General features: G+C 42.9%; 5 protein-coding genes across 6 annotated transcripts in view; 2 read left to right on the top strand and 3 right to left on the bottom strand.

Annotated features, from left to right (window-relative positions):
• LOC126419529 (uncharacterized) overlaps nt 1-77,085 on the bottom strand; it is a 102,644-nt gene extending 25,559 nt beyond the window's left edge. The window contains exons 1-8 of the mRNA XM_050086718.1: nt 77,080-77,085; nt 76,761-77,009; nt 40,525-40,735; nt 26,530-26,701; nt 25,658-26,060; nt 14,329-14,454; nt 7,272-7,399; nt 1,101-1,259 (exon numbers count right to left, since the gene is read on the bottom strand). Coding sequence (XP_049942675.1) covers nt 1,101-1,259; nt 7,272-7,399; nt 14,329-14,454; nt 25,658-26,060; nt 26,530-26,701; nt 40,525-40,735; nt 76,761-77,009; nt 77,080-77,085 — 1,454 coding nt within the window. The remainder of the gene's footprint in view (nt 1-1,100; nt 1,260-7,271; nt 7,400-14,328; nt 14,455-25,657; nt 26,061-26,529; nt 26,702-40,524; nt 40,736-76,760; nt 77,010-77,079) is intronic.
• A 109,884-nt stretch (nt 77,086-186,969) lies between these two features.
• Nucleotides 186,970-676,811, bottom strand: LOC126418437 (Golgi-associated PDZ and coiled-coil motif-containing protein-like). 2 transcript variants are annotated; one of them, XM_050085195.1, is made up of 3 exons: nt 676,685-676,811; nt 676,046-676,173; nt 186,970-187,105 (listed from the first exon to the last, which is right to left on the bottom strand). In XM_050085195.1, exons 1-3 carry the CDS (start codon nt 676,770-676,772, stop codon nt 187,067-187,069), a joined length of 255 nt encoding a protein of 84 aa, XP_049941152.1. In that variant the 5' UTR covers nt 676,773-676,811; the 3' UTR covers nt 186,970-187,066. The 2 variants fall into 2 exon arrangements, with proteins under 2 accessions (XP_049941152.1, XP_049941153.1); XM_050085196.1 differs by lacking the exon at nt 186,970-187,105 and adding an exon at nt 527,729-527,795.
• Nucleotides 401,403-627,345, top strand: LOC126418436 (uncharacterized). Its single transcript, XM_050085194.1, has 9 exons — nt 401,403-401,691; nt 578,282-578,470; nt 581,350-581,487; nt 583,174-583,329; nt 592,653-592,871; nt 602,490-602,658; nt 610,899-611,109; nt 619,660-619,924; nt 625,357-627,345. Exons 1-9 carry the CDS (start codon nt 401,461-401,463, stop codon nt 627,037-627,039), a joined length of 3,261 nt encoding a protein of 1,086 aa, XP_049941151.1. The 5' UTR covers nt 401,403-401,460; the 3' UTR covers nt 627,040-627,345.
• A 21,729-nt stretch (nt 676,812-698,540) lies between the features above and the next one.
• On the top strand, nt 698,541-701,406 carry LOC126419150 (ADP-ribose pyrophosphatase, mitochondrial). Its single transcript, XM_050086259.1, has one exon. The coding sequence runs from the start codon at nt 698,684-698,686 to the stop codon at nt 699,608-699,610; it is 927 nt and encodes a 308-aa protein (XP_049942216.1). The 5' UTR covers nt 698,541-698,683; the 3' UTR covers nt 699,611-701,406.
• An 8,742-nt stretch (nt 701,407-710,148) lies between these two features.
• Nucleotides 710,149-834,003, bottom strand: LOC126418566 (uncharacterized). The gene is made up of 13 exons (XM_050085383.1): nt 833,932-834,003; nt 764,375-764,627; nt 764,068-764,284; nt 763,819-763,991; nt 763,552-763,646; nt 762,330-762,506; nt 754,485-754,710; nt 751,285-751,581; nt 749,254-749,371; nt 746,515-748,964; nt 740,740-740,967; nt 734,455-734,596; nt 710,149-712,416 (listed from the first exon to the last, which is right to left on the bottom strand). Exons 2-13 carry the CDS (start codon nt 764,458-764,460, stop codon nt 712,210-712,212), a joined length of 4,416 nt encoding a protein of 1,471 aa, XP_049941340.1. The 5' UTR covers nt 764,461-764,627; nt 833,932-834,003; the 3' UTR covers nt 710,149-712,209.
• Nucleotides 834,004-1,153,433: the final 319,430 nt, after the last annotated feature.

The following is a 1,153,433-nucleotide window of genomic DNA, read 5'->3' as shown; positions in this document are numbered from 1 at the left end:
GGTGTGCAGCACATCCTCCTCTTACTTCCTGTTTGAGAAATGTGACCACAGAATTCTTTCCAGCGAATTGCACGAGTAAGCCCCAGTCACTTGACCTTGGAGTAATACATAATTTCAAGTTGCATAATTGCAAAATGACTGTGCATCAAGCCGTCAGGTGTGTAAACATTGAAAAAAAGGAAGAAATGAAAATAAACATTTTACAGGTAAGAGTTTTACTTGCCATTTATTTCATGTTGTGGTACCGGAGCCAAAGAACACTTTGAGAAATTATTAATGAATTTGCTTCTTCTGATAGGCGCTGTACAACACTGAAGCTTCATGGCACAGTTTCAGACTATACCATTTGGAACTGTTTCCAAAAAAAACGGATTTGAAAATGAAGTCCATGATCTTGGTGGAAATGATCATACTGAGGATATTTACTGAAATATGAAGAATGGAATCGACTTTAAGAGCAGGCACCATTTGAGGATTATGTGAACGTTGATGAAAACCTCATCACTACAGAACCCACAACTATCGCTGAGATAGTTCAATGTCATCACAGGACCTGGAAGAGGACGAAACTGATCATGAGGATGACACAGAAGAGTCTCAGCATTCCTCCATGATGTTTAACAATTCAGTAAATGCATTATAAATAATTAAACAATTTGTGATGCGCCACAGTGTTTCTGATAAAATAATGACAGAGTTATCCCATTTTGAGGGGACAGTGTAAGCTATTGCCACATCAAAGAAAAAACAAGCAAAAATTATGGACTTTTTTTTTTTACAAAATGATGTTTTCTTCTGTGTAGAGGTTTACGTTTTTCATTATATCTTTGTTCAGTATGGTAGCTAGTAAGCCTATATAAAGTTATGTAGAATGTAACTTTTTATTTACTGGATTTTTCATTTATGTTACGAATTAATTTGATAGTTTGGTGATATATTTCATATATACATTTTTCACACTTATACATTTTTTTTCCTGTAGTCATTGAAAAACGTATAAACAAAGTTTTACTGTATAACAGTCATTCTCAGTGTATGCTTTTATTCTTTAGTAAGTATGAAAATGCAGTTATTAATCTTCTGCCAGTAAATGCATTCACCTGTTTTGTTCATTTGGTGATTCTGGTGTCCTTGGTGCAGTAGGTGTTGTTATTAACGCACAATCAGTATTATTTTTATAGCTGATATAACCACTCTGTAATGGATGCAGGGTGACAGGATCGCTTCCATCTAGAACCTCATCATCAAAAAATCTGTACCTGCAACAAGGTATTTTTCAAGTTATTTCATTTCTGTTGCAATTATCAAATGATGAAACATACTGTGAGAAACTTTCTTGACTTGTCCCATTAATTTTTTATAATTAAATACAATGAATATGTCTGCCTATAGAGGGCTGTTGCAGGAGATCACATAATTTAAACATATTCTGTGCAGGAAAACTTATTTCATTTACAAATAATGGTTACACTTACATTACAAAATGACCCTGTTTCCTTATACTGGTAGAAAGATGAAAAGAAATAAATGTAACTGATAAATATGTAAGTGGAAGAAACTTGTATCAGTGCAAATTACTCACAAGTATTTTCTCCACAGATAAAACCAGTGCCATCAAATTACTATCTAAAACTTTGTGTAGATTTACCCTCTATAAGGATAATTGAATACAGAACCTCAATGATAACAGCTTCCACTTCCTTGTTTTTATGTATGTGCCATCTCTTGGTATTGAAGACTGCAAAACTTATTCCAATGTTTGCATTCTATCATTCATGATTTTGTAGGAAATTTATATAAAAGATATGATGCATCATCATGGACAATTTGTTGTAAATTTTGTTGTAACTAGCTCTCAGTAAACCTATAATAAATCCGGATGTGGGATCTCACTTTTCTTAACAGTGTATCCTGATAAAATTATTGTCTTGTTCTACTAAACTGGCGACTTTGTTGCAACTTCTGGTTGATGACTCCCAACAAAAACGTAGCCAAGAGTGAAAAATTTACTACCTACAACTGTCTGGGTAGATGGTTCAATCCCCCATCCTGATTTAGGTTTTCCGTGATTTCCCTAAATCGTTCCAGGCAAATGCCAGGATGGTTCCTTTGAAAGGGCACGGCCGGCTTCCTTCCGCATCCTTCCCTAATCCCATGAGACTGATGACCTTGCAGTTTGGTCTCTTCCCCCAAAACAACCCCAACAAACCTTGGGCAGACATTAAGTGAGTTGTGAGTTGTGCTTGGGTAGCTGAATCAACAGAGCACTTGCCATGAAAGGCAAAGTTCCCAAGTCTGGGTCTCAGTCTAACATACAGTTTTAATCTGCCAGGAAGTTTCATTAACTGTTATACCGATTTTATTATGATTATTTGGTCTCAGTTACATAATCTTGTCTCAGATGCATGTTTAATAATTTATCTGGTCAATGTCAACATCTGTTGTGCAGCTGAAATTCGTGATCCTTCTTTATGTGATATATGTTCCGCTATCTAAAATGACAAGTACACCAAACATTTTATTTTGCACAAGTATTTTCAGTAATCTGAAAATGCACTTTAATTGTGAACAGTGTAAGAGGAGAATATGCTCAAAATTTATGACAATTTTGATTCAATTTTCATAAACTTTCAATACACACAAATTTGGCTTAACACCAATAAAGTAAGATAAAATCAATGCATAATGAATCATAGACATTATTTCTATGAGTGGTGTAAGTGCAAGAAAACAACATTTTGATTGATTATTAAATAAAATTAGCTGGTTACATGCCACTGCCCAGTTATTTATTTGTCTTGATCTTATATTAGTTAGGAATAGCAATGAAACCTGTCTATGCATTGCAAAACCAAATTTAGTTTATTTAGATCATTTAAAACATACAAATTCAGTATATAAATTATACACAAAATACTTTTGCAATTTCACTGCAGTATTAATATAATACAAAATTTGATTATCTAAACAGGATGTGTTCGGGACTAATGGACTTCTTTTCAGTGAATATATATGGTAACATGGGAAGTATGTGAATGATAATTTAATGGAGCCTTTGGTTTCAGCTTACATGTCATTATTTGTTCACACCAAACACATAAACACGGATTTTAGGGCTGTGTTACCCTCACAGTAATTATCTAGTGGTTCTAATGTGTGTACTTATTTCTCCATGTATTCCCGAGTTACAATCACATGTGCCTCCCCAACCACTCCCCTCCCTTCTCACATCTGCCCTCCCTTTCCTACTCTCCGTTTCATCCCTAAGAGTGCTAGGGGTGTCGGACAGCAAGTTTTTTTAAGGTGGGTATACATGTGTGCACCAATTCTGGTTGAAACTGTTCCAAACGCTTTATATTTATAATTGACACGTAAGTCTTCCATACTACCACCCCCACCCCAAATAGGTTAGAGACTGGCAGCATAGTGTAATGGTTGAAAAGTCAGTTCCGTGGCTGTGGCCCTCTACTTGTTAGATGAATAGATGGGAACACATCAAGGCCATTGCAGCAATTGTTAAAAAAAAAAAAAAAAAAAAAACATGCTGAACACAGTTTACCACATATGTTCCAAAATAACCTGAAAATGTGAAAAATTCGAGAAAATTTTGTATCATTTTATAATAAGCACTATTTCTCTAACAGAAATGTATTTTTATTTACAACTTCTATTGAACCAAAACACGATGTGAGCAAACAGATATTGAAGATTTTTTTCTTTTTTCCTAAGAAAGAATATGGTAGCAGCTGTATACTTTATACGTTCTCCAGCAACCGTTTGGGAAACAAGTTATGCCTCAGTTTCATCTTTTGTGAGATTACTCCTGAAATCTTGGTTGAGTATGACTCTCTTTTCTGATATTTTCCAATTCCACTGTTACAAGCAGGAGCTAAAGGGATTTTGTTGCAGAAGTCAGTTATGATGCACAATCTCCTGAAGAAAGATTTTGTACCAAATGTGGCAAAAGATGAGAACTCAAAGTCTGTACAAAATAAAAAATCTCTTTAAAGCAGACTACGTGTGTTCAGCCGACTTTTTCTTCCTTCCATCTTCTTCAGCTTCATCTGCTTGCTGCATAGCTTTTACTATATTTACCGTAATTATTATTGCCACAACATACCTAAGGACAGAGTCCCAGATTCATGAACTATGTACCAGAGATAGTTGTAAAATCTTATTACAGCAACCTTATCAATTATCCAATCAATATTCTGATGGTTTTCTGTTGACTCATTAACAGGGCCTCATGATGAAGTGTGTACATAAATTTGAGCAAGAAAAATATACATTTTTCTTAAAGAGTTATTCCTCCCATAACTGAAAATGATCTTGAAATAGATCAATATCTTGAATGCCTTTGCCAAACAACAGGATAGGCTTACAACTAATGAAATGCAGAACAATAGCCTGTTGTTCTAGAAACAGTTATTTAGCTCCAAAAGTTCTCTGTAACCATTTTTCTGTTATTTCAGTGCGGGAAAGTAGTGTTCAAGCAATCCAAGAACAATAAAGCAGACAACATCATATACTACAATGCTGCCAGTTAAGCAAATATAACTGTTGTGTTCTGCCAAGGTTTTTTCTGAATCTTTTGGAAAGCATCATGTCAGGACCAGAGCATAAAAAAAAGCTTCTCTAAAATAACTAAAATGTGGTGACAGTAAGGAAAGTACAAGAGATCATGACCAAACAATTTTTTCTTTACAATGGTACTATTTAGTCAACCTGAATTGCTTGCTGATTTATCTCAATACAGTGCCTAAAGCAGGGCTTTCACCCTGGAATTGGCAACAAGTGGCCACAAAAGCTTCAAAATTTTGTGGATTATAACCCAGTTTTCGACTGTTCAGTAAGCTCTTCTCCTGAAGATATTATTACTGCATCTATCAATCTTTTCAACACCTCCGTATGGTGGGAGCAGATTTCCATCAAACTGCAACACTAACTCTTTACCGTCACTGAGGTTGAATTATCTGTTTTTGCTGGAACAAGCAGATGAATGGTAAAACGCTGCTCCATTTCTTCGTAAGTCCTGTTGCTCCTGGCAGTTTACAAAGCTGTGGACTTCAATGATCTGTCTTCTTTGTGTTTTTTTATCTGCACCAACAAGGAGGTCACTCAATCTTTTTGATGTGTAAATGTTGTGAAGAAAAAAACGATAATAAGAATTTCCTCTATTCCACAGGAACCAGACAGCTATGTAAAAGAGATGGTCCCTCATGTTCACAAAATATCTCTTTCATTCCAATTTTTCTTGTCTCCAGTTCAAGTCCAATATATTTGTAAACCTTACTTTTCATCATAGAGCTTGACTAATTTATCAATGCCAGTGTAATTCCTTTTATTAGGAAACTGTGCTTTTTGCCATGAAAGAGAAACTCTCTGGGTCGCTAATACTGTGCTGCCATATTTTGTAGATTTATGGCTCTTAAGTTGTAGGAAAAAAGTTTACAATTTTCTGATTTGAAAGTACTTTAACTATGATGATTTGTTTGGAAATATAGCTAATAACAGAGATATAAAAATGATTTCTTAAGTTCTGTGATGAACTACCAGAATAAGCTAATGCTATTTTATAAATCTAGGAAGGACACACTACAGATGTCACTTTGCGTCAGCAACACAAGCTGTTTGGAACAACAACTGAAAAATCACCGACAAAGAGAACATAATAACAATAATACTAACAATAATACGAGGGCCTCCGATTGTTTAGTACAGAAGCTACGCAAGCAGTCGAAATGGACATGCACTGTAGGCTACTGCGCAACTCTCGCACTACTCACTCCGCCACTGCCGACCTCAAGGCAACAGTCTGCATTGCACTACAGCAACGTAAACATGGCTGCCGTTATTGTTGCTCCCGCCAAGTGTGAATTAAGAAGTGTAATTCAGTTTCTGCAAGTAGAAGGGAACAGTGCAGCAGAAATTCATTGGAGAATGAGCTGAGTGTACAGTGATAACTTTATGACTGATGGTGTTGTGCATGAATGGTGCCGAAAGTTTAAAGATGGCCGAAATGACTCGCACGATGAAGGGGCCGAGGATGCAAGTCTGTCGTTACAGCCAACCTTGTTGAAGAAGTTGACAGAATGGTTAAAGAAAATTGTAGGCTCACCATAACTGCTTTGTCTGTGGAAATTCCGGATGTTTGAAGATCTGTCTTACACTCTATTGTTACTGACATTTAGGCTACAAAAGTGTAAGTTAACCTACAATTATTTATGAAAAATCAGTTAACATAGTTCTTATGGAGAATATTTGGTATTTTTTCCATGTTATCTTAGTAACAGAAAAATCATGTACTACTGGAAACAAAGCTCACTTGTTAATTAAGCTAATGAAAACTCACATTATTATCCATTACTGGTGTCTAAAACTAATTTCAAATAAAAGTGAAAAAACAATTACCTGAAATAGACAGTTATCTGGAAATGATGTTCAGAGTGAAAAATTCAGAACTTCAGGGTCATTGTAGATTGTCACTCAGTTGTTTGATTTGGCTAAAATGCTGCACACATTTTATATTGGAACAAAATAATGGCATGGAAACTGAACTTTTTGAAAGTTGAAAAAGTAAGGCTCTGTCATTCCTGTTTAATCTTCCAGAACTTATCCCTTCTTCTTTACCACAGAAGGAACTAACAGCTCCAAAAGCTACAATTGTTTTGTGTACTATTACTTTTAAATCTGTGTATCTGCAGTGCTAAATGTTTTGCCTCCTTAAGGCAAGTATTGGTCAGCAATGCATGCAGCCACAGATCATGTGGCGCCTAACAGAAAGCATGATGAACTCACAAAAAGAAAGGTAAATTACAAGTGTCAATATTTTGCAGTAAAGAAACAGTATAAATAAAATTTGTGAAATAGTGCTGTTTGAATCATTAATTAAGAAGTGTCTAATTTTTATCTTTACCAGTGGGCCAGTCTATGATTTTTTTGGTGGGGTACATATTCTACTGCGTTACTAATTTGATTTCAGTAGTATGCAGTTTGTGTACTTGACAGTTAATTTAATTTATCCACAATTAGAAGAGCAGGCAATAAGTGAGACTGGCTTCTAAAAAATTTACTGCATAATACATGGTCAATTTTGTATTTATATTACAATATTTTGTTATGAGGGGAGAGACAAAGTACTAAATTTATTAAAAACATGTAGATAGTTTTAGAAATACAGTCAAAATATTTTCTATGGCTGTTGTACATAATCTACTAAACATTTCTGTTATCCTTCAACAGAGTTCAGATATTTTAAGTAAGTTATTTACCGAAATCCATATAAATCTTCTCCCAGGGAGTTGTCTTCATCACTGTCTTCAGTTGATACATATTGTACTTCAAGAGTGATATCACCTGTTTGGGCTGATAGGATTTCCACGGCCTCTTGGTGGCAAGCCTATCAAAGAAATTTTTCATTAATCAAGTTCATTCATAAACCATACTATATGAACCAAATACACACATTTATAGTAAATCAACACATTTCAGCATAAAGAAAAGCATATCATTTTCCTACATTTGTGCAGGAAAAAGCCAGCAGGGTTTCCAGAAACACATACAGTGAAAATCCAAGGCATGGAGTCACTGTTCAGACATTCATGGGTCTGTCAAAGAATGAGTAAAACCAAAATGCCAGTGAAGTGAAATTTTTCGACTGAGCACCAACTTATCAATACTAGCAGGAATTCTGAAAAGATCAGGGCAAATTGCGAAGGCTCTTTTGTAGAGGGACACATTTAGAAGCCATTACAAGAGCTGAAATTCAAATACTTAGGAAATAATATCGAAGTAAAGCCTTTCATACACAAAGAAAAGTTTTAGACCAAAGGCAGGCCATTTGTGATGATAATTCACAGGCCTTACGGTAGGTCTCTAACAAGCTAATGATCTTTCACTGGCACCAAAGTGCACCTACCAACTCATGAGATGCATGTCTGACAATGTGTACTTGTTTAAGAGAAACAGCAGTGTTCAAAAAGAATAATGGCACAGATGATCAATGTTTTAGGTGATGAGCACATTTTGAAATATATCCAAAATAGTGTGCATTACACTGGGACCATTATTTTCCATGGACATCTACGAAACAGCTTAAGAGAAATCACAGGATTTTTAGACTTTTCTCCTGATAAGATTCTTTTCCCTGTAGTGATATTTTAGACACGTTTCACTGTGTTACTGGAAAGTAATTCACTAGGATGAATGAAATAGTAGACTTTATTGTCCATGTACAAGGTCTATTTGCTGATGATGTTACAATTGTAACCCACCAAAATGAATTCAAAGATAGAAAAATCTTTCCTTGTATAAAGGATTCACGCTTCATTTGACACAATTGTCTGATTTGGGTTTTCTACTGTTTTCCCAAATCACTCTTCAAAAATTCTGGGATAGTTTCTACGAGTAAGATATGGTAAATATTGTCTCCTTTCCTTGGGCAAATTTACATTGTTTAACTTTATATTTGTTCTGGAATTAAATAGTTTAGTGTGTTATTTTCTGATTTTATTTGAAAAATTTTAGGGTACGATGTGACAAGTTCTATAACATGGTATAACTTGATTTTGGCATCTAATTGTATTCAAATAAACTGCGGCAGATATTACCTCTTGTTTACTGCCCTGCTAGCAGCAACATGGCTCAGAATATCAACCCAAACCAAAAGCAGTTGCTTTTCTGGAGGTGACTTATGTATACACAAGCCAGTACTGACTGTCTAATCAGCAATGTAACTCCACCATGTCAAAACACGTCATCATGGATGAAGAAGTGGTTTTTTTGAGTCATCAGTCTTTTGACTGGTTTGGTGCAGCCCCCATGAATTCCACTCCTGTGCCAACCATTTCTTCTCAACCAATGTCCTCAATTATTTGCTGGATGTATTTCAGTATCTGTCTACCTCTACAGTTTTTACCCTCTACAGCTCCCTCTAGTACCATGTAAGTTATTCCCTGATGCTTTAACAGATTTCTCATCATCCTGTCCCTTCTTCCAGTCAGTGTTTTCCATGTATTCCTTTCCTCACCAAGTCTGTGGAGAAAAATTAAGGCCTACGTTTGACACTAATAGGTTTCTCTTAGCCAGAAATGCCCATTTTGCCACTGCTAATCTGCTTTTTATGTCCTCCTTGCTCCATCTGTCATGGGTTGTTTTGCTGTGGAGGTAGCAGAATTCCCTAACTTCAACTACTTTTGATGTTAAGTTTCTTACTGTTCTCATTTCTGCTAATTCTCATTACTTTTGTTCTGCTTTGATTAACTTTCATACATACATGCCCAGAAGGGGGAGAGAACACGAAACAGACAAACACCTTTCCATGAATCATTTTACTGACACAGTGGCAAAGTGGTAGTATGGACAAAAATCAATAGGTCATAAACCAATGCAAGGCTTATAATGAAATAATTCCACTTAATTAATTAATTAATTAATTAATTAATTAATTAATTAATTAATTAATGGTTAATCCAGTACCATAAATGCCACAGATTATGGTGAGACAGCTGATTTTTATATGATGGTATTCAAATGTCAAAGCACCAAAACATTGCCAAAAAACAGGTCCAAATTTATGGCAAACATTGCCATGATGTTAATTTCTTAATGCAGTTACATTCTCTGTTTAACTAATGGTTCCAGTTATTTGTTAAAAACAGGCTTACTGTTCATGGCCACAAAACAATAACTGGAACTGAATTATTACTGAACCTTTCACCTAACAGTTTTATTCTCCACAAAAATGCTCTCTTTCAGTGTTTTCTACATGTTCCTCCTAACCCGCCCTCCTAAATAGGTCAATGGCTTTTCATGGACTTTCAGATACGGTACTTGTCTACTAAGAAATATCACATACTGGAGCCTACTGACCCCATCATTCTGGAGATAGTATAATCAACAATCACAGCAACTGACAATGAATTCAGGAACTAAAAGTCAGCATATATAGAATATAAATAAAACGGTGTTTAAATAGTAATGAGTCATTATCAGAATTTTTTTCCACTGCAAGATAACAATTAGTATTGGGCACCATTTATTTCCAGTATATTTACTTTAATCATCAGGAGGGTCAGTGGCTAACACGCCTCATACACAATTATGTGCGTTTGTGTCTAGCACCCATTGCCAAGCCTCTCAAAAACGTATGAGAACCATCTGGAAAGCAACACCTCCATTTTGACATAGGGTGTGAAGCTGTGGAGGAGGAGGAGGAGGAGGAGGAGGAGGAGACAGAGACAGTGGGGGGACAATAGAGTTGTGGTAGCAATAAAGTCACATGAATGCTGGTTCAACTACAACAGTTTTTCTAAATGAGCACCGCAATTGAAAATTCCACCAAATGTGAAATCCATTTCTTAATACCATGTTTAGTGGCCAAAGAGTCTCAACCTGTTAACATTCATCACAAAATCTGTGGTGTATATAGCTCAAAGGTGATAAATGAAGGTGTTTTACATTAATGATGAGTTTAAGGATGAATGGAAAAATGTTTTGTGGTTGTCATTCAGTAGCCACCAATGAGTTCATATAGGTAAGTGACAAAAAATTCATGGAACTTAGAATTTTATGCAAAGAGCTTAGATAACTACATTGAGGGAGTGACAAATTGTTAAGTCTGAATGGTGATTACATAGAAAAGTTATACAAGAGTGTTAAAAGAAGACTTATCGCATAAGTTACTTTATTGCAGCCAAACACAGATTCCTTCTTAGATAGCCCTCAGTAATGTTTCTTGAGGTGTCAGTTCGAGGTATGGGAGTTCACTTTGTTAGGTATCAGACCCTCCATTTGTCAAAGCAAAGTGATATTTATCAGCTAATTTCATCATTTTCATGTGTAGAGTTTGTTTATATTATTATACTGTCCATTCTTGAGTAGCAGTTGTATACATAATGCTTATGCAAGTGTCTGTACCACATCCAAAAAGCTGTTGACAAAAGAATAAAGAATACTTTTCTAATCATAATATGAAATGTTCCAAGTAATTATTTCGTTGTTATTTATGTACATTTGAACACAGATTAATAAGACAGCCTATGGCAGTTATGTGTGTGCGAGTTTGCTTGCTAGTGTGAATGAATAGTGTGTGTTTCTCTTTTTCCAACAAACGCTGGGTACTAAAGCTTATGTGTAAGTGTCTTTTAATTGTGTCTGCCCGCAACTTAATGTGTAATGTTTACAATAAATAGCAATCTCTCTCTTCCTACATTACTGATATTCCTACCTGCAGTTCTCATTGTCTTATATACAATCTTTGTTATGTATTGGTAACTATAAATATCTGTGACAAATTTTGGCGGGATCCTGTATCAAAAAGCCACACAGTTCTAGAAAGAAGCCATACAAGTGTAATTATAAAGTTCAATTGTGTGGTTAAAAAACAAAATTTTTTATCTCACATTAAATAAAATAATGCCAATATCAAAAATACTGAAGAAATTAATTTCCAACAAAACCATAACATAACTGCAAATTTTAAAATTTTCCCGGCGAATTGACTGTTCAAACAAATTTCGGGCTCGCAGCCGGTCGTCGTTCAATACTTCGCATGATATTTCAACTGGGCACCTGCCAGTCATCTTCAGGTGAGCCGTCACAGACTTGCGAAAACGTCCTCCGTTCCACAATATATAGCATACTGTAACTATTCTGCGCATGCGTCGAAAACTTGATAGTTGAACCACACTCTCGCTGGTGGAATAGCGGAACTCAGTTGCCCTATGCGTTGCTGTTTGCCACGGCCGTTGACGCACTCTGTAATGTTCAATTTGAGCAAATCATGGAGATGATGGGATTCCATGCACTGTCCAGCTGGTGGCCACTGTCACGGTTTAACAGATTTTCTGCCAGTCGTATTTCTATGGATTCTTTAATAATGGAGTCCCAGAAAGACGTTGCTGCGGACAAAATCATTGTTTTCTCATACTCCATTGAATGTCCAGTAGAAATACAATGTTCAGCAATAGCGGACTTGCTTGGCTGCAAAAGGCAGGTGTAACGATGTTCAGTGCAGCGTTCTTTCACGGTGCATGTGGTTTGACCTCTGCGTCCAATAGTGAGCAACATTGGAGCTCCTACATATGATTTAGCTAAACATCTCGCTTCCTTACTGAGGCCTTTCATAGGCAAGTGCTCACATCACATACGAAACTCAGCTGATTTTATCAATAGACTGGGGGCTCTTCGTCTTAGCAGTGTAGACCCTCTAGTAAGTTTTGATGTGGTCTCACTTTTTACAAAAGTTCCTCTTGCAGATTCTTTGACACTGATTGGTAACATGTTTCCTGTTGATATCACTGCTTTGTTCAGGCACGCTCTTTGCTCAACTTATTTTATGTTTAATCAAGAATATTTTGAACAGACTGACAGTGCCGCCATGGGTAGCCCCCCTGTCTCCTTTGGTGGCCAACCTTTTTATGGAGGATTTTGAAGAGAGAGCGCTTGAACAGCTACCCTGAAGCCAACAGTTTTTTGGCGGTATGTGGATGATACTTTCATAGTGTCGCCTCATGGAGAAGATAAATTAACGGAGTTTCTACATCACCTCAACTCCATTCATAGCAACATCCGGTTCACCACGGAAACAGAGAAAGATGGTTGTTTGCCTTTCTTGGATGTCCTGGTTCGAAGGAAAAATGATAGTTCTCTAGGGCATTCAGTTTACCAGAAACCCACTCATACTGATTTGTACCTGCAAGCATCGAGTTGCCATCACCCATCGCAAACCATGAGTTTGCTTAGAACACTTGTTCATAGAGCTCATACTGTCTCAGATCTGGATAGCTTACCTCAAGAACTCGCCCATCTAAAGACATGGGTATTCCATCCGGCAGATTAACAGGGCACTAACAGTTAAAACTAAGAAGCAGGGAGTGAATAAAGAGGAGAACATGCCAGAACAATCTTTAGCTTTTCTTCCTTTTGTTGGCAACACTTCGTTTAAAATAGCAAGAATTCTCCGAAAATTTCAGGTAAAAGTGGTTTTCCGCCCACCATCAAAGATTGCGGACCTTGTGGGATCAGTTAAGGACAATCTGTTACTACTTAAGGCCGGAATTTACAAGATACCCTGTCAATGTGGTATGGCTTACATAGGTCAAACCACACGCACCGTGAAAGAACACTGCACTGAACATCAACGTTACACCCGCCTTTTGCAGCCAAGCAAGTCCGCTATTGCTGAACATTGTATTTCTACTGGACATTCAATGGAGTATGAGAAAACAATGATTTTGTCCACAGCAACATCTTTCTGGGACTACATTATTAAAGAATCCGTAGAAATACGACTGGCGGAAAATCTGTTAAATCGTGACAGCGGCTACCAGCTGGACAGTGCATGGAATCCCATCATCTCCACGATTTGCTCAAATCGAACACGACAGTGCGTCGACAGCCGTGGCAAACAGCAACACAGAGGGCGACTGAGTTCCGCTATTCCACCAGCGAGGGCGCTGCCGGTGGACAGTGCGGTTCAACTATCAAGTTTTCGACGCATGCGCAGAATAGTTACAGTACGCTATGTATTGCGGAACGGAGGACGTTTTCGCCAGTCTGCGACGGCTCACCTGAAGATGACTGGCAGGTGCCCAGTTGAAATATCGTGCGAAGTATTGAACGACGACTGGCTCCAAGCCTGAAGTTTGTTTGAACATAACATCACTAATTTCACTTGAAGCATATAAAAATTAAGAAAAATCCATGACAAGAATGGAAACTACAAATCATCACCTTGCAATAAAGCTTCAAGAAAAACAACCCGAATACAAAAGATACGTAAAAGGCATATCGTGCTTCTTGTTCTCACATAACTTTTAAAACACTGCAATACAACCATTATTTTGGTGAAATATGAAATTAAAAATCAGACTTTGAAAATTTTTAGTACTTGGGAATGCTAGCAGAAGTGTTACACCTCTTAAAAATACATTCTATGCTGTCCTCTCATTATTGGGGTACCCACATAAGCAAATTTAATTGGTATGTATAGCAAATTCAGTATTAGGTGCATGACTCATGAAACTGACATCAATGGAGATCTATAGAAGGCACCTGAAAACCATGACAGTAGTGATGACAAAATTGTATTATTTCCAATGAACAGTCGTTACTAATCATGACTGAACAACCCTTTCATCTGCCATTACTCATACGTAAAATTTCCATTTGAAATTCTCTTGCTGGAATTATAAGGAATGAAAATACAGCAAAGTATGAGAGAGTGACAATAATAGTGTTTCAGTTTCCAGACTATCACATTTAAACATAAAATCATTTTTCTCTATTAAAAGCTGTTTCTCAATAAAAAATATGGCGTAGACATACCTGCCTGAGATCAATACTATTAACACACAGCACTGCATCACCTACATATAGGTTGCCACATCTTGCTGCAGGTCCATCAGGGTCTAGTTCAGATATGAGAATTGGAACTCCATGCTCCCTACCACCCTGCAAGAAACCAGCCAAACAATTTTTTAATTAGTTTGAGTTGATGTTACTGATAAACTATTTTGCCATCCACAGAATCACATTTAACAAATCAAGTGCAGGAGTCATTTATGTATTTATATGGTAATCATATAATGAATGACAGAGAAAAATTGCTCTAAGCACTATGGAACTTTACATCTGAGGTCATCAGTCCCCTAGACTTAGAACTACTTAAACCTAACTAACCTAAGGACATCACACACACATCCATGCCTGAGGCAGTATTCGAACCTGTGACTGCAGCAGCAGTGTGGTTCCAGACTTAAGTGCCTAGAACTGCTCGGCCACAGTGGCCGGTACACAGAAAAAAAAATGTTCCATGCCTTCATCAGAGAGAGAGAGAGAGAGAGAGAGAGAGAGAGAGAGAATGCTAAGGAAATAATAATTAACCACAAACCAAGGTTCAAATTACAGAGCACTTCTAGCAATAAGCTGTTGTAGTCAGTAAATTGTAGGATGAAGGGCTGTGGAAGAGAGAGAATAGAAAAGTAAGCATGTACTACATAAATGTGAATGGCAGTATCCAAGTATACATCTGCATCTTTGCAGCCTTGGCCTGAGAAAAATTGTGTCACATGGCACAAACAAAAACTGCAGATTAGACTTGCTACAGCACGCTAGCACATAAATAATCTCCTTATTGGTAAACTCTTCTACATGCACATAGAGATTTCAGTGGGTGAACTTGCAAAATAATAATGAACTGAATGCTTCATCTGTTAACTGGTTTAATACAATGAATACTTCTGGTTCCAGGAGTTGTTTGAAGTTCTGCAAAGTGTTGTGCAAGGTTAGAGGTGAATGATTAACAGCCTCTTCAGAAATTAAATAAATGTTAACTTTGGTGACGTTAACATTACAAAACAAAGTAATGTGCTGCAGATAATATTTGATTTCCTAAGGATCTTTGTAAAATTTCCTTTTGTGTTAACTGCTTATAACTGTTGGTCCTATGCCACCACACTCAGTTTTTCTGTAGCTAGTTGCAAAGAATGACCACCCAGCACTGGTATTAAAATCATTTTCGTAAAAGTTGATTTTAATTGGCCTGCAAAACAATCACATTTTTTTTTTAAAATCATCTTAACGTGTATGTTTGATGAATCCAGTCAGTTGAATTTTGTGAACCATGGAGACCTGTTTCATGTCATTAGATATAATGCAAAGACACTGTAGTAATCTATCACATTCAGTTTTTTTTATTCCCACATTAATTATAACAGTATGTACCATTCAATGTGTCTAATGGTATCGCTGAGCTTCACTGTGGATAGTAAAAAGAGTGATTTTCACTGAAGTCCATTATTTCTATGGTAACACTTGTAACAGATAATTCTTTAATTGTTTTATTTTATTTCGATTGAGAATTACAAATGTAAGAATGTGGCACAACAATATTACGAAACGGACAGATGGAACCACCAGAAAGGTGATCCACTGAGATGCAGACAGCTACAATGAAAAGACTGTTACACATTTAGCTTTCAGTCACAGCCTTCTTGAGAACAGAAAACACACACATATTCATGTGAGCAAGCACACTTCACACACACACGACTGCCATCTCTGGCAGCCTGGACTGGTGTATAACTGTCACATTAAATGAAAGTAGCAATCTGGAATTGGGCCAGGAAGGGGGAGGGTTATCAGGGTACATGTAGAAGGAAAGAAGAGCTGTCTGGTGGCAAATGCAAGAGCTACATGAAGGCATGACGATCCTGCCAGGTGCAGTGCTGGGAGGCTGTGAGGCAGGTAGGTGGAGGGGAGTGGTGGGAATGGATGCAATGAGGAGCAGAAAATGGGAAAGATAGGCAGGTGCATCAGTAGAGGGTGATGCACCATTAGATTGAGTGGATGTGAACAGGGAGGAGAGGATAGGACAGAGGGGGCAGAAACTGTTGGGCAGAGGGTGCAGGGAGGGTAGGTTACTGTAGGTTGACAAAAGAACAATTTCAGGAGTGGGGGAATGTGTTCCAAGTATAACTCACATCTGCACAGTTCAGAAAAGCAGTTGGTGGAGGGGAGGATCCAGATGGCCTGGGCTTGGAGCAGCCATTGAAATCCATCATGTTTCGTTCAGGTGCATATTGTGCCACAGTGTGGTCTACTATGCCCCTGGCCACAGTTTGGCTGTAGTCATTCATGCTAGTGGACAGCTAGATAGTAGTCATACTAGTATAAGAAGCTGTGCAGTGATTGCAGTAGAACTGGTGTATGATGTGGCTGCTTTCACAGGCGGCCTGGCCTCTTAACAGGTAGGACAACCCTGTAACAGGAATGGAATAGGAAGTGCTGGGTGTGTGGATTGGACATGTCTTGCACTTCATCTTCCACAAGAATTTGATCCCTGGGTCAACAGGTTGGGATTTAGAGTGGTATGGTTGGTGGGAAGCATCTTTGGTATCACCTCCCTCATTTTAGAGCACCATGATACACAATCAAAGCCCTGATGAAGAATGTGGTTCATTTGTTTCAGTCCTGGGTGATGAAGGTAACACTCCTTTGTAGTTGGCTCTTGGAGGTGGCGGGAGGATTGGCGATGTGTGGGAAAATGGCACGGGAGTTTATGGACTAGGTCTGGTGGACAGTGCCCATTTGTGAAACCTTGGGTGAGACCTTCAGCATACTGGGCAAGAGAGCTCTGTCACTGCAGATATGCCATCCCCATGTGCCCAGGCTGTATGAGAGAATTTTTTTGGCATGAAAGGGATGGCAGTTATCAAAATGCAGGTACTTCTAGTAGGTGGGTTTAATATGGACAGAGATGTAGATGGTGCCATCAGAGAGGGGGAGGTCAGTGTCCAGGAAGGTGGCACACAAGATTGAGGAGGACCAGTGAAGTGAACGGGAGAAAAGGTGTGAGGTTGTAAAGGATTGAGGATAGGGTGTCCTGGCCCTGCACCCAAATCATGAAGATATCATCAATAACTCTGAATTACACCAGGGGTTTGTGGTTTTGGAAGGCTAGGAAGGTTTCCTCTAGAGGGCACATACAAGTGTGCCATGCGAGTGCCCACGATTGCACTTTGGACTTCTTTGTATAGCTTCCCTTCACAGGAGAGGTAGTTTGTGTTAGGATACAGTTAGTAAAGTGTATTGGGAATGAGATAATGGGTTGGAGGCAAAAGGACAATGGGAGACGTAGTGTTCAGTAGTGGCAGGACCATAGGTATGAGGGATGTTGGTGTTAGGAAATTGTGGTCAACAGTGACAATTAGGGATCCAGGAGATGGGATGGCGATGGTGAAGGAAGAGGTTGGCATCTTTGATGTGAGACATCCAGGATTGTTGGGTTTGCAGATTTTGGGGAGCATGTTGAATGTGGGTGTGTGGCATGTCATAGGGGTAAGGACGGAAATGGATTCAGGGGAGAGGTTCTGAGAAGGGCCTAAGGTTTTAAGCAGACTGGAGCTTATGTTAGACTTCTGGGATGGGATCTCTCTGGCAAGTTTACATGGGGTTCATTCAAATGAAACCTGGTCAGTGCATCTACATTTGCCTTATAAGAAAGGTGGCAAACTTATAACTGCGGGTATGGTGGCGCCATCTATTGGTAGAGAGACTGACGCGAGCATACTGTTTGATGTTGCATAGTGCCAGTGTGGTTTCAAGCTGAAGAGAAGGTGGTCACACAAGCTACTGTCCACTACTGAATATGCAAGCAAGCAAGCAGGAACAATGAGGACCGATTCAATTTTTGGTGGTGGAGGGAGTTGGAGGCCGTGAATTGTATTGACAGATGAAGGCTGTGTATGGTTAGTACAGTCCGAGTCATTCAAGTGTTGTGGAATGGTGCAAACAATTCCTTGAGGGGCATGAGTCACTGGAAGATGATTCTCGTCCTGGACAGGCTCATCATGTCACCACACTGGACATGGATGTGGATGTGGAAGTGAATGCTTTAGTTTTGGACAACCGCAGAATCATTGTGGATGAGATCCATTGGTTACTGTGTATTAGCGTGGGCATCACCCACACCATAATGCATCAACACTTAAACTTTTGAAAAATCTGTGCCCCAGTGGGTTCCCCACCAACTGACCACTGAACTGTGCAATACTCAAATGGCGCTCTCTTTGAGTCATCTGCAATGTTATCATGAGGAGGAATATGGCTTTCTGTCATGTATTGTCACAGGTGATGAAACATGGCATCACCGTTTTGAACTGGAAAGCAAGCAGTGGAAACATGCGACTTCACCACCTCCAAGGAAATCAAAGGCCATGCACACCAGTTCTGGTAAGGTCATGATGCCCTCCTTTTTTGACCACAAGGGCCCATTGCTTGTAGAGTTCCTGGAATGGGAAACCACTATCAATGCCCAGCAATATCGAGTTGATTTACAGTACCTTAGAAGAGCCATCAAGTCTAAACGCCGTGGCATGTTGTCCAATGGCATTATCCTCCTGCATGATAATACCCGCCCACACAGCCAAAGCGGTGAAGATGACACTAGCAGTTTCAGTGGGAAATGCTGGAACATCCATCATACAGTCCAACCTTTCACCAAGTGACTTTCATGTGTTTGGCCCTCTAAAACAAGCTATTTGCGGACATTGATTTGCAACAGATGACAAAGTGTGTGACTGGGTCCAGGCCTGGATCCAACAGCAGCCTACTAGCTTCTTCAAGGATGGAATCGACTGGCTAGTGTTGCAATGGGATAAATAGGCCTACAGTTTTGGTGGCTATTTTTGAGTATGTGTACTGGGTATAACTACATTTTTAAGTTAATAAAATCATTACCATTACTTTACACCAGTGACCGGGTTTCATTTGAATGCCCCTTGTACATGGAGGTGTTAGTCAACTGGCATAGGTCTTCCATTAGGTACTCACTGAGATTCATAAGGACAATGGTGGAAAACTTTGTCTGCAAGTAAGATGATAAGGTCAGGATTTGTTTTGAGGCTGTGCAGCGCTTTCCCTTCTTCTTCTGAAAAATTGGTGTTCTCAAGAGAGGACCTGGGGAAGGATGGTGAGGCCAAGGTGGAGGTAAGGAATTTCTGGAAGAAACCAGGGAGTGGTTGGGGAAAGGGGGAGGGGAAGTATCACAGTTTGGTGGTGGTATGAATTCTGAGGGGAATGGTTCAGTGTTGGGATTAGGTTGGCTTTGGTTGGAGGTATTGGTGGCCAAGAAGTGATTCCCTTGCAGGGATCAGGATGAGGACAGTAGGTCTCTGACAAGTCCAACAAGGATAGTTGTGTGTTCGGCTAAAGGTGAGGCCTTTGGATAGGACAAACTTCTATGGAGCTGAAGATTTTGGTGGAAAAGTTAACAACAGTGTTCTGGGATTCTTTTGGCTCTGTATTTAATGGAGTGTTGGTAGGGAATGTTGGGGGATGTAGCAAGTTGAAAAGATGAGATTGACAAGATCTAGGTTGTATGAGGGTTTGATGAAGACAATACTGTGGGCAGGATAAGAGCTGGATAGTGGTGCCCCAAAGTGGCAGTAGAATGTTAGCCAGTTGGATAATTTATGGAGACAGTGTCTGGAGACCAAGGGACACAATTTCAGTGATCTGATGTTCGTACTCATTTGTTTGCTAGAAATTTGTTACTAAAGTAGTAACTTCAATTTTCAGTTTCTTCCCTCTTTTCAGGCTTCATTTTGCAAAGAAACCATTTTTTCATTAAAAATATTTTGCGATTGACATATTGAGTATTCATTTTATTTTGAATTTTTTGCCTAGACCATTTCAGTGAGATAGGGATAGTCATGAACTTAAACTTTTTTCTTCAAACAAAGGCCTATTGTTCCTTATGTTATTAACCAGCATGTCCATATCCCATCAAGGCATGTACCTTGTATAACATTTACATCTGTGGTCCTTTAGGATAAATAATTTAACTAAATACAATAAACTTTGATGTTATCGTACAATACACGCATCCTTCAGGACCTTCACCATCATTGCATTGACCAAGGACATTTCCCCAGCTTCCATTCCTCATTTGCTTTCTGTCATTTAAAGTCCTAAATCACCAACTGGAAGAACTTGTCAATTTTCAGAAGAGTGTATGTGCTCCAGTCAGAAAATATTGTTGTTTCTACTGTACATAGTATTGTTCAAAAAACTGGATTAATTTAGACTTCTTGCTGAGCCAGTTTCTTTTATAAGTTTAACCACTTAAAATACCAGCTCAGTCAAAAGTGTATCATTTGGAACCCTTGAAAACTTCAGTGTTATATTTTATGTTAAAGAAGCAATGAAAAACTATTATTTTTTGTAAAAGCAAAGGAACAAAACACCATTCACTTCCTTTTCCCAAGTCATAGTCCATGGTTTAAGGATTATCTTTAAAAAACTTTTTTGAGGTTATTTATTTCCCTTTTGTGACAGTCAATATGTAATTGTGAACTGTAGTTTTATGCAAATTAAAATACAAAAATGTCAGTATACATTTTTTCCTGTGTTGATGCTTTTACTTAAATGCACAACATATTGTTCTCTGCAGTCCTTACACTCTAGGAGGACACAAACTCCAAGCTTCACATTATTTGGATTATTAAGTATAAAAAAAGCAATTTATTTTAAAAATTTTATCAAATGTTGTTTTGAGTCATTACAGTGTTAAAAATGACAAAACTTCCAAACTGTAAAGTACCATACCAGTAAAAAACAAAGACAAAATGCCGAAATTTGCTGAAGTTATTTATCTCAATAGGGAAAACAAATAAGCCAATGACCCTATTGTAAGTTTCCATATGAGTTATCTTAATGTTTAATTTCAACAATTATAAGTGTGAGTAGATTAGCTGTAGTCATAATGTGTTGTTTGTATATATTACAGAAGTAGCTTGCTGTGGCTTCTTCAGCCTGAACAATGGACAGTGGATAATGTATAATGTAACTCATTCCACATTCTTTCAGGCTCTCTTCTGGACAGCATTTTCAGCAAATGATGTGCTGAATAATGTATCTCAGTACAATGGCTTTTATTAGATTTCATCATGACAGAATTCAGAATTGAAGGAGGAATCTGGAAAGGAAATTTCAAATTACCATACTATTAGCAGCAGTCCTAGGGCAAGTTTTCAGATCTTAAAAACTGGGAAAATGAAGAAGGAATACATTATCCGATCACACATATTAGTGGGTATTAATATGGGATGTCCCAACCTCTGCCGTTATGACAACTTGGACTCTACTGTGGAAAACTTCAATGAGATGTCTGAACATCTGTAAAGGAATGGCAACACATTCTTTTTGAACGGCCAAAATAGAGAAGGGAGTGATGTTATATGCTCGATCTGGAGCAAAAACAATATTCTAACTCTTCCTAAATGTGTTCCATTACATTCAGGCCAGGACTTTGCACAGGCCATTCCATTTCAGAAGCGTAACAAACCATGGCCTCACAGATACTGTTTTATGACAGGGAACGTACAGTGATACAAACGAGCTATATTCTTCCATATTTAGTGGTTTTCTTAAGAGCAATAAGGAGAACACACTGCAACCACAAAGAACACTGCCTTACCATAACAATAACCTCTTCCGTACTTTACTGTTGGCACTACCCACGTTGGCAGGTAACATTCTCAAGGAATTCAATAAACCCAGACCATTCCAATCAGATTGCCACATAGTATAGAGTGATTCATTACACAAAATCACTAATTTCCAGTCATCCACTGTCCAGTGGCATCACTCATTACACCATCTCAAATACCATGTAGCACTGACTACAGAAATGTGTGGCTTATGAATATCTGCTGAACCACTGAACTCTATTCTTTTTAACTCCTTATGCTGCACTAAGTGGACTGCTGGCAGCACCTTGGAACTCACAAGTGATACCCTCTTCTTATCTCATACTTTATTTTTTTTTGCAACTATCCTCTGCAACGATCAATGGTGTCTTTCCATCAGCACATGAGGTCTGCTTGGATTTGGTTTACCGGTAGTTGTTCTCCATGTTTTCCACTTCACAATCAGGTAATTAACAATTGAAATGTGCTGTTCTAGAAAGGCTGAAATGGATCTGATATTCAGGTGACATCCAGTCCATGTCTGAAGTCAGTGAGTTCTCCTGACTGAAGCATTCTGCTGTTAGTGCTTCTCTACTACTGTTAGTGCTTCACTACTAACACCACGTAAGTACTCTCCACCTCTTGTTGTAGTGGTGGCTCTGCACCCTGTGATATCTAGTGGTCAATTCTGCATTGCATAGGGGTGTCCAGATACTTTTTGGATTAGATAGTGTGTGTGTCAATGTAACATATCAAGTTCTCTCTTATTTGCTAATGACATCACGCTGCTTGTCTATAGTGCAAATAAACTTTAACAATGAATGGAAGAACATAATAGAACAAGTCTGAAATGGTCTGGAATCAATTATATTAAGGCTAAGACAATGTATGAACAACATACTTAAAGAATTCATTATCCAGGTTGCCGCAGGTTTCCCCAAGTGAAATTCCATGATATTTCCCTAATTTCCAGACAAGTCTTAGCATTTTTCCCTGACAAATTTTGCAATCTCACAGGTGAGTAAGACGTAAGTTGACAATCTGTCTTTGCAGGTAAGGTACAAGAAACGATAGTGCAAACAAGGAAATTCCTAAAAAAAAAAGCCTGCAAGCAAATGGCGTTTCATGATGTGAGCGAAAATCTTAAGTACTAGCATCAAAGTCTTTTGTAATGAATTGTTTTTAGGTGCAGAAAGCAAGCCAAATGGTGTAAGTGTTCCATTAAGACCACTGATGTTATTTTATTCCAATAAAACTAAACAAATTTGGTGACAAAAATACGCACTTCCTTGGACTCCCAAGACATATTTAAAATACTTTCACTGATTTCAGAAATAACCTCAGAAAAAGTAGGTCTCTTGAAAGAAGTGTATAAGGCGGAGAAGAAATTTGCAAACCAACACTGTAGGTGACTCTCAATAAAATGATGGTTCTACTATGTTTGTTATTGTTGGTTATTACCCACTGTGTTATTAATTATTTTACTGGTATTGTGTGATTTTTCTTTCATAAATATGTGTGTACATAGCATACAAACTGCCAGCAACTGACACAGTTTTCTTCTTCTTATCGCCCATACTTTTGAACATATAAACTCCTTTTTAAGTACCAAAATGTACTAGAACAAATAAAATGTCTATAAAATGCCACACTGACAATTCACTTGTGGTGAGACAGCTGCAATGGATAAACCATGAAAGTCCGCTGCATTATACCACACAGAAACAGACCCGGCCTGCGGGTAGATCAGTCGGACTAGATCCGACAGGTAGGGCCCAAACATTTGTGGAACTGAACAGCTTCAGATCAGCAGGCATGATCCATTACAGATACCCACAGAAATAGCCTGCAGTTCTGGCCCATCGTGGAAATCCATTTGTTTGGCCAGCAATTGATGAGCCACAGACAGCATGTTGATGACATGAGACCATGGTGATCAATTAATGCAACAGATAACTTATTCAAATACCCTGAGAATCAATAATAATGAAGATAGGTAGCAACTCACTGTTAGATGATTGCTGAGCCACAGACAGGCACATAGAAAAGACAATCATATTCTCACAACTAAATTTTCAGCCATGGCTTTTGTTAGAAAACGAGAACACACACACACATTCACAAAATCCCTCAGACACAACTCATGCACACATGACCACTGTCTCCATCCATTGCCACTACAGTCCGAGAATCAGATCCAAACAAACCCCTCCTGATGCCTCCCTACTTCTCGTCGGGAGCAGCTATGCTTGTGGCAAGACATGCTGGGAGCATTGAAGCAGTAGTAATGAGGGAGTAGGGAAGCGGTGAATGTACTCAGCTGCAACCAGCCAGCAATGATGCACGACACCTTAGTAAACGAACTATTTCATCTACTGAGACAAAAACGAGATTTTTCCAGTGATTTTTCAAATTTCCCTGATATTTCCCTGATATTTCCCTGATTTCCCTGGCACTTGAAATGCCCTGATTTCCAGAACCTGTGGCAACCCTGATTACAAATTACAAGTGAGGTCACAAAATTAGTTGACAAGTTTCTGTATTTGATAAAGTTCAAGACGAATACTCAATGAACAACAAAAGTAGTACACAGAAAAATCAAAAATTGTAGTACTTTTGGAAAACCAAATAGCTCTCAAAATAAAGCTCATAATGTAATAAATTAAATAATTTACCATCAGTGTGACATATAACCCAATGGCATCACATTTAAATACAGTTTTGGTTGCTGTGAAATCAGATTCAATACGCATCAGTAGAACGACTGCTTTACATACCAACTAGTATGGTAGAACTCAAAATAGTCTTTTAATAGTAGAGCAACACCACACTTTTTACACTGCCATTCACTTTCACATCTTTCCTCTGTGACTACTGCTCATCATTCAATGTGACTGGGTTAATGATAAAACCATTCAGAGAGGTGCATGTTGGCAACTATGAGATGCAAGAAAACAAATGACTGGTTCAAGGAATGGACTGATGTCAAACACACAAGCATGACCATAAGACTGGAGGTGGACAGGTTTTGAGCAGTTGGAAAATGGCTGAATACTTCACAAAAAATGTCTAAAAAATGAGGCATAGATAAACATCATACCAAATGTTTAATTCTGGTGAATTCGACAGCATGATGTTGATGGGGCAAAGCAGGAAATGGCAGGATGGTTAATTCTTTTCAAGCAAGGCAAGGGAAACATTTTGTAAGTTGCAAATATAAGTTAACTAGCCTAGAAATGGATCGTCATAGCCATCAAGAAATTTATGAGGTATCCATTTACACATTATGAGATTTATTGATATAATATTTTCCCATTTAGTTGAAAGTAGCATTGAGAAGCAATGCCTTATCCAAAATTAAGAGACTTCTGTAAGAAGAATTTGCACATGCATTACACATTGTCTTCATGAACTGCACAGTTGCAATCAAGTACTGTAATACCAAGTACTTAAAGAAACATGAAGATATGAACCGAGCAAAATTCATGGATAACATTTTAAAAATAAATCCATTTTACAGAAAGATTACTTTCAAATTATTTCTTTTAGAATTGACATATTGCAAAGGGAAACAACATCCATTATTGATGTTCATTTTTGCTAACAGTTTTACAGCATACAAACCACAACAAACAACAACTAGTGCATTATCACCAACTGACTGAAATAATCAAAATGCTAACCGTGATGGATATCCCAAGGCCTTCACCTGGCTCCCTCCGCACAGTAACAGTCCGTGGCTCACCAATTCCCTGTGACCCACAGCTAGTGCTGGCTACTTCTGCAGCAGCCTTCTCTGATGCACTGGACTGCTGCTGTTCCTGCTGTTCTTGCTGCTGGTGTTGTTGCTGATGCTGGTTCTGTTCTTGTTGTTGTGGCAATGATGGCTGATGCTGCTGTGGCTGTGAATGCGACTGGGAGGTATTCAGTGGTGGACCAGAGGAACCTGATCCAGCATTCCGACTTCGACATGCCCTTACAACCGTTTTGTGCCTATGCAGTAGTATCTCTGCCTCAAGCTGCCTCCACAATTTATCCCGTATTTCACCACGCATCTCTCGTCCCAACAATTGGAGCTGCTGGATCCTGAAAATAATCAAAAAGAGAAATCACAATGAAACATATGAAATACAAGATACCATACAATAAAGTAACTGTTATCAATAAAAATATAGAATTACTGTTAACAATAATAAACAGGAAAATTAATTTGTTAATGTATTGAAATGTTTGATACCACAGAAGATAAACTGTTAACAGTTAACAATGCCTCTTTTCATACATCAATGTTGGTTGCACATGCATTATTTTATGAGACATGATTACTATCAACTGCACTAAATGTAACACCGAGTCTACAACAATCTTACTGGTTCAATACTACTGCTTGAAAGTAGACACACATAATCACAACTGATCATGAAACTTATCTATTTGGAGAACATGTAAACATATAGGTAAAATAAAACAATATCAAAAGAGGTAATCTAAAATACATACTTTACACAAAGCATATTAGTATCATGTTAAGAAAAAGGAAGTTTGCCTCGCTCACCTGCCAGCCAGTTCCTTATCAAGATACTTGGCAGCTAATTTAGCACCATAGAGCTCGGAGTGGAGTGCAAGAAGTGTGTTGCGCAGAGCAGTATTCTCTCGTCTCAGTTGTACTGCTTCACTCTGTAATGTTGCTACTTCAGCTAAGCCCAGTTGAAGATTGCCATCCTTATCTATTAAATAAAATAACTGAAGATTACTGATTTATAAATGTAAGCACAAATATGAAAATTTTATTGACTGTATAGGTTAACTGTACACTTTGGTATGATAGCTTTCCTATTATTGTTGTGACAAAGTAAAGAAAATACCTTTGACTAAGTATGTTTATTTGTAGAGCTCTGGTAAACATATAGTTATTCAAATTTCTACTGTTATATATAAAAATGTTTCTCCATGAGTCTATCACTACCTGATTTCTATATAGTCCTCAATATTTTTTATAAGATGAATTGTTAATTGAAATTGGAAAACTTATTGTTTATTATGTTACACAGCCTTTATAAATTGTAGACATGACATGATGTTAACACCTTAAGCTACTGTTCCATTTATTTTGTGTCCAGTTTTGGTCGAAGAGCATTTTCCACCACAAATATTTGTTAACAGCAAGAGTTACATATACACTTCTATGTACATGTAAACTTTATTTATAAATACTGTAATTTTGATACTCTGTTTTTAACATATATAAGTAACTCTTGCTGTTAACAAAAATCCATGCTGGACATTAGTCTTTGACCGAAACCAATCGCACAATAGCAAATAAAATGAACAGCAGCTTAATGTGTTTCAGGTGGCCTTTCCACACTCTGAAATTTGATCACCATGATAAGGTGAGAAAACTGTCTGAAGTATGCATAAGATTCATACAGTTTGAGAAAATTGTAATGATTCAATCTGGTAAACCAATTAGAGGTCTCAAAATGTAGCTTGCAATGTGTCTGAACAGGAAAGTTATCAATCAGTGCAACTCACAGAAGTGAGACATGAAATGAGAGTTCTTCAGGGAGCAAAGGAGAAATGCATGTTTGAAATTACCAGGCAGACAGAAAAAAAACCAAACTGATCAAGGAACAACCTGAAGAGGAAGACATGTCTACAACAACAATGAAAATGAAACCTAGTGGAGTGAGAGTTAACCCACACAATCTTCAAGAAATTTAGGCTACTTCAAGATTTATATGCATATCAAAATGCAGACCTTGGCAATACTGGCACTCACATTGGCATATAAACGTTTACAAATATGTGTTCCAAAATAAAACATAGTAGAATATATTTCTCAGGCTCACTGGGAAGTACAAAACAACATCTGCAACTGTTCTGTAACTGTTTCTTGGCCTCTACTCAGTAAATCTAAGTATGATGCAACACAGTGCCACTGGTTTGCTCCGAACAGGAAACAGAGGTAAGACACATGAGATCATAGAGTGCAGCTGGGGGGAACATGAGTGAACTAACAGAATGGATAAAAAATGAATGATTGCAGACTTTTTTTTTGGAAACAGTAGAAGAGTTCCTCGGCTACTTCTCGATAACAAGTAATGGAACAGAATCATCTTTTTTTCTCCTCCTCCTCCTCCTCCTCCTCCTCCTCCGCCTAATGCCCTTCCTGCTGGAAGTTGTCAGTTTAACTAAGGGAGCTACGTTGTGTGGGCCACTTCTCTGTGAATCATCTGAAGTTTGTTTTCTGGTTACCTTATTTTAATTGTTTGTGAAAAGTGGTTTCTAAGGCAGAGACTGGGTACCAGTCCAGCATTTTCAGTGCTTAGGAAACTGTGTACAAATGACATTCATGATGGTAGGTGTCTGGCTCACCATCCTGTCTCATAAGCAGTAGTGTGCGGCAATGCTGGATTTGTAATGGACGGACCGTAACCAATATCAGTGCCTCGGATGAAAACAAATCAGAACTGCAAATTTTGAGATGTGGTATAATAGAACATTTGCTGCAGTTGAAACAATGTAATAACTATGCCCACATAACTATGCCTTTCAGCTGAATGAACAATATACAATTAAACCAATTCATGAGTAGCTTTTTGTAAAGTGAGAGAGCTTTGGTGGAAATTGTGAAAACAAAACAAAGTATCTTACAAATTTGCTTCTGTAGACAACTAACATCAAGAAAATTTCATTGTTGTCCACTGAACATGAAGGAGGGTTTTCCCCAAATAATTCTGACCATTACTGATGGTAGAGCCTCTCTGTCAACAAAAACAGTTCCTTCACTACTTTTCCTGAAGCTGAATGGCCCATCACTGATGTGTTTTGACCCTACAAAGTAAGTAGAATATTGACTGCTTCATGGATGGTATTCCACTGAGGGCACTAACAGGAAGGAAAGAGAGAGTGGAGGCACATACAAAGAAATCCTTTCAAAGCTTTGGACAGTTTACACATGTTCATCTTACTGAAATTTCTTTTTTGTAACAAATCATAAATTGAGAAATAATATTAAGTTAATCAATACAACATGCAACAAAAGATAAAGATAAGTTTTATCTTTTACCAGAACAACTGCTGTATTCACACTTTTAAAATGCTCAGAAAACCGTTAAAATAACGGTTTGCGAAGTCTTGGCTAATGAATGTATTGAATATATTGAATCAATGAGGATCATAAAGCTACCTGATTGCCAGTGAGAGAGAGTGTGTGTGTGTGTGTGTGTGTGTGTGTGTGTGTGTGTGTGTGTGTGTGTGTGCGCACGGTCCCTCAATTGAACTTTGACAGGAGATGAGTTCTATGTGCACATTCACAAGCAAGAGAGAAAGAGATTATCAAAGCAGTGGCAGCATGCATCATCTCCATTTGGGAAACAATCAGAGGTGCAGGCATCCACTACAAAGTTATACTGATGAACTTCTGGGTTGTAGGAGGAGATGAGGTCCCTGGAGATGGAGCACAAGCTTGGATTACAGAAGGATGGAGAAGGAAATCATCTGGGCTCTTTCAAAGGAACCATCCCAGCATTTGCCTTAAGTGATTCAGGGAAATCATGGAAAACCTCATTCAGGATGGCCAGAGACAGGATTGAATGGTCGTCCTCCCAAATGCAAGTCCAGTGTGCTAACCACTGCACAACCCCACTCAGGTTTTTGGGTTGTAAGGCACCCTACCCTGGCGTGTTTCCAGAACAATTAGCGAAACAGTGACCAGTATTTCTTGCAAATAACTTGCTGGTAAGACAGTTGGGGCCTGGTATCGTAAGGAGTACTGCTGCTCCACGACAAGCCACACACTCATACAGATGTGGAAACTATGGATGTCCTATGTGATCTGAAGTTATGAGATGTGGAAATATCCACAATATAGAGCAGACACAGCAACACCAGATCATCACTTGTTTGGCTCTTTGAAAGAATGTCTGCTTGGTCAAGTTAGCAGGTGATAATAAGGTCACATGGACAGCGTAAAAATGGTTACAGTCCATAGACTGTATTTTTTTCTGTAGGGTATCAGGAAGTTTGTTTTGCTTTTATCCTGAATGGCATCAGCAACCTTAAAGGCATGGAAAAGCTGCTAAGCAGGATGATTATGAGGCAACATTTATTTCTCAGATATACCTATATGCTGAATTAGAGATAGTTGCTGAGTTAGAGAACAAACACTCATTTCATCATTGTGAATTTAATAGTTTGGCATCTCTTGTGCTGGAATCTTACCAGAACTTCAACTGGCCATCAGAATGACAGCTCAGGGCAGGATATGAATTGAGAGAGTATTTTATAATTGTCAGATTATCTTGCATGTTACATGATCATTCATGCATTGGACTTTTTGTTCCAGGGCTAAAACATATTAATGAAAGGGCATGCACCGACCGTCATGAATTTTAATGGAGGATAAATGGGCCACAGTGCAGTAAATACCTGGCCATTTCAATATTAGTCAATGACATTTAGTAAAGAGCCATGATGATAGAATAAAGGTTGACCGGTTGTGAGCTGCCAATGGCAGTGTACGGGTAAATAAAAAACTGCTTGACATGACACCTATCACTTGCTAACAGCAGGTAGTGGAGGTAATCTACATCAAAGCACCAAAGAAAGTGGTATAGGCATGCGTAATCAAATACAGGGAAATGTAAACAAGCAGAATACGACACTGTGGTTGGCAATGCCTATGTAAGACAACTGTCTGGAGCAGTTGTTAGATCGCCAGTTGAAGTTCTGGTAAGTCTCAGTCAAAAGAGATGCCAAACTGTTACATTCACAATGGTGACAAGAGTGTTTGCTCTCTATCTCAGCAACTATCTTTAATTCAGTATACATGTATACCTGTGAAATAAATGGCAGGTTATCAAGATCTAAGTGAGTTTGAATGTGATGTAATAGTTGGCGCACAAGTGATGCGACACAGCATCTCTGAGGTAGCGATGAAATGGGGATTTTCCCATATGACCATTTCACAAGTGTACCGTGAATACCAGGAATATGGTAAAACATCAAATCTCTGACATTGCTACAGCCAGTAAAAAATCCTGCAAGAGCGGAACCAATGATGATCCAAGAGAATATGCCACACAACACAAGTGCACCAACCCTTCCACAAATTGCTGCAGATTTCAATGTCGGGCCATCAAGAAGGGTCAGAGTGCAAACCATTCAATGAATCATCATCCATATGGGCTTTCAGAGCCGAAGGCCACTCATGTACGACTGATGACTGCATGACACAAAGCTTTACACCTTACCTGGGCCCATCAACACTGACATTGGATTGTTGACAACTGGAAACATGTTGCGTGGTTGGACGAGTCTTGTTTCAAATTGTATCGAGCAGATGGATGTGTATGGGTATGGAGACAGCCTCATGAACCCATGGACACTGCATTTCAGCAGGGGACTGTTCAAGTTGGTGGGGCTCTGTAATGGTATGGCATGTTGGAGTGATATGGGACCCCTGACACATCTAGAAATGCCTCTGACAGGTGACATAAATGTAAGCATCCTGTCTGATCACCTGTATCCACTGGGCAAATCCAGCAGGACAATGCGACACCCCACACGTCCAGAATTGCAACAGAGTGACTCCAGGAACACTCTTCTGAGTTTAAACACTTCAGCTGGCCACTAAACTCCCCAGACACTAACATTACTGAACATATCTGGGATGCCTTGCAACATGCTGTTCAAAAGAGATCTCCATCCCCTTGTACTCTGATGGATTCATGGACAGCCTAACAGGATTCTTGGCACAAATTCGCCCCAGCACCACTCAGATATTAGTTGAGTCCATGTCACATCATGTTGAGGCACTTCTGCGTGCTCATGGGGGTCTTACACGACATTAGGTGGGTGTACCAGTTTCTTTGACTTTTCAGTGTATATGTCGGTGAGGTTTATATCGGATAAAATCACAGCCTTGATATTTCCACCATCAGGACACAGCAACCTAAATTCTGATCACATGAACCCTTTGTTCATCTGCAACAAATTGTGCGTGTCTTGTAACTTGAGCAAGACTACTCCATTGTTTGAAGAAAGCTCCACAGACTTGCGAGTGCTTGTGTGGAGCCTCAGGTCACCTCACCTCAATGCATGTCTGTGTAGCTGTTGGGTGAATGTGTGTATCTTTAACCAAAATCTAACTAATGCACATTAGGTGTTGATATCAGTTGCTCGGTCATTCAGCAAGATAGCTCCTCAATATTTATTGTTTATTTATTTTATTTTTCATACTCAACTAGACGTGCAATAACATTGTCTCTATCAAGCAGAAAAACCTGGATCATGAATGCAGTTCAGAGCTCTTCTTAAGGCGTACAGCTATTTCATTTACAGTGACATCTGGTAAAAGGTATGTCACACTAACCATCTGTGACTTTTAGTGTACATCACTTCTCATATATATGAATTTTACTGTCGTAATAAAATTGTGACTGACTCTTGAACGTGCTGAAATCTAACCAAACTTTAGGTGTGAAATTTCACTTTGTGGAGATTATTAAAGTTGCTAGGAACCAACTGGGGGCGGTGTATTTATTGTTAAGGCTGTACTTTTTCTAATCCAATGGTGGCATCTCTAAATCCTTCTGAATGTAATTAGATACCTACAGAATATTATACTCTGTTCATCATAAGAATAAACCTGATGTATACATTAAGCCATGTACTCTTACATGTCTGCTTGAATTTCATTGGATTTCTTTTCACGTGGAGTGAAAGCCAAGCTCTTTACAGCCACGTACGACCATAAGGATCGTTGTGTGCTGTGTTACATGGACATAAACTGAGCGATAATGCTCAGCTTTAGCGGCGCATTAAACTAGGACAGCACTGGCCAGCCGGCGGTCCAACTAGCCAGCAAAGAAACAATATAGCTTCGAATGTCATTTAAGTTTTACAGATAGTGAAATAATACTCGGCAAAACTTCAGCACTACCGCACGCTTCTTAGGTGACCAGACGGAAAGCATAAAATGCTCTCGTTCTCACCTCACATAGCATTCTAATTAAAAACAAGAGTAATGAAAATTCCTAACTTAAACACAGGATAATTTTTCTCAGCAAGCCAAGTGTGATGCAAAAACATACTGGAAGAATTTCACCTTACTGTTGAATACTGAAGCCACTGAAGGTATTTATTACAGTCAATCGTCTGTTAATCTCTTAGCTCCTTCCTTATCCGAATCCGAGAACTACATTGCAGTTCTGGAACTGTCGTCTGCTACGTTGATAACAACAAAACCACGAAGCCAACCAAGCGCCGCATTTTCTTTTGAAAAAGCTGTGTGCGTTAGTTCCAGTATTCTGGCAGCTAAACGGTCTTGTTACTTCTCGGGCCAAACCCCTTAAATTGGCTCCTGATCAGTTCTGTTTGGTTCATATTGTAATCGTACAGTGGAAAGTGTAAAAATGCAGCATTCGTTTGGTGTGCTCGATGCTGTGAAAATGATAGTTTTTCATGTTTCTACGACATGTTTCTGTGGCGCAATGAAGAGTACTTGGTTTTTCATTTTTGCCTTAAAAAATTAAACTTGTTTTCGTAACTTAAGCAGCTTTTATTAAATGTCTTTCATACAATATCGATAATAAATAATTTATACAAACAGGAATTTCACGTGCAGTATGTAATTAGAAACAAGAAGACGTGCATTTTTCATAGAAATGATGATGAATTTTACAATTACAAGACTTGCATATTTCAAATTGAATAAGAAAAAAAAAGACTCAGGGGAGACTTGAACCAGCGAACAACGGAAAACTTCGAAGCCGGTTACCTCAGTAAATTTATGAAAAATATTAAGAACTACCTATTTCTCCACGCTTTTTAACCATGTTCCGCTTTTTAACCATGTTCCACACGCGTGTTTCACTGCAGGACATGAAGCAGCCTCAGTCATTTGCATACCACGTATTAACAGCGCGACAATCAGAGCACAACAGTGCGGAAGCTGCGACTGTACACCATTTTTCAAATAAAAACTACTTAGCTAAAGCGTGATTAAGAAAACAACGTTAATGGCTGTTAACAGATTTGAATATCTTGAAGTTTCATTTAACGAAACTTAGTAATAACGTATCTAATACATAAGTAGGATCTACTTCCGAGAGTGTAACACCACCAGTGTACCTGTGCTAGAGCAAGACTAATCTAGGTCTCACAACAAACATTTCTGAGTTAATCGTAAGAGCAAATAGACATGTAACGTGACTCACAAGGTGGAAGTATGTGGATTCTGCATGAGGTCATGAAACAGACTTTGTGTGAGGCCATGGAAGCACCGAGAATTAGAGAAAATCAATGATTCACAATTTATAGATTTTTCACCCTCATGCATTATATACTTTCCAAACAAAAAATTTATTAACACTAGGAGACATCAGAGTATTACCTCGTAACACTATCTTCCAGTCATGATAATGGCATTTTTTCTTCAGATATGCCACATCCAGCTGAAGCCACTGCTACTAAACTGTGGGGATGATGATTACTACATTGCATCCATGGTCCCAGTAATATTACAGTAAATGTCTGTAACTAATATTGGGTGATTGAGTGTGCCAGTTGAAGTGTGAAAGGCTGCCTGAGTGTTCATGAAACCAAGAATGTATGCATGCAGCTCTGTCAGCACAATCTTTCTCATCTTGTCATGAAGATGTAGAAGTAAGAATATTGAAATAAACAGCTTGCTTCATATTCACAGTAATCAGCATCAGTGGGTCCAAGCCAAGATACAACACCCCCCCCCCCCATCCCGAAACATGACACAACCATATCTAGCCTCAACTGCACGCTAGATACAACACAGATTAAATGTTTCATTGTTTCATCTGTGCCCTCAATGCCTTGTAGCATTTGAAATACGGTTAAATCAAGAAATGTTAGTTAACACTGCCTCCAGTCAGCTACTGTCCAGTTTCTGTGTTGTTTTGCCCTTTCAAGATGTGCTGATTTAGGTGCCACTGCAAGCAGTGGTCTTTTGCATGAGAGTCGACACCAAATTTCGACTGCATGCAGTTCACGTCGAAATGTTCCCTCAGAAACTCGTCCAGATGAACCTGCACTGACTAACAGCAAAAATTCTTGTCAACTTTTAACTCAACTGTCATTGGCAAGGCGTGAGACTTGGGTCAGGTTTATGTTGGTTAGGATCTTCCTGTGACCACATATGTTGTGGTACACCACACCTTGTGGTGTGGACACACTGTGTTGGTACATTTATTTTATTTTATTTATTTATTTATTTTTTTACTGTTGGTCTGCCAGCTTTTCAGCAATCCGCCTCGATAGCAGAATGGCCAGTGCGACAGAATGCCATGCTAAGGGGTCCAGGTTCTGAAATTTTCTCCGCTCAGGCACTGAGTGTTGTGCTGTCTTTATCATCATCATCATCATCATCATCATCATCATCATCATCATCATCATCATCATCCCCATCGACTTGCAAGTCGCCAAAGTGGCATGAACTCAAAAAACATGCACCAGGTGACCGGTCTACCTGATGGGAGGCCCTAGCCACATGACATTTCAGCTATTCAGCAGAGTAGTTGTTTCCATTTTACACACAACATTTCAATGAGCGACCCTGATGTGTTCTTCTGACTGGTGGAATCCAGACACTACGTACATAACCACTAGCACCCAGAGAAGATCATTGGTTCAGTTATCAAAACACCGAGCATAAAATGGAAAAAACAGATCAGCCTAATAACCAGAAGACCACAATTAACCAATCATGCTGAGAAACCTGCCAGAACATGATAGCTTCTTTTCGCCAATCTACCAAATCTCAACGCTGATCCCACTTTATTACACTGATTCCATACAGCCGCTTGGCACATACTACTGGACTGCCATGACTTACACCAGCGGTGTACCTGGTACAAGGCCTGCATCATCTACAGCTCTCAACAGCAATCAGTGTGCTTTTTCAAAGTGGTGACTCATACACCACCTGACTAAAAACATGAAGCACCAAGAAACGATTAGCTCTAAATGTAACTTTGTACATGAGCATACTATTGGTGGGTATGTAAACTACATATAAGAGATGCAATTCTCTGTAATAGGTAGAATGGTCAGGAAATTGCGTTATTGCCATTCATGTTTAGTGTTTTTACCAGGTCTGTTAGGCTGTACAAGGTGGTGTGAACAGAGTCAGATGTTGAGTGATCACTGAAGGACACGGAGATGCTGTGTAGTCATGTGAGACAACATTATCAGCACCTTCTGGAGTTTGAAAGGGGCTTCAGTGAGTGTCTGTATTTGGCTGACTGGTCAAGTCGTGGAATATCTGTGCGGCTTTCAGATGCGACAGTGGCGCGATTTTGGACTGTGTGTAAATAAGAGGGCAGACATACTCATCGTCAAGGCTCTGGCACACAATATGTGACCACTACCATGGAGGACGACCCTACTGTGAACCAAGCACATTGTAACCCTTTCACATCTATGCTTGCCATCCGAGAATAAGCTATGAACTCTTTGTAACTGTTCGCATCATTCCACACAGTCAGACCAGGGAATCACTGTTCTGTCACGTGTGTAGGCTGGCATTAACACCGCAGCAAAATAGGCTGCATCTGGAGTTGTGCTATGAATGGGATTCATGGACTGCTGAAGAATGGCGTCACTTTGCATTCAGTGATGGATCAGGATTCTGCACCACTCCTTATGACAACTGGTGGTGAGTATGGCGGCAACCTTGGCAGCTGTCCCATTTTTCCAATGTTTTACAGAGGCACAGAGGTGTTATTCCTGGCGTCATGGTGTGGGGAGTCATCGGGTATGACTTCAACTCACGCCTATTACTGACTGATGGAACTCTGAAGGTCTAACAGTACATCACAGACAACCTGCACCCTGATGTGTTACCTCTTAGGCGACAATATCGTGGTGACATTTTTCAACAGAACGATGTTGATGGTTCATTTCTCTATGAATTGTTTGCAAGATGTTGAGGAATCCTGCGGCCAGAAAGGTGCCCAGATCTGCCCCACTGGAACATGTATATGACCAGTTCCGATGTCATCTGCATCCCAGGACAAGTATCTAGGATATCAAGGACCAGTTACAACATTTGTGTGATAATATGCCTCAGAAGAGGATACAACAGCGTTATCTACATCTACATGGATACTCTGCAAATCACATTTAAGTGCGTGGCAGAGGGGTTCATCGAACCACCTTCACAATTCTCTATTATTACAATCTCGTACAGAGCGCGGAAAGAACGAACACCTATATCTTTCCTTACGAGCTCTTATTTCCCCTTTTTTTATCGTGGTGATCGTTTCTCCCAATGTAGGTCGGCGTCAACAAAATATTTTCGCATTCGGAAGAGAAAGTTGGCGATTGGAATTTCGTGAGAAGATTCCATCGCAACGAAAAACGCCTTTCTGTTAATGATTTCCAGCCCAAATCCTGTACTATTTCAGTGACACTCTCTCCCACATTTCGCGATAATACAAAACGTGCTACCCTTCTTTGAACTTTTTCGATGTACTCCGTCAGTCCCATCTGGTAAGGATCCCACACCGCGCAGCAGTATTCTAAAAGAGGACGGACAAGTGTAGTGTGGGTAGTCTCCTTAGTAGATCTGTTACATTTTCTAGGTGTCCTGTCAATAAAAAGCAGTCTTCCCCACAACATTTTCTGTGTGTTCTTTCCAATTTTAGTTGTTTTTAATTGCAATTTCTAGGTATTTCGTTGGATTTACAGCCTTTAGATTTGACTGATTTATCATGTAACCGAAGTTTAACGAATTCCTTATAGCACTCACGTGGATGACCTCACACATTTCGTTATTTAGGGTCAACTACCAATTTTCGCACAATTCAGATATCTTTTCTGAATCTGTTTTGCAATTTGTTCTGATCTTCTGGTGCCTTTATAAGCAGATAAGGAACAGCAAAGCGCCTATAACAGTACCTTGGGGAACGTCAGAAATCACTTCTGTTTTACTCCACGACTTTCCGTCAGTTACTACGAACTGTGACCTCTCTGACAGGAAATCACAAATCCAGTCACATAACTGAGACGATATTCCGTAAGCACGCAATTTCACTACAAGCCGCTTGTGTGGTACAGTGTCAAAAGTCTCCCGGAAATCCAGAAATGCGGAATAGATATGAAAGCCCTTGTCCATAGCACTCAATACTTCATGCGAATAAAGAGCTAGTTGTGATTCACAAGAACGATGTTTTGTAAACCCATGTTGACTGTGTGTCAGTAGACCGTTTTCTTCAAGGTTATTCATAATGTACGAACACAATATACTGATATGAGCCTCTAATTAAGTGGATTACTCCTAACCTTTCTTGAATATTGGTGTGACCTGTGCAAATTTCCGGTCTTTGGGTACGGATATTTCGTCGAGCGAACGGCTGGTTATGATTGTTAAGTATGGAGCTAATGCATCAGCATACTCTGAAAGGAACCTAACTGGTATACAGTCTGGACCAGAAGACTTGCTTTTATTAAGTGATTTAAGCTCCTTCACTGCTCCGAGGATATTTCAAAAAATGGTTCAAATGGCTCTGAGCACTATGGGACTTAACTTCTAATGTCATCAGTCCCCTAGAACTTAGAACTACTAAAAACCTAACTAACCTAAGGACATCACACACATCAATGCCCGAGGCAGGATTCGAACCTGCGACTATAGCGGTCACGCGGTTCCAGACAGAAGTGCCTAGAACCGCACGGACACATTGGCCGGCCCCGAGGATATTTACTTCTACGTTACTGATGTTCGCAGCTGTTCTTGATTCGATTTCTGAAAAATTTACTTCGTCTGCTTTTGTGAAGGCATTTCGGAAGGCTGTTTTTAGTAACTCTGCTTTGGTAGCTCTGTCTTCGATAGTATCTCAATTGCTATGGCGCAGAGAAGGCACTGATTGTTTCTTGCCGCTAAAATATTTCACATACGACCAGAATCTCTTTGGATTTTCTGCCAGGTTTCGAGATAAAGTTTCGTTGTAGAAACTGTTACAAGCATCTAGCATTGAAGTCCGCGGTAAATTTCGATCTTCTGAAAAGATCGCCAATCTTGGGGATTTTGCGTATGTTTAAATTTGGCATGTTTCTTTCGTTGTTTCTGCAAGAGTGTTCTGACCCGTTTTTTGTACCAAGGAGGATCAGCTCCGTCGTTTGTTAATTTATTTGGTATAAATCTCTCAATTGCTGCCGATACTATTTCTTTAAAGTCAAGCCACATCTGGTCTACACTTACATTATTAATTTGGATGAAGTGGAGATTGTCTCTCAGGTAGGTGTCAAGTGAATTTTTATCTGCTTTTTTGAATAGGTATATTTTTCGTTTATTTTTGGAAGATCTGGGGTTTACAATATTCAGTCTGGCTACGACAACCCCGTGTTCACTAATCCCTGTATCCGTTTTGAGGCCCGTTATTAGCTCAGGATTATTTGTTGCTAAGAGGTCAAATGTGTCTTCACAACCGTTTACTATTCGCGTGGGCTCATGAACTAACTGCTAGAAATAATTTTCGGATAATTCGTTTAGCACAATTTCGGATGATGTTTTATGCATACCTCCGGAATTAAACATGTCTTTTCGCCAACATATCGAGGTTAATTAAAGCCACCACCAACTATAATCGTATGAGTCGAGTATGTGTTTGAATCAAACAAGTTTTCTTTGAACCTTTCAGCAACTGTATCATCTGAATTGGGAGGTCGGTAAGAGGATCCAATTATTATTTTATTCCGGTTGTCAACAATGATCTCTGCCCATACTAACTCACAGGAACTATCTACTTCAATTCCGCGACAAGATAAACTAGCCGGCCGAGGTGGCCGAGCGGTTCTAGGCGCTACAGTCTGAAACCGCGCGACCGCTAAGGTCGCAGGTTCGAATCCTGCGACCGCTACGGTCGCAGGTTCGAATCATGCCTCGGGCATGGATGTGTGTGCTGTCCTTAGGTTCGTTAGGTTTAAGTAGTTCTAAGTTCTAGGGGACTGATGACCTCAGAAGTTAAGTCCCACAGTGCTCAGAGCCATTTGAACCATTCGGTAAACTACTTCTAACAGTAACAAACACGCCACCGCCAAACGTGTTTAGCCTATCCTTCCGGAACACCGATGGGTTCTTCGTAAAAATTTCGGCTGAGCTTATCTCCGGCTTTAGCCAGCTTTCAGTGCCTATAACGATTTGAGTATCAGGGCTTTCTACTAGCGCTTGAAGATCTGGTACTTTCCCAACACAGCTACGACAATTTACACCTTTTATACCGATGGTTCATGTATCTACGTTCTTCCTTCATAGTGTTAAGTGGGCTCAGACTGCCAAGTTCTTTGTAAATCTGACTCAACTTTGTAATCACCGAAACAACACCCCATACCCTCTCAAACTGTACAGTATCATTTCGTTTTCTCCTCCGCTAATGAGTGTTCCACTTTTGACAGGAAACGTATTTTGTCTGGTGAGCTTATCTAACAATGTGGTCAGGTGTTTTGCAGTGTCAAACACTACCTGCATAAGTCACTAGTTGGCAAGTTACAAAAGGAAACAAGTGATACTGACTGGAGCGCTGCTGGCGGGAGGGCGACCTCTGCAGCTCCTCCTCGAGGCGGCGGCGGATGCGCTCTGCGTCGGCGTCCAGCGGCGCGGCGCCGGGCAGCCTCTGGAGCTGGATGGCGTGCAGCCGCAGCAGAAGCGCGTGCAGCTCCTCCTCCAGCGAGCCGCGCCGCGCCACCGCCTCCACCAGCTCCGCGCGCAGGTGCACCAGCTCCGCCTGCAACAACACCACTTCGTCTCGCACACACCCTGGATGGCAGTCACTAGGCACCAAACACGAGCACAACACTGGGAAAGAGCGCACCTCTCTTACACAGAAGAACCTTCAATGAACACTGAGGTGTCGAAAGTCATGGGATACCTCCGAATATTGTGTCGGACCTTCTTTTGCCCGGCATACTGGGGCAACTCAGTGTGGCATGGGCTCAACAAGTCGTTGGAAGTCCCCTGCAGAAACAGTGAACCATACTTCCTCTAAAGACGTCCACAACTGCAGAAGAGTTGCTGGTGCAGGATTCCGTGCACGAACTGACCTCTCAATTATGTCCCGTATCGGGCGATACGGGTGGTCAAATCATTCGATCGAATCATCCGTAGTGTTCTTCAAACCAATCGCGAAAAATCGTGGTCTGGTGACATGTTGCATTGCCATCCATGAAAATTCCATCGTTGTTTGGGAACATGAAGTTCATGAATGGCTTCAAATGGTATACAGATAGCCGAACATAACCATTTACAGTCAATGATCGGTTCAGTTGGACCAGAGGATAAGTCGATTCCATGTAAACCAGCCGACACCATAATGGAGCCACCACAATCTTGCACAGTGCCTTATTGACAACTTGGGTCCATGGCTTCGTGGGGTCTGCGCCACACTCGAACCCTACTATCAGCTCTTACCAACTGAAATCGGGTCTCATCTGACCAGGCCACGGTATTCCAGTCGTCTAGGGATCAACCGATATGATCACAACCCCAGCAGGGGCACGGTAGACGATATCGTCCTGTTAACAAAGGCACTCGCATCGGTCTTCTGCTGCCATAGCCCATTACGGCACATTCCGCTGCACTGTCCCAACGCATACGTTCGTAGTACGTCCTACATTGGTTTCTGCCGTTATTTCATGCAGTGTTGCTTGTCTGTCAGCACTGACAACTGTATGTAAGCTGCTCTTTGTCGTTAAGAGAACGCCGTCGGCCACTGTGTTGGCTGTGGTGAGAGGTAATGTCTCAAATATGATATTCTCGGCACACTCTTGACACTGTGTGTTTTGGAATATTGAACTCCCTAACGATTCCCGAAATGCAATGTCCCATGCATCTAGCTCCAACTACCATTTCGCGTTCGAAGTCCTAGTTTTCGTTGCGTGATCATAATCACATAGGAAACCTTTTCACATGAAGCACCTGAATAAAAATGACTGCTCCTCCAATGCGCTATCCTTCTGTACCTTGTGTACGCAATACTACCGCCATCTGTATGTGTGTGTGTATATCGCTACTCCAAGACTCTTGTCACTTCAATGTATTCATTAAAAGCAACAAGCATTAACAGTACTACTATAAAAGAAAACACAACATTTGCAATAGAAAATAAAATTCGGTTTGAAACTGTGTGATATCTGAGCTTGCATCTTCTGCACAAGTTCGGTATTCCTGAGGTCAATATTGTTGCTCAAAGCTACACGCTTATCGCCACTCACCTTCAGTCGATTCCTACACTTGCCTTTAATTGCCAGCAAAGCAGAAAACTCATGTTGGTATAAATAAGTTGTCGAGAAAAGTATAAGATGTCGGAAGGCGATTTCTCGAATTTTAGTGTATGGAACTGCTTTTTTTTAGACCTAAAACTGCTCCAAAGAATCAGATTCAAATGCGTCCTTGTAGTTTCTGTCTTTTCGAATTCACTGAGCTCTTGCTGGATTTCTTCTGCAACTTCCCCAGCATGAATGCTGAAATTGGTTGCGAATCAGTTTTTAATCAGCTTTAACTCCTGTTTTGTTATATTCTGGAAATACTGTTGAATTCATCAGGCAACATTTGCAGATCATTGTTCATTTTTTCTTCTATGTTTATCCTTAACGAGTCATGCTTTTTACCATCAACGAGTGCTTTCGATGTCACTACCCATAATTGAAGTATGTAAATTAAGACATGAAATCTATCTTCAAACGTAAACATATTTTCGACGCCTTCTGAACGTTAGCGGAACCTTGCAACTGCAAGTTCAACTTAATCGAATACGTGAAAATATCCACAAGATAAGCCAAATGCATCTGAGGTGTCGACGGAAAACTACTAAGTCTTTCACTTTTTTTTTCCTCGCCTACAAACAACTCAACCTCTCCTCTAAGTCCATTTTAGCGCACAATTCTATTCATTTATTTATTATTTACTTATTAACATAGTCATGTATTTAACGCGCTGCTTTTGATAACATTTACCGCATTTATGTCCATTTACACTGTATTATTAAGGCATTCAGAACAGACTTCGAAGCTAACGCTTGGCGAAGTACGATACAATGCGTCAATAATGCCGAAGGATTCTTCAGGTTTACTGACGTCGCTAGACTGGAGCTTGATCCTAACCGCTGGGTCACCATCCCTCCAAAACGTTATTCTTTCCATGATGTCCGTTCCTTTTAATGTCATTTTCATTTCACGCGAAATCAATAATTCTGCCTTGCCTATGTTGCCGTCATCTGAAAAGCGGAGAAACACGAGGAACTGGCAATAATTAGAATTGTTTATCACACTGCAAACCGAAACATGGCAGTTTTTTAATTTCTGAAACAAGTTGCAACTCGATATCACTTGACATTAGTTCAATTCGAACTTCAACCGTGTTGTTCGACAGATTTTTTTTTTTTTTTTTTCCCCCCCCTTCACCTCTGGAACTTCTCCGACAACTTGATGATTCACGAGTGTTTCTGCTATAGAGCGAAGCTGTTTTTGATTGTGCTGTCAGTTTCGATTGCTCAAACGACGCTACGATTGATTATTAGTTTAACATAAAAAAGTTTAAAATTTTAAATCATTCGCGAACCATACTTTAATTCTTGCAAGGCAGTGGCTGGGAACCAATGCCATGCAATTATGAGCCCAAACATTATGACCGGTCCCAACACAAGTTTCGAGACCGCCTGGTGGAGTTGCTGACACCTGACGCGGAAAGGACAGAAGGATTATATAAACGGAGCAGATGCGAATGGGCGGCTATGAAGCCCGCAAATTGGAAAATCCACTAATGCAAGCGACTTTGACAAAGGACAGGTTGCTACGGCCCGGCGCTTGGGAACGAGCATCTCTGAAATGGCGAAGCTGGTCAGCTGTTCGTGTGCTACAGCCGTGAGCATGTACAGCAACCGGTTGAATGCAGTGAAACCACTATTAAGGTGTATTTTTACTGTGCGCCTTGCGGCTAGTCGCCGAGTGGCTGTAGCTTGCCCCAGGCGGAAGTAGAGGCGTCCATTGTGAACACCGCTGTTAATGGAATCGCTCGCCCGTACATGTTCAGGAAGAGGCATACAACCTACACGCGTGCCTCTACTTGCGCATGGGGCAAGTACAGTCGCACGGCGACTAGGCGCACAGGTGTAAACGCACCTTCCGGCGGAAATGTGTTGGGCGTCCAAGCATCACAGACCGTGGATGTTGGAGGCTTGTCTGCATTATAATGCAGGATTGGGTTCGGTGTGTAACAGATCTGACGACAGAGTACAGCGTTGCTGCAGGCACAAGTATTCACAGCACACTGTTGAACACGAGGTTCCGCAGAAGAAGATTCCTACGTGTACTCATGCTGGCCCAATGCCTTCGTCAATTACTATTGCACTGGGCACGAGGTCATCGAGATTGGACCTCGAATCACCGTAAACGTGATGCCTGATAGGAGGAATCACATTTCACCAGGTCGATTACCGTGTCCAGATACGCTGTCAGCCAGAAGAAGACCCATTATGCTATGGCGAACATTCGCCTGGAATTCTACGGGACCTGAGGCAATAATTGAAGACACCATGAAAGCTGAGGACTAGGTGAACATTACTGCAGAGCACCTGCATCACTTCATGCTTGGTGGTTTCCACGAGAGCTGTGGCAGCTGCTAGCAGGATAACTGTCCGCGTAACAAGGTCAGAATCGTCTTACAGTGGTTTGAGCAGCATAATGGTGAACTCTCGTTGATATCTTGGCTACCAAAGTTACCTCATCTGATAGCGAATGAATACATCTGGCGCTGTATCGGGCCCCGGCTACGTGCCTGCAAACCACCGGCCCGTAATCTGCGCGAATTGTGTGACGTCTGTAAAGAGATTTGGATATATATACCTATCAAACTTTATGAAGTGCATGCAACGCAGAATCGCGTTTAAGATTTTGCCTCATAATATGTGATGTGCATGGCACAGGAAACTCTTTAGTAGCAGTAGCAGCGTATTCTTCCTCTCCTCCTTCAGGTCTACAGACTGATCTGAGGCAGTTCTTAACGCAAGTCTATTCTGTGCAAGCCCCTTCATCTATCTGTGTAACTCCTGCAACATATAAGCATTCGAACCTGCTTATTGGGCTCACGATATCTGTTATCAACCGATTCCTTCTTTTAGTTAAGTTACGCCTTTTTTTGCCTAATCCTATTACGTACCCCCTCGTTAGTTATCAGAAGCACCCACATAATCTTCAGTATTTTCTTGTGACAGTATCTTTCAAAAGCTTCTATTTTGTCTAACAGACGTTAAACAAACGTCTACGTATCGCTCCCAACAAGGCTATTTTCCAGACAGACACCTTCACAAAATATTTTCTAACAAATTTACATTCAGAGCTAACATATTCCTGTTTTTCATAAGGGTCTTCTTACAATTACAAGTCTGCATTCCTCTCTACTCCAACCATCGCCAATTACGTGCAGTTTGTTGCCCAAATAGCAAAACTCGTCTACTTCTTTTAATGATTCTTTTCCTAATCACTGATTTAATTTCGTTCCATTCCATTATCCTTGTTTTATTTTTCTTGATATTCGTCTAATAAACCCTTTTCAAGACACTGACCCTTTTCTTCAACTGCTCTTTCAGCTCCTTCACCGTCTCTGGCAGAACTACAATCCTCTTTCCAAATTTTCTTGGTTTCGAATCATACTTTCTCAGCTAAGTACAATGTAGATAGATCTGCCACTTTTTAAAGCGTTACACATGATCTAGCTGAAAACATTGGAAGCTCTTTAAGACTGTTGGCAGGTGATGACAAAGTGGGAACACCAGAAGGCAGTATCTATTTTCAGAATGACTTGCAGAGGACTGATGAGTGCTGCTGTCCCTGTGCAACTGGCTCTGGGCGTCAATAAATGCAACATATTGCGCATACTTAAGAAAAAAAAGAGAATTACTGATGGAGACTTGCTGGAAACAGTATCTACCGTATAATATCTGGGAGCAACTATTCGGACCGACCCTAAGTTGAATGACCACATAAAACGAATAGTACGAAAAACAGATGGTAGACAAAGCCATAGGAACAATCTCGTTCACAAAGGACGTGGCTTACACGGCGCTTGTTCGAGCGATTTTTGAGTACTGGGTTTCGGTCTGAGAACTTTACCAGATAGGACTGGGATGGAGGGGGGGAGGGAGGAGGTTGAGGGAGGGGGAGAGAGAGAGAGAGAGAGAGAGAGAGAGAGAGAGAGAGAGAGAGAGAGAGAGAGAGAGAGATCCAACGAAGAGCGGCACGTTTCGTAACGGGATCTTTTAGTTGGCGCGAGACCGTTAACAGAGACGTTCAATCAGGCCCAGTGGCAGACGTTACGAAATAGGCGTTGTGCGTAAAGGAGACGTTTGTTATTAAAGTTTCGAGGTAACACTTTCAGGGAAGAGTCTATCAGCATCCGAGGGTTGGAATTTAAATAGTGGCAACTACACTACTGACCATTAAAATTGCTACACCAAGAAGAAATGCAGATGATAAACGGATATTCATTGGACAAATATATTATACTAGAACTGACATGTGATTACATTTTCACGCAATTTGGGTGCATAGATTCTGAGAAATCAGTACCCAGAACAACCACCTCTGGCCGTAATAACGGCCTTGATGCGCCTAGGCATTGAGTCAAATAGAGCTTGGATGGCGTGTACATGTACAGCTGCCCATGCAGCTTCAACACGATACCACAGTTCATCGAGAGTAGTGACTGGCGTATTGTGACGAGCCAGTTGCTCGGCCACCATTGACCAGAAAGTGGTGGCATTCATGGACTGGATTAAGTCTGCAGCGCATAAGACTGTGCAACCCCTACATCTCAGTTTTAATAATCTAGCAGTCGGGGCTACTCTGCAGGGAACTAAAGCCGACTCTTTGTTGTTGAGTTTCGTTGCAGCGTTGTCAATTTAGCTACTTTGTCACTTGATTAATCGATATTTTGACATCAAAAGCGACTTTTTGAAGTTTAGCGACTAAATTTATTTAGCAACTTCTCTTGCGACTTTTTGAACTACGTTTCTTCAACTACCACATGCAACTTATCTTGAGAATACACACGCCGTAACTCTTAGTTCAACCGGAAAACGCTAACCAAACTCAAAAAGAACAGCGGTTTGATACTTCAAAAAGCTACAGCAAGGCACTTTGAAATCGGCATTTGTCTCGTACCACTTCGAAACTGTTCGGGTAGCTTGTAATCGTAAACTGTCTCATTTCGGAAGTGTTCGCGTAGCTTGGGGTGGCATTGTTCGCTAAGGCTTGGCTCTAGTGTATTTTTGCACATATTCGTATCTTCGTGTTGCGTCTTGTATGGTGAGTGGGGTGTAATGGAATTACCGGTGAAGAAAAAGTGCTACACTCAAGAATACAAAAAAGAAGGGTATAAAACTGCATTTAATGGACAGCTGACACCCGTTCCGGAAATATTAACGGTATGTGTTCCTACTGCCAAACTGAATTTCATGCTGAAGAGGCGATATAAAAGAACACGCTGAAACTAAAAAGCATAAAATGAGACTTCACATAAAATCTGTACAGAAAAAAAATTGCCAGTACAAAGAATGGACAATATTAGACCTTCCAGTAAAGCAGAAGCATCACTTGCATTTTTCATTGCTGAACAGTGTTCGGTTATGACTATAGAACATCTGGGAGAATTGTGTAAAAATATATTTTCTGACTCTAAATACACCACAAACCTGCAATTTCATCGAACGAAGTGTTGGGTCCATATTTCAAAGATGTACTGCGAGCTGATATCGGCAACGAAAAATCTAGTCTGCTGGCAGATGAATCCACTGATACCACTGTTTTAAAGCATCTAAAGGGGAAGAGGGAAGAAAGGGAAAGGGGAGAAAGGGAAGAAGTTAGAAATAGTATCAAAGACCTCTGCAAGAAGCAACGGAACCCACAATTAAGAGAACAAGAAACAAAGAAACAAAAGAGAAAACAGATTCTGATCAAGCCAACAAAAAGAAAACAAAGCAAAACTTAAAATACATCGACGGAAAATCCACAAACTTCGACTGTCCAGGTTGTGCTGAAAAGTACAATAACCCAACCAAGGAATACTGGATTCAAATCTAATTTTCGAGCAGTGGTGACATGAATACTTCTCTTGTCATGAAGGTTCTGGACATTTCATTTGTAATATCTGTTAAACAGCATTTCCTCTGATTGGAATATTTTCGCAGTGTTTTGTTCACAAACCCCAGAACTGTCCATTAAATCAAATATTGTAACAGTAACTATTATATACTCAGAAGCAAGGTATCTTATGTGTATGTGTACCGCAAATTAAATAAAGAAGAAGAATTGAATGCCACGTACATTCTCATTTTAATAACTACGCGCAACACCATTAGAAACGTGCTCTTACCCCAAGGTCGGATAAGACAGCGCATTTGCTTTACTTTCTTTAGGAAGTGCACATCACAGTTTAAATTGTACACATGACTTTCAGGCTCTGCTATATAACAGCTAAGTGTTAGATTAAGTGCCAATTAAAATATAACTGTAATTTGTGAAGTATACTTCAGTATATCGCCAATTAAACCTTTTTGTTGAAAATTTGTGTCGGACCTGGATTCGAACCTGGGTCTCCTGCTCACTTGGCAGATGCTATGACCACTAAGCCATCCTGACACAGTGGTCATTAAAACTGCGCCGACCACTCTACCACGCCTTTTGAGTTGTCTGATGTAAGATAAGTCGTTTATATTGTTCTTGTCACATCAGTTGTGTGAAGAGTTGTAACTTCCTAAATGTCAAAGTTTGAACATTTTTAGCTCAAATAGGTTGTAGTTCTTTGTGATTTATTTAAGTTTGATAGTTTCTTCCAGGGATCACTATTGCCGACATTGCATTTGGTAAGGAAAGATGGTCATATTACTCGTTGGGAGAAGTTGCCAGGAAGTTGACCTCAACAAGTTAGTCACTTCCAAAAACGCGCGTAACACAACAGACAAAACTAACTTCTAAATCCTTTTATATACAGAGCTGTCATCCACCGTTCTATCCTTTTGTGAAAGTTTTGTATTAATTAAGTTATATTATTCAGAAACGTCTCTGTTCTGTTCTATTTGGCCTAATTCGGAAGTCCGATTGGAAACGATCTGCTGCATCCGCTTGATACCTTTCAGATACGAGGCGTGTTTTTTCAGTAAGTACCGTTTTGAACTTAAAAAGACGTGCTAAGATATCTCAATAATTTTATTTTTACATGAAAGCCTGTACCTTAATCTACATAATTTCCGTCAATACTGAAGCACTTGTCATAACCCTCCTCATAGAAGTCTGCCGCCTGACTTGTTAACCACTCTTGCGGCTGGTCCCGGCGGAGGTTCGAGTCCTCCCTCGGGCATGGGTGTGTGTGTTTGTCCTTAGGATAATTTAGGTTAAGTAGTGTGTAAGCTTAGGGACTGCTGACCTTAGCAGTTAAGTCCCATAAGATTTCACACACATCTGAACATTTTTTTTGTTAACCACTCCATCACCACTGTTTTGACTTCGTCATGAGGACGCTGACCGCCCAGGTGTTTCTTCAAGTGCAGGAACAGATGGTAGTCACTAGATCGGGGCTGTACGGAGGATGATCTTGAATTTCCCATCGAAAGGATGTGATGAGATCTTTGGTCTGATTCGCCACATGCGGACGGGCACTGTCTTGCAGCAAAACGATGCCCTTGCTCAACTTGCCACGTCTTTTGTTCTGAAGTGAACGGCGCAGAGTGTGCAATGTTTTACAGTAAGCTGCTGCATTGACTGTCTCATTACGAGGAAGAAATTCCACAAGCAATACTCTTTTTCTGTCCCAAAAAACTGTGCACATGATTTTCCGGGCAGAAATTGTTTGCTTAAACTTCACTTTTCTGGGTGAATCTAAATGCCGCCATTCCATGGACTGTTGCCTTGATTCTGGTGTGACGTAGGCTACCCATGTTTCATCTTGAAGAAACACCTGGGCGGTCAGCGTCTTCAAGACGATAACGAAGTCAAAACAGTGGTGATGCAGTGGTTAACAAGTCAGGCGGCAGACTTCTATGAGGAGGGTATTCAGAAACTGGTACAACGTTATGACAAGTGCCTCAATATTGACGGAAATTATGTATAAAAGTAGATTAAGGTGCAGGCTTTCATGTAAAAATAAAATTATTGAGATATCTCAGCACGTCATTTTTTAATTTCAAAAGGGTACTTAAAAAACACGTCTCGTACTAGGACATGAAGATGCCTAGGAAATGTGCCGAAAATTAGATATAGAAACAGAGGATCCTGTTGCGATGGCACTGGCCACAATACTCGCTTAAATACCATGTCGGTGCGTGAGACACAGCGTGCTGTAATGGTATTTCTAACCGCAGAAAACGCCTCCTTCAGTATGACAATGCCAAACCGCACAGCAGCGATGCGGCATCTCCAGCAATCCAAAGCCTCGGGTTCACTGTCATTCATCATCCTCCATGCATTCCCGACTTCGCCCATCCGATTTTCATCTGTATTCAAAACTTAAAGGGCATCTTCGACAACTTTACTTTGAGCGGTGCAAGCAGCGGTGAAACTGTGGCTCCGTCAAAAAAGTCAAACATTCCGCAGTGACGGTATCAACAAACTGGTCTCTCGTTGGGAGAAATGTGTTCATTACCAGGATGTCTATGTTGAGAAATAAATATGTAGACACGAAGAACGAATATGCAGAATGTTAATAACGTTTGTTTTAATCAGCTTTAAGCGTTTTCACATAAAAATTCGGAGGCATTAGTTTCCAGCAAGCCCTCGTATTTACGGATAATACTACCTGTAGAAATGAAATGGAGAGAAGACGTTAAATCTGCAGTATGGAAGATGACGGTAAAATGGATTTCATGAAAGGATTATGGGAAAGTGTAATGTAACTGCAATGGAAATTGCGTAGGCGGCGGTGCTCTGACAATTCTAGAGCACTGTTCCAATCAACTAAGCATGGCAGGAAATGCCGAAATGGTTCCAATGGCTCTGAGCACTATGGGACTTAACATCTGTGGTCGTCAGTCCCCTAGAACTTAGAACTACTTAAACCTAACCAACCTAAGGACATTACACAGATCCATGCTCGAGGCAGGATTCGAACCTGCGACCGTAGCGGTCACGCGGTTCCAAACTGAAGCGCCTAGAACCGCACGGCCACACCGGCCGGCTAATGCCCAAATCACGGAAGTGCTACTTACACAGACTGGTATACTCAATACTAAATTGTAAAAAGGACCGCGAAGAACTGTTGGCTCATTTTAGAGAACTGGTATTCGAAGATGTCTACAATTCTGCTGCGACCACCCCATGCCTTACATAGGACTCACGAGACTTAGGTAAGAGAGGTTGGTGCGCGAAGAGAGTGTTTCTTTCCTCGTTAAATATGCGACTGCGACAGGACAGAAAACAGATAATTTTGGTATGAAGTAACCTCCGCTACAGACTGTGCAGCAGTGGTTTGCAGAATTTATACATAAATTTGTAGGAATGAATGCCGAAAGTTATTCTTTCCGCGCGACATTTGCAAATTCAGTAGAAAGGGGTAAATTAGTACTGATTTTGGTAGCCACCATTAGTCGTATACTGTACGGTTATTGGCGGTGATCAAATGTAGTTGTGTATTATATTATCGTGAGATTAAACACGTGGAACAAATAAAGTAGCCGTACTTCTGAGTCAACCTGGAAATTTACTTCTATACAGTATAGAACAACGAACGCACTCTTTCTACAATTATCTTACCCCGGCCTGGTTACCCCAGACTCAAAAAATTCGCTGGATGACTATGTCTGTGATGGCATCCGCGAAATTCTGATCGTAACCAGACTGAAGAGAATTTTTGAGGGCACCAAGCACGCAACCCTTGCCGATCGGTTCCTGCACGGGATTGGAACTGAAATATAATTGGTTGGCTCTGGCCTAGTTCTACAGCACTATTAGCGTGGGTCGATAACTCGGAAGAGTCTATATCAGGAAGAGCTGAGGGAGCAAGTGTATGGTTCCTGCTGAATGGGAGTTAACATTACCGCTTCCCTCGCAATAAAAAAAAAGTCAGAACGTCTAATAAACTGTATTCTGGAGGCATGAGGTTTTTGGGGTAATTGTAACTTCATGCACGAGAAAGTCGCACAGATTAAAACATGAAATGCGTGACTACCGTCTTGGGTGGATCAGTGGTAAATTCAAAAATGCAAATGTGCCATAAGTTCTTACAGTAAATGTAAGGTTGGTTGGGGTGGGGGGGGGGGGTGGGGGGACAACGTCCTCTGGAAAGATCGTTACACAGATTTTTCTTTTGACATTTTCCTTTTAGAAATCACATCATCTGTCTCTTGATCTTACTACGACAGCACTCAAACAATCACAATAAACTCCCTGCAATATTCTTTGGTGGACGTTCATGCTCTTATATTCTTATTCAGATGATGAAATTTCAAATGACGCAAGTTTAGTAATTCTGCTGAACGTTCGAATAATTTCGGAGATGATGTCACTTAAGTCAAAGTCTTACTTCACTTGTTCCTAGATGCAGTACTTAAAAGCCGTTAGTATTGGATCAGCATTTACAGACGACTGAAACTGTAGCATTGTTTTCAACATTAACTCCATATAGAATATCACCTATTGCAACACCTTCCCGGTGCATATAGCGCATGGTGATGGCACTGCCTATCACTGCTTGCATCCATAAAGTGTAATTCGTCTCACCTAAGTGCTGGGATTATAAGTGTTCCTTCATATAGTTATCACGCCACGGCTGACAGATTTTATTGCAGGTACACTCAGTTTCAGAACATTAAGACGGGAGAAGTACTAGCGGATTATATGACATGCTTGCAGGTCATTAAATACGTGTAAGTTACACATAATGCTTATTATCGAGTACTGTACGTAGATGTGTCGTTCGCAGTAAATCTTAAACCTTTAAACTGCAACCTAATCAGGTATTACGGATAGATTCTGTTGCCATAACGGGTCCAACTTCCTTCTGATGAGCAGTGCGGGACAATATTGGTACCTTCGTCACCCTCTTCCCCATTATTGTTACCTAGGCAATATACATTATGATCTTTTTCAAGTACCTGCTACGTCAAAGCATCGCGAATTTTTAGAACGCGCGTACATCAATTCACGCAGTCTTCTGCAATTGTCTTTCCTTGTGCAGCGTCAAGTCCATCGCTTCACAGTTATCAGCTGCATGTTTGTAAATGTTTCTTGCTGATATATTTTGTTTAATTGTGCTCCAAATCAGTTAAAGTGGATTCTCGTCGCTGTGTTGGGATGGAACCGTACAACAGAAGACTGTTTTCTTCTGAAACCTGTCCTTGATGTGCACAGGGACTACAAAAGAAATTAAGAAATCATGGGCGTCCACGTAAATTTCTCCAAGAGGGGGCGATTTCTAAAATTGCCGTTTTTGATACAGCTGATTCAGAGAGTTTGAGAACGCAACGTACTTTTAAGGTAGGTTACTTTGGTACCTAAACGACATGCATATTTAAATAACGCAGGTAGTTTTCTGATACTACTAATATAAATATGAATTCTACCATTTTTAATCAACAATCTGAAATTATGTCATTAGGGTAACCAATGAGTTATGAATATAGGTATAAAGAAACTTTCGGGATGTCTCAGAAAATCATGTTAGATTTTAAAAAAAAGTAACTAACAGAAAAATTCCACTTTAATTTTCAACGAAGTGAAGAAATGGAAATAAACTTGAACAAACACTTATTTAAGATTGATGGTATCTATGACACCTTGTCTGCTAACGAAATTTACATCTGGCCACGTTAATGGATTTACTGCATTTCTTCTTTAAAATGTTTACTGTTATAACTAAAAGTGAAACAAATGTGTTTTAAAAGCTACATTTTTTGGGTTGGTTGGATGAAAGATATCTGTTGTTATATCTCATTCCACTGGATTAACGCTGAAATTTCCCAAAACCATCCTCAAATTAACCGGTAGAACCGACTTAACTGCCTGGGACTGAATCAAAACGATCATTGTCTCTTCACTTTGCAACATTATTGTGCAGTCAGGCCAACTGGAGTCCACAGTTCCTAGCTCCAGGAATTTTGGGACTGTATCGTACCCCGTATAGTTTTAAGCTTTCGGCAGCTGCAGAGAACATATGTTCGACCTCGAAATTTCAAACTTTTTGTCCTCTCTTCTACCGCAGAAAACAACATTTTTCTTTACGAATGATTTATTTAACTCCCAAGTGCAGTACAGTATGGTATGGTATGGTATGGTATGGTCGTGTTCTCCCTTGAGTACTGCACTAGCTCTGCCGCGTAAAACCGAATATTATCCAGCATGTCCTCACGGGGCTTTTTCATCCACACAAAACTATAAACTACTGCTGTGATTTCGTTGTGCAATCCGCAGATCCTTAAGGGCTCTATGGAAGTAACAAAATACTGATGACTTTATTTCGACATTTCTGAAAAGTTCCGCTCCCATCGCAACTGCGGAACAGTGGCGAAACCGTCGCCGCAGAGTCGCCGATGGAAATATGATTAATAACGACTCTCCACACAAATACTAGGAGGTGGCAAGTGCCCACCTAGTGGACGCCTTCGTTTGAGATATGTCGTTCCAGTAACCAGTTATCATGAATACGTTTGCTTTTTACTTATATAGGGTGTAACGGGTATAAGCGTAAATAGTTTTATATGTTGTATCTGTACATACACTCCTGGAAATGGAAAAAAGAACACACTGACACCGGTGTGTCAGACCCACCATACTTGCTCCGGACACTGCGAGAGGGCTGTACAAGCAATGATCACACGCACGGCACAGCGGACACACCAGGAACCGCGGTGTTGGCCGTCGAATGGCGCTACCTGCGCAGCATTTGTGCACCGCCGCCGTCAGTGTCAGCCAGTTTGCCGTGGCATACGGAGCTCCATCGCAGTCTTTAACACTGGTAGCATGCCGCGACAGCGTGGACGTGAACCGTATGTGCAGTTGACGGACTTTGAGCGAGGGCGTATAGTGGGCATGCGGGAGGCCGGGTGGATGTACCGCCAAATTGCTAAACACGTGGGGCGTGAGGTCTCCACAGTACATCGATGTTGTCACCAGTGGTCGGAGGAAGGTGCACGTGCCCGTCGACCTGGGACCGGACCGCAGCGACGCACGGATGCACGCCAAGACCGTAGGATCCTACGCAGTGCCGTAGGGGACCGCACCGCCACTTCCCAGCAAATTAGGGACACTGTTGCTCCTGGGGTATCGGCGAGGACCATTCGCAACCGTCTCCATGAAGCTGGGCTACGGTCCCGCACACCGTTACGCCGTCTTCCGCTCACGCCCCAACATCGTGCAGCCCGCCTCCAGTGGTGTCGCGACAGGCGTGAATGGAGGGACGAATGGAGACGTGTCGTCTTCAGCGATGAGAGTCGCTTCTGCCTTGGTGCCAATGATGGTCGTATGCGTGTTTGGCGCCGTGCAGGTGAGCGCCACAATCAGGACTGCATACGACCGAGGCACACAGGGCCAACACCCGGCATCATGGTGCGGGGAGCGATCTCCTACACTGGACGTACACCACTGGTGATCGTCGAGGGGACACTGAATAGTGCACGGTACATCCAAACCGTCATCGAACCCATCGTTCTACCATTCCTAGACCGGCAAGGGAACTTGCTGTTCCAACAGGACAATGCACGTCCGCATGTATCCCGTGCCACCCAACGTGCTCTAGAAGGTGTAAGTCAACTACCCTGGCCAGCAAGTACTCCGGATCTGTCCCCCATTGAGCATGTTTGGGACTGGATGAAGCGTCGTCTCACGCGGTCTGCACGTCCAGCACGAACGCTGGTCCAACTGAGGCGCCAGGTGGAAATGGCATGGCAAGCCGTTCCACAGGACTACATCCAGCATCTCTACGATCGTCTCCATGGGAGAATAGCAGCCTGCATTGCTGCGAAAGGTGGATATACACTGTACTAGTGCCGACATTGTGCATGCTCTGTTGCCTGTGTCTATGTGCCTGTGGTTCTGTCAGTGTGATCATGTGATGTATCTGACCCCAGGAATGTGTCAATAAAGTTTCCCCTTCCTGGGACAATGAATACACGGTGTTCTTATTTCAATTTCCAGGAGTGTACATCAGTGTGTTGTCTGTTTTTTCTCTGTCGAACAGTCTTCCCACAAACACGTAACATAATTTACTAACTGATGTTTTCTGCGTTGTCGTAACTGCACCACTAAGCGGACTACGCCTGTCAATATAGGGCAACCGTTTTGCATCCATGTTTGAACACCTGACCTGCTACCCTGGAGAAAATAAGCATTAATGGTTTGCTCTTACTACACGTGGGCAACGACCTTTCCGCAGTGGATACACCGGTTCCCGTGATATCACCGATGTTAAGCGCTGTCGGGCGTGGTCGGCACTTGGATGGGTGATCATCCAGGCCGAAATGCGCTGTTGCCATTTTTCGGGGTGCACTCAGCCTCGTGATGCCAATTGAGGAGCTACTCGACCGAATAGTAGCGGCTTCGGTCAAGAATACCATCATAACGACCGGGAGAGCGGTGTGCTGACCCCACCTATCCGCATCCTCTTTGAGGATGAGACGGCGGTCGGATGGTGCCTGAAACCGGAGTGCTTTTTTCTTACTACACGTGCTTGGAGGTACAAACCAACTTAACAACATACAGTTCCTAATATCTATAATTCTTAGCCTGCAAATGAAGTAAATACTGATGTAACGTTGTTCAGTACACTGCTCCACACTGTTCTCAGTCACCAATAAAAATATCTGCACTTATACAAATTAAATCCCGTAGAAGGAAAAAAAAATGTAGCAAGCATTCTTCCGTTTTCTTGAACAATAGCTGCGGTAAGGGCTGTGCCTACCGCTTATGGGAGGACATACAATACTCTCGCTAACCAGTCATTGCCAGATCACAAGTTCTTGCAGCGCACTAATGAAATATAACACCGTCTCTAGCCATGATAATGAACTCAGTTCGGAGAGAAAGTGTGTCCACAAGTTTCTTCAGGTACTCCAAGTCCATTTTAATACATTCATTAATCACTGCATCTCGGAGAGTTACCGAATTCCAGGCATGCTGACTACTACGTTTCAGCTGCTGTTCCAAACGGCCCCACACATTTTTCTATGGTATTAAGATCGGGTGCGATTGGGTGCGGGAGTGTTGGCACTCAGGAGCGTAATCGTGCAGCTCTGTGAACACCTTGGAAGACAGCAGTGTCCAGAGCATAATCATCATGAAGATTTAGAAGAAAGGGCAACACTTGCCCACACAGAATGTTAATTTCAACATACTGCTTCGAGTTCACTGCAGCCTGAATGAGTGCGCCCGTGTCGTGATACGAATCTCCCCCCCCCCCCCCCCAAATAAAAAAAAAACATCACAGAATCAGCTTGAGCCTGACAACACCCTTTACAAAATGGTTCAAATGGCTCTGAGCACTATGGGACTCAACTGCTGAGGTCATTAGTCCCCTAGAACTTAGAACTAGTTAAACCTAACTAACCTAAGGACATCACAAACATCCATGCCCGAGGCAGGATTCGAACCTGCGACCGTAGCGGTCTTGCGGTTCCAGACTGCAGCGCCTTTAACCGCACGGCCACTTCGGCCGGCAACAACACCCTTTACAGACTACAGGTTACATACCATACTGGCTCGTCGGTGCGCGCAACGCCTTGCATCACACTATACGTCTCCGGTCAGCTACTGTCCAGTTACTGTGTTCTTTGTCACATGGATGACGTGTAGCTTAGGTGCCAGGGTGAACAATGGACTTTTGCGAGTTACCCGATTAGTAATGTACATTGAATGCAGTCCCCTTCCCTACTTTCGCTTGAAAACTAGTCAGATGGACCTGTATTCATTGACAGCAGCAGTTCCTGTTTGGTTTGAAACCAACTGTTACTGGTGTTGCATGGCTGCGAGTGCTACACCGTTCCTTGTAGACGCGTTGGACGGACTGCGTCAATACATCTACAAATCGGGCAACTTGAATCAACGTGTGGTCGTGAGCGTGCCCAAACACAAAGCCCCTTTCTGCCATTCCGTAATGTCTCATCGCTGACCATCTTACTGCTTTGACAGCATACAACCGATTGGTACATACACATCACTTCGATACCATGATTCACGTCGGAGGTAGATGGTATCTTGATTGGCTGGTACCAATGTCACATATTTACAGCGCTCCAAAATGCCAGGTGTGTTCTTTTAACTACGTGACTAATATTCTGTTCTGTTATACTATTACAGACTGACTAAAAAATTATGTCTGCCTTTGTGGTCGAGGTCTTTATGACACGCCAGCGTAGACACGTTCGATCTGGAGGGTAACCGAGTGAAATTTTGATTTTGCAATATCTTTTTATCGCCAGACTTTGACCTGCAAGGGGAACCGATGGGCAATGTACACTTTCTTAACCCTTTGTGGTTAAATTTTAGACCTCGCTTGCACGTTGTACAGAGTTAAGATCTGTGACATTGGGAACTTTAAGCTCCATTGTCCCCTTGGTGGTAATCGACAGGGCTGGCGGTAGATGTTTTCGATTCTCTCACATCCTCCGTGAACAACAGAAACAGAACATTATTGCATACAGTCACTTACCACAGTTCCTGACGGTATGGAATTACATAACTGGAAGATCTGAGACGCAAGTCGTCTTAGTGACGGCTGTTACCGGGCAATGTCCGCCCCCGGTAGGTGAGTGGTCAGCGCGACAGACTGTCAATCCTAAGGACCCGGGTTCGATTCCCGGCTGAGTCGGAGATTTTCTCCGCTCAGGGACTGGGTGTTGTATTGTCCTCATAATCATCATCATATCATCCCCATTGACGCGCAAGTAGCCGCAGTGGCGTCAAATCGAAAGACTTGCACCCGGCGAACGGTCTACCCGACGGGAGGCCCTAGTCACACGACATTATTATTATTATTATTATTATTATTATTATTATACCGGGCAATCAGCCGTAGGATAAATAAAAAGCTACGACCACATTCACTGCATCCTTTCTCAACAGATCATTTTGGAGTTACATAAGTAGCTTCTGCAGTTTCTAACGCAAGAAGTATATTAAGCTCGTTGGAGCAGCCATTTAATGCAATAGCCATATAATTACCACTTAAAGATACTGCCTCATTATAGCGAATCCTTGATACCTGAGGCGCATTCCGTTACTATTTAAAACAAATATTCTTCAGGCAGGCAGCAGTTATATGAGGGGTGTTCAAAAGAAAAGGTGCGAAATGGGTATATTTGAAGTCTTTATTCGTAAGTAATACCGGATTTCTGAGCACAACTATCCCACTGTATAACGATCCGAAGGATTCCATGTTCCCAGAATTCCTGTGTTGTGACAGGAACCAGTCGTCCACCGCACCGTGTCCTTCAGTTCATCGTCCGAGCTGACGCGTTCCCTTCCCTGTGGTTTTTTTTTTTTTTTTTTTTTTTTTTTTTAGCGGAACAAACACAAGGAAGTAGCAAGCGACATGTCCGAGCTGTAGGGCGGATGCTCACGTTGCTCCCACTAGAGAACTTGGCCATTACACTTTGAGTGATCTCGGAGACGTGTGGACGCAGGACCATCCCCTCCGTGAGCATCTCAGGCCGTTTGTTCTTGACGGACTTGGGTAGGCTGCGCTGTGTCTTACAGTACTCGCCACTGTTAATGGTTTTTCCGTGATCGAGGAATTCCATGAAAGTCGGACCTCGGACGTAGAAAAAGACGGTGAGCATCACCTTGCTTGTTGAGCGTACAGCTTTGAATTTTTCAGGGAACGGTAACGACACTACATTCGCGACCCTAGATGTTTCACTACGTCATCCGAAAGAGGTATATGCTAATTTCAACTCATTTGGTTGTTACGACGTTTCGTACTTTTTCATTTGAACGCTCCTGATACATGTATTTTGGTTTAAAAATAACGTGTTTCCCGCTAATATATTTGTTGTCTCATGTGTTTGGAACACACAGAGTTTTTCTTTCATGTCGCCATAGTTTGAAATTCCCAGGTGCTCTGACTTTGGTAACAAAAATTAATATATCAACTGGCCATATAGAGGAAAACTGGCCCTAAGAACTGGTTCCTACTGCATGGAAAATTAGACCATAACTATTTCAAACCTTAGACTAATTTATTTGTAATACCATCGCAGTGTAAGTGGTTTCTTTTTCTCACTGAGCTCATTTTTCTAGCCGGTCAAATCATGTTATTTCACCCCAAACCAACTGTTGACCTTATTTACAGCCTGATTACAGCAATAATTACGTGCCTCGTACGGAATTGAGTACTCCACAGTTAAGCTTGGAGAGCTACAGACGGCGCTCCGCCTATGCATGCGTTAGAGGATCCCACTCTTCACAACTGAGTCCTAGTTCGGCTTGTTAAGTGACTGGAGACTTAATTTCGATCTGACGAAAATACGGAACTCATTATCAGTCATCTAGTACCTGCGGAGAGGATGCCTTTGAGCAAAGCAGTGTCTGTTAGAGAGATGGTACAATGTCTTGGTGGCCGCACAGAAGTATGTAAGCTCTTATGTTGATCTCTGGCAGTGTGTGGCTGGAGGGAAGACCACCTCCGCGATGCTTACGTACGCACTTACGCCGATGCACAGTGGTGACTTCATCTTGCAACATGAAAGTACTCCACTATCGTCGAAAGATGGAATGAGCCGAATTAAGTATTCAACAATAAAGACATCTCGTAGGTTTGATTCTCGCGATTCCTGCAAAGCACCGTCCAGCTTAGACCATCTTAATGAAGATTACCTCGAACTGCAGGCCAATGGACGAAATATTTAGGTTAAGAGTTAATAAAAGATCAATAAGAAAAATGGTCCGCAACCGTCGCGCCATGTGCCTAAGCAAATTGCAGCGACTAAGTTATACAGTTCCCAGAATCCGTTTACAACGAACCGCAGTAGTATTATCAAGTTACACGTTACGATTTGGCTACTTCCGTAACTGAATGTGCGTCCGCTTTGTTAAGTACCGCTGTATGGCGTACAAACACGGCAGTTATCCCTAAAGACTCTGTAATTACCGTACGGCAGACGCAGAATGCTACAATTAAAGCCCTCGTCTTTGGAGGTCCTTTGCACTGGGCGGCAATTCTTGCTAACTATGGCCTCCAAGGGTGCTTATTACGACCTCGAAAGGCGCGCAGGTCTGGAGCGGATTCAGCCTACACGCATTATCGCATAACGTGTGGTCCACGTCGACCAGCGCGGGTGCCTTGCTGAAGTCCTGCAGGGGCACATTTATAAGGGGCTACACGTCTTTCACAGAGACGGCAGGCCAAGTTCTGCTATTCCGATTAGATGAAGTAGGGGAGAACGGAACAAACTGTGCTAGTAAAGTATGTGGCGATCAATAATAACGACCTGATGCTTTACACGCCTTCCCACCTCATGCCTTCTGATGATCGACAGACGCGTACCGACCGGAAACTCATGGAAACTAGTCTGCTTTTGTACGCCGGGTACTTTCGTAGGTAGGCACTAACGAATCCTCTATATCCGCCAGTACTCCGCCGTGAATGCCTGCACCGTGAGGAATACAGTGGCGTCATCTATTCTCAAGCACAACAATTGAACACTGGAAACTGGGCATTACTGACGCTATGTAAATTTGAAAATGGCTTTATTCAGCTTTCTCCCTCGATATTACTGTTCACTATTGTAAACAAACAATTTGTCAGACAGGATCAGCAGCACTATGACACTGTTAGCCGACTAAGCAGTTGTATACAGGAAGGGATCGTTGTTAGAGGCTTATAAGGAACTGCACAAAGATTTTGACAAAATTTTCACTTGGTGTAGAGAAGAGTGGATGTCTTTAAATGTGAGTATATGTTAGATAATGCCTAAAACACAAAGAAAGAATCCAATAGTATTCGATTAGTGGTGCACGTCTTGAGTTCGTCACATAGTGAAAGTGCCGGCCGCTGTGGCCGAGCGGTTCTAGGCGCTTCAGTCCGGAACCGCGCTGCTGCTACGGTCGCAGGTTAGAATCCTGCCCTCGGGTATGGATGTATGTGATGCCCTTAGGTTGGTTAGGTTTAGTTAGTTCTAAGTCTAGGGAACTGATGACCTCAGATGTTATGTCCCATACCGCTTAGAACCACATCGTGAAAGTGTAAAGGGTAGTCAAACGAAAACGAGACGGATGAAAAAAAAAGTAAACTTAATTGTTGCAAAATTAATCGCCATAAGAAGTGAATACATTTATCCCGCTGTGAGACAAGACGGTGAATGCCTTCATGGAAAAATGTTTGCATCTGCCTATGGAAAAATGATTCTACCTGGTATGAACCTCTTCGTCAAGCTCCAAAACTGTGCAAATCACATGCGGAGAGATCGGGGCGGTATAGAAGAAGTGTAACGACTTCCCAGCGCAACTCCCACATGTTACCATGGTTGTTTCGATTACGATGCAGAAGTTCCACTGGGAAGCGCTTACATATCTTCCATGAAGTCTCGATCTCTCCCCGCGCGATTTCCATATTTTTGTAGTCCTGAAGAAACGTCAATTTGCTTCGGACGAAGGAGTGCGCGCCTGGGTACAATCACGGTTCCTCAGGCATCGCAAACATTTTTCCGTGATGGCATTGACCGTCTTGCCCTACAGTGGGAGGCTAAACGTATTAATAGTTATGCCGATTAATTTTGCAATAATAGTGTAACCACTTTTTTCCATCTGTCTCCTGTTCATTTGACTACCCGTTGTAGTTAGGGGTAGCTTAAGGAGCGGTATGAAGTATCAGCCGGAGTGGCCGAGCGGTTGTAGGCGCTTCAGTCTGGAACCGTGCGACCGCTACCGCTCCTGCCTCGGGCATGGATGTGTGTGATGACCTTAGGTTAGTTCGGTTTAAGTAGTTCTAAGTTCTAGGGGACTGATGACCTCAGAAGTTAAGTCCCACAGTGCTCAGAGCCATTTGATTTTTGAAGTATCAACATCAAGAAAGTCAAATCGAAGACTTAAATTTTTTGGAATGTTTCTGGTAAATAAATGTCGTGTGACTAGGGCCTCCCGTCGGGTAGACCGCCGGGTGCAAGTCTTCCGATTTGACGCCACTTTGGCAACTTGCGCGTCGATGGGGATGAAATGATGATGATTAGGACAACACAACACCCAGTCCCTGAGTAGAGAAAACCTCCGACCCAGCCGGCAAAGGAATCCGCGCCCTTAGGATTGACATTCTGTCGCGCTGACTACTCAGCTACCGGGGACGGACAAGTTTCTGGTAAAATGCAATCATGTGTAAAGGAAACTACGTACAAGACACTGATGCGAGCAATTACAGAGTACAGTTCCAGAGCACTTATCTTATAGGCATGACAACAGACTTCGTTCGAATTCAGAAGCGTGCGGCCAAGATCGTGACAGACCAGTATAGTCTATAAGAAAATGCAACAAATGCTCGTGGAACTAGCTGCGGAAGGAAGACGATATACAGGGTGTAAAAAAAAAAAAAAAAAAAAAAAGAATCACCCGATTTGACACGTCTGTATTTCTGAAACTAATAAAAATATAAAATGAAGTTTGTTTTTGTGGTGAACGCGAAAGTCAAAAAGCATTTTTCATACATTTTCATAGGTGTTCAACACGTCTCCCTTGAGATGCACGGCATATGTCAATGCGGTATTAAAATTTTTCCCACACTGCTGCGAGCATGTGTCGAGTTACAGCTTCCACAGCTGCTGTTATGCGATGTCTCCGTTCATTCATTGTTGAGGTAACGGAGGCACATAAATAGTGTCTTTTATAAAGCCCCACAAGAAATAACAACATACTGTCATGTACGGTGACCTTGGAAGTCAGTAATGTAAGGCTGAAAAATTTGGTCCACTGCGACCGATCCATCATTCAGCAATCCTTTGATTTAAAAATTCCCACACTTCCAGATGCCAGTGTGGCGTGGCCCCATCGTGTTGGTAAATGAAGTCGTTTGAATCAGTCTCCAACTGTGCAAAAAGAAACTTCTCAAGCATATCGAGATACGTGCTTCCTGCAACAGTGTTGTCCGCCCTGGTAGCTGAGTGGTCAGCGTGACAGCCTGTCAATCCTAAGGGCCCGGGTTCAATTCCCGGCTGGGTCGGAAATTTTCTCCGCTCAGGGACTGGGTGTTGTGTTGTCCTAATCATCATCATTTCATCCCCATCGACGCGCAGGTCGCCGAAGTGGCGTCAAATCGAAAGACTTGCACCAGGCGAACGGTCTACCCGACGGGAGGCCCTAGCCACACGGCATTTCCATTTGCAACAGTGTTCTCGGCAAAGAAAAATGGACCATACACACTTTCCCCGAGCAACGGCACAACACACATTACATTTTGGAGAGTCCCTCTCATGTTGTACAATTTCATGTGATTGTTCCATACCCCATATTCTCACATTATGTCGATTCACCTCTCCATTTAAATGGAATTTTGCCTCGTCACTAAACACTAAGTGTGGAAGAAAACTGTCATCCTCCATCTTGCCAAGAACAAAATTACAGAGCTCCACACGCTGTTGTTTGTCACCTTCACTAAGAGCTTGCAGCAGTTGAATTTTGTATGGTATCGTGTGTAAACGGCGACACGCCACACGGACATCGGGGGCATGCTGAGCTGTCGTGCTGCACGGCGAACGGATTTTTGCGGACTCCTTATGAAACTACGGCGGATGCATTTGACGTCTACGTCAGATACTTGGGGATGGCCCGGCGATTTGCCTTTACACAAACAACCTGTTTCTCGGAATTGTTCAGGCCAACGTCTAATACTCTGTGCTATAGGAGGATCCACACCACATTTAGTACGAACGTCATGCTGAACTGTTATTACTGACCCGCACTGCGCAAAACGTGGAATACAAAACGCTTTCTGTTGTCCCGACACCATTCTCACTAGAACTGACGTGGGAGCCTGCTGCTGCTACTTAGTGGGAACCATGTGAAAGTGGAGTGTTTGCTCTTTCCAACACTGTTTTGTTCACGCACATATCTCAAATAATATAATAGTTATGAATTTTGTTAAATAAGATAATTCTTTTTTGATACACTCTGTAGTTGTCACAAAACGCTGTTGGGTAAACTAAGAAACCCTGTATTCGAATACGACTATGCGCCTGTTATGCTGCCACCAACGTATATTCCGTGTAGGGGTAATGAAAGAAAGTGAAGAGAGATTATATATGATGGTCCACTGATCGTGACCGGTCAAACGGATATCAACTGCGTTTTTTTTTTAAGTAGGAACCCCCATTTTTATTACATAATCGTGTAGTACGTAAATAAACATGAATGTTTTAATTGGACCACTTTTTTCGGTTTGTGATAGATGGCGCTGTAATAGTCACAAACATATGGCTCACAATTTTAGACGAACATTTGTAACAGTTAGGTTTTTTAAATTAAAATATAGAACATAGGTACGTTTGAACATTTTGTTTCGGTTGTTCCAATGTGATACATGTACCTTTGTGAACTTATCATTTCTGAGAACGCATGCTGTTACAGCGTGATTACTTATAAATACCACATTAAAGCAATAAATGCTCAAAATGGCGTCCGTCAGCCTCAATGCATTTGGCAATACGTATAACGACATTCCTCTCAACAGCGAGTAGTTCGCCTTCCGTATTGTTCGCACATAACATCGAAAATGCGCTGACGCATGTTGTCAGGCGTCCTCGGTGAATCACGACAGCAAATATCCTTCAACTTTCCCCACAGAAATAAATCCGGGGACGTCAGATCCGGTGAACGTGCGGGCCATGATATGGTGCTTCGACGACCAATCCACCTGTCATGAAATATGCTATTCAATACCGCTTCAACCGCACGTGAGCTATGTGCCGGACATCCATCATGTTGGAAGTACATTGCCATTCTGTCATGCAGTGAAACATCTTGTAGTAACATCGGTAGAACATTACGTAGGAAGTCAGCATACATTGCATCATTTAGATTGCCATCGATAAAATGGGAGCCAATTATCCTTCCTCCCATAGTGCCGCATCATACATTAAACCGCCAAGGTCGCTGATGTTCCACTTGTCGCAGCCATCGTGGATTTTCCGTTGCCCAATAGTGAATATTATGCCGGTTTACGTTTTCCGCTGTTGGTGAATGACGCTTCGTCGCTAAATAGAACGCGTGCAAAAAATCTGTCATCGTCCCGTAATTTCTCGTGTGCCCAGTGGCAGAACTGTACACGACGTTCAAAGTCGTCGCCACGCAATTCTTGGTGCATACCAATATGGTACGGGTGCAATCGATGTTGATGTAGCATTCTCAACACCGACGTTTTTGAGATTCCCGATTCTCGCGCAATTTGTCTGCTACTGATCTGCGGATTAGCCGCGACAGCAGCTAAATCACCTACTTGGGCATCATCAGTTGTTGCAGGTCGTGGTTGACGTTTCACATGTGGCTGAACACTTCCTGTTTCCTTAAATAACGTAACTATCCGGCGAACGGTCCGGACTTTTGGATGATGTCGCCCAGGATACCGAGCAGCATACATAGCACCCGCCCGTTGGGCATTTTGATCACAATAGCCATACATCAACACGATATCGACCTTTTCCGCAATTGGTAAACGGTCCATTTTAACACGGGTAATGTATCACGAAGCAAATACCGTCCGCAATGGCGGAATGTTATGTGATACCACGTACTTATACGTCTGTGACCATTACAGCGCCATCTACCACAAAGCGAAAAAAGTGGTCCAATTAAAACTTTCATATTTCTTTAGGTACTACACGAATATGTAATAAAAAATGGGGTTCCTATTTAAGAAAAACGCAGTTGATATCCGTTTGACCTATGGCAGCGCCATCTAGAGGGCCAACGATAGCGCCATCTAGTGGGCCAACGATAGCGCCATCTAGTTTCCCCCTTCAAGCTAGAAGAGTTTCGTTCTTTGTAGTTTTTTTCGTTTGATGCTTATTTCTTGAGATATTTGGCCCGGTCACTATCAATGGACCACCCTGTATATATAAACTAATTTCTCCCTCGCTCGATACTGAATAGGAAACAAAAATGATATTATCCGTATGATCTACCCTCGGCCCTGATCCGTACAGCGTATTGCCGGGTATATATGGAAGTATACGTGAGACGGTGTAGACACTACAGCCAAGTTCGACTGCTCTGTGCCTTGCTTTTTACCAGGAATTGCTGAAAAGTAGTGCCTCCAAATTTTTTATTCTTTTCTCAACATCGGCTGAGGTGTTACATGTCATGCATATTACTCATTCAACTTTTCTGCTTCGATGATGCAAGTTGCAACCCTCAGCCGATAGAGGGCTCCGAACTGTAGCGCGTAACATGGCGGTGTGTAACGTAACTATGTCAGAACGTTGGAAGCAGTGTACTGAAATCGAGTTTCTGAAAACATGAAGTTGGAAGAGTTCGTGCATACATGAAGCACCCTCTCCTTCAGCATAACGATTCCACATCACACACGAGCGCTACGACATCTGCAACAACCCGATGGCTTTGGTTCACTTTCATCGATCATCCGTCTTGGTCCCATCCGATTTTAATCTGCTTCCAGAATCACATTGATAGTGATGATACGGACGTGAGCCTACGGCTCCGTCAAAATAAAATCAAACATTCAACGATGACGGTATTAACAAACGGGTCTCTTGTTGCGAAAAATGTGTTCGTCACGAGGGTAATTATGTTGAGAAACAAATATGTAGATAAGAAGAACAGAGATGTAGAATGTTAATAAAGTTTGTTTTATTTAAAAAGCTTTAAGGGCTTTCACATGCAAAATGTGGAGGTGTAAGTTTTCAGCACGCCGTCGTAGTAATTGATTTACGGTGCTGACTTCATGAAGCAGAAACTAATCGCAAGAACAACACAACACAGTTTCTCCTTTACCCCAAGCACGATGGAGACAGCGCTCTCATGAAGCGAATGCTCGTCTTTCACCGTGTGGCCTGTGATGCAACAGGAAGACCAACACGGAAGCTCTAACAGACCCATGTCAAAATCCACTGGCTGTCAGCAATCTGAATCACGTTCCAAATCCAGCTTGTGGGTCAGGCAAACGCTCAACAACGAAAGGAGTACCTCTATTATGTAGTCGTCTTTTTGCTGTACAAATGTTTAATTACTTTTATTGAAGAATTCCTCCATGGTATAGGAGGAGTCGTGGGGAAACTTCTTTAATGTACATTTCAAAAAATTTCTCCTATCCGTCAACGATTTTATTTCCACCAGTAGATCGTCAGAGAGTTATGCAGCTGAACATTTCACACCTTTCTGTGCCAAATTAGGTTCGGTAAAGGGTAATGCACATCACTTTTCCGTTCAGTGTCCTACTTCTGAATATCTGTTACAAACAAACTCAGATGGATTGTTGATAGCATATTTCAGAAGCGAACAGATGTACTGCGAAGCTGTGAAAAGTATGATCGTCTTGTGTGCGTCTCCTATTATATCTGGGTCTTTTGGATATTATTTATTGTAACAGAAGCTATGTTTTTCTGTCTACACTGAATTTGTTCGCTTCAAATGTTGTTGTGAGAAGATGGTTACGCTTTGCTTCTTCTTGATAATGGTGTACTCATCTAAACCGGTAATACTGGGCATAAAAATAAAAAGCTGATGATCACTACAGTGAGGTTTCACATTCCTAGTCGCTTAGAGAGATGCTCGCAACAACTACAGGTGTAAACCGCACACACATTCTAATCACTTTCTTTTGTGCAATAAACAATTTATGCCGTAAGACACCAGCGGATGAAAATGTACAAAATATGTTAACTTCTTGACTTCAGTATCTCCAAAGCTGCCGATTATTCTTATGGCAAATCCAACCAAACCTAAAAGTTTTAGCAGGTGTACTGTAAGGTGTTTCGGTTTCAAGCTTTCATCAATATGCACACCAAAGAACTTGCAATTTTCTACCCTGTTTATTATATTACGTTAATAGGGGGTGGAATATTTTTGACAGTACAAAACTGAATGAGGCTAAGTCTGGCCAATTTGGAAAAACCAATCGTTAATTTTCACAAAAACTACATTTCCTATTTTCTCTGTTGACGTTTCTTTGCTCGGCTTCACATCAATCACTGTATCACCTGCATACAAGACTCGTAACGCCTGTTGATTCTGATAAAATGGATGCTACTTAACCAAATACAAGAATAGTACTGCGCCAATGATCGAACCCTGTGGGACTCTCATTGTAATTTGTCCCCTTATAGGTGATGTACATCTCCGTATTACGCGAGCAGCCTAGGGTAGCTTTTTACGTTGTTATATAAGTAACAACTAAACCAAACAGGTGGGGTCTTGGCGCTCGGTTCCAATTTGATTGTGAGATAGGAACATGGGATAAAAGATGTTGGTTTAGCCCGAACCAGCGGCTATTTTTATACTCATTCGAACATCTGTCTTACTGTAGCTATGTTACAATACGTGTATTAAGCATGGTTTGAACTACGAACCGGAGCTGGCGCCCAGACAAATTGTGCGCATCGACTAAGTCCTCTTGCAAAATATTTTAAACTGGCTGAAATTAATGCTCTACTAATGGCACCATCTGTATGTCCAGTGCTCGGATTTTACGTGGAAAAACAGTCACTCGAACACCGGAGTGGAGCGAGGCTAATGGTTCAAATGTGGGGTCCACCAGTGTATCGAACCTTGGTCTAAGAAATGTTTCAATCGTTTCAAAAAATCCTGCTTCGTCTGGATTTTAAGTGCAAAAGACACGTTTTTCTGAGAGGTTTTTTGAAGCGAGCCAGTTCAACACTAAACTTTTAGAAAGCGGTTCGCACATTGCGCAAAAGTGGGTAAACGGCTTTTTATCCAATTATCTTTGTCCACTGTAGAGATCCTACGGTTTAACGTCGAGCTAAATGTAAAACGTAAATTCATTTTTACGCGAACTGAGTGGGGGAAACGATGCAAAATGAATGAAATAAAAAAAATGCATTCTTACAATATAATTGTAAACTCGCTTTTAAAAATACAGGGTGTGTGTAAAGTCTGGGAACACTTTCAATTACTTATCGCACAAGAACCAAACATTGTACAGCTATCATACATATGTCATTTTGTAGAGAAACCCTGAAAGTTTTTTTCATGTATACCGCCACAGCGTAGTTTGGTAATTTCGATTACCGATTGACGTCTGCCGGGTCACTCGTGGTTCGCACATCGAATGTTTGTAAAAAAACTTTCAGAGCTTCTCTTCAAAACTCAACATGTATGAAATCTGTACAACGTTTAGTTCTTGTGCAATAAATAATTGAAAGTGTTCCCGGACTTTATATACACCCTGTATTGCTTCATTCGGATTTTATATGTAAAAAAAACCGTTTTGTGAGCTTTTTTTAAGCGCGTCTTTTCTATGTTTTTAATTTGTGCAAACAGTTCAAATTAAGTAAACAGGTAGACAGATACATGTAATTAATGGTCGCCCTGTTGTTTTGTGAAAGCTTTATCCGTTGCCACGATATAAACAACGTGGTTCGAACAACAACTAAAAAAAATAAAAAAACCTTAGACCGTATTAGTTGTCGCCGGAGTCAACTAAAATCAAAATCTGTTGCGAAGATACGGCGCTCTAATGTCAAAATTGTTCTAGAGTAAAAGCTAGGCACTAGAATGAAAAACGCTCACATCGTAAGAAGGAAACTAGCTTTCCGACTTCTCTGGCAGCTTCAAAGACATTTAAATCAAGACATGTTGACATATTTGGGCTTTTTATTAGTTAACCCTACTTCCCCAGTGCAGTGAGCTATTTTAGACCCGCCCCCTGTTACTCATATGGTGAGGGATGTAAGAACAAATAGACTCACACGTGTGTGTTTCTAGAGAGTGAATGCATCTACAAAGTATCCGGGATTTGGAGTTCATGCATCCTAAACCGTAATGAAACGTTGTGTTATATTGCATGACATGACAAATGGCATGTTTGATGATATGACGACATGTGCCATGTTATACGACATGACGTCATGTATCATCTTACCTTACCTGACATGATGCGTTGTATTACATGACATGGGTACTAACAAGTAAAAATGCGCGAATATGTCAATATGTTTCGATTAAATGTCTTTGAAGCTCCCAGGTAAGTTGAAAAGCTAGTTACCTGCTTTTACATCCCGATCTCTGCCCAGGACATATTTGCCTTTTACTGCTACGATAGGGGCATTTTTCATTCTGGTATAATACACTTTAGAGCCAAAGAAACTGGCACACCTGCCTAACATCGTGTGGGGCCCCCGCGAGCACGCAGAAGTGAAGTGCCGCAACACGACGTGGCATGGATTGGGCTAATGTATGAAGTAGTGCTGGAGGGAACTGACACCATGAATCCTGCAGGGCTGTCCATAAATCCGTAACAGTACGACGGGGTGGAGATCTCTTCTGAACGACACGTTGCAAGGTATCCCCGATATGCTCAATAATATTCATGTCTGGCGAGTTTTGTGGCCAACAGAAATGTTTAAACTCAGACGACTGTTCCTACATCCACTGTGCAGCCTTTCTGGGCATGTGGAGTGTCGCATTGTGCTGCTGGAATTGCCCAAATGCGTCGGGATGAACAATGGACATGAATGGAGGCAGGTGATCAGACAGGATGCTTACGTACGTGTCACCTGTCAGACTCGTACCTAGATATATCAGGGGTCCCACGTATATATCACTCCAACTGCACATGCCCCACACCATTACAGAGCCTCCACCAAATTGAACAGTCCCCTGCTGACATTCAGGGACCATGGACTCTTGAGGTTGTCTCCATACCTGTACACGTAAAACCGCTCGAAACAATCTGAAACGAGAATCGTCCGACCAGGCAATATTTTTCCGGTCATCAATATCGGTGTTGACAGGACCAAGCGAGGCGTAAAGCTTTGTGTCGTGCAGTCATCAAGGGTACAGGAGTGGGCCTTTGGCTTCGGAAGCCCATATCGACGATGTTTCGTTGAATGTTTCGCTCGCTGACACTTGCTGATGGCCCACCATTGAAATCTGCAGCAGTTTGCGGAACGGTTGCACTTCTGTCACGTTGAACGATTCTCTTCAGTCGTCGTTGGTTCCGTTCTTACAGGATCTTTTTTCGGCCGCAGTGATGTCGGAGATCTGATGTTTTACTGGATTCCTGGTATTAACGGTACACTCATGAAATGGTCGTACGGGAAAATCCCCACTTCATCGCTACCTCGGAGATGTTGTGTCCCACCGCTCGTGCGCCAACTGTAACACCACTTCAAACTCACTTAAATCTTGATAATCTGCCATTATAGCAGCAGTAACCGATCTAACAACTGTGACAGACACTTGTTGTCTTATATGGACGATGCCGACCGCAGCGCCGTATTTTGCCTGTTTATGTATCCCTGTATTTGAATACGTGTGCCTATACGAGATTCTTTGTCGCTTCAGTGTCAGTGTATTATGATTGACAGAATTAAATTCTTTCGGCCAATCACCGAACATCCCAACTGGCCATTTTTTTTTTCATTTAATGATTGCATTATGCGCTCAGAAAATGTATAAATAGCTGTATCAGTAGAGTGGCTCCCATGAAACCCAAATTATGACTGGTTAAGTCTCCCATCACTACACAGATGGATGACAAGCCTACAGTACATTATCTTATCAAAAATTTTAGAAAATGATGTGGAGAGTGATACTCTGTAATAGTTGTTGACCTTTGTGGAGTTATCCTCCTTTTACAGAGGACTAACAGTGACCTGTTTCAGCCTTGCTGGGAACACGATCAGAGTTAATGACAAGTAACTGAGAACGTTACATACACTCCTGGAAATTGAAATAAGAACACCGTGAATTCATTGTCCCAGGAAGGGGAAACTTTATTGACACATTCCTGGGGTCAGATACATCACATGATCACACTGACAGAACCACATGCACATAGACACAGGCAACAGAGCATGCACAATGTCGGCACTAGTACAGTGTATATCCACCTTTCGCAGCAATGCAGGCTGCTATTCTCCCATGGAGACGATCGTAGAGATGCTGGATGTAGTCCTGTGGAACGGCTTGCCATGCCATTTCCACCTGGCGCCTCAGTTGGACCAGCGTTCGTGCTGGACGTGCAGACCGCGTGAGACGACGCTTCATCCAGTCCCAAACATGCTCAATGGGGGACAGATCCGGAGATCTTGCTGGCCAGGGTAGTTGACTTACACCTTATAGAGCACGTTGGGTGGCACGGGATACATGCGGACGTGCATTGTCCTGTTGGAACAGCACGTTCCCTTGCCGGTCTAGGAATGGTAGAACGATGGGTTCGATGACGGTTTGGATGTACCGTGCACTATTCAGTGTCCCCTCGACGATCACCAGTGGTGTACGGCCAGTGTAGGAGATCGCTCCCCACACCATGATGCCGGGTGTTGGCCCTGTGTGCCTCGGTCGTATGCAGTCCTGATTGTGGCGCTCACCTGCACGGCGCCAAACACGCATACGACCATCATTGGCACCAAGGCAGAAGCGACTCTCATCGCTGAAGACGACACGTCTCCATTCGTCCCTCCATTCACGCCTGTCGCGACACCACTGGAGGCGGGCTGCACGATGTTGAGGCGTGAGCGGAAGACGGCCTAACGGTGTGCGGGACCGTAGCCCAGCTTCATGGAGACGGTTGCGAATGGTCCTCGCCGATACCCCAGGAGCAACAGTGTCCCTAATTTGCTGGGAAGTGGCGGTGCGGTCCCCTACGGCACTGCGTAGGATCCTACGGTCTTGGCGTGCATCTGTGCGTCGCTGCGGTCCGGCCCAGGTCGACGGGCACGTGCACCTTCCGCCGACCACTGGCGACAACATCGATGTACTGTGGAGACCTCACGCCCCACGTGTTGAGCAATTCGGCGGTACGTCCACCCGGCCTCCCGCATGCCCACTATACGCCCTCGCTCAAAGTCCGTCAACTGCACATACGGTTCACGTCCACGCTGTCGCGGCATGCTACCAGTGTTAAAGACTGCGATGGAGCTCCGTATGCCACGGCAAACTGGCTGACACTGACGGCGGCGGTGCACAAATGCTGCGCAGCTAGCGCCATTCGACGGCCAACACCGCGGTTCCTGGCGTGTCCGCTGTGCCGTGCGTGTGATCATTGCTTGTACAGCCCTCTCGCAGTGTCCGGAGCAAGTATGGTGGGTCTGACACACCGGTGTCAATGTATAGAGACAGACAGATAGATAGTTATAAGAGAGAGAGAGAGAGAGAGAGAGAGAGAGAGAGAGAGAGAGAGAAAATCAAGTATGGATTTGTTCCTCCCCATCCCTCTGTCTCTCTTCATATGTGAGGGGTATTGTCTTACGACGGTTTCCTTAGATTAACTTATTTATAGTTTGGGGTAAACTATAAGTGGGTCTTACATTTTTGTGAAACTTTTATTCTTTGACTGTGGCAAAGACCAACAACAACTGCACCGGGCTTTGACTGAAATAGGAAGTAATTGAAATTGCTAAGGGTTTGGAGAATGACGAAGTTCTATATCGTATCACCACATTAAACCTTTGTAAAACATTTAAAAGATCAGCGCATTTATATATTTCAGGAATGATGCCAGCCAGATTGAGGTGGGCAAGGCATGTTGCACGGATGCGTAATACTGACGTAGCTAAAACGATGTTAGACGGAAATCCACGGGGTCACAGACGACGAAATCGGCCGAGAACGACATGCATGCTTGACAAAAGAAGTGAAGCAGGCAGAACGGGAGGAGGAAAAGGTATGAGACTTCACGGGCTTCAGAGGGCATGCATTGTTATATCGGTGACTACAATATCGAGTCAGATTTACAAATAAATTGATAGTATGAGCCCACTTATCAGTATGACATTGCACTGCACTCCCTCTGGTCTGGATGCATACACTGACTGTACTGGGAAGGGTGTCATAAAGCTACTCTCTCCTAAGGCGAACTGGCCCGCAGCTGTTGTGACTGGTCCCTGATACCCTAGATACTGGCATTGGGCAAAGTTCACGTCCGAGCTGGTCCCACACATGTTCTATCGGTGGCGGGTCTGGCGATCTCGCTGGCCACGGCATCAAGCAGACTGTTCATAGGGCCACGTACCCCGTGTGGACAGTTGAAAACGGGCACCACGACACTGGCACACGAGGAATAATACACAATGATGCTGGATGTACGTGACAAACCGTTGTGGCGTAATAGTACTTTCATTCACTTCCAACCGATCAGCTGGGGTAATGCATATCGTCATTCGTCGCTGAAAACAGAGCTATGCCATTAATCAACAGTCCATGGTTTCCGGTCACGGCACCACTCCAAACGCAGCCGTTTGTATCGTGATGTTAATACGGCTTATGTGTGGGACAGTAATTCCCTGGTCCAATTGCTACTTGTCTCTGGCCAATGATGCGGGATGACAGACTACTGCAGGGTGTCCATTACTTGTTCTAGGATGGCGGACGCAGATGTGAAGGGGCTACTGTGTGCTTGGTGCACAATATCGCGAGCCCCCCATTGTGGTGGCCACACGTTTCCGACCGGAACCTTGACGACGTGTATATTTGCCCTAACGCTCCCATTCAGACCGACATCGGGGCTTTGCTCAACAAATTAGGCTACTGCCCTACTTGATCGGCCGGCCAAATGGACACTAACAATCGGCGCTCTTTCAAACTCTTTCATGTGCTAACAACGCAGTCTCTCACGAGTACGTGGCCTGTCCTCGTCTTCCACAGTGATCACTCAACATCTGACGCTGTTCACGCTTCTTATATACCGTACAAGGCCTGGTAACAACACTAAATAGGAGCAACACTGAAGCGCTCTGGTGGTCGTTTCCATACCCGCCGATGTGTACGAAGTTACGTTGACATGCGCCCATGTTTTTTGTGTGTTTCATTTTGTTTTGTTTGGCAGTCTTCTTAGACGGTAGCATGGAAGACCTCCAGAAAATAATCTGTAGGGGATGGATAACTGGAGCTTTGGATCGTGGTAGCCGGCCGAGGTGACCGAGCGGTTCTAGGAGCTTCAGTCTGGAACCGCGGGACCGCTACGGTCGCAGGTTCGAATCTTGCCTCGGGCATGGATGTGTGTGATGTCCTTAGGTTAGTTACGTTTAAGTAGTTCTAAATTCTAGGGGACTGATGACCTCAGAAGTTAAGTCCTACAGTGCTAAGAGCCATTTGAACCATTTTTGGATCGTGGTAACTGGCGGAGAATTATTTACGAGATTACGGCTCGCATCGAACTGTCGAGCCACTGAAGAACATAAACAACAACAACAACAACAACAACAACGGAAGAAGAGAGGAACAAGTAGAAGAAGACGAGCAACAATCACAAGGGCGGGGCACAGCGAGTCCCTATCAAAATTTGGTTAGAATCCGAACAGTGAGCAACGAAATCTGCACTTGATAGCTGGTGAGGACAACTAGGGAAATTGTCAAAACAAAATGGTTCAAATGGCTCTGAACACTAAGGGACATAACATCTGAGGTCATCAGTCCCCTAGAACTTACAACTAATTAAACCTAACTAACCTAAGGACATCAAACACATCCATGCCCGAGGCAGGATTCGAGCCCGCGACCGTAGCTGTCGCGCGGTTCGTGACTGAAGCGCCTAGAACCGCTCGGCCACACCGGCCGGCAAATTGTCGAAACATCCTGGAAGGAATAAATGACATTAACTGGCTGCAACCTCAGACAATCGAGTGTTAATAATGTTCGCTACCTTGTAGGAGAGCCAACCTCGCTGTTGTAAACAGATATGCGTTCGTTGGGAAAGAACCAGAAGGAGCAGGAGGGTATTCTGCGCCCGGCATACGAATGAGCGCAGTATGCAAAGTGGTGGTGCGCCGCCTGGCCTCTGTCCAGGGCGGGGGTGGAGTGGAGTGAGGTGCAACACAGGCTGGGGGACGTGACTTCCGGCGGCCGCCGCAGCGGGGGATACCGGCACGAGTGCTCGTACTCGCGGTGGTGGCCGCGGCGGCGGCGGCTCTGACAAGGGCGCGTCTACCGTCCGCGCGCGCATGCGCAGAATCCTGGAAAAGTAGCCAGGCACGCTTACCTGCATATTTACTACGAGTCTGGCCATATTCACGACGTGGACAGCAAGATTCTACGCGGCTTCTTTCAAAACCTCTGCCAACGCCGACAACAGAACAGGCGGATTCATCATAAGTTCTTGGTTCAAATCGCTCTGAGCACTGCGGGACTCAACATCTGAGGTCATCAGTCCCCTAGAACTTAGAACTACTTAAACCTAACTAACCTAAGGACATCACACACATCCATGCCCGAGGCAGGATTCGAACCTGCGACCGTAGTGGTCGCGCGGTTCCAAACTGAAGCGCCTAGAACCACTCGCCCACACCGGTCGGCCATCATCAGTTCCGTTCGACCCTGGATGAAACTGTTGGTATCCTCGTTTCGTTCCGACCGAAAAATTCTTTAACAATAATCACCATAGGTGACGAGTTTCAAGTTTGAAAAAACTACGACGAGTGACAATGTCCCAAATACCTCCCATTTATATGCTACATTCATCTCCCTCTTGTCACAACTGGAGCGAGGCAGGGCACTCTAGTGTCATCACGATAGAAGTCTCCTGACGTTATTGAATGCGGGGGAATGTATTTTATAAAACTGAAGTGGTTGTCGATGAAAGCTTGCAATTCCAGTCTACAAATGACAGAACCGCTCAGTTTGCACTCAACTCTGAGAGCGACAGCTGAGACCACACGACATTTAGAGGCTTTATTCCGGCCTATGCGTGCTCAAAGAGGCTCTGAGCACTATGGGACTTAACATCTGAGGTCATCAGTCCCCTAGAACTTAGAACTACTTAAACCTAACTAACCTAAGGACATCACACACATCCATGCCAGAGGCAGGATTCGAACCTGCGACTGTAGCGGTCGCGCGGTTCGAGACTGTAGCGCCTAGAACCGCTCGGCCACTTCGGCCGGCGCGTGCTCAAAGAGCCACCTGACGGGGCTCACGGAACTTGCCTGTCAATCAAGCTAAGACTAGGTTCACGGTATCCGGGTCTGTAGAAGGCTGTAGTCTCAAGTGCTGCCTGAAATCTCACAATTTATGGTGGGAAATGTCAAGTCGGAAAATCTTGGACTATGCGATGGGGAAAGCACCCTCGCGGAGTTCCCGTCATGTTAGTTACGATCCTGGAAATTCAGAAGTGAGTAAACAACGCTGTGATTTGCCCATCGCCTACTGACGTCATACGAGAATTTCTAGAGCAAACTGGCGAGGAAAAGGTGCTCTGATTGGCCCGCATCTGGGCAAATTCTGTGACGAGAATTTATTAAACGTGGCAGTTTTCACGCCATTGACGAAAAACAGTAACATTTTATCTAACTTGCAGTTGCGGCGGGAATAGTGAAAACAGCAGACTCGGTATTAGGGACACCCGGAGATCGACACTCTTGGTTTGTATGCGGAAGGCGAAAGGTGGCTGGTTTTAGACGTCGAGTGGATGGGACTTCACGCCGTCAGAGTCCTGATAAGCGAGATTCTGGTTCTTCACATGCGACAGCGCACGGCTGACTTACCGCCACAGCAGACTGGCGAGAATTTGAATCAGTACTGGCAGTACGTGGGCACTGATGTTTGCAAATGGGACATATCGTTGCCACAGTACTGTTAATCCTGGTTCCAATGACAGTATTGTTTTCATTTATTATTCAATCAACCACTGGAGCAACTACAACATTTGGTGTGTTGCATTCATATTAGTGACTAAATGTGTAGCTAGGATATGGTAATGCTTCTCCCAGTTTCTTCGTATCTTTATTGCAATCTCAATGTCTCCGAGTCTTATGCCATAGCCGGCCGAAGTGGCCGTGCGGTTAAAGGCGCTGCAGTCTGGAACCGCAACACCGCTACGGTCGCAGGTTCGAATCCTGCCTCGGGCATGGATGTTTGTGATGTCCTTAGGTTAGTTAGGTTTAACTAGTTATAAGTTCTAGGGGACTAATGACCTCAGCAGTTGAGTCCCATAGTGCTCAGAGCCATTTGAACCGTTTTGAATCTTATGCCATCTCATTCCTTTTAATGTAATAAAACATCAGTTTACTTTTATTTTTATTTCATTTGAAGTAACTTGTGGTTTCCTTCAGTTCATTACTTATTATTATTGTTGTAATTTGTCGATTGAGTAAAAACAGTCATTCAGTAGACTTTACAGCAATTCTCTATCTTATGATTCAATGTTAGCGTCATTTTCGAGATATCGATTCCATTATGCAATTAAAATTTAACATCGGGTCGTAAGGAGTGTGTGCGGAGTCTGGGCAGTTCCACCATGCGGGTACGATTTCACATTCATACACGGTGCGGTTTGATAAATGGTAAAGACGCCATCAATCACATGGCTGATTTGAACATAGAATTGCTTTACTAGTCATAATCCCAATGCATTTCTCCGACCGTAGAAGTGACTTAGGCAGCCAGTTACAGCGGGACCTACAGTTTAACGTGGACGCCGAACCATAGTCTGACTGAGCATTTTTAACATTAACAAACAGTGTCAAAGAATGAAGTGGTAAGTCGCGGATGAAAATACTAGGACTGTCCGAGAATCGAATCCCGAAAATTACGATCCGCAAACTGGCGCTTAACCACAGAGCCATCGCTGCCATGTTACTACATGAAATAACACACGGAAAACCACACCAAAACATATTAGAATGGAGCACCACGTCATACAAAACACGCTGTACCACCATCAGTGCCCCCACTGATTGACCTGAACTGAACTCCACCATCAGGCCAATATGACCGCGAGATGCCAAACGGCCGCCGTATTATCGTCATCTGGATGCGGTATTTACGAGCATGGAGTGAACACACCGCTCTCCCAGCCGTTGTCGGCTTTCCAGAATTTAGAGTCGCTACTTCTCACTGAACAACCACCTAAAGTCTGCTGTTGAAATTCCTAACTTAGAAGTGTCGGGAAAATGTCACTTTCTCCAACACACAGGTCTCACGAAATGACCACAAGGAGAAAAACATGGCTGTTGGGGCTAATGTCGAGATTTACAGACCTCCCATGTTTCATTTGGGAATGGTATGGGGAAGGGGGAAAAATTCTGTGGTATCAGAATTACCCTCCGCCACACATGTAACGTGGGATGCAGAGTGTAAGTGTAAATTCCTCATTCCATCCTTACCCACGCCTAACTAATGATCCTGAAGTTAACCACGTCTTAAACTCTAAGCTGCCTTAATTTTTTATGGAGCGTATCGCGTACATCAATGTATCGTAAGTGTTGTACATGAGCAAATATCTGTTTCAATTTGAATGAAATTATCACGAGTGCTGGGCTGCGACATTTTATAACCGTAGCAACACGGGAAGATTACTTCTACACCGCTAAGTTCATCAAACTCTCTGCAGAAAACGACGGATCAAGCACGGAGTGATAGAAAGTGAACAGAATGTAAAAGATTGTCCTCTTTCATGAATTGCTTCGTCACAAATCAACCATCCACGGCGGCCTTGTGACCCCTCGGCGAACTGTGAACCAACGTCACAGTCGCTTCATTGTGTGTTATCGCTATGGAGTAGCCTCTTAACTGCCCATATATTAATCAGGGTGGTCATTTGTTGGAAGTTTCGCCGCTGTTATCAAGAAATTCCATTCACCGTGTCTTAATACGCCTTATTCCGCATCAGATACGCCCAATGGAAATTTACGGCATCAGTAAAACTGTAGCGCACAGCACTGTTCGCTGCGTCCGTTTACGGCCGAGCGTTCCGACACACGCATGGACGGTGTATCATCAGCATAAAGCCTATCGGGGAATGTATCTGCTCATCTAGATTTCGGATAGTCTCCATAAATTTATAGTTTCGTACACTTGGTCTGGCAGACACTGGGAATAAGTGCCAGTAACGTGTGCGAGCCGTAAATATAATCGTAAAGTTTCTCATGCCATTACGCAGCGCCGATAAAATACTTCTGCTCATCGGAGTTAGGGATAGCATCGGTCTTGGCTTTTACCTGACTCAAGAGCAAAAATCGATCAGTTTTTTTTTGTTCTTTTTTGGTAAACTGTGAACTGGCGTATACATACTTGTTCTTGAGTAAAACCACTATGGATCGCGCTGGATTTGTTGAACTTAATTACAGACAGTTGATATATGCGATATACTTCTGTACGACGTATAATAAATCAGTAACATGTGTTCGTTGAGAGTCCCGCATTCTATCCTAGACCGCAAAAATTTGCCATCATATCTAAACAGTGTGAAAATCAGCGTTGTATCAAGGAAACTTATCGTACTGTACATTATGCATTAATTGGATAGAACATTTCTTTATTTATTTTTCCACGGAAGAAAAATTCTTTTCTGCTCCAGTGTCTCGTCAAAAACGTGACAAAATTCTACGTCTTTGCAGGATATCAGTTATCTTTTTATCTTACGGCAGCTAATGCTTTTTACTGTAAGCGAGCGAGATAGCACAAAGGCTAGGGAAATGGGGTTCAAACAGCCAAGCGACCATCCAAAGGTAGGTTCTCCATGATTTGCCTAAATGGTGTAATGCAAATGTATGAGTCATTGCTTCGAAAAAGATACTATCAATTCATTTCCCCAATTCCAATCTACACTGTGTAAAACCAAGTGCAGCTAAATTCTGTGTATATTTGTGCACACAGCTTAATAATGTGCGTTATAGGAAGAGATCTGATATGGATTCCACAAGGCAGTGCACTCACCAGCACTGCATCTAGCTACACTTGGTCTGCAACATAATGTTCTTGCACCTCCATCTGACGATGAGCCTGCACGGGCTCAAAATCAAGTTGATGGTTGAATAAATCGTAAAAAAAGCGACTGGTTGCATATTTATTACAGATAAATCGCCAATTTAAATCACAGACGCAGTTCGTTATCCACAATGAATATACTGCAAATAAAAAATAGGGTAGAAACTTCAAAATTCGTAATTGTCTATTTTGATGAGATTTAAAAGTGGAAAAAGCACATTTTTGAATTGCTAAAACAACTTCGTTCAGCGACATTTGAAGTTAGAATCATTGCAGATCTTGGGGAGATACAACTCAGTAAGTTGACGTATTTTGCATTTTTTCATCCAATAATGTCATATTGAATGATGTTCTGGGGTAACCCATCTTTAAGAAAGAAAGTCTTCATTGCTCAAAAGCACGCTTTAAGAATAATATGTGGTGCGCACCCACTGTCATCTTGTAGACATATGTTTAAGGATTCGAGCATTCCGACTACTGCTTCACAGTTTATTTATTCCTCATGGAAGTTTGTTGTAAATAATTCTCTGTAATTTTAAAAGGTACAGTGATGAACATAATTACAATACCAGAAGGAAAAATGACATTCATTACTCCACATTAAGGTTTTCTTCAGCACAAAAAGAGGTGCACAATGCCGGAACTAAAATTTTTGAGCACTTGCCCAGCGATATAAAAGTCTAAGATAGAGATAAGTAATTTGAAAACAAACTGAAATAGTTTCTGGCTGACAATTCCTTCAATTCCATAGAAAAAATTCTTTTATTGTAAAAGATGTTTCTCTCTCTCTCTCTCTCTCTCACACACACACACACACACACACACACACACACACACACACACACACACACACTTATATATACAGGGTGGTCCATTAATCGTGACCGGGCCAAATATCCCACGAAATAAGCGTAAAACGAAAAAACTACAAAGAACGAAGCTTGTCTAGCTTGAAGGGGGAAACCAGATGCCGCTATGGTTGGCCCGCTAGATGGCGCTGCCATAGGTCAAACGGATATCAACTGCTTTTTTTTTTTTCAAATAGAAACCCCCATTTTTTGTTACATATTCGTGTAGTACGTAAATAAATATGAATGTTTTAGTTGGACCACTTTTATCGCTTTGTGACAGACGGCGCTGTAATAGTTACATACATATGGCTCACAATTTTAGACGAACAGTTGGTAACTGGTTTTTAAATTAAAATACAGAACGTAGGTACGTTAGAACATTTAATTTCGGTTGTTCGAATGTGATACATGTACCTTCGTGAACTTATCATTTCTGAGAACTATGGGACTTAACATCTATGGTCATTAGTCCCCTAGAACTTAGAACTACTTAAACCTAACTAACCTAAGGACATAACACAACACCCAGTCATCACGAGGCAGAGAAAATCCCTGACCCCGCCGGGAATCGTACCCGGGAACCCGGGCGCGGAAAGCGAGAACGCTACCGCACGACCACGAGCTGCGGACACAGCGTGACTACCTGTAAATACCACAATAATGCAATAAATGCTCAAAATGATGTCCGTCAACCTCAATGCATTTGGCAATACGTGTAACGACATTCCTCTTAACAGCGAGTAGTTCGCCTTCCGTGATGTTCGCACATGCATTGACAATGCGCTGACGCATGTTGTCAGGCGTTCTCGGTGAATCACTATAGCAATTACCCTTCAACTTTCCCCACAGAAAGAAATCCGGGACGTCAGATCCGATGAACGTGCGGGCCATGGTATGGTGCTTCGACGACCAATCCACCTGTCATGAAATATGCTATTCAATACCGCTTCAACCGCACGTGAGCTATGTGCCGGACACCCATCATGTTGGAAGTACATCGCCATTCTGTCATGCAGTGAAACATCTTTTAGTAGCATCGGTAGAACATTACGTAGGAAATCAGCATACATTGCACCATTTAGATTGCCATCGATAAAATGGGGGCCAATTATCCTTCCTTCCATAATGCCGCACCATACCTTAACCCGCCAAGGTCGCTGATGTTCTATTTGTCGCAGCCATCGTGGAATTTCCGTTGTCCAATAGTGCATATTACGCCGGTTTACGTTACCGCTGTCGGTGAATAACGCTTCGTCGCTAAATAGAACGCGTGCAAAAAATCTGTCATCGTCCCGTAATTTCTCTTGTGCCCAGTGACAGAACTGTACACGTCGTTCAAAGTCGTCGACATGCAATTCCTGGTGCATAGAAATATGGTACGGGTGCAATCGATGTTGATGTAGCATTCTCAACAGCGGCGTTTTTGAGATTCCCGATTCTCGCGAAGTTTGTCTGCTACGGATGTGCGGATTAGCCGCGACAGCAGCTAAAACACCTACTTCGGCATCATCAGTTGTTGCAGGTCGTGGTTGACGTTTCACATGTGGCTGAATACTTCGTGTTTCCTTAACTATCCGGCGAACGGTCAGGACACTTGGATGATGTCGTCCAGGATACCGACCAGCATACATAGCACACACCCGTTGGGCATTTTGATCACAATAATCATACATCAACACGATATCGACCTTTTCCGCAATTGGTAAACGGTCCACTTTAACAAGGGTGCCGGTCGAAGTGGCCGTGCGGTCAAAGCCGCTGCAGTCTGGAACCGCAAGACCGCTACGGTCGCAGGTTCAAATCCTGCCTCGGGCATGGATGTTTGTGATATCCTTAGGTTAGTTAGGTTTAACTAGTTCTAAGTTCTAGAGGACTAATGACCTCAGCAGTTGAGTCCCATAGTGCTCAGAGCCATTTTTTTAACAAGGGTAATGTATCACGAAGCAAATACCGTCTGCACTGGCGGAATGTTGCGTGATACCACGTACTTATACGTTTGTGACTATTACAGCGTCATCCATCACAAAGCGAAAAAAGTGGTCCAACTAAAACATTCATATTTCTTTACGTACTACACGAATATGTAATAAAAAATGGGGTTCCTTTAAAAAAAACGCAGCTGATATCCGTTTGACCTGTGGAAGCGCCATCTAGCGGGCCAACCACAGTGCCATCTGGTTTCTCCCATCAAGCTAGACAAGCTTCGTTCTTTTTAGTTTTTTCGTTTGACGCTTATTTCGTTAGATATTTGGCCCTGTCGCTATCAATGGACCACCCTAAATATATAAACCTTATAAATGTTAAGCGTGTAGCTATACAGGGTATTCGACAATTCCCGTTACGAACTCCTAGGGCCTGCAGCGGTGAGAGGGGGGGGGGGGGGGGCGGGGCGTGAGTAGATATTCCGTGCCACAACAATTTTAAAACATGTTGGAAACGCGACTACTTCAAGTAATTAATTAGGCGTGACGCAGTACATCACTTGTTTTATGTGTACGGCTGGTCCCGACGGAGGTTCGAGTCCTCCCTCGGGCGTGTGTGTGTGTGTGTGTGTGTGTGTGTGTGTTTGTGTGTGTGTGTGTGTGTGTGTGTGTTTGTGTGCGTGTGTGTGTGTGTGTGTGTTTGTCCTTAGGATAGTTTAGGTTAAGTAGTGTGTAAGCTTAGGGGCTGATGACCTTAGCAGTTAAGCCCCATACGATTTCACATACATTTGAACTTGTTTTATGATTCCACTCATTAGCCACAGAAATTGCTGGTGTACTCGTTGACTGGTTGTCTTCAGCGTGATGCAGTACGGCACCTTCCAATTGGTATGCGCGATATCTTCTTGGCATACCAGAGCCACGGCTTCTGACGTGAAGGTACTCTTTCTCGAAGCTGTTGAGTAACTGTGGCGAAAAGGGTGTGCGGTGGAGTCTGACATTGTGGAGAACGATATTGATAAAGGTGACGAGCGGCTCTTCTATAACCGTGAGCTTCGCCATACAGGAGAATCATATCTGTGTATTCTGCTAACGCGTACTTAACCATGTTGCTCTGACACTGACAGACACTTGAATGAGGCTCGAACCGGGTGAGACGGGTTGGACAGACGTCCAGTGACATTAGCCGATAGCGCGTCTCACTGCCATACGGAGAACCTGTGTTCGATTCCCGTACAGCCAGGGCCCTTTTCCTTTCCTGGGAGGACTGGAAAGGTGTCTACAAAACATCGTGAAAGTTCGCCTCGGCAGGAAACAGAGCTTCAGTTTCAGCATTTTTACTGTCCAGAAACAGTAGTGATCTTTCGCTCTTTAGGATCAGAGTAAACGGTGTATGCCAAGCTTCCTTCATTTGTAGCGCAAAAATTTTTATCTTTGGTACGAAGTTCTGTGGCCTCTGAAACAACGGTTCCATTTGAATGATACTGTTTCTGACGAAAGCAGTCGAGTTACAGAATAACACATTATAATCGAGTATTTATGAACAGACTGAACAATAAATAGTGGTCAATGGATTAATTAATTATCGAAATTTTAATTACTGTTATGTAATTGTTCGTGGTGAAGAATTTTGCACGTTATCTAAATTGTTCATTTGAATTTTTTGAAACAGAACTTTTAGTTTTTTAGCAAAAAATTAACTGTATTTAAATTTCAGTTGAAAAGTAAATTTGACTAAAAAACGAGATTTTCACCGGAAATAACTGAAGAAACCCCCCCATGAACCATGGACCTTGCCGTTGGTGGGGAGGCTTGCGTGCCTCAGCGATACAGATAGCCGTACCGTAGGTGCAACCACAACGGAGGGGTATCTGTTGAGAGGCCAGACAAACGTGTGGTTCCTGAAGAGGGGCAGCAGCCTTTTCAGTAGTTGCAAGGGCAACAGTCTGGATGATTGACTGATCTGGCCTTGTAACAATAACCAAAACGGCCTTGCTGTCCTGGTACTGCGAACGGCTGAAAGCAAGGGGAAACTACAGCCGTAATTTTTCCCGAGGGCATGCAGCTTTACTGTATGATTACATGATGATGGCGTCCTCTTGGGTAAAATATTCCGGAGGTAAAATAGTCCCCCATTCGGATCTCCGGGCGGGGACTACTCAAGAGGATGTCGTTATCAGGCGAAACAAAACTAGCGTTCTACGGATCGGAGCGTGGAATGTCAGATCCCTTAATCGGGCAGGTAGGTTAGAAAATTTAAAAAGGGAAATGGATAGGTTGAAGTTGGATATAGTGGGAATTAGTGAAGTTCGGTGGCAGGAGGAACAAGACTTCTGGTCAGGTGACTACAGGGTTATAAACACAAAATCAAATAGGGGTAATGCAGGAGTAGGTTTAATAATGAATAGGAAAATAGGAATGCGGGTAAGCTACTACAAACAGCATAGTGAACGCATTATTGTGGCCAAGATAGATACGAAGCCCACACCTACTACAGTAGTACAAGTTTATATGCCGACTAGCTCTGCAGATGATGAAGAAATTGAAGAAATGTATGATGAAATAAAAGAAATTATTCAGATTGTGAAGGGAGACGAAAATTTAATAGTCATGGGGGACTGGAATTCGAGTGTAGGAAAAGGGAGAGAAGGAAACATAGTAGGTGAATATGGATTGGGGGACAGAAATGAAAGAGGAAGCCGCCTGGTCGAATTTTGCACAGAGCACAACATAATCATAACTAACACTTGGTTTAAGAATCATGAAAGAAGGTTGTATACATGGAAGAACCCTGGAGATACTAAAAGGTATCAGATAGATTATATAATGGTAAGACAGAGATTTAGGAACCAGGTTTTAAATTGTAAGACATTTCCAGGGGCAGATGTGGACTCTGACCACAATCTATTGGTTATGACCTGTAGATTAAAACTGAAGAAACTGCAAAAAGGTGGGAATTTAAGGAGATGGGACCTGGATAAACTGAAAGAACCAGAGGTTGTACAGAGTTTCAGGGAAAGCATAAGGGAACAATTGAAAGGAATGGGGGAAAGAAATACAGTAGAAGAAGAATGGGTAGCTTTGAGGGATGAAGTAGTGAAGGCAGCAGAGGATCAAGTAGGTAAAAAGACGAGGGCTAGTAGAAATCCTTGGGTAACAGAAGAAATATTGAATTCAATTGATGAAAGGAGAAAATATAAAAATGCAGTAAGTGAAACAGGCAAAAAGGAATACAAACGTCTCAAAAATGAGATCGACAGGAAGTGCAAAATGGCTAAGCAGGGATGGCTAGAGGACAAATGCAAGGATGTAGAGTCCTATCTCACTAGGGGTAAGATAGATACCGCCTACAGGAAAATTAAAGAGACCTTTGGAGATAAGAGAACGACTTGTATGAATATCAAGAGCTCAGATGGAAACCCAGTTCTAAGCAAAGAAGGGAAAGCAGAAAGGTGGAAGGAGTATATAGAGGGTCTATACAAGGGCGATGTACTTGAGGACAATATTATGGAAATGGAAGAGGATGTAGATGAAGATGAAATGGGAGATATGATACTTCGTGAAGAGTTTGACAGAGCACTGAAAGACCTGAGTCGAAACAAGGCCCCCGGAGTAGACAATATTCCATTGGAACTACTGACGGCCGTGGGAGAGCCAGTCCTGACAAAACTCTACCATCTGGTGAGCAAGATGTATGAAACAGGCGAAATACCCTCAGACTTCAAGAAGAATATAATAATTCCAATCCCAAAGAAAGCAGGTGTTGACAGATGTGAAAATTACCGAACTATCAGCTTAATAAGTCACAGCTGCAAAATACTAACACGAATTCTTTACAGACGAATGGAAAAACTAGTAGAAGCCAACCTCGGGGAAGATCAGTTTGGATTCCGTAGAAACACTGGAACACGTGAGGCAATACTGACCTTACGACTTATCTTAGAAGAAAGATTAAGGAAAGGCAAACCCACATTTCTAGCATTTGTAGACTTAGAGAAAGCTTTTGACAATGTTGACTTGAATACTCTCTTTCAAATTCTAAAGGTGGCAGGGGTAAAATACAGGGAGCGAAAGGCTATTTACAATTTGTACAGAAACCAGATGGCAGTTATAAGAGTCGAGGGACTTGAAAGGGAAGCAGTGGTTGGGAAGGGAGTAAGACAGGGTTGTAGCCTCTCCCCGATGTTGTTCAATCTGTATATTGAGCAAGCAGTAAAGGAAACAAAAGAAAAATTCGGAGTAGGTATTAAAATTCATGGAGAAGAAATAAAAACTTTGAGGTTCGCCGATGACATTGTAATTCTGTCAGAGACAGCAAAGGACTTGGAAGAGCAGTTGAATGGAATGGACAGTGTCTTGAAAGGAGGATATAAGATGAACATCAACAAAAGCAAAACAAGGATAATGGAATGTAGTCTAATTAAGTCGGGTGATGCTGAGGGAATTAGATTAGGAAATGAGGCACTTAAAGTAGTAAAGGAGTTTTGCTATTTGGGGAGCAAAATAACTGATGATGGTCGAAGTAGAGAGGATATAAAATGTAGGCTGGCAATGGCAAGGAAAGCGTTTCTGAAGAAGAGAAATTTGTTAACATCCAGTATTGATTTAAGTGTCAGGAAGTCATTTCTGAAAGTATTCGTATGGAGTGTAGCCATGTATGGAAGTGAAACATGGACGGTAAATAGTTTGGACAAGAAGAGAATAGAAGCTTTCGAAATGTGGTGCTACAGAAGAATGCTGAAGATTAGATGGGTAGATCACATAACTAATGAGGAAGTATTGAATAGGATTGGGGAGAAGAGAAGTTTGTGACACAACTTGACCAGAAGAAGGGATCGGTTGGTAGGACATGTTCTGAGGCATCAAGGGATCACCAATTTAGTATTGGAGGGCAGCGTGGAGGGTAAAAATCGTAGAGGGAGACCAAGAGATGAATACACTAAGCAGATTCAGAAGGATGTAGGTTGCAGTAGGTACTGGGAGATGAAAAAGCTTGCACAGGATAGAGTAGCATGGAGAGCTGCATCAAACCAGTCTCAGGACTGAAGACCACAACAACAACAACAACAACTGAAGAAAAAGAACGCTACAAATTTTACACAAAAGCTTATAATTGTTTGTCATTTCTAAGAAATAATAAAAGAGAAAGGAAAGTATGGTAAAAATATTAATTAAAAACTTAAAAATTCATTCATAGTTCATAATAATGACAGAAAGTAGCTGTTCTGCTACCTACGTCTACACAATGTGCCTTTATCTGCTTGTAGCCCGTGGAAACGGACAACTGAACACGAAAACGTGAGTTCTCCAATCTCAGCTTCCACCCTTCAGCACCAACTTTTCGTAATGTCCAATATAGTGATATTATCCTGGATTACAACATGAGTTAGGAGCAGAGTTTCAAAAAATTAAAATCCTTAGGAGAATACCGCAGATTTTTTGTAGTATTCAGTCCCGCATTACTCTTCGAAATACTCTTCGAAAAGGGCAGCGAACGGTGGACGGACTAAATTTTATTTTATTTGACTATTTTACTTGATAGCTTGATTCCACTTATCTTGAAACGTATACCGCAAAAGTCTGAGGGAGTGTCAGAATTTTTCGGCCTTTCTTCGACGCCTACATTTATAACTGGCAATAATAATAATTAAAAAACAAAAATGGTTATTGAAAAAAGCAGTTATTTTGAACCGTTTTAACAGTCAGTTTAATCTAGAGACGAAAAAAAAGGTGTAACCAAAAACCGGTTGTTTCAGCGATATCCGCCATCCGTATCCCAGAGTGATGAGCAATACTCAGGAATCGGCCCAAAAAGTTTTTTTGCAAGGCATTTCTTTTGTTGGAGAATTACGTTCCCGTAAGATTCTTCCAAAATAAACCTCAGCCTGGCATTTGCTGTTCCTAGAGTTTGTTTTACACGGTCATTTCACTTTAGGTCGCTCTAGATGGTTACTTCTTGATATTTTACAGTTCTTATTGTTTCCAGTGACTTGTCGACAGTAGTGTAATCGTACAGTAGTGGATTACTAACCGATTTAGTTGCTTTTCTGTTCTGAGAAAACTTATTTCAATAGTGTCATTCCGGCGTTTGTGCAATGATTGAAGAGAGGGGACGAATTACGATTTTCCGCGGTGAAACAGTTTCGAAAGACCGAGTTCAGTACAACGGCCTCCTCACTGCCATCCCTCGTTTCGGCGCCAGTACGATCACCGAGTGACCGAATAGATTATTTCCAACCGTTATCTGACTTTACATTAGACCAAAATTTCTTAAGGCTTGAAAATAGGTCGTCGGCATATTTTACTTCCAAATTCACTGAACGCTTCTCGCATCGCTCTCCTGGCGCTCATTTTCACTAAGTTCAGCTTTTGTTTGGCATCTACGCTTTGAATTCCCGCTCACCTTGTTATGAAGCTCTCTTTGCTTTCATAGTAACTTCCTAACGCGACTACTGAATACTGATGTTCGCTACTTTACCCATCTGCGAGTGCAGCTCCGGCGCGTGCGTAACGATAATTCCTGCTCCTGGGCCCGATTAACCATCGCCACTGTGCGTATCTTTCAGAGACGAACACACCAACGATCACCACCTGAAGATGTCCAACCGTTCTCTCGATGAAATATTGTGGGCCTTGCACAATGTTACAAGACAAGAAAAGTCTCGAAGTGCTTCTTCATGTTGGACAACTGAGAAATGGATGGTTGCATCCAATCACGATGTACGTCTTTCGAAGATGATTCATTGGAAGTAAGTCTCTACATAGCAACTACGTACGATCATTTCAAGGTAGTACAGGACGATCGGAACTATTTTCAACTGACGGTGCTGGTAAATTTTCGATGTACTGCGGCAAACGCAAACCGTTTCAAAATCAATTGCTTCGACATCTATCGCGATGGTGTTTAGGAATTGCAGTTGGCCGTCTCTACTATCAAGCACGATATTTCATCGGGCACCTGCCAGAAATCTTCCTGCGAGCCGTTGAAAAGTGAGATTGGAGTGCCACGTTGCATTTCGCGCACCCCACGATGTTGCAAGTGCGAACTTCAGTTATCCCGTGGGTTACCGTTCGCCGTTGCCCTCAGCGTATTCTCTCATCTTCGCCGAGAGCGGACTGCGGAAATAATGGGATTCCATGCATTATCCAATTACTCACAGCCGCTGCCCCGGTAAATACAGTTTGCCGGCATGCCTATCCCCACGGACCCTTTAATAATGGAATCCCGAAGCGATGTAACCAGTAGCCAAAACTCTGCGTGATTCAGAAAGATTCATCCGATTTCAGACGACTTCAACCATACAGACATGAAGATAGAAAGTTGGGATGAATTTTAACTTACGCATAGCACTTGGATGTTTTTCTTTTCAGAAGAAGCATCCGAATTCACAAGGGTGTAACTTTTTCATGATCGCACATACAATCCTGTGTAACTTTTATGATAAAAGCTTTCAGGTACCTTTCACTAATGTTCTAAGTTCCCTCCAGGTAGCTCAGACTCAGTGTTATCGAAAGGAACATTGCACTGCATTTTCTGTTTTGTTTTCATGCTATAAGTTTTTGACTGGTTTCGATCTAGTTTTCAGTCGTTTACTATCTTACTCTAACCTTCCCATTTCGACGTGCTCAATATCATCTACAATCTGTTACGCATATTCTAGTCTTTATCTGTCTTAGTATTTTCTCCCCTTATATTTCATCTTCCTCTGTGAAGTTAATCATTCCTGGATTTTACTCGAGGTGATGACAGTGAGAATGCTTTGGATGTCCTACTTGCTCAATGCTGACCAATAGAAAAGCAAACGTAAAACCGATGTTTGGATAAATGGTTCAAATGGCTCTGAGCACTATGGGACTCAACTGCTGAGGTCATTAGTCCCCTAGAACTTAGAACTAGTTAAACCTAACTAACCTAAGGACATCACAAACATCCATGCCCGAGGCAGGATTCGAACCTGCGACCGTAGCGGTCTTGCGGTTCCAGACTGCAGCGCCTTTAACCGCACGGCCACTTCGGCCGGCGATGTTTGGATAGTTTTAAATAAAGAGTATTACTGGTTCTACCGCTGATACCCTCTCACTTTCATCTATTCGCACAGCTAAAAGATTTTGTGGCTGTAAAGCACTTGGGAGGCGAGTGAAGAATTAAGCTTATTCGTATTGAGCTCCGCAGCTGAATAAATAAATTAATAAAAACCACCGCCTCTGTATTTTAAACCAGGGCTGGTTTCGGTCTAAATGGACATCTTCAGGTGACCTGCAGTTCAAGGAGATAAAGATTACGCTACAAGTCACTAAAATATTCAAATAACGCGATTACACATCTTGTGTATATGTAACTCACATCGAGAGTAGTACTCTTCGTAACTAATTCTCACAAAGTGGCATGAATGTGTCGAAGTCATGACTCAAATGTGTCAAATCGCCATACCAACAGTAAAAAGCACATTCTGAAACTGATTACATGCAGGGAACGTGACGGCTGCGCTATACTGGAATGTTACGAAAGAAGTAAAAGTGTAACCATCCTACTCGGCCATCTACCGCGTGTGGTACATCGATTTTAGAATATAACAATCGAGTCAGACAAAGGTAATGATCTAAACACAAGAGTGAAACCTAAGAAATGAATATAGATACTAGATCTAGCTAAAAGTAAAATACAAAAAAAATGGTTCAAATGGCTCTGAGCACTATGGGACTTAACATCTGAGGTCATCAGTCCCCTAGACTCAGAACTACTTAAACCTAACTAACCTCAGGACATCACACACATCCATACCCGAGGCAGGATTCGAACTTGCGACTGTAGCAGCAGCGCGGTTCCGGACTGAAGCGCCTAGAACCGCTCGGCGACAACGAAACTAGCCGAAAGCATAATATAACGGTACCTGTGTAATGGCTAGTATGCTACTGTAGAGCCTACACATCACCACCACCACCACCACCACTATTATTAATAGTGGCACTGATCACTACAAAGCATTGGCAGCCCGAAATCTTTCAATTTTCACCATTCCAGAAGTGACGATTTCAGCAATCATATGACTTACAAACAGTAAATATAGTGCACACATTTTAGCTTGGTTGATTTCAAATGGAGATTTAGTGAGTCAGAGAAGCAAGTGTTAAAAGAGAGAGCAGTGTGGCAGAGGAAGCATATTTTGTAACAAGCCCCTACCGTAACTAGTGGATAGTTGGATTTCTTTTCTGGCAAGGAGCTGTACATACATTCGCGATGCACTTATAATTGCATCAGCATTCTAGAAAGAAAAAGTTGTTAGAAATAAGTAGTACGAACAATCTCACTCACTAACCAGTGCCTGGTTTAATAAAACACCCACAAAAACTACGTATCATTTATCTTACGTATTCTTCCTTTTGGTTTTAAAGTTAAGTTAGGCGCTAATGCTGGTGATAAGGGGAGGGGGTTGTAGATAGTGTCTGATTGCACTCATGGGTAATGGCGTAGGAAACGTTGGGAACCGCAGATTTAGAACGCAAATGGTGTGTGTACTTGAAATACAGCTGTACTGGTTTTCATTAACATTGACATTTACGAAGTTTTCGCAGCCGCATATTTTGCAAAATTTTCATAACACACTTGAGGAATGGAATGAACTAACCGAAAAAAAAACACAGTGCACAGATCTAAAATACCACTGAGTTGAAAAATGTAAGTATTTTTGATCAATAAACCAAACAGTGACTATTGAACTGGGTGACTTATGCAATATTTGAAAACTGCAGCACTGACTCGCACTATTCTGAGTCCCAGAAACAATCCTTCGTGCGCTACCTCAGTTGTGTACGTACAAGAAAACTACATTCTTCATGCAGCAGATCGGATTTCAGTGCGTTTTATCTTCTCGTCACAACCCTCCAGGAATTCGGCTGTTTACCGATTCCAAAGCCATCGTATGGTTATACGCGCCACACCTCCTGCTCGGACATAACATGTCCCCCATGCTAGTACGTTACAGAATAAGAAAGGACAAGACACTCTATTCGTGGTGACTTGCATCTAAAGCGTTTAGAGGCAGTGTTGATGTCATCTGTTCGAGATAGATGTCACTTAGAACTGCAACTCGAAAGCAGCTAATTCTTAAAATGGATTGGAGGTTATGGTCGCTTCTTGTCAATGATTTAAATGCAGCCAAGGTGAGATTACAAAATGAAAAACTATAAACGTTCAGCGAAGTTTTTTGTTACCTATTACGTCTACGTAGTATCTTACCAGCAACTAAAATTGACACTTTTTTAAAAGTGTTTTACTAATTGGTACACTATTCCGGCATATGGGCGCGATCACCCATCCTCATAGATTTCTTTTATGTGTTTGTTTGTCTGATCGTATCTCCAACATTCCTGTTTTTGTAGAGTGCTGCTCAACTGCATTAAAAATGTTTTCAGTTACTAATTCCCCAATCCCACGCCTTTCGTTTTATACCAGAAAGGAAAATAAGCAAGTGAACTATTATGGGTAACACACAGTGGGATATATGAAGCGTTGTTCGGATAGCCGAAACGAGTAAGAGGGCAGCTCGCGTAAAGCGGGAAATCCGGGTTCGTGTCCCGGCCTGTCACAAATTTTCATTTGTCTGCAATAAACTGTGCATGCATGGATGTCCGAAGGAACATTACATCGAACTTTACAGAGATCGTCAAATACAGATACTGCACTAATGTATTACCTGTGCGCTATGAACATGTACCTTCAATCTTCTATGCTCACTGAAAACCCGGTAATAACATGAAGCAAAGCAGTCCTGTTTTTAGAACTTTTGAACAAAAATGGTTCAGATGGCTCTGAATACTATGGGACTTAACTTTTGAGGTCATCATCAGAACCTAGAACTACTTAAACCTAAGTAACCTAAGGACATCACACACATCCATACCCGTGGCAGGATTCGAACCTACGACCGTAACGGTCGCGCGGTTCCAGACTGTAGCGCCTAGAACCGCTCGGCCACCCCGGCCGGCAACTTTTGAAAATCCGCAGGTTGAGAACAACCCTTCTAGTCAGTTTCAACCCTGCCATGTCACAACGCTAAAAACTATGTCTTTTTCAGGATATAAAAAAGAAACAGTGGTGAAAGCTGTTTCCAGGAAACCGCAAACAAGCGTACAAGGTGACGATAAAATACATCCAAAAATTAGATTTTGCATGAACACTCTTGGCGAAACGGTCCGTTGACAAATTTATACCGCATCCTTACTTCATACAACTAGAAATCGAGAAAAAAAAATTGAGGCTCCAGAAGACATGGCCAAACGTCAATGTAACTTCGAGCACGTACACACAAGCGGCGTGTACGTAAATGAATACAGTTGCAGTGCTCTCTGACAACTAAAATGGCCACCAGAGTGCATCAGTGTTGTTCGTTTTCGATGTTGTTACAGAGCCTGGAATGGAATACAAGAGGCGTGAACAGTATCGCATGTTGAGTGATCACTGTAAAGGATACGGAAATGCCGCGTACTCGTGTGAGACAGTGCCTCACAGTGTTTGAAAGGAGCGTTATTGTAGGTCTCCATTTAGCCGTCTGGTCGAATAGTGAAACTCTGGATTTCAGGGGCATTCGGATGTCAGCCACCGTATGTACCAAATGAGAACGACGGAATTTCATAGGTTGGAAGTTCTGATGTGAGACTCGACGAGGAATTCACGCGAGCAGCAAAAAGAATGAGGGCAGGAATGCTATGAGAAAGGTCGGAGCTGTTAGCGGACCAGACAAGGGCTTCATTTTCTCGCCCTTCGCTCCCCTTCTGGCAGCTGTATCGAAACGGGTGGAAGACGTCGGAGCTGTTATAAGAGGCATGCCCCGCCTACTCACCCTCCAGTCATCCGACACCCTTGTTTTCTCAACACGCAACGGCTGACGCCGCGCCTGCGCATTCTCCACCAAGAACAACATCTCCGCAGGAAAACAGTGCCTCCATTCGCCACAAATAAACCCCATAGTTCAGTTCCAGGCTATGCAGCACTTATACTTTAATCCTGCCAGCTATGGGTTGATTACACAGTCCACGATTTGTCTGACGACTAAATAAGCTGCGTAATTTCTTCACGTGTAAAAGTGAAACGTTCTTTACTGTAAATAAATGCACAAGAGAAAGGAAGCAGAGAGCGCGAGCTTTTCTTCTCTGCACGAATTTTTACACAGCACTATACTGCTAATGCTAATCGGTAATATGATTCACTTTTTACTATTCGTTGTAGATGCTACCCTACATTTTTTCGTATTAGCGACATCAAAAAAAGTTTTGCATCGCCCCGGTTCCCAGAACTCCTGAAAATAGACGTAGACTTTTCACAGACGTCTCTAAACCTGCCCAAAGATGTAAACAACCATTCATGAGCATCGCCTATTAGATGGAGGGTGTCCGACAGCCGATCAGTTCCAGTCATTCTACCAGAAAGGAGGTACACGGCTCGTGTTGTCTGTAGTTCAACCATGCCTAGACGGTCAGTACCGCGGTTCAATCGCGTCTGCTTTGTTACTCTGTGCCAGGAAGGGCTCTCAATAACGGAAGTGTCCAGGCGTCTCGGACTGGACGAAAGCGATGTTGTACGGACATGGAGGAGATACAGAGAGACGTGAACTGTCGATTACATGCCTCGCTCAGGTCGCTCAAGTACTACTACTGCAGTGGATGACCGCTCCCTAAAGATTATGGCTCGGAGGAACCCTGACAGCAACGCCACCATGTTGAATAATTGCTTTTCGTGCAGCCACAGGACGTCGTGTTACGACTCAAACTGTGCGCAATAGGCTCCATGATGCGCAACTTCACTCCCGTCGTCCATGACGACGTCCATCTTTGCAACCACGACACCATGCAGTGCGGTACAGATGGGCCCAACAACGTGCCGAATGGACCGCTCAAGATTGCCATCATGTTCTCTTCACCGATGAGTGTCGCATATGCCTTCAACCAGGCAATCGTCGGAGACGTGTTTGGAGGCAACCCGGTCAGACTGAACGCCTGAGACACACCGTCCAGCGAGTGCAGCAAGGTGGAGGTTCTCTGCTGTTTTGGTGTGGCATTATGTGGGGCCGACGCACGCCGCTGATGGTGATGGAGGGCGCCGTAACGGCTGTACGATACGTGGATGCCATCCTCCGACCGACAGTGCAACTTTATCGGCAGCATATTGGCGAGACATTCGTCTTCATGGACGACAATTCGCGCACATCTTGTGAATGACTTCCTTCAGCATAACGACGTCGCTTGACTAGAGTGGTCAGTATGTTCTCGAAACATGAACCCTATCGAACATGCCTGGGATAGATTGGAAAGGGCTATTTATAGACGAAGTGATCCACCAATGTGGACCAACAGTGGCTTGATGAACTTGTGGATAGTATGCGACGCCGAATACAGGCATGCATCAATGCAAGAGGAGGTGCTACTCGGTATTAGAGATACCAGTGTGTACAGCAATCTGGGATACCACCTCTGAAGGTTTCGCTGTATGGTCGTGCAACATGCAATGTATGGTTTTCATAAGCAATAAAAAGAGCGGAAATGATTATCTTGATCTATATTCCAATTTTCTGTACAGGTTCCGGAACTCTCGGAGCCGAGGTGATGCAAAACTTTTTTTGATGTGTTCGACAAAATGTTTTACTTGCAATTACTTTAAACCCCATGAGATTAGTAGCTGTCTCAAATTCGACATTTCAGCTGTTGTCCATTTCAAACACAACGTCTAAGTATGCGCAAAAATTTGTGTTTGATCTATTTGTTGGCTTACGTTAAATTTGGCAAAACCTAAGTATTTGTACAGATTTTGACGTCACTACTGTAATCCAAAAAAACCGCAATGTTGAAATTTTTTTGAGGCCTACGAGTACGATCTTACGCGGATTGAAGCTGTTTGCAAATAAGTTGCGTCGAAGCAACTTCAGGTGCCAATATGACGCGAAACAAATTTTACTATTTAGAAGATGCTTTTCTTAATCTTCATATATATTTACATCTACATGACTACTCTCCAATTCATACTTAAGTGTCTGGCATCGAACCACCTTGAAACCATTTCTCTACCGTTCCACTCTCGAACAGCGCGCGAGAAAAACGAACACTTTTTGCGTGCGAGCTCTGCCTTCTCTTATTTTGTTACGATATTCATTCTTTCCTATGTACGTGGGCGTCAACAAAATACTTTCGCATTCGGAAGAGAAAGTTACTGATTGAAAATCGCTCAAAAGATTTCGCCAAAATGAAAAACGCCTTTGTTTTAATGAATGCCATTCCAACTCGCTTATCATGTCCGTGAGACACTCTCCCCTAATTCGCGATACAAAACGAGCTGACCTCCTTTAGAAGTTTTCAATGTCCTCTGCTAATTCTGTCTAGTATGGATCGAATTCATAAAGCAGTTCTACAGGAGAGGAGGTACAGGTAGTCTCTTTAGCACACCTGTCGCATCTTTTAAGTGTTCCGCCAACAAAACACAGTCTTTGGTTCGCTTTCCCCACAATATTATTACGGGATTGTTCAAATCCAGCGCCCCGGGCGAATTCGTGTGTTGCTGCAGTGGCCGAGCCGTGCCGCTTAGCTGGACGTGCGGACCGCACGAACGCCAGCCGATGGATATATTTGTTCGCCCGTTTTCCCTTCGGGCAGAGGACGTCTCACAAGTGTTTCAACTAGAGCTGATTTACCTACAGTGCCATATCCACCTGAAGGACCGCTTTCTTATGTGTAAAACTTTGGGTGACTTTTACAGCTTTCTTCCGCGAGAGAAATATCCTCTTTTGCACAAGCACGCGGCCAAAGTTCTCTCAGTGTTTGGATCCACGTATATTTGTGAGCGCTTTTTCTCTCTTTTAAAGCTTGCTAAAACTAAGAACCGTCCATTCCTTGGCGATAAAACTTTGACCAGTTCTTTGAGGTTAGCAATCTCACGGAATGTTGTACGAAGCCAAGACAAAATCGTTTCCTCGAAAAAGAAAAACTTGTAAAATGTTAATTGTCTTCTTTAACAATACTGACTGTAAGAATTAAAGAGCTTTATAACCTTAATTCTATTTTTAATAAGTTTTCAAACTTGGTCAGTTAAAATTATTACGTACAAAACAGGAAACTAAGGATCCGATTTCTAAACTCTGAAAAGCGATACAAAAAATTGTAGCACGAAGTATAACAAAAAATACTTACTTGTAACTACTAACAGTAAGAATGAGACTCTATATCCCTTACATAAAATTAATTCTAAAATAGAATATTTTGTTTACGTTGGATCTGACCGCGGGACAGTACAGCGCAGAGAAGTGCTGTGGGATCTCACTCGTTCCGCAGCTCTCTCTCGCTCCTATGCCGACACTAGCGACACACGGCCGCGGACGGGTCGCTGAACTACACTGCCTTGCGCCCGCGGGGCGCGGGCGCGCCCGCCGGGCGCAATTCTTGGATGAGTCTGGACTAGATAAACCACATTCTTAATCGGACTGTTGAATCCAGATCACTTATCTATGACAGGGTCTGAATACTTAAACACTATGGAAAATACTAATACAATGTGCTTATTACAAATACGTTATTAAAATATACGAAATAACGAGATAACAGTTTATTTACAGGAGCAGAGCCCCGTCCATCAGAGCAGAGCAATGCAAGATTGATTTCAGGGCCAAGAGAGGATAAAGCTGTTGCCGTTCGTTCCACGACCGCACTGCAGTTCCTTCTCTAAATCCTCGCACAAACGAAAAAATGGCTGACATCGAAATAAGTGTCCAAGGAATAGAAAAGCAACTGGAATCACTCAACAGAGGAAAGTCCACTGGACCTGACGGGATACCAATTCGATTCTACACAGAGTACGCAAAAGAACTTGCCCCCCTTCTAACAGCCGTGTACCGCAAGTCTCTAGAGGAACGGAGGGTTCCAAATGATTGGAAAAGAGCACAGATAGTCCCAGTCTTCAAGAATGGTCGTCGAGCAGATGCGCAAAACTATAGACCTATATCTCTTACGTCGATCTCTTGTAGAATTTTAGAACATGTTTTTTGCTCGCGTATCATGTCATTTCTGGAAACCCAGAATCTACTATGCAGGAATCAACATGGATTCCGGAAACAGCGATCGTGTGAGACCCAACTCGCCTTATTTGTTCATGAGACCCAGAAAATATTAGATACAGGCTCCCAGGTAGATGCTATTTTTCTTGACTTCCGGAAGGCGTTCGATACAGTTCCGCACTGTCGCCTGATAAACAAAGTAAGAGCCTACGGAATATCAGACCAGCTGTGTGGCTGGACTGAAGAGTTTTTAGCAAACAGAACAAGCATGTTGTTATCAATGGAGAGACGTCTACAGACGTTAAAGTAACCTCTGGCGTGCCACAGGGGAGTGTTATGGGACCATTGCTTTTCACAATATATATAAATGACTTAGTAGATAGTGTCGGAAGTTCCATGCGGCTTTTCGCGGATGATGCTGTAGTATACAGAGAAGTTGCAGCATTAGAAAATTGTAGCGAAATGCAGGAAGATCTGCAGCGGGTAGGCACTTGGTGCAGGGAGTGGCAACTGACCCTTAACATAGACAAATGTAATGTATTGCGAATACATAGAAAGAAGGATCCTTTATTGTATGATTATATGATAGCGGAACAAACACTGGTAGCAGTTACTTCTGTAAAATATCTGGGAGTATGCGTGCGGAACGATTTGAAGTGGAATGATAATATAAAATTAATTGTTGGTAAGGCGGGTACCAGGTTGAGATTCATTGGGAGAGTGCTTAGAAAATGTAGTCCATCAACAAAGGAGGTGGCTTACAAAACACTCGTTCGACCTATACTTGAGTATTGCTCATCAGTGTGCGATCCGTACCAGGTCGGATTGACGGAGGAGATAGAAAAGATCCAAAGAAGAGCGGCGCGTTTCGTCACAGGGTTATTTGGTAACCGTGATAGCGTTACGGAGATGTTTAATAAACTCAAGTGGCAGACTCTGCAAGAGAGGCGCTCTGCATCGCGGTGTAGCTTGCTCGCCAGGTTTCGAGAGCGTGCGTTTCTGGATGAGGTATCGAATATATTGCTTCCCCCTACTTATACCTCCCGAGGAGATAACGAATGTAAAATTAGAGAGATTCGAGCGCGCACGGAGGCTTTCAGACAGTCGTTCTTCCCGCGAACCATACACGACTGGAACAGGAAAGGGAGGTAATGACAGTGGCACGTAAAGTGCCCTCCGCCACACACCGTTGGGTGGCTTGCGGAGTATCAATGTAGATGTAGATGACCGAACATCAACCAGATAGACAATATGGGGGCAGAGGTAACAAGGTCATTGCCATGTGGACCTACAAATGAAAGCGATCTTTGGAAGATTATAGAAAAGGTATGGTGGGAAGTAAACCACCAGGAAACACTATCGACGACTTAATGAAATCAATGCCCCTACGCATTCGAGAAATCTCACGTAATGATGGCGGGTGGGTTGGTTACTAAAAGTACACTCGTCTACAAAACCCATGTGGACAATCATATGATAATCGGTCAAGCTTTGCTTCGTCGCAGCTATTTAGCATAGAAATCCATTTTCTTTCAGTCTCCTCCTTACAATTCTTGCAATGCAAGGTAATTGAAAAATCTCATCCACTCGACGGCAACTGAGGAATTGATTGGTGCATGTGTTGTTCAACACACAGCAGTCGCCACCCTCACTGGAATCAATGACTGTTTGTTTGTGTTTGTGTGTGTGTGTGTGTGTGTGTGTGTGTGTGTGTTTTCGTGTTCACCCACAATCTGAATCAATACTATTAACATTAGAGAGACAACCAACAATAAATATTGCATCAAATACGACTGTAAAGTATTTTAATGCGATGGGAAGTTGCAGGCCGGCCGATGTGGCCGAGCGGTTCTAGGCGCTACAGTCTGGAGCCGCGCGACAGCTACGGTCTCAGGTTCGAATCCTGCCTCGGGCACGGATGTGTGTGATGTCCTTAGGTTGGTTAGGTTTAAGTAGTTCTAAGTTCTAGGGGACTGATGACCGCAGAAGTTAAGTCCCATAGTGCTCAGAGCAAATTGAATTTTTACCTAACCCACGTCCTGCATATTACGTTAAGTAAGAAAGATGTATTAACTCCATAATATCGTTAGCAGAGACAGTGCGCTCTTGTTGTCGCGGCAAGTGCAGCGATTAACAGTGCCCAATGCCGCCGCGATTTGTTTATGTTGGCTGACCGTGGACACTGCAGCAGACGCTTCGCCATAAACAGAAAGAAATCATCTTGGCTCCGACTGTAGTGAGAGGACATCACTGCCTGCATGTTCTTATAGTAAACAACGTGAGACTCTACTCACAGGTGCCATGGAGCAATAGCAACGGGTATCATGTCATTAGTCATCAGAATATTAACTAGTGATGAAATGTCCACTCTATTTGAGTCCCAAGAAAATAGGAATCTTCTCAGAAAAGAATGTGAGGTGATATCAAAATTTATCCAACACACAAAAATTAACTGCAGAGCTTTCATGCACGCATTAGTAGCACACAAGGAAATATTATGTCTTGGAAGCGTATATTTCATTTCCTCTTCTCGTGTTTTAGTATGAAGTGAGGAAAAAAAAAAACACGAAAAACTAAAGTTCCTGAGAAGCATGTAAGTCATTCCCCTTCTCATAATATTGTTTTTTTTTTTTTTAGTATGAAGTAAAATATAAACAGTTTAGGGTTTTGAAGCATAATATGACACCAGATTCTTATCGTAAGGGCTATCAGAAACGCAAAAAGCAGGGATCTGTCCATTCTTTTGTCCAACAATCTGTTTCCTTTCATGCATTACTACCGCTCGAAGATTCTTATTTAAGGACTTGGGGGCATCAAGTTCTTCAGCCGAATAAGCCTTATGTTATTGTGCTAATAACGGTATGGAAAAAATGAAACAAAGACGAGTTCCCCTAGAGCAGTGAGGATATTTACACATGTCTGTTTTCAGCAAGGACTGCCAGCTGCCACAACACTTTACAGAAGCCCTGCGGCAGGCAACACAACTGTGAGTGCACTTCAGACTTCATTCAGTAAGACGTCAGGAGATGGACGGAAACGTCAAATTAACGTCGGTTTCAGAGTCGTATTCGATCCAGAATGAGGTGTTGTTAAGGTAGTTGAGCGTTCTAGCAATTATACTTTGATAATTCTCATATGAGTATTCAGACAGCCAAAAGAACCCGTTAGTGTGAAACAATATCAAACTGCAAGAACTTGAGACAATACGTGGACTCTTCTCTTCGCTGGGTAGCCTATTACTGTTATTTAGGATTCTCTCCGTCCTAGGCATAATGCAAATGGAACGTCACATTCATGAGGCGCTTTCTGCTATTCTTTACAAACATCAGCAACTTGTAATCACTGCGAGTTACAACTGTGGGATGATAATGGTACAGGTTTTCAGTGGGTGTGGTGGTGTTATGCTGTCAAAATGCTTATAGTAACATTAACGGTGGCGCACATAATTTAGCGCTGACTACCTACTTAAGTAAAGATAGTGTGGTGGCGTCGTCGTTTCTCTTTATTTGGCATCAGCTTGAGTAATCCGATTTAACGAACATAGTACTCCATTCGCGAGCTGCTAATGATACAGTATGACTACAGAGATCATCGTGCGGGTCTTACATTAATTCTGCAGTAAATTGCTTAACAAATATTACCCTCAGCTATGCAGCTGGAATGACTCATTACACACATCTTGATTAAGTGATCTGTTCGCTGCAATCCTGCTTTTACTGTTCGTAAATACTTGTACACTGACCTTTCGTTATTTGATTAAATATGCGCTACAATCTGATTCGCATCAATATAACATGGGTTAGCGCCGTCACAAAGCAATGACTAAGGGTTGGATGCCGTTGAGGTCCCGTTGCATTGATGGCAAGACAAATGTTAGCAAATCACCTCTATTGCCTCAAAAATCGCCTCATATCGAAGGAACGACGTCCACATTGTCACAGCTCGTTGAAATACAGCAACGACGGCAGATGAAAATTTGTGACCGACCGGGCTTCGAACCTGGACCACCTCCTTACTAGACAGACGCGCTGACCACTGCATTATTTTTTTTTAAAGTTTGAGAAGACTTTCAGCACCAGGTAGGCGGAGGCAAAGAGGGCAGGGGTCGAAGATCCGAGGCCTGGCCACAATGCCTCCCCCATACCTGTCACTGAGTAGCTGCATTATTCCCATGTATTCCATGTTTGTTCCAATATACGCCTTAAATTGTAGAACAAAATTGAAACCGTAATTAAGGTAAAATAATTACAGATTTCCGCTTCCAATGGCGTGCGTTCCTTGTAGAACCTAACTCATAACAGGCAAAAGGGTGACGGAAAAATACTTAACAAACATTCATTCAGAAACATATTCACAATTTAAGCTGTTATGCACTGTATGCATATGAGGTCTGTAATGAAGCCATATATTTTTCAACAAATTAAAGAAATTTCGGAGCCGGAAGAATTTTGCCAATTTAGAACAGTTCTGATTTTAGAACCAACATAACCACGAATAAAAAAAGGTGAAAGAATAGTATTCTGCTTCTAATCAATCTAACTGTCCACCTCCTTGTAGCCCACATAAAGCAATCATTCCTTATATTTGTTATTCTTCTTCAACTTAAAATGTTCTTGTGCAATATAAATCATGTACTCTTGTAAGTTCGAAGTTTTGTCTGTGAACACGTAAAACGCAAACTGTCCCAGAAGCCACGAATAACTTATTCTTTGCGGACGGGTAACATTTCCAGTCGGGTTGTAATGCTTCAGTTATCGGTATATGACTCTCTGCGGTTCTTTTGATAAGTGCTAATTTCTTCCTAGTCCAGTTCCAAATTCTGATTCTATTTTCACATAAGAACATGTGCGCTACAGTTTCTACAAGCCGACATTTTTCGCAGTATGAAGATGCTCTCAATTTGATTTTCTATAATCGTTCCGCTGTGGGTATGGTTTCGTTTACAACGTCGTACCATACGACACTGACTCTAGTTGGTAGAATTTTATTGTTGATATTTTTCCAGACATCAACTAGTTTTTAGTAGGTTAATTTACCTGAATTGGGTTGTGAAGGCGACGTCTGGTAATATAATCATAGACGGTTCTAGTGTTGGTTTGTGCTGGTGGAAGTCTGATATAGCTCCAATCGACATAGTACTTCCTGACGCAATCTATGCTGGAATTTACTACATTATATGTGCTACATTAACAGGAGCGTTTCTATCCCCAGGATCTAACGAGAGGAACAAAAGTTTCGCGATGCCTGTCTTAGTGGCGTGTATTAGTTTAAAAGCACGAGTTAGAAACAGCGTGTCACATCTAGATTTAACGTATTTAATTCCAAGTTCTCCGTTTTGCCTCTGCAAAGTCGCCGTGTGGAAGGATACTTTGAAGATATTTTGTTTCCACACATACTAACACGCTGCAGTTAGTATTTTATGTGTGGTGACCTGCGGTATCGGTAAGACTGCTGCGACATGATATATTTTGCTACGTATGTATGTATTTATAAACTGAATTTTCTGCAGTCGGTCTAACGATCGCATGTCAAGGTCCATCAACAAGGCTTCGATGACATTAAGTTTCCGCTCCCAGCTGTTCGTAGCCATACACTTGGGATTCGCCCTTAACCTCAGGCCGAGTTGGAGTCTATCTTCAGTTACATCTGACCAGTGCACACATGTTTCACTATTATAAGGACCGATATGCAGTAGTTCGGATTTAAAATTTTGTAAATTTGTGGTAATATCTTCTGGGACTAAGCTGCTTAGGTCATCGGTCCCTAAGCTTACACACTACTTAATCTAACTTTAACTTACTGTATGGACAACACTCCTGAAACACCCTGTTTATGTCTGTTCTTTCGGACATGTCCGAAAGAAAAGACACTGCGAATCCGGGTTCGTAAATTTTCATCCGAGGCCGTTGTTCTATTTTAACGCCCATGACAGCCTGGACATCTGTCCTTCGATATTTAATTGATTAACAATGCTGTTTATTTCGATTTGTAGTGTGTGTTATTTCGGAAATGACCGAAAGAACAGACACACACACACACACACACACACACACACACACACACACACACACACACACACACACACACGTTTGGCAACTCGGTGGTATTGTTTATAGTTGCAATTTTCTGAACAGTTCCTGTTTAATAAGTGAAAGCCACAGTGTCTTTTAACATTTACTTTGTCGGAAACCTGTTTCTTTCTGCCCTAGCCTATACTACAGCAATGAGTACCTTATTGGACGTGCTACTGAACTGTAGCCAAAGATTCAAATCCCGCTGGAAAAATATGTTTCAAGTCAGATGGTTTGCTCCTCCTCTACTGTCACTGAAAACGATCACAACGAAATTAAGTATAGTAATCCTACGAAACCCTTGAGTTCATACTGCGGTGCTGTACAGATGAAAAAAGTAACTTTTCACAATTATCAGATGACAGATGTAATTTGTCAGATTCCACTAATTACGACTGCATTATTAATTGTTAGTTCACAGGCGCTTTTCTGCAGCTTATTGTAACTGTTTCTTGAATGTTAGAGCTGGAAGAATAGAAACATCAGATTTTCGCCATATGGAATATTCGAATTCACCTTAAGTCTTCACGTTTCGAACAAAGGCAGAATAACCGTCAGAAAAGATGCCTGTCTTAAATTGTGAATCGCGTCTGGTGAATACGCTTTCAAGGTTTCGATCCGATTAAGACAGTAAAACACAAATAATTGTCGCAGTTATTAATTTATGACATTTAGTTTGCACTCAGGACATCGATGTCTTACAAGTAATTACACTTTAGCCCCTAACCTAGTTACAGAAATGCGAATAAGACTCATTGACATATAATGAGGATATTGCGACCCTTGCCACCCCCAACTTTGAGACGAAGCTAGTCACTTCCGAGGTCACTCACAGAACACATCAGCTGGTATCCTTCCTGACACTACATCTGAAACTTGGCAACAGCGCAGAATATGTTTGGCAGCTCTGTGACCGACGAGTTACTTCCTTGATAGCACAAAACTATCCTGCTAAATTCATTTGATATTATCGTGTCATTTCAATTGAATAATGTGAGTGAGTTTCTTTTGAGATGTGACGTAAGGATATCAGTTAATCCTTTTGCGTCAACGAAAGTTGTTCCACGCGGGAAATACAACTACTCTCGTCTCTTATGTCGCGATTTATCTGCCATCGCGGCTACTGGGCCAGTAAGAAAGAAACACACGGCACCTGTCAGCTAACTCCTGAGTAACGTGCTTGGTGACCAGGTGCAAGCTGCTTTCGTTCGCCTTTCGAGACTCGATGGAAGCCAGATTATTAATTCTTTTGTAGTAGAGCTACAAGCAGGCAGATACAAACAATGAAGGAACCGCAAGACAACGCTCGAGCAAAATTTGTCTTGCTAATTTTAGTGCCCCTTAGTGCCTTATCATGCAGTAGCAAACGTGATGTAGTATTGTCGGTCGATTTTCTTACACTGCGACTGCAAGGTGTCTCAGTTGTTGGCAACAAATTCCAGTTGTGATGCACTCACCCTTGGGGCTGAAATCGTAGCGCAAAACACACTTTTGGAGCTAACGGATGTAAAATATTATGTTCACACTACTCTTTGCTTGAGTTTACGTCTTTAGGTGGGGCTCAGCCTTTCATTTCTTCTTAGGAAGTTAACGATAAAGGCATCATAACCCATCACCAGTAACGGTACTGCATAGGAATGCTCAATGAGCGATCTGATGACGTTAAATAATAGTCACTTCGTTGATTTTTGTTGTTTCGAATTAGAGCCTGCAGTACACCGACACAAGACTTCTGAACTATACCTGTTGAATGCGCAAATGTCGCATGATGGTTCAATGGTAGTCCATCACATATATCAGTAGTAGAGACTTCCTTAATGTGGAAAATCATTCATGCCAGAACGATCTTTGTTGAAACAAGAATATCTTTTTCTGGCGTATTTTCCCCCTAAAGTACTCGCTCCATACACAATTCAAATCTTTCTAGCTGCCTCCTCTGCATTCACCCCTCTATTATACCAAAAGTAAATATTGTGTTGCAGATGTTACACCTTTTTCCACTTGCGACTCAATTTTACAACGTTTAACCGTAGTTCGTGATTTTCAAGTACGCAAAATCCAATGCTTAACTGCAAGATGATAACTAGAACTTCAAATTCGAAAATGACAGCTGATACACACACTGACAGCGTCGCTCCGCGTTCACCTGGGCGGCGCCGGATTTCAGGCGGCGGTTGGCGTCTGGCCGGTGGCCGGTGGCCGGTAGCCGCTGCAGTGCAAGGAAACGCTCGAGCATAAGCTGTTCTGAACGCGACGCAGCCACGAGATGTCCTGCGGAATTGTTTCCGGAGGTATAATGTGAAGCGAATTATCTTCGATGTTCAATCAGACTCATAAGTTTAGACGAGGGCCGAAATATGGTTAAAAAAAAAAACAGTTGGATGCGAACACGCGACTATAAGTTTAGAATTCGCGACGTTACCACTAGACCACGGACTCATACAAAACAACTACCACTCGGAAGTATACAACACTTCCTCCCGACACTTCCACATCTAGCAGTGTTGCCAGATCGTGCAGACAGCCGGACTTGGCGTTGTCAGGGGCGGTCGGTTTTATTGGCCACCTTAAGTGAACGACTCGGACTTAGTCCCTGTGGCGGCCGGCCGGCGGTCAGTTTTTATGTCTAAGACTGTACAGTATGACAATTTCAAATACTACAGATTGAGAACAGACACGTCTATGACCGTACGGAGAGTTCATAATTTTGTGGAAAAGAAAAAAATGTGGAGTACGAGGGAAATTAGAACACGTATCTCCCGCTTTGCAGTTCAACAACATAACCACCACGCTAAGGTTACTGCAGTGCGCTAGATGTTGCATATCTTGCGCTTGGACTGCTCACCATTTCTGTTATGTTTCTTTTTCACAGTTCAATACGCCTCCTTCCTGTTTTTATGCTTGATCTGTGTTCAGTGTTTGACGGGCTATTTTACCACCAAATATGAAGGAAGGTGTCAGGGGAAGTTTCCCTTGTAAATATACCCTACCTTCCGCTATTTACCCTAAGTGACTTGCGGATAGCAGATCTAGAGCAGGATTCGAAACCAGGGATTAATTACACCCACAGGGGTAAAATTGAATTTTCTGAGGGATAAAAACAAAAGGATTCGCCTTTATTTCCGTAAAGAAACTAAATTACATTTCAAAGATCATTACAATTTCATAAGAACTGTAACACGGATCCAATATTTTTTTTCGAACACAGGCATTAATAAGTGACACAATGTGGTGGAACTGACAGCTTGTGGAACGAATCTATGAATATCTTCCTCACGTAGTCCACCCATTACACACGTATTTTCTACTTTGCACCATGCGACTACGACAGTAAAACTGAGACATGTGCTTAAGTATCTCACGAAAATGCCTACTCCGAGAATAGGTAGTTCCAGCAATGGACCAGATATTGCTTCAATATCACGTCGCAACAGATAAACAAATTAAGTGGCAGCACAACAGTTACTATGCAATGGCTAGTACACTACTGTAGTCTTACACTTTATTATTATTATTATTATTATTATTATTATTAGTGGTAGCCATCGGGCACAAAGCAACAGAGGCCTAAAGTGTTCCAGTTTTTGTCCGTTCGAAAGTAAGGAGGCCAATAATCAAGCGATGTACAAATAGTAAGTGTAGTGGACACATTTTAACTGGTTGCTTTTAAATGAGTGTTGGGTACGGGTGATGAAAGTGTCGCTAGGGAGAAGAGAGGTACAGAAAAGGTGTATTTTATACCAAGCGTCCAGCCTCATGTTGATAGTTAGCTTTCGCCATGCACTGAGCTTGTTTAATCATCCTACAAGAAAAGGGTGTTAGAAACAATCAGTATGTGTTGCCTCATTGACTCATTAGTTCTCAGTTTAATAAAAGACCGAAAAAAGCTGAATAATCATTCGTCCTTTTGTAGTGTTCGAAGAAAATTTTTCTTAAGTTAATATCTTCTGGGTTATTAGGCCGCATCATATTTCTTCAAATCATCGCCGTTTCGACCCTTCTGCTGGGATTTCTTCAGGATTTTGTGGTGTACATATTAAAATTGAGCACTGTCAGAGACCAGTGTCTCCTTCTCTTATAAAAGAGAGTTTAAACGCGCATTTGCTGGAGAAGTGGGGTTATTGGGTAAAAAAAATCTTGTGGCTACAGTTGGTGGGTCGTCATCATCATTGGTTAGCAAGAGAAGTATTCCCGCACTAATGCCGAAGGAGAGGGTTATTGGGTAAAACTCTTGTGGCTACCATTGGTGCGCCAACTTCTTTGGATAGAAAGGAATTTTTCCCACACTTATCCTGGAGAAGAGCTATTGGTTCAAATTCCTCCTGCTGCTACCGGTGGGGGAAAATCCACTTCAAACCGATGAGGCTGGCCCACCAAAGGTAGCAACAAGAGTTTTAACCAGTACACCCCCCCCCCCTCCTTCGGCACAAGCGCGGGAAACTTCTCTTAGGTACTACCCAATGACCATGTCTCACCACCATTAAGCCAAAGATTTTTTTACCCAATAAACCTACTTCTCCAACTCAAGCGCGCGTTAATTTCCCCTCTATAAGAGAAGGCGACACTGGTCTGACAGTCCTCAATTTCACAGTGGGCACTACAAGATTGTGAAGACGATCCCAGCAGAGGGGTCGAAACGTCGGCCATCTGAAGAAATATGACGCGGCCTTACAACCCAGAATATTTTAAATTCAGTGGCAACGGCCACGACTTACATAAATGCTGATGACGATGATTATGTATTTAAAGGAAAGTAACTACTGGGTCATCAGTCCATCCTTATGAGGTAAACACACAAAAAAGTAAAAAGCGAAAACAAAGGGTCCTTGGTTGCTCCAATAACATAAGCAAATCAAAGAATTTAAAATGGCGTGACAGTAGTTGAACCACGATAGGTAAAAGAAAACACAGATAACCCAGGCAGCACGAGATGGTCTAAAGGCACAAGAAAAAGAGGGGTGAAGAAAATAACCTCCGGTCGCATAGGTTGTACCCGCCCCCTCCCACAACCGCCTCTAACGCTGGAAGCGGAGGAGTATTATAGTTTAGTCTAAAAACTGCTCTCCCTCAGCAAATGCAACTCCTTTGATAGTGGTTATTTCGACATCCGCAAGCATCTGAGGTAGTGAGGTAGACAAGCTGAGAGCGCGCTGCAGATCGGCCAGCAGGGCGCACTCAACAAGAACCGGCGCTATCGCCAGTAGACTATCGCAGCTGCACTGAGGAGGATCGTCCCGACGCAGAAGCAACTTGTGGGTGAGTCTCTTGTGGCCGATGCGTAGTCGACACAATGCAATGGCATCTTTCCGACTTACCGAGAGGCCTGGAAAGATGTATGCCACACCTTAGTGGACCCTTTAATCTCTCCTTACTTGTTTTGGATCGTAGTAGCTTGCCATTCCAATTTCCAGAGCCTCAAAATGTTGCGTCGAAGTTGTATTTGTAGTCTGTGTCGGGAATCCCGACGTCAAGTTGATCTCCTGTAGTCGCGTCTTTAGCTAGACTGTGCAAGTCCATTTCCTGTTATGCCTATGTGGTTCCGTGTCCAGATGATGGTCACTGTCTTTCCAGAGCTGTAGAGGTCAACCAGTATGTTCTGGATGTTGGCAACCGAAAGTGTTTTCGGATAGCACAGGGTTACGTGTTTTGAGCAACTCATGGAACCGCTACAGATAAGGAAGTTCGCCGTGGCCTGGGGTTTTACGTACGATTTGGGAACCAACTCTACAGTGTATACACTGCATGCACTCGGTAGAAAGGTTTACTAAAGCGCTAATGTTGACGATGGCGGTGGGAGGGGTGGGTGTGGGGGGGGGGCGGCGAGATACCAGCCAGTTTCTGGTCACACTGATGAGCAAAGGTCTCAGGAAGATTGGGAACCACTGATATAGAGCGCCTGTGACATTGGCGAGCAGTCAAGGTTCACCTGTTGGAGTTGCTCCACAGCGGTCGGTTCGTATCGACGCTGGTTTTTAATCTCATCTTTCCTTCTAATTATCATCGTATAGTTACACGCTGAATAGAGAAGTTGTTACATCTGGTAATAGAAAGCGTTCTTTTCGCAGCGCAACCGCAGGTTCAAATATAGTCCAACTGTACATGCCCATTTTTACGAAATGAAGAAAACCGCAACAGTTGTTGAACCAATATGGCTGAGCGGTTGTAGGCGCTACAGTCTGGAACCGCGCGACCACTACGGTCGCAGGTTCGAGAAGGAGGAGGAGAAGGAGACTAGTGTTTAACGTCCCGTCGACAGCGAGGTCATTAGAGACGGAGCGCAAGCTCGGGCGAGGGAAGGATGGGGAAGGAAATCGGTCGTGCCCTTTCAAAGGAACCATCCCGGCATTTGCCTGAAGCGATTTAGGGAAATCACGGAAAACCTAAATCAGGATGGCCGGAGACGGGATTGAACCGTCGTCCTCCCGAATGCGAGTCCAGTGTGCTAACCACTGCGCCACCTCGCTCGGTCGCAGGTTCGAATCCTGCCGCGGGCATGGATGTATGTGATGTCCTTAGGTTAGTTAGGTTTAAGTAGTTTTAAGTCTAGGGGACTTATGACCTCAGAAGTTAATTCCCATAGTGCTCAGAGCCAATTGAACCATTTGATTTGAACCAATAATGTTTTATTAGTTATAGGTTCAACAACAGCTGGGGTTTTCTTCATCTCGTGAAAGTGGTTAGCACAAAGGTTTTTGTGAGACTTTTGTAACTTGCAAAGTCAGTAAGGAAATGCTACAGTTCTTCATCTTTCAGGACACTGTATAAACAAGTACAAAGCTATGAGGAAGAAATCGTGAGAAGCGAATGGAGCATGCACAGAAATTCAACTTGGGCCGCGCTCTGGCAATAACCGAGCGGCAGCTGATGGAGACTAATGCACCTGTTCGCAAGTCTTCCAGCTGAGAGCCGAAGCGCAACTAGACAACGCCACGCCACGCAGGTGGGCCATAAATTACGACAAAACAAACAAAACCATTGGTAGCCTCCTAGCCCAGCGTGTATGAAAAATTAGAGGTGGCCGCACCCCGCCATAAATCGCGCTTTATCGCGAGCACTGACTGCAGGTCGCGGGGCGGAGGGGAGGAACCGAGAGAGAGGCACCGGCACAGCGCCCAGGTGGCGCCCCGTCAATGCGGCGGCGGCCTCGTAAAAATCTGGCAGATTGGCCCGCGCCTCTAACAAGCACGCTACACGACCGGGCTCGTTAGCGTGTCTAATTAAAAACCCCGATAGACGGCCGCACCCATCGATCGATATTCCTATCAGCCTTATTAAACGGAGGCTCTATCGGGCATGACAAGTACTAGGCCTTATGATTGAAACTTTTTCTTGCTCATCACATTGCTCAAATGAGCAACACGTCCAGGATCATTTTTTTACAAGTGTCAGCGGCAGTATTAGCTTGAATCGAATTAACACACTACTCTTTTTTTCAACTGTGAATAGCGCTTTGTAAGCCTCTGAACTGTCGCCAAATCTTAACACACTGAATATTGACGGTGCGAGCATTCATAATTTGGCGAGATCCTGATGCTTCTTGGCAATTTTTATGGCAGAAACAGCCCTCTTTTTGCTACGGTTATGAAGTTCACATCTGGGCGAAGAAGAGCCCAAACCCTACCACTGACGTTTACCACAGTCTGCTAATGCATTGCTGCCGCGGTTGTGAATAGCTACATCATTAAGGGATTTTTTTTCTTTTGGACCATCTAATTACGATGGAACGTAACAATTTTTGTGCCATACGTGTTTCCCGTTTATTCTTTGCAAGGCATCTTCAGCGACACGTTTCGCGGAGGTTCTTCTACATGTTGTGTTTTTGTTCCACTGTTATTGCTGTTCTTCGTCTTACAATTGCCATTCGAAATTTAGTTTTCAGACTTCACAGCAGTAGGAACTGGACACTTGTTTTGTTATTATATTTTCTGTCCAGTTCCTAGTGCTGTGAAGACAGCACTGCAAAACTTGAAGTCATCATTAGGTGCTTTGTGGGCTTTGCAGGACCGGTTCGAGAACGTATTTTGAACACAAAGGACTTAAATTTGACGCTTCCCTCCTCCTCCTCATTTATGAGTTTCCAATACTGTGATACGCACTATTTATCAATCTCGCACTTGGTCGCCTCTTCCAGCTTGGCGCCCCCAAGTGGGACTTCCGTCCCTTGCACTTATGCCGGCGCTGGAGCTACGCACACCTGTATCAACATAAATGTAACAACATAAAGAACTATTCTGAGCTATCATGCGGAAGTGTCGAGTTGATGCCAAATACGCTGGACTGACTGAACATGAAAGAAGTTGGAGACTGAAAAGAGTGATTCCACCTTTGCTGAACATGCTCTGGATGAATGCCATTATTATGATATTAAAAGTGATGTGTCGAATCTACCACGCTGTCGTAGTAGGAGGAAAGGTGATACTGCTACGTGGCGCGCCCTGGGTGGGGGATAGCCGCGGTTCTTAGTGGTCTACCAGGGACTTGAGAGAGCAAACTAGCCCTCTGCGATTAACAACCGTAGTTGTAAATCGGAGCTCCCTCCAGTTAAGGTTAATTACCTTTGAAAGTCAAAGATGCAAAGGGAAACCAGGACAGAGGCTTCTGAAGCAATGTCCCCAAGCTGGAACAGGATTTATAGTCAATAGAGAAATAACACATTCAATAACTTATTTTCATGCAAAATCGTCAAGAACTACAACTCTGATTTTTACAAAAAACGAATAAAAATTGTGAATGTTGACGCTCTTACTCGAACAAAGTGAGAACAGAACAAATAAAAAGAACGTAAGAATCTTTCTTAAATGCTTCAATGTCCAGCAGGGAAAATAAAGGAAATGTAAAGATACAATTGGAAAATTTACTCCACATAATTTTACAAATAAGAATGGCCAAAGGTTAACTCTGCAGATAACAGAACCTTACATCTCAATCAACATACTTCACGAGGAAGCCAAATAAATTGAAAACATGGCAACATCCAGACTGGAGGAAACTGCAGTGGCAGCCATACCGTGTCTGTAGTGACAAAAATTTTCATACGGATATCTACAATGTTACAGTACTGAGAGAAGCAGACACAGGCTCAGACCAGTACTTACTTAAAATTAAAATCAGGTTCAATCCATTAAGGGAAAAAATTGAAAAACTAATAAAACAAAAAGGGGGTATGAACCGCATCAGCAAATTACAAATGACAAATACCAACAATCAACAAAAACTATTAAAATAATAGATGATTTAGAAGAACTGGTACCAATTCTCAAGAAACAAGCCGAGAATCTAGCTCCCTTGAATACACCAAGAAAACATGCATGGTGGTCATAAGAACGTGACAAATTCCACGAAAAGACACGAAACGCGGTTAAAGTTTCAAAACACACAAAACATTGGAAGAATTAGGAGAGGATTCCATAAAGACATAATAAACTCCATAGAAGATAATTACCACAAGACAAATTCCAGGAACTACTACAAAATCTTTGGAAAGCAACAACAGTATGAGCCCCCCACGCTAATACTGAAAGATTAAGATGGAAGAATGGTACACAATATCAAATAAAATTTTTATATCATGACAAAAGCATTTAATAAACTTTTGCATTGTGAACAACCCAAAGAAATCTTACAAATCGACGTAAACACTCCTTAAAAACCGAACCTAACAAATTAGACCCTCCAACTTTCTAAGAAGTGACAAAAAACTTTAAGGCATGTGGAGAAAATCAGGGTTTTGTTGAAATGTGGAAATATTAAAGTGACGCATTTCAGGCCTCTTTACGCAAGGCTCTTAAGAAAAATCTGCATAACAGAACAATTCTCTGAACACTGGACTACAGCCATCATCCTCCAACTACACAAGAAGGTAGATAAGAGTAATCCGGCCAACTGTAGAGGAATCTCTCTCTTAGACTGCACATACAAGATTTTATCCAAGACCCTACATGGAAGAATCAATGAACAGCTAGAATAGGAGTTAGGGAAGTAGCAGGGATGCTTCAGACCGTGGAGAAGACGTGCAAAGCGATCATTAGTTTAAAACTGACTACGGCATACTACAGGAAACGGAGCAAACCTCTGGCAATAACATTTTTAGATTTTAAGAAGGCATATGGTAAGTTAAATCACTATTAGAAATAGCACATGAAGTAAGCCTTAAAATGTCATTTGAAGAATAACAGATGCTATGCTAGCTGACCCACCACTTGCAAACAGAATTACAATAGAAGAACAAGAAATCACAATCGTTGATAGATTTAAATATTTAGGTGAAATCGTAACACACAATCTAAATGAGGAATCACCACGGCAAAAAATAATAAAAAACTGAACAAAGCAAGTTACATTAACAAAAATACACACATCAAAAAAGGTTATCCATATATGTAAAATTAAAACATTATAGAACAGTTACACAGTCACAAATAACGTATCAGCTGAAATCATCTTCGAAATAACTAACACAGCAGAAACTGAAAAAATACTACCGATAGAAAGAAGAATAAAGCTTCAAATTTAACAGTACACAAGAAAATAGAACCAGTAATGAGCACCATCAAGAAGAAACGTATCTCATTCTTTGGGCATCTGATGAGAACGTCAAAAAACAGAATTAGTACGGAAGTAATAGAAAAATTGTGAAATAGTAAGATCAACATCAAATGGATCAGAGAAATTAAGGAAGATACAAGGGAGCTCCAAATTACAGTAGATGACCTAAAAAACAAAACAGAGAAAACTAGAATGCCGCAAGACACACAAACCAGACTACAAAAGGATATCGATAAAAGGACTACAAGAAGAGTGACTTCAGATGAAGAAAGAAAGAAAATGTCTGAAAGAATGAATTATAATAACCCTTTTATGAATACTGCACTATTAAATTGTCGAACTATTACTGAACTGAACTGTATTAGTGAATAAGAACATCTCGTATGAACGTTTGTATAACTGACCAGAGTGGTCTAAAATAAAATACAAAATATAAAAATGAAAAATAAAAATAAATAAATAAATGCAATATTCTCCATAAAGCAAATAAAGGCATACAAGTAACATTTCTTGAAATTGTGGGTATCAATAAACACAAACCACAGAATACCGACTTTATCCTTAATGATTAGAGTTCCATTATTCATCCTTGTTAAAATAGCAGCCAGTTAATATTTTTCACACCATAAGATAAGCTTGTTATAAACAGAACAGCAAACCCCCCCCCCCCCCCCAACCCCGCACGTTCCACTGATTCCTTTTCCCCCTCTGCCTCCCCTCCCCTTCTTCGCCTGCTCACCACAAACAGTTTTTTTGTGAATGTAAGATAGTAGTCTGTGCTAGTATTCACTTGTGCACTGTTTTAATATTAGGCTGTTATACTTCCAATCTTTCAGGGTAATACAATGTAAGGTTTATTTGTTCATAGCTTCTTTGTGTATTAAACTATGTTTCCTCGTGTATTTCAATAAGCTTGTGTTTTTCGTTCATAGATATACACAATCGTATAAGTTCGCGTATGTTCGGGAAAAGAATCTTTGTACAGCTACAACTCTCGCTGATGTTGTGTGGACTATCTGTTCATTTTAAATCGTGTAAGAACGGTAAAGAAAGTAGAAAGGCGTTTCACAAAGAACTATAAAATAATCAGATTGAAATCCATATGATTCCGTTACGCTTAGCAATCGTTAAATGTAGGCAATGGAGAAAAGAACGGCTATCGATCGCAAAATCCGTCGTTTTATTACAGCAGATCTACATTTCAATCTATTACATAGTCATCTTCAGTGTCTGTGACAACATGTGACATTAGTCCAAAGCGTGACGTAGTAAACAATATTGGACTAATGTTACCTGTTGTTATATGCACTGAAGAGGTCTATGTAACAGTTGAAATCTAGATCTACTGTAACAAACAGACGGATTTCGAATGCTATTTTTTCCCACTGCCTACAAAAGACATATTATTATGGAACAATTTGCCTACGTTCGTCCAGCAGCGACGGAATATTATACAACGTGTTCGGAAATTCCCGTTAACAAACCTCTAGGACTTGTGGAGAGGAGTGAGTGGATACTACTTTGAATTGGAACCCACGTCCGGAAACGTACCATTCCCGTGCTACACCCATTCGAAAACACGTCGGTAAGTCGACCACTTTTACAAGTAATTAATTAGGGGTCACACTTGTTTTACAATTCTACTCATTAATAGCCAAATAAATTGCTGGTATACTCGTTGACAGGTTCTGTTCAGCGTGATGCAGGACCCAATTCGCACGCACAGCGTCTCCTTTGGGAACTACAGTCACGCCTGCTGACGGTGAAGGTACCCTTTTCTCGAAGCCGTTGGGTAAATGTGGCGAAAAGGGAGTCGGACGTTGTGGACAATGATAGTGATTAAGCTGGCGAGCAGCTCTTCCAGCTCGATCAGCTTCGCCATTGAGAAGGATGAGGTCGGTGTATCCTGCTAACGTGTACTCAACCATGTTGCTTTGACATTGACACGTGAATGAGGATCGACTGAGGTCAGAGAGATAGGATCCACGTCAAATGACATCAGCCGTTCCGACGTAACCACGTCCCACTATGACTGCCCTGTTGCGTAACTATCTAGCAAACACGTTTTCAAACGCCTGTAGCACGGAAACGGTACAATTCCGAGACATGGGTTCCTATTCATAATATTATGTACTCGTTCTCCTCTACAAATCGAAAAAGTTCGTAACGGGAATTTCCGAACACCCTGTATAAATGATATCGTAACAGATTATAACGATTTAGGAAATTATAAAAACAACAGTCGACTGAACATGAAGGAACAATGTGACAGTTGCTGAGCAGTATGTTTTATTGCCGTTTGGGGCCTGCTGGTGAACGCACCAGGGGGATAATCTCACGAAGCATTACAAAAAAATGTAACGTGATATCTGAACTAAAATTCAAGCCCAACTACTCAAGAACACACTCTAGACATTTACTCTCCGCAACCTAACACGAAGCACTGATAGCATGAATGGGTGCAGTTACGAAAAGTGATATAAGAGTATATACAGTGACAAAAAAAAGTATTCCGCTTTAAAATCACATACAAAAATTACAGCCAATTTTTTTCTGTAACGTTTCTCGATAACTTTCGAAATTATTCGTTTTCGTGCCAAAATTTATCACTGAAAAAGAAGGAACATTAGGATTTAATACCCCGTCGACATCGTTGTGTCATTACAGGCGGACACTTTCGGAAACCGTTTGACATGGTGTAGCTGAGGCGGAATAAAGAGGACCAGCCTGCATTCGCCAAGGCAGATGGAAAACCGCCTAAAAACCTTCCACAGACTGGCCGGCTCACCGGACCTCGATCCAAGTCCGCCGGGCGGATTCGTGCCGGGGACCAGGCGCTCATACAGAATACGGAAAGCCGTGCGTTACACCGCACGGCTAACTGGGCGAGCAAGAACCCAGTAAGTTGTCTTCGTCGGCGAGAGTTCATCAGCGAGAAGGGTATCGTCAGGAGTGGCCGAGAGAAGTGTAAAATGTCCGCTCTTTATATATATATATATATATATATATATATATATAGGGTGTCAGTAATCTGCGGCTGTTTGCTGATGACACTGACAGTGTACGGGAAGGTGTCTTCGTTGAGTGACGTAGAAGCATACCAGACGACAGAATTTCTAGTTGGTGTGATGAATGGCAGCTTGCTCTAAATGCAGAGAAATGTAAGTTCATGCAGATGAGTAGAAAAAACAATTTTGTAAAGTTCGAATACAGCGTTAGCAGTGTGCTGCTTGACACAGTCACATCGACTGTATACCTAGACTTAACGTTACAAAACGGTATGAAATGGAACGAACACGTCAGGTCGGTAATAAGGAAGGAGAATGCTCGACTTCGTTTCACTGGGAGGATTTCGCAAAAAATGTAGCTCATCTATAAAGAAGCCAGCTTATAGGATGCTAGTGGGACTTATTCTTGAATACAGCTCCAGTGATCGGGATTCCCACCAGGTCGGATTAAAGGAAGATACTGAAACATGATGCTACGTGAACTCAAATGGGAATTTCTGGAGGAAAGGCGACGCCCTTTTCTCGAGGCAGTATCGCCGAAATATAGAGAACCGGCATTTGAGGCCGACTACAGAACGATTAAACTGCCGTCAACATAGGTTTCGTGTAAGGCTCACGAAGATAAGATGCGATGCGAGAAATTAGAGCTCGTACGGAGGCTTATACGCAGTCCATTTTCTATCGCTGTATCTGTTACTGGAACAGGATAGGAAAGGGATAGTAGTCACCGCACAGTGGTTTGCGGATTATGTATGTACTCGTAGATGCAGATGAACCTCGAATTACATTCGCCTTACGGAAATCTAACTCTGGATGGGCGAGTGAGGATTCGAACCGTCGTCGTCCAGAAATGAGTCCAATGTCTTACAGGGTTATTACAAATGAATGAAGCGATTTCGCAGCTCTACAATAACTTTATTATTTGAGATATTTTCACAATGCTTTGCACACACATACAAAAACTCAAAAAGTTTTTTTAGGCATTCACAAATGTTCGATATGTGCCCCTTTAGTGATTCGGCAGACATGAAGCCGATAATCAAGTTCCTCCCACACTCGGCGCAGCATGTCCCCATCAATGAGTTCGAAAGCATCGTTGATGCGAGCTCGCAGTACTGGCACGTTTCTTGGTAGAGGAGGTTTAAACACTGAATCTTTCACATAACCCCACAGAAAGAAATCGCATGGGGTTAAGTCGGGAGAGCGTGGAGGCCATGACATGAATTGCTGATCGTGATCTCCACCAAGACCGATCCATCGGTTTTCCAATCTCCTGTTTAAGAAATGCCGAACATCATGATGGAAGTGCGGTGGAGCACCATCCTGTTGAAAGATGAAGTCGGCGCTGTCGGTCTCCAGTTGCGGCATGAGCCAATTTTCCAGCATGTCCAGATACACGTGTCCTGTAACGTATTTTTCGCAGAAGAAAAAGGGGCCGTAAACTTTAAACCGTGAGATTGCACAAAACACGTTAAACTTTTGGTGAATTGCGAATTTGCTGCACGAATGCGTGAGGATTCTCTACCGCCCAGATTCGCACATTGTGTCTGTTCACTTCACCATTAAGAAAAAATGTTGCTTCATCACTGAAAACAAGTTTCGCACTGAACGCATCCTCTTCCATGAGCTGTTGCAACCGCGCCGAAAATTCAAAGCGTTTGACTTTGTCATTGGGTGTCAGGGCTTGTAGCAATTGTAAACGGTAAGGCTTCTGCTTTAGTCTTTTCCGTAAGATTTTCCAAACCGTCGGCTGTGGTACGTTTAGCTCCCTGCTTGCTTTATTCGTCGACTTCCGCGGGCTACGCGTGAAACTTGCCCGCACGCGCTCAACTGTTTCTTCGCTCACTGCAGGCCGACCCGTTGATTTCCCCTTACAGAGGCATCCAGAAGCTTTAAACTGCGCATACCATCGCCGAATGGAGTTAGCAGTTGGTGGATCTTTGTTGAACTTCGTCCTGAAGTGTCGTTGCACTGTTATGACTGACTGATGTGAGTGCATTTCAAGCACGACATACGCTTTCTCGGCTCCTGTCGCCAGCGGCTCTCGAGCGCTCTGGCGGCAGAAACCTGAAGTGCGGTTTCAGCCGAACAAAACTTTATGAGCTTTTCTACGTATCTGTAGTGTGTCGCGACCATATGTCAAAGAATGGAGCTACAGTGAATTTATGAAACCGCTTCAGTCATTTGTAATAGCCCTGTACTACTACACCTCTTTGCTCGTTACAGCGGAAAAGCATTTGCTAACACTGGGAACAGCAGCCATACGAAATATCTCAGTTACCGATACGCTTTACGATTCCAATACATTAAGCCGTTTGTATAACATAACCATATCTGTTGTTATAAATATTTGGTACTAATCTACCATAACGTTATAACAACTTATGAAGGTACCACGATTACGAAACTTAGAGTTAACAATTACGATTTGCTGGGTTATCGTCTTATTCGTTTGGTCACAAGATTTCTGTTCTCCTTGAATTTAGAAGCCTATGCTGCATGTCATGGCACTGGGAGCTCAATAAGATTCAATACATATCATATTGTAAACCTATTTTGAAATTTAAGACATACAGATCTTTATGACAAGGTGCCACAGTTAAAATGCATAGCTGCTGTATCTTTCTTTATTTGCATCAGATCTGTAAGGAACCAATGATGGCCCATGAGTCACATGTATTTAAAAAAGCGGAATAATTATTACAAACGACCGGAAAAGAAAACAACAGAGCACAATACATATAAATTATAAACATCACTGGGTTTAACTATAGCGAGCCAAAGTGAAGACATGATAAATAGTAGTGATAGTATGGTATTCTGCCTTACGGCAGGCCTTGTCATGGGTTGAGCCTCTTCCACTTTTGTCCAGCATTTGATATCTTCCTTTTCCTCTTCCTCTTCCCCTTTTTCCTTCCACTATTCCTTCTATTCCTTCCTTCAGTAAACAGTCCCTCCTCAAACAACGTCCAATCCAGTTCCGTTCTCTCTTTCTGAAGACATTCAGCATGTTTCTTTCCTCTCCAACTCATCTCAATACTTCTTCATTCCTTACTCGGTCTTCCCATTTCACTTTTTCCATTCCTCTCCATATCCACATATTTAGTGGCTCCAATCTTCTTTCATCTTCCTTCCTCAATGTCCAGGTTTCCGCACCATGATAAATAGCACCAGACTAAACTACTCAGTCAGCATGATTGAGCTGATACGTACACAAAGACAAAAATGCATCGATAAAATGTGTGAATACACAATCTTTTATTAAGCCAAAACACAAAAAGTTAACGTAACAAGTGATTTTTCAAGATTTTTGGGTTCATCCGTGCCATGAACACAAATTTCTGTGAAACGATCTTTGTTGTATGTGAGAGGTCACGGCCGCAATTTTTTTTATTTTTTAACACGTTTGAATTCCTACTTATTACTGACATTTCAGCTTCCATCTTGGAAACCGGTTATTTTTGTTGTTCAAGAAATAATGTTCTTTCGTAAGAAGTAACAAAATTATTGCAGAAAACTTAAAATTTCTTTGTAAAACAGTAAATAATATTTGCATTGTGAAAACTCAAATTAGAGATGCAATACGCAATATTTCGCCATTCAGTATATGGCAGTCTTTTGTCAATGGTAACACAGGTGAATACAAACAAAATCACAGTATTCACGAACGCAGTTATATGACAGATTCCCTCCCGTATTAAACCCAGCTAAAGCAGTGGAGAAGTGTCAACGCAGCCCTACAATCTACGGACAATAACAAAGACTCCAAGGTAGGTGAATGCTTGGAGGATGCTTCAAGTGAGCAACAAAACAAAACGCACTGATATGCTTACGTCTTTATTTACGTGATGATTCCGTAACTGACAGTTCTGCAACGATAAATCTGACCAAGCTATTTGCAATAAAACAACTCAAGATCTCGGTTTTAATCAGGGAACAATTCAAACCTGTAAGCCGTCCAACGCGATTCTTTAAAGAATCCAACTCCCATGTATCAAATGGCTCTGAGCAGTATGGGACTCAACTTCTGAGGTCATCAGTCCCCTAACCAACCTAAGGACATCAACACATCCATGCCCCAGGCAGGATTCGAACCTGCGACCATAGCCGTCTCGCGGTTCCAGACTGTAGCGCCTAGAACCGCACGGCCTCCCATGTACCAAACGTGGTCGCTCATGAACTACGTGTCGTACGATGATATATTTTCGCACGTACGTATACGTGGCTACTGTATGCAAAATGTGTTGTGAACAGAGTTAGAAGTAATGAATCAAAACGTCGTGCCCGATCCCACAGTTTTACTGCATGACCAGCGGAAATATAGTAAGCGATAAACTGTTTTCCTTTCATTATTTACGAGGAGTTTCGGCGAGAAAAGGTTCTGGAAGGTGTGAAATTATGTTTAAGGTATGCTGGAAGTCGCTAAGTGTTCTCGTTCGCAAATACTGGAAATATATGGTCTGGATAATTTGCGCGGCACGAGTTACACTGCCCGACGACAAACACCGTTTGTAACATTAATACTTAACTTATTGTGTTAAAACTTCAACGGAAGATTGTACTTGTTAACGGGAAGATCATAAAAAATTTAAATTTTAAATTTGGTCTATAATTATACGTAATACTGAAAATCAAATTGTGTTGTCTCTGGAAGTCGTTAGACAACCAACCTCCAATTGGGACCGTGCACCGATTAGAATTTTTCACTAATTCTGAAGTCTTGAACACCCTGACTTCTTAAAGCAACTCTATTTCCCTCATAATTGGAGGTTTTTTAGGCAAATCACCAACCTAGCTGACACAAACGTAAGCAACTTTGGCCATAGGCACAAGGCAGCAACATCTAAAGGTGCAACTAATTCTAGAAATTAGGTACGACCCCTGTGTCGTTTCATTATCGTTTCCGGGGGAATCCAATGTGCTACACACGGCACATATCCGGCGGTCTATCTATAGGTACCAATTGCCTCAGCCGTAGGCAAGATATCAATTCGGGAACCGCAGATGCAATCCGATACAGCCGACTCCATCTACGGCACGTCCACTGTCGGACTCCTCGTTCTCTTCTTTCACCGACCCTGCCGTCTTTCGAGTATCCTTTTTCTTTTATTGCCTCGCCACCGAGTCCGAGAAGACCGCACGGGTGGCCGTCTCCTTTAGAAGCAGCCCGCGGGACCTCCGCGCATGATGGATGCGGAGAGCGCGGTCTGCCTCTGTCGAATACGAGACGATCAGTAAATGGCGAGACTGTCAGAATAATGTGACACTAATACACTGACGAGTCAAAACATCATAACTACTGCCCACCACGAAACTGAACGCCTCCTGGTGCTGTTACGGGCACGTGACGCAAGAAGAATGTAAGCGGAAGGGAGACAAATGAGTACTCATTATAGCGAAGATACTGGCGGCAAATGCAGAAATCCACTGATATAAGCGGTTTTGATAAACAGCACATCGTTGTGGCGCTGGAATTGAGAATCTCTGAAATGGTGAAGCTGGTCGCCTGCTGTTGTGCTACTATCGTGAGCACCTACGGAAAGTTTGAGGCGTAGCGCCTTCGCATCGCTCCTGTCACTTGTTAGGACGATATCGTTATAGGCATGAGTCATCGACAGATGTCACCAGCTGCACGTAGTTGTAGAGGCCAGCCGTTGACGGACAGTCGTGGTCAAAACAATGTTGTAAAGTTATGTTTGACTAATATTTAATGTATTTGCATAATTATAATTGTTTTATATGTTTAGTAATTAGCAGTGTGAGTGTTGTGTGAGTGTGGTGTGAGTGAAGAAAAACAGAAGTAAATGAAAATTGTTTTGTTTATTCACGAAGTACCAGTTAAACTATACAGGGGATTTACTACAATTAAATGTGCAGTCAGTTTATGGTACTAATAAATCGTGAGTAGAACACAAATTAATCGGTAATTTCGAAAGGAGTAATTTTATATTTGATACTTTTCAATATTTATTTATTTAGCGATTGCCATAGTAAGAAATGTTTTACTATGATTGGTCATTGAAGTAAAGCGCGGGTTAGCGCGGGATAATACTGCAACCTGATTTGCTGTTTGTGATATCAGTCAATCAGAAAAATGCAGGCTCGCGCCAATCTATGCTGGGAACAAAGCCTTTGGTGTGATCTTAGTCAGTCGGGGGCTGTGGGTTCGAACTAGTAACATCTCATTGAAAGCAGCTCCGACGAAAGTACTGTAAAATCGCGGAAAAATGCTAATTACGAGTTCGCGAAGTAGTACAAAGCGTATTTACGCTAACGGTATAGTGAAAGTTGTGTGGAATTTCGGACGGAATATCAAAATTATTGCTTTTGACTGTTAGTTAAAACCGTGTGGCGTGTTGTGCGATCTAAGACTGGAACAGGTATTGCGTGTGGAGCTGAGTGCACAACATTTGATCGAGCATTTTCAGAACTAAACGATCCAGTGAACTCGATTAACTTCGGTAACGGGTGTAAATACCATAAACTGGCTACGTGTGTGATTGTGGTGTGCGTGGGAACTTCACATTTTGTAGCCACTTAGTACGGACTTGGCAGTATTAACTGATCTTTGTCGTAAAAATATACCTGAAGATTTACATTGCCAAGTTAAAACTTTTATTTCAGTAGCTGGCCACATCCCGTTTATCGGACAATTCTATGTATGTTGCGACCTGCAGTAGACAGTAGTGGTCTAGTATTTTCTACTACAGCTTTTAGCTAGACAAATGAACATTGCTGGACACTGGCAGGGCGGTAAAAAGAAACGTGCCGTGCCGCAAGTGGTTGAAGGATGGTGAAACAACGAGTAGGCCATATGGTATTAGACGACCACGTCTGATCACAAAACGTAGAGGTGAGAGAATCACCCTCAATGCAATCCAGGACAGGCAGTGGTCTGTGGCAGCTCTGAGGTCAGAGTACAATGTTGCTGCCGGCACAAGTGTTCCGGAGCACACTGTTCGAAGGCCATTCTTGAACATGGAGCCCCACATCACACCCCCACGTATTCCTGTGTTGACCCAACGATATCATCTGTTACTACTGCAGTGGACACAGCACCACTGAGTTTTCACCGTGGATCAATAGGAACGTGTCGCCTGAATCGCATTTCTCGTCACACCAGATCGATGATTGTGACACTACACGCCGTCATCCAAGCGAATGGCTGCTTGAAACGTGCACCGCGCCACTGATGCAGGCCGGTGAGAAAGAATTGAGTTGGGTTTCCATGCCATCTGCGGTGGTAATCCCATGCATCACGACAGCAGTGAACTACGTGAACATTACTGCAGACTTCCTGTATCGCTTCAAGCTTGAAGTCTCATCCTACGGCGATGGAATCTTCCACCAGGATAACTGTCGTGTTGCAAGGTCAGAATCGTGTTGCAGAGGTTTGAGGGGCATTGTAGTGAACTCACACTGACGTCTTGGCCAGCAAGTTTGCCTGATCTGTACCGACTAGGACACATACCGGGCGCCAGCTGCGTGTCCATAAACCACCACTCCGTAATTTGTAGGAAATTTCTTGACCTGTGCGTAGACATCCGGTGCCACATACTTCTGAAATGCTGTCAAGGACTAAGCAGAACCGCTGTCGAACTGTGTTTGAGAAGTGGAAGAATACGCTATTAAAAAGGTGGTCATAATGTTTTGGCTCATGTGTGAATTAGGCAGCCTCCAGCAAGCTGTTATGGGCGGTTTCTGATGTTGACCAGAACTGAACAGATGTCGCAACTAGCTCCTCTCCTTCCGTGCCTTATTTACGAAGTCTCTTGGGGAAGGCCCTCCTAGTGTTGTTACGTCATCATGAACGTATCTGCGTCATTTCACATCATTATTTAAGGTTCTAATTCATGTATTCATTGGCCGCCAGTGGCCTCTTTTCGGTCATTTTACATCAATTGTTCTTGTCATATGGTCAGGTCCACAGCACGTGGCATGCCCGTACCAGCAGAGGCTATTCTCCGGAAGCCTTTCTGCTATGTTTTGGATATGGTCACGGATATCGTCGTTTCTTACTCTGTTTTTCAGGGCCGCTCCTCAAGGACAACGCAGCACCGTTGTTCTCGTAAACGGGAGCTTCCGTTCGTATGATTTGCGCATGGTCCAACATTCTTAACCCTGCTCTAACCACTTGCTTGTATACAAACTGGTGTGTAAAAATTACGAACGAAAGTAACTTTCGCATGACTTGTCACTGACAAGTAACATAGATTGATGAAATTTTCCCCATACACAGAAAGAACTACTATAATACAGTACACACGATAACTCAATGAAATACGCAATGTGACGAGCGGAAATGACGCCTTTATTTTAACTCAATAATTACACAGAAATCACAGATGGATATTAATTAAGGTAAGACATCGCTCTTAATAGGGTGTGTGATCACCACGGACGCCAATACGTGCCGTGCAACGTGCTCCCACCCTGGCCACAAGGGTGGTTAGAAGTTCTTGTGGTAGGACGTTTCATTCCCCCACCAGCAGCTGGATGGTCACTAGTGTACGTGGACGTGCTGTAATACGCCCCCAACGCATCCCACACGTATTCCATGGGATTTAAGTCCGGGGAACGGGAAGACCAGTCCATTCGCCGAATATCCTCTCGTTCCAAGAGCTGCTCCACTGCGCTGTTTGATGCGGTCGCGCGCTGTCATCCGTAAAACTGAAAGAATGGAATGCACCCCTCGAAAGACGCACGTGGGAAATGGTGCGGCGTCACAATAACGTGTTGGACGTAGCCTTATATGGCGAGAGGTGGGAACGCGTGATACATCAAGGAACACTGTCGGATATGATCATTTTAGCGGTCTAGATTTTACTGGCTGGGGAAGCATAATCTTGCATGGGCGTACTGACCTCCACATATTTGACCACGGTACACTCATAGGTGATACGTTCGTCGGAGGATAACACTGCGCTCGCCTGTCATCTCCCTGCTATTCGTGGAAGCAGGCCCTGTGTCGATACCAGATGCCACAACACTCCATAAATACCCACTGGTATCTACACAATTCCGTCACACATATGATTCATGATCGTAATTCTGAAGAAGGTAATGTCGTAGCACCTTCAGCGGGACCATATCAAGTGAACGATATGGACTTCCCACACAGTGTTATCGGATTTAAACGCATCAAATAGTGTAAGGGTGCGTTCATACGCACTGAGTTCAGTCATGACAATTGCAACGTAAATTAAGGGGTGCGATGATGTGTTAAATTCTTTTATATCTCGGCCCCTAATAAGTAATCACAGACGCACGAAGAACCCGGTATGTTGCAGTGCCATGCACCTACACCTGCTGCTGTCAACGTTGAATACTTCAACTGCCTTTCTTTGTAAGTTCATGTTCAATCGAAAACGAATAGTTAAGTTTAAGCTTGTGTTGACCGGCACCTTTTCTTCCCTGTAACGTGTATCCTTGTTTACTACGTAGTCGGTGTAAAAAAAAGTGTTTCTGGCGTCAACATGTGAGAAGAAAGTTACATAGCAGTAGTCGAAGTTACGCTGAGAAACAATCACGTCTAATCTACACTCCTGGAAATGGAAAAAAGAACACATTGACACCGGTGTGTCAGACCCACCATACTTGCTCCGGACACTGCGAGAGGGCTGTACAAGCAATGATCACACGCACGGCACAGCGGACACACCAGGAACCGCGGTGTTGGCCGTCGGATGGCGCTAGCTGCGCAGCATTTGTGCACCGCCGCCGTCAGTGTCAGCCAGTTTGCCGTGGCATACGGAGCTCCATCGCAGTCTTTAACACTGGTAGCATGCCGCGACAGCGTGGACGTGAACCGTATGTGCAGTTGACGGACTTTGAGCGAGGGCGTATAGTGGGCATGCGGGAGGCCGGGTGGACGTACCGCCGAATTGCTCAACACGTGGGGCGTGAGGTTTCCACAGTACATCGATGTTGTCGCCAGTAGTCGGCGGAAGGTGCACGTGCCCGTCGACCTGGGACCGGACCGCAGCGACGCACGGATGCACGCCAAGACCGTAGGATCCTACGCAGTGCCGTAGGGGACCGCACCGCCACTTCCCAGCAAATTAGGGACACTGTTGCTCCTGGGGTATCGGCGAGGACCATTCGCAACCGTCTCCATGAAGCTGGGCTACGGTCTCGCACACCGTTAGGCCGTCTTCCGCTCACGCCCCAACATCGTGCAGCCCGCCTCCTGTGGTGTCGCGACAGGCTTGAATGGAGGGACGAATGGAGACGTGTCGTCTTCAGCGATGAGAGTCGCTTCTGCCTTGGTGCCAATGATGGTCGTATGCGTGTTTGGCGCCGTGCAGGTGAGCGCCACAATCAGGACTGCATACGACCGAGGCACACAGGGCCAACACCCGGCATCATGGTGTGGGGAGCGATCTCCTACACTGGCCGTACACCACTGGTGATCGTCGAGGGGACACTGAATAGTGCACGGTACATCCAAACCGTCATCGAACCCATCGTTCTACCATTCCTAGACCGGCAAGGGAACTTGCTGTTCCAACAGGACAATGCACGTCCGCATGTATCCCGTGCCACCCAACGTGCTCGAGAAGGTGTAAGTCAACTACCCTGGCCAGCAAGATCTCCGGATCTGTCCCCCATTGAGCATGTTTGGGACTGGATGAAGCGTCGTCTCACGCGGTCTGCACGTCCAGCACGAACGCTGGTCCAACTGAGGCGCCAGGTGGAAATGGCATGGCAAGCCGTTCCACAGGACTACATCCAGCATCTCTACGATCGTCTCCATGGGAGAATAGCAGCCTGCATTGCTGCGAAAGGTGGATATACACTGTACTAGTGCCGACATTGTGCATGCTCTGTTGCCTGTGTCTATGTATCTGTGGTTCTGTCAGTGTGATCATGTGATGTATCTGACCCAAGGAATGTGTCAATAAAGTTTCCCCTTCCTGGGACAATGAATTCACGGTGTTCTTATTTCAATTTCCAGGAGTGTATATAGTTCGCCAGTGCAAATAATGCCACTCCCCCGGTAAGTCGCGAAACAAAACGTTCCGACTTAACATGTATAAAATAATACGCAAATACTCGTGTTTGAAGACATAACTCTTTGAGACTGCTACCCTAAAGAAGAGGATCCGACGGCGACAGGGGAAAGGTGACGGACTCTTCCGAAATGCGCTCTAGAGATACGATACGACAGGCAAACTTATTTCGTGTTTAAAAGGAGACTTAAATTCTTCCTCCGTACTTACTAGAGAACAGCTGATGCAATCGAGAAATGCCTGTATGAGAAATTGATAGCTTCTGCAATTCTACTGCGCTACCTGCAGCTGATTTTCCGTTAAATGCCACTGTTTCTAAAGCGCTGTTTTCTAATAATAAGCCAGTCCGCAATGCGGCCCTAGGGACAGAACGAACAGCAGCAACATCACAATAGCCGCCGGCGGCTAACAATGCAGCCGCAGCCATGTATAACGACTTGTGCTCAAAAGTGAACTGCTTTCAGTCACTCGATCAATACGAGACATGCAACACGATCAGCATGGCGCGGGACCTATACAAACTCCATTACAATGAAAACAGAGTATTCAACGCCGAAGTTGTTTTGATGCGAAATGTCTTTTATTCCCGGCCCCTCCGTCCCCCGCCACTCACAGTATAAAAGCTCATGAGAATTCGCAGTTTTCGTGTATCAGATAAAATCTGTATCCTGAAATTTGTTTTCTCACAAGAAGTGAGTCATTCGCTAACAGATAAGGAAAAATGCTCGGCGTGACGGGTTTAAATAAAGTGTGTTTAAAAATGAATATACGCATTTTAAGACTTTGTAGCATTTAATACATTCAGCTTATAATTATAAATAATACGTCAGATGAAAGAGTAACTGAAACACTATCGTTTGTATATCTAGGCGTAAAGAGGAGAGTACGGAACGACCACAAGTGACTGAAGAACGTGTTGAACGAGTGAGATTTTCAAGCTTAGCCCCAAGAATTCAGTTCGGAAGGCTTGTCGTGAATTAGAAATTCCACTGACGTCTTTGTGGAAATTCATGAGGACGCTTACAGTTACGTCCTTATTGTTAGCAGTTATCACAATCTCTAACGCCCACATACTACAGTTTACGTGCAAACTTTGGAAACGAAATGTTGCAGCATGAAGAAGATTTTCTGGATCGTATCGACCTCAGTGATGAATAGACATTTCACTTAAGTGGAAATGTGAACATACATGACGTGCGTATCTGGGGGAGATGATACAATTTACAACGAGACACGCCTAACTACAATGTTTTTTGTGGCCGCATCCCGACGGAAAGTTTATGGGCCTTTGTTTTTCGGTGAAGCAAATGTAACAGGTGTTTCTTATCTTGATGCGCTAGAACTATGGCTCAATCCTCACCTGAAGCAGCTCAACCACAGAATATTTTGCAACAAGATGGTGCGTCATCCCATTGATATTACTCAGTACGTGATTGGTTAAGCAACGATGTACCTGATCACTTGATTGCCCGCAAGGGGCTAGATGACAGAACTCGTTTTGTACGATCACTTTCACACACGATCTGACGCCATGCGAATTCTAGCTCTGGGGTTTCATAAATGGTCATGCGTATGTGCTGCCACTACTACCTGATCCACCCGAGTTTAGAAACAGTATTGTTGGAACAACCGACCCAGACACACTGATCAAGAATCGGGAAGAGCTCGCTTATTGATTCGATGTGCGACGAAAATGGTACTCACACTGAACACTTAAGAAAAACTATTTCAGTTGTTCTTTCATTCGATGTATTATTTATAATTTTAAGTCGAATGTACAAAATGCTACAAAGTCTTAAAATCATTATTCCCTTTGATACATCTTGTGTTTGTTTAAGAAAACGTATTAACTGTTAAAGACGTATGAACACATGTCACCAGAAGACAAAAGTACAGCAGAAAATTATGTGTACAAAAGCAGTTTAAAAGAATCTGAAGGTAAGTCATCTCTCTCGTCGATGTTAAGCTGCAAGTTAATCAGACATATGGGAATGTTGACCATAAGTATTTATAAAGAATCAGATAAATTCTTAAACTCTCGGGTAAGGACTACAAATGTGAAGATAGTCTACCATCGAAGTTCCGAATTTTTAAATATATTTAGGTATATGTCTAGTGTTCTACACTTGAGCATTCAAATAAATAGATATTTCATTATTTACGCATGCCCTGGGAACTGCTGTGTATCTCACGCGTTTTGGTTGCGAACAGACGAATTAATTAACAAGTTTTGAGACAAACCACAGATTGTTTCTAATTTTCGACTAATATTGATTAGCCAAACAGGTACAATTCGTCGCTACCTTGATTCTCGCTTATGCAAGTTTAACCGTTTCTCATGAAAACCCTTTACGTCATTGTGTATCGACTCAGCTGTGTGGCAGGACTAGATTTCCTGTCACAGACGTCAGAGTTCGTAAATACACAGGGAGGCATCTAGTGAAACCGAAATGATATCTAGGGTTCTCCAAAGGCTCTCTGATGCTGCCAATCTATATACGAGCGTAAAATTTAGAACAATGTCCGCGCAGTCCTCTTAAATTGTTTGCAGATGACGCTGTCATTTGGCGTCTAGTCATCAGAAGATAAAAAAGAATTGCAAAGTGATTCAGCAAGAAATCTGACGGTGCAAAAGTGGCAATTGACCCTAAACATAAGAAGTGTGACGTCCTCCACATGAGTACTAAAAAGATTCCCTTAAATTTCGATTACATGATAAATCACACGAATTTAAAGGTTATTGTCCCAAAAAATACCTAGAGATTACAATTACTAGCAACTGAAACTGGAATCATGAAACAGGAATTGTTTTGGGGAGAACGAACAGGAAACTGTGTTTTATTGGCTGACCACTAATAAGGGGCAACAAATCCAGCAGAGAGACTGCCCACCCTATGCGTTTCCGTTCTTTTCAAGAGTGCTGCTGTGCCGTATGGAATCCTTACCAGATAGGATTGACGGTATGCATCAAAAAAAGTTCAAAGAAGAGCAGCTCATTTTGTTTTATCGCGAACATGGGAGATAGTCACGTATATGATAAGCGAGTAGGGGGGGGGGGGGGAGATGATCATTAAAACACACAGGATTTTTGATGGGGCGACATTTTTTCACGAAATATCAAATACCAACATTTTTTGTCGACTGCCACCGAAATAATGACCATCGTGACAAATTAAGAGAAATTACAGTTTTCATGTAAAGATTTGGATTTTAATTTTTCCCACGGGCTTTTTCGAGAGAGTAACAGTAGAAAAATAGTCTGAAATTGGTTCTATGCACACACTGCCATGCGCCTAAGGGTGGATTCCTCGATGTTGTCATTAGACACGTCAATACAATTTCTCAACAGAAATAGATATGGATATTCAGGTTGACACCGGCCACTATGCGAGATATTTTGCCGTGGCTTGCTCTAGGATGTGACGCACTGTTGTCCAACAGAGCAGAGGAGGGTGTGAGGAAACATTTTATGTCTTTCATGTGGAGGGCGATGTCCAAACAACGGCTGGGTCTCATTCGAATCAACTTTTGTCCATTCACATTTTGCAGCCACTTAGCGCGACGCAATATCAGCGAAGCAGTAGTGTTTTCACAGAACGTACGCTTGAAATATCCAGAATTCACTCTACAGCATTCATCACGATCTGTAGCGGTAGCGTTTGAATGGGATGAGCCACATCACAGGGGGATCACATACTCTACCGGAGAGAAGCTGAGAGCGCAGAATTGGCTGTGCTCCCTATTCGCGGGAGATGAGTTTTCACGGAACGTTAATTCCGGATGTGATTCGCAGTGAGGGAAGCAGCCAGTACTTTGGTTTATATCGCTGATTTTTCAAACGCTCTCCATAACTGATCAGAATAAAACACCTGTGTGGTATTTGTGGTCATTTCAGCTAGGTCACTTACTAGCAACAGCGGATCGATGCGCCACAGTGGTAAAGTATTCCCATTCGCCCATTATGATTTACTGTTTCCGTATCCCCCCGACGTAAAATGAGATGCTTTATTCAACAAGGTCAACGAAGCATATTTTTCTGATGTCCTTTCAAACTGAGTATTTCGTGTATTTGACTGCCGACTAGACCTCCTCCTTGATAACTAAAAGAAGTACGTGAATCAGCTTAAGCTCATTTTGCGGACCCCGAGTACTACAATACGTAAATCAGTATCTACATTTTGGAAACAATGTCAACTGCACGGCAGAGAGTACTTTCTTTCCTTTTATTTATTTATTTTTTTCCTTCTTCCACGAGAGGACGGATGTTGACAAACAGGACTGTTTGTCACTGTATGAGTTGCTTCTTGTATTATTTTATCTAAATGTTATCTATGATGTTTCTCGTTACTTTGACCTTATATATACCGCGCACACATCAGAATCCCAATAAGTGTCGTATATACAGTCCATAATCAATTTGTTTGCCACACAATCTGCAGTATCCCACTATTCTACTAATGAATTGTAACGTTCCATTTTGTTTACATACAGCTGAGTTCATGTGGTCGTTCTATTTCATATGTTATATACTCGCCGGCCGGTGTGGCCGCGCGGTTCTAGGCGCTTCAGTCTGTAACCGCGTGACCGCTACGGTCGCAGGTTCGAATCCTGCCTCGGGCATGGATGTGTGTGATGTCCTTAGGTTAGTTAGGTTTAAGTAGTTCTAAGTTTTAGGGGACTGATGACCACAGATGTTAAGTCCCATAGTCCTCAGAGCCATTTGAACCATTTTAAATACTCACGCATTGTTACTCCCCGGTACTTGCAGGACACAGCTGACGTAATTTCTCCTTTATTAGTTGTTAAGTCCAAGATTATAATATTTATCGTACCGGGAGCTGCACGATCTATCGAGACATAACCATCAGCATTTGAACCGGATAGAACTTCTTTCTTGATCTACTTGGCTATTCCTACATTTTTTATCGGATAACATTTCCTAAAGTGAATAATGACAGCCCTAACACATTTGCCTTGGTCACATCCCGAGTTACTTTCAGTTCAAATTGTATATAGCACAGAAAAGCTTCTTGTCCCTAACATTGTTCTCAGCTAGTGTGGGTATACGCAGTAATATACCTCATATTCTGCAAGCCACCGAACGGTGTGTGGCGGAGGCTACTTCTGGTATTATTAACTGATCCCCCTACCCTGCTGCACTTCCGAATGGCGCGTAAGCCTCTGCATTAGTTCTAATTTCTCGAATTTTCTCGTCGTGGTCATTTCGCGAGGTGTATGTTGGAGGAAACGACACGTTGTGAGACTCTTCATGGAAAGTGCTATTTCGAAATTCCAATAGTAAACTTCTCCGTGATTCACAACGTCACTCTTGTAGCGTCTGTCACTTCAGTTTGCTGAGCATCTATGTAACGCTCTCGTGTCGACTAAACGATCCCGTGACGAAACGCACCGCTCGTCGTTGAACCTTTTCTCTCTCTCCTCTCAGTCCTACCTGGCAAGAGTCCCATTTTGACGAACGCTACTTGAGACTCGAACAAGCGCCTTATAAGCCACTTCCTCCGTGGTCGAGTCACATTCCCTTAGAATTCTTCCTATTAATCTGAGTCTAACATCTGCTTTTCCTATTATTTACTTTATGTGGTCATTCCACTTAACGTCGTTCTGTATAGTCACTGAAGATATTTTACGGTAGATATTGCTCCCAACAGTTTATCATCAACAGTGTAGTTGTACAGTAGTGGATTTGTCATTCTATGTATGCGCAATATGTTATATTTATTTACGCTCAGGGTCAACTGCCAGAACTCGGTCCATTCATCACTCCTCTGCAGGTTATTCTGCAAATCGATACTCTCTTCCGGCGTTGCTTCCTTCTTATCGACAACAGCATCATCTGCTAAGAGTCAATGAGCTTCCGATGCTTTCTAGTAGACCACTTATATACACTGTAAACAGGAAATGTCCCATAACAATTCGTTGGGGTACTCCGGAAATTACCTGCACATGTGTCGATTTTGTTCCGTTACGAGCTACGTGTTGAGTTCTATGTGGAACGAAGTGTTGAATCCAGAGGCAAATCTGGTCCGATACGCGATAAGTTCATGTTTATTCAACTAACCGGCAGTGTGGGACGGTGTCAAATGCCTTCCTGCAGTCAAGGAACACGGCATCAAACTGAGCGCCGTTGTCTTCGGTGCTATGGGTTCCATGGAGTAACGTTACGTCGAACGAATATCGTAACGAAAGGCGCGATGTCTTCAAGTTGATCATCGTAGGCAACTCAATATAAATAAGGAAATTCGGAATGAGGCAATCTGCTTTGACTCATAACCGTTACCAAGAAGGCACACATGCACTATATGCAAAAGACGCGCCATACAAGTATTGCAGTTATTCTAATGACCTCACATTTGCTAGCTTCACGAACACACAACCTAGATCTACAGCTGTTCTAGAGATCAGTATGTATGAAATTAATAAAATGTCCCAAATAAAATCAGAGGATCAATGGGGATGGAATCAGTGAAGATGCAACGACATCAAACTGCATCAGTGCAAACCGTTCACATATGCTAAACCTGTAATGTAATGATTATATATAATGACAATCGAAAATTTTCTCACATCGTATCAGTACGTGACCACAACTGAGATTACACATTCAGATTATTGGCTTCACCAAATCACGACTTTCATTTCCCACTGTAGCCTAGACCTCAGTCTACACCACGTATCAGTTTGTCATCAGAATATACATTCCAAACAACTAATACAGGAGCAAAAGAAATAATGCGAACTTTCTCCAGGAGTTGATGCCCCACACCTTGCAGATATGTACCAAGTACCGTGTTGTGTATCGTCAATTCCTACGAAAACTCTTATCACTGTTACTGGTTTCGATTATTGCTAGTTATTACGCACAAGAATAATTCGATCACAAAATCTGTGTGGATACGTACACGACTATCCATCCGACTCTGCATAACGTTAAGAACAAGAACTTCGACTTCGTGCTTTTGACATTATGCAGCGTCGGGTAGGAAGTCATGCTCGTATCCACTGTAAAGGAAACAATACTCGTGGCTAATAATCAGTAACAATCCAAAATAGCAGCAATAATAAGTGTTTTCGAAAACAGCTGTGATTCATGAGTTTCGACGTTCTATCTTTGGGCACGAATGACGTCAAACCGCCCTTATGTCACAACTCTTAGCCGATGCACGATATCGAAGATTCAACCCGCCTATAAATATATGTTATGTAATGCGCAAAAATAGCCGAAAACATCCGATATCTTTTGAGTAGTCAACGGAATCTCTTTCTACAGCCAGGTATGGATGCACCAAAACACAAGACATTACCATGCCTAATACGGTGTAGGAAAACCATTGGCGTTCGAAACAGCTTGCAGCCGTCTCAGAATGAATAAATATAGGTCCTGTGTGGTTTTCAAAGTGCTCTTAAAACCATTCTTCAAAAATAGCTCTGAGCACTAAGGGACTTAACTGCTATGGTCATCAGTCCCCTAGAACTTAGAACTACTTAAACCTAACTAACCTAAGGACATCACACACATCCATGCCCGAGGCAAGATTCGAACCTGCGATCGTAGCGGTCGCGTGGTTCCAGACTGTAGCGCCTAGAACCGCTCGGCCACCAAAGCCGGCAAAAAACCATTCTTCCTGCAAAATAGTGGCAAATTCTGATGTATGGCGATCACGCACCCTTCTCTCAAAAGCAGAAGACGAAGGCTCAATAATTTGGAGAAATGGTGATTGTGGTGGCCAGGGAAGATGCGACAATTCATCCTAGTGCTCACAAAATTAGTCCAGGAAAGATGCGAACTGTGTGAACAGGACCCTATTGTCTTGGAACACATTACCGTTGAGGAACAAACATTGTAAAATGAGGTGGGCCTGATCCGCCAGAATGGTCACATAATCCTTCGCAGTGATGATTGACTGGTTGGTTGATTTTGATTTTGGGGGGGGGGGGGGGAGGACCAAACAGAGAAGTCATCTGTCCTATAGGATTAGGGAAGGATTGGGAAGAAAATCGGCCGTGTCCTTTCAAAGGAATTATCGCGGCATTTTCTGAAGCCATTTAGGAAAATCACGGAAAACCTAAATCAGGATGGCAGGACGCGGGTTGTCCTCCCGAAAGCGAGTCCAGTGTGCTAACCACTGCGCCACCTCGCTCGGTGGCATTAGTGCGATCTTGGAATACCATGATATCACTTCTCAAATCATCACCGAACCCCCGTCATGTTTCAGACTTGGCAGGAAGCAGTCTGCATCGTTGACTTGGGGCTGTTTACAGCAGACAAACTGGGCCAGAAGTTGGAAACAGTGTGAAAGAAGATTCATCCAGTCAAATGACGTTCTTCCATCGCTCCACAATAAACGTTTATGGCTTCGGCTTCCTTTTACGGGTATTCGAGTTACTGACGTATGGTTTTGGACTTCACACTCGCCCTACAATTCCCAGCTTATGGAGCTCCCTGGGTGTTGTTTTGGTGCTGACATGGTTCGCGAGTGCGACATTCAGTTCCGCAGTGACTGTTACAGCTGTCTTCTTCATCATCATCATCCTTTTAAAATATCACAATTCCCCTCAATTATCGTCTGTCACAATCATTCAACACACATTTTTGTTTGCGTTCTGACACAGCGAAAGATGATTCTCCTTATTCCCTGTAAGCCGTATAAATTTCGATACGATACCTTTTTCAGACATCAAATACAGGGTGTACATCAAGTCCGGGAACATTTTCAATTATTTATTGCACAAGAACTAAACACTTTACAGATGTCATACATATGTCATTTTGATGAGAAAACCTGAAAGTTTTTTTTTCCATGTATACCGCCACAGTGTAGTTTGTTAATTCGCCGATAGTCAGCGTTAATCGCAAACGTGGCGAGTTCAGGTGCGGAGCGAGCTTTCTGTGTATTGGGAGTTCGACAAAAATAAGTGTGCTACAGCTGTTCAAAGGATGTTTAGAACAAAGTACGGTAAGAAGCCACCGACAAGGAAGACCATTTACCACTAGCACAACAAATGCGTTACGAGAGATTGCTTGTGCCCGGCAAAGAGAAGCGGAAGTCCCAGTGTAAGTGAAGTGAATGTGGAGCGCGTACGAGAGACGTTCATTAGGAGTCCAATTGTTGCATATCGAATGTAAAAAACTTTCAGTTTCTCTTCAAAATGTAATATGTATGACATTTGAAAAATGTTTAGTTCTTGAGCAATAAGTAATTGAAAGTGTTCCCGGACTTTATGTACACCCGGTACTTTGGCTGCCTTGGCTACGGAGGTACCCACCACGCGAGCACGGATTATTTGCTCATGATCGAATTCACTTAGTTCAAACATAACGCACTCACAACTAAACAGAACAGTGTTCTGAGCACTGCTCACACTTTTATCGTATTGAGGACAATGTACCGGTGCAGTTCGTGGAAAAATTCATCGGTTCACCATGTTGAAAGGTGGCTACACTGAGCCACAGTGCCAGAGATTGCGCCAAAGAGTATTATTCAGCCGCCTCCACTGGCAGTGATTGGGGAGAACTCGTAGTAGTCAGTGCTTGTTGAGATGTGCTAGTGAAAGGTACTTGTTGAGAACTCGTGGCAGAGAGTGCTTGCTGAGATGTGATACTGAAAAGTTCTTGCTGAGATGTCGTAGTGGCGAGTCGGTGTGGAGAGATTGTAATGTTTAGAGTGCTTTTCATCAATATAAACGAAGGTAAAAAAAAAAAAAAAATTCTTTTCTCTCTCATTATTTCCGTGTCTTAAATAATGTGTCATTACAGGTTCAGTCAACAAAGCATCTGGCTTGTGTTCTTGTATTAGAGTGTAATTCTGGTTTTCTTGCGCAATTATAGTATTTCTAATTTTTTTTATCACGTCAGTATAAATGGTATTTGAAATTTCTTGTCTTATTGAAGAAGAACCATGCCAGATGTGTACGTTGAGTCACACTCCCACACACAGAACAATTACTCTTGTGCTTTGGTTTCGTAGGTTTTATAGCTGCTGGGGACTTCATTAATTAATTGTGTTAACGAAAATTTTCTTTCATTCTTTGTTGTTGTTCTATGCAGTCAGATTGCGTAATAATACTAGTCAGGGTCAACCGTTTACGAGACACAGCGTAATCGGACATACAGCTACTACAAATTTAAAAAGTATTTTCATTCTATTTTAATTAAGCCCCCATGCAATATTTCCGTATTTTTTGTCGTACCCGGGTATGTACCTGACCCTGATTTATTGAAAGAATCGCAAGGAAACGTATTTCATTCGTAGAGCAATTCACTTACAAATCCGTCGTTCAATGAACTCTTGAGTCGTTTTTGTCGGTTTGGGGTGCTAACCAACCGACTAGGATTAACAGATGAGGCAGAGAATAATCCAAGACGATATTTGCCACTTCGCCACGGGGCTAGTTAACTCAGTGCAGGCGCGGTACAAAAATGCTAGAAACATTGCTGTAGGGAACAATATGAGAGAAGTGCTGTGAATCGTGGAGGGCCTTAACAAAAAAAATAACTGAGACCACGTCACACTCCAGTATGACTAAAGAAACTTATTCCGACACTCCAGGTGTATATCGTGTAATGACCACTAGGGGGAAATTAGAAAATTACGATATGTACAGGGGAACAGTGAAAACTTTTTCTGAGACCAATGAGCGAATGAGAACGGATAGGAGGCAGAGGGAAGGGATGATAATTTCGATTGGACAACGTCCCTCCCACCGTACTTCGTACGGTGACCTGCGAAGTACAGATGTTGTTGTTGAAATGCTTTTGCATCTGAGGATGACTTTCCTTCGATGGCAATGCGCTGTGTACCACGTGTCAAAAGGATCTAAATCCGGTCAGAAACCTCGCTGCAAATCCCACACTAGTGTCCTTCCTTGGTATCCGTCAGTATTTTCGAAATTCTACGAACTCTGAATACACAGCCGCATATGCTCCCTAACTATTCAGTAATTCCCAACGAACCTTTCTTTTTACCACGAGTACCTTCCATTGTGTGCCTCGTTTCTCCGTCAAGTAAGCTGTATGTCCAAGTTTGGAAGCAGAAAAATTACTCCGTATGAACGAGAAATGTAACTGAAGGCAATTTGAAATTTCAAAGCAGCAAAATAAGTCTTCTTTCCAACACACATGGAAACACGTCAGACTTTAACAGACAACTGAGAGTGGCGGCACAACCATTGCCAAGTGGATCGACCGGTGGGGGAAGAAGTCAGTGGAATTACTGCAGTCCTCTTTCGGCAGAAATAACGGACACTGAAACTTCCAAAATGGAGTGGCTGTCGCGGAACAGACACGCATGAAAAACTGACGTCTTTTCGCTTTGATTGTCGGGCTGACACTCAGAAGAACGGCCGAAGTCTCTAATCCACCACAAGCACAGGGTATAACCACTTTTCATTACTGTATGTAGAAGTAATAGTAATAGTAATATATAGTTGTAGCAGTAGTAGCAGTAATTTTTGTTTATTAATCCGTGGAGCACTTTCACAAGGATATTTGACAAGTCATCGTATTATAATTTAAGAAAGAGTTCTCTCTCTCTCTCTCTCTCTCTCTCTCTCTCGATCTCTCTCTCGATCTCTCTCTCGATCTCTCTCTCGATCTCTCTCTCTCTGTGTGTGTGTGTGTGTGTGTGTGTGTGTGTGTGTAGAACATTTTTTCAGGTCTAGTTTGGCAAATACGGGAAAGGTATTCGCCCGTGGCCTTTTAGCAGGAACCATCCCGCCAGGTCCTGTAGATCTCTTCATCTAACGGCACTAATACAGCTTGCATTTGTTACCAATATCTCGCCCAGAGCGAAGTCTCTAGGGACTGAACGAAACTGCCAAGGTGCTAGGACGACTCGCGCACTTAGGGTTCCATACAAACTTAATTATGTATACAGACAGTTCTCCGGGAACCGAGAATTTCGGCAATTTTTGCCTGTTACCGACATTGCGACTGGCACGATATCGATCCCACGGATTCCAAAATTTTCGAGAATGTTTTAATTGAAAATCTGATAACAAGTGACAAAAGAAATTTTTCTTATGATAGAATTACAAAACAGTACTTTCCGGATTTCTTTCACTTGTGAAATCTTTCTTCTTGCCAAATATCATGAGTCTGGGACAACCCTATAGGTTACGGTAAGTGAGTTCGCGAATACCAAAACATATGACATAAATGGCCCTTTCTTTTGATTGCATTGGCTTAGAAGCTTCAAATTTTTTACACCACCAAGGGAGCATAGGTCTTAGTAAGTGACAAATTTCAAGCTCACACGTCTAACTGTTCGTGAGAAAAAAGGTTTTTAACAGACGGACTGACTGACTGACTGACTGTCTGTCTGTCTGTCAGCAAAGTGATTCTGTAAGGGTTCTGTTTCTACCGACTGAGGTGCAGACTCTTAAAAAGAGCAGGTGACTCCCGTATATAATAAGGGTAAAGAACTGACCCGCAAAATTACAAACCAATATCCTTAATATTGGTTTGCTGCAGAATTTTTTAACATATTCTAAGCTCGAATATAACAAAATTCCTACATACAGAAAAGCTTCTGTCCAAAAACCAGCACGGATCGAGAAAGCATTTCACGTGCAAAACTCAGCCTGCCCTTTCTTCACATGATATCCTGCGAACGTTGCTCAATTTCCGGGAAGAACAGGAAAGGAGATGAGTAGTAGTGATACAAGGGACTCTCCACTACACCTCACACGGAGGCTTGCAAAATACGCATATAGATGTACAATTCATCAGAAAGGTCCGACTAGATAGGCGAATTTCGAAGAAGGCAACTGCAAAAGAATACCTAGACTTGTCCCATTTTCAGTATATAAATGCGTCTAGTTAAATGTGTCCCATTGAGACAGCATGCCATAAGTACGGCAAGTGGGTAAGCTTTTGTCAGAGAAACTACCAATCATATGGACTAACTCGTTCCGAATAGGCCTCGGAAGGCCCAAAGGCACCGATTGACCGCCGTTTCATCCTCTGCCGATAGGCGTCACTGGATGACGACTCATCCAAGTGTTAGCTAATCCCGATGGCGGTTTGCTTTTGTGATCCGACAGGAACCGGTGTCACCACTGCGGCAAGGCCGTTGGCCGTACTAGCCATTTAGGATGTATCAAAAAACACTTAGAAATTATGAAAATTTGTACAGACGTATTCATGCGGCTTACAGAACGTAAACGAAAATACTCGTAAATCAACTTTAGAATGTCTCGTAAGAGGTCCGGGATCTCCTAAATGTCCTCTTCCCACATAAGAGAATATGCCGAGGTGCGCCAATCGCAGGGCCCCAACGTTCACTGGCTCTGGCGCCTTTTGACTGTTTCTTTCAGGGCATCATCAAGGGTACTTTGTTGTGAGGTAACATCAGATGCAGTGGCTCCCTTATACCCCGGGATCAACAGCCGCGCGTGCGCGACAAGCGAAGAGCAGAATTGCAGCGTCGGCGTATGTAGAAAATAATAAAAAAAGCGATGAATCGTTAATTAAGATGCAGCCAGCAAAAACCAGACCGTTGTTGTTTTAAATGTAACAAAATAGGATTCCACATTTTGCTTAAAGGAAAACATTTGTCTCTGTTAATAATGTCATCGGACAATCGTATTTCTATGAATTTTTTTTCCTTCCCGGTGTGTGTGCCGTTAACGTGTCATACAGTTTTGCTCCAGAAAATACAACTAATTCTGCTTAGTATTCAGATGTAAGCCAAGCACCGAATCTTCCAGCATGTCGTATGCAATGTTTCCCAACTTCGATTTTAGTATTGTTCCTGTCGTACCACTTGTTAGTGTTACTCTGTTTTCTACTGCTAACATATGACTCCAGTTATGCAACGCGAATACCTTTAAAAGGATACAATTTTAGTTTCCCTGGTAGAATTTATGATCTGTACAGGGAAAAACTTAGCGAAAGCACAGAGAACAACAAAAGGCTATTTTTCTTGTTTACTTGTTTCACGCATGTGAGAGAGTGTGTATTTCCATCTACGCACAGAATTATTTACAGAAGCAAAACTGAATAATTGTCAAAAGATAATTCTGTGGCCTGGTGTATGAAACCGATAACCCACATTTTCTAAGAAAATAAGTTAATACTAATAAGTAACTGCTAATGCCATCTGTTATCATTTGCTAAATAACGGAGTTCATATTTGTTTCCATTTTCTCTTCACAGAGGCCACTAGTAGTTCTGTGTATTTGTAACCAAGCATCATCTTGTGCATGAACCTCAGGAAATTACTTAACAAAATAACAACAGATTTTCTGCTGCAAGAAAGCTTGACTTTTCAGTGTTAGCGGAACCAAATTAACCAGGTAATCTACTCTAGATTTTAAATATTCAGTTATATTATTAATTCGATAAACATAAGAATTTATTTATTGTGCAATCCACTGTTTCAATTGTATAAAGAAAGGTGGGTACCGGGTAATCACTAGCGGCAAAAGATAATAAGCTTACATTCTATTTTCCATGTTAATGTCAGGCGAGAGAACATCTAAAGGAAAAGGAAGAAAGCGTAAGCATGATGTATCACCATGCGACAGGAACGAACAAGCAATGAATCGTAGTGAAGGAAAGATTAACATCGACTACAAAGCAAGGCACGTTTCTGAAATTAAAGGAGATAAACCATGCAACTGCTCGAAGAAATGCTTCAACATTCAACAGTACGTGAGTTCCAATATTCAATCTCAATATGACATCCACCCTGACGCCACTGCTCAGAGATTATTTGTCTCTAAACGCATTACTCTCTTGCCGCCTTTCCGCCTGCTTAGCTGGGTGGTAACGTGGTTGCCTCTCATGCACTGGGCCCAGGTTCGATTCACGACCGTATTGGAAATTCTCTCCCCTCGGAGACTGGGTATTGTGTTGTGCTCATCATCATTTCATCTTCTTCATCATCATCACCGGCCGCAAGCCGTCCAATGTGGTGCTGACTGGAATAAGACTTGTACTTGGCGGCCATAACCGAATGGGACCTCCCGGCCAACAATGCCATACGATCATTTCATTTGATTTCATTTTGTCACCAAAAACGTGTTATGCAGCTAGTGCACAAAAACAAGAAATATCGGCGTACAATGTAACTTATATGTAAGTACAGAAAACATAATTTGTTAACAAGGTGCTAACCAGTCTTCTTGGAATTAAAATAGCAAAAATTAATATACAACCGATATGATGAAAGTGAATGGAACACCGACAAAAGACAAAAGGGGAAAACGTCAATCAAGACCAAACAAGGAATCTGAAGAATGGAGGAATATTATTCGAGATTTCATTAACAGAATACCCAAGTGCAGGAGTCATTACACAAGGAGACATAATCCTATTAGAAAATACTTGTCTCCAAAACACCTTGAAAGAAAGCTATATGACATATATGGAGAGTTGTACTGGCAATGCACAAGAAAAAGAACATGCTCCTTCTTCACATAAGAACTGTTTACTAGTGGATGAATATTCTCTTAGCAGCCATCTTTTCAAAAATGGCCAAGAATACGTAGAGTAAGCAAATGAGTACATAATTCGCAGTCACTTGTCTGACGTCTCTTTCGTGCTGTCGTCGTCAACTTTTACTTCTTCTTCTTCTTCTTCTTCTTCTTCTTCTTCTTCTTCTTCAGTCTGAAGGATGGTTTAATGTTGCCGTTCACAATAGTCTATCCCGCGCAAGCTTCTTCATCACTATCTAACTACTGCAATTTACATCCATTTGATTTGCTTACAATGGCTGCAGTACCATCCATTACGAATGCATCAGCTGATCCCTTCTTCTTTTATTCCAGTTGCGCCATAAATTATGTCCACTATCTCACTAGTTATAAGATCCACCGAACTAGTATTCAGCATTCTTCTGTAACGCTGCATTTCAAAAGTTCCTATTCTCTCCTGGTCCAAACTGTTTATTGCCTACGTTTCACATCCGTAGTAGTCTACACTCCAGGCAATTACCTTCAGAAAAAACTCCCTAACACTTAAATTTATATTCGATCTTCACAAATTTCTCTTTCTCAGAAATGCATTTCTTACTACTGCCAGTCTGCATTTTACATCTACTCTAGTCCCGCCATTATCGCCGGCCGGGGTGACCGAGCGGTTCTAGGCGCTACAGTCTGATGACCTCAGAAGTTAAGTCCCATAGTGCTCAGAGCCATTTTAACCGCCATTATCAGTTATTTTGCTGCCCGAATATAAAAACTCATATGTTACTTTTAGTGTCTCATTTCCTTATCCAGTTTTCTCAGCATTGCCTAATTAATTTCGAATCATTCCAATAGCTTAGTTTTGTTTTGTTGATGATCAACATATGACTTTTCAAGACACTATCCCATTCCGTTCAGCTGATGATCTAAATAATCTGCCACCTCTGATGGGATTACAGCATCATGAGCAAATCTCAATGTTTTTATTTCTTCTTCCTTTCCGGATTTCTCCTTAGTTTCTTCTACTACTTGTTTGATGAACAGATTGAACAACATCGGCGATAGGCTACACCCGTGTCTCATTCCCTTCTCAACTACTGCTTCCCTTGCGTCCTCCGACTATTAGAATTGCAGTCTGGTTTCTGTACAAGTTGTAGGTAGCCTTTGGCTGCCTACATTTTATCCCTGCTACCTTCAGATTTTCAAAACGTGTATTCCAGTTAACATTGTCAAAAATTTTATACATTGGAACTATGATTACGTATTTCAGACTTACTCGCCGACTGGCTATAAAGCTCTATCGAGTTATGGTTTTCACTTACTGGTTTACAATCGTAATTTCAGACATAGTGCATCGTTGCTCGATGCCTCCGCGAGAGGCTGCTCTCTACGTAACGCGATAGCTCGGCTTGGTGGCCCTGTCGCTGCAGCTATCGATCGGCGATCGACCGGCCCGGCTGACGCAGCGCTCTGACAATGAGAGGAGGAGAGGAGAGAACGTGTCTGGCTATTCAAGCCAGGGCGCGCCCGCCTCGCCACTGCCCGCCTCCTCCGCTTCCTCCTCTATCCCAGCAGCCCTTCAGCACCAGCGTCGCATTCAGCGACCGACAGCGGCGAGGTGACTCTTTCGAGCCGCCCTCACGAGGGACGCGAAGGCCAACGAGAACGTGGGCGTGGAAGTGGAACTGGGCTATTTTTGTGGCATCACTATATGGAATTTCACGTTACGGAGCATTGCAAGCGTGAAAGGCAGAATAAGACGCGTCACATTTTTGTGCATGGAGAGTACCGTGGCTAATGAGAGGTAAGATTTCCTTTACGTCACGAGCAGAACTCAACAGATGCTACGTTTGCATTACGTCCTCTGTAATTTCAGCTTTATTTGGTGGTTTCTAGATTATAACTGACGTGCTGCAAAGCACGGCACAGCGAGGGACTGTCTAAAACGTGTCATTTTTTTCTTTGGTTTATTATACTAAAATGATGGTAAACGACGTATCGCTGGTTAAAGGCTTCTCGTATTTGAAATGTAACTTACGAGTTATGAAATTAGATCGTTTCAAAGAAAAGGAGCTTGAATATTTAACAGAAACATATTTTTGGTACGATTTGTTGTAAGTAAATGTAAGGTAATGACATACCGGCGTTTAAACCTTTTCATGATCATGCCTTAACGAAGGATCTTGCCGAGAACCCGAGAAAAATTCTGGTCCTAGGTAAAATCGCTTATTTATGTACTTATTTATCTATTTGCCGTATCACATACATCGCCATTCTTATACGCTTTATATACAGTTCAATTACAAACTGACATCCAGACAGTGAATATAATCGATAGCCTCCTCTGTTGCAGCTAGGAAGTCGATAATGTTCACTTGTAAGCTCGAACTGGCCATTCTCCCACTAGGTGCTGGATTGTTAGTTTTTCAGCACAGCAGTCGTAATTCGGAGTTGGTATCTTTCCCTAGTTGCAGAGGGCGTTAGCACTTCTTCCGTGGCCAATGCGTATTCGGTTTAAAGTTGTCCACACTTTCCGTGACTGATTGAAGCTGGACGGTTTTTCACTTATATCAAAGCTGGAGTAGTGGCGGTCTTCTGGATTTAAGCCTTCTGCGCTCCAGGTCAGCTGTAACATTATATATGAGCAGCTGAAGGTTATTAATATTTTTGTTATATTCTCAGAGGAGATCTTTTTTTGTCGTACCTCTCATGGTGGTATGTGTCTCAGGGTTGGCAGCCATAGGGTAGGAGTAGATTTCATTGTGCCACTGATGATTTGCCTGGTGTCCTTTAACACCACATCGACCATGTTTGTCTACGGGCTATTAACATACTATATGATCAAAAGTATCCATAAACCTGGCTGTAAATGACTACAAATTCGTGGCGCCCTCTATCGACAATGCTTAAATTCAATACGGTGTTGGCCCACCCTTAGCCTTGATGGCAGCTTCCACTCGCAGCCATACGTTCAATCAGGTGCGGAAGGTTTCTTGGGTAATTGCAGCCCATTCTTCACGAAGTGCTGTACTGAGGAGAGGTACCGATGCCGGTCAGTGAGGCATGGCACGAAGTCGGCGTTCCAAAACATCCAAAGGTGTTGTATAGGATTCAGGTCAGGACTCTGTGCAGGCCAGTCAATTACAGGCATGTTATTATCGCGTAACCACTCCACCACAGGCCGTGCATTATGAGCAGGTGCCCGATCGTGTGCAATCGCCATCCCCGAAATGCTCTTCAACAGTGGGCAGCAAGAAGGTGACTGAAATATCAATGTAGGTCTGTGCTGTGATAGTACCACGCAAAACGACAAGGGATGCACGTCTCCTCCATGAAAAATACGAGCACACCATAACACCACCGCCTCCGAATTTTACTGTTGGCACTACACACGCTGGCAGATGACGTTCACCGGCCATTCGCCATACCCACATCCTGCCATCGGGTCGCCACGTTGTGTACGGTGATTCGTCACTCCACACAAAGTTTTTCCACTGTTCAGTCGTCCAATGTTTACTTACACCAATGCTACTTACACTAAGCGAGGCGACGTTTGGTATTTACCGGCGTGTTGTGTGGATTATGAACAGCCGCTCGACCATGAAATCCAAGTTTTCCCACCCCCGCCAAACTGTCATAGTACTTGCAGTGGTCCTCGTGCACTTTGATATTCCTGTGTGATGGTCTGGATAGATGTCTGCCTATTACACATTACGACCCTTCTCAACTGTCGGCGGTCTCTGTCAGTCAACAGACGAGGTCGGCCTGTACGCTTTTGTGCTATACGTGTCCCTTCACGTTTCCACTTCACTATCACATCTAAAAACAGTGGACATAGGGAGGTATATGGAAATCTCGCATACAGACGTGTGACACAAGTATACAACGAATCACATGACCACGTTCGAAGTCCGTGAGTTCCGCGGAGCGCCCCATTCCGATCTCTCACGATGTCTAATGGCTACTGAGGTCGCCGATATGGAGTACCTGGCAGTAGGTGGCAGCACAATGCACCTAATATGAAAAACTTGTGTTTTTGGGGGTGTGCGGATACTTTTGATTACATAGTGCACATACTGTAACGCAGTATTCTGCCACTTGAGTACACAAGCCCAATTGCCGATGTGAGGAGAGTGTTTGCTGTAGAGCCCCGAGTAGTGTCGCACGATGTTTGTTGTTGTCGTCGTTTTGCCTGCAGTCTTTCTCAGGGCTCCTTGTGAGACAGCGCCCTGACTCCTAAATATTTGGGGTAGTTGTTATGGTTAAGGCGTTCCCTTCAAAGATAACATTGAGCTCTCTTCTTGCCGAGTTGCGGATTCGGCTGAAGTTGTAAGGGGACCGTAGGCCCTTACTATAACTTTGCACTTGGCACAGGTCGATAGGGCGAACAATCGATTGTGACGTGTTGCAAGAGCGAGTGTCGAGATGCGCCAGAGTGGTTGGCGGGAATGGTGTGTGTGTGTGTGTGTGTGTGTGTGTGTGTGTGTGTGTGTGTGTGTGGAGTCCATTATCGGAATACAGGGTTTTTTAACCAAGAAGGGTGTCACCATCGCCATGGTTAGACCACTAAATAATAAATAAATACCAGGAAAGTGATGAAGTATCTTTATAAAAGTGATCAGTGATGTTACTAGTATCGATATTTAGTTTCGTGTCTACCGCCCCGGCCTAACCTTGGATTGCAGTGTTGGATGCAGTGATGGATTAGCGTGTGACGATAATGGCAAATGAAGAAAGCTTGTGCTGAGATTAGCCGTAATTAGATATATATGACGAAGGCAGTGGCTGTCTCCCTTTTGTGTTTTGAGAAGAATATAAGTTCGTAATTAGTAAAACTGTGTTGGTGTTCCTTATTACCATACATTCAGTATTATAGTATTGAACAGGACGAACTGGAAAGTAACAACTTCCGTAGCAGTCAATTCCGATTACCAGCCCCATTAGGTTCACGGTCAAAAAAAAATGGTTCAAATGGCTCTGAGCACTACGGGACTTACCATCTGAGGTCATCAGTCCCCTAGAACTTAGAACTACTTAAACCTAACTAACCTAAGGACATCACACACATCCATGCCCGAGGCAGGATTCGAACCTGCGACCGTAGCAGTCGCGCGGTTCCGGACTGAGCGCCTAGAACCGCGAGACCACCGCGGCGTTTACGGTCATGTTAATAATAAATATTGGGCTGCTATTCGATCAGATCAGGTCGGGATAAAAACGGAGGTGTTACAAAGTGAAGTGCGAAAGTAGCCAGTCAGCGATTTCAGATCGGAACACAAGATGTTTTCAGTGGCCTCAAATGATCCGTGTTGTGCAGCTAGGGCCCAGTCGTCCGTCTAGCCAAAGTCGTCCGTCTAGCCAAACTTCCTAGACTGTGTGTTTGGAATGTAAAGACTGAGTAACTGGGCCCTGTGGTAGCTCTTTGTTGGAGCCCGTTAGTGGAGATCTTTTTTTCTCTAGAGAGCACTTTAAAAGCTCTCAAAGTAGACATGTTATCGATCAGTCTGACAGTATTACTGAATGGAATTATTTTAATTAATTTGTACAACAGCCCTTGTTCCAGACAGTGTCATAGGCTGTGCCCAGTTTCTTTTTCTGATATCCTGGCTCTATACCGGTTGTCAGGGAAAGCACTTAATCAGTGCAGTTTCTATGAAGTCGGAATCCTGTTTGTTCGCCTGGAACTGATTCCAGTATTTTTGGGCTCAGTTTGTTATATAGGAGTCTCTCAAGCACCTTACATATGACACTGGGTAGTGTGATTGGTCTATAGCTCTTTGGCTGGTCGCTTGGTTCTCCCGGCTTAAGCAGTGCGATGATCTTCGAATTCTTCATTTTCTGTGGTATGTTCCGTGTTGTCATTACAGTTGTATAAAATTCTGCAAGCCATTTTGTACTTACCACAGTGAAAAAGAAATCTGGATGTATTACATCTGGTTCAGGTGCCTTTCCTGCCTTGACGTTCTTCAGCGCGTTTCTGATTTCAGTAGTGGTAAATTTGGAAAAATATTGATGCAAAGATGTGCTGTTTGTCTTAAGGGCACTAAGTTCACAGCATATTGTTCTTGTGTGGTTTCTGTCCATTGGAGCCCTGGATGTAGGCTGTATGTGAGCTGCAATCCTATTTGCAGAAATATCTGGACAGCTATGATGTGTTAGCTCCACCTAGTTTTCGGAGGAGAGACCAGGCCTTTCTACTAGATGTTCTGAAATCAAGCGACTCTAATAAAAATTGCTAAGCCGATCGAAGGCTTGTATCTAGTCACTCGTCGACCAATCGGGCATGGCAGTACAAGGCAGCAAAAGGAAAACTGAACTTTTAAATTTCGCATTTAAGACATCGTTCACGCACGACGACCCGTACACAGATCCCATCGACCGACCGTCGCACAAAGTCCTGCGTTCGATATTTGACTACTGGTCATGCACTGTACACAGTACCACACATCCACATGCGCACATCACAAGCTGTCTGATGCAATAGACAACTGACACCACAGATAGTGGTGTGCGCGCAGCACAGGTTAATGCGCCGGTGCGATGCATTCGGTCGTCACATGACACTTGTGCTTTGAACTGAGTTGTGTACAGTATATCTATCTGGTGGTCAGGATGTACGCTGTTTATCACCCGCTGCCTGATGCGCCATTGTAATACATGTACTGAGAGTGGTGGTCGTCACTTTCAACAATTATTACCATGAACTACTTGTTGTTATGCGGTTTATGTCCATAATACAACAAATATGCATTTGCGACTATTGGTTCCTTGTCTCAGCATACTTGGTTGTGGTTGTGAACCCACCATCAACTGTCTAAAATTTGAACCCTGTCCCTGCTAGGCAATAGGACACACGCTAACCGAGGTGACTGAAATGCTAATCATTTCTGCATAACATACTAATGGACATGTCCTGTGAATATGAACGTCGTATCTCTAGTCGCTCAAGGTGTTCTGGTTTTTCTGAACATGAGTGTACAAAGGAGACGCGTTGTTCCCAAACATCTCGAAAGTACATTACGCATTACAGATAAATTATTTTAATTTGTAATTTAAAATGGAATTAGAGCATAATCTATGATATAATTGTTGTTACTAGACTTCTGGTTTGAAATTGGTGTACATTTGCGAAAGTCAGAACCGGAAGCCTAGAATCGGATTTTTATGAATGCCACAAGTTAAGACGTATTTGTTTAACGCATTCCGTTGGCACCCAGTGATTGAAATATGTCCTTCGATTTAAAGGGACTGCAATTCCCCATGCTGCTTGCATTCGCTATGAGTATCAACAAGGTACAGGACCAATCACTTGGTGTGGTAGAACTTACCGGATCTGTTGAAACTGACAACGAGAAAAAGAAACCGTCCTGTGCTGTGAAAATATGTGGTCAGTTTCAACTACAGATCTAAGCATTAAAATCCTTACACAAATTGTTTCTCCCATGTCTTGATACATTCAAAATGCCATAGGCGTCTTTAGTTGTTTATGCATAAAAATGCGACAGGCGCCTTCGGTTTCTTTGTGTGTTCATATGCTCTTTCTCGAGATCATAATGTTACAACTAAATATACAGCTCCTTGATTCGTAGGTAGTGTATTGATAAAGGTGTCAGGTATTATCGACCTATTTTACAGATTACCGATGAAGCACGAAACCTTTTAAAAAACCGAAAAAATATTATATTTAAATTCGGACTGTTTGTTTATCAATATGTCTGGCTCTTTTAACTTCTGTCTATATATTTCCAATTCCTCAAGTGTATGTACCTTTGTTTCTTTAGGTGCCACCTGGATAATGGCTATGCTGATGTGATGTAAAAAATGTATTATGTAAAGGGAAACATTACAAATACGAGTGGGTCATAAAAAATTTATATCACTTTTGTAATCTTGAAACGTTGTATTTCATGTTTTGTTGATAACATCGTAGTTTCTAATGTAGGCAACAGTTTAAGAATGAAAGAAAATGCTCTTAACTAATCACTAATGAAAATATTATTTTCAACTCTGATGGAAACCGAAGTACCAACACATTGTTGGAATTATGAAAATTATATATGCTACCCTGCAAATCTGAGATTCATGTTTTTGTGTGATTCTTTCCCTATTGACTTTGAACTACATTTATGTCTTTTTTGCGGTGATTATGGGCGAGATATCCTAGAAACCAGGTGCCGATGGTGTATGGTACAGTTTGAGGTGAATACATTCCAGTCTAGGGGTAGAATTTAGGAATTTTTTCTTAAAATATTTAGATAGCTACAGGGCTTTTACTTCTTGAGTATGGAATTGTGAAAAATGTAGCTCTGTTTCGCGGGTCAAAGTGAGGCTGCCGAGCGTTGCTTAAAATGATTTTACATGTGAAACAGTGCAGATAATTAATCTACATTCACCAATTAACGTTTCCAATTAAATCTGTGGAGAAGTACATCACTTAATTTGTGGTTGGCGCTGCATATCGACAAGAGAGGCGCTGCGTATCAACAAGAGAGCGTGGATTCTAGCCGCGGCCACCAGCTTGATTTCGCGCGACCCTACGGAAGCTGACGGAGACTGTATGGAATAAAATACACTCCTGGAAATGGAAAAAAGAACACATTGACACCGGTGTGTCAGACCCACTATACTTGCTCCGGACACTGCGAGAGGGCTGTACAAGCAATGATCACACGCACGGCACAGCGGACACACCAGGAACCGCGGTGTTGGCCGTCGAATGGCGCTAGCTGCGCAGCATTTGTGCACCACCGCCGTCAGTGTCAGCCAGTTTGCCGTGGCATACGGAGCTCCATCGCAGTCTTTAACACTGGTAGCATGCCGCGACAGCGTGGACGTGAACCGTATGTGCAGTTGACGGACTTTGAGCGAGGGCGTATAGTGGGCATGCGGGAGGCCGGGTGGACGTACCGCCGAATTGCTCAACACGTGGGGCGTGAGGTCTCCACAGTACATCGATGTTGTCGCCAGTGGTCGGCGGAAGGTGCACGTGCCCGTCGACCTGGGACCGGACCGGAGCGACGCACGGATGCACGCCAAGAGCGTAGGATCCTACGCAGTGCCGTAGGGGACCGCACCGCCACTTCCCAGCAAATTAGGGACACTGTTGCTCCTGGGGTATCGGCGAGGACCATTCGCAACCGTCTCCATGAAGCTGGGCTACGGTCCCGCACACCGTTAGGCCGTCTTCCGCTCACGCCCCAACATCGTGCAGCCCGCCTCCAGTGGTGTCGCGACAGGCGTGAATGGAGGGACGAATGGAGACGTGTCGTCTTCAGCGATGAGAGTCGCTTCTGCCTTGGTGCCAATGATGGTCGTATGCGTGTTTGGCGCCGTGCAGGTGAGCGCCACAATCAGGACTGCATACGACCGAGGCACACAGGGCCAACACCCGGCATCATGGTGTGGGGAGCGATCTCCTACACTGGCCGTACACCACTGGTGATCGTCGAGGGGACACTGAATAGTGCACGGTACATCCAAACCGTCATCGAACCCATCGTTCTACCATTCCTAGACCGGCAAGGGAACTTGCTGTTCCAACAGGACAATGCACGTCCGCATGTATCCCGTGCCACCCAACGTGCTCTAGAAGGTGTAAGTCAACTACCCTGGCCAGCAAGATCTCCGGATCTGTCCCCCATTGAGCATGTTTGGGACTGGATGAAGCGTCGTCTCACGCGGTCTGCACGTCCAGCACGAACGCTGGTCCAACTGAGGCGCCAGGTGGAAATGGCATGGCAAGCCGTTCCACAGGACTACATCCAGCATCTCTACGATCGTCTCCATGGGAGAATAGCAGCCTGCATTGCTGCGAAAGGTGGATATACACTGTACTAGTGCCGACATTGTGCATGCTCTGTTGCCTGTGTCTATGTGCCTGTGGTTCTGTCAGTGTGATCATGTGATGTATCTGACCCCAGGAATGTGTCAATAAAGTTTCCCCTTCCTGGGACAATGAATTCACGGTGTTCTTATTTCAATTTCCAGGAGTGTATGTCTTGCAGCGGCAATCATCTCTTGTACACCCTTTTCATCCCTGCACCACCACTTTAAAGCCTCATCAACTCCAACGTACGGTAAAATATAGTAACCGACTTCATCTGCAGCGGTAAATTTGTTGGTATTCCACTCCTTGAAAGAAAATTCCCAGTTGCAGCGTCAGCCCTTTCTGCTGGAGGAAGTATGAAAGGAGAAATGGAAATCGAATGTAGCTTCCCTTTTAACGACAATGAATACTTCACAATATCACTTCCAAAGCCTGAGACTATTCTTGAAGATTTGGTGTCAGATAAATATGCTCCATATACATACCGTCAAGTCCAGAACTGCAATATCGGAAAAGACGAGCACATCATCCAAGTCCATCCAACAAAAGGTATCCGGAAAAATGGGGTGTCATTACAGAAGCTAAAGCTCAAGCTGTTAACTACTATCACCGTTATAGATTTGCACTTTGAGATGCTACAGTAATAAGATATTTTTAATTGTAAAATTTGTAGCTATGTTACTGCAAACAGGTTGAAACCGAAATACACGGTCTAAATTTAGCTGGCTGTCAAGGGACACTTTGATATGACGAACCCTTTGTTTCCGGCGCTACGTTACGCAATAATAACGTACGACGGCGTCCTGAAAAGTAATGCCTCCGAATTTTTTATTCTGTCCTCAATATTGAGGTATCACATGTCATGCATATTATTCGGTCGATTTTTCCCGCCTCGCAAATTACAACCCTCTGCCGCTAGAGGGCTCCGAATTTTAGCGTGTTACAACATGGCGGTGTTAACGTAATTATGTCGGTGCGAGAAAAACAGCGTGCTGCGATCGAGTTTCGAATTTGAAGATTTCGTCCACACATGGAGCATCCTCGCCTTCAGCGTGAAAATTCCAGGCCACACCTGAGCGAGACGACATCTGCAACATCCGACGCCCTAGGTTCACTAAATCGATCATAAAAAAATGGTTCAAATGGCTCTGAGCACTATGGGACTTAACTTCTGAGGTGATCAGCCCCCTAGAACATAGAACTACTTAAACTTAAGTAACCTACGGACATCACACACATCCATACCCGAGGCAGGATTCTAACCTGCGACCGTATCAGTCGCGCGGTTCCAGACCGAAGCGCCAAGAACCGCTCGGCCACCCCGGCCGGCAAATCGATCATCCTCAATACTGTCCCGACTTGTCCCCACCCGATTTTCACCTTTTTCCAAGACATAATGAGCACCTTAGAGGACTTCACTTTGATAGTGAAGAATGGTGCAAGTAACTTTGATAGTGGTGAAGCGGTGCACGTAGATGTGAGGTTGTGGCTCCGTCAACGAAGTCAAACATTCTACAGTGACGGTATCAGGAAGTGGTCTCTCGTTGGGAGATATGTGTTTGTCGCCAGAGTGACCATGCTGAGAAATATATATGCATACGTGAAGAACAAACAAGTGTTTCATTTAAAGAGCATTAAAGAGTTTTCACACAAAATATTCGGAGACATTACTTTTCAGCGCGGCCTCGCAATATCACGATTTATCCTATTTGTTACACCAGTTACTTGTGTTTCTGTAAAAATACGTTCACTACAGTGCAAAGCCCGTAATACGCAGTCATCAACGTACAGCACAAAACAGCCAACCCTCAGATGCGGAAGAACTGTAACGTGGTTTCTGTCGATACGGGAACGTCGAGCATAGCGTAGCGTCGTTGTAGAGCTGTACCACTGCATTTGGTGGACCCAAACAAGAGGTGTATATCGGGCAAAACTTCATCAGCAAAGCTATCCACACTGCTGTGTACCACTGTTCACGAAAACCACACCAGAGACAGAACCGTGCAATACTGAATACCAGCTTGAAGACGAAGAGTGAAGTGGACACTATTGTTTTCAACGGCAAGTACCGTAAAATAACGGAGTAAGTTTATTCCCCAACAAGACACACAGCGCATACAATCGGTATTTGCAATACTGTGCAGATACGATCAGTGCGATACAGATACAAAGAAAATGGCGGTAAGAAATCAATCGAAATTCAATTACTCTGTAATGGTGCACCGCAGACCACGGGTTCCATAGATCAAAACACAATGGGAGGCCTCGAGTTGGGATCACGGATTTACTTTGAACTTTGTACACCTTTAGTAGGCAATTAAAAGAACATAATGTACAAATAGTAAGGTGCACTCCTGTGGCAGTTTCGAGAAAATCGCAAGAGAAATTTCACGCGTCTGTTATGTGGCTTACGTATCTGTGCTTAGGTGCCGGATGTTGGAGTTCATGGTGGTCAAGGCATTAGCATTCGAGCTTTGTAAGATGAACATGTATGAGGCGACAGCTCGACTCCCCCTCAAACTGAATTATAAATCTACTTTTTCCCATGAAAAAATGGCTCTGAGCACTATGGGACTCAACTGCTGTGGTCGTAAGTCCCCTAGAACTTAGAACTACTTAAACCTAACTAACCTAAGGACATCACACACATCCATGCCCGAGGCAGGATTCGAACCTGCGACCGTAGCGGTCGTGCCGTTCCAGACTGTAGCGCCTTTAACCGCTCGGCCACTTCGGCCGGCTTTTTCCCATCACTGGTCATATTTAATTTCAATGCATTTGCGAGGAATTATAATGAAAAAAAAAAACACGTGTATTTGCATGAAATAGTTTAATGAAATTTCAGTTTATGTTTTCCACGTCTGTATGAAAAATACCATCCTGAAACGTGTGACGTCGAGAGCACATCAGACGAATAATTATACATTACACTTGTGGGTTGGCACATTGTGACTTACTGTATTATTGCTAGTGGATAACGTCATTCACATCATTATTTATCGATGTCTGACTCGAGCTTTCCAAGCCTGTCCTTCGTCCTTGAACATTTAATAACAAATAGTAGTCACGTAACATATGAAATTCACTACAACTTCGTGAAAATGTACGTGTTTTTTTTGTTATATTACTTCTCAAATTTCATATAAATTAAATAATGTATCCAGGGAAGAAAAAAACATTAAAAAAGTAATTGACAGCGGGATTCAAACAGTAGCCTCGTGAGCAGCCGCCGAGCCGAGAGGACGCGCAGCAGAGCAGCAGCAGCAGCACTTTTATGAAAACTGTAAATTAATTAAGTCTTTGCTTTTTGTTCACTTCCCTCTGCAAAGAAGTGAAATGTACGTGTGTATTTTACTGTGTAGACTAGTAGTTAGAAAATTAATCACAGTCTTTGTTTTTGGTTAAGTCTTATTAATAGCCGGCCGCTGTGGCCGAGCGGTTCTAGGCGCTTCAGTCTGGAACCACGCTGCTGTTACGGTCGCAGGTTCGAATCCTACCTCGGGCATGGATGTGTGTGGTGTCATCCGGTTAGTCAGGTTTAAGTAGTTCTAAGTCTACGGGAGTGATGACCTCAGATGTTAAGTCCTTTGGTGCTTGAAGCCATTTGAACTATCTTGTGCATATCCTTGTGTAAGGCGGCTTCCTAGTGTAAATTTTCCGTGTAGAGAAATTTATTTCTGTTTAATAGCCTGCGGTCTCAGAGTTCAGCGAGAAATCTGCACACCAAATTTTAGTGTTACTTTATTCTCCTTTGGTATATTTTCAAACTCAGTAGCGCAATTTGAGACATATCTATTTTATACACAGTACGATATGGCTACGGTCTGTGCTTGTTGTAAGCGGACAAAAGAAGAGTTGGCTGCTGTCCGTAAACAGCTGGAAGCTGCGTTGGCTACCCTCTACAAGCTTCTACCTAACGCTCGAAGTTGTGGTAACGTCGGGGCGCCAGTGACGAGACCTTCGACACCTTTGGTGCCACTGGAATCCCCTGGTGGCCCCGACGTCGCTGCGGCTTCCGATACGCAACATCTGACCGATCCGTCCTCACTCCAGAGTGGGTGGCAGACAGTGGTGGGTTCGCGTGTCACTGGGCGGAAGGCGGAAGAGGGAGCAGGCCGTGCGGCTGGCTCCCGACTTCTTAGCAACAGGTACGAGGTGCTTCCTAGTGATGATGATAACTCTCAGACAGCGCGGGATGCTTCTCCTGTCGGGCCAGCGGTCGACTTTCCTGCCCAGCGCGGACAAGTACAGAGGGTGGTTATGCTAGTCATTGGGAGCTCCAATGTTAGGCGGGTGATGGAGCCCCTCAGGGAGATAGCAGGCAAGGCGGGAAAGAATTCCAGTGTACATTCGCTATGTTTGCTGGGAGGTCGCATCCATGATGTGGAGGAGGCCCTGCCGGCAGTTATCGAGCGCACTGGGTGCCACCGACTGCCTGTAGTGGCACACGTCGGCAAGAATGACACCTACTGCTTAGGTTCTGAGGCAATCCTCGGCTCCTTTCGGCGGCTAGCTGATATGGTGAAGGCAACTAGCGACGCATGCGGGGTGCAGGTTAAGCTGTCTATTTGTAGCATCGTACCCAGGGTTGATCGCGGTCCTCTCGTTTGGAGCAGAGTGGAAGGTCTAAACCAGAGGCTCAGACGGCTCTGTGACGGTATCGGATGGGAATTTCTCGACCTCCGCCACCGCGTGCGGAATTGTAGGTGAGCCGTAGTTGTGTCCGGCTCTTCGAAAAGCGCGCCAGGCGGAGTGCTTTCGCTTCGCGTCTAGTGTTTGCGGTGGCGCTTCCGGTTTGGGTCGCTGTTTGGATCGCTACCGCCCTCTGGCGGGAGGTGGAGCAAGTGGACGGTTGCGTGACGATCGTGGAGTACGTACTGGGCAGTGACCGAGAGAGGTGGTGGCGCGAACGGGGCCCTGCTGTTGGGGGTCGTCAACTGTTCGCCACGGGCTTTGGCCGACCTCTTGGCTGTCAGGGGCTAAGTCTATCTTACCCGCATGTACGTGGCTTATGAAGCTTAGAAGCCGTGGTGCAGGAGATCAGCGCGTTTGACCGTATGTCGTCTTATCGGGCGTTGAAACCACTGGCAGCGGTTGGCTCTGACGAGCATTTGTAAGTGCGACGTGTTCCCGGCGCTGGGGTGGAGTGTGAGAAGTTGAATACTGTTTTATGCACCAGAGTTAGTTACTTCAAGTTCTAATGAAGTGTATGAGTTTCTTCACCAGTGGTTTTGTTGGAGTCGTCAACTGTTGGAAATTTTTTTTTGTAATGCCACGCTTAAAAATTTATTATTCCGGAAGTTTTTAAAATAAAACGTATCTTCAGCAGTGTGTGTTATTTCACCAGCACCTCCTGGCCCCCTACTTCCACGATAACGTTTTGGAATAAATGCGTACTTGAGTTGTTGTTTGTGAACCGCCCTAATTCATTGTTCAGCGGGATTCCCCTTAATAGGGTCAGGCGTGCACTACACGCAGGAAGAGGCTACTAGGGTAGCGGAGTACGTGTGGCGTGCACATGGAGATTTTTTAGGTTAGAGGATCCCTACCTTGGGAGAAAACACGATTTTCCTTAGAAAAGCCACAGGGACCTCAGAGAATCTTGGTCTTCGCAGATCAGAAAAGATTAATACGATTTTAGTAAACTGCAGGAGCATCCAAGGAAAGGTCTCAGAATTAATACTGCTTATTGAAGGTTATAATGCACAGATTGTATTGGGAACAAAAAGTTCGTTGAAGCCAGACGTCAATGACAACGAAACCCTAAGTTCAGACTGGAATGTTTATCGTAAGAATAGGTTAGTCGCCAATGGTGGCGGCGTGTTTATTGCAGTGAAAAATTCGATAAACATCTAGCCAGGTTATCACGGATTCCGAATTTGAATTAATATGGGTGAAATTGAGTATCAAAAAACGGTCAAAAAAAGGGGATCGGATGCTTTTAGAGACCTCCTGGGTCAGGACCTGTAGTTGTAGAACGCTTCAGACAGAGCTCGCAGAATATCATTAGTAATTTTCCTGATCATGCCGTTGTAAAAGGGGGTGACAGCAACTTGCCAGGTATAGATTGGGAGTGTTATGCCATCAAAACTAGTGCCAGAGACAGGGAATAATGTGGAATTGTTATGGATGTCTTGTCCGAAAATTACCTTGAGCAGACAGAGAACCAACTCGTGAGGGTAACGTCTTAGAACTCCTGGCAACGAACAGACCTGAATTTATCGAATCAGTTAACGTAGAGGACGATACCACTGATCATAAGGCTGTGACAGCATGTATGGCGACGGGTCCTACAAGGAATGTCAAAAAAGGCAGGAAGATACACTCCTGGAAATTGAAATAAGAACACCGTGAATTCATTGTCCCAGGAAGGGGAAACTTTATTGACACATTCCTGGGGTCAGATACATCACATGATCACACTGACAGAACCACAGGCACATAGACACAGGCAACAGAGCATGCACAATGTCGGCACTAGTACAGTGTATATCCACCTTTCGCAGCAATGCAGGCTGCTATTCTCCCATGGAGACGATCGTAGAGATGCTGGATGTAGTCCTGTGGAACGGCTTGCCATGCCATTTCCACCTGGCGCCTCAGTTGGACCAGCGTTCGTGCTGGACGTGCAGACCGCGTGAGACGACGCTTAATCCAGTCCCAAACATGCTCAATGGGGGACAGATCCGGAGATCTTGCTGGCCAGGGTAGTTGACTTACACCTTCTAGAGCACGTTGGGTGGCACGGGATACATGCGGACGTGCATTGTCCTGTTGGAACAGCAAGTTCCCTTGCCGGTCTAGGAATGGTAGAACGATGGGTTCGATGACGGTTTGGATGTACCGTGCACTATTCAGTGTCCCCTCGACGATCACCAGTGGTGTACGGCCAGTGTAGGAGATCGCTCCCCACACCATGATGCCGGGTGTTGACCCTGTGTGCCTCGGTCGTATGCAGTCCTGATTGTGGCGCTCACCTGCACGGCGCCAAACACGCATACGACCATCATTGGCACCAAGGCAGAAGCGACTCTCATCGCTGAAGACGACACGTCTCCATTCGTTCCTCCATTCACGCCTATCGCGACACCACTGGAGGGGGGCTGCACGATGTTGGGGCGTGAGCGGGAGACGGCCTAACGGTGTGCGGGACCGTAGCCCAGCTTCATGGAGACGGTTGCGAATGGTCCTCGCCGATATCCCAGGAGCAACAGTGTCCCTAATTTGCTGGGAAGTGGCGGTGCGGTCCCCTACGGCACTGCGTAGGATCCTACGGTCTTGGCGTGCATCCGTGCGTCGCTGCGGTCCGGTCCCAGGTCGACGGGCACGTGCACCTTCCGCCGACCACTGGCGACAACATTGATGTACTGTGGAGACCTCACGCCCCACGTGTTGAGCAATTCGGCGGTACGTCCACCCGGCCTCCCGCATGCCCACTATACGCCCTCGCTCAAAGTCCGTCAACTGCACATACGGTTCACGTCCACGCTGTCGCGGCATGCTACCAGTGTTAAAGACTGCGATGGAGCTCCGTATGCCACGGCAAACTGGCTGACACTGACGGCGGCGGTGCACAAATGCTGCGCAGCTAGCGCCATTCGACGGCCAACACCGCGGTTCCTGGTGTGTCCGCTGTGCCGTGCATGTGATCATTGCTTGTACAGCCCTATCGCAGTGTCCGTAGCAAGTATGGTGGGTCTGACACACCGGTGTCAATGTGTTCTTTTTTCCATTTCCAGGAGTGTATATTTGCTCAGCAAGAGTGACAGGATACAAATTTCAGAGTATATCAGCAGTCAGTATCAAATATTCGGTAATGAGGGCGAATATGTGGAGAACAAATGGAAAAAATTCAAAGGCATCGTTTAATATGCCCTAGACAAATATGTTCAGAGTAATGTTTTAAGGGATGGGAAAGACCCACCTTGGTTTGATAGCCGTGTTGGGAAAGCGCTACGTGAACAAAGCACTTCATTTCAGATTCAAGAGAAGTAAAAGCGTAACTGACAAACAAAAGCTGAACGAAGCAAAATTGAGCGTAAGGAGAGCAATGAGAGAAGCGTTCAATGATTTTGAAAGTAAGACGTTTTCAACCGACCTGAGTAAAATCCTGAGATTTTGGTCGTATGTAAAATCAGTAAGTGGGTCAAAACCATCTATTCATTCTCTCAGCAACCACACCGGCACGGAAATGGAAGATAACAGAGAGAAGGCCGAAATACTGAATTACGCCTTCCGAAGTTGTTTCACCGCGGAAGATCGTAACACCATCCCTCCTTTCAATCGTCGTGCGAACGTCGAAATGGCAGATATTGAGATAACAGATCGCGGAACTGAAAAGTAGCTACAATCGCTTAGTAGTGGAAAGGCTTCAGGACCAGATGAGATACCTACAAGATTCTATAAAGATTATGCGAAAGAAATTGCTCCCCTTCTAGCAGTAATTTATCGTAGATTGCTTGAGCAACGAAAGGTACCTAACAACTGGAAAAAAGCACAGGTCATTCCCGTTTTTAAGAAAGGCCGTAAGACAGATCCACACAATTACAGACCTATATCGTTGACGTCAATCTGTTGTAAAATTATGGAACATGTTTTATGCTCTTGGAAAATGAACATCTCCTCTATAAAAATCAACATGGATTCCGGAAACAGAGCTCCTGCGAAACTCAGCTCGCTCTTTCCTCCATGAGATCCACAGCGCAGTGGACAAACGGCGCTCAGGTTGATGCCGTGTTCCTTTATTTCTGTAAGGTATTTGACACCGTCCCGCATTGTCGTTTAACGAAAAAAAAAAAAAAACGAACTTATGGAGTATCGGAACAGACCTGCGGTTGGATTAAAGACTTTCTTGCAAACAGAACTCATCACGTCGTTCTTAACGGAACTAAATCGACAGATGTAAAGGTAATATCCGGAGTACCACAGGGAAGTGTGATAGGACTGTTGCTGTTCGCAATATATACAGGGTGGTCAGAAAAAATGTGAAATGCTTTTAGGGATGTTACAGGGCAGGTTGTACTGAGACACAAATGTTAAGAAAAAAATTCGATACGTTGTGCCGTTTCCGAGTTATTTAGCATTGAAGTTAGCCAATCAGATCGTCGCGCGTAAATTCAAGTTTCAGCTAACTAGACAAAGCACTCGTTGGCCAACACCGCCCCTGGCAGGCCGCTTGAGTGTGAGCACGCGACGCCCCAATTGACTAAATTCTACGCTAAATAACTCGGAAACGGAGCAACGTATCGAATTATTTATGTCTCAGTACAACCTGCCCTGTAACATCCCTACAAGCACTTCACACATTTTCTGACCACCCTGTATATATATAAATGATCTAGTAGAAAGCGTCCGATGCTCTTTAAGGCTATTCGCGGATGGTGTAGTTGTCTATATCAAAGTAGCAACGCCAGAAGATACATAGAATTTGCAGAACGACCTACAGAGAATTGATGAATAGTGCAGACTCTGGCAGTTGACCCTGAACGTAAATGAATGTGACATATTGCGCATATATAGGAAAAGAAATCCACTACGGTACAGTTACAGTATTGATGACAAACAGCGTGTGCCGTAAAATATCTAGGCGTAACTATCTAGAGCAACCTTAAGTGGAATGACCATATAAAACAGACAGTGGGAAAAGCAGACACGAGACTCAGAGTAATCGGAAGAATCTTAAGGAAATGTAACTCATTCACGTAGGAAGTGGTTTACAAGGCGCTTGTTCGTCCGATTCTTGAGGAGTATTATTGATCTAGCTGTGATTCCTATCAGGTAGGACTGTTAGATGAGATAGAGAAGATCCAACGAAGAGCGGCGCGTTTCGTAACGGGGTCGTTTAGCTGGGGAGAGCGTTACGGAGATGCTTAACAAACTCCACTGGCAGACGTTACAAGAGAGACGTTGTGTATCACGGAGAGATTTACTATTGAAATTTCTGGACAACATTTTTCAGGAGGAGTCAGATTACTTCCCCCACATACATCTCGCGTATTGGCCACGAGGAGAAAATTCGAGAAATTAGTCAATACAGCGGCTTACCGACAAACATTCTTCCCATGCACTATTCGCGAGTGGAACAGGATTGGAGGGATCAGATAGTGGTACCGAAAGTACCCTCCGCCGCACACCATTGGGTGGCTTGCGGAGTATGATGTAGATGTTTCACAATGCGAACGCTAACCGCTTGCTCACAATGGCTACTTACTGCCGGAACCTTCGCATAGCTACTTCAGTTACATAATAGACTCTTGAAACTTCTCTCGCGTTTTTCTTGGATTGCCAGAGTAGTGCACTTTACTACTTGCACATGATATTGTTTTAGTGGTCTAGTAAAGGTGTACAAAGTTCGAAGTAAATCCAAGATTCCAACGTCGTGGCCTGCCCTTGTCAGAAAATATTACTGAACAGTCACCGAAACGATGGAGGCGGTTTTAGGTTCACCCTGTATATGTAATTTTGCCCAACTACTAATATGCAAAAGAAGCAAGAGTTAGTGCAGATGGAAGCCCCATGTCCTGCACTCTGCAGATGTTAAACTCGCAAGAAAAGAGAATGCTGGTAAAAAAACGAATGCCGTTATCTTGAGAGAAGAGAGAGAGAGAGAGAGAGAGAGAGAGAGAGAGAGAGAAGCTGCTCTCCACCGGATGGTACAGTTACACGCCTAAGGGAAATGCGGATGGGATTCAGCCTGCAGCTAAAAGTGGCGGAAGCTGAGCCGGAAGACTTGGATGTGGCGCAATACTTGTGGTCTGCTTGCCTCCCGAGGCCGCTTCACTCTACGCTTCTCCTGCGTAACGGTTCGCTGACGGGTGAGCGCGTAGGCTCCTCTTCGGGTGCTACCTTCTTTCTCACCAAGAAACTTAACACAATATTTTCCCCTCATTTGGTTTTATTTATTAGTCTACAAAGCCTATCATGATTCAGGCGTCGATGTCCATAATCAAATGTTCAATATTGTACGGATAATTCACAAAAATCGTGCGTAAAAACCAAATTAAATCAGTTACTCGCACCTAAACCTTAGTTTATTTACCCAGTAAATAATGCATTTCCGTATTCGTTAACAACTTAAACTAATGAACAGTTGTCAGTGAGGCAGCTATCTGGTCACATACACTGATCACTTGATAGTAGTCATAAAAGCCCAAATCAGTAAATCGTAAAAATACAACCCACTCTGTAAAAAATTAAGTCGATAATTTTATAAATGCTGTTGACCAGTTCTAAGAAAGAAATGGTTGTAGGAGGATCGTTTGTTTTCTTTTTTTAATCTCCACTGCTTATGTGCTAATGCGTTAACATCAGAGGAAAAGACTGGTTTCATGAAGGGCGAATCGTTTACAGGCAATAAACTCGCCACTGAAACGATCTTGAGAGGAGAGAGAATACAGTGCGGTACTAGACAGGAATGTACCCAAAACATCTAGCAGCAGCAAGAAAGAGACCATCAGAGGACAAGGACCCTGACTCAGAACCAGTCGAGTATATCGAAAGAAATAATAACTAACGCGATTTATCACCAACACTTTTTTACATTTACATGGACTACTAACAAGACGCTATCAAGCAGCCGTCCCTAACCTTGGCAGTAATTACCCACTAAGGGATACGAAGTAATTTTTTGAGGGGTAAAAACCAAAAGGTTCAATCGTGTATCAGTCACGAAACTAAATTATTGTGAAAATATCATTGCTCTTATCACAATTTCGTAAGGCCGCAATACTGGCTGCTGAAGTTACCAATATTTTTTAAAAATACTATCATTAATACTTGGCATAATGTGGTGGAGGTCACACCATGAAACGAATGCATGAACATCTTCCTCACATAGTCCACCCACTAAACACATACTTTGACCATGCATTTATGACATCAAAACTGAAAGATATAAGTACATAACATACGCTTAAATAACTCATGAAAATACCTTATCCGAATTGTTGGTAGTTCTCGCAGTTGACCAGAAATTACGTCATAATTAACTTCGCAACAATAAAAGAACTGACACCACAACCCAACCGTAACTATGTAATGGGTTACACTGTTGTAGAGCGTAGACTGTATTATTATTATTATTACTATTATTATTATTATTACTAATACATTATCAGCCTGAAGCCTTCCAATTTCTGCGAATTAAAAGCATGAAGTCCATCAATTACGTGATTTACAAACACAAGATCTGAGAAATGCGCACGCATTTTAAATTTGAGTGCAAGTGGTGTCGAAGCAAGTGCCGCTAAGGAGAGAAGTATTTCAGATTTATAGTAAGTGTCTACCCCATTGTGAGGAGTTAGCTTCCTTTTCTGAGTTCAAATGGCTCTGAGCACTATGGGACTTAACATCTGAGGTCATCAGTCCCCTAGAACTTTGAACTACTTAAACCTAACTAACCTAAGGACATCATACACATCCATGCCCGAGGGAGGATTCGAACCTGCGGCCGTAGAGGTCGCGCGGTTCCAGACTGCAGCGCCTAGAACCGCTCGGCGACCCCAGCCAGCTATGATTTTTATTCATCCTAGACGAACGAACATCTAAAAATTTTGCCGAACTTTATGCTAATTTACTATGCAGTTCTTTTGTTGAGGATATTAAACACCGCCGACAATGCTTTAAAGACAGGGATCATGCTCAGGAAATGATTAGAATGTAGGGAGGGATATCGTATTCTGGGGATTACTCCAAGGACCATACCTGCATTTACCCAGCGCGTTTACGAGTAATGTAAGCACCTGTCGGACGCTGATAACGAATACACACCCCTTAGATCTACACATCATTTTATCACACAGTGTTAACTGCCGATATCTCCAGATGGAGAAAACTGCAAATAACACCAGGCTTTTAATGATGGAACGCAAGGATACAAAAGGAAGCAACGCCAACGGAAAGCGTAAATAGGTGAAGGATGGTGGCACAATAAAGTTGGGTAGGAGCGTCGACCGACAACATAATCAGCATTGTCCGTCCGGATAGCAGCTGCTTCCGCAGGAAAGACTCGAAACCCACGTCATTTAGAACGTTTTCTGCGTTGTTTCAAGCGTAATGTAGAACCTCTTACATCTACTTACATACCGATATTCAGAGAACGACAGTTGACTTAATAATGTATGCTGCTATTCAGCAGATTCACAGCCGTGAAGTAGTAACTGTACCATCGTATCATTAATTGAAGTCCAATATATCGACATAAAGGTAAATAAATTTTTTGTGGACAATTCAAGTTTTACATCTCAAAATATAACCGCAACATAGAACTTTTGATAGCAACGTCTAGTAATAGCTTATACAGGGTGTTACAAAAAGGTACGGCCAAACTTTCAGGAAACATTCCTCACACACAAATAAAGAGAAGATGTTATGTGGACATGTGTCCGGAAACGCTTACTTTCCATGTTAGAGCTCATTTTATTAATTCTCTTCAAATCACATTAATCATGGAATGGAAACACACAGCAACAGAACGTACCAGCGTGACTTCAAACACTTTGTTACAGGAAATGTTCAAAACGTTCTCCGTTAGCGAGGATACATGCATCCACCCTCCGTCGCATGGAATCCCTGATGCGCTGATCCAGCCCTGGAGAATGGCGTATTGTATCACAGCCGTCCACAATACGAGCACGAAGAGTCTCTACATTCGGTCCCGGGTTGCGTAGACAAGAGCTTTCAAATGCCCACATAAATGAAAGTCAAGAGGGTTGAGGTCAGGAGAGCGTGGAGGCCATGGAATTGGTCCGCCTCTACCAATCCATCGGTCACCGAATCTGTTGTTGAGAAGCGTACGAATACTTCGACTGAAATGTGCAGGAGCTCCATCGTGCATGAACCAACAGGTTGTGTCGTACTTGTAAAGGCACATGTTCTAGCAGCACAGGAAGAGTATCCCGTATGAAATCATGATAACGTGCTCCACTGAGCGTAGGTGGAAGAACATGGGGCGTGCTCCATTGAGCGTAGGTGGAAGAACATGGGGCCCACTCAAGACATCACCAACAATGCCTGCCCAAACGTTCACGGAAAATCTGTATTGATGACGTGATTGCACAATTGCGTGCGGATTCTCGTCAGCCCACACATGTTGATTGTGAAAATTTACAATATGATCACGTTGGAAGCCTCATCCGTAAAGAGAACATTTGCACTGAAATGAGGATTGACACATTGTTGGATGAACCATTCGCAGAAGTGTACCCGTGGAGGCCAATCAGCTGCTGATAGTGCCTGCACACGCTGTATATGATACGGAAACAACTGGTTCTCCCGTAGCACTCTCCATACAGTCACGTGGTCAACGTTACCTTGTACAGCAACAACTTCTCTGACGCTGACATTAGGGTTATCGTCAACTGCACGAAGAATTGCCTCGTCCATTGCAGGTGTCCTCGTCGTTCTAGGTCTTCCCCAGTCTCGAGTCATAGGCTGGAATGTTCCGTGCTCCCTAAGACGCCGATCAATTGCTTCGAACGTCTTCCTGTCGGGACACCTTCGTTCTGGAAATGTCTCGATAAAACCGTACCGCGCCACGGATATTGCCCCGTGCTAATCCATACATCAAATGGGCATCTGCCAACTCCGCATTTGTAAACATTGCACTCACTGCAAAAGCACGTTCGTGATGAACACTAACCTGTTGATGCTACGTACTGATGTGCTTGATGCTAGTACTGTAGAGCAATGAGTCGCATGTCAACACAAGCACCGAAGTCAACATTACCTTTTTTCAATTGGGCCAACTGGCGGTGAATCGAAGAAGTACAGTACATACTGACGAAACTAAAATGAGCTCTAACATGGAAATTAAGCGTTTCCAGACACATGTCCACATAACATCTTTTCTTTATTTGTATGTGAGGAATGTTTCCTGAAAGTTTGGCCGTACCTTTTTGTAACACCCTGTGTAAGCACAATTCATACTAAGAACTCAAGATTCTGGCCGCCTTATAACGTTTTTACACCATTTTTCGCGAAATAAGTAACTTGGAGACTAATCTTTACTACACTAATGTGAAACGCTCCATTTACAAGAAACTTACGTCTATTTTTAAAGGTAGTTCTTTCCCTACACGTATTTCTTTCTTCTTTGTGCTTTAAAGTAGATAATAAACATACTGCACAACATAAAACAGATTTTAATACATTTTACTATTATTACTGTGAGATTTTCTCAGGCTCCATACTTCTTTCATCTTCTCACTCTACATTTTCTTCTTTTTTCCCGGCCAAGATGTTCCACTCGAATTTCTTGATCTTAAAGGGTCAATTCCAACGAGAATACTTCATGGATGAATGCTTGTGTCTTTTATTTGAATCTGTTGTCGCAGCTTCCTTAAGGTTTTTCTCTGACTTCGGTGATCCACTTCATTTTCATAATGCTATATGTGTTCTTAAAGATTTGTTTACTTTGTCAGGTTCCGGCTTTCTCTTGATATGCCCTTAAAACTTCTATCGACGTTTATTCATACCATGTGCTATATTAGATATCTGTTCGGTCTCTTATCTGCTCCGCCCTTGTAACCTTCTCCTGCTTTTTGGGCCCTTGGATTTTTGTAGTGTTTATTCTCTGTTTTTATTATATTCAAATGCGGTTATTTGAAGAATTATATTCACAAGAATAAAAATTTTAAAACAGTTGCTTCGTATTTAAACTACAGATCGCTACCGAACACACAATACTTTTAAAGGCTGAATCAAATGCAGGGATGTGAATAATTTACTAACCACTCGGTACATTATTTTTACTAATTACTAGAATGGTACTCTTGTATCCAATATTTTATCCCATTTACTGAGGGTAGCTCTCTCCAACGCTAGGATCAAACTGCATTCCGAAATTGCAGTTTATTAATACGTACGAAAAGAAGTAAGGATTTACGAAGGAGACTACTGCACATTTTGCATATTATTAATCAGCTTATAATGGTCCGTCATATCCAACAATTTACTGAGGTACTTACACTTTGTAAACAAATAATTGTTGTGTAGATAAAGTAACACTGGAATTTCAATGCCGAGATCCTTACGCTTATTGAATGAGCGACGTTTTACTGTGTTAAGGCACTCGCATTCTGAAGGAGCAGACTTTGGATCCCCGTAAGTAAAGCTCTTGGTCGTAGTTCCGTTAATAAGGGTTGGTGTGGTACAAAGTCAAATGCCATTCGGAAGTCAAGCAATAATTAATCTGACTGCCTTTGATCCACGGTTTCCAGGATGTAGTGGAAAAAAAGACAAAAAAATGCAAGTTAGGTTTAGCACGAGCGAAGTTTTCCGAATCCATCCTGGTTAACATAGAGGCCATTCTGTAGGAGATACTTTATATTTTTTGGCAAATGCAGACATCGTCTCCAGAGAAGACAGCGCTCTTGTAATTAATGTACAGATAAATCACCACAGGTCAGGTATTATTTAATTTGACAGGTTTCACTTACCAGACGCGAGCACTCACATACACTCCCGGAAATAGAAAGTACAACACACTCATGGACAAGACCATTTTATTGACGTTACAGGTAAATTCATCACCGTAGGAGTACACACTGAGGTAACAAAAATCATGGGATCCTTCTAATATCGTGTCGGACCTCGTTTTGCCCGGTGTAGTGCAGCAACTCTACGTCGTATGGACTCAACAAGTCGCTAGAAGAACCCTACAGAAATACCGAGCCATGCTGCCTCTATAGCCGTCCATAATTGCGAAAGTGTTGCCGGTGCAGGATTTTTTGCGCGAACTGACCTCTCATTACATCCCTTAAATGTTCGAAGCGATACATGTCGGGCGATCTGGGTGACGAAATCATTCGCTCGAACTGTCCACAATGTTCTTCAAACCAATCGCGAACAATTGTGGCCCGGTGACTTGGCACATTGTCACCCGTAAAAGTCAATCATCGTTGTTTGGGAACGTGAAGTCCATGAATGGCTGCAAATAGTCTCCAAGAAGCCGAAAGTATAGATAAAACATTCCATTCCATGTATACGCGGCCCACACCATAATGGAGCCAACACCAGCTTGCACTGTGCCTTGTTGACAACTTGTGTCCATGGCTTCGTGCGGTCTGCGCCTCACTTTACCATCAGCTTTTACCGACTGAAATCGGGAACACCTGACCAGGTCACGGTTTTCCACTCGCATAGGGTCCAACCGATATGGTCACGAGCTCAGGATATGCGCTGCAGGCGAGGTTGTGCTGTTTGGAAAGGCACTTGCGTGGGCCGTCTGCTGCCGAAGCCCATAAAGGGCAAATTCCATCGCACTGTCCTAACGGATACGTTTGTCGTACGTTCCACATTGATTTCTTTAGTTGCTTGTGTGTTAGCACTGACAGCTCTACACAAACGATGCTGCTGTCGGTCGTTAAGTGAATGCCGTTGGCCACTGCGTTGTCCGAGGTAAGAGGTAAAAAATGAGCGTTTAGCATCGTTGGCTGGGAGGGCCCCTATTCGGGGAAGTTCGGCCGCCACGTGCAAGTCATATTTCATTCGACACCACAGTGGACGACTTGCGCGCCGGTGATCAGGATGAAATGATGATGAGGACAACACAACACCCAGTCCTTGAGCGGAGAAAATCTCCGCCGCAGCCGTGAATCGAACCCGGGCCCGCTTGCATGGGAGGCGAGCACGTTACCACCCAACTGAGCAGGCGGACGAGATAAGAGGTAATGCCTGAAAAGTGGTATTTTCGGCACACTTTTGACATTGTGGCTCTCAGACGATTGAATTCCCCAACGATTTCCGAAATGGAACGTCCCATGAGTATAGATAAAATTACCAATCCGCGTTCAAAGTGTGTTAATTCCCGTCTTGCAACCATAATCACGTCGGAAACCTTTCCGCACAAATCACCTGAGTAGTAATGACAGCTCCGCCAACGCAATGCCCTTTTGTACCTTGTATTTGCGATACTCCCGCTATCTGTATGAGCGCATATCGCTATTCGATGACTTTTGTCACTTTAGTGTATAGACAAGTGGTGTGCCAGATAGTTCATCATCGTATAAGGGGCGTTCAAAAAGCAACGAGCCGGAGGCATAATTACAGAAACCAGCACCTCTATGTTAGAAGAATGGAGAGGTCATCATGACACTTCTTCAATTACAGGCCACATGTCCTGTGGATACACGTTACGTGTCTTTAATGCAGTGGTTTCCATTGCCTTCTGCATCCTCATGTCGTTGATCATTGCTGATTCTTCCGCCTTTAGGGGCAATTTCCCACCCCTAGGACAAGAGGCTTTGAATTTTTATGGAGCAGAATGACCCCACGGGTGAGACTGCCTGGCCGTTTTGATTTGATCGCTTGGCAAAGGGTGGTCAAGGTTCGCGAGTAGCGCTGGGCATGCACTGTTGTCCAGAGCTGCAGGAAGTGAATCAGACGGGGGCCGTCTTGGTCAAAGAAGAATGTCAGCCTAACCTTTGCTGCACTCGTGTGGATGGCCTTGGGTTTTTTTGGTGATGGTGACCCTGGATGCTTCCACTGGAGACTTCGTCGTTTTGATTCTGGTTCGAAGTGATGACACCATGACTCATCTCGAGCCACCACTCGTGCCACGAGCGCATTCTCTTCCCGAGCATAGCGCTGCAGATGAGCAAGAGAGTGGGCTGTTCGACATGCTTGCTGGTGTGGTTGAAGACTGTGGGGCACCCGTTTGGCACACACTTTGCGCATGTGCACGTTCATGATGGTGTGAACACTTTCGACGCTCAATCCGACCACGGCGGCTACGGCTTTCACTGTCACTCGGCGGTCCTGGGTAATGAGTGCATCCACCAGCTGGACGACGTCATCGCTAATGCAGTGTGGTGCTCCAGTATGTGCATCATCGGCTAACGACACCAGTCCTTCCCTGAAGCGCTTCTGCCACGCCTTGACCCTTGAAAGGGACATGCAGTGTTCGCCGTACACTTGTGACATTCGTCGATGTATGTCCGTTCCTCCAACTCCTCCTGCTGTCAGAAAACGAACACTACCTCTTTGCTCTTCTTTTGACGCCTCCATGTCACTGTTAGCAATGCGACCGACAGCGTTGGACGATTGATACATGCTGCTGCTAGCTCTGTACAGTCACGTGACGTGCAAGCGTGTCCTCTAGCGACGGGCTGTGAACTTCCAAGCTTTGATCGGAGCCACACCTCGTTACACACGTCACGATATTACCCTCCTGTCACCGGTTTGCGCATTCCAGACTCGGGCTCATTTCTTTTTGAACGCCCCTTACAGGAGTATATGGTGACAAATTCAGACCAAACGAAATACCCACCTCATACTAAAGGGTGCGCAAACACACACACACACACACACACACACACACACACACACATCAATACACGATGCAAGCCTTCCCCCACGTAGGCTGTCTCTCCACCGGGACGGGGGGGGGGGGTCGAGAGTTCGTTCGTGTCGACGAAAGCACGACCCGCACCCAGCACTTTAGAGAACCATTCACGACGTCAACACTCGGCACGTCTCCCGCTGCTAGTTTATGACGAGCATTATTTGGAGCACTGCACCTTAGAACAATCCTTGGAGCGAATTTACGGTCATAGCATTTATCTGTCCTATGTCCACCAGTGCACTGGTAGATGGGTGCGTCCTTCAGTTGAACACTCATGCTAACAATCAATGTGTTCCTTTAGTTAGAAACGCGCGTGTCATTTCAGAATGTCAGCTGCTTTTATGGGGCACGTTCTGAAACCTTCCAAGTAACTCTGGGAGTCAGCAGGTTCATTTAGTGTGAACAATATAGTGCAGTTTTGTATTACTAACTTAGTACCGCAGATAGTTAGATGCGTATCATGTTTGTGTTTCATTCGTACAAATTAATGTGTTCATTTAAAACTGGCTTTTGTTGACACCTCTAAATAATCTGATTTTCGATATTATGCACTTCTCCACTTCAGGATCGACGACTAGAGCCGCAACATTTCATCGTGTTAGTTAATGTTTGCGCACAGTAACTCAACTTGGATCTTAAAGGTGTCTCTGGTCTCCAAATTAATTTTCTGAGTCAGGTTAACAATTTCGAACGCACGCGACATTTTGCAACGTCGCGTTTCTGCAGCATACTGCCATCACCAGGTGATTTAAGAACTGTAACAGCAACTAACTCGCACAAATTTGACAATCTCGTAATTTACACGACGCGAAATAGAAGTGTGCACTCAAGTGTTACAAGTTCTTAAATTAGTACTACGGCCGTGAATACAAGTCTGCAGAATAGGACTACACGGACGCGTCAAGGGAAGGGAGTGCTGTTTCTTCCCGTCTCACACGTGTTTTTGGTAAGTCAGACTTGGCATTTTTTTGTTATTGTAGGGGTTTTCCCTTTCTGGCTTAGATGATCTTACTAAATGTTCTACTTGTAGTCTTTCCAAATTCCTTGTCATTTTTGATGACCACAGTATTCGTGCTACTTAATTACTCTTCGAAAGTTGGCTGAAATATTTAAAAAGAATCAATGCTTTGCGTTAACTACTGTTTGAAGGAGGGGTGGCCATCACCCTCATGAGGCACCTCGCCGCTTCCGCTTTGGATCCGCGTCTGCTTGTGCCAAAATACTCATAAAATATCGTTCAACAACTTCCAAAATTTAGTCGGTGGAGTTCGGCCTCACTCCGTATTATTCGCAATGTCCTGTATGCTGGAATGAGATTGCTGGCCCAAGACATACGTTCATATTTATTACAAACCGAAGAGAAATTCACGAGAGTACCTTCAACTGTCACAAAAATAGTGAAAAAATAAATGCTAAGAAAATAAAAAAAACTGCGTTACATAGTCGTTAGTGAAGTGCGTCATTTTCGTGGCGCTCCAGTCACAATAGTAGCTGCTGCTCTATTTTTCGACTCGCCCGGAATGCGTGAGTTGATGGAGGCTTCATTAGTTAGCAGCACGTTCATCCGGACTAAGAGGGCAACGCTCCAGTCGTTCGAAACGGGGCGATCGCGGCGGCCATCAAGCGAGGGCGAGAAGAGCTGCTCGGGAATGCGAGCGGGCGCGCGCACGCGCACAAGAAGAGGAAGAAGAATCGCCGACACCGCCGAGGCGCTCTCGCGGCCGCTGCTGCTGCTGCTGCTGCTTGCTACAGAGCGCTGTAAACACGCGCTCCGTAAGAGAGGCGGCGCCGGTACCGCCTGGCCGAGATTATAAATCAGCAGCACGCCGGCTGCACCAAAAGAAAACGTCTGGAAAATAAAACACACGCCCCTTGCGCATGGGCGCGCCGAAGGTGCGAGCTTTGTCTCTAGTAATTGCTGACTTGCTGGCGAGAGAAGAAGCACAGTGTTTCACTAAATTTGCGCTTTATCAAAACAACGACTTGATAGTTTTGGCAGAGGACATGAGTGACGCTGTGAAATCAAATGAAATAATCGTGTGGCATTGTTGGCCGGGAAGACCCGTCGGGGGAAATTTGGCCGCCGGGTGCAAGTCTTATTTCAAGTGACCTCATATTCGGCGACTTGCGTTTCGATGATGATGATGATGATAATGATAACACAACAACCAGTCCACGGGCGGAAGAAATTTCCAACCCCGCAAGGGATCGAACTCGGGTCCGCTGCATGGTAAGCAAGCACGTTACCACTCAGATAAGCAGTAAATGGTACGATTTCGGTAGTATTTGTAGCACTGGTGGGGAAAGAAAAATGAATGTGTACGAGGTAAACTGGGAGACGAAGTTTTTTCCCCTTCACCTAATCAGAACCACACATCATTCATTGTTAGTCCAATGTGTATTTTACATCCTTACAGAATATCAGCCGCATTTTACAAGTAACAAAATTAATTGATGGCCTAGCTTCTGCGTTTTTTGTGTAACCAAAGCAATTACTTTTGATGATCGATGTTACAAATCAATAATTTTCGAATAAAACCGGAATTAAACATTGGCATTTCCAATTTTGCTATAAATAATGTTTATTTTTAAGTAGTAGACGGGAGGTTAACCACGTGGAACAAAAATGTTCCGTAGATTAAGCGACCGTTTGTTTATCCGCACTCAGTTTCTTGACGGTTCTCCGCTTCCGGTTTCTGTTTCTTGAGGAATCTAGTAAGACACTGATTGCATACCTAAAGGTAGCGATCGCTATGGGGTAACGCCCAATCGCTATGCAACACACCTAACGTACAGGTAACCCAGATATGACTCTAACCGACCAAAGCTACCAGGAAGACTACTTAGATCACGCGTACGTATGAGAGGCCATGGTAGCCTACAGTAATTTTAAAACACTAGCTTTAACACGTAGACTCGTGACACTCCTGCTTATTTTTGCTATATACTGCCGAAACAAGTGCTCCAAGGACCAGTAAGCTACACTGTACAATACGACGATGCCCAATGATTGTGAATACTATCGTTTATACTGATTTGTAACGTGGTTTGTACAACAGGGAGCGTACGTATCACAAACTGCAGGAGTAATAAATAAATAAATAAAACACACACACACACACACACACACACACACACCTGAACTCTTCAAGGCCCATGACAGATACGAACAGAACATTATAGGACTGTTTAGTTACGATTCTATTGTGGTACACACAATTTACTACGGAATAGCGTTATTTTTAAGAATAAGAAATGGATAATAAATAACAGAAAACAAAATCTACTGCTATGGTTGGGCAAAAATACGGAAACACCTCGAGAAATGTATGCTTGAACATAAATGGATATCCTTATCAGACACGGATGTTGCGCTGTTGTATCTGACCAGGAACGGCACCTGTGCAGGACCCTCAATACGTTCCAAGTGTCAGTCGTACTCAGAACTCAGTGTAGAAATGTGGTGTGTTAATGAGAGTGGCTATCCCGAGCAGTCAGCAATAGAAATGTACGCTTCTTATGCGAGAAATACCGTGTTTATATTGTCTTTGTCTCAGCAGCGTTAAGTTGCCGTTTTGTGCAATTTCGAGAATATTTCTTAATCACGACATTGTAGCTAATGCCAGTTCATTCATTCAAGAGTTTTGGTTCGATTTAAATTTATTTTACGATCGTTGAGGACTCTCAATTTCCTTAACAAGTGTGACGCAAAATACAGGCCTACTATGAATGACTCATTTTCAAAGCTCTACATTCTCCAAAGTATTCCATGTCCGAATACGACTAATGTATATTCCAATACATATCCTATATTCCAAACACTTTTCACCCATCTCCGTGGCCGATGTCCCAAATGCATGCTTGTGCGGTGGCGCTCGATCCGGGGGTAAGCCGGTGCGAATCCTGGTACTGGAAAAAATTTTCTCTGCCAGTATTTGGCCGGCAAGGGGAGTAGAGGTGCTGGTGCAAGGTTCCTGACCACCAGACTTTGCGCCCATGTCCTGGTTTACAAACCAAATCTCTCCGCAGTGTCTGATGAGGTTAGGGCATGCGACACTGTTGATATTGATCTGCCACTTGGGGGACATTAAGCTTGGCGGACCCCTTCGTGCTACTAGCTAGAAGTAAGCTATGTGCCGACACCTAGTTTCACTCTCTCCCTTCTATCATCATCATCATCATCATCATCATCATGAAGATCATACAACGCACACATTACACTCCACTCCTCTCCCCTACGAACACACACAGGCAATACAAACATCTAGTGTTCTAGTTTTTATAAGGGAGCATTTTGAAAATAAATAAACAAAAAAACTCTCTTCCTTGCTTTGCCGCCATTTTGTCAAGGAACTGCACTCGTATAACGCCAACTGGTGGGCACAATGCAAACTTAGTGAGTTTACGGTCGCGTTCATGCATCAGCCGTATTTGTACATGCAATACTTTGGAGAAAATAGAACTTTGAAAGCGAATGAATTTTTACAGTAATCCTGTATAGCAACGATTTCGTAAATTAAATAGAAAAAGAATGATGGACAAGTATTAACCTTATGACACGCAAGACGTTAAGGGGGAACGTTCATGAAAAACAAACACTACTCAAAACATGCACCAAATCCACAAATTTGAAGATACGGCAATGAAATTTTGTACCGTGATTTATATGAAATTAACACATCTACTGTTGAATTCCTTGGAAAATATATTATGGAATTGAAAAGTTTTATTTAAAAAATAATATATACATTTCTTTCTCAGAAACTGTTCGAGAGATTACTACGAAATTTTCTCTGTTTAATCTCTCTACATATAGCAACCTCCTCTGATGAAGTTTTTTGAATATATCGAATACGCGAATTTTTAAAATTTTTAATTATAATTCTATAAGTATGACATAAAATTGATGCAAAATTCGAAGCACTCTGCCCCATATCTCAGCTTACACTCAATTTCAAAAATTACTCTTGCGACAACATTTAACGAGCCTATAGAAATAAAGGAGAAAGAGGTACATAAACTTAAAAAAAAATTTTTAAGAAATGCAATTAAAAGTACAACCAAACGTTCTTTCTTATGTCAACTCTTCAGAAGGCCACAGATTTGTACTCAGGTTCCTCTTTCCCTTCAAGGCTTCTCTTCTCGTTTCTTGTTTTCTTCCTTCTTTTCTTTCCTGTGTGTTCAACAGACTTTTCAGTTGCAAAGAAATTTCTTGAGTGAAATTTCGTATCTTCCCATTCTCTCTAATACCTACATCCTCCCTACCTTCACATCATTAAAAACAAGAACTGCATCATAAGTTTCAATGCTGACAACTTAGCAGATGAAAATGATGTTTCAGGGCTCGCTCCCTGCGTGAGTGAAAATTAGACTCATTTGGATTCTCGCTTTTGCCATGAACACACTTTCTTAGAAGTTCATGATCAGTCAGAAACCTGTAAGTGGGCTTCGAAACATCCACGATACAGTCTGGAAGCGTCTTCTTGTGAATGCACACTGATCAACTAGAACATTATGACCAGCTACTTAATAGCCGGTATGTCCACCTTTCGCCTTTGGCACGGATAACAGTGTCGATGCGTCGTGGCATGGAAGCAATGTGGCCTTGGTAGGTCGCTGGATGGAGTTGGCACCACATCTGCCGAATTCCCTTAAGTTCTGGGAAGGGGGGCGATGAGCTCTGACGCCAACTTCAATCACGTCCTACATGTGTTCGATGCGGTTCAGATCTGACGAGCCGAGGAGCCAGCACATCAATTGAAACTCGTCGTGTGTTCCTCCAACCACTCCATCATACTCCTGGCCTTGTGACATGGCGAATTTTCTCGTTGGAAAAATGCCACTGCCGTCGGGAAACATGATCGTCATGAAGAGGTATACGCGGTCTGCAACCTGCTTACGATGCTCCTTGGCTGTCATGGTGCTTAGTACAAGCTCCACTGGACACATGGATGTCCACGTGAATGTTCCCCAAAGCATAATGGTCTCGCCACCAGTTTGTCTCCGTCCCGCAGTACAGGTGTTAAGGAGCTATTCCCCTGGAAGAACGACGGATTGGCGCCCCCGCATCTGCATGATGAAAAACGTATCGGAATTTATCAGACGAGATGATGCAACGCTCTGCCACCGCGCCAACGTCCAATGCCGATGGACACGTGCTCATTTCAGTCGTACTTGCCGATGTCGTGGTATTAACATTGGCATATGCATGGGTCGTTGGCTGCGGACGCCCATCGTTAGGTGTGTTCGGTCCACTGTGTGTTCAAACACACTTGCACTCTGGCCAGCATTACAATCTGATGTTAGCTTCTCCACAGTTTGCCGCCAGTCCTGTTTTACCAGTCTGCCCAGCCTTCGACGTCCGACATCTGTAATGAGGCCTGGCTGCCCAACCACACGACGTATAGACGTGGTTTCACCTAGGTTTCGCCACTTCTTGAAGACACTCACCACAACACTCCTCGAACACCCGACAAGCCGTGCAGTTTCCGAAATGTTCGTGGCGAACCTCTGGTCCATCACAATCTTCCCTCGGTCAAACTCAGATAGATACCGCGCCTTCCCCATTCTATACATAGACACCACGCTCACTGATACCACGTACGTGCACCGCGTGTGTGTCTGACTAGTAGTCATTCCTCACTAGGTGACACTGCTATCGCCTGAACGGTTTTATGTCGATAGTAGGTTGGTGGTCATAGTCTTCTGGTTGAAGAGTGGAATCCATGAAATCGTCGTTCACCGTGCTAGTATTGAAGTGTTGCTTTAAAAAGTGAAGGACAGGAAGGTCGCGTCACGCATTTAATTATTTTTCAGGCACTTCCGGAAGCGATTTCATCATCGAAAATTTGGGAAGTCAACGACCATGAGTTGTACTAATAAATAAAAAATAAATTGAAAACGGACATTCTCGTTCAGTTTCATGAAGGTCCCCCCGTAAGTAAGGGTCGTGTTTCTCGCCGCTAGGGGCGCTAGTGTCTGTCCAACTGTGAGAGGGTAACAACTTATCTGTCACAGCAGAGCGTGGCGCGACTGTGTATGTCCGACTGCGGCAGAAGATAGAGGAGTGTGAGCGGCATTCGGCTTGCGATTCGGCCAGATTAGGGCGGTAGCCTCCCGGGACAGGAGACAAGCGCCTTCATTGAGCGGCGGCGGCAGCGCCCGCGCCGGGATCAGCGGACAGGGGCGGCACACACAGAGCGGCGTTCAGGGGCGGCGCTACATGTAATGGGCGGCGGTGGCGGCGACGACGGCCCGGCGCCGGTTTTTGTGCGTCGATCGCGCCGCCGCGCTTCTTGCTCGGCTGACTTTACTGTGCGTGCGCAGCACAAGCGGCGCCTTGTGGACCGGACAGTGGCCGCGCGGGCTCTAAGAGTAGTTGTAGGCGACGGCGACTCCTTTTGGTGACAGATTGTCTTTCCACTACAGTGGCTTCTACACAGTACGTCTCAACTGTATTTGGCCTGCAACACAGCTGGATCAAAAAATGTTCAAATGTGTGTGAAATCTTGTGGGACTTAACTGCTAAAGTCATCAGTCCCTAAGCCTACTCACTACTTAACCTAAATTATCCTAGGGACAAACAAACACACCCAGGCCCGAGGGAGGACTCGAACCTCTGCCGGGACCAGTCGCACAGTACATGACTATTGGATCGATTTAACTACCCACCTAAGGCGGTGTTGCATGGCGACTTGAGCAAGAACAAGTGTTCAACAAGGCCAAGTGTGAAAAGAAAGCTTCGCCGGAAATTTAAATATAGCCACAGCCTCATGGGCAACAAAAACCGAAAGAAGAGTTTTTTTTTTTTTTTTTTTTTTTTAAAGCTGTGCGCGAAGCGTTCAACGAATTCAAAAGTGAAGTTATGTCTACCGCCTTGAAAGACAATGCTAAGTAGTTTGCTCTTAACGTCAAATCAGTAGCCGATTGACGCCCTCTATCCACAGATACTGTGCCCATAATCCCACCAAAACAGAGGAGGACAAGAGCAAGCCTCAATTCTAAACGTCTTCTTTCCAAAATCGTTCCACTGAGCTAGATCGTACCGTAGTTCTTCCTTTATATCGTCACAAAAATACCAAAATGATTTATCGAAATAAGCGAGAATGGAATAGAAAAGCAACTGAAATCGCTGAACAGAGGAAAGGCAACTGGGCCTGAGGGGATGCGACTTCGATTCCGAAAGAACTTGACCCTCTCCTACCAGTAGTGTACTGCGCGTCGCTAGAGGAATGAATCGTTCCTACTGATTGGGAAAAGCCACAGGTCATTCTAGTTTTCAAGAAGGGCCTATAGGCCTGTATCTCTGACGTCGAACTGTCGCAGAATTTTGGAACATGTTTTATGGTCGCGTGTTATGACATTTCTGGAAACCGAGAATCTCCTCTGTAGAAATTAAAATGGGTTCCGAAAACACCTGTCTCTGCTCGTACCCGAGAGCCGGAAAGCAATAGATACCGGCGCCCAAGTTCATGCCGTGTGTACTAACTTTTGCAAGACGTTTGATACAGTTTCGTACCGCCACCACCCGAATGAAATACGGACGTACGCAATATCAGGCCAGCTGTCTGACAGGAGTGAAACGTTTATACCAAACAGGATACAGTATGTCTATTCCAACGGAGAGAAATCTTCAGATGTTGAAGTATCGCGCATAAACAGGTTTAACATCCACTATTGGATGACTACACGACTGGAGAACGATGACTCGAAACAGTCACGTCCACAAAATACACTGTGATCCAAAGTATCAGGACACCTGGATGAAAATGACAAGTTCGTGGCGCCCTCCATCTGTAATGCTGGAATTCATTATCGTCTTGGACCACCCTTAACCTTGATGACAGCTTCCACTCAAGCAGGTACACGTTCAATCAGGTGCTGGAAGGTTTCTTGCGGAATGGTAGCCCATTCTTCACGGAGTGCTGCGCTGAGGAGAGGTATCAATGTCGGTCGGTGATGCCTGGCGCGAAGTCGGCGTTCCAAAACATCTCAAACGTATTCTATAGGATTCAGGTCAGGACTCTGTGCAGGCCAGTCCATTACAGGGATGTTATTGTCGCGTAACCACTCCGCCACAGGCCGTGCGTTATGAACAGGTGCTGAAAGATGCAGTCGGCATCCCTGAATTGCTCTTCAACAGTGGGAAGCAACAAGGTGCTTAAAACATCAATGTAGGCCTGTGCCACGCAAAACAACAATGGATACAAGGCCCCTCTAACACCACCGCCTCCGAATTTTACTGTTGGCACTACACACGCTGGCAGATGACGTTCACCGGCCATTCGCCATACCCACAAACTGCCATCGGATCGCCACATTGTGTACCACACCAAGCGAGGCGTCGTTTGGCATTTACCGGCATGATGTGTGGCTTATGAGCAGCCACTCGACCATGAAATCCAAGTTCTCTCACCTCCCGCCTAACTGTCATGGTACTTGCAGTGGATCCTGATGCAGTTTGGAATTCCTGTGTGATAGTCTGGATAGATCTCTGCCTATTACACCTTACGACCCTCTTCAACTCTCGGCGGTCTCTGTCAGTCGGCAGACGAGGTCGGCCTGAACGCTTTTGTGCTGTACGTGTCCCTTCACGTTTCCACTTCACTATCACATCGGAAACAATGGACCTAGGGATGTTTAAGTGTCTGGAAATCTCGCGTACAGCCGTATGACACAGGTGACACCCAAACACCTGACCACTTTGGAAGTCCGTGAGCTCCGCGGAGCGCTCCATTCTGCTCTCTCACGATGTCTAATGACTACTGAGGTCGATGATTTGAAGTACCTGGCAGTAGGTGGCTGCACAATGCCCCTAATATGAAAAACATATGTTTCTGGGGGTTTCCTGATACTTTTGATCACTTGTATCTAGGAGCAATTCAAGATAGAACGACCACATATAACTAATCGCACGGAAGGCAAATGTCAAAACTGGGATTTCATCCTCAGGAATTTCAGTTCACCCACAAAGGAGGTAGTTCGTAAAACCTTCGTTCTGTCAATGCTTGAATGTCGCTTGTCAGTCTGGCATCTGCACCAAATGCGGTTGATACGGGAAATAGAGAAGATCCAGTGAAGAGCAGCGCGTTTCGTTATAGGTTCATTTAGTGAACGACAAAGTATCACGGAAATTCTCGGCAAACACCAATGGCAGACGCTGCAGAAGAGGCATTCTGCATCACGGAGTGCTGTAACACTAAAGATGCGATAGCTTAACCTTCTAAAAGAGCCAACCAACATACTGCTTTCTCCCCGTACATCTCGCGAAAATATCCTGAGTACAATATTTGATAGATTCAAGCTCACACAGAGGGTTACCAGCAGTCGTTCTTACCGCAAACCTTTCTCAACTGGAACGAAGAAGGAGCAACTAGCAGTGGTACACAGTGACGTTCTTAATACTTTGTAATGTGGGTTGTGGGGTACTGAGGATGTTAACGGCAACTGTTTACAACGTACAGCAGTGGTGTAGAAGTAGTGGAGACGAACAACTTGATCTAAAACGCTTGCGATCTGTCAAGCTGCAAAACCATCTAAAATCGGCCTGGGAAAACCGCCTACGCTACAGTGTATGCGCGTGGCGCCCCACTTTTCAATATTCCCTATTCCCCCCTCCCCTCTCCCCCTCCCTCTCCCCCTCCCTCTCTCTCTCCCTCCCTCTCCCTCTCCCTCCCTCTCACTCTCTCCCTCCCTCCCTCTCTCTCTCTCTCTCTCTCTCTCTCTCTCTCTCTCTCTCTCTCTCTCTCTCTCCCTCTCTCTCTAAAACTATTCGTCACTGAGGAAAAATAGAATCTTTTTTTCTGTAGGAAACTTTATGCAGTATAATTTTGTAGTGGGACAGATTTTACTGCAGGCCGCGGTTTTCGAGATACTCAAGAAAAACCTACGTAAGAGACCTTCAAATGCACCCCCGTACTCATCCCACACTGGTCGGCATTTTCAGTACGTTGTTCATCGCACATCCTCCTACCACAGTACAAGAATTTGCGACTACATGAATTATTTCGGATATTGGACCTTTTTTAGTGTTTGATTACGTCCTTAGTAAGTATATTTTTTTACATTAGTGTGCCCTTAATCTATTTCTATAGTTATACATTCTTCAATCAAAAACAAAACCAATGGCCACACATGAAGAAACTGCTAAACGTATACCTTATTGTAAAACATACCTGTTAACTTCATTTCCATTAATTCTGGGGTTAGACATTCTTCCCCTCTCTACGTTAAACACAGATCTTCTGTTACGACATCACTTACCTGCAACAAAAAGAAAGGTCTTATATAAAACATCATTGTAAAACATAACAAAAAGTAGTTCTATGAACTTTATTTCGCCAGTTTATCATTTGACTTCTGACAAGGGACCCCTGCATAAGAGGTCGCAAGATCAATCTTCAGTAAGGCGAACGACTCACCACGTGCATCAGGAGAGAAAATGAGTGTCCTTGAGCTGTGGAGGCCAACATTTTATGGAATATATGTATTGCACTTCACAAAATGGACATCGTCGACATTCACGGTATATTCAAAACAAACTTGCACCACGAACATTGAATGAAAAATAGCGCGCCACATTGATCACAAAGGTTCGCAGCATCAAGATCGAAGCTGAATTCCTTGGGAGTTACAAACCGGGAAGAACGTTCAGCCAGGTATCTACTCTTACAGACTGGATATTGCTATAAAGAGGTGATTAGAACTGATGGAATATAATGGCACGCAACCGAATTTGAAACAGTCTGTCGCGAAGATTATGGTAACATTGGCTGTCCTTTAAGGTGTAGCCGCAGTTTGAGCGATAATATGTTTTATAGGCACGGTTAAAAGCATCCACGGCCTGAATTTGTCCGGTTGATCCAGAGGGTACGAACTGCAACGTTACAAGTTTTTCAGGAGAGATAGTTTGCTCTTTTATACGCAGACCAGGAATCAGCAAAAGCAAGTCATTTTGATCAAAAGCAGTGCTCATACCATAGCTGTGGTTCTCTTACGCCCATTTTCTCACTCTCGCTTGCTGTGACTTACACATTCCCTACTGTCCTTGCAAGATGACGCACGCGAGAAAGAATCGTAGGGACAGAACATCTCCAACTTCTCGCAGCACGCAGCCAATTTGCCGGATTAATAGTCGGCATAATTAAATACGGATGCGTCAAGGCATTGATGTTAGTTGACCTTGTTACGACTCTCTTGGTACCTCTAATTTGCATGGTTCCTTTCATAGGCATTTCCTCTTCAAATCTCGATTGGTCGAAGTTGTTTAAAATTCTTTACTGAACGATGGGATAAGTTTGTTTATCTCACCCACAAATTTTCAGGCTGATTTCGCAGTTTGCTGTGCATCGTCACCTTGACGCTCTGTTTGAAATTTCGTTACCTTACGTGCTCCAATTCTGTAGCACTGTTTGGAGTCATGTAACCATCCACTGTTTCCCTTGAAATCACTGCAACCTATGCTACGCGCAGTTTGATGTGCATAACGCAGTAGGTCACTATTATTTACATGCTATAAACTGTATAGAGCATCCTTGAAACGCGCAAACAACAGTTTTTGTAAAAAGAGCATCGTGTCCTCACTTTAATTTCCGTTGTTTTTATTGTGCACTACACGGTGATACTGCTGCGGACTCATTCGAAAGCTGTTCAGATTTTTTTTTTTTTAATATGTGGATGATTTTCCATGTACGTAATTATGTTTAGTACCCGCTTGTTGGACAACAATTGTCCTCTACTGCGTTCCACTGGAGACGGGATATGTGGTTACTTGCCAGACAAGGACGAAAAATTATGTGGCTAGACACATTTTCACTCGCTAAGGATGTACAGTATCGTCATCAGTGCACTCCTCATGTACATTGTCCGCACGCTCGAGCGTATACGAACCACAAATTCCACTCACTCATCTTGTAGAATCGCTAACATATGTCTGCCATTTCTTTCTCGCCGTTTCCATTGTTCTGCTTAGTATCAACACCACTAGAACTGTACCCTTTTGTGTGTCACTCAACGACTGAGCAGTTCAACTACGCTTCATAACCTCATGACGTGCTCACCATTAGATAACTCCGGTCCACCCCCTGTTGCCATTAGCTGTCAATATTGTGGTTTCACGGTACACAACATGTGCGGCTTCGAATACGATAATCATCATTGGCGTTTCACGACTTCACATGCAAGGGGTTCCTTACGAGTCAGTAAATAATGAGGTTACTCAATAAGTTCTTGCTTCAGTAATGTGTAGTCCCATTGGTTCTGACCCATTTTTTCCACTAATCCTCTCTTTCTGCTTCTGCTACGTCCTGACAAATCTCTCATTTTTTTCGTTTGAGTATGCAGAAGTGTTCCCATTACATTACTGACATTTCTTTTAATCTCACGCTATCCCAAGAGCTCTTGCGAAATTCGAAACCTTACCTTTCCCAAGCGCTAAACCACACTGTTTAGGGAATTGAACTACATCTGTTAAAGGATGCCGACAAAAGAAAGTATTCATGCTTGCACATGGGCTGGGGACATATCTGGTGCGAAATGACTTCGAAAAGCAATAGGTGAAAGGAAATCATCCCCTTGTGCGGTGGTAAGTCGCGCCCATCCCCCCACAATACCACCACCACCACCACCACCACCACCACCACCACCATCCCCTTCATCATCTACGAATTAGGTTGCTACACACGAATGCGGGAAACAGATGTTCCGGGTTACTATCTCCGATTTTTCTACTGTGGAAAGAAATGGAATGGGGACCACTCAGCATCGCGAGGTCAAATGAGAGCGTAACCGATAACAGAAGTGAAAATTGCACGTTGAATGGTTCGCATGCTGACGCTTGTTGATGGCCCAGCATTGAAATCTGCAGCAATTTGCGAAAGGATTGAACTTCTCTCACGTTGAACGATTCTCTTCAGTCGTCGTTGGTCCCGTTCCTGAAGGATCTTTCTCCGGCCGCAGCGATATCTGAGATTTTATGTTTTACCTGATTCCTGATATTCACGGTACACTCACTCATGAAAAGGTCGTACGGGAAAATCCCTACTTCATCGCTACCTCGGAGATGCTGTGACCATCGCTAGTAAATGTTGATAACTTCCTATTGTAGCAGCAGTAACCGATCAAACAATTGCGCCAGACACTTGTTGTCTTACATAGGCATTGCCGTCCGCGGCGCCGTATTCTGCCTGTTTACATATATCTGTATTTCAATACGCATGCCTATACCAGTTTCTTTGGCGCTTCTGTGTAATTTACTATTGTGAAAAGCCTACTATATAAGCGCAGAAATGGTGCAGCGAAATTCTACAGAAGAATATACAACATCACCTACTTCTGAAGTAAGAAAATTACCTAGAATTGAACATTTAGCCCTGTTCCATTTCATGGAATGCGAAAGCTTCGTTTGTTACACCAGAAAACAATCGTTGCTCGACTAGCTTACGAATTTATTCAGGTATTCGATACAACTGACAAAGACAAACCGTATGATACCTGGATCGGCGCATGAGCACATGAATTCAAGCCACGATCCCTGCTTATAGCATTCCAGCCTGTTACCGCTGCGCCACCTTCCCCGTCGTCACTTCCACTTCAGTACGGCTCTCGCAGTGCTAACTTCTGTGGCGGCATGCGAAGGACCAGCGTGTTTCAAAGGCGGAGATTTCTGCCAAGTGGCGGCAGCAACACATTCGCGTGATGCACGTGCCTCAGCCCACTGGGCGTACAGGTGTGTCGGCGGCAGTGCCGCGCGACGCCGGCTCATTATGCACGCCGGGGCTGTTATGGGCTATATACGGCACCGCCCCAGCCGCGTTTTATTGGGCTGTTCAGACGGCCTACGTGCTGCTCCCCGGACAGCATTAAACCGCCCCTTAGCCCTCGAGCTTTAAGCGCTACATCTGCTACTGGAACTAGAAACGGGGTAACTGTCGTGATATCCATGCCACGAAATATCTGCAAATTTCTGGCACGGAATTCTTTCTTACATTAGCCACACGAAAAAAAAAATAATTTCTCGTGAAATTTATCTTTAATTATCACTACGCGTGTGGCATTTTAGAATTTCAGGATAGAAGAAATTTTTGTAGTAAAAATCGTTCGGCAGCGGTGCATTGTTAACATACGAATTATTTTGGAACCATCAGATATTTTTAGTGGTACAGTGCCGAAAACCGATACAATAAAAAAAAAAGGCGGGGCATGTGTTACTTCCATTGCACAATATATTCGTACTGTAGAAACATGTTGAACCCGAAATTTCCTGCCAGATAAAACTGCAGAGCCGGATTGGGCTCTGAAACATAATACTTATCTTTCAGGAGCACCATTCTCACCAACTTATCTAATCCCGCAAACCTTTGTAAGTAGGCTGTTTAGATTTTTATGTTGGTAACGCCACGTAGTGCTTTGTATGAAAATAGCTGACTGCGCTGTCTGCAGACTGTGGCTGCTTGCACTCGTAGGAATATTCGCTAGTGCAGCGTTGGGCAGTTGGACTATTAAGGTAAACAATTGTTTGCTCTCTATCAAAATCTATCATTTGCTAACTGTGCCTATTAGTCGTTAGTGCCTTCAGTATTTAGAATCTTTTATTTAGTTGGCAGTATTGGCGCTCGTTGTATGGCAGTAGTTCGAGTAACGAAGATTTTTGTGAGGTAAGTGATTCATGAAACGAATAGGCTATTGTTAGTCAGGACCATTCTTTTGAAGGGATTATTGAAAGTCAGATTGCATTGCGCTAAAAATATTGTGTGTCAGGAAGTTTCATATCAGCGCACACTCCGGTGCAGAGTGAAAATCTCATTCTGGAAACATCCCCCAGGCTGTGGCTAAGCCATGATTCCGCAATATCCTTTCTTTCAGGACTGCTAGTTCTGCAAGGTTCGCAGGAGAGCTTCTGTGAAGTTTGGAAGGTAGGAGACGAGATACTGGCAGAGGTAAAGCTGTGAGGACGGAGCTGAGTCGTGCTTGAGTAGCCCAGATGGTAGAGCACTTGCCCGCGAAAAGCAAAGGTCCCGAGTTCGAGTCTCGGTTCGGCACACAGTTTTAATCTGCCAGGAAGTTTCAGTTTAGTGATGATCAAAATAAGTAAAGAGAGAACTGTCTGAGTACGTTCAGTTTTGCTCAGCTGTTTGATAAATAACGGAACAGTTTTTCCAGCACTGTCATTCTTTACATACAAAGGGTAAGTTTTGCCTTAAGTGCGAGAAATTCATTTTTTATTCTAAAGGAACTTTCGGCATTTTTTTTTTTTCGTGTTCTGTTACTTGCTTTGTGTTTGCATAATCTGACGCCGTTTTCATTTTTTTCATCGTTGTACCTCGTCTTTTAAACATTTACTGGTTTCTGTTACATAAAATTATGTTTCGAATTTATAGCCATTAGGGCTATGTTTTTCCAGAGCTGATTTCCGAAAATTTGGTAATCATTACCACTACCACCAGTAGCAGCCACAGTCCTTTCACGCCGCTGCTACACACACATAACCACGCATTATGGTACTCAGGTATGTGCATTACCGAGCGAGGTGGCGCAGTGGTTAGCACACTGGACTCGCATCCGGGAGGACGACGGTTCAAACCAGCGTCCGGTCATCCTGATGTAGGTTTACCGTGATTTCTCGAAATCGCTTCAGGCAAATGGTGACATGGTTCCTTTGAAAGGACACGACCGACTTTCTTCCCCATCCTTACCTAATCCGACGGGACCGATGACCTCGCTGTTTGGTCCCCTCCCCCCCCCCCCCCCCCCCAAATCAACTAACCAAACACGTATAAGCTCAAGCAATTTGTCTTTGCCACCTACTCTCTAGACATTAGGTAGTTGACTCAATCATGCGATCCACTGAAAGTGTCATTAGTGCATCGACCATCTCCACGGCTGCACGTTTCACCCACCTCCTATTTAACTTCATGATAATCATAATTACGTGTTCGGGCCCAATCTGTCCCTGATCCGTTTGTTTATCTTCCTATCGCCTCTTGTGATCCAACTCGCAAATATCTAACGCTCGCCGACTAACCGCCAGTTTGAATCGTTTTCTTATCGAAAGTCCATTTCTCACTGCCCTTAAGACACAAATGGCAACACGCCCAGACACTAAACTTCACGCTTTATATATGTCGAAGTCTTAGTTTTGGAAATTCTTTTTAATCTGGAAAGCACCCCAAGTCATTATTGTTCGGTTACTTTCTTTTGCTGCCCAACCAACCGTTAGATACAATTCCCTTAAAAAATAAAAATTAAGAACTAGTTCTATGTGTCACTGTTATATTTTCGGCATATTGATTTTACAGTATTTTACTCGTATTACAACTGTTTTACAGGTCTCCATTCAAAGTTTCTCTATAGAACGTTTCCATTCGATGCTAAAGTTCGCCTGCAAATATAATGACAGCCTCGAAAACGAAAGGTTAATGTATGTTAAATTAACACGAATACCTTCTCCGTTCAGGTATCTCAAAATTTCCTCCAGGGCTAATGGGACTAATTTTTGTGATAACGAATGTCCCTGTCTGAATCACGTTTAATGTTAAATGTCACTGCCCTTACGACCTAATGAAAGATGTAGCAATGGCTAAGATACTCTTCAGTATACTTAGATAGCTAAATGTTTGACTCAGTTTTAACCAAATCTGTACGAATTGCCGCTAAGAAACAAGGTGAGTACACTGAAGAATGTATTCACCATTTTATTTCAGTTCCATATTTAATTGTATTGTCACAGAATACTTGGGTGTATTTTCTTTCTTCGACTTCGCCCATCCATGCACCAGTAAAGTTAACTTACTTATGAGGTGTTCTTTCCTGATTTTCATTATTTCCAAAATTTCTTCGTTGTTTCACTGTGTTCTTTTCTCCTTTCTTCTGTCCAAACAGTGAAGCGCCTTCCGATCTTTCGCTGAAAACCCCCATACTTCCTAATATTGATTCGAAAAGCTGGCCTGATTAGAATTTCTGCTTTAGTAACGTTTATTCCTGCTAAGTCCTTTTTCACTTTCCAGAATCAACTGATTTCTGTTTTTGGATTTCTGTCGAAACGGCCAAATACTTTTTAGTCAGTCTTTTCAGGCTCAAGAGAACCAACTGACCATAAAACGAAATTCTGCTTTTCCTCAGGAGTATCATATAGTATTTCAGTTTGGATGTAGATTTCTTCATTATTTCTTGTCATCAACTTTTATTGGACCGAATATTTTCCGTAGTAACTTTCTTTTGTTTTTCTCCAACTCTTCGATTAAGATGTTTTTGAGGACCGAACATTCCGCTCCAGAAAGGCACTCCAACTTTATGAGTGTTGTAGCGTTGGATTTTTTGTTTTCACTGGGAGTGATTTTTAATAATAAATATCCTCCATTAACTGACAAGTCATTTCCATTTTCTGGGCTGCATTTTTATTTGCTTCTTTATCTAAACCATTTGGCTGTATTATTTCCTGTAAGTACTTAAATTTGTTCACTGCGTTCATTCTATTGTATCTTGTGCTTACGAATTTGAGAGTATATTTACACAGTGTATTTTTGCGGGGACTCCACTACAGCTGCCCAGAGCTCGCATTTTGCTGTGCGATTCACAATTTTAGTTTTGTGCCTTGAAAATATTTAAAACACAAACCCTCGCATGATTGCGTAGAGTTTGGTTCAACTCCTTTGCACTTACATCAGATAGGAATGAAGGATAAACCCTTTCTGCGACTGTCGGAAGGAAGGAATGAAATGTAAATCACTTCCGTTTTCCGGCAGTTTCTTCGAAGCATAGGAAATTTTCTTGCCGCAAAGCCTTGTGAAATGAAGGTGCTCTTTGGACAAGTGCTCCTGTTTCACTGTGTCGAATCCACTTCTGTTGTATGAGATAGTAATTTATAATATTTGTTATAAATTCAGTGATTAGAGCAATACTTTAATCTTCAGGTGTATGTATTAGAATCTCCAATGAATTGTTATTTATGTTCCATTCTGAACACAGTTGGTATCATTTCAGGCTTATAAACATAATTTTAAATCACTGTTCAGCTGTTGGCAATACAGTTCAACAACTACAGTAATATTATGAAAAGGTTTGAAAAGATGGTGAAATGCAAGAACTGTTTAAATTAAATCACAACAGCTAATAGGTGTGAGGACCTATTATTCTTTATCAGTTTTGGCGACATGAGCCGACACGCTACGCGACGTGGCGCAGCAGTTAACACACTGAACTTGGGTATGGGGAAAGCGTGATTCTAATTCCCGTCCAAATTTTGTGGTTGCCGTTGTTTCCCTAATCCACTCAAGGAAAAGCCCTGGATGGTTCCCCTGAAAAAGAACATGTCCCACATCCTCCTCAAATTCGAGCTTGTGCTGAGTCTAATGACCTCGTCGTCGACGGGACATTAAACCCCTAGACTTCCCTCCTCTTGTCTTTTCTTGTGAGAATACAGGCCGTGCCGAGAGGTTCAGATTCTCTCGTCAGTAAGCTAAGACTTCTGATTTCGTGTCACATACGCTTGTACGCCACAACCGAACAAAGGCTGCACGCACAGAATCTCAAATGCAGTAAACGCAGGCGGTCCGAAAGAAGACAAAAGTCCAGTGTCCGTGAGCACAGAAGCAGCCATGAATAACGAACAACAGTCCGGAAAGCGATCACTTTGCGTCAGAGTATGTCACCCTGTGAAAATGATGTCAACTGCAGCTGCAAATGCTTTTATTTTAAGACTGCGCCACAAACACGGTTTCTACAGACAGAGAGTCGCGTAGCAGAGTAAAGGGATGTCCTTAAATGGAGGAAGTATTAAAATGAGAAAGGTTGATCAGTGTAATGAGCGAAAAGTGATCCGCACGCTATTGTTTACGTGGGAATTAAGAGTGTCAGCCGCAGCATGTCTCCTGCCCTGAAGCATAGTTCAACTCAGAGTCAAGTCTCCGCACTATCAATGACGTACGGCGTGGTAGGACATCCAGAAAACCTCAGGTGTGGGAGGGTGTGTTCTGCATTTTTTTTGGTGAATAAACAATGCACTTTAACGTCCTTGCAACAATTGTCAGTGTGATGCAATTTCTGGACAGCGCCTTGTGTGGCTGGTCCTGCGTAACCTTATTTTGAATAACTTAAATAGTATGGTAATGGATTTACTTACGAATAATTTTATTCAGAAGATCTGGCAATTTAATGCGCACTTGTGCAGGATTGCGCTGTGCCCACAGTTTTTCACGAGGTGCAATTTTGCACGATTCGGTCTGGTCTATCCATGCTGGTTTTTTTTTTACTCGAAGAAACAGTATCTTTCTTTATGTAAATGGAATAGTTTTGGTTCACATCATTTTTAATGCATTTTAATACGGTTATTTTTACTAGCGATCTTTTTATGAAATTCGTACTATAGCAAACTCCCTATTACACGGTTTAATGCAGACCTGAGATAGCAGCGATTATCGAAATCCACAGCAATCGCAAAATACTAATGTTTTCGGCGGAGACTAAAATAAAAAAAATAAAAAAAAAGGATACGTGACACATTTGAACTCGCACTGCATTACTACACGTTACTCGCCGGAATCGGATGAATTATTTACGAAATTATCCTTAAAAATCGTATTCGTATAAGTTGTTTTCAATTCAATTTCCGGAAATAACAGTACAGTTTTTTCTGTTCGTATTCCTCATTTCCTTTTTTCCTTACGATGGTTATTACTTTACAGAGAGTTAACACACTAACGAGAGAACATGAGATTCGTTATTTGGATAGCCAAACATCTGACTATGGTCGGAGTAGGGACGATAGACAATACAGACTGGCTACAGCAAGAAAAGCATTCACAAGCTGCGACATTGTCGCCATTGTCGCAAATAAAACAGTGACCCGTACAGTAAAGCATGTTCAAATGAATGTAGCTTTCAGCAGTTTGCCTGCTGATGATAATGTGGTGTACAGAAACGTGTCATCTTTGTGTGACTGTAGGAGGATAGAAGAGGACTTGGTCAAATTTTCTAGCTGCTGTGATGTGTGGCAGCTTGCTCTAAATGTAAGTTTATGCAGATGAGTAAGGAAAAACAACCCTATTATGTTCGAATACAGCATTAGGTAGTTTACTGCTTGACACACGTCGTTTAAATATCTAGGCGTAACCAGATGAAGTTTTCGCTCTGCAGCGGAGTGTGCGCTGCTTTGAAATTTCCTGGCAGGTTAAAACTGTGTGCCGGACCGAGAGTCGAACTCAGCGCACACTCCGCTGCAGAGTGAAAATTTCACGCTGGAAACGTCCCTAGGCCTGTGGCTAAGCAATGTCTCCGCATCATCCCTTCTTCCAGGAGTGCTAGTCTTACAAAGTTTCGCAGGAGAGTGTAAAGTTTGGAAGGTGGGAGATTTGTTACCGGCGGAAGTAAAGCTGTTAGGACGGACAGTGAGTCTTACTTGGGTAATTCAGACGGTACAGCACTTTCCCGCGAAAGGCAAAGGCTCCCGAGTTCCAGTCTCGGTCCGGCACAGAGTTTTAATTTGCCGAGTAGTTTCATCTAGGCGTAACGTTGCAAAGCGATATGAAATGAACACGTAAGAACGTTAGTAGGAAAGGCGAATGGTCGACTTCGGTTTATTGGAGGAATTTTAGGAAAGGGAGATCCTTCTGTAAGAGAGCGTGCATACAGAATACAAGCGCGACCCATTCTTGAGTACTGTTACAGTGTTTGGGATCCGCACCAGATCGGATTATAGACACATCGGGGCAATTCAAAGGCGGGCTGCTTGATTTGTTACCTGTAGAATGATCAACACGCGCATATTACGGTCGTGCCTCGTGAATTCAAATGGCAATTCCTGTAGGGAAGACGACGTTCTTCTCGCGGAGCTTTGTTGAGAAACTTTAGATAACCGGCATTTGAAACTGACCGAAAAACCATTCTACTGCTGCCAACGTACGTAAGAACTGTGAAGACGACATAAGAGAAATAAGGGTTCGTGCGGTCTATACTCATTCGTTGTCCATTTGCGAGTGAAACAGGAAAGGAAATGACGTGTAGTGATAATGGTACCCTCCGCTACGCGCCATACCGTGGCTTGTAAGATATGTATGTGGGGAGTACATGTACGCAGAAGTGATGAGGTCTGCACAGGATAAGCGTGCAGAGCTGCATCGAAACTGCTTTCTGACCGACGACAAAGGCAGCAGCAACAACAGCGAGTCTAACTATAGGTCAACGTATCTCACTTCCGCTGTGTAGGTAATGAAACACGTGTCCGATGTATACCAGTGTATTCCAAACCGAACTATTCCCTCAAATTATAACTAAAAACTTCAAACTTCCTACTAACTTTCCAAAGAACAGCCAAAATATGCTCGGTTAATCCTTAAATCTGATAGTCTGCACCCGGACAATCAGGAGCTTGCTGTACTCAAAACTCTTGTTTAACAAATATTTTAGAGTCGTGACCAAGGCACAATTGAAGCATTTCTCACATTTACCGCTCAGAACATTTCATATTACCCCACAAAGGAGCAATTACTCCGAGGCTGGCAACCGCTGCTCATAATCCACAGATGTTCCCAGATATGCAGTTGGTGGAACACTTATTTTGAGCCGTTCCTTTTTGTGTGTGTGTGATGCAGCGTCTTGAACTTGTTCTCACAAACAGTGGTGTCATCCATGCAATTCAGTGTAGTGAAGAACTTAAAGATGTATTCTTAAATGTAGCGCTGAGTAACGTATCATAGAATTCAGCACAATGAGGAAACAAGCAGACAGGCGTCAACATAAGGAGGACGAGACCTAGCCGGCTAACCTCCCTTTCGTGGCAGCACCGCTAATGAAGTAATTACTTGCGAACGGCCGCCGCCGGTCGCTGTAAGTTACGACCGCCGGGAACGCCGCAGTCTCGTAGGAAGGGTATCTCACCGCGCCCATCGGAGACATCGTAATTAGGAGCAATGAGGGCCAATCTGGAGGAGGACGGGCCTCTCTCTGTAAATACCACGGCGGCCAGATCGCGCCTAATGAGCGGAAGCCGACTTTCCTGCTCGGCCCCTGTCTGTAAGAGGCGGCGGCGGCGGCGGCGGCAGGCTCGGTACTCTAGCGGATGTACACGGACATTGTACGAGGGAAATATTAAAGATTATATTTTTATGTGTAAGGTCAAACTTTCTGAACTTTCGTTAATTTAGCTGCACATCACAACTATGCAACATTCACTACTTAAGATCAAGTACCGAATTACCATCATTATATCTGAAGTACAAGGATAACAAGAAGAAGACTTCAAACGAAACAACAATTTTACTGTAACCAGTCACTCTTTATTTCCACGACGCGTTTCAAAGGTTTAAACCTCCATCAGGTGGATCTACATTTGTTAGTATGACGTGTGTGTTGTGTTGCGATTTTTGGTGGAACTTATGGCACTGTCTAGTGGAGAAACAAAACACAATTTCAGAACATTGTTTTGGGTTTCTTTTGACAAAGAAATAAACATCTATCTAATGGCAAAAATAAGTAAAATAGTGCCTCCAGTGGTCTCAGGTTCCTTTGACTCTCATAACACATCACACGTATACTGTCAAACTTCTGAAAATTATTTGATGCAAGGGACATACAGCAAAAGAGAACCATTATCACAAAGTACAAAAAAAAAATTAAATAAAAAAAATTTTAAATAATGGTACAAATGGCTCTGAACACTATGGGACTTAACTTCTGAGGCCATCAGTCCCCTAGATCTCACAACTACTTAAACCTAACTAACCTAAGGACATCACACACATCAATGCCCGAGGCAGGATTCGAACCTGCGACCGTAGCGGTCGTGCGGCTCCAGACTGTAGCGCCTAGAACCGCTCGGCCACTCCGGCCGGCCGCAAAGTACAAAGAATACACATCATAAAAACATAACTACAGAATAAGTTTGACAGGATTTTGGAGGTCTTTATTTTGACGTGCTGAATACACGCGTTGCAATAAATATTTCAGGTGGTATATAAATCCGATTTCGTCAAGTTTATATGCACACATCAAAAAAATGGTTTTGCATCACCTCGGTTCCGAGAGTTCCGGAAGCTGGATAGAAAACTGGAATGGAGATAATCATAAACATCATTTCAACCTTTTTTATTGCTCATAAAAACAACACATTGCATGTTTTACCACTATACAGCGAGACCTTCAGAGGTGGTGATCCAGATTGCTGTACACACCGGTACCTCCAATACCCAGTAGCACGTCCTCTTCCATTGATGCATGCTTGTATTCGTCGTGGCATACTATCCACAAGTTCATCAAGGCACTGTTGGTCCAGATTGTCCCACTCCTCAATGGCGGTTTGGCGTAGATCCATCAGAGTGGTTGGTGGGTCACGTCGTCCATAAATAGCCCTTTTCAATCGATCCCAGGCCTGTTCGATAGGGTTCATGTCTGGAGAACACGCTGGCCACTCTAGTCGAGCGATGTCATTATTCTGAAGGAAGTCATTAACAAGATGTGCAATATGGCGCGAATTGACGTCCATGATGACGAATGTCTCGCCAATATGCTGTCGATATGGTTGCACTATCGGTCGGAGAATGGCATTCACGTATCGTACAGCCGTTTCGGCGACTTCCATGACCAGCAGTGGCGTACGTCGGCCCCACATAATGCCACACCAAAAAAGCAGGGAACACAAAATTGTTAAGGCTTTCGTGGCCACTTTTTGACAAACTGCCTTTTGGCTTCTGTCTCGGGTTCTTCGGCCGTCGTTCATTTGATGATTTTACTGATGTTTCGCTAGCACGAGTGGCTGGCATTGTCAAAGCTTCACCCTCCATTGCCGGTGGTGAACTGGAGCCGAGCTCGCGGCCGCAGACTATATGTACCTGGCGCGCCAACGTCCGAGGGCTTCTCTGCGGTCACTTCCGGTGCGCTTCTCCTCTTGCTACCTGCGACGGTCGTTCGCTGCAGCACAGGAAGCCAGGATCCGTTTACCTTAAGGCTTTCCTCTTCCTTGTTGAAGCTGTTCGCATGTTTTTGTATTTCTACAGCTTCTCTGAACAAGCGGGTGTAATAGTGCTTCTCTACAGCCAGAACTTCCGTGTCGGCAAATTTTATTACGTGGTCGGTCTCACTCAGTGCTTGCTGCCACGGCTGATTTCTCCACCTGCCCCAACCTGCAATGTCGCTTATGTTCTTTGACCCTGGTGTTGACTGATCGTCCAGTGATTCCGTACACTTTCCAGGTGTTGCATTTCGCATATGACGTGCTGCGGCTCACATATTCTTCCTGCTCGCGTTACGAGCGTATTAATTATGCCTCTTTTCTGGCTCGGGTGGTGGTTTGATAGTTCGTGCAGGTATCGGTCCGCGTGTGTCGGTTTTCGATACACGCTGTGTCCCAGGTTTTCGCCATCCCTTGTGACCAGCACATCTAGAAAAGGCAGTTTTTGTTATTTTCTACTTCAATGGTAAATTTTATGTTGGCATGGAGGCTGTTCTAGTGTCGTAGGAAGTTGGGTAGGGTTGGTTAAGGAAGGAGACCAGACAGCGAGGTCACCGGTCTCATTGGATTAGGCAAAGAAGGGGAAGGAAGTCGGCCGTGCCCTTTCAAAGGAACCATCCCGGCATTTGCCTGGAGTGATTTAGAGGAAATCACGGAAAACCTAAATCAGGGTGGCCGGACGCGGGATTGAACCGTCGTCATAGGAAGTCATCGAGCTGTTCTTCACTATGGCGCCATAGAACGAAAGTGTCATCGACGTATCTGTACCACACCTTAGGTTTGTAAGTCGTCAAGCACAGGCACTGGACAGAAAGAGGAAAGCCTTAAGGTAAACGGATCCTGGCTTCCTGTACTGCAGCAAACGACCGTCGCAGGTAGGGAGGGGAGAACCGCACCGGAAATGACCGCAGAGAAGCCCTCGGACGTTGGTGCGCCAGGTACATACAGTCTGCGGCAGGGATTTCGGCTCCAGTTCGCCACCGGCAATGGAGAGTGAAGCTTTGGCAATGCCAGCCACTAGTGCTGGCGAAAAATCGGTAAAATCATCAGATCAACGTCGGTCGAAGAACCCGAGACAGAAGCCAATAGGCAGTTTGAAAGCAAGGAACCTCCACCTTGCTGTACTCTCTGGACAGTGTGTCTAAAGCGTTCAGCCTCACCGGGTTGCCTCCAAACACGTCTCCGAAGATTGTCTGGGTGAAGGCATATGGGACACTCTTCGGTGAAGAGAACGTGATGCCAATCCTGAGCGGTCAATTCGGCATGTTGTTGCGCCCATCTGCACCGCGCTGCATGGTGTCGTGGTTACAAAGATGGACCTCACCATGGACGTCAGGAGTGAAGTTGCGCATTATGCAGCCTACTTCGCACAGTTTGAGTCGCAACACGACGCCCTGTGGCTGCACGAAAAGCATTATCCAACATGGTGGCGTTGCTGTCAGCGTTCCTCCGAGCCATAATCCGTAGGTAGCGGTCATCCACTGCGTAGTAGCCCTTGGGCGGTCTGAGAGAGGCATGTCATGGACAGTTCCTGTCTCTCTGCATCTCCTCCATGTCCGAACAACATTGCTTTGTTTCACTGAGAGACGCCTGGACACTTCCCTTGTTGAGAGCCTTCCTGTCACGAAGTAACAATGCGGACGTGATCGAACCGCGGTTTTGACCGTCTATGCATGGCTGAACTACAGACAACAAGAGTCGTGTACCTCCTTCCTGGTGGAATGACTGGAACTGATCGGCTGTTGGACCCCCTCCGCCTAATTGACGCTGCTCATGCATGGTTGTTTACATCTTTGGGCGGGTTTAGTGACATCTGAACAGTCAAAGGGACTGTGTCTGTGATACAATATCCACAGTCAACGTCTATCTTTAGGAGTTCTGGGAACCAGGTGATGCAAAACTTTTTTTGAGGTGTAGCTTAAACTTCATACTCGTTTATATAACAAGGTGACATGTTGCAAACTTTTTAAGTTCAATAATTATGTTGGCTACAGTGGTAAAATTATATGTAAATAAAAATATGGTTGGGATTCACAGATGGGAATGAAAGGTTGGAAGCAGAGGAAGATGAAGAGAAAGAGAAGGGAGGGAGAGAGAGGCTGGAAGCAGTGACTGAGCAGGGGGTACAAGATGTGGTGGTGTAATGTAAATGAGGTCAATCCCTTAGCTTGCAAATTTAATAACATAGGCAGTTGCTGGAAACAGATGATACTATTGTAAATATTGTCATTTTTGTCATTTAAGATGGATTCAGGTTTTTTTTGGTGTTTGTGTATTTGGAGTGTTTCAAGGATGTCTAGTTTTTTGCCTTTAGGTTTGAAGTGTAGGATGCCAATGCGTGTGTTGTTAACATGGTGTTCTGTTTTAAGCAGGTATTTGACTATTGCTGATGTGTGGTATTTTTTGCTTTTTAATGCTGTCATGTATTCTTTGAATCTAATCCCAAATGATATATCTGTCTGGCCTATGTAGATGCAGTTACAGTCGAAACATTAAATTTTGTACACATCTGTGTGATGAAGGAGGTTTCATGTGTTGCTGTTGTGAGGTAACTTCTGTCCAATCTTGTTATCCGTGGTAAAGGATATGTTTATGCGTTTTCATTTGAAGACGCTGGCAATCTGATATGAAATATGACCTAGAAATGGGACTATGTGGAAGATGTTTTCTTTTTGTTTTTGTGATTCGACTGTTTTGCCACTATTGAGCGTTTTAGGGTGTCCGCTATGGAGCTGTTATAACCATTTGCAACACCTGTTCGTTTTATTATTTCAATTTCTTGTTCATATTTGTCTTCAGAGAGTGGTAGTTGGATAGCTCTATTGACCATGTACTGAAATGCTGCCATTTTGTGGGCTGTAGGGCGACAGGAGGAGCTGTGGATTGTAGTGGGTGTTGTGGTAGGCTTCTGATGAATTACAAACTGATGTCTGTTATTCTTTATTCTAATGGTAAGGTCTAAAAAATTCACGCTGTCACCTGCTTGGTGTTAAACTGCGAATTTTATGTTTCCATTGGAGTTGTTGAATAATTGGTTCAACTCACTTATGTCATCTTTTCTGCCATTGATTAAGATGATGGTATCATCTACATATCTGTGGTAGTAAATGATATTTTTGAGGAGATAGTGAATGGAATTTAGGATTTGTCTTCTGAATTATCAATTTTTCAGCTAACAATCGAGAAAGGTTTGAGCCCATTGCCAGGCCATCTGTTTGTATAGTTCAGTTTTTTGTCAAAAAAAAAAAAACCAAAACAATGTTCCTTCAGTAGGCAGTGCCAAATGTTCTTCCAAAAATCATAACATAAGACACACACATGTCATTCTAACACTTGTAAATCCACCTGATGATGGAGGTTTAAACCTTTGAAACGCGTCGTGGAGATAAACAGTGACTGGTAATAGCAAACGTGTTTCATTTGATGTCAATAGCAGTCACGGTAAAGCCTAACCTAAAATATTCGCATTTAAAGGAGAAGACTAAGAAGAGATGTTTCCTCCGTAGTAGAAAACGGTGTAATTAAGATGATCTGTTGTTTTTGTCGTCGTCGTCGCCGCCGCCGCTCTCCATGGTAGTCTATCCTCCGCGTACCTACTGAAATCGCAAGCAGTTAGACGTCGTTAATCTGTAATAGCCTTAATACCCTCTACAATTTCTACCTCCCCCACACTCCTTTCCTCCCACTTCCTTTTACTACCGAAGTGAAGACTCCTTGATGCCGCTCAATGTGTCCTATCAGCTCATCCATTGTTTTAGTTAACTTGTGTATTAAAATTCTTTTTTTCCGCAATTCAGTTCATTGTATCCTTATTCGTAAATCGATGACCCGTCTGATTTTCAACATTCTTCTGTAGTACCACATCTCAACAGCGCCTAATCTCTTCTTCTCGGAACTATTTATCCCCCTTGTTACACTTCGATACAATGCTACACTGCAGATAAACACCTTCAAAAAAAACTTTGCTATTGTCAGTCTGCAGTTTATATTCTCTACTTCGACAATTGTTCGTTATTACGTTGCCAGCGCAAAACTCAAGAAGCACTTCTCATTTCGTAACCTAATTGCCGGCCGGTGTGGCCGAGCGGTTCTAGGCGCTTTAGCCTCGCGCATGGATGTGTATGATGTCCTTAGGTTAGTTAGGTTTAAATAGTTCTAAGTTCTAGGGGGCTGATGACCTCAGATGTTAAGTCCCTAAGTGCTCAGAGCCATTTGAACCATTTGACCCTAATCTAATTCTATCAGCATCGCAAGATTTAATTTCACTGTTCCATTACCCTTGTTTCATCTTTGTTGATATTCACCTTAAAAACTCTTTCCAAAACACTATCCATTCTGTTCAACTTATCTTCCAGTTCCTTTACCATCCTTGTAGAATTACATTGGCATCGGCAAGCTTCAAGGTTTTAATTTCTTCTCTCTGAACTTCATATGCCTTTGGAACTTTCTCCTTGGTTTCCAAAACTATTTGCTCATTGTACAGAATGAATAACAAATGGTACAGGTTACAACCCCGTCTCAATTCCTGTTCACTCACTGCTTCCCTTTCATATCCCTCGACTCTTATAACTACAGGTTCTACATAAGCTTTTGCTGCCTGTATTTTACCCTTGCTACTTTGATCTGCAAACGACAATGCAGCGGCCGCTAACATCTAAATACGGAGACTCGAGGATTGGCGAGGCATGCACGTAGCAGTGGAGGCAATGTTCAACAACTTAATAATAATTGGTTAGATGTAGTAGGTATTACTCACGCAGTATCGTGATCTTTCAACATTCTTTCTTCACTACATGTTAACAATGGTTACTATTAAAGTAACTTATCTCGATTTAGGTATTAACGCGCTGTATGTTATGTCCGCGCGGATAGCCGTGTAAGAACGCAGATCTGGAGTTGTGCCGGCCTCGGATCGAATCAGCCCAGCGGATGAACGAGGGGGCGGGGGGGGGGGGGCTGGTGTGCCGGCCAGCTTGGATATGGGTTTTAAGCAGTTTCCCACATCCCACTAGCGAACAGTGGGCTTGTACTTGAGCCTCGCCTCAGTTACACGATTTGCTAACATTTAGAAAGCTTTCGCTCACTTTCAGATAACACTACACACAGAAATTTCGAGTAAATGTAAGGGGGGGGGGGGGGAGGCGGGCGTAACGGGATGGTAACAGGAAGGGCATACTGACACCCCTTAATCTAACCACACCAAATCGGTTAACAACCATGCAAACGCAGCGCCAATGCATATGTAGTACTTACTGAATATGTACGACCTTTGTTTCTAGATGACAGGTCCAAAATCTATAACAATTTTTATTGGATTTAAACTGTCGAAGCTGCAATTACCATTTTTGATGTAGTCCCCTTTCCGTTAAGTGTACTTTTCACAACGTGAATAGTTTCCACCCTGCAAGAGCAATTCGAAAAGATCTGCAAAGTATCCATCTATGGCTGCCCTAATCTTTTCATCAGACTGATCAGACTGAAGACATTCTGCCGGCCGGGGTGGCCGAGCGGTTCTAGGCACTACAGTCCGGAACCGCGCGACCGCTACGGTCGCGGGTTCGAATCCTGCCTCGGGCATGAGTGTGTGTGATGTCGTTAGGTCAGTTAGGTTTAAGTAGTTCTAAGTTCTAGGGGACTGATGACCTCAGAAGTTAAGTCCCACAGTGCTCAGAGCCATTTGAAGACATTTCTCATCGATCTATTGACGTGGAAACTGACGGACGTCAGAGTGTGCCGGATCTGAAGTAAAAGGTGCGCTTTCCGAAAGTTCCTACTCCACTTCTCCTGGTTTCCCATTATCAATGCAGCTGCCTGGGCAAGCAGATTTGAAATACTACTACTTTAATTGCAGTCTCAGGAAAAATTGGAGATGATGATGGGATTGATTAACGGCTGAAGAGCTCCGTTTAGTGCACAATACACACGTATCTACTACAATTTTCTGTTCCACGTAGTACATGCTGAAGCCAGATGCATCCAACAGGCATGAGACACGAGCGCAATTAACACATAAATTGAGAGTAATCTGACTATTTAAAAATAAAAGCACGGTGGCCGAAGAGAAAATGCAAATTAAGGAGATTGCTACAAAGTACAGGAACTGAGTTAGACCCAATGCTTACCCTGAACCATGTACTTGATAAGCTAAACAAGAACCAAATACATGATATATAATTATGTAGCTAAAGATCTTAAATATTTAAATTTTACGTAAGATGCGTTGAGCCATGAAAGATTGTGTTGCAAAGCACATTGACAACAAAGCAAATTCGCACAAATAAAAAATAAATAAAATAAAAATTAGGCCGTGCATGCAAGAGAAAAGTGATCTAACAAATACCTGCAAGAGGAAATCAATACTTGGCTGATTTCAGACACGGTGTATCTTCAAATACATCAGAAATACTTCAGAGCCATATCAGTGACGAATGCTTTACGGATCTAAGCAAACGACAGGCCACATAAATAAGCAATTAAGAATCTGAGTAGCCTTAGTAAAAAGAGTAAAATCTTCAGAAAGAGAGAATCGTGAAGACTACACTGGTGTTCCACCGGATACTTGCCAATTCGCGACACCGTCATGAAGTTAGTAATGCCACAAAGTGACTCCGTTTAAGATACTGGTACGACGGAAATCGATAATGACGTTATACGACGTGGCGGTCAGAGAGAGAGAGAGAGAGAGAGAGAGAGAGAGAGAAAGTTCTCGCCCACCCTCACCACCTATCTGGCAAATCAAGTTAATGTTATTGTGCGACATCAACCAACAGAGCAAATATATTTTTCTGATACTAACATCATCTTTGCACCAGTGTTTCGTATGTTTCGCGGTTTTCCCCATCATCTTCGAGTTCTACTTCACTGATACGTTACTGATCAAGGATGGGAGAGAGTGAAAAGGGAGGAAAAGAACGGCTTCCACGAAAATGGCGGAAGACAACTGAAACATCCTCCTTGGATTGAAAAGTTATGAACTTTCACCGAGAATATTGTTATTTAACGCATATAAGATTCACATCACCGTTAATTTGCTACTTGGCTGACAAAAATAAGTTACTTCGCAATCTTAGCTTAAACCTTCAATTCAAAATAATCCTGTAATAGCGACGACGTGTATGGTATTACGTTGATGGCTCTTGAGAAAATTTGGAGACAGCTGATACGGCATTGTACACAGACCCTCCCGAGTGTAAGTACATCTCGTTGGAATTAAAGTGTTGTTGTTATCACAAATCTGTCAGTCTTCATACAACTGTACGAATACACCTCTCTTTCTACCCCTTCAGTGTTCCCCTATCTTATCGATGCATGACACAATTGCGCGCACCATCATTACCAACCTTCACTTACGCTTTTGAACTGTCTTGTATAAACTTATAAATTGCACAGCCTATCAAAATCATAGGTAGTGCAATTGTTCTTCACAGGTGACACCTGCCTCCATAGCCGAAGTCGCTAACGTACTCCCTCGAGTAGGATATGGACGGTTAGAATTCTGGTGTGCCGCGCGGGTAGCCGCGCGATCTTGGGCGCCTTGCACGGTTCGCGCGGCTCCCCCGACGGAGGTTCGAGTCCTCCCTCGGGCGTGCGTGTGTGTGTGTGTGTGTGTGTGTGTGTGTGTGTGTGTGTGTGTGTGTGTGTGTGTGTGTGTCGTCCTTAGCGTAAGTTAGATTAAGTAGCGTGTAAGCCTAGGGACCGATGACCTTAGCAGTTGGTCCCACAGGATCTTACCACAAATTTCCAACAATCCTAGTGTCAGAATTTTCACCACCGGAATTTGACCGGATAGAGAAAGAAAAATGGTTGTGCGAAAATACTAGTCGCATGGCTACTAGAGTGCATTCAAATCTCTCCACCGTGTCTCACGATGTGAGGGCATGTAACACTTGATGATGGTCCGTCCAATCGAATGAGGACGTTAAGCCCGGCGATGTAGTATCCTACTCTCTAAGAAGCAACTTGATTAACTAAGTGGAAAGGCGCCATTCTGTGCGGAGGAACAATATCCTTTCTGAAACTTCATTCTAGAATACCCTTTCTGGTTAGGCAGCTCAGCTTACCCTTCGGATCTCTCAGTCAGTAACGCCACATGACTCCATAGGCCATCTTTTTGTTCCACAGCGTTGCGCATGAGATTTCAGACATTAGTTTACAAAAGGAATATTGTGTAAATATTTATTTACAGCGTAAATAAATTTTTAGCTAATCTCCTCTGTTTTTCACGATCCATTACCAAGACAGCGCGTAGCACTACGGTGCTCTGCCTACGTTTCCGACTAGACGGTTCCAGCGTCCGCCAGGGAAGGTGAACAAATTACCCAATCTGATTACGTCCATTTCAGAATTTGTATGACCGCTAAGGTCGTTCCTGCCTTCCGGAGAGAGGGGAGAAAAAAACATCGTTCCTCGGCAGACGATGGATTTCCACGAAATTTCTGTAATTTCGTGCCATCACGAAGTTCGGGCTCGAGTATCTGATCGACGTACGCAACGGCGTAACAAGTCCATAGCTGCTTCCCAGAGATAAGGGAACTACCTGCGAGGAAAGCAATGGCGCCGCTTTTCCCGAGATAGCTCCATCCGGTAAAGCGTGGAGGGCGTCAAATTCCTACGCAATAGCCGTGTATAATATGCATACAAAGGGCCGAACGCGTTGGTCGTCATAAAGTCGGGCGTTGCTCTGGAAGCGCGGAGATGGACCGTTTACCCAGAGCGTACGACAGACCTACCCGAGATAATCAGCCTTCAGTAACGGGACTGTCCTCAAAAAGCGAAATGTTACAAGACAATGCAGTGTCATCTAATTATGTGTCATGTAACTTCGCGGAGATGTGTGTGTGTGTATTCATTAGCCTCCAAGTCTAACAGCAGACCACACAACGTACTTATCTCCCTCTGCCACAGCGCTTGTCAGCGGCTGAATTCTAAAATTAGACATGCGTGGCGAGGTACAATCCTTAGGTGTCCTGTTTAAATCTCGGTGACTGAACAAATAATAACTTCCATTGTGAAAATAAAATGAAATATTATTTTTATTTTCCCTTATGTCGACTCGCATTTTTCTTGTTGAGGTATTCACTCTAGTGACTGGTTTGACAGCTCTCTGCTTAGTCTATCCTGTCCATGTCTGTTCATCTATTCCCCTCTCCTCCCCCCACTCCCACCTCTTGCTATAGTAAACACACTCTGCTGTATCGATCGTAATAATACACCGACCTCTGCGTGGGAGTTTTGAATCTTTGTCAGCTGCCTTTTTCCTCGCTCCAATATTAAAAATATACGAGTAAATTATACCTGAGAAAATCTTCACTTTGTCCTGCAGAGGTTAGATGTATATACGACTAGCGCCTCTGTATGCCATATTACAATATGTATTGCTTATATTGCAATATTAAATTACCCATCTTGGACAGTGAGCTAGATAAATTTATTAATCTTCTTATTAGCTGACTGACTCGATTCAGCTAACATTAATACCCGTATACGTATTTTCTCAGGGTCAATTTTGGAAGTACTTGCGTGATACAGTTTTCGTACGGCTATCTGACGACAAAACCAAACGAGAAGTCGAACGCTAATTTTTTGATAATTTATTTAATTATATTTACAAACCTGACTCTTGGTGCGATTTTTCGAAAGATATTTTAATATCTAACGTATTCATTCATATGCTACTTTTATCTGTCGTCAGATAGTGGAGGTCAATGTTTTCTTCTCCCTCATCTTTAATTCCCTCTCCAAATTTGTCTTTGATTTCTTTTAATGCTTGTCCACTGTACAGCCTACAACCGTGTCTCACTCCCTTCTCAACTACAGCTTTCCTTTCATGTCGTTCGGCTGTTATAACTACCATATGGTTTACGAACAAGTTGTAGATAACCTTTCGCTTCCTCCTTACTGTCAGAGTTTCTAAGAGTGTATTCCAGTCAATATTGTCAAAAACACTCTTATAGCCTGTGAATGCCATAAACGTAAGTTTGTCCTTCAACCTATACTTTATGTCACAGAGTCAGTACTGCCTCGGCAGTCGCTACATGTTATTGGAACGCAATCTGATCTTCCCACGACGTCGGCGTCTAGCATTTATTTCATTCTACTGTAAATAACTTTTGTCACTATCATTCTTGGCACAGTCAGAAGAATTTTACTGAACGGGATTCCAGCAATGAACGTACACTCACACATCAAAAAACCATAGTACTTTTCAAAGAACAATGTGGCGAGGTCATTATCAGTAGATAACCGAGAACCTGGGAAAAAAATTATACCTAAAACAGAAACAAAACTGACGAATATCTGCACTGGATATATCGTAAACTCCAGTCCAGATCGTTTGCTCTACGATTTCCATTTTTAATGTCGTATGAAATTCTGCAACATTTTTAACACGAAGAAATCATTCCACAAAACTATGCTTTTGGGGCATTATCTAGAGTACATGCTGAAACGTCCTGTTACCAGAAAATTCCAAAGCCGTATTCTCGACAATCTCGTAACGTTCCAGTATGAAGTTCGTCGATAACTGTCATACAAATCTAACAATAATAGCAGCTTCTTAGATATACTATCTGAAGGAAAGTACCTGGGCGCCGTTGTTTAATGCCGTATTGACCAAGAGAGGTCACTAGAGGCGGACCCGCCAGTATAAAAGGACGCGAAGAGTATTGTGTTGTGGCAAGCGAAGCAGTAATGGCAAAATGGATCTGTCAGGAGCGCTCAGTGACTTCGAACGTGGACAAGTCATTGGATGTCACCCGAGCAACAGATTCATCAGGGACATTTTTTGATCCTTTAAAGCTGCCCGACTTTCCTGTCGGTGACGTTACTGGAAATGCGCAGAAACAAGCACTGCTAAACTAAGACCAGGGACACCTCGTGAACTGACAGATGATGATGATGATGATGATGAGTTGGGGTTGAGGGGCGCTCTACATCACGGTCATCAGCACCCTGACGAAAATTCAACATGAAATCTCATGGGTGGGTATGAAGGCTGTCCCCACATGCAGAGCAGTTTATAACGTACTAAAGGTGAACTGACAGAAGGAAACCGTCAAGCAGTGTCAACGTAGGATGTAAAAACGACATGAAATCAGCGGACGAAATCGCTCTTAAGTCCCTGAGTTCTACCAGCGGCCGAGCTAGCACAATAACTGTGCTTAGGAAGTTAAGAGGCGTTTTAGACAGGTACGTGCCGAGTAAAACTGTGAGGGACGGGAAAAACCCACCGTGGTTCAACAACAAAGTTAGAAAACTACTGCGAAAGCAAAGCGAGATTCACTCCAAGTTTAAACGCAGCCAAAACCTCTCAGACAAACAGAAGCTAAACGATGTCAAAGTTGGCGTAAGGAGGGCTATGTGTGAAGCGTTCAGTGAATTCGAAAGTAAAATTCTATGTACCGACTTGACAGAAAATCCTAGGAAGTTCTAATCTTACGTTAAATCAGTAAGTGGCTCGAAACAGCATATCCAGACACTACGGGATGATGATGGCATTGAAACAGAGGATGACACGCGTAAAGCTGAAATACTAAACACCTTTTTCCGAAGCTGTTTCACAGAGGAAGACCGCACTGCAGTTGCTTCTCTAAATCCTCGCTCAAACGAAAAAATGGCTGACATCGAAATAAGTGTCCAAGGAATAGAAAAGCAACTGGAATCACTCAACAGAGGAAAGTCCACTGGACCTGACGGGATACCAATTCGACTCTACACAGAGTACGCGAAAGAACTTGCCCCCCTTCTAACAGCCGTGTACCGCAAGTCTCTAGAGGAACGGAAGGTTCCAAATGATTGGAAAAGAGCACAGGTAGTCCCAGTCTTCAAGAAGGGTCGTCGAGCAGATGCGCGAAACTATAGACCTATATCTCTGACGTCGATCTGTTGTAGAATTTCAGAACATGTTTTTTGCTAGCGTATCATGTCGTTTTTAGAACCCCAGAATCTATTCTGTAGGAACCAACATGGATTCCGGAAACAGCGATCGCGTGAGACCCAACTCGCTTTATTTGTTCATGAGACCCAGAAAATAATAGATACAGGCTCCCAGGTAGATGCTACTTTCCTTGACTTCCGGAAGGCGTTCGATACAGTTCCGCACTGTCGCCTGATCAAGTAAGAGCCTACGGAATATCAGACCAGCTGTGGGGCTGGATTGAAGAGTTTTTAGCAAACAGAACACAGCATGTTGTTATCAATGGAGAGACGTCTACAGACGTTAAAGTAACCTCTGGCGTGCCACAGGGGAGTGTTATAGGACCATTGCTTTTCACAATATATATATAAATGACCTAGTAGATAGTGGCGGAAGTTCCGTGCGGCTTTTCGCGGATGATGCTGTAGTATACAGAGAAGTTGCAGCATTAGAAAATTGTAGCGAAATGCAGGAAGATCTACAGCGGATAGGCACTTGATGCAGGGAGTGGCAACTGACTCTTAACATAGACAAATGGAATGTATTGCGAATACATAGAAAGAAGGACCCTTTATTGTATGATTACATGATAGCGGAACAAACACTGGTAGCAGTTACTTCTGTAAAATATCTGGGAGTATGCGTGCGGAACGATTTGAAGTGGAATGATCATATAAAATTAATTTTTGGTAAGGCGGGTACCAGGTTGAGATTCATTGGGAGAGTGCTTAGAAAATGTAGTCCATCAACAAAGGAGGTGGCTTACAAAACACTCGTTCGACCTATACTTGAGTATTTATCATCAGTGTGGGATCCGTAGCAGATCGGGTTGACGGAGGAGATAGAGAAGATCCAAAGAAGAGCGGCGCGTTTCGTCACACGGTTATTTGGTAGGCGTGATAGCGTTACGGAGATGCTTAGTAAACTCAAGTGGCAGACTCTCCAAGAGAGGCGGTCTGCATCGCGGTGTAGCTTCCTGTCCAGCTTTCGAGAGGTTGCGTTTCTGGATGAGGTATCGAATATCTTGCTTCCCCCTACTTATACCTTCCGAGGAGGTAACGAATGTAAAATTAGAGAGATTCGAGCGCGCACGTAGGCTTTCCGACAGTCGTTCTTCCCGCGAACCATACGCGACTGGAACAGAAAAGGGAGGTAATGACAGTGGCACGTAAAGTGCCCTCCGCCACACACCGTTGGGTGGCTTGCGGAGTATGAATGTAGATGTAGATGTAGAGCACAATGTTTGAGCAAATCCTCATTAGCCAGACGTTACTACAGTCAATGCCAAGTGACGCTTGAGGCGCTTTAAAGAGTGACGCTACTGGACATTAGCTGACCGGAGGCAAGTGGTATGAAGTGATGAATCACACTATTTCCTGTGGCAATCCCATAGGGGGCTTCAGTTTGATGAACTTCCTGAGAGACGTTATCTGCCATCATGTGTACTGTGAAAAGTGAATAGTGAAGAAAGTGGTGTTACAGTATGACGCTTTTCGTTGTTGGTGTGTTGTCCTCTTATTGTGCCCGAGAAAAGAAGAGGAAGGGTATGAACATACTTTACAGCATTATATACTGCGGATAGTAGAGAAGTAGTTCAGAAATGCTAATTGTTAGTGTCAGAATGACAATGCACCCTTTCATAAAGCATCATCTGTGAGGTAATGGTTTGTGGACCTCAACATTCGTAAAATAGATTGGTCCGCCTCGAGACCCGACCTGAAGTCAATGGAACACCTTTAGAATGAGTTGGACGGTCTATTTCCCTCCAGAGCACAGCTTTCAACATCGCTACGTTCTCCGGTTTTGGTTCCCGAGGAAAAATGGGCTGTCATTCCTCCACAGAAATTCAAGCATCTCACTGAAAGTGGCCCGCGTGACACACACCATATTAATGTTCACTAATAAGTGCTCTGATACTTGTGACGAGATAGTGGACATTTACATCGCTACTCTATGCTGGGCAGATGGTAATCCGTGCAGAAGCTTATACAAACATAAAAAAAAGTTTTGCATCAGCCCGGTTTCAAGAACCCCTGAAGACTGACGTTGACTGTGGATATTGTATCACAGACACAGTCCCTTTGACTGTTCAGAGATGTCACTAAACCTGCCCAAAAATGTAAACAACCATGCGCGAGCAGCGCCTATTAGACAGCCGATCAGTTCCAGTCATTCCACCAGGAAGGAGGTACACGGCTCGTGTTGTCTGTAGTTCAACCATGCCTAGACGGTCAATACCGCGGTTCGATCGCGTCCGCATTCTTACTTTGTGCAAGGAAAAGCTCTCAACAAGGGAAACGTCCAGGCGTCTCGGAGCGAATCAAAGCGATGTTGTTCGGACATGGAGGAGATACAGAGAGACAGGGACTGTCGATGACATGCCTCGCACAGGACGCCCAAGGGCTACTACTGCGGTGGATGACCGCTACCTATGGATTATGGCTCGAAGGAACTCTGACAGCAGCGCAACCATGTTGAATAACGCTTTTCGTGCAGCCCCGGGACGTCGTGTTACGACACAAACTGTGCGCAATAGGCTGCATGATGCCCAACTTCACTCCCGACGTCCGTGGCGAGGTCGATCTTTGCAACCACGACACCATGCAGCGCGGTACAGATGGGCCCAACAACATGACTAATGGACCGTACAGGATTGGCGTCACGTTCTCTTCACCGAAGAGTTTCGCATATGCCTTTAACCAGACAATCGTCGGAGACGTGTTTGGACGCAACCCGGTCAGACTGAACGCCCTAGACACACCGTCCAGCGAGTGCAGCAGGGTAGAGGTTCCCTGCTGTTTTGGGGTGGCATTATGTGGGGCCGACGTATGTCACTGGTGGTCATGGAAGCCGCCGTAACGGCTGTATGATACGTGAATGCCATCCTCCAACCAACAGTGCAACCATATCGGCAGCATATTGGACGACAATTCGCCCCCCCCCCCCCCCTCCCCCCGTCGTGCACATCTTGTGAATGACTTCCTTCATGATAACGACATCGCTCGACCAGTGTCCAGCATGTTCCCCAGACGTGAAAACTTTCGAACGTGCCTGGGATTGATTGAAAAGGGCTGTTTATGGACGACGTGACCCACCAACCTCTCTGAGGGATCTACGCCGTTGAGGAGTGGGACAATCTGGACCAACAGTACCTTGTGGGTAGTATGCCACGACGAATACAGGCATGCATGAATGCAAGAGGACGTGCTATTTTTTTATGTGTGTATAACGATTCTTCCAATGCGCGGAGTGGGAAGACCGGCTGCACGAATGCCTGTGTGGTGGTGGTGGTTAGTGTTTAACGTCCCGTCGACAACGAGGGCATTAGAGACGGAGCGCAAGTTCGGGTTAGGGAAGGATTGGAAAGGAAATCGGCCGTGCCCTTTCAAAGGAACCATCTCGACATTCGCCTGAAACGATTTAGGGAAATCACGGAAAACCTAAATCAGGATGGCCGGAGACGCGATTGAACCGACGTCCTCCCGAATGCGAGTCCAGTGTGCTAACCACTGCGCCACCTCGCTCGGTGAATGCCTGTGTGAGCTGTTACTCGCCTCTTTCTGCTGATAATACAGTGCATAGATACATAGGGGACTGCAGAATATTTGCAGATTCTGCTCTGAAAGAAGGATCTTCCAGTTTTCTAAGCAGATTCTCTCGGATTGTTTGGCGTCTTCCTTCGAGTGTGAGCCTGCTACATTTTTCAACTTTCTGTTATACTTTTTCGGCAGTAAAATAATATCATCGTTGTACAAATAACATCTACTCTTAACGAGTTAATCTTAGTCTCAGGAAAATAAGAGCGAATTTTGGATTCTGAGGACATTCACTAGCCTCCCAAGCGTCTCAAAGATGCTGACAAACAAAGCAAACTGGAAACAAATCAAGTTTTCTTAACAGTTCCTTTCGAGCCATAGTGAGATTATTGAATAGAAGATGACAGTTTTGTGTGTATTGCAGTCATAAAATTAAACCATAGATTAAATTTAATTTAAATACAATAAAAATCACTCATCTAAATGTCGAGCATGTATTAATCCATATATTCCGTAGAATCACTTTGACGTTCAACATTGTGTGTAGGGTTCCGGAAACATGCAAATAACTAACCAGCTAACTATGGTGAATTCCGACTTAGCTCCAGGAGAGCGCCTAACGTCCATTACGACGAGCCGATCATCAAGTGTATCTTACGGCCTCTCCTCCTAAGAAGTGTAGAACTCTTGTCTAAGACAATGGCGCGCGGTTATCGCGGTCAGGAGTAACAGGCGGGAAGCAACAGTGATACTAAAATGGGGTTGGTCCTGCGAGTGTGCTCGATTCGCAAATTTATAGCAATCAACTGCAAGCAGAGTGCCTCATTTCTTCCGAAATATTTTTCACATTGCATGTCCAAAATTTCAAAAATTCTCCAATTTAATCGCCACCCATTCCAGTAACAACATTTCAATGAATCTAATAGAATTGACGAATACATCATATCCCTATAGTAGGGTAAACTACGGATGTCCGTACTACCCGCTTTTAAAGAGAAGTAAAACAGATGGAAAATCAAAGTTGAGGTCGATGTGGAGATGAGAAATAAACCGGAGATCCGTTTCCTAAGCCCATCTCAGGCACAAATCTTCATTTATCACGAATTATTCATTACTTGTCGGCCCCACTGATTGTCTCGAAAAGCCAGCGAACGCTAGTTTCACAGCTGAGAGCTCGAAATGAACAACTGTTGTTACAGCTCTAAGTTTCGTTAGCTTCGAGGTAGTTACAAAACCGAACAGAATCTCGAATTTTACGAGCATAGGAGAAAGAAGCAAGCGTGTCCTTAGAGGGAACGTAAGAGTTCTCGCTGCACCTGATCACTTAAAAATAATAAAAATATACTTTAGGACGGTTCAATGTGGATTTGAACTCACCTGTCGCAAACACGAGTCCACTGTCTTAACCTGCGTTACCTCACTCAGTCAGTTGTCAGGTTTCGAATTCCTCTGCACACATATGTCGTATTACTTTAACCACTTAAATAAATTTATTGAGCATTCTGCATCAAGAGCTTATTGGACAGCAGTTACAGAAGTCTGAGAAGCGTCAACATGTATGTCTACAGCTAAACGCTTAATCGATAATTTGTCTACGAAAAAATTTCAAACGACCTGTCACTGAAATACAACAGTTAAATGAATGCATCTAATTTATTTTAATCACTGACAGGACTGGCGTGTTCGAGCAACAATAAAATCCGTTAGCCGCAATTATTAATGAAGAAAAAAAGGACGCCGATACTTGGGGACAAAACAATGGAAAATAGCGATTGGTAAGAAACTATTGTGTCCTTATATATACATAAAATAAATAACTGTTATCGCAAAAGAGCCTAAATATATTTCTAATGCAATCACTGCATGTAAAACCATTACACATCCACTGTCTGGGCACAAAATTATACAATACCTTTAGTGTGATTCCATGGCAAATGATCTATTATTTTAGTCTGCAGCCTCGGCTCACACAACTGATATTGTAACCGGTTTCAACGTCTTAAAAAAATCAGTCGTCAGAGGTAAGGAGAGTCATCGTGCGATGAACTACTATGTGACACATTCAAATATCATCTGATGATGACTTTGTAACAAATCGAAACCGGCTAAGATACCTGCTGTATGTACTACACGAGAAAAATAAAATAAATTTGTTTTCAAGACAGTCCTTGTATTTACCTTCTGCAGTCTACCTTAATTACCAGATGGTATCATGTGAAAAGTTAAACAGCAGTCTGGGTTCTCTTGAGCTCTCTCTCTTAAAATTCAAAGGGTCAGATAATGTGTTGTAAAGCGCTTTGTCGTACGCAGAGTTAATGAGACACTAAGTTCAATCAAGAAGCATTTGTTATTAGCTTCGATTCTACTTAATAACAGCGGCTCCAATTTCAGTTAAACGTAAGTATATAAACTGCTCATTATACACCACTGTAGTTAAACTTAAAAGAATAATAATTCACACTTCTATCCATGTTAAGATCGAATACGCACAGGCATATCAAGGGGTCGGTCCATTAAATTTCAGCACAATTTTGTGTCTCTCAGAGGAATTTTTTTTCCTTTATTTTTTTCCCCTTTCAAGTCACAGTGGCTGAGTATAAAAAGAGCAGTTCATGCACTGTTCGCCGCTATGACTCATCATTGTTAAAGCCAGTAGCAGATCCTACATGACTGCTTGTGGAACTCCTGCCTGATTTACTAGCCTGACGTATCGTTTTAAGTCGCGTTATAATAGACTATCTTTGAATTTTACAGAAGTTCCACGGCAATTCCAAGTACTGTGAAACGTTCGCAACGTCACGACGAAGTGTCCCGTTTGCTAGGAGGGTTGCATATCCACCAGGCGTACATGACGGGCAGTCACATTCACACGACATCCATCTGTAGAAGCCCGATATTGGTAGCACTGCTTTGACCAGGAACTGCACTGAATATATGTTACAGCAGGAGTAACCTTAACGCAGGTATGAGCAGGCGAAGTACCAACGAAAACGATGGCTACTGATGCTGTCCTTGTCTTCCTACAAGCTACTTCCAGTTTCGAGCGGAAATACAATTCAGGCGGTTTTATACTTAGGATGGAAGTGAGAGACCCGGTTTTTTATAAAGTACATAATCACTGCTGAAAGGGAATTACTCTCTGGAGGTAATTTCAAAAATAATGCGTCTAAATTTTGATTTCTGTTTTGGTGGCGTGAAAGCTAGGCATATGAGCACGTATGTGAACCTACCCTGTACACTACAAATAATTACTAGCTATTAAAATGAATAAAACAAGTCTCTTGGTTGGTTGATCAGTGAGGACGGAAAAAAAGTACGAATCAGCCACTCTGACATTAAAATCTGCTTTTAACCACATGATCAGTAGCTTGATCAACATACAAAACTTTAAAACGATCGTACATACTCATCTCACTGCCTCTTTAAAATGGAAAGATCAGTAGCGTATTCTGGGCGTGGCCTCCCGTCAGAGAACAAAACAAAGCCTGACAAAATGTGTTGTATCGCTAAGAAAACACGCTGCACGTTGAAGAGGAAACCTAAATCTGGACAGGTGGACGCAGATTTTAAACTCAGTCCTCCTTAACGAGAATCCAGTGACCTACCACAGCCCCATTTCGATGGCCCGAAGATTGGATCCTTACTTAGAAATAGTTCAACATCCTGTAAGATGAGGACGATTTTGTTCCATGGAGGCTGAGGACGATTACTCTCCCTGAAAACAAGAAAGAAATTAATCAAACAAATCAGACCTATGTAACCCAAATATTCTGAGGGAGCTTGTCAACCATGTTAAAACATTTCGACCACATTTCATACTAGCCTTTTTCCGGTTAGTCACTACAATCTGTTAATCTTCCGTCTATCGTACACTTTACTATATTATGACGTACCGGAAACTATACGACACAAGCATCGAAGTAAATATGGAAGTGCGTGCCCACTTGAGACCACGATGGGATGGCTTGGTACCGTGCCAGTCTAAGGAAGCACGGTATGTTACTGGTGTTAATTTTACGATGTAGCTTCTTAATCCATCACTTCCGGAGCCTCATTCTCCCGTCCCACATACACTGCTTCGTCCTAGAAACATGTAGGAGAGAAAACAATGAGCATGCGACTGATAATGACATTTTAATGACAAGGACTTGAAACTTTCTGACTGGTTGAAACCTAGTGACGGACCGGAAGTCGAAACTGACACCTTTGCCTTTCGCGACCGAGCTATAGAATCTCTCCTGCATATCTTGTCAGCCTGCCATTCCTGGAACATTCGGGTCTGGTGATCTTAAATTTATCCATGTCACACAATATTAAAAAGAAGCATGCAATTTAGCTATACCAAATTTATTTCTTGATGATGACATCTTGCAGGTGAGCTCTATTTTTGCGCCAAACAACTGCAGTATCTTATTTAAATTGAACACGGTTCTTAGTTTAACAGGAATATCAGCAACTGCTTCTCTGATCTTGACTTCAATTTCTTCTGTGTTAACAGATCGATTACGATACGCTTCGCTTCAGAAGTGAACCCACACGCTGACAGGTGAGGAGATCTGGGGCCCACTGAAATAACACCGTTTCTCGAAACTATACGGCTGTCAAACAACTGACGTACAGCAGTCATGGATATTCGTGCTGTGTGTTACATTGATCGGTATTGCTGAAACCAGCCGTTCTTAATAATTTCTGGAAACGTCTGCAGTTTCTCCGCAGCGTCCGAAGAAACTTTGCATCGTACTTCTAAACAGCACAGACACTATAATACCATATTTATCCGCCAAAACCGGGCAAGCGACGTTACAGTAAGATGTCTCACCTGTACGGACATATATACATAATGGATGTACGAATGCAGGTCGTAGACACATGCTTGACGGCCTACGGAAGTTTGTGTCTGCCCGTGAGTTGTGCTCGGACAGCCTAATGTTAAGCCGACTGCTCGCGGTAAACACGGAATTCGGATTCGAGACCTGGTCCGGTACAAATTTTTACTGTCGTGATTCCTTTATATAGCTGATTGTTGTCCATATTCCCAACTGAAAATACATTTCATGTATTTCATCTACGCTGTGGAGATTACGGGTTTCTCACGTAGTCCACCGACTACATACTCGGCGCTTATGCAATACACAGATGACAGAAACATATACTATGTGATGGAAAACGTATGTTTTTGGGGGCGTCCGGATACTTTTGATCTCATAGTGAGCGTATACTAAAAAACACTGAATATCTCGTGGAAACGTCTTCTCCAAGTTGCAGATAGTTCCTGCATTAGATCATTTTATGCTTCATTACTGGCTTCGAAACAGATACACTAACTGACAGCACGACACTAAAGGAACCACATAAGTGCCGCTATAGAGCTGCACACATTATTAACAGCCTGAGGTCTTGCAATTTCATCCAGTTCAGAAGTAAGGAGTCTAGCAATCAATTGATTTAAAGACAGTAAGTATAGATCAATATTTTAACTCATGGTTGATTTTAAATGAGAGTGTAGTCGTCTGTCTTCTGTTTTTGTTTTGAACGGCCACTGTCGGTTGGTCACAGCCAGTGTGCTCCCTGCCGCCGTTGGATAAGCAGCTGCAACAGCAAGTCGTATACCCCTAGCTTACTTATTTGTTACATAGTTTCATTCTTAATTCCTTTGCTTGTTTTTGGGTACTTGCATTGTTTAATTCATAAATTTCGGGCGTATTACAGTATTTGAGAGTTGTAGCATCGCGCTTTAGTGTTTACTTCGTAGATTCTTATTTAAATTGCGTGTGAGTTTCGTATAGGAGGGGTAATTTCGAGTTTTAGCTACTGTAATCGTAAATTCAGGCAGATTGTAGCGCAGTCGTTAGGCATTTGTACAGGTTAGTTAACATTCTTTGCGTGTTTCCCTTGCGTTATCTAGGCACGGACTCGTGTTTCAGTAACTGTTGTTCAACATCGATTGGAATGGACATGGACTGTGATTTCTGTGTTCGGATGACGGCTGAATTGGTATCCCTTCGCTCACAGCTGCAGGCGGTGCTGAGTTCGGTCGCGCAGCTTGATGCTGTTGCCAATAGGCACCACTGTGGGGAGCCGGACTTGGGTATCACGGGGATGTCAACCTCGTCCCGTCTGTCCCCAGATCGGTCTGCCGCTGTGGTTGCTCCGGTTGCTGCCCGCAGTGGGGCTGAGCCCTCGCCTGTGGTTGATTGGGAGGTCGTTCCAAGGCGTGGCAGGCAGCGAAAGACGTCCCCGGAGGCTGATCAGGAAGCCTCCCCGGTGCGTCTGACAAACAGGTTTCAGGCACTGTCTCTGGCTGAGCCAGATGCAGCTGCCTGCCCTATTTCAGAGGATGATTCTCAGCCTTCAAGGTCCGGGCAATCACAGAGGGTGGGCTTATTGGTAGTTGGGAGCTCCAATGTTAGGCGCGTAATGGGGCCCCTTAGGGATATGGCGGCTAAGGAGGGGAAGAAATCCACTCCGTGTGCATTCCGGGTGGAGTCATTCCTGATGTGGAAAGGTTCCTTCCAGATGCCATGAAGAGCACAGGGTGCAGCCAGCTGCAGGTCGTGGCACATGTCGGCACTAATGACGTGTGTCGCTTTGGATCTGAGGAAATTCTCTCTGGATTCCAGCGGCTATCTGATTTGGTGAAGGCTGCCGGTCTTGCTTACGAGATGAAGGCAGAGCTCACCATCTGCAGCATCATTGACAGAACCGACTGCGGACCTTTGGTGCAGAGCTGGGTGGAGGGTCTGAAACCGAGGCTCAGACGGTTTTGCTACCGTGTTGGCTGCAGATTCCTTGACTTGCGCCATAGGGTGGTGGGGTTTCGGGTTCCGCTGAGTAGGTCAGGAGTTCACTACACTCAGCTGGCGGCTACACGGGTAGCGGAGGCTGTGTGTCGTGGACTGGGCGGTTTTTAAGGTTAGAAGGCATCGGGAAAGTACGGGGTGGGCTGCAATCTCAAAGGGTGCAAATACAGGACGTGCTTGGATCAAGGAACAGTCGGAATTGTAGTTGTAAACTGTTGTTGTTGTGCTGGGAAAGTGCCTGAGCTTAAAGCGCTAATAGAAAGCACAGAAGCTGAAATCGTTATAGGTACAGAAAGCTGGCTAACGCCTGAAATAAGTTCTGCAGAAATTTTTACGCAGACGGTGTTTAGGAAAGATAGATTAGGCAGAATTGGTGGTGGAGTTTTTGTGTGTGTCAGTAGTGGTTTATCTTGTAGTGAAGTCGAAGTAGATACTCCGTGCGAATTGGTATGGGTGGAGGTTATACTTAACAGCCGAACTAAGTTAATAATTGGCTCCTTCTACCGACCCCCAGACTCCGATGATATAGTTGCTGATCAGTTCAGAGAAAATTTGAGTCTCGTAACAAATAAATATCCCAATCATACGGTTATGGTTGGTGGGAACTTCAACCTTCCCTCGATATGTTGGCAAAAATACTTGTTCAAAACCGCTGGTAGGCAGAAAACATCTTCCGAGATTGTCCTAAATGCTTTCTCCGAAAACTATTTCGAGCAGTTAGTCCACGAACCCACGCGAATTGTAAATGGTTGCGAAAACACACTTGACTTCTTAGCCACAAACAATCCAGAGCTAATAGAGAGCATCATGACTGATTAGTGATCACAAGGTCGTTGCGGCTAGGCCCAATAACGTTTCTTCCAAATCCACCAGAAACAAACGCAAAATAATTTTATTTAAAAAAGCGGATAAAGTGTCACCAGAAGCCTTCCCAAGAGACAATCTCCATTCCTTCCGAACTGACTATCCAAATGTAGACGAGATGTGGCTCAAATTCAAAGATATAGTAGCAATAGCAACTGAGAGATTCATACCTCATAAATTGGTAAGAGATAGAATTGATCCCCCGTGGTACACAAAACAGGTCCGAACGCTGTTGCAGAGGCAACGGAAAAAGCATGCGAAGTTCAGAACAACGCGAAATCCCGAAGATTGGCTAAAATTTACAGACACGCGAAATCTGGCACGGACTTCAATGCGAGATGCCTTTAATAGGTTCCACAACGAAACATTGTCTCGAAATTTGGTAGAAAATCCAAAGAAATTCTGGTCGTATGTAAAGTACACAAGCGGCAAGACGCAGTCAATACCTGCCCTGTGCAGTGCCGATGGTACTGTTACCGACGACTGTGCCGCTAAAGCGGAGTTATTGAACGCAGTTTTCCGAAATTCCTTCACCAGGGAAGACGAATGGAATATTCCAGAATTTGAAACACGAACAGCTGCTAGCATGAGTTTCTTAGAAGTAGAAACCTTAGGGGTTGCGAAGCAACTCAAATCGCTTGATACGGGCAAGTCTTCAGGTCCAGATTGTATACCGATTAGGTTCCTTTTAGATTACGCTGATACAATAGCTCCCTACTTAGCAATCATATACATCAGCTCGCTCACTGATAGATCTGTACCTACAGATTGGAAAATTGCGCAGGTCGCACCGGTGTTTAAGAAGGGTAATAGGAGTAATCCATCGAACTACAGACCAGACTGACGTAGGTTTGCAGTAGTGTTTTGGAGCATATACTGTATTCAAACATTATGAATCACCTCGAAGGGAACGATCTGGATACGTAATCAGAATGGTTTCAGAAAACATCGTTCTTGTGCAACGCAGCTAGCTCTTTATTCGCACGAAGTAATGGCCGCTATCGACAGGGGATCTCAAGTTGATTCCGTATTTCTAGATTTCCGGAAAGCTTTTGACACCGTTCCTCACAAGCGACTTCTAATCAAGCTGCGGGCCTATGGGGTATCGTCTCAGTTGTGCGACTGGATTCGTGATTTCCTGTCAGGAAGGTCGCAGTTCGTAGTAATAGACGTCAAATCATCGAGTAAAACTGAAGTGATATAGGTGTTCCCTAGGGAAACGTCCTGGGACCTCTGCTGCTCCTGATCTATATAAATGACCTGGGTGACAATCTGAGCAGTTCTCTTAGGTTGTTCGCAGATGATGCAGTAATTTACCGTCTAGTAAGGTCATCCGAAGACCAGTATCAGTTGCAAAGCGATTTAGAAAAGATTGCTGTATGGTGTGGCAGGTGGCAGTTGACGTTATAACGAAAAGTGTGAGGTGATCCACATGAGTTCCAAAATAAATCCATTGGAATTCGATTACTCGATAAATAGTACAATTCTCAAGGCTGTCAATTCAACTAAGTACCTGGGTGTTAAAATTACGAACAACTTCAGTTGGAAAGACCACATAGATAATACTGTGGGGAAGGCGATCCAAAGGTTGCGTTTCATTGGCAGGACACTTAGAAGATGCAACAAGTCCACTAAAGAGACAGCTTACACTACACTCGTTCGTCCTCTGTTAGAATATTGCTGCGCGGTGTGGGATCCCTACCAGGTGGGATTGACGGAGGACATCGAAAGGATGCAAAAAAGGGCAGCCTGTTTTGTATTATCACGTAATAGGGGAGAGAGAGAGAGTGGCAGATGTGATACGCGAATTGGGATGATAGTCTTTACAGCAAAGACCTTTTTCGTCGCGGCGAGATCTACACTCCTGGAAATGGAAAAAAGAACACATTGACACCGGTCTGTCAGACCCACCATACTTGCTCCGGACACTGCGAGAGGGCTGTACAAGCAATGATCACACACACGGCACAGCGGACACACCAGGAACCGCGGTGTTGGCCGTCGAATGGCGCTAGCTGCGCAGCATTTGTGCACCGCCGCCGTCAGTGTCAGCCAGTTTGCCGTGGCATACGGAGCTCCATCGCAGTCTTTAACACTGGTAGCATGCCGCGACAGCGTGGACGTGAACCGTATGTGCAGTTGACGGACTTTGAGCGAGGGCGCATAGTGGGCATGCGGGAGGCCGGGTGGACGTACCGCCGAACTGCTCAACACGTGGGGCGTGAGGTCTCCACAGTACATCGATGTTGTCGCCAGTGGTCGGCGGAAGGTGCACGTGCCCGTCGACCTGGGACCGGACCGCAGCGACGCACGGATGCACGCCAAGACCGTAGGATCCTACGCAGTGCCGTAGGGGACCGCACCGCCACTTCCCAGCAAATTAGGGACACTGTTGCTCCTGGGGTATCGGCGAGGACCATTCGCAACCGTCTCCATGAAGCTGGGCTACGGTCCCGCACACCGTTAGGCCGTCTTCCGCTCACGCCCCAACATCGTGCAGCCCGCCTCCAGTGGTGTCGCGACAGGCGTGAATGGAGGGACGAATGGAGACGTGTCGTCTTCAGCGATGAGAGTCGCTTCTGCCTTGGTGCCAATGATGGTCGTATGCGTGTTTGGCGCCGTGCAGGTGAGCGCCACAATCAGGACTGCATACGACCGAGGCACACAGGGCCAACACCCGGCATCATGGTGTGAGGAGCGATCTCCTACACTGGCCGTACACCACTGGTGATCGTCGAGGGGACACTGTATAGTGCACGGTACATCCAAACCGTCATCGAACCCATCGTTCTACCATTCCTAGACCGGCAAGGGAACTTGCTGTTCCAACAGGACAATGCACGTCCGCATGTATCCCGTGCCACCCAACGTGCTCTAGAAGGTGTAAGTCAACTACCCTGGCCAGCAAGATCTCCGGATCTGTATCCCATTGAGCATGTTTGGGACTGGATGAAGCGTCGTCTCACGCGGTCTGCACGTCCAGCACGAACGCTGGTCCAACTGAGGCGCCAGGTGGAAATGGCATGGCAAGCCGTTCCACAGGACTCCATCCAGCATCTCTACGATCGTCTCCATGGGAGAATAGCAGCCTGCATTGCTGCGAAAGGTGGATATACACTGTACTAGTGCCGACATTGTGCATGCTCTGTTGCCTGTGTCTATGTGCCTGTGGTTCTGTCAGTGTGATCATGTGATGTATCTGACCCCAGGAATGTGTCAATAAAGTTTCCCCTTCCTGGGACAATGAATTCACGGTGTTCTTATTTCAATTTCCAGGAGTGTATTTACGAAATTTCAGTCACCAACTTTCTCTTTGGAATGCGAAAATATTTTGTTGAACCCAACCTACATAGGTAGGAATGATCATCAAAATAAAATAAGAGAAATCAAAGCTCGAACAGAAAGGTTTAGGTGTTCGTTTTTCCCGCGCGCTGTTCGGGAATGGAATGGTAGAGAGATAGTATGATTGTGGTTCGATGAACCCTCTGCCAAGCACTTAAATGTGAATTGCAGAGTAATCGTGTAGATGTAGATGTATGGTGCAGGTGAAGCAAGTGCAGTTGGGGAGGGGAGTTGTGCCGGTGAAGCATGTTTTGTACACAAAACTTGGAAGAGAGATGTGGTATTCAAGATTCAAGTGAAAGTAGATTTTTGACCACAAAAGCAATGAAAAAATAAATAACTGAATGGATTTGGAGCATTATTTATGATGTGTACGGACTCGGAAAAACTCAAATATGAAAACAAGATTGTTGGAGGTAAACAATACCAACTATCCCATGGTCTCATTATTTCGAGGCTTAATAAAACAATCACAGAAATTAAATACAATTCTCAACAGAATTAGAGGAAAATGACTTGGGACATCTGCCACACACTATTGAGTAATTTTCGAGGACAGGCCATGTCACCATATTATACCTTTATCTTTCACAAATTAAGTACAGAACCGATCATCATTACACCCTCGCTCGTTTACATAAAAAGACCTGAAATGTCCGACAGGACAAAGTGGAAACAATTATTCATGCACTAATCTCAGATGGTTCTGATTGCACTTTGGGAGCTTCAGTAATGTGTATGCCCTCCGTGAGCGTTTATCATTGGCTGAGACCTAAGTGGCATGCTCCATGTAAGTCTACAGATGTCACCGTGCCGTATCCGTTCCCATTCTTCAGTGAGAGCTCGAAAGCTCCTGGAAAGTCTACGGTGGAACAGGACGGCCACGAACACGTCTCTCAAGCAAGTCCCAGATATACCTCGAAGAAAACGGTCTATTGACACACAGCCAACATGGGTTTAGAAAACATCGTTCCTGTGAAACACAACTAGCTCTTTATTCACATGAAGTCTTGAGCGCTATTGACAAGGGACTTCAGATCGATTCCGTATTTCTGAATTTCCGGAAGGTTTTTGACACGGTACCACACAAGCGGCTCTTAGTGAAATTGCGTGCTTATGGAATGTCGTCTCAGTTAAGTGACTGGATTTGTGATTTCCTGTCACACAGGTCACAGTTCGTAGCGATTGACGGAAAGTCATCGAGTAAAACAGAAGTGATTTCTGGCGTTCCCCAAGGTAGTGTTATAGGGCCTTTGCTGTTCCTTATCTATATAAACGATTTGGGAAACAATCTGAGCAGCCGCCTTCGGTTGTTTGCAGATGACGCTGTCGTTTATCGACTAATAAAGTCATCAGAAGATCAAAACAAACTGCAAAACGATTTAGAAAAGATATCTGAATGGTGCGAAAAGTGGCAGTTGACCCTAAATAACTAAAAGTGTGAAGTTATCCACGTGAGTGCCAAAAGGAACTCAAACTTCGGTCACACGATAAATTAGTCTAACCTAAAAGCCGTAAATTCAACTAAATACCTAGGTATTACAATTACAAACGACTTAAATTGGAAGGAACACACAGAAAATGTTGTGGGGAAGGCTAACCAAAGACTGTTTTATTGGCAGGATACTTAGAAAATGTAACAGACCTACTAAGGAGACTGTCTACACTACTCTTGTCCGTCCTCTTCTAGAATACTGCTGCGCAGTGTGGGATCCTTACCAGGTAGGACTGACGGAGTACATCGAAAAAGTTCAAAGAAAGGCAGCACTTTTTTTATTATTGCGAAATATGGGATAGAGTGTCACAGAAATGGTACAGGATTTGGGCTGAAAATCATTAAAAGAAAGGCGTTTTTCGTTGCAACGGAATCTTCTCACGAAATTCCAATCACCAACTTTCTCCTCCGAATGCGAAAATATTTTGTTGACACCGACCTACATAGCGAGGAACTATCACCACGATAAAATAGGGGAAATCAGAGCTAGTACGGAAAGATATAGGTGTTCATTCTTCCCGCGCGCAGTACAAGATAGGAATAATAGAGAACTGTAAAGGTGGTTCGATGAACCCTCTGCCAGGCACTTAAATGTGATTTGCAGAGTATCCACGTAGATGTAGATGTGTTTAGATCGAGACTCAGCGCTGGTCATTCCATTTCTTTAATGTCCTGGCTTCCCACGACTTTCCTGCTGACGCCCGCCACACATGCCCTAGCGTTGAAAGGAATTCAGGGCGATCACCGTATGCAGCATCCACCACATGGTCCAACACGATATGTTCGATTTACTGCGTGGCCTTAAGGCGACCATGGCCAACCATAAGATCCGTATGGCGATCAACACTGAAACCTCGTCACGACACCACAAAACCTTGGAAATCCCTCGGTTTCCTGGACAACGTTGGTAATTACCGCACACCAAGTGTCTCGACACCGAACACGGTCACCACCTTGCGTCAGAGAATATCCAGATTTGTCAGTGAGTAGCACGTTTCACCAGTGACGAAAACGCCTGTTTACATGGGAACAGCAGAACTGAAGGCGAGCAGCAGGATGTTGTGTCAATCGAAGTAATCGAACAGAACGTCTGGTCCGCTCTCGCAACCTGTTCATTACAGTCTGATCGGACACAGCGGTTGCAGCGGCCCTTCTAAGATCGTCTTGTAGTGCTCTGGCGGTATCCGTGCGACGTCGCAATGCAGAAATGGTCAGATATAGGTCTTCACGTGGGGTTGTAACGTGTCGGCGACCTTGTCCATCTCGTGTTGTGTACCGACCTGTCGCCCTACAGCATGTCCACAACGTATGGATGGAAGGTGGAGAAACATTGGCATCTGCAGCAATACGACGGAGTGTTCGTCCTTTTTTGATCAAACTTAACGCCCTTGCAACTTTTATTGCATTAAGATGACGCACTGCATCTGCTTGGTTGAAAACAACGTCCACAAACGAGTAGTGGCATATGTGTACGTCACTACAAAACAATGGGACACGAGAACTCAATTCTTCTGAGGTGTCACTGTATTGTTATGCACAACACAGCCAACAGATGACATTTGACTAACTGTTGCACACACTGAAAGCGAAGGTCTCAGTCCACACAATAGGACCACAGATGCTGCTTGCATCAAAACAGATTTAACACACAGGACGCCCTAATTCTTTTGAACAGTGTATCATTCATCTTTCGTCATTTTAAGAACAAACGTGTCGAAAGAAAGAAAGAAAGAAAGAAAGAAACGTGTCGAAAGAAAGAAAGAAAGAAAGAAAGAAACGTGTCGAAAGAAAGAAAGAAAGAAAGAAAGAAACGTGTCGAAAGAAAGAAAGAAAGAAACGTGTCGAAAGAAAGAAAGGTGACGAAAGAAAGAAAGGTGTCGAACGAAAGAAAGAAAGAAAGAAAGAAAGGTGTCAAAAGAAAGAAAGAAAGGTGTCGAAAGAAAGAAAGAAAGGTGTCGAAAGAAAGAAAGAAAGAAAGAAAGGTGTCGAAAGAAAGAAAAGTGTCGATAGAAAGAAAAGTGTCGAAAGAAAGAAAGAAACGTGTCTAAAGAAAGAAAGAAACGTGTCGAAAGAAAGAAAGAAACGTGTCAAAAGAAAGAAAGAAACGTGTCAAAAGAAAGAAAGAAACGTGTCAAAAGAAAGAAAGAAAAGTGTCGAAAGAAAGAAAGAAACGTGTCGAAAGAAAGAAAGAAAGAAACATGTCGAAAGAAAGAAAGAAAGAAAGAAAGAAAGAAACGTGTCGAAAGAAAGAAAAGTGTCAAAAGAAAGAAAAGTGTCGAAAGAAAGAAAAGAGTCGAAAGAAAGAAAAGAGTCGAAAGAAAGAAAAGAGTCGAAAGAAAGAAAAGTGTCGAAAGAAAGAAAAGTGTCGAAAGAAAGAAAAGTGTCGAAAGAAAGAAAAGTGTCGAAAGAAAGAAAAGTGTCGAAAGAAAGAAAAGTGTCGAAAGAAAGAAAAGAGTCGAAAGAAAGAAAAGAGTCGAAAGAAAGAAAAGAGTCGAAAGAAAGAAAAGAGTCGAAAGAAAGAAAAGAGTCGAAAGAAAGAAAAGAGTCGAAAGAAAGAAAAGAGTCGAAAGAAAGAAAAGAGTCGAAAGAAAGAAAAGTGTCGAAAGAAAGAAAAGTGTCGAAAGAAAGAAAAGTGTCGAAAGAAAGAAAAGTGTCGAAAGAAAATTCTTTTTCATTTTCAGTTTAATTAGGCACTAAAGGTGTTTGGTTTGGGGGGGGGGGGGAAGAGGGGATGGAAGGGAGATAACGACTAATATCAGATTGCACTTAGGGCTAATGGTCCAAGAAAGTTTGGAATCCACTGGTGTAGTAGCTGTAAATGGGCATAATAAATGTTGTCTCTTTCCCGGGAAACTTAGTTGTGGATACTCCGTTCCGTTCTGCCTCGCTGATGACCTATGTGATGGCAGCCATTTGAAACGCATTGCGCAATGTTTTGAGGTCCCGTTCCATCAAGTGTGAACTGCATATAAAACGCAAATTACCAGCGCTACCCCATTCCGTCGCCGGGGATCACGGGGTCCCGCCGGCTGCCGTGTGAAACTGCCGCCTGGGAGAGATAGGCATCGCAGGTAGGCGCCGGCCAACGACCGCCCCGGGCGCAGCCCAACACGCGATGCGGAGCCCGCAGATTGGCGCGGTTACTGCCGGCGCCCCCGGCGAGTAGTGGCGATTACGTCGCGTCTGAAACGAGCCGCCCGGCGCCTCCTACAACCACGCGGCTGTACAGGGGAAGAGGAAAAACGACGAGCGGCTGGCAGGAAGGGGAGGAAAGACGGGAGCGCGCCTGATGGAGATACGGCGTCGGCGCTGCGCCCGCCAGTTTTACGCGCAGCTTGTACACGGGCCTAGCTAATTGAGACATCTCCCTGCCTCTTACGTCAGCAGGGGCGATGTAAAGCGCGCCAGCAACACAGTCCAAACGCTGTTCCCTTTCGCTTCTACGGCGCGTTCGTGCGGGCTACCGGGTGATTCGAAAGCACCAGAAAACGTGGAACCTCGTTAATTCAGTGATATACTATTATCCTGAAACACTTTCCACAGTAACGCACACAAGGAGACAGTTAAGTTCTGAGCTAATACTAACAAACAATACAGCATTAAAGACAATTTTTTCAACAACAGTTCTAGAATATTAGAACGTATTCTCAGCTTAAACTTAATGATGCATACTGAACAGAATGAGCCTTCCATGTCGAACAGCATCAATTCCGAAAAAATCTGTCGAGGGAAGACGAACTCTTCCACTTCCACCACCACTACTAATCCATCCTCCTCGGCTTTTGTCACGCAGAGCAGCACAGTTCGCTGTCTTTGGCTCTGTCTCCACTCGACGCGATCTTGCGTATGGTCAAGGAGTGGGCCGCTATCATCTTGAGGTCAACATCTACATCTACATGACTATTCTACAATTCACACTTAAAGTACCCGACAGAGGTTTCTTATTACCACCTTCAGACTGTTCCCCTGCCGTTCCACTCTCAAACAGAGAGGATGAAAAATGAACACTTAAATCTTTCTGTACGAGCTCTGATTTCTCTTATTTTATTACGATGATCATTTCTCCCCACATCGGTTGGCAACAATAAAATAGTTCCGCATTCAGAGAAGAAAGTCTATGATTGAAATTTCTTAAAAAGATCTCGCCGCAACGAAAAATGGTTCAAATGGCTCTGAGCACTATGAGACTTAATATCTGAGGTCATCAGTCCCCTAGAACTTAGAACTACTTAAACCTAACTAAGCTAAGGACATCACACACATCCATGCCCGAGGCAGGATTCGAACCTGCGACCGTAGCGGTCGGTGGTTCCAGACTGAAGCGCCTAGAACCGCTCGGCCACATCGGCCGGCTATCTCGCCGCAACGAAAAACGCCTATGTTATAATGATTGCCATCGTAACTCGTTTATCATATCCGTGACCCTCTCCCCCACAGTTCGCAATAAGTCAAAACGAGCTTCTCTTCTTTGAACTTTATTGATTTCTCCGTCAATCTTATCTGATAAGAATCCCATACAGCACAGCAATATTGCAGCAGAGGACGAATAGGCGTAGTATAGGCAATCTCTTTACTAGACCTGTTGCATCTTCCAAGCTTTGTGCCAATAAGACGCTGTCTTTGGTTTGCCTTCCTCACGACATCACCAACGTCAGACTTGAAATTTAAGTTGTTTGTAATTGTAATGTCTAGAGATTTAGTGGAATTGACAGCATTTAAATGTATGTGATTTATGATGTAACCGAAATTTAACAGACTTCTTTTCGTACTAATACGGTTGTCATCACATTTTTCCTTATTCGGAGACAATACTCACTTTTCGCAACATACAGATGTCGTGTCTAAGTCGTTTTTCAGTTGGCTCTGACCTTCTGATGACAAATGGACTGCATAATCCGCAAACAACTATTTATTTACTCCATTTCATTGGAGACTATTACTAATAACTTAAACACAGACTGCACTGTCTCTTACAGACATTATATAATATGCGTTACTACTTAATTTTATCCTACACAAGACTACCTGCCATCAACATAACTATTTCTACTATTAATAACCTAATATAATAATAATAAAACTGTTTATACAACGAATAAAAACTACATCTACTGTCAAATCTACGTGTACTACTGTTATAACTACTACAGTTTTGTCAGTCACATTCCACTATGCACTCCATCGCTCCCCGGTTCCCTGGCCCCTTGCAGGGCGTTATGACTGTATTTGCCACTTCCACCGTTTGTTGGCTCCCTGGTTGCAGGGAAGGATTTCCCTGTTGCGAGGGAGCATCGTAGTCGCCGGCGACGAGAGCAGTCACAAGAAGGCCCACGTCGCCCCGGTTGTTGGGTGGCCAGATAAGGACCAAGGCTGCGTTTTCTCTGCTCTTGTTACGATGGCTGCGCATACTGTGTTGGCAGTTGTTCTGCCGTAACTGTTTACCTTAGCTACCTTCGCTCCGCTGCTTCTCGATCTTCTGTCGCAACCTCTCGCAGTGAAGTAAACGGGGGTTGGTTCATACGATAGCGTGCTACGCAAGCATTTCTCGAAACAGCGTCAACAACGGTGTCCGACATCTGCCATTCTGTTTCGCAACGCGGTACCTCCTTGACATCGAGTCTTCCGTTCCTGTTCATTTGCTGCTGATCGTATCAACTACATCGACCTACAGCGGACATCTCCAGATACTATGTTGTGGAATACCTCCTTCACCACAGGCACACTCGAAGGTCTGTCTGTCTACGAATCCGACGCCAATAGGCGGCATAGGGCCTATGACCACTCAAGAAATATGTCAGGCCTCTTCAACTATTCAGTGCTTCATTCCCAGTCTCTCTTTTATATCTGGCGACAAACCATATGTGGGCATCGCTGGTTGGGTAACATCCCATCGTTTCTGCCGTAGGTGGAGGATCTGAGTGCGAATTTTCTGTTTACCTTATGGCCCGTATTCCTATTAAATTCAGCACTTCATGATATTGTACATCCGCAAACACTCTACAAGGGCTGCTCAGATTGTCTCCTAAATCGTTTACATAGTTGAGGAACAGCAGACATCCTACAGCACTTCCTTGGGGAATGCCAGATATTACTTCAGCATAACTCGATGACTTTCCTTAGATAACTATAGCTGCTGTGACCTTTCTGACAGTAAATCACGAACATAGGCGCACAACTGAAGCGATAATCCATATGCACGCAATCTTATTGTAAGTCTCTTGTGAGGAACGTTGTCAAAAGCCTTGTGGAAGTCTAGGAATATGGAATAAATCTGAGATCCATCGTCGATAGCTTATTATTTCGTGCGAATAAGAAGCTAGCTGAAAGATATTTTCTGAATCCATGCTGACTGTTGTGAGCGTACAAGCTGTGGTAGGAGATTAGAACGGCAGTTTTCCGCCACAGAGCACGTGGCTGGCGGTTGCTACGGGCATGGCGAGCGGCTAGCGTTTACGCGGCCTTGGAAAACCCGAGCGGAGGCTCGGCAGGGGCGCGTACGGACGTGTTTTCGCGCTTAGAGGAATTTATGTGACAGAGAAAAATTGATAAAAACAGAACTAAGGGTGACACACAGGTGCGAGTTGGCACTGACTGACAGAAAAATATGTAACGCTGAATTATCTAGACGCGTCACAAAAATATGTAATAGTTTAAAAGTTATTGTCGTCTTAGAAATTGTAAATTTATGATAGTTCAAAAGCTAATATATCGTCAATGCTTTGGACGATTAATATGAACGAAGTGTTTACGGATGTGGCTAGTAGAGCTGCATCGAGCAATCATAGCCGATTTAGCAAAATACCATATCTGAATGAGAGGTCGGAACACGGGATTCCACTGAGAGAAACTGTGTTTTTCGTAACAAATAAATATAAAGATACGAAACTAGAGGCAGCATTCGAAAGTGTAAAGAGGTACATGAGTAATTAAGTATGTGTTTTTATTCGTTTATTATGTTTAGTATCAAAAATCCGGGAAAAGCAAAATCATACCACAAGAACATTATTTGTGAGAAAACGGTGGCAGATGCAGAAAATTGGACTTTAGATTGTTACTGCCCGGAAAATTTCCATATTTTTCAATGTAACATACGTGCTTTTGTGTTTAGTTTTAGAATATTCGTAATTTTTTTGTCAAACACTGTTTTGAGTTATGAAATCGCTTCGAGGGTGCATAGGGCGGCCATCTTTGACGAAAGGGGAGTCGAGTTTGAGCGACGCTAAGAGGCGGACGTGCCCCCCATCTAGGGGTAATATTGGGCTCGTAGCCACGATCTGTGTAGCGACGTTCGAAAACGATCAACTTGAGCGCAGTATAGCGGTTTAGGACAGCAGACAACAGTGTATTTTGTGAACTCTAAACAGACTGTCGAGTGACGTGATCGCGACATATGAATTTTATAGTGAAGTGTTGTAGCATCAGTTATTAACGGCCGGTCTTACGTAAGAGCCCCTCAGACTGCATTTTAAGTGTTTAGTCAATATAGTGAAGATTATTCGTGGAAAAATAGAAATAAACTACTTGTTCAAATTATTAATCAACGTGACTCAATATTTTTAAATTTCACCGCAATACTTGCCTGCATTGTTTTGTTATATTTTATTTCAGCCTGAAAACTGAGACAACAGCTTTGAGCTGGTACCCTAAGACGAAAAACGTAGCCAAACACTGAGACCAGCCACATCCTGGACCGCTCAATCAACCTGAGTGTTGAGTGCAACAAATATATGTATTTTCCTGCCATAGCACGTGGGGGCTCAAGCCAAACTATTCAATCTACAGTGCGTAGTGCCCAGTACCGTGGTACTATGTGTCAATAGACCGTTACCTTGGAGGAAATTCATAATGTTAGAACACAGCAGATGTTCCAAAAGTCTACTGCAAATCGACGTCAGCAATATGGGTGTGTAATTCATCGGATTACTCCTACTTTCTTACTTGAGTATTGGTGAGACCTGTGCAACTTTCCAGTCTTTTGGTGTGGATCTTCTGATGAGATAGCGGCTGTATTTAATTGCTAAGTATGGGGTACTGTATCAGAAAACTCTGAGATGAACCTCATTGGTATACAATCTGCACCGGAAGGCTTGCCTTTATTAAGTGCTCTAAGCAGCTTAACTTCACCGAAGATATCTACTTCTCAGTTACTCACGTAATCACTTCTTGATTCGTCTTGTAGAATATTCAGTCAGTCTTCATAGGTGAAGAAATTTCAGGAAACTGTTTTTAGTAACTCTGCTTCAGCGACACTGTCATTGACAGCTTTACCACTGGTATCGCGCAGTGTAGGTATTGATTGTGTCTTGCCGCTGGTGTATTTTGCGTACGTAAGGAATCCCTTTGGATTTTCTGTCAGATTTCGAGACAGAGCTTCGTTGTGGAAGCTACGAAAAGTATCTCGCATCGAAGTCTGCGTTAAGTTTCGAGCTTCAGTAAAATATGAACAATCTTGGAGATTTTTTGTTCTTTTAAATTTGGTTTGCATTTTCTTTGCTTCTGCAACAGTGTTCTCACTTTTTTGTGCACCTTAGGGGTTGAGTACCATCATTTATTAATTTACTAATTACAAATCTCTAAATTACCTTAGATACTATTTCTTTTGAATCCAAACCGCACCCGGTCTACACTTACACGGTTAGTTGGGAAGCAGTGGAGACGAGACAACATCAACCGAATGTTTATCAGCTTTTTTAAATAATATATATATTGCGTTAACGTTTGGTGAATTTGGATGTTGTGGTGGTTGAAATGGCCCATCACGTCAGACAGGATCTCCTTACCACCTTGCCACGTACGCGTTACAGCATTATGAAGCCTACAGCGCATATATACAAGTGGTAGTCAAAAGAAAACCCTTTTTTTCTACTGACCAAAACTGGAACAGAAGCGTATCATTTTTCGACATGGTCTCCCTGTCGTTCAACACATTTCCTCCAGCGCGGAGGAAGCGCACGGATTCCTGTTGGAAAAAATTGGTCGCGTGCAGAGCCACTCGTGCGCCGCCTGCACCTCTTCATCGGAACGAAATTTCTTTCCTGACACTCTTTGAGTGTTCCATATATGTGGTAATCATTCGGTGCGAGGTCTGGCGACTATGGTGGACGTGGCAGAGTATCAAAGAACAGATCATCGATGGTTGCAGGAGTTGGACGGGCAGTATGAGACGGGGCATTGTCATGTTGCAAAATAACGTCTGTAGTGAGGAGTCCACTGTAGGCCAAAGCTAATTTTTTTAGCACATTGAAATACGAGGCACTACTGCTGGTGTTTCCTCTAGACGTGCTGTGTTCAAAGGCAGCACCTTGTTCATCACAAAAGAGTGTTAGCAAAACTTCCTTGCAGATGGCTGCGTCCGAAACTTCTTGGATTTTGGTAACGAAGAATAGTATCATTCCTCGCTTGCACACTCTGTTTAGTGTTGATGGTAGTGTACCCAGGTTTCGTCTGCTGTAACATCACACGGCGATTTTCCAGCGCAATGGTTTCAGCTGCTGCAGTACACACTGGTCACAACGAGGTGTGCCTGACCCGGGCGCTGAGTCTCTGTCACAGAAGTCACGGCATTTCCGAACTTTCTGTTCCACTCACACACTTTCTGCAGTGACAGATGTGCATCAGAATACTGGACCTTCGTTCGCCGTTGGATTTCAGTAGGTTTCGTAGTATTCTCAAAAGACGTTTGACCGAATGCTGTTCTTCCTCGGCGCATGTCGCAAGCGGGGCAGCCATTTTGTACTGGTGTTGCGGCCCCGTTTCGCTTGTCTGTAGTATGCTGCCGCCTGTAGGGCATTTCTTACATCACTGGTAACAGTACTGCCAAGTTACAGGACAATGGCACGAAATGTCGATTTTTACTTACACTTTTTAAGGTTTTCATTTGACTCCTCTTCCTATGTAATTCTCATACTTCATATAGTTAAGTACGATCATTATCTCAGACTCTGCTCACATACTCTCTCAGCAGGGTGAGATGTATGGTCCTCGTACAGTTAGTTTACCGTTGTCTCCATCCAACATGGCGTGATGGTGAATAAGATGTGGTACTTGTTCTGGTGAAATATTATATAAATACACGTTTGATATTACGCTTAGTTTATAGTAAAATTCCAGTACTTTCATTATCAGTTTTTATATTACGCAAAGGTAGATTGCGGCGAGCTCACTGAGCGGATCTTCAAAAACCCTATTTTTATATGATATTTCAGCTTTATACATCGAGGTGATTGACTCTTTCATTTTCCGAATGAACTGCTGTATGAGAAGAAGTTAAGGTTTTCATTTAGACCGCTATCGTAAAATGTTTCCTTGCTTGACGCCTGCACTACATAGATTATTTTGTGGGCCTCTTACCAAAACATTTTCCCTTCAAGTTCGACAACAGAACCTGCTAACTGCGAGAACAAATGAAGGGATATATACTAAATGCGATAGGTAGGGAGCGATGTTCAGTATGCAATTGAAGGCGTATTACATGACTGAAATAATGACAAACATGACTATAGTATTCCATTTCTCCCTTATTGTATTCTATAGAACACATATTCTGCTGAGTACTGAAGTGCATACGAGTATCTACGACGTCGTGATGTGGGAAGCACCCGTGATCTGGGGGTAGATTCTCTGATTAAAAATCAAAACGTCCTCGGTCCCGTGTTCGAACAACGCCACCGCTTAAACTTTGAATAAAAATCATAAGCAATAGCATACGAAGTCGTCCTCACTCTGTCACGGTCTTGTCACAGAGGACGCAGAAGCGGACAGAGGTTCGGGGCACTCTCTTGGCCAAGGGAGTAGGAAACTGACCCTAAAAGCGGAAGCATAGGCAATGATCAAGGGCATGAGGAGGAAGAAGGCAATGGAAACCACTGCATTGAAGACATACTGTGTATCCACAGGACATGTGGCCTGTAAATGAAAAAGTGTCATGATGACATCTCCACTGGCAAAAGATTCCAGACTAGTCCCCCATTCGGATCTCCGGGAGGAAATGCCAAGGAGGCGGTGACCATGGAGAGAGAAGATTGGATAACCAACAAAGGGTAATGTTCAACGCGTCGGGGTGTGGAAAGTCGAAAGTTTGAACGAGATAGGGGAACTAGAATATCTGAAAAGGAAAATGCTAAGAGTGACTCTAGTTATAGTGTGGGTCAGTGAAGTGAAATGGAAAGAAGACAAGGCTTTCTGGTCAACTGAGTATACGGTAATATCAACAGCAGAACCAATTGGTAAAACAGGAGTAGGATTCTTCATGAATGGGAAGCCAGGGCAGAGAGTGAGTTACTGTGAACAGTCCAGTAATAGAACTGTTCTCATCAGAATCGACAGCAAATCAACACCGACAACAATATTTCAGCTATCCATGCCGACGTCGCAATCCAAGGATGAAGAGACAGCGTATACGAGGTTACTGAACGGGTAATTCAGTATGTAAAAGGAAATAAAAATCTAATAGTCTAGTTGTAGGAGAAGGAGTATAAGAAAGGGTTAGGGGAGAATATAGGCTTGGTACCAAGACATAGGAGAAAGATTAATTGGGTTCTGCAATAAATTTCACCCAGTAATAGCGAATACTCTATTCAAGAATCACAAGAGGAGGAGGTATTTTGGGAAAAGGCCGGGCGATACCGAAAGATTTCGGTTAGATTACATCATGGTCAGGCAGACATTCAGAAATCAAATACTGGATTGTAAGACGTACCTAGGAAGACATATACACTCAGATCACAATATAGTAGTGATGAAGAGCAGGCTGAAGTTTAGGATATTAGACAGGAATATGAAGGTGCAAAGTAGTGATATGGAAGTACTAAGGAATGAGGAGATAAGATTGAAGGTATCTGAGGCTATAGATACTGCGGTAAGGAATAGCTCCGTATACAGTTCAGTGCTTCCCTTGATCTGGCTGCGCTGCTTTTCCTGTTTCTCATCGTAAGCCGACGGTCGGTCGTATTCGAACGCTCTATGCTACTGTTTTAATACGCTTTCCTTTTAGTTTGGATCCCGCATTTACAAAATCCAGCAAGCAAGAGAAGCAATTAAAATGCTAAATGGGATTCTGTGGAGCCGGGAAATAACAAAGGAGACAAAGAAGAGGATTCTGCAAACAGTTGTGGAAAATATTTTACATTACGGTGCAGAAGGATGGACCCTGCGGGAACGGCAGAGGAGCAGAGTACAGATAGTAGAGATGGTTGGAATAAGGAGGGCAGCCAAAACATGTAAGACAGAGCGGAGAAGAACTGAGGAAATTAGGGAGATAATGGATACGGAACAACATGTCGTGCAAAGAATTGAGCTCTTCAGTGGTGTAGTCACATCGGCGAACGGAGCAGGGACGATGGCCACAAGCAATCCTGGAATAGTCGCCACCAGGAAGGAAGAAGCGTGGACAGCCGATATTAGCATGGATAGCGGGAGTAATTGAAATGACAAGGAAGAGAGATGTGAAAGGGAAAGACTACCATTATGTTGGAAGCTGGCGAATGGGCATACAGGTCAACTGTTGGAGAATGGAGAAGCTCTTAAAATTAAGTAAGTTAGACCTTTTATTTTGAAAGTGTTTGAAGTCCATTCTTTTAAACTTACAAAACTGTATTCAAGTTCGTTGCGCCTGGCTGATAGGTAATCAACATACTTTAGTGTTTTGATGGTAACATAATTGGTAGAGTATAGCGTGAGCTAGCTGTGATACATGGGGCGCGAACGTGTCAACCATCGAAGGGTCTAATTAATGAAACAACTTCTAGACTAACGTAGAATTATGTATTTTTGGTTTTAGTCACAGTTCGACTTCCAAAATAATTTAGTTATGACCAAGACCGCTTAGTTTCTTGAACTTTAGTCAATCGAGTGTGTCGTCAACAGCCAAGAAATGAAGAATAACAGGAGGTAAAGAGACCGGGAAGATTTCACAACATCGAACAGCCCTGCTGCTATGTTGGAGGGCGTGACCACAACATATTTCTTGCTGCCATCACGGACCGAGCACCTGTTCCCATCTACTCAACAGAATTCATAGTGATTATCTCTTGACGTAGACAAGCCAACCGGGAAGTGGGTTGCTGCGTGCCGAATATAGAAGCAGGAAGTTTCCGCAGCGGAAGGAGGGAGTAATTGGATGCGATGCTGAGTAAAAGAATATATGCAGCAGTGATGTTCAACGGACCCAAAGTGAAGGCCGTAGATTCAAGGGGCCATCTCGCGGCCGTCAGTAGTGGCACATATGGCGCTGTACAAACAGGAAGAGAACATAATAACCGGTCAATGACCGATCAGCAAACCTGCCGCTTAGAAGACCTGTTCCAGCTGCGTTGGCCGTCCTATCGAAAACTGTCGAATTAATTCAGCAGGCGGGCGGGCTTCACCGTCCGGTTGCCTTCAGTGTGATAACGACGCCAGTAACAGGCTCCTCTTTTTGGCTTGGATCTGCGGAAGAAGTCTGCGGCAGGTGATAAATATCAACGGTAAAACGCACAGAATAGTTGTATAATGAAAGGTTCTTCGAAAGCATCAGGTTTATCACCAACAGCCTCGCACACAGTATAATTAAATTACGTCTAAACGCGCTGTTAGGAAGATAAACGTTTGTTAGTGTTATGTTCCTTCCTCGTACATTGATTTCGCCATTAATATTCACAGCCCAAAATGTGGACTCTTGGCAACCCCTCAGAAACATCGAAGAGTCGGACCGCCTTCTTTGGGACCAAGGCACTGTTACGAAACCGTCGCGTAAACAAATGGATAAACTGTCCACACACATCATAACCGTGGCTTTCGACATAGTCTTAAGGTGCGATTATGCCGCAGCCTCGCTGGCCGCAAACCGCCTGCACGGCTTGGTGGTGATCAAACAGGCCCGCTGTGGGTCTTAAAATTAGCATCCATCTTCAAGTGTCTGTTCAGTATTCTAAAATAGGTTGCCGAAGTGTCTAGTTAACAATCTCATTTGTAGAGCGATTGCATTATCGCAGTATCTTACCAAAGATATCACCATACGCATATAATAGTGTTTCTTGTCCGACTAGGACATAATATACACACTACAAGTGACATTCTAAAACTGGTACTTACTTCAGCACTATCTGAATGGACAATTAACTGGGACGAGAGGCATACAGATAATCACAAACCACTTCTTACAGTATATGACGGACATTCAATAAAGGATGCAACACATTTTTTCGGCCAATTTTGGTGAACTTCTCCTTGTACACGACAACGCAAGGCCTCACACAAGTCTGCGCACCCGAGAGGAGCCCACAAAACTCTACTGGACTCTTCTTCCTTATTCACCCTAAAGGCCGGATCTTGCACCTTTCGACTTTCATGTGTTTGGTCCAATAAAGGATGAACGCCGCGGGAATGGTACGTGGATGACGGGAAGGTTACTGCTGCAACAAGACGTTGGCTCCGACGTCTACCAGTAGAGTGGTACTATGCAGGTATAAAGGCGCTTCCAGTTACATGGCGTAAGACAGTCCCATTGAACGAAGATTATGCTGAAGAACAGGGTTTTGTAGTAAAAAAATTATAAAGTATATTGGAGAATGCCCCTCGATATATTAGTTCAAATATTTTTTTAAAATGTAGTCCCCTGTAGCAGATGTAGTGCATGAAGTGGTTGTAGATAAGAACTAGCGAAGTATTACCTCGGAGGGAGTAATCCTACCAATTGTTCGTCCACAGAAACTGTATTAAAATGTTACAGGCAGAATCTTCATAGGTTTAACTATTTCTGGGTCAATAATATTTAAAATTAACAGCAAAATTTGTTGTGGCATTCATAACTGTTTGAAAGAGAACACTGGATAACTTTTGAGCTCGTCGAGAACGACCACTGTTAGTGTCGTCAGACAATGTGAAGACTATCATTCTCGCTTCACACCAATGTAAGTAAGGCAAGATTAGACTGTTTGCAAATGATGCTGTCATTTACCGTCTTGTGAAGTCATCAGATGATCAAACCAAACTGCAAAATGATTTAGATATCTGTATGGTGCGAAAAGCGGCAACTGACCCTGAATAAAGAAAAGTGTGAAGTTATTCACATGAGTACTAAAAGAAATCTGCTAAATTTTGTTTACGCAATAAGTTACACAAGTCTTAAGGCTGTAAATTCAACTAAATACTTTGGGATTACAATTAGAAAGAACCTAAATTGGAACGATGACATAGATGATGATGCTTACACCACGATTATCCGCCCTATTCTGGAGTATCGCTGTGCGGTGTGGGATCCGCATCAGGCGGGACTGACGGACGACATCGAGAAAGTTCAAAGAAGGGCAGCTCGTTTTGTATTATCGCGAAATACAGGAGACAGTGCCACAGACATGATACGTGAATTGGAGTGGTAATCATCAAAACAAAAGCGTTTTTCGCTGCGACGGGATCTTCTCATGAAATTTCAATCACCAATTTTCTCCTCCGGTTACGAAAACATTCTGTTGGCACTCACCTACATAGGGAGAAATGGTCACAGCGAAATAATAAGGAAATCAGGTTTCGCAAAAAATTTAAGTGCTCGTTCTTCCCGCGCGCCGTTCGAGAGTGGAACGGTAGAGAGACAGCTTGAAGGTGGTTCATTGAACCCTCTGCCAGGCACTTTATTGTGAATAGCAGAGTAATCACATAGATGTAGATGAACTAGCGATGTGAGCGTTACAGGATAAAGGCTCCCTGTGGGCAGGACGTGCTAGCAGTGAGACTGCAGTATGAACGCGCCCTTACTGCGTAACTGGCGTGGTATCGCGACTCGTCAGTGCATGTGTTTTGCCACGATTCGAGGGTCCAATGACAGTTGTGTTCCTACGCCCCGCGCTAATGAATGGTACGGCTATACAGCAATTTTTGCTGTCTACCACCGAACTGACATGCTATTCGAGACACTGTGGCTCGTCTAGTTTCCACTACAAACAGCGCGCCGTTCGAGAGTGGAACGGTAGAGAGACAGCTTGAAGGTGGTTCATTGAACCCTCTGCCAGGCACTTTATTGTGAATAGAGGCCACGTGACACGCCGAAATACTTCATTCCCCTTGGCGATGCAGAACACTCTTTCAAATACAGCAGACATAATTAAGTCTCTTGCTTTGACTGCACATATATTACCTCCTCCACTCCAATGAGAAACTTGTTATCATACATTTATCGTCGCGCAGAGAGCCTTTATCGTTTACTTGTATGACAAACGTGTGTGCTGTATACAATATGTAATCATTAACCGTGCACGTCCTCCTTTTGCTTCCCTGATTCCTGAGTTGTGTAGGATTTTTGTGGTGTTCTCGACAACATTACATATATTACAGTCCTCCAGATGCAAAGAAGACAAGGATTTCTGGTCAGATGAGTACAGAGTAATATAAAAAGCGGAAAAAAATGTATTGCGGGAGTAAGATTCGTTATGAACAGGAAGTTAGGGCAAAGAGACTGTTACTGTGAACAGTTCTGTTACAGGGTTGTTATCAGAATCGATAGCAAACACCGACAACGATAGTTCAAGTATACATGCCGAGGTCACAAGCTGAAGACGAAGAGATAGACAAAGTAAATGAGGATACTAAACGGTAATTTAATACGTAAAGGTAGGCGGAAATCTGATAGTCATGGCGGACTGGAATGTGGTTGTAGGGGAGGAGTAGAAGAAAAGGTTACAGGTGAATGTGGAGTGGGACAAGGAATGAGAGAGGAGAAAGACTAAGTGAGTTCTGTAATAACTTTCAGCTAGTAATAGCGAATACTCTGTTCAAGAATTCCAAAAGGAGGAGGTATACTTGGAAAAAGCCGGGTGATACGGGAAGATTTCAGTTAGATTACATCTTGGTCAAACACAGATAACGAATGCAGATACTGGATTGTAAGGCGTACCCAGGAGCAGATATAGACTCGGATCACAATATAGTAGTGACGAGGAGTAGGTTGAAGACAGCAGTCGGGAAGAATCAATAAGCAAAGAAGTGGGACGCGGAAGTACTAAAAATGACGAGATACGCTTGAAGTTTTCTAAAGCTATATATACAGTAATAAGGAATAGCTCAGTACGCAGTTCTGCTGAAGAGGAATGGTCATCTCTAAAAAGGGCAATCACGGAAGAAAAAACGTAGGTACGAAGAAGCTAACTGCAAAGAAATCATGGCTAACAGAAGAAATACTACAATTGATCGATGAAAGGAGGAAATACAAAAATGTTCCTGAAAACTCTGGAATGCAGGAATACAAGTCACTTAAGAACGAAATAAATAGGAAGTGCAGGGAAGCAAAGACGAAATGGCTGAAGGAAAAATGCGAAGACATCGAAAAAGAAATGATTGTCGGAAGGACAGACTCAGCATACAGGAAAGTCAAAACAACCTTTGGTGACATTAAAAGCAACGGTGGTAACATTAAGAGTGCAACGGGAATTCCACTGTCAAATGCAGAGGAGAAAGCGGGTAAGTGGAAAGAGTACACTGAAGAACTGTAAGCGGAGGGGGAGGGGGGGGGGGAGATTTGTCTGATGTGATAGAAGAAGAATCAGGAATCGATTTAGAAGAGATAGGGGATCCAGTATTAGACTCAAAATTTATTGACACACTTCGAGCACTTAAGATCAAATAAGGCAGACGGAATAGGTAACATTCCAACAGAATTTCTAAAATCATTGGGGGAAGTGGCAACAAAACGACTATTCACGTAGGTGTTAGAATGTATGACTCTTAACATACCATCAGACTTTCGGAAAAATATCCACACAATTCCAAAAACTGCAAGAGCTGACAAGTGCGAGAACTATCGCACGATCTGCTTAACAGCTCATGAATCCGTGTCTGGCAAGAATAATATGGAGAAGAATCGAAAAGAAAATTGAGGATGTCATAGATGACGATCAGTTTGGCTCAATCAAAACACCTTCTTAGGATTTGTTGATCTGGAATAAGTGTTCGACAACGTAATGTGGTGCAAGACGCTCTAAATTCTGAGAAAAATTGGGGTAAGCTTTTCGGAAAGACAAGTAATTTACAATGCTTACAGGAGCCAAGAGGGAACAATGAGAGTGGAATATCAAGGACGAATTGCTGGGATTAAAAATCTTGTAAGACAGGGATGTACTCTTTTGCCCCTACTATTCAATCTACACATCCAAGAAGCAATGATGGAAATAAAATTATTATTCAAAGTGGAATTAAAGTTCAAGGTGAAAGGATACCAATGATAAGATTCACTGATGACATTTCTGTCCACAGTGAAAGTGAAGATGAATTACACTGTCTGCTGAATTAAGATTCTGATGAGTAGAGAAAATGGACTGAGAGTAAATCGAAGAAGGAAGAAGGTAATGAGATGCAGTAGACATAAGAACAGCGAGGAACTTAACATCAGGATTGATGGTCACGAAATAGATGAAGTTAAGGAATTCTGCTACCTGGGCAGCATTAAAACCAATGACGGACGGAGCAAGGTGGCCATCAAAAGCAGACTAGCACTGGCAGAAAGGGCATTCCTGGCCGAGAGAACTCTACTAGTATCAAACATAGGCCTTAATTTGAGGAAGACGTTTCTGAGACTCTACGTTTGGAGCACAGCATTGTATGGCCGTGAAACATGGGCAGTGCGAATACCGGAACTGAAGAGAATCGAAGCATCTGAGATGTGGTGCCATAGATGAATGTTGAAAATGGACAGGTAAGGTAAGGAATGACGAGTTTATGGGCAGAATCGGAGAGGAAAGGAATATGTGTAAAACACTGATAAGGAGTAGGGACAGATTGATAGGACATCGGATAAGACACCAGAGAAGAACTTCGACGGTACTAGAGGCAGTTGTAGAGGGCTAAAACTGTAGAGGAAGACAGAGAGTGGAATACATTCTGCAATTAACTGAGGACGTAGGCTGCAAGTGCTACTCCGAGATGAAGAGGTTGGCACAGGAGAGGAATTCATGGCGGGCCGCATCAAAGCAGTCAGAAGACTGACGACCCAAAAGAATCTTTTAGTTGACACGTAAATGGGAGTCATGCAGAGCATCGATCGCAGAACTCCGCACGTGTTCGAGACAAATGAAATCATGAGCTGGAGCCAGTTTGCAATTTAATAGTTTACTCAGTGATCTTCTCACAAATTTACCGGAAATGTCCAATGCAAGATGTGTTCTCTTCAAATACGCAGTCGCCACTGAAACAGAGAAATCTCTCTCTCTCTCTCTCTCTCTCTCTCTCTCTCTCTCTCTCTCTCTCACACACACACACACACACACACACACACACACACACACACACACACACACACACACACACTTGCCTGGGTTCACGCCAATCCCTGAATGGAGTAGAAACTGCAACGTTTCAGTCAGTAAAAAAAATTACTTTTTCAGGGTCGATCGTGGAATTGGCATGCTCGTTGAGCGAGCATAGTCATTTCCATTTATGAGCCTACGTGACGTCCGAGTGATGCAGTAGACGTCCTTCTGAATAGCCACTACGTGAGGGAGTGGAACGTATTGTCATGAGAGATACGATCAATGTTATTTTGAGCGGACAACTACCCTAAAGGGTCTCTCGACGCATACCAATCGCTGAAACCGGAGTGCGCCTCTGCTAGCAGCTACAACCTCAGCTGTCCTTGCCTTCTGGGGATGCCGTTTCTTCACTCTTCGGTGCTGAAACCAATCTGTATACCCTTCAAGTTCAGGTGAGCACTAACATCGAGCAGCAACAGCCGTCGGTGAGATCGTAGCCCACGATATCTACGTCCTGACTATCATATCAAACCCAGATAAATCTTTCAATTCCTTAAACACGTCTGAACACTAGCTGTCTAGCAGCTAAGCGTGACTTTTTCTCTCTTTATTATGCACATCACAGTAAGATGATTACCGGAAAACGACAAGTGAGCAAACGGGCAAAGCTTACGAAACTGCCTTAGATCATCGTAGAGATATTGTGGACATTCGCATAATCACTCGTTGCACTTCCATCTTTGTTCCAGCAAAATAACAATAAATCCACGATAGTTCTTTACATGCTAAACTGACATCGTTCTCACTAAAAGAGGCATACAGCCTGTTTATTCATCCAGGAATACCCACTGCTCGAAAGTTACGAAATCGAAGTTTCAGAATTACCTAACGGTGTGACAGAGCATGAAAATAATTTGTTTAACGTGAACGGCCTTTCTGCCTTCACGGTGTGGACACGATTTACACTGGCTTCCAGTCATTTTCACCATCACTCTGTCCCGTGTAAAACATGTCACGTGCGTAGCTTTCTTACCACTATTACGTATCTTCAGATACAAACCTGAATCAACACAGAGTTCGCTTTCACAGGTGAATAAAAAGTTTAAAATTCGCGCATCTCGCCGTCGTATCAAACCAAGGGCGGACGATCTGAAGTGCTATTAGACCTAACTATCTTCTTCGTTCTGGAAACCAACACTTAGTTAAGCAGTTCCACAACGAATAATTTTCCTTTCCTATTTCACATTATGCACTGGATATAATCAACGTCGCGACTAGAACGTGGCCATCGGACACGGAAAAAATGCCGTCTCAGTAAGTGCATGCTGGCAAGCACAAATAAGTCCTTTTGTGACAGTCCCGACAATGTAGGGGCATAGTATTAACAGACCACTGTCATTTACAATAAAAATTTTCCGTGCATACAACGGCATAGTCATGTTTTCTAACCCATGCTTCGATCACTTCTGCAAATGGTATTCAGCATGTGTATTTACTATTGGCACGGCTACGTTCAGATCTTATATAGAGCAATTTCATTCTGCTGTTAGTATCAGTTTATTAAGAACGAAACTGAACCACCTTTTTCATCTGATACTATGATAGGGGAACTGGGTACTGCGATGCTTTTCTGATACTAATTTTTATTTTAATTTCTGTTCACTGACTTCCGCCGATGACGAGGCAAGCCACTACAATGACGTACTGCACTGCTGCGCAAAACGTAAGGACGAAAACAACTTTCACATTGTGTGCCACTGCCAAGTAGCGTAGCTCGATGAAACTTGTACCACGCATCGACAGAATGCCACAGCATAGTACAGATGGTAACTGAAAGAGATGCACGGGAAGACGAGAGAAAAAGACATTTTCATTGAAACACAATAATTATACTGAAGTCATCGCGATTTATGATAATACGTGGACATTACAATACGCTGGAGATGGTTCATCGTAGGGTGGGCGATCACCGAGGAGCGCAATGCTGGCCAGAAGGTTAGTAAGGAGTTCCTGTCGTAGGCCCATCCATTCCTCCACCAACGCGACTTTTTTTTTTTAATGTGGTAAGTTCCTATGAGCCCAAACTGCTGAGGTCATCGCTCCCTTGGCTTACACACTACTTAATCTAACTTAAACTAACTTACGCTAAGGACAACACACACACACACACACACACACACACACACACACACACACACTGATGGACGAGGGAGGACTCGAACTTCCGACGGGGTGAGCCGCGCGAACCGTGGCAAGGCGGTCAGACCGCGTGGCTACCTCGCGCGGCATCGACAATTTGTTGGATGGCAGTTGGTGCATGAGGATGTGCTGCAGTAAGTCTCCCCACCGCATCCCACACGTGCTCTATAGAATTTACGTTGGGGGGACGCGCAGGTCGGTTCATTCGCCGAATGTCCTCTCGTTCCAAGAGCTTCTCGACCTTCGTTGCTCGCTGCGGTCGCGCATTATCGGTCATTAAAATGAAGTCAGGGTCGAATGCACCTCTGAAAAGACGCACATTCGGAGGGAGTACAGTGTCGCCATAACGTTGACCAGGGATTGTACCGTGTTGAAAGATTTGGAGTGCGTTTAACGTTATGTCTCCCCACACTAAAACTTATGAACCACCAAAACGATCATGTTCGACAATACTGGACGTCCCATCGTAAGGTGAGAGGTGTGAACACATAATGAAACAGGGAGAACTGTCGACCATGATCGTTTTAGTCATACAGGTGTTATGGTGTGGGGAGGTATATTGTTGCATGGTTGTATAGACCTCCAGATCTTTGAACACAGTACACTCACTGGTCAACGATATTTTGACACCATACTCCTTCCTCATGCGCGTGCATTCGGCACTGACTTCATTTTTATGGACGACAATGAACGACCACGTGGAATTGCGCAAGTGGAGCAGCTCTTGGAAAGAAAGGATATTTGGCGAATACACTGGCCTGCCCGTTTCCCCGACTTGAATCCCATCTGAGACTTGTAAGCTGCTGTGGAGAGACGCATTGCCCACCCAGCAGTTGTCAACAGTCATGATGCAGGAGTGGAACGTCCTACCACAAGAACCCCGTACCTTTTCCCCAGCTTGGCAGCAAGTTGCACACCATGAATTTCCATCCATGGTCACCATACACACTATTGAGAACCATGTCTCGCAGTTTGTTGTCTAGTGGGCAATTGTAAATCGCGCTGATTTCAGTGTAGTTGTTATCTCTGAATAAAAATGTCATTCTGTTCGTCTCATAGCGTATTTCTTTCAATTACCTTCTGCACTATACTGTAGCAGTTCTTTCTCTGTGTGGTCCACGTTCCATCGAGACTTATTGCAGCACCTCAGGCGTGTGGCGATGACACATCCTGCAGAAGTTACTTTCGTTCTTAAGGTTCGCACACCAGTGTATCTTACCTTTGGCCGACACTTTTACTCCCAGCAACCAAGACGATTCGTTCTTTGTCGCGATTCACATTAGTAGGCATTAGTGCTTTCAGTCTCCTTTCCACCTTTTAAGCGAGCGGCTCCCTAGCTAATACTGGAGTTTCCCTGAACAAGTTTTTCCACAGTCATGAAGATGATCTGCCGTCATTGACTAGCATTGTCACAGCAAAATATGCCTCTCGTATTCCTTTATTCGTGAGGTAATAGGACGTTTCATTCCACTAATGTATAGCCTACTACTACACACTCGTAGGTGAATGTTGATGGCAACACTACTGCGGCCAATATTACCGTAAACTATGGCTCGTATAGACGAACCTTAAATAACGCCACTGACAACTGCTTAGCCTCGAAATGCTGGTGTCAGGGCTGGAGTCCTCCTTTGGCGTACAAGTTTGACTTCTGACATACAAGGTGCATTTAAACACAAACAAGCAACAGGCTGTAAAACGAAAACCGCTGAAAGGATCGCAATGTCATTTGCCTGCGGAAGAAGACGCAGCCAACATATGAGCGGTGACGTCCCAAACTCGCCGCTAGAGGGACACGGGTGGAGACTAACGTGACGATAGAGTGAGTACGCGCACGCGTCGACCGTCCACTGCACTCAGCCGTGGTGAAAACAGAGAAAGGGAGACTACAAAAGAACATTGAAGTGATGTAGCGTGTTTTCTGACAACGGAATGCGTACGAGAAACGGAAATTCGTCGAAGAATGGCACAAGTGTGTCTGTTGGAGAGGTCAAGACGTCTTACAAGCGATTCAGGAAAGGACGGTGTGCAACGCAGTACCGCATAACCGATGCCATTGTCCAGCATGTGTGTGCTCTATTATTCGAGACTGACGATTACGGTAGTAGCCATTGCCCCAGAGATCGGATTGAGCGTAGGAAGTGTTCACGCCATAATTAAAGACAGACTGGAACTTCGCCCACTCAATGCCTCACAGTCTTCAAACTAGCACAAGAAGCATGTTGAATGGGACTCTCTTTCGAACATCTTGAGGGAATGAGTTCCTGTCACAATTAATCCCTGGAGATGAGACATGGTGTCATTACTTCGGGTGAGTTCAAACCAAGAGGTCTCCAATGGAAGCACGCAGGGTCGCCCCCACCCAAAACGCACTACACCACTTCGGTCTTCTTTCGAAGCCTCCAGTCACTATTTTTAGCACGACTGAGTGCGTGTTATCACTCTGCCTTCACCTGCCCTGCAGCGGCGAGTTTGCGACGTCAGTGCTCTTATAGGGGTCGCAACTTTTTCCGCAGGTATTGACATTAATGTCCTTACACCGGTTTTCATTTGATTGCTTCTGGCTTGTTTCTTTCTGGGTGCACCTTATACAGGCTGTCCCAAGACTAGTGGTCAATATTCAGGGATATGACAGCAACGAGCATTCGAAGAATAAAAGTCTAGTTAACATGGGCTCTACAACATGTATCTCACAAGCTACGAGCACTAGTTCAGTAGAAGAGACGTGTTTCACAGCAGGAAAATGAACAAGGGACCATGCTTACTGGCGGTTTTCCTTCGAACGTGAGCCGTGGTAAAAATTGCAAGAGCGCGCCGCAACGCGTAGTGTGATGCAGTCGCCCTCCGTTTCTGGCGGTGGCGCCGCTGTGGCAATCTCAGCTTTGGTATCTCCCTCTGGTGGGAAAGGTAGCCTGCTCACGTGCATTTAAGGGGCGCTATGAGCTCGCTAGAGGGCGAGTCTAGTCAGTTGGTTAGCCGGGTCAGTGTGGGGGCAGTCAGTGTCTGTCTGTCGTCCGGAGTGCTAGTATGTGTTAAGCCGCCAGTCTGCTCGAGTTTGTTCAGGCAATGGTCATTGGCGGTTGGATCGATCGGTTGGTCGGTCGCGCACTAAGACACAAGATGACTTGTCCGTCTTGAGCGTCGGCGCATGTGAGCTCGTCACGTCAGTTCATCGCCGTATAGCGATGGGGGAGTGGCTTCGCGGTCGACACGAGAGCAACAGGAGTCAACCCACGACATCGGTCTGGCCGGTGCGAGCTGCGACGCCGTGAGACGGGAGATCGGCGCGCCTTCCTGCGTCCGTTGAAGCGGCTGGCAGCGGACGGTTCGGGAGAGCGTTTTGGGGGTGCTGCGCCAGGTCTTCCCCAGACATCGCAATTTATTAGAAGTTAAGTGATTCGTGATATGTTGTTTCATTTACTATTTAAATTCTACTTGTTTTCTTGGCCAGTCTCTCGTCCCCAGCTTTCTCATCTGTCTCTCGTCCGCATTTGTTAGGCAGTTAGTGTCTGTCTGTCGGTCTGCGTACGTTAATAGCTGCCTCTGTCATGTTGTCGGATTCGGTGTTAGCGAATTTATTCCTTGAAGTGTAACGGCCGAATTCCTGAAATATGTTTTTATCTTGCCTATCATCTTGAGAGGCGGTATATGTGTAATGTAGAGCATGTTTGTATATTTTATGTAAGACTGCATTTCATGGGTTTTTATTTAAATGGTCATTTTAGTACATGAAGTTGCCACCCTTCGACCGTACTATTTTTTTAAAAAATCAAGTTGCACCTTTGGTGGCAAGTTAATTTTTTTAATGTTAGTGTTTTGTACCATTTCCATCCCTCCTACGGGGTGCATAGTTTATGTGCTTGTGTGAGTTGTTAAAATTTTTAGTTTCAAGTAATCTGGTGTGTTGCAGATTTGCACCAGTGTAGGTTTTCAGAGGTGGTTGTGAGAGGTGGTGACTACGGCCGTGTCAAAAGGGAGCGGCAAGGTTCTCAGCCCGAAAGCTCATACTGTCAAAAATTTGTTCTTTCTGCCTCCGAATAACTTGTAACTTGATATTTAGAGGGTGCTTTCTGATTATAATTTTAAATGTTTTTTTTTTTAAAGGGGGCTTTTAGGAATAAAATTTCGATTTGTTGAAAGAAATTTAATTTGTTTTCATCAGTTACCCACTGGCAACTACTTCGACGCTCACATAGTGTGATTAAATGCGTTAATGTTCTTGATGAATCGCTAGTAAATAGAGTAAATTCTTAAGAAAAGATTTTGAAAGTAAATTCACGGTTCAGAAAGGTCATTCCCATCATATCCCTGAATATTGACGATTCCTCCTGAGCACCATATGTTAGTCAAGAAAGAGTGGGGCACACAAAAGAACAACAACAGATTACTTCCATCTCACTTCAGAACTCTCCTATTCAGACAGGCTGTACTGCTTCAACGCACTAAAAACGCGCATTGTGGTCCATCTTGAAGTGGCGTCGGGAGAATAAGAAGCCGAATGAGGCGGTTGTTGGGTAATTCGAAACCACGTAATTGATGTGGCGGGGCGTGTCGGTTGACACACGGCGGCACGTGATACATGACAGAGACGCTGCACCTACAAGGATATCGGCTTTCGCGGCGTCCTCGAGCGGTGACGGGCGCGGATTAAAACGTACGCGCGCCCGCCTGTACCGCTACGCGGGAAGTCCGCACCGCTCGCCTCTCGAGCACTATGTAACTACCGACCCAGGAGTGGGAGCTGCGCGCGCACGCACCTCTTATAGCCACTCGTCACTCGTCGGCACAATGTCGTTCCGTGCCGGGGCAATGACAAGACGAGCAGTCTGCCCGCAGGGCTCGCCAACAGGTGCTCGCGCTGAGCGTGGGCGCCAATCCATTAACTAATTCCCCGCTCGGCGTTTGTTTTCTCGCTAGTGAGGTCACTTCCGCCAACCCGCGCCACTCGCTTGTCTTTCCAGCCTGCCGTTCTAAATATACAAGCAGGGCAACTGGCGGAGCAGATCTCAAAAGTACAGGGCGGAGAGCACCCGTTTTCGCTAACTGTGCTGGCGACAGTCAAAGTTTCTGGTACAAACTTGTAATGAGACGGTAGCCAACTACGAACAATAAATAACACACTGGACCTAAGTGAACTTTGTGATATCACTACAAACACTTATACCACCCAACTGTGACCTACTGACGCATAAATGTAACCTAAGAAGCAAGTTCGTCTACCTTTACTGTTAAATAGGAAGGCTGTTAATTTAATTTTGATTAATCAAGCGTTAAGGATAAAAGGATATATTTATATGGTATTTGGTCATAACACACTGAAACGACAAAGAAACTGGTGTGGGCATGTGTATTCAAATACAAAGATACTGTATGTAAACAGGCAGATTAAGGCCAACGCACATTTTGCGGGAAGACTACAAAGACAAAACCAAACAAGACAAGAGAATTTAGGGCACGTAGTCGGACCGCAGAGCTCGCCAACAGGTGCTCGCGCTGATCGTGGGCGCCAATCCATTAACGAATTCCCCGCTCGGCGTTTGTTTTCTCGCTAGTGAGGTCACTTCCGCCAACCCGCGCCACTCGCTTGTCTTTCCAGCCTGCCGTTCAAAATATAAAAGCTGGGCAACTGGTGGAGCAGATCTCATTTATACGAATAACAAAAAGACATCAGATTTATACTGAAAAGTTATCCAAATAAAGGAACTATGAAATTATAACTGCAGAGCTTTTTTTTCACCATGAACAACCCAAGTAGTAGTTGTGGATTTCCCACTGACAATATACACGGAGGAGCCAAAGAAACTCGTACACCTGCCTGGTGCCGCATAGGAAGTGCTGCAAGACGACGTTGCATGGACTCGACTAACGTCTGAAGAAGTGCTAGAGGGAATTGACACCATGAATGCTGCAGAGCATCTCTTCTGAACAGCACATTGCAAGGCATTCCAGATATGCTCAACAATGTTCATGTCTGGGGAGTTTGGTGGCCACCGGAAGCCCTTAAATTCAGAAGGGTGTTCCTGGAACCACACTGTAGCAGTTCTGGACGTGTGGGGTGTCGCACTGTCCTGCTGGAATTGCCTGTCCGTCGGAATGCACCGTAGGCATGAATGGATGCAGATGATCAGACAGGATGCTTACGTACGTGTCCGCTGTCAGAGTCATATCTAGACGTATCAGGGGTCCCATATCACTTCAACTGCACACACCCCACACCATTACATAGCCTCCACCAGCTTCAACAGACCCTTCAGACATGGATTCATGAGGTTGTCTCCATACACGTACTAGTCCATCCGCTCGATACAATTTGAAACGACTCTCGTCAGACCAGGCAACATGTTTCCTGTCATCAACAGTCCATTGTCGGTGTTGACGGGCCCAGGTGAGGCGTGAAGCTTTGCGTCGTGCAGTCACCATGGTGCACGTGAAATGATCGTATGGGAAAATCTCCACATCGTTGCTACATCGGACATGCTGTGTCACATCGCTCGTGCGCCGACTATAGCACCGCTTCCAAATTCACTTAAACCTTGATAGTCTGCCATTGTAGCAACAGTAACCTATCTAATAACTGAGCCAGACAGTTGCTTTCATACAGGCGTTGCTGACCGCAGCCCTTAATCTGTCTGTTTACATACAGTATCTTTGTATTTGAATACACATGCTCATACCAGTTTCTTTGTCGCTTCAGTGTGCTATGACCAAATACCATATAAATATATCCTTTTAGCTGTAAAAGGCTCCGTTTCAAGTCTATATGAAATGAAACGAGTACGTAAAGATGGTAGTAATGAAAGTGTATGATCGATTTCAGTTTACTGGGAGAATTTTAGGAAAGTGTGGTTCATCTATAAAGGATACCGCGTCCGGAACACTAGTCCGAACCATTCTTGTGTACTACACGAGCGTTGGGGATTCCCATTACATCGGATTTAAGAAAGATATCAAAGCAATTCAGAGGCGTGCTGTTAAGATTTTTTACCAGTATGTTCGGTTAGCACATGTGTATCATGGAAATCCTTCGTGAACTCAAATGGGAATCCCTCTTCCTTTTCGAGAAAACTGTCGAGAGAAACGGCACTTGCGGAACTGCAGAACGATTCTATTGCTGCCAACGTACATTTTGCGGAAAGACTACAAAGACAAAACCAAACAAGACAAGAGAATTTAGGGCACGTAGTAAACACATAAACCATAGTATTTCCTAGCTCCGTTTTCGAGTGGACAGAAAATGGAATGACTACTGCTGGTACAAAGTATCCTCCCACCACGCAACCTATGGCGCTTTCTCGGGTACGTATGTAGATGTAGAAAGGTACATTCCTCAATCAATTAAAAGAATACCATTATTTATATTATCCACCCTGGACGCTACACTTCGCCACTGGTTAAACTGCGGATGAGTTGTGTGAAAGGTGCAACCAATCGCTAACTTTCAGTTCAGACCATGTTCATCATCAGACGGTGGATATTCACGCAAACTTTGTATGGTACACCAAACGCAACTAGTCGCTCGGATAGCTGCGATGTGAATTAATCGTGTAAGTAGTTAGTATGGCATTTCAGGAGGATGCGTTATATACTGGCGCAGAATACGCAGCGCTCAGATGCACGCGGCTTGTCATGTGATCGATAAAGTGCGTGTACGTGCCACAGTCACAACTTGTGCGAGTTGTACGACATCGCCACAACCTCAGCGGCACAATATAAATACAATGATACGTTCGCAGTGGCTCGAAAACTGGATTAGGCTAAAATAAAGTTTTTAAAAGATTACCGAGCGATTGGTCGCAGTTTCCAACCATCACTGCTGGAGACAATATTTAATAAATATCAGTGACCTTGCCGAATAATTATAATCAGCTATAGAAATACTACTGCCACAACACAGTGTCGAATAAATATGATGAACAAAATTTTCAGACTTTTGTGTAATAATTTTACACTTTATATAATTTTTGTACGTAAATATGCAACAATTTCTGTCGGCGTTACTGCCTAAAAAGTGATGATGTGGGCTTGTTGTAGTAGCCATTTCTCTACAGCGTTGCAGGTGGATAATACCCTTCAGGCACTCACCTTGCCTTTTCTATAGTTGCGCCCCCTTACGCAGAAGATACCGTACGGTCGTAAGTTAGTTGCAGCACTCATCTTGACAGCAGTGAACATCGCTACAAATGATTTAGCACTTAATGTAGAGTATCACGAATTCGCATCATATTAAAGCGAAGGTAATGAATGGAAGGTTAACTGTTTCTGAATGTCAGTGACGGCAAGTGCAAGTTCGTGCATGCAAGATATGAAATCAAATGAAGTGAAAGCAAATATTTCCGCTGACTTGTATCAACAAAATACTTCAGTGACCAGCTGTGTTCGTTATTTACGTATACATTCAAAATGGCTCCAAACACTATGGGACTTAACATCTGAGGTCATCAGTCCCCTAGATTCAGAACTACTTAAACCTAACTAACCTAAGGACATCACACACATCCATGCCCGAGGTAGGATTCGAACCTGCGACCGTAGCGGTCGCGTGGATCCGGACTGAAGCGCCTAGAACCGCTCGGCCACAGCGGTAAGCTACGTATACATTAATTTATTTCAAGTGTCCAATACTTGACGTGAATATCCAGCCTGAACACTGTTTCGGCTGATTACATTTCACTTTTACTGAAGTTTAGAAATTCTAATCAACTGCTAATACTCTGAAGCTTTTATTTTATTAGCAATGGATCCCAAAGTTTTATGCCCCACGAAATGCAAACAGAGATTTGAAAACTCCTGTGCCATCTGCGGAGAAGGACTGTGACATTTCAAAATTCCGAGTAATAAGCAAAATAATAAGACAAGAATTCAAACCCAGAATAGCAGAAACACTCAGGAAGCAAACAAAAGACGTGGCAAATAAAAAGAAAGAGAGGCCTTCAGACAGTATGGAGTCACAAATACTATGCAAGCAGCGTCAAGGTCCAACAAAACCGGTTCGAGGTAAGTCTAGCCGAACTGATACAGCAGGTCATTGGTCTCAGCTTATGGACATAAAGCAAAAATGTGAAGGACCAAACTGTAAAGGGCCGGCTGTATTCACGTGTAGTGAGTTCAACATTAATCTATGTCTCAAGACGAGAATAAACTACAACATTCATCTGTGTCCAAACAAGAGAATAAACTATTTTCAAGACTTTTACAAATAAGGCTATTTCTTGTCAAATATAACTATTTAAAATACGTGCATTTTTTTTTATTTTTTGTCATGTGAATCCTATCAATGTGTCCTCAAAATGCAAAACGAGTATCTATTACTATATGAAATGCTTTAGGAATTCAGTTTCTCAAACGCCTGATGTCGCAAATCTACGACATATGCGTTTATACCTGACACGTATAAGAAACGTTTGAAGCGATTTCGGGATTGCAGCCGGTCGTCCTAAACTTTACTCCGTGATATTTCGACTGGACACCTGCCAGTCATCTTCAGGTGAGCATCTTCGATGAACCGGCTGCAATCCATAAATCTCTTCGAACACTGAATTCGCCGGGAAAATTTTAAATTTCACGAGTATAACGTATCTTAAATTTGACATTACGTACTGTGTACGTACATGGTTTTTAATTTTTCTTTTCAAGTAGAAATTTATCCGGTATGCTTGGCTGTTGAAATGACTCCTGAAGCATTTCTTGCAATGTCAAGAAGTTATTTTTTATTTATCACGAGAACTATACTTGTCGAATGCGTACCACTCGTATTCACAATCACTGTGAATAAGGATCACTGATGACTCAAGTAACACATAATTAAAATCGGCAGCATTTACAAGTGCTGTGTACATCACTCTCCGAGCGCGTAATCAGAGGCGAGGAAAAGCAACGCTTTCTTATAAGGGTGTGCTTTGGACAGCCAATGGGAGACGAGAAACTTATTTCTCACTAGTTTTACATATTCGGGCACGCATTCAGTGCATGATCACGACTCAGTAGATGTCAAGACAGTTGACGAGTTTCACACATTACGCAATATTAGATCTTACACAAGTTGCATTATTTGGCTGGAAAGATTGTCTCCCAATAAATGAACATCATGTTTAAGATTTAGTAGGTCTCAGCACATGGCCAACTAGCCATCAATATTAAAAGTGTACATATTTCAGATGAGAGTTTTACAATTTTATGCGGTGAAACAACATTTACTGTCAGTCTGTCATGATTTCTAATTATTTCTAACGCGGCTTGACACCATATTTAGTTGTATGTCGTATAAATACGGACGAACAACACACTCAGTTGGTAGGTTTTGGTGACAAAAACAAAGCAAAGGACTCTATTGTCTGTGTCCGTCCGTTACACAACACAAAAATGGGTCCTGCGAAATGATAACACAACGTTTTCTTACCTAATGAAGAATTATTTATCCTCGGCACCGGGCGTCCTTTCGACGTGATCCCGCTCTGCAGTCCCGGGGATTGAGTAGTGAGTCCGCGCCCCACTGCCGGCCGCTAAGCGTTTCGCAGCTGTTCGCAGCCTTCGGCACGGCGCAGAAATAGAAGGCCACCTTCAAAGGCTGTGTATATTTGTTCGCCATTCATGTGGCCAGGCATTTCGTACCGCCGCTGTTTTGATACTTTCTCCGCTCTGAATGAATGAGGCCTCTTACCTCCTCCCTCCCTCCCCCCTCGGCCCTCGTGAGTCTCCGGTTGTTGCTCCGGTGTTGCCTGTTAAGTCTGATTGATCTGCCATCATCAGAGATTTAAGTTCTTCTTATACTTAGTAACCACTTTCATTAAGTCCAATGTTTTGCACTTCGCAAACACTGTTGATAATTTGTTTTTCTGTTCTTAATACAGTGCATTTTCTCTAGTTTCTTTTCACTACGCATTTGTCTTCGACGTTTCAGAATTTTTTGTCCTATAGTATGGACTGTAACTATGCTTTAGTTCATTTATGTTACACCACTAATCTCTTATTAATTGGCAAGCATGCGACAGCAAGCGCCAACGAATGCGTTCCAGAACACCGCGCATAAAACGGGATTCTTCCGGCGCTCATACTTCGGGTTCTGTTGGTGGTAGTGTGCTACGTCAAGTGTTTTGGAGCGTCCTTGGGCCAGACTATTTGTGTATCTAACTGAAGTATCGTTTTAATGTCATCATCCTACAGTACACGGGGCAAAATATGAATATTAAACACTTCCTCCTGCTTAGCAAAATGGAAGGAATCAGTTGGTTCTTTCTGCGCTCCATGGAGTGTACAGTAAGCCTTAACGGACTTAAGAAGGCACCACTAGTTCACGGACGCTTCCTTATAACCACCCTCATTTCTTCGTCCGAAAACCGAGCCGCGGATTCTAAGACGGTTATGCTCAGCAAATAGCTGAAATTTTTATGATATACTCCTAAGATCAAGATCTCGAACAAACTTTAAGATTGTATTGCTTACTTTATCTGTTTCCAGGATACATGGGTTCTTTTGTATCTTACGCGGGGCGAAAAAGTATTGCATATTGCGTGGAGAAATACAGGGTGGCGCACGAAATGTGTTACCATTTTGTTTTTGAATATATACTTTGTCAATACAATCTGAAAGGAACATATACTACAATGAAGAGCCGTCCATGGAGATTTGCTCTAACTCAGCACATGCTCAATATGTCCACCATTTCGTTTCCTAACTTCCTTCAAACGAACACTGAAGTTAGTGATTACCCTGCGGCACATGTCTTCCGTAATTTCACTGCAAGCTTGAAGAGTAAGTCTTCCGAGCTCCATTAAATTCCACGGCTTCTTGCTGCTGCCTTGCCCTCCAACACGCAGTGGTTCATGCAAGATGGAGCAAGGCCACATACTGCAAACACTGTGTTGGAGTTTTTACACCAGCACTTCGACATGCGGATCATTTCACTCAGGTTTCCAGGTCGCTTCAATGACAGACAAAATTGGCCCCCCAATAATCCAGACCTCAATCCGTGTGACTTTTTTCTTTGGGGGTACCTAAAGAAAAAAAATTTCCCAAAACGTCCACATGATTTAATGGAGCTCAGAAGACTTATTCCTCAAGCTTGCAGTGAAATTACGGAAGACATGTGGCGTAGGGTAATCACTAACTTCAGTGTTCGTTTGAAGGAAGTTAGGAAACGAAATGGTGGAAATATTGAGCATGTGCTGAGTTAGAACAAATCTCCATGGGCTCTTCATTGTAGTATATGTTCCTTTCAGATTGTGTTGACAATAAATTTTATATTCAAAAACAAAATGGTAAAACATTTCGTGCGCCACCCTGTATGACGAAGTCTCCCCGTTGTCAGCAGAAGGCTTTTGGGAACACCATGTTTTGGTACTGAAGCATATGCAAAATTTTTGTACACGTGAAATATGTTCTGGGATATGAAGTTATTTTTGGGTATAGCTCTTTTCATACGAGTGACATGCCCTGCTGTGGCGGGGAAAAGAAGGGAATCGGAAGAAAAATGCTCCTATCGGAACTTACAAAAGGCGAGTATGCTCCTACAGAAGGAGTGAGAAGTAGGGTACCAGTTGCCGCATTCTACCTTTGTCAGTACGTTAAAAAAATTTTCCACAAATTTTGGACTATGAAAATATTCGCGCTTTTTTTATGTCGAAAGTGAAGTTATAACGCGTAAGAGACGAAAATAAATAAATACTGGAAGATAAGACATTCGTTGTGTTATAGAAAGGCCGAAGGAGACAATGGAGGTGTGTGTGATAGAGAGAGGGCCGTAGTGGCAGTGCTACATAGTTGACAGTTACGGAACACTGCTAGGGAAAGAGACAGTGGGAGAGGAATGAAGAGGAGAAAGTGAAAGTAGGCGAAAGCCAATGGTAATGACAGACAGAAGCTGTGACAATGACAACGAGGAAGAGAGAGATAGTGACAGTGAGAAGAGAGGGAAAGAGTGAATGAGATAGTAGCAGTAACAGACCACGAGGGAGGAGACAGTGAGAGGAGACAGAAGTAGTAGGGCAGAACGAAGGAGGCTGTGGCTGTGAGACAGAGAGAGAGAGAGAGAGAGAGAGAGAGAGAGAGACAAAGAAATAATGACAATGAGTTGGGCTGAATGAGTGAGTGAGGATGGGCAACTGGAACTCGATGGGTACGGGCGACTTAAAGTGATGGACTAGTGGGTGTGTGCGCGCGCGTTATAGTTATGGGAGCTTGTGGGAGTGGCAGGTGAGTTGCGTGTTAGAAAGAGCGAGACTACTCAAGAGACTTTTTACAAAGGAGCGTAATCGCCTTTTTTTGTGCTCCGATAGAAATATTTTCCCTCTGGTATTTTTATTGTTATTTTGAGTATTTACGTTTTCCTTGATCTTACATGTAATACCTTTATGAAATACAACGCGTAAAACTGAATGTAGCGAATAGAACTCCTACAAGAACTGTGATACAAGTGCGATATCGTTATTTACAGTGAACAGAAACAGCTAGATAGTGTGTGTGTGTGTGTGTGTGTGTGTGTGTGTGTGTGTGTGTGTGTGTGTGTGTGCGCGCGCGCGCGCGCGCTTGGACAGTGATTGTCTTCACTAGAGCCAAATTGTTTTGCAGTTAAGGGAGTTGCAGAAACTAACGAAGTTTAAGGGTTTCATTCGATTTGCAACATAATGGACTTCCGCGCGCGTTAAATCGTTAACCGTCGCTACAGAAACCGTTATACTATTTACTACATGTGAAACTGTTTCGTCAAACTGTGAATTCGCGAATGTTCTAGCATGTTGAAAACGGACGAACGTTAAAAACGGATGAGCTAACTTCAACGAACAGGGAGTGAAAGTGGATTATAAAATTCTGTCGAAGCTGAGTATTTGACATTATCAGCTGTAACATGTGTGTCAGCAACGTTATTGGCGAACAATAATGGATTCCAATTCGAACAGTATCAAAAATTACTAACGACCTCTCTCTGGCCAAAGGAATACGAAGGACGATAATATTAACGCCAGCAGAATCACATACCGAGCAAGAGAATGTATCCGCTGCAAATCACAAATGATTGACATATTTTAATTATGCTGCCGCCACCGACAAGCTGTCGACAATTTCACGCATCACCGACCACTCACAAATAAGCTTCAGCGCGAAGTTCTGGCTCTCTACAAAGACTCAGAAAGAACTTTCAACTTGTTAAATGTACTTTCTTTCTTTGTAACGAACTTTTGGCAATCAGCGTTTTTTTTAAAGATACAAGTAGTTTTTCAGTGGAAGTATCTACAATTAAGCGTTGTTTATTGTACTATTAGTGGTAGTGATTACTGGAAAGAGGAATTCCGCCTTATGCGAGACACCTTTTTTCTCTTTTGTTTCAAATGGTTCAAATGGCTCTGAGCACTATGGGACTTAACTGCTGTGGTCATCAGTCCCCTAGAACTTAGAACTACTTAAACCTAACTAACCTAAGGACACCACACACATCCATGCCCGAGGCAGGACTCGAACCTGCGACCGTAGCGGTGCCTGTTTTGTTTCACCCAGACATGTTTCAGCACTTTTGTGCTATCTTCGGTGGGTTATTTTTATTTTCTCACTGTAAAATTGTTGTTACACATTAATATTTAGCGAAGCTTTTGGTACCTAATATTTACAATTGTGAATGAATAACTGTTGTAAAATATTATACATCATTTGTTCATCGTTAACAGTTCAGATATTTATTAACGACCTGATGCACTACGTGTTGTTTATAACATTATGTCAAAAAGAGTAAATGTATGCATTGGTTTACATACCTTACATGATACTATTGGACATTTATTTTAATAGTTATTCTGCTGCACAATCTACAACATCTCATCTGCAAAACAGCAAAACGTATTTTTTATTTTGCTGTTTATTATGCATTTACAAACGGAAATGAATATATATATATATATATATCACGTTTTTTCGTGTGTAACTTAAGGTTTTGATATTGTGGTGCTTTCTCGTATGTTGTTGGCGAATTGAATAGACAGATTTCGTGACCTATGGTCGCTTCACACTGCACTTTTTCCCATTTTTCGAAACATAGGCAGAATTTTCGCCGCTAATAAGTGTGGCTGTGTAGTGTTCATTTGTGTCGTAGAACGTCTGGTTAGATGAGGCGCCCGAGTTTGAAGTGTATTTGGAGCCTGTGATGTGTGTGTGTGTGTGTGTGTGTGTGTGTGTGTGTGTGTGTGTTTTCAGGACTGGGGCGCGGAGAGGCAGAATTTTTTTTGTTTGCATGGTTTTTCTATAGTGGCGAAGAGGGTTTATTGCACAGTGATGTGTATTCATTGAGTACTTTCTTTCCTTGGGCTACTGATGTTTGGAAGTGATAGTTTCCTTCTATAGTTAATTTTTGGTGTAAGCTGAACATTATTGACATAATGTTATGAACAACACCGTAAGGTCTTGATTTAAGGATATGTAAGTCAGCTTCAATGTTTGTTGAGTGGTGATTGTGTGCTATCAGGTAGTCTGCAAATGTTGAGTGTGAGCTAGTGCTTTTCAGTGCTCTGAGGTGTTCTGTGTTCCTGGTTCTGAAATTCCTGCATGTTTGGCCCACGTATACAGACTGACAGCAGTTGCAAGTAAGTTGGTATATACCGGACTGGCTGTATTTGTCAGTGTTGGTGGTATTTCTTAGAAGTCTGCTTTGTATTGTGTTGCTGGTTCTGTATGCTATGTTGAGTCCTTGTTTCTTTAGTATATTACCCACCCTGTGTGTGACTTCGTTGTTTTTAGTCACTATGTGCCATTTGTTGCTTACTGTGTGCGTGTGTGTGTGTGTGTGTGTGTGTGTGTGTGTGTGTGTGTGTGTGTGTGTTTTTTTTGTATTTTGTGACTTATTTTGTCTACTCTCTTTGCATCGTATCCATTCTCCTGTGCAATTTGTTTTAATGTGTTCAGTGCTTGTGTGTAAAAGGGTTTGTTCATGAGTATTTTGTTCAGTCTGTGTAGTAAATATCTGAAGGTGACTTCTTTGTGAGTTATAGGGTGATTGGATTGGTTATGAATAATGGTGCTGGTGACTGTTGGTTTTCTGTAGATTGTGAATTCAAGCTTTTTGTTTCTTTTGTGTATGGTGAGATCTAAGAAATCAAGTTTTTGATCTGTTAGTGTTTCAACAGTGAACTGTATTTGTGGGTGGATGGAGTCTATGTTGTCATGAAGTTGTTTTATGCGAGAGAAGTTGTAGATTGTGTAGCAGAATAGCTACCAAAATAAATGTCCAATACTACCATGTAAGGTATGTAAACTAATGCATACATCCACTCTTTTTGCCCATTAGCTACGAATAGAACATTATGTCAATGTTATAAACAACACCGTAAGGTCTTGATCAAATTATCATTTCATAGTGCATCAGGTCGCTGTGAACTCTGAACAAATGATGTATAATATTTTACAACAATTATTCGTTCATAATTGTAATACTATGTACCAAATGTTTCGTTAAATGTTAATATGTAACAACAATTTTACAGTTAGAAAATAAAAAATAACCCACTGAAAATAGCGCAAAATGTGCTGAAACATGTCTGGGTGAAATAAAACACCGAAGAAAAACGAATTGCATGTAGCAGTGGACATGGTCCGCAAGGACAAACGAACACTTGTTTTGATCCACTGTGCCTTCCACAATGACGAGATCACCCACGGAACCCCAGAAAACACCGCAGAGACCAAAACACTCCCTCCACATTTGATTTCAGACATGCCACACCAAACATGTCAACAGCCACCTGTCTGTGGACATCCAGTGGCGTTACTGGCGTGCAAATTTCAGCCTTCGTCGCCGATGAATACTACGTCACCGTGGGTGCACGAACCAGGCGCATGCTACGGAGGCCCAAAAGCAGCAACGTTCGCTGAACGGTCGCTGGGAAGACACTGTTGGTAGTGTTTAGCTGCTCAACAGCTGCACGTCTATTAGCCCGTAAACATCTTCGCAGGCGTCGTTCACCCCTGCATATATAGCTAGACGTGCGCGGGACGCGAGCGGTTTACAAATTTAGCTGTTTCAGAAATGCTTCCGCCCCTGGCCTGAAAACCAGCGATTATGCTCTTGTGGACGTCAAATAAATTGCTCCGTTTCGGCATTACGATAATGACTGCACTGTTTTCCGCGTCCCGCCGACACGCTTCATATACCCTCCACTGCTAGTGCCGCAACATGCCGTCTGTATGTTGACGTCACACACAGGCGGTTGTCGCATTAACGTGACCTTGCAGTTTCCAGTTTTGGAGTACAATAGTTCAAATCCCATACCGCCAGTCGCACTTTGATTTTCCATGGTTTCCGTAAATCGCTTAAAGCGAATTCTGGAATGATTCATTTGAAAAAGATGCGTCCGATTTCTTAACCCTCCCTTCCGTTCTTTTTCCGTAAGAATAGCGTATGGTAAAGGGTCACCATACATGTTTGTTGTGCTGTGCATTTTGTTTCCTGATAAATATGAATTCCTGGCGCGCCTAATGGACGGCTCGAGGTCGCTTTCAGTCCCCTAGGGCCTGAGGCAGACACTGGAAGCAAGCGCCGCGAAACACCCTGTGTCCGATACTAGCGACAGAGGCAGCCTCCAAATTTCCATTAAAGAAGCGAATATTATACTTACACACACGTACATACATTCGAGCAGTCTTCAAAGAAACAACTGGTCATTTACCTGTCTTAGAAACGGGTCTTCCATGAGCTAGGAACCAGAGAGAGAGAGAGAGAGAGAGAGAGAGAGAGAGAGAGAGAGAATTGGTGTGTAGAGCTACTGATCGCCAGAGGCAAAACACTGTTTAAACGAGACATTTCGCTTTGATTCCCTCATTGAGATCAGCCGCAATTCCTCCTCCTAATTAATCGTTTGACTAACATAAACATATTTTAAATTATGAACGATTCAGGCTGAGGTGAAATGAGTTATATACGCGTATTACCTGAATTACGGTTACCATTGTAATTCCCAACGCCATAGTAGCTCTGAGAATGCCACCTTAGTATGGGGATATATTGTAACCCTCCCACTCTAAGATACTGGTCATGCATGTGTATGCCTAATACGTCGAAACATCATGGCTATCTTCGTCAAAAAACGATAATTAAAAGGGTAAGTGTGCAGTTGGTTAGTAGAGTGGGCAATCCAAACATAGAGCATTATATAAAGTTGTGCAGTTACACACTACGGAATAATAAAAGCAACACAAGATAATCCAGATAATGAAAAGACATACTGTAAGCTGCCCACAACATAACGTCATTGCTTAACCAGTTTATTATTCGATTTGTATTTCTAGGCAATTATTTTGAATCCTGTAAACTGAAAACATATTTTTCGCCTGTACTAAGGACATATTTTGTATAATGATCGATAAATACTAACTTTCTCAAAATCCTCAAATCCAAAGTAAAGCTATCTGAATAACAATCCTTGTCTCCTAAAGACAATCTGGTAGACGGTATTCACGAACTAATCGGCGAGGGGTTAGAAACCACAAGTCTTGTAACAAAAAGCGGATCTATCACAGACTATACTCCTTTGATGCTATTATCTTGTCTTTCGGCTGGTAGTCTCATTAGATCTCACCTTTAAGGACGGAGAAATTTGCAACATACTGGCAAACTACACTGAAGAGCCAAAGAAACTGGTATACCTGCCTGCACGCGGAAGTGCCGCAACACGACGTGGCATGGACTCGACTATTGTCTGAAGAAGTGCTGGAGGGAATTGACACCATAAATGCTGCAGATCGGGGCGGAGATCTCTTCTGAGCAGCACGTTGCAAGGCATCCCAGATACGCTCCATAATGTTCAAGTCTGGGGAGTTGGGTGGCCAGCAGAAGTGTTTAAACTCAGAAGAGTGTGAGTAGTCGCATTGTCTTGCTGGAATTGCCCAAGTCCTTCGGGATGCAAAATGGATATGAATGGATGCAGGTGTTCAGACAGGATGCTTACGTACATGTCGCCTGACAGAGTCGTATCTAGACGTATCAGGGGTACCGTATCACTCCAACTCCACACGCCCACGCCATTACAACGCGTCCACGAGCTTAAACAGTCCCCTGGTGACATGCAGGGTCCATGGTTTCAATGAGTTTGTCTAAATACCCATACACGTCCATCCATTCGATACAATTTGAAACGAGACTCGTCCGCCCAAGCAACTTATTTCCAGTCATCAACAGTCCAATGTCGGTGTTGACGGGCCCGGGCGAGGCGTGAAGCTTTGTGTCGTGCAGTCATCAAGGGCACAGGAGTGGGTCTTCGGCTTTGAAAGCCAATGTCGATGATGTTTCGTTTAATGGTTCGCACGCTGACACTTGATGATGGCGCAGCATTGCAATCTGTAGCAGTCGTCGTTGGTCCTGTTCTTACAGTATCTTTTTCAGGTCGCAGCGCTGTCGGAGATTTGGTGTTTTGCTGGATTCCTGATATTCACGGAACACTCCTCAAGGGAAAATCTCCACTTCATCGTTACCTCGGAGATGCTGTGTTCTTTCGCTCGTCCGTTGACTATAACACAACGTTCAAATCCTGCCACTGTAGCAGCACTAACCGATCTAACAACTGCGCCAGACACTTGTCGTCATATATATGAGTTGCTGACCACGGCGGCGTATTCTGCCTGTTTATATATCTCCGAATTTGAACACGCATACCTATACCAGTTCCTTTGGCGCTTCAGTGTATACCGTCTTAAACAGAAGCGTCAGGTCTTAAGTATAACGACGCCCGACAAACTGAAGAAAGGCACTGAGGCACTTACTGCATCTCATCGCCAACAGCAAAAGTAAAATTTATTCTTCCACTGCAGCAGCCTCTGGTGAAGTATCAGTGCAACAGCAGTGCAGTAGCGAGTCGCATATTTAGCTTTCATATTTGTTTTGTAGTGTGATTCTTCTTTCCGAGTGTTTGTGCGCTTGTGTATTTCATTACATAAAATCCTTGCATATTCTCGTTTTTGAGAGGAGTTATATTGCTTATTGATAGCTGTAAAGTATAAATTCGCGGAGTCGTTAGTCAGTTGTTTGTTTTGACAGCCAGTGCTTTCTGTTTATTTCGTAGAGTCAGTCAGCAGCAGACAGGCCAGTGCAGTTTCATCTGTGTTTGCAGAGTGACGTGTGCGAGCAGCAGTAGCAGAAACTAGCCTTATATTCAGTTTATCCTATTAGTTCCGCAGGTTTAATTCAAATTACTTTCTGCGTTTGTGTGCTTGTGTGCTTGCGTGCTTGCGTGGCGAAATTTTTCGGATCTTTGCGTATTTTCGAATTAGAAAGGGGTAGTATCAATTTTAATAACGGTAGAGTGTAACATCGCGTAGGCGGTTGTCATTTGTACTAAGACAGGGGTAGGATCACATTGTAATATCTGTATAGTGGCGTAGTCGTAGTCATTTGATTGCTTAGTTCGTAAGTAATTGTTCATATATCGCAGCTCAATCTGGCGGTGGTGACGCAACTGTGCAGTCGCATATTGCTGTTTTATTTGTCGCAACTCTATACGTCCAGATATTAGCAGTAGGATGGATAGGGTGTGTGCGTGCTGTGTGTGGGCGCAGGAGGAACTGGCCGCGGTTCGCGAGCAGCTGAGCGTGCTGTTGGCCACGGTCAGCCGGCTTCAGGCTGCTGCCTAGAGGTGCAGCGGCGGCGGAGGGTCTGGCGCGTCGCTTGAGACACCCCAGGTGTCGCTTGCTGCGTCCGCTGACTCAGTCGCCGAGGCACCTTCTAGTGTACCCGGCGGTTGGTGACGCCCTCACCTCAGGATGAGTGGCGGACTGCAACGCGTTCGCGTCGTTCGAGGCGGAGGGCCAATGTGGAGGCTTGCCGGCTGGCCTCGCCCGTTCATCCTGTCAGTGGGCAGGTGGCCGCTCCTTCAGCGGGGCCCGAGCAGGCACACGGGGGCAAAGGCTTGCTGGTTACCGGGAGCTCCAACGTTAGGCGGGTGATGGAGCCCCTTATGGAAATAGCGCACAGGGCTGGAAAGAATTCCAACGTGCACTCGGTTTGTCTGCCGGAGGGCCTCATCCAAGATGTGGAGGCAGCCTTGACTGCGGCTATCGAGCGTACGGGGTGCAGTCGTCTGCAAGTAGTTGCTCACGTCGGCACCAGTGATGCCTGTCGCTTGGGTTCTGAGGCGATCCTCAGTTCGTACAGGCGGCTGGTGGATTTGGTGAAGACCGCTGGCCTCGCACGCGGGGTGCAAGCAAAGCTCTCTATTTGCAGCATCGTTCCCAGAGTGGATCGGGGTCCTTTGGTTTGGAGCCGAGTGGAGGGTCTCATCCAGAGGCTTCGTCGACTCTGTGACGGTCTTGGTTGCAGACTTTTAGACTTACGCTATTGGGTAGGGAATTGTAGGACGCCCCTAGATAGGTCAGAGGTGCACTACACATAGGAAGCGGCTACTCGGGTAGCGGAGTACTTGTGGCGTGCACATGGGTTTTTTTTAGGCTAGGCTAGGCGAGATGTCCTGATGAACACTCACCAGTCGACGTGCAGGCAGGTAAATCAGGACGCGCTCAGTGCAAAGACACAGCTATCAAGATATTAGCAGTAAATTTTCAGAGTGTTCGGAAAAAAGTTCCTGAACTTACTGCCCTCCAAAGAAGCGTGTGGCGCGCAAATTATTCTCGGGTCTGAGACCTGGCTGAACCCTGAGATAGGGAAGTTCTGAAATATTTAGTGAGGGTTGGAACGTGTACCGGAAAGACAAATTAGACACCGTAGGAGGTGGTGTCTTCATTGCAGTTGACAAAAATATTGTGTCTACTGAGGTCGAAGTAGAGTGTGATTGTGAAGTTATTTGGACACGTTTAACAGGGCTAGGAGAAATAAAGTTAATTGTTGGGTGTTATTACCGGCCACCAGGTTCCACCGTGACAGTTCTAGAATCATTCAAAGGGAGTCTGTATCGCAGAAGTACCCGGATCATGCTATATTAGTCGGAGGCGACTTCAGCCTATTTAGCATAGACTGGGATGTTTATGGATTCATTACAGGTGGTACAGACAAGCCATCGTGTGTATTACTTTTGAACACATTATCCGAATACTGTCTTGAGCAGCTAAATCGACAGCCAACGCGTAATGGAAATATTTTAGATCTGGTAGCCACGAACAGACCAGACCTCATCGACGGTGTCAGTGTTGAGATAGGGATTAGTGATCATGATGTTGTCATTACGACTATGGTTACGAAAGTAAAAAAGTCGGTCAAGAAGGCTAGGAGAGTATTCTTACAAGAAAGATCAGATAAGCAGTTGATAGCATCCCACTTAGTAAATGAATCGACGTCATTTACTTCCGGTACGATGGACGTGGAAGAATTATGGGCAAATTTTAAACGCATTGTAAATCACTCATTGGACAAGTATGTGCCGATCAAGTGGGTTACGGACGGAAAAGACCCACCGTGGTTTAACAGTGCAATTCGGAGAATGCTCAGGAAGCAAAGACAGTTGCACTCGCGGTACAAGAAAGAGCGGGAGAATGAGGATAGGCAAAAGTTAGTAGAGATTCGTGCTGCTGTAAAAAGAGCGATGCGCGAAGCATACAACCACTACCAACGTCATACCTTAGCAAAAGATCTTGCTGAAAACCCAAGGAAATTATGGTCTTACGTAAAATCCGTAAGCGGGTCGAAAGCTTCCATCCAGTCACTCATTGATAACTCTGGCCTGGCAACGGAAGACAGCAAAACGAAAGCTGAAATTTTAAATTTAGCATTTGAGAAATCTTTCACGCAGGAGGATCGTACAAACATACCGCCGTTTGAGTCTCGTACAGATTCCCGTATGGAGGACATAGTGACAGACATCCCTGGGGTTATGAAGCAGCTGAATGGGTTGAAAATAAATAAATAAATCGCCAGGTCCTGATGGGATTCCAGTTCGGTTTTACAGAGAGTACTCTACTGCATTGGCTCCTTACTTAGCTTGCATTTATCGCGAATCTCTTGCCCAACGTAAAGTCCCGAGCGACTGGAAAAAAACGCACGTGACGTCTGTATATAAGAAGGGTAGAAGGACGGATCCTCAAAATTACAGACCAATATCCTTAACATCGGTTTGTTGCAGGATTCTCGAACATATTCTCAGTTCGAACATAATGAATTTCCTTGAGACAGAGAAGTTGCTGTCCATGCATCAGCACGGCTTTAGAAAGCATCGCTCCTGCAAAACGCAACACGCCGTTTTTTCACATGATGTCTTGCGAACCATGGATGAAGGGTATCAGACGGATGCCATATTCCTTGACTTCCGGAAAGCGTTTGACTCGTTGCCCCACTGCAGACTCCTAAGGTACGAGCATATGGGATTGGTTCCCAAATGTGTGAGTGGCTCTAAGACTTCTTACGTAATAGAACCCAGTACGTTGTCCTCGATGATGAGTGTTCATCGGAGGTGAGGGTATCATCTGGAGTGTCCCAGGGAAGTGTGGTAGGTCCGCTGTTGTTTTCTGTCTACATAAATGATCTTTTGGATAGGGTGGATAGCAATGTGCGGCTGTTTGCTGATGATGCTGTGGTGTACGGGAAGGTGTCGTCGTTGAGTGACTATAGGAGGATACAAGATGACTTGGACAGGATTTGTGATTGGTGTAAAGAATAGCAGCTAACTCTAAATATAGATAAATGTAAATTAATGCAGATGAATATGAAAAAGAATCCAGTAATGTCTGAATACTCCATTAGTAGTGTAGCGCTTGACACAGTCACGTCGATTAAATATTTGGGCGTAACATTGCAAAGTGATATGAAGTGGGACAAGCATGTAATAGCAGTTGTGGGGAAGGCGGATATCCGTCTTCGGTTCATTGGTAGAATTTTGGGAAGATGTGGTTCATCTGTAAAGGAGACCGCTTTTTAAAGCACTAATACGACCTATTCTTGAGTACTGCTCGAGCGTTTGGGATCCCTATCAAGTCGGATTGAGGGAGGACATAGAAGCAATTCAGAAGCGGGCTGCTAGATTTGTTACTGGCAGGTTTGCCCATCACGCGAGTGTTACGGAAATGCTTCAGGAACTCGGGTGGGAGTCTCTAGAGTAAAGGAGGCTTTCTTTTCGTGAATCGCTACTGAGGAAATTTAGAGAACCAGCATTTGAGGCTGACTGCAGTACAATTTCACTGCCGCCAACTTATATTCCGCGGAAAGGCCACAAAGATAAGAGAGATTAGGGCTCGTACAGAGGCATATAGGCACTCGTTTTTCCCTCGTTCTGTTTGGGAGTGGAACAGGGAGAGAAGATGCTAGTTGTGGTACGAGGTACCCTCCGCCACGCACCGTATGGTGGATTGCGGAGTATGTATGTAAATGTAGATATCACTATTCCACCAGTATAGCAACAGTAATTGCAAAAGATCTTTAACGTGCTTCACAAAATATGGAAGAACTGATGATCATATTGACAGGTTAAGTCATATAGCGTCGTTAGTGGAATCACAATGATAGATATTTCTGTTAAAAAGCCACTAACAACATAGAAATTAGCCACGACGGACTACCTTTTACCGATTTCCTACGAAGAGTTGAAGAGCTTTAACTAGATAAGCATCGAAGAATGGTGGGAGTCTTCTACAAGTGTGGGAAAACACTTCGCACTTACTCTCGCTAGCAGTGTGTCACGGTTACGGCATCTGCACGGCGCCGGTTTCACACCATTCTCACTGTGTAAATAAGGGTTATAATGAGGATAATATCCATATATTCCTCGATTAAATTATTTTGCATGATTACACATATTCCCTGTTGAAATATTTGTTGGACATGACTTGCCGACTGAAGTTATTATCAGACAACGTACACAAGATGTTAAGTATGTTTCAGTCTATTTGACAATCCACATTTAGTAATGAAGGTTGTGGGAAATTGATATCAAGTTGTAAATTGATTATTAGACAGCAATGTACAGGATGTCCCACATACAACCAGTGCGTCTCACGTATCGGTTAATCATATCTAGTTGAATTGCTCGTGAAGTGGCAACATTGCCGCCAATGTTGGCTACACTGCATTTTATCGGAAAGTTGAGTGCAGCTGTATGATCGTGCGTCAGTTGTTGTGAGAAGCTCATATTACTGAGTTGTTACATAAATGGGGCAGTTTACTTTAAAACAGAGAATTAATATTACGGAGTGTTACACAAAGACAGGCTTCAGCAAGGCAAGTAAAGAAGCCAAGTATCCTGGTACAAACTGCCGACGACCCGCACTGTTCGAGATCTGTATAAGAAATCGAGGGCTGTAGGATACGTTCACAATGTGCAGAGGAAAAGGCAATCGACAGTGAGGACCCCTGAAACTACATACAGAATTCGCACGGTCATTACAAGACATCTCCGCCAGTCGGTAAGGAGGTTATCGCAGCAGGTTTGTGCATCTCGTACATCGTGCATTAAAACATATGAAATTAAAACCTGTCGTGTGAGTATGGTGCAAGGGTTAAAATTTGAGGAGCAGTTGGAAAAAAAAGAGAGTTCTTTATTGCAATTGGCTGTTAACAATTGCTAACAGTTCCTTGGATTCCTTGCTTTATATCATGTCAGAAGAGATCTGGTTTCATTTGTCATCATTTGTCATGTTATATAAACTCCCAGAATGCAGATACTGATCGCAGGACAGTCCATATATTCTGTATGAAGAATCTCTTCAGACACAACAGGTGTTTGATGTGCGTTGTCCAGCATGCGCATTATTGGCCCTATATTTTTCAATTACACCTTAAAACAGTACTGTATATCTACAGTTCTTTGACTCTTTCCACGCACAGTTAACAGATGCAGAGAAGCGGTATGCAGTATTCAAATAAGGTGGACCAACCGCTCACGCATCAACCCGAAGTATGGCAAACATCACCAACGTGTTCCCCGAAGACAGGTTTGTCAATAGAGGCCTCTGCCCCCCGCCCCTCCCCCCAAGCTCCTTGGACTTAACATCGTGTGATTTTTATTTATGGGGCGCACTAAAAGCAAATTGTACGCTGACAATCCTCGCACAATATATGATCATAACGGAACATTACTAGAGAAATTAACAACATCATTCCTCCAGAATCATTACGGTACGAGTTTCTGGTAACATCATCAGATGACGTCAGCGAAGTCGGGATGCCTACGGCCACCACTTCCAGCATGTCTTATAAACAGGTAAGTATATGTTTTTTAAAGTTACTATTATTTATTCTTTTCTAGTTAGTTCACTGTTATTTGAATCTTGGGCGTGAGGCGCACCAGTTTTATGTGGGGGCACTCTGTACAATTAATTATCAGTATAATAGCGGGACGGCCGCTGTGCCCGAGAGGTTCTAAGCGCTTCAGTCTGGACCCGCGCGACCGCTATGGTCGCAGGTTCGAATCCTGCCTCGGGCATGGATGTGTATGATGTCCTTAGGTTAGTTAACTTCGAGTAGTTCTAAGTGTAGGGGACTGATGACCTCAGATGTTAAGTCCCATAGTGCTAAGAGCCATTTTATGCATCTTATAATAGCGCTGCTGTATGAGATCTGACACGCCAGTAATAAAAACAATGATGAAGAGAGACAAACTAAAAGAAAGTAAGACTTAGACTGATACCGATTCGACTCTCAGCACAGAAAATTACAAAAAATAAGACCTGTTGACTCACAGTCACTTTTCCATTCTCCACGTGTAGGTTCATTTCTCCTATTCTTTCAGCTCACTATATCCACCGGTATTGTGATCAAAACTCTTAATTTCGTCTATGAACGAATTTATATGTTGCTGAATTAGTTCTGGATCTAAACAGTTTCAAGGCATTACTTTTAATGATGTTCACGGGTGGAGTTCCACTTGCTCTGTCAACACAACCATTATTGCTTGTACAAGCATTTCAGCAGCGAAAGTCAAGCGCAGAGCATTGTTGCATCAACTAGGTCATTCAACAAACAGTTTTATAATGCCCCATAATGTTAAATGGAAATTAGTATCGTTTATTATAATTGCACAATATCGTGCCACGGAATACTACAGAAAGTGGTGAAGTTTTAAGTACTCTCAAGCAGCTCTCTTCCGTTCTTGGCGTAAATTTGCAAGACATTTGCACCGCCTCCCGTAACACCTGTTGATGGTGCTCGAATTAATGACCGCTAGTCACGGAACATGGAAATTAGTTCCGCAAGGAAAGTGACGGGCAAAGGCGAAGCCGCCGGTAGTAAACCGCACTGACTCAAAGGTGTAAGAGACAAACTATCTCAGCGAAATATATGTTACATTAATTAATCTTTCTCTTACGCGCTGCCTCATGATGTCCCAGTTCCATCAACTTCTGTTTCTATCTCTTGATCGTCGTCATTTACATATCTTAGCACAGTTGAGAATTTCATTTCAAGCATGTACAAATATGGTGTTTTTCTAGTCACGTTCTGCTGTTCGGAATCGTAGAGCAAACTGGTCTGGTTACATCTCCAGCTTACATTAACATTACTGCCGGATATTTTTACAGATCTGTTTCACAATACTGCATCGCTCTCTACCAAATTCTGTCTGTTTAGAATGCGATTCCTAATCAGTACCAAAGCAGGGAAATGGAACGTAAGATCATATTACGTATCCTGCAGCAATATTTTTGTTTACGTACATTTCAACTGAAGCAACACTATTAAACTCATTAAATGTTGAAGACATCGAATTACGTACTTGCATTTCCTTAAATGACCTGCGGAAACTGCTCGTATTCCGGGTATCATTCTTGTGATTGTATTTCATGTCTGTTTCATACCGACTGCAGAAAGAACCATTTTAGTTATACCAGCTTAACTCGACTCAACGACATATCAAAACTTATCACACGGACTGATTCTGTGGTGCAGTCGTTAGCGTTACATGTTATTTATTAGGACATCCTACTGTCGATTCTTCGGAACCACCTCGATTTTTATGCAATGGGAAGTTGTGGAAAATAATCCAGCCTCTACAGGCCAAACGAGAAGCTATTTGTACAAATAAGAACCAAAACTGATACGTACGCCGCCGAAGTGATTGCACCAGGGTGGCAGCTACATAATTTATTAAGTGTGTTAAGTCCGAAATATTTCTAGCACCAAAAATCTGCTGTGCGCATTTTTGTTGACGTTTTATATTTCCTCAAAGCCCACAGAGACTATGACGATATACGGAAGTCGCATCTTCAACATAATTTATACAGCTTAAGTTTTTAACGATTCAAGAGCGAAGTATGCTTTAAGAATAAAGTATGCATATGCCTATCCCAACGAGGGAGACACTATTTCTTATTCGTGTGCGAATATACTTATTCTACCCGCATCCATGAAAAATCAGTAAGATTCCGTTTTCGCAACTCATACGACCTCAAAATTTAAAAACTTTGAAAATTACAGGAACTATGAAATACTAACGCGTCAAATTCTTCTCTCGAGGTTACGTACCGTCGGCTTGGAAGAATATTAATGATATCGGAAGCAGAAAAAAAGCTTCGGCACAATGTTTCAGATTTACTCAATTAAAGATACACTTATCTACAAGCAACAGATTAGAGCAAAAGTAACACATACAAGCTACTGACACCGTTGTGGTTTGTCTGCTAGACCAGTATAATGCCTATCATTTACTCATTTAAGTCAACCCATCTCGGAATTTGGTATCTTGAAAAAATAACGTGTTTCATAATATTACCTGGGGTTGTGCGACCTATGTAACTAATGGCTGTCTGTGATTCTAGTCTCCCCACAGCAATTCGAATATCACAGTGATGATTTTATCAAAGAACGAAAACTTTTCATTATTAATACGTCTGCTTAAATTGTAATTATTCACAGTACACAATTGTCATCTGACACAAGACAGATGGATTCCAGGACTGCTGGCGAATCGTTAAAGAGAAAATGGACCTTTAGTTTGCGAGGAACACAAATGACGTTACTTTCATACAAGAAAAGAAAAAAATTAGGTACAACAATAACAAGTTTGATGAGCACGAGTTATTGTTATCACAGTCATTAGCCATGCACAACTCAAGTGATGAAATGTCGCAATACTCACCATTTCTAAACCCACCTTAGTGAGTACTTGGGTGTTTAAAGAGCACTGGTAGATAATAGAGTATGTGAATAGAAGCTATCGTCGCAGACGAAGGCTTGCTGTTGCTGAGCGACAGGTACATGAAAACCATGTGTTCCATACTGGCGTGCATCTACCGGATGAAAGTGTGACGGTAATTTACAAAGGCTTCGATGATTATTACATATGTAGCGAAATAAAGTGAAATGATGGCAAAGTGTGCTTTGCCAACCACTGTTGCAGAAATTAAATGCAATACAGAGCATCAGTAGGAGAAGATACGCAATAAGACACATGAATATTGTGTGTTCCGTGTATAAGTCTACTTTAGAGCTGAGTGTTACCACTTTAGTCAGTCATTTATAAATGCAGTAGGTTTGTTCACATTACATGCCACAGTCACCAATTTATTAAAAGATAGCTCCATTCTCCACTTTGGTTGGTAAGCAAACACCGTCCTGTATATAATACGATCAGCTGATTTCAGTGCTGTCCCATTTTCGAGTCTTACTCCTATTGTCGTGTAAAATTACGATACGAGTAGAACTTGAAAATGGTGACGTGTTCTCTTAATAAACGCAGTAAGTACCAGAGTCAGAGAAAATTAGTACTCCTCAATCCAAAATCAAACAGCGAGTGTGTAGAAAATAATTTCATCTGTTTCTATGCACGGCCCCAATTTCAGTAGATACTCTGCACGTAGTACAGGGCTATTACAAATGATTGAAGCGATTTCATAAATTCACTGTAGCTCCATTCATTGAGATATGGTCACGACACACTACAGATACGTAGAAAAACTCAAAAGTTTTGTTCGGCTGAAGCCGCACTTCAGGTTTCTGCCGCCAGAGCGCTCGAGAGCGCAGTGAGACAAAATGGCGACAGGAGCCGAGAAAGCGTATGTCGTGCTTGAAATGCACCCAGTCAGTCATAACAGTGCAACGACACTTCAGGACGAAGTTCAACAAAGATCCACCAACTGCTAACTCCATTCGGCGAAGGTATGCGCAGTTTAAAGCTTCTGGATGCCTCTGTAAGGGGAAATCAACGGGTCGGCCTGCAGTGAGCGAAGAAACGGTTGAACGCGTGCGGGCAAGTTTCACGCGTAGCCCGCGGAAGTCGACGAATAAAGCAAGCAGGGAGCTAAACGTACCACAGCCGACGGTTTGGAAAATCTTACGGAAAAGACTAAAGCAGAAGCCTTACCGTTTACAATTGCTACAAGCCCTGACACCCGATGACAAAGTCAAACGCTTTGAATTTTCGGCGTGGTTGCAACAGCTCATGGAAGAGGATGCGTTCAGCGCGAAACTTGTTTTCAGCGATGAAGCAACATTTTTTTCTTAATAGTGAAGTGAACAGACACAATGTGCGAATCTGGGTGGTAGAGAATCCTCACGCATTCGTGCAGCAAATTCGCAATTCACCAAATGTTAACGTGTTTTGTGCAATCTCACGGTTTAAAGTTTACGGCCCCTTTTTCTTCTTCGAAAAACAGGACACGTGTATCTGGACATGTTGGAATATTGGCTCATGCCACAACTGGAAACCAACAGCGCCGACTTCATCTTTCAACAGGATGGTGCTCCACCGCACTTCCATCATGATGTTCGGGATTTCTTAAACAGGAGATTGGAAAACCGATGGATCGGTCATGGTGGAGATCATGATCAGCAATTCATGTCTTGGCCTCCACACTCTCCCGACTTAACCCCATGCGATTTCTTTCTGTAGGGTTATGTGAAAGATTCAGTGTTTAAACCTCCTCACCAAGAAACGTGCCAGAACTGCGAGCTCGCATCAACGATGCTTTCGAACTCATTGATGGGGACATGCTGCGCCGAGTGTGGGAGGAAATTGATTATCGGCTTTATGTCTGCCGAATCACTAAAGGGGCACATATCGAACATTTGTGAATGCCTAAAAAAACTTTTTGATTTTTTGTATGTGTGTGCAAAGCATTGTGAAAATATCTCAAATAATAAAGTTATTGTAGAGCTGTGAAATCGCTTCAATCATTTGTAATAACCCTGTATGTGGCATCACTGCACCCCTTATCATGTCGACGATCCCTCGTGGTGTGGTTTTGAGAGAACCGTGTCAGAAAGCCTTGCTACGACTCGAGGCAAACGAACCATTTATCATCGCCAGCTCCCAAAAGAGGTCAGCAATAAGTGTAAAACTTAAGGAGCCATGCACACTTTGGCAGTGAAGTTGCGAACTCGCTGCATAGACGCGAACAGGAACTTGGGCGATGCACAATGCATTCGCAACCCTAGCAACAGCTGCTGTCAGCCTGGCGTGGATGCAGCCGATTTGGATGTGGAATTAGCCATTCAAAATGTGAAGAAATACCCTGAAATAGGGACACTTCCCGCAATGAGTATCACGATAAGATGAGGAAGAAAGCTTCTTGGTTTCAAGTGCGTGAAAAGTTTTGTGACTGTTTTGCTGTGAAAACCGATTAGGGGAGAAATGGTACAGGCAATTATCACTGTTAACCTATTTAGTAGAGCATCTGCCTGCGAAAGGTAAGGTCCCGACTTCGAGCCCCGACCCGGCATACAGTTTTAATTTAACAGCGTACACTCCGCTGCACAGTGCAAATTCCGCTCTGGTACCTATTCTGTGTTTGTGATTAGTGATTGTGTTTTTGCCTGAATGTGACCATTCAAAACTTGAAATAGCCGAAACCATCAAATTGTTGCTCCTTTGTGAGTGTCCTTTTCATCTGAATGAACGAAGCTTCACAATTCAAAATACTCTGCTCTGCAAAACTTGAGGAGGAAAATAACTTCTGCGTGATGTGTCACTGCCAAGTAACACAGCTCGATGAAACTTGGTACAAACATAGAAAGAAATGCTACAGTACAGTATAGAATGTAAATGAAAGAGGAGGACTGACACTTTTACTACACTGTAGAAAATACTGCAACTAGCCACAAATTTTCTCGAAATGATTTTATTATGTCTTTACTAGTTTCGGGCCTGGGCCCATCGTCAGATGCTAGCGTCGTCTTCTTTTACATTTGTGTCATTTGCAGTTGTGCACTTTCACTGTTGCTCTTGATTTTTCCTTTAATATACTTTGGAATCACTTTTTTAGCTAGATTTTTTTTTGTTAAATGCTATAGCAATTAATATTTTGGTTAGCTGCGGTGTTCTCCAACCAAAATGGACAAAATAATGTCTTTATTACCACGCTATCGAAAGAGAACTGCGCATTACTTCAGAAAGTGCAAGCTTCAGCCTAATGAAAATAACACTTCTTTCAGCATTTAGCAAAAAATGTCTAGCTGAAAAAGTGATTTCAAAGTATATCAAAGTGAACATCAAAAACAACAGCAATAGTGCACAATTAGCAAAGGACACAAATATAAAAGAAGTCAACGCTACACTCTGACGATTGGCTCACGCCCGAAACTAGCAATCATATAATAAAAACATTTCAAGAAAACTTGTTGCTAGTTGCAGTATTTCGTACAGAAACAGCTCCGATGTTCTCCAACGAAAATGGGTGGCATAATTACAATGTTATTCGAAGGGAATACACACACTGTAGTCATCGCGATTCATGATGGTCCACTGTACAGTACAAAAGGCGAGACATGGTTCTTAATAGGGTGAGTGATCGCCGAGGACGTTAGTACATGTCCTGCAGTGGGCTCGCATGCTGGCCACATGGTTGGCTAGCAGTTCTTGTGGTGGGGCATTCCCCCAGAGCAGAGACAGCTGCTGGATGCTCGTTTGTGGACTTGTGCTTGCTGCAGTATGTCTCCCCAACGCATCTTCCCCCACGGTTGCGACGTCATTTAAATCGTTTGAAGAGCCCCTCCCCCCCACCTCTGCAGTTCGGTGCAGCCACGCACTGTAATCGATAAAAGTGAAATCAGGGCCGAGTGCACCCCTGAAAATCCGCAGGTGGGGAAGAAGTATGGTAATACGATAATGCTGACTGCTGAATGTGCACCGCGTTCAAAAATCTGGAGATCAGTACAACAATGCACCATTATTCCTCCCCACACCATAAAATCTGGACGACTAAAACCATCATGTTCGACCATGTTCCTGAGTGCATTGTGTGTTCACATCTGCCGCGTTATGACGATATGTCCAGCGTCACTACTCAGACTGAATCTGCTCTCATCCAAGAATAGCACGCGAGCCCACTCCTGGCTGGTCCAGTCCCCATACGCTTGTAACCATCACTCGAAGTACTGGTCGTCAGACAGAGATCACCTCAACGCAGTCATCGTGCAAATCTGAAATGTTGGACTGCGTGCTTTGCAGTCCAGTAAATCTGGTCGCAGCTGCACGCGCTGTTTGAAGCGGATCCCTTCTTGCCAGTTGGGCAACGTATCAGTGATCTGCTGCTACAGTTGACCGTGGTCAACCAACACCTCTCCTTCGGGCAGGTCCGGAGTCCATAGTTTAGTGCCAAGCGTTGCTGCCTCTGGATCACGGGTCCCGGATTCGATTCCCGGCTGGGTTGGGGATTTTCTCTGCCCGGGGACTGGGTATTTGTGTTTTCATCATCATCATCATCATATCATCATCATCATCATCCTTCGGGCAGCGGTGCCTGTGGTTCGGAATGCTCCTCATGCACGTGACACGATTCTGTGAACAGTACTAAACTCCTGAACTACACACTTTGCCCTCTTCCAGTTTTCTCATAATTATTCCCCATGTGAGAGAAGTCATCCGAATGATGTCTCTGGGCCATGTTTTAATTAAGACGACTGCCATAATGCACCGTAACTGCTCGCTAATGATATTTTTCTGTCCCTGCAACTGCCTAGACATGTGGCGCTGTAGTCATGCTGACCTCATGCCATGTCACTACAAGGAGGTCTCTGGCAACTCGCCTCCGCACTTTCATTCATTTTAACCGAGTCGTTACTATGTTACGTTACTCTGTCCTGTCCTGTAGTTATACAGAGCAATGTGTATCCTGTTAATTGAGCCGGTTCAGTGCAATCACTGCATTATTGTACACCGACCACAAAGCCTGACTACTAATGCCTAGGCCCACACTGGTTGCCTTCCAATCTAGTACAGTTGCGCTATTATCGCTATGATGTCGCCTTGTCGCGACCACGTGAGGTTATTACTGGATACTGTGCATCGAGCCTACTTCAGCTCTTCTCAGCAGCTTTCTCCAGTGGACAAAAACGAGGTACAACAGACTCCAAGGTTCTTACATTTTCTCAAATAAATCACAGATGTGCTCAGCAAAATATCGGTCAAGAAACTCAAGGGACACGCAACTAACTACGCAGAATGCACACCACGGTTTGTGATCGCTGTTTCGTTTTCCCGAAGTAAACTTCGCCAGGGTAGAGCTCCAAAGGTAGAAACGCCAATAGAAGACCGTTCCGTAGATCTGTGTGTCATTTGTCTGTGAGAACTGACAGTAGACTTGACATTTCTCCATACAAGTCACTGTTAAGATCCTGACATATATCCTCTCCGGCCTTCATGGCCTTATTGTAACACTACTGTTTCATACAGGGGATGATGTGGTTATAAAATTGCCTTCCAGATGACACCACACTAACAAAATCAGAAATGTCTGAAGCACTCGCTCCCTTTCGTCGGCGTAGCTTTAAATACAAGATTCATCAACTCAGTGGAAATATTCCATGTTTCGCGCTTCCAATAGCGGGCTCCTCTGTGATTCTTAAGTCGCCAGCGGTAGGCCGGCGATGTGTGTTCGGCAAGTCACAGGAAATACTGCAATATATGACACATCTTGGGTAAGACGGAAACCGAATTTTGGCAACCATTTTTCACTGTTAAAAGGCTGAAGCGAATTTGCGAGCCCAGTCAAACGTGGTGTCTGGAAAACAATTGTCCCAGATTCTTATTTAGTCAAAAAAATCACTATTTCTCTTCAGTCAGATAGTAGAGGTTTATACAGCTTCATGCTCAGTCTAATATTTCTACCTCTCCCTCTCTGTACAAAACCCCACTCCGTACATATTAGCAGAACATTTTCAGAAAGAAGTCGTAGCGTGACAACACATGCACGTTTCAAAAACGGCTATGGAGTTGCCTGGCAGCGAAAATCGACAGTGCTTGTACAAATCGGCAAAAACGGATTTCCACAATCAATTTTGGAGTATTTACTGAGAAATCAGATGAGTTTTTGGGAAATCTGTTTATGAAATCTGGTTTTCGGAGTCCAACGGAAATACAGTGAGTGAGGAGCTAATTCCGGATGGAGTGGTCGCTTCGCTTTCCTTTGCAGTTGCTGGTAGACTATATTTAAGGGAGCAGCTGTCTGTCAACCAGCCCACAGAATATTGCCAGCCAATGCCTTGATGACCGACCCACGTTGTGAAGGCTGCACTTTTGTCGCATTAGGTAGCTGTTCGCCCTTGCCCTCGGCAATTACGTATCAGGCGCCCCTGAATGCCACTGACGCAGACTGGTGGCAGAAGGGAGTTAGGGGCGATAGTGAGTATCAGCCCCCGGCTGGGCAATACCATTAGTAGTGCGTTTTGGTCCAGCAGTAAAGGTATGGCAGGTGGCGCGACAACCGAGAGAGCCAGCGGGCGACCTAAGTGAGGACGCGCCGAGGACAGCCGAGGCCGGCCGCTGTGATAGGCGGTGTTTTCTCGGGACTGACGACGGGACTATCTGCGCCGGAATCCCGCAGCCGGGACACACACGAAGCGAGCTGGGGGGGGGGGGGGGGGGGGGCGCTTGGCTGGCGCCGTCCCGAGTTCCACGCAGCTCTGATGCATCATCAGCTGCGGCACGCAAGCACGCACGCGCCCTGCACGCAGCCGGCCCCTGTGGGTGGGCCATCAGCAGGGGAGCGAGGGGTGGCGGGGGGGGGGGGACCTTGCTAATCGACGGCATCGTCGCAGTCATGGCTGCGCTTCTCGCAGCTCGCCGGCAGCTGTGCGCTCTGGGTCTGCAACGGCCGTCCATCTAGCGAGCGACTATTCTACCTGTTCTTTCCAGCGACGGGAATACAATCCTGCACACGAGCGACACCCTTCAAGAAAACACATTCTTTACGAGTAACGCCATCACACCATCATCACACGACAGAAAAACATACTTTATTACGAGAGATAACACCTTCAGCTGTATTTAAACGACTGGCGTTCAATAAACAATGCAACACATTTTATTTCGGAAAAGCAGGTTGGTTTTATTCAGGATTCCAATTCATCATGTTATTCCCCATTCTTCTGGCTACAAAAGACTTTTTTTTTTTTTTAAATATAACCTCCGTTCAATGCGTCGGCTTTGTGCCACCTTAGTGGTTGGGTCTGTATGCCCGCAGGCTACCACTCTACTGGTCGACGTCGGAGCCAACGTCTTTCTGCATCAATAAACTCATCATCCACGTACTGCTTCCCACAGAGTGCATCCTTCATTAGGTCAAACAGATGAAGTCGGAAGGAGCGCGAACCCAGCAGGTACACACCTTCCAGTATCCCAAATAATGGAACAAAGTGTCAGCACTACCAACACAACATGTCGAGTTGTGCAGCGAGGCCATTGTTTGTGACCCGTCGATCACCACGAATGAGAGTGTCCGCACGTTCCACCATCGCAGGAGTCACAGCTTTGTGCGTCCAGCCGGCACGTGGGAGGTCGGACAGGTTTGCGCTACCTCGTTTTCATGACGGCAGACGCCTCGCCCAACAGCTCACTGTGTTTTTGTTCGATGGCAGGTCTCCGTAGACATTCTGCAAGCATCTACGAGTATCTGCAATGATCTGCTTTTCCGCCAAAAGAAACCCAGTGACAGCTCTCTGCTTGAAATGCACCTCCGTTGCAGACGCCATTTTTAAGATTACCTGTCGCGCCGACATCTATGGGAACTTCAGCAAATTAGAAGCTGAGGCGAGAATAGTCCATGCTGTCCCAAAACAACTTCCGTATTTTTCGATCGAAATTGGCCGAAAAAGAGTGTGTTCCATTACTTATCAGACGTCCTACGTAAATCTTTAGTTTCAATCGTTTTCAATGCTACGAGCGATTTTAGAGCGTGTGGTCAGGCGGGAATCTAAGAGCACAGCTTAAATTAATGAGAATGAAACTAGCAGCAATAGTCTTTATACTTTAGCTTGTCACAAGTATTTATCTGCGATCGAATTCTTACACCAGAAGATAGAGACGAAAGATTCCCGCCACAATATTTTTAGAAAAATGGTTCAAATGGCTCTGAGCACTATGGGACTCAACATCTTAGGTCATAAGTCACCTAGAACTTAGAACTACTTAAACCTAACTAACCTAAGGACATCACACACACCCATGCCCGAGGCAGGATTCGAACCTGCGACCGTAGCAGTCCCGCGGTTCCGGACTGCAGCGCCAGAACCGCTAGACCACCGCGGCCGGCCAATATTTTTAGACTATACCACCATATAAGAATCATTTTTATTCATCAGATGCATGTTGTGAACTTCAACGAACTTCTATAGCTTCACTCACCACAAGCTCTCGAGAAGGCGATTTTTTTTTTTTAATTTTGTTTTTATGAACCAAATCGCAGATGTATCATATAGTGAAGTAGGCTACTTCATCGTTTGGATCTCTAGGAGCGAGTTACAACGACATTCTATGCATGTTCCTATTATTTGACACTCTCTTAAACAATTTATCAGGTTCGTGGAGGTGTGTTCGGTCTATGCAACTAATTGAAGGCAGTTTGTTTATTGCCACACGCGTTTCGCATCTTTTATTTGTGAAGCATCTTCACGAATAAAAGAAGCGAAACGAGTGTGGCAATAAACAAACTGCCTTCAATTAGCTGCATGGACAGAACGTACCTCCATGAATTTTGAAGCAACTAAGGAACGACGGAAAACAGAAAAAATGACGAATTTTTCTGGTATTTCTATTTATGTATTTGTACCATGTGTTAATACACTCAATTCCTAACTCATATTCCGAAACGTAAAATCTAAAATAAGACGTCGATGTGAATGAGAATAAAATGACAATGTCATATTTATGACAGTTTGCAGAACACAGTCAATATTCTATCGCTATCATGCAATCATGGAAGCACATGGTCAGCGAAATTTGAACGGTATTACGCACTGTAACCACACTTTTCGGTACTGTGAAGAACATGGTGCCTGTGTCGGCTGCTAGCCGCTTCGGTTAAGTGCCGCTGTGGCACTGCTGTGCGCATTCGTCGATCTTAGCCGGCACGGTAGCTCAGCGTGTTCGGTCGGAGAGCTGGTTGACCTCTGTAATAAAAAAACTGAGTCGAAGGATCAACAAACCGAACTTGATCGGATGTCATGTGACGTCCGCAACGACCAAACACATCGATCAACAACGGAAAAAAAAGAGGCAGATTGCCTTTATTGGTTGGCGCGAAGAGAATCGACAATACCGTTTCGGTTCGCTGGACCGTTCGGTATCGCTTCTGAAATGCTTACAGAATAATGTTAGGGCTCTCCTTCGAAAACAAGACCATTCGCGTATCGAACCGTTCGGCAAAATGGGGAAAGATACAGAATTGGGCCTCTGGTAGCACACCCGTCTCTCGCGGTTTTTGAAGAATTTTTACGCAGTAGAACCGCTACTATTCGGTTAAGCAGCTCCTCAACTGACCTTACGAGGCTGAGTGCACTCCTTACTAAGTTTCTCACCACGCAAAAATCCTTGACAGTACCGAGAATCGAACCCAGTCCCCGCATGGCATCTATCTACAGTGACAACATTGCTTCTTCCACTGTACCACTTAATTCTGTTTTGTTGCTACTTGTCACAGAGGGTAGAACAAATCGGTGTCCTGTGTCCGGAACCTTCTTTCCAGCTATGTGCCGCTGCTCTTCACCCCATTAACAGGAATGGTGACTCAGCATAGAGGACATTTTTTTTCCTGCTATGAGATGTATAATGTTGATTATACGGTATCTACAAGATCACCTGGTATCACATATAGGTCTGAAGATATCGAAATAGATTGCACATAATGTAACCCTATAAATATACTTCGTTTCATCCCTACTGCAATGAAACGCCAAATAAAGAGGTATAGGCATGCGTATTCAAATACAAAGACATATAAACAGGGAGAATACTGCACTGCGGTCGCCAACGCCTTTATGAGACAGCAAGCGTCTGGCGCAGTAGTTAGATCGGTTACTGCTGCTACATTGGCAGGTTATCAAGATTTAAGTGAGTCTGAACGTGGTGTTATTGTCGGTGTACGAGCGATGGGACACAGCATCTCCGAGGTACCGATTTTTCCGCATGACCATTTCCCGAGTGTACCGTAAATATCAGGAATCCGGTAAAACATCAAATATCCAACATTGCTGCGGCCGGAAAAAAGATCCTGCAAGAACGGAACCAACGACGACTGAAGACAATCGTTCAACGACGACTGAAGACAATCGTTCAATGTGACAGAAGTGCAACCTTTCCGAAAATTGCAGCAGATTTCAATCCTAGGCTATCAACAAGTGTCATCGTGCGAACCATTCAACAAAACATCATCGATATAGACCTTCGGAGCCGAAGGCCCACTCGTCTATCCTTGATGACTGCACTACACAAAGCTTTACTCCTCGCCTGAGCCCGTCAACACCCACATTGGACTGTTGACCGGAAAAATGTTGTCTGGTCGGACGGGTCTCAATTCACATTATATCGAGTGGGTGGACGCGATGGGTATGTAGACAACCTCATGAATCCATGGACTCGCCATGTTAGCAGGGGACTGTTCAAGCTGGTGGAGACTTCGTAATGGTGTGGGGCGTGTGTCGTTGGAGTGATGCGGGACCCCTGATACGTCTAGATACGACTCTGATAGGTGACACGTACGTAAGCATCCTGTCTGATCACCTGCACCCATTCATGTCCATTGTGGATTCCAACGAACTTGGGCAATTCCAGCAGGACAATGCGATACCCCATACATCCACAATTGCTATTGAGTGGCTCCAGGAACACACTTCTGAGTTTAAACAGTTCCGCTGGCCACCATACTCCCCAGAACATGAACATTATTGATCATATTTGGGATGCCTTGCAACGTGCTCTTCAGAAGAGATCTCCTTCCCCTCGTACTCTTATGGATTAATGGACAGCCCTGCAGGATTCATGGTGTCAGTTCCCTCCCGCACTGTTTCAGACATTAGTCGAGTCCACGGCACGTCGTGTAGCGGCACTTCTGCGTACTCGCGGGAGCCCTACACGACATTAGACAGATGTACTAGTTTCTCTGTTTCTTCAGTGTGCAAAAAAATGTATTTAGAGTTATTGTGTCCTGGTTTATAGGAAGACAGACGTAGGGAAAAAACCATTCGTCGAAGCTGTCAGCATAGAACAAGTATAACAAAAACTCTCCGGCAAGACACTTTTAGTTGTGGTCTTCTGCCTGAAGACTAGTAATACACGCATGCAATTCTCCACGTTAGTCTATACTGCACAATACTGTACCTCTGCGGTACGAAGGACATCCATTTGATAGTATTTTTAGCTTTTAGAGGGGAGGGGCTAGCCCTGGAGCTCTGAACTATTTTTAATATTTTGGAAAACGAACAGCCACATGTAAGTAGCCATAAAATAATTCCGGTTCTGGCCCTGTTAAAAAAATGCGTAATATAGACTTTGAAATTATTTTCTTGAAAGAAAAACAGTTGACTACACATTTTTTTCTTTCCCTGAGAGAATGGGGGAGAAGTGCCCCCAACCCCCTTACCCCCAATCATGAGTGCCATTCTGTATAACCGCTGCAATCCTTATCAACTTCACTTTAGTCAATCCTTGGTGTCCCTCTTAGTTTGACGCTTCGTTCTTCCCTCAGTTGCCAAACTGACAATTCCTTGATGCCTCCAGAAGCGTTCTATCAACTGATACGTTCTTTTGCTCTTGCTGTGCCACACATTTCCTTGCTCCTCAGTTCTATTTAACACCTCTTTCGTTATTCGGTCTGTCGATCTAATCTTCAACATTCTTCTGTAGCATCACATTTGACAAAGCTTCAATTCTCTTCTTGTCTGAACTGCTAGTAGTCTGTGCTTCATTATAGTATAATCTACAATCAAAACAATTTTCTTCAGAAAAGTCTTCCCAACCTTAAAATTTATATTCGATGTTAAATTTCACTTTTTTAGAAATCGTCGGTGAAGAAACAGTACATTGTTACTGGCGCACTGCCGATATGCCGCGCAAATGGAAACGCGCTTGGCCGTAGCACTTAGTAGTTGCTCGCTGAGAGTAGCGCATGAAGCAGAGAGTTGTTTTTGAGTGTGACTGACACCTGACACACACTGCAGAAATCGTCGATCACATCCTGTATCTTCCTATAGCATTCTGGCGTTGGAACCTCCCTACAGAAAACAGCATCGTCCGCGAACAGCGTCACGCAGCTTTTGATGGTCCAAATACGCGATACTTCGTTCTTTTGCAATTATTCAAAATATACACTTTTTTCTTTTTTGACTCGCGTGGTATTCTTTGAGGTTTCATTTCCTTGCAAACTATCGGATAAAGCAGAAATCATGCCAAAGGCCGAAATCCGGAAAAGTCGATCATTCGATACGGTTTCTTCAACGATAAAATGGTTTGTGGCAATTGCCAGTCTGTATTTCGTATCGTCTCTACTTCGGCCATTCACATTTATTTTGCAGTCCGATCTTTAATTTTTTTTTCTTATCTAATTTCCTCAGTCTCGTCTGACATAATTTGAACACATTCCGTCACTCTTGTGTTATTTTTATTGATGTTCATCTTATGATATCTTTAAAGGCGCTATCCATTTTAATCATCTGACTTTGTTTTTATTTCTTCTCCCTGAAGTACATTCGACGGAACACTTTCAACACGAATAACTGCGAGCTGATCAGCCTATCATCATGCGACAGACGACTATTGTGGATGCAGTCAACACAGAGTGCACACAATGGAACATTAGCACTACGATTAAACAAATGTGTGTTTAATCAATTATGGCCAGCGCTATTAAGACTACGCTAATCCTACATCAATTCAGCGTACCTAATTTTGAAAGCACGATTAGATACGCATGGTTTGCATCGAAATTACCGGATGAAAGAATAATCTTTCTGAATGCAAAAGAACTGTGTTTTCCGGTATGGCTCATGAAGAAATCGTGCGCCTGGAATACGGTTGCTTTCATAAAATGCGCGTGGTGCTGCGAAAATCTGTGCCTCGGTTGTTTCTATGATAAGTATCACCCACAATATTGTTCTGGCACATCAAGCAATGTGGATGATGAAAAATAAGACTTTGTAATACTGTATGACGGAAGAAATTAATAACTGAATACATCTTTATAACTTCGCACATCTTACACTATTCGTTGACATTCTTTGAAATAAAATTGAAAAATTCGGTCGATTTTGAAAAAAAAGGGGGTACATGAGCAGGATTCGAACATGTTAACCGTGAACTTTTACCGCTGCGCTACGCTGACTTGCTCGGAATATATGTGATGATACGGATATGCAAAGCGCGCAATGAACTTCAAAATCGATTTTCTCAAAAACCAAGGCCCGTCGCTACAGGTACTCAGGGTAAATGCCTCTACAACATAACTGAAGCGTATCAAAATCTGTGATTTACAGTATGGACGGTTTCCTTGTTAGCAGTATTCTCCGAGTCAGAAACGCAATGAAGTTCATCTTAGTTAAAGGTGATTAGCATAAATTTCATGCTTTTTCGAATCACCCAACACAGTGGACACACGTAGAATGCAGCTCTCATTGCCAGAATTTACGTTATTGGTGATATTTATTTGGTCATAGCAGGTATTTCTCCTGGAGACAAAGAGACAAATAGGACACTAACCCTGAAAAGATCTAGAGATTCTAATGAAAAAAATAAGCAATTAGACGGAAATTTATCTTTCCATTCGTGAGCACCGTCACAGATCGCACCGGGAAAGTACTCAGTAAACATGATATTGATACAGTATTTAAACCAACAAGAATGGAGCGCGAATATTTAATTAAATCGTGGTAAGGTCTTATGGGAGGTCATCGGTCCCTAAGCTTACACACTATTTAATCTAACTTTAACTTGCACTGATTACAACACACACACACCCATGCCCCCGATGAAGGGGGGGGGGGGGCGTGATAAGGGGCCCTAGACCGAGCAGCTACCCCGCCGCTTGCCACAGCAGTAGTATACAAAACCCCTTGCACGTGTGGCCGAGTGTGCACACAAACAACAAAACGAAGAATTAACACCCGTACGGGACGTAAGATCAACTGTCGCCAGGGCAGTAGCAGATAATGCACTGGAACCAGGGAACCACCGAATTACCTTCTCTGATGTTGTGGTATTTATCAATGTCTAATCGTTACTACACCAGGCTGTACAGAGACGCCACACAAATTAAGAAGCACAAAAACAAAATTAACAGAAAACAGGAAGGACTGAGATTAACAAGTTGTGGGTCTTAGTGCTACACGTAAATGAAACCAACAGTGCCAACTCCTCCCCACTACAAGCTCGTAGTACACGTCGTTTCGACTCCACGATCTCACGAGCGGTCTGATGACGTCAGGAACCGACCGCTGTGTGGATGCGTACAAATAGTTCGGCTTGCTGAGCTTGTCTGAGACTGTAACTGTGTTCCGAGTCATTCAAGCCTCTGATGATGTACCCAGCATTGGAATACGAATCGCCGGAGAGAGAATTATGCCTTGGACCACGGCTTTGTGTCCATGAAACAAACATCGTCAAGGAAAGTGTAAACACTTTGCGAAATGTTACAATTTACTGCAGAAAGAATTCATAAATTGCTTCAAATTATTTTAGTAGTTCCCACTAGGATTACTTTTCTATTTTAATTTCCGTGGTACACTGGATAAGTTTAGTCTTCTCATCGTACCAAAATTATTAACAAAAAGACTACTGCACACCGATTACTACATCGCACGTTACGACTACTCCTACATCCCAACACCATGAACCCACACTTGGTCAGCCTCTTCATGGTTTTGCATCCGATAGAGGACAGGAGCCTTCTGATACTCGAGAACTGTGCGTTTCGCTCGGAATCCCCGTGGTCGTGAATGGTCTTGACGCCCGCTGTCCTGCCTGGAAATCAAAACAATTATCTTCCCAACGTATAATCAATATCTTCATACAATATCACTTCTTAAATAAACAGCGACAGTCAAAGATGTAATGTATACTAAACATCAGCAGCTAATGAAATAGGCTCCAAACGCACACGTCCAACCTTGAATGGTTGTGGGCGCTACATCTGCAGCATCCGTCGTTTTTACCAAGTCAGTTCTTCACACGCACGATTGGCAGGGCTGCAGCCAGACAAGGTATGTGACTACCACACGTTATGTTTACTTTAGTAACTCCTCTTCGCATATGCACCTAACAAGGGAACCTCCCCATCGCACCCCCCTCAGATTTAGTTATAAGTTGGCACAGGGATAGGACTTGAGAAACTGAACACAAATCAATCGAGAAAACAGGAAGAAGTTGTGTGGAACTATGAAAAAAATAAGCAAAATATACAAACCGAGCAATCCATGCGCAAGGTAGGTAACATCAAGGAGCGTGTGAGCTTACGAGCGCGGTGGTCTCGTGGTTAGCATGAGCAGCTGTGGAACGAGGGGTCCTTGGTTCGAGTCTTCTCTCGAGTGAAAAGTTTAATTTTTTATTTTCAGACAATTATCAAAGTTCAGGCACTCACACATAATCAACTTCGCTCTCCAAAATTCCAGAACACGTTCAGATTTGCTTGGATATATGCAGGATTTGACGGTCTACACACGGAAACATTTGAAAACGTAAAAAACATGTTTTGACAGAGCACAGGGGCAACTGTGAAACTATTGCATTCATTTGTTGCAGTTTATGTGACAAACTCTTATGTTTTCATCACTTTTTTGGGAGTGATTATCATATCCACAAGAAAACCTAAATCGGGCAAGGTAGAAGAATCTTTTTACCCATTCGCCAAGTGTGCAAGTTAGGTGGGTCGACAACATATTCCTGTCATGTGACGCACATGCCGTCACCAGTGTCGTATAGAATATATCAGACGTGTTTTCCTGTGGAGGAATCGGTTGACCTATGACCTTGCGATCAAATGTTTTCTGTTCCTATTGGAGAGGCACGTCCTTTCGTCTACTAATCGCACGGTTTTGCGGTGCGGTCGCAAAACACAGACACTAAACTTATCACAGTGAATAGAGACGTCAATGAATGAACGGACAGATCGTAACTTTGCGAAAATAAAGAAAGTAAAATTTTCATTCGAGGGAAGACTCGAACCAAGGACCTCTCGTTCCGCTTTTGCTCACTCTAGGACCACGGCGCTTCAAAGTTCACAGTGTCCTTGATGTTGGCTATCCTGCGCATGGACTACTCAGTTTGTATATTTTGCTTATTTTTTCATAGTTCCACACAACTTCTTCCCGTTTTCTCGATTGATCTGTGTTCAGTTTTTCAAGGCCTATCCACTGTGTCAATTTATAACTAAATCTGAGGGGGGTGCGATGGGGGGGTTTCCTTGTTTTCCTTGTAAGTACCTCGCATCAGAGATTAATCACCTGTCACCTCACTATAATCAAAATACCGATCTCACATACTTATATGGGTTGACGCCGTTCACTATTTATTGAACCAAGCAATATTTAGGCCAGGAGGTGGTCTTTTGTATCTAGCGAGGCATTCTGTATGTTCTACGTTATATTCATTATCCCAAGCATATCATAAGTTTTATATGGGATCTAAAATTTAGAAAATCCTATAACATAAACAGTACAGAAAGAAGCAAAGACAAATTGCATGCAGGTAGATTTAAATAAATTCAGTGCTAATAACGGTGTATACGAGTAGCGGTGGAAGATATGTATCAGCGCCCGGTAGCAGCTGAGGGTATTAAAATAAAATTATAATTTCTATCTCACATACATTATCACAGCCATAAAACAAAAACATTCGCAAGCCAGTCCTCTGCTGCTGCCGTCCGCATCCGTGACGAGCTACCCTGCATTAAGCGCGCGATTCAGTGCCCGATGTTTTTAAGAGTTGAAGCGTTCCGTTCGGTCAACCTCAAAACGTCTGTACAAAAATTAAAGTATATGGCCAACTTTCCTCTAACAAACAATAAAGCAATTCCTCCCATCTTGTTCCAATCAAGTTCAAATGTTGCGCCACTTTCTTTTCCGCACCTTCAGAAATTGTGTTTTGTCATATTCTCTCTCTCTCTCTCTCTCTCTCTCTCTCTCTCTCTCTCTCTCTCTCTCTCTCTCACCGCTACTCGTATACACAATTATTAGCACTCACTTTAAATCTACTTGCATGCAATTTGTCTTTGCTTCTTTCTGTACTATTTATGTTATAGGATTTTTCTAAATTTTAGATCCCATATAAAACTTATGATATGCTTGGGGTAATGATATAATGTAGAACATGCAGAATGCATCGCTAGATGTAAAAGACCACCTCCTGACAATATTGCTTGGTTGAATAAATAGGGAACGGCGTCAACCCACTGGCATGTATAGAAGAATTTCTCTGATCATACCAAGGTCTACTAAGCAATCTAGTAAACATGTTTCTATGTTTGCGTAGTATTATATAAGGTCGGAGGCGCATCTTTTTGGTCCGTGGATATGTACAATACAATACAAAAGTTCTGTCGGTCAGCAGTTCTTCCCATATTGTCGTTTTAGTTATAATTCGATTAAAACAACCTTATGATTGACGATTCAAGTGGAAGAGGCTTAACAGTCTCAGTTGTTCACAGAGTGCGACGTTATAGATAGCCAGCTTGTTTCGTACGTACATACAGAGATTGGAGAGCTTGGCTCGCTGCACGCCGCTGTACTCTGCCAGCCAGAAATTCATCATCAAGCCAATAACAGTTTCTTCCAACTGAGGATACCGATCAAACTTGCTTAAGCGGACAATAGTCGTCGTCAGTATCCTCCCTAGGAAAAATTCCTTCATACTCGCTTGCAGTAACGTATACAAACATGAGACTTGTGATTGGTACACGAACAGCGAGGTACTCCTTACAGCAATATTGCAACTATTTGTAATTGCATTTCGTTAGTGAGCCTTAGGGTTTCTGTGACGGCGCGCGCGATCCTACTGGCGCCACTTGTGCGCACGTTCCATCGATTCTGGTCCTCGTCATATCATCTTTGCTTGGCTGTGTGTTCCCTCCGAGGCGGTGTGGTAGTCAGTGATGTGTGGGACACGGAGCTAGACGGATGTGACTGAGCACTCGGCGTCCTGGCGATTGTAGCGTGTTGAAACCGTTGAGTTGGGCTATGGGGGTTCGCAGCGGTGACCATTGCTACCGGCGAGTTTGCCGGATAAGGAGCCGCTCTCGTCGCACGCAACCTGGTCACGAAGTGCAGTCAGTCAGTTGTGGTGTGTTAAATATTGAACAACTCGTTAGTAGCTACGAACAGAAGGGCAGTATTATCCGGTACCTACCCGAAATGCTGAAGCTATTGGCATCCTTGCCATTTATCTGAAATTATGTTGGGTTGGGATATTTGGGGGAAGAGACCAAACAGCGAGGTCATCGGCCTCATCGGATTAGAAGGACGGGGAAGGAAGTCGGCCGTGCCTTTCAAAGGAACCATCCCGGCATTTGCCTGGAGCGATTTAGGGAAATCGCGGGAAACCTATATCACCTAAATCAGGTTGGCCGGACGCGGCTTTGAACCATCGTTCAGTTTGTTGTAGACCCTATGGCCTTTCCTGGGGGCGAGTTATTGGGTTTTGCCTGTGACTAAAGTTGGCGTGCGCTCGGCCTAAAGGTATGCATGTGTGGGTAACTTATGTGCGTGCGTGCTTGTATTTGCACACTCTCTTATTCCGTGATGAAGAGTCTTTTCGTGATGACTGGGTGTTGTGTGATGTCCTTAGGTTAGTTAGGTTTAAGTAGTTCTAAGTTCTAGGGGACTGATGACCATAGATGTTAAGTCCCATAGTGCTCAGAGCTATTTTTGAGGAGTCTTTCCGGTTATAGGTATACATTTTAACGGGCCATCTGCCACTTGATGCCTATCCAAATTGCAGTGTATTAGTCCAAAATGATGCCCCAGTAAAGGAATACCTTGACTTATTTAATTTTTATTGATTATGACATGATTATTCTTTTAAATGACTTTGTACATCGGTTCTTGTTATTGCTAGAAAGGCTAACTTGCAATGATTATGAGCCGGCCGCTCCTGTACTGATGTTTTAATAGTTTGTTTCCTTGAAAAAAATCTTTAATTGCCCGTTTGAGTACGGCTGTGTGTGTTAACTTCTACCAGACTTGTTCTGTTTGTTGTTTGGTATACGATGATAGCCTTGAATCGGCAGAAGTTGACGCGTGGCTGTTCTGCTGGTCCGGCGTAGGGAAGCGTTTTCCTTCCGTTTCGGTAGCTTTCCCGTCATCGCAGGAGACCTAGGCGTTGGCGGATCATACGCGCTTCTGAGGATCTCCCGTTCAAGCCCCACATTGAGCAGTTTACTGCCGTTCTTTTGGAATCGTGCTGCGGTGGGGTTGTCGCCGGACTAGGGCTTGGCTTTAGTGACTTTGAGAAGGCAATTTACTCTGTGTTTCTATTATTTTAAGGTCGTTGTGGGCGTGTGGAGGAAGCCTTTGGGTAACCTGAGCACTGAATTTCTTGATTTTTTTTAAAAAAAAAGAGTTTAATTGTGATTATCATGTGTTCCGATAGTTTATTTAAGTACTTGATTTATGTCTAACGACCTTGTGGCTAATCAGTGAAGTATTACTGTCTGCTTCGCCTTTTACAAGTGGGTAGCGTTTGGTCAGCTTCGTCGTATTTGTCTATGTGGGAGCAGAATAACATTTTCTTATGACACCACAGTATCGTCATTTGCCTTACGCTCGCTGGTATTGTCAGTAAAAGGAAAATTTAAGGTAAAGGTGTATCTCTAGTGGTGAGGCGGCTAACGGACTTTGGACAACAACATTCTATGTACTTGTGTCTAATTTATTGCCTTGGTGTACGCCTGGAGCTTACCGTTGCAGTTGTGATGTGTGGACTTTAATGTATTTCATTTAACATTTGTTGAACTTATACGCAAGTCCCCGTGGGATTAGCCCAGTTGCGATGCTACTCGCGCGGTAGAGTGCCGCCGGGGGTTTATTTAATCAATTAACTGTTTGTAATCGGACCCCCACTGCATTGCACACTTGCTATGTTCTTCGAGTACCATTTTCAATTTTTTGTATAATGCAAACGCCCCTATGCGTTGTGATATTAATTTAAAAACCTTAACTATTGGCATGAATTTGACAAGAATCTTGGTAACTGTTAGTTGGCTTATGATTGAATTATTATTAATAATAAATATTTTTTTGGGAATGGTAAATGAAGGCATCAAGCTGGGTCACCCTTGCATTTGTTTTCCTTAAATTAATCCCAATCCTTTTTTCGGGTCTCAGATACTTTCCAACGCAAAGCTAGGTTGATAAAAAATGTAACAAACGTTGTATTTTTTTAACTCAGGGAATGTTGACGTTTAGAATTCACCCATTATTAAAACTAAACTAATTTATACGTAGCGATCAAAAGTTTTCCGTTCGAGGGCGTTGCTGGAGTGTGTATGCAATGTAGCAAAGGAGGATATAAGATGAACATCAAGAAAAGCAAAACGAGGATAATGGAATGTAGTCGAATTAAATCAGGTGATGCTGCGGGAATTAGATTAGGAAGTGAGACGCTTGAAGTAGTAAAGGAATTTTGCTATTTGGGAAGCAAAATAAATGATGGTGGTCGAAGTAGAGAGGATATAAAATGTAGACTGGCAGTGGCAAGGAAAGCTTTCCTGAGGAAGAGAAATGTGTTAACATCGAGTGTAGATTTAAGTGTCACGAAGTCGTTTGTCAAAGTATTTGTAAGGAGTGTGGCCATGTATTGAAGTGAAACGTGGACGATAAATAGCTTGGACAAGAAGAGAACCCAAGCTTTCGAAATGTGGTACTACAGAAGAATGCTGAAGATTCTATGGGTATATCACATAACTAATGAGGAGGTTTTGAAGAGAACTGGCGAGAAGAGAAATTTGTGGCACAACTTGACTAGAAGAAGGGACCGGTTGGTAGGACATGTTCTGAGGGATCAAGGGATCACCAATTTAGTACTGGAAGGCAACGTGGAGGGTAAAAATCGTAGAGGGAGGCCAAGAGATGAATACACTAAGCAGATTCAGAAGGATGTAGGTTGCGGTAGGTACTGGGAGATGAAGAAGCTTGCACAGGATAGAGTAGCATAGAGAGCTGCACAAAACCAGTCTCTGGACTGAAGACGACAACAACAACAACACGTAGAATTATAAAAAAGCGGTAATAAACTTTGTTCGCATCCATTAACATAAATCTCGACTCTCTCTGCACCACCAACTGGGCCTGGAGGGGATGGGAGGGGTGGAGAGGGGGGGGATAAGACTTGAAATCTTAATTAGGAACCCGTATTTTTGATTGCACATTTAGATTCTACGTGAAAATGTATGTAACTTTTGTATGAAACTTTTTTTTCGTTTCATGATAGATGGCGCTCTAATCGGCAAACATGTAAATGAGGTGACAACTGTTGCAAAACGGTACTATCTGAAACAAATGCACATCCGAATACGACAATCGAAGTACTTCTTTGATATTTTTGACACCTCCCACAATCGAATGAAACACAAACTGTGATCAATCGCTCAGTCCGCTGTCAGACTGTGCACATTACTTCAATGATTCGCACTGTACACATCTCGTCGCAATTGTTCCACGACGTTAACGATTGCAGAGACGTCGATATCATTGCCGCATACGCTGAGCCTCAGAAAAATGTTGACGAAGATCGTCAAGGGTATGGTACTCTGTTCCCCGATAGGAATGTTCCGTTTGCAAAGACGTTTCGTAGTATAGTCCACCTGTTAAACCGAAAAGGGAAGTCTTAAACATAGAGAGTCCGACCGCGGCCTGTGACAAACGAAAATAACACAATGAATGTTTTAGCTGCAGTTGCTGCAAATCCTCAAATTAGTTCTCAGCAAATTGCGCGAGGTTCAGGAATTTCGCAAAAAAAAAAAAAAAAAAAAAAAAAAAAAAAAAAAAAAAAGTTCCATATATACTGGATGCACACAAATGGAATCAATTTGATTTATCGCTGCATGAAAAATTACATGGCGATTTTCACAATCGCCTGAATTTCTGCCCATGGACTGACAACGTTTGATGCGGTATTTTACGTACGCAGGTAATTGGTTCATACTTCATAGAAGGTCACCTGACAGCTCAAGTGTACACGACGTTGTGGATAATGTTTTACACATACTAATGGATGATGTTCCACTTCAAACAAGACTGGATATGTGTTTTCAAGACGATGGATGCCCAGCGCATTATTCACGACTAGTTCGAGAAGTTTTGAATCGAAACTACCCGGATTGATGGACTGGACGAGATCCTCAAACGTGGCTCGCACGTTCACCCGGTTTGACTTCTGCCGACTTTTTACTATGGGGATGGCTAAAAGAGAGTGTTTACATAGATATCATATTGTCAGTCAGATACAGAGTTGCAATGTGCATTACAAACAACGGACAGCACTTCGAACATTTGCTGCACTGAAACGCTTGTGAGAGGCAAGGGGACTCTTAGTAATCATGCATCCCGAGACAGAGAGAGGCAATGGCCTCATCAAAATGATGCACCCAGAAGAGAACACATTACTACTACATCCACGTCGTCTTTCCTGAGTAACGCTAAATGTAGTCTAAGTATGCACTGTGGGAGGATAGACTGTGTCACATGACAGCATTCCCCAAATATCAAATAATGTACTTCGATTTCCGTAATCGGATGTGTATTTTTGTGAGAGATTACCGTTTTGCAACAATTGTCACACCATTTTCATGTGTGCCGATTGCAGCGCCATCTACAATGAAACGAAATACATGTTTTATACAAAAGTTACATATTTCTTCACGGAAAATCCAAATCTGCAAAAAATAAAACACAAGAAATAGGAGTTCCTATTTAGGATATCAAAGTCACCCCCCCTACAGCCCCCACGAGTGGTGCAGGAGGGTCACAAGTGTTATGTTAATGGATGTCACTCTCCGAGGTGAACAACGTTTATTACCACTTTTTTTAAATCCCATTTGTATTTTGCCAAGTATTCCGATAAACTGTTTTAAATGCCTCACCTTGTATTAGTGTGGCATTCGTCTCTTTCCGACGAGCGCACGGTAAATGTGGAAACTTGAACTATTGCGACGTCATTACCAAATGGGGCCAAACTTGGACAAACGTGCTGCTGTTCTTTTCTTATCCGCAGAAGGTGAAACACCTGCGAAGACATATCAGAGAATAAAGAACGTCTATGGGACAGCAAGTCTGTCGGAAATCGCTGCAATGAACAAGGCGCGCTGCTGCTTCATGAAAACGCACATCCCGATATAGCAAATGCCTTAACGCAGAAGTTACACCAGTTCAAGTGGGGGGGACACTCGAGCACCTCCATCCTGATTCCTCCCCATGCAATAATCACACCTATGGTCCTTTCAAAAAGGCCTTGAACGATCACGATTCTCGTCAGAAGAGGATGTGCAGCAGGCAGTTATGGACTTCTTCCCGCAGCAGGGCACGGTGTTAGCAGGCACGGTGTTAGCACACATGTTATCATCAACCTGGTGCGTTGGTGGTGTGATTGTCTCAATGCTCATGGCGATTCTGCCTGAGTGGCATACCGATTCTGAGAGGTGTCCCTCTTACATTGATCTTTGCAAGAAACATGCATTCCTTAAACCCAAATGATCCAGTTTGGAATCTGAAAATACCAGCTTTGTACATGACACGTAAAGCTGCACAGAGAAATAGGTTCCAACTGCTGCTTTGCACCTGTATCTAAATACTAGCAAAGCGAAATAGCAGGGAAGATCCCAATACTGGCAGCAGTGAGATGAATGAGAACAGGAATTTAACAGCCACATGTGCCAAACCTTGTTGACAAATTCAATGACAGGAAACTTCTGGGCTGGGAAGGAGAGGGAGAGGGGAAGGAGAGGGAGAGGGGGGAGGAGAGGGAGAGGGGTGGAAGAGGGGGTGGAGGGCAGTGGATGGGGAGAGAGAGGGGCAGAAGAGGGGTGGGCCATGAGGGAGATTGATGACCAAGAGGGGGTTGGGTCACGGCCAAGAAGGAGTGTGATAGGGAGAGAGGGGGGGAACGGGAGTGGACCAGAGGGAGGGGCAGTAGAGTGGTGGGAGAGAATTGAAAAGGGGACAGGAGATGGTCAGAAGAGGATGGAAGAGGCGCCAAGAGGAAGCAGGTTGGGCAAAGAAGGGGTAGAGGGTGGGGCGAAGTAGGGGGTCACAAAGGGGTAGAAGAGCGTCACGGGGGGGAAGAAGGGGGCCACGGGGGGTGGGTGGGAAGGGGCCCACAGGGGGGGGGGAAGAAGGGGGCCACAGGGGGGGAGAAGGGGCCACAGGGAGGAGAAGGGGCCACAGGGGGGGAGAAGGGGCCACAGGGGGGGAGAAGGGGCCACAGGGGGGGAGAAGGGGCCACGGGGGGGGAGAAGGGGCCACGGGGGGGGAGAAGGGGCCACGGGGGGGGAGAAGGGGCCACGGGGGGGGAGAAGGGGGCCACGGGGGGGGGGAGAAGGGGGCCACGGGGGCAAGAAGGGGGCCACGGGGGCAAGAAGGGGGCCACGGGGGGTGGGTGGGAAGGGGCCCACAGGGGGGGGGAGAAGGGGGCCACAGGGGGGGGAGAAGGGGCCACAGGGGGGGAGAAGGGGCCACAGGGGGGGAGAAGGGGCCACGGGGGGGGAGAAGGGGGCCACGGGGGCAAGAAGGGGGCCACGGGGCAAGAAGGGGGCCACGGGGGGTGGGTGGGAAGGGGCCCACAGGGGGGGGGGGGAGAAGGGGGCCACAGGGGGGGGAGAAGGGGCCACAGGGGGGGAGAAGGGGCCACAGGGGGGGAGAAGGGGCCACAGGGGGGGAGAAGGGGCCACAGGGGGGGAGAAGGGGGCCACAGGGGGGCAAGAAGGGGGGCCACAGGGGGGCAAGAAGGGGGCCACGGGGGCAAGAAGGGGGCCACGGGGGCAAGAAGGGGGCCACGGGGACAAGAAGGGGGCCACGGGGGCAAGAAGGGGGCCACGGGGGCAAGAAGGGGGCCACGGGGGCAAGAAGGGGGCCACGGGGGCAAGAAGGGGGCCACGGGGGCAAGAAGGGGGCCACGGGGGCAAGAAGGGGGCCACGGGGCGGGGGGAAGAAGGGGGCCACGGGGCGGGGGGAAGAAGGGGGGCCGGGGGGGGGGAAGAAGGGGGCCTCGGGGGGGGGGAAGAAGGGGGCCTCGGGGGGGGGGGGGAAGAAGGGGGCCTCGGGGGGGAAGAAGGGGGCCTCGGGGGGGAAGAAGGGGGCCTCGGGGGGGGAAGAAGGGGGCCTCGGGGGGGAAGGAGGGGGCCACGGGGGGGGGGGAGGAGGGGGCCACAGGGGGGGAGAAGGGGGGAAGGAGGGTGCCACGGGGGGGGGGGGAAGAAGGGGGCCACGGGGGGGAAGAAGGGGGCCACGGGGGGCGAGAAGGGGGGCCACAGGGGGGGGGAGAAGGTGGGCCACAGGGGGGGGGAAGAAGGGGGCCACGGGTGGAAGAAGGGGGCCACGGGGCGGGGGGAAGGAAGGGGGCCACGGGGCGGGGGGAAGGAAGGGGGCCAAGGGGGGGGGAAGGAAGGGGGCCAAGGGGGGGGGAATGAAGGGGGCCACGGGGGGGGGGGCAAGAAGGGGGCCACGGGGGGGGGGCGGAAGAAGGGGGCCACGGGGCGGGGGGCGGAAGAAGGGGGCCACGGGGGGCAAGAAGGGGGCCACGTGGGGGGGGCGGAAGAAGGGGGCCACGGGGGGGGGGGAAGAAGGGGGCCACGGGGGGGGGGGAAGAAGGGGACCACGGGGGGGGGGAAGTAGGGGGCCACGGGGGGGGAGGGGGCGAGAATGGGGCCGGGGGCGAGAATGGGGCCGGGGGCGAGAATGGGGCCGGGGGCGAGAATGGGGCCGGGGGCGAGGATGGGGCCGGGGGCGAGGATGGGGCCGGGGCGAGGATGGGGCCGGGGGGCGAGGATGGGGCCGGGGGCGAGGATGGGGCCGGGGGCGAGGATGGGGCCGGGGGCGAGGATGGGGCCGGGGGCGAGGATGGGGCCGGGGGCGAGGATGGGGCCGGGGGCGAGAATGGGGCCGGGGGCGAGAATGGGGCCGGGGCGAGAATGGGGCCGGGGGCGAGAATGGGGCCGGGGGCGAGAATGGGGCCGGGGGCGAGAATGGGCCGGGGGCGAGAATGGGGCCGGGGGCGAGAATGGGGCCGGGGGCGAGAATGGGGCCGGGGGCGAGAATGGGGCCGGGGGCGAGAATGGGGCCGGGGGCGAGAATGGGGCCGGGGGCGAGAATGGGGCCGGGGGCGAGAATGGGGCCGGGGGCGAGAATGGGGCCGGGGGCGAGAATGGGGCCGGGGGCGAGAATGGGGCCGGGGGCGAGAATGGGGCCGGGGGCGAGAATGGGGCCGGGGGCGAGAATGGGGCCGGGGGCGAGAATGGGGCCGGGGGCGAGAATGGGGCCGGGGGCGAGAATGGGGCCGGGGGCGAGAATGGGGCCGGGGGCGAGAATGGGGCCGGGGGCGAGAATGGGGCCGGGGGCGAGAATGGGGCCGGGGCGAGAATGGGGCCGGGGGGCGAGAATGGGGCCGGGGGCGAGAATGGGGCCGGGGGCGAGAATGGGGCCGGGGGCGAGAATGGGGCCGGGGGCGAGAATGGGGCCGGGGGCGAGAATGGGGCCGGGGGCGAGAATGGGGCCGGGGGCGAGAATGGGGCCGGGGGCGAGAATGGGGCCGGGGGCGAGAATGGGGCCGGGGGCGAGAATGGGGCCGGGGGCGAGAATGGGGCCGGGGGCGAGAATGGGGGCCGGGGGCGAGAATGGGGCCGGGGGCGAGAATGGGGCCGGGGGCGAGAATGGGGCCGGGGGCGAGAATGGGGCCGGGGGGCGAGAATGGGGCCGGGGGCGAGAATGGGGCCGGGGGCGAGAATGGGGCCGGGGGCGAGAATGGGGCCGGGGGCGAGAATGGGGCCGGGGGCGAGAATGGGGCCGGGGGCGAGAATGGGGCCGGGGGCGAGAATGGGGCCGGGGGCGAGAATGGGGCCGGGGGCGAGAATGGGGCCGGGGGCGAGAATGGGGCCGGGGGCGAGAATGGGCCGGGGGCGAGAATGGGGCCGGGGGCGAGAATGGGGCCGGGGGCGAGAATGGGGCCGGGGGCGAGAATGGGGCCGGGGGCGAGAATGGGGCCGGGGGCGAGAATGGGGCCGGGGGCGAGAATGGGGCCGGGGGCGAGAATGGGGCCGGGGGCGAGAATGGGGCCGGGGCGAGAATGGGGCCGGGTGCGAGAATGGGGCCGGGGGCGAGAATGGGGCCGGGGGCGAGAAGGGGGCCGGGGGAAGAAGGGGGCCGGGGAAGAAGGGGGCCGGGGGAAGAAGGGGGCCGGGGGAAGAAGGGGGCCGGGGGAAGAAGGGGGCCGGGGGAAGAAGGGGGTCGGGGGAAGAAGGGGGTCGGGGGAAGAAGGGGGTCGGGGGAAGAAGGGGGTCGGGGGAAGAAGGGGGTCGGGGGGAAGAAGGGGGTCGGGGGGAAGAAGGGGGTCGGGGGGAAGAAGTGGTGTGGGGAGGGGGCTGAGGAGGGGAACAGGGAGTGTGAAGAGGGGGTGAAAGGGTGGGAAGAGGTTGAGGAGGGGCCAAGTTAGTGGGGAATAGTGGGAGGGATTGGGGTACAGAGAGGTGGAGAGGGGAGCATGAGAGATTGAGGTGGAGGGGAGGGGAAGAGGGGTAGTGGAAGAGGTGGATGGGGGAGGGGGAGAGTTGGAGGGGAAGGAGGAGAGTTGGAGGGGAAGGAGGAGAGTTGGAGGGGAAGGGGGAGAGTTGGAGGGGAAGGGGGAGAGTTGGAGGGGAAGGGGAGAGTTGGAGGGGAAGGGGAGAGTTGGAGGGGAAGGGGGAGAGTTGGAGGGGAAGGGGGAGAGTTGGAGGGGAAGGGGGAGAGTTGGAGGGGAAGGGGGAGAGTGGAGGTCATGGGGAATGGGACGAGGAGGGTGAGAGCAACAGGAAGAAGGTGATACAATATCTCCCCGCAAATCAAACACACAGATGATTACACTAAGTAGGACAACATCATTTTACTAATGAACGTACACAGTACAGGAGGAAGACTTCACAGGGTTAAATTGGTAGGTTAATTGGGTTATACACATGATGTTAAATTTAGTACAGAGCTGACATCTCTGGTAGCAATAATGATTTTAAGGTGGCTGGGCATCGACACAAGCTGAAATTGGATGATAAATATGGATACGCCATTGAATGCTGCAGGAACTCTATGCCAGACTTATTCAATCATAGTGGCTTGGGAGTGTGGCGTACTAGTCCCTCAGAAACCCATTAACAGTGGTTTTCCATGGCTGAAAACATGTGAACCAGTTGAACACAGGCTTTATCGAGGTATGTCACGTTAGCACAGACAATACAAGCTTGTTTATCTTATTTGAAAATGGCATCATGAAGACCTAGAAGATAGAGCACTGCAAAAGGCATTACAACAGCAGAAATGTAACAGCTGCTGTCCAAATTACTGGCTATTCCAACCAGAGATGATAGTTTTGTGTACCCAAGGATAAAATGGCGGCAAGCTGGATCCATATGAAGATGAAGAATGTAATCAATCTAAAACGGTCGTTCTCCTCTGGGACACCGCGCTAATGTACGACCATCCTAATGCTGTACACAGAACCGAGCCTTGTCTGAAAAGATGACGTGGTGCCGTTTCTTCGCCCAGTGTTGTCACTGGTTGCACCACTGTTGACGTCCCTCCCTCTCCTACCGCGTCGAGGGAAACCGCAACAATAATCGCCGTGCTGATAGTCCGTGGAGCTCCAGACGATGTCGCTCTGTCCATAAGGATGCTTGCCTTGCTGGAAACAAGCCCTGTTCCCGACTCACTGTACGTGTCGTTGCTCTACGATCCTGGACGACTGAGTGAACCACACGTCTGTCGTCCTGTGCGCTTGTCGTTCGGGATCGCTGAGGTCTCGCATGGCGTCCAGTATGGTCCTCCTGAACCCATACATTTCATATTCGCATGACAGTCGTGGTATCCTGACCAAAGCGAGCAGTAATGTCGCTCAGAGGTAGACCACAGGCCATATTCCTGATACTGTCAATTTACGACAGTTACTGGTAGATCTATTTATTTATTTATTTATCTTATGACTTACCGAATAATATTTCACAAGTACAAACATTTAAGTTGATACAAGATGTTATAATAAGATATGAATCAGTACAAGCCGATACATCTCTCTATACAGGGCGATTCAGCCTTCAGAAACCACGCTCTAGATTTTCATATTCTCTCGCTCGCTTGTCGCAAACTATTAGTCCCACAGAGAAAAGTGAGCAGGATCTTTTTGTAGGAAATTTTGTGTAGTTGAATTTGTACAGTGATACGTTTTCGTTGGAGACCACGGATTTCGAGTTAGTCAAGAAAAATGAGTTTGAAGGCAGATTCTTTACGTTTTTCTTGAATAATTCAAAAACTATGGCCTCTAGCGAAAACTTGTCCCAGCACAAAATTTAACGACATTAATTTTCTTGTAAAAAGGTCCCATTCATTTTTTCTGTAGGACTAATGTTTGCGCGTAGTGAGCGACAGAATATGACTACCTTGGAAGTAATATTTAAGGGTGTAGCAGGTTGCATAAAACCCATAGATAGAAGCAAATAAATCACCCTGCATATATGTATGAGAGCTGGAGAACCGGCAATAGCTCAAAGAAGTTGAGACATCCATTTTCCATAATAGTTGGATATCCAAAGACTCCATCCTGTTAATTGCTGCAGCTATTGCTTATACGAAGTCTTTCTAGGTACCCACGAATTGTCCTTTTGGGCAGTAGTGAAAAATGTGGTGCGGGATTTGTTCCGATGTTCCGCAGTCGCATTCGTCATAATCTGTAATTCCCCTCTTGTGCAGCGTTGCTTTGGTCACGGCATGGCCAGTTCTGATACAGTTGAGGCAGCTCCATGTTTTTCTCGGTTGATTCGTTCCCAGGTGTTGGATCTATGTTGCCCGACTTCTTATGAGCATGGAAGGCCACGCACTGATTTCTCCACTCAGCTCTTAGATTATAGGTTTCTGGAGCGGGTTGGCTATTGCTTATCCGGATTGGCTCCCTAGATTTTAGTTGGGTGGGTGATTATTTGTTGAATGGTTCAAGAATTGGTCTCTGGATCTTTTGACTTTTATTATTCATGTCTTACTGCTTTTGTCGTGGGAGTATGCAGGGGCAACATTAGCGGGTTCTGATAGCCATGGTGTTGGTGTGGATTTAAGAGATGCCGCCTAACAGAAGACCATAAACTGCAACAAAAATTGGCCCAATGAAGGAGGCACTCCGTGAGGAGTACGTGGATAATGGGGATGTTACTGCTGCAGCAAGATGTTGGCTCCAACGTCGACCATTAGAGTGGCAGAATGCGGTTGTAGAGGTCCTCCCAGTATGGTGCCCTAAGGAGGTCGCATTGAACTGAGCTACATTGAAAAATACCGTTTTGTAGGCGAAAGAGTGGGGAATAATATGGTATTTTGTATCCCAGAATAAAACCACCTTGCTTTCAGAAAAATAAATTTGTTAACATCGAGTATAGATTTAAGTGTCAGCAAGTCGTTTCTGAAAGTATTTGTATGGAGTGTAGCCATGTATGGAAGTGAAACATGGAAGAGTCAGCAAGTCGTTTCTGAAAGTATTTGTATGAAGTGTAGCCATGTATGGAAGTGAAACATGGAAGATATATAGTTTGGACAAGAAGAGAATAGAAGCTTTCGAAATGTGGTGCTACAGGAGATTGCTGAAGATTAGATGGGTAGATCACATAACTAATGAGGAGGTATTGAATAGAATTAGGGAGAAGAGAAATTTGTGGCACAACTTGACTAGAAGAAGGGAGGGGTTGGTAGGACATGCTCTGAGGCATTAAGGATTCACAAATTTAGCATTGGAGGGCAGCGTGGAGGGTAAAAACGTAGAGGGAGACCAAGAGATGAATACACTAAGCAGATTCAGAAGGATGTAGACTGCAGTAAGTACTGGGAGATGAAGAAGCTTGCACAGGATAGAGTAGCATGGAGAGCTGCATCAAACCAGTCTCAGGACTGAAGACAACAACAACAAAATATTCTTCTTGAAGTCTGAGGGAATTTCGCCTGTCTCATACACGTTGCTCGCCAGATGGTAGAGTTTTGTCAGGACTGGCTCTGCCAAGGCCGTCAGTGGTTCTAATGGAATGTTGTCTCTTCCCGGGACCTTGTTTCGACTCAGATCTTTCAGTGCTCTGTCAAACTCTTCACGCAGTATCATATCTTCCATTTCATCTTCATCTACATCCTCTTCCATTTCCATAATATTGTCCTCAAGTACATCGTCCTTGTATAGACCCTCTATATACTCCTTCCACCTTTCTGCTTTCTCTTCTTTACTTAGAACTGGGTTTCCATCTGAGCTCTTGATATTCATACAAGTGGTTCTCTTTTCTCCAAAGGTCTCTCTAATTTTCCTGTAGGCAGTATCTATCTTACCCCTAGTGAGATAAGCCTCTACATCCTTACATTTCTCCTCTAGCCATCCCTACTTAGCCATTTTGCACTTCCTGTCGATCTCATTTTTGAGACGTTTGTATTCTTTTTTGCCTTCTTCATTTACTGCATCTCTGTATATTCTCCTTTCATCAATTAAATTCATTATCTCTTGTGTTACCCACGGATTTCTACCAGCCCTCGTCTTTTTACTTACCTGATCCTCTGCTGCCTTCACTACTTCATCCCTCAAAGCTGCCCATTCTTCTTCTAGTGTATTTCTTTCCGCCATTCGTGACAATTGTTCCCTTATGCTCTCCCTGAAACTCTGTACAGTCTCTGGTTTAGTAAGTTTACCCAGGTCCCATCTCCTTAAATTCCCACGTTTTTGCAGTTTCTTCAGTTTTAATATACAGTTCATAACCAATAAATTGTGGTCAGAGTCCACATCTGCCCCTGGAAATATCTTACAATTTAAAACCTGGTTCCTAAATGTCTGTCTTACCATTATATAATCTGTCTGGAACCTTTTAGTACCTCCAGGGTTCTTCCATGTATACAGCCTTCTTTCATGATTCTTGAACCAAGTGTTAGTTATGATTAAGTTATGCTCAGTGCAAAATTCTACCAGGCGGCTTCCTCTTTCATTTCTTAGTCCCAATCCATATTCACCTACTATGTTTCCTTCTCTCCCTTCTCCTGCTATCGAATTCCAGTCACTCATGACTATTAAATTTTCGTCCCCCTTCACTATCTGAATAATTTCTTGTATTTCATCAAACATTTCATCAATCTCTTCGTCATCTGCGGAGCTAGTTGGCATAGAAACTTGCACTACTGTAGTAGGCGTGGGCTTCGTGTCGATCTTGGCCACAATAATGCGTTCACTATGCTGTTTGTAGTAGCTTACCTGAACTCCTATTTTTTTATTCATTATTAAACCTACTCCTGCATTACCCCTATTTGATTTTGTATTTATAACCCAGTATTCACCTGACCAAAAGTCTTGTTCCTCCTGCCACCGAACTTCGCTAATCCCCACTATATCTAACTTCAACCTATCCATTTCCCTTTTTAAATTTTCTAACCTACCTGCCCGATTAAGGGATCTGACATTTCACGCTCCGATCCGTAGAACGCCAGTTTTCTTTCTCCTGATAATGACGTCCTCTTGAGTAGTCCCCGCCCGGAGATCCGAATGGGGAACTATTTTACCTCCGGAATATTTTGCCCAAGAGGACGCCATCATCATTTAATCATACAGTAAAGCTGCATGTCCTCGGGAAAAATTACGGCTGTAGTTTCCCCTTGCTTTCAGCCGTTCGCAGTAGTGTTACAAGGAGAGATTAGTCAATAATCCAGACTGTTGCCCCTGCAACTACTGAAAAGGCTGCTGCCCCTCTTCAGGAACCACACGCTTGTCTGGCCTCTCAACAGATACCCCTCCGTTGTGGTTGCACCTACGGTACGGCTATCTGTATCGTTGAGGCACGCAAGCCTCCCCACCAACGGCAAGGTCCATGACTCACAGATCATAGTTCTTCCCATGTGTGTTCTTTTTATGTATAATTCTGAACAGTAACTGTGTACACGTGCTGTTTTGTCTTCTTCCTCGCAACATTGTTTTAACAGAAAACAGGTTGTTTGTATTTATGGCTTGTCGCCTTATTACTTGAATACTACTGTGGAATTTGAATAGCCAAAGTCTTGTAATCAAACCCATTTATAGGTAAGTACTACGCAAAATATCATCATTGAAGCTACTGTCCACACAGAGCCAGCAGCGTGAGATGTGTCTTATACCCTGTATACCAATAACCCCAACCAATATACCTATTCACTTTAAGCGACTTTAGTTCCCGTCTAGGACTCGTTGGCAGTAACAATGAACACCGCTCAAGGTGTGAGACATGGGGGAGGGGGGGAGATTGCACATGGAGAGGAGGGAGGAGGGAACGGATAGAGGTGTGGGAGGGAGGAGGAGTGGCGAGAGACGGACAGAAAGATGGGGAGGTGACGATACACAGATGGAGGTGTTGGAGGAGACGGACAGAGAGAGAGAGAGAGAGAGAGAGAGAGAGAGAGAGAGAGAGAGAGAGGCGGGGGGGATTAGGACATATAGTAAACTTATACTATCAGTTGTACTGAGTTCATGTGGTAGAATTAGATTCTCTTGGAAAATCTTGAGAAAGTATCGTACCAGAGAGGTTCATACAACACTGCGAAGCAAAACTGCACTGAATAAATTCAAGGGAGCTGTTCTCAACGACTACTGGAGAGTTCCTCTTGATCACAGCCATCTTGATGCCATTGTAACCAGCCTGTTTGGACCACAACAAAGTGAAATAATGATATTGTTCTTGAGAATGGCTGCTAGGTGGATTTAGGGAATGTAAGTAATTTATGTAGGCTTCAAAGCAATTCGTCTTTCACAGGGTCTTATGACAACGGTACGAAAATTAAGGAGCACACACAGGCACAAGATAATTATTTTTGCTCCCCTCCCTATTATGCAACGAGACAGGCAAAGAGTGCCAGTTATTGATAGTCCTCACTGTCACTTACCATGCGCTGTGAAGACTCTTCCGCAATATTTATCTCGCTGAACAACACACGCCGTGTCCGACGCTCGTGTGTTTCAGTCAGCTTCTAAACGCAATAAGTAAAAGCACGCTCTATTCTTGACGTCTCTACTGCTATGTATGAAAAACTCATTTTAAGTAGGAATTTTCCGTCGTCTGGACGGGAATTTTTCTAATTACGACGACAAGCCACGCGTTACGCGGATACAAGCATAGCTTCTCCCTATTATAGCACACATTGGACGCTAGAATATTTTCGTACTTAAAGGGTATTCCGTGTCCCACCAACGGTCCTTCATTCCAACTGGTATTCCTGACACGTACCACTTGAATGCCTCACGTTCCAACGAGACAAATGACTCCCACTTCCAGTGGAACAACTCTTCTCAATCGCGAGCGGACCACACTGCTCGGTTCCCAACAAACATTCAAGCATGCTGCACAGATAAAAACAAAGACACTTTACGGTCTTCCTCAGCGCAGGCACCGAAAGGCATTTCTTTTCCGAACAGCACTGTAGTGGATCTCTCGACAACAACATCATCATCAATATCAACAACGTTACAAGATGTCCTTTTACTATAGTATGCGAAAGAAATAGCACAAAGAGCGCAAAAAAAGAAAGCAAGCTTAGAAAAGAACACGCAGCGAACCCGTCTCAAAAACAACTTGTTTCATTGTTAATTAAGTTAAGACTGAGTTACTTTGCAGCACACACTTAGTCTACCATTAGCTTACAACTGTTTAATTCTGCAGTTTACTGGATGTGTGGTCAATTAAATTCATGTACACTTTTATGAAAGTAATTATATGAATAAAGTTCAAAGAAAATATTTTTCCTCCTCACGAGGTTTAAGTTAAGACTCTAAGAACTGTTGGATTACTCCCTCTGCTACTCTGCAGTAACATCACCAATCATAAACAATCAAATGTATAGATTTTCATTGGTTGCGCTTGACTGGGTTACTTTTTGTTTTTTTGCGTGGTCTTTATCCGCAGCTAGCACAGAAATATTCGTTTTGTAAATGAAAACCGCCTTTTCTTTCTGCACTGTTATTTTATTTCTTCCAGACGCTTTTCGCCTTTCACTTCAAGGCACCTTCAGTGAAATCTAGAATGGTATTTTTGTTTTTATTTGCGGTATTTGTAGATTTTAAAACAGTTCACCTCTCGTTTATTACGTAAATAAGTGATTACTTACAGTTCTTCGCATTTTTGATTAGTTTCTGCGTTTTTTCTTATCTTGTCAAATGCTGGAGGTTACATTACTACTTCACTTAAGGAACAAACACGCTTTCATGTTACGAACATTTTTCTTCACAATTTTTGTGTTTTTGCCCTTATTACTGTGGAGCACTATTGTTCGTCAAATGAAAACGTGTTTATGTTTTGTAGGTAATAGTGCGACGTCGAGCATGTGACCAGATGGGAAGAAACGCAGAGGCCAACCAAAAAGAACTGTAAGTAATCAATTATTTACGTAATTGAGCGAGACGTGCTTTGTTTTATAATCTACAAATATCGCATATCAAAATGAAACTGTATCACACTAGATTCCACTGAAGATGCCTCAACGTAAAAGGCGAAACGCGTCTGGAAGAAATGAAATACATTTCAGCAAGAAAAGGCGGTTTTTATTTGCAAAACAAATGTGGCTTACTTTTATTTCTCAGTACATTCGCACCAATTTTAATTTTTTCCAAGATGGAAATCCCACTTCGCTTAACTGTTAACGCCTCAGACATGACCGTTGTGTTTCCGACTACAGAACTGCTAACAGAAAAACTTTAAATGAGCTGCCACCGACAAATAAATACAAAAACTCCAGAAGTTTAACTACATTAATAAAGCTCTTTTGGTTCTGATTAGTATTAACAAGAATCAGAACTGTAGAGCTCAGGCTGATCAAGGAACACGAGCAGTAATGACAAAAATCCACAGAGGCGAATGTCTCACATTGCGGCTCATATGTGGACGCCGTGACCTTCACTCAACATCTATTTTATAACTCTAGATGGCGAACCAGTGTCACCTCTCTACTATCTTGAAAGATAAATCCACAGTCGTCTCCTGAACACCTTTCCACTTGTTCTGTTTAACTTGTGCTACTTTTATTCATCCTGCAGTGTGATGTCTTCTGTCCCATCTCCTATTACCGCTACTTCGTATTCGGTGACATCTCTCAGAAATGAATCCAGTGTCGAACAAAATGGTAAAGTGATCAGAATTCCGCATGAACAATTAAGTCTACGTGGGGTGAAGCCCGCGTCCTGTGATAGAATGGATCGTACCCCTCGATGGAGGAATGTATTTCATCTGATGTCTTTCTCTCACACTACAAGGAACACATAGATGCATCGTCCCATTGTATTTGCATCTCAATTAACCTACCACTCCCGTATGGTTCTTCCAAAAACTCTGCTCTTTGTTCTAATATCTGTCACTTTTTCTGTGCTGCGTTCTTCACAGTTAGTCGCTTTAAGGGACACAGTACTAATATTATGGAAAGAGCATCCACAGCAGTGGCCCAGTACGCACCTTTCAAAAAATGTGTGTGAAATCTTATGGGACTTAACTGCTAAGGTCATCAGTCCCTAAGCTTACACACTACTTAACCTAAAGTATCCTAAGGACAAACACACACACCCATGCCCGAAAGAGGACTCGAACCTCCGCCAGGATCAGCCGCACAGAGTACGCACCTTTATATCTCAGTAATGATGCTTCTCTGCATTCCGCCTGGAACTGATTCTGATGTTATTTGACCGATTTATAGCTATTACTTCCACAGAATACCAAATACTTGCAACCATTCATGTGCGCTAAAATAAACTTCTGCATGAATAATAATAAGACAGAAGAACACGAGGTGTAAAGAAGTTGGAAGGGATATACACGAACTCCGAATTAATCCAAAAGACGCCTGCCACTCAGAAGCAAACAGAACAATTCCAAAGGTTTCCATGAAAAATTCAAGAAGACTGTGCCACGGGACAGAAGGAAGATAAGAGAAATGTGGTAGAAAGTTGAAATAACCGTAGTTCACAATGGCTACTGCGTAAAAGAAGAAGATAATAAAGAACTACGGAACGAAATAAAAAAAAAATAGTGTTCACTATGACATCTTATGGAACGGTCTCACAAAATATGGAGAGAATTTGTAAGCCTCGAGCCGTCAAAACTGCATTCCAGGCTAATCATTTAGTGAGGTATAGCTTGATACATGACACTGATAACAAGAAAGACAAAATTTAAAAGTTCACGGTATATAAAATACCGTGCACGTCCTGTGTTGCAAAATATACTGGACAGACAGGAAGAACATTTTCGGCCAGATACGAAGAACACTAAAACGCTTTCAGACTGAGGAATTACGACTAGTTAGCAGTAGCCAACACTTTAAGTTACTTCTCAAAAAGCGCAGAAAATGACTTGGAAAGCCTGCACATGGAAAAGAAAGGAACCTAAAATTGCTCAAAGAATCAGGAAAAGCCATTCAGGAGGAAAAACATCAACAAACTTCTTAACGTGCCAATGAATGACAACAGAACTAGACTTACGGAGATTCATCTATTTTAATGCAGATGAATAAACGTATTTAATACTTCAGGTAAGTAATAGCCAAAGGGCCGGCCGGTATGGCCGAGCGGTTCTAGGCGCTTCAGTCTGGAACCGAACGACCGCTAACGGCCGCAGGTTCGAATCCTGCCTCGGGCATGGATGTGTGTGTCGTCCTTAGGTTTAAGTAGTTCTAAGTCTAGGGGACTGATGACCTCAGATGTTAAGTCCCATAGTGCTCAGAGCCATTTGAATAGCCAGAGGGTGGCCCAATAAAATCTTTGAAAACATGAACGCAAGTTTGCATGCACAGTGGTACCTCCCTCGGTCACAGCAACTAACAAAAACCTCTGGACACCAGGAAAAACAAGTCAAGTGGGTACTCTTGGTCACCACACACGAAGAAGACACGGCCTTCTGCGCGGTTGCGGTGTGTGGAATGGACAATTTTATGTAACACGAGGTCCCGTTGTCCAATCCATATTTTATTTTATGAACGCCACAAATTGAGACTCAAGGCAATGAGAGCATCGCCGCTCACAATGCATAATTGAACTGTATCAAGTATGGCTGAAAACAAGTAATTATTACAGACTCTACGCCCACTGGCGGACAATTTTTGTTTCCCAAATTTTGCTTCTCATGAAAAACAGTAGCGCGTATGTGGTGGGATTTTAGGCGCAGGTCACACCAATAATCAAGAAAGGAAACAGGGGTAATCAGCTGCATTACAGACCACACTGGCGTCTATTTGCAGTAGGATTTTGAAACATATACTGTGATCGAACATAATGAAACAAATAGAAGAAAACGATCAATTGACACACAGCCAGCACGGATTCTGGAAATGTGATTATTCTGAAACACAACTGGCTCTTGTGTTCTAATGACAGGTATCTCACGTTGATACTACAGTTCTACATTCCGAAATTCTTTTCAACCCTTACTCACACGCCGTCTAATCAAACTGCGTGCCTATCGAGTATGATCTCAGTTGTGCGACTGCATTCGTGACTTCCTGTCAGAAAGGTCACAGCACGTAAAGTCATCGAGGGAAACGTGTGTCATATCTGACTTTCCTCAAGGTATCTTCTCGGTCCTCTGCTGTTCCTAACATAAATAAACGATTTAGGAGACAATCTGAGCAGCCCTCAGATTGCTTGCAGATGATGCTCTCGTTTATCGTCTCGTAACATCAGAAGATAAAAAGCAATTGCAAAGTGATTTGGACAAGATATCTGCATGGTGTAAAAAGTGGCAACTGATGAACTAATGAGAAGTGTGAGGTTATCCACATGAGAACTAAAAGGAACCCGTTACATTTCGGTTACTCGATAAACCGCACAAACCAAAAGGCTGTCATTCAATTAAACATTTACTACGAAAAACTTGGGACGACTACGTAGATAATGTTGTGGGGAAGGCAAACAAAATTCTGTGTTCTCTTGACAGACCACTTAAAAGCTGCAACAGATCTACTAGAGAGACTGCCTTCACTAAGACTGCCTGCACTAAGACTGGCCGCCCTCTTCTGTAGTATTGCTGTGCGGTGTGGGATCCGCATCAAATAGACTGAGGATATCGGAAACATTCACAGGGGGAGAAATCTTTTTATATTACCGCGAAATGAGGACCAGAATGGCACGGACATGATACGCGAGATGGGGTGGCAATCATTCACACAAAGGCGTTTTCCGTTGCCGCCAGATCTTTCCACGAAATTTCAAAACTTTCTCCACCGGATGCGAAGAGTTGTGTTGACTCCCAACAGCAAAGGCAGAAACGACCATTGCGATAAGGGAACTCAGAGCTCGCACGGAAAGATTTAGATGTCCATTTTTCCCCATATGATATTGCAAAGTGGATCGATTGAGAAGCAGCCTGAAAAAACACTAAATGCAATCACAAACTGAGAATACGATAATACACCACCTGATCCATTTACTAGAAACACATGAAAATTGTATCGGAACACGTCTCGAACCCGGATTCCCGTCTTACCACAAACTCTCGCCTTTATCACTTTGGCTATCCGAGAACACCTTCAGGTCCAATCGAAATCTCTACCTGTCCTACTATCTGGAGGCGTCCTTGGACAGCCGAAGATGTTAAGGCGGCCGCTCGACAAAAGCGCGAATTCCGGGTTCGAGTCCTGCCACTGTGGCTATCCGAGCATGTGCGCAGACAACACTATGTCAATGTAGATTTGTATCGGACCTGGAGGCGTGCTTGGATAGCTGAAGAGATTGAGGCGACAGCTGGCGAGTGAGGAGGGAGACGGTTAAGGTAGTCCGTACAGTTGTGCAAAGGCACAGTAACAGGGTGGCGTAGGGGTTAGTGCATCTGCCTACTAAATGGGAGGCAAGGGTTCGCATTTCCGCTTTAGTACAAATTTTCATTCATAATTTCAGTCTGCATATGATGATGACGAGGTCCCATAGTCCGAGGAGCGTAGGGGGACGATGCGGGAAAACCGCTCCGCCCACTAGGCAAGGTCCTAGCGGAATTGGTTTGCCGTTGCCTTCCTCCGACCGTAATGGGGATACATCATAAATGTTCAATGTTTCTAGTAAATGAAATAGCTGGTGTATAATCGTATTCGCAATTTGCGAATAAATTTTATGTTTTTAATACAGCTGTAGACTGTAAGCACTCTCTCTTCCTTCTGATATGCATGCATGAATGAAAGAGATTTACATCGAACTACAAAATACTGTAAAATGCAGACACTGCTATAACTGTAGTTTGCTGTGAGCCTTCTGCCAAGCACTGAAGTATGAATTGCACAGTAGTCGTGAAAAAGTGAATGCAGATGCGGATAAGCGCGCACCTAAGGGGGTGACGTCCTGGCTCAGGCTCCAGCGGCCTAGGCGCCGTCGCTCTATGAGGCGGCGCCGGTCAATCTAGCATCGCAGGCCGCGTCCGGCCCCACTTCACTTGTTGGGTCGGCGGATCAATACGAGCGGCTCGCAGCCAGACGGGCGGGCAGGCTAGCGAGAGGACGCAGACGGAACGAGCTGACAGGACGCAAGTAGGCAGGAGAGGACTCTTGGTCGGGACACGGGGCGTCGACGCGTCTTCGAGAGCAGACCTAGCGACGCCTCACACACACACACACACACACACACACACACACACACACACACGTACCCACCTTCACGGCGCACGGGCGGCCTCGGAAACCGCGCCGGTTAACGAGCCCGCCTCAAAGCGCCGGCCCTCGGAATGGCTTGACCCGTAGGTTAGCGTTTCCTGATTACCCCGCTGCCGCGCTCGTCCGCCCCGATCTGATGAACCCCCCCGCCCCAAACACACGCACAAAGCGAGAAGAGGAGGGCGCCCGCCGCGCTGTTTCGACGAAACAGCAATATCTTCCCCTAACGCCGCGCTCATCAGCACAGACTCTAGTTCACCCACGTGTGCATCTGCATCTTGCGACTGCTGAACAGGTGCAGAGTGTGCGTCGTCAAAATAGACAAGGTGTAAACGTTTTAAGAGAATTCGTGTCCAGGGGGCTCTGTGCAATTAACTGAAATTTGCCTTCTTGAGTCAATTAGCTTCGGTCTTCTCACAGACAGCCAAAAGAGACCATGCGGACCAACTGATGCGTGCCCAGAGCAGAAGGATGTGGCGTGCCATTGAGGGGGCGGGAGGATAGGAATGAAGGAAATATTCGTTCTTTAGACTATCTTATTCAGCATTCGTGTTTTAATTCCTATTATAACTGTTTCGCGATTTTTTTATTCAAAATTACTCATGCACGCCATCTGTGTGAGTTTCCGCCTTTACGCAGCACGGGGCGCTAGGTCGAATGCATAACTTTTTACATGCTTGAAGTCTTCAACAGTGTTTGTCAGGTTTTACTATACTGCATTTAAATGAAGCCAATGTCCGTAATTCTGTACGAGTGGTCCTATGGCACCACCGCCGTACTTGGCTTTGTGTGTGTGTGTCGCCCTATTCAGCGCGATCTTGACCTTACAGCACAGGAATAAACAAAATCTTATAATGCCCTAAAACGACGAAACATTGTGTTAGACAGTAACTATTGCATCCAAGACTTTTTCTTCAAAATAACCTTTATACGTTTGCTGTACCATCCAATCTGATGGAAAGGATACGTCAACACCGACATTGGACTGTTGATGACACGTTGTCTGGTCGGACGAGTCTCATTTCAAATTGTATCGACCGGATAGACGTGTACGGGTATGGAAACAAGCTCATGAATCCATGGACCCTGCATATCAGCAGGGGACTGTTCAAGCGGGTGGAGGCTCTGTAATGCTGTGTGGTGTGCGCACTAGGAGTGATATGGGACCCCTCATACGTCTAGATACGACTGATAGGTGACACGTACGTAAGCATCCTGTCTGATCATCTGCATCCATTCATGTTCGTTGTGAATACCGATGGACTTTGCCAATTCCACCAGAACAATGCGACACCCCACACGTCCAGAATTGCTACAGAGTGGCTCCAGGAACACTCTTCTGAGTTTAAACGCTTCCGCTAACCACCAAACTTCCCAGACTTTAACATTACTGAGCATATCTGGGATGCCTTGCAACGTGGGGATCTCCACCGCCTAGTACTCTTACGGATTTATGGACAGCCCTGGAGGATTCATGGCGTCAACGCCCCCCCAGCACTACTTCAGACAATAATCGAGTCCATGCCACGTCGTGTTGCGGCACTTCTGCGTGCTCGCAGGGGGCCTAACGATATTAGGCAGGTGTACCAGTTTCTTTGACTCTCTTCAGTGTATATAATCTTCATAAATAGCTTCACGTCAATTTCATTTTAAATCTACAGTTTCCTGAGCAAAGTACGAGGGCAGTTCAATAAGTAATGCAACACATTTTTTTCTGAAACAGGGGTTGTTTTATTCAGCATTGAAATACACCAGGTTATTCCCCAATCTTTTAGCTACACAACACTATTTTTCAACGTAATCTCCATTCAATGCCACGGCCTTACGCCACCTTGAAATGAGGGCCTGTATGCCTGCACGGTACCATTCCACTGGTGGATGTCGGAGCCAACGTCGTACTGCATCAATAACTTCTTCATCATCCGCGTAGTGCCTCCCACGGATTGCGTCCTTCATTGGGCCAAACATATGGAAATCCGACGGTGCGAGATCGGGGCTGTAGGGTGCATGAGGAAGAACAGTCCACTGAAGTTTTGTGAGCTCCTCTCGGGTGCGAAGACTTGTGTGAGGTCTTGCGTTGTCATGAAGAAGGAGAAGTTCGTTCAGATTTTTGTGCCTACGAACACGCTGAAGTCGTTTCTTCAATTTCTGAAGACTAGCACAATACACTTCACTTCAGAGTTGATCGTTTGACCATGGGGAAGGACATCGAACAGAATAACCCCTTCAGCGTCCCAGAAGACTGTAACCAGGACTTTACCGGCTGAGGGTATGGCTTTAAACTTTTTCTTGGTAGGGGAGTGGGTGTGGCGCCACTCCACTGATTGCCGTTTTGTTTCAGGTTCGAAGTGATGAATCCATGTTTCATCGCCTGTAACAATCTTTGACAAGAAATAGTCACCCTCAGCCACATGACGAGCAAGCAATTCCGCACAGATGGTTCTCCTTTGCTCTTTATGGTGTTCGGTTAGACAACGAGGGACCCAGCGGGAACAAACCTTTGAATATCCCAACTGGTGAACAATTGTGACAGCACTACCAACAGAGATGTCAAGTTGAGCACTGAGTTGTTTGATGGTGATCCGTCGATCATCTCGAACGAGTGTGTTCGCACGCTCCGCCATTGCAGGAGTCACAGCTGTGCACGGCCGGCCCGCACGCGGGAGATCAGACAGTCTTGCTTGACCTTGCGGCGATGATGACACACGCTTTGCCCAACGACTCACCGTGCTTTTGTCCACTGCCAGATCACCGTAGACATTCTGCAAGCGCCTATGAAAATCTGAGATGCCCTGGTTTTCCGCCAAAAGAAACTCGATCACTGCCCGTTGTTTGCAACGCACATCCGTTACAGACGCCATTTTAACAGTTCCGTACAGCGCTGCCACCTGTCGGAAGTCAATGAAACTATACGAGACGAAGCGGCAATGTTTGAAAATATTCCACAAGAAATTTACGGTTTTTTCAACCAAAATTGGCCGAGGAAAAAAATGTGTTGCATTACTTATTGAACTGCCCTCGTAGTTTTCTTAGCCGCTATCTCTCCTTCCGAGTAGTTTGTGTCTAATTTAGAATTAGGGACACTTTTTTTTTTCTTCTAGATCCCATAGTTCCTTGTTCATGAGTTAAGTGCATATTGCACTGCCTTTTGTATACGGTAGTACACGGTTGCAGAAGAAGCATTTACGATGTGACTGCGTTAAGCCTTCTTTTACGTTGTAAATTACATTTAAAGTCAAGTTATAATTTTCTTATATATTTGGAAACTACTTCTGAAATCAGTTGCGTTGTTGGATTTAGAATTGACGATCATCGAACTTAGAAGTCCATGTGAGAGTGTTTCAAATTTAAAACTGTCTTGTAGGGTCTGCCAATGGCGTTAGTTGTGCGTCTCCATAATGCTCTTGCGTTTATTTTACGATCCCATGATGAAATTAAGCACTTTTCAATGAGTCTTCTCTATCTTATTAATGGAAGCTTGTAACGGACGTAGACTGAAGAATCGGTCGAACGAGTGTTTTTGTAAGGCCTGACGTATTTTAAATGCTGACTCTTCCTTATTAACGCAACATGACGTATTGGTTTGCACAAAGAGAGAGCAGCAACATAACGAATGAGCGATATGAATGGCATATATTATATTATGAAACGGCTTAGTTTAAGGCAGGCTTCTAAACGTTATTCAAGTAGTAGAACGTGGGCGGGTTGGTAAGCAGCTGCAAAATTACAAATGAATTGGTATGGATAAAACGAAATTAATGTGGCATATTTTGAATATTAAACAAGATTATCTCAAAGGTACGTTTTTGATGTTAATCTAGTATGGTGGACCCACTCCATCGCTACCTCGTAGATGCTGTGTCCCATCACTCGCGTGCCGACTGTAACACCACGTTCAAACTCACTTAAATCTCGATGACCCATTGTAGCAGCAGTAACCGATCTAGCAACTGCGCCAGATAACTTTTGTCTTATATAGGCGCTGCCGACCGCAGCGCCGTATTTTACCTGTTTACATATGTCTGTATTTGAATACGTATGTCTATGCCAGTTTCTTTGGCACTTCAGTGTAATTGTACTAAGTCTATTCAAGATAGATGAGTAAAGCCCCGAAACTTACCTTGGGATAATCAAAGATGCTGGTTGCTGTACAGTATATGTTGAAGTAATAGACGTGTATGATAGATTAGTTCAGATAAAAGAAGAAAGATTTTATTGCAAGGAAGCTTAGAAATCATCGATTTTGTCAATGTTGATGTCTTCAGAGATGGGGCGCAAGCTCCGATTGGCTAAAGATGGGGCAAGGAAATTGGGCATGGCCTTGTTGCAGTGTGAAGCTTCGACTTAACGTAGGGACACAGCAGAAAACTCAAATCTGCGTGGCCTGTTGGGACTAGAATCCAGCTCCTCTCCAATAGGAGTCCGCTGCGCCACCTATCTTTATTGTGATAGTCAAAGCCATGTACCCGAAAAAAAAACTAGAGAATTGGAAGTTAAAGAGTTCTTGACTGATTAAAAAAAGAAAGAAAACCATCGAGAAAGTGACAGGAAAAGGAACCCGGTACAAATGGGGCATTATCAGTCACGGTGATTTGAACAAGAGCGTTATCTAGGCGATAGATGTATTGCCAAAAATTTATTGTTTAACTACAATCATACCTGTCATTCCGACTTCTTCACTTTTAGAGGATTCCACAGAGTGTACCTTGCTAGCATCGATGTCACTTACCTGAAACAAAATGAAATAATTATTGTAAAAGGTGTAATTTTAATTTCAACTACTAATAACAAATGCAATAATCTATAGGGTGATCCAAAGATCAGTTGACATTTGAAAATGCACTAATTCACGAAATAATGTAAGTAGAGAAGTAAAACTTGTCACATATAGCCGAAAAGACATGGCTGTTTGTTGAAACCCGAAAGGGATGCAAAAACTGGGCAACAGATGGCGCTGGACAGCAAAAAGTCAATGACGCCGAATGAAAATAGTGTAAAAGATTAGCTATAGTGAGAGAGGGAGTCAGATGTGCCATTAATCTCGCAGTGTTCACTTTACCACAAAAGGCACTGTTAGCGAAGCTTTACTATCAGAATGGAGAATCCGCTATTGTAGTTTTGCGAACCTATCACGACAAGAACGGTATTCGAACATGTGAAAGTCCCGCGACAAGTGTCGCTGTGAAGAAAATGAAGCCGGCCGCTGTGACCGAGCGGTTCTAGGCGCTTCAGTCCGGAACCGCGCTGCTGCTATGGTCGCAGGTTAGAATCCTGCCTCGGGCATGGATGCGTGTGATGTCCTTAGGTTAGTTGGGTTTAAGTAGTTCTAACTCTAGGGAACTGATGACCTCAGATGTTAAGTCCCATAGTGCTTAGAGCCATCTGAACCATTTTTGAAGAAAATGATCACGAAGCTAGAAGCACGATCAGCCCCGTAGTGAGCGACCAGACCCAAGTGCTACTTCTATTCGCACGTTCAGGAAGAAAGAAAGACATTAGAGGGGGTTCATCTCCGTATGGTGGTCAGCGTTCGTGAAGTCGCACGTCCCACCGCCATTCCACGCACTACTGCTTGAAATCACTAAGGTGTTCCCTCGAATGGTATCCGTACAAAATCCAGAGTCGTCATAAAATTGTTAGCCACCGATTTTGTGACGCGGAGAGTATTTGCGGCGTAGGCACTTCAAAACCTGGAGGAAGATTACGATTGGCTGTCTAACATCGAAGTCCATTTCACACTCCTAGGGTCTGTCAACACCATCAACTGCAGAACTTGGGCTACCGAAAATCTCAGGGCTGTCATGGAAAACCTACTGCATGATGAGAAATTTACAGTTCGGTCTGGTTTACCACATCAATCGTGACCGGACCATTTTTCTTCGAGGAAATGCGATATGCTGCTTTCCAGACGGTTAGCGTGACGGATGCGAGGTACGCTGGTATTTTACCGAATCGTATCATTCCTAGCCTCGCCGATGAACACGACTTTTCTGGAGTTGAGGGCGTTGACAGGCCCTCGGAGTGTGAAATGGGCTTCGTCTGTCACAGCACGTTAGGCGGCCAATCGCAACCTTCCCCCAGTTTTTGAAGTGCCTTCGCCGCAAATACTCCATATTACAACACCTGTGAAAGATATCTCGAGCGCATTATTTGTTGAGGATCGTGTGCCAATCCACCATCTCCGTCACGCACGGCCTCCCAGGTCCGCAGACCTCAGTCCGTGTTATTAATGTTTGTGGGGTTACATGAAGTCTCAAATCTACCGCGACCGTCCGACTCATTAGGGGTGCTAAAAGACAACATCCGACGACAATTTCTCGCCGAAACTACTGAAATGCTGTACAGTGTTGTTCACAACATTGTTCCTCGACTACAGCTATTTTGGTGAATGATGGCCGACATGTTGACAAGTTGTTATACAGAATATCGTCTGCAAAAAATGGTTCAAATGGCTCTGAGAACAATGGGACTTAACATCTGAGGTCATCAGTCCCGTAGAAATTAGAACCATTTAAACCTCACTAACCGAAGGACATCACACACATCCATGCCCGAGGCAGGATTTGAACCTACGGCCGCAGCGGTCGCGCGGTTCCAGACTGAAGCGCCTAGAACCGCTCGGCCACACCGGCCGGCTAATATCGTCTTCACTAAAAACCAATTGTTGTGCTATTTATTGCTTTTGTTTCACATGAAGCGCCGTCTGTTGGTCAAATTGTGCACTTCTTTTCTTTCAATAAAACAACATGCTATTTCTAACTTGTGTGTCAATTTGTACCTCTCCACCTACATTATTTCGTAAAGTATTAAAAGTTTCAGTTGTTAACAGACTTTCGGGTCACCCTATACAAAACAATAGCGATCAGTAGGAACAGTCAAAACCGTAAAAAAAATTCGGCAGCATTAAGCCGGGGCGCCTGAAGTGGAACGACTACATGGAACTAGTTCGAAAAGCAGGTACCAGGCTAAATTTCGGAGACAGACTTCTACGCAACTTATTTCATCCCTGAAAGAAGTGGCTAACAATGATACGCAGGTCTTAAAGAAAACTGGCTCGCTTTTTCACGGGTTCGGAAAGTAATCGTGAGAGCATCACACAGAGATGCCTATCAATTTTCGATGGCAGACATTAGAAGAGAGGAATTGTGTCACGGATAGGTTTACTGTTACAATTCAGGGCATCTACGTTCCAAAGCTGTTGCCCAACATACTCGTATTACTTCCTCTGGAAACTAACATGGCCTGACAAAACTAACATGGCCTGACAAACTTAAGAAATTAGAATTCATACAGAGTCTTGCCACAACTGCTTTTCACACGCACCACTCGGACAGAAGAATGGAATTGGGAAATTATATTCGTACCAGAAAGACTCGTCGCTACACACTGTAAAGTGTCTTTCGGAATGTAAGTAGCAAAACAAAGCGAACTATACCATTTTGGGAACTAATATGGAAAATACACAAAGATTAACTGTAAGTATTAAGCAGTGATAAAACTTAAAGGAAAAAAAATTAAAAGTGAAAAATATGAAGCATATGATTTTCGTAATCGTTATTACTATTTAATATGTGTCTAACAGAAATGGATGACTACATACAGCTCGCAATACCCAATACCCATAAAGTAAACATTCACTGTGTAGTACCACCGGCATTGACTACATTCTTTCTGTTATTTAGAATAAGCCAAACTACAGAGAAAATTTAGTTTTCAGCAAACTTATGATGGAAGAATGAAATACTGACGATATCGAATATAAGACTATTATATGGACAGGGATAGGAAGAGAGTGAGCGTAGATGCGCACTGAGAATAGATCAAAAGGGATGCAGAGTGGGTAATTCCGTCGTGAATGAGCTCGCACAGCAGACTGCGACGACAGCGCAGCGTCGATAAACTGCATGTAGTTTTTTTTTTAAAAAATCGGTTCAGAGGGCGGTATTTTGAGTAGGAATACAGGCGTAGTAAAGTATTTGCTATCATATTAAGAGTATTAAACATAAGACAAAAGCAAGCGCGGTACAGCCGATGCATCACGTGTAGGTTACCGGGGAACAGCGCGTAACTGTGCTCAATTCGAAAGGAAACAGCAAATGGGTCAGCTAGCTGAAAATGATCCGTGGCCATACTTCCAAATAAAAACATTCTCGTTGTAAAATCTGTGACTACCTACAGGAGACAGAGTTCCAGGACACGGAAATAGGAAACACAGTTAATTTACTTTTTACAGCCACATTTTTCTCTGTTTCACACAACGGACGTCGTGTACAATTTGTTGTTGAATTCTTGCACATCAGGTTCCCCACAATTCCCGTTCATGGCATTCGAACCACTGCATGTATGTGGCAAAGTGTCAACATGAGGAATGTCAGGCTGAAGATCCCCACGCAACGACAAGAGACTCTCGGGATACGTGTGTCAAAAGCAATCACAGGGCTGTTGACACGTGCAATTTTTCAGAACATGACAATATCTCCTAAGGAGTTCATCACGGACACACTTTTTTTGTCGCCATCATTCAGTGTCATGTCGTCAAAGATTATCGCGGAAAATATGTCGTCAGGCACACATCATCAGAGACGTACGACTTGAATTGTGGATTATTATTTCTTTTCTAGCACGTCACCGACGGAAAAGATGATGCGACATAATGAACATTTGGAATACTGAAACATTATATATTTTTACAGGCAAAGTTTGAGCATGACGTCCTTTCTATCCCACATTAAGGACTTCAATACGAAGTGAGGTGGTGCAATCGTCAGACACGACTCGCAATCCCATTCCGGACGGCGGCGGTTCAAAATTTCATCCGGCCAACCAGATTTTGGTTTTCCGTGATGTTTCTTAATAGCTTATGCCCAATTCCAGAATAGGTCCTTTGAAAGAGAACGGCAAACTTACTTCCCCCTCCTCCCTAATCCACGTTTGTACTTAGTCTCTCACGATATCGTCGTCGACGGGTAGTTAAATCCTGACACTTCTTCCCTCCTACTACGAACTTTAATGCAGTAAAACTGACAGTCAACAGATCTGAAAGGCAACCCATTCTATTTTGCCACAGTGACGAGGTTAACAAAACTTAAGTAGGATAACAACAAATTAGAAAACTATTTCGACTTATACTGATACGCGATACAGGATGATAATAGCATAAAAACTAATTCCGGAAAGACTACGAACCAAAAACTGGTGTCACGCAATCTCCCGAATACCTTACACATAAGATGTTACACCTCCACGGCAGTTATACTGGAGATAACAAAATGTTAAAATTATCAAGAAATGAAGGAAATAGCACAAACTAGAAAAGAGTGGTTGCACCGGAAAGCTTGTGACTGACGGCGAAGGGAACACTGACAGGATGGGGTGGAAGGGAACGGGGACACCGAAGTACACAGTCTCATACATAAACATTGCCACTCCTCGTCATCTTTAATAGTGTGCGTTGTACCGGGTGGTCAGACAGAGATTGGTAAGTTTGTTAAGTTGTTGCAGCATACGCTGTGCCGAGAAATAATTCTTAAGAAAAGAAAAATCGATACGTGTGCCGATTAGAAGTTGGCACTGACGTTAGCCAATCAGGTCAATAGTTAGATTTTAAGGACCAAAACGAAGAACACATTAGGCGACACCGTCTCCGGTGGGCGGCTTGAATTAATGCACAGGGCAACGGCCTGATTGGCTAACTTCTATGCTAATTAACTCGGAAACAGTGCTATGTATCTAATTTCTTCTTAACAATTACTTCTACGCACAACCCACCCTGAATCGTCCTTACACGCTTTTTCAGACTGTTTCTGACCATCCTGTATATAACATTTCGAGTCTACAGCCCATGTAAGCCAACTTTCAGAAAAAGGGGCTATAAAATTGATTTAATGCTTAGCAGGAGGTTCGCTAGGTTCAAATGCACCCATTCTTAGTATTATGCATTGCACAGTTAAAACAGTTGCCAAATGTAGGCTGTTGATACCGAACTACTATCCGCAGGTCAGAAGCTTGTGACCAACGGGAATGCAGCTGAGAGCTGGAGACAAGCTCCAGCAGTAGTACATGCCATTCTGAAACCACTTTTAGAAATGCAATTACATCAAGATTTTTATTTCGACCTGAATGGGTTCGAGGGATGTAAAAACAGGGGGTACCTGAAATCCGTTTACAGACTTTGAGGACGGTTTCCTCACAGCAGAACAAAAAAAGTCAACTAAACATCAGCTCTAAAACGCTTACTTCACGAGTTATGAGCACTTGCTCATCTTCGCCACTCGTAAAACACGTGTTTTTTACTGAACAAGTGGTTATAGCTCTTAAGGTACGCATTTGAGCGCCCATGTTTTCATTACATTTCCTCGTTTTCGTGTAAGGAACCTGACACCAATGTCTGTAAAGGGAATTTAGTTACACTCTGTACTGTATATTAATTCGCGTCATCTCTTCAGTGTACTGATATTTCTGAAATAATCAAGGTCTCCATTTGTGTCTACGTAGTATCAATAGCTGCTGCTTCAGTAGCAGTGGTAGTAATAGTTTTATTCACCCACAGAACTCTGGGCATTCAACAACTCAAGGTGATTCATACATACAGACTTACTGGTCTAGTATGACAAGGCTGTGACAGATACTCGTCCGTGGGCTTAAGCATCCCGCCATTTGCTGAAAGAATTTAGCGAAACCACAGAAAACCTAAATTAGGATGGCTGGATCAAGATTTGAACCCTCTACCATGCAGAATACAAGGCTACTCTGTTTAGCTCTAGTGTACAACACTGTTTTACAAAAGTTATTAAATAATTTAAAGGCTAATGCTACAATGTTCAAACATTTATCACTCCCAGTCACTGTATACACTATACGCACATTGTTTCATAACACTAGTCACTATCAGCTGAAGGCAGGACCATTTTATTTACCGCCACTTCCCATCTGATATCTTGAAAAAATGAGTCGTGATCCCTCTATATGAGTGAGATGTTCATCTTAGAAAGAGGATAAGTTATCAGCATTATACATTGCGTAGCTTTGGGAATGAATTTTTCCCGAAAACGGAAAAAGAAAGAAACATGTAGAATGAAAGTGTTGCGTCAAGTAGCAGATGTTTTACTAACGTTGTTATTATTATTATTATTATTATTATTATTTATTTCTGTTACGCTTTTTTTAACCAACCCCTTTAAGTGTTATCTAAGTAACCCTTCAATGTATAGAGTGTATTACTTAACAGCTACTTTTTAACTACCGTCTTAAGTAAGTATGTTTTAGGAATTTCTTTCATCTCCTTTGGCAATTTATTGCGAAGTTATATTCCTTGGCAGAAAACACTGTTTCGAGTTTCATGTTTATTATTTCTTGGTAAGTGAAGTGTTCAGTCTACATTTTCGTCTGTGATAATGGACAGAGCGATTTGTATGTAATTATCAATGTTATTTTCGACGTGATCAACTGGTTAGTAAATGTACTCACATGGTGCAGTTAAAATTCTCAGTATTTTGAACAGATCTTTACAATGAGCTCGACTGTTAATTTTGGTTATTATTCTTATGACACTTTTCTGCAGTTTGAAAATTTTGTTCATAATCTACGCATTTGTTCTCCAGCAATTTAGTAATAGTGGTACTAAGTATGCTTTGTTCATGGTAAATGTTTTTTATTACTCAGTTAAAACATTGACAATGGTTGGTTTTCTTCTCGACCTTTTCTTCCTCGGAATGTGTGTGCGATGTCTGCATACACGTTTCACTAAAACTTATTTCTTTCTGACTAGTGCTGTACACATGAGAGACCATAACGGTGAATGGTGAGAGTCAGCTAGGCTGACAACGAATTCTACTAGCACAGCAATACTTTTCGTACGGCCCCGCTCCCTATCTCACAAATCGCCTGGCTTCTTCGCAGCTGCCTACTTAACGTCAATCAATAAGGGTTGTTTGTGACAACGGAATCGTTTTTACGTATGTGCCCAGTCTGAATTATAAAGCGAAAGGGTATCGTTCATATCGTCTGGGAGCTATATGACGAACAACAGAATTAGCTCAGGGGTTGATGAGAGAAATTTCATCGGAGCACAGTAACGGCTGGAGTAACGTCAAGAAAAGTGGAACTGTGTACAAATTTCCCCATGGGCTACAGAGGATATTGCCAAAATTCATACACTTGATGTCAGCCCTTGCTCTGAATAAGATATCCTAACCATCAGCTTGGAAAAATAAAACTAACAGTGTTCTATGTGACACATTAACCCAGTCTGTAATATGTGAAGTTGGTTACCACCTTGTAATCGATTAGACATCCACAGGAATACCATCAATAGTGGGTAATGTCTGCGGATTAGAATACGGCCGATATGCTTAGAACAAGTGACATATACGGAGGTGATAGGGAAGCGACATGCACATATACAGATGGCGGTAGTATCGTGTACACAGGCAGTTGGCGCTAGACACATGGAACATTCCATATCGGAAATCGTTAGGAGAAATTTCAGGCATTACCTCTCACAAAAGATAACGCAGCAGCCGACGCCCATCACTTAACGACCGCCCATCACTTAACGACCGAGAGCAGCAGCGTTTGCGTACAGTGTCAGTCCTAACAGACAAGCAACACAGCGTGAAATGACCACAGAAATCAGTGTGGGATGTACGAAGAACATATACGTTAGTACAGTGTGGTTAAGTCTGGTGTAATGGACTATGGCAGTAGACGACCGATCCAAGTGCCTCTGCTAGCAGCACGGCATCGCCAGCAACGCTTCTCCAGGACTTGCGAGACCATATCGGTTGGACCCTAGACGACTCGAAAACCGTAGCCTAGTCCAATGAGTCCCGATTTCAGTTCGTAAGAACAGATGGTAGAGTTAGATTGTGGCGTAGACCCCACAAAACCACTGACCCAAGTTGTCAACAAGGCACTGTGCAAGCTGTTGATTGCTCCATAATAATGTGGGCTGTGCTTACGTAGAATGTATTGGGTCCTCTGGTCCAACTGAACCGATCATTGACTGGAAATGGTCGTGTTCGGCTCCTTGGAGACCATTTGCAGCCATTCATGGACTTCATGTTCCCATGACAACTTGCCATTTCACTGGGCCGCAACTGTTCACGATTGGTTTGGAGAATATTCTGAACAGTTCGAACGAATGATTTGGCCACCGAGTTCGATCGACATGAATCCCATCGAACATTTATGGGACATAATCGTGAGGTCAGGAAGTGTACAAAATCCTACACAGGAAATACTTTCGCAATTATGGACGGCTATAGAAGAAGCATGGCGCAATACTTCTGCAGCGAACTTCCAAAGAATTGTTGAGTCCATGCCACGTCGAGTTTCTGCAGTACGTCGGATAAAAAGAGGTCCGAAACGATATTAGGAGGCATCCTATGACTTTCGTCACCTCAGTATATGGCACATTGAATGAATCGGAAGAATTTGTTTACAGACAAAACTTCATGAAAAAGGGAATAGAGTGTACACACTTTTTGTCGGTGAGGTTATTAGGGACGAACTACCGATTCAGCTGGAGGAGGATATGGGGAAGAATCTCTCACGATTTCCTTGAAGGAACCATTTAAGCATTCGGTTCAAAGTATAAAACGTTAGGATGGCAAGTTGAGGATGTGATTACCAACTTGTGCAGAACGCCAGTGCAGTATCTTCGCCACTGCGGCACATGAGCGAAGTGCTTTGAAAGAACCAAGTTATAACGGAGGCTATGTAATAACTTACGGGATGCACACACTCTGAAACCTATTCCGAAAATAGCTAATTTTCAGATGCGTGTTGCGGCGCAGGGAAGACTTATTAAACTTTTTGGCACGTCGCCGGTTCGTAGAAGACTTGGCTTCTATCCGCTAGCTACGTCCTTTGTACTGCTATCACGACGAGGTGCGAACGGTTCGCCAGACGCTCGCGCACGCATGCATTCATTGTGCGTGGCTGCAGCACGCAGGAAGCCGCCTCGCCTCACACGTGAATGTCGATGCTGAATATTACTGACACTGAATGCGTAACACTTGTCTCTGGGCAGGAAGCGACACGTCTCGAGAACTGTCAACCGCTGTTTCCGGCACCACCTCGAATAGTTTCATATTGAAACGTCTGTTGCATATTATTTCCCGGGACATGGCTGCAGTGTATTACTCTGTGCTTCAGGGTCTTTATAGGAGCAGAACGTAACTATAAAAATGCAAGAAGATACATAGATGTACAGACGAAGGAACAGATACTGCTGGCATTAAGATGTGCAATCTGTGAGCGGTTTCAACCTTGAAGATCAATCTATGCTGTGACAAGTCTCATTAATATAGAAACGTTCAGTGGCACATTGGACCAGTAGTTTTACTACAGATGTGTTCTCATTCTCTGCCGGAAGCCAAAAAGTGACAAGAGGAAATTACGGGTTGGTCCTTGTCGATTTTCTTATCATACTTTTCTTATTAGAAATGACAAGAGTACTCGGTCCTACGACGAATAACGCAATTCTACAAAGTACCAAAGATTTACAAAGTTTTAACAGAGCTGCTGCTACGTGGGCGCGTCGTACCAGTAACTACACTATGTGATCAAAAGTATCGAGCACCCCCAAGAACATATGTTTTTCATATTAGGTGCATTGTGCTGCCACCTACCGCCAGGTACTCCATATCAGCGACCTCACTAGTTATTAGACATTGTGAGAGCAGAATGGGGCGCTCCGCGGAACTCACGGACTTCGAACATGGTCAGGTGATTGGGTGTCGCTTGTGTCATACGTCTCTACGCGAGATTTCCACACTCCTAGACTTCCTTAGGACCACTGTTTCCCATGTGATAGTGAAATGGAAACGTGAAGGGACACGTACAGCACAAAAGCTTACAGGCCGACTGACAGAGACAGCTGACAGTTGAAGAGGGTCGTAATGTGTAAAGGCAGACATCTATCCAGACCATCACACAGGAATTCCAAACTGCATCAGGATCCACTGCAAGTACTATGACAGTTAGGCGCGAGGTGAGAAAACTTGGGTTTCATGGTCGAGCGGCTGCTCATAAGACACACATCACCCGGGTAAATACCAAACGACGCGTAAACAATGGACGATTGAACAGTGGAAAAACATTGTGTGGAGTGACGAATCACGGTACACAATGTGGCGATCCGATGGCAAGCTGTGGGTATGGTGAATGCGCGGTGAACGTCATTGCCAGCGTGTGTAGTGTCAACAATAAAATTCGGATGCGGTGGTGTTATTGTGTGGTCGTGCTTTTCATGGAGAAGGCTTGCACCCCTTGTTGTTTTGCGTGGCACTATTACAGCACAGGCCTACACTGATGTTTTAAACGCCTTCTTGCTTCCCACTGTTGATCAATTCGGGGATGGCGATTGCATCTTTCGACACAATCGGGCACCTGTTCATAATGCACGACCTGTGGCGGAGTGGTTACACGACAATAACATCCCTGTAATGGACTGGCCTGCGCAGAGTCCTGACCTGAATCCTATAGAACACCTTTGGGATGTTTTGGAACGCCGACTTCGTGCCAGGCCTCACCGACTGACATCGATACCTCTCCTCAGTGCAGCACTCCGTGAGTGCCCAAGAAACATTCCGGCACCTAACTGAACGTATGCCTGCGATAGTGGAAGCTGTGATCAAGGCTATGGGTCGGCCAACAACATATTGAATTCCAGCATTACCCATGGATGGCGCCCCGAACTTTTAAGTCATTTTCAGCCAGGTGTCCGGATACTGGTTCGATCCTCGCTAAGCGTCGTTTTTTTTAAAACTATCAATTCGGATTCAGTATTTGTTTTCAAGCTCAAATGTAAATTAAAAAGGATCTCCAATAATTTATTAATAACAGTCTTTTAATCCTCGATTACCGATCGCATGAAACGGTGTCTCCAGGACGTGCGGAGGAGAAATAACGAATAAATCATTGAAAGAAACACATTTTAATTTTTCCAAAAGATGTTAACATTTGAAACTTCCTGGCAGATTAAAACGGTGTGCCGGACCGAGACTCGAACTCGGGACCTTTGCCTTTCGCGGGCAAGTACTCCTTTCTTTCAGGAGTGCCAGTTCTGCAAGGTTCGCAGGAGAGCTTCTGTAAAGTTTGGAAGGTAGGAGACGAGGTACTGGCAGAAGTAAAGTTGTGACGACGGGGTGTGAGTCGTGCTTGGGTAGCTCAGTTGGTAGAGCACTTGCCCGCGCAAAGGGAACGGTCCCGAGTTCGAGTCTCGGTCCGGCACACAGTTTTAATCTGCCAGGAAGTTTCAAGTGAGGAAGTGCTCCTCGCGCGAAAAACTATTAATAACATGGCGTTGCCTTTTTTGACATATTGACAATACCAATTACTTTTTTAATTTTATTGTGTGTTCTGTGTTGTTAGCTACGATTTAAAATTGAAGTAACCACTGAACAAAATAATTTTCTTTCATTTTTATAATTTTATTAATCTTTAAATCAAATAAGGTGATCAATCAAAGCAACAGGATTCTTGGAGAGTTTCGTCGAAGGAAAAGTTTGGGAACTCCCGGTCTAACAGTAACAGGCGCACAATGCTGTAAAATGTGTTCATATTGCAGCAGTTTAGCGAATTCTTATACGCAATAAGGGGACCACAACACAACTACGAAAAACACACTCCTATCCTAACAGCATCTCCTCCGCACCTCCGCACTTCACTGTCGGTGCTACACGTGATGGCAGGTAGCGCTCTCCAGTCATTCGCCAAAGCGAAACCCTTCCATCGGACTGCCACAGGGTATAGCATGATTGACCACTACAAATCATTCGTCCTCAGCCATCCACTATCCAGTGAGGTCGCTCTTTACACCATATCAAGAATCGTTTAACACTGGCTACGAAACGAGTGGCTTACGACGAGCTGCTCGACCATCCTAGATGGACTACTTGTGGCACTCTGGAACTCACGTGTGATTCCTTTCGCCAATTTCATGTGACTTTTTACAACCACCTTCTGCAATACTCGACGGCCCCTTTTCCTCAGTATATCCGTGAATGGCAGCAACTGGTCAATAATCGGTTCAGTTGGACTAGAGAACCCAGTCCATTACGTGTAAACTGAGCTCACACCATTATGGAGCCACTACCAGCCTGTACAGTGCCTTATCGAAAACTTGAATCCATGGCTACGTGGGGTCTGCGCCACACTAGAACCCTACCATTAGCTCTTACCAAATGAAATCGGGACTCCTATGGCCAGCCACGGTTTTCCAGGCGCCTGTAGTCCAACCGATACGATATGGTCACGAGCCCAGGAGAGGCGATGTCATGCTGCTAGCAAAGGTACTCGCATCGACCATCTGCTGCCATAGCCAATTAACGCTAAATTTCACCTACTGTTCTAACAGATACATTCGTCGTACGTCCCACTTTGGTTTCTGCGATTATTTCACGCAGTGTTGTTTGTTAGCACCGACAATTCTATGTAAATGCCGCTGCACTCAGTCCAAGTAACCCGTGATGAGAGGTTTGTATTTTCGGCACACTGTGGCTCTCGGAATACTGAAATCCCTAACGATTACCGAAATGGAATGTTCCGTGAGTTTAGCACCAACTACCATCGTGCGGCTATAATGACCTAGGACACCTTCCCATGCGAGTCCCCTGACTACAAATGACAACTCCGCGAAAGCCCTGCCCTTTTATACCTTGGGTACGTGCCCAATTACCATCTGCATTTGTGCACACCGCTATCCCATGACTTTGGTCACCTCAGTTTAAGTTACAGCAGGGTCGCTAAGCTAAATCTTGTTCAGCTCCCTTCATGTAGCTGCGTTACAAAAAACAGTTTCGAACATCTCTTCCTGCTGCCGAGAGAAACACGTAATCAACCATCTGCTGAGCTGCCTGCAGAACGCGTCAACGTCTGCAGTTTTTTTAGCTCTCCTGGAGGAAACGGTTGCACTGTGGTAACAGCTGGCTTTTATTATAGCGATGCATCCGACGTTAAAACAAGACCGATAGTTTTTAGATCAGCAGAAATAGTATACGTCATTAATGACTGTATACACTGGTGTGCAAAATTATAGCAACAAACGGGAAGTTTGCAAGGTTGAGTTAAAAGAAAAAAAATGGTTCAAATGGCTCTGAGCACTATGCGACTTAACTGCTGAGGTCATCAGTCCCCTAGAACTTAGAACTACTTAAACCTAACTAACCTAAGGACATCACCCGAGGCAGGATTCGAACCTGCGACCGTAGCGGTCGCGCGGTTCTAGACTGTAGCGCTTAGCACCGCTCGGCCACCTCGGCCGGCGGTTGAGTTTCTTTTGCCACAAAACAGTATAAACAGGTGATAGTAAAGCAGGACAAATGTAACGAATATATAACGTTATCAACTGCAACATGCATAACGGAAGACAAAAATTTTCTTCCTTTTCTTCCACCTTAATAGATTTTCACACACATTCAGACAACTGGTTAACGTGCTCAGTATGGAGTGTGACCTTCTCTGGCACCAATACACGCCTAACAACGACGGGACATGCTGTGAATGATGCAGAGCTGCTCAGAAGTCTTGGAGAGTGATTGGTGGATGCTGACTTGATGCAACCCTTCTCCTTAGTGCATCCCCGACATGCTTCCATGGGATTCAAATCGGGACAGTGAACACGCCACGCGTGCATTAGCTCACTTTGCCAAAATAACATCAACCACCTGAGCTCTATGAGGTCGAGCATTATCGTCCATCAATAAGAAGTCTGGGGAGACAGCACCTCACAACCACCGCGCATGAGATCCTAAGATCTTATCACGATACCTGACATCAGTTAAACCTTGCTGATTGACTCGTACAATATCCTGCAGAGGTGATCGAGTGGTCAGCATAATCCCTGCTCACACCATTAGGGACCCTCCTCGACACTGTTCCCTTTCCACAACGTTTGGGTCCCGAAACCGTGTTCCACGAGCCCTTCAGATGCTATTGCTTTTGAGACCAAATCGGGCAGTTTGTTGCTTTAATTTTGGATACCAGTGTATGTGGCTGCGCCCACTACCTTGTAAACTTTTCAGACACTGGCTACTGCTAGGTGCAATGTGGTATGTCTGAGCACGACAGAACATCTGCACCTGAGACAACTGGTCCAAAGGTCTGTAACTGTATGAATACGCCTGTTTCCAGAATGAATTTTCTGTCTGCGGTTTAGTATGCGCTGATGTGAAACTTCCCGGCAAATTAAAAGTGTGCGCCGGACCGGCACTCAAACGCTGTACCATTGTCTCCAGAGGGCAAGTGTTCTACCAACTGAGTTTCAGTATGTATGTTTCTTACAGTTCACCGTTAGCCGTAATCTGCTAATTATTCGTCATGTTTCTCGCGCTCTTCCACAACAATATGCAGATGGACATGCCACGTAAAAGCAACTGAGAAAACAGAAGAAGAAAGAAGAAAAATAGAACGAAAGAAAGAAAAACTATACGAAACTTTTAATTATTCTTATACTCAACAGATTACAAATTTATGGACGACGTCTGTTCCTAAGTGGCCATGTTAAAGAGGAGAACACCTGTCATAGATCTGCTACCAGTAACAGCGGCAGCTACCTGAATTCGTTCGAAGAAACCACAACAAACAACCCAGTATTGCCAGAACTAAGAAGTGAACTTCGTTTCTTCTTTGCACGAATGCTCGGAAGACGCATCGGCCCTCCCCGTAGCTCTTTACACTGTCAACGAAATGCTTATCTGAGATGTCTTATCGAATCGGGGGATAAAAACTTTATTTCATGGCTAATTGTACAGAATCAGTCTCTCTCTCTCTCTCTCTCTCTCTCTCTCTCTCTCTCTCTCTCTCTCTCTTAGATATACAGGGCTATTACAAATGATTGAAACGATTTCATAAATTCACTGTAGCTCCATTCTTTGACATATGGTCACGACACGCTACAGATACGTAGAAAAACTCATAAAGTTTTGTTCGGCTGAAGCCGCACTTCAGGTTTCTGCCGCCAGAGCGCTCGAGAGCGCAGCGAGACAAAATGGCGACAGGAGCCGAGAAAGCGTATGTCGTGCTTGAAATGCACTCACATCAGACAGTCATAACAGTGCAACGACACTTCAGGGCGAAGTTCAACAAAGATCCACCAACTGCTAACTCCATTCGGCGATGGTATGCGCAGTTTAAAGCTTCTGGATCCCTCTGTAAGGGGAAATCAACGGGTCGGCCTGCAGTGAGCGAAGAAACGGTTGAACGCGTGCGGGCAAGTTTCACGCGTAGCCCGCGGAAGTCGACGAATAAAGCAAGCAGGGAGCTAAACGTACCACAGCCGACGGTTTGGAAAATCTTACGGAAAAGACTAAAGCAGAAGCCTTACCGTTTACAATTGCTACAAGCCCTGTCACCCGATGACAAAGTCAAACGCTTTGAATTTTCGGCGCGGTTGCAACAGCTCATGGAAGAGGATGCGTTCAGTGCGAAACTTGTTTTCAGCGATGAAGCAACATTTTTTCTTAATGGTGAAATGAACAGACACAATGTGCGAATCTGGGTGGTAGAGAATCCTCACGCATTCGTGCAGCAAATTCGCAATTCACCAAAAGTTAACGTGTTTTGTGCAATCTCACGGTTTAAAGTTTACGGCCCCTTTTTCTTCTTCGAAAAACAGGACACGTGTATCTGGACATGTTGGAATATTGGCTCATGCCACAACTGGAGACCGACAGCGCCGACTTCATCTTTCAACAGGATGGTGCTCCACCGCACTTCCATCATGATGTTCGGAATTTCTTAAACAGGAGATTGGAAAACCGATGGATCGGTCATGGTGAAGATGATGATCAGCAATTCATGTCATGGCCTCCACACTCTCCCGACTTAACCCCATGCGATTTCTTTCTGTGGGGTTATGTGAAAGATTCAGTGTTTAAACCTCCTCTACCAAGAAACATGCCAGAACTGCGAGCTCGCATCAACGATGCTTTCGAACTCATTGATGGGGACATGCTGCGCCGAGTGTGGGAGAATCTTGATTATCGGCTTGATGTCTGCCGAATCACTAAAGGGGCACATATCGAACATTTGTGAATGCCTAAAAAAACTTTTTGAGTTTCTGTATGTGTGTGCAAAGCATTGTAAAAATATCTCAAATAATAAAGTTATTGTAGAGCTGTGAAATCGCTTCAATCATTTGTAATAACCCTGTATTTGTTGGTCATTCAGCCTCTCGCACTGTCGCAGGAATACGTAAATGACCTTAGGTTTCGTTTCTTAGAGCAGATAATAATAGATACCTGAACATAAGTGCAAAAACTGATGACTTTTCCCTCAAGCACAAATATACTCAAACATATATACATACTTCCCAACATTACACCCGTGGAACATCATTTTTGTATAGCCTGTCGGCGATTTAACTGTTGTTTGAAGTGCAGAAATGATCAGATCTGTCATCGTAGAAATACAGCGAGCTTACCGACTAGTTCCGCATCGCTGAAGGCTTTTCCTGCAATCATTTAGAGACTTTGGTCATGAAATGTATTTCAGTAAGCTTCTCTCACATCTGCCACTTGTGGAAACGCATATCATTTTACCGTATTCAGCAATTCCGTTTGTAAGATTTTTTTGCCAACCTCTTCGCTTTAATGAAGTACTGCTGTATTTACTAGCAGTTTATGATGCAAGATACAGTCAAAGACGAAACTGCTCCTGAACAGCTACTTAGCAAAGTGTGTCAAGAATGCAGTGGCACTAAGCAACAATATCCCATCGAAGTAAGCAATGATGTGAGGTAAAATGTTGCAGAATCGCCGTATATACCGAAGTTCATTATAAATTGTGATTTGCTGAATTTTAAATTTCAAAAAACTCTGCACGAATTCTGAAGGAATAGATGACAGGTATCGATGAAACAAGAGCGGAATTCTTACGTCTATCAGGCCCAACGGCGAAACAAGTGCTGTACAAAATAGTGAATGAAATTTATTTAACTGGTAAAGTTCCAATAGATTATGAGAAAAAAGAGTGGATGGATTTGTAAGTTAATCGTCAATCAGATTCGTATCACATGCATTAAAAATACTGAGAAGAGTACTGCTTCTTCCAAAAAAGGAGAGGACAAGTTTCGTCTTAGGAGAAGCAGAGATACTCCACAAGCGATTTCAGCGCTCTGGCTAATAACAGGTGGTGGTTTTCGGAAAAACAAAGAAAAAAGATTGCAGTCGCACGTGACGAAGGCTTCCGATAATGTGTAATACGATATGTTTCCCATTCGTAGGCAGCGTAGTATCAACAACAACAGGAAGGTATTCCACTCTTTTTACGTTCAAGCGGACAGAAATAGCACTGACTGAATTGTACAAATGCCAAAATCAGAACTAGCGTATATCAGGGTTATTCATTATCATCACTAATATTTTATTTGTACATTTAAGAGGTAGCCAGGGAAGTAAAAGGATATCTCAACGCGGAAGGAGTCTGGCAGAAAATGAGCGTAACCGTATTTGCTCGTGGCACAGCACCGGTCGCCGCAAATGAACAGGAACTGAGTCGGGCCCTCAGTTAAGATGGGACGTTTGTTAACAGGGTACTGGTGTGCGTAGTGAGTGAACATGCTGGATGGCTACAATTCATCATAAATCGTCTAACTCCTCAAGGGTTACTTATCTAATACTGTGTCGAAAGGAGAATAGATAAAGAAAGACTACGCAAGAAAAACAGTAAGTAGAACAAATAAGGAAGGACTATGCACGGAAAACATTGTAACAAGAGCCGGCCGAAGTGGCCGAGCGGTTCTAGGCGCTTCAGTCTGGAACCGCGCGACCGCTACGGGTTCGAATCCTGCCTCGGGCATGGATATGTGTGATATCCTTAGGTTGGTTAGGTTTAACAAGGGGAGGCCGCCAATTGTGGAATTCAGATTCGATTCATACTGCGCATAATAAAAGCTCATGGCCAGAGGTGTAATGTGGCAAAGCACCAAGATGCACTTCTCAGCCGTTGTCGAGAAAATCGACAGTTAAAAGAAACCGTTGCGGTGAAATACTCTCCACGATCAATAATTTTATACAGTGTCGTGGCACAGCGGGAAGCGCTCGGGTTCGTAATCCGAAGGTCGCCGGATCGAATCTCGAACCATGCAATTTTTTTTATTATTTGTTTTTTGTAATTCAAATGTACACACACACACACATATAATATATATATATATGGGTCAGAGGCTGTCCTGTAACCCGACACGACATGAACAAGGTGACTCATTCGTATACGGCACAATATTCAATCACGATGTCTGGACGAGTCTTGCCTCTTGTGTTCGTAGGCCTCCAAGAGTCCACAGGTACGTTTGGACCCACAGTACAGAAGACAGTCGACGAGTACGCCAAGAAGTATACCGACGTTGTTATTACATCCTCCAAATCCGGTAAACTAACAACGGGTTTGTTCATGGACTTCTTGCGTAATGCTTTGCAACCATACGTACAAAAGAAAGAATTTCCCCTTCTGATCGACTCTTGGGGTGGGCAAACGAACCCGTCGTTATACGATGAGATGTTCCAGGACGATAAGAAGTTACCAACTTGCACTATAAAAGTCATTCCTCCAAAGTGAACTCCTCTCGTCCAACCGTGTGATGTGTATTTTTACCGGCAGGTAAAAAATTTGGTCAAGCGCCTTCAAAATTGTGCTTTTTTAATTGAGCGAAACCGTGACATCAACTCCAGAGACGATTGTATAAAAATCCAATCCATCGTCCACCAACAATTGTGTTCTCCGATTTTTGCCGATATGATACGATATGCATGGAACGCATCAAACCTGACGAACGATAGAACAATTTTTCAGAATGTAAATCAGGTGTGTTTCCCAAAAGATAATTTAAAAAACAATTTTTCTTGTAAAAACGCATCGTTTATCAGATGTGCTCGATGTCGTGCTGTTCTCTGCTTCCCATGTTTCTGTGATAACTGTCACTCTGGTTCGTGCGACACTCCAGCTACTTCTGGTCACTAATTGTTAGTTATGTGCGAGTGTATACCGAACTTTTCAATAAATTGTATCCACTTGAATATTATTTGTGATACTGTGTTTTATTTCCAGTATTATTTTTCCACGGCAAACGACTTTCAACAACTTATTATATGCATAATTGTGTATATACATATGAATTACAAGAAACAAATAATAAAAAAAAGTTGAATGGCGCGAGATTCGATCCGGCGACCTTCGGATTACGAACCCAAGGGCTTACCGCTGCACCACGACGCTGTAGAAAATTATTAATCGTAGAGAGTATTTCACCGCAACGGTTTCTTTTAACTGTCGATTTTCTCGACAACGGCTGAGAAGTGCATCTTGGTGCTTTGCCACATTACACCTCTGGCCATGAGCTTTTATCATGCGCAGTATGAATCGAATCTGAATTTCACAATTGGCGGCCTCCCCTTGTAAGTAGTTCTAAGTTCTAGGGGACTGATGACCTCAGCTGTTAAGTCCCATAGTGCTCAGAGCCATTTGAACCACTGTAACAAGAATTGGACAAGGCAAATGAACGTTCGTTAACAAGAAACAGCTGTTAACATCCAAAAGTACAAATCTTGAGACCAAAAAAGCTTAGTGAGCACATTTCCGAAGACAACGAAATGTGGACTTGCAGGATAATATTGAAGATCAGTAGGACTGAGCGAGTAGGGAATAAAGTGTTCCTAAATGAGTGAAAGAGAAAGAAATCCTAATAAACAACTAACAGGTAAAAGAGAGAAAATGGGTGCTTACAAGGGAACCTCCCCATCGCACCCCCCTCAGATTTAGTTATAAGTTGGCACAGTGGATAGGCCTTGATAAACTGAACACAGATCAATTGAGAAAACAGGAAGAAGTTGTGTGGAACTGTGAAAAAATAAGCAAAATATACAAACTGAGTAGTCCATGGGCGACATAGGCAACATCATGGACATTGTGAGCTCAGGAGGGCCGTGGTCCCGTGGTAGCGTGAGCAGCTGCAGAACTAGAGGTCCTTGGTTCAAGTCCTCCCTCGAGTGAAAATTTTACTTTTTTTATTTTTGCATAGTTATTATCTGTCCGTTCGTTCATTGATGTCTCTGTTCACTGTAATAAGTTTAGTGTCTGTGTTTTGCGACGGCATCGCAAAACCGTGCGATTACTAGACGAAAGGACGTGCCTCTCCAATGGGAACCGAAAACATTTGATCGCAAGGTCATAGGGCAACCGATTCCTCCACAGGAAAACACATCTGATATATTCTATACGACACTGGTGACGGCATGTGCGTCACATGACAGGAATATGTTGTCGACCCACCTAACTTGTACACTTGGTAAATGGGTAAAAAGATTCTTCTACCTTGCCCGATTTAGGTTTTCTTGTGGATGTGATAATCACCCCCAAAAAAGTGATGAAAACATAAGAGTTTGTCACATAAACTGAAAATAAAAAACTAAACTTTTCACTCGATGGAAGATTTGAACCAAGGACCTTTCGTTCCGCAGCTACTCACGTTACCACGAGACCACGGCGCTCCTGCGGTTCCAGTGTCCTTGATGTTGCCTATCTTCCCATGAACTACTCAGTTTGTATACTTTGCTTATTTTTTCACAGTTCCACACAACTTCTTCCTGTTTTCTCAATTGATCTGTGTTCAGTTTTTCAAGGCCTATCTACTGTGCCAACTTATAACTAAATCTGAGGGGGGTGCTATGGGGAGGTTCCCTTGTTAGTACTATAGTTGAAGGTATGATGGAAGGAAAAAAATCACTGGGGCAGGTCTAGTCGTATGGCGTTGTTGGTTTGGAGACCACGGGGCAGCCTAATGCGCCTCATTGACAAGGGTTTTTCTATCCTTCGCGCACATTGGTGCCTTTCCTTTGCGAAGCGTTAGAGTTATATGTTAGGTATACATGATGCATGTAGATGACGTGTGTGTGTGTGTGTGTGTGTGTGTGTGTGTGTGTGTGTGTGTGTGTGTGCGCGCGCGGGGGGGTATGTATGCGCGCGCACCAAGGGGGCAGCCGAGCGTAATGACCCCATTCGGCGGACGGATCACCAACAACAGCATCACACGGCCTCACTCCATGAGACACTGCGGTGAGCGTTAACATTTAAGCCAGGACTAGAGCGCAAAGTTAATCGGGTCAAAAGTGCAAAGTTGTTGAGAACAGAAGGGTACTTCCAGCTGCATCCAGTAGAAACAACTAACACATACTGTCGGTTCTTGATATTCTGGTATTCTCATGAGTGCAAAGATAAAAAAGCAGGGGGGGGGGGGGGGAGTCTGATGTTCGTCTCCTGCTGTAGGAGACGTCGCCAGGTGATTTACAGAAAACTTGCAGTCTTTTAACTGATTAGTGCACACAGAATTGCAGCAACGTACGGTTATTTTGCCAAGAAATCATGGAAGTGCTTCTATTGAGAGAGCTTGAGTATAAGGTCATCAATTTTTGCACTGATGTTCACAGTATCTAAAAGCATCCGCTCCAGGAGACGTAACGTCAAGTCGCATAGACACTCCTGCGACAAGCTGAATACACCAACAATAAAAAAACTGAACTAACGGCTGCAAAGGCCTGATTTGCGCTGAACGTGCTAACTCGCTGAAAACCTTAAGAAAAAAGGCCTGCATGTTACGACACGATCGCTGGAGGCAAATATCAACACAACGGGGAAAGACCGACTAAAGAGGAAGAGAGAGGCTGCTGTTTCACACGGCGTTGCTCAAGCAGCTGTCTCGGCGGGCCTGCGTCAGCTTCGAAACGGGCGTCTTTCAGGAACCTTCAGTAGCCGGAAGACTATATCCTTTCCTACGCAGGCTAGACGCACGCACAACTTCCGGGTCTCTTCAGATGACAATTTACTAGTTACCATGTACCCAAGTCATCTGGTGACGACGACTTGGTAATAGATCAAAACCGGTTACGGTACTACTGTGTGACCTGAGCGTGAAAAATACAGGTGTCCAACTTGTCATTTTCTCACACGGTATCCCGTGAATCATAGATGAAAGGCAATAGGCACGGTTCCTCACTGCCCACCATTAACGAGTGTTTTACTTATTTATTTATTTCATTAACAGTACAGAGTAACTCACCGCCTTGAAGTGTAAGGTGGATCGGATGTTCTAAATCTAACCGCAAAGAGTTATTATTACAATATTATTGGCAAGCAGTTGTTGATACTATTTTAAATAATATAAAGAACACAAAATATAAAAATTTCCTCTTAACATTTGTTAAAGTGATTCTATATAATTTCTTTCTGCCTAGTGGAGGAGAATATAATTCATATAAAGCAAATGTAAAAAAAAAAAATTAATACAGTACGTGTTGTGAAAATGAGTTGCAATATGTAGAGAAGTGATACACTATATTACACATCCCAATTTTCTACCTATTTCATCAGAAGATGATCTCGGAAGGACCTCGAGCTATTTTCGTCGGTAATGTTTTGTGTATGTATGTTTATTGTGTTTGTGTGTGTTGATATATTACTTTGAGTGTTGCATTTCAGGACACTACATGATATTCAGCAGTTGGTTGGTTGGTTGGTTGGTTGGTTGTAGTTGTGGTATATTCTGATATCTTACATACATACACACCTGTTGCCGTACAGATTATATACTGACTGAGCATTTGATGCATGCAATACATAAGTTTTAGCTTTACGTGAAGAATACACTGATGGTTGTAAATCTGTTAGGAGAAATAGAATGTAGTTCATTGATACTCAAGTGCAGCATTCCTTAAATAAGTTAATACATTACATTTTTGTTTTATAATAGTTTATATAAAAATAAATTTTTATATAAAATACACTGATTGTAACTTTACATAAAAAAGAGGCTATATTTCTGTCTACACCGAATAAGACGAATAAAACATTACTGCTTGTGTTCAATATACTTTAACAATACGCAATGTGTCATTGGGAAGGACGAGCTCCGGAATGAAGTACTTCGAGCCTTCTCCTCCCAAGCGATGTTTTACCTTAGTACTGGAGTCTTAGTACGTGATGTCACTGCTTCTATCCGTGTCTGTTTGTTTAATAATTTTTTACTGGTTGATGTGTTATTCGTGACTGCGTTATGGCATGCACTGTCATGTGTTGTTGGTTTGCGTCCCTCCCGTGCTGATCCCTTCTGAGTCATGTTCACTAAGTGAGTTGGTTCCTTCCTCGGTTTTGGAATGTGTGGTCGTGCTTGTGTCCTCCCATGCGGTTTGTTGTGTTGTTTGCGCCTGTCTACGCCTCTTTCCGTATGGGTTTTGGTGCTTGTGTTCTTCGTGCAGTGTGTTCGATACATTACCGACTACGCTATTTATTGTGTTCCAATCATCGGAATTACGCATTATTCTGGTGATGTCACTGCCGTTCTGTGTAGGTCTCACGAGTGTTAGCGTGTTGCATAGCAGTGTGACATGTTCTGATGTCCCAGCTTCTCCGCAAATGCGTGTTTTAATGTTGTTAGTCCAATGCGGTTTAAGTGTACCGGGTACGGCCCGTGGCCGACAAGGAAACTGACCATCCCCCGGCTGCGGTCGACATGTTTTAGCTGTAATCTTCCGCCTAAGTCAGGAAAGAAAGCGTGTTCATATTTGAATCCGCCCTTGTTTCATTTAGGTTTTGTTTACAATGTTGGTTCCTGTAATATCGGTGACTTTATCTAACATGTCCGTATTAAGCCTGTAAAGTGCAGCTCTAAAATGTATTGTTACGTCTATGGACAAGTCCCCATCACAAAGGAAAGTGCCTCTAGTGATGCGATGTTGAAGGCTCCGCTCATTCTCAGCAGCACACTACGTTGACCTCTTCTTCCAATTGTCTTGTTAGTCTGTATGTTCGTCTTTGAGCCCAAGCACTTGCGGCGAAGCATGCGATAGATTCAAATATCACAATGTGCTAGGTCCTTATCGTCTTAATAGGTAATGTGCGCTGAGCTGTGTTGAGTCTTGCTAGTTTTTGCTTAATTTTGGAGGCTTTGTTAATTGTCAGCTTGATATGACCTTTGAAGGTCTGTTTTTCGTCAAGATGCAGTCCTGGATAACGTATCCTTATATGCTAGTACTGTCTAATTTTAGAACTGGGTTCCTCTACATAGTGTCCCTCTGAGTAGTAAATATAAAGTTTTGTTAGGCACAATTTTTAATTTATTTTCTTTGCACCAACTGTTCATTTTCTGAAACAGTTGCGTGCCTTTGGTCTCTACTGCTACTCTCGAGTTGGCTGACACCACTACAAGCAGGTCATCTGCCTACGTCACCACACGTTTTACCGTGTCGTCACCGCCCAGGGTGTTCAGTAGTAAGGGCTCGATTGCTATATCCCCAAAATATTGGTCCGCAGATCGAGCCCTGTGGGTATCCCTTTGTTGTTCTCTTGAGAACCTTGCGTGTACCAGCCCGCCACTCTGCCTATGCAGTAGTCGAGGAGGCTGTTCTAGAGGGAAGCTGGCAGCCGCACTTCCCTTAACCTAGTGAAGAGGGATGGGCGCCACAGGTTGTCAAAAGTCCCGGCTACAACGATTAGTATGGCGGCCACGCATTTGTCGTTGATGCCATTTGTTAATGTCAGTGCTTGGTTGACGGCGTCTTCTATTGGTGTACCTCCTCTGTAGCTGAATTGATGGGGCGTTAAGCCGAGGCGGCCCCTGTGCGATTGTAGGGGGTCACACAGGAGCCTGCCCTGTACCTTGGAGAGAGTGTTTAAGAGGCATATCGGTCGACAAGTTTTGGAGTCTGTTGGCTCTTTGTCTTTTGATTTCCTGATAATTACTACATAAACAGTTTTCCAGAGGTTTGGAATTCTGCCTGTTAGTAGTGCCTCATTGAACATATTCGTAAGAAAGGATGTGGTGTGTGTTACTGTTTGTTTTAATGTTGCTGAAAGTATTTTGTCTGGGCCCGGTGTTTTTCAGTTTTTAAGCCTGCTGATTGCCGTCGCGACCTGTTCTGGTGAGAATGGTATGGTTACACTGTCACTGATGTGTGTAGTTGCCTCATCCTGCCAGAGTGGTGTCGCTCGTCTTGTGTAGGATCGTCATCTGGGAGGAGACTGTTCAGGAGGTATTCTGCTGTGCTTCTCCATCCTCTGGTCGTGCTTCTCCATCCTCTGGTCATTGTGCCGTCAATTAAGTGTTGACAGAACTGTCTGCGTCTTAACTCATTCTGTCTTGAATGGTTGTTCCCAGATGTCATTCAATAGTTAGGTTTTGAAGACATTGGTCCAATAGTCTTGCATTGTTGTCTTTAGTTGTTTTTGGTATTTCTGTTTAGCGTCACGATGCAGGTCGAGTCTTTTCTGTCTTCCAGGAGCTGTCTTTGTTGTTGGTATTACTTTCTTTTGTTCCGTGAATCCTCCCTTAATCTTTCTAGTTCTGTCGAACACGGTTGTTTCTGTCCCCATCCAGTTTTTGCCCGGGATATAGCTGTATCCTGTGTCCTTTGTAGGACCTCTGTCAGAAAGTGCACTTTGTGATCTACACTGCCTTGAACACTGTGTAGTGGCGAAGCTTCAACAAGGTCTCTAACTTTTTGTCAGTTCGTCCTTCCTCTGAGTGGATGCTGCTGCTAATGACTCTGAGCACTATGGGACTTAACATCCATGGTCATCAGTCCCCTAGAACTTAGAACTACGTAAACCTAACTAACCTAAGGACATCACACAACACCCAGTCATAACGAGGCAGAGAAAATCCCTGACCCCGCCGGGAATCGAACCCGGGAACCCCGGCACGGGAAGCGAGGACGCTACCGCACGACCGCTGCTGCTAATGATAGATGTTATGTATACTTACATATCTGTCTGCGCTTATGACGATTGCATTGTGGTGGCTGTGCATGGTGGCTGTATCTAAAACCCTTCTTATGTCGACTACTGGAAAATATTTTGAGTTCCCTAGAGACAGATCTATTTTACTTACGCCGCCAGTGTCTCCGCGGTAGGTAGGTGGCTGTCCCTCCCGTTCAATATGAAGAGGTTTCATTCATTTACCATGTCAAACACTAGTTGTCCTCTGACGTCAGTTCTGATTTGCAGAAGGGGAATTTTGTATTGATATCGGTTAGAATGAGCATCCATTTTCTTTCTGAATGTCGTACAACGTCCTTTATTTCGTCTAAGAAAGGTTCTACATCATACTAGTATTGAGCGCATATAGACGACATGAGCCTTATATCCTATCTGCCTGTTATTTATGTTGTGGCGATGTGTTCAGAGTAAAACTGGGTGATCTGTGTTATTGTGAGATGTTTATTAACTACTATTACCGCGGCTTTCGCATTTGGCGTTCCTGCTATTGTGATGAACGAAAGGATAGTCCTGGTAGTTTCTCGCCTCGCTTTGGTTTCGTCCAAGAGCCTGTCTAGTTCCATGTTTACTGGGGTACTACCCTGACAATTTAGTTGTCTCCGGAAGGGGTATCTAGTGAAAACACTTGAGTGTGGTTTCTTTAAAATCCAGAAACACACGTCCATGTGTCCCCACCAAGTCCTTGTATACTTTCCCTAGGTTTAGGCCCTCTCCTCTTTGCGCATATGCCTCCCCTATGTGCCGTGCGTCGAAACCTTCCGCAAAGTTTGTTTTTTGACTTTGTACCTGTCTGGTGGAATCGCTGGTTGTATAGAATCTCTTTGCCACAGAGGCTTGTGGTGCGAATGTGGTCGTGAGACGGCGTGAGGCAGGCAGCGACGGAGATTCTTGAGTTATCAGGGGAGCGAGAAAGGTGGCGAGCAGGGCCCTGTACTGGGAGCAGTCCATGTATGTGCTGGAAAACGACTTGGCCACACCTGGAGTGACAGCGAGGCCTACTTGGAGTTGAGAGCCGCTGTTTGGGAAGATGTAATTTGGAAAGGAGCTCCCCTTTTGCATGCACAATACTGGTGTTGCGCGAAGGAGATCGGCGGATAAAGCAAACGTTGGAAGTCCATACAGCCGTCACTATATTGTCGCTGCGCCCTGTTGCATTCACACACGAGTGCTGATAACTACACGTGAAGCTGAGTGACATTGTTATTGAATACTTGCCCATCTGTGTGTTCTAGTTGTTCATCTTGCAAAATTGTAATTGAGTCAGCGCCATTAGTTGCACTATTTCGTGACTGGTCATTTGTTTGTTTTACCTGTTCGCGTTACAAGGTTGTCATTGGGTTGCCCTCGTGTTGCCCTTTATTTGTAGGCGTGTGTGGGAGCATTGATAACTGATTTATGTTTCAAGTGTTATCACCCCAATTTAATAATGTGTGTACGTGTGAAATAAAATAAGATGGCAAGATTACGGCTCTGTAAACCCACTGGAATAGTAGCAGCCGATAAATTCTAATGCTGCTGATTTCTTCTTGAGTTAACTTTGTAACTGAATAATTCACGCATCTTAATTGAGCGTTCATCTGAAGAAGTTTGCACCTTAACTTGTTTGAAATTGTGCGGTACTCCTGTGCAGTAAATGAGCAAACTCTGAACCGTGGCAAAAAAAGAAGAAAAAAAAGCGTGTACTAAACTTGTGATAAGGAGTTCCCGCTGCAATTTGTTGTGTACGTTAAGTGCTTTGGTTAAGTTGGATTTCTCTGACTACTGTTTTTATGTTTTAGTTGCTGTCAGTTTGTTATTCTAAATTTGCTTAAAGGTTACTTCATGCATTTTGAAATAGCCTTGGACATTTTAAACCTTTCATCACAAATGGTTATCGAGCTTGAGTTGAAACTTTTAATTGATGTTACAATGGCTTTGGTCTCAACATGTGTAAGAATTGTTGTTAATGAATTTGTTTTAAAGGATGTCTGAATTCATGTTAGCCGGCACCTCACCACTCCTTCACAGTTCCTAACATACCACCCTAAAAGTTTACATGCTTCTTTGTGGTTCGTTGGCAGATTTTCAACCCTTAGGATCATGCTGTCAGTTTGTTCTGTAGTTGGGAAGCAGATTTCATTCTCATTTTCATGCTTATTTCCTATTACATACCGAACAGCTGTTTCAAATATATCCTTGTTTTCTAATCTGCTAAGCCATATGTTAGCTTCTAAGTTTTCATAGTATACGTGATTAACGGTATTCAGTTTGGTGTCCTTGGTTGTGTCTGGTAGGTGTTCTTGACTGTCCGTTTGTTGCCCCGATTTCGAGTAATTTTGTAGTATAGCATGTTTTCCCAGTTTTATCGTTTCTGGCAATGTGGAGTCTGAAGTGTGTTCGTTGAGCATTTCCCCTGATAGTGACTTCTTGGTTTTAATCTCCAACGGGCACTTGTTCATGAAATCTGACTGTTGTATGTCAGTTTCTGGGGTGGCTGTCTCTGACGTTGTGACGGTGCAAGATGCGTCTTTGTGTTCAGCTACGTTCCTGTTTTGTTTTTCATAGTGACTGTGTGTACAACCACTCTTAGACAAAACGAACTGGTGGTGTGAAGCGTCTACACTTGTTTGAATCATATTCTACTTGTTGTGCAGGTGCTGTGTAGTTTGTGCTTGCCTGTGAGATGTTACATTTCTTGTGAAATCTGTAACATCTTCATTCTCAGGACGTTTACGGATGTCGTTACATTTCTCTGTGCGTTCTCGCAGCATTTCGTCTTCCCGTTCATCAAATCGTAAAGGGAGACCAGTCTTGAATCAAACGTGTGACGTTTAAGGTGCCTAGACACTTCATATTCAACTATACTCTGCTAGCACATATAGATCGTCTACGTCGTCGGTAATGCTGAAGTACCTAAATTGTATTCTCTCCCAAAATTGACGCATTACATTAGTATTAATGAGGAAAATTCGGCGACAATGCAGTCGAAGGATATTTCATCCTCACGCCTTACATTGCGAATTTTCATTCTTACCTTAAAAATATGCGTCTTTCTTCTGGTAAAATGCATTTGTAACGAAATAACAATGTTTTGTCATCAGAATGAGAGGATAGTACTTTTGAGTAAACTACGCATAAATAACGAACAATGGTTGCAATTTTTCGCTGTAGCTGCTGTTTATTTAGGCCAAGTACTGTCCTATTATCAGCAATGTCCATGTAGCAAGTAGTGGAGTGCGTGTTACACATTTACTGCTCCCAGGAAGTTCCAACATGGTACTACAGTTAAAGCTAATCCGACTGCCACAAAGTTCCTTTCTTCCAAACTTGACACACTGTCTGAAACAGATCCGAGGAAAATTAAAGGCATGATGCACCACAGTTTTATAAAGAGTATTAATAAATTGGAGAACACGTCTATTGTCCGTGCAGTACGTTTCTGGCTTACTTCCGACCGCCTTGTTCTTAAGAACAGCAGCACGGAACTGCCAAGTCACCGCTGCAGGTAGGACGGAGGTGATAGCTAAAGCCGAAGGGAGAACAACCTGTTTTAATCTTGCCTCAAGTTTAGTGGAGTCATAACAACGTCATAAATTATAAAACTTTGTTGCCTCAGCCGATGAGACAAGTGCTTAAAATTAAGCAGCAGTTGTACCGCCTGTTTGCTGAACGAAACCAGCCAAGGAGTAGGTTAAGACAGACCCACAGTCAAAATCGAAAGTTTTCGGTACAGAGGCAAGTTGAAGACGTATTATAGTTTCCAACGTGGAGCTAAAAATCTCTGCCTAGAACTATCTACTCTAGACGTAACGTGTCGAGTCCTGGAACAGTTAAATTTCGTGAGGTGTGTTTAGGAAAACGTATGGGGGAATGCTTTATCCGCAGGGACTGACCATGTTCCGGTCCCCTTGCTGTTAGATTCATCGCCCTAGATAGAAAAACTTTATGGCTGTCACATGTTACAAAAGGTAAATCGGCGTACATACTTATTAGAAGGCCATTACGTATCTCTCTTACGATTATGCCAGGTCTGCCTCGTGTTCAGGCTACCTGACGTAAAAAAATGCAGGGCAAAGTTTTCCTGGTCAGTTGATGGCATCACCCACTCGTCCTATGTGTATTCACTTCTCACGCGTAATACACTGGACACTAAGCGCACAAATGAGAAAGGAAATAATCAAGAATTAATCGAGCGGCGGAATGTAGGAGAAACTGCGAGTTTCGCTACTGCACTGATATAACTAACAACGGAGTCACTGTTTTGTATGAAGCACTGAATCGCACACATGTGTGACTCCTGTCTACTGACACCCTTTCTTCTTCTTTCTCCTCGCCTTATCCCGTATCTCCACAGGGTCGGCATCTTTACCTAGATTTGACGATGTTAGTAGTAGACGCTGACCGAAGGTCCTCCTTGTCACTATCTGTTCCCCGCGGGGACAAAGATGTGTGTACCTCGTGTCTGCTTCTAGTGCTACCCCTTCTGTGAAAGTGGTTTTGAAATGTTTGCGAATCGTTTAACTGAGGCGGGACTTGGGTTCAAATGGTTCAAATGGCTCTGAGCACTATGGGACTTAACTGCTGTGGCCATCAGTCCCCTATAACTTAGAACTACGTAAACCTAACTAACCTACGGACACCACACACATCCATGCCCGAGGCAGGATTCGAACCTGTGACCGTAGCGGTCACGCGGTTCCAAACTGTAGCGCCTAGAACCGCACGGCCATTTCGGCCGGCGCGGGACTTGGGAATGAGGCCTGTAGTTACCTAACAGGATGTGGGGAAGCTCTCTAAAAACGACAATTCCGGCTAGCCGGCACACCGGCTGTCGTCGCCAACCTGCAGATTCGATCCTGGGACGGCCCACCTCCCCGAATTCCGGAAGCGTCGTGCTAATGCGCGCATTCATCCGCTCTGGTCTCAATTCTGTCTACTAATCATTCGGATATATACTACAAAGCTGACTGTACGTTTTCCAAAATCAGTTTCTTGGCATGAGTGATTCACAATTGCTTACTTAGATAATTCTCATTTCTTTTCCAACTGAAAGAGAAACTGCAAGTCACACTAAATCAGTGAATAAGATCTTCTAAAAATCGAAATAAGCAGTACTTGACAGTGTATGCTAGGAGCATTGAAATACTAGTGCAATAAGACCCCCTTCTACGAAGTTTCAAATTCTGAACAAAAGAACAGTTATAAAAGTGTATTTGAGAACTGATACTTATAAAATGTCTTGATTGCAAAACTGTTTATTCACATGACCAGTTTCCGTTCCTCTAGAACCATCTTCAGGCCTGCAATTTCGGTTACAGGAGTAACCCGTCCACACACAGCAACCTTCACATGCTGCGTCACAAATCTGAAGATGGTTCTAGAGGAACCGAAACCGGTCATGTGAATGAACAGTTTTGCAATCAAGACAGATTATAAGTAACACTGTATAACCAGTGAGTGCGGTATCCCATCAGACATTATGTCTGTTTTTGCAAAATTTTTGAGAACTGTTTAACTGGTAAAAAGTTTTCTACCTAAGAAGAGGACACAAACAGTTATTAAAATTTATCAGTGAACGGGAGGTTAATTTTATTTACATCCAGTTTAATTGTCACTAACAATGCGATAACAGCTCTCAGTGAAGTAATATAGTAAATCTGCGGAGCAATAGCCTATAGGGAAGATGAATGTGTTTTTCATGCATGCAGGGTTGAAGTTTTCGGCAGGATTGAAGTTTTCGGCAGGATTGAAGTTTTCGGCAGGATTGAAGTTTTCGGCAGGATTGAAGTTTTCGGCAGGTTTGCGACGAGAGTATGTTAGGAGTAACTCACACAACGTTTTTACCTTCTATTGTAACGAATGTACAGAAGTGTCCAGATAAAGAAAGTGCATTAGTGACGTGCAACAACAACATTGACGCTTGCCTGTTTACTAGTAACTTAATGTTAAGGCATCTATACGAGGTGTGATCAAAAAGTGTGTAGAATTTTTTAATTTCGCGGGGTAGTCTCTGGCGCCTTGTCACGGTTCGCGCGACTAACCCCGTCGGAAGTTCGAGTCCTCCCTCGGGCGTGGGTGTATGTGCTGTCCTTAGTGTAAGTTAGCTTAAGTTAAATTAAGTAGTGCGTAAGCCTAGGGACCTGTGACCTCAGCAGTTTGGTCCCATAGTCCTTACCACAAATTTCCAATTTGCTTATACGTTCGTTTTTTTTTTTTTTTTTTTTTTTTTTTTTTGTTATCGGTACAGATGTTGCTGATGTACGGTCGCATTTCGAGCTGTTCTGAATATTTAGTTCATTACCGACTGTCGAAAAGGTTAGACTTTCGAAATAGATGGGTCAAAGAATTTACATTGAATTTCGCTTGAAAAATAGAATAAAGTGCAGCACCGCACTCGAAATGTTGACCGTGGATTTTGGTGAATCTAGTGTAAGACAAGAGTTTACGATTGACATAATCGTTTCAAAGGGAGTCGAGAAGACATTGAAGAAGACAATCGCCTGGACGCGCTAGCGCATGAATTACAGACGAAAGTGTGGAAATAGTAAAGAAAACGATTCTGGAAAATCACCGAATCGCCATCAGAATGGGTGCCGATGAAGTCAGCATATTCTTCGGCTCATGCCAAGCAATTTTTTTTTCGGATGTTTTGGGTATGAAGCGTGTATCAGCAAAATTTGTTTTGAAATTGTTGAATTTTGATCAAAACCGACGTCGCGAGACATCGCTCAGGAATTGGTTAATGAAGTTGACAACGGTCCACACCTTCTAAAAAAACGTTATAAAAAGGTGACGAAACACGGAATTACGTCAAAACCAAGGCCCAATCGTCCCAATGGAAACTACATGAAGAGCCAAGACCGAAACGAGAAATCGACGAAGTTCGATCACATGTAAAGGTTCTTCTCCTTCGATTAAAATTGGATAGTGCATCATGAGTACTTGTCTTACGACCGTACGGTCAATAAGGAATACAACCTGGAAGTTTCGCGCCGTCTACGTATAGAAATCCGCAGAAAACCACCAAAACTGTGTCTAAACCACTGGAAATTTCAGAACAATAAAGCTCCCGCTCACACCTCAAAGCTTATTCGTGATTCTTTGAAAAACCCAAAACCGCTATGTTGCGTCAGCCTCCATGTTCATCGGACGTGGCCCCCTGGAACTTCTTCCTTTCCCGATGCTAAAGAGAACCATAAAGGACATCGTTTTGCTACCACCTATGACATAAAAACAGAATCGCTGAACGAGCCGAACACCATGACAAAAAGTGAGTTCCAGATGTTCTTCCAAGACTGGAAACAGCGCTAGCACAAGTGTATCATATCTAAGAGGGATTACTCTGAGGAGGCGGGGAGGGGGTGGGGGGGGAGGACAAAGCTGATTTTTAAAGATTCCTTAAGAAAAATAAAAGTTCACAACTTTCTGATCACAAGGGGGGACAAAGCTGATTTTTAGGAATAAAAAAAGAATCCTTAAGAAAAATAAAAGTTCGCAACTTTCTGATCGCAACTCGTATATAAGTGAAATTCAAAATGCTATAATGAATTTTTAACCAAATTACCAGATGATAGAATATGGTGCATACAGAGACAAACTGGAAGTAACTTAACGAAAGACTTTTTGAAATCACCTCGCAGCGACAACATCAACTACTTTTAAAACGAAGTTATAATTATTATGACAGGCCAAGTAACTTTTATTCATTGTTGTAGTTCACTTCGAACTGTCACCTGTGCAAGACAGTATTTTCAACGTTAGTCACCAAGTCTTTGTAAAGACCTGTCGGAACGTTCTACCACTCGTCCAGTTCCTCGAAAACAGAAATCCGCTCCTTGGTCACTGAGCCATTCGAGAATCGCTGTGTGAACGTCCTCATTGCCGAAAGACCTGCGATTGTTTCGAATCAGTTATTCGATTCTCTGAACGCTGTCGTCTGTGGTCGATGGTTTTTTTCCCGATCAGCAAAATTCACGGCTGAGCGGTCTTGGTCAAATTGTTGGCACCATTTCACTGCGCCTGGATGTGACTTTGCACTTCGTACAAACACCGCCAAAAATTCACGATGCAGCTTACACGTTTTGTTCAGAAGTATCGTATAGCCCCAGCTTCAGAGTTCATTTCGAGTTTCCGCTTCATTTCCGGCACACATTTTGATGTATCTGTTACGTATACCGCAGCAGAAACATCTCTGCAGGAAACCCGAAACATGTTATCTCTTCTGACAATGAGCCACTTTTGCTGCGCAATGGCACTAGCGAGGGACAACATGTGTAACTCACTCTCAGAAGGCGGTACGTATACAGTACGTCTTTAATGAAACATACTACAACTGTAGTGCACCAGCTTCTAAAAATACCGGGTGATCAAAAAGTCAGTATAAATTTGAAAACTGAATTTGAATGACATGGGGTTTTGTTAGAACCAAAAAAATACAAACGTTAAAAAAATGTCCGACAGATGGCGCTTCATCTGATCATAATAGCAATAATTAGCATAACAAAGTAAGACAAAGCAAAGTTGATGTTCTTTACAGGAAATGCTCAATATGTCCACCATCATTCCTCAACAATAGACGAGGAATAATGTTGTGAACAGCACCGTAAAGCATGTCCGGAGTTATGGTGAGGCATTGGCGTCGGATGTTGTCCTTCAGCATCCCCAGAGAGGTCGGTCGATCACGATACACTTGTGACTTCAGGTAACCCCAAAGCCAATAATCGCACGGATTGAGGTCTGGGGACCTGGGAGGCCAAGCATGACGAAAGTGGCGGCTGAGCACACGATCATCACCAAACGACGCGCGCAAGAGATCTTTCACGCGTGTAGCAATACTTCGTTTTTTTTGTTTTTTTGTTTTTTGTTTTGGTTCTAATAAAAGCCCATGTCATTCCAAGCACGTGTGTCAATTTTTACCTCTCTACCTACATTATCCCGTGGTTTATTAAGTTTTCAAATTTATACTGACTTTTTGATCACCCGGTATTATCAAATTTTGGCTCATCCCCGGTATTCTCCTTGTAAGTGTACTGTCATATCGCTGGTTTAGTTGTGGAGTATCTTTGCGGACAGTCGCGCCTAGAGAGTCGAGCACGGGACACGAAACTTAACGTTGTGTCGTGTGTAGCTTGTAAGAAGCATTGTTAGTAGGTTGAAGTGTTGCTACAAGTGGTACTACAGTAAAGTGATTAAATATGCAAGTAATTCAGAGGAAAGTGCGTCAAGATGTAATTAAAAATGAGCAGTGCCGCCGATAATGTATTTGTGAATCCTCTCGTTGCGTGTCGCACAGCATCAATTATCCGCGCCGTGTTCGGTCTCCTAGAATTAACTGATATGAATCAATAGGAATTAGTTACCATAAAAGAGTGCAGTCAAGTGGCAGTGTCTTGTAGCGAGCGTGAGGACGTGCGTTCGATCATCGCGTTTCCGCATTATCAACAATCAGCCGCGCCGCGACGGTTACGCGCACGCTCGTACAAGTGAGAACTGAGAACTGAAAAATTAGCTTTACGAACAGTGTTATATCATTACTAGTGACAAGGAGGACTATTACCAGATATCTGTATGTGTGACGAGCGTAAGAACTTTCGTTCGATCATTCGGCTTACGCATCATCAACAATCACCCCCATCGTGTCGGTTGCGCGTACGCTCGTCCGAATGATCTTTTGGACTGTTAATCATCAAGATTGTTAATTGGGAGAAACATTTACGATTTAGAGTGTAAACAGTGCAACCTGTGGTTTCCATATCGTCTCAGAATATACAGGGTGTTACAAAAAGGTACGGCCAAACTTTCAGGAAACATTCCTCACACACAAAGAAAGAAAATATGTTACATGGACATGTGTCCGGAAACACTTACTTTCCATGTTAGAGCTCATTTTATTAATTCTCTTCAAATCACAATCATGGAATGGAAACACACAACAACAACGTGACTTCAAACACTTTGTTACAGGAAATGTTCAAAATGTCCTCCGTTAGCGAGGATACATGCATCCACCCTCCGTCGCATGGAATCCCTGATGCAGCCCTGGAGAATGGCGTATTGTATCACAGCCGTCCACAATACGAGCACGAAGACACTTTACATTTGGTACCGGGGTTGGGTAGACAAGAGCTTTCAAATGCCCCCATAAACGAAAATAAAGAGGGTTGTTGTCAGGAGAGCGTGGAGGCCATGGAATTGGTCCGTCTCTACCAATCCATCGGTCACCGAATCTGTTGTTGAGAAGCGTACGAACACTTCGACTGAAATGCGCAGGAGCTCCATCGTGCATGAACCACATGTGTCGTACTTGTAAAGGCACATGTTCTAGCAACACAGGTAGAGTATCCCGTATGAAATCATGATAACGTGCTCCATTGAGCGTAGGTGGAAAAACATGGGGCTCAATCAAGACATCACCAACAATGCCTGCCAAAAAGTTCACAGAATATCTGTGTTGTTGACGTGATTGCACAATTGCGTGCGGATTCTCGTCAGCCCACACATGTTGACTGTGAAAGTTTACAATTTGATCACGTTGGAATGAAGCCTCATCCATAAAGAGAACATGTGCACTGAAATGAGGATTGACACATTGTTGGATGAACCATTCGCAGAAGTGTACCCGTGGAGGCCAATCAGCTGCTGATAGTGCCTGTACACGCTGTACATGGTACGGAAACAACTGGTTCTCCCGTAGCACTCTCCATACGGTGACGTGGTCAACGTTACCTTGTATAGCAGCAACTTCTCTGACGCTGACATTAGGGTTATCGTCAACTGCACGAAGAATTGCCTCGTCCATTGCAGGTGTCCTCGTCGTTCTAGGTCTTCCCCAGTCGCGAGTCATAGGCTGGAATGTTCCGTGCTCCCTAAGACGCCGATCAATTGCTTCGAACGTCTTCCTGTCGGAACACCTTCGTTCTGGAAATCTGTCTCGATACAAACGTACTGCGCCACTGCTATTGCCCCGTGCTAATCCATACATCAAACGGGCATCTGCCAACTCCGCATTTGTAAACATTGCACTGACTGCAAAACCACGTTCGCGATGAACACTAACCTGTTGATGCTACGTACTGATGTGCTTGATGCTAGTACTGTAGAGCAATGAGTCGCATGCCAACACAAGCACCGAAGTCAACATTACCTTCCTTCAAATGGGCCAACTGGCGGTGAATGGAGGAAGTACAGTACAAACTGGCGAAACTAAAATGAGCTCTAACATGGAAATTAAGCGTTTCCGGACACATGTCCACATAACATCTTTTCTTTATTTGTGTGTGAGGAATGTTTCCTGTGAGTTTGGCCGTACCTTTTTGTAACACCCTATATATCTTTAAAAAAAAACTTGAAGAAAAAAACTTGAGGAATGAATGTGCCGAGAAGGACTAACACCTAGTTTCAAAATCGCTGTTATAGTTTTTCGAGGTGATAATTGAAACTCTACGGCAAACCCTAGGGTCTGCACAGCCAGCTGCGGTATTGCGCGCCTCGGGGCAGCGGAGTGTTGGCGCCGCTTCGCAAGCAGGCTCTTGCAGGCGCACAGTTGCGCAAATATCTGCGGGTGTCTGGCAGGCGGGCAGGAAGCTCTTTATCCAGCTATCGCAGAAAGCAGCCGTCCCCCAGAAGGGCGGCTCCCGTCCGGTACGTATCGCGGCAGAGTGGGCGCTGGCTGGTGCGGCCGGACCACCGCGCGGGCCGACACAAAGGGGCCTTCCGACGCGCTGCGCCACTGCTAGGCGGCGGGGGCTGCGCCCATTAAAGGAGCTAATTTCACCAAGGCGCCGTAATTAAACACTTGTTGCACAAGAAGACCGGCAACAAGACACTGAAGGAGGAACGGGAGGAACAGGTTGCCTTTGTCGTCACACTATTCCTTCATCAACTCTCTCTCTCTCTCTCTCTCTCTCTCTCTCTCTGTGTGTGTGTGTGTGTGTGTGTGTGTGTGTGTGTGTGTGTGTGTGTGTGTAAAGGATGCCGCCGCTTCTGCTTATTAACAGCTCTTCCCCTACTATGTAACGCAAAGTAAAATCAATAAAACTAATCCTTACACCACCTCACCGACAACTTTTTCCTACGAGAGCTAGTTGAGTAAGCAACAAATAAAGTACCAGGAAAATTTTTGAAACTGTCCGTTTTTCTTTTGTTATCGCACCGGTGATCAGCACTGTCGGCGAGGTGATTGGGAGGATGGAGGAGGGGGTTAGACGAGTAAGCTGGGAAAACTGTGTATGAAAGAGCCGCCGCAGGTCCAGAGGGGAGCTCATTAATTTACGGCTGGCAGCGGGCGGACGCGCGCTCCTCTCTTGCGATCAGCGTCGTGAATGCTCGTAGTTTAGCCTCATTAGCAGCAGATACCTGGAGTAATGGCGTGTCTCTGCCGACGGCAAAGCGGTGGCAGGGTGTACTGTGAAACAGAAAGGGGGTCTGTCTCCGCAGCTGAGGTCGCTAATGCATCCAGAGCCCGACAGCTTGAAGCTTGTTGACGGTAAAATGTCCACCGGTAGGTATTGCCCGGATAGGGTGAAGAGCTGATGGCCTATGACTATGCACCAGTGTCGAGGGTGGAATCCCAAAATCCTTTCCTCGGCGAAACACGTTTTATAAGAGCTACCAAAAAATGTTCAAATGTGTGTGAAATCTTCTGGGGCTAAACTGCTAAGGTCATCAGTCCCTAAGCTTACACACTACTTAACCTAAATTATCCTAAGGACAAACACACACCCATGCCCGAGGGAGGACTCGAACCTCCGGCGGGACCAGCCGCACAGTCCACGACTGCAGCGCCTGAGACCGCTCGGCTAATCCCGCACGGCTAACAGCTACCAACCACTAAACCGATGGAATAGTTTTTTTGATCATTTTCACCTATTCCTTGCCAATGCCCGTTTCGAATGTTTTATTCGTCATCAGGTAAGTGCATTGTATACAGACAACGAACTATTAATTACCTGTATCAAATGTTCCCATTCGTAGCGTCTTTGTTTCCATTGCGATATACAATAAGGAACACTGCTGTGTAGTCACCACACAACACCTCCCGCTGTTCAGTGACACACACACACACACACACACACACACACACACACACACACACACACACACACACACACACACAATAGTTTAATTTTTGGCTGGGACAACACCCTCAATCAAGGACGAAGTCTCAGAAATAAATTAATGTTTCAAACCGCCGGTTCCGAACAAGCGTTTCGAGAGGTTTCCCTTGGTTGTAAGGCGTATGCCGGAACAGGTAAGCCCTACCATTTATTCCCAACTGGGATCCCTCATTTGTCCCTCAGCTTGTCAGATAATTTGCTGAAAAGAACCTCGACTCTTAATGAGCCGGATGTCAAACGGACCGCTTCAATCCTAGGAGTGGTAAAAAATCTATGCAGTCACCTTCACGTCATTCCGCACAGTAATGCCTACGAGCATAAGCTGCGTCGTTACACAATACATAGAGTCAAAAAACTCTTAAAACACCACGTCTTTCGTATTACGATAGGGGTAAAATAGGCATTACATGGCAGTACGGTGACGATGCATCACAGCAATTACAGATAATGGAAATAGGTATTTAAATACGTCATCCAATATTTAGTAAAAACGTTCCCAGGTTTCTCTAAAAAGCTCGGTAAAGATGCAAGGTTAATTCTTTATCGAGGTGGAGGTGCAGGAGGAGGAGGAAGAATATTGGTGTTTAACGTCACGTTGACGACGATGTTGGTTGGTTAGTTGATTTGGGGAAGGAGACCAAACAGCGAGATCATCGGTCGCATCGCATTAGGGAAAGATGGGAAAGCAAGTTGGCCGTGCCCTTTTTAAAGTAACCATCCCGGCATTTGCCTAACGATGTTATTAATAGTCTGAGCGTAGTGAAGGGTTGGGTGGGAGAGTGGAGGAAAATAGGGTGTGTACTATTTAATAAACGATCCCTGAAACTGCTCTAAGCGATGAAGGGAATGGCAGCAAACTTAACAGGGATGGTGTGACCGCGGTAGGAACCCCGCCCCATCCTGAATGTGTGTCCAGTGCCCTAATCCAATAAGCCACTTAGGTCGGTGATTCTTTATAGTCATAGACAATTTGCTGTCATAAGCCGCCAAATCTATTACGTGTTACATTTGTGCGCACTAGACTGTGGATAAATTTATGTATATAACGTGAAAAAATAAAAGTGTCAGTCTCCTTAATCATATAAAAATGAACAACTATCCAGAAATACTCAATCTTCAGGGAAAAATGTTCAAATGGCTCTAAGTACTATGGGACTTAACATCTGAGGTCATCAGTCCCCTTGACTTACAACTACTTAAACTTAACTAACCTAAGGACATCACACACATCCCTGCCCGAGGCAGGATTCGAACCTGCGACCGCAACAGCAGCGCGGTACCGGACTGAAGCGCCTAGAACCGCTCGGGCACAGCAGCCGGCAATCTTCAGGGAAACAAAGAAGAATAACATGTGGAACGCTTCACCATTTGTGTGTCGTTAGTCTTACTTTATGCAGAAAATAGAATATTTACATCTTACGTCAAAACAGACTATGCACTTTTGTCCTTCAGAGAAGTTCTCATTTATAAGAATTTTTATTGCTTACAGTAGATAAGTTATTCTCCAGTTATTTTCTTTTCGCATTCTACCGTACATCCTTTATGTAAATAAGCCCGCCAAGAACAAAGTATAAGTTCCTCTTCCTCGCAAGAAACCGGTAAGGCGAGTCTGTACAGGAAACATACTTCGCGATTTAATTTTAAACGGAGGTTTTCTGCTTCAGAAGTCAGTGAACTCGGTTTCGTACCACCGTAAGAACAGTGCGTCCGAAGAATTTCTCGTCAAAAAATTTAGTGTTTCCTCCTAAACGACAAGTGACAGTCAAACTGAAGAATAAGGCGGAGTGCGTTTCGAGGTTACATAATACTGTCTTAAATGTCAGAGGTTGAGATAGAAAATTCGTCTGCACGTGTGTGCCACGGACGTTGTAAGACCTACGTTTCTTTTTAGCTCGGGCGTGTTTTGTTTCTCTAGCGTGAAAGTTTGAAGACTACTGCTAGAGAGATATACGCAGCCGATTCCATGCCAGCCGGCAAGCGCACTCGTCAGCTTTCGCTGAGAGACTTCGTTTCTATTCCAGGCGCAACAGCGACAGCGACCTTCAAGTAATGTTTCCTGGCCCAGTCAGGTCAGTACCAAACGTTTAGAGCTACGTGGAAAGCAATTAATAAGTGTGTAGAGATACAATGATTCAAGTTCCTCTTTTTCTCAATGTAACTTTTTTTCTGAAACAGTTGCATTTGGAAGCTCTGTGGCAAGAACATTAGGTCAGCTAACCTACCTTAGAAGCAATTTATAATAGTATTTTTCTATTTGCTTTTGTCAGGCAAGACGCTTCTGGCAGATGATAATGATACTAAGAATCGTATTTGGCATTTATGATTTGCTTAGGAAGTGATAATATGTAAGACGTAAACAAAGCTACTTTACGATTGACTCTTCACGGGAAACAGTGTCACATTTTTTGGTTAAACTTTACACACTTTTTAAAAAATGCTCCGAATTTTAATTGTAATTAAAACGCAAATGCTATTGCGCAGGAACATAAATTGTTTTTCTAGCAAACAAATCTAACGTTAAAGCCCATTAACACAGTAACAGTTTATTTAGGTGAATTCATCAAGGACTACATTATTATTTGAAAAAGAGCTACAAGCGTTTTTTGATTATTTGCTTTTTGCGAGAGTTGCCACTGATTAAGGTCATGATACGACAGTGGGATCCTTAACAAAAATCATCAACTGCAGCAGACCTTCATCCGGCTTAACTGTAAAAATGGGTGTATCGAAATGCAAGAACGGGTATATAAATGTGGGGTCCACTAGGTGTAATCCAGAGCGCCCAGATTCTTACTGAACTACGTGAATCCGCAATCTACAAGTAGCACTTGCTGCACAAGGGAAAATCAAAATGAATATTGCGATTACTAACAGCTGTATTTAATGCGTAGCGACACATCGATAAGAATTACAGACTGTAAATGCAAGTTCAAAAAATTTTATATCCTAAGTAAGTGTTCCATATTAGTCTCCTTGGTCATAGTGACAACACCTAAAAGATATCCATTTCACGACTTATGGTGTTGTGGCCTTCAGTCCAAAGACTGGCTTGGTGCAGCTCTCATTCTACTCTATCTTGCGCGAGCCTCTTCACTCCGAGTAGCTACTGCAACCTACATCTTTCTGAATCTGCTTACTGTACTTATCTCTTGGTCTCTCTCTACGATGTTCACCTCCCACACTTTCCTCCAATACTAAATTGGTGATTCCTTTATGTCTCAGAATGTGTCCTACCAACTGATCCCTTCTTCTAGTCAGGTTGTGCCACAAATTTCTCTTCTCTCCAGTTCTATTCAGTACCTCTTCATTATTTACGTAACATACCCATCTAATCCTCACTATTCTTCTGTAGCACCACATTTCAAACGCTTCTATTCTCTTCTTGTCTAAACTTCCACACAAATGCTTTTAGAAAAGACTTCCCAACACTGAAATCTATATTCGATGTTAACAAAGTTCTCTTCTTCCGAAATGCTTTTCTTGGTCGGTCTGCATCGTATATCCTCTCTGTCATCATCAGTTATTTTGCTACCCAAATAGTAAAACTCGTCTACTAATTTAAGTGTCTCGTTTCCTAATCTAATTCCGTTAGATTTAATTCAACTACATTCCATTATCCTTGTTTTGCCTTTGAAGATGTTCCTTTTATATCTACGACGAAAATCCTCAAGCGTACGTGGAATCACGGACGCAGGGGCGTTACGTATATTTTGAGTTGTGCAGTTGTTTTCGGCAAAGGAGGCAAATATACAGCGTCTTTTCATGGCGTCGTTATGTCCAGTACGATCAATACAACGGTTTGGAAGATGTTGATTCAAAAAATTGCGAACCTCCGTACCCCGTGCGGGAGTGTCCCATCTTGCTGAAAGAAATTTTGAACTTTCTTTTACAATATGTAATGCTTATCCATGCATCGCTAGGTAAGAAATAGACATTAGTAATCGCTATATTCATTTTCAGTTGCCCTGTTATATCATAAAAGAAAACTAAGATCATATTAGTTTCTGACAAGTGAGTGTTGGAAGCAATTTGTCTTCTCAAGGTCGTACTAGTTCTGTGCCTTAAGTGTCCAGCATGAACTTCCGAGCTGAGGTAATATTTATTTTATTTACTTACAGATTTATTTAACCCGCTAATATATGGGGGCCATCACTTCCTGTTTTACATCTAAACAGGCATTCTACGCCTCCGCTCTCAAAGCTACTTAAATAAAACGGTATTATCTATTACATGTCTAAGTATTTGCAGCCCTATGGCGCTAGAGGGCTCCGAACTGCAGCGTGCAACTTGGCAGTGTGTAATGTTACTACGCTCGCACAGTCCCAACTTCGTCCAGTCCGATTTTCATCCGTTTCTAAAACTTAAAGAAAACTTTCAAGGACTCGACATTGATAGTGATTAAGCAGCGCAAGCATAGGTGACGTTGTGGCTCCGCCAATATCCTACTGTGACGGTATCACCTAGCTGCTCTCTCGTAGGGAAAAATGTGTTCGTCGCCAGGATGACTATGTTGAGAAATACAAATACATCTACATGATTACTATGGAGTTCATAATCAAGCGCCAGGCAGTGTGTTCATCGAGTCACTTTCAAGCTTTTTCTCTACCGCCCCACTCTCGAACGGCGCGCGGGAAAAACGAGAACTTAAATCTTTCTTTGCGAGCATTCATTCCTCTTTTTTTAATCATGATGGTGTTTTCTCCCTATGTAGGTGGGCGTCAACAGAATATTTTCGCACTCTGAGGAGAAAGCTGGTGACTGAAATTTCACGAGAAGATATTGCCGCAACGAAAGACTCTTTTGTTTTTTATGATTGCCACTCCAATTCACGTATCATGCCCATGGCACTCTCTCCACTATTACGCTATAATGCTTTACAAGATTCCCCCCTTTGAACTTGTTCGATGTCCTCCGTCGGTCCCGTCTGATACGGATCTCACACCGAACAACAATACTCCAGAAGAGGGCGGATAGGCTTAGTGTTTGCAGTCTCTCTTTAGCAAATCTGTTGCACTTTGTAAGTGTTCTGCCAATAAATCGAAGTCTTTATTTTGCTTTACGCACAATACTACCTAGGCGATCGTTCCAATTTAAATTAATCGTAATTATAATCCCTAAGTATTTAGTTGAATTTACAGGCTTTAGATACGTGTGATTTGTCGTGTAACCGAAATTTAGCGGATTGCTTTCCGTACTACTGCGGATGACTTCACGCTTTACATTATTTAGAGCCAACTGCCACTTTTCGCACTACACAGACGCCTTATCTAAATCGTTTTAAAATGGGTTGTAATGATCTGATGAGCTTACAACACGGTAAACGACAGCATCATCTGCAAACATTCTAAGATGGCTGCTGAGATTGTCTCCTGTCGTTTATGTAGAGCAGGAACAGCAGAGGGCCTGTAACACTTCCTTGGGGAACGCACGTATTACTTTTGTTTTACTCGATGACCTTCTGTCAGTTACTACGAACTGAGACCTTTCTGACAGGAAATCACAACTCCAGTCACACAACTGAGACGATACTCCACAAGCACGCAATTTGATTAGAAGGCGCTTGTGAGGGACGGCGTCGAAAGCCCTCTGGAAATCTAAAAACGTGGAATAAATTTGACATCCCTTGTCGACAAGACTCATTACTTCACGAGTATGAAGAGCTAGTGTATTTCGCAAGAACGATATTTGCTGAATCCGTTCGAACACACGACATGTTCCAAAATCATACTGCAAATCGATGTCAGTGATATGGGTCTTTCATTCCAACGGATTGCTCCTATTTCCTTTCTTGGTCATTGGTGTGACTTGTGCAACTTTCATTCTTTACGTAAAGATCTTTCGACGAGCGACCGATTGTTCGTGACTACTAAGTGTCGAGCTAATGTATCAGCATACTCTGAAAGGAACCTACCTGGTATACAATCTGGACTGGAGGCCTTGCCTTTATTAAGTGACTTCAGCTGCTTTGCTACACCGAGGGTGTCTGATTCTAAGTTACTCATGTTGGCAGTTGTCCTTGACTGGATTTATGGAATATTTACTTCGTCTTCTTTGACGAAAGTGTTTCGAAGAACTGTGTTTAGTAACTCTGCTTTAGTGGCACTGTCATCAGTGACTTCACCATTGTTATCGCGCAATGATTGCGTCTTGTGGCCGATGTACACACGACCAACATCTTTTTCAGTTTTCTGGCAGATTGTGAGACACGACTTTCGATGTGGAAACTGTTAAAAGCATCACGGATTGAAGTTTGCGCTGTGTTTCGAACTTCTGTAAAACTTCGCCAATCTTGGGGCTTTTGCGGTCTTTTAAATTTGGCATGCTTTTTTCCTTGCTTCTGCAACAGTGTTCTGTATATCGTGGGGTATCAGTACCATCTGTTATTAATTTATGTGGAATATGAATCACTCAACTGCCGTCGAGATTATTTCTTTGAATTCAAACCACAGCTGGTTTACGCACACACAGTCAGATCGGAAGGACTGGAAACTGTGTCTCAGGGAGACCTCAACCGAATTTATCAGCTTTTTTTTAAAATAGATGTATTTTGCGTTTATCTTTGGTGGGTATGGATGTTACGGTATTAAGTCTCGCTACAACAACTTTGTGGTCACTAATCCCTGCATCCGTGATGATGCTCCCTATTTTCTAAGGGTTATTTGTTGCAAACAGGTCAAGTACGTTTTTGCAACCATTTACACTTCGAGTGAGCTCCTGAACCAGTTGTTCGAAATAATTTTCTGAGAAAGCATCCAGTACAATTGTGGATGACGTGCTATGCCTACCGCCGGTTTAAACATATATTTTTCCCCAAAATATCCAGGACAGACTGAAGTAACCACCAACAAAAACTGTATGGGTGGGGTACCTATTTGAAATGAGATTCAAATTTTCATTTAACTGTTCAGTAACTTCATCGTCTGAGTCAGGGCGTTGGTAAAACGAACCAATTATTAATTTATTCCGGTTGTCAAGTATAACCCCTATCGATATTAACTCACAGAAACTATCTACTTCAATTTCACTACAAGGAAAACTACTTCTGGCGACAATAAACACTCCACCACCGACTGTATTTAATCTGTCGTTTCTTAACACGATTAGGTTCTTTGAAAACATTTCGGCTGAACTTATTTCCAGCTTTAGTCAGCTTTCCGATCCTACACTATGTCATCAAAAGTATCTGGACCCCCCGAAAAACATGTTTTTCATATTAAGTGCGATGTGCTGCCACATACTGCCAGGTACTCCATATACTCAGTAGTCATTAGACATCGTGAGAGCAGAATGGGACGGTACACGGAACTGATTGACTTCGAACGTGGTCAGGTGATTGGGTGTCACTTGTGTCATACGTCTGTACGCGAGATTTTCACAGTCCTAAACATCCCTAGGTCCACTGTTTCCGATATGACAGTGAGGTGGATACGTGAAAGGACACGTACAGCACAGAAGCGTACAGACCGACCTCGACTGTTGACTGTCAGAGACCGCCGACAGTTGAAGAGGCTCGTAAGGTGTAATAGACATCTATCCAGACCATCACACAGGAATTCCAAACTGCATCAGCATCCACTGCAAGTTCTATGATACTTAGGCTGAAGGTGAGGAAACTTGCATCTCATGGTCGAGCGGCTGCTCATAAGCCACACATCACGCTAAATGCCAGCCAATGTCCCGCTTGGTGTAAGGAGCGGAAACACTGGACGATTGAACAATGGAAAAACGTTGTGTGGAGTGACGAATCACGGTACACAATGTGGCGATCCGAGAACAAGGTGGGGGTATGGCGAATGTCCGATGAACGTCATGTACCAGCGTGTGTAGTGCCAACAGCAAAACTCGAAGGCGGTGGTGTTGCAGTGTGGTCTCGTTTTTCATGGAGGGGGCTTGCACCCCTTGTTTTGCGTGGCACTATCACAGCACAAACCTACATTGAGGTTATAAGCACCTTCTTGCTTCCCTCTGTTGAAGAGCAATTCGGGGATGGCGATTGCATCTTTTAACACGATCGAGCACCTGTTCATAATGCATGGCCTGTGGCAGAATGGTTACACGACAATAACGTCCCTGTAATGGGATGCCCTGCACAGTCCTGACCTGAATCCTATAGTACACCTTTGGGATGTTTTGGAACGCCGACATCGTGCCAGACCTCACCGACCGACATCGATACCTCTCCTCAGTACAGCACTCCGTCAAGTATGGGCTGCCATTCCCCAAGAAACCTTCCAGCACCAGATTGAACGTATGCCTGCGAGATGGAAGCTGTCATCAAGGCTAAGTGTAGGCCAACAACATATTGAATTCCAGCATTACCGATGGAGGGCGCCACTAGCTTGTAAGTCATTTTCAGACAGGTGCCTGGATACTTTTGATAACGTAGTGTAAAGCGATTTGAGATTTAGTGCAATATAATTAGCGCCTGCAGCCCTACTCCTTTCCTAACACAGCTACGACAATTTGCAACTACAATACTGATTATTGCTAGGTCTACTTTCCTGTATTTGCTTTGCACCCTTTTCGACTCACGCCCTGTCTGTAGTTTTCCGAGACATTCTGATCTAATGGTTCAAATGGCTCTGAGCACTATGGGACTTAACATCTTAGGTCATCAGTCCCCTAGAACTTAGAACTACTTAAACCTAACTAACCTAAGCACATCACACATCCATGCCCGAGGCAGGATTCGAACCTGCGACCGTAGTAATCACGTGGTACCGGACTGAAGCGCCTAGAACCGCACGGCCACCGCGGCCGGCCATTCTGATCTAAGAAACAGCTCACACAGCCTCTGTTACCCGTGTAGCCACTTCCTGTGTGTAGTCGACCCCTGACCTATTACGCGGAACTCAGAAATCCACCACCCTACGGCTCAAGTCGAAGAATCTGCAGCCTACACAGTGGCAGAAGCACCTCAGCCTCCGATTCAGAGCCTCCTCACTCGGCTCTGTAGCAAAGGAACACAATATGTTCTGTCGAAGATGCTGCAGGTGATGAGCTCCGTCTTCGTCACTTCAGCTAGCAGAGCCTGTTCCGATCCAAAGCGACACACATCTCTGGTACCGACATGAGACATTACCTGCAGTTGGCTGCACTCAGTGCTCTTTAAGTCATCCGACAGCACAGGATCTTCGTCAGCCGCAGACAGAGCCAGAAACCCGTTTGGTAGATGAACTGGGGAGGCCCTCTGATCGGACATCGGAAAGTCTTTCGCTGCCTACCACAGCTTGGAACGACCATTCACTATACCAAGGGCGAGTGGTCAACCTCAGAGCACGCATTCCCCGGGTGGCCACAGTTGTGGAGCGATAGGGGGACTCATGTGATATGCTGAACGTCCCTCGGATCCCCATTGCCAACCCCCCCCCCCCCCTCCACTGGCTCATCAACTCGTCAGATCTGAATACATCTGGAACATGACTGAACGTGGCGTCAAACCTCATCGCCCCCCCCCCCCCCCCCGACGGTATTTACGGGAATTAGGTGATTTATGTGTGCAGATGTGGAGCCAACAAGCTCCAGTGACCTACCAAGGCCTCGTTACTTCCATGTCCCGACGCGCCGCCGCTTTTTCCGTGCTAAAGGTGGGCATACCGGCTGTTAGCCAGGTGGTCATAATAGTCTGGCTGCTTAGTGTAAATTTTGAACGCTGCAGGCAGTATGCGCTGACGTTGAACTTCTTGCCATATTAAAATAAGTAGCAGACAGGAACTCTATCCAGAAGCACGTTTATTGCGAGAAAATGTCCTTACCATCACAGCTATCCCGGCACGGCTGATTACCCGTTTCATACTTGCCAGTGCTTCACTCTCACGCCCGAAATGCCATGAAGTTCCCCGACAGCGGAATGCAAGGTGTCGGATTAGAGTCTCGGTCTAGGGCACAGTTTCAGTCTGCAGAGCGAATGATTCATTCTGTAAGAGTTTCTCCTAATGGCTTATCGTGTAGGGGCTGCCAGTAAGTTTCAGAGCGAAAGCTGATTATTAGCTAACTGCCGGCTGGAGGCAGAAGTCTGTCCATCTCGAAAGATCGTAACTATCCACTTTAGGACCATAAGCAATGCCGTTGGCTACGGAATTCGCGTATTTCTGCTCGGTGTATGGCTCAGTGCGTGCCCTCGGATGTGTACAGAAGAAAAACGCCTAATTTGAATGTCAGTAATATGAAGTGAGACATGGTGGCCTGGCCGTTAAGTGCGCGCCTGGAAAGTTACCATTAGAAATCCAGGCTTTGTATGTACTTCTGAGACGTGCAGCTACTCCTACACTCTATACTAGACGGAACAGTACAAAGGATAGCATGGGCTGTGGACGGAAGAGGAGCAGAAATCCAGGAAGAAGGAAAAACGGAGGGACGAATAGTGCGCTAAACGGTTCGCCGATGTCAGAGTCTTTGGAAACTGCGCTACTGTTCAGTTGGACAAGAACGGAGGAGAAATCTAGTTTCTATCAGATTGCCTTCCATTCGGAAAGTGAGTACACTCAGCGACTGTTATGTGGCAGTCAAAGAAATGTGACTCACGCCCGAACAACAGGGACTTACATGCATCGAGAATAGAAAGTAGTGCATTGCGAATGGATATCCACTAGCCGAAATCTGGATTTGCGTAATAAAATCTAAAAAAAGGACGACTGATTGCTGGACTCTATAATTTATAAACTAGTTTCTACTTGACGAAGGAACTACTATAACTTTAGACGGAAGTACTTACTGGAACTAGATAGAACCTTTCTAATCGTCAAGGGACGCTAAAAAAATAAGACTAGCCAACTGCGAACTCGAGTTTGCATCTGTTACTTCCACTAGTTCTTTTCTGCCTGCCAAGTTATTCCGATGTCCTCCTCGGTAGCTGCTCGTCCAACGCGGCGGATTGCTAATCGAAGGGGCCCGGATTCGATTCCCGACTGCGTCGGAGATTTTCTCCGCTTGGGGACTGGATGTTGTTTTGTCCTTTCATTCGTATTGTCGTAACTGGCATTTCACTATTAAGACAGCTCTATGGGCATGTCCCGAAAGCCAATAAAAGAAGCTATTTCGACAGCGACTTATGGCCAGGACCGCTCTTGCAACACGCTGCTGTCATCCTTCACAGATCGCTAAGGTATTGTTTCGAAAGTAGTATCTACGACAAGAGAAAGCTCAGGCTGCGATTGCTCAGTAGACTCAAGACTGGTGTTACAACTAAGAATCACTGTCAGTCTCATTCAGCTGTTCACTTTTAATTTACGACGACGAACTAATATTCAGTCTTTGCATTAAGGCTATATTATTTTCCTCATATTTTTTACTGGGGTAGGGTCTACCTTCTGGACAAGTCAAATATGAGTGAATATGTCCTACACCGAATAAGTAATAGTTATGTACTCAGTGCACGTAAGAATCAGTGTACACGGAGAAATAATATGAAAAGATGAGAGAGAGAGAGAGAGAGAGAGAGAGAGAGAGAGAGAGAGAGAGAGAGAGCGCGCAATAAGGGAAAAATAAACATTAAGGCCAACAAAGAACACCAGCAACAAAGAAGCTACTGCTTTGTCCATCTTACACAATACGGTAATGACAACAATCTGATCCATGGCTAGGAACTCCCTGGGGTTCTGTTTACAATGTGGGCAAAATAAAACTAGTGCAGAAAATGTTATTGACATTTTGCGACAATGTGGTCTAAACAGCAAACAGGGACAGACTTGGAGCAACAGCATACACCGGACATGCAACACTGGCGGAATTAACAGTACTCTTCATGATGTTCCTTTGAGTTGTTATTTTCATAAAATGGAAATAAATCTCGCCGAGACAGTCTGAGAGATCATAACATTGGCACAAGTTGATCTGTTACTTAAAAAAAAAGTTTTCTCTCCTCGTCAGACAGATGTGATGGGCTTAAATAAGGCTTGCAGTTTTACACCCGGGTGTGATTTACTTTGTTATGGTAGAGTTTATTATTGAAGTGTTTCTTTGACAGCAGTGTCAGTTAGCTATTTCTTTTTTAAGACCTGCATTCGCTTTAAATATAAGGGAAAGCCTCCCTGGTGAAAAACTTCGGCTGCGGTTGTGTGGCTGTTGTCATACCGGGATGTGCAGAACTTAAGGAGGAAAATAACTTTATCTTGATGAGTCATTGCCAAGTAACATTGCTCGATGAAACTTGGGCCATACATAGAAACAACTGCTTCAGTATAGTACAGAACGTAACGGAAAGAAATAGACAATGGGATGAATACAAATGACACTTTTACTCAAAGACAATAATTACACTGAAGCCACTGCGATTTATGATGGTTCCTAGCCATAACAAAAGGCGGGACATGGTTATTAACAGGGTGTATGTCAGCAATCCATGCTCCGAAATTTACTCCAATACTGCCCATGAGGTCTGTAAGGACTTCATCTTGTAGGGCGTTCCATTCCTCCACGAGGGCGGTTGACAATTGCTGAACGGTGGTGGCACATGTGGATGTACTGCAATGCCTCTGCATCCCACACGTGATCAATAGGATTTAGCCCCTTGTTCCTAGAGGATCCTCCACCTGCGGCGTTCGATGCCATCGTGCACTGTCACGCATAAAAATGAAATTAAGCCGAAAGTACTACTGAAGAGACGCACATGGTGAAGGATGTGTGTACCGTCTTCAAAGATTTTGAGGTCAGTACGTCCATACAACGTTATGCCTCACTACAACGTAACATCTGGATCACGCAAACGATTTTGAGCGACAATACTGGACGTACCCTCATATGGCGACAGGTGGGAATATTAATGCACTCAGGAACACCGTAGAGAGTAACCATTTTGGTGCTCACACACTTCATTAAAAACCATGTCCCGCATTTTGTTATAATGTCCAGGAGATTATGTCGAATCTCCGAGATTTCAGTGTAATTACTGTCTTTGAATAAGTCATTTCTGGTCGTCTGAACTACCTTCAGTACTATACAGTAGCAGGTCTTTCTGTGTATGGTCAAAGTTTCATCAAACTATGTTACTTGGCAGTGACATAATCCGAAAGCTATTTTCGTTGTGTATATTCGCTGGGGCTCTGTCAAGCCTTGGTTTCCTATCTGATAAAGGCAGGTTTAGTAATGGCAGTGAAAATGTCGCGAGGAAGCTCGCCAGTTCCCTTCCCCTGTGATTTTTACATATGTGTAATATGCTGAAGCATCCAGTATGCTACAACAGAACCCGGGAAAGCGTTCTTGTCGCTGGCTGTCACGTAGAGCCGCTAGACGCGATTCACAATTTGATGAATCGTGCACAGCGACGCATCCACATCAACAGCGGCCGTTTCCAACATCTATAAAGAGCACGTCTCTTGTTCTTTAAGTAGTGTCATTCTTATAATCATTTTCTGGGTCAGTTTCGTTTGTGACATCCTGTATGTGCATCTCCTTTATATAATACACTACGACGTATTATGCACCCGCATAATACAGCTGGCCTTTCGCGGTCTAAACAAACTTGCCCAACATCTGATCTGATGTAATGAGAAGAATCCAAAATTTATTAATATTATTAATCGTCCCAGTGGCTGATAAGGGAAGCAAACACCTAGCGTCTTATCGACTTTGTATATCTTCGCAAGACTGAGGTACATACTTAGATGTAACAAATGCTGCTCCAGTAGGATGCTCTTCTCAGCCGTTTCCCAGAAATTGAGGTTCAGAGATTTACGAGCCTGTCGAATACCTTAAAGGGCTCCGGAAAGGCTCAAAATCATGAAAAGTTCAATTTTTACTTTTTTGCGTTTTCTGAATCTGCAGACTATTACCTTTTAATAGATATATAATTTATTCAATTCCGAAGACTACAACTATTTTTAAATTTTTTTTGAAATGTGTTCTACATGGGCGTGACCCACTGTGGCGCTGTTAAATTGCTGTCAAATGGTGTTATTATTAACGTCCGTGTTCATCAGTTACATTTTAGTGATGTGAGATAAAGTATGTGTTGTGGCTAACCTGTGATGGTTCAATATATATCGTTGGTGTGATTGTCGATTGTTTCATGTTTATTTACTCTGTCGTTATCTCGAAAATATTCGTAATTAATTCTGTTTCTTGAGTCTCTGTTTTATTGAAGTATAATAATGAGTAAAAGTAAAGTTATTAGAAATCCTCTGAAGGCTTTTAAGAAAAGGAGAAATGTTGGAAAGCCAAAGGTATGTGTTATTACTGTAAACAATAAAGACGATAACCAAGTGAGTGAACCTAACCTCTCAAGTACACCTGCCCATAGCAGTCAAAGTGGGAAAGAAAATACTTCACAGAAGCAGCTTGGTTCAATGAGTGAAAACTATGAATGTTTTATGGGCGAATCGGATGTGAATGAAATATTTGATATGTCGGTTCTCAAAGGAATTTTTTCAAACTGTGTAAGATGTATTCATTGTAGTGAAGTTGGTCTGGAACTCTCCATAATAAAGCACGTAGGACTTGCTAGTGAAATACAACTGAAATGTGATAAGTGTTCATACATGACCACATTTTGGAACAGTGTTGCAGTAACTGCAACTGAAGAAAATGGTAGCAAAATCTACGAACACAACATTAGATTTGTTTATTCCTTGCGTTCAGTTGGTAAGGGTGCTACTGCAGGTGCAATTTTCTGTGGCATCATGAATCTTCCAAATCCCCCAACCAAGTTTACGACCTATAATAAATTAATAGGGTCTAAAGTAGAAGATGTCTGTATAGAATCTATGAAGAACGCTGTGGAAGAGGCAGTAATGGAAAATAATGGTAACAGAGATTTGACTGCAGCGTTCCATGGTACCTGGCATAAACGGGGACACACATCTCTTCATGGTGTAGTATCTGCCACCAGTATGTATACAGGGAAAGTTTTAGATGTTCAGTAATATCAAAGTATTGTAAATGTCCACAAAAATATAAAGGTACACATGAAAATAATTGCAAAGCTAACTATAGTGGCAGTAGTGGAGGAATGGAAGTGGCTGGTGTTGCCAGTATATTCCAGCGTTCTGAGGCGTGTGATAAAGTGCGATATGTTAATTACCTTGGTGACGGTGATTTTAAAAGTTTCAAACATGTTCAAGGACTGAAGCCCTATGGTGATGATGTTGTAGTGCAGAAATTTGAGTGTATTGGACACGTACAGAAGCGAATGGGAACAAGACTTCGGAGACTGAAAGCTTCGTACAAAAAACAAAAACTCAGTGATGGTAAAGGGTTGGATGGGAAGGGAAGGTTAACTGACAGTGTAATTGACAAAATACAGAACTATTATGGAATGGCTATTAGGCAAAATACACAAAGTGTCGACGAAATGAAGAAGGCTGTTTGGGCTCTTTTTTTTCATACTTCTTCAACCGATGAAAATCCCCAACATAGCTTGTGTCCCAAAGAAGAAGACAGTTGGTGTAAATATAACAAAGGATTGCTAACTGGTGAAGTGTACACTCATAAGCATAGTCCGCCTCATGCAGTAAAGGAGGTGATAAAACCTATTTTCAGAGACTTAGCAGCACCTGAACTGTTGAAAAAGTGTATTCACGGAAAAACTCAAAACCCCAATGAAAGTGTAAATAGTGTTATATGGTCGAGAATCCCCAAGACTGTATTTGTTGGAATAGAAACACTTCACTTTGGTGTGTATGATGCTGTTGCGACTTTCAATGATGGCAACATTGTAAGGTGCAAGGTATTTAGAAATATGGGAATGAAGATAGGTTCTAACATGGTACGAGCGATGCTTGCTTTAGACAAGGAACGCCTTCGGGCTGCAGACAGGGCTGTAAAGAGTCTAGAAATACAAGCAAGAGTAAACAGGAGGAGGAACAAGAGGAAGCGGGAGGAGGAGTTTGCAGAGGATGAAGATAATCCATCCTATGGACCTGGAATGCACTAAAAAGTTAATCCAATCTTTGTCGCTCGATTCCCAAAATTTTTATTTTCTCATACTAATTACATGTTTTCTAAGGATCTTCCAAACATATTTGTTTCAAACTTTCAGTAAATGTTACACAGTACCTTCTGCATAATTTAACACAGCCTTTTTCCAAAAAAATGTATATTTTTGAATATATAAATAAAAAATTGCAAAAAATGTAAATTTTCATTACCATTGAAAAAAATCATTTTGGCTGCCATCCTTTATTGTGAAGAAAAAAATCATCTTTAATAACTGAACTAAAATTTTGTAAAATCCCTGTGTTAAGTTGTAGCCCATATTCCAATAAATAATCTGTAAAAAGTTCAACTTCCTACCTCAAATACTTTGTGAGGAAAGATGTAATTTATAAGCGTTATTTTAACATTGCAAGTATAGGGCGTTCCGGAGCCCCTTAAGAGTTCGCCAGCCAACTGGTGAAGGCGCCAGCAGAAATGTCTTGTCCGTACTGCGCTGAGTCCTTTTTTTCTCTAATCTCTCTCCTGGCACTTGCGTCAGACGCCGATGAAGGTCCTGGTAATAGATTCATAACAATAATAATAATAATAATAATAATAATAACTCCGCTGTACCGGTCCCAAGCCCGGGGCCTCATTATGCAAGTGATGAGGAAGGAGGAGGGGGAGGAGTAACAACCTCGTTTAAAAAACCAGAGTTCACCTGGCCCGGGTGATAGTACTCTGTCAGGGCCCCTTTGCTAGGGTTACAGCGAAGACCTCAACGGTAGTGAAGGCGGAGAGAACGAATCTCGGTACGGTGGAACTAGCGGAAGAGGCACATAATACAATAAATCCACCTTGCGTCTGACTTGTAACAAGCGGCACTGTGGTCGGCGTCTGTTCACCAGAGGTGCGGCCGTAATACAAATTCTGGAACTAACCACTCCAGTCTTAACCACTGAGCTTTTCTGAGCTCAACCCTTTGATTCTAAGTACTATTATGGAGTGTTTTAGTAATTACAAAATTACCCCAGGTGGTAACAAATCCTCCGCCATCAGTGGCGCAACTAGTCTATCGGATTCTGGGGAGACTAGGCTGAAACGCTATATCCCAAACCAGAGGAAATCGAAGTCTTTTGACCGACTCATGCCCAAGGTCGAAACATTTTTTGGAACTATCAATATTAACTCTCTCTTGACACCAGGAAAACTCTATAAATTAGGAGACACACTAAAAGAACAAAATATCAAAATTTTAGCCCTGCAAGAAACAAGGTTGCCTGATGAGAATACCATGGATTTTGGAAACTACCGATTGTTTAAAAGTAAAACAGACAAAAGAATTCTTAAAAACACTCCGCATCTGGGTGTTGCATTCGCAATTTCGCAAGACATTCTTGGCTCCGTAATCGAAGTAAATCCAGTAAACAACAGACTAATGACAATTTCCATGAAATGTGCAAATAAAATGTACTGTTTAATTAACGCACACATGCCTATCAACCAGGAGAATAAAACAAAACCAGAAAAAGTAAATAAGTCATGGGAAGTGTTAGAGAATACAGTCTCCAAAATTCCTCAAAATTATGTAAAGATTTTAATGGGTGATTTTAATGCACAGTTAGGGAAAGAGAGAAAATTTAGAAAAACGGTCGGTGAATTCCCTGCACATAAATGGACCAATCAAAATGGAAAGAGGCTGGTAGAATTTTGCAGAAATTTCAATCTCAAAATTATGTCAAGTCATTTTAAGAAAAAACCTTCAAAACAAAAGACATGGCGATCACCTAACAAGGACATAGGTGAATTCCAAATTGACCATATTGCAATCTCGTATCCATGTCACAAAGAAATTTTAAATGTTCAAGTTCGTAAAGGTGCCAATATTGACTCAGACCATTACTTAACCCGTGTGAAACTAAAGCTAAAACCCCAAAATTTCAACAAAAGGACACCATTAATCCCCAAATTTGACACCAGTAAAATCCAACCATCATTATTAGCAGACGAATTTGACAAAACAAGTGCACAAAATTGGGAACAACTCAAACACAAGATTATCAAAACAGCTCAAGATCAAATTCCTTTACGAAAACACAAGAAACATGCTTGGTGGAATGAAAACTGTGATCATGCAATCAAAGCCAGACAAGAGACATTTAAATCATGGAATAGCAACAAGACAGAAGACACATATGATACATTCCTGACAACTAGAAAAGACACTTCAAAACTAATTAGACAAACAAAAAGACAATATGAGAATAGTCAACTCTTAGAAATTGAAGAAGATTTTCAGAAATACAATACCAGAAATTTTTATAAAACTTTTAAAACCAAAATAAAGGGGTACCAACCCCAGAATCTTTGCTTCAAGAAGGAAAATGGACAGTTGGCTCTTAACAACCAAGAAAATTGCAAAGAACTTTCTAAATATTTTAAGAATCTTCTAAATTGCCCCGAGCCCACAGAAAGATTTCCACCAAAAATTCCCCAACAATGCAATCCAGTTTCACTTGCACCAAATGAAGAGGAAATCATTAAAGAAATTCATAGGTTGAAAAACAACAAAGCATCTGGTGAAGATGGAATTGTTGCAGAACTTTTAAAGGCAGCTGGTCCAAAAACCGTTAAAGAAATTACTTCAATCATGCAAAACATTTGGCAAACTGAAAAAATTCCTGATGAATGGAAAACCGCCTTGATTCACCCACTTCATAAGAAGGGAGACAAAACTGATGTTAATAATTACAGAGGAATTTCTCTTCTTCCAGTCACATACAAAATCCTCTCTCAATGTCTTCTGAACCGAGCACAACAACAACTTGAATGGAAAATTGGCGAATATCAAGCAGGTTTCAGGCCAAATAGATCTTGCCCAGAACAGATTTTAGTCCTCAAACTAATTCTCAGACATCAAAAAATTTACAATAAAAAACTAGTTTGTACCTTTGTAGATTTTAGAAAGGCTTATGACTCAGTGGATCGTGAATCTCTTTTCCAAATTGTGAAAGAACAAGGCCTGGATCCTAAAACCACGGCAATTATCAGAGACACACTAACTGGTACAAAATCAAAAGTAAAGTTCAGAGGAGAAATTTCAGAATCCTTTGAAATAAAAACAGGCGTGAGGCAAGGTGATGGACTCTCTCCGTTGCTATTTAACTGCGTTCTAGAAAAAGTAATACAAGAGTGGCGCGAACGAAAATTGGAGTTCAAAATTGACCAACCAGTGAAATTAGGACGAACAAATATTCGAATAGACTGTTTGGCCTTTGCAGACGACTTGGTTATTCTAACGCAGGACATCCAAATTGCTCAGAAACAAATAGAAATTCTTAAAGAAACAGCAGAAAGAGTAGGTCTCCAAATCTCATTTGAAAAAACACAGTATATGACTAGCAACAAACTGGCACCCAAACTTTTGGAAACTAAGTATGGAAAAATCAAAAGAGTTTCGCAATTCAAATATTTAGGTGAAACAATCTCAGAGACTGGTCTAGAAAAAATTGGAAATGAAATTCGTTGTCAAAAGATGGAGACAGCTTTTAGACTTACAAAAGACATCTACAACAAAAAATGTCTCTCGAGGTACTCTAAATTGAGACATTACAACACGGTCATAAAACCAGAGTGCCTTTATGGGGCTGAAACGCTAATTTTAAACAGAAAAAAGGACATTCAAGAAATCCAAAAAAGAGAAAGAAAAGTAATCAGAAAAATTCTAGGTCCAAAATATACTGAAGAAGGAACATACAGGCTAAGAGCAAATAGTGAAATTCAACAATACACCAGCATATATTCGGATATGAAAAAACGCAGATTAAAATTTTATGGGCATATTAAAAGAATAGATGCTACCAGACTAACTAAACAAGTAGTGGAATTCTACGAAAATCGAAGTAAAGCTAAATTTGAGACAATAAAATGGATTGCTGCTATAAAAGAGGACATGAAAGAGGCAGATATAAAACAAGATGAAATTCAAGACAGAAAATTATTTAGGCAAAAAATTCATGACTGGGTAGTTGGTCAAGCTGAAAAACCAAAGAAAACTGGAACCACATGGTCTGATGAAAGGAAAAGAGCTCATTCCGAGAGAATGAAAACAATTTGGGCAGAGAGAAAGTCTAAAAGAAAATAACTGAATGCCCCGTGATTGTACTTCGCGTGGTCCAGTAGGGCCCAAACGTGAATAATAATAATAATAATAATAATAATAATAATAATAATAATGTAAACGTATCTTTGCAGTCTAGAGTAACGAGAGACCTTCCTTAGAGGTTACGTATTTTTAACAAACAGCTAACACACTTCTTCTATCGAAGAGAAGCGGTTTGCAACGTATCAGGTAGGAAAGCAGGCACCCCCGGCTCATTCCAACCAACCGAGAACGCAGTTTTTTTCTACATATGATCTAAAAGCAGAACAAATACAATGCAGGTTATTCGAAGCAGGTATAGTCCGGTGCGAACTCACAACGATAGATGTATGAATGATGATAACGATCAATCCGAAAATTTGTTTGATGCCGCTCTCAACGTTGTCTAGCCCGGGAAAATCTCTTCACCTTTCAGTAACTGCTCCAGCCAACATCCATTCCAACCTGCTTACTGTACAGGATGTTACATAAGAAAATTACCTGATTTCAGAACTCCATATTTATGATAAAAACATACAACAAAAAAGAAATGGATCGAAATATACTCACAAAATCTTAAAGTTTAGCTCTGCTATTACAAGTGCTCTGTGTGTTCACCAACAGCAGCACAAACAACACCTAGCCTAAACCTGAATTCGTTATAAACTTTATACCATGTATCTACTTTTACGTAAGTTATGGGGGCTGTTATTCTGTTCTTCACTTCTTCTAAGTCATGAGCTAAGGGGAGATAAACACACATACCTTCACATATCACTACAAGAAAAAAAAAAATCACACGTGCCATTTCTCCTAAAAAAAATGGACGGTTCCTTCTTACAGAGTGACTGGAATGAGCTATCTTCAAATGCCGCAGAATTAGCTTTTTCCGCAACTTCAGTAGGACTTCAAACGCTCTTTTTCTAAAACGATGGAGCTCTACTACACTGGCGTAACAACCTGCGTCAGTTTCTCAATGACTCTCTTCCTCAACGCGCACGGGGGTCCGAGACACTGGCCTGCATTCTTGGCCTACAACATCGTCAGACATACCCTATGCGACTTTTTCTTGTGGCGACTTGTAAAGGAAAGTGTGTTCATTTCCCCTTTAAAAAAATGTCCAAATGTGTATGAAATCTTATGGGACTTAATTGAAGTCATCAGTCCCTAAGCTTACACACTACTTAACCTAAATTATCCTAAGGAGACACACACACACACACACACACACACACACACACACACACACACACACACGCCCGAGGGAGGACTCGAACCTCCGTCGGGATCAGCCGCACAGTCCATGACTGCAGCGCCAAGACCGCTCGGCTAATCCCGCGCGGCCATCTCCCCTTTAGCTCCTGAACAGCAGAACAGCCGCCCTAACTTCCGTAAAAGCAGATACACTGTGTAAAGTTTATGACGTATTTAGCTATCGTCTAGATGTTGTTTGTGCTGCTGTTAGTGGCCAGATGAAGCATTAATAGCAGCATAGCAAAAACTTTAAGATTTTGTATTTTGCAATTCTTGCAGTACTTTCCATTACCGAAATGACGATTCCTTGGTGGCTGGATGCGTCCTATCAAGAGACTACTCCATTTAGTGAACCTGTGCCACAAATTTCTTTTAATCGCATTTCCTTATTATATCACAAAATTCGCGTCGAACGCTGCATAATGATCATAATTATTGTTATTGTTTTTTCTAAAGAAATATTATCGTTGTAGCTACACAAATCGATCGCAGTACCGGGCAGAATTCTAATCTGGCATCTTTGCTTTAGTCGGTTGCTCTAGCGGCGCTGTTCGACTGTTTTGCTCTCGTTCGCTATTCAACAGACTTGTCTAAGTCTGAACCACAATTTCTCATATGCACCTCAGAAGCGCATCGCAGTTGATCATTATTTTGTACATATTAAGTAAGTACTGTAATCGTGCGAAAAATAGGTAAAATCGCTAAACCATTGGGTGTATGTTTCCTTTGTCAGCGAGTGACACTACAGATCTGAAGGTCTGCTTTACGCTCCTCGGTCAGTCCTATTTTTCCGGTAACTTACCACTTCTTTCAGCTCTGAAAAGGACTTGTTAATTAGAAAAGTAGTACGGAATACACATCAAACTGTGTGCCCCCTGTAACTGGCTGGCCAAATCAGTTCGAAGGTGCAAGAAGGCGAGGACATACCACCTCCAATAGGACTATGACTAGAAAGTACTATAGTGTTCAAAGTAAGTATCGGGATGGCAGCTTTACTTTACATATTATTCACAGATAAATCTCAAATAAATGCAGAAAATATGCCTAATTGTACTGCCCTCTTACGTGCTGATCAAATTTAACATCACATGGTAAGGAATAAAATTACTACATACACCCATTCTGAAATATGTGGGACTCATTTTGAATCGTACTCTGACGTACACGCAGCGCTGCAAGAATATGAGAATGAATGTGGAAGAAAAAAATATCCTTCTTAAGGTCACTGCTAGCAAGCGGGGCTCTCGACCACAAACCGTGACAACGACGGCACTATCAACATGTTACAATGCTGCAAAATACCTGTACGCAGTTTGGCACAATTTTACTCATGCAAACATCGTTGAGAAGACGCTAAATAAAACTTGTAGGCTTATTACAAATTGTCTGAAAACTATGCCACTTGTAAAACTATCAGCTCGCAGGCATAGCGCCACCAGATAGTGGTCGTTATGTGCCTGGCAACGCAGCGAGAACAAATCAACAGGAAACACATCCATTAATGGGCACGTTCCAGCAGCCATAAGCTTGAGCTCCAGACAGAAGAAATTTCCTCAAGTTCGCTTCAGTCTTGCAAACAGCAGCAGCTACACCAAGGAGGCTTGAAAATTGTGAATTTCTCCACTTGAGATAACACTACCTGGTCCCTCTCTTCAAAAACCGTCCCACCTGGGCATGAATGGAATGGATCGTGTGGAGGTCACTCCATCGTCATCGCTCTGGAGCTGGAAGATTCAAGAGTAATCTTCACAAAAGGCATTTCTCTGTGGATACCAGCAACTGTGACTGCAGAGAACCAAAGACCATGGAGCACACTGGATTGTCAACAGTGCCATCCATCTTGTGCTGAAGAAAATCTTATGCTTCTGACTCCTAGCGCAATTGAATTTTCATGATTTTGGTCAACAGTAGTGTAACAAGGTTAATTTTTCTTTTATTTGCTTTTTATGGTAACAACCATGTATTGTATATGTTTCTGACTGGAGCAAATAAGCCATCTTATAGGACGGTGCATTCCATGACTGGGCTGTAAAGAAAAATATAACAGAACGGAAACCTCACACTGCCCATTAACAGTACGACTGCAGCCATCGAGCAGGTCTGTGACGGTACAGATCGAAACCGCAAATGGACGGGGAATGTTTCTTGCGGGCGGGTCGGCGAAGTGTCCAGAGGTTAAATACCTTACGAGCGCGTAATCACGAAAACGTGAGTTCCTCCCAAAACCCTCCCCCCCGCCCCCCCCCCCCCACTTCCCTCCCGCAGTTCCCAGCCGGCGTGGATGGAGACGTGCGTGGGATCACAAGGAGGCGGAAGTCTGCACAAAGCACGTGGCTGCCCCCTGCCCACACATTAGGAGCATCGGCGGCCGATGACCTCTTTCCACTTGTTAAATACAAGCTAGCACACAATTTCGGTTCTCGTCGAGGTTGGGGTCATTACTGTCTGTGCAGCCGTGGCCTGTTCCCTGCAGTTAATTGACAATTCCTAGAATTAACTGGTGAAACCTAAGACTTGCCATCACGGTGTGGTGAAGTCCGAAATTTTTTACTATATGGATGGATTTCGAACTTTTACCAAGAGACATTGGTAAATCTTAGGATGTACCCACAGCAGCTGGTACAAGCGTATTCATTTAAAAAAAAATAAAAAACAGATAATCAAATAGGTTGTATTTAATGTAAATTTGTATGTCAAACATTCTTGCATTCCATTGTGATTATAATGAGCAATATTCCATGTAAGTGAAAAATGTTGTAAAAAAATGTTACCTTGCGAATGTTAATTTTTGTTATAACATAGCTGACTATCGTGGCATTATGAATTGCATAATAAGGAAGACGATTTACATAAGCATTGTTTAGTTGAACGCTTTTTTAAGCAACTGCACTTTTTGAGCCATTGTCCACCGTCAAAAGATTGTTTGGCAAACACTTCCCATAGACTATTTCTTCTCTTGCTACTTCCTTGACGTTGATAAAATTTTCCTTGCACAATGTAAATTGGTTCCTACGCAGCGGTGAGCGAACTGAGAAATCTTAGGATTTACCAATGTGTCTTTGTAAAAGTCCGAAATCTATGCATATAATGAGACATTTCGGACTTTTACCACAGGTTTCACCGGTTAATTCTATGATTTAGCAATTATCTTACTTTTACAGTAACACCAGGCTTTCCGAAAGGGTATTTGTACACAGTTCTTCTCAGTGGGGGTACCAGGCCACATAAATTCTGTATCACTATATCTTTTAGTTCCCCAAAATTTTTTGTTTTATTTCTTCGACTGATTTTGACCCTGTACTTATACACGCATGCACACACACAATTTCTAATCCTTACTACTCAATTCCTAAAATTTCTTAGCATCTTTTTAATTGACATAAATAGGTCGCATATACCGTTTTTTCTTAACTAGTTGGAGATACGTAACGAGTTAGAACGAAGGCTCAGAATTAGACATTGTGGTGTCACGTTAGGTCAGTTAAAGAACTTGAGGCAGCAAAAGAGAGATGAAGTCGTAATGTAAGTTATTCCTACACAGCTAGGTAATTAATAATTTACATTAGCAAAGTGAAGTGCAATGAAGTACTGGAAAGGATAAAGAAACAAACAACTCTCCTATAACTGACTAAGAGAAGGAAATCAACCTGGGTGGGACATATATTGCACGAAAAGAAAATATAACAGGAACGGAATGTACAGTGGAAGGACAGAATAAAATCGAAAGGAGAAGAATATGAATGCCAGATGAAGCGGAAAGAGGAATAGCATTAGATAGAGACAGCAATATTGTCAGGGACCTGCCAACAAACTGAACACAATTATTATTATTATTATTATTATTATTATTATTACAGTAACCCCATTTTAACAACGGTTCATCATAATTTCTCTCCGATTTCTCGTATCTGTATCACATATTTAATTTTGACGCACACAGAAGGAGAAGAAATTCCTTGTATATCGTGTAGTCTCTTGTCACCAGGACACTCAGCACTAAGAACATTTTTAACAATACGAGGCGACGAATCGATATTGAGATTTTTGTCCTCAATTGTGGCATCTGAAGAGCAGGCAGATCACATGAACAGGTGGTTCGCATCCGCCGCGATTTCAAAACAGTGTGAATGAGGTGTAGACGTTGGCTGAAGCATGCATGACAAACTCAATCTTGCTATAGTAAAAACAAATTTTCCTGCCGGCAAGTTCTTCGCGTAGCAAAATTCGGTTAGTATTTCTGGTGATATACCGGCATAGCGTCGGTCTCTGCTTTCGAGGATTCTCCCAGTTCTTTGTTGTACCGTACTCATTCCTCGATAGTTTTCTATATATTTGGAGAAAGACGTTTTATGATGTTGTTGTTGTGGTCTTCAGTCCTGAGACTGGTTTGATGCAGCTCTCCATGCTACTCTATCCTGTGCAAGCTTCTTCATCTCCCAGTACCTACTGCAACCTACATCCTTCTGAATCTGCTTAGTGTATTCATCTCTTGGTCTCCCTCTACGATTTTTACCCTCCACGCTGCCCTCCAATACTAAATTGGTGATCCCTTGATGCCTCAGAACATGTCCTACCAACCGATCCCTTCTTCTGGTCAAGTTGTGCCACAAACTTCTCTTCTCCCCAATCCTATTCAATACTTCCTCATTAGTTATGTGATCTACCCATCTAATCTTCAGCATTCTTCTGTAGCCCACATTTCGAAAGCTTCTATTCTCTTCTTGTCCAAACTATTTATCGTCCATGTTTCACTTCCATACATGGCTACACTCCATACGAATACTTTCAGAAATGACTTCCTGACACTTAAATCTATACTGGATGTTAACAAATTTCTCTTCTTCAGAAACGCTTTCCTTGCCATTGCCAGCCTACATTTTATATCCTCTCTACTTCGACCATCATCAGTTATTTTGCTCCCCAAATAGCAAAACTCCTTTACTACTTTAAGTGCCTCATTTCCTAATCTAATTCCCTCAGCATCACCCGACTTAATTAGACTACATTCCATTATCCTTGTTTTGCTTTTGTTGATGTTCATCTTATATCCTCCTTTCAAGACACTGTCCATTCCATTCAACTGCTCTTCCAAGTCCTTTGCTGTCTCTGACAGAATTACAATGTCATCGGCGAACCTCAAAGTTTTTATTTCTTCTCCATGAATTTTAATACCTACTCCGAATTTTTCTTTTGTTTCCTTTACTGCTTGCTCAATATACAGATTGAACAACATCGGGGAGAGGCTACAACCCTGCCTTACTCCCTTCCCAACCACTGCTTCCCTTTCATGCCTCTCGATTCTTATAACTGCCATCTGGTTTCTGTACAAATTGTAAATAGCCTTTCGCTCCCTGTATTTTACCCCTGCCACCTTTAGAATTTGAAAGATAGTATTCCAGTCACTTGATGTTTTTCTTCTCTGTCGTATACCGCCTGTTTGGCGAAACGCTCTGTAATTTCGTTTCCTTTTATTCCACAGTTACCATGTCCCAACATATTTGCCCTTGCCGTTTACTGTCTTGGATTTTTCTCAACACGTCCACTATTTTGTATTCTACGGAATGATCCTTTCGGTGTTGCTGTTCTTTGGCATACTGAGTGGTGGTGATGTTTGGTTTGTGGGGCGCTCAACTGCGCGGTAATCAGCGCCCGTACAAAGTCCCAATTTTCACACAGCACAATTTTTTTGCACAATCAAATTTAGCCACTGTGTCAAATAATGGTGATGATGATGATATGATGAGGAAAACACAAACACCCAGTCCCCGGGCACAGAAAATCCCCAACCCTGCCGGGAATCGAACCCGGGACCCCCGTGATACAGAGGCAGCAACGCTAGCTACCAGACCACGAACTGCGGGCGGCATACTGAGTGCTGATCTGAATCAGACAAATAATGGCATTGCTTTCGGTAATAAAAGTTTCGAAGCTGTCATAGCGCATAGGTAATTTCTGAAAGTTTTAAGAAAAAATCGTACTTTTTAAAACGATATAGCGTTGGTGAAGCGAATTTTGCTCTTAAAACTGGCTATCTTCATAAAACTGTGGTTCACTAACAGCCTGCACGAGGCCGCGTGAATACTACACGAGCTCTTTCTGTATCGATCAACAAGAATATCAGTGCACTATACACGATGGTGGTGAACAGGTGAAAACACAGTTACTTTAGTTTTCCTGCATAACCTGTACAACAAACTTTGAAACCTTAAGCAACAGAAACTTGACATAACACATTTGAAACTGCGGAACAGAATATCTTAACTCCTCACACGTAAGGATCTGAAGACCTTTATTCATAATCTTTCTTTCTGAAATTGAAAATAATTACATACATGTTACGTAAAATATACCGGTTCAGGTTTTACAAGATTATACATAAAGAAGCTTAAAAATGTTATAAGTTAACGGGTGTTTTCATGTATTTCTTACTATCTTCTTCAACGCACACGAATTTTTCAAGCCGAAAATAAAATCCTTGAGCAGAATTTACATGGCCTTGTCCAAGTTTTTAGTTGGTAATCCAACTGACGTAAACGAATAAAGTAAGCCAGTGGTCAGTTTCACGGTCCTACCTACATCGAATCTACCAGTAAAACGATAGTTCTGTTAAAAATTGATGAATTGAAGAGCAAAACTCAGAAATTTTATTTTACTAAATATTATGCGCTCTTGAAGTTTTGGAAATGCTTTGAATTTTCTAGAGAAAGATTAATGCACCTTTGTTTTATTCTACGAGAAACCTGTGTTTCAACAATTGCACCACCTGCTTGGAATTTTAATAAATACTGTTTGCATCCAAATGATGAGCTGCTTTTGCACACTCGTGAGTTGGAATGATGATACTGTAATAATACGATCAATTACAGAATGTTCAGGAAGTCTGCAATGATGAATCTATAAATTTGTATGCCCTCGCAGTATTATGTCATTGAACATGTCTTATCCGTAGCTTACTAAGTAAATTTCCACAATGTTTGAGTAGGCCTACTGGCTACAGAGGCGGCATCAGAGTAGGTGGATGACATTCCCAGAAACTCTAAGTATTTTATGCCATTCCGATAAAGATGTACACAGAGTGTGTGAAAATAAGTTATGGAATGTTAAGTCTACTCTGCTTGGAACGAAAAAGCGTTCTCCAGAATTGTTTCTTCGGTGGCTACAAAAAGGAGAACAGAAATTCGGGAGAAAAAAGTAACTTCAGTTGGGAGCTGACGCGCTGCACGTGGAGTAGTACATATCATTATCTGCTGTCTCATAAGTATCTACCAAATAGTAACTAAGCTCATCGACTATACAGAGCTGATTGTCAATTTCTTGATCCTATCTGCGCTTTGTTTTCCAATTAAACCATTCTCGTTACGAAATTTTTATGTTATCAACATTCAACGCCAAAGTTTAGTTGCATATTGAATGCTGGATGGAGTAGGTCCCACAATATGGAAGAAACTGACAACGAATGCCAATCAAACCATGAAGGACCCTTTCTTACATTGTTCGGAACATGAGATGCATACGTTTCTCGAAATTTATCATATATCATGCCTATGCTTTCTCCGCAGACGGAATATCTACTGGAAGATGTGAACACCTATTGGGTGTTTTTATCCGTATTGTAATTAAGTAAGAGAGGATTTATTTTCATACACCGCACAACACATTCTAAACGAGTATTTCAACACTGCACAGGTTGGGAGGGAGTCAAACACTGTGCTACATCATCATTCATCAGCATCTCCAGACACATTTTTAGCATTCTTTCTGATAGTGACAAAAATGACGTTTTTGTCCATTCGTTATTGGTTGACTGGACACAAAAACAGTGCAGGGGTAAATTTAATGGACAAAACAATTTTATTTGAGGATATTTTAACCACTGCGTAATGTGTTGCACTAAGACGCAGTAGAAGGGCGGATCAATGGATATTCGCGCTGGGCACACAAAGCACAATTTCACCTCGCAAGTCTTAGACGAGACGTAATTTCTTGGTTCGTGTAATTTTCCAAGTCACTAAATCGTAAGTTACATGTGGGTACATGAAACTGAAACATCTCAGACAATGATAAACAATGTTTAAATGCCGGTGGCGTTCACAAAGACATTGTTAAAATACCTGCAGTTTCTGTTATTTCACTTATTTTGATGTCAGTGGATGTAGTGTGCTTGTATGAGAACTGGATTCTTGACACTCACAGGCTTGAAGAAGTTGCGAAATTTCGGTCTTACAAGTATTGTTTTTCATTCTTATTTTTAACCTCGTACGGAATCACATTCTGTCTCGGTCGTTTCTCATAGTATTTGACACGAGCTTCTCGCAACATCAAAAGACTGTGTGTTAGTATGTAGACATGGATTTATACACGTATCTATTTACAAATGACATAGCAAGAACTTTCTACGAAATGAGAAAATATGACTATGAAAAATGCCCCTTTTCCTGTAAGACTCCTGTAAACTCTTGCGACTGAACAAGACAATTCCAAATTAGTATATATATATATCTTGAAGAAGGGAAAAGATTAGAAGGTAAGACTAAGAAACTGAGGACATCGAGATCTTCGAATAATCTCTTATTGGACTATGATTTGGCGGTGGCCTTGTCGGTGGAAGAAGCAAGACAAAGGTTTAACGTTCCATTGACGGTAGCTCATTACAGACGGAGCAGATACTCTTGATTAGGAGACGATGGTGGTAGGAAATCGGTCGCGACCTTTTCAACGGAACGATTTATGTTCAGCGATTTGGAAAAAATCACAAAAAAATGAAGATAGCAGGGCGTTGGTTTCAACCACCGTTCTCCCGAGTCCAGTCTGCTAACCACTACACCACACACTCTCAACCTCTTCGGTGGGCTCATTTTTTTATGACTTCGGAATCTATGGCTGTGGTTTTGGCAGCATATGAGACTGGTAATACTATAGTCCGATCTTTGGCGTCCTACACAGATTCACTACGGGACAGTTAGGTGGTCTTTTTACGCGCAAGCGGCGGGCTTTGTTGCCCTAGTCTCTGACACCGGAAGCTGTCAGTTCCTTCCATTATCACGCAAAGCCCTCAAGAGCCTGAACGACGAACGCAAGTTGTCACTTATGTCTTCGAGTCCACAGTTTTGCTCTCTCTCGGGTCATCAGCATCCAGCTCGTAGACGACTATTATTCCCGGTTCGTTCACTAACGATAAGTAAGAGGGCAGAGTCCAGTTTCGCTCCAGCAGCACTAGCGCTGGCAAAGCTTCGCGAAGACAGCTGACAGCACGAAGCGATCGAACTGAGTAACAGTACAGAACATGTACCCTGATGCTATAAATCATGGTCTCCCGGCAAAACTACCGATAATTGCTTTGTGTTACACGAAACTGAACAAAATTCGTCTTGGCTTCACATAACCGTGCGACATTTATGGGCAGGTGGTTACCCCGCATTCACCCGTTTACGTGCGGAAACACCGTCAGAGTATCTGCATATCTGCGTCGCCAACTGGCAACTGTAGACAGAACAAATATGAATTATAGTGTCGTAATAGAAACTTATTTTTCCGGAGAAGCTCTGAAATCCACGAACTAAAAATGCAAAAAAAAAAAAAAAAAAATGGTTCAAATGGCTCTGAGCATTTGGGACTTAACATCTTAGGTCATCAGTCCCCTAGAACTTAGAACTACTTAAACCTAACTAACCTAAGGACATCACACACATCCATGCCCGAGGCAGGATTCGAACCTGCGACAGCAGCCTAAAAATGCACGACGTGGATTATAATAAAGACACACACTGACTTACGTAATACAGAACCGCTACGATGACTGCGACCATTATTACTCCACGTTGAACGCGAGCATCATTAAATAAGAACTGAGGAAAATTATGAAGAAATGTACGGAAACATACTACAAATTATCATTAACATCTAATGATGCCATAATAAAAAGGTCAACAACGGCCTCGACGTGGAGGACGCTACAATAATATTCAGATTGTAACCGATACGCGCTATAAGCATCGCATGGTAATGAATTAATCGTCCTCTGATACCTCGCGAAATGAATGTGCGATGGATTCGTTAGCCAAGCACTATTGTTCATCTCCATCTATGAACCACTGGGTCTCGATGAATTCAGAATCTTATACCGCCAATACTGTGTCAGGCGGAAGCAGCCGTTACTGTGCGTCTGCACTCAATTTACTAACGAAAAATTCTTATGTATTGCTGACACTGGAATCATGTATCCTTTAACCTTAAGTGTATTCTGTACAATGAAAAGAAATGTGAAACGTGCGTGTGGTTAGGGCCTTGTAATATTATTGGTATTTCCGTCCTACGAAAGCTTTGAGTACCCTTTGAAAGACATTTGTTTTGTATAATTTACATAACTGTAAAGATGCGCATCTAGCGCGGACGCCAATACATCGATTGCGCAGTCAAAGAAACATTTTAACAGAAGCTGAACTGTCGTTCCGCTTCGATCGAAATAAAAGATGACGTTAGAAAACTTTTGTAGATCTTCAGATTTTAATGCGCTTCTGCTTGTTATGTGAAAACGTAAAGGAGGTCGACTTTAAGCTAAAAAAGTGAGCGGTCTTGCCAGCGTGCAGACAACATTATTAATTAATAACATTCAAGTAATTTATGTTCGAAACTGTAACTCGGCAAGCTATTGTTATCGGAGGTGTTGAACAGTGCAAGAATTGTCTTTAATGAAGGAGAAAAGTGACTGTAATTTGTGACAAAAACGCGAACATAGGAGCTAGTAAAGGACAGGCTGAAATCTGATCGCACCATAGAGTTAGATAATTACTTAGGTAAGTTATGCTGTCTATAAAGTAGCTCTAATTGCTTGTGAGAATTATTAGAATATATTTAGTGTTTACCAGATTTCTTATTCTATTCTTTTCCTTTATACATTTTTTAACCTCCATGCCACATTATTTTTATAAATGTCAAACAGCCTTTACTACAGCAGAGAATACTGCGGCATCCTGGTCGTGTACAGAAGGCCGCCCCTTGTCTTCTATACAACTCATAGCAGACCCATTTATTAATGATTTCATTTGCAAATGCATTTTTTTTTTTTTACTGTTCATTGTTAAAGGTCCCTTAGGTAATTATAAAATTCATACTGATTACGTAAAGAAATCCAGGTTGTTCTTTTCCAAGTCATAGAAGTCTTTGCGTAATCAAAAACTAGCCTCCTTCTGACAACGATCAGGAGCCGACCAGAAGACGGACGTCTTCTACCGCTTTCGTGTTTCCTGTGGCAAAGCTGTGCCAAACTGGGAACACGACATTCTAGTATGAAACAGATTTAAATTGATAGAATTGAAATATATTTAACCTAATAATAGTAATAATTTTTTTATCATACTAGAGCCTCTAGTCACGTAGACCGGTCGTCTGGTGCAAGACTTAAGTTGGCGCCACTTAGGCGACCTGCGTGTCGAATCTGTACAATAAATGCTTCTTTTTTTAAAATTTATACAACACTGATAACCTCTCAGGAGGCAGGACTGTGTGGTAACTATCACGCGGGATACTGCAGCAAGCAATCTGAGAAGATACGTACATGTAACAGAAACACCTATTACGTCTGTGACCTATCAAAACGTCGACAAAGAGAAAATGGTTCAAGTGACTCTGAGCACTATGGGACTTAACAGCTGAGGTCATCAGTCCCCTAGAACTTAGAACTACTTAAACCTAACTAACCTAAGTACATCACACACAGCCATGCTCGAGGCAGGATTCGAACCTGCAACCGTAGCGGTCGCGCGGTTCCAGACTGAAGCGCCTGTCGATTTCGCCCAGCTAAGAACGACGTGTTGAGTACGCTCAGATATAGGAAGTCGTAGGGGTGGTTGCAGCTTGTTTGAATCAAAGATAACATGCCCTCAAGCTCATTTTTAACAAGCCACAGATGCCAAAGATTTAAAAGCTATTATTATTATTATTATATTGAAACATTTTATATTATTTGCTTACATCAGTGCTTAGCGCAACTTGCAGGAAATTGCAATTCAAATAACTACATCAAGGATGTGGCTTGTAATGGTCTTAGGAACTATAATAATAACAGACTTCGAGAACTGCGACATTTTTGTAATTTATACGGAACAATATCGAACTGAGGACTCACAGTTATCAGCATTTCACTTTGTTCTAAGATTCTGAATGCAGTTCTGCAGACTTCGCCTATGCGACTGTACACAGGGTGCCCCAGGAGGAATGGTCAATATTCTGAGATATAACAGGAACGATCACTTGAAGTAAAAATGACTTTATATGGTCATATGCCACATTCCAAATTGTTTCCGAGATAGAACACATTTAATGTGCATTATGACTCATTTTTTGTGTTATTCAATACACAAAAATGACTTCTAAAGCAGAATTTTAAGTGGTCATTCGATAAAGAGGTCTCAGATTTGTCTAGCGCGCTATTCATTTTATCTACATGTGTTAATAGCGACAGCTGAACACCAAGAATAACCAGTATTCTAGGCAGCGACAGCACCGCCTTCGTCCGCACTGACTACCACCAGTATGGTGCAGATTGTTATTCTTCGTGTCTTATTGTCCTTGCCAATACATGTCGATAAACAACTATCGCAGTGGACTAATAAGACTGTTCTGTCGAATGGGCTCGTAAAATTCCTATTTAAAAATCATTTTTCTGTATTGAATATACATTAAATGTTTTATATCTCGGAAACAATTCGGAATAGGGCCTATGTCCAAATGAAGTTTCTTGTGACAGACGATCGTTCCTGTAATATCCCAGAATACTCACCATTCCAACCTGAGACACACTGTGTATGCTGTATCTTTCCGTCTTTTGCATCTAGGTTCGGTAAAAGTCATCCTTTCAATTACATTTTCCTAATGGTTTATCTTTCCTTTTCTTTCTTGCTTTCCCTCAACTTCCTGTGGTGTGTGTGTGTGTGTGTGTGTGTGTGTGTGTGTGTGTGTGTGTGTGTGTGTAGTCAAGAAGCGTGAGGATGTATTGTTGGCTGCAAGTATGGTCACGACACGGTGAATGGGCGAGTTTTCCTGGCTGAAATATTTTATGTAGCCAGTCAGCCCGCAAAACAAACCACTTGGAACGCAAATGGACAGAATCTTGTGCTAAACGAAACTTCAGAATTTCATGTCTTTTTCGATAAATCTGGAAATTAATGTAGGCAAAAAATGCTTTTACTTAAATATTGTTGGGTGGAGGGGCGTCATGAACGCCATGACTTAGTTCGCCCTCGGATTCACGCTTGGTGTTGTCTTCAGTTTGTTATACATCTGCTTCGAAAGTCAGCAAGTTGGTATTTTGTTCACTAAACGACATTGCCGAACACTGTCGAATGGCTTCCGGAAGTCAAAGAACAATTCAGCAACCTGGGCGTCGTTCTCGACAACGCCCTGGATCTCATGAACGAATAGTGAGCTGTTTGCGGAATCGAGGTTTAATTTTATAGAGGAGATACTTGCTCTCTAGACCGGTCAAACGGGGGATTTTATGATGCGACTACAGGGGATATCCATACGTTCCGTGCAGCAGCTGCCAACGCTGTAACGACAACACTTCCCACGTCTTGTCCGTAGCTCGTGGTCTAGTGCTCAGGCCAGCTGCCTCTACATCATGGAGTCCCAGGCTCGGTTCCCGGCCGCGTCGATTTTCTTCCCTCGGGACGGCGCGTATGCGTTGCCCTAATCATTTCATTTAATCTTCTTCAACACACAAGTCGCCGAAGTAACGTAGAGTAGAAATACTTTAACCAGGCGGCCGAACAACCACGGACAGGGTGCCGAGTTCCTCTAACTCAAGTTTGCTGTCTCTAGCGCCTGCTAGCACGGACAGGGTGCCGAGTTCCTCTAACTCAAGTTTGCCGTCTCTAGCGCCTGCTAGCAAACTAGACAGGTCAGCTTTTCTAGTATAAACTGCTCCTTGCCTGGGAACCTCGCAATTGTATTAACGAGAGCCTACCCGTCCCTTTGTTCCGGAGAGGCAGGTATTGTTGAGATGCAGTTACCGGGCGAGGCAGTTACATTGGCGAATCTGCAGCGAGCAGATGTGTCGCAGCCAGGAAAGCACGTCATTGAGAGGACGCGTGAAGTGGCGGTTGTTTGCTGTTGTAGCTATGGTGTACGGGAAGATGTCTTCGTTGGGTGGCTGTAGGATGATACAAAATAAAAGACATAATTTCTAGTTGGCGTGATGAATGGCAGCTAGCTCGAATAGAAATACACGTTAATGTGGATTAAAATAAAAAAAAGGCTTCATTAGTAGTAACCCGTCTGACACAGTTACGTCGTTTCAATATCTAGGCGAAACGTTGCAAATGAATATGAAATGCAACGAGCCTGTGAGGAGTGTGGTAAGGTACGGCGAATGGCCGAGTTCGGTATATTGGGCGACCTGTTCTTGAGTACCGCTCGAATGGTTGGGAACCGCACCAGAGAGGAAAAAAAATGGTTCAAATGGCTCTGAGCCCTATGGGGCTTAAAAATGGTTCAAATGGCTCTGAGCACTATGGGACTTAACTTCTAAGGTCATCAGTCCCCTAGAACTTAGAACTACTTGAACCTAACTAACCTAAGGACACCACACACATCCATGCCCGAGGCAGGATTCGAACCTGAGACCGTAACGGTCGCTAAATTCCAGACTGTAGCGCCTAGAACCGCTAGGCCACACCGACCGGCGCACCAGACACCACAGCAATTCAGAGGCGGGCAGCTATATTTGTTACCGGGAGGTTCGAGCAACACACAAGTATCACGGAGATCCTTCAGCAACTGAAATGGCAATTCCTGGAGGGAGGAACACGCACTATTGAGAAAATTTAGAAAATCTGCATTTGAAGCTGACTGCCAAACGATTTTACTGCCGCCAAACACACATTTCGCGTAAGGACCCGAAGAGCAGAGCAATTAGGCTCATATAGAGGCGTATAGACAGTCAATTTTCCCCTCGCTAAATTTGCGAAAGGAAAAGGAAACGTACAAGTAGTGGTATAGGGTACTCTCCGCCACGTCCTGTACGGTGGCTTGAGGAGTATGAATGTACATACGTAGGTGTAGACTCTGCAGTTAGCAAACGTATTTCTCGACCAGCGAAGGGACACAGATCGCGGACCCCACGTGCACTTTGTGAAGTATTACGGAACAGCACCTTATATAGTTTCTCTAAAGTGTTGGAGATGTAACATGTTGTTTTGGAGGGGAAGTAAGGCGAGAGCAATGAGCCCTCACGCACTGTACGTTCAACGTTCTAAACTTAAACGTACCAATGCAGGACGAGAGGCCAGGAAGTGAACTGCGTACACAGTTCTCCCGGCCAATAATGCCATACGATCATTTCAGTTCATCGGGTAAGTTCACTTTCTTCTGATCAGATTCAGTGTAACAGTTGTTGTTGTTGCTGTTGTTGTCTTCAGTCCAGAGACTGGCTTGATGCAGCTCTCCATGCTAATCTATCCTGTGCAAGCTTCTTCATCTCCCAGTACTTACTGCAACCTACATCCTTCTGAATCTGCTTAGTGTATTCATCTCTTGGTCTCCCTCTACGTTTTTACCCTCCACGCTGCCCTCCAATGCTAAATTTGTGATCCCTTTATGCCTCAGAACATGTCCTACCAACCGGTCCCTTCTCCCAGCCAACTTGTGTGACAAACTCCTATTCTCCCCAATTCTATTCAATACCTCCTCATTAGTTATGTGATCTACCCATCTAATCTTCAGCATTCTTCTGTAGCACCACATTTCGAAAGCTTCTATTCTCTTCTTGTACAAACTATTTATCGTCCACGTTTCACTTCCATACATGGCTACACTCCATACTAATACTTTCAGAAACGACTTCCTGACACTTAATATTCGATGTTAAATTTCTCTTCTTCAGAAACGCCTTCCTCTCTACTTCGACCATCATCAGTTATTTTGCTCCAGTGTAACAGACTGTTCTGTAAAACCAAGTGAAGAGTCAGGGGTAAGTCGCCCGTTCCGAGGTAGGTCAAAGTAGGCGCGGTAGGGAAGTGTTTGGTCGAGCCAGCAGTGACAGCCGAGCAACAAGTGGCGGAAGCGTCAAGTGTGAGCGGAGTGAGATGGCCCGAGGCGCTCGGCGCAGCCTTCGCCGGCCGCCCGGCTGGACCAACTGGCTCAGCTGTGCGGCCGGTGTCTGGTGGGGTGTGGTGGTGCGTGGTGGGGGCAGGCAGAAGCCCGCTGGACCTCCTCCGGGCGCCGCGGCTGCTGGCAGCAAGGCCACACCAGTCTGCGGCGGCCCGTCAGCCGGCCACTCAGTCAGTGAGGGAGTCGGTGAGTCGGCCGCACCACCATGTGGCTGGCCGCGTTCGGCCCACTGTTGCTCGCAGCTCTGCTCGAGGTCGCGGTCGCGGCCGAAGGCGCGGCGTCTGCAGCGACGGCGGCCTCTGCCGGCACGGCGGCGACGGCGGCTCACGGGCACCACCACCACCAGCAACAGCAGCAGCAGGTGTCTGGCGGCAGCGTGGGGATCGCCGCTGCGCAGTCGTGGATCCCCTACCGGCACTCCGCGCTATCTCTTCAGGTAAGGCGACAGGGCGCACACCTCATCACACGTCCAAGTTATAACACCTGACATTTTTGTTAATGAATGTCAAGCGGGGCAGTACCTATTCCCAAAGATTTTTACTTGATGTGAAAACAAGTCATCATCTCGAAGGGGAAGGGGGCATGACCAGCCCCTCCCCCCTTCCACACAAAACAAAATTATTTTAGTCAACGCATTTACATCCCTACCTACGCCAGTTTCAAAATTTCTCAGCTCATGTTCGGAGAAGAAAGCAGCCAGTAAAGGAAGAGTCTACAAAATGCCAAGGAATTTCTTGAAATTACAGGCTATGTTTAGCAAGAACACTTGCTTGAGGGACTGCTCAAGTCGACGGGCTTGCAGCCTGACTTGCCTGTAGAGGCAAAGGCTGACAGTACCTGTCGTCAAAAACAAACCCGACACGGTTCCCGAGTCCCGGGATACAATCGGCGAACAATAGGATGTGGAGTGAGGGAAAACACAAGGGATAAACCCTTCACTAAGAAATAAACTAACAAGAAGAGTGACATCTTGACTGCGCAAAAACGACTGGAAGACCGGCATCCCTCCGCCATTTACAGTCTCGCGACGACAGTCTGCCGACTTATGTTCGCAACAGTGGCAGAATATTCATAATGTTGAGTGCTGGCTTCTGTTTGTTAATGAAATTATGACGTCGACGAATTTGTGAAAATGCATTATAAATCTACCGGCACTCTTCAAATTTTCACACGAATGCTTTTTGGTTCAAATGGCTCTCAGCACTATGGGCCTTAACTTCTAAGGTCATCAGTCCCCTAGAACTAAGAACTACTTAAACCTAATTAGCCTCAGGACATCACACACATCCATACAGGATTCGAACCTGCGACCGTAGCGGTCGCGCGGTTCCAGATTGTAGCGCCTAGAACCACTCGGCCACCCCGGCCGGAATGCTTTTTCCCTGATCTGAAACTTCTTGGACGCTATGCTAAAATGATGTACTAACCACTGATACAAATTATTATAATATTAAAACATTTTATATATCTAACTGCTATTATTATTAAAATCGTGGGCACCTGTGTTGTGTTAAAACAAGGAGTAACAACAAGAGAGTGGAGTAACAATAACAAAATGGAACCCCTCCCACCTCAATCTCCCCACCCGCCCACAAACGAACCCTAGATTCACGCAGCGTCGCGAAGACAATTGGAGAGCTACTCGAAGGCCAACAAACGGTCTTGGCTTCGATAGTTGATGTTAATGGCCGAGTGCTAGCGATATGGATTTTTAATACTCCCGTTCACTGAGGCGTTTGGTTGAGAATGAACAGCGATCTGTAATCAGCATCGCGAGCTCTCGTAAGGCCTAACCATGGTGGCACGTTCTCTGTGTTGGACACAGAGCTTGTGGAACCATATCAGGGTTCTTCACCGCCCGAATCCGTGCGGTTCCAAATGTGAAGAACAAACTGTTGACAACTGTCGTGTACACTTCCCGTTGCTTCATCTATGTAGCTATGCTTAACGTAAATGCAGCCCTATTATCATTGACAGGTTAAGCAGAACTGGAATACCTCACACAAGTACTTATGTCTTGGGGTGCATCACTTAACATTCAACGATGCATCGTTAATTCAGATGTGTCGTGACACCATTATGGAAAAAAAAAACTTTTACATTTTCACCGACACCAAGTACTATATCGGCGTCCTTCAGTGTCAGCACGTGTGCTCGGTCAGTACAGAGGGAACGCTTCACGTGAGCAGAAGAAACTATGTCAAAACCTCTCGTGTACACTTGCTGAAGAAGGGCACATCGTTGAGACTAGGCAAATGAAAACTCCCAGTCTTGCTTTCCACGATATTCCGTGTTAACACTAAACCTTCGCCTGTCAGGTATTGCTCAGGCAACAGTGCTATGGTGTGAACACTGAAAACCTATTATGATGTGGTGAAGTTCATTTGCTCTGTATGTAACTAGACGAAGTCTAACAGTTCAAGACTGTGGATGTAATGGGTGTCATGAAGTCTTTAAAATTTCACCTACCTGGAAATGCTGACTTAGAATTTATGAAAAACCTGAGGGAATTAAAGATTATGGTTTCACCCACAAATGAACGTAATCACCCTAACGTAATCACCCTAACGTAATCACCCTAACGTAATCACCCTAACGTAATCACCCTAACGTAATCACCCTAACGTAATCACCCTAACGTAATCACCCTAACGTAATCACCCTAACGTAATCACCCTAACGTAATCACCCTAACGTAATCACCCTAACGTAATCACCCTAACGTAATCACCCTAACGTAATCACCCTAACGTAATCATCCTAACGTAATCATCCTAACAATGAACTTAATCATCCTAACAACAACAAATCTTATTGTACTAATTCTCTGAAGACGATAAACCATAATCTTCCTTCCTTTCATTAATATACTACGCAAACACGTCAAATAATGGGCTAAGATGATGCAGCTACCAAGGTTATCACTACTATTAAGCCCAATAGGATAGAATCACAAAGTGTATGGTATTCACCTGCCTTGTCCTCTGTATAAAACTTTTACAGTATCAGTACCAAGAAAACGAAACACTTCAGTTAGCTGGTAATTCACGTTCTTTTAAACGCGTCATTCTTGCTAAACTATGATATTAAGAGTTAGTGAGCGTCAAATATAGTAGATAAAGCGAAAACGTTACGTCAGAAACACTCATTAGAAGGATAGCATAAACTGCATAATCACAAACCAGAAACAGTAAAACAGTCATGCAGGAGTACGGAACACTACCACAGAATACTTCTTTAAGATTCCATAAGGCGCTCTCTCCTCAGAGAATCTTTACTGAGGACAGAAGCTGTTACAACGTGCCACAGGCGCTATCTCTTAGCGGACGCGGTTCACGAATTGGGCTGGCCCACCAGATAACCCACTATAAGCGTCTCCAGGTTGCGTTATACTAAAAAACCAAAGTCAATTTCTGACTGTGACGTCCGCTCCCGGCCTGTCATACTAGAGCAAAAAACACAGTATCAATTAAACACGTTTTAATCTCTCACACTAACGATTAATAATTTCACTTGTGTGAATTAGTCTGATTACATAAACGGCCGAGTCTGAAGTATATGAACTACTATACTTCTTATAACAAAAAGAAGAAATAATTTTAAAATTGAATTTTTTGTCTTAGACAGCCACTCCCTAAAACACGCACTGGTAAAGCGCCAGATGTCTACAGGAAATTTGTGATCGGTTAGTCTTACTGCCACACATTCACTGCTGTCAATATTAAGATCTAAGACACTATAGTGAAAATTCTGCGAAGAATAAAAGCGTTTTTATTTACATATACGCAGCTCTATTCTTAACTAAGTTAGTCTTATTTCGTCATAGCCAGCCACATTTCAAGAAATACCTACGAAGTATCCAGCGTACACACTGTATCAAACAAACAGGATGTAACTGGTACATGTGCAGATAATTTCATATGTGGTACCTTGATATGTACACACATCAATATGTTGATCATATTTTTTCTGCATCTAACAGTCCTCCCACAAATACATCACAAACTTTACGTCCTGATGTTTTCTGCGTGGTCGTACCTGTCCATACAGCCATCTGCACCACTAAGTGGACTACGCCTGTAACTATGGACTACACGTTTTGCGTCCAAGCTTCAACACCTGACCTGCTGTTCGGATAAAATATGTATTAATGGTTTGCTCTAGCCACATGTACTTAGAGGTATTACCCAACTATAAAACATACAATTTGAAATAGCTATGATTATTAGTCTGCCAATGACGCAAATACTGATGTAATATTGTTCAGTGCAGCGTCCTCAGTCATCAACAAAATTATCTGCAGTTACACCCGTTACTCACTGTATAATCATAGTAGTATAGACAGTGCACCATGGCATACTCACTGAAAATAAGCGGAAGTTTTGGGAGCACTTACATGTCTCATGCTTTTGTTCTTCTTTGTAACAGTGTGTGTGTGTGTGTGTGTGTGTGTGTGTGTGTGTGTGTGTGTGTGTGTGTGTGTGTGTGTAACATTTGCATGTGGTACAAGAAGAGCTGCGTGTTGACAAAGTGGTAGATGTGTAAGCTAAATGATGAAACCGTAGTAGTGTTCGCGTTTAACGTCGAATGAAAGTAGTAGCATAGGCAGAGTGGATTGGCGTTTCGTTCGAGATCGAATACTACTACAATTTGACGAGCTTAAGCGTGAAAATTACTTGTGTCGCTGCTGGATCTTGTATTCTCCCCAGTATTTAGAGAAGCAACGCGAAAGCTAAATCAAATAGCTTGAAACAATTCAAGTTGCCACTCCTGAAAGAGTGTTCCGTGTCTTAAACACTGTGCCACTTCGCCCACAGTAACCTAGGAGTAAATGCGGGTATACACTGGAAACCTTAGCGAAATTGTGCTTCTTCGTTTTTGTAAATTTATGGGTTTTGATGCAGAATCAGCCGGCCCCTGTGGCCGAGCGGTTCTAGGCGCTTCAGTCTAGAACCGCGCGACCGCTACGGTCGCAGGTTCGAATCCTGCCTCGGGCATGGATGTGTGTAATGTCCTTAGGTTAGTTAGGTTTAAGTATTTAGTTCTAAGTATTTAGTTCTAAAGGACTGATGACCTCACATGTTAAGTCCCACAGTGCTCAGAGCTATTTGAACCATTTTTTTTTTACGCAGTATCGATTCAACTACAAGTCATTGCGACACGTAATAGGTAGTATAAACACAAGGTGTTTGTAAATGCGTTTCACATACTCTGAGTGGTCGTAATTGGTGGCGAATGCTAGACATAGGTAAGTGAAACGTATATACACACTGTTTTTCAATTTGCTGGCTTTCCGGATGTGCCTATACGGCTCAATAGCGGAATGTCAATTATGATGATACGGAATTAAGGAGAACACAAAACCCATTCACTGAGCGGAGAAAATCTCCGACTCGGCCGAGAATTGAATCCGGGTCCCTATGGTTAAGCAATCCGCCGCGCCGACCGCACGCCTACGGAGGCGGACCATTATACATTTGTTTCCGTAACATTTCTATTGGAATCTGTACAATATCTGTTCACAGTACAAGCCCTTAAAGATAATGTTTTGTACTGACCTTTAATTGCAATGTGCAGCGAATTGTGAGGTATGTGTGCAACGTATCCTGGATGAAAGCCTACAAACACTAAGAAATTGCCATATGCACCGCGGGTAAAATATACGAAATAGTGTACATATATAAGTATTCACAATGCTCTTTGAGGCTATAACAAACTTCAAGTTGAAAAGTTTTGGCCTTGTATTCGCGCGTTAAATGATCTTTAAGTTCGCTGTACCATCCAAGGTAAGGACAACTATTTGACAAACATGGTGTTACATTCCATTATGAATTCACGGTCTATACATAGGAGGAAGGTATAAGGTGTAGTCCCACAGTGCTCAGAGCCATTTGAACCTTTTTTTTTTTTTTTTTTTTTTTTTAATACGCAGAATCGATTCAACTACAAGTCATTGCGACACGTAAGAGGCAGTATAAACACAAGGTGTTTGTAAATGCGTTTCACATACTCTGAGTGGTCGTAATTGGTGGCGAATGCTAGAATAGGTACTCATTACATATGTACTCATTAAGCTAGTGTACAATGTGTGGTAGTGGTATACGTGGTGTTGCAGTATTATTTCTCGCCATTCCTTTTACACAGTGTACAGGAAGAAACATTGTGAAAAGCGAGAATTTTTCCAGTTTTACAGATTTAGGAACGTGTGCTTCCATAATTTCTTGAAACGTCTCCTATTGCTCTTTGTTGAGCATTAAGCATTTCCGTGAGGCAGCGTGCAGCTCTTCTTTGAATCACCCCCCCCCCCCCCTCTCTCTCTCTCTCTCTCTCTCTCACCCCCCACACCCTCTAATCCGACTTTGAGAGAGTCCCAGGCCGTCCAGCAACAGTAAAGAAACAAAAGAGCTTTGCAAACTGCTACCTCCGTGATGAATTATACTTCCTTTAAATTTTTTCATTCAATCCCACTTCGTCACTTGCCTTCCCAACTACTAGATTTACGCTGTCGCTCCGCCTTAAAGCGCTACAGAGAGATACGCCAACATATGAATGACACTGATTCCAGTCACCAATCGCCGATCATTTAGGTAAACGCTATTGCACCTTTTCGTGTATTTACAGAATCCACATTAAATTTAATTTTGCTGTGGCCCAGTTTGTCAATCTTTCAGACACGTGCTGATCAGTACACAAACCCATAGGTACACGAGTAGTGCGCATGGGCAAATTGTGTGATAATGTTTATAGCTCATGACGCTTGCAGCAGATACATTCAATACTGATGACGTCAGTGGAGAATTGCGGCACACGTTGATGGCTCGCAGTTAGCGAACTTTGTTTACTGGTCTAACGAACTGGGAGTCTCTGGCGCTTATTGGACAGGCGTGTGTTTACAGATCCGCCAGTAGTTCGGCTGTGGTTTAATCGCCGTCCTGAATGCGTGTATTCAGGCGCCAGGAATACAAGCCGGCGCCGAGCCGAGGAAACAGTGATAACTCTTGTGACAGTTGTAATCAGCGTCGCTGTTGTATCTATATAGCTGGCGCTCTGTCAATAGCGATGGCGCCTAATGTGGAACTTGGGGGTGGCAGACGCGGCTAGGGACAGACTCCAACGCATGGAATTCTGTCCACAAAGAAGGAAACACTTACTCAAATGTTATATGAAACTGAACTTCAGTACCACAACAGGTAATAATTATTTCATTGGTTCAAAAGAATTTTGGTTTCTTAAATTCGAGCTTCGTTTATTAAAAGGCAAGGATACCTGAAACACTTACGTTTTGCCTGGAGTGCCAACGAGCCTCAGAGAAAGTAATTTCGACATTCTTGATGTTTCAACATTTTTTAGGATTTCCAGCTTTTTACACAGCGACAATTTTCTATTCCCTCACGCCCTTCATAACACACACGTTAGAAAGACTATCGCAGGTAAACAGTGTGGCACATTTTTAAATACACTCGAAGAACTTCGTACGAAGTTTAACTGATCTTCGCATTTATCAGGAAAAGCGTTCATTTCGTTTTGCTGCGAACTGGCAACTTCAAATGCGCTTAGCTATTGCGTGGCATTCTAAACCATCACTTTCACGTATCAGAATGTAAGCAGCTTGTATAAATCATAACGCAAGCAATCCGACGTTAATTGAGCCAGCGAAGTGTACTGACATTTCATTTCACAGTGGGCGCGTCATCACTAGTCTTGGCAAATAAATGCTGTTTTAGAAGTGTATGTTTGAAAACTACACTGAGCTGAACGAAGTCAAACAATACCTCCTCATATCTTGTCGGACCTCCTTTCGCCCGTCCTAGTGCTGCAACTCGAAGTAACATGGAATCAACAAATCTTTGGAAACCCCCTGCAGAAACATTGAGCCATGCTGCCTCTATCGGCTTTCATAACTGCGGAAATGTTGCCGCTTCAGGATTTTGTACACGAGCTGACCTTTCCATTATGTCCCATAAATGCTTGATGGGATTCATGTCGGGCAACCTGTGCGACCAAATCATTCGCTCTAACTGTCCGGAATGTTCTTCAAACCAATCGCCGACAATTGTGGCCCGGTGACAATGGCACATTATCATCCATAAAAATTCCATCGTTTTCAGGAACATGGAAGTCCACGGCTGCAAATGGTCTCAGAGTAGCCGAACACAAAGATTTTCAGTCAATGATCAGTTCAGTTGGAACTGAGGACCCAATCCATTCCACGTAAACACAATCCACACCATTATGGAGTCACTACCAGCTTGCACAGTGTCTTTTTGATAACTTTGGTCCATGGCTTTGTGTGGTCTACGCCATACACTAACTCCACATTTAGCTCTTACCAAATGAAATCGGGACTCATCTGATCAGGCCACGGTTTTCCAGTCGTCTAACGTCCAAGCGATACGGTTATGAGCCAGGAGAGGCGATACAGGCGGTGTCGTGCTGTTAGCAAAGGCAATCACGTCGGTCGTGCCATAGCCCATTTGTCGTACGCCCCACATTGATTTCTGCGGTCATTTCATGCAGTGTTACTTGTCTGTTAGCACTGACAACCGTATCCAAATGCAACTGCTCTGGGTCGTTAAGTGCAGGCCGACGGCCACTGCGTTGTCCATGTTGAGGGGTTGTTTGTTGTTGTTGTGGTCTTCAGTCCTGAGACTGGTTTGATGCAGTTCTCCATGCTACTCTATCCTGAGTGAGGTGAGGGGTGATGCTCGAAATGTGCTACTTCGGCGCCCTCTTGACACTGTGGATCCTGGAGTACTGAATTCCGTAACGATATTCAAAATGGAATGTTCCAGGCGTATAGTTCCAACTAACATTCCACGTTGGAAGACATCCTCGTTTACGGTCATAATTACGTCTGACACATTTTCACATGCATCACTTCAGTACAAACCATAGCTTCGCCAGGGCACTGCCCTTTTTTATCTTGTGTACGCAGTGCTACCTTTATTTGTAATTGTGCATATCGCCATCCAATGACTTGTCACCTCAGTGTATACACGAGTTAAGTGTAAATTGATTACTTTAGTAAAAACGTGATATTTTCCCCACTGGATGTGCTTTCATTCTGACGATCGAATGAATGCTGCAGTTAATGGTTCAAATGGCTCTGAGCACTATGGAACTTAACTGCTGAGGTCATCAGTTCCCTAGAACTTAGAACTACTTAAACCTAACTAACCTAAGAACATCACACACATCCATGCCCGAGGTAGGATTCGAACCTACGATCGTAGCAGCAGCGCGGTTCCGGACTGAAGCGCCTAGAACCGCTCGGCCACAAAGACCGGCTGCAGCAATTAACGAAAAAATCTAATTATGGTCAAAATACCAGGTATGTAAATATGTGCAGACCGATGATGATTGATAAGCATGAATAAAAATTATAAAATAGCAACGGCATCTAATTTAAGCAAACAGGTATTAATCCCTGTTACTTCAACAGTGTGCTCAACTGGATTGCTTGGAGATGAACAGTTTTACATCAGGTCCGCTTTAAGAAGGGTTTCGCCTTCCTCCGGGAAAGAAGAATGCAGATTTGTGAAGAGGTACTTAATATATACCTTTCTGATGTACGAAATGTACGCGACCGAAACAGACATCTTTAAGACGAGCTTTCTTCCGCATCGCGTCTATCTTTTTGTCGCGGGATGCAGTCTACACTGAATTTTCTATCCATTCCCCTGTATTGTGGTGCAATGGTTTAAGGTAGTGGATTTACATTCCCGAGGACAGGAAATCCCTATCCAGTCGTCCCAACTGAAATTTTCCCTCATTTTCGTAAATTCCTTTAGGCGAATACGACGAAGGTTCCTGTGATAAAGCTTTGGCCGTGTCCCTGCAAGAGCTCTCCGAATTACACAGTGCTCAGTCTTTAATTATCACAATGTCGACGAGGCTAACTAAGCACTATTTTGTTCCTCCTCTACATAAAATGCCGGCCGGAGTGGCCGAGCGGTTCTAGGCGCTACAGTCTGGAACCGCGTGACTGCTACGGTCGCAGGTTCGAATCCTGCCTCGGGCATGGGGGTGTGTGATGTCCTTAGGTGGGTTAGGTTTAAGTAGTTTCAAGTTCTAGGGGACTGATGACCTCAGATGTTAAGTCCCGTAGTGCTCAGAGCCATTTGAACCATTTGAAATAAAATAAAGTTACGTGCTTTTCGACAGTGTTTTGGAGTGGTTAAGATTGTATTTTAGGACTCTCTGTTGTGTACTACCTGAGAAGATACGTTAAGACCTTCACCTTCGCTTGTCTCACTTCATGTTCGTTTAACGGCGGTGAAAGTAAAACGCGCCTCCTTAAAACGGAGAGCAGATACAGCGCTATGCATCTACAAACAAGTATTTCTGTCAGAGGAGGCTACGTCGAAAGCTCGACAACCGAACACTCCACGGACGAAGCATGCAAGCGGTGAACGGGAAAAGCACCTTGACAACTGTTGGAGGCGAGCGGTGATGGCGAAGGCAGTGACACGGCGGCTTACGTCATAGCTGACGCCGCGTCATGACTGCGCGATCCACACGCAGGAAGAATGCCTAGGAACTCGCCCGTGCCGACAAAGAGTACAGAAATAAAACTTCGTGTCTGACTATCGGAAGGTCATGAAAAACTCCGAAGAAACACAGACACGCACGACAATTACAAGGTGGCTTTACCGTCGACAAAATGTACGTGCCTCTCAAGTTGATTAGGTATGGGAACTTCATAAACACTACACATAATTATAATGTATATAACAGCTTCGAAACTGTCATTCGGTATGACGCCGCTTAGGCAGACAGTTTATTTACCTAGGAGTTTTTGATTTCGCTTCGCGTGGGACGCCGTTCCACAGTATCCCGCGGTACAAAAATTCCAGGTCAGCAAGAACAGAACAACTCGACCGCTGACAGATTTTTTTTTTTTTTGCTTAAAACTGTAGATATTCAGTTTCATCGTGTATTGAATCATCGACTTGCTCTGATCTTTTAAGCACTAACATATCCTTTGTCGTCTACAATGTATGCCAGCGACTCACCCTTATCGTTAAAATATGTTTTGCAAGAGCAGTCCTTGGCCGGTTATAGAAGAGTATCACTAAAACTGGACTACATACAATCACTAAACTGTTCACTTTATTACGAATACACGGCTCTTATGACCTTTGTGGCTTATTCCCTCTCAACATCAAGGCCCCTACTTGTAGGAGAATATGTTTATGTGCGGACCTGGCGTCGAAATGAATCTTGAACCAGGAAGGGCTCCCCATATGAGAGTCTCCTCAGCACGACTACTGTGCTACTGACGCCAACTTGCAGTGAAATGAATATACGAAAGAAATTTGGTAACTTTACAATTTAGCATATAGCCGATATACAGTTTACTGGAAAGGAAGCACTAAGTCAGTTTCACAAAGACGCATAAAAATCTGTCGTGATCTTTACAGAAGGCCCATCCGGGAAATCGCCACAAAGAACACCTACACATAGATTTCTTCTTCAATTCAAAGGACAATCTGTGAACTTCTTTTTGTACAATGTGAAAGTCGGGGAGCAGGTGCTTCCCAGGTAAATACCTCAAACGGGTCGCTACCCAATTTCGTACCTGCAACAAGGAAGGCATTTTCTTGTATAGGGATATAAGCGACCAACATCATTCCAGAGCGTTTGGAGTTCAACGGCGATTCCGCAGCGCTGATAATTCGCTGTCTGCGAAAAGTGGTGACGACAGTCGTACACTATGTACTGTCTGCCACACATGAACACACAGATATTAAAGACGACTTAAGATGCCTTTAGTGTTTCAAAACGATGGTACGTCTATGATAGCCCTAAAATCCTGCTCTTTCAAGCATAGAAAGGTGACTTTTCTTCACACCCAGTGAACGTAGATGGGGTCCGTGCCTCTCAAAAACCACTCAACAAAAAAAGTGTTTGGAAAACAATGGCAGTAGAGGCACTTACAGACATCCGTGAAAAATCAGGAACCCATTGTACATTTTCCTCGGTTTGCCAGCGTCATTGTGCTGATGTGATGGACGCCATCGGTCGACGCAGTCCATGACAATTCACCAGCGCCGCCTGCAACTGGGAACAAGGTTACTCCCCTCGTCTGCAGTCGCTGTTCTACTCCCCGCGGAAGCTACGCCTCGCTAGATAAGCCGCGACCAACCAGTAGTCTGTTTTGCCGTCGTCCGTATCGCCCTCTTCCGAACCGCAACAGCGGTCACACGAAACAAGTTCACCCATCACACGGCGAAGTATACGGAAGTCTTTATCCGAGTGGTAGCACTGTCATGTTTCTGCCTGAGGAAAGGTGAAGGGGATAGTGATGGACTAGAGTAGTCTTACAAGTTAATCGCTGTTAAACGCTACACGTCTATTCGCCAATGCCCTGCATTGTAGAACACTGACCGGCACTTCCATATGATCAACACTTATCGCAGACAACATCTACTCACAGTGTAATGTAAATCACTTCCCGTTTCGTTTGAATAAACTTCAGCTTGCTTTAATTCTGACTCATCTTATCGTAAAACTCGAATGTAATATTCTTTTTGTAAACTTTTTCGCATAGGTGACGGTGCATTTATTTTAGGCGCCTTCAAAACCAAGTCTCATAGGAAGAACATAGTTTCTGAGAGCCTCCTTGCTTCCCCTTCCATGATGGGCGTGAAAGACTTTCAAATTACCATTTTTACGCAAACAAGTTGGTCAGTTCTAGAGGTACTAGAATCGGCTAAACGAGATTCTTAGCAAAATACGGGAAATATCACTTCTAGAAGTGCGCGAGAGTTCGGATGAATAAAAACTCTGCACTTCAGAATACGGGGAGGAAGCGCGATGACAAGTCCCACTCCCGAACACTGCGCACCACCTGCTGTAATTTGCGATCCACTGACTTGCCCATTCCGTCACTTTATTTACCATCCAGTCATCATCAATAGCTTTAACCCTTAAGTACACCCGATATTTAGACTGACGTTAGTAACTTCGTTAGCTAGTTTTCGACTCCAAAAACAGAAAATCTACTTAATTTTTGTTCAGAAACATGTTTTGACGTGATGTGATGATCAATTAAGTAAACTATAAACAAAAATAAACGGTGACTTTCAATAAAAGATGATAGTATGTAAACGAATCAAACAACCACTTATTTTCGGCCATCACAATCAAGGCATACCTTTTTGTCAATGGAATTGTCGCATCGCTACACCTTTGATTTTGGGTGACTCGGTTGCACTTGCACTGCAGATTCATCCTTCCTAGTATCATTTTCGAAATTTTTGCAAAGAACTTCGTCCATTGCAATCTAGGAATCTCTACAAAAATTTCTGGAATTCATTTTCCTCTTTGATATTTGCTTTTATCAATGCAATGCCGGCTTATTTTATAAAATCTTGGTGCAGCATCTTGCTACTCTTTCTTATACAAGTTTTTCCATAAAAATAGCCCGACTGTCTTAGTACTTCTTGGTTTTCTTTACGAACATTCTCGTCTTATGGCCCTTCAACGTCTTCTATTTCACGGTCAGTTTCGCGGGTAGATATTTTTGTTTCAATGTCACTAAACCTGACTGCATCTTGAAAACAATCTGGCGTATTTAATGAGTCAGTAGTCTCAACAATAGCTCGAAAATTTGATGATCATTCGAACGTTGCTCCCTTCTGTCTTAAAACAATTAAAAATAATTTTTTATGAAAAGTAAGGAAAGTAAAGTTTGTAACTTCATGAGGTAGATTTCGACACGAAGTGGTACGTACCTACGGAAATAATGATCACACATGCCTACATAATGCAAAAGCGCAGCGGGTATTAAGATTACAGAGAAGCGGAGTGGCAACGCTGCAGTAGGAACGGAAATTTAAACGAAAGAGCGACGCATGGGGTAATAAACCAACCCACGAATACAGTTAACGGTTAAACCTGGTGACGAGCTGTGCTTGCACTGCGAGGTGACGGCGCGCAATACGTTGAATTGGAACCTGACAACCTGGTCAGGTGACAAAAGTCGCCGCCGCAACATCAGAGCATATGGTTCGCTTCGTGGACTAATATACTCCTCAAATTGGTTTCAGTTCAGGAAAATAACACCAGTATACTGAATTATCAATTCTTTGCTACTTTCACACTCTGTTTATTTTAACGAAATACAGCACTGTGTTGTGTGTGTCAAGAAACGTTTTTTATTACAGTTAAGTCTTCATTAATTATTTATGCACAGCCTAATTTCGACAGTATAAAGGCAATTACCATCACTGAAACAATACGAACGTCAAGGGTGTCAACAAAAGGCTTTGTACGTAGAGTGATGAAGGCTACAGGCGAGTCACATAATGACGGTACATTAACGACAACCTGTAATTTTTAACGCAGCTCTTAATTGACCTCTTACAATAATTTCATTCCCGTTATCCTCTTGAACATTCCTATACTGAATATGACAATCGAGTGCCGGTGCTGAGAAAATTACATTAAAAAGGAAGCTCGGTTGACGACTAGTGGGCCGTCGACTTCTAAGTGCTTAGAAACGAAACAATACCGTATCTGAAGACTGTGGAAAATATTCCCAAGGGAAATTAGGGAAACCATGGAAAACATAAATCTGGACTTCCGGGCGGAGATTTAATCATCTATTTGGATGCGGAACTTGGTGCGATTGCATCAGTTTACGGTAGGAGCATATGCCCATTAAAGTGTATACAAAGTGTCTCGTTATTCTTGTAATAACTGCGACTCAAAATTTTCAAGCAATAACGACGAACAACAAATATGTACCTCAGAGTCTACTGCAAAAAACAAGTATGAGAGAATATGAAGTGACGTCGACAAAGAGGTCATTACAATCGGCGCACAATCTTGCACACGAGATGGATGAGTCTGAAAACGGGTGATATATTTTTCGAAGGATCTATCCCACCATTCGTTTTATTTAATTTAGGGAAAACTAAACGTAGCAGAGCAAGTATTTGAACCCTGCTCCTCGCTAATGAGTCTCCAGTGTATTGCATTGCAATAACGTTTTAAAATCTTAGCAGGCCTACTCCAAGAGACTCTGAAGATAAATAATTAAAATATATTACTTGTGCATGTCAGCGGTCTCCTTCAGAAGTTCCTTCCCTACTCTAGGCATCGTGAGCGTCGTTGTGTCCATGCGACATACACTGCAGGTTTTCCTCTATGCATTAGAATTGAAAAACAATGTATTTCATTAAGAACAAGTAAATATGTCAGTCATCCTCCTCCGTAGGTGAGTTGTCAGTACATGACTGTCACGCGTAGGACCCGGGTTCGATTCTTGTTACCGCCAAGGATTTTACCTCGGTGTGCAGACTAGTATGGAGTGCACTCACTTGTCGCCCTCGTGAAGCTGATTGAGAAGCTACTTGACCGAAGAGTGGCGGCTCCCCGGGCTGGAAAGTCTACAAAACAGCCGGGAGAGCGGTGTGCTCACCGCATGTCTTTCCACGCCGCATTCGCATGACGCCACAAGGTGGGGGATGACATGGCGGCCGGTAGACATCCTATGGGACTCCACGGCCTGGATAAGGAGCTTGTTAAATACGTCATTTCAAAGTATCTTCCAGTGCCAGAGTGCGTTAAATTTGTGTGCGTTTTGTAATTTGGAAGGGGCATTACTTTCAGTATTGTAACTGCGGTGCAAGCAGCGCTGGTTCGGATGGGATCACGATCAAGCTGTTCGCGGGCTTTTCGTTCTGAGCAGTCGTGGCGTGCACTACTCTTGATAGCAATAAAGTGAAGTATTTGTTCTGAGGTTTTCTTTCCGTTCAGCCAGCTGCATGGACTTTATAATACTGAAATAACTCGATAAATGGCACCGCCGAGTGGAGAAGTACCACCCATAAGCTCATGCCCTAGACGACAACAATTTGAGCCATTGAACCCTGACAACTTATTTTACACGATAAGAAGAACCAGAATTTTTCATACAAGGAGGTCATCGGGAAAAACTTCGTTCCCACACGAAAGACATGCACAAAATAAACTAGTATTGGAAACGATTAAGAGTGATAAGCACAAATGAAGAAGAATGTTACCTCATCTACTGGCTTATTTAATCCGCAGTTTACGACGAAAATTACCTAAAGGGCCGGACATCATATTTTACGTTACAAAAGGACTGAAGTCTGTTCTTTTCTTTGATGTTACATAGTAACTACAGCGACTCATCTTTTCTACTCCCCCATGAAGAATGAGAACTTATGAAGTCTCAGAACGTGCTTTTCCACAATGCGGAGCGCGCGGTTACAGAAGACTATGTAAATCAGAAAAAAATCATCACGCAAGAACTGAAAAAAACTTTGCGCAATTTGATTGCCTACAAAACATGTGCTCCCAGATTGGTTCAGGATTTCACCAGCTGACTGACATACAGCTACACCAACAAAGCGGTTCCTTGTAATAGCTAATACAAAGAGTAAACATAAACCGAAATAGTTGAATATATTTTCAGAAACTCTGCCACTAGCCAGAAAAACATACAGTAAAAGCACCAGTAATTTCCTACAGTTGTGGCGGAATGGCTACTTTGGTATTATTAACACAATACTGGAAAATTCTACAGCGCTGTTCCCCGAGAGGGACCTTGGACCATGTGACCTACAAAGGAAAACTACGGCACACAGATAACATCACAGATAAATTTACGGAACTATGCCTAAAATTTTACGGATTCCTATGTGGGACAGATAAAAAAGAATAACAAAATTTTTAACATTGTTAATGCAATCAAATTAAAGATTATTCAGGTGGAAGGAACAGAGAGGACCTACAACAACTGAAAATTGCGGATGAAGAAATTCAGAACAGAAAACAGTTCAGAAGTAAAATTAAAAGCAAAAAGCTTGAACAAGTCAACAAAAGAAACAGGGAAAAAATGGACAGATGAAAGAGAAGAAAAGCACAGTGAATTAATGAGGATGTTTAGGAGAGAAGAAAATGAAATGAAGCAGTGATTGGCTCAAGCACAAACGCTCTCATAAAGTGAAATAACCGAGAATTATGTATACACTTCATAGGGACCTCGTTTCTAGATAGAGAAAGTGAAGCAACTCTCCAACTAGAAGCGAGGTCTCCTTGAAGTGTAGAAATCGTACCGTAAATTATGCGGTCTGAAAACATAAAAGTAGCCACGTGCCATGTGAGTTGTGCCTAGACGACTGAAGCTTCAATCCCTCAAGATGACAAATTTAACAGATGCTTGGAAAACATTCTTTTTTGTATGCACAGGTTCTCAGACACTTTCACCCTTCACGAGTAGGTTACTCATCCACTCCGAAAAAGGACGTTTGAGGCCAACACGCACGGTATACGCAATGTTTGTATTTTTGAATAGCGCCTCTTACTGCTGGCGTAAACACTACTATCAAAACGGCTGAAAGCATGCAGTAGGGACCTCGTGCGCACGTGAGTTTGGAAACACAGCTAAAGGACAGCAGCATCTAACTACCGCACGGAGGCATAATTCTTATTTTTTTGCTGTTAGTCGCGTTAACGGGCGTAGAAAATAAGTCTTATTTCGTGGGGAGTTATTTTTATAAGACTAAATACAGACCTTCCTCAGTTAGCGCCTCGGTGTGAGCGAGAAACTGTTCAAACAAAGGGTTAATTTATCGAAACCAGCATGACATATTTCTATTCACAATGATGTCATATCAGCCAATAAGAGGTGTGTAGGAACGGAAGTTGACAAGGAGGGTTACTCGTCCCCTCTCCTATGATGCTAACTTGAACTTACATTTTTTTTTAAACTCACTCCTAACACATCAAGAGTCACTCAATCCACTATATATATATACTGACTCAATAGTTTCGATGTTACACAGTCTTCAATTGTCACAGTCTACTTACTTCACTATCGTGTACGTCACAGCGGACTGTGAGAACGAGTACTTATTACAATGGCATGTGTAAATAGAGGCTGGCCGACTTACGGATTCATTCGATCTCTTTTTCGATAGCGACTGTCGTAAGACAATCTACTCCACCATTACTGACGTGTATTTTTATACCAGCCAATCGGTTGTAAAAATGGAACGCTCCTATAACGTCAGACGCAGGTAAAGCAAGTGACAGACATCAGTTTATTGCTACGATACAATCAAATCATGCAGTCTACAAACGAGATTGCTTGCACAACGTTCGTGCGTGCGATCGTAGAATATCGCCTACGTATGCGGGCCAGGACCAAGTGCGCAACCAGCACTAAAACTAAACTAACAGGGGACGTTAAACGTATAAGGTAAAAGAAGTTATTTTCCTAATTCAGATGGTTGGTGATAAATTTTTGTTGGAGGGGTGACGCACCACTTCGGCTTGTTGAGTTCCGGGACATCACTTTTGGCAGATAATGTGGACCTAGATGAACTGTGAAAGAAATGGCTCTGAGCACTATGGGACTAACTTCTGAGGTCATCAGTCCCCTAGAAGCTAGAACTACTTAAACCTAACTAACCTAAGGACATCACACACATCCATGCCCGAGGCAGGATTCGAACCTGCGACCGTAGCGGTTGCGCGGTTCCAGACTGTAGCGCCTAGAACCGCTCGGTCACTCCGGCCGGCGGACTGTGAAAAATTCGAAATCTGTAACGGTGTATTTTTAATAAAGTAATCTAAAACCAATTTGTGACTGACTGCTGTACACCACAAACAATTCATTTAGATCACTAGTTTGTCTGACCTTACTGGAGAGCGTAACGAAGATACTGAAAAAACTGAACTGGCAGACACTTTAAGACGCACACGAACTATTTCGAGAAGGCGTACTTACAACATTACAAGAACGAGCATTAAGCGAGAAACCCAACCATGTATTAAGACCCCTACATGTCGCTCCTTTAGAGATCGCGAGTACAAGATTAGGCTACTTGCTGCATGCAGAAAGGCGTTCAAGCATTCAGTCTTCTCACACTCCATACGTGAACGGAACGGAAGAAAGTCGTAAGAACTGGTATACGGGCAAGTACTTTGTCATGCACTTCACAGTGGTTTACCTATATACAATATAGATAATATTCACAAATTCCGCAACAGCAAGTGAAGCGGCGATGTAAATACTGTCGTCAAAAGTGACCAACAGTCCTGTCATGTATGGGTAACTTTACGTGTTGGAGTTAAAGAACAAACAAGGACAGAAATTCCACACTGACGTCACCGAGCGACTTTTGTAGCACAATGAGGCGCCGAATACGGAGTCTGTGCTTTTGCTGGAGACTGCCACACAAAGCGACCCGGCTGCCGTGGCGCGTTCCAGAACCACCGTGTTCGCAGACGGCAGTTCTTTTTCCGAAGAAGGCGTCGAGAAAACACACGCCATTTCTTTTCTGCCGTTTCGCCTTTCAGGATATACGCCAAATGGAATTAAGTGGGAATAGCGTGTAATAAATTAACGAAGCTGTCCATGACATTATGTGGAATTCTTTTCAACTGCCGTTCCTGAAGAAAGTCTGTAAGTTCTCTCAAAGGAAATTAACTGGTTCCGAAGATGTATGAGATGTTAAATAGTCACAGCAAGGCAGTAACTTCAAAGTTTAAGACAATTCCACCACCTACTTTGCCCATGGAACGTTTCTATCGGACTCAAACGTTGACATTTGACTTACCGAATTAAAGTAATAATTTTTATGTTGCATTTAACAGTCACGTGGTGGATGTTACGCAGTAAGTGTGTGCCTAATTATGTGCCCAATCACGACGTTGTTTTCAATAACCCTGAACTATCTCACAGCGACAAATTTTTTCCACTCAATTACTCACAGATTATGCCCGTCTTTGTAGCGGGCCTTGAAAGAGAGAGTTCGACTTTTAAAGGACACTGTTGAGGAAGATTCTTGCGTCTGAAGGAGAACCTTAACATTCCTTACCCCCTTCCTCCTCAAAAGATCTGTATTCTACATACATCAATCTCGTCCCTTCATTCTATATTTATGCAAAAACAAACTTTTATCTATGGGGTTATTTGAAGGCGACAGTGTACTCCGACCGGCCGAGAAGCTCGAATTCACAATGAACTATCCAAACTTCCTCCAGCAGTTGTGAAAGTAGTATTTAGTAAGTAAATCTGAATAAATGTTGCACCATGTGCAAAATTTTCAACTTTGTTTCACGATTAATTTGTATGTTATTCAAATCTGAAATCGTTAAACCATTTAAAAAAATAGCCTGTAGCTGCGTGTTTGGTCCACCACCAGATTTATTATACACTGAAGAGACAAAGAAACTCTTACACCTGGCTAATATCGTGCACGACCACCGCGAGCACGCAATAATGCCGCAACAGGACGTGGGATGGACTCGTCTAATGTCTGAAGTAGTGCTGGAGGGAACTGACACCATGATTCCTGCAGGGCTGTCCGTAAATCCGTAAGAGTACGACGGGGTGGAGATCTGTTCTGAACAGCACGTTGCAAGGCATCCCATATATGCTCAATAATGTTCGCGTCTGGGGAACTTGGTGGCCAGCGGAAATATTTAAACTCAGAAGAGTGTTCCTGGAGCACTCTGTAGCAATTCTGGACATGTGGGGTGTCGCACTGTCCTGCTGGAATTGCCCAAGTCCGTCGGGATGCACAATGGACATGAATGGATGCAGGTGATCAGACAGGATGCTTACGTACGAATCACTCCAACCGCACAAGCGCCACACCATTACAGAGCCTCCATCACCCTGCTGACATGCAGGGTCCATGGATTCATGACGTTGTCTCCATACTCGTACATGCCCATCCACTCGATACAATTTGAAGAGAGACTCGTCCGACCAGGCAACATGTTTCCAGTCATCAACAGTCCAATGTCGGTATTGAAGAGCCCAGGCGAGGCATAAAGCTTTGTGTCGTGCAGTCAACACGGGTACACGACTGGGTCTTTCGGCTCCGAAAGCCCATATCGATGATGTTTCACTGAATGGTTCGCGCGCTGACATTTATTAATCGCCCAGCATTGAAATCTGCAGCAATTTGCGGAAGGGTTGCACTTCTGTCACGTTGAACGACTCTTCAGTCGTCTTGGTCCCGTTCTTGCAGGATCTTTTTCCGGCCGTTGCGATATCGGAGATTTGATGTTTTATCGGATTCCTGATATTCACATTACACTCGTCAAATGGTCGTACAGGGAAATCCCCACTTCATCGCTACCTCGGAGGTGCTGCGTCCTATCGCTCGGGCGCCGACTATAACATCACGTTCAAACTCACTTAAATCTTGATAACCTGTCATTGTAGCAGCAGTAACCGATCTAACAACTGCTCGAGACACTTGTTTGCTTATATGGGCGTTGCCGACTGCATCGCGATATTCTGCCTGTTAAAGTGTCTGTGTATTTGAATACGCAGCAATTTGCGGAAGGGTTGCACTTCTGTCACGTTGAACGACTCTTCAGTCGTCTTGGTCCCGTTCTTGCAGGATCTTTTTCCGGCCGTTGCGATATCGGAGATTTGATGTTTTATCGGATTCCTGATATTCACATTACACTCGTCAAATGGCGCTTCTGTGTATGTCTCTAGCGTTTACCGTTTCCTATAGGCGTAGAGCGTACAGCTCTGCAGGAGGAGTATTTTTTAGCAACAGTATCTCTCTTCTTTCTCACCTCGTGACGGAGATACTAGCAGCAGGCGAAAGATCTCATCAACAAAAGTGAAATTCAGCTTTATTCCTTAAGATGACAGACATGTGTTCATCGACATTTCGCACGCTTTAGCGATGCTGTTCCACGTCACGTACGATAGCAACAGCAACATAAGCACTGCCGGGAAAGCCTGAAACAATCCCGACCTTTTTCCGTTTATATGCACTGTTCACTTGCAACGCCTACTGTAGTGTCTTGATCGCTGCCTGAACAGCATCGGTTACACTGATGTTGATAACGGTGTAAGTGCAATACATTGCTGTCGTTATTGCTTTTTTATAGGTCTGAGGGTGGCGTATTTGTTCAACAACTGGACTATCAGCGGGGGTTAGTAGGATAAACTGGCCACTATTAACACCTGACTCGAGCAACTTGAAACCTGTCTTTCGACAGAGAAAATATTTTCCAAAACTCCACCCAGAGCACTCCCCCACAGTAACGTATGACCCATCGCGATCCTTTACCGCGTGTCTTTTTCTACAAGACGAAGCACCATCACAAATGAAGATTACATAAGTAAATCATCAATTACACTACTTGAAAGCAAAACAAAATCTAGAGTGAAGCAGAAAAACAGCTGCTGCGTGGTAAAAAAGCTTTAGACCACGGACCGAAGAGCCGCCTGTGTGTACAGAAGTTAATTTACTGGGCCCGATGGGCCAAAGGCATTCCACTGCAGAGAGAGAACGCCAGAGCTGGCTAAAAGCGTCGCCTGGTGCTCGGTTTCACCCCCCGTGCCTTTCCGCCACCCTTCTATCCTGCTGCAGACACCGCCCCCTCTGTTCCGAGTCTGCTCATACAATACTGCCGCTTGTTAGTTCCCTAAGCTGTGTTTTCTGTAACGGATATGGGCACTGTAGAAACGCATGCCTCATTCGGTACGTAAATGACGGCGCTGTCTCTATAACTAGAGCTGATCAGTTATCCGCAAACTAACGTACGGTATATGGGAGAGAGATCCGCTTCGCATTACATTCACAACCAGCACCCGGGAAGAATTTATGCTCTATTTCCTCTAATTTTACCGTCGTAAGGATTACCAAGCATGTGGGAGAAAGTAATATTTTTCTGAACACTGAACTGCTCCAGGGTTTCGGAACATAAATTTTTCGAACATTATGAAATACCTCCAAGAAATCTATTTATTGACACAAATCCAATAGGGATTCACAAAATGTGAGACACAAATGCCTCTTCATTCACACTAAGTAATGAATGCCTTCGTCGGGGGATCTCAAGTTGATTCCATATTTCTCGGTTTAAGGCTTTTAACACCGTTCTCCATAAGGAGCTTCCAATCACATTGCGTGCGACTGGATTCGTGATTTCCTGTCAGGAAGGTCATAGTTTTTAATAACTGACGATAAGTCACCCAGCTGAAACAGAAGTAATATCTGGAGTTTCCCAACGAAGTATTATTCGCCCTCTGCTGTTCTTAATCTATCTATATAAACGATTTAGAAGCCGATCTGAACAACCCTTTTACATTGTTTGCATTTGAGACTTTTCTCCTCTAGTTAAGTCATCAGAAGATCGAAGTGAACTGCAAAATGATTTAGACAAGATACCTTTATTCCGCAAAAAAGTGACAATCCCACACAATTCAAAGAAGGAGCCCTCCACATGAGTTTTAAAAAAATGGTATATTTCGGTTACACTATAAATCACATAATTTTAAAGGTGTTCTATTCAATCAAATACCTGGAGGTTACAATTATGAACAGCTTAAATTGGAAATACCACATAGTAAATGTTGTGGTGAAGGCAAAGGCAGAACACTTAGAAGGTGCATCAAGTCCCCTGGAGAGACTGCCTCCATTACGTTTTCTCGTCCCCTTCTGGAGTACAGCCGCGCGGTGTTGGATTCTTACCAGGTAGAATTGACGGAGGGCATCGAAAACGTTGAAGAAGCACAGTTCTTTCTCGCTTAATACGGGCGAGAGTACCAAGGATAGGAGCGAGTTGGGGGTGACAATCGGGAAATCAAAGGCGTTTTACGCTGCGGCGCCGTTTATATGAACTCGTCTCGGAAAGCGCGCTCTTATAACTTTAGCAGTACCTAAGCTTTTATCTGATACTCGACATCTCTCATGTTCCTTCGCATACGGAAGATGGTGGAGCAGCTATCGCCGCTTCTACGATAGCTGAAAAAAATCCACATAGTAAGACCTACAATACTTTTCTAACTACTCTCTCAATCCAACTTTATGAATGTTCCACGCTGATCACACTACTCAAGAATCGGCGGAAAGTATTTTCTCGGAGGCATTTGTGAGAGTGAAATACACTTCCTCAGTATTATCCAAATCTAATATCTATCTTTCACACAATTACAGTTACGAAATAGTCCTATCTTATAACCCTCAACGTTAAAAGACATATGGCAAGACTAAATGACAGAAAGTGAACACTTCCTGCTAACATACGGCCTAGACGACGATGTACTGGAATGCAAGCGGATGGTGGAATTATCAGACACACTTGTTTTTCCCCGTTCAGACCGTGGACAACAGCAAACTACTGAAAACGATTCTAGTAGGGGAGTCGAAACGTCGAGTATTTTAATAACTAGAAGAGGGAAATGTCGCGGTCTGATAGTACAGAAGCTTTTTTTTTTCAGTATGTGTAGAAGTCTGGAAGAGAAGTTCTCTCATCTGTGGCTGAAAACTGATTGTTGTTGTTGTTGATGATGATGATGATGGATATAGAAAAGAACCATTACTCCCACACCTTTTGAAGTTTTCGTTTCTGCTCCCTTCGTGACAAACATGCAATGGCGGTAGCTCAGATACTGGAAATATTTTCTTTTACCTGACTGCCTTGCCTGCTGCCGCTCAAACACCTTCCTGCTTGTGGCGCGGTTCTGCTAGCCCCCCTTCGCTTTTAGCGCGCCATTTGTTTACAATATGACGCGAACGATGGGAAATGGCTGTTAGAGGCCGTTACCTTTCGGTGATGACGTATTAAAAAGAATCGTTATCGCCTGAGGATGCTGCTTATAGTGGCGCTAAGCTGACAGTGACTTTTTAATAAAAAAGTCTTCTACAGCAAATGCTGATTATTTCTTTCAAAATCTTTTATCTACGTTCTCGTGTATTCTTCTCTGAAACAGTACGTCGGAAACTGGCCCATTTTTATGGTAGTCTCTGAATTTGATTTTCTAGAAGCAGATAATTCTTACTGACCTTCATAATAGTCGCTCTAGCAACACCAACAATGCAAAGTGTGTGGCACAGGGACACACAGATATCACTCATTCATTAGAGCGTAAGTCGGATAAAAACGCTTGGAAGAACCCATATAATACGTGTTACGAAATACCAACCTGTTTCTGAGCCCGGTACACAGTAAGATCCGCTGAATGATGTTCAAGACGATTTGGACGCATTCTGGTTGACTTGTGCGGTGAACTGTTCCACGATAGCGTGTAGAATGTCCTTCACGCACCACCGTGCTACATGTTCCTCTCTGATATCAACAGCACACAGAGTTTATCAATACTCGCAACGATTCTTCACTACATCCGCCCACGACACTCTTTGAACAGAGACGCACGCGAACAGCTGAAAAGCTGTAGCGAAAACAGTCCTCGTCATCTGCAAAGATGTTCATGATCATACATTTTTCGAAGTCAGATAAACCGCTTCACTTCCGCTGACGTAAGCTGTGAAATTATGCAGGAGGTATGTCAGTTACAGATAATTTTTAAACTGGGGCAACCACAGCTTACATATTTATACATGACTGACTGACAATTCATACAATAGACAGTTGTTTAAATACTGATGTTAAAACTATTAAATATACTGGGCCCGAAAGCCGACACTCTCAGGTGTGCACCAACATAACAGCTGACAACGTAAGCTTCGAGCGTCCCGTGTGGTGTCTAAGCGTGTCTTTTTGGCTGCTCTCTGGGTACACAAATAAGCGTGTCGGCTTTTGGGCTCAGTACTTTCTCGGATAACGTCTATGAGGCGCATTGTCTATTGCTTGACATAGGACGACAAGAACGTATTTTAATCAGTAAACTGATGACAGTTCCGCGATTTTAACACGGACACGACATTCATAGTTGATGATGCTTCTTTATCTACTGATAATGTTTTTCATCAACTGAGGAGGACTCAGAACTTTGCCTTGCCACGCCAACTGTTACTTCCCACACCATGACATAGCATTTACAGTGGTGTCCAAAACTAAAGCAACAAGCGGAAATTTTCCAAGGTTCCGTTTATTTTGCCATAAAATAGCACAAACAGGCGGTAGTAAAGTGGAAACATTGTACATCTTGTGAATGACTTCCTTCAGGATAACAACATCGCTCGACTGGAGTGGCCAGCATGTTATCCAGACATGAACCCTGTCGAACAAGCCTGGGATAGATTGAAAAGGGCTGTTTATGGACGACGTGGCCCACCAACCGCTCTGAGGGATCTACGCCGTATCGCCGTTGAGGAGTGAGACAATCTGGACCAACAATACGTTGATGACCTTGTGGACAGTATGCTACGACGAATACAGGCATGCATCAGTGCAAGAGGATGTGCTACTGAATTTTAGAGGTACCGGTGTGTACAGCAATCTGGAGCGCCACCTCTGAAGGTCTCCCTGTATGGTGGTACAACATCCAATGTGTGGTTTTCATGATCAATAAAAAGGGCGGAAATGATGTTAATATGTTGATCTCTGTTCCAATTTTCTGTACAGGTTCCCGAACTTTCGGAACCGAGGCGATGCAAAACTTTTTTTGATGTGTGTATATTACGATATGGTAGGCTTCCTTTATGACAGTTTGCTTTTGTGATGTGTAAGAAAAAGACTAATCCGCTTTACACCAGAAATTTCATCTTTAACAATGTGTTGAATGTTGTTTCTCTCTGTCAGTGCTACTGTCACAAATAATTAGGAGCTAGCCCAAGGAAAGAACCTTCCACAGCAATCCTAAAGAAGCTCTTCTCCAATATCTTTACTAAAAATTGGGGGTGTATCTATTTTGTTTCTCCTGCTTCCTCTGGTGCACAGTAGACCCTACTTTCATGTTTGACAGCCTCGTAAGTGTTGTTTTTGGCACATTAAACTAGTACTAGCCTCCTGCCAACAACCCTCATCTTCTGAACTGTAGCAATACCTTCAGCCCTTTTTGGTTATAGATATGAGATGTCTGTTCTGTCGGACAAAACTGGCACCACTGGTGGTGCAGCGGCTGTATGGAAAATATTATGAAGAGAAATCAGCATTTCAGCCGCCTAGAGGCATTGACATGAATCAATATTTAAGGCTGAAAATTTGTGCCGGACCAGGACTCGAACCCCGAATGCTTTGCTCCGCTAAATGGTTGCCTTCACCGTCTCGGGCATCCAGACACGTTTCCCGTCTTACTCAAATTCTTAAATTCTCATCCTGTCACGCGCAAGTAGTTCCCCGATTCATTAGTCCTGCAGGAGTCGGAAAGATGCGCTGCATCCGCACTGAAAGTACCTAGAGCCGTCCTTGCTCATGTGCATCGAGATGTGGTGTCTGTTCTGTCGGTCACGACCACGGTGTGAATTGACCTTACACACTATATGCCATAAAATCAGGCACCGCAGAGGATAAGTCCTGAACACCATTCTAAATAAAAGGTGATCAGAAACAGTCTGAAATGGTTGTGAGAGTGTCTAATATGCACCGTTCCCTCTAAAGTGTTGATGGACCTGTATTAATGGATGGACCTGTATTAAATGACAACGCAAATTCCTGTCAGGCTTCAAACTGATCGCTGTTGAAAAGGCGTCGCTATTCTATCTGGTCTCTGTCCGTTGGGTTTATTTTAACGACCTCTGTTCTTATGCCATATTATATGGCTAGCAGTGGTACACCATTCCTTGTAGAGGCGTTTGACAGTTCGCGTTGGTACACATCACAAATCGTCAACTTAATGCAGCATGTTGTCATGGGCAGTTATAAACATGATAGGTCCTTCCACTCAAACTGCTCCTAGGTATGTGATGTCAATGTGTAAAATTCTCAGACGTTTCCGCCACTGTGGCAAATGGTCTTTCTCAGGAAGTTTTTGATAACAGCTAAATAAAAAAAGTTTTCGTTTTTATATACTGATGGAACAGGCTCTTATCGTAATCTGATAGTATTAACTATTAAGAACTTCTGAAGGCTTAACTACGAAAACCTCTGTTCCATTTTTGGAGTCAGTGGTTATGGGATGAAACTGATTGATAGGACTACGATGACGAAGGATGAAGGCAATAGGGAAGTGCAGAAAAAAGCACAAAACATCCCGCTACTATAGGTTCAAGAGGCCTCTGAACGTGTGGGGAAAATTCTCCGCCGATCAGTTATCAACCCGGTTTCGAAACACGAACAGAATACAATATGTTCTTGGCTCAACAAAAGATGCAGTTGGCAACCTACATGCTGCCCGAGTTCACGAAATCGGGTGCAAATTTGCACTCGCGTATGTAGGCGAGACGGAGCGACCGATCAGCACACGGAAATCTGAACATGACAGATGTATCCGATTACGAGAGCACAGCAAGCCAGCCGTAGGAGAACACCATGGTGGGTGCGGCAGTCAGAATCTGAGAAACCCGCGTACTGACGAAACAGCCGCTTACCTTCAGGAGGAAGATTAGAGAAGCGATATAAAGAGCCAAGCGAACCGCCATCATGAATAGACAGGACGTACCGACTTAGGGGGTGCTGGCTGCTAGCAGTAACAGCGCGACGCAACGGACACACAGGCGCGCGGGAGGCCGCCGCCAGTTTCCCATTCGCCTACTTCCACCAATGGCAAGAGATAAGGAAACACCAATTAAGAACGCCTGTTTCGACCAATGAAAAAAAAATGAAAACATCAATAAAGGACGTTTGACATTCCTCCTCCTCATCCTCAGTAACCAATCCGATTAACCGGTAACATCCTCTTTCTTCAGTATGTAAGAACCAAAACTTTTCTCATTTAGCAAAATTCAAATGGCTCTAAGCACTATGGGACTTAACATCTGAGGTCATCAGTCCCCTAGAACTTAGAACTACTTAAACCTAATTAACCTAAGGACAGCACGCACATCCACGCCCGAGGCAGGATTCGAACCTGCAACCGTAGCAGCAGCGCAGTTCCGGACTGAAGCGCCTAGAACCGCTCGGCCACAGCGGCCAGCCTCATTCAGCAGTTAGCCAAAAAACATCCTGAGGAATAACAATTACAACAGCGGCCGGAACGTCGCAGATGTTTACACACGGACAACGCGGTCACACGCCTTTACCAATTTTACTGACTGTGACAACGGTCGCCGCAGCTTACACGATAGCTCCTTACTTCGTACTCAACACTTCACTGCCACTACTCACGCCAGCGGTGGAGGGGGACCCGACCGCCGGTTACCTGTTCTATGCCAACTATACCGTTCCAAATAGGCCAGTATTCTGTTTCAAAAGGGGGTGACTAATACTGTTTTGTAGGTACGGACATATTTAATAATGTCTCAGCAATTGGCTAAAAGCCAGCCGATATGGCCGAGCGGTTCTAGGCACTTCAGTCTGGAACCGCGCGACCGCTACGGTCGCAGGTTCGAATCCTGCCTCGGGCATGGATGTGTGTGATGTCCTTAGGTTAGTTAGGTTTAAGTAGTTCTAAGTCTACGGGTCTGATGACCTCAGATGGTAAGTCCTATAGTGCTCAGAGCCATTTAAATTGGCTAAAATGACTGCGAACTCTACAGTGCAGAGGCCGCTGTAAACAGTTGAGTGAGCGGGTTGCGGTTCCTACATAGTGCTGTATAAGTAACGACTATATTTTGTACTATCTATATCCCCTATCGTCGAGAAACAGACCCGTTGCAAAGTATTCACTACTCATTGCTTTCGTTCTGGACGTCATTACTGAACTGGTCATTACAGACAAAACATTTTCCTACCTTAATAAGTTGCGGGTATAACCGCGTTCGCGAACGCGCCATGTGACTGCGATCTCCTTCGTGAACAGATGTTTCTCTTCCATGTAACTGTCACCATGGCTGTACAGGTATTAATGGTAACTCGTCATATTTTTAAAGTAATTACAGTCTGAATCGCCACGCCATTGCGTCACCTAGCACACTACAGGCAGACGCGCCAAATCTGCCTTACTGCGGCCGGCGTCTGCAGTGGCAAGGGACGGCGATGCATATTCGCAGGAAAGTAGTACCTGTGCTGCGGTCGTTTGCGTAGTCATTGTTGAAAACCCCGTTTAACGCTGTGGGCTATCGAAAAGACATCGCTCATGCAAAAGCGCTCAGCTGGAAACAGAGAGTTCGTGGGATCGAATCTCGGTCGGACGACGGAATTCTGCCTTTACTCTAGCCTTGATCTCTCAAAGATATGAGCAGTCGGTAGGAACGACACTTGGTTCGTCGTTTAACTGTAGGTCCCCTTTCCCTGGTAGGCTAACTGGGTTAGATTAGGAACACGCAAGTCGCCAATGTGGTGCCCAGTCGAAAAACTTGCACCTAGCAATTGGACCGCACGAAATTCTTATCGAAAAGAAGGAACTCAGGTGGGGGGAGACTGCGAATAGCGCCGACTCTGCCCGAGTCGGACACGAATTGCTCGTGGGAAAAAAAACGCGTCGAAAGAGAGAACGTATTGGTTATTCCGGGTCATTAAACGACGTGCTCGGTTGAGAATAAGGATTTGGAAGAGTAAGAAAACTATCGAAACGGCACAAACGTATGAGAAAGAAGACAGGCGGGTAACGAAACGATACTTACACTCTCGTGGAATACTCGTTACTCACAAGAAAACCACACGCAATTGGACATCTGTATTCTCATAATTGTGGTACGTGATGTTCAGAATTCTAATACCATTCCCCTAAAACGCTTCGATGCAGCTCTCAAAATTTCTCCAAAAAGTCGACTTTTAAGTTTTCCTTGCTTCTTTAATACCCTAAAGCAAGGGCAGTTTTCCAATGGTACGTGAACGCTAGTGTGCCACATGACGGAGCGGGGGTGGGGGGGGGGGGGTGTAGGGGGGGGGGGCGGGGAGAATGCCATGTTCAGTTCCCGGCCGACGAAAATTTTTAAACGAAGTTCCATTTGTACGAGGATTTCCTTGAAGTATATAGGGGCAAAAAAATTACTTTGTACGATTATTAAATTCAAACCATTTTTATTTACAATATTCTATAAAAGATAGGTAATTAAGGATTTATAGTTGCAATGAAAAATGTTGTTGTGCGGTAAGTTATCAGAAATATGAAGGCGATCATTTTAATAAAAATAACAAATATGTCTTAATTACGATGTATGTGATGAAGTGTTTATTTAAATAACGTAGGCATTCGAATTTACCGAAAAACATAAAAAGAAAAAATAATAACCAAAACAAGACCGCCTGTTTCGGGTGATACCGATTTCTTTTTGCATTTTTACATATTTTACGCTTCTCGGAAGCGTTCGCAGACATGCACCTTTATTTAAAAATCTGCTCTGGCCAAGAGTCGAACCCAGGGCTCCCAATTGGCAGATTAACACTCTATCAAAGAGCCACACGCCCTGTCGAAAAGTCGACCGTACCTTAGTGCATTAAAGACTCCCGCATAACTTCAGACTCGACTTTCTCCAGAATTTTTGAGAGAGGCTCGAATTGCTTTGGGACATTGATATTTGAGAACTGAACAAGTACAATAAATATAAAAAACTAGCAGAGTTCGCGACGTTGGCCAGTTATGTATTTATTCTACTCTTATATTAGTCCATCTCGTCGTTGCCGTCTCTTTGTCCTCCACCACCACCACCAGCCTCCCTCTTCGTCCACCTCCTCCATCCCCTCCTTTCTATCTATTTCCTCCAGTCTCCGGCCCTTTCTGTCAATCTCATCCTCCCCCTTTCTCCGTCCATATCCTCCTCTCCCCTGTCTCTGTCTATACCCCTCCCTCATCTCTGCCGATCTCCTCCACTTCCTCCTTTTCTTCTCTGTGCCTACCTTCTCCCTTCCCCTTATTATCTGCCCATCTCCTCGTTCTGCTTTCTCTCTCCACTTTATCATGCTCACCCCAATATGTGGCTTGCGGTTCTTACCCCTACAGTATTTATTTCGAGACTGCAAGTAACACGTCTACCAAATCTGACTGAAATCGTTCCAGGAGTCTAGGATGAGATTTTTACCCGTGGCTTTGGCCGCCATGTTAAATACATTTCACAAACATTTGAGATATTTCACGCGTATTTGTACACATGTTACTTCTGTATGTGACCGAATTTCGTCATGCAGTTTCATTTTGACATATCTCAATGTTTATGGCGTCGTATCTCCTGAACCACAGGCTGTACAATGATATAAATTTGCATGTACATCCAGTGGTACGTGTGCCTACTGTCTGCGAAATGCGATGTGAACAGAGTTAGTGATCAATAAGTAATAAATTAATATGTCATGCATGATGCGACAGTTTCTGACGCATCTCAGTGTTTCTGACATCATCTCTCCTGAACTATCTGTTGTACAATGAAATAATTTTCTGGTACATTCAGTGGTACACGTGAATACCATCTGCAAAATGTGTTATGAATGCAACTGATATTAAAGAAGTAATAAATGAAATCATCATGCTTTGTGTTGCTGTTTTAATGTACGAACAGCAAATTTTGTGGGGCTCGAAGCGAAAAAAGTTTTCGTAAATATTTGAAACTGTACGTAAAGATTGTTGTAAATATCTTCAATGCTTTCATTCTCAAATAGTGGATGACTAAAGTATGGGTATTCTCGTGTCGTGGGGTACACTGCATTTCACTCACCCGCTCTTCGTAGGTGAGCAGTACTTACCCCACAGTGATTCTTTTCAGTCAAGTTCAAATGGCCCTGAGCACTATGGGACTTCTGACGTCATCAGTACCCCAGAACTTAGAACTACTTAAACCTAACTAAGCTAAGGACATCACACCATCCATGTCCGAGGCAGGATTCGAACCTGCGACCGTAGCGGTCGCTCGGTTTCAGGCTGTAGCGCCTAGAACCGCTCGGCCACTTCGGCCGGCCAGTCAACAAGTGTTACGTGTACAACTTTTGGTTAAGGCCGGTCGAGTGGTTTAGGAGCAGATGCGGAACGTACATGCGTACATATATTTTTATAATCTGAATGGGTTACAAAATTCCGATTGGCGTGTGACCACCTTGCCAGTGACGGATACATACGATGTGCAACAGCCCTGTTCCGGTTGTGCGCCTGCCACCGGCAGTACACATTGCGACTCCGCCACGTGTCAGTCAGCACGGGGCCTCGCCGCCGTACGCATATGTCGCGCATGCCTCCGCGTCCCTCCGTCTGGGTCCGTGGCGGCTGGGATCGTGACGCCCAGCCGACCGCTCGCTCTCACTCTGTAGCAGGTCTTAATGATGCCCGCCTCGGGCCGGAAGGTGATGGAAGAGCACAAAAAAAGCTGGAAGGAGAGGGTAGGAGGTAGATGCCGAACCGCGGTCGTACCGCAATAAAGCCTTAATGTCTCCAAATTGCTGTACAGTGAGAGGAGGGAACTACAGACTCGAACGGCGCGTTTCGTAAGACACGGCGACACGAGCCGAACTGTACCTAACTGTTCCCACAGCGGAGTGCGCTGGCGGAACTGAACAACACGGCAGCTGCTGACAGACAATTCGATGGTTTACGTGATGGGCTTCCAGAACTGAATTATTGAAAAACTAAAACTTACTGCCATACATTGCTGTAATAAGTGCCACTGGAGCGAACACTGCGCATCTATATATTTGTTTGTTTGTGTGTGTGTGTGTGTGTGTGTGTGTGTGTGTGTGGTGTGTGGTGTGTGTGTGTGTGTGTGTGTGTGGTGTGTGTGTGTGTGAGAGAGAGAGAGAGAGAGAGAGAGAGAGAATATCTTTGGCGCAACCTAGCTGAATTTGATAGGAAACGGACTATAAATAAAAGCTATTATGCAACAAGTAGCATTATTATTCATCTTTTCAATAGCACAAGACCGACGCAGCCGTTCCTCTACAGCAAAAGGAGAGCAATAGTTGTGTTATGCCTCACTGGGGGAGGGGGGGGGGGGCGAGATTAGAATTTAACGTTCAGTCGATAGCGAAGTCACTAGAGACGGACCAGAAGCTCGGATTACGGAAGGACCTGGAAGGAAAACGGCCATGCCCTTTTCAAAGGGACCATCCAGGCATTCGCCTGGAATGAGTCAGGGACATCACGGAATACCTAAATCTGGACGGCGGACGGGGATTTGAACCGTTCGACTTGTTTCTTTCTGCTTTGTTAGTTACACATCTCCACTCTCCTCCCTCCCTCCCTCCATTCTCTCTCTCTCTCTCTCTCTCTCTCTCTCTCTCTCTCTTCCTCTCCCTCTCCCCCCCCCCCTCTCTCTCGTCTGATACAGGTATGTTGAACAGAAGACTTTCATTTGGTGTCTAATATGTGTCTCATGGTCTCTAAGCTCTTGGTACCCGAACAGGGGACAAATGTTTCAATTTCTTCTTGGTCCGAAAATTGTTCTTTCATCATTTTTCGATATTGCTTTCGTATTATATAAACGAGGTAGCGACTGAAAATAAGTCAGATTTTCTTTTGTAACAACTGTGAACAACAGCAACTCAGTTGCAATCAAACAGTGTTATGTCGTGAACTTGCGGTCGTAGTGTGTCAACGTTGTTATTGTCGTCGTGGTCATCGTCACAAATCGCAATGGAGCAACATCTTTAAATCACGTGTTCAAAATATTCTCCGGAATGTTTTGAAGAAGAGAAAACGGTGTGCACTTTGTTCTGCACACCTCGAGTCCCGAAACAAAAAGGACGACGCCCGTACGCCTCTCGCTACTTGACTGAAATGCAAAACAAGAACAATTATTTTCTGAAATAAAACATCACGGGTGATAAGAAGTGGTTTTTTCAATACGAACCTACCAGAAAAAGACAAAGAGCAGAAATTCATATGAAGGGTCAACGCTTTGACGACATAACTCACATTGAAGCCAAAGTGACGCGCGAGTTCAACAACATCCCAAAGGAAGACTTTTCTGACTGTTTTACATGGTTTCATGAACGTACTGTGCGTTGCACTCAAGTGAGAGAAGTTATGTAGAACATATGAAGCACTAAAACCACCATATTAACTTTTCTCTATTTGTTACTAAACCAGTTTCGAAATTTTTTGGGCTGACGGGGCACATGGAATACATACAGGGTGGGGCAAATAAAAGTGCCCCCGAGAACAGAGTTCTAGGGTACACAGAAACACAGCAGAGGAACGAAAGTACAGTACTAACCTGACTATATCAGATGTTGAAAATGACCAACATTCATGTCTTGGCACTTCTGGGCCCTGGTCAGAAAGTTGCTGAAGGCTGCTGGACGGCTGGAATTGCTGAGTCTCATCCGAAATGTTCTGCTGCAGTTCTTGAAGACTATGAGGGTTGTTGCGATACACCTTAGACTTGAGGGGTCCCCACACAAAGTATTCGCACGCTGACATATCAGATGACGTAGGTGGCCGCGACAGGACTGACGTCTGCTACCAACTCTGTCGTATCAAGATTGTATAAATGTGCTCGAAGGTTCGACCGGCTGTATGAGAAGTTGCTCCATCCTGTTGGAAGTAACTGTAGGTCTCTTTCTCCTCCGTTAATTTCAAACTACATTCAGGTCCAATCGTAACCACTCGCCCGGACCACTGTTATTTGCCCCAACCTGTTTAACGAAACAGGTATGTGTTATCACTTAACAATGGAGTCTCCTTTCCTGTAAGACGATTTCATGTCAAAAAATATGAACAATGATTATGTTACCACTCAGGTACCCGCTACACTCTTGATCACTCCCAAACTTCTAGCGATGTGCTGTCTCTTCGCGGGTTCGAAAACATGGCAATCACTTGGTGCTAAGGAGAATATGCAGAACGTGGTGTTCTTCCTCATCAATGTGAATGTGCACTGACTCGCGTTATAATGCAGCGACAGCATGACAATACTCAGCAAATCGTGTCGCCCTTAGCTAATTACAGGCTGCAGTTCGTTGTCAAACGAGTGTCAGATTTTCTAAATATCGTGTGAGAATTACAGGTTTTGCAATTCAAAAAGCAGAAACATGAGTTCTTTACTGAAAAGTAACATCTGGAATCTCCTAGGTTTCAGCGAAAATAAATGCAGACACTGCTCGTTTTTTCTTCCCCCCCCCCCCCCCCCTCTCTCTCTCTCTCTCTCTCTCTCTCTCTCTCTCTCTCTCTCTCTCTCTCTCTCTCTCTCTCTCTCTTGTTGCTTGTAAAAACGCAGTGTCATGCAGTTATGGCGCACCTGCACTTACATGCATGTTCTTTTATTTATTTTTCGAATTTTGGGTTGGGGGGGGGGGCTGTTTGGGGACAGGGACCAGACAGCGAGGTCATCGGTCTCATCGGATTGGTGAAGGATGTCGGCCGTGCCCTTTCAAAGGAGCCACTTGTCTGGAGCGATTTAGGGAAATCACGGAAAACCTAAATCACGATGGCCCGACGCGGGATTGAACCGTCGTCGAATTATGGGTATACTGGTTTTGGCATCCTCCTAATGGAAACTTTGTAGTATTGTAACACGTTACTGGATCAAATGGTCATTACAGCCACGACTAATGTCAAATGTCCAATTTCCTCCAGTGGTCCCCGCGATTCTATCGTGTAACTATTTAAGCGGCGAGCGTAAAGTGGTGCATGTCGAAATGCCCCTTCCTTGATACACATCCTCGTGCACTTGGTAAACCCGAAGACCGGTATTCCCCTGTTCATCTTGGAGTACCGCTAAGTATCTGTTGTTTCTTGCCCTTAACATTGGTAGGTCTGATCATGCACGTTGCTTCTTCCTCAAATATGTTTCCATACGGGTATTCTACTTGCTACAGTTACTGATGTCATACCAGGTCGTTGTAATTAAAGTGAAGATACTAATGTCCAGTGTGAACTGTAATTATCGTACGCCAGTGAAACTCGGTAGATTTTGTAATGCGATACAGATTTAAGATGGGAAAAAATTGCTTCCAATATTGGCCACCAGGTGCAAGTCTGGCAATGTGAATACAAAAAAAAGACGAATGTTTTATTTTAGGGAACGGACAAGGGGCAAAACAGGTCAAGCAAGTGAGGGAAAGCATAATGTTGGTCTTATTAGTAACTACCGCACACACAGTTTATTCGATATGAGCACTGGAGACGTACAAGATGCTGCATCCGAAATACGACGTAATTAACGGTTCTCGTAGTAGTTCCGGTGGAATATGAGCAACTTATTCCTGTGTACTAGCCTTCAGATCAGGTAGAGACCTAACGTGTCCCTGATTAACGCGTTCTTTTAGACATCCCACAGAGCCGAAAGTGATGTGGATTTAGATCAAGTGATCCTACAGGCCATGCAATTGGGAAACCTCAGCAAATAACCAGTCCGCGGAAAGTTGCATTAATCACATCTTTCACTGGAAGCGACATGAGGTGTTGCGCCATCTTGCATGTAAACAGTGGTTTGCAGCCAGTTGCGCTCTTCAAAAACAGGGATGACATGCTGCCCAAGGAGGTCTCCATAACGTGCAAACGTCACGGTACACCGCGTAGGCCCTCTTGGTATAGTCTTTTCAAAAAAGACCGGACCTAGAAAAAATTTGTGCTTGTGAATCCACACCACAGTCACATAAGACGACTGCGATAGCTCTTCGTGCAGAACACGCGGCAGTTCTGTATATTCACTGCTCCCTGTAATGTAAAAATGTTCATTGTCACTCTACAGAATATTGCCCAGTCACATATTATCAACTTCAACCCGTGTCAGAAACCGAAGAATAAATTCAATGTTGCTGTGAATCTCGAGGTTTCAGTTGCTGCACCGTTTGGATCCTGTACGGGCACCAGCGTAAAATAGACCGCAAAACTTTGCGCACTGTTGACAATGCAACGGACAATTCTCGTGACACTCCACGAGCAGTACCCGGGAACGTGCTGCATGGTCAATTACGGCAACACCAACATCATAAATAACTACCACCAGGATAGGACACCTTTTCTTCCAGGGGCCACACCAGGCTCATCCGTGTTTTCGAATTTCATTATCAACTTCTTTAAACCATTTAATGACATCGGAACTCTCCTCAGACCTTTCGGCTGCAGCACTGTAATTGCTGCCGTTCACATAAAGTAACAGCGCATAGCCTATCTTCTCGATAGCCTTACCGTTCACTCGAATTATGACTTGTCAAATGACAACGTGACGTCACACCGTCAAACAAACAGTGCACAGCGCCGGATTTGCACCTGGTGGCCCAAATTGTAACGAATTTTTTTGCAGCGTAAATCGGTTCCGAATCAGCATATCTACCAAGCTTCGCTGCCGTACCATAATTTAATCACATACTGGACCTTTGTGAGAAGCTGCACTTGAATTATAAACACCTGGTAGTTCTCGTATCTTCACAGTCATGGAGACCTAAAACATGATCGTATCACTCGCTTATATGCAAAGTTTAACTTCGTAGTTCAAAAGATGAGTTTTATAGCTAAACTACGGCTGGTTTTCGACTCAGCCCGTGTAAGATACGTCGTTCTTTTAGTTAATGATCCGAAGAACATGAAAACGGAATGGTATTAATGTTCCGAGCTGGCAGTCGATAAGTCTGTTGCCACTAATAACAGGAACATGCTGTGCGGGAGCGCCTGAGTACGCCCACACACGCAGCCAGGCAGCCCGACAGAACCACTGGGGAGAATGGCGGCCATCAGTCGCGCCGGAGAACGCGGAGGAGCCCCGGATGCCGTGTAGCAGCGCCGTGATTAACGACGCGCAGATATCCAGCAGGTTCCAGAGGTGGATGCTGCGCGGCGGTCGCCGCTGCCGGCCAGGTACGGGTCAGGCGACGCGACCCGTCTTTGTCGCTCGCGATTAGTGTTACCCGAGAGGCCATAAAGAGCGCCCGCCACGCGACACGGGAGGACCGCGGTGCGTCGTGTCGCTTCGTCTCGGACCCAACCTGTTCGCAGGGTCGCCACTATTTGCTGCTCCCTGGCTCATTCGTGACCGCCTGGTTGCAGTTAGTTCCACTGACGTCGAAACGGAGAGAGAAGAAAAGAACTTCACGGTTTGACGTCCCGTCGACGATGGGGTTATTACAGAATAAGTATCTGCTCTGGGGAAGCACGATTGTAACGTACGTTTCCTCGACGCGCCAATACAGTCCTCCTCTGGCTATCGTGAACGTCAGAGCTAGTGTCCGGAATCCAGGGAAAAGGAAAGGGAGGGGAGTATGGTGCCCACGCTGGACTTGATAGATCGGTCTTTCCACAATAAATCTACACAGGTTGCAGTATGGAGCTACTGCAGCGAAACTACTAGAACATCGAAACACTAAAAACACAACACATTACAATGCCTAATACCATGTAGGAAAACTGTTGCAGTTCACAACAGCTTCCAGTCGTCTCCATACCGATAAATACAGATACTGAATGGTTTTCAGGGAATCAATCTTACACCATTCTGCCTGCAAAATAGTGGCAAGGATATGGAAAGAATTCAAGCACCCTTCTCTTCAAAATAAACCACAAACGCTCAATAATACTGACAGGTGGTTACTGTTGTGGCCGAGGGAGGGGGGCGCGGAGGGGGAAGGTGCGGCAATTCATTCTCGTGCTCACGAAACCAGTCCTGGACGATGTGCGCTTCTTGCGGAACAAACTCTGTACCATGGGATGCACTTGGTCAGTCAAAATGGTAACATCCTTGGCAGTAGTGCGACCCTTCAGAGTACCAGTGGGTCCCAAGCAATACCACGGTATGGCTGCCCATATCACCACCGAACCCCCCCCCCCCCCCCCCTCCTCCCCCAAACCCACATTTCACTCTTGGGACAAAGTCTGCTAGAATTTGGAAACAGCGTGAGACGAGACGGTTCCGACCAAGTGGCTTCCTTTCGTTTCTCCATTTCTCTTCGGCAACACGTTTTCTTGTTAAGGGAATTTGCTTTCGAGATTACTGGTTTTGGAATTCCAGCTCCTGATACAGCTGACACTACGTTGAGGTTCTACTGCAAAACTACGAGGGACGTTCGAGAAGTAATGCAACACTTTTTTATTGCAACTATTCCACACTTGTCAACTACAAAACCTTATTTTTGAACACGATCTCCTTTCGATGCGACGGCCTTACGTCGCACTACTGGAAGGGACTGTATTCCCGCATGATACCACTCTACTGGTCGACGTTGCAGCCAACGTCTTGCTACATCAATAATCTCCGTATCAGCCTCATAACGCTCATCCAATTCCGCACAGGTGGTCCTTCGTTGCTTTTTGTGGCCTTCTATTGGGCGGCGTGGAATCCAGCGGGCACACACACCTTTTGAGTGTCCCAACTGGTGGACGACTATGTCTGTACTAACTACAGGGACGTCTAGTTGAGCTGTGAGGTGTTTGTGATCGCCGTCGATCACCTCGAATGACAGTGTCCGCACGTTTAAACACTGCAAGAGTCACAGCTGTGTGCGCCTGGCCGGCACGTGGGACATGGACAGGTTTGCGCGGCCATGCTGCGATGATCACATACATCTCGACCAACAACTCAGCGTACCTTTTTTCACTGCCAGGTCTCTGTAGACATTCTACAAGCGTCTCTGGATATCTGGGATGCTCTGGTTTTCCGGAGGAAAAAAAAAAAAAAAAAAAAAACTTTATAACAGCTCTCTGCTTGGAACGCACCTCCGTTAGAGACACCATTTTGAAGGCTACGTACAGCACCGCCACCCATCGGAACTTCATGCAACTACACGGGCTGAAGCGGGAGTATTCCACGATGTCCCACAACAAATTCCGAACGTTTTTAAACCGAAACTGGCCGATAAAAAACGTGTTGCGCTACTTACTGAACTCCCCTCGTACCGTACGTTTGGTTCCTAGCGGCAAGTGTTCCCGCGGCTGCCGCGCGTCGCTTTCTCTCTGCAGCGATTTTCGTGCCAAAGCCGACCGCAGCTCGGCGCCGGCTGTATTTATAGCGGCAGCAGCGGGGGTGAGGGTTTTGACACGCAACAGCTGCTGGCGTCTGTTTACGTCTCCAGCGCACCACGGTCGATTAACGGCCCCCTGAACGACTTCCCATTTTCTATGACAGACGCGCAGACTGCGGGGAAGGATGCTACGTTGCGAACCGAACGTTCACCGGCTTTCACGGCGTAACATCAGTATTGACAATCCGCAACAAAGTACGTCTACAGTTCTGTAAGTCATGTTTGACTAGTTTTACTGCTGCGATATTGCATTTAGTTAGTCGTGTACGCATTTCAATCTTAATTAACAACTTGTTTACGACAAAGGGAAAAAAATTGGTTGCGTAAAATAATCAAAACAAAAAAAGCACGAAACACTAATAATGACGTGAAAATATACATCGTTACATACAAAAATAGAGAACACTGTGTCCAAAATTGTGCTGCGCAAAATAAGCAAACGCCGCAATCCAGCGGGACTGCATTCCAATTCCGTTACCTGCATATGGCAACGCAATAGGGTCTTCAGTACTTCATGATCAATGATCTGTCTTCACAACAGAATCTGATAATTTATTTTAATGAAGTTGCATCGGATCCTTCATCCATAATCAAGAGTTATATTATTATCTTCTTTGGGATTTGACGTTTCTGAGCTTCGAAACAACCATATTCACTTATAACTGCATACACACTGAACTTTTAATAAAAACTACTTCCCCCTCAGCAGTGTTCCAAAAACGGTCTAACGCACGGCTTTCCGGGTGGGAAGGAGCGCCGGTCCCCGGCACGAATCCGCCCGGCGGATTTGTGTCGAGGTCAGGTGAGCCGGCCAGTCTGTGGGTAGTTTCCAGGCGGTTTTCCATCTGCCTCGGCAAATGCGGGCTGGTTCCCCTTATTCTGCCTCAGCTACACTATGTCGGCGATTGCTGCGCAAACAAGTTCTCCACGTACGTGTACACCACCATTACTCTACCACGCAAACATAGGGGTTACACTCGTCTGGTGTGAGACGTTCCCTGCCGAACCGCACAATAACCCTGGGTTTGGTGTGGGGCAGCGGAGGTGTGAAGTGGACTGCGGTAGTCGTCGTGAGGTTGCGGACCACTGCGGCTGCGGCGGGGACGGAGCCTCTCAGACGTTTCTACGTCCCCGGTTAACATAACATGGGGACCTATCGATATGTACCGGTAACCGAACAATCTACAGCTAATGTTGAAAGGAATCTAAAGGTTATGCATTATTTTTCACGCAAACCATCATTTACGGAGCTATCGCTACTTTTTTTCCCGGGATTCGGAAGAGCGCGCCGGCCACCGGATGCAATCCACCCAGTAGATTAACGACGAGGGGCTCTGTGCCGGCCAACCTGGAAGTGGCTTTTAGGCGGTGTTCCACATCCGACTAGGTGAATGTCGGGCTGGTACCCCCATCCCTCATCCTGCCACAGTTACACGATTCGCAAACATTTTGAAAACGTTCGCACACTCTCACAAGGCTAACACTAGACTGAGATAGTTGGGGTACACAAATTCCGTCCCGAGGAAGAGGCGGTAAAAGGGTGGCGACATGATAAGCATCCGGGTACCCTGTGAAATTTACAATTCCAAATCCGATAATAGTCAAGCCGATCCAGTGCAGGTGCAGCCTAATGGAATAGGATAAAGATGATGATGATGATGATTTCATGGATCCGCACCGTATGAAAGAAGCATGTTGATCGCAAAATACTGCGAACGTTTCATATGTGAAGCAAACGAAAGAGCGTTATAAGAAGGGAAACACTGTCTCGTGCTAGCTTGGCTGGCAGAACTACTTGGCTAATGTATTTGAGTTAATGTAGCGTACTGTCTCGTGAACATATTGTCAACACGAACTGCAACGTCTCCCGTGCGGCTGTCCGTTCCCGCTACAGGCAGTAGATCGCACTCATAATTAAAAAACTTTCACGTTGATTACTGACTAAACCATCGGCCAAACAAAAAATGGAAAAGGAACGTTTCCTGACAATTACCTCCACTTTCTGCAGACACATTTTACCATCGAAAAGTCGTCCTGTTTGTATCCAGGTGTGTTTAAAAAGTAACGGGAATATAATAATTTCGAGTGCTGTCTCAATCAAAACCACGCGAATTTTTCGTTGTTCTGCAAAAATGTCTCAAAACTGTTCAGTGTTAGCTGTTGGTCTGTTTTCGGCTGTCGAAAAGGCTGGACGTGTTTCGCTAGTATCGGTGATTACTTATTTCGTGTAAAAAAGAATCAGAGATTCTGTAGTAAATTTCCCTTTAAGAACGGAATAAAACTGCAGAAAAGCTTTAGAACTTTTAAATGCTGCTTCTTGCGGGTCTGCTATGAGTGAAATACGGGTTTATGTGTGGTATAAGCGGTTCGAAGATTACCGGGAAGACTGAGTTGACGAGCGACCTGGACGCCCCAGTATGACATCAGCCGACGAGTTTCTTTCATCATCGAAACATCAAAAACTTGTTTCAAACGTCAAGCGGGCCGTTCTTCCACTGTCTCCCCTATTTCACCACGTTTTACCTCCAGCCTCAGCCATTGAGGTGCTAAGAATGTCAGTGTCACAGGAGGTTTTTTTTTTTTACCGGATACCAAATGACGTGATGCGTGCGTGAGTTTGGCAGAAACTGCTTCAAACTTTACAGTGACAGGCTGATACGCACTGCCCTTGTATACTCCCTTCCTCCGCCCCAAATCCATGGGCTCTAACATCATCGGAGCTGTCATCTACGAACGTAGAGACCCCGAAAACTACGGATTCTGTACAAATATCATTCATCGAATATTTTAAATGTCACGGCTTCTCGTCCCCAGCCCTATCCTACGAGTAGTAGGGTGTATCACTCCCCCCCCCCCCCCCCCCACACACACACTATTTTTATGTAAATAATTAGTAATGTACATATAAAATTTGGTTTACATTGCTCCAGACGTTTCTGAGTTGGGTTTCTGTGTGACTACGCTCCACGGCCGCCCCAGTCCCTTTGGAAGGTAAGTGGCTCTTACCTCAGTACATCTTCCAGACAGCAGGTGATGTTTGTACCATGTATAGTTGAAAAATAGATCCAGCTGTTTAGGTGGAGGTGTGGTACATTAGACGAGTTCCGTGATCCAAACAAAATGAAATGAATGAAAACGAAATTTCATGGTGTTGGGATGGTATGATTAACTGATCAAAAACGTTTCCGGCCTACAGTCGACATGGTTGGTGGCCGGCTTTAACGCGCTGGCATCTCACGAGCATCTACTTCGAGAAGTCTATTTAGGGAAGAAAGCGGCTGGTGTAAGGCGGGCTTGCGACAGCGCAGGCACCGCCGGCGCCCGTGCCACCTGCTAGTCGTGACGTCACGGCGCCTCGGAATGCGCGGCGCGGCGCGCCTCGGCGGCTGCTACGGCCGCGGCAGACAGTGCGACGCCACGGCACGGCTCGGTGCTGGCGCTGCCTGCCTCCAGATCGCAGATCGCGCCCGCCGGCGCGCTTGGCAGGTTGCGTAAGCCGAGCCGAGCACGGCCTCCTTCGCGGTCGGACCGCTAGTGGCGATTAGGGGGCACCGCGCACCTCCACGTGAGCGAGTCGATACCGCTATGTCACGCCAGCCACGTGCAAGGAAGACGATCCCTGCGGAGCTGTTTTGTTTTACTCGAATTAGACATTTTCCCGCTGGGCCTCTCGAGCGCACAGCCCGACTTCTCAGACGCAGGCTTGGACGGTTGCTCTGTACGAGCAAGTCTTCTTCAGTTTAGACCAATACGACGGCTAAAATTCTCAAAATTTTGACAGCTGTTTCTGGTGTGACGGTGCATCATACTTTTGAGACGATGTACCGTACTCCGAAACGGGTCTGTTGAGATTCGTGATTCCATGGTGCTGTCCATAAGCAGTAGATTATGTACCAATAGAAGCTTCCCCGCGATTACTTCTCTCTCCTTAGTCCCAAGACTAACAAGAACAAGACCATTACATTACATTACATTACACACTCACAGGCATCGACCACAAACCCACAAAAGACACGGAAAGTTGATTTAATTCACAGACATGGCACCAAAATTTAATCAAATGGTTCAAATGGCTCTGAGCACTATGGGACTCAACTGCTGAGGTCATTAGTCCCCTAGAACTACTTAAACCTAACTAACCTAAGGACATCACAAACATCCATGCCCGAGGCAGGATTCGAACCTGCGACCGTAGCGGTCGCGCGGTTCCAGACTGAAGCGCCTAGAACCGCTCGGCCACGGTGGCCGGCAAATTTAATGACACAGGAAGTGTAATACACTAATTTTTGTCCTTTAATGAGATAGTATGCAGAGATATATGTATATCATTTATCTCGATATATTAGAATCGCTAGCTTAAACTCGTTCTTTTATATACAACAAAAGAAATTCCTTAGAGTCTTTCTTTCTTCCCACTTCTTCTTCTTCTTCTTCTTCTGTCAAGATGCATGTAAGAACCCGCCTCTCTAAATTAATTATAAATAATAATCTTGATACTGAATTACAGTGGCTTATTATTTATGGAATGTGTACCTTAAGTAACACTAATTGTCTGTGCAAGTTTCAGCAGCTTAATTCCGCCAAGAAACGAAATTCGGTGATGTGACGATTACGCGCCATTGGCGTACTACCGTATGCATACTTACATCTTTTCTCTTAGAACGTGGAGTCTAAATTGTTTGTCGAGCACTGCGACATATTTCACCGCATTATACTCGTACTACTTTTTAACACGATCAACCATCTCCCAGTTTATCGCTCCCCTGCAACGATCCTTGGGTCTGGTTTCATCCCAACGGGAAAAAATAATGGCAAAATGCGCAGAAGCAGCTGCAGTGGAATTTTGTTCAAATCATATCTTAACTGAAAACCAAAGACAATCATTTTCACACCTACTGCAGTCTTTCTGGTTTTCCCAGCTCAGAACAATTGGTATTTGAGACACAGTAAATCAAGCATTTCATTTTTATTCTGGTTACACTTTCTTATGGGAAATATAACAAAAGTCTTTCACCAGAACGTGAGCCACACGAGATGATGATGATTGGACTTAGGTAGCTGCAGGCCGAGGTGGCTGAAAGGTTCTAGGTGCTTCAGTCCGGAACCGCGCGACTGCTACGGTCGCAGGTTCGAATTCTGCCTCGGACATGGATGTTTGTGATGTCCTTAGGTTGGTTAGTTTTAAGTAGGTCTAAGTTCTAGGAGACTGATGACCACAGATGTTAAGTCCCACAGTGCTCAGAGCCATTTGAACCATCAGATAGCTGGCTCGTTGCTTACCTGCCAATGAGGGAAATAACACGAAGTAAGAACAAAAAGAATTAAACTGTAAACAGGTACTATTTAATGAATTTTTTCTTACATTGCGTTTCCAGCCTTAATAAATGAAAAGAAAAAAGATGAAGATGTGGCAGTCGACGACAAGGTCATCAGAGATGAGTCATTAGCTCAAACTGAACAAAATAGGAGCTTTCCTAGTATCAGAACAGATATGAGACTGCATCCAGGGTCTTCTTGCAGATAGACCTCAACACATTGCTATTAACGAAACAAAATCAGCAGAGACTCGTGTAAAGGTATTTCAGGAGTACCTCAAGGGAGTGTGACAGAACCATTACAGTTTACTGTATGTATAAATGATGTAATAGATGATGTCGGAAGCTGTAAACCTGGTCGCAGATGCTGAGGGTGCCTAGAAGAGGTAGCCAGGACACTGCAGCGAAACGCAGCGCGGCCTGCAAGAGGATTGGTGACAGGTGCAGGAACTGGTACTTGACCCTGATTGATATAGCGTAGTGTGCTTAAGTATGTGAAGAAATCCACTATTGTACCACACACACACATCACTGGGGAACAGTAACTACCGTAAAATACCTAGGAGTAACCATCTGGAGAGAGCGAAAGTGGAATGGGCACATGAAGCAAATTCTACGAAAAACAGATTCATTGCGAAATGCAATTTATCTCCGAACGAAGTGGCTTGCAAAGCACTTATTAGAACGATTCTTGAGGACTGCTCATCAGCCTACGATCCCTTCCAGGTTGGATTAATACGAGAGGCCGGCGGTCGTGTACTCTAACGATGGCATTATGGAAATTGTCATCAACCACAAGTGGCAAACACTACTAGACAGGTGCTTTGCACATGTATGTTATTCAAATCCTGCTAGACTACTTTCTTGGAAAGCCGGTCTGTATATTACAATCTCCCACTTAAGTCTTGCAAAATGACCAAAACGATAAAATCCGAGTAATTGAGCTAATACGGAGGTTTACCAAATTCATTCTTCCCAGACGACATTCGCGAATGGAACAGGGAAAAGGGTGGGAGGGAGCGGGATGAGAGGGAGGAGGAGGAGGAGGAGAGAGAGAGGTACCAGAAATAATTTCCATTACTGTGTGGCTTGTGGAGCAATAGATGTACACGTAGACTAGCGAAGGCCAGGGAAGGAAATGATACGTATCCTTTACAAACGAACCATTCTGGCATTCGTCTTAAGCGGTTCATGGTAATACGAAAAACCTGATGCTGGATGGAAATTTCAAACTTTTAACGATTTGCAATCGGAACTCGTTTAGACTAGTCCTTACATCTGAGTTTCGTATACGTCCAGCTAACTATATACTCACGGAGACTGTCACAATTTTTATCAAATTGCGTTTATATTGTCGCTAAATTTTTCAGAAACGCCGTGTGGTCTTCCTCCATGGCGAAAGCAAAAGAGAAGATGATCTTGTCGGTGGGCAGTGCAACTGACTGTTCTTCAAGTTGCTACAAGGCATCGTGTATTTCAACACACTAAAAAAACTTATCTCCGTGATTAGGCCCAGAGAACTGGCGATTACGACCGGCCGCCGTGTCATTCTGTCGTATGGCGTCGTTCGAATGCGGTGTGGAAGAGCAAAGGGTTAGCAGCACACCGCTCTCCCAGTCGTTGACGTCTTTCCAAACCTTGGAGCCACTACTACTGATTCGAGCAGACCCGAAATGGCACCATGAGGTTCAGCGGATCCTGTTCCAGGCTTCCCATTACGGAAAAATCCATGATTTGACCAGGCTACAATGCGAGAACATTTGTATATGCTTTTAATTTATCTACCCTGTGTGGCTCCTTGTCCTTACCAATTTGGGCTCTTTCAATACACTTCAGTTGAACTGTTACATTTGTTTGTGGTCATTAGTAATGTGGTATCATACAGAGATCGCGTTGCCACAACAGAGTTGGCAATGTGAATCGGATACCACAGACATCAGCGAGCTCTCATAGCAATCCGCAACTATGTATGGCGAGGCGGTCCTGAAGACCAGGCCTTCCCTCCCAGCATAGCAGCACCCTCACGCTGAGATCAGTACAGAATGTTCGGAAATTCCAGTTACAGATTTCTGGGACTTTTCAGAGGGGAGCGGGCAGACTATATTTTGAACAGGAACCCAAGTCCGGAACCGTACCATTCCCATGTTACAACCACTTGAAAACCTGTTGGTGACGCGACCACTTTTACAAGTAATTGGTTGGATGACCCAATGCATCACTTGTTTTACAATTCCACTCATTAATAGACAAATAAATTGCTCGTGTACTCGTTGACAGATTCTCTTCAAGGCGATGCAGTACGCGTCTCTCAGTTCGGGTGTGCGGATTCTCCTTGGAGCACCACAGTCACGCCTGCTGACGGTGAAGGTGCCCTTTTTCTAAGTTGTTGCGTAATTGTGGCGATAAGGATGTGCGATGGGGTCGGACGTTGTGGACAACGACCTTGACAAAGGCGACGAGCAGCTCTTCCGTTATCGTCAGCTTCGCCATTCAGAGGAATAACGTCGGTGTATTCTGCAAAGGTGCACTCAACCATGTTGCTGTAACACTCACAGACACGTGAATGAGGCTCCCACTACGTCAGAGACGTAGGAGCCCAGATGCCATCAGCTGATCCGGCGTAACCTCCCATCTCCCATGAAAACCCTGTTGCATAACTACTGTTTCCAAACGGCTGTAGCACGAAAACAGTAAGTTTGCGGGAGCCCTAGAAGGTCGTAACGAGAATTTCCGAACGTCTTGTATAGATCAAAACGAACTGCAAAAAGATTTAGAAGAAATATCCGAAGGGTGCCAAAAGTGGCACTTGACCCTAAATAACGAAAAGTGTGAGGTTATCCACATGAGTGCTAAAAGGAACTCAAACTTCGGTTACACGGTAAATCAGTCCAATCTAAAAGCTGTAAATTCAACTAAATACCTAAGTATTACAATTACGAACAACTTCAATTGCAGGGAACACACAGAAAATGTTGTGGGGAAGGCTAACCAAAGACTGCGTTTTATTGGCAGGATACTTAGAAAATTTAACAGACCTACTAAGGAGACAACCTACATTACGCTTGTCCGTCCTCTTTTAGAATACTGCTGCGCGGTGTGGGATCCTTACCGGATAGGACTGACGGAGTACATCGAAAAACTTCAAAGAAAGGCAGCACGTTCTGTATTATCGTGAAATATGGGAGAGAGTGTCACAGAAATGATATAGGATTTGGGCTGGAAATCATTAAAAGAAAGGCGTTTTTCGTTGCGACGGAATCTTCCCACAAAATTTCGATCACCAACTTTCTCCTCCGAATGCGAAAATATTTTGTTGACACCGACCTACATAGGGCGGAACGATCACAACGATAAAATAAGGGAAATCAGAGCTCGTACGGAAAGATATAGGTGTTCATTCTTACCGCGCGCTATACGAGATTGGAATAATGGAGAATTGTGAAGGTGGTTCGATGAACCCTCTGCCAGGCACTTGATTTGCAGAGTATCCATGTAGATTCAGATATAGATATAGTCGGGGTAGCAAAAGTTTTGCCACAGTTTGAGACCTCAGCTACAGCAGTCAACGTCATCGATAGGATAGTGATAGCTGAAGTATCTGATGGACTTCTTCACTTAAAAGTCTAACATTGTACTGCAAGACAACAGTTTGTTAATTAGTGCATCAAGTAACGCTCTGCAAGTCAATGACAGTTGTAAATTATCGATTACTCCTGTGACAAAGAAGTGTGTCAAAGTGAAGTAAATCTTTTATTCATTTATGTTAGTTGTAGTGTGATGAGCCTTCTCCCAGAGCAATCAAAGAACCCACAGATGTGGCCGGACGGAAGTACTTTCGCTGGTCATAACTAGTTATTTCTTATTTTTATCTATTTTATTACATTTCTATCGGGAGGGCTTCCTTGTGGTTTCCGTCAATCAGCTTCCATCACTTCTCATTACTTTATCTGGCACTGACGCACTCGAGTCAGCTTCGCCTACGCTCTAAAAGAGAGCATTGTGGAATAACGCAACAGATTAAATAAAATAAACTAAAATATGGAAAAATCGTTACAACCGCATTCCTCCCGAATAAAAAAAATGGGCTACCTGCGGCGGACAGTTTCAATACACTACCCGAGAGTAACACTGGACAAAAATGTTCAAATGTGTGTGATATCTTATGGGACTTAACTGCTAAGGTCATCAGTCCCTAAGCTTACACACTACTTAACCTAAATTATCCTAAGGACAAACACACACATCCATGCCCGAGGGAGGACTCGAACCTCCGCCGGGACCAGCCGCACAGTCCGTGACTGCAGCGCCTTAGACCGCTCGGCTAATCCCGCGCGGCAACACTGGACAGAACAGTGATATCAAGACACTTTGTCACTATCACTGCTGACACGTAGAGCTCATAAATCGGGCTGCAAAGTTCATTAAGTACCAAGTTATGAAGAAAGAAATGGTAAACCCACTTCATATTTTTAGTAAAAATGACCCATAAGTCTATAATACAAATTTCGTTGGCGACGATAAAAACAAAGCAACCACAATATTTTGTAACGCGAGCAGGAGTAGCAACCGTGCACACAAGAACGGGACGTATAATTTTCAGGAAACTGTACAGGCATCATCCCGTTCCCAGGATGAGGCGGTAATATATGCGCGCGCTCCCTGTGACCCAGGGCCTGGGGAAGAGGGACCACTGACCAAAATCGCGGAGCCGCATTCCATTTGGTGGACGGGCCCGCCCGGTGACGGCGGCCGCGCGCAGAACAAAGACGCGCCGATGGCCGGGGTCAAACTAATCACCGCAGGGTCAAGCGGCGCGCGAACCGAGCCGAGGCACGCCCCTAAATTAATGGGACGGTCCAGCGCTCCGCTCTGCTCAGGTTTCTGCATACGGCCAAGACAGCAACTTACCTCGACACTAACACGCTACTAATGATACGGGTCTCGCCAACATACTAGCCTCTAACAAGGACTCGTAGCAGCGTTCTTGAAAACAGAAAATGCAGTGACAGAAGACGACGACGACGATTATTATTCCAGGGCGCTCAACAGTATGGTTATCAGCGTTCTTTATTTTGATTTTAACCACACACGTTTCACCTTTTCATACTGGGCATCATCAGCAATTTTATTTTTCTATAAAATGCGTGAATGTGGGGTACTATCAATTGGAAACCTCTTCAGTGTGCATATAGTGCCTACGAAGAAGCAATGGATACATCAAAACAGAAGAAGAATGGAAACCAGTGGACTGCCTAACATGAATAGGCGAAACACATTTGGTTACAAACAAAGTAAAGATTGAGTGGCAGAGGATGGAATTTTAGTTATGTACATGATAATCGTCAATGAAGTAGCAAGTGACGCGAAATAGCAGCAAGCATTCACTATGACCCAAATGCTTAATGAGAGTAAAGTACTTCCCGATAAACAGTTTTATTTGCAAAACGATTCACAGACACACATTACTGATCTGAAACACTGTCTGGCAATGATAACACAGACAGAAGTTGCTTATTAATATTTTAAAATGGATAACAAATATCACTCACTATGTGAGCACACATGTCTACATGTTCTTTCACGCCCCTTCAAATCAAATGGTTCAAATGGCTCTGAGCACTGTGAGACTTAACATCTGAGGTCATCAGTCCCCTAGACTTTAGGTACTACTTAAACCTAACTAAAGTAAGGATATTACGCACATCCATGCCCGAGGCAGGATTCGAACATGCGACCGTAGCAGGGGCGCTGTTCCGGACTGAAGAGCCCTGAACCGCTCGGTCACAGCGGCCGGCCACGCCCTTCCTCACGCTTAAATAAAACTATAATATAGCCGTGATACGTATCACTAGATACAACGGGAATTAGCTGAATAAAGTTATTCCCTTCTACAATTGGCTGATTGTGTTTAGGAATACAGTGAAACAGCCTGCTACTTTGAGAACAGGTAAAAGTTGCTTAAAAGTTCTATAGACCCTACTATGCTAAAAGTTACTAAATGGATTCGCAATTTGAAAATACGTACTGACATCAGCTGTTTGTGACACATGAAATTTTGTGCCGCACTGGGACTTGAAGCAGTATTTCTCGCTTACAACGAGCAATCACCTCAACAATTCCGGTTACCATAAACGCCTCCAGGACCGATCCAGACTTCCACATGTTACGTTGTCCACATTCCTTATGCTCGCACATTTCGCGATTCCCGCACTTGTAGATACAAATATTTTATTATCGTCATTTTAGCCCATCCAAGCATATATTATTGATGATTACAATAGCTATGTATCTTTACATTAAAATATCCTTCAGGCATGCATTCATTGTACACTGTTCAGACACATTAATGTGACGTCCCGTAAAGAGCGTGAATAACCGCCTTTGCATCGTGGACCGCTGCTTGACGGGCACGAAGTGTGTGAATACACCAGTGCCGTGGCCAGCTGCACTAGGTTTCTCGATTGAGGATCCATTACGCGAGCAGCCCGATTGAGGTGTTACCACAGACTCTCGATTAGGTTTAAATCCCGGAAGTTCTCTGGGCAGGGGAGTACGGTCAACTCGTCCTAGTGCTCTTCGAGCCACGCACGTACACTGATAACTGCGTGACACGTTGCATGGATCTGATGGTACATGACTTCGTGCCGAGGAAAAAACCAACAGCATGTAGAAGTGGACATGATCCCCAAGGACAGATACATCCTTATGTTGATCCAGAATGACGAGATCACCCAGGGAATGTTACGAAAACATTCCCCGAACCATAACACTCCCGTCTCCGATCTGGACCCTTCCGACGATTGTTTCACGGTTTCGAACGTCAGGCGTATCACGCCCGATGGAACGTAAAACGTAATTCATCTGAAAAGGCCATTAGTCGCCACTCAGTGGACGTGCAGCTGCTGTAATGGTGTGCAAATTTCAGCCTTCGTCGCTGAAGAACAGTCAGCATAGGTGCATGAACGAGGCGTCTGCTGCGGAAGCCCACACGCAGCAACGTTCGCCGAGCTGCCGTTGCAGAGTCAATGTTGGTTGCCTTTTGGTTCATCTGGGCGTTCAGTTACTTAACAGTTGTACGACTGCTCGCTCGCTCGCACACATCTCTGCAGCGCTTGTTCACCCCTGTCATCTTTGGCCCAGGTGCACCACATTTACCTAGGCACCAGATTTGGATAGTGCCCTTTTGCCTTGCACGGTGTAGTCTATACTACACTCCTGGAAATTGAAATAAGAACACCGTGAATTCATTGTCCCAGGAAGGGGAAACTTTATTGACACATTCCTGGGGTCAGATACATCACATGATCACACTGACAGAACCACAGGCACATAGACACAGGCAACAGAGCACGCACAATGTCGGCACTAGTACAGTGTATATCCACCTTTCGCAGCAATGCAGGCTGCTATTCTCCCATGGAGACGATCGTAGAGATGCTGGATGTAGTCCTGTGGAACGGCTTGCATGTCATTTCCACCTGGCGCCTCAGTTGGACCAGCGTTCGTGCTGGACGTGCAGACCGCGTGAGACGACGCTTCATCCAGTCCCAAACATGCTCAATGGGGGACAGATCCGGAGATCTTGCTGGCCAGGGTAGTTGACTTACACCTTCTAGAGCACGTTGGGTGGCACGGGATACATGCGGACGTGCATTGTCCTGTTGGAACAGCAAGTTCCCTTGCCGGTCTAGGAATGGTAGAACGATGGGTTCGATGACGGTTTGGATGTACCGTGCACTATTCAGTGTCCCCTCGACGATCACCAATGGTGTACGGCCAGTGTAGGAGATCGCTCCCCACACCATGATGCCGGGTGTTGGCCCTGTGTGCCTCGGTCGTATGCAGTCCTGATTGTGGCGCTCACCTGCACGGCGCCAAACACGCATACGACCATCATTGGCACCAAGGCAGAAGCGACTCTCATCGCTGAAGACGACACGTCTCCATTCGTCCCTCCATTCACGCCTGTCGCGACACCACTGGAGGCGGGCTGCAAGATGTTGGGGCGTGAGCGGAAGACGGCCTAACGGTGTGCGGGACCGTAGCCCAGCTTCATGGAGACGGTTGCGAATGGTCCTCGCCGATACCCCAGGAGCAACAGTGTCCCTAATTTGCTGGGAAGTGGCGGTGCGGTCCCCTACGGCACTGAGTAGGATCCTACGGTCTTGGCGTGCATCCGTGCGTCGCTGCGGTCCGGTCCCAGGTCGACGGGCACGTGCACCTTCCGCCGACCACTGGCGACAACATCGATGTACTGTGGAGACCTCACGCCCCACGTGTTGAGCAATTCGGCGGTACGTCCACCCGGCCTCCCGCATGCCCACTATACGCCCTCGCTCAAAGTCCGTCAACTGCACATACGGTTCACGTCCACGCTGTCGCGGCATGCTACCAGTGTTAAAGACTGCGATGGAGCTCCGTATGCCACGGCAAACTGGCTGACACTGACGGCGGCGGTGCACAAATGCTGCGCAGCTAGCGCCATTCGACGGCCAACACCGCGGTTCCTGGTGTGTCCGCTGTGCCGTGCGTGTGATCATTGCTTGTACAGCACTCTCGCAGTGTCCGGAGCAAGTATGGTGGGTCTGACACACCGGTGTCAATGTGTTCTTTTTTCCATTTCCAGGAGTGTATAACCACGGTTGCCCATGTACAGTTTACAAATTTAGCTGTTTCGTAAATACTCTCCTCTTAGCCCGAAAGCCAATGATCAGCCCCTAATGGATGTCAGATAAATCGCTTCGTTTCCGTATTAGAACGACTGCACTGTTTTCCGTATCCCCCCCGACATGTTTTTTATTACCACTCCCCCACACCCACTGCTAGTGCTGTCACCAACCGTCCGTGGGTGGTCAGAATATAAAACACACTCAAAGTAAGATGTGTCGCACGGCCACTGGTACGCCACAACCGCCGCACACAGATAAATCCTCCCGTCGCAGGTGGCGTTCGTCAGGAGACAGTGCTGTATCGTCACTCAAGTTAGAGCCACTGATTTCCTTCTGTGTGACAGGGATCTTGTTGACCGTGGCAAAATTATACGCTTCATCAGCCTTAATTTGTTATTTTGTACCTCCAGCTACAGTGTCTCGCACTGACGGACAACTCTCCTCCTGAGCAACGAAGTAACAGCACTCAAAGGGACAGAAAGGCAGAAGACCTGCACATAGTTGATGCCTCTATCCTTTATTCTTTCCGGTTTACTTCCTTCACGAGAGACCTAATGTGTTTAATTTTGAGTTACACCTACAAAACTTTCCGTGCTGGACCTGTAGATACAAGGTAGGCTCCGTCTGCCAAATATTTCGAAAGAAATGGTGAACTCCTTCAGAATCGTCACATGGGCGGGTCTCTCAATTAGGAACCCCACTAAATCCATGTTAACTCATTCACAAATTATCACCACGCTTCCTGGCAACCAAAGCGATGGCATTTGCTTTTTCTAATTTCTCATTAACTTCATGCTTTGTCAGAAAATATAAATTTATCGATCTCATAAGCTGATCCTGTACTGCTCCAACCGCCTTAATGCAACAGCAGTAGACAGACGAGAAATTTGGTAGTTACGTAACGAATGTAGAGTGAATATACCGACAACGAGGATGAAGCACACGCCTAAAATGTACTGACGTTAACTGATATGTAGCGACATTCGAAATGACCCTGGTGAAAATGACTTATTAATATTAAATGCTTTCAATAGGATTGAAGTACCTAAGTTAGAATTTAGTCATGGGAGTAGTAAATTAAAAATTTCTGAATTGTTCACCTGAAGGAACAACTGGAGTCCCAGAATTCCAACAGCTTTTGTTCCTCCATGTGTGTTGGACAGAAGGGTTCCTGTGACAGGCATATGTAAAGATAGCTACTTCACGATTAATGTGTCTTAACAACTCTAATGGAATTTCGGGAAGCTTTTTTGTAAACGAACGAAAAAGATTTCTGATGACGAAGTCGTCTTATTAGAAGAAAAATAATTATATTGTACAATACAATCATTTCTTTGTAATATTGTGGTGAGTAAAGATTCATTCGGACAAGAAATACGAGTAATTGTCTAAGATCTCAGCTGCCAAATAATACAGAAATAATATCCACGTGTAGGAAACGAGGCAACATTAGTAACACTTTTTTTTTTCTTATCAGCTATTACGTTCCCCACACGACCGATATCCTAACGCTACATATTCCTGTCGCTGGAACCCTTCTGTCCAACACACGCGGAGGAACAAAAGTTGTTTGCATTCTGAGACTCCAATTATTCCTTCGGATGAACAATTCAGACACATCGCACAGTCGGGTGAAATACAGGTTTGGACCAATTACTCTGTACCGCTGCATTGTACGCAAATTGCATTCTTGTAGAGTCCGCAATTATGTCCACTTGAATTACACTCCCAGCGTCTCCGAGTGTTGTCATTGTATGTCAAAACATGCACTGTTAATGTAAAATCAGACTGTTCACCGTGGAAGTACTAATGGCGACCAGAAACATTCGTGATTCTGCTTACAAAAGCAGACACTACTGTAATAGGCCATTAACGCCGACTTTGAGCTACATGGATAATCTAAGTTAGCAGAAATATGCAGACAATTTTAACATCGCGGCAACATAAATATTCAACTGCTCGTTATTAGTTAGTCCTGATAACGTAAGGCGTCATCTGATGAACAACGTATTTAGAGCCGGTAATGGCAAGACACAATAAAGTTTCAAAAATGTGTGTTGTGAATTCAGAGGTTGTTGCTGTTAGAAAACGTGTTTTACCATAAATAACAGAACTCTCGAAATGTTATTTACTGACAAAAGTAAGTTGGTTATACTTGTCAAAACAAAAAAAATATGAGAACGTTAGAAGAGGCACTTTGTGTGTGTGTGTGTGTGTGTGTGTGTGTGTGTGTGTGTGTGTGTGAGAGAGAGAGAGAGAGAGAGAGAGAGAGAGAGAGAGAGAGAGAGAGAGAGAGAAAGGAGGGCGGGGGGCGGGGGGGAGGAGGCGCTTCCACTTCTAATTGTACTACTGATTATCAACTTTGTATGGGAACTTTACCATTCGTACAACGTATGACAGTAACAGATGAACTGGGATACAGAAATATTACTAATTTCTTCGTAATATATGTAGCTTTCTGAAAAATAAGCTGAATTTGGCAGCTAGCCATTTAAAAAATTCACCATGTACGTCCGACGACAGCGTTATTTATTTCCAAGAATTTTACACTAACGAGACAGTTTTCAATCGTCACTACTGAGTACTTCATATTTCAAAACGTAGGCTACAACTTAACTTCTGATTATCTTGCACAAGAAAGTGAACAAAAGTATCATACCGTTCTCTCAACGACGAAAAAATTACTTCCAAGCAGTAGTGATTCTGGACGTACCCTAACATGACGCGAGGTAGAAACACGTAATGCACCCACGAAAATGATCGTTTTGGTGGTCCAGGTGTTATGGTGTGTGAAGGCATAATGTTGCATGAATCTTTGGAAACGGTACTACATTGACTGGTCAGCGTTATTCTGACAGTTTGCTACTTCCCCATGTGTGTCTTTTTAGGGGTACATTCTTCCCTCATTTCATTTTTATGGATGGCAACAAGTGGTCGCGTCGAACAGCGCAAGTGGAGCAGCCCTTGCATGGAGTGGATATTTGGCAAATGAACTCATCTGTCAACTTTGTGGCCAGTATGGGAGCACGTTGCAGTCTCAGTGGCGATCATACACCCTACTAAGAATCACGTGCCGCTTTTTGTAATGCCCAGGGGACCATCATAAATCGCGGCGATTTCGGAGTAATTATTGTCTTTGAATAAAAGTGCCATTTCTGTTCGTCTCATTGCGTATTTCTTTCAGTTACCATCTGTACTACATTGTAGTAGTTCTTTCTACGCATGGTACAAGTTTCATGAAGTTATGCTTCTTGGCAGTGACACATGATACGAAAGTTAGTTTCTGCCTTAAGTCTTGCACACCAGTGTGTTTCCTCCAACTTAGATCTCTTGTAATGATCCCAAGCGTAAAATTAATGGAATTCGGTCGTCTACAGGAAGTAACCTGCCTCACACCCTACCATGGCCTGCGAGGTACAGACCTCCACCCGTCGCCTAGACTTCACACGCAGCCAGTTTCATGGGAGGACCAGTGATCTTCCCGTTTGGGTTTCCGCCATTGTGTGAAAGTCCTAAACTTTTAAGCTGGCAGCGACCCTCTTCTTATCTCCACCAGTTTACAACCTTCGCAATGGCGTGCGCTACCAGGGATATCACATAATTTCCACCTTCGTATACGTGCGAGGAGAATTTGCTGGCAGATCTGTTAGAGAGATCGTACACGCTTTTTTTCGACGTTTTGCTGCCTCAACCAATTCAACATGAGTTGTGAACCTTGACGCAGTATCAGCCTATGGTAATCGAGATTTTCTAGCATACAATCAATGAATCTCGGGCTATTAAATGAAGTGAGTAAATATGCACCGACGCACTTCATCATTGAATGTGCTATTGACTTTTAAAAACAAAAAATAGTCTTCCTCGAAACTATTTATATATACCGTTTGCAAGGAAACCGATCGGGCATGCCATTTCGGAGCTCTGCAAGATGGTGAACGTGGTTTGTCTCACAACTGACATACGACCTAGATAAACTGCTACCGACTACGGGAGCGCAGTGGTAATAAACTGGACTTGCATTCGGCGGTTCAAATGCCCATCCAGCCATCCAGATTTTTCGTGGTTTCTCCAAATTACTTAAGGCAAATGCTGGGATTGTACTATAAAAAGAACATTCCCAACTTCCTGCCCACAGCCAGAGTTTGTGTGCCGTCTCTAATGATCTTGCCACTGATAAGACGAGGCAGTAAGCCCTGAAGTTCCTTCCTTCGACAACCTGCTGTCGACGCTAAATCGTACAGCTGTTCTACGTACCGAAGGTTTCAAGTTCAAAGCAGGTAAGCTCCAAAAAGCGTTTTGTGATGTTTTCCACTGCAAATTTCTTTAGTGCTACACAATTAATTTCGCCATTGAACTTAAGCTTAATATCCATCACACGAATACAAAATACGGTACAAAACAAAGATCAGTACAATTACGATCACACCAGCATACGTTATTACGATTAACAGTATAGTTGACTTTTCTAGTAAATTACGCTCCCGGAATTTTAACAGCGACACACACTGTGATGCTCAGTGCCCCTCTTGTAGTGTCTGCCACTGAGTCGCATGATGTTTTCGCGCTTACTAAACGAACATGTAGCGAAACGCAATGCTCTTCTTTGCACGCCTTCTCTTCCCCCCCTGCAATCCTCTCTGGTACTGGTCCCATACAAACGACCAATACTCAAGCATTGGTCGAAGTATGGATTTGTAAGTTACCTTCTTCGTGAGGATAGTATACTTCTCCCAATGAAATTCCATCTGCCGTCTGCCTTTCCTGTGGTCATTGCACTTACAATTGCGCCGTACGCGTACTCCCAGACATTTTATAGCTGTGCCGGCTATCTGTATCTGTTCGACAATCGTACAGTCACACAATAACCAAGCGTCGATCCTCGTACTGGCAGAACGCAAATTTCGTAAGTGACCTCCTCCGTGGATGGTCGACAGTTTCTTTGAATCGTCTGCACGTCTTCCTGCATTTCCCTACAATATCCTGGGGTTGCAACTTCTCTACATACAACAGCATTATCCGCAAACAAGCTCATCGAACTTCTGACTTTATCAACTATGTCATTTATAAGTATATTGCTGGAAAAAAATTAATACACCTGGAAGGACGACATGGATTCTGATCAGACGACGGCAAATGTCACCTGGGGCATAGTAGATGTAATGGTTTGAACGTCGTCTGTTAACGGGCGATTTCGTTCGTCAACAGAATTTATTTGCATAGCTACCAGAGCGCCATCTGTGTCCACCCTTTAATAGGGAATGCTCACAGCCAGTGTGCTGCAAACGCGTGAGGCAAGCGGGCAACCATGCCACGGAGGCGCAATCGTGCTTCCTATAGCCAACTGAGTGATTTTCAAAGGAGTCAAACTGTGGCCTTCCAAGTGGCAAGATGGTCCTTTTGGGAGAATTGCCAACACAAGTTGGACACGCCGCGTCAGTTGTGACATGATGCTGGCACGAATGATGACGTGAACATTCTCACACCTGTAGACGAGATTGAGGAGGTACACGCAGTGCAGACGCCGGCCAGGATCGTCTTACAGTAATGGCAACAGTGGCACATCGTACAGCTACCAAACACAGGTGACAGAGTTTGTCAGCCCAGACGCGTGAACAGGAGCCGTTATTAGGCGGGAACGCACACCTCTCGCCCGTCTTCCACTCACGCCATAGCATCGACGTGCAGAGCTCAACTGGTGCCTCACAGCATCACTTGGAAGATGGAACGGCACACCGTGATCTTCAGTGTTGAAAATAGATTCTGTATGCACTCGAGTGATGGTCTTTTGGGTGTATGACGTAGACATGGTGAGCATTGTTTCCTAGAGTCCATTCATCCAAGATACACTGGCGCCAACCCAGGCCTTTATGGTCTGGGGTGCGATAAACTACAACTATCTCATTTTCGGTGTTTCTCGGGACGTTAATCAGCGCTCGGTACTTCGAGAATGTTATTACACTCGTCCTTTTTCCAATCTTACAATAGGAAGCTCGTGTACAGTTCCAACAGGATAACGTTCGTCTACACACTGCCCATGAAACTCACGTACTCTGCTACAAGTGCAGCAGCTTCCCTGGCCAGCACGATCTCCAGACTTGTGGGATGTAATGGGACGAGAAGTGACTTGTGCGACTCGTCAACCAACAACTATTGGAGAACTATGTGAACAGGACGAGCAGCCATGGCGTAACGTAACCGAGGACAGTATCCCATCTTTGCCATCGACTGGATGCGAGAGACAGTGCCTGCACTGCCGCCCCTGGAGGCTCCACCGAGTACTAATATGGGTGTTTCAGCACTGGTCGATATCTGCTGCCTCAGAACCGTTATCGTTCTATGAATTTAATCATTTCATGTAATCAAAATGAACTGTTGCAACAATAAATCTTGAGTACATGGGAAACCTCTAAAAGGGTGTACTAATTTTTTCCCCGGTAGTGTATATTGTAAAAAGGAATGGTTCTGTAACACCCCCCTGGAGTATGCCTGAAGTTACTTTTACGTCTGAAGATCTCTCCTTTAAAAACGACATACTGTGTTCTGCACACTAGGAACTCTTTAGTCCAATCACACAGCGGAACTGATATTCCGATCGGTTGTATTTTGTTCACTACGGGGTAAGTTTACTGTACTATTATACAACTGTTGGTTCTCCAGTACAATTTCTCTTCCTTATACGTAACTCCCGATCTCACAACACTGTCACAATGCATACTTTGTCACTGGTTTCTCCATAGACGGCCGACCAAATGAGATTTTGAGAAAGAATATTTCTGTTTTTAAAATTCAGTCCCGCATTGCGACGCTGAATAATTTGGGCGCGAATTTCAGAACTCCTGTAGAGAGGAAAACGGGTAATGGATAAAGCGAATGGAAGCTGAATGAGTTGGAATGATCATCTGACCCCTAAGTCGTTTAGTAGACTTGAACTGAAAGTTTAGAGGATTCGATCTAAATGCGTAGGGAAAACCAATGAAACGGTACGCACCTGAGCAGGCGCTGGTTCTTGATTGGAAATTATGACACTGGAATGATATTATTCACATCGTTGACCAGGAAAGCATGGTTGGTGAGCGCGCGCCTGTGTGTGTGTGTGTGTGTGTGTGTGTGTGTGTGTGTGTGTGTGTCAGATGCACGCACGCACGTTCCCACGCACAAGCTTTACGCCTCCCTCCTCTAGTCGCAGCGTGACGCCGGAAGGTAACGCGTCAGGGGGTACGGCACGTGACAGGTGTAATTAAGAAAGATGCGCCGCGGCGCACAAAAGCCGCCGCCGGCAGTGTGTTATCGTTACAAGGTGAACTCGCTCAGCGGCGCTAACGGCTTTTTCATCTGACGCTCATCTGTCATCTGGGCGAAAGCGCTCGGCAGAGGCATTAAAGTGTCATCTGTTGCAGACTAAACGATCTCTCATTACCAAATGAATTTTTACTTATAATTTACTGCATGGACGACATTCCATGAGTTTCAATTCAGTAATATGAACAGTGTGGTTCCAAAAAGCTCATTGCTTTTCGCAGATAACCGAGAAATACAAAGACGCAATTTTATTAAGTATCTTTTGGCTATATCATTACACTTTCCACCTCTTTTGGCGCCGTTTCAATACCGACACCGCAGGCATGTCGTGGATCGTAATGACCACTTCAACATTCACTTTCTGCACGCCTCTTTATAACACATGGCGGAGGGTACAGACGCGCGAATGGTAGCTTATGTTATGGATAATAAAAACTATTATTCCTTTTTCGTCGTTATTTTTTCTGTCCAGTTACCAGTATTTGTTGGTTTCACTAATTGTGATCGATCTCAGAGGGCAAAACGCTTCATCCGCAGGTCCTCCTCTAGTAATCGACGTACAGGATGGTTATAATAAAACTTTCTCCACTTGTGAGTGACCCCACGAAAAACGAGTAATTGTAGGACAATGAAATTTTGTGGAAATATTTGTAAGGACGTGCGGAAGAGAAATAACGAATAAATCATTGAAAGAAACACATTTTAATTTTACCAAAAGAAGGCAACATTTGAAACTTCCTGGAAGATTAAAACTGTGTGCCGGACCGAGACTCGAACTCGGGACTTTTGCCTTTCGCGGGCAAGTGCTCTACCATCTGAGCTATCCAAGCACGACTCACGCCCCGTCTTCACAGCTTGACTTCCGCTGTGGCTTAGCCATGTCTCCGCAATATCCTTTTTTCCAGTAGTGCTAGTTCTGCAAGGTTCGCAGGAGAGCTTCTGTGAAGTTTGGAAAGTAGGAGACGAGGTACTGGCGGAATTAAAGCTGTGAGGACGGGGCGTGAGTCTTGCTTGGATAGCTCAGATGGTAGAGCACTTGCCCGCGAAAGGCAAAGATCCCGAGTTCGAGTCTCGGTCCGGCACACAGTTCTAATCTTCCTGAAAGTTTCGTATCAGCGTAAACTCAGCTGTAGAGTGAAAACCTCATTCAGGGTAACATTTGGTCATTGCATGTCATGTTCGAGGTTACTAACGTCGTTAATTACGACGAGTATCTACGCCCACGACAGCCTGGAACCATACTAGAGTGTGCTGTAACGCTGCCTTTACGCCACAAGCAGAACATGCGAGACGCCATATTGTATTTGCCGTTTTCACTTCAAGCGCATATTTGTTGCGGTTTTAATACAAGTTACGTGCTGCGAATATATGTTGTAAGCATGAGCACGTTGATGATCTCTCGAAAACGCGTTCTTGGTACGGTTTGCTGTAATAAAACGACAGGAAAGAATTTTAGCATTTAGTCTAACTAGACTAAATTTTAGCATAAATGACTAGAAATAATTTCTGTAATATTCGATGGTATACAAATGTAAGTGCCCACCGCGGTGGTCTAACGGTTCTAGGCGCTCAGTCTGGAACCGCGCGACTGCTACGGTCGCAGGTTCGAATCCTGCCTCGGGCATGGATGTTTGTGATGTCCTTAGGTTAGTTAAGTTTAAGTGGTTCTAAGTTCTAGGTGACTGATAACCTCAGATGTTAAGTCCCATAGTGCTCAGAGCCATTTGAATAATTTTGAACAAATGTAAGTGCGCTCTCTCTCAGGAGTGAGTTTGTCCGATTTTGTAAAGTTATATAAGCTGATTTCATTACTGAGTTGACATGTAACTTTCGTTATTGTTTTACAGCATGGTTCATGGCTACTGAAGTTTTTATTCATGTTCACTGCAGACGGTACAACGTTAACTATCATATGGACAAAGGTATAAATGCGAATTTTAATACAGCTAACGTAAGAATTTTTTACGCACATCCATTTCCGTGAACTAACTTTATGGTTTGCGAGCCACATAATGCCGAAGCTGCCACTGGAGGGTGCTATAGTCACAAATCTCGTTAACTAAAACATCCCGTGTAATGCTAAGCCGTCTCTCGTGAGGTTACATTTTCCGTCCGCGTCTACGTTAGCTGCCTCGTCCCGTGCGAGGACGGTTTAAGCAATAAAATATGAAACGTGGCCTTCATGACTGGGATAGCGCCATGTAATCTTAATTCTAGCTGCTATGTAGCGTAAACTGCTTTTGCGCGCCGAACACTAAATGCCTTGCTGGTAGCCTACACACCAGGCGTCTGTAGCAGCGGCTGCACTTTACCGTGATTTTATACCTTAACGTTGTTCGGAACTATGATCCTGTCTGACATTAGCTGACATCCCAACTAAAGGAGCATTTATAAATGATCTACCAGGAGACTTCGAAAGTGAAGTTACACATAATAACAGCGGGCCAAGTAACTTTTTATTGAATGCTGCACTCCACAAGGGACACACATGCAAGAACCTGACACTATTTTTCAACATAATCGCTTAAGCCTCTGTGAACAACGCACGGAACGTTCTATCAATCGTTCAGTTCTCGACGATAGAACTCTGCTCCTCGGTCACCGAGCCATTCGAAAAAGACTGTATGGAAGTCCTCATCGTTGAAAAGTTCACCCTCCTCCTCCTCCTCCTCCTCCTCCTCCTCCCCCCCCCCCCCCCCCCCCCCGACGTTCCTCCTCGAATGACTAGAGATTGCCATCTGTGGTCGATGTCGAAAACCTTCCTTCTCGATCAGCAGTACCCACGCCTGTGCGGCTTTGGTCAAATTTGCATATTTCACCCTGGCTGAGTGCTATATTGCATTTGGTCCATTAACTGCGAAAATTTCGCTGCGAATCTACGCGTATTTTAGATGTTTTTCCGGCAAGAATCACACGGTCTCGCGTACTAAAACTTTGGAGTACGTCCCCTGTTGCCATACTAGTTCATTCGCACACGGCAATGCATGTGTCCTGCGTACCGCAGTAGAAGTCTGTCTGCAGGAAAGCATACTGTCATCTTACAATGCACCACTCCTGTTCCGCAATGTTCAGCGTGGGACAACATGTGTAATTTACTTTCTGAAGCCCCTACGAGTTCCAGACTATTACTTTGGAGTTACTGTAGTCTCTTTAATGGTCCAGAGACTAGCACTGCTTGGCTACTGCGGACGCAATGAACTACACAAGACTGGTCTGTCGTTGATGGTCAGAGTGGCGATCCTTAATAGTTGGAATGGTTTGTCGTATACTATCGTGGACAAAAGAATTATGAATAGTTGCTCTGTTGGAGACAATACACTCCCAGAGCCACGGCGACGTAATAGTTCGGCGTGTCAGGTGACTGGCATGTCGGGAGACCTCGTGCTGATCGTCGGCATGACACTCAATGGAAGAATGGGCAAGACGGCGGATATCAGCGAATTTGTTCGCGGCATGATAAAAGGCTTAGGCTGACCACCCGCGCTATGCGTTGGTACGGGTCGGTGAGAGACAAAGAAAACGTCTAGCACGAAATGAGGCCAGCGATCTGAAAGTCGCTTACCAACCACGCACCTTTCATGCAGACGTTGGATGAATTGTCATAAGGAGATAGTTGTAATGGGATGAAATGCGGCTTCTGATAGTAACTATTATTTCGAGTCGTTCAAGGGCATGGTGCAAGCCTTTCAATTGGACGTCACATCGGCGACTGCCACACCTCAATAACGTAACTACCAAAAGGAGATCTTGAGTTTAACGTGGAATCCAAATCACGTGTCGCTCCTGGCAAATATTCGTGTTGAGAGGTGAAGCAAACTGAACATTACGTGCTCTGACCACGATTCTATCCTGCGACCATTCGGTTACCTGCCACGTGCTTGATCCCTAGACCATCATGCCCAAGGAGATTTCTGATGCAACTACTACCGCCTCTCAGCGCGACCGGCACTGAATAATGTGTATCAGTTTGTTCGACAACAGAATTCATGGGCGAAATGCACTTTTACGTAGCCATTGCACCACCCCATCTTATCTGAATATTAGAATGCTTCGAGGAACACTCAATGACATCGGGATGCTTCTGAGGTCCCCTCCATCACGTGACCCCAAACCCGTAGAAAGTGTCTAGTTGCCATCGTGCGGGGATTGAACTCATCTTCGACAAATCTCTGAATAGTTGGCGGCAGCTAAGCCGCCATGAATCAAGATAGTTCCGATTCGGTTTTGCCGTCCCACGGAGTCCCCAGCATGATGCGGCGCCACTGTCGTCAGAACGAAACTATTAGGCAGATGTGGCTAATTGAAACCACTGCTCACGAGTGTGGCCCCAAGTTGGGAATCTCGTAAACTCATTTTCAGTAAGTTATTACATAATTATGAGTTATCTGCCACAGTTCCAGTTGCGTTCTGCTCCACTTCAAGCTGCTACTGTAGGCAACAACATTTTCAAGTGAACTTTAAGTAACACTCCAGTAGGAATTGCCGGAAGACTCTTGCTCGGTTTGTTATTTACAAGTTAAAATAATAATTTGCAATTTTTATCAAGATGTGAAACGAATCAGTTTAGAGACTACACATTTCAATACAACTGCTGGTCATATCTTGTTGTTGCTATTGCTGTTGACTTCAGTCCGGAGACTGGTTTGATGCCCGTCTCCATGCTCCTGTATTCTGTGCAAGCCACTTCATCTCCGATTAACTACTGCAACCTAGATCATTTTGAATCTGCTTACTACACTTGGTCTCCTTCTATAATATTTACCCCCCCCCCCCCCAACATATCCCTCCGGCACCAAACTGGTGATCCATTGATGTCTCAGAATGTGTCCTACGAACCGATCCCTTATTCTCTCTTTTCTCCCAATTATACTCATTATCTCTTCATTAGTTACGTGATCTGCCGGTCTAATCTTCAGCATTCTTCTGTAGTACCACATTTCAAAAGATTGTATTCTCATCTAAACTATTTATTGGCTATGTTTACCTTCCATACATAACTGCACTCACAACAAAAATTTCAGAGGATGCTTCCTGACACCTAAATCTATATTCGATGTTAACAAACTTCTCTTCTTCAGAAATGCTTTTCTTGCCACTGTCAGTCGACATTTTATATCCTCTCTACTACGGCCGCCATTTATTTTGTTGCCTATCGACTACTTTAAGTGTCTCGTTCCCTAAGCTAATTTCCACAGGATCACCTGATTTAATTCACTTATATTCCATTATCCTTGTCTTGCTTTTGGTGATATTCATCTTATATCCTCCTTTCAAGACATGGTCTATTCGGTTCAACTATTTTTCGATGTATTTTGCTGTCACTGACAGAATTACAATACCAACGGCAAACCTCAGAGTCTTTATTTCTTTTCCCTGGACTTCAATTCCTACCCCACATTATCTTTTGTTTCCTTTACTGCTTCTTCAGTGCATAAATGGAATAACATCTGTTATAGGCTACAACCCTGTCTTACTCCCTTCTCAACCACTGCTGCTCTTTAAATAGCCTTCTATCTTCAGCATTTGAGAGAGAGTATTCCAGTCAACATTGTCAAAAGCTTTCCCTAAGTCTACAAATGCTGTAAACGTAGGTTTGCCTTTCCTTGAACTATTTTATAGGGTAAGTTGTAGGGTCAGTATTGCCTGGTGTGTTCCTACATTTCGCCTGGATCCGAACTGATCTTCCCCCAGGTCGGCTTTTACCAGATCTTCCATTCTTCTGTACGGAATTCATGTTAATAATTTGCAACAATGACTTATGAAACTGATAGTTCGGTAATATTCACACCTGTCAGCACCTGTTGTCTTTGGAATTGGAATTATTAGATTCTTCTCGGAATATGTATTTCACCTGTCTCTCACATCTTGCACACCACATGGAGGAGTTTTATCGTGGCTGGCTCTCCCAAGGTTATCACTAATTCTGCTTGAACGTTGTCTACTCCCGGGGCCTTGTTTCGACTTAGGTCTTTCAGCGCTCTCTCAAATTCTTCTCGCAGTATCGTATCTCCCGTCTCATCTTCCTCTAAGTCGTTTTCTGTAACACTGTCCTCAAGTACATCTCCCTTGTTTACACTCCTTCCACCTTCCTGCTTTCCCTTCTTTGCTTAGGACTGGTTTTCCTTTTGAGCTCTTGATATTCATACAGGTGGTTCTCTCTTCTCAAAAGGCCTCTAATTTTCCTGTAGGCGGTATCTATCTTTTTCCTAGTGATATATGCTGGCCACATACAGCCATCAAAAGCTAAAAAAATATTTGTACATGATTATTCGTAGATACGTCTGGGGTTACAGATGATGACTCCACGAAACCCAGAAGGCATAAAGAAAACAGACACACATCGGTAGATTCTCTCTCTCTCTCTCTCTCTCTCTCTCTCTCTCTCTCTCTCTCTCTCCCCCCCCCCCCCCCCCCAAGTTTTAACTCACATTACAGGTGCTGAACACGGGCAACCTTTGTGGCGGTGCAAACGTCAATACCTGCCTACAGCTCATTGAAGTTGCTGCTGCTGCTTGGGAAAGCGCGTCGGCAGCAGCCTGCTTCAAAAATCTGTTCACTGGGATGCCTCTCTGCAGGCGCGAACTAATTCGATGCGACAATATGGAGCGGGTGATTTTTTGTACATTTTCTGACGCACCGTCCCTTTTGGCGCTCTCTACAATTACGCAAAGTCGAATATTACGAATCGAAACTTGGAGAGAGGCTCTATCCACTGATATGTGTCGCATTCCTGTAGGTGCCTTAGCTTTCGCTCAGACGGCTTCTGAAACCCCAGAGGTACTTCTGAATAACCTTATATTGATGTCAATTCCACTGCCGCCCTAAGTCACTTACCAGATCGAACACTGATATTCATGCGTTTGCACTGCCGGCCCTTAAAACCGCAACGTCAAGATGAATAGCAAATAATGGAATTTTATTCTTCGGCCTACGCAGTATCACAAGAAGAATGCATAATTAAATTTGTAGTCGATTTGGGGGAGTACAGGCGGTGAGCTTTAGCACCCACAATTGCCAGCTTAGACAGCAGCGATAGCACTAACACAGCTAGCCATGAAGTTGAACTGAGACTGGATGACAGATGCGATGCGGATACGTGATAATTCGACGTTGTTTGAACCCTATGCCAGAGTTCATCAGCTGTAGTGCCGTTTATTGTATACCAATATAATGACCGACTCTTAGCAGTAAATGTAGTTCTGCTTATACGTACATTCATACAGAATTTGTTCGAAGACTGCTGAAGATTAATTTTATAGTTCCACATCGATTCGGATAACGTCTAGCACTTTCGAGGCGTTACCGTGTCTTTAACGACAGTACCGGAAAACATGACATGCGCATGAAAAGCAATTAATAAGTGGTGATTAATTATTAAAATACATTAAGAAAACGAACGATAAGCTACACAGTTCACTGTTAGCCCATAAAGGCAAGTTGCCATAACCAAATGAATACAGAAAGAGCGCGCTTTTTTTGTTTTAGTCTGAAGCGTGGACTATAGGATGAAACTCTTACCAGATATCCCTCCTCCCCTAATGGAACACATTTGCAGTCGTCTACTTTGCATCAATTAATTTTCATCTTACAGCGTCTACAGTCTCACAAAACACAACTTCGATAAGCACCATCCGATCGCGACAATCCATCATTTCTCTTGAAAGTGATACTTCACAGCAGCAAGATGGTGTACTAATCTTCCGCACTAACAATAAGTCACGACCAGCCTGTCTGCTTCAGTAAGAGAGATCGATTCGACGAGTACGAAGCGACAATAGCGCCACAGTTCTCAGACTCCTCACACTCACAGAACTACAGTGAGAGCCAAGGATGCCCGTTAGCACTGATGTAACAGCGGCGCCTTGATTTCTAAAGTATGCAACCTGCAATGTTCGAATCGCACTCGCTCCATTTCTGTTCTCTACTACGGTTGTGGGTGGTGTTGGGAGAGAGTGGCGAAACGCACAGTTCTGAATTGTTCGGAGAAATTTCGAATAAACCCAGTACACATATGGGTTACCATTTAGGGGAACATTCTGTGTCGGAAGAGTCCCCCACGAGTGAGGTTCAGAATGGGACGAGGTGACATGTCAAAATGAGAACGACTTCTACGTTTTACACAACAGACAGGCTTCACTTCTTTTTCTATCTAATATAAAACCGTGATAAATCAGTGACACGCCAAAGCAGGCCAACAATCTGCACTGTAACATGGCAAACTACTTTTTCAAGTTTCTAGCTCCAAATCTGTTACAGATGTAATGCATGTGAGTGTGAAGCAGCATCCGAGACTGTTCGATTAAACATCGGAAAGGCCCTTCCTTGCTGCCCGTTGGATGGAAAAGAGAGGCAAAACTCGGGAATCGTTTGCAGCTTGACAAGCTGGAGATGGTGTGCCTTACACACGCGCTGGCAGCCAGACCACACATTAGGGCCATTACAGAGGCGAGAATAAAGAGAACGAGCTTCAAAGCGAGGAGTAAGCGGTAAGCCGCTGCCAACGGCAGCTCAGCCCTGGACGGCACTAAGGCGTAAGCCGTCAAAGGGGCTTATCTCGGAGAGCGCCTCGGCGGAACTCATTTCACAAAGTGCCGCCGCTCTGACGGCCGTTCCCGGCGCTGCAAAGTGACTGCAATATCCGCTCCGTTCCCGGGGTCGTCACTCGCGTTAATCGAAAGCGAGGCCTGTTGTCGGAATGCCGTCCTGGGACAGCCCTGCAAACACATCGCGAGAGCGCAGTATCCATCATGACGAAGGTCGATATACACGGAAAAGCGATGGGTCCCCAGTTGCCCCTCAATCAATAAAGATGGTATCATTACAGGATACACCGACCGTTTGTCACAGTTAGGCTGACAAAAGTGTTACCCCTTGGGTGACTAAGGTGTATCTGCAATGCACGGCAAATTAACAAAATTACAGTTGTAAAATAGCAGTTATATATGTACCTGGGGGCAATAAGTTATGCGAAAGTGATAATCACCTTTCTCAAATTAACAACAGCGTTTGTTTACTTCAGGTAGCTGTCAGCCACAACTGACAAGAGGCGATGAAGATACTTGGATTTCTGAACAGGGTCCTACAAAACGATATCGACAGACTTCGAGGGGTTGTAGATGGAACAAATTGAGGGTTGGTGCCCATCCAACGACGCTACAGAGCGTCTACATCTACATCGATACTCTGCAAATCACATTTAAGTGCCTGGCAGAGGGCTACAGTGAAGTTGTAGGCGCCGGCACCTGCCGTTAGGCCACCCCTTCGGCAGCAAACGTGACTTTGTACGCCAGCCGACTGCCTGTGAAGCGTCTCTCATTAGACCTAGGTTGTTCGCTATTCAGAGATTGCGACCGATTGCCACGATTGCCGGTGAAGAAGATGGAGTAGCTGCTGCGCAGACAGGCCCTGTCTCCTACGAATGTGATTCTCTGCTGTCTCGGTGGATAATTATTTCGGACACGGCTTTCCATCCGCAGTTTATTGTTCTCATTGAATCCTCTAAACTTTCATATGTTTTTCAGTAAACAGGATACCAATTTTACTAAGGTTTGAAGCTCCTCTTTTTGTTCTCCCGTGTTTTCGACTTAAAAACTGAGTTAATTTGAAAATCAGCCTTATGGAAACACAATTAGTTTATTTTTATATTTACCCAAACATGTTTGGACACCTATGTGGGTCAAATGTAAATACAGAAACGTAAACAACATCTAACCTCGAAACAGTTCTTGAGAAATACGCACTATTCTTCTTGATGGCTGGATTGCAGGTGACATGCTTTTTAAAAATATATACGAGCACTAAAACCGGTGTATAATAATATTGCTCAGTTAGCGATATAATTTTAATGTGAATGTCCAAACAAAACAAAGCAAACTGCACATATTGTCATTCTTAGGCCCAGAGCAGTTAAATTATCACAAATGTGATATTGTACCTTAAAGAAATAAAAAAAATTTGAACCACGGAAGATGACACATAGGTTTCGAAACATGCCTAGGTAAATATAAAAATAAACTAATTGTGTTTGCATAAGGCTGATTTTCAAAACAACCCAGGTAGGTATGTAACAGGGACATACCGACACCGTCGAAATTGCAGGGGCTCGTGTCTCAGCTACGCAACAGCCACTGCCGTCGAATCCGCTGGACTTTGCGGGAATCAGTTGCGTTCAACGAATAGAGATTTCGAGAATTCGGTGCTTTTACTCAATTTACAGGAAAGGAAATATGACTGCAAGCGTCTTGCAGTAGTATTTTATAGTTGACAATGCGGCTTCAAACCAAGAAGAATTTTACTGACTGCAACTATTGTTACAAGAAATTATGGTGTAAGGCGTTGCAGTCCCGGACTGTGCGGCTGGTCCCTCGGGCACAGGGGTGTGTGTGTGTGTGTGTGTGTGTGTGTGTGTGTGTGTGTGTGTCCTTAGAATAATTTAGGTTAAGTAGTGTGTAAGCTTAGGGACTGATGACCTTAGCAGTTAAGTCCCATAAGATTTCACACACATTTGATTTTGAACAAGAAATTAAAATTTAAGGTGTTCACAATGCATGCGTCCAGCACTGTACGAGTAGCATGCCTGACTTCTGCGTACCACTGACTGACGCACTCGCTCTAAGATACTGGCCACGATATGACCATCTTCACGTGCTGCATGTGTCCTTCCCACTATGCCTTGTACTGACTCCACTGGTGTTGTATACATCAAATTCTTCAGAGGATACCACAAGAAAATGTCCAGCGAAATGAGGTCAGGCGAGTGAGGCGGCCAACTTACACGGCCACCTCGACCAATCCAGCGATCTCAAAACATCTGTCCGATCTGGGTTTGTGCTGGCAGTTAGACTGAAGTGTGGGGGTGCCCCTTAGTGCTAGAATCACATATCTTGATGGACTGCAAGTGACACCACCTCCAGTAAGTCCTGCAGTACTTCTCAAATGAACGTTTCATAGCTATCGTGTGTGTCTAGAAGCAAGCATGTAGGAGCCAATCAAATAATCTTGTATCACGCCATTCCATAAATTTATGGTTAAATTTTCTTGATTACCATGTTCGTGGGTGACGTGGACAGTCCCTTCCACCCAAATATGACAATTGTGAGCGTTGCGAACACACTCGCTGCTGAAAGAAGCCTCATGCAAGCGTAATACCGCAGCGTGGCACAACGCTGCAAGGAGCACTGCCAGAGCTCCACATGCCGAGCAAAATCATGGACCGTCAGTGCCTGTGCTTTCTGGAAATGGAATGGATGCCTTCCATTCTCATGAATCACCATCAAAGCTGTAATGTTGTTGCTCTGCAATGCGTGTACCGCAGAGCGAGTGCTTCTGTAATACGTCTTTTTCAAACTGAAGTGTCCGTACGCTTTACACGGGACCTCCGCAGTTTCGACGTCCTCTGAAACCATCCATTTAACCCAGATGTTGATCAATAGTCGCAAACGTAGAATGATGTGGCCGAGGCCTTTTTGGATTTCTTTGCCTGTGGTCGCGAACAGCTGCGTACCTGTTTTCTTTCGCCCCACCATGAACGAAATGCACATCGCACTGCTCGAACCAAGCGAAGTTCTTCATAATGTGGCACAACAGGACGAGACGAACTACGAATGAGCGGCGTGTTTCTACAGGGTATGTTTGCTTTCCCCCCTGTCGCCATAATCTGTTAGCGGTCTCTACAGAGTTATTGTGAGACAGGCGCAGACGTGTTCGGAGTCAGCTGATGTCCAGAGTGCTGTCAGGTACATTGAGAAACGCTTCGCCTGCGGTCCGACAGCGTTCACTGCCGAAAAGCTGGCTCAGCGGCTGGCGCCGGCGTCTGCAACTTTGACGCTCTGCAGCACTCTTCGAACGTCACGCCAAGAGCTGCCCGGGTGGCGCACTTTGAGCTAAGGTACAACTTTCATTGGACAGTGTGGGATGGCTACTTAACAGCATTTACTGCCGAAGGGATGGAAACCAAGTATCGAATATCAAGGATATAATCTACTCACTTAAAAAGAAGAAACTGCGCTGGTCCCTAAAGGGGTGATCTAAAAAAAAAAGTCCATTTTTATCTAACAAGGGGAAGGCCTCAGACACGGCCAACCGATTCGACTCAAATTTGGCAGGTCGCTTGTGTACAACCTAAAACGAAGGAACCTAAGGTATTTTGGGTCAACACCCCCGCGTTTTTGAGAAAATCACCCCTAAAGGTTATAGCGAGCAATTGACTCAAAATTGGCGGGATCGATAGATAACTGTAAATAGAGCATTTTTCATCATCAGGTATGGGGGTCCGAAAACGCATACTTTTCCAGAAATCGAGGTAAGAAACTTTTACAACTGCTGCTTCTGTAGCCACATGGTAAATGCTTTTCGCCGACAGCACCGATAGCGCAAAGGCCAAGGTAACTGTCTGGGAATCGGAGAACCCGGGTTCGAATCTCGAAGAAACCTAGCGGGTGTTGTTCTTTTCGTTTGTATTTTTCCATATCTCAATTGACAGGGATAGGAGGGTTAATAAGGTAAGTAAATCAATAAGCCAGTTACCTTGGCCGTTGCGCTATCGGTGCTGTCGGCGAAAAGCGTTTACCATGTGGATACAGAAACGGCATTTGTAAAAGTTTCTTACCTCGATTTCTGGAAAAGTATGCGTTTTCGGACCCCCATACCTGATGATGAAAAATGCTCTATTTACAATTATCTATCGATCCCGCCAATTTTGAGTCAATTGCTCGCTATAACCTTTAGGGGTGATTTTCTCAAAAACGCGGGGGTGTTGACCCAGAATACCTTAGGTTCCTTCGTTTTAGGTTGTACACAAGCGACCTGCCAAATCTGAGCCGAATCGGTTGGCCGTGTCTGAGGCCTTCCCCTTGTAAGAATTGCAGTCTTCGAATATCACACCAAGAACTGTCCTGATAGCGCTCCTTGAGCTGTTGAGTGTGGGATTGCTGCTTAACTGAGACGCGACACACTACGTTTTAACAGGGCCGCTGTTCTCGTTAATGTATTCCCATATTGCTGTAAGCCGAAGGAGTCTATTTATCGTGTCGTCTCCTCAGAACTCAGATGTCACTGCTGACTGGACTCGCTCGCCTACACAATCTCACAAACTACCGCAATCTCGCGGACATGTCGCGTTTCAAGAACTGGAGGTACGCCTGCCAGAGCCTCGTTCTCCTTCATGCGTCACTCACTGCTGCTCGCTGACGAGGCGGTGTGTCGGAGAAGATAGCGTCAGAGACTGGAATAAATGAAACGGAGAGCGAAAGCTGCTTTCAGGCTGATCTACCTCCAAGCATCGCTTGTCTCCACACTAGTTAATTGGTTACCCTTTTTCACTTCGTCTATACAACGAACACCACCTTACAGCATGTGGAGTAGGGTACTTCGCGTACCGTTATCACTCCTCCCTCCGCTCTTTTCCTGTGCCATTCGCGAAAGTAGCCAAGGAAGAACCACTATTGGTAAGCTTAGAATCTAATTTTACCTTCATGTTCTTCTGCTGAGATGTATGTAGCGGGGCCGCGCGGGATTAGCCGAGCCGTCTGAGGCGCTGTAGTCGTGGACTGTGCGGCTGGTCCCGGCGGAGGTTCGAGTCCTCCCTCGGGCATGGATGTGTGTGTTTGTCCTTAGGATAATTTAGATTAAGTAGTGTGTAGGCTTAGGGACTGATGACCTTAGCAGTTAAGTCCCATAAGATTTCACACACATTTGAACATTTTTTTATGTAGCGGGAGGCACTATGTTGGTTGACTATTATAGGAGCCATTCAGAAAAAGACCCCCAAAAATCGCCAAAAGGCAGGCATAACACATGGGTCCACTGTATCAAGCATCATGGTTTTATAATATCGTGCCGTTTACTGCTATCAGACCAATGAGCGCCCACAGGGTAACGCAAATATGACTCTGGACAAAACCACAAAACCGTTGAAAACAATAATGCCATTCACAGGTTCGCATAGATGAATAAAGCCCACTCCTGCGTATTAGTCACAGGCTTCAGGAAGGTAAACCCATTGAAGGTATCACCATGACAAAGGACGCACCAACACTGGTAATGGTGCACTAGTTAGCTAATTGAACATGTTTATAGTTTTTGGTACTTAGAGTATTTATAGTTTTATCCAGAGCCACTTCTGTGCTATAAACAGGCACTCTTAACTACTTCATTTGATGTTCACAAACAGAACCGTACTGGAGAAAATGATACATGATGCAGTGACCTATTGTGTTATGCCACTAATTTGATATCAGTGAAGCGTCATCCCATGCCAGGTTCCTAATCTTTGTCGAGCTCCTACTGTTTAAAATCAGTGCTACTCAGAAACAGTACATATTATTATTATTATTATTATTATTATTTCATTCTTTTCTCAGACGTTATGTCTGGTCAAAAATGGAAAGTGACGCGGACCTTGATCAAGCGTGACTTCCTTTTAACTGTACGATATATGTTATATTGCATTTAGGAACTTTCGGGTAATTGAACATGTATCAATAATTACGGATTTCTGTAGTTGTATATATAAGTTTGGATGTAGCTGTATTGCATTGATGTACGTATTTTTCAATTTTTTCTCCTGTTTTCTTTTGTATATTTGTTGTATTGGGTATGGATATTTCGATTAGTTGTGTTAATTTCTTCTTTTTATTGGTGAGTATGATGTCAGGTATGTTATGTGGTGGTGTTTTATCTGTTATAACGGTTCTGATCCAGTATAATTTGTATTCTTCATTCTCCAGTACATTTTGTGGTGCATACTTGTATGTGGGAACGTGTTGTTTTATTAGTTTATGTTGTATAGCAAGATGTTGATGTATTATTTTTGCTACATTGTCATGTCTTCTGGGGTATTCTGTATTTGCTAGTATTGTACATCCGCTTGTGATGTGATCTTCTGTTTCTATTTGTTGTTTGCAAAGTCTGCATTTATCTGTTGTGGTATATTATCTTTAATAATATGCTTGCTGTAATATCTGGTGTTTATTGTTTGATCCTGTATTGCAATCATGAATCCTTCCGTCTCACTGTATATATTGCCTCTTCTTAGCCATGTGTTGGATGCGTCTTGATCGATGTGTGGCTGTGTTAGATGATACGGGTGCTTGCCATGTAGTGTTTTGTTTTTCCAATTTACTTTCTTCGTATCTGCTGATGTTACATGATCTAAAGGGTTGTAAAGGTGGTTATGAAATTGCAGTGGTGTAGCCGATGTATTTATATGAGTGATTGCTTTGTGTATTTTGCTAGTTTCTGCTCGTTCTAGAAAGAATTTTCTTAAATTGTCTACCTGTCCATAAAGTAGGTTTTTTATATCGATAAATCCCCTTCCTCCTTCCTTTCTGCTTAATGTGAATCTTTCTGTTGCTGAATGTATGTGATGTATTCTATATTTGTGGCATTGTGATCGTGTAAGTGTATTGAGTGCTTCTAGGTCTGTGTTACTCCATTTCACTTCTTCAAATGAGTAGGTCAATATTGGTATAGCATAGGTATTTATAGCTTTTGTCTTGTTTCTCGCTGTCAATTCTGTTTTCAGTATTTTTGTTAGTCTTTGTCTATATTTTTCTTTCAGTTCTTCTTTAATATTTGTATTATCAATTCCTATTTTTTGTCTGCATCCCAGATATTTATTGGCATCTGTTTTTTCCATCGCTTCTATGCAGTCGCTCTGGTTATACAATATGTAATCTTCTTGTTTAGTGTGTCTTCCCTTGACTATGCTATTTTTCTTACATTTGTCTGTTCCAAAAGTCATATTTATATCAATGCTGAATACTTCTGTTATCTTTAGTAATTGGTTGAGTTGTTGATTTGTTGCTGCCAGTAGTTTTAGATCATCCATGTATAGCAAATGTGTGATTTTGTGTGGGTATGTTCCAGTAATATTGTATCCATAATTTGTATTATTTAGCATGTTGGATAGTGGGTTCAGAGCAAGGCAGAACCAGAAAGGACTTAATGAGTCTCCTTGGTATATTCCACGCTTAATCTATATTGGCTGTGATGTGATATTATTTGAATTTGTTTGGATATTAAGTGTGGTTTTCCAATTTTTCATTACTATGTTTAGGAACTGTATCAATTTAGGATCTGCTTTGTATATTTCCAATATTTGTAGTAACCATAAGTGGGGTACACTATCAAAAGCTTTTTGGTAATCAATGTATGTGTAGTGTAGCGACCTTTGTTTGGTTTTAGCTTGATATGTCACCTCTGCATCTATTATCAGTTGCTCTTTACATCCTCGTGCTCCTTTGCAACAGCCTTTTTGTTCTTCATTTATAATTTTGTTCTGTGTTGTATGTGTCAATTTCTGTGTAATGACTGAAGTTAATATTTTGTATATCATTGGTAGGCATGTTATGAAGCGATATTTGGCTGGGTTTGCAGTGTCTGCTTGATCTTTAGGTTTCAGATAAGTTATTCCATGTGTAAGTGTATCAGGGAATGTGTATGCGTCTGCAATGTAACTGTTAAATAATTTAGTTAGATGTGAATGTGTTGAGGTGAACTTCTTTAGCCAGAAATTTGCTATTTTATCTTTACCAGGGGCTTTCCAATTGTGAGTAGAATTAATTGCTTGGGTGACTTCATGTTGCAAAATTATCACTTCAGGTATTTGTGATATCATCTTGTATGTGTCTGTTTCTGCTTGTATCCACGATGCATGCCTGTTATGTTGTACCGGGTTTGACCATATGTTGCTCCAGAAGTGTTCCACGTCTTATGTTTGGTGGATTGTCTATTTTAAAGTGTGTGTTATCTATTGTCTGGTAAACTTTCTTTTGGTTTGTGTTGAATGTTTGGTTTTGTTTCCTTCTATTTTCACTTTTTTTTGTATCTTCTAAGTCGTTTGGCCAATGCTTGTAATTTCTGCTTCTTTTCATCCAATTGCTCTATCGCTTCTTGTTGTGAGATTTTACCTAACCTTTTTCGTTTTTCTTCTGACATTTCATTTCTTATAAACTGTGTTAGCTGTCCGATGTCTTTTCTCAGTTTTTCTATTCTGATCTGTAGCCTGTGTTGCCATGCTGGTTTTGTGGGTTTCTTCTGTGTGTTGGTTGGTTCTGATCTCTGCCTAGTGTGTATATTTAGTGTAGTGAGTGCTCCTATATAAACCAGTAGTTGTAACTCTTCCATAGTTGTGTTTTCATGTATTTTGTTGTGTATGATTGTGTTGATAGTTTTTATTGTTGTTACGACTTGTGGGTTATTTGGCGGTCTATGCAGGAATGGTCTAATGTCTGTATTTGTGTCTTTGTATTCTATATATGTCAGCTTAAATTTTTCTTCTATATCTAACATGTGTGTCACTTCTTGTTCTATTTGTGCTTGTTCTGGTGGCTATCTTAAGATTTCGTTTTCCTCTGATTGTTAATTGATGCGTGTTGTCCTTTGTTTGTTTGCTCTGGGATGTTTGAGTCCATTACTGTATTTTCTTCTTCTTCTGATTGCACATTATTTTGTTCCAGTATTTGTTGTACTTGTTTGATGTTTTCTAATTCTGACTGGGGTATCCTGTTATTTTTTATTATTACACGGATCTGACCAGCTAGTCGTTGTTCTGTTAAAAATTTTAATTCTGGGTATCTGGTAATAAATGTTGTGTATACTTGTGATCTGTATCCAGTTGTGTTGGTTCCTAGGTTTGTTGCTTGGTAATAACAGAACATGAGGTGTCGATTAACTTCATCTGGCCATCTCATCCTCTGTCTTTGTTTTCCTTCTAGGGTGGTTGCAGGACGCATATCCTGCAAAACACCTCTATTTGGATTTAAATCATTTTCCAGTTGGCTAGCAGTGTCATTACCATTGTGGGCGGGCATAGGGTTCAAGCGTCGTTCCCGACCATGACGGCGCTTATCCGAGGCTTCTTTAGTTCTGCCCTGAACCAACTAATCACACTAAAAGGGGGGTTAGCCCTATTTGTGGTTTGTTCTTTTCGTCGCCTTTTACGACTGGCAGAACATACCGGAGGCCTATTCTTTTCCCGGGCCTCCACGGGAATTATTATTATTATTATTATTATTATTATTATTATTATTATTATTATTATTATTATTATTATTATCCTATTACAGCTTTTGTAGGTTTTACGTCGCCTTTTCCAAATGCTTTTGTAGGTTTTAAGTTAGCTTTTACAAATAATTTAAGAGCTTTGGAGGTCTGCTTGCTTAAAGTAGCCTCCAGGGCTCTCGCTCTCGGAATTTTAACAGTGAAGCATAACGTCTATCTTGTGAAGTCTGCCAATGGAAGTATATAACTACTTCCGTGACGCTACCGTACTTCCTAAAAGAATCCGCGACGAAACGCGCTAATCTCATTTGGATCTTCTCATTTCCTTTATGCATCCCACATGGTAGAGGTCACAGACTGAAGAGTAATATTCAAGAACTGTTCCAACGAGGGTTTCGTAAGCTATCACCTTTCTGAACCTCCAGAGAATTATTCCAATGAATCCCAGTCGTGTTTTCCTCCTCTAAAAGCGCAATACGTTAAATATACCTATGTTGAGCATCGACTGCCAAAATCTGGAGTAAGCACAGATCCTCTGCATATTGTACTGCGCTTCGCTACAATTTCCCAGCTTCGCGAATTCTCTGCGTACAACAGACGTCATTCTTTAACAACCCCTGGAGCTTACGACCTTCTCCACTACACAGGGTGATTTAGCTGCCCCTAGCAATGGGTTTTATGCAACCCGCGACGCCTTCAACTACCACGCCCAAGATTTTCATATTCTATCGCTCGCTACGCGCAAACGACGACGGCTGCCCACAAAATTATGCACAGCATTTTTTTTCTCAGCCGAAAACAATGCTACAAATGCAAAACGTTAGGTATTTATTATTTGAAGTCTCCTGAGTGAGCGCGCAAAGTTTCCGTCACTTCCGACAGATAGCGTAGCTGCAGGACAGTTTCAAAATGGCGTCTGTAGGCGACGTACAGTACAAGCAACGTGCCGTCATCGAATTTCTCACTGCAGAGAAAGAAACTGCGGCGAATATTCACAAACGCTTGTGCAAACTCAATGGAGCATCTGCTGTCATCAGAAGGCGGTTCGGCGAAGTTCCACGATTTGGAGCGATCGGGGAGACCATCCAAGGCAGTCACATCTGATACGTTGGAGCCAGCAGATATTGTCATTCGCGAGGACAGACGCAATTCGACTAGGCAGGTGGAAGACATTTTGAGGACGATGAGGTGGTGATTCATACAGTGAAGCACTGGTTCCGCGTCAGGACAAGGATTGGTACCGATAGGGCGTACACGCCCTTGTTTCGCGCTGGAGGCAGCCATATAAAGGGATGGAGATAACGTGGAAAAATGTGGTGTATAGATAAAACACCATTCTTTCGTGTGTTTAATTCTCATTGTGTTCAATAAAGATTTGTTGAAGAAAAAATGCGGTGCATTACGTGTTGGGCAACCCTCCTATTAGCCCTACAGAAAAATATGAACAGGATCTTTTTGTAGAAAATTTAATGTAATTAAATTTTGCAGTGGGATTTGTTCTCAGTAGTTCTGATTTATTTAAGAAAACCATACAAATGTGACGTTCAAAATTCGATTTTTGTTTTTTTAATAACTCGGAAACTGAGGCCTTCAGCGAAAACATGTAAAAGTTAACTACATTAAATTTATTACAAGAAGGCCCTGCTTATTTTTTCTGTATGACTAATGGTTTGCACATTGCAAGCGAGGGACTAGGAAAACCTCGCACGTGGTTTTTGAAGGCGTTGCAGGCTGCATAAAATCTGTCATTAGGAGCAGCTAAATCACCCTGTATATATGGTAATGGTAATGATGGTATAACAGATCCTACGAGTACACACCTATTGCTAACGACTGGAGACTTTTCATAATTAAAAAGTTTTGTGATCTTTTTGCTAGGAACTATTCAAAACCATCATAATGATCGGCTAATAGTCCGACCGGTTGTATTTTCTTCATTAGGGGACTGTACTGAATAATGTATTTGATGTGTAGTCCAGGTTCATCCTGTGCATGTTGTGTTGGAGGTTCTAATTAAAGTGCAGCTACTAACAGAGATCCAGCAAGGACTGTAATTATGGTACGGCAGCGAAACTTAGTAGATATTCTAATGCGTTATTGTGGAACCGAATTATGCTGAAAAAAGTTTCAATTTTGGCCACCAGGTGCAAATCTGGCACCGTGAATGCAAGAAAGGTGTAGAGAAGTATTTCCCTGCCTACGTGGGCAGAAAAAGTCAACCAAGTGAGAAATTCCCAATATTGGTTTTATTATTAAACGCTTACGCAACTTGTTCAATATGAGGCTCGGAGACGCCGACGAAATGCTTTACAGCGCCAGATATGTCTACCAAGTTTCGCTGCCATACGACAATTTGAGCCCATACTGGACCTCCGTGAGTAGCTGCACTTTAATTATAACCAACCGGAATATGTGGTCTAAGTGGGGTTAAAGCCCTCTCTAGTTCCGCGACCTCTTGTCATCCTGGTTCATACCGGATTTTATTGTAGAATCTGTGGATGCTTCCACTTCTTTTGGTTTCTAGTTAAGAGTTTTGGCTCTTTGATTCTCGATTACTCATATCCTGATTTACGACGACTTGAAGATGTGATCTTACGATTCCGAAATCGATCGCAATATGATTTGAGTATCAGCGCAAACAGCAGACAAAAAAATATATTTGACACAAGAAAGAAGGAACTTGCCCCCCTTCTTGCAGCGGTATATCGTAGGTCTCTAGAAGAGCGTAGCGTTCCAAAGAATTGGAAAAGGGCACAGGTCATCCCCGTTTTCAAGAAGGGACTTCGAACAGATGTGCAGAACTATAGACCGATATCTCTAACGTCGATCAGTTGTAGAATTTTGGAACACGTGTTATATTCGAGTATAATGACTTTTCTGGAGACTAGAAATCTACTCTGTAGGAAGCAGCATGGATTTCGAAAAAGACGGTCGTGTGAAACCCAGCTCGCGCTATTCGTCCACGAGACTCAGAGGGCCATAGACACGGGTTCACAGGTAGATGCCGTGTTTCTTGACTTCCGCAAGGCGTTCGATACAGTTCCCCACAGTCGTTTAATGAACAAAGTAAGAGCATATGGTCTATCAGACCAATTGTGTGATTGGATTGAAGAGTTCCTAGATAACATAACGCAGCATGTCATTCTCAATGGAGAGAAGTCTTCCGAAGTAAGAGTGATTTCAGGTGTGCCGCAGGGGAGTGTCATAGGACCGTTGCTATTCATAATATACATAAATGACCTTGTGGATGACATCGGAAGTTCACTGAGGCTTTTTGCAGATGATGCTGTGGTGTATCGAGAGGTTGTAACAATGGAAAATTTACTGAAATGCAGGAGGATCTGCAGCGAATTGACGCATGGTGCAGGGAATGGCAATTGAATCTCAATGTAGACAAGTGTAGTGTGCTGCGAATACATAGAAAGAAAGATCCCTTATCATTTAGCTACAAAATAGCAGGTCAGCAACTGGAAGCAGTTAATTCCATAAATTATCTGGGAGTACGCATTAGGAGTGATTTAAAATGGAATGATTATATAAAGTTTATCGTTGGTAAAGCAGATGCCAGACTGAGATTCATTGGAAGAATCCTAAGGAAATGCAATCCGAAAACAAAGGAAGTAGGTTACAGTACGCTTGTTCGCCCACTGCTTGAATACTGCTCAGCAGTGTGGGATCCGTACCAGATAGGGTTGATAGAAGATATAGAGAAGATCCAACGGAGAGCAGCGCGCTTCGTTACAGGATCATTTAGTAATCGCGAAAGCGTTACGGAGATGATAGATAAACTCCAGTGGAAGACTCTGCAGGAGAGACGCTCAGTAGCTCGGTACGGGCTTTTGTTGAAGTTTCGAGAACATACCTTCACCGAAGAGTCAAGCAGTATATTGCTCCCTCCTACGTATATCTCGCGAAGAGACCATGAGGATAAAATCAGAGAGATTAGAGCCCACACAGAAGCATACCGACAATCCTTCTTTCCACGAACAATACGACACTGCAATAGAAGGGAGAACCGATAGAGGTACCCAAGGTACCCTCCGCCACACACCGTCAGGTGGCTTGCGGAGTATGGATGTAGATGTAGATATAAACTGGCAGTTGACAGCTCCAATTCATATTCAGTCATAAATAGAAAAAGAAGAAAAACTTGCCAGTACTCCCGAGAGCAGTTGCTTTTCCACCCCCGCTGGTCTTACGGCGTGCTGGCAGCAAAATCGGAGCCAGATGTCCTTTCGACAGGACGTCGACGCGCCAGCCAGTGTCGGTTCCCGCTGCGTGCCCGCCGTCCTGCTCTCGGAAACAGCGAGGACCGTGGGGAAATTACTCCGGGATTCGCTCTCCCCTTCCCACTCTCACTCGTCCCGTCCTCTCCGCAGCCGCCACGCAACCAGAAAAACGGCCCGGGGCCGCCGTCCTGTTTGCCAGCCAGTCCTGGAAGCCGGGAATTTTGTTTTTCCCCGAAGCCTTCGGCAGACGGCAATTATGCCGTCCGACAACCAGTATTCAACACACCGCCATTTTTTTCCTTATTCCTCGTATCATCCTCCTCCACTGTAAATACGCAATCTGGTCATGTGTAACATGTTTATAATTTTCAACAACAGCCTTTCCTGTATGCCTAAATGATGGCATACAGTGACGTGGCTGCTTCACTGTGTACTTTCCTACGGTCTCGTGGTATGTCACAAGATCTTATCGTGTGAGTAATTTCGATTCTTTTGCTGCAGATCATGTCGCACGCTTTCAATACATTCACGAGCCAAAACAGTATGACCACTGCCCAGCGCGATAACGGATGCTGTCTAGTGCCATTGAGGACAGGTGACATCGTAAGGAAAGTGAATAAACGCAGCAGAGACGATTCGGGAATCATTGCAGTGGCCATGCGGGACCGCATATTAGGAAATTCACTGACATAAGCTACGAGGAGCGTCAGTAGGTCATGCAAAACGTATTTTCCTGGCCAATTTCGGTTAAAAAATGTGACGTTTTTCATGGGACATCGAGGAATATTCACTCATCAACCCCTATAGTTTCATGAAGTTCAGATATGTAGCAGGGCTATACATAGCGTTCAAAATGCCGTCTGTAGCGGAGGTGCATTCCAGGCTGACAGCTGTCATTGAGTTTTTTTGGTGGAAAAACAGAGCATCGCAGATATTCATAGGCGCTTGATCAATGTCTACGGAGACCTGACAATGATCAAAAGCACGATGAGTCGTCGGACGAGGCGTCTGTCATCATCGCAATAAGATCGCGTAAAGCTGTACGATTCCCGCGTTCCTGTCGGCCGCACACAGCTGTGACTCCTGCAATGTTGGAACATGTGGGTGCTCTCACTCGAGGTGATCGACGGATCACGACCAAATGCCTTGCTGCTCAACTGGACGTCCCCGTTGGTTGTACTGACACACTCGTCCACCAGTTGGGGTACTCATAGGCGTATGCCAGCAGGGTTCCTCGCCTCCCGACAAATGACAGTAAAGAGCAATGACGGACCATCTGTGCACATTTGCTTACGTGTTACCAGGTTGATGTAACAAGTTTTAGTCTAACATCGTCAAGGCGATGAAACATGGGTTCATCTCTTCGAACCGTAAACAAAACGGCAATCCATGGTATGGCGTCACAACACCCGTCCTTCGAAGTAGTAGTTCAGAGCCGCAACCTCACCCGGAAAAATCATGGCGACCGTCTTCTGGAACCTTGAAGCAGGTATTCCACTTGATGTCCTGTCTCATGGCGTAGCTATCATCTCTGAAGTGTACTGTGCTACCTTCAGGAAACTGAAGAAACTACATTAGCGTGTTCGTCGCCACAAAAATGCAAACGAACTTCTCCTTCTCCATGATAACGCAAGGCCTCACCCAGGTCTGCGCATCCGAGAGTTCAAAAACCTTCATTGGATTGTTCCTCCTCATCCACCCTACAGCCCTGATCTCGCACCTTCCAACTTCCATCTGTTTGGCCCAATGAAGGATGCACCCGTGGGAAGCAGTACGTGCTTGATAGAGAGGTTATTGATGCAGCTAGACATTGGCTCCAGCAGGAAGATGCCACCGCGATCGGGAAGACATGAAGAATGAAGGGATGCAAGTTGTTCGTGCAATAGTGTTCGCGTAGTCCAGAGCCGTCATGGTGCCTTAGACTGTTACCACAAGTCCTACGAAAGCGCAGGTGAATGTCCCCCATAGCACGATACTGCTCCACCAACCTGCGCCTGTGGCGCAGTGCACGATACGAGGAGCCGTCCGCCACGACAACGGCATATCCGGGACACAACCATCAAAATGGTGTACGAAAGAACATTATTCATCTGACCACCTCCAACGTCTATGGTCCAATGCCCAGTGCAATCGTAACTGACGATGCAGTTGGGTTAACGTTCGTTGCAGTGCCCCACGCTCAACATGCTCTGAACGGTGTCCTCTGAAACACTCGTGACTGCACCAGCATAGTACTCTGATATCAGATCTATCACCAATCGCCTCTTATTCTGCATTACAGATAGGGCAAGCCCGTGACCTCCATGTTCTGTGACGAGACATTGATGTCCAATACCTTGGCTGCTCCTCGTGGTTTCACTGTGCTCACGACAGTAGCACGTGAACAGCCGACCAGCTTCTCCGTTCCCAGATGCTGTTTCCAGGCGCTGGTCCATAACAATCTGCCCCTTTTCCAAAGTAACTTATGTCGTGGATTTTCCCATTTGTGGCTCGTATCGGCGCTAAAATAATTTTCATCCGTCTATGTTTCGCTTATTATTTTCCTAGCTGCGTCACGTGTCTGCAACACTACCAAGCTGCATTCTATCTTGCAGTGGACATTGGTCATAATCATGAATATTTGTGGTGAAAGAAATGGAAAGGAAATGGGATAGGAAAGAGAGAAGGACGAAATAAAGACTTGAAGCCGCACAGGGCATCGTGGGGATGCAATGGCCAGAGAAGAAAATTTATGCCACACAGGGACTCAAATCCGGAGTGTCCGCTTCTTCAGTACGGTTTGCCGTAACTGCCTTGGCCATCCGGACACGCTTTCCGTCAGAGCCAAATTGCCACTCACCGCAACGCAACGTCCCCACCTATTAACCCTCTACTAGTAGATTTCTGAGTCCCGTTGGAGTTCGAACGTTGGTTTGTGCATTCCGACATAAATGAGACATCACTCATATCCATAGCAATGGTCATAATCTTTTAGCGCATAGGTGTAATTAATACATGAAGTTTTACACGCGAAGATAGTACGTGAAGTGTGTGTTTCATTTTTACCATGGGAACATTGACTCGTGTGTTAATCGTGGCGCTAATATTGACTTTTTAAAATTGTTTCGTCTACATCAGTTCCTCTCATGAGCCGATCACCTGCGTTACTGAACATCCGTCAAGAAATGTGGTTCAAACACGGTACTGCGACATCGTATGCTCCATTTGCCGTGCGGGAAAATTTTGTATTTCTGTTGAATCTGGATACTTTTGCAACAAACTGCCCGTATTGGTCTCGTCCATCTTGTTCATACTCTCTTGTTGCTGACAAACACAAAGAGCAAAAAGGAAAGAATAAATAAATAGACAGCAAAACTTCGAAGAATGATACTGTAGGCTTGTTTGGAAAAAATATCACTGTAATTTCCAAAGAATAATGACAAGATAGGCCGTAAAATAAACGAATTTAAACCTATACCAACTGGTTTACACACTGACCGTCATGAAATAAAAATACTTTCTTTGTATTTCCCAATGTCGGGTCGCACAAATAGTATCATCACCGATTTCGACTTATTTGTAAGTGTTCAGACAATACGTTTAAAAGAGAAAAGGGTAGTTCAATCCTAAGAAACTGCATTACAAATGAAACTAATATGTACAGAACTCTACATGCGCCTGAATCTGTTACGCAGTAACAAGTGAACTGGGAAGCCTAAGATAGGTGTTCACAAGTGTGTGTGTGTGTGTGTGTGTGTGTGTGTGTGTGTGTGTGTGGTGTGTTTGTTTTACTCGCTTTATTCATCAGATACATAAATTTGCGTTTCACGCAAATTTTTCTTTGAAATAAGAAGTAAAAAGATGTATTCCAGTGTCACAGTCTCAGGCAAAACCTAATGAGTAGTATTCTTCTGATCTGACTCCATCTACACACTACAAAAATAAAATTCAAAATCCCTTCCGAAACACATGGAGATATACAGACTTACACACAAAAATGTGAAACGTATTACTGAACAACTTTTATAACACACTACTGTACAAACTAAAATTTTTACTGCCGTTTCCGGTTCTAGGCATCCTTCGAGCATTTTTATCCTTGATGAAGATTTAACTACGCACAAACTTCGCTGCCCAACGAGAGATGCTGTCTCGATTACGCCTCGTACTGTAATCACAACGTTACACAGGTAAGGGAAGAAGAGCCGCTGGGAGATGAGTGCGGATGTCCCAACTTGTCATAAAGAGCGAACATGCTCGTCTGTCTTTCAAGACAGTGAATGATTCGCAGTTAACAGCTGACAGAGATCGTCGGTGTCCACTGAAGATAAGGCACGTAAAGAAGACGCGTACCTCTTCGAAACGCAGGTCGTCTTTCTGTATTACGAAACGGAATGTGGACTGAAGTCTTATCGATCTTCATTAGGAAGTACCTCCGACATTTACTTGGAGTATTTACGAGTGTTTCACAGTATGCTGCTGGTCTGTAAATTTAACACCACTCGCCCTCCGCCCCGCCCCCCCCCCCTCCTTTCTTCCCATTACACGTACCATTATATGCCCTTGTACGACGCCGCTGAGCTTAGTTAAAATTAATATAATTGTTTTAACGGGAGAAGCCCTCTCCTACGGTGGTCCACGCTTAAGTATTTTCTTCAAAGTGGACTCCGAGCATGCGTGTGTTATCTGTGTAGAATAACGTGCCATCTGCGGGGACGACAATGTGTAACGACTGACTGACGGAACAAACGCTGAGAATTAATCTCCGTGGTGGAGGATGCGCAAATATTGTCGCAGCGGCTCAGGTTGCATTAGTTTAACTGCGAACATGCGCGTCTGACACTGTGTGACTAGGGGAAAGAGTGAAACAATTTATTCCTGTAAAACAAGTGGTCACGTGGTGTCAGCATCCGGTATACAGGACAATACGTATTAAAAAATCAGTCGGCCTCGGTTGTTTTCTGAAGTGGAGGCATGGGCTCGATTCCTGCCTCGGGCATCTATTCAAGTCTTAGATTTTGGCAACTGTGTGTTAATGTGAGTCCATACCAAAGGGTGTATACGCAACTGCATGACTGCACACGAATTTGGCCGAACCAGAGAAGCTTCACACATTAAGCTGGCGCAATAGGTGCACAACCAACAGGAAAAATGCAAACCTGAATTAAGATTTTACATCATGGGAAACTAGTTGTTAGCATCTGGTCGCAACACTACAATTCCAAACATCTCCGGATCCACTCACTGGTTGAATAGGTAGTGACTAATTCTTCGTTTCGACTTTTTTTTACATTAAAAATACTACATGCAAAGAGAGAATTTACAATTGTTTTCAGCACATTCTGCGGCATTTGTTATCGAAACAACGATAATTACCCAAATAACGACGTAAATTTAATCTTTACTTTCTTTTTTCAAAATGAATTCTAGTGTTTTTGCTGTTAACGTGTTCTGTTTATTGATGGGACGAACTTCCAAATTGCAGTTTTAGTGACAGGCAGGCCCCTAGTTCTAAGTGACAATCTCTCGTGTGTCGATCAGTTTGCTTGTGACATTACCCGATGTTAGAAATAAGCGCGAGTAATAATCAGGGCAGCTTTACCACGAGGCAGAAAGACGAAAAAGCAACAACTATTAATTGATTTCTGAGTACTTCCAAACTGTGGTCAATCTTAGGCTTCTTAAGTAGTGGCAACAGGCCTTCCAGAGGAGTCATTTTTGTATTATAGTAATGAACGCACGTTCCGTATGTCACTCGAACCTGACGCGTGTGCTCACAGAAGAAAAAAGATCGTAGCTTAAATGTACAGCCTTTTCTCCAAAATTGCTTGTCATATTTCCGAAACTGATATGCCTCGGAATTCATATCTTTTAAGGACTGCCAAGTATATATTTAAACTGTGGATTTATTACACCGGTTACGTTTTTCATGGGTACCACATCTCTTGTCAAGAATCTGTTATTTTCACAAGCAGTGGGAAATTTTACATTAATCTCTGAATATCTCTGCGTATATCTTGTTCTGTCTTAGATATTTTGATGGGCGGAATTAAATGAAGTTTGTTTCTTTCCAGCTGAAAAATTCGGGACAATAACTATACTGTCCTTGCCAGTGAAGACATAATAAACGAAATCTGCGAAGGGTTTAAAGGTATTTGAGCCGAGTAGTGGAAGTGATTCAAATGATAGCCACCCGTCACCAACTCAATGGTTGGTTTGAACGCCACTGGGAGTTACTAAACAGGATTATCTTTCGTTATTTTTCTCGACCTAAAAAAACCGAGTAAGTCTGCCGGTATTGTGCAGCTCTACAATTTAACATGTTGAATAAAAAGTCTTCCGCTCAGGCTGCTAAAGTTCTTTAATTGTAACGTATTTACTCTTCAGAGTAAACAGTTTTCAGAAATTAGCGATCATAATCATATAAGGCTGCTGATTATAGAATACTTACGTCAGTTTTAAAACATTGTAGTACCCAACCTTTGACGAAGAACGACGAGGCTTGACAACTGTTTTTCCTGTATACTACAATGATTTAAAAGATAATGTAAGTACACTATTCTTAGCGACCTTATGAGATTATGATCATTTATTTTTAAACAACTGATTATTCCGAAGAGTAAATCTGTTATTCCTCCAATGTTTAGACCACCTAATGGTGCATTTCAAGAATGTGAAACCGGTCGTGTCCTCTCAAGAAAGGACTTTAATGGCCTGAGCGTAATACTTTATTCAACACTCTGAATATCGGATGTGGTTGCCCTGATTCTAAAGTTACGCCTACAGCTTAAACTGGATGCTCGCCCACAATACACGTAATTTTATTCACATACAAAAAGCATCCTTGTAAGCTCGAATCTCTTATTTTGTCGTCATACTCTTTCCGCGATATAAACACAGGAGGAAGCAATACACCTTTTCACAGTTATTGGACCGTATCCTCAAATGTTCAAATGTGTGTGAAATCTTATGGGACTTAACTGCTAAGGTCATCAGTCCCTAAGCTTACACATTACTTAACATAAATTATCTTAAGCATAAACACACACACCCATACCCGAGGGAGGACTCGAACCTCCGTCTGAACCAGCCGCACAGTCCATGACTGCAGCGCCCTAAGACCGCTCGGCTAACCCCGCGCGGTGGACCGTATCCTCCCGGAATCCTAACAGTAAATCATAGTGTAATGTACAACGCCTCTCCGGTATCTTCTGCCACTGGCGTTAGCTGGACACCCCCGTCACAGAAGCGCTCACTAGCGAAACCGGAACAAAACGCTCTGATCTTCTTTGGAACTTCTCTAACTCCTCCGTCAGCCCTATCCGGTACGGGTCCCAGACTGACGCGCAATACTCACGCGTAGGGCGAGGGTTTTGTACGCTACCTACTCCGATGGTGGTGTACACTTCCTGAAGTTTCTTCTAATGACTCTAAATTTGGCATCTGCCTTCCCTGCTGTTAGTTTTCTGTGGTCGTTATAATTTAAATCGTTCTGTACTAAAGCTTCTAAATACTTCATGGATGTAGCTACTTCAATTTGTTATACGGCAATCGTTAATCATACAAAAATGGGTCTTTCCGCTTATTTATGCACAATACTTTAAAATTATTTTTTTTTTATTTTTGCTGAGGGTCAACTGCCAATCCCTGCACCAAGCGGCGACCCTTCGCAGCTCTTCGTGCATCTTGATAAAATTTTCTACCGTTGCGACTTCTACAACGCCGTCATACACTCAAGCGCCAAGGAAACTGGTACAAGCATGTGTATTCAAATGCCGGCCGGAGTGGCCGTGCGGTTCTAGGCGCTACAGTCTGGAGCTGAGCGACCGCTACGGTCGCAGGTTCGAATCCTGCCTCGGGCATGGATGTGTGTGATGTCCTTAGGTTAGTTAGGTTTAATTAGTTCTAAGTTCTAGGGGACTGTTGACCTCAAAAGTTAAGTCGCATAGTGCTCAGAGCCATTTTTGTATTCAAATATAGATATGTAAACAGGCGGAATACGGCGCTGCGGTCGGCAACGGCAATATAATAAAGCAAGTGTCTGGCGCAGTTGTTAGATCGGTTACAGCTGCTACAATGGCAGGTTATCAATATTTAAGTCAGTTTGAATGTGGTGTTCTAGTCGGCGTGCGTGCGATGGGACACAGCATCTCCGAGGTAGCGATGAAGTGGGGCTTTTCCCGACGAGTGTACCGTAACTATCAGGAGTCCAGTAAAAACATCAAATCTCCGACATCGCTGCGGCCGGAAAAAGATCCTGCAAGAACGGAACCAACGGCAACATAAGAGAATCTTTCAACGTGACAGAAGTGCAACCCTTTCCGCGAACTGCTGCAGATTTCAGTGCGGGGCCATCAAGAAGTGTCAGCGTGCCAAGCATTCATCGAAACATTATCTATATGGGCTTTCGGAGCCAAAGACTCACTCGTGTACCCTTGAGGACTGCACGACACAAAGCTTTACGCCTCGCCTGCGTCCGTCAAACACTGACGTTGGACTGTTGATGACCAGAAACATGTTAACTGGTTGGGCGAGCCCCGTCTCAAATTGTATCGAACGGATGGCCGTGTGCAGGTATGGAGACCACCTCATGAATCCACGGACCCTGCATGTCAGCAGGGGACTGTTCACGATGGTGGAGGCTCTGTAGTGGCGTGGGGCGAGTGCAGTTGGAGTGATATGGTGCCCCTCATACTTCTCGATACGACCATGACAGGTGACACGTACGTAAGCATCCTGCCTGATCACCTGCATCCATTCATGTCCATTGTAGATTCGGACAGACTCGGAAATTTCCAAAAGGATAATGTAACAACCCACATGTCCAGAATTGCTACAGATGGGCTCCAGGAACACTCTTCCAAGTTTAAACAATTAACAATTAACATTACTCAGCATATCTGGGATGCCTTGCAACGTGCTGTTCAGAAGAGATCTCCACCCCTCGTACTGTTATTGATTTATGGACAGACTTGCAGGATTCATGGTGTCAGTTCCCTCCAGCACTACTTCAGACATTAGTCAAGTCTATGCCACAGCGAGTTGCGGAACTCCTGAGTGCTCGCGGGCGTCCTACACGATGTTAAGCAGGTGTACCAGTTTCTTTGGCTCTTCAGTGTATGTGAGCAGCCTCATGGATCTTCCGATGTTATCAACTAGGTAGTGGTACTTTAAAATTCCCTCGTGGCACGCCTCGTATTACTCTCATGTCCGATGATTTCTCTCGGTTAAGTATTTGGCTGCCATTCTCTCTACTTTTTCGAGGCGAATTATTTTGACAAACAAGCTACGGTGAAATGTCTAGATATTAACTAAATAAACTTCGAAGCCTACGGGCACCTCAACGTTCAGACGCCCACCATTACTGGGACCCAGCAAGTTGCCGAGGCGCTTGGATTTTTTTTTTTACCTCCATTGCATGTATATGGCCGTAATTTACATACCTTGTTAATAGATTGTGTCACGACCAGTCACGCACACCCACAGGCCTGCAGGCTACACAATTGGAGCGTCGACCGCAGTCGACTGAAAATCTTACTTCCTGGGAAACCTGAACAGTTGTTAAACGATCTTAGTCGTTAGATGTATCACATTATGGTTAACCATTGAACATGTATCGACAAAATTTGTAGCAATAACAAAAATTTGTAGCAATAACATCTGGTTTCGTTTTAGCAGCAAAAGTACTCCTGTATAAAATCGCGAAAAGAAATATGTTCCTCTATACTTAAACGAACAATGTACAGTTTTCATGTATGATGGAACTACTGCTTTCATTCGTTGACAGTGAGCGTACGGAGGTAACGACACGTTTTATACCGTTTCGTGTTCTGTAAGCATTCAACAGCAAATGATACGTCAGCGCTGTTACTTTTGGCCATATTGAGGAATATCACGAAAGACATAATAATGACCGTTGGCTGCAATGTGCACAGAGTGCTGTTAAGTGTTGATCTGTTAGTGAGTCTTATAGTTTGTGATTCTTATCCCAAAGTTAAGTTTTTTTCTCTACTAGAACAAGCGAGACTGAGTATACTTGGTACAAATGGATATGTTAATGTTTGCGTGGACAAGACCAAGTGTCGATTTCGTTGCAAGAAATACATCTTTTATACCACAGCCGGACAGCTTATGTTGTGACTCGCTTTTAGTTGGTTGGTGAGAGTAGCACGAGATTCTGCAGCTCAAACCACCCGGAAAGATTTGCTACTCATGCATCTGACTTGTCCACAACCGAAGGGAGTAACACTGACGTGTTTACGAGAAATAAAGGCACCAGAATACAGCCAAAGTTTAGTAAGCTTAATGAAAAAATAAAGAAACGGAAGCAACAAGACGAAATATTGGAAGAGGACACAATACCGGAGATAATGCCGATGCGGAGGTCGACCCGTGAAACAAGGAAGCTTTGGCACGTGAGTAGGCGAATGGATGAAAACGTACGAGGGGTGGTGGTGATAATGAAATTATGTTTTTCGTAACAGAGTGGTAGCTTTACGGGCCAAATCCACAATAATGCAAAGGGAAATACACCTCAGTTTAGGATCTTCACGCTACTAAAACACTGTCTGCATTGAACTTTTACAATGTTTTGGCTCTAAGATTGTCAAACTGACAAACCATTATCTGCTGTCTGGTGATAAGCCACTACCTCATATCTACAACAACACTCATACTCCGAAAGCCATCATACGACGCATGGCGGAGGGTACCTTGTACCACTACCAGTCATCCCATTTCCTGTTCCACTCACAAATGGTGGGAAAAAAAATGACTTTACAGGCTTCCGTATGTGCCCTGATTTTCCTTGTCTTTGCGGTCCTTAAACGATTTATGTTGGCGTCAGGAGGATCGATCTGTAGTCTGTTGCAAATTTCAGTTCTCTATACTTTCTCACAAAGAAACACCTCCAACTCCGACTTATATTAAGAAGGGAAAAGAAAGAAAAAATAAATAAAAGAGCACATCGTTAAGATATCGGACACAGCAACAGATCCCGTGCGAAAATTTGGTCTTAATTCTGATAGTACGCATTTATGACCTTCTGAATGTACCACTCTTAAATACTTCCGCGCACCGTTTGTTTGCCATTCGCTCCGCCCTACTGCAGCCAGTGGTTAGCACACTGAACTTGCATTCGGGAGGACGACGGTTCAAGCCCGCATCCGGCCAACCTTACTTAGGTTTTTCGTGATTTCCCTAAATCGCTTCAGGCAAATGCCAGGATTGCTCCATTGAAAGGGGAGACCGACTTCCTTCCCCAAGCTTCCCTAATCCAATTGGGCCGATGACGTCACAGTTTGGGCCCTTGTCCCACATCAAACAACCAAACACCGTAGCCGCCTAATGCACAGCGCAGGGGCAGGGGGTCACGTCAGTCGAACATGTTTTGAAAACTTGTTTGAAAATAGACTGTTTTACGGTGAAATGAAATGAACGTATGGCATTTATTGGCTGGGGTATCCCCTTCGGGCTTCGACCGCGTATTGCAAGTCTTTTTAGTTAAAAAGAGTACGAACTATCTGAAGTTCAAGCATATGTGAGTTCAGTTTTATTTCGGCAATATTCAAAATTAATAAACGAAAGAAACCGAACAATAATTGTGAAATGAAGTTCATGATTTCGATTTACAATTTAATCTCGCCAATCGTGTTTTAGAACAGCGCAGCTCTTCCAAATGTATTTTAACAGTGTCAGCTTTACAATCCAAACAAACCTGCGCACAGCAGCGATCTTAATCATTAACTGACGCCACGCTACTTCTTTAATAACACTTCCTTTTATACTGCTTTTGGGAACTGCATCATAAAAATTTTCAAAAGAATGATCTCTGGCGGTACCTACAGGTTTGAAATTGTGCACTTTGACACAATGAACAAAGCAAAGTGAAGTACTTAGCGCTCGGATATAAGGCAGCTGTAGTGGGGCGGACCGTGTGACAAAGAACCAGTGCACGAGAATATTTAATAGCTGAACATTTAGAAGGTCATAACTGCGTATTGTCAGAGTCGTGGCACAACGTTTTTCAGTGTATCTATTTCTGGGGCTGATATAATACAAGTCTGCTTTTTTTCTCCTTAAAATATGAGGTCAGATTGGTGATGTTTCCTGGTCAGTAGTGTTTTACGAGAAAGAGTACCTTCTTTCCTGCAGGGATCCCCGTTCGAGTTCACGAAGCAACTTCGTAATATTCGCCTGTTGATCGAACGTAGAAGTCAGAAATTTAGCAGCATACCTCTGAATTGCTTCTATGTTTTCCATTAATCCGACTTAGTGGAGATACAAACAACTCTGTAGTACTCAAGAAATGGCTGTACAGCCGTTCTGTATATGCCGTCTGCTCTGCAAACGAGCTAGATATCTCCCAACAGAGTAAAGTCAACTATTCACCTTCCCTACTACCGACCTTACGCCCTCTTTCCATTTTATTTCGTTTTGCAACGGTACACATAGATATTTAATCGATGTGGCTGTGTCAAGCAGCACACTATTAATACTGTATTCGAACGTTACAGAACTGGTTTTGCTACTCATCTACATTAACTTACGTTTTCTCACATTCACAGCCAGCTGTCATTCATCAGTACAAGCCATTATTCTACAGCCAACCAATGGCAATATATTCCCGTACGCTACAGCTTCATCAGCAGTTGCGCACTATCCGTTAGGTCATTTCTGTATACAGTGTACATTTATTCGCTACTACTGAACTTGCAAGTAGTTAAATTCGCCCAGTTTACGTACCTACTTTTTCACGAAACAATATTTTAAATTCATCGGTAAAAATCTTTCTCACACACCTGACGAGACACGTCCAAGAAATCGCCTGTGGCGCTCCCAATCATCTAATAATCTTTTGACAGAAGCGGGAAGAGAGAAAATTTTACCTGCATCTTCTGTTGTTTGTAGTCATAAATTTCGGAACGAGAGGCTATGATGTTACAGGCTGTGTTTTGCATTTACTGTGTTCATAATATGGAGACGAAGGATTAAATCTGTCCTACCCTGCATATTAGCAAATTGTCCACCACTAGAAAGCAGAGAAAAAGCGGAACGCAGAGAACGAAAAAGCAGAGAAAAAGCGGAACGCAGAGAACGAAAAAGCAGAGAAAAAGCGGAACGCAGAGAACGAAAAAGCAGAGAAAAAGCGGAACGCAGAGAACGAAAAAGCAGAGAAAAAGCGGAAAGCAGAGAACGAAAAAGCAGAGAAAAAGCGGAAAGCAGAGAAAAAGCGGAAAGCAGAGAAAAAGCGGAAAGCAGAGAAAAAGCGGAAAGCAGAGAAAAAGCGGAAAGCAGAGAAAAAGCGGAAAGCAGAGAAAAAGCGGAAAGCAGAGAAAAAGCGGAAAGCAGAGAAAAAGCGGAAAGCAGAGAAAAAGCGGAAAGCAGAGAAAAAGCGGAAAGCAGAGACCGAAAAAAACAGAGACCGAAAAAAACAGAGACCGAAAAAAACAGAGACCGAAAAAAACAGAGACCGAAAAAAACAGAGACCGAAAAAAACAGAGACCGAAAAAAACAGAGACCGAAAAAAACAGAGACCGAAAAAAACAGAGACCGAAAAAAACAGAGACCGAAAAAAACAGAGACCGAAAAAAACAGAGACCGAAAAAAACAGAGACCGAAAAAAACAGAGACCGAAAAAAACAGAGACCGAAAAAAACAGAGACCGAAAAAAACAGAGACCGAAAAAAACAGAGACCGAAAAAAACAGAGACCGAAAAAAACAGAGACCGAAAAAAACAGAGACCGAAAAAAACAGAGACCGAAAAAAACAGAGACCGAAAAAAACAGAGACCGAAAAAAACAGAGACCGAAAAAAACAGAGACCGAAAAAAACAGAGACCGAAAAAAACAGAGACCGAAAAAAACAGAGACCGAAAAAAACAGAGACCGAAAAAAACAGAGACCGAAAAAAACAGAGACCGAAAAAAACAGAGACCGAAAAAAACAGAGACCGAAAAAACAGAGACCGAAAAAACAGAGACCGAAAAAACAGAGACCGAAAAAACAGAGACCGAAAAAACAGAGACCGAAAAAACAGAGACCGAAAAAACAGAGACCGAAAAAACAGAGACCGAAAAAACAGAGACTGAAAAGGAGTAAGTAAGTAAGTGATAAACCAAAAGAGGGTGTTAAAGAGGCATGACGAGGGAATTCGAGAAGCTAACGGAGGAAGAAGAAAAGGGAGAGGAGGAGGAGGAAGAAAAGCAATTGACGGAACATGTCTTCTTCCCGATTGCGACTAGTATGTGCTAGACAGGCAGGCTATTCGCTCGATGGAGGAAAGAGATGGGTGGGAATACGGAAAGCCGAGCTGAGGGGGAGGGGGAGGAGGCGAAAATGTAGAGGATAGGAGAGAGGAAAGCAACTGGGGTAAGGAACGGGGCATAATGCAGTCGCAAGGGACATGAGGAGAGAAGCGACGAGGCGGTAATGAGAGGGCGGACCCTTGTGTCATAAGTGTCACTGGACACTGGGTGCAGCTGGCGCCTTCATAGACAACGAACGAGCACAGCTCAGGCCTCAGGCGGCCTCGGGGATCATCGTTACAGCTGACACGACAGCAGAGTTCGCCGCCCACGGGTTGCAGCTCCCTAGGCGTTATCATCATTGTGGCCTCTAGCGCGGACGTGGAAGCTGCCAGTCTATGAATTGTTCTCGATAAGCCGGCGATTCCCCTCCACCCAACCCAATAAAGTCTCTCATCAAAGCTTGATTTAAGGGACACGGCTATGCCCACAAATAAACTCCATGATAAACTGAAATTTCTCGTAGTTCGAGATAAGTAGGAGCGATCCCTAACTCCTTTGCAGAAAATTTAATAGCCAAGACCACATACAGTACTATTTATTCCTGATCGCCGGTTTCATCAGTTAACAGTGTCATCTATAAAAAACTTGAGTTGAAATGTGTACTTCAAAAAATGCGGATCCATGATGTATTTATCTCGTCATGTAAACGTAAGCAAGTACAGAAAAGCGCACTGTTAGGCAATTTAACATCTAATAAGCATCACTGGCATGTTATGCGCGTGGTCATCCCTAGTTACACTAGGTCCTTTTAACGGTATTTTTTTCAATTTGTGACAAACGGGTTTGATATTTTCAACAAACCTGTGTAGAATGCCCTACATAATATTAACTACGATCTAAATACGGTATGTGTAACAGTGTCATAATGGAAAAGGACGTGTAGCAAGTTTTTTAAAGATCAGAAGATTAATAAAATTAATTAAAATAATGAAATTAATGAATAAATAGTACCGAATGCGACCACGGTTATTAAATTTTCTCCAATTCAGTTGCTTTGAATTTTCGTCCTTTACCCGACGGTGTAGGCCTTGAACTTCACTTAGGACAATGACGGTCTGCAATCAGGAAATCTGATCAGAATCAATCTTTCACTCTGCGGGGCACTACGCGCACTCCGAAACATCCATTCTTCCACCAGGAGAGGTTCTGTGAAATCTGGATGCTACAACAGAGGTACGAACGTAAGTAAAGCTGTGGTGACTGAGCCTGAGTCGTGTCTGGATAGATCTGTCGTTAAGAGAACCACTTGTGAGAGGAAAAAATTGGTTGGTTGGTTTTTGCGGGAGGGACACCAGACAGCGAGGTCATCAGTCCCATCGGAATAGGTTCAAATGGCTCTGAGCACTATGGGACTTAACATCTATGGTCATCAGTCCCCTAGAACTTAGAACTACTTAAACCTAACTAACCTAAGGACATCACACAACACCCAGTCATCACGAGGCAGAGAAAATCCCTGACCCCGCCGGGAATCGAACCCGGGAACCCGGGCGCGGGAAGCGAGAACGCTACCGCACGACCACGAGCTGCGGACATCGTAATAGGGAAGGATGAGGACGGAAATCGGCCATTGCCTTTCAAGGGAACCATCTTGGCATTTGCCTAAAGCGATTTAGGGAAATCACGGAAAACCTAAATCAGGATGGCCGGAAACGGGTTTGAACTATCGTCCTCCCGAATGCGAGAGAGAGGAAAAGATCTCGAGTTCAAGTCTTGGTCCGATATACAGTTTAACCTGCCTTTTTTTGGTGGGGGAGGGGGGAAGTATCAGTTTTTTGTCTAGTTTGATGCGGCCCACCAAGTATTCCTCTCCTACGACAACCTCATCGTCTCACCATAACATTTCCACCCAACATCCTCAATTATTTGATGGATGTATTTCAATCTCTGCCTTGCCCTACAATTTCTACCCTCTAAAGCTCCCTCTGTTAGCATGGACGTTATTCCCCGAAGTCGTAAGTGATGTCCTATCATCCGGTCCCTTATTATTGTCAGTCTTTTCTACGTACTGTATTGCTCCCCTCGCCAGTTCTGAGGAGAACTTCATTTGTTATCAGTCCACCTAATTTTCATAATCCTTCTATAGCACATAATCTCGGACACTTCCATTCTCTTCTTTTCCACCTTTCCCACTGTCCATGCTTCCCTGCCATACAATTCTGTGCGCAACACGTCCATTCTCATAAATTTCCTCCTCAAATTCAGGCCGATGTAGACTTGAATGCCCTCTTTGCCTCTGCCAGTCTGCTTTTTACGTCATCCTTGCTCCGTATGTTGTGTGTTACTTTGCTTCCAAGCTAGAATAATTCCTTCACTTCCTCGAATTCGTGGTACCCAAGATTAATGTCACGTTTGTCGCTGATGTCATTATTGCTACCCCTCACTTCTTTCGCATTTTTCGGTTTACTCTCAATCCACAGCGTGTGCTCATTACAGCATCCGTTCCATTCAACGGTTGCTATAATTCTTCACCTCTTTCACTTACGATTCCCGTCAGATCACCGTAATTAAGTGCAGTCGGGCTTGTCTAACACTTGGATGAGTCACTGTCCGGGTCTGCAGAGTGCTGTTGGAAAGCGGGGCGCACTCGACCCTTGTGAGACTAATTGAGAAGCTACTTGACTGAGGAGTTGCGGGACCGGTCACGAAAACTGACAACGGCCAGGAGAGCGGTTTGCTGACCACATACATGCCCCTCCGTATCCGCATTTGCAGCGCGCCTAAGGGCTGAGAATGACACGGCGGCCGGACGGCTCCGTTGGGCCTTCATGGTCTGTCCGGGCTGTGTTTTTTACTTAGGATACCGATTTCATCAGCTAATATCATTGGTATCCTTTCACCGTGAATTTTAACCCCACTCTTGAACGTTTCGTTTATTTCCGTAGCTGCTTCTTCGATGTATAGATTTAACAGCAGGGGCTAAAGCCTACTCCCATATCTCAGGAAGTTAAAAAACGGGTTATTTTTCATCAATGGCTGCGCAACTTTAAAATTATGCAACAGCTTAGTTATCTAAATTATTGGTTGATGCATCATTAATTTTTTAGGAACAGACTGTTGCGAATCGATGTTACGATAAGTCATCATGCAAACACACATCAAAAAATACATCACGTGTAAATTTATGCACTTCTTCCACAGCAACAATTTATAAGAATAACTCAAGTGGACTAGTGGAGACTCCTGCAAGCAACACCAATCAGTATTGGGGGAATCACTTCTCAAGATCAATTGCTTCGAAGTCCGGGATTGCATTACGTGTTTGTTTGAAGAATGACGTTTTATCTTACTTCGCATGTGAAAGACTTTTTTTGTGTTTCAATGTTCCAACTCAAAAGTATCTTTACCCTACTGTTTGATTTTTCCTCTATGCAGGTGTGAAACTTTTACTTAAACATTCTCTGTAACTCACACCTTGACTCAACATACTCATGATGGTGCTACCACTGCGCTACGGACAATTCTGTACACACTATGCTTTTTTAAGTTTCGTATTTATTTAACACGATCCTCTGCAGTCCGACTCGCAACAGCCTACAAAATGATAAGACACGCTTGTCAGCTAACAGAAAACGACCGTAATATCCCACGATAAATGAGCATCAAAGCAGATCTTTTTTGCTGTTAACTACCAGACACAGATGCCGTTCAACGCAAACAATGAAGGGCGCGTAACCGAAAGTGTAATGAAGAGATCCTTGTACTTCGTAAGATGCTGTTAGCTACACAATCTTCCTTACGACAGACTGTCATTTCAAGACATTCTGCCATTACACAAGACGACGACGACAAACTTTTTCACCCGCGCTTCTGACGAACATCCTTACTGGTCTGAACAAAGAGCCCTGTTCACGCACAGTGGGTAACTACTGTTTAGCAAGGGTTTAACGTCCTCTTCATGACGACATCGTTTGATATGCAATACCAGCGGAGATGAACAGTGATGACAGACGCAACCCACAACAAACTAATGAAATGTTGACTCTGAAGTCGATTAAGCAAATTAGGTACAGCTAAATGAAAGTACCTAGCTCGGTATTTAAATCCGACTCCTGCCAAATGGTTCCTGAAACTCTTCGCAGTGTTATAAATTTTATTACGTTCTACGCTAACAGTCCAGCTGAATACCTTTGAAATTTGCAAACCAAAACAGAACCGCTGGAGGCTGCACATATCTAATCGAAAAGTTGAGTCCTGGAAACAGGATGTACCTACAACTCGGTTCCGTAGGCATCATAAAAATTATATCGCACAGTACGTGAAATATGTGTGCTTGGAGATTTCAAAATTAAGTTGGAATTGTAGCCAGGAGTGCTGCAGTTACAATGCATGTCTGAACACTGAAGAAGTGCTTGTGTTGCACATGATAAGCATATACATACAAATAGTAGAACAGAAGATTAATCTTAAAAGTCCCGTTGACAGACAGACAATTAGAAGCGGGGTAACTTGCTCAGACTGAACGAAGATTGGGGTAGGATATCCACAGTGTCCTTTTTCATAGCGGTCAAAAGCAATTTACGGAAACTAAATCACGATTACAAGACAGGGATTTGAGCCCTGGTACTTTTGATTACGTATCCAATAAGCTTCTCAAGGCACCACCTCATCGTTGTAAAAAAGAAGTGCTAAATATTTCTTTGGACCTTCTTTCAGGTTTCCTAAAATTATGTTTTATTTGTTTTGTAGTATCATTAGCGCAATTTTTTGAGGAAATATGTTTCAAGCATTTTAGTGGAACATCCAAATTCAAACTCCACTGGGATATAAACTAACAAAATTGTCATAACTTCCGAACGGTTTGCGCTAGGACGTTCAAATTGCACGGTTGGCCGCTGGGAAAGATGGAAATTAGTATGGTTTAGTTTAGCGACGAAGCGCACTTTCATTTGGATGTGTTCGTCAATAAGCAAACCTGGCGCATTTGGGGGACAGAGCCGTATTTCGCGATCCAGAAGTCTCTTCACCCTCAATGGGTGACAGTGAGGCGTGCAATGTTCCGTCACAGAATAATCGGTGCGATATTGCTTGATGGCACGGTGACTTCCGAACGGTACATGTCAGTTTTGGAAGATGATTTCATCCCCATTATCCAAAGTGGCCCTGATTTCGACAAGATGTGGTTCATGCAAGATGGAGGTCGACCCCAGTGAAGAGGGAGTGTTTTTGATGTCCTAGGGGAGCACTTTGGGGACGCATTCTGGCTCTGGGGTATCCAGAGGCCAATGGTATGGAGCTCGATTGGTCGCCATATTCTCCGGATATGAAAACATGCGACTCCTTTTGCGGGACTATATTAAAGACAAGGTGTACAGCAATAACCTCAAAACCATTGCTGAGCTGAGAACAGGAATTCAGGTCATCGACAGCATAGGCGTTCCGACATTTCAGCGGATCGTAGAGAATTTCTCTATTCGTCTGCGCCACATCATTGACAATGATGGCAGGCTTATCAAACATATCATAACCTAAATTCGAATATCTGTAGTGACGTTTACATGTTGAATGAACTGTGTGCACGCCGTAGTCTGAAACTAATTTACGTTTTTTTTTCCATATAGTTCAATAATTGTGACCATGTACATGTAAGAAATCGTTAAGGGGGTTTTCGTTGCTGCCACCACTGCGTATGTGACAAACTGATATGTGACATTAGTAATAAGTAACATGGCCCGCCCGGTTGCCCGTGCGGTCTAACGCAAGGCTTTCCGGGCGGGAAGGAGCGCCTGGTCCCCGGCACGAATCCGCCCGGCGGATGTGTGTCGAGGTCCGGTGAACCGGCCAGTCTGTGGATGGTTTTTAGTCGGTTTTCCATCTGCCTCGGCGAATGCGGGCTGGTTCCCCTTATTCCGCCTCAGTTACACTATGTCGGCGATTGCTGCGCAAACAAGGTCTCCACGTACGCGTACACCACCATTACTCTAGCACGCAAACGTAGGGGTTACACTCGTCAGGTGTGAGACGTTCCCTGGGAAGGGGGGGGGGGGGGGGTGTCCACTGGGGTCCGAACCGCACAATAACCCTGGGTTCGGTGTGGGGCGACGGAAGGGTGAAGTGGACTGCGGTAGTCGTCGTGGGGATGTGGATCACTGCGGCTGCAGCGGGGACGAAGTCTCTCCGTCGTTTCTAGGTCCCCGTTTAACATACCATACAATACAATAAGTGACATAAAATTCTGGATCCTTTCGTAGAGCAAATCATCCCCTCTGCCATTCTTTTCGGTGGAAGAAACCGTAATAGATTGCCCAGTCAATATACTGTCTGCGATGCAACCCCAGTGAGTAGCGAAGTATAGTAGTTTTATTGTTTACAGAACAGTGATTAAAAATTTTATAAACAAAAGAGTGATCAGTATTCAGACTAGTTTGATGCGGCCTGTCACGAAGTCCTCTCCTGTGTCACCCTTTTATCCCAAGGAAAAAACTGGAACCTATGTCAATTATCTGCAGGATGTATTCCAATTTCTGTCTTCCTATTCATTTTTTATTCACAACTCCCTCTAGTACCACGGAAATTATTCCCTGCTGTCTTTAATCCATCTCCTATCTTCCTTTCCCTTTTCTGGTCAATGTTTTCATACATTCCTTTCGTCGCCGATTCTGTGGAATTCTTTCTCATTCTTCATGTCATCAGCCCACGTAGTGTGCCATGACTCTAGACATGTAGCTGAAAAAACAAACAAAAACGGCACAACTATTTTTTCGAGGTGATTATTAAAACCCTACGAGTCGCATGTAGACCTGCACGATTCCACCCGACAGTTTTCGCCGTCAAACCGCGAGGCGGTCGGCAGTCTGGTGTGTTTACGGAGGAGCCTTCCGCAGCCCAGTGTGTGTGTACTCTGAAGCCTGCAGATAAGGCGCCAGCTTCCACGTGACGCACGCCTCAGACGTATCGCTTCCCGGCTTATCAGTCCAGCTGGAGCCTGGGGCGTCAGAGCGCTGGAGGAATCCTCCGCCAAGAGCGGAGAGAGTGCTGCCGGCTTAAGACTAACAAGACGCCGCACTTGCGGACCAACAAAGCGGAGATTAGCAAAAGTAGCCGGAACAGGTAGTCGCTGTCAAAGGGGCTACTTGTGGCACCAGTGACAACACACAATGAAGACGCACAAGGGCATTCGTCCCCTATTTGGAGGTCACTGTCTCATCACCAATTTCGCAAGGCAATAAGACGTGCCTGAACAACAAGAAAGTATCGACAAAATCACATTTCAAGGCCTGAAGATTTCCGAGCGCTGTTAGCTGCAAAACTTTTCGATCATTGTAACACAGACGCCGGTACCTGAGGGCGTAGATAGTAAATCTAGCAATCATTAAGTTGCTGGTTCGACTCTTGCTGCCAACAACTTTCTTTACTGCTATTTAAATTATATATATATATATATATATATATATATATATATATATATATATATATCGGAAATGTTAATTAACACATACTGAATCATAATTTTCTACCAAAAACATCTTTTTTTAAATATTTACTATCAAAAACAGTCTTGATCTCGAATTACTTATTCCAGTGACTGGTTTCGACTACAACTGTGGTCATCTTCAGACCAATGAGTAAGAACCTCCTTCTGGTGGTAAATCACCAGGAGGTGGTTCTTACTCATTGGTATGAAGATGACCACAGTCGTGGTCGAAACCTGTCACCGGAATAAATAATTTGTGATCAAGACTTGTTTTTGATAGTAAATATCTGTAACAACATTGATCACTGTTCATTCTCACAATGTATTCAAAAGTAAGTTGTCATTTCTTGACCATGAAATTTCTCTTTCTTTTTATTCACAATCTACTCAGTGTATAGACTTAATAACATTTTGTGTAGGGTATAACCCAGTCTCGCTTCTTTTTCAACTGCTGATTCCTTATAACGGCCCTCGGTACTTAGAACTGGTATACGCACAAGCTGTAAATAACCTTTCATTCTCTTTATTTTAGCCCGCCTACCTTCAAACTTTCAAGGAGTGTACTCCAGACGACATTTTCAAAAGCTTTCTTCAAATCTACAAATGCTGTAAACGTAGATCTGCCATTCTTCAGCCTATGAGTTTGGTCAATAACTCCTGCGTTTTTAGAGTGAAAATTTTGCGTGGAAAATAAAATATTTGGTAAAGTGTTTTATATTATTCAACAGGGAATTATGTGCTCTGCAAAATAGTGAGCTTAATTTCTTACGCTGATATGCTTTCTGATCTTTTCAGGTCATTAAAACGGAGTGTCAGTTCCACAGCAAGGAGCGTTTTCAACAACTTTTATTTTTTGCGATTAATCGAGGTTGCAAAGCCACAGAAGCTGCTCCAGAGATTTGTGAAGTGTGTGGCGAAGAGGCGATGCCTCTCAGGACGGTTCGTAATTGGTTTAAGCGATTGAAAGACTGCAATTTCGACGATTCGCCCGATTCATGAGGAGCGACACAAATACCTTACTCACGGAGATTCACGCCAAACGACGAGGGAATTGGCGGAGATAGTGAAATACTCCCACAGTACCACAGAGAGCTACCTTCACTCGATGGGAAAGGTTCTAAAGTTGATCGCATGGTTTCCGCATGCTCTGACCGATAACAAGGAGTATCGACGAGCCACGATCTCCGCCGGTTTGCTTGTTCGTCACTGGTGGACCCAAGCAGCGAGTCCTCCACCGATTTGTTACTAGCGACGACAAGTGGTACCTGTACGTCTATATGTAGCAGCACGAAGAATGGCGTAGCCCCGACCAATGCGCGACATCGCGAGTAAAACAAGATCCTCACTCGCGCAAAAATATCATGTGCGTGTGGTGGGATTGGGAAGGCATGATCCACCACCAATCGCTTGATCAGAAGCAAAAAGCGAAGGCGCAACTTTACAACCAACAGATGCAATGACTCAACAACAATAATGAGTGAATCCGAAGAAATGAATTAAAATTTGTGCCTCGGACGGGGCTTAAACCCTGTCTCCTTTCTTACTAGGTCGGTCGCCCAAATTTTAATTCATTTCTTCGGCTTCACTCATTATCGTAGATAAAGTTGAGACTCAAATGTCTCAAGGAATACGTAATTATATCGGTCTCAACAACGCTGTCCGGCAAAAACGACGGGATCGACGACACGCCATCCTGTTGCTACACGACGAAGCCCGCCCTCACGCCACCAATATGACCGAGCAAGCCGTACAGTCACTTGGCTGGGAAGACAATTACTATAATAATCAGCAGTTCTGCATTCAGGCTGACTGAGTCGCAATGGTAAAGTCAAACATCAGGCAACGAATGACTTTATTGCACATAAGACGCATTTAGCAAACTATCCTGTCTAGTCTAGTCCTGCATATCTGATGATGGATAAATTCAAAAAGGCAATAAATTCATTCTTTGCTTGATATTTGACTTCTACCATTGCGATCCAGCCAGCCTGAATGCAGAGCTACTGACTGTTTTCATTTCAAGTTTGACGTCGTGTAACAAACGACAAAAGGAATTTTTTTCGTGGGCTATAATTAAAAATTAAGAATTTTCAGATTTTTATCGTTTACTTGTACTGTGAAACCTTCCTTTTTGGCAAATTTCATCGCTGTAGATCAACGGGAAGTAGCCTATTGGTTTTGATGAGTAGGCCTACAAGTATACAAATATTCGTCACAAATAGCCGTACCTTTTGATCTCACTGACTTAAAAGCGAAGGGAAATAGACCTTAGTATGTAACAAATTTGAATCTGATATGTTTACCGGCTTCTGAAGAAGAAAAAAAAAAGTCTTAAGAGACGGACGGGCAGTCTGATAACAAATGAGAAAAATTTTTGTGTGATATACACTGATCACCATAATTATTATGAGCATCGTCCACCGAGACGTTGGATGCCGCCTGGTGGCGTTTCTGGCACCTGGCGTAGTAACGAAAGCATGGAAACGGAGCAGACACGGATGGGAGAGTATCCTAACGATTACATGGGTTGCAAATGGGGAAGTCCACTGAGATAAGCAACTTTGACAAGGGCCAGATTCTTATTGCGCAGAGCCTGTGTATCTCGAAAACGGCGAAGCTGGTCGAATGTTCACGTGCTACTGTCGCGAGCATCTGCGGAAAGAGGTAGGACGACAATGAATGTAACACCAGGCGCTAAATGGTTGGACCTCCACGACTCTTCACAGAACGTGGGGTTCGGAGGCTTGCCTGCTCTGTAAAGTACGACAGATGGTGATCTGTAACATCTCTGTCGAAAGAACCCAAAGCTGGTGCACGCACAAGTAATTCGGAGCACATCGTTCACCGTACCTTGTTGGAAAATGGCGCTCCGCAGCAGATCACCCCTACGTGTTCACATGTTGCGCCAACGACATCATCAATTACGACTGCAGTGGACACGGGACCATCGGAAATCGACCGTCGATCAATGGAAACGTGTCGGTTCTTCGGGTGAATCATATTTTTGCTGTACTAAGTCGTCTCCACAAACGCCATCGTCGTCGTGAACGGCGTCTCGAAACGTGCAGCGCCCCACGGACGCAGGCTGGTGGGAGCAGTATTATGCTAGGGAAGACATTCCCCTGCACTTGCATGGGATCTGTGGTAGTAATGGAAGACATACTGACAGTGCAGATCATCTGCATCCCTTTATGCCTGATGTCTTGCCCGATGGCGATGACGTCTTTCAGCAGTATAATTGGCCGTGTGTCGGACCCAGACCCGTGCCCGTGCTACAGTGGTTTGAGAAGCATTATGGTGATTCGTCTGATGTAAGTCCTATGGGACCCATCTGGGTCCTATCGGGCGCCATCGCCACGTACGCAAATCAGCGGCCCGTTATTTACGAGAATTACACGACCTGCGCGTAGACGTCTAATGGCACATACCTCCACAACTTACCAACAAACTGGCGGAGCCCTTAAGCGAAATCAGATACATATTTCGTTCCAAAGACGGAGAAATAAGTTATTAAGCAGGTGGTTATAATGTTTGGGCTCATCAGTTTTCGGATTTTTTCCTTTGGTTGTACTGTGAAACCCTGGCTCCTGCCAAATTTAATGATTCTAGGCCAACGGAAAGTACCTTTTAACTTTTGATGAGTGAGTTTACGAGTATCAAAATATGTTACATAAATTATTGTAGCTTTTCGTTGCACTGACTTACAGGCTTATATTTATTATACCTTAGCATGTGACATAATTTTCAACTTGATACGTCTACACGTTCCTTTGAAAACGGGTTTTTAACAGTCGGACAGACACACGGACAACAAAGCGATCCTGTAAAGGTTCCTTAAAAACGTTAGAACTTGGGTTTAGATTAGAATTACTTTCATTCCAATTGATCCATAGTGAGGAGGTCCTCCAGGATGTAGAACATGTCACAAAAACAACAATACATGACAAATATTTACAACTCAAACAAATAAGCTAATGTACCATTCCACAGGTCCCAAGTGGAATGATCATTTTTTTAATGAACACTATATGAAAGAATCATTTTACATATACTAATGCACTGAATTTAAAATAAAAAAGTTTTATTTATTTATTTATAAGGTAATAAATGAGTAATACAACTACTATAATACTTATTTACAATGAACACATTACTGCACTTAAATGGTGTAGAAGTTATATTGTACTTTACATATATATAGTGACAAGGAATTGGCTAGGAACCAATGATTAATGTCCACAAATATTTTATTAGTTGATCTTTCTAAGACTACACTTTATTTGTTATTTATTGCAATGTTTGTATCGTCAGCAAACAAAACGAACTTGGCATCTGGTAATGTTACTGATGAAAGGTCATTGATATACCCAAGAAAAAGTAAGGGCCCTAAAATGGAACCTTATCGGACCCCACATGTAATGAGTTCCCAGTTGGATGATGCCTGATAGCTTGATACATGGTTATAAAGCCGACTGTACATTACTTTTTCTAAAATTTTTGAGAATGCTGGCAAAAGTGAAATTGAACGGAAATTTGATGCTATTTCTTTATCTCCCTTCTTAAACAGTGGTTTAACTTCAGCATATTTTAACAATTCATTCAGGAAATATTCCACTGATAAATCACTGGTTACACAGATAGCTTAATATGTTACTTAGCTCACAATCACATTCTTTAATTAACTTTGTTGATATTTCATCACACCCACTAGATGTTTTTGATTTTCAAGATTTTATTATGGACATTATTTCTGCTGGGGAAACCTTCTAAGACAAGCACTGCCTGGCGTGTTTCTACATTTCTCGAGAACCAAAACTGATCATCCCCGAGGTCAGCTTCTATCAGTCATTCATCTCTTCTGTAAATAATTCGTGTCAGCAGTTATGACCATGACTAAAACTCACTGCCGACTGTATAATGGAGTACCCGTATGGCTAGGGAACGTTAAGTTACTGACGACTCAAATTCGTCTCGGGGAGCGGCACACGGACGCGAACCGCAGACCGCCCGCGGCGGGGCGGCGGGTCCGAGGGAGCAGGAGGAATGCTGCCCGGCTTATCTGCCTCCAAGGCCGGCTGGACCAAATGTGTGCCCGCTAGTCGCGGCCCGGGCCCCTGGCCTCTCACAAAGGCTTCCACATCGGGCGAGTGCCAATTAAGTGACCGCCGGCAATGGCCAGAGCAGGGTCCGGCCCGAGCAGCTTGCGAAAACAACAGGTGTCTGTAGCCACCGTCAGAGTAACGGCACAAGCCGCTCTCCCCGCCACGTACTCGATCCTTCCAGACCGACAAAAGACGCGTAAGTTACTAATCGAGTGGCGAACACTTCCAGTCTCTCCTAGTCCGAGCCTTTGACCACTTTTATGTAATTTATTTATTAGCAAGCAGCAAATTCACAACGAGAGTTTCCTTGTGCCTAAACGATGGGATGATTCCCACACAGCGAGACACCTATCGTTCTTCCAAACATCAAAGAGAGATTGGGAATTATACATTTAAATCCCTCAAGAGCCCTTACCGTATCTCTTGACAGATCATCGCTTTCAGGCCACCCATTGGCACCGAACTGGGCAAGGACAAACCTCCGAATGCTCCATTGGTGAAGAAAGCACACCATAACATGCTATTTGGAGACGTGCTGTGTAAGCCGATGTAGCTGATTCCGATCAGCAGCAACTCACTGGACACACTCGTCTTCCAAGGTTTCCATAGTGTTCACAGGGCTGCACGCATACGTTCCTGGTCTGACGAACAATCACTCGAGCATTCCAGAGCACTTCGGCTGGCCACTGTATCACCCGATCTTAATACCACAGAAAATGTCTGGGACTATTTGGAACAGCAGGTGAAACGTATCAATGCATTTGATAGCTCACTGGGATCTAACAATCAAGAGTTCGAGTATAATGACTTTTCTGGAGACTAGAAATCTACTCTGTAGGAATCAGCATGGGTTTCGAAAAAGACGGTCGTGTGAAACCCAGCTCGCGCTATTCGTCCACGAGACTCAGAGGGCCATAGATACGGGTTCACAGGTAGATGCCGTGTTTCTTGACTTCCGCAAGGCGTTCGATACAGTTCCCCACAGTCGTTTAATGAACAAAGTAAGAGCATATGGACTATCAGACCAATTGTGTGATTGGATTGAGGAGTTCCTAGATAACAGGACGCAGCATGTCATTCTCAATGGAGAGAAGTCTTCCGAAGTAAGAGTGATTTCAGGTGTGCCGCAGGGGAGTGTCATAGGACCGTTGTTATTCACAATATACATAAATGACCTTGTGGATGACATCGGAAGTTCACTGAGGCTTTTTGCGGATGATGCGGAGGTGTATCGAGAGGTTGTAACAATGGAAAATTGTACTGAAATGCAGGAGGATCTGCAGCGAATTGACGCATGGTGCAGGGAATGGCAATTGAATCTCAATGTAGACAAGTGTAATGTGCTGCGAATACACAGAAAGATAGATCCTTTATCATTTAGCTACAAAATAGCAGGTCAGCAACTGGAAGCAGTTAATACCATAAATTATCTGGGAGTACGCATTAGGAGTGATTTAAAATGGAATGATCATATAATGTTGATCGTCGGTAAAGCAGATGCCAGACTGAGATTCATTGGAAGAATCCTAAGGAAATGCAATCCGAAAACAAAGGAAGTAGGTTACAGTACGCTTGTTCGCCCACTGCTTGAATACTGCTCAGCAGTGTGGGATCCGTACCAGATAGGGTTGATAGAAGATATAGAGAAGATCCAACGGAGAGCAGCGCGCTTCGTTACAGGATCATTTAGTAATCGCGAAAGCGTTACGGAGATGATAGATAAACTCCAGTGGAAGACTCTGCAGGAGAGACGCTCAGTAGCTCGGTACGGGCTTTTGTCAAAGTTTCGAGAACATACCTTCACCGAAGAGTCAAGCAGTATATTGCTCCCTCCTACGTATATCTCGCGAAGAGACCATGAGGATAAAATCAGAGAGATTAGAGCCCACACAGAGGCATACCGACAATCCTTCTTTCCACGAACAATACGAGAATGGAATAGAAGGGAGAACCGATAGAGGTACTCAAGGTACCCTCTGCCACACACCGTCAGGTGGCTTGCGGAGTATGGATGTAGATGTAGATGTAGAGTGGTCTCAGCTAGATACCCATACCAGAATAAACTGGAGGGAACACTTTCTCGCGGCACTGTAGTTTTTATTAAGGTCTCATTAACGGGACGCGCCAAATTATTCCATTCTCTGTGGCGACAGTATAACGTACTGATGTAATTAATGTCACTCACAAGGTAACGAGGCAACTTGAATCAACGAATCATTCATTTAACTTCAGCACTCTTATCAGTGTTGTAACTCTGTAAAACAAGCAATCAGCAATACCAGAATCTTCACCACGTACCTAAATCTCCCAACAGATTTCAGTAAACGTGTCAGGTAAGGGAAAATGAACAGGTTTTTTTTATCTGCATGACAAATGTTTGTGTCTTTATGCGGCAGGCATGACCTAACTCCAGCTACGCATTAAGTCAATGATGACTTCCCTGTTTGCTCTGTCATTTAGCGCAAAGTAGATTCTCTTTCCCATATCACTAATTAAATTCGTAAACAAAGCTTTAGCGCTTACGAAAACGCCAGTGCAGTAACTTCCAGAGAAGAGACGGCAGTCAAACACAAAACCTCTCTCGTTATGTAAAAATATAGACTGTTTCCGCTAATCACTAGCAAAAGATTATTTCTATAAAAAACATTACAATTATCAGTAACACTGCTATAATCGTATTTTATTTCGCTTTTCTTATGGCAATGAACTCATTCTGACACCACTGTCACTATTTGCAGAACACGTAAGATTTTGGTACATAATTTTCGTACCTTTTCATTAGTTACAAATTATGTTACAATTTTTACCTTACAATTTGGAACTTCTTACGTCCTTAGCATATCGCTATCACTGGTGCCGTAGAAATTTATTATATGTTAATAACTTGATGGCGTTTCATTAATGTCCAATTGCTGAGCACTATTTTTGAAACGTTTGATTTGTTTTTAAAATTGACGACTTCTGTTGACATCACAGAAATCCATAGATTAAAAACCAGAGACGTAACCGTAGTATATCGTTACCAGGCTTTGTTTGAAAACCACAAACAAACAAAGCCTGGTAACGATATACTACGGTTACGTCTCTGGTTTTTAATCTATGGATTTCTGTGATGATGTCTTCTTTGTATTGTTTACTGCAGTGTAATAAAACTCTATCAAATTAATAACGTATAACTGATTTCGGCAGCACCAGCAATAACGGTTTACTAAGGATGTGAGTACTTCCAAATTGTAAGGTAAAGATTACGGCGTAATTTATAAGTAATGAAAACGTACAACAATTATGTACCAACATCTCATATGTTTTGCTGGGAGCTTGAGAAAGACCATGGTGCCGAAATGAGCTCATAGCCGTAAGCACAGCCGAATAAAATGCTACTGTAGCAGTGTTACTGGTTATAATTACTGTCTTTACAAGAGATTTACATCGCTGCAAGCCCACGAGAAATAAAAAAAATTCTATGCTGTAAAAGAAATCGCATTAATTCCTAACTTTTTAAGGAACGTTATTGCTAAAGCACCTGCGAATCACACATTAAATTACTTTTAGTTTCGGACTGTTGTGGTCACTGTAGTATCATGCTGAATAACATTCGACACCAATAAAAGTTTCTGCAGAAATAAGAAAGCCTGGAAAGAAGATTACAGTTTACTCGCTGTGAAGACTAGGTCAAGAGAGGAAGCACAAGCTTGGATTGAGGAAGAACATCGGCCGTGTCCTTGCCAAACGAGCCATCCAATCGCGTTATGTGATTTGGGTACACCACTGGAAATCTCTGTCTGGATTGCAGTGCGGATATTGAAGCACAGACCTTCAAAATGTGAATCCATTGGCTTAATTACCGCCGGCACATCACACGACGAATAAGAAAGGAATAATTTCAATACCAATTCTGGTTTAAAACTTTGGACTGCTCACACCACTTATCTATATGGCAAGTCATTTCCCGTATCATCCTAATCTTTCATACTCTCTTTTTACGCACTTCTGAAAATGTGAGCTTTTATTACTTTACACTATCAAAGGCACTTCAGTAAAAGCTTTTAGGTGCAGTATGTTTCAGAGAACACACCAATTGTGTAAGGACAGGGAAGTATGCACAGTTTCGAGTAATGAAGTTTATATCTACAAACGCTTGCCTAGTTTTGAATATATGAAGATCCCGATGTTTTGCATCTGGCGCTTTTAGCAGTTTCAGGGTGTATGTGTGGCTACGTAACTTCTTCGTAGCTGAAGACAACGACCAACTTTAGTGCGGTGGTGCTCGAGCATGGTCGGCAGAGTTTATGTCTATATCTCTCAATCCACGTGTAATGATGAGTTCACGTGTAATGATGATGATGGACGGTATTTATGATAAATTGTATATTTTACGGAATAGGTTAGTTTGACAGGTCCCTTGGTACCATCTAAAGGGAGCAGGCTACATGCCTGTACGAGGTTCATCATCTATTGTTCTTTCTAGAATTCTGACACTTCTGAAGGATTTTCTGGCCTGTTCCGTTTCCAGGGACACTCGATTTAGTTGCACACTCCACGCGATAGTTGGGCCACAGGAAAGACTTTGGACTTGTCTTGCTAGATGCAATGAATCTCTAGTACATCTGAGGTTTCTCTGACGTCCCAAGATTTTGCCAATGCACTCCTGCCCTTCATGTACTTTTCAGCGTTCCTGGAAAGAGTATATACATCACAGCAGCCCAGTTGAGTTGAAATTGCCTGCTTTTGGCCTTTTATCACGTTTTAGTTAGTTATGAAATATGTATTCCCATAAATGTGATGCTTCTCATCCGATTAATAATAATAATCGTAGCTTTCTTCATCGGATCCACTATAGATGACGAACTGCAGTTGTGATGTAGGTTGTGGGTTCGTATGATACGCAATCGGTCGCTTTTTGAATCTGATGTGGCTTACTGTACCATTAACAAGCCACCCCATGCTCATCTGATGGCAATAGACCATATCTGGGTAGAATCTAGGGTCTTGGTAATTGCTTTATATCTTGATACCCATGACAAATTCATTCTGGTAAAGTTACGTGCGTGTGCGCGCGTGCGCGCCAATGCAAGCTGGCTAGAATGTATATTCTCGGAATGAATTTGTAATTGGTACCAAGATGCAAAGCTATCACCACGCCCCTTGCGTTCAGCTGCACATGGTTCAGAAAATAATGTTTATTTAACATCTCCATCTGATGATAGGTCAGTAATGGCTCGAAACTAGTTAACGGTACAGTAAATCGTATCGAATTCAAAAAGCTACTGGTTGCATATCGTACCTACATGAATCGACACTTTCTATAATTGTGCGTAACAACATAAATACAGATCTATATTGCACAATAAATGATCAAAGTTATCCTTCTGACGCCCATTCTCACCTAAAACGCCCAGAAAATAATTGTGATACGTCAGACATATTTCACTATTTCCGGCGAAGACGCATGTCTGAAGCTCGTTTTCTGACTGAACACTGCACAGGGAATGATTAATCGACATTTGATTCCATTAACAGCGACCCCTAACGAAGCTATCGACAGTTGACAGCATCTTCAATCTTTCATCCTTTACATCACGAAAATTACCTAATTTTTACTATAAATCCTCTTAAGATGTGCTATGCGATGCGAAAATCGGTTAGTTTGATTTGTTGTCCTACAGTCAACTTAGTGGGATCTGTATGTGAACTTCTTGTAGGACGAAGTCACCTTTCATTGCGACGATCTGATGAAGTACTGTTCGTATGCTTCTATCGAATTTCCACACTGGACATCAACGTAATGTAACTTTCATCGAAGGTTCGACGTCAGTTCTGGCCAATTTACATCCTTGGATCTTGGTCCACAAAAGGTTTATTTGGTAAATGAATATATAGCGAAGCTTACATAGTACAAGACGCGAATCAGCCGATCCCATTGAAAACAGTAATTTCCTCCTCTAACAGGAAAGGAAAGGCAAGGCAAACTTCAAAGAAGATTGGTGATATTATGGAGAAAGCTTTAAAATGCAATGACAGCAGCACTGTTACAAAACACTTAATCTGAACTGGTGTATATTGTTACACTAGTTTTTAAATAAAAAACAAAAAATATGCAAGCCATTATCATTAGGGTACGATTTGCTTTATATGTAGCGTACGAAGCATAGTAAATCCGCGCCTGCTCAGAAGTACACACATTCATATGTGGTGTCTGTTATCTTCGAATATGTCCGAAGAACAGACACGACGTATATAATTAAGGCACACCCCAGGTTCAAACTCTTACGGAAATCAACGAAATGCCACGAGGAATAAGGATAATGGGAAAGGGGCACTACATTAGTAGTGGGTGGGTAAGTTGAGAATTTTGGTCTGACGGGGGGCGTGCTAGGGAAGTCCGAAGCCCGTGTCGTTGCGATGACCATGTCCGGATGGCGCTATGGCCAGCGCATCTGCCTAGTAAGCAGGAAACCCAGGTTCAAATCCCGGTTCCGATCACATTCTTAACTTTCTCCATTGATTTAAATCACTGCCCACTAGCAGCTAATCATTAATACCTTTGTGTCTTGATTCGTAATGGCTTAGGGATCAAAATGTGTCCGAAAAGAACACCACATGCACTGAAGCGCCAAATAAATATAGGCATGCGTATACAAATACATAGATATGTAAACAGGCAGAATACGGCTCTGCGGTCGACAACCCCTATGTAAGCAAACTACTGTCTCGCGTACTTATTAGATGAACTACTGCTGCTGCAATAGCAGGTTATCAAAATTTAAGTGAGGTTGAACGTGGTGTTATAGTCGGAGCACGAGTGATGGGACACATCATCTCCGAGGTAGCGATTAAGTGGGGATTCTCCCGTACGACCATTTCACTAGTGTACCGTGAATATCAGGAGTCCGGAAAAAATCAAAGCTCCGACATCGCTGCGGCCAGAAAAAGATCCTGCAAGAACGGGACCAACGACGACTGAAGAGAATCTTTCAACTTTACAGAAACGCAACCCTTCCGCAAACTTCTGCAGATTTGAATGTTGGGCCATCAACAAGTGTCAGCGTGCGAACCATTCAAGTACACATCATCGATATGGGTTTTCGGAGCCGAAGGCCCACTCGTGTGCCCTTGATGACTGCACGACACAAAGCTTTACGCCTCGCCTGGGTCCGTCAACACCGACATTGGACTGTTGATGACTGGAAACACGTTCCCTGGTCGGACGAGTCTCGTTTCAAATTGTACCGAGTGGCTGGAGGCTCTGTAATGGTTTGGGCCGTGTGTAGTGATATGGGACCGCTGATACTTCTCGATACCACCGTGACAGGTGACAGGTACGTAAGCATCCTGTCTGATCACCTGCATCCATTCATGTCCATTGTACATTCCGACAGACTTGGGCAATTCCAGTAGGACAATGCGACACCCCATACGTCCAGAACTGCTGGACACCAAACTCCACAGACATGAACATTATTGAGCATATCTGGGATGCCTTGCAACATGTTATTTGGAAGAAATCTCCACCCCATCATACTCTTACGGATTTATGGACAGCCCTGCAGGATTCATGGTGTGAATTCCCTCCAACACTACTTCAGACGTCTGCGTGCTCGCTGGGTCCTAAACGATATTAGGCGGGTATACCAGTTTCTTTGGGTCTTCAGTGTATATCAAACGTAAATTTTTAATTAACTTTTCTACCCACACTTATTCTTACTGGCACTTTTACATATATGAAGGTCTGCCAGGAAATACACTGTGAACAAGAACTGCCTGTCCTTGCTACAGACTGCAGGTTTTCAAACTCAACGTATAGTGGAAACGGCCAAAATTCGCTTATATTTGTACGAACGTCATTGTTTGTTCGTTCGAGCAATTGAAGAGCTGAGCTCATTAAAGTCGACAATCACTTAAACGAGAAGGATGGAATGAAATAGGGCTTAAACTGTGCAGTAGGAGCTTCCATAAAACCTTGTTTACTTGTAAATCGAAGAGCAGACAAGGGCAAACACTATGGTAGCAAATGCAATACTAATGCAACCAAATGAATTTTGCTACTTGGGAAGTATACAACAGATGACAACAGAAGAATTGTCATGACGACGTAAGATTTCCGAAATGAGAGATATTTATTAACAAGGAACAACCTTAATACTGAAACAAGAAATAAATTCAAGACATTTATTTGGAGCATTTTAAACAATGACTGTGAAGCGTAGGCTTTGGGGAAAGAGAAGAAGAAAAGTAAGTTGAAGCAACACAGGTATGGATACGCCACAGTAACATCCCGGTATGAAAGAAAACACTGTGAGCAATTACTAAAGAAAATTGAAACTTATTCATCAGGACTATGAGTAATTGTCCGGGCGCACTACTACCGTCTCTGCTCTATTCCTGTTCCTGAGCAGTGTGTGTGTGTGTGTGTGTGTGTGTGTGTGTGTGTGTGTGTGTGTGTGTGTGTGTGTGTCATTCAGTTACAGAGTAATACGCGCAGACGAACAAACCATCACTTCGTGGAGCGTGTTTCTGTCCGCAGTGCCCTAAAAACACTGCGAGGCGAAACATCGTTTGGAGCTGCAAGGTTCCGAAATGGCCGGGCGAGGAGCATTTTATGTCCCAATAACCTGCAGGCTTGGGATCGTAAACGCAGCGCAGCGCTCGCCCGCAACAACGGATAGGCGGGCTTTCCAGGCGATGGCCCTGCGCGGCTGCCTCGTTACTTCCAGCGACGAAGCAGCAGCAACCCGTGTGCCCAGATGCAGTACGTAAGATACTATCCCGCTCTGTTCTTCATGTCACTTAAAGAAACAATGCTGGTCATAGAGAAGGAAAGCATACATTCTGGAACAAATACGAGAGCAAATGTTTTGCGCAGTATCTTCAGTCGATCGCGTCACGCTCTTGTCAGTTCTGAGCGTGCAATGAACACGTACACATGCCTAGAACAATAGTGTCTCGCGCCAAGTAATGAGTGCGTGGTGTCATTCCATTGCAGTGCGGCCAAAATTCGTTAACGTGTAATTAATGTACATGGTGTAACATTCATGAGTGACAGCAAACTGCGGCAGTGATACAGGAACTTGGAATCAGGACACACACAAGTTCATGATGCAAGCAGCCAGGGAAGAAAGTGTGTCAGCCGATGATGATGTTCAGCGAGTGGAGAAAATCATCGGTTCACAATTTCTGTGTTGAGCAGAGTCGTAAAACTACTGTAGACTACCAGAAGTAAGCGTAGATTGCAGTAGCTTTTCTAGTAGCCCTGGTCAAAGTCGTACCCGCATTATCTGTACATCAGGTGTGTTGCGTACGTATCTGGCATTACCTCATATCGATCGCTTCGCTTTCGTATGCTATCAGAATTGCTACCAGAATTCCCTACTAAGAAAGGGATGCAGTGGAACGTCTACAAACTGAATGAGGATATGCAAAGAGCCACATAACCTAAGGAACATTTTTTTTTTTGTTCTACATAGTTATGCTTCTGTTACTTAAAAGTAATTTTTCTATTTATAGAAAAATCGATATTGTTAAAAGATTAATTCGGGTTTTATTCGAAACTGTTGATTGGCAACATCAAACAGAGGAATGTATTATTAAAAATAAAAATACAGATTTACCATACAGTGCTAGAAAACGCAAATTCCTCAAAAACAGATGAAATAGAAAATCGCAAAATCAAATATATATCAAACATCGGCTCAGTACTTCTACCAGCTTACGTTAAACATATGTCTGCTATTCATCAACAATTACAGGGAGCCCTTCCCTTTGATCATGATGAACTACGCTCTGTTGAGTGCAAAATAACAATAATATAGCTTTTTTGTGTATGTGCGTGTTAACTGTACTATATCAAAAGTACCTGCTACGTTTACATAAAATCGTAGAAGTTGCGCGTTCAACTAAGTTTTATTACTTATAAAATGCAATATATATTCTTTAGAGACATAAAATACACAATGTACAGAACGAACAAAGAAACAAAGTGAAGTCGTCAGCTCCCAGTTTCTTTCTTGCACATTCATTCATATTGCTTCCCCTACCAATGCTGCCAACATAATCGGTAATACGACCTTTTGCTACGTCGTTTATGTACTATACCAAAACAACCGAAACGTTGGTTTGGTAGAGCGCAACTCTAGTGTTGAGATATTCACTTTCCGAAATCTCAAGGTCAGCTCTCTATACCACTGCGAATGAAAGGCTTCAGTACCCGAAACTCTGTATGAGATGGCTTCCAAGATGCTGTCCGACTATTACAAAACACAGCGAATAGGCGTCGCCTTAATGTTTCTCCAGCGCTACCATGATGGAGGAGAGGATTTTTTAAACAAAACTGTCACAGAGGAAGAAACATGTGTATTTCGAAAATTAAGAAACAGAAGAGCGACAGCGGATGCGTTCTCATTCCCCGAGTAAGCGAAAGAAGTACAAGTGAACCTTCTCCATCAGAAAGTTACTGTGTTCTGGGACCGAAAAGAAGTTTCGTTGACGGAAAACATGGAACGTCACGACCATGTCTCTTACAACGCGACTCTCCGATGTCTACGAAGAGCAGTTACGAACACAAGAAGAGGAATGTTGGCTTGGGGCATTGTGATCCTTCATGACAGTGTTGGGACTCAGTCTGAAGCTGCAACAAACATGCTCCTTAAGCGTTTCCGACAAGTGTGTTATCACCCACCATACAGCCTGGACTTTGTTCCCTCTTATTTTCATCTCTTTGCTCACATGAAAACGCTGGCTATGAGAACAGCATTTTAGCACAGACAACGAACTGCAGATTAGGGTAAAGAATTGGCTGAAACCGTAGGCGGCTGCCTTCTAGGAGGAGAGTATTAGAAAGTTGGTACCACGTTACGACAGATATCTAAGTCGGGAGTGGTAATATGCAATGAAGTAGTTGGAAGGTGTAGCTAAATGTTTCAAATAAAACACTTTATTTTTTTGAGGTTTCCATTCCGCGAGAAAAAAAAAAAAAAATGGTCCCGTATTCAGCCACTGGCGTAAACACAACAAGCAGTCAGACTGCCCATTCTGACCATCGAAACGTTTGCATTAATATCACACTCAAAGGGCCAACTGTATAAAACAGATGATCTTACATTAGCAGCAAAAATTGAACTCGAACCAACGTAAACTCTGAAATCTGCGTTACATAAACATTAACGTCAGATTATTACGCAGTAAACTATGGTCAACGTTGGGATAGGAAAATTTTGGGAATCAAAACAGTTTCAACCGAACTGGTAAGATTAAAAACGGAAAGATTCCACGTTTGGGTGAAAGTAAACTGTGACAGCCATTCACGTTAAGGGTAAATACAGCTAGAGTGTTAATACAAGAAAACTTTCCGATGCTGCTAATGAATTTTGTAGGCTAGCGGTCGCGAAGAGAAAGAAGGAGAAAGAGAACATTTCTGGAATATTTTCGTTCTTGGTCTCAGTTTCCTCTCACGAGATCACGATTTTTATCAAAGACTATTTTACGCTATCCTGACTGAATATATTCAAGCGGTCTACATAACGAACTGATACATAAAGCCAAGAAGACATCACCAGCATTGGAAAATCATTTTCAGTCAGGACGTAGACTAAGCAACTTCAAGACACGGAGCTACGCAAAGAGATTTTTCGCAAAAGAAAATATAAACATTTTACGTGTATTCAAGTAAAGAAGGTTTGTGTCACTTGTCATGGCACTGATCGTTTGATTAGCGATGACTTTAAACTGTACATGGGTGGTGGGGTTGCACTTCCTACTATTAGTGCGTATGACGAGAAAATACTGAAGAAGAAGAAGAAGAAGAAGAAGAAGAACTTGCAAAAACGTCCGTTATCTCTTGATGACTGCGCGAGCGGGGAGACACAGTGGTTAGTACAATGGACTCCCATTCTGGAGGACGACGGTTCAAATCCGCATCCCGCCATCCAGATTTAGGTTTTCCGTTATTTCCCTAAATCGTTCCAAGCAAATGCCAGGATGGTTCCTTTGAAAGGGCAAGGGCTATTTCCCTTCCAATCCTTCAAAAATTCAGTGCTTGTGCTCTGTCTCGATGTCCACGGGACGTTAAACCCTAATCTTTCTTCCTTCTTGATAACGGCAAAGACTTGTATCGGAGTTGCTCTGATCCCCTTCCATTGTAGCCGAGGAAAATGACTAATATGCCGTCAGTTCCTTTTTTGTGACGTAGACTTGCTATTATATCTTCGAATTCTTATTCGAACAGTTATTTTAAGAAGGTTTGTGTAACCTAAGTGTATATAATATTTATGTTCCCTGTGCACCTCCTGGAAACAAATCTGGGCGGTTACCATCATGATTCTGTATTTTCATCAACTGAGTTCAAGAAGGAAAGGATCCCAACACCTTTTCCTCTGTTTCTGAACGGAACCTGTACAATATTTGAATACCAGTATGCTGTCACTGTCTCTTTTGTTATTTGGATTAACTTTGTAAATTGGGATTTCTGATTTAGTCTACTAAAGATAATTTTTTCGCGTTTCCTGAAAGTTACATTGCATTGAATGTGTCCCTTCTTAATATCTCTGAAAGAATTGCTATCGTCAGTTCACAAACAAGTGACGCTGCAAAAGAACAGATTTCGTTTCGCGCAAGTACGTGAGAAAACAAATAACGAAGAAGCTGTTTATGCTCTCACACTGCTGAAATTCGAAATAATTTTTCCGGTCCGTTGTGTTAAGTTAAGGAGAATAACAGAGACGTAAGTCCTGCGTGCAGGTAATAGTTGCTCACATAACAAATCTTGGAGATATTCATAAGTGATGTGGAAAGTTCTCAAGAAATGGCTCTGAGCACTATGGAACTCAACTTCTGTGGTCATCAGTCCCCTAGAACTTAGAACGACTTAAACCTAACTAACCTGAAGACATCACACACACCCATGTCCGAGGTAGGATTCGAACCCGCGACCGTAGCAGTCACGCGGTTCCAGACTGAAGCGCCTAGAACCGCACGGCCACACAGGCCGGCTGGAAAGTTTTAAGATATTTCATACGCACTCCGTAGAAGGAAATTCGAACTATTTCCAGTGAACATTTAAGTGCATGGAATTCGGCAGCGGCCAATAATGACTGAACATCTCTTAAAAAATTGCTGTATAGGTTTCAATAGCAGTAATTAAGCAACAAGCATTAGACCGCTCGGCAAACCGGGCGGGCCGAAACTTTCTTAGTATGACGAAGGTCTAATAATTTATACCCCTAATTTTGTAGGCTTCTGAAGACGACACATTAGTTGTTTGAAATCGGTCAAGTGAAATAAAAATATCTGTGAAACTGAAGACTGACTGAATTTTATTCTGAAATAGTAAGTGTGTGTGTGTGTGTGTGTGTGTGTGTGTGTGTGTGTGTGTGTCGGCAAAGAAATGTTTATTGGCCAAGTATTAATCGATATTAGATCTCGATACTGCAGTGGTTACATATTGGACTTCACATATATATATGTGTGTGTGTGTGTGTGTGTGTGTGTGTGTGTGTGTGTGTGTGTGGTTCAATTCCAGAATATTCAGAGGATTTTTTTAAATTTTTTTTTGCTTGTATCCCTTCTTTTGCATTTGCCAATGTTTCTTAATATGTAAAATGCCAAGCTGCGTCATGGTTTAGTCTTCTAAGTCTGGATGGGTAAGTCCAGTTAAAGGCCTGAGCGAGGACCATGCTTATCACTGTGGCAGTCAAATCAATCTTTGGGTTGCTCAACGCTAATGAAAACTTCTGCCGCTCTCTGCGACGATAGTTTCTTTAGTGGTGTATAAAAACGGCTTTAGAACATACAGCTATGGAAACTTTTGTTCACACAGAAAACCAAGTAAATCCATGGCCAACAACCTGTAATATGTATGTTTTCGGTATGCTCGGTAAACTTGTGAAGTCTGACGTGTCGCTACGGTCGTCTACACAGCTTGTGTTCGCAGTCAATTCGGTAGCGCTAACACGCGCCTAACAACGTGTAGCCCTGAATTATCAGCTGCCGAACGATGTATTCTCTACGAAATTAGTTATAAAGACATTTACAACAGCACTACGTTCTAAAAACACATCGCGTTAATACGTCACGCGCCCTTTCCTAACTTTCTGGACCACTGTCTTCAAAGGCCGTAAGTGCCAAGAATAGTATCGCTTTTTTCGTTTGTTTTTGTGTGTTCTATTTCGATGTTTTTCGGCTATAGAGAAGTTTCTTGAAGAAGTCTGGAAGTTTCTTCCACATGTTTTCCACTACCTTTACAACACTAAACCTTTAACAATAAACACCATGTATCTAAGATGTGGGATTAATACCTGCTGTCGAAGCGCAATAATTGCAAGGGTTTTTGCTTCAGCAGCCAAGCTTGCATCGTCCTAATTTAGATCAACACTGAACCTCTTTACTTGATCCAAGCTTAGTGTTACACAATGCAGGGAATTTGTGAACTGGATTCGTGGCCATCTCCGGTCAGTGACGTTTATACAATCGGCCCCTAAATCTGTCATTCCATTATTTCATTGACGCCATTTGTACTCTTTACACGTCTACTGATATTTCGAACGCATGCTTTCGATCGGATTATAAAGAAATGGACACACATTTCGCCTCGAATTTCGAAACATTTAGAGACCAGTTCCTCAACCATAAATTTATTCGGCTGAAAAAACCAAACAAAGCTTTATCGTCATTGGATCCACACGATTTAAATGCGTAACGTATTTCGGTGCAATACCTGCAATTAAGAGTTTGGCTCTGAGCACTATGCGACTTAACTTCTGTGGCCATTAGTCGCCTAGAACTTAGAACTAATTAAACCTAAGGACATCACACACATCCATGCCCGAGGCAGGATTCGAACCTGCGACCGTAGCGGTCGCTCGGTTCTGTTCTAGACTGTAGCGCCTAGAACCGCACGGCCACTCCGACCGGTAATTAAGAGTTTCCATATATTTCTTTTCTATACACTAAGTACATCCATCCGTTGCACAGGCAGCATCTGCTGAAGCTTTGATTCTTTTGCTTCCTCCTCTACCTAGATTCTATGTAAATACGACAGCAGAAACATATACTATACTCTGTTAATGTGTTCGTGATAATGAGTTCTCTCTTAACGCTAATATACGAGTCCATCAGCACGCACACTTTCGTCGTTTCTGTCAACAGGTCAACCTTCTCCACAAGCAGCGTAATAACGTAGGACATAAAACGATGAAGACAAAACAAAATCGAAGGCGAGAGATTCGATTTCAGAAACGATGTTTTGCTTGACATTCTTCATGTTTTGCCCTGAGGGGGTGAGGGGATACCAACGTTTTTGAACAATGTTCCGGCAACGGAAAATATCTTTACTAACAGACTACGTTACTGATGGAATGAATATAGTTACCGTCAATACTCGTGAGAGAGCAAAAAGTCATTTTAGATAAACGAAGCATGATGTTTAAAGGTATTACAAGACTTCCATGCATACGAATGAAATCACAGCACCCCACTTAAAAAAATGCTGCGGGAATACCGCTGATCTCTAGCTAACTAACGATCGTTATGCTAATGAAGAGTTTACCACTTATCTTCATCTCTGCCGCTGGGATCAGATAACGTGGCCTCTTTCATCCTCACTTACCTGGAACAAAAATGAAAAAGCCAGTATAAGTAACACTATCCTCATTACTAAGAATAAAGGAATGAGTGTAATAGTAAAGTTGCACAGAAAAAAACGATCGAAGACTGTGTGTAGCAATAGCTATATATACTACACAAATAAATATTTACCATGTATGTGGAAAAGTAAACTACGAAGATTCACCTCTTTTGAACCTACACAAGAAGCGGCGGATATTTATCACACACCACGGCGTTCATTTTTTATTACACAAGAATCTACTTCGACTTAGTCGTTAAGCCGCCAACCACGTATTCAGATTTCATTAAAATCTTGCAGGTTCAGTCCTATCCCCTGCTGCTCTCGCTCGCTCGCGCCCACACACACACACACACACACACACACACACACACACACACACACAGAGAGAGAGAGAGAGAGAGAGAGAGAGAGAGAGAGAGAGAGAGAGAACAACGTGTGTGGATCTTGTCTTAATACCTTCACGTTCACCTCTCGTGATATGTTACCCGATCTTTATTTTTTAAAATCGAGGACGTGCCTCTCTTGAGACGACCACACCCGTACTAAAAGCATATCGCGTTTATTCACGAGAACGGGCACAGAGTATCTAACTAGTTACAAAACTGACACAGAAACAAATGTAATTGTCTTTACTGCCGCGTGAAAGCAGCCCCGATGAAAGTGTGTGATCGGGGGGGGGTCGAGACAGCCCGAGGCAAACCTCTCGGTTTCATTTATCCGCGCCGACGCGCGTGTCTCAGCATACGAGCGTTTTTATAAATGCATACACGTCATGTACCGCCGGTTAATACTGTTTCCTATCTCTATGTGCGTATACGGAGAGAAACGAGCCACGCACGCTACGGCCGCAGCGAGCGATCGATAACAAACGTGGACTGAGTGAAAGGGGAACGGCGGGGAGGCACCGGTAGTGATAAATAATTGAACATTAGCACACAAAGGGTGAAGTTAGATGGATCAACTACAGGCAGCTGCCAGACTGGGAGTAGGTCCTAAGTCACAATTCACAACCTGGCGAGATGCCAGCAAGGACTACTTCAGTCATCGCGAAAGGGAGAATCACGTATTTCGTCAAGTAAAAAGCAATGTGACACAACCAGGAAGTACCGATCCCATCAGGTGGCTTCAATTAAATGCTTTACTCTCAATATCAGCACCAAACCAATATCGTCAAGTCTAGAAACCTAATTATAAAACAAAATTGTTCAAATGGCCCTGAGCACTATGGGACTTAAACGCTGAGGTCATCAGTCCACTAGACTTAGAACTACTTAAACCTAACTAACCTAAGTACATCACACAAATCCATGCCCGAGGCAGGATTCGAACCTGTGACCGTAGCGGTCGCGCGGTTTCAGACTGTAGCGCCTAGAAGCGTTCGGCCACTCCGGTCGGCTTATAAAACAAGGAAACTAGTGTGTAAACCGTAGCTCTTTATAATTGTCGAAAACTCAGATCAGTTAATAAATTCATCAACAGGCAATCGTTGGCCAGACACCATTATAATGGGCAAATCCGCTTTAACCCAAACTGTCAACTAATGCTTGCTGCCTAAGACGAGGCAAATCAGACTTCTTGTGAATCAGGTACAAAAGACAATGGAAAGAACGTCATTCACGGTGATCTGGCAACAGAATGTAGCAGCAGAGTTAAACTATTGCAGCTGGTGATTTTGTGCTGCCAAGTATAACGGTAATTGTGCACGTGTGTGCTTTAGTGTGAGTATGTTCCAGAGAGTCGAATATCAGAGAAAACATTCAGTCTCTCAAACCGATTTCTGAGCTCTCGAGGGAACGAAAATGTACTTCGGCACCAGATTAAGTATACAACAATCAAAATTCTACTTCTGACGTCTACACACACAGCACACATAATCACCTAGAACTCCCACTTTCACTAATTATATACTTAATCGTACACTGACTGCACCCTTTCACCGTCTCCCCCTAATACGTTCCGATGGTATTAAAAAAGTTCTGTCATTCATTACTACTTGCTTTGGTACGAATGTAACAATTTATTGAAGTGCACGGGCTTTTCTTGTAGGTCAACATCCCACATATCAAATGTAACACTACGCATAAATAATTTCTAAAGAGTCACTGGAGTAGGCAATGTCAAGTCTCCTACAACATTTAGTGACATCTGAATATTTACACTGTAACTAAAAAAAAGTCTTCTCCAAATGGTTCAAATGGCTCTGAGCACTATGGGACTTAACTTCTGAGGTCATCAGTCGCCTAGAACTTAGAACTACTTAAACCTAACTAACCTAAGGACATCACACACATCCATGCCCGAGGCAGGATTCGAACCAGCGACCGTAGCGGTCGCTCGGTTCCAGACTGTAGCGCCTAGAACCGCACGGCCACTCCGGCCGACCAGTCTTCTCCGAAATATGAAATGAAACAGGAAAAACAAACAACGACGAAGTAAGAGATATAGATTGAAATTTGTATGTCTTACAATCAGTTCAGTATTTTAAATGGTATGTGAATAAGGAGTTGGTAAGCCAGGCGACAAATTTTGTGGAAAAGAAAATGTCATGCAAGATGGATGGGAAGTTGAAGTACGCTGAAAGCGTTGAGTAAGTAGGGCGAAGAAGTGGGGCTTGTGAAGAAGAGTTGTGTGAAAAAAATGAAACAAGCCAAGAGGACTGTAAAAAAAAGCCCATGAAGTGAATGGAGAGGAAGCAGAAAAAATGAGATGAGAAACATTACTGGAAAAACGTAAGGAGGACAGTAAAGGGAAAAAAATGAGGAATAGGAAATGTGGAAAAGAGAGAAAAAGCATTGTTACCGAAACCAACAGAAAAGTAATACTGTTGAAAACGAGGTAAAAGGGAAGTCACTGAAGAAAGGAAGGATCCAACGTGGATGCGGACGAAGGTCCAAATGGAGAAAAGAGTAAATGCGAGAAGAGAAAGGGGATAAACTGGAAAATGGGAGGGAAAGTTGGTGGGTTGGGTAGGGCAAGAAGAAGTGGATTTTGTGGAGAAATGAGTGGTATTTGGTGAAATAATTGGAAGGAAAATCGAGGTACAATAACGAGGAAGAGGATAATGAACGAGTAGATACAGTAGGGCCTCCCTGTGGGGGCAGATAGTACGCCCCTCGGCCAGTCCCGTAGGGAGTGCAGACTATCGTCCAGCGCTCCGGGGCTGCTGGAAGGGCCCGGCGCGGTGGCAGGTGGTGCGTAATGTATTCAGAGTGTCCAGCGGCCCCAGGGCGGCGGCCGCGCGCGCCCATGCGTGACGCCCCTCCGACATCTCGCGGCCAGGCGCACGCAGCGCCCCACAGGCAAGCCTCCCGCTAACCGCCTACTCTACACTAATCCCAACGGGCCTCCAGTCCTGCGTAGAGGGCACAGCCAAGTCTAACACCGAACGGAGGAAGCTGCTTGTGCCAGTTCAATGACCGCATTCCTTTTTCGACGGAAGCATGGGAACGCGATTACCCACAAGCCAGCAAGCATTATAAAAACTTGTACGACAGCATCTTGGTAGGACAACGCTTTTTGTTTATAATGCAACGTACGTCGTTTTTCGATGTTACTTCACGAGATGCGCCAGCACATTCATACTCTGGTAGTAGTAACTAACTGAATATGGTGTTTATAACTAAGTCGTCGTTACAATTTCGTTTTCTTTGTGTATAGTGTAAGTCAGAACAAATACTGGAAATGAGACGTTTCAGATGACGCCTAGCGTCGATAGAAAACGTCGTTTGCCTTTTGTTACAGGCAAAATGTTTATCTAAGACGAATTTTCTGAATACAAACGATAGACCAGTCCCATGCTACTTTGTGACATATCACCAGAAAAAATGTGCAGTACAATGAAATAATTTTGCAACCACATTCAAGTGCTTTATGTGGATACTGCCTGCAAAATGTGTTACGAATAGAGATGGCAGTAAAGAAGCAGTAACTTTATACGACTTGCCTGACGCTGCAGTTTTACGACAGTAACAGCGAAAATGTAGTATTGTGATTATTTTTTTTTCTTTTATTATTTTGTGGGGGGGGGGGGGCATTAGAGAGTAGTAGTTTCGATAAGCTTTGAAATTATGCGTAAAGCTCGTTGGAAGACGCTAAGTGCTGTTATTTTCAAATACTCGTTAATTATAGTCTGGATAATTCGCGCACTGCGAGTTACACTGCCTCAAGACATATACGCAGTTTCTAACTTCAATGCTTAACTTACTGCGTTAAACCTCTACAGCAGGAATGTACAGACTTCCTACCACCGCGGGCCTCAAACCCATCTCTTTGACTACGTAAGGACCACAAGTTCAAAAATATCGTGCTGTCAGCCAAGTTGTTATTTCAGAGTAGGATCCCCTGCCCCGATGCCAGCTACAATGGGCTCAAAAGAACAGCTCTCTCCACTTCGGAAGGGAATGAAAAACGAGCATAAAAAAACTGACAAGTGCAAATAGGACTCGCACCCCGAGGGTTCCAGTTAGGCATATGGACCGTTCATTCATCCCGGGAATACAGAATATCTACGATTTTTGGCTGTTATCTATATCGATACTGGCAAGATATCAATGCCTGGCATTCCAAGATTTTCGAGAACATTTCAATTTTGTGTTTAAATTTTTGTCTAGTTTTTTGGCATTCGCTATTGTAATTTTTCATTTATTTCACTAATTTTGGAGTTATATTAACATGCTATGCTAATTGGCTAGCGCAGATGCGTTCACTTCGACTGCTCTCGTCCCTGTTACAATTGCTGGTAACATTTGACGGGAGTCTCCAGAAAAGAAAACAGTACAACCGGCCATAGCGCTATTACTGTTACACAGATGTCGAACTGTTCATTGGAATGCTTCAGCGAATATTTTACGGGATATTGGAACTCCATCTCAAACAATTGGAAGTGCAATCCTGCACCCGTCACCAGTATTAGTTTGCTCTGGAAGATTACAGAGGCTGAATGTGTCGTAGACGTAGACTGTCAGCGAATGAGTAGTTCATAAAAGACTGCGATGCTAACGCCGGCGTGGTGCCGTAGACAGGCGGCATTAATGGGTATCACCGCTACACTGCAAAGGCATCGTTTTCCCAGCAGCAGGGGATTTCAGTCCATCGGAGCTCTGCCAACTAGCACGAAATATTTGTAATTTATATACACAAACCTTCCTCGTGAACCACTACCTATTACTGAAAAAAAGATCAAAATCCCTTAAGTAGTTCCTGAGATTTTTTTATGGGTTACGTATGCAATCTACGTTTGTACTGGCAAAATATATTTTTATGCGATATAATAACAAATAAAGTTTTATACTTTACTTTTACTGTGAAACCTTGCTTCTTGCCAAATTTCATGTGTCTAGATCAACAGGAGGCATCCTATAGGCTGTGATGAGTGAATCTGCGAATATCAAAAAATGGGCATATTTTCTTAATTGCATTTACTTACAAGCTTAAAATTTGTATGCTCCCAAGGGACCAGAGACCTTAGTATATGGCATACATTTCAACATGATTTGTAGACCCGTTCCTAAGAAAAACGGTTCTTGCCATTAGGGGGGACAGGTAGAAACAAAGTGATCCTATCCGTTGTTACCGAAGTACGGAAACCTAAAAACGAAAAATTTACAAGAAAGAACCGTGAGGAACGGGCCGTCATCAGGTCAAGGGCGGGCTGCGGTCTGTGCATCCCTACCTCTTAAGTAGTAGATTATGACAGCACTTTAAATCTTTAAATTCCGTCAATAATTATAAGAACTACTGAAAATCAAATTTTGTTGCCCCTGGACGGCAGTACTCCAGCAGCGACCGAGTGGCACAGGTGAGTGGCAGTAGCGAGGCGCAGGGCAGTACAGGCGATTTTCAAGTTTTCGTAGAACGCAGTAAACTGATATCTGTACACGGCTTGCTCTCTATCTATTGATAAGGACAACAGACACTGAAATATCGGCAGACGTGCGCCAGCCTGGCTCCTCCTCATTCTAGCTGTCGGAATAACGTGACTACACTAACCTAGACGAGCTACATGCCATAAATTTAATACGTTCGAAATACTATTTTGTAGTTTTACCAAATACACATTTAGGTAAGACAAGAATGCTCTATTTCTCCTTCCAATTGAAAGATCAACTGGTTTTCAGCGATCTGCACAGCCCTAAAGCTATTTTCTGGAAGCCACTTATAATTTACAAAATTTTCTATGAGCAAAAGAACAAAGCGTTTTATCTATATGACAAATACTGTATGCTCTGTTTGACAATTAATACACAATTTGCAATTACCTGATTAACAGTTATGTCAATTAAAAAGATACTTAAATTCCTTTCCTTCTTTCCGATCCCTTGTAACCAGCCAATTCATGGTACGAAACCTCCGCAATTTCTCGGAGAACCAACCGTACTTGCGTATATACTATTATTACAATGGGGTCGCCACTCCCAAAGGGATTGCCACCCAACCCCCCACCCCTCCCCACCCACGAGAAGAATTCGTGTGCCCATCTGTCAGCGTCTGCCAACGGCCTTGCCGCGGTGGTAACACCGTTTCCCGGGAGATCACCGATGTTAAGAGCTGTCGGGCTTCGCTAGCACTTGGATGGGTCACCGTCCGGGTCTGCCAAGCGCTGTTGGTAAACGGGGCGCACACGTCGCGGTGCTGTTGGCAACAAGGGTGCATTCTTAGGCCAACTGGGAAACTAGTTGACTGAGAAGTAGCGGCTCTGATCACGAAAACTGCCAGCGGCCGGGAGACTGGTATGCTGACCACATGCCCCTCCATCCGCATCCAGTGACGCCTAACGGCTGAGCATGACACGGGTCTTCAGAGGCCTGTTCGGACGGAGAGTTCTGTCTGTGTCTAGTGTATTTACCATGTTCAAACGCGACAAGGTTTCCAAACAGTTTGCGCATCGTATAACTAATTCGCGCCGTGGGAACCAGCCTAGCATTTATTTAGAGGGATGAAAAAAACGCCCGAAAAGACCTCCAGGCTGGCCGGCACAGAGGTATCCATCATTAATCCGCGATATGGATTCGATCCGGGGCCAACGCATCCTCCCATGTGTCGAAAGACAGCCCTTTAATGCGCTTTCTTTTTTTATCTAATTTTGTTCGTTTTCGTTCGTTGTATCTGCTCTGGGCGGACGTCGAAAGACACCCGTTTCAGATATATATAGAGGGCAGAGCTGCCCTCTGACCAAACACGCTGAGTTATCGCGCCGGCGTGCGCTCGGCTATGCGGGAAGCTTGAAAACACAAGGTGTTTATAAATTAATTATACAAAAGTAACTTTTAATTGTGGAAAGGGTAAATCACTTACAGATACAGCACTGAATGCCGTTATCTTCAGTTTTATTCCCGCCGAATACTATCCGTTCCTGCCGCTCCCGCTAGGTGGTTCTAACAGTCATCATGGAATCGTATGACGGTGCAGAGTGTTCGCATTGTAGTTTAAAAAAATGGTTCAAATGGCTCTAAGCACTATGGGACTTAACATCTGAGGTCATCATTCCCCTAGACTTAGAACTACTTAAACCTAACTAACCTAAGGACATCACACACACCCATGTCCGAGACAGGATTCGAACCTGCGACCGTAGCAGCAGCGCGGTTCCGGACTGAAGTGCCTAGAACCGCTCGGCCACAGCGGCTGGCCATTGTAGTTTCTGAATCCAAATCCGCTATTACGGTTCCGAGGCAATTCAGGACAAAATACTGCAAAGCACCGTATCGAAGACAAACATATTAATTGATAGAATCGTTCCACCGAAGAGGGCTGTATATCACACAGGGCGCCAGGTCAAGATCGACCAGCAGTTATTGAAGCAGCAATTGAAGAAGTTCGACTGTCTTACAAATGATAGCCACATTGAAAAACTGTAAACAAAACTTAAAGATATGGAACATTCAGAGTTGGATTAAACATTTATTTAAGTTATGTACGTTTTTCACAACTGAATGTTACTTTTGTACAATTTATAAACACCCTTCCGTGAAATTTAGGAATGGAGATGTCAATCTTGCTGAACGCGCAGGAAATTTTCGTTGTTCACAGGTTTCGGGGTTCCTGATGTATTATACTAGTGCAAAAGTATTTCTATGGAGGTTCAGGTGCTTTCAGTTGCAGAAACTAGTGTGATGGACAGCTACAGGTGAACGTACGGCATGGTTTCCACTGAAGCAGTACAATATGTGATACATGATGCGACGCTTAACACAAAGCAGAACCAACTCGCATCGGTGGAATGTGCTTGAAGCGACTTAACTGGTACACACTGAAACGACAGCGATATAAAACCGATACAATTCTCTGTTGTGTCTCCGAGCACAACATGGCATGCTGGTTGCTCCATGCACTGTATCGTATGATACACGGAGAGGGAAATTTCAGGCCATTTGATGTTCCCGCAATGCTACATCCATCTCTGAAGTTAGTTTCTCAGTAAAACTACTTTTCACAGAAAAATTTAATAATCACAGCACTGACATTCGATCGTGTTCTCCACTATGCAATATTTCTCGTTCTATTTTGAGAAAACTATTCGTATTTTTAGTCTTAACACAGCTTGATAATGAACTGAAGAGATTTTCTTTTCGCTAATCCCATAGCTATTGGTGATTTTCGTTTCGCTATTCCCATAGGTATTGTGATACTTCGAAATTAAGTAAAACACAGCGCATATTTTGAAAAGTTTGCGACGAAAACTGTAGTAAGTGGCCAGTTCACACTTTGAGCATGTTAGGTCATACAATGCTGACTACCAAATGTAGCTAACTTATCGAAAGACTGCAAGAAGAACCATACCTCCTTCCATTCTCGAATAACTACGTAAAATGTTTGGAAGTTTTGGGTGACGTGCCAGGCAGCGACGCACCACACGCGAGGTTATACTACCGCCCACTGCGTCTAGTTGCTGGTCGTATCGCTCCCGCGGGGACACGGAGTGTCGCACGGATAAGGGTCGCGTCGCGCGGCCTTTACTGCAATGTGTATCGCGTATCGTACCGCATTAGCGAGAACCGCGCCAAACTGAACTTCGTGGGTGGAGTGCGATTACGCATCGAAAGCCTGCCGACGAGCTTGAACAGTTAATTCCGAAATTCTGGAAAATTCCTCCGCAGTGACGGCAGAGAATAAGCCGAGATGGTTATCTTTAACAACCTTGACGCCGGATGAAAATTACTCCCGCATTCAGCCAAGGACAGTGTGGCGGCACTGCCGTTCACGGGAATGCTGCGAGGTGAACTCACAGCAACGGAATGCGACGCGGAAACGAGAAGGAGAGTTGTTATCAGATGCAGCACGTTCACGCAGAGTCGGCCACCTTGCAATCACTTTCGACTCCACAACCTAGATCATTTTTTGTTATACCTTCCTCTTTAATGGTGCAAAAGCGTGGAGCCCTACGTCAACCTACAACTACATCATACTCCGCAAGCCGCCTAATGGTGTGTGGCGGAGGGTACTTTCGGTACCACTATCTGATCCCCCCAACCCTGTTCCACTCGCAAATAGTGCGTGGGAAGGCTCGACGAAGCTTCACACAGCAAGTCGCTGACACATGCGAAAAAAAAAAGAAAGCCAGAACTCAGAAGTTCATGTGAGGCGTAAATGAGTGGGAATCAACGCCCCAGGGAAAGGGATGGCTTCATCAACGCCCTTTATGCCACCACTACGGCCTTTTCGTGCCGCTTCTGAGTGGCACTTAGAGAGTATTTTCGCAGCACCTATACAACGATATTAATTAACAAGGAGAGGTTCCCGGTAGTGGGGCCGCCTTCTTGAAACAATCCATATGGTGATGTACGCTAAGGTCCAAGGAATCACACCCTGCAGTCATTCACGACCCTCATTTGCGAGTAATCGACGAAAGAAAAAAAAAATCGAAATTTCGCGTGGTGCTCTACAGATTAAAGATTGTAGCAATTTACAGACGGGTTGCATAGTGTAGTGGTTAAGATGCTGACTTTACATCCGAAAGGTTGGCAGTTCGAATTTTGTCAGGTACATTGAATTTTTTTTTTATGTTTAAATCTATGTCGGAATTGCTTTGATTATTATTTTTATTTAGTTAATTGGTTTAAATGTAATTTTTCTATTCATTTGTCACGGCATATTAATTCTATGAAATACATCATTTGCTCTCATTTTTCTTCGTATCGGTTTTTTTCCACTTGGAATCCTTGTTCGTGTGTTAATTGCTTCCATTTTGTCATCTGACATTGTCTTCCATGTTATTTCACTCATTATCTCTATTTCTCATTTTGCTTGAATTTCATTTTACTTATAGCCCCGGCTTTCGTTTAGATTGCCGTCCGTAGTGCAATTAGAACATATGTTTTAAATGTTTGTATGACGATTATCATCCAAAAAGATGTACATCTTGTAACGAAAGATACGTTCTTGACATCACTGCACAGTCAATACAGATTCTTTCATCTTTCGTTTTTTAACAGACAGGTATTTTCACATGTTTAACCACTATGGTGCGTAAATAAAGTAAACAGATTCACATGCACAACGGTTCCACGTGGAAAAAGAATGACTGGGAGAAAAAAATAGGGGCAATTTGAAGAAGTTAAAGTGTTGATTAAAATGATGTGACAAATGAAAGAAAGTGCGCTTAAACCAATTAACTGAATGAAAATAATGATCAAAGTCATTTTGATAAAGATTTAAAAATAATAAAAAATTCATTGTACCTGACAAGATCCGAAGCGACAAACTTTTGCATGTGAGGCCAGTTGTCTAGCCATTAACCTACGCAACCAGTCTCTAAACTTATTTTTACACCTACAGAACACCAAGCGTAATTCCAATTTATTTGTTTTTTCCATCCCACCAGGCGAATGGTGGCACACTGTAATTCGTTGCACCTTAACCTACATCTTCGTAAAGATTGTTTCAAAAAGTCGATCTCACCCCTAGGGTGTACTCCTTGAAGTACAATACGTACTGTAAGTTTTTATGAGTTAAAAAGGACTTTAACGACAGAGGCAAAATGGAAGACCTCATTGCATTGTTGAACAAGAATGTTCAAGAAACAAAATAATTAAGGAAGACACAGTTGATACATTAAGAACACAAGACTTTCCTGCTACGAACAAATCTAACCAACTACCAGTTTTAACGCTACGAGGCCTGGATTGTTTTCCTCAGCCCCTCATCAGAAGACCGCGTGATTTCAACATCGCCGTTCTGACCTCAATCGTAGAGGCGTTAATAGAAAGGGTTAAATGTGGGTAAGAGGGCGTGTGACGACCTGCCCCACGCGTGACACGTGCACCGTGGCTCTGGGTAGAACTGTGGTGAAATTTGGTGTCATTGTGACATTAAACCACCTTACATCTCACATTAACTTGTGAGCTGTGGCCTGTTTTTGCGTGTGACGACACCTTGCTGTTTGAAGCGTCGCCAGCCCGAGGGTGAAGTCGCAGGGTGCCGCGCTTTCACACCATTAGAGACGAATGACGTACGCACCTTTCTGCTAAATTGAAGACAGTTATGAGATTTCGAAAAAGTTATCCTTTTTGCCGCGATTCTTGTATCTAAATCCTCTGTAACAGAAAGGTAATGCTGTCATAAAACCCAACTGATACGCTAATATCTGAAAGCGCTGAATGTAATGTGCAGTTTCTAGTGTTGCATTTTTTAACTGTCCTTTCCTTTTGTTCTTAGCAGGAAAGCCCAGTGTTCTTACGATATCAGTAGTGTCTTCCACAATGACTTTGTTCCTTAAACATACTTAACGGTTACACAATGCAATAAGGTCTTTCACTTTGCTGCTGTCATAAAATTGCTTTTTTAACTGACAGTGCTAATTAATATATTTCTATACAGTGAAAATACTGCCTCATCCTAAATGACGAAAGAACGTACTATCGCGGTACACGGGTATTTGTTGGTTCTTTTTTTATGCGGTATTTAGTAAAAATAAATATCTATTAAATACTGCAGTATTATTTACTTTGTTAAATATTGTGGGCCAGCATGAGACTTTGAAATAACTCAATGCCACGATAACGAACGTACGGACCTCGGCTATTCCGAAGTACGTACCGAATAATATATTAAACACAACGCGCGACTCATCGCCTTCTAATAGATACTTCGCGTGAGCGCTGCTATTTTGAAATGAAAATGTGTGTGCTTTTACGCAACCTGTAATAATGCGGTTCTCAGGGGTCTATTGGTCGTTCTTTACTAAACTCCATATAGTAACTGAGATATTGTTATGCTCGTTGAATGGAATATTTTTCATTATTTATTATTCCTTATTTGCAAGGAAAAACTGGAGAGAATCTCATATGCCGTTAAGCGGCCAAACTTAACACACTGAACTCATTCAGTATTCTAAATATTAATAAATGAAATTATTTTTACTCTGCTAACTCTGTAACTATTGGAAGATCAAAATAAAGAAATCTCTCACATTTACGTTTAATATTATGACATGAATTTCTAATTATAAAATATCGTCAGCGTAATGGCCGACCAAATGCTGCTAGGGGAGATGAGCCCCCTGCAACACGAAGCTCTGAAAATAAATTTGTTAATTATAATTACTGATTACTATCGTGAGAAGTTCCCACTAAATCAATAATACTTTCTCATAACAATTATATTTTGCTAAATTACAGCCAAACTTACATTAAATACCAGACTGCTATACAATGGTGGCCTTCTGATAGACGAAACAAAATAGGAGAGAGAGTCCAATAAGATAATAGTCTCTGGTCATGTTCATTTTCATTACACAGAGATTATAGACAATAAATGTTCTTTGTTAATCACATCGCTGTTTGTGAGCTTTGGTGGTAATAATTACACTTTTTAATATTTATTATACATCGCGCACACGTACGCAGTCTTGAAATAATTTATAGTTCACATGTCACACAAGCAAAAGCCATTTCTTTTTTAATATTAAATGACATTACAAAAATATGTACATTGGATTTTTGGTCTGGCCCTTACTTTTCTTTTAAGCGAATATTACTTTTTGTCAACAGGCATTTAGACATTGGCCAATCGTCTGGGGTTCGATCCCAGGTCTTTTCCATAATTTCTTTTTCTTGTCCTTTAGCGCTTCTTTCATCTCTGGCAAAATCCGTTAATGACAAAAACGCTAATATGTGCCGTGCGGAAGAACCTACGATAAAGGCATCGTACAACTAGCAGCTTCAGCGATTTCAGATCTTGGAGGAGGCCAAGGGCATACCGTCTTCAACAGGAACAAGCAATGTGTTATTTAGCTAACAGCCTTGCCGCAGTGGTCACTCCGGTTCCCGTCACATCACCGAAGTTAAGCGCTGTCGAATTTGGTTAGCACTAAGATGGGTGACCGTTCGTGTATGCCGAGCGCTGCTTGCAAGTATGGTGCACCCCGCCCTTATGAAGCCAGTTGAGGAGCTGCTCGACTGAGAAGTAGCGGCTCCGGTTTCGCAAACTGGCAAAATATATATTTCGTTGCCCTAACAAGGAGACGGCACCTATTCGATATCACCCATTTCCTCCAGATTTGCAGGATTTCGCCAGAAATACAAGTGACATAAGTGGAAGCAAAAAAGCATTTTTAGCGCGACTCAGACGTGCCGTTTGTCATCTCCGTTAGTACAGCTTGAACAAGCTGTTTTTAATTTTTTTACGTTACTTACACTGCAGCTAAACCGTAATGTTGCTAAATATATTGTATTTATTAATATTTTCATAGAAGTCACCAAGAGGAAAATCAAAGGAAAGGCAGAAGCAAATGTGACATTGCAAACAAACTTTCAGGAAGTGAATGCCAGGCGTTCACAAGAACTTCGCATGTAATATTACTATTATTATATACTTGTTTTGTAAATAAAACCGCCTTTTCTCGCTGCAACTTATTTCTCCCAGACGCGTTTCGCCTTTTTCGTACTCTACGGCGTCTTCCGATTGTTATTTCTATTATTTCACAGATGGTAATTTACACCTACTGGGGTGAAACTTATTGCAAGCAGTAATTTTTTCGGCATCTTACATATGTCACAAATGCCGCATATTTACTGTTTAGTGTTATTTTAAAGTTTGCATTGAAAAACAAATGTTGTTTACATTCATAATAGGTTCTTATCCACTTTGGCAGCAAACCAAGCCAGACATTGGCGAGGATGGTTGGTGACGTACAATGAAATGTATTTTGATGTAGCTTTCTTGGGATATGATATCTTTTCCTTTCTCGGTGAAATAAGGGCGGTTTTTAATCTTTTTGATCAAATTCTTTACCTGACGATGAAGACATAGGATTCCTCTCACTGAGTGCTTTTGAGAGGAATCAATATCGTACGATGGCAATTCATCATCACCGGCCGCTATGGCCGAGCGGTTCTAGGCGCTTCCGTGTGGAACCGCGCGACCACTGCGGTCGCAGGTTCGAATCCTGCCTCGGGCATGGACGTGTGTGATGTCCTTAGGTTAGTTAGGTTTAAGTACTTTTAAGTGCTATGGGACTGATGATCTCAGATGTTAAGTCCCATAGTGGTCAGAGCCATTTGAACCCATTCATCATCTTGAAATAGCTCTAATTACAATTGTGGATTCGTTTGTCCTCCCCAGGAACCAATTAACAGTTATTCTTCAGGCAAATTTCAGGCATTATCTATTACCCTGGACAACGCAGCAGCCGAAGGCGTTCACTTAACGATCGAGAGCAGCGGTATTTTCAAACAGTTACCAGTGCTGAAAGACAAGCTAAAAGACAAGCAACACTAAGTGAAATAACTGCACAGAAATCGATGTGGATGTACGACGAACGTATCCATTAGGACAATGCGGCGAAATATGGCGTTAATGGATATGGCAGCACCGACCAAAGCGAGTGTCTTTGTTAACAGCACGACATCTCCTGCACCGCCTTTCCTAGACTCATGACCATATCGGTTGGATGTTTAACGACTGGAAAGCTGTTGACTGGTCACATGAGCCCCATTTCAGTTGGTAAGATGGTAGAACAGACCCCACGATGCCACGGAGCCAACCTACGAACAAGTAACTGCGCAAGCTCATGGTGGCTCCATAATGGTGTGGGTTGTGTTTACGTGGAATGGACTGGGTCCAACTGAACCAACTGAGACTACGTGCAGCCTTTCATGGACTTTATGTTCCCAGACAACGATGGAATTTTAATGGGTGACAATGCGCTGTGTCACTGGGCCACAATTGTTCGTAAATGGTTTGAAGAACATTCCAGACAGTTCGGCTGAATGATTTGACCACCCATATCGCCCGACATGAGCCCCAGCGAACACTTATGGAAACATAATCGAGAGGTCAATTCTTGCACAAAATCCTGCTCCAGCAACAGTTTCGCAATTATTGACGGCTACAGACGCAGCAGAGCTCAATATTTCTGTTACGGACTTGCTGCGACTTTTTGAGTCTATGGTACGTCGAGTTGCTGCACTACGCTGGACAGGTGGTGGTCCGACACGGTATTGGGAGGTATCCCATGGCTTTTGACGCCTCAGTGTAGCCCATTACTCGGCCGACACACGGCCAAAATGGTGTTTTTTGCCCAAAGTCTTGGCTATCTGAAGCTCCCACTTTTGTCGTTTTCATTTTTCGCAAAACCCTGCATATACCATAAATGTGGACGTAATTCTTGTTGTAGAGTACGCACGGTCCCATTGTGAGATAGGAAAAGCTTAGCTCAGCGCCAGAGTTTGTGGATCGATAACCACCTAGGCCGCAGGCACCAACGAGGAGACGATTCAGCGAGGGCGCAGCAGTCTCTCATTTCCCGCCGAGTCTGGTTGTTTTGAGTGTCCCCTGCCGGTAGGACAGAAGCGGAACACGCGCCGGCAGCTCGCCCGGAACATGTGGCTCTAATTGGCCCTCGCGCCTGTTTAATAAACAGACGGCCGTCGCCCCCGGCGCTTCGCTCGGTGTCTCTGTCCCTACTCCCCCTCTCCACGCCCAGCCGCAGACACTTAACGCCCGGCATGAGCAAACATTTGTCCTCGCGTATGACAGCCCAAATGGCCACAGGCGGTGGCGGGAGGAATGGGAGGACTCCCAAAAATTCGGGGTATGTCTGAGGAGATGCGCCAACTGATGCAGCACGCCAGCCGTGATATCACTGAACAAATTTCTAATACTATCCGTGCTGTAACTGGTGGCTATCAACTGCATAAAAAAAATCAAAAGAACTGTAAAATAGAGACTGTCGGCACTACTAGTTTTTAACAATAAAAAGCCAACTAACGACAGCCAATGTTTTAGTCCGAACGTTGGTCGCCAACGCATTCGCTCCTCATCCTCGACAAACGAGAGGGTTGTGGGCAATGGATTCTGACAGGTGGAATCGCTGTTGGCTCTTGCAACTAGTCGGCGTTGTTCCCATTTTGTTACTGTTCTAATGCGGCGTTTTACAAGCTATTTCATCGGTCAATATTATGAGGAAAGAAGAGGATTTAGCAGTTGTTGCATTCGCAGTGTTGTTTATGTTAAAGTAAGAAACGACGCTGACTGCTTTTAAGAATCTGGGTACAGCACTGCGGGACAACATTAATGACGTCCTTAAAGATGAATTTAATATGAGCTATTTCATAATTTTTCCGAATGAAAGCTACAGATGTCAATACAGATTCCTTTTCCACATCGTGCACATTTCACTTATTTCCCTCCCAGCGTCTAATCTTTTAGATTTGGTTTTATAATAGCAGTTCTTAGGCTCCCACAAACATTCACGTTCGTGATAAAACTTGATCAGCTCCAATACTGCTGGTATCAGGTTGGTATCCCACCGCTATCCAGGGCGTCTCCAGACACTTCATCTTGGGCCACCGGAGCTACTTTCGAAGCGGAATAATTATACGCGATTCGGGTCGAAGACGTGTCTGGAGATGCCCCAGTCAGCGGTGGGGTAACAGTCTGATTGTAGCCCGCCATACGGCCCGACAACCAGGTGTGATGGTTTCAGGTGCGATTCTTTTCATAACACGACGTCCTGCATGCAAGCAATTCTGGGCTTATATTTCAGCAAGATAATGCCCGCCTGCACACAGCTAAGGTCGCCAGATCTCTCCCCAACTGAGAGCGTTTGCAGCACTATGGCCAAGGCTCTCCGATCACCTCGAGATTTTGTGATTTATCACGCCAATTGGACACAATCAGGCACAATATCCCTCAGGAGGACATCTAACAACTCTGCCAATCAATGCCAAGCCGAGTAATTGCTTGCATAATGGTCACTGGTGGATAAACTCGTTCTGCCTTTCTCAATTTGTGAAGCTCTTTCTTCTGAATAAATCATCCTATTTTCCTAATACTCAATTCACTTGTTTGTCGCTACATGTACGTCAGATCCACACATTTCCGTCCCATTCGCATAATTCCTTCGTGATATGTCTCTTTTTCTTCTTGGAGTGTGTGTTCGTTTTGAAGTGCCGTTTCGACAAGTTCATTATTTCACGCCAGAAACGAAACACTATCCATACTAGACGACGGAAGTCCCTGACAATTCAATAGAATTTCATCCAGCGTAAAGGTTGTGCCCAGTGTCCTACGGGGCAAATGGAATTGTTTGTACTGAAGACATTGAAGGCTTTTAAATAATGAATTATACAAAAATACCTAGGAAGAAATTGAGCTAAAGAAGAAAATAACTGAAAAATCTTTCATCAGAACAATGCGCGTCTGCTCTCAATCGTGTTTTGGCAATGGATGAAATGAGCAATTTGTGATACGAATAGTGAAGAAACCACCACCTGTTTTGAGTCATCAGTCTTCTGACTGGCTTGTACGGCCCGCCAAGAATTCCTCTCATTCGCCAACTTCTCCATCTCGGAATAGCAATTGCGTCCAACGTCCTCTGTTATTTGTTTGATATATTCCAATCTCTGTATTATCCTACATGGTCCACAGCCCGTTCAATTATCCCTTCTTCTTGCCAGTCTTTCCCCACGTGATACTTTTACTGCCAGGTCTGTGGGGAACCTCATTTCTTACCAGTCCACCCAATTTTCAACGTTCTTCTGCAGCACCATACCTCAAACTCTTCGAAGCTCTTCTTGTCCGGTTTACTCGCTGTCCATGAGTCACTTCCACATAATGCTGTGGTTAAAGCGTACATTCTCAAAAAAGTTTTCCTCACACCATGGGCAATGTATGGCTCCAATAGACTACTTTTACCTAGGAATGCACTCTTTGTCTTTGCTAGCCTTCTTTCTATGTCCTCCTCGCTCTTTCCGCCATGTGCCACATTGCTTCCAAGTATTCTTTGATTTCTTCTTCTTCCGCCACATTCATCGTATTTGGGAGCCTCTGGCTTCCATCAATTTCAAAAATAAAATAACATGTTCCCGAAAATACCTCAGTCCAATGAATACTATATTTGACATCCCAGGATCGTATCTCTCGGAAAAAATGTAGTTACCGGAGAAAAAACAATATAAAAACTAAAAAAGTGCATCGACCTTAAAGGGTACTACGTGGCGAAAGAGTGTATTTTTGATCTGCCATACGGACAACTTTTCGCTTTGATTTGCTAAGTTGTTAGAAATACACTAATTGTTTTATTGAAGATGCTTAAAACAAATTATATGAGCTGGCCCACCACTAGAATACGAGAAACACGAGTAAATAAAATCACAGCTTAGTAAGAGAGCAAAATATTTACTGCTTTTTGTGTGTATAATTCGAGACCCACCAACTAGAAAGCCTGTGAATAAGCCCATGCGGGGTCCCAGAGACCGAATGCAAAAAGAAAGTGTTACAGTTAATATGAGGGATTGAAGGAAATCCATGAAAATATTTTCTTTTCTCTCGTTTCATCGGCTGCGAGGTTGTGGGGAACAGCAGGTAAATGATCTGTTTTTAATACTCTATAATCTCTGTTACGTTGCTGGGCGTATTATTTGTTAAGATGCTGTCATTTCATACAAAGAAACAGTGGAACTGAAATACTAGCATTCAAATCGGTATTAGTCACGAGGGAGTGTCCCGGTCGCTGTTGGAAGGTTTCCCGGTCGCTGTCCCGCTATTAAGGCGAGAGCGTGACGTAAAACGCGTCACGAGCAACTTTACTGCTCTCGCGGGCAGCCGAGTTACACAATCAGAGCTACAGGTGCGACCCTGGCCGCTGGCTCGCTGCCCTCGCCACTTGCAAAGTAGCCGCGGAACCACTCACGAACAGCGCCTTGCCGAGATTCACGTCCGCGGCTGCCCAGTGTAAACACAGCCCGCGCGCTGAGATCGAGAGTTCTGTGGTGTTTACGAGCTACCAGCGCCGTAAAGTAGTTACCATTGTTAGTTAGCCACGACTTGAAGCGGAGCACGACCGCCCTCTACGCCTTGCACAGTGTTCAACGCATATACTACGACTAGAAGAAGAAGAAGAAGAAGAAAGCACTACGTGTGGCACTAATGGACATAACTCACGATGTAAACTGCAATATTATTTCGTGAAACAACGGTATTATATGAGAACCAGGCTGTTATGCGATACAGAATGTTGTTGGTACACAGCAGCAACCAGCAACAGTCCGGTTTTTTGTTTTGTTTATTAAAGGTCAGATGCTGGTTTCAGATTCATACGTTCATCGTCAGGCGGTTTACATGCTTTTATCATGACGCATGGGCGTTGGTCGTAAGATGAGTCGCCCTAGAATAAACAGACATTCACAGTTTATATAGTCTGACGGTGAAATGAATCTTCATTTCTCGCGACATTTTACTTGATCCATAAAATTGAGGAAATTCAACCGTAACCGAACTTTGTCTGCTGTTAATGTTTTGGCTGTAAACTATTCGGCCATTGGAAAGAGTCGGAAAGAGTAATGGTAAAGCTTCTTTAACTTTTGTTGTCCTGTCGTCATCAGTTGAGTATGATATTATGTGGATAATTTTCAGGTTAGGTCAGTTTATACACACCTGAATAAACGATAATTATCATGCCGTATGCATTCCGCTTTTATTTTTTGAAAGGCATCAGTCGCAAGTTTTGTAGATGCTGCTCTATATGTGGTCTTCTGATCCAGTAATCATAAATACATAAATCAATAATAAACATCATTGGTCTTCCCAAATAACAAAATTCATCTACTAATTTTAGAGTGTCATTTCCTTATCTGGTATCTTCTGCATCCACGTCGACGACGACGACGACGACATTCTGTTATCCTTTTTGTACTTCCCAATGGCAACATCTTCCAGAATAGACTCCAGCTGCAGACGTGAATGGGGGTAGGGGGCTATTTTAGTACGGAATATTTTTACGCAAGAGGAAGCCATCACCATTTTGTACAGCTGCACTTCCTCGGGAAGTATAACGACAGTAATTTGCCTTTGCTTTCAACTATCCTCAGTGCCTATATAGTAGGGTCATATTGATTAAAGTTACAAGGTCAGCTCAGTCAATCATCCAAATTGCTGCCCTACATCTAGTGAAAATAGTCTGCTCTTCTTCGGGAACCATGTTAGTCCTGCGTATGCACAGACACCCCTCAGGCGTAGCTGCGCGATATGGTGACATTTATAGTTGACACTTTCTAGGCACCCCGTCCGGCACAACCCGTCGTTCGTCCCTAATATCTGGGCCATTTTGAGATTCTGACTGTTTACTAGAGGCCGGCGGCTTTCAAGAACGCCAATCCCGACCTCCGGCGGAACTGGTGGGAAATTAAAACTGAAATTTGTCCACATGTACGCGGCGCACCCTATACACTTGCGACGCGGCTCCAGCTTTGAGTTGGGAGTGATTTGCTGAACAGTGGCCCATCTATACACTGTTAAAATCCGCGACAGCCGATGGCGATCCCAGCCAGCAACACCATGATGACACACACCTTAATCTGAAGGTGTCGGTTTCATTCTAACCGAACCACACTTGGTACCCCCCACATGGTGGCAACGTGAAACTGCCAGTGCCTGCACGACCTCAGAGATACAGAGTTATAGACTTAGGGAAATCAGAATCTGGCCGCTATTGAATGCGCTGATGTTTCCACATCTTGACCATCGGTGGCGCCTAAGGCCGTTAGAAGTCCTGACGGTATCCATTCCACTCGCCATGTTGCAAGGGGAACGGTCTCCACACAATCATCCACCCATTCACCCATCCAACCAACCAACCAACCAACCAACCGTCCACCCTCCCATGTAGTTAGTTACCCACGTGTCCACCTAGCTACGTAGCTAGATAGTATTATTTTGTCAGGGTTGTGACTGTGATCAGCACGTCTGCACGGAACCGAAGTGCGTGAACTACGATTTTCGTTAAATCAGTGCGCCTTAATTCGGAAAAGGATTCCTTCCAACTTCAGGCGAACTAAGTACTACGGGGGCCTCATCAACCAACGACTACCGAAGTAGCAGTTTGTGGTCACAGTGCACAGTTTCTCTGAAGAACAAAGGAAGGAATATTTTAGGGTCTAACGTCTCGCCCGACAAAGTCATTAGAGATGGATCACAAACTCAGATTGTGGAATAACGAGCAATGAAATCTGACACGCACTTTTTAAAGGAGCCATCAAAGCGTTTGTATCAAACGATTTACACATAGACTTCCCGAATACGTACTACCACAGCGCCTCCATACTCGGACACAGAAAATCTAATGTCGTCTGGTGAGAGCACCTCTCTCCAACTTAGAAATAAAAGCCGCGATCAACTACGCAAGACCATTGTATAGTTGTAGCGATCAGCAACCAGAGTTAGTTTGCCTGCTGTCAGTTTCAACACAGCATGTTGTCCCCGTTCGCATCCCGCCTCACTGAGGCTGATATCGGTTTCACGGTCGTTGTTTTAGAGCGGCGCGACGACTTGTTTATGATAACTACATCGCCCGCAAGCACGTGCGTTCTGGCGACCGTCCAGGCGAGACGAAAGCGCTATGCAAAACAGGAGATTCCGCGCCCCAGGGTCAGGGTCCCACTCGCTGCATATTCATGCCGCGGGTCTTTCAGCTGGACAGCCGCTGCCGTTGCCAGCGAAAGTGTCGCGGAGGAGAAGAAGAAAAAAAATGTAAATGTCGTTACCTTTAGTGAGACCTGTCTACGGACATAGCGCGGCGACACGAAAATGTCAGGTGTCGCGAAAGGCTACCAGCGGCATTTTTATCGACAACTCTGTAATATTCAGCACATGCACCAGAACAGCAACTTTCACAGTTACAATCCGACAGAGGTAGCTAGACAAATGATCGGAAAAAGTTTGACTAGATGACAGGCGATCAGTCATTGCAATCAGTCGCAGCCCACAATTATATATGAGGTTGTGTTTAGAGCGATTCGAGGTGCAACCATAACGTAAATGTGGCCTTGGATAAGTCAGTTGTCTGATACAGTCATACAAGAAGGCATCAAAAAGTTCCTGAAATGTATTAATTACAATCATTAGGATCTTATTCTGCCCCATTACCTCCAAAGTAGCTCCTTTCCGAGCGAATATACCGATCCCAACGATTGTGATACTACTGAAATCCAATCCGTTTGAATCTCCTCCACTTTATTTTGGCCTTAGCGAAGAGGAAGTAGTCAAATAGAGCCAAGTTGTGAGCAGCGGGTGAGGAACAACTGTCACCTTGATTTTTGTCAAAAACTCGTGAAGATTGTAGGCCATATACGATCATGCTTTGTTGTACGCCACTTCTGTGGACGTTTTCGTCATGTCCTTCCCATATGTGTTCGTATACTGTGGTAGAAATCTTTCTGAACCAACCCGTCAACACACACACACACACACACACACACACACACACACACACACACACACACACACACACACTATTTTGACTGAGGTGAAGGAGGGCTCTTACACTGCGACGGCTGAATCAGAAGTTCCAGAGCCATAGTCTTAAACACAACTTTATTCGCCAATGACAACATTTAAAAGAAAGTGTGGATCGTCTTGAAGCAGGTGTTGAAGTTACCTGCATATTTACACGCGATGCTGCTTCTGGTAAGTGCTTGAATCAGTCTTGGCATAAACTTCGCTGCAATCCTTCCAGTCTTCAAATCTACCAACACAATACATTTACATATACCATAACGTATTACGAAGGTGCTTCAGAGGTCTATGATTGTCTTTCTGCGATACTGCAGCATCAGATCCCCACATTTTCTGGTGTGTCGCCAACTAACGACCTGCTGAAACGGTAGTCGTCATCAGTCGATGTTCGCTCCTTTGTGAAACGCTTATACCATTTGTAAATTTGGCCTGATCTAAGCGTTGTCTGTAAAAGTTTTCTTCAACATTTGGCGCGTTTCTGAAATTTTAAAATGGTTCAAATGGCTCTGAGCACTATGGGACTCAACTGCTGAGGTCATTAGTCCCCTAGAACTTAGAACTAGTTAAACCTAACTAACCTAAGGACATCACAAACATCCATGCCCGAGGCAGGATTCGAACCTGCGACCGTAGCGGTCTTGCGGTTCCAGACTGCAGCGCCTTTAACCGCACGGCCACTTCGACCGGCTGAAATTTTAAAACAAAACTTCCTTACAGATCAGCTACCACAAAACTGCAAACTCTCGGTAAATCGACAACGGTAATAGGCTCACCAACAACTAACCGAACTACTCATTTTGCAGCCACTTCGTCACACTGATTCAAGGATGTATGGGAGAGACACACACTGGTATTTCAGTGTATTTGTAACCATTCGTGCAAAAAATTCACATTTCGAAACTTCCTCTTTGTACTGGAAGATTCCCGAGGAAGTGTAGTTAAAGTACGAAAAAGGCCTGTTACAGTATCCTCATTCGATTAGTTCTTGGGTACTATTCGTCAGTCAGGGACCATTACCAAGGTGCAGTAACGGAAGAACGAGAAGATTCAACAAAGGTCTCCGAGCTTCGTCTTAGGTGTCTTGTCGTGATAGATAACGTCACATAAATGACAAGTGCAGACGGAGGCGTTATAATGCATGCAACGGTGGCGGTGGTGATGGCGGCGGGGCGGTAGAAAAAATGTCATGCTTACGTGCAACAAAACTTTTTACTGACAAGGAACTTTCGCGTTTCTGTTAGGTGACTTAAGATCTTAGATTAAATTATAGCCCGCAGTGACTTACGACACAATAGCACCTGCGTATTATAGCGAGTGTGGCTGCGTGCATCTCACACAGCGGCCAAAGTAAAGCTACCCCGAACTGCGTTTCCGACATTTCGTGACAATGTAATCCAAACGTAACTGCATGGGTAGTTTCAGCACGTTGGAACTACCAGCACTCACAGCACATGCATCCATGGTAGAGAGGAATAGATCACATGCATTTTCAGAGGGCAGTAAACACTACGCCAGCTTACACTGTGACGGGATAGAGACGTCGCTTCCTAAGTTGGGGGTTCGTACCCTGTCGTAGAGACGAATATGGATTTTTATTTGCTGTCACTACATGTAACAGACAGAAAAAACTGATAGTACTGATTAAACATACTGATGAAGACAAATGACAACGTGGAACATAACAACAATGTGTGTGATACAAATGAGGGAGACGAACAAGAAGAGCACACGAAACGTATGACTTACCTTTTTATGAGACATACCAAAACGCATGGTGGTTTCAGTTCTCAGTTAAACTGGTCTCTCGAAAACTGCCACATTACGCAGGTCAGTACGTTGCACAAAGCCAACGGTGCAGCAGTTTCATCAGGGTAATCTGGCTTTCAACCCAATTTACATGTCAAAGAGTTCTGTAACAGTTATTTTCTATTTTATTCGTCTACGGGCCATTTAAGGTCCACGACACGCTTACGACCAATACAAGAGTATTTGTGTGTGTGTGTGTGTGTGTGTGTGTGTGTGTGTGTGTGTGTGTGTGTGTGTGTGTGTGTGTGTTTTAAGCTAGACAGTTTTCATCAATTTAGTGGGTCCTAAACAGCGTTCATCTGACCATTTCGCAACAGTTGCCAGTTTTTCGTCTCGGAGAGTCCCAAATGTCAATACACTTGATTTGAGATGTTTCGGTTGCGTATGTGTTGGTTTAGTGCCTATTTGCTATATATTGTTTTTGACGCCACAGGGAATTATCCTTTTCGATTTCGAGACAATGATGTTGAAGATGCAGTTCGTGCATTTGGAATCATTCTCCACACGAAGCCAAAAAATTCAAGTCTTTGTTTGCCCATAAACATCTATATTTTTAATGCAGATCCAGTTTTTATAATTTGGACCCAGTTCGCTGTATAAGATCCCTCTCTTTATGTTCTCATTCTGCTAGTAAAAGTTTCCCAGGCAATATAAGATAGATGTACGTATGTAAACACACTGGCATTATGACTGAGCCGTCATTATTAATTTCAGTACTTAAGAACTTTTTTGTTATAAATGTTTCGTGTAGTCCGGGAAGCTACGTCCATTTCTATGGCTCTTGCTCTGAAGGATTCTTTATGAAGCCCATTGACTATTATCTATTCGCCTACTTTTCACGCGTTTGATTCTTTCCTATCTGGTGTTTACACTAGAATGCACTGTCCTGGATATCTGAGACTACTATTATAAAAGATACTCAAAAATCAGTAAATTCTGCTACTTCGGTTTATTTCCACACAATTCTCAATCTTTAAAAGTTTAAAGAGGTTACTTTGTACTATTTTTGTCTAATTTTTCCAACACCCAGTTTTACAAAGTGGCAAGAGTCCACTCTCTATCTAACTTCTATTTTAATTGCACAGGGTTTACGCAAAAACCTGTGGAATTTTATTTCGTACTTGGTACTGTTGTATTTGTATGGAGACAAATGGCTTTTTAAAATCTATATAGATACACATTGTCTTCCTCTCAGCATGTAACATCTTATTAACGTTATCAGATTCAGTATTAGTTTTACTGTCGATCGACCTTTCCGGAACGGTACCTGATATTCTCCCGCTTTATGCTCGATTACTTGCTCTAGTCGTTTTAAGGTTGAACAGTAGCAGTATCTTGTACGCTACTGAAAGTACTGAGATACCACGAGAATTATTCACCTCTAGTATTTTCTTTCTCCTCCGCACTTCCATATTCGTTCAGGCGTTACTCAGGTACACAAGCTTACATGCACTGGGAGAATGAATGCTCACATTTCAGGTGGTGCTGTGCAGGCTCTATTCAATTCCGCTTAAAGGTTAAAAGGCGCCTTGCTTCTTCGCTAGTGCTGGGAAGCAAAGCCACGATTGTACAGAGCGGCGCTAGGCCACATCTTACTATAATACAGTTTGCTACGACCTTCCTCGGATCTTTCCAGCTGGTGTTTCCTCAGGACAACAGCATCATACAATAACTGCACATAGTTCATAATTGAATAGATAATGTCCACAGGGCACTGTGACCGCTTTCGATGTATAGACTGTGTCCTGTTACACACTGAACGTGGAATAATGAGACGACGACACCTGCTTGTTATCATCTATTTCATCCAAATTAATGGTACGTGCATGACTGCCAGAAGTGGCAGCGACAGGAGTGGGAAGTTCATATGGCCAAACATTTAGATGAAATACTATTAACGGCACAGTTCGTGTGAGGCATGAGCTATTTATTCTAGTATAGTCACTAAGAAGAGGTTGGCGCAGAACAGTAATCAGTGAGTCACGTTTTTTAATCACTATGAAGAAACAACTTTTTTATTTTTAGTTTTTATGTGACTTACACTGCAAATGAACTGAAATAATATTCAATATGTTGTATTTGTTAATCTGTTACATACATAAAGCAGAGTGTGTGTATGTATGTCTGGGTTCTCCTCCCAAACCCCTTGATCGATTTAAACCAAATTCGGGACAGAAACAGCAGGCCTCGTAAGTATCAGTACTGTGTGATTTATAACCTGCTAGCTCCAGTAGGAGCTGAGGTACAGACAAAGACGTGTTTTTTCCTGGCCCTGCAAAACAGGACTGTTGCATGAGAACAGTATCTGCCTTCCAAGTCAACCCGCTCTGCAGGGCAAGCCTATGTGTCAGGGCCACAAAACGATTTTCTGAGCCCCAGCATTTTAGGCTGTCGTGCATGACAGGCATGCTGTGTTGGAGTAGCCCTGGCATGCTTTATCAACCTGCTTTGCATAGTGACTGGTACTTCAAGGGCAAATAACTGATTTTCAAGCCCCTGAGGTGTAGCCTACACAGCATGACACACTTGTTGTGGGAGTAGTCTCGGCCTGCTTTACTGAACAGTATTGAAGGGGCTGCACATGCTGATGGGTATGGCTGGGACAGTTTAAGCTGCACCGAGGATGCTTGAGATAAGTTGAAGGTGTTGAGGGGCAGTTCAATATATGTGGCAAATGCATCTGCAGGCGAGACCCCAGGGAAAAGGCTAGTATTTTCATGAAAGATGTGAAAGTAAAGGTAAAGAAAAATTTTAGAATTGCAAATAAATATTCAGGTATTCAGGAGAGCTGTAATGCATATACAAATTCTCCATGTACAAAATTCGATACTTCCATTATTTTACAGTTAATGATTTATATGTATTGGTCTGACACTCATTGTAAAAAGAGTGAAGGCAGTAACTGTCTCGGCAGCTTTCACACGTTATAAACGCCGTATTTTTACTATTACATGCTTGTTATAAAGTTTCTATACGAAAATCTTGGTTTACATTCATGGAAGGTTGGCTTTCATCGTACAGGCTGGCAATAAACCACGTGCAATGCATCATTTAGCCAAAAATTCGCAAGCATAGTTGGTGAAGTACAATGGAATGTATTTCGATATAGTCTTCTCAGGATGTGATTCTTTTTCTTTCTGGATAGGTCAATTCGACCTGCACCAGGATCCTATTGCTTGCGTGCAGCTGTCAGGACCTGCTCGAGGATCACAATGAAACTAATGAATACAGAGTCCTGTATGCTTTACTTACAATCCCTTCTTGCACAGTGTCCCTCGGGTACACCTTAAGTACAATCCTTTCTTGGAAATTAATGTGTACTCCCAAACTTTCCTTTTCTTTTAATGCCTTCTATGAATACATAAGCAAATACAATATTTTGAGCATTATTTCGGTTTATTTGCAGTATAAGTAAAGTAAAAATTGAAAATAAAAATGTTTCCCCTTAGGACTTGAGCCCTTTGCCCTCCGGTTACTGTTTTGCCCTCTTCCGGTGCAACAATCGTTGCACTGCGGCTACGTTAACATAAATGGGGGGGGGGGGGTTGTTTGGGGAAGGAGACCAGACAGTAAGGTCATCGGTCTCATCGGATTACAGAAGGATGGGGAAGGAAGTCGACCGAGCCCTTTCAGAGGAACCATCCCGGCATTTGCCTGGAGTGATTGAGGGAAATCACGGAAAACCTAAATCAGGATGGCCGGACGCAGGATTGAACCGTCGTCCTCCCGAATTCGAGTCCAGTGTCTAACCACTGCGCCACCTCGCTCGGTAACATAAATGGCTCATGCCTCGTGCAACCTGCGCCAAAAATGTTATATTTTCTGAAGTCTTAGCCATCTGGTGCAACCACTGTTGTCACGTTTGTTTCTGGCGAAGGCCTGCATATACTTTAAATGTGACGAGTAGGCTCGATCCCTTGTTAGCCCGAGAGAAACATCGAGGAGCTAACACAACACGAAACGGATAACATTTTTTTTTCCGAAGAGGAGGAGGAGATTAGTGTTTAATGTCCCGTCGACAACGAGGTCATTAGAGACGGAGCGCAAGCTCGGGTTAGGGAAGGATGGGGAAGGAAATCGGCCGTGCCCTTTCAAAGGAACCATCCCGGCATTTGCCTGAAGCGATTTAGGGAAATCACGGAAACCCTAAATCAGGATGGCCGGAGACGGGATCGAACCGTCGTCCTCCCGAATGCGAGTCCAGTGTGCTAACCACTGCGCCACCTCGCTCGGTTTTCTTTCCGACAGTGGATTCAAAAAGAATCAGATCCCCGCAATTTAATACACTGTGCTTTTGGCTCCATAGTGGTGTGCAACAGTCGGCACTGTTGATCAGTGAGCAAAATACGAGTCTGAGGAATATCACACCAGTTTCGTGATCTGATTGAAGAGTTACCAGCAAATGGAAACAACAGTCATTCTTAAAGAAGCAAAATCTTCAGATGTTAAAGTGAGTGTTGCATGACTTTTACTGTTGACGATATAACATATTGCATACTGTCAACAGTGAAACGCAGACAGATCGCAAATGATTTGAGGGTATGTAATATTATGACGGGTTGGCAACATCAAATATACTCTTGTCATTACGAACAAGTGCTTTTATAACGACATACTGAAGAATAATATAATACAGTGTGCTATAAGACTGGACGTTACAACACACTGTATCTTCCATGTGTCGCAATCACATGCCTTACGGCTGGCATTAACGTGTAACATTTCAGTCAGCTTAAAGCATCGGTGGAATCAGCCTATAGATCCACGTATGAACATTTCGAACAAGGAAGATTTGACAGAAGCAATAATATGCGTTCAATCCAGCGAAGACGCCGGGAGAGTATCAAAGTGCATGGGGAACTGAAGAATACTGAATATTGTATGGTTATTTAATGTTATTCGCATTATTTAAGCACTAAGTAGGAATACTGGTATATACTCTTTCAACAGAAGTACAAATATAAATGGCACATACTGCATATCAATGCAGGATATGACTAACACTGCCTGCACTGTAAGATCACAACATGCACTCGCCACTCAACGGCTTGTGAACGCATTGATCAACTTCACAATGCCGTGGAGGCAGGCTAAGCTAGTTTGGGAACAGTGCGTATGTGAACCTGGGAATTCTAACAAGGTGTTTAGTCAGTTGTTAGAATGTAACGTTCCATTTCGTAAGTTTCATTTGTTGATTTGTAAAGTCACGTTAACAGTTGGAATATTATACCGAAGGAACTGCCATCACGTACAGCACACGGCAACACAATGTACGAGTATAATGCACAAGCAGATAACGACTAGTAATAAAGTTCGGATCAACTGAAAAGCCAGACAGGTCAACGTCATATCTGAATGCTATGCGAAAATGAAAAGTAATTCATCGACGATGAGGTTATTATAGACGGTGGACGCGCACGGAGGATGAGGAAGGAACTTAGCAGTGCCCTTTCAGAAGAATCATCGCGGTATTTGACTTAAACGATGTAGGAAAATCATACAAAACCTAAATCTGGATGGCTGGACGGGGATTTGAACTGTCGTCCTTCCAAATGCGAGTCCTGTGTCTCATACTGCGCCATCTTCCTCTGTGGAACTTAATTCAAGAATTATCAAATGTGTTTACGATAGAATAACTGGGTATCTGTTAGCATCAAAGAGGTGTGAGTCATACAAATCACTATTATATTGTCCGTTAAGGTCGAAGCATAAGAGGGCTGTTCGTATAACGTAAAATGCAGCGCGCTAGCTTGTGAGGAAAGCCAGACGCAGATCGAAATCGCGCGGCGGTTTAAAGATTATGTGGTGCTACACTGGCCAGGCTGAGTGTGAGTTTTAGGCGGTTTCCCTCGCTCGTTTACGCAAATGCTGGGCTGGTCCTCAAATTTCGCCTCAGAGAATATGATAAAATAATAAAAAAACGATAACACACAGAAGTGAGGTTAACACTATTCACTAACAGATGTCTCATTCAACTTCCCTTTCTTACGTTATCTTCGCAACTGTGGCGTCAAAAAGGGCACCTGGATAGAAAAAAAAACAATAAAATAATTTACTGTTCACTCACCCTAACGTGACCACCTGTCCCAAGCCTGAATAAACGCATTTTGCAACAAGGAACACTGCGAGATGTGTCGGAACAGTGAGGTTCTGGAAAGTACCGACAGGGATGTGGAGCCATGCTGACTCCAGAGACGTGGCCAGCTGTGCTGAATTACTCGGCTGTGGCTCCATGGAAAGAACAGTCCGGCCGAGGTGGTCCCACAGATTCTCAATTGTGGTTAGAATCAGGGGAGTTTGGTGGCCAGGGGAGTGCGGTACCCTCATGCCGGTACTCTTCGAACCACGCACGTCCACCTCGAGTTGTTTGACACGTTGAACTGTCCTGCTGGTAGATAACAATGCGTCCTGTGTTGATCACTGTGCTTTCAGAATGAGGAGACCACCTATGGAATGCCACGAAAATATTCCCCAGACCATAACGCTCTCACCTCCGACCTGGATCATTCCGACGACTATTGTAGGTGTTTACTCTTATTCATTCCAAGCCTTACACACCAAAGGCCGATGGAGCGTAAAATGTGATTCTTCTGAAAGAACACCTGTCGCCACTCAGCGGACGTCCAATCGCGGTACTGGCGTGCAAATTCGAACCTCCGTCGCCGATGAACAGCAGACAGCATACACTATGTGATCAAAAGTATCTGGTCACCTGGCTGAAAACGACTTACAGGTTCGTAGCCCCCTCCATCGGTAATGCTGGAATACAATATGGTGTTGGCCCACCCTTAGCCTTGATGACAGCTTCACTCGGGGCATACGTTCAATCACGTGCTGGAAGGATTCTTGGGGAATTGCAGAGCATTCTTCATGGAGTGCTGCACTGAGGAGAGATATCGGTTGGTGAGGGCTGGCATGAAGTCGGTGTTCCAAAACATCCCAAAGGTACTGTACAGGATTCAGGTCACGACTCTGTGCAGGCCCGTCCATTACAGGGATGTTATTGTCGTATAACCAAATCCACCACAGGCCGTGCGTTACGAACAGGTGGTCGATCGTGTTGAAACATGCAACTGCCATCCCCAAATTTCTCTTCAACATTGGGGGCCAAGAAGGTGCTTAAAACATCAATGTAGGCCTCTGCTGTGATAGTGCCACGCAAAACAACAAGGGGTGCAAGCCCCCTCCATGAACAACACGACCACACCGTAACACCATCGCCTGCAAATTTTACTGTTGGCACTACTCATGCTCGCAGATGATGTTCACCGGGAATTCGCCTTACCCACACCCTGCCATCGGATCGCCACACTGTGTACCGTGGTTCATCGCTCCACACGACGTTTTGTCACTGTTCAGTCGTCCAATATTTACGCTCCTTACACCAAGCGAGGCGTCGTTTGGGATTTACCGGCGTGATTTGAGGCTTATGAGCATCCGCTCGACCATGAAATCCAAGCTCTCTCACCTCCCACCTAACTGTCATAGTATTTACGGTGGATCCTGATGCAGTTTGGAATTCCTGTGTGATGGTCTGGATACATGTCTGCCTATTACACATTACGTCCCTCTTCAACTCTCGGCGGTATGTGTCAGTCAACACACGAGGTCGGCCTGTACGCTTTTGTGGTGTACGTGTGCCTTCACGTTTCCACCTCACTATCACATCGGAAACAATGGCCCTAGGGATGTTTAGGAATGTGGAAATCTCGCGTACAGACGTATGACACAAGTGACACCCAATCACCTGAGCACGTTGGAAGTCCGTGAGTTCCACGGAACGCCCCTTTCTGCTCTCTCACTATGTTCAATGACTACTGAGATATGGAGTACCTGGCAGTAGGTGGCAGCACATGAAAAACGTATGTTTCTGGGGGTGTCCGGATACTTTTGATCAGATAGCGTAGACGCATGAACCAGGTACCTGCTGTGGAGGCCCAAAAGCAGGAACGGTCGTTGAGGAGGCACGATTGGTAGCACCTAGGTTCATATGGGCTCAGTTATTGAACAGTTGCACGTCTATTCGCCCGTACACATCTCCACAGTCGCTTTTCACCCGTATCATCTATGGCCCGTGGTGCACCGCAGTTGCCTCGGCGGCGGTTTTGCATAGTTAAGTTTTGCCATCCACGGTATACTTTAACCATGGCTGCACGTCAACAATTTCCAAAGTTAGATGTTTAGGAAATGTTTCCACTCTTGCCCCGAAAGCCAATGATGATCTTTTAGACGTCAGAAAATACGCTGTTTCCGCATTACAAAGGCTACTGTTTTCCGCGTCGCTCACCGTTAGTGCTGGCACCTGCCGCCTGAGAGTGGTTCCCGCACGTTGACGTCGAACACAGGCGGTGGTCACATGTGAGTGGACAGTTTATTTGGCAAATTATGAAAAAGCGGATGTTGCACTACAAACAACAAACGCTAGGGGGAAAAAACCATAGGTTAGAGCGTAAGATACAGTATTTCATCATTGTTCAATAGTCTCATATTGTACCACAGGAGAAGGGGGAGGGGGGGGGGGGGAAGGGAATGCAAACAGTGGGCAGGTCCAGAAGTCGTGTACTGCGTGGACTGTATGGTTGTCTAGAAGACATTTTACGAGGGCTGCACGTTCAGGCCTGCAGTCATTCTGCAAGTTCAGGTGGTGGCGTGGATTGGACTGACTTCGTTTTCCTACCCTACGTAAGACAACTGATCACGGTCGCTAGGAAGCTATAAAGCATCACTTGAAGCACTTCATTTACACCAAACGAGGAGTCAGGATAATCTATTTGCCCAAAGAGCTTTACAATAGTTTAAACATCAGCTTCATCCGATGCGACAGTAAACCGAGGAGGTGAAGAAGAGTGTTCTGAGCCACATTTCTGCTCCTTGAAGTCCCAAAGCAAGGCGTGCATCCATTGGTGAAATATACCTTACTGTCTGCATTTGTCTCCCAAAGATATGAAAAGTCGATATCGAAATACTGCACTTCGGTTGTTCTAGAGGGGGTTCTTCTGGTATTAAGTACTCCGGCGTGTCGAAAATTAGAAATGTTATGGAAAACACAGAACTCAGGCAATTGTTTGGGCACCAGTGATCTGAATATATTCGAACGAAGTTCAGGGTAAGGCATATCGCGTTCGCAGTTTGTTACAAAGGGCGTAAGACCATTGTAACGATAATAATCGTGATAACTGAGAATTATTCCCAGGTGTATCACTGCGCACTGTACACACAGTGACAGACACCCTGGTTACAACGAACTGTTTTCTGAATTTCTACAGAAAGAGAAGCGGGACGGATTGGGAGCACATGCGAGTGTGGCTGCTTAGGGCTAAAAACCGCACCCTGTGTCAACATTGCTACTGATCCTTCCGCAGCCGTTTCGTAACGAACTTCGCACAAGCGAAGGAGCGAAGATTAGGGTTTAATGTCTCGTCGACGACGAGAAAACTTTCAGGTGGGGAAGACAGTCGGCCATTTCAGAAGCAACTTTTGCGACATTTTCCGTACGCGATTTTAGGAAAATCGGAAAATCTACATGTGAATTGTCTCACAAGGCTTTAAACCGCCTTTCTCCTAAATGTGAGTACCGTCTTGAAAAAACAACGCCGGCGCTCTTGGCGACTGGAGATGGAACACCATCAGTAGAATACTCGGAGCTTCGTAACTATCGCAGGTGTGTCACTCCAGACCACAAACGTGACCACTTACAAAGAGAGAATCAACTGCGGACTACGGACGAAAGAACTCAGATAACTCAGAGTTCCGCTCGATGAGATCTGCACGACGCAGACCTCAAAGAAGTGTTCTCGGTGGGCAAGGGTGAAACAAGCTACGATAGGTCCTGTGGTGTGTGAGACTGTTTGAATTAGCCATGAAACAAGTTAGCTGGTTGTGCTGACAGGAAGCTAGAATCAGAATGGCTATATCGAGCTACCCGAGAAACGGGTAGCTTAAGGACGACGATAACATTAGCTGCCTACACAGGCTGTCTTCACCGACTAAACCGCACCAGCTTGCATACCGCAGCCTTTTGAGGCATCATTTCAGTCTTTCAAGTTAACAAAATTCGCGTCCACCTGCGTGGTTCTATGTACGAGAAACAATCAGCAGTCATGGATCTAGATTACAGTGGTATGTACCTAAGACGGGAGAGAGAGAGGGGGGGGGGGGGGACGAGCAGCAGCAAGAGGACAGTGTATCACACTCGACGCTCGAACCAATCGTATTCTACCGCGTCTGTCCGTAGCTTGCGCTTCAGGGTGCGCATAGAATATTACGTTTCGAATTTCATGTTAGTTTATGTACGAAGTTACTTAGTCACTGACAGTGTTCATTACGGGTGGCGTAAAGCAGACACGACCAATTTTACGTTAAAAGGTGACGACGACAGTTTTTTGAGGAAATAAATGTGTGCCATGCGATTCTGCCCTCCGATGACTTCGAAATCCCACCACCTGGTGGGTACGGCGCTGCTGTTCAAGTGACGCTCTTTGACGGCTGTTTTCGCGACCTGGAGCGTGCAGCAGCCAGGCTCGACAGCGAACAGTGCGGGCAATATGGGCCGCCTCCAGCGGTTGTGTGATAAGTTTTCATCGTTGCGTCGCGGAGGCATGCAGTCACGAATACAAGACGGGCGTTCAGTGTGTAAGGCCACACATTTTTTTCTCGGACAGTTTTGGTTGAAAACTGTGGAATTCGTTGTTTAACATCGTGGAATATTCTCGCTTCAGCTCCTATAATTTCATTAAACTCCGATAGGTGGCGGCACTGTACGTAGCCTTGAAAATGGAGTCTACACTCCTGGAAATTGAAATAAAAACACCGTGAATTCATTGTCCCAGGAAGGGGAAACTTTATTGACACATTCCTGGGGTCAGATACATCACATGATCACACTGACAGAACCACAGGCACAGACACAGGCAACAGAGCATGCACAATGTCGGCACTAGTACAGTGTATATCCACCTTTCGCAGCAATGCAGGCTGCTATTCCCCCATGGAGACGATCGTAGAGATGCTGGATGTAGTCCTATGGAACGGCTTGCCATGCCATTTCCACCTGGCGCCTCAGTTGGACCAGCGTTCGTGCTGGACGTGCAGACCGCGTGAGACGACGCTTCATCCAGTCCCAAACATGCTCAATGGGGGACAGATCCGGAGATCTTGCTGGCCAGGGTAGTTGACTTACACTTTCTAGAGCACGTTGGGTGGCACGGGATACATGCGGACGTGCACTGTCCTGTTGGAACAGCAAGTTCTCTTGCCGGTCTAGGAATGGTAGAACGATGGGTTCGATGACGGTTTGGATGTACCGTGCACTATTCAGTGTCCCCTCGACGATCACCAGTGGTGTACGGCCAGTGTAGGAGATCGCTCCCCACACCATGATGCCGTGTGTTGGCCCTGTGTGCCTCGGTCGTATGCAGTCCTGATTGTGGCGCTCACCTGCACGGCGCCAAACACGCATACAACCATCATTGGCACCAAGGCAGAAGCGACTCTCATCGCTGAAGACGACACGTCTCCATTCGTCCCTCCATTCACGCCTGTCGCGACACCACTGGAGGCGGGCTGCACGATGTTGGGGCGTGAGCGGAAGACGGCCTAACGGTGTGCGGGACCGTAGCCCAGCTTCATGGAGACGGCTGCGAATGGTCCTCGCCGATACCCCAGGAACAACAGTGTCCCTAATTTGCTGGGAAGTGGCGGTGCGGTCCCCTACGGCACTGCGTAGGATCCTACGGTCTTGGCGTGCATCCGTGCGTCGCTGCGGTCCGGTCCCAGGTCGACGGGCACGTGCACCTTCCCCGACCACTGGCGACAACATCGATGTACTGTGGAGACCTCACGCCCCACGTGTTGAGCAATTCGGCGGTACGTCCACCCGGCCTCCCGCATGCCCACTATACGCCCTCGCTCAAAGTCCGTCAACTGCACATACGGTTCACGTCCACGCTGTCGCGGCATGCTACCAGTGTTAAAGACTGCGATGGAGCTCCGTATGCCACGGCAAACTGGCTGACACTGACGGCGGCGGTGCACAAATGCTGCGCAGCTAGCGCCATTCGACGGCCAACACCGCGGTTCCTGCTGTGTCCGCTGTGCCGTGCGTGTGATCATTGCTTGTACAGCCCTCTCGCAGTGTCCGGAGCAAGTATGGTGGGTCAGACACACCGGTGTCAATGTGTTCTTTTTTCCATTTCCAGGAGTGTATAACGGAAGATCGCTTCAAGCAGAGAGATGTCATTTTCTTTTGGCAGGAAACCAGAGCGTCGCAGATACTCATAGGCCCTTGCAGAATGTCTACAGAGACCTGGCACGGATCAAAGGTACGATGAGTTGTTGGGCGAGACATCATCACCATCGCAAAAAAGTCGTACAAATCTATCCGATCTCCGGCGTGCCGGCCGGCTGTGATTCCTGCAATGAAGAAATGTGTGGACACACTCATTCGCGGTGATCGACGGATCGCAATCAAACACGTTACTGCACAACTGGAAGTTTTCTGTTGGTAGTGCTGACACATTCGTCCACCAGCTGGTGCTCTCGAAAGTGTGCGCCCGCTAGGTCCTCCTCGTCGCCTAACAGAAGACCATAAAGAGCAACGAAAGGACCATTTGTGCCCTACGGAGGATGCACTTTGCGGAAAGCTGTACTTGGATGATGGGGAAGTGGTTGATGAAGCAAGACGTTGACTCCGACGACGAGCAGTAGAGTGATACCATGTAGGCACACAGTCGCTCTCAGTAAGATGGCGTAAACCGTAGCATTGAACGGAGGTTATGTTGAAAAATAGGGTTTTGTAGCCAAAAGAGTGGGGGAATAATATGGTGGGTTGGAATCCTGAGTAAAACTAACTTGCTTTCAGAAAAAAAATGTGCTGCTTTACTTATTGAATGCCACTCGTAGGTTGTTACAAGTTTTCGGTCACGCCGCTGCAGGCACCCGAACCTAGTTGCATGTTGTTTACATTTCTTTTGGGAGTGGAAGCGCGTTCTATATTTTGCTCGGTGTTTTGCTCGTTTGGTTACTGAGTGGCGAATTGATTGAGCATCGTTTAGAGTCGCTACATTTTAGTGTTTCGTGTTGTTGTCCCCCAGCTTGCTGACGCCTGCGTGGTTTTGCATCGGGTTTAGGGTTTATCTGTCTGCTACTAGTCAATTATGTATCAAGCATTCGAAAATTTCTTTTGGATCCCCTGTGTTTCTGGAATGTCCCATAGACGTGGATTAGTACAAATACGTTTGTTTCGTATGTGAACCGTGTGCAGGCTTACATGGTCAGTTTGTATTTGTCGGTCGGATGTCGTTCGTCAGTCAATGTGTGTTCTGGTTAGTTTAGGCACAACGTTTTGCGACATTCCTTTTGATTCGCTTTGGGAGATTTTCTCAGTGACATGCGGTTTCTAATGGAGTGACGTTCGCTGGGAGTGTGAAACGTCGGGCGGCTTGATCATCTATATTTATTCGCCGATACTTCATACGATCAGCTATACTTTTAGATTTTTTTATGGTTGCACCCTCTTAATGTAATGAAATACTGTTTTCTGCTCTAGTCAGCTTTGTGATGTGTAATGAAATCTGCACAGAGTTAGCTGTCACGCTGTATGCTCCTGGAAGCGAAAGTGCGTGCATCTTGAATTATTGTCTCGGCTGGGATATGGCTTGCTATCTTACGTACAGGTGCTTAGCGAACCATCTCAGAGAGAGAGAGAGAGAGAGAGAGAGAGAGAGAGAGAGAGGCGCTGATATGTCTTGTAATCTGGATTATTATGGCGTTTCAGTATCACTTGTGTATCGAACACACGGCTGTGCAGTTGTTTTAAGTTGCCGTCGTGTGTTGATCAGTTTGGCTCGAGTTTCACGTGTTGGTTGGTTGTAAACAACGACATTCATTCATGTGCCTGTCGTGATGTGAACTTTTTGTAAACTTGTTGGTTGCGTTACTGTTTGCGGGTGCTTGTATTTTATTATACTGTTGCCTTGCTGTGTGTACGGAACAGTGGCCGTGTTTTCGCCTTCGAGGTTGTGTGTTGTCGTGAGTGGCGATTCTGAGCTTTTACATCAAAATCATACCAGTGTGACGAGTTTTAATACTTTAGGTGATGACTTAGCGTATGGGTCTACGCTTATGGTGTAATGAAAACGACCAAGCTAGTGTGTTTAGTGATCAGGTTTACTTCCTCCAATAATCTGGAAATTTAGATTATGACTAGCGCCGGTTAGTATAAGAGAGGGTTATCACCCTATAGTTCTATTATTTTCTAACAGTTGCCTACTGGCATAGTGAAGTCACGGAAAGTTAACAGTGGCCGCTCTGGTTACGTAACTTGGGTTTGGCATATTGTCTATTAATTTGTGGTCAATATTAGTACAGTGTGTAAGTCAAGTATATTTTCTATTTTATACTTTACAGGGCCTGAAACTTAAGTCGTAATTAAATGACGGCTCAGTGTTTCTGTTCAAGATTAATTTCTTCGAGCAGATGTTTGTATTTCATTACTTGAAGTGTTCTCAACCAATGTTAAGTTGGTATGGCACCATTTTAGTTGTACAGATTTTTGTTCCGGAGCGTCCACTTTACATACGTAGGTCGTACACTCAGCTTTTTGAGGGACGCGCGCCCTCGTTGCTACCGGCGTCGCGCTACTCGAGAGGGGGAAGGAGGGGGGGGGTCTTCTCGTGTGACACCTGGTTCACAACTACGTCGGGTGGTCCATACTGGCATCGGATCGCAATCTTGTAATGAAAGTTGACGACGAATAGGAGGAAAAAAATCACTCAAAAAGGAAACTGACAAAATATTTCAGTCCAACCAACGCTCAGTCACAAACATTCCAGTGCTCCGCTCCCCAACCCCGTTGCCCTGGTACAAAACGTTTCTTGGGAGAATGACAAGCAGAAGAAGTGGTTTGATATGTGGAGCCCGCCCCAGGATAGTCCAGCTGCCTTCTTACTTGGACGCGCAGTTCAATGAGGTGACAGGAGTCATGAAATACCTCCTGCATCCTGTCGCAACTACTTTTGCCCGGTGTAGCGCACCAACTCGACGTGGCAACGACTCAACAAGTCTTTGAAAGACCCCTGAAGAAATATTGAGCCATGCTGCTTCTATAGTCGTCTATAATTGCGAAAGTGTTGCCGGTGTACGATTTTCTGCACAAATTGGCCTCTATTATGTCCCATAAACGTTCAATGGGATCAGAGTCGGTCGATCTGTGTGGCTAAATCATTCGCTCGAGTCATCCAGAATGTTCTTCAATCCATTCGCGAAAAACTGTGACGCAGTGACAAGTCATCCATAATAATTCCATCGTTGTTTGGGAATACAAACGCTATAAATGGCTGCAAATGTTCTCCAAACAGCCCAACTTAACCATTTTCAATAAATGACCGTTTCAGTTGGACCAGAAGACCCAGCCCATTCCATGTAAACACAGCATCATTATGGAGCCACCACCAGCTTGCACAATGACTTGTTGAGTACGTGGGTCCATGACTTGGTGGGGCCTGCGCCACACTCGAACCTTACTACTAGCTCTTACTAATTTAGCAGACGTACTGGCGTCGGTCGTCTGCTGCCACAGCCCATTAACGCCAAATTTCGCCGCACTATCCAAACGGAATGGACAGTATCTTGAAAGGGGGATATAAGATGAACATCATCAACAAAAGCAAAACGAGGATAATGGAATGTAGTCGAATGAAGTCGGGGGATGCTGAGGGAATTAGATTGGGAAATGAGACAAAGTAGTAAAGGAGTTTTGCTATTTGGGGAACAAAATAACTGATGATGGTCGAAGTAGAGAAGATATAAATTGGAGACTGGCAATGGCAAGGAAAGCGTTCCTAAAGAAAAGAAATTTGTTAACGTCGAGTATTGATTTAAGTGTCAGGAAGTCGTTTCTGAAAGCATTTGTATGGAGTGTGGCTATGTATGGAAGTGAAACGTGGACGATAAATAGTTTGGACAAGAAGAGAATAGAAGCTTTCGAAATGTGGTGCTTCAGAAGAATGCTGAAGATTAGATGGGTAGATCACATAACTAATGAGAAGGTATTGAATAGAAAGGGGAGGAGTTTGTGGCACAACTTGACAAGAAGAAGGGACCGGTTGATAGCACATGTTCTGAGGCATCAAGGGATCACCAATTTAGCATTGGAGGGCAGCGTGGAGGGTAAAAATCGTAGGGGGAGACCAAGAGATGAATACACTAAGCAGATTCAGAAGGATGTAGGTTGCAGTAAGTACAGGGAGATGAAGCTTGCACAGGATAGGGTAGCATGGAGGGCTGTATCAAACCAGTCTCAGGACTGAAGACTATAACAAACAACATCCTAACGGATATGTTCATTGTACATCACACATTGATTACTGTGGTTATTTCACGCAGTGTTAGTTGTCTGTTAGCACTGGCAACTCTACGCATACGTCGCTGCTCTCGGTTATTAACTGAAGGCAGTCTGCTACTGCGTTCTCTTTGGGGAGAAGTAATGACAGAGATTTTGTATTCCTGACACGCTCTTGAAATTGTGGCTCTTGGAACATCTAATTCCGTAACTATTTCCAAACTGGAATGTCCCACGGCTTTAGCTCCAACTACCATACCGCATTCTAAATCCGTTAATTCCCGTCATGCGGCCATAATCACATCTGAAACCTGTTCACATTAATCACCTGAGTAAAGTGACAGCTCCGCCATCTGTATACGTGCATGTCGCTATCCCATGATTTCCGTCACCTCGGGTTATAACTGAAGTAGTTGGGTACTGACTTCCTCTATAATCCAGGCTTACGCCAGTCCATTGGAGCAGTTGCGAAGATTCGTGCAGATTTGGATCTTGTTTCGACGAATACGTTTTGACTGATGGCTTTTGTCTGTTACTTTTTTTTTCCCCTAACCGCCTGGTGTGTCTTGTAACGTGCACCACTTAAAACGCAATTAGGGGCGCAGATGAACATTTTAAAAATATAACACCTATTTCTTGCGCCACATACGGTTCTCCAGAGCCAGAAGTGGAACGTTAATCTTTGGCCCCACACCGCCTTTCGCGCGCCAAGGCCAGCAGGTACATGTCTCATATCAGACGCGCGGGCGATGAATCCGAGGCAGCGAGGAAGGCAGTGGAAGCGGAACGAAATCCGCCACGCCCCCTTATCTGCCGCACACCCAATAAAGCACGCACGCCTCGGAAGCGCGGACTACCAGTTTTTTCTGGGCAAGCGCGCTGCAGGCGCTTGTCTGGGTGTCGACGCGGAACCCTGCGGTCTACGCACAGTGGTTACGGGCTCAGCCACGGTCGCGGCTACCTACTAATTACTCAGCGGCCGCCTTTCTAGGGTACGTACAACGGAAACACTTTGAAGGTCCGCGGGAACGAATTCGCAACAGCGTGCAACCTGTATCATCATCTCTCGAGGCAGTCAAGCCACTCACAGAAACTCGTGTTATCTGCTGACGGCATTCGCTCCGCTACGTCCGAACGACATCCTTTTGTTTATAGTTCCAAATCCTACTGTACAAACAATATAGTATAAGAGCCGACGTTTCGAATCGACTTCAAGCTATTTCCTTCAGTGCTTCGAAACACGGTTTAGAAACCGCACAGAAGCCCGCTGAAAGCCGACCAGAATGAAACGTAACTTTTGGGAATGCAGCCGAGTACCATCTTCGACAAGCACCAACATTTTGAACGGATTATAGTTAAGAGATGCGACGACCTAGAAAACCGGGCGAGGAAGAGCGCAAGTGGGGCGCGGCGTTGTTGGGGCCAAACGTCTGCCGTAGCGGTTGGCAAGAGTGGTGCCTTCGCTCAGTGCGGTTTTGGCGGATACGACGCAGGAGTCCGGTCTGACCTTTGCGAGCACTAGACGCGGTGGCGTCTGCTGGATGATACGCGTGGGTTTCCGACTACGAGTAATCTTCGTTACATCCTTCTCTCGGCGCTCTCTAAGCAAGCGTTTGTCAATGGGCGCTGGATTTTACGAGAGACCACGGCGAGCGTCCGATTAGTGTGCACGTTACTTGGTGTCGTGTGGTGGTTATTTTGACTCCGTATCCTGGTTTCCCGTTATTATATATATAAATGTGTTATTTATGAAGGTTTTGCCTAGTACTACGTGAGTGCATTTCTGTGAATGTGTATGGGCTTGTGGCTGTCACTGCCCCAAAAAGATTTTAGAATCTAAGGGTACAGAATGCAGACGTAATTCTTCAGATCTAGGAATTTTACTTTATAGTCAATGAAAACTGTTTAATCTAGCTACCTTTCTCCTGTCCGCTCCCGGTAGCTCAGCGTGTAATAAAAAAAACTGAGTGAACGGATCAACGAACAACCTGAACGGGTGTCATAAAACGTCCGCCACGAACAAATTCAACGAACAATATAGAACAAAATGAGATTAAAAAGGTGGTCAGCGCTACAGAATATCAATCCTCAGGGCCCCGGTTCGATTCCAGGCTGGGTCGGAGATTTTCTCCACTCAGGGACTGGGTGTTCTGTTGTCCTAAATCATCATCATTTCATCCCTATCGACGCGCAAGTCGCCGAAAGACTTGCACCCGGCGAACGGTCTACCCGACGGGAGTCCCTAGTGACACCACATTTATTTATCTTTTTTCTGAGGCATGTCTATAGTTACCTGTTGGGTAGTATCATGAGCTCGAGCTGTTTAGTAAACTGAGCACCCAAAAAAAAAAAAAATAAAATAAAATAAAATAAAAAATAAATAAACTGAAGATTTTCTGCATTTGTAGTACGTTAATTTTTACTAAATAATTAAGGAATTGTCTCTGTGTTACAGCATAGTTAACTGTATCTTTTGTTAACTGTGGTTTGTTAAAGATGCCTAGTACCATGACTGACATTGTTAATGAAAGATTCTAGTACTGTGGCAGCGACAAGCGCCGTCCTATGTCAATGGAGGAGGAATTATTGCTACTGCCGTCGCCCTGCCACCGCCTCTATCATCATAAACCACTTTTGTCTGTCGTTTTGATAATTACTGGTAATAGCCGATGTTTGATATTTGTGACAATTATTTGATCGTATGTTTTGCTGTCTGTAATGTAAATGTTTTTTTTTTTAAATAATCTTTACATAAGGAAGTGTTGCCCTTTAGAGGTGTTTGCCATCAGTTGGCCATTGAAATTCAGTCTTTTCAGGCAATTTTATTCTTGGATTTTTGGTTCAAATGGCTCTGAGCACTATGGGACTTAACTTCTGAGGTCATCAGTCCCCTAGAACGAAGAACTACTTAAACCTAACTAACCTAACGACATCACACACATCCATGCCCGAGGCAGGATTCGAACCTGCGACCGTAGCGGTCACGCGTTTCCAGACTGAAGCGCCTAGAACCGCTCGGCCACAGCGGCCGGCTTGGATTTTTGCTTTAAAAATAAATTCATTAGTGCTTTTAGAAACTTTAATAAATTTATTATGGCTCAGTCCCTTTCAACTCAACACCAGCTCCCTACCGCATTTCAAGAATAGTCTCCGTCTCCTACGCTGCCGAGTCCGCCTCTAGTGACGTTTATTGGTGAATTCCGCTTTTCGCAAAAATGTCCGGATCATTGCGATTAGATCTGCAGCACAGCTATGCTCTTCATGTATGTTTACATATTTTACTCCGAAAATCACTATTACCTTGGCGAATGGTGCAGTAGCATAAAGATTGTCGGTACACGTATGTTCATGTCCCTGTTTCCCTGATTTTCCAAGATACATAACGCTGTTCTTGTAGCGACTTCTAGTGGAGTTCGAGGAGTATCTCTCATATTTTCTCGCCCTGAATAAGTAAGTGTGATGACATGCGCAACTGCCGGCCGCGGTGGCCGTGCGGTTCTAGGCACTTCAGTCCGGAACCGCGTGACTGCTACGGTCGCAGGTTCGAATCCTGCCTCGGGCGTGGATGTGTGTGATGTCCTTAGGTTAGTTAGGTTTAAGTAGTTCTAAGCTTTTGGAGACTGATGACCTCAGATGTTGAGTCCCATAGTGCTCAGAGCCATTTGAACCATCTGAATTTGACATGCGCAACTGTTCTTCGAATCTCTCTCTCTCTCTCTCTCTCTCTCTCTCTCTCTCTCTCTCTCTCTCCCCCGTTCCCCTTCTCTCCCTTAATTCCTCAGTATTCTTTCAATAAATCTATATCTGCAATCTGCAGATCCAACTGAAATCGCTCCAGAGGGAAATTTCCAGACACGTGATTGGGTTGTTACTGATGGGCGAACCTGTGGCCAAGCAATATCAGATCGTTTGGTCTGTCATCACCCATTACAATGCATTTATTTATGCTGGCCGAACGCTGTCTGTCTTTATACCAATCGCTGATTATTTTCAAGGCTTCAGACTTTTCACAAAAATTTTCTACATGCGTAGTCTCCAAACACTCGCAGAACACTAAAACATTGTGTTCCACATTGTTTATACACACGCGTGGAAGTAAAAGTCGTTCACACTTAGCTGAGCTACTGCGGACGATATTTTCATTTCTCACAATGTCTCTTCATTACGAACGACATATTGCATCCTCTTTATACTACGTCATTAATCCAGTTACATACCTGTTTTTATGTTAAGCAAGTGTGTATTTTGTTTACTATGCGGCGGTATGGAACTGCACCGAGTAATTTTCGGTAGTGAAGAAACACGACACCAGTGTCATCTCCGTTATATAAACGCTTCTGCATCTCGTGTAAGGACACAAATTGTGTTTCACACGGCCGGCCGGGTGGCCGAGCGGTTCTAGGCGTTACAGTCTGGAACCGCGCGACCGCTGCGATCGCAGGTTCGAATCCTGCCTCGGGCATGGATGTGTGTGATGTCCTTAGGTTAGTTAGGTTTAACTAGTTCTTCGTTCTAGGGGACTGATGACCTCAGAAGTTAAGTCCCATAGTGCTCAGAGCCATTTGAACCATTTTTTTTGTGTTTCACACGAATTGTGCTCGTAGAATACTTGCTACTACTACGTAACTGTTTCGTCTTCAAGAGGATCACCATTCGCGAGAAAAATTTGGACTATATTGTAAAAGTAGGTAGCGGAATTCATAGTAAATTCCAAAAATAAATGAATTAAGACTTTGGTAATGAGAAAAGTGAGCCTCTTCAGTAATAAGCAGCTGTACTTGCAGACGACATGCTGGAAACCAATGTTCAAGAAAATTAGAAATATACAGCAACCTTATCATGTAATAATAATATACATAAAAATTGTTAAATAATTCTAGCAAGTACTGATCTTTATTTCAGAATAACTATTAAAACAATTATGTGTCATGGTATACCAAAAGACGTATTGGGAAACTTTAGAGAAATTGTAAGCTCTACCTAAGACGACATAACTTCAAAACGCACTAATATGTGTACGACGTTCTTGGTGCTGAGGCCGCATCATGGTTGAGTTGAACGACTTCCACGAACTTCACCGTCGGTTATTACCTGGTGTCAACGATGTCCAGCAAACATTACGTTGGACAATCACAACCGCGTCCGAGAGTTGTGTTGAACAGAGATGTTAAATCAAATTTAGAAAATTCGAAAATTTAGCGCTAGCTGACCATAGCCTACGAAAGGGCATATGATGATTTCTGGAAATACCAAGATAATACCACAAGCTTCGTCTTACTAAGGCGGTATGGTAAAAGAGAAAAAAAAGGTAGTAATTGGGATGTGTACCAACACATTTTGGCAGAGACAGAGCCTACAATCTTAGTCTAGTCTATAGACAAACTCTGAAGAGGAAACGTTCGGTTGGTTGGCTGGAGGGAGTTGGGGAGGAAGGGATCAAACAACAAAGTCGTCAGTCTCTCGATCCAAGAGTGGTGCATCCAGAAGTTCATAACAGTAAAAGGGACGAGGCTAAAAGCGTAGTGGACATCTATTATATATCGTCAATAATAAAAGCAAGATGAAGGAAATTGGAGAATCAGCATGTGAACGTCACCTGGGCTCTTCATGCGACGGAAACGTCCCATCCACAGGAGTCCCACCCCTGATTTATTATAGTCAAGAGTATCCACTATTCAATGGAGTACGACACCTAGAATAGAAAACTGGGTGCGGCAGAAAGGAGGCAAACCGAATCTAAAAGCGATTACAACAGTGCAAAAGAGGGATCAAAGAACGAAACACTCGGAAACAATATTTAAAATCCTAATATCACAGACTAGTCCCGGTACTAGAGAGGGCGTCTTCTTTTCCACTTCTGCTCTATACTTCCGGCGGGGGTCAAAACGCCAGACACTGCCGATTCCCCTCATTAGCTAACAAATTTCGCCTTCTATCTCAAGTTAACCAGATATAGATAATTTAATAGCCTCGCATCCGCTTCGACAGTCATCGGTGATGACAGATTTAAACTTCGAAACATGCTACTCAAATGTGAAATTTCACACAAGAGTAAAAAAACATACATCTCGTCATAGCAACATGTTAAAAGGATGTGGAAGGTTTCTCTGTTATGTCTAAAATTTCGCTTGTTTTTAATCAGAAAACTAATTATTAGATATGCTGTTTAATTTATTTCATTTGTTGATCGACGAGTATTTATTACAATCCCAAATTTTGTTTAGGTGTAATATATGTACAAAGCTCAGCTTTACCCTGAGTAAATGTTCATTATGTTAGAACTGTTTTGCAGCCATCACATGAGAAAGCCTAATTTTCTCCATCAGAACTGTTTTTCCTAGGAACGGGTACAAGTATCAAGTTGAAATTTACTTAAAATACTCAGGTCCCTTGGCAGGTCCCCAGGCGTAAAAGATTTAAGCTTCTAAATCAATGCAATCAAAAGATAGGGCCCTTTCGTAGCACATTTTGATATCCGCAGACTCAGTCATCAAAGCCTATAGAAGAACTATCTATGTATGTAAATTTTTACGGAACTCTCCCAGCGTGAGTCATGGCGATTTTTTCTTTTCTTTTTTTTTTTCTTTTCCCAATACCCTGCACCGATCGAGATTTATCTGGGCAAAAGAATTGATCGAATAATGCACAGTTTTCGTCAGGATTCTTTCCCTCAAGCAGCGTCATCAGTGAGCTATGTTCACCCCTCTGACCGACGTCCATTCCTTAGGCCAATTTCAATTCCAGCTCGCTTCGGTCTGCGACTGTCAAATCAAAGTTTCTAAAATACAACAGCAGAAGATGGCAGACCAAATGGTCCTCCATGTGTTGGAGGAGAAATATGCTTTTACCAGCTGACCTGTCATCTTCCAGGACGTGCTGAGAATACGTCCGAATTTTTTATGCGAAAATTCTCAAAGCTTTTAAATGAAACAAACGTTATTGACGTTGTACATCTGTATTCTCCATGTCTACATATTTGCAGCCCTCTATCGCTAGAGGACTCCTAATTGCAGCGCATAATATAGTGGTGTGTAATTTGACTACGTCGGTAGGTAAGAAACGGCGTGCTGTAATCGAGTTTAGAATTCGAAGAGTTCGTCCACACATGGACCATTGTCTCCTTCAGCATGACAGTGCCAAACCACACAAGAGCGCTGTGACACCTGCATCAAATCGAGACGGCATGTGTTCACCGTCCTCGATCATCCTCCATACAGTACCGACTTGACCGTATCCGAGTTTCACCTGTTTTCAAACAAACACCACCTTAGAACTTCACGTCGAGAGTGATGAAGCGATACAAGCACAGATGGAGATTGTGGCTCCATCAACAAAATCAAACATACTACGGTGACAGCATCAACAAACTGGTCACTCGTTGGCGAAATGTGGTCGTGGCAGGGTGGCTATGTTGAGCAGGTAATGTGCAGACATGAATGAAGATGTGGAATGTTAATAAAATTTGTTTTACTTAAAAAGCTTTGAGGGTTTTAACATACAAAATTTGGAGGCATCGCTTTTAAGCACGTTCTCGCAAAATCCTTGTGGTCAGATTTGAATGAAGAATATTTGTTGGTACGTTGAAACGCTTCGCAACTATAGCTGTAGCATCTTATTTTCTTTAAAGTATTTTATTGGTGCAATATCTTCTATAGTCTATATTACACATTCCAGAAATACATCTAGTTCCGAAAGGAATCTTTCAATGTGCAGTGCAGTACACACTGTTTGGAAACTTCCAAGCAGATTAAAATTTTGCACCGGAAAGGCACTCAAACCTGGAACCTTTCCTTTCGCGGGCAATGTTGTTACCGGCTGAGGCATCTAGGCACAATTCACGAGCCGTCGTCTCAGCCTTATTTCCGTCAGCAACTCTCTGCTGCCTTCCAAGTTTCACAGGGGCTTTACCCGTGTGAGCGCTAGACCAGCAAAGTACGCACGACAGCTTCTGTGAAGTTTGGAAGGCAGGAGAGGAACCATTAAAATACGTTCTACAGCTCTGCTAGAAACTCTGATAGCTCATACGACACACACACAATGAGAGTTTAAGGGTTAAAAAACTGACACTAGATCAGATAGAGTCACCTCAGCTCTGTTAATGTACATTTATTATGACAAGGCCAGTTTCGTTCTATGATCGTCAGTTGACACTGCCAACAGCTTTCGTAACAATTGCTCACCTTTTTGCTACCCCTGTGAAGCTGGGCCACTTTTCGGAAGCACGGGTTATGCTACAAAACATAGAATCATGTGTGTCAGAGCAGTTTCCAGATAATTTAACAGCATTTACATGGTGCACGTGGAAAAATGTGTTAAGTTTGAAATGCATAAAACAAACAGTAGGCGAAAACGTCGCAGTGATGGGTACAACATTGCAAGAAAATACGTAACAGTACAAAACGAGGCTCTAGAAGTAAAGCAAGGAGACCCGGAAGGGCCATCTAAAGGTCTAATTATAATAAATCTGAAGCAAAATGGAAATGGCTCTGAGCACTATGGGACTTAACTTCTGAGTTCATCAGTTCCCTAGAACTTAGGACTACTTAAACCTAACTAACCTAAGGACATCACACACATCCATGCACGAGGCAGAATTCGAACCTGCAACCGTAGCGGTCGCGTGGTTCCAGACTGTAGCGCCTAGAACCGTTCGGCCACTCCGGCCGGCTAAATCTGAAGCCATTAATGCTTTGACTAACACACTTTTTTAAGCCGTACTTGGGGTTGATTGGTGTTTACATTACAAACCTTATAATTATCAAAGAATTCTGTGAGAATGTGTGACAGAGACTGTTGGCAGTGTCAGCTGATGATGTCCTTTGAACGAAACCTGTCGTGATGTAAAAAATGTACATTACTACAGCTGAAATGGTTTTTACTAACATTAGCGCGAATCAGCTGAAGCGCACAAGATGATCAAGATTAGAGGGCGGCGCACCTCTACATCACGCTCTGCAAGCCACCTAATGGTATGTGATGGACGGTACTTCTGGTACCACGCGTGGAATGGTGCGTCTGAAGAATGACAGTCGGTAAAACTCTGTTTGGGTCTATTTTCTCGAATTTTCTTGTCATGGTTATTAAGCGAGATGTGTGCGGGAAGAACTAATAAGTTGTCCAACTCCTCCCGGAAATTTCAATAGTAAACCTCTCCGTGATGTACAATGTCTCTACTGTAACGTCTACCTCGGTAACGCTCTCGCGCAGACTAAACGATACCGTGACGAAAGACGCCGCACTTATTTGCTCCCCCCCCCCCCCCCCTCTCTCTCTCGTCAGTCGTACCTGGCAAGAATCCCTTATTGATGAACAGTACTCAAGAATCGATCAAGCACGCGCCTTAAAGCCACTTCCTTCGTGGAAGAGAGATATTTCGTCTACTGTTTGTTTTGTGTCTTCTTTCACTTAAGGTCACTCTGGATAGCTACTCCTGGATATCTTACGTGAACCTGAGAATACAGCAAATTTAGAGAATCTGTGTCGCCAAATGTACAGGGTGGCCAATGCTTTCACCCTGAACTACACCGCTATGCATGTACTGGAGACTGGTGTGGTTAGTGAGGGGGACGGTGCTGTTGCCGTGTTGCAGGGAGTGCAGAGCGTGCTGCTGTCGATCGAGGAGCGCCTGCGCAGCCTGGACGCGAGCGTGTACTCCTCGCGCTACGCGCCGCGCTGGGAGGTCAGCCTGGAGCAGCAGGGGCGACGCCTGGAGGCCGTCGAGGCGCGGCTGGGGCGCCTCGAGACGCTGCTCGAGATACGGCTCGACAAGCTGGCCGAGGTACACACTAACAGCACTACCCTCGACCTAAAGAGTGACAACCATTGAACCATATGAAAAAAGTGATAATTAGTTACAAACTAAGGCGTGTACACACTTTATTCAACATCTAAACGCCACCAAAGATATTTGGATTTAGGTTACAACATGTTCGATATGCCTGCCATCAACGGCGGTCATGTGGCGCAGACCAATAGCGACGTTCTGCTTGATCCGATGAACTGTCGGAACATCGATGCTGTCGATGATCTCCTGAATGGCTGTTTTCAGCTCAGAATTGGTTTTAAGCTTTTTTGCTATACACCCGTAATATAGCCGCACAAAAAGCAGTCGCATGTTTTCAGATCCGCAGAACATGGCGGCCAATCAAGCTCCATACCAGGTGCCAATGTGCACCCTAGAGCCAGAAAGAGGTCCCCAAAGTCCTCCTCCAGGACATCACTCTCCTGCAGCTCTGTCTTGCATAAACCACATCTTGTCGGAATCAGGGTAACTTTGGACACTGGGTATGAAATAATCTTCCAAAACCTTCACGTACCGTTCAGTAGTCACCGTGCCAACAAGGAATATCGCACCGATTATTCTGTGACTGGACCTTGCACACCACACAGTCAACCGTTGAGGGTAAAGAGATTTCTCGAGCGCGAAAATCGGATTCTCCAGTCCCCCAAATGCGCCAATTTTGCCGACGTTTGTACATCCTAAAGCAATCCGTTCAGAAGTCGTAACGATTTTATTTCATACAGTTCAATAACACTCTGCACTATCCACAGTTGCTGCCTCACTCGCCTCGAGGGCCAACTTCACAGACGCCAACGACTACAAAGGACTCAAGTTAAATCCTTATTAGGATTACGAGGTGCAGCTAAGCACTGGTTTCTATTATACCAAGCTGACAGGGTACAACGAGTAAGTAGAGACAACAGAAACCACCTCAAGTAAGGTTAAGTTCCTGGTGAAGCACATGATGATGTTCTGGTCTTCAGTCGAAGACTCGTTGTTTGATTCACATCTCCTCGCTAGTCGATCTTGTGTAAGCCTCTTCAGCTCCGAATAACTGCCGCAGCTACGATGACTTGAACCTAGTTTATTCACTCCTTCCTCTCCCTCTACAATCTCCCCCCTCCCCTCACCCACACACATGCTTTCCTCCAAGATTAAAGTAAGAATCCCTTGGAGATGGAGGGAAGTGGTAGGGCATCTTAAAAATTTTAGAGGGAGACAAAGGAATTTTATGAGACCGAAAATACAGTAATAAAAGGCTTTCTCATGACGTGATCTATCACCCCCAACACGTTTGGTACAGAGACTTTGGAAAACCCTGTACAAAGAGCACAAGGTACTACACTAGAGAAACTATGCACCACGTGGGAATTATCCGAATAGGGCGGAAATCGGTAGAGGTGGCTTAGATGTACAGACAAAAAATGATTACAATTTCCGAAGAAAGAATAATGACTTATTCAAGAAAAAGAGCTCCATAATCTGGGACAGTCAAAAACGCTTTGGTCCAGCTTTGCCCCTTGTGCAACCAGTTATTCGGCTAGACACAGATTGATAAAGTTCTTGAATGTCCTCCTCAGAGATATCGTGCCAAATTCTGTCCAATTGCTCCCTTAAATTGTCAAAATATTAAAATGCTTGGAGGGCCCTGCCCATGATCCTCCACACGTTCTCAGTTGGGGAGAGATCCGACGACCTTGAGAGCTAAGGTAGGTTTTGACTAGCACGAAGACAAGCAGTAGAAGCTCTCGCCGTGTGCAGGCGGGCACTATCTTGCTTAAATGGAAGCTCAGGATGGCTTCCCACAAAATGGCACCCTACCATCATTCCGGTTGTCGGGCCGTACGCCAGGCAAGAGCCTGGTTGGTATCCACCACTGTCTGTGGCGACTCCAGACACGTTTTCGGATTGGAATCCCATTGACTGGAATAGGACTGTCTCCTGCGACGAGTCCCGCTTGGAACTGAGCTCCGATGACCACCGAGGACGCGTGTGTGGATGCCCCGGACAGCGGTGGGATACCAAGCTGACTGTCGCCCGCCATGCGGCCCGACAATCACAATAGGTCTAGTTTGCCATTTCTTTTCACAGCAGAATAACTTTAGCACCCGCAGCACTCTTACAGCACACCAGTGTGTCGACGATATTCTGCGCCCCTTTTGTTGCCCTTCATGGCAAGCCATCGTGGGCTTACATTTCAGCAAGATAGTGCCAACCCCTATACAGTGAGAGTTTCTACTTCTTATCTTCGTGATTGCCAAACCCTGCCTTGGCCAACTAGGTCGTTGGATCTGTCCCCAACTGAGAACGTTGAAAGCATTATGGGCAGGGCCCTCCAACCATCTCGGGATTTTGACGACCTAACACGTCAATTGGACAGAATTTGGCACGATAGTCCTCAGGGGGATACCCAACAACTCCATCAATAGATGCGAATAATTGCTTGATAAGAGCCAGAGGTGGACCAACATCTACCGATTCATGATCCATCCGGATAATACCTTCGTGGGGCGTTGTTTTTTCTCTTACAGTGTATTTTAATTTCAATATCTTTTAGCATGTCACAGCATGATGTACGTATGTAAGAGCTATTACAGTGTGGAGAAACTGTTTTTGGACTACCCGAAACACCTGAAACTGCAATAATTTGCTGAAACCATTAATGTGATGATTTGTAGAAATTAGATGATTCTGACATCATACTTTATTATACTGACATAATAAATTATTATATCAACTTTTTATCATTATAATGAATATATGGTGCCCGTGTCTGTGTGAGGACAAAGTGCCAATGTGGTCATGATTTTGAAAGTGATGAGAAGATACAAAAAAAACAGACTTAGTGGTATGTTTAAAAAGTGTGTCCTTTCCAGTCGGTCAGCTCGCGGCAGCTGAAAGAAGAGCTGTCGAAGGACCAAATGAGCCGCAAGTTTGACTCTGCTTATGAACGACTGAACCACCGCCTCGGTTACATGGAAGCCAGGCTGGACGTGGGGGTCTCCAAGCTGCAGGTACGTGCACTTGTCCGTTATCTTGTTGTTCTTACTAAATACTTGTTTAGGTGATTAACTCTAAAATAAATGTATGCTTGCGAGAGTGGAAGCAGCTGTCATCAAGGCTAAGTGTGGGACAACACCGTATTGAATTCCAGCAATACCGATGGAGGGCGCCACCAACTTTTAAGTCATTTTCAGCCAGGTGTCCGGATACTTCTTATCACATAGTGTATTTCGTCAATGTATCATTGCGCTGCAAGGGTGGCGCGGATGACAAACAAATGGGTTCTGCTACAAAATGAAATGGCATCCCAGACAATCACACCTGCTGTCGGGCCGTATGGCAGGTGACAGACAAGTTGGTATCCCACCACTGTCCAGGGCGTATCCAGGCACATCTTCGGCCTGGCTCTCTGACTTGAGTGGAATTGTCTTCAGTGGTGAGCTTCGCTCCGAACTCAGCCACGATAACCAGCAAAGACATGTCTGGAGATGCCATGGACAGCTGTGGGACGCCAACCTGATGTCGCCCGCCGTACGGCCCTATAACCAGGAGTGATGGTCTGATGTGCCATTTCGTTTCATAGCAGGACCACTTTCTTTGTCATTCGTGTCATCTTTAAAGCACAGCAGTACGTCGACCATATTCTACGCCCCGTTTTGTTGCCCATCATGGCAAACCATTTTGGCTTACATTTTAGCAAGATAATGCCCCTCCTCACACGACGAGTTTCTACTGTTTGTGTTTATGCTTGCCAAATCCTAGCTTGGCCAGAAAGGTCGTCGGATTTGGCATAGCAGTAACAAACCACACACACAAATCTTGCTCGGGGTAAGTCTATTAGTGAAAACCGTAACATTCCTTATGGTATGTAACCTTCCATCAGGAATGCACTCGACGACTGAGATATTACTTTCAAAATGATGGAGCACAGCAGTCCGTTGTCTCTTCCTTTCAGGCTTTATTAAAGCAAATCTAGATTTCGGCTAGTATCTTGCCTGTATCAACGCACCATTTCATAGTTTCAAGACATGTCCTAGTGTGCCAGTCCCCTGTTGTTCGGGTTTCTGTCACAATTCATTAAAGACTAGAATGAACTGCGACAGAAGCCCGAACAACAGGGGACTGGCACACTAGGACAAGTCTTGAAACTATGAAATGGTGCGTTGATAATGGCAAGATACTGGCCGAAATCTAGATTTGCTTTAATAAAGCCTGAAAGGAAGAGACAACGGACTGCTGTGCTCCATCATTTCGAAAATCCTTACATTAGTTACTGAGATTAGCCTTCACATACTGACCAGAGAAACGCAGTGGGGGACTGTAATTTATCATGTACAGACAGTGCGCTAACACTGTGGTGGCACGCTACATAGTAAAGATAGAACAATTAGAACACTCCAAGTGCACAGGTTGGTGGGCGACAGCCAGTGAAACTACCCCCCTTTGGAACAAAGCAATGGAATAGCCCAGTGCGCAGTTCGAGAATGCGTTTCTGCGCATGTGCCACGCTATCTTTCGCGAGACCTACTTCCCACCTACCTATTTCTCTCAGGCATAAGTACGATAGTACTATACTACTATAACCAGCCGTCTTTTCATTTCACTTTGCCGAGTAATGCGAGAGGGACGACTTTTTTGTTGTGAAGAGCAACTACAGCAGCCGTTCGTCATTGTCACGTAATGCCGACCTGTTGCAGTCCAGCGTGGAGATGGCCAGCGAGCGTGTGGAGGCGGCGGTGCGAGGACGGCAGTCCGGCGCCAGCACCGACGCCGCCCTGCTGGACCTCAGCGTCAACGTCGCGGACCTGCGGCGCCGCGTCGACGATTGCCAGGCACGCAGCAACGACACCGTGGTAAGAGCCGACGGCCATGGGCGTCCGCAGAATTTATTCGGGGCGGACCAACATTTAAAAATTGCCACTTTTGACATAAATGAGTAGCTCAGTTTGGAGACGTGTCACACCACAAGAACTACATTTTACAGGAAAAAAATACCAGCTTTTTATGTCCCATATAACCCATGGTTATGCACCCATTTCTTGAAATGTGTCAATTCTGTAATGAATAAAAACTCTGTAGTCCAGATTCCAGGAGTGGCCCCTACCCCTTTAGGACGCCAATGCTCACGACCCCACGTCGGCATCCGTTGAGAACCACGCTGACGGGTGTGATGCTGTCGTCACTGAGCATATCCCTGGATGATAATATACGTAACAGCTCTCTAACAGAGACGGCCGGTCCTAACAGAAGGAAAAGAAGAAGAAACCATCGCAGTCAAAATTTGTTACGCAAGCGATGGAAACAGAGTAGCGAAGAAGACCTATCAAGTAAGCAGTTCCTGCCTTCAATTGCAGGTAGCATCCAAAAGTTCCCGAAATACGATATTATTATATACGTTTTGTGAAGGTTGGGCCTCATAGACCGTAAATTTTAAAAAAATATCTTACTTTACGACCAAGAGCTGAAAATAATTTTTTGCTACAACCGGTTTCAGTCCTCAGACTTATCAGGTATCTTAAGACATTTAAAACACGATACATGGCGATATAGAACCAATGGCGTAAAATAGCATAAAATACATAGTAAATCACTTGCCAAATACTGTCAATAAAAATGCAGAACGAAGACTAACAGTGTTTGACATATTTTGTTACTGACTGTACATTATATTTTACTACTTGACACACAACACTTGATGAATTTTATGCCATTTGACGCAACAGGTTTTACATCGCTTTGTTAGCCGTTTTAAATGTTGTAAGGTACCTGGTGATGGAATCAGGACTCAGACTTGTTGTAATAAAGAAGCATTTATTATACGCTCTTGGAGGTGAACTATGAGTTCAATTTTATATTTTGTTTTTTTAATTATTACGTCTTGCTAAGATCTTATTCTGCGCCATCATCTTCAGTGTAGTCCTCTTGAGAGCGAATACACCGATCTCAACGTTTGTGCCACTTTTGAAACACATCCTGGAAGAGTATGTTAGGGTATTCAGTACTCTCTGCTATTTCGTTTCAATATTCCCCACGTATCAATCTTCGACCGTTCAAAACTGTTTTCATCTTGGAGAAGAGGAAGAAGCCACAAGACGCAAACTCTGGTGAGTACGGCTGGTTGACGAAAAAGTGGAATCTTGCTTTTAGTCAAACATTCCTGAACAATGTAGGCGGTACGCTACAGCGCTTTGTCATGGTTGAGTAGCCAGTCGTTCGAACGCCATTTTTGTGGTATTTTCTCTTCAAGTGCTCCCTCCACCTTCTTAGAACATCTTTATTGATCATCTAACCAGGAGGAACGAATTCCTTATGGCAGTCTCTTTTATATACACGGTCCGGTCACATTAATGTGACCACCGCCTATATTCCACGTCAACGTTCAATAACCACTCCAGACAGCAGATGGCAGCACTAGCCGTATAGCGTATATAAAGCGTGTTCGGAGGATGGGGAACTCCGCAAGCCACCTAATGATGGTTAGCGGATGCTTCTGGTATAAGTAAGTGATACCCCCTACGTTGTTCCGATCGCGAATGGTGCGTCCGAGGCATGATTGTCGGTGAGCCTCTGCATTGGCTCTGATTTGTCGAATTTTCTCGCCGTGGTCTTTGGAGAAATGTATGTGGGAGGAAGTAATAAGCTGTCGGAGAGTCAAACAAGATATTACTTTTGCCCGTGTGCCTCTCACTTAATGACGACGACGAGATATAAGAGCCAACACACAGTCTTATCGACAATCATTCTTCCCACGCACCATTCGCGAGTGGAGGATGCTAGGAGGGGGGGTCACTTAGTTGTATCGGAAGTACCCTCCGCGAACCACCATTTGATGGCTTGCGGAGTATGATGCAAATGTAGACAGTACCGCCGTTGTCGTAATGCGTAAACGGAGCAATTTATCTTAAGTGCAAAATGGCATGATCATTGGCTTTCGGACCAAGGGTGGAAGCACTTCCGAAACGGCTGTTTGTAAACTGTTCACGTCCCGCCATTATTGAAGTGTAGTGTGCATGGCAAAATGGCGCTACCTAAAACTGGAACGACGGCTGCAGAGATGTGTACGAGCGAACAAACGTGAACCTCTTGAGCAGCTGGTCGCCCCAATGAACCAAGTGGCTACCAATAGTGTCTCTACAAGACCGTTCTGCGAAAGTTGCTGTATATGAGCCTCCGCAGCAGGCACCTGGTTCATGCCCCCTTGCTCACTGCTATTCATCGGCGACTAAGGCTGGAATTTAAACGCCAATACCTCTATCGGGCGTCCACTGAGTGGCAACGCGTGACCTTTTCAGATGAATCACGTTATATGCTTCATTACGCGGATGCCCGTAAACATGTATGGCGTGTAACATCAGCTGGAAGCAGGAGCGTTATGGTCCGTGGAACGTTTTCGTGGCATTCCCTGGGTAATCTCGTCATTGTGGACGGCACAATGGATGAACGCAAGTATGCATCTATCCTTGGTGGACCAAGTCCACCCCTAATCGCGGTTTTCCCTCGGTACAATGGTATGTAGGGGCAATGCAATGTGTCACACAGTTCGCAGTCTACGAGCGTGGTTCGGGGGGCACCAGGGTGAGTTTACCGTACTCCCCTGGCCACCAAACACGCCGGATTTAATCCCAACCAAGAATCTGTGTGACCACCTCTATCAGGGTGTTCGCGCCATAGATCCTCAAACGACAAAACCTAAAGCAGCTGGTACTGTCTAGAACCTCACTGACCCTCTTCCTGCACGTCTAGCAGCGATCCGCGCTTACAAAGTTGGTTATTCAGGCTCTTGATAGGGGATCACATTAATGTGACTGGAAAGTGTATGTAAATAGGACTTAATGCTACTCTTGACTCGCTGACTTTTCTTTGGCCGAGGAGAAGGGCTCTTCCGCTACAAGTGCTGCATAGTTCAGGGTAAATGCCATAAATTAAACTTGCGTGAACAGTGAAACCCCCTGGAAGATTCATTCGATTAGAAACTGAAGTTCCCTGCAAACTCCCAGGCGATGTTGTTGTCGATGATGTAGGCCGGTTTTTGGAATGCTTGTATCAGTCCACGAGCTTGCTTCAACGTTCGGCGCGTTCACGCTGCGGTTTTCCCACGTTGAAAACAAAACTTCATACAGAAACGCTGCTCTTTCAAGTCAGCCATTGCTAAACCGCAAACTAAACGGGACAAGTTAATGGAAATATGCTCACCAACGACTAACCAAACCCCTGAGCTGGCAGCCACTTGCCACACTGATTCAAGAAACACCTAGCGTTATTTCTATATGGTTACTCGTATAAACATTTGAGTGCAAAATTCAAATTTCGGATTCTTTCGCATAAAACAGGTCACAGAAGAAAAGTAAAAAACTGTACAATCATAAATAGTGCTTAGAGATGAATTACGGGAGAGATATTTATGAAGAAGGTAGTGTTGGTAGGAAATTTGACTCTTTCTCAAAAATATTCCTTCAACACACTGAGTCTTGGTTTCTCTAAAACAAATAACGGTAAAATTAAAAATAAGTGAGGACAAGAGAATGATAACTCCTGCGTTTAAGGCATCTTATCCTAGGAAGAGTGCACTCTACCTAATTTAGAGGACAATTGTAGTCAAGAGTTGAAAAACAACATTATCGTAAAATCAGTCAGACTGTTATTATGAAGTAAAATTTGCGCACGATGTAAAAACACTCCAAGGATAAGGCAAGACCTATTTGGAACACTATAAAACAAAACAAACAGACAAGAAACAATTTGAACGAAACTGAGCCCTCCGAAGATGGCTCTAGCGCACACACACACAAACAAGTCATTGGTCACCAAACTGAATTATTACTTCCACACAATGGGGACCAACTTTGTGCCCACTAATAATCAACCAAACACAGATGCATTACATTTATTTGTACAGATACTGTATACACCACCAAGAGACCTTAGTTGCAAACATACAAACCGAACAGACATAAGTAACAGGCATTTCGTCAGGGGCTGAGGAGATTACAAAATTAATCAGCTCACCAAGTAACAGTAATTCTGTTGGCTATGATGATGTTTCTAGGAGAGTATTGACGTTCTGAATTTGCTATGATTACACTCGAGCTATCTTTAATCAGTCAATGACTCAAGGCATTTTTCCTGACATTTATGTATGCTACATATGCTGTGGTAGTACCCACCTATAAAACTGAAGATAAGCAAGCAATATCTAATTACAGACCTATTTCAACCCTTCCATTATTTTTAAAAGTGTCGGCAAAAGTGGCCTAAGATGAACCACTAACTCATTTAACTAAGCAGATGATGTTGCGTGAATCTCAGTTTGGTTGCCATAAAGTATTCTCCTTACACAATGAATGAATGAGCCCAATTGTTGAAGACCATTTATAGTTCTACGTAGCTTACAGTTGTAGCTCCTCTGTGTAACCAGTGGCGGTAACGGGAATCGTTTCAGGTGAGAGAGAATGGTTTCGAGGTGGTAGGGAGTGAGGGGAGCTATGTGTCAGCAGCAACAGGTAGATTCCGTATGTACAAAAGGCCTCGGTTTGGCTTACCAAAGTGATATTTCCAACATACTTTCTCTTACTACAGAATTTGAGACTGATAATATTTTCAGTCAGCAAGATTATTGGTAAACACATACATTGGTGCTATCAATCCATAAGTACACGACATATACATTGCTACCTATGCAATGATTACAGCAGGTAGTTAACTGACCACGATAGTATTGATTCTGTTAAAGTCTTATCGGATGCTCTGCAGTCGTACAAACTATACAGGAAGCGAACAGAGATGTAACAATATATAAAATAGACAAAGACGAGCTGTACATATACACCACCCTGTCGAAGTCAGGACGGGGCAGTATTACATTTTACATGGTGTATTAGAACTGAGCCGAAACAGAAATGTCTTACAATGCTGGTAACTGTTGTTACAGAAAAACGACATCAATAAACGGTAAGACGACTGCACAGCCAACTCTGAGCTAGAGGCCACAGTTGTCAGCTCAATGCAGATCTTACCTTTGGTGACGATTTTAACGTGGATTTTAAATGCGTCGCCACACATACGAAAAAATAGGAGACTCGGGGAAGTAAACAGTTGCTTGTTTGTGACGCGAGTTTGTGGAAATACTAAATACACTAGTGTGAAGACTGTAAAGCTTACAGACCTAAAGAAAAAAAAAAGCGAACAACGACGCTATCGAGTAGTTCGTTTGTTAAATAACACAAACTTGTGGTCGCAGTTTTATGGACACACTACCAAAATTTCATGGCGAACAACGTGATTATGCGAGTAAATTTTGAATCTGGATGAACTGCATAACGAGGAACGGTGGATCAAATCCAAGACAATTATTACATGCGAAGAATATGGTTAAATGAAGCGCATGTCTCTAGTTTTTCTTTCCATGATTTCCAATACGCTTGTAAAAATCGAGTATTACTCTTACACACCAAAGGCACTTTTGTCAGCTGTTCTTTCGACTGCTGAAAGTCATTCTGTACAATAATTCTCCCTCTTCGAACACGGCCTAAGTTATTCCCGGTGAATAACATTCTATCTATCTATCACAGAACAACGCAAAAGGGTAAGTATCTGAATTTCTAGTGTACTTTAATCAACAAATCCGACACGGAAACTGTTAATTACACCTAGCCGCTACCCAACTTTTATTACGAAGAGATTCACAAATACTTTCAAGATGTCAATAAATTAAGGTCATTAAACTGTCAAACAAGCAATTCTGATGTCCAGCGGTAACTGAGACGGCCCGGGCAACACCGTGTTTATGAGCAATAAATCAATTCATCCAGTTGTGTTATGTAATATAACAGCTTGATATTAAATTCAGAGGAAAACCTGCTTCCAGTTGGCATTTTAATGCATGACATAGTGTGACAGCATGCATTTGTCTTCAAGCTTTAATTTTAACTATGCGCTACACATATTATATAATCCATCGACAATGGCTGTAAGCCAAGGTAGTTTCGTTTCCTTTGCATAACACAGATAACAGTTATGGTATGTAAATGAAGACTGAATGTGTAAGCCTGTTACGTCACGCAACCACGTTCCATAACCCCCGAATTAAAAACGCAGCACTACAGGCACTCAGTAAGAAATGCCAACTGTGTCACTTTTGATGTATGTTTCATGGTAACATATGCTACGGCCGACTAGACGCTTCATAGATCTGTTTCAGAAAAAAAAGTGCAGTTTGAAAACTCAGTTTATCTTTGGTGGTTGTGATTTAATACTGCAGCTTACACCCATCTGAGTCTGATTAGTGGCCTATACAGTACTTACTGTGGACTGAAATTCAAATATATTATTCTGTCTCTGCGCAATACGTTAGTATCCAGTATGTTGGTTGGTTGATTTAAAAGGGGGTGGGGGTGTCATTGGTCCCTTGCTATTGATAAAATAAATATAAAAGAGAAAAAATAAAACAAGCGAGACGTAGAGCGCAAAACCAAAAAGGAAGGAAGAAGGACAGAAAGCCAACAAACATTACAAGGAACAAAAGAGGGCAAGAAAACCACAAAGAGACGCAAGAAACAGGCAGAAAAGATTAAAACAAGAAAGCAGATTACATATGGCTGGCTGACCACGAAAATAAAAAGGAGAAGCCAGCCACTCCAACACATTAAAACCTCCACCCTAAAAGCACTAGGGTGGACGACACAGAGGGACAATGGACATCGAAAACTTAGAGCAAATGTTAAAACCCACGTTTACGTATAAAACGTGAAACTAAATGAGCCCATGAGGCGTTATCAGATAAAATTAGCGGCAATGAGTCCGGTAACCGAAGATTTCGTCGCAGGGCAGTCAAGGTAGGACAGTGCACTAGAATATGGGCTACTGTCGATCGGGCGTCACACCGACACTGAGGTGGGTCTTCACGGCACAGAAGATAGCTGTGGGTGCCCCAAGCGTGGCAAATGCGGAGCCGGCAGAGAACAACAGACTCACTGCGAGAGGGCCGCATGGAGGACTTCCACACATTCGTAGTCTCATTAATGACACGCAGTTTATTGGGCGTACTAAGGTTACGCTATTCCGTTTCCCAAAGCCGAAAAACATGGCGGTGAAATAACGAACGCAGCTCAGTTTCAGAGATGCCCCTCTCCAGAAGCGGTTTCCGCGTAGCCTGTTGGGCCAGCCTGTCAGCAAGTTCGTTGCCTGAGATTTCAATGTGTCTCAGGGCCCGCACAAACACCACTGAACGACTGGACCGCTCCAGGGCATGGACTGACTCGTGGATGGTGGCTACCAAAGGATGGCGAGGGTAGCACTTGTCGACAGCTTGTAGGCTGCTAAAGGAGTCAGTACACGGAAGAAACGACTCCCCAGGGCATGAACGGATGTGCTCAAGAGCACGGGATATAGCCACCAGCTCTGCAGTGAGAACAATGCAGCCTCAGGCAAGAAATGCTGTTCAATATGGCCCCTGTGAACGTAGGCGAAGCCAACGAGGCCATCAGCCATCGAGCCGTCGGTGTAAACCACTTCAGAGCCCCTGAACACGTCAGAGAATCGGGAGGAAATGAGAGCGAAGAGCCGCGGGGTTAACTGAGTCCTTAGGGCCATGCAAAAGAACCAGACAAAGCCGTGGCCTAGGTGTGCACCATGGAGGCGTTCGTGAATGGACTTCGAGTACAGGTGGTAAAGGCACGGACTCCAGTTTGGATAGAAGCGATCGGAAGCGAACAGCAATTGTAAGCCACGACCTGGGCCGCCGATACGGGAAATGAACCGACGTGGGTGCGAAAAGGAGACGGTAATTCGGATGTGCAGGAGAACTACGAACGTGTGCAACGTAACTGGCGAGTTGTTGTGCACGCCTAACCTTCAATGGAGGGACTCCTGCCTCCGGCAGGACGCTGCTGGTCACCGGACTCGTCCTGAAAGCTCCCGTCGCAATTCGAACGCCACAGTGGTGCACTGGGTCGCATAAATGCAACGCTGAGGACGTCGCCAAACCATAAACCGGACTCCCATAGTCAAGGGGGGATTGAACAAGGGCTCTACAGAGCTGCTGCAGCAGCGTAGAGCGATCTGCGCCCCAGCTGGTGTTGCTCAGGCAACGGAGGGCATTGAGGTGCTGCCAGCACTTCTGCTTACGCTGACGAAAGTCAGGAAGTCAAGTCAATTGGGCGTCGAAAACCAGTCCTAAGAGTCAATATGTCTCCACTACATTGAGAAGGTCGGCATTAAGGTAAAGTACTGGTTTCGGATGAACGGTACGACGCCGAAAGAAGTGCATAACAAACGACTTTGCAGCTGAAAACTGGAAGCCGTCGGATAGAGCCCATGACTGCGCCTTGTGGAGGGCTCCCTGTAGCCACCGCTCAGCAACACCAGTACAGGAGTAGCAGTACGAAACGCAGAAGTCGTCTGCATACAGAGAATGTGAGACGGACGGCCCTAAAGCTGCTGCTAGGCCGTTAATGGCCACTAAAAATAGAGATACACTCAATACAGAGCTCTGAGGGACTCCATACTCCAGTCTGCCTTGCTTAAAGCCCATCTGGGTACGCGTCCGTGGGCATGACGCGAGGGGAGTGAAAGGACGATGGGAAAGTGGTCACTACCACTCAGGTCCTCATGAACTCTCCAGTGGAGAGATGGGAGAAGGCCAGGACTGCAGACAGAGAGATCAATGGCCGACTATGTGCCATGTGCCACACTAAAATGTGTGGTGGCACCTGTATTTAAGAGGCAGAGGTCAAGTAGGGGACAGTAACTTTTCGACATCTCTACCTCGGCCAATTAGCACGGTGCCACCCCACAAGGGGTTATTGGCGTTAAAATTTCCCAAAAGTAGGAAAGGTTTAGGAAGCTGATCAGTCAATGCAGCTAATACGCTCAGCGGTGCTGCACCATCTGGAGGAAGATATACATTGCATACAGTTATTTCCTGCGTCGTAGTTATTCTGACAGCCACAGCTTCAAGTGGGGTTTGAGGGGGCACAGTCTCACTACAGACTGAGTTCAGGACATAGACGCAAACTCGACCTGACACTCGATTATAGTCGCTATGGTTCGTGTGTGTGTGTGTGTGTGTGTGTGTGTGTGTGTGTGTGTGTGGACGCGCGCGTACGCGCGCGCTCTCTACTACTACTACTACTACTACTACTACCACTACTACTGAGGGACATGCCCCCTGGTCCGGCAGGCGGCGATGGCCAGCTCGAGCGCGCACCGGCTGGAGGACATCGCGTCGTCGCTGGCGCAGCTGCGCTACGACTTCAACCGGACTCTGGCCTCCGCCAGCACGGAGCTGCACGACGCCAGCGACCAGGCGTCCTCCGGACCTGGCGTGCCAGACCCCAGCGACTACGTCGAGAAGGTCGTCGTCGCCATGGAGAAGCAAGTCAGCAACCTCGCCAACAAGGCAAGTCGGCGCTCTCCTGCCGAGTTTTTATTTTATCCATTACCAATGAACCCGGCAAACCTTCGCAACTGCTAAATATGTACGGATCTACGTCCTAATCTAATTCTCCCCCCCCCCCCCCCCGGTCTTTCTGTCCTCCTCCACCGTGTAATGGTACTTGAATTACGCAACCATTACGGCACCTCACCTGAATCTCTCGATACCAGCTATATTCTACTGTGTTTCTGCAAAGTAGTTGACATATTTCTGAGACAACATTCAGATTTGATTTCATTTGTGATACATCGATATGTTTATATTGCAATGATATTATTCTTATGTGTACTCTTTCTTTTGTCACTATGATCTTTGACGTACTTGTAACTCTGATTTTTGGGCGCGTAAGCGATTATTAGTTAGTTAGTTAGTTAGTTGTTAGAGAGTCGGACCTTGAGACAGTCAAGTGTTGGACGTCATGTTGGAAAGACGCATATTGTAGTTAGCTTAAAATGTGAGGAAGATGTTTTCAAGTACGTTTTGTATTGTGAAGTGATGTTTTGTGAGTTACGTGATATTGCAATAAAAGCAATGAAAAGGAAGTGTAACTTAAATTCGGAGTGCTGATTATTTTTTTTTTACATCACCATTGTGCTAACTTTGAAAGGTTTAATCTCCAAGAATGGTTTGAGAAGCGCATCTACAAAACTTTTGAATATAGCAGAATAAAACCTAGGCCTCTTTGCATCCGAGCTTGGAATCATAACCACCTAGATTTTCAACGATTGAGCCATGATTTTACGACGAGACCAGCGTGGGAAACACAAAAAGATGAGTGCCTAGTTTTTTCATTATTACATGAAATGACTTAACTGTGCTCTAATGACACCTGCCACATAATATGACTGTTGTTGCCCGATAATGCATTATTTAGCAGCGTGAGCAACATCACAATCGTTATTAAAATTTTGACCTTTGTTGTGGTAGGGTTGTTAGAACCGCCACCACCTCCTCTCTTACCAACATCCACCCCATCTCCCGCTCTCCTTCCATCTGCTGCTCCCACCCCCTCTCCATGTCCATTTCCTTCCTTTCCCCCTCTGTCCATCTCCTCCTCACCCCCGCCCCCCTCTCTGATCTTATTTATTGTTACTGCAAACGAAACTTTGATTGGGAACTTAAGTCGCTTAAAATTAATGGATAAATTGGTTGGGATCATTTGCGTATGGGGTATGCGAAAGAGCTGCATATGGGAAGATAGTAGCTTCAATGACAGAATTTTACATAGTTTTAATCTGCGAAGGGGTAGGATTAGCTACAAAGTTTCGGACGATTCAGAATCCATAGTGGAAATCTAATCATAAACCGGAAAGCCATAAATACAACATTCCTGTTTTCAGTTCACAAATCGACTGCGGGGAAGAAGACAAAACAGCAAACTGCTGCGTATATAATTTTTGTTTAAAATTATATATAACGAGTAACAATATACAGAGGCGACACACACACACACACACACACACACACACACACACACACACACACAGTAATTACTATTTCAGAATAAAAACAAGGCACTGTGCAAGCTGGTGGTGGTTCCATACTGGTGTCTTCTGTGTTTACATGGAATGGACTGTGTCCTCTAGTCCAAGTGAACCGATCATTGACAAAATAGTTATGTTCAGCTACTTGGACACCATTTTCTGCCTTACATGGAGTTTGTGTTCCCAAACAATAATGGAATTTTTACGGATAACAATGCGCCATGTCACCGGACCACAGTTGTTCGCGATTGGGTTGAAGAACATTGTGGACAATTAGAGCTAATGATTTGGCCATCCAGATCGCCCGACATGAATCCCATCGAACATATATGGGACATAATCGAGCGGTCAGCCCGTGGACAAAATCCTGCACCGTCAACACTTTCGCAATTATGGACGCCTGTATAGGCAGCATGGCTCAGTACTTCTGCAGGGGACTTCCGACGACTTGTTGAGTCCACGGCATGGCCCGTTGCTGCATTAGGCGTGGCAAAAAGCGTGACACTATATCAGGAGGATCCCATGACTTTTGTCACCTGAGTGTAATATGGCATAAACGACATGTCGAATGGTTTAAATGCTTTGCTGTCACAGTTGAAATTATCTGCGAGGGGGAAAAAAAACCATACACAGGGTGGTCCATTGATCGTGACCGGGCCAAATATCTCATGAAACAGGCGTCAAACGAAAAAACTACAAAGAACGGAACTTGTCTAGCTTGAAGGGGGAAACACGATGGCGCTATGGTTGGTCCGCTAGATGGCGCTGCTGTAGGTCAAACGAATATCAACTGCGTTTTTTAAAAATAGGAACCCCATTTTTATTACATATTCGTGCAGTACGTAAAGAAATATGAATGTTTTAGTTGGACCACTTTTTTCGCTTTGTGAAATAGTCACAAACATATGGCTCACAATTTTACACGAACAGTTGGTAACAGGTAGGTTTTTTAAATTAAAATATAGAACGTAGGTACGTTTGAACATTTTATTTCGGTTGTTCCAATGTGATACATGTACCTTTGTGAACTTATCATTTCTGAGAACGCATGCTGTTACAGCGTGATTACCTGTAAATACCACATTAATGCAATAAATGCTCAAAACGATGTCCGTCAACCTCAATGCATTTGGCAATACGTGTAACGACATTCCTCTCAACAGCGAGTAGTTCGCCTTCCGTAATGTTCGCATTGACAATGCGCTGACGCATGTTGTAAGGTGTTGTCGGTGGATCACGATAGCAAATACCCTTCAACTTTCCCCACAGAAAGAAATCGGGGACGTCAGATCCGGTAAAAGTTCGGCCGATGGTATGATGCTTCGGCGACCAATCCACCTGTCATGAAATATGCTATTCAATACCGCTTCAACCGCACGCGAGCTATGTGCCGGACATCCATCAGGTTGAAGTACATTGCCATTCTGTCACGCAGTGAAACATCTTGTAGTAACATCGGTAGAACATTACGTAGGAAATCAGCATACACTGCACCATTTAGATTGCCATCGATAAAATGGGGGCCAATTATCCTTCCTCCCATAATGCTGCACCATACATTAACCCACCAAGGTCGCTGATGTTCCACTTGTCGCAGCCATCGTTGATTTTCCGTTGTCCAATAGCGCATATTATGCCAGTTTACGTTACCGCTGTTGATGAATGACGCTTCGTCGCTAAATAGAACGCGAGCAAAAAATCTGTCATCGTCCCGTAATTTCTCTTGTGGCCAGTGGCAGAACTGTACACGACGTTCAAAATCGTCGCCATGCAATTCCTGATGCATAGAAATATGGTACGGGTGCAATCGATGTTGATGTAGCAATCTCAACACCGACGTTTTTGAGATTCCCGATTCTCGCCCAATTTGTCCGCTACTGATGTGCGGATTAGCCGCGACAGCAGCTAAAACACCTACTTGGGCATCATTATTTGTTTCTGGTCGTGTTTGACGTTTCACATGTGCCTGAACACTTCCTATTTCCTTAAATAACGTAACTATCCGGCGAAAGGTCCGGACACTTGGGTGATGTCGTCCAGGATACCGAGCAGCATACATAGCACACGCCCGTTGGGCATTTTGATCACGACAGCCATACATCAACACGATATCGACCTTTTCCGCAATTGGTAAACGGTCCATTTTAACACCGGTAATGTATCACGAAGCAAATACCGTCCGCACTGGCGGAATGTTACGTGATACCACGTCCTTATACGTTTGAGACTATTACAGCGCCATCTATCACAAAGCGAAAAAAGTGGTCCAACTAAAATATTCATATTTCTTTACGTACTGCACGAATATGTAATAAAAATGGGGGTTCCTATTTTAAAAAACGCAGTTGATATCAGTTTGACCCATGGCAGCGCCCAACCAGAGCACCATCTGGTTTCCCCCTTCAAGCTAGACAAGTTTCGTCCTTTGTAGTTTTTTCGTTTGACGCTTATTTCGTGAGATATTTGGCCCGGTCACGATCAATGGACCTATGCCCGTCTGAATGTTTATTAGCGTTCAGAGAAAAATTTGAAGAAAATCGGTCAAGAACTTTTAGAGATTTTCGTTACCAACGTCTTGCATTTATACAGGGTGTTACAAAAAGGTAAGGCCAAACTTTCAGGAAACATTCCTCACACACAAAGAAAGAAAATATGTTATGTGGACAAGTGTCCGGAAACGCTTACTCTCCATGTTAGAGCTCATTTTATTACTTCTCTTCAAATCACATTAATCATGGAATGGAAACACACAGCAACAGAAAGTACCAGCGTGACTTCAAACACTTTGTTACAGGAAATGTTCTAAATGTCCTCCTTTAGCGAGGATACATGCATCCACCCTCCGTCGCATGGAATCCCTTATGCGCTGATGCAGCCCTGGAGAATGGCATATTGTATCACGGCCGTCCACAATACGAGCACGAAGAGTCTCTTCATTTGGTACGGGGGTTGCGTAGACAAGAGCTTTCAAATGCCCACATAAATGAAAGTCGAGAGGGTTGAGGTCAGGAGAGCGTGGAGGCCATGGAATTGGTCCGCCTCTACCAATCCATCGGTCACCGAATCTGCTGTTGAGAAGCGTACGAACACTTCGACTGAAATGTGCAGGGGCTCCATCGTGCATGAACCACATGTTGTGTTGTACTTGTAAAGGCACATGTTCTAGCAGCACAGGTAGAGTATCCCGTATGAAATCATGATAACGTGCTCCATTGAGCGTAGGTGGAAGAACAAACTAAAATGAGCTCTCACATGGAAATTAGGCGTTTCCGGACACACGTCCACATAACATCTTCTCTTTATTTGTGTGTGAGGAATGTTTCCTGAAAGTTTGGCCGTGCCTTTTTGTAACACCCTGTATATTAGTATAGACGACGGTTTTCGGCTCAGTTACTGAAGAAATACGGAGACTATCCACTTATCTGCATTATTTCGGCAGAATGTGTTTCTATCTTTCACCTTAATGTTCAGGAGGGTTAATACGCTTACGATATTACTATCGCTTTAGCAACTGCGTTTTGAATGTTGCAACCTGCATACAGAGCGTAAAACGTTCCTTCCGTCCATCCTCGGGGTTTCTGTAGCGGGACACGATATCGCAAAAGCGTACGCGGCCACAACGCATGCACTCCCAAGCCGTCCCCACACGCGCCGCGTTATCACCGCGAAGCATGCCAGACACGGCACCCGTCGTAGTTGCTGCACGCCCCGAAACGACCTGGTAACATCCCTCAGAACGTGTTCCTCACCGCGATTTGCCATCGCAAATCTGCATCTGGAGAGAAAATCACACAGCCTACGAAAATGGACGCGCGTAAAATAGGTGCGTTAACATTGTTCGCAATCGACGAAGAAGAGCGGAGAAAACTGCGAATGTCTGTTGTGGTAATTCGTACTTTAGCGCTAAATAAATACTGCTGCTGCTTGATTGAGCCTATGAAGATATACATTTGTTCCCGTGAGTACATGCTAAATATGTTGTCCCCCTTACAGCATGAACTTCACTGAGCGGCGACTGAAACATCCAGTGATGTAGTCTGCAGTATTGCAGTTCATCGACCCATGTTCGCTGGCACATTCACAAAAACGAAGAAACTTTTTCCTGAACGAAGAGCATTCTTATTTACAGTATTAAATTTAATAAGAAAGCCCCAGAATCATTTAGAAAACTCAAGGTGAAAAAATATAGATTAGCCAACCGCGAACCTGTTCCTTTCCCTTTTCAATTCACGACTCTCCAATCTACGCTACAGGTTTAACATTGTAGTAGTGTCTTAGTTGTGTGTTATATAATTTCCACGAATATCTGAAGGCTGTAACTATAGACGTCATTATTTGATATTTAATTGTATCGCTTCGTACCAAAAACGACGCCCTTTTGATAAATCATCAATGCATCGTAGCACTGAAACTGCGTAGTTTCACAAGACATAAGCTATTATACAAAAAGCACCAAATAAGAAAAGCCTTTACTACACACACGTACTTTAGATATTATACTATAATAAATCGCACCAAAAAAGATACGTTTTCGAGATCCTCACCGTGCCGCTGCTTGGAAACAGGTTCTATTCGTAGCACGTACTTTCAATACCAAAGCCACCAAATACAGAGTTCAACTATGTGACTTAATCCAATATGGCGTCTACTATGTTCTGCTTGCAACGTAAAACCGATGTTGTATCTCACTGGTCACATTCCACGAGGCAAAAATATGACTTGACAGTCTTCCGTTCAAGCTTTGCACTGTACTGAAAAGTGCAATCCGACGCTGTGACGTCATTGAACTACCAGTTCCTCGTCCATGAATGCTTTCCACGTCCTGTGAGAGGATGCCTTTATAGCGATATGCGGAGCGCGAGGCAAATAACGCGACGTAGTGAGCCGCAAAATTAATCGAAAATGTTTATTGGCAGACACAGATTAATTAACTGCACAGCTAAGCTTGCTAAGTCAATTCAAATAACGGTCGCCAGCTTCGCTTTGACCCATGAGGCATGGTTAAACTTCCCACTACTCCAATATCAATCAATAGCTGAAAGCTCGGTGGCTACCCTACTACCCACTGCGGGATTATACCACTGGGCTGGAAAATGCCATCTGATCGAAAATATCCTAAAAACCTATGTAAAGTGGAATCGACCGTTAGATGTCACGAGAGGCGGACCAGCCAGTATAAAAGGAAGTGAGGAGTATTTTGCTGTCAGTGGAGAATCAGTAGCACCAGAATGGCTCGATCAGGGAAACTCTGTGACTTATAACGTGAGCTATTCGTTGGACGTCACCTTAGTAACAAATCCATCACGGACATTCAACTCTTACAATTCTGCCCAAGTCGATTGTTGGTGATGTCACTGTCAAGTGGAAACGCGAAGGCAAGAGTTTCAAAGTGTGCAGCAGACAGCTAAGATCACACATTTGACTGATTGATTGATTGAGTTGTAGGACCAAATGGCGCGGTCATCAATCCCGCGATTCCAAGGTGAATTACAGAAAAAAGAGGGTCTGCTAAAAGTGGACGCATCCTGTAAGGGAAGTGAAATAACATACACAGTAAAGGCATAAATAGTGAGACCAAATCTAAAAACTGGAAGAAAGGGGAGCGGTCATGGGGTCACAGACCGAGTAGAGTGTAAAAGAAATCCCAAACACCCCCAACCTGCCACTGCTCCAAGACTAAGGTAGAACCTTATATCGGAAAAGAAAAGCCACTTTCACAGAGGAAACTGAGGACCAATTCAACCATCCGGGAATAGTCTGCTAATATTAAATTTAAGAAATCGGGAAGACTATACTTAGCACGAAGGGCCGAAAGAAGGGGACACTCAGCCAATATGTGAGACATCGTCAGTCTGGCTCCACAACCACATTGTAGAGGCGGGTCGTTACGTAGGAGGAAACAATGGGTAGGCCGGGTATGGCTAATGCGTAAACGGCATAAAACAGTGGACTCCTTCCGAGTATAGCAGAAGGAAGAGCGCCCAACAGCAGTAGACCCCTTGATCGTGCGGAGTTTATTGCTACGAAGATGGCATTCCACTTTTGGGCAAAGAGTGATTTCACGTAGATGTGAAAATCCGCAGCTGGAATCATGAAAGGAAATGGGGATAAGTATCTGCTTCTCTAGCCAAATGGTCACCCAGTTCATTCCCTGGGATGTCCACATGACTTGGGACCCAGAGAAAGACGACTGAACAGGCGGCACGCTCACGGGCAGAGAGAAGGTCATGGATAGCAGAGACCAAAGGGTGACGAGAGTAGTATCGCTTGATAGCCTGCAGGCTGCTCATGGAGAAGCGTCAAAGCTAACCGACGCGTGACGTAGTCTAAAAGGCGACACCACTGGACAGTGGACGACTGTAAACAAGGGATTTGGAGAGATGAATCACTGTGTCAATCCGAGAGAAGGGTCGGTTTGGTGAATGTATGAAGAACCTCACCCGCTGTTATGCGCAACACCAACAGCGAAGTATGGAGGAGGTGGTGTAACTGTGTAAGGGTTTTTCTTGTGATTAGCATGTGATCCCCTTACCGCATTTAAGAAAACACTAAATGCTGAAGGATGAACACGTTTTACAGCATTGTGTACTGCATAAAATAGGGAAATAGTCTGAAGAAGACGATTGTATCAGCATGACAATGCATCTTGTCGTAAAGCAGCATTTGTGAGACAGTGGTTTGTGGACAATAACATTCTTGAAATGAACGGCCTGCTACGAGTCACAACCTCAAAAGAATAGAACACATTTGTTGTGAGTTAGAACGTGGACTTCACTTCAGACCCTAGCTTCCAACATAATATCTTCTATGGTTTCTGCTCTTGAGGAAGAATGGATTGCCATTCCTCCACAGACTTAACAGAAAGTGTTCCTAACTGAGCTCAAGCAGCCGTAGAGGCAAAGAGTGGACATAAACCGTATTAATGTCCACTAGTAGGTGTTCGGATACTTCAGATTAGACATGGCATGTGTGGCAGTAGCGGTCGTGCGCTATAGCAAGGCCGTGCTTTTGGGTAGTATGATTTCTCATTGTTTGATGCTGTCTGACCTTGAATTGGGCACTGACTGGCCACAGTGTTGTCTATCAATCTGCTGTTGCTATCCACGGTAGTCAACAATGACCCTGTGGTCAATAGTTTAGCTCATCCTTGGTCCCTTGCATTTAGAACTCACGATGTTGTCACAACCAAATGCACTGGTAATCTTGAGTCTTGCCCAGCCTGCTCTCGACAGTCGCGCCGACAGCCAGTACAAAGCATGACGACATACTGAAGTATACCATTTGCTGAAGAGGCAGTTTCGCCCCCCTTCCGTGCTAGCAGCAATATGACTCAATTACCGAGATTATGATTGGTTTGTGGGGCACTCAACCGCGCAGTCAATATCGCCCATACACAGTCCAATTTTATTACACAGTCCCATTTTATTACACAGTCCCATTTTATTACACAGTCCCATTTTATTACACAGTCCCATTTTATTACACAGTCCCATTTTATTACACAGTCCCATTTTATTACACAGTCCCATTTTATTACACAGTCCAATTTTATTACACAGTCCAATTTTATTACACAGTCCAATTTTATTACACAGTCCAATTTTATTACACAGTCCAATTTTATTACACAGTCCAATTTTATTACACAGTCCAATTTTATTACACAGTCCAATTTTATTACACAGTCCAATTTTATTACACAGCCCATTATAGCCACAATCACAAATGACAATGAAATGATGAGGACAACACAAACATCAGTTCCTACGCAGAGAAAATCCCCAACCCAGCCGGGAATCGAACCCGGGATCCCATATCCAGAAGCAGCAATGCTAGCCCCGAAACTACGAGCTGCGGACCTCAATCTGTATAGCGTGCGCTATCGAGTGAACAGCTTATATTAATCTCCGCACCCAGAGACGAAAAATAAATGATTTCTATTCATATCGTTCTGTTGAAGTTTTAACAGACAGTTGTGAACGGATATTTATTTTAAATAATCGAATTCCAGCTGCCCATGAAGAATGCTGTAGTATATCTTGTTGCGTTTCCTCGTTGCTCAGACGACTGGAGGTGAGTGAGGTGTGCGTGTCCGCAGGTGACCAACATGTACAACGAGCTGTGGCGGCGCACGCAGGTGCTGGAGACGCTGACCAAGGACTCCATGTCTCTGTCCAACGCGACGCGGCGCGAGTTGCAGGATGGACTGCGGTCCCTCAGCCGTCGGGGGGCCTTCCACGCCGACCGCGAGAAGCAGGACACCGTAGGTGAGTGCACTCGCTGCCGGTCGCTTTGGAAACAGATCGGCGATGTCTAAGCCCAGATGTGCGCATAATATTACCCAGAAGTCTGCGCAACTTTGTACGTGAAATGTTCTGAGCATAGGCGTAAGCATATGGATGTGGTTAGAGCAAGGAGGGGGGTGGGGGGGGGGGTACTTGCTCACTACATGGGAAAGGTTGGCTTCCGCGTTAGAGTCCTGGTGCAGCTCACGGTTTCAACTTGTCACGTGTGACCAACTTATCACATACTTTGACCACAAATTTCTTTCTCACGTTTCTTTCATATCAGATCTTTTGACATACACTCAGTGGCATGTATCCCAACACTAACGCGGAATGGTTATATTCACACAAGTGTCTACGTACAGAGATGTCTATGGTCGTGATGTTCCCTCTGTTGCGAGAACAGCTATTCAAAATTTTGTTGTGCATTTCTTCCATTACATTCTGTTGCACCGTAAGCGACGTACGTACAGCAACTATAACTAGTCAATGAAAACTTTTTCCTTACAGATACGACATAAAATCCAAACGACACATGTCTGCTGAGGCACATAGTGGCAAAGGTAACGGGCCACTAGAGGCACGTCCTTTCTTATTTGCACAAATTCAGCAAAGGAGCCTGACGAGTCTCGAAAATGTCAGTACAGTTCAGAGTCTCTCTCTGTCTCTGCTGACTTGCAAGACTGAAGTGTCAAGACACAAATGAATTACTGACAATGGCTGCGAGAGGGCATTGATGGAAATTAATGGGGTAAGACGAAAATCTGTGCCGGACCAGGATTCGAACCCATGTCTCCTGGCCTGGGAGTTCGTATCCCGGTCCTGCACAAATTTTCAACTTCCTCTATTGATTTAATACAATGTCCACTAGCAGTCAAAGTAAGTAATTCATTTGTGTCTTAATTATCAGTGGCTGCTGGGTCATATTGATGTGTTAAAAAAGGTTAACGTTATATATTGTAGTTGAAGAAACAATACCGCGTGAATGAGTGTTTAGGTCTGCCGCGTAAATCCAAAAGCGCGGACAGCCATAGCACATTGTCATTGATTGTAAAGTATCTCGAGTACAAGCTACAGTTGATGGAAGACGATTTTTTCGCTCAGTAAGAAAATCCTTGCTCACTTGAAAGTAGCGTATGAAAGTGGAGATTTGTTTCTGAAAGTGAGTGACAGCTGCCGGCCACAACACGAATCGCCGATCCTCTTCTGCCTTTCGTGTAGCCTTCTGGAGTTGCAACTTCGCTAGACAACAGTACAGCCCGCGCACAGCCTCATGGAGCAAACAAGCTCCAGTTGCACGTTGTTTCATTCTTTTGCAGTTACATGAAATTTACACTTTTTTTTACACTCCTGGAAATTGAAATAAGAACACCGTGAAGACATTGTCCCAGGAAGGGGAAACTTTATTGACACATTCCTGGGGTCAGATACATCACATGATCACACTGACAGAACCACAGGCACATAGACACAGGCAACACAGCATGCACAATGTCGGCACTAGTACAGTGTATATCCACCTTTCGCAGCAATGCAGGCTGCTATTCTCCCATGGAGACGATCGTAGAGATGCTGGATGTAGTCCTGTGGAACGGCTTGCCATGCCATTTCCACCTGGCGCCTCAGTTGGACCAGCGTTCGTGCTGGACGTGCAGACCGCGTGAGACGACGCTTCATCCAGTCCCAAACATGCTCAATGGGGGACAGATCCGGAGATCTTGCTGGCCAGGGTAGTTGACTTACACCTTCTAGAGCACGTTGGGTGGCACGGGATACATGCGGACGTGCATTGTCCTGTTGGAACAGCAAGTTCCCTTGCCGGTCTAGGAATGGTAGAACGATGGGTTCGATGACGGTTTGGATGTACCGTGCACTATTCAGTATCCCCTCGACGATCACCAGTGGTGTACGGCCAGTGTAGGAGATCGCTCCCCACACCATGATGCCGGGTGTTGGCCCTGTGTGCCTCGGTCGTATGCAGTCCTGATTGTGGCGCTCACCTGCACGGCGCCAAACCCGCATACGACCATCATTGGCAACAAGGCAGAAGCGACTCTCATCGCTGAAGACGACACGTCTCCATTCGTCCCTCCATTCACGCCTGTCGCGACACCACTGGAGGCGGGCTGCACGATGTTGGGGCGTGAGCGGAAGACGGCCTAACGGTGTGCTTCATGGAGACGGTTGCGAATGGTCCTCGCCGATACCCCAGGAGCAACAGTGTCCCTAATTTGCTGGGAAGTGGCGGTGCGGTCCCCTACGGTACTGCGTAGGATCCTACGGTCTTGGCGTGCTGTCGTGCGTCGCTGCGGTCCGGTCCCAGGTCGACGGGCACGTGCACCTTCCGCCGACCACTGGCGACAACATCGATGTACTGTGGAGACCTCACGCCCCACGTGTTGAGCAATTCCGCGGTACGTCCACCCGGCCTCCCGCATGCCCACTATACGCCCTCGCTCAAAGTCCGTCAACTGCACATACGGTTCACGTCCACGCTGTCGCGGCATGCTACCAGTGTTAAAGACTGCGATGGAGCTCCGTATGCCACGGCAAACTGGCTGACACTGACGGCGGCGGTGCACAAATGCTGCGCAGCTAGCGCCATTCGACGGCCAACACCGCGGTTCCTGGTGTGTCCGCTGTGCCGTGCGTGTGATCATTGCTTGTACAGCCCTCTTGCAGTGTCCGGAGCAAGTATGGTGGGTCTGACACACCGGTGTCAATGTGTTCTTTTTTCCATTTCCAGGAGTGTACTTTGTTACGCGGTATTATTTCAGCTTCATTTTCATGGCAAGAACTTAAATTTCACCGTTCCCGCACTAACAGCGTATGCGCTAAGTCAATTATGGTAATTTACTGATACCTCTAGAATCAGAATAGCCAGTTACGGGGTATCGTTTCTTGAACGACGACATACTGCATACACCCGAATTCAGACATTATTTGGACGGTGTTCAGAGATATATTCAGAGTATTTTAGTATCAGGGACCCGTTGTCTCCAATGGCTCGTCACAGAGTAATACACTGAGGTGGTGACAGTCGTGGGATACCTCCTATAATCGTGTCCGTCCTCCTGTTGCCCGCCGTAGTAAAGCAGCTCGACATGACATGGACCGAAGAAGTCTTTGGAAGCCCCATGCAGAAATACTGGGTCATACTGCCTCTATAGGCTTTAATATTAGCGAAAGTGTTGCCGTTGCAGGATTCTGCGCACGAACTGACCTCTCGATTACGTCCCATGTCGGGTGATATGGGTGGCCAAATCTTTCGCTCGAATTGTCTGGAACGTTTTTCAAACCAATCGCGAACAGCTGTGGCCCGGTGACATGTCATCCATAAAATTCCAGTGTTGTTTGGGAACATGAAGTTCATGAATGGCTGCTAATTTCCAAGTATCCGAACATAACCATTTAAAGTCAAAAATCGGTTCAGTTGGACCAGAGGACACAGCCCATTCCATGTAAACACAGTACATACGATTATGGACTCACCAACAACTTCCAAACTGTATAGGTGATAGCTTGGGTCCATGGCTTCGTTGCGTCTGCGCCACACACTAACCTTACCATCAACTCTTACCAAATGAAATAGGGTGTCGTCTACCCACGCCACAGTTTTCCAGTCGTCTAAGGTCCAACCGATATGGTCACAAGCCCAGGACAGGTGCCGCAAGCGTTATCGTGCTGTTAGCAAAGGCACTCGAATCGGTAGTTTGCTGCCATTGCCCATTAACGCCACGTGCCGCAGCACTGCCGTAACGGATAAGTTCGTAGTACGTCCCACATTGATTTCTGTGGTTACTTCAGGCAGTGCTGCTTGTCTGTTAGCCCTGACAATTCTACGCAAACGATGCTGCTCTCGGTGGTTATGTGAAAGCCGCCGCCCACTGCGTTGTCCATGGTGATAGGTGATGCCTGAAATTTGGTATTCTCGGCACACTTTTGAGCCTGTGGACCTCGAAATACTGAATTCTCTAACATTTCCGAAATGGACTGTTCCACGCTTCTAGCTCCAACTACCATTCTGGGTTCAAAGTCTGTGCTGTCATAGTAACGTCGGAAGCCTTTTTTACATTAATCGTGTGAGTAGAAATGACAGCTCCGCCAATGCACTGCCTTTTATACCTTGTGTAAGCGGCACTAAGGCCATCTGTATTTGTGCATATCGCTATTCCATGACTTTTGTTACCTCAGTGTGTAACTAACACTACCGGAAATAAAATCCGAGCAGTACTGAATGCAAGCTTGATGCCAAAGTCTGAGTTCTAAACAATCACAGAATACATACTGTCGATATTTCCACTGTTGTGTGGATATGTTCGGTGCAATACAGATACAAAATTAAATGGCGGCAAGAAATTGATCGAAATGAAAGTACTCCGTAACGAACCACCAGGGACCATGGGTGTCTCATACCCAAATACTTAAATATCCCTCACAACTTCCGAAACTTTTTTGAATGATTTCGTGGTGCTTTCAGCGGTCATTCTCTTTATTTCACGTACGGTTGTACGATTTCGGCCTTCGACCATTCTGAAGTATCTAAGACGGAAGCATTAGACTGGATGCATTGGTGACGCTTGTGATGCTGACATAGGAACAAATTATATCTGTAGGCACGCTAGGCACATTATAACTTACTCGATGGATGATTCTTTACCAGTGTATTATGCCATGTACGTCCTTGCTCCTATAACTGCAAGTAATGGTCATAAAATAAATCAGAAAGTTTTATCGCTATTTTAGGAGCAGTTTCTTGCAAATCGCGGATGTAACAGCTCCGTCAATGCACTTCAATATACGTTCGCTGTTTTAACGAACTTGACACTAAGAAGATTCTATTTATTTTTCTGAAAATCTTCAATTAACCTACGTATTGTTCTCAATTATATTTAATTATTGTTCGTCATTGGTGTAAATATAACTATGTAATTTCTTTCAAATGGTTCAAATGGCTCTGATCACTGTGGGACTTAACAGCTGCAGTCATCAGCCCCCTATAACTTAGAACTACTTAAACCTAGCTAACATGAGGACATCACAAACATCCATGCCCGAGGCAGGATTCGAACCTGCGACCGTAGCGGTAGCGCGGTTCCAGACTGAAGCGCCTAGAACCGCTCGGTCACGGTTCTGTCGCTCTACCACAGCATCCCATAGTATATCGCACACGAAGTACTATTCGTCCAACTCTGCATACATGCATACATACATAATCCTCTACCACCATATCCTACTTACATACAACTAACACAGTACACTTAACATAAAGGCCGAAGAGACGAAAGAGTATTTAATCGTATAAACTCCGCCCGAACAGCCCATGAAGGCCCAATGGTACTGACCAGCCGCCGTGTCATCCATACCGTGAATTAATGAAAACGTTTTCTTTATAAACACGACGTGTACCTCATATGACAAACATCTGAAGTGGTTTACACTGAGAAAGTTAATGGGCCACTGGAGGCAAGGATTCCAAATTTTTGGGCACTCAGCAAAGAATCCTGATGATCCAAGAAATAATTGTTGTTAGAGTTCAGATTTGTCCCCTTCTGCATGCACGTGATAAAAATCATCTCTTTAAGGGGAGCCGGAACGATCCATCTCCTCCATGTTAATTTTAGCACATAGAAGGAACATTTTTTCTAAAACCATTAAACATATTGCTCTGAAATTTGGACTACATGTTCAGTGAATATTTCTCTACAAAGTTATAATGCCATGATAGGAAATATTTATTTGTTTTTGTTTTACAATTTTTTTAAACAGATGCTTATTTTTTCTCTAAAATTTTGCACTTTTTCTTCTATAACTCTTGAATTATACAATTTTTTTTACAATTTGTTATAAAAATGAAGGAAAAGTAGTAAACAATATTGTGTATAAATTTCATTGATAAACTGTTAGCAGTTTTTGGGAAAATGTTCCTCAAAGATGAAAATTTTAAAGTTACGGGAAATGGTTTCCTAAGTTTTTTAAGCTAGATAAGGCGCAAGTAGCTTCATTCATTCTCTTAACAGAAAGAGAATAACTTCGTGGCGACAAATACTGGAGGATTGTGTAAAGAAAAAATAGTTGCTGATATCAGCGCAAATCTTTACTGTCGAGGCAGCCATATCACCAATTTTTGTAATGCGAGTTTGTTGGTGCCACCTGGAAGGTCCTAAATAACAACGGCTTCAATCATTGAAATAATTCAACTTTACGTACGAAATTAGAATGCAATTTTAAAAACGTTATGAGTATTTTCGTACCTGATAAATAAAACAGTACTCAATTTCCAGATACGAGAGAATAGATATTGCCTGTCTATAACGCAGTGTTCATCACACCAACGAGAAATTACTGTCTCGTGTGCAGCACAGAGGCTAACAGGTTATGCCTCTTTCCAACGTTTCTCCAGATACTTCTGGGAGATAAAAGCAGACACAGCTCAAGCCACCCAATGTCTGCGATCTCCTTCACCACAGGTTTATGCATTTGACGACAGGCTTGCTTTGCAACTACGAAAACTTCCTTCAATTTCCTCGAGAGACGACTGCCAAACACACATGTTAGCACTGTGAAAACAGCGCCCTACGAACGAAGAAAAATGAGACGCAAATGTAAAATAAAAGGAGCAGGGAACTCTTCTTGCGACAGACCTGACCTGAACAGAACAGAATACTATGATACGAAATATTCCACAATCAAACTTTAATGAGTATACAATGTCGCGTATACAACTCAAGAAAAATGGGTTGTAAAAAGCAGGGCCATTATGGTCACTTAACGCCAACATTTTCTTCCGCTGTGCTGCCATATCCTGCTAAACTGGAAAAATCAGCCTGATAGTTTAGATTCCCTATCCTATGGCATAGGCTTCAGCTTTCATTTCCTAGGAGGCAGTCGTGATTAACCTCAGACTTCTGCCAAGTAACAGTTAAGATGGTCACTTACTATTAGAAAATAAGGGCGCGCCCGCGCGTGCGTGTGCGTGTGTCGGGGATGGCGGGGAGGGGGGGGGGGAGGGGGGCGGCGGCGGCTTACAACACTACACAAGTAAGAGACGTGTTCAAATGAACATACGAATTGTGAAGTTTCCAATTATAAGGGCTATTCGGAAAGTAAGGAACCATCGTTCGCGAAATTGAAACCACAATGAAAATGTTGGGACTTGCCAACTCGTCTCGTATAGGGTGCCTAAGAGATGCTGCGTTCTCGGAATGCTATACAACAATGCAAGCAAATAACATTAGTAGTTTTATTTCAATTAAGCACGTTGACAATACTTTTATTTACAAAGGTGTCGCAAGCGATGGGCAACATGCAACCAAGTCAGAGTTCAACCATGTTTGTCACACAGTTTGTCGATCACTAATAACAAAACTCATAGCAAACACTGCTAGAACGCGCTAATGCTGTCCACTAATGTCCGGCCGAGGATGCCAGGAGAGGCGCTTTATTCACTTATTGCAGAGGTCGCTCCTGGCGCCGTGCGGTCCTTGCCAGCGGGCTATTGGCTGACGTTTCCTCACCACCTACTCTGGTACTGCGTTCTTCCTCTTCGTTCCGGCGCTTGTAGTTAGCCAGAACAGAAAATCCCATGTAGCTTTGCACAGATGTGTAGGGATTGTCTCCTTTACGCCCAGAGAGCTTCACGTAGCTCTTCTCAGTTCTCAGCGCACAGTGAGCGCGTAAAGATGACTAGAAAATTGTGCCTACCGCCAAGTATGAATGCCACGAACAGCGCTACAGAAAAATTCATGCCCCAAATATAATCATCATTCCCTTTTCTACTAAACTAAACGACGTGCCGCTATCAAACATAGAATATTGACCTCCGAAAAATATTCTGCTTCTTCCTTTTCCTCTTGTGTCAATTTTCAGTGAGACTCAGCCTAAGCTTTGTATTTTGCCTTGAAATGATTCCATTAATGTGAACGCGTTTGTGCTACCAAGGATCAAGCCCTTGTCCTTTGTGCAGCCATTACGACACACATACCACGGAGATAACACAAGCTTCTAAACGACGACGAAATACAAAATACAACTGCCACCTATAATTCATTTTTTTATGCGATGCCAAATTGTGAACTAATCTAGGGAGAGAGACATTGTAGATGTTGACTAACGGAATATATGAAAACGATGTTATCTCGAATGATGAGTCAAATAATTAAACTAAACACGATATGAAGACATTCTAAGTTCAACGTATAACCCATCGGTATGTCCTACAGGTTCGCTGCAGGAGTCTATGGATGTGCTGGCTGGCATCGTGCACCGGCGGATGTCTGAACTCGGCCGCAAGCTCGACTCGAGCTTCCAGATGCTGATGCTGGCGCAGAACTTGTTCCTTGAGAGCTGCCACAGGCTGCAGCTGGAAGAGCCGCAACTGGAGGCCAAGCTGACGGCTGTTCTGGGGAGGATTCTCGACACGCTTCACAACAAGTAAGCATGTGGCTTATTAAGGTGACGAGGGAGGACGACGATTACTGTAGTACCCAGGCGACTCTTGGTATGCAGGTAACGGCCATGAATGAGATGCTGCACTTTGCATGCGGTGCTATAGGAACGTTGTTGACAGAATTCGTAAAGAGGCATAATGTCTGAAGGACAGCGAAAAAACCATGAAACACGAAAGGTTACAGTAAATTACGTCGACGAAAAAAAGTACTCCATGGCGCGGTTCACATTTAGATGATATGATATGCGATGTGACTCGCCGCACGACAAGCAAAATGACAGCGCAAATCACGTTCTCGTTTTTTTTAAAAATTAGAATGACGGTCAGTTCTGAAGAGCACGTTATTGTGGCTTATTATTTAAAAGCTCAAAAAACTGAAAAGAAAATGAAGTACCGAGTGCACCCATACAATGCAATAAAAATATCAAACTTGTTCGGCTCTTTCTCGTGAGGCATCTCACCATGAAAAATTTCACGAATTCCACAGGAGTCCAGACAGTTTCCACATTTTGGAGCGTCCAGTATCAGCTACTCTCATAAATCAGAGTATAAATATTTGACTCGTCGTTTCTCCTGCTCTGGAGCTATTCATTACAAAAAACGAAGCTGGTGAAAGTATGTGAATGGCGTAAAAAATGCCACCATGAAAAGTTTATTTTTTTATAAGGCCACCTATTTCGGTATTTTACTCAGAGTGGTGCATATTTAAATAATGCTTATAAATTAATAAACCTCGAATAGTACTTATACAACTGTTCAATTGCCCAAATCATTCCATGATTCAGCTTGAGAAGTATTCAGAAGAAACTTTTCTGGATATGAAGTGAGATCAGTCACCATGAATGATTTAGCATGGGTGGTGTACTCTACGTAGGGGTAGAGAATGTATTTGAAAAAGTGGAAGAAGCCCATGATGATAAGAAAAATCCAATGTGGCCTCCTTGTCTCCGTCCAGCTGCTAATTCAGAAGTAACATGACTTTAGCTTTCAGATATAACTTATGCCTATCACAAAGTTTCTTGAAATTAGGGAGCGTAAACCAGAAAGCATCCAGTGAGCATTATCAGTTGATGGCTCCCACTGTGTTTTTCTTTTCAGTAAGTTTTTTTTTTTCACTTCTAGCTTCAGCATGTGTCGGTAATATAAGAGAAACAGAAACACGAGTCAAGTTTCACAATCTGCATAGCAGGCGTCAATAGGATCACGTGCAGCGCATAGGTGCCAACCTCGTCGCAGAATAGCTCCAACACATCCCAAGCATTTTCTTGAGAACGGAAAGAGGTATTTCTCTCCTTCCACAATTTCGATATTTTGTGCAAACCAATATAAGACCTAAAACCCACCACACATAAACTAACCAGTGACTACACTGTCTACTGCAAGCTTTTCCAAAAACGCACGGTGGTTTCCTTAATTGCGATGTATCACAAAAATGATGTGCAATAACGGTAAGTGCAAGCTGCGGGAAAACCAAGTTTTTTTTCTTTTTTAACGGAATAGTTTCCTCAAAATTGAATGAAAAAGACTGCGAGGAGTAAAACAAGCACGAATCTCAAAACAGTATTGCCTCAGTGTGAACACCAATTTGATCTTATTGTCGATTACTGTTATGTCACTTTAGTTCCAGTATTACTTTTATTTTATTTGTAAAAAGAATAAAAACTCTAAAAGGAAGAAAGTGAAACTGGAGGGAATAATGGAAAAAGCAAAGCGGCTCGTCACCTTTTAACTGCTTCGTCCTCAACACACGCATTAGTCTCTTCCCTAGCTTCAGAGGCATAAAGAGAAAAATTAGTAAAGAAAGCAAAAAAACCTCCAACGCGTAATGGTACAACCTCTTCTGTAGTGATATGTGCTCTATAAGCCGAGCAGCTACGTGCGCCGTATTACAGCCGTCTTTCGATAACACTGAACTCCTAGATTTAACAGCAAAGACGAGTGTTCATAAACAAAGCAATGCAGGAGAGAAGAAACCACAGACCATAAGAATATAGACCGCGCACGCACCAATCTCTGCCGTGTTAACCTTCGAAACAAACATCTATTTCACATGATTCGGGGCAACAAGCTAAATCGTTGTAGCAAGCCGAATCTGTCACTAGGCGCTATGCGAAATGGAGTGATAATTTTTCTCATTTATATCTGAAATCGAGCACAGATTTTAACAATGAAATGGCTTGACGTATGGCTATTATACGTCATGTTCCAGTACAGTTAACCTAATTTTTTCGAAATGCCTAATATTAATGCGATCCTTATCGTTATTTCACGTGGCCATTTGGAAAGTATTGACGGTTTTTTTCATAAACGATAGAATTACGGTTATTTAGTGAATGCTTGTTTTTGTTGCACTGCCAGTCTTAGTTCACCACTTCCACAAGAGCAGAAAACGAACTATCGGTTTGGCAGGCAGTATTAGTTTCCTGACTGTGTGTGGAATGTTTTATTACGCTTTTATAAAAAATAAAATCGGTTTATAGAAATAATAAACACTTTTCCCATAATAATGGTTTATATTTTATGACTTTTGCTTAACCCAGCACGGAAATAAAAACAATGGACATATTAGAAAATATTGGAGAGAATTCCTGTAGTGAGTTAGATATTGATGTTCTGTCATTTTAAAACGTTAGCTTTTCATTGAGTTTTATTTCTAAATTCCAACAAACATACATCACATTCTGGACCTGAAATTACAGCCCCCCCCCAATCCCACCGTAGGTTCCCGTTGTTGTTCTTGGTTTTGCCAAATTGAGACTCATCGATTTCGACTATAACATCGCCCCCCCCCCCCCCAAGGCCCCATATACTTCACATATTCCCCACAAGCTTCCCTACAAAACGAATACCAGTCAAACGGTACGCTCACTCACACGACATTCATGCGCACACAACCACACAGGATGCCTCAAACACCAACACTGTGTAATTTTTATTATATTCCTGAAGATCAGCTTCGATTTCTCAAACCATGCTCCTCGTCTAATTGAGCGCCTTAGTTGATCCTTGCTACACCTCCACATGAATAAATCGTATGTACGACGGGCAGACACACTTATCAGCCGCATATGTTCGCCGTACTCAAGACATCGAACGTAATCAGCAAGACGACCACACATTAGGGAAAATCGAACGGTTGCCATTACGTCCACGCCCAAAGCCTTCCATATCAATGGGAATAGATAAACCCATACCTACAAACGAAAATCAAAAAGTAAAAATTCTTTTAAGTGAAAAACTATTCTTCCGAATTATCTCAAACTCACTAAGAATGAAATTAAGTACTGAATGAATTGGAGAGAACCAATTATTTAAATCAATGCAAACCAAAAAATCTCACGCAATGTCTAGCGTTGGCTTTTAAAAACATTCACTTATTTCAATTTACAAGGATGGAGTTTATCTACAACAGAAAACCGATTTATTATCTATGACTCGAAAATAAAGACATTAACATCTAGGAGTAAAGTATGACGTCATTGGTCAAAGCCGACGGGTCGTATCCCGTTCTTCAGTTGACCCTGGGTTTCTTCTCCGAGTTTCATTCGCTGTACATGTTGTCGAAGTCCATTCGAGTTAATTAATATTCCATTTTCAGAAATATTTTCATGAGATTCTCTTCAAGCTGAATCGGCAGGATACGCTGCCTTTGGATGTCACGTTACTCGTGTTCACAGAAAATGTGAATATTATCACACACAAATAACCTGTCCCACTACCACTTACAATGTCATTTCCAAATAAAAATATAAAATAAGTATTCCGCTACGATCTGTTTTCACAGATTGCAATAATAAACGCTAATTTTTACTTCAAATGAAGTGCGACAAATATCAAATATGTAGCTCGTTGTCAACCGTATGGCAAACTAATTCACTCTTCTATAAATTCTTCGCAGTTGGGAAGAAACTTTTGCTAGCTCCTAACAGATTCAAATATTTCCGACGACATCATACTTTTTTTCTTTAAAAGCAAGTAAACCTCTTTGCAGAGACTGCAGACATTTCTTGATAATTTTATTTCTTTCTCCTCATACAACATGAACCGTGTAACGTAAGTAATGATTATTCGTGGCATACATCACATCACATCCGTCTGGAGCAACAGCACGACAGACACTGTCTCTATACAATTCAAAATTACGCGACATCTCTTTTCTTTCAAAATCGTCGCGGTTGTGAGTCGACGCGCGCTTATTCCCTGTGGCCATGGACTGGATAGCAAAGGCAACCAGCTACTCTCACGGCTGACTAGGTGAATGGATGAATGGGTGGGTGAAGACTGCCTTCGTCGGCAACTCCTGCTTCGCTCATCGAACAGACACCGGATAAGCGAACAAATTACGAAGCACAGATAAGAAAATTTTTAATAGCTTCACTTATTTGTTACGGTCTGAGTATGTTTTGCGCTGACCACGAAAGCTACTGAAGAACCTTCTTGTTCCATTACAACCGTCAATACAAGTTTTCATCTCTCCTCTGTAGAACTTTCACAGTAACTGATGACTCGAAATCTACGCCCAAACTGCAAAGCCACTCTGAAGTGCACGACAGAGGGTACTTCCCATTGTACCACGTATTATTTATTTATTTATGCATTTATTTTACCTGACAAGATTAGGGCCTTCAGGCCCTCTCTTACACCTAACCAGGCATACTCAGATTGAACGAATTTCAGTTTGTACAGAACATTATGGACATACCACGTTATACAGTATTAATGCTAAAGAAAAAATAGAGATTATAACAGTAATACAAGGATAATTATAACAACCAAAAAAATAATTATAACAATCAAGAATAATAATAATAATAGTAATAACTATGTATATGAAAGTAAACATATTTTTCTTTTATGAATGTCAGTCCTATTGCTAGTTGGGAATTTTCTCGTTATGTTCTTGCAGCTTGTGAGTTATTCACATCGAGCAGAGACATAAGACGACAGAATGGGGTGAAAGAGATATAGAAGAGGTAGCTAGGTTGGAGGAAGAGAAATAGACCGGTAAAATTCGAAGCTATGATGGAGAGGAGAAAGATAGAGATGAGAGGGGCACAACAATGGTGGCTATACCGTCCCTAATATGTAAGTTTTGAGTTCCCTCTTGAATGTTGAGTGGTTCTGGATAAGACGCAGATCACAGGGGAGCGCGTTCCATAGTCGTATGGCTGAGATGGAGAATGACATGGAGAAAGATTTTGTGTTATGTAAAGGTACAGCCAAGATACTAGACGTATCCGACCTGGTATTACAGTTGTGGAATGATGATAAGTGTTTAATGTGAGAAGATAAGTATTTGGGGCACCAGTGACAAAGAAATCGATGAAGTAAGCACATCGTGTGGAGATCGCGTACCTTATGTGGGCGTATCCAACCTAGCTGGGAGTATGAAGGACTGATATGATCATACAACCGTATACTCACACGTATCTAACGCAGGTATTCATCACTAGCTCGAGGCATCTCGAATTTTCACTATTTGTGCCGTGTTGAACTACATCGCAGTAGTAATGATTAGGCAAGACTAGTATTTAGAACTAATTTTTGTTTAACATGGGTTGAAAATACACTCCTGGAAATTGAAATAAGAACACCGTGAATTCATTGTCCCAGGAAGGGGAAACTTTATTGACACATTCCTGGGGTCAGATACATCACATGATCACACTGACAGAACCACAGGCACATAGACACAGGCAACAGAGCATGCACAATGTCGGCACTAGTACAGTGTATATCCACCTTTCGCAGCAATGCAGGCTGCTATTCTCCCATGGAGACGATCGTAGAGATGCTGGATGTAGTCCTGTGGAACGGCTTGCCATGCCATTTCCACCTGGCGCCTCAGTTGGACCAGCGTTCGTGCTGGACGTGCAGACCGCGTGAGACGACGCTTCATCCAGTCCCAAACATGCTCAATGGGGGACAGATCCGGAGATCTTGCTGGCCAGGGTAGTTGACTTACACCTTCTAGAGCACGTTGGGTGGCACGGGATACATGCGGACGTGCATTGTCCTGTTGGAACAGCAAGTTCCCTTGCCGGTCTAGGAATGGTAGAACGATGGGTTCGATGACAGTTTGGATGTACCGTGCACTATTCAGTGTCCCCTCGACGACCACCAGTGGTGTACGGCCAGTGTAGGAGATCGCTCCCCACACCATGATGCCGGGTGTTGGCCCTGTGTGCCTCGGTCGTATGCAGTCCTGATTGTGGCGCTCACCTGCACGGCGCCAAACACGCATACGACCATCATTGGCACCAAGGCAGAAGCGACTCTCATCGCTGAAGACGACACGTCTCCATTCGTCCCTCCATTCACGCCTGTCGCGACACCACTGGAGGCGGGCTGCACGATGTTGGGGCGTGAGCGGAAGACGGCCTAACGGTGTGCGGGACCGTAGCCCAGCTTCATGGAGACGGTTGCGAATGGTCCTCGCCGATACCCCAGGAGCAACAGTGTCCCTAATTTGCTGGGAAGTGGCGGTGCGGTCCCCTACGGCACTGCGTAGGATCCTACGGTCTTGGCGTGCATCCGTGCATCGCTGCGGTCCGGTCCCAGGTCGACGGGTACGTGCACCTTCCGCCGACCACTGGCGACAACATCGATGTACTGTGGAGACCTCACGCCCCACGTGTTGAGCAATTCGGCGGTACGTCCACCCGGCCTCCCGCATGCCCACTATACGCCCTCGCTCAAAGTCCGTCAACTGCACATACGGTTCACGTCCACGCTGTCGCGGCATGCTACCAGTGTTAAAGACTGCGATGGAGCTCCGTATGCCACGGCAAACTGGCTGACACTGACGGCGGCGGTGCACAAATGCTGCGCAGCTAGCGCCATTCGACGGCCAACACCGCGGTTCCTGGTGTGTCCGCTGTGCCGTGCGTGTGATCATTGCTTGTACAGCCCTCTCGCAGTGTCCGGAGCAAGTATGGTGGGTCTGACACACCGGTGTCAATGTGTTCTTTTTTCCATTTCCAGGAGTGTATGTTTCTAAATTTTTGGATTGCATGTAGGGAGGAGAGAGATTTCCGGCAAGCTGTGGCTGTTTGTTCTTCCCAGTTTAGATGCTCATCCAAGATTATTCCAAGGTCTTTTACTGGTTTTTTTGGTATGTTAGTTGGGTACCATTGAGGAGTATTTGAGGGACTGTTTCGCGAAAGTACTGCCTGATTAACTTTGGATGAGATATAAGAATGAGCTGGGATTTCTTGGGGTTTAGTTTCAGATCTAAGTTTTGTGCCCATTGAGAAACAGAGCAAAGATCTGCGTTCATACTCGCTACTGCGTCAGCAATGTTCTTGGGGCTTGCACTTATGTACAGTTGGATGTCGTCGGCATATAGATCAGGGGTCTCCAAACGTTTTAGTCTGCGGGTCACATTGATTCCTCCACAAAGTCATAAGGGCCAAGATCTACCTAGTGGGATTAAAGAACCCTAGCACTCCATGATCACCGTAATTTAAGGCTAAAAAGGAAAGATGAAATCGCAAAAATCTAAGGTTGTGGGAATAGCTAGCACTGATACGAACTACGATTTTTATTTAATTACATAATTTTGACCGAATATCTGGCATATTTTATTTTGGCGAATTTCACCGACAAAAAAGTATGTCACTGCACATTCTTCACGAAAGCGTCCTGCAAATTTAACGAAATCTCAAAATCATTGTTAGCAACACTATTACTACAAGACGTAACAGAGGTAGAGTATGTCAACGTATTGTTATTTCAAGCAGCGCAACAATAAGTTTGGTTCTGTAGCCTTGTAGCGAGTAGCAGAGCCAGAGCATATATTTGATAGTTCTGTTGCGTGATTGCGTCTATGTTGCGAGTGTCTCACGAGTTTTTTAGTGTTTTATGCGCTAGTAGGTGTGGGACAATTCAAAGTTTGACTTCGAAGAGACAAGGAATATCTGAAAATCGTAATACGTAAAGAAAGTGAAACCTTGCTTAAGAAGCATCTTCCGTAATGATTCATTACTAAGGCTAGTCGCCGAAGTGGCGTCCATTTGAAAGACTTGCACCAGACTCGTGAGTAGAATAAAATACAAAGAATTTTTTTACTTAAAATGTTTTCGTCAAACTAGTCTGTTAACCTTTTTTTTCACTATCGCACGGATAATGGTCTGTCTGTTTATTGTGGATAGCCACAACTTTAACTATGACCTTCCGCTTTGTAAAGATAGAGCTTCGACAATGTCGCGGTGTATTGGTCGCGATAGGCCTCGAAACTCAATTGCTGGCAGTATAGGCACCACCTCCAATATTTGGAGGGCCGGTTACCAGGGATGTCCGGCCAGCTAACGCGGGCCGGTTTCGGCCCGCGGGCCGTAGTTTGGAGACCCCTGATATAGATGGTAGTTGCAGGAGTGAATCACTGTAGAAATATCATTAATGTACAGTGAGAAGAGCTGCTTCCCGTGTCATCCGCGTGTGCAGCACAGCAAGAATGACTGCTTGAACACCTCTGTGCGGTTAGTCTAGTCTTCACGACACCTAGTGAGGTTGGTTTGTGTGTCTGATTGCAGGAGCGCCTCGACGATGCAGGAGGTGCAGCAGGTGCACGAGATGCTCAAGTCGCACCACAGCCACCTGGTGCGCACCGTGGCGCACAACACGAACACGGTGATGAAGGCGGCCGAGGAGGCGCGCAACCAGGGCCGCCAGATCGAGCGCGCCATCCAGGAGGTGACGGAGGCGCTCTCCGCCGCCGGCAAGGACCACGCCGCCACGCTGCGCCACGGCCACGACGCCGTCGACTCCCGGCTCGCCAACATCCTGGGCGCGCTCCAGGTAGTTTTACGTAGCTCACAGTTTCTCGCTGCGGGTGGATGTAAGAAGTCTCACACACCGTCGACATAAACGCGGATCAGTTCCTCGTCGCGCTATACTCTACGAACTGCTGAGAGCTGTGCTGAACGGCGTTGCGTATGAGGCACGCGCGGTTCCAGGGGCCGGGACAAGGGTACGAAACGTAGCACTAAAAGCAGACGAGTTTTGTTATTTGGACAGGGAAACAACTGACCATTGTCGAAGTAGTGAGGAGCCAAAGAAACTGGTACACCTGCCTAACGTCGTGTAGAGCTCCCGCGAGCACGCGGAAGTGCCGCAACACGACATGGACTCCACTAATTATATGATAGCGGAACAAACACTGGTAGCAGTTACTTCTGTGAAATATCTGGGAGTATGCGTGCGGAACGATTTGAAGCGGAATGATCATATAAAATCAATTCTTGGTAAGGCGGTTACCAGGTTGAAATTCACTGGGAGAGTCCTTAGAAAATGTAGTCCATCAACAAAGGAGGTGGCTTACAAAACACTCGTTCGATCTATTCTTGAGTACTGCTCATCAGTGTGGGATCCGTACCAGGTCGGGTTGACGGAGGACATAGAGAAGATACAAAGAAGAGCGGCGCGTTTCGTCACAGAGTTATTTGGTAAGCATGATAGCGTTACGATGTTTAGCAAACTCTGCAAGAGAGGCGCTCTGCATCGCGGTGTAGCTTGCTGTCCTGGTGTCGAGAGGGTGCGTTTCTGGATGAGGTATCTAATACATTGCTTCCCCCTACTTATACCTCCCAAGGAGATCACGAATGTAAAATTAGAGATTCGAGCGCGCACGGAGGCTTTCCGGCAGTCGTTCTTCCCGCGAACCATACGCGACTGGAACAGGAAAGGGAGGTAATGACAGTGGCACGAAAAGTGCCCTCCGCCACACACCGTTGTGTGGCTTGCGGAGTATAAATGTAGATGTACATGTAGAAGTAGTGCTGGAGGGAACTGACACCATGAATCCTGCAGGGATATCCATAAATCCGTAAGAGTACGAGGGGGTCGAGAACAGGACGTTGCAATGCATCACAGATATGCTAAATTATGCTTTATGTTTGGGGAGTCTGGTGGGGAGCGGAAGTGTTTACACTCAGAGGAGTTTTCCTGGAGCCACTCTGCAGCAATTCTAAAAGTGTGGGGTGTCACATTGTCCTGCTGGAATTGCCCAAGTCTGTCGGAATGCACAATGGACATGAATGGATGCAGGTGATCAGACAGCATGCTTACGTACGTGTCACCTGTCAAAATCTTATCTTGACGAATCACGGGTCTCATGTCACTGCAACTACACACGCCCCACACCATTGCAGAGCCTCCGCCAGCTTGAACAGTCCCCTGCTGACATGCAGCGTCCATGGATTCGTAAGGCTGTCTCCGTACCCTCGATAAAATTTGAAACGAGACTCGTCCGACCAGGCAACATGTTTTCAGTCATCAACATTCCAATGTCGGTGTTGACGGGCCCAGACGAGGCGTGAAGGTCTGTGCCGTGCGGTCATCAAGGGTACACGAGTGGGCCTTCGGCTCCGAAAGCCCATATCGATGATGTTTCGTTGAACGATTTGCAAGCTGACACTTGTTGATAGCCCAGCACTGAAATCTGCAGCAATTTGCGGATGGATTTGCATTTCTGTCACGTTGAACGGTTCTCTGTCGTTGGTCAAGTTTCTGCAGGATCTTTTTCCGACCGCAGCGGTGTCGGGGACTTGATGTTTTACCGGATTCCTGATATTCACGGTACACTCGTGAAATGGTCGTATCGGAAAATCCTCACTTCATCGCTACCTCGGAGATGCTGTGTCCTATCGCTCGTGCGCCAACTATAACACCATGTTCAAAGTCACTTAAATCTTGATAACCTTTTCTATTGTAGCAGCAGTAACCGATCTAACAACGGCGCCAGACACCTGTTGTATTATACAGGCGTTGCCGACCGCAGCGCCGTATTCTGCCTGTTTACACATCTCTGTGTTTGAATACGCATGCCTATAGCAGTATTCTTGGTGCTTCAGTGTGAAATGTAGACAAGCAACATCAGGTAAAGTGTGTGTCAGAAAAAGAAAGCTGTTGTCACTGAATATAAATTTAAGTGTCGGAAAGTCTTTCCTTCAGTCTGGAGTCTAACCTCATATGGAAGTGAAAAGTGGAAAATAAACAGTTCAGAAAAGAATAAAACTATGGTACTACAGACGAATGGTTAAGATTAGGTGGTAGTGAAGAGATACTGAATCGAATTGGGGATACAATAAATCTGTGGCTCAATTTGACTAAAGAAAGGGACTTGTTAATAGTACACAGTCTGACGCATCAAGGAATCTTCACTTTGATTTTGTGAGAATATATATAATGAAAGGATGGAGAAGGAATCAGCAGTGGTCTTTTCAGAGGAACCATTTCAATATTTTACTGGAGCAATTTAGAGAAATCACAGGAAACCTAAATCTGAACGTTCAGACAGGGATTCGAACTGTCATCCTCCCGAATGTGAGTCCAGTGTGTTAACCATTATGCCTACCTCACTCGGTACTATGAGACGAATACTGTAAGCAGGTTCAAATGGATATAGGTTGTGGTAGTTACGCAGATATGATGAGACTAGCACAGAACAGAGTAGCATGGGCAGCTGCAGTAAACCAGTCTTCAGACAGAAGACTTCAACAACAGAAAACATTGCTATAATAATGCACCTAGTTCACTGGTTCCTGCGTATTTCACAGCCTATGTGGTACCTATTAAATTATTGATCGATTTCTGGAACATGTCATCTGGTTGAAGCTGGAGTGTTGTAACTTGTTACTAGTAATTAATAGTTTAGGCACTCCCTACTAGCTATGATCCCTTGGAGACAGTGGTTAGAATACAGAAAGAAGCAAGGACAATTTTAGCAATGACACCAAATGCTCCTTTTGCAAACTGATGAGGGATTTGTAGTAGTTGGTTGCAATGCTTAAAATGAGCATGTCAATAATGCACTTTCACACAAACGTGATACTGACTTTACTGACATTTGGAAGGAAATATACAGCACACATGTAGCACCAAAACTATGTGACAAAGACAGAACTTCCTCCTATCTCAGTAACCTACGTGTTGTACACTACTTCCTCCCATCAAAAGATCACAAAAAGTCAATAAATTTAGTACTATGGCATATACAATTATGGAAGTAGAGGTCCAAGATCTATCAAATTTGTAGAGTTGTCAATCACATAATTACAATTTTTATTCAATTCTGAACTGATGCCCATTGCCAGCAACAGCATGAAGTATGTCCACCAATTTCATTATTGTATTCATTGTGGCATGGAAGTAATCAGCCTCTGAATGTCCTGACATACCTCGAACACTTGCTGCGTCATTTCATGAAGAGTGGTAGGCGGTATGAACATATACATATTACTATACCGTCTCAGACATGCTCTACCGGTGACAAACCTGGGGACCAATCACACACCAGCCAAGGATCCATACTTCCCTTGAGGCATTTGTGCTGTGAATGGTGGTGTGGGTTCTTGCATTTTCTGTTGGAATATGCCAGTTTGTACTCTATCCATGAAGGATATGGAAACATTGTTTGCCATTATTGTCCCACTCTGGTGAACATTCAGCTTCCCTTCAACAATAATCATCACATCAGGCATATTCTCATATCCGCTAACTCCCCCACCATGATTCCAGGAGATGGAGAGACATGGGTCTCGAGAATCACTGCTTTGTGTGACCTTTCACCAGATCGACAAGCAAATTGCCATCAATCTGGCGACCAGAAAAGAAGAAGTGAGACTCATACTGAACAGTAGGGAACACCATAGGATACCACTTAACAACCCAGTTGACATTGGCCTTAGAGCACGCAAATCTCTGTCATCTGATTTGGCATCTGTGGTAAATGCTGCATGACAACTTGAAATCTCAATCCAGATTCCACTATCTGTTCCCAGGCAGGCCTATTACTTCTGCCTGGACTTCAGTTGTTGTCATCCATCTATTCGTTAGAGCAAATCTAAGAGTCCTATGACCTCCTTGTTGTGTAGTCCTCCTGAAAGGACCCATACATAACCGTTTTTGCCACACTGTGGTTCAGAGTCCATCTTGTCCCCACTCATTCAGCAATTACTGCATAACAGCTACCTTTCTGTGTGAACTGACAGTCTAATGTCAATCATCCAATTTCTCTCAACATCCAAAATACAGTGATAAACTGCATGAGCATGTTCTCTAGGCATGTGTTGTGATCTCCACTTCACCATCAAAAGACAAGGAATACTGGCAAAAGAAAGCAGAGTACATCTCAAATTTCTCATAGTGACACTCAGAATAATTCTTTAGTGGCAAGAGAGAACAGATACCAAGAGACTGTTTCTCTTTAGATTTTAGAGTTAGGTAGAGACTTAAAAATAACCTGTACCATCAAACAACAGAAAATCACTCTTGAGATATGTCTTGCAAAGAGTGTCCCAATCTCATTAAGAGACTGAAGAAGAAAGGTTAAGGTAGAGAGAGTAGTCGTAGTTGGTGTTCTGATTGTGGTGGTGCTCGATGTATGCCTGACATGGAATTATTAGCTTGCTTACTTCATTTATACTATCATGATCAAGCTAAGTCACAAACTAAAGGGCTAAATACTTCATTCTCAGTACTCTGAAATGTATTAGCTAGTTCTTTCAACCAATTTGTGCCAACTATTGCAATTAAAGTCACTCGTTATCAATCTTTAGCTTCTATGTGGTCCCTTCTTGAAGCTGATTCTTCTCTTTCTCTTCCTCGTCCTCCTCCTCCTCCTCCTCCTCCACTCCTACACATGGCCACATTTCTCAATCAATTTCATATGTACAGTCACATCAAGCAGGGCTTTTCAAAATTCCTGAACATACAGTTTGTGTTACGTTAAAACATTGCACCACTCAGTTTCAAAATGGCAACTATGCACATGAAAGACACTTCTGGAATTAGTGATGATGTTAAACACCATGGGTGCAAACTGTGCGGTTAAGAAAATAGTGTAGCAGATGTTTTTAATAATTACACAGAAAGCTCCACATACTACTTTTAATCATTTTCACCCACTTTTATGCACAATACGGTGTGAAACTTATAAATAAAACTCAGTATGCTTTTGTAACAGTCCTATAAGCATACTACGTGTGCTGTATAAAGTACAATATGTAATAAAACATAGGTTGTACTGTTAGGCTGTGACTTTTTTTCCTTTTGTAGATTAGGCCAGTGGCACCCCAAAAGGGCATTGAAGGCAATTGCATTTCTAAGTGAGAACTGTAAATTTATTGTTAATCTTTAGGTGTTTCAAACAAAACATAATATACACAAAAATTCTAAATGGCAAATTTACCTGATTATAACACAAATGTAATTTGTATGTTTTATTTCAGGACTTGCAAGATCAGCTTGGAGAAATGGTTCCAGATAGAAGTGAGACTTCCAGAGAAATAATGAATGCAGAAGCATGTCTTGGAAATCAGAAAATTATTACAAGAATTGCTGCAGAAATAGAGAAACACAACACATTGTTAATCACAAGCTTAAAAGATAGAGGTGCTGTTACCACCTGTCCTTCAATAGACATACCTGAATTCACAGACAAGATTGCCTTGGCATTTGAAGGGAAAGGAATAGTAATGTGTAAAGTTAATGATGATTCAAATGATGTCTCTCAAATAATACAACCGTTTGACAAAAGCTACACTTCTGAGAATGTATTCACACGAAGCAACGAACACCATGATAATGATGGTAAAAGTAATGATATTCCAGGCCAACGCGATGAAGTGTGGGACAAGACAAATGAGAATATTTCAAGTGCTTCTAATGGGAAAAGTGCATCACTAACTAGTAGCAGCAAAAGTCACCCATTGAATTACAGTAACTTAAACGATATTGCTGAGAATTCATCTTCGGAGTCAGAAGGATTATTTAAAACTGAAGGGAACAGAGAAAACTCTGAGTTAGGCACAAGCGGAAACTTTGTATCACAGATACAAGAGCAGCACAATAATTCATCACAAAGCCAATGGAAAAACATACTCGCCATCATTCACGATACAGATACTGGAGAAAGTAAAGAAGTGCAAAAGCCATCACTAACTATTGTACATGAGAAGTCACCAGGGGAGAGGGGCAATGGGTTCAGTTCTTCCTTCCACATTCCAGATGCCATTCACGATCAGCATGACAGCAACACAACCCTACTGACCAGGACACCCACTGAGCAAGAAATCCAAGTTATTGCATTCTTACGAAAACCAGAAGATGATGAGACAATTGAAAAAGAAAATAGCAGTAATGTAATGAGGAGATCAATGAATTACACTAACAAACCCAAAAGCGTAAATACAACAATGCTTGCAGAAGAAAAACACCAAAATGCATCCCATGATAATTCTGGAGGTGTGAGGACTTCTGGAAATAGCGAACATGTTAAACAAAGTGATGAAACAGAACATGCAATTACAGTAAGCACAAACACAGTGAACTATACAAATGCACACAACTTCATACAATCTGAGGCTAACGTCACAAGCAATGAACCATACAATTTAGAAATGAATTTTACAAACAGTGGCCCAGTCGCTGTAGATCAGGAACACAACACTGAAGTGTATGTATCAGAATTTTTGAAAAAAATAATGGAAACCTATGGTACAGACACACAAGTAAATAAATCAATACAGGACTTCTGGAAAGTACTTTTGGAAAAGAATCACCACCTCAAAACTGATGAACACACTGTAGAAAATGGTACAAGTGCAGAATTACCTGATACTTCAAAAGAGGAACCAAATGAGAACAGCAGTTACAATGATGATTATATAAATTATAAGAATTTAGAATTTCATGCTCAGAGACTGAACATTTCTACCATTCCAGAAACAATAAAAGATGTAAAAATAAAGCAATATGTTAACAAGTTAGAAGAAATTGCTCATGAACTGTCGAACAGGAAGGAAAGTTCACTTAACAACACTGGAAGTACCATGAATCACACACACATTCATACAGAACAGCAGTATCTCTCTGCACAGCTGACTGAAGAGGATGACATGTCATCTTACTAACAATCTATATGTGAGTGTGAATGGACTGTTTTGTGTGTGTGTGTGTGTGTGTGTGTGTGTGTGTATGTGTGTGTGTGGAGAGAGAGAGAGAGAGAGAGAGAGAGAGAGAGAGAGAGAGAGAGATGTATAGAAGCCAAAGAATACTACAAAAACTTTGTCCAAAGAACAATGAAAATAAATTTGCAACAAACACAAGTTCTAGAAAGTGTATGTGCTGTGAAGTTTGTAAAATATTGTACCATAGTTTAGCCTATTGTGGCTGCATAAGAAACTGTAAATGTTTTGTAATAAATACAAACAAAGTGGTGTGTTTTATATTTATTTGGAACAAAATAAGCAGGAAAGTTAAGATTAAAGCATCCACAGTACAGAACTGGGAATGGTAAACTTCTCACATGATACACTTCATGCAAATAATCATGCTAGTGGTTGGCTGAAGTAATCAAAAAGATTATAAGTTTTATAACACTGGTTGTTTCTATTTATATGACAGATTCAGATAATTTCATAAGATTGACTTGAAATATGGGCAGTGTGTGAAGTGCATTGCATTACCAAGATGCATCTTCAGAATGGGTCAACAAGAATCCAGATTGACTTCCCAAAAACACTTATTTTTATACTCAACATATGGTTTTTTTTTTTTCATTTGCAATTTACCAAGTGACTTGGAAGACTACTCAACAGCTGTAAGTTAAACTTTCTATGTAAATATGTGGTAAAGTATCAGTCATTTGCAGAGAATTTTGCAGATGAATACCTTGAAACGTGAGTCAACTACTTTAGATGTTTATAGAATACAAATCCAATTCAGTTGCCAAAGATTTTATTAATTTATTCCACTACTGGTTTCAAAGTTTCAAAATGTCATTTTCAGGTGAACATTATGGGGACATGAGTGTGTGGCGATCAAGTCAGTCAGTCATGGGTGATAATACCCATGTAAAACAAATGCATGAGAGCAAAGGACTAGCAACCTAGTGACTTGTACAATTCTATTTTAGTTCCAAAAAGACTATACCACCCACAAATTGTGACAAAAGAAAGACTAATGAGTGATGTGTGTAAATATTTCCAATGTTAAAAAGACTATACAGATCTTTGCTCAAAAGCCGATACAGTGGTACATGGAAACTTAATTAATATGAAAAAATACCCAGCGTGACAAATGCAAATGAATATGAGAGTGCAATATGACTGTCAATCATTCAACATTTAACAGTACTCCACAATTCAGCTAAAATTTATAGGCATTTGGAAATACCTAATTATGTTCACTTACAACAAAATACAGAATTTATCAGTTTTTTCTTTCTTTTTTTCTTTTTTTACCAAATCTATACTCCGTAAGCTTAGAAAGACATAACGACAGCCTCTATTAATATCCAGAACATTATAAAGATAATAATCATCACATGCAGCATACCCCTAATCAATTATTTTATTATGTAAATAACTTAAATTGATAACAATAACACAAATTCCTGATTGGAGCAATACATAAAATAGGGGAAGGGTAACCACACATCTAAAGGGCACAGATGTGTGGAGCACAAAAACCACACACACACAATCATAGACACACCCAAATGTATACTTCATGGTGAAACTGACTATTGATACCCAGCTATTAAAGAAGTTGTCAGAGCAGATGGAAGTGGGGAGAGGTAGTGGGAAAGAGGCAGGTCTTTGGGCAGATGACTCTCCAGCCACACAGCAAGACAAATGGATTGCAGAGGTGGAGCAAAAAGAGCAGAGAGAGGGGGAGAGGGAATGTCCACACTGGAAAGGAAGATTTGTGGGAGAAGGCAGTGCATGATCTGGATGGGGAAGAAGTTGTGTGGACAGAAGAGAGAAGAGAAAATTTTAGATGAGGCAATGGGGATAGGTTAGTGGGGGTTTAGGCCAGGAGATTGCAAGAACACAGGATATAGGGAGCTCCAACGTTAGGCGGGTTATGGAGCCCCTCAGGAAAATAGCGGGTAGGTCGGGGAAGAATGCCAGTGTGCACTCGGTGTGCTTGCCGGGGGGTCTCGTCCGTAATGTGGAGGCGGCCCTTCCGGCAGCTATTGAACGCACTGGGTGTGACCGGCTGCAGATAGTAGCACATGTCGGAACGAATGACGCCTGCCGCTTGGGTTCTGAGGCCATCCTTGGTTCCTTCCGGCGGCTGGCTGATTTGGTGAAGACAACCAGCATCGCACGCGGAGTGCAAGCTGAGCTTAATATCTGCAGCATAGTGCCCAGAGTCGATCGCGGTCCTCTGGTTTGGAGCCGTGTGGAGGGTCTAAACCAGAGGCTCAGACGACTCTGCGACTATAATGGTTGCAAATTCATCGACCTCCGTTATTGGGTGGAGAACTGTAGGGCCCCCCTAGACAGGTCAGGCGTGCACTACACACCGGAAGCAGCTACTAGGGTAGCAGAGTACGTGTGGCATGCACACGGGGGTTTTTTAGGTTCGAGGGACCCCCCCTAGGGCGAAACGATAAAATACCTGACGGCTTACCAGAGAGGACATTATCATCGTTGATAAAGAACGTCCGTCCTCAGAGACCAAAAACAGGAAAAGTTAACGTAATATTGGTAAACTGCAGGAGTATCCAGGGCAAGGTTCCTGAATTAGTATCTCTTATTGAAGGAAATAGTGCGCATATAGTATTAGGAACGGAAAGTTGGTTAAAACCGGAAGTGAACAGTAACGAAATCCTAGACACAGAATGGAATATATACCGCAAGGATAGGATAAACGCCAATGGTGGAGGAGTATTTATAGCAGTAAAAAATTCAATAATATCCAGTGAAGTTATTAGCGAATGCGAATGTGAAATAATCTGGGTTAAGTTAAGTATCAGAGGTGGGTCAGATATGATAGTCGGATGCTTCTATAGACCACCTGCATCAGCAACCGTAGTAGTTGAGCGCCTCAGAGAGAACCTGCAGAACGTCGTGAAGAAGTTTCGTGATCATACTATTGTAATAGGGGGAGACTTCAATCTACCAGGTATAGAATGGGATAGTCACACAATCAGAACTGGAGCCAGGGACAGAGACTCTTGTGACATTATCCTGACTGCCTTGTCCGAGAATTACTTCGAGCAGATAGTTAGAGAACCAACTCGTGAAGCTAACGTTTTAGACCTCATAGCAACAAATAGACCGGAACTTTTCGACTCCGTGAATGTAGAAGAGGGTATCAGTGATCATAAGTCAGTGGTTGCATCAATGACTACAAGTGTAATAAGAAATGCCAAGAAAGGAAGGAAAATATATTTGCTTAACAAGAGTGATAGGGCACAAATCGCAGAATATCTGAGTGACCACCATCAAACGTTCATTTCTGAGGAAGAGGATGTGGAACAAAAATGGAAAAAATTCAGAAACATCGTCCAGTACGCCTTAGATAAGTTCGTACCGACTAAGGTCCAAAGCGAGGGGAAAGATCCACCGTGGTATAACAATCATGTACGAAAGGTACTACGGAAACAAAGAAAGCTTCATCATAGGTTTAAGAGTAGTCGAATCATAGCTGATAAGGAAAAGCTGAACGAAGCGAAAAAGAGCGTAAAGAGAGCAATGAGAGAAGCATTCAACGAATTCGAACATAAAACATTGGCAAACAATCTAAACAAGAACCCTAAAAAGTTTTGGTCATATGTAAAATCCGTAAGCGGATCTAAATCCCCTATTCAGTCACTCGTTGACCACGATGGCACCGAAACAGAGGACGACCGAAGAAAGGCAGAAATACTGAATTCAGTGTTCCGAAACTGTTTCACTGCGGAAAATCGTAACACGGTCCCTGACTTCAGCCGTCGCACGGACGCCAAAATGGAAAATATTGAAATAAACGATATCGGAATTGAAAAACAACTGCTATCACTTAGTAGCGGAAAAGCATCCGGACCAGACGAGATACCCTTAAGATTCTACAGTGATTATGCTAAAGAACTTGCCCCCTTTCTATCAGCAATTTATCGTAGATCGCTGGAAGAACGTAAAGTACCTAGCGACTGGAAGAAAGCGCAGGTCGTTCCCATTTTCAAGAAGGGTCATAAATCAGATGCGAATAATTATAGGCCTATTTCGCTTACGTAAATCTGTTGTAGAATAATGGAACATGTTTTGTGTTCTCGTATTATGACGTTCTTAGATAATACAAATCTCCTTCATCATAACCAACATGGATTCCGCAAACAGAGATCATGTGAAACTCAGCTCGCCCTATTTGCCCAAGAAATTCACAGTGCCGTAGACACTGGCGAGCAGATTGATGCCGTATTCCTGGACTTCAGGAAGGCATTTGATACGGTTCCGCACTTACGTTTAGTGAAAAAAATACGAGCTTACGGAATATCGGACCAGGTTTGTGATTGGATTCAGGATTTCCTAGAAGAAAGAACACAACATGTCATTCTTAACGGTTCAAAATCTGCAGATGTAGAGGTAATTTCGGGAGTACCGCAGGGAAGCGTGATAGGACCTTTATTGTTTACAATATACATAAATGACTTAGTTGACAACATCGGTAGCTCCGTGAGGCTATTTGCAGATGACACGGTTGTCTACAAGAAAGTAGCAACATCAGAAGACTCGTACGTACTCCAGGAGGACCTGCAGAGGATTAATGCATGGTGCGACAGCTGGCAGCTTTCCCTAAACGTAGATAAATGTAATATAATGCGCATACATAGGGGCAGAAATCCATTCCAGTACGATTATGCCATAGGTGGTAAATCATTGGAAGCGGTAACGACCGTAAAATACTTAGGAGTTACTATCCGGAGCGATCTGAAGTGGAATGATCACATAAAACAAATAGTGGGAAAAGCAGGCGCCAGGTTGAGATTCATAGGAAGAATTCTAAGAAAATGTGACTCATCGACGAAAGAAGTAGCTTACAAAACGCTTGTTCGTCCGATTCTTGAGTATTGCTCATCAGTATGGGACCCTTACCAGGTTGGATTAATAGAAGAGATAGACATGATCCAGCGAAAAGCAGCGCGATTCGTCATGGGGACATTTAGTCAGCGCGAGAGCGTTACGGAGATGCTGAACAAGCTCCAGTGGCGGACACTTCAAGAAAGGCGTTACGCAATACGGAGAGGTTTATTATCGAAATTACGAGAGAGCATATTCCGGGAAGAGATGGGCAACATATTACTACCGCCCACATATATCTCGCGTAATGATCACAACGAAAAGATCCGAGAAATTAGAGCAAATACGGAGACTTACAAGCAGTCGTTCTTCCCACGCACAATTCGTGAATGGAACAGGGAAGGGGGGATCAGATAGTGGTACAATAAGTACCCTCCGCCACACACCGTAAGGTGGCTCGCGGAGTATAGATGTAGATGTAGATGTAGATATGCTGGAGAGACAATTGCTATCTATGTAGTTCAGAGAAACTTCTGTTGGAAGGGAGTATCCAAATGGCCTGTGAAGTGAAGCAGCTGTTTAAGTCATTTGTGCTGTGGTAGGCAACATGTTAGGCAACTGGATGGTCAAGTTCGTGGTTTGCATAGTTTGACAGCGGCCTTAAGTGAATAAACAGTTGGTTATTTGTCATGGCCACATAGTATGCTGCACAGTAAATGCAGCGCAGCTGCTACACAGCTGCTTTCATAGGTGGTCCTGCCTCTTATTGGGTAGGAAATGCCTGTGACTCGCCTGCGGTAGAGGTGGTGAGAGGGTGTACGCAACAGGTCTTACACTTGTGTTAACCACAAGCGAATAACTCAGTGGGGTGCAGGGTCAGGAGTACGATTGGAACAGGTATGGGCAAGGATATTCTGTAGGTTGGATGGGTAGTGAAACACTACTTTGGGTGACTTATGTAGGATATAAGGTAGAATATCTTTATCTCGGGGCAGGACGAGATGTCTATGGTGCCCTTGGCGAAGATGTGGTTGAACTATTCAAGGCCAGAATGATACTAGGTGTGATCAGAGGAGTGCCAGATGGTGGCTGATTGACAGGTTTACTGGTGTCAGAGGAACAGATGGCAAGGGAGATTTGTTTCTGTATGAGCTGGATAGGATATTGCCTGTCAGTAAAGGTTCAGATAAGATTATCAGTATATTTCAATAATTCCTGCTTTCCACTGCAGATGTGGCACCCACAGGTGGTGAGGCTATAAGGAAGAGACTTTTTGACATGGAATGGGTGACAATTGTCAGTGTGGAGGTACTGTTGCTCGTTAGTGCACTTTTTATGTACAGATGTATTTATGGAGTCATCTGAGAGGTGAGGGCCATTATCTAGAAAGGTGGCTTGCGTTCTGAAGGCCCAGGTGAATTCGATTTGGGAGTAGGTGTTTAGGTTATGGAGGAAAGGGTGAAAGTTGTCCTTGTCATGATTACAGATCATGAAAATGTCACTAACGAATCCGAACAAAAGAAGGGGCTTCATGTGTTGACTGGATAGTTAAGGTTCCTCCAGACGGCCCTTAAATAAGTTGGCATAGGATGCCGCCATGTGAGTGTCTGTGGTAGTACCACAGATTTCTTTATAGATTTGTCCTTCAAAAGTGAAATAATTGTGGACCAGGATGTGGTAGGCTACGAGGATTAGGAAAGAAGTGGTGGGAATGGGGGTGATTGGTTTACAAACACATTGCATCCACAGTGACCAATGAGTCTGATAGCAACAGAATATGAATTGTGGAGAGGCAGTGCAAGAAGTGAACATTGTCTTGAATGTAGGATGGGAGGCTACAGTGGGTGGTTAGAGACTGTAGTTTGGAGATGTTTGTCAACCTGAGCAGGATTTTGACAAGCAGAGCAGGGGTTTGTTTTTTAGGAGCACTGTTCCCAGCAACAATGGAACAACCAGTAGGGAGACCTTTGGGATTAGGTTGTGGACCTTAGGAAGTAGGTAAAAGCTAGGAGTGCAGGGCGATGGAGGGCGGTTGCTGGTGTGAGGAGGGAGATGGATTCAGGTGACAGGGCCAGGGCTAGGGCTACGGCTAGGGATGATTAGTATACTCAATGGAAGGGTTATTTTACTGTAACTAACCTAGAGGACAGGGTCAAAGTGTGAGTATTACACAGATGGTTCTTTTTGCATTATATGTGGCCTATAGTGCACTTTAGGGGGCTTATGGTGGCACCATTTAGTCCCTTGTCAGTTTTTGAAAACATGGTTTTTAGGTACCAAAACCAAGCTGCAGACTCCAAGTTGGCAATGCACAGCAAATGGCTATAATTTTTACAATACACTCCTAAGATCTCGATCTAGAACTGCCATGAAAATTTTCTTTTATCTTTATCCATTTCCGAGACAGAGGTGTTCGGTTACCCTACTTCCACATATAAAACAAGCACATAAAAATATGGTGAGAGATGAGAACATTGTTTATAACATGATGTAGCATGGAGAAATATGCATTAAAGTGTTCCTGTTATCACCATACGAGTTCTGGGGATCCCATATTATTGTTATTGTTGTTGTTGTGCTGAAACATATGCAAAATTTTTGTGCACGTAAAATCTGACTGAGGTGAAAATTACATAGTTTTGCATTATTTTTCAATTTCATATCAGGAAACTATCAAAATTTTACTGACCCACAAAGTTCTTTTCATGTGTGTGACATGTCCTGTTACAGCAGGGAAAACAGGGGAACCCGGTGGACAAATATTCTTGACACAGCACAAAAAAGACAAATGTTCTCCTATTTATTAAAAGACTGACTCAAAACTGGGCTACCAGCTGTCTCATTCTGCCCGTTTGAGCACCTTTAAAAATTCTCTCACAACTTTTGGCATTCGAGCATATTCATAATTTTATATTGCCAAGAGAGGAAGAGACAGTGGAAGTGCGAAAGGAATAACAAGAAAGAGAAAATGAAAGTGGGTGAGAGCCTGTGATTGAGAAGAGAATGCAGTCGTGGCAAGGAATAAATGAAACAGTAGCTGTAAGAGAGAACAGGAGGGAGACAGTAACAGTGATAGAGAGACACACAGAGATGATGACAGTGAGTTGGGCTAAAAGAGTGAGTGTGAAGGGCAAGTGAGAGTGGCAGGTATGAGCAACTTACAGCGATGGACTAGTGGGTGTGAGCGAGTTAGTTACGGGAACTTGTGGGACAGAAGCGAGATGAATGTCAAAAGAGCATGAATATGTTTGCATGCCTAAAATTTTGGGAACATTTTTAAAGGTGCTGAGGAAGGTCGAATGTAGCACCAGTTAACCCACTTTACAGTCGGAGTCTTTGAATAAATGGGAGCATATTCATCTAAAAGTGCTCCGATATGAGCGCTGTTTTATACAATCCATGAATATCAGTTATGCGCAGTATTAGTGATATCCATAGTGAAGCACAAGCAAAGAAAAATGGTCAACAAAAATCCACAATTTAATAACATGCATTCGTAAATCAGTGTAGACTGTATGTTATAAAATGCAAAGATATTCATAACTGTAGCATCTCAGAATATGAAACTGTTGGGAACAGCTGACTAATAATGGTATCATGTGGCCATTTCCCATTTGCGCCTTAATGTGTTCAAGATCAATTTATGTTAATTTTTCTGATGCCACATATTGAATGATGAAATGTGTATAATCAATAATAACAGTGAAAATAGAAAAATGAAAACAGTGAACTTATGCTTGCAAACACACTTCAAATGAGATAAAAAATAGTTCCACCAGTCAAAACATTAGTGAACACCTTTTTTTATGGGGGGTGGGAACACACAGCATGATAGTTACTGACAATATTGAGAAAGTATAGAATACTAAGTAAACCAACTTCCTATTTTGCAGAACTCTAAAAATTCTAATTTTTTGCAAGCTTAAATAAGTCAAACATAAGATCCAGTTAAACAAATTATGTTGTGAAATAAGTTTAATTTTACTAAGAAAAAATACCATTTCTTATATTGCAGTGTTTACTTTGTGTGGATCCTGAATTATTATTTTCATCCTCCACCATGAATAACTCTTGTTTACTTTCAATCTGCTTCTCTCCTATTGTCTATTAAGGGGAAGGCATCACCAGCTATTTAATGTTTTATTGACACAGTTCAGGTTCTTCCAGTATCAGTAATTGTTAGTAACATTCTCTTGTTCTTTTTCACAGACTGTTATTTACCATTCCCAAGTTTTTGAAATGAGCAGCAGGCAAATATTTTAACTCACATTGTAGTCATGATTACACCAAATATAATAATTAAGAGATTTTTTTCAAAATGATTTTTCAATACATACTTATTTCCATTTCCTTTTACCTTTTTGTGTCGGACACTGGAGTCTGGAATGAACTCAAGGTTCTAAGTCACACCAATGGTGTTCCATTGGATTCACATTGGAACACTTGACAGGCCAGTCCATTTCATTTCAGAAATATTATCTGTTCACATACCAGTGCATTCAGCAGCTGCTTTATCACAGGGTGTATTGTCATCCTGATGCAATCACCATCTCTGAATTGTTCCTTTGCTGTACATAGTATATAATGCTCTAAAATGTGTTCATATACTTCCACGTACAATATTTCCGTAAGTGCAATAAGGGGATCAGGTACTTTCAAATTTAGCATTTTCTGAAGTGCAATAAGGGGACCACATCCTAACCATCGAAAACATCCCCTTATTATAACACCACTTCATCTGTATTTCAACGATGGCACTACAGATGATGGCAGATAATGTTCTTCAGACAATCGCCAAACCCACACCATTTCACTGGAGTGTCCAGGGTATATTGTGATTCATCATGGCTAATCACTTGTTTCCAGTCAGCTACTGTCCAATGGCATTGCACTTTACACAACCTCAACTGTTGCTTAGCTGTTAATTCACTGTTAATCTGTATTTCCAGTTCACCATCACACCACCAACAATCAACTTGGCCAGCATTAGAAGGGTTTCAATGTTCATGACTAATTTGTTCCTCAAGTACCATCCAATGACTGATCCATGTCTGAAGTCACTGAGACCTTCTGACTGCCCCTTTTTGCTGTTACTGCTTCTGTACTCCCCACCTACTTTTTATACTTCTTGGTCTGCCTGTCTTGACACATAGGGGTCAATTCCATGTTACATAGAGGTGTCCAGATACTTTTAATAAAACCTAGTTTGGTTGTGCTTAATAGTTTCAAGCTCTTTCTGCTGCAATTTGAAATTCTGGGACTTTTTCCCTTGTATATGCTTGTACATTAACATTCCTGATAATATTTGTGAGAGGCATCTTATTTTCCTAACACTAAAATGATAATCATGTTACCGTTGGAAAACACGGGACTTACACCTCCTACTCATTCTTGATAAATTAATAGACCATTAATCATTTCTAGTTTTTCTGTACCTTTTTTCCTTTTGTTTAGTAGCCACAACCTATACATTGCTTGAGAAACAACCAGTGATACACAATCCATGTAACACAACAATGAAGCAAACACTGTCAGATGCCATGCTGTAGCTTACTGGATGTAAATAATGATGTAGACTTAGACTCCGTTCAGTATGCACTTGTGTCACTATATAAAGAGACCACTGTCTCACACACCTGTTTCTGTGATTAAGGTTTACCTTATGCAGGTCTATATAAGACAGATTGCAGTTTTGGAATAAGATATAGTACACTACAGAAGAAAAGAAACTTTTTGTTTAACATTGTAAAGCAGTAAATTTTATGACAGACTCAGATTGGACAAAGACAGGGAAGGATATTGGCCACAGGATTGTTTGAGGAGCAATCCTAAGGTGGGTATTACACTATTATATTTCTTTGACAAAGTAGTATGATCAAATATTCATCAAATTTCTTTGACAAAGATCTTTGATGTGGCACTAAAAAGTGATATTACACTGTCATCATATTTTTCGTCAAAGTTCAGGATAGCGGACAACAGCAGTTTATCATATGCTGCAGTTGCTTGTATCACAATTGCATTGTGTGTGCATCTGTAAGAGAAGGGTCATAAAAAAGGAAATATACTTGGGTGAAGCCATGGGTTTTACATCGAAACAATACAAGCATTCAGCAAAATTTCTTGCAAGAGCTGCAAGTAGAGGACATCAACTCTTATTTAAATTATTTACCGGTGGAAGAGAATGTATTTCAGTATTTTCCCAGTAAAGTGGCTCCTCAGTTGCTAAGCAGAATACTCGGTTGAGTAATGCTGCATGTGCAGAAGACAGGTTCACCATAACACTGATTTCTTTCTACAGGACAGCTACTCTACCTTACTATACAGCACTAATAACACAGAGCACATTAACCAAAATTATTCCAGGAATGTGCGAAGCAATTAATAAAGCACTGAAGGAGGAAATATGAAGATAAATAAATGTTTGTTGCATTATATTTTTTATTTTTCATTAATTAATATTCTAACAACTAGAAAATTAATAAAAAACACAAAACAGATGAAGCACTTTTAACTTGTGACATCCAGAGTTCAAAAATAGAAAAACTAGAATGGAGAACTAAGAAAAAAAAAAAAAAATGAACCAAATTCGGCCACCTGCTTTACCTACGACTGAGTCTCTGATCATATGCCTACAAATTGTTACACTCAGTTATTGCAGTCATCTGGTATTACAATTTCTTTCTTTGTGAAATGCCCAGTTTTACATTTCTGAACAGTCCTATCAAATTGCCAATCCTTGCAACCCTTTTACATCTTATCAAGACCTGACTGAATATTAGTGCAGCTTTTTTGAACAGTATTTCATTACATATTACAGCGTCATCTGTTAAAAGCTTGACATTACTATTAATATCATCTGAAGGAACATTAATATAAAATACGAACAGCGAGGATACAAACACACTTCCCTAGGGCATACCAGAAGTCACTTTTACATCTGCCGGTGACACTATATTCAATATAACATGTTGCATCCTCCCTACCAAGAAACCCTCACTCCAGTCAGAAATATAAAAATATCCTATTTGATCATACTTTTCATAGTAAGCATAAGTGTGGTACTGAGTCAAATACTTTTAATTTGTACCTGACTAGTCAAAACATACAATGGTTCACACACAAGACTGGATAGGGGGTTCATCTGGTGGGGTATGAAGGAGGTTTAAAAGGACAGTGATGAGTTCAGAGGTGGATCAGTGCAGCTTTGTCCCACTGGAGTGGTAAGTATGAGGTATTCTATGACTGGGCATGTCACTTCACAGATTGCAGCTTATCTATATACTATTGCAAAGAAGAAAGGAATCCAGTGTATTTTGGAACACTCAACTAGGTACATATGCTGTAGTGCTTGTAGGACACAAAAAGGAATTGCAGCAGATAACAAACTAATATTTTTCTTCAATTATTCCTCATCTCCCCTCCTCCCACTTCCTTCCACACTCATTTCCAGTGCCTTCATCACACACATAGTTGTGCACTACATATTACAAATTTGTCAGGAATGTGACTTCTGATGATACGGTTAGTGAAAACAATTGAACAGTCAAGAGAGTCCCATTGCCATACGTCGTCAGTGTATACAATGATAAAATCTACACGCCTATATAAAATTCTTTATAATCAGGATGTTAAACTTAATATTTAGATTGCATTCCTTTACAACCTAATCTGTTCTGAACTAATTAATCAATTCTAAAAATAACTGTGTCTCCCAAGAAGCCTTACAGGTTTATCTCAGCATCTCACGTCAAGTCTTGACACACAATCCTCAGCACAATAGCTAGGAGTAGGGGTGTTCCTAAAAGCTCACTAGCCAATCTAATTTGCATTTGGCTCAGCACTTCTAATATTTTTAAATATGATGGCCTAGCAAACTCATAAACCTTGCACACACATTTCACCAACAAAAGACTGTGTGAAGGCTTTGTAAAACTGTAGTACACATGCTTTGTCTGCTTTCCATGAAATATGACATACATTCTAAGGTATTCAGAGTTTTTAAGAACAGGTTCCTGGTCTCCAAACCAAAGCAACCAGATAAGCTTAAAATCAAATAAGGCCCAGAAACCATGTTATTTCTTTATAACTTGAAAGAGTATCACACATAGTTGATTCATTAAAGTTAAATATGCAAGGGGAACAAGCAGATTTCTTAGTTTAGAACTTAAAATCTTTCTTCTCTGCTTATTTCTCCAGCCCTCTCTCAGTTGTAGTTGACAGGTATTTGTTGTTTTGAGTTTGGAGGAAAAACAGAAGACATGGAAACTTTCTACACAGGACTGCTTACTGTGGATGTTATTTTGTTAATGGCAACAGCAGAGATGAAATGACACATATCTTGTTAAAGTAATCAGACAGGGTGCTGCCAATGAAAAACAAAGGCTGTATGAGGATGGAAAGACAACCTCAGAAGTCCCAACTGTGGAATGGTCCATAGATATAGTATCTGAAAGTATAAAAGAAGTGAGGTGTAAACAAAAAAGAACCTACATAAAGACACCTATGTGTCAGCAATTCCAGAAAGACACTTGTCACTCCATAAAGTTTTCATAGCTGGCCGGGATCAATGCTTTGGCTGTAAGGTGGAGCATGTTAGTAATACTACTTGTCAATTTCTTGACACTGACACAATGCTCAAATACACTGAGTTGGTTGCACAACTTCCAATCTACATAACTGGGCACCTATTTTGGAATTTCTTTTGCACATTGCTCTCTCAAGCGTATCACCCAGATTGAGAAGTGCTCAGTGGAGTGCATACTGATGACAAGACTAGCCCACCAAATTGATTGGTTGGTTGGTTGGCATAAAAGAGGGGGGGGAGGGACCAAACTGCTAGGCCATCAGTCCCTTGTTCTGAATAAAACAATGCCACAGGGGTGAGAATAAAACAAGTGCAACTGACAACACAAAACGGAGAGAAAGGAAAAACCACAATAACGACGGAAGGGCAACCACACTTAAATGGACAAAAGGGGACGATAAAACCACAGAAATGCAAGAAACAGGTAGAAGGGATTAAAATGGCAAAACAGACTACCATGGCTGGCTGATCATGAGAATAAAAAGGAGAAGCCAGCCACTCCGTAACACATTAAAACCTCCACCCTCAAAGCACTAGGGTGGATGACACACAGACAAAGGACATGCGCTAAACCTTAGATCAAATGATAAAACTCACCCTCATGAATAAAACATAAAACCAAATCAGCTGAGAAGACGTTGTCAGATAAAATTAGCAGCAATGAGTCCAGTAATCGAAGATTTCATCGCAGGGCAGTCAGAGTGGGACAGTGCACTAGAATATGGGCCACTGTCAAACGGGTGCCGCACCGACACTCAAGCAGGTCATCACAGCACAGGAGGTAGCCATGTGTCACCCAAGCGTGGCCAATGCAGAGCCAACAGAGAACCACAGAGTCCCTGCGAGAGGCCCGCGTGGAGGTCTTCCACACATTCGTAGTCTCCTTAATGGCATGCAATTTGTTGTGCATACAGAGGTTATGCCATTCCATCTCCCAAAGCCGCAAAACCTTGCAGCATAGTACTGAATGCAGGTCAGTTGCAGAGAAGCTGATCTCCATAAGTGGTTTCCATGTAGCATGTTTGGCCAGCCTGTCGGCAAGTCATTGCCTTGGACGCCGACATGATTTGGCGTCCAGACAAACACCAGTGAACGACTGAACCGTTCCAGGGCATAGATAGACTCCTGGATGGTTGTACCAAAGGACGATGAGGGCAGCACTGGTCGACAGCTTGTAGGCTGCTCAAGGAGTCAGTACACGGAAGAAACGACTCCCCAGGGCATGAACGGATGTGCTCATGAGCACGGGATATAGCCGCCAGCTCGGCAGTGGAAACACTGCAGCCATCGGGCAAGGAATGCAGTTTAACAGGTCCTCCATGGCCATACGTGAACCTGAAGTGATCATCAGCCATTGAGCCATTGGTGTAAACCACCCGGTACATGCGAAGAACTGAGAGGAAGTGGCAGCAGAGAGCCTCATGGATAACCGAGTCCTTAGGGCCACATGAAAGGTCCAGGCGAAGCCATGGCCTAAGTGTACACCATGGAAGTGTACATGAATGGACCTCAAGTATAGGTGGTAAAGGCAAGGACTCCAGTTCGGAAAGAAGGGATCGGACACGAACTGCAATTGGAAGTTCTGACCTGGGCCACCGAAGCGGGAGATGAACCGCCGTGGGTGGGAAAAGGAGACAGTAATTCGGATGCACAGAATAACTACGAACATGTGCAACATAACTGGCCAGCAGTTGTGCACACCTAACCTGCAATGGAGGGACTCTGGCCTCTGCCAGGACACTGGTCACCGGACTTGTCCTGAAAGCTCCTGTTGCTAGCAGACCACCACAGTGGTGCAATGGGTCAAGTAAACGCAACGCTGGGCTCTGTAGAGCTGCAGCAGCGTAGAGCGATCTGCACCCCAGTTGGTGTTGCTCAGGCAGCAGAGGGCACTGAAGTGCTGCCAGAAGTTCCACTTAAGTTGACAAAACTGAGGAGGCCAAGTCAATCGGGCATCGAAAACCAGTCGTAAGAATCAATATGTCTCCACTACAGTGAGTGGATTGTCATTAAGGTAAAGTTCTGGTTCAAGATGAACTGTACGACGCTGACAGAAGTACATAACACATGACTTATGAGGCTGAAAACTGGAAACCATGGGGTAGAGCCCATGACTGCACCTTGTGGATGGCTCCCTGTAGGCACCACTCAGCAACACCAGTACTGGTGGAGCAGCAGGAAATGCAGACGTCATCTGCATACAGAGAAGGTGAGATGGATGGCCCTACAGCTGCTCCTGCTAGATCATTGATGGCCACTAAAAATATACACTCAATACGGAGCCCTGCGGGACCCCATTCTCCTGGATATTGGGGAAACTATGGGAGGCACCAACTTGGACACAGAAAGTATGAAGCAATAGGAAATTTTTGATAAAAATCTGGAGCAGGCCTCAAAGACCTCACTCGTGTAATGTGGCAAGGATATGATGTCACCAGGTCATATCATATATGCTTTTCGTGCATCAAAAAGGACGGCAACCCAGAGTTGGTGTCTGGAAAAGCCTGTTTGGATGGCAGACTCGAGGGACACAAGATTATCAGTGGTAGAGTGACCCTGGCGGAAGCTGCCCTGACATGGAGCCAGTAGGCCATGTGACTCCATGACCCGACCCTACCCAACTGACACACCATACATTCCAGCAGCTTACAAAGAATGTTGGTGAGACTGATGGGTCAATAGTTATCCACATTAAGCAGGTTTTTTACCAGGTTTGAGCACCGGGAATGATGGTGCTCTCTTGCTCGCACCAGATCCCATTGAAGATGATGAGGAGATGTCGGTTGTAATCTGATGAGAGACGTTTAATCATCTGACTGTGGATCCGATCTGGCCCAGGAGCTGTGTCGGGGAAATATGCTGGAGCAGTGAGGAGCTCCCAATCTGTAAATTGGGCGTTATAGGATTCACTGTGGCGTGTAGTGAACAAGAGGACTTTCCCTTCCATCCACCGTTTCAGAGTGTGAGAGACTGGGGGGGAGTTCTCCAACACAGAGGCTTGGGCATAGTGCTCAGCAAAGTGCTCGGCAATTGTGATTGCATCGGTAAATAACACACCATTTATGTGAACACCAGGAACACCTGTTGCAGTCTGGTACCCAAAAACACGTTGATCTTTGCCCAGACTTGGAAAGGTGACGTATGACACCCAATGGTCAAGACGTATCTCTCCCAACACTCCTGCTTCCATCATCTGATAAGTTGGCAAATGCGGGCAAGGAGCCGTTTAAAGGCTATGAGGTGCTCCTGGAAAGGGTGCCGCTTATGTCACTGTAGAGCTCACCGACGCTCCTTAATTGCTTCAGCGACTTCCAGCGACAACGAAGGGACTACCTTTAACCGGTGGCAACCTAGAGAGTGAGGGACCACGTTTTCTGAGGCAGAAACGATTGTTGTAGTCATCCGTTCAACCATCACATTGATGTAACCGTGTGGGGAAGATTCAACAGTGACAGCACCAAGAGGTGAAGTTTCCCAGTCCACCTTGTTTAAAGCCCATTTGGGCAGGTGTCCATGGGCCTGACGCCAGTGCAGTGACAGGAAGATGTGGCAGTGGTCACTACCACACAGGTGGATAGATGGGAGAAGTCCTGGGCTGCAAATTGATAAATCAATGGCTGAGTAACTACCATGATCCACACTGAAATGTGTGGCGGCCCCAGTATTTAAGAGGCAGAGGTCGAACTGAGACAGTAAAGTTTCATCTCTGCCCCGGCCAGTAAGCAAGGTGCCACCACTCGAGGGGTTATGGGCGTTAGGAGTACTGCACCATCTGGATGAAGATACACATTGCAGACAGTTATTTCCTACATCATCCTTATTCTGACAGCCACAGCTTCAAGAGGGATTTGAAGGGGCAAAGTTTCACCACAGACTGAGTTTAGGACATAAACGCAAACTCCACCTGACACGTGAATATAGTCACTACAGTTCCTGTAATATCCCTTATAGCCACAGAGGGCAGGGGTCCGCATTGCTGGGAACCATGTTTCCTGGAGGGCAATGCAGAAAGCAAGTGTAAAGCTTAACAGTTGCTGTAGCTCAGCCAGGTGGTGGAAAAAACCGCCGCAATTACACTGGAGGATGACGTCATTGTGAGACTGGGAAGGCATGGAGCATTCAATGAGGGAGTTTGCACCTCAAGGTCACCTGCTGCCACCGATTTATTGCCTGAGCAGTCTATATCCATTGTGTCTGAGGGTCAGCGAGATCTAGGTCCTCAGCAGACGCCAGAATCTCCACCTCATCCACAGACACACAGGTTGTAGGTAGCGGCGGTGTGGCTGCCACCCCAAGTCCCTTGGTCTCGGGGATCTTCTTTTGGGGTTTCTCTCAGTGTTCCTTGGGTTTCCCTGGCTGGAAGGACCTCACTGATTCAGTATCCAGGACTGAGGATGAGCGTGAAGCCCTATGACCAGCTGCTTTTGGGCTCTTCAGCCACTGGCAGGTGTCATCTTTCCCACTAGCAGAAATCTGAGTGACCCAAGGGACCCCTTTCTCGCGAGAAGAGCAAAAGAAGTTGTAAGCTTCTCCAGCTTAGAAGTGGGGATGGATGTCCCCAATGGCTGAGGCTGGGGGGTTGTGTTGCTCCTGAAGTGGGTGGTGAATGAGGGAGCAACAGGGAGGAAAGTGTGCACCCCCCACCATCAAGGGTGCAGGTGTGGTCCTCTGGTTCTGAGAGGCAACAGGAATGCAAGGAACTGATGGGGTGTCAACTGCTCTCGTAGCAGCGGCATAAGAGGTGGTCATAGCCACACAATATAGGTGCTCAAATTTCCTCTTAGCCTCAGTGTAGGTCAGTCAGTTCAGGGTCTTGTATTCCATGATTTTCCTCTCTTTCTGTAAAATCCTGCAGTCTGGGGAGCAAGGTGAATGATGCCCTCCTCAGTTGACACAGATGGTACGCAGGGCACATGGAGTACTGGGGTGTGATGGACATCCACAATCTCAACATGTGACAATGGAAGTACAGCGGGAAGACATACGGTTGAACTTCTAGCACTTAAAGCACCGCATCGGGGAAGGGATGTGTGGCTTGACGTCACAGCGGTAGATCATCACCTTGACCTTCTCAGGCTGTGTGTCATCCTTGAAGGCCAAGATGAAGGCACTGGTAGCAACTTGATTATACCTCAGACCCAGATGGACACGCCGCATGAAATGAACACCTCAAAGCTTTAAATTGGCATGCAGCTCGTTGTCAAACTGCAAAAGAAGGTCCCAGTAGAATATAATACCCTTGACCATATTTAAGGTCTTATGGGGTGTGATGGTAACAGAAACATCCCCCAACTTGCAAAAGCAAGTAATGCCCATGACAAGGCAGAGGATGCTGTTTTTATCAAGACTGACCCAGAGCACATTTTGGACAAGCCCTCCACCTCCCCAAACTTGTTCTCCAAATGCTCCACAAAAAACTGAGGCTTCATGGTCATGAAAGATTCCCCATCAACTCTCATACATACAAGGTACCGGAGCAAATAAACTTCACTGCCATCCTTAGCCTGGCGTTCCTCCCATGGTGTGGCCAGGGAGGGGAACAATTTGGGGTCATATTTATTAACACTGAAGTTCGACTTTGCTGGCTTAGAGACAGCTTCATGGCATGCCATCTGCCCTTATGCCATCCACTCTGACCAGGGGCCCTCCCCACTAGTGCCACCCAGCCTCAGCAAGGGCCACCTGGCAGGATGGCCATTGCCGGGAGTCCCGATGCCCCAGGGTGACAGGCATCTACTCCTTGGCGTATGTGGGGAGTTAACAGCACGGGCATCAGCAGAGCGATCCCTGTGTAGTAAGGGGGCTATTACCAAGAGGGCACATGGCAGCCCCACCACAATGGACAGGCTGCCACGCTGGATATGAGTCGCAAAGAATTCCATGGTCATCGTCGGCACAGGAAACGACACTGCACAGTGGGTGGAGGAAAACGCACACAGGAAGATGTCCTCACTCAAGAGATGGAGGATGAGCAGGACTGCAATGTCACAACGAGAAATTGGGCTAAAGATCTCCATGCACGATGGACACGATGCCCCAAGTAAGGTGTCCTTTCCCAATTGGCTCGCTCTTTGGGAAAATTTTGGAAAATGGAGGTCAAACCCTACAGGGTTACCATCACATAAAGGCCGAAAGGTGTGAGACTCCTTTTAGTCGCCTCTTATGAGAGGCAGGAATACCTCAGGCCAATTCTAACCCCCAGGCCCACAGGGGGGACCAAATGGAAGTCTAAGGCACTTTGCACATATTAAAATCCCCTGAAAGAGAAGCAGTCACAGAAACTGCATGTCGAGTTTGGCAAGATCCTAGTGGCCTACAAAACTGTGTAGGCAGGTTGGTTGGTTTGGGGGATTAAAGGGACCAGACTGTGACGGTCATCGGTCCCTTTTTCCAAAAAAAATTAAAACCGCCCAAAGAGAATAAAAACGAACAACAGGGAAGACGTCAGATGACACGGGACAAGAAAGACTCCGACAGAGATCAGACAAAACGAAATAAAATCACACAGAGTGTGACGATGGTTGGCTGACCACGGTAACAAAAAAAGGAAAAGCCAACCATCGAGAACACATTAAAAACTCAGTTGAAAACCGTAGGCGAAGGCCAGAATCAACACAAAACAATAAAATAAAACATAGACACTCATATTAAATGATAAAAACCCCCTGCCTGAATAAAACGTAAAACTAAGTCAGCCATAGCCGAGTCATCTGTTAAAAGGGCAGGGAGCATGTCAGGCAGTGCGAACGACTGCCTGAGCACACCTAAAAGTGGACAGTCCAATAAAATGTGGACCATTGTCAAAACGGAGCCGCAGCGACATAAAGGTGGGTCCTCACGTCGCAATAGGTGGCCGTGCGTCATCCATGTGTGCCCAATGCGCAGCCGGCAGAGAACCCGCAAGGAGGAGCGCCACACACCGGTAGCCTCCTTGATGGCCCGAAGTTTGTTGCGCCATTCAGTGTCCCAACGGTCCAGAATTTTGCGGCGTAGGAATGCTCGCAAATCTGTCTCCGGGAGGCCAATGTCCAGAGATGGTGTACTAGTCACCTCTTTCGCCAGCCAGTCAACATTCTCATTGCCGGGGATCCCAACATGGCCTGGGGTCCACACGAAGACCGCAGAGCGGCCACAACATGCAAGAGTATGCAGGGACTTATGGATAGCCATCACCAGATGAGAACAAGGAAAACACTGGTCGAGAGCTCGTAAACCGCTCAGGGAATCGCTACAGATAATGAAGGACTCACCTGAGCAGGAGCGGATATACTCTAGGGCTCGAAAGATGGTGACCAGCTCAGCAGTGTAAACGCTGCAGCCAGCCGGCAAGGAACGTTGTTCGGAATGGTCCCCTAGAGTTAGCGCATAACCGACTCGACCAGCAACCATCGAGCCGTCAGTGTAAACAATGCCAGAGCCCTGATACATGGCCAGGATGGAATAAAAGCGGCGGCGGAAGGCCTCTGGAGGGACTGAGTCCTTCGGGCCCTGTGCCAAGCCGAGCCGAAGGCACGGGCGAGGCACACACCACGGGGGTGTACGCAGAGGTGCCCGGAAAGGAGGTGGAACAGGGAAAAACCCAGGCCCGGAGAGAAGTTCTTTGACGCGTACGGCGATCGGACAACCCGACCGGGGCCGACGTTCTGGCAGATGGACGACTGACTGCGGGAACAGGACACGGTAATTTGGATGCCCGAGTGAGCTAAAAACATGGGCAGCATAAGCAGCCAGTAATTGTTGAAGTCGTAACCGCAGTGGAGGGACACCTGCCTCCACTAGTATGCTGTCCACAGGGATGGTGCAGAAAGCACCAGCAACAAGGCGTATCCCGCTGTGGAGAATTGGGTCCAGCACCCACAACGCAGATGGGGATGCGGAGCCATAAGCCAGGCTCCCATAATCCAGACGGGACTGGATTAACGCCTGGTAGAGCCGTAACAGGGTAGATGGGTCGGCGCCCCAGCGGGTGTGGCTCAAGCATCTCAGAGCATTTAGATGCCGCCAACACGCCTGTTTAAGCTGCCGAATATGAGGCAGCCAAGTCAGCCGGGCATCGAAAACTACAACCAAAAACCTGTGGGTCTCCACCACAGCAAGGAGTTCGTCGGCAAGATAAAGCCGCAGCACATGATGGACTGGTCGGCGCCGGCAGAAATGCATGACGCGGGTCTTGGCAGCCGAAAACTGAAAACCATGCACTACAGCCCAAGACTGCGCCTTGTGGATAGCACCCAGTAGCTGACGTTCAACAGCGGCAATGCCAGTAGAGCTGTAGTAAAGGCAGAAGTCGTCAGCATACAGGGAAGCGGAAACAGAATTTCCCTCCGCTGCAGCGAGCCCGTTTATGGCGATTAAAAACAGGCAGACACTGAGGACAGAACCCTGTGGCACACCGTTCTCCTGGACGTGGGAGGAACTATATGAGGCTGCGACTTGCACGCGGAAGGTACGAGACGACAGAAAATTGCGGATAAAGATTGGCAGAGGGCCCCGAAGACCCCATCCATGAAGCGTAGAAAGGATGTGATGACGCCATGTTGTATCGTACGCCTTCCGCATGTCGAAAAAGACAGCGACCAGGTGCTGACGGCGGGCAAAGGCAGTGCGGATGGCCGACTCCAGACTCACCAGATTGTCGGTGGCGGAGTGGCCTTTACGGAACCCACCCTGAGTCGGAGTCAGAAGGCCCCGAGACTCCAGTACCCAATTCAAGCGCCGGATCACCATCCGTTCAAGCAACTGGCAGAGAACGTTGGTGAGGCTAATGGGACGGTAGCTGTCCACCTCCAAAGGGTTCTTGTCCGGTTTCAGAATGGGGATAACAGTACTTTCCCGCCATTGCGACGGAAACTCTCCCTCGACCCAAATGCGGTTGTAAAGGTCGAGGAGCCGTCACTGGCCGTCCACTGAAAGGTGTTTCAGCATCTGACAGTGGATGCCATCTGGCCCAGGAGCGGTATCAGGGCAAGTGGCTAGGGCACTGCGAAATTCCCACTCACTGAATGGAACATTGTAAGATTCTGGATGGTGGGTGCGAAACGAAAGGCTCCGACTTTCCATCCGCTCTTTAATGGAGCGGAAGGCCAGGGGGTAATTCGCAGAAGCAGAACTCATAGAAAAATGCTCTGCCAAGCAATTTGCAATGACGCCGGAGTCAGTACAAACTTCTCCATTCAGTAAGAGCGCAGGGACGCTTACAGGGGTCCGATAGCCGTAGAGGCGTCGAATCTTGGCCCAAACCTCCGATGGAGTGAGATGGAGGCCAATGGTGGATACATACCGCTCCCAGCACTCCTGCTTGCTTTGCCGGATAAGGCGGCGGGCTCGCGCACGCAGCCGTTTGAAGGTGGTGAGGTGTTCAAGGCAGGGATGTCGCTTGTGACGCTGGAGCGCCCGCCGGCGATCTTTAATCGCTGCAGCGATCTCAGGCGACCACCAAGGCACAGTACGCCGCCAAGGGGACCCAGAAGAACGGGGAATGGCAGATTTGGCGGCAATAACGATGCCAGTGGTGACTGATTGAACCACTGCATCAATGTCATCACTGGAGAGAAGCTCAATACCGGCAGTGGAGGAAAACAAGTCCCAGTCAGCCTTATTCATAGCCCACCTGCAAGGGCGCAGAGAAGACTGACGCTGTGGCAGTGACAGAAAGATCAGAAAGTGGTCACTACCACACAGGTCGTCATGCACTCGCCATTGGACAGATGGTAAGAGGCTAGGGCTGCAGATGGAAAGGTCAATGGTGGAGTACGTGCCATGCGCCATGCTAAAGTGTGTGGACCGAGCGAGGTGGCGCAGTGGTTAGACACTGGACTCGCATTCAGGAGGACGACGGTTCAATCCCGTGTCCGGCCATCCTGATTTAGGTTTTCCGTGATTTCCCTAAATCAGTCCAGGCAAATGCCGGGATGGTTCCTCTGAAAGGGCACGGCCGACTTCCTTCCCCATCCTTCCCTAATCCGATGAGACCGATGACCACGCTGTCTGGTTTCCTTCCCCAAAAAACAACCAAAGTGTGTGGAGGAACCATCATTTAAAAGCGAAAGATCGAGCTGTGCTAATAAATGCTCAATGGTGGCACCTCGACCTGTCGCCACTGAACCACCCCACAGAGGGTTATGGGCGTTGAAGCCGCCCAGTAGCAAGAAAGGTGGCGGCAATTGGGCTATCAGAGCAGCCAGGACATGTTGCGCGACAGCACCATCCAGTGGAAGGTAAAGACTGCAGACGGTAACAGCCTGTGGCGTCCACATCCGAACAACGACAGCCTCTAAAGCTGTTTGTAGAGGTACAAACTCGCTGTGAAGAGAGTTAAGGACATATATGCAGACGCCACCAGACCCCCTTTCATAAGCTGCCCGGTTCTTATAATAACCCCGATAGCCACGGAGGGCGGGGGTTCGCATTGCTGGAAACCAAGTTTCCTGAAGTGCAATGCAGAAGAAAGGGTGAAGGCTGATAAGTTGTCGGAGCTCAGCTAGATGGTGGAAGAAACCGCTGCAGTTCCACTGGAGGATGGTATTGTCCATGGATGGGTAAGGCGTGAAGGGACTGGGGAGGCAGATTACGCCTCCTGGGCCCCTGCTGCTACTGAGTCACCACCTGTACAACAGCCATCCATTGTGTCCGAGGGACTGGCGAGATCCAGGTCCTCAGCGGACGCCAGAATCTCCACCTCATCTTCGGGTGCAGTGTGAGAAGGTTGCGGTGGGACAGGTGCCACCGCAATGTCAGGATGCTTGGGAGCCTTTTTCTTGGACTGCTTTGCGCGCTGTGCCTTACGTGGTTCTGGCTGGGAGGGCCTCACTGGGTCAGTCTCAGGGACTGAAGACGACCGTGACGCCCTACGACCAGCGACTGGTGGCTGTTTGAGATACTTGCGGGTGTCCGCTTTGGCACTGGGCAAAGCCTGGGATGGGAGGGCCCCAAGGGACCCCTTCCGGGCGAGAGGAGCTGAAGAAGGCTCACGCTTCTCCGGCGGGAAAGGGGGAACAGACGTCCCCGGTGGTTGGGGTGGTGTTGCTCCTGAAGTAGATGGAGCAGGAGCAACAGGGAGTGAAGTGCCCCCCACAACCAAGGTGGCCGGTGAATTCTGACAGAGCTGAGATCGAACTGTAGGTGACGACACTGTAGGGGTTCGAACCGGTGTTGCAGCAGCGGCATAGGTAGATGTCATGGGCACAGGATGTAGCCGCTCATATTTCCGCCTTACCTCGGTGTAGGTCAGTCAGTCCAGGGTCTTGTATTCCATGATTTTCCTCTCTTTCTGTAAAATACTGCAGTCTGGGGAGCAAGGTGAATGATGCCCTCCTCAGTTGACACAGATGGTACGCAGGGTGTGATGGACATCCACAATCTCAACATGTGACACTGGAAGTACAGCGGGAAGACATACGGTTGAACTTCTAGCACTTAAAGCAACGCATCGGGGGAGGGATGTGTGGCTCGACGTCACAGCGGTAGATCATCACCTTGACCTTCTCAGGCTGTGTGTCATCCTTGAAGGCCAAGATGAAGGCACTGGTAGCAACTTGATTATTCCTCAGACCCCGATGGACACACCGCACAAAATGAACACCTCAAAGCTTTAAATTGGCATGCAGCTCGTTGTCAAACTGCAAAGGAAGGTCCCAGTGGAATATAATACCCTTGACCATATTTAAGGTCTTATGGGGTGTGATGGTAACAGAAACATCCCCCAACTTGCAAAAGCAAGTAATGCCCATGACTAGGCAGAGGATGCTGTTTTTATCAAGACTGACCCAGAGCACATTTTGGACAAGCCCTCCACCTCCCCAAACTTGTTCTCCAAATGCTCCACAAAAAACTGAGGCTTCATGGTCATGAAAGATTCCCCATCAACTCTCATACATACAAGGTACCGGAGCAAATAAACTTCACTGCCATCCTTAGCCTGGCTTTCCTCCCATGGTGTGGCCAGGTAGGGGAACAATTTGGGTTCATATTTATTAACACTGAAGTTCGACTTTGCTGGCTTAGAGACAGCTTCATGGCATGCCGTCTGCCCTGATGCCATCCACTCTGACCAGGGGCCCTCCCCACAAGTGCCACCCAGCCTCAGCAAGGGCCACCTGGCAGGATGGCCATTGCCGGGAGTCCCGATGCCCCAGGGTGACAGGCATCTACTCCTTGGCATATGTGGGGAGTTAATAGCGTGGGCATCAGCAGAGCGATCCCTGTGTAGTCAGGGGGCTATTGCCAAGAGGGCACATGGCAGCCCCACCACAATGGACAGGCTGCCCCAGGACCGCAGGGGGGACCAAATGGAAGTCTAAGGCACTTTGCACGTATTAAAATCCCCCGAAAGAGAAACAGTCGCAGAAACTGCAAGTCGAGTTTGGCAAGATCCTAGTGGCCTACAAAACTGTGTAGGCAGGTATATGGAACCTATACACAAGGATTTTCCCTGTGATTCAATTCTTCCACCTATATCTTGCACCCACTAATGCTCCACTGTAGAGTAGGAGCCATTTAGCAGTGAGGGTTTTCATTAAAAGCTAGCTCTTACCACCTTGGTAGATATTACACTACTATACGGCCTTTTCGTTGGCCAAGTGACCCAGCATGAATGTCTATCTGTGTGTGCAGAAAACTGACAATTTTTCAAATCGACCTTCTTCCTTTCTAACAATAATTAATATATTATTTACGAAAGGTAGTAATATGCTAGAGATTAGTTTTGAGTGACTTTTTAATGAGGAATAGACGCATGAGACTCACAGAAATCCTACTGCATGTCTTTCTTGGTAGCAAAGAAAACAGCATGTCTGACGTATGCAAAGGAACAGTTCAATTCCCAGTATTGTCAAGAATTTTCCCTTGATGGAAGGATTGGAACATGGTGTACTCTGCTTCATAATGCCCTTTGAAGACCAATTTGAGTGAGAAGTAGCAGTACCAAGGTCTGGGAAACTGATTAACCTGGAAGAGTGGTGTGCTTACCACATGTCCCTCCATTCTACATCTGAATGATGTCATCGACAGGATGAAATGGCAGCCTGTCAGTGCTGAATGGCCATACCACTAGCACCGGATAAACATTCCACTAGCACGTAGGGAAACAAAAGTTAGCCCAAGCTGATCATTGAATACTCATGCAAGACTGCTGTAACTGTGATGTGAGAGGTGTGTCAGAGGATGCCTTAACAGCCTACCAGCCCATCAGCACATAGCTCACTCAGATTGACTTATGTTATAGAATCTTTGCAGTCCAGGACAATAATGTTCCAATGTTATATTAACTGGTGGTCACTGAATCATGTCCAGGGTAACAACACAGGACAGACAGCACTAATTGGCCTTCAACTAAGGCATTCTGGGTTTACCACATCCATACTGAGACAAGGCTAGTAGGGCTTCCTGAGGTTATCATCATTTGACACAACCCAGGAGGCATGGGTAGATTATCAAATGCTGTATATACAGTCAGCATTACTCCAACCTCCCTCCACTTTTTTGAGTGATAAGGAGGATTGACAAATCTGATGGTTCTTTGAATAGGTGAAACATGGAGACATTACAATTAGCTAGTTAAGTTTGACTGTGACACTAACTCTTATACGACTTTTGACTAAAGTGGTCTTCTGTCTAGCTTTCTCTTAAAATAAGTTCCTGTAATTTCACTGTTTCAAACTGCTGCTGACAACTTTGAGCAACATAATAAGTAGTGTGCAGCTTGCTTGAACCTACATATCTACGTCTACATTCATATTCTACAAAACAATTAGGTACTTCTCACTGCACTATATATTATGGTTTACGTTTACTTCATTACATATGAAATTTGGGAAGAATGACTGCTCTGTGCAAACTGTAATTACTTCAACTTTATGAAATGTATTTACATATTGTGAATATGATATATATCAGGCATGATATATATCAGGCATGATATATGAAAATTTGTGTTTGAACGGACTCAAGCCCAGACTTCCTACTTATTGTGAGTGGTCACCTTAACCACTTCAGCTAAACGCACATGCCCCCTGGCTGATTCAAACTTCAGTATATCATAGTGTCTACACCCCACATTGCTCACACATTGCTTGTGTGAATCCTGCGAAGCTAGAGAGAACACAACAAAGCATGGAATTGACTAATATCTGACATAGTGCTGGAGGAAACTGACACCATGAATACTGTAGGGCTGTCCTTAAATCCGTATGAGTATGAGGGATGGAGATCTCTTCTGAATAGCATGTTGCAAGGCATCCCAGATATGCTAAATAATGTTGAGGTCTGGTGAGTTTGCTGGCCACTGTAACTGGACATGAGGGGTGTCCCGTTGTCCTGCTGGAATTGCCCAAGTCCATCAGAATGAAGAATGGACATGAATGGATGCAGGTGATCAGACAGGATGCTTACGTACCTGTCACCTGTCAGAGTCATATGCAGATGTATCAGAGGTCCCATATCACTCCAACTGCACACGTCCAACACCATTACAGAGCCTCCACCAGCTTCAACAGTCCCCTGCTGATATGCAAGGTCCATGGGTTCATGAGGTTATCTCCATACCCGTTCATGTCCATCCACTCGATACTATTTGAAACGAGACTCGTCCAACCAGGCAACATGTTTACAGTCATCAACAGTCTAAGGCCGGTGCTGACGGGCCCAGGCAAGGCATAAAGCTTTGTGTTGTGCAGTCATCAAGGGGACACAGGTGGGCCTTCGGCTCTAAAAGCCCACATTGATTATGTTTCACTGAAGGCTCGCACACTGACACTTATTGATAGGCAGCACTGAAATCTGCTGCAATTTACGAAAGGGTTGCACTTTTGTCAAACTGAACAATTCTCTTCAGTCATCATTGGTCCAGTTTTTGCAGGATCTTTTTCCAGCCACAGCAATGTCGGAGATTTTATGTTTTACTTGATTCCTAATATTCACCATACACTCGTGAAACGGTCATGTGGGAAAATCTCCAGCTCATCGCTACCTTGGAGACGCTGTGTCCCACCACTCGTGTGCCAATTAACACCCCATTCAAACTCACTTAAATCTAGATAACCTGCCATTCTAGCAACCGTAACTGATCTAATAACTGCGTCTAACACTTGTCTTGTACAAGTGTTGGCGACTGCAGTGCCATATTCTGCCTGCTTAAGTATCTCTGTATTTGAATATGCATGCCTACACTAGCTTCTATGGTGCTTCAGTGTATATAGAAGGGCTGAACCAGAAGTATCCAACATGATCTATAGATAGCAGTGATTTTTTCAGACAAGTGACTACAGTAAAAAGTACCAATATTATAATGCCTAAGTTTGACGTTTGACAATGCTATGTTGTTTAGTATTCGTTTTGCAACCATCAAAAATACACACATTCACTGAATTTGTAAACACAGATAAAACTGCTCATTGTTATGTGATACAATATTTCTATTCTGCAGGAAAATATTTCTACTCTGCGAGAGTCTGCTCCTTGATTTACAACAATAAAATATTGATTGGCAGAGTTTAAGCGAAGCCATATGACCTACCAAGATGAACATCGAAGTGTTTGACTACATGAGATGAACATAAACTGAGGAAAATACACAAAATTATATTGGATGACTGTCGACTGGAAGCGCACAAGCTAACAGACATCATAAGCATTTCAAAAAGTGATGCACTTCACATACTGACTGGAAATTTGGACATAAGAAAGCTGTGCGCAAGATGAGTTCCACGTTTACTCACAATGGAACATAAACAGACAGTGAGGATATTTCTATTGAGCATTCAGCCATGTTTCACTGCAATAAAACCTAGTTTTGCATTGATTCATAATTATGGGTGAACCGTGGGCCCATATGATCACACCTGAGATGAAACAACAGTTGAAACAGGAATTGAAAGGGGAGAATTGGCTCCAAAGAAGATGCAGACAGTTCCTTCTGCTAGCAAGGTCATGGTGTTTACTTTTAGGGATGTGCAAGGGATAATTTTCATTGATTATCTTCAAAATGGAAAATCAATCAATGGTGAGTATTATGTGAACATATTGCAGCATCTGAGACACAAAATCAAGCAAAAATGGCTGCATTTAGCAAAAATAAATAAAAGTTTTGTTTCATCACGACAATGCAGCAGTTCACAGTTATCACCATAGCCAAAATCAATGAGATGAAAGTTTGAATTGCTTCCTAATGCACTTTATTTGGCAAGATTTAGCTCCCTCTCTTATTTTCTACTTTCAGACTTGAAGAAATGGCTTAGTGGTAAAAAGATCCGCCAAAAATGAATAGGTGGAGTCTGCAGTCCATAGCTATGTTGCAGAGTTCGATTCTTCTCGACATAAACAAGGTACAGGAGCTATTGAAGGTTTCTGGGAAAAGTGTACTGAGCTGAAAGGAGACTGTGTAAAGAAATAAAGATAGGTTTTCTTTGTTAGGGTGGGTACTTCTGGGATAGCCATTGCAACTCATATTTGCAGTGCTATGAGAATTAAAATGGACTGCACGCCCTTATCTTCCTTCATAAAGGAAATTGAGTTCTGCATTTCTGAATTTGATTCATTACCTTAATTTTTAGTTTCTTTGTCATCCACAAGTCTCTGGACACTAATATGGTTGCCACTGACAGTCTTTCCCAATTGCCCAGAATTTCTTTGGGTTTTGCGAGAGGTGTTTTGTACAATTTTGATACAGTACCCATCAAAATATTGAGGTAGTGCCCTTTGGACAGCCAAACAAGTTTCATTCAGCATCTCTGTTTCTATAACCTTTCTTTTTGTCTATTACAGAGTAGTTCCCTGGAACTTTCTTTACATTGACACTCTACTATGGAAGTTCTATCCCATCATGAACTGTTTTGCCAGGTATGTATCTCTCCAGAGCTTGATCAACCATTCTTTGAAAGTTGGATCATAGTTCTTATTCATGCTTCTGCTCAAATATAAATGTTTCTCCTTGAGGTATAACTCTCCTGACTTTTTTTATCTAGTTTACTGAAGAATAGTTCATCCTAAAGCCAGCAGTCTTCTCAGTCTTGTTTACGTGCCTATTGGTGATTCAGCATCTCAATTATTCACCGAGTTATTAGGTCTATACCTTAAATTATTTACTTAACATTCAAATCTTTCTACTTGTTTTAGTTGCCTTATTTAGTTTGGTGATCATTATTCTACAACTACCTCACATTCACTAACACCAGTTTTGATATAGACATTCTAAAAAAAAAAAAATGTCAAGTCTATTTAATACCGTTACATATAATGCATTTTCATCTTGAGGTGACTTCTGAACCAGCTGTTCTGCACAGTTTTTGGAGCAAGCATTTAGTATTGTTTACAGGACGTCTTGTAATGCCCACCAATTAAGAAAATCTCATTATTCCTACTGACCTGGATGACTAAATTCTCCTCCAATGATGACAGAGTAACTAGAGAACAAATATACTGGCAATCTGAGGTTCCTCTTAAGTATTTCTATTACTTCATGGAGTGGGTATTTTCGTTGATAGAAGCACCACATTATACGAGACCTGCCTAAAAAGTATCCAACATTTGGCCAGAAAAAATATTTCTAATACCTGTTTCGGTTGGGACCCTAATCCCCTTTAAAGTAGGCCTCTTGTGCTTGCACACACTTAGACCACTGATCCTTCTACTGCCTGGAACACCTCTGTAAGTCTTCTTCTGGAATGGTGTTCAGCTCCATCTCTACTCTTGAAACGGGACCCTTTCAGTGGCATCTTCAATTTCGGAAACAACCAGAAGTCGCAAGGAGCCATTTTTTGAAAGTAGGGAGGTTGGTGAATGTCTGTAATTCAATGTTTGGCCAACAAATTTTGGATCGAGTGGGATGAATGTGCTGGGGCATTGTCATGATGCAGTTGCCAGTTTTTCACCGCCCACATGTCTGGTCTTTTGCACTGAACTGTGTCATGGAGTTGCTGGAGAACATCTTGATAGTACTCCTTTGTCACTGTTTGTCCTTCTGGTGTGTATTCCTGATGCACAATTCTACAGACATCAAAGAAGACAGTCAGCACCACCTTGATTTTGCTTTGCACCTGCCGCACTTTCTTCGGCCTTGGAGACTCGGGATGCTTCCATTCATTGCGACGACTGTTTTTTTGTTTCTGGGTCATAACTGTACACTCTTGACTCATCTCCAGTTATCACGTTGTTCAGAAACCCAGGATCATTGTTGGTGGTGTACAGAAGGTACTGTGCAATGTCAAAACAAAGGTCTTATTGTTCCAGTAACAACAACTTGGGCACAAATTTCGCAGCCACTCAGTGCATGTTCAAATCATCATGCAAAATTGCATGTGCAGAATCTTTACTCACTCCAACCTCTTGGGCAATCTTCCGCATGGTCAAACGACGATCTACCTTCACCAAATTTTGCGCCCTCTCAACAACAGCTGCACTCCAAGCAGTTTGGGGCCTGCCAGAATGCTGGTCACTCTCCGCTGATGTGCGGCCATTTTTGAATCAGTTGAACCACTCTTTAATTTGTGTTACACCCATTGCATATTCTCCAAACACCTGCTGAATCTTACGAATCGTTTCACTTTGAGAATCACCAAACTTTTGACAACATTTCATGCAATAACTTTGCTCAACACATTCAGTCATCTTGAGAGACTCAGTAATCCAATGAACATGTTGTGTAGCACCTCACTCAGCGACCAACAGGCAACGACTGATGCACTAGAAGATGGGGACAAAACTCACGCATGTGCATAAAGGTCTTTTCCTTTACTGTGTACAGTGGCACTGCACTATCGTCTCTATTTTGCGCGGAAAAATCAAAGGTTGGATACGTTTTAGACAGACCTCGTATATTTTTGCTCACCCTTGATCCTGAGTCTCGCCTACACAATCTCATATGCAGCTTCAGTTTATTGGATTTGAGTTTTTGTCTACTGTGATGGATACACCACTTGTATTTCTCTTTAATCTAGTCTGCTGAAATAGATTTATATTGCTCCCAAAATATCACTACAATTAATTTTGGGTTTTAATCAGCTTTCTGTACATTGTACTGTGTGGGCTCCACTGCTTTTTAGGAACACCACAAACTCTCGCGTTTTGTTGTGAATGCTGTGATAACTAATCACAAGGATTTTAATAGTCTCATCTGTGAGAGACATTTCTTAGGGTCTTACCCAACTACTTCTGGGTTTTCAACAGCTATCATTGTCTGGACTGGATGGAAAGTTCAATAACTTAAAACAAAGTCTTGTGTGCATCCTACGCAGACAACTACCTGGGCAGCAGTGTACGCTGGGTAGTGCACCCCTTTGCCCACTTAGGAGGATTCTAGTGTTCTCTCCAGGTAATCACAGCCTAGTTTGTGACAAAATCTTCTATGTCTCTGGTTCAAACTTCCAGTCACCTGAGAACAGAGGACCATGACCAGATCTATGGATGCTGCTGCAGACTGAGTTTTACAGAGATTTTTTGAGCAAGGCCATTCTTCTCAATCTTCTCTGTCAGTCACTGGAACCTTTCAAGTATGAGCTGTAAGCCCAGACAACATGTATCATTTGGAATAATGTATATCTCAATCTGCAGCTTGTTGCACAACATTCTTTTAATGGCTGCTGTATGTGAATGAAATTCAAAACTCAAAGTTCTTAGGTCTTACCAAAGGTAACTGTTTACAGAGGAAGGATCACATTGCTACACTAACAAGCAACTTCTTGAAACAAGTCAGTACAATATCCAGCTACTTACACTACTGACAAACAGCAACTACTACATCCTGCGCCTCTAAGCAACATTGACAGAGGACCTGCAGTGTGTTTCTGAGTAGTAAACAAGCAACCTCACTGATTATTTTTTATTTTATGATATGTTATGCTAATAGAATTACTGGAGCCCTTTCAGAGTGGAAGCTAATATGTCCAAGAGTTTGTGTGTGTGTGTGTGTGTGTGTGTGTGTGTGTGTGTGTGTGTGTGTGGGGGGGGGGGGGGGGGGGGAAGTCATAGTGGGGAGGCAAATCATTGGTTATCAATGATTAGTAGATAAAATGTATTAAAATGACATAAAACATGGAAGAGCAAGTCTTACACACACACACACACACACACACACACACACACACACACACACACACTCCAGGTCATCTGCCGAATCACACCCTAGCTCATGTCATCCTTTGTGATGGCATGACACTGGGAAGACATTCTAAAACTGTCAATTAAAACAAGTAGACAAATGCTAAAATAACTGCACAGGGAAGTATGACTGACTGATCACATACATACATAGATAAGCCAGCCATCCTGATAATAATTTACAAACTTTCAACAAAAATTTGAGGAAACTTGTCACATGTTTCACGATACCTTACAAAATGAACCACAGGCATTTGATCATCAGTTAAAATAAAGGGCAAATCTGTCTGAAAATAAGCCGCTGCCCTCTCGCCTGGATATAAAACAGAGCCTACTACAATGCGGCACATTGTGATTTGTAACCACAAGCACCACACATTGGATGGTCCTCTCACCTGAGCAAGATGACGGTCCTCTCACCTGAGCAAGATTCCATGTGTCATAGGGTCATAGGGCCATCTCCTATGTGAAAATGAATGAGAAGGCCTTATTCATGACCACATGGCTAAGAGGAGGTATGCCATGGCCAAGTTGCTGACTTTACCAGACATAGCTTATCGTCTGCCACTATCGGCCACTCTTCTTCCCATCAACACATGACTCTGTAGCTCAACAACGAGGTGAGGGCATATAGGAGGATGGCACACTGAACTACCTGAGGATCATGACATACCACTTGCCTGCTACATCTGTCATTTCATTTCCCATGTGCCCTGGTACTCAGCAAAAGATAGTTCCTCCCCCCAGCCTTTGTTAGTTGAGAAGGGTGTGTTGTAGAGAGTGAAGACCACTAAGGGGGTTGGAACATGTGAGGGATTAAGCAGCCGCAACACATCTCATATCCCCCACTAACCACAAGATCACATATAATTCCACACTGAAGACATTGAAGTCTTAAGACAAATCTGATCTTCAGGAAAAAAATCAGGGAAATCAACAGAAAAATCAACAGAGTCCTCTGTTTAGACCCATTGATGAACATTGATGTATGGTTGTGTTACCCATTTAAAATGTCATAAGCTATTGTATTAAAAACAGATGCAAGAGTGCAGGCTTTCCTGTACTGCATTAAATCTAAAATTACTGTGAACCTCTGCAGTAACAAGGATAGTCACTTAAAACCATGGATTTGGGTTTGTACGTGTGCCACACCAACAGGCTCTTAGAGATGGTGCAGTGGTTAGCACACTGGACGACGATAGTGAAAACCCACGCCTGGCCATCCTGATTTAGGTTTTCTGTGATTTCTCCAGGCAAATGCCGAGATGATTCCTCTGAACGGGCACCGCTGATTTCCTGCCCCATGCCTGAAGCAATCCAAGCTTGTGCTTCATCTCTAATTACCTTGATTCTGATTGGACATTAAACAAAATCTTCCTTCCTTCCTTCCAAGTGACTCAAGCACAACTTCACACAGATCCAGAATGGTCTTGTTGCTTGTGTACCATTGGAGAAAAGGACTCCCATAGGTGGACAAGCAGCAGTATGGTCTGCTGGTGCACTGGGAGCAGCGAGGAACTTATATGCTTGACACATTGTGAGGTCTTGCCACCACACGATGAGCAACTATTCCCCAGCCTCAGCACAGAGACTGGGGATGGGACTGGTCCTGTAAGCACCCACGGCCAGCTTGATTCCCTCATGGCGGGTAGTGTCAAAGAGTCAATGGTCCTCAGGTAAGAAGGACTCAGTAATATGTGCACTGTGCACTCTTATTCTAGCTGCAATCACACGTAAGCCCCTTAGAACTGGAGCAGATGTGAAGCACTTTGAATCCTGGACTTCCAATCCTTTAGGTGCAGTGTGATGTGGTAACCATGACAGTTTCAAACCAAGAATGAGGCCGAGAACCTTGAAGTCCTTAAAATATGGAATGGTGCTCTTCATTTGCAAGTTATGTAAATTAAAAATGTCAATAATAATTAAAATTAACTCACTTATCAGTAGAAAATTGAAAACCTGACTTTGTGGTCCACTTTTCCAACCTATTCACTGTAAGTCGTAACTGACAAGTTACTGTTCCAATGTTGGAGGAGGAACATAAAACTGACAAATTGTCCACAAATAAGGAACACTACACACTCATTACTGTACAAGTTATACTGTTTATGGCTATAGCAAAGAGGGTGACACTTAAAACACTTCCCTGGGGAGCATCATTCTCTTGCTCAAAACTGATAGCATGTCACGAACTCAATATGTAAAATAGCGTTTAGATAGGATGGGCTAAATGAACATGGGAAGGTGGTCACAAAAGCTCCATAGGTAGAGCTGTTCTTGAATAAGTAGTGTCATACACCTCACTGATGTCAAAAAATATCCTTATAATATCATTTACAAAGGAAAGCCTATTGGATAGCTGCCTCTAGCATGCTCAGGTTGTTGACAGTGGATCGAGATCACCTGAATCTACACCGAGTGGCTAAGGAGCTGCTTGGTCTGTAATACCCAAACCAGACAACAGCTGACCATTAGCTCCAAGGCCTTCCCTACACAGATCACTAAGGTGAGGCTCTGATAACTAGTGGGACACATTTGGGCCTTTGCTGGTTTGAGAAGATGTATCAAAATGGTTTCCTTCCACGAGGCGGAAAATAGCCCTGCCTATCATATCAATTTAAAACATCCTAAGATGATTTCCTTGGATGCTGTTTGCAACTTGCGCAGCACACTGTATCAGATTTGGATGTGACTGAGTGGAGTATCATAAGACTCTGAGAGTACCAAATCCAGCTCGTACATGGAGAAGCGGCAGTTGGACGACTCTGAATTATCGGACCTGATGTCCAATCCACCCTCTCCATGGAGGCACAGTAGCTTGGAACACTGGATCCTGGCTGGCAGTGGCAGTAGTCATTGCAACATGCTCTGCCATTGTCTTGGCAATGTGTCTTGTTTCAGCACCATTGCTATGGGCAATCAACTGCATTTAATGCAAATCCTCCTGATCACTTCTCTTACTTTTGTAGAACAAATGGAGTGGTTGATGGAGTTCACGAACACTTTCCACGACCTTTTCTTAATTTTCTTGATGATGCACCATGACCTGACTCTCACTACTCAAAAAGCTGCAAGATTTCCTGCTGTTGGGCTGCACTTAAAGCATCGTTGATGCGCATTCTGAGCACCATGCATTGGTCCAAGTACAGGCTGCCTTCCAAGATGACCCAAGAGCTTAGGTATGGATAAGTCAGCAAAATAGCGGATCACCTGTGAGATGTAGTCCACTCATCCTTGGATGCTCGCATAGTTTTCCAACACAGCCAGCAGGCTGAACAGTATCCAGTAAACTCTGTTGATCATCCATCTCAGTGGCTTCCTTTAAAGGAGCACTGTGCCTGGTGTATGAATCCAGGGTGAGACGTGGTCATTTGAATGAAAGTAACGTCCCACTAAGTGGAACCTGCAATGGCTAGGAAGCAGAATGAGCAGTATATGCCTGTGGATGACCCAGTAGAAGTGCTGAAACAAATGGGACTGCCCACTTTGGGGATGCACAGTTACTAAAACACCAAATACCACAATACACAGCCAAAGATGCATATTCTACAATCTAGCATTCAGATACATCAGTAAATAATGAGTAATAAAGCTGAACAAAAACCTCCTTTTGTATTTTAAGTTACTTGGTAGACACCAATCACTTTCCAAGGATCATGTTCATTCAGTAATAGTGCATGTTTATTAGGTTCTACATGCAGTTATTCTCTTGTTGCAATTGAAATCTGTTTGAAATTTTCTACAACTATCAGATTATGAAAGATCTGGCATGCTTCCTATCTGTTTTGCCGACTTGCACTACTACGATTCTTACTTATTATCCTTAAACTACTTACAAATATTATAAGCCACAGATACACTCATTTTTGCCTTGTTTGAATTTCCTATCAAGACAATTCAAAACAATAAATTCAATTCCAGCTCAAAAAGCAAAAGGTATGCACCAATACAGATGCGAAACTACCTCTTTCTTTATATGATGCTGTGTTAGGTACACTTAAAGGCTGTCATCCCTGACAAGGAATTTCATCCTATTGGCCTTGTGCCCATGTTACACTCAGTGAATGAGACAGGCAGCATACTTTACCACCTCCATACACTCTATAGACAAATTTCCCTATTCCAAGGGCTGTCCCATAGTTCTGCCTCATAACATACCATTTGTGTGTGTGTGTGTGTGTGTGTGTGTGTGTGTGTGTGTGTGTGTGTGTGTGTGTGTGTGTGTGTTTTGTGTGTGTGTGTGTGTGTGTGCGCGCGCACGCGCGCACGCACACACGCGCACGCCCTGAAATTAAGATCAGGTTCAAGACAATTAATAAGAAAAAAATTTCATGGGTGTCCACTAACGCATATCTTAATTGTAACTTTATGTCCAAATTCTTACTATGAGACACCTGTTGGCTCATATTCACCTTCAGGAAGGAAAATATTGAATACTGTTGATCAACATATTTAAAATAAAATTTACAGTCCTAGTCTAGCTTACAGAATTGCTAGTTCCTTCTTCCAGGAGGAGGGGAAGATTCACTGAGAATGGTTAAAAAGGAATAGCAAGTCACTCAGACCTCAAAATGAGAGTGAGAATAAAGCACTACACAAAGATTGATGGGGAGGCATCAGAGACTAGGAGGTAATAGATGGTACATTCCGTAAGCACTGTGCCAACTTGAGTCTGGAGACGATAAGAACAGAAATAAACATAGGTTAGGGGAAAAAATGAAAAGTGCAATTATGAACTAAGACAGAAGAAAAAAAGGGAAAGATGGGTGGGAGCAAAACAAAGGGGAAACTATTGACACAGTTAAGAAGAAAAAAAAAACATAGTACATATGTACAAAAATAATAAAAAGTATACTGAAAAAAGAGATAGGGGGATGTGTTATAGGTGATTAAGTCCAGCAGGGTGTCGGGATTTAAGAATGTGCCTGAGGGCAAGATCCCTCTCCTACTTCTCTTTTTATCTGCTGTCCTAGTTCGTAACTGGGCCATTCATTTCTTTCCCCTTAAACTATCTTTACTTCTCACACTGTCGTATCATCTCTGGACTGAAGATGGTCCAGTGCTTATGAATTTACTACCTCTGACCTGCGACACCTCCCTACATCTTTACCTTCTTTATCCTCACTACAGGTACGTCTCTTATCTTGGGTTATGAGTGACCTGCCCATTCTTTTTCACTTTCCCCAACCTACCCATCTCTCCTCCTCTGAGAAAGCAACTAATAATCTGAAAATTAGGGTAGTGTTGGCATTTTTATTTTCATATGGGTCAATCAGCAGTGATAAACATTTCAACCCCTGAAAGTTAATATTGGCCAGAAATGGTATTTTATTGGTCATGTTCTCTACAAAAACAGCTTATACATAAGACACTCAGCAAGTCAATTCATGTGTATACTGGTGAAAGTGTTTTACTGTTTTATATGTATACTTATTTAAGATTACAATCACATACTTGACACATTTAAGCATTTATAGTGTACAGTTCATAAACTTAAACCTTCTTCAAAGGAGTAAAATCAGGAATGCTGCAAATATGAATTTATAGGTTTTCCAAAGGTTTTGGTAATTGCTTTTATGTTTTTGGTAAGTTTGTTATAAAGTTTAACTGCCATCTGGAAAGTACCATTTTGGGTCATATATATAAGTTCTTGTTTTACCTGGTGAAGTGATACTGAATATCACTTTTTTTTTTTAATCTGCAGTCCTTACCTATTATATTTATTTAAATAATATAAGGGTTTCCATAATTTAGAGGCATGGTAAAGGGGGAACATCACAGATCCTAGGTAGAGGCTTAGTAAGTTCTCTTGGTTCGCATCCAAACATTACTCTAATAGCATGATTGTAATTGCAGTTTGAAAGTGCTGATAGATGTTTTAGAGTTTCCCACAAAAAGTGACCCCATATTTAAGTTGAGAATGAAAACAGGCATTATATGCATTCATTACTGTTTTCTCATTGCAGCAGGATTTTAGTGAGCAGGGAAGGTAGAATGTCTTGCTCAGTTTTGCTTTAAGGTGTTCAATGTGTATATTCCATTCTGAATTGTTTTGCAGTCACAGTCCTAAGAATTTAGTTCCTGTATTGTTACCAACTAGTTCATCATTGATAGCAACCAACTAGTTCATTATTGATAGAGACAAATCCACCCCATGAACCATGGTCCTTGCCATTATTGGGGAGGCTTGTGTGCCTCAGCGATACAGATAGATGTGCCATAGGTGCAACCACAATGGAGGCGTATCTGTTGAGAGGCCAGAAAAACATGTTGTTCTTTAAGTGGGGCAGCAGTCTCTTCAGTACTGCAGGGGCAACAGTCTGGATGACTGACTGATATGGCCTTGTAACATTAACCAGAACAGCCTTGCTGTGCTGGTACTGTGAACAGCTTAAAGCAAGGGGAAACTACAGCCATAATTTTTTTACCCAAGGACAAGCAGCTTTTCTGTACGGTTAAATTATGATGGATTCCTCTTGGGTAAGATATTCCAGACGTAAAATATGTCACCATTCAGATCTTCGGGTAGGGACTATTTAGGAGGATGTTATAATCAGGAGAAAGAAAACTTACATTCTACGGATTGTAGTATGGAATATCATATCCCTTAATCATGCAGGTATGTTGGAAAACTTAAAAAAGGAAATGGATAGGTTAAAGTCGGATTAGTGGGAATTAGTGAAGTTTGGTGGCAGGAGGAACAACACTTCTGGTCAGGTGAATACAAGATTATAAATACAAAATCAAATAGGGGCAATACAGGAGCTGGTTTAATAATGAATAAAAACATAGGAGCACAGATAAGCTTCTACAAACAGCATGGTGAATGCATTATTGTAGCCAAGATAGGCACGAAGTGCACACCTACCATGTAGTACAAGTTTATATGCCAACTAGCCCCCAGATGAAGATAATGAAGAAATGTGTGATTCAATAAAAGAATTTGTTCAAATAGTTAAGAGAGACGAAAATTTAATCATCGTGGGGGACTGGAACTTGATAGTAGGAAAAGGAAGAGAGGGAAAAGTAGTAGGTGAGTGTGGACTGGGGGTAAGGAAGGAAAGAGGAAGTTGCCTGGTAAAATTTTGCACAGGGCATAACCTAATCATAGTTAACATTTGATTTAGATTCATGAAAGAACATTGTATATGTGGAAGAGTCCTGGAGACACTGGAAGGTTTCAGATAGATTACAGAATTGTGAGACAGAGATTTAGGAACCAGGTTTTGAATTTTAAGACCTTTCCAGGGGCAGATGTGGACTCTGACCACAATCTATTGGTTATGAACTGTAGATCAAAACTGAAGAAAATGCAAAAAGTTAGTAATTTAAGGAGTTGGGACCCGGATAAACTGAAAGAAGCAGAGGTTGTAGAGTGTTTCAGAGAAAGCATTAGAGAACGATTGACGAGAACAAGGGAAAGAAATACAGTAGAAGAAGATTGGGTAGCCCTGACAGATGAAATTGGGAAGGCAGCAGAGGATCAATTAGACACAAAGACGAGAGTTAGTACAAATCCTTGAGTAACAGACGAGATATTGATTTTAATTGATGAAAGGAGAAAAATATAAAAATGCTGTAACTGAAGCAGGCGAAAAGGAATAGAAAATCTCAAAAATGAGATCAGTAGGAAGGGCAAAATGGCTAAGCAGGTATGGCTAGAGGACAAATGCATGGATGTAAAGGCAGATATCACTACGGTTAGGATAGATACTGCCTACAGGAAAATTAAAGAGGCCTTTGGAGAAAGGAGAACCACCTGTATGAATATAAAGAGCTCAGATGGAAAACCAGTCCTAAGCAACAAAGAGAAAGCAAAAAGGTGGAAGGAGTATATATAACTTCTGTGCAAGGGCGATGTACTTGAGGGCAATATTATGGAAATGGAAGAGGATGTAGATTAAGATGAACTGGGGGATATGAAACTGCGTCAAGAACTTGACAGAGCACTGAAAGGCCTAAGTCAAAACAAGGCCCATGAAATAGACAACATTCCATTAGAACTACTGATAGCCTTGGGAGAGCCAGCCATGACAAAACCCTACCATCCAGTGAGTAAGATATTTGAGACAGGCGAAATATCCTCAGACTTCAAGAAGAATACTTCCAATTCCAAAGAAAGCAGGTGCTGACAGATGTGAAAATAACTGAACTATCAGTTTAATAAGTCACAGTCGTAAAACACTAACAATAATTCTTTACAGATGAATGGAAAAACTGGTAGAAGCCAATCTTGCGGAAGATCAGTTTGGATTCTGTACAAATGTTGGAACACGTGGGGCAATACTGACCCTATGACTTATCTTACAAAATAGATTAAGGAAAGGCAAACCTACATTTCTAGCATGTGTAGATTTAGAGAAAGCTTTTGATAATGTTGACTGGAATACTCTTTTTCAAATTCTGAAGGTGGCAGGGGTAAAAATACAGGGAGCGAAAGGCTATTTACAATTTGAACAGAAACCAGATGGCAGTTATAAGATTCGAGGGGCACGAAAGGGAAGCAGTGGTTGAGAAGGGAGTGAGACACGGTTTCAGTCTGTCCCCGATGTTATTCAATCTGTATACTGAGCAAGCAGTAAAAGATACAAAAGAAAAAATTGGAGTAGGAATTAAAATCCATAGAGAAGAAATGAAAAATTTGAGGTTTGCCAATGGCACTGTAATTCTGTCAGACAGCAAAGGACCTGGAAGTGCAGTTCAATGGAATGGACAGTGTCTTGAAAGGAGGATATAAGATGAACACCAACAAAAGCAAAACAAGGATAATGGAATGTAGTCAAATTAAAGCAGGTGATGCTGAGGGAATTAGATTAGCAAATGAGACACTTAAAGTAGTAAATGATTTTTGCTATTTGGGAAGCAAAACAACTGATGATGGTCGAAATAGAGAGGATATAAAACTTGGACTGGCTGTGGCAAGGGAAGTGCTTCTGAAGAAGAGAAATTTGTTAACACTGACTATAGACTTAAGAATCAGGAAGCCTTTTCTGAAAGTATTTGTATAGAGTATAGCAATGTATGGAAGTGAAACATGGACAATAAATGGTTTAGACAAGAAGAGAATAGAAGCTTTCAAAATGTGATGCTACAGAAGAATTTTGAAGATTAGATGGGTAGATCAAGTAACTATGAGGAAGTGCTGAATAGAACTGGCGAGAAGAGGAATTTGTGGCACAACTTGACTAGAAGAAGGGATCAGTTGGTATGACACGTTCTGAGGCATCAAGGGATCACCAATTTAGTACTGGAGGCACGTGTGGAAGGTACAAATCATACAGGGAGACAAAGAGATGAATAAACTAAGCAGATGCAGAAGGACGTAGGTTGCAGTAGTTATTCAGAGATGATGAAGCTTGCACAGGACAGTGTAGCACGGACAGCTGCATCAAACCATTCTCTATATTGAAGACGGCGACGATGACAATGACAACAACAACAACAACAACAACAGAGACAAATAGGACATACATTTATTTGTTTGAAGCATCGTGGTCCAATGGCTAAGTTGTTTTGTGGCAGTATTAACCAACTGCTGTAATTCTTCCTTTCTTTTCCCATTAATAGAATTGTGGTATCAATTACTAATGACTGTTTTATTAGCATTCACATTTAAGCTCAGATCATTTTGGTATATAATGAACTGAAAGGGCTCCCATCACTGATCCTTGGAGTACATTGTATTTAATTAGTTTATGGTCTAGCAAATGTTCAGAATTAGATTTTAGGTTGACTTTTGAATATTTGATGCACACTGTTTGTTTATGACTGCTCAGGGAGGAAATGATACAATAGTTGGGCAGACCCCAAATATCAATTTTTCAAGCTAGGGCAAAATAGGGGGAAATTGTTCATAAAAACCTATGTGGCTCACTGGATGGATATGAAGAAGAATGATGATGACCAAAAAGCAAGCACTTAAAACCACTCATCAAATTCCTATCATTAGCCAAAATCTCACACACTGTGCCCAGAAGCGTCTTTAATGGTTCATTTTAAATGTTTATTACTATGAAAGGATAAACAAATAGTAAAGACCAAGATTACCTATTAAAATTAAGAACCACTTGTGTTGACAAAAATTTTGCCATCCACCTTCTGGTAAATCTCTCTCTCTCTCTCTCTCTCTCTCTCTCTCTCTCTCTCTCTCTCTCTCACACACACACACACACACACACACACACACACACACACACAAACACAAACACACCTTGACACAATTTTGTCACAAACCATGTTCATCTGACTACAATGACAGAGAGAAACTAGGAGGATTCACTGTGATGTTCCATCGACATGATGCACTTTTAACTTTGAAGTGCCTGTCCATCAGGTAGAAGAAAACCCAATAGTGAGTACTCAAAAATGTGGACAAAGAGGAACATCTATACAAGTCAGCAGCTTTGACCAGTGACTAACAAAACATGTGATTAACGACAAACAACAAGGCAGCTATAATGTGATATCAGTGACAATCTTTTCAAGTGAGCTAAGCTAGAGATCAGTCTACCACAACTGCTTTTTTTAGTTTCACGTTTTTTATCTTCGTCAACTTACAACCAAACTGAAACTGTTACCTTCCAACCTAATCCAGGCCTCAGACTAAGCCAGAGATCTAGCTGTCACCACAACCAGGTTTTTTTGCTTTCACATTCATTGGCTTCAACAACAAAACTATGAATAAATGCATCAAAATGTGACATGGCAACAGCCGTTAACATTACGTCACTGGTAAACGTGTATGACTCATATCAAATATTCCTCTTGACCTCAGAACATCGCACATGCCGTGGGCTCCTGTAGAGCATGTAGGTCACAGCTCATTGTTTCTGCTATGTGAAGCGGGTGATCTGAAAGTGCCCTGATCTTCAAACTTACTTTATATCCAAATGGTACAGTTCTGGACATTGGGTCCTTATCAAAACTTTATCTACTAAGCACCCTCTACAATCCCTGGAAGACTGTATAAGCCACAGAGCTTTGTAACCCAATTCTCTGTCTGTTACAATTGAGGCAAATACTCTGCTAAATAATGAATCACCCTTCAGAAAATAGGGAAAAAATCTATTTTATGATCTGAAGACTGCAATGGCCTAACTGGTAATTGTGAAATGTACAATTTATGTGATCATGACAGACTTTTGCAGACAAAGCGTATTTGCTTAGAACAGTGATGTAACAGCTGTATCACAGGGTGTCTCTGTAACGCTCCACAACTGCCAAATCAATTAACTCAAATCCTTATATATCAACATTTCCACACACTGAGTAGAATAATACTTCATTAAACTGACTTTTTGGGCTAACAGGGAAATCTTAAATATTATAAGTTTTCTTGTCTGATGAGTTATATCATTAGCAGAGTCTGAGCATGTCAATGTTTTCCTAAAACTATCTTGTCTGCACTTGTGAATTCCAGGAAGTAAAAAATTAAATTATGTTGGATGGCTATTGGAAATGAAATAAGTGGCAAAGTAGTACACATCTTGCTTCACAGCGATTAAAGAAGTGTTACCTAAGTGAACATTGTTTTTCCCCACCTAGTGCTCACTGGGTGAATGTGGTAGTTAATTTTAAATGAATTCATACAGTTAACGAAATTTCCATGGGGAAAATATCTACAAGGATGGCACCATTGGAATTTACAGATGCTTGAGCAACTATCTGCACAAAATTTGTGTAGTGAAGCCACAGACTGTTCTGGCTGCCCTTTTCTACACTGAGTATACTCCTTGTGAATGTAATGAGTTTCACCAAAGTATGATCTCGTACAATGTGATATAACGGAAGTACAACAAGTAAACAAGTTTTCACACTTTAGTGAGAGAGAAACCGGTGAATATTCATACTGTAAAGAAAATAGAATTTAGTTTTTGTACAGGATCCTTAATACTTTCAAGAGATCTTTCATCAACTGCCACCATAAGATTTTATTTGAACTTACTGAATATTATTTGATACCCCTGTGACCAAATTTTGCTTCTATGTGAGTTCCGTGTCAGAAACTGTACACACTTGTAGATATACCCTGATCTGTTTCTGTTGTGGCGTAACAAGCTAGCTACGCCACATTGAGAAGGGAGCCGAAAGGCACGCGTACACACACACGCCGACTGGCGTCAAGTCTGGAACAGGATACGTTATGACTGCTATAAAGAAAATACGTAGCTTTGGAATATACTTAACTTTATTCTTTGTTGGTTTACACGTTCTTCTTGAGACATTTATACGATAACTCTCAAACTAGGTAAGGCTAATGGCGCCTTGCTAGGTCGTAGCCATGGACTCAGCAGAAGGCTATTCTAACTGTCTCTCGGCAAATGAGAGGAAGGCTTCATCCGTATTGTTGCTAGCAATGTCGTCCGTACAACTGGGGCGAGTGTTCGTCCGTATCTCGAGACCTGCCTTGTGGTGGCGCTAGGTCTGCGATCACACAGTGGCGACACGCGGGTCCGACATGTACTAAATGGACCGCGGCCGATTTAAGCTACCACCTAGCAAGTGTGGTGTCTGGCGGTGACACCACAGTTTCCACTGCCTACAACTTATTCATTTAAATTTTCATCAACATGTAACCTCTAGAAACCATTTTTTTTTTTTTTTCAAGTTTATCTTTTCTCAGGTAAACAACAATACTTGTAATTTATACAAAAAGCAACAATTCTGTGAGCAAGGGCAGGCCAAGTAACCCTTACTGAATGGTGGACTATGCTTCAAAATTACACAGATACATGACACTATTTTTCAAAAAGTCTCAGCAGACAATGGTCAGAATGTTCTAGCAATCCTACAGTACCTCAACAACAGAAGTCCACTCTTTGTGTATTGATGAGTTGAAATGATTAGAATAATACAAACATCCAGTCCCCCAAGTGCAGAAAATATCCAATCGTGCTGGAACTGAACCTGTGACCCTGCGTTCTAGAGACAGCAACGCTAGCCACTAGACCCCAAGCTATGGACATGCAGGGAGGGAAAGAGGAAGACACAATTCCAAACTACTTTTTTTTTATTTGAATTGTTTCACTTTACCTATAGTCACTTAAACTTTCAAGTCCCTAGCGATAAAGAAGCATTTCTGGTGTGAATTTCCAGAGTAATATAAGTTGCTAAAAAGCATGTAATAAGTTAGAAGCCTCAATCTTTAGATTAATTGAAGCATTTGACAATGCTTCATCAACCCACAACAAAAGTGTCACCTTTCAACCACCCCAACATGTCAAGTTATGCTCGAGATCATCCTGTCAACACATCCTACAGTTCAGAAACTAATATAGATGTAAAACAATGTTGACATTATGTCTCAATCTGTTTGTACACATATGGTTCTACTCGTCACACCATTATGTTGTGGGTCAAAGCTGTCATTAGGCACTGATAAGTTCAATTGATCCCAAATATTCTACACCACACATACAATTAACATCTGCCTTTTCCGTTATTCTCCCAAAATATTGAGTGACTGAAGTAAATCAAAAGATAACCAACACTACCTGAAATTCACGTATTTTTTCCTGCTTTACATATTTCTATTTAATATTCTGAGGGTGTCAATAGTTTTCCAATACATATACAATAAAATAAAGTCTATGTAGTACTGATCTGGTAAAATGCGGCATGTGAAAGACGCACACTCATAATATAGAGAAAGTGACAAGTAATTTAGTAGAATATAAGGGGCATTCAAAAAGAAACGAGCCAGGGGCATAATTACAGAAACCAGTACCTGTACGTTAGAAGTATTGACCCTGGTTGTTGAGACACTTGTCCCACTGTGACACAAGGCAGTGAATGGCTGTCGCATAAAATTCTCAGGGCTGCAATGTTAGCCAGTTCCACACATACAGCTGGACGTTGTTTCCGAGATGAATCGTTTGCCCCTCAGAGACTTTTTAAGGGGACCAAAAATGGTGTAATCACAGGGAGAGAGGTCCAGACTGTATGGAGGATGGCCGAGAATCTCCCATTTGAATTTCTGCAGGAGTGCCATGACTGTGTTGGCTTTATGAGGCTTTGCAATGTCATGGAGCAGAATGACCCCATGGGTGAGACTGCCTGGTCATTTTGATTTGATCGCTTAGCAAAGGGTGGTCAAGGTTTGCGCGTAGCGCTGGGCATTCAATGTTGGCCTGTGCTGCTGGAAGTGAATCAGAAGATTACGCCATTTTTGGTCCCCTTAAAAAGGCTCTGAGGGGCAAACGATTCACCTCTGACGATGACGTCCAGCTGTACATGCAGAACTGGTAAACATTGCAGCCCCGGAAATTTTATGAGACAGCCATTCGCTGCCTTGCGCCACAGTGGGAAAAGTGTCTCAACAGCCAGGGTCAATCAGCTACAAATGTTCTTATGTGGTGCAAATGTTATTACATCAAATAATGTGACTATTATTTAGCTTAATCTGCAATGCATAAAAATTTTAATTGTTAGTAATTTCATTTCCAATGATCTATCACTCAGATTCTATGACACTGCTGAAATATTTGAAAATATTTCTTATGCTGGGTGGTCCTACATTTTGATTTCATTTGCTTTCACAATTGATCAAAAACTATATCATACACATAATCCATTTTGAAGCTAGCAGAAAGTTAACCAATCTGCAAGCTATTGTATACAAAAGCAGCACTGCAGTCTCGCAACCACTTTGGGTTTCCAGATCAAATCATCAACAGTAAATCTGTGAATTTTATTTAAATGCTTCCACTCTGTAAGAGGATACTAAAAGAATAGAAAGATACTACATAATTGAAATGTTGGAATGGCCTGTCTAGTCATTTCACAGGTGTGAGGAGGGGGGGGGGGGGAAAGAAAAATCAACTTTATGTTTAGCAGTGAGGTTTAAATTTAAAAATATTACTGCAAAGCATGACAAAAAGCCAATAAAAGCAGCACCTTAATTATTATATTGCCATTTATTTGTTTCATATTGTAACGTAAGACAGAGCTTGATATGTAGCAAATTAATGCAAAATTATGGTGCAAATTGTACTGGTAAGTACAGTTTTGTTTTACCTTGCTACACGGTTTAATGGTTAAAAGAACGAATCATACTGTGGTCAATATTCTTTATGCTCTACTTTAAATCTTCCTCTCTATTGCATATTGCACAACGCCAACACGCTTTACTATTTATTTCATAACGTTCCAAACTGACCACTGAATTAACGAAGGACAACAATTCCTGTAGGGAGCAACATGAAATGCCTAAAAATTCAGCATCATAGTCACAGCGAAACACCAAAACGTTTAAATTCACCTACGCTTTACACGTAAACATACCGGAAAAGTTCATTAGGGTGGCAAAGAATTTTTATTTACTTATTTTATTTTTTTTTTAAGTCTGCCTTCACAGTGAATGATCAAAACCCACAACAATGCGCAAGTGGCGAATAAAATCGCGCTGCCAAGGAAAAAGATCTGAGAATAGTGAGTGCAAATTTAACTCACCTCAACCTTGGCGCTGTTCTGAAAAATTGTTTGAGCTTTATGAGTCAGCTGTGCGAAACAGGAGCTCAGTGTTGCCATTTTCTGTCGCGCTGTATAAACAACATCAGGCTCTTCCGAATCAAATTCATCTGTAACAAAGAAAGATAGCATCACTCAAGTGTGAAGACAGTGAATCACGTAGACGTAAATATTGCAGTAATATGTAGCCTTCGCATTAGACACTGGCCCGGCACCCGCGAACTGCACGAAATTTTTCAAAGCTATCCTCTCCCCTTTCCTGTCTCTTGCGAAATGAACGAAGGTGCCATCGACTGTTTTCAGTACCGGTACTTTATTATTTGTCTCTTCGGAAATTTTTCAAGAAAACACAAACGGGGTAAACACGAAATTATTTTAGCATGACAATGTAAGTTTGGGGAATGGCACTCCTGTGAAACTTCTAGGAAAGTGCATTATCAATTTACTGTTGTTTTCTGTGCATGTCAATCGTTCAGTTCGTAGTAACAATGAACCTCAAAGCCTGTTGACATATCTGACAGGTGCTGTCAGTGCAACATTGCTTCCGATTGAAAATTATAGATTAATGTAGTCGCAAACCCGTAACATCTCTATACTTCATTGCGCACGTATAGCACGTACCGATTAATATTTCTAAATCCACAAATGCCTTGTCAAATTCTTTTTCTAGTATGTCAAGCCACCGAAAGCTTAAACCCGTTGCAGCCATGTTTTCGTTTTAAGAAAGTCACGTGACTACTGAAGCAACGTCGGCAAAGAGGACCACCGCACCACCACAGCTTCGCGCTAGCATTTGTTATACATATGCAGCTTCACCAACATATATTAACCAAAATATAATAATATATAATATGTACGCACCTCACGACGGATTGCCTTGTTATTTTTACTGTGTGACTAACGATACATATGACACTTTGCGCTTTACTTTAGAATCTTCTTTAAATACAAAATACTGGTGAATATTTGTTGCCTTAATAAGTACTTTATTGTAGTAGTAGCAGTTACTATTCATCCGTAGATCTATTTTTACAAGATTATAAGATATGTCAAGGTATTTACAAGTTTCGACCAATTTTAAATAAGCTACTTCGTATACACAAACATTTACAGACTTCCAGTTACAGACAATCATTAGATTTACTACTGGTATACAATACTTCTTTTACAAATAACTTATTAAATAATGTAATGCCACAATGTTCACTCATATCTCACTAGTATTAATAATAATAATAATTTTATTGTCATTCGGCCATTACAGCAATAGACGTCATATACATACTAAAATACAATTAATAGTTTGAAAGAAACAACAGGTTTGTTGTTAACATTATAGTATTATATTACAGTGATAAATTCTCTTATATCATAGAATGGGTGTAGGACTAGCCAGACATGAATTGTTTGTTTGAATAATTGTTCAGGTAATTCTTGAACAGATTGAGGAAGATTATTAAATAATTTGTACCCCATGATTTCATAGCTGTTGATTGTCTTTGACAATCTGTGGTAAGGAATATAGAGGCACCTACTCCTCCATGTATTGTGGCTATGTACATTTTCTCTGGTTTTTGTTTCTGGTAATTTCTTCTTTGTATAAATTAGAACATAGTATATGTACAAGTTTATAACGGTCATGATTTTCTGTTCACAGAACAATGGTTTACAGCGTGCCTTATATGCAGAACCAGTAAATATCCAAATAGCTTTTTCTTTGCAGTATTAATATGTCACGTACACAGCTAGAGTTCCCCACAAAATAATTCCATATGTTATTATACTTTGAAAGAATGAAAAATAGGATGCTCTAACATATTTTTCAGGAACACAATCCATAAGTCGCCTTAACAGGTAAATAACTCTTGACAACTTACCACTAATGTATTGTACATGTTGACCCCAAGATAATTTATCATCTATGTATACCCCCAAAATTTGACATTACTTGGATCATCTGACAGAAGCTTGTCTCTAAGACTACAAACCATCTGCTGTGTTTTGTTTTCATTCAGCAGGAATCCATTTGCCTTGAACCAATACGATGCTTGGTCAATTGTCTTTGCTGCACAAGTTTTAAGGCTATTGAAATCATCACTAGCATGAAGAAATGTTGTATCATCTGCATACAACACAGTGGTGGACTTGATAAATAACGGCAGATCATTTATCATTATCAGGAACAAAAAGGGGCCCAGCACAGATCCCTGCGGAACACCTACCTTGACTTGTTCTATACTCGACATTTCTTTCCCTACACAAACAACTTGCTTACGATTCTGAAGATATGATTTTATTAATTTAAGGCTGTTATGTCTAATGCCACAGAATTCCAGTTTTTCTAGGAGTGGCTTATGCTTTACACAGTCTAAAGCTTTGCTTCGATCACAAAATGTGAGTTGAGCATAGCCCTTACCCTCAAACACTTGATGTAAGTATTTGACTACAAAGTCTATAGCAGCCACAGTAGACAACTTTTTCCTAAAACCATATTGAGATTTACTAATTATTCCTAATTTTTCAAAATAAACAGATAGCTGTTGGTAAATTACACATTCCAGTATTTTAGAAAAAGCTGGGACTATGGAGATTGGTCTGTAACTGGAAGGTGAGTCCATATCTCACTTTTTATATATTGGAACTACCCTAGCCACTTTGAGTTCTTCGGGAAAATATCCATCAGATATGCATTTAATTATACAGAATGTTAAGGGGTACACAATATAGTCTATTACTTTCTTTAGTAAATTACAGGATATGTCATATCTATCTACACTGTCTGAAGATTTCAACCGTTTTACTATGCTTAGGACATGACTAGGTGAGACGTCGGAGAACATAAACGTACCTGTGTCTGTTGCTGTTATGCAAACATTTTTAGAAAGTAACTCTGATGAACTGATATCAGGTTTGATTATAGTATTTCCTACATCTTTGACAGATTTAATAAAGAAATCATTGAATTTTTGGAGACTTTTATTAATTTTTTTGCTTCTTACATCTTTAGCAACACCATTTATTAATTTCCATGCAGCTTTGCACTTATTTGTGGAATTATCAATGGTATTGAAATTATGTGCTTTTTTTTGACTTCCACAGTGGCTTTTTTATACTCATTCCTGCATTTTATATGGGGTAATCTGGCATGTTCTGTTTTCTGATTGCTACATATATTGCGCAACACCATAACTTGGTTTTTTATATTTGATAATTGTTTAGTGAACCATGAATTTTGTCTGTTTGTGGCCCTGTTTGTAAAGCCTTTGTCATTTAATTTGCATTTCTTTATGGGGATGTTGTCATTAAATTGTGTCAGAAATGTTTTAAAAAATCTTTCAAATAATAGTTTCCCTGACAAATCAGCACTAAGACTATAACTTGTGTCACCATGACATTGGTTGAACCAGTCTCTCTCAGCAAGGGACTTCAGAGCTGAACAATTTTGTCATCTGTGACAGGTCTGGTGATTATAACTTTTCGGACAGGCTTAGGAATATTACTATTATCAATACAGAACCTACTCGTGTGGTTTAAGATACAGAGTCATGATCTGAAAATGGAAACACTGTAACATCACATGATTCCTCCCAAGTTTTAAAGTTGACAAAAATACTGTCAAGACGTACTTTATCTCTTGTGGGCCTGTTATTGATTGAGTGTAAATTGCACTGTCTTAGAAGGTTTTTCAACTCAGTCACAGTATGTTTATGTGTTGTTATATCAAAATCTGCGTTGAGATCTCCACCAATTACTATGCCATAATACAACCATCTGGTCTCTCTTGGTATATCTAACAGCATGTCCAATTTTTCTAGAAATACATTGATGATACCCTTAGGTGACCTGTAAAGGGATACTATTACTAACTTAAAACTGTCCATAACTACACCAGTGGCTTCAAACTTCTGTTCCTCACATAAATAATCTAGGTTCAACTTAACAATGGAGCAGCTGAATGACTGATTAATATATATTGCCACACCACCTCTTATATGCAACTTTCTACAGTAACTATTTGCTACATTATAGTTATCAAGTTTGACAGCTGGAAGTACACTCTCAGTAACCCAATGTTCACTCAGACAGAAAATATCAAATTTGTTATCTTGTCCAAAACTGTGTACAATAAATTCTTTATCTATTAGTCCTTGAACATTCAGATAGCAAATTTTAAGATCATAATTGTTGTTTGATTTAGATTGAACGTTTTGGTGAGGTGTTATGAAATTTGTAGTCACTGCATTTGTTGTCACTGCATACACTATACACACATTGTTTCATATCTCTTTACTCACCACACAACCAAAGACACGCACATTGGTCATCTCTGGGCCATTTTCTGTATCGCAACTTCCCATTTACTATTCTGAAAAACTGAGTCAGCATCCCTCTATAATGAGTGAGATGTTGAGCTCATAAAGAGGAAGAGGTGTTAGTATTGCATTATGCATAGCTTGGGGGAAAGATTTTCTAGAAAAGGAAAAAAGAAGGATAAAAACTTAATGTGAAGGTGTTATGTGGATTGTAGGATGTTTTATAATCGTTGTTATTATTTATTTGAATAACTTTTTTTACCGAACCCCTAGTCTGTATTATCTAAGTACTCCTTCAGTGTATAAAAAAAATTGCACAACAGGTACTTTTTAGCTGCCTTTTTAAATAAGTATTGTTGTGCAATTTCTTTAATCTCTAATGCTAATTTATTGTACAGTTTTATTCCTTAGTAGAAAATGCTGTTTTGAGTTTTTTATTTATTTTTTCTTGGTAAATGGAAGTTGAGTCTAGCTCTTGTTCCATGATCATGGACAGAGCTGTTTGTGCAGTAATTGCCAATGTTATTTTTGATACTTACAACTGACTGGTAAATGTATTAACACAGAGCAGTTAATATCCCCTGTGATTTAAACAGATCTTTACAATGAGATCGACTATTATTTTTGCTTATTATTCTTATGGCTCTTTTCTGGAGTTTGATAACTGTGTTCATATTTTGTGCATTTGTCCCCCCCCCCCCCCCCAAGAATGCCATAGCTAATAATTGAGTGTACATATGAATAGTATGCAACTAAAAGACACTGCATGCTACACACTGATGATAGGATTCTAAGGGCATAACATGCTGATGACATTCTGTTTGCAAGTACCTTTGTGTGTTCACACCACTTCAACTGAGAATCAATATTCATTCCTAGAAATGTTGCATTTGTTACACAGTCTATAGAGGTGCCATCTACATTTAATTTAACATAGTCATTTTTCCCTCTTCAAACTGAAATTCATGGCATTAGATTTATGTCCAATGCCATTTTATTGCTTACTGACCAATCTTAAACTACATTGGAAGTTTCATTTGCTTTCTCTGCAAGGACATTGCAGTGATTGAGCAGCTACAAAGGCAGGTGAGTGTCGGATGTGCAGAAGCATGCAGAAGTGTGCCGTGTGACTCACAGCTAATCGTGTGCCAGTGACATTTTGTCTTTGTTCTGTGTGGGTCGTGCTGTGATCGGAAGTTTTAACTGTTTATTTCAGTCTTAGTGTTCTGTGCTGAGGGCTGACTGCCTTCGTAGAATTCATTATGAGTGGTGGTAAGCAATCACGCCAAGTGCTACACAAACAGGCAAGAGAAATAGTGTTCCGTGTCTACTAACACTTTAACAGACAATCTACTGCTGAATCCATGCCGGCATAAGACGCGGGTGGCGCCATTGCCAAATACCAGGAGCAGGCAACTGAAGTCTGTGGTGTTGGTTTGAGGACCGTTCAGAGAATATCCAGCGAAGCTAAGAAGTCTATGCAAGCCTGTGGCTCAGCTGTTTTCAGCAACACAACCGCAAAAAAGAAGAGGGTGAGCTAGAAGATCTCGCGAAAAACGTTTTCGTCGCATAGTGTTCAGCATGTATGCTGAAGGCGAGTATCCAACAGCAGAGAAACTAGTTCCACTTATGAAAGAAGGTGACAAGAATGGACACTACAGCATGTATACAAAACAAATAAAATTGAAAATTTGGCACTATTTCCTCTTAAATAAGTTCTTTTAATGGGCGAAGAAAATACCTGTGGTCTCACTCGGCAGCCATCTTCTGCCAGTAAAGAAGTACACTTTGATATAGGACAAGTCAGCAGTGATATTGTGAAAAGTGATTTGGATAAATTTGGTGATGGTTAAATGAAGATATAGTTACACGAATAGAAATAAATAAATAAAACAGAACAGTACAAATAGATGAAGACATAATTACAGAAACAAGTGTAATACATAAGCCTGTGTAATACACTGTTGTTACTAAATGTATACTGTCAAATGCGCAGGTTAAATAATCAAACAGAAGTTCTAAACAAACAAAGGGAGATTTCTACCAGAGGCACCACCACAGATTTTTCAGACATAAATGATAATTTTCATAGAATGTATAACAAGCCTGTTCTGGCACGTTACACACATTATTGGTCATTAAGTACAGATTTACTGATACCGGTGTTTTCAGTATACTTTATACACAGGTCCAGCGAAATTCCAGCGGTGGAGACTCATTTGAAACCTCTATTCCATAGTCCTGTTGGATCTACTTACATTGGGAACACAGTTGAACAAAAACACTGTTAACGCAAATTGAACACTGAACTCGCACCCTCTATCGTTGGGGTCCAGTATTATATATTTATGTACCTTGGCACGTCCGTGTCCCAGCTGTGGCACATATTGGCCGACACTGTAAGCTCACGCCTTGATTAACTTAAAGCGCTAAATAAAGAAAGCAGCGATTACCTTTTATATCTGTGTAGCCAAAATGTTGTGCTGCCACTGGTCAATTGAACATCACGTAGTCTGTATAAGGCAACTACTTTAGATGCAAGTAGTACATGAGACTAAATGAGAAAATTCATCTAATTAGCAGTTACAGTAGTACAATCTCGGGACGCAACCTCGAACTGTTAAATTTCACATATCCATACCTAACAGGTGTGTCAAACATACAATCTCATTTTATATTAAGAGCGCAACAAATGCATCAACTTTTCAGTGGTGAAGAATACTGCAGTGTGTGTTAGTAGGGATTTTCCGAATTCTACGCTGGGAAAGGAGTGTGGAAAGATGTAAAATATGGCTGCATCAAATTGGAAGGAAAGATATATTTCCGTATGAGTCTGCTAACCTATGTGAAACATACGCAGTCCAGTCACATTAACGTGACCTCCATCTATGTTCAATGTCAACATGCAATAACGACTCAGAGACGAAAGGTGGCAGCACTAGCAGTAGAGGGTATACAAAGTGTGTCAGGGGGCATCAGAAAACAGTGCACAGTGCAGTCATCGTCGTATTGCAGGAACAGAGCGATTTATCTGACATCCAAAAGGGCATTATCGTTAGCTTTTGGATCAGGTGTGGAAGCATTTCCGCAACAGCTAGCTTTCTAAACGGATAATGTTCCACTACGGTCAAAGTATACCGTGTATGGAAATATAGTGCAATCCAAAAGTGGCGGTGAGGCAGCTGTAGTGTACCATAAGCCATAGATGACAGATGAACGACAGCTGGGGAGATGTATATGGATGACTGTTGAGCAACTGGCTGCTCTGATGATTAGTGTCTCCTCAATAACTATTCAGTGAATACCACTGCGTATTGGCCTGTGCAGTAGCTACTTGGTTCATGCACCCATCATGACTCCTGTTCATTGGCAATGAAGCCTAGAATTTCCACACCAAGACAGCAACTTGACGCCCCTGAGAGGTGACAGATGGCGTTCTCAGATGAATCATGTTTCATACTTCATCAGATAGAAAGTACACTCTGCAACAATCGTCAGAAAGGTCCAGGCCAGAGGAGGAAGCGTTATCGCCTGGCGAATGTTTTCATGGCATTCACTGTATGACCTCATCGTTCTTTAAGGCACAATTGATCAACACAAGTGGGCCATGTCCACCCCTACACACAGTTGGTTTTTCCTCAGCATCATGTCATCTACTAGCAGAACAATGTAAATGTCACACAGCGCACAGTGAACACGTGTGGTTCAAAGGGCACCCGGATGACTTTACCATACTCCTCTGAACACCAAACTCGCCAGACTTAAACAAAATCAAGAATCTGTAGAACCACTTTGATTGGGATGATCGTGCCATGGTTCGTCATCTAGGAAATCTAGCTCATCTAGTCATAGCACTGGAGTTGCCACAGTTCCACAGCCATGTTAGTACCTTCCAGAACCTCGGTGACTCTATGAGCGTCTTGCAGCAGTCTGTGCAGCAAAAGGTGTTTATTCAGGTTGAAATGGTTCAAATGGCTCTGAGCACTATTGGACTTATCATCTGAGGTCATCAGTCCCCTAGAACTTAGAACTACTTAAAGCTAACTAACCTAAGGACATCACACACATCCATGCCTGAGGCAGGATTCGAACCTGCGACCGTAGCGGTCGCGCGGTTGCAGACTGTAGTGCCTATAACCTCCCGGCCACTAGGGCAGGCCATTCAGGCTTTTATCAGTTGGTCTCGTTAACACAACTGGATGCTGTAAATATTTCTCTCATGGTGGACTACTTAACAATGAAAAAAAATGAGCATACGGCATTGTTGGCCAGGAAGCCCCTATCCAGGGAAGTTTGGCCGCCAAGTGCAAGTCTTACTGCAGTCGACGCCACATTGGGTGACTTGTGTGCCGGTGATGAGGATGAAATGATGATGAGGACAGCACAAGACCCAGTCCACAAGCGGAGAAAATCTCGAAGCTGGCCAGGAATCGGACCCGGGTCTGCTTCCACGAGAGGCAAGCATGTTACCACCCAGCTAAGCAAGCCGACACTTAACAATGAACATGTCTCTTTAATAAGCATCTGTATATATACAGGATAATGGGTAGAGTGCTGGAATACAAAAACAATATGTGTAAGACCGATTCTCATTCAGCACAGTTTTTGTTGCCATCTTTGCTTAATATTACTGTCTTTTTAATCCTACTTTATTAATAACACAGTTGTGTAAGAGCTTTAAATAACATATCATATTACATTTTAATATCTCTTTTCATTTATTGGTTTTATTTTACACCTGGTCAATTTGAGATGAATTTCAAGAATTGTGTTAAGAAACTACATTTGATGCCTTATATAATTGATTTTCTGAGGAACCTGAGAAATAATTTAACATTTTCTGGCCATATTATTTTTTCCCAAAGAGATTGTTGAAGAAAATATGTTGCCAGTTCCAATGTTCTTCTTTAAGCCTATTGTAAAACTGTGATTTTCACAAAGAGAAAAAAGATAATGACTCCAGAACAGGACATCAGAATAAAATGTAAGCAACAAGGCAGTCTGAGGGGAACAGATACAGATGGGCTCAGGCAGAAAGATGTAGGTCGACTTTATACAGTAAAATGATAGTCTGGGTCATCCTGTTGAAGGCATCCTCCAGGGTATGGTGAACTCTCCTAACAATCTTATGAGGACCATAGTATGAATGTTCTAGACTCCATCAGTCTAGATTTGGACATGCTCATTGAACAACTGGGATTCAAATTGCCTATCATGATCCATGCATGGTAAGGTGGAGTAGGGTACAAAAATTAGCGATCCACATACTCAAGAATGCTCACCACACAATTTCATCCAAAATGTCAGGAATTGGTGTCGACTCTGGCCAGGATATGAAACAATCAATGATGGTTAAAAGATGCTGGTGGCTGCCAGAGATGTGAAGGGTGACAACAGTGTCAATATGGGCATGGGTAATCCTCCCTGTAGTCTTGGAAAAATCATCAACAGGAGTATGGGCATGCTGGCCAACCTCACTACACTGACAAGCAAGATAGAAATGGTCCCATCTGCAGTAGTCTGAGCAGAAGCAGTGCTACAGGAGGCGATGGGTAACAAACCTGGTAGGGGCCATAACACAAGGGTGGCACAGGTTGTGGATGCTGTCAAAGACCTGCCAGCAGAAGGCGGATGCTATGAAACGTTGTGGCTTGTCAGTCTTGCCAGTGCTGGTGTTACAGAACAGTTTTCTGTCTGTGTTAGGGATAGAAACAAACTCTAATCTGAGGATGATAAGAGGTAGGACTAGTAGTGCTACAATGAATGTGGCAAAATGGATGCAAATGGTGATCCCGGCAACTCTTGAAAAGCAATTGCAGTAATATTGTCCATTTCTGAGGTGTTCCGAATGTATGCACTGAAATGAGAGATATACTCCAGTTGGCAGAACTGGCAAGGTGAGTAGAGATTGTTGGTCTGCTGGAAGGTGTACGTGATGGGTTTGTGCTTGATAAATATCGTGAAGTTCCTGGCCACCAGCGATCTACATCTACATAACTGCTGTGCAGTTCAAAGGCAAGTGCTTGGCAGAAGGCTCTTCGATAAACTTTAACACTATTTCTCTACCATTCCATTTCCTAGCAGCGTGTGGGAAAAATGGAATTTTGAATTTTGCCATATGAACTCTGATTTCTCTTACTTCATTTCATATTTGTAGGTAGGTATCAAAAAAATATTTCCGCATCCAGACAAGATCATGGAGACTGAAATTTCGTAAAATCGAGAATGCCTTTTTTTAATGACTGCCATCTCAGCTTGTGTATAATATTCATCACACTATCTCCCCTACTTCGCAATAGCACAAAACGAGTGCCATTCTTTGAACTTTTTTCATGTCCTCTGTCAATCCTGCCTGGTAAGGATCCCATACTGCACAGTAGTACTCTAACAGAGGACAGACAAGCACACTGTAGGCAGTCTACTTCTGTTGCATCTTCTAAGTGTTCTGCCAATAAGACACATTCTTCGTTTTGCCTTCCCCACAAGATTATCTATGTGACCATTTCTGTTTAAGTTGTTCATAATTGTAACTTCTAGTTATTTTGTTCAACTGATGGCCTATAGGCTTTTATGATTTATTGTTTAATTGAAATTTAATGGATTTCTTTTAGTATTCATGTGGATGATCTCACACTTCCCATTATTTATGGTTAATTGCCACATTTTTATGATACAGTTTTCTTAGCCAAATCATTTTGAATTTGATTTTGATCTTTTGAGAACTTTGCTAGCTGACAAATGACAGCATCACCTGCAAAGAGTCTAAGATGGTCACTCAGATTGCCTCCTAAATCATTTATATAGATTAGAAACAGCAGAAACAACAGAAAATTATTCTAATCTAATCTAATCTAACAGGGCTCATAACACTCCCTTGGGGAACATCAGGGATCACTTCTGTTTCACTCAATGACTTTCCATCAGTTACTATGAGCTGTGACCTTTCTGACAGACGCCATGAATCCAGACACACAATTGAGAAGCCACTTGTGAGGAAGGGTACTAAAATAGAGAAACATGGAATCAATTTGAGATCATCTATGTTGCGAGTAAAGAGCTAGTTGTATCACACAAAAATGACGTTCTCTGAATTCATGCTGACAGGGTGTCAACAGATCATTCTCCTCAGGGTAATTCATAATGTTCTCATTACTTCATTAGAAGAAAGAGCTACTTGTGAACTATAGTTTCTGAATCAATGATGAATGTGTGTAAACATATCAGTTTCCTCTACTCAGCTTGCTGCACCAACAACAGGTTGTGCTGTCAAGCTACCGTGACTAGAGTAGCCAGGTAGTTATCCTGCAGTCCATTTATCGCAACGGTGGGGGCAGCACAATGAATAGGTCGAACTTTAGTGAGATTGAAAAAAATTGACAACTGGCGAATACATGCTTGTAACGAAACAGAGCACTAGTGCCACATGGGAAACGTTTTCGTGTGTTTATGAGGCCACTTCAAATAAATCGGTAGGTGTGTCTCAATGCAAACTATGTAAAAAGCTCTTAAGTACTTATTCGGGAACCTCAAGTATGTTACATGTGTGCAAATTTGACAAGCAGTTCCCTCGCTCCGTAAATATCTTGAAAGAGGACAAAGATTTAGTGGCCAAAAAGTGCGTCGAAATGTGTGCTAAGGACCTGAGACCATTTAGCAGTATAGAAGGAGAAGGATTTCTTAATTTAGGGCAGACACTGATCGACATAGGTAAAAAATATGGCTTAGTTGATATTAAAAATATTATGCCTTCCCGAGTGACAGTAGCTAGGAAAGTTCAAACTTTAGCTGATAAAGTGTGCTAAAAAAGGCTCCCAGATATAGTGCATGCGATTCATTCTGGTATATGCGCCAGTACAATTGATCTATGGACAGACAATTACAAAGGGGTGCATTACATGTCTGTGACAATGCATTACATAAATTCAGACTGGCGTTTGAATAAATATGTACTGATGTGTTCTGCATTTCCTGATTGCCCAAAAACTGGCTCGAATATTCGAAACGAGTTGGAAGATCGATTAGAAACTATGGGTGTTTCTCGTGAAGACATTGCCAAAATTACGTTTGTCACAGACCAGGGCAGTAACATTGTCAAAGTTCTCGAAATATATCAGCGTCTTCAATGCATGGCTCAGAGTATAAACACAGTTTTGAAACATGTTTTGAGCGAACACTTTTTCACAGAAAATGTTCCAAATTTACTAGCCATTCTTAACACAGAGCGGGCTACAGTTTCCAACTTCAAGAGAAGAGGTCTCTGTGTGAGACTGAACTCATCTTTAAAGCAGTGGGTTTCAGCTCATTGGAATAGTTATTTTGACATGCTTGTATCAGTCCATTCTCAGATTGATTCAGTGAAGGCTGTCTTACATAACGAAGGTGCCTCTGTTAAGATGCTGGGTTGTGACCACCATATAACTGGCCAGCTTATAGCATTTCTTAAGCTATTTAAAGAAGCGACAGTTGATCTAGAGGGTGACAAGGAGCCAACCCTACATTTAGTTCTACCGTGGTTTTATGCCTTAAAAGCTCACTGTACTGTACGGGATAACGATGAAGAGGTTTGTAATTTTTATTCCATCTGAATATTATAGAACCACTTGTGAAATATGTATGTTGATAAAATGTATTTTCAGGATATGAAACCTTTGAAATAAGCCGCCGGTACCTTCCTAGAACAGAAAATGTGCGTTAGTATGTTGCATAAAAGTGCAACGTGTATGGTGCCTCACTACCGCACATTAAGAAAGTTAACCGAGGATGAAAAAATTGATGTTTACCAAGCAGCACGACAGATGTGTGCTGAAGGAAAGCTCCTAAGATTATGCATATATTCTTCATCTACATGTACTTGGGTACTCTGCAAGTCACGAAAGTGCTTCGTTGAGGGTTCATCGAATCACTTTCAACTTATTTGTCTCCTGTTCTCGAATTTCGCGTGGGATAAAACACCTACATCTCTCCATCTGAGGGCTGCTTATTTGTATTTTATTCTGATGATCATTTCTTCCAATGTACATGGGACTCAACAATATATCTTCGAATTCGGAGGTGTAAGTTGGTGATCGAAATTTCATATATGGATCGCGCCACGTCAAAAAACGCCATTGTTGTAATGATTCCCACCCCAACTCCTGTATAATTTCCGCGACACTCTTTCCCCTGTTTCACGGTAATACCAAACGAGCGGCCCTACTTTAGACTCTTTCGACCTCCACCATCAATCGTACCAGAAAAGGTTCTCCAACTGCGTAGCAATGTTCCAATAGAGTGTTTTGTCATTAAAACGCCTGCAACATTTTCTGTGTGTCCATTCCTGTATAAGTAGGTCGTACTTGTGATCAGAGGTATTAAGTAGAATCTACAGCCTTTAGATTTGACTGGTTGATCTTGTAAATGAAGTTTAATGGACTTAGTTTAGTACACACACGGATAACCTCGCTCTTTTCATTATTTATTGCCAACTGCTAATTTTCATACCAAACATATATATCTTATTTAAATCGTCCTGCAGTTAGTTTTGATCTTCTGGTGACTTTACTGTATGATAAATGATAGCATCATCTAAAAACTATTATAATTTCAACTATGTGTAGTACGATCTTCACATTATTCTGCAAATATTAATTGGAACCTGTATAGTTTCAGTACAAGTGCCCACTCACAGCACCCAAGAAACAAATCCAGGACCGTACAAAATAGCGAAATTTGAGGACTGGGCAGAAGAGTCTCCTCTCCTACATGAGTCAGCAGATACTTACAAAAACACTGTGTGAACGAGGGAGATAGTCTACAGTGGTGGAAAAATAACTCCCAATGACTTCCTTGACTTGCGTGTGTGGCAAGAAAAATATTAAATATACCAGCCACTAGTGCCTCTAGTGAGAGAATTTTTAGTTGCACTGGAAACCTAATTAGCGGAAAACGATCATGTCTTAATGCAGACTTAACGATCTCGTCATATTCAGTTCAAACACTAATCAAAAGACACATTAAGAATACAGTAGAACATTAAACAGGAAACTATTAGTTTGAGTGCAAATTTACTAATTGAGAGTGCAGTTTTCTTTCTTGTGCTTTCTGGGCGTCAATTTCTGAGATAGAAATATTGTATTAAAACAGTTCATTTTTATTTTAGACTAAATTTTTGATTTCCATCCTCCCAAATGACATTTATTATTGTTTGTAAACCATTTTTTCTTACATATGTATTGCAAAAGTAGCCAAATATTTTTAGGAGTTTCTGGTTTGGCCTAAATAATACTTTCAGGGGAAGTGAAGGAAAATTTGTAAATATTTTATATTGAAAAGTGTTCTGCAGAATAAAATATTCATTTGTGGATTAAGGCAGTACACATTATGAGTTTAAATTACAATTTATTTTGTTGAGTTCCACACACATTGCCAAATTTTATTCCTGTATTTCTATATTAAGGGGAATCCCACAAGCATAGTCAAGATGCTGAAGACCTAGACACTACAAACGCTTTTAAAATGAAGAGCATCTTTTTCCAAGAATGTATTGTAGTAGGAATATGATGGAAACACTGAGCCACTCTCCACAGCGTCTACATCTGCGTCATGAGGGTTCAGACTCGTCGTTTAGGTCTGTGTTATGAGGGTCTACAGTCGTCGTTTAGGTTTGCATCATGCAGGTAAACACTCGTCGTCTAATTCTGCATCATGAGGGTCCAAACTATGGTCCCTCATGACGCAGACCTAGACTACAAGTGTGGACTCTCATGACGCAAACGTAGACGCCGCCAAAAATGGCTCGAGTCGCCATTGTATCCCCACTACTACAGTTTTTAGACGAACTGGATACGAAACAAGTGCTTCGATTTTGTTAAAATGCATTCTGGCAATTTAGAATGATTTTTGCCAACTTCGAATCAATTTGCAGAACCAGTAAAATACACCCTGGGAAAGTAGTTAAATACTTGTATAACTGGTGTCATACTTGGCTGAAACATACTAAAGTTAAAGAATCTAGACTTCCAAAATCTTAATTTGGTTCTCATTGCAGTACAGTGGTTATCAGGGGCATAGATAATTTATTCTTCTGGGGAGGGGACCAATCTTCTTTTGGGAGGGTGGAGGTTCACTTCTTTAGTACAAATATCCATCCATTTGAGTGTTGAAAACTGCAACACAGACTGCATTGCGTTCCAGTAAACCAAAAAACACTATGTTCATGGGCTCAAGGGGGGGGGGGAACCCCTGCCCCCTCCCCATTATCTACGCCCCTAGTGGTTATCTGTAGCTTTTAGTGTACAAAGGAACTCCATTTTCAGTGACTGTTCTGCATGCTACACAAACCTGTTTGAAATGTGGCTCGAATTGAGAATATCCAGTATTGAGAGATTGTGAAGTCTCGAAGAAATCCTTTTATATTTGACAACTAGCTGAAAACCCGGCGTTGCCTGGGCATTTATTTTTTCCATACTCTCGTAGTCCATCTTCCCTCCCTTATTTTCTCTCTATCCATTTATTGTTCTCCCACTATCTCTTTGTTCACCTCCCCCCTCCCCTTCCCTTGGCCCATCTCCCCTCACCCTCTACTCTTCTCCTTGTCCTCTCTCTGTTGGACTCCACCATCTCAGTTCATCTCCTCTTCACCTATCTATGAAAACTCATATATATCTGTCAACTTTTGTGGTGACAGTGAAGCAGTGTCAAAGTTTATTGCTAGGTAGCATTTATTGTAATACATTTTTAATATGCAGCATTGATAGTTTTGTTTTCTGGTGCGTAAAGAAATGATGTTGAAGATGTCCCAACAGGGGAATATGCGACATACAAATGGCCATGTGAAAAACATGATTTTCAAGATTGATGTCACAAACATATAACGACCGCCCTTGCGATTTATCTATCGACATTGCAAATGCAAGCTGCACTGGAAATTATAACCATTTAAAGTCGAATGGAATGTTGGTCGGAATCATAGTGATACATGGAATCAAACTGTCTTCACCTTTGTACTTTCCTTTTAAAATTGTGTCTTCGATTACGCTGTTCTTTAATTTCTTCACTGCAATCCGGGTGCCATTACAAAGACGTAGCTGGTTTGCCTTTCACAACATAATGATTGACGATCCGACTTAATTTCAGATTGAGAGTCGGTAATCTGGGCAAATCCAGCGAATTTGAAAATCATCTTGGTTAGTAATGGAATAAACCGACTTGTATGTCATCAATTCCCCAGGTATCATATTTTGAACCTGAAAATTCATTTCGTTAACATCAAGGCTTTTTGCAGTCAATATAACACGTTTGCTCAACCAAAAATGGTTTACAACTGTTAAACGACATTTGCTGTTCGTGAATTGTCAAACATGATGACTGTGAATGTGTCAGACATCTCTCAAATATCAAAAAGAACATAGACATTTCGTTTAAAAAATGTATGTATATATACATACATACACACACAAACACACACACACACACACACACACACATAGATATATATATACATAAACATATATATATATATATATATATATATATATATATATATATACACACACACACACACACACACACACACACACACACACACACACACACACACACACATATATATATATATATATATATATATATATATATATATACACAAACATGCACATGGAAATATTTAAAAAGCTTCTCCATAGAAACATGCGTACATGAGCCAACTTTCATGGTAACCCGCAAATGATGTCAAAATCTTTTGTAAGGTACTCTATTCCATGCACTGTCCGAAATATTATGTAGACAGTGATGTTCCTCTTGATGGTCAAGTGTGCAAAATTTCTTCAAAATCGGAATAAAACTGTAGGTTGGTGTAGAAGTGTGTAAGTAAAATACCCTTCGCCATGCACCAGTCAGAATTTTAAGCAGACAACGCCCTTCATCCTGCTTTGAATATCAAGTGAGCCAAATTTAATCAAGATTGGAATAATAACGTACAATTTGTCGAATTCCGTTAGGTAAAGTAACCTCTGCCATGCACCCTACGAAATTTTTTGTAGACTGTGACCTTCCTTTTGGTTTCAAGGTATAGAGCGCAAAATTTCATCAACATTGTATGCAATACAAACACACGGACGCAATGAAAACGCACTTTCAGTTTTTCTCAAATTTTCCAATTTCTCGGTCGATTTTCCAAAAATTTTATTTCATAAAAACCTTGTCCTGAGAATTACGAACAAAGCAAAAAAAAATTAGCGGAATTGGTCCAGCCATTCTCGAGTTTTATGCTTATCAACACATTCGGCAAGCCCGAAATATACACGTAAAGGAAGAATGTACAAATAAAACCCGATATTTTTTGACCTGAAATTAATATATATGGGCGGGTTCAAAGCGGAACATGTACACCACTGCAGAAAATACAGATAAGAAAGTAATTCCCTAAGTTCGAACACAGGAAATTTTTCAAAATCCTACTAGAAATCAACGTCAATGATATGGGTCTGTAATTCATTTTTTTATTTCTACTTCGTTTCTTGAGTTCTTGTGTGACCTGTGGAACTTTCCAGTCTTTGAGTACAGATGTTTCTTTGAGTGAGCCGCTGTGTATGACTGTTAAGTGTGGAACGATTACATCAGTACACTCTGAGATGAATCTAACTCATGTACAATCTGGACTGGGTAACTTGCCTTTATTAAGTGAGTTAAGCTACTTTGCTGCACTGAGGATATCCGCTTCTAAGTTACTCATAATGGCAGCAGTTCTTGATTCAAGTTTTGGAATGTTTATTTTGTCTTCTTTGGTAAAATATTTTCAGAGAACTGTGTTTAGTAACTCTATTTTAGTGGCACTGTCTTCGGTAATGCTATCATTGCTATCACACAGTAAAGGTATCGACTGTGTCTTGCTGCTGTTGTACTTCACATGCGCTCAATGTTTCTTTGGATTTTCTGCTAGATTTCGAGACAAAGGTTCATTGTGGAAACTATTAAAAGCATCCCACACTAAAGTTCAGGCTACACCTCGAACTTCTGTAAATTTTCACCAATGTTGGGGATTTTGCTTTCTTTTAAATTTGACTTGCTTTTTTCGTTGCTTCTGCAACAATGTTCTGATCTGTTTTGTGTAGCAAGAGGAACCAGTTCTCTTATTAATTTATTTGTTATAAATATCTCGACTGCTGTCGATAATATTCTTTTGAAATTACGTGATATGCTGCCCACACTTCCATAATTAGTATGGAAAGAATGGCGGCTGCCTCTGAGATAGGTTTCATCAGATTTTTTTAATGGATATATTTTGCGTTACTTCTTGGTGAGTTTGGATGTTATGGTATTCAATCTTGGTGGGTTTGGCTGTTATGATATTCCATATCACTCCAACGATCTTGTGGTCACTAATCCCTGTATCACTCATGATGCTCCCTACAAGCATGGGACTATTTGTTGCTAAGAGTTCAGGATGTTTTCGCTACAATTTACACTTTGACTGATCTCTTGAAGTAATTGGCAAATAATTTTCTGAAAAAGCGTTCAGTACGATTTCAGATGATGTTTAATGCGAACCACAGAGTTTAAACGCGTGTTTCGCCAACATATCGAGAGTGCATTGAGATTACCACCAACTATTATTGTATGAGTGGGGTATATATTTGAAATGAGATTCAAGTTTTCTTTGAATTATTCAACAACTGAATCATCTGAATCGGAAGGTCAGTAAAAGGAACCAATTATTAATTTAATTCAATTGCCAAGTATTGACTCTGTACATACTAACTCACAGGAAATGTCTACTTCAGTTTCGCTACAAGATGGGTACTGCTGAAAGCCACAAACGCATCATGATCTACTGTATTTAATCAACCGTTTATGAATAATTGGCCGAACTTTTCTCTGACTTTAGCCAGATCTCATTACCTATAACGACTTGTGCTTCTGTGCTTTCTACTAGCGCCTGGAGTTGTGGTTCTTCACGAGCACAGCTACGACAATTCACTGCTACAAAACCTAAGGTACAATGGTCTAAAGTAGCAGGTCGCCTCACAGATGGTATGCAGCTCCCCATCATAGACCCTGCATTGAGGTTGTGTAGGCGTAATCTTCTTTAAAAAAAGGCCAACAGTTGACAAGGACCTCTGACATGTTGCTGCAAGCTTACACCTAAGGCTGGCATCGACCACCAGCTCCAGCTGTGCGTCACATCCTGCATGAGCCAAAGTTTGGCAGCAGCAAGGCTTAAGTTCACGATCTGACCAGTAGATCGTAGTACTGTGGCTGGCTGAAGTGTGCAATTGCTGGCTGCAGTCGCTGCACATTTCAAACAAGCTCGAAAGTAGATGATTACTGAATCCAAACCGAACTTGATGTTGTCTTTAGTTCAGTTCAGGGACAATATAACTCATTGCTGTTGTTGTAATGGGTCAATATCACAGCTCTAGCCACTAATGATTATAACGATTTATATTTCCCTTTGGGCGTGCGCTACAGAGCATATCGATACAACAGGAATAGCAACGGAAATTAGAATTGAGATGTGCATAAAAGGGTTTTTGTCAGCATATAATGCTGCTCAGGTCATGTAACTTTGTGGTGGAAAAGTGATTGTTCCTCGTTTAGCATCAATAATTGCTCGCCACTGCAGTTACAAATAAATATATGTTTAAAAACAGGGCGAATAGTGGGATATTAAGATGTCAGTTTAGCTCAAAATACACTCCTGGAAATGGAAAAAAGAACACATTGACACCGGTGTGTCAGACACACCATACTTGCTCCGGACACTGCGAGAGGGCTGTACAAGCAATGATCACACGCACGGCACAGCGGACACACCAGGAACCGCGGTGTTGGCCGTCGAATGGCGCTAGCTGCGCAGCATTTGTGCACCGCCGCCGTCAGTGTCAGCCAGTTTGCCGTGGCATACGGAGCTCCATCGTAGTCTTTAACACTGGTAGCATGCCGCGACAGCGTGGACGTGAACCGTATGTGCAGTTGACGGACTTTGAGCGAGGGCGTATAGTGGGCATGCGGGAGGCCGGGTGGACGTACCGCCGAATTGCTCAACACGTGGGGCGTGAGGTCTCCACAGTACATCGATGTTGTCGCCAGTGATCGGCGGAAGGTGCACGTGCCCGTCGACCTGGGACCGGACCGCAGCGACGCACGAATGCACGCCAAGACCGTAGGATCCTACGCAGTGCCGCAAGGGACCGCACCGCCACTTCCCAGCAAATTAGAGACACTGTTGCTCCTGGGGTATCGGCGAGGACCATTCGCAACCGTCTCCATGAAGCTGGGCTACGGTCCCGCACACCGTTAGGCCGTCTTCCGCTCACGCCCCAACATCGTGCAGCCCGCCTCCAGTGGTGTCGCGAAAGGCGTGAATGGAGGGACGAATGGAGACGTGTCGTCTTCAGCGATAAGAGTCGCTTCTGCCTTGGTGCCAATGATGGTCGTATGCGTGTTTGGCGCCGTGCAGGTGAGCGCCACAATCAGGACTGCATACGACCGAGGCACACAGGGCCAACACCCGGCATCATGGTGTGGGGAGCGATCTCCTACACTGGCCGTACACCACTGGTGATCGTCGAGGGGACACTGAATAGTGCACGGTACATCCAAACCGTCATCGAACCCATCGTTCTACCATTCCTAGACCAGCAAGGGAACTTGCTGTTCCAACAGGACAATGCACGTCCGCATGTATCCCGTGCCACCCAACGTGCTCTAGAAGGTGTAAGTCAACTACCCTGGCCAGCAAGATCTCCGGATCTGTCCCCCATTGAGCATGTTTGGGACTGGATGAAGCGTCGTCTCACGCGGTCTGCACGTCCAGCACGAACGCTGGTCCAACTGAGGCGCCAGGTGGAAATGGCATGGCAAGCCGTTCCACAGGACTACATCCAGCATCTCTACGATCGTCTCCATGGGAGAATAGCAGCGTGCATTGCTGCGAAAGGTGGATATACACTGTACTAGTGCCGACATTGTGCATGCTCTGTTGCCTGTGTCTGTGTGCCTGTGGTTCTGTCAGTGTGATCATGTGATGTATCTGACCCCAGGAATGTGTCAATAAAGTTTCCCCTTCCTGGGACAATGAATTCACGGTGTTCTTATTTCAATTTCCAGGAGTGTATAAACAAACAATTTTACACTAAAATCATGTGATAATACCTGTTTGATGCTGGCATCATGTGCAATATGCTATGCTCACACCATAAGTAACCCTACTATATGGACATATAAGATAAATACCCGTTGGGTAGCACATGTGAATACTATGCTGTACAGGATGCTCCTAACAAAAATACATGTGTTTCTCATCTTAGAATATTATTCAAGAGTGAGGGTTCCAGACGAAATAGTATTAACTGGGGATACTGAACATACACAAACAAGGGTGGCACAAATGGTAACAGGTTTGTTTCACTAGGAGGACACTCAGAGGAAACGCTGAAAAACCTTAACTTTCAGATACTTAGAGATAGATGTCAATTATCCCATCGAAGTCTACCAAAAGAGTATTAAGAGTCAATATTAAATGAATACGCTAGAAAAGTGCTTCAGCCCCTTACTTCTTGCAGCTGTAAAGACTGTGAAGATAAGATTAGAAGGTTGACTGCTCGGTGAAAGACGTTTAAGTAGTCATTCTTCCAGTTCCATTCATTTTCCTAAAAATTGATTACACAGTAATACACAATCTTTGACACAGACAAGAACTTAGTTGTGCCTTAACATACTTGGTAAAGCATATTTTCCCACCAGGATTAAGCCGGTGGCTGCTAATAATTCCACGCAATGCTACGATCACTAAAAACGTTGTGTCATATGACGATGAGTCGCTAAGCGATTTACAACCGTAGAAAAATAAAGACTGAATCATCGAAAAGGGCGTATGTTTTAAGTTGTTTCTGAAAATTCGTTCTTGGTATTTCGTTAACGTTTCTGTGAGCTATTAAGTTGAAACGCGCGCCATTACATTGACGCCTGCACAGTTAATTTTGTTTGTTACCATACTGAATATAATGTCAATAGAAAATCAGACCGCGTATGTGGAAACACTTTAGGTCGACCTTCGTGGGTGATGGTGACGGGATTCATGAGCAAGTTTTCGTTGACTGTGGATACGCGGCTGAGGATACAGAGCGGCTGATCGATACTACAATCGTTAGGTTTGCCTATCGATGTCAAATTATATCGTTGTTTTGTTATTGTTTTTGTTTCTAAATCGGCGATGTTAGTGCTGGCAAGTGGAAGTGATGTGATTGGCGGATTGTAGTGTAGATTGGTATAACTTGCCGGATTAAAGTTAAGGTAGTCGTGCGAATGTGTGGTATACGAGGATGTAATGAATGTTTTCGTATTGTATCATTTGTTGCTGGCTCTGACGCAAATGTTCGGTGCATCCTTTAGACAAGCGTCTCAGTGCAGGATGATGCATTTTAAGTGCCGAGGAGGTTTCTACCCCAGAACAGACAATACTGTTGCGAGATTTCCTGTACCCGACGAGAAAATCCACTGGGACATCGACTATCCTGAGTATAAACCAACAAATTACACGGCTGCTCATATCAAAGGCCAGAGTTGGGCAGATCCGGAGATTTCGCATCCTTCGTTTCATCCACAATGGAACCAACTGGATGGCAATGTTAACCGCAAAAGTCACGTAGGAGTTTACAAAATTGAAAATTTATTTCCATTCAATCCTGTGGGACGTACTGGAGTTTGCGGTAGAGGGTGTTTGGGTAGATGGGGACCAAATCATGCAGCAGACCCGATAGTAACGAGATGGAAAAGGACGAGCAACAATGAAATTGAGCTGCATTCAACATCTGAAAAGAAAATCCTCCAGTTTGTTGCAATACAGCGCAGGGACACACGAGAATGGGCAATACCTGGCGGAATGGTGGATCCTGGCGAGGTAGTAACAACCACCTTGAAGAGAGAATTTTTCGAAGAAGCACTTGATGCTTTAGGAAGAAAGCCAGAGCAGTTAAATGAAGCAGATGCAATCGTGGCGAAGTTTTTTGAAAGTGGAGAAACAGTTTATAAAGGTTATGTAGATGATCCACGTAACACAGATAATGCGTGGATGGAAACCGTCGCAGTGAATTTTCATGATGAGACTGGTTTGTCTGTTGGCAAATTGCCTCTTTCTGCAGGGGATGATGCCGTTAATGTAAGATGGATGGATGTGGGGAAGGATCTGGAATTATATGCAAGTCACATAGAATTTATTGAAGCTGTGGCCGAGAAACGAAATTCACATTGGTAGGGTTAGTTGGAATCCGAACTAAAAAATGTTTCCTATGGTGTAATTTGTTTATAACGAATTGGAAAAAAACCCAGAAAGTTAAGTTGACGATTTTTGTAATTTTCTTAAGGCTCATGTGTTTGTACTCAGTTTTTCAGCATTGTGACTTTATTATGATTTCGACAAAATCAGTATAACACAAATGATTCAAGCAAAGGTGATCACCATATATAACGCTGTTTCCATGCAGCATCTACCTATTTCCTATATAGGGAATTCTTGTATGTTTCCCTGCATAGACGTTGGGTTTAATCTGTGCAAGCATTCTGCCTCAAAAATATAATTGTCTAGGTTCTTTTGTGAATTATGTTAATAAATTTATTGTTTTTCTTAAATTGATCTGATTGTTATACGATTATACTACATATGCTGAATTTGTGACGTTTGTTGACATACCAATTTTCAAGAAGATACTGCAGAATTGCTGAATTCATTCTAAGTGGCAAAAATAGTTCATTTTAACTACTCCAAATGCATTTTAGCAGGCATGTGGTTTGTTTTCTTTATTATGTTGTTCGTGCAACCTGCTGTCAGCAGCAGCTGGCTGAACAGATCTAGTGAAGCTTGCCAGGCTTGGGGAAACTCAAGATGGCGTACTTTAAGCACTGCGCTTCAGTACTCATGTACACTTGTGTCTCCGTTGCAGCAGGTTAATGTGCTTTAATGGTTGCGGCGGAGATAAGGACAGGCAGGCTGGATGGTGATTTTGTACATGTCTATCTACTATACAAGCTCAGACTTACTATATTTTTGGAATCAGCTCAGACTTTCCTTGTTTTTTAGTGCTGTATGGAGTTGCAAAAATGTCCCTGGTTTGAGAATTTTATGACTGCTGCTATGAGTTTTAATTTTGGACCTGTATGTTCAACATTGCAGTTTTGAACAATCTCATACAGCTGTGCCTCTTTCAGCTGATCTTGGAGCAATCCGTGATGTCAGTTGTATGGTGTGGCTACCAATTCTGCCTCAACTATTCACTTACTATTACTTGTATGGCAACACAACAGGGGCACAGTTTTTGCTGTTTTAGTGTGTGAAGTAATTTGTCCACATGTTTTTGATCATCTTATCTGTACTTGTTTTTTGTCTCATCGTTTATCACTGGGCAAAAAAAAGAGTGGATTTATTGTTAACCTGAAACAGGAATATAAATTTTTGAAATTGTGTAATAAAATTAATTATGAAGATGTTTATTAGTCATTATGCACTGAAGAATCTTCTATTGTACACAAAGGAAAGGATGATATTAAAGACTATAGGAGTACTGGTACTGCTTCACCAGATATGAGATATCCCCCCCCCCCCCCCCCCCCCAAGTCAAAAGTAGGAACTGTGATCTGGTGTGTGCTGCTAAAAGAGGTTATATTTTCATACCACACTGTTAGACACGAACTCTGTTTAAAAACATCATACAGCACATCCAAACTGGGCAAAAAGTTATGAGACATAATTTCATCTGCAAGAACCGAAATAGAGGCAGTTATCAATAATGTTATTTTGCCATTTATATTTGACAATGAGTTGCATTTTTTGGAAAACATTAATTATGTAACAGTAATGATGGATAGCTCACTCTGAAGTGTAATAAAACTTGTTCAGATTCATATAAGCTATGTAAGCTGGGAGGAGTGAATTGAAGTTAAGTTAAAAGTTTTAAAGTTTGGTGATGTGTCGGGTAAATCTGCTAAATTTTGATTTGGAACCTTTTGCAGTGTGCGAAAAAATAGGAATTTAGAGAAAAGTTGGTTTGTTGTTCTACATAGAATACTAAGAGTAACTTTTGTTGTGTAAGGGGAATTAAAATGTGTTCAGAAAAGTTTGGAATAAATTTGATGGACCTGTTTTAGGAATTGGTTATTCAGTCAACACTGTACACAAACCATTTCTGAAAGAAGCCATGTCTTATGAAAAACACAACTGAGTTAATAAAATTTAATGTCTCAGTAAACTGTTAAGACTTTCAAGTAATTTAAAAAAATATGTCCTTAGTTTGAACCCACCCGGATAAGCCTACATTTTTATGCTAGTTCCTTGTTATTCTGCCATAGTTTCTTCTGCACTATGTTGCCATGACTGTGTTTTCATATTTTTTAATTTCTAAGATGGAAAAAATTATGGATATCTGTGAATAATGTTACTAAGGGAACAGTTTCTGCTTCCTTTTATGACCATTGGCTCCAGATTTTGTTCTTCGCACACTTATTGCATAATTTCAAAATGCAGAAACTCTCAAAAGATAGCTAGTACATTTTACATCAGATGATGTGAGGATGAGGGGACACAGGTCTATAGTAGTATTGCTGTTGTTGATGTTTTACAGTGTGCGCATTTTAGGTGGGAAGTAGCTGTTCAAAATTATACTATTACATTTTTACACGCGTATTTCCAACGTGAAGTGCGCTGCTGATGATATACAACTCTTGATTGGGAATACTACCTAATTAGTCAACTTACTAAATGCTCGGATATAGTGCAGCTGTACACAACTTTCCAAAAAAATAACAAGAACGAGTGAGTTCATATTTTATGTACGATGTACCAGTTTCTTCTTTTTTTATGAGCCTTACAACAGAGAAAGGTGTGCAGAAATTAATGTTTTCAGGTCTTCCACCAGCATATAAATGCAGTTATTAAACATGAGAACAGTAAATAGAGCATTCCCATAAACTATTTCATGCTTTGTCTGCTTAATTTAAATGTCAAAATATTTATTTTTTCTATCAACTTCCTTAAACATACTAACATAAGCAAGCACTGTTGTCATTAAGAGGAAATGAGATCCTGATATGTGCAAAGAGGTACACGAGAGAAACAGAGGCACTGATATTTTACCCTTCAGTGTCCTACATTCTCTTCAGCAGCAGACTGATTATGTTGCTACTATTGTATCTGTTCAGTACAGCACTGAAAACTAGTCAAAGGTAACAGAGCAGCACAGCAACATTAATAGAATGGAATGTCATCTAACTCTTTCATAATTTCAGTCTTACACAACTTTGTGATTAACTAGTGCTGAAATACAACTATTTTAAGGGGCTCGGCTGTTTGAAAGTACCGAACGGATTTAAAAAATGTATTCAGTACTGTGTACAAAGAGCGAACACCATTCATCTGAGAGCGCCCGCCTGGTTAGCCGTGCAGTATAACGTACTGCTTCCCGAGCGGGAACGCGTGCTGGTCCCCGGCACGAATCCGCCCGGTGGATTAGGGTCAACATTCGGTGTGCCGCCCAGCCTGTGGATGGTTTTTAAGGCAGTTTGCATCTGCCTCGGCGAATGCGGGCTGATTCCCCCTATTTCGCCTCAGTTACACGAAGTCGGCGATCTGCACACACACTATCTCCACATACGTGTACACCATAATTACTCTACCACGCAAACATTCGGGTTACACTCAGTCTGGTATGAGACACAGTGTAAAACACCACAAGAAGACCGATACCTCGCCATCAGTGCCCCCGAAGATGGCCACGGAGTACTGCAGGTAGCCTTGCTCGGGACCTTACTGCAGCCACTGGAACAGTTGTCTCCAGACACACAGTCTACAGACAACTGAACAGACATGATTTATTCGCCCGGAGACGTGCAAGGTGCATTCCACTGACCCCTGGTCACAGGAGAGCCCGTAAAGCCTGGCGTCAAGAACACAATACGTGGTCATTGCAACAGTGGTCCCAGGTTATGTTCACGGACAAGTCCAGGTATAGTCTGAACAGTGATTCTCGCTGGGTTTTCATCTGCCGTGAACCAGGAACCAGATACCAACCCCTTAATGTCCTTGAAAGGGACCTGTATGGAGGTTGTGGTTTGATGGTGTGGGGTGGGTTTATGATTGGTGCATGTACACCCCTGCGTGTCTTTGACAGAGGAACTGTAACAGGTCAGGTGTACCGGGACGTCATTTTGCACCAGTATGTCCACCTTTTCAGGGGTGCAGTGGGTTCCACCTTCCTCCTGATGGATGATAACGCACGGCCCCACCGAGCTGCCATCGTGGAGGAGTACCTTGAAACAGAAGATATAAGGCGAATGGAGTGGCCTGCCTGTTCTCCAGACCTAAACCCCATCGAGCCCGTCTGGGATGCTCTTGGTCGACATATCGCTGCACGTCTTCAAAACCCTACGACACTTCAGGAGCTCCGACAGGCACTAGTGCAAGAATGGGAGGCTATACCCCAACAACTGCTCGACCACCTGATCCAGAGTATGCCAACTCATTGCGCGGCCTGTGTACATGTGCATGGTAATCATATCCTATATTGATGTCGGGGTACATGCACAGGAAACAGTGACGTTTTGTAGCACATGTGTTTTGGGATGGTTTTCTCAACTTATCACCAATTCCGTGGACTTGCAGATCTGTATCGTGTGTGTTTCCTACGGGGTTATGCTATTAGTGCCAGTTTTGTGTAGTGCCAAGTTGTGTGGCACCGCATTCTACAATTATCCTTAATTTATGAGCATGAGTGTAGATGATAAGTTCACCAAACAAAATATTAGCCTCCCCTTTACAAGAAGACTGGTTGATTTGGAGTACTATAGATGGTGTAGAGTTGGTACTCGTTCAATTTGTGTACAATGAATGGTGTACAACTCAGAGTTATGTAACATGACATGAAAGCATGGTTCTAAAAAGATCCTAACTGACAGGGCCGGAGACATGGATAGCTCCTTGCCAACAGAATTTCTCCTGTCAGTGAATGCAGAGCCATCTCAACCAATTTCTACATGAACAATGTGAATGAAACAGCATGCAATGGACAATTGAAGTCGAGTACTTGATGAAAGGCCATTGCTCCTAGCAGAAGACAAAGCAGCGGGTCTTTGGTGGACAAATAACACAGAAACTGCACAGTAGCTGACTTGAGGCGTGTGGTGTGGTCTCACGAATCTAGTCTCTTTATCACTATTCAAATGATGCAAGGCAACAAGTCTGTAATTCAGGCCTGAGTTGGTCCTGTCATCTGGGGTACTTCTTGTACCATGATTTGGGCTCATTGTTTCAGGTTACTGTGAGCATGAACCAGGAGATCTATTTCAACTTCCTTGTTGATCAGTTGTTGCCTTTTCTTGCACATCTTCAGGGCGAGTATTGTTTGGGCACACTCATCTTTAGAGATGACAACAGCTGTGTTCTCTGGGCTGCACATATGTTACATATTGTATTGCACCCCAACTAGCCTATTAAATCATCCAGTCTTAATCCCATAGAAAATGTCTGGGACTATGTGAAGCAGTAGATGAAAAACAGCAGTCAACATTCCCACTTTCTGGTAACTCAGTGGAAACTGATCATGAATGATTTGCTTCAGCTGGTTATGACATGACCGAAAACTCGTGTGCTGTCTTCCTCACCTTATTAAGGCCATTACCGAAACTAGAGGTAGTGCTACAACAGCAGATATTTTAACTCTACCCAATTTTAACTCAGTCAATGTGAAATGTCAGCTATCTTTATTGCATCAAAATATTCGAGGACTGAGAAATTAAATTAATGAATTAACTATCTGCATAGATGAATTAAGAGTCTTCAAACCCAGCTGACATAATCTGCCTCCCTGAACATCGTGTGACCACTGGTATAGTGTTACAGGGTTTAGGTTAGCATCTCACTTTTGTAGATCAGAAATGGAGAAAGGAGGAGTTGTCACATTCATCAGGAACTGTCATAAATTTAAGAACATAGACATTCATAAATTGTGCCTAGAACAGCATATGTAAGATTTAATATAATCCATTATGGAGTCGAGGTAGCAGTTGTCGTTATACTGGTTATCACTGTTAGCATTCAACCGCGGTTCTTATACATATATTTTAACAACACGTTTCAAGAGACAATGCTCTCATCATCAGGTTGTAAAGTCTATATCACGAAATTAAACGGACTAAAAAGACAAAATACCATCACAAATAGTTGGGAAGTCCATAGAGTAAAACAGAATTAAAAGTATATTGGACTGTGGGTCCTCGTCTTACATTGAAGTTGTTGGCACAAGTCGATGGCCGTCCCATAGCTACCAAATATGCTGTCGCACAGTGCCGGCTCGGGAGCTGTTGTGGACTAACGTGCCTAGGTGTTGTGGCGTGGTTACAGCCATGTGCTTGACGGTAACGCTATGCTATTGGGCGCCTGATTTCCTTATTGCATTGGTCTGCCATCGTTAGCCTCTCGCAACTCTGTCAGTGACATGCTACAAGTTTAAAGTCGCATACCTACCCTAAAATAATTCTAAAAACCCGCTAAAAAATCTCATTTCTGTAAAATTATCTTGTGCATTTAGAATATTGCTTTGTTTCTTTTCATGGATAGCTATCTCGAATTCCTCTAGTAAATCCGGTTTCCTCCCTTTCTTTTCTACATGCAATATTTCTACGTTGTCTTCTATGCTATTAAGGGGATGGCCTGTTTCATATATATGGTTCGCAACAGCTGATTTCTCATAATTTCCTAACCTGAACGCATTTTTATGTTCTCAAGTTCTGCACTGAATCTTATAAACTCCCGATCTTTCAAACTTATTTCTATTCTCGCCAATATCGTGCTTAAGGCTATACCTCACTAGGTTATTAGTCTGAAAATCTATTTTAACATCGTATGGCTTAAAAAGATTTGCTATCTTTTGTGAGACTATTCCGTAGTATGGCATCGTGATAATTTTCACTTTCTCTCCATCAGGTTTATTCTTTTTCCGCTTATTACTTTTCCTTAACAGTTTTTTAACCATATCTATTCTGTAACCGTTATTCATCGCTATTCTCTTAACGGTATTAATTTCGGTCTCCTATCTTTTTCGCTCATAGGTATATTGACTGCCCTATGCACGAGACTACGGAAAGCAGCTTCTTTATAAGCCTGCGGATGGCATGAATCATTCGGGATCACGGCATCAGTCGTAGTTTGTTTTCTATAAACGGAGAACGCATGTTTGTTGCCCTGCTTTTTTTATATTCAGGTCCAGGAACTGTGAACAATTGTCAGTTTCATACTCCACGGTAAATTCTATTTTATTATGTGCGTCGTTTAACTTTTTTACTATTTCCTCAAGTCCTCACAGGAACCATCGACAAGTAACAGAGTGTTGTCTACATAACGTTTGTAATAAACAATTTTATCCATGATGTTATCATCAGAATGTAGAACTTTATCTTCAAGGTCATTGAAGAGACCGAAATTAATACCGTTAAGAGAATGTGCAACGGAAGTAGAATTTCACAAAAAATCCTTAACAATATTAAGTTATATTGAGCACCTGCAAGTAACTTTAATCTGTTCGTAAACCACCTTGAAGCTGTACTGGCCCATTTAACAACCAAAAACAAAGAAATAGTGGTTGCTGGTGATTTCAATGTAGATTTCCTTGAAGACTCTCCCAATAAGAACTTATTTGAGTTAGTAACACTATCATTCAACTTAATTACCACTGTAAAGTTCCCCACTAGGGTAGCCAATTGCTCACAAACAGCCATTGATAATATCTTTACAGAAAAGTCCAATGAACAAAATTATATTACAAAACCAATAGTCAATGGCCTCTCAGACCATGACATGCAGTTCCTTCTGTTAAATGTTAGTACTGAACAGGATATAAAATCTATTAAATCTGAGCTCAAGAGGGTAATCAATAAGCCAAAAATTGATTACTTTAGGACACACTTGAGAGACATTCACTGGACTGATGTTTACACTGCTCATGGCACGAATGAAAAATATAACACTTTTGCTAATAAATATTCGAACACTGTTTTCCCCCAAAACTTACCAAGGTCAGAGCAAAGTCTACAAAGAAGCCATGGATTACTCAAGGAATAGGGGTATCTCGTAAAACAGAAAGAAAACTGTATCTGTCAATCCAAAACAGTTCTGATGTTGATGCTATAGCACATTACAAGAAATACTGCAAAATATTAAAGACTGTAATATGGACATCAAAGCAAATATATTACAAGGAAAAGATAGTCATATCAGATAACAAAATAAAGACAATATGGGATATAGTGAAGGAGGAGACCGGTAGAAGAGGAACAAATAGCATTAAGAGTAAATAATACATTGGTGACAGATGTGTATAGTGTTGCAGAACTTTTTAACAAACATTTTATAACTGTTACTGAAAAGATGGGGTTGTCAGGTTCGGTAGATACTGCTATGGAATACCTCAGACCAGACATTTCAAGTAACTACCACAGCAGAAATAATGTCCATCATAAAATCTTTAAACTCAAAAACATCTAGTGGGTATGATGAAATATCAACAAAGTTAATTAAAGAATGTGATTCTGAGCTAAGTAACATATTAAGCTATCTGTGTAACCAGTCTTTTATCAGTGGAATATTTCCTGAATGGTTGAAATATGCTGAAGTTAAGCCACTGTTTAAGAAGGGAGATAAAGAAATAGCATCAAATTTCCGTCCAATTTCACTGTTGCCAGCATTCTCAAAAATTTTAGAAAAAGTAATGTACAATTGACTTTATAACCATCTTATCTCAAATAACATACTGTCAGTCACAGTTTGGATTTCTAAAGGGTTCTGATATTGAGAAGGCTACCTATACTTACAGTGAAAATGTGCTTAACTAATTAGACAAAAAATTGCAGGCAACTGGTATATTTTGTGATCTGTCAAAGGCATTTGACTGTGTAAGTCACAATATTCTTTTAAATAAATTAGAATATTATAGTGTAACAGGAAATGCTGCAAAATGGTCCAAATCTTCTATCTCTGGTAGGAAACAAAGGGTATTATTAGGAAAGAGACATGTATCAGGCATCATCCAACTGGGAACTAATTACATGTGGGGTCCCACAAGGCTCCATTTTGGGCCCCCTTACTTTTTCTTGTGTATATCAATGACCTTTCATCAGTAACATTACCGGACGCCGATTTTTTTTTTTTTTTTTTTTGCCGATGATACAAACATCGCAGTAAATAGCAAATCAAGTGTAGTCTTAGAAAGATCAACTAATAAAATATTTGTGGACATTAATCACTGGTTCCTGGCCAATTCTTTGTCACTAAACTTAGAAAAAACACACTACATGCAGTTCAGAACTTATAAGGGGTGTCCCACAAGTATATGCCTAACACACGATGACAAGCAGATAGAAGAAGTGGACAGTGTTAAATTCGTGGGATTACAACTTGATAATAAATTCAACTGGGAGAAGCACACCACAGAACTGCTGAAGCGACTTAACAAATCTCTATTTGCAATGCGAATTGTGTCAGACATAGTGGATATAAAAATGAAAAAACTGGCATACTATGCTTACTTCCATTCCATAATGTCATGGGATTATTTTTTGGGGTACTTCATCAAGCCAAGCTAAAGTTTTCCGGGCACAAAAACGTGCAGTAAAGAGATATGTGGTGTGAACTCAAGAACATCCTGCAGAAGCCTGTTTAGGGAACTAGAGATACTAACTACTGCTTCCCAATTATTTATTCCTTAATGAAATTTGTCATTAAAATATATCACTTTTTCAAACCAGCAGCTAAATTCATGGAATCAATACTAGAAATAAGACTAATCTTCACAAGGATTTAAAGTCACTTAGTCTTGTACAAAAAGGTGTGCATTATTCAGGAACACACATTTTCAATAACTTGTCAGCAGCAATAAAAAGCTTAAGGTAAAACTTTTTTATTTTAAATTAGGTGCATTAGTATTTGTAAAATGACTCTTTCATATAGTGTTCATGAAAAAAAATGGCGATCATTCCACTTGGGACCTGTGGAATGGTACATTAGCTTATTTGTTTTAGTTGTAAATATTTGTCATGTATTGTTGTTTTTCTGACATGCTCTACATCCTGGAGGACCTCCTCACTATGGATCAATTGGAATGAAATTAAATCTAATCTAATTGGCATGATGTCTCATAGGAATGAGTAATTGTTTGTCTGGTGTGCTTATTATGTTTATAACTTACGTATTTTCACATATGACTTAGTACTATGATGTAATCAGCACAAATATTGATTCAGTTGCTGCCGAGATTTCAATCAATCACAAAAATTGGCAACTGTTTCTACAGGTAGAAAAATATGAAGTGGTATGCTAACTGTAGAGATGCAGCAGCCTATGCTTACAAGTTGTAAAGAATATTTTTATCCATGTAAACTAGTCAGAACCTGCAAACTTAAAAATTTCAATTGCTTTGCCTTAGAAGCAGGAATTCTGAACAACCTAAAATGTTCCCCTGTAAATTATATTGTACCGCCCAGATTTTATATAACATGTCATATTTTGACTTGTAGTCAGTGAGTATATAAAGACATTAGCTTTCCTTTTTCCAAAGGAACTCTGCAAGAATGTAACTTAAAATTTCTATATTAAATTGCATTTCGTAATTTTAAGATTCACTGTATTTTTCATATTTGGGTTTGGCTTGTCCACATCTCCTGATTTCATTATTTGGCTTACTTCTTATATTATTCCCTTAAACAAAAATCTTAGTGTTGCTGAAACTTAATACAAACCATGTTGCCACTCTGGTATCATTAATGAAGCTATTTTTTATTGTGGTCAATATACATCATTTTGAAAAAAAGCATCAGCTCTATAGTTGTATTTTTATTCTCTACTGGTTTCAGTTAATTATGACCATCTTCACAGGAGAAAAACTGTACATTGTGTGAATATGGTTGTAATAACAGAAACCAGTAGAGAATAAATGTAAAATTTACAACTGATGGTACAAATATGCTTTCTTTTTTCAAAATATCTAACAGGCGAAGACAATCACATATGAAAAGTTTTATCAATTTATAGAGCATGTTATTTGAAAACTGCTTAGAACTGCCTTGCCTTCTTGTTGTCTCTCTGCTGAATGTAAATTCTTTGACATGAGCAGATTACATGACTATATTACAATTCTAAATGCAGAAATGAATGAAGGTGCATTCTAGCACTATGTGAAAATGGTTGCAGAAAACTTATAAATAATGATGTAACAATGGGTAACTGTGCATTTATTACTGATTATTTCAAGTGATTGGTTTAAAAAGATCATCATATGTCAAGATACATTTTTAATGTTGGAATGTAAGATCAAGTGAGATATCTTGCATTATTATTTAATATACATTACAAACAGTTCACAGTAATGATACTGTAATCAAACAGGGACTATATAATTGACAGGACCTAAAGAAGACGCCTTTCTCTCAATATGATGTACTAATGAGTTACTTAGAATGTGAATTTTGTGCAATGGTATCTTCCATTAAATAATAAAAAAAATTACTTTTACTTGCACATACAGGTGTAACTTAACGAAAAGTGAAACTTCCCTATGAATGACTTATGATGCATATGTTACATAAGAAAATAAGTTGCTTGTTTATTAGGACAGTACATAGAGAAAATAATTGAATAAATAACTAATAAATAATTAAATAAATAAATAAATAAAAATAAATAATTAAACAAACAAATACAACGAGCATTGTGTGGTACAAAATACCTCAGTAATATAAAGGGACTTCAGTAACCAGAAAATCACAGAAAAATGGGGGATATGGGCTTGCACAAATGGCAGTGTTGGTTTGAAAATTCCTGTAAACAGTGAGCTACATATGCATGATATGAATTAATATACTGTTCTTGGAAGTTGCTGAAATGTGGATATAATGTGTGTTTTACAAACTTTAATCTGAAAAAACACGAAAATAAAGGTGTGAATGCTTTAGAATACCCTTTAAGCAGGTACAGGTTCTCATTTCAATGATTTTGAAATCATTATGTGGTAACAGGTAAGTGAAGTAACAAAATTTCAGTTAAGTATTCAATACAGTCTAAAAAGACAGGGAGCACTACTGCAAACTTATCATTAACAGGAACATAAGCTTGAATCCTAGGTAACTTCAGTTCCCATTTTAGGAAACAGTCAAACTGTAGACATTGATTCTAAGTACAATACCTGGAAAAAGTTCCCTTTGCATGAACACATTCAAATGAATTATTTACACGAAACAAAGTTCTACACAATTTTAGACAAATTATTTACAAACATTTTAACAACATTTTTCCATTTTCTTTTCGTCGGAGGTCTATAGTCTCCTTGTCTAAGTGGAATATATCACAACCCTGAAACACAACATTGATCTGGTATCCTATTCAGTTTTTAATTACATATAAAAGTGTAATTTGAATTCATTATTTCTTGTGCTAGTAAGTAGGGTTATATATTTCACAACTAAGAATACTGTTCAGGTCTCTGCTTCTCTCTTAAGAAGTGCCTTGTGAACACTAATACACAAAAGACATTTACATTTTTAATGAATTAAGGGTTTTGTTTTATAAATTTATCACCTGGGTGAGGATGGAACCTGGAATGCATTTAAGCTTTCCACAAAAACAAAAAACTGTTACCATGTCCGTTTCACATGAGTCTGTTTTATCGAAGTACAAAAATTTTGTCATGCTGTGTGCAAAATCTCTTGCGAAACACCAGTTTATGCAGATGGGACACATGACCTGATTGTTTCTTGTAATACTTCTACCACCACACTTAGAGCTGCATATGAAAGTTCCTAGAAAATTTCTTAACTAATTCATCACCTAAAGCTAACACCGTAACGTTGTGTGACTTGTGGGCTGTGTGTTGAAGCAACAGCCAAAAGTAGTGGAATGTCATTTGCTTCTAATCCTAGAGCTGATGTCAGAGTTGCCACGTCACAGAAGTCCACAGAGAGCAGCATTTCAGCCACTGCCTGACTTCGAAGGTAGAGTTCTCGCAGTTTTGATTCCACGTGTTTGAGGCACTGTCACAAAAACACGTAAAAGGTATTAACACATACTGTAAGTGATGATAAAAAGGAAGGAATGTTAACACAAAATACAAGTTATACACCATATTGAGAAAGTAACACAGTTCTCTAATGTAACAATGTAAATAATCAATTTTTAACATTATACTGTAATTGGATAGATAAAAAAAAAATAATAATAATCTACTCGCCAAGCGATGGCAGAACACACATAAAAGAAGGTTACACTTGTGCAAGCTTTCGAAAACAGTGGCCCCTTCTACTGGCAGAAGGGTTGAAGGGGGTGAAGGAAAAGGACTGAACTGCAGGCCAGGGGAGACTTACCAGACGGGATACGAAGGAATGACTGATTGTTGGGGACTGCATTGGACCAGATTTGAAAACCTGAGAGGTTAAAAATGGATGACAGAGTAATATGCAAGATGGAGATTACTGCTAAGACATTGCGCACAAGTTAATAAGAGTGAAAAGCTAAGTACATTTTATGTAACAGAGGTGGGAGGGGGACAGGAAAAATAGACAGGTCGGAAAATGAAAGATGTAAAAACTAAAATGGAGTGAAGAAAGGAGTAGTTACTGTGAAAAAATGCTGAGATGGAAGAAATTAACGTAAATTAAGGCCAGGTGGGTAGCATGAACCAAGGACATGTTGTAGCGCTAGTTCTGAGAAACACATGTCGTATGCCACCTGAGAAACTGGTGTTTGGGAGAAGAATCCAGATGGTGTATATGACGAAACAGGCACTGAGGTATGACTGTCATGTAGTAGAGCATGCTCTGCAACAGGATATTGTGTGTTGCTGGTATACACCTTCTGCCTATGCCCATTCATCTTGACTGATAACTTGGTGGTAGCCAAGATGATGTAACAGGCTGAAGTGTGTTGTTTCACAGGTGGATCTAACTTTGATAGTATATATTTTGCCAGTTACAAGGCTGGTATAGGTGGTGGTAGTAAGGTGCATAGGGCAAGTCTTGCAGCAGGGGCAGTCACAGGGCTACCATACTATAGGGAGATGGGTGCAGAAGGAACATAGGGACTGGTAAGGATGTTGCAGAGATTGGGTGGGTGATGAAAAGCTATTCTAGGTATGGTGGGCAAAATCTCACACAGAACGGAACTCATTTCAGCGCATGATTTTAGGAAACAATGTGTCATGTACCAGCTGTTATGTAAACACTGTTTGGCCTTTTACATTGGCATGACTACCACCAAGTTATTAATTAGGATGAATGGCCACAGACAGAGGGTGTATACAGACAACACACAATATCCTGTTGCAGGGCATGCTCTACAACTTGACTTCAGTGCCTGTTTCACAACACATGCCATCTACATAATACCAGTTTCTCAGAACTTCACACGTGGGAACTACTACAACATGTCCTCAGCAGTTGCCACCCACGAGGCCTTAATTTACATTAATTTCTTCCATCTCAGCATTTCTTCATGGTAACTACTCCTTTCTTCACTACATTTTAGTTTTCTACACCTTTCATTTTCTGACCTGTCTTTTTTTCGCTGTTCCCCTTTCACCTCTGTTACATACAATGCACATAGCCTTTCACTCTTATTAACACACGAACAATGTTTTAGCAGTAATCTCTGTCTTGCATGTTACCTTGTCATCCACCTTTAAGCTCTCAGTGTTTCAAATCTCCTCTGGCGCAGTCCCCAACAATCAGTCTTTCCTTCCCTGCAGTTTGGGGTGACTCCGCTGAGATCTACCCCTTTCATTAAACCTCTCCAGTCCTTTTCCTTCATCTCTCTTTCTTCCCCTTCAACCCTTCTGCCAGAAGAAGGATCCACTGGTTCCAAAAGCTTGCATGAGTATAACCTTCTTTTATGCACATTTTCCTGCTGCCACTTAGTGAGTCGATTTAGTTTTATCTATCCGATTACATTATTTCAACACACTTGTTTGGAATAACTGACACCATCAATAAATTTCTGTAAATAGTAATTTCTAGCATGAATTTAACAGACTAGGGGAAAAAACATGAAAATAATCCTACATAGCTATTTTAAATTCTGTAACTATTTTCAACCACACAACATAACTGTATCTAAACTACCACAGTAGAAGCTCGATATATTGCAGGTTCAGATATAATGCAGTGTAAAATCCTATTGCAGTCTGCATGTAGTCTTCCTGTAGTAGCATTTACCTCAGCAACCTTCAAGCTCTGAAAGCAATACCCAAAAGGGACAGGAGTAATTAAACAATCTTAAGTTTGTGTTATTATCATTATATCACGACTGTCACTCAACAGAAAACTGAATACACATCTCAAAGTTAATAGTTTGATGCAATCAACAAAGTGACTATAAAAGGGCTAGACACTAATCTAAATTAGTACGACTATAAGTTGCATGACGCTTTATTAATTCAGAATCCACATTTCTGTGCACCTGTTATGGTGTGAACAAAATGGAAAGCATTTCACTTGAGAGGTTATGCAGCTTGTGGAGAGGGCAATACAAAAGCAAGTTTAGCATGTCAATATGGTGTATCTGATGGAACAATCAGGGGATGGATGGAAAAAAAAAACTTAAAACTTCTGTAATCAAATTTCAAACTGGTGTGGGAATGGACAGAACAAGGAAAAGATGGTGACCTTGGATAGGAAGAGAAGTGTCTTAGAGTTGTTGGTCATTCAAAAGGAGAAGAATGATAACACTAAAAATGAGATATAAACCCAATCATATTACAAATGTACTTATAGATAGTTTTCAATAAAGCAAACTCAAGGTGTATCACTTTTCAGGCCAATTATTAAAGCTCAAGCTGCAAAACTGAACTTCGATTTACATGGCAACTATGATGACAATGCTTCCAACAGATGGTTTTCCTGGTGGAAATATCACAATGGAATTAGCCAAAAAAGCATAGAAGCAATGGTGACTCTTCTTAACAGTTTCCTGAAATTTTACATGAAGTATGAGGTGCATTCAAGTTCTAAGGCCTCCGATTTTTTTCCTAATTAACTACTCACCCGAAATCGATGAAACTGGCGTTACTTCTCGACGTAATCGCCCTGCAGACGTACACATTTTTCACAACACTGACGCCATAATTCCATGGCAGCGGCAAAGGCTTCTTTAGGAGTCTGTTTTGACCACTGGAAAATCGCTGAGGCAATAGCAGCACGGCTGGTGAATGTACGGCCACGGAGAGTGTCTTTCATTGTTGGAAAAAGCCAAAAGTCACTAGGAGTCAGGTCAGGTGAGTAGGGAGCATGAGGAATCACTTCAAAGTTGTTATCACGAAGAAACTGTTGCGTAACGTTAGCTCGATGTGCGGGTGCGTTGTCTTGGTGAAACAGCACACGCGCAGCCCCTCCCGGCCATTTTTGTTGCAGTGCAGGAAGGAATTTGTTCTTCAAAACATTTTCGTAGGATGCACCTATTACCGCAGTGCCCTTTGGAACGCAGTGGGTAAGGATTACGCCCTCACTGTCCCAGAACATGGACACCATCGTTTTTTCAGCACTGGCAGTTACCCGAAATTTTTTTGGTGGCGGTGAATCTGTGTGCTTCCATTGAGCTGACTGGCGCTTTGTTTCTGGATTGAAAAATGGCATCCACGTCTCATCCATTGTCACAACCGACGAAAAGAAAGTCCCATTCATGCTGTCGTTGCGCGTCAACATTGCTTGCATGCCACACGGGCAGCCGTGTGGTCATCCGTCAGCATTCGTGGCACCCACCTGGATGACACTTTTCGCATTTTCAGGACGTCATGCAGGATTGTGTGCACAGAACCCACAGAAATGCCAACTCTGGAGGCGATCTGTTCAACAGTCATTCGGCGATCCCCCAAAACATTTCTCTCCACTTTCTCGATCATGTCGTCAGACCGGCTTGTGCGAGCCCGAGGTTGTTTTGGTTTGTTGTCACACTATGTTCTGCCTTCATTAAACTGTTCCACCCACAAACGCACTTTCGACACATCCATAACTCCATCACCACATGTCTCCTTCAACTGTCGATGAATTTCAATTGGTTTCACACCACGCAAATTCAGAATACAAATGATTGCACCCTGTTCAAGTAAGGAAAACGTCGCCATTTTAAGTATTTAAAAGTTCTGATTCTCGCCTCTGGCGATAAAATTCCATCTGCCGTACGGTGCTACCATCTCTGGGACGTATTGACAATGAACGCGGCCTCATTTTAAAACAATGCGCATGTTTCTATCTCTTTCCAGTCCGGAGAAAAAAATTGGAGGCCTTAGAACTTGAATGCACCTCGTAATGGCAGATAAAAATTTAAATAATTGTCATAAGAAAAACTATCATTAGAAAACACTTTATTGTGGACTGCTTCCAACTAGAAGTCTTTATGTACAAATTTCAGGAAATAAGTTGGGTTTCAAAATGAATACTAACAGAATTACCCTTCCCTATACCACAGATAAATCAGGTAGCCGTAAGCTGAAGCCCCTCTGCATAGGCAAAAGAAAAAACTTGAGTGTTTCATGCATGTGAACCATGACTTTTCAATGAAGTTCACTTACATTCAAAAAACACTTGGATGACATATGACATCTTAATACAGTGGTTTCAAGAAGAGTTTGTTCCATCAGTGAGAAAGCACCTGTGACATTTAACATGAAAGAAGAAGCTCTGCAAATTTTTTATCACTGTTCATCTCATCCACCTGTTGTTACTTGTGGTCAGAAAATGGAAAAATCTGTTTTGCCTAAAAACATGACGACCGTAATTCAGCCACTGTATCATGATAATCTCGTTTGAGTGGAGTTTATCTAATTGCTATATTTTGTAAGGTTTTTAAATATTTTGCCTCTAATGTTCTTTAAATTTAAATACTGTACTATACATTGTACACGTAACATTCCATTAAGTGCTCTTCCAAACTTTCCGTGCACTGTTTGTCATGCCGTAGCTCACTCTTGATATACAGTGGACACGATATAACTCAGGGGTAAAGCATGCCTCCTAACAACCTCAGTATACTGGGCTTCTATGTAGTTTCAAAATTAAGAGATTCATCTGTACAATACATTTCAACTCAGAATAAAGCATAGAAGCAACTAAGTTTCATACAGCTTTAGTTTTAGAATCAGCGAACAAGATGTTTCACATTAGGAATGTTACGCTCAAAACTCACATCTGATGAGAGTGTACCTGAACAGAATCTCAGACCTACAACTAAGAAAGAATACTGTAAAATGCTAGTATAAAATACGGTTAAAATCCAAAAACTAATATCTATGCTTGGGAGAGAATAGTTTTAGGGGACAATAACTTGACACACTTTCTGGTTTTTCACAGATATTCCATTTTAGCAAGATGGAAACAGCACATCAAATACTGCTCATTATATAATAGTGAACAAATATTTATTGATCTTCATTACCCATGTTTATAGTGACTTTAATACACACTGTTAATGTAGAGCTCACCACTGACAGAAAATGTCAGTTTGTTTCTTGTTACAAACAACAAATTTTCCAAACTGGTATTTTGCGTGCCTGTTTGTGCATACTGGTCCCAAATTATTTTTGTGCAGTATTTTATTCTACAGTATGAAGACTAAGCATGGTCCAGCAGCACCCAACTAGCACTGCTGCACGGCAATAGCATGTAGACAGTGCAGCACTCACCAGTCAACAAGACAAAGCAAGTTGAGGAAGGAATATAATAGTGAACAAATGTTTATTGATCTTCATTACCCATGTTTATAGTGACTTTTAATACACACTGTTAAAACCTAATACCTCACTAGGTTAATCTGCGACTGCTCTGTGAAAGACACACAGAAAATTCCACTTAAAAAAACATTATGCTAGTAAAGATATGCAAACTGACTTTTTCATTTGATGTTGGTCATCCAAAAAACACATGATCAGTAGTATTTCATTGGTTTGACATAATCTATACACAACTAAAATGAAATGTTAAAGATATGCTGATACATCAGGCAAAATGTGTGTGATGACTCTTAGGAAAGATACCTGGTCAATATATCACACTGCTTAGTTTAGCACGTTGGTGTAGGAAGGCAAAGACAGAAGAGCTGAGTATTACTTACATCTGCATATACATCTGCACCTACATCTATACTCTGCAAACCACTATGAAGTGCATGGCAGAGGGTACGCCTTATTGTACCAACTATATGGTTTCTTCCCATTCCATTCACATACGGAGCAAGAAAATAATGATTGTCTGAAAGCCTCTGTGCATATACTGTAATTATTCTAAGCTTATCTTTGATCCTTATGCAAGTGAAATGTAGGAAGTTGTAGTTTATTCCTAGTTATAATTTGAAACTGCTGCTTGAAACTTTGTTAGCAGATTTTCTCAAGATAGTTTGTCTATCTTCAAAGAGACTATCAGTTCAGTATCTATGTGACAGCATCAACAGATCAAACAAACTGGTAACCATTCACATTTCCCTTCTCTGTATACATTCAATATCTCCTGTTATGCTATTTGGTATGTGTCCCAAACATATGAGCAATATTCTAGAACCAGTCACATGAGTGATTTGTTAGTGATCTCCTTCAAAGACTGATTACACTTCCCCAAATTCTACCCATAAACTGATGTCTTATCACCTGCTTTACCTATGACTGAGCCTGTGAGATCATTCCACTTCATATCCCTGCAAACTGTTACACCCAGTATTTGTTTGAGTTGGCCTATTCCAATGGTGACTCACTGATATTATAGTCATAGGATACCATGTTTTTTCATTTTATGGAGTGTACAATTTTACATTTTTGAACATTTAAAGCAAGTTGCGAATCTTTGCACCACTTTGAAATCTTATCAAGATATGGCTGAATATTTAAGCAGCTTGTACTTCATTAAAGATAATTGCATTATCTGCAAAAGCCTGTTATTACTATTAATATTGTCTGCAAGGTCATTAGTATACAACATAAACAGCAAGGGTCTTGACACACCTGAAGTTACTTCTACATCAGACAATTACTCTTCATCCAAGATAAGTTGCTGTGACCTCCCTACTAAAAAGTCATCAATCCATTCACAAATTTCACTTGATACACCATATGATCGTATTTTTGACAATAAGTGTAGGTGTGATATTGAGTCAAATGCTTTTCGTAAATCAAGAAATACTGCATCTATCTGCCTGCCTAGATCCAAAGCTTTCAGTATGTCACATCAGAAAAGAGTTGGGTTTCACATGATTGATGTTTTCAGAATCCATCCTGGTTGTCATCTTTGAGATATCTCTTTGTGTTTGAACTCGGAATATGTTCTAAGAGTTTACAACAAACTGATGAAAAAGATACTGGACGGTAGTTCTGTGGATCATTTCTACAACCCTTCTTGTAGATAGGTGTGAACTAGGCTCTTTTCGAAGAACTGGGCATGGTTTTTTGTTCAAGGGGTCTATGATAGATTACAGTTCCAAAATGGGCTGACAGCCAAAAATTCAGTATAGAATCTGGTAGGCATCCTGTTGGGCACTGGAGCTCTGTTCAGTTTTAACAATCTCAGCTGTTTCTCTACACCATTGACACTAATATTTATTTTGCTCTTCTTTTCAGTGGTATGAAGATTAAATTGAGACAATTCTCCTGGGTTTCCCTTTGTAAAGGAACATTTGAAAACGGAGTTATGCATTTCTGCTTTTGCTTTGCTGCACTCAATTTCAGCTCCTATTTAATTCGCTAAGGACTTTACACTAGCTTTGGTGTCACTAACAGCCTTTAAATATGTCCAGAATTTCTTTGTGTTTTGTGGAAGATTGTCTGATAATATTCTGCTACGATAGACACTGAAATCTTCATGCATTACTCTTTTGATAGCTAAATGCATTTCATTCAACATCTATTGCCCTATCTTTTGTTGTACACCTATCATGCAGCAATCTTTGTTTCTTTAGGAGTTTCTTTACAGTGACTGTATACTGTGGCAGATCCCTCCTGTTACAAACTGTTCTACTCAGTACAAATCTATCCAGTACATGGGCAGTTACTCTCTTAATCTTAAACTGTAGTTCCTTTAATAAAATACTCCTGTACTGTGTTGAAAGTTCCTCACTGAGATATAACACTACTGATTTTGTGTCTAGTTTGCTGGACACTATATCTTTCTGCATGTTTTAGTTGTCCTTTGTACTTGAGTTATTATTGTTGTTACAGCCACATCATGGTCACTGATATGTTTCGATGTGCACATCCTCAAAGAGGTCAAGTCTATTTGTTACCATTAGATGCAATATACAGGGTGTACATAAAGTCCGGGAACACTTTCAATTATTTTTTGCACAAGAACTAAACATTGTACAAATGTCATACATATTGCATTTTGAAGAGAAACTCAAAGTTTTTTTTACAAACATTCAATATGCGAACCATGAGTGACCTGGCAAGAAGTTAATACAGTAATCAAATTCTTGCCATACCCATCCCAGCATGGCATTGTCGACTGTGGCAGTCGCTTCCCGTATTTTCTCCCGGAGCTCTGCTACATCACGTGGAGGAGGCGGTACATACACCAGATTTTTAATGTGTCCCCACAGAAAAGAGTCACACACAGAGAGATCTGGTGATCGGGGAGGCCATTTCATGAACTCCAACACACAGAAAGCTCGCTCCGCACCTGAACTCGTCATGTTTGCCACTAGAACTATCAGCGAACTACCAAACTATGCTGTGGCGGTATAGAGGGGGCGGGGACACCTTTCAGGGTTTCTCTTCAAAATGACATTTGTATGATATCTGTACAATGTTTAGTTCTTGTGCAATAAATAATTGAAAATTTCCCAGACTTTATGTACACCCTGTATTTCCATCATGAGTGGGATTCCGAATTATCTAATTTAGGTAGTTTTCAGAAGAGTCATTTAGTAATGTTTCACAGGATGTCTTATCATGTCCACCATTAAGAACACTGTAATTTTCCCAATTGATTGTTGGATGATTAAAGTCTCCACCGATGATTACAGTATGATTGGGGAATTTATGTGCAAGTGAACTGATGTTTCCTCTAAAGTCAGGAGACGAGTCTGGTGGCTGATAAAAGAAGCCAATTATCATTTTATGTCCAGCCCTGATCTTGCTCAAACAATCTAAAATGCAGCTTCAGTTTCTATCTCAGTGAATTTGAGTTTCTTGTCTACTGTGACAAATACACCACCTCCATTTCCCATTTGCCTATCCTTTCGATACCCAAAAATCTCATTGCTATCAATTTCAGGTTTAAACCAGCTTTCTGTACCCAGTACTATGTGAGTGTCACTGCTTTTCAAGAGCTTTTGAAATTCTTGCAGTTTGTTGTGGATATTTCAGCAATTAATCATCAGGATTTTTATACTCTCACCTGCGGGAAGTATTTGTTTTGATCTTACACTGACACCTCTGCATCTCCTATAGCTACTGTTATCTGGATTAGATAGAGAGCAACCTAGTCTAAAAAAAACCCTGTGTGCAATCCATTCACAATTGGCTAGCTGAGTAGCAGACTCTGATGAGTAGAGCACATCCGACCCATTTAGGGGAACTCCACAATCTCAACCCAATGACGCAAGTCCACGAAGTTGCAGCCTAGCTTGTCACAGAATCTTCGAAGTCTCTGGTTCAGTCCTCCCACTCGACTCAGAGTCAAAGGGCCATGCTCAGTTATGCGGACAATGCTGAAAATTGTGGGCTTCGTTGAAATTCCATGTAAACCATTAGAATTTTAATTACCTTCAGGAGGTGAAATTTCAGCACCCACAAGTTGTGAGATCATAAGTGTGATGTACTGTTCTTTTCTAAATTGCCCCAATTATCCACATCTACATGACCACTCTGCAGTTCACATTTTGGAGTTTGGCAGAGAACAACTTTCTTCCACTCTTCAAGGGCATTTGGGAAAAATGAACACCTGAATCTTTCTGTGCAAGCAAGCTGTAATGTCTCTTGTTTTTATAACAGTAGTCATTTCTCCTTATGTAGGGGGAGTAAACAAAATATTTTTGCATTCAGGAGAAAGTTGGGGAATGAAATTTCATGAAGAGATCTTACTGCAGTGAAAAACTGCCTGTGTTTTAAGGACTGCCACCCCAATACATCTATCATAACTGTGACATTCTCTACTTCATTTTACAATTACACAAAAAGAGCTGCCTTTCTGTGTATTTTTTCAGCGTCTTCCGGCAATCTTATCTGGTAAAGATCCCGTATTTCACAGAAATTCTACAGAAGAGAATGGGCAAGCATAATTTAGGCAGTCTATTAGATCTGTTCCATCTTCCTAGTGTTCTTTCAATAAAATACAGTCTTTGTTTGCTTCTCCTCCACCACATCATCTTATGAGGGTAAGTTCCAGTTTAAGTTTTTCATAAGTGGCATCCCTAGATATTTAGGTGTATCGGCAACCTTTAAAATTTTATCGTTCATCATGTAATCAAAAGTTAATGGATTTTTTTAAGTACTCATTTGGAGGACTCCACAGTTCTTATTGTTCAACATCAGTTGCCAGGTTTCACACCATGCAGATGTCTTTTTTAAAAGCATTTTACAATTTGTTTTTATCTTCTGATGACTTTACTAGATGGTAAATTACAGCATCATCTGCAAATAATATAAGAGGGCTGCTGATATTGTCTCCTAAATCATTTAAATATATTAAGAAAAGCAGCAGACATATAACACTTCTTTAAGGAACACCACATATCACTCCTGTTTAACTCTATGATTTTCCATCAATTACTTTGAACTGTGTTGTTTCTGACAGGAGATCATGAATATTTTCGCATAGATGAGACATTACTCTGTAGGCAAGTAGTTTGATTAGAAGCAGCTTGTTATGAACAGTATCAGAAGTCTTCTGAAAATCTAGAAATACTGGATCAGTTTGGGATTCCTGCCGATAGCACTCACTCATTTCATGGAATCAAAGAGCCTGTTGTATCCACAAGAACGATATTTTCTGAATCTGTGCTGGTTAAGTGTTAACAGATAATTTTCTACAAGATGTTTCATATGTAAAACATTCTCAGTTTTCTTGCCGCATCAGTTCGGGATAAAATCTCGAGCTTTTGAGGATAGCTTCCATCGTCATAGTCAGGAGCAACTGATCGTCTTCACTTCTGCTGTGGTGGCCATATATATAGCCCATGGACGGCTTCTGATTGGTTGGCTTGTGATTGGTCATCGATTACGTACTGCTGTCACAGATGCTGTCAATGTCTGCACTGGTGGTGCCACCACTTCCGTGGGAACATAAAAACAGCAAGGAATGTCTCTGCTTCAAACGCTCGTTTCCATGCAGTGCTCAGATAACATCCACTACCATGGTTTAAGTTCTTCTTGGTCATTCTTATTTTGACAGCGTCCTTAATAACAGAATCCCAATATGTGGAGGCATGGGACAAAATTTTTGTTTCATCAAACAGTATTTTATGTTTGTTAGTGAGGCTGTATGGTAATAAATTTTATGAAATTACGGATGGTATGGCAATTGGCTTTCTGTTGTCTCCATCAATGCCTAACTTTTTTATGGAGGATTTTGAGGAACATTCATTAAATTCAGCTTCCTTCTGTCCATCCTGATTTTATCGTTATGTTGATGATACATTTATGATCTGGCCGCACTGCGCAGGAGCTCTCGAACAGTTCATGGAATACATTAACAGCATACATCCGAACATTTGGTTCACTGTCAAGATGGAGAAGGAAGGAAGGTTGCCATTCTTAAGATGTTTTAGTACAATGACAGGCAGACGAGTGTCTCAGCCACTCTGTGAACCACATGCCAACGGATGCCAATTTAATTCTTAATGCACAGAGTTTCCATCATCCTTCTCAGAAGATAGCTGTTTTGAACACGTTGCTATTTAGAGGAAAAACTGATGAGGATCACTTGAAGTCTGAAATTAACCATCTGAAGTATGTGTTCCAAAGAATGGCTATGGAGCACATGATATAAAGGCAGCATTCTCCAAGAAAAGGAAACGTGAAAATGCTGCACACTCACAGGATGAAACACTGATTGCGGTTCTTCCTGTGGTTCTCTATCCAGTAAAATAAGAAGAGTTCTGGGTAGATGGGGGTATAAGACTGATTTCTCATCCTCCTAAGAAAACTAAGGAGCTGATACGCCCTGTTAAGGTCAGCCTCAGCCTCAGGGTCCCTGGAATTTATAATATCCCATGTGAGTGTGGAAGCAATTGTGTAGGTTGGACCATTCGTACCGTTTTCGATCGCTGTGAAGAACACCAACGGCATGCTAAAAATAGAGAACTAGAGAAATCTGTAATTGCGGCGCACAGCCCCACTAACAAACATAAAATACTGTTTTATGATACAACAATTTTGTCCCAAGCCTCCACATACTGGGATTCTGTTATTAAGGGGGCTGTCAAAATAAGAATGAGCAAGAAGAACTGAGCATTGCACGGAAACGATCGCTTGATGCAGAGAAGCAGCTGAGACATTCCTTGCAATGTTTATGTTCCCATGGAAGTGGTGGCACCACCACTGCAGACATTGACACTGTCTGTGACAGCAGTACATAATTGCCGACCAATCACACAAGCCATCCACGGGCTGTATTAGGCCACCACAGCAGCAGTGAAGACAGTCAGTTGCTCCTGATAATGATGATGGAGGCTATCGTTGAAAGGTCAAGATTTTATCCTGAACTGACGCAGCAAGAAAGCCAAGAATGTTTTACATATCAGTGCCATCGCAAAAGACTTCGTTCTCAATATGTTTCATAATGATCGAACATAGTGTACGTTAAAAAAAAACTGTCAATGAGGTGGATCCGTAATTCATTAGATTACTTCTATTTCCTTTCCTGTTTACTGGTGTGACCTGTGCAACATCCCAGTCTTTAGATATCGTTCTTTTGTCAAGCAAACACTTGTATAATATTGCTAAATAAGGAGCATACTATGAAAGTAACCTGTTGTTGTTGTGGTCTTCAGTCCTGAGACTGGTTTGATGCAGCTCTCCACGCTACTCTATCCTGTGCAAGCTTCTTCATCTCCCAGTACCTACTGCAACCTACATCCTTCTGAATCTGCTTAGTGTATTCATCTCTTGGTCTCCCCCTATGATTTTTACCCTCCACGCTGCCCTCCAATACTAAATTGGTGATCCCTTGATGCCTCAGAACATGTCCTACCAACCGATCCCTTCTTCTGGTCAAGTTGTGCCACAAACTTCTCTTCTCCCCAATCCTATTCAATACTTCCTCATTAGTTATGTGATCTACCCATCTAATCTTCAGCATTCTTCTGTAGCACCACATTTCAAAAGCTTCTATTCTCTTCTTGTCCAAACTATTTACCGTCCATGTTTCACTTCCATACATGGCTACACTCCATACAAATACTTTCAGAAATAACTTCCTGACACTTAAATCTATACTCGATGTTAACAAATTTCTCTTCTTCAGAAACGCCTACCTTGCCATTGCCAGTCTACATTTTATATCCTCTCTACTTCGTCCATCGTCAGCTATTTTGCTCCCCAAATAGCAAAACTCCTTTACTACTTTAAGTGTCTCATTTCCTAATCTAAAGTAACCTAACTGGTGTATAATCTGGACCAGAAGACTTTGCTTTATTAAGTAGTTTACTTCAATACACAGAGCATATTATTCATGTTGGTAGCTGTTCTTGCTTTGAATTCTGGAATAATTATTGCATCTTCTTTAGTGAAGGACTTTTGGAAAACTGTGTATAGCAGCTCTACTTTTTTGGCGCTGTCATCATTAACCCTTTCGAACCTAATGCGACATATATGTCCCACAAAAAATTCCATATAGACTTGGGATAAAGGCGTCCCAATTTAACAATGAATTTACACATTACAGTCATTTAAACTTCCCTCCTTGTGTCTGGACTGTTGGCAGCACTTGTGAAACTGTCATGGCAGCTTAGTTGTGAATAAATCACATGTTCGTGGTGATATTTGCATCGTTTCTTGAAGAAAATAATTGAAATACAGCTAAGAAAATGTGATTGTCATATATAAGTATTATCTACACCCTTTTATTTTGTATTGATTTATAATTCGCATGATTGTGAAAGTTTATTGTGTGGACAAAAAAAAAAGTGTTTTTGCGACTTGGGATGTATATGTCCCAGTAGTTCTTTTTCTTGGAACATCATTGTCCCACAGTTCTCAATATAAAGAAACACACTCTAATAGTTTTTATATTCTTTATTATTTCAGAAACACTGACGCAGGACTGAATCAAGGATGGTTTCCGATATGGATAAACGTATCTTGCAGTGGCTTGATGAAGACAATGATGACTGTATTGATGATCCTGACTTCTCTTGCAGCTCTAAATCACATGATAACAGTGTTTCTAACATGAGTGATTCTGATTACAGTGATCAAGACAACAATGAGGTTTCGTATGTCGGAGGTTCAACTAACAATGTAGTGTTGTGGTCAAAGGTAGATGCCATGTTCAGACCTTGAAAGACTATGCCAAACATGGTAATTCCAGTTGTATTAGCAAAATGGGATAGGAGTGCTTCAGAACTAGACGTCTTTGAGAAAATATTTCCTCCCAGTCTTTTTATATTTATCTCTCAGTGTTCGAACCAGAGACTAAAAATGATAAAGAAAACCACAGTTCAGAGCACAGATCCTTGAGAAATTAGGTTCGTTGTTGGTGTTATGCTTGTAATGTGTTACAATACAGTGCCCTCATTTTCGGACTATTGGTCACACAATACTTCAATGGGAAATGTTGCTATAAAAAGAGCAATTTCCAGAGATAGCTGTAAATTGTTACTTTCTAAACTGTACTTCAACTTCCCTGAGAAACCAGACACAGCTGGTAAGCTTTACTACCTAGAGCCAATAGTCGCTTGCCTGAAAAACACTTTTCAGAAAGCGAGGTTGGAAAGTACAGCACAGAGCATTGACGAGTCTATGGTAAAGTTCAAAGGAAGGGCAGCCTTGAAACAATACCCTCCTATGAAGCCAGTGAAGCGTGGGATAAAGATATGGATGAGGCATGATTCTGTAACAGGCTACACATATGACTTCATCATATACTGTGGAAAGGATGCAAATAATCTGGATGGGACATTGGGTGAGTGTTTAGTTCTGCAGCTCTCAAAAACAATTAGAGACACTAATGTAATGTTGTCATTTGATAGATTTTTTTACATCAATTCGTTTGATGGATACCTTGCTGTATGCAGCTGTTGGTACATGTATGGGTAACAGGGAAAATGTGCCAAAGTCAACAAAGAAACTTGCTCGGGGGGAATGTGAGTTCCTTTGCAATTCATCTGGTATGTTGTGGTGTAAATGGCAGGACACCAAAGAAGTAATGTTGGTCAGTAACTGTCATTCTAATGATGTATGTACAGTGAACAGAAAAGCAAGAGATGGATCTAAATTGGTTTTAGAATGTCCAGTGGCACTGAAAACTTATAACAACTATACGGGTGGCGTGGATTTGGCTGATCAGATGAGTACACAGTATGATTTAGACAGAAAATCTGATAAATGGTGGAAGAAAGTGTTCTACAAACTGTTGCTAACTAGTGTTGTAAAGGCCTGGATTTTACAAAAGGAAATTCAACACAAGACAGTGCCACTAAAACATTTTCTAGTCAAACTAGCAGAGCAGATGATTGCCAAGGGACAAAAGACTGCCAAGGGACAGTTGAAATCCTCAACTAGGCACCCTTCTAAGAGAGCAAGAGTTATGCAGAATGTAGGGCTACACCTTCTTGAAGAAGGATCTACAAGAAGGAGGTGTGTTTTGTGTTCCAGCAACAACAAGGAACCAAGAATCTGTAAAATGTGCCAGCATCCATTATGCAAAAAGTGCTTTGCAACAAATCATATGTAATTATAATAAATCAGGCATGTGTAATTCTTTGATAGTGAATGTGTTCTACAAATTGTTACTAACTAGTGTAATAAAAAACTGACTGTATACATCTTTTTTTCTATATATCTTGCAGTAACCGCTATTGCTGTTGGGTACTGGTGGGACAACTACAATTGAACAGTGAAGGTATTGAGTGTCTCTTGCTGCTGTTATACCATACATATCACTCTTTTCTTGAGCAGGTAGGAACTAATGGTTCCAAAAGCTACAATCAGTCTTTTTTTTATTTTTAACTGTCTATTGGCAGCACTGGAATTTCACTTCCTAAAGGTAAGTGCTTGCTAGCTGATCTTGCTCTCTTTATAATTATAGTCCTTTTGAGTGAAATTTCCTTTTGATACAACTAGCTTTGATGGCAATGCAATAGCAAAGCCCTGCAACAATCTTTGTTACGGAAGTGAGTCTATCGTAACTACCCCTAGTTTGTCTCCAGGGTGTGAGTGCTGCTTTGGCACCCCCAGCTGATAATGAAGTTAGGTTGACGAGATCAGCTGAAGTTAGGTTGACGAGCTAATCAAGCTCTAATACTCAAATTTTATTTGTATATTAGTTCTGTTTTTGGGTTTAGACAAAAACACATTTAGTAGGCTCTTTATTTATCATCTCACATTCAAAACTAGAACATACAATTCGTTGGTCGTTTTAAAAATACCAAAAATATTTAAGGAAAGTGTAATTTCTAAGCTTTAGCATCTGCAATATCCTTGAAATTATAACTTTCAATATAATGTTAAATGACAAAGGTAAATTGGTGAGCCTGCTTTGTGAAAATGGTGATATGAAATGCTTTTTATTTTTAGTTTAGAAACTGATCATTCACTGTGAGCTACTGTGACAGGTAATATTACGTAAATTCTATGTGCTGTTGATAAATTGGAAAATAGTGAAATTAGATTGCTTTACAATTAAAAATTCAGTATGATTATGGAGCTGTGCAACTGTCATGAAATGTTGGCGCCAGCTCCGCTTCATTAAAGAGATTGCTTTGATATAATCAGAGTTTAAGCTGTTGTTCAATTTATTTTGTAAATTTAAGCAGAGCCTCTTCTGTTATTCTGAACTTTTTCCAGTTACTTAAGTTTTGTAGATACGAGAAAGTTGCGTGGTTTTCATTTAAAAGTTCGAAACATTAAATTGAGCCTAGCACATGACAGACAAGTTTGTTCTTTACCACTGGTAAGTGTGAGTGGCATATTCACTCCATCACCTACAAACAAGTCACAGTACTGGCAATAGGAGACACAGAAATTACCTCTCTGGCCATCGACTGGTCTGTCCTAACGTCACTTCCTACCACTCCTCAAAAACTGCAGGCTATATTGAGTACAGAAGATATTTCCAGCATCAAAATTACTGAAAGGAGTATCAAATTACATATGTGAGTCCCGAGTATTTACAAGCTTGTCACTCAAATAAAACAGATCTGTTTCTCATGTTCATAAGTAAAATAAATTAGTAATATAGTAGCTTTGCATGCAAATTAATAATTAGCTTATAGTTCATTTCAAATAATTTACAACTTTTACAGTTCAGTACTGAGTGAATGGAGGAAAGCACAGTTGCCAGCACATGCTGGGCATGTCAGCTGGTGACCACAGTATAATGCCCTTGGCATGAACCTGGGAGGCTCACTTCACTGCATGAACAGCAAGCCATGCAAGCCAGCCAATCTGTGATCTTCCTCAACGATTTTAAAGAAACCATTCGGTAAAAAACTCTCATTCTAGCACATCTTATTTTAATTCATCAACTTCATGATGAATCACATATAATTTCATAAACAGTCATAGTTATAGTGATATTTAGTAGTAGGTAAACTACTGCAAGCAATTCATAGTTTGCTGTCAAAAATAGGTGCTGCTATGAATTTGTGTTTGGTGCATGTTAGGTTACATGATGCTGCGTATTAAATGTAGATAATATATTGCATTATTCTTTTAACTTGGAACAATATCACTGTCTGTTCCCCATCTCGAGAAAATGGCATATCTGTAAAGTGCTCCGTCACGAACTGGTGTGTCAGTGTAAAAAGCTATAATGAAATATTCATGAATTCCATGTATCTTATAAATACTTTGAGATACAAAACAAGATTTTGGCAAATGATAGTGCGTAAAGATGAGAGTGTTGCCATATGATTAATGTGCGAAACTTCCATATGTACCAAAATATTCAAGCAACTACAGATTTTTTCAATGAAATAATGTAACTACTGAGGACCATAGATAGCTGGCGAAACAAGAACTACTGTGGGTTTTGTAACAATATAAGTAAAGAATTTATACTTTTACTTTTATACTGAGAATGGACTATTTCATAAACTGTTGATCTGACTTGAACTCAGTTGTTAGTTTAATAATACACAATTTCAGGGATTCTATCGCAATTTCAACTGCATGTGAGTGTTAGTGAGACAAATATTTCTAAACTCTACTGTGATTTGACAAAAGAAACAGATTTTAATATGGCAACAAGAGAAGTTAAGTATTTATCAAAATTCGTCACAGTCCTTCATGAATCAATGTCTCCTCAACTACCTTCTTTGTATGGCTGACAACTCAAGATCATTCCTGCGATGAAACATTTGCAGCAGTTGCTTTTGTCAGTATTTCAACCTCAGTGATCATAAACTTCTTGTCATTTTTTGCCACATTACTTTTTACCTAGGCCCATATACTCTCAGTCACATTTAAATGAACTTGATAGGGATGAAGTCTGATTAACTATGCCCTTTGCCATTAGCCTGTTCATCGACCTGGTAGCGTGAAGTTTTGGTTTGTACAGCAGTACAAGCTCCATTAAGTTCGCTTTATACATGATAGATTCAACTTTATCTCATGGAAGAGTTCTTTATACCTAGAGCAAAATATCCGCTTTCCTGCACTGCACTGTTGGAGCTTTACGTATCAACAGATTGGCAAGGTGTTTCATCCATCACTATTGTCGAATTCCAAGGAATGTTTTGCAGCAGAACATTATCTTCCCAGCCAGTGAATGTGTCCTTTGATGATACTTTTCACCGCAAATCTCGTATTCAGATGTGCTGCACTGTTGTTATTAATGCAATGCCAACACAAAACACTTGTTCACAATACCTGATGGCTACAGAATACTTCAATGCCAGAAAATATGACTTTACAATGAGAGCTGATGAACCTTGATGCATCTAATGCATGACACCATGTGGTACTGTTTATTCATGGTGTGGCAACATGGCACTTTACCAGCAGAACTGCTGGCAGTGTGGTAGGGAAAGCCTACTTGTTAGAAAATTAGTGTAGAATTGGATGCACCAGCACTCTGTAAGTGTTCATACCTGCAATTTTTTTCTAGGATCCTCCCACAGCATTTAAAATATTGGGCTTGTTGTATTCAGGAGGATGCTGGATCAAATCCCTAATCTCTAATGACCTTATCATCGATATGACATTAAATACTTAAATCTTCTTTCCTTTCCTTCAGGAAGATTCCAGAAGTTTACTGCTAATTTTGTAATCAGTTACTATTAAGTCCTTTCAATTTCTTATGGACATTATCTTAAATTTGTCCTTTCTGTCCTGTTTAAATTAATCTGCCAATAACTCAATGCAATACATTCAATTATTTTTATCAAACATTGTGGTAGTCCTTTTCTGTCAAACATATTACATTATTCCTTTCCTGTCAACATTGTCACATGCTTTCGTATCAAAAGTAAGCAGCAAATGCATTTCTTTGTTGTACTTCAAGTTCTTCATGGCACTGTCTCATGAAAAATGTTGTCTATGCTGGATCTGTATTTACTCAATCCAATTTTCTATCAGAGTAGTTATGTATTATACAATTGGCAAGCTTTGACACATTATTATTTTTGAAACTATTTTATTTCCATATCAACAACATATACCACTATAATTCTGAGGTACTTTTGTCTTGTTTCTGCAATTTGTATAATAATTACTTCTCAGTTGCTAAAGAGCAGCAATTTGGGCTTAATGAGACTGGGTGTTTCTAAACATCCATTTCCACAGTATGTCCATCAAAGATAGCCCTATGTGGAAGTGCAACAGGTGTGCCACATTTACACAACCCTTAATACTGAAAAAAATCCAAATTGTGCCATTCCAAATCAATAAACTGCGTTCCAGAAGTAGTGATGAGGCTCCATTTGTGGAGTTCCAGGGTATCTAGACGGATAATAAACTGAGGTGGCATCAGCATATGGCTATGTTAACCAATAAGCTCAGTTCTGCCTGCTTTGCACTCTGAAATATGTTGAACTAGAGACTCTCACTCAATTTCCTCCGAAGATGTCATCTTGGCACTAAGGTGAAACAAGTCATTATGCCACCACAGGCTGAGTCACAAGAACCATCACTAAGGCAATTATTAATTCATACTCAAAGGTACTATGTTATACATTTCATTTTCCAAATAAACATGAATAGCAGATCCATTTCAAATGAGTGACAACCTTCTGAACTTCGTGAATAACATGTTTAATTGAACCCCTCCTTTACAGAAAGTATCCTAACACCTTCAGAAAAGAAAAAGAACAGCAAAAAGTGTGAGGAACATAGAACAGTGAGCCTGATACAGCATGCAGCCAAAATCTTGCTGAGGACACTCAACAGAAGGCTATATGGAAAGCTGAATTGTGTAATAGGATATGAACAATTTGGTTTCAGGCGAGGAGTGGGAACTAGAGATGCCGTTAGGAGAGATATATGGAGAAGAAAAGGAAGGTGTATGTTGTGTTCATTGATCTAGAAAAGGCTTTTGACTGTGTCAGATGGGACAGACTGATGGAAATTCAAAGGAAACATGGAGTTGACTGGGATAGACGGCTAAAATTAGAAATTTATATTTGAACCACAGAGCACGAGTAAGAATAGGAGGTGTGACGAGTGAAGAAATATAACTGGGAAGTGGTGTAAGACAAGGTTGTTTATCCCAAATGCTGTTCAATATATATCTGGAGGAAATTATTAGTGAAAGTTTTGATGGAAGGAGAGGAGCTTGTATGGGGAGTCGGAGAGTAGAGTGTATAAGATTTGCAGATGACATGGTTGTGATGGCAGAGAGTGCAAGAGGGATGGAACAAATGTTAGATGATCTAAAAACAAAATTGGAAGAATATGAAATGATGATTAACAAGAAGAAGATGAAAATCATGGTAATTGGAGGAAAGAGGAGAAAATGCAGTACGAAAATAGGGGGAGAGGAAATATAGCAAGTGAATAACTTCAGTTCCTTGGGAAGTGTAATAATGGATGATATGCATTGCTCAACACAAATTAGGAAAAGTATTGCAATGGCAAAAGAAGGATTCAGGGGGAAACAAATTACTTAGTGGGCCACTAAACAAAGATCTGAGGAAAAGACCTGCCAAATGTTACATCTGGAGTGTTGCACTATATGGTGCGGAGACCTGGCCATTGAGGAAGGAAGAGGAAAGAAGATTGGAGGCACTAGAGATGTGGATATGGAGAAGAATGGAAAAAGTGAAATGGGAAGACTGAATAAGGAATGGAGAAGTATTGAGAAGAGTTGGAGAAGAAAGAAACATGCTGAAAGTTATCAGAAAGAGAAAATGGAACTGGATTGGACATTGTTTGAGGAGGGACTGTCTATTGAAGGAAGGAATACAAGGAATGGTGGAGGAAAGAGGGGAAGAGGAAAAAGAAGATATCAAATGCTGGACAATATAAAAGGAGACAAATATTCAGAAATGGAAAGACTGGCTATGGACAGACAAAAGTGGAAGAGGCTTAACCCATGACAAGACCTGCCGTAAGACAGAATACCATACTACTACCTTTAAACTGAATTGAAATTAATACACTGTCAAGGATTTGGCATATACTACAGCTAGGAAAGTAGATTTTCTCTAATTTTTTTAAATATATAAAGCCTAAAATTAATATTCAAATAAATTTTTGATACCAACTTCAACATCAGCTTGGGAATGCCAAGGGGGACAGTCATGCACCAGTGATGGCTAGGCTACAGCCATCTTGTATGGCCTTTGATTTTATTTTATTTTTTTGCTATCTATGTTGGCTACGATACAACAATGAAACTGTTGGCTACAATGTTTCCCATTAAATAATAATATGCACCCTGGGTCAAGGTATATGCTAAGTGGAGACACACTGTGATACATGTAGAAAAATAAATACTCACTTGATCTACAGGTGTGTGTAGTCGCCACAGAAGCAGAAGGGATTCTAGCATGTTAGCCACCAACTGCGACATTCCAACATGGACGCCCAAAGTCCCTGGCCTGTCTGTCACGTAAGCATGACTGGAGAGTAACTGCACATCCCTGCAACAGGGAAAATAATAGATAATACAAATAGACACTGGACTCGCATTCGGGAGGACGACGGTTCAATCCCACGTCCGGCCATCCTGATTTAGGTTTTCCGTGATTTCCCTAAATCGCTCTAGGCAAATGCCGGGATGGTTCCTCTGAAAGGGCACGGCCGACTTCCTTCCCCGTCCTTCCCTAATCCGATGAGACCGATGACCTCGCTGTTTGGTCTCTTCCCCCAACCAACCAACCAACCAACCAACCAACCAACCAAACAGACAACAGAATCCAGATAACAAACAGAATTATTCAAACAGGCAATTGTGTTTGCCACAAAATCAGGCTGTTTTCATACACAGTACAACTGTAATGAATAGCTGCAAAATTCTTTTTGCTGAAAGTGTATGCACTTGAAATCTTACAGGAGATCTTATACAGGGTGTTACAAAAAGGTACGGCCAAATTTTCAGGAAACATTCCTCACACACAAATAAAGAAAAGATGTTATGTGGATATGTGTCCGGAAACGCTTAATTTCCATGTTAGAGCTCATTTTAGTTTCGTCAGTATGTACTGTACAACGTGATCAAATTGTAAATTTTCACAATCAAAATGTGTGGGCTGACGATAATCCGCACGCAATTGTGCAATCACGTCATCAACACAGATTTTCTGTGAACGTTTGGGCAGGCATTGTTGGTGATGTCTTGATTGGGCCCCATGTTCTTCCACCTACGCTCAATGGAGCACGTTATCATGACTTCATACGGGACACTCTACCTGTGCTGCTAGAACATGTGCCTTTACAAGTACGACACAACATGTGATTCATGCACGATGGAGCTCCTGCACATTTCAGTCGAAGTGTTCGTATGCTTCTGAACAACAGATTCGGTGACCGATGGATTGGTAGAGGCGGACCAATTCCATGGCCTCCACGCTCTCCTTACCTCAACCCTCTTGACTTTCATTTATGGGGGCATTTGAAAGCTCTTGTCTACGCAACCCCGGTACCAAATGTAGAGACTCTTTGTGCTCATATTGTGGACGGCTGTGATACAATACGCCATTCTCCAGGGCTGCATCAGGGATTCCATGCGACGGAGGGTGGATGCATGTATCCTCGCTAATGGAGGATATTTTGAACATTTCCTGTAACAAAGTGTTTGAAGTCACGCTGGTACGTTCTGTTGCTGTGTGTTTCCATTCCATGATTAATGTGATTTGAAGAGAAGTAATAAAATGATCTCTAACATGGAAAGAAAGCGTTTCCAGACACATGTCCTCATAACATATTTTCTTTCTTTGTGCGTGAGGAATGTTTCCTGAAAGTTTGGCCGTACCTTTTTGTAACAGCCTGTATTTGTGACTAACAAATTAACTTATCCACAAAAATTGGCGAAGTAGGATTCCAATAATTAAACATACTGATGCGTTCATGTTATTTTTGTACTTCATAGCTCATTATTTTCATCCTGTGATGCACATGGGTGAGGAAATGTTTACTGAAAAATATTAGGAAGTTATTTTTGGAAATATCTCTGAAGAAGAAAATTGCAGCTAGCTACATTTGTTGAATGAATGATTTATTTTGCCATAACTAGTTTTGAACCTAGTCCAATTATACCAGATAGCAGTGAGGATTTCTTGTACAAATTTGACACTTTTGTCTTGAGAAAAAGATCTGCTTTGTATATTACAAAAAATGAGTTCTGCTTCATTGATAACATTACATTCTGAACATTGAATCAGACTCCAACAGTGAATGTTCACTCCACTGTGGTATGTTGCGACTTCTCTTCCCTCTAAATGGTTTGATCCAGCCCACCGTAACTTCCTCTCTTGTCGCAATCTCTTCATCTAAGAGTAGCATGTACACCCAACATATTAAATTATTTATTGTATGTATTCCAGTTTGTCTTACCTTACAATTTTTGCCCTCTCCTTTTGCCCCATATGATGGACGATATCCCAGATGTCTCAACACACACAGTCTTCCTCTCCTTTCTTTTAGTTTGTGTTTCTTGTGTATTCCTTGCCTTACTGATTCTGCAGAGAACCTCATTTCTTATCTTATTACTTCACTTTTCAATAATCTTCTGCAACATCACATTGTTAAATGCTTCATATTCTTCTTTTCAGTTTTTCTACCTTCCACAATTCACTTCAATGCAATGCTGTGATTCAGACGAATATTCTTAGAAATCTCTTTCTCAGCATAAGACCTGTGGTTGACACATTCTTGTTTTGGTGAGAACTCATCTGTTTGCCTGAACTAGTCTGCTTCTTATATTTTCCTTGCTTTTTCTGCCACATAATAGCAGAATATATAACAGAATTATGTGGTTCAGATCCAATGTCTGACACTTTTTCCTCATTCTGGCACAGTCTCCACACCTTCTCTCTGATCTACAGCAATTCCTCCTCGGCCCAGTGTGCCCCCTTACTGGATGTTGACCTTCTCTGATGCTTCCTTAAAGATACCTGTCCACATCAAGCCTAAACAACGAAAATACCGCCCTTTCAATACCCGCCATCTTCCACACTAAAAAGACTCTCCCCTATGGTCTGGCCACCTGCTGACAGGAAATCAGCAGTAATAAGCAATCTCTTGCCTAGTATGCTGAAGGTATTAACCAAGACCTTTGCACACAGGCATACAGATCATATAGTTGTATGGTTTGCCCCAAGAAACTGATCTCCACTGGTATAATGAATGAAAAACACCATTTGGGTCACTATTTCTTTTTTTAAATAATGATGACCAGTTTTGATGAGACTAGCAGATCGTCTTCAGGTCTGGTGCTGTAAGCTGCAGTTCATCAGATCAAAACAGGTAAAAAAAAAAAAAAAAAACAGCGATTCAGAAACTGATCCAGACATATCTCCTACATCCTATCCACACATGCCCCTTATCCTCCAATCACACCCATGAACCAATTGCCAAGGAGCACCCACACCACCCCTCCTTTCCTTGTATCACCCCAGACTGGAACTACACTCCTGGAAATGGAAAAAAGAACACATTAACACCGGTGTGTCAGACCCACCATACTTGCTCCGGACACTGCGAGAGGGCTGTACAAGCAATGATCACACGCACGGCACAGCGGACACACCAGAAACCGCGGTGTTGGCCGTCGAATGGCGCTAGCTGCGCAGCATTTGTGCACCGCCGCCGTCAGTGTCAGCCAGTTTGCCGTGGCATACGGAGCTCCATCACAGTCTTTAACACTGGTAGCATGCCGCGACAGCGTGGACGTGAACCGTATGTGCAGTTGACGGACTTTGAGCGGGGGCGTATAGTGGGCATGCGGGAGGCCAGGTGGACGTACCGCTGAATTGCTCAACACGTGGGGCGTGAGGTCTCCACAGTACATCGATGTTGTCGCCAGTGGTCGGCGGAAGGTGCACGTGCCCGTCGACCTGGGACCGGACCGCAGCGACGCACGGATGCACGCCAAGACCGTAGGATCCTACGCAGTGCCGTAGGAGACCGCACCGCCACTTCCCAGCAAATTAGGGACACTGTTGCTCCTGGGGTATCGGCGAGGACCATTCGCAACCGTCTCCATGAAGCTGGGCTACGGTCCCGCACACCGTTAGGCCGTCTTCCGCTCACGCCCCAACATCTTGCAGCCCGCCTCCAGTGGTGTCGCGACAGGCGTGAATGGAGGGACGAATGGAGACGTGTCGTCTTCAGCGATGAGAGTCGCTTCTGCCTTGGTGCCAGTGATGGTCGTATGCGTGTTTGGCGCCATGCAGGTGAGCGCCACAATCAGGACTGCATACGACCGAGGCACACAGGGCCAACACCCGGCATCATGGTGTGGAGAGCGATCTCCTACACTGGCCGTACACCACTGGTGATCGTCGAGGGGACACTGAATAGTGCACGGTACATCCAAACCGTCATCGAACCCATCGTTCTACCATTCCTAGACCGGCAAGGGAACTTGCTGTTCCAACAGGACAATGCACGTCCGCATGTATCCCGTGCCACCCAACGTGCTCTAGAAGGTGTAAGTCAACTACCCTGGCCAGCAAGATCTCCGGATCTATCCCCCATTGAGCATGTTTGGGACTGGATGAAGCGTCGTCTCACGCGGTCTGCACGTCCAGCACGAACGCTGGTCCAACTGAGGCGCCAGGTGGAAATGGCATGGCAAGCCGTTCCACAGGACTACATCCAGCATCTCTACGATCGTCTCCATGGGAGAATAGCAGCCTGCATTGCTGCGAAAGGTGGATATACACTGTACTAGTGCCGACATTGTGCATGCTGTGTTGCCTGTGTCTATGTGCCTGTGGTTCTGTCAGTGTGATCATGTGATGTATCTGACCCCAGGAATGTGTCAATAAAGTTTCCCCTTCCTGGGACAATGAATTCACAGTGTTCTTACTTCAATTTCCAGGAGTGTACTTTACTACATCATTTGGCAAGACTTCAAATATTTATCATCATGCCGGGGAATGAGGAACATGCTACTCACAATCCTTTCCACCTCTTCCACAGTATTATTCCACTGACCACCATAGCTACAAAACATTCTGAACCTTGACACATGGCCTGCACGCCTATGGAAGACGTAAGTGCAAGTCCTGCCCTCTGCACCCTCCCAGCACATGCTTTTTCAGTCGCATCTGTGACCACTAGGAAAGCGATCGTGTCATTTATCAGGTAAGCGTGTGTGTGTTTTCTGTGTTTGTTAGCTCTGAAGGACACTGCACTTAATGCCAGATTAAAAATATGTGTTTGGACACCACAGTGGGGCGCTATATTACAAAAAAGCTTTTTTCGTTTAGTGAAATATGTAGTAGATAAAGCCTTACACAGAACAATGTTCCTGGGGGAAACTAAGGATACTGAAATTGCAGTACATGTGCAGTGGACACTGTGGGTACTACACTGACAAGTGTTGATATTTATTCAGCCATATTCTTCATACATGTTATAACGTCAAGTTGAACACATATATTTCAGAACGACACAACACATATAAATCACAGAGTAAGTTGACAAGCAAGACATGTGCACGCATTAACATTCGAATGAGCACTGAGTCCCAGTCTAGCGGCTGCTGCTCGGCTGGCCGCTTAGGTGGCGCAGCTGCTGCATGGCTGGCAGACAGCGCCGCACGTAGAGGACGCGCGTAATTGCGCTCTGAATGATCGGCGAGTCACAACAATACGCCCTTTTGTGAACGTTAAACCCTTCGTCTCTATGATGGCTTGAACTCTGACTACAGAAATGTATGGCTTATCAGGAGCTGTTCAACCACTGTACCCCACTTTCTTTAATTCCCCAGGCATAGTCATCATGCCACTTATAGCACTTTGGATTCTTTCCACAGATGTCATGCAGTTTTTTTTATTTTATTTATTTATTTTTTTTTTTTTATAGCAACAGCACTTTGCAATGCTCAATTGTCCCTGTCTGTCAGTACATGAGATCTGCCTGCTCTTCATTTAATACTCCACTCATCCTTTTCTACTTGTGGGTGTACCTCTCATGACATCTAGTGGTCAGTTCTACATTACATACGGATGTCTGATTACTCTGATGTGATAGTGTACAATTCTGTGCTAAATGAATGTCTTTTAATGATCCCAGTATCCACCATAAGTAATTAAGCAAAGCCACAGAAAATCTAAATTTGGAAGGATTGATGGTTATTTGAACTTCACTGCTCTCAAACATGAAGTTGCAGTCTAAATTGGTGCAGACAAACATGTCCATATGCAAGGCTCATGCAACAAGCGTAAATATATACCTAACAGTTAAATGAACAGACAAATTTATATGTACTTCAGCATTCTGAAGATTCAGGATAAAGTAACTGGCAAAGAAAAAGTGACAATTTCTTAAAAATATGAGCACTAACAGACTCTCAGATGACGAGAGTGGACATCTGATAAGATTGGAAAGATGAAAGGGTCATAAGTATCAGTTGAAAATTTCTTTGAAGCAGAGACTAGAAAAGGGAGGGAGGGAGGGAGGGAGGGAGAGATTAAGCATTCTAGTTCAGTTTGAGTACATACTCTAATGACATTTCAAAACTTTCTGATTCACTGTAAGAATAATTAAATAACTTATCTGATACAAAATTCATTATGTTTTCCTGAATATATATATAAAAAAAATCATCACTTACCATGTATCAGTGTTAGCCACAATGCATACAGCTTCAGACACTTCCTGATCGACAGGAGGATGGCGTGCAGATAGAGCTAGATCTCTGCGCAGAGCAGATTCCCAAGCTCGAACAGGCTGTATGCAACCGTGGAGAATAAGATCTGGAAGGTAGTGATCTGTCACTCCCCCGAGGAGAGAGGCTGCCATTCCAGAGCCTACTGGAAGGTTCGAGTCTTCACTTCTACTGCTGTTGGGCAGAACATAAGTAATACTGTATTTGCAACAGTCTACACACTGCCTTTGTTGTACATCTTGCAGATCATAAGAACTTGACAAGTAAGACTATATGGTATAAGGAGGTGTACACTTATTTTTCTTGCAGATCAACATGAAAAAGAAAGGTAACAGAGCAAAGTACTTAGCATCATGGAGCATAATTATATTGGATTTTGGAATATTTATGTACAGTAAATTGCCGTTTATCGAAATGATTGGGGCAGCGGCCAGTTCGGATAACGAAAATTTCGGATAAACCGAAATCCTCCTGTTTTCATGTATGAGACACCCCGGAATTGTGTCAATACGGTGAAATATGATCGTAAAACGTGTGTAGGGTATGTAGGATGTTATTGATATGGTTGTGAATAAGTCTGCATGTTTTTGACTGAAAAAATTGTGTCTACATGTTAAAAAGGTGCCAAAGTATGATTGAAAACTCAAAGTTTTTAAATGGAATAACAAACCTCATTTATTTTGCATGAAACCATGCAACACAAACCAGAAACATGCTAAAACTTCAACCAAACACACACACATATTGACGAAACTAACTTTTGACCCACGCCACTGCACTGATTAGCAGTAGACTGCCGAAAAATACCAGTGAATGCATGGCTCCAGGCGCAGACAAGTTGAAACTTGTCAACTGTCAGTCTAGCTCGCCAAAAGCGAAGTTACACACTGCATCAGACAGTGCCAACGTGAGCCAAGAAAATGGGAAAAATTTGTTTGGATAAAACAGATTTTGAATAAATGCGATTCAGATAAACTGAAGTTCACAGCACTAAAGAGGGAGCTAATGGTTTTAATAGATTTAGCCAGAAAGCAGGTATACATGGGATGGCAGATGGAATCACTTTCAGGTAAAAGAAATCTAATGGCAGATAGGAGCTTTGCAGCAGACTGTTTGGAATGCCTCAGCACCTCAATTAAATAAGAGTGCCCACACAAGGCAAAATTCCTAGCTTATGTCGAGATGCCATAGTTTTTTAATCTATCATGGAGATTCATTACAGGAAAAACTAATGTTGAGCGAAAAGTCCATTCTGAAAAATAATTCTGTAGCTAACAATAAGCCATTCTCTGTCATGTCCATAGGGCGCTAGACCAAAAATATAGGCATGTGTTGAGTTTAAAAAGTTGGAGGGTCACAGGGACAGCTTAGAACAGGGGCGGGCAAACGTTGCACGCGGCTCGTGAGCGCACAGCGCTGCACGTGTGCTGCTCGCGTGCAATCGTCGAACGGGGCAGTGGCGACAGCCGGCAGGTTGCGGCAGTGTAGTACAAGGCTAAGCCGCGGACGTTGATGCGAAGCGACCACTACGTAGTGAACGTTGTATTTCAAGAACCGGAAAATGCAGACTGAATCAAGGAAACGGAGATGTGGAGATTTGCTATCTTTTAAAAAGTAATGGCAGAATCATTTTTTCTTTGTGCAAAGACGTGAAAATTCGAAATGTTTAATATGTGACAGTATTCTCGCTGGTCAGCGGAAGTTTAGTATTGAAGGCCATTATAAAAAAATTTCACAAGGACGAGTACAATTTATTGTCGGATTCTGAGCGGATGGGGAAATTGACTGAGCTTAAGAAGAGCGACCTGACAATATTAGATGCATCTGTCCTAGTTGCCATTATCACGAGAGATCTGCGACTTTCTCTCGTCATGTCTGTCATCTAACTGATTTAACATTTTATGGAGCACTGTTTTCAATTTTTCAGGACGACAACAATAATAGCCCAGCGGTACTTGCAAGCTATAAAATTGCGCTTAATATAGTGAGAGCTGGAAAACCATTTGCTGAATTAATAAGCCTCGGTTAAGAGCAAACATAAGTGATGAAAATTTACGTAACTGTTTGCGTTTGTCTGTATGCAGAAATTTTGTTCCAGATATTAAACGTATTGTAAACTCCAACTGTGATAATTAAATAAAACATGTCGTAGTTAATAGGTACTCTTTCAAACCATGATTTATTTCAAGCACTCCTGCTAACCTTATTCCATCATTCAATAAAGCAAGCTAGAAAAACAAAACGCATTACAGAGGAAGGAGTGGACAGAAGGTATGGTGGGGAGGGGAGGTAAGCGGGTGGCCAGCTTGCCCCTGTGTGCACGCACAACACCTGTTAACTGCACGCGTGCAAGTGCACCGCACACGTGCAGGATTCCTGCCCGCCCCTGGCTTAGAAGAACGTCAAAAGTGTGCTGTGTGCTTGGATAGCTCAGGCTGTAAGAGAACTGTCTGAAAAGGTAATGGTACAAAGCTGACATAAAATATTTATTTGTGAAGTATTTTGCACTGGATATCACCATCAGGTAAAGGTCTTCACATACTGCTAACAGCATTTGTCAAAAGCTAATAAATGCTGGTGAAACTACTAGTACCTATCATGTCATTGGAAACATCAGCATATTAACACAGAATGTAGGCTTTTATGAAGCAGTAAGCAGCAAAGCATAGTGCAACTGATAGTCAATATTGTCGTGTTATGGATGACATGAGTGTTTTAGAGCACACTATTCGTTCATTGTGTTCTGTGAATCGCATAATGAAGGAGAATCTTCAAGGATGCGGAACAAATCAAGACAAATATTAACAAAATAAAGCAGCTATTAAAAATAATTCTGTAGCTTGTATTAACAATAAAATATTATTAGACAGCTACCTATACTACTATTTTTGCTTAATATAGTAAAATTACCAGGAAAGACATTCATCTGGAGAAAAAAATGGAGTTATTCCCTCTAATACTTGCTAGCTGCTATTTATTCACTGCTAGCTTAAAATGTACAGGACTGTATCAAGATTTAATTTGTATTTTCCATAAAATGACAGTCACTAATGACCTGCTTGTATAACTTCACATGCACTGCACTAGCTTGTGAGAGAGGAAGTCAAGTCAGACTCCCATCAAAGCTACGTACCAGGTTAACTTCGCCTTGGACTGACAGTGGTCTTTAGACATTTTTTCGCACTCATTTAGGTAAATGCTGCTCTGGTTTCCGAGTTCTGCCCCATACAATATGATAGACAAACAGCTACAATACAATAACCCACACAACGCAGTTCACACAATTCGCAGACAGATAGATGGTGCACATGACTTCCCTTCAGTGGTGAAAGGAAGGGCATCCAGCCACACAATTAAAATAAAGTATGATTTGTTAAATAAAGATAACAATGGTACCAGCATGATGAGATAAATGCAAGGAAAAGGGGACATAACAGAACCATAGTGATTGTTTACTATAAGTAACACAATTCACAGATAAAATCAGATATGAGTTATCCAGTTGTGATTCGATTTAACATCTTATTCATCTTCAGATAGCTTTAATCTTCAGTTGTTCCATATCATAAACTGCCCAGAAATGTCACCTTGTAAAAGCATTTAAAACTTGATTCTACAGCTGAACATAGAATATGGTCAGCAGCTATCTCTGTATGGATGTAAGATTAGGAGAATAAGGGGGACTAGTGTAGCAGGGGATACAACCCGTCGGCTTTGGACAGTGACGTCACAAGTCTCCAAACGAGAAGCGATTCTTCTTAGTGTTGTAGCTCCCTTCAGTAGCTGATAAGTGTTTTTTGGCTTTTTTTAAAAAAAAATCTTACGAGATAGAATAAACAGATCCACTTTATTAAGCAACCAGTAAAAAAACGAAATTGAAACATAACAGCAAAAGCGAAAATGGTAAACTGCTCTCTGGCGACTTGTGACGTCATTGTCCAAAGCCGACGGGTTGTATCCCCTGCTACACTAGACCCGAATAAGGGCATCTCAAGACCAAATTTTTGAACTTACTTCCAGATTGATATATTGTATTTAACTGTGACTGTCAATAATGTTGCAATACTTTAACATTTACTACAGAATGACAGCCACTTTAAATTCCATGTGTAATGGTCTGATTGGCTAACTGCAATGCTAATTCCCTTAATAATTATTTCGCAGCACAACTTACCCCGCAAACTCTTACAAGCATTTCATACCTTGTGTGTGTGTGTGTGTGTGTGTGTGTGTGTGTGTGTGTGTGTGTGTGTGTGGTTTTGCCTTTTTTGTTTGATTTTTTTCTTTTTTTATTTGATTGTTTTTGCCATTTCTTTCTTTGATTTTAATAGTTAGTTAGTTTCAGTTTCTTTATCTTTTTATTTGTTATTTTTTGTAGCTTTTTTCTGCACACACTTCCTGGGTAAGTGCTGCCTCCTTTAATTCTGAGTGGAATTAACTTATAGCAGTTTCAAAGGCTTACTTTTTAATTGTTGTACATATTTAGTGATATTTATTTGTGGGTGGGATTTATGGTTTGCAATGCAAACCTATGAAGGTCAAGTGGAAATGGCTATCCAATGAGGAATGGAACAGTAGCTTGATTGTGTTGTTCAGTAAATCTATACATAACTGCACACTACATCAGTAGAGCAAGGATAAGTTGAGATTTTGGGTCTGACAGGAGGCTAGGGTAGTCTGTGCAGATGTGATGACCGTGTCCGGATGGTGTAATGATCAGCGCATCTGCCAGGTAAGCAGGAGACTCTGGTTTGAATCCCAGTCTGGCACAAATTTTCAACTTTCCCCATTGATTTAAATCAATGCCCAGTGGCAGTTAATGTCTTTACTTCCTTTGTGTCTTGGCATACTTTTCAACTGTTTTTAGAGTTTGCTGAATTTCAGGTTTTTGTGTCCCTCAATTCCTGAGGAAGCTGCATTATTTTGTTGGTTTTTATTTTGGTAATGTTTTGTGTTGATAGTGATGTCATTCACTGGTTGTTTCTAGAGGCTCATATTGCTACCATGTTTATGGTGTCACCTGTCAATTAGCACAGTGTCCTATTGTTTACAAATCCTGGCACTACCACACTGCAATGTAAAAACAACTACTATATACTTTTCTCTTCTTTTGCATTTACCTCATATAATGAAATAAATCCCTGTGCAAGATATACACTACTGTTAAACTGCATACAGAAATATACTAACTATTTCCAACATAAGAAATGAAGGAAGATTATATGTCTAGCAAGTTGGGGTGATTGTATGGGGCAGCATGTGTGAATGTGTGTGAATGCGTGTGCGTGTGTGTGTGTGTGTGTGTGTGTGTGTGTGTGTGTGGTGGGGGAGGGGGGGGGGGGACGAGGAGGGGATTAATGTTCAATAGCCTGTTGACAATGAGATAATAAGAGATTGGAGCCAAGCTCAGATATGACAAGGATGGAGGAGGAAATGTCTTTCAAGCATTTATCATAATCAATTTCGGGAAACCACAGAAAAGCTAAATTTTGACAGATGGGTAGAGATCTGAAGCCAGTCGTCACAAACATAATTTTGGATATAGCAAAAATTTCCATTTTATTCCTTTGATTACCACTGTGCAAGTACGTTCTACACACGGAAGTATCTTTTCAAGCACTGTAAATTCATCTTGCACAAATGGCAATCTTGAGGCAATGAGCATGTGATCCTTGATAGACACAAATAGTAGAAAGAATGAAATATACAGTTCCTGCTTACCTTGGAAATGGGAGTTCAAGAAATGTTTTATTTTCAAACGGGTCCAGGTTGTGTTGACAATTTTCGTCATCTTTAACACTTGAAGCCACATTTCCAGTAGGTGTAACTACATCTTCATCAGAGAGGGCACTGTACTCATCAAAGAGAGCATTTCCTTCCCTACTAGTGTCTGTATCTACATATGTAGGTCTAGAGTCAACTGTCCGGTACTTAGACGGAGTGTCACTGTCACACGTTTCACTATGTTTGCATTCACACAGTGAACACTTCAAACTAACGTTCACACTTGTTACCTTGTCACTTCCACACTGCCTACAATGTGTATCTTCAGACAATGATTTAAGGTTTTCAAAGTTCTCCCTTGCTCCATTAATTTCATCTTCTTCTGGAGTTTTCTCCTGACCTGTCCCATCCACATAATTATTCAACACACTCTCACATCTTTCAAAATTGAACCTGACACTGTGATAGTTTTTTAAGTAACGCTCATTATGATGCACATACTCACTGTGTCTCCTGCATATAGATGACTGTTTGCTTGATGGCTTCTTACATAAGGGAAAAGAAAGTGACTGAGATCGAGTAACAGGTTTACTAGGCCTTATCACAGTCTTGCATCTGCTCTCCCTGCAGTCACCTTCATCCTCCAATTCAATATAGGATGAATGCACCATAACTATTCGCCCCTCACAATTGCTGTCTATCAGGGTCACCCTATCTGGGTCCCAATTCCTCTGACTGTCATCAGCACCACAATCAGTTTTCACACTTGGTATGACAAAAGGACTGTCATTGCAAGACAATGATTTACGACTAGTTTTACATTCACTTTCACAGCCCAAAATGCTATTACTACATAGAAGTCTATTACCTATTTTGCAAATTTCAGAATTACATAAACTTTTCCACTGACTGTCCAAGTAACCATGCTTTTTACTACGTTCTTGCTCAACTAGCTGTGTAAAACCTGTACAACTGCATGAATCCCTACATAGAAAATTACTTTTACTGTTAGGGCAATTAGTTGGAAATTTATCACAATCTGTAGACTTTATATTACCATTACTATCTACAGCACTCACAACTGGTTTGTCCACTTCCTGATGACTTAAACTTAAATGTGAAGTCCGTGTTTCTCCATGATTATTGTTTTTAAGTCCCACTAGTTCTTCATTGTCTCCCAGGACAAATATAACATTTTCAGATTTTGTATTAGCACTACCGATATGACTATCAATGCCTGAATCAGGCTCATCAATACGGTCATATGAAGTATTATTAATGTGAGATTCAAATGATACCATGCTGTCAAATTTACCACTTGGTACAGGAGTCTGAGGTGGAAAAACTGATCTACTAGTATCTGCTGCTGACATCTGTCGTTCACAGCTCACTCTTTCCAGAAGCCTGCTCGAGTCATCTGGTTCCGAATATTCCTTCTGGAGATGGTACATAACAGCTTCTGTTGGAATGCGACAGAGACGGTTGACTTTTTCTGAAATCACTTCAGGATGAAGTGCATTGTTATTGACACTATCCTCGAGAACTTCAATTGTTGTTGTAGTGGGATGCAGCTGAGAAGACACTGAAGCAGCACCAGCCAGAGAACTTGTCATTCGGTTGCAAAAGCTGGTGGACCGTTTCATACCACACAAACTCACTGGACTGTGTGTGGAATTTTCTGTCAATGTTCTAGAGCTTTCTGTGCTCAGTGCCCTGTGGAACTGAACCTCTGGCTCAGGGTTACTGTCTGATGCAATTACCTGAGAATAAGTAATAACTGGAGCCGGAGAACTATCACTGTCACATTTCTTCGCTAGATTGCCTACTTCATGGTTATCCCATTCAGCTCGTGCTGGAGAACACATATTGCCTGCTGTCATCTCACACGAAAATTTTGCTGCACTCTTTAACTTAAACAACTCCCTCGCCACACCTTTCTTTTGAACTGCCTCCTCTGATTCAGCTACTTTTGAATCACTAATATTGTCACCCATTGCAATGTTAACACTTTTCTCACTTAACTGATACTTGGAGACATTAAATGGTGCTGCCAACATATAGTCAGCAGGCTTATGAAGTGCTTTTGATGGCTTATGTAAGTCATCTACTGTCCCTTTGAGATGTAACTCATTTGCAGCTTCTGTGAGAGTTGACACAGAGACTGCACTGGATTTCATGCTGGCAAGTGGCGAACCATCAAAGACACATTGTGCATCACTGGCACAAATTTCGGATGGCAAGGAGATGTTGCTATGCTTCTCTAGAGCTCCACAGCGTATGAAGTATGTCAGACAGCTCACTATTTTGCCCACAAGATCAGTCTGCTTGCTGCTTGACGATGTCACTATGGTACGTGCCACTTTAGTTGGTGAAGAAATTGCACCACTGAGGTCCCCAAGTTGAGCCCACAAGGCACTGTATGGGTGTAACCTTGACAGTGAGTTGAGCTGTAGAAATAAGAAAAGTAATAAGCAAAAGGGTGTAACAGTATTAGGAATAACAAGAATAAAACCAATCGCATAAAATGACATGAGGAAAATGGGCTAAAGGGGGGGGGGGGGGGGGGAGAGGGAGAATGAAGCTCATGACGGTATTTATAAATTTAAGTAATATAAATTTCATATCAACAATTACTGGCCTAGGTAAGCTCTCTTTTTGAAATGTTTCCAAGGAATGGAAGGGATCAGTTTTACAGATAACAAAGACAACAATGTATGATAAAAACAAGATATTTACCAACTGAGAAGAGCAACAATTTCTTGAAGCACTTTTACAAGTGTTTTTATCTGGCATTACTGTGGCTACCCAGCCCAAGTGATGTGTCAGGACAGCTGTTATCAAGGTACTCACAAAACTGAAACAAAGAAACCAACAGTGTAAGAAACAAAAACAGGAATAAAGGTGGATGGGAAAGTTAATGAGGACTCTGGCCACAGACATTAATATGACATACAGTTGACCTTTCTTGATCTCTGGCACTTCATCTTCAGGCCACGAGTGGCCTGCCAGCTCCTTATTCATTATCAGAAGAGTCGGTAGTGTTTGACCACTGCAGTCTTACCAATACAACAATAAAGATACTGGGTGCAACAATTTAGTATCTATTATGTAACTCATGTCAAATTGTCCTGTTTGTTTGTTTTTAAATGAATGATGAAGTAATTCTAGATCAATTACATGAGTGACCAATGACACCTTGGAAAAGTACAGGTTGATTGCCAGTTACACTTTGTACTGTTGTTCAAAAAGAAATACCGAGCACGTGGTTAGCACCAACACTGTTTGAGGAACACAGAATTGTAACCTTCCCATCACTGCTCTGCCCACAGTCATCAGTGGAGCTTGCTTCCTCTGATACCTTAAAATCTTTCTGCTAGTGATCAAGAAAAGTTAAACAAATAGTAAAGTACATAAATTAACGACGACTTGTAACAAATGACATTAAAAAACATGCAATGCGAACAGTGTTACAGCAGACATGGTAGCTGAATGAGGATACAATAGGAGGGACAATGGGAACGAAAATGAAATATATCAAACACATAAACACAAAAGGAATCATGGGTTACAGATGAGGCATAACAAAAACAAAACAGGTGTGAAGAGGGGAGGGGGGGGGGGGGTGAGAGAATGGGTAGGAATGGTATAAAATGACCATTAAGTGAAGCTTGGTGTGGACAAATAGGTAGTGCCATATCAAAGCTTAGTATAGCTTTTTACGTGCATATGGCATAGTTGGAAAAGCACTGTCTACAGGAGGAAGATTTAAATTGCAGACCAGTGAACAGCTTCGGCATGCCATGAACATTCATGCTTTTCAACTAACTTGCATCATTTCTATCATACTACTCTTTCAAGTCTCATCCTGTGTCAATCCTACATTTTAAAATCACTTTGTAGCATTCTTTTCTGTGGTAAGAACATGAAAAATACTACTGACGCTCACAGGAATGAGGCATTTTTTTTCCAAAATCATGCACAGACCAGACAGTATGTGAGTCTTTTGTATAATAATCAACAGGTCTTGTTCAGGTACAACAAAAATTTGATTTGATTGATCTGAGATTACCGACTGGGTAGCTTCTTTCTTTAGTTTGAGCAACATATTTCAAAACAGAGAATCTTTGGTCAGTACTGTGTATGTACTAATATACTTTCCACTCTCACAAATCACACAATAGTTAAATATAAAGTGTAGATGCACTAAGTTTTGCATTGGATTTGGAAATTTGTGGTAAGTTCCTATGGGACCAAACTACTGAGGTCATCAGTCCCTAGGCTTACACACTACTTAATCTAACTTAAACTAACTTATGCTAAGGAGAACGCATACACCCATGCCCGAGGGAGGATTCGAACCTCTGACGGGGACAGCTGCATGAACCGTGGCAAGATGCCTCACACCGTGCGGCTACCCCGTGCGGCATTTCCATTGGCACTTACATTAATTTATCATGAAGGGAGCAAATACTACTCATGACTGTTTTCCTTACATTTGCTACTTGCTATGCCCCTCTATTCTAAATGAAAACTCAGTTATTGTAAATATACAAACAAAAATTATAAACAACTGTTGCTCTTTTTGAAACATATGAGGAACGAATAGTATATATTCTGAATATAATTTGCACAGAAACTGGAATATAAATATCTGAAACCACTTTCGTCAGATTAATGTATTGAAATCTAATCTAGTAAATTATAATTATTACAATCTGATCACTTTCCAGTAACAATGAAAAACCAACAGCAAAAGTTTCCACTTACAAGTTGTTGCTCTTAGTGTCAAGAGCAGCTATCAGGTGACAGAGGTCTTGAAGGAAGCCATAAGCAAGATTAGTATGCAAGTGTGTAGGAGCCATTCCAAGACCCATCCAAAGAGGACATGATGGACGAGGAGCTGAAAAAAGCCCTTCCAGCCACTGGCACAAGTCTTCCCAGGCTTCCATCATAAGATGGACAAACATATCCTTGCGGAGGTAAGCACGATCAACTGCAAGCTGCAGCCTCTCAATCATTGATTCCAGAATAGCCATGTGCTCAAGCAGAAATGTCTCCATGTCCCTAAGTGACATTTCCAGATGCAATGAGATGCAAATAACTAAGATAATGAGAAAGTCTGTCTATTAAAAACATAAAAATAATATTATGTAACAAAAATTTCACACTTACAAGAAATACTTGAACTATTAGCCGTCATATTGCCAAACTATTACACCTGATGCTATACAATTTATTGTCACATCATCATACCAGTATTACAATTTGTACAATTTGTCACAACACACATCCGAAAAGCAGTGGCTTAAAGGCATCAAATTCTAAAAGTAGTGCCATACCTGACATCATATGTAAATCTATCAGCAGGACTTTTCTAGTTCTTGGGGGACCAGCCTACCTGGATGCATTTACAGGTTTAAATTTGTTGCTTTGTTTTGTATTCCAAGAATTTTACACTAAGTACCTTCTATTATTATTACAGTTACAGATCACAAAACGTTTATACCGGGTTATTAATTTTGCTCAGTAATGACTATCTTCCAGATCTGAGTAACTGTCTAATAAGATGCTTCACAGAGTCAACAGGTCTGCTAGAATTGTACATGTGGTACATACATTTAATATATAATAAAAACGGATAGATTAAAAATCTACTTACCAAGCAGCAGCAGCAGGTGAACAAACACACACACAAAAGTGCCAGTGGTTCCTTCTATGGCAGAAGATTTGAAGGGGAAGGAAGAGGGTGAAGGAAAAGGACTGGAGAGGTTTAGGGACAGGGGTACAGTTCAGAAAAGTCACCCACCACCCCGGACCAGGGGAGACGGAATGAGAAGGAAAGACCACATACTACGAAACTTATTTGGTTTATGCTTAGGAAACTCAAATGGGAATCCCTGGAAGGTGACATTCTTTTTCAGGAACACTACTGAGAAAATATAGAGAACTGACATTTGATGTTAACTGTAGAGTGAGTCTACTGCCACCAATGTACATTTTGCAATTTAAGATAAGATCAGAGAAATTAGGGCTCCTAAAGAGGAATACAGATTCATCTTTTTCCCTTGCTCTACTTGCGACTGGAACAGCAAAGGAAATGACTGGTCATAGCACAGATTACCCTCTGCCACACACCATACAGTGGCTTGTAGAGTACGTTTGTAGATGTAGATCTACTGCTTTGACTGTATCCTTTTTATATACACTGATGCAGCATGATTAGAAAACTGTGTGTACTCAGGTCTGAAGATGGGTCATTATTAACAACCTGGCATAAAATTTCTGTCATTCACAACTAGAATAAATGTATAAATACATTCCTAGCAGACTGTAGATTTTTGCTGCAATTATATCACAGCTCCTGAAATCAACAGCCTTAGTGAATCTATAATTACAGATTGTACAGTTATTTGCAGTAACAGGGGGATGAGGGCTGTAAAAATATGAGTGTGGCTGGCCTGCCCAATTATACACCGCTCATGATTTTACGGGCAAGATTTCCTGATGTTTCCCTTTGTTCCTGTGTATACTCTTATATTTCCCGAGTGACAGTGCTTCTCAGCAGAGAATGTAGCACAGATATTGATTGTAAGATGGTGAAGGTGTGCTGGAGAAATATGTTTACTTCTTTCTGTGAGTCTTCACAGTGGCATGTTTCAGTCCTAGTGTACTTAGTTGTGACATCATGTTGAGATGTGGTCAGAGCATCATGTTGATATGTGGTCAGAGCTGTTCCCATTATTGTGGGCTATTAGTTGGACTGTTTTTAGTCCCTATAGTGTAAAATGGGATGTATTCCATTCTGATGAGCATTGCCCTATAAATGCCATTCTATGTTGTTTGGTGCAACACATTAGGCTGTTGATTGTGATTTGTAATGGGTTTTCTGTGTATTTTACATTTATGTTTACCATTGTATTTACTGATATTTAAATCCAAGAAATTTATGCCATTATCAGTTTCATGCTCAACAGTAAATTTTATGTTTTGGTGCAGTTAATTAAATCTATTGCAAACTGATCAATTTCTTCTACTGTTCTATCAAACAAGATAAATGTAACACAAAACACAGGTACAAGTATTCTTAATGATCAACTACCATTAAGAAACCAAATGTGCCTCCAAAACTTCATACACCTCTTATAATTTGAAGTGATAAAAATAATAATCAACTGACAGAGAGAATATTCTTAATTGGCCATTGCCAGCAACCATCTTGCATTTAGCGCATGTATCAGCATGGTTTGAGAAAGAGAACCAAACCTCTCTATTATAATATGTAAAGGAGAGCTTATCATGAAGTGAGTAAAATGTATATAGCTTATACACAATAGAAAACCTTTTATAAACTATTTAGTCACAGAAACTTTGTTATGCTCTAGGACACAAATTGGAAAACTTGGCAAGAAATCAACATTATTGTCCGACAATGGGCTCAGGCCCAAAACTAGTAATGGTACAATAAAAACATTTCTAAAAAAAACTTGTGGCCGGTTGCAGTATTTCTTACAATGTAATGTATTATAATAGATTTCCACATATAATTCTGCACACAAGACAAGTTGTATGCTTTATTACTAAACATTGTTATGTAAAATAATCATGTTGGCTTCTGAAAAACTCAGTTCATGCACCCTTCATGATTTTTTTTCCTGTTTTTTTTTTCCTTTTTTGTTTTTAAATGGTAGCAAAGGTCACTTATGATAATACACATCAATTCAAGAGCAATGTAATGCACATCACTATATTAAAATCTTTGTAAGATTTGCAAATGCTTCAAATATGACACAAATCAACTGGTTTCTCAATAAGGATTTGTATACTACAGCTCAAGTCTGAAAGTATTAACTTAAATTGATACTTCAGGTCATAAAGAATCTATCATATTTGCCACAAATAACTTTAAATACAGGCACCAGAACCATAAAAAAATACTTTATGACTCCTCTGCTAAATAAGTAACATACTTTTCTTGTCCTGGTGAAAGTGCAATGGCCACTGCCAACCCCAGTTTAGTCCGTCGCTGGTTGGTCCCAACAGAGGATGACGTCTCACTGCTAGAGGAATTTCTTGAACTGAACAGTCCAGAGCTAGCACTGCAGGCCACTTCAAGTGACGTACTAACACTACGAAGCCAACGTCTTCGCAAACTTGCCAAACTCCCCCCAGACACACCATCAACAGAACCAGAACCTTCAAAACAAACAAAAACACATTAAGACATACAATTTAACAGGAAGGAAAATGAAGACTGTGTTCACCTACTGAAATCTCACTACAAACAACTAACACTCAAATTCCAAACACCAACATAGTCTCTGCAGTTACACAAAATAAAAGACTGATGTAAGGTATAAAAATAGTTTTAATCTCTTTTTTAGCTGTCCCAAAGCACAACGAAAAAGACATACTTCAGCACAACAAATAGAGAGAAATACAAACAGTTTACAATTATACATTTGCAGATTTAGACACAAAGCTAATATGTTCAAATTCTTAGAAGTTAATAACTGAATAATACTACAAGGAGCGCATTTAAACTTTAAAATTAGGACTCCTAATTGAAACAGAAAAATTTAGCCAGAGTTCAGCATCTATGACGTTAGCCTGCTTTATTTCTTTGTTGATAATCCTCGGTGTAGACATACTAAGTTGTGATACTGGCTGAAAAATGGGGGGATGGAAGTTAATACTGACTAATATAAATGATGTAGCCGACAGGTGCACAATTGCATTTCATAATTCTTTACTTTTACTGTTCACGACACCCCCAATATTACACAGTTATATGGCCAGTTAACTATTGTTTAACTTTCAATAAGCCTCATTAATAGTATGCAAGCAAATATCAACATACTGCTACAATAGCTTACTGTTGATCATCTATGAGCAGTAAAAACCTAACCACACATTTCAGTCTTTCAAATAAATTGAACAGACACTGTCATTGCTTTAACACACAGCCTAGTGGTGTAACACTTATTTCACGGTTAAGCTGATGCATTGTTGTTGTTATAAGCAACACAGGTTTCTTGTTTGAAACTCGGCAGTAGACTGACCATCTCGGGACCAAAAATCAGGCCCTTATAAATTAGCACAATAATAGGCACTGAAACTAAACACCGTTTGATGTTTAATTTACAGAAATTACAATTAAAACTTAACTCATTCAATTAACTGAATACATCGAAAAATTCAGTCTTTTTAACAGTTTCTTCTACTACAATGGTTAAGCCATATTATTTGTTTTAATCATGAAATATAGTTATGCAAACACTACTTTTGACGTAACTGGAAATTACCTTGGAATTAAGTAAGGGCTGGCTTTGCTAACACGTTTTCGAATAGAGCCAAATAAATACTTTAAGTTTAGATTAAAGTTCAGTCTTGATCACATTATGTCTGTTTTAATGAATAACTGGTTTCGGTTTTTTTTATAAAACCATCATCAGACCCATTGGCTCCCTTGAGTTGGTAGGTGGAGCTCTCCTTGCTGCTGTGCAGTCAACTGATCATCAGTTGACTGCACAGCAGCAAGGAGAGCTCCACCTACCAACCCAAGGGAGCCGATGGGTCTGATGATGGTTTTATAAAAAAAAACCGAAACCGGTTATTCATTAAAACAGACATAATGTGATCAAGACTGAACTTTAATCTAAATATAACAATTAATTGATAACTGTATTCCAAAAATGTTTACCAAAATTGTGCAAATACTTTAAGATTACTAGTACTACTTCTTCCAAATGTTTATAACAAGTATAGAATTTATATTTGTTTGTAAGTCAACAATAGAATTCAAGTTACAAAACAACTAGCAATCTCATCTTATAATGAAAGATAATAACCAGGAATAGCCAAAATAAATTAGAAAATCAATTACAGATATAAAACTAAGCACAAAACTAGATCTGGTATTCTATTCTTTAAAATTGAGGACCAATCTTTCTCTTATATGAAAATGTAGATTATACTCATGTATGTTAATGATAATTAGTCAGAAATGAAAAAAATTAATTTTAAGGCGACATTTGGCAAAACAAGAGGGAAAATAAAAATATCCCAGCTTGCTTCATCACACATCTGTTGAACAAAGCCAGTTGACAGCAGAGGGAGCAGCATTAATAAAAATCATGGAATGATCCTAGGTACTTTCTCAGAGGGCAGTCTCTGACAATATGCTGAACAGATTGTTCTTGGGCAGGCTGGAGAGTCCCACAGTCCCAACATGTGCATCACAGCACTGAACCTGGCGTGACTGGTTCTCATCCTATTCAATCATGTCCACTCCTCTTCACGTCAAATCCTGGTAGAATGGCAGTGAATCTTTAATGCCTTGATGTTTTATTGTTGCAACATTCCATCTCCTGCACCACTCTTCTTTAAGGGGTCAAACTTCTTGTTTTCTTCATTATGCCACAGTGGAGTGCATGTGGTCTGGAGGAGAGTCACTTAAGACTGTAAGAACTAAAAGGTATTGGAGTCAGTTGGGGTGATGCGGCTTCCTCCATTCTCCGTCAGTTGCTTCTTGGCATCACAATTCAGGTGGTGGAATGTCATTGATGGTGTGCAGCCAACAGATCAGTGTGGATTTTAGTGTAAACACAGTAATTCTTGTTGATTCATTCAGATGGTTGTCTAGTTTCCTTGTATGAACACTGTGTTGCTCTACTGGGGCACAGTATTTAGTTACTGGGTATACTAGTGTCAAAGCTGCAACCTGGAGAGTGGAAACTTCAGCACCCTCGGTTGTGCTAGCCAATGTCTTTATTATTTTATTTTGAGTCTTTAGCTAGTGTTTTCCAGGTGTTTTTTTTAATATGTTAACGAACAATCAAGTCTGACACCAAGGTATTTAGGTTGGAAATTGTACCTAATCCTTTGGTGACAAAAATTCACACTGAGCTTTCGGTTTGTGATTCTGCTGTTTAAGTGGAATGAGCAGACTTCTGTCTTGGCTGCATCTGGTTGGAGTCTCCATGCTTTGTAATACATGTTGAGATTTTCAGGTATGTAAACTTAATATTTAGTAAAATATACTGAATGTGCCAGCTCTTAGTATCCCTTTCCAGCAGTAATTAGGCATGGGGTCTGCCTGTTATCCTGATGGTCAACTTTACTTACAAAAAAGTTTTAACAAATATCTACCTAACCCCTACGATTTTTGCTGTTCATTTACTCAGTACCCTGGTTGAAGTCCATTAAGCAAGTACAACTAAACACCAGAAACTACCTATATGGCTTGTATAAACGCTTTGTGATTAGGAATATGAGAGAAGAAGAAGAAGAAGAAGAAGAAGAAGAAGAAGAAGAAGCAACACATAGCTCACACAAGTTTACATGCCAATATCCAAAGAAGAGGATAGATATAGAGGGAAACATTCCACGTAGGAAAAATATATCTAAAAACAAAGATGATGTGACTTACCAAATGAAAGTGCTGGCAGGTCGACAGACACTCAAACAAACACAAACATACACACAAAATTCAAGCTTTCGCAACAAACCGTTGCCTCATCAGGAAAGAGGGAAGGAGAGGGAAAGACGAAAGGATGTGGGTTTTAAGGGAGAGGGTAAGGAGTCATTCCAATCCCGGGAGCGGAAAGACTTACCTTAGGGGGAAAAAGGGACGGGTATACACTCGCGCGCACACACACACATATACAGACACAAGCAGACATATTTAAAGACAAAGAGTTTGGGCAGAGATGTCAGTCGAGGCAGAAGTGCAGAGGCAAAGATGTTGTTGAATGACAGGTGAGGTATGAGTGGCGGCAACTTGAAATTAGCGGAGATTGAGGCCTGGTGGATAACGGGAAGAGAGGATATATTGAAGAGCAAGTTCCCATCTCCGGAGTTCGGGATTGGAATGACTCCTTACCCTCTCCTTTAAAACCCACATCCTTTCGTCTTTCCCTCTCCTTCCCTCTTTCCTGATGAAGCAATCGTTGGTTGCGAAAGCTAGAATTTTGTGTGTATGTATGTGTCCGTTTGTGTTTCTATCGACCTGCCAGCGCTTTCGTATGGTAAGTCACATCATCTTTGTTTTTAAATATATTTTTCCCGCGTGGAATATTTCCCTTATATATATATATATGAAAACCTGGTAGTTAAGTCATGGGGGACTGGAATGCAAGTTTGGGTGGAGAAATGGAAGAGGGGATTGTGGGCCACTATGAACTTGGAAGAAGAAATGAAAAAGGAGTCAGACTACTTGAATTCTCCTCCAGGCATCAGTTAGTTGTTACAAATACACTTTTCAAACACCACAGGTGAAGAAGATACCCAGGAGAGTTAAGGAGGCAACAGGTCGATTACATTTTAGTGAAATCACATATCAGAAACCAAATAAAAGACTGCACGAGTTATTCATCTGCGTAAATAGACAGTGATTAAAACCTGATCCTGATGAAAACTCCATTCAAATTCCGATGTCTGAAGAAAAAGACAGTAAACCAGAAATGGGAAATACAAAAACTGAAAACTGAGGGACTGGCAAGGTATTATGCACAGGAAACAAACAGCCTAACTAAGAAATTCCCAATGTGACAGAGTAATGAAATTAAAACTGGTATATATAAATTCGCAGAAAGTATAGTTTGGGAAACTCACCTCAAAAAGAAAAGGAAATGGATTGAAACAGGTGTCATTTGGCTAACTGAAGACAGAAGACTATGCAAAAACACAACTGGTGAACAAAGAAAAGCTGAATGCATAAGAATGTTTTCTGGAGGAAATGTGCAGAGAAGTGGATGAAAATATGTGAAACAGAAGAACTGATATAGCCTATAGACCAGCAATTAATTTTTTTATACATACAAAACAATGAACTCTGATACAGTAGAAGGCAAAGAGTGGGGCGAAATCTGTTTGGTGAAGAATACACTGAGCAACTATATGATGAAACACCTTTGTTGGAGGATGTAACAGGAAAACAAGAGGAAGCAGATGAAGACATAAAAGGAGATGATATTATGTAAGAAGAATTTGAAAAATCTTTTGAAGATCTAAGGGGCAACAAAGCAATGGGTATCAATGACATTACTGCAGAACTGACCGAGAATGTTGGTGACAAAAAATGATGCTGCTGAAACTGATTAGATCCATCTATTAGCACAGGAGTGATAACAACTGACTTCCAGAAATAAGTCACAGTACCAGTACCAAAGAAGGAGCTATCAACAAAATCTGAACTGCTCTGAACCTAAGGACCAATACTACATGCAACAAAAATTCTCACAAAGTTAATTAAGAGGGGAATTGAAGAAAAGGAGCAAGATATGCAGAGTGAATTCAGGATAGGATTAGGAACAAGAGGACTGACTGACACTGAGGCTTCTTATCAAAAAGCAAATACAGAAAAATAAACCAACTTATATTGCCTTCGTAGACATGAAAAAGGCATCTGATAATGTTATCTGGCAAGGGACGTTCAGAGTGCTGAAGAAAGCAGGTCTCAAATACAAAGACATGTAGCTGATGCACAGCTTCTATGAGAACGAAGTGGTTGTGATTGTAAATTTTTGCCAGGAACAAGAAGCAAAAATTAGAAGCAGCTTGGGACAAGGGTGCTATTTCTCCTCTTATATTTAATGCTTACATCCAAGTTCATGAAATTTCTGAGGTGGGGATTAAAATTAATGGACAGAAATACAAAAGAAGATCTAAAGAAGGTCCTCAGCACAATGTAAAGAGTTTTCTGTAATTAGTATGGTATTAGAATAAATAAGCAAAACCCAGAAGTAACGATATGCAGTGCTGATTCCTCCAAAAAAATGGCTCTGAGCACTATGGGACTTAACATCTGAGGTCATCAGTCCCCTAGAACTTAGAACTACTTAAATCTAACTAAGAACTACTTAAATCTAACTAATCTAAGGACACACATCCATGCCCGAGGCAGGATTCGAACCTGCGACTGTAGCGCCTAGAACCGATCGGCCACTCCAGCCGGCTGATTCCTCCACTCTTACTTCCCAGTAGGTATTATGATTTATTCAAAATAAACTGCAGCTTTGGCTGTATGAATAACAGACAGTACAGTGATTTTCACTTAGATAACACTTTCTTTAGCACTGTATATAAAGCTGTATACTCTCTTGTAAATTAAATTTTTCAAAGGTTTCAACTAAAAATTTTTCAAAAGTTTCAACTAAAAATGAAAAACACTGGTGACACACACACACACACACACACACACACACACACACACACACACACACACACACACACACCTTTTTTAGAACTTACTTTATGATGTTTCAAAAAGCCAGTTTCGCAACATAGCTATAATGACGTATTCATCAGGTGATATTAATATCAAGCATTCTTAAGTTATGTGTGGATAGAACATCACTGCTCTACGTCAACTGTGATCTTCACTTATGAAAAAAAGAAATAGGGAAAAATATGGTTTAATATCTCATCTTCACCTGGTTGTTAGAGAATGATCTCCCCCACAGCAATCAGGAAGGATTTGAAACACACCAATTTTGCAGAACCCAATTTAAGATTTTCTTGTACGACATCCTGAAAGCCACAGATCAAAGTAGTTTGGTGGCTTACAATATTTCTTGACTTCTGAAAAGCATTTGACTCAGTATCAAAACCTATGCTTAATATTGAAAGTACTATCCCATGAGGTATCAAATTTGTGGTTTGATTGAGGATTTCTTTGTTGGGAAAACATAGCATGTTATCTTGTTTAGTGAATCATCAACAAAAGTAGAAGAAACTTCAGATGCACCCCAGCGAAATGTGTGGAGAGCATTGCTGTTTATACTATATATTAATGACCTGGAAGAAAATATTAATAGCAGCCTCACTTTTTTTTGCTGATGATGCAGTTATCTATAATGCCGTATCATCAGAAAAAAGATGCATAAAATCTGATCAGAACTTTATGATATTTCAAAGTGGTGCAAACACTGGCAACTAACTTCACAGATACAGAAATGTAAAATTGTACACTTCACAAAACGCGGAAAAATATCATCCTATGATTACAACGTAAACGAGTAACAACTGGAATCGGGCAACTTTTACAAATAACTAGGTGCAACATTTTAAAAATATATGAAATGGAACAATCACACAGACACAGTTGTAGCTAAAGTCTAGAAAAATGCAGTCTACAAAGGAGACTGCTTACAAATCAATTATTTTCCCATCCTAGAATACTGCTCAAGTGTGTGGGAGCTCTAGCAGGTAGGACTAACAGGGCATACTGAATGTATACAAGGAACGGCAGCACATACGACCACAGCTTAAACAACTCACGGGTGAGTGCCATGAAAATGCTGAGAAATCTGAATCTGTAGGTTCTCAAAGACAGACCCCAATTACCAGGAAAGACTACTTACAAGTTTCAAGAAGCAGTACTGAGTGAAGACTCTAGAGATATTCTCCCTCACCCTATATATCACTCCCACAGGGGCTGCAAAGACAACATTAGAATAATTACATGATACATAGGGCCATTTAAGCAGTTATTCTTCCCATGTTCCATACCTTAATGAATGAGAGGAAACCAAGATATGTGCTACAGTGCTAAGTAATCACTGCTATGAATTTCACAACTGAGTGCATATGTAAATGTAGAAATCAGCTCTGCCCTCCACTACATGCCTTAATCATTTTTTAAAGAAGTGCAGAAAAACCTAAATCTGAACAGTTGTGCAGGGGCTTGAACTTTGCTTCTCTTAAATGCTAATACAGTGCATTAATGTGCCACTTCACCCAGTTTTACTTATGAACACACTTTTTTCTTTGAGTATAATGAACAAATTTCATAAGAATTCTACTTTACTTACTGTTACGGGAAGCAATGCTTCCTGTATAGCTCGGCCAATATCCAACTGAACTAACACTGCTTGGTGACTGAAGAGAGACATCTCCACAGAAACCGCTATCAGCTTCAAGGCTGCTGTACTGCGCTTTTGTGTGCAGATCTGCATATGGCACATCCAGTGGTCCACTTCCCGGCTTCCCTAAGAATGAAAATGAAAACTACAATGCCACAAAAATGTAGTAATGGCAGATTTTAGCTCGCAACACTTTAACAAACAGTGTTACAGTTTAATATCCCATCAACATAGATGTCATTGTCTATGGAATATGTAGTTTCCTGAGTGTCACACCAGGGCCACAACAACAGAGTTACTTTGGTTGGGAACAACGATTTATACTTTTTCAATTTTTATATGGGTATTCTCTCTATTTCAAGCACATTTCCTGTGTTCATCCTTTTACTGTCGTAAAACTACAACATTAGTAACTATCTACCTAGTTTCTGCTGACTTTACATAGATTTGACAAGATATACTACAATAACAAATATCTGTACCATTAACAACTATCAATCAATTTTGGAGAGCTTTCATATGCTCCAGTAAAAGAAATAAAATTGTAGATTGAAGAGCTTATTTAACTAACTTTAGAAAGCAGAAGTGTTAGCACAAAAAAACAAAGATTCAAAATGGAAATATCACAACACAAAAACTTTAAAAGCAATAGCTCATGGAATAAGCAATAAGATGATGGAAAAAAATGCTCCAGCAATAAAACTACATAACAATTAATTAATAAACATAAATATTAATAAATGACAAAACAGGAAAAAATGTTATAGGAGACTGTGGGATTTATAACCTAAGACAAAAAGCTCTAACCAGTGTTCAGTCATTGTTCTTAAGAGTAAACATTTTTTTTCTAGGTCACACTGGAAAACCACAACCATTTTTCCTCCTACATGCCATGGAACATTTCTTTTACATTTTTGGCAACACTGCACAATTCATCACTGTTTGATAACTTCAATCAGCAACAAATAGTGAAGAGCAATATATGTTCAGCATGTTTAATCATTTATAAACCTGTTAAAATGTTATCAAATACATGTGGCAAAAGTGTTTCAGACTCTTTTAATTTTATATTACAACTGAAAACAAGGAGTAGATAGAGCGAAGTTTTTTCCGTTTTGATTTTATAGTGGTTCATTGATTTTGAACATACATGACAGTAACTGTAGCTTACCAGCAATTAAATCAGAGCTGCTAGACAGCAGGCCTAGAGTACCATCACTCACTGAACTAATCGAGCTACTGTACGAGTCTTCCAGGCTGTGGTCACTGTAACAAATCATACGAATAAGCCATATAGTATAATTTTCGGTAAATAATGTGTGCAATACGTGTGATACAGAATACAAGTAAGAAACACTGAAGAAAAACTTATCACTTCGTGTAACACGCGCACTAAGATGTAAACCTAAATATAAGAACAATATTTTAACATAAGTACCTGATCTTCTTCGTACGGTGGCCTGCTCCTGGTGATTGAAACACTTTAGTGCACATAAGCCTATCAGGGGACTTTAACGCGTGAACTTTAAATGCTGTACCCTTGAACGACATCGCAACTGATCCAAATATCATTTCACCCATTACAGTTACATCTTGATTTGGACGCAAATACTGAAATGAAATCATCCAGTTACAAAAAACGGAAAAAATATTAGATACCTTTACAAAAATGAAATCGTGTTCATACCTGATAGCCAAATCCATTTGTAATTTCCACAAATGCTTCATTCTTTTTCTTTTTATCAGATTTTTGCTTTGATCCAAACTTCGTTTTAACCTGCTGTGTTTCAATGGCAATTTTCTGAACTGTTTCAGAATCGAACAACAACTTACGTCCTCTCCAGTCACACTCTCTGAAGAGGATGACACGGACTTGATCCTTACTAAAGGTAAATGGTTTCCAGCTGTTAAAAAGGAAATTAAACTTTTTACAACGCGGAGTAAAAATCAAAATTATGATAAATTTTAACAATATGTTTCAATATGCGACCTACCTTACTGATTCATTTTTGCCAAACGAAACATAACCTTGTTTCTGATTTTTCTTCCTAGACGAGAAAATTTTGTTTAGTAAAGCCATTTCAAAATACAATTACACTCATTTCATCGCTCTTGTGTAGCACATCTTCATGGAACCTTATTTCAGCGCAGTGCAAACCAGTGCTATATTTACGTGCGCACCAGACTGTAAATAAACGTCACGTGTGCTGCCTTCACGAGTCAGTCATATGATTATTTGGTCACCTGCTGGCAAAACATCCGGTTAGTGTGGCAAACCTGCCGACGTAAAATACAGTGAGTGGGCGCCTTAATTGCCATAGGAAGATCAAAGTACTTTAGTTTCAAGGATTGGTATATGTGGCACACTTCCCGTGGACCCGCTAGATGGCCAACAGCTCGAAATATTGCGACTTCATGCTTTGCGAAAAATGACGTCCATTTCTGACGTAGGTAGGCGGGGTCAGGCTTGGCTATCGTGCGGAGGCAAACATGCGACAGTGCACAGAAGCGTGTAGGAGCTAACGCATCATGGAATCGCGTAGGCTGTTCACAGTAGGTTCCGGCGTGCTTAAACAACAGTTACGAGGAAACAGACATATTCTTGCCGGCGGAAGTGCAATCTGCATTATATGGCGCTACACAGTCTGCATACAGTAAACAATTTTTGCAGTGGAGTTTAATAACAGTAGAACTGTAAATGTATTCTGAAACAATCCGTAATTCTTGAATTTTCTTTCGTTTTTGAAACATCTATTTAGGCACTTGGCATTTTAGTTTTTTTTTATATAATGTTGGACACATGTAGCCATAACAATTGCTTTTGCAATTTTAAAATGCAGCACATGAACGCATTATCTTTTCTTTCTGCGTGTAAATTAAAGGAGTTTTTACAGTAGACATGAAGGATATGTCGTTCATGAGAAGGCGAAGCACGTATGATCAATTGAAGTATTTTGTTTAGTCATGCTGTCATTCATTCATTGATTCATTCATTCATTCGTTATGTAGCGTAGGACCCACGTTCAACGAGAACTTGTAAGGGGGTGTGCAGCAAGTCACATTAACAGAGGTGTTGTACAGCAACCTATTTCACTGTTAACAATTGCTTGTAATTAAGTTGGCAAGACAATGGGAATGTTGGACATCACATTTGATCAAATAGATTACAGTTTCAAAAGTGGCTTTCTTCGGGGCAATAAGAATCTGTGTCTTCCTGAACAACTGATTGCTGGAAACAATTCCGTAAGAGTAAATTCTGTGTATAATATGCACGAAGGAACTGCAGCACAGTGTACGTGTTTCTTTCACGATTGTGATGTACGTGTTTGGAAGAAATAATTTAAGTTTTCACTGCATGTCTGTTCCGAGGAACATTCCATATCTGTAACAGATCCTCACATTGCGTCACAATATTTGTCACAAGTTTTTCGCCACGCCGTATCAAAATGATGTGATCGTAATTCCTAGTATGCTATAGAGCACTTAGTGTTCAGATGTACAGGGTGTAAACAAAAGTTTAAAACGGGCTGTGGCTAAGGTGACTTTTGTAGGCCAATTTGAACTTTTTTTCCCAAGTTTGTTAGAGCCTAAGGGTCCTATCAAATTGTTCGTATCTACTTCTCCTGAGCCACTGTGGTAGGTATACTGTAAACAGTTACCTTTTACACCCTGTATGGAGATTTTGGCTTCGGAGACTGGTCTAGAGATGTGTTATTGCGACAACAAAAAGGTTTAGAACATTATAATAACAAGAACCAGCCACAAACGTTCACATAAAGCAGAGCCATAAATGACTGTTCAATACTTTTCATTTGAGGTCTTTGTATATCTGTAGAGAGTATTGTTGCATTGTGTTTTCTCTCTGTGCTTTCCACGAGTTGAAGACACTACATCGAATCTAAGAGCCCTTTTCAGAATACTGCCTATGAAACGTTGGTACTGCCTCCCAGGAGATACTGGAGTGGAAACTGGGGTATTTCAGCTCTTTGGCGGGATGTACGCTGTGTTGAATGTGGGGCTATGTGACAGGTTAATGCTGGGTGTCGGACTTGAGAGATCATTTACTGACCCAAAGCTTCAGCAGACCACATGTTTCTCCCTATACTTTCTGTAGTTTACACACACTGACCTACATTACTATAAGACTAATATTCTTAGGGCAACGGTCGTCAAACTTTTTTGCTTAAAAGTCAATATTGACATTGTAGGGCGACACCTCTAGCCGCATACGAAAGGGCTGTGGGGGTGGAGGGGGGGGGGGGTGAGAGCGCATTACACCAAATATATTTAAACGGAGAAGAAAATAATATAGTGAAACTAATTGCATTGAGGTAAACACCTCGGCCGCTTTTCCCGATAGGTCGCTGAATCAGCATTGGTTGTCTACAGAGGAAATTATCGGACAGAAGTAAATATCAAGGAACTACATTTGTAGGCCAAAGGAAATTGTTTAAACATTAATATTGTAAAAATTATTACTCTCCATACAAGTGAGGTAACAAGAATAATGTAAATCGTTTATTTTACATCAGACGACTCAAAGTTTTTGCTAAAAAATTACGGAACAAGGTTCTTCTGTCAAACTCACTGACAACAAAGGCAATGTATATTAGAACTGGTCTGACATCTGCTAGGCAGGCAGCAGCGCCGTTCAGGGCAATAAACCACAACAGCCACTTTCCCCATCTGGTCCACTCAGAACACCTTACCCTATCTAGCTTACTGTTAATTGCTAACCTACATAAATTAGTATGTTACATTAATCACAGTAACTGCAGTATGAGACACGGCCACAAATTTTTATTAAATGTTACAATGTCATTTTTATTTCACTCATTGCATTGTATTACAACAACTTTAATTTGATATATTAGTTGCTTCAAACATGTACCACATTGAAGATGACCGTCTCTATACCGCACATTCAGGAATCCATGTGACTTCCGTCTGACATTTATATCGCAGGATCTGATCGGTGCTAGGTGCACACGCTCGTGAGTTATTACCAAAGGAATACGAACAGTAAAATATTCTTCCTCTCACTTCTACTAACGCCAAAGTGGTCGCGCTACATACCACTTAGCCCCTGACGTAAGCGCCAAACTTTACGTGCTTCACGGACGAATTCACCCACGTCAATTAAGATTTAGCACATTGTGTCTGTAAGTATTTTTGTTTGTTAATGAGCAAGAAATATACGTTCTTAAGAAGCCCTTAACGTTAGTTGACGTTTCTAGATGCTGGAAATATTCCGTAATGAAATACGATTGAGAAGCGCAGGCCGCACGAACACTGAATTCGGGCCGCATGCGGCCCGAAGACCGCAATTTGACGACCACTGCCTTATGGGAATCTGTATTATTGTAGGGGAGTTTCTCATCTCCAACTCAGAACGGTTGCACTGAGATTAAAATTACCTCTTTTTCACGTGGTATACACTATGTGATAAATATGTGTTCTGTAGGAGGATTGGACGCTGCGTACTTGCCGCTACTTGTGCTACCAGAACGTACCTCACGGAATGAAGCTACAATTTGAGAGAACGTCCTGCTCATTTCTTCCAAACTTAAATCTGGCCACGAACCAAGTTCGAGTAGTGCTCTAAGTCGTATATTGTATATTCCACATTCATTTCCAACTGGTGATGAGTCTAGAAATGGGGTGGACAAGGATGAAAGTTTTCGACTGTGTTGCGCAGACACCGTGGATAGTCGGAGAATTGTGTAAGCGAAACTAGCCTCGTTGGAATGCGGCATAAAATGTGTTTGAAGGAAGAGCATCATTTCGATTTTCTAACTTCCCCGAGGCTATGATTAATACTGAGTGCATATCCAATTCGTATCAGCCAGATCGCCGTCTGGCCGATGGCGGTGTATTGTAGTATGTACCATCAATCCGGTTCTTTGCCCACCAAAAGTCTCCAAAACGTGTGCTGGAACGTTATCTGACCAGAAAGCTGCTAGTTTCTCCGCAGAAACAAACTGAGGAAGCGTATTCTGCTTTCTTGAGTAACGTGGTGCCAACGGCCTTCCCGCAGTGGTAGCGCCGCTTCCCGTTAGATCACCGAAGCTAAGTGCTGTCGGGCTGGGCTAGGACTTAGATGGATGACCATCCGGTCTGCCGAGCGCTGTTGGCAAGCGGGGTGCACTCAGCCCTTGTGAGGCAAAACTGAGGAGCTACTTCATTGAGAAGCAGCGGCTCCGGTCTCGGAAACTGACATACGGCCGGGAGAGTGGTGTGCTGACCACATGCCCCTTCCTATCCGCATCCAGTGACGCCTGTGGGCTGAGGATGACACGGCGGCAGATCGGTATCGTTGGGCCTTCATGGCCTGTTCGGGAGGAGTTTAGTTTAGTTTGAATAACATGGCATCTGTCGGTTTTTTTTTTTTTTTTTTTTTTTTTTTTTTTTTTTTTTTTTTTAACGCAGAGGATGAATGCTGGGATGCTTCGTTTGAAAATCCTGCGGCCAAATACCTGCGCCTCTTTGCTTACCCAGAGCTTGGGGTCAATCTCCAGTGAAGTCGTCGACGAATATTCGTTGTATTCCATCTTCATTCTCGGTGACGACAGCATGCTTTCCGTACAGTCAACACTCTAGCTTATACTGCCAATTTAACTTCAGATGCAACTCTTGGCAAGATTAATAAGGCACAATGTCTGTTATGTCTTTCAGCTAAAAACATCTCCGAGACTGAACACTGGTAACAATTTTAGACATTTTGTCGGTGGGAAAAGGTCAGCAGTTTTTTAAAATATTCATCAAAAGCAATCAAATTTGCGGTTTTTGGTAATCAGAGCTGGTATCCACTTTTACGCGTATGATTAGGACCACCCAAATGAACATGCCTTTGAACTTACATTTTAATGTTAATTTTGACATGCACTTATTTTAAGGGATTTTCGACATCCTCCGTGTAATTGTCAAGATTCAAGGTCGAAACTGATTAGTAGTGCAGAATAAAGAGCGCCAATTACAATGGAAGATTCCAAGTGAAAATTGTTTTCGTTCAACAGTAAAGAGAACGTCCAATGTTTATAAAATATTCTTGGCTTTCAAACCGCGTAAAAGTAGTTAACTGCCCACGAGCTTTCGGCAGAGAGCTCCTCTGCCATTGCCATCTGGTTGACCGTCGTGTGAACGCCGCTGCCGTGCTTAAATAGTCCTGCCACCACCAGTAACGTCAGTGGTTCCCAGTCCCGCACCATAAACGACTGCCGCGCCCCCTTCAACTCCCCGGTCACGGGATTCCCGGCAGTACTCAGCTGCAATCCACGGTCATTATTGAGGTTGTTGTCCATTGCCTCATTTATTAAGCTATCGCAGAAGTTGTTGTTCCGCTTAATAATAGCTGCATCGTCCCAGTGCATGCCCCGCTACATTTGATTTTTCGGAATAGCGTAGGCGTAAACATCTTCCATGTTCTATGCGGCGTTGTCTGGCCGACATAAAACTACCCACGCCCACACGTTATTCTGTGTTCTCCAGGTGTTCTGAGGCGTACATTGTCTTTCACAGGCTTCGTTAGTTGCTGGCTCTTTACTCGGGGCCTGAAGACTGTGTCGGTTTTATGTTTCCTGAGGAACCGGCTAATCTTCCCTGTTACCGAGCCACAAAACGGTAAAAACGCAATCTTCTTCGGAAGCCATCTACATTCGCGGCTTAGATGAAACTGCTTGCGAAAGTTATTTGTTGTTGTAACGTTTTCCTTGAAAATTGTGGCTCAGTTCCCTCGGCAGGTTTTCGGCGTCTGACGCGGTTTCAGCTCGATGTACGAGCGTCGTCAGAACAGATCGTTTTTGTGATGGGTGGCCTTAGCTGGTTTATTTATTTATTTACACGTGTCCACAAGATAACATACATACACAGGGTGGTCCATTGATAGTGACCGGGCCAAATATCTCATGAAATAAGCATCAAACGAAAAAACTACAAAGAACGAAACTCGTCTAGCTTGAAGGGGGAAACCAGATGGCGCTATGGTTGGCCCGCTAGATGTCGCTGCCATAGATCAAACGGATATCAACTGCGTTTTTAAAATAGGAACCCCCCTTTTTTATTACAAATTCGTGTAGCACGTAAAGAAATATGAATGTTTTAGGCGGACCACTTTTTTCGCTTTATGATAGATGGCGCTGTAATAGTCACAAACATATGGCTCACAATTTTGGACGAACAGTTGGTAACAGGTAGGTTTTTTAAATTAAAATACAGAACGTAGGTACGTTTTAACATTTTATTTCGGTTGTTCGAATGTGATACATGTACCTTTTTGAACATATCATTCCTGAGAACGCATGCTGTTACAGCGTGATTACCTGTAAATATCACTTTGTCCATGGCCAGTAGAACACATCAGCAACATCCACGAGCACTTAAAGTTCACGATGGAAGTAGAGAAGGGCGGTTCCTTGCCGTTGCTGGACGTCCTTGTCCGCCGTAAACCCAATGGGTGTCTCGGCCACAACGTTTACCTCCCGCACGGATCGGTATCTGCACGCTACCAGCTACCTGAAACCAAATCCCTCTAAAACACAAGTATGTGCTTTCCATTTACGGAACAGAGAGGCTAGAAGGAACCTAAACATGACCTGTAGAGGACAAGAACTGACCAACTGCGATACCCCAAAATACCTAGCAGTAAAGCTAGACCGTTCCCTCACCTTCAAATCCCACTGCAAGGACACAAAAATGATAGTATCTGCTAGGAACAATATCATTCGGAAACTGACAGGTAACAATTGGGGCGCACAACCAGATGTTCTTCGCACATCTGCACTGTCCTTATGCTTCTCTGCTGCTGAATGTGCAGCACCCATGTGACAGAACTCCAACGATCCCAAACAAGTGGACATTGCCCTTAACCAAACAGGATGCTTTGTCACTGGCTGCTTGCGGGCAACTCCTATTAATAAAATACATCATCTATGGACATAGCACCTCCACATATCAGAAAAAGAACAGCAGCAGAACAAGAGAAGCGGAAACAGGAGACAGATCCAAGACACCCCTTGTTCAGATGTGAATACCTACATCCAAGATTAAGATCAAGAAAGAGTTTCCTCCGTTCAACAGAATCACTCTTAACGTCACTTGCAAATCATCGAATACAGCTTTGGCGTATCACACCATCAGAGAGGTACTGGAACAACCCTAAAGAAGATCTTGCTAAAGGATGTCAACTCCCATATAAAGGACGAAACGTCCTCAACAGGCTGAGAAGTGCTGTATCCCGATGCAAGGTCAATTTGAAGAAATGGGGTTTCTCTCCAGGAGATGAACTATGCGAATGTGGCGAACAGCAAGATCATCAACACCTGCTCAACTGTAGAAATCGCCCAGCCCCATGCCTGATGGACGATCTGGTTATCGCCAATGATACAGCATTTCAAATGGTGGAATTTTGGATGTCATATGGAATATAATCATGTGCTTATATTGTTTGTAAATTGGTGTCATATGGAATTTAATCATGTGCTTATATTGTTTGTAAATTGCTGTCTATCGGCTATATGTGTATGTTATGTTCCGCACACGAGTAAATAAATAAATTGACAGTCTTGTGTTAGACCATCCCCCTTCCCCCCTCTCTTTGTCCAGCTCTTCCTTCACTTCTCTCTGTCCATGTCGTCCACCCCCTGTCTCTGTCCACCTCCTCCAACCACCCCACTCTCCACTCTCTGTTCATCTTCTTGTTCTCCCATTCTCTGTGCATCTGCTCCTTAGCCCTCTGTCCATCTGCTCCTTACCCCTCTGTGCAGCTCCTCCTTCCCCCCTCTAACTCCGTCTCTCCTTCTCCCTCTCTTTTTCCACTCTCTGTCCATTTCCTCCTCTCCCTTTTTCTGTCCCTCTTCTCCTCCCCTCTCCATCTGTTCCCGTTTTTCTCTGTCCATTTCCTCCTCCCCTCTTTCTGTCCATCTTCTCCTCCCCCTCTCTGAGCTTATCTCTTCCTTTCCCTGTCTCTGTCAATCTCACCCTCTTTCCTTTCTCTGTCTATCTCCTCCTCTCTCTGTTCATTTCCCCTCCCTCTCACCCCATCTCTCCTCACCCCTGTCTGTGTCCATCTCCTCCTTTCCCTCGATGTCTGTCCATCTTCTGCTTCCCCCTTCCCTCTCCACTTTATCACGTTCACCCTAATAGGAGGCTGGCGGCTCTTACCCCCACAGTATTTCTTTCCAGATCGTAACAAATACATGTACCAAATTTGGCTCAAACCATTCTAGGGATTTAGGATGAGCTTTCTACCGGTGGCTTTGCCTACATACACACATGCCAAATGTATTTCACACATATTTAACATATTTCACATGTATTTGTGCAAATATTGCTGCTGTATGTCTGGAGAATTTCTCGCTGCAGTTTCATTTCCAAGAAGCTCAACGTTTAGGACGTCGAATCTGGTGAACTTTGGACTGTACAATGAAATAATTTTACAGGTACATTCATTGTTACGTGTGATTACAGTCTGCGAAATGTGTTTCGAATAGAATTAGTAGTAAAGAAGTAATAAATTAAAAAAGTCATGCATGGTGCGGCAGTTTTTCACAGGTCTCAGCATTTAGGACGTCATATCTCCTGAACTATGTGTCGTACAGTGATATATTTTTCTAGGTACACTCTTTGACATAAAACTCGACCGGCGGCCGGCCCGTTCAGAGGCTAAGTCCGCGTCGATCGCGACATGGGACAAATAAACTGGACAACTCGCTAATTCTCTAAGTCTGGATATCTGCACAATCTGGCAACACTGTAGACTGCGGCACTTCCTGGAGGAAAACTTGTCCCATGATAGAGTAACCATAGACTGGTTACGCCTGTGGTCTAGCGGTAGCGTGCGTTGTTTTGTTCATAATGCCAGTTGATCAAGATCAACAGGCATAAAATATTTTTATAGCCTCTCCTGTCTGAATGCTGAAGACGTGAACGTTATGGTAGCGCAGATTCCATCTATTTCGCTTTCTGACACACCGATATGAAAATTTTATCCAGTAACCATTTTGCGGCAGGTTTCCTGCAGACTGTCCTCCTCTGGACGCCGTCTGCGGCAAAGCTCCGGGGTCCATTTGCTGGCTACCGGCAGCGGCCTTGGCGACGGCAGTGGGGATGCACTCCCCCGTTCTTTATCGAAAGCGGCTGCTACCGCGCAAATTTTTTGATGATTTAAAACGCTTTATTCTTAAATGTTGCTCAACAGAAAATTTCTACGATTTCCATTTACACTCAAAAGCAACGGAGAGAGACGCCTTGATTAGGAGATGGGTATTGTGTTACATTAATCGGCAAGAGCTGAGTATGGCCCGAAATTAATTTTATAGACTGGGACGAAATTAAACCACCTCACTACAATCGACGAATTTACAAATGCTTCATACCTCGTTTCTTTTCCTTTCAAAGTCAATTATTTGTGCAACTTTTGGCCAATGTTCGGATGTTTTCGTCAAGCCAGAGTGAGCGTCTGTGGTGTAAAGTGTATTACAGTTCTTGTTTCATTCCTTATGGTAAGTCTATGCGATAAACTGTGTGAATACCTTGCAATGCATGCTCTGTAGCAATGCAGGAACACTGCACATTTGGAGTTCCATGTATGGGTTCATGGAGTATTTAATGTTGATCGGAAGTGATAGTTACGGTCATCAGATATAAACCAGAAAAATATCTCGTTTTGGAGGTTTCAGAGAACGGAAAGGAATTGCTATCGCCGGTGTCAGAAAACGTCTACAGTTAAATGCTATTGCAAAACTTTAGAAGAGAGGAACTATATTAATCAACATGTGCACTTCATAAACAACCTCCTGACATGTTAGACCTATATGACGAACAAAGCTCAAATTTATATCGTTGACAGTCGGTTTGAATCTTTTCAGGAACTATTTTACAGTGAAGCACCTTGGCATTTGCAAAGCAGACATCCATGATATTAACATAACTTACTAAGTCGAAATCGGACGAAGATTGATGTTTAAAGGCATTCTTCAGATTTCGTATAAGGAATTTTTACTAGCAGTTTGCAACTCCATTAATTAAAATGGAAAATAAAAGGTTGTAGTCGGCGGCTTCCAACGAGATTGGAACTTCTATGTCATGTAGTAAAAGCACCGCAACGCACAACGGAACCTTTTTTTATTTTTTAATTATTTGTTGATCTCATTTTGTTCTATTTTTGTTCGTTGTATATGTTCGGGGCGGACGTCTCATGACACCCGTTCAGGTCGTTCGTTGATCCGTTCACTCAGTTTTTTTTTTTTTTTATTAAGAGGGTAGCTAACCCTCTGACCGAGCACGCTGAGCTACCGTGCCTGCATTTTTTTAAAATTGCTATTTCACTTTTTTGTTGTTGTTGATCCTTGTGTTTGGTCGTTGTGGACGTCACATGACATCCGGACAAGTTCGCTTGTTGATCCTTCCACTCAGTTTTTTTATTACATAGCCCAACCAGCTCTCTGACCGAACACGCTGAGCTACCGTGCCGGCTATAGTACAAACACCACAACGCACAAGGGAACCTCTGAGCTAACGACACACTGGCGGCAACAGGCGGACTATAGTCACTGGGATGTTGCCTGAGCCTCAAAACGCAACCTTAAACACACAAACAGGTGTTACTTATGTGAAGAATGCCGTTCTTGGAGTTCAGAAATTAAATATACTTTCTAAGTGTCTCATCTTACAGTGGATTATATCGTATGAGTCTTCGATGTGGGAACGAATGTCAAGTGAATTTAGCGAGGTAATGCCGGCCTACACCCGGAAGTAAATGCACTATCACAGTGTTGACAAATACTTGCTACGATGCTGCCAATTCTCGGCTCTCTTACGAGGCAGCTCTTCAGCGAAATGCTTGTCGTGATTGACCGATACGGTTCTTCAGAGTGGAGACGCGCGCGCACGTTTGGTTTTTATGCGGCGTTCTTCCCTGATGGTTTCTGACGTCGCCTTGTCGGCTATGTATACATTTGAGACATTCAATTACCATTAATCCAGAATGATACAAGTTTCAGCTTCCGGCGTGGAAGAAGGCTGTTGACGCCGACATTATATCATTTCAACGTAGGGAAAGCAAAAAGGATGATTCAATGTTTCTCATTCAACATAAAGCATGTGAGATAATTTTCCGTAACGTTCATAATCATCTAAAAATACAAACGAAGAAAAAATACATCGGAAGCTTATCTGAATTGGATATAATGTAAGATGTCAAACGCTTTGCACCTCGATGTCGAATTTGTCCACGTGCAATCTTTTGCAGCATACATATAAAGTGTCATGATTACCACGAGAATGAAGAAATATGATGGTAAGGATGGACGCAAGAAGAGACGCAGTCAACAAATATTCGATTCCTCATGGCATTCCTTTCATTTGAGATGTAACAAGAGGTAAAGCGGGATATTACCTTCGTTAACACGAAAAATATGCCGCACATGTGGATAACGAGGAAGTCTACGTCTTCATACGTTTCCTCCTTGAAATCTGTATGCTCCATTATATACTAAGTAACCTGATCATTGTTTCAGTAATGTTACCCTCTTGTTTGACCCCGTAACGATGAACAGATTCCAAATGCATGCCTCTGCATGAAACTAGTTGTTCGAACCCTTCCTGCGTTGTTTTTTTGTGTTTTTATTGCTTGGAATTCCTTAATCAGACCACTGTGCCTTCCCCCCTCGAGGGTTAGGTCTCAAAATTAAACCGCTTTTTATCCAGTGGCATAATTTATTCCGACGGCATCAGCACAAGACTATCAAACGAAGCCTTCCATTTACAGTTGCAACACTCTAACCAGCAGCTGACCGAAGTGTAATCCACGCTCATGGTCTGAAATTAGCAGCTCCCTGCTACTGTGGCAAAGTCCGTACTACACTTTCGATTCCGCAGCACCATTTTATCTGGTAACACTGTGTAGTTGCAGAGTTGTGCTAGCATGTCTGTCCTCACACTGTCAACATTATGTATCTCACTTCTCCTGTAGCGTTGATCACGAGGAGCCGAAGTAAATAAGTGTATTCTGCATGACGTAACATTCAGTATTCTCTTCATGTGCATCGATACCAAATAGGAATGTGAGCATTCTTGCGAGTGAAAGAATGACAATAACAATCGTAACAAGAACAAGCAAATAATGATTGATGTTTATTCCAATGCAGAACGAGAATGGCTTTAAATATAAAAATTTATATCTATATCTATTGATCTTTGAATTGGCACAATGCAAATATCTTCTTAGCATTTAGTTACTGAATTTAGTTCTGGATGTTTGCAGAGAAAAGGAAAAGTCGGTACTTTTCGCTAGTGTAATATAATGTGAACCAGCAACTACCCTTTCCTTAGAACACGACTCAAGCAGGTCCCCAAGTAGCTACCAAGGCACTGCTGCATTCTGTTCCCTGACATTGCTCTGATGACGGTTAATGCAGATAGTTCCGATTATGAAATACAAAACGTATTGCAGGTTAGTTCCTAGGATAGTAATATTAAATTTGCGTTGTAGACGGCACATGAACATGACGACTATCCATATTACTCATCAATATAAAAAGACAATATTATGGGAATTTAACAGGATTACTCAACATGAATTCTGAAATTGGGTGACTGACCACACAGATGCTAAACGTCGTCACGAATGTACCAAGTCCCAATCGCACTAACAATATGATGATCGTCTTCGACAGCTCGCAACTTTCACATTGCTATCTTCACCCTACTCCAGACAGCCCTCGGTGGAGTTGCACTACGTTGCCGATGTAATGGAAGGCCTTCAAACCGACAACAGACCACATATTGAAAAATACAAGCGAATTCTCTTGCAGCGTAAGCTTATTGTAACTAATCTAAAAATTATTGGAGAGGAACATTGTCCTATTCAAAAAAAGTAAAACGTTACACACTGTTGATGTCAAACGGACATTATCTATGTCCTGTCTTGTGTCCTACTCATCTATAATATCAAGTGTAGTATCAAAATGATTATATATAATCGATGATAATGTAATGCATTGATACCAGATGGTGGGTTCACAACAGTATTGATGCGAAAATAAAACAGAAGAAAAGTGCAGTTGTACATTTTCGTACGATTTCACTTTGAGATGTACCACAGATAATGCATACTAACAAACTTGGTCACTGTCCCTGTAGTTTTTTCCCTCTTATTTCAGACCGAGTTGATTAAAAAAAGTACAAATTCGTGACTCTTATAGATGCTTCGAAAATGTTCAGTAATTATGTCATCAATTTTGATGTGACTTAAGATTAGCGAAGTCTACGGTCATGGCAACCCCTGCGAGCTTGCTAGGACACACTTACATGTGACAGGTAGCACGTGATTTAAAACTTACCGAAAAGAACTGATACATCTTTTGCAGCAACGATTATTTTATAAAGTCACTACTTTACAACTACGCTAATACGACAATTAGCCATCTTAGGCACTGTATAACATTAAAACACTTGATAATGGCATTTAAGCCGAAATCATGATCGTGTAAATGTAACACTGCAAATACAAAAAAATAGTCTACTGTCGGTACTGACTTTAAAGCCACACGTAATTGCTAGAATACCTTGCTACGTCAGGTATCAGGTACCTGTTATCAGACGCTCGATCTGAGTTGTTAGTTTTTATTGAGCCAACCTGCTGTGTTAAGGAAATTGATCAGAGCAACTGGATGAGTTTATTATTTTGGTATAATGTATGAAAACCCACTTTTCCCACTTATCCTATCCTAAATAGTGGACGATTGGGTTGAGAACAAGGTAAATAGTATGCAATGTGGATAGAATGGGAGTGAATATTGAAACGAAATTATTAGACTCATGGGAAGGCAATGACGTATCGATATGTAGCGACATGAGAGTTTTCTGAGGTAAAGGTCTGTCTCTGACATTGGAGAGACGGGGGCCTAGGTTTGCCTGTATTCTTACGTTAAGCTCATTGAGTAGAAAAGCGCCGGGCAGATTTCATTGTGTACTGGGGAGAAGACAGCCAGGAGTTTCAAATGCTTGAAATTCTGGAGCCTTGATTGGCCAGAATGCACACCACCCTCGCCGTAGGCAGGGGGAGAGCGGTAGCGTGACTTGCCTGGGGACGACTGAAGCAGCCGGATGGACTGAGGAAGTGGCGGAGCAAAATGCTCTCCGCAAAGGGAAAGGGAATGAGTTATTTAAGGATTTAATGTTCCACCTTATGTAGAAACCTTCTCTTTCAGGGTAGATTTAATTTCATATAATATTTTGGAGGGAACCAAATTGTTTATAGGCAGGTAAAAGATAGACGAATGTGAGAATACTATGTCGCGACCGTGAAAAGTAACTTGAAAGTTAATGTAATTTGATATTTCGTTTGAGTAATTCGATGAACAGTAAAGTGTTAGAATTCAATTGTAAAGCAGGTACGACATAAACAGGATGCATGTAATGAACTATTATAGCCTAAAGACTTGGCACTCACCACATGGGGCTGATGAAGAAAATGATGAAGTGTGGATGACTGAGTGCTAGGCACCGTTAGTTTATAAGTAGGAATGTGTTGATTTACCATAATTCTTTTTAGTAATGGTCAATTTAAATTCATGATTTTGGTCAGTTTGTTTAAAAATCTGATCTGGAAGTGCTTTAATTAATCGAGTTGCTAACAGAAATTCATAGTAGAAAGTAATGATCTTAATTTTGATCTGAAAGAATTGATTTTCAAAGAAGCCATTTGTAGCTTGCATGTGTTTCAGTTTGTAATTTGACCAGTTTCTGAAATTCATGAATAAAGGCAAGGTTGCTATTTTAATATGAAAGAATAAGAATTCACCTTTTGTGAAATGAGTCAGCATAAATTTACAACGGGACTTGAAAGATACAACGGGACTTGAAAGATACGTGGGAATCAGTGAGATCGCTTTCCTGACTTAAATAAAGGGGAAACAGCACAATAGTAATTCGTGTAGCCATGCTATGCACACTATACACGAACTGTAAGTATTCTGAAAAGTTCTGTGTGTGTATTCATGTATCTTTTGGAGGGGAGGTTTTGGGTGGTATATTATTTAATGGTGCCGAGATATGATTAGGAAATCAGTCTAAGTAACTTGTGGAGTTGGTTTTCAGTTGCAATAATGTGCCGCGCACGAATATGAGGGGAACGTAAATTTCAGAATCGCAACCCCGCGAACTTCCCAACCACGTGAGACTTAGTAAACATCGAGGCACGTCAATAAGGGAGAGGTGTTTCTGGGATCAGACAATGATTGAAGAAGTTACAGAATATTTCTAATACTAGTCCGCCTGGAGATCCGATGATTGCTTTGGCCAATGGTAATAAGAGTGAAAGTTGTTGCTGTGACGTTATGAATCAAGCAGTGTGGGCTATCCTTCATTCCTTCTCGTGGGTGAGAAAAAGGTTATCTTCGTAAGAGACCATAGGAAGTAGAAATATCTTTATATGTGCTGTTACAAGATCAGCTGTTAGGCAATTTAATCCTGTATGTTACTGGTAATACCGTTATAATGTTTCGAGAGATGAAAGTAAGACAGAATGAAAATAAATAGCTTACAGAACGGAGAAGGAGTTATTATGCAGGTCCAGTTACGATTTCGGTTACTTACGCGTTTTCTTTAAACACAGTCGGGTAATTAACAGTGTACCAAATTTGGGGTTAATACTACAAAATCAAACTTTTATCCGTATCGCATACGTTTGTTTATTTATTTCTTTGAGTAAAGAATTTAATTAGTAGTTGCTATGTGTAAGAATCACGCAGTGACACATTTAATCAGAATAGACAAGGGCCATTTAGCTTTAGTAGGTTTCCAGAACATTGTAAGACCTCGCAACTGGTTTGGCCTTTATTTATCTTTCAGTACGCTAACCATCCTCCCTCATTTTCTATAACTGCTCGAAGGTGTCTGGGAAGTGATAAGACTAAACTCCTCGAGAGATTTTGATGATCGTTTATCTCCCACCATGTATTCTCTATATTTTCCCACAGAGTTTCTGAATTCCTTAACCCAGGTGGTAACGACCTCGTGACCTCCCCCCACATATTTTCAATGGGGTTGAGGTCTGGTGATTTTGGCACGAAAGGAAGAAGTTTTATTCTCTGCTGACCTTGGAACCAGTTCTGGACGGCTGTGCTATTATGAATCGGGCTATGGTCCTGTAAAGAAATGATCATCCATTAACTTAGAAATTTCAATACTTCTAATACTATGAACACTTAATTTCCACACTGTGAAAAAATTCGAAAACTGCAAAGGCTGTGTAGTCTAAGCTACAGATTTATAAATTATTCGGAGGATTCCACATTCCAAAATACTTTGTTGACAGCTGTTGACAAAAACCTACATTGACAAGGGGAGGGTGCTGGGACGGAGATCAGAATACAGAGTGAATGGTAATATAGTTCAAAAAATGGTCCAAATGGCTCTGAGCACTATGGGACTTAACATCTGTGGTCATCAGTCCCCTAGAACTTAGAACTACATAAACCTAACTAACCTAAGGACATCACACACATCCATGCCCGAGGCAGGATTCGAACTTGCAACCGTAGCAGTCGCGCGGTTCCAGACTGAAGCGCCTAGAACCGCTTAGCCACCTCGGCCGGCGGTAATATAGTTTAAGGCGCCAGTTATAACACGCAGGTGGGCCTTCTTTTGGGATATACCGCCTCCTATGTTTAGGTAATGATGAGGTGGGGTGTAAGTTGTGCAATACAGTGCGGCAGTCTGTTGAACTGTTACACTCTGTTGCATGGTTGTAAAGCTAATCTGCTTCGCTTATTCAAAACGATTGCTAGCCTTCACTATGTAATTCTTTTTTCTATCTTTCCGCTGACAAAGATATATAGAAGAAACAAATCTGTTTTGTAGCGAGATATTCTCTACGGACTTTACACGTGCTCGTTCACTCAATGTGTTGCATTTACCGAAGGCGGCCGTGGCCGGTGACGTCGCCTGTTCACACCTCGTGTCAACGCGGCCCCGCGCTCGGAGTAAACGCCTGCAAAAAATGGTTCAAATGGCTCTGAGCACTATGGGACTTAACATCTGTGGTCATCATCCCCTAGAACTTAGAACTACTTAAACCTAACTACCCTAAGGACATCACACACCTCCATGCCCGAGGCAGGATTCGAACCTGCGACCGTAGCAGTCTCGCGGTTCCGGACTGAGCGCCTTAACCGCGAGACCGCCGCGGCCGGCTTAAGAAAATTCAATTCACCAAGTAAAACGGATCACTTCTTCTAATTTCTCACCATGATAAAGAGCACTTGCCCGCGAAAGGCAAAGGTCCCGAGTTCCAGTCTCTGTCGGGCACCCAGTTTTAATCTGCCAGGAAGTTTCATTAGGGAAGATATTAAACGATGCTGTTCATTTAGGTCAGACCACAAACGAGCAATGAAAGGTAAACTAAGGTTTCTGTCCCACTCAAGTAATCCATTTGACTTATTACTTGAGTAACATGTTGAAAAAACACTGCGCCCTCTTGACACTGCCACTCGCAGAGCATGTGACGTGGTGAGCAGTGTGCCCAGACACGTGGAGTTCGTGTTGACGAAACAGGAACGCTGCGGCAGCCTGGTGAAATCCGCGTTACCCGACTTTTTATCATCACAAAAACACCCTTCCCATACACTACCAGACTCGAAAGCATTCATGAAATGAGTTTTTCGAAAAGTATATAAGTCACTTCTGCATCTTGTGACGTAAAACATGGGTATTGTTACTGCCCACAGTGTTGTATTCCAAGACCTGCCGACAGCAGGCCCTTCTTCAGAAGTGGTCTTCTGTTTCGAATCGCTGCTCAAATGATTTGATGCTCTGAAGCAAGTCAGAGCTTTATGGGTGTCTAACTTACGGTGTGACTAACACTCGATATAACGCTTTAAGAAATCTCTGAGGCCGGAAACAATGAGAAAAGTTCGAAAACATTTCATTGCGTCATCAAGGAATGGGCTGAAATTAAAATTAATGACGGCCACAAGCGAAACGTTATCTTACGTGACCAGGTATTCTTTCAGTTACACGTTGGAAGTCGTTCCCATATGAGTACATTGATGCCTTTGTATCAAGATCATAGTTTGGTCTATCAGGAACTAAATTCGACGGAAACTGGTCCAACTTCAAGGCACTACATCAAACCCTCCCCACGCTCGCTGTGGTCAACTTGCTCCTCTTAACATTATTTTCTTTCATTCGGTATGGTGTGTGGTGCAAATTGAAAGGCTCGTTCAGAGGTTCTGAGCGCTTTTATAAGCACAATTTTCTGATTTCATCACGGTAAACATTACATATAGATGTTATTTCTCGTTCCTTGGTGTGTAGCCTTTAATAAAAGGGTAATGAGCAGCAGTAAAATTAAGTAAGGCTATGCAGAGGGTATTAGGTCAGGAAATGAGACGATGGTAGTCTTAGGCGTGGTTTCCAATGTGGGCAGCAAAATAAGGAAGAAGGATATGAAATGTTGTCTGGAAATAGAAACAATAGCTTTATTGAAAAAGAAAACCTGCTACATCAAAAAATGAATTCAAATATCAAGGCGTATTTCTCTCCGTTTCTGCTGTTATTTGATGATGTAGGTAAGCACGAACAATGGTAATACATGGGCTTTAGCCATGATACGAGTCACAAACGTGGGAATATTACTCAAAGGGTAACAATTAGGTTTTCTGATCTTTTTAGACATGTAGGCATACCGCCATATCTGTCATTCGGACTGTCCGCCCCAGTAGCTGAGTGGTCAGCGTGACGGATTGCCGTCCTCTGGGCCCGGGTTCGATTCCCGGCTGGGTCGGAGATTTTCTCCGCTCAGGGACTGGGTGTTGTGTTGTGTTCATCATCATTTCATCCCCATCCGGCGTGCAGGTCGCCCAATGTGGCGCCGAATGTAATAAGACCTGCGAAATGGCGGCCGGACCTGCCCCGCGAGGGGCCTCCCGGCCAATGACGCCAAACGCTCATCATCATCATCATCGTCATTCGGACTGCATTGTATCCGCATCCGTTCGTGGACAATTCCTGCTAAGGAAACGGAATCTTCTTGCCACTAACGTAGTCAAGGACTCACAACGTCGTACGCCTTTCTTGGCAACTGTGTTGGTATGAGAATGATTTTCGGTTGTGGGACTACATTTTATCTGCTACATCCATTTAATATTTTCTTGTCATCTCGATCAAATATTGTCAATAATTATCACAAAAGGAGTGGTTTTGAGTTAGGAAACGTAATTCAGTTCAAAATGGTCGCTTCATGCGAAAGGTGGTCGTACTCTTCATGTTTCACGTTGGGGGCTGTATACGTCAGCTAAGATTATGGTAAGGGCAGTATTTACTACTGTGCGAACAAGGCACTGCTGCAGTAAAGTCCTCAATTTATATAACTTAGCTGTTTTTTTCATTAGTTCCAGTTTTTCTGCAGAAGCTTGATCTTATCAATTCCTTCCGCTAGTGCTCTTTTTTAAGTTCTTATGCCTCCGGGACCAAACTGCTAGGGTCATCAGTCCCTAGACGTAGAAACTACTTACACTAACTTAATTATTCGAAGGACAACACACACATCCATGCCCGGGGGAGGACTCGAACCTCCGGCAGAAGCGGCCGTGAAATCTGTGACGCCGCACTAGACCGCGCGGCCATACCGCGCGGTAACTACTATTCTAAAGGTCAAAACTGAGAGACTATTCTTAACCCTCCGTATCATATGTGTTTCGTAAACCTCTCAGGATTTGCGACAGTAGTATTCTTCGCGAATGCCAATTTACAACAACAAAACAAGACTAAGTCCCTGAAGAGACTAGAATTATCTGTCAGGGACCCGAATTTGTGTTGTTTACATAATCTCGGTGTCAAACAAGACGGTAACAGTCACTGAAGCAATAAACGAGCTTATTATTATTGTATTAACTATGGCAGCTATATCTCAGTCATGTATAACAAATTTCACTGAAGCTGATGAGTATAAGTACACAATTCATTGGTAGATTTCAGCGGTGTAATGTGCTATCGGGTTGGCGTCTGGCAGCGCAGCTTCACTAGGGCTGACAGAAACAGGCTGTGGATAGCTGTGAGGCCTTTCTGATCTGTCCAATGCCTTACTCATATTGCTATTGTTTTTGGTACTTGGCAGACGTTTTGAAAGGGTTTGGCATGCCTGTGGTCATTCACTCTCTTTCAGGACTGGTGCCGAAGGACCTTGCTCAATTCCCAAAATATTGTCTTTTTATATTGACGAGTAATCTGGATAGTCGTATCACATTCATGTGCCATCTACATCGCAAATTTAATATAGCGATCCTAGGACCTAACCTGCAATACGTTTTGTATTTCATAATCGGAACTATCTGCATTAACCGTCATCACAGCAATGTCAGCGAACAGAATGCAGCAGTGCCTTGGTAGCTACTTGGGGACCTGCTTGAGTCGTGTACTAAGGAAAGCGTAGTTGCTGGTTCACATTGTATTACACTAGCGAGAAGTACCGACTTTTCCTTTTCTTTTTCTCTGCAAACATCCAGAACTTAATTCAGTTACAAAATGCTAAGAATATATTTGCATTGTGCCAAGTCAAAGATCAAATTATTTTTATAGATTTTTATAGTCACAGCCAGTCTCATTCTGCATTGCAATAAACTTCATTCATTATTTGTTTGTTCTTGTTACGATTATTGTTGTCATTCTCTCACTTTCAAGAGTTTTCACATCCCTATTTAGTTTCGATGCACATAAAGAGTAGCTAGAAAAGAAGGGTCTGTTTCAGGAATTCCAAGCACTAAAACTCAAAAAACAACGCAGGAAGGACTCAAACAACTAGTTTCATGCAGAGACATGCATTTGGAATCTGTTCATCGTTACGGGGTCAAACAAGAGGGTAACATTACTGAAACAATGATCAGGCTACTTAGTATATAATAGAGCATACAGATTTCAAGGATGATGATGATCGTTTGGCGTCATTGGCCGGGAGGCCCCTCGCGGGGCAGGTCCGGCCGCCATATCGCAGGTCTTATTACATTCGGCGCCACATGGGGCGACCTGCACGCCGGATGGGGATGAAATGATGATGAACACAACACAACACCCAGTCCCTGAGCGGAGAAAATCTCCGACCCAGCCGGGAATCGAACCCGGGCCCAGAGGACGGCAATCCGTCACGCTGACCACTCAGCTACTGGGGCGGACAGATTTCAAGGAGGAAACGTATGAAGACGTAGACTTCCTCGTTATCTACATATGCGGCATATTTTTCGTGTTAACGAAAGTAATATCCCGCTTACCTCTTGTTACACCTCAAATAAAATGAATGCCATTAGGAATCGAATATTTTTGTTGACTGCGGCTCTTCTTGCTTCCATCCTTACCAACATATTTCTTCATTCTCGAGGTAATCATGACATTCTATATGTATGCTGCAAAAGACTGCACGTGGACAAATTCGACATCGAGGTGCAAAGCATTTGATATCTTACATTATATCCAATTCAGATAAGCTTCCGATGTATTTTTTTTTTCGTTTGTATTTTTAGATGATTGTCTCACATTCTTTATGTTGAATGAGAAACATTGAATCACCCTTTTTGCTTTCCCTACGTTGAAATGATATAATGTCGGCGTCAACAGCCTTTTTCCACGCCGGAAGCTGAAACTTGTATCATTCTGGATTAATGGTAATTGAATGTCTCAAATGTATACATAGCCGACAAGGCGACGTCAGAAACCATCAGGAAAGAACGCCGCATAAAAACCAAACGTGCGCGCGCGTCTCCACTCTGAAGAACAGTATCGGTCAATCACGACAAGCATTTCGCTGAAGAGCTACCTCGTAAGAGAGCCGAGAATTGGCAGCATCGTAGCAAGTATTTGTCAACACTGTGATAGTGCATTTACTTCCGGGTGTAGGCCGGCATTACCTCGCTAAATTCACTTGACATTCGTTCCCACATCGAAGACTCATACGATATAATCCACTGTAAGATGAGACACTTAGAAAGTATATTTAATTTCTGAACTCCAAGAACGGCATTCTTCACATAAGTAACACCTGTTTGTGTGTTTAAGGTTGCGTTTTGAGGCTCAGGCAACATCCCAGTGACTATAGTCCGCCTGTTGCCGCCAGTGTGTCGTTAGCTCAGAGGTTACCTTGTGCGTTGTGGTGTTTGTACTACGTGACATAGCAGTTCCAATCTCGTTGGAAGCCGCTGTATTTTCCATTTTAATTAATGGAGTTGCAAACTGCTAGTAAAAATTTTTTATACGAAATCTGAAGAATGCCTTTAAACATCAATCTTCGTCCGATTTCGACTTAGTAAATTATGTTAATATCATGGATGTCCGCTTTGCAAATGATAAGGTTCTTCACTGTAAAATAGATCCTGAAATGATTCAAACCGACTGTCAACGATATAAATTTGATCTTTGTTCGTCATATAGGTCTAACATGTCAGGAGGTTGTTTATGAAGTGCACATGTTGATTAAAATAGTTCCTCTCTTCTAAATCTATGCAACAGCATTTAACTGTAGACGTTTTCTGACACCGGCGATAGCAATTCCTTTCCGTTCTCTGAAACCTCCAAAACGAGAAATTTTTCTGGTTTATATCTGATGACCGTAACTATCACTTCCGATCAACATTAAATACACTCCTGGAAATGGAAAAAAGAACACATTGACACCGGTGTGTCAGACCCACCATACTTGCTCCGGACACTGTGAGAGGGCTGTACAAGCAATGATCACATGCACGGCACAGTGGACACACCAGGAACCGCGGTGTTGGCCGTCGAATGGCGCTAGCTGCGCAGCATTTGTGCACCGCCGCCGTCAGTGTCAGCCAGTTTGCCGTGGCATACGGAGCTCCATCGCAGTTTTTAACACTGGTAGCATGCCGCGACAGCGTGGACGTGAACCGTATGTGCAGTTGACGGACTTTGAGCGAGGGCGTATAGTGGGCATGCAGGAGGCCGGGTGGACGTACCGCCGAATTGCTCAACACGTGGGGCGTGAGGTCTCCACAGTACATCGATGTTGTCGCCAGTGGTCGGCGGAACGTGCACGTGCCCGTCGACCTGGGACCGGACCGCAGCGACGCACGGATGCACGCCAAGACCGTAGGATCCTACGCAGTGCCGTAGGGGACCGCACCGCCACTTCCCAGCAAATTAGGGACACTGTTGCTCCTGGGGTATCGGCGAGGACCATTCGCAACCGTCTCCATGAAGCTGGGCTACGGTCCCGCACACCATTAGGCCGTCTTCCGTTCACGCCCCAACATCGTGCAGCCCGCCTCCAGTGGTGTCGCGACAGGCGTGAATGGAGGGACGAATGGAGACGTGTCGTCTTCAGCGATGAGAGTCGCTTCTGCCTTGGTGCCAATGATGGTCGTATGCGTGTTTGGCGCCGTGCAGGTGAGCGCCACAATCAGGACTGCATACGACCGAGGCACACAGGGCCAACACCCGGCATCATGGTGTGGGGAGCGATCTCCTACACTGGCCGTACACCACTGGTGATCGTCGAGGGGACACTGAATAGTGCACGGTACATCCAAACCGTCATCGAACCCATCGTTCTACCATTCCTAGACCGGCAAGGGAACTTGCTGTTCCAACAGGACAATGCACGTCCGCATGTATCCCGTGCCACCCAACGTGCTCTAGAAGGTGTAAGTCAACTACCCTGGCCAGCAATATCTCCGGATCTGTCCCCCATTGAGCATGTTTGGGACTGGATGAAGCGTCGTCTCACGCGGTCTGCACGTCCAGCACGAACGCTGGTCCAACTGAGGCGCCAGGTGGTAATGGCATGGCAAGCCGTTCCGCAGGACTACATCCAGCATCTCTACGATCGTCTCCATGGGAGAATAGCAGCCTGCATTGCTGCGAAAGGTGGATATACACTGTACTAGTGCCGACATTGTGCATGCTCTGTTGCCTGTGTCTATGTGCCTGTGGTTCTGTCAGTGTGATCATGTGATGTATCTGACCCCAGGAATGTGTCAATGAAGTTTCCCCTTCCTGGGACAATGAATTCACGGTGTTCTTATTTCAATTTCCAGGAGTGTACTTCATGAACCCATACATGGAACTCCAAATGTGCAGTGTTCCTGCACTGCTACAGAGCATGCATTGCAAGGTATTCACACAGTTTATCGCATAGACTTACCATAAGGAATGAAACAAGAACTGTAATACACTTTATACCACAGACGCTCGCTCTGGCTTGATATAACATCCGAACATTGACCAAAAGTCGCACAAATAATTGACTTTGAAAGGAAAAGAAACGAGGTATGAAGCATTTGTAAATTCGTCGATTGTAGTGAGGTGGTTTAATTTCGTTCCAGTCTATAAAATTAATTACGGGTCATACTCAACTCTTGGCGATTAATGTAATATAATACCCGCCTACTAATCACGGCGTCTGTCTCCGTTGCTTTTGAGCGTGAATGGAAATCGTAGAAATTTTCTGTTGAGCAACATTTAAGAATAAAGCGTTTTAAATCATCAAAAGCGATGTGAGGTAGCAGGCGCTTTCGATAAAGAACGGGGGAGTGCAGCGCCACTGCTGTCGCCACGGCCGCTGCCGGTAGCCAGCAAATGGACCCCGGAGCTTTGCCGCAGACGGCGTCCAGAGGAGGACAGTCTGCAGGAAATCTGCCGCAAAATGGTTACTGGATAAAATTTTCATATCGGTGTGTCAGAAAGCGGAATAGATGGAATCTGCGCTACCATAACGTTCACGTCTTCAGCATTCAGACAGAAGAGGCTATAAAAAAATTTTATGCCTGCTGTCTTGATCCACTGACATTATGAACAGAAACAACGCACGCTACCGCTAGACCAGAGGCGGAATCAGCCTCTGGCTTCTCTATCATGAAACAAGTTTTCCTCCAGGAAGTGCCGCAGTCTACAGTGTTGCCAGATTGTGCAGATAACTGGACTTAGAGAATTAGCGAGTTGGTCAGTTTATTTGCCCATGTCGCGATCGGCGCGGACTTAGCCTCTGAAGCGGCCGGCCGCCGGTCGAGTTTTATGTCAAAGAGTGTACATTCAGCATCATTTATATGGATACGGTGAGTGTAATGTGTTGCAAATAGGTTCAGTAGCAACGAAGTAATAAATTTAGACGTTTTGCATGAAGCGACAGTTTTTCACGCATCTCAGTGCTTGTGAAGCCATATCTCCTGAATGCACAATGATGTGATTTTGCTGGTACCTTTAGTGGCATTTGTCGCGAATACAGTGAGTAGCAAGGAAGCAGTTTTACTGCATGAACAGCGAAAATGTAGAAAGCGATTGACATTTTTCCTTCAATCATTTTGTGGGATTTCTCAGCGAGAAAAAGTTTCGGAAAGATTTGAAATTGTGTGTAATGTTTGATGTAAGTCACTAAGTAATCTCATTCTCAAGTAATGGATGACTAATGTGTGGGTATTTGAACGCTGTAGACTGCACTGCTTTTAATCGACCCTCCCCTTTTTGATATGAAGGTGGTTCTAATCTCTACAGCCATACTTACCAGACAGTAAGTGGTATGTGTTCCAAGTTTGGTTTAAATCAGTCAAGAGTTTTGGGAGATATGGAACATACATCCATACATACGTACATCCATTTTTATAATACGCGTATGTATGGATTTCCCGGAAATGTTTCGAAATTAAAACACCTACCTATGTCTGTACTTCTTTGACTAGAAACATGTTGGTTTTACTGCAGTTTGCAATGATCTCTGATGTTTGCTATAGATTCGAGACTTCCTTAAGAGTGCTTTACAAGAGCGAAATGCCTGTCGCAAGGAAGTAAAGAATGATGCCTGAGTACATGTCCTGGTAATACGAATACTAGTCCCCTTTCGCTCTTACGCTAATGATCTCGGTTTTCATTCTACTACTCAGTCTCTTTTTGGGTTTGACGTCACTTTCTTCCTTCGCTAAACAATGGTCTACTTCACTACAGCGCACGACAAACAGCAAAACTCTACTCACTCGTAGCGTACGAGGTAAGAAACAGTGGGAAGGCATGAAGTAAATAAGCGATTAGTGTAGTCGTTGTTGCCACTTGTATACGCATATGGAGCTTCAATCACAGACTCTACAAAAACGCATATTTAGAATTCTCCGCTTTACGAGGATTGGATCGTGGTTCTCTTGCCACAGTTCTTTGTGTTAGTACCACGGAGTATTATTCTGGTAGTAACTCAGTTTCTCGAAAATTGTGATTGAGCTATCTCAATATGAATCGATTCAATTACTACCAAGATCTCAGCTCCGATTACTGTCACTGACATAAATGCCTCAGTAGATGGACTGCCTGTCTTGGCACTATTGCAGAATTCTTTACACCGGCATTTAATGTAAAAAAATATCCACCAAATCAGCTGGAAGTTTCAAGCTGAATTGATAGATTGATTTCCAGAATTTGTCCATACAGGAAAATGTTCTGAAGAGATATACACACTTTAAATAATTTCCGTTCAGAAATCCGAGAAAATTGTTGACAATACTGTAGCTACATTCTCTTGAACATTGTGCATGATACATCAGTTCTGAGTATGTTTTTTCTATATACTGTTTATATAACACAACAGAGAAAACAGTTCATAGGTGTGTGGTAACCAGTCAGGCATAAAAGGAATCGAACATATCTGATAAAAATATAGAGGACAGTCAAAAGTAAATGACAAACTATGAAGCGTGGTTAGAAATGACCTGAGAAGGCTGTCACAGGGTAGGTTCTGCTGAGAAATGATATGTTGCGCAGTTTCCAATTTAATTATCATTGAAGTTAGCCAATCAGGTCATTGTGAGAGCAAATTCAAGCACCATGCGAGACACAGTGTCGCCTAACGTGTTGTTCATTTGGTTTCCTCAAACCGAACAAACGTAGCTTTAGCTCGCTTCCGAAAAAGGCACGTTTTTAACTGGTAACTACTGAACAAGTGGTAACTCATGGACCCACAGATGCCTTCGCATTATCGCATTCTGGCGCGCGCAAGTGCTTGAATTTAATCACAGAACGGCCTGATTGGCCAAGCACTCCGTCTTCAGGCCACAAGTGGCCCCTCGGGACCATCCGACCGCCGTGTCATCCTGAGCTGCGAATGTAGATAGGAGGGGCGTGTGGTCAGCACACCGCTCTTCCGGTCGTTATGATGGTTTTCTTTGACCGGAGCCGCTACTATTCGGTCGAGTAGCTCCTCAATTGGCATCACGAGGCTGAGTGCACCCCGAAAAAATAGCAACAGCGCATGGCGGCCCGGACGGTCACTCATCCAATTGCCGGCCACACCCAACAGCGCTTAACTTCGGTGATCTGACGGAAACCGTTATGATTGGCTAAAGTCAATGCTAATTAAATCACAGACGGCGCAATGTGTCCAAATTTTTTCGTAACAATTATTTTTCAGCAGCCGGCCGCTGTGACCGAGCGGTTCTAGGCGCTACAGTCCGGAACCGCGATGCTGCTACGGTCGCAGGTTCGAATCCTGCCTCGGGCATGGACGTGTTTGATGTCCTTACGTTAATTAGGTTTAAGTAGTTCTAAGTCTAGGGGACTGATGACCTCAGATGTTAAGTCCCATAGTGCTTAGAGCCATTTGAACCATTTTTTTATTTTTCAGCGTAACCTATCCTGCTACACCTTTATAAGTTTTTCAGACTGTTTCTGACCACCCTGTCTAACGAGCATGGCGCAGTCGTTGGTAACGCAGATGGTAATATAGAAGTGTCCTGTATTCGAAATCAGTAAGCACCAGTGCGTACGTTCACAGCTGAGCTATTTGTCTGCTCGACGTGAGGTAAGCGAGTCGTGTGTGCGTCTGCGTTCACAGTGGAGGCTGAGAAAGAAGAGCAGCGAAGTGTAGTGGGAGTTTTGACTGTAGGAGTGTCAGGTACTGAAATTCACGCCCAAATGTCTGTTGTGTATGGCGAACAAAGTGTGCCACGTGCGCGTGCGCGTTTGCGAAGAATAAACGAGTTTGAGAAGGTCGAGTGTCAGTGAAAGGGACAGGACAGGCTCATCACGTCATTACCCCTTCTGCCCTTGCTGCGGTGGAAGCTGCTGTTACAAATAACCGACGGCTAACGGTTGGAGATATTCGTATCACATTGGGCCTCAGTCACGGTATCGCACACACCGTCAAGACAGAGCACTGAAGTTCCAGAAAATCTGTGCGCGGTGGGTTCCCCTCAGCGTGACGGATGAGCAAATGTTGAACAGAATGTCGCCTCGTCGCCTCGTCACCTGGAACTCTGTCCCGTTCTGTCACGAAAGATGAAACATGGTGTCAACATTTTGAGCCGGAGAGCAAACTTCAGAGATAACAATGGAAGCATAGTGCTTAATCCCCGCCGGGAACGTCCAAAGCCGTGCACGCCAGCTCCGGCAAAGTCATGGTGACCTTCTTCTTTGCCTGCAAGGGCCCTCTGTCCATTGACGTTCTGGGACACGTCACCACAATGAACGCACAGCCGTACGTGAACATTCTGCAAAACTGAAGCTCGCCATCAAGTACACATGTTCAGTAGAGATGGTTCGTTCGCGAACTAACGGGCTCAAAGGAACGGTTCACCAAGATGAACGGAAGGAGCGAGGAACGAATTCTAAGGAACGTCTTTCATAGTTCACTTCGGTCGCGGCTTTCTACTTACAAGGGAACCTCCTCATCGCACCCACCTCAGATTTAGTTATAAGTTGGCACAGTGGATAGGCCTTGAAAAACTGAACACAGATCAATCGAAATAACAGGAAGAAGTTGTGTGGAACTATGGAAAAAATAAGCAAAATATACAAACCGAGTAGTCCATGCGCAAGATAAGCAACATCAAGGATAATGCGAGTTCAGGAGCGCCGTGGTCCTGTGGTTAACGTGAGCAGCTGCGGAACGAGAGGTCCATGGTTCTCGTCATCCCTCGAGTGAAAAGTTTAATTTTTTATTTTCGCAGTTATGATCTGTCCATTCGTCCATTGACGTCTCTGTTCACTGTAATAAGTTTAGTGTCTGTGTTTTGCGACCGCACCGCAAAACCGTGCGATTAGTAGACGAAAGGACGTGCCTCTCCAATGGGAACCGAAAACATTTGATCGCAAGGTCATAGGTCAACCGATTCCTCCACAGGAAAACACGTCTGATATATTCTATACGACACTGGTGACGGCATGTGCGTCACATGACAGTAATATGTTGTCGACCCACCTATCTTGTACACTTGGCGAATGGGTAAAAGGATTCTTCTACCTTGCCCGATTTAGGTTTTCTTGTGGATGTGATAATCACTCCCAAAAAAGTGATGTAAACATAAGAGTTTGTCACATAAACTGAAAATAAAAAATTAAACTTTTCACTCGAGGGAAGACCTGAAACAAGGGTCTCTCGTTCCGCAGCTGCTCACGCTAACCACGGGACCACGGCGCTCCTGAACTTACACTATCCTTGAAGTTGCCTATCTTGCGCATGGACTACTCGGTTTGTATATTTTGCTTATTTTTTTTTTCATAGTTTCACACAACTTCTTCCTGTTTTCTCGAATGATCTGTGTTCAGTTTTTCAAGGCCTATCCACTGTGCCAACTTATAACTAAATCTGAGGTGGGTGCGACGGGGAGGTTCCCTTGTTAGTTCCCGAGAACGGGAAACGGTCGGTCTCGTTCCAGTCTCGGTCCCGTTCCCGCTTGTCTCGGTCTCGCTCGGCCGGACTCGTCCTTCTTCGCGTGGCCACTCGTCGCAGTTCCACTGCCGACTGCTCCTACTTAGCTCAGTATCGAGTTGTTGTTCGTTTAGCTCCCTGCGCACACCCATTCTAGATCTGTTCCAAATCTTTTTTTGAACTCTGGACGTTGGTTCTTTTCGTATTCTATTCAGCGTCCACGACCGGTAATTAAAATGTATTATCTAATTACGTAAATTACATAAAAATTAATTGGTATGTAATACATACATCTTTTCGTGTATCAAAAGGGCATATCAGCTTACTTCACTATTTCCATAAACAGCAAAAGACATACTTATAAAGATGCAAGTTTTTTTGTTATTGCACAAGCAAAGGAAGTCGGCACGGCACACACGAGTGGCCTTTTTCCATCCTTTTTTGATCCAAGGTAAAACAGCAGGTGCATTGTTATAGAAGGCAGGCCGACTTACAACCGAATGAAGCCTGCACTCCATAGTCGAGTGTCTGGTGTCACATTTTGTAAAGAGAATACGATAACTTCTACAATATTATTTCAGTGGTACAGGGTGGCGCACGAAAAATCGTCCCCGAGTACTAGACTGCTCACTGTCGCCCACCAACCGTCATCTGTTATTTCGAAGTTGTTGTTCGCCTTAGCTTATTTGTTATTTCTTTACTGCCTAATTATTACATGTTTATCTATTCTGCTCTTAGCGGCCAACAAACCGTGCGTAATTGGCTAGCAGTCTATAGTCGGGGCCGGCTTCTCGGTCGCCACCGTATACACTACTGGCCATTAAAATTGCTACACCAAGAAGAAATGCAGACCATAAACGGGTATTCATTGGACAAATATATTATTCTGGAACTGACATGTGATTACTTTTTCACCAATTTGGGTGCATAGACCCTGAGAAATCAGTACCCATAACAACCACCTCTGGCCGTAATAACGGCCTTGATACGGCTGGGCATTGAGTCAAACAGAGCTTGGATGGCGTGTACACACGCAGCTTCAACACGATACCACAGTTCATCAAGAGGGGTGACTGGCGTATTGTGACGAGGTTTTCAATTGGTGAGAGATCTGGAGAATGTGCTGGCCAGGGCAGCAGTCGAACATTTTCTGTATCCAGAAAGCCCTGTACAGGACCTGCAACATGCGGTCGTGAATTATCCTGCTGAAATGTAGGGTTTCGCAGGGATCGAATGAAGGGTAGAGCCACTGGTCGTAACACATCTGAAATGTAACGTCCACTGTTCAAAGTGCCGTCAATGCGAACAAGAGGTGATCGAGACGTGTAACCAATGGCACCCCATACCATCATGCCGGGTGATACGGCAGTATGGCGTCACGAATACACGCTTCCAATGTGCGTTCACCGCGACGTCGCCAAACACGGATGCGACCATCATGATGGTGGAAACAAAACCTGGATCCATCCGAAAAAATTACATTTTGCCATTCGTGCACCCAGGTTCGTCGTTGAGTACACCATCGCAGGCGCTCCTGTCTGTGATGCAGCGTCAAGGGTAACCGCAGCCATGGTGTCCGAGCTGACAGTCCATGCTGTTGCAAACGTCGTCGAACTGTTCGTGCAGATGGTTGTTGACTCAGGGATCGAGACGTGGCTGCACGATCCGTTACAGCCATGCGGATAAGATGCCTGTCATCTCGACTGCTAGTGATACGAGGCCGTTGGGATCCAGCATGGCTTTCCGTATTATCCTCCTGAATCCACCGATTCCATATTCTGCTAACAGTCATTGGATCTCTACCAACGCGAGCAGCAATGTTGCGATACGATAAACCGCAATCGCGATAGGCTACAATCCGACCTTTATCAAAGTCGGAAACGTGATGGTACGCATTTATCCTCCTTACACGAGGCATCACAACAACGTTTCACCAGGCAACGCCGGTCAACTGCTGTTTGTGTATGAGAAATCGGTTGGAAACTTTCCCCATGTCAGCACGTTGTAGGTGTCGCGACGGGCGCCAATCTTGCGTGAATGCTCTGAAAAGCTAATCATTTGCATATCACAGCATCTTCTTCCTGACAGTTAAATTTCGCGTCTGTAGCACGTCATCTTCGTACTGTAGCAATTTTAATGGCCAGTAGTGTATTATTTTACTGCAATTAGCTACATAACGCTACAGTTGGCTAAACGAGAGGTTTTTGCAGAATCACGAAAATTACTTCTAGAAGTGTGTGAGAGTTCTGTAATGAATAAAAACTCTGTACTCCAGAGGGGAGGCAAGTGCCCCCTCTTGGCGCCTTCCATCTTCAGTCACCTATGTTATTAATTTCAGTTTTTCATAAGAACCATATACCATGCACAAATGAACAGTGAAAGAGTGAAAATGAAAGGTTTTCAAAAAAGAGCAATCACCAGTGAACTAGATCCCAAGGATGAAAGAGTTTGCCCATCTTTAGTGTTCAGGAACGTCGACGGGTGGCACCATTGTGTTACAGGATAGTGCCCCGCCCATATGTTGCCAAATGCAACCACGCTGCAAAAGACTACGCTGCAGAAGATTCGTTGGGAAGCTCCTACACGCTTTCCATACAGTCCTGATCTGTCCCCTTGCGATTTGCATATGTTTGGAGCCGTGAAGAAAATTTGTGTCCATCGATTTGATTCGGACGAAAAAATGCACGCCTGTGCACAATCATGGTGCACAGCAAACATTTCTCCACGATGGCATTGATTGTCTCACAGCGGACGATTCCTTTTGAAATAAACGGTACACTTACTTTTTCCCATGTCTCGTTTTCATTTGACTGGCTCTTATACTCTAACAATGTTTTGACGTTTGCGGTATATTTGAGGAGAAAGTTAATTTGCCTACGTCCATCAAACGAAACTAGAGGTGATATGGTCAATGCGGGATCGACAACGAAGTGGACGACTTGAACGGAGATACAATTATGTAGCGGAACGTTAGATGACATATCCTCTACTGTTACTTTGAATCTCTGCGGGACCTTGAAGTTTCGTGCTGATAAAACTGCAACTTAGTTTCGAGTCAATACACTGCAGTGACACAGATCGCGGTGTTAATCGAAAACAGCAGCATTATGTAACAGAATGAGTTGCACAACTTCAAGATAGGGAGTTATCGTGGTTTTTGGGTTTCCTGCTGGTAGTCAGTACAAGACTGAGCAACGGTATTCTTTAGTATGAACTGTCTCTGCTCTTTAGGTAAGCCAGTGTACAACCATGCGGCAAATATTACCTGTGCAGTGAGTAATGCATGTTGTGTTGCCTATGTTGTTGAGGTCTTCAGTTCATACACTAGTTGCATGCAACTCTACATCATAATCTCTTCATCGCTGCATAATTGCTGTACCCGACATCCATTTGAATATTCAAGCCTTGGTCTCCCTCTACAATTCCACCCACCCTTCCCCGGACACACTCACACACACACACACACACACACACACACACACACACACACACACAAACTGCCCTGCATTACCAAACTGACAGTTTCTGTATTCCTCAGGATTTGTCTATAGACCTATACATTCTTCTAGTCCAGTTGTGCCATAGATTTCCCTTTTCCCCAGTTCGATATAGGACCTCATCATTAGTTATTCGGTCTACCCATCTAATACATAACATTTTCCTGTAGCACCACATTTAAAATTCTTCTATTCTCGTCTTGTCTATCCGTCACGTTTCACGTCAATGTAAGGCTACACTTCGTACAAATATTTTCGTAAAAGACTTCTTAAAAGTTAATTTATATTGGACGTTAACAAACTATTTTTTTCCCACAAATGCTTTTCTAGTTATAGCCAACCTGCATTTCATATCGTCTCTGGCACATTCATGATCTGTTATATTGCTGTCCAAACAAAAAAAAACTCATCTGTCGCTTTTATTGCGTAATTTCCTAATGTCCTTCAGCGTCGCCTGATTTAATTCGACTACATTCAGCTACAATTCTTTTACTTTCGTCGATGTTTATCTTACAACATCTTTTCATGAAGCTCTCCATTACGTTCAACTGCTCTTTCAAATCCTTTGCCTTCTCTGATAGAATTAAAATGTCATAAGAAATCCGCAAAGTTTTTATTTCTTCTAAAATGGCTCTGAGCACTATGGAACTCAACTTCTGTGGTCATCAGTCCCCTAGAACTTAGAACTACTTAAACCTAACTAACCTAAGGACGTCACACACATCCATGCCCGAGGCAGGATTCGAACCTGCGACCGTAGCGGTCGCGTGGTTCCAGACTGATGCGCCTAGAACCGCTCGGCCACTCTGGCCGGCTTGGTATAGCAGAAAATATTCTGAATACTGGGTGCTGCATGTGAACTTCGAAAATAGCCAGTAGACAGTGCATATTTGTCAAGACAGAAAATATTTTAAACAGAGCTTACTACGTGTGAACTTTAAAAACCCGATATTAGGCTGTGAATAACTGATATAGCAAAAAAAAAAAAAAAAAAAAAGTTGAATAATTAATATTAAGTGTGGCAAAGTTTAATTTAACATGGAACATTAGAAGACAACTTTGATTTTGAACTATTGTAGTGGATTATGTTATTATGGACAGTGGTTGAGGAGGCTTTTGTATGATAACAGATATTAGTTTCGGTAATATTTATTACACTCACAATGAACGTTAATAAAGAACTTGCGTCAGGATATTAAAAATGAAATGGCCAAAATGAACTCTGAATTGTTGGACTAGAAAATTATGTTAATTTGCTAGGAATATAGACAACAAAATAAATACTGAAAGGGGGATATTAGGAGATGATAGCAGTATGAAAATAAACTGTAGGAATATGAAGAGAAAATCAGGAAAGATGAGGTTCAGAACTAGGAATTGATCGTAGACGTCGTAAATGAAGATAAGGAAACAAAGGTGGAATATGTGGAAAAAGTGTTGAAAAGGGGAAACAGAGTAATGTTAATGGTGAACTAATGCGTGGTGAAGTTAATTATGGTACAGAGGGAAACAGTAACATAACAATAGACTTGTGAGAAGAATGAGACTGTTTGTGACGTTGTGATCTAGAATGGGGATCTACTTATAAAGTGTAACTATCCTGGATCAAAGAAAAATATTAATAACACAATTAGTGGTAAAATATGTCTGATATCTGATTATGATTAAAATGAAGCATCGCTGAAAATTTTGAGAAAACACCAGAAAATATTTTCTCAAATACCCGTTATCAGGAGGACCATGCTTTCTTCTTGAGGTTCAGGAGCATAACTCTTTCAGAGGACGGCTTCTGGTCATACCACAGCAAAATGGGAAGCCGTATGTAACAGTAATCAGCATTTTTTAGATCAATAAATGTATAATATTGCTATAATGTACTGTAAAGTCGTGTTAATATTTCACTGATGATGTGTAGCAACGACCAGGATTGCTGTATTTTTTGTGTAGATTAAGAAAAAGACAAGAGCAGGACTGTCAGAGCAGCTGAGCGTTTTGTGGTGTGGCGGAGGGATTATGATACGTATCGGCTGAATTGGTGTGCCGACAGCCAACAGCCGTGTGGCCAAGGGCACGGCAGCAACTTCAATGACGCACCACCTGCTGATATGCGTCAGGGTGACGTAATGGTAGATAAACAAACCATGTGGTTATTCGCTTACTGAATGAGAACACAAAGTATGCATCATATTAAAGCTTTTTGGTAATAGTATTAAATATTTACATCAGTAACTTTATTGTGATTTTGGTTTTCAGAAAGATTACGCTATTGCACATACCTGTTGTGTATATCTTTTAAATGTGTGTTGCATGTATTGTGGTGTTGAAGGTGAGTGGAAACGGGATGCTACATAACACCTGATTCCACGACCAGCGTCTGGAACGATAGCTGGCTCCACAGGTACGATAAAACAAGCAATGGGGACCTGGTGTGACAGTGTCGTGAGTGAATTTACTCAGATGTGTAACACTATATCTGTAAAAAAAAGCATATGATTGTTAAAACAAACTTTGATTATAATTGCAAAATAAAACAGAAGAGCCAGATGATACAGTTGATTATATGTAATGGATATCAGTGTTATCCAACAGCAAGGAAAAATGCATTACGAATAAAAATGAAATTTTGAAGAGCTGATAAATCAAAATAGCAGGCAAACTACGAGTATATTGTAACAGTGTGGATAAGGCCATAGTAGGACTGGAACTTTGTTCAGTTTTTTGAAACTTTCCATTTATTTATAAAAACAGAAACTCTTAAAAAATTTCGGTTGGGCGGACATGTGGCATTTACACCCCATTTCAGACTACATTCTATTATATTTTATCATAATGGATGAAGGCTCAAGTTGCTGAAAGTTAGCAAGCAGGCAAGATCGACCTACCCTATCCCACAAAAGACATATAGCTGGAGAGCATGAGTACGAAGAGTTCTACTGAAGAGTGCTTAGAGAGTGGTGATTCACCTGTTAGCATTTTCGCTAACCTCATAACTTTAGTATATTTACTGTTTGAGCGGAGATTGTACATTCGTAGGGGGCAAAATATAAAAAAAATTTTTTCGCTTATAAACATTCCTTGGAGTGTATATTATTAGAGAAATATGTTTTCTAAAGGCATTTTTAGCCATTTAAGGCTTTAAATGTTCATTTACTTTAAGAGCGGCACGTTACCAAGCTCCCATTTTGCCTTCTGTCAATTTCATGAAGTTCAAAAAGCTAATTTGCTGATTTGTGAAAATATTTCGTGCTCACAGTTGGCTGCCCTGTTCCAGCCCTACATTCACTTGTTGCTTGTCGTTCCAGAACCCAAATGAATCATTTATCTAGAATTTCTAAAATAGTTCAAAATGGCTCTGAGCACTATGGGACTTAACATCTGTGGTCATCAGTCCCCTAGAACTTAGAACTACTTAAACCTAACTAACCTAATGACATCACACACATCCATGCCCGAGGCAGGATTCGAACCTGCGACCGTATCAGTCGCGCCTAGAACCGCTAGACCACCGTGGCCGGCTCTAAAATAGTATTGGTAGGTAAAGATACATTGAATTTGGGTGTTTATGATGCAGCTCTTTCATTTAACGATGCAATGTGGGGAGAGTTTGGCTGCTTTAAAAGTTAGACATACAACCTGGGGAAAATATGGTGATGGCATGTTCCGAATTGGGTGCTGTCCGTGTGAAGAAAGCAGATTATGAAGTGTGACAGCTAGAAAGGCAAGAATGCATTCAAGAAATGCTAAGAGAGCCAGGGAGGATGAAGAAAATGCAGATGACCCAGGGTATGGTGCAGGGATGTTCTAAGGTCAGTAACGAACTATGTTCATCTTTAAAGCCGGAGCCGGCCGCGGTGGTCTCGCGGTTCTAGGCGCGCAGTCCGGAACAGCGCGACTGCTACGGTCGCAGGTTCGAATCCTGCCTCGGGCATGGATGTGTGTCGTGTCCTTCGGTTAGTTAGGTTTAAGTAGTTCTAAGTTCTAGGGGACTGATGACCGCAGCTGTTAAGTGCCATAGTGCACAGAGCCATTTAAAGCCGGATTCCTGAGGTTTTATTTATTTTTAATGATTAGGCATAGAACAGTGAAACTTACACAACTTACGGAAACTGGGCTGAACATCAATGATGCATTTTTAAAAGAAGTTTAGTTTAATATTGTAGAAATTATTAATTAATAAAGATTAAATACATGGAAAAATAGTTTGATATTACAATGAACCGTTCACTAGATAAAGTAACTAAAACTGACAAATTTCTCATTTAAGTATATAATGTACAATCTCCCCTTAAATGCTCATTCCTTGCTCCCATTATGAGGTTATCTGCACTGATGGCTTTGTACAAGGGTTGCCCAGAAAGTAATGTACTGCATTTTTTTCTTCAACAATTCTTTACTCAACGCAATGAGTATTACACACATTAAAGAATAGTGTTTTATCCACACACCATATTTTTCCACGTTATCTCTATGCCGTTCTGTGGCCTTCCTTCAGAGCGAAACAAGGACTTGTATGCCCTGTCGGTACCAATCCTTGTCGCGGTGGCGGAGCCAGCGCTTCACTGTATGAATCACCTTCTCACCGTCCTCAAAATGTCTTCCACAAATGGCGTCCTTTAATGGCCCAAACAAGTGGAAGTCCGAGGGGCTAGGTCAGAGCTGTAGGGTGGATGGGGCAAGACTGTCCAACCCTGTTTTGCGATGTGTTCAGTAGTACTCCGACTTGTGTGGGGCCGAGCGTTATCGTGCTGCAGAAAACAACTCCTGGGTTGCTGTGGCGCCAAGTCGCTGGGAGCGCGTCGTGAGTTTTGTTAGTGTGTTGACATATGCTTCTGAATTAATGGTACCGCCTCTTGGCACAACATCAATGAGAATCACACCTTCACAGTCCCAGAACACGGTGATCATGACCTTAACCAGCGGAAGCAGTTGTTCTGAATTATTTCTTCTGTGGGGAGTGGGAATGGCGCTATTCCATCGACTGTCGTTTTGTTTCGGGCTGAAACTGGTGAACCCAGGTATCATCACCTGTCACAATCCGGGACAAGAAGGCCTCCCCCTCAACTTCAAAACGTTGCAACAAACCAAGACAAATGTGTTTTCTGTTCCATTTGTGATCCACCGTTAGACGCCATGGGACCCATCTCGCACACAATTTTGAATATCCAAGAGCGCGGATAATCTCATCCACACTTCCTTTGCTGATTGACAGATGCAACTCCAGCTGTCGAGTCGTAACGCGTCTGTCTTCGTGAATGACATCAGCTCGCTGTAGAGATGGGCAAACTGAAACACGTAACTGTTTCGAAACAAATGAAACAGTACAATATAATGTTTCGATAAGATGTTTCAAAACAGAGAAACAGTTTGTGTTTTGTAATCTAATAAACCTACACATTTTATCATCTTGAATGTCTACTGTATAAGTATGTCCACATAAACACAAATGACATGCAAGAGCGCTAATCATATCGCAGAAAGAATGAAACCATCGCTTAGGCGTCTTGGCAGTTTCGTATTTCCTGCAGCAAATGCGCTGCTTTTGTGTCGTGTGACTCTCATACTTTTCAATTGGCTGAGGACAGCCATAGCTGAAGACAGAAGAACCACCACGAACGGAACTGGAGGTGGCAGCAAACTGCAGAAACAACAGATATTCTACTGGGACTCCTACATTCCGTTAGTATGGGTAATATGCCCATCCTGCTAATTTCCCTGTACACAAAGGGAATCATTGTGGATAATAGGCACAGTGACTATGGACTCACAAATAACGCCAAATAATTCGAATAAATAAGAAAATATAACAGAAAAAAATTTGTCTTTCAAGGTGTTTCGAACCGTTACTATAAATTCACCATGCTTCCCAACCCTTCCCGTTCATCATTACACTATCAGTGATATGTCGAACAGATTGCTTGCAATTATACCTACATCAAATTTATATATATGTCTAATAACTGTCACTCTACCCCTTTTTTTATTCAAAAGGTTGTTGTCTTACTTGCGTTTCTTAACATGATTACTGTACATGAACAGAGAAGCGTAATTTAACTGAATGATTTTCACATATTTATTATTTTGAATGTGAATAGTATGCGTTGTTTTATTGTTTGGTTAGTGTTTATAAAGCAGATGTTACGCCATTTCGGAATAGGACAGTCACCTAGAAACGAAGCTTTATTTTCGGATATCTGAAGCTTCATGCTGTTGCTTGTCAAAACGATTTCGACACTCTTGCTATTGTTTCACGAAGTGGTATGTTGTGTTTCAGTTCCTGTGCCGAGCCCGAATCTCGTGCGACACAGAGCGGAATGAAACATCGCTGTTTCGATACAATTAGTCCGTTCCAAGCACAGGTGGACTGAAACAGCCTTATTTTGAAACAACGATACAGTTTCTGTGTCTGGCTCGAGACCGAATCTGGTCCGGTTGTCCGAGACAGGGGCGGAACGAAACACCACCGTTTCGAAACAGTGAACCACGGCCGTTCCGAAACACTGAAACAGTTTCACGTATCGATACACTGTATCGAAACATAGAAACAGTGGCCAAGTCTAGCTCGCTGCAACGTATCAGGCGTGACAGCCGTGGATGGTCTCCTCGGCCCCTGCAAATCTTGAGCTCCGCCGAACCGCCTTCTGATGACCTCACCCTCCGTGCTCAGCGAATAACTGTACTTCTGTCGATAGCAGATGCTCGGTAGACTTTGCACAAGTGTTTGTGAATATCCCCCACAGTGTCTTTATCTGCACTGAGAAACTCAATGACGACATGTTGCTTGTAACGTACATCACCTACAGACGCCATTTTGAAACTGTCCTGCAGCTACGCTATCTGTCAGAAGTGACGGAAACTTGGTGCGCTCACTCAGGAGACTTCAAATTATTCATACATAACGTTTCGCATTCGTATCATTGTTTTTGACCGAGAAAAAGATGCGGCGGATTACTTTCTGGGCAGTCCTCGTAATTATGATTTCAGTAACTCTAATTTCGTAGTCAAAACTTTGCTGAAGATTTCATTTAATGCTATTGATCATTTGGTGGACTGAAACGATCAATCACGACCTGTCTGCTCCTCTGTCAATTTCAGAACAAACTTTCAAGCAGTTCACTTACGCAGTATACGACAAACTGTCAAGCATTCTGGAACTATGTTTCACACAGCAACTTGTACGTGATACGAGTGGATACTGAGTCTTATTAGGTTAAGTTAAAGCTGAAACCAGCCTCGGTAAAGTTTGTAAAGACAGTCTGCAACTAGTTTCCCGAGAGGCGATATATGTGCATGTGCAGGAACTTACGATACTTAGTGAAAAGTGAACTGTTAATTAAAACTACATTTATGTGCGTTTTCAATATGCCAACAAACTCCTATGATGACAGTTGTTACTTATTACTCCGCAACTGGACTTACAGCACAAAGTGTAAGTGTTTTGGTGTTCATTGCCTATTTCTTTAACGAGGCTGCCGTCCTTAGTATTGTCTGGTGTCACTCTGCCATGGACTTTCATCGCGAAACACTCAACGTAGCCCTCCATATGCAACAATCAGCAAAGGAAAACTTGGGCTGTTAGCGTGTCCGACGCGTTAATGTGTCACTGCTGGAACATCCGTAACTCATCCTATTTGGTTAATTAGTTGAGGAACCATGGATCCACACTTTCTGCTTATCTGACGAGCTGCTGATTATGCCATTTATTTATAGACAAGGAATATTCGGTTCTGTCCTTGTTGCAACTTACTGCCATGGTTCATCGTGTTTTACCTGATGATGTGGCTTCTAGGCTACGAAACCGGCAGCTAAATAAATTATTTACAAGAGCATCCAAGCCGTTATTATTCAAGATATTTGTTGCATACATTCTCTGTCTTCCCATATAGTTGTTGGCATTCTATCGGTCGACTCCCAAGGAAATCATTCCCCAATGTCTTAACACTTTCCTATTACACTGTCTCTTCTTCTACTTGGTGTTTTCCATAAATTCCTTTCCTCGCCCATTCTGTGGAAGACCTCCTCTTCTTCGTCCACTTGCTTTTCAGCATTCTTCTGAAACACTACATCTCAAATGCTTGAATCCTCTTCTTTTCTGGCTTTCCGACGGTTCATTACTCACTTCCGCACGACGGTGTGTCCCACTTATACATTCTCAGCAACTTTTTCCTCAAATTAAGGTGTATTTTTGATAATAGTAGACTTAATTTCGGTAAGAAATACCTTCTTTGACTGTGATAATCTGCTTCTTCTACAGTGTGATTGTTATAGATACAAACGATAGGGGCGAGTAGAGAACAACGAAACTAAAATATTATACCAATAAACACAGGTCCGGAAACCAATGATTTCCCCGATACGAAATGTTCGCAAGAGCAATCGTGCCAATGTTATAATACTGTTAATGTATCAGGCTCAGTTTATTTCAATTAACACTGCATTTGAGGCATAAATTACGAAGTGATAAACTGCCCATATTTGATTTTATCGTCATTCCGGTACCAACATCTTCAGTTCCCACACCCTCGGATTGAACCCGTTCAATTTTGTTTTGCTTGGGTAAATTTAAATGCCCCGTTGCTAGTTTCGAAGAATTCCAGGAACGCATTATTAGAAAATTTAAAAAGGGAAATGGATAGGTTAAAGTTAGATATAGTGGGAATTAGTGAAGTTCGGTGGCAGGAGGAACAAGACTTTTGGTCAGGTGAATACAGGGTTATAAACACAAAATCAAATAGGGGTAATGCAGGAGTAGGTTTAATAATGAATAAAAAAATAGGAGTGCGGGTAAGCTAATACAAACAGCATAGTGAACGCATTATTGTGGCCAAGATAGACACGAAGCCCACGCCTACTACAGTAGTACAAGTTTATATGCCAACTAGCTCTGCAGATGATGAAGAAATCGAAGAAATGTATGATAAGATAAAAGAAATTATTCAGGTAGTGAAGGGAGACGAAAATTTAATAGTCATGGGTGACTGGAATTCGAGAGTAGGAAAAGGGAGAGAAGGAAACATAGTAGGTGAATATGGATTGGGGCTAAGAAATGAAAGAGGAAGCCGCCTGATAGAGTTTTGCACAGAGCATAACTTAATCTTAGCAAACACTTGGTTCAAGAATCATGAAAGAAGGTTGTATACATGGAAGAATCCTGGAGATACTAGAAGGTATCAGATAGATTATATAATGGTAAGACAGAGATTTAGGAACCAGGTTTTAAATTGTAAGACTTTCCAGGGGCAGATGTGGTCTCCTACCACAATCTATTGGTTATGAACTGTAGATTAAAACTGAAGAAACTGAAAAAAGGTGGGAATTTAAGGAGATGGGACCTGGATAAACTGAAAGAAGCAGTGGTTGTACAGAGTTTCAGGGAGAGCATAAGGGAACAATTGACAGGAATGAGGCAAAGAAGTACAGTAGAAGAAGAATGGGTAGCTCTGAGGGATGAAGTAGTGAAGGCAGCAGAGGATCACGTAGGTAAAAAGACGAAGGCTAGTAGAACTCCTTGGGTAACAGAAGAAATATTGAGCTTAATTGATGAAAGGAGAAAATATAACAATGCAGTAAATGAAGCAGGGAAAAGAAATACAGACGTCTCAAAAATGAGATCGACAGGAAGTGCAAAATGGCTAAGTAGGGATGGCTAGAGGACAAATGTAAGGATGTAGAGGCTTATCTCACTAGGGGTAAGATAGATACTGCCTACAGGAAAATTAAAGAGACCTTTGGAGAAAAGAGAACCAGTTCTATGAATATCAAGAGCTCAGATAGAAACCCAGTTCTAAGCAAAGAAGGGAAAGCAGAAAGGTGGATGGAGTATATAGAGGGTCTATACAAGGGCGATGTACTTGAGGACAATGTTATGGAAATGGAAGAGGATGTAGATGAAGATGAAATGGGAGATACGATACTGCGTGAAGAGTTTGACAGAGCACTGAAAGACCTGAGTCGAAACAAGACCCCGGGAGTAGACAACATTCCATTAGAACTACTGATGGCCCTGGGGTAGCCAGTCCTGACAAAACTCTACTATCTGGTGAGCAAGATGTATGAGACAGGCGAAATACCCTCAGACTTCAAGAAGAATATAATAATTCCAATCCCAAAGAAAGCATGTGTTGACAGATGTGAAAATTACTGAACTATCAGTTTAATAAGTCACAGCTGCAAAATACTAACGCGAATTCCTTACAGACGAATGGAAAAACTAGTAGAAGCTGACCTCGGGGAAGATCAGTTTGAATTTCGTAGAAATATTGGAACACGTGAGGCAATACTGACCTTACGACTTATCTTAGAAGAAAGATTAAGGAAGGGCAAACCTACGTTTCTAGCATTTGTAGACTTAGAGCAAGCTTTTGACAGTGTTGACTGGAATACTCTCTTTCAAATTCTAAAGGTGGCAGGGGTAAAATACAGGGAGCGAAAGGCTATTTTCAATTTGTACAGAAACCAGATGGCAGTTATAAGAGTCGAGGGGCATGAAAGGGAAGCAGTGGTTGGGAAGGGAGTGAGACATGGTTGTAGCCTATCCCCGATGTTATTCAATCTGTATATTGAGCAAGCAGTATAGGAAACAAAAGAAAAATTCGGAGTAGGTATTAAAATCCATGGAGAAGAAATAAAAACTTTGAGGTTCGCGGATGACATTGTAATTCTATCAGAGATAGCAAAGGACTTGGAAGAGCAGTTGAATGGAATGGACAGTGTCTTGAAAGGAGGATATAAGATGAACATCAACAGAAGCAAAACGAGGATACTGGAATGTAGTAGAATTAAGTCGGGTGATGCTGAGGGAATTAGATTAGGAAATGAGGCACTTAAAGTAGTAAAGGAGTTTTGCTATTTGGGGAGCAAAATAACTGATGATGGTCGAAGTAGAGAAGATATAAAATGTAGACTAGCAATGGCAAGGAAAGCGTTTCTGAAGAAGAGAAATTTGTTAACATCGAGTATAGATTTAAGTGTCAGGAAGTCGTTTCTGAAAGTATTTGTATGGAGTGTAGCCGTGTATGGAAGTGAAACGTGGACGATAAATAGTTTGGACAAGAAGAGAATAGAAGCTTTCGAAATGTGGTGCTACAGAAGAATGCTGAAGATTAGATGGGTAGACCACATAACTAATGATGATGTATTGAATAGAATTGGGGAGAAGAGGAGTATGTGGCACAACTTAACAAAAAGAAGGGACCGGTTAGTAGGACATGTTCTGAGGCATCAAGGGATCACAAATTTAGCATTGGAGGGCAGCGTGGAGGGTAAAAATCGTAGAGGGAGACCAAGAGATGAATACACTAAGCAGATTCAGAAGGATGTGGATTGCAGTAAGTACTGGGAGATGAAGAAGCTTGCACAGGATAGGGTAGCAAGGAGAGCTGCATCAAACCAGTCTCAGGACTGAAGACCACAACAACAACAACAACATTGTGTATGGCTGTCAGAACACGACTAAGATTTTTAATCGTGTGTGGGCACCGATGAGGAGACATCCTGAAGCCTACCTCCACATGAACGGTGAGCGTGTTGAACACTTGTATTGTATTTGTCCTCAACTGCATACCTACAGTTTAGATCCTCGCGGACACAGTTGTAAGGTGTTCATATAGGCTACACCATAGTTTCCGGCCCTTTGTTAGGATTATTTGCTTGTTTCATTGTCTGTTCTTCCTGTTCGTTTGTACCGAGGGCAGAACGAGGAATAAAAACCGGAAAAGTTGTGTAAGAATGCAAAACCTGAACAAAGTTCGTGCTTCTTCGTTTTCTTTAGTGGTGTCCTAGAACTACGTACAATCAGATGGCTCTGGCACGCCTGCCTCGCGAACAGTATGCTAGGAATTTGTGAAAAAAGATGGCGACACCCTTGAAGGTTTACACTAACGAGGAGCAGCGGAGTGTCATTAGACTTCTGTTAACTGAAGCGTCGAAAGCAATGTCAATTCACCCTCGGATGGCAGTGCAATATGGTGAAATGTTTTGAGCCGAACACGAGAATACGAATGAGCGGATCATTTCAAACTGGTTATTATAAATGTTAAAGATTCAGCACGCCCAGGACACACTGTGTACTCAGAACAACATTGCGAGAGCTAATGAGTTGATTCCGGAAAAGAGGGGTATTGCAATGAGTGATATTGCAGCAATGTGAACGTTATTGCCTGATCAACCCACTATATAGTTCACAACATTCTGATGTTCAAGAAAGTGTGTGTGAGGTAAGTTCAAAATATTTGACCCCAGAAATGAAAGAAAGTCGTATAGATGGGTGCAGGAGCTTTCACGACGGTACGAGAGTGGAGGGGAGGCATTTCCTCAACGTATTGTAACAGGAATTTAAAGGGCATTCTTAATCGACTGAAAGAAGCTCTTTGTGGTTCAAGGTTTGCTGATGTGAGGAAGTCCAGGCAGCAGTGCGTAACTGGCTACACACGCGTCCCAAGAATACTTTGCACGTGGAACTGAGAAACCTGTCCAGTTTTGGCATAAGTGCGAAAACCTTAAAGGAGGTTCCGTTGAAAAATAAATGTTGCATTCCATTCTCGTAATAGATTCTTTTAAAAAAATCAGGTTTTTATTGAATGAGTATTGTACAATAGTCAAACACCTTGTATACTCCTTGTTCTGTCCGTCAGGTATTGTTTTCCTTCCAAGGCATTCCTTCGCCTCTCCCATTACGTGGTCCCCACTTTTGACGCTAAGGTTTTTGCTAATCTCATTTCTGCTGCTCATTACTTTCATCGTTCCTTGGTCTACTTTTAATTCATATTCTGTTCTCATTAGAGTGTTCAGTCCATTCAAAACACTCGGTGATTCTTCGTCAACGTCGTTGAGGATAATACGTCATTAGCAAATCTAAGCTACGATATCCTTCAGTCCGAATTTTAATCACTCATTAACTCTGTTTTATTTCCATCATTGCTTATACGTTTTTGATCCGAACGCTTTTCCATTCTTACCCCTTTTTCTGAAAATTTCCAACGTGTTGCACCATTTTCGCGTTGTCGTACGCAATTTCTAGGTCGACGAGCCCTGGGAAGGTCTATGATTTTCATTACGCCTTGCCTCCATTATCAAGCGCTTCAGATTTACCTCTCTGATGCCCTTGCCTTTTCTAAAGCCAAATGATGGTGATTTAACAATTATTCAATTTTCTTTTCAATTCTTCTGCGTATTATTCTTGTCACCAACTTGATGCATGAGCTCTTAAGTTGATAGGCTAAGAGCGCTCGCGTTTATCTGCGTTTTATATCACTGAGATTATGCGGATGGTGTTCTCCAATCTCATAGATACTTCTATAGAATGAGATTATCACTCTGCAGCGGAGTGTGCGCTGATATGAAACTTCCTGGCACATTAAAACTGTGTGCCGGACCGAGACTCGAACTCGGGAACTCTGCCTTTCGCGGGCAAGTGCTCTACGAACTAAGCTACACAAGCACGACTCACGCCCCAGAGATACCTCTCTAGTCTCAGATACTACACATTGATTTGAACAATCGTTTGGTTGTCACTTCCAACAAAGATTTTAGAAATTTCGAAGAAATGTCATTTATGTCTTATGCCTTGTTTGATTTCAAGTCTTATAAAGGTCTGTCGAACTTTCATTCTATGCTCAATACATAGAAATCATTGAAGATAGATGTAATTGCTGCTAAGCCAGCTGATAATTTAATACAGAAAGCTATTTGTCTAACCCAGAAGAATGCCAGTGCTCAGCCTCCAACAAACTCATAGCTGAGTTGTCATTAAGCCCGTCGCGAAAAATGGATTGGGAGTGGCTTGATTTGTAACATGATATGCTAGTACCCCTACCGTTTCGTTGCGTACCAAGCTGGCCGTAGTACGGGGTGTTCAAAAAGTCTCTCCGCAGTGCCGTATGATAGCCGCGCGTGCCGAATGATTGTTCGCCTGCCTGGGTTACTTCCCTGCAAGTGTTTCGTTTTTTTCACTGTTAAAATGCTAACCATTGAAGAACGTGTGTTTTTAGTCGAACAAGTGTTAAAGCTGGCGGTAAATACACAGTTTCAGTTCGTCAAACATTTAATTCAGTATTCCTGGAGACAACAGTCCCACATCGCGATACTGTGCGAGATCTGATTAACAAATTTCGAAGAACGGCTTCAGTGACAGATACACCGAGAAGTGGTCGTCCTAGCGTTTTGTCTGAGGATAAACTACTATATATATTTCCAGAAATGTTACAGCTTGTGTTTGGAAACATTATTAGACGAATTGAATTGTGTATTCAACAACAGGGGGGGGGGGGGGGGGGAGGGGAGGGGGGACACTTTCAACATTTAATGTGAAAATTTGTAAGTAAAAATGAATATTTAATAAATTAATAACTTGTATGTCGCTGAGTTTCATTTCGGTATATTCACTGCAGCATACGTCATGCGCGGCTAACAATCATACGGCTCTGCGGAGAGACTTTTTGAACACTTCGTATGTGTCAATACTGTTATTTCGCCATAAGCCTATTTCACGAAGGTTGTCAGCATACTTGCAGGATCCCCTGGAAGGTCTAGTTATTTTTGTAACGTAATCTTAAATTGTTTCTTTGTTGTTATTTCATTTCCCCACAAGATGGGTGGCTGGCAGCGGATAATACCGCTCTTCAGCCAGACTGTAACATATTGCATTGTTGATGTACTATACAGAGTGGTTCTCATTAGCATTTAAAAACTCCCAAAGCGACGTAAATTACGCCCAGACACGTAATTTCATATGAGACACCTGGGGCCACAATGATGGGAAATATCCCAGAAATGGATGACAGGTCTTGAACATATGACGTCACCAGATGACGTATCTCGCCGTACGTGCAGTGGTGGAACCTATTGGTCTGTCACACCTGATCGTCCCAGCCGAAGTCCGGTATTCACGTCGATGTAGCTCTGTGCCTACGTGCGCGAGTTGAGCGCGTGGAGTTCGGGTTTCGGGCCTTGCGTCTAGAAGGCAGTGTTTTTTGTATTGCGTTTGACAGTTACGTGTTTGCATTGACGCAACATTCAGTATTTTCTTCAGCGGTATCGCGGTCTCCGCAGGTTAACTGCAAAGTGGAGCCCGACAAAAACGTTCCATATTGCGTCGTAAGTGAATAAGTATAAGCTTCCCAATTACATCGCGACCAGTAAATGACCAACGTGTTCTTCACTAAATAAAGTCACTAAAAAGTCAGAAAAATAAGCGGCAAAAGGGACAAAAACACAAAATAAAGAAGAACTTTTGTTTGGTTACAGCGAGGACAATAATTTTGTAACTTTTACGTTTACAACTTATCACATTTACAAAAGGTGTTCGAAATTTTCACATTTTACTTGAATGTAAATGTTGCATCGCTCAATAATTCCTTCATGCACATACTCGAAAATACCCTCCATATTTTGGATCTCTGCTGCACGTGCGACGGGGTACGTCATCTGCTGATGTCACACTTTTAACATTTGTCATCCACTTCTGTCATATTTCCCGACAATTGCGGCCCCAAGCGTCTTCTATTAAATTACTTTTGTCAACGTCATATACGTCGCTTCGGGAGTTTTTAAACGTTAGTGAGAAACACTCTGTATAAAACAATAAAGGCAATAAAATTAATCGTAGATGACAATTTGACGAGTTTTCCACATTGATAGGTTATTTACATGGCGGTTCGTGATGCCAGTACGGCTACGTTATAAAAGAGATGCTGGTTATGTATGAAAAATAATTTTATATGCTATGGAGAAAGAAAAACGTTTATAGTATGAGACGATGGAGAACTGTTCGAGGAGTAATTTTAAATACTCTGTTCTTAATCAGTTGTGTAAGATCAGCTGCAGCTGCATGTTACAGGAAATTTACCCTCTTGATTCAACCGAAAACCACTGCAAATTCTTGGAACTGTGTTTTTCTCGTTCTCTGAAAACTACCCGACTGATCGACTGTTTCTGTATGTAGGGTCATTTCACAGATTTTCTGCCTTTGCTTCGCAATCAGTTACGGAGCCAAATACTATACGCATAACAGCAATAGCTTCACCCCGTCGCTTTACCCGTAACAGGTCCGGCGGAGCTTCTCACTACTGCTAACAGAGGGCAGGTGGAGTACCTTTCCGCGTGGCTGCATGAACTTGTAGGCTTCGTATTCCTCACTTGTCAGTCTCGAAGCGAAGATACTTTTCGGTGATTCACTCTAAAACGCAACGAAAATACCTACCGAGTCACCGAGTGTCATTCTTTTCACAGACTGTTGAATCTTCTTTTGTTATTTCTAAAACCAGGAAATAAAATAGTGCAACGAACAAAAAAAGTGGCATTAACACATTTTTAACCGCTATTAGTTATAGGTATTAGACCTACCATTTTACAAAGGGGAATTTCAGTTGTCTGAAGAAACTTTTAGTTAAAATAGTTTCTGAATAGCTCAGAAGCTTATGCCTGTTAAATTGCTCACGCTCAGAGACCGAATCTCTTGGAACACGTAGCGCGGAAACCATACGTACTCCATTTTTTGTTTTAGCGGAACGTGTATTGTCGGCTCTGGAAATGTTTTGTATAACATCGGAATCAAATATAACTTACAGTACTCCGTCTTAGGACGTGGAGACTTGCTGGATGATTTCAGATCCATCTTTGCTTGCATACTTTTTAGCGAAGGACAGCTCACATTAAGAAATTTAGAAGAGTCTTATCTTTATTATGGTAAGTAAGATTAATCGGCGCGCTACAAATGGTTCGGTGCACTTTATGTTTAAAAAGTGATTTACGTGCACTACGTTTCACTAAGTTATCGAACTGCTTTCTGTTTGTTATAATTAATATACAATACAAGCAAAGGCGTCACCAACATTTGCGCTATACCCTGAACAAGAGCAGCGCGTGGAAGGCTCGTAGTAAAGTTTAGCCAGCAGTGACTGTAGCCGTTATTTGAGATGATAAAAAGGGAACACAGTGGAAAGTGTACGGCGACATACTGGAACAATAAAAACCGTAATCTGCTAAGTAATGGTTCAAATGGCTCTGAGCACTATGGGACTTAACTTCTGAGGCCGTCAGTCCCCTAGAACTTAGAACTACTTAAACCTAACTAACCTAAGGACATCACACACATCCATGCCCGAGGCAGGATTCGAACCTGCGGCCGTAGCGGTCGCGCGGTTCTAGACTGTAGCGCCTAGAACCGCTCGGCCACCCTGACCGGCGCTAAGTAATGCCGGAGAAGGAATTCGTACGGTGATATGGTTAATGACCTCTTCGATGTTTTCTACGTACATTTCATAAATATAAAGACAGCTTACAGAATTAAGAAGTACTCATATTAGGTATTATAGTATATATATATATATATATATATATATATATATATATATATATATATATATATATAAAGTTCAAATGTGTGTGAAATCTTATGGGACTTAACTGCTAAGGTCATCAGTCCCTAAGCTTACACGTTACTTAACCTCTATTATCCTAAGGACAAACACACACACCCATGTCCGAGGGAGGACTCGAACCTCCACTGGGACCAGCCTCACAGTCCATGACTGCAGCGCCTTAATTAGAGTATCATCCTATGTCTCATTATCATTGATTTATTTTAAGATTAATGTATGGAGAAAACCGACAGAGGTTGCGTATTATTTATTAATTGTCATTTTTGAAGGGGCGAAACAGTTAATTAAGCAAATAATAAGCGAACTGTGGCGGTCTTATCTGAACTTTAATTTTCAGCAGTCGTTGTGTCTTTTGGGTTTTCTATGCTGATGTATGAACTGACGTCGCCAGATGGTTCAATTACGCAGTATTACACTGAGAATTAAAGACGCATCGAACAGTTAAACATGGCATTTTCGTCAGCATCTCGAAAGTAAATTGTATCAAAATAATCCGAAGTTGTCACGTAGCAACATATCCGTATGGAAATCAATGTAAATGCTACAAGATACTAATAAAAATGATATTTCAAACTTCGTAATGAAATTGACAATCAAACTTTTTTCACTTACTTTCAGCAAAATGCATTTCCACTTCATTTCTGACTTTCTCGTAGTCTAAAATGTATTACATACGTACATTTAATAATAACATGTATTATTAAGGCAGGGATGGCCAATGACCACTCTCGAACTCTCGTAAGGGAATCGTCGAAATGCCATGAATAATGACTATAATGGGCAAGGGGCACTGTGTGGATAAGTTGAGAATTTTGGCCTGACCGGAGGCGTGCTGTTGTAGTTAGTGCAGTTGCGATGACCGCTGTGTCCAGATGGGTCCGCAGCTCGTGCTCTAGAAGCTAGCGTTGCTGCCTCTTGATCACGAGGTCACGAGTTCGATTCACGGCCGGGTTGGGAATTTTCTCTGCCTAGGGAGTGGGTGTTTGTGTTGTTCTCATCATTTAATCATCATCAGTGACAGTGGCCAGATTGGACTGTGTACAAATTGGACTGTGTAAAAATTGGGACTTTGTACAGGCGCTGCTGACCGCGCAGTTGAGCGCTCCGCGTATCAAACATCATCGTGTCCAGAAGGCACAATGGTCAGGGGATCTGTCTAGTAAGGTGGAGACGCAGGCGTGACGGGGTTGTCCGTGCTGTTGCAATGACCACTGTGTCCAGATGGCACAGTAGTCAGTGCATCTGACTCAGGAGACCCAGGTTCGAATCCCAGTCCGGCACAAATTTTCAACTTCCCCATTAATTCAAATCAGTGCCCACTGACAGCTAATATCATCAATTCCTTTGTGTCTTTAAACATATATTGTTTCTATATTTTTAATTTTTTTGAATTTAATTATTTGTACGTATTTGTGTCACTAAGAGCAAGAGGCTGTAAGACGATTAACACGGAAGGAATCGTGGTGCTATGAATGTGGAAGAAGGTGCTGTTCCTGTAAGAGCACTGAAGCCCTAAAGCTCGCAGCTAGACGGGTATGGACGCACACGAACGTGACGACAGAGCGTGGCCGCGCACGCGTTGACTGTTCACTGCGTTCAGTCGTGCTGACTACAGGGAAATAGAGGCTTCAAAAGAAGAGCGATGGGGTGACGTGTGTTTCCTAACAACAGAAAGAGTGCGAGGATCGTAAATTCATCAAAGAATGGCATAAGAGTATCAAGTGCAGTGCATATTCATTGCAAGGGCCAAGGTGTGACACAAGAGATTCAAGGGAAGACAGTTGTGAATTAAAAATATATAATTCCAGAGACCTTATCGAGTCTCAAGCAGCTATGACGAAAAAGCATCTAAGCCTGCATTTTCGGCAGGGTCCCTCGTTTAGTTCGATGCTGTGACGCTATTCCAATACAATTGGAGAGCCTCTCCAATGCCGTTCGAATTTAGGAGGAACACCAAATGGACTGAGCTGTGAATGGAAATTTGGATTGGGGAGAGAGGTGTGCTAGGGTAGTCTGTACAGTTGTGCAAAGCTGCTGTGCCACGGTAGCATACTGGTTAGAGCATCTACCTAGCGAAATGGAGACTTGGGTTCGAATCCTGACGTTGGTACAAATTCTCATTCGTTGTTGCAGTCTGCGTGTATACATCACAGACGGATGCTGATGTCACACGATGTAGTACGCCACTCTGCGTTACCGATACCGTTGTCCATCAGGTGGATGCCCTCATTGTTGAAGACCGGAGAGTTGAGGTGGCAGCCTTTGCCGCGCAGGTCGGATTGAATGGCGAAATTGCAACGGACATGTAGTGCTCTCCGTACGCTTCTTCTATGAATTTCCGTTCCCCACACACCTTCCGCTATAAGGAAATGCACTACACCCCTCAGCTTTTCTCTCAAAGTCTCGTTTAGCGGTCATGTCCCTCTAGCGCCGAGTTTGGGACCTCAGCCCTCTTAAGGGACCGCACCTTCTTCCGTAAGCAATGGCATTACGATCCCTTCAGCAGTTTCCATTTTGCAGCCTCCGACTCCTTTCTTTTTGAATTATCCGAATACTAATAGTGCATTGTTCGTTTAGCTTAAAGTGTATGGCAGTAGTTTACGAGGTAGGATCCTTTCAGTAAACAAACGAACTTGAATGTGGAGTTTCGGGGCTGTTTTTCACTCGCCGTGGCAAATACGGAGCTTGTTCCTCATCTATGTCTCAGAAACACAACACACAAATAGTTTAAAGTATTCATATTGTCTTATAAATACTCACAGATGATTATCAAGCAGATACCACGCTTGATTTTCACTAACGTATGTTCGACAGGAAATCCAACAAAAAAATTAAAATAAATGTAATTACGAAAGCATGGATGGACGACTCCTACCATTAGACGATATTGCTTAAGATTATCTAACAAAACGAGAGACAAGATATGTGTCGTATAGCTGATAAACGTTTGTAGAACATATAATTATTCATGATGATGCATTACGCATAATGACGCTTCGTACTTCATTCCAATCAAAAATCAAATTGACCATCAACCGCTGGTTCTCTCCGAACACACTTTACTGCTAAATTTTTGCAAATTGTTCCCTTGTTGTATCTCAATTACTTGCTACTAAGCGCCTTTATTATGATTAACAAGTCTCTGGTACAAGGGACGAAGAAGTAATATTGGTGTTCTGTTAGAATCGTATGCGGCCTGTAATTCGCTGCTTGTGTGGTGCTGCCCTCTGTCGAGCTGGAGCTGAAGCATCGACATCCACGTGAAGCAGCAACTCGTGACTCTACAGGCATCCACCTCCAGTCTGTAACACGTAACCAAAGCACATCTTCTAGCAACGAAACGTATGTTCCAATAGGTATTTTTATCAAAAATTAAGCTTGGAAATAACTGTCTGGGAATGAATATCAATTGTGTTTTGTCGTTCAGTCACTGCAACATTTAAGAGATTTCTTTCATCTGACAGCTCGCTATGAAGTAACAGTCTAAAATGCTTTTGATACTAGTTATGATGCGTAAGGTGATTCGTAACGGCGATTTAAAATACTTCTCGTCATATTTAATCTTTTCTAAATTGGACAAATTAATGTAGAATGAAGATGTGCTAGGCAGAGTTTACGAAGAAAGATTAATGTTGACTTTGTTTTGCGAGAGGATAAATAAGTGAGCTTTTCTTGAGAGAGAAATGCCTGTTGCGCGAAATTATTGAAGGGAACTTGGAAAGGGAGGTAGCAAGGGAAGAAGAAAGTTCAGTTACTGGAAGGCTTAAGAGAGAAATGAGGGTACAATCTAGTGAAGAGATGCGCTGAATGAGGGGAGAAGTGGACAAAAAGATTCGAGTCACAAATAATTTGCCTGAACGTGCCATTAGAAATAAGAGTAAACAATAATTTACTAGTAGAATGTTACAATTTATTGATATTCACTACTTTCGATGATCTCGCACGAGAATGATAGTGTTTAAAGAATACTACAGATAAACATTCCAAGCTCTCTGCAGAGTCGTAGAGTACACTGACGCAATTCATTTGATAAAGGCAGTTATGCATCTCATAGGACACTAAACGTTTTACGATTTTGCGTGTAGGAATGGCAATGGCAGAGTGATTTTCTTGTAAGGAACAACAGCTTAGCTCCTTCCTCAATTAGAGTACGTGCTGCGTCTCTAAAGACTATTTTTTGTGGTCCGCTCCCCTTGTACCATATCCTTATCGCAGTAATTTTTTTCTTCGGATACACGCACTGCATCATCAATTTTTTTTCTTCACGCGTTTGAAAGCACTGTCGCAATTCTGAATTTTTTGAACATCGGCAGTTATCTATCCATGAGGTACGTATCAAAGTTTACGGGTGTATTGTAGACGAGTCCTTTCAAACAACAACAAAGGAAAATAAATAAAAGATTTTAAATCTAAAAATAATATCGTATGGGTTAAAGCAGTTCTGTTTCAAGAATCTGATCCTACTGGACCGTTAAAAAAATAAATAAATAAAAATAAAAAGAAACATTACACTATTAACGCGTTTGCTGACGTTTGCTACCGAATGTCACGCACCAAAATGGAGATAGGAATCATTGCTCTACAATGTGGTCGTTAGTGCTGTATTATTTTCGAAAATTTTGAGCGTCCCCAAGTTTACAATGTTAGATTCCTCCCACTCTACAAGAAACTTCGGAGACACTGAAGATTCACAAATACGAAAAGTCGAAAAACGGTCGTACATATAATGCAAATGAGGTCAAAACAACTGCTTCGTGAATAATGAAAGTATCTCTGAGCGTTGTGCACCGATCTGCAAAACTTGTGTTTTGTTCGCGCATAGGTCATTGTCGCACTCCTCCTTTGACCACGCCACAAGAGAGCGCGAAATAGGAGGATTGAAGAAGTATGAGCGCCCTTTCTGCTTTGCATCACGTTTAAATTTCGTCTAAATCTACATCTACGTGATTACTCTGCTATTCACAATAAAGTGCCTGACAGAGCTTCAAGCTGTCTCTCTACTGTTCCACTCTCGAACGGCGCGCGGGAAAAACGAGCACTTAAATTTTTCTGTGCGAGCCCTGATTTCTCTTACTTTATCGTGATGATCATTTCTCCCTATGTAGGTGGTTACCAACAGAATGTTTTCACAATCTGAGGAGAAAACTGGTGATTGAAATTTCATGAGAAGATCCCACCGCAACGAAAAACGCCTTAGCTTTAATGATTGCAACTCCAATTCTCCAATTCACTTATCATGTCTGTGGCACTATCTCCCCTAAGATGGCGATAATACAAAACGAGCCGCCCTTCTTTGTACTTTTTCGATGTCATCTGTCAGTCCCATCTGATGCGGATTCCACACCGCACAACGATACTACAGAATAGGGCGGACAAGAGTGTTGTAAGCAGTCTTTTTAGTAGCCCTGTTGTACCTTCTAAGTGTTCTGCCAATGAATCGCAATCTTTGGTTGGCTCTACTCACAACATTATCTATGTGATCGTTCCAATTTAGGTTATTTGTAATTGTAATTCCTGAGTATGTAGTTGAATTTACAGCCATCAGATTTGTGTGACTTACCGCGTAATCGAAATTTAGTGTCATTCTTTTAGTACTCATGTGAATAACTTCACACATTTCTTTATTCAGGGTCAACTGCCACTTTTCGCATCATACAGATATCTTATCTAAACCATTTTGCAATTAGTTTTGGTCATCTGATGACTTTACAAACGGTAAATGAGAGCCTCACCTGCGAACAATCTAAGATGGCTACTAAGTTTGTCTCCCATGTCGTTAATATAGATCAGGAACAATAGAGGGCCTATAACACTACTTGAGGAACGCCGGATATTACTTCTGTTTTACTCAATGACTTTCAATCTGTTACTATAAACGGTGACCTTTCTGACAGGAAATCATGAATCCAGTCGCACAACAGATTCGACATTCCATAGGCACGGAGTTTGGTTAGAAGACGCTTGTGAGGAATGGTCGAAAGCCTTCTGGAAATCTAAAACTATGGAATCACTTTGACATTCTCTGTCGATAACACTCATTACTTCATGAGTATAAAGGGCTAGTTGTGTTTCGCAAGAACGATATTTTACGAATCCGTGCTGGCTACGTGACAATAAGTCGTTTTCTTCGAGGTACTTCATAATGTCTGAATACAGTATACGTTCCAAAACCTTATTGCAAATCGACGTTAGTGATATGGGCCTGTAATTCAACGGATTACACCTACTTCCCTTTTTGGGTATTGGTGTGACTTGAGCAATTTTCCAGTGTTTAGGTACGGATCTATCTGTGAGCGAGCGGTTGTATATAACTGCTAAATATGGAGCTATTTTATCAGCATACTCTGAGAGGAACCTGACTGGTATACAATCTGGACCGGACCTTGCTTTTATTAAGTGATTTAAGCTGCTTTGCGACAAATGGTTCAAATGGCTGTGAGCACTATGGGACTTAACATCTGAGGTCATGCCGGCCGGTGTAGCCGTGCGGTTCTAGGCGCTTCAGTCTGGAACCGCGTGACCGCTACGGTCGCAGGTTCGAATCCTGCCTCGGGCATGGATGTGTGTGATGTCCTTAAGTTAGTTAGGTTTAAGTAGTTCTAAGTTCTAGGGGACTGATGACCACAGATGTTAAGTCCCATAGTGCTCAGAGCCATTTGAACCATCTGAGGTCATCAGTCCCCTAGAACTTAGAACTACTTAAACCTAACTAACCTAACGACATCACACACATCCATGCCCGAGGCAGGATTCGAACCTGCGACCGTAGCGGTCACGCGGTTCCAGACTGAAGCGCCTAGAACCGCAAGGCCACACCGGCCGGCGCTTTGCAACACCGAGGATATCTATTTCTATGTTCTCATCTTGTCAGTTGTTCTTGATTGGAATTCTGGAATATTTACTTCGTCTTCTTTGGTGAAGGAGTTTCGGAAAATAGTTTGTAATAATTCTGCTTTAGTGGCACTGTCATCAGTGACTTCACCGTTGTTATCGCGCAGTGAAGGTATTGATTGCGCCTTGCCACTGGTGTGGTTTATGTATGACCAGAATCTCTTTGGGCTATCTGTCAGATTTCGAGGCAGAGTTTCGTTGTGGAAATTACTGAAAGCATCTCGAATTGAAGTACGCGCTATGTTTCGAACTTCTGCAAAACTTTGCCAGTCTTGGGGATTTTGCTTTCTTTTAAATTTGGCATGATTTTGAACGGTATGTAGTGGTTCCAGTCTGTACACCAGAATAAAAATTGCAATCGCGCTACGCTCCAAAGGAGTACGATACATGCATTGTGGCTGCAGGCCCATGATGAATTGTTTGGAGGGAGTTAGCAGTGTCAAAGATTGTGAAGGACATCATTCTGTAGCTCGTCGCACTGCGAGCAGTCGTTTTCGACCGCGGCATGTGTGGGTATCAACGCTCCGAGCGAAGGGGTGGTTTCACTGACGTCATTTATGCACGTATTGAGGCTGTTTGCTGTCGATACTGAGCGTCGGTATGTCTGAAATGTTTTCCTCGGCCACTCATGAGAAAACCGCGTTATTTCAACTCTGAGCGTCGTGGTTCTGGTCTCCATCGCAGAGGCGTCAAAAGAAGGAGTGAAGTCTGCTTAAGAGGGGGTGTGGACAACTTCCCACCGTGTGACACGTTCATGACAGCGTTAGGCAGAGTTGTGGTGAAATTTGTGTCAATATGGCGTCATTAACCCACCTAAGACATCACATCAGCTTCTGAGCTCAGACCTTTTTTTCGCATGTGTTGACGTCTTGCTGTTTGAAGCGCCGTCGAGCCTGAAGGTGACGTCATGTTTTTTACACTGTTACATAGGAAGATTTTAGGCACCTCTGAGGTAAAGTTGAAACTTGTACGTCGCAATGGTAGAACAATTAAGGAGTTTCGCAAAAGTAACCCTTTAGTTGTGTTACGCAGTGTATATTCTTCGGATAGTTGTATAATTGACACTCCATGCAACTACCTTTGAATAACAAAATATTAATAATTTTTTCATAATACGGGGCCACAGTCATAATATATTTCTTTGAAGCCAGTACCGCCATTAGACTGTTGTTTACTTACAGTGTTGGTTGGTTCTGAGCACTATGGGACCTAACTTCCGAGGTCATCTGTCGCCTAGAACTTAGAACTACTTAAACCTAACTAACCTAAGAACATCACACACATCCATGCCCGAGGCAGGATTCGAACCTGCGACCGCAGCGGTCACGCGGTTCCAAACTGAAGCGCTTAGAACCGCACGGCCACACCGGCCGGCATTTACAGTATTACATTTACACCTACACAATCGTGATTTCGGTTTCAAAGTGCCATTATCAAGTGTTTTAAGTGTTATAAATTGCCTGGGATGACATTATTTGTCTCAATGACATCTGCGTCGCGTTGGTTTTTTTTTTTTAATGCTAATAAGAACCACCCTGTATTATGCATCAGCAGTGTAGTATGTCACAGTATGGCTGAAGAGCGGTATTATCCGCTGCCAGCAACCCATTTAGCGCGGAACTGAAATAAAAAAAGAAAAAATTAAATTACCTTACGAAAATAACTACGTCTTCCAAGGGATCCTGCAAGTATGCTGACGACCCTTATGAAGTGTGGCGAAATAACAGTATTATGGCCAGCGTGATATGCAACAAAATGGTAGGCCTATTATTATATTACGTTACAAATCAAGCCAATTCCAACCCATTCTTTCACGACGGGCTTAATGACAACTCAGCTACGATTTTGTTGGAGGCTGAGCACTGGCATTCTTCTGGGCTATACAATTAGCTTTCTGTATTAAATGATCAGCTGGCTGAGTAGCAATTACATCTGTCTTCAATGATTTCTATGTATTGAGCAATAGAATGACAGTTCGACAGATCTTTCTAAGACGTGAAATCAAACAAGGCGTAAGACGTAAAAGACATTCTTACGAAGCAGTTGTTTTGACCCGTTTTAGATTGTACGTACGAATGTTTTTTCTGTTTTCGTATTTGTGAATCTTACGTGTCTCCTTAACTTTCTAGTACAGTGGGAGGAATCTAACATTGTCTATAGTGATGTTAAACTTGGGGACGCTCAAAATGTTATTCGAAAATAGTACAGCACTAACGACCACATTATAGAGCACTGATTTCTGTCACCATTTTGGTGCATGACATTTGCTAGCAAAAGTCAGCAAGTGCGTTAATAGTGTAATGTTTCTTTTTATTTTTCTTTATTTTTAACGGTCTATTAGGATCAGATACTTAAAACAGAACTGCACTACACCACACGATATTATTTTAAGATTTAAAATCTTATACTTATTTTCCTTTGTTGTTCTTTGAAAGGACTCATCTACAATACACCCGTACGCTCTGATACGTACCTCGTGGATAGATTGCAACCGACGTTCAAAAATTTCAGAATCGCGACAGTGCTTTCAAACGCGTGAAGAATAAAAAATTGATGACTCTTAGACCAGAGTCGCGAGCAGAGGACACAGCCGACGCATGCCGACTCCCGCCGACTCACGCAGACTACACCAGACTACTACTGTCGACTTGCGCAGTCAAGCGCAAACTAGCGACAAGCAACAACTAACGATAAACTACTCTCTGGTCAGAGATTCTGTCATGCCTCGCCCATCGCCGGCGAAGCATACATCTTACAAGTGTTATAAATTGCCTGGGATGGCATACTGTCGTATTAAAATACACTATTAGACACGCTGTTGAAGAGTCGATATTTCTGGCAGAGCCTACTGCTTTGTTTCATTACTGTGTACACCATCTTGAATTTCAGTCATTTCAATTTAAAGAATTTTTCCAATGCATTATCATTGCTTCCAAGAATCAAAAAACATATACGCCAGCATTGCACGAAGCTGTGTCGAAAAATGACTAATTAAGAGCAGATATAATTGCAGTTTTATTGAGGTAAGAAGTTTTGCTTTTGTTATTCAGAATACAGGGCCGAAGGTCAACGCTGCTGTCCTTATAAATTTATCAGGTTACTAAAATTTTTTCTTATTTTTGGTGTTTAGGAATTTTTCTATTTCGAACTTGACATTGAATGAGGAAAGAATTTTGTGGTAACATTAAATGTGAATGCATTTCTGCACACAGACAATAAATGGGAGCCAATTTTGTTCTGAGGTCACAATATTAAAAAAAAAAAACATTTAATTATTATTCTGTGGGCAGGTTACACTTGGCTCATGTTCATTTAACAATTTTTATTGTCAATTTCTGTGGGGATTTTACGCTTGGCTCACATTTTTCATAATTCTCATGTGGGGAGGTTACACACTTCAAACACTTGATAATGGCACGTTGAAGCCGAAATCATGATTGTGTAAGTGTAAATGTAAGATTGTAAATAAACAACAGTCTAATGGCGGTTGTGACTTTAAAGAAACAAAATATTATTTACAAACGTTGTATTTCGATATTTGTTTTATGATGTATATGTGTCAGAGATATTAACAAAAAATTGTATTGTACGTATTTGACTACACTTTTCACATTTTTAATGAAAACGGTTCTGTAACCATAAAATTGTACAACAGGTACTGGAAAATGGTCACGGACGGAAATAGGCCGTACAATTAAAAGTAAATCGTGCAGCAGTTCCACGTGTTACAATACGCCATTCCAATGATACGTCAGCACAACCAACAAAAACTGTTGGATAACCTAATAAACTTCCCAGTTATGAGTATTTAACTGTGATACTTTCAGTCAAGTCCTCTTCAGCCTCATTGTTAAATGGAACCTTAGAAAGTTAGCAGCTGTGTGTTTCGTATGGATGTCAACAATACGTGCAGCTACTGGTGTGTTCGGTGAGACTCCTGATTACGCTGTTTATAACAAGTTGTTCAGATGCCTTCGTATGATAGCGAAGTGGAAAGACAGCCATCTGAAGAGGACGGCTGCACTTGAAGCCTACCAGACGCGTACGCTCCATATGTATGAAGTGCCCACGCAGGGTAGGGCAGAGTCACTGCGGAGATGATGCGACTGCGGAGGAATCCGTGAGTCAGTAACGACGAGCGAGTGTCAACATGATGTTCGCCGTGAGTAGTCCTCTTACATGGCTAGGAGAAGCATCTGAGCAGTGAAACCATACTGCGCAACCCTGCGTGTCCAGGTTCTGGTTACAAGAATTGATTTCGCTTCCCAGTGAGAGTTCTAGCCTTTATGACCAAATAACAGTTATACCTCCAGCCCGTGGGTAGTCCTCTTACATGGCTGGGGGAAACATCTGAGCAATGAAGCCTTACTGTGCAACCCTGCGTGTCCAGGCTCTGGTTAATTACACAGAATGTATTTCGTTTCCCAGCGAGAGGTCTAGAAGTTACAGCTATACTTGCAGCTTTACATGACGCACTCTGCCCAGGAGCAAGAAACAGTTCTACTGTAACGGATTCTAGAAGCTTCTTCCAAGATATTCAGACCCCAGACCTTCACAAAAAAACTAATAACCCGGCACTGTACATTAAGTAAGCTGCCAAGGAACATGAACATCAAGGGGAAGGAGGTTATGTTGAACAACGGACACGTTAACATTAAACTTGATGAAATGGTCGATGATTAAGGGATACCGCCCGGCCGACCCATGTGACCGAGCGGTTCTAGGCACTACAGTGTGGAACCGCGCTGCTGCTACGGTCGCATGTTCGAATCCTGCCTCGGGCATCTATGTGTGAGATGTCCTTAGGTTAGTTAAGTTTAAGTAGTTCTAAGACTAGGGGACTGATGACCTCAGATGTTAAGTCCCATAGTGCTTAGCGTCATTTGAACCATTTTTGGATACCGCCGCTCAAAAGGTCATATATAAAAATATCAGATTACTGCTAACAGAGCTGGAGATTGTATTTTACAGAAGATCAAGGCGCTGATGGGAAGACGAATAATGTCAAGTGTCGGAACGCAGTAAAGGGAAATACTATGGATAAATACCGCTGAACATTCTCTCAAAACACTGGTTCCACACAGTTAAAGCGAATAAAAGAATTATAAGTTCCGTACTCTGCACGAGATTTAATCATGGATCATTCCCCAGCAATCATCATTCCTCATCAGATACACGTATGAAATATCCCGTATTGTGAATATGATGCAGTAAGATTAGGAGATATGAATCATATTTTCTCCATATGGAAACCAGCAAAGGGATTTATTGCAACAGCTAACCAGAAATCAACAGTTGTCGACTAATATGACGATGTTCTTCCTTCAAAACGGAATATTAATTTAAAAAAAAAATCATGAGATTTTGGAATAAATGCAGACTTACCGATAAAGTTCTAGAAAATTCACAAAACATTGAGAGACTGCCGTATGGCTTGCAGGACAAAAGGCAAAATAAATAAATAGAATTGAACCATATAAACTGGGTGTTGCTATTGCGTAGACTTTTGCTTCTCGAGTTAGCTCAACTACGACGTGTTTTGAAGCCTAATATTTTTCATTATTTTTGTCGTAAAATATACGTTTTCCCTACTCGCCATATGAACTCTTTTTGTCAACTCTTAGTCACTTTGACATTTTCTTATATCGCTTCCCATTAACATTAAAAGTTAATTTTTTTTACCCATTTACGAACCAGTGATTCAATCACTGTCTTCTTCCCCTGTAATTTACTGGCAGTAAATATTACATATTTAATTCTGGTTGATTGTTTTCGGTACGTTTTGCGCATTCAGAGCATGGCACGCTGCCCGTAAACCACACGTAAAAACAGAATCAATATAAAATATCTAGAAGTATTCCTCAGGAACGACTGATTTTCTTTTCCTTTTATTGATTTTTCATTTACTAGCTTCTCACGAGCGAGGTTGAGTTAGCAGTGGTACAACATGCCTCTCATGTCTTAGACATATTAAAACATAATATATTTACATATATTTAAAAAAATGAAATGTACATTATACAGTGATGATCTTAAAAAATACGAATAATGATGAAGGATTTGCAGTAAAAGCGTAGAATATGCGCCGAGAGGTATTAATGTGGAAGAGAAGAGGTTGAATGGTTCTGACGGTGTAGAGTATCAATGGTGCAGTAGGACTGGTGATTGAGAATCAGTGTAATGCGAGAAAGTGGGTGCTAGGGAAAAACGGAATTTGAGATACCTGTAACCTTGGATGGAGATCAATCGATAATTATGGGAAGCAAACAAAAGGGTGGGAAGCTAAGGGAAGTGTCAGTCGTTTTGTGAGGGAGGATGGGGCGTGAATTAGATCTGGATGCAGGAGTAAATGTCAGGATGGATTTCTTTGCCTGGGAGGGGGATGCGCGACAGTGCGAGTCCGAATAAAATCACTTCTAGTAAAAGGATGTGTGAGACGGATTCATTGCAACAGTCTTAACAAATTGCAACTCATCCACGAGCAAGGTAGTTTACGTGACACTTGTTCCGTCGATTCCTTTGTACCCCTAAACCGTCACATCCGATTCTTTAAAGAATTGAACTTACTTGTATAAACCAGAGTCAAACGTCGATTGCTTTACTAGTGAGTTAACGTGTAAATATTTGACGTTCAGCACGTAGGCGAGAAAAAGTTTAGAAAAGGTTTGAAATTATATTTAAAGTGTGCAGGTAGTTGCTTTGTGCTCTCCTGATCAAACGTGGATGATTATAGTCTGGGTGATTTGCGCTCCGTTTGCAACAAAAGCTAGTTTCTAACGCATGTTTATGTTTATGATGTCATAAATCCCGAAGTATGTATCGTACAAAGATGCAGTGACATGCAGTATGTGTGAATACAGTTTACAAAATGAGTTACGAATACTTAGTAGTATAGGAATTAGCTGAGCTATTTCGAGAAATAGAAGTCAACGCAATAGCAACACCCAGTTTATATGGTTCAATTTATTTATTTATTTATTTATTTTTCCTTTTGACCTGCAAGCCATACGGCAATCTCTCAGAGTTTTGTGAATTTTCTTGGACGTTATCGGGAAGGTTCCATTTATTCAAAAATGTCATGATTATTTTAAAAACTAATACGTGGACCTCCATTTGTGCCTTAGTGAATCATCACAAAAATATTTCATCTGTGTTTATGTCATGCTTGTTTATTAGTTTGCTGGAAAATATGAAAAGAAAAATTTGCTGTGAATCCTTTTTTTTTATTTCAGAAGTGAGGAGGATAACGCGGAGAAAAAGGCTACAGATTCACGGACACACATACCAATGGATTTTACATACAACGAAACCTTCAACTTACTAAACGGCCACAGTTGAAAACCCAGATGTTTCATTGAAACTAACAAAGATCAGTTCTGGGTCACAGAAAAGAAAATCAACAAAAATCATTCGAGAGGGAAAAGGCACCAGAACCCGATAAGATACCTTTACGGTTCTGTGTACATTGTACGAAATAACGTGCATACCTTCTACCACTGGTTTATGGAAGGTCGCTGGAGCAACAAGATAACCAAATCAGAAAACGGCGCAGATAATTTCCGTCTCCAAGGAGAGATATTGAACAGGTGCACATAACAACAGGCCTGTATCGCTGACGTCAGTCTGCTGTCCATTTATGGAACATGTATTACACTCGTCTATTATTACTTTTTTGGAAAACGAAAATCCTCTCGATACATATTAAACTGGATTTCGCAAACAGAGAGCTTGCGAAACTCATCTCAACCTGTTCCTCCATGAGATCCAGACCGCGTTAAAATTGGTGATCAGATTGATGCCGTGTTCCTTGACGTCAGGCTGGCATTTGATACAGATCCACACCGTCACTTAGTGTACAAAACAAGGGCTTCTCGAGCACCGAACCAAATCTGTGGCTGGATTTAGGATTTCCTTCCAAACAGAGCTCAAAATATGGTTCCTGACAGATCAAAATGGACTGATGTAAAGGCGATTTCAGGAGTACGCTAAGGAAGTGAAATGCAGGAGTTGGGCAAAAATATGGAAACACGCAAAACATAACACATTACTATGCCTAACTCGGTGTAAGAAACCCGATGGTACTCAAAACAGATTCCATTTGTCTGGGAATGGATAAATACAGGCGCCTTATGGTTTCCAAGGGAATGTTATACCATTTTCCCTGCAAAATAGTTGCAAGTTCAGGTAAATAGGGCTTACGCACACTTCTTCTCAGAGCAGACCACAAAGGTTCAACAGTATCGAAATCTGTTGACTGTGGCGACCAGGTGAGATGGAACCGTTCATCTTCGTGATCGCAGTACCTGTCCTGTACCATCGTACAGCTGCGTGAATTGGGGCACTGCCGTCTTGGAACAAAACATCACCATTGGGGAACAAATATTGTACAATGAGATGGACCCAATCAGCCAAAATGGTCAGATAGATTTTGGCAGTAATGAGATCTTGCAAAGTACCATTGGACCATGGAATACCACGATATAACTGCCCAAATCATCACCCGCCGTTTTCCACTCTTGGAACGTAAACTCAGCCAGAAGTTGGAAACATGAGAAACAAAACTCATCCGAGCGAGTGACATTGCTCCATTGCTCCGTGGTTCAGGGTTTATGGCTTCGGCACCACGTTTTCCCGTTACGGGCATCATCGCTGTTGAGTGGTTTCCAGCTCGTCCTGCATTTCCCGGCATATGGAGCTACTATAGTGTTGTGGTGCTGACAGGTTTCGCGTGTACGACATCCACTTCCGCAGTGAATTTTGCAACTGGCCTCTTACACAATCCTCTTCAATGGCCGCTTGTCACGATCACTTCACACACTCTTTCGTCCGCGTTGTGGCTTAGTGGATCATGTTTTACCGCTTTCCCTGTGTGCGGTATAAATCTTCGATACGGTGCCTCTTGAAATAAAAATTGCGGCTCCTTTGGTCACTGGAGTCCCACCATACGCATACCAACAATTTACCCATGTTCGTATTCACTTAGCTCCGACGTAATACGCTCGCAATTACACAAAACACTGTTCTGATCACGACCGACAATTGCAACGTTTTGAGGACATGCACAGGTGCTGTTCGTAGTGAAATACACAGCGCACCTGCAGGCTTAGCTAGCGTCTGCATTTATGTTAAAACGTGCATTTCCGACGGTGTTTCCATTTTTTGTCTGATCCTTATAGGACCGTTACTGTTTACTATGTGTGCACAAATGGTTCAGTGAATGAAGTCTAAGCTGTGTGAAGCTGTTGGTAGATGATGCTGTTGACCACAGCAAAGTGCAGTACTTGCCACAGAGACAAGGAGTCGAACATTGACTCAAGTGAATATCGCGCATGAAAGGTTGGAAGTCCCATTACTGTTCGATAACGCTGTTTGTTATAAATCGCCGGCGGGAGTGGTCGACCGGTTCTAGGCACTACAGTCTGGAACCACATGACCGCTACGGTCGCAGGTTCGAATTTTGCCTCGGCCATGGATGTGTGTGATGTCCTTAGGTTTAAGTAGTTCTAAGTTCTAGTGGACTGATGACCTCAGAAGTTAAGTCCCATAGTGGTCAGAGCCATTTGAACCATTTTGTCATAAATCACTGGAATCAGTAACAATGATAAAATTCCAACGAGTAACTCACCTGAGTGACCTAATGTGAAATGGCCACAAACTGGTAATAACAAAAAGGTATGGTCAAACTTTCACTGGTAGAGGAAGAACATATCTTACGTGGACATGCGTCCGAAACGCTTTATTTCCGTGTTAGAGCTCAGCTTCTACAACTCCCTAACACATTATTCATGGGAAACATACAGGAAAATATTTTCCTGAATGAAAGATTCAAAATGCTCTCCGTCAGCAAGGATACATGCACTGGTTTCGCAGTCTTCCACAACACTTGTACGAAGACTCTTTATATATTGTACTGGGGTTCCGTACACACGAGCTTTCAAATACCCCCACAAATAAAAGTCTAGTTGGTATAGGTCCGGAAAGCGTGGTGGACAAGGAATCGGACCGCCTTTATCCATCCATCTGCCAAGTAATTTGTTATTTAGAAGCCTATGAACATTAACACTGAACTTAGAAGTTTTATCGTGCATGAAGCACGCATTTTGTCGCACTGATAAAAGACACATGTTTCTCCAAAAAAGACAGAGTATTCTCTAAGAAAGCATCGTAGGTTTCTCCGTTGAGCCTAGGAGAACGAGCCGAGGCCCTAAGAGATACACTATCTGATCAAAAGTATCCGGACACTCCCAAAAACATACGTTTTTCATATTAAGTGCTCTGTGCTGCCACCTACTGCCAGGTACTCCAAATCAGCGACCTCAGTAGTCATACATTGTGAGAGAGCAGAATGGGGCGCTACGCGGAACTCACGGACTTCGAACGCGGTCAGGTGATTGGGTGTCACTTGTGTCATGCGTCTGTACGCGAAATTTCCACACTCCTAAACATCCCTAGGTCCACTGTTTCCGATGTGGTAAGTAGAAACATAAAGGGACACGTACAGCACAAAAGCGTACAGGCCGACGTCTTCTGTTGACTGACAGACTGCCGAGAGTTGAAGAGGGTCGTCATGTGTAATAGGCAGACATCTATCCAGAGCATACACAGTAATTCCAAACGGCATCAGGATCCACTGTAAGTGCTATGACAGTTAGACGGGAGGTGAGGAAACTTGGATTTTATGGTCGAGCGGCTGCGCATAAGGCACACATGACGCCGGTAAATGCCAAACGACGCCTCGCTTGGTGTAAGGAGCGTTAACATGGGGCGATTGAACAGTGAAAAAACGTCGTGTGGAGTCACGAATCAGGGTACACAATGTGACGGTCCGATGGCAGGGTGTGGATATGGCGAATACCCGGTGAACGTCATATGCCAGCGTGTGCAGTGCTACAGTAAAATGCGGAGGCGGTGTTGTTATGGTGTGGTCGTGTTTTTCATGGATGGGGCTTACTCCACTTGTTGCTTTGAGTGGCACTATCACAGCACAGGCCTACATTGATGTTCTAAGCACCTTCTTGCTTCACACAGTTGAAGAGAAATTCGGCGATGTCATTTTCATCTTTCATCACGATCGAGCACCTGTTCACAATGCACGGCCTGCTGGGAAGTGATTACACGACAATACCATCCCTATAATGGACTGGCCTGCATGGACTCCTGACCTGAATCCTATAGAACACCTCAGAGATGTTTTGGAACGCCGCCTTCGTGCCAGTCCTCACCGACCGACATCGATACCTTTCCTGAGTGCAGCACTCCGTGAAGAATGGGCTGCCATTCCCCAAGAAACCTTCCAGCACCTGACTGAACGTATGACTTCGAGAGTGGAAGCTGTCATCAAGGCTAAGGGTGGGCCAACACAATATTGAATTCCAGGATTACCGATTGAGGACGCGTTGAACTTGAAAGTCATTTTCAACTAGGTGTCTTGGGTATCACTTAGTGTAATCACCAACAATGCAGGCCCAAACGTTGAGAGACAATCTTTGCTGACGACGCGATTGCACAATTTCGTGGGGATTTTCAACAGCACATAGGTGCTGATTGTGAAAATTTTCAATCTAATTACACTGAAACGAAGTCTCATCCTTGAACAGCACATTTTCAATAAAGTGAGGGTTGACAAATTGTTGAATGAACCATTCGCAGAGGATGCCAGTGCAGGAAAATGGGCTGCTGATAGCGCACGTTACGGATAAAATAGCTTCTGATGAAGCGCTCTCGCCGGCCGCTGTGGTCGAGCGGTTCTAGGCGCTTCAGTCCGGAACCGCGCTGCTGCTACGACCGCAGGTTCGAATCCTGCCTTGGGCATAGATGTGTGTGATGCCCCTAGGTTAGTTAGGTTTATGCAGTTCTAAGTCTAGGGGACTGATGACCTCAGATGTTAAGTCCCATAGTGCTTAGATCCATTTCAACCATTTTTGAAGCACTCTCGAGACAATCATGCGGTCAGCGTTGTTGCAGCTAACTGTCTTGTGCTGATACTAGGGTTGTCGTCAACTGCACGAAGAACTCCCCCCTCCAGTTCAGGTATAAGCGATTTCCTGCATAGTGCTGTGATGATAAAGCTTAAGCTCTAAGCCAGTGCTTGTATTTCATTTAGAATACAACTAGTATACGTGGAATGGTAGAAAGTTTATGCTTTAAAGAGTACTTACGACTATAATAATATTTCATGTATGTGTAAACACCCCACATTTTGAAATACCGGTTGTACATCTTGAGGCAAAATCGGCACATTGACATAATAGGTGCTTGAACCTGGCCATACATATCTAGTATGTGATAAAGATTTTGGTTGCTCTGAAAAGGAAAAGAAATACTTCAATTATATATTTGTTCTCCAAGACACATGGAAACAGTGAAGCAGGTGAGCAGAAAGTTTTCCGTAGTGGAAATGAAAACGGAAAACTTTCTTTCTGTTAAAGCTATGGCTGCCATAGAAAATGATAAAATAGCTAAAGAAACAGATGGGGTGCATAATACTACGGAGCAATACCAAGCGAATGTGAATCAGCAAAGAAACTTCCCTAAGAATGCATTTCAAGTATTCACTAAACCGTGATCTTGTGTTTATAGGTGCGGATTTTAGGAAGTTCGATATTGATTCCCCGATCAATACCTCCTCTGCAGCCTTCGAATCAAGATGAGCTTGAAATAAAGTTTGAGAAATGGAAAAATCTTCACGATATGAAGACTATATTCCTTCACATTATCATGAGTTCTGTAATAATATATTTCATTTCTAGACAGCATTTATGATGGGTGGAAGAAGAGGGAGTAGAGGAAGCAGAGGACTTGGTCAAAAAGGGGACGAGGAAGACTGGAAAATGCACAACACAGTGGTACAGCATCAAGAGTGTTGCCCAGGAAGGGCTTTCTTCAAGAGATACCGCAGAAGGATTCTATAGACACTGACTAGGAAGGGATTGTAGAAAGTGACTATGAATAATATGTCATATGTGTTGTACGCACTGATATATTTTTGTTCTGATATTTGGATTTTATTTGTTAATCATCAATTGTTTTTTAGCTTGTTACATTAATTTCGCTTTAATTACTCACATATCCTTGTTTTATAATGAACATGACTTGCACCATGTGTATCATCTGTGTTGTATCAAAAACTCTTCAAAATATAGCACTGTAAATAAAATGTAATAAGATTTGTTCCTGTTTTATTCTAAGCAGTTTTAAGACGCAAGGAGTATGAGTGTTTTTAATATATTATGAAAGATAATGCAGGGACTCAACAGCCTCTAAACATGCCTACAACTACACACAAATTTACAGGCCATTAGAAAAATGTCTGCTATTTCGATCCGTGGGGGCACCGTTGTTCTGAAGCTCTTTCTCCCGATACAAATGTGATCGCCACGGTCAGTGCCATCTAATAACACGTACAGCAAGTTGGCATCTGCCAACTCTGAATCTGGGTACATTTCCATTGCACTGCAGGAGAAAGCAAGACGGTGATGACTACTAAACAGTTGATATATAAAGGTTTTTTAAATTACCGCTACCAGTCATAAACTTTGTGAACTATTGTATTACTTATTTATTTTCCTACATGTTTTGAGGGAATACTTCATGTTCATGCTAAATGGCATTACAAAAACAATTTCACAATAAGATTATACTGATGTTACATAGTCTTTTCATAAATATTGTTGTTATCCTTTGGAAGAAGAGGAAACTTAGTAAGAGGCGATGTCACTTTGGAAACTGGACTGATGTTTGTATGGAAATGTTTTGTAACGGTCACTCACGCTGTTCTTCTGGCGTGGCAGTCTCGTTGTGCCACGTCTGTTGACTGACAGAGACCCCCGACAGTTGAAGAGGGTCGTAATGTGTAATAGGCAGACATCTGTCCAGACCGTCACATAGGAATTCCAAACTGCATCAGGATCCACTGTAAGTACTGTGGCAGGTGGGAGGTGAGAAAACTTGAATTTCATGATTGAGCGGCCGCTCATAAGCCACACATCACGCCGGCAAACGCAATACGATGCCTCGCTTCGTGTAAGGAGCGTAAACGTTGGACGATTGCAGTGGAAAATGTTGTGTGTGGAGTGGCGAACACGTTACACAATTTGGCTCTTACCAGTCGCTGAAACCGACGCTCTTGTCCACTATCCACCTTTCCCTGTCCTCAATAATTGTGACAAAAGTTCGTTGTTTACCGCTATTCACGCAAGTCTCAAATTGGTTGCTCTTGAGTATACCTCGAGGGCAGCCCCTTAACGACGTCGGGAGACTTTATCAAACACAGATAAACGCCATGATTTCCTTACTACTACCGCGTTCCGTTATCTGCAGACTTTTGGCCGAGGAGAGGTTTGACTTTAACGTACCACTGACGCCGAGGTCGTTGGAGACAGACAACCAGTTAGCATTCGATAAAGGTGGGCTGGGGAATCAGTTGTGGTTTTTTAAGTCACCGTACCAGGGTTTATCTGAAGAGTAAATCACTTCAAATCAACACTAAAGCTTGATCCTCTCTACATACGTAATTTGAACTTCTTTTAACTGCAGTTTACCGAATATGAGTCCATTAACAAGTTTAACTTCGCTCGGTGAATGCTGACTTGTTGGCTTGCACTTAAATTCGTGATCGATTCATTGTGTTAAAAGGAGACGAAATGAGGGAAACAGTTCCCGAGAGAATAAGAAGCTAATAAGGTCACATGGACATCGGAAATGCGTTTCAAGGGAGGTACACCCATTGCAGGGTGGAGATAAAAGATCTTTGGCAGTGACGCCGGGATCAGCACCAGGCAGGTGGCTGGTTAGGTGAGATAAGCCAGACTACCCAGTGGAACACTCTCCACAACGGCCACTGCGCGTATCACTTTCTTTTCAACGCGTGCAGGCTTTATTAATCAAAAACTTGCCACGCGGCGATGGTTTTATCGCTGGTTCGTCACACAGGCGTATGTACATATACACTCCTGGAAATTGAAATAAGAACACCGTGAATTCATTGTCCCAGGAAGGGGAAACTTTATTGACACATTCCTGGGGTCAGATACATCACATGATCACACTGACAGAACCACAGGCACATAGACACAGCCAACAGAACATGCACAATGTCGGCACTAGTACAGTGTATATCCACCTTTCGCAGCAATGCAGGCTGCTATTCTCCCATGGAGACGATCGTAGAGATGCTGGATGTAGTCCTGTGGAACGGCTTGCCATGCCATTTCCACCTGGCGCCTCAGTTGGACCAGCGTTCGTGCTGGACGTGCAGACCGCGTGAGACGACGCTTCATCCAGTCCCAAACATGCTCAATGGGGGACAGATCCGGAGATCTTGCTGGCCAGGGTAGTTGACTTACACCTTCTAGAGCACGTTGGGTGGCACGGGATACATGCGGACGTGCATTGTCCTGTTGGAACAGCAAGTTCCCTTGCCGGTCTAGGAATGGTAGAACGATGGGTTCGATGACGGTTTGGATGTGCCGTGCACTATTCAGTGTCCCCTCGACGATCACCAGTGGTGTACGGCCAGTGTAGGAGATCGCTCCCCACACCATGATGCCGGGTGTTGGCCCTGTGTGCCTCGGTCGTATGCAGTCCTGATTGTGGCGCTCACCTGCACGGCGCCAAACACGCATACGACCATCATTGGCACCAAGGCAGAAGCGACTCTCATCGCTGAAGACGACACGTCTCCATTCGTCCCTCCATTCACGCCTGTCGCGACACCACTGGAGGCGGGCTGCACGATGTTGGGGCGTGAACGGAAGACGGCCTAACGGTGTGCGGGACCGTAGCCCAGCTTCATGGAGACGGTTGCGAATGGTCCTCGCCGATACCCCAGGAGCAACAGTGTCCCTAATTTGCTGGGAAGTGGCGGTGCGGTCCCCTACGGCACTGCGTAGGATCCTACGGTCTTGGCGTGCATCCGTGCATCGCTGCGGTCCGGTCCCAGGTCGACGGGCACGTGCACCTTCCGCCGACCACTGGCGACAACATCGATGTACTGTGGAGACCTCACGCCCCACGTGTTGAACAATTCGGCGGTACGTCCACCCGGCCTCCCGCATGCCCACTATACGCCCTCGCTGAAAGTCCGTCAACTGCACATACGGTTCACGTCCACGCTGTCGCGGCATGCTACCAGTGTTAAAAACTGCGGTGGAGCTCCGTATGCCACGCAAACTGTCTGACACTGACGGCGGCGGTGCACAAATGCTGCGCAGCTAGCGCCATTCGACGGCCAACACCGCGGTTCCTGGTGTGTCCGCTGTGCCGTGCGTGTGATCATTGCTTGTACAGCCCTCTCGCAGTGTCCGGAGCAAGTATGGTGGGTCTGACAGACCGGTGTCAATGTGTTCTTTTTTCCATTTCCAGGAGTGTATTTACTCATTTTTCTCCTGTATATAGAAAATCGTAGGAGGTGTGTGAGGTTTCCAGGAAAAAAATATGCTGTGGGTGGAAACCCACGTCCAAAATCTCATCCACCGAGGCAACAGAGCATCGCATTCATAAGGGACAACGCCTGTCTATGGACCAGCTAGCTCCATCTTCTCCTCTGGCGATCGTCGCAACCAGCCACGATCACTGAATAATAATCAACATAGCTAGACGTTCCGCCTATGGTCCATCAGCGTACAAAGTAACGTTTGCTGCCGAAGTGATGGCTAGCAGTACACAGGCACCCGAGTCTATAACTTCGGTGCTCAAGTCACCCTCTACGACCCGTAGGAGTTTGTCGGTATCGTTTTGTAACACCCTGTACAGCAGTATAGCTTATGCGCCTAGACGGCGGCAGCGCGTAGGCGCTTCACGGCGTTAGTATACAATGTTTATTGCCTATAACTTAGGCGTCTTTTCCGCGAGAAACGGCGTAGGCCGATATTTTAAAACGTCTTTATCCGCTTAGAGACGCTCATTCTTAAGGTTTTCTTGACGAAAACCTATCAGTCTAGTGGGGCAGGTAGAATGCAGATGCAGCATCCTGCTTAACAAAGTCCGCTAGTTTGGTGAAATCTTGGCATCCCAAGGCCGGCGAATTCAAAAACCGACGCCTAGCGTCTCTGGGAAGTGTCGGTGAACATTGTGTCTCTAACAAAAGCTGTTCATCATGATGGCCTCAATGACTTTGAAACACGCTGCGTACACAGAGTAATTTCGCTCAATAGGGATAAACTGCAGGAAACGCTCTCTGAGAGCATAAGGAGCGAAAGGATCTTATGGGTAATGGCCAAAAAAGCACTCCAAGGGAAGTTATTCCACTTGAAATTGGAGACAAAATATCTTTGACAGTATAAGTTTCAATGACTAAAAGTACACACGAGAACACACCAGGCAGGTGGGCGTGTCCTATTTTAGCTCCACACAAGACGGCAGTGCGCTGGAGCACCGTCCTGTAGTAGCTGTATTACCCTTCGTACCATCAAAGGCAGCAGAGGAGACGGGGTCATCCACAGGAAGTGCAGATATGCCTCGCCTGTGAGGCGTTGTGGGAGGATGACTAGTCCCTCGAGGCGGTCGCCAATAATCCCCGCCGACACACCGAAGCTGAACGGGTGCTGATTCGTTGTCAGCACACCATGGAGATTCTCCGTAGACCACAGGTGATACCACCCCTCGTAAAGATAGCCTCCTTTCTGAATACTACGGGTGACACTTACATAGGAAACGTAGTTATCAAAAATCTCGAAAAATGCTTGACGAATTTACTTCAAATCAGAGGTATATATTAGACTGAACGTTTACTGCAGTATCGTGTAAAAATCCGAAGTACATTGGTCAAGCAGTCTTCGAGATGTTTGCTAACATCGTTACTCCTAGAATAGCATCTAAGTTCCCCAAGCATCTCTATCCTACTTTCTTATGGGCTACGTCAATCTGTTTCGATTCTAGCAGTGCGTTTCTTATTTCGTTCCACTTTCACCATTGTGCCTACTAAGGACTCCCAACGATGGAAAAAATACTCTAGAATAATTTGGTCTAGCGTCTTGTATGTGATTTCCGTTACAGGTACATGACAAATTTATCGAACCCTTTCAACAAATCTTCCATTTACTTCACCTAATACCGAATTTGCGTGAGCTTTCCATTTCATGTAGGAGAAAGTAGATTAAAACCGGGTACCTTAAATTTTAATTCATATACATTATTTTCAGTGATCAATAAGTTGGCAAATTAATGTTATTCAAATCTCTTATTTGTTCATCGACATGACACTAGTCCTGTTTCAGCTTAAAATAAACCATCGCAGCATAGAAAGCAATCTAGTTAAGTACAAACAACCGGTTTTGCCACCCGTGCGGCCAAATGAGGTGTCCATTTAAATGAATGGAAAAATTTGAATATTCAAGAAAAAAAGATTTATTCTGCTGCAAAATAAATATGAATAATAATAATCCTTAAATATACTATGTATATACGATAAATCTGTTCTGTGGACCAAAACTCGTTTTTAATAAAGAATTTCAATATCTCAAAATACTACACTAATATAGGCAAATTTCTCACTGGTCTCAATAAAAAACGAAAAGAGACTTTATGAAGAACAGAAATCACAGAGGAAGTAGTTGCCTTCTCCCTCAGTTTATGGAATATCGTTCATGAGATAGACGCTGTATCGATCCCTCCTTTCCTATCGTGTCTGAACGTAGCCCATTACAAAGTAGGCATGCTCCGTCTGGATCTTCTTTCTTTTTTTCAATTTTTTAGACTGACCTAGTCTTTCCGTCTGTCTAGTCTTCCTGTTACTCAACTTTCGTTACATCTTGTTCCTTTTGTTACTACCCCATAACAAGTTTACCTTTTGAGCTTTTGCCGGCCGCGGTGGTCTAGCGGTTCAGGCGCTCAGTCCGGAACCGCGCGACTGCTACGGTCGCAGGTTCGAATCCTGCCTCGGGCATGGATGTGTGTGACGTCCTTAGGTTAGTTAGGTTTAAGTAGTTCTAAGTTCTAGGGGACTGATGACCACAGATGATAAGTCCCATAGTGCTCAGAGCCATTTTTTTTGAGCTTTTCTTTTCACCTTCATGTTTTCTAGCTTTTTCTTCGACTTCCAGACCATTTTTGTATGGAGAGTAGGTCAGTATCACCGCTTTGTCAGTTGTCCTATTGGTGACTTCTTTGCAGTTTCTACCAAGTCAACCTTTGGACGAGGCAGTAGAAACTTTTTCCATTCCCGTTTTGCCCTTCCCACTATACCCGATTTTGCACCACGGTGCAAGTTTGAATAAAACATGGCGTTGGGAAGTCAGAATTCACATTATGTACATCACAAAAATATCGAAATACACTGAATAACTTGCTTAATAGAAATTGTTACCTAACTCTTTTTTTATCCTGTAATGTTTCTCTTCAAGACACTGCTCCAAGAAGTGCCAACACTGAAGAAAATTTCAACAAAAACTTAAAAGTGTGTAGCAGGAAAAGCAACGGGCGGCCGCTAATGAGTGTTATTTAAGACTTCCAGAACAACGATTGCTAGTAGTTCTGAGTGTTTTCAGATCGATGGTAGCACTAGTCACATAGCTCTATCACAATACGTTGGCACATTAAGAAGTTAGTTGCCACATCAACGACTATCAATGGAGATATTTTTCTTAACCGCTTTAAACAATTTGAAAAACTACTTTGAGACCACAAGCAGGATAACACTTGAAGTCAAGGCCAGCATCTTTAACTTTGGAGTACAGTGTTCCTACCAGCTAAACCATTCGAAGATTTCTCTCGGCCTGGTTCGATGTGTAAGCCTGTCAATACCTTTCCACGGCAGATTTTCTGTCCACTTTAGTGCACTAGCAGACGGATGGAGTACATATATTTCGTCCCGGGAGGGGAGGACGGGAGGGGAGATTGGAGGTGTCAGGAAGGGCATCCGCTCAGAAGCTGTCACTAGCACTGCCACTACTCTTACAGCACCGTCGACCCCGTACAGAATTGTACTTTGGTGTCCTCGATAGACAGTAACTTAGGGTGGATGTTGGATGTAGAGCAGCGTATACCAGTATACGGGCGTGGCTAGTAAAGCATTGTGGTATTTAAGCCAACGATCTGGAGACAGCGTTAGTTAGTAGCCGAGTTAGCTACTGCTTACTTGTGCAGTGGCTCTTGACTCCGTGGTAACCTATTCGTATCCTGGTGATGGGCGTAGAGGAAATTTTGTGCCACTATTTGGCAAGGTGAAGAAATGTAATAGTAAGCAAGAGAGCTCCAGCTTTTCGCGCGGGTAGGTCAATCAGAACCGACCGACAACCGTGTAATCCTCTGACAATGACGTCACTGGATGGGGTACGGAGGGGCATGGAGTCAGCACGCCGCTCTCCCGGCCGTCGTCACTCGCCGCTTCTCATTCAAGTAGCTTCTCAGCTGGCATCACGAGACTGCGTTCCATTCCCCTCGTCATGGAAAAATTACTGGCTTTATCGAGAATTGGAGCCAGGTCCTCCGCACAGCAGTCAGATTCCGTGACTACTTAGTTACGGACACGGACTGAATAAATGTGGTGGAGTGAAATTCATGATTGACTTTACGACATTGTCCTGGGTAAAATTTCAAACCTCTTCGCAGTATGAGCGCACGTAGTACTGTTGATGGAAATCTGCCCATCAGATAGGAGCATTAAGCCCCTTTGGCGCTATTCAAGAGGGGTTGACTATGATCTGATACAAGTATTCAACTTAAGATCACACAAACACTCATAACAGTCACCTACGCAAGATAGTTGAAGGTAAGTCTGCTGTACAAGGTGGCAGCCGGTCAAGGAATATTTAGGGAATTGGCTTTAAAAAAATTATTCCAAAGCCCAAGCTTAGTCTTTACAAGTTTTTTTCCAGAGTAACTTCGGCTGTGCCTACGTGAGCAGAGGTACCTACCTTTCAAAACGGACACAGGTTTGTGTGGATAAAGCTGCTGACAAGATACGTCTTCAGCCCTCTGCTGAAGTTGCTATCAAATTGCAGCAATCCACCTAGCCAGTAGTGTGTGTGGGAGGCAGGTCACGTGAATGGCCGCTGGAGGATACTACAGAGCAGAATGCACTTGCTTCTCTCTCTTGTGGTACAGACCTCGAGTAGAAAAGAGGCCTGTTGTTGGGAGGAAGAGCCTCTGGCTCTACGCCCCATAACCGGCCACCAACAGATATTATCACGAACCGCCTTTCCTCCAGTTGCTCACTTTTTAAAAATTTTTCCGATCTCCTAGACTGGTCTACAACTGGCTAATTCCTATCCTTGGCACCTCCCTCTTCCTCGTACCTGTACATTGATGTCACCAGAAGCTGTATGCGATAACGTCACTCTCCTCGCACATGTTCACCCCTGTCAGGCAAACTCTTTATCTGGCCTCAATCAGAAACGCTTGCAATCACTTTTTGCTAGTTACAGCTTACCCTACCTCTTCCATCCCATTATTTACCACACAACTGCAAACCCTTCATCCCCACAGCTACCGACATCTTCTCTTTTGACCGCAATCATCATCCAACACTCTTTTTGATATCACTTCTTATCCTGTTCCATCTTAGAAAATGTTGTCAGAAGCCAACAACACCATCATCCTCACATGATTCAAGAATAAGTACGTCACCAAAATCTTATCAAGTGTCTGATCACCTTCGTTTTTATTCTTCTAAGCTTTTTTAATTGTCTCGGAGAAGAAGTTTGATGAAGGATATGACGCGGCCTAATCACTGAGATTATTTGATCTTCAAACAGAACGGACACGAAAGCTTTCAACAGTTCAATTATCTACACTAATGAATAATAACTTCTGGCACATACGTTCCTTTAGCTTTTTTATCTCTAATGTAATTACTTTCCACCACCTATCGTCGTAAGCCACGTATCAAAGTTGACGCATCTTGTTGAGAATTTGCTTAATTTACTTTTCGATGATCCACCTAACACAGCCACACAGTCATTATTAAGTTCTAAATAATAGCTATGGCCGACCGAGGTGGCCGAGCGGTCTAGGCGCTACAGTCTGGAGCCGCGCGACCGCTACGGTCGCAGGTTCGAATCCTGCCTCGGGCATGGATGTGTGTGATGTCCTTAGGTTAGTTAGGTTTAAGTAGTTCTAAGTTCTAGGGGACTGACGACCTCAAAAGTTAAGTCCCATAGTGCTCAGAGCCATTTGAACCATTTAATAGCTATGCGAGCTACTGAAGACTATTAGTTTCCTTGTTGTGATAAGCTGTTTTCTGTTTTGGTACGTCTGCAACAAGTTGCTCTTTGACCAGATTTCAAAATGTTGTTTATGAGTTCGACCTTAAAGATTTCTAGGCAGCTCTGCCAACAAACGCTATTCTCACGTACAACAGTCGCGTGATCGCTGTACAATGCATGCCGTACAGTGGCTGTACATTTCGTAGCCAAAAGGGGGGGGGGGGGACTGAAAGACGAGTTCTCCGACTCCCTTAAGTAACCAGAACGCATCGAGTAAGAAGGAAATCCTGGTCGCTCTAGAAAGGCTGATAAGCAGATGGCCATTAACAAACTCTTGGAAAACACACATTACTCCTAGTACCCCAAACAGCCTCAGAAAAAGGGTGGTCTCAAAGTTAAATGACGAAGTTTCGGAAAAGGACTTAGAAAGTGGATTAACGGACACATCAAAGTAACAACTTAGAATTTCAAAGGAATTTCTCAAAAAGAGATAGCGCTAGTAAATATCCTAAAAAAGACATGAATATCGATGCTGTAGCAATCACAGAAACAAAAATGAAAATGAGAAGTAGTAAATATGTAGGCGATTACATTATGTTCTGTAGCGGAGCCGAACGAAACGAAAGAGCAAGCAAAGGTATATCATTTCTTCCGCATAAGGTATGGGGAAAAAGAGGACAAAGATTGCACGCACACAAGCGAAATAATACAGTAAGAGTGAAACTGTGAAGAAGCAACACCATCATTATAAGCGTGCATACACCAGAAGAAGGAAAAAAGGATGAGTCTGGAATCTTCTATGAAAGGCTACAGAATACTGAATAAATACAATGCTTCTGATCAGATTATTATGATGGGTGATTGCAACGGTTGAACAGGAAATATTCCAGTAACGAATACTGTAAGGCTTTTAGGACAAACGGTAGCTAACGAAGACAGAAAAATGCTAAGAGATTTTGCCACTTCCAATAAACTAAAAATAACTAAGTCATTTTTAGAAGAAGAGATACACAAAAATATACTTGCGCCAGTAGAGGTGTTAGATCAATACTTGACTACATTTTGCTAAATGATAAGCTAGCTGGTCAAGTCAGCGATACAGGATTTTATGCAGCATAAGATATCGGATCAGATCATTTTTTAGTAATCTCCAGAAGAGATCTTCTTCGAAATGGAAAAAAATGACAAAACATATAAGCAACCAACAAGACAAAACATGTAAGTAACCAACAAGATCAAAGCGGCTATAAAGTATACTCGTCTGACAGGACAGCATCAAACATCTTTATCAAAGCAGATAAGTGACGATAATGTAGAAGAAGAGTGGCAAAATCTAACGAATGTGGTGTACATAGCAGGAGAAGCTTTCGGTAAAAAAAAGAAAGGGCCTAAAATCGAGTGAGGATATCACGAAAGCTGTTGAAGAAAAATAGGATGCATATATAAAGCATTTAAACAAACCATTTAAATAACCACACGGCTGAGAAAAGCAATGGTATAATGAGACAAGAAACATCGCTAAATGTGTACTATGACAAGCACACCAGGAACATTGGGATAGTTTTAATTCCAATTTCGAGAATGATGTTCACGGGACACAGCAAATTGCGAATAAAGTTTTAAAAATTTTAAACGCAACAGAAAAGAGAAGGCACAAGTAATACTGGATAAGAACAAAGGATAAATTATTACAAAGGGTTACGGTATGATGATACAACAGAAAAACCTGAAACTGAACTAGTAGATCAGAAGGGATTAGACGAAATATAGTCTGACGGAATAACATCTGTCTTAGCATTACTTACGAACACAAAAGCGACAGGAAAAGATGACATTAATGCTGAACTTCCAAAATATGGAAGAAAGATGTTCATCTACAATTGCTACAATTCTCAAACGAGTGTTGGAAGTGCGAGATTACCCCCAAAGACTGGAAGATTGCTAAAATGATATCATTTTTTTTAAAGGAGATAAAAGCCTGTGCAATAACTACAGTGGAATAAGTTACTGGTCTCAGCATACAAGATATACGCTAAGATTTTAAACGGAAGACTTACAAACGTAACGGAAGTAGCACTGCATGCGGAAAAAATGGATTTCAGGAAAGGACGCTCCACGATAGGTGCAGATTTTATTTTACGGCAGATAATACAAAAACGCAGAGAATATAGTAGAGAATCATCCATTACTTTTATCAGTTAAAAAAGCTTTTGATAATGTCAACAGACGAAAACTTTAGAAGGTGATGACGAATAGCGGATATTCGAAACATCTAATAAATGCGGTAGAGTGTTTGTACGTAGGTCTCCACGGAAAAATTACTATCGTGATACGGAATAATAGAGGTGTACGACAAGGCAGCCGTATCTCCCCAACTTCGTTCAACTTTGACATACATGAAATAATGCATAAGAAATGTACCTGGATATGATGACGCTATTAAACGACTTACTATGTGCTGGCGATGCAGTGATCCTAGTAGATAAAGATAAACCTTCAGAAAGGAATTTACTTACTGAAGTAAATAAGTTCGAAATTTGACAGGGAGATCTCGACAGAAAAAAATCCGGATAAATGCGAGTGGGACTCACGCACAGAGGGCTCCGCCCAAACTTACGTATGTGCATAGATAGTTTGTCCATTCCGAGAATCGAGAATTTCGGCAATTTTTACCTGCTACCGATATCGATACTGGCAAGATTTCAAAATATGTAACATAAATGGTCATATCTTTTGATCGCATTGATTTAAAAGCTTAGATTTTTTACAGTGCCTAGGGACCGTGGACTTAAGTTTGTTGTCGTTGTGGTCTTCAGTCCAGAGACTGGTTTGATGCAGCTCTCCTTTCTACTCTATCCTGTGCAAGCGTCTTCATCTCCCAGTACCTACTGCAACCTACATCCTCCTGAATATGTTTAGTATATTCATCTCTTGGTCTCCCTCTACTATTTTTACCCTCCAAGCTGCCCTCCAATACTAAACTGGTGATCCCTTGATGCCTCAGAATATGCCCTACCAACCGATCCCTTCTTCTAGTCAAGTTGTGCCACAAATTTCTCTTCTCTCCAATTCTATTCAATACCTCCTCGTTAGTTATGTGATCTACCCATCTAATCTTCAGCATTCTTCTGTAGCACCACATTTCGAAAGCTTCTATTCTCTTCTTGTCCAAACTATTTATCGTCCATGTTTCACTTCCATACATGGTTACACTCCATACAAATACTTTCAGAAACGACTTCCTGACACTTAAATCTATCCTCGATGTTAACAAATTTCTCTTCTTCAGAAACGCTTTCCATGTCATTGCTAGTCTACATTTTATATCCTCTCTACTTCGACCATCATCAGTTATTTTGCTCCCCAAATAGCGAAACTCCTTTACTACTTTAAGCGTCTCATTTCCTAATTTAATTCCCGCACTATCACCCGATTTAATTCGACTACATTCCATTATCCTAGTTTTGCTGTTGTTGATGTTCATCTTATATCCACCTTTCAAGACACTGTCCATTCCGTTCAGCTGCTCTTCTAGGTCCTTTGCTGTCTCTGACAGAATTACGATGTCATCGGCGAACCTCAAGGTTTTTATTTTTTCTCCATGGATTTTAATTCGTGCTCCGAATTTTTCCTTTGTATCCTTTACTGCTTGCTCAATATACAGATTGAATAACATCGGGGAGAGGCTACAACCCTGTCTCACTCCCTTCCCAACCACTGCTTCCCTTTCATGTCCCTCGTCTCTTACAACTGCCATCTGGTTTCTGTGCAAATTGTAAACAGCCTTTCGCTTCCTATATTTTACCCCTGCCGTCTTCAGAATTTGAAAGGGAGTATTCCACTCAACGTTGCCAAAAGCTTCCTCTAAGTCTACAAATGCTAGACTTTAGTATGTGATATAAATTTCAACTTGATAAATCTACCTGTTCCTGAGAAAAAAGGGTTAAGAAAAAATGACAAACAAAAATTTGTTCGGTGATAAAATTACAGACTAATACTTTTCGGATTTTTTTCTTCACTTTTGCCGTGGACCCTTGCTTCCTGACAAATTTCATGATTCTAGGTCCACGGGAAGTAGCCTACAGGTCTTGATGTGTAAGTTTACGAGCATCAAAATATGTGACATAAATGACTGTATCTTTTTGTTGCATTGCCGTAGAGCTTAAATTTTTTATACCGCCAAGGGATAACAGACCTTAGTATGTGACATAAATTTCAAACTGATCAGTTTCGCTCGTTGTTGAGAAAAAGGGTTTTTAACATTCGGACATACAGACAGGCAGACAGACGGACAACAGGATCTTCCGTTTCTAGCTACCGAAGTCAGGAGTCCTAAAACCTGAGACAATGACCTTCACGGAGAAAGAACACTTAGAACCAAAATAACAATAGATCGGAAGATTTTAGAGCTAAACCACTTCAGTTACCGAGGATGTGAGGTGACATGGCTACAGGAAACTATTGAAATTGAGCTTAGTAAATTGAGCTGGATATGTGGTATAATTATGAGAAAACTTTAAGACGGAACTTAAATTAAACTCTATAAAACTCTTGCATGCCCCACACTGCTCTATGGAAGCGCGACCAGGGTCATTAACAAACAACCAAGAAGGCCCTATTCAGCCATAAGAAATGAAATTCCTGAGAAGAGTAAAAGGTTGCACAGTAGATGCTTGGTAAGAACTAAAATTTTTTGTTCTAAATGATAACATTTTAGATGACATAAAAAAATGAGACGAACTTCTAGAAAGAATGGAGAGTGACAGAATCCCCTAAAAGAGTAGAAATTACAAGTGCCAAGGATGAAGAAATAGTGTACCGTAACAGGCAACTTCGCCTAATACGTGAAGAGAATAAAACGCTGTTCTGAAGGAGGTCAGCAGTCGATACAATGAGAACTTACGCTTGAGTGACAGTGCTACGAGAGAGCTAAGAATGAAGTGAGTCACAGCTCCGTATTTTGCGCAGTCAGCGTGCGGTTAGCGCGAGGCCGTGACTGAATCACCTGCTCAAAGTCTTTAAAGATCCTTTTCTGCTAGTTTGGCACACTTCTTAGCGTTTAAGCATACCCGTTACAGCTAGACACGCATACTCCCTAATAGCAGATTTTCGCATCTATTTTACGTCACACGGGGCGTTAAAACCTCATCTTCTTCTTTTCTCTTTAATGTTGTTCTTATAAAAGCCGTCATGCAGAATGGTTATGATATTGCAGAGATATATGCAACGTGATGATGCGAATCGTTACCGACGACATTTAAAGGTAGTTGTGAGTACACAACAAACGAATTTTGACCTGAAGACGGAACTGCGCTGAAAGACGGGGAGGGGGAATTTAACGTCCCACGAATTTTATGGTGGTCGCGTATCGTACATTACCCTATCATACAATTCTACAATAGAGTTGACTCCATTGCTAGTTTTCTCTCTGCAGCTATACGCATTCATTACTTCTTTGCATGTAATATAATCGAAGCACCCCTGTTTTGTCTTATCTCTTTCTTCTATTAGAAAACATCTACGCCCTGGTATGTTTTGGACAGATAGGCATCTGGCAGTCTTCGTAGATGGCCCAGCCGTAGGAGGGCTTCCGTTTTCTACGTCATCATTTATTCTTTAATATTTTCGATTGGAAAGCTCGTAAATTTTATTCATTGGGTTAGTTAGAGTCAAAACTTCTGTCCCACAAGTAAGAAACACTCTCTTCAACGTTTTAAAGATAGTAAATCTCTTTCCTCTTTTGATTTCGAAACTAAATATTTGCAATTTTGCGTAGCACGCTCTGTCTTTTTGTTTCGAGGCTTTATATATTTTGTATGTTTTAGGACTGTCTACCAGCAAACCAAAATATTTTAAAGTATTTACATTTTCAAATTTTGGTTGTCGGAGACACAGGAAGGGATCTTGCCATGGTGATGCATCTATAGTAAAGTGTAGCTTATTATACAAATATTTAGGAACAGTCATCTCGGACAAAGGTGGAAACAACGAGGAAATAAAGCAGAGAATAGGAAAGGAAATGGTGGCAATTAAGCTGTTACACAACATTACGTGAAATAAAAATATGTCAAAAATGTGAAAAGTAAAATATATAAAATTACAGTTGAGAGGATAAGTCTGTACGGCGCCAAATTGTGGGAAGTCTCCAGGGCAATCAGAAAAAATTGAATGCAATACAAATGAGCTTTTGAGAAAAGTTGAGAAGTAACTAGAAGAGATAAAACAAGGAATGAAGTGTTACCAGAACAATTGGGAGTCACCAAGGATAGTGTGGACCCAGTTGAAAACGAACAGCTAACGCTGTATGAACATCTTAGAATAATGCCACAGGAAATATGGCATTCTAAAATACGGCATTGGAGACCTCCACGACACACGAAAAGAGGAAAAAATCCCGGCTACGTAAGAACGGTGGAGTGAGGCGTGCGATGCAGGACAGAGCCATGCAAGATGAGAAATGGCAAGATAAAAGGAGATGGAAACTGGGATGCGCGAGGCACCGCTTTGTGTAGAAAAATCGTAGAAAGAGGAAGAAAGGAAGAAGAAATTTTTACTGCTACTTAAATAAGTTTGCACTGTCTCTTTCTATGATCTTGATGTAGTTAACGTACATGTTAAACACTATCTGATCAAAAGATTCTCGGCACCTGTTAATGGACATTAATATGGGGTATGTCCAGTGTTCGCCTCTATAACCGCTTAAATCTATGCTGGGAACACTTTCAGTGAGGTGTCTAAGTGTCTGTGGAAGCCCATTCAACCTCAAGAGCCGAAACCAGAGAACGCAGTGATGTTGCGCTCTGGGGTCTAGAGCGAAGTCGACTTTCTACCTCATCCCAAAGGTGTTCCATTGGATTCAGGTCGGGACTCTAGACAGGTCGGACCATTTCAGGAATGTTACCGTCTACAGATCATTGCCTTGCAGGTTCTGCTTTGTCAAAGTGTGCATGGTCATGCGATACAAACAATCGTCGTCTTCGAACTGTGCCTCTGCTGAACGCAGTACACAATCCTTGCGCATGTAGCATTTACTTAAGTACAACACCAAGGCTACTTCCTAACATCAAACATTACCCCATAGCGTAAAACTACCTTCTTTGTACTTCACTATTGGCACTACACATGACGGCAAGTAACGTTCTGCAGGCATTCGCCAAACCCAATTTTTCCATCGGATTGCCACAGAGAAATGTGTGATTCGTCGTTCCAGATTGCACGTTTCCAGTCATTCATTGTCCAGTGGTGTCGCTCTTTATACAACTTCATTAGTCGCTGCTCGACCATTGTTTTCCATTACTTTTAACTCTCAACGCACAGTCATTGAGCTATCTGGCCTGCTGGTGGCACTATGGAGCTCACAAGTGATTCCTTCTGCTGGTTTCGTTCGTTTTTTACATCCACCCCCTGCAACGCTAGATGGTCGCTGTCTATCAGTACATGAGCTGCGTGTGGTGTTATTTCAGCTGTGGTTGTTTCTTCGCATTTGCACTTTACAGTGACGTCACAAACAGTCGACTTGGGCAGCTTTAGAAGGATTGGACTTGTTACTCTGGTGATACCCAACGAGTAGTCTACGTTCCAAATCACTGAGCTCTCCTGATCAACCCACTCCGCTGGCACTGCTTTTCTACTGACAACGGAATACTCCTCGCCTCCTTTTATACTGGCGGGTCAGTCTCTCGTGACATCTAGTGGTCAATACCGCATTGCATTGCGGTGTCCGGATACTTAATGTTTCGTTTTCTTCTAATTCTTCTCCTGATGTAGAGCTGAGCCGTGGGAGAGTCTCTGGGAGCCAGTGATTCTCGTATCTAGTAGGAGCAGTAATCCCCCTCGTGCTGGCATGCGCGTTTTCTCTTTGGTTTTCCTCTTATGGGCATTATTTAAGAGCAGCGCTTCCGGCTCTGGCTATCTTGGTTTTCCGCTACGGGGCCCTAGTGGCCGTGCTTGCCCGTTGCTTGGGCATATGTTGTGTTGGCGAGTCTTGGAGTGACCGTTACGGAGAAGCGTTGGTTGCGCACCGCGCTGTGTTACGATTTGAGGAGTGTGTCGGCGGGGGGCTGGAGGTGATGGGCGCCAATGCACTTGCAAGTGTGTATATTGTACTGTCTGATGTTGGATGCCTATGTACGCTACGCGGATTCTCTCCGTTTGCTGCTACTAACAGTGGGCATCAGCTATTTCTTTGAAGTTGTGTTTGTGATCAGTCTGATCGTAATTTGTGTTCACAGCCGGAAACAGTGACTTGTATGCCATTATCCTCTCCGCGGCAGGAATAAGGATCTCACTTTTGGTTCCGTTATATGTTGAGTAGTGCCGTTGAGATTGTAAAACGTTGCTCAGTGCCGGGAGTACTAAGCGTGAGTAGCGTGAAGTCTGCATGAGTTATTTTAGAATAGTGTGCAGGCCATGTTTACTGTTAAGACAGTAAGTTTGTAATGTTATTTGAGTATCTTATGATTTATTCTGTGGTCTTCTTTTGGATGGGCCGTGACTTTGATGTCTTGTATTACGGGTTTTTATGCTCTTGTTTCGACAAGCCGTTAACTTCTCCAGACTTAATGCTTCTTATTGGGGTCCGCCTGTAAGAGTAAAGAATAATTTTCCGTGCTATTTGTTTGAGGTTACAGTGTACTACGAGCGGCGGGCACAGTCAGTTCCGGATTAACCAATACAGGGAGCGGCACCTTCATCGAAATATGTTGGGACGACATTAGCTCGGCCACCTGCGTCTTGATGAAGCTCGGCGCTACTTGGCCGTATCCTCTCAGAGTCGCTGCTCGCCCCGGTAGTTGACAGAAGTTCAATATTCTCTCATGTAATTATTTGGAGTTTCCTCTCGTTAATGAGTTCGGGCTGCGGCAAGGTGCGTCCTCTGTTCCTAGTAGTTTGGTCACTCTTGTTTTAGGGTGGGTCATCCGTTGGGCTGTGCCCGCTGTTGCGTGGAACTTAAACTGTTGAGATAACTTTATTTTCTGCGTAAATACTGTTGTGATACTTGAGAGGGATTTCACGAATGAGTTCAGTGCAATAAGTCACTATGTAATTGGCGGAATTTCGTTGCTCTATGATCTGTCTATTGGTGTAAGATTCCCGTGGGGGTTTTTGCTCTTTTACTTGAAATCTGTCATTTAATATTCTGTACTGTTGCTTGTTTTACCGATGGGGATTTAGTCCCGGTAAATTCCTGTTAAATTTGTGGGCAATTATCCCTGTCATCTATATTTATCTGGGACTATTTGCGATTTAGTTACAAAGGAAGGATCTTTACTTAACTTGTTTCATTCCGCATAATCTTACAAAGACTGTGTAAAGTTTTTAACGATATTTGTTATTGGTGGCTATTGGAGGGCCGGTTTGTAAAGGATTTTGTACGACGGTTTTTGGGGATGTGTGTAATAAAACTTTGTGAACCACAAACCTGTGTTCGCGTTTTCTTGTGACTCACGTCCCAGAGCATGTCCCCCTTAGATCCCTTTTCGCATGTGATTCCTTGTTAAATTGTCCTGTACCTATGTTTTTTGGATGGGAATGTGTGAGCTACAAATATTTTCACACACCGCTATGTTGCTGTATGTATTTCAGACTTGAATACAAAAAAGAATATATTCATGGCACGAGAGGTTTGCACTTTCATCGTCTATTTAATCTGTTACAGATAACGTAGGCAATGAGGTAATTATATCTTGAAAAGACGATATCCACGGTAAATGTAATGATATTAGAGAACATGCAGAAACAGATTGGACGTGTTTCGCCGACCGTGAAGCGTGTCGAAGTCTAGTGGATGTCTAAAGGACTGATGATGATGATGATGATGAAGCTGATGCTGATGATAGTGTCTCTCACTGTTTATCAAAAAAATTGTTACTCGTTGTTCATTATCAGATGAATTCGTCAATGTCGTGGGAGGAATATGCGAAACAACATAATCAACCTTCGCGAGTAAAATTTGTATTGCTGCATGTCAGACATATTTCTTGTGTGTGCAGATTTAAAGAGCCAGCCGATGAATTATTCGTTCCTTCTTTCAATGACTGGTTTTTATTTTTAAGTACCTCTATCATACCATCGTACTACCGGCAGAAACGCCATAAAGTTCACAACTAATGACTACCAAGCTGGATGAAACGGCTAACTCTGTAGGGCTAAAAAAGTGGTGGTAAAACAAATAAGATGTGCATAATAGTTGGAAATGCATCAACTGAAATTATATTGTGCAACAGAGGGTACTACAAGATGATGACCGAATTCCACTGCTTGGTAGCTCTATTCTGTAATAATGGGGACGAAGATGCAGACATCAACAGCAGAACTGGGAAACCTGAAGTTTTCAACGAATGCGATCCGTATGGCAATTAGACTGTATAAGTATGAAAAAAAGGTTGTGGCTGTACTCCACCGTCCTATCAATGACCATATACGCAAGTGAGACCTGAAATATGCCAGTAAAATCAGCACACAAGCCCAATGTTTTTCATCTACGACGATTGAAGATCAGTTGTCACGACCATGTTTCAGATAGCGAAGTGCAGAGGAGAAGTAGTTTATGCAGCCTGCCTGAAACAGTTGCTGAAAGAAGATTGAAGCTCGTGAGGCATGCTCTATGCACGAAAGATTTAAGAATCCCAAATATGCGCTGTTCTGGAAACCAACGGATGGATACGGAAGTCGAGGAATGTCTCTACAGTGCATGGACATAGACTGAGAGAAATCTGAAAACCTCGCTGCTGATCGATTTCGTTGGAGGAAACTTATTGCCCGTTATGCCACTTAGCCTCAGAGAAGCTATGCGTAAATAAGACAACCACACTCAAACCTTAAAGAAAGGTCACAGGTAGCACCTATGCAATGTCCTCACGTTCTGTGTCAGCTGTGATCAGAACAGCGTTCTGGGCAGTGGTGAGAACATTATGTGGGAGCTGATTCGAACGTGAGAAAATTATTCGTGCTCTTATCGCGTGGTCTAGTGGCTAGCGTTGCTGCCTCTGGATCACGGGCTCCCGGGTTCGATTCCCGGCCGGGTCGGGGATTTCTCTGCCTGAGAACTAGGTGTTTGTGTTGTACTTATCATTTCATCATCATCATTCGTGAAAGTGGCTAAAATTGGACTGTGTAAAGAATGGGACTTTGTACGGGCGCTGATGACCCCGCAGTTGAGCGCCCCACTAACCAATCACCATGATCGTGCTCTTATGACGGGTGCTTCCGTAACCAAAGAAGCCGAAGTGTTTAGTGTTTCAAGAGGCATCGTATCGTAGATATGCAGTGCATGCAGGGAAATCGGAGAAACATCATTACCTAAGTCAAAACGCTGAAGAAAGTGAGTGATGAGTGTTCATGAAAGACGATCATCAAAGAAGACTGTGACGAAAAATAAGAGGACGGCAGCCGCAAAAGTCATTGAATAACTGAAGATCGCACTCGCGAGTCTTGTCAGCACCAAAACAACACCAAGGGAGCTCCATAAGCAGGGAACGGCAGGGCGAGCTGCAATTCCAAAACCACCTATCAGTAACGTAAAAGCTCGTAACAGGAAACATGGTGCAAAAGCCATAAAATCTGGACTGTGGAGCAATGGAAGAATGTCACTTGGACGGACGGGTCTCGTTTTACACTGTTTCCAACCACTGACTGAGTTTACCTCCAAAGAGTGAAACACGGCGCGTGTTTGGTGATGATCTGGACAACCGTGTCGTGCTATTCCATGGGCTCCATTGTCACTCTGTAAGGTCGCATTACTGACAGTGATTAAGTGACCATTTTGGCTCATCAGGTCCACCTCAGTGGTGACGCAGCGTCCCAAGATGACAGGCCCCCGTTCACACAGCTCGGATCGTCCAAGACTGGTTCTATGAGCGCGAGGATGAAGTGTCACATCTCTCCCCCCCCCCCCCCCTCCCCTGGACACCACTGTCATCACTTCTCAGTATTACTGAGTCTTTATGGTCTACTATGGAGACAAGGGTGCATTGTCGCTGTCCGCCTCCACCATCCTTACTTGCACTTGCCTGTATTTTGCAGGGAGGACGCTACAAGGTTACTATGGAAACCATACGCTACCTTTATTTATCCATTCCTAGGCGACTGGAATCTACTTTGAATGGCAACGACTTTCCTACACCGTATTAGACATGGTAGTGTGTTGCGCTTTTCGGTGTTTCCATACTTTTGTCCGCCGCAGTACGTAGATGTAAATCTAGAATTGTTGACAGCAAATTTCATCTATATAAGAGGATGGTATCTGTTCTTTCGGACATGTCCGAAAGAACAGATACCATCTCCATATATAGGTAAGGCTAACCGGCCATTGACCTTCTTCTTCTGTGCTGAATGCAGACGCTTTTCCCGAACTCTTACGGGACTCGGTAAGATTGTCTGCCGCGAGTAATGAGTATAATGGACAGGGGCTCTACGAATGTAGTGTGTAGACATTAAGTTGGGAATGTGGGTCTCACGGGGAGCGTGCAAGGGATAAATCCCTGCAGTCACACAGTCCTCTGTGCCTCGGTGGCTCAGACGGATAGAGCGTCTGCCATGTAAGCAGGAGATTCCGCGTTCGAGTCCCGGTCGGGCCACAAATTGTCAGCTGTCCCCGTTGATGTATAGCAACGCCTGTCGACAGCTTAGGGTCTTGATTTAATTATCATTTCATGCAAATTTCATCCGTGAATAAATGTTCTCTGATGCTATAGTGAATGATGCCAACTATTTAAACAAATACCTACAATACGTAATGTATCGCCAAGGCTTATAATTCTAATCATTCTCCCTTTTATGATGAGAACGTCCAGCTGCGTGAAAAGTTACGCTAGTTAATATTCCAAAAGCCCACCGACGAGTAAAAATGTGCAGTTTATGTTGATCACTGATTCCTAAGTCTCTGAAATCGGCGAATATTATCATGGTTGAAGCAATGCTGAACTTGAACCTATTAGCAGGTCCACTGTGTAATCTTTCCACCTTAAGCTGTTGTCAACTGTTTGCTTCTAAGCACACGGCATTTTGGTTGGCTCTGAGCGCTATGAGACTTAACAGCTATGGTCATCAGTCCCCTAGAACTTAGAACTACTTAAACCTAACTAACCTAAGGACATCACACAACACCCAGTCATCACGAGGCAGAGAAAATCCCTGACCCCGCTAGGAATCGAACCCGGGGACCCGGGCGTGGGAATCGAGAACGCTACCGCACGACCACGAGCTGTGGACACACGGCATTTTACTCATATTTCTTGGTACGCAACGTTTACCGGTATCGCGATATTTTTTTATATTTAAAAGCCGGTATGATGAGGTATTTTCAAAGTTAAAAGCCAATCTATCTGTGAAGAGCCAATTAATAACTATCACCACACCCCTGTTTATTCTTTGTTAACGCAACTTCGCTCGAATTAACAGCGAAACACATTAGCCACGAGAAAAGACTTACTTTTGTCTTTTTATAAATGGAAATCATAGAATGTGAATATTCTACGATGCTAATTTATTTAGAGAACCGATTTTCGGCTTACAGCTCTGTCTTGAGAATAACTGTCATCAGAGATGACGCTTTACTGTTGAACAACTTTTAAAAAAGGTAATAGGGAATGTCACAAAACAGAGGAACTACCTTCTTTGGTAGTGTAGTACCTTCCAAATGCAGTAATCTTTCAAAATTTTTGTCTAGTATTCTAGGGCACATGGATTTATGTTCATATGATACTCATTGTAATTTAAGATGCTAATTATTCTAATGTTTGTAAGAATAGTATCTCAGCAGTAATCTCTTACCTACTGACATAAACTGTCATTTACTGCCGGCCGGAGTGGCCGTGCGGTTCTAGGAGCTACAGTCTGGAACCGAGCGACTGCTACGGTCGCAGGTTCGAATCCTGCCTCGGGCATGGATGTGTGTGATGTTCTTAGGTTAGTTAGGTTTAATTAGTTCTAAGTTCTAGGCGACTGATGACCTCAGAAGTTAAGTCGCATAGTGCTCAGAGCCATTTTTGTCATTTAGTCGTGGTCAAAAGTCTTCGATCACCTATCGCAACTACGGATTTGTGGTTAAAACAAGGATTTCGTTTTGAGTAGCGTATCACATCCACGTTGTGATAATAAAACAGTTATGAACATGTAAAGACTAAGCGCCTCTGTTGTGTGTTTGACTGGTTGTTCGCACAGAGCGACGCTGATGAGTATCCACAACAACACTGACGTGTCCTTACCTAAGGTGGTTCCATTCGAATAGGCCTCATTCCTTGAGCTGTCTGTGTAGCAATCAGTTCACATTAGCTTACAGTATAGGGTGCGCATCTAGCAGTGTGTTTGTGTACCTGGTCAGGTTCATACCATATTACCTCCTAATGGGACGGAAGCAGCAGACTGGAATTGAAAATCTGGTCTAACTGTAGCTCTGCATCAGGAACGCTATTTTGGTAGGACAATGCCAACAATTGGCGTTGCCCGATCTACAGTGGTATATACGTTGTAGCGGATCAAATAAACTAGTGTTTCGCCATTTGGAAGACCACGAGTAATATCGTACAGGGAACATCAGTCCATATGTGTACAGAGGAAACGTCAGAGGAATCGTACAAAACCTGAAATTCGCTGGGAAGTAAATAATATGCGAGCTGCTCTAATCTCTGTCCCAATAGTGCAACGTCGTCATCGACACATGTCCGAAGAAACATTGCATCCTAAACTGGAATTACATTGGCCCTGCAGTATAGTATTTATCCGCCGATACCAGGCAAGCGACTTTGAAGTTAAATGTCTCACCTGTACGGGAATATACATAATGTATGTGCGAGTACAGGTTGTAGACACACGGTTGACGACATATGGAGACTTGGATCTGACCGTGAGTCGTACGCGGGTAGCCAAATGGTAAGGCAACTGCGCGCGATAAGAGGGAAATCCGGGCCTGAGTCCTGATCCCGAACATATTTTCATCGTCGTCAGTCCATTATACAGGTGATGGTTGTCTATATTCGCAACTGCGAATACATTTATATATTTCACGTATTGTTTAAGGGGGTGCGTAGCGGCTAAAAAACCTTTATTAAGCAAACAAAATAATTTTTCGAAAACATACATAATGTCTGATGGGATACCGCAGTCACTGGTTATACAATGTCACTTATAATCCGTCTTGACTGCAAAAATGTTTATTCACGTGACCGGTTTCAGTTCCTCTAGAACCATCTTCAGAACTGCAGTTTCGGTTACTGGAGTTACCCGTCCACGCAGCATGTGAAGATTGCTTTGTGTGGACGGGTTACTCCTGTAACCGAAATTGAAGATCTGAAGATGGTTCAAGAGGAACAGAAACGGATCATGTGAATAGACGTTTCTGAAGTCAAGACGGATTATAAGTAACATTGTACAAACAAATTAAGGTGAAAAGATTGCAATGGGCACAGCAACTTAAATCTGGAGCGTGAAGCAATTTTCGAAGTTGTTATTCGCGGATGAATCTACCTCTGAAGTATTTGGAAGCCATTGTCGTATGTTTGTTCGTCGACTTCGTGGAGAACGTATTTAGAGTTAGTATGTGACGCTAACGGTGAAGCGTGATGGAGGGTCGGTCATGATATGGGGATGTTTCGCGGATGATAAAGTCGGTGATCTACTGAGAGTTAATGGAACATTGAAAAAGGAATCATACCACAGGATACTGATCAACAATACAGTTCCATCTGGAAAGAGACTTATTGGTCTTGGGTTTGTTCTGAAGCAGGACAGCCGTGCGGGATTAGCCGAACGGTCTGAGGCGCTGCAGTCATGGACTGTGCGGCTGGTCCCGGCGGAGGTTCCAGTCCTCCATCGGGCATGTGTGTGTGTGTGTGTGTGTTTGTCCTTAGGATAATTTAGGTTAAGTAGTGTGTAAGCTTAGGGACTGGTGACCTTAGCAGTGAAGTCCCATAAGATTTCACACACATTTTTTTGAAGCAGGACAGTCATCCCAAACGTCCTTCTAAATCATACACAGGGTGTGTCAATAGAAGAGAGAAATGTGGGGAACTGAAAAATATGATTTGGCCAAGTCACTCGCCTCATTTAAATCCCAATGACCTCATATAGGATGGACTTGACAGGGAGATCAGAAAACAGAGCTCACCTTATGTTGAAGATTTACTGAATAATTCACATACGTGTTGGACCGCAATATCTGCAAAAACTCTACAAAATCTTATCTACAGAATGCCAAGAGTTTGTGCACCTGTTCTCAGGGCAAAGGGTAGATACTTTGAAGAGGCTCAAATCTAAACAATTTTTCATTGTACTTAGTCACAGAGACAGAAAATATTTATTTTGTTGGTCTGTTTAATTTGTATAATGTGTTTGTGCACTGAAATAAAATATATACTTTTTGTCATGGGTGATCGAAAACTTTTGGTCAGTAGTGTGTGTGGAACTAATAATAGTTACAAATTTTGATTTAAAAGGAGGAGAGTGATTTTGTTTGTTAGCATTGTCCCTCACCTTCCACCTCTGTCCGCCGCTCCAGATTTGGCGAAAATTTAAAGAATCATTATTCGAGGTTGATTGTCCGGCACTTCTAAAGACTCGGATGTGTATCTCACCTATGAGCCCTTTGAGTAAGATAAATTGGGACATGTAGGAAGACATACAATCATTGTTCCATTGTTCAGTACATAAAGAAAGGGAGCGTCGAACAATAATACGAAGTACTCCATGCCATACACTCTACATATGCTTGCGTAGATACAGATAAAAAAATTTAATTAATGAGCAAAATTGAGAAGACTATGGTTGTTAGACACGTATCAATAACGGAAAAGAGGAGCATTCCATCGATCAGCAACGATGGGCAATATGTGATGTCGAGGACATAGAAATACTCTACGAATAGGAGTAGTTACGACTTCGAAACAAGAAATCCTTAGGCAATTTTAACGCAACGATCAGAGTGTGCGATCACTTTATCCTATTTGTAAATGATCATCTCCATTGGCGTAAATTGCTAAGAGAAGCATTCCGTCGAGCGTAAAGGATGGGAACCAACTGTATCATTCAATAAATCTTTTCTTACTCAGGCATTCAATTTCTGTGTCTGGTCCAGGAAGACCGTTTTGATGTGACATCACATGATAAGGTTGTTTCCAGAATGTATATTTCACTTTGCACCGGAGCGGACTTTGTTATGAAGCATTACGAAGAGTGTGGACAGATTAAACCTTTGGAACAAGCAGACATTGAAACCCTTGTATTTCGACCTCAGAACTCCAAAGTAGGAAAGCGGTACCGACGGATTGAAACCGAGGAGCAGTCGTGATTCTTGAGTGGATAATTCAATAATTAGGAACATTGGTAACCGATATGGATTCGAATCGCCTGCCAGTTTCGTCTGCTGAGGTCATTGTACTTCCAGAAGGAAATCAATAAAGGAAATTTGGCAGGGGTTGAAAGCAGGGAAGGCGGTATAGGAGATAACTGCTCAGAAGACAACCTCAGAAAGGCGGTCGAAAAGTCAGCAATTTAGTTGTTTCAGTAGTTAGTGACGCAGCGCAATACTCAAAATTATTTTATCCAAAAGATGAAGTCTGTTTTTCTACTTCAATAACAGCGTACGAAAGAGAAGTGTATTGTCTTGGCAAGTGAGCAACAACGTCCGCATCGCCTGTGACAGTATAACGGCATTACTAAGACACATACAGCACAGCTTAAATCCTCAAGTGGTCTTCCCAAAATGTGATACTGGTTATCTAAAGCTCTTCTTGAATACCTAACCTGACGTTGTCAGATACATTTGCCGAGATTTAAGTAGATAAGTGAACACGATTCGAACATCAACGTTGCTCAGTCGCTCAAGGATTTAAAAATGCTACTGGATTATAGAACATGTAATCTGCATTGTTAGCAAATGTGTACTACACTTTACGCTAACTACCCGCTCATCACCTTAGGGTACAACTGTATATCCTACGTACATTTCGATTTTTGAAATTTTCATTTGCTAATTAACTACCGCTCATTGCGTATACGTTAGCGAGGACAACGAAACTGGGAAAAGAAATGGCAATGGTGTTAATTGGAAGAAGATAATGTATACGCAAAAACACTGAAAATACACCCTGGATACCAACGAACGAAGAATTTTTGTCTCTTATTGATCTTGGGCATTCTTATTCACGTTAAAAAGCTACGTGAATTACGCTTCAGGTTCCGTGTATAAGGTACAGAAAATGAATTTCTGCTTTAGAGTTCCTAGGACTCCTGTGTGCAACTAGTGAAGTTTTTGTAGTCTGCTCTTCCAAATTCAAGTGATGGCAATTTGAGACGATGCACATTTAATGGCCCTCCTACAGACAGACTGACAGACGAAAGTTATCAGTACTACTCTTCAAACTTTAAATCAGTCGGCTACAAGAACGTAGTGTACATATAGTTACGCAGAATTTATGAGGTATATCAGCTTTCGTTTACATACAGCGTCTGGTTCATCTACATCTACATAGATACTCTACAAATCCCATTTAAGTACCTGTCAGAGGATTCATCGAAAAACCTTCACAATAATTCTCTATTATTCTACTCTCGAACAGTGGGCGGAAAAAACGAACACTTATATTTTTCCGTACGAGCTCCGATTTCCATTATTTTATTATTATGATCGTTTCTTTCTATGTAGGTCGGCGGCTACAAAATATTTTCGCATTCGGAGGAGAAAGTTGGTGACTGAAATTTCGTGAAAAGATCCCACCGCAACGAAAAACGCCTTCGTTTTAATGATGTCCACCCCAAAGCCTGTATCACGTCCGTGACACTCTCTCCCCTATTTCTCGATAATACAAAACATACTACCCTTCTTTGAACTTTCTCGATGCACGTTAATACTACCCGGTAAGGATCCCACACTGCGCAGCAGTACTCCAAAAGAGGACAGACAATTGTAGTGTAGGAGATCTCTTCAGAAGATCTGTTGCATCTTCTAAGTATTCTGCCAAGAAAACGGTCTTTGATTCGCCTTCCCCACAGTATTTTCTATGTGTTGTTTCCAAGTCCATCCTCACTGTTTCCAATTTAAGTTTTATTGATTTATCGTGTAACCGAATTTTAACGGACTGATTTTAACACTCATATGGTTGACCTGACACTTTTCACTATTTAGGGCCAATTTCCAATTTTCGCACCATACAGATATCTTATATAAATCGTTTTGCAATTTGTTTTGATGTCCTGACTACTTTACTAGAAGATAAACGACAGCATAATCTGCGAACTACCTAAGACGGTTGCTCAGATTTTGTTCTGAAGCGGTTGTATAGCCAGGGAACAGCAGAGCACCTGTAACACTACCTTGGGGAACGCAAGAAATCACCCATGTTTTGCTCGATGAGTTTCCGTCAGTTACTACAAACTGTGACCTCTCTGACAAGAAATGTCAAATCCAGTCGCATTCTATAAGCACGTAATTTGATAACAAGCCGCTTGTGAGGTAAGGTGTCAAAAGCCTTCTGGAAATCTAAAAGTCAATTTGAAATCTTCAGTCGATAGCACTCAACGCCTCGTGTGAATAAAGAGCTAGTTGTGTTTCACAAGAACGATGTTTTCTAAACCCGTTTTGACTGCATGTTAATAGATCGTTCTCTTCGAGGCAATCCATAATGTTTGAATACAATATATGTTCCAAAATCCTGCTGTATAAAGGGACTGTAATTTAGTGGATTACGCCTATTTCCTTTCTTGAATACTAGTGTGACCTGTGCGACTTTACAATCTTTGGGTACGAATCTTTCGTCGAGCGAGTGGTTGTATATGGTTTTTAAGTATGGAGCTATTCCATCAGCATACTCAGAAAGGAACCTAATTTGTGTACGGTCTGGAACGGAAGACTTGCTTTTATTAAGAGATTCAAGTTGCTTCACTACTCCGAGGATATATACTTTTATGTTACATATTTTGGCAGCTGTTCTTTATTCGAATTCTGGAATATTTACTTCGTCTTCCTCGGAGAAGGAATTTGGGAAGACCGTGTTTAGTAACTCTGCTTTAGCAGCACTGTCATAGATCGTACTTCCATTACTGTCGCTCAGAGAAGGCACTGATTGTGTCTTGACGCTAGCATACTGTTCTTAAGACCAGAATCTCTTTGGATTTTCTGCCAGATTTCGAGACAAAGTTTCGTTGTGGAAACTATAATAAGCATCTCGCCTTGAAGTCCGCGCTAAATTTCCAGCTTTTGCAGAAGATCGCCGATCTTGGTGGTTTTGAATTCGTTTAAATTTGGCATGCTTTTTATCATTGTTTCTGCAGCAGTGTTCTGATCTGTTTTGTGTATTATGGGGTATCAGCTCTGTCGTCTGTTAATTTATTTAGTACAAATCTCTCTCTTATTTTCTGTCGATTCTGTTCCTTTGACTTCAAGACACATCTGGTGTACCATTACATTGTTAATTTGGAGGGAGTGGAGATTGCCTCTCAAGTAGGCGTCAAGCAGTTCTTATCTCCTTTATTGAAGAGATATATTTTTCGTTTATTTTTGGTGGATTTGGGAGTTACGATATTCACTCTCGCAACCCTGTGTTTACTAATTCCTGTATCCGTTTTTATGTTCTTTATTAGCTCAGGATTATTTGTTGCTAAGAGGTAAAATGTGTTTTCACAACAATTTACTGTTCGAGTGGGCTCATGAACTGATCGCTCGGAGTAATTTTCAGAGAATGCGTTTAGCACAATTTCGTACGATGCTTTATGCGTACCTCCGGATTTAAACATGTATTTTCTCCGACATATCGAAGGTAAATTCAAGTCACGCCAATTATTATTATATGAGTCCGGTACGTGGTTTTCTTTACACCATTCAGCAATTGTATCAACAGAGTTGGGAGGTCGGTAAAAGGACCCAGTCAGTATTCCGATTGCCAAGAATGACCTCTACCCATACTAACTCACAGGAACCATCTACTTCAATTTCGCTACAAGATAAACTACTTTTAACGGCAACTGTATTTAGCCCATCCTTTCTGAACACATTTAGGCCCTTTGCAAAAATTTCAGCTGAATTTATCTCCGGCTTTAGCCAGTTTTCAGTGCCTATAACGATTTGAGGATCAGTGCCTTCTATTAACGCTTGAAGCTCTGGTACTTTTCCAGCATAACTACGTCAATTTATAGCTGTTATACCGATGGTTCCTACCTCTACGTTCTTCCTGTATTGGACTTGCGCCATTTGAGACCGAAGCCCTTTTGGTGTTTCCCTAAAAACAACGCCTAGTCCACGCCACACAGCCCCCGCTGCCGTGCAGCCGCCTCCTGCACTTAAAGACGAAGAAAGAAGTGAAATGAATACAGATCTTTTATCAGAGAAACGGACAGTTTATTTTGGACAAATGCTATCGCGTAAGAGGATTTTCTGCTTTCTGCGACGAGAGGGACGGTAAATTATGAAATCTGCCGAGTGAGACAAAGTGATGAATAAGAAACACGAATTACAGGGGGGCGCGCTATACAAATTACGTAGAAGTAAACAAACGAAGGACAATCGTGGTTCCATTTTTTGGAAGTAGGTTTATAGCGTTTACAGTCAAAGAAAAAAATCTATGTCTTATGGAAAGTCATATTAGAACGAAAGCCCTTCCTCTTTATGTATGATGGATACGCGAGTAGGTCTGAACTTAAAATCACGCAGCAATTTCCTGATTCTTCCTTCAGAAAACGTCTCCGAGCCACGGAGAGATGACGCCGCACTGGAGTTATACGTTATCACCCTTTTTAATTTAGTGTCACTTTGGAATACAGTGAGAGGTCTAGTAGACAAGAAAAAGAAACTGTACCGAGCATCCTCCTTCACGCTTTAGGCATGTCTCAGCATTTTGGTCGGTGGACTTGCGCCACGGTTATTAAAGCCTTGCTGATGGCTACGTACTGCTCGGCCGAAATGCTCGTCACAGCCGATTGCGTTCGAATTTCAAACGGCGAAAAACGCAGTTAGTCGTCATCGTCATCATCGCCATACGCCAGCACGGCTTTCACCGCAGTCACGGATCTCGCTGCGTGTGAGAGTGTGATGATATTTATGGGACCGAAAGGTTACCAGAGGAATGCCGTTGCGCCATAGCCGTGCTGGGCCATCAGGCGTGCCACACACACACACACACACACACACACACACACACACACACAACTATTGGCCGCAGTCGGAACACTCTCGCTTTCAGCGTGACGCAACAGCTCGGCGTCGGCTCTCATCTTCTCGGCCTCTCCTCCTCTTGTCCGCCTGGCTTCGCGGCCTCCGGACGCCCTCCGCCGACCGGTTCGGTGTACGTAGCATCTTCTTCTTCTCCGCTTAACGGGAATCCAGTCGACCTTGACTCTGCCGCCGCCGCGGCAGATGCTGCTGCCGCAGCGCCCCCTCCGCGTCGCTTTCACGCCGCCCAATGGCGGCAAAGGTCGCGCCGGCGGAGATCCAATCGGCCGGCTCGCGCCGCTTCCCCCACCACGGCGAGCCGGCTCCAGAGATGCTGCTGCGAGGCGGGGAGGGGACTCCCCCTGCGCGCCAGCGGCGGCGGCACCTCTGTCGCCACTGCCGCCCACCGCGAGCGAGACGCAACAGGCCCGGCGCGACTCTCCTGCGTGACGCGACGTGTTTTCCTTTTTTAAGACGTTGTTGGCCTTCCACGGGAAAAATTACGCTCCCGTCCCGCCGTGCCCCGCTGACCCCGCGGGGGTACCGCGAGCTCCTCGGGCGGCATCAATAGGTCGGCTCGACATTTTAAAAGTAGGTAGGCACCGGCTGCCGGGATGAGTCCGCCGGGGGGAAGGGCAACCGCCAGGCTACTCGCGGCCGCGAGGTTGCGCGCATCCTCTTTTGCAATGACCCGCCGACATTTCATATCCGAGAGTGAAAGTTGGCGCTCGCTTCGGCGGCTGTGCTGTGCTGCTCCTCTCGAGGCCGCCGCGTTGTCTCCGCTCTCGGGGAAGACGCCACCTGCTCGGCGACGCAACCTTCTAGGCGCCTCCCACCACTCGCCGCCGTCGCGGCATTCTCAAGTATAAAGCGTCTCCGTCGCCGGTCGAGGTGTCCACTTCGGACGACCGCAGACGCGCGACACATACGGCGAGCGACTGACGTCGCTGCCGGCGTGTCGCGGCACTGTGTGCTTGTCCGGAGAGAAATGGAAGAGAAGGAGAGTTCTATGTCTTTGAGGACTGGGAACCTCTTGGCGGCCCAGCTCAGACGACCGCTCGCTAATCATGCGCGGTTTCTCTAGCTCGGCTGTGGATGCCATAATGACACTGCTGTTGACGCTCACTCTTGGGTTGGCTGGCGAAATGGTCATCTCCTTCCTGAGAGCAACAGTCAACAATGATCACATCAACTGTATCCGATAGGAACATATATACGCTGCTAAACAAATAAGCTTTCACGTACTCTAGTCTTTCAAATTTTCACACATTACTCCAGAATTAAATTAAAAAGTTTCATCCCCAGTCTCCAATCTGGCCAAGATTTTCGGGTCGTTTCCCTTGGTTGTAAAGCAAATGTTAGATCGGGAAATCGCCTCCCTCACATTCACATCGGGGATTTCCTAAGCCTTAACAGCTGCTCGTCTGCTATTTGGCTGAAAAAGCCCTGAGTCTACTCTGGTGAATAAAGTCCATAGTATATCACAGAGCAATCGGCAGCGCTTTAGGTTCACTGCACTGTTCCAGCAAGTCAGTGACCTTACCATGAATATACATAAACAAATAGAGCTATTCCTACACTAGGCTTTCAATTTTTTTGTTTGGATAATTTTACCCCAGAAATAAAAATGATAACCGTTCCCCACTTCCGGGAGTCGCTTGGAACTGGAAATTCTCTCATAAATATTCCCAATTGGGACTTGGTCCATCCCAATACCAGATCGATCGCTGTTTGGCTGAAAATACCGTATCGTGGGTCAGAACTGTAACAGACCGTTCTGCCTTTTAGGGTAGAGACTGAAAAGGGTGTAAAAAGATAACAGGAATACTTCAAAGATACAAAATAGATTATTTCACCCGAGAGGCGTGATTTAGTTACTATTGAAACAAAGTAAACATTTCAATCGCATTTTTAAAATCAGGATTCATTTCAGAAATTGAATTCCCCCTCTACATCTGTAAACATTGTCGTGCACAATTTTATTGCTAGTTCCACTCCAGGTATTGTTCTATGCAGCAATCCTGTTGCTAGGCCCCACCCTAGATGTTAATTTATGTGGTGACGTCATCCAGATTTGAAAGTTAATTTATATTATTACTTTTATTAACTACAAAATTGCGCTTTTTTGCAATCAACAGCAGATAAATAAGTTGCTGGAGTGTAACTGAAGTACATTAGAATTGCTTTTAGTTTTCTTAAAAGTATATGCGTTAGACTACAACTACATTCATTGCGATTGCGTTACAGTTTACAAAACTCATTTAAAAAAAGGTTTTTCCACCAGACGCTATGTTAAGCAAACAATAGTATAACCATTGTCTTAGTAATTATCGCAGGGTCGCATTCCAGGGTATTAATTATGAATTTTGAGACAACTGAAACATTGACAGGTACTTTTATTGGGTGGATTAGTGCAACTTGTAACGTCAGATACATAATAAAACGTATAAATTCTGACTCACAGCCACGAGTTCTTTGCAAACATAACCTCACATTTTAGTATGGTTCCTATCTTACGGGATTCCAGTCTTTAGGATTTTTTTTTTTGCATTGAAGTGTCTCCCTTCTTCATCAGTAGTTATTTGGAATCAGTTTTAAATTCATCGTGTTAATAAAGAAATACTTACCTAGTGGCAAATAACAAATCAAATTTGTTGTAGAGGAAGATTCATTTGTCTCAGAATTAAATAATATATAAAACAGTACCTCAGTTCTAGACTGTATTTCCTTACTAGAGCATAAGTAAGAAGGCAGCAGGTTACGACCTTTTTGTATCGGAACTACAGCCAGTATTATACAACAAATATTTAAATATAGAATTACTTGCTTTCTAAATTATATTACTGCCAATTACTTTTCAAAATAACATTGGGACCTAGGTAGTTGTGACTGTGTCAACAACATAACAAAATAATATGGTAAGTCAGTCTGATCTTGGCTGACACAATATAACTTTTTTAGAAAGGGCCAAAGTAGGTTGAGAATGTAGGTTTCAATCCAGATATCTTCACTATATATCTTGCATACAAGGCACTGTGACTACGAACTATTATTTGGCAAAAGCACAATACCTAAAAAGAAAAAAATTATGTGATTTACAAGAAGAGCCCTGGCCACTAGGGAACAGTACCTAAAAGGTGCACACGTCTTACTTAAAATCCGACACTTTAATACAATAGGTGCCAACTTGAAGCTATAAACAAAAGATATGAACCAGAACCAAACTCCCACATTAGATTGCATCTGCAAGAAGCTACTTAGCGGGTCAGTATCCGTGTAAGTTGCAAACTAACCTAGAGGCCACTACATTCTAGAGATGTAACCTAAATGCTCGAAAACAAAAATGTAATTTCGCCTCCTTCTCCTTTCCTTTTGAGTCTCAGCGAACAGCTCTTGTGTTTAGAATTTAAATTATGTTTAAAGTTTTGAATATTTTATGTTGTACTACAGACACACATTGTAGTACAGACACACACAAACACACACACACACACTCACAAACACACGTCGTCAAAATTTCAGAAATACGTTCATAAAGCACAGAGAAAACTAAATTATGAGGATGATCCATATAATTTTAGTACTTTGCTAGTAATGAATATAAAAATAGTCGCTCCATAATCCTGGCCTCATGTTTACTCATATTCTGAAACGTATTAGATATTAGTAGATACTTTATGGTATTTGCAAATCTGGAGAAAGTTATAAGTTAGTAAGCTTCCAAGAACAGTGTCATTTTGAATAAAATAATTGCGGGAATTAGATCTAGGTTAACAACCCTGAAGAGGACCGCTGCAAGGTCGGTCGAAACGTCGGCAATTTAGTTGCTTTAATGTTTTATTATGACGATGCCTAATATCCACACTAATTTTATTCAAAACTAAAGAATGTTATTCGGAATACAGATTGGTACGACATATCTCGAAACCATTAGGTAAGAAAGACTGAAGAAAAATGATTTACAATCGTTATGGACACTAGCCCCGCAACGTACAGTAACAATAAAAAGGCGAAAGAAAAGGTCATAGCGAGACGAAGGAAAACTGTTCTAATATATGCCGTTATTGCCATTCCGGTCTCGTTACTGTAGCTCCAAAACCAGATACAGCGAGCGGAACCATACATTTCCAATTTGGATTTGCTGTAGTCAAGAAGACACAAAAGTCACGAGGAATGGCAGAAACGACAAAAACAATCAAACAGAATGCTAGGACTAGCAACAGTCAGTTCAGATGATAATTACACTCTTTAGGAAAAGGATAACTCACAAAAGACATATAACACTACACAAATAACAAAAACACGCTAACAAACTAAGAAGCGCTGATAAAACCTCCCGAAAGAAAGCAAAAATTGCGGAATATGTTTATGATACCGCTACAAAGAGAGTTAGTAACCTGGTTAGAACTTAAAAAGATGCAAATAGTGCAGCAGTTCGTTAATGATTTAAGTTGAAAATTCAAAGCTAAAAATTGTGAAGGTGGTAACTGAAGAGATCTTTAGAAAAAAATATTGTGTGGGAAGCTTATAGGAAAGCAAGCCAATGCCTAAGTATTACAGGGTGAGGCTTTGTAAGAAAAGGGAAGTCTGTAGTTTACCGGTCCCTCGGCAGGGTAATTTTTGAGAGGGAGAACTACACTCCTGGAAATGGAAAAAAGAACACATTGACACCGGTGTGTCAGACCCACCATACTTGCTCCGGACACTGCGAGAGGGCTGTACAAGCAATGATCACACGCACGGCACAGCGGACACACCAGGAACCGCGGTGTTGGCCGTCGAATGGCGCTAGTTGCGCAGCATTTGTGCACCGCCGCCGTCAGTGTCAGCCAGTTTGCCGTGGCATACGGAGCTCCATCGCAGTCTTTAACACTGGTAGCATGCCGCGACAGCGTGGACGTGAACCGTATGTGCAGTTGACGGACTTTGAGCGGGGCGTATAGTGGGCATGCGGGAGGCCGGGTGGACGTACCGCCGAATTGCTCAACACGTGGGGCGTGAGGTCTCCACAGTACATCGATGTTGTCGCCAGTGGTCGGCGGAAGGTGCACGTGCCCGTCGACCTGGGACCGGACCGCAGCGACGCACGGATGCACGCCAAGACCGTAGGATCCTACGCAGTGCCGTAGGGGACCGCACCGCCACTTCCCAGCAAATTAGGGACACTGTTGCTCCTGGGGTATCGGCGAGGATCATTCGCAACCGTCTCCATGAAGCTGGGCTACGGTCCCGCACACCGTTAGGCCGTCTTCCGCTCACGCCCCAACATCGTGCAGCCCGCCTCTAGTGGTGTCGCGACAGGCGTGAATGGAGGGACGAATGGAGACGTGTCGTCTTCAGCGATGAGAGTCGCTTCTGCCTTGGTGCCAATGATGGTCGTATGCGTGTTTGGCGCCGTGCAGGTGAGCGCCACAATCAGGACTGCATACGACCGAGGCACACAGGGCCAACACCCGGCATCATGGTGTGGGGAGCGATCTGCTACACTGGCCGTACATCACTGGTGATCGTCGAGGGGACACTGAATAGTGCACGGTACATCCAAACCGTCATCGAACCCATCGTTCTACCATTCCTAGACCGGCAAGGGAACTTGCTGTTCCAACAGGACAATGCACGTCCGCATGTATCCCGTGCCACCCAACGTGCTCTAGAAGGCGTAAGTCAACTACCCTGGCCAGCAAGATCTCCGGATCTGTCCCCCATTGAGCATGTTTGGGACTGGATGAAGCGTCGTCTCACGCGGTCTGCACGTCCAGCACGAACGCTGGTCCAACTGAGGCGCCAGGTGGAAATGGCATGGCAAGCCGTTCCACAGGACTACATCCAGCATCTCTACGATCGTCTCCATGGGAGAATAGCAGCCTGCATTGCTGCGAAAGGTGGATATACACTGTACTAGTGCCGACATTGTGCATGCTGTGTTGCCTGTGTCTATGTGCCTGTGGTTCTGTCAGTGTGATCATGTGATGTATCTGACCCCAGGAATGTGTCAATAAAGTTTCCCCTTCCTGGGACAATGAATTCACGGTGTTCTTATTTCAATTTCCAGGAGTGTATTTTAAGTAGGCCGAGAATTAGATGCGTCAGCCACGGAATTCGGCTGAAGTGGTCTGAGACAACCAAGCCTAACCCAACAGATGAGTTATAATACACGTGTATAAAATCGGATTATAACATCCTGCAGCGGTGTGTCATGGTAGGTACTAAAAGGTCGCAATGGAAGGATGTTGTATCAGGGGTCCTACAAGGATCAGTATTGGAGCCATTACTTTTCCCATTATATGTTAATGATGTGTCAACTATTCTCTCCCACTGCAGATACCACCTGTACACTGATGATATTCAGTTACATCTCAGTGCAATTCCAGCAAACCTGCACACAGCCATCGATCATGCAAATACTGACTTACTTGCTTTATCAGAATGGTCATAGAACTTAGGTCTGAAACTAAACCCTTCCAAAACGCAAGCAATCTTAGTCGCCCACAAAAGACTTATTACAACACAGCACAGAGAATCTCTTCCACGCTTAATTTTAAATTGCACCGAAATAACCTTTTCTCCTTGTGCAAAGGACTTGGGGATAATCCTGGACTACCACTTAGACTGGACTGAACACGCTACTGCAGTCTGCAAGAAAGTTTCTGCATCCCTTCATTGTCTACAGAAATGTAGAAAAGAATTTCCATTCGAGCTTAAGAAGAAGCTTGTAGAATCTCTAACACTAACTATTCTCGACTATGGCGATGCTATTCTTCAAGGACTATCGTACGAAAACTCTCGCAGGCTTGAACTGGCGATGAATGCTTGCGTCCGATATATTTGTGACGTTCGTTATTACGATCATATCACTTCAGCCTATGAACAATTATCGTGGCTACTTGCTAATAAACGTAGGGACTACCATACTTTATGTTTACTCCATCCTCTTTTCGATCATCAGACTCCCTCTTACTTACCCTCAGCCACTACTTTACTATCTGAACAGCACAGCAGAAATACTCGATCTCAACAAAGTAAGATCCTCTCAATACCACCACACAACACCGTGTTTTCTAAATCGTTTTCTGTGTCCGGAATCCCACTTTGGAACAATCTTCCTCAAAATATGAGAGAAATTAAATCACTTCCAGGCTTCAAAAAGCAGCTAATGACTCACCTTCTCTCGCAATAGCTATATCTCCCACATACTGGTCTGCAGCCCACACTCTTCTATTCCCCCTTCCCCTACAACTTTCCCCTTCTCCTCGCTTACAGAGCTATTTACTTAAATCAAGTCCTAACAGCCACTATTACTGTCATTGCAATTTTCTTGTTCTTCATCCTTTATTTTTCTGACAGTACTGAATATGATTTAAGTTGTTCTAAACTAGTCTATATTATTTTTAATGCACTTTGTTTTATTATTACTGTTATTATTGCCATTTATCCTTACTTTCATTATTGTGAACTATTATTATTATTTTTAACTTATTATCATCTGTAAGATTGTTATCATTTTCATGAATGTTTTGGTAATAATCTGTATGTGTTGTTCCTGGTCAGATGTAAGAGAGGGCCTTAAGGCCCTAATCTGGTCAAGCTAAATAAGCTATTAAATAAATAAATAAATAAATAAATAAATAAAGTGAGAATGAATTTATGAATATGCAAATACTGAATGTAATAATGAGAACAGATGTTAAAGTTCCAATGCAGACGGATTAAAATCTGGTATTTCCCCCTTCCCCAGTTCCACCCCTCTCCCCCAGTAGAAGTATCGGTTGTTGTGCGCGTACTTTTCTGCGTTAGTGAAAAAGTTTCACTGAATATATAGTGCAAAAAAATATAAATAGTGTCAGTTCTTCCTGACGATAATGAACCAATTAATCCAACGGTAGATTTACAAAGTGGCATTAACTTACATACACTCTAGAAGGATTAGATAGAATAGGAGAAGCATCAACGTTAAACATTCTTTCCAATGCAGTTTTCATACATACACGAGATACTGATTGAGAACTGATAAAAAAATTAGATTATGTAAAATTCATATGCTAAGTTTAATGGGTTAATTTTCGTTAAGTATCCAGAATTTTTTACTCTGCAGCAGAGATCGCGCAGATTTGAAACTTTCTGACAGATTGAAAACTGTATGTCGGACCGGGACTCGAATGTGGGATCTTTGCCCCTGCCTTTACCTTTCTTTGCCTTTAGAATGTGGGAGAAAAAGTACTGGCAGAAGCAATCTGTGAGAGCGGACCATGAGTCCCGCGTAGATAGCTCAGTTGGTAGTGCACTTGCCTATGATTGGCAAAGGTCCCAGTTTCGAGTCCTGGTCCGGTTTACTTTCCTTCATCGAATACATTGGAAGGTTTATTTTCCGTGTGATATCCACTGCAGTTCACCAGCGACGAGAAAAGAGACGTTTTCGTTGAAGAAGTTACGGGAAGAGCATAGGCGTAATTGCTATTGCGAAAAGCTACCTATTCACAACTAATATGCATGTGTTGTTGTGGCCTTCAGCCGAAGACTAGTTTAATGCAGCTCTCCATGCTACTCTATTGCAAGCTTTTTCATTTCCAAATAACTACTGCAAGGTACATCCTTCTAAAACTGCTTACTCTATTCATCTCTGGGTCTGGCTCTACGATTTTTACCCCCCGCCCCTCACTTCTTCCCCACTTTCCTACAATACTAAAGTGCATTGAGAATGGCTAGCTTCTAGCCGAAATCTAGATCTGCACAATAAAATTTAAAAAGGACGACTGACCGCGGCAATCTTCAAGTTAGAACTCCCTTAAGTGTCTCGATTGTTAATCTAATTCCCTTAGCACCATTTCATTTAATTTGATTACATACATTATTATTGTTTTGCTTTTGTTGATGTTCATCTTATACGCTCCTTCAAAACACTGTCCATTCCGTTCAACTGCTCTCTTAAATACTTTGCTGCCTCTGACAGAATTACAATGTCATCGGAAAACCACAAGTTTTACTTCTTCTCTCTGAGCTGTAATTCCTATTCCAGATTTTTCTCTGGTTTCCTTTAGTGCTTGCGCAATGTACATATTGAATAACATCGGGGATAGGCTACAACCCTGTCTCACTCACTCCCTTCTCAACCAACGCTTCCCTTTCATGCCCATCGACTCTTTAACTGCCGTCAGTTTCCTTTTTACATATTGTAAATTGCCTTCCGCTCCCTGTATTTTACTCCTGCACCTTCAGAATTTCAAAGAGAGTATTCCAGTCGACATCGTCAAGAGCTTTCTCTTAGTCTACAAGTGCTATAAACGTATGTTTGTCTTTCCTTAACCTGTCTTCTAAGAGAACGCGTGGAGTCAGTATTACCTTGCGTGTTCTTGTATGTCTCCGGAATTCGAACTGATCTTCCCCAATGTCGGCTTCTACCACTTTTTCCATTCTTTTGTAAACAATTCGTGTTAGTATTTTGCAAACTGATGGTTCAGTAATTTTCTCACCTGTCAGCAACTGTTTACTTTCGAACTTGAATTACTGCATATTTTTCAAGTCTGAGGGTATTAATATACATGCGTGGTTGCAGGGTTCCATCATGTATCAAGTGAATTGAATTTTTAGTATATTGACAATATGCGTGTACTTGTTAATATAAAAATTCACTTAACATAAATGTACATAGGCCTCACTATCCTACTATTATACACTACATTAAACTCAACTACATATCTATAATTCAGAGCAAAAAAACTGTGCTGGTTCATATTGTATCACCTGTTAATAAAATGTTTTTAACCAAAGAAACACTGTTTTTTGTCATGTTTCACAAATTGTATTACTGTTACTGAGCAGCTTATGTTTCAGGTTATAAGCCCATTTTCAAGTACGTTACAGCTTCCAAAGATAATAATGCAAAGATAAACATGATGATAAGGCAAAGATAGTCATCCCACATTTTTTATTAACGTTTAACTACACTACCTCACCGAAAGTATCGGGGCACCTGTCAGTGGACATTAATATGAGGTGTGTCATTCTCAAGAGCAGAAATCAGAAAAGGTAGTAGTAATATTGGACGCTGCAGTCTGGAGCGAAGTCGATGTTCTGTATTGAGCTCTGGTTGGGACTCTGTGCAGGCGAGTCCATTTCATGACTGCTATTGCCCTTGACTCACACCCGATGTTTATGGCAGTTTGCGTTGTCGGGCTGATACAGTCATTGTTTCCGAACTGTTCCTAGACTGTAGGCATTACATAATATTATAAAATGTGTTCACATACTCTAACATTGAGTGTTTTATTAAGGGGAGTGGGACGTCAAAAATTAAAAAAAATCGATTTTCAAAAATATGCCTATTTAGTATCGCATATCTTCCTGACTAGTTTGATGTATAAAACATATATATTTGAGAGATTATAAGGCACGTTGTTTGGTCTGAAGTGTACCAAGATGCAGCGTCACACCCCTTTGCACAGCATCCTTCTGTCATACATAAGTGAAGAATATCATCACAGGAATTCTCTACCAACTGCTGTAATGGAAGCCATCAAACTTATATTCAGGGACCTTGCAAATGAACACTTATTGAAGAAATGTCTTCATGGCGGTACCCAAAACCCAAATGAGAGTTTTGACCAACGTGTCTGGGAAAGATTGCCAGAAACCGTTTTTATGGGAAGAAATGCACTTGCTGTTGGTGTTTATGATGCAGTTTCAGGTTTTAATGATGGTGTGCAAAGCAGGAAATATGTTTTAGAGAAAATGGGAATTATGCCTGGAGTGAAGTGCATCAAAGCTTTGTATGTGATAGAGAGCGTGGAGCGAAAGCACATAAATAATTTTTGGAGGTGATAAAACCAAGAAGAGTGCATCATAGGAATGTGAAAAGGAAGAAAACTGATTTAGAAAATTAAAAAGAACCTGCTTATAGTGGTGGACAGTTCTAAAAGAATGCCAAATACAAGCAGAAACTTTAACGACCATTTTCTGCAAAAACACACATTTCTGTACTTAGGCACATGTAAAATCCAAAATAAATATCCTATTACTTTCAATCTTGGTATGCCTATTAACCACAAACTTCTTAATGCAAAACGCTAGAACTTTTCAAATCTATTAAAAACTGTCGTAAAAACTGAGATAATCCTTATATGTAAAATTCTCGTGTCACAGTGTTAGTTGCCACATTCCTCCGAAACGGCTCGGACGATTCTGGTGAAATTTTACATGTATATTCGGTATGTCCGAGAATCGGTCGTAATCTATTTTTCATAACCCTAAGTGATATACCGCGCGACCGCTACGGTCGCAGGTTCGAATCCTACCTCGGTCATGGATGTGCGTGATGTCCTTAGGTTAGTTAGGTTTAAGTAGTTCTAAGTTCTAGGGGACTGATGACCTCAGATGTTAAGTCCCATAGTGCTCAGAGCCATTTTTGAACCCTAAGTGATAAGGGTGGTCCACTCCAAAAAAATTTTCTTATTTTTTGCACAGAATTTTTTTTTTTTTTTTTTTTTTGATGTGGCATTAAGAAATACACGCAGCCCTAAATTTTCACCCTTCTACAACCAACCCCTATTTTTAATAGCGATTTTAGTAATTTAATAATTTTTCAACCCCTGTCGATAACTGATCAATTATCACTTGATCAGTTTTCCCCGCCAGGTGTCCACCGGTGTTAGTCTTTCACTATTCCATAGATAGGTAACTGATGAAAACGTATTAAAAGTAACGACTCTAATATCACTCTTTGAATCGACGTAACTTGACCGAGAAGTTCAACTAGGTAGCACGCGTCATTCGCCAAACCGACATTTAGGCCTAGCGCACGCGCATACATTTTTATCGTTCGCCGGGTATACCTAGTTAATTATAAAATTTGAGTTTTTTTGTAAACATGAAGTTTAAAACGTAACAGCTCATACATTAAATAAATTCGAGAGTTTCATACATCTGTAAGTATGTTTTGTATGCTGTGCAAAATTCATCTAAGAACCTCTGTTACTTATGAAGAAAAGTGTACGTATAGCAATAAATGCAGCCAATACTAAGTGAAAAAATCAAATCAGTTCAGAGGCCGGCTGGTAGATTTGTTACCGACAGGTTGGAACAATACGTACTTGGTTCATGAACCCAAATGGGTATTACTGGAGGGAGAAACACTATTGAGAAACTTTAGAGCGACGACATTTGAAGCTGACTGCAGAACGATTGTACTGCCTCCAACAAACAATGTGCGTAAGGACCACGAAGCTAAGATACATGAAATTCGGGTTCATACAGAGGCATAAAGAGAGCCATTTTCCGTTCGATCTATTTGCGAGTGGAACAGGAAAGGAAATGACTAATAGTGATACTTGGTACCCTCCGCCAAGCGCCGTACGGTGGATTGCGGAGTATCTATGTATATGTATATGTATATGTAGATACTCGACTGTCCTTGTGTGTCAGTACATGATGTCTGCATGGGCTTTGTTTAGCTACCGTTTTTCCCTCGCGTTTGAACTTACCAACATTCGACTTGGGCAGCTTTAGAAGGGCTGAACTTCCCGTGATGGATTCGTAACGCAACTGACATCCAATGATTATGCAAATTCGAAGTCACTGTGCTTTCCAAGCCGATCAATACGGCTGTTACTGTTTTTCTTTAGACAACATAGGTCTCCTAGCCACCAATCATATTGCCAATTCTGCCTCTAGTGACACCTAGTGGCAAACTGCGCATTGCAAACGGCTGCCCGGATCCTTTTAATCAGTGAAGTCTAGTATGGGTAATTCGCACGATGTGAGTTGTGCTGTCTCAAGAGATATACATAATCTTTAACTTTAATACTTAACATTTTCTGTATTAAGCGTTTGCCGGCCAGTGTGGCCGAGCGGTTCTAGGCGCTACCGTCTGCATCCGTGCTACCGCTACGGTCGCAGGTTCGAATCCTGCCTCGGGAATGGATGTGTGTGATGTCCTTAGGTTAGTAAGGTTTAAGTAGTTCTAAGTTCTAGGGGACTGACGACCTCGGCAGTTAAGTCCCATAGTGCCCAGAACCATTTGAACCATTTTTTATTAAGCGTTTACCGTAAGATTATACCGGGTGGTTATAATTGGAGTGCAGCTATTCACACTGGTCCGGTACGAGCTGAAATTATTGTATGGCAGCAAATCTTGGCAGATATTCTAATGCGTTCATGCTGAAAAACTTTGTTCAAATTTTGACCATCAGGTGCAAATTTGGCGTCGCGGATGCAAGAAAGATGAATAAAAAGTTTCCATATGTAGTGGATTAGGAACAGGACGTGCGCAGAACAAGTCAAACAAGTAAGCAAGGCATAATGTTGATTTCCTTAACCGCCGCTTACGAAATTTGTCCAGTATGACCATCGAAGACATCGACGAGATGGTGCATCTGTAAAATGTCGTGATCGACATAGCTCGCAGTAGTTCGAGTGCAACCTGAGCAACATCATCCTGTATACCGGCCTTCAGTGCCATTGCTAAACGCGTTCTGTTAGGTACCCTAGAACCAAAAGTCACATGGATTCAGGTCAGGTGACCTTGCAGGCCATGCATCTGGAAAATCTCTGGAGATAACACATTCGTAGAAGGTTGCATTAAGCAGATCTTCCACTGACGAGCGATATGACGTGTTACCCCCATCTTGCATGAAAATAGTGGTTGCGCTCTACCAAAGCAGGAATCACGTGATACACAAGGAGGTCTCGATAATGTGCAGAGTTTCGCGAAACGGTTTTGGAGCGTGTGAACATTTGTGACAGTTATCATTGAAGTAACGCAGGGAGAGGATTTCCGCTTTCATGGAACGTCTCTTTTTCAGTCGTCCCAGGCAACGAGACCATTTGGGATTCGTGCCAAGCATTTGCTTGAGTCCCTTGGTGTGGAGCGTGTGGCCCCCCAACGACAAGGTTTTCCTCGCCTGCCTCCCTGGTTGCTCCAGAGGCCCAGCGTCCTTTTAGCCTTGTCGGAGTACCGGAGGAGCTGCACTCCTGCGTTTGTTTTTACCTCCTTATTTTATGATATTTTAAACCAGCATCCCGACCATGTACCAGTATTTACGGATGGCTCTAAACAGGGGGACTCTGTTGTTTTCCCTGATCGACTCGTCAAGTTACGGCTTCCTGCGGCGTTTACCATCTTTGATGCCGAATTGTTTGTGATCTTGCGGGCGTTGGAGCAGATGAGATGTGTCCCCAGTCGTAAGTTCCTAATCTGTTCTGACTCCCTGAGTGCCCTTCAGACCATGCAACACTTGTACCCAGCGGATACGGTCGTCCAGAACATCCATGATGCCCTACTCCACCTGCAGCGGCAGGGGAAGGAGGTTTCCTTCTGCTGGGTGCCGGGGCACGTGGGTATTAGGGGAAACGAGCTGGCGGATGTGGCTGCCAAAGATGCATGTTCCATCCCTCACGTTGTTGAATGTGCCGTCCCCCTCCATGCTGTTACCTCCCTCCTGCGTTTTCGCGTTATGTGTCAGTGGGAAGATGAGTGGCTGGCAGTCGGTGAAAATAAGCTGCGTCTGATCAAGGCCACCACGCGGCCATGGCGTACGTCCTACCAGTCATGCAGGCGGGACGAGGTTCTCCTCACTCGCCTCCGCATCGGGCACAGTCCCTTCACACATGGTTTTTTACTCCGGCGGGAGGGTCCCCCAATCTGCAGTGCTTGTGGCGTCCAGATTACTGTCCGCCACATTTTACTTGACTGTCTTTTATTCTCTGACCAGAGGGCGGTAGTATCTTTGCCACCGGATTTGCCCTCTATTTTGAAAGACGACGCATCGTCTGTGGTTAAGGTTTTACGATTTTGTGTCCTGTCCAATTTGTTGCCACGGATTTTAGGGAGAGGGTTTTAATGTGCTGCTGGATGACTGGCTCACCCAGATTTTAGGTAAGAGGTCCGCCAGTCACGAATATCTCCTTGTTTCCCTTCGGTTTCTGTCCTCCCTTCCTTGTGTTTCCTTTCCCTTTTTAGTGCACTCCTTCTCCTCTTGTTTTGCCTCTGTATGTTAGGATTTGGAACTGCGTCAGGTCTGTGTCTTTTAGCTGTTCCCCTTGTTCGCTGTTCGTCTTAGTCCCTTCACTGCATGTGTTCCTGTTTTTATGCGTTTGGGCGCTGATGACCCCGCTGTTTAGCGGCCGTAAACCTCAAACACACACACACGATAATGTGCAGACGTCACGGTACATCTGACAAGTTCTCTGGGTGTATTCTCTTCAAAGAAGAACGGACCGAGAGTAAAGGTACTTGTGAATCCACACCACACGTCACATACTCTTCGTGCATAACACGCAGTTTAACAGTACCCCAAATTCGGCAGTACTGTATATTCAGTGCACCATGCAATGTAAAATATGCCTCATCACTCCTCAGAATATTGCCCCACCACATATCATCAGCTTGGATTGTAGTGTCGGCAGACTTGCCAACACTACGCACACTAATTGAAAGAGGCGGCCAAGATGCACGTGCTAACTCACGCAGGCGGGCGTTAGGTCTGAAACAGGATACGTAATGAATGCTATAGAGAAAAGTACGTAGCTGCTGGAATACTTAACTTTAATCCATCCTCGTTGTACATCGCTCTTGACGATACAAGTGAGACTCTGTAGATACATGCAATGTAATGCTAATGGCGCCTTGCTAGGTCGTAGCCATTGACTTAGCTGAAGGCTATTCTAACTATCTGCTCTGCAAATGAGCGAGGCTTCGTCAGTGTGCATCGCTAGCTAAGTCGTCCGTACAGCTGGGGCGAGTGCTAGTCCGTCTCTCGAGACCTGCCGTGTGGTGGCGCTCGGTCTGCGATCACTGACAGTGGCGACACGCGGGTCCGACATGTACTAATGGACCGCGGCCGATTTAAAGCTACCACCTAGCAAGTGTGGTGGCTGGCGGTGACACCACATGGATCCATACCAGAAACCGAAGATTTATTTATTTATTTGCTACAGTTGTAACCAGAAACCGAAGATCAAATTCAGAACGTTGCTGCGGATCATGAGGTTTCAGTTGCTGCACCGTCTGTATCGTGTACGGGTGCCAGTGTAAAATAGACGGCGAAACATTGCGTATTGTTACCTATGGGGTGGACAATTCTCGTTGCACTGCACGAGGACTGGCAGTACCTGGGGCACGCACTGCATAGTTACTTTGAAACTTCTTAATGTGATTTTACTTAGACTGGAACTGAGCAGGTGAAACTTCTTTATTTAATTCTGAAACTGCTGAGTGAAATAAAATGCAAGTGAACCTTCTTAAACTGCTGAGTGAAAGTGATGTACTGTCTCTTTACTTGTTTATATCAGTTCTACACTGACCTACTGAATTTGCCCTGACAAACACAACTCAAACTTTTCCTGTTCATTAATTACCCACAATATTCAAGGATAACACGATTTGACTGCTTTAAAATTAACTCAAAATAATAGCCCCGAATTAGAAGAAATCCTAACAGCCGGCCGGTGTGGCCGTGCGGTTCTAGGCGCGTCAGTCTGGAACCGCGAGACCGCTACGGTCGCAGGTTCGCATCCTGCCTCGGGCATGGATGTGTGTGATGTCCTTAGGTTAGTTAGGTTTGAGAAGTTCTAAGTTCTAGGGGACTGATGACCTCAGCTGTTAAGTCCCATAGTGTTCAGAGCCAAATCCTAACAATAACCCATACATTTCTAAGTTACTTACCTCACAGAAAATCTTCATTACACGAACTAAAGCAATACATCAAGCACCAATACCGCCAGCTAAATAAAAGATTCTAACTACTGTAGGCTATAACTACTAATAGGCATGTGGTTAGCAAAGGAAAGATTTTGTTGTAGAGCAAACAATGTATTCAGCAGATTTTACCTTAATCATGTGGCAACCAGTTCGAAAATTATATAATCGTCCGTGACATCCAGTTCCAAAAATCATACAATCGTCAACAATATTACATTTCCATGACGGACACACGTCCAGATTATCCGCTTGCGCTAACACTCCAGACCTCTAACCTCAATCACAGCTAACTATAAACTTCCAACCTCCATCAGTGCTGGCTGTTCTCTCCTAACTTCCATCACTGTTGACTATTCACTTCCAACTGCCATCACTGCTGGCTATTCACATCTAACTGCGAATCCGACTATCCACACAGAGTCTAAAAATGGTTCTGAGCACTATGGAACTTAACTTCTGAGGTCATCAGTCCCCTAGAACTTAGAACTACTTAAACCTAACCAACCTAAGGACAGCACACACATCCATGACCGAGGCAGGATTCGAACCCGCAACCGTAGCGGTCGCGCAGTTCCAGACTGTAGCGCCTAGAACCGCACGGCCACTCCGGCCGGCTCACACAGAGTCTCCTACAGAGGGCGCACAGCGCTGTCAGAGTTATTAATGCAGTCTATAGCGCTGCTAACATACAAACACATAAACAGGCTACTTAGAACTTGTAGCACCAGCAACCTCTTCAATAACTTCCACCGGGATAGGACGACTACCTCTTCCAGGAGCCACACAAATTTCATTATCATCTTCTTTAAGCTAGTTAATGACATCGGGCCACTCCTCAGACTTTTATCTCTCAATGCAGCACTGTAATTGCTGCCGACTCTATACAACAGTTTCACTAACAGGGCAAGGTCTCTTTCCTCGATAGCCATACTGTTCAGTCCCGTTATGGCACTGTACAGCGCCAAAGTTGCACCTGGTGGCCGCAGTTGGAACTACTTTTTTGCCAGCGTAACTTAGTTTCGCATTAATGCATTAGCAAATCTACAAAGTTTCGCTGCTCTAGGATAATTGTAGCCCACATTGTACCTCCGTGAGTAGCTGCACTTTAATTATAACCAACCGCTACCTCTTAATGAGTAGGTTATGTCATGATTTTACGTTTTTAAATTTGGGGTCATATTTACATGAAATAATTAAAATCAAATACAGGATGTACATAAAGTCAGCGAACACTTTCAATTATTTATTGCGCAAGAACTAAACATTGTACAGATGTCATACATAATGCATTTTCAAGAGAAACTCTGAAAGTTTTTTAATGCGAACCATGAGTGACCCGGTAGACGACACTAAGGTAATAGAATTCTTGCAATACCCGTCCCAACATGGCATCGTCGACTGTGGCTGTCGCTTCCCGTGTTCTCTCCCGGAGCTCTGCTACGTCACGTGGTAGAGGCGGTACATACACCAGATCTTTAATGTGTCCCCACAGAAAAAAGTCACACGGAATGAGATTTGGTGGTCGGGGAGGCCATTTCATGAACAGCTGTCCCGTTCTGTAGCACGGGCGCCATTTTTGCGACTAGCGCTAACTATCGGCAAATTACCAAACTACGCTGTGGCGGTATACATGAAAAAAAGAAAAAACTTTCAGGGTTTCTCTTCAAAATGACATATGTGTGATATCTGTACAATGTTTGGCTCTTGTGCATTAAATAATTGAAAGTGTTCCCAGACTTTTTGTACAAATGGTTCAAATGGCTCTAAGCACTATGGGACTTAACGTCTGAGGTCGTCAGACGTGAATCAAAGAAGTTAAAGCAGACCTGGTCGAGATGGAAATACCGGAGGAAGAAATAGGAGGTAGAGGAAAGTTCAGAGCGAAAGTAAAGAGTTACAATGGCTTCCAGGAGAAAAAGAAAAAGTGCAATATGGACAGAAACAAAAAGGGGAAATGAATGAAAATTACTGGAAACATAGAAAGGAGAAGAGAAAGAAGTTATTACACATGGATTATTACATGTGGACCTCAGTAGGCCAAACCAATTTTAAAAAAAAAAGTTACAATTCAGCAGATGATTTCTATCTTGATTCTTTCGTTTCAATGCGCAGAATAGCCTGAAACGCTATTGGCCGCCCGGGAGAGACCTGTGGGGTGACTAACGGGATTGGCAAAGTAATTCGCCGTGAGCGGAGACGGCGGCTGAGTCAGACCCCCTTACATGCGACGCAGCGCTGAGCTGGCGGGTCCGCTCCTTGCGTGGGATCTCCGCGCCGGGCGTCTGTTCCCGCAACTCGCGCCAGATGGCGGCCTTGGCTCCACTTGGCGAAGGAGGAGGTGTGGCACGTCTGTCAGCGGCTATTATTGCACAGACAGGTCACGCGGTCCTCTGGCAAGCCCAGAGCAGGCGTCCAAGTGAGATGGCCGCGCCGACTGCCGTCGCATGTGGCGTAATTGGGGAATTTCTGTCCCCGAGACACAAAGAGATTGAGACCGTCGCCCCGGATCGAACCGAAAACGGGTGCACGGTGCCGTGAGGACGGGAGACCTGAGTAGAGGTGAGATTCAGCCACCTCATAGAAATCATACTGAAGCGAAGTACACTCATGCTCATAAATTAAGGATATTTGCAGAAAGTGGTGCCACATTAAACTGGCGTTAATAGCATAGGCACATAGGGAACGCACACGACGCAAATCTGTAAGTCCACGGTATTGGTAATAAGTTGAGAAAGCCGTCCCGAAACACATATGCTACAAAACGTCACTGTTTCCTGTGCATGTACCCCGACATCAATATGGGATATGATTACCATGCACACGTACACAGGCCGCACAACGGGTTGGCATACTCTGGATCAGGTGGTCGAACAGCTGCTGGGGTATAGCCTCCCATTCTTGGACCAGTGCCTGTCGGAGCTCCTGAAGTGTCGTAGGGGTCTGAATATGTGCAGCGGTATGTCGACCGAGAGCATCCCAGACGTGCTCGATGGGGTTTAGAACAGGCAGGCCACTCCATTCGCCTCATATCTTCTGTTCCCCGGTACTCCTCCACGATGGCAGCTCGGTGGGGCCGTGCGTTATCATCCATCAGGAGGAAGTTCAAATGGCTCTGAGCACTATGGGACTCAACATCTGAGGTCATCAGTCCCCTAGAACTTAGAACTACTTAAACCTAACTAACCTAAGGACATCACACACATCCATGCCCGAGGCAGGATTCGAACCTGCGACCGTAGCGGTCACGCAGTTTCAGACTGAAGCGCCTAGAACCGCCGGCCACACTGGCTGGCTCAGGAGGAAGGTGGGACCCACTGCACCCCTGAAAAGGCGGACATACTGGTGTAAAATGATGTCTCGATACACCTGACTTGTTGCAGTTCCTCTGTCAAAGACATGCAGGGGTGAACGTGCACCAATCATAATCCCACCCCACACCATCAAACCACGACCTCCATACAGGCCCCTTTCAAGGACATTAAGGGGTTAGTGTCTGGTTCCTGGTTCACGCCAGTTGAAAACACGGCGAGAATCACTGTTCAGACTATACCTGAAGATCCGTGAACATAACCTGGGACCACTGTTCCAATGACCATGTACAGTTGAAATGGCTCTGAGCACTACGGGACTTAAAATCCGAGGTCATCAGTCCCCTAGAACTTAGAACTACTTAAACCTAAATAACCTAAAGACATCACATCTAAGCCAGAGGCAGGATTCGAACCTGCGACCGCAGTGGTCGTTCGGTTCCAGACTGAAGCGCCTAGAGCTGCTCGGCCACACTGGCCGGCCCATTTACAGTGTTGTTGACACCAGGCTTTACGGGTCTCCTGTGACCAGGGGTCAGTGGAATGCGCCTTGCAGGTCTCCGGGCCAATAAACCACGTCTGTTCCGGCCTCTGTAGACTGTGTGTCTGGAGACAACCGTTGCAGTGGCTGCGGTAAGGCCCCGAGCAAGGCTACCTGCAGTACTCCGTGTCCGTCTGCGGGCACTGATGGTGAGATATCGGTATTTTTGTGGTGCTGTACACTGTGGACGTCCCGTGCTGTAGCACATGGACACGTTTCCTGTCTGCCGGAATCGTTGCCATAATCTTGAGATCACACTTTGTGGCACACGGAGGGCCCGTGCAAGGACCTGCTGTATTTGACCAGCCTCCAGTCGCCCTAGTATTCTACCTCTCATAACGTTATCAATATGTGTTCTTTGAGCCATTTTCAACACACAGTCACCTTTAGCACGTCTGAAAACGTCTGCACACATACTCGCTGCACCGTACTCTGAAATGCACCAACACACCTCTGCGTATGTGGACTGCTGCCAGCGCCAACGTGCGACTACCGCAGGTCAAATGCACCGCATGGTCATACCCCGAGGTGATTTAAACCCGCAAACGGCCCACCAAAGCGTTGTTTCATCACGTATCTGCAAACGGCCCACCAAAGCGTTGTTTCACCACGTATCTGCATTATCCTTGATTTATGAGCATGAGTGTAATCAGTTGATAACATAGGGAAACAAGTTCCTTGTCAAGCTGATACTAAACGATAGACATGGTACTTTACCCATATAGCACGCGTAGCGCATGTTACGAGCCCATATTGTCAGAAACCCCGCACTGCTGTAGCTACTTGTTCCGGGAACGTACACTATCTGAACGAACGTCCGAACACCCTGTTGTAAGCGGAATTGACCACAAGATGTCACGAGAGCCCACTACAAAAGCGACAGTAACAGCAGAATGGATCAGTCAGAGACTTCGCACATGGACTAGTCGTTGGATGCCGCCTGAGGAACAAATCTATCCGACGCACTTCTGCTGTACTAAAGCTGTCGCAAGTAATATTGTAGACAGGGCAACCACAGCTGTTAGTGATCTCCTTGGGGATTAAGAAGCCGCTTCAGCTGTGTTTAATGTTTTTATCATCAGATCACAACCGGTATCGTGGCACTGAAAACCACTACTTCTGGTGACATGTAACTAAGTCAGAAGATCTAAGTAGCCCAGAACATGGACCCAAACACTCGTTGTCAGACCACACTAATAAACCGGTAACTGGCGGTCATCAAATTTTTTGATTCACTGACTTATCGCTATTTACCGGTTTAATAGGTTGGTCTGACGTCGAGCGTTGGGTTCCATTTTCCGAGTTTCTTAGCTCTTCTTAGAGGCATGTCACCTGAGGATGTGCCTTTCAGTGTCACAGAACCGGTTGTGATCTGTCGATAAAAAGATCAAATTCAGCTAAAGTGGTTTCTTCATCCCCAAGGTCTCCTAAAGCTGCCCAAGACGATTCTTGGTGATGTGACTGTGAAGTGGAAACGCAAAGGAATGAACACAGTTAAACCAAGACCGGACAGACCTCATTACTGACGGGAGAGACCGTCGAGCACTGCGGAAGGAATCACTCTTGAGTTCCAAAGTGCTACCAGTAGTCCAGTTAGAGCAATGACTGTGGAAGGGAGTTAAAAAGAGTGGAGTTCAACGGTCGAAACGCTAATCATAAGCTTCAAGTGTCACTAGTCATTCCTACGCGACACTTGAGTTAGTGTGAAGGGCAGCCTCACTGGACAGTGTGTGACTGGATACTAATGATTTGGAGCAATGAATCACGCTATACCCTGTGTGGCACTGGTTTGGGTTTGGCGAATACTGGGAAAGCTACCTGCCATCATGTGTAGTGCCAATAGTGAAGTACGGAGAAGATGGTTGTTTGGTATAGTGGTGTTTTTCGTGGTTGGTTTGTGGTCCCCTTCATGTGCTTAAGAAAACGCTAAATGCGGAAAGATATGAACACAGCTTGCGGCATTGTGTACTGCGTACAGCTGAGGAACAGTTAGAAGACTATCATTGTATTAGAATGAGAAAGTACACTGTCATAAATCAGCATTCTATGAGGGAATCCTGAAATTGGCCGGCCTGACCAGAGTTTCGAGCGTAAGTCAACGGAACACCTTTAGGATGAGTCAGAAAGTCGATTTCGCTCCAGACCCCATCCTCAGACATCACCACCTTCTCTAGTTTCTGCCTATGAGGAAGAATGGGCTGCCGTTCTTCTACGGACATTCGGAGACTTATCTGAAAAGTGTCCCCAGCGGAAATTAAGCCGTCATAGCTGTGAAGGGTGGAGAATCCCAAATTAATGTTCAGCAAAAGGTGTCTCGATACTGTTGATAGATAATATATTACCCCTTAGCAGAATAAAAATGGAAAATTATGACATGTGCGCATAATCTATTTCTCCACACATACTTCACATACCAATATGAAGTGCATGGCAGAGAGTATTGAGCACCGTGCGACGCGTTCTAATCGCGTATGAAGCGCGGAAAGAATTGTTAAATGCAGCTGAACGCGCTGTAATTAGTCTCATCTCTTGAAATTTCGGAATAATTTGCGTCTTTTTCCAAGAGTCTATTGCTTCAGATTTTTTAAATCATTTACAATACGTTCTTCTGTGAATCAAAGAATGCTGTGACTGTTCTTGGTGTCCTTTGTGCTCGTTCAATATTTCCCGTTAGTCCTCTTTGGTATGGGTCCCACATTTAAGCAACATTCTATGATGGGATGCACAAGTGTTTCATCAGCGGTCTCCTTGGTAGAGTGACTGCATTTTCCTAGTATCCTACCACTGAAAAAAGTTTATCGTTTATCTTTCCTGCGACTGAGCCAACAAATTGTCACACACAACTATTTCTATGAGTTGACAGATTCCAGTTATTAACTGACATGTAAGTTCTGTGGAAAATTTACATTTCTGAAAAAGTTAAAGCAATTGTCAGTCTTTGCAACACTTCGAAATCTTACCTTACGTGACTGAAAATTCAGCTTCTTTTCAGACTGTATTTCATTTCACGTCCTCGAAATGTCTGAGGCTGCTATTAATTTGGTCTTCTTAGTCATTGATATGGCTGCAAGTGCCCACTTCCCTGGTGCACGCCTAAAGTTACTGCTATGTCCGTCATTGACTCTCTAGCCTTCATCCTGCTTACCAGCAATCCGGTCACAAAAGTCGCTTGATGCCCCATACAGTAGTACTTTCGATAACAAACATTTGTGTGGTAGTGCCAAGGGAACATTCCCGGATGTAAATAAACGATCTTGATGAAACTCGGCGGGTATGCAGAGGGAGCAAAATAATGCAACACCGAGCGAGGTGGCGCAGTGGTTAGCACAGTGGACTCGCATTCGGGAGGACGACGGTTCGATCCCGTCTCCAGCCATCCTGATTTAGGTTTTCCGTGATTTCCCTAAATCGTTTCAGGCAAATGCCGGGATGGTTCCTTTGAAAGGGCACGGCCGATTTCCTTCCCAATCCTTCCCTAACCCGAGCTTGCGCTCCGTCTCTAATGACCTCGTTGTCGACGGGACGTTAAACACTAACCACCACCACCACCATAATGCAATACGTATTTTTTTGTTTCTGTCCAATTTCTCTTTTAAGGGGCAAACACGTCCCAAAAGATAATTAGGCACATTAGATTTACAGGGAATATCTACGAAACCATGGCATATATAAAAATGTTTTTCATGTAGAAGTTGACCTATAATTGACGTTCCTGAAAACCATATAATCAATTTCTGTAATAATTTGAAATTTTGCGAAGTACCCCGGCATCATTAGTTAATCCTGAAAAATGCAAACTTTTGTTACAACATAAATTAAATAAGTTTTCAAGCCATATACATCCACCTGTAATAAAGCTGACTTCTGAATTACCATTTTTGGAAAATAAGCTGTACACATTGTGCTGTCGAAGTATTTTCAACACATTTAATTAAAATATCTAAAAATTCACTATTATTCTAATTATTTATTTGACTTATATTTGTGATGTTTTAAATTGTTATTTTACGTTTTACATTCGTGTTTTTGCGATTTAGTTTACAGTTTCACATACATGTATTTTGTTAATCGAAAATAATAACTCATTTTTATGCTACAAAATCATTGCATAATGATAATGTGAAAAGAAAAGCTTAAAAGATGTCTTTTTTACGCCATGAACATAAACTGAGGGACGTTTCTTCGCATAATACGCATGACTGAGAAAAAAACATAAAACAAAATTTAGCAGGATCTCAAATTGTTGCGAGCCATCCTCTAAATATCCTGATTTGTGCCACTACCAGTACATTGGGTAACCTTGGTGTAGAGAATTAATTATGTACCAGTGATTATGCAGATTGTTTTATTGTTTCTCCAGTGCCGACTGACGTCATAATCACTCAGCAGAACTGTATTTTAAAATAGTCTCACAAAGTTTTTCCAAGATCGATAGCCTTGTACATTGCACGTTTGTACCTGCGCCGTATAGCCTTCTGGGATTCCTTGTCCTCAAGTACGATGCTCGAAACGGTTCTTTCACATTGACCACTCCAAGAATCTAAGAATAATACAGACTTTACCCCATCACTGGTGAGGAAAACATCTTTAAAACATGTTTTGACCAAGTCAGACGTTTGTTTACCAGATTTAGATGCTGTCACAAGGACATTTGGGGCTTCCAAAAGGGATTTTTTGGTCCAAAGTCACCATAATTTTTTTTTATTATGAAAAGGCGGTTGGTCAAAGTGAACAAACCGTTCGACAAGGAACTTGTTCATCTTGTGATCCTGAAGGGCTCGCCATGGGAGCATAAGGCTTTTGATGCTGGAAGAACTTTGTGAGATGATTTTATCTACCTCTGTTGAATGATTATGATATCAGTCTCCACTTGAGAAATAATATAACAATCTGCAGTGACTAGTATATAATAAGTTCCCTTCGCCAGGTTTTCCAATGTACTGCGCCTGTGCGACAATTTGAAATCCTGCTGAATTTTCTTTATGTTCTGTTCTCCATCATGTATATTATGTTAAGAAATTTCGTTCGTTTTATGTACATAATATAAAAAAAGTTACCTTTTAAGCATTTCTTCACGGATTATCATCACTGTAATGGTTTTGTAGCATAAAAATTAGTTACTTATTATTTTCAGTCAACAAAATACACGTATGTGAAACGGTAAACTAAGATACAAAAAAACACGAATTTAAAACGTAAAATACCAATTTAAAACAAAAATGATAACAAATCTTTAGACATTTTAATTAGATGTGTTGAAAATACTCCTACAGCACGTTGTGTACAGCTTATTTTCCAAAAATTGTGTTTCAGAAACCAGTTTTATGACAGATGGATGGATGTATGTGGCTTGAAAGCTTCTCTAATTTAAACTGTAAAGAAAGTTTTCATTTTTCAGAATTAATTGATGGTGGTGGGGTATTCTGCAAACTTCCAAATTGTTACAAAAGTTGATTATAACATTTTCAAGAACGTTAATGACATATCAAGTTTCATATGAGAAACATTTTTTATACGTCATCGTTTCGAAGATATCACTCTAAAATTACCTTTTGGGGTCTGTTTTGACCCCCTAAAAGTTAAATTGGACACAAAAAATATGTGTTTCATTACTTTGCTCCCCTCTACACACCTGCCGCCGTCTATCAACGTCATTAATTTACACTTGGGGATGTTCCCTTATGAGTCAAGTGCTTTTCAGAAGCCAAGAAATAGTGTATCTACCTGACTGCTTTGAGCCGCGAGCTTCTCCAGTGTCGTCAGGATGGTAGATGTGAACAGAGGTGATCAGCTCTGCATTAGACATACACCTACAAGATTCAGTTGTGGAAACACCGCTAGTGATGCATGCTTGAATAGAAATGCAGACGCTAGTCAAGCCTTGCAGGCTGCGGTGTTGTGTTTGACCGCGAACGACACATGTGCAATGACCTCAATACTTTGCAAGGATCTGTAGTGGTAAATGGAAATGCCGTGTGGTTAGGGCCTCCCGTCGGACAGACCGTTCGCCTGGTGCAAGTCTTTCGAGTTGACGCCACTTCGGCGACTTGCGTATCGATGGGGATGAAAGGATGATGACAAGGACAACACATCACCCAGTCCCTGAGCGGAGAAAATCTCCGACCCAGCCGGGAATCGAACCCGGGCCGTTAAGTATGACATTCCGTTGCGCTGACCACGTACCTACCAGGGGCGGACATCTGTAGTGATCAGGACAGTATTCTGGGTAGCAGTGAGTGCATAATACCGGAGCTAAGTGAATTCGAACACAGACAAGTTTTTGGAGCTCGTACGGTGAGTGCTGCCGTAGCCAAGGAAGCTGATGTGTTTGGTATTTTATGAACAACCGTATCGAAGATTTATGCTACGTACAGGGAGAACGGAGAAACATCATCCGCTGAGTCACATCGCGGACGAAAGTGTTGATTGATCGTGACAGACAAGCGTTGAAGAGTACTGCGTCGAGAAATAAGAGGACGACAGCAGAAGAGAATGTCGTCTTCGCGAACCCCGTCAGCACCAAAATAACACAAAGGCAGCTTCGTAAACTGAGGAATTGCAGGGTGAGTTGGAATTCCAAAACCACTCATAAGTTATGTAAATGCCCGTAACAGGAAAACGTGGTGCAGAAGGCATAAAACCTGGACTGTGGAGCAACAGATGAGTCTTGTTTCACGTGGTTTCCAACTTTTGGCCGAGTTCACGTGCGAAGAGTGAAACATGACGAGGGTTCAGCAATGATTTGGTCAGTCATATAGTGATATTCCATAGGCCCACTGGTTACTCTGCAGTACTGTCAAGGATTATATAACCATATTCATCAGGTGCAGATACAGGGGAATGGAGGATCAGATACAACCAAGAGCTTCAGGAACTATACCAGCAGCCCAACACAGCAAGAAGTGTCACAGCCAAACGAATGCAGTGGGCCCGCCATGTGGCCCGGATGGAGGATCACAGATGGCCTCGGAAGCTCCTGGATTTCACAGCTACAGGAAAGAGACCGCAGCAATGGACAGTTTGTTTGTTTGTGGGAAGAGACCAAACAGCGAGGTCATCGGTCTCATCGGATTAGGGAAGGAAGTCGGCCGTGCCCTTTCAAAGGAACCATCCCAGCATTTGCCTCGAGCGATTTAGGGAAATCACGGAAAAGAAGCGTTGGAGGGATGGACTCCATGAACATTTAAACCAAGTGTCAATAGATGTGGACGGATGGCGGATAGCAGCAATGGACAGTTTGTTTGTTTGTGGGAAGAGACCAAACAGCGAGGTCATCGGTCTCATCGGATTAGGGAAGGAAGTCGGCCGTGCCCTTTCAAAGGAACCATCCCAGCATTTGCCTCGAGCGATTTAGGGAAATCACGGAAAACCTAAATCAGGATGTCCGGACGCGGGATTGAACCGTCGTCCTCCCGAATGCGAGTCCAGTGTGCTACCACTGCGCCACCTCGCTCGGTGCAATGGACAGAATACAGTGGAGGATGCGTGCTGTCCACTGGGCCTGATCTCGTAGTAGTAGCAGTAGCAGTAGTAGTAGTATTCATCAGGTGCATCCCATGGCGACTTCTTTATTCCCCATTCGTAATGCTGTGTTCCAAGAGGACAGGGCTTCTGCTCATTCAGTTCGCATCGTCCAGGACTGGTTTTGTGAGCACGAAGATGAATTGTTGCATATTCCTTGACAACTACAGCCACCAGATGTCAATATTATTGAGTCTCTGTGTTCTACTTTGCAGAGGAAGGAGCACTGCATTATCGTTACCGAAACTGCCACTATTTAGCACCAAATGTGTGTTTATGAACGACTGGAAGCTGTTTTTAATGCCAATGCTTTCCTATATAGTATTAGGCTTCGTAACGTGTTGTGTTTGTGTAGTTTCCGTATTCTTGTCCAATGCTTGTAGATGGCGTCATCCTACATGTTTTTTGCGATTGCGCTGCAGTACTAATGATTTGCATGTCCATGCATGTAGTCCGTACTCTAGAGGCTCTGTTCTGCATTCAGATCTTATTCCAGAAACTTGAAGACATGAACTACGATGTCTATGCCTATTTTATTGGTTATCAAAAGGCTTTTGACTGACTTCCGTATTACGACTATTAATCTAGTCGAAATAATCTTGGCAACATGTGGACGGGCGCCCAAGGCTGTTTCGACTGCAATGCAAAATTTCTGGTGGAAAGCCCTTACACATACTCCATACAGTCCTGATCTCTCCCCATCAAATTTCCATATGTTTTGGAGTTCTGGAGAAAGACATTTGTGGTCGTCAAATTGTTTCGGACAAGGCGCATGCCTGGTTACAATCGTGGTTCCGTAAGCAGATGCAAACATTTTTGCACGAAGGTATTGACTGTCTTGTCTCACAGTGATATTCAGATATTTACATTTATGGCGATTTCTTTTGAAATGATGAACAATTTTTTCCATCTAATTTCCATATGACTGTCCTTTATAGAACCATTAGCTTTAACGCTCTATGGAAAAACAGGTAACTTGATGCTACTAGTCGCATTGGCCATTCAGAAACAGTGAGAAAAATAGCGACACCACAAAGAAGAATACAAAATTGTGTAAAAATGTGGAAGTGATTTCAGTTTGCGACTGAATCCTTTTACATCGTATCAAATGTTGATGCTAATTTCTCGAGTACTACGAAAAATTTTGGTATTTTCCTTTCCCTGCCGACAGGAAACAAAATAATGAATTAGGTAATTCAGTCTCTTTCACTGTCTTAGCCAGTGTAGGTGTGGTTTTTCTGCTCTTGTTAGCTATGATAAAGTATGCAGTCTGATGAATGAAACGCTTGGCATTGCCGCCAGCGCTGGCGGCAGCGTCTGAAACGCTACGCGACCGCCATCGCGCGACAGTTACCTGCACGTCAAGATTTGTCCGCTAGATGGCATTGGCTACCTCTTCTGAGACAAGTGCAGCAATGAGCACTGCATGAACAACCAGCGTAGTGTCGCCTCAAGACGCTACGCTGGTTCTTCATTCAGTGCACATTACTGCAGTTTCTACTGAAAAAATGCGCATGAAATGTTAGTTACCACTCGATGTCTGTTACTATACTGCAAGCCACAAATTCGTTGATTGTGGATCAACATTGGAAAATCTATTACTCACCGGAATTAGTTTCACTCGTTGTTCGCTAGGTTTCAGCGTACATATCGTATTGAAACAAATAGCGTGTTGGACATAACTCACTGCTTCACATTGAAAAGATTTGTTTCATTTTGGTTTCTTTCATACATCAGTAGCATTTGTTATTTTAGTACTGTTACTTTGCATGATATTTGTTGGCGTCCCAGGAAAATGTTTGACTACTAAACAATGACGGATTTATTGCCACACTTTTTCTTCCTCGTTCGGTGTCGTCTGTGTTCTACCTCATTTCTGCGGTAACATGCTGTAATATTACTGAAGCTAATTTCCTTGGCAAATTGTGAGTTTTCCTGTTATTAAAAACGTGTAATACTTGTTATTTGACATAGTTTTCCTTACAGTTTGTTCATACGAGCACTTGCTTCATGTCTCCAGCTTACTGGAGGGCTTAATATTTGTCATGCTTAGCAACTGTTATGAGACCTGGTGTATTTATTTATTTAACCTGACCTGATTTGCCAATTCTGGACAATGATTCCAACCTGCTTCTGTCCTAGATATTATAATTTGACATTAGTTATGATACTTTGAGAGTGATATTATATTGTAGCTTCACATGCATTTCTTCCTACTTTTTTATTTCATGAGACAGTTTAATTTAGTCCCCTTACAAGTTAATTGTCTTCAAGTCATTTTTCCGCATCTGTAAGCAAAGGCTGTACGCATTTAATATTATTAGTTACCAACATAAATAGCTGTGATATCATTCTGTAATGTTATTAATCACACCTTCCAAATTTTCATTATCTGCATTTATGTGTTAATTTACGTATTTTTATGTGCTGATTTATGTATTTTAAATTGTTTTGAGGTGTTACAATTTGGTCTTGTTGTGTTCCGTACCTCAGTTGGTAAAAACAGAAAACTCACACGATCATTTTGTTGTCCAGCTGTCTGGCTGTCCAACTGTTCAAAACCCATTTTCCTTAGGATTGGATAGATATGTCAAGTTGAAATTTATGTCATATATTAAGGTCTACGGTCTGTTGGCAACGTAAAAAGTGAAGCTTCTAAGTCAAGGCAGTTAAAAGATACGGCCATTTATGTCACATAATTTGATATTTGCAGACTCAATTATCAAAACCTACAACGTACTTCTTGTTGACACAGAGTCATGAAATTTAACAAGATGTAAGGTTTCATCCTACAACCAAAGAAAAAAAAATCATAAAATTTTTAATCTGTACTATCACACGAAATTTTTTTTGTCATTTGTTATCAGATAGTCTGTCTATCCGTCCATCTGTTAAGACCAGCTTTTCTCACGAACGGGTAGACATATCAAATTGAAATTTATGTAACATCTGTTTGAGGTCCGTAGGCGGGACGATAAACGTCAGTGCAGCCAAAAGTACGGCAATTTATGTGACATCCACTTAACAGCCAAGAGGGAATAATAAGAGGGGACGACTAAGAACGAAGTGCTCGTATTAAAAAGGGTGTAAGACAAGGATGTAGCCTTTCGCCCTTACTGTTCAATCTGTACATAGAGGAAGCAATGATGGAAATAAATGGAAGGTATAGGAGTGGAATTGAAATTCAATGTGAAAGGATATCAGTGATACGATTCGCTGATGACATTGCTATCCTGAGTGAAAGTGAAGAAGAATTACATGATCCGCTAAACGGAATGAGCAGTCTAATGAATACAGAGTATGCATTGGGAGTAAATCGAAGAAAGACGTAGGCAATGAGAAGTAGTAGAAATGAGAACAGTGAGAAGCCTAACATGGGATTGATGGTCACGAAGCAGATGAAGTTAAGGAATTCCGTTACCTAGGTAGTATAATAACTAATGACGGATGGAGCAAGGAGGACATCAAAAGCAGACTAGCAATGATAAAAAGGCCATTCTTGCCCAAGAGAATTCTACTAATATGAAATATCGACCTTAATTTGTGGAAGAAATTTCTGAGAACGTATGTGTGGAGTACAGAATTGTATGGTAGTTAAACATGGACTGTGGGAAAACGGAAACAGAAGACAATGGAAGCATTTGAGATTAGCTGCTACAGACGAATATTGAAAATTAGGTGGACTGATAAGGTAAGGAATGAGGAGGTTCTGCACAATTCGGAGAGGAAAGGAATATGTGGGAAACACTGGTTCAAAAGTGGCTCTGAGCACTATGGGACTTAACATCTGTGGTCATCAGTCCCCTAGAACTTAGAACTACTTAAACCTAACTAACCTAAGGACATCACACACATCCATGCCCGAGGCAGGATTCGAACCTGCGACCGCAGCAGTCCCGCGGTTCCGGACTGAGCGCCTAGAACCGCTAGACCACCGCGGCCGGCTGGGAAACACTGATAAGGAGAAGGGACAGGGTGATAGGCCATCTGTTAAGACATGAGGGAATGACTTCCATGATACCACAGGGAGGTGTAGAGGGGCAAAAACTATAGAGGAAGGCCGGCTGCTGTGCCCGAGCGGTTCTAGGTGCTTCAGTCAGAAACAGCGCTGCTGCTACGGTCGCAGGTACGAATCCTGCCTCTGGCATGGTTGTGTGTGATGTCCTTAGGTTAGTTAGGTTGAAGTAGTTCTAAGTTCTTGGGGACTGATGACCTCAGATGTTAAGTCCCATTGTGCTTAGAGCCATTTGAACCATTTGTAGGGGGAGACAGAAATTGAAATACATCCAGCACATAATTGAGGACGTAGGTTGCAAGTAGGTTGCAAGTGCTACTCTGAGACGAAGAGGTTAGCACAGGAGAGGAATTCGTGGCGGGCTGCATCAAACCAGTAAGAAGACTGATGACAAAAAGAACCACTTAAGTGCCAAAGAAACTGGTACACCTGCCTAATTTCATGTAGGGCTACCGCGAGCAGGCAGAAGTGCCGCAGCACGACGTGGCATGGACTCGACTAACGACTGAAGTAATGTTGGAGGGAACTGACATCATGAACCCTACAGGGCTGTCCGTAAATCCGTAAGAGTACGAGAGTGTGGGGGTCTCTTCCGAAGAGCACGTTGCAAGACATCCCAGTGCTCATGTCTGGGGAGTTCGGTGGCCAGCGGTGGTGTTTAAACTCAGAAGAGTGTTCCTGGAGCCAGTCTAGCAATTCTGAACGTGTGCGGTGTCGCATTGTCATGCTGGAATTGTCCGAGTCCGTCGGAATGCACAATGGGCACGAATGGATGCACGTGATCAGACAGAATGCTTATGAACGTGTCACCTGTCAGAGTCGTATCTAGACGTATCAGGGGAGCCATATCACTCCAACTGCACACGTCCCACACCATTAAACAGCCTCCACTAGCTTGAACAGGTCCCTGCTGACATGCAGGGCTCATGGATTCGTGAGGTTGTTTCCAGACCTGTACACGTCCATCCCCTCGATACAATCTGAAAGAAACTCGTCCGAGCAGGCAACATGTTTCCAGTCATCAACAGCCCAATGCCGGCGTTGACGGGACAAGGGGGGGGGGGGGGGCGTAATGCTTTGTATCGTGCAGTCATCAAGGGTACATGAGTGGGCTTCGGATCCGAGAGCCCTTATTGATGGTGTTTCTTTGAATGGTTCGCACGCTGACACTTGTTGGTGGCCCAGCATTGAAATCTACAGCAGTTTCTGTTTCTCTGAACGACTCTCGTCGTTGGTCCCCTTCTTGCAGGATCTCTTTCCAGCCGCAGCAGTGTCGGAGAATAGATGTTTTACCGGGTTCCTAATGTTCACGGTACACTCGTGAAATGATCGCACGGGAAAATCCCCACTTCATCGCTACCTCGGAGAAGCTGTGTCCCATCGCTCGTGCTCTGACTGTAACACCACGATCAAACTCACTTAAATCTTGATAACCTGCCATTGTAGCAGCAGTAGCTGACCTGACAACTGCGCCAGACACTTGCTGTTTTATTTAGGCGTTGCTGAGCGCTGCGCCGTATTCTGCTGTTTACATATATCTGTATTTGAATACGCATGCTCTGTATTTGAATACGCATGCCTATACCGGTTTCTTTGGCGCTTCAGTGTATTTTGCTATTTTGAAACTCACTCATCAAGGCCTATAGTGTACCTCCCGAAGGTATAGACTGATGAAACTTGCTAAGAAATAAGGTTTCACTGTATCTGTAAAGGAAAAATCTGAACATTTTGAATCTGTAGTTATATCACATGCAAAAAGAATGTCCGGCGGCATGTTAATATCCCTTTTTCTCACGAATGTATAGGCGTGTCGAGTTGCTCTTATGAAATGAGGAGTAGTTAAACTGTCAATGGTGTCAATGGGATGATGACTTCAAGAACGGCGGTTCCTGTGGTGCTGTTTCAGAGAACTAGGAAAGTTAGATGTGTGCCGGTACCGCCGGCCGGTGTGGCCAAGCGGTTCTAGGTGCTACAGTCTGGAAACGCGCGAACGCTACGGTCGCAGGTTCAAATCCTGCCTCGGGCATGGATGTGTGTGATGTCCTTTGGTTAGTTAGGTTTAAGTAGTTCTAATCTAGGGGACTGATGACTTCAGAAGTTAAGTCCCATAGTGCTCAGAGCCATTTGAACCATTTTGTGCCGGTATCGTGTTTCAGCGTCTCCCTTCTCTCATATTCGACAACACAAACATGACAGCTGACTGCCGGCCGGTGTGGCCGTGCGGTTCTAGGCGCTTCAGTCTGGAACCGCGTGTCCGCTACGGTCGCAGGTTCGAATCCTGCCTCGGGCATGGATGTGTGTGATGTCGTTAGGTTATTTAGGTTTAAGTAGTTCTAAGTTCTAGGGGACTGATGACCACAGATGTTAAGTCCCATAGTGCTCAGAGCCATTTGAACCATTTTTTTGACAGCTGACTATTCACATTGTGGCCTCAACACACAACTCTCATACTCCGCCTGCTACTTCCGCTATGCGTGGAGGAAGAAAATCCTTTCTGAATAGGTGACTCAATTACTCTCCGGGGTTTTCCAGTTCCAGCTCTCTGAGGAATAGGCGACTAGAACCGGCAGCCATGACACACTCTCATACCACATACTGCCTCTCTCGTGAATGTTGCCATTGTTCCAAGTACGCAGGTTATTGCGGCCTTCTAAAGGTCTGTTAGGCAGTCAGTTTACCGGATATTCCAGCTGACGTGTGCACGTTACAACGTCTTCCGTTTAGCTGTAAGCGGCGGCCAACATTAGCAGAGAAAGGCATTCTACAGTTTGACACTGGAGGCTAGCAGACAGCTACCGAAGGAGGCTAATGACAGTTATAGGTAATTAGATCCAAAAAATGGTGAACACAGGCGCCGGTGGAATAATGGCCGCCTTAAAGTACACTCGTCAATCCGAAGGCTCGTATCATTTCCTGTGGGTAACCCTTTACTTTACTTTGTTCAAAAATTCAAACAGCTGTCTCGTTTATATGATTTTAAGGTTTGGGCATCCACAGCTTAGATATACGAAAAAGTAGAGATTTTTTTAAACTATTAAAGTCTTTTAAAAACTTTTGGTAGCCGCATTAGCTGTTACTAGTTTCTTTATTACAGTATCATACAGAAACGGTTTTGCGATCATTTACTTGCATCCTCAGTTGTATGCTTGTAGCTAATTTAACACTGGTTCGTTAAAAATATACGGCTCCAACGTTCGGATGGCGATCGAATTGTCAGAATTGCCAGAATCGGATGTTACCAAATGAATTTTTGATGTTTCGTCTGGTAACCATCCAATTCAGGCGGTTCTGATAATTCGAACTCCATCCGAACGTTGAGAGTCTGTTTATTTTTAACGAACCAATTTTAAATTAGTTATATCTATACACCTGAGGATTCGATTAAACGGTTGTGTATGATCCTGTAATAAACAGCTAATGCGGCTACCAACAGTTTTTAGTAGATTTTAATAGTTTCTTTAAAATTTTAAATATTTCTGTCGTGTTTGCTTTATATTACGAGCAGTTAACTTCGCATTTGCAAAAATCGTGATTCAGTCACGTTTTGAATTGTTTGCTCTCATTTCGCCTTTGCATTATTGAAGGCAGCTTAAAATCACGTTTCAGGTATCATAACGCTACATAAATCCGAATGTCATGCTCGACACAAGGTCACATTTATTATGGCAAGTGTATTGCCATAATAAATCGTTACCAGCAAAATGCCAACTTTATGTAATATGTTATTCTATACCTTACTGTCAAGACTAAAGAGACGATCAAATTAGAACAAGAGGAAACACGTTTTCTGATTACGTCAGGGAGAGTGCTGTACCTAGGAACACATGACGTTTTTTGGTCAGTACTCCAGTCTAGTGACCGATTTTAAGATCACATGAAGAACGTGCCGCCATTTTCTACAGTTTTTGTTATTGTTACACATGAAGTTCTCGTTTGTATAGCATTTGTAAATATTCCGCGTCTACACAGTTAAGTATAGTGTTATTATATTTAAGCTATTTGAACTATATTGTGTATCTTCATAGACAGAATTTTATGGTGAGTAAAATGCTATTATTTTTAGAACTATTTATATCACACGTGGACAGTTAAGGCGTACTCTGTCGCTCATGCACCATCTTGTATCTTGAAACAGAAGGTCTGTTACCATGGAACATACGATACTAACAAATGTACTGAGTTTCTATAGTGTCTTGACAATTTTATATGTCTTCAAAATTGAAAATTGTGTTGATTCCCAGTAGCTTCCATTTTAAAATGTCGTAACTTGTAACTGCTTACTTTGATTTCACTTACTGATTATTGGTGTGCAATATAGTGATAATATAACAGAAACACTACGTGATCAAAAGTGTCCGAACACACCCAAAAACATACGTTTTTCATATTATGTGCATTATGGTGCCACCTACAGCCAGGCACTCCATATCAGCGATCTCAGTAATCATTAGACATCGCGAGAGAACAGAATGGGATGATCCGTGGAACTCACGGACTTTGAACGTGGTCAGGTGAGGGTGTCACTTGTGTCATACGTCTTTACGCGAGATTTCCACACTCCTAAACATCACTAGGTCCACTGTTTCCGATGCGATAGTGGAGTGGAAACGTGAAGGGACACGTACAGCACAAAAGCGTACAGACCGACGTCATCTGTTGATTGACGGAGACCGCCGAGAGTTGAAGAGGGTCGTCATGTGTAATAGGCAGACATCTATCCAGACCATCATACAGGAACTCCAAACTGCATCAGGATCCACTGCAAGTACTATGACAGTTAGGTGGGAGGTGAGAAAAGGATTTCATGGTCGAGCGGCTGCTCATAAACCAAATGCCAATCGATGCCTCGCTTGGTGTAAGGACGATTAAACAGTGGTAAAACCTAGTGTGGAGTGACGAATCACGGTACACAGTGTGGCGATCCGATGGCAGGGCGTGGGTATGGCGAATGCCCGGTGAACGTTATCTGCCAACGTGTGTAGTGCCAACAGTAAAATTCGAGGCGGTGGTGTTACGGTGTGGTCGTATTTTTCATGGACTGGGTTTGTACTCCTAGTTGTTTTGCGTGGCATTGTCGCAGCTCGGGCCTACATTCATATTTTAAGCACCTTCTTGCTTCCCACGGTTGAAGAGCAATTCGGGGATGGCGATTGCATCTTTCAACACGATCGGGCACCTGTTCGTAATTCACGACCAGCGGCGGAGTGGTAACACGACAATAACATCCCTGTAAAGGACTGGCCTGCACAGAGTCCTGACCTGAATCCTATAGAACACCTTTGGGATGTTTTGGAACGCCGACTTCGTGCCAGGCCTCATCGACCGACACCGATATCTCTCCTCACTGCAGCACTCCGTGAAGAATGGGCTGCTTCCAGACCTGGCTGAACGTATGCCTGCGAGAATGGAAGCTGTCATCGAGGCTAAGGGTGGGCCAGCACCATGTTGAATTCCAGCATTACCGATGGAGGGCGCCGCGAACTAGTAAGTCATTTTCAGCCAGGTGTCCGGATACTTTTGATCACATAGTGTAGACTGTTGTATACAGTACTGACAAGACGTTCTCGACTGCAACGCTCTTAAATTTCAGTCGAATATTTTTTCGCAGGTACATGTGCAGGTTGTGCCTTAGAACAGATTTCTGTACTTGGGAATACAATTTTTCGAAATAATTTTTGTAATTTCAGAAGAAGACTGTAACACACAAAAAGTGAATACCATCATTTAAAACTGGGCTAAGAAATCCGTATTAAACTTCTATTACAGAGTATAGAGGCGAACGCCAGAAAACTGTACCAAGATGCAACACTCACCCCTACTTCGAACATTCATCGTTGAACCGCTCGTTGCTGTCACATTACTAAGATAGTGCTGGAAGTGTATCGTTCACCTTAGGCAGCCTTTCTTCCGGCGTTAATTCTCTATAAAGTACAACACGACTAGTCGTGCGTAAAGCAGGTGGTATATTTCAGTTTATAGGTAAAATACTGGGGAAATGCAATCAATCTACAAAGGAGATTGCTTACAAATCACTATGCGACCGGCTCTAGAATATTGCTCAAGTGTTGGGACCCGTGCCATATAGGACTAACAGGGGATACTGAACGTATAGAGAGAAGGGCAGCACGAATGATCACAGGTTTGTTTAATCAGTGGGAGAGAGTCACGGAGATACTGAAGAATCTTTCCCGCGCTCCATACGTGAACGGACGACCAAGAAACCCTAATAACTGGTACAACGGGACGTACCCTCTGCCATGCACCTCATGGCGGTTTGCGGAGTGTAGACGCAGGTGCAGATGTAGATGTAGTCTGGACATTACGCATTGTTAGAGTCAACCGTGAGAAGACTGCTTGGTCAGATGCCGGAGCGTGGACGCGGGGTGCATAGTTACTGCGTTTCCGGCGCCTTCTTGGAAGAAGTACAGCGTCAACCAGAATGCCACATCATGCAGTCACTGGCTGAGAATGTAACAGCTTCTCCGTAATTACTCGACGGTTTCATGTGCCCCAAATAGTGTAGTTTTGCCCGTTTTTGAAGTCATTCAGCAAAAAGTGCGCCTCTTCAGTGAATATAATTTTTTTGGTGAAACTGTTGTCAGCTCCTTGTTTTGCAAGCACCAGGTGCGCAGATGCTTGGCGCTTTTTGTGATTGTTTTGTACCAGCTCTTGGGACATTTAGATTTTATAGGGCTAAAAGAAATGGTGTCCTTTCAGGATTCGTGGCACGGCATGGTCTTTCTGGACATATGCAGTAGTTGTGGACGTCGAAGAATCTATTTCACCGGACTCACAGTAACATTATCCCCCACGATTGGTGTGTTTTCCACAGAAGGACTATCACGAGCACACCTCGAGGATTTAAGATCCACAACGGAATCGGTTTTCTCAAACTCAGCAAACACTCTGAGCACTGTCAAACCAAATAGTCTCTCAAATAACTTCCCGGAATTCAGCCAAGTAACACTTTTAGCGACCGCCGATATTTTGGCGGGAGAACACCCCGCCATTTTCAAGGCAAACTGCAACGGACAGGCAGCGTACATGTAAATTTAAAACCTCGGTTCTCGGACTGAAGCAGGAAAGATAACACACACACACTGAATACTAGTGCCACCAAAGATGACCAAAGTCAAAGCTATCGATAGTGAGACTATGAATTCGCAGGTGAGGTAGTATTTACTCTGACCCTCTGTTTTTTGACAAGGGAGAGAGCAGGATTCCAAACAGAGTTTAAACAGAAACCTCCATCCCTGTTAACGAGGTTGGTCGCTAATTTAATCTCAACTGCCTCCCTAATAACACTGTCCCAATAGCTGGATGTGCATGCCAATATCTCGGTGTTATATAATAACATGGGGTGACCAGTATCCAAGCAATGTTCGGCAATAGCAGATCTATTTGGCTGCTGTAATCGTGTGTGCCGTTTATGCTCAGTACATCGATCCTCCACGGTCCTGATAGTTTGACCAATATATGCCATGCGCAACTACAAGGAATACGATATATCCGCCTTACGCAGTCCAAGATCATCCTTAACGGAACTCAAAAGTTCTCTAATTTTAGATGGAGGTCGGAAAACACATTTCACATCGTATTTCCGTAAAATACGACCGATCTTGTTGGACATGTTTCCTACTTAAGGCAAAAAGGCAGTAGACTTAGGTGTTGACTCAGAATTATCATCAATCACCCGATGTACAATTGGTCGATGGCGCAACGCATGTTCAATCTGTCTATCACTGTAACCATTTTGACGAAATGTAACTTCAAGATGGGACAAAGTCTCAGCGTCAGAAACGACATGTGGCCTGTGTACCAAGGTACGAAGTACCCCTTCACGCCGAGCCGGATGGTGACAACTACACTCCTGGAAATTGAAATAAGAACACCGTGAATTCATTGTCCCAGGAAGGGGAAACTTTATTGACACATTCCTGGGGTCAGATACATCACATGATCACACCGACAGAACCACAGGCACATAGACACAGGCAACAGAGCATGCACAATGTCGGCACTAGTACAGTGTATATCCACCTTTCGCAGCAATGCAGGCTGCTATTCTCCAATGGAGACGATCGTAGAGATGCTGGATGTAGTCCTGTGGAACGGCTTGCCATGCCATTTCCACCTCGCGCCTCAGTTGGACCAGCGTTCGTGCTGGACGTGCAGACCGCGTGAGACGACGCTTCATCCAGTCCCAAACATGCTCAATGGGGGACAGATCCGGAGATCTTGCTGGCCAGGGTAGTTGACTTACACCTTCTAGAGCAAGTTGGGTGGCACGGGATACATGCGGACGTGCATTGTCCTGTTGGAACAGCAAGTTCCCTTGCCGGTCTAGGAATGGTAGAACGATGGGTTCGATGACGGTTTGGATGTACCGTGCACTATTCAGTGTCCCCTCGACGATCACCAGTGGTGTACGGCCAGTGTAGGACATCGCTCCCCACACCATGATGCCGGGTGTTGGCCCTGTGTGCCTCGGTCGTATGCAGTCCTGATTGTGGCGCTCACCTGCACGGCGCCAAACACGCGTACGACCATCATTGGCACCAAGGCAGAAGCGATTCTCATCGCTGAAGACGACACGTCTCCATTCGTCCCTCCATTCACGCCTGTCGCGACACCACTGGAGGCGGGCTGCACGATGTTGGGACGTGAGCGGAAGACGGCCTAACGGTGTGCAGGACCGTAGCCCAGCTTCATGGAGACGGTTGCGAATGGTCCTCGCCGATACCCCAGGAGCAACAGTGTCCCTAATTTGCTGGGAAGTGGCGGTGCGGTCCCCTACGGCACTGCGTAGGATCCTACGGTCTTGGCGTGCATCCGTGCGTCGCTGCGGTCCGGTCCCAGGTCGACGGGCACGTGCACCTTCCGCCGACCACTGACGACAACATCGATGTACTGTGGAGACCTCACGCCCCACGTGTTGAGCAATTCGGCGGTACGTCCACCCGGCCTCCCGCATGCCCACTATACGCCCTCGCTCAAAGTCCGTCAGCTGCACATACGGTTCACGTCCACGCTGTCGCGGCATGCTACCAGTGTTAAAGACTGCGATGGAGCTCCGTATGCCACGGCAAACTGGCTGACACTGACGGCGGCGGTGCACAAATGCTGCGCAGCTAGCGCCATTCGACGGCCAACACCGCGGTTCCTGGTGTGTCCGCTGTGCCGTGCGTGTGATCATTGCTTGTACAGCCCTCTCGCAGTGTCCGGAGCAAGTATGGTGGGTCTGACACACCGGTGTCAATGTGTTCTTTTTTCCATTTCCAGGAGTGTATTAGCCTGTAAGTACAAGTCGGTGTGAGTACGTTTCCTGTAGACTGCATGTCCCAATGATCCATCATCCTTCCTCCTAACCAACACGTCAAGAAAGGGAAGGCAACCATTTGGTCCCTCTCTTCACTCGTGTTTCTCTGTCTGATTCGTTGAGGTTAATTGAGGCCAGGTTTGGTGTGAATTAACTAATCTCTTTCGGCATGTGTTGAGATCCACTTACTTTTTATTTAATGACCAGTATTATGAGCAGACAGATGGAGTTGCGATGGGTAGTCCGTTGTCTCCTGTGATCGCAAATTTGTTTATGGAAGACTACGAGGAACGTGCATTGGAGTCGGCACCTTTGAAACCCGCCTGTTTCTTTAGATACGTTGACGATACCTTCGTTGTTTGGCCTCACGGGAGAATTTGAATGTCTTTCTAGAACATCTGAACTCGAACCACCCGAACATTCGTTTTACGTGCGTTGCGCTATCGACCAACTGTACATCGGGTGATTGATGATAATTCTGAGTCAACACTTAAGTCTACTGCCTTTTTGCCTTACTTAGGAAACACATCCAACAAGATCGGTCGTATTTTACGGAAGTACGATGTGAAATGTGTTTTCCGACCTCCATCTAAAATTAGAGCACTTTTGAGTTGCGTTAAGGATGATGTTGGACTGAGAAAGGCGGGTGTTTATCGTATTCCTTGTAGCTGCGGCATGGCATATATTGGTCAAACTATCAGGACCGTGGAGGACTGATGTACTGAGCATAAACGGCACACACGATTACAGCAGCCAAATAGACCTGCTGTTGCCAAACATTGCTTGGATACTGGTCACCCCATGTTATATAATAACACCGAGATATTGGCATGCACATCCAACTTTTGGGACAGTGTTATTAGGGAGGCAGTTGAGATTAAATTAGCGAGCAACCTCGTTAACAGGGATGGAGGTTTCTGTTTAAACTCTGTTTGGAATCCTGCTCTCTCCCTTGTCAAAAAACAGAGGGTCAGAGTCAATGCTACTTCACCTGCGAATCCATAGTCTCACTATCGACAGCTCTGACTTTGGTCATCTTTGGTGGCACTAGTGTTCAGTGTGTGTGTGTTATCTTTCCTGCTTCAGTCCGACAATCGAGGTTTTAAATTTGCATGTACGCCGCCTGTCCGTTGCAGTTTGCCTTGAAAATGGCGGGGTGTTCTCCCGCCGAAGTATCGGCGGTCGCTGAAAGTGTTACCTGGCTGAATTCCCGGAAGCTAAAAATGCTTCAGATGGCTCTGAACACTATGAGATTTAACTGCTGCGGTCATCAGTCCCCTAGAACTTAGAACTACTTAAACCTAACTAACCTAAGGACATCACACACATCCATGCCCGAGGCAGGATTCGAACCTACGACCGTAGCGGTCACGCGGCTCCAGACTGTTGCGCCTAGAACCGCACGGCCACTCCGGCCGGCTCCGGAAGTTATTTGAAAGTTGTATACCCCAGGAGAAACTCAGGTCTGACAAATAATCTCTGCACAACATTCACCATCTTTGTAATAAGTTTTTAACGTGAGTACACGTTGCTCCATCGTGAGGCACTCCGTTAGTAATCACAAGGAAAATAGATGAAAATCGTACCACTCTCAGCGCTGCGAACTTACTAGAATGGAAATGGTACCCTTCTCAAAAGTTGTATTGTTAATGGCATACGCTTTACGTATCGTAATAATGACTTTAAGATTGGCCATATTGGTAAAGGGCACGCGGTCATCGTTAGAAGCAAATACGACCAACGGATGTGAATTCTCCTGCTATTTAAACAGTCTGATTGCCAAAAATTAATTAAATTGTGGCAACAATTTAGTAGTGTAGAGCTTAGAATGTACATTAGTGAAGAAAGAGCATAACGATACTGGATTACAAGATCTGCGAGTGATGCTACGAAACGGTATGAAATAGAACGGGCACGTGAAATGAATAGTATGAATAGCGAATGGATGATTCAGGTTTGTTGGGAGAGGAAACAGTATGCGAGACGTTAGTGCGACGAAGCCCCTGATATTGGGCTGGAGATGTACGAATTCTGAGAAGCACTGCTACGATGTTAAACAGCTCAGCACAGAGATGCTCGGGAAACTTGTAATGGGAATGTTTGGAAGAAGGTTGACGTTATTCTCGCAAAACGTCGTTGAATCAATTTAGAGAGGAAGACTGTGCAATATGTCTTACTGCCTCCATCATATATGGTGTTTCCATGTTTCTCTCTGCAACTTACAAAATTAGAAGTGAAATAAATGTTTATTTAGACCGGTAGACGCTAATTACGAGACCCTTTGTACGAAGTTGTGTATATAGCTTATTTAGTTATTTTGCAGAGAGTTACAGGAACGAGTTATAATTTTTTTAAACAGCACTGTCTTTGTGATGTAGTTGACGTATGTAAACCAACCGTGTACAAATCAGTCTAAATCAAATTTTTATCAGTTATGGAGTTAAAAATGTTCAGAGTTTTAGGGCTGCGTTCAGATGGAAGTGCTGGTGGTGGAATATTCATTTAAGTGAGTTGTACGAGCGAGCGTCGATTTTCCTGAATGCACAACTCGATACTTCTTCTAGAACCACCTGTGAACTTGATGTGATGTTGCTGTTGTCACGGAGCGACAAGCTTCCTCTCTGCACAACAACTATACATCTCGTCCGTATGTGGTTCTAGAAGGTGCACTGTGTTGTGCATTCAGCAAAATGGACACTAGTTTGTGCAACTCACTTAAATGAACACTCCGCCACCAGCGCTTCCATCTGAACGCAGCCAGTTATGTACAGCATATTGCATCCAACCCTAGAACTTTGAACATTTCTAGCTCCATAACTGACATAAATTTGATTTAGACTGATTTGCACGCAGATTGAATGCATTACTTACATGACAGGAAAAATAATGTTCTATTTTAAGAAACTGTAACTTGTTGCTGTACCTCTCTGCTGAAAAATAACTACATAAACTTCAGGTCATGGATAAAAATATGGAAACGCCACGAATATGCATGCTTAAACATAAATACAGATTCCAGCTAAACCTACAGGTTGCGCTGTTTTATTTGACCACGAGCGGCCTCTGTGCAACGTCATCAATACGTTGAAAGTATCAGTCGTGGTCAGAACGGAGTTGTGTGTAGTTGTGAGTGCATTATGCTGGAGCTAACTGAATTCGAACTTGGGTGTCTCCCTAGCAAAGGTCGCCAAAGTGTTTAATGTTTCAAGGAGGTACCATATCGAAGATTTATATCGCATCCAGGAAAAGCGCAAAAGTATCACCCGCTAGTCACAAGTGTGTGTTGAGTGAAGAGGATTCTAACGATAAATAAAAGGTCTAGAGCTGCAAAAATCACTGCAGAAGTGAATGTCGCACTATAAAACCATGCCAGCACTGAAACAACACGAAAGGAGCAAATGCCTCTGAGCACTATGGGACTTAACATCTGAGGTCATCAGTCCCCTAGAACTTAGAACTACTTAAACCTAACTAACCTAAGGACATCACACACATCCATGCCCGAGGCAGGATTCGAACCTGCGACCGTAGCGGTCGCGACGAAGGGAGCACTAGAAGCGGATAATTGCAGGGCGAGCTGGAATTCGAAAACTACTCATCACCAATTCAAATGGCCTTAGCAGGAAAAACATGGTACTGAAGCCATAAAATTTGGACTGTGGATCAATGGAAGGAAATAATTTGGTCGGATGAGTTCTGTTTCACAGTGTTTACAACTTCTTGCTGAGTTTACGCTCCAAGGGTGAAACGGGGAGGGGGGGGGGGGGGGGGGGGGAGGGGATTCGGTGATGATTTAGGCATCAATATCGTGGTATTCCATGGCGTCATGTATTATTACTAAGGATTAAGTGACCATTTTGGCTCATCGGGAGCATCCTGTGATACAACGTTTGTTCCTCACTGGTAATGCTGTGATCCAAGAGGACACGGTCCCTGTTCTCACACGTCGCATTGTACAGAACTGCTTTTATGAGTACAGGGATGAATATCTATCCCATTCCCCCCCCCCCCCCCCCCCCCCCCCGCCCCCTGGCCACCGCAGTCGCCAGATCTCAATATTACTGAGTCTTTGTGGTCTACTTAGGGGAGAATGTTGCGTAATCGCTAAACACGTCCCCTTTGGTTACCCGAACTTGTCACTATTTTGGAAGAAGAATGTTATAAGAGTCCTTTGAAAACCGTATAAGATATGTATTTGTCCATTCCGGGACGAAAGGAAGCTATTTTGAACGCCAATATCGTATTTATATCTTATTAGGCTTGGTAAAGTGATTGTGGTCTTTCCATACTTCTGACCCCCTCTCCCTCCCCCACGAAAGTTTACAGCTCTACATAAAGAATGACGTTTCTTTCGTTTGCCTATCTAAGTAAATAGGTCTTTTAATGATTAATTTGTAGAATGAGATTTTTCACTCTGCAGTGGAGTGTGTGCTGATATGAGACTTCCTGGCAGATTAAAACTGTGTGCCGGACCGAGACTCGAACTCGGGACCTTTGCCTTTCGCGGGCAAGTGCTCTACCAACTGAACTACCCAAGCAAGACTCACGACCTGTCCTCACAGCCTTAATTCCGCCAGTACCTCGTCTCCTACCTTCCAAACTTCACAGAAGGTCTCCTGTATACCTTGCAGAACTAACACTCCTGGAAAGGTCCCGAGTTCGAGTCTCGGTCCAGCACACAGTTTTAATCTGCCAGGAAGTTTCATTAATTTGTAAGTTACAGAGAACAACACCTCATTTTAAACACCCTGTGTATCTTACGAAGAGATGCTGAGAACAAACTAAAACAGATTAGGCTCCTATAATTTCGAAGATCTGTATTGCCGTTCAGTTATGTTTCCAAACTTGGCTTCTTTATCTACCTTGTTCCTCAAGATACTATCTACAGTCTCTCGTAGTTTGCGAGTATTGTTTTGTTACATCATCTAGACAGAGTTTCTTCTGTTGCCCCATTAGCGAATGGAATGGTACGAGGGTCATTTCGAAAAGTACCGTAGGATCCTATCGGTCGCGAAGTGGAAACCGCTGTAAAAATCCAAAATATTTTATTTGCAACAGTTAGCTACACCTTCCAGCTACTTGTCTACGTAGTCGCCGCTCTGACTTAGACATTTGTCATAGCGTTGTACCAACTTCCCAATACCCTCGTCATAAAAGGCAGTCGCTTTCCGCAGCTCGTTGTCTGTGCCAAAAACTCAAACTCAGGAGGAGTCAGTCGCGGATTTGTTGTGGGTGATCAAACATTTCACATCGGAAACGCTCCAGGGCCAACTTAATTGCTGCCTGCAGAGTGCGGCTGAGAATTGTCTTGAGGAAGGAAACGCATGACAGTTATGTTATGTGGGCCGCATGACATGAGGTGAAACGTGTGGCCAGGCCATCATATTTAGCGGGAGACACTTCTGTTACTGGCATCTTTACGTGCTCATTGTGCTCTCAGAACTGAAAGAAGTGACGTGATGCGATCGACTGTCATACTAGAGACATTGCCCAATACATCTGTGCAAAGGCTCGTCGGTTTTCACTCTGGTTTGCATTTCGCTCCCGATCTGACCTCACTTTCCGAATAGTCCCCGTACATAAAATAAGTGATGTTGGTACGAAGTATCCGCAGCCATTCTCTATACAATGTCTTGCAGAGAGTGTTCGCAATGGTAGAAGTTGCTTTCAGTCTGAGCTGACGTTTTATCCCAGAAACTGAGAGTCCTACATGTGACAACTGTCAACTCAGACGTCGAGCAAAGTAATAATGAGATTGTGGGAAGGTCATGAGCAAGTGAACCTCTCGGTAAAGTGCACTAGGAGGAGGAGGTGATATCAATGATCGATTGCGCAGAGATGGCGAAAACTATTGCCTTTTATTTTAAATTGATGGTAAATATCCTGTGCCATTAAAGTATGAAAGAAGAATAGTGTTTTAGAATGACAGCAGAATGGGAATTACTCAGGTTAAGGCTACCATAACGAGAAAACGCAGGAACTTAACGATCTGTGAATAAGACATTGTTACTATGGCTCGCTGATGTCTGATTGTTCGAAAGTGATAAACATTTGGACATTTACTGAAGGACTTGATATAAGGAGAAGAATCCGGATGCTACTTACTCAGAAGTTATTTTTACGGGGACGTTCAGTTCATTATTGAGAACATCACCCTTTCAAAAACTGTACAGAAAATACAATTAGTATTGCCGTCAGGAGGTAGTTTTGCATTGTACGTAACGGCACTACAAATGAGCAGCCGTTCGGCCACACTTGCCTAACATACACAATCGCCGCATCAGGTGAGCCACCAACCGTTGTAATTAACGCACGCACTCTATCTACCTTCAACGATCGTTTCACCACCAGAACATCCATCTGAAGGCAGCCAAATACAAATAGCATGTTGCACCCATCCCTGAAACTTTGAATATTTCTAGCTCCTAACTAAAATACGACGGTTGGAACTTGAAAAGTGGAACTATTTATTCACAACCGATACAAAAGAGTTACATGTTTGCATCACGTTGTGAGTTGGTCTGATTTATTCCCTGCCTTAAAATCAGGAACCTCTGAGGTTTCTAAATATACCTGATTACGAAGCACATCGAACAGTTCACGTACTATAGTGGTGTTGAAGTAATATGGTGGCAGTGTGACGTTTTCTGCACAGAGAGGGGCGTCGCTAGTGCCTGTCCCGCGCCACAGGCTCCATCCGTTCCCTACCCTGTCAACTGACAACACTGGTTCAAATGGTTCAAATGGCTCTGAGCACTATGGGACTCAACTGCTGAGGTCATTAGTCCCCTAGAATTTAGAACTAGTTAAACCTAACTAACCTAAGGACATCACAAACATCCATGCCCGAGGCAGGATTCGAACCTGCGACCGTAGCGGTCTTGCGGTTCCAGACTGCAGCGCCTTTAACCGCACGGCCACTTCGGCCGGCGACAACACTGGCATAACCACCACTGGAGACCGGTGTTTCTAGTTTTCTCCAGGTAAATTTAAATGCCCGGAGAACTATGGCTGTCGCTTCGTTGTACACGAGGGTTGGAATTTAAATAGCGGCAACTATTTATTGACAACCGATACAAAAGAGTTACATGCTTGCACCTTTTACTGTCCTTCAAAGTAGTCACCAGCGTTGTGTAGAACCCGTTGCCGTGGGAGGCGTAGTATATCGTTAGCAGAGCCTGTTCTGTTGATGGTGCGAATGGAGCTGTCTACTGCCAGTCGAATCTCTGGAACAGTTATGAAGCGAATGCCACGAAGTGGTCCCTTCATCTTCGGAGTCAAATCAAAGTCACAGTGACTCAAGTCCGGGGAGTATGGTGGATGGTACAGTACTTCCCAGTCCCATCGACCGAATAGGGCAGCCACAGCTTGCACTGTATGCGCCCTCGCATTGTCGTGCAAAATGATGGGTGGGTTGAGCAGAAAGTGTCGCCGCTTCTTTCGCAAAGCTGGTGATGCTCCAGAAACGAACAGTAATACCAGTTAAGTCGTTGTGATTTTGATAGGTTCCGAAGATGAAGGAACCACTTCGTGGCATTCGCTTCAGAACTGTTCCAGAGATTCGACAGCAGTAGACCGCTCCATTCGCACCATCAAGAGTACAGACTCTGCCAACGGTGTACTACGCCTTCCACATCGCTGGCAACGGGTTCTACACAACGCTGGTGACTACTTTGAAGGACAGTAACAGGTGCAAACATGTAACTCTTTTGTATCGGGTGCCAGCCGGGGTGGCCGAGCGGTTCTAGGCGCTAGTCCGCTATGGTCGCAGGTTCGAATCCTGACTTGGGCATGGATGTGTGTGATGTCCTTAGGTTAGTTAGGTTTAAGTAGTTCTAGGGGACTGATGATCTCAGCAGTTAAGTCCCATAATGCTCAGAGCCATTTTTTTTTTTTGCATCGGTTGTGAATAAATAGTTGCCACTATTTAAGTTCCAACCCTCTATGTATCTACAGGACGTTGCAAAACGATACTGGCAGAAACTCAGAGCTGTGCTCTAAATATTTAACGTATTTCCACAAGGGCAATGAATATCTGAGGATGTTCACGTCTGTCACGCGGAACTAGTAAAATAAATCATATAATGCGCCACCTGTGGCGGCTTGTCTGTACGTTAATGGTCATAGACACTAACTACACAGTGGCATGCCAGAGTCAACACGAGCACGCATGAAAGCGACCTTGTCAGTTACCCGGAAGCGGGCGATCTCTTTAGTGGTGGGATGGCCCAGGAAGTGGCCACCAAACGAACGTGCGTGGCTAGGCGCCCACTACTGTCCGGCCCCTGAAGGCCGAACTCTGGGAATTACCGCACCTGTCCGTAGAGACGTGACCCGGGAAACGTGGGTGATCACGGCTTGCCAATGGTGGGCTGTAGTTAGAGACTAAACTTCAACGGTGCTGCACGGCAGCTCTTTGTTTTGTATTCCGATCATGAAGAGGTCCGACAAAAATATCCAAACACTACGAGAAATGCATGCTTGAACGTAAATGCAGGTGCCAGCCAAACTTGCAAGTTCCGTTGTTAAATTTGATGACGAACGGCAACTGCGCAGTGACTTCAATATCTCGCAAGTGTCAGTTGTGGTCAGAACTGTGTAACTATGACTGCATTGTATTGGAATGTGAGCAAACTGTTGGTACTCATATGGTGGCGCTTGAGTAACCAACGTAGCCAAAGCGTTTGGTGTTTCAAGAGGGACAGTATCGAAGATTGATACCGGATACAAGGAAAGAGGAAAACGTTATCCATTGAATTGCAAAGCGGACGAATGTGAGCGTTGAGTCGTCGAGACGGACGGTCATTGCAGAAGGTAGTGACGAAAAATAAGATGACGACAGCTGCAGAAGTCGTTGCAGAACTGAATGTCTCTCTCGCATACCCTGACAGCACAAAACAAAAGGAAGGGAGCTCAATAAGAAGGGAATTGCTGGGTAAGCTGGAATGCCAAGCCCGCTCATCACTGATCACATGCCAGGAAAATGTGGTACAGAAGTCATAAAACCTGAACTATTCAGCAATGGAATAATGTCATTTGTTTGGATGAGCCTTGTTTCACACTGTTTCCAATTTCTAGCTGAGTATACGGGCGAAGGGTGAAACATGGGGGGGGGGGGGGGGGTGGGGTTATGTGACGACTTGGGCAACCGTATTATAGTATTCCATGGATCTCATGGTTACTCTGTAAGGTCGCATTACTGTCAAGGACTTCGGCTGATCAGGGCCATCCCAAGGTACAATGTTTGTTCTCCAGTACTTATGCTGTGTTCCATGACAACAAGGCATCTGTTCACACAGCTCGCTCCGTTCATGATATTGGATCTTTGAGGAGGAGGATGAATTGTCGTAACTCCCCTGGCCGCCAAGTCGCCAGATCTCAATATTACTGAGCCTCTGTGGCTACTTCCGAGATAAGGGTGCGTGATCGCTAACTACATCCTTCATCGTTACCTGTACTTGGCGCTGTTTTGCAGGAAAAACGGTATAAGATTCTCTTAACAACCATACAGCTCATATATTTATCCTTTCTGAGACGACTTCAAAAAATGGTTCAAAGGGCTCTAGGCATCTCAACATCTGAGGTCATCAGTCCCCTAGAACTTAGAACTTCTCAAACCTAACTAACCTAAGGACATCACACACATCCATGCCCGAGGCAGGATTCGAACCTGCAACCGCAGCAGCAGCGCGGTTCCGGACTGAAGCGCTTAGAACCGCTCGGCCACAGAGGCCGGCTGAGACGACTTGAAGCTCTTTTGAAAGACAACAGGTTTTCTACACCGTGCCAGGCTTGGTAATGTGCTGTGATTTAGGTGTTTCCTTATTTTTATCCAACTCTGCATGTGACACAGCCGTCAGTCGTCATCAGTAAAAGAATTCAGGGCGAAGTAACAGCAGTACATGGTGCATCATATTAGTAACGAAAACTGTCACGGGAGAAACATAGGGCAATACAAGCGAAAACTTTCCAGTGACACATGGATCCGCAATCGATCCGTTTGAGAGATTAAAATTTCTAATGACTGACTTGAGTTCACAAATGTATATGAAGTGTAAACTTTTCGAATAGGTCTCAATATAAAGGACTCAAATTACACTCGTGGCCTATGTCTGGAGAATGGGGAAGACGTATTATGGGCACCAACATCTTTTCGCTGCTGTAAGACGCCATTGAACACTCCAAAACTATCGAGCAAGGTCTGCAGTGTAACCTCCAAGATCACCTCTAGACTTGCATTCAGGAGGACGACAGGTCAAGTTCCCGTTCGGCCATCTAAATTAAGGTTTTCCGTGATTTTACTAAATCGCTCAAGGAAAATGTCGAGATGGTTCCTCTGAAAATGGCAAGGCGGACTTATTTCTTCCTTTCGTAATCCCAGCTTGTGCTCCGTCTCTAATGGCCGCGCTGTCGACGGCACGTTAAACTCTAATCTTGCTTCCTTCCAAGATCGCCTGAATCCAGTTTACTGGATTTTTGTTCCTGGAATCATCTCAAGAGTGAAGTGTACAGGACTGCTGATACGGTTGAAGAATTGGAACAGCGAACTGTACAGACTTGCCGAGCTTTTAAGATGATCCGGTGCATGTTTAAAGTATTCCCAATTTCAAGTATCCCTAACTCACTGCAGAGACAAACAGAGTATTGAATGCCCGCTCGCATGTTGCCAAACTTCTTTCGACTACGCTACAGAAGTTTCGCTGGAAGCCCTTAAACATCTCCCATACAGAGATCTCTCCCCAACGACCATCTGTCCGATGGAGCATAAAATACGTTTCATCTGAAAAGGCCTTCTGTCTCGATTCACTGAACGTCCATTGCAGTATTGCCGTGCAGTCAGCATGGTTGCGTGAACCAGTTGCCTGCTCCAGAGGCCAGTAACAGCAATGTTCGCTGAACGGTCGTGGAGGAGCCACTATTGGCAGTCCCTTGATTCGTCTGGACGGTGAGTTGCTCAACGGTTGCGCGTCTATTCGCTCCGCAGCCGTCGTTCACTACTGTAGTCTGTGGTTCTTGGTGCACCACATATCTCGTCGCCTGCTTTGGGGATCGCCATTTTGCTATGCGTGGTATACTTTAACCACGGCGGCTCGCGAATAATTTTCAGACTTAGCCGCTTCGCAAATGCCTCTATCCTTGGCCCGAAAGCCAATGATCGTGCCCTGTTGGACCTCACACGAATCGCGCCGTTTCATCATTACGACAATGACTGCATTGTTTTCCGCGTCCCCTCGACACACTTTCGTACTGTCTTCCGCCGCCTGTGAATGGTTATTGCATGTTGAAGTCGAACGTGAGCGGTGGTCACCTTAATGTGACTGGACAGTGCATAGGTTTGTTAGCGTTTATTACGTCGAAGTAAGCCCGCTGTTTTCATGACTTTGCCATTTTTTGTTTTACCTCTATGTCACTACAGTCGTCAATATAACACAAGGGAGGGGAATAGTTTACGCCATTTGTCTGTGAATCGTCTATACGATATTCTGTGTCATAATATTTCAGATTTTTGCATACCTTATCTTTTGATGATAGAAAAATACCGTCTGGGTCGCTATTTGTTTATTAATGATGGCCGATTTCGATCTGACTAGCAGGTCATCTTCAGATCTAGTGCGAGGTACAGGTTAGTAGTGGCACGAATGTAAAATAAAGCTATGTGGTTTTGTGTTACATTCCTACCACTACAGCGAAACTGCACCGTACATTATGTGATCTGCTAGTCAGATCGAAATCGATCATTAACGAAAACTGACCCAGACGATGTTTTTCATTCATTGTGCCGACGGAGACCACAGTTTCCTGAGACACAACAATTTTGTATCTCTTTAGGGAGCAGCTCAACATTTGCCTAAACGAGCGTGTCTGACTGCCCTCTCTGTCTCGCACTACAGCGCGCTGTGTGTTCAGCTATATGAACACGTCCTGTCGTGAATTACAGGGCTTCACATCTATAACACACTTAACTTTTTTTGGATGCACCTCAATTTTTACAGAAGGCAATAGCCAAAAAATTAATGAAATCTTTATTTCGGACGATAAACGTCACATGCATGAAGTGAGGGATTCCTAACTATTTTTAAGCAAAGGCTTGTGAGAAGCATTCCAAACATCAGCATTACAGAGCAGTGTCACGGGAAACGACACTTAGCGTTCTGTCATACGTCTCTACTAACCATAATTCCTACCTTCGTATGGAAGAAAGAGTAGCAGAAAGACTACGAGACGCCTAGTTTGGATCTCGACGGAGCCATGGGACATGAGAGGGAGTATTCAAATGTTTTTCAATATGCAAATATTGAGATTAAACCGAATATAGACAAAAACAGTGAAACGGAGCAGAAATGAAATTTGCGATGGACTTAACATCACAACTGGGACGGCGAAGTAGACGAAGCACATAAATCCCGCTACTGTGAAAGCAAAATAGCGCGTAATAAACGAAGCAATGACAACATAAAAGCCGGCCGGTGTAGCCGTGCGGCTCTAGGCGCTTCAGTCTGGAACCGCGCGACCGCTACGGTTGCATGTTCGAATGCTGCCTCGGGCATGAATGTGTGTGATGTCCTTAGGTTAGTTAGGTTTAAGTAGTTCTAAGTTCTAGGGGACTGATGACCTCAGATGTTGCGTCCCATAGTGCTCAGAGCCATTTGAACCATTTTTTAGAACATAAAAATCAGACTAACAAAGCAGAAAGCTCATTCCTGCTCAAAATAACGTAACTAGTTTCAAAAATTGGCCTAAATTTGAGGGAGAAAGTGTTGGGAATGTACTCGCACGTTTGGAGCACAGCATTGGACAGAAGCGAACCGTAGACTGTGTGAAAACCGTAAAAGAAGGGGTTCAATGCGGCTAGGATTTGGTGCTATAGAAGTATGCTGAAAGTCGTGTGGACTGATGAGAAATGAGGTTTTCCACGGAATCGACGTTGAGAGGAATGTGGGGAAAACATTTACAATAACTAGTAAGAGGATAATAGAACGTGTGACAATATGTCAAGATAGAATCGCCATGGTACCTCAGGAAGCTGTAGGAACATTTAGTGCTAGAGGAGAATCTTTAAGATACAATAATCAGAGAGTATTAACGGAATACTGAGGAAAGTAGGTGAGAAAAGTGCACATATCACCGATAGGAGAAAGAATGTGGTTAACGACGTACTCTACGTTTCACACCAGTTCATTGATCGATGAAATGAAGAGAGTACGACCAGTACACGAATACGGAAACTCATAGACGACATTAAATTCCGTAGGAAATACTAAAAATAAAGAGTACAATCGCTAAAGTTACAGCATGATGCCGAAATCAAGAGGTTAAACTGGAAATATGATCGGCCGCACAAACCTTTGCACTGAGGAATAGTAGAAGGAAAAAAATAACGAAATCCGATAAGAAAGAATAAAATTGATGGATGCATTGCTCAGATACATCTAGAATCGTGACAGAATAAATTAGGGAAGAGCTGAAATAATTTTATAATAATCACGCATAAGGTCACATTGTAACTCCGTCGGAGACAGCAAAGGACATGGAAGAGCAGTTGAACGGAATGGACAGTTTCTTGAAAGAAGGATATAAGATGAACGTAAACAAAAGCAAAACGAGGATAATGGAATGCAGTCATATTAATCAGGTGATGCTCAGGGAATTAGATTAGGAAATGAGGCTCTTAAAGTAGTAAGTGAGTTCTGCTATTTGCGAAGCAAAATAACTGACGATGGTCGAAGTAGAGAGGATATAAAATGTAGACTGGCAATAGCAGGGAAAGCGTTTCTGAAGAAGAGAAATTTGTTAACATCGAATACGAATTTAAGTGTCAGGAAGTCTTTTATGAAAGTATTTGTACGGAGTGTAACCATGTATGGAAGTGAAACGTTGACGATAAGTAGTTTGAACAAGAAGAGAATAGAAGCTTTCGAAATGTGATGCTACAGAAGAATGCTGAAGATCAGATGGCTAGACCACTTAACTAATGAGGAGGTACTGAACAGAATTGGGGAGAAGAAGAATTTATGACACAATTTGACCAGAAGAAGGGATCGGTTGGTAAGACATGTTCTGAGGCATCAAGGCATTACCAGTTTAGTATTGGAGGGCTGCGTGGTGGGTAAAAATCGTAGAGGGAGATCAAGAGATGAATACAGTAAGCAGATTCAGAAGGCTGTAGGTTGCAGTAGTTACTTGGAGATGAAGAAGCTTGCACAGGATAGAGTAGCATGGAGAGCTGCATCAAACCAGTCTCTCGACTGAAGACCACAATAACAACACACATAAGGAACTAAAATTCTTTCTTTTATCCTTCAGTAATGGACCAAAAGCATGTTCTCTGATTTTCCAAATCAAGCTGCAAACTTTCGTTATAAAGGGAGCAATACTTACGTAAGAAAATGAAATTTGGAGAGGAAGTACATTAGACAGAAGACTACCGACAATTTTATAAATGTTTGTTCGTCTTATTTATTTCAAGCCGTCGAATTATTCCACACAATGGGAAATATATTAATCTTCATAGCTACGATCTTAAGCCACAGGCAAATTGGAAATGTTTTTTCAATCTTCGTCCAAGGCGAACGCTGTCCAAGGTTGCTGATGTGAATTACCTGTGCGGATTGCATGCGGTATCTCTCATTAGCTCTTCCACGAAACAAACCGCAGACTACTACGCAGAACCGAAGCGTGATACCTTACGTAAAGTGCTGTTGGAACCCACGGAATGACAACAAATGACGGTCTACGGCCTCCACATTTTTACCGAGGAAATGTTCTCAAGGACATTCATATTATGAACATTTAGAACGTAAGTCTGGGTGTAAAAGAGAAAGTATTCCAACTAGCCTGGTTTTAGTTGACACGGATATCCAGCTGTATGAACAACAGTAACGGTGACTTGTACATTAAATAATAAAAGACTGAATAAATTACGTATTTTCGTGCGTAGCTAGACATATTTCAGAAGTTTAGTCCCATTTTCGAGTGCCGTGGGAGTTTTTTATTACTATTGTAAGTGATGCCTGCTTTGTGTTGTTCTGCCTCTCTTTCCCTACAATATCCGTTTTGTGTTGTCATTACAATCGGAAAAACGAAAAAAAACAAATCTTGGAATTCTGATGCTGATGTTATAGGATAGTACTTTTTGTGTATCCACTTACATTGTACCCCTTTTATCACGCAGAAATTCACCCACACACAGTACGTCATTTCATAGTGTTTTTTCCCTTTAAATCATGTTGATATTGTTGTGGTCTTCAGTTCGAAGGCTGGTTTGATGTTACTCCCCATACTGCTCTATCCTGTACAAGCCTTCCGAGCGAGGTGGCGCAGTGGTTAGCACACTGGACTCGCATTCGGGAGGACGACGGTTCAATCCCGCGTCCGGCCATCCTGATTTAGGTTTTCCGTGATTTCCCTAAATAGCTTCAGGCAACTGCCGGGATGGTTCCTTTGAAAGGGCACGGTAGATTTCCTTCCCCATCCTTCCCTCACCCGAGCTTGCGCTCCGTCTCTAATGACCTCGTTGTCACGGGACGTTAAACACTAATCTCCTCCTCCTTTGTACAGGTCTCTTCATCTCCGAATAACTACTGCAACTTACATCCTTCTGAATCTGCTTATCCTATCCACATCTTAATCTCCCTCTACGATTTTTACACCCCCCTTTTATGTCTCAGAATGTGACCCATCAACTGATCCCTTCTTGTAGTCAGATAGTGCCACAAAATTTCTTTTCTGCACGGTTCTGTTCAGTACCTACTCATTAGTTACGTGACGTACCCATCTAATTTTCAGCATTCTTCTGTAGCACCACATTTCAAAAGCTTCTGTTCTCTTCTTGTCTAAACTATTTATCGTCCATGTTTCACGGATTCCATACGTGGCTATACTACATACAAGTACAAGTACTTCCTGAAAAGACTTCTGACGCTTAAACCTGTATACTATGTTAACAATTTTTTTCTTTTTCAGAAAAGCTTTCCTTGTCAATGCCAATCTATATTTTATATCCTCTCTAATTCGCCCATCATCTGTTATTTTGCTGCCCAAACAGTGTCTCATTTCCTAATGTAATTCCCTCAGCTCCTCCCGATTTAATTCGACTACATTCCATTATCTTTATTTTGCGTATGTTGATGTTCATCTTATGTCCTCTTCTCAAGACACTGTCCATTCCATTTAACTGCTCTTCTAAGTCCTTCGCCGTCTCTGACACAATTACAAACCTCGAAATATTTATTTCTTCTCCCTGCACTTTAATATGTACTTTAAAATTTTCTTTGGTTTCCTCTACCGCTTGCTTAAAGGGCGTAGGACGTCAAACGGGCCGACTTGGAGCAGGAGAGGCACCACAGGACATTTTAATTTCCACTGTTTATACTTTTACAAACAAATTCATAAAATTTTGTCAGCATGACCAGGAAGGATTCAGGATTCACACTCATAGCATGGGAAGTTCAAAAACATAACGATATAATTTTTTACAGGTGTTTCAACGTTTTTACGCTTACTATTGGCTGCATTTGTTGCTCTAGATACACTTTTCTTCATAAGTAAGAGTGAGTCTTCGATTAATTTTGCACTGCATGCAAACCATACTTACAGATATATGAAACTCTAGAATTTATTAATTTATGAAAAAACGAATGAGCTGTTACATTTTAAACTTAGTGTTTAGAAAAACTCAAATTTTATAGTTAATTATCTGAGTTTTTAATAGATTTTGAAAATTCTAGAGTTTCACACACCTGTAAGTATGGTTTTGGTACTATGAAAAATTCATCGAAGACTCTCTCTTGGCCGGCCGGTGTGACCGAGCGGTTCTAAGCGCTTCAGTCTGGAACCGCGCGACCGCTACGGTCGTAGGTTCGAATCCTGCCTCGGGCATGGATGTGTGTGATGTCCTTAGGGTATTTAGGTTTAAGTGGTTCTAAGTTCTAGGGGACTGATGACCTCAGAAGTCAAGTCCCATAGTGCTCAGAGCCATTTGAACCATTTTGAACTCTCTCTTGATTTACTACAGTTATATATAAAAACGTCGTTTATGACCAATGAAAGAGTGTCCTGCGTGGCGATAACTAATAGTAACAGATTTTTTCGGGTAGTATCATAATCGGCAAAAAAATAACAACGTTATTTACACGTACTTGTTTGCAAGACAGCTACCGTAGCAAAAACCAACAAGAGAACGATTTTTGTCGCACCTTCTGTTATGTTAAATGTTGTCGTTTCTCCCTGAAGCCTTATGTCTCATTTACCACAGCAGGCTGCAGAGATTTGTTTTCGTGTTGTACTTTGTGTCTTTGTACTGAGTTTTTTATTGACTATGTTAATTCACGCAACAGAATGTCAGTTCTGAATCGAACAGCTGTCGCTGCCGCATCCATATTACACTCACGGCTAACGCGGAACCATCGCCGCCTCCTTCGACGCGCAATTGTCACTCACGTGATTGTTCTAGACCACACATAGTAATACGAGTAATGGATAAAGCCGGATTTGCATATTCAATAATAAGCGTGATTAGAGAATGACCAGTTTTAATTTGGCCATCCTGTATATTTTCCTGGAGAAAACAGTTGTAAGTATTAGACAGAGATGCTGACTCTATTCACTCGGGATCATCTTCCCTGGAGGAATTGCTCAAAGCAGTGATCTGAGCACAGAAATGTTATGAATGTGTGGTGTCTGTTCCTTCGCAAGAACAGACACCACGCAGACCCCGCAGCTATGGAATATTGCACAAAGAATCAAGCAGAACAATAACGCCATGAAATTTCGATAGCCAAACCGTCATGCCAGAAGGTGAAGCGCCTTGTTGCGCTAGTACTTCGCCCTCAGTCGAGGATATCTTCCTCAGTCCATTGTGCAGGTTCGCAGCTATGGAACACTATATGTAAATGGAAGAGGGAGCACTGCTGTCAACTGCAGCGGGGCATTACGCGGAATCAGCGGCGACGAGCAGGAGATCCCCGGTTCGAATCCCGGTGCGGCACATATTCTTGCTCCCGTCGCCGCTGATTTGCTTAACGTCCCCCTGCAGCTGACACCACTGAGCCCCCTTCCATTTACATACTGAGCACAGAAACTCTGAGAAGAAAAGATAACGGCGTTAATTCCCAACAAGAAGGCGCGCGTTTCATATGGGGTGACGAAAAGAAAACACAGAACATTTAGCTTTGATAAATGAAGGAATGACTGTACATATGCGATATTACGAGAGAGCTCCTGTAAGAGAGTGAAATAAAAGCCATAATTCTTCTTAATTAACGACCGATGGACTAAGTTGAGCATGATACACCTACACTTCAAAGACTGACGTCTATATAGCCTCTGGTCAATCCTCGTTCTTCATTGTTTAGAGCCACTGATAGTACGTCTCACCCTTCTAAGAACACATTCTTTTCTAAACGCAAGCTGTCATCTTGTTTTCTCTAGTTCGATTACCTACAACTCGTTATTTTTGTTTGAAATAGAACTCATCAAACCAGCCTTTCGAAATCCTCATTTTAAGATGTACTGCATGGGAAATAACTGCTTTTCTGCGGGACATCAGTTTTAGCCACACCATAAATCTAAAAAGGTTGCAAATGGCGCAGCAAAAATAAATTAATGACAACGCTTTGTTGTTCGTTGGAGATCGTTGTAAACCTGTAGGCCGACCTCAGCGAACAGCAGGTGAGTGCAACTGGCCCTATCGGCTAAATCATTAACTTCCATCGAGAAATTTAGAAGTTATATTAAGCTTCCTTGGGGTACCGATGATGTATGTTTAGTTCGCCGTCCGGTATAAGTTATTTGCTTCCATCACTCAACTGTTCTTCGCTTCAGTCTCATATCTGAGAGATACGACGGGTATTCATAAAATTTTAATTACAACCTTCAGCTAACAAATTTATTAATTATTTGCTTGCATGTTACCAGATGCCTGCCTACATTCCTTGTAAACATTGAAATCCTCGCGCCACAGTATCATAGAAGTTCAGAGCCCTCCCACAGGAGCCACAATAAATGGCGCAGCCCAATGATGAATATCGTCCGATAATTCGTTTTCCGCATTCAGAGAGGAACAAAGCTGCAACGGTCCACAATGAATTAGTGGAACTGTACAGCATCTACATCTACACATCTACGTGATTACTCTTGTATTCACAATAAAGTGCCTGGCAGAAAGTTCAATGAACCACTTCAAGCTGTCTCTCTACCGTTCCACTCTCGAACGGCGCGTGGGAAGAAACGACCACTTAAATTTTTCTTTGCGAGTCCTAACATCTCTTATTTCTTTGTGATGATCATTTCTCCTTATGTAGGTGGGTACCAACAGAATGTTTTCTCAATCGGAGGAGAAAACTGGTGCTTGAACTTTCATGAGAAGATCCCGTCGCAACGAAAAACGCGTTTGTTTTAATGATTGCCACGCCAATTCACTTATCATGTCTCTGGCACTATCTCCCCTATTTCGCGATGATACAAAACGAGCTGCCCTTCACTGAACTTTGCCGATGTCATCCGTCAGTCACACCTGATGCGGATCCCACAACGCACAGCAATACTCCAGAATACGGCGGACAAGCGTGGTGTAAGCAGTCTCTTTAGTAGACCTGTTGCACCTTCTAAATGTTCTGCCAGTGAATCGCAATCTTTGGTTTGCTCTACCCACAACATTATCTATGTGATCGTTCCAATTTAGTTTATTTATAATTGTAGTCCCTAAGTATTTAGTTGATTTTGCAGCCTTCAGGTTTGTGTGAGCTATCGCGTAGTTGAAATTTCGAAGATTTCTTTTAGTACTCATGTGAATAACTTCACACTTTTCTTTATTCAGGGTCAACTGCCAGTTTCCGCACCATACAGGTATCTTATCTAAATCATTTTGCAATTTGTTTTGGCCATCTGATGACTTTACAAGACGGCAAATCACAGCATCATCTGCAAACAATCTAAGAGGGCTGCTCAGATTGTCTCCTATGTCGTTAATCACACAACACACCATCGTGTGACGCAGTGGTTAGGTGGCGCCGACGCGTCCTCTGTGATCAAACAAGTCTAAATGACGAAGAACGAAGTGGTAGGCCATAGGAATGGGAAAAAGCGACCTGTAAAGCCGATACCAGTATTTTTGTTCTGATAACCGGTATTTATCGGTATTTCTCGGCCTCGGTTATAACGGGTGCTTTTTATTTATAACAGGTGTTTTTATTTTTTGCTAATAACTGAGCAAAAAAGCGAAATATCGATTAGCCTTCGCAGCAGTGCTAATATTACTGGTGTTTAAATAAACGTTTTTTTTAAAAAAACGAGTAATTTTCATTCGTGAAATTTCCATTGTTTTGAAATATTGCGTTGTATTAGAAAATGAGAAAATCGATCAGTGCTATTTTAATAACATGCCGATAGAAATTAACAGTAAACACGTGGCATAAAAATTGGTACAGTGCTGCTGAGACAATAGTGTACCTGTTACCATGTGGCGTAGCCTGTTAGATGGAACACGTGTACATACAGTGTGCAAGACTTGTCCCCATCTGGTCTATGTGGTAGTTTCCCACAGTTGTCGTCGGACATATTTTGCATTACAGAATGGCACCATCCTTAGTCTGGGAGTATTTCACAAAGTGCCGTGTCAATGAAGCAGAATGCTCCATTTGCTTTAAAAACTTCAAAACGGGAGGTGGGAGGAGCCACGACAAACCCGTGACACAATGTAAGGAGAAAACCTAAAATTTAACAGTTCATTCACAGTTTACGATAAAGATAGAAAGGAGCTGATCTGCTAAGTGTGGCTACATACCATGCCTTTTATCTGATTGTAGTCCTCGTAAACGGAAAAATTAACACGAAAAACAGAGTTCTTTACTCTCACTTTTCACCCTTTAGCACAGACAAATCGTAATACCCAGATAGTGCTATGATCCTTGATCACAACATTATTTTTGAGCAGAATTAAAAAAAAACTGGAATCAGAATCAAGAGGAAAATACTTTTTGAGAAAAGCACCGAGTGGCGGAGTGACTTAGTTTTCTTTTATTTGCCTATTTAATTTAACATTTTGATTCTGTATATCGTGAAACTGAAGGAGTCAAATTTTTCATATTAGATTTCTGTGTTTATTACAGGAAATAACAGAAAAAAACCGAAAATCGGTTATTTCAGAAACCGGCTATTAGGGCTGTTTTTAAAAGTCAGATTAAACTGATGTCGAAAAAAAAAACGTTGTAATCGAAAACCGGTTGTTGCAGCGATAATCGCCATCCCTAGCAGATCATCTCTGTGAATAATTTAGAATGCGCAAGCAAGCTGGAGGCCCTGGAGCTTGAAGTCCGAGGCGAAAGTGTAAAAGAGTCATGCATCAGTTTTCAACATCTTGCACAACATTTTCTACATGTCAGAGTTGACCGCATGCTGGGTTACTCGATTGCTACCCACTAAAAAAGCGGGTCGAACCGAGGCAGCAGTGAAAATGTTGCAGCTGTTTGAATGCTGGTCGTATTACTGTGACTCTCAGACAGAGGAACAAGGCAGGCAGTGGAAACACGAGGTTTCAATATCGCCAGCCATGATCGGACAAGGTGGTGATGAGTTGTTTTTGGGATTGTCATGGTGTGATGCCAACACTTAAGGAGCAAAACGGTGCAGATACGTACCACCGCAATATCCTGATGAGGTTACGGGAGGCTATCAAGACGGAGCGCCGAAGAAAGCTGTTCAAGGCGGTGTGTGTGCTACACACACCAATTCATTCTGCACGATACACACAGTCGAATAGGCTGCTCTCTCGGGCTACCGATTTTTAGCCCACACCCATATTCTCCTGACAAGGCATCTCCCTTTGCCCTCAAATGAAAAAATCATTGAAATCATAGCATGACAGGCATTTTCAGAATGACGAAAAGGTAATTTTTGATTCAGGATCATTTTTAATAGCCAAAATTAGGACTTATACAACCAAGGTCTCCACCTGATCATCCATCACTAGAAAAAAAATGTTGCTTTGTAAAATGAATATTTTTTGAAAAAAATCAGCAACGATAACACACTAATGTGCCACATACATCTGTTTATTTTTGACGCTCGCTAATAATGTGAAAATTATAATCTTCTGAAGCAGGGCAATAGGTGCCCGGACCGGTGGAGAAATAACATTTCTTTTTTTCAACATGCTGCTGTTTTTTTTCAAGTCAACAAATAAAATATTTTTTGTGCAGGCGCTTACTGATTTTTTCGATTCTCTTGCAGCTACTGAGGATGCATGAAGCACTGAAGTACGTAGAGAAGGACTTACACCATTACCAAGTTTCATAGTCGCAGCTTGATTTTTTCGAGGTGATAAGTAAAGCTTTATGACTATCCCATTTATTCCGGCCAACAGCGTATTCGAAAGCAGCCATTTTTAACGTCAGTCGTCTTCGAAAGACGCCTCCTTTTCTTAAGAAATGTCAGTACGACCGAATTTAGGTGTAGGATCGTACAACAGACATGACACTACATAGATGATGTGCGCGGAGGCTCAAAACACACACGGACACACACACCTTAGGGTATCAGCGCAGGGGCACCCAAAGGAAAAAACTAGATGGAGCTTTGTGTAACTGCGCTTCATCGTGTCATTTTTGCTTCCCTCTCTGTCGATTCAAACACTGGAAATGATTTACACTGAACTACGAAACTGTAACCGCGTTAGATTTGTATATGTCAGGATGACCAAACGAAACTAATGATAACGCAAAGAACACACATAGTTCCGCCTCAAAATTTAATACATGTGAGATTTGGTTCGCATGTGACCCGCTGATTGACGAGGTATGCCAATATGATGTTTGCTGGCATGTCAATTAAGAGTTCTGGTAACGTTCTGCGAATACTGTACGTGATAACAGCATACTCCTGGTACGAAACGTATGTATAAGACATACAAAGATAAACAAAGATCCACTTGTTACTCGATGCATATGAAGATGTTGAATGCTTAGGAAATTCTACTGTACATACTGGCTGAATAATATACATAATTTGCAACATTTATACGTCCACATCTACATAAATATTTCGCTTCTATTATGACGAGTCGTTATTAAAAACAAAACAGTCACTAGACAAGCGGCAACGTTTCTGAAATGATTTCATTTTGATTTCAGCCGTTAGAATTTTATTTTACGGTTGCTACGCCATTTAAAGCATCTACAAAATATAATACAGCGTAAAGTGGGATTAACAGGAGGTACAGTAGTTTGTTGACATTCATATACTTACAAAATTTTGACATATAGGTTTACGTTAGGCAAAGATAACAACGTAATATGTACATCAAAGAACAACTAGTCAGCGATATTAATCAATATTCCATTTTATGTATTGCAATTTTGAGTGGATTGTATATGTCACAAATCTAAAACTGTGTACTTACCATGCGTTAGAGCAAGTGTTCCAAACAATCGAGAAAATTTTTATTTCAGAAGTCTGTTTGTTCACTGTTTTATGTATTGCAATTTTGAGTGGATTGTATATGTCACAAATCTAAAACTGTGTACTTACCATGCGTTAGAGTAAGTGTTCCAAACAATCGAGAAAATTTTTATTTCAGAAGTCTGTTTGTTCACTGAGTATGTATTGCGGTTCTTTGAAGGCGTTATAAATTTCAGTTCCTTCTAGAGTGTCAATTAGTCTGCCTTTCTCTACCTTTAAGGATTCCTCGATGTTGTTGGTGTTGTGAGTATAGCTTCGTACATGAGTACTAAATGAAGATGTACTGTTCTCATGTTTGTCTGCCCTATGAATCTGGTGGAGAGACATCTACCTGCTTGCCCCACATTCACCACATCTGATTTTACAAATGCCCGATTGTGTGAATTGCTTATATAATCAAATGTTGTGAATGTTAAAATTTGTGTGGCGGGCAAACAAGCTGCCCTTCTAAGAACTTCTTCGATGTCCTGCATCAATCCTATCTAGTAAGGATTTCATACCGCACAGCAATACAGCAGAGGAGAGACAAGCGTATTGCAGGCAGTGTCTTGAACGGATTTATAGCATTTTATAAGAGTTCTGTCAATAAAACGCAGTTTTTATTTCCACGAGATTCAGAGAGCAGAGAAACATAAGCGAGAACTCTAACTCTTCATTTAGTGTGTTGTGGCGTAGCAAGACAGCCACGCCACGGAAGTAGCCGAAAGGCACGCGTTTAGTTCACGCAGGCAAGAGATAGGTCTGTAACAGGATACGTAATGAATGCTATAAAGAAAAGTACGTAGCTTCTGGAATACTTAACTTTAATCCATCCTTGCTGTATATATCGCTCTTGACGATACAAGTGAGACTCCATAGATACATGCAATGTTACTAATGGCGCCTTGCTAGGTCGTAGCCATTGACTTAGCTGAAGGCTATTCTAACTATCTGCTCTGCAAATGAGCGAGGCTTCGTCAGTGTGCATCGCTAGCTACGTCGTCCGTACAACTGGGGCGAGTGCTAGTCAGTCTCTCGAGACCGGCCTTGTGGTGGCGCTCGGTCTGCGATCCCTGACAGTGGCGACACGCGGGTCCGACATGTACTAATGGACCGCGGCCGATTTAAAGCTACCACCTAGCAAGTGTGGTGTCTGGCGGTGACACCACATAGTGCACATCTACTGAACTACAACCGTAACACCAACAGCGTCGAGGAATCTTTAAAGGTACTACATAGGGTGGAGACAGGCAGATTAGTGGACGCTCTAGAAGAAATTGAAATTTGTAACACCTGCAGAGAACAACCACAATACATACGCAGTGAACAAACGGACCTCCGAAATAAAAATTGTGAGTACACAGTTTTACATGTTTGTTGAGTACAATCCACTCAAAATTGCAATACATAAAATGGAATATTGATTAAGATCGCTGACTAGCAGTTCCTTGATGTGCCTATTACGCTGTTATCTCTGCCTAACGGAAACCTGTATGTCAAAATTTTGCAAGTGTGTGGATGTTAATAAACTACAAAATCTGTTGTACCAACTGATAGCTCCCTTTTACTTTGTTATCGTTACATTGCATTTCCTTTTTTTTTACATTTTTTTGTAGATGCTTGGAAATGGCTTAATGTCAAAAAGTCGTAAAATAAAATTCTAGCGGCTGAAAGCAAGATGACAGAATTTAAATAATTCATGCAAGCTGTCGATCCATATCACGAGAAAGTACTGACTATGTTACTGCTTAAAGCGGTTCACTTACCGACCGCAGCTGTGCTCAGATACGAGGAGAAACTGGAGTTCAGCTCAATAGATCGCTCCGAACTCTTCAGGTAAGCCCTTTATCGCGTCCTATCCGTTTCCTGACGACGCACGTACTAAACAGTGATGGAGCGCGGTTGGACCTCAGCCGCCCGGAGAACGAAAACGTAGTCCGTGGCGACGGCCCGCAGCGGCCGCACAAGTACCGCCGTGGTGCGCGTGTTATCAGGCCGCATGACTCTGAATACTGGGCCGCGTGACCGGTCCCGTTTCCCTCAATTATCGTATTTACTCTTCGGAGCTCACAAACACTGATAAAAGGTGCTCTTTCTGGAGGGAATACGGTCGCTGGAAGCTACGTCAGCAGGCGGAAAGCTGCTTCACCTTCTGTTTCCTTCTCTCATCGCCACTGATACCTGCGGAACGTCGAGAAACAACGCTTACCGACTTGGGGGGATGAATACATGTAAACAAACTAGCTTAGAAAATACCGGGTGATCAAAAAGTCAGTATAAATTTGAAAACTGAATAAATCACGGAATAATGTAGATAGAGAGGTACAAATTGACACACATGCTTGGAATGACATGGGATTTCATTAGAACCAAAAAAATACAAACGTTCAAAAAATGTGCGATAGATGGCGCTTCATCTGATCAGAATAGCAATAATTAGCATAACAAAGTAAGACAAACCAAAGATGATGTTCTTTACAGGAAATGCTCAATATGTCCACCATCATTCCGCAACAATAGCTGTAGTCGAGGAATAATGTTGTGAACAGCACTGTAAAGCATGTCCGGGGTTATGGTGAGGCATTGGCGTCTGATGTTGTCTTTCAGCATCCCTAGAGATGTCGGTCGATCACGACACACTTGCGACTTCAGGTAACCCCAAAGCCAATAATCGCACGGACTGAGGTCTGGGGACCTGGGAGGCCAAGCATGACGAAACTGGCGCATGAGCACACGATCATCACCAAACGACGCGCGCAAGAGATCTTTCACGCGTCTAGCAATACTTATTTTTGTTCTAATTAAACCCCATGTCATTCCAAGCATGTGTGTCAATTTTGACCTCTCTATCTACAGTATTCCGTGGTTTATTAAGTTTTCAAATTTATACTGACTTTTTGATCACCCGGTATGTCTCAAAACGGTTAGGCATTTCACTTGGGGCTGTAGTTTTGGAAGTTAGGTGTGACTAGAAAACAGAATAGCTATCAGCTTGATTTAAATCACCCTGCTGTGAGTAAAGTGTCACCATGATATCAGAGGCGAAGAAATTCTCAACGCTCTCGTTAAGTCCGCCCTCCACCCTGGGACAAAGACATACGAACATGTTCACTACACAGATCTCCTGCAAGTCGTTGGAATATTGTGGAATAATACGTTGTGCCCTTTTTTTTTGAGTCATCAGTCTTCGGACTGGTTAGATGCGGCCCGTTACGAATTCCTCTCCTGGCCCAACATCTTCATCTCAGAGTAGCACTTGCAGCCTATGTCCTCAGTTATTTGCTGGATGTGTTCCAATCTCTACAGGTTTAGCCCTCTACACTTCCCTCTAGTACCATTGAAGTAATTCGCTCATGTCTTAACAGATGTCCTTCATCTCCGATTGTGCACAGAATCTCGTCATTTCTTACCGTATTAAAAATGGCTCTGAGCACTATGCGACTTAACTTCTGAGGTCATCAGTCGCCTAGAACTTAGAACTAATTAAACATAACTAACATAAGGACATCACACACATCCATGGCCAAGGCAGGATTCGAACCTGCGACCGCAGCGGTCACGCGGTTCCAGACTGAAGCGCCTTCAACCGCACGGCCACACCGGCCGGCTTACCGTATTAGTCCACGTAATTTTCAACATTCGTCTATAGCACCACATCTCAAATGCTTTGATTCTCTTCTATTCCGGTTTTCCTACAGTCCATGTTTCACTACCACATAATGCTGTACTCCAGACGTACATTCTCCGAAATTTCTTCCTCAAATTAAGGCCTATGTTTGATACTAGTAGACTTCTCTTGGCCAGGAATGCCCTTTTTTCCAGTGCTAGTCTGCTTTTGATGTCCTCCTTATTCCGTCAATCATTGGTTATTTTACTGCCTAGATACCAGAATTCTTTAAATTCATCTACTTCGTGACCATCAGTCCTGATGTTAAGTTTCTCGATGCTCTCATTTATGCTACCTCTCATTATCTTCGTCGCCGGCCGGAGTGGCCGAGCGGTTCTAGGCGCTACAGTCTGGAACTGCGCGACCGCTACGGTCGCAGGTTCGAATCCTGCCTCGGGCATGGATGTGTGTGATGTCCTTACGTTAGTTAGGTTTCAGTAGTTCTAAGTTCTAGGGGACTGATGACCTCAGTAGTTAAGTCCCATAGTGCTCAGAGCCATTTGAACCAATCATTACCTTCGTCTTTCTTCGATTTACTCTCAGTCCATATTCTTTACTCATTAGATTATTCATCACACTCAGCAGATCATATAATTCTTCTTTACTTTCACTCAGCGAATGGTATCATTGATATCCTTCCACCCTGAATTTTAATTCCACTTCTAAATCTTTCTTTTATTTCCATCACTGCTTCTTCGATGTACAGATTGAACAGTAGGAGCGAACGACTACATCCCTGTCCTTCACCCTTTTTAATCCGAGCACTTCGTTCTTGGTCTTCTTTTATTATTTCCTCCTGGCTCTTGTACATATTGTATATTACCCGTCTTTTCCTACAGCTTACCCTTTTTTTTCTCAGATTTTCGAACATCTTGCACCATTTTACATTGTCGAACACTTTTTCCAGGTCGACAAATCTTATGAAAGTGTCTTGATTTTTCTTCAGCCTTGCTCCCACCATCAACCGCAACGTCATAATTCCCTCTCTGATGCCTTTACCTTTCCTAAATCCAAGCTGATAGTCATCTACCAAATCCTCATTTTTTTTCGATTCTTCTATATACTATTCTTGTCAACAACTTGGATGCATGAGCTGTTAAGCTAACTGTGCGATAATTATTGCACTTGTCAGCTCTTGCAGCATTCGGAATTGTGCGGATGATATTTTTTCGAACATCAGACGGTATACTGTCAGACTTGTACATTCTACACACCAACGTGAATAGCCGTTTGGTTGCCATGGCCCCTAATGATTTTAGAAATTCTGATGGAATGTTTGGATCTCTTCTGTCTTGTTTGAGCACAAGTCCTCCAGTCCGCCCCCGTCAGCTGAGTGGTCGGCGCGACAGACTGTCAATCCTAAGGGTCTGGGTTGATTCCCGGCTGGGTCGGAGATTTTCTTCGCTCAGGGACTAATCATCATCATCATTTCATCCCCATCGACGCGCAAGTCGCCGAAGTGGCGTCAAATCGAAAGACTTGCACCCGGCGAACGGTCTATCCGACGGGAGGCGCTAGTCACACGACATTTACATTTACAAGTCCTCCAAAGTTCTCTTAAATTCTGATTCTAATACTGGATCCCCTATCTCTTCTAAATCGACTCCTGTTTCTTCTTGTATCACATCAGACATATCTTCCCCCTGATAGGGCCTTCAATGTACTTTTTCCATCTACCTGCTGTCCGGCCCCGGTAGCAACATCGAGAGCCATAATGCGGGAACGAAAGAAAAGCGAAGGAAGAAACAAAATAGAACGACAGTTTCCAAACGTTCAGTGGACTGAGATTTGGAAAAAACATTAGTTCTAATGTGCTCACGTCTAATATAAAAACGTCATGGTACAAGACAGTTAACAACATAGTTAGCACCAATGAATGACTGCACGCAGTCGGACTCCGTGAAACAAATTTATGTCAACAATGCCATCTAGTTGACACAGTAATTCATAGATATACTTACAGTGGTCACATGAATAGTTGGAAGTGGATCCGGAAGCAAATAGCTCTGATTACAAGAACATTCCCTGAGTATATATCGCTGTCATTGATACACAGGCCTGAAGCACGCTATTTCCCAGAAGCAAAAAATAACGCTGTGTACTGGTTGCTGGGAAATTTTGTTAACTACGTCCTTAACAAATTAGGATCCGATAGCATCATAGAGTTCAAGGTACACATGCTGTGTGAGTTCCACAGAATTAGAAGCTATTCGAATCACAAGAAAAAGTTCGGTAATATGCTAAAAATTGTATTTGAAAGAATGGGCATTGGTTAATATAAAAAAAGAAGACTGTGTTTGACAGTGATGTATTGTAGTTACCTTAAGGATACTATTTAAGATTTTACAGTATATTTATGATGTGTGCTTTTTCTACTTCAGAGAGTAGTTTTTTGAAATTTATAAGCTAATGTACAGAACTTATGTGACATTGAGATTGTGTGTTTAATAGTGCCAAACACAAAACATTAAAGGTGCATTATTGGCTTATACTAGAAATTCAGTTTTTATAGAAATGTCCTTATCGATTGGTTAAAACCATAAGATTCTATCTGATAAATGTAATATTGAATGGCTGGCACATTGCCCTGTTCATTTTTGCAGTGAAAGACTGATTATATAGATCTGATCACTTCAGATACTTAGATTCAATTAATGTCCAGAAAGTGTATTTGGAAGGCTAGTCAACTTTGTTATATATCTCCTTTCCGCCATTCTCAAGTGTTTATGTTTAATTTAATTCTTTCTGATGATTTAGTCAGTAACACAATCTTCTGTTGTCTTTCCTTAACGTCAGCGCAATTGAAATGATCAAACCGTTTTGTTTAAATAACTTCATGTATGTGTAACTTAGTATGTATTTGGAATGTGAAACATTGTTTTCTTCAATAAAGGTTTTATAAAAAAAAAAGTAGCTGAGGGGTCAGCGTGACGGACTGTTAATCCTAAGGTCCCGGGTTCGATTCCAGGCTGGGTCGGAGATTTTCTTCGCTTAGGGACTGGGTGTTGTGTGGTCCTAATCATCATCATTTCATCCCCATCGACGCACGGGTCACCGAAGTGGCGTCAAATCGAAAGACTTGCACCAGGCGAACGGTCTACCCGACGGGAGGCCCTAGCCACACGACATTTCATTTTTTACCTACCCGCTTTCTCCCTTGCATTAAACAATGGATTTCTGATTGCACTCTTAATGTTACCACCCTTGCTTTTAATTTCACTGTTATTTTGACTTTCCTATAGGCTGAGTCAGTCCATCCGACTATCATTTCTTTTTCGATTTCTTCACATTTTTCATGCAGCCATTCCGTCTTAGCTTCCCTGCACATCCTATTTCATTCCTCAGAGACTTGTATTTCTGTATTCCTGAATTTCGCGGAACATATTTGTACTTCCTTATTTCGTCGGTCAGCTGAAGTATATCTCCCATTAGCTGTGGTTTCTTTGCAGTTACTTTCTTTGTAACAATGTTTTTCTTTACAGCTTCTGTGATAGTCGTTTTTAGAGATGTCCACTACTGCCTACTGGACTATTCTGTACTGCTGTATCTGAAGCCTTAGAGAACTTTAAGCGTATCTCGTCATTCCTTAGTACTTCCGCAACCTACGTCATTGTATATGGATTCTTTCTGACTAAATTAGAACTATATAATATCTTCAGCTGTTGACGAGCGTTGATATATATGAACGGGGACAGGTGAAAATGTGTGACCCGACTGGGATTCGAACAAATGGTTCCAATGGCTCTGAGCATTATGGGACGACTTAACATCTGAGGTCATCAGTCCCCTAGAACCTAGAACTACTTAAACCTAACTAACCTAAAGACATCACACCCATCCATGCCCGAGGCAGGATTCGAACCTGCGACCGTAGCGGTCGCGCGGTTCCAGACTGAAGCGCCTAGAACCACTTGGCAACAACGGCCGGCGGGATTCGAACCCGGGACCTCCTGCTTACATGGCAGACGCTCTATCCATCTCTCTCTCTCCCTCTCTCTTTTCGGTATTGTTAGCTTCGTTTGGTCTGAGTGGATGTCGTAAGACACCCGTTAAAGTACGTTGTTAACCGATTAACTCAGTTTTTTTTTTATTACAGAGGGCAGTGACCCTGTGACTGAACACGCTGAGATTCCGTGCCGGCGCCCATCTGAGCCACCGAGGGCACAGAGGATAGCGCGACTGCAGGGACTATTTCGCGCACCCCTTCCGCGAGACCCACATCCTCACCTTGTATATCCACACACTACATTCGTAGTGTCCCATCCCGACACACTCATTACTCGTGGAAGACATTCTTACCAAGTCCCGTAAGAGTTCAGGGAATATGTGTGCATCCGCACAGAAGAAGCAGGTCATGGCCGGTATTGCCAGAACTATATACTTACATGGATATTGTGTATCCGTAAAGTATATGTCTTCCTGACTAATATCGTCAGCCTATCCTTCATCACTACTACATTGTGATCTGAGTCTATATCTGCTCGTGGGTACGCCTTATAATCCAGAATCTTATTTCGGAATCTCTGTCTGACCATGATGTAATCTAACTTAAGTCTGCCCTTTACCAAGTATATCTCCTCCTCTTGTGATTCTTGACCAGGGTATACGCTATTTCTAGTTGAAATTTATTACAGAACTCAATTAGTCTTTCTCCTCTTTTATGCCTTGTCCCAAGCCCTTATTCTTCTGTAACCTTTTCCTCTACTCCTTCCCCTACAACGTCATTCCAGTCCCCCATAACTATTAGATTTTCATCCCCCTCTGCGTATTGTATCACCCTCTCAGTATCCTCATATACTTTCTCTATCACTTCATCTTCAGCTTACGACGTCTGCGTGTGTACCTGTACCATCGTGGACAGTGTTGGTTTGGTGTCGGTTGTGTAAGAATAACCCTATCACTGAGCTGTTCGCAGTAACACACTCTCTGCCCTACCTTCACATTCATAACGAATCCTACTCCCTTTATACCATTAGGGAAACGTATTGCAGAACGTCCACACGCACCGACGATTTTGCAGTAGTCGTCTAGCGCGCTGTTGGAGGAGTCGAATGCCCCAGCCCAAGAGCTTCCGACCAACCATGTGGCTAGCATGGAAACACATTGGAGAGCATGCATTGCCATCCCGGGTAATCACACACACCCTATTAAAAATCATGTCCCGCCATATGTAATTTCCAGGGTACCATCATGAATCGCGGTGACTTCAATGTAATTATTCTTTATGAATAAAAGTGTCATTTCTGCTCGGCTCATGAGGTATTTCTTTCAGCTATCTTTTGTACTATACTGTGGCAGTTCTTTCTATGTACGATCCGAGTTTCATCGAGCTATGTTACTTGGCAGTAACACATCATGCGACAGTTACTGTCGTCCTCAAGTTTTGTTCACCAGTGTAACGTTTTAGCGGCTGAACACATCATGATTTAACTAAATATTTACAACCAATGTAAATATTCTACGCGAGTGAGTGTGAATGGATCTGTCTTTTACGTCATAGCGTATCATGTATCATAGGCTGGCTTAGTGGATTACGGCCGAAAATATGTTAGAAATAGGTTGCCACACTGAAGAAAGCTTTCTTCAATTAAAAAAAAAAAAACACAGCTGGTATCAGATGCTGATTGGGAAATGAGGAAGAAGTCTTTGGAGCACAGAACTGTATGGAAGTTAAACATGGACTGTCAGAAATTCGGAACAGGAGGAACTGGAAGTATTAGAAATTTGATGCTGTCGTTGGATCTTAAAATTAAGAATTACAATTCTGAATCACTGAAAATGTTATATCAGGAATGGAAGAAAAGATTAATGGGTCGTACATTATGTGATCAGAAGTATCCGGACGCCTGACTGAAAATGGCTTACAAGTTCGTGGCGTCCTCCATCGTCAATGCTGGAATTCAATATGGTGTTGGCCTACCCTTAGTCCTGATGACAGCTTCCACTCTCGCAGACATACGACATACGTTCAATCTGGTGCTGGAAGGTTTCTTGGGGAATGGCAGCCCATTCTTCACGGAGTGCTGCACTGAGGAGAGGTATCGATGTCGGTCGGTGAGGCCTGGCACCAAGTCGACGTTCTAAAACATCCCAAAGGTGTGCTATAGGATTCAGGTCAGGACTCTGTGCAGGCCAGTCCATTACAGGGATGTTATTGTCAAGTAACCACTCCACCACAGGCCGTGCATTATGAACAGGTGCTCGATCGTGTTGAAAGATGCAAAGGCCATCCCGAATTGCTCTTCAACAGTGGGAAGCAAGAAGGTGCTTAAAACATCAATGTAGGCCTGTGCTGTGGTAGTGTCACGCAAAGCAACAAGGGGTGCAAGTCCCCTCCATTAAAAACACGACCACACCATAACACCACCGCCTCCGAGTTTTACTGTTGCAGTACACAAACTGGCAGATGACGTTCACCGGGGATTCGCCATACCCACACCCTGCCATCGGATCGCCACATTGTGTACCGTGATTCGTCACTCCATACAACGTTTTTTCACTGTTCAATTGTCCAATGTTTACGCTCCTTACACCAAGCGAGGGGTCTTTTGGCATTTACCGGCGTGATGTGTGGCTTATGAGCAGGCGCTTGACTCCAAGTTTCCTCACTTCCCGCCTAACTGTCATAGTACTTGAAGTGGATTCTGATGCAGTTTGGAATTCCTGTGTGATGGTCTGGATAGATTTCTGCCTATTACACATTATGACCCTCTTCAACAGTCGGCGGTCTCTGTTAGTCAACAGACGACGTCGGCCTGTATGCTTTTGTGCTGTACGCGTCCCTTTACGTTTCCACTTCACTATCACATCGGAAACAGTGGACCTAGGGATGTTTAGGAGTGTGGAAATCTCGCGTCTGGCACAAGTGACAGCCATCACCTGACCACGTTCGAAGTCCGTGAGTTCCGCGGTGCGCCCCATTCTGCTCTCTCACGATGTCTAATGACTACTGAGGTCACTGATATGGAGTACCCGGCAGCAGGTGGCAGCACAATGTACCTAACATGAAAAACGTGTGTTTTTGGAAGTGTCCGGATACTTTTGACCACATAGTGCTTGTTACAGCAACAGGGAGTAATTAATTTGGTGCTGGCAGGAGCAGCAGAGGGGAAAAATGATAAACACAGACAAAAACTATAATATAAATAAGAGACTGTACAGGTTATTGGATATATTAACTAAGCAGAGACTATAAGATAGGCAACAGATAGAAAGAGACAGAGGACAGGAACAAATCAGTCGAAAAAGACGATAAAAAAGGAAGTGTGACTTAAATCTTTTCCAGTCTAGGTTTTGAACATCGTACACTCTTTTAGTCATCTATTCTTCTTTCAAGGCTGTGGTCGTTATCTTCAGGTGGTCTTGCATGTGACAAGAGCCTTTAGTTTCCCACATACTCTTACACAGAATCGTTCTCGGTCCTCGTAAAGTTTCTTGTAGCTTCTAGCGAGGTGGCGTATTGGTCAGTACACTAGATTCACATTCGAGAGGACGACCTTTCAACTCCCCGTCGGGCCATCCAGATGTAGGCTTTTCTTGATTCCCTTAAATAGCTACAGGCTAATGCCGGGATGGTTCCTTTGAAAGGGCACGGCCGATTTCCTTCCCCATCTTTCCTCACTTTGAGTTGTGTTCCGTCTCTAACGATTTTGCTTTGGGAGAGACGTTAAACACTAACTTCCTTATTTCCTTTTCGTGTTGTGGCTGATTTAAAAACAAGCGCAGTGATCTGGAAATCAGTATTATGCGAAAGAAACAGTCATATACGAGGGGCGTTTAGTAATTAATGCAACACTTTTCTTGCGACAGCAGATTGGTTTTGTTCGGGATTCCAATACAACATATCATTCTCCATTCTTTTGGGTACAAAATTCTATTTTTTAACCTAATCTCAGATCAGTGAACGGCGTTACGCCACCTTAAAAAATGTTCAAATGTGTGTGAAATCTTATGGGACCTAACTGCTAAGGTCATCAGTCCCTAAGCTTACACACTACTTAACCTAAATTATCCTAATGACAAACACACACACCCATGCCCGAAGGAGGACTCGAACCTCCGCCGGGACCAGCCGCACAGTCCATGACTGCAGCGCCCTGACCACTCCGGCAATCCCGCGCGGCACGCCACCTTACTGTGAGGACTTCTGTGCAGGCATGCTATCACTCCACAGGTCGACGTTGTATCCAACGTCTTCCTGCATCAATAACTTCCACTTCATCCACATACTACTTCCCGTGGTGTACACCCTTCATTGAGTCAAACAGATGTAAATCTTAAGGTGTGGGACCTACGGTGTAGGATGGATGAGGAAGAACAGTCCAATGAAGTTTTGTTAACGCCCAATGAAGTTTTGTTAACGCTTGCGTTGTTGTGGAGAAGGAAAAGTTCGTTTTCGTTTTTGTGGCGACGAACACGCTCAGATCGTTTCTTCAGTTTCTTGAGGCTAGCACAATTGTGTGCGGTCGTCCGATGGCGGGAGATTGGACAGCTTTGCGTGACCTAGTTACGATGATGACAGACGTATCGCCCAAAGACTCAACTTGCTTTTGTCCACTGCGAGGTCTCCGAAAGCGACTACGAGTATCTACGAATCTCTGGTTTTCCGCCAAAAGGAATTCAATAACAGCTCTCTGCTTGAAACACACTTCCATCACAGACGCCATTTTGAAGACTACATATAGCACTGCCACGTATCGGAGGTTGAAGTGGGGCTGAAGTGGGAGTATTCCTCGATGTCCTACAACTAATTTCGCATTTTTCAACCGAAATTGGCCGAGAAAAAAATGTGTTGCATTACTTATTGAACGCCCGTCGTAAAACCTTCATCTTTAAATGAACATTGCTCCATGTGTATTCAGTGCATTGCCTGGCAGCACATTTCCACACTCGATAATTTATCTGAGTTGTAAATTATGGCCATACAGTCACACACATTAACAATATATTACATGGTATTTATCAACACATAAACGGCCTTTAATTAATATGATAATTGTAATTATTCTTTGTGATACTTGCCTATGAAAAGTACTTTCAGTCCTATGAGTGTGTTGCGATTTGCGTATGCAGCAGCGATAATTATTCAGTATTGTTGTTACTAATACATAAATGTGTAAAAATAGTGCAAATGTGGTTAACAGTAAAGCTCTGGTATTACCTCAAAATGTAAACAAACAGTGATATATCCAAACGTGGTGACCATTTCGGTTTCGTGTTGGCGACATGCGCTGCACGTTATTCTCACTTCACAGATATTGCTAAACTGTGGGTGTCGCAGCATTCTGTACTTGAGTATGCAGTTGATTAACCCACGAAGGAGGTGCCTTACAATAGTCTCGTTCGAACAATGCTTGAGTACTGCTCGTCAATCTGGTATCTATACCAGAGAGGACTGGTAGATGAAGCAGAGAAAATGCAAAGAAGATCAGAGCTGCTCCGATACTGAGATGTTTGCTCTGACATCAATAGGCCATTCCCGGCTTAATGCAGCATTAATCGTTCATCTGCGTCAGCGCCAACAAGTTGTATATGTCTTCGAGGTATCTGCTAACGAGATCCTAATCGCCGTTCGTTATGTACGTCACTGAAACTCCCTCTTCCTTGGTCTTCCGCAGGACATTTCAAGGCTCATGTTACTCTCCATCGACATCTACAAATGTGACACCCATTCTAGATAACAATGTTCCACTCACAGTTTAGCGTTCAATGGATACTGTTTCAATTCTAAGAAAGATAGTAAAGTGGTATGTTTCATATCATTATTCCGTAACACAAAACAGAAGATGGAATTCGGTATATCATATAGAGATGAAATTAATTCAGTCTCCAGTAACTCAAACCCAAGGTCAGTAGGCCACTGTTGAGCGAGCTTCTACTCCGTACATAACATACGAATTTATATGATGAATAATTTTATTAGAAACAAAATAATAAGTTTACATGGAATTTGATTTAATCTTCTTGAAAACACTGTCCTTTGCTGGCGGTGCACTTAAGCCAACGTTGAACCCATGACTGGAAGCATGTCTGAAAGGCTTCTTTTGAAAGGGGGTATAGCTGCTCTGTCGTTTCTCTCACAATGTTAGGAATGGTGTCAAAACGTTTTCCTTTAAGCATAGCTTCAATTTTTTTGGAAAGAGCCAGAAGTCGCATGGTCCTAAATCTGGTAAGGCGGGTGTGGACAGACAGGAACATATTTTCCGGCCACAATCTTGCGAATCAAAAGCAAGGCGTGGCACGGCACATTGTTGTGATGAAGAAGGAAGCCATTGGCGCATTTTTCTTCGTGCATAGTTTCGCAAACGTTGCATTACACTCTTGTAAAATTCGGCGTTTACACCTATTCCCCTTGGAACGAACTCTGATCGCACGTAGCCCTCAATATCGAAAAAAACAATAAGCGTTACTTCTAAATTACACTCCTGGAAATGGAAAAAAGAACACATTGACACCGGTGTGTCAGACCCACCATACTTGCTCCGGACACTGCGAGAGGGCTGTACAAGCAATGATCACACGCACGGCACAGCGGACACACCAGGAACCGCGGTGTTGGCCGTCGAATGGCGCTAGCTGCGCAGCATTTGTGCACCGCCGCCGTCAGTGTCAGCCAGTTTGCCGTGGCATACGGAGCTCCATCGCAGTCTTTAACACTGGTAGCATGCCTCGACAGCGTGGACGTGAACCGTATGTGCAGTTGACGGACTTTGAGCGAGGGCGTATAGTGGGCATGCGGGAGGCCGGGTGGACGTACCGCCGAATTGCTCAACACGTGGGGCGTGAGGTCTCCACAGTACATCGATGTTGTCGCCAGTGGTCGGCGGAAGGTGCACGTGCCCGTCGACCTGGGACCGGACCGCAGCGACGCACGGATGCACGCCAAGACCGTAGGATCCTACGCAGTGCCGTAGGGGACCGCACCGCCACTTCCCAGCAAATTAGGGACACTGTTGCTCCTGGGGTATCGGCGAGGACCATTCGCAACCGTCTCCATAAAGCTGGGCTACGGTCCCGCACACCGTTAGGCCGTCTTCCGCTCACGCCCCAACATCGTGCAGCCCGCCTCCAGTGGTGTCGCGACAGGCGTGAATGGAGGGACGAATGGAGACGTGTCGTCTTCAGCGATGAGAGTCGCTTCTGCCTTGGTGCCAATGATGGTCGTATGCGTGTTTGGCGCCGTGCAGGTGAGCGCCACAATCAGGACTGCATACGACCGAGGCACACAGGGTCAACACCCGGCATCATGGTGTGGGGAGCGATCTCCTACACTGGCCGTACACCACTGGTGATCGTCGAGGGGACACTGAATAGTGCACGGTACATCAAAACCGTCATCGAACCCATCGTTCTACCATTCCTAGACCGGCAAGGGAACTTGCTGTTCCAACAGGACAATGCACGTCCGCATCTATCCCGTGCCACCCAACGTGCTCTAGAAGGTGTAAGTCAACTACCCTGGCCAGCAAGATCTCCGGATCTGTCCCCCATTGAGCATGTTTGGGACTGGATGAAGCGTCGTCTCACGCGGTCTGCACGTCCAGCACTAACGCTGGTCCAACTGAGGCGCCAGGTGGAAATGGCATGGCAAGCCGTTCCACAGGACTACATCCAGCATCTCTACGATCGTCTCCATGGGAGAATAGCAGCCTGCATTGCTGCGAAAGGTGGATATACACTGTACTAGTGCCGACATTGTGCATGCTCTGTTGCCTGTGTCTATGTGCCTGTGGTTCTGTCAGTGTGATCATGTGATGTATCTGACCCCAGGAATGTGTCAATAAAGTTTCCCCTTCCTGGGACAATGAATTCACGGTGTTCTTATTTCAATTTCCAGGAGTGTATATTTTGACTGACATACCTTTTTAGGGCGAGGAGATTCACGGTTTTTCCATTGGGAAAGTTTCATCTCCAGTTACAGTTTTGGACTTGAAGTCCTGGTCCGAATAAAGAAGATCCTTCAACTCCGTGCAGACTGACACACGATTTTCCTTCTGTTCATCACTCAAAAGTCTGGGAACAAATACTGCACTCACTCGTCTCATTTGTAAATTGCTGGTTACAATACTTTGCACGGATCTGTGCGAGATGTTCAGTTCTTCGGTAAACTCTCGAATAGCTATTCACCCGTATGAACGAACAATTTTTGCCACTTTTTGCACGTTTCTTCTGTTTTTGAGGTTAATGGACGTCACGAACGTTGCTCGTCTTCTACCGACTCATTTCCGCTTTTAAATCGCTCATACCACTCGCAGACAGTGTACAGATTTACAGAATTATCGCTCTACACCAGGGGCCGCCAAGATATCGGTTCGCGAACCCCGCACAGCCACGTGTACCAAAGCGCTCAGCCTCGCTTCACGTTTCCCCCTCCGCCACGCCGCGCTGTCCCAGCACGAGAAGGGCAAGAGGGTAAAACAGGGAATGCGCCGGATTTAAATGGCAGTCCAGTCGCGCTACATACAACTTGGTTTCATATCTTACCTTTCTCAACAACATAGGTCAGAAACAAAAGAAATTTTCAGTATTATTTAACTATTTTGGTGTACTGATGACACATTATAATTCTTATCTGGTACAAACTACCGGCGTACGGGCAGGTGTATACAATTTCACAGAGTATACCACTCTGGTTTCCACGTAATTGTGCCTTATTTAGTTTCATAATTGAAAAAAAGTCTTTCACACAAATATGTCGATCGAAATATTCTAACCCTTCTGCAACCTCATCATACAGACTTGGAAACTCTACCTGAGGAAAGCAATGTAGACGTCCTGGACAGTTTTAACTTAAAAAGATTTGTCTTTAAAACTGGAATTACCTTGCAGGTCAATCAGTTATATCTACACTTTCAACTGAAACAGAAAACGGTCTCGAAAAAAGATGTAGGAGTGACAGTGAATTCAAAACCCTTATATTACCTTGAAATTATTTGAAGGCCACAATGAATTCTTCAGGCCTCGTGTTTTCTTTAATGCTAGTGAGCTTAGGGAACTAGACTGTCTTTGTTAGAATGTGTCTCTGCTACATAGCGATTTTCTTTTCCAACGCATCCCCAACAAATCATAAAGAAGTTACCTTGCAATTTCTTACTGTGAGCAGTGCTCTGTAAATTCCACTTAACATGTGAAGTCTGCAGCCCATTCTGGATGTTCTAATTTTCGTTCTTGCGCACCTTTTTCCTCCACCGAGTTTTAAATAGAAAAATTGTTCCAGGAATGCCCCTTGACTTAACCAATTTAATTGAATTGAAGGCCCCATACTCTTCGTTCAGTTCCACTCAACAATGCTGCAACTGACAATGGAATAATGTATGTGGCTTCAGAAATTTCTCTAGTCGTAGCACCAGTTTCTTCACGTGCTCCACGCTTGAAAATTTAGCACAGAATACTTCTTGATGCGCAGAACAATGAATTCCGTATCTCGATCTTCGTAATTTTTTGCGCTTTCATTGTCAAATAAATCTTTAAATTCTTTCTGGGTGGTACTGTAACGTCGTTTCATGGTACATATGCAGTACCCGCCGCTTATGCGAACTGAGAATTCTCATCCCTCTCTTCCGTCATTTCCATTCATTGTAAAGGATTGTAACGTAAATTATCAGACTACTTCTTTCTGTGCAAACAGCCACTGAATCTGTGAACGTCCTCCATACCACAAAAAATAGCGATGGAAGAAAGAAAACCTTGACACCATGTTTCTGCCAACTTGGAGAGTTGTTTTCCGATTGCAAAATTCCGCACCGCAATGCTAAATGAAATGCCGCTCTGTTATTGGAACTTCCGAAAAAGACTGAGCAAACCCGAGTGACACGCCATACCCTGGCCCGCACGCAGTCCGCACAAGTTGTACGCGTGAGGCTAGGCACGCTATGACCGGCCCTACTGTACACCAATTTCAACATTTCATGACTTTCTTTGGCACTTTTTTACGACTTGAAAAGGAACTTACGTTCACACGTTGTTCGAAATCCATAATGAACGACAGACACGGCAAACACAACTTCCCTCTAGCTTCTCTGGACGCTGACTGGGAAGTCAGATCGTGTCCCAACTTGACGCTGCCTGACTCAACGGATCTGGCTGTCGGAAAAATTACATCAAATGGTTTTAGCGTCAGCGGCTGCTGCTAAAAAAATTCATTCGCCGTATTTTTTGATCACACTTCGTACGTCTTTCACCTTTGGAGTCTTTTTAGCAAACAGTTAACGAAGTGAATTAGAACAGAGATTGCTGTTTATTTTTTTCCATTTTGGATGCGCAGCACAAGAAAATTGACTGAGAAGGAAGGAATTTAAGCTTTGGATTTAATGTGCCATCGACCATCTACTCCATTTGTGGCGAAGCATACGCTGGTGTTGGTCAAGGATACGATAGGAAATCGCGAATGCGTTTTTCAAAGGACGCCACCTGGAATTTACGTTAAACGAATTAGCTAAGCCACGGAAAACCTGGAAGACAGAAGTGGGATTTCTAGCGCCACTTTTCTGAGTACGGGACCAATGCCTTATTATTGCATCACTTCACTTCGTTAGTAATTATGTGCTAATCGTGTGATACAGAAAAATCTAAGGCCTCATTCATTTCTCATACGAAACCAAATTTCCAACTTTCAATAACGTATTTGTGCACAAAAGTTTTTTAATAATTCTACCTGTTAACAAATTAATTTCCTGAATTGGAGCAAAATCATTCGAGAATTTACAGAATATCCATCATTTTGATTTGCAGCTCCTTGTATTGGCAGTGTTTGCACTTAAAATTGTTGGATGTGAGGTCCGCCAGTTACGCAAAACACCGTTTTTCTCAGTACCCAAACATGTTTCGGCACCACTGTGCCATCATCTGCAATATGAACATTGTTGTTAAATGATTATAAAATTTTTTTAGTTCAAACAACAGATCATTTCTTTTTGTAAATACTTTTACATTTGGTGTGCATGAATTTTCTGGATTAGTTGTGTGTTAATTACTACAGGTAGCTTGTCATCTGCAACCAAACGATGTTGATGAGAATTTTGTTTTTTTTGCTGGGAGTTAACCTGTTTTCTAGAATGTAATTCAGTTTATCGCGATGTTTTCCCGCCTGTATTCGTTTTTACTTACGTTTCTGTGTGGCAAGTACTTCCATTCTCCGCATAATGCTGAGGTGTTGTGATGCCCACGGAACTATAACAAGTATTTTTCACAAAATAACCTAGTAAAACACTTTTCACTTCACCAGGTTGTGTGTCCCAGCCCAGTCAGTGTTCATTTGTTCACCAGAGAGTTCGGCGCTAAATTTGAATTTTGTTTGCATTTTATCTTTGTGTGTGTGTTCCCTGTGCGCTTCTTAGCTGAGTGTGTTGACTTTTGTATGATATTCCTTTTGTGTGTAAATGGTGCGTCTTTGCAGATTTTAGTTTATCTATTTTTCGTGTGTGTGTGTGTGTAGACTTTATCCGTTTGTGCTGTTTTTATTTGTAACGTTCCTTTAATGTGTTAAATAGTGTGCCCTTGCACAGTGTAGTGTATTCGTTTAAAACCTGTTTTCCTTCTGCTATTGCCTTCTGTATATGGAAGTTTTCCTCAATGGTCAGTTTGCTGTATAGGCTGTGGCTGGGTTTTAGTATTCTTAGGTCAGTTTCTATTGTGGTTGGGTGGTGATTGTTGGCTACAAGGTGGTCAGCAAATGTGCTATGGGAGCTGTTGCTTTTTAAAGCTCTGAGATGTTCTAAATATATGGTTTTGAAGTTTCTGCATGTTTGTCCTACCTGCACTGACTGGCAAGTGTTGCATGTGTGTTCACATTTTCCTGATCTGTTAAATTTATCCATGGGTGTTTCTTGTGTTCTGATCTTTTTCTGTGTTGTGTTCTCCGTCCTGTATCCTATTTGGAGTCCCTGTTTCTTTAATATGTTGCCTATTCTGTGAACAATCTTGTTATTGTAGGTGAGTATGTGCCATTTCGTTTTGTGTGTGTGTTGTTGCTCTGTTGCGTCTTGTGTGTGGTCATTGTTTGTGTTTTGTGTTGTTCCGTGCTGGGGGAGGATTTGTGTGTGTGTGGTGTGTTCATTTTTGTACTGTTTGTCTACCATATGGGTAGTATAACCATTTTCTACTGCTATTTGTTTTATTGTGTTTAGTTCTTGTGTGTAGGTCTGTTTGTTCATGGGTGTTCTGTTTAATCTGTTGAACTAACAATGCACATACTTTTATAATCATTTAACAAAAATGTTCACGTTGCAGAATAAATAAAAACGAAAACCCACTGATGATGGCACAGTGGTGCAAAAAAATGTTTGGGTACTGAGAAAAACGGCGTTTTGCATAACTGGCGGGTCTCGCATCCAACAGTTTACAGAATGTACTGAGACATTCTGGTGTTGGAGGTTGTATGCAAGAAAATGATAAGAGTAGCATCTTACATCTCAACGTCGCAACGCTACAGAATGCAGGAAGATCTGCAGAGAATCGATGCTTGATGCAGTGATTGGCAGTCAAAGCTCGACACATATAAATTGATGTATTGCCCGTAAATAAGTAAAACGATTCGTTATTTTATAGTCACACGTGAAACAGTTCCATTAAATATCTGAGAGTATGCGTAAGAAACGATTTAAAACGGAACGACCACATGAAATTAGTTGCAGGAACGGCAGGTGCTAACTGAGACTATTTAGATGAATCGTAGTCCAACCGTGAACGAAGTAATGTACAAAATCCACGCTCGACCGGTGCTTGAGTATTTCTCGCTAGTCTGGGATCAAGATCGATACATTAAGTAGAGAATATCAAAAAAAGAGTTGTGCGTGTCGCTACAGGTTCGTTTGGTTAGCGAATAGTCGCAGAGCTATTCACCTTGTGAGGGGTCCACTTGGCAATATCCCTAGTCGTCAAGAAAATAATGGGAAAATGGTGAAGGAAATGTTGGTGCATGGCTGAAGCTTATAACAATGTAGACATGGCTGCATTATAAAGTCCAATTCTTTGCAGTATCACATCTGAGCATTAGGCATAGCAGGTTGGTCCAGCGTCCAAGAACAGCTAAAGAAGTCACCGTAGTCTCATTCCAGTATAAAGGTACAGTTGGTACCTGGCACCATATTTACCAACACCCAGAGTTCGTTGTTCTCAGTATATCAGTATTGTGATGATCATCGTCATCACTACATTTGAAAGTGAAGATTCTTCATTGATCCATATCGTACATAGCCACACTGAAGTATGAATGATGATACCCAATAGCTCCAATGCCATGATCAGTGGGAGGAAATTGGGTGACGGAAGGTGGGAAGCAGTAAAGCAGGTAAGGTAGTGGAACATATCTTAATAAGTGTAGCAAAATGTCTATGGAAGTTCTAAATCAGCCGAAACTGAATGTTGCAACATGACAACTTCTAGTAAATGTGGGAACAGTGAACAGTAAAGATACAACATCCTAATAAAACCATGAACTGGACTAAGCCATAGTGCTGTACGTTATGATATGTCAAATCTATACAATGTAGTGAGAAGAGTGGCAACAGTCTGCCTGTAAGTATAATAATTCTCAAGAAATGTGGCATCAGTCTGTCTCTGACTATATCAATACTAGCATACATGCTAAATAAACAAGACATAAAGGTTCAAGCAAACAAAGCAAGACAATTTTATTGGTAAGGGATACACCTTCATAATCTATAGTGGCCAATATACCTATCATAATGCATATAGCAGTGGTTAGACATGTTAGCAAAATAGCGAGATAGCTAAAAGCGCATTTTACATAGTAAACATCCTGACAAAATATTTAAGAAGGTTATAAGAAATACTCATGGTATGGCTGCATGTGGCCATTATATGAAGTATACATATTAATGGGAGTCAGGTTGGTAACAAGTGTCCGTTATAGGTAACAATGTATTGTAAATTTAAAGTTCGTGGTTCTCAGTTGCCATTTGAGATGAATACTTAGGCAAACTCCTCATAAAATGTCATTAAAATTAGAGTGGTGGCTCTCAGTGGCCTGGTTTATGCAATTCTGTGACATAATTACTGGAGAAAACCTACCAGTAAAATCAAGGCCTTCTACTTGGAATACATGCACATCTTAATAACTAGGACAGCTGTAGAGAGAATATCAATCAGAGGTTTCAAGTAGCCTTCCTACACACATAAATGCTGGTCTTAATAGCTATAAAATGACTGGGGCTCCAAGTGGCCTAGTACACGAAATACATGCATGTCTTAATACCTAAAACTGTTGAATAGAAAATGTCAACCAGAGGCACCAATTTGATTTCCTTCTTACGTAAATGCTGATCGTAGTAGCTATAAAAATGTTGCAGACATCATATTTCTGGCTCAAAGTGGTCACGTTTTATAAAGAAATAACTGACCATAATAACTCAAAAGTGACAGAAATGTTCTTTGAGGCTCACAGCAGCCCTGATCTTACATCAAATAAATGCTGATTTTAAGTGATAATGTGACAGAAAACATATTTCTCGCTCAAGTTGGCCTAGTTTTACATAGCATAAACATCAAAGTACATAGCATAAACATCAAAGTACATATCATAAAATAACATTTACCTATAACTTTATATGGCACTTAGGTCTCTATGCGTGATTCATAATGAGAATGTGAAACTCAGCATGGCTTTCTACAAGAACAAAGTGCAAAAATAGCAGTATTATATATGGTGTAATTTTCTTTTATAAAATTATTATTAGTTTCTGTTAATGGATATACAATGCGTGATGTCTGTCATAAGGAAAGTTATTGTGTAATGAGTTGTTGAGTAAAGGGTGTGCTTAGTTAGTTTTACTGTAATCCAAAGAAAAATTAAACAACTTAATCTGGAAAACCAGTATGTAATGCCTATAATGAAATCAATTCCTCTGAAATTTACTCAGTTTCGTGAGCACTGAGTTCTATGGTCTTGTGCAATAAACTGATAAAGTTCCCTATGCAAACAAACAATGAAATACATTTTCCTTACCTCTTGAGTCACAACGGATGAAATATTGATATTCTGTTCTCTCGACAGCACGCATCCAAAATATTCGATCTTGGCTAAGCGAAATGCAGTGCCGGCCGTAAAATAGCTTCATACAAAGAATGCTACACGACTTGGTAGAGGATGAGGTACTGATAACAGGATATGCTAAGACCGAATTCTTCATTTCGAAAATAGTATTCAGAATAAAGTTTCTCCCTCATAAAATCTGATATGAAACATTTTACATTAACTTCAAAATCAGTGAACGTCTTAACTGTTCTACAATTCTCACTTACTGACGTAGTTAACAATATTTGGATTGTTACATGACAAAAGGCCTCACATCGTTGACAAATTAGATTCCAAAATTTAGCTTGTCTGTATCAGGACAATAAAACACACAAAATATTACAAATCGGGCATACCAAATCAACCTATACATTCAATCTGATGACAAATGCTTGGTTCCCACATTCAAGGGTCAATACTGTGAAATTAGCAAAAGTCACATTACATTGCTCCATACTTAAAACTAAATATACAAAATTTCATTACCTTACAAAACTGTATTATGCTGCGTCCATAGGCCAACAGCTAAATTCTCACAGCTAGCCACTAGCTTAAAGTCTTACATCCTTCTTTTAACAGAGTGTAAAGGCAATTGCTACTGCGCTCTGCGCGCCCCTATTTACAATCGATTCTACCACTCAGGCAACATCTTTGGTTCAGTGTTGTCAAAGATACAATCTCTTTTACGTGTGATAACCATCACATGTAATTTTTCATGAAATACACTCCTGGAAATTGAAATAAGAACACCGTGAATTCATTGTCCCAGGAAGGGGAAACTTTATTGACACATTCCTCGGGTCAGATACATCACATGATCACACTGACAGAACCACAGGCACATAGACACAGGCAACAGAGCATGCACAATGTCGGCACTAGTACAGTGTATATCCACCTTTCGCAGCAATGGATGCTGCTGTTCTCCCATGGAGACGATCGTAGAGATGCTGGATGTAGTCCTGTGGAACGGCTTGCCATGCCATTTCCACCTGGCGCCTCAGTTGGACCAGCGTTCGTGCTGGACGTGCAGACCGCGTGAGACGACGCTTCATCCAGTCCCAAACATGCTCAATGGGGGACAGATCCGGAGATCTTGCTGGCCAGGGTAGTTGACTTACACCTTCTAGAGCACGTTGGGTGGCACGGGATACATGCGGACGTGCATTGTCCTGTTGGAACAGCAAGTTCCCTTGCCGGTCTAGGAATGGTAGAACGATGGGTTCGATGACGGTTTGGATGTACCGTGCACTATTCAGTGTCCCCTCGACGATCACCAGTGGTGTACGGCCAGTGTAGGAGATCGCTCCCCACACCATGATGCCGGGTGTTGGCCCTGTGTGCCTCGGTCGTATGCAGTCCTGATTGTGGCGCTCACCTGCACGGCGCCAAACACGCATACGACCATAATTGGCACCAAGGCAGAAGCGACTCTCATCGCTGAAGACGACACGTCTCCATTCGTCCCTCCATTCACTCCTGTCGCGACAGCACTGGAGGCGGGCTGCACGATGTTGGGGCGTGAGCGGAAGACGGCCTAACGGTGTGCGGGACCGTAGCCCAGCTTCATGGAGACGGTTGCGAATGGTCCTCGCCGATACCCCAGGAGCAACAGTGTCCCTAATTTGCTGGGAAGTGGCGGTGCGGTCCCCTACGGCACTGCGTAGGATCCTACGGTCTTGGCGTGCATCCGTGCGTCGCTGCGGTCCGGTCCCAGGTCGACGGGCACGTGCACCTTCCGCCGACCACTGGCGACAACATCGATGTACTGTGGAGACCTCACGCCCCACGTGTTGAGCAATTCAGCGGTACGTCCACCCGGCCTCCCGCATGCCCACTATACGCCCTCGCTCAAAGTCCGTCAACTGCACATACGGTTCACGTCCACGCTGTCGCGGCATGCTACCAGTGTTAAAGACTGCGATGGAGCTCCGTATGCCACGGCAAACTGTCTGACACTGACGGCGGCGGTGCACAAATGCTGCGCAGCTAGCGCCATTCGACGGCCAACACCGCGGTTCCTGGTGTGTCCGCTGTGCCGTGCGTGTGATCATTGCTTGTACAGCCCTCTCGCAGTGTCCGGAGCAAGTATGGTGGGTCTGACACACCGGTGTCAATGTGTTCTTTTTTCCATTTCCAGGAGTGTATATTACATAATCGGGCTCCACTTGCAAGTGGACCCCTCCCAACCTGACTCCAGGAGCAGACATTAAAGAGAGGTGTTGCGCATTGTAATGTGTTTTACGGTTAAAGTTTTTAGAGCGTACGTATCTAGAATAGTGAGTGAATTTATTGCTTCCCTCTAGGCATATTTCGGGAAAAGATTATGAAGCCAAAATTAGATAGATTCAAGCTCACACAGAGGCTCAACAACAAGACTGGAACAGAAAAGGCAGGCAGTCACAATGACACTCAAAATATTAGATAGACTCGTGCTCACACAGAGGCTTAACAACAAACTTTCTTCCCGAGCGTCATTCGAGACTGGAACAGAAAAGGCAGGCAGTCACAATGATACTCAAAATATCCTCCGTCACACTCCATAAGGTGGCTGGCGGAATGTGATGTAGATGAAGACGTAGAATGGGCGCTTAAAGGATGGGACGCTTCAAGGGTGACTCGGCGTTTTCGTTTTTAGAGTCATCAGCCTGCTGACTGGCTGGCCACGAATTCTTCTCAGGCGTCAATCTCTTCACCTGAGTAGCACTTGACTCGAGATACAGGTTGGTATACTACGGTGGTTCGCTGAAGATCACTTGGGGTGATTCATCCCTCTCGCTAACGGGATACTTTTCAAGCAGTTACTGAAGGTTTTCTTGTGTGGGTGTCATTTATAGTGGTTGAATGAAGCTACACCTACCATCGTCTATGACTAACGTTCGATACTAGAGCTTCCTGACCATGTGCATGCATTCATTTGACTACAGAATCCCACGGGGGACATATACCTCCAGCAATACAGTGCAGCACATTATTGTTCCCAAAATGAACCAGAATGGGTTTAGGTGAACCCCGACCCAAATTTTCCTGTCCTCACTCTTACACTCTTACTGCCAACACCTGGGACGGATTGTTTGTGTGTCTGGGACAAATGCTTCGACCAATTTACGTGAATCAGTGAAACTATCCCGAATCACGATGGTTCCCCAACAGTTTCAATGTCTTGTAGAGTCCATATCACCTTGTAGTGCGTGCATGAGGTTGTCGCATGCGAATTCACTCAAGTACTGGTCATTATGTCGTGCTGAAACGGCGGAACAGGTTGACGAACGTAAAATTGAATATCTTGTCCGGAATCTGCTAAATCTTCTCGCGCTTTGGGCAAGTAACCGGATCTCCAGGAAGGAGGGCGTAAATTTTTTATTCTTCGCATTAACGAAACGTGGCGCAAAAGTCGCCAAGGGGACTATAACGACCGTCGGTATAGCTTGTAAATTTTCCACGGAAACAGCGCGCTCAAAAGAAATTGGCTCTCATCGCCTCGTACCCCGGTGGTCGGCGGTTGACCTCCACACGGCCGTCCTTGAGCGCGTTTCCTGCGGCCGAAAACACCTCGGCAGCTGCGCGGGGTGCGTCGCTCCCGAACGGTCGCTGCCCCTGGAGATCCAGTTCTCCAGCACCCGTCTCTCGGCCAGCCGTGAACTCTTTCCCGGCTTCTGACCGCGCGCTCTTGACCTTGGGATCCGGGCACGCCGCTTTCACTACTGGCTCCCACACCGACGCCGCCGCAGGGGGCGCCAGCGCAGACCGAGCCGATTCGTTATGCGAAGGCCTCGCGCGGATTACGGCGCACGCGATCAAGTAGCTGCAGTGTGGCTGCCACGGAGAGGGGCACAGTGCGTTACATGTCGAGCAGTTTATCGGCTTTACTCTGGCACACTGAACAGGTTCACAGCTTTGCTGAGCAACAGTCAAGCAAGAACTACTGAAGCGTCTTAACAAATCTCTATTTGCAATGCGAATTGTGTCAGACATAGGGGATATAAAAATGAAAAAGCTGGCATACTATGCTTACTTTCATTCCATATGGGATTATTTTTTGGGGTAATTCATCAAGCCAAGCTAAAGTTTTCCGGGCACAAAAACGTGCAGTAAGAACTGCTGTGGTGTGGTGTGGTGTGCTGTGGTGTGAACTCAAGAACATCCTGCAGAAGCCTGTCTAGGGAACTAGGGATACTAACTACTGCTTCCCAATATGTTTATTCTTTAATGAAATTTGTCATTAAAAATATATCACTTTTTCAAACCAACAGCTCAATTCATGGAATCAATACTAGAAATAAGAATAATCTTCACAAGGACTTAAAGTCACTTAATCTTGTACAAAAAGGTGTGCATTATTCAGGAACACACATTTTGAATAACTTGCCAGCAGCCATAAAAAGGTTAACAACCAATGAAATACAGTTTAAGAGAAGCCTAAAGGATTTATTGGCGGCCAACTCCTTCTACTCTATTGATGAATTTCTCAGTAGAACCAACTGACTTGTGTGTGTGTGTATATATATAAGTACAATATAACTTCTGCACAATTTCAGGGCAGTAATGTGTTCATTGTAAATAAGTGTGTGTGTGTGTAAGTACAATCTAACTTCTGCACCATTTCCGTGCAGTAATGTGTTCATTGTAAATAAGTATTACAGTAGTTGTATTACATGTTTATTACCTTATAAATAAATAAATAAAACTTTTTTTATTTTAAATTCAGTGCATTAGTATTTGTAAAATGATTCTTTCGTATAGTGTTCATTAAAAAATGACGATCATTCCACTTGGGGCCTGTGGAATGGTACATTAGCTTATTTGTTTGAGGTGTAAATATTTGTCATGTATTGTTGTTTTTCTGACATGTTCTACATCCTGGAGGACCTCCTCACTACGGAACAATTGGAATGAAAGTAAATCTAATCTAATCTAATAAAGTAATTTTTAAATGAACACATCGCCGTTTGACTCTATTGTTCTTTACTTAATTACGACCAAAGTTTCGGCCCTTTATACCATTTTCAAGTGACTGAGTTTATGTCGATAACACATGCTGCAGGACATCAAGCTCAAAATTGGCTATAAATAAAGAAAAATATTCGCTCCCCACAAAATGCCAGACGTAAAATTATCTTGTAAAAAGATCAGTAAATAATAGCGGGAACACGTCACGTTTAATAAAAACGGTAGGTAAACTTGGCATTATGTGGCTAATGAATATTTTTCTTTATTTATGGGCAATTTTGAGCTTGATGTCCTGCAATATGTGTTAATGAAATAAACTCTGTCACTTGAAAATAGCATAAAAGGCCGAAACTCGGGTCGTAATTACATAAAGAACAATACAGTCATTTAAAATAAATATACAGGCTCACGTGGACAACATCGGTCTTCACATATTTGTCTGGGACGTATTGTTCTGGGAAAAAAAAATTAGTTCCAATTCCCCAGTCACGACCAAGGCTTTCGTCACGTTTCCATTGGTTGCATGGCAAATACCCAGCAGAAGAGCTAATTTTTTTCCTTTTTAAATAAAACTTTTTAAAAAATGGCTCTGAGCACTGCGGGACTTAACATCTGTGGTCATCAGTCCCCTAGAACTTAGAACTACTTAAACCTAAGTAACCTAAGGACATCACACACATCCATGCCCGAGGCAGGATTCGAACATGCGACCGTAGTGAAAACTTTTTAAAAAAATCGACTAATTTCGATATATAAATTTGGAATCCTTTGAAATATTGCGTTGTTATACAATATTGTAAAATCGATCAGTGCTATTTTAATACTATTGCCGACAAAAACGTGTAACAAACAAATGGCTTTGCTTAGTCAGTAATGTACTTTTTACCATGTAGAATGGCTTATCAAATGGTTCGCGTGTACAGGCAGTGTGCATGGTCTGTATTGTCTATATGGCAGTTTCTCGCTTCCGTCGCTGCACATCTATTGTGTATTAAAATGCCACTAACGCTAATCTGGAAATATTTTATAAAGTGACGTAGCAATAAACTGTAATGCTTCACTTGCTTTAAGAGATTAGACGTATACCCGTCATTTCAATAAGATAACAAAATGGGAAGGAAATTATAATAGCAGTAATCACTTGGAAACTTAACAACTCATTCACAGTTTCCAATAAAAATAGAAAGTAGCTGGTCTGCTGCTTGTGACTACGAAATATGCCTTTATCTGCTTGTAGGTATTGCACAACGCGGAGAAATTAAAACGAAAAAATTAGTTCTCTTAACCTCAGTTTTAACCTTTAGCACCTACTATTCGTAATGTCCAAATAGTGGTATGGTACCCGAAAAAAACATGATTTTTGAGGAGAGTTTCAAAAATTATAATCGATAGGAGAATACTGGTGATTTTTTTGTGCTATTCAACTGCTTACCACTTTTCGATAAAAGCTGCGAAAGGTGGACGGAATAGTTCTCATTTATTTGCTTATTTAATCTGATATTTTGATTGCATGTATCTCGAAATCGAGGGAATCAGAATTTTTCCGTCGTTATTCAACTTCTATGTTTATTACAGGAAATAAAAGTAATAAAAAACCGAAAATCGTTATTTCGGAAACCGGTTATTTTGAGCGGCTTCATTAGTAAGGTTAAACTGGAGTGTAAAAAAATGATATAACCGAAAACCGCTTGTTTCAGCGATAACCGCCATCCCTACTGCTAAATACGCGCATTGCCTGTTAGCAACCCCATTGCCTCACTCCTTACTGTCGGGATTTGGCTCAAATTAACATGTTCTGCAGTGAAATGTACCCAATGTAATAATACAATACCGAGAAACTTTAGGTTGTAAAGGGTGTCTCGAGTAACACATTCGGGGTTTGGAACTTACCTCTGGAAACGTTAACCTGGAACGCTACGAGGAGCCGAAGTTACGGAGGTAACGCCTAATGCTGGGTCATCCTTTCGGCAGGTAACATGAATTTGTACAGTGTCAAATGGTTCAAATGACTCTAAGCACTATGGGACTTAACATCTGAAGTCATCAGTCCCCTAGACTTAAAACTACTTAAACCTAACTAACCTAAGGACATCACGCACACCCACGCCCGAGGCAGGATTCGAACCTGCGACCGAAGCAACAGCACGGTTCCGGACTGAAGCGCCTAGAACCGCTCGGCCACAACAGTCGGCTTGTACAGTGTCGAACCGCAAGTGAAACTCCTAGAAGTGAACCTGACAGCATTCAGAACGTTACGTGGTATCGAACGCATTCACGCTTGTTATAAAAAGCACTATAGAAATCGTTAAGTGCTACGTCTCTGTACAAAGACTTCTAGGGCTTGTAGGCAAGGAACTCGTTCGAAAATGTACCGTTTTGATATAAGATAGGGTGTCTAGGAAACCTGCTTCCTCGGGTCTCTAGACAAACAGTTCAAACAAATCGTATTAATGAGTTTTATTACGATAAGTAAATGACAATACTTAACTTTGAGAATTACATAGATGTGTCGCAAGCAAAGTGCGACATCCAAAATAGACAAGCTTCTTCAGTATAACAACTCTATTACAAGTGAAGTATTGAGCTTTGACGCTTCTGTTCATATCGCTAGTCTCGAAGCTTCTCATCGACTAGGCTGCGCCCAGTCGGGCGCGGCGCTTATGCTCTCTTCGCATAGAGGCCGCTGCTGTCGGCCGGCCGGAGTGGCCGTGCGGTTCTAGACGCTACAGTCTGGAACCGCGAGACCGCTAAGGTCGCAGGTTCGAATCCTGCCTCGGGCATGGATGTGTGTGGTGTCCTTAGGTTAGTTAGGTTTAAGTAGTTCTAAGTTCTAGGGGACTGATGACCTCAGAAGTTAAGTCCCATAGTGCTCAGAGCTATTTGAACCATTTTTTGACCCGCTGCTGTCGCGTTGTCGTCCTGGAGAGGGGTCTGTTAGCGTGCTATTGGCTGACGCCGTATCACAGCCCTCTCTGCTCTCTCGTTCCCGACTGGAGTGCCTGAGCTTGACTTACGCCGCAACGCGAAACAAGTTTGAAAATGGGATCACTTTCAAATCTCCCGCTTCTCGGTACGGAAACAAACTGAGAAGGCACCGTCGTCAGTTTCTGTTGTAATTGTGGCATCACATACCATTTTCGTCCGATTATAGCCGCTGCGAGGAAGAGGTACATTCGCAGCTACGAGGGCTGACTTCGGTGCTCCACGGACAAGCCATACATGCGTAGAAGAGAACCCGTGGACGTGTACTCGAAGAATTATCCGTGTCATGGTTCGCGTTGAGCACACAGGTCAGAGATTATTATCTACGCTAGGTATCTTCAAATATTCGTAAATAACAAGGTTACATAGAAGGCAGCATTGTCAGTTAATCTCCCCCTTGTAGCTAAACAACATTTGCTGACAGTTTTTTACTTTGCTTCTGGACAGAAAGTCACCTGGGGTGATCAAGATATTTGCGAGGCGCCTTATGCTATCTGATGACAAATACGAGGGTAATCCCAAAAGTAAGGTCTGCTATTTCTTTATAAGTATAGAACTCAGTTTGTGTGGTAGCTGGTCACTCTGTTATGAAGAGTGCTTCATTCCCTGTGTGTAAACATGCGCACGCCGCGCTGAGGCGCTGTCTTTGCTTGGCAGCCGTCGAGAATGGAGGTCTCGTTGGATGTTACTGCCAAGTGCGAATTGCTCGCAGTTATTCGGTTTTTGAACGTAAAGGACACTGCCGATTGAAATCCATCGACAATTGACGGAAGTGTATAGTGAGTCTTGCATGGACCTCAAAAATGTTCGTAAGTGGTGTAGAGGGTTTGCAGCTGGTCGGACCGAAATTCACGACGAACAAAAGAACGGGAGACCGTCAATTTCTGAGGAGACAGTGTTGAAGGTTGAGCAAAGCATGCGTGAAGATCGGCGGATCACCCTGGATGATCTCTATACGTTGGTTCCTGAGGTTTCCCGAAGCACCGCTCACAGAATTTTAACGGAAACATTGAACTACCGGAAGGCGTGCGCAAGATGGGTGCCTCGTATGCTGACTGAGGACTACATGCGGCAACGAGTTGATGCTTCCTGCGCATTTCTTCACCGCCTTGCAGCCGAACAGGACAACTTTCTGGACTCAATTGTCACGGGTGACGAAACCTGGGCATACCACTTTACACCTGAGACCAAGCAACAATCACGCCAGTTCATTATTTTCTGAAAAGCATGGTGGCGAGCTAGTATGACATGGGCAAACAGAAAATGCCACAGCGTCTACAAAAATGCATCGACAGAAATGGTGATTGCGTCGAAAAATATCTAAATGTTCAAGCTGTAAACTGATGTAAACCTTTGTAGAAATAAATAGGTCTATGTACTTTAAAAAAGATAGGGGACGTTACTTTTGGGATTACCCTCGTATACTTTATCTCGGCTTGAACTCTGCTTGGGACACTTTCAGTGATGCGTATGGATGCCTGTGTAGGGCTCGCAGCCTATGCTCCCTCAAGAGCCAAAACCAGAGTAGATAGTGATGTTTGACAACGTAGCTTCACCTCCCTCATACTTTACTTTTAGTACACATGATGAAAGGAAACGTTCTCTAGGCTTTCGCCAAATCCAGACTCTTCCACCGGAATTGCCACAGTATGTAGCGTGACTCATCACTTCGGATTTCTCATCTCCAGTCTTCCACAATTCATCCCAGTGGCGACGCTTTTTACACGATCTCAAGCGCCGCGTAGCGTCGACTACAGAAACATGTGACTTATGAGGAGGTGCTCGACCTTTGCACATCATTCTTCTTAACTTACTATGCACAGTTACTGAGCTAGCTTGTTTCCTGGCAGCACTTTGCATCTCACCAGTGATTCCTCCCGCTGTTATTGCGCGATTTTTTACAGGTACCCTCCACTATCATCGACAGTGTCTGTCCATTAGTACAGGAGATCTCCCTGGTCTTGGTTTGGTGGTGGGGTGGTTTTTTCTTCGCGCTTCTAATGCTGAACCATATAACCGTCAGCTTGTGGAGTTTTAGGAAAGTTTAAATGCTCCCAATGGATTTGTTACTCGGGTGACATCCAATGACTTGTCCACGTTCGAAATGACTGAGCTCTCCTGATAACCCCCTTCCTCCGTTACTGCTTTCCTCCTGATAAGACAATACTCCCGGCCTCCTTTTATTGCGTTTATACGTCTTTCGTGACATCTGGTGGCCAGTTCCGCATAACATAGGACTGTACTCTTGATTTTTTATATATTATTGTTACTATTATGTGCGATTAGACCCCGATGGATCACGCAGAGGTTCTTGATTCTTTTTCCTTTTTTTCCGCACCGCTCTAATTTTTTCTGCATGCGCTCTCTTCCTTTCCTCTGTCCATTTTGTTCCTGTTTTTTTCGGAGCTTCGTTCTCTGACTTAACTTCCCATCTGTCAACTTCCTGATTGAATACTTTTCCGCCCAAAATATCTGAATGATTTATCTGAGCTTTTTGTAGAACCTCTCACTTGAATTTCTGCAGGAGTGCCGCGACTGTGTTGGCCGTATGAGGCCTTGCATTGTCATGGAGCAGAATGATCACACGGGTGACATTGCCTGGTGGTTTTGATTTAATGGCTTGGCGAAGGGTGGTCAAGGTTTGCGGGTAACGCTGGGCATTCACTGTTGTCCCGTGCTGCAGGAAGTGAATCAAAAGAGGCCATCTTGATCAAAGAAGAACGTCAAATGATTCACCTCGGACGACGACATCCAGCTGTATGTGCGGAACTGGTTAACATCGCAGCCCCTGGAATTTTATGAGACAGCCATTCAAGACCTTGTGTCAATGTGGGATAAGAGTCTCAATAGCCTGGGTCAATTCTTCTAACATACAAGTACTGGTTTCTGTAATTATGCCTCTGGCTCGTTTCTTTTTGAATGCCCCTTGTACTATACTGTTCACTCTTAAAGCAAAGTTTACGAGGAATGGAGTGCTGAATTTTCATAACACTCATGTGTTGGCGGATGTGTATCCTTTAGCGGATTCGGAAACAAGACACCAGCAACAGTTTAATGTATGGGCTGGCATAAATCAAGGAAGATCAATTGGACTCCTCACTTTTTCGTGGAACACTGCCAGAAACGCGAATTTTGTATGGAAATTCAAACGTTTTGCAGGAAGACGGTCCACTACACTTACGCCAGAATATGCAGTTCATATACGATGAGGCACCTCCTCATTTTTGTCTGAAAGCTACAACACTTTGATATCAGCTTTTCCCAAATATGTGGATAGACTGTGGAACACCAACATCTTGCCCTTCGCGATCTCCTACACAGTGTTTACTCAGTTAAAGCAATGTACGACAGCGGTGTATAACACGCTACCTCTGTCTGCCCAAAGGTATAAAAATATGTTGCTCTCCTCACAACAATAACAAGCACGCACTAACATGGAAATATGAAGGAACCAGATATCAGCGCAAACTCATAAACGCACATGTATATTGAATAGGAGTATAATTATAGACTTGCTATGCAACATTATATCTGCTGCATAATGCTGGAGCCACGTCAATGATAATTCATGTTTTCTTTGGATTCCGCAAATTTGTTATGGTGACAGATAATTCGAATTCTGCTGTAAGGATCGGACATACTCATTGCGTTTTTACAATGTTTTCGACACGAAAAAGGCAGAGTGACGATCGAAACGGGTGCACATATACAGAGCTGCCATCTCTGGCTGCAACATTGACTCTAATACGGTTTGCAGTGAGTCAAACACCTTGAATAATAGATATGGACATGTCTTTCCATGCAGATTCAACTCTATGCCAGAGTACATATGCTGGCTGGCGAGTGGTGGCGTGGCAGTCTCTCAGCAATGCGTGAGCACATCTCATTGGGTGAGAGATCTCAAGAATGGACTGTCCAGGGTAACAGTCGAACACCCTCCGTGTCGACGTAGGTCTTATTGAAATACTAGTCTTTTTCCTAAGCTTCGCCTACGTACACAGTCAGCACATATATCCCACATATCACCTCCACCCCACTCCGTGTCTACCATTCTTACACCCTCTTCCCTCCCTAGTACATCTGTATGTCCATATCCACCTACACCCTTTTTCACCTGCTCACTAAGCATGTACATCTTCCACCTGGCTCCAGTATTTTCCCCTCCCTCCCTCTCGCCATTTCCTTCTGTCACCTCCCAGTATGTATCCTCATGCTGCTCTTCGCCTTTCTCACTGCCCATCTTATCTGCCTTCATCTTCGTGCCTATCTCATCCTCCTCCGTCTCTCTGTCCATATCCTTTTCCCCCTCTGCCCATCTACTCCTCCCCATCTCTATCCATCTTATCGTCCCCATCTCCCTGTCCATCTTCCTCTCTTCCCACTCTCTTTGTCCACCTTCTCCATTCCCTCTCCTTGTCCATCTCGGCCCCCACTTCCTACAGCTTCCCCTGCTCACATCACCCTATGCATCTCCTCCTACACCCTGTCCCTATCTGTTTCTCTCCACCTGCTTCTTCCCTTCTCTCTGTCCCTCCTTTTTTCCCTCTCTCCCCACTGATCTCCTTTCCACCCCTCTCTACATCCCACTCCCCCTCCCTCCCCTTCCCACCATTCCGCTCCCCTCCCTGCCCATCCTCTCCTATCCACCATTCTGCCCATCCCCTACTGCCCTCTCGCTCTCCCTATACATCCCATGTTGCCCCATCTCTCTGTCCATTTCAGCTTTCCCCCATCCATGCTCCTGTACAACAGGCTGATAATGCAGCATGAAACTACCTTAACAAAACAGGCCCGTTGTGATGAGCAGTCTACACATCTTTGGATGGAAAACTGTTTATTCCACTGACATTAGACTGCCCTGGAAAGCAGGTGGATAAGGCAGGCGGTACGCCGGCCGCGGTGGCCGAGCCGTTCTAGGCGCTTCAGTCCGGAACCGCGCGACTGCTACTGTCGCAGGTTTGAATCCTGTCTCGGGCATGGATGTGTCTGATGTCCTTAGGTTAGTTAGGTTTAAGTAGTTCTAAGTTCTAGGGGACTGATGACCTAAGATGTTGTCCCATAGTTCTCAGAGCCTTTTGAACCATTTTTTGAGCAGTCGATACTACTTCAACACAACATGTCTGTTGTAGGACAGCCTTTACTGCAGGTGGATGCCTTATTTCTGCTCCTATAGGAGCTAGGAAGTTATAAACCCCATCGTGCTGATACTTTAGAGACCTGCTGTTTCTGAGCCAAATTAGGCCGAAATCGATCCAGGAGTTTGGAAGGAGATCTCAGACATACACACATACATATACTATAGCAACAGTTTGTTCTTCTCAGAGCCTCCACACACTGACACAGCCATTGTGGTGCTGCATACAGAAGCTGAGATTTGCCTGTAAGATGGCGAACCTTCCGTCACAACAGCCTGCCTCCCCTCACAACTTCTCCCTGCTCCTTGTTGACAGAGTTCTTTATTTCTTTCCTGACAGTCACTGTCACTGTATTTCTTTCTTATCCTCTTCTTTTATGCATTCCACTTCTGATACTACTAGATATGGCTTAAAATGTGATAAGCTAATCTGTGAGGACGTGTTGAAAAGTAGCATCTCCGAATTTCTTACGTGAAAACTCGTAAGGCTTTTTAAATAAAACAAACGTTACTAACATTGTACATCTTTACTGTTCATTTCTATATATTTATTTCTCAATATAGGCACTCTGGCAACGAGTACATTCCTCTCAAAGAGAGACAAGTTTGTTGATGCCTTCACTGTATAACATCTGACTTTGTTGGTGGAGCCACAGCTTCACCTCTGCTTGCACCGCTTCATCACTATCAACTTGAAGTCCTCGAAATTGTTCTTAAGTTCTGAAAACAGATGAAAATCGAATGGGACTGTATGGAGGATGGAGCATGATCGAGGACAATGAATCCGAGACGTCGGATTGTTGCAGATGTCGCAGCCCTCGTGTGTGATCTAGCGTCGTCATGCTGGAGGAGGGGGTGCTCCATGTGTGGACGAACTCATCAAATTTGAAACTCGATTACACCACGCTGTTACTAACACATCGACATAATCGCATAACGCACCGCCATGTTACACGCTACAAATCCGAGCCCTTTAGCAGCAGAGGGCTGCAGATAATGAAGTGTAAAGATGTAGCGTGTTATTAACGTTTGTTTTATTTAAGAGGCTTCAACCGTTTTCATATCAAAAATTCGGAGGCATTACGTTTCATCACATCCTGGCACATAATTCTAAATGCCGTTTCCTAGCAAAAAATGACTCTGAGCACTATGGGACTTAACTTCTTTGGTCATCAGTCCCCTAGAATTTAGAACTACTTAAACCTAACTAACCTAAGGACATCACACACATCCATGCCCGAGGCAGGATTCGAACCTGCGACCGTAGCGGTCGCGCGCTTCCAGACTGTAGCGCCTAGAACCGCTCAGCCACTCCGGCCGGCCCGTTTCGTAACGTTATTATTATTATTTCATTGTTAGTTATCATTATTGCCGCTATTATTAATATTATTATTAGGCATGATTTGTAATATACGGTATTTGGTATTTGTCGTCCCTGGCCAGATGTAACAGTGGGCCCTAGAGCCCTAATCTAGTCAGACTCGACAAGCGTTAAATAAATAAATGATGAGGTGATGGCACGCCTGTGCCGTCGTTGCATTAAGCACACCACTGCAGGCGCACCACTTTCGGCTGCCGAATCAAGGGAACCCGTAACAATGGTTGCTGCGCTGACAGTTCCTGGCGCTCCAAACGTCATCGCAGTGTCTATATGGACACTTGTCTTGCTTCAAACAAAGCCACGATAAACCACAGTCCCGAAATGCCGTGAACCTGCCCCTATCGAGTTCCAACATTTCCCGGTTACACGTTTGTCCTTCGTACAGCATGCACGACACGATCTTCTCACAAACAAACAACATTAAGGTGAGATTTCTGAGTGGGAAAACTGCTGCGTAATCATTCTTTCCGTAATGAATGGAGGTTGCATTACGCTTTCTTTGTGCGGTTGGGCTAAAGCGTTGATCATTCGCATATCCTCGCATCTGGAACGTTTCGGGCAATTCGACGTTTCTTGTCTACTACCTCCAAGTTGATGTAGTTTTAATTAGTAGCAGTGTTCAGATGGTTCAAATGGCTCTGAGCACTATGGGACTTAACATCTGAGGTCATCAGTCCCCTAGAACTTAGAACTACTTAAACCTAATTAACCTAAGGACATCACACACATTCATTCCCGAGGCAGGATTCGAACCTGCGACCGTAGCGGTCGCGCGGTTCGAGATTGAAGCGCCTAGAACCGCTCGGCCACCCCGGCCGGCAGCAGCAGTGTTGCTGCCGAGCTTGTCATCGGTTTATAAAGATCACGTCATCCAAGGAACAGTTAAAAAAAACAGATGAAATGCAGTTGTAAATATGGACAACCATCAGTTCTGTAACGGAATGACGACAGTGAAAATTTATGCCGGACCGGGTCTCGAACCCAGACTTACCGTTTATCGCGGGAGGTCGTCTTACTGTTTGGCTATCCGAGCACGGTTCACTGCCAACTTCCAACTTCCACATGTCGGTAAACATACGTTTACAGCCTCTAATCGTATATCCATTATGTATATTCTCGTTTAGGCGAGACATTTTACGTGATAGTGTCGGCGGATAAATACGATATTGCAGTGCCTTTGTTGTTCACAAGTGCGATGCAGTGTTCCTTGGGATACGCATGGTCTTAATTCGGAATAACACAGGCACTGCAGTACTGTGATTAAGTGGTAGTCTTCCTTTTTTTTCGTTGTTCTCAGTGAGGTAACAAAACCCAGTGTAGTGCAGTAACTGGACCCAACAAGTCGTTGGAAGTCCCCTGAAGAAATATTGACCCATGTTGTCTCTGTAGCCGTCCACAATTTCGAAGCTGTTGCCGGTGTAGGATTCTGTACACGAACTCACCTCCCGATTATGTCCCATAAATGGGTGGGGAAATCATTCGCTCGCTCTGTTCAGAAAGTTCTTCGAACCAGTCGCGAACATCTGTGGTCCTGTGACATGGCGCGCTGTCATCCACAAAAATTCCATCGTTGTTCAGGAACATGAAATCCATGAATGCCTGCAAATGGTCTCCAGGTAACCGAAAGTAACCATTTACAGTCAGTGATCGGTTCGGTTGGACCAGAGGACCTAGTCCATACCATGCAAACACAACCCATTATGGAGCCACCACCAGCTTTCACAGTGCGTTGTTCACAACTTGGGTACATGGCTTCGTAAGCGAACCTTACCGTTAGCTTTTACCAACTGAAATCGGATGTCATCTGACCAAGCACGGTTTTCCAGTCGTCTAGGGTACAGTTGATATGGTCACGAGCCCAGGAGACGGCCTGCAGGCGATGTCATTCTGTTAGCAGAGGCACTCTATCGTCGTACGTTGATTTCTGCGGTTAATTCACGCAGTATTGCTTGTCTGTTACCATTGGCAACTATACGCAAACGCTGCTGCTCTCGGTCGTTAAGTGAAGGCCGTCGGCCACTGCGTTGTCCGCAGTCAGAGGTAATGCCTGCAATTTGGTATTCTCGGCACACTCTTGACATTTTGGGTCTCGGCTTATTGAATTCCCAAGCTATTTCCGAAATGGAATGTCCCATGCGTCTGGCTCCAACAACCATTCCGCTTTCAGAGTCTGTTAATTCCCGTCGTGCTGCCGTAATCACGTCGGCCTGAGCAGAAATGAGAGCTCTGCCAACGCACTGCCCGTTTGTGCCTTGTGTATGCGATACTGCCGTCATCTGCAATGTGCGTATCGCTATCGCCTGAATTTTGCCACCTCGATGTATGTCGTTGTGTCGACTGATATACGTCAGATAATTTATGTATACAGAGAATAAGAGCGTTCCTATCACACTTCCCTGGGGTACTCATGACGATACCACTGTCGCGAGGACAAGGTGCTGGATCTGTTGCTTAAGAAGTCTTCGAACCGTTCACGTATCTGGGAACCTGTTCCGTATGCTCGGACCTTCGTTAAGAGTCTGAGCTGTAGCACCGTGTCAAACGCTTTCCGCAACTCTAAGAGTATATCTGTTGCCCTTCATCCTTTGTTCACTAATTTAGTGTTGATTTGTGGACGGAAGATCTCCCTTTTCATGATGATTTATTATATTCGAAATGAGAATATGTTCAAAAATTCTACAGCAAACCGATGTTAAAAATATAGATCTTTAATTTTGCGGGTCCGCTCTTTTACCCTTGTTATGTACAGGAATCATCTGCGCGATTTTCCAGTCGCTCGGAACTTCGCGTTGGGCTAGAGATTCTCGATAAAAGCAAGCTGAGTAGGGGTCAGTGCCGTAGAGTACTCTGTGTGAAACTGAATTGGGGGCTGCCACTGGCAACTGTCCGATTCACCTCTGTTTCACACCATGCAACTCTACAGAAGCCATTAAAGGTACGGTATTGAGCAATTTAGTATGATGTTTTGCCACGGAAAACGCTTGCAAAATTATTGGCTCGCTGCAGTGCTCATTTTCATGATGTGGCTGATGCACTGACAATGCAAACAAGAAGAGACGACATACTGCTCTTATTGCTTTTAAAGTAGTCCAAGTCAACGACTTATATCAACGAAAAACCAACGTGTCATATTCGAACGTTTCTGCATGTTATCCTTTCCCATCACCACACCCACTGATAGCAGTGGTAGGGGATCTTACTTTCACAGTATTTTATACAAATAATGGTTCAGGTGTCTAACAAATCTGGTTGGAATATCTCCAGGCGTTTTTGAATTTTACTTCCATGTCACACCTTTTTCCACCAGACCCTGAGCTACAGGGGTGTGAGGAGTATCTTAACATCACAGTTAATTTTTCTTGTGATACGTATGCCAGTTTTACTAGAAATTCCTTCAGATGTTACAGACATAGGCTGATATGTAAATCTCTTTGCACCCCGCCTCTCCTCTACACCCACTTGCAGAGGTGAAACGTCATTGTGACTATCACCAAGAAGCCCAGTTACCTCAGAAACTATGAATTGGATATTAACATCGGCCATTATGACGTCTGACTAGCCAAGACCCCGAACTTTAGGAGTGTTTGGGGTATACCACCCCATTATTTTGTATAAAAATAACTATACAAAATTTGACTGAAAATGCTCCAGACATTACTGAGTGAAAAGAGTTTGCTCACTCGGCCATTACTGAGTTAAGCTTCTATGTTACCTCTTTTCAGTGCTACCTCTATGATAGGGAAGCCTTCGCAGGTGCACAACATCTCACCAGTGTATCATCGTAAACGAATGACTGGATATCTATAAGACCAACATTAGGGAATAACTTCTAGGATACTAGAGGGAGCTGTAGATGGTAAAAACTAGGTAGGACGAGAGAAATGGGAATACATCCAGCAAATAACAGAGAATAGGTTGCAAATGATACTCTGAGACGAAGAGACTGGCACAGGAGAGGAATTCGTGGAGGGCCGCATCATACCAGTCAGAAGACCGATGATAAAAGAACAAGAAGATAAAAACACAAATATTCATCTTTATATCCAACTTTTTATGTGCGTCATCGTTATTGTTATTGTTACTGTCGAAAATAAGAGTGACAAAAAATTATACACTGATGGGAAAAGCGCATACCAAAAATAATTAATGCACAGTAATGAAATTGTAAGAATACATTTGTCTAGGTAACATATATAAGCGATTAATATTGCAAGAACACAGGTTAATGTAAGAGCGAGATAAGCCATGGAAAATGTGTAATGCTGGTACGTTAGTAACCCGTGTAACGACCAGAATGCTGAATGAAAGTATGCTAACGAGACACATTGTGTTGTTCAGATGCCGGATGTCACCTTTTGGGAAGGAATTTCATTCCTATTGCTCGTGGTCGACCAGTACAGGGGCGGTTCATGATGTTTTGGGTGACTCTGGAGTTGTCGTCCGATGATGTCCCATACGTGCTTGATTGGAGACAGATCTGGTAATCGAGCAGACGAATGCAACATTGGACACTCTTTACGGCATTTTGGTTTACAACAGCGGTATGTGGGCGAGCATTATCCTGTTGGAAAACACGCCATGGTACGCGCTCAATGAATGGCATCATAACTAGTCGAGTTACCATTGACGTACAAATGTCATTCAGGGTGTGTGGGATAACCATGAGAGTGCTCAAGCTGTCGTACGAAATCGCACATCAGACCATAATTCTAGGTGTGGGTACAGTTTTTTCTAGCACGCAGACAGGTTGGGTACAAGTCCTCAACTGACTCCTAATCAACAAACGATCATTGCTGACACCTTGGCAGAACCATCCTTCATCAGAAAAAACAACAGACCTCCACCCCGTGCTCTAGTGAGTTCTCGTTTGACACCAGTGAAATCGCAAATGGCGGTAGTATGGGGTCAGTGAAATGCACGCTACAGGGCGTCCAGCTCGGAGCTGTTCTCGAAGTAATTGATTTGTAACAGTTCGTTGTGTCTCTGTGGAGCCAACTACTGCTCAAATTGCTGTTGTAGTACGATGTGCCAGAGCCATTCGCCGAATACGATGGTCTTTCCTCTCGGTAGTGCCACATGGCCGTCCAGAGTCCTGTCTTCTTGCAATCGTACATCCTCGTGACCACTTATCCCACAACCATGTAGAGTGGATACATTCGTGCAAAAGTCTTTCTGCAATATCGCAGAAGAAATATCCATATTCTCGTATCCGTAGTAAATGACTTCGTTCAAACTCAGTGGGGTATTGACAATGGCGTTTTTGTCGCCTTGAAGAATTCTTGACTAACATCAGCTCACCATGTTCAGTCTCAAAGGTAACTAACGCTTATGACCGTTACAGCGTGTATTTAAAGCAAACCTACTTTACATCCTCGATGCCGCGCTACAAATGGCTCTGAGTACTATGGGACTTAACATCTGAGGTCATCAGTCCCCTAGACTTAGAACTACTTAAACCTAACTAACCTAAGGACATCACACACATCCATGCCCGAGGCAGGATTCGAACTTGCGACCGTAGCAGAAGCACGTTTCCGGACTGAAGTGCCTAGAACCGCTCGGCCACAGAGGCCGGTCGCTACTGGTGCCATCATCTTTCAGATGTAGAAACACGCGTACCAACTTCCGATTACATGATTATGTACAATTGCTTCTTGGTGTTACAATTTTCTTTCTGGTAGTGTATTTTGATGTGGTGTGGCGGGATGGGAGGGGGGGGGGGCGGCCGGTGTGGCCGAGCGGTTCTAGACGCTTCAGTCTGGAACCGCGCGACCGCTACGGTCGCAGGTTCGAATCCTGCCCCGGGCATGGATGTGTGTGATGTCCATAGATTAGTTAGGTTTAAGTAGTTCTAAGTTCTAGGGGACTTATGACCTGAGATGTTGAGTCTCATAGTGCTCAGAGCCATTTGAGGGGGGAGGGGGGAGGGGAGCTCGGAACTGTGACCCTCCCCAGAATGCAACTTTGTATACGCGGTTGCGGCGAGCATAGTCGCGGCATGTGTCTGCAGCGATCAGAGAGTCATCCACACTCGGCTAATAACTCAGTATTTACGCATTATAAGATCTCTCCCCATTGATTTCTTTCCGAGCGCATTATAGATGGTCCGTGGTTAGTAAGACTGACTACGAACGTCGATGTAACAAGAGGAATGCGAAGAGAGACTGGCAGTTTCCGACCCGTCCTTGAGCGCAGTGACATCTCAGACCTTGGCGGGAGAGCGTTGCCGCAAGCAGCTGTGGTCTGCCATTCCCAAGAAGGACGCGCCGTTAGACAAGTACGGCACCTGTTCGGTTACCAGAGGCAACGGGATCTGTTCCGTCACGGCCGCTGCTCATCCTCGCTTTCACAGTTTCGCGCTGACGTGTCGGCGTGCGCTGAGTGACGCAGCGGTTGTGTCACAGACACCTGCTACTATTCGCGCGCCACTTTATCGGCCGTGACCCACGCCACATATTAATTCACTTTTCGACACAGCCGGTTAGGTAATTAGAAGAGATTAGATCTTGCTCCCATTCTAGCACCTATCGTAGTTCACTGGAACAACGAAGGGACCTAGCGAATGGAAGTAAGACCATGTCATGCCTGTTTCCAAGAAGGGTGACAGGAGAGATGTACATATTTTTAGGATATACCGTTAACGTCAGTCTGTTGTAGAATTATGGAACATCTTTAATGCTCAAGAATTGTGACGTTTTTGGGAAAAGAAAATCTGCTCTGCAAAAATCAACGTGGATTCCGCAAACGGAGATATTGCGAAACTCAGCTCGCTCTGTTCCTTCGTGGTTTCCTTAGCACCGTAGACAACGGGGCTCAAATTGTGTTCCTTGGCTTCAGTAAGGCATTCGACACCTATCCGCGCTGGTGTCTGGCAAAATGAAATACAAAAATTACCGAGTTTTGGACCAGATTTACGACAGGATTCAGGATTTCGTAGCTGACAGAACTCAACATGTAGCTCTTTTTTTAAAAAATTTTAAAATTATATATATTGGGGGGCATCAGTCTTCTGACGGGCTTGATGCGGCCAGCCACGAATTCCGCTGCTGTGCCAGCGTCGTCATCTCACTGTAGCACTTGCAGCCTACGTACTCAATTATTTGCTGGATGTATTCCAATCACCGCCTTCCTCTACAGTTTTTGTGCTCTACAGTTCCCTCTAGTACCATAGAAGTCATTCCCTCGTCTCTTAACAGATGTCCTATCGTCATGCCCCTTCTCCTTATCAGTGTTGTCCACATAATCCTTTCCTCTCCGATTCTGTCAGAACCTCCTCATTCCTTACCTTATCAGTCCACCTAATTTTCAACATTCGTCTGTAGCAGCTGGCTTCGATTCTCCTCTGTTCCGGTTTTCTAACAGTCCATGTTTCACTAAAAAACAATGCTGTACTTCAGACGTACATTCTCAGACATTTCTTCCACATATTAAGGCCTATGTTTGATATTAGTAGAATTCTTTTGGCCAGGAATCCCCTTTTTGCCTGCTTTTGATGTCCTCCTTGCTCCGTCCGTTTCTGGTTATTTTACTGCCTAGGCAGCTGAATTCCTTCATCTGCTTCGCACCCATCAATCCTGATGTTAAGTTTCTCGCTGTTCTCATTTTTGCTACTTCTCATTACTTTCGTCTTTCTTCGATTTACTTTCAATCTATATTCTGTGCTCATTAGATTAGCATATCCTGTAATTATTTTTAACTTTCACTCAGGATAGCAAAGTCATGCGGGAATCGTATCATTGATAAACTTTTACCTTGAATTTTAATTCCACTTCTGAACCTTTCTTTTATTTCCATCATTGCTTCTTCGATGTACAGATTGAACAGTAGAGGCCAAAGAATACATACCTGTCATACGCCCTTTTTAGTCAGAGTACTTTGTTCTTAGTCGTCCACGCTTATTATTCCCTTTTGGCTCTTGTACATACAGTACATTACCCGTCTCTCCCACTAGCTTACCCCTTTTTTTCCAGAATTTCGGACATCTTGCACCATTTTACACTGTCGAAGGCTTTTTCCAGGTCGACAAATCCTGTGAAAGTGTCTTGATTTTTCTTTAGTCTTGCTTCCGTTATCAACCGTAACTTCAGAATTATCTCTCTCGTGCCTTTACCTTTCCTAAAGCCAAACTGATCGTCATCTGGCACATCCTCGATTTTCTTTTCCATTCTTCTGTATATTATTCTTGTCAGCAACTTGGATGCATGAACTTTTAAGCTGATTGTGTGATAACTCTCGCACTTGTTAGGTCTTGCAGTCTTTGGAATTGTGAAGATTTTTTAAAAGTCAGTTGGTATGTCGCCAGCCTCATACATTCTATACTCCAAATTGAATAGTCGTTTTGATGCCACTTCCCCCAGTGATTTTAGAAATTCTGATGGAATGTTATCTATCCCTTATGACTTATTTGATCTTAAGTCCTCCACAGCTCTTTTTAATTCTGATTCTAATACTGGATTCCATATGTCTTCTAAATCGACCCCTATTTCCTCTTCTAACACACCATACAAATCTTACGCCCCCCCCCCCCTCCCCCACTTCCAATAGAGGCTTTCAGTACGTTCTTTCCACCTGTCCGCTCTCTCCTCTGCATTTAGCATTGTAATTCCCGTTGCACTTTTAGAGTTATCTCCCTTGCTTTTAATGTCACCGAGGTTGTTTTGACTTTTGAGTATGCTGAATCCGTGATTCCGATAATAATTTCTTTTTCGATTTCTTCACATTTTTCATGCAGCCATTTTGTTTTAGCTTCCCTGCACTTCCTATTCATTTCATTCCTCAGCGACTTGTGTTTCGCTATTCCTGAGTTTCCTGAAACATTTTTGTACTTCCTCCTTTCATCGATCAACTGAAATATATTCCTTATTACTGTATCTATAGCATTAGAGAACTTCAAGCGTACCTCGTCATTCCTTAGTACTTCTGTATCCCACTTTCTTGCGTATTGATTCTTCCTGACTACTGTCTTAAACTTCAGCCTACTCTTCATCACTACTATATTGTGATCTGAGTCTATATCTGCTTCTGAGTACGCCTAACAATCCTGTATATGATTTCGGAATCTCTGTCTGACAATGATGTAATCCAACTGAAATCTGCCGTATCACCCGGTCTTTTCCAAGTATAACTCCAGCTCTTGTGATTCTTGAACGGGGTATTCGCTATTTCTAGTTGAAATTTATTACAGAACTCATTTAGTCATTCTGCTCTCTCAGTCCTTGTCCCAAGCCCATATTCTCATGTAGCCTTTTCTTCTACTCCTTCCCTACAACGGCATTCCAATCTCCCATGACTATTAGATTTTCGTCTCCCTTTACGTACTGTTTTCCCTTTCAATATCCTCATATACTTTCTCTGCCTCTTCCTCTTCAACTTCCCACGTCAGCATATACAGGGTGAAAAGTATTTAAACCGACAAACTCTGGGAGGTTGTAGGGGACATCAAAACAAATATTCTTCCCAAATGTCACTTTCTCCTATGAGGAATATTTCAACCGGTAGAGGAAGATTTATCTGGTGGCAAATTAACTAAACCAACAAACACTTTTCCATTTTTTTATGACCAAGAGGCAACACATTAACACAACCCAATTTCAATTACAATAAATTTTCATAAATGCCTCCATTGACACGTAAACAAACGTTAAACTGTCGGATCATGTTCTGTCTGTCACGGGCAAAAACCCCAGGAGTATCCTGAATTGTTCCTGCTGCTGCTACTATCCGGGCAACCAGATCCTCTTCTGATGCAACAGGAGATGCACAAACAAGGTTGTGCATCTCTCCCCACACAAAAAAGTCCAGGGGGAAATATCTGGGTATCGAGCAGGCCATGGTACAGGATCACCTCAGCCATTCCACGTTTCTGGGAACCGTCGGTCCAGGAATCGACACACACGACGACTGAAATGTGCCGGCGCCCCGTCATGTTGGAATCACATGTGTTGTCTTGTAGGGAGCGGGACGTCTTCCAGCAATTCTGGCAATGCTCTGGCGAGACAATTGTAATAGTGTCTGCCATTTAATGGCCTAGGTAGCAGATACGGCCCAACAACACTGACCCGCACATTAACGAAGAAACGCACTTGATGAACGCTAGTAACTGTGGCATGTGGGTTATCCTCACTCCAAACATGCGAACTGTGCATGTTGAAGACTCCATTAGGCCCGAATAACACAGAGGAAGGAAATGTAGGATACATTTCACACTATTCCAGGTACCACCGCGAAAACTGTGTTCTGGGTGGATAATCAGCTGGTTCCAGGTTGTGGACACGCTGTAAGTGAAATGGACGTAAAAATTGCACTCGAAGGACTGTTCTTACATTCGTCTGAATCGTCCCCATGTTACGTGCAATTGCACGAGTGCTGATTGAAGGATCCCGTTCCACATGCTGCAAGACATCTTCTTCAAATTGCAGCGTTCTTACCGTGCGACGGCGTCCCTGTCCAGGTAATCTGCCAAATGACCCGGTCTCACGCAGATGTTGGTACAAAGCAGGAAAGGTCGTATGATGCGGGATACGGCGATTAGGATATTGTTGTTGATAAACCCGCAGTGCCGCTCGTCCATTGTGGTGCGCTACGTAGTATGCACCAACCACTCCATGTGTATCGCTCCATTAGTAAACACAGACAATGCACTACTACACTGGTGGACAGCAGTTGCCTACAACTGAAGAGCGTAATACGCCCTCTAACAACTGAAGATCGTGATACGGCCTCTAACAACTCAAGAGCGTAATATGCGGTTTAAATAATCCTCTTAGGCAAAAATGATATTAGGGAAAAATATTTGTTTTGATGTCACCTACAACCTCCCAGAGTTTGTCGGTTTAAATACTTTTCACCCTGTATATCTGGTGTTGGTGTTGGTTTGCTGTCGATTCTGATAGCAACAAACCTGACACTGAACTGTTCATAGTAACACACTCTCTGCCATACCTTCCTATTCACAACGAATCCTAATCTATTATACCATTTACTGCTACTGTTGATATTACCCTATTCTCATCTGACCAGAAATCCTTCTTTCCATTTCACTTCACTGACTCCTACTATACCTGGATTGGCCTTTGCATTTCCCTTTACAGATTTTCTAGTTTACCTACCACATTTAAGCTCCTGACATTCCACGCCCCGATTTGTAGACCGTTATCTTTTCGTTGATAGTTCAGTCCTTTTCTCACCTCCCCTTGGCAGTCCCCTTCTGGTTATCCGAATGGGGGACTATTCCGGAATCTTTTGCCAATGGAGAGATCATCATGACACTTCTTCAATTACAGGCGACATGTCCTGTGGATACACGTTACGTGTCTTTAATGCAGTGGTTTCCATTGCCTTCTGCATCCTCATGTCGTTGATCATTGCTGATTCTTCCGCCTTTAGGGGCAATTTCCCACCCCTAGGACAAGAGAGTGCCCTGAACCTCTATCCGCTCCTCCGCCCTCTTTGACCATGCCGTTGGCATTAATGGAATAAAATCTACGGATGTAAAGGTAATGTCCGAAGTACTCCAACGAAATGTGATTGGACCGTTACTGTCTAGGGTACAGTATACATAAATGATCTAGTAGCGTCGGGAGCTCTTTGGGACTCTTGGGAAATGATGGGGTTGTCTATAAGAAAGTAGAAATGGCAGAAGACAGTATCGATTTGCAAAATAACCTACAGAAGATGATGAATTGCGTAGCCTCTGGCAGTTGATCCTGAACGTAAATAAATCATTTATTGCGCATACCTGTGAAAAGAAATCCACTGCCGTACAACTACAGTGTTGATGACAAATTGCTGGAAACAGTGTATGCCGTAAAATATCTGGGAGTAACTATCTAGAGCAACTTCAAATGGAATGACAGCATAAAACAAACATTAGGAAAAGCAGACGCCAAACAAAGATCCATTGGAAGAATCTTAAGGAAATGTAAGTCATCCACGAAGACAGTGGTTTACCAGCTGCTTAGGCGCTTGTTTGACCGATTCTTTGAGTGTTGTTCACCAGTCAGTGAACCTTACCAGGTGGTAGACGGTGCAAGAGAGGCGTTGTACATCACGGAGAAGTTTACTATTGAAATTTCTAGGAAGCACTTTTCGGGAAGAGTTGGACAACGTATTAATTTCTTACACATATACCTCCCGAAATTATCACGATGAAAAAATTCAAGAAATTAGAGCCAATATAGAGGATTACCGACAATCATTCGTCAATGATGTCGGGGAAGGAGGGCTCATTTCTACCAGACGTACCCTCTGCCACACACCATTAAATCACTTGCGTAGTATGAAGTACACGTAGATGATGTAAAGGTAATTTCTGAAATATCCCAAGGAGATGTCTTTTCAACGATTACAGGGTGTCTTTATCAGGAGAAAGAAAACTGCCGGTCTACGGATCGGAGCGTGGAATGTCAGATCCCTTAATCGGGCAGGTAGATTAGAAAATTTAAAAAGGGAAATGGATAGGTTAAAGTTAGATATAGTGGGAATTAGCGAAGTTCGGTGGCAGGAGGAACAAGACTTTTGGTCAGGTGAATACAGGGTTATAAATACAAAATCAAATAGGGGTAATGCGGGAGTAGGTTTACTAATGAATAAAAAAATAGGAGTTTGGGTAAGTTACTACAAACAACACACGCCTACAACTGTAGTACAAGTCTATATGCCAACTAGCTCTGCAGATGACGAAGAAATTGAAGAAATGTATGATGAGATAAAAGAAATTATTCAGATAGTGGAGGGAGACGAAAATTTAATAGTCATGGGTGACTGGAATTCGATAGTAGGAAAACGAAGAGAAGGAAACTTAGAAGGTGAATATGGATTGGGGCTAAGAAATGAAAGAGGAAGCCGCCTGGTAGAATTTTGCACAGAGCACAACTTAATCACTTGGTTCAAGAATCATAAAAGGAGGTTGTATACGTGGAAGAAGCCTGGAGATACTGACAGGTTTGAGCTACATTATATAATGGTAAGACAGAGATTTAGGAATCAGGTTTTAAATTGTAAGACATTTCCAGGGGCAGATGTGGACTCTGACCACAATCTATTGGTTATGAACTGTAGATTAAAACTTAAGAAACTGCAAAAAGGTGGGAATTTGAGGAGATGGGGCCTGGATAAACTGAAAGAACCAGAGGTTGTAGAGAGTTTCAGGAAGAGCATAAAGGAACAATGGACAAGAATGGGGGAAAGAAATACAGTAGAAGAAGAATGGATAGCTTTGAGGGATGAAGTGGTGAAGGCAGCAGAGGATCAAGTAGGTAAAAAGACGAGGGCTAGTAGAAATCCTTGGGTGACAGAGGAAATAGTGAATTTAATTGATGAAAGGAGAAAATATAAAAATGCAGTAAATGAAGCAGGCAGAAAGGAATACAAACGTCTCAAAAATGAGATCGACAGGAAGTGCAAAATGGCTAAGCATGGATGGCTAGAGGACAAATGTAAGGATGTAGAGGCTTACCTCACTAGGGGTAAGATAGATACTGCCTACAGGAAAATTAAAGAGACCTTTGGAGAAAAGAGAACCACTTGTATGAATATCAAGGGCTCAGATGGAAACTCAGTTCTAAGCAAAGAACGGAAAGCAGAAAGGTGGAAGGGGCATATAGAAGGGACTGCACAAGGGCGATGTTCTTGAGGACAATATTATGGAAATGGAAGACGATGTAGATGAAGATGAAATGGGAGATATGATACTGCGTGAAGAATTCGATAGAGCACAGAAAGACCTAAGTCGAAACAAGGCCCCGGGAGTAGACAACATTTCATTAGAACTACTGACAACCTTGGGAGAGCCAGTCCTGACAAAACTCTACCATCTGGTGAACAAAATGGATGAGACAGGCGAAATACCCACAGACTTCAAGAAGAATAGAATAATTCCAATCCCAAAGAAAGCAGGCGTTGACAGATGTGAAAATTACCGAACTATCAGTTTAATAAGTCATGGCTGCAAAATACTAACGCGAATTCTGTACAGACGAATGGAAAAACAGGTAGAAGCCGACCTCGGGGAAGATCAGTTTGGATTCCGTAGAAATATTGGAACACGTGAGGCAATACTGACCCTACGATTTAGAAGCTAGATTAAGGAAAGGCAAACCTACGTTTCTAGCATTTGTAGACTTAGAGAAAGCTTTTGACAATGTTGACTGGAATACTCTCTTTCAAATTCTGAAGGTGGCAGGGGTAGAATACGGGGTGCGAAAGGCTATTTACAATTTGTACAGAAACCAGATGGCAGTTATAAGATTCGAGGGGCACGAAAAGGAAGCAGTGGTTGGGAAGGGAGTGAGACAGGGTTGTAGCCTTTCCCCGATGTTATTCAATCTGTATATTGAGCAAGCAGTGAAGGAAACAAAAGAAAAATTCGGAGTAGGTATTAAAATTCATGGAGAAGAAATAAAAACTTTAAGGTTCGCCAATGACATTGTAATTGTGTCAGAGACAGCAAAGCACTTGGATGAGCACTTGAACGGAATGGACAGTGTCTTGAAGGGAGGATATAAGATGAACATCAACAAAAGCAAAATGAGGATAATGGAATTAGTCGAATTACGTCGGGTGATGCTGAGGGAATTAGATTAGGAAATGAGACACTTAAAGTAGTAAAGGAGTTTTGCTATTTGGGGAGCGAAGTAACTGATGATAGTCGAAGTAGAGAGGATATAAAATGTAGACTGGCAATGGCAAGGAAAGTGTTTCTGAAGAAGAGAATTTTGTTAACATCGAGTATTGATTTAAGCGTCAGGAAGTCGTTTCTGAAAGTATTTGTATGGAGTGTAGGCATATATGGAAGTGAAACATGGACGATAAATAGTTTGGACAAGAAGAGAATAGAAGCCTTTGAAATGTGGTGCTGCAGACGAATGCTGAAGATTAGATGGGTAGATCACATAACTAATGAGGAACTATTCAATAGGATTGGGGAGAAGAGGAGTTTGTGGCACAACTTGACAAGAAGAAGGAATCAGTTGGTAGGACATGTTCTGAGGCATCAAGGGATCACCAATTTAGTACTGGAGGGCAGCGTGGAGGGTAAAAATCGTAGAGGGAGACCAAGAGATGAATACACTAAGCAGATTCAGAAGGATGTAGGTTGCAGTAGGTACTGGGAGATGAAGAAGCTTGCACAGGATAGAGTAGCATGGAGAGCTGCATCAAACCAGTCTCAGGACTGAAGACCACAACAACAACAACACAGGGTGTCCCACAGGAACGATCATTCGAGGCAAAAAAGACTGTTAAACATGCCCTCGAAAAGGCATGCCTCACGAGCTAAGAGCACTTGTTCATCTCAGCCACCGCAACACACGTGTCTTCTATTGAACAAGTGCTCATAGTTCTTAAGGAATGCATTTTAAAGTCCATGTTTACTAGACAAATTTTGTCTTGTTTTGGTCCATACTACCTCGTCCCAAAATATGGATAGCAAAAAGGTTGCGGCAGAAGAGAATTGTTTCACAGTATCGAAGATGAAGATGTGCTCAGAGCTCTTGAGGAATGCATGTTAGAGCTCATGTTTACTAGACAATTTTTTCTTGGTTTGATCCATACTACCTCTTTGCAAAATATGGAAAACGAAGAGCTTGCAGTAGAAGATACTTGTTTCACAGCATCAAAGATGAAGAAGTGGTCATAGACCTTAAGGTATACATTTTAAAGACTATGTCTACTAGACCTTTTTGCTTCGAATGGTCGTTCCTATCATATCTCTGAACACTGACCACTTCTCCTGTGACTCGCTGTATAAATGATCTTCTAGAAACGTCGGAAGCTCTGCCAACGTTTTTGCAGGCGGCGCTGTCGTTTATAGGAAGTCTGCGACGCAAGAATTCTGTAGCGAAATACAGAAAGATCTGCAGAAGATCATTGGTGCAAGGATGGGTAGTTGACGCGAAAGTAAATACTGGGAGTAAATAGGCGAAGAGAGCCATTACTTTTCGATTATGCTATTGGTGAAAAATCACTGGAAACAGTAACAGCGACCTACAGTGCACAGATCACGTCCAACAAAATGTGGGGAAAGCAGATGCCAGGCTGAGATTCATTAAGATAATCTTAAGGGGGGTAGGATATCAAACGGGCCAACTTGGAGCAGGAGAGGCACCACAGGACATTTTAATTTTCACTGTCTATAGTTTTACAAATAAATTCATAAAACTTTAACAGCATGACCAGGAAGAATTCAGGATTCATACTCATAGCAGTGGAAGCTCAAAAACGTAACAAAACACTTTTTTTTTTTACATGTAAAATTTCATCATTTTTTCATTTACTACTGGCTGCACAGGTACACTTTTCTTCCTAAGTAAGAGAGATTTTTCGATGACTTTTGCACAGCATACAAATCATAGTTACAGGTGTACGAAACTATAGAAGTTATTTAATTTATGATAAAATGAATGAACTGTTACATTTTAAACTTCGTGTTTAGAAAAATTCAAGTTTTATAGTTAATTATCTCAATTTTTTCCACAGTTTGAAAAATTCTAGAGTTTCATACACCTGTAACTACTGTTTGTATGCTATGAAAAATTCATCGAAGAATCTCTCTTACTTAGGAAGAAAAGTGTACCTATAACAACAAATGCAGCCAGTATAAGTGCAAAAATGAGGAAATTTCACATGTAAAAAACATTTGTTTTGTTACGTTATTGAGCTTCCGCTGCGATGAATGGAGTCCTCAATCCTTCCTGGTCATGGTGACAAAGTTTTATGAATTTATTTGTAAAAGTATAGACAGTAGAAATTAAAATGTCCTGTGGTGATGCTCCTGCTCCAAGTCGGCCCGTTGGACGTCCTACCCCCCCGTAAGGTAAAGTAATTCACCCACTAAATAAGTGGCTTACAGAATACTCGTTTGACCGTTCTTGAATATTGTTAATCAGTCTAAGCCCCTCATTAAGTACGATTAACAGAAGAGATAGGTAAGATCCAATGACGAGTGGCACGTTTCATCACTGGATCTATTAGTAAAGGCAGTCGACACAAGAGAGGCGTTGTGTGTCACGCAGAAGGTGACTGTTGAAATTCTGAAAACGTACGTTCGCTGAAGAGTTGGGCAACATACTACTTCCTTCCACATATTTCTAGCAAAATAATATCGACTAAAAAATCAGAGAAGTGAAAGTCCATAAGGAAGTTTGTCGATGGTCGTTTTTACGGTTACCATGTGGAACAGAGAAGAGGAGAACTATAGTGGTGCCATAGGTACGCTCCGCACACTCTGTAAATTGACTTGGAGGGTTTCGGTGTATATGTAGATGTAAACCACATAGACTGCTTCAGGACAGCAACAGGTCGTCGACCATTTAAAATCATGAAAGGAAGCAACGAGTAAACTACTTACCATTTGACAGCTGCCAACGATATATTTAAGTTTTTAAAATGCTATTCTTTGGAGAGATTTTCTGTTGGAAGCTAATCCGCGCGTGAAACGAAAGATGATGCATTATAAAGAATCGCACGAAGTACTGTTGCTCGTTCACTGACATGGCCTGTCGACTGCACACGCTCTTCATTACAGTGATTACTTGCTTGTTTTAATTTACATTTCTGTTTTTCTTATACATCGTATTTCCTTTGTTTCCGAATCCTGATTCTTCAATGCTCGCTTTGCTAACGTTACGATCAGATAATTCATAACAATTTTCAACGAAAGTGGGTTTGCTGCGCTGCCTCCATGTATCGCAACATTTACATCGAACTCTGATATGCCTAGTTGTACATACAGGGGATAGGCAAAATAAAGTGAACAGTGGTAGTAATGGGTTGGCTGTGTTTGACGGTCAACAACGCAGGTAAGACACGTGTCGCGCTGGACTGTGCGCGTTCAGTATGGACTAGGCATCAGTGAGGGTTGTTTACGAGTAACGCACATTTCGTATTTGCATTCAGAGGACGAGGTCGACGTGCAGTGAAAGACCTAACAGAGTTCCAAAGAGGGCAGGATGTGGGGCCCGATTAGCTGGAGCGTCAGTAACCAAGACGGCCAGTTTACTGAATGTTTCAAGAGCAACTGTTTCAATAGTCATGACAGCCTGCACAAAACATGGAAAGACATCATCGTGTAAACGTAATAGTGGGCGCAAATCAAAACTAGATGACAGAGATCGTCGTCAGATAACACGAATTGGGCCGGCCGGTGTGGCCGTGCGGTTCTAGGCGCTTCAGTCTGGAACCGCGTGACCGCTACGGTAGCAGGTTCGAATCCTGCCTCGGCCATGGATGTGTGTGATGTCCTTAGGTTAGTTAGGTTTAAGTAGTTCTAAGTTCTAGGGGACTGATGACCTCAGATGTTAAGTCCCATAGTGCTCAGAGCGATTTGAACCATTTTTTAACACGAATTGTGTCAAAACAACACAAAACTACGGAAGGTAAAGTGACTGCAGAACTCAGCAGCTATCTTCGAGACCCCGTGTCTATCGACATTGTCCGCCGAGAAGTCCATAAAGCGAATGTTGACGACAACCAACGCAAAGAAGAGTAAAACATGGAGTCAGGTGAATAAGTCCTGACCATCTGATCTGTGGAAACACGTCATGTGGACTGACAAGTCAGCGTTTTCGTTATTTCAAACATCGGGTCGGGTTTACGTCTGGAGAACGCCAAAAGAAGCCTACAGTCTTGATTGCTTGATTCCAAAGTTTAAGGATGGAGGTGGAAGTGTGATGGTGTGGGCAGCCGCATCATGGTATTCTGCTGGTCCCATTATTACTCTCAAAGGCCGTTTTACCGCCAACGGTTATATGAACATTTTAGGTGATTAGGTGCACCCCATGATTCAAACGTTGTTCCTCAAGAATGATGCCATATTTCAGGACGATAATGCAACCATTCACACAGGACAGCGCAATGAGGAGCATGCAACTGAACAGCAGCGTCTTCCCTGGCCAGCACAGCCCCTTGTGGGTGGTATCGGAGTGCAGAATCCGGAGCAGATTTCCGCCTCCCTCGTCACTACAGAAGTTTGAAGAGGTACTGATCGAAGAGTGGTATAACATTCCACTGGGGCTATACACTCATTATATGCCAGTATTCCAAGACGTATCGCAGCTGTATTACGGGCAAATGGGGGTTCAACCCCTTATTAATAAACCATTCCCAATTATGTACAGGTGTCCACATTATTTTTCCTGTCCCGTGTATATACGAGGGACATTCAGTAAGTAATGCTACACATTTTTTTCTGAAGGCAGGATGATTTTATTCAGAATTTCAATACACCATATTATCCGCCGCTGTTTTGGCTACAAAACCCTATTTTTCAACATAATCCCTGTTCAATACGATGCCTTACTCCACCTTATAAAAAGCACTCCGTCTTCAGGCCACAAGTGGCCCATCGGGACCATCCGACCGCCGTGTCATCCTCAGTGGAGGCTGCGGATAGGAGGGGCGTGTGGTCAGCACATTGCTCTCCCGGTCGTTATGATGGTTCCGAAGCCGCTACTATTCGGTCGAGTAGCTCCCCAATTTGCATCACGAGGCTGAGTGCACCCCGAAAAATGGCAACAGCGCATGGCGGCTGGATGGTCACCCATCCAAGTGCCGGCTACGCCCGACTGCGCTTAACTTCGGTGATCTCACGGGAACCAGTGTATCCACTGCAGCAAGGCCATGCCACTCCACCTTATGATAGGTCCTGTATACCAGTATGGTACCGCTCGACGTCTGAGCCAACGCCTTGCTGCATCAATAACTTACCCATCACTCATTAGCCTGATAACGCGCAAGCAATTCTGCGTCCTTCGTTGCTCTTTACGGTCTTATGTTTAGCAGCGAGGCATTCAGCGGGCACACGCATTTGAGTACACTAACTAGTGTACGAGTGTGTTAGCTGTACAAACAGAGACGTCCAGCTGAGGAGCGAGGAGTTTCGCTGTGATCCTTCGACCACCTAGAATGACAGTGTCTGCAGGAGTCACAGCTGTGTGCGGTCGGCCGGCACGCGGGAGATCGGACATGTTCACTCGACCTTGTTGCGATGGTAACAGACGCTTCTCCCAATGACTCACCGTGCTTCTGTTCACTTCCAAGTTTCCGGAGAGATTATTCAGGGGCCTTTGAATACCTGCGATACTCTAGTTTTTCGCCAAAAGAAACTCAATGGCAGCTCTCTACTTGGAACGCACCTCCGTTAAAGAAGCCACTTTGAAGGCTACGTATAGCGTCGATACCAATCGGAACTTAATGAAACCACAGGGGTTGAAGCGGGGATATTCCACCACGCATTTTATATCAAGGGATAAGTGATCAAAATTTTTGGTTGCAGCAGTCTGAACCGCTACTTGTACACTACTGGCCATTAAAATTCCTACACCAAGAAGAAATGCAGACGATAAACGGGTATTCATTGGACATATATATAATACTAGAACTGACATGTGATTACATTTCCACGCAGTTTGGGTGCATACATCCTGAGAAATCAGTACAGTACCCAGAACAACCACCTCTGGCAGTAATAACGACATTGATACGCCTGGGCATTGAGTCAAACAAAGTTTGGATCGCGTGTACAGGTACAGATGCCCATGCAGCTTCAACACGATACCACAGTTCATCAATAGTAGTGACTGGCGTATTGTGACGAGTCAGTTGCTCGGCCACCATTGACGAGACGTTTTCAATTGGTGAGAGATCTGGAGAATGTGCTGGCCAGGGCAGCAGTCGAACATTTTCTGTATCCAGAAAGGCCCGTACAGGACCTGCAACATGCGGTCGTGCATTATCCTGCTGAAACATAGGGTTTTTCAGGGATCGATCGAAGGGTGCAGCCACGGGTCGAAACACATCTGAAATGTAACGTCCACTGTTCAAAGTGCTCTCAATGCGAACAAGAGGTGACCGAGACGTGTAACCAATGGCATCCCATACCATCACGTCGGGTGGTACGCCAGTATGGCGATGACGAATACACGCTTCCAATGTGCGTTCACCGCGGTGTCGCCAAACACGTATGCGATCATCATGATGCTGTAAACAGAACATGGATTCATCCGAAAAAATGACGTTTTGTCATTCGTGCACCCAGGTTCGTCGCTGAGTACAACATCGCAGGCGCTCTTGTCTATGATGCAGCGTCAAGGGTAACCGCAGCCATAGTCTCCGAGTTGTTAGTCCATGCTGCTGCAAACGTCATGGAACTGTTCGTGCAGATGGTGGTTGTCTTGCAACGTGCCCATCTGTTGACTCAGGGATCGAGACGTGGCTGCACGATCCGTTACAGCCATGCGGATAATATGCCTGTCATCTCGACTGCTAATGATACGAGGCCTTTGGGTTCGAGCACGGCGTTCCGTATTACCCTCCTGAACCCACCGATTCCATATTCTGCTAACAGTCATTGGAACTCGACAAACGCGAGCAGCAATGTTATTACCCTCCTGAACCCACCGATTCCATATTCTGCTAACAGTCATTGGAACTCGACCAACGCGAGCAGCAATGTCACGATACGGTAAACCGCAATCGCGATAGGCTGCAATGCTACCTTTATCAAAGTCGGAAACGTGATGGTACGCATTTCTCCTCCTTACACGAGGCATCACAACAACGTTTCACCAGGCAACGCCTGTCAACTGCTGTTTGTGTATGAGAAATCGTTTGGAAACTTTCCTCATGTCAGCACGTTGTAGGTGTCGCCACCGGCGCCAACCTTGTGTGAATGCTCTGAAAAGCTAATCATTTGCATATCACAGAATCTTCTTCCTGTCGGTTAAATTTCGCGTCTGTAGCACGTCATTTTCGTGGTGTAGCAATTTTAATGGTCAGTAGTGTATTACAGACAACCTTAATGTGGCGTAATGAATGCCATTTTTTTCTTGTGGTATGGTAAGAATGTACATCATTGTTCTTTTTGAGCCGGCCTCGGTGGTCTCGCGGTTCTAGGCTCTCAGTCCGAAACCACGCGACTGCTACGGTTGCAGGTTCGAATCCTGCCACGGGCAGGGATATGTGTAATGTCCTTAGGTTAGTTAGGTTTAAGTAGTTCTAAGTTCTAGGCGACTGATGACCACAGATGTTAAGTCCCATAGTGCTCAGAACCATTTGTTCCTTTTGAAGTGCAGTACATTATTTACAGCAAACTTTGTAAGTAGGCTGTTTATATTTTTTTATTGGTAACGCCACCTCTGTATGAAAATCACTGACTGTGCTGTGTGCAGTCTGTGGCTGCTTTGCATTGTTGTAATACTCGCCATTGTAGTGTTGGGCAGCAGCAGCTGGATGCGAACAGCGCGTAGCGTTGCGCAGTTGGAGGTGAGCCGCCAGCAGTGGTGGATGTGGGGAGAGAGATGGCGGAGTTTTGAAATTTGTCATGAACTGCTATACGAGGTGCGGCTAGAAAAAAACCGGACTGATGCTGGAAAAAACATTTATTTACAATTATTTACAATTTCATGTTATCTCCTTCAATGTACTCTCCTCGGTCTCTACACCGCTCCATACGAATTTTCCACTGTTCATAGCAATGCTGCAGATCATTTTCGGTAAGTCCATACATTACTTCCGTCGCTTTTTCTTTTACTGCTTCAACAGTCTCAAATCTAGTTCCTTTCAAAGCTGACTTGACTTTAGGGAAAAGAAAAAAGTCACAGGGGGTCAAATCAGGTGAGTAGATGGGAATGTTGTGTTTTGCCAAAAACATCTTCACTGACTACGCACTGTGAGCTGGGGCATTGTCTTGGTGAAGGATCCATGACTTTTTTCTCCACAAATCGTTCCGTTTTCTCCGTACTCGCTCACGTAGGGTAGCCAGGACGCTAATGTAGTAATGCTGATTCACTGTTTGTCCCTCTGGTACCCAATCAATGTGCACAATCCCTTTGATGTCAAAAAAAACAATCATCATTGCCTTGAATTTCGATTTTGACACTCGTGCTTTTTTTTGTCGTGGAGAACCAGGAGTTTTCCAATGCATCGATTGGCATTTAGTTTCGGGATCGTAAGTAAAAAACCACGATTCATCGCAAGTAATAACATTTTTTAAGAAGGTGGGATCACTTTCAATGTTTTCCAGGATGTCAGAACAAATCATTCTTCGGCGTTCCTTCTGTTCAATTGTGAGACACTTTGGAACCATTTTTGAACACACTTTGTTCATGTTGAAACTTTCATGAAGAATCTGCCTAACACTTTCCTTGTCAACTCCTGTTCACTCAGACACTGCTCTGATTGTTAAACGGCGATCTTGTCGAACAAGTTTACCGATTTTTTCAATGTTTGCATCAGTTTTTGCTGACAATGGTCTGCCAGGGCGAGTGTCATCACTGGTGTCTTCGCGGCCATCTTTAAATCGTTTAAACCACTCAAACACTTGTGTTGGCGATAAACAATCATCGCCGTACACTTGTTGTAACATTACAAACGTTTCACTTGCAGATTTTCCTAGTTTGAAACAAAATTTGATGTTAACACGCTGTTCTTTCTGTACACTCAACATTTTCCGACGCACAGACAAAACGTCAACTACTTAAAACAGACGCCACGGGCAGACTGAGTGCAGGAGGCAGATGAAACTCGAGCAGTAGGCGGAGCGAGAGTCACATGACAGGCCACGCGACTTTCAGCCTTATTGCATTCGTTTTATTGTTTCACCAGTACTAGTCCGGTTTTTTTCTAGCCACACCTCGTATATATATATATATATATATATATATATATATATATATATATATATATATATATATATATATATGTGATGATATTGAGGTAAATACATTGTTTGTTCTCTATTAATATCTTTCATTTGCTAACTATCCCTATCAGTAGTTAGTGCCTTCAGTAGTTTGAATCTTTTATTTAGCTGGCAGTAGTGGCGCTCGCTGTATTGCAGTAGCTTGAGTAGCGAAGATTTTTGTGAGGTAAGTGATTTGTGAAAGGTATAGTTTAATGTTAGTCAGGGCCCATTCTTTTGTAGGGATTATTGAAAGTCAGATTGCGTTGCGCTAAAAATATTGTGTCAGTTTAAGCACAGTCGTATATAAATTTTTAAAAAGGGGACGTTTCATATGTCGACCCTTAGCCGAGGATACCTCACTGGAATCTTCTGATTTTTTCTTGTAGTTTGTGAAATTAGTGTAGCTATTGTTTATTGCTAGCGCGTAATTGTAGAGAGAATCCCCTTTTTAGTTGCAGCCTTTCATTGTTGTACAGTAAAACAGTTGTGGCATGCATGTAGATTTGCACCAAGTATTTCGCAGCTGCAATTAACTAGATATTATTTTCAGTGCTATGTTAATGTGTTCTCGTATTTTTGCTCTTCAAATTGTGCTTTCCTGTGTTATCGTGTGAAATATTGTGACAATAATGGCGTGTGAAAAACGTAACACTAGGCTCCAAAGTAAACTGAGAAATAATAGTGACGACGAGCGTAGCTTGCCAGCACCACTGTGTAATGAATTAACAGACGTTCAAAGTAGTAATTTGGTAACTGTGCATAGGGAAATGGAGCGGGCTGCAAACAATGGCGTAGACAGTGAAACAGGTAGTGAACAGGGAAGCATTATCGATCGATCGCTCGGCAACAGCTCGCCTCATGAATCCGAATTGACAGGACACAATTTTGCAAATACTGTAGATTCAGGTTTTGCGTCCTCACCGTTTTTTCAAATGAGTCACGACACATTTTCCGCTTGTCAAAATGTGAATGTTGCCGGTGCAAATTCACTGCCGGAGAGCACTGAGGAACATGTTTCAGACACCAGTGTATTGTTATTACAATTAATGCAACAAATGGGACAAAAGCTTGAAAAGTTAGACACAATGGAACAACACCAGAGACAAACACAGCAACAGTTAGACACAGTGGAACAAAATCTCAAAAAGTTAGACACAGTGGAACAAAATCTCAAAAAGTTAGACGCAGTGGAACAAAATCTTAAAAAGTTAGACACACTGGAACAAAATCTTCAAAAGTTAGACACCACACTTGAACAAACACGTGAAGATTTAACTACTGAGTTACATAACATTGAATCGAAATGTCAAAAAGTCTGTAATGACGTAAAAGCACAAATTTGTGAGCATTTTCAACCTATTTTTTCGCGGCATGAAAATGCATTACAGAATCACGAAGCAGCCATAAAAGAACTGCAAATTATTGTTCATGAAAATCATGAGACCTTGCAAGCTAAAATTGACTCAGTTGCATCTACCGATATGGTTACGCAACTTGCAAAAACTCAGGAAAACTTAAAGGACATAGTAGATACTCTGAAAATTGGTTCAGAAAGACAGATGGAGGAAATTAGTTCATTATCAGAGAAAGTAGTTGAACTTTCGGATCAGCTAAATCATTTATTTACGAAGGTAGATGATAATCTGAATGACACAAATCCGGTAGTCTTTAATGACACAGAAGAGAGCGAACAAATTAGGAAACTGAAACAAAATCTGAATCAAATTAATACGCAACACCAAAGAGAAATCCGGGAGGTACAAGATCAGCTGACACAGGTAATACAAGAATTACGTATTTCAGAGGACACTCGCGCTCCAACACGGGAAGAGGGCATTTCGGAAGTTATGAAAGAAATTGGCAATGTGCACCGAATTTTGAGATGGAACGGCCGACACGACCTAACAATGACCGATATGCGACTCGCCGACATGATGATTTTGACCATAAGCTGTTCATTACTACATGTAAATTCAAAACATTTAAGAATTCTGGCAACGACATTCATCCACAAGCATGGCTCCATCAATTCTCTCATTGTATTACTCCCAACTGGTCGTTAGAAGCACAGATTAGAATTTATGTGTGGCTATTTAGAGAATGAACCAGCTGTAAGAATGCGATCGGTCATTCACGATTGTCACAGTGAAGGAGAATTTTATCATGCCTTCCTCTCAGCATATTGGTCTCAAGCTACACAAGACCGAGTAAAACATAGCATCATGATGATGAAACACTTTGAACAATCTGAATTTTCCAGTCTTGTCAAATATTTTGAAGACATGTTGCATAAGAATCAGTATCTTTCAAACCCATACAGCCCCTCAGAACTCATCCGCATTTGCTTAATCAAATTGCCTGAACATTTACGACATATTATTTTAGCAGGATGTTGCAAAGACGACATTGAAGCTTTTCAGGGACTGTTACAAGAATTAGAAATTGACATTGCCAATCACGGAACGCGAAAACAGGAACACAACAACTACAGGTCACATCCGTCTCAATTCCGCGATGGCAGAAATAATAACTGGACACGACAAGGCTATTCTCACAGCACAAATCGTGACCAAAACAGACACCACCCATATGACAACCACTGGCAGAGTAACAATAGTTACAGAGAAAGATCGCATTTCCGTAGTAATGAATATGACAGAGATTACCATAGACACAATCAATATGGCAACCAAAACAATTATTATCAAGGGAGACAGAATAACTTCAGACACAGCAGGTCAGCGCGCAGTTACGATTCAGGGAGAAGTTCTCCACCACGTGACCAACAAGAAAGAAACTATGGAATCTACCGACATGACGACAGACGATATGATAGTAACGACAGACCTGAATTTCATCAGAACTGGCGGGATTCAAACAGAGCAGGGCACTTTCGACAATGTGAATTTGTAGAAGTTAGTCCTCCAAATCCCAATAACGACTCGCGCCAACAAAAGAACAGACAATGACTCGCACCGCAGGCAGCCGCGTACGCCGGCTGTCTCAGAGAAAAATAACATAGACGCTAACCTTGAGAAAAATTTTAGCACTCCTCACCGACATATACCGCATGATAATTCCGTTCAAGTTGAAACTCTGAGTACCAGGAAGAGTAAAGGACTGCACCACGTTTCTCATGTAAAACCGTTTATTGAAAGATAATCTGCTTTTTAACTTTGTCTTTGCCATAAAACGTTTCACTTCACATTTCTAGTATGCTTTGTCAGACTTAAGAAACTGTAAGTCGGCTGTTTAGGATTTTTTATTGGTATGTTTAGGTTTTTTTATTGGTAACGCCACATCTATGAAAATCACTGGCTGTGCTGTGTGCAGTCTGTGGCTGCTTTGCATTGTTGTAATACTCGCCATTGTAGTGTTAGGCAGCTGGCTGTGAACAGCGCGTAGCGTTGCACAGTTGGAGGTGAGCCGCCAGCAGTGGTGGATGTGGGGAGAGAGATGGCGGAGTTTTGTAATTTGTGATGAACTGCTATATATATTATGACTTTTGATGATATTAAGGTAAATACATTGTTTGTTCTCTATTAATATCTTTCATTTGCTAACTATCCCTATCAGTAGTTAGTGCCTTCAGTAGTTTGAATCTTTTATTTAGCTGGCAGTAGTGGCGCTCGCTGTATTGCAGTAGCTTGAGTAGCGAAGATTTTTGTGAGGTAAGTGATTTGTGAAAGGTATAGTTAAATGTTAGTCAGGGCCATTCTTTTGTAGGGAATTTTGAAAGTCAGATTGCGTTGCGCTAAGAAAATATTGTGTGTCAGTTTAAGCACAGTCATGTATAATTGTTCAAAGCGGACGTTTCATATGTCGATCCTTAGCCGAGGATACATCACTGGAATCTTCTGATTTTTTCTTGTAGTTTGTGTAATTAGAGTAGATTTTGTTTATTTCTAGCACGTAATTGTAGAGAGAATTTCCTTTGTAGTTGTAGGTTTTCATTGTTGTACAGTAAAACAGTTGTGGTATGCATGTAGATTTGCACCAAGTATTTCGCAGCTGCAATTAACTAGATATTATTTTCAGTGCTATGTTAATGTGTTCTCTTATTTTTGATCTTCAAATTGTGTTTTTCTGTGTTGTCGTGTGAAATACTGTGACAATAATGGTGTTTGAAAAACGTAATACTAGGCTCCAAAGTAAACTGAGAAATGACAGTGAAAATGAAAGCAGTGTGTTAGCGCCACCGAGTAATGAATTAACTAATGTTCAAAGTAGTAGGTTGGTTGGTCGGTCGGGGAAGGAGACCAGACAGCGAGGTCATCGGTCTCATCGGTTTAGGGAAGGACGGGGGAGGAAGTCGGCCGTGCCCTTTGAAAGGAACCATCCCGGCATTTGCCTGGAGCGATTTAGGGAAATCACGGAAAACCTAAATCAGGATGGCCGGACGCGGGATTGAACCGTCGTCCTTCCGAATGCGAGTCCAGTGTCTAACCACTGCGCCACCTCGCTCGGTTCAAAGTAGTAATTTGGTAATTGTACATAGGGAACTGGAGCGGGCTGCAAACAATGGTGTAGACAGTGAAACAGGTAGTGAACAGCGAAGCGTTATCGATCGATTGGTCGGCAACAGCTCGCCTCAGGAATCGGGAATGACAGAACACAATTTTGCAAATACTGTAGATTCAGGTTTTGCGTCCTCACCGTTTTCTCAAATGAGTCAAGACACATTTTCCGCTTGTCAAAATGTGATGTTGCCGGTGCAAATTCACTGCCGAAAAACACTGAGGAACATGTTTCAGACACCAGTGCATTGTTATTACAATTAATGCAACAAATGGGACAAAAGCTTCAAAAGTTAGACATAATGGAACAACACCAGAGACAAACACAGCAACAGTTAGACACAGTGGAACAAAATCTCAAAAAGTTAGACACAGTGGAACAAAATCTTAAAAAGTTAGACACAATGGAACAAAATCTTCAAAAGTTAGACACCACACTTGAACAAACACGTGAAGATTTAACTACTGAGTTACATAACATTGAATCGAAATGTCAAAAAGTCTGTAATGACGTAAAAACACAAATTTGTGAGCATTTTCAGCCCATTTTTTCGCGTCATGAAAATGTATTACAGAATCACGAAGCAGCCATTAAAGAACTGCAAACTATTGTTCATGAAAATCATGAGACCTTGCAAGCTAAAATTGACTCAGTTGCATCTACCGATTCGGTTACGCAACTTGCAAAAACTCAGGAAAACTTAAAGGACACAGTAGATACTATGAAACTTGGTTCAGAAAAACATACAGAGGAAATAATTTCACTATCGGATAAAGTAGCCGAACTTTCAGATCAGTTCACTAACTTATCTACAAAGGTAGAGGATGATCTGAATGACACAACACCTGTAGCCTTCACTGACACTGAAGAGTATGTAGAAATTAGAAAATTCAAATAAAATCAGAATCAAATCAATACACAGTACAAAAGAGAAATCCGGGAAGTGCAAGATCAGTTGGCACAAGTAGTACAAGAATTACGTATTTCAGAGGACACTCGCGCCCCAATACGGGAAGAGGGACATAGAAATACGGAACAGCCACAAAATAATAACACAGGGCATTTCGGAAATTATGAAAGAAATTGGCAATGTGCACCGAATTTTGAGATTGAACAGCCGACACGACGTAACAATGACCGACATGCTACTCGCCGACATGATGATTTTGACTATAAGCTGTTCATTACTACACATTTAAGAATTCTGGCAACGACATTCATCCACAAGCATGGCTCCATCAATTCTCTCATTGTTTTCCTCCCAACTGGTCGTTAGAACACAGATTAGAATTTATGTGTGGCTACTTAGAGAATGAACCAGCTGTAAGAATGCGATCGGTCATTCACGATTGTCACAGTGAAGGAGAATTTTACCATGCCTTCCTCTCAGCATATTGGTCTCAAGCTACACAAGACCGAGTAAAACATGGCATCATAATGATGAAACATTTCGAACAATCTGAATTCTCCAGTCTTGTGAAATATTTTGAAGACATGTTGCACAAGAATCAGTACCTGTCAAACCCATACAGCCCCTCAGAACTCATCCGCACTTGCTTAATCAAATTACCTGAACATTTACGACATTATTTTGGCAGGACGTTGCAAAGACGACATTGAAGCTTTTCAGGGACTGTTACAAGAACTGGAAAGTGACACTGACAATCGCGGAACGCAGGAGCACAACAATTACAGGTCACATCCGTCGCAATTCTGCGATGAAAGAAATAATAACTGGACACGACAAGGCTATTCTCACAACACATATCGTGACCAAAATAGACACCACACATATGACAACCACTGGCAGAGTAATACTAGTTACAGAGAAAGATCGCATTTCCGTAGTAGTGAATATGACAGAGATTAGCATAGAAACAGACAATATGGGAACAAAAACGATTATTATCAATGGAGACAGAATAACTCCAGACGCAACGGTCCAGCGCACAGTTACGATTCAGGGAGAAATTCTCCACCACTTAACCGACAAGAAAGACTCTACAGGAACTACCGACATGACGACAGACGATGTGATCGTAACGACAGACCTGAACTGCATCAGAACTGGCGGGATTTAAACAGGGCAGGGCCCTCTCGTCACGGTGAATTTATAGAAGCTAGGTCTCCTAATCCCAATAACGACGCGCGCCAACAAAGGGACAGACAATGACTCGCACCGCAGGCAGCCGCTTGCGCCAGCTGGCTCAGAGAAAAATGACATAGATGCTAACCTTAAGAAAAATTCCAGTATTGTTTAACGACGTATACCGCATGATAATTGCGTTGAAGTTGAAACTTTGGGTACTAGGAAGAGTAAAGGTTTACACCACATTTCACATGTAAAACCGTTTATTGAAAGATAATCTACTTTTTAAGTTTGTCTTTGCCATAAAACTTTTCACTTTACATTACTAGTATGCTGTGTCAGACTTAAGAAACTGTTGACATACAACAATGTTTGAAGTTAAATATCCAGTCTAGAACCTAGGGAGCATTTTTAAACAGAAATTACGAATGCATTGTTATAGTGAACAGACGACACAGTGTTGTATTTGTACATTCTTGCTTGTTAGTTGCACGATTACATAACTACTATAAGGCTCACATACTTAGAACATTTACCAGTACTGCTAATGAGATTTTAATGCAACATTTTGGTTTACTTGAAAATATATTCTGGATTTAAAGTACTTTCTGTGAGATACCAGATGACACAGTGGTTAGTTTATGTGACAGCTACACGATTTTATCACGACGCTACTAATGAGTGACAATATATAATGTTGCTTTTGCGGTGTTTCTGTTTTATATCTGCACAGTTTTTCTGAATTCTTCTGGAAAGTAAAACAGGTTTTAGTAGTAACTTTTGTAGTATAGCTACAATGAGACAGGGTTTTCCGTAGCACAAAAATACGTTACAGTACAGTACTTTCTTCATCACAACAATAAGCATAATAACTACGATATCTATACACAAAGCATTTCACTTTTGTTTATCATGAGGTAAGTACATTGACTTCTGCAGAACTTAGCTTTCGGAGGACGATAACTGCGACACTTCCACAGAATTATCTTACAGCAAGACGCACATTTAGCGCTACAGGACATGCATTTGAGTGATTAATTTTGTACTTAAAACATTTATTTTTAAAGATATTTGAAGTACAAAGATACAAAGGTTTTCAGTGATACATTTCATTTCATTGCTGTAATCTGTAACACCTGAGGGTATAATTACATTAATCCTCAGGGGGTACACGCCTACTTTGTGTACCATGTGTTTAGTAAGCACAAGGAGCCCTAGCTAATATGGTATTTGCTTATACAACTTTACACATCGGTACCATATTTCTCTAAGACAGAATTACACAGCTATCTGATCATTTAACTGAGAGAGACAAACATGTTTTTTACTACGTCAGTGACAGATGTTTACGTAATTACACAGTTGGATAACTTCACACTTACGAAATTGTATTTTGTCTGTACTTTGTGAACTGTTCATATTTTTTCGGACCCATTGTGATATTATGAGAGCTTTGAATGATGTATTTGGTATGAGATCATGATTTTTAATGTACGTTTGAGGCAGATGACACTTTTGACATGAGCAGAGAATTTTTTTAGGTTTTGAAATTATTGCAGAAAGCTACGACGTTTTTGAGATTTGACTGAGGTGTTATGATGTTATTTTTACGACGACGATGTGTATTATGCTGTTGAGGTATGTTTATGTCAATAAGATGATGCTACCATATATGAGGAATGTGATTATGTGTTTATATGTATATGAATAATGAATAGAAGTTAGGGACTCTTGACTTGTGAAACAGGATGTTGGAAACCAAGAATCGTACTTTAAGAGTTATGAAATGTGTGTAAATGCGTGAATGTATCACAATGCCGGCGAAAATTTTTTTGGACACTGTTATATTCATAGGATTTTGTTTCTACACATTTGCAACGCAAATTTTCGACCTGTGAAATTTTTATATGAGGCTGTCACTGTAGCGGAAACTGCTGTCGTAAATATTTCCGTAAGAAAGTTAAGTGACCACCTGCACGTGCGTCGTCGGCACACCGCTGTGTCAGACACCTGGAGAACAAGCCATTCGTGTGCCTTTCCGGAAGCACAGGTAGAAAAAAAAAGGGGAGGCCATTATCCTCGCTATAGACATTTCCTTGTTGAAAGCATACTGTGGAGCTCGTAATTTATGATATTTACTGAAATGCCTAATGAAATGACAAGAAATATTTTTACATCTGCACACCTAATTAAGACAAGCGTCTTTCTATGAGAGTTGAGAGCTACTGACTTACGAAATGCCACATAGCTATTGAATGATGTTTTTATGCTTTGGTTTGCGTAATTGCTTATTTCATTTGACATCTGTTTTCCAGCTGTGTTGCAGCATTGGTTTCATAAAATGAAATTAAATGCATTTGCTAATGTGAACACTTTCTGTCAACAGATCTATTAAATAATAATTTTGTGATCCACATTCTTCAAAAAAGGAGCACTTGGAAAGGAAAGAACAATAAGAAGGGACTAGTAACAGTAACTGCATACATAATATTCTTTTCAAGTACATGGTAATATTTCTTTTACAATAAGTTGTTGTGGTGCACCACTTTAATTACATAGACATTAAGTTGTGAATATACATTTCCCTTATCTGCATTGTTGTTTTTACTGTAATATTTTTTCTGCTTGAGCTATGTCATGTTTAGGTATAAGTTACTGCTGTTTGCCAGGCATAGTGTTACTGAATTTGACTTTGTGTTACGCTGTTAAGCCAGTTTTACTACTCATTTATTTTTCTTGTTGCTGCTCATTGCTTATATTAGTTGTACTTTATGCTGCTTGCTTCGCCTTTTGTATTTTTTATCATTGCTGTTTGTGTTAATTGTTTTGTGCTGCTGCATTGCCTCATCCCTTAGTTTAGCATCTGAGCTCAGTAGATTTAAGTTAGCTTAAGAGGGGGTAGACTATATAAGAGAATGAGTTGCGATGAATTGGAAGAAATGCATTGAGAAGTTATACGAAAAAAGTACAGAAAGCAGGTATAGATAGGACCTTTTGGGAATAATGAAGAACGAAGGGAGATCTCCGAGAAGTAAAGAAAGTTTTGTTTGCAAAATACTGCAGTTAAAGAAACCCTGTCCTTCCTTGTGTTATCCCTCTATGTGTTTGTGTTCCCTTGTGTATTTGTGTTTTTCCTGTCTTTATGTGTTTAGCTAATAAGAGTTTGTTGTAGAATTTTTCTAATAATATGTTATTTTCTTTGTAAAGACGTTTAGACATTATTTATTCTGTTTTGTTTTAATGCTCACGTGTGAAGTTGATGTTTCGAAAGGTATTCAGACCTTTTATGTATGTACTTATGTCGTAATTCCTGTAACACTGATGTATATGTTATTTCGATTCTTTTGTAAAGTTTGTTACTACAAATGTTATCTGTATTGTTATGTTCTTTAATGATGTATTTTGTACCTTTGTTATTGTATTCTTATGTTATAAAATTGTAATTGACACCAGTTCATCATATTATTAACTTGTAAGTTACATTTCACTGCACACGTTTCTGTTGGTCATAGTATATGGACAATATGTGAGAAGTAGGGACTGTTCGTGTTTGCACGTGTGTTAATCATTCAGCAAGGGACTGGATAACAGCATTGCTGGTTCTAAGGACAATTAGCAACTAACTTTGGGAGTGCACAAGTGGTGGTTATGGACTTGCTATATTATCTGCAAGACTCTTCAATGGTGATTGTGCACCTGCACAGTCACAACAGATGGCTGCTGTCTATCTCTACAAGGACTACAGTGGGTCTGCACCTCTGGTGGCCCACCAATACCGTAATCTCTACCAGGACTACAGTGGGTCTGCTCTGTGATGACCTACCTACCAATACTCTTCAAAATTTCGACTGACTCAGCTGTGGGTTTGCTCAGTTGTAGCCCATTACCTGTATGCATGTCAAGAGTCAGCACTGTCTTTCCGTTGGAAGGACAACACTACTTCTTCAAGACTGCATGGAAATCCACTACTTCCGTGTGCATTTTCTTCTACTGCTCAGACTTTGAGAAAAACACTACTATTTTACCGTAATGAACGATCAGGACTGTCTTTATGGACTGTGAGAAAATTTGAGCTTTTGACCAACATTGTATCAATAAGTGTGTGCATTTGATTTCTTTGTTATTGTAATTATGAAAAATTTTTTCAAATCTGTATTGGCCACTGCCCAATCCAATTTGTAAAATTTTTTTGTGGGGAGCATAGGGGCTATGTAAGTAGGCTGTTTAGGTTTTTTTTATTGGTAACGCCACCTCTGTATGAAAATCACTGGCTGTGCTGTGTGCAGTCTGTGGCTGCTTTGCATTGTTGTAATACTCGCCATTGTAGTGTTAGGCAGCTGGATGTGAACAGCGCGTAGCGTTGCGCAGTTGGAGGTGAGCCTCCAGCAGTGGTGGATGTGGGGAGAGAGATGGCGGAGTTTTGTAATTTGTGATGAACTGCTATATATATTATGACTTTTGATGATATTAAGGTAAATACATTGTTTGTTCTCTATTAATATCTTTCATTTGCTAACTATCCCTATCAGTAGTTAGTGCCTTCAGTAGTTTGAATCTTTTATTTAGCTGGCAGTAGTGGTGCTCGCTGTATTGCAGTAGCTTGAGTAGCGAAGATTTTTGTGAGGTAAGTGATTTGTGAAAGGTATAGTTAAATGTTAGTCAGGGCCATTCTTTTGTAGGGAATTTTGAAAGTCAGATTGCGTTGCGCTAAGAAAATATTGTGTGTCAGTTTAAGCACAGTCATGTATAATTGTTCAAAGGGGACTTTTCAAAACTGTTAACATACAACAATGTTGGAAGTTAAATATCCAGTCAAGAACCAAGAGAACTTATTTAAACAGAAATTACGAATGCATTGTTATAGTGAACAGACGTCACAGTGTTATTGTGTGTGTACATTCTTGTTTGTTAGTTGCACAATTACGTAACGACTATAAAGCTTACATACTTTGAACATATACTGGTACAATGAGATTTTAATGGTACATTTTGGTTTACTTGAAAATACATTCTGGATTTAAAGTACTTTCTGTGAGATACCAGATGACTCAGTGGTTAGTTTATGTGACAGCTACACGATTTTATCACGACGCTACTAATGAGTGACAATTTACAATGTTGCTTGTGCGGTGTTTCTGTTTTATATCTGCACAGTTTTTCTGTATTATTCTGGAAAGTAAAACATGTTTTAGTAGTAACCTTTGTGGTATAGCTACAATGAGACAGCCTTTTCCGTAGAACAACAATACGTTACAGCACAGTACTTTCTTCATCATGGCAATAAGCGTAATAACTAAGATATCTATACGCAAAGCATTTCACTTTTGTTTATCATGAGGTAAGTACATTGACTTCTGCAGAACTTAGCTTTCGGAGGACGATAACTACGACACTTCCGCAGAGATTATCTTACAACAAGACGCACATTTAGCGCTACAGTACATGTATTTGAGTGATTAATTTTATACTTAAAACATTTATTTTTAAAGGTTTTTGAATTACAAAGAAAGTTTTCCGTGATACATTTTATTCCATTGCAATAATCCGTAACACCTGAGGGTATAATTACATTAATCCTCAGGGGGGTACACGCCTACTTTGTGTACCATGTGTTTAGTAAGCACAAGGAGCCCTAGCTAATATGGTATTTGCTTATACAACTTTACACATCGGTACCATATTTCTCTAACACATAAATTACACAGCTATCTGATTATTTAACAGAGAAACAAACATTTTTTTTACTACATCAGTGACAGATGTTTACACAATTACACAGTTGGATAACTTCACACTTATGAAATTGTATTTTGTCTGTACTTTGTAAACTGTTCATATTTTTTCGAAACCATTGTGATACTATGAGAGCTTTGAATGATGTATTTAGTATGGGATCATGATTTTTGAAGTGCGTTGGAGGCAGATGACACTTTTGACATGAGCAGTGAATTTTTTTAGGTTTTGAAATTATTGGAGGAAGCTACGACGATTTTGAGAGTTGACTGAGGTGTTATGATGTTATTATTACGATGACTATGTGTGTTATGCTGTTGCGGTATGTTTATGATCAGTAAGCTGATGCTATATGAGTTATTTGATTATGCTACATACCTGTAATGATGAAATATTGAAGAAGTGTCGACGAATAAGGTAAGGAATAATGAATAGTGGTTAGGGACTCTGGTTTGTGAAAAAGGTTGTTGGAAACCAAGAATCGTACTTTAAGAGTTATGAAATGTGTGTAAATGTGTGAATGTATCACAATGCCTGCGAAAATTTTTTGGACACTTTTATATTTACAGGATTTTGTTTCTACATTTGTAACGTAAATTTTCGACCTGTGAAATTTTCATATGAGACTGTCACTGTAGCGAAAAACTGGTGTCGTAAATATTTCGGTAAGAAAGTTAAGTGACCACCTGCACGTAATGCGTCGTGGGCACCCAGCTGGGCGACAGTCGCCTGGAAAAAAGCCATTAGCGTGTGCCCCTTTCTGAGGTACAGGTGGAGAAAAAAAAAGGGAGGCCATTAACCTCGCTATTGACGTTCCTTTGTAGAAAGCATCGCAAAAACGACATGGTCGAACTTGAAAACATATGATTACACTGTGGAGCTCTTAATTTATGTTATTTACTGAAATGCCTAATGAAATGACGAGAAATATTTTTATGTTTATACACCTGATTATGACTACTGTCTCTCTAGTTGAGATATTTTTCTACTAACTTATGAAATGCCTCATGACTACTGAATGATGTTCTTATGCTTTACTTTGTACATAGTTGCTTATCTCATTTGATATCTGGTTTCCAGCTATCTTGCAGCATTGGTTTCATAAAATAAAATTAAATGCATTTGCTAATGTGAACACTTTCTGTCAACAGAGCTATTAAATAATTATTTTATGACCCACATTCTTCGAAAAAGGAGCTCTTGGAATGGAAAGAACAATAAGAAGGGACTAATAACAGTAACTGAATATATCATTTTCTTTTCAAGTACTTTGTAATTTCTTTTGTAAAAATAATTGAGGTGCACCACTTTAATTACATAGACATTAAGATGCGATTATACATTACCTTTATCTACATTGTTGTCTTTAGTGTACTATTTTTTCTGCTTGAGCTTTGTCATGTTTAGATTCTGCTGCTGTTTGCCAGGTGTAGTGCTACTAAATTTCACGTTGCATGACTCTGTTAAGCCAGTTTACTACTGATTTATTTTTCTTGTTTGCTGCTCATTGCCTTATATTAGTTGTAATTTATGCTGCTTGCTTTGCCTTTTGTATTTTTTATCATTGCTGTTTGTGTTAATTGTTTTATGCTGCTGCATTGCCTCGTCCCTTAGTTTAGCATCTGAGCTCAGTAGATTTAAGTTAGCTTAAGAGGGGTTAGACTATATAAGAAACTAACTATGATGAATTGGAAGAAATGCAATTAGAAGATATAAGAAAATGGTTTGGCCAAAACTATTTTGAAAGAGGATGTGAACAGAATACAGAAAGCAGTCTTAGATAGTACTTTTGGGAATAAAGATGAACAAAGGGAGATCTCCATGCAAAATACTGCCGTAAAACAAACCCTGTCCTTTCCTTTTGTGTCATCCCTCTATATGTTTGTGTACCCTTGTGTATTTGTGTTTTTCCTGTCTTTATGTGTTTAGCTGATGAGAGCTATGTTGTAGAATTTTTCTAATACTATGTTATTTACTTTGTATAGATGTTGAGACATTATTTATTCTGTTTTGTTGCTCATATGTGAAGGTGATGTTTCAAAAGTTATTCTGATCTTTATGTATGTACTTATGTCATTATTTTTGTAACACTGATGTATATGTTTATTTCTATTCTTTTGTAAAGCCCCTATTACTACAAATGTTATCTGTATTATTATGTTTTTAATGATGTGTTTTGTACCTTTGTTATTGTGTTCTTATGTTATAAAATTGTACTTGACACCAATTCATCAAATTAATTAACTTGTAAGTTACATTTCACTGCACACGTTTCTGTTGGTCATAGTATATAGACAATATGTGAGAAGTAGGGACTGTTAGTGTTTACACGTGTGTTAATAATACAGCAAGGGACTGGATAACAGCATTGCTGGTTCTAAGGACATTTCAAACAAATTTTTTGTGAGTGGACATGTGGTGGTTTATGGACTTGCTATATTATCCGCAAGACTCTTCGATGGTGATTGTGCACCTGCACAGTCGCAGCAGATGGCTGCTGGCCATCTCTACAGGGACTACATTGGGGCTGCATCATTGATGGCCCACGAATACTATTATTTCTACAAGGTCTACAGTGAGTCTACACCTTTGCTGACTCACCAGTACCATTATTTCTACAAGGACTACAGTGGGTCTGCACCTTGAAACACGTATGTAACGTAGCAGCGATGGTGAGGCATGATAAAATCTTTGACCAGAGAGCCTTTTATCGTAGTTAGTCTGCGCTTGACCATGCGAGTGTTGCGAGAAGTAGTCGGTCAGTAGTCGTCGTGCAGTATACTCTGTCAGTAGCAGTAGCTCAGTTCAGTTGCGAGCAGTACTCTGTCAGCAGTCGTCGTGCAGTACAGTTGCGAGCAGTCTGTCAGTGGGCAGTCTGTGAGCAGTGCAGTATGTCGGTAGTAGCAGTCGAGTTCAGTTGTGTCTGAGGAGTCGGCGAGCGTCGACATGGCATTCTGGTCAAGATTCAGGATGAGGTATGTTATTTTTAAATGCGCTCAGCTAATAATGCAAATCAACTGTAACTAATTTGTGCAATAATCGCCCCAATAATAATTTTGATTTCAAAGCATTTTTTTACAAAAAAAAAAAACATTTAATTGAACCAATGATTTCCTTCCATTTCCCTTAAAGTAAAGTTTCAGTTAAATTTCAAAACAAAAAAAAATATTATTTGCAATGCATTTCCTCCAAGCTGTGGCCAACAATAAGAGCAGAAACTTGACATGCAGTTATACTGAGGTAAGAAATTAATTCTGATTTTTGCACAGGGCCAAAGACCGATATTTCGGTTTAATTGAATTTTCATTGTCACTGAAGTTTCGTTAGCACTGAATTGTTTTTCATCATTTTCGTGACAGCTTATACTTTAAGTCAGATTGGGATTCTCATTTTTATTGTCATTAAATTTAATTGCTAGGGAGGTTATGTTTGGCTCCCATTTCTATTAAATATTGTCTTTTTAAAAATTCTCTGGAAAGGTTATACTTAGCTCAATGATCATTAGCAGTCTTAAATAATATCCTTGTAAAATTTTTGTGGGGAGGTTACACTTGGCGACACCCAGTCCAGGATCGAATTTCGTTGAGAGTCTTTTGAAAAACAGTCAGATATCTGCTCTTATTTGCTTAAATATAATTAGGATTTGGCGCAACGCTTTTACTAATTTTGTGACTTTCTTTCCACAGATCAACGGCAATTCGTTGCTCTCTGTTGTATTTGTGTGTTGTTTTTGCATTGTGCTTATTTGTTTTGTGAATAATTGACTATTGTAAAAATGCCGCGAAAGACTGTGAATAGTGTATCGCGAGGTATTTTGAATGAAACTACCGACTCAAACAACTTTACCGATAGGACATGTGACACACAGTGTAATGATGACAATCCTGCGTTCACTGACAATCAGTGCGTTCCAACCACTAATGATGACTTTTATCTTAATGATGAACAAACGAACTCAATAGTCTCCTCTGTTAATTTGACGACAATTGATGACGCAGAGCGGTCTATTGTAATGAGCGCTGCTGAGCTTAACACACCCGATTTAGAAAATTCAAATAAAGTACAGACAAATTTTTCGAATGAAAATGGTCAGTGTACTGAAAATTCGACGGATTCATTTAACGCGACAATTGCAGGTACACAATCAAACAGCACAGATAATGGAGTAGGTAATGTTACTTTGGATCAATTTATGGCAGTAATGCTACAGTTTAGGAACGAACTTAGTGAAAAGATCAAACAAGATAACGAAAAACTCAAACAACAACTTGATGAAAGTTTCGACAACCATTTCAAACAACTTACAGAAACAATTGATAAAAGTTTCGAACTCACAAACGAAAAACAAGACGACCTTAAAGAACAGAACAAACAAGTTAGTGAACAGAATACAGCTGTTACCGTGCAATGCCAGTACATTAAAGAACAATTACGTGTGAATACTAAGACTTGTGCTAATAACAGTAATGAAAAAGTTGGCACTGTTGCACAAGAATTAAATAGCACACGTGTAGGCACAACAGAATCACATGAAGAAGAAGTTAATGCAGTCACTGAACAATGCCGTAAAAACGCAGTACAGATACGCGACGAGTTTAATTTAGAGCCACTGGAAGTTTCACACACTCTGAATACGGAAATTGTTAATAAAAGTAAACGACACAACAACCAAATTGGCGAAAATATTAAAGTAACAGAATTAAAAACTATTTCAGTCACCAATACGTCACAGAATCCGCCACGTTGCGAGCATTTGTCAGACTTACGCAGCGCGTATAATGTGAGCAATTTACAGAGACTACACGACTTAAAATCTGAAAAGCTACGCAACTTGAAATCCGAAATGACACAGACAAACAGACTTTCACACAAACCTGAACGTATTCTCAAATTTAGTGACGAGAACGTTGATTACGAGCAGTTATTATCCGTAATAAAATCTCTGGAGTTTAATAATGACAGAACACAGGTACACGCTTTGAGCTGTATACGACAATTTGTTTTTATGCTTTCACCGCTATTGCCTGTAATGCAGAAGCTAGCTTTGAACCAGATGCGACAATTTATTTTTGTATTTACAACAGCATTGTCTATAATGCAGAAATTGGAATTAACATGGATGCAACTATTTGCTTTTGAATTTATACCGCTATTGCCTGTAACGCAAAAGCTAAAATTTATTTGCAGTGCGTAAAAGACCTCAGGGGATTCATTACACTTTAATGAATATGTGCCGTAGCGTGCATAGGGCCCCGAGCTGTAGTAGTGCTGTTTCATCTTTAATTTTCTGCACTGCTGCTTTCTCTTCTACTATCCTTTATATCTATCAAAACTGCTCTTTAACTATTGCCCTATCTAGAATTAAGAAAGGTAGTAATAGAAAACCCGATGTGACAAATTTTTACCGAAAGTGACAATTTTCATTAGGCACTCCCATAATGACAACTACCGCCGTAAATTTAATATCAGATAAAATTTTAATCATCAGTATGTACAAAATTTTGAGCAGTCGCAACCACATTTTAGTAACAATAGACGTTTTTCACCACAACAGCATGAAAGTCAGCCGCTTAGCATACCTAACCAACAATGCAGTCTACAAGGTCAACCAAACTTTAATGTTTCGCCGCGTGCATGTATAGTCCCAGATCCAACAAATAGTAACGTACGGCAGCAAGGAAATAACTACGTACAGAAAACTCAGTATTTCAATTCCTATCGCAATGCACCGTATAGGAATGACTATTACGACAGACGTAAAAATAATGAGCACAATTATCAGCGTACATCTAACAACAGTCGATCTTTTCAGCAGCAAGAACATCAGTAACAACACATTATCATGAATGATCCAGACAATAGGTGTCATCTATAGCGTAACACGTCAGTAAGAAATAACAGAGCAGTTCAAATAGTCGAAATGCCACAGCATCCTCCCGTAAATAATAGCACGTACGACAGAATTTGACCAGACACAGTACAGATTGCATATTCCAGTAACGTAAGCAATAATTTAGACACGCAGAATCTTGTTCACGAAAATGTTATTAATTTTGACGCCATCCGACACACGTTTGCATTAAAGACAGAATTACGACGTACGTAGACGATATTCTTATTGCAGAAGCTAACTGGTCTGAACACAATCTGATTCTTGAACAACTGTTACAAACTTTCCGTGCACAAGGACTTACAGTTAATCTTAGTAAATCGCACTTTGGCAAAACTTCTATAAAATTTCTGGGACACGTAATTTCAGCAGAAGGCATTGCACCTGATCCGGAAAAACTTCAAGCTCTACGTGACATTACTGTTCCTACGACGAAGACGCAATTACGCAGTTTTTTGGGTTTAATTAACTTTTTTCGTAAATTTATTCATCACTCTGCTTTAGACACACCCAGATTATGCCAATTAACAGGTAAAAACAGTATTTGGTCTTGGGATAAGCAAGTACATTCTGAATTCATGAACCTGAAACATGCTCTGTTGAATGCACCACTTTTATCGCACCCAGATCATACTAGAAATTTTTCCATTGCCAGTTCCAACACCGCTTTAGGCGTACACATTTTCCAGGAAATTGAAGAAGATGGCTCTACAGTAATTAAAAACATCGCATTTGCAAGCCGCATTTTGTCACCTGCTGAACGAAGTTATTCTGTTACAGAACTTGAAACATTATGCGTTGTATGGGCTTTCACGAGATTTAGGCACTTTCTTTATGGCAGACATACCACCGTTTACACAGACCACAGAGCGATACAATTTTTACTTTCGGCTAAATTCACTCACGACAGATTAAGCAGATGGAAACTTTATTTACAAGAATTTAATTTTACAATAGTTCACATTCCCGGCACACAAAATGTTATAGCAGACGCACTATCTCGTTCCCTGAGCAACAATCAGCAAGACGTAGCAACCAACTTCTGCAAAGCAAATTTCAGTGTCATGTACATTCAGCAAGTTGCATTTGAAAACTTTATTTCATCGTCATTACAGGACATAGCAAAGGAGCAAAATAAAGACAACGTGTGGAAAGAAATTAAACACCTTTGGCAAGATAAGAATAATGTTACGATTAGAAACCATTACACTGTACGCAATGACATTCTGTTTCGCCGCTCTCATCCTGACAGCAACAATTGGTTATTATGCATTCCTGACGAACTGGTTAACAAATTAATCTGGTACACTCATTTAAGTTACGCACATTACGGAGCAAGAAAATGTTTTCTTATACTGAGACAGAACTGTTATTTTACCAACATGGAGAAACGTATACGACGAGTTTTAGCGTCTTGTAAAATTTGCCAGAAAGCTAAATCAGACACCACTTCACATATTCCTCCTTTATATCCCATTGTACCTGTTAAATTAAGACATATGGCCGCAGTAGACATTTTTGGTCCGATTCCGAGAACTAACAGAGGTTTTTGCTACATCTTTGTCGAAGTTGAACTCACTTCAAAATTTGTTACTTTCACTCCGTTACGCAAAGCTACTGCTAAAACTGTTTCGAAAGCATTTGTAAAACATTTTCTATTTCATGTAGGGCATGTGATGAAAGTAATTTCTGACAATGGATCACAATTTCGTTCTGGCACATGGACACGCATGTTACGAGCTAGAAACATTTCTCCGATTTATATATCCAAGTACCATGCTTCTTCGAACCCTTGTGAATGAAAGAAATTGGTAAGCTGTGCCGAATATACTGCCACAAAATACATATTGATTGGGATACACACATATTCTCATTCCAAGATGTAATTAATTCCTTTCCAAATGAATCCACTATGCTATCTCCGCCTGTTATACTGAAAAACGTTGAACCACCAAACAAAATTAAAGAATTAGTAAACTTCCCTACCTGTCGTCGACTAAGACACCATGAAATAATTGACATTGCGCTGAACAACATCAAACGTGCCGCAGAGTGCCGGAGAAGACAGCAAAAACAGGTTTGTACATGCCGCGACTTTCAAGTTGGACAGAAGATATTAGTACGTACTCACTATTTATCCAGCAAATTAAAAGGTAAGTGCAGTAAATTTGAACTGCTATACGCAGGTCCATATCGGATTCGCAGCATTCCTCATCCCAATGTTGTACACGTCGAAACTTTAAGAACCAGAAAATCGAAAGGCAACCACCATTGGTCAAATATTAAACTCTTTATTGAATGAAGACACTTTATGATTCGACACACTATGATGCCATTTACTAATTTTTTTATGACCACTTATGCAATTATATTCACATGACTAATTACTGATGATTATCGTATTTTTTCTTGGCAAGTGCCCGCCAAGGTAAGGTTAGCAGGTCGTTTTTCTTGTCGTTACACATCAGACCGTAAACATTTTCCATTTTTTTTTTGTGTATATGATTGTATTCCAGTTTTGTTTGTATGCACTGTGAAATAGTTCAGATATAACACACACCAGTTGACGTTGACATTTTTGTTGCCCTATGATATCTCAACATCGTGACTGTTTTACATTTTTCTTTTTGCTGCTGCATTGTGATATTCTCTGTACATTTTGCCTCTGAACACTGTCAATGTCTTTGACATATTACGTTTTCTGTCATGTTATGCTGTATGGTTAATTATGTCACCATAAACCAGTCATTATTTAGTGGGTATATGATTTAAATGCAAGACATTAATCTTTGTTCATCAATTTCAGAAAGAAATGATGCGTGTAAGAAATAAATTCAACAGAAATGGGAATTTCACCTACGGAATAAACGAAAGAAGATGCAATAACTTTATGAGGAAGAGTAAATGGATCAGGATTAACAAGCATTAACAAGAATATACTATACTCATCATAGAATAGCAGTCTTAACTAATTTTTCTTTCAGAATACAAGGCGATTGATGCAGGCTGTCAGACAGAACTACACATCTTAGTTTTAGTGATGAAATATGCTAGAGATAAGGAATAGTTGTATAATGAGTAATGAAGTGATTTTTTTTGCAGATGATAATGAATGCTGATGAATAATGATGAAGGATATGCTGTTATGAATAATGAAGTTTTTCTTTATAGGTGATGATAATAATGAAGTTATGATAATATGGATAATGAAGTGATTGATAATGAAGTTTTTTCTTTACAGATGAGGATAATGTTGAAGTTATGTATTTATGCTATGTAGTTATTTAAGTATTTGTTGCAGTTTGCTTTGACAGCAAGTGGTATATTGCATAGTAGGATGACGGAAAGTTTTGGAAAGGACAGCTATGGAACACATTTTTATACACATTTCACTACCGGTTAATTCGAAGTTCACTACTTTTCAGCATAGTATGTGTTTCTTCTTTCAGATCAATAATCCATTTTGTATTTTTTTCCAGGAGAAGCTTTTCATGATACTTACTAAACCTGTTACTTATTATACCTGTTCTAGTACTTGCATTTTTATTTTTTTACCCATTTGTGTCTATCATTTATAAATGTGATCACATATACTGCCTTGTTACATAACCTTGCTACAGCTGACTCATGACGAATGACGTTACCTATCCTCATTTGCAGCAATAGGTCAAAAGCAAATAGTGTTATGCCTCAGCAATTAATTATCGATCCCAACGCAATGCATTGCTAGCACACACAAAAAAAAATTAAAATAATGCTTTGTAACTGGCTAATAACTGCCACTGTTTATTGTAATGAGACTACTTATAATGCCCATGATTATTAATGTTATGATTGTAATTAGCTGATTTTTAATAATGACTTCTTAATGATCTGAATAATACTAAATGAGGAACAATGTTTTATACTATTCGATACTTGATGGCCACTGAGTGCCAATAATTAGTGTCACTTAATGAATTATATATTAATTATGTCATCAATTAGCTCCTGTTTTCAATGATGATTTTTCATGTTCTATAACTGGCCACTGAGCGCCAATAATTATGAATTATGTTATTAGTTATGCCATTAATTAGCTCCTGTTTTCAATGATGAATTTTCATGTTCTATTACTGGCCACTGAGTGCCAATAATTAATGTCACTAAATGGATTATGTTATTAGTTATGCCATTAATTAGCTCTTGTTTTCAATGTTGACTTTTCATGTTTTGGTAAATGGCCAATGAGTGCCAATAATTTGTATCACTCAATGTATTATGTTAATGCTAGGCCAATAATTGACTCTCCTTTTCAATTAAGACGTCTGATGAACATTATTCTGTCATACTAAATATGCTTTGTAACTGGCCAAGGACTGCCAGTGTTTATTGTAATACGATTACCCATGGTGCCAATAATTTAATTTTATGAACATTATTCTGTAATACTAAAGACATGGTACAGAAATGTTCAATAACTAGGCTATGAATGCCGCAAACTACTACTGTAATTCTCAATATTATGTGACTTAATGTCCTTCACCTTATGAGCTAACTACCCTGAATTACTGGAATGTCGATTTGTCCTGTCCATCCTCATGATCATGGAGCACTATGTTTGGTTTTTGCACTAATTCTACGTTGGTGTGCCTTGTAAGAGCGTGGTGTTGACACGACATGCTGTCCACCACCGTGAGCGATGAAGACGTTATTATGGTCCCACTGTTTGGTGTACCCAGTGTACTGCCAAAATGAAAACATGGAACATTACTACGACAGTTCAGTGTCTTGGGTACGCTGATAAATTCTGATGGGAAAAGAACTTCGAATTGTGTCACTTGGTGTTGTACTTCTGTGGAAAGATATGGACTTTCAGAACAGCTGTGTGCAATCTAAAGTGCTACAACCATGATGCAATCCTTCCCTTTCATATCCTAATTCTTGTCACATAGTGAAGATCATTTTTTGCTAACATCATTTATGTTCATGGGTTATACATTTTTTTTCGATTTGCTGAACTCCAGTGCGAGTACACTTATGTCACTTGTCGACATGATTTTTTGCCATTATGTTTATTTGTTGTGAAAACGCTAAAGACATTTTTTCGATTTGTTCTGAAGTACAGTATATGTGCACTCTTGTCTTTTATATTGTATATACATTTTTATTTTAATGATATGCTCTGAACTACAGTGCATGTGCACTTATGTTATGTGTTAATATGTTTTCTACTGAACTTCAGTGCCTGTGCACTTTTATCATTTTTCAATATGATTTGTACTCATTCTGTATGTTCAAGACTTCAGTACGTATGCACTTATGTCATTTGTTACTCATTGTATATACATTTCGTCATTTGCTGATATGTCCTCAGCTGCAGTGCATGTTGTAAGTAGGCTGTTTAGGTTTTTTTATTGGTAACGCCACCTCTGTATGAAAATCACTGGCTGTACTGTGTGCAGTCTGTGGCTGCTTTGCATTGTTGTAATACTCGCCATTGTAGTGTTAGGCAGCTGGATGTGAACAGCGCGTAGCGTTGCGCAGTTGGAGGTGAGCCGCCAGCAGTGGTGGATGTGGGGAGAGAGATGGCGGAGTTTTGAAATTTGTCATGAACTGCTATATTTGTATATGATGATATCAAGGTAAATACATTGTTTGTTCTCTATTAATATCTTTCATTTGCTAACTATCCCTATCAGTAGTTAGTGCCTTCCATAGTTTGAATCTTTTATTTAGCTGGCAGTAGTGGCGCTCGCTGTATTGCAGTAGCTTGAGCAGCGAAGATTTTTGTGAGGTAAGTGATTTGTGAAAGGTATAGTTTAATGTTAGTCAGGGCCATTCTTTTGTAGGGAATTTTGAAAGTCAGATTGCGTTGCGCTAACAAAATATTGTGTGTCAGTTTAAGCACAGTCATGTATAATTGTTCAAAGGGGACGTTTCATATGTCGACCCTTAGCCGAGGATACCTCACTGGAATCTTCTGATTTTTTCTTGTAGTTTGTGTAATTAGTGTAGCTATTGTTTATTGCTAGCGCGTAATTTTAGAGAAAATCTCCTTTGTAGTTGCAGTCTTTCATTGTTGTACAGTAAAACAGTTGTGGCATGCATGTAGATTTGCACCAAGTATTTCGCAGCTGCAATTAACTAGATATTATTTTCAGTGCTATGTTAATGTGTTCTCTTATTTTTGATCTTCAAATTGTGTTTTTCTGTGTTGTCGTGTGAAATACTGTGACAATAATGGCGTGTGAAAAACGTAATACTAGGCTCCAAAATAAACTGAGAAATGACAGTGAAAATGAAAGCAGTGTGTTAGCGCCACCGAGTAATGAATTAACTGATGTTCAAAGTAGTAATTTGGTAGTTGTGCATATGGAAATGGAGTGGGCTGCAAACAATGGTATAGACAGTGAAACAGGTAGTGAACAGGGAAGCATTATCGATCGATCGGTCGGCAACAGCTCGCCTCAGGAATCCGAAATGACAGGACACAATTTCGCAAATACTGTAGATTCAGGTTTTGGGTCATCACCGTTTTCTCAAATAAGTCAAGACACATTTTCTCCTTGTCAAAGTGTGAATGTTGCCGGTGCAAATGCACTGCCGAAAAGCGTAGAGAAACAGATTCCAGACACTAATACATTATTATTGCAATTAATGCAACAAATGGAACAAAATCAGAGACAAATGGGACAAAATCTTAAAAAGTTAGACACAGTGGAACAAAATCTTAAAAAGTTAGACACAATGGAACAAAATCTTCAAAAGTTAGACACCACACTTGAACAAACACGTGAAGATTTAACTACTGAGTTACATAACATTGAATCGAAATGTCAAAAAGTCTGTAATGACGTAAAAGCACAAATTTGTGAGCATTTTCAACCTATTTTTTCGCGGCATGAAAATGCATTACAGAATCACGAAGCAGCCATAAAAGAACTGCAAACCATTGTTCATGAAAATCATGAGACCTTGTGGGCTAAAATTGACTCAGTTGCATCTACCGATTCGCTTACGAACTTGCAAAAACTCAGGAAAACTTAAAGGACGCAGTAGATTCGATTTCAACACAAATGGACACTCTGAAACTTGGTTCAGAAAAACACACTGAGGAAATGTGTTCACTATCGGAGAAAGTAGCCGAACTTTCGGATCAGGTCACTAACTTATCTACAAAGGTAGATGATGATCTGAATGACACAAGACCTGTAGCCTTCACTGACACAGAAGAGTATGAACAAATTAGAAAATTCAAACAGAATCAAAATCAAATCAACACACAGTACAAAAGAGAAATCCGGGAAGTACAAGATCAGCTGACACAGGTAATACAAGAATTACGTATTTCAGAGGATACTCGCGCCCCAATAAGGGAAGAGGGACACAGAAATACGGAACAGCCACAAAATAATAACACAGGGCATTTTGGAAGTTATGAAAGAAATTGGCAATGTGCACCGAATTTTGAGATGGAACGGCCGACACGACCTAACAATGACCGATATGCGACTCGCCGACATGATGATTTTGACTATAAGCTGTTCATTACTACACGTAAATTCAAAACATTTAAGAATTCTGGCAACGACATTCATCCACAAGCATGGCTCCATCAATTCTCGCATTGTTTTCCTCCCAACTGGTCGTTAGAACACAGATTAGACTTTATGTGTGGCTACTTGGAGAATGAACCAGCTGGAAGAATGCGATCGGTAATTCACGATTGCCACAGTGAAGGAGAGTTTTACCATGCCTTCCTCTCAGCATATTGGTCTCAAGCCAAACAAGACCGAGTAAAACATAGCATCATAATGATGAAACGTTTCGTACAATCTGAATTTTCCAGTCTTATGAAATATTTTGAAGACATGTTGCATAAGAATCAGTATTTTTCAAACCCATACAGCCCCTCAGAACTCATCCGCATTTGCTTAATCAAACTGCCTGAACATTTACGACACGTTATTTTGGCAGGACGATGCAAAGACGACATTGAAGCAGTTCAGGGACTCTTACAAGAATTAGAAATTGACACTGACAATCGTGGAACGCGAAACCAGGAACACAACAATTACAGGTCACATCCGTCGCAATTCCGCGATGAAAGAAGTAATAACTTGACGCGACAAGGCTATTCTCACAACACAAATCGTGGCCGAAACAGACACCACCTGTATTACAACCGTTGGCAGAGTAGTAATAACTACAGGGAAAGATCACCTCTCTGTGGCAATGACTATCACAGAGACAATCAGAGAAACAGACAATATGGGAACCAAAACAATTATTATCAAGGGAGACAGAATAACTTTAGACGCAACGGTCCAGCGTGCAGTTACGACTCAGGGAGAAATTCTCCACCACGTGACCGACAAGAAAGAAACTATGGAATCTACCGACATGACGACAGACGATATGATCGTAACGACAGACCTGAACTGCATCAGAACTGGCGGGATTCTCGTCACGGTGAATTTGTAGAAGTTAGGTCTCCAAATCCCAATAACGACGCGCGCCAACAAAGAGACAATAGGCAATGACTCACACCGCTGGCAGCCACAAAACATACTTATGAAACTGACGACGCAGCTGCCAATGTTTGAAGTTAAATATCCAGTCAAGAACCAAGAGAACTTATTTAAACAGAAATTACGAATGCATTGTTATTGCGAACAGACGACACAGTGTTATTGTGTGTGTACATTCTTGTTTGTTAGTTGCACGATTACGTAACGACTATAAGGCTTACATACTTAGAACATTTACCAGTATTGTTAATGAGATTTTAATGCAACATTTTGGTTTACTTGAAAATACATTCTGGATTTAAAGTACTTTCTGTGAGATACCAGACGACACAGTGGTTAGTTTATGTGACAACTACACGATTTTATCACGACGCTACTAATGAGTGACAATTTACAATGTTGCTTTTGCAGTGTTTCTGTTTTATATCTGCACAGTTTTCTGTTTTATTCTGGAAAGTAAAACATGTTTTAGTAGTAACTTTTGTGGTATAGCTACAATGAGACTGCCTTTTCCATAGCACAACAATACGTTACAGCACAGTACTTTCTTCATCATGGCAATAAGCGTAATAACTAAGATATCTATACATAAAGCATTTCACTTTTGTTTATCATGAGGTAAGTACATTGACTTCTGCAGAACTTAGCTTTCGGAGGACGATAAGTACGACACTTCCACAGAATTATCTTACAGCAAGACGCACATTTAGCGCTACAGGACACGCATTTGAGTGATTAATTTTATACTTAAAACATTTATTTTTAAAGATTTTTGAATTACAAAGAAAGTTTTCCGTGATACATTTCATTCCATTGCTGTAATCTGTAACACCTGAGGGTATAATTACATTAATCCTCAGGGGGGTACACGCTTACTTTGTGTACCATGTGTATGGCAACCACAAGGAACCCTAGCTAATATGGTATTTGCTTATACAACTTTACACATCGGTACCATATTTCTCTAACACACAAATTACACAGCTATCTGATCATTTAACTGAGAGATAAACATTTTTTTACTACATCAGTGACAGATGTTTACGTAATTACACAGTTGGATAACTTCACACTTATGAAATTGTATTTTTATCTGTACTTCGTGAATTGTTCATATTTTTTCGGAACCATTGTGATACTATAAGAGCTTTGAATGATATATTTGGTAAGGGAGCATGATTTTAAAGTACATTTGAGGTAGATGACACTATTGAAATGAACAGAGAATTTTTTTTAGGTTTTGAAATTATTGCAGAAAGCTACGACGTTTTTGAGATTTGACTGAGGTGTTATGACTTTATTATTACGACGACAATGTGTACTATGCTGTTGAGATATGTTTATGATCAATAAGCTGATGCTATATGAGGAATTTGATTATGCTATGTATTTATTAAGATGAAATATTGAAAAAGTGTTGACGAATAAGGTAAGGAATAATGAGTAGTGATTAGGGACTCTGATTTGTGAAAAAGGTTGTTGGAAACCAAGAATCGTACTTTAAGAGTTATGAAATGTGTGTATATGAGTGAATGTATCACAATGCTGGCGAAAATTTTTTGGACACTGTTATATTTATAGGATTTTCTTTCTACATATTTGCAACGCTAATTCTTGACCTGTGAAATATTTTTATGTGAGACTGTCACTGTAGCGGAAACTGCTGTCGTAAATATTTCCATAAGAAAGTTAAGTGACCACCTGCACGTAATGCGACGCGGGCACCCACCTGGGCGACAGCCACCCAAAAAAAAACCATTAGCCTTTCAGCGGCACAGGTAGAAAAAAAAAGGGGAAGCCATAATCCTCGCTATTGACATTCCTTTGTAGAAAGCATCGCAAAAACGACATGGTCGAACTTGAAAACATATGATTACACTGTGGAGCTCTTAATTTATGATATTTACTGAAATGCTTATGAATTGATGGGAAATATTCTTACATCTGCAAACCTGATAATGACAAGTGTCTTTCTGCGAGAGTTGAGAGCTACTGACTTACGAAATGTCACATAGCTATTGAATGATGTTTTTATGCTTTGGTTTGCGTAATTTCTTATTTCATTTGACATCTGTTTTCCAGCTGTGTTGCAGCATTGGTTTCATAAAATAAAATTAAATGCATTTGCTAATGTGAACACTTTCTGTCAACAGATCTATTAAATAATAATTTTGTGATCCACATTCTTCAAAAAAGGAGCACTTGGAAAGGAAAGAACAATAAGAAGGGACTAGTAACAGTAACTGCATACATAATATTCTTTTCAAGTACATGGTAATATTTCTTTTACAATAAGTTGTTGTGGTGCACCACTTTAATTACTTAGACATTAAGATGTGATTATACATTTCCCTTATCTGCATTGTTATCTTTAGTGTACTATTTTTTCTGCTTGAGCTATGTCATGTTTAGATATAAGCTGCTGTTTGCCAGGCATAGTGCTACTGAACTTTAATTTGTGTTACTCTGCTAAGCCAGATTTATTTTTTTGTTTGCTGCGCATTGCCTCATATTAGTTGTAATGTTGAATTGCTTGGTAATTTAGATTTACTGTAGCTTGCTTTGCGATTTTCCATTTTTTTTATTGCTGTTTATATTAATTGTTTTATGTGCTGCTGCATTGCCTCGTCCCTTAGTTTAGCAACTGAGCTCAGTAGATTTAATTTAGCTTAAGAGGGGGTAGACTATATAAGAAACTGACTATGGAGAATAGGTAAAGAATGCATTGCGAAGTTATATGAAAAAGATTTGGCCCAAGTGAGTATTGTACAATCAGAAATAATTATTTTGAAAGAAATATGAACAGAATACAGAAAGCAGGCTTAGATAGGACTTTTTGGGAATAATGATGAACAAAGGGAGGTCTCCATGCAAAATACTGCAGTAAAACAAACCCTGTCCTTTCCCTTTTGTGTTATCCCACTATATGTTTGTGTACCCTTGTGTATTTGTTTTCTTCCTGTCTCTGTGTACTGTTTCATAGAACTTTTTTCTCTTCTTATACTAAGTTACATTCACTATGATGAGGAATACTGTTATCCTCAAATACAATTGGCATTAATAATGTGTTATTTACTTTGTAAAGATGTTTAGACATTATTTATTCTGTTTTGTGTTAATGCTCATGTGTGAAGTTGATGTTTCGAAAGTTATTCTGATCTTTTATGTATGTACTCATGTCATAATTCCTGTAACACTGACGTATATGTTTATTTCTATTCTTTTGTAAAGCCCCTATTACTACAAATGTTATCTGTATTATTATGTTTTTAATTATGTATTTTGTACCTTTGTTATTGTATTCTTATGTTATAAAATTGTAATTGACACCAGTTCATCAAATTAAGTAACTTGTAAGTTACATTTCACTGCACACGTTTCTGTTGGTCGTAGTGTATGGACAATATGTGAGAAGTAGGGACTGTTAGTGTTTGCACGTGTGTTAATAATTCAGCAAGGGACTGGATAACAGCATTGTTGGTTCTAAGGACAGTTCCGAAAACTTTGTGAGTGCACAAGTGGTGGTTTATGGACTTGCTATATTATCCGCAAGACTCTTCAATGGTGATTGTGCACCTGCACAATCACAACAGATGGCTGCTGGTCATCTCTACCAGGACTACAGTGGGCCTGTCCACACTTTCTACAAGGACTGCAGTGGGTCTGCACCTTTGGTGGCCCACCAATACCATACTCTCTACCAGGACTACAGTGGGTCTGCTCTGTGATGACCTACCTACCAATCTTCTTCAAACCGTCGAATGACTCTGCTGTGGGTTTGCTCTGTTGTGGCCCATTACCTGTCTGCATGTCAAGAGTCAGCACTGTCTTTCCGTTGGAAGGACAACGCTACTTCTTCAAGATTGCATGGAAATCCACTACTTCCGTGTGCATTTTCTTCTACTGCTCAGACTTTGAGAAAAACACTACTATTTTACCGTGATGAACGATCAGGACTGTCTTTATGGACTGTGAGAAATTTTTAGCTTTTGACCAACATTGTATCAATAAGTGTGTGCATTTGATTTCTTTGTTATTGTAATTATGAAAAATTTTTTTCAAATCTGTATTGGCCACTGCCCAATCCAATTTGTAAAATTTTTTTGTGGGGAGCATGGGGGCTATGTAAGTAGGCTGTTTAGGGTTTTTTATTGGTAACGCCACCTCTGTATGAAAATCACTGGCTGTGCTGTGTGCAGTCTGTGGCTGCTTTGCATTGTTGTAATACTCGCCATTGTAGTGTTAGGCAGCTGGATGTGAACAGTGCGTAGCGTTGCGCAGTTGGAGGTTACCCGCCAGCAGTGGTGGATGTGGGGAGAGAGATGGCGGAGTTTTGAAATTTGTCATGAACTGCTATATTTATATATGATGATTTCAAGGTAAATACATTGTTTGTTCTCTATTAATATCTTTCATTTGCTAACTATCCCTATCAGTAGTTAGTGACTTCCATAGTTTGAATCTTTTATTTAGCTGGCAGTAGTGGCGCTCGCTGTATTGCAGTAGCTTGAGCAGCGAAGATTTTTGTGAGGTAAGTGATCTGTGAAAGGTATAGTTTAATGTTAGTCAGGGCCATTCTTTTGTAGGGAATTTTGAAAGTCAGATTGCGTTGCGCTAAAAATATTGTGTCAGTTTAAGCACAGTCGTATACAAATTTTTAAAAAGGGGACGTTTCAGCTTCATGAAGGAATAACTATATTGTGAAACGGATTGCTACTCACTCGCCGAACACAAGGCAGGCACGACAAAAAGGAAGCACAGCCCACATACGCATTCATACAATCATACACACAAAACGCACGCTCACATGACTTCTATATCTTACTGTTCTAGTCATAATTTTTTTAATGAGTGAGGAAATGTGATCAATGAGCAATTGGTGATAGGAATTTTGGGCATCAAATGCTGCCGAACAGTCAGTGCGGTTATGTAGCCATTTGTTGTGCGTGAACGAGAGCGTTGATATTGAAAAAGATTTCGGGCTTGCAGCCGGTCGTCATTAGCATCCATCCACGATATTTCGACTGGACAACTGCTAGCCATTCTCAGGTGAGCCATCGAAGACTGACGAAGACGCCCTCCGTTCCGTAATATATTGCGTGCAGCGAGTATTCCGCGCATGCGTCAAAATCATATTAACAGACGAACCACACCGCCCGCCAGCAGCGCCCTCGCTGGTGGAACTGCAGAACTCAGCTGTCTTCGGCGTTGTCAACTGCCGCGGCCATCGGAATACTCTGACGTCTTCGTCTGGAGCAGATCTTAGGGATGACGGGGTTCCACGCATTATCTAGCTGGTAGCCATTGTCACGGTTCATAAGATTGTCTGTCATGCGAATTTCCACTGATTCTTTTATGACAGAGTCCCAAAAGGATGTTGCTGTGGCCAAAATTGTTGTCTTGTCATACTCCATTGAGTGTCCAGTGGAAATGCAATGCTCAGCAATTGCAGACTTGCTAGGTTTGCAAAGGGCGAGTACAGCGTTGATGTTTAGTGCAACGTTCTCCTACTGTTCGCAATGTTTATCCTATACATGACATGCCACACTGACAAGGTATTTTATAAATTTCCGCCTTCCGCAATACCAGGTCGTCTTTCACTGATCCCAGCAGGTCGAAAATCTTCGATGGTGGACGGAAAATCACTTTCACTTCAACACCGTGGAGGATTCTTGCAATTTTGAAGGAAATGTTGCCAACAAAGGGAAGAAAAGCTAAAGATTTAGTAGGCGTGCTCTCTTCTTTCTCCTCTCCCTGTTTCTTTCGCTTAATTGCAAGTGTCTTGCTAATTTGCCTTGCAGAATATCCATTCTCTTTGAAAACCCTCTTCAGGTGGGCAAGCTCTTCAGGCAAAGTATCTGCATCTGACACTACATGAGCTCTGTGTACCAGTGTTTTACGTACACCCATTGTTTACGATCAGTGATGGCAGCTGGACGAATTTAAATACAAATCAGTATGTGTGAGCTTCCGATAAACTGAATGCCCCAGAGAGCCATCACTCTTCCGTCTAACTAGCACATCCAAGAGCGTTGATACTCTGTGGCTCGGATGTCGAAGCGTTTGTGACTTGGAAGACAGAGAAAAACACAGGAAAGAAGAGAAAGATCAGATACTGAGTAAAGTGAGGCAAATCTAAAGTCAAATGACAGAAGTAAAACCATTACAATAAAAGCAAAAAGTGCAACAATAATTCATGTATACAAAATAAATTATTGCTTAGATTGCTCCACTTGCGAATGAAATGCGATTCTTTTAAACATCAAACTACGATCGGATCGATTAGTACTTCCGTAAACAACGCAGGCTGCTATTTTAGATGAAATTTGATAAAACAAATACGTCTCCACGCAATCATAGTTCCCAACACTGTCGAAACTGGGCACCGATACGTCAGAGTGACGTCACGGGGAAGTATCACCGCGGTGAATCTACCGTAGTAGCAGGCGAATTAAAGTAGAAGCTCTTTATGGTTCAAATGGTTCAAATAGCTCTGAGCACTATGGGACTTAACTTCTGAGGTCATCAGTCCCCTAGAACTTAGAACTACTTAAACCTAAGTAACCTAAGGACATCACACACATCCATGCCCGAGGCAGGATTCGAACCTGCGACCGTAGCGGTCTCGCGGTTCCAGACTGTAGCGTCTAGAACCGCTCGGCCACCCCGGCCGGCAAGCTATTTATATATTCAGCTAGTTCACTCACTGTAGTTTTGGAAACTACTGTCGTCATTTCTTTTTTTGAAGGTGCCAACCTGCCCATTTCACACTCGTATAGCGTCGATACCAATCGGAACTTAATGAAACCACAGGGGCTGAATCGGGGATATTCCTCCACGTCCCATAAAAATTTCTCTATTTTATCAACCGAAAACGTCCGACAAGAAAAATGTACTGCATTACTTACTGAATGTCCCTCGTACAAGGAATATATCTGCGAATAAATCAGCCAAAAAATAAGAATTTTTTTACGTCATTGCTCAACATATGTATGCAACAAAAACAAAAGTTTATTGACATCATCGCCATTTCCGTACATAGGTGGGAACTTTTCACGCACGCACCTGTATGAGAAAATTTTACAGCTAACTACTGCAAGTGGATTACCGGTATACTTGCTGGCACTGATGTTTTCGAGTCCTGTTGTGAGTGTGCAAGAACTCATTGTAAAAAAAATGAAAATAAAAAAAGAGACTTTAGATATCTTCAGCTGTTGTTGCAAGGACTGATGCTGCCAAATTCTACAACGACATGCTCTCCCATTCACCTTCCGTAACCTGCTGCCTACAGCCACCCTCATCCTGTACCAGTTCAGACTTCCTAACTTCCTCAAACAACTTCATCTGTTCTATATTTCCTATAAGATCGTGTCTCTTAAGTTCTAGAATCGTGAACTGCTACCATGCTGTATCACCACGTCCCACTCAACTTCCACATGTTCCAAATCATTTCTCAGCCTAACTTTAATTGCCCCTCCTCACGAGTTCTGAGCTTTCCATAAGCCATAGCCCTCTCTACTCCTTCCATCCTTCAACCCACTTTAGTTCGGTCCCCTATACACATCCAGCATCCTTCCTGTAACATTCTTCGCAATCCAGTAACTTTGCGCAGCCCTCCCGCCTAGTATTACCAACAGCCATTATCATTATCATCTCCACTGGCCAAAATTAACCTACATCACATCACATCATCACTGTTTTATATTAATATAAATTGTTTGAATTTAATAATTTTTGACGAAGTCTAAAGAGTGGTAGAATGACCGTTCCAACCCACCTCCGTGAGGGAGGATGTAAATGATACGTAAATAAAAAATATCTTCAAACATTTATATCATACACTACTGGCCATTAAAATTGCTACACCAAGAAGAAATGCAGATGATAAACGGGTATTCATTGGACAAATATATTATGCTAGAACTGACATGTGATTACATTTCCACGCAATTTGGGTGCATAGAGCCTGAGAAATCAGTACCCAGGACAATCCACCTCTAGCCGTAAAACGGCCTTGATACGCCGGGGCATTGAGTCAAACAGAGCTTGGATGGCATGTACAGGTACAGCTACCCATGCAGTTTCAAAACTATACCACAGTTCATCAAGAGTAGTGACTGGCGTTTTGTGACGAGCCAGTTGCTCGGCCACCATTGACCAGACGTTTTCAATTGGTGAGAGATCTGGAGAATGTGCTAGCCAGGGCAGCAGTCGAACATTTTCTGTATCCAGAAAGGCCCGTACAGGACTTGCAACATGCGGTCGTCCATTATCCTTCTGCAATGTAGGGTTTCAGGGATCGAATGAAGGGTAGAGCCACGGGTCATAACACATCTGAAATGTAACGTCCACTGTTCAAAGTGCCGTCATTGTGATCAAGTGGCGACCGAGACGTGTAACCAATGGCACCCCATACCATCACTCCGGGTGATACGCCAGTATGGCGATGACGAACACACGCTTCCAGTGTGCGTTCACCGCGATGTCGCCAAACACGGATGCGATCATCATGATGCTGTAAACAGAACATGGATTCATCCGAAAAAATGACATTTTGCCATTCATGCACCCAGGTTCGTCGTTGAGTACACCATCGCAGGCGCTCGTTCGTACAGATGGTTGTTGTCTTGCAAACGTCCACATCTGTTGACTCAGGGATCGAGACGTGGCTGCACGATCCGTTACAGCCATGCGGATAAGATGCCTGTCATCTCGACTGCTAGTGATACGAGGCCTTTGGGTTCCAGCAAGGCGTTCCATATTATCCTCCTGGACCCACCGATTCCATATTCTGCTAACAGTCATTGGATCTCGACCAACGCGAGCAGCAATGTCGCGATACGATAAACCGCAATCACGATAGGCTACAATGCTACCTTTATCCAAGTCGGAAACGTGATTGTACGCATTTCTCCTCCTTACACGAGGCATCACAACAACGTTTCACCAGGCAACGCCTGTCAACTGCTGTTTGTGTATGAGAAATCGGTTGGAAACTTTCCTCATGTCAGCACGTTGTAGGTGTCGCCACCGGCGCCAACCTTGTGTGAATGCTCTGAAAAGCTAATCATTTGCATATGACAGCATCTTCTTCCTGTCGGTTAAATTTCGCGTCTGTAGCACGTCATCTTCGTGGTGTAGCAACAGGAGGTCACGTATCGAGGGAGTCTCAGCACAAATGGCGGTAGAGAAGCGTTGGACGTTATATATCCCTGTTCATCTGCTGAAAACGTAGAACCGACTGATACAAAACGTTCCGGGAATGTATCTGAATATGAAAAATAAAGTGTTTTGCATCGAGGCGAATGTACAAATTCTCCATGCGTTGAGGTAATGTAAGTGAGAACTATTGATCGTCAGTACGAAATTACACTGCCGTGAGAGGTTTTCACGGAGACATTTGTTTGTGTGTACTTTTTCAGAGAGGTACTTCTTTCAGAAACAGCAATGCAAGCGGACTATGGAAGAGAGGATTCACGTCGTCAACGTCGCTAGTAAAAGCGTGAGAGTTATGACGATGCTGCTGATAACACATTTGACATTGTGTGCGCCGGAGACGCTACGGAGATAAGACTGAAGTTGTTGACGGCGCAGTTGCACTTACGTTTCCGTCGCGGCGGTTCGCGTCGTGGGGACGGAGCCTTGACGGAACTCCCGCGTGTGTAGCGCTCGGACGCCCTTGGCCGGTCTTGTGATCTACGCACGTGACGGCGCGTCACCCGTCATCTGACTGCCGCCTAGCCTAGAGGTTTCCTTATCGCCCCGGGTGGCTGCCGTCTACACCCAGCTCCCACTATGCGACCGGAGATATCATGGATGAAGGACATGTTCTTCGTTTTCAGACTAACGATCGCTGTTTCTACGTCTCGTCAAGGACGTTCACACGCACAGCAGCCACGGAAAATATACACATTTGTACTTGCCAAAAATAACGAAAACACCGAGAGGTGTCCACGAGACTCAGAGGGCCATAGACACGGGGTCCCAGGTAGATGCCGTGTTTGTTGACTTCCGCAAGGCGTTCGATGCAGTTCCCCACAGTCGTTTAATGAACAAAGTAAGAGCATATGGACTCTCCGACCAACTGTATGATTGGATTGAAGAGTTCCTAGATAACAGAACGCACCATGTCATTCTCAATGGAGAGAAGTCTTCCGAAGTAAGAGTGATTTCAGGTGTGCCGCAGGGGAGTGTCGTAGGTCCGTTGCTATTCACAATATACATAAATGACCTTGTCAATGACATCGGAAGTTCACTGAGGCTTTTTTCGGATGATGCTGTGGTATATCGAGAGGTTGTAACAATGGAAAATTGTACTGAAATGCAGGAAGATCTGCAACGAATTTACGCATGGTGCAGGGAATGGCAATTGACTCTCAATGTAGACAAGTGTAATGTGCTGCGAATACATAGAAAGAATGATCCCTTATCATTTAGCTACAAAATAGCAGGTCAGCAACTGGAAGCAGTTAATTCCATAAATTATCTGGGAGTACGCATTAGGAGTGATTTAAAATGGAATGATCATATAAAGTTGATCGTCGGTAAAGCAGATGACAGACTGAGATTCATTAGAAGAATCCTAAGGAAATGCAATCCGAAAACGAAGGAAGTAGGTTACAGTACGCTTGTTCGCCCGCTGCTTGAATACTGCTCGGCAGTGCGGGATCCGTACCAGATAGGGTTGATAGAAGAGATAGGGAAGATCCAACGGAGAGCAGCGCGCTTCGTTACAGGATCATTTAGTAATCGCGGAAAGCGTTACGGAGAGCATAGATAAACTCCAGTGGAAGACTCTGCAGGAAAGACGCTCAGTAGCTCGGTACGGGCTTTTGTTGAAGCTTCGAGAACATACCTTGACCGAGGAGTCAAGCAGTATATTGCTCCCTCCTATGTATATCTCGCGAAGAGACCATGAGGATAAAATCAGAGAGATTAGAGCCCACACAGAGGCATACCGACAATCCTTCTTTCCACGAACAATACGAGAATGGAACAGAAGGGAGAACCGATAGAGGTACTCAAGGTACCCTCCGCCACACACCGTCAGGTGGCTTGTGGAGTATGGATGTAGATGTAGATGTAAAACTAACGTAAAAATAAATTTTTGTTTGGATTTTTTTCTGATTCGAAGACCATACACTTTCATGTGAGTTCCAGAAAATGACAAGTTTGTTTGGGTGGCCTTCTTCTGCAGCAAGCATATAAATACTTGTTTTGCAAATAAATCTACCTTTTCCTGCTGCTAGTTACTTTATTTATCCCATACGCGTTTCGCCTTCTCCTGTTCTAAGGCATCATCAGTGGGATCTATAACGATACAGTTTTGTTAGCTGTAGATTATCAGACAGTTCACTTCACGATTTTTTGTAAAAAAAGTAATTATTCACGATTTGCTGATCTGCGTTTCCTCACATCTGGTCTGGAAGTCGCACTACCACTTGTATCACTGACATATAATCACATCTTTGTGTTCTCGCCTTCCACACACTGATCACCATGTTTCTCACTCTTTTTTGTGGTGGACTATTGTTCTTGTGTCAATCGATAGAACTATTTCGTCGTACACTGCCTTTCACAGCGTAAATATTGCGTCTCCATTACGTGTTTCATTTTCTTCGGTATGTTTACCTATTTGTTGCCAACCTAACGATGTATATGTTCGTTACCACCTTGTATTTATGATGTTTATACCGTGAGCCGACTTTTTTTTGGGGGGGGGGGGGTGGCGAGTGTACTAGCTATTAGCGAGTGGCTGAGAACTTTGTGACAGCTATTTTGTCTTTTCGTTTCAATATTCTGTGGAGGGGTTCATGGATGAGTGAGTGTAAAGATGTTGGGTTCTATTATTATTACATTGGACAGTATTAGTAAATTAATACTTTTTGCGAACTTTATTCTATTATTTTATCTGTTAGTGTAAATAATGAATTGCTTGGCATGTGTACTTGGCCATTCAGCAGGATTTTCCCCTCTCCTTTGGTTTTATGTATGTGATAATTTTCTTGCATGGTCAGGTGGTGTATTTTATTGTTGATTCTAATTATTTTCATGTCATCTTCTCTAGTGGTTGGTTTGTGGTAATTTTTTCTTAGGTGTTCTGCAAATGTGGAGTGGTTTGTCCCATATTTCCAGGCTCTCATGTGTTCCTTGTATCTGTTTGCCCTATGTATGTGTAACGCTGCGGAGGTTAGTTGTAGGAAGTTGCATAAAATCAGTGGAAAGAATCCCTCGTGAGTACCAGAGCACTACCAGCAGACCATCCAGAAACGGGACACAATGGTCGCGCAGCGCTTGATAAGCCACACATTCCTGCAGTCACGCCGCGCCACGCTTGAGGTGGGCTAAAGAGCAACGGCAGTGGACAATGGATGACTGGGAACTAGTGATTTGCAGTGATTAATCACGCTGTACCCAGCGGCAGCCCGACGGAAGAGCTTGAATTTGGCGTAGGCCTGGAGAAAGTTACCTTCTGTGATTGTGTATTGCCAACAGTAAAGGACAGAGGAGGTCTTGTTACGGTATTGTGGTGTTTTCCGTGGTTAGGATGTGGCCTCCATATTACGCTCAAGAAAACTCTAAATGCGGAAGAATATTAAAACATTTTACAGAATTGTGTTCTGCGTACAGTGGGGGAACTCCATCATCATCACAATGCACCTTGTCATAAGCAGCACCTGTGGGCCATTAGTTTGAGGACAGTAACGTTGGTGAAATGGACTAGACTGTCTAGAGTCGCGTCTTGAACCCATTTGGACACTTTTGGGATGAGGTAGAACGAAGACTTAGATCCAGACCTCAGCGTCCAACATCGGTTTCAGCTCTTGACGAAGACATTCGGACATCTCATTGAAAGTGTCGCCGTCAGAGTAGAAGCATTCATAAAGGCGCAGTGTGGAAACACCCCTATTAACGGCATTTCAGTATATGTCGATCTAGCCATTACATGAGAACATGCAGGCTTTCGCCACAGCACAGCTGCGGTCAAACCCTGAACCTTGTGCAACATGTAGAAGATGATTACGAACGAAAGCAGATCACAGGAGCGGCTTTCACTGATCTCACACCAGCGTACAATACACTCTAAAGAAAACTGTTAAGAAAGGTATCCGTACACTAATGTGACAAAAGACATTGGATATCTCCTAATATCGTGTCGGACCCCCTTTTTCCCGGCGCAATGCAGCAACTACAGGAGAAATGGACTCAACACGTCATGCTGCCTTTACAGCCGTCCATAATCGCGAATGTGTTGCCGGCGCAGGATTTTGTGCATCAACTGACCTATCGATTGTACCACATAAATGTTCAAAGGGATTCATGTAGCCCTATCTGGATGACCAAAGCATTCCGCAGAATTGTCCACAATGTTCTGCAAACCAATGGCGAACAACTGTGGTCCGGTGACATGCCGCACTGTCGTCTATAAAAATTCCGTGGTTGTTTCGGAACAAGAAGTCTATCAGTGGGCTCCAAGAAGCCTAACATAGCCACTTCCAGTTAGTGATTAGTTCAGTTGGGCCAGAGGGCCCAGTCCATTCCATGTAAACGCAGACCACACCACGAGGAAGCCACCACCAGTTCGCATACTGCCTCGTTGGCAACTTGGGTCAAAGACTTCGTGGGGCCTGTGTCACACTCTAAGCCTACCATCAGCTCTTACCAATTGAAACAGCGACTTATCTGACCAGATCTAGGTTTTCCAGTAGTCTAGGATCCAGTCGCCATGATCACGAGCCCAGAAGAGGAACTGCAGGCGATGTCATGAGCTGTTAGCAAAGGCACTCGCGTCTGTCTTCAGCTGCCATAGCCCATTAACGCCAAATTACACCGCAATGTCCCAACGGATAAGATCGACGTACGTACAACATTGTTTTCTGTGGTTATTTTACGCAGTCTTGCATGTCTGTTAGCACTGACAACTCTATGCAAACGCCACTGCTCTCGGTCGTCAAGTGAACTCCGTCGGTCACCACGTTGTTCGTGGTGAATGATAATAACTGAAATTTGGTATTTTAGGTACACTTTTGACACGGTCTAGGAATATTGAATTCCCTAACGATTTCCGAAATGGAATGTCTCATGCGTCTAGCTCCAACTATCATTTCGCGTTCAAATCTGTTAACGTGCGGCTGTAACCACATCGGACACATTTCGCTACGAATCATCTGTGTACATATGACACCTCCGCCAATGCACTGCTGTTTTATACCTTGTGCACGCGATGATACTGCCATATCGCTATCCGATGACTTTTGTTACCTCTGTGTACAGTAGCATGAACGGTTATAGATCGGCACGATTCTAACATTCTGCGTGGTGTCTGTTGTTCTATGTCGTGTCTCCCTACCACTTTCGCGCAACGACGCTCTGAGCGTGTTTTTAGGGAATTGACTAGATTGAACCTGGGACCTGTTGTTGGTAAGGAGACGCCAGAACACACATGACATGTAGAGTTCAGAAGAGCTCAGTGAGACTAGCGATGATATAACCAAATACTTAATGATTTCAGCGTCAGCTCCACTGCACTCCCTGTAAAAGAATCTTAATACTAACTAAATTTAGTGGAAGGGGTTCAAGGCTTTCCTATTTTTAGTTAGCTGGTAAAATAACGTCGAAAAAGCAGTTAAGTTTACCATTGGAAATTTTATTGTACTCACGAAACATTGTTTATAAATTGCACTATTGATAAAAGGAAATGTTTTAATATATGATAAAAAACAACTGCGTTCAACAAAAATGTGAACGAATATTCCCTGAATGGGTTTCCAAGTTCTACAATGGATCGAAGGATGACCTATGCCATATCACATCTACAATCTAGATTTAAATTAAGTTTCACAAAAGAGAAAACTATCAAAATGGTCTACAGTGACCCTCAATTATCTTTAATTACTTATCTAACTTGCCGTAAATTACAGTGGCTGATATGGCTTCTCAATAATTATATAACAGAAAAATCATCGCGTTTCAGATTTTAACTTACGTAGCAAATGTGAATACCATGAGCTTTAATTGACGATCGACACTACTATTACGCAAAATGGGGGAATAACAGATGAGACTTCTGCAGTTCTGAGTGCGGCATCGCATGCGTTCATTACCCTGACGTTGGTTAGGCAGTGTCAGGGGGCGTCGGTCGGCACCGCTCCATACACCTCGCTGACTCGGAAGCAACTCTTTCCAATTTCTCCTTACTACAATTTACCGAAGTTGGTTTTAAAAAAAAACTATCTGGCTGTGTTTTCATCTGACCAATCAGGGTCTCAATGTTAACCTTAAGCTCCGCCTGCAAAAATTCTGCCTATCCAATGAGAAACGTTATACTTTTCGTGGTGGGGCAATGTTTTTAAAGTTTGCAACGTAACAGAGACGCGAAAAAGTCTCACGCTAAAACTTGCAGCTGATGTGGCCCTTTTAGTGTTATCGTAAGATCTATACTGTTCTTCTGGAGGGCTCTATCTTTTAACATGGGCTGGTGGGTGGTCCTGGTGGTTGTCTGAAGACGTGGGTGTCCGTCCCTTATCGTAGGGCCTTCTAGCTCAACACGGTTCTGCTCTCGGCTTCTGTTCTCGTTTCTCCCCTCGGAACTGCGTCTGTCTCACGGTGGGAAGGTATGTCATGCATTTAGGCATTTTTGTGTTAGTCTGTGGTATTCCATTTGCTCATTCGTTACTCGTATTATTTTGGTTAATTTAATGTGACGATTTATTCTGAGCAATGTGACATACTAGTGGATTTGCTTTTCATGTCAGGGTTTTCATGGAGGGTGTTGGATTTGCCTGACACCTTACGTATCACCACCCTTCAAACTTAATTTTTGCAATAATTTTGCAAAGATTGAATCGTTGTCTAAGTCAGTCAAAAGTTATTCCTTTATCTAAATTTTGTTGCCTACTGTTCAGCCACGTTATTCTGGTTCTATGCTAGTTTGTATTACTAATTTATATTTTTATATTCTTCCTCATTATTCTCAAAAATATGTCTATATTGACAAGAGAAGAATATTTTTGTGCTATTATTATTATTATTAATTTTTAATTATTTTCTTTCTTTATTTAAGTGTGAAGTTTGTTTTCTAAGAAGTTCGTTATCGAAAGTGGAGAGTCTTTCACACCGATTTTCTTAGAAATATTTTTTTTATAAATGTAGTAATTAAGTAAAATCTGTTCCTAACACATTTTCCAAATATCATGTACAAGTAAAATGTTTTTGCTTCTAGACACTCATTTCAACATTGTTACACTAACAAATAAGAATTATTTCCAAGAATTGCTTTGACAAAGAAATATACATACACAAGTCTTGAGATATTATCCTAACAAATGGTACAAATGTTCAATAAAGGGAAAACATCCAACAAGATAATTTTTTATTCTTTGTTTTTATAAGGAGAAAATAAGTAAAATATAGTTATTCTTTTATTTTTATGAGGAGAAAATAAGTGGCATGTAGTTCTAGTGTCTATTATACCTGACTTTTGTTCTTTATATACTGTCCATTTCAGAACTAATGACTTATTTTTATCGATAGTCTATTTTTTTACTTAAGTCCATAGTTAATGACTGTTATTTTGTAGTTTATTAGCTGTCTGGTGTGCTTCACTTATTTAGTTTTTCACACATTTCTTTTGCACAATTCCTACATCACATAATTTGATTTCACACATTAACACAATCCTATGAATGTTTAAGCATGAGGTTGGCGAATGTTTTTGCATGAAGGTGATGGACTTGAGCGAGATGGATATGGGCAAGTATTTGATGTATAACTTCGTTCGTCGTTCCTTGTCGGCTTTGGAAGCGTGTGTTGCTGTTGTGGGGGTCCCATAATGGAAAGGAGCTGTGAGTGCAGAATCTCATGGTTTACTGGCTTTGTATGCGTGAAAGTCATCGTTATGTGTCGCTGAAAGTGGTCGTTTTTCGTTGTAATACTTTGCAGACGATTAGTTTACAATAGGATAGGGATTTGGGAAGGTATGTCATCTATTCTTCACCCATCTTCTTTCTTGGTCTCAATCTTGTGAATCTTCAACATCTGTTCTTCCTGCTTTTTCTCTACTTCTCACTTCCTTCTTGGTTCTTCTCTGGGCAGGATATGGAAATATTTATTGATAACTAGTCGCTTTGAAGTTCTCCTCTTAGTAACAGTTTGATAAATTGTTTGGGCGTGTCATTTTTACTTTGTGGAAGTTTTCTTCAGTTTCGTGCATCAGCGTGCTGTTTAATAGCAGTAGTATGACTTTTACACTTTTTTTTTTTTTTTGCCAGTGGTGGCTTGCCCAAGCGGTCTTCTCGTCGGGCTGTTTTTTGCTCACTCTGCTGAGTCGGGGAGTTCCAAGACCCTCTTGGCCTTCCGTGTTCCGCCACTCTGTTGTTCTGTGTTCTGTCCCAGCAGGGTTCCGCCACCCTGTGGTTCAACAGATTTACTGCCCACTTTGGCTACAAGGGCCTTCTGTTGGTCTCACTGTCCTTTCCCGTCTCTCAACGCTTCTGCCTTGTAGGAATCATGTCTTGCTAATTACGTCCTTTTCTTTCTTGATACTTCTCACGCTGCAACTTGTGGGTCGTTGCATCTGGTCTTTGCTAGAGTTTTTACAATGGTTCTTACAAAAAGTTTTACTTATAATCGTCTATATCTAGTACCTACATTGTTTTACGCCTTCTTAAAAAGCTTTACAAATTTCGGCGCCCTCTCCATGTTACAATTCTAAGATATTTTGAGTCTTAACTTCTACAAGATTCCTCAAATTCGTTTTTTATTTTTTGTGTAGTGTCGTGGTGTATAGCATTTTAGTATTTCTACGCTTTATCCCTTCACCTTAATCTATGCTACTGTTGGTGTTATTTTTGTTTTGTTTTTATTGAAACTACTTTCTTTTTCCCACCTTCCTCTCTCTTCATTCTTCTTTCTCCTGACGATCTTATCTGCAACATAATCTTGAAATATTGTGCTGATTATTTACCAGTAATAAAATTGATCTTCAAACTTTTTGATATGGCTCACATGGTGAAGTCATAAGGTTTTGCCTGTTTTTGGGTTCATTAGTTCCACAGCATTATCATGAGCAATTCGGCTAATTATGACAGGTCCTTTGTATGCAGTGTAAAACTTACGTATTTTGTGTTTCTGTTTGCTGCAGAGATGGTGTGTTTTTACAAATACTTTCTGGCCTACTGAGAATGTTCTTTTAATTGCTGTTCTATCTCCTCTTTCTTTTCTTTTAATGGCTGCCTTTTTGATGTTGGAGAGTGCTGTTGCTATGACTTGTTTGTGCTGTCTACGTGGTACAATAGGAAATCTAACATTTTCTCTGGTTATGTTTTCGGGTTCAATATTTTTAAGTACAGTAACTGGAGGTAGTAGTGTAGTGCTATGTGGCATTTCATTTATTACTTCTTGAAAATCTTTAAGGTATATATCCCAAGTGTTGTGTCTTTTGCCTGCATATAATCGGCATAAAGTGCCTATGTCCTTCGTAGATCGTTCTGCTGGATTTACCCTAGGTTTGTACTTAGATATGTAGATGGGTTTTATTTTGTATTGTTTTAACGTGTTATGCCATTGCACTGATTTGTATTGTGGGCCATTATCCGAAATTATTCGTTCCACTCGACCTACTTGTCTGAGAAAATCTTGTCTAAATGCTTTACTTATAGTAAGACCTGTTGCCCATTTTAATGGTGTCAAGGTAACATATTTAGAAGTAAGTTCCAAAACGACAAATATGAAAATATATCCATTTTTTGTGCGTGGGAGGGGCCCCATCAAATCTGTTGCAGCTATTTGTTTTACTTTTTTAGGGATTATTGGAAACATAGATGGTTTGGTATGGAAAGTGACGTGTTTAGCCCTCATAAATTTTTTGCATTTGACTAATACTGTTCTAATTCGTCTTTCCATATTAGGAAAATGATTTGTTTGTTTTATTTTTAAAAAGCATTTCTTTGGTCCAAAGTGGCCATTACTTAAATGTGTATACCATATATACTTATTAATTAGTTCATCTTTGGTCCAAAGTGGCCATTACTTAAATGTGTATACCATATATACTTATTAATTAGTTCATCTGGGATATAAATTAACCATTCATTCGTTGCAACATTTCGTCTAAAAATAAAACATTGTTTTTTACGAGATAGTGCTGTCGAATGTCTGGAAAATCCTTACTTCTCCACTTGTGTTTGATTCCTAGTATTTCGGGATCCTTGTCCTGTTCTTTGCCTATGTTTTTCAATGCTGTCGTAATGTAGTTTTCGAAAGGTACTTGTTTCATATAGTACATTGTAAACTGGTCTTCTGCTGCTTCCAAACCTACGTTATTGGATGCACCCTGTGGACATCGTGATAAAGCATCTGCTAATACATTCGTTGGTCCTGGTATGTGTGTAATAGTGAAGTCAAATTCTTGTAGTATTAACATCCATCTGGCTAACCTCCCATGAGTTAGTTTGGCGGATAACAGAAAGTCTAATGCTTTGTGGTCAGTGTATACTTTTGTATTTCTTCCGAATAGGAAGTATCGAAAACGTTGGAAGCCCCATACAATGGCCAATGCTTCCAGCTCCGTGACTGAATAGTTTTTCTGGCTTTTTTGTGAGTACCCGACTGGCAAATGCAATTGTTCTATATGATCTTAGCCCTGTCTGTTCGTATTCTTGGAATAAAACAACTCCTAAACCTGTTTTCGCGCTATCAATGGCCATACAAAAATTTTGTGTTAAATCAGGATATGCTAAAATCGGTGCTGTTGTTAGTGCGTTTTTCACTTTTAAAAATTCTTCATTGGCTTGTTGATCCCATACCCATGGCGTGTTTCTTCCAGTCAATGCACATAGGCGTGGTGTTGCGAGAGAGTCGATCCAAATAAATTTTTTATAGAATCCGGTGAGACCTAGAAATCCTCTGAGAGTTTTCTTATTATATGGAGTACAGAATTCTTTGATTGCCGTTAGTTTTTCTGTGTCGGGCATTACCCCTTTCTCTGAAATTATGTGTCCTAGAAATTTGACCTCTCGCCTTCCAAATTTGGATTTTGTTATATTTACTGTGACCCCATGCTCTTTCATGATCTGTAAAAACTGATATAATGTGTCGTTGTGATGTTCCCAAGAGAGTTCTGCTATAATCACATCATCAACATAACAAGTAATTTTTTGTAAAATTTCAGGACTGAGTATAGTATTAAATCCCCTAATAAACGCTGCTGATGATATGTTTAAACCAAATGGCAATCGTTTAAACTGATAACATCTACGGAATACGATAAATGCAGTAAATTTTCTACAGTCTGGGACAATTCTATTTGCCAGAAACTACTCCGTAAATCAATTGATGAAAATATCTTAGCACCGTGGAAGTTTTGTATCAATTCCTCTAATTTTTCTGGGCGATCTGTCTCAGTGATTATGATTGTGTTGATCTGTCTGGAATCAAGCACTAACCTGATGCTCCCATCTCGTTTTTGTGCAATATGGAGCGGGCTGTTATATGTGGAGGTAGCTGGTTCAATAATATCATCATCTAACATTTTAGATATCTCCTGGAATACTTTATTCCTGTAGCTTAATGGGATTGTATAGGGTGGCACTCTAAATGGTTTGTGCTGTTTTACTTCAAACTTGTACTGAAAGTGTTTAATACTGCCAGGCTTAGGTAAAAATACCTCTGCTTTATCTCGTAAAATACCCACTAATTCTCTTTTACTGTGTTCCGAAATACCTTGAACTTCTTGCAATTTTTCGTCGATTTCTTTATGGACTTCTAACATGAATTGAGGCGATTCCCCCTTTTGTGCATACCATTCTAATTCTTCATCCTCTTTATCTCCCGTCATTCTTAATTGTTTGTTTATAACTGGTATTTCTTCTAATTTTAGCTTTTGCTCAAAGAGAAGTGTGACATTCCCGAATGTTACGCTACCTTTCCCCATATCTATTATCGCTCGTCTCTCATTTAAAAAATCTGCACCTATAATCAAATCTACAGTTAGTTTAGGTATAATTACGAAGTTGGCTTCGATCTTTTGACCTTGACACGAAAGAGTTAACCTTGTTTGTCTCGTAACTTCCGCAGCATTGTTTCTAATAGGACCTCTTACTTTAATCTTACGTGTTTTCAGAACTGGCAATTCCTCATTGGCATTACACTGCATGAATAAATTTTCTGAGATCGCAGTCAGTTCACTTCCGCTATCAATGACAATATTGACTGGGATATGCTTTGCCATGGCCTTCACAATTGGTTAAATTTGAAAGGGTTGGTTCTGTTCTTCTTCTTCTTGCATCAACGAATCCTCCACTGAATCATACATGAGTCTTTTCAGGAATTTCCCTTGTGAATTCGAACTTTCTGTAGGATAAGCTTCGACTGCTACTTCTCTCTCTTTTATTTCCTCTTCTCTACTTCTTCCTTCATTTACGCTTTCTTCAACATCCTCTACTTTTTCCTCATCCTCGTCTATCTTCTCCTTCTTCGTCGCTACTTCCACATAATCGCATCTAAATGTTCTAATTATCGCTTCATAACTTCCTTCATTATATACGTTGGGTTGTGTGCCCACTAGTAACTTATTTTCAACTTCTGTCGACTGAGCGTTATCCTCTTTGAATTCGCTTTCCCTGGTTTCCATCTCAAATAGCTCTGCAATATTACTTCGTCCTTTCCTCCTACATTCGTTGTGCATGCCTCTGGTAATTCATCTTCCTCGTCAGTATTCTCCCAATTAATTTCGTCTGGTCCCTGCGGATTTGTTTCTTCCTTCTTCTCTTCTCGTGATAAGGTATTTACTTCTCCGTTCAAGGTGCTGCAATTGTCCTAGGTCGGTGCGTCATTCTCTTTGGCATTGGCGCTTAGCTGTCAATTCGAACGTTTATCGGGGTTTGGTGGTCTTACCTCCATCTCTTCTATCTGTATTCTCTTTTCTTGCTCCGCTTGCTGATATTGGTTTCATTGTTGATAATTTGTCGGTCTATTGCTCCAATACCCGTTCCGGTTGTCGTTATTCCCTCTGTAATAGTTGTTGCCGTTCCTGGATGAATTATAGTTATTGCCATATTCTCTTCTAAATCCATAACCGGTTCTTTGTTGAAACCTATTGTCGTTTCTTGGTGCGAAGTTATCATGTGGTTCGTAATTATTGTTTCTTCGTTCTGTGTCTTGTGGATTCCACTGCTTTTTGCTTTCGTTTTCACGTGCGATTCGTCCTTTTCTTGCGCCATCTTCCGAAAATACACTCCTGGAAATTGAAATAAGAACACCGTGAATTCATTGTCCCAGGAAGGGGACACATTATTGACACATTCCTGGGGTCAGATACATCACATGATCACACTGACAGAACCACAGGCACACAGACACAGGCAACAGAGCATGCACAATGTCGGCACTAGTACAGTGTATATCCACCTTTCGCAGCAATGCAGGCTGCTATTCTCCCATGCAGACGATCGTAGAGATGTTGGATGTAGTCCTGTGGAACGGCTTGCCATGCCATTTCCACCTGGCGCCTCAGTGGGACCAGCGTTCGTGCTGGACGTGCAGACCGCGTGAGACGACGCTTCATCCAGTCCCAAACATGCTCAATGGGGGACAGATCCGGAGATCTTGCTGGCCAGGGTAGTTGACTTACACCTTCTAGAGCACGTTGGGTGGCACGGGATACATGCGGACGTGCATTGTCCTGTTGGAACAGCAAGTTCCCTTGCCGGTCTAGGAATGGTAGAACGATGGGTTCGATGACGGTTTGGATGTATCGTGCACTATTCAGTGTCCCCTCGACGATCACCAGTGGTGTACGGCCAGTGTAGGAGATCGCTCCCCACACCATGATGCCGTGTGTTGGCCCTGTGTGCCTCGGTCGTATGCAGTCCTGATTGTGGCGCTCACCCGCACGGCGCCAAACACGCATACGACCGTCATTGGCACCAAGGCAGAAGCGACTCTCATCGCTGAAGACGACACGTCTCCATTCGTCCCTCCATTCACGCCTGTCGCGACACCACTGGAGGCGGGCTGCACGATGTTGGGGCGTGAGTGGAAGACGGCCTAACGGTGTGCGGGACCGTAGCCCAGCTTCATGGAGACGGTTGCGAATGGTCCTCGCCGATACCCCAGGAGCAACAGTGTCCCTAATTTGCTGGGAAGTGGCGGTGCGGTCCCCTACGGCACTGCGTAGGATCCTACGGTCTTGGCGTGCATCCGTGCGTCGCTGCGGTCCGGTCCCAGGTCGACGGGCACGTGCACCTTCCGCCGACCACTGGCGACAACATCGATGTACTGTGGAGACCTCACGCCCCACGTGTTGAGCAATTCGGCGGTACGTCCACCCGGCCTCCCGCATGCCCACTATACGCCCTCGCTCAAAGTCCGTCAACTGCACATACGGTTCACGTCCACGCTGTCGCGGCATGCTACCAGTGTTAAAGACTGCGATGGAGCTCCGTATGCCACGGCAAACTGGCTGACACTGACGGCGGCGGTGCACAAATGCTGCGCAGCTAGCGCCATTCGACGGCCAACACCGCGGTTCCTGGTGTGTCCGCTGTGCCGTGCGTATGATCGTTGCTTGTACAGCCCTCTCGCAGTGTCCGGAGCAAGTATGGTGGGTCTGACACACCGGTGTCAATGTGTTCTTTTTTCCATTTCCAGGAGTGTATGAACTCTAGTTCCCTTAGAATACCTTTAAATACTTCGACGTCATTGCCTCCGCGACCTACTAATGATTGCTGGTATTTCAATGGTAACTTCATCGCGCATAATTTAATCAACTCTCCGTCACTGTATGGTACATCTAAGCATTGATTTTTCTTTGCCATTAATTCGAAAAATTTCACGGGACTCTTCTCTCCTGAATTTTCAAAATATGGGTTCTTTAATAATTCGTACTTCACTCTGTTCTGTGCTTCGCTGGACCAATATCGTGAGAGAATCTTCTCTCTGAAATCTTCGTACGATCGGCATGTCGCTGCGACATTTTGCATGGTTTCTGCGACTGTTCCTGACATGTGTGCACATATAAAGTCTAATTTGTGGGCTAGCGTCCAGTGTTCTGGTAATCCTACTCGGAATTGAACAATAAAAGTTCGTGGATGTAATGAGTTTCCTTCTCAAAAGTGTTGAAATTTTCTGACTGTGGGGAAATGATCGTTGTCGTACTTTGTCATAGTTCCATATGAAATTCGCGATTCTTCGCCACTTTTGTTCCTGATCATTTCTCCCGTCGTTCTTTCCGGTTGTGGTAGATCCATTGGATATTGTTCACTGTAACTTTCGCCTACCCTTGCGTAGTATCGTTGGAGTGGTACGCAATAATTTTCTTCCATCGATTGTGAACGTGTAGCTGAATGCATTGCACTGTACTCTTCGCGTCCTGGGTTTCCATTGTCACGTATTGGTTCGGAATCTTGTCTGGCTAACCTTGCCGCTTCATTGCACGATGCAGACTGTCTTGAAACATGCATTTGTGGTACTGCATGTGTTTGTGGTGCCGTTTGTTCATCAAGAATTTCGAAACGTGTTTGTTGCGGTGCAGGCTGTCTGATTTCCGCCTGTGATTGGAATCTAAAATGCATGATACCTTCGTTAATTGCTTGTTTTTCCGGTGCTGTTACAGATACGGATGTGGTTGCAGACTCAGTGCTTGTTCGATCTTGTTCACTACGTTCTTCAATGGTTTGCAACAACTCTGTTCGCAATTTCTGAAATTGTTGCTTCGTTTGCGCTTCTATTTTGACTATGCGGTTATCATATCTTTTCAGCGCTGCTTTTGTGATACGTTTATGTAACACACTGTTTTCAACAATTTCACGCGCTGTACGTGCTGCTTGTCTAGTAATTACGTTTATCTGTTTCTCTAGTTTCTTGACTTCTCTCTGGGTGTTGTTACGTAATGTTTTGATCTCGTCCTGAGTGTCATTACGCAATGTTTGTACGTCCGCTTGTACCTTGTCAGTGTCTGTTCTCAATTGATTGTGACCTGTTACTAAGTTTCCTATCACTTCTCGAGATTCTTTTGCCTCGTCTTCAATATGACTTAGGTGTAACTGAATTTTTTTGTTTTGTTCTTTAATCTCATGCATTTGTCTCGTGGTTTCTGCAATTTGGTTCGTCGTTTCTCCATTCTGAATTTTAATTTGGTTTGCAATTTCTTTATTTTGTCTTGTCATGGTTTCCGTCATTAATTGTAATAATTCTGCCAGATTGGTGGGTCCTATTGCGTTTTCTTCCGACGTTCTACGCTCTGTGTTTTCGCCCAAGTATTGGTTTGCAACCGATTGCATTGAACTGTGCGGTGACACGTTTCTGCTCGAATTCCTTGTACTCTGTGGTGAGGGAGCTCTGATTACTTGTACTATGGGTTCCACGTATTCAAGACGCAAGTTAGAATCCTCATCGGCTGTCTCTCTACTTTCCTGCTCCTCTGTCGTATGCTGACCTAGGTTTTCTGTGCCTTGACGTACATTATCCTCGTTATGGTGCGTTATCTTTACTATTTCTCGCGATACTGCATCGTCTGTTGTACTGTCCTCTATTCTCTGTCCATCTTCATGCTGGGTCTCTACCTCAATTCGGTCAAGGTCTCGATCTGCCATTGCTAAACTTTCCGAATCCCTTATTTTCTGTTTTAAAAGCAATTCACGCGCCCTACTTCGCATCAACATGCCCTCATACGATCTCACGCGTTTGATAAACTTTTTGCACACATGACTTGACAATCCATTCACTTACTTGTTGGGTCAGAACCAACTTGTCAACGATGTATCCGCCACCTGTGCGCTTGCATTGGAGAGAAATCTTAATTCTAACAATATTAAAATTGATAACTTAATTATGCTATTGTCTCTGCTAGAATGTCTCATGTTCTATTGAATGCTTTCTTACTATCTATCGCTGCAGCTACTGTTTTCGACTATTTATAACTTTAGGAAAAAAAGTAGTTACAAAACTTTTCCAACAAGATATTTTTCTGACCTCGTTAGGCATGTGGTCGACCTTCAATCATGGTATTTTACCATCCTGGCAGTGTCGCCATTCTCTAACATTCTGCATGGTGTCTGTTGTTCTATGTCGTGTCTCCCTACCACTATCGCGCAACGACGCTCTGAGCGTGTTTTTTAGGGAATTAACTAGTTTGAACCTGGGACCTGTTGCTGGTAAGGAGACGCCAGACCACACATGACATGTAGAGTTCAGAAGAGTTCAGTGAGACTAGCGATGATATAACCAAATACTTAATGATTTCAGTGTCAGCTCCACTGCACTCCCTGTAAAAAAATCTTAATACTAACTAAATTTAGTGGAAGGGGTTCAAGGCTTTCCTATTTTTAGTTAGCTGGTAAAATAACGTCGAAAAAGCAGTTAAGTTTACCATTGGAAATTTTATTGTACTCACGAAACATTGTTTATAAATTGCACTATTGATAAAAGGAAATGTTTTAATATATGATAAAAAACAACTGCGTTCAACAAAAATGTGAACGAATATTCCCTGAATGGGTTTCCAAGTTCTACAATGGATCGAAGGATGACCTATGCCATATCACATCTACAATCTAGATTTAAATTAAGTTTCACAAAAGAGAAAACTATCAAAATGGTCTACAGTGACCCTCAATTATCTTTAATTACTTATCTAACTTGCCGTAAATTACAGTGGCTGATATGGCTTCTCAATAATTATATAACAGAAAAATCATCGCGTTTCAGATTTTAACTTACGTAGCAAATGTGAATACCATGAGCTTTAATTGACGATCGACACTAGTATTACGCAAAACGGGGGTGTAACAGATGAGACTTTTGCAGTTCTGAGTGAAGCCTTATGCGCTGTTATGCGGCATCGCGTGCGTTCATTACCTTGTCGTTGGTTAGGCAGTGTCAGGGGGCGTCGGTCGGCACCGCTCCACGCACCTCGCCGACTCGGAAGCAACTCTTTCCTAACTTCTCCTTACTACAATTTACCGAAGTTGGTTTAAAAAAAACTATCCGGCTGTGTTTTCATCTGACCAATCAGGGTCTCAATGTTAACCTTAAGCTCCGCCTACAAAAATTCTGTCTATCCAATGAGAAACGTTATACTTTCCGTGGTGGGGCAATGTTTTTAAAGTTTGCAACGTAACAGAGACGCGAAAAAGTCTCACGCTAAAACTTGCAGCTGGTGTGGCCCTTTTAGTGTTATCGTAAGATCTATACTGTTCTTCTGGAGGGCTCTATCTTTTAACATGGGCTGGGGAGTGGTCCTGGTGGTTGTCTGAAGACGTGGGTGTCCGTCCCTTATCGTAGGGCCTTCTAGCTCAACACGGTTCTGCTCTCGGCTTCTGTTCTCGTTTCTCCCCTCGGAACTGCGTCTGTCTCACAGTGGGAAGGTATGACATGCATTTAGGCACTCTTGTGTGAATCTGTGGTATTCCATTTGCTCACTCGTTACTCGTATTACTTTGGTTAATTTAATGTGACGATTTATTCGGAGCAATGTGACATACTACTGGATTTGCTTTTCATGTCAGGGTTTTCATGGAAGGTTTTGGATTTGCCTGACACCTTACACAATTCCTCCAGTGCTTATTACAAAATCTTTTTCGTTACTCTACAGACAGAGAGGAATCGACGGCGATTCCGAAGAAACAGACTCCAGAAAGCAAGCGTTCTCTCCCCACTGCTGTGTAACATATATATACCAACGATCATACTGAGCGAGGTGGCGCAGTGGTTAGCACACTGGACTCTCATTTGGGAGGATGACAATTCAATACCGCGTCCGGCCATCCTGATTTAGGTTTTCCGTGATTTCCCTAAATCTAGGCGCTTCAGTCCGGAACCACGTGGCTGCTACGGTCGCAGGTTCGAATCGTGTCTCGGGCATGGATGCGTGTGATGTCCTTATGTTAGTTATGTGTAAGTAGTTCTTAGACTAGGGGACTGATGACCTCAGATATTAAGTCCCATAGTGCTTAGAGCCATTTGAACCATTTGAATCTAAATCGTTCCAGGCTAATCCGGGATGGTTCCTTTGAAAGGGCACGGCCGACTTCCTTCCCCGTCCTTCCCTAATACGATGAGACCGATGATCTCGCTGTTTGATCTCCTCACCCAAAAACAACAACGAACGATCACGTGATCAGATCGCACATCCTTTCCTTGATCTATGCGGAAAACTTTCGAAGGGGTGGAAAAGAAACTAATGTAAGTGTTGGAAAACGTAGCTGTTTATTAGAACAATAGTCATCTAAAGCCCAACCCTGAAAAAAGAATAAAAAGACACGTCTGTGGTTCCTATTTATGCATCAGAGACGCGGAAAAAAATATTTAAATACGTGTGAAATCTTATGGGACTTAACTGCTAAGGTCATCAGTCCCTAGAGATGCAGAAAGAGAATGTAACATGTTATGGATATCGTCTCACTTTGCTGACCCCAAATATCTTGGACTCAAGTATGATCGCATACTTATTTTTTATTCTGTGATGATGTTACAAAGTTTCAGAGCTGATGGAGCAGGGTATATGAATCAATTCGGGGTAAGGGACCCTGGTCCGGAAACGACTGAGTCGAAAGTTCTAAGCGAAAATCCTTGTTATACCTTCGACAGTGGAATACAAGAACCGGTACTGTTGTTGCTGGGGTTGTAGGGTAGGCAGCTTTAGAGGTGGCAGTATAGACCAAAATAACGAAAAAAAGTCTGGTAAATATGGGTCCTAAGATGCATACTTACTCATCTTCGATACAGTGAAACACGTTCTACTACAAGCTCTTTGGTTTCCTTATTTTTTATGGAAGTATTTTGAATCCAAACACGAAAAAAATCCAGTAAATCTGAGCTTTCAAATTCAACTATGGGCACTTCTTCAGTAGAAGAGATGCGTTTCACAGTAGTGAAGATGAACAAATGCTGTAGCTCTTAAAGTATGCGTTTTAGAGACCATATTTACTAGGTTTTTTTTGGGTTTTGGTCCGCGCTACCACTCTGGAGGCTGCCTACCCTACAGTCTCAGCAAAAACGGCACCGACACACGTACTCCACTGTCAGAAGTATCAGAGTGATTTTCTCTTAGAACTTTCGACTCGGCCGTTCCGAGCCAGAGTCGGTTACTTCAAATTGATACATTTACCCCTCTCCACCGTTCCTGAAAGTTTGTAACATCATCACGGATACCCTGTGTAATGTGTAACGTAATGGATGAATATAAAAATGAAAGTACATACCTGGAACAACGTAACACGAAATCTGACGATTTACGCAACCCATAGTCCTGCTTTCTTCTTTGTGTTTTTCGGCCGCGGTGTCTAGTAGTATTCATGCAAAACAAGATGGTGTAGCTATGGATGAGAAAGGACGTCTTCATCATACCTTTATAAATCTGGATACAACTCTTCCACATGAAGGAGCAGAACGGCTGTAAAGGTTGAAAAACCGAAGGAAGAGGCAGATTCCAGATTTGTTCCTCAGCCGCTGTCGCTGAAATAAAAAAGACCCACTGTTTTTTGCCTTTTTCACAAATTTTATTATAAGACCTGAGTTTCTCCTGGCGTATACAATTTTCAAGTAACTTATGGGAATTCAGCCAGGTGAAGTTTACAGCCACTGACGATATTTCGGCGGGAGTACACCTCGCCGTTTTCAAGGCACAAACTGCAATGGACAGGCGATGTACAGGTAAATTTGAAACCTCGGTTCTTAGAGTGATTCAGGAAAGACAATACCCACGCCCACCCACCCACCCGCACACGCACTTACACACATACACACACACACACACACACACACACACACACACACACACACACACACACAGACACACACTGAGCACTAGTGCCACGAAAGATGAGCAAAGTCAGAGATATCGATAGTGAGACTACGAACTGGCAGGTGTTAAGACTCTTGAAAGTGTCCTGCGACAAACCACTTTTCTTCAGGAGGCTGTTGGTCTTTCTCTCAACACTTTTTGTGTTCCCAGCATCGATTCTGCAATATGCTGAGTGAGATAATAAACGTTGCATCTTTTGTACATAATCCTGTTTGTTTAAAAAAACGGTGGCATTGCCCTTCTCCGCAGGTAAAATAACAATATCAGAATCAACTTTGAGAGAGCGTGAACTTATTTAAACTCTGCCTGGAATCGTGCTCTCTCCCTTGTCAAAAAACAGAGGGACAGAGTCAATGTTACCTCACCTGCTAGTTCGTAGACTCACTATCGGTATCTCTGACTTTGGTCATCTTTGGTAGACTCACTATCGGTATCTCTGACTTTGGTCATCTTTGGTGGCACTAGTGTCCAGTGTGTTATTCTTCCTGAATCACTCTAAAAACCGAGGTTTTAAATTTGCCTGTATATCGCCTGTTCGTTGCAGTTTGTGCCTTGAAAATGGCAGGGTGTATTCCCATCGAAATATCGGCGGTTTCTGTAAATATCATCTGGACGAATTCTCGTAAGTTGTTTGAAAATCTTATTATGGTTACTACATAACCTAAGTTTCCGGTTACAAGCCCATTTTCAAGTACATTACTGATTCCAAAGATGACAAAGCAAAGACAACCGTGATGGTGAGACAAAGATAAACATCTCAACTACTTAATGTATCGATCCTTGCATTCCGTCTTCAGGCCACGAGTGGCCTACCGGTACCATCCGACCGCCGTGTCATCCTCAGTGGAGGATGCCGATAGGAGGGTTGTGGGGTCAGCACACCGCTCTCCCTGTCGTTATGATGGTATTCTTGACCGAAGCCGCTACTATTCGGTCGAGTAGCTTCTCAGTTGACATGACGAGGCTGAGTGCACCCCGAAAAATGGCGGCCTGGATGGTCACCCGTCCAAGTGCCGACCACGCCCGACAGCGCTTAACTTCGGTGATCTCACGGGAACCGGTGTACCCACTGCGGCAAGTCCGTTGCCTGTATCGATCCTTGGCTTAATGTAAAATTACTTCAATGACTATTATTTGACAAATTACATATGGAATTACACAATTCAACAATTATCCCAACATGACTAAACAAACATAGGAATAAAGTTATCCATCAGACCAGAACTTGTTATCTAATCATGGGTTGAAGCTCAAAGTTTTACTTCTGCCTGGGAATTGTGACATCGTCCAAAAGAAGCGAATAATTGAATTGGCATTGCTCATTTAATAACACGTGTGGGGATATACACAATTGCTTTTTTTCTGGGATTTCTAACTGGTCGAGTTTTGTCCCCCTTCCCTCTGTGTGTAAGAGTTCTACATCTGTTTTGTATTTGTGGTTTCTGTTAAGGCAGCGTTCCGCAAAGGCTGACTCAGGCTTCTTCAGTCTCCACATTCTAAGATGTTCTTTAAGCCTGGTGGAGATTGAACTGTGGCGGAATTCGTCTCCACTACGCCCATGGAACGATCGGAAGGAAGAATTTTCTGGGAGTTTGGAATTCACTTATACGACACGTAGAGTCGTGATTCACGGGCGTATGCAGTGCAAAGAAAGTCTGGAGAATTGGGGTTTCATTACTACTGATCGCTATGAATGTGGCGAACTACAAGATCCACCCCGCTCTGCTAATCTGCACAACGATGGATGAACCTTGCAACTTAGATGCCTTGATTGCAGCAGATAGCAAGACTATTCGGTTTGCTATTTTCTGAACTAATTTTGAAATTTGAACACTTGAAATCCTTAGCGGACAACATATTTATTGGAGATGACGTATTATAGTATTACTTAATATGTTTCACTGTGTCTAAACGGCCATGTTAACTAAGCTTGTTTTAATGCTGTGTATTATAATTTTAATTAATGATTTTATTGTTTCTATTATGATGTCTTGGACAAGAATAAATAAGTAAACAACCAGCAAATGCAGAATGAGAGGACATGTACACCGAAGAAATAAATATTTTCTGTGAGAATTCCACCCAGTGATGTAGCTAATGATTCTTATGCTTCAAGAGGCCTTGGCTTGTTGACGCCAATCTTGCAGCTACACTGCAACTTCCTCTGGACTTTCGGCTTGTTGGCCTTCTTGATAAAAAGATGAATTTTCCTTCCGATAAGAGAGATAACACTTTCCTCGTGACTGAAGGCCTTTTGAACCCACGTGATAGTTCTGTTGTTTGTAGCACAGTACTAGAGCTAATGTATCGATACAGTATGTAAAAAGTACGCTGTACCCGAGTAACTGGGCGAGCCCCGAGGTGAGATAAGAAGAGTAAGTTACGGAGAAAAAAGCGATTAGTCAGCGTGGTAGCATGCACCAGGTACACAACAAAGCTACTCTAGTGGAGTCTCGTGTTTTACTAGGAAATCCTTAAATCTGACTGCGATTGCATACGTTTGACGGTGAGTCTTCCTTTGTGGTGTTCAGAATACTGGATTCTCATACGAGGACAAAGGAGCAACATCGTGACCCGCGAGTAAAAGCGTGTAATGGGACACTCTGCACCAACAAAGATTTTGCGAACCGCACGGCAAGATTTTTAACCTTCTTGCGCGCTGGACTGTAACGAAATAAAACGGAAGTCTTTTTTCCTCGTGGACTGGTTCAGAGGATACACGAGACATTACCATACATTACGGCGCCATTAAATCTGAGTAGCACCTGATATACTGAGAAGTGGTCGGTGTCGTGTTTCTGGGTATCGAGAGTAAAGTACCTTCCGTGACGTCGCAGAAACTGCCACGATGTTCAAGCTATGGATGATCGGGATAGATAACGACGGGGAACCGGTTGCTGTCCTTCACTGTCTGATGCTCTCCGGATTAAATCGAACGCATAAGTGAGAGAATTTGCTTGCAAATTGCGTGATCATTCTGACTAGCGGCCCAGAACGTTCCCTTTTTTCCGAGGGAAGATTTCGACAGATTTTGAGCTTCATTAATGAAGCTGTGAGTCATTGACATCTACAACCACGTCCAAAATCACCTTACGATGTCTGGCGAGAGGGTATATTTGTCACAAAATTCCCTTCGTTTACTGTTCCATTCGCGAATGGTGCTTGGGATGAATAGTTGACATTAACCCTCCGTTAGAGCAATAAAATGCCACCCCTCTCATTTCAAGAAATATATACAGGACGCAAAACTAGTAAAAGCTGGCCACGTGGAAGATCACTATGGGTTCCGGAGAAACTTAGGTACATGCGAGGCAATACTGGCCGTATGATTTATCTTAGAAGATGGGTTAAAGCAAGGGAAATCTACGTTTATAGCATTTGTAGACTTAAAGAAAGCTTTTGACAATGTTGACTGAAATACTATCTTTGAAATTCTGAAGGTAGGAGAGCTGAAACACAGGGAGCGAAAAGCTATTTACAAATTATACAAGAACCTGGCGGCAGGTATGAGTCGAGGGGCATGAAAGGGAAGCAGTGGTTGAGAAGGGAGTGAGACACCGTTGTAGCCTATCCCCGACTTTATTCATTCTGTACATTCGGCTGGCTTGTAAGGCGTACCCAGGAGCAGATATAGACGCAGATCACAATATAGTAGTGATGAAGAGTAGGCTGAAGTTCAAGAGATTAGTCAGGAAGAATCAATACGCAAAGAAGTGGGATACGGAAGTACTAAGGAATGACGAGATATGTTTGAAGTTCTCTAACGCTATAGATACAGCAATAAGGAATAGCGCAGTAGGCAGTACAGTTGAAGAGGAATGGACATCTCTAAAAAGGGCCATCACGGAAGTTGGGAAGGAAAACATAGGTACAAAGAAGGTAGCTGCGAAGAAACCGTGGGTAACAGAAGAAATACTTCAGTTGATTGATGAAAGGAGGAAGTACAAACATGTCCCGGGAAAATCAGGAATACAGAAATACAAGTCGCTGAAGAATGAAATAAACAGGAAGTGCAGGGAAGCTAAGACGAAATGGCTGCAGGAAAAATGTGAAGACATCGAAAAAGATTTGATTGTCGGAAGGACAGACTCAGCATACAGGAAAGTCAAAACAACCTTTGGTGACATTAAAAGCAACGGTGGTAACATTAAGAGTGCAACGGGAATTCCACTGTTAAATGCAGAGGAGAGAGCAGATAGGTGGAAAGAATACATTGAAAGCCTCTATGAGGGTGAAGATTTGTCTGATGTGATAGAAGAAGAAACAGGAGTCGGTTTAGAAGAGATAGGGGATCCAGTATTAGAATCGGAATTTAAAAGAGCTTTGGAGGACTTACGGTCAAATAAGGCAGAAGGGATAGATAACATTCCATCAGAATTTCTAAAATCATTGGGGGAAGTGGCAACAAAACGACTATTCACGTTGGTGTGTAGAATATATGAGTCTGGCGATATACCATCTGACTTTCGGAAAAGCATCATCCACACAATTCCGAAGATGGCAAAGGCTGACAAGTGCGAGAATTATCGCACAATCAGCTTAACAGCTCATGCATCGAAGCTGCTTACAAGAATAATATACAGAAGAATGGAAAAGAAAACTGAGAATGCGCTAGGTGACGATCAGTTTGGCTTTAGGAAAAGTAAAGGGACGAGAGAAGCAATTCTGACGTTACGGCTAATAATGGAAGCAAGGCTAAAGAAAAATCAAGACATTTTCATAGGATTTGTCGACCTGGAAAAAGCGTTCGACAATATAAAATGGTGCAAGCTGTTCGAGATTCTGAAAAAAGTAGGGGTAAGCTATAGGGAGAGACGGGTCATATACAATATGCACAACAACCAAGAGGGAATAATAAGAGTGGCCGATCAAGAACGAAGTGCTCGTATTAAGAAGGGTGTAAGACGAGGCTGTAGCCTTTCGGCCCTACTCTTCAATCTGTACATCGAGGAAGCAATGATGGAAATAAAAGAAAGGTTCAGGAGTGGAATTAAAATACAAGGTGAAAGGATATCAATGATATGATTCGCTGATGACATTGCTATCCTGAGTGAAAGTGAAGAAGAATTAAATGATCTGCTGAACGGAATGAACAGTCTAATGAGTACAAAGTATGGTTTGAGGGTAAATCGGAGAAAGGCGAAGGTAATGAGAAGTAGTAGAAATGAGAACAGCGAGAAACTTAACATCAGGATTGATGATCACGAAGTCAATGAAGTTAAGGAATTCTGCTACCTAGGCAGTAAAATAACCAATTACGGACGGAGCAAGGAGGACATCAACAGCAGACTCGCTGTGGCAAAAAAGGCATTTCTGGCCAAGAGAAGTCTACTAATATCAAATACCGGCCTTAATTTGAGGAAGAAATTTCTGAGGATGTACGTCTGGAGTACAGCTTGTATGGTAGTGAAACATGGACTGTGGGAAAACCGGAACAGAAGAGAATCGAAGCATTTGAGATGTTGTGCTATAGAAGAATGTTGAAAATTAGGTGGACTGATAAGGTAAGGAATGAGGAGGTTCTACGCAGAATCGGAGAGGAAAGGAATATGTGGAAAACACTGACAAGGAGAAGGGACAGGATGATAGGACATCTGCTAAGACATGAGGGAATGACTTCCATGGTACTAGAGGGAGCTGTAGGGGGCAAAAACTGTAGAGGAAGACAGAGATTGGAATACGTCAAGCAAATAATTGAGGACGTAGGTTGCAAGTGCTACTCTGAGATGAAGAGTTAGCACAGGAAAGGAATTCGTGGCGGGCCGCATCAAACCAGTCAGTAGACTAATGACAAAAAAAAAAAAAAAAGAAAAAAAACATTCGGCAAACAATAAAGGAAACCAAAGGTAAATATGGAGAAGAGATTAAAGTTCAGGGAGAAGAAACAAAAATAAATAAAATCTTGTGGTTTGGTTACGGTATTGTAGTTGTGTCAGAGGCGGCAAAGGGCTTGGAATGGCAGTTGAACGGAATGGACATTATGTTGAAGGAACGACGTAAGATGAACATCAACAAAACCAAAACACGGTTAATAGGATGCAGTCGAATTACATCAAGCGATGCTGATGGAAATAGATTATGATGCAAGACACTAAACGTAGTAGATTAGTTTTGCTCTTTGGGTAGGAAAACAACTGATGATGGTCGAAGTAGGGAGAATATAAATTTCAATAGTAAATCTCTCCGTGTTGAATAACGCCTCTGCAAAGCTGTCGCACATACTAAAGGAATCCGTAAATAAACACACATTCGTCTTTGGAACTTGTCTGTTCCCTGGTAAGGGTCCAAGATGGGCTCAAGAAAAGGATGACCGACTCTTTTGCAAGACACTTCTGTCACGAACGAGATACATTAATTTGAGTTAATCCAATGGCAGCTGTTTTTGCTACAAGTGCAGTTGTTATTTATAAATTAATCTCCTTAGGTTCATAAAAAAAACAAATGCTTGAAGCTTTCAGCTGTCTGTTTCGTTCGTGAATGTGTAAGCTGCAAGTGAAATAAACAGTGTTACTGTGTCTCCCGCCAGTTGCGAGGTGCATTCCGCCTATCTCTTCCTGAAAGCATTAACAGTTAGTGCAGACGAAGTTCATCGTCGGTTGTGTCATAGGAATGAGGACGGAGTTATGAGTGATGGCGTTGTGAGGAAGTGGTACAGAAAATTCAAGGCTGGTCGCGCAGATGTGCGTGATGAAAGTGGTCGAGGTAGGCACTCAGCCTGCAATATGTTGACGAGATTGTGCATACGAGAAGTTTGTTCACAATTTCCGAACCTTCTGAACATGCGCCTCAGATTTCCAGGACAAGTGAAACAAACGGCGCGCGATGATTACCAAATGAATCACTATCTTTCACGACAATATGCGACCCCACATAGCGAATCGCACGAAACAAAAATTCAGATTATTTTTTGGTTGCGAGATCTGTCAGCATCCTCCGTGTAGTCAGAACTTGGCTCCAAGCGAATTTCATCCCTTCTGCCAGACGAAGGCGTGGCTGACTCCTAAGCATATTACGATCGATGATGAGCCTGAGAATCCTGTCAAGAATTTGAAATGAAAGTTAAAACATCTGCAGCCGTCTCTTTTGCATTTAGTTTATTTACGCAGCCACTTTCGGTGTTCCATCACACCATCTTCAGGCCACTGGACCATCGTAAACTGGGAGGAATCCGATCTCGTGTGCGGTGATAACCGGAGCCAATATTAAATAACCCGCATCCGTAGATCTCTGATTTACAAGACTCATCGGCTTTCGGTTGATGAACGAAGGGGCAGTATCGTGTAGACCAAAGATCTACGGACACCCATTATTTAATACTGGTTTCTGTTATGAGAGTACACGAGACCGTATTCCTCCGAATTTACGATGGTAAGAGGGCCTGAACATGGTGTAATGGAACATCGAATCTGGTTGCGTAAATTATTGAAATGCAAAACAGACGGCTGCAGGTGTTATAATTTTGATTTCGTATTGGACAGCCGAAGTCCTTGTAACCATCCGTCGCAACGACGCACTTACAAAGATTAGCTGTCAACAACTGGCTGAAGCAACAGGTGGCACTATTCTTTGGTGAAGAGGTAAATGAACTGGTATCACGGCGCGACAAATGTTTGAATTTGAACGGCGACTATTGGCAGAAATATTGTCAACATGTAACACAGATTTGCCTTTTTCTAATAGCCAATCCCAGTTTAATTTATGGATATCTCCCGTAGTTTTATGTGGTTTTTCCACTCCTGGTTAAGCGATTCATCTGGATGCCCTAGATACGTATTTTACGGTTCTTGCTGTATCTAGCTATTCACCGTCAATAGTGTAATCAGACAGTAATGTCTCCTTTGCCTCTTCATGTGAAATTCGTTACATGTATTTACATTGATGGTCAACTGGGAGTCCTTCCACTAAGCATCGATCCTCTGTAGGTATTTAGGTATGTAAGTATTAATTATGAGCCGTGGCTGGCTCATGCTATGCGCTGGAGTAAACCTTCGTTGCGATTCTGTGTTTAGTCTTCCGCGGTTATCGAGATTATGCTGTTATCCTCACCTTCCGTGGGTTGCAGCAGCAGTGTGTATCGATATTCGCACCTTGGACTGTCTTTGACCTGGAGCTTATAGTTTCCGGCTGGGCGGTGTGCGACCAGTCGGTCGGTTGGCGCGGAGCAGCGAGAAATTCTCTGCGGGTCGTAGTTTGGCCGCCCACTGGCGGTCTCTGCGCGGTGTCGAAGTGTGTGGGGCTGTTCCCATTGCTACGAGGTCCGTGGCTCACTGACCCTGGACACGAAAGTTGAGTTTTGATGTAATCTACCAGCAAGTCAAGACTGTTTGCATTTTGTCGTTTGGAGTTCTTTATCGGTTGTTGGGATCTTTCAAGCTGGAAAATTCTAGCCACCCTCCGGTGGAGTTTCACTGTATTTGGTTATTTGAATTGAAGTGAACCAACAGAATATTCTGCCTTGTGGCCGTTAACGTTCCGGTTACCTGCCGTGGCCATTGACGTAAATTTCAGGCAGTGTAGTTTCCTCATCGTCTTGTTTCTGTGTGTTGTTTGACAGCTCCATGTATTGTGTGAACGACAATATCTTTTATGTTGTTCCGTTGAACTCCCTGTTGTGCCCTGGTCGGGTAAAGTGGAAGTTATCTTGTCGGTGGGTCCGTTGACTGTCGGTCGGTTGGGTTGTCGTCGGATCGTGAATGGTTGTCCCGACTGCCTGTCTCACCTAAGCGAGCGTTAGTGTTTGAATTCCAGGCCGACCCTCGAACATCTCAGCGACCTTGGGTGTACTGCTTTTTTTTATCTGTTTTTATTGTTTGTATTCGAATGGCCTCTAGCCATTTAAAAAAAAATTAAGGCTGTTTTGCCCTTAAGGTGTAAGATTCTTTAGGCCATCAGCCTTATTGAAAGAACTGTTTCACATAAGACATTTGACATTTGAAAGGTTTTAATGTTGTTGAATTTTAAGTGTCAGGCCCTCAGCCGATTTTGAGTTTGAGTTGCCTAAATTAAAGAACTGTTTCAAGTAAGGCCCTCGGTATTTAAAAAAGTTAGTGTTATGGAGTTTTATGTGTTAGGCCTTCAACCGATTTGAATTTAACTTGTTTGCTCTTGAAGTGTGTGATTCTTTGGGCCTTCAGCCTATCTAAAGAACTGTTTTAAGATAAGGCTTTGCCTTTTAAATTTCTGTTTTGGTTGGGTTTTGCCTAATTAAGAAGTTCTTTTTTTAAATTTATTGTTTAGCCTTGTTCAGCCGATTTTGAATTCAAATTGTTTGCTCTGAAAATATCAGATTCATTGGGCCTTCAGCCTAAATAAAGAACTGTTGTAAGATAAGGTTGCCTTTTAAATTTCTGGTTATGCTTGCATTTTAAGTTATTGGCCTTCAGCCATTTCTAAACTAAGGTGGCTTGCATCCGGTAATTAAGTCCCAAAGATTAAAGATGTGTGTTTAAAAAAAAAATTTTTTTTTGGACTCTCGTAATGTTTGATCGAATAATAAAATTGTATGTTCATGTGTAACTGACAGCCCCTTGTTTTGGCCCCTTTCCACAATTTAAACTACCTGTCCTGACCTGCAGGTTGAGCTGGGCGTCTCAAATTACACACAGTCCAATGAAAAGAAAGAAAAGAAACGGAAAATCCGAATGGGAAGGCAATCGGTAGATGTAATGTACATTTGCAGACAAGCAAAAGACTGCAGTTTTAGAAAGAATGGATGATTTATTCAAGAGAAAGAGCTTCACAGCCAATAACGCAATGGTGCTTATGGAAGCTGTTATTCAGTTTGGTATTGACTGCTAGAGCTGTTGGATGTCCTCCTGAGTGATATCGTGACAAATTCTGTACCATTGGAGATCTACATCGTTAAAATCGCGAGCTCGTTGGACGGCATTGCCCATTACGTTGCAAACGTTCTCTTGCCGGCAAAGGTAGGATCTGGCAAACACGAAGACAAGCTGAAATGTAAGCCCAAATGGCTTGCCATGAAGGGCAACAAAATCTCGTCGATGTATGGCCTTGCTGTAAGGGTGCCGCCGATGACAACCAGAGGCGTCCTGCTATGGAGATCAGTCCTGGTTGTCGAGCAGTACGGGGGCGACAGATAGGTTCGTATCCCACTGCTGACCACGGCGTCTCCACACACGTCTTTGGCATGAAACCTCATTGACACTTGTAGAACTGTCTTCGATAATGAGTCCTGCTTCGAACTGAGCCCCGATGTTCAGCAAAGACGCGTCTGGGGATGTCCCGGACAGTGGCGGCATACCAAGCGGACTGTCGTTCGCGATACAGCCCGAAATGCAGTGTTGCCATTTTTTTTCATAGCAGGATCCACTTGGTTGTCATCTGCGGCACCCTTAAAGCACAGAGGTACGTCGACGATATTATGCGCCCCGTTTTGTTGCCCTTCATGGCAAGCTATCCTGCACTTACATTTCAGCAAGATAATGCCCACAAACACACACACACACACACACACACACACACACACACACACACACACACACACACACACGCCTAGAGTTCATCTACACCTACATCTCCATGGTTACTCTGCAACTCACACTTAAGTGCCTGGCAGAGAGTTCATCGAACCATTTTCACACTACTTCTATACCATTCCACTCTCGAATGGCGCGTGGGAGAAAGGAACGCCTAAATCTTTCCGTTCGAGCTCTGACTTCTCGTATTTTATTATGATAATCGTTTCTCCCTACGTAGGTGTGTGTCAACTAAATATTTTCGCATTCGCAAGAGAAAGTTGGTGATCGAAATGTCGTAAATATATCTCACCGCAAAGAAAACCGCCTTTGTTTCAGTGACTGCCACCCCATCTCGCTTATCATATCAGTGACACTCTCACCCTTATTGCGCTATAACACGAAAAGGGCTGCCCTTCTTTGCACTTTTTCGATGTCCTCCGCCAATCCTACCTGGTAAGGATCCCACACCGCGCAGCAGTATTCCAGCAGAGGACGGACAAGTGTAATGTAGGCTGTCTCTTTAGTGGGTTTATCGCATCTTCTAAGTGTTCTGCCAACAAAATGCAGTCTTTGTTTCGCCTTCCCCACAGTATTATCTATGTGGTCTTTCCAATTTAAGTTGCTCCTAATTGTAATTCCTAGGTATTTAGTCGAATTGATAGCCCTTAGGTTTGTGCGATTTATCTTATATCCAAAATTTATCAGATTTCTTTTAGTACCCATGTGGATGACTCCACACTTTCCTTTATTTAGTGCCACTTGCCACTTTTCGCACCATATAGAAATTCTCTCTAGATCATTTTGTAATTGGAATTGATCGTCAGATGATTTTACTAGACGGTAAATTACAGCATCATCTGCAAACAATCTAAGGGGGCTGCTCAGATTGTCACCTAGATCATTTATGTAAATCAGGAGCAACAGAGGGCCTATGACACTATCTTGCCGAACGCCAGCTATCTCTTCTCTTCTACTCGATGATTTACCGTCTATCACTACGAACTGTGACCTCTCTGAGACGAAATCACGAAACCAGTCACACAACTGAGACGACACTCCATATGCACGCAATTTGATTAATAGTCGCTTGTGAGGAACGGTATCAAAAGCCTTCTGGAACTCTAGGAATGTGGAATCTATCTGAGATCTCTCGTCGACAGCACTCATTACTTTATGACTGTGTTGAACAAGAACGATATTTTCTGAATCCCTGTTGGTTAAGTATCAATAAGTCGTTTTCTTCATGGTGATTCATAATGTTCGAGTACAGTACATGCTCCAAAATCCCACTGCAAATTGAGGTCAATGATATGGGTCTGTAATCAATGGGTTAATCCTATTTTCTTTCTTGAATATTGGTGTGACCTGTGCTACTTTCCAGTCTTTAGGAACAGACCTTGTGTCAAGTGAGGGGTTGTATATGATTGCTAAGAAAGGCGCTATTGTGTCTGCATACTCTGAAAGGAACCTGACTGGTATACCATCTGGATAGGAAGACTTGCCTTTCTTAAGTGATTTGCGTTGTTTCGCAACACCTAGGATATCTTCTTTTATGTCACTCATGCTAACAGCTGTTCTGGTTTCGAATTCTGCTTGTCTTCATGTTTGCCTAACACTACCTTGGCGAGCAAGGTCTCTGAAACTCTCTCCAGTTGAGAACGGTGGAACGTTACGGACATCTTGGGATTTTGGCCATATAACTTGCCAATTGGACCTAATTTTGCAAGATATCCCTCAGGAGGACATCGGACAACTCTGTCAGTCAATGGTAAGCCGAACAACTGCTTGCTTATGGCCGGAGGTGAACCAATGCGTTATTATTGTCTTGCTCAGTTTGTGAAGCTCTGTCGAATAATTTTTCAGAATTTGTAATCATTTGTTTGTCTGAACATTTACATCACATCTATCTATTCCTCCCATTTGCATAATTCATTAGTGGTGCGTCGTTTTTTAGTCTTAGATTGTCTTTTTAGCGTTCTGCTTCTCTGTAAGCAGCGTCAGTCACGAACACCTTTCGGGGCTTCCGACAACATCCACTACAAGATTTATGTATACCATGAGCAGTAAGGGCCTCATAACGAATTAAATTTTACATCGGACGATGTCATTCCGTTCAGCGGTGAACATTGTCTGACAGATTGTTGAAACAGTAGTCTGTAAACAACAGATCCGTTCCAGGTATAGTTCGGCTGCGTATTACTAACCTTTGCGCCCAATTTACATCTACATGTACATCTACATGATTACTCTGCTGTTCACAATAAAGAGCCTGGCAGAGGGTTCAATGAACCAACTTCAAGCTGCCTCTCTACCGTTCCACTCTCGAACGGCACGCGGGAGAAACGAGCACTTAAATTTCTCTGTGCGAGCCCTGATTTCTCTTATTTTATCGTGATGATCATTTCTCCCTACGTCAGTGGGTGGCAACAGAATGTTTTTGCAATGGGAGGACAAAACTGGTGATTGAAATTTCATGAGAAGATCCCGTCGCAACGAAAAACACCTTTGTTTTAATGATTGCCACTCCAATTCACGTATCATGTCTGTGACACTATCTCCCCTACAAAACGAGCTGCCCTTCATTGTACTTTTTCGATGTCATCCGTCAGTCCCACCTGATGCGGATCCCACAACGCACAGCATTACTCTAGAATAGGGTGGACAAGCGTGGTGTAAGCAGTCTCTTTACTAGACCTGTTGCACCTTCTAAGTGGTCTGTCAATGAATCGCAGTCTTTGGTTCGCTCTACCCACAATATTATCTATGTGATCGTTCCAATTTAGGTTATTTGTAATTGTAATCCGTAAGTATTTAGCTGAATTTACAGCCTTCGGATTTGTGTGACTTATCGCGTAATCGAAATTTAGTTGATTTCTTTTAGTACTCATGTGAATAATTCCACACTTTTCTTTATTCAGGGCCAATTGTCACTTGTTGCACCATACAGATATCTTATCTAAATCATTTTGCAAGTCGTTTTGATCGTCTGATGACTTTACAAAACGGTAAATGACAGCATCATCCGCAAACAATCTAAGACGGCTACTGAAATTGTCTCCTATGTCGTTAATATAGATCAGGAACAATAGAGGGCCTATAACATGTCCTTGGGGAATGCCGGATATTGCTTCTGTTTTACTCGATGACTTTCAGTCTATTACTACGAGCTGTGACCTTTCTGACAGGAAATCACGAATCCAGTCGCACAACTGAGGCCATACTCCGTACGCACGCAGTTTGGTTAGAAGACGCTGGTAAGGAACGGTGTCGAAAGCCTTCTGGAAATCTAAAAATATGGAATCAATTTGACATCCCCTGTCGATAGCACTCATTACGTCATGAGTATAAAGAGCTAGTTGTGTTTCACAAGAACGATATTTTCTGAATCCGTGCTGAATATGTGTCAATAAATCCTTTTCTTCGAGGTACATAATCTTCGAATACAGTATATGTTCCAAAACCCTACTGCAAATCGGCGTTAGTGATATAGGCCTATTTATTAGTAGTTAAGAAAAAACTATCGTGTTTCCGTGGATCAAGCGATCCTGACGTTCTCGTTGTCATTCGCCGCTCGTAACCATCGCGGCAAAGACCTTCTTTTGAGGTCATTCGCCAGCTAAGGACGCCGATTAGCATAACAGGACCGGCTAGGGCGCGACACAGCAGCTGGGCAGCTGGTGCGCATCATTTACCTGCGCCAGACACTTCTGGATCGCGCGACAGCCGGATCTGGAGTCTCGGCGAGTGGTGCCGCTTCACACACCCCGTACGTGCTCTATCAGTCTCTGGACGGGAAAGAGACGGCAGTATTGTTTTGACAAATGGTATGGAGCAACTTCGTAGAAGGTTGTAACGAAATGATAAACATCATCTCTGTCGCTGATAACGAAACTGACAACACTGGAATCTTGTGTGCGTCATGGCAACGATGCATTGGTTTGGTAGTTCAGCGCAATCTCCATGGCTTGCAGACGGAGTTAACATCTGCAACGTAAGCTCACCTTGCAGCTGCCACAGTGATGAAAAGCGGGTGAGACGTCTTCTGGCGCCAGATTTACAGGCTACAAATTTCAGAATTAAATGGCTCCATCCTCAAGCACCTGTACACAGTTACATGTAATAAATAAACAGGTATAAGAGCAGAGAGTAATAATGACCAATAATGTATCGATACATTTAGAAAACAAACATCCATCAAGTCTAATATAAGACATGTCTTTAGAAATTTAAATTGTAGAATTTATAAGAATATTACAACACAAAAAGCGCGATCATTTACTAACATGATTTTGTACTTTTTATTTATCCTTGCCGGTGGATGGTATTGTTATCGATGTTTGTACGAGTAACAACAATAGTCATTTTATGGATGCGAACACAGGTACAAAAAATATGTGAAATTTTTTCATGAACATTCCCCTGTCTCGTTTTGTCTTGTCTCGCTATCCATCCAATGACGATGGCATACAAGTAGCAGCCGGAATTTCACCCAATAACTCCATTTCGCGACTTTTTTTTAATGTGGCTCACCACGAATTTCTGACCTTCTCTCACCTTTTCATCTCAGAGTAGCAATTTCAACTTACGTCTTCAATTATTTACTGGACGCATTCCAATCTCTGCCTACACCTACAGTTTCTGCCCTCTACAGCCCCCTCAGTGTTTTCCATATGTTCCTTTCCTCGGCGATTCCTTATATTATCAGTCCATCTTACTTCTTAAGCACCACATCTCACGTTTTACCACTGTCCATGAATCATTACCGCACAATGCCGTACTCCAAACGTACTATTTTCATCAAACTAAGGCCTATGTTTGATACCAGTGGACTTCTCTTGGCCAGGACCGCCCGTTTAGCCAGTGCTAGTCTACTTTGTATTTCCTCCTTGCTTCGTCCGTCATGGGTTATCTTGCTTCGAAGGAAGCAGAATTCGTTAACTTCATCTATTTCGCTCAGTTTGTTGTTAAGTTACTCGCTATTCTCATTTCTGCAGCTTCTCATTACTTTCGTCTTCTTCCCGTTTACTTTCAATTTATATTCGTACTCATAAGACTATTCACTCCATTCAACAAATTCTGTAATTCTTCTTCACTTTCACTGAGGACAGCAATGTTATCAGCGAAGCTTAGCATTGATATCCTTTCACATTGGATTTTAATATCAACATTCCCTTCCTTTTATTTCCGTCATTGCTTCTTCGAAGTGTGTATAGAACAGTAGACGCGAAAGGTTGCATCTCTGACTTAAACCCTTTTTAATCCAAGCACTTCGTTTTTGGTCATCCAAGTTTATCATTCCTCCTTGATTTTTCTGCATATTGTAAATTACCCGTCTTTCCCTTGACAGCAATGAGCTGTTAAGGTGATTGTGCGATATTACACTTTTCGGCCCATGCTATGTTCGGAATAGTGTAGACGATAATTTCCGAAAGTCTGATGGTATCTCGCCAGCCTCATGTATTCCGTATACCAACTGAAATAGTCGTTTGTTTGCCACTTTGCCCAATGATTTTAGGAATTCCAAAGGAATGTTATACATCCCTTCTGTCTTGTTTGATTTGAAGTCTACCAGGAGCTCCTTTAAATTCTGACTCTACTACTGGATCCCCTACGTCTTCCAATCGACTCTGATTTTTTTCCTCTCATGTCATCGCACAAGTTCTTCTCCTCATAGAGACCTTCAGTGTACTCTTTACACCTATCCGCTCTCTCCTCCGCTTTCAACAGTGAATTCCTATTGCACACTTAATAACACTGCCTTTGCCTTTAATTTAAACGATGGCTGTTTTGATTTTTCTATGTGCTGAGTCAGTCCTTACGACAACCATTTCTTTTTCGATTTCTTCACATTTTTGATGTAGCCATTTTGCCTCATCTTCCCTGCACTTCCAATTTATTTTATTCCTAAGTGATTTTTATTGCTATATTCCTGTCTTCCCCAGAACATGTTTGTGCTTTCTTCTTTCGTTGATCAGTTGGAGTATTTCTTCTCTTACCCAAGATTCCTTGTACCTGTTTTTGTCTGCTCAATATCTTTGATTGACCTTTTTAGAAATGTCTACTCCTCTTCAAGTGAACTGCCCAATGTAGTATTCATTATCGTAGTATCCACTTCATTAGCGAACTTCAAACGTGTCTTATCATTCCTCAGTAATTCAATCTCCCACTTCCAAGTTGATTCTTCCTGATGATTATCTTCTGTCAGCTCTTCATTACAACTATATTTTGATCTGAAACTATATCAGCTCCTTGGTACGTCTTACAATCTAGTATCTGTTTTCAGAATCTCTGTCTGACCATGATGTAATCCACTTGGCATCTTCCCGTATCTCTCGGCCTTTTCCAAGAATACCTCTTCCTCTTATAATTTATACCTCGTCCTTTTATGATTCTTGGAAAGAATATTCGCTATGACTAGCTGAAATTTACTGCTGAAATCAACTAGTCTTTCTCCTATTTCATTCCTACTGCCTACCCCATATTCTCCCGGAATCATTTCTTCTACTCCTTCCCCTACAACCACATTCCAATCACTAATAACTAGTAGTGTTTCATCTCCCTTTACATACTGAATTGTCCGTTCAATATTCTCAAACACTTTCTCTATCTCTTATCTTCTACTTGTGACGTCGGCAAGTATACCAAAACTATCGATGTCGGCGATGATTTTCTGTCTGTCCTGATGAGAGCAACACTAGCACTGAGCTGTTTACAGTAGCTCGATCTTCGCCCTACCCTGCTAGCCATAACGAATCCTACTCCTGTTACACCATTTTCTGCTGCTGTTGATATTACTGTATATTTGTCTGATCAGAAATCCTTATATGCTTTCCATTTCACTTCACTGACCCCGAACACTTCTTGACTGAGCCTTAGCAATTTACCTATACAGATTTTATAGTTTTACTAGTAAGTTCAAACTTCTGACATTCCAGGTTACGCGTTCGTTGATTACTCGATTTTTTCTCATGATCACCTCCCGCTTAGTAATCCCTTCTCGGAGATCCGAATTGAGGACTAATCCGCTATTTTTTGTCAGTGGAGAGATCATCATGACGCTTTTCCAGTTACAGGCCACATGTCCTGTAGCCAAATGTGTCCATTAATTCAGTGGTTTCCATTGCCTTCTGCATACTCATGCCGTTGACAGTTGCTTAATCTTCCGCCTTTTAGGCGCAGTTTCCACCCCAAGGGCAACAGAACGCTATGGATCTCTGTCACTCTTTCGCCCTCTTTGAAAAGGCCGTTGGCAGAACGAAGGTAACTTCTTACACCATTGATGATGACTGTTGTTCAGAAGTTAAGCAGTGACTGCTTTCGAACCCAGGACCCAAGACGTTTTATTGGTACTCAAAGACGAGATCCGTAGACCGCGGGTACTTCGTCGCGAGAATAAACGTGGGAAAACTACTTTCTATAAGTGAACGCAACACTGGTCTTTCAGTGTTCATGTAACCGAGAACATCAGAAGAACCTCCAGAAGACCTCAGCGAAGGAGTCGTAACGTAAATTCTGCAGGGAGAAGTTCAAGAGGAACATTACGCGGTCTAGCAACCCAGAAGATGTTAGCGGGACCCTGAAGGCCCTAGGGACCTGGGTGTGTTATTCTCCCACAGGCGTACCACGTCTTGATTTGTATCAGATATCGCTTGGAAAATATGGAGAAAAAGTCATCTTACAATAGAGAACGAGCAGTCGTGTAAGAACCTGGGAACCACACATTGCCGACGGCGACAGTGTACAGTCAAGTGAAGGTTGGGCTGTCAGCTGGTAGAGGGGCCGGCACAGACTACAGCAATGAGCGCAAAATGCGTAGCCTTGCCGTCAGTGTTGCATACGAGTCGGCCGCTGCTGGAGTATTGTTTATTCATTCTGTTATCTTACTGCCTTTGTAAATACGTGTCAATACAACGAATTCGCACTAGATCAATTTGGGATTGCTCTACCGAACGGGCATGTAAAATTTCGCTTTAAAAATTTTGTTTTTCTTTTTTGCAGCGTGAAACAGAGAGATGTTTTCCATTGCGACTGGGTGTCGCATGAAAGAAATAATCAGCGGGATTTGTTCTAGCTGCAATCGGCTACATATTGCCAAACCACAAGAGAAAATGCGTCTGACGACCATTAGGAGAGGTACTGGCTGTTTACATATACAATTGTACACAAGTTGTCGTTGACCTCGTACGAAGACCTCCTGCTATAATTTTTCTCGCAGTTCGCCTTCATTTCAACTGTCGCACTCAAAACAGAACTCAATTATATCACATGTAGAATAAAAAATTTCTTCCAAGTTCCTTAAAAAACATTTTTAAAACACCTTAACTGTCTCCATCAGAGTGTAGCTGGGGTGTTGAAACCGTAATGGGAAGGTCTAGAACATGTAGCCTTATCTTTCTTTACAATGTCTACTTTATTCATCATTTTCTTAGAACATAACCGGTTTTGAAAATCATACTGTTACAGTGTAATGTTCTACGAGTCGGGGCGTGGAATGACAGAAGTTTGAAAGTGGTAGAAAGGATAGGAAATCTGAAAAGGGAAATGCAAAGGCTCAGTCTAGACATAGTGGCGGCCAGTGAAGTGAAGACAAGGATTTCTGGTCAGACGAGTACAGAGTAATATCAACAGCAGCAGAAAATGGTATAATGGGGGTAGGATTCTTTATGAATAGGAAGATAGTGCAGAGAGAGAGTTATTGTGAACAGTTTAGTGATAGGATTGTTCTCATCAGAATCGCCAGCAAACCAACACAGACATTTGATAGTTCAGGTATACACGCCCACGTCGCAAGCCGTAGATGAAGAGACAGAGAAAGTATGTGAGGATATTAAACGAGTAATTCAGTACGTAAAGAGAGATGAAAATGTCATGGGGTACTGGAATGCGGTTGTAGGGCAAGGAGCAGAAGGAAAGGTTACAGGAGAATATGGGCTTGGTAGTAGGAATGAGAGAGGAGAAAGACTAATTAAGTTCTTTAATCCATTTCAGCAAGTAATAGCGAATACTCTTTTCAAGAAACACAATAGGAGGAAGTATATTCGGAAAAGATAGGTAGACGTTGTAAAATTTCAGTTATATTACATCATGGTCAGACAGAGATCCCGAAATCAGGTAATGGATTGTAAGCCGTACCCAGGAGCAGGTATAGACTCAGATCGAATTTCAGTTGGAAAGAAAAACATAGGTACGAAGAAACTAAACGCGAAGAAACCTCGGGTAACAGAAGAAATACTTCAGTTGATCGATGAAAGGAGGAAGTACAAAAATTTTCAGAGGGTTCAGGAATATAGAAATGCAAGTCAATTAGGAATGAAATAAATAGGAAGTGCAAGGGAGCTTTAGGCGAAATGGTTGTGTGAACAAATCGATAAAGAAGTGATTGTCGGAAGGACTGACTCAATATATACAAAAACTCAACATATAGAAAAGTCAAAGTAGCCTTCGGTGAAGGGTCGTAACATTAAGAGTGCAATGGGAATTCCAGTGTTACATGAAAGGAGAGAGCAGGTGGAAAGAGTACACTAAAGGCCTCTATGGAGGGGGGGGGGGGAGACTTGTTTGATGACGTGATAAAAGAAGAAAAGGAGGCGATATAGAAGAGATAATTGACAACAAAACGACAATTTACGTTGGTGAGTAGAACATATTAGTCTAGCGATATTCCACCTGACTTTTGAAAAAATTATCATCCACACAATCCCGAGGAATGCAAGAGCCAATAAGTGCGAGAATTATCGCAGAATCAGCTTAACAGCCCATGAATCCAAGTTGCTAACTAGAATAATATGCAGAAGAATAGAAAAGAAAATTGACGATCTGTTAGATGACGATCGGTTTGGCTTTAGGAAAGGTAAATGCTCCAGAAAGGCAATTCTGAAGTAGCAGTTGATAATGGATGTAAGGCTGAAGAAAAATCAAGAGTAGTTCATACGAGATGTCGATCTGGAAAAAGCGTTCGACAATATAAAATGGTGCAAGAGGTTCAAAATTTTTAGAAAAATAATAGTAAGCTATAGGGAAAGACGGGTGGTATACAGTATCTACAAGAGGCAAGAGGGAACAAGAAGAAAGGAAAATCAAGAGCGAAGTACTGATGTAGTCTTTCGCCCCTACTATTTAATCTGTACGCCGAAGAGCAATGACGGAAATAAAAGAAATGTTCAGGGGTGGTATTAAAATTTAAGGTTAAACGATATCAATGAGAAGATGCGCTGATGACATTGCTATCCTCAGTGAAAGTGAAGAAAAGTTACAGGATTTGTTGAATGGAATGAACTATCTAATGAGTTCAGAACACGTTTTGAGAATAAGTCGAAAAAGACGAAAGTAATGAGAAGTAGGAGAAATGGGAACAGCGAGAAACTTAACATCTAGATTGATGGTCACGAAGTAGATGAAGTTAAGAAATTCTGTTACCTAGGCAGCAAAATAACCCACGACGCATGGAGCAAGGAGTACATAAAAACCATTCTAGCACTGGCAAAAAAAATGGCATTCCTGGCTAAGAGAAGTTTACTAGTGTCAAACATAGGCCTTCATTTGAGGAAGAAAGTTCTGAGAATATACGTGTGAAGCACAGCATTGTAAGGTAGTAAAACATGGACTGTGGGGAAACCCGAAAAGAAGAGAATCGAAGCATTTGAGGTATGGTGCCAGAGAAGAGTCTTGAAAATTAAAATTAGTTGGATTCACCAGGTAACGAATGAGGAGGTTCTCCGGAGAATCGGCGAGGGAAGAAAATATGAAAAAACGGATAAGAAGAAGGACAGGATGGTAGGACCTCTGTTAAGACATCAGAGAATAGCTTTCATGATACTAGAGGAAGCTGTAGTGGTTAAAAACTGTAGAGGACGGCAGAGATTGGAATACGTCCATGCAAATAATTGAGTACGTAGGTCACAAGTGCTACTCTGAGATGAAGAGGTTGGCGCAAAAAAAATGGCTCTGAGCACTATGGGACTCAACTGCTGAGGTCATTAGTCCCCTAGAACTTAGAACTAGTTAAACCTAACTAACCTAAGGACATCACAAACATCCATGCCCGAGGCAGGATTCGAACCTGCGACCGTAGCGGTCTTGCGGTTCCAGACTGCAGCGCCTAGAACCGCGCGGCCACTTCGGCCGGCGTGGTTGGCGCAGGACAGGACCCGTGAAGGGCTACATAAAATCAGTCAGAAGACTGATGACTCAAAGAAAAAGTTGTATTTAGTCGCACATCTTCGATATACTCTTCTACCTACAGTAAATACATACTGCACTGTGCTTTCTAAAAAGAAGTTATGTTTTCCTAACCCGCCATGCTACGGGAAATGAGATACTAAAATCGATGTTGGAAACAAAGACGTTTCTGCGTAATTGTATTCATCATCAGTTTTCGTAATCACCTAATGTTTCTCCCTGATTTTTTTGGTGCGAAAATCACTTAGTATGAGCTCTAAATGAGGTTTTGGCGTTATAACTGCATGACGCTGTCCGGTGGCAATGCTGAATCCTGCTACTGTGAGGTTCATATAGGAAATTATTGGTTTCACAGATGACTATGGCATTCACCTCACTGTCACCACTTTTAACCTCAGAGGCATTTCATACCACTAATGACTAAGGACAAGTTTATGAACTAAGACCGATCGCAGCAGTTTCTGCACAGGATGTACGCTATTCTATGCTGCATAAATATTGCGCTATGAGACGTTCACTCTTTTCGCAAATTTTTTCTTTCCTTTTTTCTGTACGTTATCAGTGAACACACTTACTACACTGTCCTCAATAAAATATTGTACTTTCTTTAATATTTTTTTGTCTCCACAATTTTCGCAAATGTTCGGACACGACCTAAATTTTCAATGTCAGTCGATGTCCTCTCCTGTATGTCGAAGATTAATCACAATCAGCAACACTGCAAATTGACAGAGGTACACGAGAATCTGGGTCGAAATAAGAAGTGCACTTGCGAAGTTTAAAAACACGACTGTCCGCTGAAAAATGGATAACAACATTAGAATGATGATCCCAGCGCAGTTTTCAGTCACCATTCCAGATAGGTACTTATTATTCAGTTCCATGTTAATATCTGATATTTGACCTGTGTTACTGAAATGAACTGTAATGCGATAGACCATTTTTCTTGCTTCATTTACTGCGAGTATTCTCGCTTTCTCGACAGGAAGTAGTCAGCGAACTTAAGTATTAGAGCACATTTATTCCTGTTCTGGATCTTCTTTCACTTATTTTAACTGCGATCTCAATGACGACAAGCTACAGCTTTATCTTGTATCCTTTTTAAAAAAATCCTACCTTTCTTGGTTTTACAGTTTCATTACACCCTCTTGGTGTTTTTAGATGTTGTCTGCTCTACAATTTATCTCATTCTTCTCATTGTTTCAAAAACCGTACGTTGTTGAAAGTTCTCCTTCAGATCCATAAATCTACCAACGCCAGAACCATTACTTTTCTTCATTCTCTATTCCCTTACTAAACAAAAGGTCACACTTTTACTAATATTCGGTTTGTACCTCCTCCCAGTGTATATTTTCATAATGAGTAGAAACCACTTGCCATTTCAAATGTTACAAAGGTAGAAGATTGTAATATTTACTTATAATAGGGTATCTTTGGGCAAAAGTAAACTTACCGGCTGATCCTTCAGCGCAAACTTATCCTTTTAAAAGTCGTAAAAGTATCTAGAGCGTTTCTAGAAGGAATGGTCAAATTCAGCAATGTGATAGGAACGATCATTCGAAGCAAAAAAGTCTACTAAACATGGAATTGCGTCACCGAAAGAACTATGAGCTCTTCTTCATCTTAGATAATTTGAAATATATCTCTTCTGCTGCAAACTCTTTGCTTTCCATATTTTGAGAGGTGACAGTAAGGATAAAAAGAAAAAGAAAGAAAGGTAAAAATGGTCCAGTAAATGGGATCTAAAATGCATACGTTAAGAGCTATGTACAATTGTCTATCTTTGCTGCTGTGAAACACATTTCTTCTACTAAACAAGTTTTCATAGGTCTTGACAAATGCTTGTTTACAAAGTAACTTTTTCTTGTTCTGGTCCATACTAGCTTCTCCCAGAATATTGAAACCAAAGAGCTTGCAGTAGAAGAGATTTGTTTCGCAGTATCAAAAATGAAGTGTTCATAGCTTTTAGAGTTCATGTTCGCTAGATCTTTTTGCTTCGAATGATCATTCCTGTCATATCCTGGGACACCCTGTATATTACACAATGGTGCACTCGGTGCACGGTTACATTGTCCCAATAGCAGGTTATCTATCTAACGGCTTCCAGAGCGGCAAAACTTTGATGCTCACAGTTTCGGGTAATTATTCACCGCGTTTAAAATTACTTGTCACAATCTACTCATTACGTTAAAGGTTTAACACCGTAAGTCAGTATAACAGAAATTGTGTACGAGTATATGTGTTGAGGCAGCCTAACTCACTGCGCGCTAATTACCAGAGCTATTATCACCCATTATTTGAGAATGAGAGCATTTAGCAAATTCCAGAAAACTTTACACACAATTTCGAATCTGTTTGAAACTTTTTCTCGCTGACACCCCTAGCAAAATAATGAAAGGGAAAAAAGGTATTCCTTACTACATTTTGGCTGCTTGTGCATTAAATCTTCAACATTAGGTATGACATTTTAACTTATTAATTCTTTTCTACTACCTCCATCCGCAACATATTTTGCTGCCAGTGTCCACATATACCACTAAATGTACCTGCAAAATTATATCTGCATATGACACATACTTCAGTATATATGGCGTTGAAAACATTGAGAAGGCTCGTTCCATGTCAAAACGCCTAATTTCGGAATATGTTCCTTCTCGACCATCACGGATTTCGACGACATTTTATGTGGAATGTGGCACAGGTCCACGATGGCAGGGTTTAACGTTCGTCTAAGCAATATCGGCGAAGATTCGATGCGCGACTTTACGCAGGGCGAGGGTGAGTGACTTTCTGCCGACGTTGAGCTTTTATATCTCGGGCACTATTTTGTTGAAGAAAAATGAAATTTGGCCATCTTGTATAAATTTATGGCTTCTCTTAAGAATAGTAATGAAAAGAATTTTAAGAGCCTTATTTGACCGAAAGAAATATTAAACAAAGTCTCCCGAAAAAGCGGCACCAGAAAAATTTTCATAGTCTGACTTCTTATATCTCAGGGACTGAAGGAACGACGAATGTGAAGCTTGGAATATGGTGATCTAACAACACAAGATTCTCAAATACAAACGTTCATTTATGTACCGTCTTCCAACACTGAGTAAATTAAGTGCAAAATTGAAGATTTTGTGAAAAGGTAAAAAGATGCGGGATTTTCGGCCACGCTTTTGCAAAAACCTTTGTACGATAAAACTTTCCAATCTGGGCTCATTAGAAAGAGTATGGTTTTAACCGTCAAAATAGTGTATTTGATTATCCAACGCGGGCTAACAATGCTAGACAATTTGAATCAAAGTTGGGCGAAAATCGCGGCGTGAAAGAAATGTAAAATTTTGACTCTTACATCCTGTACAATAAACGCATGCTGAAAATGCTTAAAATGGTAGCACAAGAATGTGGCATACAATATTTTATTCCCCTAATATTTTCCAGTAATATACAAATTCGTCGAAAATTGACGATATTAGAGAAAAGGTGAAAATAGTATACATGTGACACTTCTTTTTCAATTACCATTTTCTGTTCATGCTTTAAAACCCCTGTCATTCGAAACACTGTCTCTTAACCTCCCCGAGAATAGTGGGTAAAATTTACAACATGGGCTGACGCTGCTACGTAAACTTAAGTAAACTAGGCGGAAAAATCGCGGTGCGAATAAGGTTTTCTCTTTGGCTTCCTATAGCTCGTTGATTAAAGGCATGATAAACATGAAACTTTGGATGCGACAGCTTAGTAACATAGGGTTTTCCAGTATATAATACCATTCACGTATTGTTTTCAAAATTTCTATAAACTCAGTTCAAATTTGATTTTCGTAAAAATTAAAAAAAAGAGCCTACTCAACTTGCTTTTAGAAAACTGTTTTCCATAATTGATTTCAAGCTAATCGCAGTAGGAAAGAGCATTCTTTCGAGCATTCAGAAAATCACTTTCGGTTTTCCAATACGCGCTAACAGTACATGAAAATCATGGACAAATTTTAGGTAATGCACCACGGTAACAGTCTACATTACAGCAACCTATTGCCAGTGTTTCGCTATATGCGGTTTTTATTTTTAAGCTGACAGTAATGCCTCACTACACAGCGTGGGTCCATGGAGACATGTCACTACCGATTCAAGAACACGAGCCTGAAATCCCATCTCCATAAGGGTCGCGCTTTATAGCTGTGTAATACCAGTCACAGGTGGTTTCTTCATTCAGGACCTGAGGCATGTAATTTATTTTTTAAATTTAAGTTCCAAAGCTTTACGGTGATACCTGATTGCTTACTAAACCATTTGCTGAGTACCTGATCTCCGATTCTCAGATGCGTTGAAGTATCTCACATAGGCGGCAAGCAAAAAGTAATATCAAACTATGCGTAAAAAGCTAGCTTTTGCTTATGACAGACTGCAAATTACCCCGACTATATTCATCCAGTGTTTCATAAGGAGATCACTTAGCGACCTCCAACAAACTATAACTTCAGTTCTTTTCTACGCTTTCTATCGCTTAGATGCTTAAAGGCAAATATTTAACACATTAGCTGACTTTTAAAGTAATCAGAAATTTGAAGAAGTTTTATTCATAGGAGTTCGATGTTTCAAAGAATCGGGGGTTTACGGGTTATTACAGAATTAAAAACCAGTGGTTTCAGACTTATAGCAATACGGAACGAAAAACTATTAATCGTTTATGATTCGCACACATTAATGACAACAAAGTACCTTCAGTTTCCACCGGAAATAGATATCTGCTCCATGTGCGGTTCACCCTATGAAAAGAAAGAGAGACCATAGGTACTAAATGGCACAGGCTTATGTTATAAAATATTGGACAATCTTGTTTAGTTGTCTCTACGTAGTCATATGATAAGCGACCTTGGCATTCGGGGCCAAGGCGTTTATACTGCAGTCATATGACTGATAGTGGCTTCACTTATCACAGAATGAACTCATGCTCGGTTTCGCCGCGACTGATGGCACAATTTCCTGCTTTATTTCAAGATAAGATACGACCACTCTTGAACGAAATACTCAATGTCTTCTAATCAGTCACCTGTGTGAAGGAACTGAAATCTGAGTGAACATTTAGCACACAAATTTCGGTGATTGATGAACGAAGGGCGACACGCAGTAGACCGTGAGTCACAGTCTCAATATTCCGAACGCATTCTACTTAAGGAAAGGAACAGAGAGATAGCTTCGTAAAAAGTTCGGATATTATGTACCAGACTGCACAAGGTGCTCATTGCCGTAATTATATTTCGGAAAACGCTCCTGGCCCATCACAAAATAGGAAAGAACGAGACTGATATGAGAGGAGAGAATGCTGTTATGAGAAACTCACATTTTGCTTCTCACGTCTGTCAAAAATGTTTATAGCTACAGCCCGGAATTTCTTTTTCGTCATTACTTATTTCTAAAGCAATATTAATAAAATATGGTTACATTTTTAGAGCTATCGCAATGAGCACTAAGTTACCTATTCCCCTGAATTAGGTGTCTACGTAATTGTAGACCGAATAAGATTCTGGTTTCCCTATGATATTTCTGTGTTTCAAAGTAAAAATTCTTTTTACTAAAAAGTACAAATATTGGAAGATAATATATGCTTAGTACCGTAGTGAGAGAAAAACGCAGTAGCGATTAGAATAATTTTGTGATAGACTTTGGGGAAAGGAGAAAGTTAATGCTTTCGTTGCATGCTATACATCAAGCTTCTGTGTAGGAGAGGTAATATAGTGTGCATATTGCTAAAGAAACTCAATCGTTAATCACAGATTTACTTTGCGAGACGTGGATCAATATCGTAATTCACGAACTAAGTAAATGCTTTTCCGTCTCATTATAGCTCTGCCTCGTTCTTTTTTTTAATAATGTTTGCACACGAAATACTACGAATTCTGCAGTGTAAATATTTGTCAGAAGATACTTCCGTAAAACTCGAACTTCAAAGGACGAAAACCGTTTATATCAGAACTGTTCTCAAGTGATATATGATACAATGATTGACAAGCTGTTCAATTTTACTGAGTGAATTTCGGAGACGAAATGGTGTTAAGCATCTGTAAGGAACTGTTATAGCGAGCAGGCAGTGTGGAAACTGAGAAAGATTCGGAGAAAATTTGCAGTTTATGACTTACCGGTGTCGCTATATTTCGTGTTCGCAGAATTCATATTTCACTGCGAAATTTGGTGCGCTTGATGAATGGCGTGGATTATTAGAAACTGTTGAACATACGCTGTTCAGTGGTAGTTGAGATCATCACCATCTATCTTAATGATTCGTTCCACCTCCTCCAAAATCACAAACACCACAAGGTGCATCTGATGTTAGTATTTATCTGTTAACGATGTAGAATTTTTACTTCGTTCAATGTAGAAAGTACACGTCAGCTCGTAGATTGGTTTGAATACCATAGTTACTACCTATGTTCACACTGTGCGCTGTACTATGTGATCGGCGAACAACAATACGTGCTGATATTTTCAAAATACAAAATTATCAGAGATTAGTCGCATTAAGTATCGGAAAGAAAAACTGAGGACTGATTGAGAAAAGAATCCATAAACTTAGGATTTCACGTAAAGAAGGTGTTGTATGTTCTTTGGAGTACATGCCCTGTCTACTACATGTAAGACGTTAAGAGAGTATTTTGCACAGTGACTGGAACTTGTATTCCACGAGATATGATCTATCGTTTGAATGATTCGAGAACGCACGACGGATTAAGAAATATTCGTGTTGCCGTGCATTCCTGTCTATTTTTTTCAAACTCTGCAATATATGTCGTATGGTACTCTGTGGGTAAGTTTAAGTGGGAAAGATTGGTTTGTTTATAATGTCATGGTTATTACTGAGAGAGATTTTTCGCCCTGTCATTTTGGTGGTTATAAAAATGGTTCAAATGGCTCTGAGCACTATGCGACTTAACTTCTGAGGTCATCAGTCGCCTAGAATTTATAACTAATTAAACCTAACTAACCTAAGGACATCACACACATCCATGCTCGAGGCAGGATTCGAACCTGCGACCGGAGCGGTCGCTCGGCTCCAGACTGTAGCGCCTAGAACCGCACGGCCACTCCGGCCGGCTTGGTGGCTATACACAGAGGTGGCGAAAGTCATCGGGTACGTCCTAATATCGTGTCAGACTCTTTTGCTCGGCGTAGTGCAGCAACTTGGCGTGACATGGTCCCAACAAATCATTGGAAGTCCCCTGCAGAAATAGTAAGCCATGCTGCGTGTACAGCCTTTCTAGCGTGACAACGTGATTTAATAATTTTTTTTACACAAATTATGCATTGACAGTGCTGGAATATTGTTGTCGTTCGTGGTGGGCTTTACTCAATATAATTGATAATTTGATTTACCTTAAATTGCTTTTGGGGAAATTGTCCGTGTCATCAGAGTTAACCTTTAGGAAAATTATATGTCACGGTACTAAGCCACACTGATCTTAGAACATGCACATATACGTCGACAAATGAAATAAACTGTTTTCAGATTATTGCCTCGGCTAATTAGATAGATTTTTAATCAATCATGAGATCTTTAATTATTATTTGCATTTTTGCCCACACACGCGCGAGAGAATTATTTCTCGCCATTTTTAGAGTTGCCTTGTAGTCTAGTCGTGGCTCTGGATTTCGGCTATTGAGCTGAAAATAGAAATCTTAAAACTACGTACTCTGCTGCAACGTCTGTGAAAGAAAATGTTATTATAATTGTGGCGGGCGAGTTTTTCGCTTCCGCTAATTTTATAAGTTTAGATTGCCACGTAATGGCGTCGTTGGCTGCAACGGCCGCCGCAGTTGTTGCGCTGTAAATTTCTTAAAACGCAGGTTATTTCAGGGAAACGGACATGCGACAGGGCTCGCCTCTTACAAATTAAAAGTGAATAATAATATGAAATTAATATATTATTAGATTTAAAAACAGCCGACCCGTTGCACAGGATAAAGTAATCTTTACCTAGGTTTCGATAAGTTTAAACCTATCTTCTTCAGAAGTCGGCACTATTATATTAACATGGAATAACACGTCGTTGCCATTTTTACAAACGTCTCCGTAGCTCCATTAGTCAAAATCAGATATTGCCCTAAGAGTAGGGTTTGTCAGATAAATAAAATTCAGTACATGGAAGCTGGAGAGCGCATAAGCTGATATTTTCAAGCGCTTATGCGCTCTCCAGCTTCCATGTACTGAATTTTATTTATCTGACAAACCCTACTCTTAGGGCAATATCTGATTTTGACTAATGGAGCTACGGAGACGTTTGTAAAAATGGCAACGACGTGTTATTCCATGTTAATATAATAGTGCCGACTTCTGAAGAAGATAGGTTTAAACTTATCGAAACCTAGGTAAAGATTACTTTATCCTGTGCAACGGGTCGGCTGCTTTTAAATCTAATTACGTGGAACCGTTGCTGTTACGCAGCTATGTTTAAAATAATTAATATATTATGTGATTAAAGATAAAGAATTGCTTACATTTAACTGCACTCGCCAAGATGTCCGTCTACTCGCAACGAAGACAAGAGAAGAAGTGATAACGGCTTATACAAAACAAATGATATCTCATTTTTCAGCTATTTGGTCGATTAATGTTTCGAGTGCATCTTTGAGAAACCAACTCACAGAACTTTATATAATAATAATACGCATAAGAGAAAATTGTATCTCGCCCGAGCGGTTAGTGTTCACTTATAATTTAATATTAAAATGTTTTTTTTTTCATTTCACTGTCATTTCCAAGTTATTTGTAATATTTCACTGGGGACGGTACACCATCCTTAATTGCGAAAGTGTTACCGGTGCAGAAATTTGTGCACGAACTGATCTCTCGACTATGTTCCATAAATGTTCAATGAGATTCACTTCGTGTGATGCGGGTGGCCAAATCATTAGCTCGCACTGCCCAGAAAATTCTTCAAACCAATCGCGTACAACTTAGGCCCGGTGACGTGGTGTGTTGACATCCATAAAATTTCCATCGTTGTCTGGGAACATGAAGCCCATGAATGGCTGCAAATGGTCTCCTAGTAGCCTAATATAATCATTTCCAGTCTACGCAAACGCTGCTGCTCCCGGTCGTTAAGTGAAGTCCGTCGGCCACTGCCTTGTCCGTGGTGACTGGTATTCTCGGCACTCTCGTGGTAGTGTGGATCTCGAAATACTGAATTCCCTAACGATTTCCGAAATGGAATGTTCTATGCGTGTAATCCAACTACCATTCCGCGTTGGAAGTCTATTAAATCCCGTCGTGTGGCCACAATCACGAGGAAACCTTTTCACATGAATCACCTGAGTGCAAGTGACAGCTCCACCCATGCACTGTTCTTCGGTACCTTGCGTTCGCGGTACTATCGCCGTCTGTGTATGTTCATATCACCATCCCCTGACTTTTGTCAGCTCAGTGTACGTGACGAATTAATTGTGTGTATCGCCAAACACACACGTGTCCGTGTACCCCACGTAATACATACCCCGAAAAATAAACAAACTCAATGACAGGAATAATCCTGACGGTATGGAAAATTCAAGAAATCTATCACCTAAGCACCATGATTCCACAATATTCTAATAGAGACTCTGCATCGTTTAGAAAGCTGCGAGAAGAACCACAGGCAAGATGAATTTCTGATTCGGTCCTTCAGGCGTACCTCGATGAATCGAAAGGAAGACTACACTACTCGTGGAATGCAGATAAGCAGGTTAGAATCCCGATGACATTACAGCCAGACACTGCATTCTCCTCTCACGAGAATTTGGGGGCAGCTATTTATTAGTGAGTTTCTCCCCAATTCTCCCTGATTATGACGGCAATGTGATTTGGTGTAAATACCAAAGACGCCGAAAGCATTTAGAAGCGCTATTAAAAACCGACCGTGCGACCGGCAGTCTGTGGGAATAGCTCAAAGGTGTGCAAATATTGCTCTTGGCGCCGATCTTCACAGCCGGCTTCTATGCGAACTGAGTGCTGTGGGATATCGTCTCAGCTGCGTGCTGGATTCCTTATTTCTTGTCACACAGCACACGGCTCGTAATAATTGACTGAAGTCACATAGAAAATCCAAAGTTACAACTGAGGTTACACAAGATAGCAAACCTGCAGACTTGACAAGAGAATTAGAAGCCGAGAAATAAAACAGACAATCAAAACACAAAAATCCACCATAATCTCCAAAAGCAGTACCTAGAAAAATTACAGCCAGGAAAATTCTGAAGTTTCGGTAAGGTCTTCATGTATTTATTATAGAGTTTGCTGGGTAACGCCAGCCACTAGACCACGACCTGCGGACAGAATATTGAGACGTTTCATGACGCACCAAAGAGTATTTTGGTTGTAACTCCTGGCATATGATGCTGAATAGCTTCTTTCAAAATGACGAACATACATCAATGATTTGAAAGAATCCTATAACCAAAAGTCATAAAGTTTGAAGTCTGGTGAAGTGATGTCATCCACTAATATTCCTTAATTTTTTTTATTCCAAAAATGTTTCATTTAGAGGGTTTATGTTTTAATACTGCATCTACAACAAGTGTTGGAACTACTTGAGTACAGCAGAATAACCACTGAGTAAAAATGGATACCAGAATCAAATTTTCACTTTGCAGCGGAATGTGCGGTGATATGAAACTTCCTGGCAGATAAAAACTGTGTGCCGGACTGAGAGTTGAATTCGGGACCTTTTAACACTATAGCCACTTTCAATACTCAGTTTCACTTTCGTTGCATTTTCATTACTTCGCGAAATAGTTATCGCAGCAACACTGCAAAGATGATTCTGTACCCAGTATCGACTTCAGACGCGGTATCTTTGGAGATTTACTCTTTGAGGACTGAAGGACGCACGCTCTGGCGTGCTTGCAGTAGTACAGGCGAATCAGATGCTCGACCGTTGGCGGAGCTGGCCAAGTTTTAAATTCACTCTAGTCTGTTCGTATCTTGGGATCAGTGCTGTGCTGTTTGCTGGTCTGGTGTAGTCAGCAGTGAGTTGATGTGTTTCGGCGTTGAACAGGGTTTGTTACAGTGTTGCTGCATGGTCAGGGTAGCAGCTCCCGTATCGTCAGCAGCACAGCAGAGCCCAGGGATTCGTTTGTGAGTTGTGACGAGGGTCTAATAAAGTAGGAGTGACTCAGTTTTATTTACTGTGTGCAATTTAGTCTAAATTCTAATATTTCCTGCGTGTTTTTGTACCTAGTAGACACAGGTGTTCAGCATTTTAGTAACTGTGTACCTGCGGAATTTACTGCAGAGTATTACACTCCTGGAAATGGAAAAAAGAACACATTGACACCGGTGTGTCAGACCCACCATACTTTCTCCGGACACTGCGAGAGGGCTGTACAAGCAATGATCACACGCACGGCACAGCGGACACACCACGAACCGCGGTGTTGGCCGTCGAATGGCGCTAGCTGCGCAGCATTTGTGCACCGCCGCCGTCAGTGTCAGCCAGTTTGCCGTGGCATACGGAACTCCATCGCAGTCTTTAACACTGGTAGCATGCCGCGACAGCGTGGACGTGAACCGTATGTGCAGTTGACGGACTTTGAGCGAGGGCGTATAGTGGGCATGCGGGAGGCCGGGTGGACGTACCGCCGAATTGCTCAACACGTGGGGCGTGAGGTCTCCACAGTCCATCGATGTTGTCGCCAGTGGTCGGCGGAAGGTGCACGTGCCCGTCGACCTGGGACCGGACCGCAGCGACGCACGGATGCACGCCAAGACCGTAGGATCCTACGCAGTGCCGTAGGGGACCGCACCGCCACTTCCCAGCAAATTAGGGACACTGTTGCTCCTCGGCGAGGAGCATTCGCAACCGTCTCCATGAAGCTGGGCTACGGTCCCGCACACCGTTAGGCCGTCTTCCGCTCACGCCCCAACATCGTGCAGCCCGCCTCCAGTGGTGTCGCGACAGGCGTGAATGGAGGGACGAATGGAGACGTGTCGTCTTCAGCGATGAGAGTCGCTTCTGCCTTGGTGCCAATGATGGTCGTATGCGTGTTTGGCGCCGTGCAGGTGAGCGCCACAATCAGGACTGCATACGACCGAGGCACACAGGGCCAACACCCGGCATCATGGTGTGGGGAGCGATCTCCTACACTGGCCGTACACCACTGGTGATCGTCGAGGGGACACTGAATAGTGCACGGTACATCCAAACCGTCATCGAACCCATCGTTCTACCATTCCTAGACCGGCAAGGGAACTTGCTGTTCCAACAGGACAATGCACGTCCGCATGTATCCCGTGCCACCCAACGTGCTCTAGAAGGTGTAAGTCAACTACCCTGGCCAGCAAGATCTCCGGATCTGTCCCCCATTGAGCATGTTTGGGACTGGATGAAGCGTCGTCTCACGCGGTCTGCACGTCCAGCACGAACGCTGGTCCAACTGAGGCGCCAGGTGGAAATGGCATGGCAAGCCGTTCCACAGGACTACATCCAGCATCTCTACGATCGTCTCCATGGGAGAATAGCAGCCTGCATTGCTGCGAAAGGTGGATATACACTGTACTAGTGCCGACATTGTGCATGCTCTGTTGCCTGTGTCTATGTGCCTGTGGTTCTGTCAGTGTGATCATGTGATGTATCTGACCCCAGGAATGTGTCAATAAAGTTTCCCCTTCCTGGGACAATGAATTCACGGTGTTCTTATTTCAATTTCCAGGAGTGTATTTATTAACTCACACTAAGGTTTCTTGAGTAAATGATTGTGCATATCGCTGCGTGAGACAGCATACTCGGGTAACGCCTTGTCGCCAGAGGAGCTACGTCACGTGACTCCATTTAAACCTCGTATAAGTACAGGGTGTTCAAAAAGTCTCTTCTCAGTGCCGTATGATTGTTAGCCGCGTGTGCCGTATGATTGTTCGCCTGCCTGGGTTACTTCCTTTCGAGTGGACTCTCCCAACATTCCACTGTGTCGTTTATCTCAGCCAGCGTCAGTAGTATCGTTGATGTGTGTCGTTACGTTTTGACGAGAACGTTTAAGTTTAGTTCCTTTGTTCGTTTGTTTCGTTTTTGTCACTGTTAAAATGCTAACCATTGAGGAACGTGTGTTTTTAGTCGAACAAGTGTTCAAAGCTGGCGGTAAACAAACAGTTTCAGTTCGTCAATCATTTAATTCAGTTTTCCTGGAGACAACACTTCCACATCACGATAGTGTGCGAGAACTGATTAACAAATTTCGAAGTACGGGTTCAGTGACAGATGCACCGAGAAGTGGTCGTCCTGGCGTATTCAGTTACAGGGGGGACACTTTCAACATTTAATGTCAATATTTGTAAGTAAAGATGAATATTCAATAAATTAATAACTTGTATTTCACTGAGTTTCATTTCCGAATGTTTACAGCGGCTTACGGCACGCGCTGCTAACGATCATACGGCACTGCGGAGAGACTTTTTGAAAACCCCATATACAGCGTATAGCTTAGATCAGTGCTTTACACTTTAAGTAAGGAGTGTTTCTACTAAAAAGTAATTGTTGACGCATCCATCTTCAATAGAGAAACTTATTTCTGTTTTAAGACGTCGGAGATCTTCCAATCTTAGGCTAACATGATAATCCTGATGGGTAGATTTTAGTTTTTGTTTTTTCTCCTCGTTTATACACTCTAAGACAAAAAGAAACCAACCACAGAGCGCGAAGAAATTATCCAAATGAGACGGAAATCGGCAGATGTGACGTACATGTACAAAACAACAAATTATTATAATCTCAGAAAATTTGGATGGTTGATTCAAAAGAAAGAGATTCACAAATGGAGCTAGTCAGTAACGCGTTGGTCTACCTCTTGCCCTTATGCAAGCAGTTATTCGGCTTGGCACAGATTGACAGAGTAGTTGGACGGTCTCCTAAGGGATATCGTGCCTAAGTCTGTCCAACTGGCGTGTTAGATCGTCAAAGTCCCGAGATCGTTGAAGGACCCTGCCTATAATGCTCCAAACACTCTGATTTGGGGACAGGTCCGGCTACCTTGCTGGTCAATGTAGGGTTTGGCAAGCATGAGAACAAGCAGTAGATATTCTCTCAGTGTGCAGGCCGAAATGCAAGCCCAGAACGGCTTGCCATGAAGGGGAACAAAACGGGGCGTAGAATATCGCTGACGTACCGCAGTGCTGTAAGGATGTCGCGAATGATAATCAAAGGGGTTCCGCTCTGAAAAGAAATGCCGTCCCCAGATCATCACTCCTGGTTGTCAGGCCGTATGGTTGGCGACAGTTAGGTTGGTAACTCACCACTGCCCCCCAGGCGTCTCCAGACATGTCTTCGGCTTGGAATCTCACTTACTGGAGCAGAATTGTCTTCATTCAGGAGTCCCGCTTCGAACTTAACCCAGTTACCAACAACGATGTGTCTGGAGACCCCAGACAACAATGGAATACCAACCTGACCTTCGCCCGCCGTACAGCCCGACAACCCATTTGGTCTCATAGCAGGAGTCCTGTGGTTGCCATCTGTGGCACCCCAGCAGCAGTCCACGCCACGTTTTGGTGCTTTTCGTGGTAAGATATACTGGGCTTACATTTTAGCAAGGTAATTCCCGTCTGCAAACTCAGAGTTTCTACAGCTTGCCTTCATGCTTTCCAAATCCTACAGAGGTCGCCGGATCTCTCCCCGACTCAGAACGTTTGGAACGTTATGGGCAGGGCCCTCCAAACACCTCGGGATTTTGAAGATCTAACGCACCAGTTGGACAGAAGTTGTCACGTATGCTTCAGCAGGACATCCAACGACTATACCAATCAATGCCAAGCCGAATAACTGCTTGCAAAAGGGTCAGAGATGGACTAAAGCGTTACTCACATGCTGAGTTTGTGAATCTCTTTCTCTTCACTAAATCACCCAGTTTTTCTGGGAAATAAACTGAAGATATGAATTGAAGTTTGTGTTGGGGAGGGCACTGAACTTCGGTAGTTCGTGCAGCGATGTTAACCGTAGTGCTCTGTTGGTGTAATGGTTAGCATTTCTGCCTAGCAAGCAAGAAGACCCGGTTTCGAGTCCCGGCTGCAGCACCAATTTTAATTCATTTCTACTGCTTCACTCATTATCGCAGATTTTCTGGAATTGTAATCATTTGTTTGTCTGTACATGTACATCACACCTACTAATTTACATCCGTCCCATTTGGATAATTCTTCGCCGTGGGTCGGTTTGTTCCCTTAGAGTGTATTCTGCGTACACTGCAGTAGCGCCACAGTCGCTCTTTCGTGTGGGTCTGTTTGTACTTACTCTTGACTGTATTTGCATGGTATGATGTGGGGAGGGACTGTGGTTGTTGTGAGCAGATACAAGGAGAACTACTCCCGAAAGAAATAATTCACGTTGGTGTAGAATACTTTTCATTGAAGGTCACAACTGGTTTCGCGCCACCAGAAGACGCGTCCACAGATGATAAACCTTCCTTTTAATAAATCATCGCCGAAAGGTAACTGTTATAAAGCCACTCCACATCTGCTTCATGTAAACGAACAGCGCGCTAAAAGCGGCTGTCCTTATTAAAAACGAAGTGGGTAGCAGATCGCGCCGCAAGCAGGAAGGTGGGTGAGCGGCAGCAGGCAAGGCAGTGCTGACCGCCTTGAAAGAGGGAAGATGTTTGAAATAACATACACAAGAAGAACTTTTTGTTATCCGTAAATGGCTGGAAGCTGCGTTGGTCACAATGGACAGGCTTCTTGAGAATGCTCAAAGCTGCAGCCACATCGAGGAGCCAGTGATGAGACCTGCGACACCTCTTGAGCTGATGGTATCTCCTAGTGGACTGGTTGTCGATGCGTCTTCCGATAAGCAAAATCCAACCGGTCTTAATTCGAAAGGGAATGGTGAACAATGGTCGGTCACGTGGCACTGGACGGAAGGCGAAAGACTGGATATGCCACATAGCTGGCTCCTTACACCTTAGCCTTACTGGAGGATCAGTTTGTGGTATCAGAAATACCCTCCACCATACACTGTCATGTGGCTTACGGAGTATTGAAGAAAATGTAGAACTCGTGTCCAGTCTTACATAAGTAAATTTTCTATATTTTGTTTTCATTGGTCATTTATTTGTAGCATAACTCTATTAAAGATACTGATACTTTGAAGCTATTACACGATCCCACAATATAATGTATACCTTTTGGCGATACTGATCGATTAATTCTACAATTCCAGAATGAGATTTCCACTCTGCAGCGGAGTGTGCGCTGATATGAAACTTCCTGGCAGATTAAAACTGTGTGCCCGACCGAGACTCGAACTCGGGACCTTTGCCTTTCGCGGGCAAGTGCTCTACCAACTGAGCTACCGAATCACGACTCACGGCCGCTTCTCACAGATTTACTTCTGCCAGTATCTCGTCTCCTACCTTCCAAACTTTACAGAAGCTCTCCAGCGAACCTTGCAGAACTAGTACTTGCCCGCGAAAGGTAAAGGTCCCGAGTTCGAGTCTCGGTCGGGCACACAGTTTTAATCTGCCAGGAAGTTTCATATCAGCCCACACTCCGCTGCAGAGTGAAAATCTCATTCTGGAAACATCCCCCAGGCTGTGGCTACGCCATGTCTCCGCTATATCCTTTCTTTCAGGAGTGCTAGTTCTGCAAGGTTCGCAGGAGAGCTTCCATAAAGTTTGGAAGGTAGGAGACGAGATACTGGCAGAAGTAAAGCTGTGAGTACCGGCCGTGAGTCGTGCTTCGGTAGCTCAGTTGGTAGAGCACTTGCCCGCGAAAGGCAAAGGTCCCGAGTTCGAGTCTCGGTCGGGCACACAGTTTTAATCTGCCAGGAAGTTTCGATTCTACGATTGTCAGATGGCATTTTCACATCAAAGATAGAGTCCTCTAATCTGAAAATTCTATGCCTGCACTTTCAGAAAATAAGGCGAGTGCGATGCTGGTACAACTTGCAGAGGTGCTGTACGTGCTTCTACGAGAGTGTTGATACTCAACGTTTAACATTTGACTGTTATAATAAAAAATCTGGGCTTACATCCCACCGTACCGTCATCGGCTGTAACTAGGGTCGAAAAAATTAACTACTGATGGAATGTTGGAGATGATTATTCTTGTTCACTTGCGCTCAGTTTTCTCTTGCTATGACTGTTGCGCTATCGACGTACTCGTGAACTCCTCAGATAACTTTAATTTACATTTAGTAGTCAGACTGCTTTCTTTAATTAATTACATGTGTCATAACTTTGGCTATGATAGAACATAACTCTACAAAAAAGGGCAGGCTAGGATATACTTGGGCTCATAATCCAAATCTAAACAGAGGAGTCACCCTATAACGTTTCAGACTGTGAAATAATTGACAGTTACCCTGTCCACTAACCTGCTGTAATCTTCGCTAGCCCAAATTCAGCCTATGCTGCTTAGTTGCGACAGCCGACCTGCCACCCTCCCCCACCCAGAACAACCTACGTCGCATCTATTAGCACCTCCCTGCACACACATTCCCCATCAAACCGATTTCATACTCATATTTGAAATTTACCCCGTCTCCTCTGCCGTTCTTTCACTGCGAACCACAGGAGACCGCCACAGGGAATAGTTTATTCTTACCACACACCTCGTCATACTTCTATTATCACTTTTTATTTCGTCATTAAAAGAATATAGAATAAAAAAAAAATTCTGAAGATCGTAGTCTACCCGCAGCGGGCCTGTCAGCCGACATGGACTGTGTAAGTAATTAGATACGAACAAATTCAGAAGTGCTGTGAAGACTTAAAAGTATTTATTACGTACAGTCACTCCTCTGGGTGGTTAGTTGTGGTTCTTCCGGCGAGACAAAGGTGCGTCGTAATTCAGGCAGACGAGAATAATTAACTTGGACGTAAACACTGAGAGATCTTCATGGAGATAGCTGACCGGTTCGTACATCACTCGAAGAGGCGTGGCCTGCTACTGGTGTTTGCGTAACTGAGGAGGAAGCGTCGCCAGGCTATTGCCGTTCATCCTTACGTAAACAGTATTGTGTTTAGTACCTCTTAAAGAGAGCTTGTCGTATGCTTTTCCGGGTCGTCCACTTTATTTAATAGTTTGTTATCTATTTAATTAACACACAGGCGTAATTACTTTGTCGCAGAGATTTACAGTTTCGTTTAAATTGTTCCTTCCTTATCCGTTTTAGGGCTTCTTCGTATAAGAAATGGACTTAATTACGAGCATCGTTCAATAAGTAATGCCCCACGTTTCTTCAAAAAGCCATTAATATGACAAACATCCTTGTTGGTCATTCACATCTGATGTTTCTTCTGTGCGAAGGCGAAGTTTCGAACAGTTCTGGCAGATGGCAGAGCCGTAGTACAGAGCCAAAACGGCGTCTACGTACGACTCACGTTTCAAGCAGCATGCTGTTACTGAATTCTTGTGTGCAGAAAAAAAAACCGTAGTGAACATCCATAAATGTTTGTGTGCAGTGTATGGCGATGCTGCAGTTGATAGTACAGTTGGGCGATGGGTAAAGAAAGTTACAGCCGCAGGAAATGCAAAAACAGAGCTCCATGATCAGTCATTCTCGGGATGTCTTGTCACAGTCATTACTCCAGATATACTGAATTGTGCGGATGCCATTATCTCTTTGGACCGCTTAAAGATTCTCTACTGGGAAACACACTTCGAAGATGAAGAGAGTGTCAGTCATGCAGTGGTAACATGACTACGTCTCCAGGACAGGAGCATTTACCAGCAGGTAATACATGCTCTTCCACAACGTTGGCGTATGGCCATAGAACGTGATGGAGACTACGTAAAAAGATAGGACATGGATAAGACATATTGATGTATATTGTCACCAAATTCTGACTGTTGACAATAAATATGTTATGGGAAAAAAATGTTGGCATTAATTATTGAACGACCCTCGTAGATATATCGATTGGTTATGCCGTTTTGCATAGCGACCTCACAGAGTCATGTTACGGAGCTCTGTACAAAAGAGCGAATAATAAGTTTTATATAGAGAGCTTCTAGCGCTTTAACAGTAAAATTTACATATTTAAAAAATGTGGGAGCGCCCTCTGCCAAAAAAGGAAGGATGATTAGACTTTATCGCGTCACGTCATTGGCTCGGACTGGAAAAGGGTAGGGGAGAAGAAATCGTGCATCTCTTTCAAACAGCCGTCCCAGAATTTACTTTAAGTGATTTAGAGAAACCATGGGAAACATATATGTTAATGGTCGCATGGGAAACTGAACACCGGTCTTCCAGAATAGGAGTTTAGTGTCTTACCTCCGCACACCGCTCCGTGCCTTAGTTCATCTCCGGATCTGAAGTAGAGTGTGGAAGGGAGACTGTATCAGATTTCAGTATCTCATATACCATAAAAGTAGAGACGGTGAAATTGGAAACACACCAGTACGCCATTGACTCGTTTTCGGATGAACGAGACTCCTGAAGCTAGAGTGAAAAGGGAAGTGGAAAGAGAGTAACCTAGCCACTGAAATTACTGAAGGTTATTCAAAAAATTGTCATATAACAGGGAGTTTCACAAAGTAAATCCCACATCATTATCGTTGGCCAAATAACTTCTATTGAATGCTGCTAAAATTGTAAAAGTGACTGAGTTATATGACACTACTTTTGGACATGATCACCAAGTCTCCGTAAACCACTGTCGAAACGCACTACCAATTATTCAATTCCTCAACGATACATTGGGTTCGTGTATAAGTTCATACCTTTTCCATTTAAGGGGCTCCGGAACGCCCTATACTTGCAATGTTAAAATAACGCTTATAAATTACATCTTTCCTCACAAAGTATTTGAGGTAGGAAGTTGAACTTTTTACAGATTATTTATTGGAATATGGGCTACAACTTAACACAGGGATTTTACAAAATTTTAGTTCAGCTATTAAAGATGATTTTTTTCAATTATAATGAAAATTCACAACATTTTTTTGCAATTTTTTATTTATATATTCAAAAATATACAGTTTTTTGGAAAAAGGCTGTGTTAAATTATGCAGAAGGAACTGTGTAACTTTTACTGAAAGTTTGAAACAAATATGTTTGGAAGATCCTTAGAAACCATGTAATTAGTATGACAAAATAAAAGTTTTGGGAATCGAGCGACAAAGATTGGATTAACTTTTTAGTGCATTCCAGGTCCATAGGATGGATTATCTTCATCCTCTGCAAACTCCTCCTCCAGCTTCCTCTTGTTCCTCCTCCTGTTTACTCTTGCTTGTATTTCTAGACTCTTTACAGCCCTGTCTGCAGCCCGAAGACGTTCCTTGTCTAAAGCAAGCATCGCTCGTTGTTGTGTTCGTAGATTTTGCTACCATTTTCTTCAGTTGCAGTTACTGGAACACTGTTCCAAAAGGTGGTCATGTATGAACACTTATCACATTTCAGTTGTATTTCACTAGCAAGTCCTACGTGCTTTATTATGGAGAGTTCCAGACCAACTTCACTACAATGAATACATCATACACAGTTTGAAAAAATTCCTTTGAGAACCGACATATCAAATATTTCATTCACATCCGATTCGCCCATAAAACATTCATAGTTTTCACTCATTGAACCAAGCTTCTTCTGTGAAGTATTTTCTTTCCCACTTTGACTGCTATGGGCAGGTGTACTTGAGAGGTTAGGTTCACTCACTTGGTTATCGTCTTTATTGTTTACAGTAATAACACATACCTTTGGCTTTCCAACATTTCTGCTTTTCTTAAAAGCCTTCAGAGGATTTCTAATAACTTTACTTTTACTCATTATTATACTTCAACAAAACAGAGACTCAAGAAACAGAATTAATTACGAATATTTTCGAGATAACGACAGAGTAAATAAACATGAAACAATCGACAATCACACCAACGATATATATTGAACCATCACAGGTTAGCCACAACACATACTTTATCTCACATCACTAAAATGTACCTGATGAACACGGACGTTAATAATAACACCATTTGACAGCAGTTTAACAGCGCCACAGTGGGTCACGCCCATGTAGAACACATTTCAAAAAAAATTTAAAAATAGTTGCAGTCTTCGGAATTGAATAAATTATATATCTATTAAAAGGCAATAGTCTGCAGATTCAGAAAACGCAAAAAAGTAAACTTTTCATGATTTTGAGCCTTTCCGGAGCCCCTTAATAAACACGACAGATACACAGAACAGAGATTGTAGTCATCAATGACATATTCTCTTTCACTATTTACAACAGTCTCAACTGTAGAAATCACTTGGTTTTGAGGCAAAGAACTCGTCGAGCCATGTACGAAGCGCATATTCCATCCAGAAAGGAAGTTCCTTGAAGATTGTTCGATAGGAAGCTGGAAAGATGAGGGCACAAGATCGGGTGAATGGGGTTTGGTTTGGTTTGTTTTGTGGGGCGCTCAACTGGGCGGTTATCAGCGCCCGTACAAATTCCCAACCTTTGCGCAGCCCAATCTCGCCACTCTCATGAATGATGACGAAATGATGAGGACAACACAAACACTCAGTCATCTTGAAGCAGGTGAAAATCCCTGACCCCAGGGTGAATAAGGTGGGTGTGACTTAACCCCACTCCTGAACTGTGCTTTTTGTCAGTGTAGTAGAAAGCTGATGGGTGTTATGGTGGAGCAGCATCACTTCATTCAGTCTTTCTGGTCGTTGTTCTTCGATTGCGTTTGCAAGACGTCTCAGTTGTTAAAAATAAATGCCAGCACCTCGGGGAAGCAAATCGTAGTACACCACACCGTCGCTGCTTCACCAGATGCATAACACCTTTTCAGGATGCGCGCAGGTCTCTGTTGGGAAAGTTGCTGCTTTGTTTGGGCTCAACCATACCTTTCTGTTACCTATGTTAGCATAAGGACATCACGTCTCGTCACCAGTAACGATACAGGGTACGAGTGGTCGGTGTTGTTTACGAGCCAGTAGATGACGAGCAAACAGAGATGTGCATACGGCCACCCGCAAACTTTCGTGTTACTGGCTTAGAGCATGCGGTACCGACAACCCCAATTTTTGACCCTTCCCCATTGCATGCAAATGTCGAAGGATGGTGGAATTACCACAGATCAACACATTTGCCATGTCTCGAACACACTTACTTGGATCATTGCGGATTAACGAGTTTAAACGATTTTCATCAAACTCTGAAGGTCTTCTTGAACGTGGAGAGTCACTAATGGCAAAACGATCCTCCTTAAAACGACAAAACAATTTTCTTGCCGTGCTCTGACCAATGGCATTATTCTCACTCTCGGCGTGAATGTTTCTGACTGTTTACGCTGCTGTCACCTTTCTGTTGAAGTCAAACATAAGAATAAGTTCCGATTTCTCCACTTGGCACACTATTTTCTAGTATCCATAGCTCCGTTCGCTGTCTCCAAATGACGAAATGGAAACTCAAATAGCAACAGTGAACTATAAATAAATAATGACGATCGATAAATGAATCCTTAGTAACGGGATACCAACACGCAAAAAAAAAAAAGTCACGAACTTATGCATCAACCTAATAAATCCGCTCCTTGGTCGCGGACTCATTCGAGAACCCCCTAGCGAACGTTCTCATTGTCGGGAAATCTGAGAGTGCTGCAGATGAGTTTCTCGACAGCATGGACAAAAAACGTCTACTGTCGACTTCGATAGCCTTCCTTCCTGATCGGTATCACCCACGCCTATGCGGCCTTGGTCAAACTGTTGCCAGCCGTTGTCGCCGAGTGGTTCTAGGCGCTTCATTCCGGAGCCACACGACTGCTACCGTCGCAGGTTCGAATCCTCCCTCGGGCATGGATGTGTGTGATGTCCTTAGGTTAGGTTTAAGTAGTTCTAAGTCTTACGGGACTAATGACCTGAGATGGCTCAAATGGTTCAAATGGCTCTGAGCACTATGGGACTGAACATCTGAGGTCATCAGTCCCCTAGAACTTAGAACTACTTAAACCTAACTAACCTAAGGACATCACACTCATCCATGCCCGAGGCAGGATTCGAACCGGCGACCGTAGCGGTCGCGCGGTTCCAGACTGAAGCGCCTAGAACCGCTCGGCCACCAGGCCCGGCTGACCTGAGATGTCAAGTCCCATAGTGCTCAGAGCTATTTGAACCGTCTGAACCGTCAAACTGTTGACACCATTTTACTACGGCTGAACGTGACGTTACGTTTGGTCCATACACCGCCATAATTTCGCGGTGAATCTGTGAGCAATTTAGATGTTTTGTCCACAACAATCATTCTGCCGAGTGCTTCAACTCTGGAGTACGTTTGTAATTGCCGTTGCCGCTGCAGTTGCCGCCCCATCTCACTCCCACACTGTGACGCATATGCTATCCGTACCGCAGCATAACTCTGTCTGCAGGAACGTCCTTTCTTCCGATAAAGCGCCGTTCTTGTTGCGCAGTGATCTTAGCATGTGTAACTAACTGTCTGTCTCGTATTTGTCGCCTCTATCCGTTTTTTTTTATAACGACAATTTTCTTTCTTTTACCTTCGTGTTCTTTATATTCTCTCTCTGTCATTTTTTATTTTTATTAACCATCTTTCATTATTATTATTATTATTATTATTATTATTATTATTATAAGCCTTTTCTGTCTTGTTAGTCGAAGGATGGTTTTAATGGGTAGGTCTACTGGATACATTACGAGGGACGTTCAATAACTAATGCAATATATCTTTTTCTAGGTCGTTTTCGGTTGAAAAAAAATGTGGGAGTTGTGAGACATCGTGGAATATTCCTGCTACAGCTCGTATAGTTTCCTGAAGTTCCGACAGGTGGCAGCGCTACACGTAGCCCTCAAAATGGCGTCTGTAACGGAGGTGCGTTCCAAGCATAGAAGTGTCATTGAATTTCTTCTGGCGGCAAACCAGAAAATCGCTGATATACGTGCTTGTAGAATGTCTACGGAGACCTATTAGCGAACAAAAACACAGAGAGTCATTGGGCGAGGCGCCTGTCATCGTCGCAAAAAAGTAGCCCAAACCTGTCCGATCCCTTGTATGCTGATCGGCCGGCCGTGCATAGCTATGACTCCTGTAATGTTGGAAAGTGCGGACACTCTCACTAAAGGTGACCGACGGATGACAATCAACCCTCTTGCTGCAGAACTGGACGTCTCTGTTGTTAGTGCTCATACTATCGTCCACCAGTCGGGGTACTCAAAGGTGTGGGTTCTTCGCCGCCTATCGGAAAACCATGAAGACCAACAAAGGACGAGGCTGATAGCGAAAATTTTGTACCGGACATCGTCACAGGCGATAAAACATGGGTTGATCACTTCGAATCGGTAACAAAACGGCAATCCATGGGGTGGCGCCAGACCACTTCTCCTCCGAAGAAAACGTTTAAAGCCACATCCTCCGAGGGTAAGGTCATGACGAATGACTTCTGGGACTATGAAGGTGTTATTCCGTTAGATGTCATCCCTCCTGTTGCAGTGATCAATTCTGAAGTGTATTTTGATAACCTGAGGAAATTGAAGAAACGACTTGAACTTGTTCGTCGCCACAAAAATGCAGATGGACTTCTTCTTCTGCATGACAACTCAAGGCCTCACGTAAATCTGCCCACCCGATAGGAGTTCACAAAACTTCATTGGACTGTTCTTCCTCATCCACCCTAGAGCTTGGATCTCGCACCTTTCGACTTACATCTGTTTGGCCCAATGAAGAATGCACTCTGCGGGAAGTAGTAGGTGGATGATGGGGACAGTGCTGATGCAGCAAACGTTGGCCCTAACGTCGAACAGTAGAGTGGTACCATGCGGGCATACAGGCCCTCCCAGTAAGCTGGCGTAAGGACGTCGCATTGAACGGAGAGGCTGTCGAAAAATAAGGTTTTGTAGCCGAAAGAGTAAAACCAACCTGCTTTCAGAAAAAAAGTGTTGCGTTGCTTAATGAACGTGCCTCGTTCTAATAGCTGAGAACTAGTTCTTAGAAGAAAGAAGTGCAAAAGAACATACATCATCAGAACGGTTCTCAACCGGCAAGTACTGATGTCACCCGCACACATTAGGTGCTCTCAGAAATACCAACCAAAATGTGTTTTTTGGTTCAGATTGTTTCAAAACATAATGTATAAAAAATGGTGAATTTGGTTTGCTAGATGATGTTGTTGTTGTGGTCTTCAGTCCTGAGACTGGTTTGATGCAGCTCTCCAAGCTACTCTATCCTGTGCAAGCTTCTTCATCTCCCAATACGTACTGCAGCATACATCCTTCTAAATCTGCTTAGTGTATTCATCTCTTGGTCTCCCTCTACGATTTTTACCCTCCACAGTGCCCTCCAATGCTAAATTTGTGATCTCTTGATGCCTCAAAACATGTCCTACCAACCGATCCCTTCTTCAACTCCTCTTCTCCCCAATCCTATTCAGTACTTCCTCATTAGTTACGTGATCTACCCATCTAATCTTCAGCATTCTTCTGTAGCACCACATTTCAAAGGCTTCTATTCTCTTCTTGTCCAAACTATTTATCGTCCGTTTCACTTCCATACATGGCTACACTCCATACAAATACTTTCAGAAACGACTTCCTGACACTTAAATCTATACTCGATGTTAACAAATTTCTCTTCTTCAGAAATGCTTTCCTTGCCATTGCCAGTCTACATATTATATCCTCTCTACTTCGACCATCATCAGTTACTTTGCTCCCCAAATACCAAAACTCATTTACTGCTTTAAGTGTCTCATTTCCTAATCTAATTCCCTCAGAATCGGCCGACTTAATTCGACTACATTCCATTATCCTCGTTTTGCTTTTGTTGATGTTCATCTTATATCCTCCCTTCAAGACACTGTCCATTCCGTTCAACTGCTCTTCCAAGTCCTTTGCTGTCTCCGACAGAATTACAATGTCATCGGCGAACCTTAAAGTTTTTATTTCTTCTCCATGGATTTTAATACCAATTCCGAATTTTTCTTTTGTTTCCGTTACTGCTTGCTCAATATACAGATTGAATAACATCGCGGAGAGGCTACAACCCTGTCTCACTCCCTTCCCAGCCACTGCTTCCCTTTCATGTCCCTCGACTCTTATAACTGCCATCTGGTTTCTGTACAAATTGTAAATAGCCTTTCGCTCCCTGTATTTTACCCCTGCCACCTTTAGAATTTGAAAGAGATTATTCCAGTCAACATTGTCAAAAGCTTTCTCCAAGTCTACAAATGCTAGAAACATAGGTTTGCCTTTTCTTAATCTAGCTTCTAAGATAAGTCGTAGGGTCAGTATTGCCTCACGTGTTCCCATATTTCTACGGAATCCAAACTGATCTTCCCCGAGGACGGCTTCTTCCAGTTTTTCCACTCGTCTGTAAATAATTCGCGCTAGTATTTTGCAGCTGTGACTTATTAAACTTATAGTTCGGTAATTTTCACATCTGTCAACACCTGCTTTCTTTGGGATTGGTTCAAATGGTTCAAATGGCTCTGAGCACTATGCTACTTAACTTCTGAGGTCATCAGTCGCCTAGAACTTAGAACTAATTAAACCTAACTAACCTAAGGACAACACACACATCCATGCCCGAGGCAGTATTCGAACCTGCGACCGTAGCAGCCGCTCGGTTCCAGACTGTAGCGCCTAGAACCGCACGGCCACCTTTGGGATTGGAATTATTATATTCTTCTTGAAGTCTGAGGGTATTTCGCCTGTCTGGTACATCTTGCTCACCAGATGGTAGAGTTTTGTCAGGACTGGCCGTCCCAAGGCCGCCAGTTGTTCTAATGGAATGTTGTCTACTCTCGGGGCCCCGTTTCGACTCAGGTCTTTCAGTGCTTTGTTAAACTCTTCATGCAGTATCGTATCTCCCGTTTCATCTTCATCTACAACCTCTTCCATTTCCATAATATTGTCCTCAGGAACATCGCCCTTGTATAGTCCCTCTGTATACTCCTTCCACCTTTCTGCTTTCCCTTCTTTGCTTAGAACTGGATTTCCATCTGAGCCCTTGATATTCATACAAGTGGTTCTCTTCTCTCCAAAGGTCTCTTTAATTTTCCTGTAGGCAGTATCTATCTTACCTCTAGTGATGTAAGCCTCTACATCCTTACATTTGCCCTCTAGCCATGCCTGCTTAGCCATTTTGCACTTCCTGCCGATCTCATTTTTGAGACGTTTGTATTCCTTTTTGCCTGCCTCATTTACTGCATTTTTATATTTTCTCCTTTCATCAATTAAATTCAATATTTCTTCTCTCACCCAAGGATTTCTACTAGCCCTCGTCTTCTTACCTACTTGATCCTCTGCTGCCTTCACCACTTCATCCCTCAAAGCTATCCATTCTTCTTCTACTGTATTTCTTTCCCCCATTCTTGTCAATTGTTCCCTTATGCTCTTCCTGAAACTCTCTATAACCTCTGGTTCTTTCAGTTTATCCAGGTCCCATCTCCTCAAATTCCCACCTTTTTGCAGTTTCTTCAGTTTTAATCTACAGTTCATAACCAATAGATTGTGGTCAGAGTCCACATCTGCCCCTGGAAATGTTTTACAATTTAAAACCTGGTTCCTAAATCTCTGTCTTACCATTATATAATCTGTCTGATATCCTCTAGTACCTCCAGGGTTCTTCCATGTATACAACCTTCTTTCACGATTCTTGAACCAAGTGTTAGCTATGATTAAGTTATGCTCTGCGCAAAATTCTACCAGGCGGCTTCCTCTTTCATTTCTTAGCCCCAATCCATATTCACCTACTATGTTTCCTTCTCTCCCTTTCCCTACTCTCGAATTCCAATCACCCATGACTATTAAATTTTCGTCTCCCTTCACTATCTGAATAATTTCTTTTATCTCATCATACATTTCATCAATTTCTTCGTCATCTGCAGAGATAGTTGGCATATAAACTTGTACTACTGTTGTAGGCGTGGGCTTCGTATCTATCTTGGCCACAATAATGCGTTCACTATGTTGTTTGTAGTAGCTTACCTGAACTCCTATTTTTTTATTCATTATTAAACCTACTCCTGCATTACCCCTATTTGATTTTGTATTTATAACCCTGTATTCACCTGACCAAAAGTCTTGTTCATCCTGCCACCGAACTTCGCTAATTCCCATTATATCTAACTTTAACCTATCCATTTCTCTTTTTAAATTTTCTAATCTACCTGCCCGATTAAGGGATCTGACATTCCACGCTCCGATCCGTAGAACGTGATAACGACGTCCTCCTGAGTAGTCCTCGCCCGGAGATCCGAATGGGGGACTATTTTACCTCCGGAATATTTTACCCAAGAGGACGCCATCATCATTCATCCATACAGTAAAGCTGCATGCCCTCGGGAAAAATTACGGCCGTAGTTTCCCTTTGCTTTCAGCCGTTCGCAGTACCAGCACAGCAGTGCCGTTTTGGTTAATGTTACAAGGCCAGATCAGTCAATCATCCAGACTGTTGCCCCTGCAACTACTGAAAAGGTTGCTGCCCCTCTTCAGGAACCATACGTTTGTCTGGCCTCTCAACAGATACCCCTCCGTTGTGGTTGCACCTACGGTGTGTCGCTGAGGCACGCAAGCCTCCCCACCAACGGCAAGGTCTATGGTTCATGGGGGATGCTAGCTGATACCTCATCCATAAAGATAAACCAATGTAATAATCATAAGACGTCTATGCCCTTCGGATACAAATGTTCGATGTACTATGATCTGAATGAAGTTTCATCGACTTGGTGCCTGACACATTTAGATGTTGTCCCAAGAGGAAAAACGTTAGAAATATTTGCTTTGGGCAAAGCGCATCGACTTACACCGCAACTCATAGCCTCTTGTGCGAGCGACTTGGCTATCAAGTTATTATGGAAACTATTATCAGACGAGAGCACGCTTGAACTAGCAGTTTCTCAGCCGTTAGCAGTGTAGCCAGTTAATGTGAGAGATTCTAGCTGGGATCTGCTCTCACCCCTTGTGAAGGGGGCGGTGACAACGGAGCGGGTTGGTGACAAACACGACTTCCTTTGATCGTCAGCTTTGTTTACTCCACATGGCTGGGGACTTCTTTATGCTCTTTGTGCATTTGTTGAGTTTGTAATCCTTTCTACACCATATTTTCCATCAATTAATAACGTGCCCAAAATTTACTCTTGGTGGAAGAGACGTGTTACGGCCGAAGCAGTACTTGTCCAGTTTAGTGTGTTGTGGCCTTCTCTCTGAAGACTGGCATGATGTATTTCTCCTCCATAGCCTATCCTGTGGAACCCTCTTCATCTCAGCATAACTACAGAAACCTACAGCCATTTGAAGCGTCGGGCTCCCTCTACAGTCGATCGACCCTTTCTTTTAGTGAAACTGTACCCCAAAATTCTTTTTCCCCCGATTAGATTCTGTGTCTTCTTATTATTTATTCGACCTTCCCATCTTTTAACATTATTCTGTAGCATCACATTTCAAAACCTTTCCTTCTCTTCTTTTCTGAACTGATGGTCATTCACATTTCAATTGTGTAAACGGCTTCGCTCGTACAAACCCCTTGAGAAAACACTTTCTGATATTTGAAGTGTGTATACGACGTTAACAAATCTCTCTTTTTCAGAAATATTTTTCTTTGTTATGCCACTCTGCATTTTTTCTCTACATCGGCCATCATTAGTTATTTGGCTGCCCAAATAGCAAACCTCATTCGTTAGTCTTACTGTCCCATGCCCTGATCTGATTCTATCGCCATCAGCCTAAATCCTATTACCGTTAGTTTTGCTGATGTTCATCTTATAACGTCTTTTCACGAACTATTCATTATGACAACTGCCCATCCAATCTCTTTACCATCTCGGAAGGAACTGCAGTGTCCACGGCAAACCAGAAAGTTTTCTTCTCCCTGAACTTTAATTCTTTCTCCGAATTATGCGTTCGGTTTCCTTTACGGCTTGCTAATTGTAGAGATTGAATAACATCGGGTATGGACTACAACCCTGTCTCACTCACTTCTCAACCACTGCTTCCCTTTCACGCCCCTTGACTCTTACAAGAGCCGTCTGTTTCTGCACAAGTTGTAAATAACTTGTCGATTCCTGTATTTTGACCCAGATACCTTCAGAATTTCAAAGAGAGTATTCCAGTCACCACTGTCGATAGCTTTTCCTATATCTACAATTTCCACAAATGTAGGTTTGGCTTCCTTCAGTATATCTTTTAAGACAAATCGCAGGGTCAATATAACCTTGTGCGTTACGGTATTTCTACGGAACCCGTACTAATCTTTTCCGAGATCGACTTCTACCAAAGTTTCCATTTTCTGTATTAGTATTTTACAGCTATGACTTATTTAAGTGATAGTTCGGTAATATTCAGACCTATCAGCACAGCCTTCTTTGGAGTAACAATGACTGAATTCTTTTGGAAGTCTCAAGGTACTTTCTCCCGTCTGGTATAAATTGCTCACGAGGTGCAATAATTTTACCATTTCCGATTCTCCCAGGGTTCTGAATAATTCTACGAGAATGCAGTCTACTTTAGGAACCTTGTTTCCACTTAAATCTTTCACTACTTCGTCAAATCTGCTCACATTATGTCTTCAGTTTCACCTTCATTTACGTCCCAGTACGAATAGTTACTACATTACTTTTCCTCCCGCACCCTTACTGTGCGTTACGTGTTGCTCTTAGTTGTTAAATTACAGATAAATTGTTTAAGTGAGTGTGGGCTATAGGTTAAAAAAAGTACAGATCCGAATCGTAAACAAGTTCATGCTGTTTTGCACGTCGTGATAGCGAGGATTACAAGAAAAAAAAAGGGAGTGTTTGTGGAGAAGGATCTAAATCGTGCTTTACACGGCTGATATATGGAACAGCTGCGCTAGTAACTGGTTCTGCCCTGGTCTCGAAAGAGTAAGTTTTTCTTGCTTCCGGACAGGTCTCAATAAAAAGTTTAGTGTCACCGTCTGGACGTGGTAACAGGCAGCTTCGTTACTCATGCGCTGAATGTAGTGTTTATTGCCGAAAGTATCTCGACTCTGAAGGCCAGCTTCGTCCAGTTCCGTCTCGAATCCGGAGTTCGTTCAAGGAGACACGTTTTTACTAGTACCAGAATAAGGGCTTAAATGTTAAACTTGCTATCTTCTTCCAGCTCTACGCTATTTAATGTAGAAAATCTTCACCCACGTTAGCTAGCCAACGAGTAATTAATTGGCGTAAATTGTTACACTGTAACCGTGAATTATTCTCAGACAAAGCTTTCCTTTAATCAGTTCCAGTCCATGACAAAAATTATAGGAACAGAGGACAGTAGGTTTACTTTCCAAACTGGTCGCGAAGTGCTTAGCGTCTTTTAGGCAACCATTATTATTTTATTTTCACATGTACAAAAAAATGCTTTCAAAAGCAGGTTATTCTATCTGGTCTTAGTAAACGTTCACAACCCTGACAAAAAACCGGAGTACCCAGAAGGGGAGAAAGAAACGAAACGTTATGCTTTGAAAGCAGGTGACGATATTTCAGTGGTTACAAAATCGAGTCAGATTTACAAAGATCGTTGAAGTTTGAGCCCACTTGGTTGCATGACGTTGCACCCACTTTGGCTCGGATGCATGCACTAGTTCAGTTGCGAAGGATGCCATAAAGCCGTTATGTCCTCTCCTGAGCCAGGATGTTCCATAACTGTTGTAGCTGATCCTTGATATTCTGGAGACTGACAATGGGTCATAATTGACTTTCGAGCTAGATCCACAAATATTCTAAAGGACACAGGATTGGGGATCTTGCAGCCCATGGGAATAACTCAACATCGATCAGGCACTTCTTGGAGACACGTGCCATGTGTGGACGGGCATTGTCGTGTTGAAATACGGCATCTCATACTGTCTAATGAGAGGTAACACATGAGGACGCAGGCTGTCCGTGACTTACCGTTGTGCCGTTTGAATTCGCTCAGTCACTACCAGACGTGACCTGAAGCCATGACACCTCGAATTGCGGCTCTCCAAACCGTTGGATGAATTGGATGTCTTCCCAGGTCGCCACCGTTTTCTTACTTACTTACTTTACTCCTCGGCTCTACAGTCCTTGAAGGGCCTTGGCCTGCATCACAATATCCTGTCATTCTATCCGATCCATGGCTTTCCGTCTCCATCCTCTGAAACCCAGATTTTTCATGTCTTCTTCAACTCCATCCACCTATCTCTTTCTGGGGCGTCCCCTCCGCCGTCTGCCTCCAGCCTTGCCATCAAAAATCCTCTTACATGCTCTGTCTTCTTCCATTCTGACCACGTGCCCTGCCCACCGCAGTCTTCTTATTTTAATGGTAGTGACAATGTCAGGTTCTCCAAAAAGGTGTTGTAGCTCTGCATTCGTACGAATGCGCCAACGCTCTTGATCAAATATTGGGCCACATATTTTACATAGCACCTTTCTCTCCCAAATGCTAAGGATGATTTCCTCATTTACAATCATGGTCCACGTTACGGCACCATACATAACAACTGGTCTTATAATTGTTTTCTAAATAGGGATTTTGGATTTTCGTGATAGAAGCGAACTCCTAAGCATGGGTAATGCGGCAAGGTAGCATCTGTTACCCGCTGCTATTCTGGCTTTCACCTCACGGCCAATGTAATTTGTCTCAGTGATAGTCGACCCAAGGTACTTGAAACCTCTCACCCTTTCAAGTTCCCTGTCGGCTGTCCTGAGATTTGGTAGGTTTTGTTGGTTGGTCATGCCACATATTTGGTCTTTTCGAGACTGACTGTCAGGCCAAGTTCTCTTGTACCTTTCTCCAGTTGTTGATAGGCTTCGCCCAGCCGCCGTTTTCACCGACGATTATCATCCTGGGTAACAGAGAACCGCGATTCATTGCTGAACACAACGAGATACCATTCATCAGCAGTCCATGCTTCCCTGTCACAGCACCACTGAAAACGCAGCTGTTTCTATTGTGTTAATGGCAGCGAACGCACGGAAGGGTAATTTCCTTCTCCAGTTGCTGCTAGCCTTCGACAAATGGTGTGGGACGGCATAGAATGTTGCAGGGCATCCCTTGCTTTGTGCGCATTGTGGCGATACTCCCTTGCCGTGATCAGATGTGGTCGATTGGAATCTTGATGGCGAGCATTTCTGCGGTTATGTTTCCATGAAGTTCAACAGCAGGTCATCGTCACATCAGAATGCCTCACAAATCTGGATACAGCACGATACGATCAGCCAGGCAAATGGAGAACAACCCTAAGCACCCTTTTCAATCTCTCACTGGAGGACGCATAATCTACGTGGTCTTCACCGTGCTTACTGAACATCTGATTCTGTTCGTGCCCCGTACATAGTCATCAGGTCTGGTAAGGACTCTAAACACGAACAACGCTAATAAACTCTAGTGGCTGTTCTACCTGTTACAGGGAGTTGCAACTATAATCATTTACGTACTTTGTCGATGGTGTGTGCATGTACGAATCAATATTGACATCCGACCATGGCTTCTGGTTGCTTCACTTTTTTGTCAGGCATCGTACATCAAACATCGAAGGGTGATTTCCTAAGATCAAAACAAATGCTTGCATGAATATACACTCCTGGAAATTGAAATGAGAACACCGTGAATTCATTGTCCCAGGAAGGGGAAACTTTATTGACACATTCCTGGGGTCAGATACATCACATGATCACACTGACAGAACCACAGGCACATAGACGCAGGCAACAGAGCATGCACAATGTCGGCACTAGTACAGTGTATATCCACCTTTCGCAGCAATGCAGGCTGCTATTCTCCCATGGAGACGATCGTAGAGATGCTGGATGTAGTCCTGTGGAACGGCTTGCCATGCCATTTCCACCTGGCGCCTCAGTTGGACCAGCGTTCGTGCTGGACGTGCAGACCGCGTGAGACGACGCTTCATCCAGTCCCAAACATGCTCAATGGGGGACAGATCCGGAGATCTTGCTGGCCAGGGTAGTTGACTTACACCTTCTAGAGCACGTTGGGTGGCACGGGATACATGCGGACGTGCATTGTCCTGTTGGAACAGCAAGTTCCCTTGCCGGTATAGGAATGGTAGAACGATGGGTTCGATGACGGTTTGGATGTATCGTGCACTATTCAGTGTCCCCTCGACGATCACCAGTGGTGTACGGCCAGTGTAGGAGATCGCTCCCCACACCATGATGCCGGGTGTTGGCCCTGTGTGCCTTGGTCGTATGCAGTCCTGATTGTGGCGCTCGCCTGCACGGCGCCAAACACGCATACGACCATCATTGGCACCAAGGCAGAAGCGACTCTCATCGCTGAAGACGACACGTCTCCATTCGTCCCTCCATTCACGCCTGTCGCGACACCACTCGAGGCGGGCTGCACGATGTTGGGGCGTGAGCGGAAGACGGCCTAACGGTGTGCGGGACCGTAGCCCAGCTTCATGGAGACGGTTGCGAATAGTCCTCGCCGATACCCCAGGAGCAACAGTGTCCCTAATTTGCTGGGAAGTGGCGGTGCGGTCCCCTACGGCACTGCGTAGGATCCTACGGTCTTGGCGTGCATCCGTGCGTCGCTGCGGTCCGGTCCCAGGTCGACGGGCACGTGCACCTTCCGCCGACCACTGGCGACAACATCGATGTACTGTGGAGACCTCACGCCCCACGTGTTGAGCAATTCGGCGGTACGTCCACCCGGCCTCCCGCATGCCCACTATACGCCCTCGCTCAAGGTCCGTCAACTGCACATACGGTTCACGTCCACGCTGTCGCGGCATGCTACCAGTGTTAACGACTGCGATGGAGCTCCGTATGCCACTGCAAACTGGCTGACACTGACGGCGGCGGTGCACAAATGCTGCGCAGCTAGCGCCATTCGACGGCCAACACCGCGGTTCCTGGTGTGTCCGCTGTGCCGTGCGTGTGATCATTGCTTGTACAGCCCTCTCGCAGTGTCCGGAGCAAGTATGGTGGGTCCGACTCACCGGTGTCAATGTGTTCTTTTTTTTCCATTTCCAGGAGTGTATTTCGTACAGTACGTGCAAGAACGAAGAGGGAACAATAAGAAGGGGAGACCAAGACGGATGTGTAAAGATTACTGTTCCATATGCAGGTTGTAGCAACAAAGAAATTACGCTGAGTAGCCAAAGAAACTCATACACCTGCCTAATATCGTGTAGGGCCCCTGCGAGCACGCAGAAGTGCCGCAACAAGACGCGGCATGGACTCAACTGATATCTGAAGTAGTGCTGGATGGAAATAACACCATGAAGCCTGCAGGGCTGTCCAAAAATCCGTAAGAGTACGAGGGGGTGGAGCACGTTGCAGGCCATTCCAGATAACATCAGTAATGTTCATGTCTGGGGAATTGGGTGGCCAGCGGAAGTGTTTAAACTCAGAACAGTGTCTCTGAAGTACCTCTGTAGCAATTCTGGACGCGTGGAATGACGCATTGCCATGCTGGAATCGCCCAAAACCGCCGGAATGCGCAGTGGACATGAATAGACGCAGGTGATCAGACAGGATGCTTACGTACGTGTCACCTGTCAGAGTCGTACCTAGACGTATCAGGGGTCCCATATCCCTCAAACTGCACGCGCACCACACTATTACAGAGCTTCCACTAGCTTGAACAGTCCTCCGCCGACATGCAGGGTCCACTGATTCTTGAGGTTGTCTCCATATACGAACATGTCCATCTGCTCGATACAATTTGAAAACAATGTCGGTATTAACCGGTCCAGGCGAAGCGGAAAGCTTAGTGTCGTTCAGTCATCAAGGATACACGAGTGGGCCTTCGGGACCGAAAGCCAATATCGATCACGTTTCGTTGAGCGGTTGACACGCTGACACTTGTTGATGGCTCAGTACTGAAATCTGCAGCAATTAGCCGAAGGGTTGTACTTCTGTCACGGTTGAACGATTGTCTTCAGCTGTCGTTGGTCCCCTTCCTGCAGTATCTTTTTCTAGCAGTAGCGATGTCCGACAGTTGATTTTTTACCAGGTTCCTGTTGTTCACAGAACGCTAGCGAAAATTCCCACTTCATCGCTGCCTCGGAAATGCTGTGTCCCATCACTCGTGCGCCGACTATAGCATCACGTTCAAACTCACTTAAATCTTGATAACTTCCATTGTAGCAGCAGTAACCCATCTAACAACTGTGCCAGAAACTTGTCTTATATACGCATGCTTATACCAGTTTCTTTGGCTCTGGCATTGTGAAAGAAAGGTATAGGAGTGGAATTAAATTTCAGAGTGAAAGATTTTAAATGGTATGATCAGTTGTTGGCACTGCTATCCCGGGTGAAAATGAGGTAGAATCAGATAACTTATTGAATGCAATGAAGTCTGCTGAACACAAAATATAGACTGTGATAAACCAATGACGAAATTACTGAGATGTAGCAGAAATGAGATAATCATAAATTTAAGCGAAGTTGGGGGCTACGTAGTAGAAGGAACGAAGATTAGAGGTTAATCTACAGTCGGCGGCCCGATCTTTAAACAGGGAGCAGTAGTTCGGATTGCGAATGGATATCTACTAAGTTTCGCTGCCATACATTAATTACAGCCCACACTGGACTTCCGTGAGTAGCTGCACAGTAATTATAATGGCCCAATAATATTGGAAGCTGTATAGAGCCAAAACGATATTTAAACCATTAACTCAGCACTGTTCTGCAAAATTTTTGTTTTCTCTATTATTTGCAGATACGTAGTCATTAATGGGCATGACATTTTTTATGATATGCGACGACACGTCATCCTTTGATAAATACGTTATTTTTGAAGCCACATGCGCTTGAAAATATTGTTGACGGTCAGACATTACAGAAGAAATAAGTTTTTCGTTGTTTACCAATACACGTACATCAAAATGTGTTACGATTTTGAAGATGAGAGAGAAAGAAATAAAATATGATTTCCTTGTGTCAGTTAAAGATGTTTCACCTGTCGCATCCGTCTTGCACAATTTTCGACATTAGTTAATTCGCTCTGACATCGGAGCAGAGTTGCTTGGCGTTTCTCCAGCAGAGAAAACTCGATTAATCTGGCTTGCACTGAAGGAGCAAAGAACCCGAGAACTTGTTCTGCTCAAAGATAGAGCATAAAAACTGGTTTAAATAATGCCTAATACAGCACAATCAAGACGTTCAACGTTGCGTGCAGAGCTAAATGTATGGTGAACGAAACAGCTTTGCCGAAAGAGTCAGGTGATAGAGGACTGGTTATTGATCTGAAGATGGAAATTTATGAAGTGCTCAGGTGATTAAATGTCTAGTTAACTGCAACACACGTTATTTAATTGACGGCTTACACATCACTTTCAGAGCACATGAGTTATGAGGACGATATATTTTCGACCATAGAGGCAAGTGAACACTTAGCTGCATAGACAGGACAGGAAAACTGTTGATAATGCGAGGCGTTAGCCACGGGAAATAAACTACTAAATTGCAACAATGGTAAATCTGTAGCAATAATCAACTCTGTTACGAAATTTTATGTAGGTGTTAATGGATTATTTGTAAGTGATACTTCGGAAAACACTTTTAACAAGCCATGTTTCAAGTAAACGATTCCTCATAATTCGAAAATTATTAATAGCTACAGTATCTGTCAACTACAATGTTGCAACTACCTTTGAACCAGTAAATAATTATGTGCCTTATAAGTGCAACTTTTTTTTGCATAGATTAGGTTTTTTGAAGGGGTATGGGAAAAACTAATTGGTATTGAGAGTCCAGATAGAAGTTCTTCACATTGTCTTGAAATATATGATGTGGTTGTTTCTAGAAACGCATTACACCATGGTAAATTCCACATTCCTGTACCATCGTCATCCAAATTCAACGCCTAGAAATCAGTAGAGGGAGTGTACCAGCTCTGCGGCAAGGACCACATTGTTCTGCTTAAGTAAACAAATCAGCCACTTAACCTAGCTCCCCTCATGTAAGCAAACCACTCACTTTGGTCCTTGTTTTCTTTATCTGCGTTGTAATTAATGGACAATAGCTGTCATTATAATTGCCATAATTTATAGGCAATATGGCGGCCGAGTAGCACACTTGCGTTCATATTTACCAAGGTGTCTTAAAATTGTCATAATAAAGATGGTAATTTATTCCCCAAAAATGGCATCTCTCCCCTCGCACTGGTGCAGTGCGCTCCTATTAGTTCTTGCCCCCTCTCCCCCCCCCCCCCCTATCCCTCTTCGTGTCTCCAGGACCTATTCTGCACATCACTTGAGGAACACCATGAAATATCAACATTTCCAGACTGGTAATGTACCCCAATGCTGTTTACCGATTTTTTAACAGTAATGTTACAAATATAGAACTTAAAGCGACAGTCCACTGAAAATACATTCTTTCTACTTTCGCACTATGATATTACCGCAAATAACGTTTCTGCAGAAGAAAATTGGACCTAGCAACTAATAACACAGTACAAGTTTAACTAATGTAGCAACTGCACCAAAAATAAGGTCTTGCTACTTTGACACTAGAATATTACAGCAAATAACACTGGGCTATGTTAGCTGTGCATGTTATTGTACATCTTACACACACACACACACACACACACACACACACATTAGAACTCTGCTCAGCTGGAGGATGATGGGGGTGGCGACGGTTGACAGCTCCTCTCGGCGTGGCTGGTGGCTGCTAGATTGAGGTTGACACAAGGCAGGCAGGGTGGATTGCAGGCAGTCACCCTGTGCCTTTCTATCTTCCTCTTCAAGCACCTGAGTAAACACTCAGACACACCACCTCACTCTCTCACAGCAGCAGACAACGTCTATCTCGCTGCATGATTTGAATTTATTTCATAGTGTTTAAACATGAGCTGCTGGTTTAGCGCAATCAGTATGGCACTTGCAAATTGAAAAAGGGAGTGGCCCGCATTACTGACTGCTTGAACTAAATCAGTCAAACATTTTATATGAAAAAAATGAAGACATTAAAATCATTTATTTTATTCGATCTCTTTTACAACTGTCTCAGTTTAATAGGAGATGGGCCATCAACCACACAATTTCAACTTGACTGGAAATGCTTATTACAATAGTCATACTTGAAAATCAACTAATCACTCTGAAACACTGACGACAGCTTGCGAAATTTGTGTGTAATATTACACAAAGCAGGCATCAGTGCTTTAAAAAACAGATAGTAACCCATTGCATTCAAATTACGGCACTCATCCATCAGCTTTTTATGAATTTCTAGAATCATTTTGTAGACATTTTTATATTTAAACCATTTGAATATATAATATGCATCAACACTCTCCATCCTGTCGAATCTAAAGTCTTCTCATTGCACCATCATCACGTATTCTGGTATAATTTTTTCTAGAATATTTAGAATGGCTGAACCTTGCAGACTGTGTGAAAGAGTCTATGTGTTGTGGTACAAGCTCATCTGTAATAGTCCAGTTGCTGACAATATCGGTATCTTGCTATGTCACACTTCTGGTAGCTGTGTACTATCGTAGCCTGTGATAACTATACCCACCCCGCTACTGAAGTGAGAGACCCCAAACTGGAGTGTGACTTAGTGAAGCCTCCGGTCGGTGGCGGAGACCTAAATACCGGCTTTCGAGAGGGCGTCTGCAGTATGTTGCTTGTCGGTGCGTCTCTGGCCTCTCTCATGATAAGCGCACATGATCCAGCGCCTATTATCGATCTTCCTGCTACACGTCCGCGGCTCGCTTCCCGAGCACGGGTTCCCGGGTTCGATTCCCGGCGGGGTCAGGTATTTTCACTTGCCTCAAGATGACTGGGTGGTTGCGTTGTCTTCATCATTTTATCAATGTTCATGAAAGTGGCGAGTTTGGACTGAGAAAAAGTTGGGAATTTGTATGGGCGCTGATAACCACGCAGTTGAGCGCCCCACAAACCAAACATCTTCATCATCACCATCATCCTGCTACACCTTTGGTGACCAGTGTGCTGACGATACACAGCTGCTACGGTCGCAGGTTCGAATCCTGCCTCAGGAATGGATGTGTGTGATGTCCTTAGGTTAGTTAGGTTTAAGTAGTTCTAGGTCTAGGGAACTGATGACCTCAGATGTTAAGTCCCATAGTGCTCAGAGCCATTTAAACCATTTGCTGGCGATAGCTTATGCCAGCAAGTGCTCCCCCCCCCCCCCCCCTCCTCAAAATGCTACACCGCAATTGTGTAGGGAAGATGCGAACAACAACGGGGAGGGAGTCAGGATCTTGGACATGTAGATGAGCCAGGAACCGTGACTATGGAGGACGGTGTACTACGCCAACTGGCTTGCAAAGCTACGGGAACATCCTCTAGAAAAAGCAGCAGAATCACAGGGCAAATGACACGCACGAATTTGGTTCTGGTGGCGGCACTGCAAACCATCGGGATCTGCAATCAAGTACATAAAAGAGCCAAGGCGTTTCTGGATCGCGTCTCTTTCCCAGAGCCCATGGTTATCATAAGCCCTGAAAACAACAAGATCGCGCGGCGCAAAGCGATACTTGCGCACCATTGACGTCCCCGAATACTGCGGTGGCTGTAGCAAATGTAGCAGCATCCGATAGCGGCGGTCATGCAGAAGTTCCGCCGGTGATGGTCCGTCTCTTGGGTGGGAGCTATATGAGGCGACAAAGGGTTGCAGCGCTTGTTCCCGCGTGTGTATGATGCGAAGCTTGGCCATCTGTTGTTTAAAAGTGCGTACGAAGAGTTCTGCTTCTCTGTTGGGGTGAGACGGAGCGCTTGTTAGATGATAAATGCCATTTCGTTCACAAAACTGTTCAAGGTGAAAGATGCTTTGATGCTGAGAACTCGGCGGTATGCGCTCGTCGCGTGATTCTAAATTAATGACTAACACCATCACCCTCTCCTTATTGCATTGAATGTCTAGTGTCATGACATTATTCATTGTGTCATGTGATGAACTGTCTGTGGAGTTCTTTGTGCTCCTTCTTATATATACATGTAACTAATGATGATACAGATATAGTTTTTTAATGATGCGTACAGTGTTGTGAAAGCTTTATATTCACGGCAGTTGAAGATAGCGCTTCATCTGTCGAGTAAGAACTCTTAAAGTGTGAAGATGTTAAACCACACATAGCTCACGTTCTCCTTGATGGAGGTGGCAAGTAAGTATTAGTGGTGGTGAAGTTAGAAGAAGTATGTAGCCATAGATGTGTATTTAACACACTTCTTTTTCTTCACACAGGTGATGGGAAGCCATCACAGCAGCCATTGTATGTTAGAATTATGTTACATGACACCACCTACATTTAAACATCAGTGACAGCCAACATGTTATTGTGTTTATAATCTTGAATCATAAGTTCTACTCAATGCTGGTTTTCGAAAATCCTAAGTATAGGGATGTTGTTGTTGTGGTCTTCAGTCCTGATACTGGTTTGATGCAGCTCTCCATGCTACTCTATCATGTGCAAGCTTCTTCATCTCCCAGTACCTACTGCAACCTATATCCTTCTGAATCTGCTTAGTGTATTCATCTCTTGGTCTCCCTCTACGATTTTTACCCTCCACACTGCCCTCCAATGCTAAATTTGTGATCCCTTGATGCCTCAAAACATGTCCTACCAACCCATCCCTTCTTCTAGTCAAGTTGTGCCACAACCTTCTTTTCTCCCCAATCCTATTCAATACCTCCTCATTAGTTACGCGATCTACCCACCTTATCTTCAGCATTCTTCTGTAGCACCACATTTCGAAAGCTTCTATTCTCTTCTTGTCCAAACTAGTTATCGTCCATGTTTCACTTCCATACACGGCTACACCCCATGCAAATACTTTCAGAAACGACTTCCTGACACTTAAATCTATTCTCGATGTTAACAAATTTCTCTTCTTGAGAAACGCTTTCCTTGCCATTGCCAGTCTACATTTTATGTCCTCTCTACTTCGACCATCATCGGTTATTTTACTCCCTAAATAGCAAAACTCCTTTACTACTTTAAGTGTCTCATTTCCTAATCTAATTCCTTCAGCATCACCCGACTTAATTTGACTACATTCCATTATCCTCGTTTTGCTTTTGTTGATGTTCATCTTATATCCTCCTTTCAGGACACTGTCCATTCCATTCAACTGCTCTTCCAAGTCCTTTGCTGTCTCCGACAGAATTACAATGTCATCGGCGAACCTCAAAGTTTTTACTTCTTCTCCATGAATTTTAATACCTACTCCGAATTTTTCTTTTGTTTCCTTTACTGCTTGCTCAATATACAGATTGAATAACATCGGGGAGAGGCTACAACCCTGTCTCACTCCTTTCCCAACCACTGCTTCCCTTTCATGTCCCTCGACTCTTATAACTGCCATCTGGTTTCTGTACAAATTGTAAATAGCCTTTCGCTCCCTGTATTTTAGTCGTAAGGTCAGTATTGCCTCACGTGTTCCAACATTTCTACGGAATCCAAACTGATCTTCCCCGAGGTCGGCTTCTACCAGTTTTTCCATTCGTCTGTAAAGAATTCGCGTTAGTATTTTGCAGCTGTGACTTATTAAACTGATAGTTCGGTAATTTTCACATCTGTCACACCTGCTTTCTTTGGGATTGGAATTATTATATTCTTCTTGAAGTCTGACGGTATTTCGCCTGTCTCATACATCGTGCTCACCAGATGGTAGAGTTTTGTCATGACTGGCTCTCCCGAGGCCATCAGTAGTTCTAATGGAATGTTGTCTACTCCCGGGGCCTTGTTTCGACTCAGGTCTTTCAGTGCTCTGTCAAACTCTTCACGCAGTATCTTATCTCCCATTTCGTCTTCATCTACATTCTCTTCCATTTCCATAATATTGTCCTCAAGTACATCGCCCTTGTATAAACCCTCTATATACTCCTTCCACCTTTCTGCCTTCCCTTCTTTGCTGAGAACTGGGTTGCCATCTGAGCTCTTGATATTCATACAAGTGGTTCTCTTCTCTCCAAAGGTCTCTTTAATTTTCCTGTAGGCAGTATCTATCTTACCCCTAGTAAGACAAGCCTCTACATCCTTACATTTGTCCTCTAGCCATCCCTGCCTAGCAACTTTGCACTTCCTGTCGATATCATTTTTGAGACGTTTGTATTCCTTTTTGCCTGCTTCATTGACTGCATTTTTATATTTTCTCTTTTCATCAATTAAATTCAATATTTCTTCTGTTACCCAAGGATTTCTATTAGACCTCGTCTTTTTACCTACTTGATCGTCTGCTGCCTTCACTACTTCATCCCTCAGAGCTACCCATTCTTCTTCTACTGTATTTCTTTCCCCCATTCCTGTCAATTGTTCCCTTATGCTCTCCCTGAAACTCTCTACAACCTCTGGTTCTTTCAGTTTATCCAGGTCCCATCTCCTTAAATTCCCACCTTTTTGCAGTTTCTTCAGTTTCAATCTGCAGTTCATAACCAATAGATTGTGGTCAGAAACCACATCTGCCCCAGGAAATGTCTTACAGTTTAAAACCTGGTTCCTAAATCTCTGTCTTATCATTATATAATCTATCTGATACCTTTTAGTATCTCCACGGTTCTTCCAGGTATACAACCTTCTATTATGATTCTTGAACCAAGTGTTAGCTATGATTAAGTTATGCTCTGTGCAAAATTCTACAAGGCGGCTTCCTCTTTCATTCCTTCCCCCCAATCCATATTCACCTACTATGTTTCCTTCTCTCCCTTTTCCTACTGACGAATTCCAGTCACCCTGACTATTAAATTTTCGTCTCCCTTCACTACCTGAAAATTTATTTTATCTCGTCATACATTTCATCTATTTCTTCATCATCTGCAGAGCTAGTTGGCATATAAACTTGTACTACTGTAGTAGGCATGGGCTTTGTGCCTATCTTGGCCACAATAATGCGTTCACTATGCTGTTTGTAGTAGCTAACCCGCACTCCTATTTTTTATTCATTATTAAACCTACTCCTGCATTACTCCTATTTGATTTTGTATTTATAACCCTGTAATCACCTGACAAAAGTCTTGTTCCTCCTGCCACCGAACTTCACTAATTCCCACTATATCTAACTTTAACCTATCCATTTCCCTTTTTAAATTTTCTAGCCTACCTGCCCGATTAAGGGATCTGACATTCCACGCTCCGATCCGTAGAACGCCAGTTTTCTTTCTCCTGATAACGACGTCCTCCTGAGTAGTCCCCGCCCGGAGATCCGAATGGGGGACTATTTTACCTCCGGAATATTTTACCCAAGAGGACGCCATCATCATTTAATCATACAGTAGAGCTGCATGTCCTCGGGAAAAATTACGGCCGTAGTTTCCCCTTGCTTTCAGCCGTTCGCAGTACCAGCACAGCAAGGCCGTTTTGGTTAATGTTACAAGGCCAGATCAGTCAATCATCCAGACTGTTGCCCCTGCAACTACTGAAAAGGCTGCTGCCCCTCTTCAGGAACCACATGTTTGTCTGGCCTCTCAACAGATACCCCTCCGTTGTGGTTGCACCAACGGTACCGCCATCTGTATCGCTGAGGCACGCAAGCCTCCCCACCAACGGCGAGGTCCATGGTTCATGGGGGGAGTATAGCGATACCAAAGTCATAATACTCCTAGATCAGGGGATTCACCTATATGAAATTTGATGCAGATTACTGAGATGTTAATTTGAATTGGATAAGCTCCCTCAGTGCTATTAGGTGATCAGAAGTTGCCTTAGGTGACTTTCCAGACACAATTAAAATTTTTAGCGAAAACTAGTGCACTTATCTACAGGAGTAGACATTTAAAAACTTATTGAATTATGCAATTTAGTTTGCTCCAGGCAGGCACTTAAGCTTACAGCAATACGTGTACAGATTCTGCGAGAAAATGGGGACTATTTTGACGGAGTTGGCACGCCAAAGTTCTAATCTGTCGGAAGAAATCATTGCTCAACTGCATGACACATACCTTGCGTCAATACATGCGAATATGTATAAAGCAGCCACGCAGGTACCAAACTATGAGCCTTTTGAAGTGTGTATATTTATCTCAAATACCGGGCATGCGCAAAGTTTCTCCATAACAGCGAGCTCCGCATGTTTCGCCTTGTTGGTCATGTAAGGTTGGCAGCACATTCTGTACGAACTAGGGGGCGGGATTCACTGCTAGTGGCTACAGTTACATTTGGAGATGGGAGTCAACGTTATTACAATTAAAATAATGAAATTAATTAATTATATTAATTACAATTAAATAGACTGTGCTCACTAATATCACAGTAGATGCTGGAAAGGTTTTGAACGCATATGTCTTGAAGGCATAGTTCAACATGTTTGCATTTATTTGTGAACACTGTTACAGGTGTTTCATGGTAATCTAATGAAGATAATCAATTGTTGCTTTCTTCAGTTCATCTATTGTCTTTGGATTACTTTGATGGTCAAATGTTTAACCTACACCCAAAAGGAAATAGTTGTATGGACCCTGGTGTGGTGAGCATGGGGACCAGAGATCTTCCTTAATTACTTGTCTCCAAAGATTACGTCTAAAAGCTGAAGTACTGGTGCGCCGTTTGAGCAGTAGCGATATCTTGTTGGAAAAATGGTTAATTGATCTCCTTTTCATTCAGAAGAGCAATAAATGTAAATTATCTGGGCACAATAGACATTGGAAGTGAAGGTAGTGTCGAAAAAGATTAGCCTTATAATGCGCGCTTGCATTGTTGTAACCCACTCTCTGATTTTCTCTGCGTGCATGACGTTTCTCTTAAGGCATGTGGATTTACTGATGATCAAATTCCTGGATTTGGAAATTAATTTAACTGGATAGGTGACACCAAGCCTGATCAGTGAAAAAAGTTCGATCTAAAACACCAGCTCCATGTCGGTTAACAAATCGCTGAAACCATTTACAGCCGGCCGCGGCGGCCGTGCGGTTCTAGGTGCTCCAGTCCGGAGTCGCGCTGCTGCTACGGTCGCAGGTTCGAATCCTGCCTCGGGCATGGGTGTGTGTGATGTCCTTAGGTTAGTTAGGTTTAAGTAGTTCTAAGTTCTAGGGGACTAATGACCACGGCAGTTGAGTCCCGTAGTGCTCAGAGCCACTTGAACCATTTTTGAAACCATTTACAGTACGCTATTCGTTCTCAATATCCCACACAATGTAAGTGTTGCACAGCAGTAATTATATACAGATGCTTCTCCAGTTCTTTGGTTATAGCCTTATGTGCTGTGGTAATAGAGACTTTAGCCTCTTGCAATAATCTCATCTTTGTTAGGCTCCACGAGTCCGCAGCTCCTGATCTCGAGGTAGCGTTCTCGCTTCCCGAGCACGGGGTCCCAGGTTCAATTCCCGGCGTGATCAGGGATTTTCACCTGCCCCGAGATGACTTAGTGTTGTTTAGTCGTCTTCACCATCATCATTCATCCCCATTACGGTCGGAGGAAGGCCACGGCAAACCACCTCCATTAGGACGTTGCCTAGTACGGCGGTGCGGGTCTCCCGCATCGTTCCCCTTCGCTCTGTCAAGAAGCGTGGGACTTCATTTCCATTTCCACAACATGAAGTCCAAAATGTGGTGGGCCAACCAAATCAGGATGCATCATGAACTGAACTTGTCTGGAATTTGCAAATTAATGGTTCAAATGGCTCTAAGCACTATGGGACTTACCATCTGATGTTATCAGTCCCCTAAACTTGGAAACACTTAAACCTAACTAACCGAAGGACTTCACACACATCCATGTCCGAAGCAGATTTCGAATCTGCGACCGTAGCAGCAGCGCAGTTTCGGACTGAAGCGCCTAGAACCACTCGGCCACAGCGGCCGGCTTTGCAAATTAAATCACACACAGTGTCATCATATGGACACATCGAAGCACACAATCTAGTTTGCCATCACACCTGTTCCATAAAGCTTCCTCCTGCATGGAAAACCTCTATGACCAAAAAAGCTCTCCCTGCAATGGTACGCATTTTCACTACACTTAGCTTACACAAGAAGCAGACAATGAAACCATTAACAGGTTCAATGCACATATAGGACTACTGCCCCACCTTGTCGCTGCAGATCCACGGAACACATGCAGGTGAGACTTAAATGTGCTGCCGTCTTTACGTGCCCCACAAGGCGACATACGCAAGGCTCACCGCTGCGGAGAGACTTTGTGGACGCAGGATATGTAAGAATTTATAAAGGATACAAATGTGTAAGAGCAATGTGTCTTCTCTTTCTCTATAAAATCCCCTGCATGCTAATACAAACATGTATTCTTCCTCATGGTTGAGTGCACAGAACATCCTCATCACAAGGACTTCACAGTAATCACCTGGTCTTCCAATGATACTGAAGTTGAGTAGAAGAAGAAAAAAATGGATCACTCTTTCCTGAAAACATACATGCTTTAATTATTGGGCCTTCTGACTGGGCGAAAACTAATGTTGTTTTACCACTGTCAACACTTTCTGACAGGGACTATTTTGAGCACGTATATATATTTTCAAAAACTTTATTTCAACCCAAGTATCAGCAGTTGCGGGATATCCTGAATGCTTCTATAGAGTAACATACCAGACAGTGACCGAAAGCAATGAACTTCCACCAACTGAAAAACTAACCCCGAAGAGCATACCGGTATTCATATTTGATGACATTGCATTGTAAAACCAGGGTGAGGTCCAGGAATACTTCTGCTTTGGCCACCTTATGAAAATCAATGTCTCTTATTTATGCCAGATATACTTCAAGGATTGGTTAGGGATAACGCAAACCTTTTTATCGCTTTCAGACAGGACAATCTGAATCTGGAACATATATATCAAGTGTTGTGTTGGCAGAAGAGCCAACACCGTGTTACGAGAGGAGGCCGAAATGCACGCGTTTTAGCTCACGCAGGCTGGCGTGAGGGGGGAATGACTATACTGACGTGAGGTCTGGAACATGAGAAGGAATTAGAATTCAGAAAGCGGACATAATTAGTTTGATACTTAACTTTAATCCATTAATGATGGACGTCGCTCTTGACGGTACATGATTCACAATATTATCTGAAGTAATTATAGTAACTGAATATGGCGCCTTGCTAGGTTGTAGCAAATGACGTAGCTGAAGGCTATGCTAAACTGTCGTCTCTGTAAATGAGAGCGTATGTAGTCAGTGAACCATCGCTAGCAAAGTCGGCTGTCCAACTGGGTGAGTGCTAGGGAGTATCTCTAGACTTGCCGTGTGGCGGCGCTCGGTCTGCAATCATTGATAGTGGCGACACGCGGGTCCGACGTATACTAACGGACCGCGGCCGATTTAAAGGCTACCACCTAGCAAATGTGGTGTCTGGCGATGACACCACATCAAGTACATGTAGGAACTGATATGATATTCAGTGAATTTGTAGGTATATGTAGGAACTACTGGATTCATTTACAGTATAGGTTTCTGGTAATAAAACAGGAAAATTGAATGATAGCCGATACAGACGGAACTTCCAGGAGTTTCTGTTTGAAAAGGTAGTGTAGCGATACCTAGCTGGGTCAGTATATTGTTTGCTATGAACAAATTCACAAGAACGTCATGCGCTCCCATTCTGAGGGTGTGATGCACAGACCAAACGTCCATCTATACGTCGATACAAAGTTTGAAGCAGTAAATATATTTCAGAAGCTCTAATGAAAATATCATCGAAACTCTCAAATGTTATAACGCAGAAAAGCAAATGTTGGAAGATGTCCTTAAAATGGCAACTGTAAAGGCATATGAAATTGAAAAATAAAGTTAGAAGATACAAAAAACTCCTCTAAGTAGTATAGAATGCAAGGCATGGGAAGAAAGCATTGGAACTGTTCTGAGGTGAATGAAACTTCGAGATAATGCACAACTTAGATACACACACACACACACACACACACACACACACACATATATATAAGTTGTGCACTATCTCGAAGTTAGTTTAGTGTACAGCAGCATGTCAACTAAATTCAAACTCATTGAGGAGCTTAAGGCTATTTGTCATAAGTTATGGTTACTAAAATTAGGACAGTACTTTCTCGGGGGCACTTACACCAGTAACTGAAACTCTTAAATGGCACTCACACATGAGTGATGATGCAGAAGAGGAGTAGAAAAGCAGGAAGGAGAAGAGGCGTATGCTATTACCGATTACATTAAGTGATAGCAAAATAGATGTAGGGTGTCGCCAGGGATATACAGCATACATTGGGAAAGTATCCTATAAGTTTAACCAGGAATTCAATACATGATGGAGAGACCTTAAATGAACATCTGGTTTTGTGGAACTAACATTCTTAAAAACATTGAGTCCTAGCATGTATTTCTCAAAAGAGATCTGAGGCTTTGCTGAAATATTACATATAACTAATGCACAGGGGCTAAACAACACCACAGATCGATGAATAAAAAGCCCAGAGAGCAAGAAATGTGTGAATATTATTCGACTTGCATTAGAAGCTGCAAACTATGTGGGTGAACGCATCGACATCCAACATAAGAGAATGAAGATTTCTGGAACACATACTCTACAGTGACCATAATGAAATCATAGAATGGTTATCGCTGCTCACAGCATCATCCGTGACAGAGAATACTCTTCACATGAACAAAATCACACCACTCACTTGAGAGCTTTGACAAAAACACATTACCAAATAATATGGAGACAGCCATCCAAGATCTCCATAAACTAGCACAAGAAACCTTTACGTGCAGGTGTGTTAGTGTATGTGGTTTGGATGATTTGTGGCAGGCAGGTCTCATAATTATGAAGCAATACTCATGTGCAGTTAAGCATTTCAAACATGTTTTAATGGTAATAGATACATATTCCAAATTTGCCTTGCCCTACCTGTGAAGGTGAGGACTGGTAAGGAACCTGCAGATGTCTTTGGCCAACTGCTGCAGGCAGAGATGAATTACTGCACAGACAACCAACCAACAAACCATGAGGGCGTATTCCACAATCGGTATTTCAGGACAGCAATGTGTCGATACAGATTATACCGCCACTCGACGTTCTCCCACATTTTTTAAAATTTGAATAGAATAATAAAAAATTATATGTGGATGCAGTTTAATCTTTGACTATCGTACCAGCAGGCCATCGTTCTCCAACATATAATTGCACAGTATTACTGCCAACATAAAGCCACAAAAAAGAGGCCAGTTGATGTCTGTGATAATGATCTTTGAAATACAGTATACAGTCATAGTAAAATGCTGGTGCCACACAAGCAGTAATTTATTATCGGTGATTGATGCATATTTCAAAATACATGACAGCATTTGAGAAATCTTACCCATTGATTTGGCCTACAGAGATATTTAAAGTTTCCAAAGTGTGGGAAACGAACACAAGAACTTATATCTTTATGGATGGTGAAGGTGAATAAATTGCTGGTGGTTACTACTTAGAGGAATTTCAGAGAAGCTCTAAATCTCATATGTTCCTTATAGGGTGCATCATAAGATTTTAGGTGAACAAGACCTTAGTCAAATGGCTTGGAATTGCGTCCTTACACAACAGTTGGGCGAATGCTAAAGAGGTGGCGTATAATAATGAGAACAAACCCTCCAAACATGCAGTATCGTAACGCGTATCATAGGATGTGCATAGTGCACAGTAAATGCAAATGTTCTTGAGAGTTTACCAACTGAATTAGACATATCTGTATATAATAATTGTGGAAATGGAACATAGCTGCAAACGTTTTTGGCTTATGGTGATAAGGGGATTAATCTGTTAGAAGAACCATCAAAGACGTAAAATGAGGGGTAGTTTGATCTTCTGAGGAGCATGGTGACATTGATATCTACATAAACAGTAGAATTCGCAGTGTCATATTTTTTATTTTTGTGCACAGATTACCGATTTCGGCTTTACGGCATCTTTCTTGCCTTTGCGCCCACAGACCGATTGATGCGGTTCATCACTTCTGTGCCAACATCTTCGTGTAACAGTAACATTTGCACCCAAAGCCCTCAACTATTTGTTGGTTTCACTCCAGACTCTTTCTTCCCTTATAGTTTTTACCGTCTATAGCTCTCTCAGTCACTATGGAAATTAGTCCTTTGAGGTTCTCAAACGTGTCCTAATATCATGACTCTTCTTCTTGCTTTAGGCACATATTCCTCTCCTCGCCGATTCCGCGGAGAACCTGTTCATTTCTCGTATCATCAGTTCATCTGGGGATCCCGAAAATTACGAATTAGGTACTAATACAGGTCGTAATCGAATTACTGTAGTAGTCAAACCGTCCCTTCCCCACTCCTGTGTATAGTAGAGTTGTGTTCCTGCGTATACAAGTGATGAGTTAAGCATCTTAAAAGTTTGATTAAAATTGTTTCAGGCATTCCTGAGTTAGACGCCCACCCTTATGGGAGGTAGGTGGACCCTCCTCCCGCAGTGCTTCTCCGCAGATAGTAAGTGAAATGTGGACCAAGTTTCATTGAAACTGATCCATTAGTTTAGGAGGAGACATGGAAAGTGCATAGAAACATACAATGATATTTATAAATACATATATTTACAGATATAGATAAACACTTTATTTCAATGTTCTAAATTAGTTAACTACATCACGTTCACAATGGCTGTGAAGTTATAAAAAAAAAAGATTGTTAAGGGAATAAACTGATTATGAAATGTCTCAGCGGCTATAAATCACACTGCTACAGATTGCGGGAAACCGATCCGAGACTAAATTCTTCGCTTTTCGTGTTTCTCCAGCGTCCTTCAATGGCCTTCAGCGGTGCTGTACCACTGGGACATTTTCTCCTGGACGCGGCTGTCCCTGTTCATTAAGGACGTTAAATAACTTCTAGCAGCCGGAAGAGGTACACCGACGAAGAAAAAATAGAGGACCGGCTCGGAGATTACGCGGTGAAAACGAGAACAAAGACGAGGCGCGATGTAACAGGGAAAGGGAATTCTGGAGCTAGGCAGCCGTCAGGAGGTGTTGCTAGAAGACCTGCTTCGTCTCCCAGCAGATGAGTTGGCGGCCAGCTTTGTGACTCAGCAGGTCATATCTGGAAGGAGTGCCAGGAGGCGGCAGGGGTTCATTAGTATGCGGCGGCCTTTCGCTTCCCCTGGCCAAGAAACTTCATTCACCTGTCCACTGCGATTAGCTTAGAGACGAGACCCCACTATTGTTCACGTGCATTTGCTCTTCCTCTCATATGACAGACAAAGTAAAAGGCAAAACTTGTTCAGCTTAATGATAGCGCTGTTTTGCAACGTAAGTATTGCCTTGTTTATGTGAAGCAGTTCGCAGATAAACATGTTAGTGAATTGGTTTTAAAATGTTTTATACGGGGCACTGAGTACCGAATGAGAAATGATTGGCGTAGTTAAATCACACTAAAACGGAAAAGCTCGAGCATAGAAGACCTGGTTCGAATCCTGAAATAGGATGAAATTTTATTCGTCGGTATTGGGTTGGCCGCGGATGGAGATGTAGCGAAACTAGTCTTTATTCATCAGCTTACGCGCCTTTTGTACATGCAGATTAGCCTCCAAAGTAAACTCTGTCCTTAGCCAAGATCTTAACAGAGAGGGGGAACCGGTGCCAAAACTTCTCGTCAGATTTATTTTCCTACTGTTAGTGTGACTTTTCTCTTAGCCACGTTTAATCTGATTAGCGATACATATAAAAGTACAGTACATGAAGGGTTTTTTTATAAACACAGACCAGCGAAACGTCGTACTTAAGACTCGAAAAAAATTGATAAATTATGGTCTTACCGATTGCAGAAGCACAAGTCGCTGTAGAAACGATATCATATAACACAGTATTATGGCCAGCAGATACACAATAGTCGTAAATGTGGAATTATTTGCCAAAACTAATCTTGTTTTAAAATATGTGTTAATTCATACAGTAGTTAGATTCACAGTTTCCAAAATAAAAGTTCCTTTGTCGAGGAACGTTCTTACCTTAATTGTCACCAAAGCGCAGATGTGGAGTTTTGAACAAATTATTAAAAGACAGTGGAATGGAACAGTGTGCTCATTTAGCAAGAGCAACACGCTGACAGACATCGCTTTAAGAGTAACCGCAGTGTCCAATATAAATCACCTTAATTAGATTTTTGCCATGAGACATTTCATCCTACTGAGCTTTAATCACTTTGTTGAAAGTCCGCTTCTTGCACTTCATTGACGAGTAAAGGAAGAACGTAGGGCTAACACAGCGACTCCTGTTTTGAGAAATGCGTCTCAGTAGGTACTTCAGGTGTTAACATATATCATTTTAAACAAAATTTTAGCTTTTTGCACAATAATATCTCGTTTATGACTCGCGTCGATCTGCTGGTCACAACTGTCTGATGCAATGTATTGTTTATTCGGCTACTTATGTTTCTCTAGTCTTTAGATACGTTAAACTTCAGATCGATCCTACACATAAATGACCTTGATGGATAGTAATGCAGACAAAGCTCAGTATTTTGAAATATATTGCATTTAGGACTAGTCGTTCGAAATGAGGTACTTCTCTTCTGAGATATACATACTATCTGGTCAAAAATGTTGAAACATCACTATACAGGGTGATTCAAAAAGAATACCACAACTTTAGGAATTTAAAACTCTGCAACGACAAAAGGCAGAGCTAAGCACTATCTGTCGGCGAATTAAGGGAGCTATAAAGTTTCATTTAGTTGTACATTTGTTCGCCATTTCAGCCAAAAAGGTTTTTTGTCCCTTTTTCTTCAAATGGTTCAAATGGCTCTGAGCACTATAGGACTCTACTGCTGAGGTCATTAGTCCCCTAGAACTTAGAACTAGTTAAACCTAACTAACCTAAGGACAGCACAAACATCCATGCCCGAGACAGGATTCGAACCTGCGACCGTAGCGGTCTTGCGGTTCCAGACTGCAGTGCCTTTAACCGCACGGCCACTTCGGCCGGCCCTTTTTCTTCGAAGCTGCTACTGTAACTGGACTACAGTATCTGGAGATGTTAGAGAATTGGCTGTTCCCTCAGCTCGAACAAGAAGCACAACAGTTCATATTTCAGCAGGATGGAGCGCCACCACATTGGCACTTATCTGTCCGTAACTACCTGAACGTCAACTACCCGAGGCGATGGATCGGCCGCCAGGCAGCCCGTGACAGAGCACTTCATCACTGGCTTCCAAGAAGCCCTGATCTTACCCCCTGCGATTTTTTCTTATGGGGGTATGTTAAGGATATGGTGTTTCGGCCACCTCTCCCAGCCACCATTGATGATTTGAAACGAGAAATAACAGCAGCTATCCAAACTGTTACGCCTGTTATGCTACAGAGAGTGTGGAACGAGTTGGAGTATCGGGTTGATATTGCTCGTGTGTCTGAAGGGGGCCATATAGAACATCTCTGATCTTGTTTTTGAGTGAAAAAAAACCTTTTTAAATACTCTTTGTAATGATGTATAACAGAAGGTTATATTATGTTTCTTTCATTAAATACACATTTTTTAAGTTGTGGTATTCTTTTTGAATCACCCTGTATTATGAGGAACTGGCAAGCAGTCGTCACGAGAGGTTAACCCCCCAATATACACTGAAGCGCTAAAGAAACTGGTATAGGCATGAGTATTCAAATACAGAGATATCTAATCACACAGAATACGGCGTGCGGTCGGCAACGCCTATATAAGACAACAAGTGTCTGGCGCAGTTATTAGATCGGTTACTTCTGCTGCAATGGCAGGTTAACAAGATTTAAGTGAGTTTGAACGTGGTGCCATAGTCGGTGCACGAGTTATGGGACACAGAATCTCCGAGGTAGCGATGAAGTGGAGTTTTTTTCCTTACGACCATTTCACGAGTGTACCGTGAATATCAGGAATCTCCGACATCGCTGTGGCTGGAAAAAGATCCTTGAAGAACGGCAGCAACGACTACAGAAGAGAATCGTTCAACGTGACGCAAGTGCAACCCTTCCGCAAATTACTGCAAGTTTCAATGCTGGGCCATCAACATGTGTCAGCGTGCGAACCATTCAATGAAACATCATCGATATGGGCATTGGGAGCCGCTGGCCCCCTTGTTTACCCTTGATGGCTGCACGACACAAAGCTTTACGCCTCGTCTGGGTGCGTCAACACCGACATTGTACTGTTGATGATTGGAAACAAGTTGCCTCGTTGGACGAGTACAAAAAAAAAAAATGGTTCAAATGGCTCTGAGCACTATGGGACTTAACATAGCTGAGGTTATCAGTCCCCTATCCCCTAGACTTAGAACTACTCAAATCTAACTAACCTAAGGACAGCACACACATCGACGCCCGAGGCAGGATTAGAACCTGCGACCGTAGCAGCAGCGCGGTTCCGGACTGAAGCGCCTAGAACCGCTCGGTCACAACGGCCGGCTCCTGCATGGCAGCAGGGGACTGTTCAAGCTGGTGGAGGTTCTGTAATGGCGTGGTGCATGAGCAGTTGCAGTGATGCGGGATCTCTTATACGGCTCTGACAGGTGACGCGTACGTAAGCATCCTGTCTGATCACCTGCATCTATTCATGTCCACTGTGCATTCCGACGGTCTTGGGCAATTCCAGCATGGCAATGCGTCATCGCACACTTCCAGAATTGTTACAGATTGACTCCAGAGACACTGTTCTGAGTTTAAACACATCCGCTGACCACCGAACTCCCCAGACATGAACATTATTGAGCGTATCTGGGATGCCATGGAACGTGTTGTTCAGAAGAGATCTCCACACGCTCGTACTCTTACGGATTTATGGACACACCTGCAGGATTCATGGTGTATTTCCAGTACTACTTCAGACATTAGTCGAATCCATGCCACGTCGTGTTAAAGCACTTCTGCGTGCTCGCGGGGACCCTACACGATATTAGGCAGGTGTAACAACTTCCGTAGCTGTTTAGTGTAGAATGAGAAGGGGGAAACTGTCAGCAGAGAAGCAGTAACATCAGAATGGCTCGGTCAGGAGACCTCAGTGACTTGGAACGCGGACTACTCATTGGGTGTCACCTGAATAACAAATCCATCACGAATATTTCAGCCTCTCTAAAGCTTCCCAAGACGACTGTTGATGACGATACTGAGAAGTGGAAGCGCGAAGGAGCACCCAGAGCGAAACTAAGACTCGGCAAACCTTACGTACAGTGTTACCAACAGTTCAGCTAGCAAAAGACTATGCATAAGAAGTTGAAAAGATGTGATACAATGGTCGAGCTACTCCCCACAACCCACACATTTCTGTAGTCAATGCTAAGTGACGGCTGAGGTGGTGCAAGAAGCAATCCCACTGGATAGTCGATGACTGAAAACAAGTGATTTGGAGTGATGCATCATGTTATACCCTATGTCAATCCGACTGAAGGATTTAAGTTTGGCGAATGCCTGGAAAACATTACCTTCCATTCTGTGTTACACCATGAGTGACTTACTTAGGGGGTGGTGATCTATATGGGAGGGTGTTCGTGGTCAAGATGTTGTCCACGTATTGCGTTTAAGAAAACGCGAAGTGCCGAATGATATGAACACACTGTAGAGCACTGTGTACTGCGGCATTAGAAGAACAGTTCAGAGCTGGTGATTGTATCTGCACGACGATGCACCCTGTAATAAAGCAGGATCTGTGAGGCAATGGTTCGTGGAAAACAACATTCCTGAAATGGGCTCACCTGCCCAGAGTCCCGACCTGAACTGAATGGAAGGTATTTGGGACGAGTCAGTGCGTCGACTTCGCTCCAGACCCTACCGTACAACATCACTACCGTCTGCCATTCCTCCACAGACATTCAGATATTGACTGTGTCTCCATGAAGATCAAGCCGCCATAAAAGTGAAGGGGAGACACACCTCTCTCAATGTCCACTAATAAATATATCTGAAGCCAAATCTTTCCGGGACACATCGATGTACTCAGAATAAATATGAGAACACAAAAGAAGTTACTGACACAAGGACTCGGTAGTCTTAAAAAAAATGTCGTATACACAGCTGTACAGCAGATGTTGTGGAGCGTGAAGAAGAAACACAGAGAGTGGAATGGCGTGTTATTATAAACACAAATGAAAAACCAGCCATAACCTCACGTGGACGACAATTCTAAAACTCAAACCAAATATGACAGTGCGGTGTGAATGTTGCATATATGCAAGAGAACAGATGTAAGGAAGCGTTGATAATTTAAGGGGCACTGCTATGGCTGTTTATCATCGGAAGTCATGAAGTATCGGCCTTCGTGAGAAGAGATCTGATCTCGTTAGGTGATACGCGACCAGGTTGTGACTGTAAGAATGACACAAGCTGGGAGAAAGACGGAAGCGCACCGCAGGGGACCGACGTGTTACGGCGTGTCGTCCAGATTTACGACCGTGTGGCAGCCGGACTGGTCCCGGTTACGGGAGAAGCGGGCCGGATGCCCCGGAGTTTGATTGATGGAGACGGCGCAGCACAGAGCCGGGGTAGGCGGCGGCAGGTGGAGGCCACTTTCTCCAGGCGCGAGTCAGGGCCACGGCCGAGACCTTACCTCCAGTGGCCGCGCCCGGAGTCTCTGGAGCCGGTAAACCGTGATGCAACAGCTCCTGCGCTGCGGCACCTGTGTAGTCTGTGTGGTGGGCCTCTTTCTTCCTTCCTATGAATGTGGCCGACTCAGTGCCGAGTTTGAACTGTTGGTGCAAATCACGAAGGGCTGCATTCAGGCCTCAATATCTGGACCTTTATTTTGGTACACAATTCTTGAATTCCTTGTAGAAGATATGGGGTATTGATCTGATATGTTACGATACCAGTCGGAATCACGGCCGAGACCTTACGTCCACTTGATGCGTCTGGAACCATTAGAGCCAGCAAACTGCTCCAACTGTATATATATATATATATATATATATATATATATATATATATATATATGGTTCAAATGGCTCTGAGCACTATGGCACTTAACATCTGAGGTCATCAGTCCCCGAGAACTTAGAACTACTTAAACCTAACTGACCTAAGGACATCATACACATCCATGCCCGATGCAGGATTCGAATCTGCGACAGTAGCGGTCGCGCGGTTCCAGACTGAAGCGCCTAGAACCGCTCGGCCACTGCTGCCGGCTGTTATAAAAGACATCATATTTACGCCAGTGACTGTAACACTTTCTTTATTTCACGGCTGCAATTTCCGCCTTACGTCATTACAAGATGGCCATGTCAACCTAAAACATTTATATGTCGTTGTCATTACTATATAAATGTCTTATGGCCTAATAGCCATAACATCTTCACTTGATAATGGCCTAAGGCCGAAACTGCAATAGTGAAATAAAGAAAGAGTTACAGTCACTGGCGTAGATATGGTCTTTTATAAATTACTACATGAATGTGGATTCCAGTTATAAAAAGTCTCAGCAGTTCCTGGGCTGCTGCGTATTCACAGTAAGTGTAGCTTTCCGTGGATGTCGTCTTTCATTGTTTCTGTGGCCATCTCAGTGCCGAGTTCGATGATTATCAACAGGAATTGAACCTTAGGAGAAAATCACGAAGTGTTCAATATAAAAGCGACTACTTTGGTACATAAGTCCGGAATTTACGGTGGAAGAAATGGAGAGCCGCTCTGGTACATTAAGACCGCTTCCTCCATTAGCAAGTCAAGGCAGGGGCAGAGACCTTACCTCCATTGCCGCATATGGAGTCACTGTTGTCGGCAAACTGTACAAACTGCGATCTAGTATTCACGACAGCTCTTGCAATCCGGTACATACGCAATATAGTATACCTGCATAATATCGTGTAGGGCCTCCGCGAGCACACAGAAGCGCCGGAACAGACGACGTGACATGGACTCGACTAATGTTAGAAGTAGTGCTGGAGGGAACTGACACCATGAATCCTGTAGGGTTGTCCATAAATCCATAAGAGTACGAGGCTGTGGAGATCTCTTCTGAACAGCACGTTGCAAGGCATCCCAGATATTCTCAATAATATTCATGTCTGGGGAGTTTGGTGGCCAGCGGAAGTATTTAAACTAAGAAGATTGTCCTGGAGCCACTCTATAGCAATTCTAGACGTGTGGGATGTCGTATGGCCCAAGTCCATCGGAATGCACAATGGACATGAACGGCTGCAGGCGATCAGACAGGATGCTTACGTACGTGTCAGCAGTCAGAATCGTATCTAGACGTATCAGGGGTTCCATATCACTCCAACAGCACAAGCCCCACACCATTAAAGAACTTTCACTGGCTGACACGCAGTGTCCATGGATTCATTAGGTTGTCTCCATACCTGTACACGTCCATCCGTTCGATACAATTTAAAACGAGACTTGTCCGACCAGGCAACATGTTTCGTGTCATCAACAATCCAATGTCAGTGTTGCGGACCCAGGTGAGGCGTAAAGCTTTGTGTCGTGCAGTCATCAAGGGTATAAGAGTGGGCCTTTGGCTTCAAGCCCATATGGATGATGTTCCATTGAATGGTTCGCACGCTGACACTTGCTGATCCCCCAGCACTGAAAACTGCAGCAATTTGCGGAAGGGTTGCACTTCTGTCACCCTGAACGATTCTCTTCAGTTGTCGTTAGTCCCATTCTGGCCGTAACTTTTTCCCGGTGCAGCTATGTCGGAGATTTGATGTCTTACCGAATTCATGATATTCACGGTACAGTCGTGAAATGGTCATACGGGAAAATCCCCACTTCATCGCTACCTCGGATGTGCTGTGTCCCATAGTTCGTGCGCCGACTATAACACCACGTCGAAACTTACTTAAATTTTGACGATCTGCCATTATAACAGCAGTATCCGATCTAACAGCGCCAGACATTTGTTGTCTTATATACGCGTTGCCGACCTCAGCACCATATTCTGCCTTTTTACATATTTACGTATTTGAATACGCAAGCCTATACCAGTTTCTTTGGCGCTTCAGTGTCTGTCTGTGGTGTCCCAATTTCTTCCTTTCTATGGCTCTGGCCGATTCAGTACCGAGTTCGGTTGTCATCAACAGGAACTGAACTATGGGTGCAAATCACGATGGTCTGTCTTGATGGATCAATGTGGACCACTATTCTGGTACTTAATTCTGGAATTTCGTTGGGACGAAATGGAGAATTATAGTTACTTGACATTGTCAGTGTAGAAACAGTGGTCTATCATTTCACTGAACGTTGATTTCTTTTTAAATTTTCAGTAGCCAAGATCGCATATAGGAAAATACACTCCTGGAAATGGAAAAAAGAACACATTGACACCGGTGTGTCAGACCCACCATACTTGCTCCGGACACTGCGAGAGGGCTGTACAAGCAATGATCACACGCACGGCACAGCGGACATACCAGGAACCGCGGTGTTGGCCGTCGAATGGCGCTAGCTGCGCAGCATTTGTGCACCGCCGCCGTCAGTGTCAGCCAGTTTGCCATGGCATACGGAGCTCCATCGCAGTCTTTAACACTGGTAGCATGCCGCGACAGCGTGGACGTGAACCGTATGTGCAGTTGACGGACTTTGAGCGAGGGCGTATAGTGGGCATGCGGGAGGCCGGGTGGACGTACCGCCGAATTGCTCAACACGTGGGGCGTGAGGTCTCCACAGTACATCGATGTTGTCGCCAGCGGTCGGCGGAAGGTGCACGTGCCCGTCGACCTGGGACCGGACCGCAGCGACGCACGGATGCACGCCAAGACCGTAGGATCCTACGCAGTGCCGTAGGGGACCGCACCGCCACTTCCCAGCAAATTAGGGACACTGTTGCTCCTGGGGTATCGGCGAGGACCATTCGCAACCGTCTCCATGAAGCTGGGCTACGGTCCCGCACACCGTTAGGCCGTCTTCCGCTCACGCCCCAACATCGTGCAGCCCGCCTCCAGTGGTGTCGCGACAGGCGTGAATGGAGGGACGAATGGAGACGTGTCGTCTTCAGCGATGAGAGTCGCTTCTGCCTTGGTGCCAATGATGGTCGTATGCGTGTTTGGCGCCGTGCAGGTGAGCGCCACAATCAGGACTGCATACGACCGAGGCACACAGGGCCAACACCCGGCATCATGGTGTGGGGAGCGATCTCCTACACTGGCCGTACACCACTGGTGATCGTCGAGGGGACACTGAATAGTGCACGGTACATCCAAACCGTCATCGAACCCATCGTTCTACCATTCCTAGACCGGCAAGGGAACTTGCTGTTCCAACAGGACAATGCACGTCCGCATGTATCCCGTGCCACCCAACGTGCTCTAGAAGGTGTAAGTCAACTACCCTGGCCAGCAAGATCTCCGGATCTGTCCCCCATTGAGCATGTTTGGGACTGGATGAAGCGTCGTCTCACGCGGTCTGCACGTCCAGCTCAAACGCTGGTCCAACTGAGGCGCCAGGTGGAAATGGCATGGCAAGCCGTTCCACAGGACTACATCCAGCATCTCTACGATCGTCTCCATGGGAGAATAGCAGCCTGCATTGCTGCGAAAGGTGGATATACACTGTACTAGTGCCGACATTGTGCATGCTCTGTTGCCTGTGTCTATGTGCCTGTGGTTCTGTCAGTGTGATCATGTGATGTATCTGACCCCAGGAATGTGTCAATAAAGTTTCCCCTTCCTGGGAGAATGAATTCACGGTGTTCTTATTTCAATTTCCAGGAGTGTATGTAACTATCTTCGATAATTTTAGGTGATCTTCAGATCCAATAATGGAAAAACAGTGTCAAAGACAAGAAGACACTTTTTATTTTTGGAGTTTCAGTCACAACGTCTTGAAAACTTTTATTTGTGGTAAATAGTTTTCAAAAAATTTAGTATTCCAAGTTGCTGATCTTTGCTTCTACATTATGTTGGAACGTCAAAACGTGACACTTCGTCAGTTGGCTCTTAACAACGCAAGGAAATGTCACGAATATCAAGAGTTAGAAGTTGACATTCCCTTGGGTTGTTAACAGCCAATTTATAAAAGCTCCTTTAATCTTATACTCTGTTTTTCTACATTCTGATCTGAAGACTACCGGTAACCGTCGAAACTATATATATTCCTAAATGTGATCTTCGTTAATAAAGGTTTTACAGGAAATCAGCATTAATTGAAACGGAGAATTCTTTATGAACCTCAGTGAGACGCCCTGCTAAACCCGCTGGACAGGAAAGTAGTAAGAATTGCGGAAGGGGGCTAGAATGAGCGGCTGTCAGTTACACTTCAAACATAACACTTTATATAGTTATCCAAACATTACAGCGCAACTTTTAAGCTTGACTATCGACAGAAAAAGTCTTTAATTCTAAAACGGCTGAAGGCACGTTAATTAAATACAACAGCTATAATTTTTTTTTTTTTTTTTTTTGAGACAGAAGGATCTAGGCTTTAACCTTAAATTGTATTTAAGCCCAAGTGATGTAAGACTTGGTAAGTAAGAATCCAAAATTTTAAAGCGGCTGAAGGCCCATCATTTTAAGAACAATGTAACTACGATAAATTTTCAACAGGCAGAAGGCCCACAGCTTTATCTTGAAAGAATGTAATACTTGATAAGTAAGAACCTTAAAACTTAAAGTATCTGCGGGCGCATGCTTTTAAAAAACAATACAACTACTTCAAATTTTCAACAGGCAGGAAGCCCCCAGCTTTATCTTCCAAAAGGTAATACTTGATATAAGTAGGATCCTTAAAACTTAAAGCGGCTGAAGTCCGATGCTTTAAAACAATACAATAAATTTTAAACAGGCAGAAGGCCCAAGCTTTATCTTCAGACAATGTAAGACTTACCCAATTTAGAAAAACTTACTTTTAAAACGGCTGAAGGCTTTTGATTTTAAAAACACAATTACAAGCATACAAATTCCAACCGTCGGCTATGAGCCATTAAAAATACACAATTAAACGCCAACAAGAAAGGCAGTATAGGCAACAGCGCTCAGAAGCCTCCAGGGGGCTCGGTCTGCCCTTGAAATATTAACGTTTCGCTTAGGTGAGACGCGAAGTCGGCCCAATTATACTCGATCCACCGGCAACACAACCAAGAGACAGTCAGGGACCCACCGACAAGACGACTTGCTAACCACCGACCAGTATACGATAATTCCAAAGCCAAAACGTTACAGACATAGCCGTCCACAACCAAAAATACGTAAGCTGTCAAAAGCTACACTCCACGTTGGACAGCGACAACAGGTGAGGAAAGGACACTGCCTGAATTTACGCTAGCGACAAGGGCAGGTAAACGGAGCACTAACGGCCACAAGGCAGAAAATTCCGCTGGTGCACTTGAATTTCAAACCGACAAATATAGTTAATTCCATCACACGGTGGCTAAATCTTCAGCAACTCGAACACTCGCTGTTGCTCCCAGGAATACCGCCAATCACCAACCAACGTGAACAGATGTGAACAGACGTGGCTTCGGTAATAAAATCACCACTCAACTTTCATGTCCTGGGTCGGTGAGCCACGAACCTCGTAGCACTCGGAACAGCCCCTATACGCTCCGACACTGCTTAAAGGCCCGGCCGACTGCGTCGCGTAGAGACTTGCTTGCTGATCCGTACCAAACGACCGACTGGCTGCACACTGCCAAGCAGGAACTATAAACACCAGACCAAAGATGGTATACGGTGCAAATGTCGATACACACCGCTGCTGCCACACGTAGAAAGAGGGAGAACCACGACATAACCGCAATAATTGCGGGAAACAAAACGCAGAGTAACAGCCAAGTTTTAAAGCAACGCATAAGCCGGGGTCAGCACGGCTCACTCATCATATAAGGAAACTTTGTTGTTATTACTTCCGTATATACGTCTACGTGTACACTCCAGAAGACAGTTTCTGCCGGCGCTCAAATTGATTCTGACTTCGACTTCAGTAACGTGTTCACTACTGTTCCACACTGTCACCTAATGAGCAAAATAAAAGTGTGCGGAATTTTAGATCAACTTTCTGTTTGGATTCAATAGCTCCTAAAAAATAGAACACAGCACAATATTCAAAACGGAGAAAGCTCTCGGATGTAAAAGTGGCTTAAGGCGTAATCAGTGGAGTGTAGTAGACCTTTATTTTTTTACAATACATAGAAAAGATATAGCGTAGAAGGTCGGAGATTTCATGGAACAGTACGCGGGTGACACTATTCCATACAGAGAAGTTGCATATCTACAAAATTGTAGCGAAATTCAAGAAGACTTGCAAAGGATCCACATTTTCTTCGGGGTTGCAAAGGATCCACATTTTCTTCGGGGATAGGCAGCTGAACCTCTATATCAACAAATGTAACGTATTTCAAAGAAATAGGTGGAAATACACATTAACCGTATGATTAAACGATTGCGAAACAATCATTGGAAGATGCCATATCCATTAAATATACACTGTCCTGTCACATTAATGTCACTACCTGACAAAAGCCGGAATAACCACACTATGCTACGCGGACCGCTGCCACCGTGCAGGACGATAGTCTTCGAGGTTCCGTACGGCACCGACAGGAATGTGCAGCCATGTCGACTACCGTGGCCAGCTGCGCAAGGGTTCTTGGCTGAAGACCCGTGGCGCAAACAGTCCGATCGAGACAGTCACGTTTAAATCCGGGGAGCTAGGTGCCCAGGGAAGTACAGTAGAAATATCCTGGTGCTCCTCTAACTACGCATATTCACTGCGAGGTGCGTGACATTTTTCATTTTCCTGCTGACTGACACGATCGTGCAGAGGAAAAGCAAACCGCATGTAGGGGGCGGACATGGCCCCCAAGGATAAATGCACGCTTGTGTTAATCCATTGTGCTTCCCAGAATGACGAGATCACCCAGGGAGTGCACGCAAACATTCCCCAGACCATAACAGTTCATCCACCGGTCTGGACCCTTTCGGCGATTGCTGCAAGGTGTTTGCTTTCAGACGTTTCACACCGTACACGCCAACGGCCATCTGTCCGATGGAGCTTAAAACTTGGTTCATCGGAAAAGGCCAATTGTCACCATTTCATGGGGCGCCCAGTTGCGGTGTTGACGTGCAGGTTCCAGCCTTCGCCGCGGATGAGTGCGTGAACCGGACACCTGCTGCGGATGCCCATGTGCAGCAAGGTTTGCTGAACGGTCGTTGAGGAGGCGCTGTTGGTAGCCCCTCGGTACATCATATGGACTGTCAGTTGCTCATCATTTGCACTTACATTGGCCCGTACGCACCTCTACAACCGTCGTTCACCCATGTAACCTTATGGCCCGTGGTGCGTCGCAGTCGCCTTGGTGCTGGTTTTCGATAGTGCGGTTTTGCCATGGACGGTATACTTTAAGGGCAGTGGCTCACGAACAGTTTACGAACTTAGCCGTTTCGGGAATGAAGCCACCCTTGGTCCAAAAGCCAATGATCATGCCTGAGCCGTGGTAAAAATTGCTGTATGGAAGAGCGCGCCGCAGCGCGTAGTGTGAAGCAGTCGCCCTCCGTTTCTGGCCGTGGCGCCGCTGTGGCAATTGCAGCTTTGGTATCTCCCTCTGGTGGGAAAGAGGAAAGGTTGCCTGTTCACGTGCATTTAAGGGGCAATATGAGCTTGCCAGTCGGTCAGTGAATCTCTCGTCCTTAGCTTGCTAGTCTGTCTCTCGTCCGCATTTGTTAGGCAGTTAGTGTCTGTCTGTCGTGCTAGTATGTCTGTCGTTCGGATCAACCTTTAAAGCCGGCAAAGTGAGAGTCTTTCCACTCCGCCAGTAAGAGAACTCAGCGAGTGGTCTCCTGGTCGGGGCTTAGTTCCTGCATCTGAGTCTGCGCGTTAGGCCGCCAGTCTGCTCGAGTTTGCTCAGGCAATGGTCATGACCGTTGGATCGATTGGTTGGTCGGTCGCGCACTGAGACACAAGATGACTTGTCCGTCTTGAGCGTCGGCGCTTGTGAGGTCGCCACGTGAGTCCAGAGGGCCGCGGCGTATAGCGAGGGGTAGTGACTTCACTGTCGACACGAGAGCAACAGGAGTCAACCCAGGACGTCAGTCTGGCCGGTGCGAGCTGCGACGCTGTGAGACGAGAGATCGGTGCGACTTCCTGCGTCCGTGGCAGCGGACGGTTCGGGAGAGCGATTTGGGGGTGCTGCGCCAGGTCTTATCGAAAAATCGCAGTTTATTAGAAGTTAAGTGATTGGTGATATGTTGTTTGATTTACTCTTGTTAAATTCTACTTGTTTTCCTGGTGAGGTCACCAGCCGTTTTGCTTTGCGGTCGTCCCACCATTCTTCTCCGTTTGCCCACCGGCAGGAAGGTGGTTGTTTATAAATTGGGTGGTCCGTTTTTCCCTTGTGGTGTAGGGGCGGGTTAGAGCAACCTGCGGTTCGGGTTGTTCGGTAATCTCCCTATCAACCTACCGTACGTTAGTAGCTGCCTCTGTCATGTTTGTCGGATTTGGTGTGTTAACGAATTTATTGCTTGGAGTGTAACGGCCTAATACCTGAAATATGTTTCGATCTTTGTAAACTTTGATATTACTGCCTATGATCTTGAGAGGCGGTATCTGTGTACTGTAGAACATACTAACTATTACAAAATTGTTGAGGGTTTCGTGGGCACTTGTTGACAAACTGCCTATTGGCTTCTGTCTCGGGTTCTTCGGCCGACGTTCATCTAATGATTTTTCTGACGTTTCGCCAGCACGAGTGGCTGGCATTGTCAAAGTTTCACCCTCCATTGCCGGTGGTGAACTGGAGCCGAGCTCGCGGGCGCAGACTATATGTACCTGGCGCGCCAACGTCCGAGGGCTACTCCGCGGTCATTTCCGGTGCGGTTCTCCTCTTGCTACCTGCGACGGTCGTTCGCTGCAGTACGGGAAGCCAGGATCCGTTTACCTTAATGCTTTCCTCTTTCTTGTTCAAACTGTTTGCGTGTTTTTGTGTTTCTGCAGCTTCTCTGAACAAGCGCGTGTGATAGTGGTTCTCTACAGCCAGAACTTCCGTGTCGGCGAATTTTATTACGTGGTCGGTCTCATTCAGTGCGTGTTCTGCCACGGCCGATTTCTCCACCTGCCCCAACCTGCAATGTCGCTTATGCTCCTTGATCCTGGTGTTAATGGATCGTCCAGTCATTCCGACATAAACTTTTCCGCATGTGCATGGTATGCGGTATATTCCCGACATTGCAAGTGGGTCTCTTTTCTCCTTCACCGATCTAAGACACTCTTAGATCTTCCTTGTCGGTTTGAAAATCGTCTTTACGCCATGTTTGCGCAATATACGGCCGATTCTGTCTGTCACTCTGGGAATGTATGGCAGCAAGGCCGTACCCGACGTTTCTTTTTCTGGTTCCTTACTTCGCCGAGTGTTTGGCTCAGTTACACTTCTAATATAATTTGTGGAGTACCCATTGCTCCTCAGGACAGTTTCCAGGTGTTGCATTTCTCGTTTGAGGTGTTGCGGCTCACATATTCGTCCTACTCTCGTTACGAGCGTACTAATCATGCCGTGGCAGAGCACGCACTGAATGAGACCGACCACGTAATAAAATTCGCCGACACGGAAGTTCTGGCTGTAGAGAACCACTATCACACGCGCTTGTTCAGAGAAGCTGTAGAAATACAAAAACACGCGAACAGTTTGAACAAGAAAGAGGAAAGCCTTAAGGTAAACGGATCCTGGCTTCCCGTACTGTAGCGAACGACCGTCGCAGGTAGCAAGAGGAGAACCGCACCGGAAATGACCGCGGAGAAGCCCTCGGACGTTGGCGCGCCCGCGAGCTCGGCTCCAGTTCACCACCGGCAATGGAGGGTGAAGCTTTGACAATGCCAGCCACTCGTGCTGGCGAAACGTCAGAAAAATCATTAGATGAACGTCGGCCAAAGAACCCGAGACAGAAGCCAATAGGCAGTTTGTCATACTAACTATTGTTTGGCCAACCTTGTAGAATTTTATATAACATTGCATGCATGGGCTTTTATTTAAATGATCATTTTAGTATATAAAGTAGCCATCCTTCCACCGTAACACTTTTCTTAGAAGTTAAAATCAAGTTGCACCTTCGGTGGCAAGGTTAATATTTTAATTGTTAGTGTTTTGTACCATTTCCATCCCTCCTATGCTTGGTGCATAGTTTGCAAGCTTGTGTAAATTGTTAAAACAGTTTAAAGTTATCTGGTGTGTTGCAGATTTGCTCCATTGTAGTCTTTCAAAGGATATTGTGACCGGTCGTAACTACGGCCGTATCAAAAGGGAGCGGCAAGTTTCTCTGCCCGAAAGCTCATACAGTCAAAACTTGTTTCTTTCTGCCTCTGAATAAATTGTAACCTTGATATTTAGAGGGTGCCTTCTGATTATAATGTTAAATCTGTTTCTTTTAAAAAATGCTTTTAGGTACTATTAAAGTGAATAAAATTCCCATTTGTTAAAAGAAATTTGGTTATGATTTCATCAGTTACTCCCTGGCAACTACTTCCATGCTTACATAGTGTGATTAAATGTATTAATGTTCTTGATGAATCGCTAGTAAATAAAATAAATTCTTAAGAATATTCTTTGAAAATAAATCACGATTCAGTGCCATTTTGGACGACGGGTAAAATGCTCCGATTTTGTTATGCGAACTCGCTCTGTATACACTCCACTACTAGTGCTGCCACCAGCCATATGTGAGTGCTTATTTCCAGTTGACGTCGAACATAAGCGGCGCTCACATTAATGTGACTGAAAGGTGTAGTAACAGCATGCATATGGAGCAATTTGGAATGGATTCAGCACATGAAACTAATCCCAATAACGCAGATACCAGACTGAGATTCATTAGAATAACCCTCATGAATTGTAGTCCACCCATGAATGAGGTAGTTTACAAAACTTTTATTTAGTGATACTTGAATATTACTCGTTAGTTTGGGACCCGCTCTACGTAGAATTGGTAGAGAAAATAGAGAAAATCAAAAGAGGAGCAGCACCTTTAGTTACTGTTTCGTTTAGTTAGCGCCAAAGGGTCACGAAGATGGCAGACGCTACAAGATAGCCGTTGTGCATCAAGATGTAGATCACTGTTAAAATTCCTAGAATGTACTTCTCTAGAAGATACAACTCTTATATTGCTCCCTCCTACATGTATCTTACGAAAAGGCCATAAAGATACGAGTAAAATTAAAGAGATGTGAACCCACATGGAAGCTTACCAATAATTGCACTTTCCGCGCACGATTTGTTTTTGGAACAGCAACATTAACGTGTCAAATGTAATCTGAGATGAAGAGAAAATAAGGAATAGTCACAGTAGAGATGTTGTAGCTCCAATTTGAAGTAATTTTTCGTGATGACTAGCTTTTTGCCAGCGGCTCTCTCCACCCTGTGAAGTAAATACATGGAGGAAACAGAAACACCATCTCGTTTTCTAACATTTTGTTGATGTCACACCTTCTCATACCCATGGCACAACCAAACGCGATGTAGGGTGTATGGTATCTTATTCCCAAAGTGATTTCACAGAAATAATCAATCAAATATGTGCCACATTGGTCGAATTAGCTGCAGGTGCTACTGAGTTATGTTTTTATGTCTTCCTCTCTCAGCCATATTGGTGCTTGGGGTCTCTTACTGTCATGGTAATTTTTTCGACATAGTTAGTGATGCGTGGGCGAAGTTTGGTAGAAATTGTTTGAGACGGTACAGAGATATGCCTTTATGTCACAGAGCCTTTATACCCTGCCCCCCTCCCCCCTGCCAATGGGTAAAACATCAGCGGGACTGTAACCAAGCAGCCGAGCGACCCCCAAACAATGGCACTGATACTGACATCGGTCGTTATTAATATACACTCCTGGAAATTGAAATAAGAACACCGTGAATTCATTGTCCCAGGAAGGGGAAACTTTATTGACACATTCCTGGGGTCAGATACATCACTTGATCACACTGACAGAACCACAGGCACATAGACACAGGCAACAGAGCAAGCACAATGTCGGCACTAGTTCAGTGTATATCCACCTTTCGCAGCAATGCAGGCTGCTATTCTCCCATGAGACGATCGTAGAGATGCTGGATGTAGTCCTGTGGAACGGCTTGCCATGCCATTTCCACCTGGCGCCTCAGTTGGACCAGCGTTCGTGCTGGACGTGCAGACCGCGTGAGACGACGCTTCATCCAGTCCCAAACATGCTCAATGGGGGACAGATCCGGAGATCTTGCTGGCCAGGGTAGTTGACTTACACCTTCTAGAGCATGTTGGGTGGCACGGGATACATGCGGACGTGCATTGTCCTGTTGGAGCAGCAAGTTCCCTTGCCGGTCTAGGAATGGTAGAACGATGGGTTCGATGACGGTTTGGATGTACCGTGCACTATTCAGTGTCCCCTCGACGATCACCAGTGGTGTACGGCCAGTGTAGGAGATCGCTCCCCACACCATGATGCCGGGTGTTGGCCCTGTGTGCCTCGGTCGTATGCAGTCCTGATTGTGGCGCTCACCTGCACGGCGCCAAACACGCATACTACCATCATTGGCACCAAGGCAGAAGCGACTCTCATCGCTGAAGACGACACGTCTCCATTCGTCCCTCCATTCACGCCTGTCGCGACACCACTGGAGGCGGGCTGCACGATGTTGGTGCGTGAGCGGAAGACGGCCTAACGGTGTGCGGGACCGTAGCCCAGCTTCATGGAGACGGTTGCGAATGGTCCTCGCCGATACCCCAGGAGCAACAGTGTCCCTAATTTGCTGGGAAGTGGCGGTGCGGTCCCCTACGGCACTGCGTAGGATCCTACGGTCTTGGCGTGTATCCGTGCGTCGCTGCGGTCCGGTCCCAGGTCGACGGGCACGTGCACCTTCCGCCGACCACTGGCGACAACATCGATGTACTGTGGAGACCTCACGCCCCACGTGTTGAGCAATTCGGCGGTACGTCCACCCGGCCTCCCGCATGCCCACTATACGCCCTCGCTCAAAGTCCGTCAACTGCACATACGGTTCACGTCCACGCTGTCGCCGCATGTTACCAGTGTTAAAGACTGCGATGGAGCTCCGTATGCCACGGCAAACTGGCTGACACTGACGGCGGCGGTGCACAAATGCTGCGCAGCTAGCGCCATTCGACGGCCAACACCGCGGTTCCTGATGTGTCCGCTGTGCCGTGCGTGTGATCATTGCTTGTACAGCTCTCTCGCAGTGTCCGGAGCAAGTATGGTGGGTCTGACACACCGGTGTCAATGTGTTCTTTTTTCCTTTTCCAGGAGTGTATTTACACGTCACGGCTTCTCACTCCTATCTCATCCTTAGGAGTGGAAGGCACACTTTCGCACAAATAATCACTCATGTGTATAAAAAATTGGTTAAAATGCCCCCCCCCCCCCTTAAATGAGAGTAAATTTATTTAGGTTAGTTAGGTTTAAGTAGTTCTAAGTTCTAGGGGACTGATGACCTCAGATGTTAAGTCCCTTAGTGCTCAGAGCCATTTGAACCATTTGAAATGATCATCCCCTGCTAGAAAACTGCTGTGTCGTATGGCATCCTTACCAGTTAGGATTGACGAAGGTCACCAAAAAAGTTCAAAGTTATCGTCATACAGATGAGAGAGTGTCACGGATATATTTAGTGAGTTGGGATGGCAATAATTAAAACTTTCTGAGACACTGAAGTAAATAATATAAGCGGCTATCAAAAAGTTTCCGTTCGATGGCCGTACAATCCAAAACCGTTATTCCAGTCAGACAAAATCGCCATGAGCCAGCAAGTTGAATATACTCATTTAGTAAAATGCCATGTCTGCTGCACGAAGAAATCCGTAACTGCTTGCTACATATTATCACCTAACAGAAGTCGTCAGCAGTTCAAGACCTTTCTTGAGTCTTCCAATTGGGGCTGACCTCCCAGATCGACTAGCGTGTATGGAACGCGACCAGTATGGAACTTGGAGCACCATTCCACAACGGTAGTTTTTGACAGAAATGCCGCCATATACTCATTCCTCATTCTCCGATGGATGACTGCCGGTGTCTGTCCTTCGGCAGCCAAGAAAAGAATAACAGCACGCCTGTCCTGTTTGGATGCAACTGGTAATAACGTCGCCATAGTTCACTTTTCCACATTTAGCGCACCTCAATCGGAAAGTCTCAAATGGCACACTAGGCCCTTGCCTATACGTCGATGCTTATATACACGTATCGGAGACACGCTACGTCGCATATGTCTGCAGCAACGCCCTCAGACGGAAACCGTTTTTGCCCCTTTGTAGAGCATAATATATACAATTCAAAGTATTAAAAAAATGTCTAGGGCATATATGTAATCTATCGACTTTTGAGTCGCCAGCAGGAAGTGTTTTGGTGTGCCATCTTATGGTCTTGTGGTGCATTCATCTGTAAGGTGTCCGACGGTCTGTGGTTCTTCGCAGTTACAACATGGGGATGGTTGCTTACAACATTTGTGCAAAACATCCTCTTTGCACAGCTTGACGATATAACAATCAAGTTAACAAATCATCATCGCCGGCCGCTAGTGGCCGAGCGGTTGTAGGCGCTTCAGTCTGGAGCTGCGCGACCGCTACGGTCGCAGGTTCGAATCCTGCCTCGGGCATGGATGTGTGTGATGTCTTTAGGTTAGTTAGGTTTAAGTAGTTCTAAGTTCTAGGGGACTGATGACCTCAGATGTTAAGTCCCTTAGTGCTCAGAGCCATTTGAACCATTTGAAAAGATCATCCCCTGCTAGAAAATTGCTGTGTCGTATGGCATCCTTACCAGTTAGGATTGACGAAGGTCGCCAAAAAAGTTCAAAGTTGTCGTCATATAGATGAGAGAGTGTCACGGATATATTTAGTGAGTTGGGGTGGCAATAATTAAAACAAAGGCTTTTTTCGATGCGGCGAGATCTTTTCACGAAATTTCAATCAACAAAATTTTCCTTTGAATGGGAAAATATTTTACTATCGTCAACCTACATAGAAATAAATGATCGTCGTAATAAAATAAGAGAAATTAGAGCCCGCTCGGAAAGATTTAACTGTTCGTTCCAGCTGTAGATACTGGCAAGATATCGGTCCCTGATTTTCCAAGATGGTTTAAAATTCTCTGCTGTAGTTTCTGAGCCTAGACAGGAAATGCAAACAAAGCAAGCAGGGTACTTTAGGTTATATATGTACAGAGAGGAAATTTTTATGAAATATTTTTATATAGTTACTAAAACACGTCCACACCATACTTTCTATGTTGGAATGCAGCATAATTTTTCTGTTATGCTTTTGACGGATGATGATGCAATGTAAGCTCTAATAGCAAAGAGATATTCTCCTAATATCAAAGGGATCAGTGGCAATAACCAAACAAAGCCTTAGAGAAATCATCAACGTACGGGTCAGAAGACTAGGTGTAGATTCGGACCACTTTTTGACATAAAGCAAAGCCAAATTTTAACCTAAAAAAACCAAACACCAAAATTAAACAAAGTCCACAGAATTGACACAAAATTTCTGTTAGACAACAGGAATGAGTTCGTTGAAGAACTTCACACAAGGAAGATGGGAAATTGGGTTGAGATCAGAGAAGCAATGGTAGAAACAGTGAAAGAACTAGAACAACCACGAAGAAGAAAGAAACATAGGTGGTGGAATAAGATATGTGACGATGCGGTAGAGCATAGATTAACAGCTTGGAAAAAATTGAACTCCAAGATCAGAAAACAGACATCAGAAATTATTCGAACAGAGAAACAGGAATATGGAAAAATAAAGGTTAGAGGAAGCAGGTACAAATTTCAGACAGAGCAACACTGGGACTTCTACAAGGTTTCCAAAGAAGAAATAACAGGGTACCAGCTGTTGAGCCCACACTTCAAAGATTCAGGAGGCAAACTGATTACCAACGACAAAGACAACTTTGAATTACAAGCAAAATACTTCAAAAGTCCTCTAATATGAAAGGGATCAACAGAACGACTAATTTTCAGACAGCCTCAAAAGGAAAACCCACCTTCAGAATCACCGTCAGTGCATCAAACTGAATAATACATTTACCAGTTGAAAAAGAATAGGGCGGGATATTAGCTGGGAGGGAGGCGGACAGCTGAAACCATTTATGAGGTCATTAAAGATTGCTGGGAGAAAGGAACAATACCGAACGAATGGAGACAAGCCATAATTCATCCACTACATAAGAAGGATGACAGGACAGACCCAACGATTACCGAAGCATATCTCTACTTCCAGTCAGCTACAAAATTATATCCAAAGTTCTGCTGAATAAGGTAGAAAATCAGGTACAGCACACAGCTGGCGAGTGCCAAGCGGGGTTCAGAAAAAATAAATCGTGCCCAGATCAAATTTTTAACTTGAAATCTCCCCTCAGGATGAAAAAAAACCGGAACCTTAACACAGTTCTTATATTCATTGACTTTAAAAAACCTACGGTTCTGTAGAGAGACAGACTGCATTCCTAACACTGACAGAAACAGGTGACTGCTTTCCTAACACTGAAAGAAACAGGTATCGACAAAACGACAATACAATTAGTCTAGCACACTCACAGACACAATTTCTAAAGTTAAATCTCTAGGAGAAGTTTCTGAACCCTTCACAATTATCAGACATATTTGCAGCGCGATGGGCTCTCACCGATTTTCTTCAATCTGACTTTAAAGAATATCATAAGAGTGTGCAATAAAAAACTGCAAGAGAAAAACGTCGTAGGAATCCATCTAGGACAAGGAACGCGAAGATCTGAGATGAAAAGTCTCGCTTTTACTGATGATATTGTAGTAATTTCTAAGGATAGAACAGATGCAAGGATAATGATAGCAACACTTTACGAAATTGCAGCTAAGGAGGAGGAGATTAGTGTTTAACGTCCCGTCGACAACGAGGTCACTAGAGACGGAGCGCAAGCTCGGGTGAGGGAAGGATGGGGAAGGAAATCGGCCGTGCCTTTTCAAAGGAACCATCCCGGCATTTGCCTGAAGCGATTTAGGGAAATCACGGAAAACCTAAATCAGGATGGCCGGAGACGGGATTGAACCGTCGTCCTCCCGAATGCGAGTCCAGTGTGCTGAAATTGCAGCTAAAACGGATTAAAAATATCATATGGGGAAACAGAGTACATTGAACATAAACACAACTGCATACAAACTCATCCAAAACCGAAATACGAGAGTCATTCAATAAAGAGACAAATTGCTCTGGGGAAAAAACTGTTAGCAGGGGAAGTTTGATACTTTCATGGATTTAAGTTGGCATCACTGGGATGAGCCCTGATTAGCTGATGCATCAACATTGTTTTGTTTATAACCTCAGAAATACATTTCAATATGACGATTCCATTTGAAACGTCCACATTAGTTGAACGTTCTGCTATTCGTTTTTTACTTGCTGAAGGCGAGAAACCAGTGAATATATATTGCAGAACGTATAAGATTTATGGTGAAGGCTGTATGAATCGTGCGAATTTTACAAGTGGGTAGAGCAGTTCAAAAATGGTCGTGGCTCAGTGGCTGACGAACACCATTCTGGCCGACCAGTTGCAGTTTTAACTCCCGCACTTGAAAGTCGAATTGATGACATTATTCGTGCCGGCCGATGTGTGACTGTGGAAATTATGGTAGATAAGGTTCAGGTTAGTATTGGTACAGTTCATAACATTATCTGTAACAAAATGAAGTACCGCAAAACATCTGCAAGATGGGTTCCAAAGGAGTTGGGGCAGCTACGCAAGGAAACAACGTTGAGAGTGTGCACAGAGATAAAGGAAAGTTATGAAAGACAAGGTGAGCACTTCTTCAACAAAATTGTGATGAAACTTGGGTTCGCTATTATGAACCAAAATCAAAAAGAGAAGCCATGGAGTGGAAGCACACCAACTCACCTGTCAAGAAAAATTTCAAAATCCAAGTATCAGCAGGAAAAGTCATGTTGACGGTGGTTTGAGATGCTGAAGGTCCAGTTTTTTGTCATTATCTCGAAGAACAACCAATAGTACTCGGATTTGCTTTTAAACAAGGTGAAGCCAGCCATGGGAGAGAGACGTCGTGGATCTGGATCTCAGAGGAGAAGTGTGATTCTCCAACAAGACAACGCACGACCACGTATAGCTCAACTAACCCGTGAAACCATCAACAAAATGGGCTGGGACGCACTGCCTCATCCCCCTTACAGTCTTGATTTACCTTGTTTGCTGCACTGAAAGAGGCATTACGTGGGAAGAGATTCCAGGACAAGGAGGACGTGAAAAACTTTGTGGGAAATTGGTTCCAACATCAAGAAAAAGCTTGTAGCCCGTTGGAACAAGTGCTTAATGTTCAAGGAGATTATGTTGAAAAGTAGAAAAAGTTTTGTTTTGTAAAAATAACCACTGATTTCTCCAGAGAAATTTATCTCATTAATTATTGAATGACCCTTGTAATAAAAGATCATTGTCATTTCAGATAAAAAAGAAACACTACTTAACAGTAATTAAGCAGGAAGAACTTTACGGATATGAATGCATAAGAATGAATGAAAGGGGTGAACTAGGAGAACTGAAAAAGAAAGAAAGGAAAATACTCAGAAAAATTTTGAGCACAAAGGAACAAAGCTAACAACTGAACAAAGAGGAAAAATGGAGACCCCTATACAGAAACACAGCAACAATCACACACACAATAAGAAAGAGGAAACTGAAGTTATATTTGCAGAACGAATGACAATGGGCTAGTGAAGAAAATTTTTAATTTCTTTTCCGAATTGAAAAACGCACGTAGATGACTGGAAGAGACGGTACTTGAGAATACTTTACGTCACAGAAGATACCATACTCGACTGTGAACGTTTCAGGTTACTAATCAATACTACGAAATTTCCTGTCCAACAACAAAATTCACAGACTAGGAGGGTGACGTCAAATGAACAGAGACAGGCCATCAGCCAACGCATGAAGAAGTTCTGGAACGACAAGAACAAAAAGATTGCATCTTTGTCTTAGGTTGTAAGCGGTCTACAATTGGCCAAATTCTGTAATAAAAAAATTTATCTTTATGTGACGTACGTAATTCCAATGTAACAGTGTTTAGATCTTTTTCCCTTACTTGTACTGTGAAATCTTGCTTCTTACCAAAATTTGTGATTCTAAGTGAACGGAAATTAATCTATAGGTTTTCACGAGTGAGTTTGCTAGTATCAAAACATGTGACATAGATGGTCGTATATATTATAACTGTATTCGCTTGGAAGCTTAAGTGTTTTACACCGCCAAGGGGCCATAGACCTTAGTATGTGACAAAAATTTCAACTTAATATGTCAACCCGTTTCTAATAAAAAGGGGTCTTAACAGATCGACAGAAATGCTGATGGACGGACAACTAAGCGATCCTATAAAGGTTGCGTTTTTATCGATTGAGGTGCGAAACCCCTAAAAATCACTCTCCGTAAAAACAGAAATCCAACACTACACTACTGTCATAAAACCAGAGTGCTTTTATGGAGCCAAATATTTGGTGCTCAACAAAAAGGGAGAAACTGAGAAATTGTAGAAAGAGGAAAGAAAGAAAGTAGTAGGGAAAATAATCATTTCAAGAAAAGTCCAAAAACTGGGAGTGCGTCGATGGGAAGAAGTAATGAAAAAAATCTATGCCCCAATTGAAAAACTATCTGATGCTGTCAGGAAAAAGAGAATTCACTTGGTTCCAATGAACTCGGAAAGACACAATAAAAATGGTATTTGACCATTTCGACAAAAGACTCAAAACCGAAATCAGTTGGTTTAGGGAAATGAAAAACGGTTTAGCAGAAATCAACATACGAAATCAGAAATTCTAGAGAGGCCAACATCTCGAGAAAAATTGTGAAGTTTGGGGGTTTTCAGGCAAATTTCAGAAATTGCATCACTCTATGGACAGACGAAAGAAGAAAAGGAACCAGTGAAAGAATGAAGAAATACTGGAAAAACCGAAAATCATGAAAGGTAATGAGGAAGTGCACGTGGTGTTTTACATGGATATTAGATATCGAAGAAAGAAGTTGAAGAAAAAGAAAACTAAACCGGAGGGAAACTATTATCGTGAACACTATTAATAGGAACAGGTTCAAAATCAGTGCTTGATCATATTACGTAGTGAAACGTATGAGAATGCTTTCAGTAAAATTTTGTATGTATATTTAGTAGACTGAATGCATCGGAATTTCATTTTTATAGTACAGTTATCGACAGCCTATAGATATGTAATTAAATTCATGTTACACAGGCTGTCCGAAAATAATAATCTGCGTACCAGAAACTTTATAAAAGGCGTCGGGATTTGATCAGTGCGAGAGGATCGTACCCCAGTTGTCCATGTGTGAGAAATTAATGGTCGCAGTGGCAATGCCCTTACGTGTACTGCACTCCGTTGTAAGAAGACATGCCAGGCAACACCGTAAGAAGACATTTGAATATTGGAACAATAGGCGGCAGGCGCGGCGACCAAGGCGCGAGACCTTGAACAATTACGTACGCTTTTCAAAACACGTGACAGCGGAAAACAATGAGCATTGTTTCACTGCAGTTTAGGTAATTGATTGAAAGACTGTTCGTACTCACACGGAGGAGATGGTCATAGCAAGCCGACTCGATTAGTCGTGATGGCAGGAATGTGCGGGAACATACCACTCTTCAGATTGTGCATGACCTCCTTCACAGAATTCAGTGAATCAATGGAAGAAAGACCCATCGCAACCGACGACCGAAAATGAATTACGCACAAAACACATATCCTGGCTCCACCACTGATGATTTTATAGAACATTTTACCTGTATCCTATGGAATGCTATAGAACTGAAGCGTTTGAGATGTGGTACCACAGAACGTTGCTGAAAGTAAGTGGACTGATAAAACAAAAAATGAGGAGGTTCCTCGCAAAATCGGCGAAGAGTGGAACACGACCAGAAGAAATGACAGGATATGAGTTCAGATAGCAGGGAAGAGCTGTTTTAGTACTTGCGGGAGCTGTAGAGGGTAGCTGGGGAAGGCAGAGATTGTAATATATGCAACATACACAATGGTCAGCAAAACTTAGAGACGAAAAATACTTCCGGGTGGTGTGTCACTGCCAACTAATATAGCTCGAAGAAACTTGCACCATATATACACTCCTGGAAATGGAAAAAAGAACACATTGACACCGGTGTGTCAGACCCACCATACTTGCTCCGGACACTGCGAGAGGGCTGTACAAGCAATGATCACACGCACGGCACAGCGGACACATCAGGAACCGCGGTGTTGGCCGTCGAATGGTGCTAGCTGCGCAGCATTTGTGCACCGCCGCCGTCAGTGTCAGCCAGTTTGCCGTGGCATACGGAGCTCCATCGCAGTCTTTAACACTGGTAGCATGCGGCGACAGCGTGGACGTGAACCGTATGTGCAGTTGACGGACTTTGAGCGAGGGCGTATAGTGGGCATGTGGGAGGCCGGGTGGACGTACCGCCGAATTGCTCAACACGTGGGGCGTGAGGTCTCCACAGTACATCGATGTTGTCGCCAGTGGTCGGCGGAAGGTGCACGTGCCCGTCGACCTGGGACCGGACCGCAGCGACACACGGATGCACGCCAAGACCGTAGGATCCTACGCAGTGCCGTAGGGGACCGCACCGCCACTTCCCAGCAAATTAGGGACACTGTTGCTCCTGGGGTATCGGCGAGGACCATTCGCAACCGTCTCCATGAAGCTGGGCTACGGTCCCGCACACCGTTAGGCCGTCTTCCGCTCACGCCCCATCATCGTGCAGCCCGCCTCCAGTGGTGTCGCGACAGGCGTGAATGGAGGGACGAATGGAGACGTGTCGTCTTCAGCGATGAGAGTCGCTTTTGCCTTGGTGCCAGTGATGGTCGTATGCGTGTTTGGCGCCGTGCAGGTGAGCGCCACAATCAGGACTGCATACGACCGAGGCACACAGGGCCAACACCCGGCATCATGGTGTGGGGAGCGATCTCCTACACTGGCCGTACACCACTGGTGATCGTCGAGGGGACACTGAATAGTGCACGGTACATCCAAACCGTCATCGAACCCATCGTTCTACCATTCCTAGACCGGCAAGGGAACTTGCTGTTCCAACAGGACAATGCACGTCCGCATGTATCCCGTGCCACCCAACGTACTCTAGAAGGCGTAAGTCAACTACCATGGCCAGCAAGATCTCCGGATCTGTCCCCCATTGAGCATGTTTGGGACTGGATGAAGCGTCGTCTCACGCGGTCTGCACGTCCAGCACGAACGCTGGTCCAACTGAGGCGCCAGGTGGAAATGGCATGGCAAGCCGTTCCACAGGACTACATCCAGCATCTCTACGATCGTCTCCATGGAAGAATAGCAGCCTGCATTGCTGCGAAAGGTGGATATACACTGTACTAGTGCCGACATTGTGCATGCTCTGTTGCCTGTGTCTATGTGCCTGTGGTTCTGTCAGTGTGATCATGTGATGTATCTGACCCCAGGAATGTGTCAATAAAGTTTCCCCTTCCTGGGACAATGAATTCACGGTGTTCTTATTTCAATTTCCAGGAGTGTAGAAAGAACTACTATGATATAGTACAGAAGGCAAGTGAATGAAATACTTCAAACACAAGAATTACGCTGTGTAATAAAAGGAAACGCCTGCAGCCGTTCTTCCGGTGTTATTCTACATCTACATCTATACTCCGCAAGCCACCTGACGGTGTGTGGCGGAGGGTACCTTGAGTACCTCTATCGGTTCTCCCTTCTATTCCAGTCTCGTATTGTTCGCGAAAAGAAAGATTGTCGGTAGACCTCTGTGTGGGCTCTAATCTCTCTCATTTTATCCTCATGGTCTCTTCGCGAGATATATGTAGGAGGGAGCAATATACCGCTTGACTCGTCTGTGAAGGTATGTTCTCAAAACTTCAACGAAGACCGTAGTGAGCGTCTCTCCTGCAGAGTCTTCCACTGGCGTTTATCTATCATCTCCGTAATGCTTTCGCGATTACTAAATGATCCTGTAACGAAGCGCGCTGCTCTCCGTTGGATTTTCTCTATCTCTTCTATTAACCCTATCTGGTACGGATCGCACACTGGTGAACAGTATTCAAGCAGTGGGCGGATAAGAGTACTGTAACCTACTTCCTTTGTTTTCGGACTGCATTTCCTTAGGATTCTTTCAATGAATCTCAATCTGGCATCTGCTTTACCGATGATTAATTTTGTATGGTCATTCCATTTTAAATCACTCGTAATGCCTACTCCCAGATAATTTATGGAATTAACTGCTTCCAGTTCCTGACCTGCTATATTGTAGCTAAATGATAAAGGATCTTTCTTTCTATGTATTCGCAGCACATTACACTTGTCTACATTGAGATTCAATTGCCATTCCTGTACCATGCGTCAATTCGTTGTAGATCCTCCTGCATTTCAGTACAATTTTCCATTGTTACAACCTCTCGATGTACTACAACATCATTCACAAAAAGCCTCAGTGAACTTCCTGTGTTATCCACAAGGTCATTGATACATATTGTGAATAGCAACGGACCTACAACACTCCTCTGCGGCACACCTGAAATTACTTTTACTTCGGAAGACTTCTCTCCATTGAGAATGACATGCTGCGTTCTGTTATCTAGGAACTCTTCAATCCAATCACACAGTTGGTCGGATAGTCCATATACTCTTACTTTGTTCATTAAGCGACTGTGGGGAACTGTATCGAACGCCTTGCGGAAGTCAAGAAACACGGCATCTGCCTGGGAACCGGTGTCTATGGTATTATATAGCTTCCAGTTTCGGTGATTCAGTACACCATCTTCAAGCTTTAACTGACGCTGAGTGGGTAACTGGTAGCTATATAATAAATAACATCAAAAGAATGACTGGAGGTGTTTCTTTTATTACATAAGGAAAGGCCAAAGTCCCCCAAACCTTCAGTCAGAATGATGGACATACAAATAATTACACTGTAGTCTGGACCATTGATGTTGGTCCACTACACATAACAATTGGCAGGACATGGTTCTTAACAGAGTGCGTCGTCACCACGGATGGCAATCTGTCCTCTGTAGTTTGCTCTCGTGTTGACCACAAGTTCAATAAACAGCTCTTGTGATAGGTCCTTCCACTGCTCTACCAGCGCTATTGACAACGGCTGAACTGTCATTGGTGTATGTGGACGTCCTGCAATACTTCTCCCCAACGTATCCCACACGCGCTAGATGGCGCGGAAATGCGAAATGAAAGCAGCTGTCAGAAGGATAGTGAGAGATTCTTTTCATGAATTTGAAAGCATTATTTTATCTGCAGATTCTAAAAATAACCCCAAAAAATTTTGGTCGTACATAAAATCTATGCACGCTTCAAATAATTCAACACCTTCTCTTGCTGACAGTTCGGGTAATGCAACTGAAGATGATAAACAGAAGGCTTAAATTCTAAACCTAGCTTTCAAAAACTCGTTTACGGTAGAGGACTTCAGCACCATTCCCCCTTTCAGTTATCGAACAAACGCAAGGATGGCCGACATAGTGTTTAGTGTATCTGGGACTGTAAAACAGTTAAGATCCTTAGACGCCAGAAAGGCATCTGGCCCAGACGGTATCCCCGTAAGATTATATGTTGACTATGCTACAAATGTAGCACCATTCTTATCCATCATCTATCAGAGATCACTGGAACAGCAGAAAGTACCACGGGACTGGAAGATGGCCCAGGTCATAGCAATCTATAAAAAGGGTAGTAAATCGGATACACATAATTACCGGCCAATTTCACTGGCATCGATTTGTTGTAGAATCATGGAACATATGTTGTGTTCAGACATAATGACCTTTCTAGACACTGAGAAGCTCATCTGCAGAAACCAGCATGGTTTTAGGAAACAGCGGTCAGCCGAGACACAGCTGGCTCTCTTTGTGCATGATATAACAACAGGCTCTAGATACCGGCTGCCTGGTCGATGCCATGTTTCTCGACTTTCGAAAGGCGTTCCACTCAGTTCTGCACTGTCGCTTGCTCCAAAAAGTGCGCGCTTACAGTCTATCCGATGACATATGCGGTTGGATAGAAAGTTTTCTGACAGACAGGGAGCAATATGTCGTCCCGAACGGGGTGACTTCAACATTAACAAGACTAACTTCAGGTGTGCCCCAGGGCAGCGTAATAGGTCCTCTGCTTTTTGCGATTTACATAAACGGTCTGGTTGATAGTATCGACAGCGACATTAGACTGTTTGCCGATGTTGCTGTAGTCCACAGGAACGTAGTATCACACGAAAGTTGTGAACAAATCAATGAGGATTTGCAGAAAATAAATGCGTGCTTTAATGACTGGCCGTATTCTCTCAATATTAGTAAGTGTAACCTACTGCGTATAACAAGGCAAAAATTCCCATTAACGTACGAATACAAAATAAATGCCCAGTCTTTGGAAGCGGTAACATCCGTCAAGTATCTGGGTGTGACTATTCGAAATGATCTCAAATGGAGTGATCAGATTACACAAGTAATGGATAAGGCGAACTCTAGATTGCGGTTCATTGGTAGAATCCTGAAGCGATGTAGTCCTCCAACAAAGGAAATACCTTTAATCTTAGAGTATTGTTCCTCTGTATGGGACCCTGATTCAAGAGATTGAGAAGGTCCAAAGAAGAGCGGCAAGATTCGTGACTGGTACATTTAGCCATCGCGAGAGCGTTACGAATCTCATAGAAAGTTTGAAGTGGGACACACTTGCAGATAGACGGCGCGCTAAACTTAAGGGGCTGCTCACTAAATTCCGAAATCCGATCTTCACCGAAATTGTAGAGCATCTATTATTACCACCATCTTTCAAATCGAGCAATGATCATCATTCAAAAATAAGGGAAATTAGAGCTCGTACTGAGGCGTTCAGACAGTCGTTTTTTCCCCCTCGCGATCCGCGAGTGGAACAGGGGG

This window comes from Schistocerca serialis, chromosome 9 (genome assembly GCF_023864345.2).
Source record: "Schistocerca serialis cubense isolate TAMUIC-IGC-003099 chromosome 9, iqSchSeri2.2, whole genome shotgun sequence".
Lineage (NCBI taxonomy): Eukaryota > Metazoa > Arthropoda > Insecta > Orthoptera > Acrididae > Schistocerca > Schistocerca serialis.
The sequence above is the reverse complement of the archived record's forward strand: the minus strand, read 5'-3'. Positions and strand labels throughout refer to the sequence as shown.

Excerpts from the sequence above, each read along its gene's own strand:
- LOC126418436 (XM_050085194.1), top strand. The coding sequence starts at position 401,461 with ATGTGGCTGGCCGCGTTCGGCCCACTGTTGCTCGCAGCTCTGCTCGAG. Across the intron at positions 401,692-578,281 it reads ACTCCGCGCTATCTCTTCAG|GGAGTGCAGAGCGTGCTGCT; the intron begins GTAAGGCGACAG and ends GCCGTGTTGCAG. Across the intron at positions 602,659-610,898 it reads CGAGAAGCAGGACACCGTAG|GTTCGCTGCAGGAGTCTATG; the intron begins GTGAGTGCACTC and ends TATGTCCTACAG.
- LOC126418437 (XM_050085195.1), bottom strand. The coding sequence starts at position 676,772 with ATGGCTGCAACGGGTTTAAGCTTTCGGTGGCTTGACATACTAGAAAAA. Across the intron at positions 676,174-676,684 it reads GGATTTAGAAATATTAATCG|ATGAATTTGATTCGGAAGAG; the intron begins GTACGTGCTATA and ends TCTTTGTTACAG. Across the intron at positions 187,106-676,045 it reads AGAACAGCGCCAAGGTTGAG|GTAAGTGATGTCGTAACAGA; the intron begins GTGAGTTAAATT and ends TTTTTGTTGCAG.
- LOC126419150 (XM_050086259.1), top strand. The coding sequence starts at position 698,684 with ATGAATGTTTTCGTATTGTATCATTTGTTGCTGGCTCTGACGCAAATG.
- LOC126418566 (XM_050085383.1), bottom strand. The coding sequence starts at position 764,460 with ATGGCTTTACTAAACAAAATTTTCTCGTCTAGGAAGAAAAATCAGAAA. Across the intron at positions 763,992-764,067 it reads CAAATGGATTTGGCTATCAG|TATTTGCGTCCAAATCAAGA; the intron begins GTATGAACACGA and ends ATTTCATTTCAG. Across the intron at positions 712,417-734,454 it reads TACACACACCTGTAGATCAA|TGCCTCAAACACGTGGAATC; the intron begins GTGAGTATTTAT and ends TTTTTGTGACAG.